At 39.2% G+C, this 1,068,841-nt stretch overlaps 15 protein-coding genes and 1 long non-coding RNA gene across 49 annotated transcripts; 6 read left to right on the top strand and 10 right to left on the bottom strand.

Moving 5' to 3' along the window:
- The first annotated feature begins 117,618 nt into the window (after nucleotides 1–117,618).
- On the top strand, nucleotides 117,619–603,066 carry LOC130250434 (poly(rC)-binding protein 3-like). Of its 27 annotated transcripts, XM_056486131.1 has the most exons (16): nucleotides 117,619–117,949; nucleotides 220,669–220,807; nucleotides 312,453–312,509; nucleotides 436,914–436,999; nucleotides 544,710–544,865; nucleotides 557,843–557,866; nucleotides 557,964–557,996; nucleotides 560,731–560,847; nucleotides 566,676–566,807; nucleotides 569,496–569,624; nucleotides 570,438–570,581; nucleotides 575,240–575,296; nucleotides 575,777–575,852; nucleotides 577,629–577,681; nucleotides 582,886–583,055; nucleotides 584,308–584,839. In XM_056486131.1, the coding sequence occupies exons 5-16, from the start codon at nucleotides 544,788–544,790 to the stop codon at nucleotides 584,402–584,404; spliced, it is 1,110 nt and encodes a 369-aa protein (XP_056342106.1). In that variant the 5' UTR covers nucleotides 117,619–117,949; nucleotides 220,669–220,807; nucleotides 312,453–312,509; nucleotides 436,914–436,999; nucleotides 544,710–544,787; the 3' UTR covers nucleotides 584,405–584,839. The 27 variants fall into 27 exon arrangements, with proteins under 27 accessions (XP_056342106.1, XP_056342107.1, XP_056342105.1 ...); XM_056486132.1 differs by lacking the exon at nucleotides 312,453–312,509; XM_056486146.1 differs by lacking the exons at nucleotides 117,619–117,949; nucleotides 220,669–220,807; nucleotides 312,453–312,509; nucleotides 436,914–436,999 and adding exons at nucleotides 485,504–485,544; nucleotides 508,512–508,604 and having other exon boundaries at nucleotides 570,438–570,512; nucleotides 575,240–575,281; nucleotides 584,308–584,848.
- Nucleotides 597,984–609,225, bottom strand: ZNF830 (zinc finger protein 830). The gene is made up of 10 exons (XM_056486158.1): nucleotides 609,065–609,225; nucleotides 608,862–608,961; nucleotides 607,776–607,896; nucleotides 607,188–607,221; nucleotides 605,801–606,012; nucleotides 605,367–605,457; nucleotides 604,622–604,685; nucleotides 601,798–601,878; nucleotides 600,407–600,483; nucleotides 597,984–598,639 (listed from the first exon to the last, which is right to left on the bottom strand). Exons 1-10 carry the CDS (start codon nucleotides 609,184–609,186, stop codon nucleotides 598,456–598,458), a joined length of 1,086 nt encoding a protein of 361 aa, XP_056342133.1. The 5' UTR covers nucleotides 609,187–609,225; the 3' UTR covers nucleotides 597,984–598,455.
- Nucleotides 609,226–609,910: 685 nt separating this feature from the next.
- BAG1 (BAG cochaperone 1) lies at nucleotides 609,911–627,056 on the bottom strand. 2 transcript variants are annotated; one of them, XM_056486126.1, is made up of 7 exons: nucleotides 626,916–627,056; nucleotides 622,972–623,100; nucleotides 622,739–622,821; nucleotides 621,934–622,047; nucleotides 621,314–621,421; nucleotides 615,668–615,730; nucleotides 609,911–613,239 (listed from the first exon to the last, which is right to left on the bottom strand). In XM_056486126.1, the coding sequence occupies exons 1-7, from the start codon at nucleotides 626,956–626,958 to the stop codon at nucleotides 613,150–613,152; spliced, it is 630 nt and encodes a 209-aa protein (XP_056342101.1). In that variant the 5' UTR covers nucleotides 626,959–627,056; the 3' UTR covers nucleotides 609,911–613,149. The 2 variants fall into 2 exon arrangements, with proteins under 2 accessions (XP_056342101.1, XP_056342102.1); XM_056486127.1 differs by lacking the exon at nucleotides 621,934–622,047.
- Nucleotides 627,057–627,325: 269 nt separating this feature from the next.
- On the bottom strand, nucleotides 627,326–637,264 carry CHMP5 (charged multivesicular body protein 5). Its single transcript, XM_056482856.1, has 8 exons — nucleotides 636,737–637,264; nucleotides 632,484–632,588; nucleotides 631,714–631,760; nucleotides 630,071–630,164; nucleotides 629,918–629,989; nucleotides 628,919–629,027; nucleotides 628,428–628,540; nucleotides 627,326–627,919 (listed from the first exon to the last, which is right to left on the bottom strand). Exons 1-8 carry the CDS (start codon nucleotides 636,803–636,805, stop codon nucleotides 627,869–627,871), a joined length of 660 nt encoding a protein of 219 aa, XP_056338831.1. The 5' UTR covers nucleotides 636,806–637,264; the 3' UTR covers nucleotides 627,326–627,868.
- Nucleotides 637,265–637,656: 392 nt separating this feature from the next.
- Nucleotides 637,657–651,357, bottom strand: FH (fumarate hydratase). The gene is made up of 10 exons (XM_056482854.1): nucleotides 651,093–651,357; nucleotides 646,847–646,981; nucleotides 645,997–646,107; nucleotides 644,459–644,635; nucleotides 643,504–643,686; nucleotides 642,306–642,471; nucleotides 640,282–640,485; nucleotides 638,940–639,067; nucleotides 638,372–638,525; nucleotides 637,657–637,864 (listed from the first exon to the last, which is right to left on the bottom strand). The coding sequence occupies exons 1-10, from the start codon at nucleotides 651,210–651,212 to the stop codon at nucleotides 637,722–637,724; spliced, it is 1,521 nt and encodes a 506-aa protein (XP_056338829.1). The 5' UTR covers nucleotides 651,213–651,357; the 3' UTR covers nucleotides 637,657–637,721.
- Nucleotides 651,358–652,608: 1,251 nt separating this feature from the next.
- Nucleotides 652,609–667,761, bottom strand: SDHA (succinate dehydrogenase complex flavoprotein subunit A). The gene is made up of 15 exons (XM_056482851.1): nucleotides 667,544–667,761; nucleotides 664,797–664,883; nucleotides 664,348–664,509; nucleotides 663,439–663,582; nucleotides 663,143–663,307; nucleotides 661,903–662,051; nucleotides 660,521–660,645; nucleotides 658,258–658,426; nucleotides 657,488–657,683; nucleotides 656,514–656,685; nucleotides 655,106–655,224; nucleotides 654,628–654,739; nucleotides 653,929–654,059; nucleotides 653,289–653,402; nucleotides 652,609–652,953 (listed from the first exon to the last, which is right to left on the bottom strand). Exons 1-15 carry the CDS (start codon nucleotides 667,607–667,609, stop codon nucleotides 652,867–652,869), a joined length of 1,998 nt encoding a protein of 665 aa, XP_056338826.1. The 5' UTR covers nucleotides 667,610–667,761; the 3' UTR covers nucleotides 652,609–652,866.
- A 379-nt stretch (nucleotides 667,762–668,140) lies between these two features.
- On the top strand, nucleotides 668,141–672,838 carry CCDC127 (coiled-coil domain containing 127). Of its 2 annotated transcripts, none has more exons than XM_056482853.1 (3): nucleotides 668,141–668,226; nucleotides 668,543–668,671; nucleotides 669,286–672,838. In XM_056482853.1, exons 2-3 carry the CDS (start codon nucleotides 668,551–668,553, stop codon nucleotides 669,957–669,959), a joined length of 795 nt encoding a protein of 264 aa, XP_056338828.1. In that variant the 5' UTR covers nucleotides 668,141–668,226; nucleotides 668,543–668,550; the 3' UTR covers nucleotides 669,960–672,838. The 2 variants fall into 2 exon arrangements, with proteins under 2 accessions (XP_056338828.1, XP_056338827.1); XM_056482852.1 differs by having other exon boundaries at nucleotides 668,213–668,264.
- Nucleotides 672,839–681,327: 8,489 nt separating this feature from the next.
- LOC130248828 (sodium-dependent neutral amino acid transporter B(0)AT1-like) lies at nucleotides 681,328–702,445 on the top strand. The gene is made up of 12 exons (XM_056482850.1): nucleotides 681,328–681,651; nucleotides 689,917–690,057; nucleotides 691,517–691,654; nucleotides 692,562–692,743; nucleotides 693,489–693,599; nucleotides 694,347–694,459; nucleotides 696,664–696,792; nucleotides 697,541–697,697; nucleotides 697,835–698,039; nucleotides 698,604–698,763; nucleotides 700,997–701,159; nucleotides 701,721–702,445. The coding sequence occupies exons 1-12, from the start codon at nucleotides 681,450–681,452 to the stop codon at nucleotides 701,925–701,927; spliced, it is 1,908 nt and encodes a 635-aa protein (XP_056338825.1). The 5' UTR covers nucleotides 681,328–681,449; the 3' UTR covers nucleotides 701,928–702,445.
- Nucleotides 702,446–704,201: 1,756 nt separating this feature from the next.
- Nucleotides 704,202–728,271, top strand: LOC130248827 (sodium-dependent neutral amino acid transporter B(0)AT3-like). Its single transcript, XM_056482849.1, has 12 exons — nucleotides 704,202–704,757; nucleotides 713,400–713,540; nucleotides 715,081–715,218; nucleotides 716,216–716,397; nucleotides 716,802–716,912; nucleotides 721,815–721,927; nucleotides 722,215–722,343; nucleotides 722,959–723,115; nucleotides 724,184–724,388; nucleotides 725,966–726,125; nucleotides 726,593–726,755; nucleotides 727,837–728,271. The coding sequence occupies exons 1-12, from the start codon at nucleotides 704,601–704,603 to the stop codon at nucleotides 728,047–728,049; spliced, it is 1,869 nt and encodes a 622-aa protein (XP_056338824.1). The 5' UTR covers nucleotides 704,202–704,600; the 3' UTR covers nucleotides 728,050–728,271.
- A 2,966-nt stretch (nucleotides 728,272–731,237) lies between these two features.
- Nucleotides 731,238–761,956, bottom strand: TERT (telomerase reverse transcriptase). 2 transcript variants are annotated; one of them, XM_056482846.1, is made up of 16 exons: nucleotides 761,531–761,956; nucleotides 758,645–760,550; nucleotides 755,524–755,719; nucleotides 751,215–751,404; nucleotides 749,722–749,904; nucleotides 748,239–748,400; nucleotides 747,751–747,846; nucleotides 745,730–745,815; nucleotides 743,828–743,941; nucleotides 742,056–742,127; nucleotides 740,073–740,258; nucleotides 738,765–738,891; nucleotides 738,412–738,473; nucleotides 736,549–736,673; nucleotides 736,014–736,151; nucleotides 731,238–732,351 (listed from the first exon to the last, which is right to left on the bottom strand). In XM_056482846.1, exons 1-16 carry the CDS (start codon nucleotides 761,756–761,758, stop codon nucleotides 732,248–732,250), a joined length of 3,975 nt encoding a protein of 1,324 aa, XP_056338821.1. In that variant the 5' UTR covers nucleotides 761,759–761,956; the 3' UTR covers nucleotides 731,238–732,247. The 2 variants fall into 2 exon arrangements, with proteins under 2 accessions (XP_056338821.1, XP_056338823.1); XM_056482848.1 differs by lacking the exon at nucleotides 740,073–740,258 and having other exon boundaries at nucleotides 732,056–732,351.
- Nucleotides 761,957–771,064: 9,108 nt separating this feature from the next.
- Nucleotides 771,065–795,609, bottom strand: CLPTM1L (CLPTM1 like). The gene is made up of 17 exons (XM_056484419.1): nucleotides 795,339–795,609; nucleotides 794,350–794,450; nucleotides 792,797–792,986; nucleotides 791,899–792,041; nucleotides 789,979–790,057; nucleotides 786,123–786,240; nucleotides 784,640–784,734; nucleotides 783,004–783,088; nucleotides 781,561–781,664; nucleotides 780,135–780,200; nucleotides 779,081–779,131; nucleotides 778,358–778,440; nucleotides 776,515–776,549; nucleotides 776,182–776,237; nucleotides 776,054–776,098; nucleotides 772,840–772,955; nucleotides 771,065–771,592 (listed from the first exon to the last, which is right to left on the bottom strand). Exons 1-17 carry the CDS (start codon nucleotides 795,510–795,512, stop codon nucleotides 771,508–771,510), a joined length of 1,626 nt encoding a protein of 541 aa, XP_056340394.1. The 5' UTR covers nucleotides 795,513–795,609; the 3' UTR covers nucleotides 771,065–771,507.
- A 211-nt stretch (nucleotides 795,610–795,820) lies between these two features.
- On the top strand, nucleotides 795,821–814,022 carry LOC130249391 (uncharacterized). Of its 2 annotated transcripts, XR_008839786.1 has the most exons (5): nucleotides 795,821–795,962; nucleotides 798,993–799,187; nucleotides 799,705–799,876; nucleotides 801,035–801,107; nucleotides 813,812–814,022. It is a non-coding gene; the product is annotated as an uncharacterized LOC130249391 (long non-coding RNA). The 2 variants fall into 2 exon arrangements; XR_008839787.1 differs by lacking the exons at nucleotides 799,705–799,876; nucleotides 813,812–814,022 and having other exon boundaries at nucleotides 795,847–795,962; nucleotides 801,035–801,385.
- LPCAT1 (lysophosphatidylcholine acyltransferase 1) lies at nucleotides 802,001–866,492 on the bottom strand. 3 transcript variants are annotated; one of them, XM_056484137.1, is made up of 15 exons: nucleotides 866,204–866,491; nucleotides 860,558–860,700; nucleotides 858,914–859,128; nucleotides 849,756–849,868; nucleotides 848,305–848,365; nucleotides 845,908–845,966; nucleotides 841,130–841,164; nucleotides 838,628–838,682; nucleotides 835,026–835,108; nucleotides 824,405–824,530; nucleotides 818,741–818,894; nucleotides 817,755–817,853; nucleotides 813,776–813,914; nucleotides 809,383–809,594; nucleotides 802,001–802,265 (listed from the first exon to the last, which is right to left on the bottom strand). In XM_056484137.1, exons 1-14 carry the CDS (start codon nucleotides 866,318–866,320, stop codon nucleotides 809,410–809,412), a joined length of 1,584 nt encoding a protein of 527 aa, XP_056340112.1. In that variant the 5' UTR covers nucleotides 866,321–866,491; the 3' UTR covers nucleotides 802,001–802,265; nucleotides 809,383–809,409. The 3 variants fall into 3 exon arrangements, with proteins under 3 accessions (XP_056340112.1, XP_056340110.1, XP_056340113.1); XM_056484135.1 differs by having other exon boundaries at nucleotides 802,001–809,594; XM_056484138.1 differs by lacking the exon at nucleotides 817,755–817,853 and having other exon boundaries at nucleotides 802,001–809,594; nucleotides 866,204–866,492.
- A 105,018-nt stretch (nucleotides 866,493–971,510) lies between these two features.
- Nucleotides 971,511–972,038, bottom strand: MRPL36 (mitochondrial ribosomal protein L36). Its single transcript, XM_056485253.1, has 2 exons — nucleotides 971,970–972,038; nucleotides 971,511–971,870 (listed from the first exon to the last, which is right to left on the bottom strand). Exon 2 carries the CDS (start codon nucleotides 971,858–971,860, stop codon nucleotides 971,558–971,560), a length of 303 nt encoding a protein of 100 aa, XP_056341228.1. The 5' UTR covers nucleotides 971,861–971,870; nucleotides 971,970–972,038; the 3' UTR covers nucleotides 971,511–971,557.
- A 25-nt stretch (nucleotides 972,039–972,063) lies between these two features.
- NDUFS6 (NADH:ubiquinone oxidoreductase subunit S6) lies at nucleotides 972,064–979,128 on the top strand. Its single transcript, XM_056485252.1, has 4 exons — nucleotides 972,064–972,262; nucleotides 973,169–973,222; nucleotides 977,078–977,200; nucleotides 978,980–979,128. The coding sequence occupies exons 1-4, from the start codon at nucleotides 972,098–972,100 to the stop codon at nucleotides 979,043–979,045; spliced, it is 408 nt and encodes a 135-aa protein (XP_056341227.1). The 5' UTR covers nucleotides 972,064–972,097; the 3' UTR covers nucleotides 979,046–979,128.
- A 55,901-nt stretch (nucleotides 979,129–1,035,029) lies between these two features.
- IRX4 (iroquois homeobox 4) lies at nucleotides 1,035,030–1,039,521 on the bottom strand. Of its 2 annotated transcripts, XM_056484624.1 has the most exons (6): nucleotides 1,039,477–1,039,521; nucleotides 1,038,324–1,038,575; nucleotides 1,037,652–1,037,758; nucleotides 1,037,259–1,037,268; nucleotides 1,036,434–1,036,812; nucleotides 1,035,030–1,036,243 (listed from the first exon to the last, which is right to left on the bottom strand). In XM_056484624.1, exons 1-6 carry the CDS (start codon nucleotides 1,039,519–1,039,521, stop codon nucleotides 1,035,495–1,035,497), a joined length of 1,542 nt encoding a protein of 513 aa, XP_056340599.1. In that variant the 3' UTR covers nucleotides 1,035,030–1,035,494. The 2 variants fall into 2 exon arrangements, with proteins under 2 accessions (XP_056340599.1, XP_056340600.1); XM_056484625.1 differs by lacking the exon at nucleotides 1,037,259–1,037,268 and having other exon boundaries at nucleotides 1,036,434–1,036,756.
- Between the last annotated feature and the right edge of the window lie 29,320 nt (nucleotides 1,039,522–1,068,841).

Here is a 1,068,841-nt window from a genome sequence, read left to right as displayed (position 1 = left end):
GTAAAAGGCAGGCTGACTTGATGAACTGGATCTCCATCTGTGACAGGGTAACCTGACCAGAACATTAGGGAAAGGCTATGGGTGTTTTCTACCTAGATTTTACTAAAGACTGTGACACAATTTCTGACAGCATTCTCAGGGAGAAACTGGTTACTTGTGGCTTAGACAGGTGCACTCCTCACTTAGTAAAAAAACTGGATGGCTGGGTCTAGAGAGTGGTGGTGACTGGCGTTGCAGTCACCTGGTGCCAGTCACCAGTGGTGCTCCCCAGTGCTTGGGACAGTTCTCTTAATGTCTTTATCTGTGATCTGTGCAAGGTTATCATCAGTTTGCAGATGACACCAGGCTGGGAAAGAGTATATATCTGCTGGAGTGTGGGAATGCTCTACAGAGGAATCTGGATGGGCTGGATAATGGGCCAAAGACAACAATATGAGGTTCAACAAGAAGTGCCAGATCCTGTACTTGGGTCAGAATAACCCCATTCAGGGCTACAGGCTGGAGACAGAATGGCTGGAAAACAGCCCAGTGCAGAAGGACCTGGGATAGCAGTTGAACATGATCCAACAGTGTGCCAAGGTGGCCAAGAACACCAAAGGCATCCTGGCCTATATCAGAAATAGTGTGGACAATAGCAAGACCACAGGACCAGGTAAGTGACCATCCTGCTGTGCTTGGCCGTGGTCAACCCACATCTGAAATCCTGTGTTCAATTTCGGGCCCCTCACTACAAGAATGACATTAAGGTGCTGGAGCATGTCCATAGAAAGGTAATAAAGCTGGCTGAGGGGCTGAAGCCCAATTTTTATGTGGAGCAGCTGACGGGTCTGGGGTTGTTTAGCCTGGGAAAAAGAAGACTCAAGAAGGATGTTACTGCTCTACACAACTGCCTGAAAGGAGAGAGTGTGGACAGGTGGGGGTTGGTTTCTTGTCCCAGGTAACAGGCAACAGGACCAGAAATGGCCTCAAGTTGCACCAGGAAAGGTTTACACTGGCTATTAGGAAAAATTTCTTCAATAAAAGGTTATTCAATACTGGAACGGGCCAACCAGGCAAGTGGATTGAATCACTATCCCTGGGGGTGTTACAGAAAAAAAGTGTAGATGTGGCACTGAGGGTCAGTGGTGGATGAGGCAGTGCTGGGTTTATAGTCTGGTTAATGTCTTGAGAGTCTTTTCCAAACTAAGTGAAACTATGACACAATGTAAACACTGCTCAGCAGTAACAAAAGCATCTCTATTATCAACACTATTTCCAGGACAAATCCAAAATATAACTCCCTACTAGCTACTATGAAGAAAATTATTTTAATCCCAGCCAAAACCAATTTGGAGACTTTTGGTGGCACACTGAGGCATTGTGAATGGTGGCTTTGATGACAAATTTTTGCTATACAGAATATTCCTCAAAAATACTCATTTTTAAACAGAAGAGCTTTCATTTCAAAGATACCTTTGCTCTTAATTTCTGAAGTGCAAATGAGTGGTAGGAAAAATGAACATTACTTTTGTTAATTTAAAATAATCCTATTCTTAATGATTTTTGACAGTCTTTTTTTATGCTTGCAGGTGGTTTTCAAGCTGTAGAAGACAGCTCACTGAGCAAAATACCCTTTGTACAGATCCAGTGGTTTGGTTTTTTTTCTTGAAAATATTGGAAGCACATTGTAAGAAGATATTGCCTCCAGTTTGGGACTAGGAGCTTTAATTAAGTAATTATTGTTGTCTTTTGTCATTTGGGTCTTTTCCAAAATGATTTTTACTAGCCAGCAATTAAAAAATAATAATAAAAGAAATCAATCTTGTATTTGATGGAGTCTCAACTACCTAAAATCCTTCTATACTAAATTATGAGAAGCACTGTATAAATCAGTCACAACTTTAGAAATATTGCTTAGGAGTCATATTGTATGTAAGAGTAATGTATGCCATCAGCAATGATCAGGAAGTTAGGTGTGATACAATGACCATTAGGTTTTCACACAGATTCCTATAAGCAATCTATTAACTAAAACTGAACTGGAAGAAGGAAACCATCATATTAGCATGCATCTGTGGTTCTGCAGCAGAGTGAAATAAATCCCACTAGAGAAGGGAGTGGCCCCTGGACTTGACAAAATAATTATAAGACCAGAAGAAGGAAGGTCTTGGGTTGCTGTTATGGCTTAACCCAGCAGGCAGCTGAGCACCATGCAGATGTTTGCTCAGTCCCCACCATGTGGGATGTGGGACAGAATCAGGGAAAAAAAAATAAAGTTTGTGGGTTGAGATACAGACATTTTCATGGGACAGAAAAGGAAAATAATTATTATAAAAGAATGTACAAAACAAGTAATGCAGAATCCAGTTGCTTACCACTCCCTGACCAATGCACAGACAGTCCCTGAGCAGGGGGCTGCAACCCCCAGGCCAATCTCCCTCAGTTTTATTGCTGACCATGACACTCTAGCATGGAAGAGCAGCTCATTTACTGCTGGCACAAAAGCTTGAGTCCCAGGGGCATTTTAACACAAAGCAGTGCAGCATCTCAGGCTTCTGCCACTTTGAAGCAGTCATCTCCAGCTATCTCCACAGGCTCTTTACTCTAACCTGTGAGCATACATAAGGAATGAGCCACAGAAATCAGCTTATCAGGAAGCAATATAAACTAATAGAAACAAAACACAGACAAATAAGCTTATAAGGAGGTACATTCTGTTCAGATAATCTGTTTCTCTCAAGTCTGGCTGAAAATAAACTGCTTCCTGCAGCTGGTGTTATGAATAAGTGCACTGACAAGTGATAAGTCCTGCAAGTTGGTGCTTACAGGGTTGCATAACAGTGTCCAAATCCCTAATTCAAAAGACAAGCTTGAAATCCTACTGCACAGGGATGTTATTAACACTGAATTCACAGGGTCTGCTGCAGTATAGGTTCCCTTAGTGCTTACAGTCTGTTTCCAGAGTACATGCAAAAAAAAAAGTCTCAGTGGACTGTATCCAACCTGATCAATCTGATTCCAGAGTACTGTGTGTCCTGAACCTTCCCATTCTGTGTTTACTATGAAACACATTTTAATTTAGCCCATTGTATTTCTGGATAAAAAAAAAAAAAAAAAAGGACTGTACCATTTCACTAAATCACAGAACTGTTTTGGTTGGAAGGGACCTTTAAAGCTAACTCATCTTGAATCAGTCATCTAGATCAGACTGCTCTGAGCTCCAAACAACCTGGCCTTGGATAGTTCCAGGACTGGGGCATCTGCCATCCCTCTGAGCAACCTGCTCCAATGTTCTACCACTCTCATTTACAACAGAGCTGCCTCCCAACACCACTGGTATCAGCGAGGGCACTCAAAGCACTTTCTTGGACTCTAAAGTGGTTTGTAATATTCAAGAACTGCATTGCCTAGCCAAAGAAAGGAATAATCACTTTGAGTCTAAGAAGCTGATAATGGAATTGGAATTAAATTACTGCACAATGAAACTTGTGCCAATTTACAGGTTAGAGTTTGGATTCAGTTGTGCTGCAGCAACACTTCAAATCTTAAATTTCAAGCTATACCCTTTAAAAGTTTTCACTTAAATTTTTTATGCTTAGCTTTATAAAAAATTAAGAGAGAGAGTTTTCCTGCAATTAATAAATACTCCATGTACTTTTAGGAGGGACTGCATGTTTTAAAATGTTGGAAGGCAGCAGTCTGTAATTAGAGCTGACATTTGGCAAAGTGAACATGCACACTTGACCCTGCCAGCATGTCCCTCATCTTGCACGTGGAGACATCCTTCTACAGCATCTGACTGGCAGGCAGCAGCCTTAAGTCAGCTCTCCAGCTTGCTGAAATATGTGGGTAGAGGAGCAGAAATAGTCAGAATTTATAGTGCACAACAAAGAATCAGGGGATTTGTGAAAAGGAAGTGAAAAGGGAATGATTTTGGGCTTTATCATAGAAATTTATAGAAGATATTAGCAGCATAAGAAAACAAGAGAACTTTGCATAAAAGCAAAAGGGCAGGTGAAGTACAAAACAAGCACCTTTCAAACAACAGACAGACAGCTACTGTCAACTGTCATACAACAAAAAAGAGTTAATGTCAGACCTTGACAGGCAGATCTGAGAAATTTGTTATGCTGAAAGTGCTCAGATATGGGCTTGATATATTTTTGGTCTGTACAAGGCCTCTTAGGTGGTAGCCGTTGAAGAAATAGAGGGAAAGGGAAGATTTGTAAGACAAAAGGGGAAATCAATTAATAAAGGCTATGGTATGGATATAATGAATATAAATGTAAATCTATCACCCACAGCAACTAGAATTGACTTCTGGGATTTCCCTTTGAATGGCTGAGAGTATCTCAGCTTTTCCATATCTAGTCAAAACTGTGGTTAGGTGAAGCTCTGTGTGCTGGCAATCTCGGTGCATTTGTTGCCTGGGTCTGGCAGCAGTGCTCACACAGCCTTGTGCTGACATCTTAAGTTCACCATTTCTAAGAATCAGAGATTCTTGAATTTATAATGAGAAGTTATTGACACTTTGGAAATATGTTGCCATACAGCTGCACATTTTTCAGCAGCCAAATCATCTGAAGTAACCCTGTGTACATCATGTGAGTTCTTCAGTCAAAAGTCTGTGGCCAGGTAGTGACTGGAAAAATAATCTACTTTGCTCAATGAAATGCAACCAAGGCTTTTAGGGCTAATTTTTATTCTAAAAATTTCTTGATAGCAGCAAAGGAACAGTAGTCAGTATTAACAAAAGCATTGATATGCAACTGCCTGCACCTAGTCAGAGCTAACACCATGCAAATCCTATAACAAGCTACATTTTTGTTCATTAAAACTCTATGTAAATAAAGAAAGAGTCACTTGTCCACAACCCAGTTTGACTGTGGTTAATAAAAAGAAATACTAGCTTGCAGCAAGACAGACAGCACCATGACAATGTTTGTAAAACTGTTATTGGCAAAGTAAATAATTTATTTGCAATAACACATGTTCAACATTTTCTTCTCAGGATACATATCCAAAAATTGAAAAAAATAATGTGCAGAGTGTCACATTGTTCTTATGAACTTTTTAAAATATTACACAAAAATAGTAAATTTAAAAATAGTAAAACTATTAAATGGAGACCAAGACCTGTCTGAGATTTTGAAATTCCAATATCAGTTTACTCTTCAGTAACTTCATTATCAAAGAGTACTTTGGTAATAACAAAATACAAATCTTTACAGCAAGAAAATCTTAACACATGTCAAGAGTCAGAGACAACTTCATGGTAGTAATAGATGAAGTTAGCCTCTCTCTTCATTTCACTGACTTTCTCCTCCCTTTCTACTGAGGAGATAGTTGCTCTTGTCTCAGGGATAGAGAAGAAAATCTCTTTCTTGCGGTTGCAATTTGAAAAGTGAAATTCTTGAAATATGTATTTCTTCTAACAACATTTTGAAAAATTATTCAGAACTCCAAACCTGTCATTCCAGGTTGCATAAAGCCTTCTAGGCCTATGGCTGACAAATAATATACCTCCAATATTTATATTTCCTGATATGTAAGATCACCATATAATAAAAATAATAATAATAGTACTTTGGCTTGCATAGTGCTTCTCAACTGAAGATTTTAAAACTGTCCACAAAGCTTAACATGCACAAGGGATTTAAAGCCTCAGTACTCCACAGTATAAACCAGCCCTACTATGAGGCAAAAAGAACAGCAGAGGTAAAATTCTAAATTATTTCAAAATATCTCTGATTTATTTTCCTTGTGTCTTTCTGTGGAACATATGTGTGTATGTGTATATATATATATATAACTTTATATATATTACTACTGATACATATATATCATTCTCAAGGGCCAAACAGTGTTGTGGTCAATAAGATAATGATTTTTGTTCCTACTCTGCTTTCAGACAGAAAAGCCATGAGGTATGGCTGAGATACTATTGTAAATTACCAAGCTGCCTTTAAGTTGATCAGATAGAATGATTTAGACACCACCACAAACACAGACCTGCAGTATAAATTTTCCTTTTTCAGTCCTATGCTTTGACCAGTAGATCACACTTGTGCTCCCTGAAGCCTAATGCCTTCAGCATTTTCACAGCTGTTGTGTAAAATATGGTAACCAGGACCATAGCACAGAAAGTAATGAAGTATTGCTACATGTATACCTCAAAGATGTGTATATTATTCTCTTTTACAATAATCTTTCACAGCACAGCTAGTGGTTCTTCTTTGTATTGTGCATTGAAAGAGGTTACATCTTTAAAGTAGAAAACCAATGCAAAGAAAAAGTTTGGAATATATTTCATATGACAGTTTCTAAAATAAGAAAAACACTCATTTCCTAAATTACTGGTGTTCATTGCTTCATTGCCAAAAAGTGAAAGATTAAGGACATTTGTCAGCTTCTATTGAGAATTAAATCTGTTCAAATAACAAGAGACTTGGTTGTCACAGTATTTGTCATAACTATTACACTACATCCTAACAGAATAATGAAAAGCAATCATCTTCAGCTTGCACACATGCAATAGTCATCCCTGAAAGCTTTCCAAATCCCAGTGCAGGTGGTGCCAACAGAAAGGATCAGAAAATGACGAGTGATGCGAGAGGATACAGAGGAGTTATACTGGCAGACACAGTCAGAGGATTTTGAACAGAACTTTATCCCTGTAATGTACAGCTTTGTCCTAAGTTTCTAGACTCCATACTGCAGCCATGATAAAGCCACTAATTTAGGAAACTATGCAGAAAATTTCAACATTGTGAACAAACTCAAGCCCACTGGCGCTAGAGCCATAACCAGGACTTCAAATCTTGTGTGAGTCTTGGCATTCATGAACCAACTACATTATTACATTTGTGCTATCACATATGACTTAATAAATTAACATTGTGATATTTATTACAGTAAAGTGATCCACTCCTCGTTCTGCTCAACAGCAAAGCTATGTCTGGAAAGCATATGTGGCAAAACTGTACACACAAACATTAGAATACCTATTGCTGAACAAGTGCAAGGTCCAAATCTTAAAAGCATCAATAACATGTGTTTCTTTATAGACTAAATATTTATAGATTGACAAAATCAACATTCTACAGCACACTGCTGTGTACTGGGAAAATCAGTTAATAATGCTGGAGGACAGAGAGAAATCTGGCAAGGGATAAAGGCCATACATGCAGTACATCCTCCATGTGAAGCTGCTAGCATAGCTGCCAATGCTGCTGTGCTGGAAAACATGTCCTGTTGCATGCTCTAACCCACATCCCTTCCCAGCAGAAGAGATGGGTGACCTGGTGACAGAAAGTTCCTGTTGCTTGGCCTCATGTGATGTGCATATATAACCTAAAAGAAAGCCTTTATTTATTTTTTTTTTTTTGGTAGCCTGAGTTCCTCATGTACAGCTTGAAGATGTGATTAGCACTACCTCTGAAGTCATCTGTACTGAATTGTAAAGAATGGTTCAACATTTTTGCATTTCTGACGTTAACTGGGGTTAATTGATGATAATGGTAATTGTAATTAGTTTTAACAGGCACTAAGTCCCATAACCCAAGCCTCTTATGACAGAAATACAACAGCAGTCAGAATGTGGCATGAGTAATAACATGGCACCATCCAGTCATCTGCAGGTGTTGGGGGGTGGAGATCACATAAGAATTTGTATGCACTTCCATATGATTGCATGCAAACTGCTTAAAATAAGGTGAAATCTTCTGCACTGTGCAGTTATTGCATTTTTGTTATTGACATTGACCAAAATATAGCAACCTAAGGTTTGCCAACAAATGCTCCAGCATTAGGTTGGGAAGTAGGACCACTTTGTCCAGGAAGAAACAACTCCTTGAACTATTGTTTAAAACTAGATGGAGTCAGTGCCAAGTTAAATCTTTTACTTTTTGGTAGGCTCCCCCCTCCCACTCCAAGTTTTATTAAGCATCCAATCTGAGAATAGAAGAGAAAGCAAAGTCAAAAGCAGAAGTTACCATTCTTCAGACTAGTACCACAGGCAGCTTGAAATCTCAGGCAGGAGCTGTTGCACTAAAAACTGAGATGGCAATGTACAAAAACTAAGACTCTGTCTCACTTGGTCTTTCCACATAGCCCTGCCATTGCCTTCCCCATCAAAATTTTCACTCTAAGCCTGGCATCATACTTTTTAGGCCTTGCCTCCCTAACAGTGAGTTCAGGTGACCCACAATAGTTGTACCCACCAGCCATCACCCATGTTCCTGCTGATCAGCTGAGACTGGCCTACACATTGTGTGCTGGGACCTGCTTCCATACATTATTAAAGTACTACTTGATTGCAATATTGGGGGGGAAGAAGAAGAGGAATCAACAAAAATCAGTATTAGTCCAGTTTTTAATGCAAGTACAGTAAAGCATAAAAATGGGTGAAAATATTACTCTGAAATTCATCAGGGTGTAGAGAAAATCACATTCTGTTTGGACCTTAAGAGCAGCTTTAATTGTAGAGTCCGCACAGAGCAATCATTTCATATTTAGGTTAATAAAATTCACATGTATAAAATCAACTTGTTCCAGAAAGCCTGACATATTTGAGATTGAAACACAAATATTTGAGAAGAAACAGAATTGTGTTTTAAGGTTGAAGGGAAGATGACTGTTCCTAGGACTACAACATAGCAGTAACTTAGATTCTCAGCTAGGCTGATGGAAGGTGACTGGGGGTGTAATCACAGTGACAAGGAAAGTTTACGGTTCGATGGCATAAAAGCCTGATCTTCAATTTTCCTAAAGTCTTTAAAACAGATATTAAAATAATAATGCAGGCAGCAAGCACTTGTAATCCCACTGAGCTCAATTACTTCTGAATGTGCTCAGCACTTTTGAACACTAAGCTATTTATTTACTTGTCTATGTGTATGTACAGAGACATTTCTGTATCTTGTTTTAGACAAGCAAACACAGGGTTTAATCTTTCCACTGTTTTACCCTAATATGCTATTATATATCCTTTAAAAGAAATAGGCCTCCTCCATTTCTGTTTTCAGGGGAATAATCTGCATTTCAAACACCAACAGCCAGACAAACCAGAGACAGCATTTTACAATTTCAGTGTCACCTATTTGAGCCTGGAGCACGAAAGCTGGAGAGCCACTTTACTTCACATAGTTAGTGAGTGAAAGGTGATTCTAAGTCCAGTTTAGCCTTGAGACTGAGAAATGAGGTGACTATTAGCAAGGTGTCCTGTCTCTCACCCATTATCCCCAAACGGCTTTTCAATCTACTGATTACTGCACTGTTCAACTAAGTTGAATTGTTATGCAGCTTTGTTACACCCCTGTCCTACTTACAGGAACATTGAATTCAATCCAAGGATTTTGAAGTGTTTTGTGAATGCTGGCACTATGAACATCACAGTTGCCCTGTCAAAGGAATTGGACATTGCTACCATATAACATATTTCAAAGTCACCAGGGAACTTTTTGGGAGGCCTGGGTATGCTGTCAATTGTATAGGTTCATCTAATATACTATAAGTTAATAGGACATAAGACCAAAGTAAATGGCTATAATCCTGTACCCACACTGTGCAATGCATATTAGAGGAATCCCCTGAATTAATTTATGTCTAAATAAGGTTTTGGTGGGAAAAAAAGACCCACAATCTTTATATGCCAATTTCCAGTTATGTGCAATCTAAAAATTCTTGGGCACACTGCTCCAATTTCCAATGACCTCATGGCTAGAAATTAAAGAACATATCAGCTTTATCATAATAGATTATAAGCAAGTATTATCGTTGTTTTCCAAAATACACACAGGGATGTTAATATCTTAGTTTAATAGATATATTTAAAACAATTTTCCAATAAAAAAATCAAATACAAAGCTCTGTTAAAAACTGTCAGATGATATTTGGTAAATTCTCTGCATAGTTTAGTGTCATTTATGCTGTAGGCAAGACCTTTACCATTACTGCTTGTGAAACACCAGACACGAGCAAGTAGAATCCTTAGAAAATGTCATCTTGATGCTGCCTCTTACCATTCCATCTAGCACAGTATTCAATCTTTCAACTCACTTTAGAGGCTACTTCATAAAAATATTTTCCAGAAATTTTGTGGGTAGAGGATAATATACAATAGAGACTCTATTAATATTTATGGTTCCAGGAAACTCGTGGCAGAAGAGGTTTCCAAATTAAGCCAAATGTCTCCTTGAACCAGGCATCAAGAACATCAGCAAAAAATGCTAATATGAACCCTTCCCAGTGGCACAGTCATGAATCTCCAGGCTTAAATTGAAGAGAATGAGCCTTTTTAATGTATTTACAAACAAAGTGTTGTGGCAAGTTTAAAACCAAAAGCCCTTTCTCCTTGCCATATGAATAAAGTCTTTCCTTTCGCTATTTATTTCTGGTTTTCAATCTGGGGAAGAACATCTCTGCAGCCTCAGATTTCAGTGTTTTTTTGAGCCTTCAGGAGGCTGGAGGATTTCATTTTTATCACCAGCTCTAAACAGTGCCTAGCAGGATGCATCTGCAGTGACAAGCTCTCTATCAGAAAAACCTGGAGCACCCAAATTGTTCTTTGTATCTTCATTTTTGAGGGCCCAGCTTTAAAATAGAATGCCACTTAAAAACTAAGTTGAAGATACTAACTTCCTCTGAGAATTGTTCAGGTCTGAGGGAATCCTTAAAAGGAGTCCTTGATGCATTTTTACTAAATGCCTCCCCTTAGGTGGTTTTGATCCAGGAGCCTAGTATTTCTTCATCTTCTTTGACTCTGCAGGTAAGACAGGCTACTAAGGTGGGCTGGGTGGGAAAAGGCAAAGAGATGAGTTCAAGTTCCCTGATTTTGATGAGACGAGCACTCACTATGCAGAGAAGGATGTAAAGAAACTGAAAACATTTTTTTGTGCACTATTTCCTCTGCAAGCTGATTAAATTTCCAGGGAAGTAGTTTTCAGCTGAAAGACGCCAAGTCAATGAAATTTATATGTGTCATGCAGCATTATTATAAAATGCTGACAAAAAGTTATCATGCCATCTTGATACAGTTGCAACAATTTGTTTTTAAACACACGAAAGCCAAATGTGCATTTACTAGATTACATTTTCACTTTTATTTGTATTTAAATTTTTCATCCTAATCTAGGAAAAAAAATTGATAAATCCTGCCATTTTCAAGAAAAAAGAAAAAGCCATTCTATTCTTTGACTAGCACAGTTTAGTATATCTCCATAAATGCATCACAGATTTGTTTGGTTTGCAAATAATCTCTCCTTGTGCCTTTCCTTATCCAATTCTTCATAATCCCAATGGGTTCTTTTTCAAGAATACTTATTAGTCAAATGTTTTTTGCTAAATTTCATCCTGAGTTATCCTGCCTAGCCTAAAGGTTTCTGATTGTGCTTTCTGTGACAGTTATCTTCTCCTTTGCCTTTGAAATGTTCCATGAACGGTTCTTAACAAACAATTCTGTTGATAAAGTACAAGAAAAAGAAATCAAAACGTCTCTCAGCAGTGGTACCTCTGCAGGGCAAACAGGATTAAAGCACAGTGAAAATGTATTTGTGTCACTCAAATTAGAAGATGAGAATCTGAAAGTGCTCTTCACAAGACATTGTGAGAAAAGCCACCAGTTTAACATAGGTTCATTTCAGTAAAGCACTATACTCCAGGAGAAATAGCTATCCCTCTAGAAGCAGGTTTTGAGATCTAGATGACTATCTTCTGGTATGTGAAAGTTACTCTTACAAGTTACAATCTTTTAAGAACAGGTAGAAGTACAGAAAAAATAGTAGAAACATAGATAAGCAATTTCTCTGAATAGAGTTTGCATTGATATTAAATATCATAAAGCCAGCTATTTCTGGACTTCATAGCTGCCTTTTTGAAAAGCTTAATCAATATGAGGAAAAATTTAGGGCCACTATCTTTGAGATCTACTGAACACATTATCTGAGTGCTACTGGCAAAAAATTATATTGAATATGGCACCAACATATTTCTTGGCATAAAAATTTGAATTCTGTCCTAAAAAGAATAGATTAAAGAGGAAGAATCAGTCCAATTGATCATCCTAGAAGGGTAATCTGAGTCTTTTAGCAAGCAGCTCACTCCTCCAAGTTGTTTAAAATCAGTAAGGAAAGACTAATTTCATTACCAGCCTCACCACATCAGTCTTGGGACATCTGCACAGGTATCTGGTAACAAGCACAATGAAAAGCTGAACTAGAGCAATTCTAACCAATATTATTTCAGATATAATCCATCTTTATACAGCATTAATCGAGGAAAATAGCAAAACTGAATTATATTTACCCACACTCTGACCTACTCTGATTTGTCTTCAGGTTTTAATTTTGTGTAATTTAACACACCTGATACCATCAACATCACTGCTACAGAAAGAGACAATATACAGGCAGTATTTTAACTGACTAGGTTGCAAATTGGCTGCACCACAAGTTCCACAGAGAAAAATAAGTCACTAGCTTGATGCTGAGGCAATGGTTAAGAAGCAGAACATACCATTGGTATGCAGTAAGGTCTGTTTTGTTCAGTATCTTAATCAGCAGATTTGATAGCAAGAGCACACCCTCAGCAGATCTCTAAGGACATTTAGTCTAAAAAGACCTGATGAACTTGGGGACTGAGCTGTGAGAGACCAAAATGTTAAAGGTTAATGGCTCAAACAATTGGTCATTTGTAAAAGCAGTGGGTTCTTTGCTGATGATGTGCAAGGAAACAGCCCAGGTGCAGAGGGCAGGCACAGCAGAGGATGACCCTGACAAGTAAATATTTGTTTAGCAACCAGCTGGTTTTGAACTGATGAGCAAAGAGGCCAATAAGATGCTGTGATAATAAAATAGTGCTTTTTATCTTGCCAATGTCTTCCTCTACACAGATGGTTCAGATGTGGAAACTGCCCCTCCTGTTTACACACAAGCAGGGTGTTCATCCTTTCTGATGGGGCATAATTGGCTTAACTACAGTGACCTGAGAGGTAGGTGTCCTGTCTTGGAGGGTATCACAAACCATCAAAGACCCCTAAACTCATTTCTGGGGCCCTCCACTGGAGGACTGTGATCCACAGTGCTGCATCAGACAATGTTAAACTCACCCCTAGGGGTGATACCTGAGTTTTCCCACATAGCCTGCATATATATTAACACATTAAACTTTTCTTATCATTTCTTTCTCTTTCATCTCCTAATCTTGAAATATAATGTAAGCCAGACTAAAAACTTCCATTCAATGCCTTAATAAGTATATTAAAGTGTCTGGATAAATTGAAGTTCACTAAGTTAAAGCTTATGAAGTACCTTACTTGGGATGCTGTTTTAAAATTTTCCAAGTACCTTATTCCATCTTAATTTTCTAAAGTTTTCAAGTAAAAGTTATTGAAGCTCCTGAGAATTCTGGATTTTCTCCTGTGCACCACCCCAGAGTGAATCAAACTCTGCCCCTAAACCCACTGCAACACATGCCTCAGGAAACTCAACAAAAAACTTAGAGAATGACATTGAGGATCAGGTGATTCAATCTGTCAGTGCAGCTCGAAGAGAGCTGGCTGAGGAGCAGACTCTTGCTAATATGGATTGGGGTATTCAGTTAACACTAGGTCAAACATGAGCCAACTCTGTGCTGTCCCTAGACATGCAGGAAACTGGTGCTGGACTGCATCAGGTGGAGCTTTCCTCTTTACCATGGAGACTGGAGTTGGAATTTTGTGTCCAGGTTTCAGCCTCCCTGTTAAAAAACTATACTGAAGAATTTAAAAAGGGTGCAGTAGGTTGCTATTAGGATGTCTGGGAACTCGAGCTGCTCCTCAGAAGCTGTGTGTTACAACACACAGCTTAGTCTGATGAAGGTTAATTTGCTAATAGCCTGCAACTGCATGAAAGAGTTAAAAGACAATGGAACCAACCTCTTCCCAGCAATGGCAGAAATGTGTAAAATAAGGGAAATGGCCAAGACCTTCAGCTTGAGAGGTCCAAATGGCACAACAGGAAAAATTTCTTTATGAGGAGAATAGCACAGCACTGGAATGAGTTCATTTTGGAGATGATGATGACTTTTGAAGGGTTTTCTTCCTTGGCTAGAGAAAATCGTTGCTAAAATATGTGGAAAACACAATGTCTGAAGTGATTGAAGTAGATGATGCTTTGGGCAGTAGCTGAAGTGAACAGCCTGCAGAGGTCCATAACAACCAACACTTCTATGGCTGTGCCATCAGTTGCTGGTGGTCTGTCTGCAGCTCTTGTCAAGGACACAGGGCTGGCTTAACCCAGCTCTCCTCCCTCTTTTCCAGCTGAAAGAGCTGTCATAACAGACAACCCTTCTTTCATCTCTCAAGACTGATCTAATTTTTCCAACACTAACACCAACCTACTTTGGGAGCATGTGAGGCAACACTTACAGAGTGCCTCAAAGCAATCCTTGAAAAGCTCCCAGTCAGCAAAACAACTGCACATCTATTTCTGCCACCTTCATTAATATGCTCTAGATTTAGTGAATTCTTGCTGATTTTAACAGGAGTGTTCATCGTAGATCTAGGGTAGTAAGAAGGCCTTAATATAGATGGCCTCTATTTCCACCTCCAGCAAGAGTGAATGAAGGTTTTCACATATATAGCATTTAAATGTCTTATTAAAGGCTGCTTCTGAAACACTTATTTTAGTATAAAACTTGGAAACATCTTCAGTTCTGTTCAGTTTTAATTTTTCCATTTCCCTGGGGTTATCTTAATGGTCATAAAATTTTTCAAGAAAAATTCTCTTTTAAAGTTTCAGACTTCTCAAGTCTGCTTTTTGGACATTTTTCTAGGTAACAAGTTTCCTTAACAGGTAAGCAAAGGGGGATTAATACACACTAAGAAGAAAAATCTCTCTTCAAAATATCAAATAATTCCTATTTTTGAAGTTTTCATTTCTTTCTCCAAGGAATGACATCAAAATACAGGACTGAATTTAACACAGATGTTTCAGTTGATACATTCTGAAGTATTCTTTGTGGATGGAAATTTTACACTGTGTCTCTTGTTACCAACACAAGACAAGGATATCGCTCAATCTTGTCATTATTGTCATTAATCAGAAAGTTATCCTCACACCAGATAACCCTACTTCATTCCACTTCAAAATTTCAAGCTCATGCTTGAAATCACAAAAAAGGCAACCTTTATGCCTAGCAACATATAATTGCTAATTTTTAGAAAAAAAGAGATTTACCATAAAGTTCCCCCATCTTAATTTCTATTTTTTATTACATAGGTTCTTTTCATATATATCTGATCAGAAGTGAAAATACACAGTGTAAGCTATACCACTACTCCTTTTTCTTCCTGTTTTCAGAACTGACCTTCCTCCTTTGAGATTTGAGAAACTGATGGCCTCACATCCTATCAGCCAGGTGTCTGCAAGGTTTTACCATACAGTGCTCCAAAGCAAAATGGGGGAAAAAAAGTCCAGTTAGTCACTGTACTTAAGCTGTGAAACTTCTCTGCTGTGGTTTAGCCCCAGCCAGATGCCTTGCCCTGCACAGCTGCTTGCTCATTCTTCTACCAGCACGTCCAGGGAGAGAATAGGAAAAGGTAAAAAACACATGCATTAAGATAAAGACAGTTTAATAGGGAAAGCAAAAGGTATGTACACAAGCAAAGCAAAACAGGGAATTAATTCACAGCTTCCCATGGGCAGGCAGGTGTTCAGCCATCTCCAGGAGAGCAGAGCCCCATCACATGCAACAGTGCCTTGGGAAGACAAACTTCATCACTCCAAATGTGCCCCCTTTCCCCCTTCTTCACCCCAGCTTTACATAATGAGCATGATGTCATATAGCCTGAAATATCCCTTTGGTCAGTTTGGGTCATCTGTCCTGGCTGTGTCTCCTCCCAGTTCCCTTTTCACCCCAACTTCCTCACAAGTGTGGCAGCATGGAAAGCAGCCTTGGCTCTGTGTATTAAGCCCTGTTTAGCAATAACAAAAACTTCTCCATGTTATCAGCTCCATGTCCAGCACAAATCCAAAACATAACTTACATTTACATTTAAAAATCAGTTAACCTTAGTTTCATGAGAAATTTAGGGGTACAGTTCCTCAATTATTGAAAGTTTGAACCCTTATTGTGTTCTGTTCTTTTCCTACTCCTCTTGAAAAGATTACTTGATTGGAAAACACTATGCTTTTTCATTAAGTATATCCTGAAAAGGTAAAGCAGGACCTCGAAGTGTGCCAATAGAGTATGCCCTTTTTAAAATTCCACTTGCTTCCATGAAAGTAGAATCATACTTTCTTATTTAAAAAACTAAGTAATTACTTGCCCTGTTTTCAAAAGATTTAGAGTCAAAGAATTACAGCCACAAAGCATTCCTTTGCCCTGTGTAACACCTCTCAGTCCACTACTGCAAGTATCAAAAGGACCCACAGTGTCTAACGTTCAGCATCTGTTCTGGGCAGGAGAATTCAGAGTGAGAGGAAGCTTATGCTGTTACCATTCAGAAGGAAGAACATTTGATCCAACATTATTTCAGTTCTACAACTACATTTTGCTAAGCTTGGTGTGTGGATGATAAAAGTATTTTAATCTGGTTCTAATTCCTTTGTTTCTTGTTTAATTTTAAGCTATTTAAGTGAAAACTATTTAAACTAGTAAAGGCCAGCTGCTATTAGTACTACTTACTTGTTAGGCCAGTATTTCAAATGCCTGTTATATTCCTTTAATCTGTGATCACAATACTTTGTGGAGTCTCAGTTGCTGAAGCACCAGTTTATAATTATGATGTTCAGTCAATATTATGGATTTTAAAAAGAAGTAGCTTTTCTTCTGTTCCTTATCTTGTAATCAGAGTAACATTCAATTTGTATATACAGAGGTGCTCTTGGCCTTTGTGAAGCTTTTTTTCTTCCTTTCAGTACCAACATGCCAGATTGTCACAGGATCATTCCAGTTTCGTTCAAGGTGCAAAAATGCTGACCTCATAAGGAAGAAATATCCCAACACCACCAACAAAAAAACCCCCAAACAAACAAACAAAACACCTAATGAATAGAGTCAACAGAAGAAGCAGCATATGTCAAAGCTCAGCTGGGAACAGCACAAACTGGCTTTTAGCCCTGTTATACATGGGGTCAGATGTCTTGAGGAGTGCAGACTTCAGGGAGCAGGTGGTAAGATATATACTGCTCTTTGCTGTATTTATCTCACTACTCTGAGAATGTGCATCTTGTTCCAGAGCAGATTTGTATCTCCCCATGGAGAAAACACAGTCCCATTACACCTCAGCAAGCCATGACTCCTTTTCTGTCACCCACATGTCCCCTGCTCCTGTTGTAAGTCTTGTACCAGTGAAGGTGTCCTGATCCAGAGACTGTTTCCCCAGTTTCTTTAAATAGAAGTTGAATTTGCTGCATATATCCAGCTGAACAGGAGAGCAGATTCTACCTAATCAGAGGGGCAATCACTGTAATCCAGAAGCAAAGGCACAAGCTTCTACCTTCACCTGGGTAGGAAAGAAGTGGGCAAGGGACTGAGCCTCTCTCCCATCTGCCTAGCTAGGTGAAAGATTGCTTTTATCTCCTCAGTAAATTCACACCTTAAACTATCCACTGTAAAATGATACTTGAGAATCTAATACCTATTATTCTGTTATTGATTCATAGGTAGCACATCATAGGAAAAATCAGGAAAGAGAGGTAATTCATGAAGGAAGCAGCACAGGACAAGGATCAGGAGTTGTGCACCAGACTGGATTCAGCTAAGAGCTTAGCTGACTAAAAATGAAGTAAAATACAGCTTTATGAAAAATATTGAAGAAACTTTTGTCATCAATTACATAAATACTCCTCTGTCATGCAGATACTTTTTTGGCTAAACGTTAATAGGATGGCATTTATTTCTTCATCTTCATCATCTGTGTGCTCATAAATCCAGAATAGTGTCATAAAAGAAGGATTTTAACACTGATGCAAACACAATTGGATGTGAAGATTATGAAGCAAAGTTCTCACATACATGGATTACACTTTGCAATGGAACAGAAGGTAACTGCTTTTGAAACCCTGAAATAACTAGGCACACTCTACTGGAGCTTGGGGTTTTGAAGTACTGAGGCAAATCTGTAATATTGTCCCTAAATAGAGGGTAATACAGGACTCCTCACATAAATGGGACTTTTGTGTAGGCAACTGAGTGGATAAAATATTTAGGGGTTGGAATAAAAAGAAACATAAATAAGAAAGTCAGATTTATTTTGGAACCGGGTAAGTATAAAAATGGATATGGGCAGATGGAAGTCAGTGAAAATCTCTCTGGGAAATGGTAATACTGTTAAAATAAATATTCTAAACTACTCTATATTTTTAGCACCTTTGCAGTATATGCATCATATGGTTTTCAGTAATGGGATGTTACTTTACTCTCAAAGTTAAGTTCTTTGTAAAGAGATTTCAAGATAGAATATATGTTTGGTAATACTGTATCCCAGCAAATTAATGGAGACTTCTTTGTACCAAAATGATTCCTTGTAGTGTTTGCAATCAAGGGAGGACAGCACCATGACAGAATAATAATGAGAGGTAAAATAACTAAAGAGCTAAGTAAAAGAAAAATAAGTGGATTTTTTTTTTTCTATTCTCTTCACTGTATGAGGCATCTAACTATTAAAAATAGTGACCAAGTAGAAAAGGTAATCAATAGCAATGGTACAAGGCATTATTAAAATTTGTTGATATTGTTATTTTGAGATCATTTTAGTAATTCTGGTAATAACTCTTCCATTTTGTATTCATTTACTATAGGCATTGTCTTTAAGAATGTAAAAGCCTTTCAAAAAAAGAGAGGAAGATTCCTAACTGTTTGGGAGGTGATGAGAGAAATGCCTAAAAAGTAACTATTGACAAAAGTCCAGTCCTTGTTTCTCAGAGGCACCAAATTCTTCCCACATCTCATCTCACTTGGATGCTTCTCCACTGAATCTTTAGCAAGTTCTCTGAATGTTGCATCTGGCCCTGCTGGGAACAACTAATGCAGGCAGAGCCTCTGGCATGCTCTTCTGAGCATTATTCGTCTGTAATCTGTGGAAGCAGGTTTTCCTTCTTTTCCTGATTCTTTATGGCCAAATAAGAAAGGGATTTATTCCTTTAACTCAGCCTAAAAAGTATTTGGTGGAACCCTGACCACAGATATCCCTGACATTCCCAATATGGCCTTACTCAAACCAGAAGTTTTAGATTCTGCTCTGGAATTCCACAGGTCTTTGTCTTTTCCTAATGTGCTTCCAGTGAACAGAGCTTCTGTTCAGTCATTCCATATGTAGAGATGTGCCTAGAGGTAAATTTGGCCTTAAATGCTTTCCTGCCTGAGGAGGGCAAATAGAAGCAGCTTGGCAATGCAAAGGCTTCTCTGATAGAGTCAAAGCACACAGGAGGCAGTGATTCTGACCTCTAATACCAGAATCCATGTATTCATACAGTCCTGTTTGTGAGGAATTACTCCTGGTTTACACCTATGACTTGTCTTAAAGCACATTCCAAACCAGGTGTACAAACTGTGGACTCCCTTCACCACTAATTGTATTACACTCTTTTGACATCTGTATCTACCTACACCAAGAGACTAAGATTAGCACTGTGAGCAAATACACTAATTAAGCCCTGGGATGCTGACTTTGCTTCTCCCCCACTCATCTGTGGTTTTGTTAGAGAGAAGACTGGTGAAGCTTGAGATTATCCAACTCAAAGTCTGAAGGGGTTTAGAAAAGAAGATCCTGGTTTGGCTTGCCTATATTTTGAGTTTCAGTTTTGTTTTGCTCATAATATATGAAAATAAGTTTCTGAACAGGCAAATACAGATTTTTAATTTTTTTTTTTTTTTTTTTTTTTTACTATTTGATGTTGTCCATATCCTTTCTACCCTATTAATCTTTCCCAGTCAAAGAAATAACCTGCTATCACTGATCTGCTAGGATTTTAAAACTGGGTTGTAGTTTATAGTCTGGTATTATATAGCACTGCTTTTTATATCTTTAGTAATGCAGGTCTTTCCTCCTTCTCAGTAACTCCAGAGTTGAGTGAACCATGCAGTAAATAGAACTGTGATCACCCAAATATGTTACTGCCTCTTTGGAGAAATCGTTACCATAAGCATCCACTGAAAAAAAAAAAAAGAAAAAAATCACACTTCATTAAGTACATGTATAATGCACTAAAGAAGATTATATAAACATGCACATTTAGTAAGGGATTTAAAAATGATCAGATGAAATGCCTGCAGAGACAGCCAAAATCATCATCATCACAAGGAAATTGGGCCTAAAACTGGCAGCCATGTGTTAATCAAAAATCACCTGCTGCACAGAGCAAAAAGCACAATCAAGTCTGTGTTCCTCAAAACATAACAGGATAAAATGCAGTTAATTGCCTGTTCTGTCCTTAGCTAAACATATTTCCATCACCCTCCAGGGTGGAACTTGTCCTTGTCCTGTCAGTCAGAGCTCTACAAAAGCATCTTGCTTGCACCTTACATTTCAGTGAGACAAGCACAGAATGACCCTGCTGACCAAACATTTATGCCCAAGGTAAAGAAAAAACAGACAGACTTCCTATTCACAAAGTCACTGTCCAAAGGTGTTCAGATCTTTCTGTCACTTTTAATTTCCTGCTGAAGAAAAGCAGTCATTTCATTGAAGCCTAAGGAAAACAGAAGGTGTTTTTTGTCTGAGATATCACTAGGATAAATATGATTAAATTATTTACCTGGCCACCCGAATTTAAGACAAATCATAAGATAGCTTGGTTGACTTGTGATTAGCAAAGTATTATATTTATTTGTACATATTTGTATCACTAAGAAATGTGCATGCCTTTGAAAGAGAAATCATTCTTGTGTTTAGTTACTCTTATTTATACTAATATATGCATATTTAAAGAGTTTATGTGGAATTTAAAGATAAATTGCATCAGGTACTCTAGGTGCTGGAAATAACTTACTTTGCCTGTCCTGCAGCATTACTATTTGTTTATCATTTCAAAGTTCACAAGGTAATGGCTTCATTATCCCTTCATCTAATTTCACAGAGAAATGACAATTCCTAGCTGCTGAGGTCATGGCCCATCAAAAATTATGCTGTCTCTAATTTTATATCCGATCTCTGGTAGATCTTAATTTGCTTATCCCAGTTCTCATATATCGACTAAATTGCTGAATTCTATTAAAATCTCTACCAGCTGTCCAAGATTTAAGACTGAACTACTGAATTGAGACTTATTGAATTAAGACATCATTGCCAATGTGAGCCAGTAAAACAATTATTAAAATATACAAGATGAATGTTCTTTTTAGCTTCCTGTATGCCATTTGAATTCATCCTGAATATGGCTTTGTACACCATACATATGGTATCTGATCACCCCAGTTAGCATGGCAAAATATCTCTAGATTTTTTTTTTCCTTTATACAGTTACTGACCTCAGCTGCAAGAGCTCTAAGAAAGGGGTAATATTAAAACTGTTGTGTAAATTTTCATGGATGGGTAGTGCAGTATATTTCAAGTTGCATTTTCCTGTATAATGCTTCAAACTGGACCCTCTGAAATGTTATTCTACATAGGGAAGACCATTCCCTCTGTAGAGTTTTATGTAGTACAGTATTTAGCTTCCTACTCTAATCTCCAAGTGTGCTCATCTTCCCTATACAAAGAGAAGAGAATGGTAGATACTCTGGTGACTGGTCAATATCAGATCCATGTTTTCCATTTTGGCCACTGCTGCCATATTTCTGTTACAGGAGAGAAGAAGCTTGCACAAGCAGCACATGCAGTATATTATAGAACCCAGCTTAATATTAATTGCTTGAGTCTGGCAGGTCACGGGGAAATGTGACATCTTCACACTTCACTTCATCCTGCATCCTTGCTGAGTGAGACTGTGGACCCTTAGGAGATCCCATTTGAAAAGGTAACTTCCCAGAAGTATTGTCTTACTCTGCTACCTTAGCACTGCTAAGAGCTACACTTATCTGCTTCTCTTCCACAAAATTCTGGTTTCTGACAGCAGTTGCATTTCCACTACCACTGTAAGAGGACTATCAGCATAAGTTAAGATGCAGTAATAGTTACTGCATCTTCTTTACTACCAACAAATCTCTAAATTTGCAAACAAATGTGTTGCTCCTAGATTTGTGGTCTCAGTGCCTGTTGACCAGCACCTGTGCTTCACCACTTCATCACAGGAAACCTAAGCTAAAGCATGTGTCTGAAAGATCATTTCCATTCTGAAGAGTAGGTTCCCAAGGTGACATGCAGCCTTATTTTCTATTAGGGCAGGAAGGTAGCTTCTAAATGAAAGATGTAATAGAGAAAACAGATTTTCAAAATATGCCGAGAAAGACTGATTCTTCACTGGAAGAAAGATTTAACTTCTCATTACCATTTTTCTTACATGGCAGAAATACACTCAAAGTCAAAGAATTTCATAGCATTCATCATCAAACAGGAAAAAAAAAAAAAAAAAAAAGACAAAATATGCTTACCAGCACCTCCCACAGTGCTGCTACGTGTGTATGCCTGAGACTCCAGAGATGATTAATCACAAGGCTTAAAGACCAGGTTATCATAAGCTGTTTTAGATATCCTTGGTATTTCATCATCAGTGTGGTATGGTTCAGCAGAGAGGGAAGACAGCATCAGAAAACAAACCCTGAGGTCACTTGCCTCTCATTGCCAGAGGTAGAGCTTAGATTGCTTTTGTTCTTGTAAGTCATTTGGTAGTTTGTTCAAAGTCTAATAGTGCACCACTTTCTGTCTGACTTCACTTGTGTGTGTCTAGTGATAGCCTCAGAAGTACCCTGTTATGATGCTTCCCATGGGACTGTTTTAAGAAAGTGAGGAGATCTTGCTACATGCTGATTTGGGTGACCAGGAGGGAAAGGGAGGGAAAAAAATCATAGATCAGTAAAATATACTGCATATATATTCTTATATATATAAGCATACTGTATTGCTTATGCCCTCCTGTGTTGTCCCTCCAGCTCCTATCAGGATGTTTGAAGTCCCCCATAAGGACTTGGGTTTGTGAATATGAAGCTGCTCCTACTTGTCTATGAAGGGCTCAATCTGCTCTGTCATCCTGGTCAGGTGGCCTGTAGCAGACCTCACTATGTCATAACTAAGGTACAAGACAGTATTTGTACTTTTTGATAAAATATATATATGTATTTATATTTTTAAATAAATTTAAACAAAAGATGACAAAACAATTAATAGCAAACACTGAATTAATGAATAAGGAACACCACATTTCTGGTAAAAACTGTTTGATGAAAATCACCTACACTAAGGAATCATGAATCATCCAGAACTCATGAACACTCTCAAAAGTATCTGGCAATTCTTATGAACAAACCAGCTGTAGAATGAAGGAAGCCTATTTATTCAGATTGTCTTGATGAACACACAGTAATCCAGTATTTATGGTCTCATAAAGATCTTCTGCCCCACTGCTACAAAAAGTTTTGGAGTATCTTAACTCTCATTCAGGCCCCAGACAATTACAAACAAACATGATGTTATGCTTAGCACAACACTATTATTCAGAAACTGCTTTTAGACATGAATAATGTATCCACAGGGCTCCCCAGAAACATCCAATATCTTTATTGAGGTGTTGAGTCTGTTCAGCAGCTACCTCAGCAAGCTGCTAGTTACAATTTAAGTCATTTGCTATTTACACCACGGGCCATGGTTGGCAGGTTGATGAAAACATTTCTGATTGTGTTGGGAACTTAAAAGCACAGGCATGCAACTTCAGCATGTGTTGTCTCCTCCCTACTCCACCTTTGCCTTCCATTTCACATCTTCTGGTTGTCCTTTTGCCCTTACAGTTCACAGATTTTGAGAAGGGAATATGCGTTCTTATAGAGATTTTTTCTTTCTCCAAAATATTCCTTCTTTTGATAACGTAGATTTTTTTTCTGCCCTGAAATTTAGCTTTTGAAATCAGTGGCCATAAGACTACAAAAAAGCCTAAAAAACCCATACTGAGTTAGATAAAAGTTGTAGGTAGCTTAGCACCAGCCTCCAGTCATAAGCTAATAATTCATGCCCAAGGAAGAATTGAGGGAGGCACACAGCAACAATGACCCAGCATCCTCCCCTAACCTCAGGTGCTAACTGCTTTAAGGGCTTCCTGAAGCGGAGATGGTGCCTTAAATATTTAATAACCTTAATTAGTGTCTCATCCAGCAACATGCTACATTCCTTTTCCAACCTCAAACTTTACTGTCTGCTGCACTCTGTGGCAAGCTCAGCCACAGGCTTTGCCATGGGGCAAATCTTTGACATTAGCCTGGTCCATGCTGGCTTTATTTGATGCCCTGTAGTCCTTGTGTACACAAACCTTTTATTCCTGTAAAAATACATGTATAAATTTTAATATATATATGTATATTCTAGTTTGGGGGTTTTTTTATGTATCAGCTCGAAATTTACTTTGTCAATGAGATCACTGTCATCTCCGTATCCAAAGGCAGATAGGCTGGGCAGAGGTGATAGCAGGGCTCCAGCAGAGATCCTGCCTGCTGCTCTAACACAAGAGCTGTAATCACCACTTTCTAGCATCATTCATGCCTATGAGCAAAGACAGTGTCCATAACATTGCCTGTCTTCTCAAAGCTACAGAATTCCAAACCTTGTTTAAAAAACTTCATTCATTCGTCTGCTCAGGAGAGGGCCAGGCTGTCTCAGGTTCTTTCAGGGTGACTCTGGATGCCTGGCAGACTGAAAAGCTCTGCAGAAGCACAGTGTGCTCCTTGCAGAGGAGGCAGGGCAGAGCCACCCAAGCCCACTTACATCCCCTCAGATCCATCTGTCAAACCCTCTCTGCAGCAAATCTGAACAAGACCAGATCCTGCACTGCCACTGCAGGTTAAAGCATCAGATATGAAGTAGTCCAGATACTAAAAAGATAGTTCTAGGACTGTGCAACTGAGGAAGTGAAAGCTGTGCACAGGGCTCTCATCTGTCAGGGCCTGAATATATGCAAAATCTTCAGGTCTGAGTCAGCATACCTCTCTCCCATGTTTGAAGACTCCCAGACACATCCTCTGACAATATAAAGTATCAATTAGGGTTATTCAACTTCAGATCTGAAATTGAAAATTTCCAATGGGAAGTTCTTCAAAATCTGTAAAGTAACATTTTTGAAATTAAAATCTCACAAAAAAAACCTAGAGCTATCTGCAGCACATCTAAGATGCTGTCAAGGGCCAAAGCCAAATATTCTACCACAGGAGAGCCAGTAACCACATGATTAGGCTACAGCAATTCGCCCCAGTTCTGAACTGGGGAGGAGACTTTAACCAGCACTTTATAGCAGCCAGCATACTGCCTGCTCTGAACAGAAGCTCTGTTGCTGACCATTGCTTTTCATGAGATGCTGAGAAAATTTTGCTCAAAAGACAGCAAGTGGGCTAAGAATGAATAAGAAAACAAGGTAAAAACCTGCACTTGCATAAAGTTGCTCAGGCTTAAATACTTGCCTCATTCTTGGGGGGGGAGGGGGGAAACCCAACCATTTTTCTGTGTGTGTTTTAACCAGTAAGACATCAAAAGAAGATACTCCTAAATAAACACATGCCAGATTTTCTGTTATATATTAAATATAGCAGTTCCCACTATGTGTACATTGTGCAATATTGCAGAAAAGGTGCCAAGGGATGGAGAGCCTACCAAGCATCATTATGTCCCTGTGATGAGGGCTCTCCCATTTAATTCCTCTAGGATCCTGCTGCTGGAAATACTGCTCTGATTAGGCCTGTTTGCATGTTATCCATTTTCTGCAGATCCAAAGAGGAATATGTTTTGGAAGTCTATGATTAAAGCTATTCACTTTAGCTTAGATGTTGATTCTGCTTGTGATGTATGGCCTGCCATCGTTCTAAGGTACTTCCTGCTGAGAGAAATTTGGAGGAAATGAGTATTTTATCCAGTTTGCCATGGAGAGTTACAAATGCATAAAAAGCAATCTCTGCAGCTTAAACTGTATGAACAGTGTGGCCCTCTAATTCTATACAGTCATGTAAAATTTGTTTTTACGTGGATTACACTATCTTGTTAACTACCATCATGTACATAGCATAATTAGAATTCTGAAAGATTTCCCTGATAAGCTATATCATATTGTGTTGCTTTTTCATGAGAAGTCACTCTAATTTTAATATCAGATGGAAGTGCAACAGTTGCTGCCATGTTACTATACTTGAACCAAATTCTGCTGCTACCTTGCTAGTGGAAACAGTTCCACTAGCCTGGCTGGAAATGGCAAAGAAAGGATTTTGCACTTGGACAAATATCACTTTGGTCAGAAGGAAAGAATAACTAAATCTTTTACTGCCATCTCTGAAGCTAAAAAGCACTTTAGTGCCCAGGCATATGATTCTACCCTTTGGGGAAGATGGAATCAGATAAATCAAAGGCATAAATTCAGGAGTTCTTCTCAGGCAATTTGCATTTGCAAGGCCTGTCCCTCTACAGGAAGCAAAAAACTGCACAGAACTAATTGATTTGCAGCAGGTTTAGGGCCTTTCTCATTCTGAACAAATCTCTGACGTCTCATAAATCTAAGTTTACCATGTTTATAAAGCTGCAGACCTCCCAATTTGTACTCTAATTATATTTTGTTATTGTTATTATCAGCTTATTCTTGCTATGAATGTTTTTGTATTACTTGAAATTGATGCTAATACTCCCTGACATACAGCCTGACATGTATTAAGAATGCAGAAAATGAAATGACAGAACTAATTAAAAAACCATCTGTTCAGTTAATTTAGAGGTGTGCCAAACAGTTCAAATGAGACTTGGTCAGCAGTAAATCACATCCACCTGTACCATTTGCTTAGCAGTTACTGTCCCTAGTCATGTTATTCCCTTAGAAACACTCCTACTATTCAGTCCAGAGACTGCACACTGAGCAGTGGGAGCATGAAATCACAGCTATTACTCTTGAACAGAAATAGTGCACGTTAAAACGTAGTATAAGCCTGCTAAATGAAAAAAAAGACATACAACAAAATGCTGTATATCATGTAGACTCACTCCATTAATTGTAATGGCTGTGCCTCTAAGACATGGAACAATCACATCAGTATTACCTATAGAGATATTGCAGCTCTCTATCCAGGAAAAATTTCCCCCTTAACGTCAATGGGCTGTACTTTTCTCTCCTGTAAGCCCATCAAAGTTAATAGAGTTGTGCCAAGAATACATTTGGTCCCATCTTATTATGGCACACTGAACATGTTATCTTATTGCCTGGCTGCTGTGTTACTGCTTTACATACAGAAAACATAATAATTCAAAAAACATTCAACTGGCAAGTTAGATCTTTTTTCTTTTAAAAAGAAAGGAAAATAAGCATGTCTCAGTCTGATGAGCAGCAGTCTATCATGTGACAGAACTATATTATTACAGATTAGGTATCTTTCTTCTGCACCAAAGAAATTTTGCTAGAATAAGAAAAGTACCTATATGTACAATAAGCTACTTGGCATTTTCTTCCTGCTCATTCTGCAGTCAGCTTCCCTCCAGCATGTACCACTTAGATTTGCATTCCAGACTCCCACACACAGAGGGACTCCCTTAGCCAGTTACTTTTACTCTTGAAAGCTTCATCCAGTGGGCAACTTGAGAGAATTTAAAGTTTGGCTCCAATGGGAGACAAAGCAGACAGCAGCCACCTGCTTTTAGCACGAATCTAATAAAACAGCCAACAATAAAAAACAAAACATCAGATAAAATTATATGAACTAATTATTTCTCACCAGAAAAACTTCTGCCATTTCCTGTGCTCAGCATGGTTTCAGGCCAGTATTCTTTTTACCAATTTCTAATTTTGGTTTACACAGTGTCATTTTGGCATACTTGGGAATTTTAACCATTTGTGAGCAAATGAATGGTCAAGGGCAAAAACACAAGGTGCATAGAGCCAGAAAGGGGAGGTCCACCAGAACTGGGATATCAGTGTGCCAAGTTCCATGGACAGGGAACTTGCATATTACCTCCCTAAACATGGGCATTAGGAGGGACTTTCATGGATGCACACCCATGCTTTTCTATGTTGATACAATCAGGAGAATGAGCTGTGGGGAAGGGCAGAGCTGGCTGAGGGCCACAGTGTCTGTGTAGGCAGACAAAATCCAGAAGGTGTGAAGGGAGGGATGGGAGAACCCTTTTACTGAGAGATCTAGGGGGCTTTAATGACTTCAGGAATATATAAAGAGAAAAATAAACAAGAGAGATGAGCAAAAAAGGTTGGACAAACTAAAGAAGACAGAAGGATGGTAAGCAGGACACTAGCAAGGATCCTGAGTGAGTGAAAACTCACCTGCTGGCAGTCCTTCACCTGCAGTGAGAGTATTGCTCTCCTGGTTATTCCAAAGTCACTAAGGGGATCATCTCTTTCAAGCTACATTAAGCCTGTAAAAGTGGGATGGACAGTTCCATAAAGGTTTGTATGAGGGAGAAGAGTGTTCATTTCAGAAACATTCCCTGAGCAAGGTAGCAACATACCAGAAACCATATTTCATGAATTTACTGGGGTACTGGTATGGTCAAGCGATATCTGGGAGAGTAGGGAGCTGACTATGCACAGGGATGTAAAAGATAGTCTAGTAAGAATCTCAGTATTGATCCCAGAATGTGGGATCTGATTAATACTTTAGTTATTTTCTATTGTCAACAGAAATAATAATTTATCATCCTTTTAAGTGACAGCAATTCACTGAGACAAAAAAAAAAAAAAAATCTCACAACTGAGTTATATCTCACTAGAACAAATCTGAAGTCAAGCAAGCAGCTGTGGGGTGGAGGCAATCACTATTATTGACTAACAAAGGACAAGTTAATAAACTCTAGGTGTCAAAAACTGATCTGTCAGTCATCTGAAAAGTAGCATAGCTCATCTTGCTTTCTGTGTGTAATGTGATGTTTTTTGATTGAAAGGGAGAGATTTACTAGATATTGCTTTCTTTGGGACCACTGTGGGAATGATCTAAAGTTACAATTTTACCTGTGGTGTTTCTGGTCCAAGCCATCACTTGTACTACACAGTCAGGTATCCTTAGGATTTCCACAGTAAAGGACATAAGATTGGCCACTGACTGATCTTTTCTGGGCTTTCTCTGCACACTTTTGGGGTATAGCTGACCCCAACCTGTTCTTAAACAGCCAAACCAAGACCCAGATGCAAAAGCATATGGATGGTCTGTGGCATACTTCATTTGGAGCAGTCTTCACTCTAAGCACTGAAATTCAGAGAGTTCTTTAACCATGAAGAAACAGGCAAAGCACAGAGTTTTCACTCTCAGTCCCCAGTGTGGAAGTCTTCCATATTCATACACCATGCTGATGAGCTTGGCTAGAAAAGAGATTAATTCTGTTTTGGGTGGTGGGGTAGATCCAGTCTCCTGGCATCTGACCAGTGAATTTCAGCTTCTCAAAATGAGAGAGACCAAGTCAGTAGGAGAAACCAAGTCACCAGGGTCTTGTTGGAGCACTGTAGCCAGATGATTGGGGTGTAAAAAGATGTTTGTCTTAGATTCACACCTCAAATAGAGGTTATAAAGCAGGGCAGCACAGGAGATTGCTCTTCTGTCTGGATGAACATAGGAGCCCTTGCTGGGCTTTGTGCAAGGCTCATGTCAGCAGCTGGGCTCCCAATCAAACCTCAGAGGTCCTCAACAGTCTGGGTTGGGGATCTTCATATGGATTTAACTGCTGAGTTGTTTGGTGTTTATGTCCAGTAGCAAATATGGAGAAATATGGGTACTTCAGGAATTAGGTTGATTCCAGGACTTGGAGATGTAACTAGTGGTAGCTACCAGCCTGGCTCTAAAGCCTTGTTCAGACAAGTAGGACGGGTAAAATAATTTTTCATGCTTTAGAAGGTAAACTAATTAATAATTTTTATTTTTAATAAATTAATAATTGTGGAGGTATAATGACAAAGTGAAAACTCCATCTACAAAAGAGAGGATGGGATAGCTCAGCCAGGATTTAAGTGAAGATCACTGAGGTTTATTATTAATTCAGTTATATTTCTGTGTTATCACCTTCAAAAAAAATTCTCCATCCCTAAAAATATATAATCATTAAAAAATATATATGCTTTCCCACAATGCTAACAATTTTATCATTTCCTTATCAACTCTATGAAAAGACTTGCACTATGACAGATGTATAGTGTCTATGTCCCCTGGAGGAAATCAGCATACCATTACAATTTATGTCAAATTTGTTTAAATAACCAAATATTTGCTGTTTCTTTTTTCTTTGGAAATCTGGGATAAATTAACTCTAATCAAATCAATAGCATGGGTGCTGAATTATTTTGTAACTTCCAGATCACTTCCATGATAACGCTTCTAATCTAGAAATCATCTGAAATACCACTGACAAAGTTGTGAAGCTGAAGGGCTGCTCTCTAACAGCTCCAGTTTCTGTACTTCTTGGGCTCACAGCATTGTGCAGGGAATCAGTGTCTGATCAAACTTGAACATTTCCCTCATACAAAACAGCATCCATACTCACTGCTAGGAACAGACTCCCTTCAGTGACCCTGTACTCCTGGACAAAGTTACCAAAAATTTAGGTCTGTCCTCTGCTCTCACAGTCAGGTCAAGTCTGTCCACACCCACTGCCCCATCTGATCATAAATGCCATTTGCAAGGCTTTCCAGGTTTGCATGCCAAGACCATTGAATTCTGACACTGTTTGAAACTCACTTAGAGAAGCTCCAAGACTGAAGAACTGGAACCACCACTGTAGCCTAAATAATATTGGTATATTTACAGTGGTTGTAAACACATGAAACATTTTGAAAAGACAAATTCAAGCCAGCTGAGTGAAGAATTCAGCTAGGGGTTCATTTAGCTTACTACCCCCTGAAAAATATTTCAAAATATTTTAATTATCCAGGAAAAGTTATGTCCCCATAATTGCTGTTTTTGAAGCAGGGGTATATCATATGCATATCTCTAGCCTTTGTACATTGTTGACATTGCTTTACATTTCTACACCCCATGATGGACTAAAAGCCAAGTTGCTCATTTTGTCTATCAATATATTTATACTGTAAATTTTAAATAAAAAGATGTTACTGTTATAAAATGTTAGATCTAATTTTACATTTACTGTCCATAACATATTCATAGCAGGAAATAGGTTGTTTTATTCATTTATGCAACATTTTGCCTAATGAGCTAAAACTTATGACTCATTTTATTTCACTGAAGGAGGACATTCATATGCAACAAGACTCATTTTGTTAAAAGGGTAAGCCTGGTAACCAAGATTCACTGAGCCAAGAACTAAAGGCTGTGTAGCAGCAGTGTAATGTAGCATTTGGTCAATGGATATATGATCAAAAGCAAGTTAACTATTGTGAAGATAGCAAAGAGTGAGGCAGGAAAAACCTATTTTAATGTATTCCTTCTTACATTTATTTTCTGGCAGCTAAATTCCTGACTGTAGCACATAATGTATATTGAATTATAACCAGAAAAAAAAGCATAATGAAAAATTTAGAAGGACAAAGAAGGAAAAAAATACTGAAAGACCAGAAAGCATGTCATTCAGTGAAAGACCTCTATCAGTTTATACTATCAGGAAGTAGCATAAGACATGGCTTCATAACAATCTTATCTCCTTTGCAGGGAAAAACAAAGGTTTAGGTGGTGGTTCTGCCAATACCTGGAAGATGGTACTCAACAAATTTATATTTAAACTAAGATGTTTGAAAATTGGTCAACTATTGGAACAAGTTTCAAGGAAATGTGCAGGCTCACCTACAATTTCAAAACATGGGTAGAACAAGCTCCAGTCTGCTGCTCAAAGCATGTACATATCTTCCATCAAACACAAGTTACTCAGCTCAGTACAGCTGAAGGAAAGCAGACAAAATACAACATTGATATTCAGAGGTCAGGCAGATCTGCCAGCCTCAGTGCACAGGCAATAGCTGCCATATCCTAGCTCCTTCACAGCAGTGTGCCCTCTGGTACAAAATGTCACCCACCACTTCCACACAGGCTGCAAAACACTTCAGTATCTCTAAGTCACAAAGCCTAAACACAGTATTTGCAAAAATGTATTCTAATCCCAGTGCAGAGAAGCCAACCCTAAAAGCACAATGTCATGATTATGATACAGAAACACTAAACATGCAGAGAAGATGAGCAAGCCAATTCCTTGGGACTCATCTGCTGAGATTTTTCCTCTGGGTAAGTTTCTGCCCAATTCTTTCTGCTCCATAGACTATTTAAGTGGAAACTGGCTTATTTCCAGAACCTGACTGCAAATGTAAATTTTATTTTTTATTTAAAGATGATGGAAGATTAAAAGTTTGAGAACAGTCTGCCAGACCCATGAGGGATGGAAGTTTGTTATAATTGATGACTTGGAGAGCTAAAATATAGAGAAATTGAAGTCTAAATTGGAAGCTTTTCCAATTCACTATGATGCAAAAAAGGCAGTTCATTTACTGTGCTGAAGATAGATGCAGCTGTCTCTGTTGCAGTTTGAGATTTGCAAAAGCCCAGAATAAACCTCAGTAACCACAGACAGGTACTATTCTGCATTACCCCATAACCTTTGTGTTCCAGGATTTGATACGATGGAAAGGAAAGAGGAAAACCCAAAATCTTGCTTTCATCTGAGACTACTTTAAGTTTGGGCAAGACACTTGAAACAAAAACATTGGCCCTAAGATAGGCTCCTAGGCCTATTTTTTTAAGTAGCACATTTTAATGTTTAAAAAGTTTGTGAGCTTCAGACAAAGTTTGCTTAAAATATTCTGGGATGCTCAGTAAACTGCCTCCAGGGAAACATACCCTATCATTCTTTACTCCCATTTTGGTAATTTTTAATCTTGCATTCATTTTACACTATTTAAAAATATATATCCCCAGTGGTCTTACTGTTAAGTATTTAGCCCAGCTGAATATTTCTTAGATCATTGGTCATTTTACAGTACTGAAAGAAATTAACAACATCAAATTATCACCCACAATGATTTATCTATTTGAATAACTGACCATAATCAAGCATAGTACAGAGGTAGATTTGTTCATCCCCCAGTTTTACTGCTGCAAACATATGTATTTCATTTTTGTCTTACTGGCTGTTTTCACAAAGAAGCAAGGAACTTTAACAAGGCATTCCCAAATATTAGAGCACTAGATTTCTGCATACTCTCAGAATAGCCCACGGATCACTGTGCAGCCTCATCATCCAAATTATCATTTAGAAAAATAATTTTTCTGTTCTGCAGGGTTCCATAAGGAATAATCTGCTAACTCACTCTGCTGGCTCTGTTAGGGAGACATTTCTATGAGTAAGACAAATAACATTACTATTTTTGAACAACTTTCAGGGTTTTGTTTCAAAAAGGGAAGGAGAGAAGGTTTTCCCAATACAGTGTATCTTCTTGGTTTGATGCTTCCTCATATTAGTCCTTGTGCTCCTTTCTTTGTGCATCTCTCCCTTATTTTTTCTAGCCAGTAATAACACAGAAATAAAAGCTATACAGCAATTATTCCCTACTAAAAAGATAGGACATGCAAAATCCTTGAGGTACTCTTCAGATACCTCCCCCACTCTTTTTTTCTCTTGCCAATTATGATGTACTTAAGATTAAAGTGTGATTTTTTTCTTTGAAGAAGAGATGAATGTGTTTTCCCACTTTACTAATTACAACATGATATATGAGGCAGAAAGCTTTGCAAGAGGTAGCACAGCATGCAAGCACAGATGAATAATAATTAGGCTTGCATGTTTTAGAAATTAAGATTTTATTAGAAGGCAGTTATTTGAAAGTTTTAGTGCTGTGTGTAAATGCAGTTACTATAAGTGTTTTTTTTTTTTAAATCCAATCAACCAAGTGCTGCTTATAATGTAGAAGCCTCTACTAACTCTCAGTAAATTCAAAGACTTCCACTGACTTCAAAGGGAGTTGACTCAAGCCCTAGAAAAAGGATTTGTAAAAGTGATTAGTGTCAGGGCTTTGTTTTAGAGCTAAATTGTAACTAACCAGAAAAATGATTTAATATACATCTGGGAATAAGAATTTCTCTCCCAGTTACTGTAAGACACCCAACACTGAGGAAGAAAGGATGGTCCTATTGCTTTATTACAACCCACGATTTCTTCATTGTTGAAAATCTGGTGCTGGCATTCAGAGACACAACATAAAAGAACAGTATTTGTGTTACCAAAGTGTACATCTCCAGGGACGTGCTGGGAGAGCAGCTCTGGAAAGATGACTAACAAATTATGCAAACCCATCTCTTCCAGCAGGGTATAAGACAACATATCCTTAGCTTCACTCAACTAACATTAAAAGAGAAATAACCCAGAAAACATTGCTGGCCCCAAGTGATATCACCTTTATTCTCACACATAGTATTTCCTTGAATTATGAAGCTACTCAGCATGGCAAATTACACCAAGTAGGAGCACTGCACCCTTGGTTTGGCTGTGCCAATCTGAATTGCCCTTTTGGCTTTAAGTGGCCAATTCTCTGAATGCATTATTTCATCCAACTGGAGTCAGAGGATCCTCAGTGATGAACAGGATCATCACTGTACCTATTCCAGGCATCTCTGCATCTCTTGCCTTCCCATTCTCTTTCAGTGTTGTATAGATACAGCCAAAGCCTCAGTGTTGTTTTAATCCCTTTACCCTGCACACAGATCAGTATCCACAGGGAAACGTGCAGGTCTCCATAAAGATCAGAGGGTCCACCAACACTGAGTAAATTTTAGAACTAGAGATTCCAATGTTTATTGCTTTAGGCCAAGCCTACCTCTTAGAATTACAGCAGCAGCTGCTTGGCAGTTTCTTAACCAATAGACATCGAGAAACAGAGAAAATGCTAAAAATGCTGTTAAAAAAATATGAGCAAACAAGAGATGATTTATGATCATGGAATCATAATAATAATCAAAATATATGATTTATGGGTGCAATCAATCAAACCTAAATTGCTAGTATGGACAGTCATATTGCAGCCTATGGAAGAAACTCCTGCAAGCCTTTTTATACCTATCCAACCAAAAACTAAGGTCAGGAACCAACATTGGTGTAATAGTGGAAGCACAGAATTCAGAATGCTCTTTGCAGATCACAGTGAATCTTGGGGTGAGACATGCAGTGCTACAGGCATACACCCTAATTTAAATCTACTACCCAGGTACAGCAGCTGACAATATACAAAAAAGTGCAATTCTAACAGTGCTTTATTTATTCTGCGAACATTTCCAAGAGTTTAGGACTTTAAGTATCCAAAAAAAATAAAAAAAAAATAAGTCTGGGAATAAATAATAGTAATAACAAGTTAATTAAAAAAAAAAAACAAACAGCCCAGCACAAACCATAGATATGTGCTTAAGTTGCTAATTTCAAATCCAAATTCAAGCCCTCTCAAATTCTGGTGGTGTTTCACTCTGGGACATGGTACAGCTTAAAGACCCAGAAGTGAGGCCTGGTGGAGCTGAGCAGAGACCTGCAGCCACAGTGTGAGAGGTGCTGTACATCTGTGAACACTAAGTAGTGAGCAGGGTATTTGGGATTGAACCCAAAAATGAAAATAATACACAGCTTTGTATATGGTTTTGTTGCAAAACAAGGTCAGCACAGTAGTTCCCAAATGTGTTTCTTCCTAAGAAGAGCTCCTGGAACAGCAGTGACACTGACAATTCTGCTGACCTATGAGAGTTTTCTATTCCACCACCATCCCCCACCTCTTTACCAGGAGATGTTTAACTCTGTTGGCAATCAAGGCCTTCTCTGTATCTGTTTGCAGTAGGTTATCTATTGATTTTAACTGCTTAAAGTTTAACAGAGCTTTAGTAAATTTCATATTGATCTATTAAACTTAATCATGATTGGTTTTATGTGTTCTGTTAAAACATACAGTGGCCAGGTGTCCCAGTCAATACCTATGTACTGTTTTCAATTAACTTACTTCAAGGGAGAAAAAAAAAAGTCTAAGGAACATATCACTGGTTATTTATTTTGTTAGTCCATGTCTCTACTGCTTATGCAACTGACCAAATCAATTTTTAAAACAATGTAACACAGATGTGAACTACCATTAAAATTCAGGAGGAGCATTCTAGTATTAACTGCTTAAGGTTGCATACAAAGCAATACAAACACCAATAATCTGTTTTAGCTCATTCTCAGTTTCATTTTCTCACAAGATTATGGTATACACTTTTGTTTGCACTGCATTGTGGACCCTTCATAAAAAGTGTTCTAAGCTTACCAAGAGGATCAAAAGGAATTAAAAGATGGTGTTACACTGTGCAGCAGCTCTGCCAATAACAGGAAAGAGAAGATTTTCTCAATGTATAAAATGTCTGTATGGCATGAGGGAAAGGAATCTTAATTTTTCAAGACTGAATGCCTAAGTATTTTTTTTTAGATACCACATTTCTTCACTAGTTTTCATTGAAAACATTCTTGTTTTTTAAAAAGATGGGGGAAAAGCATCCTTTTCTCTCATTCAGGACCATACAAGTATTGTCAAAGATCTTTTTTGGGTTTATTTCAACCAGTGAAAGTGTGGTCTGCCAGTTTCACATCAAGCTTATCACAGCTGGTACAAATCATTCCTGTCCATCACAGCTGCAGTATACTTCTATCATCCTCTGAAATTTAGAGAGGATGCTTTAATCATTTTACTGGCTTGTGCTGGTGTTCTGACAGTGCAGAACTATTAAAAAAAAAGGAAAAGTTCTAAAACTAGGTCAGACGTATCATTGGCATAATAAATCAGTTTGTTTAAAACCTGTTTTCATTCTACTTTGCAGTTTTGGAAAGTGCTAATGATACATACTTCAAAACTCAGTATTTAAGAAGAAACTCCTTTGTATTTTTCTCATTTCCTTCTTCCAGATTATGTATGTTTTGTGTTCCATGATGCAAATTGCCACAGGCTGCTTCATAATTGGATACCACTTCTATTCAGAAGCATTACTTGGACAATTGCAGTGAAGAAAATCTAACATAATCCTAACCTAGATTTTAAAAATAGCTAGTTTCCAGAAGACTATTGTATTCACAGGTAAAGTGGGCAGTAAATTTAATTTACTTTATGTTTTCTATATTTGAAATTTATTTAAAACACAGTTTGTCTCTTCAGGTTTTGAGAAGGACGTTTTTAACTACATGAGTAAAACAAATCCAGTTTTAAAACTACAACTCATTTTGCAAGGGAGAGAGATGTCAATTTGGTTTATAAGCCTTGAGGCAAACCTTACCCCTATTAAAACATAGAAAGAGTACTTGTTTAAGTTACATGAAAAAGTCTGTGTTGCCAGCACAAGGAATAAGCTGTCATGGAACATCCATTACTTCAGTAAGTCAAGGAAAGGAAGTACAGAAGAGCCACAGACCTGACAGGTAACCCTCTAAAACAGTGGTTTAGCAGAGATTTCTCCCTACCTCCCCCTATTTTATTTTTTAAAGAGATGTGTTCCTAGGTTTTGATTGGAAATACATCAGACACATGTTCCAGTAGAAGCCCATTATTTTTTAGTCCTCTATTTTTAGTAAGAAAAAGGACAAAACAAGAGCTAGAGATGCTCTTATTTCTATAAAAGTACTATTAGGCATTAAATTCCTGGGGTTTATTATATTTTGTGCACATTTTATAAAATCTGTTTTTCAGCTGGCTTTCTCAGGTGTTGTGTGGTACTTTAATGTCCATTAAATTGGGAGTTAAGCTATAGAAGTTGCATCCCTCCATGTTTCCTGTAGAGAGAGTTGACCATACTGGACAGATCAGAAAGCCATGAAGTCAAACTGGTAGGACAGCCATCATCAAACAAAGCTCTTGTCTATCCAGTGTTTTGACTTTCTTCTAGAATTGAAAACTCAGTTCTCTTATCACCTACTAAGGAGTTCAGAAAAGTGTAGGTTTTTCTGTAACTGCAATACCACCCTCAAAATGACCTAAAAATTTAAAAATTGCTTGCCTGAGAAGGGCTAAAGTTTTCCATTGAAGCAATACAATATCACTGCATTAATTCCTGTTAATGTAGCACACCCATTATTAATGCAACCTGCTGATTTCATGGTAATCGTTCTTTCAGTTTGATTTTCACAATTTTAGAAGTAAATAATTATTTTTTTTCTAAGCGTATGAAAAGTTTTAAATTAGCATTCCTAAATAAACGTGCAGCAGGGAAATAAGAGGGACAAGGAAATTTTTCTAGAGGATGACAAAGCAAAATAGAGTTTATTATGGGAAAAAGGACACTTCTTTATTTTGTAGGTTTCAACTCCCAAAGAAGAAAAACATCTAATTTAGAAAACCCCTATGCAAGCCAAATGTCAAGGATGTGAACTGGCAATTGTAGAAAGAGCCTCGAATATTACAACCATGACAGACTATGTCTTTTTAAAACACAAAACTCCCAAAGCTCATGAAACTTGTGTGTTGTTGTGGTTTGTTTTTTTTTTTTTTTTAAAAAAAAAAAAAAGCCTCTCATGATAAACCTATCAATATCACAGAAGTTCCTGCAGAAAATACAGGACACACTAAAGATATTTCTAAGGAAAGGGTCCAGAGAAATGTTAATTGTTGTGGTTAGCTCCAAAATGAGTGAAAAATCACCCCCAGAATCCTCCAGTTCCAGTATGTTGATCATTTCCAGAAAGTTCTGTTTCCCCTACTGCCATTGGTTCCTTTTTGCTGCAATAATTTTAATATTCCTAAATCACCCTTCCCTATTGGATCCCCTCCCTAAACTCCACCCTAATTTCTCTAATTTCTCCCCTCCTCCAAGTTTAGAAATACCTCTGCCATGCCCAAACACTTGCTTTTTGCCATTGTCCTTGTGTGTGGGTTTAGCCACCCTGTACCATCTTTCCCAGTTCATTCAGTACAAACAGTTCAGCTTGCAGTTTCTTGTTTTCTATTATTAAAGCTTTTTAGTTCCCAAACAATCAGGTCAGATTTTCTTTCTGCATAGAATTGCAGAGTTCAGTGGAGCCACTGGCCCTAATAGCTGGGCTAGAATCGGCCAGAGGCTTCAGTTAATGCCTGATTCCTTTAATAAAAATCTAGTTCTAAAACCTTTCTAGACAAAGGTAGTCACAGGGCTACAGTAAGTATGAGATTGAGGATGTGTAACTGATGACTCAAAAAATTTTAAGCCAGGCTGAGACTCTAACTCACAAGGGAAACCATACTGCAGGCACAAGAAAAATTACTGTCAGTAGCAAAAAAGAGCATTTGAAGACTCGTTGATAAGCTGTTGAAACGAAACTATTCAATTACCAGCCTCTCTCTTTTCATGGCTAGAAAACTTGTGATTACAAATAAACAGATGTGTGTTTCTTGATTTAAAAAAAAAAAAAAGTGACCATAAGTTTTTGCTGTATTTTCCACCTCCTTTCACCTGTTCTGATCTCATCATAAAAAAATATCCCGTGCTCTTTTTAATGGCACAATGAGTTCCAGGAATCAAAATTCTTTACTCAGAACTGAGACAAGATCAGGCATATTTTCTCTTACAGTTTAAATTTTAAAGGGTTTTGAAGACATCCAGATGGAAGATCAGGCATATAAATTAGATGATCTCTGGCCTATTTCAGAACACAGTGACTCAGTCTATCATAGAGCAACTCTCCAGATTATTTATTGGGATGCTTGTCTCCTAACAAAAATGTCAGCAAGCTTCTACAATTGCATTAAGTTCAGCTGAAAATAAGTTGTAGGTTGTCCTGAACAAGAAGGCAGCTGAATTGTGCTCTACATTTAGCCATTAAAAAAAAAAAAAAAAAATTCTCATGCCTGTCTCCTAAAAGGGAATAAAATACTTTAACCACTCTTATTGCAGACTAAAGCCTTTTTTAAGGAGACATTACTTACAGGAAATGCAATTGACATGCTAATAATCTAAGGTGGCTCCTGCTGAAGGGCAGTGCCACCTGTCCCAAAGAGAGAATGCCAGCCTTTATGTGCACCAGTCCTTCCAAGCTGTCTGGCAGGCAGGCAGCCTCCAGCAGCAGAGCAGGTCCCACCAGCCTGGCCAGTCTGGAGCATGAGCTGGGGTGTGGGACAGGCACTCTGTGGCTGTGCACCCTCCAGGGCTGCATCCCTGCCTGGAAAGGCTGAGCCCCAGGGAGCCTCCCTGCAAGGTACAATCCACCCCTGCAGCCTGGCACCACCTCTGGTACCATTCCAAGGTCTCCATCACACACTCACACCACTCAATAGATGCTATGAGACGTTGAAATATTGGGTTATGTGTCAAATATGCACATTAAATATTCAACAATAAATAAAAGAAATCCTTTATCTCCAGAACACAGAAACCTCTCCATTATAAGCAACTACTTAAACCTCACAACCTATTCCCTAATAAACCAGGTGAAGATTATTTAGATCTTTTTTACAGTATGTGAATGTACAAGAGGAAACAGGCAAGCAGAAATATCACCTGCAAATCCCTGACATGCTGAGAGAAACTCTTTGGATTATGAGTAGCTCATATTGTGCCACCCAAATAAACTGAGTCATCCTCTCTCTAGACACTTTTATCTAATTCAGCCTGTGTGATTTGACCTTGGAGTTCATAAAAGTACATTGGAAAAGAAAATATCTCAGCCTTAAACCCAACAGAAAATTTCAGAAAGCTTTGAAAAGAAAATGCCTTTTTCTCTCTGGAGAAGAAATAGAAGAGTTAGTCTGAGTCTTGTGTTTGCATACGATTGCTACCACACTAAGTTTTTACCTTACTTATAGATGCACATCTACAGTTGTGCGTGTTTTACCAGCAAACAACTAGATGTCCTGAATGCTGCAGCACTGAACTCTGACATAGCATTGGGTACAAGATGGTTGAACACCAAAAGGGTGGGAAGAGTGATGGAGGAGCAACAAGGCTGAGCACATGATTTACAACACCACAACTACCAATCCAAACCATTGATTTGCAATCTAAAAATGCTTCCTTCAGCACAAAATATCTACCCCTCAGTTAAACTTGCAACATAGTTAAGTCTTTGCATAACCCTTTAACAGCTTAATCTCTGCAGCTGAAATACACAGCCACCTGCTTAGGCAAAACTACATTCATTCTCCTTCACCACAAATCTCAGTATCACCTGTCTTGCTTCTGCTCTTCCTATCTTCATTCAAAAGGTCAAGAGTATTCAGTGGAAGGGGGCCTATACATCTTTGGGGCATTGACATTTTGTGATTCTCTTCTGTCTTTACAGGATTTATTTTCTATTCTGCTGTAGCTGGCTGCTACTACAGAGACCTGAAGCACCACGTGTCTTATGACTCAGGGTTTGAAGCCTATATAAAACAAAAAGCTAGACAGAAACTTCTTTTCCATAATGGCAAGAAAGGACACTAGGACAGCATTATACAGCATTCAGGAGATGTATGGCCTTTTGCTTCAACTTGACACAGGCCAGACTTCTGCTTTTTCAGAATGACATATAGAGATAAACCTCAGGGCTGGGAAGACTGTACTAATGAGCTAAAAGTCCACATCAGTTTAAATGAAAGCATAGCCCGGCTGGTTTACATTAGGTTTTTCTTTTTGTAAACAAGCTTTCAATGCACAGAGGTAACATTTTAAAAGATACCTGAAATTCTTTAAATAATTTATGCGAAAGCTATTAAACAGTTCCTCTGTTGGTGTGCTTCTAAGTTGTTACATGTATTTAAATGGTAGCATCACATTTTTATTCATGCATTTTGCTTCAATGAGAATACACTTCTCTCTGTTCCTCTTTTAGCAAGTTCATCTGAAACTCAAAAGTGTGACAGCAATATGGAGTGTGGGTCACATAGCTCAAGCAGAATCAGAAAACTTAAAGTCACATATAAAGACACTATTCTTCTTTACCTATAAGTTCATTGAAGTCAGACAACAATTAACATGGAAAAAGTATCTGGGAGTAGAATTATTACCTTCTGAAGGAGGGCAGAATCCCAGCAGTAGACCACATATTATCCAGGTAGGCAGCTGGTGTGCCAAGGAAAGACGGGGCAGTGATTTCATCCAAATAACACAACTATCAAAAAATGCCAGATGCACAGAGCTGGAAAGGTAAAGGAGAGCACCACCAGCATTTATAATGCTCTTTCAGGCATCTGCATTTTATAAAAGCTCAGAGGATGATCAGGTGTGATCTATCAACAAGGCTGTCTGTAGTTAAACCCCATTAAGCAACTTCAGAAATTGCTATTGGCTCTGACCATTGACTGCTGCATGCTCTCTTTAAGTGTTTAGGAGTTTTCTGTTTATCAGAATATCACAGGTTCTTGCACACCTATAGAGAGAATTTTCTAATTTCTTAAGCCTTACAGATCTTAAATATTTAATTCTATGCTAAACAGAGCTCGTGGTTTATATTAAGATAAATGCTTAAGATAAGTTACTTGTGAGGATTACTGATGAGAACCTTTTGGTAGAAAATGGGTTTGGGTCATTCTACTAAAGTGCAGGTATGATTCAGTTCTCCTTAACTGATATTAAATAGGTGGGGATCTCTCATCTGACCTTCAGCTTCTGAAATGACAGCTATTATGCAATCTTTCTGGGAATTTTATTCTTTGTCAATTATTCTTTGTACTGGAATGTTTTCCCCTACATTGAACTTACATTTTCCCCTCTCTACTTAAAGCTTTGGTTTCTTATCTTCTTTTCTAAATTAATCAACCATGACTGTAACATGCTTAATGTAAAAATTATATTTTGATCAACTAATTTCCTGACCAGACATGCCCAAGTCTGATTTTTCCCTTGTACAATCTTATTTTACTATTTACTGATACTTTGCTATCTCTAAATTGTTTTCAATTTGTCTCTCTTTCAAAAAATGTGGCACCCATAATCAAGCAAGGAAGTCTGTGGGAGCAATGAGTTCTTAGTCATAAAAGAGACAGTGTAGGCTAATATCACTCTTGCCTTCATGTTATGCTAACAAAGAATTCATGTATTGTTTTGATCCATTACCATCCTCACTCTCAAACATCTTGTCACTATATCTTATGGCTGATTGAAACTCAAAAGGTATCAAATATGCTCTTCAGGTAGAGCTGTCAAAGCAACTGGTTGTCAGGATTTGATTTTAGAGAGAGCACACTGTTTCTATCTTGGAAGTGAATTGAAAAGGTGGTAGAAAAAAAAGACAGTTCTTCAAGAACCATGAAGGTGTGGGAGCCCTGCTAGCTATGAGCTTGCTTAGGAAGGAAGTAGGAAAGAAAGCTGAAGAAGGAAGGGTAAAACCCAATGGAAAGAATAAAGTTTAAATAAATCTAAGCCAGGTAAAAAAATACAAATTTTATTTGGGACATAAGATGCAAATTATATGGGTTCTTCCTGAGAACTTCCCTCCAAATGTGCCTATATCCCTTCTCACTCGTGTTGTATTTACATACATAAATAAGATTGTTTCTCTGGAGTTCAGAGTTCATATATGTGTAAAATAAACCCCAAACATGGCATGGGAGACATCTGTGTTTATTTCCTCTCAATGTCTATGTTTTGGGCTCTCCTGTTATTGATATTAAATCCCAGTCCTGTAAACTCAACCAGCTTCTGTGATTTCCTACCAAGGAAATTAAGCTTGTGTGGAATAAATTGGGATGTTTGTTATATCCACAGAGTTTCCATTATCTTCAATTTATGTTCTCAGTGACACTGAGCAAAATTTATAGCTGCAACTAAGTCAATGAGTCTTGTTGACGTGCAATGTAGACCAGCCCAAGCTGACTATTATGGAAGTAAAGCAATTTTTGTTTTTGCTTGTGAAGGTAGCTGATAGAGACTGCAATGCAAAAATCTGTACTCAGATCAATGGAAGAGAGAGTACTTTAGGCTCCTATTTTTCCAAATAAAAATACACTTAAAGATTTCATTTCACTTTCATTTTACTTTATCTTGCAGCTTGTATTTAAGTCATTCCAAAAACATGTTAAACTCCAGCTTGAGGTGTATTCTTTCAGTATTCAGCCCCCTCATTCTGCTCTCCACCTTGGCATTTCAGTAAGATGCTGCTGAAATTGAGGAGCTGTGGGGTGTTCTCTTAGTGTTTTCTCTTCCACTTTGGTGTTGTTTAAATGAAGAGGAATGTATGCCTACTGCTAGTTCGACATCCAGTATATTATTTTTGATGATGCCAAACAAGAAGAGAGTTAATTTTCAGTCATCTTTGCACTCTGTGCTGCACAGTGAGTGTCAGAGCATCTGGGCACTCTGCTCACTGCTCAGGTGTGCCAACATGAAGAGTCACGCCTCAGATATTTTGGCTATCCACCATGTGTGCTTAGATAACAGTTTCCTGATAGTGTTTCCTGCAGGTGAAGTCACAAGAACAGACTGTCAGTGCCTGAAGATCCAGCACCTCTTACAGTGTGAGCTCTCTTGGTCAGCAAGAAGATGATTAGTAAGAGAAGCTATTTTTAAAGTTTAATTTAAAGTTTTATTGGAAGTAATCTTTCCATAAAACTACTGAAAGCCTCAACACATGAGGGAGAGATTGAGACCTACACTTTTATTTCTGCTTCTTGTTAAGGATCATTTGTCATTGACCTATTACCATGTCATAGATAACGCACTACAGGGAAATATTGTTTTCTATGGTGGTTTACTGAGGCTAAAGGCTTCACTTTAACCATCATATGCCTGTTGAGCTTCTCTGACAGCTTTTGTATGTAATGCCAGTGTTTTACTGATATTACTAACATGCTCAGATTGGAGACAGATTTTTAGTGACTGTTCCTAGCATCCCATACCACCTGATCAGTAATCATCAAACATCACAGCTTGTGCCATTGTAATTGAGACAACTGTTTTTGTTTGCTTTCATTTTTTTTTTTCAGGACTCCCTTTCATCAGGACTGCTCTCTCTGAGCAGTACTTTTCCAGGGCAATTAATGCCCAATTTAGGCTGCACTCTTGCTCTTAGGTGAGCATAGTGGGGGGGCAATGAAGGCAGTTTTCACAAATGAGACCATGATAGAGCTGGGAGTCACAGGGTTTTGTGAGAAAGTTTCTGCCTGAGAACATCCAAGCTGTAATTGTTGACAGTGCAGGTTGGATCAGTTGAAAAATTTTCAGTGGCTTTTGAAAGAGACATAGATTTCCATGACTTTTTTAGAAATTTTGGAAACAGGGTTATAGCATGTTCCTATGGTTTTCATGGTGTTGAGGAGAGAATTTAGGAGTTATAAAAGAGGGAAGTTATTCCAACAACCCCACCTAGAAATTCTTTTAGGAAACAACTCAGGGTCTAATTTGGAAGGTTAGGAGTTGAGCATGCCTATGCTGTTCTCAGAGAAAATCTTTTCACTGCTCCAGTGGACTAAAGATTGTGCCAGAAATAAAAAATTGTGTTGAAACATGAGTGATGTGGGCACTATTGATAAAGGGGTCATTGGAGCTCTGATGAAAACTTACTGCAGGTCTTTAATTTTATAACTGTCCTTTACATTCTCCTATTTAAGTCGTATTCTCATGTAATAATATAACAATATATATAAATAATATATTCTTTATAGACTATTGCAGCAATCACAGTAATTTAGAAGAAAGCACGGTGTGAGAACTGCAAGGTAGTGAGGGTGAGTCATTTACTACACATTCCCCTCCCCACATGGATATAGAAATAAATGTTCTGCACTGGAGTACTTGGCACGTACAATTATGCTGTTTGCTCAAGTACACTCTGTCTTGCAGTTGCAACCGTTAAGTCATTTTTCTCTTGGTGGTTCATTCAGTACTTTTACCTTTCTCTAAAAACTGTGTGTGCTGTCAGGCTTGCAGCCACAGACACTCTTTCCCTCCTTGAAATATTCCGGCCAGAATTTTTAAGATATCTTTAAGATTGCACCCCCAATATGAGAAACAAGGAGAGCTGCACAACTCACTTTCTTAAGCACATTTGAAAATCCCATTCTTCCTTCAATGAAGGTCAGGACTAAAAGGGTAACAAACATATACTTTCAGGCCATCATCTTGCAAGAATTTCTTAATACAAGGTGAATTAAATATATGCAGAAGCATTTGTAGTACGTGGATTTAAATGCAAATAGATTTGATTGGAAAAAGACCTTTACATATGCAGGGAAATGTCATTTTAAAGGAATATTTTAATACACTGGTGTGCCTGGGTTTCCCAGATATTCAGCAATGGAAAAAGCCAAACTTTTTAGCTTCGGTATAGCTTTGGATTAGTAAGCAGGTCCTGGGCACATTGTATTTTATATACCGTGAACAGTTTCCTCTTTATTAATCCAGCATGCAAGGCTTTCATTTCTTACTGAGGCCCATTTTTTTATTTCTTGCAGATTTTAAAATCTGTTGTGTTGGCACTTCACTTCTTGGAGACCACTGGTGTCATTTTCTCCAAATTGTTAGCGTAAACAGTCTGTAACTTGAGTAAGCCAAATGTGGGTGTATTAATCTTCCTAGTGCCAGCTAAGCAAGCCTGGCAAGGCACAGTTTAATTCTGATATCAGAAGAGCAATAAATAATAATCACTTTTTTCCCCTTTTCAGTGCTGAAATACCCAGATCCTTGTAAGTATATTTGACTCTTGTAAGTTAAAAGATGAACAGAAGATGAAGGAAATTCTTTTTATAATCGCATACAGGAGCAAGGATAAGGAAGCTAGGATGGGAAAAGAACAGCGTGGAATATTTTAAATAGTGGTCAAAAAGTAGACTGGCATATACAGACACTTGGCATCATCAGTGTTAGTTAAAACCTAACTCCACCACATCAAATAAAGCAAAATATGACTTCATGAGTTTTCTGCAGGGTTAATAAGTTAAAATCTGGCTACTGTTAGACATCATTTGAGATATCTGCCACTCTCCTTGGTGAGAAGCCTGTCACACAAGCCACTGCATCAGCTCCAGCATATGGTTGCCTTGTGAGACATCCTCCTCCTGTCCAGTGACCATGGGGTAGCCCAGGTCAGCTTGCTGCTCAAGCCTGGCTTTCAGGACCGAGGGTGTAATTCAAGCCCCAGAGCTTTCCCCGTGCTAGCAGAAGGTGTGGTGACGGATTTCCTACTCCTTGAGCTGAATGTCAAGAGTTGTTACTTCCACAGCAGTGTTCCCCTTCCCCCGCAGCCCACAGATAGAGCTCACTGGGTTTCTGGATCAGAATAGATGGCACAGAAACACAGGAGAGCAGGAGGCAGGGTGATGCCAAGGGAAGGATCCAAACTGTCCTGGCAGCAGCGTGCTTCAAACAAGGGAAATATGGAGAGCCTCAGACAGTCATCATGCTGTATTTGCAAGGACATTGCTGGTGCTTCAGGAGTACATGGGCAGCGTGCTACCCCCAAAACATTTGAAACCTCCAGGGGGATTATCAGCACCCCAGAGCCAATTTCATGCATTCTCCTAGGAGGGCAAATATCTCTCCTTGCATTTGTTACCAGGAAGCAGCAAGATCCCATCACATGCCCATTCCAGCAAAGCTCACATGTAACATGAATCCCCATGGAATTAAGTCAAGCAGTGTCTTTATGGATTTTATGCTCATATTCCACAGTGTGTTTAAATGCTTTGCTGGAGGGGGCCAGTGCTCCCTGCCATCTGAGCAAGGGTTACCAGGAAAAGCACAGCCTAACCTAACACCAGCTTCAGCCACATAAAAACGTCATGGATCAATTCACCTACAGGCTTCAGTATGACCTCAAATAAATCACCTAAAGCTTTTGAGATCTAAGCACTCTTAATTACTGTTGATGTGAACAGTGAAATGGGTTTCTTGGTATCCTATACCATCCCCAAAGTTTCAGTATTTACATCTAAGAGGTTTGCAGATGCACCGAGCCCTTGATTTCTGCAGTATGTTTTCCTTGACAGGAAATAATAGAATTCCTTGGGAAAATAGGGTTGAGTAATCTGTCCCAGAAGCTTTACACATAATAATTTACTACTGTGCTTTCAGGTTTCTCTGGCACAGGCAGTATTCCACACCATGGAAGAGCACTCTATCAGAGCCCTGGTGTTGGCATATGAGGTCAGCAATACGTCTTAGAAAGGCTCTGAAATCATTGTTCTGCTTTGTTTGCCTTTTGGTGAGAGGGTGCATCCTCCCTGATCTGCAGTGACCATTCTCTTCCTAGCAAAACAAAACCCAGCTCCTTTCTTCTGGGCATGGACAGCCAGCTCAAACCTACTACTCTCTCAATGCCATAGCTGCTGCTTTTCTATGGCAAATTAAAAAAAAAAAAAAAAAAAAAAAATGGGAAGGCCACTGAACCCTAGGGAAAGCATTTCTGGCTTTGTGTAGGTAGGTAAACACGCACACACTTTCAAATTTTACTTTAAAATTTCACCATAGCTAGAGAGATGTTTGTGGTTAAAAGAAAGCATTGCCTTTTCCTGCTTGAAATGAATATTTAGCATTGCATTTTCTCTGACATTCCTGAAATGAATGCAAATAATCATATACACACAAGCAAGAACGATCTGTCAGTCACAGCTCATCACTCCTTTTTCTGGAAGTGAACAAGGCCAGAATATGGGACAAGAGCCAGTAAGAAAAATAATACTCCAGGAAGCTTTAATGCTTACTGTAACCTCACCCTGGAGCATCAGCATTTCAGACATCAATAATTTACAGGAATAGATAATGACAATAGCTTGATTCAACTTCTCATATGCCCCACAGGAAACAAATCAACAAAGGTAACTGGAGATACACTGCAGTGAGTTCTGAAATGCCAGATTTTGTAAATTTGGGTCTAGTACTGTTTCTGAAGCTACTAACAGATGTGAGGGGTGGGCTCAAATCTGTTGATGTGAGGCAGAGTCTTGCCATTTATTTCAACAGGCTTTTCAATGAGGCCCTTTGTGACATTTCTCAAGAGGCTTAAAGTACCCAAACCAAATCATCAGCCTGGTCTCCAGTTTTTCCTTTCAAAAACTCAGACACCTGTGGGATGTCAGGCAGCAAACATTAAACCCAGACAAGACATACTTGTGCCACTGAAATGAATGGGCATTTCATCATTGGTTCTGAGACTAATTTCCTATAGTGGTGACATACAAACACAGGAACAAGAGGAGGAGGATCCACAGGTGACTTAAGGAAAGTCTATACCCATTCTTCTTAAGTGGAGAGTAAAACCTACTTTAAAACTGACAAATTCTGTCATTGAGACAGAAGTACATCAGCAGAAGGCTAATGTAATTTCATTTTTCTACAATGGCAATGTATTTTTAAATATCTTCAATTCATTCTCTCTTAAATAAAATACAGTGAAATAATAGAACAAGAACAAAATTCTATCAAATTATAACGAAACCAGCTACTTTAATCTGCAGGTGACAGAACCAATACCACCTTCATGCTTTATTGAAATGTGTTATAGATGGCCTCAATTTCTTTATTCCCTCTGCTTCAGGACAGTTCACTTTTAAGACTAAGAAGTAACAGTGTGGTTCATGTTGGATTGATACTGGGCAAAGTCATTAGAACAAGACAGAAGATGAACAATAAACAGTCTATTTTATGTTGTTGTTTTCCAGGTCAGACATAAACATTGCTTTGTACTAATTTAATGTGTATGTTCTCATCATTCTGAAATAAATTATTTCTAACTCCCAGGTATCTTCTAGTGATTTGTGTGACACCTTGCTTAGATCCCAAGTAAATGCCAACCCTATGCATTCAAATGCCAAGGGATTCAAACTAGTCATGAGATGGTTTTTGAAATCATAAGAATGTAAATCAACTAAGACTGGGGGTGGGGTAAAATACATTTAAGTGGGCAATTGTATGCACATGTGTGACTGGTGCTTTATGTAACTCCAGCAATATCATGAACCCAGGCAACATCACAAAGCACATAACACATCTTAAGTTATTAAGACAAGGCCTGTTGTGAGAGAATCCCCATCTAAATAAACACTCTGCCTTTTTGGGGGCTTTGAGCTAGATCTTAAGATTTTTCTGTCCAAAACTAATAGGTTTTCTGGTTCATATTTAAGATATGTTCACATGTTTATTAAAAAACCCACTATTTACCAGAAAAAATCAGAGAAAACCACAGGAAGACAGAACAGACTACATGACATTTCAGAATTTCTCTTTTATTTCTGGACTGAAACCATTACCACTGTGGCACTGCCATGGAGACATAGCCAATGGAAGTGGAGGAGGGGACAGGGCATCCCTGACAAACATGAGTCAGGTCATTCCCAGCCAGTGTCCCAGTGGTATGAAGGGAACAGGTATCATTCTGTCTCCACAAGTTGCTGTGCACCTAAGCTGGGGTGGACAAGGAAACAGGAGCAGTGGGACGGATTACAAGCAATTCTTTCTGCTTATGCAGCCCAGCCTTCCCAAAAGTGGCTGATATCCCACCGGGTGCTTGGCACATGGTCACACTGGGAAGGAGTGAGCCTCCCAGACCCATGTTGGGTCTTCTTGCTTCCCACTTCTCTGCCCTGTGGCTAAAGGAGATGCCCAAAGGTGTCTAGGTGGTCTTTGTTAGGTTTGACTGTCCATCAAACTGAAAGTAGCTCATGAAGAGCACATGGACCAGAAACACACCTGACCCATTTGGTCTGACTTGAAACACAGGCTGTGCATGCTCCCACTACACACAGGGGACTGAGTATTTGAAAATCTAGGAAAAAGCAGTGGACTACAGAGCTCTGACAGCAAAGATGTACATCCTTGGGACTGGGCAACACCCTCCTAACTTCATGCTTGTTCCCATCTCCACAGGTTGTCTGTCACCACAATTGCATGCACTAAGATAGAAGCACCTGTAAAAGAGCCACTCTCTCTTAGGTGCTCTGAAATACTTTGAAAATCTGCCTCTAACAAAAAGTACAAGTCCCTTGAAAAATATAATGTAAAAGAAAGAAGGATCACTGTCCCACAGTGTCTCTACAAGAAAAGCAAAAAAAACTGTGATGGGGAACAGAGCACCCAGCCATTTTTTATCAATCACAAAGGTATCTCATAATAAATCAAGTTAATTCAAACACATTGAATTTACATTTCACTTAATTTCCTTTCAAAGTTGTTGCAAGTAATATAACAACATGGTCACTGTTTTAACTCCACAGGGATGTTGTCATGGCAGTATATCACAATACACAAAGTTAAAAACCCCATGTTGCCAAATTTATATCATCATGCAATTTAGTTCCCAGTGCCATAAATTTCAGGTGGCAAGTTTAGCATTTTGAACAATTCATCTGGAAAAGTGACAGTATATTTACTTCTACCTTATTTCTCCTCTGAGTTCACATAATAGAAGTAACTGGGAAGCTATATCAGACTTGTAATGTAATAAATATAGCACTGCATAAGGTATTTGGAAGCCTTTGACAAGGCAAACCCATAAATGTAGTCCTCAATAAATCTCAGGTTTGGTATAGCACCTGTTGACCAATGTCATTTCCTCTGCTTAAGTATCGTGCAAATGAGTTCTGGGGCAGATTTACAGGCAAAGGGAGAGAACTGAGAAAGGGATTTTAGTCCCAGCCATTAATCTCAGTGCTGCAATGCCCTCTCTCTTTTCCAGATGACTCAGAATAAGTCCAAAACTATTCAACCAGTTATACTGGTTAAGGCTCTACCTTCCTCTGGCATGTGATGTGCATATACACATATATATTGTAGGTACCTTGTTCAGTGGCAGCTCTTGTTTGTGAGAAATGCAAGTGGTACACATATATATTCAGTTCTTTTTGCTGGATGGCATAAACTGACCCTCAGTAATTTGTTATTAAGAAGCTCCAGCTACACAGAACTGACATTATGACACACATAATATTTTCATAAACTGTGAAGGCTAATAAGTGTTATTATGGAGTAAGCACTTCTGTGTTTTCATGAAGTGCTTGATAGGATTGGACCTTCTCTAGAGGTAGGATATGATTAATATAACCTCACCCTCAGATCTAAGAATACTTTGATTATTTGCCCAGATAATTAAAGCTGTTTACTTGTGCAATGAAAGGCCAATTTAAACAGATTGTGAACCTTAGCCTAGGGAGCATTCAAGAGTTCTGCAACTTGTTACTGGCAAAGGATGAATTTTAATACTGACATAATTATTTCATCAGTATGAACATACTGAGATTGGTAAAGATGCTTCCTAAAATTTGGATTATGATCTAAGTGTGCTGCAGATATTCAGAAAGCTGTCAGCTATTTCTCGAGCCTGTCTTGTGGCTAGAAATAAATCATTCTGTAAAGAAATGTGGAGCACTAACTATAATCTTTAAACAGCAAAGGGAATTATGTTAACAAATACAAACATGCATGTGTGTGCAGAATAACAGAGTGACCAAGTTACTATCATTTGAGGCATCCAAACACACATTAAACTGAATTGTTTCCCTGCTTTTTTTCCACAGGTTTTTTTCTTAGAACTGAGTTCATCCATATTCTCTTAGACCTCATGGGAGAATGAATTATTAGAGGCAGGCATGATAGCCAAAAGGCACAGGTGTAAAATCTTTGCACAGGGCTGGCAGGAAAAGAAGAGGATGTGTTACACGGCCATGTCTATGTCAGGAGGTCATGCCTTTATCAGGTACAATGGAAATTTAACTTGCATTATTTCTGTTCCTTTAACTCTCTCTGCAGGCATTCATATTCAGAAATAAGAGAGAATTTTTGGCTTGGGATTAACCAGAATTGCTGCTGGGGGTTGAAGAGGAGTGATATCAGCAGCCACTGCTTCTGAGGAGGATGCTGTGAGCTGCAAGGAGGGCTTGCATTAACAGACTGAATGGATGCTCTTAATCCTCTTCAGTGCAATTGCCAAGGTTAGAGGAAGTGACCAGTAAGCAATATCTCCTGCCTACCCGTGGGTCACAAATTCAAGGTTTTCTCTGTGTGTGCAGAATTAGTGATTGCCTTATAATAAGTAAATAAGTAAGTAAGTAAGTAAATAAATATTACTGCAAGACTGTGGAGAGGTCTGAGCTGTCTGTCTGCACGTTCAAGCCTCTGCTTATTTCTTGTGCCCTGGTAGTATTTTTCACTGGTAGTGAAGGTCAAAAGATATTGCATGGAAGGTTTTTTTTCCAGTTTCTATTTTGTTATAAATGCACACAAACACTGAACCCACTTTGTTGTAAAGGCAAGAAAAGAGTGGAGGGAATCCTGAATGTAATCTGTGTTCCAAGAGGACCTCTCATTTTTCCCCTCTAATTGTAGGCACAACCTGCAAAATGGGATCTCTACCCAGTGGCAGGGAAAGGAGTTCTGTGAAACAATATACTGCCATAGAGGGAAATTACACAGAAAAAGGAAGATGGAAACAATACTCAATCAATAACATATAAAATAGTGGAAAAGCAGCAAAAATACACTTGGAAGGGCATATGTGAATTCTTGTGGGGGACTATCTGATGTAGTTTACACATCCACTGATATTTTAACAGGATGTACTTCTGATTGATTACTGTAATACAAAATTCCACCCAAGCACCATGTAGATTTATTATTTTTCACATTAAAATACATGGCAGGAAATAGTTTTAAAATGTTCCTAAATTCAAGACACTGAATTTGCTCATTGGAAATGAACTTGCTAATGTAATAGTTTGACCTTTTTACCATTCCTTTCTCTATATTCTCCATTTGGCTATAGGCTAGATGAATCATAGTCAACTAGATTTTTTCCTAATCTTGACAGAGAGAAAAAACACAAAAACAAACAAACAACAAAACAAAATCAAAACCTGAACTGTTCAGAAAATCAAGAAATATTTGCTAAATGAGTCAGCAAGATCTAGATCCTTGCTCTTCACACAATCATGTGCAGAAATGACTCTGTGACAAGAAATCCTGTTAAAGAATTACATTTTTAGGTAGAAGCGTGAAAATCAAATATAGGGTTTTAAAGCCATTTGATCTCTCCTCCAAAATACTCTAATACTTTGCTAGAGAGCACTGACATGCTGGGATGCCATCCCCTTTGATTTTAAAATAAATGGGTGATGAGAAAAACAGAAAGCATCCCTAACCTCTAATTGCAAAATTCACTTTTTCTTTTGTTCAGTTATTTAATGAAAAACTAAAAATCAGAGTGAACTTCTTATACATGAAATGTTTTAATTAGAGTAGGCTAAGGAGGTATCTGTCCTCAGAAGACCATATGGCTTAGAAGTAAGTAATTCCACATCACTGGTTTGCTGGCAATAATGGAGTGAGGCGGAAGAATGAATTCATTTTAAATCACATCCATAAGGGAATGAATTGTTCAGAATGTTCTTTGTGCCACACAATGGCTGTAATTTTAAACTGCTAATACCTTACAATAAGACCCATAAATGGGTTATTTCTTGCTTTTCATGGGGCCAAATTCTGCTTTTTTGATCTTCTTGTGTAGCTGTTATTAAGATCAGTGAAAGTCGAGCCAACTTTTACAAAGTGTGGGATTTGTTTAAATCTATTTGGACATAGTTGGATAAAATTGGGCTGCCCAGTTCAGCTGTTCCTCCCTGTGTGCCACAGAGCACCTGCAGCACTGGGATGTGCAAAAAGGAAGTTCCTGGCTAGCTGCTCTCTCTTCACACCCATAATGAGCCTTTTGGGATTTGTCTTCAATATCTTTTTTGCAGTTCCGGTTAGCTCAATAGGTGTCTCTCCATCATAGGTTGCCTGTGCTGGGCCCAGCTTACCTGATGAGCAACTTTCCTGGAAAATATAAAATGTGAGGATGTGTCTTTGGAGGATAGGATGCATCTGACAAAGCTGAAAATACAATTATTGATTTAAATAGTTTAAAGTGTTGAAAATTCATTACCAGGAGACGAAAGACGTTGTTGTTGTTCCGTGTTACTCATTGTACAGTCAAGCTGGAGGCCATGATCTGCAGGATCAATAGGAGATTAAAATTCCCACTGTGTCTGGAGTTATGCCATCTACTAGCAGCATCTACCATGTTGGCTGAGATATACTGAACTACAATGTCCATAGCTTTGAAGGGCTGAAACTGAAGGGATAGCACCTCATGTTTCAGAATTTGCTTCCAAGTTTCAAGCCTGCCTGGATGGAGAGGCACCATGATGCAGCACTAAGGGCATCTGGGCAGAGGGTATGAGCTGCAACTAACACAGGGATAAATTGCCCTGATGTGATGACTGCCCACCCCCTCAGCAGGACACAGCCTGAAGGTGAGAACATGTCCTAAATCCCACTGGTGCCACCAAAGGGCGAGCCCCTCAAGGGCTAGGTGCTGTTTCATCTACAGAAGCAAAGTAAATCTGCCAAGCACCTACAGCTGTAACTGAAGCTCCACACATCCAACTCACCCTGAAGACACCTGAAGCCCAGAGGTGCTCAGCTTCTCATTGGCAGAGGTTCCACAAACCCCCAACCATGCCCTGAGCAGCTCTGGTCTGCAAACCTGGAGCTGCCCTACTGCTGCTGCCTCATGGGCTGGGCTCTGTGAAAAATGAGGGGGGATGTGAGGCAGCTCTATGGTTGTGGAAAACAGCTCTACAGCTAAAATATTTGAATGTAGGAGACTTCAGTTAAATTCAATCCTCTTTCTGAAGGGTTCTGAGATCACCTCTAGGAGTCTGTGAGCCATTATACCATAAAGTAGATAACCACAGAGACATTAGCCATCTTCCCTGGCAGGACTGCTCCCTGGCATGTAACGTAAGAAAAATATCTAGGCCAATGAAGGCTGTTTCAACTCTAAAATCAACACTGTTTCACTCATATTAAACTAAATAAAGCCTTTACTGGGTTGGGTAATGGTACTCAACTTTCCATGATTTACATTGCTAAAAAACAGGACTAGGTCTGAACCCTTTAGTAAGATGAATATTTAATTTTTCTGTGCCAGACATAGAGGCTCAAATTAGAAGAACTCTGAGGAAATCAACTACTGTCATGTGACAGAGCCATTCCTTTTGTACCACTGCAGGAAACTTTTTCAGAGGAAAGTACTCTGGCTAAACCCTGCTAATGAATCAGCTGTGCCTCTGTGAAGGCATGGCCTTGAGATCTCCCTTCTACAAAAGATAAATGAGAGATCAGGATTATTAACTGTATTAATGTAGAGAAGCAGACAGAGAAAGATGGCATGACCTAAAGAGGGGAGGTCCATAAGAATCTGAAAGGTATTATACTGATGCTTTCCTCCATCATTAAAATTTGTGTTCAGGTGTATTCTTCTCTGAAAGCATTCATCAGCAATCATATACCATGCACATGTAATTACTTTTTCTCATATGGAAGCAGAAAACATATACCTGCATTTCTTTTTCTTGTATTGTTTTCACTAAAGTACATTTGTAAAAGAGTAGAATTGACTAGAAGAGCTCTGCAATGCTGTTAGTTCAGAGATAAGCATCCTACTCAATTCCTTTCTGTAGCTAGACATGTCAAAATGATGGAAAGAGGCAGAAGAATGGTGGCAGAAATAGAAGTTTGATGGGCTAAAGCAACAGAACAGAAAAATTGGAAGAGGCTAAAAAACCTTCAGTGATCTTTGCATATATATAGGCAGTTTAGAAACACTGTCCTAGCTGGAATATATCCACTTAAGCCTAATCAGCCCCTTAAATTCTGTTAAGAACAGCCCAGAACAACAGCTATGTTGTAAGAAAGGAGATAAGCTCCATTTTTTTTTGTCCTTACAGAGACCGAACTTCAGCTCATGTTCCACAGACCAAAGAACCTAAACTACAATGGGAGGCTGCTCAAAAATGAGCAACACTTTTCTTCCTACAGGTAATAAGCTTCATCAAGAATTGTAAACAAGCAGCTCTTCAGAAAGGAATCCCAAAGATAGCCTAGCTATGAGAGAAAGTGAGAGAAAGAAAGGGTGCCTGGGTGAGTAAATGAGAGCCTGGCATGCTGGGACCACGTATGTGAGCCAGAGCAAGCTCAGCTCACAGAACAGTACTTACCCCATGCTTAGAAGTGATTAATCTTGATTCCAGTGCTGTTGTGGGGTACCCTCCTTTTTCTGCTCTCTGCCTCCACAGCTCTTCCCATGTGAGAGTCAAAGCACTGGGGTCTGGAGCAGCTCCTGTTTGTGTCAGTTGGAAATTGCCAAAGGAGGGGGCAAGTTTTGGATCCTCTGTTTCTCCCTCACTGACCTCTGCTTCACTCACATTTAGTTTTCCCTATAACTGTAATAAAGATTCACCTTAGTGATTACTCCTGCCCAGTTCCAGCAACAGAGATCACTAAATTGCCAAGCACCTTTGCAAAAAAATTACTTCAGCCATACCAAAATATGTGGTCTTAACCAGTTCTCCTTGTTCACAGTGAGATATCTATAGATCCTTTTCTTGGCAGGGCATTCACCTTTTTTTTTTTTCTTCCAGAATCACTGAGGTACATGAAGACTTCCCACAAAGAAGTAAGAGTCACAAAGGGACTGTGAGAGACAGAGGGAATGGCCCTCATTCTCTTTGCCCTGAGGTTGATTTATATTCTGCTTCATGTGTGATGGACATCAGAGTGCACCTGAAAAAAAAAATAAATGTGTTCATACCTCCCTAGTACTGCCCTTGTGGGCCCTTGTTTGAATTGAAACAGTCCATCAGCCTCTCAGCTGGGACTTGCACTGTGTTTTGCTTTTACTGGGCACAGGCAGTGGCCTAATGGAAGAAAATTTCAATACAACTGCACTGAGCAGCTCATGGAGGAGCACAGACCCTCGCTGAAACTGGAACAAAATGTCTTAAGTCTGGGTCTCAGAGGTGCACCCTGTATCCTCTGCCAGTGCTTACTTGACAGAAAAACTGCGAACCATAGCAGTCAAATGTGCAGTACTTTGTCTTGCAGAAGCTGTTGCTGCCACACTCTGCAAACACACTCTCCCCAGGCAGCAATTGCAGTAGGTATTGTACCAATGTTGCAGCCAGCCCTAACAGTCTGTGCCCAGATATACTTATTCAGCTGTCTTTGTTCTGCTCTGCCATCGTTTTACATAGGAAACCACTGAGAAGTTCAAATCTTCTGAAACTAAACAGTGGTAGAATGATGAGAGGATAAATAAAAGTGGTGGCTCTTGTACAGCCTTCATTCTGTCCCTGACCTTTACTTATTTTGGGATTGCAGGCAAGTCATTTTATTACCTTGCGCATTTTCTGCCTGCAAACACTGCCTTTTCTTTGAGGTTCTTTGGATGTTCTTCTTTCCAAATGAGTCTGCATCTCTGGGTTCTTGCTAAAACTACACGATAGATAAACAAACAACAGTAATAAATGATATATCTTGGGAAGTGTCTTAGCAATTCAGGGGTAGATTGGATAAATCCAGGCTCTCCTGTGCACTTTTTCCAGGGGAGCAGTACATACAAAGTAAGACAGATCTTGACCTCCTCGCCAGTGAATCAGAATGGCTCCATCACCTGAGAAAGGATGAGCAGCCTCTGCAACTCTGTGACAGCCCTGGAGATGATGAGGAGGTTATTTAATAGTGCTGAGCATCAAATTCCAGGGAGAGGTAAACACTTCTTAAGGTAGACTGCAGCCACCACATGGTTCCCTCCTGGCTGATGGGATCTGAAGAGCTGGCCCTTACTGTTGCTCCAGAAACACAGCTGCTCTGAGTTGTTACTAGTTTTACATGCTACCAGGAGTGCTGACACAAATCCAAAAGAGATTTTTAAAAGGCAACCAGAAAGATACAGCAGACAAAAAGGTAAGGGCTGGCAGCTAAGTCAGAAGCAATGAGCCCTCTGGCTTCATTGCTTCCTGTAGAAAATATGGGCTGTCATTGGAAAAGCTTAAGCTGTACCTCAGCAATTTGTGCAACTGAGAAGCCTGATAAACACAAATTAGCCTTGCTCTTTACAATCTTAGACTCATAATTGATAGTTTTAATGCATTACACAGGTAGACTAAGAAGAAAAATTATGGCAATGGCGTTTGGTATCATTTATTTTTATCAACCCACAGAAGCTTTTATTTGGGTGGAAATTACAATGCTGAAATGTTTTTTCATGTTTCAGGTTTACATTTTCTCAAAGAGTAGATTTTAACCTTTCATTGTTAGGCATCTGGAAGATTTTAATTTCATCTTTAAATTAAATATTTTATTTGCAATGTCTCTTGCAATTTTGTCTTTCTGCATCTATAAACCTAATTGGAGAATAAAGGTCATAAGTGTTAGTCACTCACGGAGAATGATTAACCATTATGCAATAGATTCACACATCTGTTCTTAATATTCCTGTAAATTTATTCATTTTATGGTAAATTTAAGAAGCACCTACATCATGTTAGCTTTTTTATTTTTTTTTTTTTTAATATAAATGCTCTATAAACAGCCAAGGCTATAAAGCTAGCTGAAGTCTACACTGTTTGGTCTCAAAAATTCAATACACTGCAGTAAGCAGGAAAGATTAAATGACTTGAGTTCAGTAGTTTAAAAACATTTTCCAATTCTCCTCTGTGAGAAGTTCGAGATTGTTCACATGACTTTCTCCTGCTGAATTACGGTCACAGAGAGAAAGCAATTACTCTTTCATACTCAGTCCAGAAGAGAAAACTTGCATTGAAAGAAAAGTGCTGAAGATGTGCAGTTCAGCACTCCAGCAATAAGAGGTAGACACCGCATTTGCCACACATTAGCATCGCTGTATCGGTATCACCGTTTCACAGATGGGAAATCCTAACACAGAGAGATTAAGGTAAAAAATACCCACTAATTCTGGTTGCTCCGTCTGAAATTCCTTGAGCCTACTTTTTCAAAGGATTTACTGTATACAGCAACTGTATCAAAAGACAGTTTCCATGGATTTCGAAAGCATTTGAAAGTTATCACTCTTTCTGCAAATGAGACCCTGAGGTATCAAACCAGATATCTAGAAAATGAAGAAAACACAGTAAAAGACCACCAGTGAAATACCTGGTTTATATGATTTTCAATGCCTTTTTCTGCATTTTCTTTCTGTGATGCCTTTTTTCATTAGCTGCACCTTTTCCAAGTTTTGCATGTCTTCCAAATTTTGTGAATGCTATCCCACAGAAAAGGAAGCCTCACTCCTAAAAAAGTGCACACTACACTATTTGTGCTGACTAACCAGCAAACTGAAATTTGAATATAAAATTAGTTTGATGCTTTCCTATATATAACATTTTTTCTTGTAAATAGGTGATGTAATAAAAGAAAATAATTTTGATGAATGTGCAGGCATGAATGCTTTGAATTTATTTTTTCTTAACTACAAAATGTTAGCTCATCATAGCTTCAGAATAACACAGTTATATCTGTAATTCAAAACTCCTATTTTAGATGTATTTTATTTTATGGGGTAACTGCTTAAGGGGATAAATGTCAAAAGTTATATTCAACATTTTGAACTCTGAATGAGAAACATGTCACCTGACTTTTTTCTTTTTTTCACAATTTAGTCTGAAAATTTTTTGTATTTTTTGGGGTTTTTTAAATTTTTTTTGTTTCCTTTGCCTTTTTGGAACATACCCTCCAGTCCTAATCATGAAATTCTACAATTTCATACAAACTGGAAAAACTAGATCTTGCAAATGTCACGAGGCATTTAACCATACATATGTGGTCTGTTTTTAAAGTTGGGCATTCTGGGCTTTTCCCTCTTCTTTGCTTATAAATTTCCATTTTCCTCACTGTATATTATTTTCCAGCCCCTTTCATCATCTTTATCCACCTTTGTTGGTCCTTATTCCCAATTTTTTTTGCCTTCCCACTCTGCATCTTTTTCTCCTGTTGCTTACCAACCTCCACTCCTATTTCTCTTTCCTAAGGAGCTCCTTGACAAACTCTCATTTTTTCTACAGGCTTGTTTTCTTCTCTTTCTCTGAAAAGCAGATTTTTTTTTTTATTTTTTTTTTCTGAGCTCCATCATAACAGCATGGAGAGCTTTGAAACAATCTTGTTACTCATAGTCCAGTTGGCCAAATGAAGATGAGAATTCTACTGCTTGCATCTTGCATTTGCCAGGTGTTGTACAGCATCACACTGGATTGTGCTCAACAGAGATAGGAAGTTTGGGGAATTTTATCCATGAGCAATGACTATATTTTAAGAGTCTTTTTGAAACAGCTTAGTCCTTGTGCAAGTACAAGCTTTACCTCCCTGTCCGAACAGTTTCTCCTCACCAAGCTTCTTGACCTTACTTCAGGTAATGAGGAATAGAAAATAAAAATTAGTGGTGCTTAAAGGAAAAGACTATCAGGTACCATTTTCTTTTTCAACCTGTGTGAAACAATCAAAGCTTCTCAGGTATTATTCTCTAAAACAGCTGGAATGTATTGAAAATATATACCTAAATAAACCAAACAGAAGCAGACAGAGGCAGACAGACCTTATCAGCATGAAATTTCAAATATCAGTAGTTTAAAGCCTAGACAAAGTTATAAGAAACTGAGGGGAGTTTCAAGGGCAACATTCACTAATTTTAATAGCAGGCAGAGCTGTCTGTCCCACTGCTAATAAAATACCAAGTGAAATAACCCACGAGTAAAGCAATATGTTAGCAACAGTGTTAGCAGATATTAGTCTCCTTCTACTCAAATCCTTCTGGTGCAACATTAAACCTGCAAGGTAGTAGAAAAAAGTTAACAACATGCTTTAGGATTGAATTAGAGTATTCTAGCTTCTAAAGTTACCTTGCCCTTTTTTCACTCAAATCACACAAGTGTATGATCGAGTTTCCAGTGGTAATACAAGCCCTGGTTGAACCTGAACTGACCTGTACAGAGCCAGCTAAAATGCCTAGGTATTGATGTTACAATTTATAAAGAAAATCCAGATAAAGCATCACCCATGGAGATGAAGTAACTGGCTATACACTGCCGGTGAGCGGACACAATATAAAACTCTTTATGTCACATGGCATTTTGACAGAGTTCATGAAAGATGCTTTAAAAGGTGCCAACACTGTATATCTCCTCAGCAATTATTAAAAAAAAAAAAAAAAAAAAAAAAAAGAGAGAGAGAAAGGTTGTGGCTTAGGTATAGTTTGCATGAGGTTTACTGAGAATATTCCCGTTCCAGCATAATAAAAGTGACTGATAATGACATAAGTCTTATTTCTTTTGGGGTAGCATTTGGCTTCATTTGCATCATTCATGAGAGTTCATTCAGTATTTTTTATTAGCTTGGGCTGTAGCAAATACAGAATGGCTGGCAGGAAACTTGGGGTACTCTGGAGGAACAAACTGTGTGGGCTTAGTCTCATCAAAGCCATTGTGCTGATCATGGTTATGCAGACAATGGTTAACAGCTGTTCAGAGTACAAAACAAAACAAAGCATTTTTATTCATGTTTGGTCTTTTTATTTTTAAAGAAGAAAGAATAAAAGAAGTTATTTTTTAAAATTTGGCCGAAACAGGGTTATATTGGGGTTTCTTGCATAGGATGAGGCTCCAATGTCTTTTCTCCACACTGAGCTAATTACAGATCTAGGATACCTCTTAATGCAGTATTTGACTATGGACTAATGCAGTCATCAGTGCCTGTGCCCTTGAGATCATTGTGGTGTTTTTTGGGATGTCAGTAAATTTTGACAAAGTGCTTCATCCTCTCTGATTTCTGAGCTCCACATAAATCCACATAAATCCATGCACAAAGCAGCTGCAGCCCAGCCTCCAGCCCAAGCTTCAGTTAGTGTTAGTTGTATAGTCTGATATTGGCTGTTTATAAATTGTCACCAATATTTATCAGCTAGTATGCTCAATGGAGGAGGAAAAGCATCATGAAACAAAATAAAAGCTGTCAAATGGCAAAATGCAACAGCATAATATTGTACTAATGCATCTAGAATTTTCCACGGATAGAACAGACTCTTGGAAAGCAAGACTCATTTAGGCAAGGATTTGTTTTCTTCTAAAAAGAGATGACACTATGGAAAAGCATAGGGAAATAAAGGTCTATATCTTTCCTAATATATGGGAGTCAGACAAATTATATTTGCAGGACACTGGGCATGCATCTCAATCACCAGCCTAAAAGTTAGTGAAAGAGAACAAACCATGATACAGATATAGAAAAATACTCCATTCCCAGAAAGAATGACTTGTTTGCAAGATAATTGGCTTCATATGTGAAAAACAAAATCAAGTATTTATAGCAGACTTCAGTTTGGCAAGTCTGACATGCTGTTTTTTGGGTTTGTACAATCTGTAATGTAAGATCAGATTGTAGTATGCCTCAGAGACATGGAACAGAGGTAAAAAATACTTCTGAAAATAGGCTTAAACATAACAGAATAAGAAACTGAAATTTGCCAGCCTGCAGAATGTACTCAGATCAGATTACAAGTTTTGATTTCTCTTTTTTTGGCTCTTCGGTGCCATATCAGACTAGGTTTAAAAGCAAAACGAAACAAAACCCAGGAATATTCAGAAGAAAAATAAAAGTGAATCTGCAAGAGGTTGGAAGAAAGACTTTAAGAGGACAGTGATAACCACAGAACTGAGCATTCACCAGCATTTGGCAGAGTGCTGTCTCTGGAAAGAAATAAAGCCATTACCATACAGATTCACTGTCAGCACCAAAGGGGAAAAAAGACACATGTCTAAGGAAATCCATTAGTTAGTTGTAGAAACTGCTTGAAACAGAGTCACATCCATTGTCTGGAATACTGTCTAGAAGCTTTGACACTCCAGAGACCTCACAAGTGAGTGTGGTGAAGTCAGAGTGAAAGATCTAGAGAGAAAATGTAGGCATAAGGGAAGATATGACAATGATGCATTGCAGAGATTATTCTGAGAGTGGGTGGATGTGGATGGGGCATACAGGAAAGACATATTCTTCAAAACAAAGAGGTTGGAATTGTTTCAAAAATTCTCAGGCTGAACACATATATTACACTGACTACCAATTACACTTTATTTCATAGAAGAGAAGGCAGCCAATAAGGTGGCAAATACGGATATTCAAATTAAAAAAAGGGAAAGAATAGCCATGGTTTCAACAACTAGCCATATAAAGGAAAACAGCTTTCTCAACTTTCAGAAAGCTTGGTAACAAAGAAAAAATTATGGAAATGTATGAAAAGAAAAAAGGTATAAAAAAGTATAACTTTGATACAACTAATCTAAATAAAACAAAAAAATATTGGTTGGTATCAGATTGGTTTGGATCTCTCAGTGCTAGATCATTTGTGAGCCACTTCTTAATTCATATTCCCATTACACAGAAATTGCACTGCGATCCTTTGTATTTCCCCATCTATACAACCAAGCATCATATTGTGCACCATATACACCATATCATCATAGGGTATTTTTGTTATGGACATTTTCAGGATTTTTTATTGAATTTTTCATCTTTTGTGAAGTTTCCACTTTTAAATTCTCATATGTTTTGTCTGGCCTTTCACCTTCCTCTAGATTAAATGTGGGAACTGCATTTCTGAGACAAGCAACAAATCTGGAAACAGCCTAGTACTGAACAGTAAAAATTTCTGTTGGGGTGGCACCACCTAATTGTTACTTTTCACTTAAAATATTTGTGCCACCTTAAACTATTAACAGTGACATTTATAAAAATTGGTAGGTGCAGGTGAGAAAGATAATTTTGCTGCTAAACACAAAAGGCCTGTTAGCCCCTACAAATCATGAAAACATTGAATTATTTTATGAAAGAAAAGGGGAAGACAAAAAAGCCAGGGTGGAAAAAAAGCCCAAACCACTTCTAAATCTTTAATCAGCCACTCAGATTCACTGATGGAGAAACGCAAGTGCAGGGAATTTATGCTCAGCATCGAGAGGGAACCTACTCTGCACAAAAAATCCCTTTTGAAAATCCTAGTAGTCACAGAGAAAGGAACACTCATCCTTTTTAAATACTTCCAACCTGTTTATTATGAGAAGATTTTCACAGAGACCACATAAGAAAAAGCTATAAGCAACAGATGTTAGGGATTTCTTCATAGGGAACACAAGGTAATTTTTGATAAAACAGGGTACAACTAATAAGCATAACTGAGGAAATAAATATTGACCATAGCTTTGAGGTAGATCTGTCCAAGCTTTCATCTCCAATGAACTCCTTCTCCAAGACAAAAGCCTTTAAAGTCAAACAAGTCAGGTTTTACTGTGGTATTAGCTAAGATCCCTAACTTGTCTGAAGAGAGAAAATCTGAAGTGACTATGCCAGATGGAGTCTAAATATCAACAATTAAATTAAAAGGTTCATAAATAACTTGTCCTTCCCACTGTGTCCTTGCAGGTGAGTCATTTCCTCAAACCTACTTTCAGTGACAACTCAGAGACTCTCTGAATTGCAGCAAAATCCACCTAGCAACTCCTGGTCCCTGGGATATTTTTCAGGAGAACTTGGCTCCCAGCTCTATACTTGCATCTTCTTTTCTGCCACACACAGTGGGCCCAAATATTTCAGTCCCAGAGACAGCTTCAGTTCTCCACAACACCATATCAAACTCTTCCTTGTGGGAATTTCACTCAGTTCAGGCTTTTAATAGAAATATAAAGCTATTGCAAACAAACAAATAAATAATATGTGTGTGTGTGTGTGTGTATATATATATATATATACGCACACATTCATAATAGTATTATGTCTGGTATATTTGATATCATGAAATAAGGCTGATATGAGCTTGATGCAAACAAACCAAAGGAGATAAGCTATTCCCACTCTTTCTAAAAGACCAATCCATTTTGGATGCCAAAAAATTTACATGGATACAAGCAGAAGCTAAATGAGTATTTAGAATAAAACTCCACTGAAGGCTACCAAGCTTATGAAATCTTCAGAGCTGCAATATATGAGCTGGGTATGTATGAGGGTAAATATCATGTGCTTGCCCTGTTCTTTGCCCTAGGAATGAACCTGTGTCCACTGCTGGGACAGAATACTGGGCCAGCACTGGTCTGAATCAGCACAGCTCTTCGTAAACTTTTGCATAACAAGGAAAAGCTTACAAAGTATTGTTTTTCCAAACCAAAGACACAGATACTTTCAAGCTGAGGGCATGGGGAGTCTCAAGCTTCTCAGCACACATAAATATCTGAGAATAACCTTCTTGACACAGTACATACAGATCACTGACACATCATTGCAGCAGAGTCTCATTAAGAAATCTAGCCAGTTGTAACTGCATGTACACATGTGTTTGCATGTGTTTGTGTATGCATGTATATCTGCATATAAGTAAATCTCTATGCATGCCTGTATGTGCCTATCTCTCCCTCTCTATCTACCCATTTTTAGCCCTTGTTTTCTGATATATGTATGCTTTCCTCTGTTTATCACAATCAGCATCAATCTCAGAGTGCAGAATGCATTAAACACCAATTATGGCTCTTTATTCTGCAGGTGAGCTTACTTGTTTAGTTTTGTTTTCTATCCAGTCATGGCCCATTTGCTGCTTTTATTCCTCAGAATACCTAGCTTGGATTATTTTTCCTTCAGTTAAGGTTTGCTTCATATAAAAGCAGATTGCAAACATCATTTTTAGATGAGCCACCTGGATATTTTCACTGCTGTTATCATTTCCCATTTTTGTATCATTGCATTTCTTTCTTTACCAAATCTTTACAAAGTCTCTGTGGATCACCTTTCATATAATTTTCTGAAATATTGAGCACCAAACTGATTTAATTGCACTGGTCACTTCTTTTTTTTTCTCTAGCACTTCAGAAGATAGTCAACCCATAAGGGATAGCTTGTCAACTGGAAAGTTTCTCAATATGAGATCTTTCTCCCAGTGAATCAGCAACTCCACATTAGATTGGGGCCCCAAAGAGGCAAGGAAACCTTGTACATAATGAAATGAGTGTTATCTTTCAAAAAAATATTCTTTATATGTTTCCTAAATATCATGATGAGGATGGTCCAATATAATCTGCAACAAAGCATAGGCTTCTATTATGTGATATTTATTTTTATTCTTTCTTTCTTTTTATTTAAATCACCCACTACCTTTGGAAAGTGTAAAGCTCAGAGTGACATGCCAAGATGCTGACACCCTTGCAGAAACACAAGTCTCTATGACAATAAGAAGGAGCTGATGATGGCTGGACTGTCAGCTTGGAGCACTAATATTAGGAACTACGGGAAACAAAAAACAAAGCCAAGGAGTGGCCAACACTCAAATACCAGAAGATTAAATCAACACTGCAGGATTCAGGATGAGGAGCAACACCAAGGCAGGCACAAATGTTCAGTCTGAAGGCACAACAAGCAACATATAGGCAATGCCTACCTGGATTAGGTTTACACTTAGTTATTGGGAGAAGACAGCCAAGGCTTGCTACCACCAGCCCCAAAGAGCCAATGATCTAGATAGGAACATATATTGACTAGGATTCCTCTTGAGGTATCAACTGCAGAAACTTCCCAACCCCAGAGACCAAACAGTCCAAAAGTAGTACTGCTGTACTTAGTGCTTGTTCACAGAATCACAGAACAGGTGGGACTGAAAAAGAAGACTGGAGGTCATCTAGTCCAACCACCCTGCTCAGGCAGGATCCCCTAGAGCATGGTACTCACAGGTTTCTGAATACAGCTCAGTTCACATGGGCCTTGCAAGGTGGCATCATTAAGTTGTGCACATGGTACAAATACTGAATTTCACAGACATCTGTCTTTTGTTGCACTGAATTTACTCATTATGATCAGCAGTTTGAAGCTTATGAGCAAGGGAGATATTTAGTGTCTCTTAACTACCTAACTGTGACAGAAACCAGAGGCAGCCAAGGTTTTTGTGAGGGAACTGCCTAGACCTTTTCTTTATAATGAGATCCCCAAAGAAGATTGAAAGACTTTGAACTTCAGAAAGCAATTTTTTATTAAGCCTTGAACCAAAACCAAAAGATTGAAAAGAAAAAGCACAAAATTACCAATTCGAGCAAATTAAAAATAAGGAAGGTTTCCTAAACATATCTTCCTTAATTACAAGTTTGCTTTCGGTCAACTCAGTGACTTTCTTAGTTTGTCACAAACTTGACTAATCCCCTCTCATCCTTGGTAGTCTTCCACCAGCCTCTGAAGTCTGTCTGTCTGCTCCTCCTGAGCTTCAGGATGCCAGTTCTTTGCTGTAACTCTTCTAAACTCAGCTGTCTTGCAAAGTTTTTCCACCCACATATGCCCAGCTGCTGGATAGACAGGAACCATCTGCTTTACCCTCCAAGGGGCTGCACCTGACCTAGCCTTCATAAAGAGACATACTACAGCCGTGAATGAAGAAGAATAAAAAGAAATTAATGTCCACTTTGCAAATCTCCAGCAATTTGATGATAACCTGTTCATGGTTTTTAGTAGAAGAGGAAATGCTAACACTAATAGATGCAGCACCAGTCTAAAATTAGTTTTTCTGAAGTACAACACAGACAAAACAATGCTGTTACTAACCATATCCAGATATTTGACAGTAAGGAGGAATATGTTAGTCATAGCCTTTTTAAAGATCTGATATAGGAAGAGGGGCCATAGAACAGAAGCGATTAGATTTTACATTTTCTGAAGTTGACATAAGACAAAATAAGATCTGTTCTTTAAATGCTAAAACACGGTAAACACATAAATGTCTCAGATATCATCACTGTGGTACTGGAACAGAAAGGGATACCTGAATGAAATGTCTTAGAATAGCAGAAGACACCAAAACATTGGGAGAGGAAAGCATTGCAAAGTTTTGAATATGGGTATAAGATGGTTATGTGAAAGTGAGGTTGACAGCTGTACAAAGGCTAACCATGGTGGTTCCTCTGGTTCAGCATGAAGTATGAAGGATGAGAGTTCTACAAAGGCATAGAAAATTTTGGTGTCATGGTTTTACTCAAGCCTGCCACCAAGCACCAAACAGCCACTAGTTCACTCCCCCACCAGTGGGACTGAGGAGACAATAGGAAGGGTAAAAACTGAAGAATTTGTGGGTTGAGATAAAGACAGTTTAATAGAGAAAGTAAAAGACACACACACAAAGCAAAACAGGGAATTCACAGGTTTCCATGGGCAGGCAGATGTCCAGCCATTCCCAGGAAAGCAGGGTTCCATTAGATGGTACAGTTACTTGGGAAGACCAGCTCCATTACTCCAAACATATCCCTGCACTTCCTTTTTCTTTTCCCCATGTTTATATGCTAGGCATGATGTCATACAGTCTGGAATACCCCTTTTGTCAGTTTGAGTCACCTGTCCTGTTTGTGTCTCCTCCCAACATCCCATGCAGCCACAACTTCTTTTTCAGCAATACAAGAATCAAAAAGGCTCTGTGTAAGTCTGTTTAGCAATAACAAAAACATCTCTATTTTATCAACCCTGTGTCCAGCATGAATCCAAAACATAGCCCCATACCATCCACTCTGCAGAAAACTAACCAAAACCCCATCCAAAACCAGCACACATGGCCATGAGAGATAAAGGACAAAAGGACCTGGGTCTCATATGGAATCTGCCCCAGGCATCTTGCACATGCCTTATGCAAAGGAGTTATCAGGCTTAAGTTTAAGGCACAAACCAGCCTGTCAGACTCTGCACAGGATTTTACAGATATGATGCTAACAGGAAGGCTGTGTGCCTTCCCACTACATGATGACTTTTGTGATCAGGGTGGCTCTGGCCTGACAAAAGCAGGGAGATGAGCTATGACTTGGTCAGGTTTTGCCTCTTGCATGTCCTTTAGCTTCAGCTTGGGGGAGACTAAAAGAAAAATGCAACATTATGCAACAGCCAACATTGTATGACCTACCAGCATGACTGTCAAGACTGGGAAACCAGTGGGCTCAAATGCCAAGGATCCAAAGGAACACCTAAAGGCCATTAATTTTCCTGTCTTCTATGAATTACACCATTAAAATTATGTTCCAACTTAAATAGTATCAGGCTAATTTACTTCAATTTCACTAAGTAAATTAAAGAATCAAACATTTAAAATCATCCCACAGTGTAAAAGAAATAGGCATATCCATAGATCAGTATAACGTATTCAGATTTATGATGACTCCTTTATGAAACCTGACAATGGCAGCACCCTTTAAAAGTACATACATTTGCAAGATAATGCAAGTGACAGAATCCCTACATGAGCCAGGAGTAGGCTAGATTTGAATATCTGAAGATAGGGCTCTCCACAGCTAGTCAACATTTGGCAATAATATGGAATTAAACATGCCTTGCACTTGGCTCACTGAGAAATTTCATTTCAGCAGAATTGGTATGTTCACTGATGACTGAAACCTTATTAATTTTGTTAAAATTGTCTAGTATTTGACTTCATTTGCTTTAGTCGTGGGAGCTCATTCAGTCTATTTTTTGATTAGTTTGGGATATAAGGGCTAGCAAGAGCTCTGTCAACTCTGGAGGAACAAACTGTGTGGGCTGGATCTTGTCAGATACACTGATATTATGCTGATCATGTTTAATATCTGTTCAGGGATGTAAAAACTTTTTTCCAGGAGTGAAAATGTACTGGCTCTGCCCAGCACCTATGAAAGAAAGCTAATCTAAGGGCAATTGAGGGAATACTACTCACTTGTTAAAAATTCCTATTTTAAAGGGATTCTAAAGTTGGCTCTAAGCAAAGACACTTTTTCCAGATTAATAAACCTCTCCTTTCTCAGAATTCTGAGCAGATTTACATCGAGCCCTAAAGTTAGTTCATAAAATGTGTTCAAAGTGGCGTGACAGAATTTTACGATACAAGAAATTTCACTGTTCCTTAGCCTACACAGAAATGTACTCAATATTTCTATTATGTAAGGGAGCACAAACCTATGGATATGTTTTTTTATTTACTGCCTCCTTCCTGTTAAAATTTATATATATGTTTAAGTGCAGCCCTCCTTTATTCTCAAACTGTTCAAAAGAGATGCCTCTTTTTAAAGCTGTCCTTTAAACAAAATAAATCAAGACGCTAGAAGAGTGTCATATAACAATTCATTCACAGCTCTGAATTTCCAAAAGTTGTAAAATTGAAATGAGCCTGTGACTTGCTGTCTTGATTTCAGTTAGAAACCAGGCAGAAACACTAATTAATGTAGTAGTTTAGATTTACCAATTTCAATATACTCATTTTTTGCTGTGAGATGGAATACTTTATTAACAATATAAAGAAACAATAAATTCAGAATAAAACTTTTAAACCATCCCTCCTTCCCTCTCCCACAGCTTCTTCTCCTTCTTAACAACAACATACAGAAACACTTCAGTCACTTACCAACATGAATAATCTTTTTCAGTTCACTTTAGGGAGAGAAGTCTCCTTTTTGCTTGGCTATAGGGATTTTTTCCACCAGAAGGAAAAACAAAAACCAAAACAGTTTTCTCGTGGCTTCACTTTCCTCTTTCCTCACATCTTCACAGCTCTCCCAAAACCGTGCTTTTGGGCCATGTTAAACTCATGAGGCATTTACATTTAAGAATGAACTATTCAAAAAGCAAAAAGTTCTCTTCATCTCTCTTTCTCTCTGTTCATACTCCATTCCCAGGAACACAGATCCCCTTTTACCCTTGGGGCAAAGGATCCTCAACACATGTACTTTTACTCAATGATCTATTAAGCTGAATGCTCCAAACCCCCATGTCTTTTTCCACGGTTTACGGGAATTTTTAGTGCAGTACAGTCCATCCCTGTAGCTTACAAAAGAATTTTCAGCCCAAATTCACCGCGCCTCCTCATTCTCCTTCCATCTGGAACTTGACTCCTGCTTCACTGACTTTGGTGTATCCTTTCTGTTCTCCTTCTTCTCACTCAAGGGAGGATTGAAGGTCTGAAAGTGTCACCTGAGCATTGGAAGGGTTAAAATGTCACACAGAAGCTGTAGGGGGCTGCGGCTGGCCATGCTGGAGCAGTGCCAGCATCTCAGGACACTCGGGCAGCACTGGGGAGCTGGGTGAGGGCTGCCTGCGGGTGCCCGTCCTCCCTCCACCCTGCCCAGCAAGCAAGGGCGTTGTTATAGATAAAAACGTTATCAAGCCGAATTAAATATGATTAAAATACGTGATATTTATTTTGCGACCGAGACACAGTCATCGATAGCCACAATCAAAAAAAAGGGACAGCGCCAAGGCCGGGGTCGGCACTGAGTGAACACACTCTGATCTGATCTCTATTGCATCAGATCCCCCAAAATGTTCACAAAACAGCTTTGGTTAGTCCAGTGTTTATACACTTTTTCTTAGCCCAGAGAGGAGGTCTTTGTCTTCTTTTGTCGTTCCGCATATTCATATGGTTTTCTTTCACTGCGTTGGGCTGGACAAAACTATATTCCAGGAGAGGATGAATTTTGATGAAGGCAGGTTCAGGTTTTACAGGAAGGTGGAATTGAGATGTAACTTGAAGATTTTAGTTTACTGGAAAACGGGAATTCAGATGTATTTTTCTTGATGGCTCTGGTTACCTTAATTGTGGGTGCTTATCAGGTTCTTATCTTTTGGGTGTTCTCTGGACAGAGCCATCTCCACCGTGGCTACGTCTATTGTCTTGCCAACCCGAGCTCTTCAGCTTTTGTCGGCAGTTACAGAGTTCTGATTAAGCAATCCCTTTGCAGCTCCCAGGTTTCAAGCTTTTATTATTTTATTCACACAGACATTGCTCATTCCACATTAATTTTACAACTTTACACGAATTACATCATATCATATATCACAGGCGTGGAGGGGCTTTGCCAGAATCGGGCCCAGCTGCCTCCCCCCAGGCCGTGTGGGCGGCTGGGCAGGCTTGGCCACCCCAGGGCTGCTCCGAGCCGCTGGCAGGGCAGGGCCCCACGGAGCCATGGCCACACCAGGGGTGGGGGGGCTAGGATATTAGCAAAGGGCCTCTCTCCCCCTGGGCATCGGGGCCTCTGGTTGGAAACGGGGCCCGTGGTTGAAAAATGGGGCCCAGTGGCCTCCCAGGCCCACCCCTGCCTGGCCCAGGCTGCATGGGAGGAGGCCCGGACTGGTCAGTGGTACCTTGTGAGAGGCTGGAAACAAAAGAGCTTTTCCGGGCTTTACTTGCTTCAAAATGTGAATTCGCAGAGGTGGACTAAATTCTCCAATTGGTTTCTCAGGCTGTCAACAACCAAAGCAGCCTCCAACTGGTCACATCAGAGGAAGTTCTGAAGGAGGAAAAACTTCCGTGTATGCTCTCCCCGCAAGTGCCAATCAATGCACAACCAGCACACTTGCATATACAGTCTTTGAAAAAGTGAATCTTTAAACACACTTTCTCCTTTTCAGGTGTTTGCAGAGCAGTTCTGCTGTTCCTCTGCCTGATCTTCTCGCTCTCAGATCTTCAGCTACCAACTTCTCTCCTTTAATCTTTTTGCCACTGTGGCACAAGTGTATCTCCCCTGCTCTCCTGCCACCACACTTCCCTTACATCTGCCAAGGATCTTTCTTGGTTTTAGCCATCCCCTCAGCCCTCCTGCTTAGTTGCCCACCCCAGCAGGTGGCTGGGAGTGAGGCATTCAGGGCTGCTGATGGGCAGTCAGCCGCACTATCCTGCTATGAGACCTCCCAAGTCCTGCTGGACCTATCCTTTTCCCCAAGTCTTAATGAGAAAAGGATTCCTGGATGGGGCGGGAGGAAAACTGAACCATGGGTAAGGCATGAGGACACAAAAGATTTGATTTCCAACACTCCAAATGCTTCTTATGAGGCACAGGGTGCCCTTGTTGAGCTGCCCTCTATGGAATGTTGACTGTGTTCAGTAACATTTTGGGTCAGAGATATTCTGCAGCTGAAACTTCAGAGCCTGCTCGGATAACTCATTTAACAGAACTAGAATCCCAAGTGATTAGTTTTCTGAGGAAAATCTTCTACTGAAATATTCTGTGTCACATTCCTCCTATCCTTTAATCTATAGGCAGTGCCTTGAAAACTTATTTGGAGGAAATTTGAATTTAAAAGAGGAAATAAATCCACCCAAATCATCCCAACAGCAGCTGACTTCACTAATCAAGAAAGATTTTTACATAGCCAGGGATCTTTCATCAGACATGAGGAAACCTTCAGTGGAGTCACTCAGGACTTTGCAGGATATTATAAAGCATCTTCCATTCAAGCTCTGTCTAAAATTCATTATTAAACTAAGATGTCAGAAAACAAGGACAATGTTGGGGAAGACTTGTGTGAGCATATGAGGTTGTGGTCTTTCACAGAGCCTCAAACAATCCCAGCACTCTTTCTCCACTGAGACATCCCCTGTGGGCAGCCCTGGAGGACGGAGCCTGCTGCCCTCAGCCGTGCTCAGTTGTGCTTACTTGCTCATGGCACAAACTGTACTGTGAGGTGGCAGTGTGGCTTCTCACTCCTAATTTTTCATACCCATTATACTGAATTAATGAAATAAAGAGTTGCCTTTTCTGTTTGCTTTTGATTCTGGACATTTTCTCTGTGACAGACAGAACTGCCTTGGTTTCTAGAGTAAAACTTCAGAAATATCTCACTGAGTGGGAGGACGTTAGCTTGATCTCCCATTGAAATGAGGCTTGTTTCATCACTCATTCTGCACATGTAGGTACAAGCTGGTCTTCTGATTTCTAATCCATTGCTGAATTTCAATTAGATTTGACAAAGATTCTCTGAGTTTGTTGAAAAAAAAGTGAGAAGATAAAGGGCTGTTAGTTCCCACTGGGAAAGAAGACAAATAAAATGACAATCTTATTTTTCTTGGGCAATCAAAAACTCAAAGAGTTAAGAGAGTGAAAGAGTGGAAGAAAGATATGTTGAAAGCCAGGCTTTTTGTTTCCTCTGCCCAAGGAACAGCTTGTTCCATTGTTTCCTTCTATTCCTGAAGGCACAAGCTCCATCATTTTTTGACACACCAACTATTACAATTCCAAGTTTTATAAGGAACACAGTATTTTCTGGTTTCCAAAAAATTCTTCTTATTTCTTTTTATTTATTTTAATTTTTTTTTAAGTATAGTTGGAAAAAAATCTGTGGAGGAATCAAGAGCTGAAAGAAAAAGAATCTGTTACTGTTTATGAACTGAAATGATGGGACTTGGTGAAGTTTTCCTGCTGATACCTTATATGTCAGCAGTCACCAAGTGTGAATTATTGACAGTTTCTGCTCTGCACTATTTTGTTCCCATTCATTGGCTCTGTAAATAGTGTGGCAGGTGACAAACTGCATGGTTCAATGCTCAGCTCCTACTAACCAAAGGACTTCCAGGAAACACCAAGTTGCTCAGACACCTTGCTGTGAGGTAAGTATGAATCATATTTGACAAAAAAACACCACAAAAATCTTGATTAATAGAATAAATGTGATTTTTTTTCTGCTTATAGTTTAGGGTAATCCTTTGTGTCCTTGAATTAGGAAGGCCAATGTCATGCCAGCTGTATTGGCATGCTTTAAAATTCAGCCTTTAGCACAGAATAATGATGAAACTTGGCTTTATAGGAGAAGATCTGACTGAATTCCAAAGATGAAAATATACCCCCCCAAAATAGAAATAATGTTAGTAATTAGCTAAAAAATAGTGAGATTCAATGACTTAATAGTACCATTCAGAGTTTTAAGCTCTTTATAATTAAGAAAAAGTTTAGAAGAAGAGATTATGAACTCTCCTGTTATGAATGGAGGTAGTTTGCTAGGGGTGTTCTGGCAGCAGAGTAATTCCCAAAATAGAGCACTGGATTCACTCCCAGCTAAAAGGAGCAAAACTTGCAGATGTTGCTAATGCAGACAAAACCCAGCACATATACACGTGACCAGATGCAGCAGTTCTAAGAATTGCATCTGGCACAGAACATGTGGCTGTTTTAGCATCACACCAAGAAGTGTTACTCAGTCTTTATGTACTATATCCTTCAGAAGGCAAGCATTTTAAATACAAGTTTAAATTAAATATGTAAGTAGTCCCAGTGAAATTACTTAGGTGCAGAAGGACATGTTTAAGCAACCTCCTGAATCAAAACCCTCAACCTGATCTGACTTTGAGTCAACTGACTAACAATATTTATCACTTTTTTCTGGAGACAAAAGCTCTTTTATTTTTTCTGTGCTTTATTTGCCTCACTCTTTTTCCTTCAGATTTATTTCTTCTCTTGGGTTTTGGATTTCCTGCTTCGTATTGTTATTTTTCATCAAATATTTCATGTACAAGTGCTTTCCAAAACAAGGCAATCAATCCAGAGCAACATATTTCCAGTAATATATAATTAACTGGGTACTTTTTCTGTCATGCAGTTGCTCTAGGATTTACAAAATTATTTTCTGCATGCATTTATGCTGATAAGCTAGAAAAGTAAATAAAATTTCATGCAAAACCCTAAAGAGAGCAATAGATGATAGCTATGTGGTTTCACATTATGCATAAACACATTTTGGATTTTCAATTATATCCACAACACGATGAGGTGTTGTTGGGAAATTATCCACTTCACTACTTTCTTCTTCAGCTTCTTTCTTCAGCTCTGGACTGTCCCATCTGTCTTGCATTCATGAATTTTCTGTCTGAGGAGTACCAGAGTTGGTGCAATGCAAAGCCTTGAGGGCACTGTCTGGTCATGGAAAACAGCAGATGACAAAGATTCCTTAAATAAATGAAAAAGTACAACACACAATTTCCTGCTTCTAACAAAGAAGTTGAGAGATCTGTTGGTCAATTATTATAAAAATAATTTTTTTTCCTTTTATATTCTTACTATATTTCTCTATTTATCCATGATTCTTTTCAACACTAAGACTGCACACCCCGCTCAGTGAAAAGGAAGCAACAGAAAAGTGTAATTTTTTCCCATCACTGTAAAAGAAGAACTGACTGGGAGATACATTCAGAAGGGGCATTGTCATTTTGTCCACTACTGGCCCTTCTTTCCTTAGTCCCTGGCCTCTCTCCTGACTGCCCAGATCAACCATTCTCCCTTGTGCCAGCTCTGGCTCTCTTCACTCTTTTCCATGGGTCAGTTTAGCTTTTTGGCACAGCACTTAGCTTGCCAGAGCTGTTCACTGCTTTTGCTTTCTGCTCTCAGGAAGGTCCATGGCAGCTCACAGACAGGCCTGGCAATCACCAGAGCCAGCCCAAGAGAAGAGGTAGGAATGTGTGGCCGTGGGAAGGGTGGTTTTTGGGAGGGGGAAGTGGGAAGCCCCTCACTGAACATTGTGCAGTTCGTCAACTTATCCACAAAGCTGCACGTCTAAGATGACACAGTTTTCCCAAAGAACTTGAACAAGAACCACTGGCAGTATCCATTTTTGATGTATGCAATTTCCATATGTGGCCAAGGGATCATTTAGTGCCACATCTCCTAAGGAAGAGCACCAGAAATCCCAATTCCACTTGTTATGCAAACAGTGCAGTGGAGAGATGGGGAGTGGAAGTTAAAAAACAAATATTGAAGTGAATTAGCAATAGTTTACAGGCAAAATGGGCATTAATTCCTTAAACTGTTGGTAGTGAGTTATTTACCTAGCTCTAATGCTTTATCTACAAGAACATTATGAGGAATAGCTGTTATGTGTGAGGTGTTTTATGGATGAAAGTGCTAAATGCCCAGAATGGAGGCTGCTCCCACCAGTTGCTTTATGGGATTCTGCAGCATATATGCAAGGGAAAGCAATGAATTAAAACAGGTTTTCAGGAAGCCATTTGATTGGAAAAAGAAAACACTCCTGAAAATGCTCAAAGGCAAAGCTTCTTACACAAAAAAAAATTTAAAAAAAAAATGGACAGACAGTCCATTTCATCATTCTGGTGCAGAGGGACACAGTAGCCCCTGCCATCTAAATAACATGCTTAAAATCTTCTAGGTGTGTGAGAGAACTCACTCACCAGACATAGCAAGGCAATAAAATCCTCCTCCTGAGAACTAAAATGCAGCAGCTTGCAATTAGGGATTTCCTGATGCCTCCTGGAAGACAGCCCTCTCAAAGCTGAGCAGGGGGGTCACTAGGAGCCTGGAGTCAGGTCACCCAATTAATCTCTATTGAGGAGAGCAGAGTGATTGGCCTCTGAAGTAAAAGGTGATCATTCAGGTAAAATCTAGATGCTGTAAACTTTGTGATTTATCTATTCATAGTTATTAACCTTCATCAGACCTAATTAAGCCCTGTGGGTAAAGCAGAAGCAGTGAGAGATTTTATACCCATGTCATATTTTCTCAAGGGAGTCCAAGTACAATGTCCTCCACCCCTTTAGCTTTGTGAAGTGGGAATTCTGTCATCCATTGATTTTCTGCAAATAGTGGATAACATCAGTGAGTACTCTGTCTGGAGTAACCTACATTTCTGCAGTTCATATGGAACATTAAGCACCAACACTTACTTTGGGAACCCTAACTATTGCTGCCATAGAAGTCTGTTTACTCTAAATGTTCTGTGTAAATCCTCCACCAGCACTAAATATAGGACTCAGTGTGAGAAGCTCCCTGCTTTAGAGAGAGGAGCCATAGGCTCAGTGTCTTGTTCAGTGTCTGAGCAAGCAGAGCATATCTCTATATGAATTTATTTAGATAATCACTGTCAATGCACTGATGGGTACTGAAGCTACTGACATGGTAGAGCCATGCATGACCTAAACCTCAATTCTGCAGTGTTTTTCATACACTTCAATTGTTTTATTAGAAAGATGTCTAAAAAGAGACCAGCTCCTTTGAGAGTGACAACTGTCACGCTTAGCTGAGGTGAAGCTGATGAAAGAGATTCATATTCCAAAATTCTCATTGGGAAGTACAAGAAAAAAATCTGTGAGAACTGTGGCTTGTCTGTCTTTACAAAAATAGGAAAACCTTTTTTAAAGTATTATGCCAAGTCACAAAAATTGTACAGACTGTAAAATGACAAACTATCTGTTTTTATGTTTTTTTTTTTTGTTTGGTTGTTTTTTTTTTTTTTTTTTTGTTTTTTGTTTTTGTTTTTGGTTTGTTTTTTTTTGTTTCTTTTTGTTCTTTTTTTGTTTTGTTTTGTTTTGTTTTTTTTGCTGCAGTTCCTGCCTAGATTTCTCCAGTCCCTGGAGGTTTCACCATGTTCCAGTGATTCACCTAGAAATCCCATGTTTGCAAGTGGCATGAGTTCAGTATTAAAACCTACGGTGGTAATTTTCAAACTGCAGTCTTTTTTGTCTGTAGGGAGTGAAGTAGATCCATGATACTGCTGGCAAGAATGCCTTAAAGCATAGAACTGGAATTACTGCTGCTGGGTCTGCTGCATTAGAGAGCCATCCTCAAGGCCAGCAGGTAGAAGCATCACCAGAAATTCAAGACAGGAGAATGGGAAGTACTGGTGCTGTAGAAAAAGCCACTGCACAGTATTTGCTGTGTTCACCAAAAGGGTGGAAGGATGATCAACAGCTACTTTGGTTTCAGGATCCTTCTAGTGAGACCTTCTATCCATTTCATTAGAAGGGATGAGTTTGAGAGGACTGTAGGAGGGTAAGAAGGTTTCTCTCTGCAGTTCATGTCTCCCTCTCCCAAAGATGCCTATCTGCCCCATTTCATGCAGATATCCCATGTTCATCTCCTGCTGTCCCCTGAACAGCTGCTATTTGCTACAACACCCCTTCCCAAACTGTAAATAGGGGTGGTGGAGTGCTGGTGGGTACAGGCTAAGAATAAAAATTAGTTGTTGGACTTTATGCCTGATAAATCCACTTCACAGACCCCAACAGAAGCATAGAATCAGTGCAGACAGCAGCAGGTCTTTCAGCAGTAGCACTAACTTCTCATTGAACAAGCAAGAGAGTCATTCTGTCACTTAAGGCCAGAAGGCAGAGTTGCTTTGAAACTCCTCTGAGATGACAAGAAAAACTCACATCTTTGCTGAAGATGTCAGTCTTTCAGAGCCTTCTTCCCCTGAGGTTCAGGGTAACCTCACTCAGTGCATGCCAAACAAAACAGGGAGCTTTGTTCCTGAGTGGGAAGTTAGAAATGTTTCCAGGAGCACTGTCATCCCTATCATCTTCACCCACAGGTTCAGAGATGACTCAGTGTGTCTGAAGATACCAGTTTAGGAAACCAAGCTGAGTGTGCTGCTCGTGCCAGAGACAAGGCTGATGTCAAGCTTACTAAACAGGCATAGCATTAGCCCTAGCAGTCATACCCTAGTTTTAGGAGTTGGGGTTATTTCCTCTTTAATTGAAGAGTAAGTGGGCTGGATATTACGGTTCTGTGAGTAGAGTCACTACAAATTAGCTGAACCAGATCTGGCTGTGATTCAGTAGTTAGAAACTGTGTAAGTATTTAAGTCAAATTATGTGAATGCAGCATGGGACTGTATTTGAATGATCATGCACTTAATTTTCAAAGACTGATATGTAAAGTCTCTGCAGCATCTTCAGGCTTCAGTGAGGGACATTAAAAAGTTACAGCTTTTTCTTTGAATGCAATACTGCTTCCATTGCTAACATAGTACTATCTTAAATAGTGGAAAATTGGTTTCATTTCAGCTTAGTTGACCTTATTTCTTTTATTTATGTAAAGATATCTGTGATTTCTAATAATCATTCATGATCACTTAAAAAATATTTAGAAACCAAGCACATTTAAAAAAAAAAAAAAAATTCCCTGATTGTATCTCAGATGCTAGTGCTGAGCTAAAGACAGGAAAAAACAGCATGAACTGCTCCACTGGAGCAGCAGAAGAGAAATCTTCTAGGCAAGATTTGCTAATACCAGATTGGGTGGCATGGTGTGTTCCAAGTGTTTAAAAATAACAGTATGACATTACTGTATCAATGGTGGAAAATCAAAGGACCGCTGTCCTGGTTTGTAGGTCAGAAGTCTGGCATACACTGCTATTTTAAGTGGTAGTAAAGTCTGCATGGTGACAGTATAATCAGGAAAATCTTTCAAAAGAATGTTGGGCTATTACACCAGTGGCTGAAGAAAAATTTCAGTTTCAAGCTTGCCTGTGCATTGCAGGTTGAATCTGTCCTACTTGCCATGTATTTATTCTGGCAAAAAAAAAAAAAAAGGCCATGTAAATGTTCACAAGCAAGGTGGACATGACAAGAGATGCACAGGCACTTGAGGAAGACTCATCCGATGGAGCAAGATAGCACTACTTGAGTCCAGTAATTATCACTTGACTCTGAGGCCAAAGCAAGATGATGGATTTGGCTGCCAGAGTAATTATTCTATATTTATTACTGAATTTGGACTGCCATGTTAATACCAGTGAAATTAAAAAGCTTATAAAAGTAGGAGCCTGCTCTGTCAGGCATATCTGAATGAGCAGTCCATGCAGGTTAATATTTTATTGTCCTACATATCAAATCTCTTGGATTTTTCAAAGGTAGGGAAATTCATCACCCATCTTCAAACATCTTAACCTAAACTTCAGCAGTCTTCTTTCCTTGGTTGCCAGTAAAATGAACAAATTTCTCTCATTAAGAGATATCATGATCAGAAATTTGTGAACAAAATTAATTTCCTGTCAAAGTTTTGCTATTAGTTAGGTACAGAAATGGCAGAGTAACTCTTCTGAGTGGATCATTTAAAGTCTTCTAAGAGGATTAAAATATCTGATTCAGAGACACAGCCATTAGAGGAATAAGTTCTCAGAGTGAAGCAAAGCTCAGCCCTGCTCTGATGTTTATCCTGAAACTTCTATACTTATTAGAGTTTACTTTGAAGGTATGTTACCAGTGTGTTGACTCTGTATTTCACTAATACTGAATGCAACTGCTTATGCTTAAAGTGACTTTTGCTTTATTCATAAGACATATGAAGCTATAAATATAAATAAGGAATGAGATTTTTTTTTAGCTGTGCTCCCTATTGGCTTAAGTTTACTGGGACTTTTGAAAGCCTTGCTTGATGCTCTGCTTTAGGATCAGACTTGGAAAATAACTGAACTTTTTCACATTCTAGACCTGAAATTCTAATGCCAAAAGGAAGTGTATTACTGCTGCTATTCATATTGCATTGCTATGTGGAGCTCAGGGCTGCCCCTCATGCCCAGCACAGTGCAAAGCCTCAGCACAGCATGTCTTTCATCAAACAACTCGTCTTGTCCAGATAAAAGATGATGTATATAGGTAACATCTGTCATTTATGTGTTTTCTCCAGTAGAGGTGCCCATCATTTTGCCCAAACACCCTGTTGATGCTACATCAATTACTAAAATAAGGAGGTCAAGAACTCTGTATTACTCCCAGCTAGTAGCAAGCTAAATTAGCTGTTGAACTTCCAGTGTTATTTCCACTTCAGCAATAAATTGCAGCACATTGTCCTCCTGAACTGTCTGCTATGTCCTTTAGAAGAGACATAGATAGTCAGAAAAATAGCTTAATGTGGTTAAAAGCATCATTCCAGATTTTGTGGTGAGACACAATCCAAGACACCAGCATGCCTGGGCTGTCTGTCTGCTGCTTTTTTCAATTTTTGCATAAATTAAAGCAAGTGGGTAAAATCTAAATATGTGAGGCAGAATTGGACATCCTTAGTCACCTGTGACTCAGCAACAAATTAGACTCTGATCCAAAATCAAGCATTGCTCCAGCAGTCTTTTAAAAAGCTCTATGCTAAACTCCCATTAAACCAAGGTAGAACTTTGTAAGCTCTGGCCTGGAGCACAACTTAAATTAAAATTGTGGCAAAATTTATGATTAAAATATAAATGATTAGTCACTCCTTTTGAATTAATTGGTATATTAATTGGTATATTAATTGGGTATGAGTCATTATCTTCTTGGAAGTGACAGCTGGAAGAAAGTCTCCAGACTCTGCTCAGACTGTGACATGCTCCCTTATGGCTTTCCACGGAGATGTGACAACACAGTTTATCAGAGAATGAGTTGGACGTGGAACTGTACTGTATGAACACAGGAGACTTCTGTTGAGTGTGGACAGCTGAAACTTGGAAGTATTTCATGATGCTGCAACTACACCAGTAGTGTCTGACTCACTCTGGATCAGTATTTCTGTTTCCTTATAGAAAATTATTTTCTTTCTCCTTTTGCCTTAGAGAATCATGGCCTTCCCAAGGTGCAGGGTTCTTCAGCTGAAGATGCCTAATCCAACACTGGCTTGTCACACAGTTTTCTCAAAGACATTTATTCTAACAGGAAATAAATAGAGTTGAAGTGTTGAGGTGAATTTACCAAGCTCTGCTACTACTGTATGTATGTTAATTTTTTCATACATGCACTCAATCAGCTCTTTAAGTTACTAAGTGACTAGCATGAACCTAATTTAGTTTATAAACATAGCATCCAATAAAGTTTACCAGCTACATTGAAAAAAAGGTGCAGTCTCATAGGTAGCCTCATGTTTTAAAATATCTTCTGTCTGTTTTATGGATAGTTTTAGGACTGAAAAGATATTTTCAAGTTTGAAATAGCAGAAATAAGTTTTGTGAATTTCTTTCTTAGAGGGCATAGATGAAAATGAGATTAAATTTTTTTTCCTCAAGTATGTCTTTTAGCCTGCCAAGGGTCAAGCTAAATGCTATTAAGGTTTTCAAATGCTTGAGGCATGTCTTGAGGCAGGTGCTTAGGATCCAGCCCTTGCAGATCAAGTTGGATTCTATAAAATATGTGTCTATGAGCATGCCCATCGCTCCTTGCTCTGTTTCTGCTCAGAGATTTTCAAGAGGACTACTGAAGGAAGATGGAGAGTCCTTCCATCTCTGTCACTAACTTCCTGAATTACTACTGCTTCCTCCAGTCAGACCTGGCCATGTGTGTTGGATGAACAATGAAACAGATCCTTGACTGCTAAAAAACGGCCCCTGATGGCATTTTACTGATAGCCATGCTGAGATTCTGTCCTACTCCAGCGGGTGTCTGGTGATGTGTACTGCAGAATGAATGCATGTGAGTCTGCAATTTATATATAAAACATTTACTTTCTCTGGGTATATTAATCTTACTGTCTCCAGGTTTTTATGGTTCATGGCATGCACTAAAGAGTTTGCTCATATGAATAAGAAGCACTGAAAGCAACTGAGTTATTGAAAGTTTTTTGTCTTTTTACAACATCACCATGCTAAACAGCCAGATGCATGTGATGCTCTATTTATTTAACACATCCCTTTTTATTCCCATTTAAAAAAAAGTCAAGTCATCTCTTATAAATTCTAAATCTGTAGTCTAATCTCCAACATAATACAGGTCTCAACATTTCTATAGTTATTAAATTTTTCTTCTGATATACTATTAGGAAATTAGGTTCAAGCTAAATAACGTAAAAATGTAGATCAATATTAAAAGCAAGAAAATGAGGCCATTAAAAAGAAATGGAAGTAAAAATACTCATTCAATACCTCAAACGTCCTCCACTGCACTGAAAGTTACATTTTAAATCCAAGAATGGGGTTCAAGTGTATCATTTTCTTGGAAAACAAGAATAATTTTGACCAAAAAAAGAGCAGAACTTCACAATGGCTTTTTTTGCATTTCCATACCACATGTGATTACAAAGAGAGTAGTAGTGATAAGGGTATTCCCTTGACATGACTACCTATTCCATCCCATTCTTTTCAATAATCATTCTTTAAACAGTTGGACATTCACAGGGTTTAATTTTCCCAAACTCATTCTATCTATGTGCAGAATAGAAGTAGTGATTAATTTTTAAAAAGGCCTTTGTTAAAGCCGTCACTGTTGAAAAATTAGGCAGCAGGAATGATAACACAAAACATGATTGTTGCTGTTGTCTCTATAATGCTTTCTCTTCTGAAGTACTGGATTTCACCAATTGATGTGTCTAAATTCTACATAGAAATTGGCACCTGTTGTGCTGAACATCAGAATTTATTTTAACTTAGTAATAAGTATTTCTAGAATTGATTTTTTTGCCAATAATGACCTTGTTAAGATATAAATTTTTAACCTAATCAGTCATCATATACACAGCAATTTTTAAATGCTTTTTCTGCTATTGTTTTTGTAACATTGCATAACTAGAATTTTGTGCAACAAGCAATGGAATGTACCATTTTCAGAGGTGATCAGATGTCCTAGGCCTTCCCTGGGAACAGTAGTGGCATGGCAGCTTTTTGCCCTGACTTATAATGCACAGTAAGAAACAGGGAAAATAGGAATCGTGGTTGTAGCAAATCATTAAGCACAAACAATGAGCAGAAGACAATTCCCCAGATGCCCTTCCCATACAATTTTCTGTGTCTTTGGCACTGTGTGTAAGTACTTATGCTGAATATCATAACTGAAATGCAGAAGGGGTGTCTTTTCTTTTTAATCATCTGGCTGTAGAAGGAAGATGTGGTTTAAAACAGCACAATCCAGTGCCAGGAATAAGAAATTTTAGGATTTAGTCTTGCCTCTTGGTCATGTCAATGACACAATTAATGTCCTGATATTAAACCACTGAATATTCTAGCCATAAGGAAACAAAATAAGGAGAGAGAGGAACCCAAGCAACTCTGTATTATACAGTGTTTCCAAGCAATATGGATTTAATATGCAGGCATAAATACTCAGAGCAAGACAGGACAGAGCAGGGAAAGCTACTTCAAAAAAAGCTTCTTCAATTTCTCATTCAGTTTTCAGGCTGAAGGCAACTAAACAGATCCTATCTGTCTGGCACAGGCCACTGTAAAGAAGATACAGGCTAACAAGCAAAGTGCAAGTCTAAGTTTTGAGAGAAGTTTATATTTAGCTTGCAGAGCCACAGAGCAACCCCTTACAGTATATTGTTACTATTACCTGCATGTCCTGAACCAGAGCTCACCTGTGCATGTTTACTTGCTGTGCTATGGCATCTCTATTTCCTACACTTATTTTCAACATGAAGCATGAAAATGTACTTCCAAAAGGAAAACAGATCAGATGGTTATTTGTTTTCCTAACCCTGTCTCTTCCCTCCTCTCTCTCTCTTTTTAAGACCTTATTTAATAAGTTCATTGATATTTCTGCAGGATTTTGCCTCAAGTTATGTTTGTGCCACTTACAGGATATCACTGTGATCCCACCTTTGGTAACAATCTTCAGGAATAACATTACCCTGGGCACCCTATGGGGTTCTGTCCCCCTTTAGTACCACACTTACCAGCACACATTATTCCTTTCTGTGCTAACCCCAATGACAGGTGTCTGTTGTCTCTCCATTTAGTGTGCATAAAAGCAGCAGCAGTTTTGATTCTTTGATCCTTTGAGTTTTACTTTGCTTTAATCAAAGGCTGAAAAAAACTGATCAAGCAAGACTGCACCAGAGTAGGTGTGCAAGAGAAACACAAGTGTGGGGTGTGGTCTCTGTGTTCAGCAGTATCAAAATAGTGCCTCTCTCCATAAAGATAAGTTTGAAGAAGAAAAGGATAACAGATAGGCCCTTTTTATGTAAAATGAGGCCATCCATAATGTTTCTCTAATCACAGAAAGGTAATGTGGATACCTACGGCAACTAGATATTCTCATTCTGCTCCAGGTAATCATTTAGAAAAATTAAGTCTGTCTCACATAAGTATGTGAAGATTATTAAAATGGAAGGAAACAGTGCAAAGATAGAAATAGAAGTAAAATAAAATTATTTTAAAATACACCCTCTATGCAAGATGTCAAGTCCTAGTCAGATTATAAAAGGGATTAAATAACTTCAAAGGAAAATTAATACATAAAGTTGATTCTTAATATCAGAACCTGGTCTGCCTAAGCACAAATGTTAGAATTCCTTTAGATCTCAAAAATGTTAATTTCTTTCTGTCCTCTAACAGCAAAATTGCCTTGCTGGGTGAAGTGCCCATGGACAAAGGGCCGTCAAGCAATTTGTCAGTTTTACCTGGCTTAAACCTCTGTGTTTCTTTACAAGACAGAAAATACAAGGAGAGTAGATGATGACATATGATAAACTGTCATCTTTTACTGGAGATATTCAGTAATTCTCCTGTGGCTATTTATAGTCATGCTGAAATTTAGGAAGATTTACCAATCTGCTGCTGTTGCCTTCCCTGTGGGGAAAAAACCCAACTTCCTTACACATCTCAAATTTTTTCTAAAGCAATGAATAAAAAATGCAGTAACAAATGAATGTTCAGATTTTTTACAGCATATTTTTGTCTCTCCAATTATTTGTTTTTTATATTTAATCTTGGACACTTTGTGTTGCAGCAGGTTTGTACACAATCCTGAACTAAGTTGCAGGTGACCTTATTCTTTGCCAGACTTCAATCATTTTGGGTCACCTAACTTAACTGCCCCATGAAAATAGTGCCAGTTTTAATTAAAATTTGTTTTGGAGCCTCAAACTAAGGACACAATGTAGGACTCAAGAAATCTAAACATTAAATTATGCAAGTAAAACCTAGATTATTTTAGTGGAGTTTTTACTTTGAAAACAAAATAAGAACAGAATGTCCAGCTCTCTCAGTCTTGTAGGAAATATCCTAAACTAATATAACTACAAGCAAGTTAAGAATGAACTGATATTTTCCACAGTTCATTATTTAAACCAAAATTAACTGAGAGTTATTTTTCTTATCTCTGATTTTCCCCAACCTCTAGGATTTTTTTCAGAGGTTCCTGAATTCAGAGCAACTGAAATAACTATTCACCATGTTACTAGAGGTTTTCTAGTGTCAATTTCTGAAGTGAGTCTCCTGTTAGCTTTTGTTGGGATTTTGTATCACCCAGATAAATCTTTTTAATCATAAGCATTGTAGGGATAGCTGTGGTCACCACTTGGGACAGGATAATGAGGACTGCTGCCCAGATCTCTGGGTTTAAGGGGGTATTAGATATAGACCTGCAGTCCAGCATAGAGCTGGAGATTTCATGGGTATTTTGGGTCAACAGAAGAGTGGCAGGATTCAGGAATCACTGGGTTTTTTCTGGGCTCTGAAGAGAACTGATCTACATTGGCCACAGTTTATCCCTCTTGGTCCCTGTTTCTTTCCCCCCTCTTGTTCTTGTTTCTTTTCTTTCTGCAGGTTGCTCATTGGCATACTCATTCCACACAACCAGGCTCCTCAACCATGTTCTCAGTTTTTCTCCAGACTTCCAGGATCTGACCTTCCGTGTGTTCTTACATCTATACAGTATTTCATTATTTAGCTTTGCCAGCAGCTCACAGAAATATCCCTCCTAAGCCCTTGTGAGAAGTCCTTGCCTTCTTGATGTTCTGCATTTCCAAACTAGGTGTCTTGCAGAATTTTATATCTGCTGTGTTTCCACAGGAACAAAGGAATGGGGTATTTAAGTCCAGAAGACATTCTTTTTTCAGTGCAGGAAACTGCTTCCTAAACCAGAAGAAACATCAGACAAAAAAAATCAAATATTTTCTTCTCTAGATCTCCTTTAACTTCCTGACCAAATTTAAGCAGATAGAATTTGTAAGTTTATACCCTTTTCCTTTGTGCCAGTATTCCATATCCCATGTTAGCTGATTTGCTTACAAATTGTAATCACCCGGAATAGAGCAAAATATTGCAGACTTGGCCTTAGACATTAGTACTAGTACTTTCCTTTCTGTACTAGAGATGCTACATCTTAAGCTTTCACATACAAGGCTATGCATGTCAGACTGATGTCTCATATATTCCAATAATAGACTTAGACTTCCTGTTGCTTTAGCCTCATCAATTTTTAAGAGTTGACAAGTTCCAAATTCATCAATGAAATTTGTTTTATTCATTGCTAAACCCACTTCCAGCTACAGTACTGAACTCTACTTGTGCCACTCCAGTTGTCAGTGTTATTCTAAAGTGTACCCTGAATTATATTCTAACTCTTTTTTAATATTGCCAGTGCCTTACAACTGCTTATTATCACATTTAGCACAGTGCCATTTTTGGTGTCAAGGTCATTAATAAAAATATTTAATGAGTTCTGTCTCAAGACTGATCTTTGAGGAGTAATCACACTACAGGCAGATAGATGCTCTTTCAGCACATTCCAGAGCTCCCTCTCTATTTTTTCCTTGCTAATCTTATCATTCTTCTATAAAAATTGCATCTTCTGCACTTAAACTAAAGCTTCCTACATGACATCAGAGTGAAGAAAAGACAAAGAAAATACAGTATCTCTTATCTGTAAAATCAATTCCCTAACAAAGAAGGGTGTGAAGCCAGTATAGTGTGAGACATTTTCAGCAGAATCGAGTCATATTTTATCACATTTTCACTTATTTTATGCTTTTTATTTTCCCCACAAACATTTCTGCAAAGACTTACCATGCCCAGGAAGCCAAACACATGGACCCCATTATAATGTCCATCCCCCCACCACACACCTCTCAAATTTTTTTTTGTGCTAGTTGCTATTTTATCATATGGTCCAAACCCACAATAGTTCTGTTCAAACTCCTTGTTATGAACCTTTCAAGCACATGTGTCAGATCTTTCTGAATTCTGCAACCCCTGCTGTATCCAACCGCAGTGGCTCAAGTACCCCATGTTCTTTGTATGCTGTTTCCAAGTCAAATGAGCTTATTTGGAGTTCTAAACTCTCTCTTTTATACTTCCTGACTTCAACCCTGTACTAAACATCCCATCCTTCTCACAGAGGCTGATGCCTATTAACTAGCTCTGCAGATATTCAAAATCAGCTACCACCAATTCACCTTCTGTACCAAATATTCAGCACGTCTGCAAGCAAGGCTACAATAGGATCTGAGGAAGAGAGTGACCCCCCAGCTGGGAGAATCCCACTCCCACGGGCAGATAATTTAATTATTTATTTTTCTCTTTGACCCCAGAGTCTCAGTCCAAGGTTCTGGGTGTTCCCAAATGGCCCTGATAGTCTTGCCTGGTTTTATTCCCTCATGCACACTGGCTCCAAGGCTCCACACAAGTTAGGTACACCCAGTCCACCACTAATTCACTGTGCAAAGGAATGGCTTGCAGGGATGTTTCAATGCAAGTGGCAGACAGGCTAGCAGCACTGCAGCTGGGGAGGATGCGGCTGTCAGCTCTGGCTCTCAGGATGGCTCTCCATCTGGCACTTAAGAGAAACCAGATGAAACTGGGGACAAGAACATGATTTTGAAAAGTGAGTTCAAGGCAGCAGGATGCATCTTGCAGCTAATGCTGGGATTTAAGGATACATCAGTGCTTCCATCTTAGTTTGGGCCAGGACACACACTGGAGCCACAACCTGCTGAGCACCCACACTAACTGATTTGTAATCTAGCCTGTGTCAGCTGGCTCTCCAAGAAGGGTGCAGGGCTGGGATATGCTGCAAGTCTGACAGCTGCACTGGCAAGCAGTTGGCACTACCTGTGCTCAAAAAGAGGTTTTGTCTGAAAGAAGCTCAAGTCCACCTTCCTGCACAGCCAACAGAGGGACATCTCAAACCTCTGGACTCCTTTAAAACCACAAATAGTGTCAAAACAGTGCTGATATCTTGGTCATTGTGAAGCAGTACAGCAGGCTCTGACTATAAACAATTTGTTCAAAGTCAAATAGGAAACCTGTTGGTACAAAAAAGGAAAAAAAGCTTGGTTTTTCCAAATTTCAGAGATAATTTCAGCCATATTTGTTCACATTTTAAAAGAAAAATTAAAGCTTTACAGTTGAAGATGGATGAACTATTCATAGCAAATAATGTAGCCATCAAACAGAGACTTTTAGTCACTTGATGTATTATCAATGAATAGACTGATTTTTATGAATATGCTCATTAGCTGTAATTGTTTAACAAATGATTTATCTGAAAAAGTTTCATACCCTGAGTTGTCTCTGATCTACTTGCTTTTTGATTTTTCACTAGCTGTGGTACATTATTACTTTGTTCCCTCATAGAATAAGTGAAATATTAGCACTATCTGTGAACACTTGCAGCATGAATATTCATTTGTGAATGCACATGTTATATGACTTGTCATTAAAGGCATCCATTATTGCCCTATGAAGAGTAGTTTGACTTCTTAAAAATAAATGTAATTTATTGTGGCATCTATTCATTATCAAGGTTACTCTAAAATACAACTAAGTAATTACCTTTAAATGTTAATTCATCCCTTGCTGCAAATATTTTTCTTTTAAATACAAATTTTAAATGCTGCTGTAAATAGAGAAATGGACTTAACTCTTGCACTGCCAAGCATGGGTTATTTTCAGAGAATGAGCATGTCTACACTCAAAGTCATCATATGATAACAATTTGCATTCACATATACTGTGTGTTCCTGAAAGAATTTACACTGTAAGTGGTATCCAAAAGTTAAAGAGAAAAAAATGAGAGAAGGGAAGAAATATGAGACATTCACAGGAAAAAACTAAATTCCCCAGAAAGCAACAAAAATTCCATAAAGTAAACAAGTTGAAATTCTGTATAACAGTTAAAAAACTTGACAGCAAGTAACAATAAATGACTCAAGAAAGAAGGACACTGAAGATGGAAATCATGCTTGTAATTCAAGCATATTAAAAGAAACTAGATCTGTGTAAAGGGTTGGCATTAATTATTTGCTTACACTGGAAAATATTACACACTGTTTTGAAATTTATTTTTTTTTAATCCAGAAATAGCACTCTGAGTGCTACTGCTGTGCTGTTGCAATAGCTTCTCACTAATCAATATCTGCTAAATGTGGCATACCAAGTGAGGTAGTGACAAATAATGGACCACAATATGATTTGTTATGAGTTCTTCTGATGTTCTGCTAAAGAATATGGTTTTAAACACTCCAGTGTCTGGTGTACCCACAGTGAATTGCCCTTATAAAAGCTCTGCTGAATATTTTTAAAAACAGAATTTCAAAAGCCTTAGAAAGAAATTCAGATCCCTGCTTGACAACATAGAGTTTCAAGAAGTGGTTGTAATAATTGCATAGAAATGTTTTCATACAGTTCAGTAGAAAGTTGACAATCTCTCAGGTTGTCACTACTGCTAATGAGAGTAATGAGATATTTCTTATTAGCTATGAGAAAATGAAGCAGATTATGCTATGAAAGGTAAAGGAAGGAAGTTAAAATTCTTCCATCCATAAAACACTAAATATAAAAAGACCAGCAAAACCTGGGTGCAGATAGCAAGTGTCTTTCTGGAAGATGTTACCTGTTCACTGCAGAAATTGCTAAGTAGAGGTAGATCAGCAGGAGAAGCAGGAGATCTTCTCAGACATCTCCAAAGGAAGGGGAAAAAAAAGCTCTACTCCAAGTCTACAAATAATAAGTCAGAAAAGGCCAAAAAGGACACAGTGGATCAGATGCCATAATGGAGTGAACTGTGTAAATATGTCCAGAAATTAAAATCTGGGACCTACTGTGAAGGAATACAAGACTGAAGAAACCGACTCCAAGCCTTGTGGTGTAAGTACTGTGTATCTTCAGCTAGGAGGATGGACATACTTGACAAAACCCCATTTAGAGATGGAGCTTGGCATCTCTGAAGAATCTTACTAGAAATCTGACTCTTGCTCTTTTCATGTGCTTCCAAAGAAAATGTTCACTTTCTACCACCTGGAAACAGGAAAACAGAAGCAAAGACAGTAAAACAGTGGAGCAACTAAAGAATACAGTGTGTTTACAGCACTTACAACTGCAGGAGTAAAAAGGGAAAGGTCCAAACAAGAATTTGGGATCTCTATGGAGGTGGGTAGAGCCAGAGCAAAGAATGATAACTTGTTTTATTATGCAAAATGAAAATAGACTGGACTCAGAGTGTGGAAGAAAGCACAGACCAAAATAGGAATCTGCTTTCAAACAGAGTTGCTGCATTAGTGAGAAACAAAATCATTTTCCAAAAGAGACTAAACAATAAAATGGGCTGATAAGAACATCTGTGTATGGATTTTCAAGAAAGAAAAGTATTCAGGAGCAATCAAGATCTATATAATAGCATCAGTAAGGATTTCCAGTGGAAGAATTCAGTCCAACTTGAATAGTACCTTGAATATAAATGAAGCATGTGTTAATTTCAAATTGGATGGCAGACATCAAGTCCAGTTGCACTTCAAAATTACAATTAAAAACTGAAAAGAAAACCTAGTCATGTGGAACACAGGTGGTAAATCTAACATTTTACATTGGAAAGCCTACATATAGTGTGAATACTTGAGAACTGGTAATTAAGTGAAATAAAATCCTGACAGACTATGTAAATTGTCTCTGTTCTTCCTTTCCACGCTCTAATCTATGTAACTTAATTTGATTTTAGTACTAATATCTTCAAAATTTTGCTGCTTATGATGGTTAGGGTACCAAAGGTAAGCCAAGCTATTCAAGTGCTTCACTGTAAAGTATTCTTTTCTGGTTCTTCTGTCCTAATACAGATGTAACAAATTTCCAAAATATAGCTAAAGCTATGCTGGCTATACCCATCTTTTTATGGATATATTATTCATACAACACAGATTGAAGACAAATTGCCTCAATAAATTGTGTTATTTGATGCAACAGTGGTTATAATGTTGTTCTTGTTGTGTTGGCATCATTGGAAAGATATTTCATTGTTGCAATGTCATAGAGATTTTTATTTTTTATTCAGTTTAGCACCATGCAGTTTATTGCTTTTAGCTGATGGTTTGATCTTTATTCCATTTAAAAATCATAATCCTATGACTTCCTTTATGGTGAATGGATTCTACCTGTAAAAATCCCTAATAGAATTTAATTGAATTCATTGGAGTTTTCAGCAGTATATTCCATCCTGAATAACACAAACTTCTCCCTCTTTAAACTAGTGGTGAAAACATTCTTTTATAACATGAGACTTAGGAATAGAACATTTTCTTAGATTCCCACTTGAAATACTGCACCATTGTTTTCTGGAATCTTCCTGGCATAAAAATTTTTAAGGAATGAAGTAGTTGCTAAAGGTAAAGGAGCCTGTAGAAAACCCCAAATCCCACTATTTTCCTCTAAGGTTTAAGAAAAATGTCATCTGAAATTGGGTTGCTTTGTTAATTGCTTAATTTTGTCTAAAATGGTGATGCAGTAGAAAAACTACATTAGTAAAATTGGGAATTCTCTGCATTTTGGCTACATATCTTTATAAATATTTATCTCTAGCCAGTGTGTTGGGTATCTTCACTGATACTGTTATTCTGTGTGGACATAGTTGGATGAACAGGATTCAAATATTAATAATATTTCAAGATTTGAAAGCACTGAGGCAACTTGTGCTACTTTCTCCAAGTATCAGCATACAACCCAAAATGCATGGTGACACCCTCTCTCTAAAATAATTTCTTGTCTTTCTTATGAGTTTCCAAATATATGACAAAAGAGAGGGAGAAAAAAAGAGACAAATATAGATGCTGATAATTATAGGAAAAGCCTTCTGGCACATCCAGAAATAGAATGCAAACTTCTGACTCATAGGTCTGCATCCTGGCCACTGCACCACACTGCTTTTCCTAGAGACTTATTTTTATGGAGCAAATGCATATTTCCTAAATATTAAGATTGATATATATTATGTCACCAAAACCTCATTTTAAGTACTGTTAAGAGTTTACTGTGCACGTACACAGTTATTATTTTAAAATAATGCCCCACAAGAAAGCTCCCAAACTGCAAGATATTACATAATTTCACTACAAATGCTTAATATTTTATAAATCAACGATGTTAATCTATCTGAGCTGAGCTGTGAAAATCTTTCAAGCGTAAGTAATTGGAATTTTGCAAGGATCTTTATTTTATGAAGAAATATGAAAATGCCAAATGATTAAGGTGTTTTCATGAACAGAGCCAGTATGCTATTGTGAATTAAAATAGTTTTAGCTTAACATTTTGTCAACATAGAGGAACACTGTGTGTGCCTCTGATCTTCATTATCCATTCTCACTGACTTCATTGCTTCTAGGAAGACATCTTGTATACCAGTTGAAGGATATTTTAATTAGAAAATCCTAACTATAAAACATTCTGGTTTCTAAGAAATACATGAGCTTAGTATCTTAAATGTGTTCTCCATGTAGTGTTTACTGTCTCAAATATGCACCCCTTTTGCTCAGTTCACTGAGTTCCAGAAACTCAATTTGCACTTCTTGCATACAAGTATCCCCCTGTTTCTTGGATACATAAATTATAAGGAGACACTCCAGTTCCTGAAGGGAGCCCACGAGAGCAATGAAGAGGGACTTTTTACAAGGGCATGTAGTAACAGGACATAGGGGAAGGGCTTCAAACTGAAAGAGAGCAGCTTTACATTAGATATTAGGAAAAAATTCTTTACTGTTCCAGTGCTGAGGCACAGGAACACGTTGCCCAGAGAAGCTGTGGATGCTTCATCCCTGGAAGTGTTCAAGGCCAGGTTGGATGGGGCTTGGAGCAATCTGGTCTATAAAAAGTGTCCCTGCCCATGGCAAGGTTTTGGAACTGTATGACCTTTAGGTTTCTTTTCAACCCAGACCATTCTATAGTTCTATGATTCTATAATACTTACTTGGGAAGCACAAGAAGTAGAGATCTAAAGTCACACATTTATGCAGTTTAGTAGAAATAACATACATATTGCAAACATCCTTTATATTTATGGCTTTTGAGCAAGCCAGCACTGTCATATACTTTAACATATTTTAGTGTATGGGAAAGGAGAAGGTTTGGGGGTTGTGGAACATTGTTTTCCCTTCTGTGTGCACATGCAACCAAGCAGTCTGGATGATCTGCTTGGCACAGGAAACTATCCTCGGGAGAATAGTCTAGCTACAGCCACTGGTGGTATGGGGGCAGCAAAAGGAGACAGAAATAAAATCAGCTTTTATTTAGTTCAAAATCTAAATGCTGAGGAAAAATTAAATCAAAAGGCCAGAATACATGAAGACTCTTTATATGCTGATGTATGGGCAACAGGTGAGAGATATTCAGATTGTTTCTGAATATGAGCACATATTTAATTTATTTACTGAAGCAGGAAGGGGGCATATTAATCAAATTTTTAAAAACTTGGCATATTCTAATACATTCCTTCTAATGAATGAAACAGCAAAAGCAACAGAGGAAGAGTGTTCTTGTTCATCCAGCACTCCTGAGTCATTGAATGCCTGAAACCAAAAGATTTTCAATCATTATGTGCCACCATTCCAACGGAAAAATCACAATATGGGTTCTTCCTTCCATCAAATCTCAGTATAGAGTGAGGTCCAAAAGTATTCTTTAATAATATGCTGGGAGGAAAGTTAATTGTTGTGGGTTCTTTCTCTCCATCTGACAGATATTTCAGCAAAAACTACACTTCTGGCCCTGGAACTTGTGAAACTATAGGTGAATATTTCCTGATCTGTAACTATGTTTGACCCTGGGGACATTGTATACTACAGAAATTCCTTGATTATCAGGCTAGGGATGCCTAATTCAGTGGGAGTGATGAAGTCTGATTTAAATTTCTTATGTGGAAACAGAATATATAATGTGTAACCACTGTGTTATAGACTTGGTGCTTTAATGGGGCCAACTTAGAAATGCTGAAAATAACTATGAGTCAAATCAGTCAAGAAAAAAATATAAATGGAAGCATCTGAGAGATGACTGGAACTATTTCACATTATATTCAAAATCCACAGTCTAAAAAAGTGGAAAAATATCCACACTGCTTGAAAAATAATAAGAGAAAAAAGCAGGAACAAAATTATATTTAATTTATATATGTATGTATATGTATTTTTAAAATGGAATGGGGAGTTTATCCATAAATGTTCAAAGTGTTCTGACTGTGGTTCATTATTTTAAAATGTGTATAAACATGGGGTAAACTCTCAACATAGTGCTCATAATAAGCTTTTGATGAGAATACTCTTCATTCCTTGTTTAATATTTATGAAAAAAGCATTTACTTAGTGAAAGTAAGCCTTTAAGTGAGGCACATTTCTCTGTGACCAGAATGAAATTAATATAAATAAGTTAGAAACTAGGAGTTATAGGAAATATATAAAATGAAGAAACAGAAACATGATGAAAACCTCGAGTTAGCAGAGTTAAAAACAATGCAAATTAGACTTTTAAGTAAACTAAGAACAAAAGAAACCCTGAAAACAGTGTCACTGCATTGTTTAGAGATAGAAATTCTGGTCTCTGTCTTGGCTCAACTCAGAATTCCACTTCAGCAATGATGCAGTCTCCTTGCAGAAGGAGGTGGTAGATTTATTCCACTTAACTGAGGAAAGGCAGAGTGCTCTGTCAGAAATGTGCTTTTCCAGCAGTGGGATGATGCAGCTGAGCCCAGTGCTGATGAGGGCACTGGGATAGTTCCCATGCTACCAACACTGGTTACATCTGCTTCCCTGCTTCCTTAAGCAAGGTGCTCTAGAGAAGTACATCCATGTAACTGTACTTTAGACAGGAGCTGGTTTTTGTTGTTGCATTGGGTTTGCATAGCCAAGCTTTGGTAGGGGGGCACTTAGAGGGGTGGCTTCTGTGAGAAGCTGCCAGAAGCTTCCTCCATGTCCAATAGAGACAATCCCTGGTAGTGCCAAAGCTGGACATGCTGCTGAAGAGGCTGGGACACTCAGAACTGGTGGTAACTCCTCTATGACAGCATATTTAAGAAGAAGCAAAAAGAAAGATATTGCACAATTGTAATTTTGGCAAAAGAACAGCGGGGTGAGAACATGTGAGAACAACTCTGCAGACACCAAGGTCAGTGGAGAAGGAGGAAGAGGAGGTGCTCCAGGCACCAGAGCTGAGATTCCTCTGCAGTCCATGGTGCAGCCCATGGTGAGCCAGCTGTGCCCTTGCAGCCCATAGAGATCCACAGGGGTGCAGGGATCCCCCCACAGTCCATGAGAGAGTGATCCAGGTTGCAACAATTCACAGAGAGCTGTTGCCTGTGGGATGGACTCACTCTGGAGAAGTTCATGGAGAACTGTCTCTCGTGGGAGAGACCATGTTGGAGCAGGAGAAGGACTCTACCTAAGCAGAGGGAGAAACAATGTGCAATGATCTGACTAATCTTCACTCCCTGTTCCCCTGCATCCCTGGGGGAGGAGTTTTAGCTTGGAAGGAGGGAGAGAGTAGTGGGAGAAGGTGTTTTTAAGATTTTATTTTACTTCTCATTATCCTGTTCTGATTTTGTTAGCAATAAATTCAATTAATATCTCTAATTTAAGCCTGTTTTGCCTGTGATGACCATATTTGGTGAGTGATTTTTCAGACTCCTTAACTCATGAAACCTTTGTTATAGTTTATCTTTCCTGTTCAGCTGTGGAGGGGAGTGAGAGAGTCTTTGGTGCCTGGAATCCAGCCAAGGTCAACCCTGTACAATTGTCATGATCTTCCTACTGGGAGCTAAGTGTTCACCTTTTGTTAATTTGTTTGTTAGCTCTGAAGACTCCCTGGAAGGCTGTGTGAGGAGGACCTCTGTAAGATCTTGCATTCCCACCTCACCTATAGCATGCTGGTCAGGCAGCTGTCAAAGAGCCTTGATCACCTTCCAACTTCAGTTATGGGTCAGAGAGTTACATGAACTAGCCCAGAGTCATTATTCTTGGCCTTTCTTTTCCCAAAAGGACTTCTTCATCCCTTAGGGCTTTGACTGCACACTGTAAAAGTGAATGTACTGCAAATTCTGTGCAAAAAAACTGTCTACACAGGTCCTGGTATCACCTACAGGATGAGGAAGCCTTGGAGACTTTTATGTTAATGGAGATAACTTAAGCTCTAGCTTCTCTATTGGGGAAGAGAAGGGTAAAAAACATCCCAGCACAGTACACAAAGGAGTGTTAGCTAGTGTGAGGTGGAAGAAAACAACATATCAGAAGTGTCTTATTGCAGATGGGAGAATGCAGTGGGAGTGGTATTCCTAGTCCCACAGACACATGCACCTATCAATGTTAATGCACTCATCCAATGTCACCATGCCCCAAACAATTATTCAGTCAGGCTGGAGCTCAGGGGTCACCCATTGGATCATCAGTATGGCACATTGTTTGTGTGGGAATAGCAAGGTTTACAGAATAGCAGGAGAAAGGGCAGGTCAGGGGGGTTTCTGCATGATCTCTAGCCAGAGGTAGGCACTATCTGGAATTTCTGGATAGGGACTTGGGAGCAGGTCTCAAAAGCCATCACAGTCATCACACTGTACCTTCCAACATGCTCTTCAGACATATTCTCTATCCCACAATAAGAAGGTCTCAAGATCTTTCCATTTTGAGGGATATCACACATAAATAAATGGTAGAAAGACTTCTCCATCCAAAGGAGTTTGGCAGACATAAAGAAAATCACCAAACAGAAGCCATCTATTTTTTATGTTTTTTCTGGTCCACAGCTTTTTAAAATGACTTTTATGGACGCTGTCTTTTCTCCTGAACGATGTTGTTCCTATGGTTTTGCTTATTCCCATCTCAAAGTTTTAGTCCCTCAGTCAGTGCACCTACACTCATCTGTAGGCAATGCTTCATGTGATTTGGGAATGCCCAGCACTTTTTTAAGTCAAGTCCTTCCTTTTCTCAGGACTTCTTCCAACCACACAAAGTTAATTGTCACACCACTGTGAGCCTCATGCCAGAGGAAAGTTTTCAGCTCAGTTCCTCACACCATGCCTGGACTAAAACTCACAGTACAGTCTTCCAAAAAAGGCACCATCCCAGCTTTGCTGTGGCATACTTAATTCTGTTAAAGCCCAGGGCATTTCAGCAATGCTGGACTGGAAAATCAGTGCAGCTCTACATTGCATTGAAGGTCACATCTGAAGATTTTTTATGTTAAGCAATCATAGACCTGTGTTTCCAAAAGCAATGTTATTTTGGAAATTTCAGTTTTACATGTAGTTAATCAAAAAGGTTGTAAAGAATTAATTTTCTTTGAAATTACTGAGGATTTGTCTTAGAAATCAACTCTTACAAAAAGAAGAAACTATTAAAAAAAAAAAAAGAAAAAAGAGTCATTATCAGATTGCTTTCCCTACAGTAACATTTTCTCCCTTTTCTAAAACAAATTGATTTTTAGAGAATGCATCAAATCTCCCTTTTGCTTCCTATCTCTCTCTTGAAATATGGCTTGAACCAATTCTTCAGACACATGTATTTTAAACCATTTACTTTAAATTGTGATTTGCATATTGCCAAGTATTTAAATGTAGTTGTAATTACAGTGGTTGGGAGTGACAAACACCAGGAGAGCATCTATCAAGCTAATTTATCTCCCTATCTGTATCAGTATCAATCCATTCACTGTTCTTCTTTTACAGTATCTGAGATAATATGGAATTTACAGTGTTATGTGTTTGCCAGATGCATTTTAATTAAGCAAGAGGAGATTTAAATGTGTCTTTGGTTGGTTTCTTCATTCAACTGCCCTGAGAAATACTCAAAAGTAATTTCCATTAACTGCTGTGCTATTTACTGGTGAGGACAGAAATGGTCATTAGTGACTCTGCTGCTGAATGCATCCCTCCACTTCATCATAATTCTTGGGGAAGGTTTGCTTCAATGCTAAAAGAAACTCTGTGCATCATTGTTCCAAAACTGCTGCCTTGTAGCAAATGCCAGCCTAGACTGATATTTAAAGATTAGAATGTGAGTTTTAACAGCTGAAACAAAATCTATGCATTAGCAAAGGGAACACATTTTCTAACAAACTTCAGGAAAAGGGGAAAAAAGAAGTCATGAGCCCAATTAATCTGGTATTCTCATAAAAACCTAGACCTGAGCCTTCAACTTCTTAAACCAGGAAAAGTTTTTGGAAGATTTCTTTTACACCTTTTCTGTTTCCTTCTTTGTGCCAGTATGATGTGCAAAACTTCCTGGAACAAGATAGGGGTGTTGTCACTGCCAGTTGAACACAGGGAAATGACACTCCTTACTCATGCCCTGTGCCATTCTGTGCTGTACCCTCCCTAGGGAATTTCTTTAAGGAATCATTTTGGCATGTACAGACCTTGCTTTTCAGGCCTTCCTGTGCCATATTTTCACATAGATGAACAATTCTGGAAGAGCTTCTCCATTCTATAGGACAAAAATAGACTTTTCTTTAATAGCAGATAACTATTGTACATATCCTTGTCCCACCCAGCTATTGCAAAACCTGTGAATTTAGTGCAAAACCAGTACATTTATTGTGGAATTTGGGAGAAAATGTCCCTTGCCATTATATTTCATAGTTCCCATATTTTTCTCTCACTGTATCTTGAGGTTGTAGCAGAAGAGAATGTTGCTCCTCACCAACACTGTGATACAAAAAAAGCAATAAATGGTTGATGGTTTTGTGGGGATTTTTCATGGTTTTTGTTTGTTTATTTGTTTTGGTTTGGTTTGGTTTGGTTTGGTTGGTTGTTTTTGTTTGGTTTTGGGAAGGGTTTTGAGGTTTTGGGGTTTTGGGGTTTTTTTCATTTTCTCTAGTATTTTTTGCTTTCCCCACAGCATCCTGTTTAGGAATATAAATCTTATGTTGCTGGGAAGTAACTAGAAGATGATTTTTTGTAGGAGTTCAGTCCTACTTAAGATATACTATTTAAATACACAGAAGGCATCAGTTTTCAAATATCTTAATTAACAGGTTTAAAGCCATCAATAAATCAATCCATGGAAATTCATGGTAGGGTAAAAAGGTAATAAAAGCTATTTCCATGAATCACTGCATTTTTGGAAATTCCGTGTTTTTAATCACTGTTTTTAATGCAGAACTGTCTATTTTAGGTATAAAAAGGTACCTTGTCTTGCAAAGGTACCAAATGATCTTTCACTCCATACAAGATTCCTTGTTAGTCTTTTAAATAGACTCTCCCCTCCAAAAGAGCATATGAAATATCCCTTTAATTAAACAGGTACCTAAGCCTAACCATATATTGATGCTAATATGCATATCAAAGATGTTCTACAGAACCATACAATGCCAGAAGCACTTTTCTGTCTCATAAAAATCTTAATGAAGCTTAAGACAGCAACTTCTAACATCTTTACTTAGAGATATAGAACCTTGTAGGTTTCTTTAATAAATATGCTCACTGATTTCTTTAATTACATGCAATAAAGTGTACAGGTTTACAGACACCTTAAATGAATAAAATGATGTTATCTAGACAAATGATGTTCTCATGCATGCAGAGTATCTATTAAAATGGGAGTGAGGACTCTTGCTGAGTCCATGAACTCTGCTTTGAGAGGAACAGTATGATTTATGACTTACAAGTGAGCTGTCCTCTCCACCAAGAAACTGCCTCTCATTCCCTTCCAATTTGGGGAAATTTTCATCATTTTTCAGCACTTTGGGTTAGGGAGTACTGGCCAAGTATGGGTCACAGACAACTGAAAAATAGAGGAAAATTCTATTTCACACCCACACAGTTGTGACCAGTGGGGAGGTTTGTGGTTTGCAATGATTAAAGGAAATGCATAGTCTTTGCAAGTATATGGTCTTACTTATTTCCTTTCTTTGAGGAATGATAATGCAGTAAATCATACACCTATGAAGCTTTATTAAATATTTATCATAAAGATTTACCAGCCTTATTAGGTTCACCTCTGCCAGCAGAAGAGCTTTCACAAAATGGAATGGGATTTCTACTTTCCACTTCTCAGCCTTTGACTACAATGCTGTTAAGAAAATACAGTGATTTATTTTTCCAGATGTGTTTTTCTTTCTTTGAGCATAATTTTCTCCCTGGTTTTGTTTAATTTTACACTTGACTGAGGTGCATAAACTGAAGGAGCTGAAGTAATTTCAGGAAAATACATATGTGGGTTAAAAAATGTTTGAATCATCATTTTGAAAAAAAATCCAAATCTAATTGTAGCAATAACATATTTATCTGGAGTCTGAACAGAATTTGCTTAAGAAAAGCCATGATCCATAGCAGAGGCAGTGCAGTGGTATAAGAAATACTACTCCCAGCTTGGATCAAGTGATGGACTGGACATAGGTGCTTAATTTCTAACTTGACCTCAAGCTTTCTGATTTGTGTCATGACTTAAGCAAGGCCATCTAGAGCTGGTTGTCCAGGACTGTGTCCAGATGGCTTTGCAGCATCTCAAAGGATGGAGACTCACAGCTTCTCCCTTGGACAGTGTTCCAGTGTACAACCAACTTCATCAAAATTAAAAAAAAAAAAAATTCTGATGTCCAGGAGGATTTTCATATGTTTCAGTTTGTGCCCATTGGCTCACATCCTAAAGGCAAGGGGACCTTAAGAATAGTGTGATCTCACATCCAAAGTGAAAAACCAAATTAGAAAAAGAGCTCTTGAAAATGCCTCACATTATGCATATTTAGCAATTTTCCTAAATATGAAGTAAGATCAATGAGTCAGAACTGGAGCTTGGATTGCCTTTATGATGCAGGTAGTCAGTTTATTTTAGGTCAAAACCATAGTTATGTACTACTCTGTGCAATGGCAGACCTGCTTCCTGCCTGGATCTGTCCATCCTCCTCCAGCAACCTAACAAGATTTTAGGTTTTTTTCCAAGTTTGCGGGGCACTTCTGATATTTTCTAAATTAAATCAGCTCTGGATTCTTAACTAAAGCCATTCTTCTGTTAATAACCTGATATGTGGCCCTAGCCTTGCAAGCTGTGCTCCCCACAACATTGTGTCTGATTGCTTTTGCTTCCTTCCAATAACTGCTCAGAAGTGACCTGTCCCATATGTGCCACCTCTGGGCTCCTCAACTCCATGGCTGTGTCTTCCACTGATTTGCCAAAAGATTGACCACAGGACTGGCTCACATCTGGGCACAGACAGGTTAGAAGCAGTAGAAGCCTGCTGAGTTTCCACCAGGCCATTTGTAACTCCCATGTTTGCTAAGGTATAAACCCCATCCTGTAGCAGCAATACAGGATAGAAGATTTAGATCAGCACCAGGTACCTGATATCCATATGCACGTTCACTCCCATCCTGGTGTTGTCCTGGCACTGACTCCTTCTGTGGTGGCCATAGGTTTGAAGATTGATTTCAGATTACATGAAGAAATATTTTGTCCTGTTTTGAATTTATTCATAGATTTTTCTGTCCCATTATTTATAAAACTCTGTTCCTGATTAAAATATTTGTTTGCAAAACACCTGGAAAGCAGCATTAGAGGCATATACCACTAATTTTGCAAAAGAAAATTACTCTGCCGAAAAAGGATTGTCCTGACAAAGACCTTATGCCATTTCCTATGCACTGAAGTAGCTATGTATGTTCCCTTTTTCTAGATGCCCCATCCTTAGAAAGAAACATGCCATGATGTGCAGGAGGAGATAAGCAGCCCTGGTTGTGTCCATGGAGAGCTTCCCTTGCAATGACCTTGCTCATTTACTGGCCTTGATTTTCATTTCCTAGTGCCCAGCCCCATGCCACCTCCTTGGGCTTTGTACTTGGCAAAGCAGGAACACGCCCATCCCAACTTCAGCAATTATCCAGGAACTTCCAAGCTTATGGCAAAGAACACCAGTCTGTGTCAAACCAACTTAGGGTCAAAGGCCTTGAGCTAAATTATTGCTAAAAAAACCCCAAACAAAAAAACCCAGAAACAGCCCAACCCAAAACCAAAACAAAAACAAAAAACCCCACAAAAATAAACAAAATAAATAAAAATACTGCTGCACAAAAACATTAGAGGTCTTGTGTGATATCTTGCTCATTACAAGCTCAGGCTATTCTTTTTTATTACAGAAAGGCATATTAAGTCTCCCTTATACTATTAAAATCTGTATCTTTGAGAATTCCTTTACCCATACACCCAGGAAAAAAAAATCACTTAGCGGGGTAATCCTCCTTCCCTTAGTCTTTAATTTCACTTCCTTAGCTTCTGCTACCTGTGGCTTTTCCTTCAGTTGGGAAGTAACTGTTTCTGACAGCTCATTAATTGTTCTCCTGTATTGCAGTTAGGAATAAGAAATGTCCCATTTGCTTTCAGCTCGTGCTGCTCCTGTGGTATTTATTTGTGAAGTCTCTCTTTGAGGTTTTCATGCCTTTCCAGCTAAACCCTCTGTTCCTTTAATGTTTTGGATTTTCTGTCATGTCCAGATTGCAAACCATCCACAAATTAAAGGCTTGTATTACATTGCTTGTTTTGATTGGTAAATTCTATTTGCTTTAATCATAGCTTAATTCTGTGTCTCTTCTTTTCAAGATCTGTTCTCTTATTCAAGATAGAGGTACTGAAAATTGCAAGCCCAGCTCTCCAATCTTATATCAGCCAGAAGCTCTTCTGTGTTTTTCTCTCGTTCACAAAATCTCTACTAAAATGCATCTTTCTCTGTGTGTATTCATATATTTTCAGATGGAACACAACACTCCTCAGATTTCTGCAATATAGTTTCATAGCAGTCTCTTCTTTCTAGGATAGCTAAAAACTGAAAAAAATTTACTTCTTCAGAATCTTTATTATGAGAAATAGAGAAACTTCCACCTGTCTACCTGCCTTCTACTGCTGGTGAGCAGTTTTTAAAACCCTCTTTTATCTCTGACACCATGTGCTGTCTATCCTGAGGCAAGGATTTTAACAAAGAAGTGTTTCCTATCACATCCAAACACCAACAAATCAGCACATTTTATTACGAGTTTTGGCATAAAACAACAATACTTTGACCAATTAACACCAGAAACTTCTAAGGGTCCCTACAAACTCTGTAGCAGTAGAGCTCCTGCATTTTTACTCACTTCTTTTCCCCCTGAAAATATTCTGAATTGATCTGTAAGCTGTTTGGTGGTGGTTCTTAAAGCAGTTAAACACAGCTTCACCTCAAGTACTACTCTCTCTATTAATACCACTAATACATTTCCTATGGGGAAGGAAAGGCATGGAAACTTCACAGAAAAATGTGTCTTAAGAAAACCTTCAAATCCATTTGTCTCTATTGCTTCCTCATGGGTTCCCCCCTACTCCCCCACTTCCTGTAATAGCTTTCATGTATATATTCAGAAAATTCAAAAAGGGATTTTCCACATAAGAAATTGTCACACTGCAATTCAAGTCTGAGGTGTTGCAAGTTCTCAGAAGCTTTTGATGTTTTGCCACCATTGATTTTCCCAAAGAAAGGAGATAGCCAACATCTCTTTTTTATTACCCCACAGAGAACAAAGGATAAGAATACCCCTACTAATTATTGAGAAAGGACTAAAGGCAAGCTAGAATGGCGATTCCATTTTCAAAGTTTTGTGAAATTTGGTAGATTAAATGCTGATTATAGTTTATCCACTGTAATTTTGAGACTCTGTTGAGCTTCCTGCTTCTTATGACCTCTGAATCTGGATGTCAAAATCCCACAGGGCAGATTCAGTAACCCTAGTTACAATTTAAGGTGAGTAGAAGCCATTCCATGCTATCCAGAAGTTGGCACAAATGCACTGCACCAACACGAATTCACTTCTCACTACCAAACTTAAACTTTAGACAGTTTTTGGCAGAAAAGGAGGGATCTGCCCCTCACTAACCCTCATTGTGAGGCAATGCCTCTTTGTCAGAGGTTGCTACAGCCACTAATCTGCAGGTGGAAAAGTTCACAGGCTCTACCTCACCAAAGAGAAAATGTATTTAAATTGTTTACACAACTCCAGCTGATGCTGGCTGAAGCAAAATGGGAGCATTCACCACTGCTGCTGGTGGCTCCTGGAGATGCCCCAGGCTCAGGGCCAGGGTGAAATAAGTCTGGGACATATTTTCAAGACTATTAGTGCAAATGAGACTCTTGAAAACACTCCTAAATGATCCAGGACAGTCCCTGTCTCAAGGGACTTTGGACTTTTGATTCATCTGCTTGAGGCACGTTGTGCTCAGGAGTCACCAGCTGGTATTGAGTGCCAGGAAAAAACCTTCAGAAGAAGGTCAGATTGATGAATACAGGTAAAGTGGGGCTCAGGATGAAAAGATTCCTGAAATATTGATAGAATTTGATATGTCAAATGGGAAACGTAAACTGTTTCCGTTGTTAGTTGAAGCAAAAAAATACAGAAGAATCAAATTATTCACTGGAGTCTGCTTCTTCCTAGCTGACATAATCAAATAATACAAATGAATACATGCACTAATTCAATTAATTTGGCAAATTCCCTGTTCAACACTCAATATTTAACAATTTCAAATAATAAATATAATTTCCTCTTATTAAAATTAAAGTAACTTGAGTATGGGCCTCCTGTTTCCATACTAAAGGACTTCATCTTGTCTGATCTTGTTATCACATACCAGAAATAGTAACACACCTTCTACATGCCAGTTTAAAAATAAAAAGGCATATTTTCTCCTGACAACTTTTACATTAGACTTGATTTAAACTGTTTAGGTCAGTTTCATAAGTCTGATGCTTCATGCATTATTTTCTGAAAGGAGAAATTAATTGTGGTAACTGAGATTATCAACTCTGTCAGATCATGCATGAATTTAAATATAAAAGTGAGAGTAAATTGTATTATGGGTCAAATTTATAAGCATAAGAGTAAATTACACTTAATACAGTTGACTTGACTCTAATTAATTCACAGATAACTATCTCTTTCCAAATACAGTCAGAAGTTATTGTCCACGATACAACCATTAAATAATATGTATGTTCCATTGAAATATTTTTTATTCTCTTTTGTGTTTTCACTTCACTTGTCCTGGTAAGTAACATTTTCATTCATGCTGTGGTTCAGTTATTTTGAAAGCGGGATGTGAAATTCAGTGCAAAAATAATCTGAGCTAGGACTGTTGTAAAAGACTTGATATGTTTTCTATTTTTTTCCCTATATTCTGTATATTAATTGAATTTAGACCATGAAACATGAAAAAGGTAAAAACGTGAAACATTAAAAGACAGTTGAATATTTTAGCACAACAAAGTAAAAGGAATTTACATTCATCTTAAAATATACTTCTGAATGTGAAAGTATAAAATGATATTGCATTTGATTCTCATTTTGTGAAATTGCTCATCAGTCCAAGGCTGACAAGGACAATGAGAAATGTGCCTAAATCTGTGATTAGGAAACAAGAGGAAAATGACAGCAAGAAAATCTGAGTTGACAGAGAAATATCAGAACAACTGGTAATGGAAGGACTGAAGATACATGAAACTGGAAGAGGTATCAATAACGTGAAAGAGGCATTTTGGACATGGGTTGAAAAAATGTAGACACAACTAATGATGATCTAAGTTCTCCTGGTGTAAAACTGCACTCACATTGCTGCAAATTCAAATTCTGATTTGCTCTAAGTCAGTAGTTCCTTCCTAATAAAGTAAAGAGTGAACTAAATGCATACCCAAGGAAAGAGAGCAAAATGTGGTCAGTTATGGACCTGATGCTATTTTGGTGATAGGAAATTCATGGCACAGGTCAGGGCACAGACAGAAGCTGGGAAACAAAGTAGAAACAAGGGGAAAAATAGACATCTTCATATGAAATCCTACAGACACTCATGGCAAGTAGAGATACTTTCATCACAGCAGAGTAAGATGTAACAGTAAAAATGAAGGCAACTTGAAGGCAAGAACAAAGAGATGAAATATAATGGCTTAGTAAGATGTTTTCCCTTCTTGGCTCCAGCTGCCACTAAAATAGGTAGAATAAACACACACTAGCTTTTTCCCTTACTTCCATAGAAGTGTCATTACTCTGATGGCATTAAGCTTATGGCAACCACAATTTTCCTCCTTACTCCATCCTTTCTTTCGTCTTTCCAGTTCTCACGCAGGTTGGTTTTGTTTCCTTTTTCTCTAGTTTGTAATCACACATCCCCTCCATCCTCCTCTTATTCTTAATTCTAAACTGGCTTATTGCTGCACACCTAGTTAGCATCTCCTCTCTTTTTCTGTGGCCCCTCCTGCCAACAAAAAAAAAAAAAAAAAAAGAAAAAAAAAAAAAAAGAAAAAAAAAAAAAAAAAAAAACACAAAGAAGTGAGCAGAGATAATTCCCTTGTTCCTTTTACCATCACTTCACCAGCAGCTCTTGGCTCTGAATGCATTAATGAGCCTCATTGGCACTAAGCAGCCTTACCAGAGGCCTTGATACCACTGCCCATGGACACATGGGCTTTTTAAAGCTCTTAATCTCTTTCTTGGCTCTGCTTCAGGAGTGCTTGTCTTGGGCTCAGACACATTTATTCCTGGCCAGGTATGTTTCTGATTTCTGATTTGCAGTCTGAATTTCCTGCTTAATCTCAGATCTCCTCTGTCATGATGGACATACCCAGAAATCTCTGGACTTGATCTTGTCCCTGACTTGTGGATAGATTTCACACAAACTTGTCTGATGATCTGGATTTCCACTTGAACCTGACAATGAATTCTAGTCTTGCTCTGTTCAACTTATTTGGCTGTTGTGAGATGAGATCCTGAGTAGAGCTATGGAGAAGATTACAGGACTGAAGAATCTCTTTGATGAGGAGGAAAGGCTGAGGAGCTGGGCCTGTTTAATCTGGAGATGACTGAAAAGTGATCTTGTCAGTACATGCAAATATTTTAAGGACAGGTGTCAAGAGGATGGGGCCAGACTTTCTTTAATTGATGTCCAATGACAGGACAATGGGGCAATGGCCACAAACTTAAATACAGGAAGTTCTATCTGTGTGTGAAGAAAAACTACTCTGATGGTGACAGAGCAGGAACAGGCTGCCCAGAGAAGATGTAAAATCTCATTTTCTGGACATACTCAAAACTGGGATGCAATCCTGTGTAACCAGTTCTAGGTGAACCTACAGGGGTTGGACCAGGTGATCTCCAGAGGCCTCTTCAAACACCAACCTTGTTATGATTGGTTCTGTGATTCTGAGTGATTAATATCCTTGGGATGCAAAAATTTGAAAAGCTCACTGGAATTTAAAAGAATTTAGCCTCTTCCTTATGAGAATCCTGCTGACACTTTTTTCGTGCACAATGACAGAAGAGGGAAACTTTGTGTCTTTCCGTCATAAGTGTCAGAGTCAAAGAAAACAAGTCCAAACAGACAAAGCTTGTGTAGCTGTAAGCAGAGCAGAACTTTTATGTATGTTGCTGTTTTATTGGCTTGATCTTCTCAATGGTGTCCTGTAGCACATGCTGTGAGCTATGTACATGCACTGTGAAGTCAAGCAATCTCATTCTTACTGTTCACAATATATTTGCTATAAGTACTTGAGATGAGTTGTAATCTCTGACTCACTATACATGATGGAAAGACAGATTTGACAAATGAAGAGAAAGCTTTGACTTTTTTCCTGACAAATGAAGAACATGGACTGACAGCCAAATGAGAAATCCATTCTAGTCTCCTTTTAAAATGAATGAACCTGTCAGTAATCTTCTTGGTCAGATAAGAAATACCAATAAGTCTGAACAGATAGTCTACCAAAGTTTAATAAATAAGCTAATAGCATGGGGGAAGAGCTAGTGCCATTCTTATCCATTGGAAGGAGCTTGTAGAGGTCAGCCTATGGTGCCAGGTGCCAAAATTAGCAGCGTGCTCCCATGCTCATGGGCAAACGGGGTGTGGTGTATTATCCAGGGCATGGCACAGCACTTTCTGCAGGCAGGGCAAGCAGGACCCCTCCTGCACTGGGCAATGCAGCTCAAGCAGCCAGTTTAGGTGGTGGCCATTGCCCTCACCAAGAGAGCCCAGGTATGTTGTCCACTTGAAGGGGAGACAAGTCATTTACACTCACCAAAAAGAATGTAGTACCCCAGGCAGAGCTCCCAAAAAACCATGAGCTGTTCAGGTTTCAGGCTGCAGGGAGTACCTGAGCCTTTCACTGGACTGTAGCAGATAGGTGCTGTGTCAAATGTTGTGACCAGCTGGACAGCTTGCTCAGCCTGGTATCAGTTACAGTATGAGGTAGGAAGGTTAAGCATTAGAGAATCAAAAAGGGAGATTGGTGTAAGTAAGCTCTGGCCTCCCTGAGACAGAAGCAGACATCAGAAATAATTCAAGATCAAGGGGATCCTTTCTTCATCTCCTAGCAAGGAGAAGGTAGAAGTTGTAAAGAAAGAAGTGCATGGAGGGTAGTCCCTGTCCACTCTGTGTGGCAAGTGAAATGCTCCTTCATCCACATCACTCCCCAGGTGCCTCAGCACACGATGCATCAGGCTTTGTGCATGGGAGGCAGCAAAGGGTGCAGAGGATGAAGGTCCAGTTACACCAGAGGGGTCACCACAATCAGAAAGGTTAACCCATCTCATCACAACCACTTCCAAGAGTAAGAAAAGGTGGGTAATAGCTGTAGACAATTCTGTCCTAAGGGGAATGGAGGGAATATGCTGAGCAGGCCAAACCAGAGGGAGGTCTCTGCTCCCTGGGACTGGGGTTAAGGACATCACCAGGAAGGTTCCTAGCCTGGTGCAGCTCCCAGACTACAACACGTTACTGCTCTGCCACGTAGAGGCTGATGAAGTGACCACATAGCTCAAGAATGATCAAAAAGGACTTGAGGATCTTGGGAGACTGTTGCTTAAGGGAATCTGGGACACATTTTCTCCTCTATACTTCCAGTTGAAGGCAGTGACATTGGAAGCAGCAGATGGACTGAGTATTAACACATGGCTCCACAGCTGTTGCCACCACCAAAATAATATTTGTGGGTTTTGACAATGGAATGGCCCACTCAGCACTGGGCATGCTGAGCAGAGTCTTTGCTCCACAACTAGTGGGGCTGCTTGGCAGAGCTTTAAACTAGATGTGATGGGAGAGGGGAGCTGTACCAGGCTTGTCCCTGGCAAGCTCTGGGATGGCACACAAATGTTAGAAGGGTGCTAGCAAGGCCAGGTTGGATGGGGCTCTGAGCTACCTGGTCTAGTGAAAGTTGTCCCTGCCCATGGCAGGAGGGTTGGAACTGGATGACTTTTAAGGTCCCTCCCAAACCAAGGCATTCTTGATTCTATTACTCACTTTCTAAAATGCAATTGTAATTTCAGAAATCATTGAAATGGAATGCAATTTTGAGAACTTGTCCATTGTTTTTCTGAAAGGTGTATGCTTGGTGGTGGGAGACAAATCCCTTTGCATTGCTCTGGTGAGTTTGTGACATACCTGTGGAAACATAAAAAGTGAATGGGAGTAATACAACTTTCACAGAAGTCCAGTAGTCCTGTCTGTTCAACATCCTTGGAATGATGCAGGAAATAGACTGTTGCTCAATAACAAAAAGCAATTAATTGAGGGGAGTAAAGGGGCTGGAAGTGCTCATCACCATCATCTAGAGACACATATTTACCAGTTTGTCCTAGAAAGGACAAAGGCAGGACAGCAGTATAAAAGAATATTGAAAGTTTAGGTATGACAACCCTCCACAAAACCTCGTGCAAGCCAAAGTACCACAAGTAATCCTTAACAGTTTAAGCAGTTTTGACAGGAAGCAGACAAATACAGCTGTGACTCTGGACTAGTGATTGCAATAGGCATTTTCTCTGATAGGGAGTAGAAGCTTTCATATTAATAGGGAACTTAAGATAACAGCTCCTTCTCTGCTGAAGAAGAAGGGATTTCTCTCCATAACCCCATCATTTGTCTGCTCAAGTTCTGCTCAACTGCTCTGCCTCAGACTGGAACAAAAAACTTGCTCAAAAGTGCACATTATTAGCCTGGTTTATGTTAATTCAAATTATGTAAATTTGTATCCAGATCTAGCACAATGCTAATAATTTCAGAGCAAAAATATGACAATGCATGTCATATTTCTATTAATATGTAGTTAGATATTTAAAATTGCTGTCACTTCAATCAAACTGCAATCAAATAGCAAAAAACTCACTCAACACTGCACAGTATTAGGAATGTTTACAATTTTAAAGACATGTAGGCTAGAATAATAGCATTTTTAAAGAAGCATTTGATGATAATTAGCAAAGTGCATAAAAATTTTAACAAAACTAAGCTATAAAATTGTAAGACTATTCAGGTTGATAATCTAGTCTGAAGACTAGACTTGACTAGTTTCACTTCAGACTAGACTAGACTAGACTAGTTTTATTTCAGTGTTGTTCCCTATTTTATTTTTTTTTCAATTCAAAAGCCTGTTTTATGTTTTATTTCCTGGTCCTATTTTTAGAATTCTAACATTGCTTGCTCGTGAAATACCTTCTTTCACAAATGCAGTAAATCTTATTATTAAAACCCAAGGAGCCCATGTTTCTATCATGTTGTACAAGAGAAAATAAAGTTGCAAGGCTATACTCCTTACAGGATAATAGGCAACAGGAAGGTGATTTCTGAAAGGGCACAGTCTAAAGTAATTGGCATCTCTGTGATCTCTGGGGACTTCCCAATCATTTCAAGTACTATTGCTTGCACATCCACACTAAATTTGAGAGTGTACATTAAATGAAGGTTTTGACATGCTCTGTGAAAAGTTCCCAAGAATGGCCATTCACATAATCTGTGGTTATCACACCTGGGCATGATTGACAAGCCTTACCACACTCAGGTGAAGCAGACAAAAGCCTACACATCATTGACAGTCAGAGAATTCCAAACCGACAGAAATAATAAATATGTATATAATAAAATTTACATGTGATAATATTATTTTAAAAGTCTACTTATTGGCCTGAAATTCACTTTCTAACTTACACTGATAAGGCAAGCATCTGCACATACCAATAGCAAGGAGAAAGATTGGCATCATGCCTCTTTCAGACATACCACTAACATGCACCATTCAATGATGCTTGGTGATTTAGAAAGAATTTTTTTATGAGGAGAGGAGAGGAGAGGAGAGGAGAGGAGAGGAGAGGAGAGGAGAGGAGAGGAGAGGAGAGGAGAGGAGAGGAGAGGAGAGGAGAGGAGAGGAGAGGAGAGGAGAGGAGAGGAGAGGAGAGGAGAGGAGAGGAGAGGAGAGGAGAGGAGAGGAGAGGATTTCATTTGGAAGGGACCTACAATGACCACATAGTCCAACCAGCTGAGGGATGACCAAAAGTTAAAGCATGTTATTAAGGGCATTGTCAATATACCTCTTAACACTGACACACCTGAAGCATTGCCCACCCCTAATCGAAGCCTGTTCCAGTGTTTGACCACCCTCTCAAGTAAATAAATCATTCCTATTTTCCAGTCTAAACTGTCTCCCTTGACACAGTTTTGAACAATTCCCATCTGTCTTGTCACTGGGTACCCAGGAGAAAAGCTGAGCACCTCCCTCCCTATGTCCCTTCCTGAGGGAGCTGTGGAGACCAATGAGGTTTCCCCTCAGCCTTCTTTTCTCCAAACTAAACAAATGGGAAATCCTCAGCTGCTCCTCACAGGATGTGTTCCAGGTCCTTCACCAGCTTTGTTGCCCTCCTCTGGATTCATTTCAGGACCTTTGCATCCTTCTTAAAAGGTGGAGCCCAGAATCACACACAGTAGTCAAGGTGAGACTGCACCTCATGTTGGCTGCAGCATGGCTTTGAGGGAGCAGTACTAACAGCAGAGGAGATCTGCAGACATCTACAACAGGTTGGATGGAACCAAGGTGCCTTGGGGCTGGATCTACCCTTCAGAAGAGAAAATTCTGGCTGATGGGTACTACTGACTGACAAGGGGTCATGGTAGCCTAGTTCACACCTCTCAGCAGTATAAGGATGTCAAATACAATACCCAAACTGAAGTTTTTATCTCTCCACTTTGCTGCTCTGTCAGCATACAAGATTTGTGTGTTTCATAATGAACAAAACAGAAAGTCTGTCTTCCTCTGGACAGCATGAATGAAAACCAGAGGAAAGCTCCCTGGCATTAACTGTTTGCAGCAACAGTGAAACCCTGAAGCAATATAATGACTTATGAGGAAGGATTTTGTTTGTGTCAGTTTAGACGTTCTGTCTTGTTCTCTCAATAACCTTTCTGACTACCTTTGGGTTATTTGAGCAATTTATACAATTATCTCTAATACAGATATATTCTCTTCTGGAAAAAAGAACTTCTGCAGGGGCTCTATAGATAATAAAAAACCCCCTGATTTTAACCCTTGTAATAATTTCCATCCACTTAAATGTATGTTTAAGCTGTAAAATTGTTTCCCAGCATGCAAAAGACTTGAGTGCCAAGTTATGCTTGCAAATCAGACATTAAATATGCAGATCCTGTGACATGGAAACCGAAACGTACATTTTACAAAGATATGCTGGCATTTGAACATTTTGTATTTGGATGTTCCTGAACACCACCAGTGTGAGTGCTTTTCATCATTCAACTATAAAGCCATTCATCAAAAGGGGTTTTTGGTTCTGTTATGTTTTTGGTTTTGTTTTTAATTGGAATAAAAAATAATAGCTCTGTGCAAATTTGGGAAAGTCAATAGGGACACAGAGCTATAATTGACAATAAGTACTGCCCTGATATTGCTGGGCACAGAGCAGCTAAGGGAACTGGTAATGGTCAGAGCCTTGCATTGCATACTGAATGGACCTGTGGTTTACAGTAAACTGATGCTTTTGTAACAGTGCAAGATGATTCATAAATATTAAAAACCAATGACAGTTCATGCAAATACATGCTGAGATGCAGTTTCTTGAAAATGAACTGAAATTAAAGAAAATGTTTACCAGCACAATGTATAAAACATTATCCTCACTTTAATGTATAAAATGCTTCCCCAACTTAGTTATTGCAGAAATCAAGGCCCAAAGTAGCACAAAGTTTATTTCCAATGTCTTTACTCCCCTTAGTGTGGCTGTGAATAATTTTGTACATTTTTGGTATTTTAAAAAAGGAGGACATGATCCAAACCCTGAAAACTCTTGGGTTCATCCTTTATAACACTGAATTATTTGGTTCAAGAAGAAACTGGAGAAGAAATGGGAAGAAATTGAGCCTGCAACAAGACAAGTGGATCTTCTTCCTCCGATTCCTGCAAGAAGCTCACTTAAGAAACTACAAGCTCTTATTTTATTTCTACTTCATATAAGAGATTTGGAAGGTTCATTATTCTTCCAGTTCTTCCTTCCTGTAAACCCAGAGCAAGTACCTTTTATCTGGAGGGAAAAAAAAGAGATAAAATATAGAATAATGAAATTTTTGTTTCATTCTGAGGATGTATTTTTTCTATTTAATTTAGCAAGGATGTTCTGGTTCTAACCAAGACTTGGGTTCAAAGTATTTTACCTCCTCCTCTATTTCAGCTGATAGTGAATGGTAAGCCAGAGCACAGATGTAACTAGTGTATCCCTGAAAGTCTCTGTGGGAGTGCTCTAGAGCCACACTGAATGAAACCAGGCACTCCACATCCCTTGCCCTCTACACTGATGGTTTGGTACCCGACCATTTGGCCACCATGACCTGCTCATCAAGGCTGCCTGCAACCCTCACTGGCAGCTGGTTCACATAACATCCTCTCTGTGGGTACCAAGGAGAGTGTTTAGGAACAACCATTTCATCACCCTGATACCTCCAAACACTCATTCCAGACACCTTTATCTACTGCCAGCCATCAACAGCCAACACTAGTGTGAGTAAGAGTCTGTCTTAGCATCAGTTTACAGCCCTAGAACATACCCTTTTACTATTTACTACATCTATTTACTATATGTACTTATGCAGTAAGTATGTACACTTACTGAGTTTGCATACTGGAGCATATCCTTCTACTATTTACTATATATGCTTATCTCAGTGTAGCAGTGGTGCTGGAGCACAGCTTGCATATCAGTTGCAGGTTGTGGATCCAACAGCTTGGTCTGCATTTGCTCTCATCATTTATGGGACAATGCCAATTCAAAATCACAAGTCATAAACAGACATATTTACTTGCAGTTGCTAATAGCGTTGTAGATAGAAATAAAGTACCTTTTAAAGCTCATTCATTTCTGTGCACTTAAACTCTCAATTTTTTCTTTTTTGTTCTCTTTTACTTATTTCATTCTCAGCAACGGAAATGTAAAAAGGTGTCCAAAGTTTTTTTTGTATTTATTTGCTTAAAAACAACTTTAACAGGATTTATTTTTAGTTGCAAAGTATTCCTGAGGGTGTCAAAAAGCTTCCTTCAGTAGCATGTAAATGTTTGCTGGATTTTGTCAGCTGTTTGAGACAAATGTGACCCGATGGTCCTCATCAGCAAAATGCTGCCAGTGGCTTCCATTTGGACCAGGAAGGAACATCATCTGCTGGCGCCGCTTTCTGTGAGCCACGCTTCTGTGTTAAAGCTGAACGAGGTTTTACTACTTTTGATACGAATAAGTGCAGTTCTCATCCTCCCGGCCTGTCACGGATGCTTTCCCCAACGACACCGAGCGACGCTGATGTGCGCTGATAAGCAGCGCCCAGCTGTCAAAACGCCTTTCAGCATGCCCAACTTTCGCTTCCCAGCCCCGAGCTCCCTCTTCCCCGGCGGGTGCCGAGCGTCGTGCGGCCGCAGCCCGGAGGGCGAGCCCGGGTCCCGCACGGACAGGGCGGGCAGGCACCGCGCTTCCGCAGCCCGGGGCGCGGAGCCCGGAGCCTGGGGCGCGGAGAACGGAGCGCTGAGCCCAGAGTCCGGAGTGCGGAGCCCGGTGCCGGGAGTGCAGAGCGCTGAGCCCGCAGCCCGGAGCGCGCAGCCCGGAGCCGGGAGTGCGTAGCGCTGAGCCCGGAGCGCGGAGCCCCGAGCGCTGAGCCCGCAGCCCGGAGCGCGCAGCCCGGAGCCGGGAGTGCGGAGCGCTGAGCCCGCAGCCCGGAGCGCGAAGCCCCGAGCGCTGAGCCCGCAGCCCCGAGCCCGCAGCCCGGAGCGCGGAGCCCCGAGCGCTGAGCCCGCAGCCCGGAGCGCGGAGCCCCGAGCGCTGAGCCCGCAGCCCCGAGCCCGCAGCCCGGAGCGGCCCGGCCCGCAGCGCTGGCGGCGGGGGGCGCCCGCGGGCGGCGGGAGCGCGGGCGCGGGGGTGGCCGAGCAGCAGCGGCGGCGTGAACGCGGCTGCAGAGCCCAGCGAGCCGCGGGAGCGGGAGCGCCGCGCCCGCCGCAGCCGCCGGAGCCGGGCGAGGAGCGAGCGCGGCCGGCGGAGCCGCCCGGAGCAGCTCGGGCCGCGGCAGCCCCGCGGGAGGCAGCGAGCGAGGGGCCCCTCGCCGAACGCGCCAACACCCCCCACACCCCCGCCCCGCCGCCTCCGCCCGCCCCCAGCGAAGAGAAACAAAACACAACCCCGGCACCGCCACGCTCTCCCTCCTTCTCCTCTCGGCGTTCCGTGGTTTTGGTTTTGGTTTTTTTTTTGGTTTTTTTTTTTTTGTTTTTTTTTAATTTATTTTTTCTTTTAATTTTTTTTTTCTTGGGGATTCTCCTCTCTCCTGCCAGACTGACTTACACGTTCTTGATAATTTCTCTTCCCCTCGTTTTTTATACTCTTCTCCCTGCTTCCAAACCCTGTGTCTGTGTGTTTCAGTACTATCACAACCTCGCTAAAAATAGATCTTTTTATACCCTTCCTCCTCTCTGACCCCATCCAACACCCCTTGTTAAGGTGAGTTGTGTCTTTTCATCACTTTTTTCCTTGTGTGTTGTTTTTTTGTTTTTGTTTTTGTTGGTTTTTTTGGCATTTTGGTTTTGTTTTTTGGGTTTTTTTCCCTCCCCATTTAGGGCAGGTTTTAGGGAGGAGGGGATGTGGAGGAGAGAATTTCATGGGGAGTCAGGCAAAGCTTTATTTTGCCTTTTGCAGCCTCAGCATCATTCCGGACTGCTCCCTTTTATCCCAAGGATGTAGCTAGCTGATGAAAGTGGGGAACTACTCTTCCTTAGCGCTGTATGCTTGGGAGCCACAGCAACAGCAAGAAAAAAAACAAGCCTCTCTTTTTTCCTTCGTCCTACCCCCCACTCCCTTCCTCATTCCCTCCTCCTTTCTGTGTCGGTTTCGTTTTTTGTGTTGGTTTTTTTTTTTTTTTTTTTCCTTTTTTTAATATTTTGGTGGGATGTTTGGTTGGGATTTGGTGGTGGGTGGGTTTTGGGGTTTTTTGGAGTTTTTTTGGTTTGTTGTTTTGGTTTGGTTTTTTGTTGTTTTTTCGTTTGTTGGGTTTGGTTTTTTTTGTTTTTTGGTTTTTTTTTTGGTTTTTTTTTTTTTTTTCTGTGTGTATGCTTGGTTTCTGTTTTTAAGCTATACTCAGGGGACTTGGAATGAATTGCATGTAGTGCCAGGGGAGCTCTGTGTGTGTGCACGTGTGTCTTGAGAGTGAGTGTGTGTATGTGCATGTGCAAAGTGCATTTGTATTTCGTGTTCCTGGGAAGATGAGTGTTAAAGCTGCTGCCAAACAGTCCCTGTGCATAGAGCAAGGAGCACAGCAGAGGCTGCTCAGGGAGAAACCGGTCAGGGATGCAGGAAAGCTACAGAGCTCTCCACAGAGTTCAGTCCCTTGTGCTCCAGAGTATCTTTCCATAGATCATTACTGGCACCTTCAAGGTGATGGCTCCCATTCCTCTCCTGGCTTCTCAGTGGAGGAGTGCACAAAAGCAAAACTTTACAGCTGATGTGAAGGGATAGCATTTCTGTTCCTCCAGCAGCCCAAGACAGTGTTATTCCAGGGATGAGTGGGGAAAATAGAGCTGTGATCCAGAGTAAATGGATCATTTGTTACCTATTAGTGTCCAGTGAGAAAAAGAGACATGAGACATTCTCAGTTTGGCCAGCCAGCAGAAGCATTGGAGTCCGGCTTACTTCCCAATTCCAAAGTTGTTTTAGACGGTTTTTCATTCTTCAGAATACTCTGCCTATTGATGGCAGAAATGTGTTTTTACGGTAAAACGGTCTATTAGAAATCTGCTGGGGAACGATTTATTATTCAGAGGCAATCAAGTCATTTATATGTTTCATGGATTTCCCCCAAGTGCTTTAGTGTGCCTTCAATTATGTATTTTACCTATGTGTGTGAAGCGGGGTAATATAGATTTTAGTTGCATTTTAACAAGGTGTTAAGGCATAACTTGCAGGGTGCCATTTGCAAAGTGTCACTTAATATGAAGCAAAATAACAGCCTCTAGCTCTTTTTTTTTCATGGATTTTTCACATCTCCCTTGTTTGTTTCAAAACAAGTGGTGGTTTCGCTTAAGAACTTGTAGGAAAACTGGGTTCACAATGGTACAGAGTTTCAGATATTAGCTCAAAAGTATTACACTTGTCTGGCTGTGAGACTTGGATTTACTTACAAAATTTAGTTAATACAAAGTACATGAAAGAGCATTTTTGTATCCATGGTTTTCTAACAGGCTGAGTAATTTTTGTACTTAAAAGTTTACAAACGAGCTAAAATGGTTGTTGTAATCTGGAGGCCTTCATGGGTACAGGAACATTAATGTTTCCTGTCTAGTTAATGCAATTCCAAAATATCCTGTCTTTCCATATGCTGCATAGATAACACTCAGCAAAAATGAGCAATCATGGAAGTAGTCCTGTGCTATCAAGGGTCATTTCATCATTTCTTGCTAGGCTAAATTAAAATATTTTACACAAGTTTGCCTTGGAATTTTTTTTTCTGATGTGGCTGGCTGATTGTGCAAGTGGGAAGCATGCTTTGAGTGAGATGTGACATTCCTAATGCTTGATAACTGTGAGGGGAGAGGCACCTGATGTGCTGTGTACATCATCCTTGAAGGGAGGCAGGGTAAGAAAAAGGGATGGAAAACGAGCACAGTGCACTGGCAGTTTAGATAAATAAATATGGGTGATGCATGTTAGCTTGTCAGCTGCTGTTCTGCTGAACCCTGACTGTTGGCTAAACATATTTTCTTGGTAAGCACTGCGATGTGATACAGTTTTTCTGATTTGATAGAGTTTGCTGTTAAAATCACATGTAGCACAGAACAGCTCTTGTTCTGTAGATAAAAATCATGCCACCTCGTTTTAATCCACAGAAGGCTGAAATATCCACTACTCCTACTGAAGTCACCAGGAGTTACTTGTGATCATCACTCTTCATGATTTTTTATCTCAACATGTCAGGATTAAGGATATTTCCAAAGGATGCTATTGACAGCAGATCTCATTTTGTTTAGATTTTACTTTGGGTACATATTGTATGTTTTCAGGTAGATATTGTCTTTTACCACAGCAACACTAAAATATGTCAGGTAATGGAAAACTCTTAACATTGTTTCTCTCATGAGCTTTTAAAGAGAATTTCCCCAGTGTCCTTTAACTGTTTCTGGAAAAGCAGTGCTTCACAAATCTACACACTAAGAACCTTAAGTTGGTTGCTTAGCTGCTGGTGAAGAAAAAAAAAAAAAAGATGGAATGTTTGTACACAAAAAGAGCAAGTCATGTGTTTGGGGGTTTTTTTTATGACAACTGAAAGACAGGAGTGCTTTCAGCTGGATATGAAAGTGTTGAAGTGAGGTTAATGTTGAGCTTGATCTGGGGGTTGTTCCCATTGCCATGAGTGACAAGCACACCAACACTTAGCTTATTCTGTAATGTGCTAACCTAGATTAAACATCTTTTTAATTTATATTTTGAGACTTGGATGTCACATCAAACCTTGGATTTATTAATTTCTAAAGCCTTTTTAGTTTGTTTGTTTTGTTTTTGAAAGCCCTTTTAAAGCTGTGAACTGCTATAAACAAAGTAATGGAGTGTTCAGAAGTCACTCTGACTTTGTGGACCTTATTGCTATGAAAGTAAGGTGGGATTTCTCTCTACTGCTAACCAAGTGAAATTATTTTCACATTGTTATTCTGCAATGTCAGTCTAAAATGCTTAGTCAAAGGAGGTTTTATTCTGTGGAGGCAGTGGTTCCACAAAAGAAGAACATGTATATTTTGTCTTGTCCTAAATTACAACTACCCATCAGGTCCAGTGACATTTTGTTGCAGGGCAAAGTTGCTGTTTCATTTGGATATACTTATCGAGGAAACTGTATTGACGATGGATTTGCTTAGATTTTTAACAAAGTAACTGAAAACTATCGCAGGGCTGCCATGTAGTTTTGGGATGGGGTGCAGTGGTTTTATCTGTATCTATGCAGAAGGCAATCACGATATACATTAAAAATCAGTAGCATCTGAAAACATTAATCCATTTTTTCTCTTTAGATTCCTCCTTCTTTATTAGTTTAAAATGGTACTATATGTGTATGTGTTTCCATCCGAGTGTATATTTGTAATTTTAAGATGTTTAGATGAATGGGGTTACCTTATGCAAAAATGACTATTTATTTGCATTTTGTCTGCTGGAAATACAGTTTTTATAATAAAATAGGCATTTTTCTTCTGCTGCACTTGCTTATGCATAGAAGAAAATTAGTATTTTCCTCCTGGGGAACATGTTACTCTGAAGAGCCAGATGCTGAATAGATCTACAAGCAGTTTCCTTCCCAGTCTTGGTGCATGTGGATGAGTGCCAGAGGTAACAAGTGCTCAGGCATGGCAGGGAAAGGAAGAGGGTGGCTCTCTGGAAAGGATCTGGTGCTGCAGTGGCTGATTTTCAGGGCTAAGAGAGCAAAGTGCTCCCTCACCCTTAACAGCATTAAACTCCTCTGTCTTGTGGCTTGCATTCATCAGTCTGGTTGGTTTTCCCTTTATTAGATAGGCTTAATTACAGTCTGGTAGTGCTAGCACAACTCTCTGATGGCAACTGTTTGTAGGAGGTCAAGTGAAAAGTAATTCTGGAGAGAGGTCTCCAGCTACAGCATTTCTTCTTTGTGGTATGTTTTTATTTACTCTAGTTTTCTCTGGGTTTGCATCCAGCTGTTATACCCTACATGCCAGTGAAGGCTGGATTTTGTTTTGTGTGCAGAAAGTGTTTGTAGGAAAGGGAAAAGAATATTACTGTTAACTTTGGACAATACAGTGTAACTGCTCTGCCAATTCCAACCAAATGCAAGAAGAGCTGTGGCATTGGAGCTAAAATGTTCAGAATTTGCTTGAAATAGATATGAGATTTCATGTCCTGTGAGAAGAGACTCATTTTTAAACAATTCAAAGGGAATGTGTTTTTCAGAATGAGTTTTACTATATGTCCCAGTGATCTCTCATGTCCCAAAGAATCTGCTAGGAGCAGCCCAAGTAATTACAGGTTAAAGTGGGGTGAGGAAGTCTCTCCTACTCAGTAGACAGCTGCAACTCAATGCTGGTAGATGGGTAGTGTTCCAGCACTGCCATTGTATTAGTAACAAAACTTAAATTTTGTTTATAGGGTGATACACATAACGTACTATTGATTTCTGCTAGTGGGCAAGGCTTTTAACAAGGAGTATGAATCAGATAATTTTGATTATGGATCTTACAACATCTACTTTGCTTTAGATATATTTAGATGCTGTGGACACTTAATCCAAGGAAGCAAAATGCTTTTCTTCTGTAAATGACAGATAAAATACTTTGTTTGTTCATTTGGCCTTTTGAGGTGTGGATGGCTCAGGACTATACCTTTCCTGTTTACATTTTGGCTCTTGGTTTACTTAAAAAATAGTTGCAGAAGGATTTGTTATTAATAATTTTTGACAGGCTCTTTTGTATCTATTTTTAAAAATATTTGGTTTTGAAGCAAGTTTTAGGGCCAACCCCAGAAGTCTGATGAGAACTTAGTCTTCTTAACAACTAGAAGTTAACAAGAAATTTCATTAGTATAAGTTAAATGTTGTGGTTTAACCCCAGCTGGCAACTAAGCCCCACACAGTGACTTGCTCACTGCCCCAGCAGCAGGATGGGGCAGAGAATCCAAAGAGTAAAAGAAAAAACTAATGGGTTGAGACAAAGACAGTTTAACAGGTAAAGCAAAAGCCACACACACAAGAAAACTAAAATTAGGAATTCTTTCATCGCTTCCTGTGGGCAGGCAGGTGTTCAGTCATCCAAGGAAAGCCTGGCCCTGTCTCCTCTAACAGTAATTTGGGAAGACAAACACCATCATTCTGAATATCCTTCTTCCCCCAGCTCTGTGTGCTGCACATGATGCCATATGCTAAGGAATATCTCTTGAGTCAGCTGGGGTCAAGAAGCTGTCCCAGCTTCTTGTGAACCCCCAGCCTCCTCACTGGTGGGGTGAGATGCAGGAAAGGCCTGGACACTGTGCAAGCACTGGTCAGCAGTAACAAAAATATCCCTGTGTTCTCAACACTGTTTCCAGGAAAAATCTAAACCCCAGCCCCATACTGGCTCTTGTGAAGAAAATTAGTTCTGTCCCAGTTAAAACCAGCATACGTATATAGTGGCAAGGTCTGTTTCAAACATATTGGCACTTTGCATACAAGAGTATCTTTTATAATGAGGCATCTGGAGCTCCCATAAAGATTTTTTAATCTGCAATCAAAATTTGGAAATTTTATGCATATCAAAGTGGTAGAGTTCTTTGAGCTCTAGTAGAATAAAGCACCATGGCTGCATGAGTCTATTACCAGTCATACCATTGCCATTCTTCCACCTGTTGAATTCAAAGCATCTACAAGCCACCCTTAGCAGTTTCAGGCAATATCTTTAGATCATGATGGCTGCCTCAGAAACCTTGAGAACACCAGTATTCAAAGACAACATGGTGAAAGACAGGGAACATGAATTGGGAAGGAAATAGGGTCCTGATGTGGGCTTGGAAAACCCCTCAGGATAAACAAAAAAGCCCATCTTTCTGAAAGAGAAGACAAATACCTGGCCATGATGTACTTGATGTACTTCCAAGCTTCTTTGGACTTCCTTGCCAGACAAAATCCTAGTGCTTATCAGCAGTGCAGAAACTTAATGAAATTTGGTGGAATCATGGAACCATAGAATGACTTGGGATTGAAAAGACTTAAAGATCTGGTTCCAAACCCTGTGATGGCTACCTTCCAGGGACACCTCAGAGTAGATCAGGTTTCAGACTTGTGTAACCCAGCTGAGGCTGTAACAGGAGCAGAAAGGTAGAACTTAGCAAATGTAAATACTTCTATTTAAATAAGAATATGAATGGTTCCTTCTCCTGTTGTGGTATCAATGGTGAAGGGTGTTCTGTTTCATTTGCGTGGCTTTTGAAAAGCTTTATACATTTTGTCTTATAGTATTAAATGGGGAACAACTTGGGCTACAAAAGTATGGAAATTCCAAGTTAAGTCTTAGCTTTCATTTAACCATTACAAAGTGTAGTCTGTATCTCAGAAGTTCTCATTGCAGGTCTTAGAAACATCTCCTAAAGTGGCAGGAATGTGGGGTTGTGTGATGCTGTTCCCACCCGTAAAATGGGATAGCAGAGCTATGGCTAAATTCAGCAATTCCTATTCATGTTAAATAATTTCTTGACTTCAGTAGGATTTCTTGCCTAAGTGAGAGACTCCAAACAGGCTCGTAGAACACTGACAACAGGGAAGGTGTGAAGTATCTATTATTATTACTTCAGAGAATCTTATCTTGTATGAGATGGCTCGTGTTTCAGGCAGTCTGCATAACTAAACCAAAATTCCCTGGCACTTTCATTTGATTTCTGCAACACGACACTGCTTGATTCCATCACAGGATGAAATAAATTGAGAGTTCTTTCTAAAATCTGAAGTCTAAATAAAGCATATGTTAACTATAGGAATATTTTAAATGTATTCATTCTATATGGTACAAAATTATAATCATTTAGCTGTGTGTTTCTGGTTGTCCATCCACGTGCAAGAAATTATTTTGTCTGTATTTGGATTTTCACCTAATATAAAAATACTTTATGAATTCTGAAAAGGTGGATACTTCATTGGTTCCATGTCAGAGATGGAACAGGTTATGCATAGAAGTTGTGGGTGCCCCATCCTTGGAAGTCTTTGAAGCCAGGTTGGATGGGGCTTTGAGCAACCTGATCTACCAAAAGGCATTGCTGCCCATGACAGGGGGATTAGAACTAGATGATCTCAAAGGTCCCTTCTAACCCAAACCATTCTATGTTTCTGTTTAACAGACATCAACTAAGTCATCTCAGCACCCCCCATCCGTGGGTTTTGTATTGCAGAGACAAAATTTTAAACAGCAGTAATAGTAAAGTAAAAGGAGAAGGTCTGTTTTTATGGTTAGCTTTCAGTGGTAAGGTGGGGTACGGACTAGAAAAGAATTGTAAATGAGGCTGTCACCAGCTTAGTTTTAAAACTGCTTTTTGTGTGGGGATAGGTGCCTGTGTTACCATTTGGGATTGGCAGGATTCTCCTGCCTGGCAATAGAGAAGAATCTGGGAAGAGGAGGATTTTGATTCTTTCAAGTCTGAAGGTGAAATCTGCAGTGCCATATGGATAATATCAGATTCCTCACTCCTGTGAGATCTTTCCAGTATGTATTGCAGAGGCAAACTCATGCTTGATCTTCAAGTCTGAAATCTTAAAAGCAGCTTCTAAATTAGCACTTTTATGCAGATTTTGCTTGTGTGTGACACCTACAAGTGCAGCCTGAGGTGTAAGCAATGTGAGGCAGAATCAGGGATAGTAGAATATATGGAATCAAACAAAAGGGTAACAAAGTACTTGCTTTTAAAAAAGCAAGTGTGAAGGAGTCCTTAAGTCCTTAAGAGGATGGAAGAGGGAAAAGCATTGCCCTGGGATGGATGGGATTAATCAGATTTAACAGAATGTGAGATAAAAGGCACATAACAAATATCAGAGATTGGAGGCTGGATTGGAAGAAAGCACAACTAATGTTAGAAGGAAAAATGGCAGGCTGCAAGGGAGCTGTACACTGTCAGTTTAAAGTACAGTTTCAAGATCAGCCTAAGTTGGTCTAAATTCCAGATTCTTCTGTAGAGGGAGTCCTGCACAATCCTCCTTATTTCCTCTGAATAATGTGTTGCAACTGGTAATATAAAAAATAAAAATTTATTCCAATCAGATGCTTGATCCATCTGACAAACTGCTCATACTAACACTACAGTTGCCTCAAGGCAAACTGGAAAAGGCAGCATAAAATTGACTTAGGCTGACAATGGGTCTGTGCTCGTGGTCTGAAAGTCCTGGTGAGGTTCTGAGTTATAAATTATTTAGAAGAGAGACTGGGCTAGGAAGACATGGAGTGGTAACACAATGGAAGGAAGAAGCCACCTGGGACAGTACTTAGAGTGAGCAGTTCAAATGGCTGCATGCGAAGGAAAAAAGATGGTAAAAACATCTAAGAGGCAAAATCAAGCATTTAAAAGTGACAAAAATAATGTATTCATGTTGTCTTTGTATTCAATTCAGTATCCATGAACACACCTGCTGATGCAGTCTTTAATTACATGATCAAGTAGGGCATTTTTCATACTCCTCACAAGTGGCTACCCTGTCCCTCGTGACCCCAGCTGAGCAGAGCAGTGCCTGTGACCTGGGGCTTACTTCACCTCCTTGTGTCATGAATGACAAAGTTCAGTGCTCAGCAGTCCTTCTGGAAGCTTCAGGCTTCCATCTCCCATCCTTCATGTGCATCTCTGTAATGGGCTCCCAGCATATTCCATACTGACTTTTTATTAACCCAGTGTTTATAGCTTCCAAACAGAACATTTTTTCTGCCCCTTTAATCTCAGAGCTTCACCTGCAGTGTGCCATACATGTGCAGAATATGTTAAGCTTTTAAATGGCAACACATGATTCAAGTTTCTCTTGGAATAATGAGAAATTATGTAGAAGGATAAAAGTAAATTCAGAATAAAATGCCTTCAGAGAAAAAAGGGGGCAAAGAATATATGTTTTGTAATGAATGAAAAAAAAAAAAGCTCCCAGATCTCATTTGTTATCTTTTTAATTATTTGCTTTAAAATATTGAATGGGGAAATTAGATTATACAGAAATACACAGACACATGCTGAACCCCATTATGAATTCCATTCTTTAAAAGAGAGGGTTGAAATAAAGCAGCTTGCCCAGCCCTGTGAGAAATAAGATTCAGGCAGTTGATGTCATGCTGTCTAGACTGGAATAAAAGATGTATTTTTAAAAATCTTAGCTAACTTATTTTAATAATATATTTTGAAAGTCTAAGAAATCATAAGTGCTAGCTGATGATCTTAGATTTTGCTTTGATCATGTTCTATGGGTTCTGGTGTCTTTTCATAACATTTTTTAAAAACTTTATTTTCTCCCTTTAAACATACCTATAGAGAATTGCATGCTCATAAGAAGATATGACTGATTCTTCTGGGTTATCCAGTTCAGTCCTTTGCTTTTGCAGCCAAGATGTCATACAATTCCTTTCATGTACTGATCAAACTCCTTCTTACAACTATTTAGGGATTTCTTTACTTCTCATACTCCATTTGGAGGCTGTTCCAGTTTTCTGGTTTCTTTTTCCCTTAAATATGTTCATGGCCTGCTTTTATTACTTTGTTTTTGGACTACTTGAGCTTCAATGTAAGATGTTTACTGACTCGGAGTGTGGAGCAGTCCTGGTCACTGCTAGACTTTAAAAAGCAAAGTTCTTGCTGGACAGAGGCCAGCTCTAGTGATGACTCCTAAGTTCTTGTGGAGGATAGATGATGGTGTAGAGTTAGGCACAACAGGTTTCTGGTGATGCTCCCCATTTATGGATGACTAACCTTAAACCAGACTTCACTACTGACCTTCAAAGTGTAAATGATATGTCAAGAGCATTACCCATTTCTCTTCAGGGAGGTTTGATCTTCCAGTGCACAGTGTGCTCCACAGGGTTTTTGCAGACTCATTTTCATTTGGCTTGGTTCTGATTTCTCACTATAAATAGTTCAAGTAAGACAGAAAGAATCTTTGCTTATTGTTCGGCTGAAAGTCCTCTTTCCCCTTTGGATTGCAGTTCAGTTGGTGAGAGTTGAGTTCTTAACATTTACTCAGATGCAACATTCCAAGCATTAGTCTTTCAAATATGAAGTAGTCATTATGCTCTAAGCAAAGTTATTTTTATATCTGACTATCTAATACTCTTAATCAAGAATGCATTGGATTTCATGTAGCTTTGGCACTCTGTTAACGATAAATACTTGATTTGGGAAGCCACAAATTACTAACTTTTCATTCTGAGCACGTTTTCTGGTTTTGAAATTACTGGTAAAGGGCAGATGTATTTTTTTTTTTTTATTCATGATCCTTGAAGTATCATGTAAATAGAGGGTAGACAATTCAAATGGCTGGCATCTTTATTTTTCAAGAATTTATTTCAAACAGCTTTCAAAAAGCTACATGCACCAATGTTAGCATATTCTCACTCTGAGTACCATGTGCAGTTCTGGGCCCTGCAATTTAAGAAAAATGTGAAGGTTCTTGAATGTGTCCAGAGGGGGGCAACAAAGCTTGAACATATATGAGGAGCAGCTGAGGACTTTGGGCTTGACTAGTTTAGAGAAGAACAGGTTGAAGGGTGACCTTTTTACAATTTCCTAAGGAGAGGACACAAGGAGGGAGATGCTCAGCTCTTCTCCTGGGTACCCAGTGGCAGAACACATGGGAATGGTTTATGGTTTAAAACTGGACCAGACTAGACATGAAGAAACTTTTTTTTTTTTTTTTTTAATTGAGAGGATGGTCAAACATTGAAATAGGCTCCTTGTAGAGGTGATGGATGTCCCAAGCCTGTCAGAGTTTAAGGGGTATTATTTGACAATAATGTGCTTGAACTTTTGGTCAGCCTTGAATGGGTCAGGCAGTTGGACTAGATGATCACTTTTGGCTCCTTCCAAGTGAAATATTCTATCCATTCACAATATTTTCAGTTTTCTATTTCTGTTCTTGTTTCAAACACCAAGGAGTAAAGTCATGATATCAAAGATTTACATCCCTTGCAACTTTAAAGTCATAGCCTATTTCTCACATAGCCACATGTGAAATATTTTAAGCAATTTTATACATTACTATGTTCTACAGGTAATTAGTGTTTACTTAAATGATAATATATGGTAAAATGGATGGGTAAGATACAGTTCTATTTATCAAATATTTTTAAAATACCACAATAAGTAGTACCTACTCTGACAATGCTACAATGTTGCAGCAGAGCTCCTGTTAGGGGTAGCAATGAGCCAAGACACAGACTCTCATTCAACAACATGAAAGGGGTCCTGGTTTATTCTTCTTCAGCTCTGCCATCCTGACTCTAACTACAGCAAGCTCCTGCTGTAGGGTCCCACTGCAGTCTCTACCTAATGGACTCTGCAGGCTCTGATTCCATCAGACCAACCTCACAGCAGATCTTTTACAGATTTTTCTCTGCCTTGTTTCATTCTTCTTCATGTCTCTCTGAATCCTTCCATCTTCCTCAGGGCTCCTCTACCTCCTCAAGATCCTCTTTCTCAGAGTCCTCTACCTCCAAGACCCTCCCTAACCAGCCAACCCATCCCTTTTATCACACTTATCTCTATTAGTCACAGCTGTGACCCATTAAGGGCAAGGCTGTACTTCTTCTTTGGTAATTATTATAACTGTGACTTACCAGGGGTGAGGTTGGCTGTAATTTCTTCTTACTGTAATGCTACTACAAGAAGCAGTATCTGAAACAGTAAAATTCCACAGTGAATGAAGCAGCTGGAACTGTAGCTCATATCAGCTGCCCAAGAGCAAACACTCCTTTCAGCTTTCTCCTGGGGCCATTGACATTTGCCTTGCCTGCAGAATGACTATGCATGCTATCTGCAAGGCATTAATCCATTAGTAATGAGCCACCTTTAATCCTGGTGTAGGTGTCCTCATCCTGAAAAAGGGTGTGTGTCACAGCATTAAGATTTCTGTATACCTGTGTGGGCAAACCACTTCCCTCGTTGGATTTGTCCCGTTTAACCTAGCAGGACTGCGGTTTCGCATCTGAGTGTTTGTAGGAGTCAGCTCTGAGTCACATTTGTCCTGCAGACCTGGGCATGGAAGGGATTCAAAAATCCATGTAGGGGAATAGATTTGCCAGTGTGTACGTGCACAAAGGTTGGGGCTGGGAAGGAGCATAGAGTCCTAAGCACTAACTCTGTTCATCAATCCAGAATGTTTATGCTGGCTGAAAAAAATGCAGCAATACACACAGAAGTGTTGTTTATGTTGCTGTTATTAAAGAAAAAAACAGAAAAAAACCCACCAGATTTTTTTTTTTTTTAAATGAATTCTAGATCTGGAAAAAATATAATAATTATATGTCATGGCAGTGTCTGATCTGTTTTTTTCCTGGGATGCTTCGGATGCTTTTTGATTTCAAATTTCTTTTTTCACATGCTGTTGCTATGGAAGAATCAGTACATCAGGGAGAGGTATCATAGCAAATAATGTGATAAAAAATAACCTATAAGAGCTTTGTATTTCATAGGGCAGCATAGGGCCCATAGTTTGGAGATATTACTGAAGCCCTGTTGAAAGAGTTTTCAAATGGCATCTCATTATTCAGGGATTGTTTTTACAAAGCAAATCAAGAAAGGGAACCTTTTTAACAATAAGATTATAACTACAAATTAATTCTTACCTCCTTTAGAAAATATTAGGTCTTCCATAAATCAAGAGGGAAAAATAAAAAAAGGCAAAAAGTCAAAAGGCCATATGATAGGGCAATAGAGATGAAACTAAGAAAAGCAAAATCAGAGATTTTCAGCTTTTGTGGGGAGTACAGGATGGGAAGGAGGAGCAGAGAGAGATGATGTAAACCAAGGTTTTCTCAACTTAACTTTTAATAATCAAGTCATGATAAACTTGGATGAGTACAAGAACTTGGAAATACCAGCTGTGGCCTGTAATGGCATGCCAAACTCCTGCATAGTAAAGGTTGATCAAAGTAGTTGAGTATTGAAAAACAGGTGGCATCTTCAGATGGTTCCAGACCTAATTGCTGCAACTCCATTACCAAGAGTGTTTGTGTACCACAGCCTGCTAAACAGAGAGCCTGTTGAAGAGAGGTTTGAATTTACTGAACAGAAGTTACCTATTTTTCAAAATGTGATATAATAAGCTTATCATGAGATGAGGCTTTACTTATGAAATAGCAACTGTAATTATATTTTAGTTATATGCATGAGAAGAGGTGGAGAGGGGGTTAGACTCAAGTTCTCTGAGTAGCCAAAGACATGGGGTGACAGGCAGTGGCTCTATTGGAAGGTCAAGAGATCAAAGAGAGTTCTTATATTCAGTGTTAGAAGAGTGGGTTTGCCACACAAGTCTAACTTCAATTCCTGCAACAAGACACTGGAGAAAAATCTATGAGAGGGCTTCTGGTTCCCTCCAAAGTTATGGCTTTTGGATATAGGAGACTCCAACCTAACCTGCCCATTTGATAGCCAGAAACAGGGAGACTTACCAACAGAGTTTAATTCATATTTAATTTTTGTCACCACAAAACTAGAGGGATTTTTTTATATAAATGGTTCAATCAATGCAGATGTTGCTCTAAACTGCCACCTAAATGGTACGTAGAAGGGTAACTCTGTAATATGAAACAATTTGAAATGAAAAGTATAAAAATATGTTCAGTTAGAGGTTTAGTTAATTCTTCAGACTACAATGACTTCAGTTATTTTTTAAGCAGACACTTCCTCAATTACAGCCAGTGGCCTCATGCCAAGCCCAGGATCCATTCAGAATCATGCAGAGTTTGCACTTCAGTGGTGTTATAGCAATGTGACAGGCTTGCCTTCAAATGTCCTGGCTTCAATTTGCTCACAGTAACCTCACCCAGACCCACCCTTGTGTTTCAAGGGTTAGCTTTCTGCTGGTTAGCTGGTGTTTTGACCCAACACATCAGATCTTTGTGGAGAGCTAGGGTAGTGCAGGAGGGAATCTTCCCTGATAACTTGCAGCTCTACTGATTACCAGGGAAGAAACATCTGTGCCTGGCTAATCAGTTTACAGGTTATAAAGAAGTAGAGCAGTTTTCCATCGATTAGAGGTGTTTGAAGATGCAGAGAGGTCAGAAGGCTGCTAGTGGGGCTGTGGAGAGCCAAGGAACTTGTGGCTGTGTAAGGGCTGGATAAGGTAAGGATGTGTCGTATGAGGGACAGTCCAGGGTCAGGCAGCTGGGAAAGGGATGGCTTGGGGTCAGCCAGCCATGCAGACTGAAAGAAGGAACCAAAGATGTGTGAAACTGCTCACAGGTAAAGGAATCAGTACAAGCTGCTAATAAGAGAATGGAGTCAGAACTAACAGAGAGGCCTATAAGATAAGGAGACAGCATTGTGCAGAACTAGTAGAGGATTATGAGAAAAAAGACAGTGGTGTATAAGAGAAAGGTCTCTAGAAGAAAATGAGTTGAGTTCAGAATTGTATGAGAATAAGGACTGAAGATGAAAATGTGTAGAATTAAGACTGGTAAGAAATGCAAGTGAAAGGGCTGATGGTGCTCCAGCCCTGTTGCTCTCACCTTAGCTGTGACAGGTCTCACTTGCAGGATGGTTTACAAACTTGCAAAGCAGCAAAGTTCTGGTGAGGTGCCTCAGGTGTTTTTCCCCTGAGGGATGCTGCTGCTTGTTTGGTCCTCCCACTTATAAGGTCTCTCATGTAGTGGGATGACAGTGGAGTTCAATAACAGCTGGAGTTGAGGAAGCAGGAAGATAAGTTCTCCAAAAACTTAGACTTCTTAGCAAATCTCACTCTAGCATCACTCACTAACTTCTATGAATATTAAAGAGGATTTTACACCAAAGACCTCTCTGAAAATCCTGCTGAGCTTCTGTCTTTGTCAGTCCTAGATGTGGATATTTCAAATCAGAGAGGAGAATTACTATTATTTTTAGGCGTTTTTTCTGAAACACTGTTGGCAATGTGCTTCTTGCCTTCTTCCTCTCATCTCCTGTAACTCTTGTGTTCATTTGCTGATATCAGCCACATCTGCCAGGAGAATGTGAAACTCAAAATACAATCCAGTCCCTAGAAATTCTTTCAGATGTGTGCCTACACAATGAGAGCTGCAGACTGTGGTGGGCTTCAAGCTTTGACAGCTCCAGACCCTTGGCAGACTCCAACTTGGAGTCAGGCAATGGCTGGACCTTCTTAGATGAGAGACTTGGAATCAACAAAAGCTTGTAGACCCTCTCTGTGATGCTGTTGTTCATAACCCTGACATGATAACCACCCACATCTTTCGTGGCTAACCATGGCATTCAGGGATGCTTGGCACTCTGCAGACCTTCGTTTTCTGCTGCAACTTTTGTTAGAATTGTGCTAATTTGTATTGTTATTACAGCTTCTGGTGAGTTCTGAATAGTCATCTATTTCACTAAATAGTTTATTTAAAGTGCTTCTTTGAGAAGGGTGTTATTTTGAGGTTTAAAATGTGGACAGTCTGAATGAAAAGGAATGTTCTTTCTAGTCCTGTTTTGAGGATGTCTTCTGACACATGAAACTTTCATTATCCTTTAATTATTGATAGGAAGCATTTTCTTACCAGCATAGCACTTACAGTGAAATCACTTTTCAGGAGAAATTACTGCAAGCAGTTTTTGGATGAGTTTCAGTTTTGCAAATTGCTTAGGTTTTTTCCCTTTGTTTTTTCTTAGTGTCCCATAAATTAAGGCACAAATTATAAGCAAGATCGTTATGCTGTCATGAATCACTCAAGTACTAATGGCCTAATGCACTAAGCCTTAATTAGTAATATTGTATTTTTAAAAAGACAATATTGTGAATGAAACCTGAACATGCACTGTTTTATAACTGTGCTTCCCAGAAGATTTTAAATGGATTCCTCTTCTTAGTATGTTTTTAAATAATTGATACGACCACTTCAAGCCCTTACTAGACAAACGAATTATTGGCTGCTGGTGACAAAATTTGGTTTGGGCATAATAACTTCACAGAGACATGGCACTGCATACATCTGCTGCTCTAATTAGAAAGTTTGCCTAGGGTGCTTGTATCAGAAAGAGTGGGAAAAAATAGTGCTCCACAATCTGTTGTAACAGAGCGATTCCTGCAAAATGTGATTTATACAAGATTTCTGTTTAACTCTTTCACTTCTGCTGGAATGCTCTGATACTATTTTTGCAAATTTTATTCAGGCAGGACAGTACTGGCATTACCTGAATGGGCTGCCTGCTTGGAAATACCACTTTTGTGGGCCAGATTTAGAGCCTGCAAGTACATTGTTCCATGGTGCAAAAGATAATTTCATTGTCTTCTATAGAACAGACAACTTAGACCATTGCTGGTCTCCCCTGCAGAAGTCTACTAAGAGATCTTGAGTTGCTCCAACCACAGAGAATAGGCAGCAACCATAGTGCTGTCCCTTTATTCCAGGCAAGCTCTTAATTTATGAGGTTTTTAACACAGAGAGTGAAAATCAGGGCTAACAGCTTAAAATGAGTTTTGGTAACCCAGTGATAGAAGCATATTTTTGGAGGGGAAACTTAAGATGGGAGTAAAAGCAGTTGCTGTGAGACAATGATCAATGCATCTTGTTTAACTGGGGAATATACAGCACTGGAAACCAAGCCCCTTCTTACTAGAGTGATTGGAATTCATCCAGTTAAACTGCATTCTGTTCAAAAGAAATAGCTGTTGTTATGGGAAGAATTAATTTGAAGTGTACAAGTAAGATTGGCAATTCTTGTTGCTGACTTTAATTTATCTATTCACTGAATATTTCCTGGGAAATGATTAGTTTCAACAAATATAATGTTGTGTGTTCTATGACAACACACAGCAGGAGTTTGGTGTCATGGAACTATAATTTATTGCAGCTTTCTGAAGAAAGTTGGAGAGTGTAAAGAGCTAGATCTTGTTCTCCTTAGATCTCATTTAAGTTAATAAGTAATTCCAGTAAAAGGAACTTTAAGGGTGCTGATAATAAAGCAAAGTGGAATTTAATTTATAGAAAATGAAGGAAATCATGCTAAAAATGTTTATGCTTTGAAGTGAAGGAAGTGTGGTCAGGCACATGAAATTCCCTGTTATCCACCAATCCAAATGCTTCAGAGAATAGATAAATAGATAAAGGCAGGTAAAAGTGTTGTGGGAGATGAAACTCTATCTTACATGTCAAATGACCTGTTCATACTATGTTATTGTTGAACAGCAAAGAGGCAGAGCAGCTCTTCAGATATGAATGAAATTGGGGAAATGTAGCAACCTGAGATGAAGGTAAATTTTGAAATATCTGTTGATATTTTGAATTTTCCTTATCCAAATTTTTACAGAGAAGTGATGCAGTATGATGCTGACATACATTTATAAACACACATGCATACATATGTCTGACATACATCTGGATTTGAATTTATTTTACAGTTTTATGCTCTACCTAATCCAAGTATTTAAGTAGGTTGTTAGCTCAAAGGTCAACATAACTACAAAAGTATTTCTCTTGTTTTCAAAACTACAAATGATGATGGTAGCATGGTATGTAGAATATTTATACATATCCACAAATTTGTGGATAAAGAGCATAAAGCCTTTATATTTCCAAGAAATACAATAAGTTTTCTAAATAATGAAAAGATAGTGGTTTTGTTCCGGGATGTAGGGAGGAATTAGAAAGGAAAGAAAGAGAGGAAGCTACAAGTTGTTGCAATTTATTTGTTCCCCCAGCAGCAAACCCCAAAAAGTCTAAGAAATCTGATTGGAATGATGAAAGACTTTATATCACCTGGAGCTGAAGTTCAGTTTATTTTCCCTGTCACGTATGCTTATAGTGTTCCATTTATGGGTTTTTGAGGGGTTTTTAAAGTTTAATTTCCACTGAACTGAAATATATGGTTCTAGGGAGGATCTTGTAAGGGAGAACTACATAAAATTCTTTTCTTATCCTTCTAGGTGATTCTGCTTTTTCAGTGGGTTGTTGGCTTTTATGCAGTGTGCAGTGTTCATTTGTGGACTACATTTTGACATATGTATTATTCATGTTGGGACTGGTACAAGTTTTACCAATGATTTCAGTGTCCAAAAGAATGAGAAACATTTTGAATGCTCTGATACTCTACAGACTTGTTCATGTTGGGTATACACCAAGACTTTTGTATATCCTTTCCAAATCACCCTTGGTATGCAAACAAAATTGAATTAAGTACAGAATGGTATTTCAGCAGCAAAGATGCATTCCATTCTCATTTGTCCTGCTTGCCTCATCAGCACAAAAGACCATATATGAAGGCAACTTATTTTCTGCCCTTCTCAAGTCCCCAGGTGATGGTACGAGACCAAAAGTATAACAGAAGACACTTTTAATGCTCAAATCCCTTCCTTGTTTCAGAAACAATCACTCTTAAAAAAAACCAAAATCAAAAGAAAAATCAGAAGCTGATGGTCAAAAAGTGCAAAGATGACGAAAACCTAAACTGTGACAGCTTAGAGACATTTCCAGGGCATCTCATTTCCATGGCCAGAAGTTAATGGTGTTTATATCTTCCTATGAATTTGGCTTCCTGACCAACCTGGTATTTAGGGGACGATGGGAATCTGATGGCAAACAGCATCGTGGAAGATCTAGTCAAGCCAGAGAAATGAATGAGAGTAAATACATTTTAAATCACATGTGGGAAAAAAATCTGTTACTTCCAAGTATAAGTTTGTGAGTTTTGACTCACACTGGAAAAGTGTGGTCAGATTTTTTCACGAGAAACAAGTTTTTCTGCCAGCACGGGGTAAAAAAAAGAGCAGGTGAAGATGGGCATGGAGTGTTGATCTCCGAGGTATTTTTCCTGTTTAAATGAGTTTCTGAAGCAAAGTATTCAATCTTGTGCCACAGCACTGCATGAGCAGGATGTGGCAGAATGTTGTCATAGCACCGCATGATCAGTATAAGAAGGATGAGCAGCCAAAACCCCAGTTAAACATATTTTTGGGCACCTGTTAGTAGACACCAAAAGTTCCTTGGATCTTATCTGTAGCTGTAACAGGAAAAACAAGACTTGAAAACAATAAGGGGGAAAAAAAAGGCACTAAATATTTTGAGTGTAATAGAACTATATGCCAGCAGGCAGCGGGGATTCACAGACTGAGAGTCTCCTTAAGTTGTTATATATGTATTCATACAGAGAGATATATGGAAAAATGCAAGAACTTAGATTTTATGTGATGTTCTAAGCAGAAAACAGCACCTGCTAAAAAAACAAGGTAATTATGTCAGATGACCTAAGGATTGGATGAAGAAAACTCTGAAGGGATCCTAAAATACTTATTTTTAGGCACACTGTCTTAACTAGTACCAATTTTGAACTTAATGATTTTTGATAATCCTTTGAAAGTGCCAAGTGAACAGTCCTCTGTTAAGGCTCTGTCACTTTTTTGCAGTGCAATTTATTGCAGACTACAGATTAGAATAATCTCCAAGAAAAAGGCTAAGATCTCAATAAAGTAGCTGTCAAACAGAAATGGTAGAAGGAGTTGCAGAGGGATCACTCAGAAAACCTTGTTGCCCTATTCTAGTTCATTATTATTATTTACACATGCTACTGCAAATTATACTTGGACTGAGTCGGTATAATTTGAGACCTGCCCTGGACTCAACTAGTGTGTAATAAACATCATTATCTGGAATGTACCTCCTTTTCTTTGGTATAAGAATACAGTTGCATATGGAAAAGTGTAGGAGATGCTTTGATATATTTTCATTATCATTTCTTTTAAGGAGAGCTGCTTTCCTGCCTTGGCTCCTACAGAATCCACCCAATACTTGAAGTATATTTTCTGCTGGTTGGAGAGTAGCCACGTTCACATGAATTGGGGACGTAATGAATAAGAGTGCCTCATACAGATGCTTAAAGAAATTTTTCTTCCTGAGCTTGCTGCTGTGAGATATATTTGGGGAAGACTAAAGGCTATTCCAGCCAGTATTTGCTAAGTGCTTAGTTACAACTGACATTTTTTTCAGTCTGCTATGTGCCTAGATATTCAGTTTTCACAAAACTCAACCTTGAGAAATGCATGTATGTGTGTAGTTACTGTGTGTTTTATTTCTCTGCAATGATACTACATGGAATGCACTCGTCTATTCTGTGTAGAGAGTCAGGTTTGGATTTCCTTCTTCAAGGTCCTGTGTAGTTACAGTCTTCTGTGGGTTTGATTTTTCACTGCAGAGCTTTTCACAGACGGCTTTACTGGTGTTTTATTATGAGTTGTGGTAGTCTGCTAGTCTCATCTGTTTCTGCCTAATCTCATCTGAAGATTTTAAAGTAATATTGAGTTTCCTTTTTACTGAAGGTTTAACCTGCAGGATAAAATATAAAGCATTACTAAGATATTGCCATTCAACATGATTCAGTCTAGTGGTTATATTTCCTTCGAAATCCACCCCAAGAGCTAACATTCAGAAGCACTGAGGTTTCTGACTCTGTGGGTAAGCTCAGTGTTGAAATCTCTTATTTATTTCACCATTTTGAACACTTTAACATATTCCACCACAAGGTCTCGCACTACACAGAAATATTTTAAATAGCTCTGTTAGAGCAAGTTCAAAGGATGGTTTCTCTGACATGCATTCTTCAAAGCAAGATTACATTTCTCTGCAACAAAATAAATGTGTCTTACCTCTCCCCTTTCCTACTGTGAGTTGTGCCAGAGCTGTCATTTTTTCAGTAGGGATTGTTTATAAGAAGGACCTGTATTCTGCTGTTCAGCACAGTAGAAACCCTTGAGTTTTCAGTTTCAGTGTATAAATATTGATTTTGATACCTCACTGGTTTTGTTAGTTAACTTGGAGGTTATAGCATTTTTTGGTGAATAAATGTCTTTAAGAAAATAAAATATGGCACCTTCCTGAAGACTAAGTGCTTGTTTCAGAAAGTGACCATTTAATCCAGCAGCTAACTATCTGTTTGGGGTATTCTAATGAGTTTTGTTGCTTAAGAAAGCCCTTGTAAAAATGGCCACAGATGCCTATTTATGTGGAAGCTATGCAAAATTTACACATAGATTCAAGTTAATGTCATCAAAGCTCTTGATTCTTGTTTGATGTGTATAGCTATTCTTGATGCATTTCCTGTAGCGGTTTGCCTTATTATTTCAACATATTTTTGGATTAAAACATAAATATTACTCCTCATTAGAAAACACTTAATTTTGCATGACTGTCTTGATTTCACACTTGTGTTTTCAAGAGCAGAGAAGTTAGAACTGGGAATGGTCCCATGCTTTGATCCAGTGAAAGTGCTGTTCATAAAAAGCTAGTTATCCATGGAAAAACCGCACTTTTAACCTCAGGCTCATGCTGTGGGGTTTGATTCCTAGAAGTCATATTTGTGGCCCAGTGACCAACCTTTGTTCCCCTTCCTGTGAACCTGACTTCAGAACTCCAGCCAGTTGGAAAGCACTTCTGTAACCAGAACGAGCACAGCCTCAGGCTTGCAAAGATTACAGATAGAGGATATTTGGCAATGTGAAAAATCATCCTCACTGATGTATATTTCAACACTTCTCTGAAAGCTCAGTTTTGCAGATTGTTGTGCATTGCTCAGACACCATCAATTCCTTCTGAAACCAGTGGACTAAACCCTCAGCTTCATAGATCAGAGAAACTGCTGCTGTCTCAAAGATATGCTTGATTACCACACAAAGTCACATCAAGCCTGAAGATAGGTCTGAATTTTCAGGTCTGTATATTTTAAGTCTTCAGTTCTACCCAATGCTTTTTGGCACTAGGAAAACTTTCTGGTCAAGTAGATTTTGGAGGGGTTTTGATGCATAGATTAGGAGGATTTTTTTTTTTTTTTTCTTTTCAGAGTATTTTTTTTTCCCCCATAAGCATTATGTGTCTCATTCCTCCTCCACTGATTAGTCAGATGTGAAAAACCACCTCTGACTTACCAGCAATTCTTTCAAGTACCTTCAGATGACATTTGATGAGTAGCACCAGTTGTGCAATATAAACAGGTGGCAACAGTTCAGTTACTCTCTGCAGGTAGTCTCTGCCTCAGACTTGATGAATTGAAGACTTGGTGGTATTCCCTGGCAAATACAAGCAACATCTTAATTTCATTGATGAGATTGTGGAAAAAATTGAGGGAGAGTGAACACAGCAATGCACATAACACCTACTTTTGTCAAAAATTCCACAAATTTGAAGTACACAAACAAGAGCAAGAAGGGAATGGGACATCAAAAAGTAACAAGTACTCTTGTGTTTGCACTTGTCCTCATCCTACAGTCTTCCAGAGAGCCTCACAAAGTGCTCCACACCAAGTGAGGCTTTTCACCTGCTGAGCCCTGGCAGCTCACCCTTAGAGTTCTCAGAAATTCCCAGTCTTGCCTACACAGAGAGTGACAGCTCAAGGCTTTTTGTCAGAAGTTTTTTGTGTGCATTAGTGAATCAGAATTTCAGTTTTGCAAGAAGGCATTTCATGCTCAGAATCACTACTTTGTAAATGTTGTTCCTTTCATATTTAATTTTGAAGCTATTCAGCAGAGCAGCCACTCCTAGCTCTCTCCTTCCTCTGCCAGGCTTTCTTTCCTCCCTCTTCCATCATCAGCATGAAGGTGGGATTTCACACTTACCTGCAGTGCCTGAGTGGCACAACTGCAGATTTTGTTTGGGGTGTCAATCTGGCTCTAGTTGTGCAAGCCTGCCTTCACAGGTGCAGTGGTGGCAATTTTATCTGCCTCTTAGTGCATAGGTAGGAGCAAATGTTCTTGCTATGCTATTTATTTAGTTAGAATCTGAGTATTACATCTTTCTCTTTGAATTGTACCTGGACATAAAGAAGGCTCAACTTTTCACAGCTCTTTTACAGTTCAATGTGCTGCAGTTTCTTTGGTCACTGAAAGTGTCAACTTTACTATAAAAGAAAATATAAGTATTACTATACTAAGAAAAAAACCACCTTGCAAGCTGCCTCAATGAAGAGATTGCCTCTCCATAACTGTCTTCCTAATCCTTTAAGCCTTTCCCAGCCCAAATTCCTGTCAAATTCATAGGAATGCAAGAAATCTAGGACAACAACTTAAAACAATTACCAAGATCAGTCTCTGTTTGAATAATGCAATAGTTGTATAAATATTGAAGTTAGGACTCTACATTTCGGTTTGCATTATTTCTGGCAACTAATCCTTCAAGAAGCCAGGGGGTTCATATAAGTGAGAACTGCTGATAGCTTACATAACCTTGTTTTGATGCTTGTTTTCATTGTGAATCCTTGCCTGGATGTAGATAGAAAAAAAATATTGCAGCTAAAATTTTGTTCACTATACACTAATTTTTAAAAATTTTTGGTTGTCTTCTATAGGTGGCACAATGGCTAGCAAAGAAGCTGCATCTGCACATATTATTTGAGATAAATTTCTATTTTTAAAGTAGGGGCTGCAAAAAAATTACTTGCATAATGACTGTTGGGGTATGGCAGCACTACACAAATCTTGTCAATCGAACTAGGAAGAAAAATAATGGTGAGCACATTAGCACTCCAAAGTATATACTGTTAGTTCCACAAGAAAATACTTACTGAGCTGAGAAACACTGGGAAAGGTTTTACTTGCTGCAGATAGAAAGCAGCTTCTCATTCCCATTTTAAAACAATGTTTGCAATTAAATGTCTAATCAATAAATATATACATAAAGCAGATTTATTGGTAATTATTTGCTTAAGCATGAGTGCACACCAGTCCCCTTCTTTCCAAAGTCTTTGCTTCCTACTGCTCAGCATCCATTTCCTGCTATGCATTGGTGCTCAGCATCTCAGTGAATTAGAGGGGGGAGACTTTGAGAGTCTTTTTTAACAAAAGAAGCAAATCTTAAACTCAACACAAACTTAAGGCTTAAAAACTAGTATTTTGGAACATGGGGCACTGACAAATGCTGTGGCCTTCTATACCCTTGCTCTTGCCATGTGCTCTTCCCAGGTTCCTAGCAGTGTTTTCACAAAGGATGTGCCATGAGCAGTCAAGCTGCTATTCTTAAACTGCTGTCCAAGCAGCAATATTCTTGACTAGTTTTGGATTTTCTCATACAAAATAAACTGCTTGCTTTTATTAACCTAATGTCTACAGGAATCTGTGTGAATCTGTGTTGAACATAACCCATGTGAGAAATTCTTATATTTACCCTTTTAGAGTGACCTAAAAAAGATGCATAGAGGACCCAGTCTCTTAAAGGCACCAAACTTCCACAGTGTTTTCTGTGAATCTTCACATGAGTACCTTTGAGGATCTCAGTCTTGCCCTTTTAATAACCCTACCTGAAATGATGTACCTTGAAGCAACTACTGCACTGAAATACTGTTATGTGAATCAACATCTGTCACAATAAGGTTTCTTTCAGTCTTAATCAGATTTGCATCTTAGGATGCAAAGAGAAGCCTCTTCTGAGAACCATTGACTATAACTACCATGCATTTCCCTTTGTGCTCTTAAGCAGCTCCCTTAAGCACACCTGTTAGTCAATGTAGAGAGCTGGGAATTTCCAGAGGGCCATTCAGTTACTAGGTGGATCAAGGAACCCTCAGTTTTAAGAGGATGATAGCCCCCTGGTAAATGAAGTGTTTTGGTTTGTCCTGAAAAGACTAAGGAAATATTTCTTTAGGAACATAACTAATAATTGTTGCAAGGATCATAATGGTTTTCACCTATGATCTTACATCCCTCCTTGGGAATCAGTGAAAGGTAATTAACAATAACTCACTGTTAATTTTTTTTTATTTTTTTTTTTTTAATCTAAACATCCATGCATTCATCATAAAATTACTGGGGAATATAAAAAAACCTGCAAAACACAGAGGGCTGCTTTGTCACAGCCAAATTATTTTAGCATGCCAGATTATGATACAGTCAAAGATACTCCTTAAATATGCCAAAATCATATGGGGTTTTGTTGATACATCTAGAGACAATAGTTATCTTACACAACTTCCTCCTGGGAGCTCAGTTTTCCATGTTACTGTATTTTCAAAAGACTCACTGAAGTTTCCTTTCTTGTAAAACAAATCATCCTGAAATAGGTCTGTTTGAGTCAGTTCTTCCAGTCTCATATTCATAAGTGGGAAGGGGGATGTTTGAAATGCAGTGCTGCTGTGGTCCATGTGCCTGTCTCTAATGACTGCTTGCCCAGTAGATGATGAGTCAGACTTTGCAAGAGTCCAATTCTTTGAGCTTTTTCTGATCACACTGATGGCAAAGAACACAAGTGGAAAGCCATGTACAAAGGCAGAGGCAATTCACCTCCAAAGATCACAGCCAGTGAAAGAAACAGGAACATTTACACAGATGTTGGAGGAGGTTTTGTGTTGGGGGCATGCTGTTGGAGAGGGGATCACTGACTCACCTTTATTAGTGCCCAGCAGCATTTGGAGAGTACTTCCCTTTCTCCTAATTGTATTCATTCAGATCTGTGCAAATTACTCTGCCTGAGGTTCTCATGACTAACCAAGAGGGACAATTTACATTATCAACTTTATAGAGAACTGTGTGGGAGAATGATGCAGGCAGTTAAATAAGAAATCACACCAAAGGATTTTGTTCAGAAAATTAAAATCTACAAAGGAAAATAAATCACCACCCCAATAGGTAGTTTAACCTGAAGTGAAAATTGTGATTGTGCAACATTTGGGTGTTTAAACATTTCATTAGAAACATTGCTAGTTTTATTCAGATGCAAACATTCTAATACTCAATTTACAGCTGCCTACTTTTCTTTTTTTTTCCTTTCCTTCTTTTCCTTTCTGACCAAAGAGCCCCAAGCCTTTTTATTGAATGTATTCATTCATGGTGAGCTTTACCTGGGTAGACCCGCAGGATCTTTTTCTAGGTGCCCTGGAGGGTGGCATGACCAGACCTAATACCTGCAGTGTTTGAGTATGGTAACTGCTAATTTGAAAAGGACTGTGATTTTTCTTTTCCTCTTTTTTTTCTTCAGGAACACTTCCGATCTGATTGTACTTGTCTTAAGAGGTCAAATGTCTAATAACTAGAAAAAGGGAAATTTTGATATAGTAGTTGGAATCAGTCTTTGTGAATGGCTGTTTAGTTGTACAGAAATAGATACTTCAAATTTGTATCTTGTCTTATTAGCACATGAAAATTCCATTCAAATTATGCAAAAAGACCATACTGCCTTATCCATAAAATGCTCTTAGGGCATGGTAATCTGATAATAACCAAACACCATGGAGTAGTCTAAGATTTTTTTTTTTTATAAAATCTTATTAGTTATGTGATTAAAAGTATGTGGAAAAAGATGAAAGATGGGATTGCTCATTTGGAACAGCTTCTCTTCAAGTTATTAATCTCTTCCCTTAAATGTTGATCAGCTACTCTGAGTTCCTCAGTGAAATCAATTCTGGGAGTAAACCTGCATTATCTGTGAACAGTATGACTTGATGGAGGTAAGAAGAATGATGCAAATCATTGAATTTTCTTAACATAGAGAGTGACAGAGATTTGTCATTTTGGTGATGACTTTTTTTCACCTCTCCTTTTGCCGTGCAGATTTTGCCATCAGGTAGGCTTGAATTTTGGGCAAGTTGTTAATCAGTCAAGGGGTGTGTGTGTGTGTGTCAGAGATTTTAAGTGCATGTGGTCAGTTTTTCAAAGGAGCTTAAGACCTAAAACCCCTTCATGTGTTATAAGCTAAGATCAGGGCTCACTCTGGTGAGTTTTTATAAAAAGCTGGACATAAAAGTAAGGAGTCAAACTCAGGTCTCACATGGTATGAAATCATGTTCCATAGATTGGGTCTGGTTCTGCAGAATCAGGAAAACCTTCAGGAGGCAGATACTTCCCTCTAGGGTAGCCCTTTAACAACCCATTAGATTTTCATGAAAGTGATTTCTGTTAGCTATTAAATCAAAGAACTCTTCTTGGCCAATATCCCTTCTCAGGTCTCAGAAGCCTCTCTAGAGCATCAATATATAATGCTGGAATAAAAAGGGAAGAGTGAAATCAGAGTTCATGTGGCTCACTTCTTCTCTATCCCTATGTTTACTGATTATAAGATGGGGCCTCTTTGAAGAATTTATTTACCCTGAAATTTTCTGAAATCTCCATATTTGTGAGATGATTCTCTAAATCTCTGTCCTACAAAAATATTTGGATGGCTGTGTTGCTACACCAAAGTGCTGACAAGTAAAAAATGTAGTGATCTCTGCCACATGTTGATCCTTACATAGGCAAGGAGTTCCACATTCAAGTTCAAGACTGAATCTGGGCTGCTGGTCTTCAGCATTTATGGCAGCAATTGCAAGCCTTCAGGTGGCATCAGGACTATGCTAACATTTTGAATAATGTTTATCCATCATTCAAACCTCCCTGTTCTTGAGCAAATCCCACTCTGGTTTGGGATCTAGAGTCTCCTCTGAAACCTATGTGTGTTTTGAATATAACTATGAACAAAGTCGATGAGCATTTTAAGGGATGAGATTTTTCTTTCCTTTTTGGAACTGGCTTCACCTAAAGGGAAGGCTCACTGTATCCAAACAACTACCATGAGTATTTCAATCAAGTCTGGCCCTTCAGTCAGCAGTTCCAAGATTCACTGAATTAAGGTAATTTACAATGCTAATTAACATTAACCATTAGAGCATTAAATCTTTCCACCTGTAGAGAAGTTCTTCATGAATTTGTTTTAACATTAGAAATCTTTGGAAGTGAATTATGATAGTGGCAGGGCTTCTGCTTCTTTAGGGGAGGGAGGGTGCATCAGGGATATGTCATAAATAACCAGAGATGGTTTCATGGTTCAGACCTTGAAATTTGGCAGCTGTGATTGCTGGTCTGAGCTCTACCCCTGTCACAGGTTGTTTTTTGTATGAGCACCATAACTTAGTTTTCTAGCAATAGAACAGTCATTGACATTTTCTTGACTGGAAGGGTTATCAAGCACTTGGTCTTGGGTCACCATCCCTGGAGGTATTTAAAAGTCATGTTAATGTGACACTGAGGGACATTGCTTAGGGATGGACTTGGCAGTATTAGGTTAATGGTTGGATTCTATAATCTTAAGGGACTTTTCCAACCTAAATATTTATATGATTCTGTGATGTATGTTTAGGGGGAGTGGCTTAAATTATATGATCTAAAGCAGTTATCAAAATCTATGTAGGTATTTATAGAAATTATAGAATTTAAGAAACTGATTGGGAAAATTAAAGAAGAAAGGCAGTATTTCAGTCCTTAGTTCTACATTACCATTGTAGAGTTTATCTTCCAACACATTCAGCACAATCTTTTAAAATAGCGAATTGTATTCAGAAAACCATTGCTCAGTTATTATTATTCAGCATTATTCAAATAAATTCATGTTGGTTCTCATTTGGTGCTTTCACACTTTATTTTCATTTTAGGTCACAGGAACCGTGAACTTATTCTACTTGGTAAAACAAGCATGTAAAAGAATATAACACCTACATCACATACTTAACATTACCTATAAAGGCTTTGTTTGTTCTTTCATAGTATTTTGTAAAAAGAAAATTTATTGTAAATTCAAGGCTGATGAATACTTTTGCATCTTGAGATAGAGTACACACATAAAGTTAGAAATTTTGAAACTTTTTTTCAAGAGAAGTGTTAAATATTTTGTCTTGAAGTCTTTGAAGGATAATATGTATCAAAAAGGAGAACACAGCTGAGCAGACATCTGGTTAAATGTGTTTTGAAGTGACCTGTAGAAGAAATACATGGGTTTTGATGCTCTGTTTGTTTGGGTAGGGTTTTTGGTTGGGTTGTTTTTGTTTTTTTTTTTTTTTTTTTTTTTTTGTTTTTTTTTTTTTTTGTTATTGTTGTTGTTTTTTGGGTGGGTTTTTTTTTGTTTTTTTTGTTTGTTTTTTTGCTTTACATCAGAACATTAAACTTTCACATGTTAAATCCTGTATAATTGAGACAGCTCAGATTAGTGGGGTGCCAAAGCTGCATATCCAGTCCTGAACTGTCAGTCACGTTGATAAGTATGTGTCCTGTTGACTGCTTCTGTCAAAAGAAAGGTGGTGGTGAAAATCATGACATCTTTTTCATTAAGTAACATAAAAAAATATTTCATTGGCTTGAATAACATTTTTCCTGCTCATAAACTTTAGCATCCAAGAAGAGTCTAGTTTGACTGAATGTAAATACAAGTTGGATTTTCTCTTCCCAAACTAACCCTTCCACAATTCTGCATCAAGAGCCTTCTCTTCCATCTTTCTCTAGGACATCACTTTGACCATGAATAATTCACACCTGCATGCTTTCTTTCAGTTTTCATTTGACTCAGTAGAATAATTCAGAAATAGGGATGCTAAGACTAGATTTTACTGAGAGTTCAAGAAGAGCTATTGGATATGTATGTTAGGGTACTTAAGAACATTCAGGTTTTTTTAAATTCTGGTTAGGTACCACACCTCACTTTTCACAGCCTGTCTCCCTACTGCATTAGTCTTGTGCTACCAAATACCATTCAAATTACTCCAAAGAATTTTTGCACCATACAGCAGGTTAATATAATGGGACATCAGGTCCAACTAAGTATGATATTTGAGAAGAAGTGTAGAGACCTAGAGTGTCAAACTTAAAATAATTTATGCTACAAGTACTATGAAGCATGTTTTAGGTTGAATGATTCATCCTGGAAACAGTATTTTTTATAAATCAGAGGATGGAACAGAATGATGATAAATGAGTAAATGAGATGATGCACTAAGTTTTTTTCTTGTGGCTAGCTAATAATATTTCTGTGTTGGTCTGCATTGGCTCCCTTAACAAATGCAGCCAGATAGTGTTACATTTTTTAATGTGGTTTTGCTTTGATTTTCTTTTTTTTTTTTTTTTTTTTTTTTTCACCTTCTTGTGAGAAATACTGGAAATTTTATACTGGAGCTAAGACTTGTATGAGGAAGTTGGTGTCCTGTATGTCAAGAGTACAAAAGTTAGCTGTTAAAGAGGTGTTTCAAGTTCTAACATAAGCTTGATCAAACTAATTTTTCCTGCCTGTTGTGCTCAAGTTATTACAGATGTCCTCTGCTTTAAATTATATAGAAAGCATGGTATTTTCTTGAAGGAAACCTCTGTGAGATTTATTATTGGATAAAGTTGTTGATTTAGTAGTTTCAATACCTTTTACTGATACCTTAACATTCTGCTGAAATGAATGACTGAGTAACCATAGATCCCCTTTAATCCTTCATCTCCTATATCTTTGCTTGCTGATGTTTTTTTACTCTAATTTGGAGCACTTCTTCTTCTGCCATTGTGAGCATGTAGTAGTCCTTGATCTCACACATGGGAGTGTGTCTTTAGAGAGCTGAAGAGTACCTTGGGAGAGAGAGGAGAACAACAATTCTCTTCAGTCCTTCCTCACCTCTAAATCTATTTATTCAGTGTACCTGTCTAAAGTATGTTTCAATTTTTTATGTATTCCCTATTTGTAGAACATGGAATCATAGGCTGGGTACAATCTATGGCATGGCTGGAATATTGCAGGAGATGTGTTCTTTGGCTGGTGGGACTAAGTCTGGCCCATCAATCAGTTCATTTGGGTAATGAGGGCAAGGAGTGAGTTTTGGTTTTGCAGCAGTCACCATTTCCCAAGGAGCAGAGAGAAAGTTCCTCCTCTGTAGCACAGCCCAGCCATCCTTGCCTTGGTGAAGGCAGCACAACCCAGCACATTTCACCAATAGCTCCTTTCTTCCATGGTTTTTCCTGGAGCTGAAGCCTTACCCTTGGCTCCTCTTGTTTTGGTGTGCTTTCTCTCTCCTCCCCTGCTGCCTCCTGTGGGCAGAGCAGAGCACTAACTCCATACCAGTATTTAAGGTGTTAAACCATGCAGCTTATGACCTCCTGTTCTATTCCATGTGCCAATTGCTGGCAGTGCAATGTCCAGAGACATGTCTGGAGGATGGATGATTCACAGGTATCACACAAAGCAAGATCTTTTCCATTTCCCTAATAGCCTTTTGCTTTTCTTTTTGGAAACAATGCTGCTGGTACTTTCTGTGAAAGACTTCTGAATAAACACTTTTCCTTGATTGATGTTCTTTTGCTCTTGTTAGTTTTCCACCTGGTTTTCTTATATGTATGGTAAAACTTCCTTCTCTCACAAACAAATGCCAGAGCCAAAAGTCAGGCAAATATTTTCCATTTACTTTTGACACCATAATTTGCATGATTATGTGTAACTGAAGTTTATACTATGGAAACTTGTCATTGGCTAGCTAATTTTGAACAGGAGAATGTTCTGTAGGAGAATTGGTATAAAAGCTGACATGTGCAGTGACTGTTAAAATACTTTGGAATTTAGTAGTAGTAATGGAGCAGGAAGTGGATAAATATTTTCAATTTATTTAATATTTCAATTTATATGTTTGAATTCAACTTCATTATGACTAGCAGAAAATGGGTCATATCCACAGCACTGCTATGAAAATTTCCCTTCTCGCTGTGACAAAGAGAAAATGAAAAAATGTAGGGAGGTAAGATAAACAGGAAATTTCTCTGCAGCATTAGGCACCAAGAATAGTGAGGTACTATTTTGAAGAAAAACATTGCAAGTGCTTTGGCAACTGGCATTATCCTTGAATCAGTATTCATGAAGTTTATAATTAATTAGAATGTGTTGTTACTCTTGCAGCTGAATTTTAACTCTACAGCATTTTAGTGCGCTCTTTTTTCTTTGACCTAAATCCGTCTGATTTTTTGTCTTTGTTAAAAGTACAGAACAAAAACACTATTGTGTCTTGTGCTGTGCTCTAGCAGAGCAAGTAAGTTTGCATTGCTAAGCAAAGTCCTATACATTTTAGTCATCCCAGAAATGTCTGACCCCAACACAATTAAATGAGATGAGTGTCCATGTGATGGAAATGTTAGCTAGTTTTGCTTAAACCTGTTTGTAAAACAGACAGTCCAACTGGGGAACAAAAGAGAGGGATGAATCTGAAAATGTGATCAGACATAATAACACTTAAGTTTAGAGAGGAGAAAAGCATTTCATTTGTAGATGTAAATGAAATATCATTACAATTCAGTGTCTTCAGGAGAGTTCTTCATATACATTGGTTATCGTTAGCATTTCATAAGGATGATTTAATAAATATACTCAAAAGCTTTTTTTTTTTGACGGGGAGATGATTCAGAAGAGCATGGCTTCATTCTTGCAGATGTAATACAATCCACACTTCCCAGTCCTGTGATTTACATTTCTATTCTAACCAGGAGAAAATGGAATACATTTAAAAATGCTGTGAAAAATAACAAAACACCTTATGTGCTAACACATTCAAGACAATTACTCATGATATTATTAGATTCTGTTTTTGTTATTTGAAAGTTAGTTCTATTTACTCTCTTAAAAAAACCTTGATTTTTATTAAAAAACATGCTGGGTTTGTTAGGGATTTTTTTGCCATGAAAGCAATGATCTTTGCTATATTGGTAGGGTAGGATCACTGGCTGCCTTACAAACTTTCATGCAGGCATGTCTAGCTGGTGCCTCATGGCCATGAGTGAAATAAATAGTCCTTGCAGCCCTGTGGCCATGTGTCACCATGTGCTCACAAGGCTGGTCCTTTAAATAAGCCATAAGCCTGAAGTCCATGAAATACCAAATCAGACCAAGATGCTGCTGCCTGCTAAGAAATGGGGTGGCCACCAATTCTTTTTAATATGGCTGAAGAGCTGGAACCCTTGGACAAAGGCTGAGGTAAAGGTTTGAGTATTTCTCATCAGGAGCATGAACCAAACTGGAGAAACCAAAGTAAATAAAAGGAATTTTGAAGGCTATGGAATGGAGCAGATCCTGCAACCTACAGTGCCTATTGCAATGTTCATTGAAGAACCTTCAGTCTACAGCATAGACCTCTAGTTCACATATTTTGCAAGATGCTGTACTTAGATCCATCTCTAAATCAGTATGTTTTAAATTTTTTAATAAGATCTTTTTTTTTTTTTTTTTTTTTTTTTCTATCTTTGCAACTTCTAAGCATACCTGCAGTTTTTCAGGAAAGGTTTTGCTTCACTGGATCTACAGTTCACTGTCAAATACACATACAACAATTACCTATAGAAAATTTCTAGGAGTTAGCCACTGGTCAGATATGTACTGAGTTTTGTTCACTTACTGCCCTCCTACCTATAAACCTGCGGACAAACAGAAAATCCTTGAAATGCAATGAGCATCAGAAGGCAGAATTGTGCATAAGAACAATTGCATATTCAGGATCTCACAGCAAAGGGAAGACGCATGACAAGGTATAAATCCTGCTCTTGGTGCCTTTCCTTCTCCCATCTGGCTTACTCTCTGTGGATTGAGATGCAGAGGTAGAGACTTCCTTTTATTTCCAGAAGAAGTAATTTCCAGGCACATTTAAGGAAAATGTAATTCCAGACTGAACTTTTTGGTATCTTGGCTGCATGCACAAAGCACTGGTGTAGCTATATTGGAGCGAATTCCATGAGGTGGATTATTTCTCAAGATATACAAAGAGGAGGGAAGGTCTACTCGCCCTGTTTCAGGATTGTTTTATCACATCTTTGTTCCACAGTGAGGAATGTGTTTATACTCATATGGCTTTAAACTGTGACCCAGATAAAAAGAGGTATGTGTCATCTTACCATACCTCAGCCACACAGTCTCCTTCTCATAGCTTTTGTTATTTTCTTGGACACATTCCACCTTCTTCCATGACATTTTCTGGGTTTAGACATTTTAGAAGCGTGTTGTTTTTTGCCAGCTGGGTTTCAGGTGTGCTGATGATCAAGTAGCCTAATTTTAAATGTTGGTAGTGTTATTTCAAATGTGATTGTATATTTGTCATGAATATATCTTATTAGGCTCTATATTTTATCCTTTTTTAAACGTTGAATTGTCTCATGGTTTTCTCATCTGGCAATTCCTTTTTTTAAATTTTTTTTTCAGCCAGTCCCTGGAGTTTTTTTCTAGAGTTAGCTAAGCACAGTCATAGTGACATTATCTTGTGTTAGTGATAGTCCTAGTTATGAGTGGGAGGTTAAACTAGATGACCTCCAGGGTTTTTTTTCCAGCCATTATTTCTGTGATTCATCATGGATTAGTCATTTTTGTACTGTGTATCACAGGTGTCCTTAACTTTATGTACTTCCTGTGACTCCTTAAGGAGTTTGAGATGGAGCGGGAAGTCATTTCCTGCAGTTCCACAGCAGATGGAGATCTCAGGAGAGTCACAAACTCTTGTGAGTGGCAGGCAGTGCCACATTCAGATGGCATGTGCTGTTAGTAGAAATCTGAGTTCTTCTCTAGCTAGTGCTCTGATCTTGCTGTCGTGGAAGAATCATTGCACACTTGCAGTGATGTGGGAGACCTCAGACTGAGTGTTCAGATTTATTTCAGTGGCTGTCTGAAAAGCTTTGCATGCCCAGATCTGTGAGGATGGAGTTTGATCAGATGGATAAATAGCAAAGAAGAAAGAAAGAAATTACCTGGCTGCAGAGTGGGATGTAGCAGTAGACAGTACACATGGAACTTAATTCACTGGGGTTTGTGCTGTACTATGCCAGCTGCAGTGTTGACAAAGCTGTGTAGTTATTTGACCTAGACCCTTGATATTTGCTTGAAAAGACATGTGCAGAACTGTAAATGTGCTCCATGTATTGCTGTATTTATTAGGCCAAGGTGTGGTATCTCACTGATAACTCCAGCAGACCCTGAACCCATGCACTTTCACACAGCAAGAAATAAATAGATTGTTGATGAGGAATGGAAAAGTAAGAATCAGTTGAAGAATGACAGAGGTTGTGTAATGAGCTGAAGATAAAAAATGAATAAAATTTAAATGTGTATCTTGGCTAAGTGAGAGACAGATGGAGGAAATCTACAAATTTTGGGGGTGTGAAAGCTCTCCTGGAAAATGTAGCTCTGTTGAAATCAAAATACTTTACAAAGCAGGTCAACTGCAGGAGACTTTTTCTTCAAAAAATAAAAATAGACTGTCAGACAGAACACATTTTAATATTTTTTTATAAGTCTTTTTGAATTCTTAGTTTTGAAGTGATCCTTTGGATCAATTTTTTTTATCTATTTTGATTTATACAGAAATAAGTGTGAACAATAAACAAATAATCAAAGGAAACATGGAATTTTCCTTCCAAGATTATTTGAAGTGTTGCAGTTTTGATGTAATTTGGAGCAAAGCCAGAGTATAAAATCCCTGGAAATTGCTGTCATCCATTCAGTTCCCAGGGGGCCTGAGCAGGACTCAGTTCTGTATCACACTTCAGCTGGTATCTCTTGAGATGCAGAAGCACCAGTAATTGCCAGTAGCTGTGCTACAGCTCATTTGCTCTGCACTCTGCGTTGCAAGGGATTGAATGTGCAAGTGGCTTCAGCACCCTGCTACACCTCATGTCCAGCTCTAGTGGTACCACTTCTGTCACACAGCTCTGAAAAGTAGAAGCCTTGCTTTTTTTTCTACACCAAATCTCTTTCAGGATCAAAGCTATTTTGTAAGGGAAGATTTTCCTATTAACACTTTCTGGGGACTGTATAAGAGATTTAATAGAGCTTTTCTTTCTCTGCCTTCCTTTTTCCATAAAATCTGGTACACTGTGACAAGTGCTAACTAGTATGTCTTGCAAGAAACAGCTCAGTTCTGCTATTGGCTATTAACTAATTGTTGTGTGCCACTGAGAGATCCTTCTTGTGTTTGTACATGGAGGGTTCTGCAGTAGTCTGGTGTTTGAGTGTTTAAGGTATCATTTAGTGCAGAAGAAGTTATTGTTGTGGGAATTCACAGAAAAAGTCTCTTGGAATAGTATTTGCTACCACTGGCTATTTAACAGTCTATTATAAATCTATTGCATTACAGTAAGCTGGTTTGTTTTGGTGTGGTTTTTATTTTTTATTTTTTTTTTTTTTTTTGGGGGGGGACAAATTTCCTTGTCTTTTGTCATGTCTTTTAGGTAGGATATTTAAAGAAACATGTAGATAAGATCTCATTTAGAAGTCAAGCAATTGAAAGAGCTTCTCAATTGAGCATGAAAACTGGAAAAAAACCCCTGTAATTTTCATCCTGTTCCTGGTTCTACAAAGCAACCTTTGGATTCATCTGGTGTGAGAAATTTACCACAATCCATTCAGCACTTTTCTGCCCACTTTGATGCAGTGCTGTCATTACTGTGAAATCCATGTTCGGGGGCTTTTTTCCTTTCAGACATGCACATCCCTCCCACTGTGGATAATTGGTTATGTATGGATAGCATGGGAAGAAGACTTTTCTAAAGTGCCTGCAAAGACAGTGCTCTGCAGAACTGCACTAAATAGCTACTTTAGCTGTGGTTTTAAAAACTAATTTATTAGTTTGTCCTTTTTAGGCATGCCAACCTTTATAATAGCAAATACAAATTGCTTTATGGTTTAAAGACATCATCTGGCATTTTCAAGTGCTACTCAAGACCTCTGTGTACTTTCAAGATCAGTGGCCAATTTGCTCTAGGGAATGGAGGAGCTAGGTGCTCCACCAGCTATCTTTTCAGCAGATTCCATACTAGGAAGGAAAGTAAATTTGTCCCTGTTAAAACTTTGCATTTCGTTCTCCATGGAACCAGCTTTGCTCTGCACAGTACATAATGCCACTCCTGCCTGCATTACAACTGGGGGAGGATAGTCAGAAAATCTGTGGATTCCATGTGTGAAATGGAGACTGATGAGTTTTTCAACAGAAATGCCTTTTCATGATAGGAAAAACTTGTATGTTTGTGCTTTGTACCACCTTAACTGGCATTTACTGTGTTTCAAGTAAAAGGTTTTTGTCATAGAGAGAATATTGTATGGTATTAGTAGGGTTAAATATTTTTGAATTATAAAATGCTTTTAAAATTTGAATAAATTACTTTAGGGTCAAAAAGGGAAAGAAAGATTTAGCATTTCTATATCTATTCAGGGAAGGTACTTAAGGGCTATTGTGTTTTTAAAAGATAATTAGCATAAATAACATGGAAATTTGTGAGAGTTACAGGCTATATTGCAAAGTCACAATTAGAGCTACCACTGTAAATAGCACAAAAACTAGAGCTTCTTCAAAATAAGACATTAAGAAGTTCAGACTTTTAGGTTTGTTCTTTTGATTTGGTTTGGTGTTTGGTTTGTAAATGGAAAAGACTAAGCTGGATATGAAATAAAAAAATATGTACCAAAAGCATCTAATAGCTTTACATAATATCTCTTGAGTGAATGGCATAGGTGTATTTTGGTGTCAAGCTTCATCTCTTTATGTATGACAAAAAGATTTTCTAATAGCAGATACAAAGGAGTAGCCAGGAATCTAGGCCAATCTAATGACAAAGCAGGTTATGAACTCACTTCATTTAGGACTGAGATCAGTGTAATACCATGCAGAGGGCCATCAAGGTTTATTAAATTTATCTAACATTATCAGCCATACTTGGTTTTAAAAGTACACATATTATTAATGGAAGATGTAAAATCTGGAGCTAGTTTGCTTTCAAATCACTCCTGTGAAAATTAGTCCTTTATGATGATTTCATAAAGCCATTTAATGGCTAGACCAAATGTATTATTAAAGTGCTTAAGGATATATTTCATACAGCAGCAGGAAGCAATGTGTGTTCCTGTTGAGATGCTTTTCCATTCATAAAAGGAAATGTTCTTTTTTAGTATGTAAACACTGAATTTGTAAAATATATGTGGAAAAGCTTTAAGACCGTAGGAGCTGAGGTTCAATGCTTAGCTCATAGAAATATCTAAAGGGCATGCAGATGAGCCCTTTGGAAACAGATAACAATTGTGCTTCATCACACTCACAGAGGAGGCTCTTCCAAGTGGAGGAGACACCTGGCTCAGCTTCCTTCTGACCAGTGGGGTGTTTATCAGAAGGTAGATGTCCTGAGGGTGTCATCTGGGGTGGGAAGGACAGTTTCTTGTCAATGCTGGGGAGGGGGAGGCCCTCTGCTATCTGAGTGCAGAGCTGGCAGCTGGCTATGCTGATCTCTGGGTGGCAAGGCTCAGGGCTGCTGGGTGGGATACACACACAAGTCCTGGCCCTTGCTCTCCTACTACTACTTGGTTCTGATCTAAAACCCCTTCACAGAGCAGACTGTGGTTACTCAGAGTAACACGGTGCTTGAATGGTCCTAGCCTTTTCTCAAGGTCTATTTTGGTAACTCCATCAAACATGAGCCTCAGGTAGGCAGAGGTAATTTATTTTTTTTTTCTGTAAATGTTCTGCAGATGTGTCACTCCTGGCTGCTCATCATGGCTGGTTGTCAGTGCTATGCCTGTTCAGGTGTAGTCTCTTAACCACAGTCACAAACACACCTACATTTCAAAGTACAATGTGAGGATAAAGATAAGTACTTAGTTTAAATCTTCTCAAAATTTTCAAAAAGCAATTAGCTCATGGCATTTTGACCTTCTAGGTGACATTTAAAAAAAAAGTGTTCTCTCAGTGATTGAGTGTTCTTTATAAACCTACATCTTCTGTATCTTGTGCTGATCTTTTCCATGAATCACTTAATTGCTGTATCACAGGAACCTTTGTGGAGTGGGTCGAAGCTGTGCAGCAGTCCTGAAGTCCATGGGTAAGCAGAGGGAGCATGCTGAGAGGTTATAATAATAGAAATACCAGCTGGTCTGCTAAAAACCTTGGCTTGCCCCTGACTCAAAGATTTCTGGGGTATCTTGCCTCTTTTCAGTACCCCTAGACAAGCCAGAACAATTGCACTGAGTAAGCAGAATTCCTTTTCTGTGCCTTGATAGACTTTCACTGCTATTTTTGTACTAAAGAAGTCCTAAAAGGAGTGCTCAGAATTCATTGATTCTATTTTTTCCTGCAAAACATGTGGAGAGATTTTACTGAATTTCAATACGTTTATTTAGTTAATCGTACAGATAGAAACCCGTATTTCTGTCAGGGGCATTTCCAGCTCAGTGGTCCATCTTGGAAAGAATAAAAATAGATTTACTGGAATCTGTGTGAGTGACACAAGTATCTACTCCCAGGGAATATATCTCATGATGTCAACTTTATTGCAGTTTGTGAGCATCAGACATACTTCAGGCCTCATACGTTGTAAAGACAGAACCATGGTGAGGGAACAGGGAGGGGGTTTAAATAGATTCTGCTCCTTTTAAAAATTTGAACATCACAATAATAGTAATACAGCTTGCTGATTTTTTAATATGTTCAAAATATAGTAATTTTTGCTTATGTTCATGGGTGTCTATGCATCAATGCTAATTTGTTAATGGATTGAAAGGGCTAGAGTTTTCAGAAATAAAAAAAAATTGATTTTTAGTAGACTGAAGAGTCAGTATTCGTTATGGAAACAGTAACCAGGGTTTTTTTAAAATTCAATTAATGATGACAATACTAACTTAATTGCAGGAGGAACTTGCCATTCCTTGCATATGATGGAATTAAATTCTTATTTCACTTGCTTCTTGGTGATTATGGAGAAATGAAAACCCTAGACATGTTGGGTTCTAAGTATTCCAGAAGTGCTTAAAGCAGTAGTGGGTCACATAAATTTTGTTGCCAAGACCCGTGTGTGTTGTAATTTACAGACCCTTTAGCTATTAAACTACTAGCTCAGAACAATTTTCTTCTTAGGGGATTAATTCTTTTGCAAATGAGTTTGTTACTAATAGAACTTATTGATACTAAAATAAGTGAACACATGAAATAAGTAAGGAGTTCAAATAATTGCTTTTAGAAATAAAATCTTTCCAAATAAAGAAAACATAAACAAATTAAAATTGTATTAACAAAAAGTCATAAAATTTAATTAATTTATTTTGTGATGAAAACCACTCTCTGATGTAACAAAACCACTTGCAAAAATTAATAAAAATATGTGAGAGCCATAATTTTGCTTTAGTTTTATGAAGAGGCAATTTTTATTCACAGGATGATAAGAATTCTTGTCTTTTTACATAAAGAGGTGTCAGTTTTGGAAGCCATACAAAAGAAAAAAAAAGTGGATGAGTGGGTCACCAGGTGCACACTGTTAAAATACAGTGGTTTCCACTTGACTACAGCTATTCCTTGTTTTATTGTTTTTTTTTTCCTTTTTTTCATCTTGCATCATTCACATAAGCTACAAAACAGTTGTCTGTAAGGAGATTTTTTGTATAGGCTTGATGAAGAGAAATACAAGATAATGAGAACACAATCTTTTTATATCCTTTTATGCAGGTATGGCCAAGTGGTGTTATTTTTATTTAGGGTCAGCCAGGGGTTTTATATCCTAAACCCTTCTGTTACAGATCATGCAGAATTTGTAAGGGTTTTGACAAGAACTATTCAGTTGTTCTGTATTAATGTAGATCATCCCTTCTAGATTTGCAGAACTGTTTTAGGCTTTAAATCCCCTTGTCAGAAGTGCTGTAGGGGCCATGGTACGATGTTCTCCTGACATAACTTCCATTTTTCATACCTTACTGTCTTAAAAACAGCAGGAGGAAAAAAAAATCACTCTCAAGCAAAACAAATTACCATGCAGCAAGATGTATCCTAACCTATCACTTAAAAAAAAATTATCATGTGACTTTTCCTACAAACCAAGGGGCAGCATCACTCCTACTTTAATTTTTATCACTCTTTCTGCACGTTTCTATTGCTGTGGCAGTAAATCTTTGCCCATGTGATCTGTCATGCTAAATGTTATCTTTTCTGGCTTCTGGTATTTTGACACTTATTGCTGTCTTCAGCCACGATTCAGAGGGCAGTGGGACCTGTGCAGTGAGCAGAGCTCTTTCACAGCCATCATCAGCTGTGGTGGGCACAGAACACACAATCCACCACCACCATGGGCAGGTGAATAGCAGTGATGGTGAATAGGGATTAAACAATCATTTTTTTCCCCAGTCCTGTATGGATTTTTTTCTGTTACTGAAGAATCCTCAGAGAAAGGCATTTCTCTGGCTGATATACCCTGTCTTTCATTTCCTGGCAGCTTCACAGCTGTTTCCAAGCTGGAGAGCTCCCATAGAGTGCAGTCCCTTTGCTCAGTTGTTTCTTTGAAAGCAGTGACCCTAGATCTGTAGTGCCTAAACATGCATATGCTTGATTACAATAAACATTTCTAAGTGAGATGGTTCCCCCATTGGCTGGCTATTACAGCAGTAGTATTTATGCTTTTCATTTCCTGACTCCAACAGCTAAATAACATAAATAGCATTTGCCTTTTTTTTTTTTTTTTTTTTTTTTTTTTTTCTTTTGCTTTAAGAGCTTTCTGGAAATCGGAAATTTTGTTCTTCCTTTTTAGACCTTCCTTTTTAGAATCCTACCTTTTTAAAATAAGTATAAATCTTGTTGAATTTTTTGAGGGACAAAACCTCTCAGTATGTTCTCCTGTCAACAAACATTTTTTCTTCCTGGTTGTCTGGTCTTTAGGTTCCTATGGATCAGTTGCACTTTTTTTTATAACTTCTGACAGGGGAAAAAAAAAAAACCGACACAAAAAAATTATGTAATATTTTAAAAGTTTTTCTTTCTCTTTAGCTGTCTGTGTGGATGTAATTTGTCAACATTTTCTAGTCAGTGTAGTTGGGATATACCAATTATTGACCTGGAGTGGCGTGTAAGATCCATGCAAAGCTACCCAGGATCATGGTCATTTGTAAATTACTGTGATTGCTCTGAGGTTGTAAGAACCACTTATTCACACCATAGTAGTGGCATGATGCTCATTCCCCTGAGTAAGATGTTCTGATGACCCTGGTTCTAGCCAGTAGCAGAGTGCATGGTAAATGCACCTCCAGAGGGAGATCTGCAGCTCTGGGGTTCCCTGCAGGACTTCATCTTCAGGCTGGATCATTATGGCAGTTCAATCCCTACAGTGAAAATCTTGATCTTGTCTAAAAGCTTTGGAACTGCTAATCAGACTGGGATGAGGCAGTAGGAGCTGCTCTTGGTTAAACACTGCTGTCCTGCCACTGAAGCTGGCAATACGCGTTTTTCTCCCCAGGAGTATAATTGGATTGTAGGCTTTTGTAGCAAACTACAAAGTGGTCCAAATTTCCTCTCAATGAATTTCTACTAAGATTTTCATTTCAAACAACAAAAAAATATAGAACAGCAACTAATAAGGCTATGTGGTATGACCTTGCCCATGGAGAGCAGCTGACTGCTGCTGTCCAGGAAGTTTTATTTTAACAGCAAGCCTTTGAACATCAGAGTTGCTAAACTGCAGCATAACACAACCTCTCCAAAATCTGTGAAATCTTTTGTGCACTGAATACTGAAATAGACTGCAGTAGTAGTGTTGTTTTATATAAATGTTAAAGCTACATATGTTGCTAAATAAAAACTACTCATAGGTTTATAAACATGGCTCTGTAGGAATGTGACAATACTTCTTTTAACACAGCATTTTTTATTTGATGTTTCTTTTCTGTTGACAGATATGTCAACTTAAAAGTAGCCATACGGTTCCCAGTTGAATATGAATTTGAGAGGGCTGATGCACATTGCTTAGTCTAAAAGTCTAAAATAAGTTACTCTAAAGCTATTTGCTCAGAAGTTGCCAGACTTTACAGGATATCCATAAATAACTTCGTGCCAAACTTGAATCTGCTGTCAAAGTTAAGCCACTTGCCAATTTCAAGATCTCCAGCACAGGAGCATCAGACATAATGCACCACTCCCTAATATTTTGGTGGAGCACATGGTTGATAGGAGACTGCAGCTCATGCCTCCTGGGGGTTGAGTCAATGGAATGACTTCTGTTCACCACCATAGGCTTGCTCAGGCACCATCTGTTGGATTTTTCCCTGTGTTGGTAGTAGATATCTGATTATTTGAAAATAGGATCATGTCTTACATAATATTATTGTGTATTCAAGGGGCCATTGAAATGGACAGAGTAAAAGTGAATGTTTTGATAACAGCATGAATAAAACAAAGAATGCAACATGTTGCATTAATAATGCAACATTAATAATTAATCATGAAGGAGGAAACTGATTTCTCAGAGAAAAGCACCTCCTAAACAGATGAATCATTCAGAAGAATGTAGGACTTAGAAGAAAAAAGTTTTGGAAAGCTCAAGGAATCTAAGAAAGGAGGTGAAAGGACAGAAAGACCTCTTTCCTTCTTTTCCCCATTTATTTTGTTCAGAGGGCCACGATGAATCATACATCTCTTGTGACTTGCAGGAATGATCTTACTGTCCAAATGGCTTAAAGAGAGCTTTACTAGGAGAGAAAATAATCAATAGGATGAGTTATTAAAAGGGAATTTTTCCCCTTCTTACTCCAGGCAGCACTGTCAACTCTCTATTGAATTTATGATCTACAGGAAATTAAACATTGACAGCATCACCCACAAAGATAAGCATATATTGCTTAGGGTTAATGACTTGCTGAATTTTCTAAATCAAGCTATGTATACATTAGTACCTCAGATTTTTATCAAGTGACTGTTGGCAAGTAACCATGGATAATGATAGCAAACGAAAATTCCTTTTATAAATGACAGAGTCGTGCTGTTGCATTTTAAGCTCTAGCTTTCCAAATATCTGCCTACTGTCTTGGCAAAACTCATTTACATGTGTGCAGTATTTTGTTTGAATAACATAATTGTTATGTTATCCACTCTTGCACACACTTATGAAGCCCTAAAAAAGGAATTAGAGATGCTGAAGCAGTTTGCACTCTGGCTGATTTGGAAACATGTAGACTCCAAATTCATAATTAAGCATCTAAATTAATGGCTGTATTTTAAAAAATGCTGGGGTCCCAGGAGTCCCTTTATTTGCTTGAGATATACTGATCTTAAAATTAGGTCCCAGCTCATGATACCCGCAGCTGTAATCAGACTTTTTCTTAAGTTTCCAGCTTCCCCAGAGCTGCAGAGTCCTTTGAGCTAGAGGAGTAAACAGATTGATTGAGCCCAGGACTTTTTAGTTTGCTTCTGTTTAAATCACTTAGTAGGGGCAGGTCTGTATCCCTTTCCTTTCAGTGGTATCAAAGACCAGTTTCCTTTCCAGGCTTGCCTTGCTGACCTGCTGGAGGGAGGCTCCTTGATCACCAGGGCACGATGTCCTTTAGCAAAGCCACACCACGAGGCTGGTGATGATCACTGGGAACTGGATGATAAGGAAAGGGCTGTGTGATACCTACACAAACAGAGTGTTGCTACTGTTGACATTTAGGTTATCTCTGGGAAGAAAAAGAGGGAGAGAAGCTCCACACAAAATATTTGGAATCTTTTGGAGAAGCCTGAGTATTTCCACTGGCCCTAGGGAGAACCTCATTTGTCAATCTAAACTAGATATCTGAAATTCATGCAGCAATTCTCTACTGTGGAAGAGTCAGAGTTGCTGTAGATACTGTTTTCTTACTGTTTTTGTGCACTACCTATGTGAACTATTCATTTTTCACTAAAATTTAAGGAGGCAATGGTGAACCAAGTTTATTTTTTCTTTTAATGAGGGCATAGAGAGGCAGAGAAAAATCAGTTTTCCCAAAACTGCAGGAAGAAACTTTAGAGCAAAGAACATTTCCTTTGGGATGCATAATGATGGTACATGCATCTCCTTTAACTTTTCTTCCTTTGAAGGCCACTATTTAGGCACTGGTCAGACACAACTGTCCTTTGCTTTGTGAGCTGAAAAGATTAAAGCCTAGATTGGTTTGGTATGCTTTATTGGTACTGGGGGTTTTTTAGCTTGGTTTTTTTTTAATCTCTATTACTTGAAGCCTCAGGGGTTGACACAATAGTAAGAGGAATAAAATCCAGGTCAAGTATATAGAACTTCTGATAATCCAGAGCACTGGCAGTGGATTACCAGAAAAAAACAAAACAAAACCCAAAACATAAACATGGTATTTGAGTAAAATTTTCATGGAAATTGCACAAAAAAGGGGAATTTTTTGCAATAAACCTATCCCCCTCTTACTGCTCTGTATCCAAGGCATTTTGTGGCTTTATCTGTCATTTAAAAAAAAAAAAAAAAAAAAAAAAAAGTGAAAATGAGGTAGCAGACCAAATATAGTTAATACAGACAAGAAATAGACCTTTCCCTTTTATGCTTCTCCCTCACCATCACTATCATCTTCTCAAAGTCCTATCAGTCAAAACCACAGCCAACAAAATAACTCAGATATAGGATTAAATAGAAGAATCATTGTCCATTCCCACTTTGAAGAGTGCTGAGGGCTTGTTATGAAAGACAAATGCCCTGACCCTGACACAGGCACAAGCACCATGGTAGTAACATCTTTTCTCAGCCAAGAGTTCACCGTGTTGAAACCTTTTGGTTTATCAGCCAGATGAAAAACCAAAGAAATTCAGTTTTTTCTAAAGGAAGACTATCAGTCTGACCTCCTCATGTGCACCTACCTGTTAGTGAGCTTTTAAAGAAATCTCTTGGTAAACTCAAATTTGGCATAATTTCAAGACTGCAGTTTGTCAGCCTTACTGATATGGCACTTTGGCTTTAAGTGAAAGCACAGATGATGAACAAAAATACATTAATCATTTGTCATATGGCAAATTCAAAGTAGGTGAAAAGCCAATATTTTATCACAGTTGCATTTTTTTGTGTCAGTTTAGACTTTACCAGTATTCAAGAAGAATTGAACATTTATGAAAACATGACCATCAGAGTAAGAATAGTACTAACAAGAAAAGTAGTGATACCAGTGCAAATTCTCCTGTTGCAATCTTTGATCCTTTTCCCTTTGGGTTTTGAACAGGCTAACTAAGTACATTTAGAAGCCATTAAGGCAGCTTCTTTCTTAGGAAAACAGAAGTACATGTTTGCTGGATAAAAAGGTATTAGTCATATTTCATATTAAATCTAGAATCCATTTAGCAAGACTGAGATTGATGTACCACTGTGATGCTTAAAAGTGAGGGGGCTCAATTTCTAGTCTCATAGAAAAATCCTGAGAATGTAGAGGGGAGAAGAGGGTCTTTCATTGAGTTGTGGAAAAACTGCTCTCTTTACTGTTCTATCAGGGCTCCCCTTGCTTCTGAGCAGTGTCTGTGGTGGGCTTCCCTTATGCATGCTGCATTCTTCAGGGAAAGGCTTTCCTTTGGAACAGATATATGGTTTGGGGAGAGAAGTAATTTCTGTATTTTTGGTAGCTGCATGCAACAGCCTAATCACTTGGAAACAGTACATGTTGAATCTTGGATGACCAAGTTATGAAACACACTAGTTTCATAACTAGTGTGTTTCATAACTTGGTCACAGTAGACAGGGAAAATTGCTATATTGTTCTTGAATGTATAATTAATAAAAGGAAAGAAAAGGTGTTTCAGAAAGTATTCAAAGAAGATTTTCCAGATGTTCAACATCAGCTTTTCAGGTAGCCTTCACAGTCTAGATTTGTGGAAGATCAACGTCTAAAAATTTGTTTGTAGAGAAATTTCAGGTTGCAACCAGTCAGACTGTAAGGGTGTGTTAAGTACCAAGAGACACTGAAATGCCCGTAATGAGAATCCAAAAGTACAACAGTCACAGAATTTAGTCCAAGTTAGGTATCTAACTACTGCTAAAAATTCTAGCAATTATCTGCTTCTTTTGGCAGGAATAAATGCCTCTTAAAATCATTCCAGAAACTACAAAGGAATGTCCTAAACATCTATGAGAGAGAGAAAGAGAAAATGGCTTGATACTCTAAATTTGCAGTGATTAAGAACAAAGGGAAAGATCACAATACAGGAGGAAAATGGGATCACCTTAAGGGGAGAAGTAATATCAGTAGAATGGAATTTTACAGTGAGAATTGGAAGGTTATGCATTTAGGGCTTCATAAAAAGCTCTGATATTTTCCTAAAGCAATATAAGGGTAAGTGGCAGGAAAGAGCTATTTTCTATGGAGCAACTTAAAGATCGTGGCTTCTTATTCCAGCAAAACAAACACTAAAAGCATTTTTATTTTAGTATAGAGTATTATTCTCTGTTATAACAACAAGTAGGCAAACATTTGAGATTAATGAAATAAGGGGCTGCATTGGCACAAAGAAAAAGTGAGCACAAACATGAAAGTAATGAAAAGGTTTTTAGCTATTAGAGGAAAGGGTTTCTGCAAAAGCTTTTCAATCTGAGCAGAAAACCCCAGCAAATTCTAACATAAGATTATTGCATTTGTAAAAGGCTTGATCTGGAGTTACTGGCCAGAACTGATGTCCTAGTAGGGGAGAAGTAAATGGTCTTTAGAGTCTGTAATTCTTGAGGACTTTTAAATACTTTACGTACTATACTGTAGGCTTTAAAATGTGTTAATAATCTCAGTTCTTAGCAAAATTCTCCTTAAACACTACCCATCTTAATTTTTTTTTTTGAAAATTGATAGATTTTTCCTGTTCCTGGTGGGGATTGTTGTTGTTGTTATTACCATTATCAGCATCATCATTATCTTGAAGGCAACCTGGATAATCAAAATGTGTGAAAAATTTCAGCCAGTGTGTTTTTTAATGAAAATTCTAAGGGGCTAAAACTAATTTTTCATATATTAGTTTTTTTCACAATTGCAGCTATTAAAGTGGAGTGAGTACTTCTGAATTTGATGAATGTCTGAATATGTACTCATCACTAGAATCTCTATAGATTGATAGAACTGGCCTAGGACTACTGACCTCAAGGTTTATCCTTGCCTGTTGCATGATGATTACTTGCCATGTTGCCAAGAAAATTATGAACATAATTCAGGCCTCCATAGTGTGTTCTTCTCAGTATGTCCCATCTGTGGCCTGTAAGTATTTTAGTCACTGATCTATCCAGTCATTGCTTGGTTGTCTCTCCTGAATAATCAATTTTGTGATGGGCATGCTCAATGTACCAGTGTTAGGTGCCCACTGGTTGTGCTAGGTCAACACAGCAAAATTGGTCAGTTCATCAGCTAAAAGATGCTGTGAGATCCAGCAAATAATTTTATCTGGTTATTGCTGTCTTATGGCTTGGATGTGCCTTGATTTTTTGCCTTGCAGTTGTTTGCTGTTTACAGTTTCTAAATTATTCTTTTGCCCAATAAAATCTTGTGGGGTTTTCTGGGTTTTTACCCATGTTTTTTCTTTTTTCCTCCATCTTCCTGGATACATTGCTATTTATTCTCTTTCCTTCATACATTGGAAATAAATAAACACTTGCTCAGGAACCATCTTAACACAATGGTATTCCATGTCATATACCCAGTTTTTGACTACTTTCTCAGAAGTAAAAATAATTTTTATATAAGCCAGCTTTCAAGTATTGTTGGTAGATTAAAAAATGCTTTCTATAGTCCAAGATTAATGCACTTTCACTTAAAACTCAGAAGGGGAATGAAATATCTTCTAACTGTGTTACTGGTAAGACACTGTGGTCCTCAATCAAATACAGATTTCAGAAAGAGGACTGAAATTCTGAAGTGGTTTATATTAAAAACCTACTTTTTTGATAGTTCCAACCCCTGCAGCTGTGAACAAATTGTGGCAGAGAGAAGATAATTATTTTATTAAAAAGTAAAAGAAAATATGTTAATACAAAATGGAATGCACATATTGGATACCTAGTGAAAAATGGTGTCATGATGGTAGAGCCACAATCCAAAATCCTCTATATGAGTAACAAGGAAAATGTGAAGAAGTAATAATATTTTGCAATACTAAAAATCACAATATTGCTAGTTTGTAAAAAAAATGCTTGCAAAGAAAACACCAGTGAGTGCTCTTCATATGTGTACTTGTCACTGTCATTTTTCTTCATCCCTTGTTGTATAAGTCCTGAATGAAAAAAAAGGAGTGGGATTATTTTGCATCACAGTTAGTATCTATGAAGAGAATTTAAGACATTCAGATTTCAAAGCAAATATTCCAAAATTCCTAAAAATTCAAGAAGTTGTCACTACAATAACCTCAGGGATTATGATTAAAATTTTCATTAATATTATGGGAGGAGGGGAGTTCTTTGGGGGTTTTTGTTGTTTTTTTTTCCAAAACCATAGAGTCAAGAGATCTACCTATCCACACTCCAAACAGCCCTCCAACCATGTGCCTCCATAATAGTCTGGAGTATGTTTGCTTTCTGGAATAATCTTTAAAAACCTCTGATTAATGCAGGTTTAGGAAACATTCTTACTTCGTTATGTTTAGAAGAGATCTGCAGAATTCCTGAGGGGCAGCAGCCTGTTGTTGAATTAGGTATAGCCAGCAAGATGATGTCCTAGCATATCACAAAAAATAATAGTTAATATTACTCTTTGTGGCATATAGTGGGACAGATTCTTTCACTTGCCAAATCATTAGATTATCTTGTGAAAAAACTCACTGAGAAAAATGACGTCAATTAAATTCTGTCTGCTGAAGTAAAAAAGCATCTTTTCTAACAGGGTAAGGGCTGAATACTAAACACTCTCTGTTGTATGCAATGAAGAGGGTAAGATGAGAAGTGAGAAAATACAGCAGGGTCAAGAGAAGCTACTTTTAGAGGTCTCATTTATGGCCATCAACTAGAAAGCCATGACAAGAAAGGGGTTTTTTTGAGTTCTGTTTCCAATGAAAATTTTAAATGCAAAACATCACCTCAGCCTAACCAGAGATTGCTGTTTCTCTTCTTTCAACCCACCATTGGCATAATGTAAAGAAAAAAAATTTCATTTTAATTTAAAAAATATTTGTTTGATTAAACTAGATCTATCTGGATATTTAAATACTTCTGGTTCATGCCAAAGAGCTTATTTTGCCTGTTATATTCTGATTATTTTTTCCCTCATTCTCACTGTGCTACCATTTTCCTGTCTGCAGCTTGTGTAAAGGCACTGATTCTGTTTGTTCTCCCAACTTCCAGCTGACAACACTGGTGTTTAAGTACTCTAAACTAACATAGTATTGCCATATTTCATGATTTTTCCTTTGACATCCAATTTAACTTCAAGTTTCTTTATAAAAAGGACAAAAGAACCACATTTCTAACCATCTCTGTTACAGAAAAAAGTTTTGCCAAACTGATTCCACATATATTTTTTTAAATTACCACTAAGTACATATATATCTATGTGATATTACATTCAATATGTATTAGACTTTTGGATGTTTTTAGCAAGTTAAAATGTCTTTACAGCTCAAAATATTATATTCTTTTCTTTGGCTTTTTGCTACTTTGGGAACATTATGTAGTGTCAAGGTGAATAATGTGTGAATCACAGTAATAACATCTCTGTTTCTAGAGAGATGAAGGTCCATAGCATTTGTGTCTTATTTTTTGGTTTACTTGTGCTATGTAGTTATAGCAGTGGTCTGGGGTGACATATAGTCCAGGAAACTAATGAGAGGTCTTATCAGAAGTAGAGGATTCATAGTAGTAAACTGCCTTTTTTATAGTTTTTGTTTTCCATAGCAACTCTGTTGAAATAGAACAGAGCTTCTGATGGAAGTGTGGAAGGCTGTGTCTCATTCCCTTCCCCTCTCCAGCAGCAAGAGAAAATTAGGACAGGGTATTTTACACTGCTTATATTACACAGCTCTGTGTTTCTGGGTTATCATGTAGGGTGAAAATCTAATCAGATGGCCAGCACAGTGCTTCAAAGAAAAGTGTTTGTGTCCATTAACTGTGGATGAATGTGGACAGCAGAGAGAGAACAGGCACCTTAAGCTTGAGTGTGTTGTAAATCAGGATCCTTCCTTCCTTCCTTCCTTCCTTCCTTCCTTCCTTCCTTCCTTCCTTCCTTCCTTCCTTCCTTCCTTCCTTCCTTCCTTCCTTCCTTCCTTCCTTCCTTCCTGATGTATGTAAGTGTTCTATTTTTTACCAAATCTCTACTTTTCTTTATGTATTAGCAGTTTATCTTCCCCAGCACTAATTTGAGTGTTCAGGACTTTGGAGTCACTTCAGATCACTGATTTTGTTTCCACAATAGCAAGCAGTCCAGCTCTAGGTGTTGTTTCTATTTAACCCACAGCTGCTGTATCTATGTTCAGCAGCTAGCAGAAAGCACCACTTGCAAATAATCCTCTGGAAGTGAGGCAGGTTGGGCTAGCAGCACACCCTGCACAGCTGGAAGGCCACAGCACAGCTGCTCACAAACAGCTCACTCCCTGAGCCAGTCAGCATCTTCCCATTCTCCTTCAGCACTCTGTCTGTTGATTTCAAACCATAGGAATCTTTCCAGGAACACCTCACTAGGGGACTCCCCTACTAGGGGATTTACATTTGGATGGGAAACTCATTGTAATAAATACCTTTGCCATGCAGTACTATTGTTTTTTAAGCAGTCTTCTTTGTTGATCTCACCACAGGGTCTGCTGTAAACCAAGGGCAGGTCTGGCTCTTTAGCAATAAGATTTGTTCAAGTAAAGGATATCTCAGTTGCAGTCACAGGAATGTTTCCATGCTGAAGGAATAAACATGCCTTGTGTTTTGAGCTTGTTTGAATTGCCATCTTGCCCCTCTTGAAATAAAAGTTTAAACAACTCCGTATTTTTTATTGCCTAACACGTTCAAGTGTAACTGGGACAAGATAACATTGCTTGCAAAAGTTTGGGAAAAGGAGATGGTGTTTTCTTTTTCAGAGCAACTGCAGTGTTTGTGCTGAGAAATAGCTCTGTGCCCCACCCTTAATCTCAGGAGATAGCACTGCAGCTCTGTGTCATGAAGTCCTGCATGCATCAGATAATTTGTGACTTAGCTGAGTCTTTCTAGCCCACTATAAATACACATGTGAACACAACAGTGCATTCAGGAGATGGTATTCATTGTTCTCTTTCACCACCCTGGCCCTCTGCACATACACCAGGTACCCTGGAGGCATAGAAAATCAACATTTGTTCCCTGGCCAAGCGAGAGGAATTAAGTGCTTTACTAGAGATGCATGCTTTCAAAAGCAATAATCATAAAGGGATCATGTAGTTTTATATAGATGATGGTATGAAGTACTTCCAGCAGGATGTGTAAGATCCAGTGCAGTTCCTGAGAGAAGGCAGCATATTGATGGAGAGGTAAGCAATCTCTTTGCAGCCTTATCTCAGCCTCAGCTCCTTATCAGGCAACCTTTTATAGACATGCTGATCCTGCAGAGAAAGGCATCATTAGTAGCTGTAATTGCTTCCTGTGCTGGAGTGGACCATTTAAGGAAATACTGTATAGCAAATACAAATATCAGAGCTGCATCTCAAGAAGAATGGTGACAACCAGAGGCATCCTTTTCCATGGGCAGGCTGTGATTTTATGTTTAGGTTATGGAAAAATCAGTAGTGTTCTAAAACATATCATTGTGTGTATAGAGCAGTGCATACTAAGGTAACCATTAGACAAGACAGGGTCAAAACTGACTATTCATGGTTTGGATTTGTAATTTTGCTGGGGCATCCTGCTCCACCTATGTTTCACTCTGGGGATTTTTACTTTTTAATTTTTATTTTATTTTGTTGTTGTTGTTGTTGTTTGTCTTCCCTTTGACTGGCTTTGACTGGGTTAGCAAAACCCTTTAACTTTTTTTTGCTTAGTTGAGATGTGGTTTAAAAATTAACAATATCTGAATTGTCTGTTAGATAAACTGTCATTCTGTTTTACAGAGTTTTTCGGATTGTAATGTTTACTCACAGGTATAATTTTAGATAACCACCCAAACAGAGTGATAATTATAATAAGCAAGTACTTCCTTAAGAGTTTCAGAGATAATTTTCCTTGTTTCTGTCAGTTATCAAAATACTATATATGTATTACCTAATAAAATAGTCTAACATCTAATAAGCCTTTAATGAAGATCTTCAAAAAGCATTTAAATCAGTCCTGGTCAGCCTGCTCTAGGTGGCCCTGCTTGAGCAGGGAGTTAGATGAGATGACTTCCAGGGGTCCCTTCCCACCTCAACCATTCTGTGAGTCTGTGATTCTGCAATGCTGTAATATAATTCCCTTTATTCACTGCTGAGCATGTCACCACTTTACATCTAAAATGCTCTGGCCTGCCAAAGTATTTATTGCATACTGTTGAAATATAAGGATGGTTTGATTGGAGTTTCTTAAATATTAAAACAACTCCATTATCTTATTTTAAATAGAGGATGTACATGGCTTCACTTCCTAAGCATCTCATGCTGATCTCAATCACACCAGCACAGCTCAGGAGTAACCAACTAATTTCTAGGATTACAGTAGCCTGTAAAATGAAGGGTGATATAATATCTTGCCTGCTGTGCATATTTTTTCCTGTGTCATAATTAAAAAAAAAATTTAAAAAAATGCAAGCTGTTTATTATTCAGTAAATCATATAAGTCCCCCCTATGGGGTTTTTTCTGGGCTGCCTTCAAAGCGAGAAAGACTGGGATCCTTTTTTTACCTCATTTGGGAGTCTCTTCTGTACAAAACATCCAGATTATGCCTGTAATCTTGGGTGGCTTTTTTAGAATTTGCAACTAGTTACAGGTGGAAAAAGTTAGTTTGTGTTGAGCAGCTTTGCTTGTAATGAAGGGCTTGATTGGTGTGAAGACCTGAGTTTATCTGTACTTTAGATTTTAGTAATATGCAGAGATACTAAAGTGAAATATTTAAATATCTAGCTTGATTAATCAATGCAGTCTTGTCACAAAAGCATAGAGCTTAGGGTCATAACCCCATTTTCAGAATATGTTGAGTTTCTGCTGTTTTGTACAAATTCTTATGATGCCCAAAAAGCACATTTAAAGCAAAAGTGTAGTTGCACCAGATCTTGTTGTAGAAGTCAGTGTCACAACTGCTGACACCATTCCCCAAAAGGAGAGCAGTTGACAGCCATTCAAGGAACCTCTCCAAATACGTTGATTTGAGATGAGTTCTTTCCTGCAGCTCTCTGTGTCCATAGAATGGGAGAGTGGTCTATTCATAAATCTAGTCCTAGTGGTGATGTTTTTAGTACTATAAATCAAACTTTTGCTTCTTCAATAGGCCATGGAACTGCATCTAGGGAAAAAAAAAAAGGCATTTTAGAGTGTGTTCTGAAAATCAAGGAACAGAAATATTTGTGTTCTGGACTTGTGAGTCAGAGTTGTATTTTGGCAGGAGTCTCAGAATATGGTGGGTATGATGGCAGTATAGTAAGTGTGACTTTCAGCTGAGGAAAATTTAAGACTGGGCTGGTGGCTGAGAATCGGATGGAAGTGTTGGTTTTCACTTGCATTTTTATCAGAAAAGCAATGCAAGGACACATTTCCCAGAGTGTGCCAAGCTGAACCCTCATTAGAGGGCAAAAAGAGAAAGATTCAGCTGTAAAATGTACTGGTCAGGACAGGGCAGGAGAAGAGAGAAGTGAGAGTATTTATAGAAGCCTTAGATTATCATCCCTGGTTTGTCTCAGAGTCTAGCTGTGTCAGTGGAGGTGGCCATGCACTTCTGAACCCAGGCTGACAGTACAGTTTCAGGTTAGAAGGACAACACTGTGCTTAACCTGCTGCCCTTTATGCACAAACTTTCCTAAAAAAAGAGCTTCCCTAAATTGCCAAGGTATTTCAAGATAGCAGCTTTGTATCTGTAAGCCATCAATCAATGCCAATATTCAATGGGGTGACAAGTTGCTGATATTGCTGATATTTAGGTGTCCTATCACACTTATTTTGTGATTTTCTGCAGTCTTTACTTCAGGTTTTGAATTCTTTATGCTTAATTTACAAATAATGTTTAAAGAATTATGTCAGTTGTTGCAAACCTCTAAGGGGAAGGCAAATTTCAGTCCAGCCAACTTGACATCCCAAGATACAAAAGTGTCATGTTTCTTCTTCAAAATGAGCATATGTGACTCAAAGTCCTGGCCTCAAATTTGTAAGTTCCAAAATATCTGATACCCAGAAATTTCATCTGGGGCTTGTTTTTCCACTTTCACTTTGTGGTTCTTTACATGAGCAACAAGGGATTTTTCAGGCATCTGTGGGGCTTAGTGGTACAAGCTGGATCCTAGTCCTAGGGGAACAGAAGAGACATGGGGTTATGTGCCAGTATTCTTGTTTGCTAAACTGCTCCCTTGACCAGGACTGAGACTCCTCTTTGTACATTCCCATCTCAAGCCTTTAAGGGAAATGAACTATTATATCTTTGGCAGCTGCATTAAAATAAGAACTTGCTGTCTATCTGTTAGGTGAAGGGATTAGTTAAATGGGAGCAATAGAGAGCTCAGCCAACTCCTTGGATAAAAGGAGAGAGCTTTTCATAACCTGAGTCAGCAGTGTTCCTCCTCACCCCAGCATCTTCTGTTTCTATTCCTCTGTTTCAATATAACATTTAATGCAGTGTATTTAAACAGGGAAATGCCCTTGCTCCTTTTTTTTAAGTCAATACCTTTAGAAATAGCACTAGATTATCTGTGAGACTTCAGGGTGATATGGAACTGTAGTCATAAATGTTATGCCTCCTGATTTCCTGTGGTAAAAGAGTAGGATCTCAGCTGATTCAAGGTCCTAGTTGTTTGTGGGTGACAGCCAAATATTTTACTGGGATGTGGAGGTGAAATATCAGGCACATCCAGTCTGAGTGCAGTTATAAGCAGTAGCTCTTCTGCTCACTGGCAATACACTGCAAGTGTACTTCTCCTTCCTTACATTTTGAAGTCACTGCAAAAGTTATCCTGCAAATTCCATGCACTGCAACTGCACTCTGACAGGTCAGAATTCATGAGGACATGGGAAAAGTAATTTCCTGAGCAAGGAAAAGAGGAGGAGCCTGGGGCTATCTCAGTCTCCTACCAATAATTCCACATTTGCTAAAATCATAAGCTTAGGAATAGATGGATTTAGATATATTAGGATATTAGGACTTAGATACATTGGAAAGTATTGAAGCATCAAGCATGAACAAACACTTAAGAGACCATGGAATTGCCTTGAAGAGGGTTCTCTTAATTCTTCTTTTCACTTGGCAGCAGCCCCTCTAGATGTGAGGGTATCCCAAGCATTTGTTGTTGAGAGGAGGAATGGAAAGTAGTGATCAGCTGTTGGACCAGGGCCCCTGACCATTGCCATTAGAACTGAGCTGGATTTAGTATGCTAAGCACTAATAGAAGCCATTCCCTTAGTGGCTGATTTTAGGGGCTTTTTGGTGTATTCACCTTTTCTGGGAGTGCCTTATTCACAGTTGTGCCATATTCTAAATGTGCACAATGGCAAATTGGACTACTTCTGCAGAAGATGGGCTGAGGCATAAAACTGTTTAAGAGGAGATGACTGTTCTTTTTTATTTTTTTCTTTTTTTTTATTACTCCATCTTTTACCTTTTAAGTGCCATTTCCATATGGATCTAATCCTGTTCCACGTCCATTAGCCACTAGTGCTGCATTAATGTGGATTGGCCATATAAGATTCTCCCTGGAGCGTGGTCCTAACTCCCATGGCATGTATAACTAAAGAAACTTGGTTTCTCATGGCTTCTCTCCTTTACTCCTAATGTATTTATCCACCCTGCCTGCTTTTCTGAATTAGTTTCATCTTTGGTTGTATTAATGCTATCCCTGAATAGTGACTCGATTTAGAGATAAGAAGTATTGAAAATTAACCCTGAAAAGACCAGAAGCTGGAAAAACCTTGCTGAGAGTGGTATGTTCCTCTTAAGAACTGTAATGAAGCAGTATTTAATGATTTTAAATTATCTGAATATCAAAAAGAAAAATGGTACTAATAACTATCTTCAGAATCCCTTTTTTGGTCCCTCAAGTAATTCATTCATACTACTAAATTGTTTTGGTAACTTTGCAACCCACACTTTATTTGACACTCTTACTTTGTGAATATAATAGTAATACTTCAGCTTGAATACTTTTTTTTATATTTTTTGAAAACAAAGTATTTGTTTTGCCTATTATATTGGCCTACAGAATGCTATGTAATATTTCCTCAGTATTCATATTGAAATTGTCAGATGCACATGTGCACTGTCAAATTCACTGTAGAATGTTAAATAAATTGTGCAGCCCAGAATGACAAAAAAGGATGACTCTGTGGAGAATAAATATAATGGCATGATGGATAGCCAAGGAAACATGATAAATAATTTTCAAACATGCCTGTTTTTCCTCCTGTTCCATGCCATACACTCGTAGCTGTCAAAATGAGCTTATGTATTTTAGGAACTGCATATTTGTGAATGTGTAAAATACAGAGAAAACAGGTTCCATTCAGGAAGGAGTTCTTCCTTTCAAAACTTTTATACTTTTAGAGAAGGAAAAATATTTAAGGTGGCATTGTTTATGTCAATATGCACACTTATCTCAGGATCACCATGGCCTGGGGTGGATGTGTGTAGCCAGTTTGCATGTTCTCTTTAGAGGAGACTCTGCCAAAGATGACAAGGTCAGGGAGTGACCATGGGGGACAGGGACTGAATGTGACCAGTGTCTGGCTGGTCCTTTGCAGGGTCTCAGCCTTGCAGCTGCCTGGTGGGTGTGCATTGCTGCCCAGGGCTGACTGCCTCAACAGGAGACTGTGAGGTCCCCTGCAGGCCCTGAGACAAAAAAAGCAGCTGGACCCATCTTCCAGCAGTTCTCTAACTGAGGGGTTAACTGCTATCCTTTAACAGGTGTTAATTCTGATGGACAAGTCTCACATGCATATGTAGTGTAATGTCCATCAAGAAAACAAGCAAGGAATTCTGCAAGTTGCATTCAACAGGAAGCTTTAATTCAGGACATGTTGTGGTCCAAATCCAATGAGATAACTGTATTTTGTACAGTTCCTGTTTCTAATAGAGTTTTCCTTACAGAGGAACTCAGGGGAAAGCTAAAATGAAAGCAATTCTAGCAGGTGTTTTTTATAAGGGTGTTTGCTACTAAACTAAACAAATCTTATGTGTATTTTAGCAGCTACTGTATTAAAGTTGCTTAATCTATGAACCACATTCTTGTTTATGTTATTACTGGCCAGGATTCATCTGTTGCCAAAACTGGTAACCTATTACATTTCCATATTGTAAAATTCATCACCTGCCTGCAGTAGGGGACAATACTTGTTATTCGTATTTACATTCATTTAACCTTCCCTAAGTTGTATGTAGTGCATCTGTTACTGCATCAGAGACATGGTTCTCTGTTGTTCATTGTCCTAAAATAAATATTGAAATACTGTCACAAGGAATGAGATGGGTAAATTCCATTCTATTCATGCAAGAGCAATGATCATTTAATCTTGTAAAACCTCCAACTCATATTCTTCCATGGAAACAAAATCTTACCGAGGGCCAGAGAGTTCTACTAGGAATTTTAATACCAAAGAAAGTTAATTTCTCTTTTTAATATTTTTTTTTTTTTTCTTTTTTCTAGGGGCGTGGGGGGTTGGTGTGGAGTGGAGGAGTGGAAGAGGGTGGTGTGATTACATCTAACTGTAGTATGTTCTCATTGCAAACAAAAGACAGGCAAATGGCTGTAATGTTGAAGAGATAAAAGTAAAATAAATTACATTTAGTCTGAAGCCATGATCTCATAATGCAGAGGTAAGAACATTTTTCTCTTTTTAAATATGCAGAGTGAATATAACTGGAGGCTAATAGTAATAATTATTAAAATAAAATTCCATTGTGTTCTAACCACTGCACTCATTACACTCTTACAGATGAAATTCCAGACACTGAAGTCAATCACTAAATGCTTTGAATAGAAAAAAATTATTCCCAGGGAGTAGTTTGATCTCTAGCACCACTTTCTTCTCTGATACAGTATTTGGATAAAATTATTACTTATAATGTCTAGATAATGCTATGAAAACCTATGCTAATGCTATGAAAGGTTTCAAACAGCACTATGTGCACTTAGTACCCAGGAAAGTGGCCTTGAGCATTTTTTCACAGATGGTAGAAGGCTGATATTTTCAGACAGGTATTGATCAGACAGAATGTGGGTCATACTAGTGGGAGGCTGTGGAAGAATTGTCTCCACCAGTCAAAGCCTCGTGCAGCAGACTGTTTGTTAAGGTTGCACTAAGTTGATTTTTTATTTTCTTTCATGAAAAATGACTCCTGCTGTCACAAGGTCTGGTCCTTTGCAGTGCCATCTGCAATATATTCAGCATTTCTTGTAGTCACTGAAAGGTGTTTCTCTACCCATTGCACCTAAGGAAAAAAAAAAGCCTTTTGGGTTGAAGTTTAAGTATGGCTTGGGAACCTCTGTTTGAAATATTTACATTTGATTCACTCAGCTCAAAAATTGCAATTCTTGTATTTATCTTTTATCTATAAGATGCATACTGGAGCTCCAACATTATGGAACTGAAGATAGATGACATATAGGAAAAAAAATAATTTTGTATATACTAGAAGGCAAAAGAAGATTTTACTTGGAGATGTTCTCAATCAGATCTGAAGAGCAAAGTAAATGTGGAGGATCAGCAGTACAAAGAAGTAATGAATAGCAAATTAAACAAAGCTGTCATAAAGCAATGTTTAAGCTCTTCTTCTGGCTGAAATAGGATAGTGTGGCTTAGTAAATGAAAATACAAAATAATATAATTAATTTATATGCCATTTTTCAAATGTCTATAGCACTCATTACTTTACATTGCTCAGTCTGTGCTTACAGGTTTGCTCAAATTCAGCCACCTTTCAGACAGGCAGTAGGCAAGAGTTTCATAGCATACTGCAAAACAGTAGGAAGGAGGAGGAATTTTGCCAAAGATATTGACATAAACCTCTCAAGAAAAATGATGCAGAGCAAGCAAGCAATGGAGTTTTTAATACATATGGATGCATTCACACATGGGCAGGCTCTGTGCAATCTATTTCATCTGTAGTAAGCTGGTAGGATGAAAAGCTATGATTTTACTGATTCTAGGCATCTCAGTCCTGATGCATACAACCCTTACATCTTCCTTCTGGTGAAGCAGAGGCTTTAGAGAAAACTACTTTTAGGGCAAAGAGATTTTTAAAGGTTGGGAATATGTAGCCTGGAAGGCTTAAATTTATAGATGAAACTGTTATAGCTAGATACGGAAGAATAACCTGCAGACAAAAACAGTGTTCACAGCCTGGCATTTCAAATGCACCACAGTGCTTGTCATTTTTTCAAAATGTGGGGCTATAGCCAATTGTCAAGTTTAACTGCAGTCATGATATATTATCAGTATGGAAGTAGATGATGAATTTTTTACTCAAGGTCTTGAGCAGTTAATAAACTGTTGGATTTGCAGTGCATTGTCATGTATTTGTTTTAAACTTGCAGATCCCTAAATTTCTTTGCTATTTCAGTTGAAAATGATGATGACTTCTGTTCACTTTTTTTTTTTGCTTTTACTGCCTCTCTTATCAGAGAAGAGCAAGGCAATAAAAGAAAGAATAAATGAAGAAGCATCCACTGACATTTCATGTTTTCAGTCATTCAACTGAAATCTAATAATCTAAGAATATTGCTTAGGCCCTTCAAAACAAGTTCCTTTCATTGAATAAGGAATTTAAAATTATATTTTTCCCAAGTCCTGTCCACTGTTCTTCCATGGTTCACTGTGAGGTTGGCCTTAGTACCACAAAAACTCCAGAAATGCCTTCATTCCTTTCCTATAGTAATCATCAAAGACTGAAACCTTGAGATGAGAATTGCTAACTGTGTTTTTCCTCCACCTGAATTGGGTGTGATGATAGCACATACATTATGGAAATAACAGGCTGCCTTAATACACAGCTTGGCACTTTGCCATGGGAACAGACAGAGACCAAATTTCCTGAATGTTTGTATTGGCTGGTGGTGGAAGCAGGGGTGTTGGTATCATTTTGAGCAAGCAAAGGAAGAATATCTAATTTATTTTGTCTGGTTTACTTTAATCTCGGTTGAATCAACAATGACTCAGTAGGTTCAGCATAACAGTGATGGTTGGAAGTTATTTCATTCTGCACTTTGGCATATGAATCTTTATTCAGAGTTGAATAATCACATTTCATATGGATATTCTGCAAAACTGAGCTTGGATATAGTCCTGACCTTGATGTCCATGCAAAAGCCTTCACCACCTTCCTGGGGATTGAGAACTGCCAATGTGTTGTAAATTAGGGTAATTTCAAGGAATTGCCACTAACTAGGCTATTCCAGAAGGTATTTTTTAAGATCATTTTTCCCTTTAAGTGTGATATAGCTACTTTAAAGACTTCACTGGAAAACATAATGTGTGTGGAAAACGAAAATTTTCCTACATTATCAGAACAAATAAAACCATAGGCACTTGTTTTCCTTTGCCTGACTAAAAGGCTCATAGGGGAACTATTGCATTCATATTTGAGAGTGGTAGGTGCAAGATCTTAATTGGGTCACCATTCTTTGGTAACCATTCTTCTTTGGCAAGAACATCTGTACTTTTGGGGGGTATCAAAGAAATACTTGTTATTGCTTATTGATGGAAGCTTAATCTCTTCATTTTTTTTCCCCCCTGTTTTCAAGTGTTCATTTATGTATCATTAGAGATGAGTTATGAACAGGATAAATTTGATCATTTAGTTATATTTCCACTTTATATGTTGCCTGTAATAATTATATTTCACAGAATATTCAGATATTGACAATGACAATTTAGAGTCTAATTCTGCTATAGCTATGTTACTCTAAAGATCAAAAGTCAGATGAAATTCAGGGTGTTCTGTGCATTTTGCTGGAAATCCATTTCCATGTTAACATAAAAAAATACATCTTCTCTCTCTGTAAATGCTCATGCAATACAAGGTAACCATCAGGTGATTTTTAACCATTTGAAATTTTCCCTATCTTTGTTGTCTTGCAGTGAAAAAGACAGATTGGAAAAGTTCTTAGAAATGCTGAATTTTTCCCCACTATTTAAAATAAGAAATCTTGGAAACACCTGTTCTGATCATTATTTTTAGAATGCTCCCTGGAAATGTTAAAGATGTACATCACGAGTTCTCACACTTAAGCCAAGACCAAGTGTTATAAAAAAATCTCTTGTCCAAACTGTCAGTCACTGTAGTTGCAGAAGGTTTTAAAGAAGCAAAGATTTTTTGTGTCTAGCAGGAACAGCAAATTCTTTCATTTGCCCAGCTTTTCTTTCCTGCTTTTTGTGTTGTCCTTTTTTGATGAGTTACCTTGTCATTGTAGTTTACTGAGGTAAACAATCTTTGAATTTTAAGTGTAAAAAAGTATGAAAGCAAAGCTCATTCTTCCTCAAAAGAGAAAAAAAAAAATCAAAAAGAGATTTTTCATCTCCTTTATTTGTTGCACAAGGCAAAGAAACAGGAAAAAATGCCAGTCTGGTCCCATGTTCTGTGCTCACCCCCTTTACAGGTAGGTATCCAGAATGACTTTGAATCCTATTTAAAAGGTTTTGCAGAAAGCTCCCCTATCCTCCTTGCACATCCAGCCTTGTCATAGTTTAGTATCTCAAAATGTGATGGATTTGGATTTATCATTTGCTTTTTGCCTCCCAGGTAGTAGGCACTGAATTATTGGTTATGGACTCTGCTTTTCTGCACTGGTATACACAAATAAGAACACAAGAAAAAGTAATGATTTGTTCAAAATTATTTACCACTATTAATAATTCATACAGGATGAAATTTATACTGGATAAATGAGTAGATGTTAATGCTGTAGATATCAACACAGGGTACTATTATCCTATCTATTTTAAGGCTTTAAAGTTGATAAGGGAACAGTTAGCAAACAATTTTGTCTTAAAAGCAAGACAGTGTATTTCTAATAAATGATAATTTGGGTATTTTACTTACTGATATGAGGCAGGTAGTACATAGTCTGACCTGTTTTTGCTAAAATGAGGAAAATATAAAGCTGAAAAGAATAGCTTTGTAGTGTTCATTGCCTGAGGATTGATTTAGATTTATGCAACATGGCATGTATTTCATAAGATTAACTTATTTTTCTTAGTATCAAAATTAGCTTTTTACCTAGCCACAGTTACAGATTCACACATCTCTGTAAATAAAACCAACTCTATAACATACTCTTTTACTTTTCCCCTTATTATCCTGCAGCTTCAGTTGGATACCAACCAGCTTTTCTGACATACTTTGATCTTGCAGCAGTTATTCAGGTTTTGTGTTCTTTGCTCATGGTTTTCCTTTCAATGATGAACACTCTCCTTCTTTATGTTTGCTTTTTAAATAGTGTGACTCATCTGTACTTGTCACACCAGTTTACTGCAAATGACATTTTATCTTTAGGGAAAATAAGGCTTAGAGATGTTGTGTGATGCAGAGGTCAAAGGCAGGAAGAGATTTCAGGTCTTAATTTCCACACACTGCCTATCCACTAATTCTGCTTAGACACTATAGGGTAACCCTACAATAACAGTGAAAATCTAGGGGTTGAGAGGAAGATTCAGGAAGTAAAATCCTCTAACCCAGAGCTGCATGCCACTGTGTGTGATAAAATGATTTGCCTTGGAGTGGAGTAATTAGGAAGAGGTGCACCCTCCCTTAACCTTTAATAGTTTGCAAAAGATTCAGTGGAGAATAAGGATGGAAGGATGGGGTAAGATTAGTTTGGGATGGATGTGGTGTCAGCATGCATAGAACTTTGTATTTAAAACTGTGAACTGATGACATTAGTTGTGGCTGGTTGTAGCATAGCCAGTGTGTATTGGGTTTTTTCTCACAACAGAGTGGTAAAGCACCTCAGGTAGAAGTGACTATGACCTCTGTGGTATCATACTGTGTGGAGATTTAAGGTACAAGCAAGAGTCCTGCAGGACATGCCATCAGATCACCAGTCACTATGTTCATTTGGCTGATACTGGAACCAGGGGCATTTTCCCACCCCTTAAAAAGCAGCCAACTTCTGTCTGAGTGTTGTAGCAGAAAAAAAGACTTTGTGTGTCAGAATATGCTTATGGATGCTCTCTGTGTCTTTCAAGGAAATTTGTTCTTCATTAATTAGCTTATATCTTGTCATTACACTTTAGTTCAGCATCTACATGCTACTCCAAAATAAGTCCTTGTAGAAGAAGTAATCTTTAGCTGGACTGTATAGAAGAATTTTGGAACTATATTGGATTTTATATTTTCATGCTTTTAGTACTTGAATGATTCCTTGTGCGTGCTAAATTTATTTACAACTTGAATCTAAAGCACAGTGTTACCCATTTGGGTATTTTGAGGCAACTGCTTACTAAAAATTATGAGGTAGCTAGAGCTGAGATTTATGGTTCCCATTCACTCTGTTGGCCAATGTATTTTTTTAGAGCTGTTCATGTTATGCAAAATCCATGTAACGTGCCATTTTATTCCCTTGAAGACAGACAAAGAGAAATACTATAATTTTAAGAGAGTGTTTGAAGTATCCTGCATTTTTATGAAAAAGATTTTTTTAAATATTACATTTATTTCATGTCCCATGGTGGACCTTTTAGAGTCATCAAGAGTTGCAAGTGTGAGTCCCATGGATCTTAACAAATAATATACTGCAACCAGAACTTCACAAAATCATTATTCAACACTTTGCAGAATGCAGAAAAATGTCTGTGCTTCACTCAAAGTCTAATTATTGTATTGCAGAATTTTGAGACACTAATAAGGATGTATTGAGCTTTTGCAAGCCTATTGCCAGTAGGCAGTTTATTACTCAATAAATCCCCCACTGATTATCAGATAGCTAATGGAAAGTGCTCCAGACTTGAAGTAACAACATGTGCTTTCACTAGTAGCCTAATGTTTGCATTTAAAAAATCAATCAAAATATTTATTAACTATTATTATTTATATCTACAAAAGAACATTCAGATTGATCCTGGATCATTGAAAAATAATGTATTTGACATCAGGTTTCAAAATAGTCCCTGTGACTTTGGTCACAGGCTAGTTTTCCCCCTAGTTTTATTTTCAAGCCAACAATATCCTTGTTTGGGTTTTTTTCTCTATCTAGGTTTTTTTTCCTACATCTATTGCTAATGAATATTGAACTTCTTTCTCAGCAATAAGAATCTGAAATTTGTCCTTTATGTATTCCTTCTGGACACAGGCTGCTTAGCACAGTAGCTCTCTGCAGCTTATTTTTTGTGCCAGCTGCCCTAGCTGTGGGGTCAACTCTCCCTTGGTGTTCCAGAACTGCACTGTCAAGACAGAGCTGGAGCCTGGGGATGCTCTGTACAGATGTGTGAGACTCCTCTGTGGAGACAAGTGCACAAGATTGCAATGTTATTGAAATCATGGCATTGTACTCAGAGTTAGCATTCAGCTTCTATATATTGATAAGAAGATAGATTGCTTTGATTTTTTTTCCCTCTACTAACCTTGAGCTCACCATTTAATGGACAGAAATACCACATGGCTACGAATAATTAAATATTAAATCTTGAATTTCATTAGCTCTTGTTTGCATTGGCAACCTTAACCCACATAAAATTGAGAGCACAAATGAAAAGATCTATTTGTTGTCCAGTTCTTTCATTAGGACATGGCTACATTTGGCATTAATCTGTTTTCTGCCTGGTGTCTCATCTTGCAGCAGGTAGCCCAGGAACAGAAAAGCTGCAGCTGAAAATTACATTCAGCTATTAATAGGTACTTTATATCTTAGCCTACTGCTAAGATTGCTTCTGTGTGAGAAGTGTTGGAACTGCACTTTCCATTAAATTACTATGGGTGTTTCTCATGCATTGTAAAGAAGAATATGTAAGTCTGTGCTATCTTTTGAAAGTTGTCCTGAGTCAGCATACTGTACTGCCAAATTATTTGCTGCTCCAGACAAGGTCCTAGATATTTCCTGAGGAATATTTCCCTCCAGAGAGAGCAGGATCCAGAATATGCACTGACTTGAAGAGTACACCATCTACAGCATTTCTTTCATTATGCTACCGTTTGCCTGTGGATGGACTTTGGACAACTACTGACCTCCTTGCTACTTCTGAGACATGAATTCAGACTGTAGCTGAAGTATGGTGTCTTCTTCCCAATGACTTCCCAATGTCTGGGGATGGAGACCAACACAGAGGTCCTCTCACAACAATATGTGAAAACTTTGCAGACACAGGAGAGGTGTTGCCAGATTGTCAAACACAAAGCACAGTGCATGCTATTTGCTTACACACTACTGATAATTTTAGATGCTTCATATAACAGGTTTCTAACATTTTGAGTTCTCCTCTACTTGTAAATATTCCTTAGACAACTGAGAGGGGACCTCATCAACACCTATGAGTATCTGAAAGGTGAGTGTCAAGAAGATGGATCCAGGCTCTTCTAGGTGAGCAGTAGAACAAGAGGCACTGAGCAGAAACTGATGCACAGGAAATTCCACCTGAACATGAGGAAGAACTTCTTTTCTGTGCAGCTGACCAAGCACTGGAACAGGGTGCCCAGAGAGGGTGTGGGGTCTCCCTCAGTGGAGGCACTCAAGAACCATCTGAACACAGTCCTGTGCCATGTGCTCTAGGATTAACCTGCTTGAGCAAAGGAGCTGATGACCCACTGTAGACCCTTCCTATCTTACCCATTCTGTGATTCCATGTTTTTTAAGACACCTCTTCATTCTAAATGAGTTCTCAGGAATAAGAGCTTAGAAAAAAAGTCAAATATTAAAAATTTAGACCATGGCTTCATCATGAACAAACAAAAAACACTTAAATGTTTGGAACATGCTGTATTGCCAGGCCTGGAAGAAAGGTGGGAGTGGGTTTTACAAGACTTCCCAAGATCCCTGAGCACACAGCTTGAAAGTTTAGAGATAGTAGACCTTGTGTAGAATTGACCTGGAATAAGATATCATTTGGTTTCCTCATATTCTACAGGCACTTGTTTTAGGATGCCATTTATTTACTAGTCACTACTGAGGGACATAAGTGTTCAAATTCTTTCCTTGGAAAGAAGAGCTACTCATGTCTGGATAATCACAGTCTTTTATTTCATTAGGGTGCACGGAGTGTCCTGCTGTCTGTCATTTCATTTGCTGGAGTTTTCAACATGCCATTAAAGGTAGTGCCAGTAACAATGGGAACAAAGAGAAAAACAGGGATGAGAACAATAGAAACCCATTGATAAAAAATGCAAGAGGAAGTAAATCTTTATTCTCATTGTGTTACAACTCACTGAGTAACTGACTTGAAATGAGATCCTTGGATTTGCACTTCACTCTTGTGGCTTGTTCAGTTGAGATGTAAAAGCTTCCCCATCCTCAGTTAATTAAAGAACTGCCATTAATGCAAATTTGTTCGAAATTAGCTTTCATGCTGCATGCACAGGGAAGAAAACGTTGGCAGATTTGAGTGGCAGAAATCTGTGCATGCATCTGTGTGCCTCTTCAGGGCCCTAAGTCATCTTTGGAATCCATTTATTTTGTATATGGGGATCTCAACATCATTGCTGAGATACAGGTCTCCCATGGAGTACTTGTTTAGTGAGGTCCTGGACTGCAAATCCATAAATGCTGTTTCTTTTCACACAGGACATCTAATGACAACTGCAGAAGGTGTAACAATTTGCATTAGTTTGCCACTAGTTTCATTTGTCCCCTGTGCAAGGACTTCCAAAACTACCTTGGTACTTTCCTGGACTGTATAGCTAGTTTCCCTGCCAGCCATTTCTCACTCCTGATTTAATTCTTTCATGCTCTGTATTAGGCCACCAAGACAGGATTTTCCTGCTGCCCCACCATCTGTATTTCTACGTGGGTATTTATTGACTCCAGCTCCATGAGAAAGTGTGATCACCTTACCAGCTCCAGTGTCTTCAGTTAGGGTTTCATTTCACAAGATATGTCCAGCCATTTACCAAGATGAGTTTACCTTACATTATCAGAAAATAATGTGAGATCCAAATTACAGGCAAAAAGGGTCTCAGACCTCTGTTTGGAAACCAGACCTCTTTTCATTCTCAGGTTTAAATAGAGGTAAAGACATTAAGTGTTGTTACCCAGATGAGGACACAACTGCTACACATCTTTAACAAATGGACTTCTTTTTTCATCTATTCTCCTTTGTATTGCTTTCTAGGGTTCCTCTCCTGGATATATTGTGGGCATTATTTATATTCTCTGTGGGATGTAAATTGCAAGTATACAGCAAACTGTGATGACCCAGATTGTTTTTCTATACAAGTATGCTTCCCATTCAGGATTATCTGAATGTAAATATGATGTGTCATCTGATCAGAATAATGAAGACTTAGAAAATTCATTTATCTATCAAGTGTTGATAGAAAACCTACACCAGATAGAGATTTTTTCATTATTTACATCTTAAAGTACTCTCTCAGAAAAATTACATTGCATCAAAAGACTTGCACTTAAGGCATCATTTGAGTAAAGTAATGCTGTACAAAATCTTTCATTTAAAATAAAATTAGACAAGAAAGCCATGTTTTTTCTCTAAACAAAAGTGCAAGGTAACAATTTCTAGATAGCCTTCCAGACATCAGACTTCTGGTCATGTTGACAAAATGCTGGGGAGAGCATGCTTTTCTTATTGGACCTAGATTACGGGCTTGCTAAAATGTTGTAGGGAAGGTTAATGGTTTGATAACTGAAAATGTTAACCTCTGCACTGCTGTTTCTGGGCTGGATGTGCACCATCCATGCTTCCAGTTACCACTGACAGCTCTGGTACACACCTCCTCATCACCAGCAGAGCATTACATTTTCATTTCTTCAGGAGAGCCTCTGATCAATGTCATGGCTGCCCTCAGCCCTTGAAAATGCATTCTGTAACTAGGAAAAATAATAATTCTGAGATGAAATATGAACAAGAAAGCACTTTTCTTCTCTCAGAACAGGGAAGTAGGTTTCAATGGGTGTACAGTGGGTGTAATGACAGCAGAATAAAGCCCTTGTTTTACAACTTGAATGAAAATATCCTTCACACAGTCACACCCTAAGAAGCATAAACTTGCTTTGGACTCCAGGAGCATGAAATGCAAGGAGCTGAATGAACTCTTCTGTAAAGGGCACCTGTGAGATCTGACACAGTTCTTTCTGTCCCTAGCATAGAGACACCCAGACCATGGAAAGGGGATTATGACTAACCCTAACTGGTTCCCTTGCTAACCTTCTTGCTAGGACCTGTGAGCATCCAGTGTTCTAGAGGGTCTGAATTCTCCATTGTGCTCGGAGATGGGAGCTGGATTCCCCTTGGTTTGGTGTTATCTGATTCTCTGGTATCTGGCCCAAACATCTGTGCTAGCAAAAGGTATAATTAGAAAGAATTTACCATTAGTTTGCATAGATAAATAGTATATTGTTTATTAACTGACAGCAAAAGGCATAAATGAAACAGATCCAGTTCTTGCTGGATTTGGATTGGTGATAGAGATGGAGCAATCTGTTCTTGTCATTACTCTTGATGTGCCCTGTAAGGGTTAAAAAGAGGATGTTGCACAGAATACTGATATAAAATGAAAGCCAGGTTTTCTTCACTGGCTTAGTTCTTCATCATTACACTCATAGGCAATAAAAATAAGGAAAGTAAATCAACAGATTAGAGCAAGTGGTGGAATATAATGCTTCAGTATTGAATTTTTTCAAAGAAAGTAGATGAACTATGATTTTCCTTTTTGAATCAAAAATCAAAATATTCTCTGAGCCACTAAATTAGACAAGCAGATTTGTTTTGCTTGTTGGGTTTTTATGAGTGGCATTAACTACATGGGCATTGAACTACTTTGGAAATTGAGAGAAAAACATACTGAGTGACAAATATCTTTATTCCTGCTATAATGAGCCAGAAAGAAAATAGTTCTTAGATTGTAATACAGACATCTTGCAGTCCTATCTAACCAACAGGACGTAGTATCCTAAAGAGAGTAAATATTTTAACAAAACAGAAAAGCTTTTTGTTTTTATCCTTTGACTAATTTTTTTCTTTTCAATAATCTCAGTTGTTTCAGTAATTCTCAGCAGAGCAATATCCAGCAGTACCTTTCTGTTAAAACAGATGGCTATATTACTGTAGGTTTCTCTGCAATGTAGCTTAAAGATGCTGACTAATTTTGCAGCACAGTATTCGTTTCACGTTGCAAGAAAAAAAGTCAAATATCTTTTTAATGTGATGTCCTCACGTGGGCAATTGAGACTAATCAAATCATATTATAAAAACACATTTTCTCCCTTCTGCTTTTTTCTGTACAGCAGTTGGCTATCTACGATGCTCATACATTGCATTGAAAATTTTATATTGGAAAAATCACTATGTTGTTTCGTAGGAATATCTTTATTTTCCTCAGGAGACTGGTCTTTCATTCTATCAAACAAAAAATAGCATATGTATATGCACATGGCCTGGCTTGTGTTTATAATATTTTGTATTGAATTCTTTCTTCACAGAATGTGAGTAAATAGTATTTAGTGTCACACAGATATGAGAAAAAATCAGTCCACTTATACTGTTAAAATTAAGGCAAATGTTGGATGACCAAAGAAAAGATGGTAAGAGCTTAAGACAATTGATGTTGTGAGTGGCTGAGTGTGTTTGGAGGAGTTTGGGAGAAATTTCAGTCAGTATGAATTTGGTATGTCCTGTCAGCTTGGCTTGCTCATCTTGTGTTTCTTTTTTTGCTTTCTGAGGAGTCATAATTTCATGGTGATCTGTGCCAGCAGCAAACTATACTATGTTCAAGCAAGTACATTTCCTTAAAATGTTAGAAAGCAAAGGGCAACCCATTTGTCAATCCTTACTGAAGTCCTTGCCAGCAGGTCATGTCTTCCTCAAGCCAAGGGGCTTTTCCTCTTTTTGGAGGGTATCATCACAAACTGTTAGATACAATTGGTCCAGCTGTATGTTTTAGTGCTTAAAATGAAAAATCAAATAAGGTCACAAGTGGATCAAGCTCTTCTGGATCTCTCTCCATCAGTGTAAAAGTTTATGGCATCCTGTGGGCTGTGCCATCCATTCTCCAGTGGACAGGGGCCCTGGAGCAGAAATAACAGAAGAGAGCATGGATCAGCTTCTTGACCACAAATCACAGCCCAGCACATCTACTGCAACTGCCTCTGCATTCATATTCCAGCCTGTCAGCTGGGGCCTCTGAGGAACAGCCAGCTTGCTACAGGAAGATTAATGTCCAGGGAAAGTGGGAAAAGAGAGGGTTCAACCATTTGGTGGTTGCATCTTAAATCTCTGTTTTCATCTTTTCTTGAGACTTTGGTAAAAGACCAAAGACTAAAATAAGCATGGTGCTGAAATTTAGTTGTATGATTGATGTCCTGTTTCCTTTTTTTTTCCTTCCCTATTTGTAGCATTTTTTTGCTTCTGCACAGGAAAGGCTAACAGTTTTTGGGTTATTATGGCTTCTGCTTGTTTGGAAAGAAAATTCAATGCCACAAGAATCTTTTGTCTTTTCTTCTTAAATAGCTAGAGGAGTACCATCTTCTTTAAGGCTGCAAAATACACTCATGAGGGATAACTAAGTTGTAATATCTATCCAGAACAATAATTCCCACAAGCTTGAAAAGTGCATAATAAAGCAACTTTAAAAGATCTTTTACAATAGATAATTTCTGTGTCCATCATGCCTTAAGAGGGGAGAATTTATATAATAATGATGGATACAGCGACAATAAACATTTTTCTCCTGCTATCTGCCAGTCCAAGTATTATGTCCAGCTCATACATAGTACTGAGTAGTAGATTTTTAACAAAGCATCAGATGTTGATGATAAAATATAGCTTTTCTTAAATATTTCCTTAAATCTTTATTTTATCTGCATGGTATTACTCAATAAATGTATGAGAATTTGAAGATCCATTCTAGAAGTCTTATGTTAGTATTCAGATTCACTGAATTAGCCTGCTTGAGCTAATGCAATGATGCTTTCACCAACAAATTCACCACACAGGAAGTTTTTTTCATTTTGCTAATACCTGCATGCTGAGATTAGCTCTGTTCCTGGATATTGACATCATGACAAGATTTGTGAAAATGCTGTTTCTAAAATACAGCCAAGCTTTGTGATTAAAAAGTTTGTGGGCCATGTATTCTGCCTTGAGTGAACTCAGAATCTTCAGTGGAAAAATTAGTAGCTCTCTCACTTGTAATTGTAGAAAGGTTCCTCTAAAGGATATGTTCAGATGAGATTTTTCAGGGAGTCTAAAGGAATGAAGTGCCTTGTTGATTTATCTGCTTAAAATTGTATTGTCAATCAGTATTTTCATCCCCACAGATGTTAGAGAAGAGCTCACTTTTGATGCACAAATGCCCTGTAACTTAAATCACAGTTTGTTGGAACACATATCAGGCAAGCATGGCAAATCAAATTACTGAGCACACTGACTTTGCATGCATTTTGCCTTCTAAAACTTCCTATTAAGCAAACAGGAACTGTGGCCTTTCCTTTTTATTGCATTTGCAGGGTGAGAGTGAAAGGTGAAGGCTGTAAGAGAAAACTTCACTTGGAGTTCAGCAGCCCTTGTATTTGGCATGGGATTCTTTTCACCCTGCCAATATTTTTTTTAATAGAATACAAGTCACTATTACCTTGTGTGTGCTGGATTAGTAAGGCAGCCCTGCATAGCCCTGTCAAAACAATCTCTTCTATGTGATTCTCTAGTTTCAGTCCCCTCTCTGTTTGCTTTGATGTTGCCCAGACAGAAATGATGACAATTATGGGGGAGTAGGAAAGGGTAGGTGGAAAAGTAGATAGAAAATTGCAAAAAAAAGCCCAACAAACAGTGATCCTGAGATGTTTATATAGTAGAAAAATATATTTAGTCCTGAAATTATCTAAACTGCCTTGTAAAGCTCAGTTTAAAATGCCCCAATCACATTTGTGTTAATGGGGAATGATGTTTGGCTGGTGTTCCATCTCTTAGCTGTCCTGTTCCTCTTTTCTTCTCCCCCTCCCACTCATTTCATTACTGACTGATTGTCTGAAGGTTTTGCAAGTTGGTAGGTGTGGGTGAGACTAGCATTGACAAGTGCATGTAACTGGCCTTTTCATTTTTGCTTCTGAGTGCATGTGGATTAGCTGTCACTCTTTCTGGTATTTATACCACTGGCACTGATGAAGATACTGGGCTCACTGTTTGAAAGCTTTTCCATTTAGGGAAGACCTCTTTTTAAACACTGTAACAACAATGCTGCTTTCTGCTAGTAAAATAAGCAAAAAAGAGCCTGAGTAATTACAGTAAAAAAAAAAATTCAAGTACAAACAAAAATCGAAAGATAATTTATGTTGCTGTCCTTCCACTTCTGTGCTGCTAGATGGGCAAATTATTTGGTTCCTGTGTTAATCCACATGAGCCAGAAGGCATTTTCTTTTGAGCTATACAGAGCACATTTTTTCACCTTTGGACAGCTCTGCAAAGAAGGCAGGGTGCTGGGGTCCAGACAAAGAAGCCTAATTTATACAGTCAGATTCTTTATGTAACTGGTCTTGTTGCACAACCACAGCTCAATTATGAGTACAGAATACAGCCTGTTCTCTAAATATTTAGAAGGACTACTTGACTGCAGTATGTTAATTTTGTTTTATTTCACAGTAGTCAGGCAAAGCTGCTGAAGTTCTCTCCAATTGAATGGATTTTTGCTTTCTACTGGTTGTAGCCATACATTGCACTATGACAAAATATATATATGTTTGCAAGTAGGCCTTTATCCGAGCCTATATTTATGTGTAGCCATTCAGAGATTATTGGTAAATTTAAGAAAAAAAATTTTGTATTTAATAATTGGTTATGTTTAATGGCAGCTAATGAGTTTTATTTTTGAGGGCGATATTATAACTTGGGATTTTTCCATGCATTAACAAAGTGAAGGAGATTGAATTACCCCACTGAAATAAGTGGATATACCAAATTGTTTAATCTCTTGTCTAAAGTGCAAAAAGGAGAATTGTGTCTTGCTGATGTTATTAAAAAAATTAAAAGAGAAAGAATACTGAAGGACTTATCCGGCTTATGGCAGTATATAATTATATTTAATATTATATATTATAGAAGTAAATAATTATATATATATATATATATATATATATATACACTTATATATATATATATATATATATATATATATATATAAGTATATAATACATTTAATTTCACAGAATCACAGCATCACTGAATTGAGGTTGGAGAGAGCATTTGGGGATTGTACTGTACACCCCTCCTGCTCAAGCAGGCTCAACCAGAGCAAGCTGACAAGGACCCTGTGTATTTGGGTTTTGAATACCTCCACAGAATGAGACTCTACAACTTCTCTAGGCAGCCAATTCCAGTGTTTTCAGCAATTCCCATTGCTAGCAATTGTTAAATAATGTAGTACACCATATGGCAAGAGTGAACATAAGCGTTAAGGCTTTTCTTCAAACTTAAGAAATAGTGTCTTCAAATGAAGACAAGATCACTGGGTGGAAATGAGACATAAAAACCTGCAGATCTGAACATCACCTTGATCTCAGAAAGCATATTATAAAGTCTAATAGAAGTACAGATCATTGTTTTATTTCACATTTTCTACATTTCCTGTGGTTTTGAAGCTGGGGTTTTGCTCCTGGCTGGTACATATAGTAGCTCTAAATATTTCTTTGAAAGTAAAATGTGGGATGTAGAATTAGAGAGGGGTTTCTCATCTCTGTGAAGATTTGGGATTTTCCCCCTAGTATTTACCTTGGGTTTTCACATATTAGATTTCTTTCACTATGCGAATAAACAATTTGCATGATGTGTGCATTATAAGGAGTTCTTTGATGGCAAGCAGTTTTCCATATCCTACAATTCCTACAGATATTTGAGTTTGAGAATTTTACATGGGTTTGTAACATTTTCTGGAGTTTGTAAGTTAATTAACAGTATCCACAGATATTTGGCTATGATAGATATATAGACTATATTCTTCTTGCAGCAATTAAGAAAATGTAATTTAATTTAAAATAATTTTTAAAAAAATTATGTTATTCTTTGTGTCCATATATGAACATGTCAAAGTGGAAATTGGTAACAAAAATATACATGGAATTTTGCAGGGCACCAGGTGTCTTGTGTGTGACATGAAAAATCAAGCGTTTAGATGAAGAAGATGTAGACAGATAGAGATTAAATTCAGAGGGAATTCATTGCCAGTCATTATACAGGCATTCTGAAGTTCCAGTGCCATAGTGTACCTATGCACTAGTCTGTGATTGTACAAAGCAATATTTCTCAGTGGAAGCAAGAATGAAGAGACCCTGAATGCAGCTAAACAATGCTAGTGCAAGGCTTGATCTGACCCTTTGGGCAGAATGAATGTTAGAGAGAAACTACCCAGACTGTGGCCCATGCCTAGTAGCAGAAATGCCTGTTGCAGGTTATGGAAATAAATGGTCTGGAAATCTGTGGCTGACTCTCAGAAACAGGAAGAGGGGAGACTTCTTGGACAGTGCTTGTAACAAAAAATATGATCAAACCAAAGACAATTATTTGTTTTTCTTCACTTCTTTCTGCTGCATTCAGAGAAACACGACTTGTTGATCTTTTAATTTTCCTCCTTTGTGTGTATATGTAAGCAGCATTACACTCACACCAAAATGCTTACTTTAGGAGATAAAATATTATTAATACCCCAGTTTTGAGTAATGTACTATTTTTATGTCCACTGCACATCTGTGAACATCTGTTTTATGGTCAGATCTGAATAGCCTATATTGAATTACATTAGAATTTTACTGAAGAAAATGAAACCAGTTCTTTCTTCTAGGACTAAGCCTCTGAAGTGAGGAATGTCCACACAGTAGCTAAAATCCAAGGGCTGCATTTGAAAAACTTTGGCTGAAAAACATCACTGTATAAATAATGTCACTGACTTTAGATACTGCTCAGATTGTAAGTCAGCTATCCTTTGGGCCAAGATGGAAGCTGTGAGGACCCAATATTTATAACTCCTAAGTGCCTTAAATATGTTCTTTACTCTTTCTGAATAAATAGAGTATAGATCTGTGCTGATATTAACCGAAGGCATCTGAAAGAAAGATCAAGAGCTCTGTGGTTGTTCACTAGCAGCTCATAGCCCTCCAGATTGGTCAGGAAGGCTTTTTCTACCCTTTGGACCTTGTGAAATGATATGATATGGTAAGAGGGCAAAACACCTCTCTCAAATCTTGCCAGGGTAACCACTGATAACTGTTCTGAGTCTACTTGGGAAAACACAAGCAGATTACTTTTTTGTTCAGAAACAGGTGCCAAAACAGAGAAATGTCCACCCACAGATGCACTAATCCAGTGGGGCTGGGCTGAGGACAGTCTGAAAAGACAGTGTGCATTTGTATTGCACAGAACTGGATGCCTGGAAAGGCAAACACAGAAAATGAATAGTTCAAGGACAGTGCTTATTTGCCAGGATGACTTTTGTTGTGTTCCTCTGAAGTAGCTGACAACTCAAATTCAGTAGTTTCTTTCCTGTCAGACCATTGCAACTGGGATTTTAAGAGCAGTTGCAGGAATGCTTGGTCAATATTCACTTCCTCTTTTTGCCTCTTTGTATGGCTAAGTGATTTGTACCTTTGTTCTGTTCCATTGCATCTGTTACAGACTTCACTGGAGAATGTTTTTCACTGGAGAAGTTCATTACTTAAAAGAGCACTTTATTTGATCCACATGGGATTGTCAACAAAGGGATGTATTTTTATTCAGAATGAGATCTAAAGTTTCATTTTATAAAATAAGCATGTCAGATTGCACAGAGGAGAGATGGCAAAATTACAATTAACAAGTTAATTACAATTGAATTTTTTTGCCCTGGAATGCAAATGAGAAGGAAAGGACCATCCCTTCTCTTATAGTACAGTACACCAAATCTGCCACCTATATCTAGTCCATTCTTGGACAGTCTTTAGCCCTCAGCAATGATATGTCACTGTCTATAGTCACTTTGGGTAGAAAGCAAGAGGAACATCTAAGTAATGGTTTAAAATCTTGGAGAGTTGTGAGAACTTTTCTCTAGCTAACCAAGTGTCAAGTGGCACAAAATGGATTCACATGCTCCATTCAAAAGTAGGGAGCAATTTAAGCTTTACAAAGCCCCCAGGGTTTTGCAAGGAAAAGCTCTTGTGACTCAAGTGTGTGCCAGCTAACAAATTCCTACACAATTCACACAGAACTAGGAACTTTTCTTGTTGTCTTATCTTTGAAGTGAAAACACCTCTCCCCTTTCTCCCAGAATTATGTGATATGTTAATGAGACTTTTTGCACTTGACCTCTTTGAACTTCATGAGGTTTGCAAGGCATCACCTGCCTCTCAAGCCTGTCAGGGCACCTCTGGATGCCACCCCTTCCCATCAGTGAATCAACTGCTTGGTGGCACTGGCAAACTTGCTGAGGGTGCACTCAATATCTCTGTCCCTACTGCCAGCAAAGATGTTGAACAGTGATGGTCCCAATGCCTATCCCTGGGGACACCACTCATCACTGGATTTCACTTGGACATCAAGTCTTTTAGTGTGGCCACACAACCAATTCCTTATCCACTTAATGGCCTGTCTGTCAAATCCCTGTCTTTCCAGTTTAGAAACAGGATGTCATGTGGAACAGTGATATGCTTTGCTCAATTCCAGGTAGATGATGTCAGTTGCTCTTTCGTCTTCCAACAATACTTTACTCCCATCAAAGAAGGTCACCACTTTGTCAGACTTGACTTGCCCTTAGAGAAGCCATTCAGGCTGGCACAAATCACCTTATTTTTTATGTTCCTTAGCATAGTTTTCAGGAGAATCTTTTAGAGGTATTACATTCTGGAGTATCAAAATTTTCGGTTCCCTTTAGTAAAGGGCGTTATATTTTCTATCACATGTCAAAGAAAAGATAACATTGAGTTCCTGCACCTTGTTGAATCTCTCTGAAAAAAAAAAAAAAAAAAAAAAAGAAAAAGATTCTTGAAGGGCTTCTCTATGTATTTCCATCTGTAACATATTCTTACAATGTTTATAGAAGTATTTACTTGACTGAAAGGTTACTGTGGATAAATATATCTGCCGAATGTCTTCCATTCTGCATTATTCATTCTTCCAGCATCTAATGCACCATCTAAATTTTAAGATTAACTCCAGAGAGCAAAGGATTACCTCATAGGCATAATTTGCCCATCTTCTTTTTTTTTCCTCCAATCTTTGGCTTCTGTAAAATTCACTAATGAACTTTGTAGCTGATCTACTGCTAGAAATTCCAAACCCATAAAGTCTAAGCAAAAGTCTTGATCCAGTTCATCTTCTTTCAAAGCCAACTTTTCTGAAGTGGGATGCTTTTGTTCAGAGAATCTTACTTGTCTACAACTGTGCTTCTCAAATAAATTACTCTCTTGAGATGGAAGGGGGAGATAATCTAATGAAAACTGCCTTTGAAATTTCACAATTCCCAGGATTTTGAGGGGTAGAGTTACTCATGCAGAACATTCATTTTATCGTTGCTCTTCATGGAGGCTTTCAAACCAAAGACTTCACTGTTTTAGCTACTGCATCAGACTAAGAAATTTATGCAGCAGTAGCAATTCTGTGTTGAAATTCTTTACAGCAGACTTTTTTACCTATGTGACTCAGCTATTGATGCTGTCAATATGGGAGCTTGATACATGGCATTTCTTATAAATCGTTATTTTCTAAGATTGTATTTCTGTCTAAAGTCAGTATATCACTTCTTGAAGGGAGCAGTTTAGTTATGCACCAGAAGAGAAGTGCTAAAAATCTTTGAAAGGCAGGTTCTTTGCTAAACCAGAATAATGCAGTGCTTTTCCATAAATCTTTAGATGTCACTTAATACTTGCCTTTTGAAGTAGCCCAGCTGAAGTCTGTTCTCTAGCTAGTGTGACTACAGGCATTTACCCTCACAGTTTTCAGGTCTTGGTCATAGGCAACTTTAATTTCCACAAGATCAGAAGGCTAGACTTTATTCTCATTTTTGTGAATCTAAGATATTTCCCATAGAAAATTATGTGCTGATGAAGTCCAGAAAATTATTTCCTTTTAATTCAAGTAAATAGTATGTCTTATGGACTTTCAGGTTGGGGTTTTTTTGCCTTACCATGAGAGGTTTTCAAATACAGAAGGATGAATTAGACCTCTCTGATTTTCACTGAGGTGATGTATCCAGTGGATAGGCTTCAGAGTTTCCGCTAGGTCTTTGAAAACCTTCCACAGGATTCTTTTCATTTTTTGTAAATCCATTTCCCTGTCTTTGCTGCTTTTCAAGCCTCTATAGAAACACTCATGGGAACCTGGAGGAGGTATGTTCTCTACAGTCAACTCCTAATTGCCCTGCTGGGTCCATCTCATTAAGTGCTATGTCTTATTATCCATCTGTATCTTGGCCCTCAAGCATAAAACATGACCTTGGGCTGAGATCCATCTACTAACTAGACAAAATCAGATTTCACTACAGTTTACACAAGAGATCTTCGAGTAGAAACTGTGGTATCTAAAACAGGTTTTTAATGATTGGGTAGGTGACCTCAGTGAGCCACAGGATCAAACAACCTGAAATGTGCTATCTCACCATTTCATGAAAGAAATAGCTGTATTTCAAACCAGTTCTGACCATTAAATGCTTGATGCCATTTTCTCCAAGAATTGTGTAACAAAGAACATAAGCTTTACCTCTGCCCATCAAAGCACTCAAACCCATGTGCAATGAACCCAATTGTCTTTCTGTCCCTTCAGGAGAAGTAAAGCCAGGGACTAGGTGGTCCCATAATTGCTATGGTTTTGGTAATCATAAATTAGTGAAAATTATCTAGCTGTTTCTGGTGGAAGAAAGCTCCTCCACAGGAAAAACAGTAACCCCAAAAACTTTGTTGACAGCAGAATAAACCATTTCTCCTTGGGTCTGGCCATACAAAATGCTCACTATGTCTAATTCTTCACATAGAATACCTTCACGGTGTTCTAATGTATATTTGGCTTCAGGAGACTTAAAATATGTAAAATTATGATTTAAGAAAAATTCTGACTGTTTTAATCAAATACCTACTAATGAATAGTAACTCCCTCCTCCAAGTGATGTACTAAACATGATACTGTCCCTTTACACAAGTGACAAGACTGATGGAGCTAGAAAAATGCCTCCATTGTGACTTCTACTTTAGTAATTTTCATCATGTTAAACTTATGAAATATTGTCTTAATTAAAAAAAAATGCTGATAATCTAGGCTATCAACATAAGTGTTAAGAACAGTATTTATTGTTATATATAAATACGTACACATATGCACACACATATAGACAAATACATACTTGTAAAAACAAAGTATCTATCCAAATGAAAACAAAATGGAGCAATCAATTTTAATAATGATAATCAATTATCAGTGGAGGAACAGACCTTGGGAATTAGGGGGAAAAAATCACAAATGTGGTGTGCCATGGTTGAAGAATAATGAAGCATGATACAATGATTTTCTTTTCCTCTTGAACCATCTAGCCAAAACATGCTGTCAAGCCACAAACATGCCATTCATTATAAATAATGCTCCAGAAAGAAAATATTTCCTGTGCTTGTCAGCATAGCAGGTAATAACACCAGAGAACAGAGGAATAGTGCACTAAGTCTTACAGTAGATGTTTCATTAATTATTCCTGTAGTACTGCAGAACTACAGAATCAGATTCATACAGAAGAAGCTGGACTAGATTACCTGGATTTGTCCATACCTTTCCCATGGTAGTTAGGTCAGACACTTGCAGAAATCCTCAACATTTTATTACACACTGTAATCCTTGTGGATGACATAGTAAAACTGCTTTTTTTTCTTTGCCTCTTAGACCTTTCTTCACTTAGTTACCATTAAACTGATTCTGTCAGAAATCATGTATTGTGCAAAATGTGTTAGTGAAGGGGTGGTGGGAAAAGTCTGCTTGAAAGGTGAATGAAGCATTCTCTACAGTGGATACTTTACAGTTGGCTTCTTGAACTCAGCAAAGTAGGGGATGTTCCCAAAATAGCATTTAGAGCTTAACAGATACAACTGGTCCAATTCAGACTTGACATAAATAGGAGCAGACAGAGGGAGTAAGCAACACTCCTGGTGTTCGTGCTAGAGTTTACAGTGGCATCACTTGAGTAGCAAAGTGATTGGAGAACAGAGCTGAAACAGGCAGGCTGACTTGTGAGAAGAGAAATACAGAGTGCAGGACTGTTTCTGGAGCACAGGCAGATGGGAAAGAATATAAGCTCTATGTAGGCCAGAGACTGATCCTTGATATGTTGGTGTGTTCAAGGCTGGACTTTGAGTAACCTGGTCTAGTGGGAGGTGTCCCTTCCCATGACAGTGGGGTTGGAACAAGATGATCTTTGAGGTTCCTTCCAACCCAAACTACTCTATGATTCTGTCATGAGTATCTCCATAGGTTCTTCCAAGTTCATCTTTGTATAAGCAGTGATCTTAATCAGTGGTATTTTCCCATGGATCAATTTGGGCTCATGGGCCAAAGAAGAAACCAGCACAAGGATATGAAAATCTGTCTGTGTGTTACCTAGATGGAGGTGCTTATGGTGCCATTCACTGCTCCTTACTGGAAATATTGAAATAGTCTTCCTCTTTTATTGAGGAGGAAGGCCAGATTTTTTTTCTACTGCTTTCTGGAGCTGAGATCTACAACTGTTTCCAAATTAATGTATGAACATCACCAGTCACAATCTGCACCCATGATAAGTTTGGAGCTTAGAAATTATCTACATGCAAAAAGAAAAACCCAGTGCAGAGCATTTTTTATCATGCTTAAAAATCGTATTGAGAGTGCTTTCATTTGGTGCAGTGTTGCTTCTGACAGCCAAAATGATATCTGCCTGTAGTGGATGTTTCCTGCTACTGGATAAAAACATTTGTTAATATGTGCTGCTTCAACAGACAATGAAAAAGATAAACAATTGATTGCAATCAGAAGCCAAAACAAAAACATTGCAATAATGTTGCGTATTTGCATAGTTATCATGAGTCTGTGGGCAATATAAAAAAATCTCTTTTAATGCATATACAGATGAGAATGAATTTATGAGAAGGAGACAGACACCAAATGCTATCAGACTGTGCAGTGACTTTTGACTGCTTTTGTACTGAATATGAAAGTCATCCAAAGCCTGGAAAAGCCAAAAGAGGAATCATTATTTTATACTTGATGTTGAATGGTCAACTAGTTTTGGGTAGAAATGTCTGTTTGTTCTCAGATGAAGGTTTTGATGGAGCTTCCATATGAAATGCCTCTCTAAGAAAGATTAGAGTTTCTTTCTCCAGCATAACTGACTGGAAATAACAGCTCTAGGCAAAGCCTTCATGGCACTTACTCCTGTCCAGAATGCTTTGGAAATTGCAATTTCCATTTCACCAGCAATTCCAATATATTTGAATATATTAATTTCCAAAACAAGTACAACACCAAGCAACACTTTGTCATTCTGTCTCTGAAACAAATCTGGTGGAAGAAAGAGTGCACAGAAATATTTATATAAATAAATACTTAATATTTTTCTGTTCATGACCATTTCTGACTTTATTATGTATATATCACTGTATGTTGCTGTGTAATGAAAGTGCTCTGATGAGCTGACCAATTTTTACCTGTATTCATCAGGAGTAAAGGATATAATTCTGGAAATCTAAACCTGCCCCATCTCAATCATGTATAGTTTTTTTGTCCTACTAGTATTTGTATTGAAACTCCCAATGACTTCAGTGGAAGCAGCGCTGAGACCTAAATTCCCTAAAATGCTAAATTTAAATTAAACTCCAAAAACAATACTTCACCTCCTCCTGTTCCCAGAATGGATTAATGCATTGATTTTGAAGCCATAGTTTGGAGAATGCATCACAGATTAGGTGTGAGGGTTTTTGGAGATAGGAATTAGAAGTGTATCAGTGGGAAAAGAGTTTAGACAAAGTGTTTAAATATTGTCTGCCAATAACTGCTTGTTTGTTTTGTTTTGTTTTTTAATTCATCTTTTCTGATGTTGCTAACTTAGAATTAGATATTGTAAAATTACATGATGTCTGTTCTGTGGGGGAAGAGGTGTGAGAGCACCCTTTAATGAGGTGCAGTTGATAGATATGTGGGCAATTTTATAGTTTTGTCAAACAACATAAAAGTGTTATTCTGGATTTACTAGCAGGAAATAAAATCCAAATTGAAATTAGATTTTTAAATGGCACAAAATTCCAATGCTTTTTATGTCACCACTAAAAAACCCACTCATCCTTTTAAATGGGAAGCCTTAAAACTGAAGTAGTATCTTGAAGGCAAAATCAGGGATATTATTTACTCAAGTAAAACTTCTTTCTGTGTTGCTGCCATTGAAATTAATAAGCGTTATTCTCTATATTGTCTTTGATATAAATTAGTTGCAGTTATTGGTAGAAACACAGACTTCACCATATTCTATTAAATATGTCTGTAAGGGATTCAATTCTGACTCCTTTTCTTGCCACGCTTCCATCTTGAAATCTCATTGAGGTTTTATCCCTGTAACAATTCTCTTGCAATTTGAGGCAGTTTCAGGAAATTTACATCAAATCTTAGAAGCATAATCCAGAACATTCTCATAGGTCAAATTATGGTTATTGGCTTTTGAAATAGAGGTAGTAAATGCTGTTGGTTTTTTTCTGGTCCATTTTGGAATGAAATATTTATGACCTAACTCAACTTCTCCTTCTTATTTGATCCATATAATCAACTTTAATGGGAAGCAACAGACAGGGTTTAACCAGACACATAATGTTGAAAAGTGGACAATTCCACCTTTATGGTTTTTCACGTTTTTGCTTCCATGTCTGCTGGGCAGTCACTTGTTTGCACTCAACTTTCATGGTTCACCATTGCTTGTATCGTCATATCGTCAGTCCATTTTTTTGTTTCTTTTAAAGATAAATTTATCTCTCAGGGCTCACACTTGCTCTTGTTTTAACTAGTTTTATGACAAAGGAAGGTGATGCAGACAGTAATCTTTTATATAAGCAGATCTGCTTATAAAACAACACATCTGTTTGATGTGTTGCTTGTTTCTCTGTGGAAAAGTAAATCTACTTATATCTACCTTCAAAGGAAGAAAATAAACAACTATTTTCCCCTTTCTCATTAATATAGAAGAGAATCTCTTAGTGGAGTGTGAGGGGCTTGGAACAAGATAAATGATACTTTTATTAAAATTAACTAAGCAAACCATTCTCTATAGGTTGGGTTGCATTAAAATATATTTTTCTTCCTAAAATGCAAGTGCAGTGACTCCCTAATCTAGAATTAAAATAATTTTAGGTTTTGCTGGCATATTATCAATAGACATAGAAAAAAGTTTGTTTGGTTTCTTGGGGGAAGAATCTGAAGGTGAAAAACAATGACCTGTCTGTATCTTTTCTGACAAGCAGGAGTTCACTGACTTTAGCATGTAAATCACAAACACTGCTGAGGATCACCTCTTGTCTGGGAAGAAGAGCTCAGAATGACTACAAAATTGGGTTACAGTGCAGTATTTAGAAAAATCTATCTAAATCACATTATAGGTATTCTTCTTCCCTTGTGCAGCAAAATATATTTAGAAATAATGAAAGAGAAGCTGCATTTAACCTAACATTGCCCTGCTGTGTTATCCCACATCCTGGGACCAAAGGCTAGCCTGTGTACTGCTCCCCTTTCTGTCCCTTAGTACAAAAAGGAAGGAAAGGAACAATTTCCTGGTGTTTCTCTCTGTTGTAGGAGGAGGAAGTAAGCTCAGCCCATGGAAGAAGGGTAGAACTGAATTTGAAGCAAAATTCTTGGCTAAGAGAGCATGGCATGATGTGAAGTGAGAAAAACCAAGGGTTTACACTCCAGAGCATTGAGTTATCTGCTGTAAGTACTAGCAACCAAAAAGGTATTTGTAACCGGAATATAGCAAAACACTGTGGTATGAAAACAAAGTAAGGTCAGGCAGGGAGGAAAATCTGATAATACACATAACAATTTACTTATATCTCAGACAGTGGTCTGAGCCCAGCCATGATTTCTGATAGCCATGGCCAGGTTAGCCTGCTGTCTTGCTCCAGCCTCAGGTTGCCAGAGAGGGGAAGTGCTGAAGAAAAAGCACAGCCAAACAACAAATAGCTGGGAGATCTGGGGAGCTGGGCTGTTTTCTCTTCCAAGTTTGGACAAACGTTGCACTCCCTGCCAGCGTGCTGCAGTGTTATTTCATATGGTCATTTCTTGCTGTGCACCAAGACTGGATTAAATTGTGCTAGAAACTGCAAAGAGCCAGCTCAGGAGTCAGGGAAGCAAGAGTGCTCCCACTCAGACTCTTTACTTCATATGTATCTCTGATTTATGGATCTAGTGGGGTATTGACCTTATCATGTTTGAAAACATGAAATCTCATAAGAAATGCCAGGGTACTGAATTGCAAACAGGCCAGGATGAAGTTGAATTTTAGATGCTGTAGATTTCTGTATGTATCTGGATCTTTCCTGAAAAGAGATTAGCTCCTGCAGTTACACTGGATAAAGGAACCAACCTAATGCATGTACTAAGGCATTTAACTTACACTGATCAGAATTTTATCACTTTGATATAGCAATTTTGAATATAGAAGTCTTTCAATATTCACAATATAGTGTCCTAGGTGAAATATGAAAGTAAAATAGCTAGTAATATTGCACATTACCATGCCTACATTTTCATGTGCTTCCATTTCAGGTCTGATAAACCGATTGTGTATGATCTGAATGCACCCATTGTTTTAGAGTAATCAAGCCTGATTATAATTTTCCCTTTTTGGTCTCCTTAAAAACAACCCTAAACCCAAACAAAAATTACAATTTTCTCATCTTCTGGGGTAAGATGCAAATGAACTGCTGACTCATAAGTCCTTCTGTTAGGCAGAGATTGCCAGCTTGAGAGAAAATGATGAGAGTGTAGATTTTTGCAGTTTTTGAATTTTGTGGATGCCAGTTGCTAATATGTACATAGGGTTGATATTAGTGAAAAAGTCAGTACTTTATCCTCTAGGCCTTCCATTTAAAAAATTAGCTTGTGATTAATTGCTGCATACTTCCATTACTGCAACGTAGATAGATTTTAAAAGCCATTTGACAAAAAAAATTCACCTTGGGGTATTTTAAATGCAGCAGCTGTAGAACACTCAGTAATTTTATTTTGTGTTTTATATATTCATAGTGACTGAAAAGGCAACTTGAGTTAGGATCACAGGATAATAACATCAGTTCTGTTCTTCTCCAAAGTTTGATTTTTCTGTTTGTGTTTAGGAAGCTGACAACCATATCTGAAACTCATTGATATCTGCTTATAATAGCTCATCATCTCAATGGAACAGATGAACAAACCTTTTCCACTTTGTCAAATGTATTCTAAATAACAACAAAATGGGACAAAAGATATTTGAAACTGAATTAGAATAATGCTAATCTGGTTTATTTGTTCTGAAAAAAAAGCAGTATTTAAAGAATAATTGTGATCTATTTAAATGGATCCTAATTTCAGATTAAATGATTTGTATTCTTCATTTTTCTAAAGAGTATATTTATCTATTCAAGACTTATGTAGAGTAGAAGATATAGAATATTTATTTATTCTATCACTGTCTTAATAATTTTATTTTTTTATAAGTGAGAAGAACATCTTAAAACAGTGCATGCATTCAATTTAATCTATCGATTCTAAGGTTTTCTGTCCTAGATAAAAAAAAAATCTTGTAAAATCCATTGCCCCATGCACCAATCTTTCATGGTCATTCCCATAATTTGACATTTTCTATGTTAAATCTCACCAGGTTAACATTGTTATTCAAGTGTGTGGAGTTGGATGGCTTTCTTTTTTTTTTTTCTCTTTGCATTTAAAATCCAGATAATCTGCTGGATATTCTTGTTCCAGTTCCTTGGCCTATTCAAAGAAAATACCAGAAAACACAAATATATCCCTTCTATGATGAAACCAAGGCAACTCAGAGAATATCTCTGCTGAAGTTCACAACTGACTGTCAGAAATGAAACTAAATTGATAAATTACAGTTTACAAATCCCTACAATAGAAAATTAATTTAGTGGTTTGAAATAAAGCAAATTTCAGCACCTTTAGACAATTGCTTACAATTGTCTAAAGCTGCAAAGAAAATTCTGTTTCTTTTTCGTTGAATCTACAGAGATTTTTATATAAACAAAATTGAATCCTTTCAAGAATCAGCATTTGATCACAAGAGAATGAAATGATACTTCACGATGGATCTGATAAATGAGACCTGTATATATGAACAGGCACATTGATTCACCTCTGATTTTTTTTAAGAACTCTCAAAAAACAACGTAGAAAGAAATGTAACTCTGCAATTTATTTTGGGAAGCAAGTGATTGAGCCATGTGCTGTAAGTGACTCAAATCTGGATGTTTTAATTTCTTATCAATATTTTGACAGAATGGTTGTAATGCACAGCCTTAAAATCAGTTAAAGTGCTGGGCCAGGATGCCTGTGAACACAGAAAGTCGTGTATCATCCTGAAATACTGCCCTTTGATTTTGGTACTTCACAGCAACAGTGAAATCTGGACCCATCAGAAACAGATTTTATTTTAAGTAACAATTTCAGTGGCCAGTCTTCAATGTTAGCAATATGTGAAAACCTAAGGAAATTTTGATATCAACACTTCTACCCTGCATCAGTTCAGAGAAACACTTAGAACAGGAAATTATGGCTGAAATTAAACCAGTTGATATTTTGATCCCAATGGACTGTCCTGTCCTGCACCCTTCTTTGCTATGACTGAGCAACTCAGCTACCCTTAGCTACCTGTGAGTTTGTGTGACAGGGAAAATGAACCAACCAGAGCTCTGGTGTGATGGGGCAGCATTGCAGCATCATGTTCTGACCTGTTTGCTCCCAACAAAATGCATCCAAGCTCATCTTTCACTTTTAAATGAGTCAGGTTTCCTTTGGAGGCTTTCAGTTAGAAGAAAGAAATAAACACTTAGCAAAGGCTCCTGATAAAATCTACACTTTTACTACTTTATTATTATTATTATTATTTTTAATAGGAAACTGTGCAACCTCCCTTCCAGCAGAAAGATGTAAATTGTGGATTTTAAGAAACAAATTCTGCTGCACAGCAGGTTTAGACAGGCTGCTGCAGTTGGGGCCTCAAGGCATTCTGTGGCTTCCCTGTGGTAAGCCATGGTTCTCATTTGTAAAGCCAGGAGAATTCCCACTGTTGCTGTAATCATATGCATGATCCTCCTTCCATCTCAGTGCTTGTGGCATCAGTTAAAAAAAGAAAAATAGGGCAAATGTTGGTTGTCATGTAGTCAGCTATCCAAGAGCTTAGAAACTTCATATACTGTGTGGGATTCAATTTTGTCCTCAGGAAAACCATTAAGCTTTTTTAGTGGGAATCTTAAAAACAAAATTACAACTAAGAGAAAGAAAAGAGAAAAAAATAATTAAAAAAACACCAAACCAAACAAACAATTAAAAAAAAAAAACCAACAAAAAAAACAAAACAAAACAAAAAAAACCTAAAACCAACCAACCAAACAAACAAACAAAAAAAACCAAAAAAAACCCAACCCAAACCAAAAACAAATCAAACAAAAAAACCCCCAAAACACAGGGAAAAACCAAACAACAACACAAACAACACTACCAAAACATGTCCTGATTTAGATATGGCAGTAAAGACATCAGTTTTTTGGGGTTTTTTTAGGTAAAATATTCTCATTTCTAGGTAAAATATTCTAATTTTCCCCATGAACTTCTGTTTCCCAAATATGTAAAATCCTTTCAGAAAAGGCCTGTGTTCCTCCCATGAGCCTTGCTGTTGTATAATCTCTGTGTTCTGTCACTTCTGCACTTGGTGACTTCCTGTCCAGTGTTTGATTCTGCTACTTTCCTATTAACAGCCCTTGATGGACTCGTTTTAGCATGTCTTTTTGATTCCCTTTATTCTTTTGATACTCAGAAAATATAAGTCAGTGTGTTTCACAGGTCAGTTATGTTTTGTAGGTAAAAGTACTTTGGTGTCTTTCAAGCCTTCCCTTTGAAAATTTCCTTGTATGTCCCCTTTTTCCTGCGCTGTGAGAAAGGCTGAGTATCTGCTCCCTACTTATCTTCTCTGGGTGTTTCATGATCCTGTAAACCTCAGTCTCCCCTCTTTCTGTCCTCTGTCTTTTCATTGTTGAAAAGTGCTGCTCTGCTGCTTCTTGCCTGCTGTGGAAGCTGCTTCAGAAATTCCATTGTGCCTGCTGCTCCCCCATCTAGAAGCAGGGAAAATCCTAAATGGGAAGGAGCCTCTGGAGGTCACCTGAGCCCACCTACAGCTGACAGCAGGGGTGTGGATTAAATTATCTATTGGCCAATTAGACAAGTCTTGAATTACTTCCAATAAGGGAGATTCCACAACTCCTCTAGATAACTTGTTCCAATGTTTGGTTGTCCTCACAGTGAAGAACTTTTTCCTGTCTGATGAAGTTGCCTTTTGAAGCAAGTGATGCTCATTGCTTCTTTTCCTTTTGCTGTGTCCTTGTGAAAGAGGATACATCTCTCTGACCCCTCTCCAGACATTGAGAGAATGTGATTAGACTCTCCCCTCCCTTTCAGCTGAGTAAGCTGAATTCCTTCCACCTTTCAACAGGCATCAGCTTGGTGGCCCCTCTGAACCATCTGCAGTACTTCAATGTCTCTTTTGAAGTGGAAGTCCACAACTGGACTCCAATTTTCTAATATTCGAAGTGTGACCTAGCAAATACCAAACAAAACAGTGATAAACTTTCATCTGCTGGGTTTACTTTGGCTGCTGCAGACAAGGCCCCGGGTTGGTTTCATTGCTACAGGGATGCACAGCTCAGCCAGTCAGTCCATGGCCTGGACTGCTGCTTGGGATTATTCCATCCCAGACAAAGGATCCTATAAACATCTTTATCAAATATTATGTAATTCCTGTTGGCCCAGTCTTCCAAGCTGTTGAGATCTTTGTTTGCTCTAGTGTATAAAATATACCTCCTTGTGTCTTACTCTATTTTTTCTCACAGAGTTGGGAGCATAACTCTGTGAATCAGTGCTATCATGGGGCCATGCTATTTGTTTACATTAGCATAATAATACCAAATAATAACAACAGAAATATTAATATCAATATGAATAATAATACAAAAATATTTTGATATTATGTTTGATGTTATCATTATTATTTTTAATATTTATTATTAGTCTATCAGTTTTGATTTCTATTCCTTTACACATTATCAATACTGATATAGTTGCTTTCCTGACCAACACTGAAACTGATTAGATGATTTCACTAAAATGTCCACGCTGATTTTGAGATCTGTTTCATCAACAGTAGTTAGTTCAAACCTAGTAGGGTAATTGAAGAGTAAAAAGGGCATTTTCTTCTCTATTCATGTTAATTTGAATTTATCGATCGTGAATATAATCTATTATTTTATTGTCGAGTTTTTCACCTTTGAAAAAAGAAAACTGAGATATTATATGGTTGAATATGAAATGGTGCTCTTAAAGAAAACTAAGTGTTCAGTGTTTCTGATAATGCAAGAAACAGAAGTCATTGAAAGAAATTGCAGAATTTTTAAAACATATAGAAATACTCTTATTTCTTCACTGTTTTAGCTGCTGAAAGTATGTAGGGTTTTAATGTTTATTTTAAAAATTTGTTTTAAAGTGATGTCTCAAGACTGAAAAAGGATAAAGCAGTCCAGGCTCAGAAAGTCCCAAACACAATTACAAAATTTCTTTATTTGACTGATTCTTATTGTTTTATCACCACAAATACCTGTTGTTCGCTATTTTCAAAGGCAGAGTACTGAACTTTATGTTGTGATCAAGTACAGCCACTTCCCATTATAATTCTGAAGAAAACCTTCATCAGCTGCTCAGTCCATCTGAGATTGAAGTTTCCTGAATAAATCTTTAATGTATATTTCCTTCTATTTTCAGAGGTGGTCAAGGGAAAAAAAATTGTTCTTAACGGTAAAACCCTAGAACCCTGATGAATAGCAAATGATCTGTTTTAGAGGAATTCATAATGAGAGAGTTCATTGAAAATAGCCAAAGGAATGTGCAAAGAAATGTGTTGGAAAGATCCATAAACAGCTGCTCCTGTAAAAGTGCTTGTAAGTATAGTAGTGACCAGGCTGTGTATAAGGAGCAAGCTTTTCCAAATCCACTGAAGGTTGAGATGAATACTAGATATTGACATAATTTTAAAAATAAACCCTTGGGGGAGTACACAGACTGTATTTCTGAGAAGTATATGGCTAAAATAACTAGTGATGCTTACATGACTTTGAGTTTCATTTTTGGGATGTTACACTTAGGAGATTTGCACATTGTATCTCCATTTTCTGTTTCTGCACAGCACAGCTCCATTTTTAAAATTCCCTTGTCTTTTTACAGACGTAATTCTCCTTATTTGATAGATATTTGTTGGTCATTGTTTGGTATGCTTTCCTATAAGAAGGGCTTCTGTTCTAAACTGTTTGTTGCTGTAATTTCTGACAAAGTGTCATATTTTCTTCTTCCACTAGCAAATAATTGGAAGTACATTATTGGTTGTGTGTTGGCAGATAATTCTGGAATGTAGGATGAAGAGTTCCTCTGGTTTCAGGTTTGCTTCCTTTTCTGCTTCTAGGAGTGGGGGTGGATGTGAGATGGAGAACTTTAAGCTTCTACTGCCACTGAAGGAAGAGATCCTGCCTTCCTTCCACTCAACTGCTTTATTTCTTAGCCTGTATTTTCTCTGGTGTTACCACAAGCGTTTCTGGAAGAGCCAGCGTGGGTTACACCCACAAAGGCAGCAATGCTAGCTGAGAGATCCAGGGCTACATTTGGTAGCAGCATCTGTTCATGCCAGCTTAAAGTGTTGACACTTAAGCTTAAACAGACTTTATTTGCTAATATTTGCAACATCAATGAACAGCTTTTACACTTCCAAATGGCTGTATAAATGGGTAATCACCCATATCTACATCACAGCTAATCCCTTGAAGTGGTACTGACTGACTACATAAGTTATTTTTTTTCTTTTGCCTTTGATAGAGAAATTTTTTAAAAGTGGTTTTAACAGTAGACCCTGTAAGAGCTCAAAAAGCAGTATGTTAATTTATTATTTTTCCCCATTAAGTTGCTTGAATGTTCCCCATTGAGGTGCTTGGTACTGTAGAAGTTAGCTTGTCACTAAATAAAATGGTATCAGTAAGTCCTTGTTACTGAAGAGATGGCCTGTAACTGCACATTTAAGTTAATTTTAGCAACTATTCAGACAAATTCTCACCTCCTCCCCTTCACAGATATGTTCTAATTCCCTAGGAAAAAGGCATAAAAAAGCCTGGAAATGGTGTTTGCAATTAGTGTGGCTTTCTCATATTTAAATTCTGTGTGTCTCTGCCAGATAATTGAATAAATGTGATACATTCTTTTGATCTTAGTTGAGATGATGTAGGCTGTAAATATTGTTTCGTTATCCCGTTCATGTTGACATGGGTTGCATTGTGCCACTTACAGCTTCTTTGGCACAGCTCTGGAATCAAGTGTTCAGAAGTGATTAATGACCAAGAATACACAGACCTACTGTTGAGTCTAAGAGCCCTCTAATCTCTGCTCCTGTTCCTTCCCTCAATTCCAGCATTAGTTAGTGTGGCTTTTGTGAACACAGCAGCTCTTGTCATACAGCTTGTACTGCCAGTAGTTAATGTAGTGGTAGCATAGAGCTAATGATCATTAAATTCTCAGTTTTATTAATTCTTGCTTATTATTGTATCTTTGATGCCCTTTCTCACTCTTGCAATTTTTTATTTAGTGTTTAATAGAGAAAAGGCTTTTAAACCTGTTCTACAGCCTTTTTTTTTCAGTCTTTGCACACTGTACAATAATTTAATATCCTTTGATATGTTATGCCAATTAAGTGATATGTGTGTTAACATAAATATTTAATTGTTAAAAGAGAGATCACTTTGGCCTAAAGCTTTAATTGAATTAGATGCTTTTCAGATGATTGTCAAGATTAAAGAGTCCATTATGAACATTTGCCACTGCAGGAGATTTCTGCTTATTGAAAGACAAAAGGGTAATTTCATCTAGTATTGCTGTAAACTGTACGAGTCCTTCATACTGATAAGGGAATTCTCCCTCTTTTAACCTTGATATGTACTGTAGTAATGAATTTATGAATCTTTAAATTCAGTCACATCATTAAAGTGGGGATATGATATTAACACTGCCAAGTAAATTAAAACGATGAAAATTTATCTACATAACAGCTAAAGAGATCAGAGTCAATACCAATTTGTCAATAATTATCATTGCTTTAAAAAGCAAAACTAACACAATAAAAGTAGGCAGCTACGGATCTTTACTGCATACTAACTGGAGTTTGATTAATTCCAATGACAAACTTCACATGGCAAACTGGAGTTTCAGGGAAACTAATTTTCCTTGACACTGGGCTGCTGAGGCAACTAAACTATAACTCCCACAAAATATGCTTGTGTTAATATGGAATCCAACTGTTTCACTATCAACCCAAAATATTTCTGGTTTCAGGCAAATGTTCCTGTATTGCAGTTTTTCCTAATTATGTGAACATCTTCCACAGATCAGAATCCTGGTTTTTTGATATGCTGTGGACTGTAGTCATGCATACATCTCACATTGAAAACACGTCACAGCAGTTTCCTTCAAAATATAGTACAGCTATGCATAATGCATGATAAGACTAAAGAGATGTGCAGTGTGAATCAAAGTTTTAATGTCCTAGTTTTCCAGATATTATTATCTATTCACTGTGTTTTTAAAGGAGCTCTGATTAAGAATCAGATGTCAGCTGTGACAAGCCATAAAGCCGAGTACAACTTACAGTGAGAACCTGAAAAAAACTCTCACTGAACAAGTTTTAATAGTAAACTTATTATTGGGGAACCTTGTTCTTATTTTGCCAGGAGTGGAGGACTGCATCAATAGAATCCCACTTGCTGACAACATGTTGTCACCAAAGGTCATAGAGCAAAGACACTTAAAGCACAGTAGATTTCCTCCTTGTGTCTGACACAGCTGTCCTTACTCAAATGGTTGGTCTGAATTTGCTCCTTCACATTGGTTGACCAGGTCTTCAAAAGAGCAGGTGCAAAATTCCAACCATCCTTACCACCTTGGGACATGCTCTAAAGTGACTGAGTGCTTGGCTTGACTTGAATTTTTATCTGCCCCCTTGGTCTGCAAAGCATCCAAATGTCAATCAGGCTGTTTGAATGTAAAATGCACTCAGCTTCACATGAGAAGCTTCACATCTGAGTGCAATCCTGTTGTGGGACTGGACATTCTCAGGCTAGCTGTTTTTTTCACTTACACAATATCAAGACTACTGGAGTCTACCTGAAATATTTATGCTAAATGCAGTTCTTACATAGACTTCAGGTTTGTGGACAGAGCAGGCACTCCCTGAGTTTCTTATGGTCTGGAGTAAACAGCATGAAATAGTCAACAGTGTGTCTGATGCTAAAATTATGTCTATACAAGTGAGGGAAGTCATATCTAGATTAAAATGGAAGTGAAAATCAAACACCTTGTTACTTCTGCAGGAATATTGGGAAGGTTCCCTCACTAATGGGAGAAGCTCTTCTGTTTAGCTGTAGGGCAAATGCTTGCTTAAGCAGGCAGTAGGGTATTCTCCTGTTCCTTGGTTTGTGTCCAAGATAGTGAAGGAATAGATTTGTGGAGGTGCTTTTAGGGTCCTAGTCATGTAACAAGTCTAAAATTAATTATTTTAAGTACTTAGATAATTCTATTGTCATGATGCTTCCTTTAATAAAAACTATTGACTGAGAAATGCATTATTGCATGTATTTATTGAGTCATAAGTAAAATTAATTTGATAATTTCTGTGTAATTTTAGTTGATGGTAACTGGAAAAAAAGCCAGTGCAAAACTGCTTTCTATACTTGGAATGATTGAGAACTGCTTCTGTTTTATTTAAGAATTATAAGCATCATTAAAGCAGTAGGCTAGAGGGTGCTGTTTGCCTGAGTGCTTTACTAGCCACTGGTAAGGGAGGTGATAAATTTGTACTGAAATATCATTTGAAAACCTAATACACGGGATGAGTTCTTACTGGGTTATGGATGTTCATTGATCTCTTTTCTAGCTGTATTTCTTTACTCTACTGGAGACAGTAAAAGGAGAAAAGGACTGGAAGGAGTGCAGAACATGAGGGTCAGTATGAGAAGCAGGTTGAGAAAGTGGGAAGAAATCAGACCAGAGAGGGGAAATGCAAATATTTACTTACAAATGTGTTGGTACAGATAGGAGAACAAGTGCTGTAGGACACTGCAGTAAGAGGTGCCTACAAAATAAAGGAGCAGACTCATGTAGTGAGGATGGATTAGGAAAAACAGGCACTTCTTTATTTTGTGTTTCTCACTGGTGAAGGTGGTTTTGCAGCCGTGTCTCTGTCCTTGCCAAGCAGTGCATCTGGACCTGAGGCAGAATTGACAAGAGCAAGAGGGCCAAGGAAAACCTTCCAGCTTCCCTTCCTCCTGCTGCCCTTGTCCATGCCTGCCCTGACACATGGGAGTAAAGCTGAAGGGCAAGGCATGTCCATTCACTGGAGGATATGAACCTCACACATAACAGCAACATTGTAAAGCTGGTTTTGTCAGAGAAACTGTGCAGTGGGAGCTGAGCTGGGCAAGACCACCCTACAGAGGTAGTGCAGACAAGACTCCATGTGACAGCCTGCAGAGAAGATTCCCCCAAGCCACTAAAAATGGCATTGACTTGGACATCTCCTTTACAGATGACCTAAAGCAGTCATACATAACCACAGAGTGAATTGGAGTAACCCAAGTAATGCAAAAAACACAACTCTGAAGGGAAATGGTATTTGGTATTTACAAACATTCCTACACACGTAGTTTGGTTCAACTTACCACAAACAAAGGGTTTTGTCAATAGAGTTTTTGCAAATAACTAAAAAAACCTTCTTTGTTTGCAAATTTGGAAGTCAGATAAAAATTCAGCCTTAAGCAAATTTCTTCATAGCTGTGTAGTAAAAAATGTCTGATAGCCTATAAATATGCAGTAAAGAAGCTCAGGCAGAGAGAGCACTGACCTGCACTGACAACATTTGTGTTTTTTCAAGTTACCTCTCTGTTGGCTCTGTGATTCAGTATTATGTGGATGAGATATTTGTACTAGTACACAGGAAAACCTTGAACATGGAAAATAGTACTTACTAAAATAGATAGAATTCCCAAGGGGGAAGCAGCAAAAACTACATGAGATTCATAGAATAAGGAATAACTAAAATTGCCCAATTATTTAAACTGAGGTATTTTTCTATCAATATAATATCTTGCTGAGCTTGTGGAGCATAATTTAGAGTAGGCATTTTGCCTGCAGATCATGATATAAATATTTTATATGATCTCCCACACTATTAGAATAATAGAGGTAGTGTTATTTAATCCACTCCTGGCAAAGCAGATGCTTGCCAGAATGCATAAAGCACTCAAGGACCAAAACTCAAGGTTTTGTTATTGTTAAAACTGGTTGGTAGAATGATTTATCTAAAGTTGGATTCCTCATTGTGGAACTGGATTTGATGGTGCTTGTGAGACACAATTTAAGGTTGTGTTGAAGCTTTGTTAAAAAAAAAAAAAAAGTGTTGTTGATGGAAATATTAACAATATGAGAATGAAAAAAAGCTCTTAAATGTAGGCAGGTAAAGCAAGAGCCATGTCCCAGATGGGAGGAGGGCTGGGAGAGGCTGCATGTCTACAAATTGTTTGATTTAGACTTAATAATTGTGACCACAAAAAGTGAATTTGAATACACCTCTTAAGAAGCAGTTGCAAGCAAAGAAACTACAAGCCACAGAAGAGAGCATGCAAGTGCTGCTGTATCTTTGTAGTGGTCTCAGAAGGATTTGCAAGTAAGCAGGGGCAGAGAAGTTCAAAGTTTAATAAGGCTTTTTCTAAAAACACAGCCTTTGGAGTGTCATTTCATGCCTCTCTTGACAGTCATAATTTCTGTTATTTTTTACCTGCAACACACGTTTCAGGTTTGGTATCTGATACTCCCTGACTACAGTCCTTGGGCCTGAGGTGGGTATTTGGGTGTTGCAGGATTTAGGGTAGGTGGTCCAAATACTTCTCTATCTTTGTTTTCTGCAAAGTGAATAGGAGATGAGTATTGAATGCTAATCACCAGAATTTTGCACACTTGAGCCAGCCTTTAGTAATCCGAATGTTAAAATTCTGTGGAAAACATTTAAAGCCATGTCCTTTCCCAGAGGTGACTGTGCCTAAAGCATTTCCATCATGCATAGGAAATGATGAAAAAATAACCATTGTTTGTGCATTTGTAAGTGATACACTATATCATTTTGCACTTCTGTCTATTTATGCTTTGTTTTTCATGCTTACTGTAGCTTTTATTGATGTGTTTGATAACATGGCATCAGCTGCAAGGCAGAAATGTTTATTCTGTTGGGTTTTTTTAAAAAGCTTTTCAATGTAGATTAAAAAAACTTCAGCAGCCCCTGGATGGATAGGCTTAAGCTGAAAATTTACATGTGAGTAACAAATATTATAATGCAGATGAGCCAGAAAAGGAAATTCATAATAAAGGGCAGCTCTGGCAGTGTTAATCTGACTCATGTAGATTGTGTGATGAATCATCCCATGTCACCACAAGGACTGGTGCTGCTGCTGCTGAGCACTGCCAGCAAGGGGGACAATAAAAAGTGCATGGAAGAGGGGAGGAGAGGACACACACAAGGGAAGAGGAAAGGGACAAAAGAAGAACAGCTATTTAAAACTGGACATGTCAAGCCTGGCCAGTAGTTCAAGTTATATATAATTCAGCCAATTCATTGGGTAAATCATTTCATACGCTCCATGAAATGCAATTTGCTTCCATGGCCAAGCATGACAAAGGTTTCACAGAACTGCAGTTGGCAAAGAGCTCTTCCAGATAGTTAATTCAGGGCCTGTGAGATTGCTGAAGCATCTTGTCAGAACATTAAATAATCACACTATGTCATGAGGGAATATCTAATTAAGAGTCCAATTTCTCAAGGGTCTGAGTACCTGTTTCAATGTGCCGAGAACCCTTAATTCCCACTGACAAGAGCAGCAGCTTAGGGTGCTCCCAGCAGGCATTTAATAGGATTGTGCCCTTCCTTCATTTGGCTGGGGTAAGTCCAGGCCAGTCAGGTGAAGCAACAGTAATGAAACAAGACAAGATAATGACACATAGGGTTACATTCCAGCAGGAATATTATTACTTGGAGATGCCAAAATATACCCAGGTGTGAAGTCTCTGTGAAATATGGGAAAAGATTTAAGGAAGTATTCTTAGGGGTTAAATTTGTGCCTTTGAGAAAGATCTGTCTGTATCATGCAAAAGGAGCTGCAAAAGGCAACATGAACCCTTTATTGCCCCAGACCATTATCCTTTGTGAACAAGTGACAGAGTCCCCATCCATGGTTTGGTTTCCAAGAACTTTAGTGATCTAAAGAACCCAATGAAGGTTTTCTGCCTTACAAAGGCAGGCAGGTTTTCATCTGGAGTTTGGGAAGCAGAAAGCTTGAGTAGGGGAAATGTGGGTGCTGAATTTCCCTGAGCAGCATTCTTGCTGTGACCCAAGGGATAGAACAGAATTTGAGGTGGACAGATGAGGACTTGCCAGTAAGACTTTTCCCTCCTTCTTTTATACCTGCAATTAAATAAAGGAGAAGAATGTTAGTTGCAGCCAGAAGAGAATAAACATTGAATTTTGGCTTATGATGCTCTTCTCAGAGAGGAAGGTAGAAATAGTATTCTTTTTGTTTCATCTAGAAGAACAGTTACAAAAAGGGCTAAATGAGTAGGGAGCATGGCATTATGTTAAACACTTTTGGGAGAGTGAATAGTTAAAATTAATCTTTGTGTTGTCAGGCTCTTAAGTGAGGAATGATGCATTAGACAACCTGATTTTATTTGATTTGTTGGGAAACCAGGGTTGCAATGCTGTTTCTTGAACAGAATTACAGGCTTCATTTAAAGAGAGAGGCAAAGTGCACACATCATTCTGGAGTAGATCAGCATAAGCATTTTCTATATCATGAGTAATGTTTACTGGAAGAAATCAAATTACTGTTACACAGACCATCTGTTTTCTTTACTTGCAATTGTGTAAGTGTTTTAGGACAAGCTATCCTTTTTAATCAGTTGTAAATCTCTTATGGCAAGGCACTGTTTTCTGTAATAAAATCTATTTTATGATAAATGTAAGATTTTTAAATACTGTTTTTTCCTGCATAAATATAGAGTACATATTGTTCATAACATAAAGAGTAGGAGTGTACAGCATTAGTTATTATCTGTCAAGAACTTAATTTTAGGGCTTTTTGCATAGCCATTTTTGGATATTTTTTGGATCTGCAACTCACTGGTGTTCAAGTATTATAGCAAATAACATAATGAGTAATACTGTCCATTTATAGCCCAAGAAGTTGATTCCTATCTACATTTAGTAAATGGAGTGTAATAGGGTCTCTATTTTGTAGCATGATTGCTGTGATAAAAGTGATTACTGTGGAAGATGATTGTCCATTGTCTAAATTCTTACCCTTGGAAATACTGAAGAAAACAAGGCATGGCTTATTGAAAAATGAACCTGTAGAATGACATAGTGACATTAAGGAAACTTGAATTTATGGTCCAAGAAGGAGTCAACAATGGAGTGTGATATTTACTTCATGTTTAAGGGTAGCTCATTCACAGACATAATGGTCCCATTCATTTTAGTGGGTGCTGAATTGAGCCTACTATTTTATTTTTTTATCACTGTCAGCTGTCAGCTTCCTTGATTCATGTATTGTCTTTGGGTGCACATAGGTTGCTCTTGAATTCAGGGGAAGCTGAAGGTCTGCCTCTTTAGCAAAGTCTTCTCTGATTTCAAAAGCAGCTGTGTGATTGCTTTGCCAGAATTTGCTCTGTATTGCATCAAATGACCCTGAAATAAAAGAAAGAAACAAGAACTGTAAGTAACACAACTAGAAATTCTCTGAGCAGGTTGGCTGTCCTTCTCAATGAGGTTGGCAAGCCTGAATTTCATTTGTTCAGACACTTTCAAATCAATGCTATTTTGTCTGAATAATTAAGCTGCTTACTCAGGCTTGAAAAGTGTGTGGTGCTAAATTCTTGTGCTTTTTTGGGTAAACATGAAGAGGCAAAGAGGGAGAAACAGATGGACCATGCACCTGGAAAAAATACAGTGTCTACAGTCTGGTTCCATCCCATGGTACAGTGGAAGTTTTCTGCTCAGGGTGAAATGAAGGACTACTATCAGTCCTCTTGTTTAGAGCTGGACTCAAAATCTCTATGTCCTGTGTGTTGCCACTTACTTTAAGTGAAAGGAAAAAAGCAGGACAAGGTGAATGACTTACAAAATCATACAGGTGATAGAGAGTGAAAGAAAAAACAACTGTAATTTTACCTGTCTGCATTTTTTTGTTGTTGTTGTTCAAATTCAGTATTCTTTCTTAGAGAATATCATTAAAGATGAGATACATTTTTACTTTTTATTCCCTCTGGTTTTTCTTATGTTCACCCTTATTTTATTCAGAGGGAAGAAAACTGCAGGCAAATTAAATTATGTCATTGAATCACAGCAATTTGTTTGTTAGAATAGACTTCTGGAGGGCTCTGGAGGGTATCAACAATGTCCTAGTCTAAGCAAGAAAAATTTAGATAACATCACTGACAACCTTGTTCTGCTTTATTTGGAGTATCTACAAGGATGGAGATTTGCCAGCCTCCCCCAACAACCTATTTCTCACACTCTTGTTCCCCTAGAAGCTCATCAAGTTGTTTCTCATGTTCCTCACCAGTTTCAAATCCAGCTGCTGAGGCCTGGCTTCCCCAGTTTCATCCAAGCATCCAGAATAAGAAAGTTCTGCATTGCTCCCAACCTCTTCATCCTCCATTGTCCATCTGCTGTGCCCGCACGACTTCCCACACAGTCCCACTGCACTGGGGGAGCTGTTTCCAGCAAGCAGCTTCCTCTTCTGGGCCCCTTTTGCTGTCTTGGCTTTCAGCAGACACATTTCAGCTGGAGCTGTCAAAAAAGTTGATGCAAATATTTGGTTTCTATTTTTTGGGTAATTTTCCTATTTCTGCCTTCACACTCCCAAATCATTTTCAGCAAGATACATAGAGTAAGGTGAAAGATATCAAAACAATCATACCTTCAGTATAATAGACTGAAGTCTATTCTATGAAATATAGACACTACATTTTCCAGCTGTATGGTCTGCTTTAATCCAAGAAAGGTATTTTGATATACTTACAATTATCATAGAAGACATTGGCCTAGTTGTAAGAACAGTAAATGCTAACACTACTGCAAATTATCACATTTTGATTATGAAGAAACAATTCAGCAAAATTACTTAATTTGCTTAGTGGTAAAAACAGTGGTAAACTATGAATTACTGTTGTCATAGCTACACTGTATTTTGATAGATTTGTTCATTGAACATTGCTCTATAGCAAGTATGATGCATATCTTAAATTACAATGAATTACTTATTGTAATGAATACCTTAAAATATAAATACACAACTCCGGACTCTTTAAGTGCAGTAAGTAGAGAATACTGCTGTTTATTTTAGGAATTTCCTGTGTCTGCAGTGCTGATTACATTGAAGTGGGAATCAATGACAATGTGCCATATAGGAGACTTTATTTATAGTAGCTTTATAACTGATCTAAAGTGAGACGATAGATTTTGATACCCATGACCTTTAATAGAAAACTCTCTGAAGAGTAGTTTCCAATTTTACCTCCAAAGTAACCCCAAAGTGAAAGTCCTTTGTATGTTAGGCTTTGTGAGGCAATTAAATAATGACCTAGTCTTGGTTCCTTTCTCCCTCAGTTACTCCTGTATCTTGGCTACTCAGTTGACAAAACAGAAAAAATATTCAGGGGAGCTCTACAAAGCTAGACATTCACTCATTTCTGCTTTTTATAATGTTCTAAGTTCAGAATGTGTTGAGGTCTGCATGCTTGCTTTTCTCTCCTTGACCTATTGCAGTCCAGTGGTTGTAGAGGATATGACCTGTGCTTGTGTTCCAAGGTCTCCTCTTCCAACTCTTTACCACATGTATTTTTGAAGGAAATGGAGCAGAAAAGTGACATAGATGATTATCATGCTTGGTTTTGAACTGAGCTCACTTCATGGTACAGGGAAGAAAAGAGGGAAACAGAAACGCTTGGCCACAATTTTGGAATATATTGCAGTCTGTGCAGTTCATCCTTAAAGATGAGAAGTCTATGGGTATTAAAAAAAAAAGCCATAATGTCAGTGAATAGCCTTTGTTCTGGAATTCTGTTAAAAACAGTAGAAAAAATAGCTTAGAGGATGTACAGGGAAGAGAATATATGTAGAATGGTGAGACTGAATTAGTATTTCAGAACAAATCATTGTAGCATCTGAACAATGGGAGAGAAACTGAAAGTAAATGCATCTAACTAAATGTACCTATTTGAAATGTAATCTGTTAACTAGTAGAATTAATTAAACCACTGAAAACTCTCATCACACATATTATTTCTCTACAACTAAATAGGGCAGCATAAAAAATTCTGGCCCTTACTAAACAGTAAGTCCCCCAGGCAGCTGATTTTTTAATCAGCTCTTGGGGGTATTATTCCTCAATATTGGCTGCTATTGAAGGTAGGAGGTAAGACCTACCTGAATTATGGTATGATTGGAGATTGCTGTTCCAGTGCCTTCATGGTCTCTTTATCTTCTCTGTCACAGGTCACATCTTACACCCAGAGCAAGAAAAGTAAATTTTCACTTGGATGTCCCATATCTCTAAGGAACCTGATGCATGAGTGGATTAGAGAAGATAAAGAGAGGAAAACTCCAAAGCCCTACAGATCATCTGGCTGGCAGGGTGAGTAAATGTCCTGTCATCTCAGTCATGTATTGTCAGCTACACAATGAGTGAGCTTGCCTTAAGCATTGCCTCAGGAATTATTTATCCAGTAATTGTTGAGAAAAAGAAGATCAAAATGTGTCATGTTTCCAGGACTCTGACACTGGTGCCTCACATGCATTCAGAAGTACTAAGCCAAACACCTGCTATATTTTCAGTTTAAGCATTGAACATGGATTTAATAGACAGGCAGGTCTGTATAGGGAGGAAGGGGTTAATGTGTGCTGTGCTGTTAAAGCCATTTTCAAATGTGGTAGGTAGGTGAAACAGAAATATCTATTACTGAATCAGTCCAAACCCTTCATGATTCAAAAAGAGATCCAAAGAGGACAGAAAAGAAGAAAACTCATTTTCCCAGTGCTGACTGTAATTAGATCTCTATGGATGTGGGCCTGTATTCCTTGCTTTTCCTAAGCAACTTTTTCTTGCTTACAAAACACAATAAAAAAAAAAAGAAAAATTACCTAGCTGAGAGGTAAACATGCAGTAGCCTTATGTAATAGTCAGAACCTACTTAAATGATGTCCTTTTCTTCCTGGCTTTGCCTACTTCAAAAGGTTCTAGAAGCAGAGAGTGTAGCAGGTTCTGGAGCATTTCCTCCAGTTCACAGCAGTGGATCAGGGGTTCTCTCAAATACCAACAAGCCAATTGAAGGGAATCAAGAGCCACATGTACAGAGGATGACTTATTTTTCAAAAGGATGATGCAAATAGAAACAGACGAACATTGAAGAAAATATGACCCAAAGATAACCTCAGAGTTCTCTGTCTGATGGTTTGGGAGTCTACAAAAGACAATAAAAACGTTGCCCTCCTCCATTGGAGTGGCTGATGCTTCCCCACTGTATTTGCACATTTCTGCATCCTAAACACTGGCCAGGCCCCATATGCTTCTCCACTCTGCTGGGGTGAAAATCATGAGTACAGCAAACTCATCCACCCTGCAACCCAGGCCCAGTCTAAATTTGTTTGTAGAAAGGAAGAAAAGCAGCTGAATTAGTTTTGTCTGTGTGAAGTTCCACCCTGGCTAGGAACCATAAGACAGCTTACCAAAACCTACAACGTGATAAAACAAAATATAAGGCACTCCAGGGTTTTTCCTTCAACTCCAGCTGCTCTCTTTTAGGGGAAGCAAAGCCTAGCAGTACAACAGTGCCTTTACAGTTCATATTAGGTGATGTGTTCAGTATATTAGGCTGTTTTTCTTAAGCAATATTCTGACTTTGGCAAAAGTCTGCACTTTCTGACTCCACATTCTTTGAGGGCATCTGTCTAAATGCAAAGGTTGTCTGGACTTTGCCTTATGTTCCAGTTAGAAGGGGAAATTTACTATTTTTGCTACTTTTGTTGTGCTTTGGGTTACTTTGTTTTCAGTAAGTACTCTGAGTGTGCTGGAAGATGACTTTGGTGCACAGAATTTTTACAGAAATCAGGAAATTCCCTTGGCCACTCTGAACACAACAGCAACAACCAGCCCTGCTGTCTGTATCAGGATTCTAAAATCCATAGGAAAAGGTGTTTAGGTGCTGATGAGACCCTTTTCTACTCCAGCAGCTGCTTCTTGCCTCATTGTGGAAAAGGCAGTGGAGCAGATACAGCCTGGGGGCACAGGTTTGTCCATACTTCACAAATAAAAGTGTCTTCCTCAACAATGTTATTACACTCTCTTGTTTTAACACAGTACTTACTTCCTAAGCCACCCCTTATTTGCCCCTTACTTTTCTACTTTATTTTATATAGTAGCTATGCAATGGCAATGGGCTTGATGTGTTTTGTGTCACTAAATGAGGGCCAGTGTGACTGAGAGCAATAAAGGTGTTCAGTAAGACATCAACATAGTTGAAGATTAGAATTAAAACTTCTTTTATTCTTTAAATCATTTCTATGTGTATTGCTTTTGCAGCTCACACATAATAGAAAATTAGCCTCGAATTCAAATCTTGTTGAAGCTTCATGAACATTACTTCAAGAAAATAAGACGTTGGCAAATGATTAAACGTGTAATTAGAGGTTTCACATTTAATCTTGTCACTGTAGTAATTTATGGTTTATTGTTTTGTGTAAGTAATGCACTTCTTTTCTAGTGTTTTTTCTTGCCTTCATTGCTAGTGTCTGTATTATTACAGTAAGGAAATTTGTCACAAGGACAATACTTTTGTTCTCAGCTGCAAGATACAGAGGAGAGTTGAATCAAAGCATAGAAGATGCAATACACTTCCCACCGCAGTTGGTGGGAGAATTGTGATGTGTTTACATTGTTGGGCCAGTAATGCTTTAGTTGTGACAACAAAGGGCAGGATGTAGCCTCTGTGCTTCTCTGCTGCCATATTTAGGGCTGAAACAGGTGTCTTCAGTAGCCAGTCCCAGGAAGGCTCAATAAAGACATGGAGCTGGGATACACAATCTCCCTCTGTAGTGCATACCAGAATTGGGTGGAAACCTGCAAACACAGCAGAAGCAGCCTTGAAATAGCCCATAGCAAAGGCTGACCAGAGTCCAAACTCATCCAGTGCCTTCAGGCTGTGGAGTCCGGGCCCTTCTCCAGAGGTAGGTCCCCATGGCAGGATTTTTTAAAAGGACTCATCAGGATTTGTGGTCACCACAGCTGCCCAACAGATATGTGGGATCTTGTTTCTTGTGTGAAACCAATGGCTCTTCCCTCCCTTTCCAAGTTACCCAGCTGTGCTGTGCTATCCTCTCTTTGCTTCCTTCCAGCTGAATGAAATTTGCAGCTTCCCTCTTGCAGGGCTGTAATATGACTAGTCAAAGTCCCAGATCCTGTTTTCCAAACCAGCTTGTAATTCTGCTGGAAAGGCAGTGTTCACACTGCCTCAAGGTGGGAAGAGCCTGGAAATGGGATCCCTCACACTCAAGTGAATGTTCCAATTTATGCTTGTGTAGTACAGGATACTACTTCTTCCAGCTGCACCATAGAAAATAAACCAGATCTGAGATTTTGGGACTTAGATGCTGTTTCAGGCTCACAAGGGCTCTTGAACTTGAGATGAACATCTTATTGCTAAGGTGGAGTTGTTTGTGGGACTTCAAAGATAGAGTGAGAATTGAATTTTTTGGTGACAGTTTTCATATGTAGACGTGTAAATTTTTATGTGCTCTTAACTTCCTTTTGATCAAGAACCCATTTAAAGAAAGATTTATTCTCTTACCAACATATGGTAGTGTGAGTCTTGTGTTACAGTAACTTCACACAAGTGCTGTTTCCAGACTATTGCAGGATAAAATAGCTTAGATTTTATTTCTGGTTGGGAGTTTGAGTTCACATTCATGTTAACTTCACCTAGTGCTGTTAATGTGAGCAGAAAAAATATATTTTCATCTTCACTGTTTTGACCTAACTATGACTTATAGATGCACTTCACAGCAATGTTTAACACAGTTTAATTATGCTCTGTTGAAGGTATTGTATTTTGCATTTTCCTTACCATTGTACAATATTATTGTGTTTCTTCAGATTCTTTGTCTCCTTGAAAACACTGGGGCCAATTCTTTTATTCCTCTGCAACAATTACAATAGAAACTTCCAAGAGATCTTTAAAAATTTGTAGCTGAATGAAAAGCATAAAAATTACTTTTTTTTGAGATATGGTTATGTAAAAAAGTACGTCTGTTTTGTCTTTTGTCTTTAGTGTGTTTGTCTTTTGAGCAAGTTTTTCATTGCTGTAATATTTTTCAGCTATTATTGCTTCTTTTTAATTGCTGTTTGTTTGGGATTTTTTTGGTTTTGGTTATGGTTTGGGTTGGGTTTTGGGGTGTTTGTTTGTTTGTTTGTTTGTTTTGGTTTTGTTTTTCATTTTTAAGGTAGGTAAAAATGTGAGAAAATGCTGTTCCAGGAAATTATAAGAAGCCATAATTCCAGTACTACCCTTCTTAATACTTTTGGTGGCTGATATTTATGTCTTTTGAGCAGATGTGTGTTTGTTTTAGGAAAGGAGTTGTTCACATTAAACTTGTGATTTTTCCTTGAGTTATAATAGCTAGTTTAAGATCTGGCAATCCACAGGAGACATTTCTGTTGCTCCACTCAGTCAGCAGAGTAGAGCAGTAGAACCAGTAGTAACTGGCCATCTGGCATTTTTCTGGCTATTGCAGTCCCCATTTGAATCAGAGGTCACTCAGAATTTCATAACAGCTTTCTTTATATCTGATTAACTTAATTAGTGATTGGTTATATCTCCTCTTCAGAATAATCATTAAATATGTGCAATAAATCTAGGCCTACAGAAGTACTGTGTTGTATCATCTTATGCTAATGATTCTAAACTGGGGGGAGTGGGAGATACATGTGAAGGCTGTGCTGCCCTTCAGTGAGACCTCCATAGGCTGGAGAGTTGTGTGAAGAGAAACCCAATGAGGTTCAGCAAGGGCCAGTGCAGGGTCCTACACCTGGGAAGGAAAAACCCCCAGTCCCAGCACAGGCTGGGGTCAGACAGTCTGGAGAGCAGCTCTGTGAAGAAGGACCTGGAGTCTTGGTGGATGACAAGTTGACAATGAGCCAGCAGTGCCCTGGTGGCCAGGAGGGCCAGTGGGATCCTGGGGTGCTTTGGGCAGAGTGTGGCCAGCAGGTGGAGGGAGGTGATCCTGCCCCTCTGCTCAGCCCTAGTGAGGCCACATCTGGAGTGCTGTGCCCAGTTCTGGACTCCTCAGTGCAAGGAAGACAAGGAGGAGCTGGAGAGGGTCCAGTGGAGGCCACAAAGATTATTTGGGGTCTGGAGCATCTCTCTTACAAGAAGAGACTGAGAGAGCTGATGTTTAGTCTAGAAAAGAAAGGACTGAGGGAGGATCTCATCAGTGCATATGAATATCTTAAAGGTGGGTGTCAAGAGGATGATGCCAGACTCTTTTCAGTGGTTCCCAGTGACAGGATGAGGAGCAAAGGCTGTAAATAAAACCACAAGAAGATCCACCTCAACATGAGGGAGAACTTCTTTACATTGAGGGTGTCACCCTCTGCCCAGGGAACAGACTGCCCATGGAGGTTGTGAAGTCTCCCTCTCTGGAGACATTCCAAACCCACCTGAATGCATTCTTGTGTAACCTGATTTAGGTGACCCTGCCTTGGCAGGGTGGTTGGACTGGATGATCTCCAAAGGCCCCTTCCAACTATAACAATTCTGTGATTCTGTGATTCACATCTTGCTGTTATTTAAAGTCTCTTGTCCTAACTCATTTCTTGGCTGCAAAAACTAAGTGTGGTATCAGCTGCCTCATGATACTTGAGATTTCATCTTGCACAGTGAAGCAGAGGTATAGGTCACCCCACAGCAAGGTGAACGGTCATGATGGCTTCAGTGGGTTTTTGGCTTTGCATGAGTCACAGTTTCAAGATTTCAGCACTTGCCTTCCTTATGAGAAGCTTCCAGACAAGCACTGCTATGGGCTCCCATCCATAATATTTAGCCCTGTGCTTAAGAGTGAATAATTTCTATTTTGGAACCCTCATATACATGCATATTTTGACAAAATGTTTGGTTTTTTCATTTTTTAGACAAAATTCCTGATTTTCACAGTAGATTGAACAGCTTTTGCTTCTTCTGAGTCATAGAAATCTAGTGTGTAAATTCATTTGAGCTTGAGGATTACTACCCTTTTAGTGTTCATGATCAAAAGTGTTAGCAAGACCCTTGGGGCAAACTCCTCACTGGAATTAAATACCATGGCCTATTTGAAGCCAACTGGTTGAACCGTTCCAATATACAGTAGAAAGGAAATTGGCTTCTGGTCCCTATGCCTGTGGAATGTACTGGAGTTTTTACATACAGTACTAGCATATAAAAGAGTTCAAAATTTGGAGATAGAGTATATTTTCTACTGTCTCCATTAGAATCACAGAACCATTAATGTTGGAAAAGACATTTGAGATCATGAAATCCAACCATTAACCCAATACTGCCAAGTCCACCACTAAACCATGTCCCTCAGTGCCACATCTATATGTCTTTTAAATACCTCCAGGGATGGTGACTCAAAAACTTTCCTGGGCAGCTTACAGTTTTCAGTGAAAAAATGTTTCCTAATATCCAATGTAAAATTCCCCTGCTCTATTCTAAATGTGCTTGGGTAGTCTATAAGAGAATTCCACCAGGATATCTGCCCTGTTGGCCTTCCCTCTAAACATTTATAAACATTCAATCCATCATAAAGCTCTAGACATTGAAACACTTCCTATCATACAGGAATACCCCAACTACCTCTCCTTCCTTGCCTATTCCTTCTTAAGAGTTTATAGTCATAATGTTTGGACTCCCTACATGCCACAGTGTTACATATGCCATATTTAAACTTAAGAGCTAGAACAGATATTTTCATCTACTAGGAAATAATGGGTGAAGTTTCAGGCCTTTAATGTAGATACAAATATTACAGCTGAAAATGCAAGTTCAAAACAAACTTTGCAGCTCAGATTAAAGTCCTGGTTAGGTGAAATGGTCCTTTTTTTATTTTCATAGTACATATTTTTGCCTTTTCAGCATGGAAGTGTTATGTTATATTACAGTCCTTCCTGCAGAAAATGTGGGGAAATACTGCTTTCTCTAGGTCACAAGGAAGAATAGCCACAGGGGAAATGGTGCTGTTTTCTAAAATGCATATATTCTGTTGTGCATTGCTGAGTAGCAGGGGGCAAGCAGTTAAGAAGAGCTGATTCACTGAGATGTTTATATAGAGGAGAATTAACACTGTGAAGTGAATTAATGTGAAAATTTTTATTGCTTACTCATTTCCAGGCTGGATTTTTCCATCACAAGGACCACAAGAACCTTTTGGCCTCAGGGCCCAAAGCAGACAGTTTTTCTGAGAGGGGATCATCACTCTTTTGACCACTGAGTTCTTTAGCAACTTTGATAGGTATCACATAAAGCTTCTGGGTGAAGCAGAGCATGTGCAGTGTGTCTTGATAGGCAGAGTTGCAGGAAGCTGGGCTGCTGCCCTATGCTCTGACATGGCATCAGGCAGACCTGGTCCCAGGGTGAAATAGTCACAGCTGGTTTCTGCCATTTCAAACACAAGACAACAATGCATAAAACCTGAAGCTGTTCCTCCAGTTTTCTCCTGTTCTACTGTTCTGTACCCAGATGATATAATTTGTATATGTTATACATATATACATATATACATATATGTTATACATATATATACATATATAGCTACATAGCACATATTTGCTACAAAGGAATAAAATGCCATTCCCAAGAGCTGCTGTAGTTGGACTGTCCTGGAATTCATAGCAAGGACCAACTTTCTGGTAGTGCTATAGCACACCAAGGCTGAGGACTTTTAGCAGAATGAGATGCACTCAGAGAGCAGAATAACTGATGTCAACTTTTACAATTGTGTGAAGTACCTTGAATCTCACACCCAAAATTTCAATCAAAACCCTCTAAAAGTATTGTAAACACTTCACAAATATTGAGTTAATTTGGACTTGGGGAGGAAGCACAAGTGTACTGGAACTTACCAAAAGGTCACAGACCTTTTGATGTAACAGAAAGGAAACATTTCTCTTTTTAACCACCTAATTCATACAAGAGAAGACTAAATTTATTTCCCACAAACCAGCAACAGCTACTTCTTCTTGCTTACCTCCCACTGCATCTACTTTGATTAAATAATTGCACTCATTCTTGCTAAAATATTAGCATAAAATAATTAATATTTGCATTTAAAGCAGTGTGTGCGTGAGCTCTGTAGTTAATACTGTGTTAAGGTGGAAAATGTTATTTTATTCACTGTTTTTGGCAGCTTAATGTTGTGCATAGAATTGAAGTTTACTAAGTTGCTCTTCCAATTGTAACCAACAAAAATGCTTCTGCTTTGCAAGACATATAGTAAACTTGGGGTACCATTATTTTGAAGATTGACAGCAAAGTAGCAATCTCTCTATGGTATTTATAAGTTTTAATGTATATAATAATGCTTTTTGATGGGTATGAACTGAGTCTAAAAAGGATGGCAGCTTTTTTAGTGAGGCTCATTCATATTTTTGTTGTTAGACAATTTTTGGAGGGGAAGGTGGGAAGTAGGTAGAGTAAAAGGAAGTCCCTGTGGAATTTTTGAGGCTGGATGAAAGAAAAACAATTCTGGTGGACTTCATAGGAGAATGAATGGTTTCCTCATTTGTGTGACTGCCTTTATATGTTGTATTTGAGAGGAAGTAAAACTTATTGACAAGCAAAAATAGTCATTTGGAGCAATAAAGATTGGAGGTTAATGAAAATGAGAAGCAACTAAAGTAAATGAGGAAAGCCAGTGGGAAAGGCCAGAGTGACTGAAGCAATATTCAACTGAAAAAAATAAATCTGGGAGATGGGAAGAAAGAAAATTGGTATGATGGGACTGATAATATTTTTGTTCCCACAATCTTTAGCATTTATTCATTGCTTTGTGTTTATGCATATAAACAAGCCTCCCACCAGCCTGTGTCTCAGTGTATCTGACTCTACTTTATACATTAAATTTTTCTCCATGCTTACCATTTTTTAAGAAAAGTGCTCTAAATTGAAACTCAAAGTAACTTAGTTTTTTTTTTTTTTGTTAAAATGGAGAGCTCCTTAAGTAAGCAAATTAAATATTAAATCCTCATCTTCAGTGTTCCCTAGCCTTTTGGCTTTCTTTTTCCTCAAGCAACCCAGGACTAACCTGAGATGTTTTACTGTCTTTAAATGCATTAAATATATTGATCTGCAGAAAGCTTTGGCGCCAGGCTGTCTGTAGCCTGTGTCATACAGTCAGAAAGGAAACGCTCTTGATTTTGTCTATTAAAAAAAAGCCAAAGTGAAAACATTATCCTAGGTTCAGATTACTGTGATAGCTGGGGAGGCCAGAGGAATTGGCTAATAGCAGCTGTATTGCAATTAAGGGGGAAGAACTTGACTAAGAGCAACAATGATTCTTTTTAGCATCTCAGAAAACATTAGATGTGTAATTTTTGAAAAACCATTTGTTCAGAAATAACCTACTTATTCACTCTATACCTACTCACCAGGCTCAGCAGCATTTTGGAGGGGATACTTTACATATCCTTTCCTATTTATAACATCATATTCTTTCTTCATAATGAGGTTTGCTTGATGCCAGTTCAGTCTTCTTTGAGTTCTGGACTAGTTTCAACCTGTGAGTGGATCATACAAAGCCACTCCTATTTATCTTTTCTGTTTTGGTAAGTCACTTAGGTTCAATGATTTGCCCTTAGTGATTAGTGAGGGGAGAGGTTAGTTATACAGAGACAGTCCCTCTACAATACAACTCACACAAACTGTCCACACCATCTTCTCACAGGAGCACTGAGTCAAGGCTTCAGCTACATCACAGATTGAATCATTGCTGCTTTCTGTCATAGGGTTGAGCTAAAAGTAATGTGACTTTGGTCAGTGAAATCAGTCTGGGTTCACCCAAAATAGTAAAATATATGACTCCTGTCCTGAGCCACTTCCTACTCCATTGAATAATGACTTTTTCCACCAGTAATTGCCTGAAGAAACTTGTCCTTTAGTCAAACTTAAATTGGAGTTCCAAACACCTGCATTGCACAAACACATCCCCTTGGTGGTGGTATCCACCACCTTAATTCCCCTATTCCCACCAGCAGCCCCTCACAATTCCCTGGTGCATCACACTCCTGTCTTCCCTGCCAGACTGTAGCTGAGCTATTTTCTGCATTTTGCCATACAGAAGAACATCTTCTACCCCTGCTACCAGCAACCCTTTTAGGTGCATGTCCCTGTGCAGGTTTCATGCAGCCACAGGCACCTCAAGTCCCAGCCTCTTCCCTCCTGAACACAGTGAAAAGCAGTGCAGGGAGTGGCAAGAGGAGTGGCACTTCTCTCCTGAGTTAACCACATTGGATCTGGAGATTAGGCATACTTCTGGATGCAGTCTGCTCTTCAGATGTAGAAGAGGGGTTTTTGTGGGGTTTAAAAAAAAGTGCTGTGTGAACATTCTTTTTTTTTTTTTTTTTTTTACAACATTTTGGTGTTACTACTCTTACAGTAGTCCAGACCTCAGTGCACAAATTACAGAAATAATAATAAAAAAACTATTTTTATTTTACTTAAGCAGCATATACTCTTATACAGTATACAGTCTTGCCTAGAAAATTTCCTTAGGGATCCATTTTTCTGAATGTCAGTGCCACCTTCACAGGTGCTGCTGCATTGCTTTCATTAATTCTGATATTTGATTATCCTCCCAAAGAGGAGAAGTGCCTTCCTGTATGGCCCAGGTGAAATGTCTCTTCTCATTACAGCCAGTTCTTAGCTGCTGCCTACCAGGCAGTACTGGGGATTTCTTTTATTTTGTGTGGCTCTGCTCAAGAGAGACAAACAAACCCTTCTGGTAAGGTAAACCTGCATTGCAAATCAAAGTAGTGTGTGTTTCCTAGATTATCTCTGATTGTTAATTATGGTAAATACCAATAATAATGTATAGTTTCCTAAAGGAAGTGTTTTACCAGAGTTAAGTATCTGTGTTGTCCTTGAAATGAGGTGTCATATAGTGCATTGGCAAGGGTGGTGCTGCTGTGTGCTGGAGTTATTTTCTGTTGTATGGCTGCTAGCATTCTTTCTGCGTTAAATTAAGGAAGAGGGGTTGGAAGCTGTCTTTTTCATCTTTAGCTATCAGGGCAGAGGTGATTTAATTGCAGAAAAAACCAGGCCTGCTTAGTCTCCCTAAAACTAGTGTTTTAGGGTAAGGTGAAGGCAGAGAGGGTAGAGATAGGGAAAGAAGAGATTTGAAGTTTTTGAAGAATTACTTAAACACTGGTACTGTTTCCTCTTTGATCAGCTTGACCTCTGCTCTTTAGTAGAAGCTCAAATTAGGAGCATAGGATTGGAAGGAACCTCCTAAGTAATCCTGTCTTTCCTTTTTCCATTACAGCTCCTGTAGTATATAAATCTCTGGGAAGGTTGTTATAGTATATATTTAATTTAACAGGGTTCCTTGCCCTTTTCTAGGCTGGCTGTTATGTAGTTGAGTTTCTGTGAAAATTGGAAGCCTTCTAATTTTTTTTACTAAGGCAAGCTCAAAGACAGTTTATTCATATTTATTTTACTGCTGGTGTTGCCTTTTATCTTAAATGGTTTTGCCTCTTTGATGCATGTGAAACTTCCTCAGGTTTTATTTTTGTAAGACTTGAAAAACTAAGGTCTTTGAAATGTGCCTTTTCAGGTAAATGAGGTGGAGAGGTAGGTTTTGTTGTTTGGCAATTTCAATTAGGTGTTTTGTCTACTTTCTTCATTTTTTTTAAATTGTTCTTGTTTTAGGATGTGTAAAACTATTACCACTCAGCATTTCAAATTACTTTTCCAAGAGTTTCTACAGAATCAATGCTTCCTAATATAAAAACATTTATTGTTACATCTTTGTGTCTGCTATGGAGGCAGAGCTTATTGGTAGCTTGTAGACTTGTTGAATAAGGGGAGATTTGCCTTTCTTCCTGGGCGTGTGTGTTAGAAGGGGCACCTTGGGCTGTCTGTATGGTCACTAGAGAGAAACAGGATGATTTTAATCTCACCTATTTTAGTCATCCAATTTCAGATTAAAGGAATTGCAACCTAAATCTCAGAACCATTGGAGCCTTGCAATGGTGGCTTGCATTGATGGGAATTTCTGTATTTGATCAGAATAATCTTACTTCTGACTGGTAGATTAACTCCTGGATTATAGTGGTAATTCCTGTTGCTGTCTATGGCTGCATGGGAACACACTAGAATACAATATTACTATTTCTCAATTCTTAATGTATGATGCCAAATGACAAAGAAAAAAGCTTAGACCTGCTTGCAGTAAATGGACTTATTTTTTACATGTTTCTGGAATAGTAGCTTTGGAGAGCTCGTTATGCTCTTAATCATGCAAAAGGTAAAGAACTTTGAACTTCCCCTGAGACTTGAAGGTGGGAGTTCAATGTTGGCAAAACAGCAGTCTTGAAATTTTTTTTTTTTTTTTTTTTTATGACATCTACTAGAGGCAGACAGAGGACCCCAGGCAGCATACAACCTTATTTTTAATGATTTTAGTAGAAAAATACCTTCTGTTAACTCACCTACTAGATAATATTCAGGTAATATTTTTGAGGACCTAGAGCAGCTCAAGATTTTCAAGCTTGGCCAGTGCTCTGCAGACCTTGAAGAAAGTACAAAGGTGTTCAAAATGCTTGAAGCCTGGTTTTCAATCTCAAACTGAAGCCAAGGATAAGCTTGGACTTCTATCGATTTAATGTTCTCCATCAATCTTTTTTCTAAGGAGGCAACAATGTCTGTAAAGTCTTACTGAATGACAGTTACTCAGAAATATTTGTACCAGCCTGCTTGGGAATGCTTCACAGCTGTCTGCAAGCCTTGTGAGCACTGTTTCAGAGAACATGCTCAAAGCTAGTGCATAGCTATGAAAAGTGGCTTCTCCAACACATGTCCTGCTAGTCAGTGGTGATCATAAGACCTAATGAGTCTACTTGTACTTTAAAATTTGTCTAGCCTGCCACTCTTTCCCTGCCCAAAGTGGAATTCCTCAATGACTGGTCATTAATTCAAGAAGTATTAATCCCTCAGGGCTGGAGGGCAGTTCAGGCTCAGAAACACTTTCTACTTTGCTGGGGAAAGGGAAAGCGTGTTCCTTCATTTGCAGACAATGTCTGTTCAGAGCTGCTCTGATACAGAGAGGGGAGATGGGTAAGAGGAGCAAATGCAGCTGAGACAGCCCAAAGCTCACGGGCCAAGGTGGGACATACAATTCTGTTCTGTGGTAGGTGCATTCAAAATGCATGGAAATGTTTTTTTTTGTTTTTTTTTTATGCTATGTAAAGGGAATGAAATTCTATGGATGGTGTTGAAAAGCTTTAGGATTAGGTATTTTGCTTGCTCACACCATCCTGTATAAGTGGAGGTCCCACTGATAGGTTTGTCTGCCAAGGTACAAAATGAGGTGTAGGTCTTTTGTCTTGTAGATGCTTTGTAGGTTTTGAAATATTGATTTGTTTATTTTTGAGGCAGAATTGTGCTTTCTGAAATAATGATAACTTTCACCTAATTTACATCTGCTGATATGATGGCTGAACATCATCTTGATGGCTTATGAATGGGCAAAACCAATTTTATTATTGAGTTATCTTAACTCCCAAGTCACTCTGCTGTTTGACTCGGCATGCGTGGGCTTTGCTATACAACGTTTTTGTGGGGTCAGAGCTGATGGATTCCATTCAGAGCTTGTGTTCCCAGTTAGAGGCAGCTGCCAGAGTTTTCTCATGTCACTGTAGAATTTCTCTACTTTGTTATCCTTGTTGTTCCCATAATTGTAGAACTGAGGAATTATTTTAGGGTAGTATGGTTCATATAATACTATGTTTCTGCTCAATTCATAGACCCTGTGTAGGATCTTGTTAATTGCCATCACCACCCATGTAGTCTAATGATGTTGTACCAAATTCATATGAGTCTCTTCACTATCATTCATATCACATTTCACTATCACTTCATACCACACTTATCACAGTCATTTTATTGGCAGCTTACTTGAAGAAATATAAGCCAACTAAAAATGATGAGAGCTCATTTTCTCTTGTTTGGCTGTACCTGCATGAAAGCTTTATGGCTTGCTGAAGAATAACTGTTCAGCAGCAGCCAGAGAGAGCTGCTAAGTTCATTTATAACTTAGACTTGTGGAATTTCAGTGCTACTGTATCTTTTACCTTGGGAATAATATCTGTTGGAATTGTGAGTGTTGTAAGGATTGGAGTCTCCCAGGATCATAATGCTAGTGTTATCCATCTCTTCTCCAGTGTTATCTGTATTGCAGTCCAAGCATCACTATCTACCCTTCAGAAGATCACCTTGAGATTTGTCTTTTATCAAAGACAAGTCTTGACCTTGAAGCCCTTTTCCAGATCTAGAACACTGTGTTAGGAATGTACTGGCTTTTTTTTGCTGGATCTTAAACAACTTAGGGAAGTTGGGCTTACTAATGAAATTGTTTGGTGTGTTTTAAAACTATCTCTAGTCTGAGAGTCATCTTACTCATTGGGAGTCCAGCTTATAACCGCTGGTTTGTGTGATGCTGTCTTGAACAGCAAAGGTGAAATACTTTCCTTGCTTTATGTAGATCAAGCCCTAGCAGGTTTTTTTTCCATACCTCCTCTCCTATGGTATGAGAAAAGGAAGTTCCTTCACACCCCATGGAAAAATGTAACAATTTGGGCTCCTTTCTGTATTGGAATTGCCACAAATCTTACTCATCTGTGTAAAATCACCTGAAGGAGAAAAAAAAAATTCCACACAGAAGATGTCTGAAAAAGGGAATTGGATATTATCAAAGCTGAAATGCACACATCAGGATGTACTTACATAGGTTCTATAGTACTGCTTAATTTCAAATTTTTGGGATTTAAAAAATTTAAAATATTCTCTGCAGGTTATGTGTGTGCGAGTTCAGAATCACGTGTCTGTATAAACATACAAAAATACAGAGTAAATATGTGAACTGACACATTTGTTACTTGAAGATCTCTGCAAACATCCCAAGGCTGACCATGAGCTTCTTTCTTTGGTCCTCTTGCAGCTTCCCCACAAAAAATGAGCTGCTTCTCCCTTTTGGACTCATTGTCTTACCTTTGAATTGCTGGAAAGGTGCTGGTACTCCTCAGGCAATACTCAGGCAAGAGCGTTGTGAAAACTAATGCAGCTGTGAAAGAGGAAGGAAGCCTGTCCACAGGGTCATTCTTGTATAAAATACAAGTAATAATTTCTTACTGGAAGAAATTACATAAGGAACTAAGATAGCTACTTTAGATACAAAATATTTTGATTCCTGAAGCTTTTAAGTGATGAGTTTAAGGAGATGTAATAGAGAACATATTTGCAATAAGGTCTCCAGACATTCTATGGAGGATCAGCGTGGATAATTCTACTTGAGTTTTATGAAACCATTAGAGAATTTGAAATATGTAATTTTGTACTCAAAGAAAAACAAACCTATGGACTGTTCAAAATTAGTTCATGTCAAAAGGGCTATTTTCTGTCTTGAGTCCCATTGATTAAATATAAAAGATGTTGATCAAAGCAGTAAAACATTACTGAAGTACTTCAGCTTTTATAAAACAGTATTTGGCAGAATACCAGGTCTTGGTGACCCCAGTGACTGTGAGAGTTTTGATTCATAAAAGTTGCTGTATGAAAAATCCCTCTATGTTGTATGGCCTGGTCCCATATCAGTTTTTAATTTCAAAACCTTACTTTTAGAAATGCTTCTTAAACAACAGTCTCTGCTGAACAGAAATAGATTCACATTGCTTTGCTAAGAGGAAGACAAACATCTATACTTCTGCTTTGTTGTAGAACCTAGAGCCACCTTTTGTTCTTAGAACTGGAAATGTACATCTCTTTCAGCTACTAAGGATGCCTTTGTTTCATGGATCAAATATTGTGGGGTCTGGGCTGTGATTAGGATATCTAAATACTGTGGTGAATAAACAAAAATTGTTACGAGTGAAATTTCCAAACTGGCTGTAACTCAGCCTCATTCCTAGTGGCTTGGTGTATTGAAAGTGTTCATCCTGTCATTCTGAAGTCTAAACACATGATTTATATATTGGTTAGGTTATAACTGGGGTGACTGGCTCAGTGCCAACCAGCAGACCTAAAGAAAGGGAGGCCTTGTATGGGAGAAGGGTTCCAGCTCATTTAAACCAAACAGGCAGTCTAGGGCCTTTCTTAAACTAGACACTGCCAAAAGTAACTTTTTTTTTTTCTTTTTTTTTTTTTTTTTTCTTTTTTTCTTTTTTTTTTTAATATATAAATTGCATCCATTCTGCCACATCTTTGCCTTTTCAAGGACCAACTTGGGACATGAGAGAGTGTTAAAATATATGACATTTTTTCCTGTAAGACCCCAAAAGAAGACAAAAAGAGAAACAAGAAGATATATTTCAATCTTAGTTAAGACAGCAACTCTTACCAAGTATGTGGACAGGTTGCATTTGGAAATAAAGGGATGGGTATTTTTGGTTTCTTTTGCTTTTGGTTTTTTAACAGGTGCTATATAGTATACTTCAGGGCCTCAATAAAGTGTTCACATTTCTATTTTTGTTCCAATTTGGAAATACCAAGAAAACAATTGCAATCTTTTTCTCACTTCCCTTCTGGCATTATAATAATAAATTTCCTGGGCAACTTCTGAGATAAATGTAACAAGTGTTAGCACATAGCTATTAAATCTTCTAAGACTGTGAAATAGCTGCTCCTGTCTGGCCATTTGGAGCCTTGTAATAAAGCATGTTTTAACTACAAAATCTGCCAAAGGAATAGAAAAGTTTTCACGTTCTGTTTTTCCATATTACTCCCTGTTAAGCCCCAATGTACAAAATAACATCAATGTCAGCTGAAACTCTAGATTCTATGGATAGATATATCTATCTAGATATATGGACAATTAAGAGTGTAATAGATTTTTTTTTCTGGTTTCAGCATGGGACTTGATACAATCTTTGCTGTTCCATACTAATTTTGATACTTGTATAGGATGAGATCTAGGGCACAGGTGTTTTCAATCATGTTTTGTACCTGGTATTGCAAATTATTATTGGCTTTGGTTTAAGCTTAGAATTTGTTCTGTGTTGTACTGATTGAAGTCTGTTCCCTCTGTAAGATCTGTTCTGCACTTGCACACAGCACATCTTTACCACAAGCACGCAGCAACTTGTTATTTCTAGCCCATTACTCTGCATAATGCAATGTGTGTGATTATGACATTTTAGAGACAGGAAACAATCTAATGCTAGTTTGAAGCTCTTCTATTGGTGAGGTTTTTCCCTTCCATTAATTCTACTACAAAGATGTGATTTTCAAAGCAGTAACATGAGGATGTAGGTGAGGAACTTAGTCCTGCTTTATGTTCAAACACTGCATACCTGATATTCACTTAAACATCTTCCTAAAAAACATGGTCCACTAAAGATAAGAAAGTCTGCTAATTTTTTTGAATTGAAGTCCCTAAGACTTTGGGTTTTTTCATTCTGCATCTTCAGATCCACAGATGTTTTATTACAATGCTTTAGTTCCTTAGGGCAAGCTGAAGAGTTGTGTTCAATGTTATCTCCAGGATTTTCTTGCTTTCCTGATCCTTCTGCCTTTATAATTGAGAAACAAGATACTTGCTGAATTTCTCCAAGGGGAAGTTTTATTTTACCAATAATCTCCATTTCAGGAAGATTTAAAGCTATGTTCCCTTACTGTTTTGTAAAGAAGTAATGCAAGTATTACTGAAACAGAATATTTTCCTGAATTGAATTCCTCAAGTCAGTGTTCCATTAGTAAATGGAATAATTCCACATTACATTTTGCCTTTTCCTAATGCATTTTTAGGCCAGATTTTGTGTGGAGTGTTGTCTAAGAAAGTAATTTTATTCTTGATTAGCTTTATTGGATGACTTTATGGAGTCCTACCATTACACACTCTTCCTTCTTCTCCCCAGCAGTAGCTGTATCTGCTCTAGCCAGATGTGCAGCACTGCTGCCCCTGAAGAGATCTGAGCCATCTGCTCCGTGTCAATTTGACATACCATCATTTCTTAAATAATTAGATGGTCTTAACAGCAATTTTAAGATACAGTGTTTGACATATGCTGCATGGAAAAAAAGTTTCAGGCTGTGATTTTCACATAGAGTTTTGACTCCTTTATAAACATAGCAATTACTTCTCCAGTGAACTTGATATTTAACAGTCCAGTGAAAGAACAAGTGTGTGCTTCTCACACAACCACAAAAGTAAGAAAAAGTCTGCCTTTTACCCACTCACTTTCTTTCCTCATTCTTCTTAAAGGGCTTAGCCCTAGAGGAACAGCCTGATACCTGCCTTCAGCACAAGGCATGTGGTGTCAGACCTACAACTACAGTCTCACTGATGAGCAGAGTATTTTTTTTTCCATCTCAAACAGAGAGAAAAATATTGATTTCTTAGCACTACCATGTAGCAATTTCCAGAAAAGTAATTTTGAACAATTTCAGGGAGTATAACAATGCATTAGTACAAACTTCTTGATAAATTGTAGCTTGGGTGCTTGCACAATAGAAGAAAACACTAAATTATAAAGAACAAAATAGTGCTGATGCTGAAGTATCTTTCTGTTGTTAGAAATAAATTATTTGGAAACAGTTCTGGAATGGAATATATCAATCTTGATTTTGCTGCTGTGGTGTTGTGGTTCCACAGAAATGAAACATTGAATATTCCCTCTTGTTTACTCCAGAACTGAACAATGACATAACCTCAATGTCGTCTGAATTGTGGCACAAATTGGAGGCAACCCCTATGACTCACTTCTAACTTTAATGCCTTTAATGTAGCTAGTAAGGTGTTCTTAGTCATTTTATTTGCCCTAATATCTAGTAGGGCCCTAATATCTAAATAAAAACCTCTAGTCTGACTCATGATATTGTTTAAAGTAATTTAGCAAACTAACACCAGTGCTAGTTAGTTAGATTTCTGCTCACACAGAGCCTCAAAGAAGACTTGAGGCCAGAAGAAACCTCTCGAGATCTTTTGCTCCAATCCCCCTGCCCAAGCAAAGTGCATAACACCAGGCTGCCAGACCTGCTCACACTTTAAAGAAGGACAGGATTCTGTTGGAGTTCTTTGCCATGAGGGTACACTGCTGGTTGTGGTCAGCTTGTGGTTCATCACACACCCAAGATTGTCCTCTGCAAAGCTACTTTCCAGATGCTTTGTCTCCAGCATGTACTGGTGCTTGGGCTTATTCCTCTGCAGATGCATGCCTCTATACCCTGCCTTGTTGAGGTTAATGAGATTCCCCTCTGTCCAGCTCCTGCTGAATGGCAGCACATTCCTGCTGAATAGCACAGACTAATACCATCTGGTGTATCAGACACTCCTCCCAGTCTTGTACTGTGTGCAGGCTTCCTGAGAGTACACTGAGTTTTGTTACCCAGGTTGTTACTGAAGGTGTTGACTGTATTGGCTCCAAGTAAACCTGTGGGGTACATTACTAGTGACACTCCTCCTGCTGAACTTTGCACCACTCATCCTAACTCTCTGGGACTGGCAGCTCCAGCACTTTCCCATCTACCCCACTGCCTCCTCACCTAACCCATACCTTGTCAACTTGTCCATGGATGTTACAGGAGACTGTGTCAAAAGCCTTGCTAAGGTCAAGGTAAACAACATCCACTGCTCAAACAAAATCCACTGAACTGGTCACCTTGCAGAAGGTGATGAGATGCTCACCATAATTTCCTCTGCATAATTACAGGCTATCTTTGTGCCCTTTGTCTGTTTGGAAATGGTTTCCAAGCTAAGTTGCTCTGTCACCTTCCCAGGGACTAAGGTGAAGCTGACTAGCCTGAGCCCAGGTCCATTCCTAAGTGTGTTAAATATTTCCTCCTCTAAGCAAAGCAAAGATCACACCAAGTGTTTTGACATAAGAATAGTAATAACCATCAAGTATTTAGGTGCAGTGACTCATGTTTTTGTAGCCAGGTGACTCTGCTCTGCACAGCACTGTGGACCAATGTGGTTTGGCAGCAGGTAGGCACTCCACCAAAGGGAATTATGGACGTTCCTAGCATTGGCCAGCATGCATGAGAAGCAGGCAGATTTCAGTGATAAAAGGTGCCATTCCTGTCTTAATTATGACATGTTCATCTTCCAAGAGAAAAAAACAGTTACAGGTTGTTCTGAGGCTCTGGCCCTACGTGTGTCTGACCTCTAAGTGTGCAGGTGATCCCTGCTGCAGAGATGGCAATGGGACAGTGAGGTTTCTTTGTTTCCTCTTTGCTCCTGGCTCTCACATCTGAGTCTTGAATGTCTTCTGCAACTGTAATTGGTAGAGGAGTGGAGATTGTGCCTCATTATAATTCATTTCCAGCCCATTGCAGCTGTTCCTCGTCTTAAAAATATGGAATTTAATAGTCTTCTGGTGAATTGTGCTCCTTATACAATGAGGGGCAGGTGGGGGTGGGGAGAAGCTTTTAAAGGCAGCTATTTTATCTGTGCTCAGAGTTTTACCACAGCAGCATGCTGTAACATAAAATTTAAGAGGTCAGTAAACAACTTGGCAGTAACTAAGCAATTTAAACAAAAGCTTCTCCTCAGTATTTGATTGGAGGGAGAGAAGGAGAATCAGGATTCTGTTGTGTATGTTACCACATTTGCTCCATTTCTAAAGAGTTGTGTTTAATAAGGATAGTAACTCTTGCATTAAAATGGCAAGTTTTTTCCCAGATCATCATTAAATTTCTTTTTTTTTTTTTTTAATTGATTGTTGACGAATTACCACTAATGAGTTCCGTATCCTCCAACAAATGTAAAAATTGTGTGTCTGCACTGGGGAATTTACAATTGAATTGGTTGTGCCTCACTTTTTAACAATTAGAATCAGAAAGATCTATGATCTGCATGCAACTAATGAAGGTACTGATTAACATTATTTTTCTCTTTAAGACCTTTATGTGCTCTTTTCCTGACCTAAAAATATTTTACAGTCCATGATAAAACTTGCTTTCATTAGGGGAACAATGCAAATAAAATTATGTGGCTTATTTTTTGCAAAAAAATCCCTCCTGCATGTTAATTATGATAGATTACTGTCTTGTTTGTTTGTACTACGTGGTCAAGACTTTATTGGATAATGCCATAATCGTCTAACAGATGGATGGTAGATTAACAAAGTACATGGCTCTGAATTCATCTATTTGCATCTCCTCTTGCAGAGATTAATTTCTAGTTGCTCTTTAACCATATTCGAGTAAAATTTAAAGATCAGTTTCATATTCTAATTCCATCAGTTGAATAATTTTTCTATAATAAGTAGATTCATACCACTAATAGATTTGAATTTTGCACAGTAGACCATATTTGCTTTTGTAATTTGGATAGAAAGACTAGCAAACATCATGGACTAAAGTAAATATCACTGGTTTTGGAAACAACCGTACTAACTGTTCCCAGTGAAACTGAAAATTCAGTGATGTTTGACTCTGAGGATTCTGCTCTGACCCTTACCTGCTGTTTCACAGTCTTGCAGTCACACACTGGTGTGCATGAGTAGGGATTTGGGGCAGCATCTTCTAGAGCAGGGCTGAACATGGAGACAGCACCAGGACAGAAGTGATGAGGGGCTCAGTCAGCAGCACCACATCCACACAGTGACCATGCACAGCCCTTCAGTATTCTGCAATCCTTCATCTTCTCCACCCTGGGAGTACCATGGGGCCCTGTGCAAAAGGACCAGCCAATGTTATGGGGCAGCTTCAGAGCCATTGATTTCAATTGGCTTTTTCAGCTTTAGATTTTGAGAGAGAAAGTTTGCTGCCAAGTTGCTCAGGAAAGTAGTTAGTGCTTTATTTCATATTTGTATGTGCATGCACACACACATAAATGTGTGTGTGTGTATATAAATCCCCTTTAAGCTTCATACCTGCTGTTGTCTCTAATAAATTTTGTTTTATGTTTGAAAAAAGAAAAGTGATTATCTTTTCAGGACGAGAGTTCTTTTTTTCAAAATACCTTTAATGTTGGAACTTCTTGGCCCTTCACATGTACTATTTACAGTCTTTGTGCTTCTACTTTGCACAAAATGATACAAGTGTCAGGGGTTGATGTGGGTCAACAGCCACCAAGGCACTTGCTCCTTCTCTGCTCCTGCAGAATGGGGAGAACATAGCAGGAAGGCAAGATGACTCCTGGATAGGGATAATAGCAGTTTAATAGGAAAAGTGAGAGCTGTACGTACAACCATAACAAGAGGTGGAGTTAATCCACTACTTCCTATTGCTGGGCAAGTGTCCATCCACTTCATGAGAGGCAGAGCCTTCAGTATGTATAATATCTGCTTGGGAGAAAAATTACCACAACTATGTATGCATGTCCTCTTCCTCCTCCTGTCTGTGGGCTTCTATTGCTGAGCTCTTTAAGGTACACACTGAATTCCTTCATCCTTCTTTCTACCAAGTGCACCTGGGTTCTTGACAGAAGACAAGGAATGGGCTGGGCTTTTCCCAGGAGAGGAGAAACCCATGCTGCTTTTTTGAGCTATTTCCTTGCATGTGCTATGAGATCTTTGTGTTCCCACAGTATATAAGCACTTTGTTTGGGTACAGTTTGGATATCTCCTTCAGTAACCTGAAGTGTTACACTTAAACAGCACTGAAACCTATGATTTGAGGCTGAAGAGAGAAAATATAATAGTGTCCTTTTCAGGCATCTGTTTCTGAAAGAAATGAAGCAGTGGTCCAGGAAGGCAGCTGTCATTTGACAAGGCTCAGGGATTCCCAACCCAGAGCAAAAGTTAGGGGGAATTGGGGTCCCACCAAAAGATGTTTGAATATCCCTGTCTTGTCCTCACTTATAATTGTTTGCAAAGCAGTTTTCATGTATGCAACCTAGATTATTTGAAGGAAGGCTGTACAAAAACTACTTCTTTCCAAGTGTGGTTCAGCCTCTAATGGGGATGGAAGACACTGGTGGTCCCTTTCAGCAGCTTGGTACTGCTTCTGCACTAGGAACACCTGTCCAGGGAACCAGACAAAATGTAGTTTCAAGTAAAATACACCAGCTGCAGATAGATGTTGTGTCTTAGATGACAATTGCTTTAATGTATTAATCTGCTCTTCTTGCACAAATTTTCTAGTTACTTTGAATAGACCTAGGGAGCATTACAGAGATTGCCAGGAGGTTTAGCTTTTGGCAGTCTGCAAGCTGGGGCTTTTCTCTGAGACCTGTGGAAGCAGCTTCCTTCAAGTAGATGAGCAGGATTCAGCTTTTCCCTGTGAAGCACTCCAAGCTGAGTCCTCAGAGGAGTGAAGGGTGCTGTACTGACAAATCTTCATTTCTGTGTGATGATAATGCACTTGCTGCTGTGTGCCTTGGATGCTAATTGTACAACTGTTGGACTCACTTGAACTAGCTAATCACAGTAAATCCAGAACTAATGGTGATTGTGCTTTGGATGGGTCTGATACCTATTTACATACTGTTTCTTCATTTAGGGAGGGTACATCATGTTAAAATAGACCTAGAGGATTGCTCTCAAATAGTCCTGAAGGCAGGAGGCCTAGGAGAAGAGAGGATGTGTAAGCATTGCAAGAAAGGGTTTTTCCAGGCATGAGACTGAAGGGAAAGGGTGCAGCTGTAAAGGCTGAAGTTGAATCCTTTGAAAGGCAGAAGTGTTTGTAGACTGATGGGCTGTCTGAGCATTGCAGGAGTTGTGGATATGGCAGCTGTGACCTGCCAAGGCACACAGAGCTGCTTGCAGGGAAGGTGATTGCTTTCCTGGAGGAGAGGTTACTTAGTGTTCCTTTGTTAATTCAAAGGCAAGGATGAGGGTATTTTAGGAAAATACAATTTTGCAACCACTGGTGAACAAATCTGTACAGTAGCTTGAAAGGCTTTTTTTGGCCTGAGTGTGGAGCACCATGCAGGGTGCTGTAATGTGATCACTGCTCTGTCCCCAAGGCCAACACTCTGGTGGCATGCCACACCTACTGTGCATGGCAGGAAAGCCCTATAAGGAAACTCAATACCAAGGGAATTACAATAGCTTGTCTTTGTGGTGCAGGGGCATGTGTTGTGCTGTTGTGAGGCTGTACAGGGATAAATAAGGTGACAACCTGTTCAAGCTATGCAGCTGCATGAACTCTTCATGCTGCATCTCTTTGGTGGAATGGCCAAGCCAGAAGCATTGTAAGGGCTCCTGAAGTGCCATGTGGCTTTCACATATCCTGAGTGGCAGGCATGGTGTTTCATGTCACATTTCCAGGGGCTGAGGTCTCTCCACTTGTTATGCAGATGTCTTTTGGCCAAACAACTCAGTGGAAGTGGAACCAACTTAAGCAAGTAGTTCAGAATAAGGAATATCTCATTTTTACACTGATTATATGGAAGATAATCTGTAAACAAACTTATGTACAGGCTTTCCACAACTGTGAAAAATACTGGTTCTAATGGGAGATGGATATGTTTCTCTAGTGCCATAAGTTCTCATTTTGTGGAAGGAAGTTACATAGGCATCTCACAAAACAATAATCTGGTGGTTCCAAATAAGATCCATAGTAATGATAGTAGCCAGATTTATGTATTTATTTTTAATCTGAAATTCAGGAAAAAAGTAGTTTCTATGTGAAAAGAATCAGTATTCAACTTGCAATTTCTACTGAAATGGAAGAAACACTGAGAGTTTCCATTGGTGTTCTTCTTCTCTGCCCGGCTCTCTGAATTTTCCCTGCCCAAGCAGAGTGTACACAGCACATCCTAAGCAGATGATTATTGCCAAAGTTGCAGATTGTTCAGTTTGGCCCAAAGGGATGAATATTGCTGTAGAATTGGTCTCCTTCACTGTAAGGCAGTGTTATCATTAGCTTTGATTAACTTTGCTTTTTTGCTAAAGCTCTTCTTTTCCACCTGTCTGACTGCTGTTGAGAAGGGTTGAACATATTTTTCCTGATCACTGCTCTGCTGAATCTGACTACTGACAGTATAAGGCCTTTTGCAGGTCATTAAGATACTTCATTTCTTTCCCTGCCCTCAATTTTTCAAATTTCATAAGATATTTGTATATCTGTTTTGGCCTTTGTTAGTACAGTCTCTATTCCAGCATTTCTCATGTATGATAAGAAAGACAAGGAGAAATTAAGCAAAGTCTAGAACAGTATGAGTGGTTTTCTTCATTGGTACAAATCTTATTTTTTTTAGTTTCATGGTATTCTGTGAGAGGTAGGAGGCCCTTAGAGCCTCACCTCAAACATGTGTAAACTTCTCACTTTTCAGAGAGTTTGCTATTAAAGTATGTCCATTTCATTCCCACAGTGGGTGGGATTTGAGGAGGGAGGACTTCACCACCAGTGCTTCAGGGAACAAGCAGACTGAATTTGAATATTAGTATCTGAGGAAAAGAGAAATCATTTAATGCAGACACAGTTTGTTATTTTTCTCCCATGTACACCATAATATATGTTCTAGCATGGACAAAGAGTACTAACCTGTTAATAATATAGACCTGACAATATGATTTTTTACACTTATGCACCTTGTACTGTCATTGCTATTTGAAGCTTGTATGTGCCTGTGATGTACAGAAGAGTTAAAGCCTTTGTATGAAGATGAATTTTATAGCTTGCTTTCCTCTTGATATTGGTCATACTAATTATCCTTCAGTTCCCCAGGGCAGTTTGGAAGAACTAAAGGGCATAAGAGGGTTCAGTTTTAATTATGCAAAAAGTGTTTCTCATTGAATGATGATCTGATGCTTGAATAATTGTAGATTAGGGATTGAATAGGAGAATATGCTTTACTTTGTTTTATTGGAACTGTAACTGGTAATCTGGGACTGAGGTTTTGTCCAAGTTAAGCAGGATAAGTAGATATGTGGAAGTTTCAGCACTCCAACAGTCACTTGCCAAGGACAGAATAGGAAGTGAACGTAGGAAAATTACTGTATCTCTGGAAAGCCATAAACACTAACCATTACTCCTTTCTGAGCCTTAAAACTTGGTTTAACCACCAAGAGATGGAAATTGGTTTGCTCAGTTTTGCCTCTAACTTGGCTTAGGAATGACACTGTCTGATATAGTTCCCCCACTGACTCCAAACCACTCTTTCCCCTTCCCTCCCCTGAAGCAGAACAGAGAGGATAATCGGAGGCACAAAAGGTTAAGACCACCATTGTTGAGATAAGAAAAATTTTCTGGAAAGAGCAATGAGAAAAGACAAACTAATGACAGAGGGTGCAAGAAAGAAGTGAAGAATTCACACAGAACTTCCCCCACTAAAAAACAGACAATAACTGACCACTCCCTCTGCCACACAACACTCATCCAGACAACGATGTGAGACAATACAAATAAGATCTGTCTTAGCCATGCCCCCTCCTGGCTGCTGTAGATATTAACCCTGTCCTAGCTGGAACCAGGACACTTGCTTCTTAAGTTCCTCTGCCAAAACCTCAGTATCACCCTTATTGTTGTCCATAAAATCCATTTTCATGGCTGCTTGCTACTGCCTCTGCCCTTGCAAACCTTCAGGTTTCATTCACTTCTATGAACAAACATTAAATATGCAATTATGGCATTGTGGACTTTGTAGATCTGTGATTTCCATCTTCACCTCTGAACTTCAAGACTTTAATTTTCTGTGGTACTGTAATTTTAAAGAAGTGGAATACCTTGCTGCCTGCTCTCTCAATGCTTGGAGAAAAGGGAAAGAGAAGAATATATTGCTTATATTTGACTTGATAGATACAAAGTCAGTTCAGGAGTCTGAATATTTGCTTGTATGTTACCTCTAAAGTCAGGCTGAATGTATCTCAGTTTTGGCTCAGAAAAACTCCAGGACACTCCTATTTGTGGAAGTGTGGAGGGAGGGCTTCTTGATTTTTGTTTATTTGTTTTCACAAACAATATCACGATTATGAGAACATTTCCTTCTTCTGAGCTGCATAAGACATTAGCTGAAATGTTTTTTCCTCAAAAGATTTGAATCCATGTCTGTCTTCTGTTTATTGACTGCAAGGTTGGGATAGCTTTCTAGTTCTGCAGCTCTGTCACATAAAGAGATATTTATCAAGCAAGTAAACAAGCGTTTATGTTGTCTGAAAGACTGAAGATTTTGATTCACACATCTGTTCCAGTGCATGTATAATAGCAAAATTAGGATCTCTGTCTTAAGTTTTATGCCACTCTAGAAAAACTGATGTGGTAGCAGTGAGCTTTCTCCTGGGATGTAATGGGTTTAACTTCTCTATGACTAATGGGGATGCTGTATGCAGTAGGGTATTGGTTAAAGCAGAACATTTGGTGGTTTCTACTTCTTTATTGATGTGGATCCTTGATATTTTTCTAAGTACTTAAACTTTTATATTTAATTTTGAATTTTGTTAGAAACTTGCATTTGTCATGAAATACAAGGGAAATGTGAGAGCACTCTTGCTGCAGTCCTTCACCACCAGCCAGTTACAGGGCATCTTAAGCTGCTGTAACACATCCCTTGTGTTTGTTTTAGTGTGGATACAGATAAGGGCAGGATAGTTTGTGGGACAAAAGGTGGCTTATATCCATGTTACATTAAGCACAAGGGCATGGACTTTACAATATCCATAATTTCATTACATCTTAAAAAAAGATGTTATTTGGCATCTTGTCTAAGGCATATTTTACCTACAAGGACAGGAAAATGACTGCATGATAAACCTGTAAACACAATCTTCAATTTACATTTTAGAATGTACTGTTAGAAAGAAAATGCCCAGAGTAACTCTTTGTGAATGAGAACTTGTCTTAGTCCTGAATTCCAAAGTAGAACTGTCAAATTGCTGGGAAATGTTTTGCTGTCAAGGCTTGTTGCATAGAATCTGTCAGTTTGCCAAAGAGCCTTTAATAACTTGCCTGTTTTTAGAGCATTCTGCTTCCAAATTGTGCATGCTCAGAGAGAATGAGATATCAGGGTGGGTAAATCCAAGTCATTTCTCAGTCAGAGTCATCCAAAACAAAAGGACCCTTTTGGTTTTTTTGTTTTCGGTTTTTTTTTGGGGGGGAAGATGTTGAATTGTAACTGAAGCAGTTTGAACTACTCTTTGTAAGCCTGAAGTATCTTTGAACTGGCTTCCATGTATTGGGAGTATGAAAATAGACTTACAAAAGAGGATACAACAAAGCTGATGTGAGTATCGGAGCAAAGATCTGCTTAAAGTTCATATTTATGCTCACTGAATGGTGGTCTCAATTTCAGTTAACTATTTTTGTTTCATGGAGATGTTACAGAGCTTTCTTCAACCACATCCCAACTGTTTTGGAATTTGTCACTTGATGCAAGAGTCTCCTACTTATCTGTGGTGGAAGGAGACAGAGCAGGGAAGGACAGTGACACTGGTGGCTGTGGAAAGCAAATACAGGTAATACAAAAAACATGAAAATCATGCTATAAAAATGCACAGTAAAAGTGTAACTGAGATGAGATGTCAGAGAGAGAATAGGCAATTGAGCCAGTTGGACACTGGCCCTGTGACCTTGGGTCTGTGGGTTCTGAGTCCAAGCTGGCTATGCCTGGAGCCAGCACAGATCCTCTGTACCTGTAGCCTGTGTAGTCCAGCACCTGAATACTCTGCCTGTGCCTCAAGGCTGAGTTTGAGGTAAATGTATTTTCTCAAAATTTACCAGGTCTTTTTGCACTATATTTTTGCCCTAAGCTGAGTGTTTTTAACCCACTCTTAAGCCTGTAAAACCCTTCCTCTTTGGTAGAGGATTTCCTGTCATAGAATTGAAATCTGTGGCTTTTCTAAGAATGCCATGACATTGCTTTCTACAGGATGGTGATATCCTAAGATTTCAGTTTTGAATATATATGACTGTATATAAGAACAGTTTGGAGGAAACTTAGGAAACAAACTCATGAACAATGTTTTCAGATTGCGTAGGAAAGTTAGGAGAGTAAATGAGAGCAATAAGAACTGATTGCTTTTTAAAAAAATTCTGGATTCCCAATTTTAGTTGAATGTGAACATACTTGCTCATCAAATTGTCATTAATAATATGTAGATCCTCACAGATGATTTTAGTAGAATAGGATAAGTCTTCTAGACTCAACAAAACAAAAGCAATCTTTTAAAATAACCTAGGGCCAAGCAAGAATTGACTGTGAGCGTGAGTATTTGTCTTTGTCATGTTAAATATTCCATATAGATTCCTGACTGAAGTGAACTGAAATGTAGGATGGAGGGGGATGCATCCCTGCTCCCCAGCATCTGCTGCAAACTGCTGGATTGTTGCCAAGCATAGGCATCCTCTGACCACTACAGCCACTTTTTACGATTTTATTTTTTCCTCATAGTAAGCTGACTTTCACCACAGTTTTGGAGCAGATGGATGGTAGCTTGCATGATGCTCTCAGTGGTCTCTCCCTCAGTTGTAGAAGTAATGGCTTTTCCATAATTATATAAGCTGGGGTAAATTTTAGCATAAGTAAGGCACAAGCTATGTCTCGTGCCTTTGAACTGCAGCAAAGGTCCATCTGTTGTTTGAATGCCATTTGGAATGCTTAACCCCTGCCAAATCCTGTTGTCTTTGAAGTTCTTGGGAGTCTTGCCACTGACTCCAGTTGGAATAGAATTTAAATGACAAAATTTCTGTTTGCCTTTGTATCACATAATTTTTATGTGGACTCGAACAGTCTTATTTACTTATGATCAAGGCTGGATGAGGGAAGAGGGAATTTGTAAGTAATATGTCTCTCTGGCCTAGTGGTGGAGAATATTCTAGTTCACTGATTTAAAGAGGTTAAGTTTTGATGTTGTGTTTTCTAATATCCTTTTAGGAATCATTTACTGGTGGCATGTCTTGACAAAGGGAGATTTAATTACATGAACTTGGACATCACACCAATTATTTAAAAATCAATTATTCATAGAGTGCTGCTTTCTTGAACAGTGAAGAAATATTTACCCTTGTTAGGAAAGACAGATGAATTACTCCAGACATTCATTGTAGTGAGTGCTTGTATGAAATATTTAATCTTTTGGCAATATGCAGTTCCACACTTGTGGAATTTATGTTTTATTTCTTGATTGCTTGCATACTTGAGATGTGTAGTATGCTTTTAAGCATCTGCTTAAGTATTGCCTGCTCTTAATATTTTCAGGATCTGTGATTATACCATATGCTGCCATGGAGCGGATTATACTGTCAGTGCTGTGTCAGAGTAGCATGGGATTGCAGTCTGATGTATAATTAGAAGGATATATTCAGGAATGTTTCTTAGGTGACTGAATTTATATTGATTATTCAGAAGAAGTGCACATCAAATTACAGACTTTGCATCTATGTAAGTAGCATACATACACTTCAAATGCTACAGGCTGGTAGGGCACTGAAAAAAATATGAAAGGATGAGCAGAAATTGATGTGGACCAGATCAAGTGCTCAGAACAGATTAGGAAGAGGTGTTTTGTGCAAAGTGATTTTGTGCTTAGTGGCTCCTCATCTTTCTTAGTGCCAGACTGTTTCTGTCACACAGATTAGAGATGGCTGGAGGGAGAATTCTGAGAGCTCTGAAAGGCCTTTGCAGCAGCAGGCACCTATGAGACACAGCAGTGTGTCCCCTCGGTGCTGGGATAAGCAAGGAGAGGCGGGTTTTGTGCAGAGTGTTTTGCAGATGGGAAGAAACTGCACTGTTCTGGTACATGACAGATTTATCCATGGTGGGATACATCAAAGCAGCCCTAGAGCTCAGGAAAACTGGCCTCATTAGCTGTTGCAGCTCTGGTGCTGGACAAACAGGATGAAAGGGTCTCAATTGCCCAAAATCAAGGCTGCTTCTCTTTCTGCTGAGTGAATAAAAAAACATGGCTGAAGAAAGCCTCCCTTTTGCCTTTGCTTCTTCTCAACCCACAAACTTAAATGATAATCAATAATGTGGGTCTGCTCCAGAATCTCCAGCTGTTGTTTTAAGGATACTTTGTGTTTATAGGCTTATATTGGAAATGTAATAGATAATAGATCTAAAATAGATGGTTCCATATTGTGTGAAACTCTAGCTAATTGTTTAGGGTCCTGCAGAATTTAACATGAGATCTAAATGCACTTCCAAGTGCTGTTCTTATATTTCTAGTTCTTATATTTCTTCTACCAGATGCAAGATGGGAGTTTCAGGTGTTTATCAATGTACAATTTAGCAAAAAGAAAACATGTCTTGAGGAGAAATTGTAAATGTAGAAACAATAACTATTACTAATTTACAACAGCTTGTTTATATCAGATGTGTTGTCAGAATGTTATTTGACTTTTGTATCACTATGAAGCTGTAGAACTCGCTGGAGTTTCTGATTTGCAAACCTGAAAAGAGAACAATAATCATAGCTTCTGTCTGTAAAGTTGTGTGCAAGAATGAACACAGGATTTGTTAGGGTTGCCCTGTACAGCTACTAAATATTGTATATGAAGTGCTATTTTGAGTATTCTATTAATTATTTAAAGCTAAACATGGTTTCTCTTTGACATGTGAGATTTGTGAGTAGCAAAGGCTAAAGTTGTAGAGAATATTTTTGCCAAACTATTTGTTTTTTGCAGTAATCTGCTAAAGTCAGATGTATTTGAGCAGTGACTTAGGTAAGATTTCTGTTAGATAAAATCTAGTCATTTTAACAGGGATTTATGATGAATGACCATTTAGACTGGCTTTGTGGCCTGTAACATTCAGTGTCCTGTCATTGCTCCTGCCTGCTCACAGATTTTTTTCCAAGGAAAGCGTAATAAATCCATCTAAAGAATTGAGATTTTTTAAAATATTGTAGTTAAAATTAATTCGTCGAAGTAATCTCACTGGTCTCCTTTATCTCCATATATTGCTGTTGAATTTCAGCTGTGTTTTATGCTGCTGGAGCTAAAAGTAAATAGCACCCCTTTCTGTTTATTGGAAATGTACCCTTGAAAAACTAGAAAAAACTATTACAAATATATAAACTATTGAAGCATCAACTATGAGACACCTACGTGGAAAAAAACCTGATATTTTAAGGCTGAGAAATCTGGGTTTGCTCAGCCTGGACAGGAGAAGGCTTCAGGGAGACCTTCCAGTACCTAAAGGGAGCTACAAAAGAGCTGGAGGGGTGTGTAGTGTAAGGATGAGGAGGAATGGCTTCACACTGAAAGATGGTTGGTTTAGATTAGATACACTAAAGAAATTTTTTTTTGCATTGAGTGAGACACTGGAACAGGTGACCCAGAGAGCCACAAACCAGAAAACATTCAAGGTCAGGTTGGATGAAGCTCTGAGGAACCTGACCTATTTAAATACACCCTACTCTTTGCAGAAGGGTTGGACTGCATGACCTTCAAAGGCTCACTCCAGCCCAAACTATTCTATGATTTGATTCAGTCCTAGAAGTTCAGCCTTAGTCTTTTTTTAGCTGCCTTTTACTGGCAATCTCATTTGTTGACCACATCATAGGTTGCATTACATTGTTGCCTTTTACTTCTGGTAACAATATTTTCAAATGGGAACCCCAGTTAATTTAAAACTGGGGCACTTGCAACACTTGCGTTTTATACATTTTACATCGTACAAGAAAATATATGATTTTTTCATTCACTTGAACATTTTGCTTTGTGCTACATACTTTTTCTGGTTTAAAAAATGAGGGGAGTAGGGTTCCTTAAAAAGCAAGGCAGTTGTAGTATACCTAATGATGTTTAGAATTCTGTTCAAGGATATTTTCAATCTGATCTAGAGTTCATGTGAATAATTTAGGCTTGGGATGCTGCAGTTAAATTCATGCTTGAGACTTATGGGAGAGCATGGCTGGTTTTAATACGTTATACTAAAGCTTATAAAACTCGTTCTTTACTGTCACAGTCAGTGATACTTGCATGTAAAATTAAACTGAGAAGCATTATTGCATCCACACATTTCTATTTCTTTAGAAGGACTTACATTTATGTCCCAACTGCATCATAGATAATGGTTATGGCTAGATCTGGTCCCACAGTGCTGTGTATAGGATCTGTAACCTTGCTGCAATAGAGCAAGAAGAAACAGGGATGCTGCACCAAACAGAGGAAATTCTGTGGGGCTGTCACTCTGCTCCACTTACAGCTTGTGGAAGCGGGTGACCAGACCCCTGGGATCTTGCCTTTCCCTGCCTGCCTTGGTGACAGGGGACACAATGTGTCCTTTTGTTATTCCATAAAAACAGCACCCTACGTTTCTTTTCGATTGGCCTATGTTTACTTTGATTAGTTTTTAAAGTGATTGTATCTATGGGTTAGAATCCTTAAATTTAATATCACAATCCCTCAACTTTTGTAGTTGTAACATTGCTTTTGTAGGTTAGGAACAGCAGCTGAAAGACTGCAAAGTTTAAATAAAGCATGAGATGCTTTTGACCTTTTCTTCATGAATGTTTCCTAAGCTTGAAAGAGCATGTGTGGACTCCACAGGATTCCTGTATGCATATTTTGTACCATTACAAAAAAACAACTAGTCCTGTAGATTTATTAGTTTGTAAAAATATACAGTGCCTGTCTGTTGATTTTTTTTTTTTTTTTTTTTTTTTCTCTCTCTGAAAATATTTGGGAACAGTTGTGATTTAAAGGATGTATTTGTTATAATATTTTTAAGAGAATCTTAGAAGAAAAAAGATTACTTGGATGAGAATTGTATTTCTTGTAGCTAATGGAACCATATACCTTTTTTTTCTAGGCACTAGTGGTACATGCTGCTTCTCAGGGTTGCTGAGTGATGGGGTGTTTCCCCTCTAATAGTTTGAGGATTTTAATAACATTTTATAGAGAAGCTGTTGAAATATGTGAATATGAACTCTTTAAAAGTCTCAACATCTTTCCTGTCCTACTTTTGAAGACTTTGGCAAACACTTTTGCTTGCATACTGTTCTTGGGATTCAGTGATACTGTCTTGCACTTGGCTTGCTTCATTTGAAGTGTGGAAGTCCTCCTATCAGCAAGGAATTCTTCATTTTGCTGTGATTCATCCAAGCATGCTCAGTGATAGTGAAGTGGTTTTGATGGTAAGATGTGGTGGCTGGGGGCATTGTTTGAAAACACAGGGTTGCTGCTGGTTCTGTCAGTGTTTTATTGGAAAATTTTTTGTGCAGGGAGGATGCAAGGCATCTAAAGCTTTCACACACTGTAGTAACAACAGTTTTCAATATTAAAGTGAGATTTTTGCAAAATGTTTGGGTTTATGTGTCAAAGTGTATGTATCTGATGGCCTTTAATATTTAATCTTTCCTTCATGTAGAAACTATCCCCTTGGTGCTTGCAATACCTGCATAGTCTGGGAAGAGGAAAAAAGTCTATTACCTGCATCTTTGTCCTCTGCCTTTTCTACTCTTTTTTTTTTTTTTTTCTTTTTCACTTTCTAGTCTACCCTTTTTCTGCCTTTTTGCCTGTGATATTTCTTCCCTTCCTTTAATGTGTATCACTTCTTCCACTGGTTGCTTGCCAGATGCTATTTACTTTTGAGGAAGCTGCATCTGTGAATCTGTTTTGTGTTCCCATTCTAATATGAATGTCATAGGAGTAAGAAGCAAAGCTTGCTTGTATTGGCCTTATAAGTGGTCCCTTCAGTGTCAGGAACATGAAAATATTTTGGCTTCTTTTGTTTTAGGCTGCAGAATAGGGCACACTGTAAAAACTGGTTCAGATTTGGGTTGTATATGATTTCTTGCCTACAAAACTCCTTTCCACAATCCCTTTGCTGAGGATTTACAGATCTTCTCACCTTGCCTGCTCCTCTTCCCTTCTCCTTTCCTGGGAGGACTTGGATACAGCAAAAGGTACCCACATAGGAAGTGATGTTGGCAGAAACCCAGGAGGGTCTTCCTTCCTAAAAAACAGACAAGCTGTGGATTAAGAGAGTTGAACAGTGGGGATAAATTCTAAAACAACTATCCAGCTTTGTGTTACCCTTCATGTTAGGAATCCATTAAGCCTTTCCCCAGAAGCACCAGCTGCAGTGCTGTGTTGCTCACTTTTGGAACACAGCATGCATCAAGTCTTCCTTTGCTTGGTTGCACTTGATGTTTCCTTTGTTCTTTACAGATGGCTGGAAATGGATAATTCCAAATGTGAATGTATTAAGCATATCTTACATCTAACACTAGCTGTGTTTTGTGCTGTCAGTGTGGGTGGTGGGCTGCTTTTTGGGTTTTGGTGGCATCCTATTCTGTTGCTCCAGATAATTGTGTTGGCTAAATGCCACATTTGTGGAGAATTGTGCCAGGATTTACTAATAGCAGTAAGGGCATTCCCTGTTGGGTGCTGGGGATACATCAGCTTGCACAAACTCATCTAAAGCATCAGTGAGGCTAACAGGAGGTTCATCACTGACTTGCCAAGTGCAGGATTTTCTGTGTGGCTCTAAAGAGAGAAGTGACTTCACCATTGTTCTCAGTCTTTGTACTTGTGCATGACACCAGAGTGCTCTTGATATGAAAATGTCTATAGAATCTCTCTGGCCTCCTATGTCTCTTTTTGTCTGACTAATAAGGAGGAGGATTTTTAAACAATTCCTCAGTAGGCATAAGAAAAGAGTGTGCTTAACATAACAGCAAGTGTGAAATAAGCAACCTTCTGCTGAAAGTTCACATGCCAAACACAGCTAATCCACCATATGTGTGACCTAAAAAGTACAGACATATGGATATTCTTTCCTCCCCCAGGTTCTCAGCCTTTTCATGGCTGCTGCAATTGTAAGTAGCCCAGTAACACTATATGCTTGATCAATGTATGGGATCTGTGCTGGTATTTTGCAGTTGGGATTACTGCATTGCATAGCATTCCTCAAAGTGAAATGAAAGGAATACCATAAGCTTTTCAGCTGTGACATGTCACCTCAGCAGACACGTGCCTTTTGAAAATACACAGGAGTGACAGTTTTTCAATAGCTCAGGGAGGATGATTTGTAACAGCAAGAACTTAGTTTTGATTCTTCTTTGAGTGGTTGGTACATTCCTGGTGAGTTTCCCTAATAAGACACATGTCTTTTTCCTTGCCCTCTGACAGCATCTGCTGCAGCCCCTGGAGTTACCTGGCTCTGGCATGGAGAGAACAAGACTCATGGTGGAGAGAAAATAATAAGATTACATACTTTTAGAAAAGGATCTATTTCTTGGGCATAGCATAGGGAATATGTAGCAGTCATACCCTTGGGATTTGTTTCCTTGCCTTCAAAGACCACTTACAAAAGATTAAGCAGTTGCCAGGGCTGCAACCCCCAAAGTCATTTCAGGCTTGATCCTGAACAGACATCACATAAGTGGCAGACTTTTTACTCCATCTCAGGTAGGCTGGTACTCATCAGAGGTCCAGTTTAGTGACACATAACTCGTGTCACTTATTGTGTTTCTGTATGCTGTGGTGTGTCACCCATTTAGGTCAAGATTAGGGAAACAAGTGCAGTACGTCCCACTTGGTAGCCCAAGTGTAAGCATGTGCTTCACAACTCTGTTGTAGACAGAACACTGTTTGGCCAAACTGAATATAATCAGTTCATTTGCATGCAGAGCTAAAATTACTGAAGAGTAGCTTCCAGATAAGGCTTCATTTAGGGAATGGTGGCAACTGCATAATTAGCTATAGGTATGGCTTTAATTGCAGTCTGTAGCCAATAAAAATATATTTGGTCTATAGAAAGAAGCAAAGGAATAGAATATGTGCATGAGGCAGTTTAATGTTTAAAGTACTGTTTGCAAATACAAGCTATTAAAAAAGTGAATCATGCTGGAAAATGGTCCCAAGCCACAAAACATTAATTGATAGTTAAGTCCTTGTAAGAGGCACTGATATATACTTTGTGTCTAAATGTGTCTGTCCCCTTTTAACTTCCATCTGCTTTGTGTATACCAGTGAGGGATAAATAGCCACATTTCTTAGGGATCAGAATGTAACAATGTTTGCATTTTAGAAAGGATAGGATATCTATAGACTGAGCAATATTTCACCAATGAGAGATTTTGTTCTAACGGAATGATTATGTTCATATTACTGTTTTTCAAATCAAGAAATGAGAGAGAACCATGTCTCTTGTGGGAAAGCATCATGTGTGGAAAATGGTACTGCTAATTCTATATCAAAGATCTAGCTAATCTTCTAGTATAAGACACTATACAATATAGATAAGTAATTTAAGAGAGGACTTGAATCTTTGTCCACCTTGGCGCTAAGTCTGGAGAAATTTTTATCTGGCAGACAGAGAGCTGGAGTGATGGTGATTGCAAGGTCTGGGCAGAATAAAGGATAATGCCTGTATAGGGCAAGAGCATCAACTGATGGAGAGTATCTGAAGGATGTAGCAGATAGAGGAATTAATTATTATTTGGCAATGTAATGACCATTCTTCACAGAATCCTAGAATGATTCAGGTTAAAAAGGACATTAAAGATCACCTAGCTCCATCTTCCTGACATGGACAGGGACACTTTTCACTCAACCAAGTTGTTCAGAACCCCATTCATCCTGGTCTCAAACACTTCCAGAGATGGGGCACCCACAGCTTCTCTGAGCAACCTGTTCTTGTGCTTTGCCACCCTTACAGTGTAGGATTTCATCCTAAAATCTAATCTAAAGCTGCACTTTTAGGTTGAAGCCATTACCCCTTATCCTATCATTATATGCCCTTGTCAAAGGTTGCTCCTCTGCTTTCCTTCACTTTAGGTGTTGGAAGGCTGCTATAAAGTCTTCCTGCAGCCTTTTCTTTTCAGACTGAACAATCCCAATTCTCTCAGCACAACTTCAAAGGAGAGGTGCTCCAGCCCTCTGATAATCTTCTTGGCCTTCTTCTGGATTTGCTCCATCAGGACCAAGTCCTTATGTTGTGAGCCTCAGAGCTGGATGCACTCTTCCAGGTCTCACTGGAGCAGAGCAGAGTAGAATCACCTCCCTTTACTTGCTGGCCATGCTTTTGCTGCAGCCCAGGATACACTTGGCTTTCTGGGCTGTGAGAACATATTTCCAGGTCATGCTGAGTTTCTCATCAACACCAAGCCCTTCTCCCCAAGGCTGCTCTTAATCTATTCCCTACCCAGGCTGTATTTGTGTTTGGGATTGCCCAGGCCCATGTGTGGCCTTGTTGAACTTCATGGTGTTCATGGAGGTTTGCCTCCCGAAGTCTCTCTGGATGGCATCCCTTCCCTCCAGTGTGTTAACTGCACCACACAACTTGGTGCATGAGCAGACTTGCTGAGGGAGCACTCAGTCCCACTGTCCATGCAGAGAGGTTGAACACTGATGGTCCCAATATCAACCCCTGAGAAACACTTCCTCTTGCTGGTCTCTACTTAGACCACTTCACATGAAAAAGAAAAAATCTTCTAGCTGAAAATGCCACTATATTCTGTTGTTTAAGCACCCAGAGAGGACAAGCTAGGTAGGTGAAAAGGAAGGAGTCAATTAGCCAATGCACATGGCTGTGGGTCTGTACTATGCAATACGTGCATATGTGAGGAAAAGCAGCAGAGTACACACTGAAGTCTGCTAGATTTTCCTTTTGCTTATTGTTTTGTGTCTATACTTGACAACTGTCTTCTGGGAAAACTTGAGTTTGATAACAAACAGTCTGCTGTGAAAACATGCACAAAAGAGGATGATATCTGCATTACTTAAATATTTAACGTGCTAAAGCAGCACTAAAATACTACTCAACAGTATGATATATACTGTGTTCCTGTTCATTTTCCAAAACTGAAATCTGATGGCCATATGTTAAAATAAAGGAACATGGCATTCCCTGGAAGGTAATATCTTTTTGCTTCTAACAACAGATGCATGCAGTGCTCTCTGCCAGAGAGAGGAAAACGTCACAATTAGGAAAGGGGTTGGAACTGGGGCTTATTTGCCTGCTCAGAGAACTAGATTCCTCTCTAAACTTTGATTTCAAGCATTTCTGAATACAGACTAATATTTTCTGATGCATTTTACTTCTAGTGGGACTTTTTGGTGGTGTTGATCCTTCCATTGAAAAGAGAACCTTGACAAACTGTTCTAATGTAAATAATTGACCTAGAGATTTTGAAAATCCATAATCCAAAACTAATACCTTTATTTTCTAAAACACAGTATACCCACTATTTCAAAATTGTCTCTTGGGCTTGGAGGAAGAAGAGGAGAAATATATACTTTTATCTTCTAAATTTAAAAAGTTTTAAATATTTGTTTTTGCCAGGTTCAGGTTTGTTCAGTTTCTCTATCCCAGAATGTCTTGATCACTGCTTGTACCATAATAGAAAAGGGAATATCTGTAAGGACTGTTTTCTCCTTCTTTAAGCAGGGCATGCCTATGTATTATTTTTAACATGCTGCATGGTATGCACCTGCCAGTGTCAAAAATGGTGCAGGGAATGGTGACACCAACACTTTTTCTTTCTTTCTTTTTTTTCCTTGGAACTAAGTTTTCCCATGGTATTCCTCTGTAGGTCTCACTAGTCTTCCTTGGATAAATCAGCTACTGTCTATGTTCTCAACTAGTTCCACCCATGCATTGCAAATTAAAACTTGTAAAACACATGGATTCCTTTATTTCTTTGACTTGTTTATACTGATAGTTGTAGGCAGTCTCTTTCTTCACTACTTTCATATCAGTCCCCATCCAGTCTTCTGCAATCATAGGAAAATCTACACTGCTGTGAAGCCCACGTTATCTATTCCATGTGGGCAATACACAAGCAGCCATAAAGCATCCATTTTGTCACAAATTTAATCTACAGTAAAGAGGAAACCAAACAGTTTCTACTCTTTCTGTCCCCACAAGTCATTGCCCAGAGATTGTGTGAGGAATTGAGTGCATTATTCACACCCAGTCCTTGTGCTATACAAGACTTGGTTATAGTAAAGCTGCTTGCTTTGGACCCCATACACACTTTGTGTTTGTACACTGTGTTATGTGGAACATGTTTAGAGCTCCTGTTCAGCCCTGAAAAAAACAGGGAAGGGTCCTGAGGAAGTTTACTGCATGCAAAAATTGAAGGTGAGATGCTTGAGGACTTGGTTATTGTCCAGTACTTTGAGCTGGAAGGACTGGTAGGACTTTCTTCCTCTGGAATTTGAAAACAGCCTGTACTTCCTTCCATGGTCAAGTAGGGATGGCTGTCAAATGTTTCTAACTGGTCCAGTAGCTGGAAGGACTGATGTCAGGGGGTCAGAATTTTGGTGGAAGGCAACTGGGAAACTGGAAGGCTGGACATAGAGAATTGGATCCTTTCTCTACGGACTTTCTGCTGTGTGAGAATTACTGGTGCTCTGGTATTCTTACTGAGAGCAGATTTTTAGAACACAATGGCTGAAACTGTCATCTGTTTAGTGGCACAAAGAGAAAGATGATTTCTGTCATGAAGTGGTGACAATTACAGGCAGAAGAACTCAACACAGATCAGCTTTGCAAATTTTAATGCACCAACCCATAATTTAACTATTACTTAACTAAATTCTTCATATGGTAAAAGTGATACATCTTCAGGGATAAAAAGTTGAAATAACACTTTGAAATTTCCTCCTGGTTTGGACGCAGTTAAATAAAGCATCATGGCTTGATTTTTACCTTTTATATCTCTTCTAAGCTGAAGTTTGGGGTTTAGGTGTTTTGTTTGTTTGTTTTTGAGTTGCACTTGGAGACAGGTACCCTAAACTTGTACAATTTTTCATACTTTTTTTTTGCTTAAAAACACACATGAAAAGAAATCCAGAAAAATTATTTATGTGAAGAAATTAACTATAAGGAACTATTTTCCAATCTAGCTAATTGCATTCTATCTCTGTAACTTTGCTTTGAGACCCCAGCTAGATACAATGCACACTTTTTGCTAATCAGAGAAAGAGATTCTAGTGAAGGACTAAGGAAATTACCCAGGTAGTTTGTGTATTGACATCACAGCTGCCGTCTAAAATAGTGCCTCAACATGTTTAATTGATGCATCTGTTACCTCTCAGACAAGTAACATTAGCTGTAGGTCAGGTAAGTTTATCTACCTTGATGAAATTCTTATTCTCTGCTGAAGGGGAACACTTTTCTGCTCTCTGTGTTTAGGCTCTTGTTCTGAAACGTGAAGGTGCACGGGAGTCCCTGGTGCAAATTAATCTTCTGTGGTCTTCTTTCAAGTGAAACTAACTCCCATGCTTGTCTCTTCAGTGCAGCTGTCAAGGAATTTGGAGACTTATTGATCCTTGCCACAATAAAACACTGACACTTGAGCAACAACAAACTGCTTTTAAATGTTTTCTGATGTATTGCTGGCATTAATGCTATTCAGGTTAGCACTTGGGCCAGATATGTTGCTCTGTTCCACTTGCTGTTGCTCTGTTCTTTGTTTGTCTTCAAATATGGATATGCTTACAATCTAATTTACACAGCGACCTAGAAACTGAGATCCATTTTTTAAAGTAGGCTGTTGTTTACTACCATTGTTTTTACAAACAGAGTAGCAAATCAGCTGCAGCACTGCAGTTTGTTCCAGTGTTGAAAAACGAGGAAGAATTGCTGGAATCTCTGTTATATATGAAGCCAAGACTGCTAAAATGTATGGGTTTCTGAAATCCTCTAACATGACTGGGCACGTGGAGGCAGGGCAACTATGGGTGTATGTGCTTTGATTTTTGGAGGATATAGGTAATGGAAGCCATATGGCTGCACTGATCTTCAGACAGAAATACATTGAAAGAAAGATTTGTAACAACTGAGACCTATGACCAACTTGTGGCAATGTAGAAAAGCAGAGCATTGCAGAACTTGTTTCACACTCCTTCTTCAGAGATGATTGTGTTGAATTTCACTGAAAGAAGCATGAAAGGTTCTGGAAGGTTTTGTGGTAAAGGGTAGGGCTTGTATGGCAATAGCAGAATGCATATGACAGCAGGAACAGTGGGACAGTTGTCATACTTGATTGTTGGTGTCAATCCTTTCCAGAAAAAGCTGCGTAATGTGTCAAACTACAGAGGAAAAAGAGAATAAAAATGCGATGCATAGAAATAGGACACAACTTGAAAACACTCCAGTTGGAGACAGATGGACTTTATTCTGATATGTCAAATATACTGAAGATTTTATGGAGAACCCTGTAGGTCCTCTGGAATTTCAATCCAAAATTTCATGGGGTTTGGGTGTAATTGTTTATTCAAGGGCTTTTGGGGGGAGGATCTTGAGGTCACGGACAACGAGCTAGGTGTAGATAGTGCTTTACTCTCAGAGACTTGTGAGAGACTTGAAACTTCATTTAGAAAAGAGCACATTGATAAAATCCTATTTGAAAAGCCATTTGCAAGAAGTGTATCTCAGGGTAGCAATCACAAATGTCAGGTGTTTGGTGCAGCTATTTTTGCATGGCATGTGGTAAATGACTGAGTAATCCTTCTAATAACTAATCTACTGTCCCTCCAGATGTGTCAAGAAATGTGTCTTTTGTTTTATGACCAGAGCTGGGAACAGTCTGAGATGCCATTTGGCAAAGAGGAGATAGGTGAGAGTCTCAGCATCTCCTCCAAAGACTACTCAGAAATGCTGTCTGCCTCTCCACAGCTGGTAGCCCCTATAAATAGCATTGGTTTGACAACAGCTTTTTTCGTGGGAAATGGTTGTGGAGGAAAGAGGTAAGGAAGGGAAAGAGGGTGCAAGCTCTGCTGTGTGACAGCTGAGCACAGATTAGAGGGTTTATTGAATATTTTTCTTGAGGCCAAGGTGAGGCATATGTAACAGAGGGAAGAAGACCAGGCATTTTAAAAGGGAACAGAAGGTGATGGAGACAAAGAGTTTTTGAAGGGTTCTGAAGATGGGTGTTCTGAAATAAAAAAAAATTAGTATGTTTTATCCCTCTTATTTTTTTTGTTTTACATTTGTGTGCCTTTATCAACACATGGCAAAAAGAGAAACAACATGGATATATTGTTCCTGGGCAGTGACAAAGCAGATTGCTTAATCTTCTAACGAAGTGTAATGTAGATTTGTTATTTTCCTTTCCATTATGCTGAGAAACTTGGAAAAGTGAAAATCCTAGGGAATTTCTTTTGTCAAAGGAAAATTTCAGGTGTATTTTTCAGTCTATGGCAGTTGAGAGTGTATCCTGTACTGGTGTGACAGACTGTCAGAGAATGAGTACTTTAAGTACTAGTTAATTTATTGTGACATTCATCTCTTTGCAGTGATTAGGTTTTGACAGATGTTTTTCCCCTTTTCAATTAAAACCTGAGCAAGGAAAACCTCCTCTAGGCAGGTTATTTATTTGAGCCATCTTAGACCTAGTTTTCACCCATGGATGCAAGAATACAGGAGTAGACTGAAACTGAGCCCTGCTTCTGAGTCAAGGAGGCAGATATCCTTCTTTCTAAAGCTAAGGCAACCCTCCTCTGCTGCCTGCCTGGATCTCTGCTGCTGCTTCCTTTACCAAAGACTCTGACCCTGACACCACTTTCCTGAGCAGCATTGCCCAAAAAATGGTGCAGTGTTCCTATGATGTTGTCTGATGGACTTTTCTATTCCTGCTTCAAAACTAAAGCTTCTTTGATATTACCTTAATCAACTTCAAAAATGAAGGGTTGTTCGAAAGTGTTTTCTGCAAATATATTTCCAGAAAATTCTATGATTTAAAGATCGAAATAAATTTTTTTTAAATAGCCTTTTTGTGGAATATTCAAATCTAAAATCTCTATCAATGTCTGATCATTTGATTGATTATTTATTTGAGCAAATTAAGTAATCTATTTCAGTCTTGGACCAAATAGCCAGGAGCACTGGGGTTTATGGAAGCCCATAAATCTTTCTTCTCTTGGGAAACAAAGTTGTTCAAGCTGGGTTGAAATATATATGTCCAGAAAAAATGGCAGAGATCAGAAAGATTTGAATGTGCTGAAAGACAGCTTGGTAGAGAAGAAGACTGGCCTGGCTGAGTGGGGAACTTTCACAGGAATTAAAGGAAAAAAGCAGGATTTACCATCTTTGGAAAAAGGGGCAGGCAACTCAGGAAGTGCACAAAGATTTTGTTAGATCATGTAGAAAGAAAATTAGATGATTGCTGTTAGAACTTAATCTGGCCACAACTATAAAAGGCAATTTTTTAAAAAAAGGGTTTATTGATATATTAACAAGAAAAGGAGGGCCAAAGAAAAACCCCACTCTTTATTGGATATGGAGCAGGGGAATATAGTCACCAATGATAAGGAGGGGGCTGAGGTACTTAACATCTTCTTTTCAGATGCTCAGGAGTCCCTGGGAGCAGATGGGATGCACCCCAGGGTGCTGAGGGAGCTGGTGGAAGGATTCCCCAGGCTGCTCTCTGTCATTTGCCATCAGTCCTAGCTCACTGGAGATGTCCCAGATGACTGGGGGTGGCCAGTGGGACACCCATCCATAAGAAGGGCCACAGGAGGATCCAGGGCACCACGGGGCTGTCAGCCTGGCCTTGGTGCCCAGCAGAGCTGTGGAACAGATCCCCTTGGTGTGATCACACAGCATGTGCAGGACAGCCCAGGGATGAGATCCAGCCAGCACAGGCTTAGGAAAGGCAGCTCCTGCCTGACCAGCCTGGTCTCCTTTCAGGTGACCCACCTGGTGGGTGAGGGACAGGCTGTGCATGTGTCTGCCTGGACTCCAGCAAAGCCTTGGGCACCACCTCCCACAGCACTCCTGGAAAAGCTGGGGACCCATGGCTTGGGCAGGGGGACCTTTGCTGGGTTAGGAACTGGCTGGATGGCCAGTGGTGGGGGATAATTCTTCCCTGGAGCCAGTCACTGGTGGTGTTCCCCAAGGACCAGTGTTGGATGCAGTCCTGCTGTATTGATGATGCTGATGCTATTGAGAGTGCTGGAGTGAGTACAGGAAAGGGCAACAAAGCTGATGAAGCATCCAGAGGGTAAGTCCTATGAGGAGAAGCTGACAGAGCTGGGAATGTTTAGCCTGGAGAAAAGAAGACTTAGGGAAAACCTTATCACTCTCTACAACCACCTGAAAGGAGATTGTAGTGAGGTCAGGGTCAGCCTCTTCTCCTACATAACAAGAAGAGAGGAAATGGCCTCAAGCTGTGCCAGGGAAGGTTCAGCATGGACTTTAGGAGGAGTTTCTTCATGGAAAGAGTGATTGAACTCTGGAATGGTCTGCCCAGGGAGGAGTTGGAGTCACCATCCCTGGAGGTGTTTAAGGAAAGACTGAGTCATGGTTTAGTTGATGTGGTAGCGTCTTGTCAAAGGTTGGACTTGATTATCTCAGAGGTCTTTTCCGACCTAATTAAGTGAATCTGTGAATGAAAATATTTTTTTTTAATTGAGTTTGCAGTTACAAGTCTTACATCACCCATGTTGGTAATGAAGAGGAAAAGAGAAAATCTGAATACATAGGATAGATTATGAATATGTAGAATCCAAGTATGTAGGATATGCATGTAATGCATGTGTGGTGAACATCACTTTGGGGATAACTATCTGCTAAACTCCAAATTCACCTGTCCTGTGAGGCTGCACCCACCAGGACATACTTGCAAGGACAGGGCATTGCAGCTGTAGCCTGGCTGGATATGAAACAGAAAGAGCTGTGCTGAAGGAGCAGCGAGATGAGAGGCTCTGTCTCCCACAGCCTGAATAAAGAATCCCCTTTACACTCCTTAAAATTCAAATACTCTTTTCACTCTGCAAGGAAGGATCCTGCAGGCACCAAGCACAGGGAAGGTGCTTAACAAGTAATAAAGAACAGCAATAACAACTGATTAGGTCTGGGCAGGTAAGAAGAAGGGGAATACTTTGTGAGTATTTAAAATCTTAAAATGTATTGCAAGCAGGTCCCTCCATGCATTGTTGTTAATTACCTAGACAACAGAAGCTGTGCAATCACCTTCAATCACAGGCTTCTATTTAATAAGCTTATTATAATGTATTGCAATTAACACTCTCCTAACAGTTTGTGCAAATTTTCAGCTTTTTCTCCCAGAGCAGCCTTGTAAATCAAGCTATAAAATCCATTGGTAAATCTACTTTCCCCTTGCTAAAGTAAGTGGATAAAAACACCTGGTGGCAGAGCTGAAAGTGGCACCCTCTGGGTAATGGGATGGGATTGCCAGGCAGTGCTGGATAGATGCAGCTGTGCCCCCAGTGTGGGTGGGTCTCACAATTAATTGTGAAAACTCACAAATCTACTAGAAACGTTCACACATTCACACTATTTAAAATTCTTTCAGCGTCAAAAGCAGAATCCTATTTGTCCCTCATCCACAGCTAGATCAGGTAAAATTCCTTCTCTGTTGCACTGTCTCTCTTCAGAACAACAGTCAATTGGGAGTTGATCCAATTGACATCAGAAAAATGAGAGCAAACTTTACCAAAAAAAAAAACCAAAACAGCTCCCTCTAAGTTTAGTTTGCCTAAGTATAGATTTGGCTGAATTTGTTTCTTAGATGTATCTGCAACATCTGGATGTATGTGTATGCCCTTGTGAGATTCTGCTGGCACACAGCTCTGGTGTGTGTGCTGTTACCAGTCACAAAAATAATGAGAGGGAACACTTGAGAATGATTCTGCAAGGATGATACTGCCCAGGAAGCAATTCTTTACAGGCAGGATAAAACTGTTTAGGATATTATTTCTTGGCTATTTATGATCATACTGATACTTTCTGATTCTTTTCTATTCCACATTAGATTTAGACAGTGCACTAGAATGCTGAAATAAAAGAAACAGAGCAGTATTTTGACAGGCACGCCCCCACAATAAGCATTAAATTCTGAGAGCTGTTTCTCTTTTCCTCACAAGTTGTTTAGGCTATTCACAGGTTTTGTAATATATCTATGGAGGTGAAATATCTGCAACAGAGTTATCAATGATCAGATGAGATGTTTAACCATTTAAAAGATGTTTATTGAAGATACCATGCTGTGTAGAATTGGATAATATAAATGCCCTGTGTGATGTTTGTATCTATAAGACTCTTTAAGGTTGAGCAGAGGAAGACAGGAAATTCTAAAAAGATAAAGCACAGGCAAATAGAGGCAATTATCTCACTTATTGTAGTGTTTTTCCTAAGCACAGACTTGAATCTAGCCAGCTTTTGCAACAGGTGGACACTTGCCAGCCCCTTCAGGATACCTACTGAGGAAAAAAATCCTCTTCCAGGAAGAATTTTAGAGCTTCAAAATGAAAATATTTGGTTTGTTTGTTTTTAATACCTGTATTCATCTCCAAGTAACCATGCTTTCAAAATGAACTCTGGTGGTGGGGGTGTTTTTTGGTTGCTTTTAAGTTGTTAGCTTCTCCACTGTGTAAGTCCTCAAATAGGTTTGTTTAAACAGCTCCTTTACTGCTACAGAGATTGACAGGAGGCAGTGCTGGGTTTATTTAATAATAATATTCTTTCCTTCTGCATTTGTTCATTGGTGAGAAACAGACAGGAGATAGCTTTTTCAGCCTCTAGAAAGTGGTGAAACCGCAGCCTGCATGTGGGATGGTCAGAGAGACTTACTCTGAGCAGGTCCTGCTCCCTGCTTGGCAATATTACAGCAAGCAGCATTTTGGTGCAAGCAGCCATTGCACGTGCAATTGTTCAACCTGAACTACAAGAGCTTCTTTCTGCAAAGCTGAGTTTTTACACATCTATGAAGTGTTTTGATTTTTCTGGGTTATGGGGCACCCAGTGCCTCATTATTGAGCTCTCAGCCAGTAGCAATGATGTTGTGTTGCTGTTATGAGTGTGCTGTCCCTTTGATTAGTGGACTTAAGAGGCTCAGCTGCATTCCACTTCCTCTAATGTATATTCCTATCACAAATGTTATCTCAAGTTTGTAGTATAAATCAGTAATATTTTTAACTGCACAGACAGTTAAAGCAACAAAAGTACAAGGGAGATGAGAACAAGGCAAAATGCTGGTAGAGCTACAAGACTTACTGAAGAGTTATCTTGAAGTTCAGAAAATGCTACTACCTGCCTATTGAAACCAAGCCCCCAAGTGAGAGAGAAAAATTATTATTGTGCAGATTAATTTTCAATTTCCATCCAAACTGGATCTGTTTACCCATAATGCCATCTATTTTTGGAAATTAAGGGCAGAAAATAAGTTAATTGTGGTAACTACAAGAAATGTCTACTATGTGTAACTGTGAATGAGCCCTGTATTCAGATTTCCAGTGAGGGGAAAAAAAATGTTTCAAAATATTAGAGGGTTGCTTTTTTTTGGTTCTGTGTTTTAATGAAACTTTTGGGAGAAAATAAAAACATAAGACATAACACTTTGGGGAACAATATTCAGAGAAAAGATTGCCAGAAATAGTAATATTCAAAACAACAAACTCCAACCAGTGAAATATCTTCTGTAAGTCACAACTGTGTGGCTGATGTATTTTTGACTTTTTTTCTGGGCTCATATCATGTTGTTTGATCACTGAGCTCTTTCCCTGTGCCCTTCATCATGCATGTAGTTTGAAGAATATCTAGGCAATAATTTCCTTTTCTTGTTTTGCTATAAAGAAAAAAAAAGCAACAAACAAGTTTTTCATAACATGAACAGGAAATATAAGGTAAGTTATACATAAATTAGGAAGCCTTATTTCTGCTTTGTGAGACTGCTTCAATATTTTGATTATAATATGTCTGCTCCCCAACAGAATCCCCAGAGGAGTTCTCACAACTTCATTCAGTGATATTTGTTTAGAGGCTTCAAGGGAAACTTTAATTAAAAGAGGTTATCAAAGCTTAGAAGGCATCACTTCCCAAGCATCTATGCAGATGTGACAACTACATCAGCCTTCATATCTGCACAGTGAAACTCTTCCTCAATCCCTTTTTTCTTTCTTTTTTTAATTTTTTTTTTTTTTTTTTTTTTTTTTTTTTTTTTTTTTGTAGGAATAAAACAAGGCATGATTCAAACACCCTATAGATTTGGGAAGGAAAGGGATGGCTATTATTACTGCTTTATCCTAGGCCATTGATTAAACATATTTCCATTGCAAGTTTTGGGGGTTTTTTTGCAGTAGAGTTACAGTACATTTTGCCTTTTCTCTCTCATATCTAATTATTTATACAGAGAAGTCATACCAGATGATACAACTTCTGGAAGAGACAATAAAAAAGAAAACATCTATCGGGGAGTGATGAGAATTCTGAGATTTCAATGACAAATCTTTCAAATTCTTTCACCTTCCAGTTTCTGACTTTTCTGAGAAACAGTAGTCTTGAAGTACAGACTGTATGGCTGTATCCAAGAACAGTAACAACTGATATGTGCTGAAATTGGTGTCCTAAGATGAAGAGGAAAATTTTCACAACTCCTGTATGCTAGGGTTGGAAACACAGGATTTGATTACTGTCAATATTTAACAGATGACTGTTCAATTTATGTATAAGCAAACTCCCTGGGATCCTGATGTTGATGCATATAAATATAGAATGTTTTGCTGCTTAACAGAAAAATAAAATCTGGCATTATGTAGGTTTCTAGGACATCTCTCTTGATACATAACAGATATTTGGATTTCTGAAAAATGCTGAAATAATTTTAATTGTGCATTCTTGCTGAAATCAAATAAACCGACAAAGATGTTTTGCAGAGCCCTGTCTGGGAAGTGTATGGAAATGTGTGTAGTGCCACCATGGTTATTTTTGTGGTGCAGAAATGTCCTTGAAGCCATGTGAAGGAATTATGCCTACACTAACTCCTTCCATATTGTTCTTCACGAGCTCATTTGCAGCTGAAAAGATAAAACAATATTGAGAATGCCTGGAGCAGTAATGCTTGCATGGCCTGTGGGATGTCATGGTTTTTTTATAGGTAACACTGTTTAAAAAATCTTGCACAGATAACTCTAAGTGAAATGGTGCTTTTATACTGGAATCACTTGGAAATTACTTCTAAGTTAAACCTCTGAGTAGCTGCACAAAGAGAACTTGAGAAAAAGCTCAGTATCATCAGGAAAAGCAAGGTCTGGCATCTGGAAGCTGAGGAAACTTCAGGCTGGGAATGCAGCATAATTTCTCAATAGGGAGTGTAGACTGCAAGTAGAATGCAGAAGTGTGTGGGCCACTTGGCACTTCTAGATTCTTGCCACTTCTTTAGGTCAATGTCATGTGGTTTTGGGAAAGTTCATTTTATTCAAAAGGACCTCTTGTTAAGAGTGTTAAGGTTGAACAGAAGAATTAAGAAATAACATTCTCAGACATTATATTAAGAAAGGGTGACTAGATAACTTCAGTGATACAATTAGTTTTTAGTTTCATCCAAAAGTATTGTAAGGGGCTTTTTTGGTTTGTTCTACAGTTTAATGGTAGTTTTCCATACTGTATTGTAGTGTGTACATTAATTTCATGCTTGAGAGTTGGAGGCACTTTTAATTGTACAATGCTATTGGTCCTGTTAACACCCTCACCTATTGGATCCCAGGCTGCTATCTTAGGAAGGCTTTGACATGGATTTCAGGTTTTTACTCAGCCCTAAAGATGCCATTTCTTCTGCCACCAGCACCAGAAGCCAAATGCACTTGACATAGAACTGAGGCAAATGTCAATGAGATTTTGTACTTCTGCACTGCTCAAAATAGAACACCATTCATGAAAAAGAGTTTTTCTTTATTATTCCTTCTAAGGCAAAGGTATTCAGTGCAGATACTGAAACTTCTTTATGTATTTTGAATGCAATTAGCAATAGTAGATGTTTTAATTTCAAGGAGTTTATTCAAGGTCCAGCTCTTGAGCAAAGAGCACAAACTGTAGATAGTGCAGTAGGCAGAAAGGCTAAAAGTCCTTTTCTCTCCATTATGACAAATATCCTCTTACTCTTCTGTCCTTTTGGCAAAGGAGATGGGCTAAATCTGCTCTCCTGGCTTAAAGGTAGGGTCTTCTGTTTCTGAGAGTCATGGGTTTTCTTCCCTTATTCAATTTCCATGAGCTCCCTGCTTTGGAACTCAGATGACAAGAACTGGTTCAGGGTAAGGTAATTTCTGTAAACTTGTTTAATGTCTCTAAATGCTTGCATGTGTTCTTAAAATATTTATTTGACTACAGTCTGAAAGGGACAAAAATTATTGTGATGCTTTGTGGGTACTCATGCAGTCTAACAGATTATTTCTGTGTAGTACCAAATACTTGGCTATATTAAAAAAAATTAAATAAATTGTCAAAAGAAAACAAAGCCCACTTTTATATACATTAAATAATGCTATAATTTATGTCAAAATTTATACTGAAAATATGAATTATAGCACCAAGTAAACCTCATTTCAGATTTACTATGGCCAGAAATTTGTTCTACAATCTGTTTTCAGTCAAACATAACAAAGGAGCACTGGAAACAGGAGGTGCAAAGCTTAACTTACATTTTCAGGAATTAGCTAAATATGCTGGGGGACTGTGAAAAAAATTTTGAAGAGAAATAGAAATTTCATATATAAACCAAGCATTGAGTCTGTCTTTCTTGAAGGTATGCATCTTGAATGCTACTGAAAATCCTTACTATCATTATATAATGAGGTCTCAACAGGTTTGAGGGTTTTATTGCACTTGAGATATCATCCTGTGTGGAATTAATTACAGGTAACAATGAAAGACAAGGGTTTGAGTTTTTAGGTGTGCCAGAATGGACTGGCTCATATTTGCGCTTGCTACAGTAAATTCAGCTTAGATTTTGGGGAGGGAAGATGTTTCTCACAGGGAAGCAGTTGCAGATATAAACAGAGATCAGTGTGCAGCAGCATCAGAGAGCACAGTAACTAAAGAATCCTCACTCTGGTGATGAGGGATTTCTGTCAGAGCTTTCACTGAGCATCCACGTTGACCTGGATGCATCCGTAGGCTTTCACAAGATCATGTAGCTGAAAGGACACTTTTCCCTGGCTCTGAACTGGGAAGAATGGGAAGTTTCAGATACTGAAGTTTTAGAGAAGAGAGAAGGAAATGTAAAAAGGATGAGTGTTTTTGTGGGTGAATTGAAATATCTGAGATCTATTAAAAGAAAATGGGGAGATTTTTGGGTTTATTGCCTGATAATTGGGTCATGTTTCATTGAAGATGTGAACCTCTTTAAAATTCACATTTTCATTTAAGCTAGTGGAATTTGGAGTGGGGGAAAGGGTTATTTTTGGAGTAGTATCTTTGTGTCCACGGGGGTTTTATTTTGGTTTTGGGGGTCTTTTTATCTCTTCAAAATAACATATATCAAATATTGTAAAACTTTATGCCTTACAGCCAATTTCAGGAACTTGTTTAGTTTTATATCTAACAGGCTATCTGTAGGCATCACAAAGACAAGGTTCCTGTGAAAAATTGAAAATGAAGACATTTATCTTCACCTGTCAAGTTTCCTTTTTCTTTTTTCAGAGAGAAGTGCTTTTTAAAAATTGCATATATGTCTAGAAGACAGCCTAAAATTCACTTAAGCAGTATGGAATTAATCTCTATTCATTTGTTTTCATAAAGATATTTATTTCTCTATATTGAACACAGCTATAAATATCCAAAAAAGGGAATTAAATATTTTGGTAGTGGAAAACTAATTTGCATTTTTTGGTAATTTATTTCAGATACTTGCACTGAAAGAAGATTAACTACTATGCTTTTACACCATCCCTACACTTAATCCATTTGTTTAAAATGTATCATAGCAATTTTATTTTTTTTAATTGCCATATTTTTTAAAAAAAATATATAAATCCCTTCAGTAATTAACAGCAGAAATAATAACTATGGCATCTAAAATTCCTCTCCCACTCCCAAAGCATCCTCAGCCTTGGACTACAACCTATCTTTCTAGAGAACATGCAGGTTGGAACCAAGAAATGCTCACTGGCCATGCAGCTCTGGAATGGGCCAGAGATTCCCAGGTGTCAGAGGATTTTTTGGGTAGTGCATCTTCATGTAAGTCTGGGGTCAGAAGAAGCTCAAGGAGGAAGAGAAATAAAAATCATATTGAGCAGAAGTTCCATTAAGGATTTTTGCTTTCCTAGGGATACTGAATGCCACCTGTGGCCTGCTATGGTCAATTTAAAGTATTTGAGCAGTGATCTCTTAAGCTTTTGTGCAACTTAAGTAAGGGCTGGCTTACAGTAGTGAAAAGATCAGACTAAGCCTCTTCAGGTGGTACAGCAAGACATTTGTGTAATGAAGTTTTACCAAGCTAGGAAAATTAGAAGCTTATCCTTCCCAGAGTGGGACCGCTACACTTCTTACAGGCTTTGGATGTGACAGAGAAAAACAGGATTTTGTTTGTGTCTGGTCAATTCTACATTTATGCTAGAATGGGCATGACTGAAAAATGGGACAACAGACTTAAAAAAAATACCTGCAGGCTCTGATGCCCTCAATTTCTGCAGAAGGTTTACAAAGTGAGAGGTTTAAAAAGGAAGCTTATTTAAATCATTTATTCATCAGATGAATTCAAATTTATTTTTGTCTTTCACTCTTCCCTGCCCCCCCTCTTTCCACAATTGTCATGGAAGGATAATTAGCAAGATACTTGACCTAAAAATGTATTCACAAAATATTTCAATTAAACTATTTTGCTTTACATTAGTATTTTATTTATATTATGGGTTTTGGGGGTTGTGTAGTGGATTTTGCTTTCTTTGTGTTTTGATTGGTATTTTGTTGTTGTTTGGGGGACTAGTGTTTGGGTAGGGTAGAGCTCTTTTCATTACAAAGTCAGATTGAAATGCATAGATGTAAAAGCAATAGTTGCCAACATCTCTGACAAGGTCAGTTGAAAATACATAAATATGAGGAGGCAGCTCTACTGAAATGAATGAACAACTTGTTCCAACCAAAGGTTTGCTCTAGTATTTTGTTTTTAAAATTCTGTAACCCTGCATGAAAATATGCTTATTTTTACAACCCAAAATAAACCTTTTTGCTGATGCCCTGCAGGTCCATAAACAGCTTAAAAGCAATTCTGAGAGCTGATGTTATTTGCAACTGGAACTCTTGTTTTGATTGACTGGGAGTATTAAAGCAAGAGCTCTCCACTGAACCCTGTAGCATTACATCAGTAACTCTGAGTAAAAATGAGATCATGCCATCATCCTTCTGCAATCTGAGCTTTGCATTGTACCCACTGCACACACACTTTCTAGTTTGGTTAGAATTGTCATCCTGCTGCTTTCATGGGAAGTGATTTCACTAATAGGTTTAATATACAGTAATGGTGCAGACTGTTCTCCATTGCCTTGTGGGTTTGGGTTTTCTATTTGCTATTGAACTGTGCAATATGAAGTTAAGACTATAATATAGTGAACAGGGAGTGAAGAATGAGCTTCTGATTTTATTTATTTTAGAAAGATCTAACAGTCCTCTGATCCCTTCTCAGCATTCAGATTTGTTAGGGGGAGAGTAGGATGATTCAGTAATCATGACACAACAGGCTGACTTAAAGTCAAGGTTCATTTCTTGCTTCTGCCATCAGTGTTATTTTGAGATTCTTAATCCTTATGCTCTCTGTCCCCTTGTGTATATGGTGTAGAAGTGATTTTAGGGTAAATTAATTTATTTCTGTAATGTTTTGTTTGCAGCATTTTGGTTCACAGATGAAACTGTTCCAGGAATTTTAAGGAGAAAAGTAGGTAACAGTCTAGGAAGGGTAAAAAGGTGTCATCATGTACTTGTCACCTGTAAAAATAGTACCCTTTACATTGTTTTTCTCTTTTACATATGCTTAGCATCTGCCTTTCCTGTGCCCTGTGCCTTCCTTGCCTGGAGTTTTTCTGTTGTAATGCCTGCCAAGAAAGAGTGAAGTATTTGCCATAGCACATTTAGCTGACACCCTGCCTTCATTCCTCTGGCATGGTGATGTGCCTAAGTCTCCCACAAATGCAGCTACTCTCAGATTTGGAGTATTTCACACCACAGCAGCTCTGAGAAGACAGTAAAGAAGTGTAAATAGAGCATTAAAAATCCTGGCAGGATTACTTTTTGGCTTTATTTCTACCTGTTCAGAGGAGAGAGATGTCATAACTAGTGTGTCATATATACAATGGCAGTAGTTTTTAGAATGGAAGTGGTTGAGATTTATGTTAAGAAGACTTGTGGAGGAGAGATGGAGATAACATATAGAGATTTTTATCTGACGGTAATTTTTACTGTCTCAGTAATAAGGAACCTCTAATGAAGTCAGTTTTAACACAATCAGTAAATCTGATGAGTGGTGAAAATGTTGAAAAGCCATTTATTTTGCCCACAAATGAGCAAGAATCAGTGAAAACTCTGTTTGCAATTTAGGCAAAGTTTGCCTAACCTCCTTATCTTTAAAATTATTTGTAGCATGTGGTAATTTTTCCTGTGACTTTCAAGGAGGGCTTGGATCTTGAGGCTTTGTGTAATGGCTTAGGGATAATTTTGACAAAATGTAGGCCTTTTGATTTGCACAGGAAGATTTGTTTTTGTACTGCTTGCAATTTTAAAACTGAAGAGTTGCTGAGCATAAGACACCTGCTTGGCCATCATAGACCTTGGGGAGGATTAGGTAGAAATTCAAAGGCTCTGCATGAGCCAAAGGATGTGTCTAGAAAAAGCTGATTTGGGAAGTAGCCTTCCCTAACACTTTAGGAATGGTGTAAGCAGAAGAACCTCACGACCAACAGATGCTTGTACCTAAAGACTGGTTTGATTTTTGGTCACTGGACTAAGGGATCACGAGAGTTGGGGCAGACAGTAGCAAAACAGCCTGTTTGAATCCTGTCCCATTTGCACTTCCCATGGGACTTCAGTGGCAACATCTGAGAGAGACCTGTAGGAATGTGTCACCTGTTGCATGACTCCATTGCTTCTTCCTTTTTAAACTACAAAGAAGTATTAAAAGATTTTTTTTCCACAAAGTATTGATTTTTTTTTTTTTACATTGGTTCTCAGTATGCCCAGCCCCCAAGTTAAATGAAGGGGAAACCACTATTTCAGCTTACCAAAAAAAAAAAAAAAAAAAAAAATCTTATTTGATGCTGAAATAATGCTCAAGGCTTTTAAGTGTTCTAGTAGTTCTTCATTCCAAGCATATGCTTTAGAATGTTGGTAAATGTGAGTTTGGCAATATCAAAACCTGTATGCTTTAGTTTATAATTCTCTTCTGTACAAGTCTTCCGTGTTGTCCTGGGTTTCTTAATTTTCATTCCCTCTTCTGTAATCTTACTGCTTTCCCCCCCTCACCAGATTAGAGAATATCATGCTGTTCTTGTTTAAGTTCTCAAGGATAAGACTCAGACTTACAAAACCCATGAGTGTTCTTTTATTTTATTCCAAAAGCTACCTGCAATAACTTTTCTTGGATGCCTTCATTGGTAACAGTCTTGGTACCAAGTTGATGCTAAGGGAATAGCAACCAGGCAAGTTGTTATGCTTTCTAAAGTAAGTTTGTCACACTGCATCAAATGATTTTTCACCAGATTTAAGTCCTAGTGCTTGATTCCGACTAGATCTTCCTGTACCTCAACAATTTCAATAAATTCAGTATTGGATTGCATCTGCTGTACAACAATAAAACATAATGTACAAATTGATTTTTTTGTCCCCAAAGAGCTGTATTTCTCTCAAACAATATATCTGTGAGTCCTCCATAATAGTCTTTTTTAGTTCAGTTTCTTCTGTTGCTGGTACACTATTGGGGTTTTTTTCTGCTTTTGCAAATTTTTAATACAGTGGAAGGAGCCACACTCTCTACATTAATGTTCATCAGGTATCATTTCTTAAGCTGAGATTCTTGGAGGGGCTTTGCTCCTGAATAGCTTTTGAGGCTCAGGTAATTCCTCTGGAGAAGAACAAATGGCTTGTACTTAAAAAATTATACAGCTGGAAAAGCTGTAATAGTTACAGTCTTAACTGCCCACAGTGTCTTTTTTTTGGAGGCAGCTTTCTATCAGAGGGAGTTCAGTGGTCCTTACATCCAGTTCCTAGGCCTGCAATGTATCACCCGTGGTCAAGAGAAAAGTTCTGCTGCTTTCAGTGTGCATGAGCACAACCTGTGCTGGTGGCTGTCCCCTGAGATACCTCTGCTCTGAGGAAGGTACTCTCTTACAGGTTAGTGACATCTTTTCCTAGGTTGGTTAGGAGGGCTACAAGACATTGGTCAGCACTGTTCAGGGCTTAATGTGCTCCTATGCTGCCTGTGGTCTATTCCCTGTGCTCCAGGGTGGAGGTTTTTTGATTGCAGAAGAGGTCCAAATAACCTTTAGTAAAACTTTAGGGGTCTGCTGTGGCCATGCTTCTCTCTTGCAGAGTTTGGAGAAAAAGAAACACTTTGGACTATTCCTGCAGGGAATGGGAGTAGAAAGCAGCCCTAAGGAGATGCAAGGCTTCACAGTTCTAGGAGGAGCAGAAATGCATGCATAAAACCAGAGAGAACTTTTAGGTGCCTTTAGCACTAAGGAGAATTCATGAACATTATGCATTTGGTGATCCTCTCTGCTATAATCAGAGAAAGTGGACAAGGACATACAAGGAGGGGTAAAGTTGTTTGGGTTCTTTTTATTTCCATGGGAGCAGCAACATTTGGGCACCACTTTTTTTTTTTTTAAAGCCATTTTCAAGATATTCCCCAATCAAACTTTTGTTCTATTGTTTTCTGTTTGAACAAAGAATAAATCTGTCCTGTAACATTACCATTTTTATTCTTAGGAGCTATGATTAATTTGTTTTCATTTTTCAAACAGTAATATAAAGGTCTTTGGCCAAGAGAGGAATTGTTTTACTTACTTGCATGCAGTACAGCCACTCACTCAATAAAGCAGATATTTCCAACTGGCACCTGTACTTGCTATCCCAATGGAAATAGGAATATCATCTAAAGCTTTTATTTTGAGGTTTCTTACTCAAAAGTTTGTTTTACCTAAATCATAGTCTCCAATTAAAGGTGACTCACTGACATGCTGGTTTTGATCAGCATATTATATCCATCATCCTGGGTAAGTCACCTGCTTGCCTAATGCCAATTGGAGAATCCAGTATTTATTTTTTTTTTTTATTAATAAATATATACTCCAGTAACAGAGCTCATCACAGTTATTTGTGTTCCTGGGTGTACAGCTTCAGCTATTTGTCAAGTTGATCCCTTTGTCGTCAAGTGGGGTAGGAATTTCAGATGTGGAGTCGGTCTGCATCTACTCCCTTACCCAAAAAAAGCAGCAGAGGCACTTGCTTATGCAGGGTTCCTGGCAAATGCCTGCTATCTACTCACACAAAATAAACATATCATTTCCATAAACACTCTAGGTATGCAGTTTCTACCCTGTTTGAGATGCATGGCATTTTAATATGAAGAGAACATGCATAAATCAATCTTCACTTTTAGGAGCATGCCTCTCTTCCTGGTAGATACTTTTTGGATGTGCTCAGTTTGACATGCAACAGGTTATATATACTGCACTCTAAATAGGAATGTTTCACACCAGAACATGGCACTAGACCAAAACTAATATATTTGAAAGGCAACCAGGAGATTTGTTAGCGTTAGAGTGAGGGGATGGTCTGCTCTAAAAGGAAAGGAAGGAGAATGCCAGGATTGCATTTGCAAACAGCAGAAGTCAATTATTTGTGTCAACGTTTCAAACCTTGTTCTTTTTTCAAAGAGTAAGCTAGAGAAAAATGATGGCTCTTGGAAACTGATATGAGAATATCATCTGCTGATATAATCAGCAGAACACTAGCTATTGTAATGGGAACAACTATAATTAACTTCAAAGGCAATGAATTCTATGCATCAGTTGGCAGCAGGACAGCAGCTCTGCCTTTTAGAATAAAATAGCACTGAGGTGGGCTTTCTGGTCACATTTCTAACAGGGTTAGAGCCCCTTCCATTTCTCTATGTTCCATAACCCTTCCTTATCTTTATATACTACTTTGTCATTAAGCACATCTTGGGAAGCATTATTTTTTCATAAAATTGCTGCATATAGTTTGTTTCCCCTTGCCCTTTGTATTTTCTAGGCTCAGCACCAGGACTTTTTGCCACTTGCCTTTCACCAGTGGCTTGTGATTTATTATGTAAGTTGTAATCAGGTATGATAAAACTGACATTTACCAGTAACCCCTTTCTTCCATTCTGAGGTCTTTCTGTCTCAAGTACTCACTACTGTGTCTTGTAGGTTTTCCAGAAGTATGTGTGCATACATATGTACACCTTTTGTTATAGTTTTAAAATAAAACATGGCCACCCATATTTTAAATTGATATCTAGCAAGTTGTATTTGAAAAGGATCTATGAAAAATCTTATGAAAAATAAACTTGTTTTGCTTGTTGTTGCTTTAGTCAGTCTGGTTATTTCTTCCATCTAGTGAGATCTATAGATAACTTTTTTTTATGCTCAAAAACTTGGGATTAGTTGAACATTGCAGTTAAAACTTCAGAATTTCTCTCATACTTTTTCTTATGATACAAATTTCCTCTTGGGTGTGTCTTTTACATTAGAAGTACTGTGATGTGGTTTTTTTCTTCATGCTGTGTTTCATGTCTTTGGTAACTAAAATTTTAATATGTTACTCGTGTTCAACTTTATTAATATCAAAATTGCTTCTTCATTAATTTCCCTGTGTTTCCAGCATATCTGTGTTAGAGACAATAATGAAAATTCTACATAAGAACTTCATTGACACATGTATAGAGTAATGAAATATCTCATGTTGAAAGAGACCTGTAAGGATCATAAAATCCACCTCCCTGCTCCTCACAGGACTGCCTAAAAGTAAACTGTCTTAGATCATAATTCAGACATCTCTTGAACTCTGGGGCTGTGACCACTTACCTGGGGAGTCTGTTCCAGTGATCAACCATACTCTCAGTGAAAAACTTTTCCAAATGTCCCATCTGAACTTCCCCTGGCACTGCTTCCTTCCATTAGAATGTGTTTAGGCAACTGAAGGTCTATACTGACGACTTTAAACCTTTCTTCACTTCCCAGCTGCCTTTGTACGTTTTCCTTATATGTGGCCAAACTTTGCAGGTCTTTCTCCTGCAAATAAAAATCTGAGTTTTAAACTTACCATTTAAATGCACTCTTTCATCTGTTTAGATGATTTAAAATTCTGAAATATCTGATATTGTTTGTGTTTCATACTTTTGAAAAGTAATTGGATAGAGAAGCTCTCAGCTTCAGGGATGTTTGGTTTTATATATTTAGATGTCTTGTGAGAGTATTTGAGCAGGCTTGATATCTCTCTTTCATTTATGTACAGATGTACTCTATACAGATATAAGAATAAGCCTGGTTTTTACAGGCTAGTCAAAAGGAGTGCTTTTTTTTTTCTCATTTCTGTGTTGAATTGAAGCGTGCCTAATCTGAAATTAATTTTGTCTCAAGCTTGTTCTGTGTCCAGTTTTAAAAAGAAAAATTTTCAAATTAAATGGACATGATTTAAAATAATTATTTTTTCTATGCAATTTTCAAATGAAAGACAAATCAGTTCTTTAAAAGTGCACAGAGAGGTCAAGAGATGATCATGTCTTTGCTCATCCTGCAGAGGTTAAGCCAGCTTCCTAACCTTTTCTGGGTGACATTTCAACAGTGACACTCAAGAAGCAGACACTACTGTTTGAAGTAGCTCCTCATGTTGCAAAAACTTACTGATCTAATCCAACAGCTGGCTGTCATGTAAGCTGGTAATCCTGCTTACTCCTCTATCCCAAACTGGCTATCTGGTCTTGACTTCTCTCTTGCTCTGACTCTGCTACTTACTGTTCAGCCAGTATGCTTTGCCAGCAAAACAGACAATGATGGCTTTTATTCTTTCCTCAAATACCAAATAAAAAATTGTTTCTTGCCAATTTATTGAGGTAAAAATGTCCAGGCACTGCCTCAGACAAATGCCTATGTCAGTGGTGAGGAGGCAGGGTAACAGCTGGCAGGAGGGTTGGTCTATCCCCCTTGAAACTGCAGCATTTCCTAACACTTGAACTCAGAAGATTCTGTCTTGCTCACCTCTCCCAAAAGAAACTTTTAACATTTGTTAAGTAAGTAGGTAAAAGTCCTCTGTACCTACTGCTTGTCCTGTTAGCCTGATCTACCAAATCTCACATTCTGATTTGCAGCACATCCTTGAGATGGATACTGGTAATATTTCTGAAGCAGCTACCATAATTCAAGAGACCCCATCTCTAGCCAGATTCCTTCAGATGCAACTTGAGAGCCACCCTCTTTGCCCCTTAATTATGCAGATTCCCTTGGGACTTCAGCAGGAGTTTTGACTGTGTGAGTGATGCTGAATAAGGTTTCTAGTTTACAGGACTAATTACCCTGTACTTTGATTTGGCTCAAAGAGTGCAATTACTGCTGGAGAAAGTAGTACTGGAAGAAAGCATCTCAAGGCAAAATTGGTTTAATTAATATCTTTATAATTAAAGCTAGAGAATCTTTGCTCTGTATCTTACTGTGCTTTTTACACTATCCTGAGACAGAATTTGTATTTAAACTGGTGGGAAAAAGATGAAAAGAATCTGTGCTTTATGCTGCAACATTTGGCTCTGTGTTTTTTTGTTCACAAATGTTATCTGTAGCTGCCAATGACTGTTGTCATGAGGTGCTTTTTTTTTCTGTTATGTGTTGGCTTTCCCAGTAGACTTTTGGTTTTCCCAGAGGGTTTCAGCGTCTTTTTTAGCATCACTAGCAATAAAAAGATCTCCCAGAAGGACAGATTTTACTTCCAGCTGCGTCCTACAAGTGACTTGAAAAGTCTTAATAACTCATGCAGAAAGTGGCTTATATTCCTAGGGAATTACTTAAATTACTCCTTTTCTTACTTCAACTCTGAGTTCAAAGGGGATTCATATGACACCCACACCACAGATTCTGTCTGTGATTCAGAGGCCGGAATGACATCAAACAGGAATGAAAAGCCCCTCTGCTGTCCTCACCAGCTGTGCATTGAGCTTTTAGCTCGGGGGAGCTGTGATACCCAAAAACCTTCTAAGAGGCCACTTGTTCAGCAGCTCTTCCAGCTGCCTGCAGGAGCAGCCTGCACAGCAGTGCTGCTGGATGCTGAGAAGTCCCATTATGATAAATTATGCATGATAGTGGTACCTGCTGCTCCCATATCTGATGCACTTTGAATTCAGCTCGAGTTTGTTTGAGGGCCTTGGTACCTCTTGCAAACTGCACTTTCATAAATTATTACTAATTAAAAATAGCCTAATGTTCAGTGGTGCTTAGAACCACAATTCCCATTGAAGTTGGTGAGTGTGCTTGCAGTATTAAATAGGTCTTGCAGCAAGCTTTGTGGGCCAGGTACCAGATTCAGATTTAATTCTTGTATTTTTTTTTGCCTTTGTGAGTAGGCATGCTGGTTTAAGAAACATATTTTGTTTTCACTTATTTTTTGACTTTTTTTTAAGGTGTTAAATGTGCTGTCTTTTTATGTGGTTAATAAATGTTCTTTTCCTCCTCATTTCAAGTGACAGTTGGTGCAAGTAGCTCCTATAAAGGACTTGTGTTGAAGTAATTGAGTATTTATCAGATAAATGTTGTAAACTGAAGAAGCTAACAAAGATGGTGATCTTTATCTTTAGAATTTTCAAGAATAGGATCTTTGCCAAGTATTTATTTTTCCTCTTTTTCTTTCTCAAAAAAATGCAAGCTGTGAATTCCAATCCATTTCCTTACCCTTTCAATTCTCCCCTTAGATATCAATGATAGATCTTAGTATCTTTCAAAAATGCAAAATTGTCTTTTTGAGCTTTTTCCGCTCAAAACTAAGGGGAGGAGGAGATCCTTTGTGGATCATATCTTCCTCTTTTTAGTCTTGGCAAACTGGTTTTTTACACCATGTTTTGATATAGATTTCTTACAGTAGAAAAATTGTGATTTTGACATGTGGAGTATCTAGATGCCCAGTAAGTTATACTAATTTTACTGATTAGATTCAATTTAGATAAAAAAACTATGCTCATTGGAGAAAATAAAATGTGTTTTCTAGTGCCACTGATTTTTGCAAATTTGGGAACACAAATACATACAATTTGAATTTTCCCTTGCTTATTTTTCTTTTACTCTGTCTGTCCAACATGTTGCTTTTGAACAGTAGATGAAATAGAAGTGATGGCTGTGATACACCAGTGGCTGATAAGTTAAATGCTATTTCAAAGGCTATTCAACTCCACATTGTTTTTCTGGTCAGTTGTTCCTGTCATTTAAATTATGATTACAGTAGATGTTAAAACAATCCCCCCCAATACTGCACTCCCTTGATGTATATTTAACTTGATTTATTGTGGTTCATTGTCAGGATGCTTTGAGGGACAATTACAACTCCCCTTAGCATTTTAAACAATGTGAAAATGTATTCATTCTCTTCAATGAATTCAGCTAGAATTTCCAGCTCTATTGCAGTTAGTTATTGAGGAACACTCTGAAAATTCATTTAAAATGCTCTTTTCTCTTGAGCTTGATGAAAAGCTAATAGATCTTCACCAGCAGGACCAAGCCCAAGGATTTATCTTTTCAGTTTTGGTTTTGTTTGTTTTTTCCCATCTCATATCTGTGTGTTTTGGCATAACATGGGACAGGCAAAGCAGAATGAGTCAGTCTCTGTGCATCTGCATAGCTGGCAGTGCAAGGGCAGGTGCTGGCTGGCTGGGGGATGCTGCTGCTATTTTTCCTCATTCCCCAAGGCTTCTAATTTCCATTTCTCCCAGGTGCCATAAAGAAAATTAAACACTTTTAAGATTTTTTTTTTTTTTTTTTTGTCTGAATGTCAACACATTTCCCTTTTCAAATAGAAAGCATTCCACTCAGTTTAGGGAAAAAAGCTTGGTCTGTGCAGCAAGGGGTGTTTTGGTAGGATATGGTTTGTGGTTTACCTCACCTCAGGTTTTCCTTCTGCTCAATTTGAAATCGTTTTTGTCACTGAGACAGAGCTCAGGCACTTGAACCTGGGCTTCCCATTTCCTAGCCTGTGATATTTGTCTTAGTTTGCTCTTCTTGTTCCTGAAAGATAATTTCACTGAAAGCATTCTCAATATGGAAGTGTTTGCATGAAACATGTTGAGTTTGATGAGTTAGCACATATTTGACATACTGTACAGATCAATCTTAGTGCCTAAATTTGGCAGGAGAGAGAAAATGCATAAAAAGAGTTGCAAACAGACTACAATGAAGTGAATCCTGAACAGGGATTTTTGTAGACAGTGAGGGAGGTGCTGTTTATTTTGAGCCAACTCATGCTTTGTTAATTCCCTTACTGGCAACTTGTCTGAGATTTGAGTTTCTCCATTTTGACTCATGAAAACTTAATCTTGCATGACAAAAATGCAGAATGATGAGTATGTGTTTCCAATTTTGAGAAGGCTGTTAAGGAGGATCCAGTCCTGTGCTAATGGAAATCCTGCTGCTACTGTTGTGTAGTGGGAAAAGCAAGACTTGAAGGGTTGTACAGATAAGTGCTCCACTTAGCATTACATAGGGGACAGCATTTCACCTAATGTGCCAGGCTCATTTCCTGCCTATTCCCATGCCTGTTCTTGGTTTGTTCTCCCATTTCCCCTCTTGGTATACAAGGGAGGACTTCAGAGACTTTTATTGCTGGTGGCTACAGTCTAAGCCCGCTCCTTGGCCTTCCTTGCCCTTGGTTACCTTGTGCTACTACTGGCATGCAGAAACTAGAAAATAAGCTTATTCTATTAGCCCATAAAGATTACTGGAGTCCCTGGAATCCCTGTCACTAAGGAATGGGGTGATATTGCAGCATACCCAAAATTTAGTATTTTTTATATATGAGTCTTGCATCCATTGCTGAACTGGAGGGGTTTATCTTCTTTAACATACTCAAACCATGTTAAGAGTTGGTGTACTTTTGAGGACTTTTTCTACACTTAGTTCTGCATTTCTAGCTATTGGGCCAACTTCTGTAAAATTCAGAGTTTCAAAATCAGGTAATTACTATGCAAAACAGAGCTCTGTCATGAAATCTGTCTCTGTTGTAAATGGTGTACGGGTAGACAAAAGGGGATGCTTTTGTATTCTGGCCCTTACATGTTTTAGAAAAGCAGTGAATGTGTTTATTTGAGCCACTAATGTTTAAATACACTTTAACTGCATGCAGAAAAAGCCTGTAAGAAATAACATCAACAACAGGACTGGATGGTAAATTGTGGGAGAAGAGCTTGAGGGATGATGCTCTCTGAGGGCTGGTTTGCAATTCCAATTCTGAATGTCAGTTTTGTTTTTAAATTTGGGACTCAATATGGAACCTCCGGGACTTTCACTTTTTCACTTCCCAGCTACCATGATTGTTTTCCCATGTTCTTTTACCTTTTTGATGGCATTGGCTTGCCCACTCACTGCTACAGAGCTAATCAAGGAGTCTGCTCAGTGAACAGCCTGCAGTGTGCATTCCTTCAGTGTGGCTTTCCCCCTTTGCACTGGCCAGTGAGCACTTCCTAGTAATCCATTCTCTTCTGCTGCTGCTTCTGTGCTTATGCCCACCCTGGAAATTATCCGGTTTTTTTTGTCACAAATGATGCTGCAACTTCTGTGAAATGGTTAGCAACTTTTCAGAAGTATGGAAGAAATGAGAAATCATTAACTTGATTCCATTCTCTGCTGGCTTCTGTTGCACTTGCTGTTCTGATTTCCTTGGCCATCACTGTTTCTATTTTACTTACATAAGTTCCAAGTTTTTACTTTTTGTGTAGTTTGTAATTTTCCCAAGCACTTCTTGGAATAATACTCCTGAGCATCTGCACCATCAAAACAGCATCATGCATGTGTCCACTAATCCCTAGTGGCTACCAGCTTTGTGAACCATTTCAGGCACTCAGTTAAAATAAAAATACATAATGCAGTCATCTACACTTCAAAATCCTCACCAAGAGACATACCCTGATCCTATTTGTCTTGGTGTAAATTCAGAATCCCTTTATATCCATTAGTGGCTTTAATATAGACTAACCCTGGTTTTAAATTGAATCAGGACTGGGCCAGTTGCATGTTGGCTTTACATTTTAAATGGTGCTACTAGAATAATAGGAATTTCACAAGTGCTTGGTTTTCTCAGGTGGGAACACTCTGGCCATATTTGTGTTATTAACTTCAAAACTGACAATGTACAACATTCCTTTAGGTTGCAGCAGGATGATCCTGCCTTTGGAACTCTGATCCCAGCTTACATACCTAGTGAAATTGCATTTTTAGCCCAGTCACTAAACTTTGCTCCCAGCTGTGCTCAGATAGCAATGTAGAGGAGTAACTTGTAACAGTATTTGGATCCATTCTTGAGACACAACAACGGGTATAATTTGAAACAGAACCTGAGATGTACTGTCCTATTACTAAGCTTAAGAAACTTATTTTAATAAATGTCATTTGAAATATTTAACAAATTATCTGTAAGCTTCATAACATATCATGTTTTTTATTTTGCATGTGTAAACAATAAAATATTAATTATTTAAAAACCTGTTCAGATTTGAAAAGTCAAATATTAGCAATTAACAGTAAAGAGGATTACTAAAAATCTCACTTCTTAATGAGAGAGCACATTATTTGATTAAGCTAATGTTTCTAATGGCTTTACTCCTATCTGGTATCAGTGAATGAAGCAAATGCAAGGGCTGCTCATGGTATATGACCCCCTAAAGAACACAGTATTGCTGCTGTAAAGCTAGGATAAATGGAATTGGAGGTTTGGCTAGTAGTGCTTGTGTTGTTGGGTCTTGAGGGGTGTGGAAGGAAGATCCTGGTGATCTATTTCCCCATGGTTTGCCAGAAGCAGCCTAAATCTAGGTGAGGACAATGGAAAAAAGAAGTTCCTGGGAGATATGGTTGCTTCTGTGAGCAGAAAATCAGGATAGGTAGTTACAAGTATTCTTACATAATTTGGAGTGAGGATAGTCCATCTTGTTAGTCAGATAGGCATTATTCTGAATATACTCCTCAGAGACTTTCACCCTGTGTAGCCATTTCAATTTAAAACTGCTGTGCTGGGTTTTGATATAAGGCTAGTGAAGGCTTTAGAGAGGGAATGAGAGTGTGTGCAGCCAGCATCCATCCCACAAATGCAGGATTGGATAGGTATTCTTGAGCTCCACCTACAGTCAAATCAATGCCGTGCCTAAGCACATGTAGGTTTGTGTGAGCACCATTCCCACAGCTAAAGCTGCTTGCAGATTTTCCCAGCATGGTTATGTTAGAGTGGTGCTCTGGGGGCTGCTGTTCCCTGTTTCTCAGCATAGTCCTGAGCACTGTGCTGATAACTTTATAATGCTGGCAGTGTTGCTGCTGGCTCTTCAAGTCTACCTTGGCCATCTGTACCTGACTTTGTTACACGTGGATGTGCCCAGCTTTGACTGGCTTGTACTGTGAGCGGGTGCAGTTTGAGAAGCTGTGTTGGACTGATCACTTAATTTTTTTTGCCCCGCCTTTCTTGTGTGTGAGTTAAAAATAAAGCTTTTGTAATGGCTTTGAAACTTTAGGCACAAAGGGTGCTACATAATATGGTATGGACATATTTTAATAGAATAGTTTACATGGTGAGGAGGGTGGAGATAGAAGTCTAATGTGCAGCAGAACTGTATCCAGCTAGAATGATGAGCCTCTGAATTTAGAGGAGCTATCATTTGGGAGGGGCATGTATAGTGTTTTTTGACATAGTCTTAAAGGCTCATAATGCAATCAGGCTTTAAATTTGTCAGTTATGTTCTTCCCCCTACATGCTTCTGAATAAGTTTCCTTTCTCTTATCCACTCCCAGCATACACATGTATATCTAGAAATAGTTAGACGAGCCCCAAAGGAAGTAAAATATAAGATTTTGTCACTGTCTTCTTCTCAGGCTGGTATAAAGTGCACACAGGATATATTTTATGCCCTCTGCTACTGCTTACTGTACTGAGATTAGTAAGAGTTATCTTCCTGCTATAGGTCCCCCCAGACCACTGGAAAAAGGATGGGTTAGTGATTCCTTGTTCTCAATGTCATTAAAAGACATGCTCCTCAAAGTGATAGAGGAAGGGTGGGGGACAAGAGGGGTTATCCAAGGGGTTGTTTGCTCACTAACTGCATCAGCTGTTGTCCTATCATCTGCTTCATCTGAGCAGATGTTGGATTACTATTTTAAGACTTCATAGGATTGTCACCTTCTTTTCCCACCTTCTCTCTCACCCTCCCACAATATGGTGCTTTACACCTCACCCTTGTCTTTTGCCTGCCCTGGTGTTTAAGGATTAAGCTGAGCAACACCTCCAGAACAGAGAATTTAAAAATTCATCTTGCATTTTTGGGATCTTCTGCTATAGATGCTGGAAATTCCACAGTTTTGACTTTTGCTTTTTTTTCTTCCCCGACTTATTTAGTTGCTCTAAAACATATGCTTAAAATAGAATGTTATCTCCAGACTTGTTCTCTGTTGATCAGCAGCAAACTAAGTAAGCCAATGTGGACCATGTGTGTAGAGAAAAATCAAATGGATGAAGACATAATCAGAGCTATTCTTCTACCCAGAGTAAATATTAACAACAGTGTTTTATGATAAACTGTAATTGAGGACATTAACGTACTGGGGAAAAATAATCTTCCTTGATAAACAGGTACATGCTGCTATTGCATCAGGTGCGACAGAAGCAATATTATCTAGATTTCAGTAAGTCTGCCTACATGAGTGTCTGTCTATAAAAGGGTATTTTTATGCAAAAGAATAATTTTGTGAAAGCGTTCCTGATTCCAGTTTGATTTTCCCACTTGCTTTCTCTTCTTACAGAGTTAAATAGGTTTCATTTCTATTCGCATTTTTGCAGCTACAAGAATAGCCTATATACATATTTATCTGTACCCATGCATATTTAGCTAGATGTGCTTTGCCAGTTGCAATACTATCAGAAGCTTTTATGCAAAGGTAAGCCTCATTTTTGGTCCAAATTTATATTTGGATTATTCTGTCTCTTATTATTGTATGTCTGAATCTGTGTAATTCTGTCTGCGTCAGTGGAAATGCATATCAGATTCACAGCTGAAATAGAGAGACAAAGGCTATGCACCTTAATCTGTTTTACTGTTGTGTTGTGTTTGTAACAGAGAGAAGAACTTTAGGCCAGGTTATAGCAGAAAAATAGAAATGTTAATTTCATTTAAAAAAACAAAAGCAAACCCCTCACCCCCCAAAAAACCACACACAGTTCATTAGTAGCAAAGGAAGAAGGCAGGATTAGAAAGTATTGGTTCTATTTAGGGTTATACAGAAGAAAAATTGTCTGTGTGATTTTGGAGATTTTTTTTTTTTTTGTCTGTTTGCTTTTTTGTTTTCTAGTGGAACTTGGTGTATGCATGGAAATTAAATTGTTTGATACAGTAGCAACAACAACAGGAACTGATCACGGTGAATTCATGCACAATCAGAAAGAAAACAGACAGGAAAACATATGTAGTAGATTAATGCAAAGATGGAAATGGGCAAGAGCCTTGATCCATAAAAGAAATCCCAGATATCTTCAATTTTATTTTGGCTGTGGTGATTCAGGTCTCTTCAGATGTTTCTCAACAGCAACAACTGTTGTATGCTGCCTTTGAAACCCACATGCTCCCACTGAAGCAGGGTTTGAATCAGCATGGAATTTGGCTTATCAGACTGTGTCTGGGAAGCCAGCAGTTTTTTTCATGCCAGATTGCATCTGGATGAAAAACTGAAGAAAAATGTAGTGACACATTGTGAAAAGAAAAAGACAAGCTTTATTGGCTTCAGTGAAATCTCATAATCAGATAAATGTTTCATACTTTGGATATAATAGTTATTTAAGCAGTAATTATATCATTAAATACGTGCTTTAAAATTAATGTTGCTGGAGATATTTCAATATAAGAGATGTTCACGTAAGTCACTTTTCATATTTAGAAGTCTTCTGATCCTCATAAGAATTTCATGCTTTTTGATGTGTTTATATGAAAATCAGGATGGAAGAATAGACTATTTTGTCTGGAAGCCAGAAGCACAAAATAGTTTTGTTTGGGATCATGTCTTAAGAAGACACTGATGCAACATCCTAGATCAATATGATTCTAATTGAGCAGTGGCTTTTTTGTCTCACTCTGAAGAAAAACTGAGTGTTCTTTAAGGGCACATTAGTAGTCTTTACAGAAAATCAGAAAATAAAAGTTCAAATCTTTATTTAGAAGGCTAAGTTGGTTGAAGCTGATTCTCTCACCTAAAAGGATTCTGGTTAGCAGTCCTGTTTCTCACCAAGGATAGAGAGCCCTTTGGTGGCTGCAAATTATATGATAACCTAGGAGAAACTGTATGATTGCCAGCACCCTCTCCTGAACATTTGTCAAAAGCATAGCTGTGGAAATTAGCTATTTCTAGCTAATCATAGCTAGATTATAAGGAACGTCAGTTTGATGGAGGTGAGGAAAGAAAGGGGCAGGAATGGGACTGTCAGAGTTAATTCTGCAAAATGACACCTGGCAAAAAAAGCAATTAGGGTTATTTGGACAGCTTGCCCAGAACAGCATATTTCTCACCTTTGTCATTCATAGAAGTAGTAGCTGCCTGCACTAGATGCATTTTGTGTAAAGCAGCAAAAAATATAGGTTGTGTTTAAGCAAGCTGTGATAAAGTTTAAAACTAAATTAGGATAATCCTAATATAACAAGTAGTTGGGTTGCTCACTACAGTACTAAGGTTCTTATTTAAAATAAAAAAATAATGACATATCAATCTGTGTTTTGTGTTAAAATACAGCACAAGGCCTATGACATTGTCACTGCTTGTGCTAAGTGCACTAGAAGAATGAAAGCTGAGGTATTCTGACACTGAGAAGTGTGTCAGCTTTGCAAGAGTCTGCTGATATGAGAAAAGATGGAGAAGGAAAAATATAAACTCACAGTAATCTGAAATCTCAGCAGTTTGCCCCAGTTTTATAATAAAACAAAATAGAATGAGATGACCAACTCTCACAGCATGCCACCACCAGAGTTAATACTTTACTGGCTGATGACAGTGATTATGATGTTAAAATATGCCTATATAAGGCACCCCTAGGATTAATTAGCAGATAAAATTATGGAAATTCATTTCTGTAAATATTGCTGGGAAATTCAGATGAAAATCTTGGCTTCTGCATGGGCTTTTGGAAAGGACTGGCTGATAGAGGTGGAATAGCAGCTCACACAGCATAGAATGGTCTGTGACAATGGTCCATTGGTTTCCTCACCACCAACCAATTCCTGGACATAGCTGGCCTAGCCATGTGCATGTAGGTTTCTTCACAAGTTAAAGGATTTGCTCTGCTATTTTCCTGTAGCTCTGAAGTCCTTCTGAGGCTTTCTATAAATGACAGTAAGGTCCATTAGGCTCTTACTCAATTTTTCTGGAGTATGGTGACTATTGGGACACACAGGGTTCTGGATTTGTCTCCCACTAACAACAGCTGTAATGAGATAAAAGGCAAAGAGAGGTCATCATCTAACACCAGTACAGTTACAGGGTTTCTGTAACTGTGGGATTTCTTTTCTTGGCTTTTTTCAGATGTGTTTAGTATGTCCTATCCTTTTTTCCTTCCAGTAGGAGTAGATTTTCCTTCCACTTTCCCATAACCAGATGGTATTGCAGTCACAGAGCATGTGGGCTCATGTGGGGTTAAATGGTTTCCTCCATTTCAGATTTTGTGCTGTCCAGATTTAAATTCAACAGTGTTTGTTTAAGATTCTGCACTCAGCACTTTGTATTAGATGAGAAGAAGCCCTGCATTTAAATTATTCAGTCTTTAGGACTGATGAAAATTGTCAATCACCTTCTAGCATATATAACTTATCCTAAAGGATGCTTACAGGTGCAAAAATTCACATCCAGTTGCATTTATATATCCTTGGTTTATTTTGTCACTGAGTGACTCTGTTCTCCTTGCCTTCTGATGTATTCTTGTGTTGCCCTACAGACAGTGGGCAGAAATCAGGTTTTGGGTATAAAAATAATAAATTCCATTTTTACTCGAATTGATAAGACTGGCAGAGAAACTCATAATGTCAAAACATTAAACATTCCATGACATTAAATAACAATGGCTGGCATGTCCTGCTTAAAGTAGGAGAAATGTCACTGTGGCAGGTTATTTTCTTGGCACTAACTGCAGAGTCAGTAAGTATTAATATTTATAATTATTTCTGATATTTACATTCTGTCTGGGCATCAGGAGAAGAGATGGTGTAAACTGAATGAAAACAGAGTGAAGTCAATGGGGGATGGAACATCTGGGAGGGTGTGTGGGAAAGACATGAACGAGACAAACCACCTTTCCCATCCCATGGTGTCAAAATGCTTTCACCCCACATCAGGATCATAATGTTTCATTTAAAAAAAAATAAGTAAATAGTTGGCAGGATCCTTCCAGGACCAGGCTTTTCAGAAGCCACACTGGGGTGCAAGGCCCAGGAGTGCTTGGAGAGGGAGGGAGAGAGGCGTAAGGTTGGTGACAGCATGTCCCAAGTGTCCAGTCACCACGGGGGAACAGGAGCACGTGGGCATGGCAGGGACAAGGTCACACAAGGCCCCAGGTCAGCACCTCCTGGGTGCCCAGGCTGCAAGGAGAGGCATGGACAGAGTAGGCTGCCAGGTGAAACATCTCATGGAGGAGCTGGAGGCAGCGCTGCCCCTCAGACAGTGGCTGTGGGGGGCTGACACCCACTGCATTTGCTGGCTTGGGGCTTGGTGTTATGTCCTGGTTTGAGAGACAGGTGTTTGTTAAGAAAGGCAGAAGCCTCTCTTGAAATGGAGAATGCAAACCCCCCTCCCTCCAAATTATTAGAATTTTGAAATTAAAGAGCTCCCAGGCAAAGATATGGGAATAGGAATAATGGTCCTTTACTAGGAAAAAAATTACAGTAATACAAAAAAAAACCCCAAACCCAAAACACTGACAGTCAGAATACAACCTGACACCCTGTCAGGGGGTTGGTAGTAATCCCATTAAATGGTGGCTGCATCCCCCTGCAGTGCAGATGTGGTTCAGCTGAAGCAGTGCTCCTGTAGAAGGTGCAGTTTTCCTCTGAAGGTCCAGGGATGATGTGGAAAGGTCCAGTTTTCCTCTGAAATCCAGTGGAAAAAGGCTGCTCTGATGTTCCAAATCTGTTTTTATCTAGGTAGGAAAGGCTTGGCTCTTCCTCCTGGCTGGAGCATCTCCCATGGGATGATGTAATTTCATCAGTCATACAGTGGGACTGAATGGCCCATTAACAGAAGATATCTTCTTGGAGGGAAGATGGGTTGTGGAAAAGATAAGGAACAGTGCCCCAACTGGTTTTAACAGATGGTGATGGAATACATACTTTTGGTTACAGACATGTTAGTAGGGAGTTCTTCCTGACATGGGTGTGGTTTCATCAGGAAAATCCCAGCCTGCACTGCCATTTGAGAAAAAGTTGGGCAGGGCAGCTGTGTTCTCCCTCCTGGAAGAAGCCTCATGGGCGTGGTGAGCCAATCCCACCCCACAGTGGGAGAGGTTTGTGCTCTTGAGCTTGTTCTGGGTTTCTGGCAACTTCAAACAAACAAGACAGTCCCAGAGAATTGGCTGGTGGGCTGAAATTCATGTTCATTCATTGCACATTTGCCCCTCTGCAGATAAAGATCTTCAGTCAAAAGTAAACAGGTGTCTTTATGCCACATCCCAGTCTTGAAACAAGATGAAAGCCAGTTGCTGATCTCCATACAGTAACAGCCTTTAGTAAAAAGGTGTCTCAAAGAAAGGTGGTGGTTAAAGCACCACCATTGAGAAGTGGTTACTGAGCCAACACTTGGCAACTCCTTAAAGCCATCTGAGGGAAACTGCCACATCAAATGCCCCTCAGAGTGGACAGTGACTTCATACAGCTTCATGCTGTATGAGTGTTTATACTGAGCTTGTGGTTATTCTGTCCTTACATGGTAATATGAATTTTTGTGAGAACCTTTGAAAATACCCAAACATAATAATGAAGAGGTAGAAATACCATCCTCTGACCAGACCTGCCTGCATATGCTTCCAGAAGGACAGTATAGATAACATGTTTTATTTCCTCCTATTTAGAAACTTTCCCTAGTGCAATTGAGCAAGGCACTTAAATTCAAAGCTATGCAGTTTTTTACTACATCCTGCAGGTCTCTGTACTCTTTTTCTTTCTTCCTTTTAGTGAATCTGGATTTTTTTTTTGAAATATCATTTTCTGCCTGACTCAGCAGTTGTCTCTGTGATAAATCTGAGGGACAGGAGAAGGGACAGGCTCTTTATCTGGCAAAAATTTAATGAGGTATGTGTTTCTTTCAGCTCTTAGTGGGAATAAAACTCTCTTTGTAAAAACCTCTGAGAAATTTATCCAACGGAGGGTTGTCAGATTCACATGGGCTTTTTTATTCATTTGCTAGCTTAAAAAAGAAAAATCAGGCCTAGCAGTCAGGTGTACCATGTAGGTGTGTGATACACCCTAGAGGACTATGAAGCTGATGAATAGTTAGCTTCCTATAATGCCAGGTATCTCATCCATTATATATAATAACACTAATTTTTTAATGCTTTCAGAAATTCCCATGTAAAGGAGCTCTGCAAAATCAAAGAATCTACATTAAAAAGGTATTGAAACACTTAGTTTAGACCTCTATTTTTTTTGCTTTATGATAAATAGTTGGAATTAATCACTTTTACTTTATATAACTATTTATGATGTTTCCAAATGAAGAAGGTTTGTAAGTACATAATTTGAATGTAAAATTGTGGTTTCCTCATCAGTGCTTAGACCTAAGGTGTTTTTTGGATGATTTTCAAGTGTATCAGGTAAAAATTAAGAAATATGGGATTGAATCTTTAAATTAGCATGATGTATTGGGAGGAATATGTGGCTAATAAAAATGAACAGCAGCATTTCAAACAGTCACTTATTGGAGCTACAGGTGGCCAGCTTGTCAGATGGGTTTCCACTGAAATTCTAGCCCATTTCTGAAGATCTTTTCTTCTGCTGTTGTTTTACTCATTTGAGGTGAGGGGATCATGCTGTCATTTTCATCACTGAAGCTTGTACTTACTTGTAAGTTTGGAGTGTGCCCAGGAATCATAAAAGGAATAAATCCTTGCAATTTGCCAAGAACCTGAAACCCTCACTTCTGGTAATCTGCCTGTCATTTGCAACCCAGGAGATGTTAATATGAAAGGCAGGTTTTTTAAAGGTCTTGGGAAAGGGAATGAATTCCCATCACTTGTCCAGCTGCTGTGTGCGGTCACCAAACAACTCTGAAGATACCTACACTATTTAAAATCAGTTTATGGCTTTTTTGTGTTTTTGGAGGAATGCCAAAACCAAGTAAATGGGTGAGCTTCTACACAAGCCATCTAATCAACTGTGTATTTCATAGCTAAATCTCCTAACATCCTCATTCCCTAGTGTGATATGTTCCTATCTAGGCCTTCATACTTATATAAATTCCCTTAATCTCATGGTCTCTCTTCCCACTTTCTACCTTTTTTGAGGTGTAACAAGGTAAACACTGGCTCTTAACACTCAAAGGATGACACCTATCTGTTATATTTAAAATTCAAATGACCAAATTTCAGGAATTGGATTTATCATTTTATTACATTGTTCTATACTTGCTTACTACTCTGTGTTATCCACACTGGCCTCAGCATAAACATGTATTCTGGGGCTAGGAAAGAACCAGATCTGTGAGGAAGTAGTGCACTGTTGTGAGTTCAAGCCTAAGATGGAAGGTGGAAAATGCTGCAAGGCTTCCCAAAAGGCCTGAAGAAACAATGATGTATTGGGGAAGGTATTTGTATGTTTGCAGGCTGCTTCAGTGTTAGAGCTGGAATGTCAGGATGATGGGCTTTGTAACTACAAGGGTCCCAGTGCTGAACTGGGGTCCTTGCAGTGGTTCACTAGGTCACTCCCATGGGTGGTAGAGCTTTACCTACTTGTTAGCTCTGATTACCTGCTAAATATAGAGATACAAGTTTCTCCTCATCCCTGTACTTATCAGCTTCATCATCACCACAAGGCAGAAAATGGTCTTTTCATTTTTAAGAAGGTCCTAAATAAATCTGTCACTGGCACACTGTCAGCTTTCAGAACTGGATCAGAGTCAACAAAAAACTTTTCCATGTCCCTGATTGTCTTGTCAGTTTTGTTGGGAAATAGGAACAGGATGCTTGGTCTGTGTGAAAACTGAGAAACCACACATACAAGCTGTGGGCATTTCCCTGCTCAGCACATACTTACTTGCCTTACTGCTCAGCTGTAGGCAAAAAACATCAGTGAAAAGAAGCACATGCCAAGATATTCCAGCTGTCTCTGCACAATCCAGCTCCATGGAGGAATATCAGCTAGGGCAGGCTGGGGCTGTCTGCTAGCAACAGCAGTGTTGTCTCCTGTAAAGTGGCTGGGGTTTTCTGGCAGAGCTCTGCTGCTCACTCTAAGCTTTGCTGCAGTGTTGGCTATTGGTACCTGTCTTAGGCCAAGTGTGTCCACAGGTGACTTTGGTTGCTCTTTTGGGATAGAGGAAAACCACACTTATACACTTGTTTGTGTCTTTGCATGTGTGTGAGAGAAATTTGCTGCAGCAAATTACAGGTGGACTAATAATAAGGGCTGCCAGCATCTCAGGATGCAGTCAAACTTTTCTGAATTTGTCTCAGAGGTATTCTCAACATCTCTATTCAGGCATTTATTAGGGAGGGTAAGAGATATTTATGGAGCTTTGATTCTGCCTTGTCACACAGGAGTGAATGATATTTTCAGGAGTGAAGAATTAAGTTGAACTGAACATTGCCACTTGTAAAAGTGTTAATCTCCTGCAACTCACTCATGCTATGATGATTCAACTCTAGTTGTTGCTGCTTAGCTGACAACAAGATGATACTGTAATACCATTAATTACTACTACAATGACTTGGGAAGGGCATGGCTAAAATATTTAATTCCTACTGTTTCATGTTTTTTTTATCTCAGAAGAATAGTGTTTCATGAGGCATATAGGAACAATTTAGGCCTACTGTTCTTCAGATTTGGTTTTTTTTTGTTTTTTCAAACACCTCAGTTTGTACTTGCATTTTTTGACTAGGGTAAATTACAAATGTATCTCCTATTTTAATTTACTCTTTTTAGGTAATGGAAAACCTGTGACAAAAGGTGTGACTTCCATGGGAAATGTACTTAGGGCCTTTCATGCATCCAAAAAGACTTGAAACATTTTGGCTTCTGCAATAGAGATGTAGTCATGAAACTTGAAATAACAAAATAATAATCTCCTTTTTTTTTTTTTTGCCTGGAGTATTTTTACTTCTACACCAAGAGCAAAAATATACTAGAGTTGCATAGTATAAAAGCATATCAATGTTTCTATTTCTTTTAGAATAATGTAGAGCTAGTTATATTCCTGATGAGCAGTGCTTGCAGCATGAAGGCCCTTTTTGCTTATCACCCCACCCTAGCAGAGGTACAAAAGGAGCTGGGAGGGGACACAGCTGAGGCAGCTGACCCCAGCTGACCAAAGGGACATTCCATGCATACATCATGCTCCAGCCTATGGAGCTGTGGGGAGAATATGGAAGGAGGGGGTGCTCAGAGTGATAGCATTTCTCTTCCCGAGTCACCACTGGGTGCTATGGAGTCCAGCTCTCCTGTGGATGGAACACCTGCCTTCCCATGGGAAGTGGGGAATGAATTCCTTGTCTTGCTTTCCTTATTAAACTGTCTTTATTTCAACCCAACCCATCAGCTGTCTCACTTTTACTTTTCCAATTCTCTCCCCCATCCCACCCAGGGGAAGAGGATGAGTGACTGCAAGGGGCTTGGATGCTGTCTGGATTTAAGCCATAACAGCTCCCTTCCTGCTTTTATGCAATTGGGGCTACAGAGCAAGGCTGACAGGCAGGTACAAGTGCAGAATGGATTGTGGCAGGGTGATTTCTTTGGAAATATTCTCCTTTGCTTGGACTACAGGAAAAGAACATTGCCCAGTCAAACCTAGTGCTGGTGATGACTGTGACTGCAATGCAGTGGCAAACTCTTCCACCAGAATACATAAATTTTCACTTTGGTGCTGTATTTTAATTTCAAGTTTCAATTCTATCACACAGAATAATCAGTGGGACAATTTGACTCCATATTGAAGAGTTAAAATGGTTTAAAAGGTTTAGGGCTGAAGCAAATGTGAATAGTATCCAGTACTTTGCTCGCCATGTCTTGAGGAATTTTTAAAGTAGATATGGTGGATTTTTTCTCATTTAATAGCAATCACAGGAAAATACAAACTAGTCATAACTTAAACTTCTCTGAATAGTAATTTGAATTTTCTTGGGATCAGGGAAGCTTTGGTGTGGTTTTTTTTAAGTACAAAATATTTAAATCAAGGGCTTAGAAAAAAGGATCAAATTTCAGATTAATTGGAAAACATGGAAAAACAATAACATTTTTTCAACAAGAAGAGTAAAGTTACATAATCAAAGGACAATAAACACTTATTGGATTGAGGTAGAATTACATATATGCCCAGTGGTGATTTTTAAGCACCTAAACCAGAATGCTCACAACACATTTACCTATTTCAGATTTTACTGTGTATATTCATTTGGATTACTCTTGTTCTAATTAACATATTTTTTGTTTGTTAGTTCATTTGAGTTTATGTCTTTTGTTGGTTTTTTTTTTTTGTTTGTTTGTTTAATGGATAATTTATTACTCAGGAGTTCTCCTTAGCAACATAGTTCATGAGCTGTGATTTGTTGAATGATCCTTGCAAACTCGGACCCTTTCCAGTAGCATCACACACATTATGTGATTTACCTTCAGCTATGCATGTCTTTGAAGTTTTAATGGAGACCTGCCAGAAATTGTGACAAGGTAAAGAGCTGCATATTTTTAACATCTCCCATCTCCATGCCTAATTTATAGATAGATCTTCATGTTTGGGCTGAAAGAGCCTGCCTTAAACTCTATGGAATGTGATTTGACAACAAAAACCTACAACGCTGTATCCCAAAGAGGTGAGCACAGTGAGGCTAAACAAAATGTTGAAGTTGCCCCAGGATACTGCCAGAAAGCAGGGAAATGGCCTGGTGTTCCAAATTCAGGTTTTATCATCATGCTCTTATTGCTCTGCAGCAATGGTGGGTTATGTCTTTACTGGTAACTCATATGGGATTCACAAGTAAAAACTTGCAATTGTGTTTTGGGGGGAAAAAAAGCAATGGAAAACACTAATTTAAATAAAGAACTTTTAACTATGGGAAGTCTTTCTAATGTCCATCTTGTAGCTGTCTAAAATTGCACCAAAAATCTTATTATTTTTGTCACTGAGGCTATTATAACTGAGGTTTCACCAACAATTTTCAAAATGCATAAGATCAAAATCCACATAATTTTCTCAAACATGTTTGTGATGCCTGAAAATTATTGTGAAACTTTCTGTTACAGCAGATATTTTATTAGCGCTGTAACTTACTAGTGCACCTATATACTATATACTATGTACTATTTATTCTGAGAGAGAATTTATAGCATTGTAGAACTTAGGCGTGGAAAGATTTCTGATTTTTCTTTTCTTTTTCTATACTAACCAATGTAAATGTAGACTAGAGGATAGATAGGACAGAGGAAGAGACTGAACTAACTTTAAATAAAATTAATGATAATTTTATGGCACCATTATAACTAGTAGTAATTATCATTATTACTCACCTCATAAATCAGACTAGGAAAATAGTGGAAAAGAGCTCTGTGAATTTGAAGAATTTGATTTTGTAAACTGAACAGAAGCATCCTTGGATTCTATCTAAAGATCTCTTTCACTTGAGAAGGATATCCCATCTATAACGTATTATAAAATTTTTTAAAATCTTTGCATTGCATTTGCTGCCCGTGGTTTCTCATCTTTTGTTTCCTTTGGGAAAGAAACAGAGATCAAATCTGTCATTTTTGATGATGGGATGTAGAGTGACTAAATTGCTATGTGGATAGGGAAAACGGATACCTCTTATTCTAACAGTTTCAGTATTGATCTCATGAATTGGTTTATAATGCACTGTCACTTGTGTTTAAAAAACAAACAAAAAACTCTGTTCTGATGCTTTTTGAATAACACTCGAGGCAGGTCAGCATACAGGTTAAAGCACCTTTAGCTTTAGTGCAAGGGACAAAGTTTTACGTTAATGATGCCAGATATTATTTATCTTTGTTTTGTACTTCCTAGAATGATTTTCTTTTAGAAAGGATAGTAAGAAATTCCTGACTTTATGTAGATCTTGTTTCCAAATTTTGTCTTGTTAAAGATGATCTTAATAATCATCTTCTTGAAGGAGGAGGTGTGGGACCAGTAAAAATATTCGATCAAGAAATATCCTGATATTTGAGTATAATATATCAAGTGTGTGTATATATATAGATATGCAAAATACTTCAAGTATGTACATATATGAGTATATATATCAAGTATTTGAGACACATGAAACCTTGTTTGCCTTAGAACGTGTATGTTAAATGTGATCTATTTATGCGTTTCAAAATAGAACTAATTAGGTTGATACATGAAGTACAGAAAAGAAGCATTTTTTTAGGGGATTCAGAGTCCTCTTAAGCCAAGACATTAAAAAAACCCTAAACATACTTGTATTTAGAATTTCTAAGTATACCATAACCTACATTTTCTTGCATCATCATTTTTCATGCAGTAGTTTGCCTCAATACACAGAATACTGGCCCTATTTTGTAATAAATTAATGGGTACTGTGCATCTGAACATCAGTGTGGGTGTAGTTTCAATTCCAATTATTTTGATGATGTTCTCCCAACACTAAGGCTGAGAATAAGTTCACATCCTCGTTCTTGCTGATCTGTTAATGGCATGGGATTGTGTTTCCCCAGGGTGGCAATGCTTTGGTGCAGAGCAGGAGGCAGTGCTGCCACTGGCACCACTACCCATAGCAGGCAGCAGGGAGCCAGCTCCCATTGACAGATCCCCTTCAAATGTGTGTGGAGGTGGATGGATTGCTTCCAGGGCCAGCTCTGGTGTGGAAGAACTCTAGGGTGGGTCCTGCTGTCTCTGAGGTCTGGGCAAATAAATCCCCCTGGGAGCCAGGCTGGTTCCATGCACATCCATGGCAGGTGTGTCTGTGCTGTGCTTGTTTTTAGGGGTCAATGCAAGCTGAAGTGGCTTTCCATGGAGACAGCAATGGTCCTGCACAGCCCTTGCTCATCCCAGCTGCCTGGTGGGACCCAGTCTTGTCCCTAAAGAGCTATTTCAGTACACAGGCATCTTGTTTCCTAGCTTTGCTGGTCCTTGATAACTTTTTTTTTTTTTTTTTTTTTTTTTTTGATTCATGGAATGAGTAAAACTCAGTCTCAGTATAGAGTTAGACATCTCAGTTTCTATGCAAAACCAGGCTGCATCCCTTAGTTATTAGCTCAGGAGATGCAGTACAGTTTAAAAAAAGAAGAAAAATGAAGCATCCTATTTCATGCAAGGGAGTCGTGCTAAGAAGTCCTGCTAAGAATTCATAAGACTTCAGGCAGGGAAACATTTGTATGAGGCGGCAGAGCTAAAAATTGAATCTGTACTATTAAAATGAGAAAAAGAAGGGGGAAAAAAGCATCAGATGAATGGTTTTAGTAGGCTGGTGAAAAATAAGTATGAGAATTTAACAACTTCTGGAAAGTAAGAGGCAGTTAAGGCAAATGCCTCTTTTTTCTATTTTATCTTATGCCTTTAGAGCTGGTTGACAGCCTAGAGAATTACTGCTAGGCCCAGAAGGGAAACTCTGCCTGTCTTAACTGTGACAAAATCTTTGAAAGAAGACACAGCCATAATGTCAGCATTTTCATAAAGGAGAGCAACACTCCAGAGTCCAGAAAATGCTTCAGAGCAGCTTCCCAGTGGGGCTTTGTGAGGAGTTCAAAGAGGCCATGTGAATTCACAGAAGGGAACTGGGTTGTCCTTTCTCCTTTCTGCAAGGCAGAGAGTTAGCTGTTCTCCCACTGAGCCAATAAATTGCTTTTAGAGGTGAATAAATAATGTGAGGGGAAAGAGAAGCAGTCAGTGGTGCATCTCAGTTCCTGCAAGAAAAAGCACTTCCTCCAAAAAGCTGAAGATGTGTTTGGGCACAGGCTCCAGGCTTATGGCCATTGGCATTTTGGGTTCCTGAAAAGCTGCCAGATGATGCAAGATCTAATTGCATAGGTGAAGCTGGAAATTAGTCTTAAAACCTCCTAAGAGCAGCCATTGCCCTTTGAAGTAATCCTCCTTGCTCATGGCACCATCAGAGGGCTCAGAAAGCCTGGCTAAAGAACAGCCCTTCTTAGAGCTTCAGAGGCAGGAGAGGGTATTTTCTTTTCTATTAGGCACCAGTAGTAAAATATGCCACTGTGGAAAATGGAGATCCTTGAATGCCAATGCTGACCAGCTTGGAGATGAATCCCATGTGGAAAGCCAGCTGATCCTGGTATCAGTGTAACTCCCAGGAATTCAGGCTTTGGAATCAGCCATGTATTTTACATGTGATATGGAAAAGCTGTTCACTTTCAAGTTCTACAATATTTGAACCTATTTCTGCCTCACTTGCACAGTCAAAATGTGTGACCAATGGATGAACTACTTATTATTGTATCTGTGATATCATGAATGACTGCCTGATATCCTATAGCCTTAAAAATTACGCTAATAAAAATTTTACTGGGTAATGAAACTATTTTTTCAAGGGAAGAAAGGATTGTGGGGGAAAAGCATGGAGAGAAGGGTATTTTCAGCAGGTGTAAAATTATTTTTAATTTAATTTAAATTCCTGATGTGGACTTGTAGTGTTTGATCAAGGGATGTATATTGGTTACTTGCAGTAATGTATTTACCTGTCAGCAAGGACATGAACCTCAGTGCAGAGCAAAATCTAATATTGTTGGAAAAACTTCTAACTTTAAATTTTCTTTATTAATTTCAATTTCTTTTAGGACATGCTTTAGCATATTCTGTAAAAAAATCGACAAGGTCCATTTCTTTTTTTTCTACCTATGCCATTATGCATTCTCAAATACATTATAGCATCTACAGCCTCTTCTCTAAATCAGATTTAGGCATACCCTGTTTGATGATCCTATAAAGACTCCTACTTTCCCTTTTGTTTCAATCAGAAATAGGGGAAGAAAACAGCACACATTTTCCCTTCCATTGGATTACCTGAAAGTTAGAGATGGAAAAAACATGTTTGAAATCTTTTTGTGTAAAACTGAATAAATTAAAACAACTTATTGTGCAAATTTTTGGTGCAAGACTGTTCAAGGACAGGGGAAGTAAGAAATTTAAAGTCACATGCACTAACTTTTTTTTTTTTCTTAAATGGAGATAGATTTTGTGATGAAGCTGTTGAAGTAATAATATTTTACCCTCTTGTAATACTTCAACTTTTTGCAGGAAGATAATGTATATAAAGTTTGGTAATAGTTGTGCACTTTTTCAAAGTTTGAGATGGAAGTTTGGATTGAGATGGAAGTTAAAGTAACAGCACTTTGGCAGCAATACAGTGGCTGGGTACATAACTGTGTGAAGTCTTTCAATTGTGCATTTTATCCCCCATATTCTAGGCAAAATTAAAAATTACAGAAGGCTTTTATTGCTCAGACTTATTTTAAGTTTTTGCAAATTTAGGGCTTAAAGTACATACAGTTTGGCATGCTAAACATACATTTTCCTGGACTTTTGCAGATAGGAAAGGAAGATTTTTTTTTTTTTTTTTTTTTTTTTTTTTTTTTTTTTCCTGAGATAACTGGAAAAGCCAACCAGAAAATTGCTGCATCTGGTAGCAGTGCCTGTGGAAGCAACAAGGTCACAAATGTATGGGTAGTGAGATGAGATCTGTTTGAAGTGTTTGCTATGTCTATCATCTACACAGTAGCAGGATTTCTATTTCTCAGCAAAAATTCTAATATCTAATGCATATTCTTTTCAGCTGCTTTCTTACCTACTGTCAATTTATATCTCTGAGTGATGGAAAATGGCCTTTACCAATGGTTAGGACAAGAAGACACATTCTTTTCTCTTAACTTTGACATAGTTGTCTGCTTTTGGTTTTGCCTTCTCTATTTTTTTTCACATTGAACTGTTACTTAAACACTCCTGCTAACAAATACTTTTTATTTCTTTTTGAGCCGTGACTACATCAATAAATGATGCCACCTCTCCAGAGAGGGGTTGTAAAAAAAAAATTAACATAAAAAAAAATAATTTTATGAAGCAATTCTTCTACAGCAGACAATTTCCTGTATTACATGGATATTCTGAAAACGTAAAACAACATCAATTCAGTAATTTCTGGAGTCCAAAGAATCCATGTCAAGCAGTCAAGAAAACAACCTTTAAAGAACATGGAAAAAAACCAAATCACTCTGACAGTTCTGAATTTGCAGAAGTGCAGGTCGATCTACTGAAAAAGCCTTTTAAAGATAAGGTTTATGATTGTGAAAGAAAACAAATCAAAAATTTAAGATATAACCTGCTTTGGTTTGGGGTTTTTTTTCTCATATCTATTTATTCCTCAGCTGGTAACAAATTTTTTACTTGTTTTGTTCTGCCTTTCCTCCCAGTTTTAATTTTGCCCCTGCCCTACCTTTCCATCTCCTACCAAGTGCTTCCTCTCCTTTATGCTGGGACCTAATTTTCTGCTTGAAAACAAGCCAGGTGAAAAGAGTTGAGATGCCTTTTATTTAAAATACTGAGACCAAAATGGGGGATCATCATTTCATGCACCAGGCACTTCTTGTTAGCACTTGGGGTCTCATGGAGCTGCCCCAAGGTAATGTCCTCAAGGTTCCACACTCAGAATGGCCATTTGTCCTTCCTGCAGATAATACAAGACTCACCTTCCTCCCCCTGAAGCAAAATCAAAAAAGGATGAGGATAATCCTTGAAACCTTGCTACTTGTTCAAAGAAACCAAAACATGCAGCCATTATTTTTGCAGAAGGAACCTTGTAAATGTAAAAGAGTAAATATCAGAGACTTGGAAGAAGGATGGAGAATGAAAGTGCTCTGAATTTTAGAAATATCCTATTTTATTTAGCAGCTTTAGCAATATAAGCAATGAAGTTATTATTTTAATATAACTACATAATTATAATTCCATGTTGATTTTTAATTTAGTCTACAGCTTCTAAACAGCATCTAAACTGAAGAGAAGTTCAGATTCCTTGCTTTTCTATAGTCATTGACTCTAGTTAAGGGACTGTTTAGGAACTGATGAGCAATATTGAAGGTAATGGACTTGAAAAAGGGACTGCAGTAGTTTTATTGGTAATGTGGAAAAAATTAATCCTAGTTTTAAACCAGCTTCCCCCAATTTAGTAAATTGTCCGAGCTGTTAGAATAACAATAGCAGTGGATTTCAGAAGACAGTGATTTGAATCATCAAGCACAGAGGCATCTTGCTGTACAGGTGCCTGCAAGTGCAGTAATTCTAAAGGTGTGAAAATGCTGATGAGGAAGGAGGACAGACAACAGTAGTTTAGAAGATGTGAAGCCCTACACCTGAAGTTCCCTTTTAAGGGCTCATCTATGAGCCACAGGATGGCTCAAATGTTAAAAAGATCAAAGTTTCAGATTGTCAAAATTCAGTGTATTGATTTGGAGTAAAACTAAGCTGAAAGCTTTAAAAGTCAGAACAGGCCAACTCAAAGTTGGCCCTTTACAGGCAGCCAAAAGAAATGAAGAGAGGGTGAGTGTAGCAGGTAGCTGTGTGGTGATGGGAGCCCTTCTGACAGGGGGTTGCAGTGTTGGAGCTTCCCTGATTAAAAGGCCAGGTGGTGTGGGTGTAAGAACTTATGGAGCAAAAAGAAAAGAAGACATTCCTGTATGGAGAGTGTGCTTGGAGAGAGGAAGGAGGCAGAGGGCTTTGAGCTGCATTTAAAAACAAGAATTTTACTACTTTGGAAGGTGTGTGTAACAAAGATTCTCAAAACTAAGAAATGGCATCATTATTCTGTCAAAATTGAGTTTTGTGCATTACTGGGGCTTACATTTCTGTGGCAGGAGTTACAATTAAGTGCTGAATACTCGTGTATTAATTGCTGATTGGAAGTTGGGTTAGTTTTCAAATGACAGAAGAAAGAGCAGAAATTTTGTTCTTCGAAGGTAGAGAAAGATGAGAGGTTTGTGTAGGTGTTTAACAGCATAATGGTGTGTTTGCTAATAAGATTTTTGCTAATTTTAGTGGCATTACAGCAAATGCTGCAGTATCCATACAGGAGTAAGAATAATACAAAGAACATTTCCTGCTGATTTAACTGCCTTGCAGATCTCATGAGTATTTTGGATAGGCACAATATCTGGAAGCATCTACCAACAAGAAACGCTCTAAGAAGCAAAATTCATGAACAGGATATAGAGTTTTGATCTAATTATTTTTTTCTTTTGGTTTCCCCCTTGCTTCCTTGTATAGACAGTACCTTTCTTTCCCCTTTCATTTTTGTGAGCTGACCACTTCTATTACTTTCTTATTTCTGCTGAGGCTGGTAAGCTGGTTTGATGCATTCAGCAGTCAAAAGTGCAGTTCTCTGTGCATTTGTGTTGGCTGACTAAGCAAAGTGAAAGAGGCTGACTGTGAAAGTGAAAAGGTGATTTACGCTGGTGTCATAGTGTTGTGCAGTAATAAAACTCAGGGGTTGTTGGACACACATTATATTGTACAATTATATAATTATAAACAATATAATTGGAGGCAGTTGAGCTTGAATGCAGCAGGCTGTTATTTAGCAATCATCGCTTTCAAGGCTCATTAAACGCAGATTTATATAGAAAACCAAAGCTTTGCTCTATAAAGCCTAACTATGTGGTGGCATTTATTCCCCAAAATGTAATGCATAGATCTAAAGCTGTCAACGTCTATAATGGATTTACTCAGTGATTGTGAATGAGGTTTTTCAGCAGATATGACAATCTCAGCCCTTTGCCTTTATTTGAGGCATTGTTTTTGAGAGTTTATTTGAAAGTCTGGCTTGAAAAGCTAAAGAGCCTACACACACACATAGCTGTGATCTTAGATTTTGAAATCTGACTGGCAGGGACACTACAGGTGGTAAAGTGTTTAGAAAGGCAACAAAGATCTCTTAAAGTCATCCTTATTTTAGCCCTTTAATATTTTTTAGTTCTGAAATGATTAACGAGTTTATGGGGAAGAAAATTAAGGAACAAAAATATTTTGTTGCTCCTATCCCAAGGAATTTAGTTTTATTATCTGTTATAAGTTTTTATTTTTTAAAAAAAAGCATAAGAATTTTATAAATGAAGAAGAACAGCCACAGAATTAAGAACATCCTACCATGGGGAGATCCAGTACATATATGTTGTTCCTGTCTGACTCAACCTTTTAATAGTTGGAAGAAGTTTGGAACATAAACTTGTATTTAAATATTTATATATATAAACTGAAATGTAGGTGTTTAAATATTTTTCTCAAGTTTTTTTAGTATCTAGAACTCAATCTGATTTTTAAACAGAGTTGTTAAAGAAGTTGTTCTTGAAAGGAGAGCCTGCAGACTCCTCTCCGAGAGTGCCTGTGCTAGCACAGCTTGGCACCACCAAGTATCTGGCCCACATATGCTCAAGACACTTTTGCATTTGTTATCATTTCACACATGAATTTTTAAATTATTCATTCTGATGCTGCCCCGACATGCAGTGTGTTCCATTTCCATTCCTTCATTAAGTGATCCGTGGGAGCCAGACAGATGCAAGGCTCCTGTGAGTTTTGTCATGCCTCTGATTGCTCAAATGCTCTGCCATGACACAGGTGCTGCATCACTGTTTCCAGAATGCAGCACCTGACCTCAGCAGCTTCTGGCTGCCAGCTATTAGTAGGTTACTGTATTTTGCATCATTAGATTTCACTTTGCTTGGTCAGAAAAGTGTCTGCACAGTAATTGTAATTTACTTCAATTCACTTGTGATACTGGGAAATGTTAATTAGTCAAGTATCAGTTATTGTGGACAGATATTTTAAATGCATATAAAGCATCATGATGTGGATTTCTTTAGGAACTGTATCTTAATTTTAGCCTTTGGGAACTGTAATGTAGAGCTGTGTTTCAGAGCTGTTTTCCTTCCCCCACTTCTATTTGCTCATTTATATAAATGTGTTAACTTGCAATGTTTCTCAGGGTCATATTAGTGAATTAACAAGGTCCAACTTCTTGTAGCAGCATTTTTAAAGTTTAGAGATAAAGGATTCCAAAATACTAACCATGAAATTCAGTGTTCCTAAGTAAGACCAATTTTGTTTGCTTTTCTATTAAAAAAAAAAAGTGTCTTTTTATCAGTCTTCACTGGCTCCACTGTAAAATGGTCTCACAATGTGGTGAGACAATAGTTTGATAAAAAGGTTTTTGCTTTTTCTCCCCTCTCCTTTATGCAAATCTGTTCAATCTATCTAGGTAATCTCTTAGGTTTGGGAAGTTGACTTGGTTTGTGGGTTGCATCTTGGCTTTGGTTTTCCATGGTTTTCTCAGAAGTCCATAGATAATGAACTGTAGCTGGAAACAGTCTTGGAAAAGCTTGACCTGCTCATGTTAATTCTGTATCTTCTGAGTGCACAAGCACTGCACAACTCAGATCCCCAAATTTTCGTTTTCTCAGTTACATTAAACTCTTTTGAAAAGAAAATACTGAGTTATGTTAATCAACACTGCCTTTTTTGTTTCTAGCTAAAACCCTCTCAGATAAATTGCCAGTGGTCTCCTGGTGCTCTGTATGAAAGAAGCAATCCTTATCTAGTGCTTTACAGAATTTCATGGCTAGAAAACAGTGCAATGTGAAAATTTATCTTGGTTAATTACTGTAGTATAGTGTGGAGGCTTCTATGATTTACAAAATATTGAATTTAGACCCCAAATCAAGACCTCATCTTTCCACACGTGTTTTGGCTTTGAGGTACTCTTTCCTGATGTACCACAGCTATGAAACAGGAATTGCTGTATTACAGGGCTTTATCACTATGGATGGCAGAAAAGAGAAGCAGCATCATGGGATTTCTCTTAAAATTCATCTTAGCAACATCTCCCCAAGGTGCCTGGTTCCTTGGGAGGCACAGACACAGCAGTCTCCCCCTCAGGGATCCCACACTGTTTTTGTCTTGCAAGACTTTTGCTGTCTGTGTGTCCTTCCCCTGCAGGTGAGCAGATTATTCTTCAGGACACGTAGTTTTTGCTCTGCTTGTCCCATCATGGCTGGCTCATTGGGCAGCTCTGTGCAGGGAAAGGGCAGTAGCTAAACAAGCCTCTGTCTTGAGAGGCACTCTGATACCTGAGCTGCTGTTGTTTCCCACACTTGAAACAATAAGTTAATATCGTGCCTCATTCATTAGGGAGCAATAACTTAGAGCTGAGGGTCTTTAAATTGTTGCTTGAGGAAGATTAAACAGTACATACAAGAGTATAACATATATACGGTAAATGTAAAACAACCTTAAGAGGAAAACAGAATTACACTCCATGCCAAATAGTTTGCTCACTGAGAAAATTACACTTTTTTGAAGCTTTAACTCTTTTAAGAAATTGGATATTGGTTTGTGTGACTTGCACATTTTTCCAATTGTATTTGCATCAGCTTTCATATAGTACATTTCCTACTCTGGTGGGTTAGTCCAAAGATAAAATATTCCCTACTGTAAACAGCTATATTGCAGACAAACAGCACAGAACACAACTAATAGGATTCACTCACAGATCTTTTCCATCATTAGTATTACATAACTCTGTGCTGTGCACTGAAATGGTTTTTTGAAAGGAGGCAAAGAGAAGGTTGAGTCATGAACTCCATCTTGATGTGAAAAGCAAATGCTTTCAGTTCTGTATATAAGGACATACATTTGAAATTGAAAGAAGAAAAATGTTGTGTATTAAACCTGGTGAATTTTCAAGGTAATTTTTTAAATCAAGATAAACATATGTATTGATGATTGAATATATTGCTAATATATTTCCATTACACTGATTTTGATTCATAAACCTTCCTCTAAATAAAAATGCAAATAAAGAGAAAGACACTATAGATTTAAAACATAAGTAGTATTCTTAAAGAAATTATGGATCTGAAAGCATAAAAAAAATTTCTCTTTTCCTTCAAACTTTAGCAAATACTTTAGATTGGATAGATATGTCAGTGCTTATCCTGCCACACATCTTCAAAATGTTTTCAGATCCTCATAGAGGCTGTGCAAGCCCTTCTCAGTCGTGGCTCTTCCTATGGCAGAGCCTGCTCAAATGCCTGGACCACCCACTAAAGCCCCCAGGAGTCATGCACCTTCAGGGGAGTGTAGAGAGACCCTTCTGAGATCAGCAGGGGACTAAAGGAGCTGGTTGCATTTCCTATTCCTAATGGTTTCAAAGACAGAGCTTTGACTGCTTCTGAGGATCTAATGCAAATATTACTTCAAAGGCACAGGAAATGTAAAACAAAGTGAAGTGTGATTCACAGGGGTGAGGTGGAGAACCAGCTTTGAGTTGTTCATTTGAGATCAGTGGATACATTTAGCCTGAACTGCAGAGTGTTGTCCAGCTGGCTTAAAACTCTTCTAATTATTGAAATGTTCCCTAGGAAACCTGTTCTAATAGCAAACAAGTGCTGCAAATCAGCACAAAGGAGTGTGTGACTTCTCTGGCATGAAGGTGTGTGTGACAAAGCAATTCACTTGCAGGCAATAGCAGCAAGTTGATGGTCTGCATCTCTTTCCTCTTCACACCATGCAAGTATGTTGTGACTGAATTATTCCTGAAATATCCTGATGGATTATGAAGACAGACTTTGGTCTATAATGCAAACCAGACTGCTGGTTTGAACCTTTTAGCCCATAACAGCATTAGATTTTGCTTTCTTATTTGCACTTAGCAAATGTGCAAACATGGCTCACCCACAAACAAATAAACTGTGGAAATAATCTCCTGTCTCAACTCCCCCAAACAACTACATTTTAAAATGTTTTTTTCTCCCTCTTATATCCTAAAATATTGATGGATATCGTTCTAGCCCAAGGCAAGAAAAGGGGGCCTGGGGGATATCTTTTGCCATTCAGGTGCTGCTATAACTCCCTATCAGGTTAATGGAAGTTCTGCCACTCAGTTGAGTGGAAATAGGATTGAGCCTTTGTTTACTAATCCCATTCTGATACAGTCAAGTTTCCTGCATCCTTATGACCAACAGAAAAACAGGAAGGCCAACGTTAATAGATATTTCATAAAAAACCCAGTATCAGGTGTTATAGGTTAAAGGATCCTGACTCGTGTATCTTTTTGTAGCTTACTCTGAAACAAGATTTCTTGTGCTGCTTAAGTGGAGTCAGTGAAACAATATAAATCAGCAATGGTGGGTTCATGTTACCTGCTTTGCTTGAGAGGCAGTTAATATAGCACAGGTCTGTGCACCAAAAAATGGAGATTGTGTGTTGTATCATCTCAGGATCATATTCATGTTATATTACTATCATGCTCATAAAGAGTTGAAATTGTTTTCTTTTCAAGAATATTAACATTATAAATGTGTCCTACATACATTTATGAGTGTTAGACACCTCTAGTTTCTGCTTGCCTTCTAGTGAATCCAGGCTGATAGGCAGTCTTGTTTGTCTTGCTTTATAGCTCAAGAAATTTCAGCAAAATTGTTAAAGATCTCAGGTTCAGTGAATATACGAGGACTAAGTACTTGACAATTATGATTTATAGAGAGCTGATTTTATAAAAATGCAAGTTATATAAACTGTTGGCACAAAAGAGCCCCCTCATCTCCCTGAAAGTCCCAATTGTCTCTTGCCATTTCTCTTTTCCATTCCCTTCTTTTGACTTTGAGGGATAAAATATATAGAATGGAGCAAAGATGAAATGTGGAAGTATAGGAAGAAAAACATATCTTTTTTTCTGGTCTTTGCAGTTTTATTCAAAGGACATCATAAGAATTTGTGCATACCCATTTTTAACAATCAGTAACCTCTTTTGTACATCTTTCTGAGATACTTCTTAGAGCCAAATGCTGGACCCCGTTGAGCACTGTATAAATATTAAAATGAGATAACTTTGGTTTCTCAATCAGAGATCTATCTGTTCATATTTGAATTGTAACAGAAAGTGAAAAGAAATTTTTGGGATCTTAAGCTGTCCATGGTGCTAAACTGCTTTTCAGCCATCCCCACAGAAATCCATGTTTTGTTAGTCTGTTCTAAAGAGAGTAAGACTTTATCATGTGTGAAAATGCGTTGCTTCATATTCAACAGGTCAAGTTTTCTTCAGATTGAGGTGGAACTGTGGCTCATGGACATCTGATGTGCTGGGTAAGTTAAATTTGATGTATCTTATTACATTATTACCAGATGACAAATACTGATCTTGATTATGCAAGAGTAAGTGCAATTTATTTTCTTTCTTATTTTTCATTTTCACCAGTAGCAGTGAAATAAAAATTTGCCTCTTTCCATTTCTCCCAAATGACACTTCAAAAGCAAGGTTTAAATTATTATAAATGACCATTTTATTTAGAAACAATATACATCAGGAGCTATTTAACAACAACAAAAAAAAAGAAGCTTGAATAAAATTTATTTCTAGAAATAAGATGCTAAGGTATTCTATTGTGAAAAAGGATATTTGGGCTTATGAGAAGATGGTTCAGAAAATCTGGTGTAATTGATGTATAGCCCATGTGCTCATACATTAATAGATAATTGTTTGGGAGTAGTAATGGTCAACAGCACTAAATTAATTAATGGCACTACTTTCTCTTTGGCTATTTAATCAATGTTCAGTGTTTAAAAAAGGAGTCCAAGCATCTCACTAGTAGGTAAAAGTGAGACTAAAGTAAGGGCAGAGTTTTGTATTGTGCTGTTTGCTGAATTTTATTATTCATGGTAATTTTTCTATACATCTACATGCATCTACAGATCTTTTTGGTCTTATGAAACAGCAGTGTGACCAGGCAGAAGTTTTGTTTATCCTGAAGTACGTGAGGCTGCGCCAGTGCTAAAGAAATAGTGAAGAAATTGTGAAAGGATTTGAGTTAAGGTTGTGTAAGGCTCTATAAACTCTTTGTCACAGGAACATCCACAATGGAAGCGATTTCTGGAAAGGTTTTGGCAATCAGAATGGTGTCCTGCTCCATTTGTGTCAATCAAATAGGTGCATTGTAGAAAAGTGTATTTAATTGTAGAGAGTTGAGCTGAAAAGGTTGGAACTGCAACTTAAAGTTGCAATAGAAATTTCTAGGTAAAAAAAAAAAAAAAAAGGAAATTATAAATAGCTATTAGTTTGCCATCTCTGAAAACCGGTTTAGGAGACTGCTTAATGATGTCATTTTTCAAGTTGCAAGGTAACTTCTTCTGAAGTAATCTAGACAAGATATATATATTTTCCGAGTAGAATTTTGAGTCCTATTTACAATGCATGTTGTTGTTTACATTAACTTTTTGTGGCTAGGATTTAAAAATGAAGGTAGAAAAAAAATGTCTGTGCGTTCTCTACTAGTCTGAACATAATGATACATTTCTGAAACTTTCATTTTCATACTTCATAGTTCTCTTTTAATGAAGTTGTGTTGAAGAGAGTTTCACTCCTTTCAGCCTGTTTGACTTTGATCATTCAAAGTATCAAATATGTTTGGGGGTTTTAACTTGCATTTTTCATTCATATTGATACAGAGCATCAAAGCCAAACTGGTAGTAGCATCAGACTAAGACTGGGATGAAGTAAATTAAATGCTAGGGAAGGTAAAATATACGATAATATTTTAGCACCAGAACAATTTGCCACCCAGACCTATATATCATGCATGGACTGAGCAGCTTCTAAAATGTCTGTACATTGTGATTTACAGCTCAGAAATTTGTCCTTTCCTAGATAAAAAGAAGTTTTGTTTGTATGCATGTAACACCTTGCAATTTATTATACACACAGGCACTTAATAGGGTCTGAGCATGAATCCTTAAGTAAGAAGTGAACTTATACTGCAGGAATGCTTGAGAGAAATCAGTGTTACACACATGTGTACATAAATGTGATTGAGAACTCTGGATCAAATGGATCTATTTTTCCATTGCTATGTTGCCTTTTGTCATAAATTGATACATCCATTCTTGTTTGTGGGAAGCAGAAAAAGGAAAAACAATGCTGCAAAAATATGTGAATCTCTCCCTCCTGCAGAAAGGGAAGGATTCATATCAGAGAACTCCATGAGCTCACCTTTTCTGTAGAGGTTTTCTTCCTGGTGTTTCTCTGTGTATATTTCTTATGTAGCATAAAAGATCAAGCTATTTCATAGATAGATCTTTCCTTAAAAGAGGAAAAATCTGAGATCTAAGAAGACAATTTTTTTCCCTCACAGTGACAGGAGCAAATGTCCAATGTTCTAGAAGTTCTGATCCTGAGGAGATGGAATATAGGTTGTACCACAGGTTTAAACCAGAAACAGAGTGACAGAATAACACAAGTCTGTAATACACACACAATGTTGTCAAGCTATAAACACACTGAAAACTTTTCATAGTAACATAATTAATATCCTAAAATCCACCAGGAAAACAGATGTCAGCCAGTGGATTTGATGTGTATATAACTCATTATGTGGGGAGAAAGTTAGTGAGACTTTTATTCTTGCAACAAGAACAGCACTTTGCTGGAAAAGGGAGGCAGGCACACAGGCAGCTGTTTGAGGAAATAACATTCCAGCAAGTTGGAAATATGGAGGTGAGAGGAAAATGAAGAGCCCAAAAATGAGAGTTCAGTGGCAGAGGTTATAGTGGAGGAGCTGCAGTGAGAAGCTGGTGGGGATGGGAAAGTACACAAATACAGTTGAAAACACCCTTCATTATCCCTGGTACAGTGTCTTGGGTTTCTTCCATTGCTACTGCTTAATTACTTGTTGTGATGGCAATTCCCCATTTTGATTAATTCTGCTTTTATTATCAGTTGCATGGCTTGAACACAGCCAAAGGACAAAGGAGATGAAATTGGAGCCATAATGGCCAGGTTCTGACAGGTCCTCTAAGGATAGCAGAAGAAAATAGAATCTGCTGAAGGTATTTGGGAAAAATTGTTTCTCTGTTAGGGAATAAAGCCAGTAATGTGTGTGTGGAGAAAATGAAGGAGCACCATCTACATGTGGTTCAAAAATACAGGACAGGAAAATTGTGCAGTGAACATGCACTATATGTGTAAGAACTCAAGCAAACTCACCTTTAAAAATTAGTCATCATATTGCTTTGCTTTTAAATTAATTATTAGAATTATTTTTTGCAGTGATACCATTATGTATGGCTCAGCAGTCATACATTCGATATTGTTCCCCCCCAGGGATGAATTTGGAGTTGAAAAAAGTAAAAAATAAACTTTCAGTGGAGACAGAGCTGAAAATGAAGCTATTTCTGTTCTGACAGTGTTGTTTCTAATAGAGGGTACTGCAATGTGCAGAGGCTCAGAAAGATGTCAGTAAAAATAACAACCTGACATTATATGTGCAGTAAATACTGAGAACTGGAGGCTGGTTTATTACCTTTTTTTTTTTTTTTAATATGTGGGTTGTTTGTTTCAGATTTAGTTCATGCTAATCTGTTTGATATCCCATTATCTTTCTCCTTTGGTTTCATGGAAGTCTACCAGTTTATGTTAATGGCTGTTTTTTTTATCCAGTCTCATAAGGTCATCATTTGAAAATGATAACTTTGGTCAGATTCTTTTCATTGAATATGGGCACACTGAAAAACTGAAGATCACTTACTTTCAACAAATTGTACTAATAATATTATGCAGTCATTTAAGACTAAAATGCAAAATTCAAAGTCTATTAGATTGGACATCTAATTCTAGTTCATTACATTAATATAATTGTTTTTGTTAAAAAAAAAAAAACAATGAAAAGCAGACCAAAAAAAAAAAAATCATGACCAGTGAGGATTTGGTCAGTTGAAGCAAAGCAAAAGTGCTTCTTCATCTCAAAATCCTCCAGAGCTAGAATTGTCATCAGTATAGCCACTGTTGAAATATCAAGGTGCATAGGTCTTAAAAAGCTGTATTGCAGCAAACACTGGACTTCATGCTTTAAAAAATGTGTGTGTGGATGGGATGTGGAAATGGTTGCTGAAGTGCTCAGATGGCTTTAAGCAACTATGTGAGCAAGTATATGATTGGTATGAGGACTGTTGGCAGGATCTTGGATGTGAGGAATTCTCACCCATGAATGAGCCACACAGTGTTGGTTGGGTTGCAGTGGCAGGAAACTCACCATTGGACCTCAGCTAAGGTCGGGAGCCATGGTCAGTCCATTTACTGAGCAGAGCTGAAAAACAAGAACCCACCAGTAGGTGGATTGCTCTTGTGCTGTAGCATTGGAAGAGTAGAAAGAAATAAAAACAGATGTAAAGTGATTCTTGCATGGTTTGGTTTGTGCATGAAACTTTTGTGTGTTTTCTCAGCAGTGTCTTGAACTGTGGAGCAACACACTAAGCTAGTTGATCATCAGCCAGGAAGAGAGTCCTTGCTCTTCTTCCTTTGTGGCATCAAACATGGATTTTAGAGCAAGGCCAGAGTTAAACTTTAATAAACAAGTAGAGTTGTCTGTATTTTCTACAATAAGGGCATCCACAGTACTTTTGTCTCTCATCATGTTGGCTAGGAGGACACATTTGACTGTGGCTCTTCTCTGATGTACTGTGCCACATGTCTCTGCACTCAGATCTACACATGTAGCAATATTTGTATTATACTGAATTAGCAAGAGATCCTCTATGAAACCTAGGTGTCTTCTCTAACTGTAATTTTAAAGGGAAAAAATAATATCAAATCTTGTAAGTTGTTTAATTTCCTACTAAAATCACCACAGTGTGAGAGAAATCTTCCTGAATAGTGGAGATAGTGTACTTCACCTTTTCTGTCCCCACTCTGCTGCCTTGTTACTGTGATTATTGGAAGATCCTTTGAGTTTGGCTGATTGCTCATGCCATGGCTCTGCAAACCAGAAGGCTCTCATTCTTGAGACCTTAATAAGACTTAAACAAATGCTGAAATGCCTTTTGCTCAACAGCCACATAAGCATGAGCAAAGATTGTAATGTGGCCTTAAGTGTCATCAAAAAACTTTTTGTTATATATTCTGGTTTTGAAGATTGAGTAAGTTTCAAAAGCTCTAGCATTAATTTACACATATATGTTCCATGTATACATCATGAGGAAATGACATTTTACAAGTTGCTACCACCACTTGATCATTATCCATCTTGCACTCTTTCATTAGTTCATGGTAGGAAAAAAATGTCACGTGCTACATTTTGGTGTAATTTGAGAAATCAGAACATGCAAATAGATATACTACTTGTTTTCTATAACTGCACTGAAATTTGCTTTCTGCAGCTGGAGAAGAAGAGAGCAACTGTGAGAGCATATGTGTTTGAAAATGTGTAATTTCACAGTGTGGCAGATTTGGCATGTAACAGGAGGGTCTTTCCCCAAGTGGTTGCTCTTGTGACTAAGGCTTTCCTTGACCTGCTGCTTCTCTTGAATGCCAATTCGCTTTTGCAAAGCTCAGAGTAAGGGATGGGGGAACTGGAAGCTCAGGTCCTTCTGAGCTTGTGGCATTTGTATTGTGAGACAGTTGAGATGGAGTTCATTTTGCTAAGCTGCTCACCCATAATGGATCTGTCACAGCGACTTGACAACATATTTGTATCCATTTTGGACAGCATTTGCTGCTCAGTGCTCTCCCTGTGGAAGTTTCCAGCAGACCACAGATTTACTGCTAGTAACCCCTCCTCTCCCCCTCAGAACACAGCTGTCTTTTCCATGGACTGGGATTGCCTGGCAGTCTTTCCCACAGGGTTAATAGGCAGCCAATTTGTTCCAGCCCTGCTTTACCTTTGAATTGGTATCAAGTAACTTAGAGCACTTCTTAATTTCATGTAGAGTACCTCTTGTTCATCTTGTTTCATCACAAAAATGTCCAAATAATGGAAAAAATGGTATTTTATGTCAGAACTGTCATTGTTTTTTTCCTCTGGAATTAAAAATTTGTTTGAGTTTCTGGTTTGTTGGTAATTTTCAAAGAGTTGCTTGTTTATTTTTGATGTAAATATGTGGCAGGGCTGGTGGAAAGGAAAATAATGGTAATTCATAAACTGACTGAAAATCTGACTTTCCTGCCAACTACATCTGGGAAATCAAGTTATCTTTCAGAAACTGTAGCTGCAAACAAATGGAGAAATAAATGACTGATTTTTTGTATCCAATCGCTAATGCTGAAATGATGTAAGTGTATTTAACACCAAGTTCTGATTCAAAATTGGGTGTCTTATTCTACTGAAGACTTAGCTGAATCTAAAATGTCAGGTTTTGTGGCACAAGAGGATATTTTACCCTCTCCCTTTCTCTTTCCCCAACAAGAGAATTTTTCCCAGTTCAAATCACTGAATAAACCTACAGGAAGACATCCATTTCTAAATATAGTAAGCTGAGCTATAGGCATTACCAAGGCCTGGGGAGACAAGTGAAAATGAAACCACTGACTCTTCTCTACTAATTCATCCCCCAGGTCTCTGCTTTCCAGATTTCTTTTTCTTCCTTCCTCTCCTTCTTCTCTGCTTTTCCCCTTCAGTGCTGCTTTTTCCTTAGTAATAGTTATATAATGCTCTCTCTCAGTCTGGATGCATCCTATACAGTATAGCTTATATATGTATTAGTAGAGCTGTTCAAATCCATATCCTTTCAGTTCACTTTAGAGACATTTCCCAAGCTTGAGTTCAAACAAGTGTGGTTTTCCCAGAGAGGGCCAGCTCTCACAGCAATGCCCTGGTTCCAGGTCAGTGCATGGAGTTTAAGTTTAACAGCATGTCCCAGTATTTTCCTTCTTCAACTCACACAGCCCTATCTCTAATAAGACAATATCTAAACTGCTCTTTCTGTGTTTCCTGAGGCAGATGGAAATAATAATACTGGTCAAAGGGTAATGCTTGAAAGCACATTTCTTTTAAAAACAGACACAAGTTCAATGAATTCTGCCACCAAAGTGTGGTGGTTGAAAGTTAACTATCAAGAGAGAGTGAAGCTCACTTCATTCTCAACAAGGTCCATTTAGCAAAGCTGATCTTTTTCACTGGTGTGACTTACTGCAATAAATAAGTAAATAAATTGTGTATCTGGTGCTTCTTTGTGGCATGTTGGGGTTTTTTGCAGCACTCTCTCCGTGAATTGTCTGTAGCTTTCTGTTGGTCTTCCATTACCTCCCCTTGAAAATCCATGTGGGAGACAGCCAGAGCATTTGACAAATCCACTGCTCTTCAGAGATCTTTCCAGCATTTCCAGTGAGCATGTTAATTGCAAAGCTGAAATGAAATACCTTGGGCTGCACTGACCTCATCATCTGTTTTTTAAATACCGTCTCCATCCTATAAATCCTCTTAGAGATAAATTAAAAATGCCTGCAGAGGAGATATAGCCTGAGTGTAATGATTAAGCAGGTGCTAAGAAGCAGCCTATTATTCATATATCTGGGTTTTGTATGATGAAAAATTTCTAAAAAGTTATTACTTCTTGAAGAGAGATTTGATGGACCACCATCACCAGCTGCCAGAGCACAGAATTGAGTAACTGGAGAAAAATCTTCTGAAAGGGACCAACCATCATCAGAGCAGAAGTTTCCTTCTAATCAAAGCAGTTTCAGGAGTAACTTCTTCCTTGCTAGGCAGTACCACTTACATTTTTTGTCTGAATGCTGAATGAATTCTGACAGAGCAAAAAACTTCTTAGAGTAAAAGGTGTAGGTGAAAGAGCATTTCTTCTATACCAGTGCCATTTAAAATCCACTTTGAGTTATGCCTAGAAGATAAGAGGTATTTAGCCACAAGCCTGTGGTTAAGCAGGGGTGTATCAGAGACTCTTGTTCATAGATCATTCAAACTGAAGATTATCAGTCGAGCCAAGCCTTGCAAGTAAACAAGCATGCAAAAATTCTGATACCATTTTTAAAATGGAAAGTGGAGGCAAAGCTAGGATGTTTATGTAGCATGGCAGTAAATTCAGATATTTAGCAAGCAACTTCTGTAGGAAGTTTACTATTTTCTACATAGGGAAAGCAGCCAACTGGGATTTTTGTTTTGTTTGGGTTTTTATTTTTTTTCACTTTCTAAACTGCTTCTCATGAAATTATGATCGCTTGCAATTTTGGAGCAGAAATACCGCACAGGGAAAAAAAAGCCTCAGCTGCTTTTTCAAAATGAAATAGCTGTGTCTGAAAGGACTCTGCCTAGACAGTTTCCAGAGGGCTGCAGAGCATGCTGGCTCTGTTTGTGCTGTGCTGGAGAGAGAAGAGCCTGGGGCCTGGGTAACATGGGGTTTCCTGAAAAGTCGGTGGCTGGAGAGATTTCAAATGCTTAATTGTCCTCAGAATGAAACCTTTATAAGTGGGATTGATAAATATTACTTTAAAGCCATGTGTGAAATCATGCCAGCATCACTGGAGAAGGGTCTGACAGCTGTGATTGCGCTATCACCCGTCAGCCACGTGTCCCAGCTGCTGGAATTAGAAGCAATTTGGGGCAGATAAAACCTGTGCCATTGTGCTTTGTGCTGTGGCTGGCACAATGAGGCCCCACTGCTACCTGGCTCTCCTGGGCACTGTCAGTCTGGGAGCATTATAGCAGCTTGGAAATTTGTAAAATGCACAGACAAGATGTTCAGATAAAAAGGGTACTGGAGCAGTGTGAAATTGAAAAAGCTTTTGAGAGATCTCCCGGTTAAACATTTGCTATTCTTCTGTGTTGTTCCGCTATTCTTCCGCGATGTTTCATCCTCCCAAAAATACTTTCTCATAAAAATGAAAAAGTGTGCATTTCTTTCTTTCTGTAGAGAATAAACATGAATGCAAAGTCACAGTCAGGCCCCATTCAAGGTGGATATTTTTCCCCCTTTCAGCTTTCACATTGTTGAAGATATCGTTTTAGTTCAGTATTATGCAATGTGTTGAAATCAATAAAAAAGGAACACTCTTGAGCATTTTTTGATTTACAAAATATATCCTTTCATATTTATTTTTTTCTGAATCTAGTTATGGCATTTTCCATTTTATAAGTGGAGTCTCAAACACTCTAGAAGCCTTTTTTTATGTTTCCTTTTGTATGAAAATAAGAGGTGGAAATTCCAAGGTGGGATATTGTTTAAATTACTTCAATATTTCTTTTGAATCTTGAAATATTTAAGATTGTCATAAGTATGTTAATATGTTTCTTCCTTGTGAAAATATTTCCTTTTACTTATAAAACAAGAACTTACATTTTTTTAATTGTTGGGATTAGCTTTTGTAAAAAATATATAAAAAAATTAAAGCACAAGAAAAATATAAATGTTTCCTTCTTATCAGGAGTTTACTGTTTATCAGTCTCTTGAACTTGAAATGTAGTAGTTTTCTCCACTGATACAATAGTGCAAACCTGTGAGACAGCAATTAGAAATATTTTCATTGTTTTTCTCATAAAATGTCTGTGTGTTGATGACTGTCTTTGCCATTTGTTCCTCTCCAGTTGCCTGAGCATTTGAATAAGAGCTAAATCCTTTAACTCCCCCCTAGTGTCACCCATTGACTTGGGTGGGACCACAGCAGCAGTCTTGCAGAACCTTCTTTTTTCAGTGACTGGCAATGCAGCAGTGTAGAGATTTGGAGGAGGCTGAGTGCACCGATAAAGTTGATTTGCTGGAGTAAAAAATTGGAAGAAAACCCACCTTCCATCCATCCATCCATCCATCCATCCATCCATCCATCCATCCATCCATCACTATGAACAGTCATGTCTTTTGTTCTGACTTGGGTACCTGCAGGGGATCACTTACAGAAACCCCTTAACTGGGAATGATCAGTGTAGGAGAAACTACAGTTGCCTATCTGAAGAAGATAGGATGATGTATTTTAACTGTACTTAAATGTACACTGTATTTACCAGGAGCATTTCTCTTAGCTGAAGTTGTCTCCCACATTTACTTCAAAGACTGGAGATACTTCAGTGTGTGGCATGTTTTTTTTTCTTTAGAAGGTTTTGAAATATCTGTAGAGCTGTTCTAAGTAAGAAAAATTAAAAACAATGTTTAAGTATATAAATTATTTCAATGTACTTAAAACATTTTTAAAGCCTGCATTTCACAGTCAGCATTGTTTTGTATACTCCAAAATTGTTAGCAGACCTGAACGTGGGCATTTTTGTTTGAAGTGATGGAGAGGTTGAATACCCTCCTTTCTTTTCCTTCCAAAAGACTACATTGCTTTTAATTAGCTGTAGTCTTTTTGCTAAGTAGAATGAAATTTCCCAGCTGTGTAGGAGATGTGAGCCAGCAGAAGGTGTTGGAAGCTGGAAGCACTGAGACTGTTTCCAACAAAAGCATTCATGAGCCAATTTCATGTTGTGAGTAAAATAGCAGTGAAGTGTTTAGCTCTGTTTGCAGATCTGGACTGCAACCACATCTTTCTCTGGCCAAAATGTGCTGTTTCTGGCTTTTAAACTTAACTGTAATAAAACATTATTATTAAGAATTTTCATATTTCCCAGTGCAGTTGCACACTGTGATCTGAGCAGCAGTGCCATTCCTATATTCACCAGGAATACCAGCTAGTGTTTTAGCTTGATCATTCCCTGATGCTTGCTTGGCAGGTTAATTTGGGTCTTTCTCTAGAATTATTCATGGAAGATCAAATGGCAAAATCAGTGAGGCCCCTTCTGCAAGCTGATGGTCTTTTACTGTGTGCATCAATTACATTTTCTGCTCTGTTGCACAGTGGTGCTAGAGCTGCTTTCAGACTAAGACCACACACTTTCCTCATGCTTACAGCTGATTTTACTGTGTGCTGTAACTCATGCATAAGTGGACTGCACGTTTAACTTATTAGCTGCTTTTGCCATCTAGGACTTTAGAAATCTGAGCTGGAAAAATGTGTGGATACAGCTTCTAAATTTAACTTCTGAATTGTGATTAGATTTTGTCTCCTTTTTTTGTTGAGGATGGTTGGTTCACCTCCTCAAACAAGTCACACACAGTTATTTAGCACTCCTGCACAGAAAGAGGTGTCTCTTTAGTACTAAAATCAACAACCACATTCTCTCAGGTGTGCAATCCCATCATGGCAGGAACAAGATAAATGCTACATTTCAGAGTATCTTGTAGGAAAAGAGCAGCATAGAGCCAATTCTTTAATATCCTTCTTAACACATAAAGCACATAGAGTGAATGCTCAGTGGTTTTTTTGATATGTATGTACATATGATCCTACACTAAAAGAAAGGTACATTATTATGCTAATTTAATAGTTCCATGAGCATTACAAATGTTATTTTAATATACCTTCTGCATATCTACTTATGTAGGATGAAGTACTCTTTGACTTTAAGCAAAAAGAAAATGTTTTTCTCAGTTTTTCCTGTTTGTCTTAGTTATGAAATCCCTGTAACCCTAAAAAAAGTGGTTTTCTTACTCTACAGTTTGAGTGACAGAAATCAGGTACTGGCATGTCAAAGACAAATCATTTTCATATATATGTGTTATCAAAATGTTTAGTTCTCTAGCTCTTTTCTGTCCTCAAGCCTTAATTCTTTTTTTTTGCTACATTACTTAAAGTATTAAGATGAGAACTTTAAATGTGGATTGCACAGAGCTGGCTGGCTTGGCTAATTGGACCAAATGATTAAGGGCAGTGAGAGCTAACTCTTGTGGCAAAAAAGGTCTGGGAAAACTTCATGTTATGGAGTGATCTTTCAGAAAAATAGAAGATCAAATTTCCAATTCAAATAATTTTTAAAAAGTTAATATTTGGAACCAACCTAGTGTATACTTATTGCATTAAGGGTGCTGTAATTAGCTACTAGCATTTAGACAGTAGGTCTTGGAACTATGCTGTATATTGGTCCTTGAAAATTTCTCTTTAAACTTAGTCAAAATTGGGCACCAGTAAGAAAGAATAATGAACAGAAAATGTCTTACAGTGCTGCATATCCACTTTTAAAATCCATTATGTACTCTCCTATTGAAGTTTGCATGCTTGTCTGGATTTCTTTCTCAAAAGAGAAGGACAAAAATTGCAAAAGGAAAAAAGGCCAGTAATTAAGAGTACAACACAACTTCCATTTATGAGGAGATGAAGTTCAGTGACAGATTTCACATTATGAGAAACATATCTGAACAATATCCCAGAGTTTGTATAACCTTGAACAGTGTGGATAAGAACACAGACTGTTTATTCTGTTTCTTATGGTGCAAGGAATCAGGGTATCAAGCCTGATTTTTTCAACCTGAAAAATTTCAAAAAATGTTGAGACTGTTGGACATCTTTTTACAGCAGCAGCCTGTGAAATCATTTAATGAATTCTTGGCAAAAGCCCCCTGAAGCGTTATCAGAGCAAATGTATAGACACAGACTTTGACTTGGGGAGTCCCTTGCTGTTGAGGAAATATTGCTGTCATTCCCTTGTTTATTTACTCTTTCCTTAGGCATCAGTTGCTTATAGTTGTAGTCAGAGGCAGAGTAATGAAAAATAGACATTGCATCTGACTGAATTTTCTCCTACCAATATCATGCACCATGCACATATAAGTCTTTTAAAATAAAAATATAATTTAAGGGCTCTTTGCAGTGCTTATGTGCTTGGTTTAGTAGGTGAAGGCAACTGGTTTTGTTTAAAATATAGTATCTGTATATGTTTCCTGAAAAATTATTGAAATTAGAAGTACAGTGAAAGTGTATGTCCAGACAGAAGTTATAAGTTATTGTCTAGGGGATGGGAATCTATGATTAGTCTGCCAGTCAGTTCCTTTATCATCAGCTTCAGTATCCTAGTTTTACCTTTTGAGCACACAGGGACCAGCAGTTCTGATGAGCAGGGTCAAATTGCATGGGATACAGTAGGAGCTCATTCACATTCAGGTTGCACAAGACTGAGATTGCTATCCTTTCTGAGAGAAACAATAACCTTTTACAAGACTGATTTTTAATTTCATCCCTTACTTGGGTGCTGAGCAATCTCTGGAGGATGCCTTTTCTCTTCTTAAAATAAAGAAGAAAAAAAAAAGCAGAGCAAAATGATCATGTTCAAGGTAGAAGCAGTGTATATTTGGAACTTGCTTGCTGGCTTATCTTCCTTGTTTATTTTTAACTGAAGAAATACTGTGTCTGACACAACCTTGTAAGAAAACAATGGGTTTTAAAGAGATCTTTCAGTATAAGGGAACAGGATTTTCTTTATTCTAGTTCTACAAAGCAAATAATCATAATTATGGTTTTGTAGCTTCAAAATGAGGTAACTGGCATTTTATTCTCTTTTCTAAGCTCTTGGATAAAGAAATTGCATGTATCATATAATTATATTTTATTTCATTAATGGTATAACTACAATATACTTAGTATAAAACAGAATGCATGCAACAGGGCTTGAAAGCAAAAGTGCTTCTAATTCACTGGAATTGTGTTTCATTATATACCTTGCACAGAGTTCCATGAGATACTAGTAAAGCCTAAGTAAAAAAAAGCATGTTTATTGCCAATGAGTTTGAACTTGCAATGCTTCTGCTGTGGAATATTTAAAGGCTCCTAATCTCAAAATGGTTGGGAAAATTGTGTTTGGGCACCTTCTGTTTTTTGCCAATAAGTGAGGATGTTATATCAGACAAGAAGTAGCAAAGGGGCTCTCAGTTCTTGTGTACATCCACACCCAGCTTGGACCTGGTGGGGTACAGTGCCAGGAAGTCACACATGGCATCCCTGATTCTTTGTTTTGAAATAATTCACTAATAATCAGGGATGTTTCCAGTGCATGACCTGACTTGAAATGGGAGCAATAAATACATTCAGATTTTTTGTGGTGTGGGTCCCCTACACCAGAATGCAGGTGTGGATTTACAGCTCTTGGTGAAAGATGGTGCTGCAGCTGAGAGGCAGTAGATCATGGAGCTCTGCTGTGGGTGCTGATGTCCAGTGAATTTGCTGAAGACCACCCCCAACCACTCTTGGTGACTGGGATTTGCTTCCTTGCATTCCTGTCAGGTACATATGCTATTCAGAAATGAACTTTCTTCTTTTTACTGATCATTTTCAGGGTTAAAGTGGTGGGTTGGTTATATCTTTAATTTCATCCAATCAGATTTGGTCTGCTTGGAGTTATGTTCTGCATAGTGCAGCAGAAGGAAAATTTTTTTCTCTAGCTACCCACACATGACTTGCTGTCCTGTGGGTGTTTACTTACTAGGAAGTTGTTGCATGGTATTTGAGTCGAAAGTTGGAGGTGGCTCCAGCAGTTTTGTTCCATTGCACTGACAAAAACCCTAAATATATTTTGGCTTTGAGAGGAGAAGGAAAGAAACACAGAAGTTATGGTAGTGATTATTCTTCTCTGAGAATTCAGCTTATGGCTGGAAGATTATTTAGTGGCTTATGCCAAGTGGAATAGCTGCAGTGGAAGACAGAAAAGCAACTAGAATATTTATCAAACCAAAGCAGCCTGGAAGGTACTGTTTCATATAAATTTCTTGTCTGAGAAAAGATGTTTGGATATTCCCCCCTGGAAGGTGTCAAGGGACAGAGAGAAAAGTTGGTTTTTAGTGGTTTTTTTTTTCCTTTAGAAAATATTTTTGATAGGAAGCTGAAAAATATTTCGAAGGAAAAACCTCACAACCGAGTTTGATAACTGATGTCTGAGGACAGTAGTTCAAAATTGTGCCTCTCTCTGTCCAGACAGTTGAGGCTTTCAATTTAGAATCATATAATAGTTTGGGTTGAAAGACCTTTAAAGGTCATGTAGTCCCATCCCAGTGCAATGACCAAGATCATCTTCAACTAAATCAGAAGGTTCTTAGAGCCCCTTCCAGTCTGGTCTTGACAGTTTCCAGGGAAACCACCCCTCTCTGGGCCAGCTGTTGCAGTGTCTCACCACCCTCCTTGTGAAAAACTTCTTCCTTATAACTAATTAAATGGATCTCATTTGGCGCATTTTAGTCTGAACTCTAAAGGCAGAAGTTCTGAAGGATACCCTAAGAATTGTCTTTATAAAACTTTAGTACCAAAAATGTACACATTGCTTGCAACATTTTGAAAAAGACTAACTTCTAACTCTTATAGGAAACAAATGCCTCCTAAGCAGTTTTGCCAATGCTCAGTACTTTTTTGGCTGTAATTTTTCAGATACCGTCATATTCGTATGCCTGATAATGCCGCAGATTATGTGGTGATATGAATTACTTATTCTACAAATTTATGCAACATAGGAAAAATATGGACACCTGATCCTGGCTATATTATTCAGTCCAAGGTGGTTCCCCTTAGTTGTTTTTATAAGGACTCCTATAAGGTTACAAATCTCCTTGCAGCTTACAAACTCCCTGTTTCTGTCTGTGGTGTGGTATGGAGGGATGAAAGCACAGCTCTGTCTGGCTGCTGGGTTATACTGCAATGCACATTATTGATATTAAATAAGAGATGAATGCACAGCTAATATTTTCCCAGTTCTGCCCTTTCTGTGTTAAATGGATGAGGTCAGCTCTCCCTGCTGAGGCAGGCTCCTTGGAAAGTCAGAATGGTGTTGCCTGAGTAAGGAAGAAAGAAGAGCATCAGAACTCTGTCCCTGTTCTGCAGAATACAAAGAGAGAAAACATAATATGCCATTACAGAAAGACTTTGTGGCTGATGCTCAGAAAATCAAAGTAGTTTGAAAATTAGATGAACCTGACAGTCTCATTTTTTAAAAGCAGAGCTGTCCAAGAGTCTCCTGAGTGTACCAGACTTAGAAAGGAAACAACAAAAACAAAAAAATAGGCAGTTGTTATGATTCTAATAAAGACTGCATTTGAGATTTCACCTGCTGTTTTAAGGAGAGAATAAATAAGTATATGGAAATTTAATTTATTTCATGGTACTGGTTCTCAACCTATCAGGTTTTGTTTCTGAATTTTATAATCCATTAGTAATGTAAGTGCTATAAGAGACCATTAAAAATCTTAAAAGTTTTTTATAGTTGCTAGACAGTATGATCTGTATTTAATGCAAATATTTAATTGGAATTAAAACCAAACACATTTTTCAGAAACATGAGGTGTTAGCAAAAATAAAAGTTCTGAATGCTATTAAATTTTTTTTCTCTGTTAGTGTCTTATAGATAAGGATATACAATATGATTTAATGAAATTCCTCTGATACTTGAAACTGGAGATGGAATGTTTTTGAGATCTAATTCCAGTTTTTCACTGTGGTATGCAGCATCCAGAAAATAATTTCTGCAAGCTTAGAAATTGTAGCAGTAATCTTCTATAATTTGATTTCCTTCTGATTGCTCTTGTTGGAATATCTGTGCATTTTCAGGAAGGATTTAGTATGATGGAAGCAATTCTTCCACCAAACTTAATTAATCAGTCCTTTAGGTGACTAATTAGACATGCTGAATTTTCAGTGAGGTGTATTGTTTCAGTCTACGTCTTCACGCCTGTCTTACCCAGCTGATATCTGTAAACTGAAAGAGGATGTTGCTACAGTGCATGGTTCCTAATAAAATTCAAATTAAATAATCACCTCAATTATAGATTAAAAACTCAGGTTCAACAATTATCCAAAGAGCTTCATTGTAAACCCACAGTCATGTAACTACTCCTTTTTCTTTCTGTCTGAATTTATAGCTCTCTCACACAGACATAATTTAGATTTAGTTTAAATGGTGCCCTAAGTTGTTTCCATTATCTCAGCCTGGAGCAACCTGTGTGTCTATTCCTGGAATATGATTTCATTATTCTTGAACTCTGTTACCTATAGAGTACACTATCTTTTCTACACTGAACATTTTCCAGGAAAAGCTTTTTCAGTTCCTGTTAGTGCTTAGACATTTGAGTCAGCTAAACGTGGAAGGAGGAGGACTGTGTCTGATGTATTCATTCCAGTTATAGTAATTATCTTTGAAGAACATTCTTATTTATTCATAGATTATACCAAGTTTTTGAGATGCTCAATTTTATATTTATAATACAGAATTATACTGTATTGTGTAGATTAAGATATTGGTACTGGGTGGAAGAAGGAACAGCTGAAAGCTTTTCATACTCCTGAGTCACTGTCACTACAAGAATACCTATTTACTGGGATGACATTTCTGATGAAAAGGTGCAAGCTTTCAGAATCTTGATCAAACACACATGGAAATTCCTTTCTCCCAAAGGCATTTCATTTTTCTTGTCAGATACCCTCACGTCTTATATAATTTCCCCTTTTGTGATTCAAGCTCATTTTGATTTGCTGCTGTTATCTGGAGTCTGATTTCTATAAAATAATGGCAATTCTTTCTCCATGCTTATCCAAAAATACATCTGTTTGAAGGCTGCAGCTATTCAGGAGCTCTGGAGAGAAGCCTTTGGAGTAAGGGGCTAATTTGTGTGGCAGAAGAAATAAGAGTAAGCAACATATTAGGATCACAGATTATTCACATAATAACCACCTGAAATCAGGGAGTTCTTTACTTCTAGAAAAACTTCTGAATTTCTGTTTTCCTTTGTGTTTTGTGTCACAGTGTTTTGAGAATTTGTAGGTGCAGTTGAAGTGCTAGATATGTGCTACTGACAATGTGCCTAATGGAAAAGGTGTGTACTGGCTTCTGGGTGCTTTTAGAAGAAAACTTTTCCTTGGATTTCAGTGGAGGTACAATGCTAGCAGTGCCTTTAGACTGAAAAAGTCAATTTATTGATCTACAGTGCAAGCATAGAATCCTGTAGTTTGGGTTGGAAGGGACCTTTAAAGGTCATGTAGTCCAACCCTGCTGCTATGGTCATGGATATATTTAACTAGATCAGGCTGCTCAGAGCCCCCATCCAACCTGTCCTTGAAGATTTCCAGGGGTAGGGCATCCACAACCTCTCTAGGCAACCTATTCTGGTGTCTCATTACACTTATAATAAAGAATTTCTTCATCATATCTAGTCTAAACCTACCCTCCTTTGGGATCATTCCCCCTTGTCCTATCACTTCATGCCTTTGTGAGAAATCCATCTCCAGCTCACTTGTAGGTCTCCATTAGGTATTTCTCCAGGGTGAACAGGGTGAGCAAACTCTCAGCCTTTCCTCACAGAAAGCACTCCATCCCCTCAGCCCTGTTCATGGTCCTGCTCTGGACTGACACTGACAGGTCCCTGTATGTAGATCAGCGCAGATGGGGGGAGCCTGGTGCTGATAACACCAAGCTCAGGGGGTAGATCCCCATATGGGCCATTCACATAAGAGCCAGACTCGATGATCCTTGAGGATCCCTTACAACTCCAAGTATTCTGTGATTCTATGTCCCTCCTATGCTGAGAACCCCAGAGCTGGAGGAAATTCTCCAGGTGGGATCTCATGAGTATGGAGTGTAGGGGTCTCCAAGGGATTGCTGAAGTTTTGCTGAGGCTGGTGCAGCTTCTGAGGCTGACTGAGCTCAGGAGAATGCAAATTAAGAAAAGGCTGAAGGGTTAATTTGGTGTTCTGTCTGCAGCTGGTGCCTCGAGTCCCTGTTGGCACAGGCAGTAGGAGCAGGAGTAAGAAAGGAGGGGGTTAGTGCTGTCTATCAAGAGGATGGTACAGTTAATTGGAAATTAATTTACAGGCAGTGCTAGCAGTCCATCAGTGCTGCCATCTGCAGAAGTGACAGGCCAGATCATTCAAGGCAGAGAGAATTACTTATCCTGGTGCCAGGAGGCAGAGTGAAAATGTGAGACTAGTCCTCTCTCTTTCCTAAGAGGGCAGTCCTGCCAAAGCTATAGTGTTTTTCCAAGTGTCCCTAGAATTTCACATCTGATCACATCCCTACCTGGTCGTTCTTGCTTCTTCTTCCACTTCAGAGAAGGCTGGACAATGTAGTACATGGCATCAGGAGGGGTCAGAGGCAGGGACATGGCCTGGCCCTGTAGAGCTGCTGCTGCTGCTGCTGGGTTTTTCCAAACACAAATTGCCCAGGGGAAGGGGGCAAGATTTAAGGGCTGGTGGGAGTTCACAGTGCTAATACAGGAACTGGTGTTTTATTGTCTGGCTGTGTGCTTTTCAAAACCCTTTAAGCTTAAGACATGAAACCTCTTAAGCTACCCAGCATGATGTGCTGTTTGTAAAGATTTATTAGCTTTTCAAAGTTTCCATGCTTTCCCCTCCTTAAGGATTTTGAAAGAGCAAAATGAGTGCAACTCAAGAGTGGACAGGCAAACCTATTTGCCTTACCACCAAAGAAACAGAAGTGATGGTTGTGCCTGAAATAACTCGATCTGGAATTCTGTCATCTTTGAAACTTATGTTTGTTGCTGCCCTTTATGTTCATGTTATCTCTCATGAGAATGTGGATAGTCTTTTATTGGGTGTCTATTCTCAAGCTCCTTGCGATATATCTGGCTCTGTGGGGTTAACCAGAAAAAATTGCCCTTTTATAGGAAGGCAAGTAGAGCCCTGGTACCTTCTCACATGTTGTATTTTCTTCACTGGTTGATTTGGACCACTAAAGACCCAGTTTCAGTAGGCTGCTCAGGTATGTCCTTGTGACCTACTGACCATGAAGGCAGAATCAAATTAATACTAACCAAAATTATTACTCTTTTTTTTTACCAAGGCTCCTGTTTATTAAACAGATTTTTATATTTTTTTATTATTATTATTATTTACTTTGCTTACTAGGAACTAGAAAGTGTTATTTGGGATTTTGGCAGAGAAGAAAAATAATTATATTAAATGTGGGAAACTTTTCTCTTTCCCTGATACATTTGAAATGTAATTTTGTCTGGCAATTAGAGCCTATGAGAGACTTACTGGCTGGGTACATCAGGTTATAGGCATGATCAGAGTCCACTTTAATTAATCTGATTATTGTACATTTTGTGGTACTCTAAAATTGTTTAGATTCCCTGACATTTATGAAGAATAAACTTCTCTTTTACCTAGGGATGATTGCATCATGCAGAATTATTAATGGTTAGTCATAAGAAATTAATCAAGTTAGAGGCAACATGAAGAGAGGGAATGAGCACTGAAGCAACATCTAAGTTCTTATGTTAATTTGATACATGGACTTGGAAAAAAATCACTTACTGCTCATCATGGTCTCTTGATTTTCCTTCAGCTAAAGAAGGAATATTAATATTCATCTCCCTACTTTACTAGTTTGAGGAGAATTAGCTAATGCACATGTTTATAGATAAAATGTTATTGCTTCAAAAATGTAAATTTTGTTTTCTCAAATGTTTATATATGTATAAATATGTGTGAGTGTGTGTGTGCATCCAAATAATTAATAAGGAAACTAGAGACCTGATTATGCTGTTTCTATTTGTAGTTGCCAATCCATCAAATAGGAAGGAGCATTATCTATTATCTATTTAAATGGCTTCTATCACCAGCAGGAGAAGTAAGGAGAACTTCAGGGAGAATGAATGTTTTTTTCAAGGCCTTAGGTATACATGTAATTCAAAATTTTTCTTGCTCTTAACTACTCACTGATTTATTTAGAGTGAAAAAATATCACATCTATTAAAATATTGATGTTTAGATTTTATTTTTTTAAGTAGTTTTCTTAAGATGACACAGTCCAGAAAGAGTCTAAGAACAGAATTTGTTTCTTCTAGAGTCCTCACTTATTCCATGTAATTGCAAGGCTCTGTGAGTGTTAAATAACTTCAGTTCACCTGTGGTGTAAGCTTATTTGAATTAAAGGCTCAGGCTCTGAGATAAACCTTTTTTATTTGTGTAAAAACCCATGTGTTTTCAAACCAGTGAAGTACTGTAATCTTTTGACCACAGGAATTCTTTCCTCCAGGATGTGAAATTCTCTTTGAAGAAAATATAGCACTGAAATAAGACAAGGTCTCAGTTATCTTGTGTGTTCCTTATTAAGTAATTCTACTTGTTTGTGGTAGCAAATATTAAAACCCATGGAGTCATAGGATTATTTAAGATATGAGGGACTTCTGAATGCCACTGGTCCAAGCCACTGTTTCCCTCAGTACCTGCACTAAACAAGGATAACTTCAAAGTTGGAGCTAATTTCAGACTTATATAGTATTGCCTGGGCCATCTACAAAATGCCTATTTTTCTTATCTTCCTTGTGGTATATTTCTTAACATCATCTGGATGATGACCAAGTCATCATCTGCTAATCCCAGTAATGGTGTAATCCAGCTGAGACAGTCCTTGATTATCTTGTCTAGATTTCCCTGGACACCAAGTTCTCTCAATAAGTTTTAGAGGTAAATTTTGGGCAAGCGACAAAATAATAAGGAAATATTTGCCTTGAACAATGTCTAGATCATTTGACTGAATTCCAAAGAGCAACATTGTTGCTGCAATATTGTTTTACTATACTGCAATCAAAAACAGTTTAGTATCCTATTTTGAAATAATGTTAATGCTCAGAGAAATAATGTTAATGTTCTGTCTTTCAGAAAAAAAGAGTTGTACATGGGAAAAAAAAAACAAAACAGCAACAACAAAAAAATCAAAATAAAAATGAATGAAGCAAGCAAAAATGACCCAAACCAAATGTATTCCAGGACATTTTAGGCCCCTTTTTCTTATAGTTTTTAACTTTCTGAGCTTTGCCAGCTTACTGTGTATGCATTGGAAATACAGGTTTATCAATTACATAAAATTTTGTAGATTATAAACTTATCCTGGTTGACCTTCCTTCTCCTTCTGCATTATCTAATTTAAATTTGTTATCTAATTTAAATTTGCATAGTATACACTCAAAATATAGATTTGGTGAAAATTACTGCATTGGGCATCCATTTCAAAATTTACCACTCTATTAAGTTTGAGCTTGAAGCTTCTTCCACAGTCTTTAATGCATTGTGAAAAAGCATAAAGTTGTGCCATTTTAGAAGACTCAACAGGAGGGTGACAGGTCAGGATGATCAGAACATGCTGAATTATCAGTCACAGCAGATGTCTGTAGGTTTATTTACTAAGGTGATCCAGTGGTATCCCTTGGACTGAGCCTTCCTTAGCAGGTGGATGCACTAGACACTCAAGGAGCATATATTTTGGTTTATAGGATCATTGAGGTTGGAAAAGACCCTTAACCCTCAACCATTAACCTAACACTGCATCTCCACCACCATGGACCATGTCCAGAAGTGTCACATCTCCATGTCCTTTGAACACCTCCAAGTGTGGGGGCTCAGCTGCTTCCCTGGGCAGCCTGAGCCCGTGCTTGACTATCTCTTTGGTGAAGAAATATTTCTTAATATACAATCTAAACCTCCCTTGTGCAAATTAGGCTGTTTCCTCTCTCATCCTGTCACTTCTTCCTTGGGAAAAGAGGCTGACCTCCACCTCACTACACCCTCCTTCAGGTAGTTGTAGAGATCCATGAGGTTCCCTGTCAGCCTCCATTTCTCCAGGGTAGACCCTGCTATCTCAACCCTTCACCAGCTTCATTGCTCTTCTTTGGATGCAAAGACCATGAATCCAGCTCATGAGTTCTGAGGTCCTTTTGTGATAGGAACCAAAGTACAAAGTGAAAGATTTGCTTCAAAAGTGCACTAGTGTTTCAGATCAAGACACTATTGTAGGTCCATCTTAGACATTTAACAGATTTGCTCACAAGGTCCCTAAGTGCTTGCCTGTCAGCTAGTCTTAGGATTGATCATGAGGTGATGTGTGGAAGGCATCATCCCCTAGATTTTTGTTAGCAGAAGTAACATCAGGACTAGGCCCTTTGGGTTTGCTATTATGACAGATCAGAACTATGGGAAACCTGAGCTTCTGTGCAGAGAAAAGCAGGCAAAGTAAATAATTCTTCCTAGAAATTGGGACGAGCTTTTAGTTACAATTAAACCAGAAGTTGTGCCAGAAATGCTCAATGAAACTGGTACAGAATATCTCTTTCAGTCTCCTGCCAGATCAAGCCCACTGCAACCACATGACATGTTTTCTAAACTCAGATCAGCTCACAAAACATTGACAGGAGCTTTGTTCCAGCAGGCTTCATGCCTCATTGTGTATCATCTGTTCTCCTGCAGCCAGCATAAACACATCCACGGTGCACAGTGTGCCTTGGTGAACCTCAGGGCAGTCAGTGCTGCCTGGTTTGGAACATGCTCCTACTGCTGAGTAAACCAACAGTGCTCAGATCCAGCTCTGAGGACCCTGGCATTGTGACTGTGGGATGCTCACATAAATCTGCTTTCATTCTTTGGTAATGCTGCTTATTAAATGTAGAGTCCTAATTTCTCATAATAATGTTTGTTAAAGTAAATTTTAATGATACTGGGGTGGGCTTTTCTTTCCAGTTTTTCCTTCTGTTGCATTTGCAAAATGGCTTTTTAATGACTTCTAAGACAGGAAACTATTATCAGTATTAGTAGTTTATACTTCAGAAAACTCTTTCCCTAGGTGTGAAAATGCAAGCAAAATACTCTGCTTTTAAAGCATGAGATTATTTCTGCTCTGAAAAAAAAAAAAAAAAAAAAAAAAAAAAAAAAAAAAAGCAGAAGGCAGAGATAATTAGCAATTTGAATGTTGAATAGTTTATAAAGAGAATAAAATTAAAGTTTAAATGCATACACTATTTCTGAGCTGAGTTTTTTCTGAAGGTATGTTTTTAGTCTGAGCTGTTAAAATATTGAGTATATGTATTAATCAGTTTGGACAGATTGCTTTCCTTTCTACACATATACACTACTGGCTTTACTTTGTTGCATAGATATACAAAAACATATTTTAGAATCACCTATTCCAGAGACTGGAAATAAAAGGTTTGATATTTTCTGGGGGTTCTTATGACACAATATTTATGGTGTAGCTAATACAATGACATATTTTGGTGGTGATATTTTGATAAGTATCTTCCCCAAACCAATGCAATAAGTTTCTTCTAAAAAAATACGTTAATATATCTCCTGACTCCTTAGACATTGACCTGTGAGACCTCAATAATCCTATGCAATGGTATTTTTCAAAGAATTCCATGAGCTGTTTATCCTTATACTGTATCACAGTTGCATGTGGTTTAATAAAAAATGATGCTACTGAAAACATTTTGTGAATGTTAGAAAATATATATATTACTGACCACTTAAAAATCAAGGATTTGTTTTCTCACTTCATAAGCAGCAGGAAATAAAAAATAAATCTGAGATTAAAATATGTTTCATTTCAAATGATACACATTGAAAGAAATGAAACATGAGTGAATATGACTTTTTTCCTCCTTGCCACATAGGTTTTATTTAGTCTACTATTCCCTTAGGAGCAATTGTAATCCTTGCAGTGAGACAGTGAAATGACAGCTGAAAATAGAGGCAGTGAGCAATACTATGCAGAATTAGTAAATTGAAGTGAAAGCTCAAACTTTGGGCAAATCCCTTACAAAATGAAAGACTTGAGGCATCTGAAGCACAATTAGTGTGGATATGTATTTCACTTGCTTCTGCTTTACAGAAATGTAGCCACTTTCCAACAGTTTGGTCACTGTGTACAGTATTTTATCTGTAGTGCCTGACCATCTATGAATATACAGTCAGAGTCAGAAACTCAGAAATTCTCTGTAGTGAATATATCTATATCTCTCCTTTTTTTCCCCCCTTTTCTTTTTCTTCTTTTTTTTTTTTTTAATTTTTTTTCCCCCTACTTAAACCTAATTTCCTAAGGAAACAAGACTTCATATCCATTCCCTGGATGTCTCTGAGAGCTGTCTCCTTTTTAAAACAACTTTATGCAAATTTAACAGAGAGGTGGATTTCTAAAGCTCTTGAGTAACAGTGACTGTCACAAGAAGAGGAAGCCAGGCTACATTTGTGCCCTCACTTAGCAAAAAACCACTAACATGATTAACCTGTATTGAACACTAGGTAATGCATATTCACCTTGGGAAATCCATGCTTATTGATAGTGATTCCCCTGATTGTTTTGTTTTATTATGAGCTGCATTGGACATTTTCTTCTTGTTGCAGACAAATTGCCAGTTTTACATCAGTCTTGGGTGTGTTAAACACATATAGTATTTTACATATGCACACATAGATGTATATGTATGTCTCCTAATCAAAGTATGTCCCAAAACCAGGAAAACTCCTCCTGTTTCCCCTGTGACTTCAGACACTCTTAATTAATTTTCTGGTTTCCAGGCCAAAAGGAAGCTAATGAGTATTCCATGAGCTCACTGGTAATCCTACTAGACCCAACAGCTTTGTGTAGAAATTGTCTGTTTTCACCACATATATTTAAGTCTGGTTCCATGTGAAGAGCAGTGTTTTGATGGATATTGTTACAATGACTGAACTAATGTGCTATTGGCAAGAAAATAATGGGGCTAATGGCATAGAAATATTTACACCAAAAAGCGTTGGTGGTGGGACAAATAGGAAAAAACAACTCCAAAACCTAAATTTGGACAGACTGCTCTAACCTCTCCATTCAGATGCTGAAGCAAAGTACTGCCTGAACAGTTACATGGATGGCAGTATTTATTACACCTTCTTTCATATAAACCATTGAAAAGTTGTTCTTGCTTAGTAAAGACTTTATTGAACTGCAGAGAACTTTTGTAAGCCTTGCAGGGTTCTTTAGCTGAAATTATTGTTGTGTTTCAACCTATATTGCAGTTTTGGTAGAAATAACTCCATACTGTGTTGATGCTGAGGTTGAAATGTAATTAGTAATCTCTAAGAATAAGTGTGAGCTCCATTAAAACAGTCAGCTGAACATTCCTCTGTTGCAGTCTGTCAGGAATAACACATGTTTTGGAAAAGACTGTTGCTAAATTTTTGTGGGTTTTTTTTGTATTCATAGCAATGCACTGGGCTCATTGCTCTGAAAAAGGGCTCTCTGGAACTGAAGAAATGTCCCCAAGATCTTTTGTGGAGGAGCCTCCCTTGATGTCTAAGGGAAGTTTGCATGTGGTAGCACTCCAAGCTGTATTCCTGCCCGTTAGATTTCCTGGATTGAATCTCACCAACAGTCTGTTTCTGTTTTCTCTTGGCTTATTGCTGAGCACAGTTAATGCTTTCCTTGCCATGTACCTGTCTAAACTGCTCATGCTGCTCATGCATGGGTGGATAATCTCCAATGCTGGCATGCTGGCACCACTCTTGAGAGCTGCAGCTGCATGTCCAGCCATGGACTGAGAGGTGAGAACTGTGCAAGCAGCTCAGTGACCTGAGCACAGCTCAGGTCCAACAGCTGTCTGTTAGCTGTTGTGGTGTTTATCAGGATAAAGAGAATTAGATGTGGCTGGGCTCTGCTCTTAACACTCCTGGCTGGTGCAAGGGAACCTGTGCCAGGCTGCATTCGCAGTATAAAAGAGGGATGCTTGAAATGGGACAGAGGCGGACAGTCAGGCCACCTGGAAAACGCTCTGCAAGATGCACAGACACGTGGAAATATGTTTAGAAATCAAGGACAGGGGAAGAATTGCATGCACATCCTCTGGATCTAGAGTTGGAGATGGATGCATCAGTTGTGTGGTACCCACTGGGACTGTGTGGTCTGCAAGCACAGCTCAGGGCACTGGCTGGAGACACACCCTAGTCTTGTTTTTTGGCAGCAGTCCTGTGACAGTACTTGGGTAATGTTCTCCAGTGGTTTTTCCTAAAAGAGCAACTTCAGTTTTAAATTCCAGCTGATTATAAGCTGACATAATTTCTCTACCTCAGAACTAGTTTAATAAAAGTGGTGATACAGCCCAAGGGTAGTATTTTCAGGACCAAAATTTCTGAAAAAAAGTAAGAACTTGTTTGTATGAATTTTCAGGCTGGTATGCCAAGTATAGGAAGATAAGAGTTCTGAAAGAAGAAGAGTTCAAATATACTTCTTAATTTTTTTTTTAAGCTTGTTAATCAATGATGTCTTTTGAGTCAGGAAGTTATGTTTCTGTGGAAAGAAATATGAAACTTGATAGACATTTAAACTGATTGATGGGTGGAACAGTTTGAGTTACTTTTGTATAATTTTAACAAACCTTTTTGTGTGTGCATGCACAAAGACTATATTTTTGTTTTTTACGGTAAATAAAGTAAAAAAGTAAGTAAAGCAAAATATTAATGTTCTTATTTGCAGAAAAAAATTAGAAGATTGTAACACTGAGTATAGCTTCAAAAACCTTTCTATTTTCAGCAATGTTGCATCCCTGGTTTGCAACTGATTCATGGCAGATGTTCTCTAAGGAAAGCAAGCAGATTCATGCATGCATGGGTATAAGTTGGGCTTTACAAGAAAATGTAAAACCCCCGTGATTTGTGTGTTCCTGAAACGTTTTATGACTTTGTCACCTTCTAGTAACTTGAACCAAAGTGTAGTACAGAGGTTGCATGAGAGATGTAAACTTGGGCAGAATTTGATGTGTTTTAGACATGGAATTTAGTTCTCTCACTTTCCCTCATAATTCTCCCATTTAATGATCACAGCAAGTGGTGAGTTGCTTTGAGTGGGGTATAAATCACTATCTAAAAGTATCCAAAAACAAAAGGTTATAAGTGAGGTGAAATCTTACAAGAGAGAAGAAAAGCACCAAGTTTACTGAGGAAGGTCTGATACCTGTCAAAGTATGGAGCATTTGGAATTGTTACTTTTTTTTTTTTCATGGAAAAAGCATATGTGAAAGATATCAAAGGGCATGGCAACACCTGCTGCAGTAAACAAAGTAGTTCTAGCATGCACCTCTCTTATTTGTAATTATTTAATAATAGAAGATTATGCTGAGATTTTTTTTAAGAGTTTCTGAAGTTTCTGGCTGAACAAGATGACACTTATAATGAAGTCACTGTTCTTGCATTAATGAGTGGTAGACTTGCTTGACAAGATTTCTGACTGTGGCTTCCATTAGTGTTCAGAAACATTCGTTTTCTGGGTTTGTGTCCTCACTCAGGGCAGCCACTAGGTGTGGAAGTGGGAGGGTGTTATTTTGCATAGCTTTGGTTCAATCCATCTTGCAGAACCAGAAATTTCAAGATCTTCAAAAGAGGATTGGTGGCTTTTAAAGAAACTCATGCCCTAGTCTGGTGAAGGAAGTCTGCATCACCAAACACAATAAGGAGTCAGAAACTAGAACCTGATCTCTGTGACACTGATCTCAAACTCATAGTGTAAAGTAACATTAAACAATAACTTTATCATGTACAGAAGAGTTTCCTCAATTTTTCCTGCCTGAAGCAATCTCATGCTCTCTCTCAGGACCATTTTTGCCTTTTCTGCATGCAGGAGCAAGCACTGTCACACTCAGCACTTGCACTTAGAACCCCAAGAGCAGGTGATCAGAGCCCTGCAAAGCTGATGCAAATACCAGTGGAAAAATCAGGCTGTCGAGGGAATGTTGAGCAAGATGAAGGCAATGGGTTTATCCTCTCAACAGATCTGCTGCCTTCCTTGGCACAGGATAACAGCTTGATATTTGCTCTCCAGTTCAAGCTTCCATCTTGTCAGGTGGTGTGCAGCCCCTGAGCCTTTGGGGCAGCTGTCTGACAGACTGCATGCAGCAGGCTTGCACATGTGTTTCTTGCAGGTGTTTCTTTACAGGAAGTAATTCTTTACCTAAATATGCCACCTCATAAGTTCTATAATTGTGGCATTCCCTGTTAACTGTTTTTTAAATAATTGCTCAGCAGGAATTATTTAAAAAGCAGCAAAGTTTCCAGCTATGAATGGAGAAATTCCTTTTTAATTTAAGAACAGCACCAATATATGTTTAACTAAGTTGAAACCTAATTATATTAGATGATTTTATACTCTGTTTTAAACTATTCCTTTTTGGGATATGGAGTAGTAACAGTAGTAACCTGAAAACCGGTTTTTATTTCAAGATTCAAATTAGGATCTACCAAAAATACTTGGTAATTTAAATTTTTGTTTAACTTTTGACATTCTGTCATTTTCTCATGGTCCTTTCCTGTCACTTCTAGTATCTTCCTGTGTAGAGAGCAGTTGAGGTGTCACACCTCAGGGTAGCCAGGGAGCTGCCATGGTGATGTGAAGGCAGCTGGGGAAATCTCTTGTCTCTGAAAGGAACCAACAGTGGCTGAGGATGCTCAACCAGATGAGCTGAGTATGTGGAAAGGTTCCTGGGGAGCAGGAATTCCTCAGACTCTGGGGGAGTGGGTATGGGAATCTGGAATAACAGTGGGCCTGGCTTCCCCAGCAGGATGCAGGGTCAAATCTTTGGGTTATAGAGAGGGGAAGGCTGATGAAGCAGGGATGCAAGTTGTGCCTGCTGTATTCTCAGTTTATGGAGTCGTGACCATGATGCTAGGATGCTGCACTGGGCTTTTTGATATAGAGCTCCCTTTCCCACAAGCTACCTTAGGATGAATTTCCAAAAGACATTTTGGAAGTATGAGTTTGCAGACATAAAATGTCTCTCCATTCCACAACCCGAACTCTCATCTAACTGGGTTGCTATTGTTACTCACAGTTCTAGAGAATTTCTCAGCAAAACCATTTCCTAGGTTAGCTGCACATAATTTCTCTTTGCTCTTGTGAGGCTTCTCACAATGAATCTCTCTTTTCAGGGATGTATTTGTTCATATTTTTATTCTGCTGAGACTGCCCTCTCTTTTTCCTAGCTCACTGTTACATGAAACCACACTTCTGCTGAAGCATATAATACCAGCCAGGGACACTGCTCTGAACTGGATGCCTTGCTCTGTCTTACCCAGTATTTCATTTCATGTGACAAAGTAAATGTTCAGGTGATTTTTCGGGAAAAACAAATGCAATATTTTCCTCAGGGCCTTTGTTCAATAGATGAGTTACTGTCTTTTCTCTAGTTTTTAGCCTGTTATATGCAAAATATAAAGAAGTGCTAAAGATCCTATGGTCACTGTTTAGTTTTTATGGTAGCACACTGGTCTCACTTTCAGACTGCTAAAGCAGTGCTTCTGAATAAGCCCTGTACTCAATTTATTGTAGGTTCCTGATTTCAATTAATCAAGCCTCACTAAGATTATGAGCTTCTTTTACAACCATCTCTGAAAAATTACAGGAGTAGGTACTGTAGATTTTGGTTTAGTTTGGAAAACATTGGCACTGTTTTGATAGATTATTTTTTTACTTTACTATCTACTTCGCTTGCTCTCCTGCTATGATTTTCTCTGAAAAGCAATATTGTGTTTACCCAGTAAGTGAAGGATAAGTTGTTCTCAGCTGTCAAATAGGAAACTACAATTTGTATGTGACCTAGAAAGATTTAATGGTAACGTCTTTTTCAGTGTCAGATTGGAAGGTTGGGGAAGCTGGGAGCAATTTGTGAGATTTTAAAAGGAAGCTGCTTCTCAATGCATGGAAAAATAAAATTGTGTGAGAGGGAAAATAGATCTTTCATTACTTGATAGAAAGCAATAGGGAAAAATAGAAATTTTTTTCCTTCAACTGGTAAAAAGATTTCTAAAAGCAAAGTAACATAAGATAGATTCTTATCTTAGAGCACCAGATATTGCTTTTTCTCCTAAGTGGACTACCCAGGAACTACTGTACAAAAATTTTCTCTCTGCAGAACAAGTTACAGGAGACAGTAAATTCTATGCTTGCAATTCCAACTGGATGGCTGAGTTTACTACACCCTCTGCCTTAGATTTGTGGGTGCAGAGATGTCCAAGTCATTCATTAATCACTTTACCATATTGAACAAGTCCCTCAGGCCTTTGGTCAGGCAGACCTTGCTGGACATTAACAGCCCAGATAATTATCTATTGCTATCCATTCTTGTTTTGAGTAAATACAGGGAGAAGGTTACAGTTGAGGAAGTTTGTACCTTATTATATGGTGACACATTTGATTTCAGCATAGTAATGCATCTTCAACATTTTATTAATTTTTCTCTCCACACCATGAAGTGCTATGACATGTATTTATTGAAGCTATACGTGAGCATGAAAAACAATGGCCTGATCTCTTGCTTTCATCATGAGTGCTGTGGTGTCATGCTGCAGAGCAGAATTGCTAGGAATCTTGACTGGGATAAAGTGTGAGTCTTGTGGACATGATGTTGCTTAGACATAGAGGTTGACTGCATATAAACTTCTGCATATAAACTTTTATAGTTTGCTGAGTGCTTATTTTTCTTTAACATTAACCTTAAGTATCTGTTAGATTCACTTTGTCATAGTTAATAACCTGGTTTTATACTGATATCTAATTAAATAGCATGAGATGTTTGGATTTTTTTTTTTTTATTTTTTTAATTTCCTGGTCATATGAATATCAATGCCTCTGGTTGTGTGGGTCCTCTCCATTTGATTGTGAGAATTCTAGGACTTATTACACTCTGATACTTTAGGGCGTCCATATAATTCTCTTCTGTCTCAAGACTATGAATTTTATACTCTTTTCATTATATCAAATTGATGGTTTGTGCCTGTAGACATAGACTTATATTACATAGATACAGATATCATTACAGGAGGTTTGTATTTTGTTCATTGAAAGGCTTTTGTCTTAAAATGCAGTAGCTGTTCAACTGATATTCTCAAAAGAACAGTCAGTCTCTCAGACAAGGTATCTGATTTTTTTACACTGCCATTGACTGCACATGAATAATGTATTATTATGTCAGTCCACCTCTAGTATTACTTGAAGGCTGAAGTACTTAGAAAATCTATTTAATGACATTTTTAGCCAAGCTGCATTGAATGCTGTTGTGGATGATGTAATGGCTCTTGATAGCATTTGGACATTTGCTGTTGTTAATTTATTTTATATAAATAGCCAGCCAGTATGTTTAAGCCAGCTTGGTTATCTTACAGTTGGGACTTTTGGCAAACTGTTACAATCAGGATTTCCAGATGTAGTGCAAGCAGACTCTGATTCCACTGACACATATTTGAGTAGAATAACTCTAGATTTCCTTAGAGATTCTCTCCACATATCATACAACTGAAATCTGACTCCACTAACCCTGGCACTTTAGTCAAATATACAGCAATAATTGTAATGCAATTCAAGCTAGAATTTCATATCTGTATGGCAGAAAGTCTGAAGAAAAGTAGTGATTAGATGCAGTGTTTCCTTTAGGGATTACTTACAGATTTGACTAGAACTCTGTGAGCAATAAATGATGCATCCATATCTTCAAAGCAGAACGACATTATGAAGGCAAAACAATTTTTTTATCAGTTTTGAATTGAGCACATATAAACAGGACAGCTTTAAAATTTAACAATTTGAAAAGAATAGTGGCATTCAAAATAGCAGGTACTTACAAAGCTGGTACTGACAGTAAAATGAATACCAGAAGAGTTTTGCATCTACTAAAGAAGTGATATGAACAATTATGTGAGCTTTTGAAAATAATTGAGGGATAAGTGATTATTAATGAAGATATACTGAGTTTTCACTGCTGCTGAAGATTTAGAGGCATTTATCAGGAACAGGGCAATTAATTTAAAAAATGCCATACTTACTGTTGACAAAGTTCTATTCTGGAGCTTTGCACAACATGCATGGGCATAAAGAGTTCTTAGGATGGTAACAACAGAGAGGACAGTTTGTTTCATAAGAGTGATGAAGAAGCAGGGGATTTGACAGCCTCCAATGTCCTGAATAAAGAATGTTCATTGTGTTTGTCATAACTGAGTTGTATTCCTCCTGCTGCAACCTGCATACATCTAATCACACAAGGAGACAGGAGGTTTTACCCTGCTCATTTCCTTCTTCACTCAAGAGCAATTTGGTCTGAGATGATGATGATGATTCACAATGCACTTTATTAGAAACGTTAAATAGAAAAAAGACAAATCTGTGTCCCTGTGTACAGAAGCCATTAGCAACTGATTCTCCAGGAGCCCATGAAAAGATAAACAGGAACAGAATAGAAAATTCAGAAAGATCTCTGAAGGGAGAGAAGTCTGACACAATATGGTAAGTTGCAGATGCATTCACTTAACATATGCCATGTGCACTGAAGGTGAAAATATCTGGAATTAATTTTCCCTCACTAAAAGGATGAGATCTGAATAATGGTGACCTTCTTGCAGAAGTTAATGCAGTTCCTAGACTGGAGGTAACCAATGAATGGACATGCTTTTAAAGGTGCATGCAGAGACCTGGTGAGAATGTGGAAGTCTCTGAAGAAAGGCATGCAATCAAATAGGTATTTTGAGTTCAGTATGAGTAAGAAAAAGCACATAAGAAACTGCCTGGTTGCTATGACCTTAAACAAGGACCTTTCAGATGAAAGTCCACTTGATACAATCAACCCACTTTGGGTTTAGCTTAGCTTTAACCTAGCAGAAATTGAATATTCAGTACTGTCTTTGTGCAGATCACAAGGTTTTAGAAGTCATAAAAGATCTAAGTAAGAATCTGTGCCTTACAATAAGATAAAATCAATGTTGAACCCTCAAGTCCTACAAAGTGTTCTTTACTACTAGCAGACAGATACATAGTGGTTGTCTAAGCAATAAAACTTTCTTAGGCAAGGAAAAAGTCATGTAGCATTGCTTGTGATCAACCTGAAGATTCTTGAAATTTCATTCATTAAAGATGACCACAGCCAGGGATTCTGAGATGCCTGGACCTCTGAATCAGTGATGTGAAGTTAAACAGTTTTATTACCTTCTCTCCTCAATGCCCTTTGTGTATATTTAGCATACTAAAAAAAAAAAAAAAAAAAAAAAAAAAAAAAAAGAAAAAAAAAAAAAAAAAAAAAAAAAAAAGAACCAAAACAGTAGATTCTAGTTTCAGCATAATAACTCTGTGGCATACTAAGTAAATGAGGGGTTTTTTTACCCCTGTCCTGTTAAAACAGTTGGAATATTCAACTACTGTTTGCTATAAGGTCTTAAGAGTAACTGGCAGTAGAAAAAGAACATCAATACTAAAGATTAAAAATTGTCTGAGATATAAGGAACTCTTTATCTTGTTTCCCTCCTTAGTGTAGTTAATTTTTCTTACGGTTGGATGTAGATGTTGTTTTACTACTTGCACTTCTTACACATCTCTTCCATTGCAAATATGGATCAAATTATTCTATCATTTATGTCTTTTCTTAACCTGTCTGGGACTGAGATATGCCTTCATTGTTTAAGTAGAAGATTTGAATGGCTGTAGTGGAGATATGCAGCGTAGTGTATTTAAGCTATTTGTGATCCTCTTTAGGAAATCACTTGGTTTGCTACCATTATGCCATTCTTGGCACTGCTTTCAGGAGCACCAAACTTTCAGCCTGTGTTCTTGGAAGAAACTGTTAGCATTGAAAGGAATAAAGGAGGACTAAGCAGTATGTGAGTGACCAAAATTTTGGTGGGGAGGAAACTGCTTGTGAGTCAGCAGCGTGCCCTGGCAGCAATGAGGTCGGGTGGTATGTGGGTGCACATTAACAGGAATGTGGTTAGATCAAAGGAGGAGATTATTGCTTTGTTTGTTGGGATGCTAACAAAAGGGAAATTACAAACTGGAGCACAGTGATGAATCAGCAAGATGTTTGGGAAACTGGTGAATTTGCCCTCTGGGGAGGTGCTGAGGAAATGGGGCTAATTCACCCTGGGGAAGAGTGGAAAGTTAACAGTGACCAGTCAACACCTTCTGAGGAGGTTAGCAAGGACACACAGCCAGGCTCATCACTGAGATATATGGCAGGAAAATGAAAGGCAAGAGCTGTGAACTAAAAAAGGAATATTTAGACTGCTAGATATAGCAAAAAGCTATTTCACCTTGAAAACAGCCAAGTATGGGAACACCATTGCTGGGAAGTCTTCATTGTAGGAGGATTTCAAGGCCTGCCTAGAAGAAGCCCTGAGAAACTCAGTCTGACCTTATGGCTGACCCTGTTTTGAGCACAGGATTGGTCCAAAGACAACCTGAGGTCTCTCACAACTTGACTAGTCCTATGAGCCTGTAAAATAGGAGACTTCTGCAGACAGTCTTAAAACCTCCTCGTGGCAAACCGGATTCCCCTTTCCATATTCTATTATTGTCACATTTAAGATAACCTTTAAAAATGTACTCTTGAACAAAAGCAAGAGGTCCTGTTAGACCTTGGAGCTATGTATGCTGGACAACCTAGGCCCTATATTTTCTGGCTGCTTCCTAAAGGCAATTTAGGTAGAAGCAGGCAAAGTTTGGGTCAGATTAATCTTCTTTGCTTGCTGTATGGGACAAAACATAGTAACATATATCAGTGATGCACTGGAACAGTACACTAACACACCAGTCCTCACAGGGATCTGGTTACTTGAGATGTCACTGGACTGAGGATTTTCAGCTGTGACCAGGTTTGAAATGCAATGAGTGTGATTAAAGGAACCAGGTGTCAGTTTTGGGAACAAGACTTTTCTAGCTGGCTATTAATGTGTTGAAGGCAAAATGTGAAACTATGAGTTACACAAAATTATAAGTTTGCAAAAAAGTAATTAACTGACTCCTATCCTACCTCAACAGAAGGAATGCTACTTTGGAAGGCTGCTTGTTTCAGAGAAGCTTTCGAAGATACTGATTTTAAAAGACTCCAAACTCTTGCCCCTTTTGATATTTCTCTGTAGTCTTGGCATACTACTGTGTCCACACTTACAGCTTTGTCCTTCTCTAACATTTGCTGTCTGGCTGACTGCACCTTCATATTACCTTTCAAAATTCCTTACTTTTTTAGCAGTGAATTATTTTATCAGAAAAAGAAACTCACAGCATTTGCATCCTATTAAGAAACACTGAACTCATTCTTTATGATTGGTACAATGGTGACAATCATTTTCATTTGCATGGAAATTAATTTCAAAGCCCCTAACAAATTGGTATATAGTGACAGGTGAAGAACTGTAATTTCATTACTAAATTGCAGTCATTTCAAAGGGTCAAAATAAGCATCTGCTTAATGACCTTGCTCTTGCAGAAAGCAGTGTGAAAAGTTTGAAAGAGAGCAATTTAAAGTGTTTCCTTTTAAATGCATCTTAATATAAAGAAAATAATCTTCAACTAAATAATAGTTTTCAGAATCCTTATGTAGTTATGATTAAGTCCTAGCAGGATATAATAATGACATGCTGCACAGGTATTTGCTGGAGATATTAATGTATCTGTCTTGCAGTACACTTGGGAAAGAAGTCACCCAGCCACCTCAGATATCATACCTTCTGTGTGTAGTGACTTCAGCCACATGTGGGCAGACTCAGGGAATCTAAATAGACAACTGATGAGACATAAAGATGGCTTGTTGCTCATAATCTTCATTCTGAAAGGAATTAAAAGCAGATGGTAAATCAGAGGTTTTCTCTGTCTAGTCACTGGGAAACTATGCTCAGGAGTGATGTTTTGAAGATGCACTTGTAATCAGAATGATGTTTCATTTCATCTGCTGAAAGTTTGATAACAAAGTAAGTACAAGATGGAAAGAATAGATAATTATCTTAAAGCTCTCTGAGCTTTAACTCAGAGAGCCAGCTCAAGTCTTTGTGAAAGTGTAGACAGAGTTTGCTACTCCTGATGCTGTCAAGGGCAAGATGTCAGCTGCAGTTGCCTAGTGGGACCTTTCCTCTGTCACAATAACCATGTTCTCCACGTCATCCTCCCTCTCTGTGGCAGCAGCAGGACTGAAGGGCTGTTCAGGGGAGAGAGGCTGCATGTGGGGCTGATATTGCTGGATCCCTTCTCCAGCAGCCAATGCCTCAGCATTCTGCTGTCAGAGACATCTTTGACTTACACCTACTGTCTCCAGGCTGGCTCTTGTAAAACCAGTGTGGACTCTGTATCATGGAAAAATTAGAATTGATAGTTCTTCCCTTCGATATCTGGTTTCAAAGGCACTTCCTGTGAAGTTTTTCTCCCTGTTAGATTTCCATGGTTTTGTGTGAACTGAAATGCCTCCATGGAATTCCAAGGCATGAAGGGGAACAAGTGACTTAATTTATAAAGTAAATCTTGTTGTATCAGCTTGCAGACACAGAGAAGCAGACACTGTTAGTGAAGCTGGTGCTACAGGAACCTAAATATCTCAGTGTGATTTTCTTTTTAAGTCTCCAATATAAAAGCTTCAGGAACCTAAATACAGTGGACAAAGTCTAAGAAAGAGCTTATCAAGCAGAAGACATCCAATAAATTCTTATTATATGACTTGTCTCCTAGTGAATGTCATTTCTTATAGCTTTAGTAAAGCAGTTTGTATGTTAAAATGATAGATAAGTTAGCCATTTTTCTTTCCTCCATGCTGTATTGATCCCTGAACATTTTTCTCTTTCTCACATCTATAGACATTATTCCAGCAGAATCATAGACTGTTTAGTTTGATGGAATTTCAATTTCCTATAAAACTAGATAAGTCCCTGGTTCTGGAAATTAACTGCCTTTAGATATTGTTTTGGCACAATGCTAATTGTATGCTAGCCAGCTGATTTGAAAGCAACTTTTGTCTCATCAGTAAAAGAAGCTACTTCATATAATTTCAGGATAAGTAACAGATGCTGTTCATAGATGTCTGCCTGTCTGTAAATGTATACTTATTTAAATATCCATATACAAATTTGCTTTATGTGGTTGAAGAAATCCTCAGGATGATAGAGTTACTTCTCTGTAGCTTCTCTTGCTCTCCCTACTTCCTCTAAAACTACTGCTCTTTCTTTAGCCCAGCTGATATAAAGGCTTTAGGCTCTCATGAGGCTCTGAGGCCTGGGTGGGTTTAAATGCTTATAATGTCTACATTTTCAGGAGCAGTGTTTTAGATCTTTGAACTAGAGCAAATTATAAGCTATACATTAGGATTAAGCAATTGGGTAAATATATCTGGTGCTTCTTACACTTTTTGAAAGCTGAACACTTCACAGCTGCTGATGAATGCACCATGTTTCTATTTCAGGGTACACCTCCTGGGTACCAAAATAGCTGCAGAGCATGCCCAACACAGTGTTCAAAGGCTTTGAACTTTGCTGGGTCAGAAGTCTTTCAAAAGACCAGGAGAGCTAAGCAAGGACCATGTGCCTGGGGAAGGAGCATTTCTCACATCCCACATAGTTTTGAAGTAGCCTTGTTGAAAAAGAGTAGAGTGTACAGTCTGGTGTTCTACCTCTCTCATATAGAAACAGATGGTGGGTTTTTATTTTTTTAAGTGTCCCCTAAAGGTATGGATTTTATATCTTAAGCTGCATTATGCAGCCTCTCAGTTAACAAATTTAAGTTTTGTCTTTGATTTTTAGGTATATTTTGTACCTGACAGTGCATTGAGGGTGGAGGCAGAAACTGGGGAAGAGACACTAAACTATGTCACTCCACTGAACTTCTGTGGAGTTGTGATTCCTGTTGAGGAGGATTTGACATCGCATTTTAGAAAGAATTCTGTTTTGCTCTTCCCAAATTTCAACTCTATAGAATAGTCATAAGCATCAAAACCACATTTCATTTCTACAGGGATGCAGCTCAGTCTCATTCTATATTTAGCCAATTCAGAAGCAAAAAACACAACTCTACTTGTCTTTCATATATAACTGACATCCACAGATGCTCCAGCACAAGATGTAGTTACTGCTCGTGATAAAAATCTGACAGAGAACTCAGTGCAGGCCAAGGATGAAAACTTCTGCATTTACAATTTTGCTAATGGCTTCTTTACATGGATTCAGATTGGAGAAATTAATGGAAGAAGAACATCAAGGTTTTCCAAATGGAAACATCTTTGGCTTGGGGAGTCTCGAGTTATAGGAGTCTAGGAGAAGTATATTTGGCCTTTACTCACAATATTCTAGATAGCTACTCCTGATAGTGGTAGCAAGTCAGAGACTTCCCCCAGGTAGTCCTTGGGATGTCCAGAGGCAAATCACAAACTGAGATGCTAACATTTTTACTAGGTACAAGAACAGAAGTTTGGGGTACTGCTTCTAAGGAAGGATAGAAAACATTCACATCTTTAAGTGAATGTTTGGTTATCTTCTTTACCAAATGCATAGGAAATTAAAAACAAGTGGAGTTATTTTAAAGAGATTGCCAAGAAAGGAACAGGGCAGTGGTATATGTACTTTTAAAGAAATTGTGTCAGTCTAAGAATTCATATGGATTAGGAATTCATAACTAAATGAAGACATGAATGTAATAGTGGACATCCACATCTTACTGGAAAGAAGACAATCAAATAGACACTAATTCCAAATATTTGTATAAGATTTAATACTAATACTAATATAAGTCAAAGGAGATAAGATTCAAATTACAACAGTCAATTCACTACTGCAATTTATGACATTAGGATTAATGTGGACTGAAATTCCAGGTGTGGACAGGAAGAATGTATTAAATGAGCTGCATTAATGACTTCTTGACCAGAATGATAGAACATGCAAGTCCTCAATGGAGGATGTTACAAATGCAAAATGTAGACTCAACAGGAAATTGGAAAATCACTTAGACAAGGTACCTGTCAGAGACTGCTTTTGTTGACATTTTGGTCATTACACAGGCTCTGCTCTGTCTCAGTGTGGGTTATCAGTATTTCACAGAGTGCATCCTTCATTATTTATACACTTCATCACAAGTTAGCAAATTTCCTTCCTGCTTTATAAAACTGGAAGAAGAATTCGATGTAACATGATGTTGAACTAGTAACAATCAGACTGATGGCTGATTTAAAAAGAAACTGCTAGAAGCAAGAATTTTTCCTGTGGGAGATGGAATGAAAGCTCTCCAATTTACATCTCTTAATAAATTTCTGTATAATGAAGTAAAGTGCTGTTTCATTTACAATGTGCTTGTTATGGTTCTGATTCCTAGTGCCCTTTGAAAAAAATTATCTAAATTTGATTGTAGTAGAAATGGATCAAAAACTAATATTCAAATTTTCATCTTCTATATTCAAATTCTACATCTTCTATATGTATCTTCTAAACATTGTAATGTGCTGAAAAGTGTATAATTTCGGATCTGGAAAACAACTGACACTTTGGGGTTTTAAAGGGCATTTTTAAGTAGAATACAGGTGTACGTGGTGCAACTAGAAAAACAAATTAATTATTTTTAAAATTACTTTTAGCTATTATTATGGTGAGGATACCTTGCTCTTGCCAAAAGAGGAGGACCAAATATATACATTTAAAATTGAGTAAACAGGAAAAGCAATAACAGCTTCTGAGGAAAATTCTGCAGAAATATAAAAAGCAAATATAAAATATTAGGATTTGGATCTGGAAAGCAGGGGGTTGTCAAATGTCTTAGAAAAAATGATGTGTTGACACTGAGTTGAGAAATTATAGCAATTTTTTATGGGTGGCTGAGAAAATTCTAATACCAGTAACTCACTGAAAAAATCCTTACACTAAAACAGCCACACAAACATCTGTGACTGCTGTGTTATAAAGAAATGGAGTCCCTTATGAACCATCATGCAGAGGATTTGAGGTGAGGGAGGGGATTTGGGTGTTTCTTTTGTGCAAATCAAAGCTGTGTCTTCACAGCACCTGGAACCTGTAGCATACAAGCAAGTCCACTTAGGAAGAATATAACTTTTATCACTTCAAGTTCATCACATAAAGTTTTTCTTGGAGTTACAGCACTGCTTGTTGTCTTGTACTTTTGCCTTGATTCTCCTGAGTTATTAATGTGCTTTTTAACAAGATCCTTTTCTTTTTCACAGATTCAAATTTCCATTTACTCATATCCCTATCTTAGGAGGTCTGTAGTTCCCAGAAGGAGTCCTTTTTATAGTGTTTTGCTCTCTGCTGTTTCATTGGTATTTTTATGTCTAAGCAAGTTTAATAATGGAAATTAGGGGAATAGAACACTGCAGTGTGGGAGGAGGAAAGACAGTGCTCTATTCTGAAAGGGAAAAATTTCTTTGTTGTCATTAAAAGAATGTGGGGGAAGGATTTTTTTATTCATATGCCTCCTTCAATGCCTGGTTCTCTAAAGAAGGTGGTTGCCTACAACCCTACCATTTGCTTAACACTGGCTTGGACTGTCATATACATAGATAAGCTTCTTCTATTCTTTAGCCAAAATTTCTGTAGAGGAAAGAAAAAAGACCAAAAAAAAAAAAAAAAAGAGAAAAAAGGAAAGATAAGAAAAAAAAGGGGAAAAGAAAAGGAAGGAAAGGAGAAGGAAAGGGGATGGAAGAAGAAAGGAGAATAAATTTTGTCAGGATCCTTCTGTCAGGGAAGAGATGATGCCTTATAAGTAAAAATCAGCTTCCCGTTGGTATATTCTGGCTAAGATTTTCTTTGCTGCCTTTTTTTTTTTTTTTTTTTTTTTTTTTTAACCAGCCTACAGCTCTTTTTCCCACATTCTCTTGGGCATGCACTAACTTACACGATCTTGGTCTATAGCCCCTGTGGCTGCAAAAAGCAATTTTTAAAGCAATTACAGAAACCCAAAACCCAGATGCAGCTACAAAGAATTCTCTATGCATTATTTAAAAGGCAGGAGAAGCTTTAATTTTTAATTAGTTATTAGACTTGAAAACACCTATTTAGAGGAAGCCTCAGGTTTTGACTTCCCAATGGTGTCAATGTTGTAATCTGGTGAAACTAGTCTAGAATCCCTCCCTCATACTAAAGAGCAGCTGAAGAAAAGAAATGAATGAAACAATCCTCCCATGTGAAAAAAGTTACTTCACCTGTTAAGTCTGTGTATGCAAACATTGATCTAGTGAAAGGAGTTTGAATAATTGATTTGCAGCCTTATCTTTACAAGGGAGTTCAGAAAGGTTTTAGTTGATGCAGAATTCATTCCATCATGTCATAGTGTTTTCTGCTTCAAAAATGTCAGGCATTGTCTGATTCCCAAAAAGCTCAATGTGATTATGAAATTTTAAGCAAAACTTCTCAGATGCAGGAAAATGAATGGAAAAATACCAAAACAAATTATAAAAAACAGCCGCTTATATTCTTTCTTTTACATTGGTAAGGTACTAAATTTCTTTGTAAATATTACCCAAATGACTTAAAAATTTTGGCTAACAGAAGATACCAAGAAATCCATTGGATAGATGGGGAAAATACATAGTTTATCTGAATTCCCCAGCAAGGTCTTGGTAGAGATGAGAAAAGAAGGGCATTGAATTTTTGAAAACTTGCAGAAACAGCAAGTCCTGAAACAAGGACTGCTGCTCTAAGTCAAATGTTTTCATGTGCACATATTTAATTTTTTTAATGATTACTGCTTAGATAGGAGATATTCTGAAATACATGGATTACATATCAGAAGCAATTTGAATGGAGAAAAGAAAATTTTGCATAATTTTCAAATTTTCCTGAGCTAATATGTTCTCTAATAAGTATTCATCCACTTTCTGCTTGAACATGCAGGGGCAGTATCACTTTCTGTTTGTCAACATTTACACAAAGACCATTTATCAAGCTGAAAGGCTGATTTGGAATATTCAGTCAGGTTCTGTTTTGAACAAACCTTGTGAGAAAACTTCTCTTGTCATCTGTAGTGGAAAGATTAGGATTCATAATCTAGTTCTCTGATAATGTAATGAGGCAAGAGTTACGATTACAGTTCTTTCATAAGAGTAGAGAGTTAATTCAGCCTTTTCTGAGATACTCAAATGACAAATATATCACTTAATTCAAGTATGACTACAAAGAATCACAACTGGCAAGGCTCATAAATACACAGCATTTCTTTGACTTTCACAGGGTTATCAGGGTTTGTTATGCAGCACTTCTTTTCTTGCCACATTGTGGGTTACTATGATTTTTTTTTGTTTAGTTTTTACTAACAGGTAATCAGTGGGTATTGGTTGCATTAAGGGTCTTATTTACTGGATATGAATATGGTCTTCCAGTCTTTTCAGACCTCTGACCTCTGCAAATTAGTGTGTTTCTACAGCACTGAAAAAAGTAAATCAGAAATCAGATATTCTAATGCTATAATATGCTGTACTGTCATCTCATCAGTTTTTAATTTTGCCACTTGCTGTAAGCCCAAGCTGAATTTCCAGTACCAGAATGGATGACCTCAAAAATGATCTCAGCACTCCAAATCTGAAAATATTTTATTTGCAGATTGAGGTCAAGGAATAGCAATATGAAGCACATCAACAAAATGCTAATAGCAGAAGGAAAACATTATGTTAATCTCAGTCCAATGATACAAAATTATTTTTGAAGAATTCTATGTTTTATTATTTTAAAAATAATAATAACAATATTCCTGTTGTCTGTTCTTTCACAGAGATGAATCTCACCATGTCTTTCATCATCTTTTCCCAGAAACACCTCTTGTTTTCTGTTGCTTTGTGTTTTTAGGGCAAACTTTTAGATTCCATTCACTACATCTTTGCTTTCATTTCACTTTGCAGCTATTCCCTCTTTGCATCAGCCTTGAATATAAAAAGAACTTTAATACTGTAGAGTTGCATTTAAATCAAAGAAAGAAATAGAGGAAAAAAAAGAAAACAAGGCATTTGGAAAACCAAGACAAATGAGTATTTATTGAACATTACTGCAACCATATTTCTTGAATGCTATGCTCTGCCTTCTCTGCAAATGGAAAAAAATATTCACTCTTCTGTTTTTTCAAGTGTTCACCTTTGGGTGAGAGTGAAGTGGTTTAAGCAGTGAATAATTAGTAAGGTGACTTCATTTCTGACACAAAGGCATTCCTTGCTGATCACCTGTGTTCCTAGCCTGGCAGGGACCTCAAGGGATGGGGAAGGAAATGTCCCATAAACCAGCTCTCTAAAGTACAGATACGGTGCATTAGCTGCAAGAATGCAGCAAGAGCAGCTTGGGGAGTGGCTGGGGAAATGTTCTGATCCATTTCTCCCTGTTTCAGCTCTTGCATGCCTCCCCTCCAGTCCTGTCCCGAGGGCTTCTAAGAGAAGTCTCTGGTAGGCAATGCTCTGCAGCCGGTTTTGGTTTCAGAGCAGCTCTTAGTAGGTCTGCAGTGTACACACAGCCTTGCAGAAACAGCAAAGGAATAAGTAGACAACATTTAAGGGGTTCAGATAAACATGGTTTCATCTCCTTTTCACTATTGCTCAGACACACATTTTATTGTAAGCCAAGGCTTGAGTATCAACCTATAGGCTGGTGTGCCTTCCTGCCTGTGTATATAAAAATAATTTGATAGGCTGAATTAATCTGCTCTACAAAAATCAGTGTGCATCTTTTGCCATATGGTAGGACATTAACTAATACCCTGTCTCTCACATAGGATAGAGGGTACCAATCTGTCAGAAAATGGAAATTTGTTAACTGTGTAAAGTCTGTATAAGCTCAGGGATGATAAGCAGAAGATTGGGAAGCACCTTGATTTTTAAATATTGACTTGTTTGAAGTTCTGTTGCTCTGTTTAAGAATTTCACTTTGGAGAGTTGGCCTTAACAGTGCTCTCTTGTTTCTGAATTATTTTCTGAATGAGAAAAAAGTATTGTGAATTTTATATAAATTAGAAAAAAAAAAAAGGATCTGTGCATAACTTGTATTAGAACAAAGCTGCTTTTTGCCCTTTTCCAGAAGATGAAGCAGGCTTCATCCCCATTTCTAGATGAAGCCAATTCACAAACAAAGGTCAAAACAAAGCACCTAATTTTTTGGCATTTTCCTACTGCTGAGATGATGTACTCTTTTAGCCTTTCCATGAGTCAGACTTAATGAACAAATCTGGTAGGTTCACTGGCATATGCTCACCAGCTGAAATCCTTAGTGGTAATGGCTGCTTGTTCCATTTGTCAAACAATTCAATAAATACTCTGTGGGGGAAAAGGTTCTTCTCTCCAGGGCTGCTAAGGAAGCTAAATGTTTCTCTCTTCATCTTTGTTTAATTTTCCATTCAGTTAATGAAATAATTGAGAATCAGGCCTTAAAAATATGATTGCTTTATTAATAATGGATGGGTACCCTTAGAAAGGGCTAATCAACCTTTTAGACTATTTTTTTAATAACATGTGCAACATAATGGTAGCATTGTAAAGCGCTCATTTGAAGGGATATTTTCCCCAAATGGTTGCATTTTCATTATTACTGATTCATCAAGTGCAAGTGTTGATTTTCAATCAGTTTCCTTATCATTGCTATCAACTGAAATATATTGGACTGGATCTCCAACAGATATGAGGTAATATAGCTTTATTTAAGTGAGATAAATGCACAGATTTATATTACCCAGAACCTTAGGCTGTGGTCCAGGCCAGGTCTCAGCTGGACTTGGGATCACTCAACCACCCCTGGCTGCCTCTAGGGTACTCCTTCCATCCTGTGTGCCCCCTTCCTGTCCTCCACTGCTCCACACTGCCTTTGTATTGCACAAGCCACAGGTATAGCTCTTCTAGTTTCTCTCTAGCCTTCATTTCAATTTGTGTAATTAGCTAAGCATGGCACCAGCTCAAATTTAGTTATAGCTGCAGCCCTAGAAAGGCTTTTCAAATTCATTTTTCCTGTGTGTTCTTGTGTGTCAGCCTCTAGCGCACAGCAGCAGTTTTGAAATGCTGTATATAATCAACAGTTTGGAGAAGGAGCATTAGTAAAATTGAACAGGACATTATGATGTGTTTATTAACTGTAGTGTGAGCTGGCTGGCATTCCAGAGATCCCCACACGCTTCCCCTAAATGTAATTTTTTAAATATACAATGTGTGTTAGTTATACCCCATGTTGGAACAGCATAAACTGGGTCATGCCTTTAAGTAGAAATATGTGAAATGGAAGAACAGGATGAAAGAAAGAATGGGCTGAAAGGTGCTTGGTAATGGATTTGTGTTTTGTCAATCTCATTTTTTATTTGCAACAGTTGGAAGAGACATAGTCAAGTTGTATGCTACAAATGTGCTGGTAATTTCATGATTTCCTGTCATTTCTGCTCTAAATTGCACCCTAAAGTTCTGGCAATATAGCTCAGCAGTAATAAAGCCTCATTTTATTTTATATAAATATGTATATAACTGGTGTAATTAGATACACACAGGCAGTACTGTGTGCAATACATATGCACACATGTATACATTCACTGTATATGATTTTATAAATATCCTTCTAATAAATACAGCAATTGCAAGAAACTCTGCAAATCCAATATGTCAAGTTTTGGCAAGAGTTTCAGAACAATTTTCTTAGTGTCATTATTTTTCTTTGTGATATCCTTTGGCTACTGGGAAGAAGCTATTCCTTGAGATGTCTGCTAATGTACCAGTCTTTTTTCAGCTCCTCTGAGCGCTCTGATGAAGAACTGCAAGATCTCATAGAGCACTGTCCAGGAAAGGGAAAGCAAGACACTTTCAGTCAATCAGTGTTCCAGCTGCCAAAGCTAAGTCAGCAGTGATATTAATGTGTACTCCCACATGTGATGTTGGACCTTGCAGGAGCCTGAGAGAATCCCAAGTGCAGGGCCCTGTCCATGTGTGCAGAGTGAACAGCAGTGCAAAAAAGTCAAGTGACTCCTGTCAGTGTGTCAGTGTCTGCAAAAAGCTTTGTGAGCTTTTCAGATTACACTCTGAAATCTTGCTTCCTTTAATCTTGGCCACATCACCTCTCTGTTCTGCCCATGAGGTCAGCCTGAAGGTTTCCTAACCCTTCAGATCAGAGATGAAGTGAAGACTGAATAGTGGAAACCTCAGGTTTCCAATACAAGGTGTATTATGGCAAAAAAAAAAAAAAAAAAAAAAAAAAAAAAAGTTATGTAGCTATCAACATTTATAAAGCCTGTGGACTGAGGCTAGGTGACGTTCTAATCTATCTACACACTCACTTTGATGTTAAATGTTGGGAAAAACACTTAACAGGCTGCAGAAGACATCCTGAATTCACATGAAAATGTGCTTTTCACAAAGATCAGTTAGAATAAAACAACGAAGGAAAGCTTTTCACACCTTTCATAAAGGAATATATTTTGCCTGCATTAACATTCCACTTTTGTCCTTGCCTTCTGACTTAACCTTTTCTTAGGCTGTATAAGACAGTCTTTTGTTGAAGCACATAGTGGAACCTTTACATCAAAAGAAACTACTATAATAAGATACACTGCTCTGTCTAGCCCTAATTTCTTTCTACTTACCTTTTCTTTCCTTCATGTATCTTCAGTTCTTTCTTACCTCTATTGCTGCTGCTGCTGCTTCTCCCATTTTTTTATCATGACACTGGCTGAATATATGAATTGTACAGGCTAATCAAATAACTTTTTCACAATCTTTTTCTCATCTCACTGATGCCTTGGGTTTCAGATTTTATATTTTTCAGATTCTCTGCTGCTTGGTATGTAACTCTGAAACTTCATGTTAGGTGTTAGTAAGTTCTCTTCACAGGGTAGTTACACCAAACAATTCCTTCCCAGCTAGGAAATCAAGGACAACCAGTACCCAAAAAAACAGAAACAATGGCTAAGGAAAGGGGGCAAGCCAGAGGGCTGAGATTTCATAATCTGGGGCTGTGGTTGGATAATTGACTCCAATAGTGGATGAACCAAAACTTATAAAAGTGTAAAGACTCATGACCAGGATCCATCTTGGGTGTAGCCCTGGCCAGGCTCCTGCACTGCCCAAGGTGTATCCTTTCAATAAATACCTATTTTATTCCTTTTGCTCTGCCTAGTCTCTGTCCCAGGACAGCCTTTCCAGGCATCATCACTTTTATTCTTTAAATCTCAAACCATGTGAATGCTTATTCTACTTGCAAACCCCATTCTCCCCTTCTTTCCTTTTCTTCACAGAATCTGCACTTGCACCTGCAACAGCAGCAGGAAAAAAAAAAAAGTGTTCTTTTCTCCCATTAATTGTTTTTAAGATATCACTGGTAGAAGTGTCCCTTGTGACATAGTGCAGAACACAATTAATACTGCTAATAAGTAAGGTTATTCTAGAAAATCTGCATTTCTCTCCTCTCATGTGAAATCACAGAACAGTGCAAATCCTGCCTGGCCCTCCTGCAACACTGTAGATGTGTGTGCAGTAGGTTTTTGTTTCTCTGGAGGTCTCTGCATATTGCTCAACTGGGAGCAGCCAGTTGTATCATGAAATGCCCTATAGACTGCTTCACCTCTCTGTTGGTTCCTGCACTTTCTGGGCACAACATATCTCTGAGGCTTCAGCTTAAGACAGGGAGATATGGATGGGTAGGAAGTACAGGAAGGTTTTCCAGGGCCTGTGGCTGGAACCAGAGCCAGAAACACCTCTGCAACACCACCCAGAGGAAGTGGCCTGACTCCTCCTGACTACCCAATTAGGGCCCTTGACAAGCAAAATTTGCTGAAGAATCCCTGGTAAGATGTAGAAGAGATTAAATACTACCTGTATTTTTAGTGAAGATTACAGAGCATAACATTCATAAAGATATATTTTAATATTATCATGAGTTTCTGTCTTTGTACAGTTTGAAAAGAAAGGGTTATTTATGCTTCTTATGGCCTTTTGTCTGCTGCCCTCTCCAAGAATATGCATTTAAAATCTGAAAACTCAGGGTATGATTCTGTGTCCATTCATTTACCCTGACATGGTATCTCTGGCTGCAGTGCCTCTACATGAGTCAAATGCAGCAGAGAAAGGCAACAGCAAAACATCCCCTTCCTAGCTGTACCTGAGTGGTAAAAGATTCTCACCTTATTTCTTTTTCTTGCATGCCCACCCTGCACACCTGATGTGCACCAGCAGCTCCCAGGATCTGTCCCTGCAGTTTTCCCTGCAAAGATTTCCCCCTAGTTTTAAAAACCAGCTGCTCTTTCTATTCCAGATCTTGCTTGTTATTGATGACCTGCTCCTTCTCAACTCACCTGGTCATCACAAGCTTTTATATTGCATGTGATTCTTCTCCCATCTTACACTAAGGAGTCTATTAGCTGTAATTGGGAAATTGAACCTATTTCAACTGTGGGTAGCTTATTTAGCCAAGATGGGTTTTGCATGTAAATGGAGCATATTACATGTCAATTGAATTGAAAAGTGACTCTTAAAACTCTGTTTACCTTTTATTAAGTTTCAAAATTATTATGCCCTCTGCCTAAATTAAGTTTAGAAGCATTTCATTTTCATTTTTATCTTGCTACGTAGTCTTATTTAGCCAATTAATGTCTTTTTTGCTTATTTGGCATTCCCAGCCATACTTTCCCATGCAGAATATAATTGAAAAATGAAAAAATAAAATTTCAATTAAAGATCATTAACCTTCTTTACCTGTTATTCTCTAAATTTACATATTTGGGGGATTTTTTTACCAATTGAAGCAAAATAGCTTGCAACTATAGTCATAAACATATGAGAGTTTTGTTGGTTTTTATTGACTTAATTAAAAAAATGAAGCTATGTAAATTCTTGATGTCATCTTTCTGGCTTTTATGCTCGACTATCTACATACAGAACTTTTAGAGCTTTGCAGATTATCACTTAAGAGTGTGGAAATCTCTGATTATTAGTGCTTTATCACATCTTCCATGGGGCTTCAAACAGAAATTAAAGCAGTTTCTGTACTGGCCCCTGTGTCTATGTTGTTGGTGGTGGCATCATTAGTTGATTAGAGTAATAAGATTCTCTACAAGTGTCTTGAGCTCAGTTTTGGTTGTAAGATCAAGCTGAACCTGAGAAATTGTGAGTATTTTCTTGGTATCTGAATTTATTGTAAAAAAGGAAATTATAAAATATGAAAGTATTGTCTCAATACAGTCGAGGGGTTACAGTTCAACGGGATCAAATTTGCTCATTCTGATAGCCTGATTTTAAAATCAAAAGTTCATTTTGAGATGTTTCTGAATTATTCTTGCTGTGACTTGATTCTTCTCCCTTGAAAATTTCAATGTGCTTATCTGATTTAAAAAAATTGAGACTGGTTCCATTTAGATATCATGTGATTTGGTTTAGGATTGTAGATGAGCTTGAAGTACTGAATAGCTGATGATGAATAGCCTCACCTCCAGTGCTGGGAGCAGGTCTGGGTGCCACAAGAAAAACACTGAACTACTGGAGAGTGTGCAAAGGAGGACAACAAAGATGGAGAAGGGCCTGGAGGGGAAGCTGAATGAGAAGCAGCTGAGGTCACTTGGTCTGTTCAGCCTGGAGGAGACTGAGGGGAGATCTCAGCACAGTTACAACTTCTTTGTGAGGGAAAAAGGAGAGGCAGGCACCAAGAGATCTCTCTGGTGATCAGTGACAGGATCTGAGGGAATAACCTGAAATTGTGTCATGGGGGGTTCAGGCTGGACATTAGAAAAAGCTTCTCAGCCAAAAGAGTGATTGGGCACTGGAACAGGCTCCCCAGGGATGTGGTCACAGCACCACACCTGACTGAGTTCAAGAAGTGTTTGTTCACTGCTCTCAGGCACAGGAGCTGGACTTTGATGATCCTTGTGGATCCCTTCCAGTTCAACATGTTCTGTCAGTCTGTGATTTGGGAGATTTTAGTTGCAAATATTTCCTTAAGTCATCCTTCTTGGAAGTGGCAGGAGCGCACATGTACACTAGTCAGAGTTCTGCACACTTTGGTTTTGTCCCAACTTGGGGTAATATCTGAACATGGAAATGGTTCACCTGGCCATGTTGAAATAGTATAGCTGATGCAGTTGTTACTCTTAACCCTAACCATTTGTTTACTTAAGGTGCTACTGTAGTATAGGGATATTTTCATTTGACATCTTCAGGAAAATCCTTTTCATCTTCCTAATGATTTTTAACATTGTCTATACTATTTGGGAGTCATACTTTGCAACCCTCATCATCTCCTTAAATGTTAATATTTTCATTTTTCCCTTGATAGCTGATCTTCAAATCTACTAAAATTTTACGTTGTGTACTCTCTTCTTTTTCTTTTAAAACTATTTTTAAACCATACTTTTCCATTACTTTTTTATTCCCTATTTGCTTTTTTAAGGTTTTGTTTAATTCCCTAAAATGTCAGCTCTGTTCACCTGCTTCCTACAACATCTCTTGTTTTAATTTACATCTTGGCTTTCAAGCAGGTGCTGTCTTGAAGCTTTTTCCTCTTTTTTTTGTGTCCTGAGTTGCTTCTTTAGTGGAGCTGTGCAGTTAGTTGTATTTTCAGCTTTCTACCACTTGACCTCTGCAGGATCATTATTTTCACTTGGTTCCCCGTGTTTTTCAGCTTCCTAATGTTTATAAAACTGTTGATAAAACTGAAGTTACTTCAAGGGAAACATCTTCCACTCTGTAATACAGAGGTTGAACTTCTTGTTGCTCTATTATTTTATATCTTGGGCTTTATATCAGCAAAAGTAGTCAGAGTAGCATGCACATACAAGAGCAGATAAAAGCTAGTGGGAAAAACGTTCTCAGAAATGGAAGTTCTCTAGAACCTGATAGTCAGAAGGAATCCACATATATCTATGCCAGGTCTTGCATTTGACAAGTTTGTGAACTCTAGGAATCTTTTATTTTGCGTTTGACAGAAGATACAAAGTGCACTAGTAATTTAAGCACTTCAGAATGTCTAGAAATACCTAAATCAGGTATCACAGATTTTAAAGGATCCATGAGGAAAGCAGCTAAGTTAGTATTTTACATATGTCTGTCTTGCATCCATTACCACTGGGTCTTATAACTTCTTTTGAAATATATCTATAATTCCTAAGGTCATTGTTTTTAGAGAAATTGGTGAATCAAGGTTCTATTACAAAAACAGCTTTCCTGGTACTTCCAGTGTTTGCCACTCTAAATATAATTTGAGGGTTCTGGATAGTCAGATGATGTCCAATGCAACAGTCAGAGACTGAAATTATCCCAGGCTAAGTCATTAAGTCCAAACTGGAGTCTTTCAAAGCTGTTTCAAATTTGGGGATTTTTTAACTTTTCTTTTCCCCCTAAATCAGTGACACTGGTAGCTGATGTTCATACAATGGTCATACAATTGAGGCATACTGTAAGACCTGTGGAAGATCTAAAGTTCATATGAGATAGCCAAACACTTTGATGCGACTATCTGCTGTTCATTATGAATATTTATGGATATTATGAATATTTAGGGATGTTTCTGTGTGATGCTTATTGGGGGAACATTTGAGTGATATATGTACATTAATATTTTTATTGTTTTAGTCTACAGTAGAATAGGTAAGTGCTATGTATTTATTTTTGAGTGAACAGTGGAGATGAGATGAGATGCTCCAGGGCTCACAAGAAACCCTTTGATAGTGCTGGGAATGAAACATTGCTCTTTCCAACTTCTCCTTCTCATGGGACACTGTTAAAACTATATGAGCAGCACATAGGCATGTGCCCAAAGGCAGTCAGCTGTAGAAACTAAGCCTGAGGAGGTAAGAGGAGGTTGTGACCACAGGCATGTTTTCTCTTTTAATACAGGAGAGAATTTCCTCTCTGAATTCTTCTGGACAAGTGTCAGCAACAGGAATCAACTACCTTGTTTCAGATATTGCTTCTGAGAGAATGTAAATGCTTTGTCCAAACTCACTCACAAGTTTCTACTCATTCCCATATTTCAGGAGCTTTAAAAATCTATCACCTTGAAAGAATTTTTTCTTCCTGCTTGATAAAACTTATTTCCTATTCTTTCACTCAAACTGAAAAACAAGTCAAGTGGTGCATTGCAGGTGGCACAGCCATTCCTACAGCCCTGCCTTTAGCTGTGAAGATCTCCAAATGACAGTTCTCCCTCCAGAGTTTCCACAAATCTGGTCCAGATATGCTCAGAAATGGGCAAATCACTCCTCCTTCTCTGGACCCTGACCTCATTTAGCAGTGCTCACATGGAAGTCCTCCTCCTCCACCACCTGCCTCAGTTTCATGAAACAACCTTTATCAATGAAGCTGATGCCTCATGTGGTCTACTCAGGATCTGTTGCTGCCCTGCTGATCATATTTAGAGAAACCTTGAACAAACCCATCTCTCCAAAAAAGAACTAGAGACTGAAAGCCAAACACAATGGTTTACCAACTTTCTGCTTTTTCTGAGAGACACTCTGGCTTTGCCCTGCCCAATGTAATTGACCCCCAGTAGGGGATATTTGTTCATATTTTACAGGTGAATCAATGATATGGCTATATCAGGAAATTATTTTTGTGCATAGAATTATGTTGTATGATTCAAATAATGCATGAGGGCACATACTTCAGTAACAAAAAATATAATTAAAGTGTCTGGGGAGGAACTTCTTTGTTCTTTAGAGGAAATCAGGCAGTTTTTTGGGGGCTTATGTTTCTCCTCTTGCATTCAGAGGAAATCTGTTTGCATTTATCATATCTGTCTTCTTCCTGTGCATCCTTCAGGAAACATTTTTTTGAGGACTAGGAAAAAATAAAACTAAATATGGCACAATAATATCCTCTTTTAAGCTCAACACAGTAATTTATATCTATTATCTAGCATATATTATTTTAAATACCAGAAAAATTATACCCTAGAATGAGCTGTGCTGCACATTGAGTTTTAATCTTCTCCCTAGCAACAATCAAAAGAAACAATAAGGACAATAAATAGCCAAATAGGGCATAAGAAATGAATAAAAATAGTGTCTCTGTTTGGGGAAATGGATCTTTAATCACTTCTCCTCTGATGTTCCTAAAATTGAAGGTTAGAACAATTAACAGTTTCAAAGAGCAGTTTCAAAATAGCCTCAGAAATGGTCTTAGACTCCAGAACAATAGGTCTTTTCTGAAATAAACATGAAAATACCCAGGGGATCTTGCTGACATCAGGAAGTTCAAAAGACATCCATGCTCCTACACAGAGAGAAGGGAGAAGCAGCAGCCTCAGGCCATGTCTCCACTGAAATAAAAGGATGTCTTTACTCTGCATTAAATTTACATGGTGGAGGTGTTGCTTTACTATGACAGTGGGAGCAAGACAAAGGTAATTTTAGCTTATTCATAGGCAATTTGAGGTCATCCTTGAGCTGAGGTACAAAGACAATCTTTAGGAGGCTCAGTAATTATTTAAAACTAGAGGTTGTCTAGTTTCAAGGGTTATCCTGGGTTATTTATTTAAATGCAAAATGGAAATGGTTCCCCATATCCATGTGAAGCCAGGCCTGAGTATGTTGTAAACCAGCAAGATGGCAGCAATCCTACTGCAGTAACTAAAACTGCAGCTGCTCCAACTTTCTGTGTTTAACAGTGGTTATATTAAAATAAGTGTCTCTTAAGGCTCAAAGGTTGGTTTTGTATGTCCAAGGTTCTGTATGTCAGTCTCCAACTGAAATGGCTGAGTGGTTGAACATATCTGTATTTGGGTGAATAAGTGGTAATCTAGGTAGCTCTCTGCTGCATTGCTCTTTGCTCTCTACACCCTGCCAGGCAGCTGAAGTATGCTTCAGAGGCTTGCTGCAACACTGAAGCTCTGTTGGGAGAGCAAAATGCCATCCCCAGCAGCTCTGTTATGTAAAAGGACTGTGGCTGAAATTTTTAAATTTTAATCTTAATTTTGCTAAATGTGAGAGCAGTAGGAGCCAACTGCTGTTAATCACTATTACTTGATTATAGAATGAGTCGAGGAAAACTGTCTACATCAGTTGGCTGGCATCACATGGCCCAAACATGAGCTACCCTCCAAGTGAACTGGAGTTATAGATGTCATTTTACCACTCTAAGTAAGTGAGACAGTCTTGTACCTCCCAAAAGTTTAATCTTTAGTCTTTCATGCTGGCATTTTTTATTTTTTTTTCACAAAGGCTCGTAGCAGTTCACAAGCCAGTGGAAGTTTTGCCACTGACGTACAGCAGGAGCTTTTCAAAGCCCCTCTCAGGCTTACACACCTGAAAGCCATGACTTGCAAAGTTAAATTCAAAGATATGAGGATGCAGCTCATTCTTCATGAATAGCACCTCCAGGGCTGTTTTCTGCCTAAATGAAATATTCATTGGGTGGGTTGTGTCCTGGTCTATGGGTGGGAATTGATGCTGTAATTATGTGGAGCACCAGTCCAACCCTAATGTGCTGTGTCATTGGGCTTCCAGTAGGCACCAGGGAGGATGAAGTTTTCAAAAGTGTACAGTGGCAGCTGGGTATCTAATTGCACCTTGAATAATTTTTTTGCTTGCTTCAATAATTTTTGTCTCTGACTTCTGCTTTTTTATTATTTTTTTTTTATTATTTAAAAATAAATGGGTCAGTAAAGTCATGATAATACAGTAAAAAAAAATTTCATGCTTATTAAGAAATAATATTGACAGAGTATTGACAATCACTATGACTGCTTTCAGAACAAAAAATACTGGTTTCAAAGATTCTGCAATTTTTAGGAGATTCCTTACACTTAAAATAATGTTGAACTAAAAAAATTTTTCAAGGAGAAATGTTTCTCCAAAGGCTATTTTTGTATTATTGGTGTAATGTGTTGTGGGTTTAAGAGGCTCAGAGCTTTCCAGCAGGAGCAAAAGTGTAAATAAAACCAAGAACTGTAATTTTTAGCTCATCTTTTTAGAGAATATGCTCTCATTTGTTGTTCTGAACTCAGTACAATTTGGTTTTTTCTTAGTTTTTAATTTAGTCTTGAAAGTTTGCAGGAGAAAGATGACACAGAGAGCACTCTCCTAGACTGCTATTTTGCCCATGTGGGTAACTTGATGAGTTAGCATGTGCATTTTTATTAAGAGGTGTAAGCCTCAATATTTTCTGAAAAAGAGTTGTGTGGTACAGTCAAGTGCCCTATTGAGAGATGTCTCCTCAGCTGTTATTACCCCAGATTTGCTTATTCTTATGATCATTCAATTATCACTAATTTTTGTGCGTTAAGTGAAAATATTTTCTCTCCCATTTCATTGCTCATGGCATTCAAATACTTGAAACTGATTTTCATACTTCCTATCTCCATTGCTTTAATTTAACCATGCATTAATCTTTTAATCTTTATCCATAAATCACAATATCCTGTTCTTTAATAATGTATTTCTCTTTTCAGAAAAGTCCCCATACTTTTTTGTGATACAGACTTTTCAGGAATAGGAACACAATATTTTAGATGTTGTCTCAGTGGTGTACTCATTGAAGTTTTGTTGTGTTAGAGGTAAATAATACCATGTCCCTAGTTCTACTATAAAATATTTTCTATACTGTGCAGCTAAAATAAGTATTTTGTTACTTCTTTTCTTGCTAGCATTGGGTGCTCATGATATAAAATAGATCCTGCTGACAGAATCCAGCATGGTCTTCGACTGTGAACCATTGTGATAGGAAAAATTTTCTTACCTCCACCAGCCACTGGTGAAGCAGACACACTGCATTTGTTCTTGGAGAGCTTGCTGTCCCTGAGCATCATTTTGCCTCGTTTCTCTCTGCACAAAAGACTGCAAAAGAAGAAGACCTGAGCCTGTATGTTAGCTGTGTGTAGATAACTGTAAAGATACACCTCTGTATCTTCAGGTGCCTGCCCATGGAAATCTCCAATATCATCTGCTTGTCAATTGAACATCATTGATGATCCAGAGGTATAATTTTGTGAAGTTTTCCTTCAAAGATATTAATTAGAAACATGTGGCATGTAAACGCACAGTTGATTTTACTGCTTGAATATTGTCTCCTTAGGTAGATTTTTGAAACAACAAATACACTATGCACAACAATTTGATTTGCAATCAAATATTTATAGCTACCCTTACAGAGTAACTTTGCTGCCAGAGGTGGAAAAGAAAAGAGCACAATTTTTTACTTAAATTCAGCCTTTCTTCTCTATTGTGAATAATTTTCAGGCATAACTGCATTTCTGTAAACTTGTTTGTTACTAAAAATTGTGTCAGAAGCCCCTTTTGGGTATGTACTATAGCTCTGTGGCAGCAATTTGTGCTCTGAAAAAGCGAAATTTTAAACATTTTAGTGTGAGTATATCACCATGGGAATATATAATTGCTTCTACAGGCTGGGGAAAGAGTGGCTTGAGAGCTGTCTGCTATTTGACAGAAAGGGACCTGGGCATGCTTGTTGACATTCAGCTCAGTATGAGCCGGCAGCGTGCCCAGGTGGCCAAAAGGCCAGTGGTGTCCTGGCCTGTGTCAGGAGTAGTGTGGCCAGCAGGAGCAGGGAAGTGACCATCCCCCTGGTCAAGGCACTGGTGGGGCTGCACATCGAGTACTGCATTCAGCTCTGGGCCCCTCACTTCAAAAGGACATGGAGGAGCTGGAGCCTGTCCAGCAAAGGACAAGGCTCATGAAGGGATGCTTTATGGGAACAGCTGAGGGACCTGGGTTTGTTTAGTCTCAGAAGACAAGGCTCAGGGGAGACCTCATTGCTCTCTACAGTCCTTGAAAGGAGGTTGTGCTGTGGTGGGTCCTGTCTCTTCTGCCGTGATTGCAGAGAGAGGACAAGAATAAATTACCTTAAACTGAGACAGGAGAGATTCAGATTAGATATTAGGGGGGGAAAAATCACCATTAGGGTGGTCAGGCATTGGAATGGGCTTTCCAGAGATGTGAGGGAGTCTCCAGTCCTGAACATGTTTAAGAGGCATCTGGATCTGGCACTGGGTGATGTGGTTTAGTGGTTACAGTGATAATGCTGGGTGAAAGTTGGACTTGATGATCTTAAAGGTTTCTCCAACCTTGACAAGTCTATGATTTCATGTAGCTAAGTACATCACTGGTCTTTGATGCACACAGAGAACTTGTCATAAATGCATTCTCCCTTGGTAGCCTTCTAGAAAACTGACATCTATTCTTCTCACTAAGCACACACTTGCAGAAGCTATGCTGTCTCTTGGAAATTATGCTTCAGCAATTAAATCTTCTAGTCTTCAACTCATTCTCATATTTTTTCAAAGTCATCTTTCTCTCTTAATAAATGATGTTCACCTGGCTAGCTAGCCCCACCCAAAGTGTTCACACTTTATTCTCTTTTTGTCCTTCATAAGTATCACTAATCTATAGCACACAAACTCTTTGCATATGGATTTGGAGGTGTTTACAAAGGTAAGAGGGAAGAGGGTAATTACAGACAGGTAGTTTTGAGGAAAAATTCTTTGTCTGTTGCCAGAGAGCAACTCTGATACCATGCAGCAAAGTCAGAACTTTTGAGGAGCTGGAGGTCTTTCCATTCCACTAATGGATTCCTATAGTCCTGTTGAAATGGTCAGTGTGATGGTGCAATCAGGCTTGAGAGATGCCCAGTGCCTCCCAGAGCAGTGATTTTGTTTCATCTAAAGAGATAAAAAGCAATACTGCCTGACACAGCAAGGTCTTTGGAGCCTTTCTTAGCAGGATGCATCTTTCTACACTTTGCTCCTAAGCGCTCAGTATCCCATGGCAACCTCTTTTCCTCAGGGAACTTTAGATTTTGACATGTCATTAATACATGAGTTGAGGAAGCAAAGCTGCAAAGCTGGAGACTGGTTCATGGATTTAGCTGAGGTAAATAGCAAGGAAATTTAAAGGCAGCCTGAAACCAATTTTATGGTACTTCCTGTGGGATTAATGCCTAAATTTGTTTGTCTGGTAATGAAGAAAAGTTATCACCTGCAGGTGCAGGTAGAAATTGTCAAGTAGAAGTGTATTTAAGAAGGAAAACTGCAAGATAACAACACCAAACACTTTTTTTAAAACTAGTGTATTTTAAAGCACTAGCTGCTAATTGAAGAAAAGGGCTAGTGAAATTCATTCAGTATGGAAGTACTGTGGCCTGCTTGACTACAGAATAGATATTGGGAGGACAGTGAGACCACTGGGGAAAAAAGGCAGAGTGAAGTATAAGCTACATATATTCATGTATACTTTGGTATATAACAGACTGAAACACTTGAAATTACAACTGACACAGTTCATCCCTTTGGTATGTTGAGTCTGCATCTCCTGGAGAGTAGTTGCTTACTTTTTGGCTGCCAGTTGCTCTAGCAAAGGGCAAAATATGAGATAAAAATAAAAAAAGATAATATGGGATGATAAAAAGCAACCACTATATATGCTGAGTGTACTATTCAGAAATATTCATTGACCAACCTCAAACTTTAATTTTTGTCAAGCTCAGAAAATGATGATGGACCACCAGCATCCAAAACCCCTTTCCTCTGGAATACACAGGGCAAGTGTGTTAGCACCTCCACAAGCCTATTGCCTGCCTATGATGGATTAAATCAATATTTGGATTATATAGAGAGGAAAGATGCATGGATACAAGCATGGAACCAGGTTCTTCTTTTATTTATGAGATGCAGATCTTAGTTTCCTACAAGTTGCTTGCTGATTCACCTGAAGGCAATTTCTGAAGTAAGAAACAGATCAACAAAGGAATACAGGGAGATAAAATACATTCATGAATTTCATCTGCTGCTGTCTCTTGGTGCAAATTTTGAAGAATATGACTTCAGATTTAAAATATAGCTGTTTGGGGTTGTGAGTGGAAGGAACCCAGGAAGAAACTCAAGAACTTCAAAAAACAATACCTTGTGGAATAATTTTACATGGAAGTGATAGATGTTCATTTATTCCAGAGTAGACATGAATAGGAACATGTATACTTCACCTGGAAAGAGCAGATGACAGGTTGCATAAATACTTTACTCTTATTTTACCAACTCTGATACAAAGCAAGGTGTCTGAATGCATTTTGCAATGACAAGCTTCTTCTGTTCATACTTTATTGCAAGGACATATCTGAATTTGCTGGTCTAGTAAGGTCCTGCTTTGTTATTTGTGATTAATAGTTTAAATGTAAAATTATGATTTGGATTGACATGGTAACTTCAGTTAGGAGATAGCATTAGCAAAGACCATTCTCTCTGTAGCACTTGAGCTACAGAACATCTGAGAAACAGTAAAAATAACATTTTAGATATTGAACTTTCTAAATTAGATCTGACATTTTGCATTAGTTCTTCAGCCTTAAATTTTATAAATGTATCTAGAAGATTCTGGGAGATAAATGTCATCATATGTTCTGATCTCTTGCCCAGTGTAATTTTCCTTAGGACAAAATGATGTTTTAGACAGTAGCACAGTTAATTTGTCCATCTTCACCCTGAAATCTTAACTTTCAGATGTTAGGGAAAGACAGGGTGCTACTTGCTGGAGTATTCAAGAAGCCTGTCAGAAAAAAAGAAAACCAACAATAACAAAAGGCAATATCTGTATGAAAAGCCTTACTTAAGCTAGCATTTGGCTTTATTGAGCCTGAAAAAGGATGGGTGTAGTCAGAGAAATGCCTCCAGCAGACATGAGATACCCTCTAGAAGCTGTGGAAATGCAGTGGTTCTTCAGAAAATGGCCACAGCCTTGGAAGTGCTGGGAACTTATATAGATGAAGAGCTACTGCTAGGTTGTTTTTTTTTCAATTCACTGTATCTGTATATCTGATGCACCATTTAAAACACTGAACACATTTTTTGCACAGTGTTGTCTATTTGTATGGCCACAGTGACACAGTGTGACTGGGTCATCCCTCATACTCAAACCTTTAGTGATTAAATCTGCTGATTCTGGGAGGTTTTACTGCAAGACATGCAGTCGTAGTTTTTCCTTAAATCTGTAGTTCTTGTGAGAAGCCAATAGATAGTCTTCATGATTGCAGGGGAAAGTGTGAAAATATAGCCTTGCTGCATTTTGGAGTTTCAAAGTCACTCTTAAATCTTCCTATTTTATGATTAGACAGCTTGTGTTTGGCTATTAATCAGTCCTGTTTAGAACTGATGATGGAAATGAGATCCTCAGCTGCAGATGGGGATTGTAAACACAACTTTGAGATAGCAATGACAGTACCCTGACATGTTCTGTCCTCAGAAGTGACTTACCTGTGGTGGCAATCAATATTTACCCTTCTTTCCATGTTCTCCAAGGAGTGACTTCTCACAAAGCAGATGGGAAAAGATAGTCACAAATCCTTCCACCTTTGGGGAATGGCAGCTTTTCTGTCCACAAATGGAACATTCAGGCCTGACCTAATGAGGTGTGGGGACAGAGAGACTTCACAGAGACTATTAATTGCTTGGGTGTATGTGAAAGATGTGAGACTAAATAGAAGAAGATTGGCTCAGATCTTGATTTATAAAAATGTGCTCTGGTATACTTTAATATGTCTCTAAAATACATTCCTCTGGTATTTTATTCAGCAGAACTTCCTGCTGTTGAAAGATATTTAAATGAAAAAAGGCCCAGAAAAATTTCAACAACTGAAAAAAATTAGCATAAGTATGCTAGTTTTGTTGTCAACCCATCAATATGAATTGTCTGTACATGAGATGATTTTTGCTTTTTATATGGGTGGTAACAAGCAACATCCTACAGGCCTTGATCACATTAACATCAAACAATCATACAGCTTCTGGGGAAAGAGAAGGTGCAGCTGTGGGTGAGTAGTGCATTTCATAACTTGTTTCTTTAATAGGCAGGCTCCATGTCAGAAACAGCACAAACAACAACAAAAATGGGGGTCTCAGCTGTGACCAGGCTTAGGTGAACTGACTGGGTGCAGATGGCCTCATAAATAAGAAAGCAAATAAATCATAAAAGCATCTTCATATATCCTTTCTGTATTGAGACATATACTTGAATGGGTCATGCTGCCTTTATTAATTTTAGTTTCCCAGACACAGTATGTGGCTGAAACTCCCTTGTGATGAGACTGGTAATTTTAAATTTTAAATTAATGTTAAAGGTACTGAAATGCAAGCACTGCATTTCATAAGAAGGGGTGAGAATGATGATGTGTCACATACTTTTCTTCATCCCTCACCACTTCCTACCATTGGAGAGTTCCAAATAAATTTTGTTACATTAACACCTGTAATTGGTGCTATTTTTCATTTGATTGAAAGCTGCTTACAGATTGTGCAAGCAGAATAAAGATGCTGATGCTTGTTGCTCACACAGAAGGGGCAGCTGGAAGATGCCATGTGATTCCACACATACCCAAAAAGAGGGAAAGGCTGCTGATTCAAGCAGCTGTCCTGCCATGGTCCTACTTCACCTCCACTTCCCTGGGCCTCAGAACCTGATCCATTTGGAGCAGTTAATCAAGCACTTAACTGTTAATATCTTCTGTACACCTTCTCCACCCTCATTACCTCAAATTTCCCTTCTGATCATTCTATGAGGCAAAAGGGAGCATGTGCTGTGTGTGGTGCAGCACTTCATCAGCTGGGGCTGTCCCTCCCCTGGATTCCCATTTGGGAGGCGCTAAGGCTCCTGTCTCTCAGGTATTTTTGCAGCAAAGCACAACCAGATCAAAGCTAGATAGCAAAATAGAGTGATAGGTGTAAAAGTTATCTTCAGTAGTTCTACACATCCTTCTGATCTCTCTGAACTGCTCAAATGTTACAGGACTTCATAATACTCCTTGTCACCAGGTGCTCTTCTCCTCATGCTGCCTGGGCAGAGACAAGACAAGAGAGGTATTTTCTGCTCTAAACACAGGATGGCTTTTCTCTCTGGATGAATATACTCATGATCCATATCTAGTATTATTTTAGTCCCCAAGTCTGAAGTTACCTCAGAAACTAGGCAAAAAAATAAATAAATTTGAAACTATTCAAAATACATAAATATTTAAATTAATTTTGGGTGGCTGCTACATTGGCTCTTAAGCATTCTGTGTTTTTTTTTCAAGCAAGTAAGCAGTATACTTGTGGCAGAGATCAAAGTAATGCAACATGTCCAGGCAGGGTTAGCATCTTCTTTTAGATCACCAATAAAATCAGAAGAATGGACAGGATTTTGGCAGCATGGTCCTTTATCTATGTCAAATATACACGAGTATGCAATAAGGTGTGCATTTAGAAAGATATGTTATGCTTTAGTTTTATATTTTTCTATCATTCTAGTAGGCTAACATTTAAGCAAAGGTAGAAGACAGTGCTATTTCTGTCTGACAGAACCATATCCTCTAATAGCTTTATTTTTTCAATACCCACTTCAACATATATGGCCCCTACAGGTTTATGATTTTACCTATAACTTGATTGTGTTACTTGTGCATATAACAGCACCCCAGTGCAATTTTACAGAATTCTGATAGTTATGAAAACATGCCTACAATTTATAGCCTGTTTGCAGGAAAGGTATAATTTTATCTGTATCTTAGATGCACAGAACCAGAAACTTAAACAGAATGAAAAAAAAAAGGCGGCTGTAACTATTTTCTTAAACATATATAATTGAAAAAAACAGACTTAAGTTTAAGTGTTTATTTGATTGGGATATGAAGCATCATTAGAAAGGCCCTGGCAGTTAAGATATTTTATGGTCTGATATTCTTCAGTGGTCAGAGTCAATCTAGGATCCAAACCAAGGCAAAGAGGAAGTAAGAGGTATACAGAATGGAAATTACAATTATCTTCATGTGTCTAGTCATTCGATTCTCTTAAATGTGTCATTGAGCAGGATCATCTTCATTATTCTTCATTTCTTTGAATATTTGAACAATTGTGGCAGAAAGATTTTTAAATTATACTCTATCTGATCCTGCATCTTTTTTTCTTAAATGATGTTCACTGTCTCAAGCTGTCAGTTAGTTTTGCAGCAGATATTTTTCATGTCTGATCTTTTCAATGACTTTATCATTTAACTTCGTCCTCGCACAAAGGTCTTTGGAAAAGTTACAGTTAAACAGGTTTAGGATTTCCTAGAGCTCAGGAGAAAGAAGACACAATTAAAACAGCAATGAGAAATCAATATCGCAGTGCTGGATGGACTCCTGAAGATCTATGGACCAGGGAATCAGGAATTCTCTGAGGTGCTGTGCAAGCACTGCATTCCCTCTACATACATGTTCTGCCCTGTAGCTTCCTCAAAGAGCTGGATGGGAAACAAAGCCAGAAGGTCATTCTGATGTCCTGCAGGCATGATGGCATCCCTCACAGGGCCAGGGCTTTGTCTGTGTTGTGTCAGCACTCCATCACATTTCATTTCTTTCCCTGTCTCTCCTATCTGTGTGTTAGCCAGAAATATTTCGGAAAAAAAAAATCTTCCACTTTCTGACTCTTGTCCTTAAGCATGGCAGATGGCAGCTCAGTTTCAGAGTGTGCTCTAGCAGACTTTGATTAACAGTTAGCAAGCTTTGCTTCCAGTTCCCCATTATTAACTGCTGCTGTTTTCACTAAAGTCCTTTTGCTGAATCAGACAAAGCAAATTCCACGGTGACAGCCTTAAAAGTGGAGAATATAGCTTTAAATAAAATATAGTAGGATCTTGGTATGTATCACAGATAATTTAACATCTGTTCATATATTTTATCTATGGTAATTACCTTTTGTTAACCTAAGTCCTAGTTTTTGAGACAAATAATTGCATCATCATTGGAAAATAATGTCTTCAGCATACTTTATTCCTAGTCCAGTTCCAGTTTATTTAAGAGCACCCTGTGACACCCCATATAATTGATTTTCTGGATGGTTATAAGATGGTGTTGACAGCCTTCTAAGAGTCCTCCTTCAAGCTCTGCATGGTGGTAGCTGATAACTTTATGAAAGTAAAAGGGACAGTGTAAGACTGGAAGAAAGTCAGAGAGCTCTAAAGTTTTCTCTTGAGATTCACTGTACCTCTAGAATGAGCACAAGTAATGCCAGAAATATTACCCAGGAGGTCATTTAACATCCTCCTGCCTTAAAGATTCAACTATTGCTCATACTTCATAAAGCTATTTATCTCTCTGTGGAGTTTACTAGCTCCAGGGTTTATGGTTATTTTTAGAGAAAACATAAAGCAAATGTCACCTGCTTTCTCCCCTTACTCCTCACCAGTATTTCTCTTCAATGCACTGTGCCACTGATTGCAAAGATAATGTTGACAGATACTTGTAGAATCCAACATGTGGTTTCCCACCCATTTTTAATAAAGCCATTCCTATTCAGAGGAATGGTCTGACAGAAGTGTCCTTAGAGTTCCTCTAGGTTTTATGACAGCAGTTGTGGTGATATTCTCATCACATAAGTGGTATTTGTAGACTGCTGTGGGGTTCCTCATACCAGGAGCATGGCAGGCTCCAGCAGTGGCATCTTTGCTGCTGAGGATTTTGCAAACCTCTCCCAGCTTTCCCATCAGGATTCATTGCACAGAGGTTGTGAAATGCAGTGTAAACCTCGAAAATTTCTGGTTTTCTTACACGCAGGAGCAAACATTTTGTGGTTCCTAGATGAGTGGAAAGTATGAATGAGTGGGTTGGTGAAGACTCTCCTCCAAGGATTTGGGCTAAAATCTGGTTGTATCTAGTGAAGAGCAGGAAAAATGGAAGGAGAAAAACACAGGGGATATGTTTGAAGAGTTGGTTTAAACCAGAGCCCTAGCACATCCAGTGATATATGGTAAATGAGACAAGAACACTGTCCCAGGAGGGATTGCCATAAATTAATTGGAGGCAGAGCTGGAGGATTGAGCTCTGGGATGAGCCTTCCTCTGGCTGGAGTTCTTGGCAGGGCTCAAGTAGAGGTTGTACCATGGCTGTCATCTGGAAGCCAGGCTGGTTCTCCAAGGCTTGGGGGCTCTGCACAGGTGCAGTGTGAGAATACCAAACACAGATCCATATAAAAGATTATAAAACTCTGAAGGCATTGAAGCTCCGCTGCTTTCAGATGTTTCTGTCATCAATACTGTAATCCCTTAGAGAATTATGATTCTGAGGCAGTGAATCTGATCAGCATTATTGAGGGAGCAGCGCTGCTCACCTGGCTCAAATGGTTTGGCCTGTATGGCTACAGCACTTCTTAAGTATTTACTGATGTTTACATTTTTGAAGCAATTGAATAAATGTTAATGTATCTAATTTAAAGTGCTGTATACTTGAGATATCATTATTATCTCCTACTCGTAAAAAAATTATGTATAAAGGATTCTGTTTTAATGAGCATTCTCATGCATCTACTTCTGGGAATAGTCTTTAAAGGAATAGAGTATCAAATTCCACTTGTAGGAGGATGCATGTAAATACTTCCATCAAAGTCTAGAGTTAAGGCTTGTTTAGTCTCATGTAACTAAAAGAAATAAACATAGAATATTTTGCCTTTCTCTAAAACTGTATCGTTTTTCTTCTCATAAGCTGTGCATCCAGGTTTGCAAGATAAAAGCCTGTAAATATACTACTGGGAAAGACATAAGGTCAAACATTTCTTACTCAGTTTTGAAACTCACATTTTAACTTCCTTTTCAAAAAGTAGTAATTCCCAGGTCTCAGTTTTCTATTAGGTATAAATCAGCTAAAATGGTTTAGTTTAGATGACCATGTCTTGCCTATATTCATGAAACTTCATATGCATTCCAGATTAGGCAGTTTTGAAACCTGTAATGATGTTATTTTCCTTGATCATTGCCATTTTCACATTTGCCTTCATGTTTGGGCAATACCTTGGTGTTTCTGAAGCAAGCTGTTGCAGCTCTTCTTTCAGTTAAAATGGTGTGGGATTGCCTTCTATTTCAAAACCTTTTTACTGAACAGAAATTCTGCTTATTTGTTAGTCCAAATCAAAATACAGCTGTTTAGATATAGCTTCAGAGTATGTTTCTTCTTACTTTTAAATACATGAAGAGTCACTTGAATTAATAGACCATAAGACATAATTAAACTATACCACAAGTAACATCCTGTAACAGCAATACTTCTCATGCTCTCCTTTTGTTATATTTCTCATATAATAATAAAACAGGCTCACTCTGAGAAAATGTCAATGGTTTGGATGAAATGGGATATTTCTGGACCGTCCCATAAAGATATAAGCAATTAAGCATAGCTAAATGAAAGATGTATTCACTGTGTAATGACTGTGATTCCATCTTGCTGAGAGCATTGTCACTCCTGACTTTCTTGCTGAATGTAAGTGTTCAAAATGCATTATTTTCTCATATTTGAATCTACACTTGTAGATGTTACAAAGAAATAAGATTTTGAGGAATACAGGTTGTTATAGGCTGAAAACTGAATTAAGATTACAGAGTAGGGCTCTCATATTTCGTTGGTATGTGTGTGTTTATGTATCAAAATTGTAGAAATCATGCATTCAGCTTGTTTCTTATTAATAAATTTCTGTGCTGGTAATAAGTCCAGTCACTTTATCTCATGGGATTCCCCCCTTTCACCTCAGCCAAATTCTTAGTGTTTTCATTTTTTGTCCATGATGGAAAATTTAAGGTTTCAGTGCAATAAAAAGGTCAATGAGAGTACTTCAGAGAACAAGAGTTGTGAAATTGGGTCAGTTTTACTCAAGGCAGTGATTTATATGCCCTGATTGGCACGGTGTTCATGGACCTGCTTAGGAAAGGACAATGAAAGCTCTTTTCCAGTGCAGCACCAGCAGCCTGGTGGGCACGACTGAATGGACATGCAATGTGTCATTCAGCTGACAGGCAGCTCCACCACTGGAAGAACCCAGTGGGGGACTCCTCTGCTGTCCTGATCAAGCACACCTATCCTTTTCTTTCCTTTCAAGTCAAGCCCTGACAAGAAATTCTCAATTTCTGAACAATACTACTACCACACCATTAATGACAGGAAGCAATATTCCTTAAAATTTGCTTCTCTTATGGTTGCTTTCCATTTTGCTGGGTTCAGGGAAGCATCTCTATTAAGAATCACAGCAGGAGACCATAGAAGAATGACTGAGCAATGAGGAGTTTTCTGGGCCCTTTTAATCAATAAAAGGTTGAGGATACTGAATCAGGCAAGTTGTGAATCGAGGGGGCTTAAATAGGTGCTGGGCAACCATAAGCTTAAAAAATTAAATTTTAATTTTTGCTTCCCATTTTTGCGTCATTTCATCTAAAAAAAATAATCTGCAGAACAAATCTAGTTAAGAAAATTCTCTTTAGGAGTTAGTTTCTCTTTTGTCTAGTATCACCAAAAAAAACCCCGACCAACATGTTCTTTTCCTTGTTCTTTTCATTAAACTTATATAGCTAGCAAGTGATCTGATTAGGTGATTCCTCTTTTGACTAGCTCGTGGCAATTCAATATCTAATTCAGCATTGCAATTCAGACTGGAACAAAACTGAACTCTTGAAAATCAATAAATAGAACATAGGGCTTCAATGTGATCCTTCAATGGTACAAGCTATGCCAAGTGCAAATTAAAACTGTATGTGCTTTCTACTGACTTTGCTGAGAATTTGAAATCAAATTCAAATTTACAGTCATTTTCCCTTCCAGTGATCCCCTGAAGGCATCTGGGATGCTACATCCTAGGGCAAGAACCTGTCTCAAACTGTCTCTCTGTTTCTTTGTGATGCAATTTGTCACTCCTTTGAAATCATTGTAGATAACTGGCCCTATCATGAACAAATCCAAGAGCCACACAAATGTTTTTGAAAAGAACAGGTTAATAGTGTATTGGTTGCCATATTTATTTAAATTATAAACCAAACAAAAAAATTATTCAAGTTGTTTTATATTATTTTTGTTTCCCTGTTTCTATTTGTTTACTTGTAATAAATGAGAATGTGCATTCCACGTTTTTAAATCTTTGATTAAAACCAAAAGGTTTTTTGGATTACTTATTGGACCAGTTTCCAATATCTCCTTAGTCACTGGTTGAGTAACATTGTTTGGCAATATAGGTGAAGTGTAGCTGGATAAAACAGAATTTTGACGAAAACTGCTCTTGACTGATCTTTCTTAAGAAGTGTGAATGATCACAGTCTTATCATTCTCAACTCCAGATAGACACATGTCTTTGGCACCACTTTTTCTAATGAGCAAATATTGACTTCTATGCCTATTGTATTATTATTATCTAAAGCAAGAAAAACTGTTTCTGAACTGGGCACCCCTTTGCACTGGGAAGATGATAAATTAATGAAAAGCATGTGTTAGATGTTAATTATGTTATTTAATACACTGTTGGAAAGTGTTGCCAGCACATTTTGTAATTTTTTATTTTATTCCTGAGTCAAGTTATTAGAAACTAAAACTTTAATTGATTTTAAAAAATAAAAAAATAAAGCAGCTTATCACTGGTAATCAGTACTGGATCTTACCTGTGTCAGATCTTATTGTACACAGCAAGAATCATAACTTTAAAGAAAGACTGTAAGTTTGCTCTCATTTCTCTTTGTACCCGAGTTCCCTCTTAGCCTGCAGTGCCAAACTTGGAAACCGAACTTCCAATTTTCTCTTTCTGTCCTGCATACAGGTGTGAGGAATAAAGTAGCAATTTAAATAAAATATGTGCCTGTGAACCCTTATTCTTTCTATATGAAAATCTGGTTGTTATAATCCACAGATGAAATCAGAAATGAACGATCTCAACTCCATTTAAAATTTATGGTCACAGGCAAGGAAGTCTTTAACAGAGCTGTGGATGAGAACAACAAAATAGTTAATTTTAAATTGTGTTTTAAACTTTAGATTTCAGAATAACAGCAGGAGAACTGTCCATATTTACTGTGCTGCCATGGTTAAATCTTTTGCCAAATTCTGCTGTGGAATGGGGATAGTTTCTATAGGAAGCAATGAGTATGTGAACCTGAGAATTATATTTGTTTGCCTTGTGATATTAAAGTCTGGGTTGTGTGCACTTGCATGGCACACATTCTACATAAGACACTTATCTATATTCACCTGGGATAAGGAGGGAATTTTTAGAAGAAATCATGGAGCCAGGATGTTCATCCTTCTCCAGAAAAATGGAAGTGATGGTGCTGTATTATTACATAAGCCCTGCAGACCAGATGCTGACTGCTCTGGCTGTTACCAAATCTGTGTGATAGCATGGAAATTCTGGCACTGGAATGGCCATTGGCAGTTACCTGGAAATTTGCAATAACACAGCACTGCCTCTGGCAGGGGCTGTCAGAGCACAAATCAGTACTTCTGGTGGTGGAGGATGCCTGTTTACAAGGGTAGTGGGTTAATACAGGGATCATATCTCACCTTCAGCTGAAGAAAGAATGACAAGAACAACATCTCTTTGACAGCCCTTGGGATACAGAGCACTGAAGAGTGCTGCCTTACACAGCAGGGACCAGTGATGATGTGCAGAAAGGCTAAGGACAAGCAGAGGCAAACAGATCTTTTGTCTAAAACCAGGTGCAAGGTAGTGATGCTTTTAGGATTCCTTGTTCATTAATCAACAAAACTGAATTTAGGATGTTTCTTTGTGATGTGGCACTAGTGATGGAAGTCAAACACTTTTTCTAAATAACCTGTATTTAATTCCCACTCTGCACTGAGCTAGGCACCAGGAGGCTGCTCTGTGATAGCTAGAGCAGCATGGAACAAGCTGTCAGCTGTCTCTCAAATATAACAGATCATCAAGAGCAAGAAACTTCTGAGAGTTTTTGAATTAATTTTTGGTAAAATGCTCAAGGAAAGAGCTGGAAAAGATTGAGGGTAGTGCATGTGAAAGCAAATGTTTGGACTGTGAGCCTCAGATACTGAAGAGGTGAGCACAGCAAGTGAAACACCCAGCTGGTAGTAAAGCACCTGTAAAAAGGAATGCCTTTGAGCCACAGGGTCAGCTCATTCCAGTGTTTTCATGAACTTGCAGCTGCCACTGAAGAAAAACAGGGTTGATGAATGTGTAAAATATGGATGGGGATAGCAGACGAAAGGTGACACCAGTATAAATAATTAATGCCTTCAGCATTTCTTGATTTCAGGGCTTAAGCAAGTCCTGCCATGGTTTGTCTTGTGATGGTAACTGTTGAAACTGCTCAAGTCAAAGGGCTTTACTTTTATTTTGCTGAGTTTTTAATGCTAGATAACAGCAAAATGTGAATAAGTTTTGTTAGTGAACGGACTGCTGTTTAAGGAGGTGACAAAAACCCAGTTTTCTTCTGGTTTCTTCACAAAGGCTTTGCAGTTCTGCTCGACATAAATGTTGTAATGATAGCAGGAGATGGTGCACTATGAGGTCCAAAAAGCATGTTTTTATTCCCTCTGAAATTTGAGACACTTTTTCTAAGACTGTCTTGCTTGAGAAGGACGCCTGCATATGTGATAGAATTGAAATGTGTGCTGGTGTAGTCCCCCAGCGTTCTGTTTTGATGTCACTGTAGGTAAGGTCTTGTGTTCACTTCAGGTCTTGTGAATACAAAATTGTCTATCCAAAACTGGGACAGGATGAACAATTTAACATGGCCTGAAAAAAGAGTGGCTGTGAGGTAAGGACATTTGACAAAGACTGATGTAAAAACAGCTTATTGTATATAAGTTCTGCCATTAGCAATAGGACTAACATAATAGTTTTTAAAGCACTCAGAGAAAATTAAGACCTGTTTATGAGGCATATATCAATGTATTTTTCAGTTATCTATTATTTATGTTACACAGCAAACTTAAGACATAAGCTTGGTTCCTTGCTTGTTCCGGGTCAAGACAGGAATGCCTCAGCAGAAAATGGATGTTGTGTATTGCTTGTGATAATGAAACTGCATTTTACTGGTATTTTTACAAGCAGAGGGAAAAAACAAACCTGTTTTGCCACTGTCTTTTGAATTCTTCATATATGGGCAAGTGTAACTCTGTGGGGAGTGGAAAGAATTATTTAATGGGAGACTGAGGGAAACCACCAGCTTGACACCAAAGTTTTGATTTTTGTTATAATTAAATTTTTGATATATGTTATCCCACTCTGTTTTTAGGTACACATGTGCACATACACTTGCTTTTTGCAGAGTCAGTAAAAAAGCAAAATGAAAGCAAAATATTTCTTTTTAGCATATAAATAAACACTACTCCACTGAAGTTATATTCACCATAGAATTAACAGGTTTTACTTCTTTATATAGTTATCATCTGGTGACTTCAAATTCTTCAATGGATTTATCTTCACAATAGACCCTAAAAATAATGAAGAACATACAGGTTCACTTTACAGGTGGGAATTAACTAGCCTATCAGAGACATTAGTCCTAGTTTGTTTCTAAGCCGCAGTCACTGTGCTCCTCCTACCACAACCTCACATCAGGCTAGCAGAAAAGTAGGAAAAATCAGAGACTTGGATTCACTTTTGGCTGTGCAACAAAACTGGCATTTGGGAAGGGCAGCTTTGAATCTCTAATGTTCAGGAGTTTATTTGCAATGTATGAGCAGTAACACCCTCCAGGCACCATCAAAAAGGGCACCTGAGAGATTGTCATGAAAAGCACAAATAAGTTTTATAATAAACCCCCAAAAATGTTAAATTTTTTTCTTTATCTATATTTAAGTCCAGCAGCTTCTGTGTACTGAGTGGTGGTGAAGAAGACGTAGAGTTGTGTCCTCAATTACACTGTCCTGCACTCCTGCAGCCCAAGGGGATGAAGGAAGTTTATCCCTCCCTCTCTCCCTGGTGGAGCAGTCTGAGTTCTGCAAGGTGATAGTCTGGCGTTAAGTTCAGTCATAGAGATGGGCAGGGAAAGAATGGAGCTTTCTTAGCAAGAACAAGAGCTCCAGGCATTTTATCCAGCTCTGAGAAACCTCCTGTAAGTGCATAAGCGTTTTTGTAACAGTAGTTCCCATTTTCATAGTTTGGCCAACTTTGGGAGGATTTGCATAAGAATAAGGAGCATATTTCAGACACAAAATCTTACCCACCAATCTTCCAAATTACAACTTACTCTTTCAGTAGGTGAGATGCTGCAATTTCTCAGGGAACAATCACCTGAATTGTCTGAAATTGCAGAACATTGGGCTCTTTAACTTCTTTCATGGAAATGTTTGAACAGTTGTGTCTGAAATTGGGTGGTGTGATCATGTGTGGGAAATCCAGACAGTCAGGAAATAACAACCCAGTTATTTATTTTCCCTTCTCTTCAGGGCTTTGTAAGGAGAATTGTCAGGTAGCCCTAGTGACTGGCAAAGCCATGAGTTCTGCCAGTGATAATGTTACTGATACAGCTACTGATGTTGTTGGCTTTCTAACAAGGCACATTGGCTAAAAATGACTGGTGCTCTTCTTTCTGTGCTGTGTAGGTTATTTTAACTCCTAACCAAAGACCTGTCTTCATGATGTCCAACACATAACATCTGCTATACAAGTTTGTCATTCACATTAGTAATAATGCTGGAAGTTGTAGGTTTTGATGTGTCTCTAAACTGTTTACTTTGTATGTATGTGAACATTTAATATATCCACTCTCATGATACAGTTTGCTCCTTTGTGCAGGGATGAACATGAGAGTTATTCTAGAAAAATGCAGAAAAGCAGAGTTTGGCAACTACTGCAAGTGGAAAATTTAAACGTGATTCAGCTTTTAATGAAGAGAGTCATTCTCTTTCATCTCTCTGCTAGACATGTAATTCTAGCTGGTCCTTCATTAGTACAGCTTTCATCAGTATGAAGATAAAGCTGTGTTTAAGAAATTACTTAAGATTAGAGTTCAGTATGAATTTTGTTTGCTATCAAAAATGTGTTGCATTTTTCAAACTGGAGTTTGACTGAATAAGTCACAGAAAATGTGCTTCTTCTGATTTTGTTTAGGTTGTTTAGGGTTTTTTTTCTTTGAGTAGTACTCTGGATGCCAGAGCCACTGTGAAACTCTTCAAATTGACATGATGTCTGTCACACACAGTTATGAATTAGTGAAGGAAAGGTTCAGAGTAAATTGTATTAGCAGAGGTGCATGTACTATTACATAATTCATTGCAAGCAGTGTTTTGTAAAATTAATATAAAATCTGACATAGTCTTTAAAGGTTTAAAGTGAAAAGACTAATTGCATCAGATCCATTTTGTCCTGTTTCCTGCCTACTGAATTCCAGCTGACAGCCTAGGAAACCCACACCTCATTACCATATTTCGAAACATCTGTTAAGGAAAACAGATCTGGTTGCCAGAATCTATCTTCCTTTCAGAACTGCCAAGTATGTGAACAGAACCATTATTCCTTAGGCAAAAAATATCATATTCAGCTTTGCTGCCATCAGCCACGTTAAGGCTTTATTTGGTTCAGAATGTATGTAATTAATTGAGGAAAGCTATTCATACAATGTCACTGTAATTACTGAAACATGAATATTTCTCCCTTGTATTTCATTTGAGAAATAATCCTTAGGTATCAGCCACATTTATTTTAATTCCACATTTTAACAGCTTGCTACCTGTTAATGTTGTAATTATGACATCAGAGCTACTGCTCTGTAAATGGGCTGCCACCAGGAGCCACATGCTGAAGTTGTGTTTTACATGAAGGGAGATGGTGTCCTTCAGTCCATGGTTCTGGACCAGAGGTTTAGACACCTCCTGTATACTGTAACTACCTGTATCTCAAAATACCCCTTGCAAGAACAGTACCTCTCTTAATTGTAGTCATTAAAGACTCCAGTAAGTCTTGTAAAAGGTATTTATTCAAGATATGTTTCACAAAAACAGTGAAATGTTAGCTTTGTATATTTACATAGTTTTTTTCTTTTTTTCCCCTGTAGCTTTGTTATTCTAAGTCTCTTTGGCTTTAAAAGGATTCAGTTATTGACATGTACGTAAGTAGAAGATGATAAGGTTCTGGAGGACATCAGTCTTCTTATTTCCTAGAGTAGATAGCTGTGAAAGCACACTGTGCCTATGTACTGCTTTCCATTTCATCCTTTGGCTTCAGTTTCCTAATTAGAACAGTTTGCTCTGAATGAAAATGAAAAGCAAAATAATGAAATGCACCTTTCTCCTTATCTCTTAATGAGGCAGAGGCAAGTGTTAACAAGGCAGAGAGCCACTACTCCATAAGTGGCCAGCTCTCCTGCACTCAAACACCTGCCTCATGGCGTGCCAGGCTGGATGGCACTGTTGGTGCTGTGAATGTGTTGCAGGGTTGTGTTGGGTAGGGGGGTGATTGGTGCTCTGAACTCATCGAAGTACAAGCTGCCACTGCACTAATACCATTGCTGATCACACAGCCATGGGGTCAGTTAGAATTAGGGAGGGACCCAGCTGAAAGGGAAGGGAATGGCCTCACTTTTCAGCTGGATCAGTCATTGTTCAGGCTCATCACACTGCTGGTGCTGGTGTGAGGAAGAGGGCAGGGCACTAGCCCCTGAAAATTTACTTTGGTGGGGAAAGCTTCATGGTACACAAAGGTTAGTTTTCAGATGTTCTTTCTGCTTTCCCCTTTGTATATATTTATGTATGCTGTTGTAATACTTTCCTCTTTGCTATTTCCCTTTACACTTTCATCTCTTTCCTGCACTTCTTGGTCAGTCAGATGAACATCTGTAGTCTGAATTTATCCCATTAGCTCTGCATGTATCTCTAGTCCTTACTAGAATTAGAGTACCTTTCTTTATACTGCTAATTCATGTTAAATTCATGCCCAGTCACATGGATTACTAGCCCTCTCTTGACCTTTTTCCACCTGCTTAATAACAGGCATCACCTGCTCTGGAGCCCTCAAACAGGGTCAGCTCAGTGAGACAAGTCAAACCTTTGCATTGTAATGGGAGCATATTTGAAGGTGTGAAAGGAAATAAGCCTTGAACTGATCTAACAACTTCACAGAGCCACTGAGAAGGGATGTTACTGCACTTCTTCCCATCATGTTCCCTGGCTGTCCTGGTAAAACAGTTCTGCTCAGTACCTTGGCCAGTTCTAGTGCCTGGTCAGCCCCTCCTGGAAATGCTTTGTGTCTCTGGCCCATTAGGAAATTCACCCAGCAAAGGGAATGTAAACAGAGTCCAAGGGAAGGAGTTGAGTCTTGGGACTTGCTGTGGGATAGCAGATGAAAGTAGTAGGGGAGGAGAGATAGGAAGCAAAACTTTAACCTTTTGACACCAGTGAGGCTTGACCATCCTTGTTGCCAGACTGACCTCACTTCTGGGGTCCCATTTGACAAATAATTAGCTGAGTGATGAAGTAATCAAGTGCACCACTTTGGTACTGACTGTTAGACCACAGCCAAGCCTAACCCACTTTGTGCAAATATTGGTGAGATCTTTTCCTATTGCTCTTAGGAAAACTAAGGACACTCAGAGTTGTCACTAATCCTTGAAAAGGCCAGCACAGTGTAATCCAGAAAACCCCTGCCCAAGCTCTTCATTTCCTCAATAAATTAGTTACATTGCTCTTTCCTTCCCACTTTTCCCACTGCTGGCTGAGGAATTGCTAATTCTCTTAACTCAGCCAGTGGTCTCTCAGATGAAGCACCTAAAGCAGGAGTATAGTAGTCACAAAACAGCTTTCTAACTACATGAGTGCTGCTCATCTGTCACCTGTAAATAATTGCCCAAACACACACTGCATGTGTGTCTGTACTCTGCCTCTTGTTTGGATCCAAAGGACCTGATACCATCACCAGAGTTTAAGAGGAGGTGTCCATACCCACAGATCATGGGGGTCAAGGTCAAAGCTCCTGGCCTGAATTTGAAGTGCCATATCATCACATCCACCAACCCATTTTTCAAAGTTGTCTGTTTGGACTTTTGAGACTCTGATCTCTGTAACAAATCCAGGGGTAGGCTGCTAATCTCAGATTTGCTGTTTGTGTGTAAACCAAGCATTCTGAAAGGTTTAGCAAAATATTGTGATGTCATGTCTTTATGTTCTGGTTTACAGTTGTAAAAAAATTCATTGTGATCCTCTTCTGTAGGCTTTCCTCCTATGATACAAAAAAGGTGCTGGTAATGAACTGCTGCTCCTGCCACATCCAGAACCGCAGGGGAAAGAGTCTAGTTCACTGTATCAGATGTTGGTTTGCCTCACTTTTCTGGGTTTGGAACTTGCCTTGAAATATTATTACTATATCTGTTTCACTAGCTTATGTGAACTGGATCATCTCTGGCAGCATCTTCAGCATTTGAATATCAAAGTAGCCAAGACAGGGCAGCATTCATATATCTTTCTTTCTTCTGTATTGGTGGTGACCAATGTCACTTGTAACTCTGTGCTTATAGTAAAGATAGGTCACTGTACTACTTTTTTACAAAAGGTATAAAGCATATTGTTTGACAATCCTCAGAGAAATGTATCTTGATGATCTAAGATAAATGAAGAAAAGGGAGATAAGGAGAGAATGTGCCACAGGCAAGGGGCTTGGAATTAGATCCTTTCCAATCCAAAACATTCTATGATTCTATGATATTTTCATACTTACCACTGCTCAGATATGGGATGTAGGGAAATGGAATGAGAGGACAACTTCTAGGTGAGTATTTACCTAAAAGGGTGGTTAAAAGGAGCTGGTTTACTTACTTGTCTGATTAAAAGAAAAATAAGACATGCTGTTTGGGCTATGGAACTGGAATGAGAAAAGCATGACTCACCAAGACCCATATTTTTCCAAAACTTTTTTTCCAGTGGCAGTCAATTATTCAACTCTCTGTGCCCGTGGAACAATTATTCTTCATTTGTCTGCCTTTTTTTTTTTAGTTGAAAATTCTTCCCTTAGTGACAGCTGTTTTTCAATTTACTCCAAAGTGGGACACCTACTTCAAGAGGGACTCACTAGTGAGACTACTTTTTAAATGCAGGATAGGATTAATGAAATCAGTCTGATGGAGGATGTATGTGAAGGCTGGTGGAATTTCAATAGCTTGATCTCAGCTGTATGAAAAACATAGAGAATCTAAATGTTCAGGCCCATAACTGAAAAAAAATTAAGAGATCACTTCCTTATATCAATGTAATCGTGGGGTCTGAGAGTGTCAGAATTTGTTATTGCTGCAACTTGGGCATTTTTCTGTTTTCTGGGGGAAAAATATCCTGTTTGTTATCTCTTCTTCTGCATTGCAGGCTCACTTTTGAGAACTTTCTCTGCCTTCCCCTGTGCAACTCTCAGGAACATATTGCATGGAGGGCATGCATGGCTGACAAGTTTAGCATGTACCATTCACCAGGAGTAACATAAACTCAGGCTTAGATGCAACAGCCCAACCTATCTTGGACCTATTCCTTGCACCTCTAGGTATCAATTTTGCCCAAGAAGATGATTTTCATTGCTATCATGGCTCCCATTTGATTTCTTGGAAGCTGAACTTCCTGAGAAATTCTCTTTATTCTTTCCCTCTTACTTGGATGCCTGAAAAAAGGTTGGCAGTAAAATGTTGTTAGTCCTTTTGCTTTATCCCCCTTTTCACATTCATGTTGCCTCTTTTCCCTTTTTTTCACTTCTCTCTCTAAAGGTTGAGAGTATCTAAAGTAATTTATGCTCCTGCATTTTGAATTTTTCTGAACTTTTTATAATGAGATTGCCAAATGCTTTTGTGACTGAAAGGAACTACAGAGAACCCAAGGGTGTAATATAAAAACTGAGTGACTTGATACCAGAAAAGAGTTGGGTTCAATTTACTGTCAAGATTTGACCTTTCTGTAATTTTACAGGACAGTGAAGGTCTGCTGGGACAGAAACGTTTTTTTAAAAAATAAATTCTCTTAGTAATCCAGTCAGCACACTAGGGTGCAAGTCTATTCCTGAGTGTACTGCAGCTCAAACAATAATAACCTGTATTTGTATGTGTCTAACCTGCAGGTTATCTGCTTGAAAAGCAGAATGTCACCCAGCAGAAGAGTGGGTTGTATATGTGTGTGAGTAAAAAAAGGAAGAAAAATGTTCCTTGGAGACCCTCCATTGTCTGTTCTCTCTCCCTCAGTAACCCCACCTTCACCTTCCTTACCTTGTATTTTGTTTGAGTTAGCCCAGGGTGCAATGTGTACTTTAAGAAGTAGTGGTTTTAAAGGTGTGTGGTTATCTCAGCAAAGAGCTTTACATATGAAAATACAGTCCTACTGATAGTATTGTCTGATTTTGTTTTAATCTAGTGCAATGAACTATTAAATTCACTTTAAGAAAAAAAATCTATCATCCGTCTCTCGACTGGACTGAAAGCAGGAGAGGGTTGAATTCTTAGCCGGCAAAGGAGAATTGCTCTGAGCAAATTGTCATTACCTGCTTAATTGGTAATGCTTCTGAAATCATATTTTAACAGCAAGCATTTTTCTGCCCTGTGCAATAAAAGTCTCAGGGTTGTGCAATACTACAGGCCACCCTGTGGTAAACTGCATCAATGAACATACCACAGCTATGTCCACACTTTTCTTCGTGTAGAAGTAAAGGGGACTCTTTTACTGTCTCACTCTTGGTGGAACCACAAGGAGTGGGCTTCTCTGCAGTGGAGCAAAGCAGTGAGTCAGATTACTTTATTTGGGTATAACATTTGGCTTCAAATCAAAATGTGTACAGTTTCTGCTAACATGTTGAGTGGGGGGTTGGTGCAAGATCCCAGTGCCCTATGGTAAAAGAAAATTTTGCCACTAGTTTCTTGAGATTTATTCCTTGGTAAGGAGAGCAGAGCAGTATTAAGATTCCTTATCTAATCTCTGCAAAATGTTATTGCCCAAGTGATGCTTCAGAGTGTATCACACCTTGTCTAAGATCCATGAACCCTCTAAATTTGGATACTCAAACTTTTTTTTGTGTTAGAGACCGCTAAAATTCAGGTGTGTGTATTGTGAGAGCAAACAATACAAGTGTATTGTAAAGCCCTCTGTTTTTTCTCTGGGGAAGTTTCCAGAGGCTCAAGGCTTCAGAGGGATGGTCTGTGCTGGATTAAGCTGCTTGCAGGTGTTCACAGCCAAGCCGTGAGAGACCGGCAGGTACGGGGTGGAGCGGCAGAAGGGAATTCTGCTCTCCTCAGCATCCTGCTGAGGGCTGGGTAAATGCTGCAGCTAAATCCCAAGGACTCAGTGTAGTTTAGGCTGAATTACTGAACTTGTGAACTCCAGTAGCCAGAGAGCCATTGCCTTTTTTTTCATGCTGTTTCTGCTGTCCTTGCTGCGAAGACAGTAATTGCTAATAGGGTGGAGGTCCAAGAATGTAACATCTTAAACCTCAACCCTTTAATCCCATCGAATAAATCTGCAGGAACACTGCAGGAGATTAGATTCTCTGTTTAGAAACATTGGTCAATTTGTTTCTTTTGCTTATAAGACCATGACTGAACATCTATATCCTTTGGGATATGTTTTTTTTCTTTTAATTTTCACACTGGATATATAACTTAGTGTTCAACTCTATGATTGCTTTATTTTAAAACACAATCAGTGTGTTTACTATGAATACAAATGTACAATGCAGAAAATAATTGTCATAACAGATAACCAAACCTATCTATCATAATTTATTCACTCAGCAAAGGTATAAAAAAGTTTAATACATAATATACTAAAGCTATTCCTTTGGTTCCACCATTTGTTCTGAGTTATATCATGAGTAAATGCAAACCAATAAATCTGTGTAATAGATTCTCACCTGCTACAATGTAACACAATTCAAAAATTATTCAGATGTGTTTCAGATGATGATCCTGGGTTTTGCTGTCTCTGACTGTGATTCTTTCATAGCTGTCCAATCACGCTTTATTTAGTTTCACGAGCCAAATGACAACAAGTTTTATGTTACTGGTTCCATGGTTATGTATCTTTTTATGGCTACTGGCTTACATATTAATGTAAGATAAAATAAGCCGTGAAACTACAGGGACATGTATACCAAAGATTACATGAGAGGAGCTAAACCTTGAACTAATGCATCCTTCTCCACTTGAATGCATTTACAGCTGTGATCAGACTCAGAGAGGGAGCTGTGTAGCACACTGTTATCCAAAGAAACCTGATTTCAGCACTGTGTGTACTCCTGGAATATCCCCTGTATATACCACTGAGATGGGGTTAGTACGGATGGCAAGTGTTTAGAGAGAAGGATTGAGGGGTATTCAAGCATTAAGGTAACAGGCACTGCGGAAGAGCTTGTGATGCCACTTTGTATTGTTTCTGTTTTGTGGAACAATCAGAAGGGGGATTTATGACAATGTGTTTGCAAATCCTGGCTGCAGTACATCCTATTCTTTTAGAGCCAGCTAGACACCAGCTATGTGCATGCAAGATGTTGTGATTGTTTTTCCTCTACTGCTTGCTTGGAAGCAGAGATCCCTAATTTTATCTCCACCACATGCAGGAATTCATGATTATCTTCTGTTTTCCCCATGATGAAAATGGGGACATTCTGAAATGAACATTTTGCCAGTATTCATGATCCTTTCAGACATCAATCTTGGCATGCTCCTTTGGTCTGAATTCTGGCCTAGAATAACTGACACTCGATGAAGCTGGAGAGACTTGTGGCAATGAAATAAAAGAAGTTAAGAATCAAACCACAACACTACTCAACAAGAAATGAAGACAAACTTTTCATGCAGGAAATTCTTCCCTTCAGAGATTTTTGTGTTTGTTGGGAAGACATGAATGGCTGATAGACTGTCAGGTACCAGTTGAAATATCTAGTTTTATTTTCGTAGGCACCCACCAGTCTGTATACTAAGGCTTATCTTATTATAGTTTTGTTACTCTGTGTATAGCATTTAGCTTAATAAGGTAGGAGGGTGCATTTTTTTACAGAGTATTTTATTCAGAGACAAACCCTCTGCGTGCGGTGAGTCTCCCCACTCAACTTTTGTGAAGGTTGTATGTGAATAAACTTAAGCTGAACTGCCTGATCTAATAGAGAGCACAGTGCCAACACTGTTGTGTGAACTCGAAGCTGATACAAAGATCCCTGTGACTCGATAATTCCTGATGTTACTTTACCCCTTGGACCTCAGGACCTGTAAGGCAATCCTTTTGAGTACATGAAACTATAATGGGTTATCAAATCAAAGCCCAGATAGTCTGAAAAGGAGAAGTCAGACTAAAGCTGACATACCAAAGCCTTCAAATTATACTGTAAGCTACAACCTTGCTGTAGATAATAAAACCATACTATTATAGGAATAAATGAGATCCATTACTTCTTTTTTTCTCTATTGTCAATATGAAATTCTGATGATAGTCACTTTATTGCTCTGCATGAAGCTGCATATATTATTTAACTAGTATGAAAGATTTCCATCTATTCAGCTACGTGGGCAGCTTTCATGCGATAAAGTTTTATTCTGGCAGGGGAGTGCTGCCAAGCTTTACTTTGGTTAAGTACATTAAAAGGAATTCTATCATCCATGTGAGTCTGCATTGTAAAATTCTGGTTTGCTCCCTCCGTATTATTTTCACTAAGGTTATCAATGCGAGAAACCTTTTCAGTAATCTTTAGCACGTTTGCTATGAAAATCAGATTGTAAGTAGCAGATAAAACCTTGCTAAGGCTTCTGAAACTGTGGGTGTAAAATGGATTTGAATTCAACACTAAGTCTAAGTTAGAGAGTGAAGAGCTTTGCTGTCTTACAAAATTCTGACTATACAGTTGTTAAATCTGCAGCTCCTGTCACATTCTGTTTTGGTACTTGTCACACTTGTGTCAGGTGTGTTCTGCTCTCTGTAAGAATCAGTAGCATATGATTTTCCCATCTTTATTAGAGTAGGGAAACACTCCGAGGCACTATTACAGTGGAAATTATAAGCAGGAAAAGCATTCCAGGAAACAAAGAGTTTAGATTACTTTCTTATGAGTTTCTAGGAAGCAGAAGTGTTCATCCTTTTAAAATCCTATTCTACACGTGGAAGGAGGAGGCTGGCAGTGGGGCAGTATGACTGCTACAAACAGCCACACAACAGAACTGTCCAGCCAGGGAGTTTGTGGCATAATATACAGAGAGACAGGAACGATGGAGTTGCCTTGAAATGAAGAACTTTTAATGTAAAAACAACAAACACAGAAACCACATGGTACAAGGGGCAACTTCCAAAGATTTGAAACCCAGAAACCACAGAGGTAATAGATGGGGTGGAGGGTCAATAACAAGGCTAAGGGACAGAACCATATTTGTAGCTGGCAACCAACCAACCATGTATGGAAACCCAGAAGAACACCTTATCTGTAACAAACTGGTTAACCTTTTAGTTCCCATGAGACAACTCTTCTTTCTATTGTCTCACCATGATCTAAAGGACGTCTTTCCTCCTAGCTAGGTGTCTCCCAGGGTTTGAAGCTGAAACTGTTTCTGCAGGGTAAGCCAAATCCCTGTCCATCCCAATTCCCACAGGATGGCTTATTTTGAGTTTGGGATTGAGATTTCACTTGATTGCAGTGGTGTAGTTCTTGGTACTTTTGATCAGGTAGTTTTCTGAAAGCTTCAGGGGTTCAAAGGGGTTTGTTCCATTTTTTCTGGCCATGATAGCTGCTTTGGAGGTTGTGGTGGCACAGCTCAATACTTTTCAGGTCTGCTAGATCTACAGCTAGAATAGATTTAATACATTACAAGTCCTTTTGCATTCTTTCCCTCACTCTTTCCCAGAATTACTTTAGGTTCAGAAATCTGATACATCTTTCAGTATAGCTCAGTTATCACCAAGATCCTTGTATCCCTTTAGAGGGGCTGTGCTTACCTCCATCAGAATTTGTTTCCTTCCAGCCTCAACCATGTTGCTTCTTCTCTTCCATCACTTTTCCTCAGATCAGTCACACAGCTTCATGGTTGCTTCTGCTCTGCATTGCCTTCTGCTCTTTTCTTAACTGCTCTTTTCTTCTCTTTTCTTTTCTTAGTTTGTCTTGCCATCTTTGGTTTCTTCTCTTGCCATAACTGTTGTCTTCTGTTCGTGCCCATCAGCCCTAGAATGTGCCTCTGGGTACATCTTTGTTTTATATCTTTTCTTATCTCTTTAGAGCAGCAGCTCTCATGGTGCCTGCTGCTTCTCAGTGCTGAGCCCCCATGGACTGTGTCTCCAAACTTCTGGTGACACTATTTTCAGACACTCACTCTGCAGGTCCTTGTTTTCCCACATGTGATTAAGGGTCAAACTTTACTCTTTAAATAGTTGCCAAGAAGTAAGAAGAGCAGTGATGAGTCAGAAGCTCTACAAAGCCAACTGCATAATAAAGTATAAGTGTTCAATGAAATAGAACAATGGGAACAGTCATAAAGCCTTCAGTGCCAAAATGGTCTTTTTGTTTATAAACACCTGCACAGTGGGATTTCTCATTTCATGACAGTAGTGCTTTGGCTCTTTTTCATTAAATAAGATAATAATTTCTGAAAATAACAAAAGCACTCAGGTTGGAGACTGAGAGAATCCATGGGGAAATTTCATTTAGATAAAGAATCCTAGCTAGGTAACACGCTTTCATACTGTTTTTCTTTTTCCTGTTTGGCATTCTCATTCATGGGGATGAAATAAGAGAATTGCATACATTTTAGGGAGCTATTGTTGTATTTCTGAAATAGATGCTTATGTCTTGCCCTAGACTCTGTTTAGAGACCTGGATTATCAGTGTCAATCCATTCTCTAATTTTTCTATAAATGTTGGCTGCACTGCACAACATTAATTTCTGTGCATATCTTTCTGCTTTATTAAATAGAATGAGCAATGGCAAAAAATGCTTCAAGAATGAGCTAACTTCATATTGATGGATTAAGCACTTTGAACAGTAGTGAGGTTGCACTCACTCCATTTTTGGTTACTTCCCTGTACTTTTCTAAAATAGGAATTAAAGCTGTTTTAAAGAGCATAAAAGGCATGCCTAAAGGAGGATTTAGCATTTCCAAAGAGCTCCTAATTTTGCTGAGAAAGTAAAAAGAGCAAAAGTAGAAAGAAAACTCTTCAAAATAAAAAATAATAATAAAAAAAAAATTAAAAGTTGAATTTCATCATGAAATATCACAGGCAGCTATAATCAAAAAGAGCTTGACTAACACAGTAGTAATCAATGTGAAAGAAAACACATTCAAAGAAAGAAAACATCCAACAAGAGAAATAAACTTAAGATTAAATATAACTTCTTCAAATATATCTTCTTCAAATTAGTCTTCTCAGTTCTTGAAATAGTCTCACAAGCAATACTTTCTTCCAGAATTACTGAGAAAATGTGATGGAATATGGTCTTATTAACCTTAATTTAGACTTTTTCCTTTTGATATCAAAATCTGATAGGGCTGTGTCACAAGCATGTATTACAAGCTTATTTCCTTCAATTCACGATTCCTCGGCATCAAATTTTATGCAAATCTATTTATTATCAGTATCAGGAAGAGCTAAAATATTCAAAGGCAACATATGCTTGTGACTCTGCTTTCCCAAATTTCAGGCATGCACTTAGTAAATCTCCTTGAGAACCATGCATAGGATTTTTCTAGGCTCTGAAGGAAGAATTTTTTAAGGGGCTATTGCAGACAGTGAAGAAGCAAGATACTTATATACACAAAATAAATATAAAAATATAAGTATGTTGAAATTCCTTAGATCACCCTCTGAATTTTGCCTAATTAACTTCTGCTGCAGGTGTTCTGTTCAGTGTCTTATGGTTCTCTTCTAGTGGTATGTTTTTATGTGTAATACTGGCAAGCAGCTATAGATAGAAATCAATAACCATGTGAATGCTCAGGAAGTAGCTAAAGGCTGAAGCAGCTACAGAGATGGGGAAATGTCCTTTACAAGTACAAGGGAGGTAAGATGGGACAGGAAAATAAGTATCTTTCCTCTGATCAACAAAATACAAAAAAACCTGAAGAGAAACTCTTCTTTCTAGGCTGTTCCTAATCTGCACCAAGTTTAAATTAATTGTACTGTTTATTAAGATAATTTAAAAGACAAAAATCACTGTCACCTGTGAAGCAAAATGATGATACGACAGTGATTGTTCTTTCTGGAAGGGACAGAAAGACAAGTGTTTGTCATTTACAGAACAAGATCTAGATAGGGAGAAAGTTTTACAGGCCTGGAAATCAAAGCATCCTCCACATGGAGGCACACTTATTCCCAGTTATTTTGCTCTTAGACCTATTTCCTGTATCTTCCTAGAGGTTCAGAACTAAGCCAGAACTGGAGCTCTGTGGCAGTGGTGTGGTATGATGTTGCTGTCCTCTCTCAATGTGAATTCATTCTGATGTGTAGAGATGGTTTATTTTTACACACGTTTTCTTTGAAGAAAGCTTAGTGAACAACAAGCATATTGTATTTGGGAGCCCTGATATAAGGTTTGAACACTGAGAACACTGAGTCCTTCCCATCTCCATATTCTATGAAGTATTTACAATGATCAGTTTATGTAACTTAAAACACCTTAAATTCAAGTAGAATCTCATTCCAAAGCTCTACTCAGTGCAGCTTACAAACTGCTTTGCCTCTTTCAGTGCTAATTCCATGAAGAGACTTCAAATTTTGCATTGATTTTTTTTTTCATAGTTTTTCTTATTCTCCCATTGAGAAGGTCTCAATATTTTATTTTTGAACAGTTGTGTGAATATATAATTTTAAAAATAATTCCTAGATTTAGAAAACTATTAAGTAAAATTAAAATATGCACAATCACAGAGAACACAGAATCTTTTTCACACTGGCTGCAAGCAAACTGCACCTGTGAAGCATGTCTGCTTCACAGACAGTAAATATCTGCTGAAGCTTCTAGCAGCCCCTCCAGTTTTTGCCCTGGTGTAAGTTGGCTTGCAATTAAAGTGAGGAGGCGAAAAGCAGATGTAGAGATCTGTTCTGAATTTGTTTGACCTTGACCCACAAACTAGTCATGACTAATAGAAAAAAAAAATCATCTTTACCACTGAGTATATACATTTTTAGAAATTTTGTCTCACATCATCTTGGATTAGCACAGGGTTTTGCCTATGTGGAAGGCCACTCAGCAAAAGCCTGTAACTTTCTGACCAAGGTTTTGTGGGAGAGGCAGCTACACATTGAAGTGATATATTACAATTTATTACCATTTTCTTCTTTCAGAAGTTTGGTGATTGCATTTAAATTTCCCTGGCACTGTAACTCCTCAGCTCTCCTGAAAGGTGAGATGGAGGACAGAGAATTTCACCCTGCAGCACAAGGATGGTTTGGTGAGATGGAGTATGTGTACATTAACTTTAGTTCAAATTAGGAGGATACTTTTCAATTCAACTGTCCCAACTATCCCTACACGCTGTGCTTTGGTTTGCAGTGCAGAGCTGTCTCAGAACAGGTGAGATGGGGTGTTTCCAGTTGTAATATTTTTTCCAGAGGTGTTCATAGGATGTCCCAGCTGAAAACAAGTGTTCTGCTGGTGGAATCAGACCAGGGCCACTCTGAAGAGAAAAGCTGCAAATTGAGAAAATTGCAGATGTGGGATCTCCAGTAACAAGTGTTTTGCTCCAGAGAGCTGCTTTTGCTGGTTAAGGTAGGGTCAGCCCTTGTGATCTCAGGTGTGCAGCATGTACTTGTGGGCAGAGATTCCTCCAATTTCCACTGAGCACTAGAAAATAATTTACTCCCACATATGCTGGGATAAGGGACATATAGGCATATATTGACATTAAAAGCTGTCCATAGGGTAAGGAAGAGCAAGGAAGACTTACAGTATGGATTGTTTGAAGTACACTTCTTAAAAACAAATACATGCTGTAGGGAGCTACCTGTCCTAGTTTGACATAAATTAATCATTCCAAGCACTGGAGGCATCTGCAGACACCTAATCCTAGACAGTGAGTTCAGCAAAATTAAGACCTAGTTATTAAGTATAATCACCAATGTTTATAGAACAGATTACTGCTTTTGGGTGCTGCTGATGTAGATATCTGATGTACCACCAGTGACGTACCAAGTGAGAACTTGATTTTTCAAGGTTCATTATGTAATTAGTTCATATTTTTTGCTAGGTGTTTCTTACTGTAATGTCTTCATATCATCTGCAAAATCTTTAACATAATTTTCACAGATAAATTATTGGTGCAGAAATTCTGCCATGCTAATTAAATGTGAGAAATGGAGTCATTGCCTTTGTGAATATGCATATCATTTCATATGAGTTTGCTAGCAAATGTATTAAAGGAATTTCTGTAAGTATGTAATTTTTGTAAGTAATCATGTTTTGGAAGTTGTTTTCACAGTTTACATGTTTATAGTTGTTTTTACTATGTTTTTGTGTTTCTGTAAAAGTGGGGATGCATTACACATGGGCAGAATAAATTATTTATTCATATGAGGGTGAACTTCTCTACTTCCTCAAGCCTCCAGATAGCAGCTCACCAAAATCAAGATCAATTGCTCATGGACTTCATGTTCTGGTTCTTCTTTGGTCTGTGCCTGTTTCTTCATGTGCTTTATTTGGAGAGAGTAAAAGGTGTGGCAGGGCAGATGGATAGTCTGTTATGGAGTGGACTCTGACAAATCCCCTTGGACTTGACCTCCAAGTTGAATGTAATCATGTAGCTTATTTACACTGAGTTAATAGAGTATGTGTTTGCATTTATTGCATTTGATTAATGAAGGTTTTGCTGTTCCTTTGCTGAAGGAAGGGACAGATGTGTTTGTGATCCACTGCTTCCACTTAAACAAACACAAAATCAGGTTTCAAAGCTTATTCAAAGGTGTACTTCATTGAGGGGACAATTTATAGCCTTCAGTCTGAAATCAGCTGTCAGAAGCAAAAAGTACTGTGTGGTTTTTTTTAATCACAGGTGAGAGAGTAGCTGTCTTTGAGCATCTAGCTTTCCATAACACTGAACCCTGCCCACTGTTCAGAGCCAGTTGAAGAAACAACAGCTCTGGAAACCCGAGGCTGGTTTGGCCTTTGTATTCTTCATGTCCCTCAGCATAATATCCCACTGCTTCAGGTTCCCTTCCAGATGCTCAGTGCCCACTGTCTAATCTGAATTATAACTATCATGCCATGTTCAGTTTGATGCACACTACTCTCAGAAATCACATGTCATTTAGAGCAAATCAAGCCATGTATAAAAGTACGCAAAAGTTTTTGTCCACTCCTCCCTTAATCTATTTTATTTACTCTGTTGATTTGGAGACAGTCGAGATCTCAGTCATTGTCTGTACATGTATCCATTTACCATAAGGACAGCAGTGGTTTTTTGGCACTCAGTCTTGCTTGCCTATTCAGAGCAAAATCAGAGGGAGAATTGCATGGTTGCTTACTGTAAGATTGACTTCAAAGTAAGCAACTTGTTTTGAAGCAATAAAATGTGGGTTTGTTTATGAAAGAACAACAGGATGAGGGAGTGTTTTAGTAAACATGAGGTATATCTCAAAAGCAAAATATCTTTGTTATCAGATATGTCCCATGTGTAGAAGCTGAGTATTGTAATGTAGAAGCTTTTTATAGCAATAAAATAAATAAAAATGTGTTGTTTATGTTGCTTGTAGGCAGATGTCCCCATTGGCCACAGCTGAAAATCTTACACGAGTGCTCTCTCATATTTGCAGCTCATCTAGCAAGTACAGACACTGTCACTAAAGTAGCATCCTCAACATATTTGTTTAATTTGCTACCTCTAATGCAAGCTGCTTAAGCTGAAGAAGTTCTGACTTGATTTACAAGAACATAGGCAGTATCCATGACAGTGATACTGCTATGACTCTTCAGCTGATGGTGCACATAGCAGAGTATTTTGTATTTTGATGTACATGTTTTTCAGGACAGAGACTCTCAGTAAGACGTGCTGTGCTATAAAATGTTTGTGTTGCTGCTGATGAAAAGATTTAACTGGAAATGACAATTGCCTGGCATTTTTTCAGGTATTGTTACTAATGAAAAATAGCAGAAGAGTGAGTTCATGCAGGTTTGTGCTGGGTGATGTGACAATGTCTCTGCAGATATAGCCTTGTTCAAGGCCCATGCACTGGTGTTCATTCCTTATGGATGCCTGGAGAAGGGGCAGCTTTTCCAGGTCCAGCATTTCCAGGCCAACAGATTGACCTGGAAGTCCCAGAGCAATGAAGTTACACAAACAGTTCTTATCAGTAGCAGCTTTTCTCACAGATTTTGCCTGATAAAAGCTCCTCCTTGTTCTTATCTCAGCAGAGTGTTATGCATGCTGTCCTGTGAGGCTTGTGGGGCCTGCAGCTTCCTCCACTGAGACAAATCTATTACTGGGCTTCCTGTTGTTGAAAGGAAAAAACAAGTTTACAATGCTTTATCCATGATAAAAAGGCATTTTTCCTCCTGAAAAGAAAAACGTGTAAAAGATTTTCCTAGAAAAAATGTATGACCTACATTCTAGATGTGACCAAGGACTTTCACATCACTTTAAGGAAAATGTGCTCAAACAATCCTAAATCTATTTCAGTACAGTTGAGAACATGTTATTGACACACAACCTTAGTGTCTCTACAGATCATTCTGGATATAAGTGCCAGTTCAGATTTGCACTAAAATTTTCAAAACATTTCAACAACTGCTAAAGCATGGTAATAAACTTATTTAGGAAAAGGGTCATATTTTCACTTTATTTGTGCCTACAAGAATCCTTTTCATAGGGAAATCAGGTAGAGAACTTTCTGATGACACCTTTATTCTAGAAAAGCAGCTGATTGTAACTAACATACCTAAGAAATAGCCTTGGTGTATTATTGTACATATCAAAAGTCGTTCACCAGCAGAAGAGTCAGCAAAAAATGCAAAACATTATATGCAGCTTGAAAGAATTAATCATGAATTTGCCAAGTCAAAATCTTCACAGGAAATCCATAAAAAGCATAAGACACCATGTGTAAGAAACCTAATACATGGCATTTCTGCTTTAGGCTACTTCTCTAGTGGTAGCTTCATGGTACTTATTGAATTGTAATGGCTTCTTTATTCTGTTCTGCTTTTTCTAATTTCTAATGATGAATCCCAACAGAAACTGAGGTGCAGAGAGACAGATAGTGTATGATGTAATATGCTAATCAATCTGGTAAACTGCTTTCTGTGCTAAATATGGTTAGACCTGGACAGAAATGATTAGCAAATGTTCTGTTTTAGGGATTCCTGCCAATTTTCGATATGCATGACAGCTGAGAACTGCCTGTTCTTGAACATGAATGCTACTGCAGTCATTGTCTCCTGTTTCTGGCAGGAATATCATGTCTGCTCTGAATCTGCAGGCCATAATCTTATTTTACCACAGTGCCAAATTCCAAAGGTTCATAACAGGACTCCCAACTGCTTTTAGTGCTTAGAGTACTGTTGTACATACAAAGCAGGCCTCCACCCAGCAGCTTTTATCACAGCCTGTGGAATACCAGAATGGCCTGCACAGAAAGATGGGTTTGTGTGAATCTGTAAGCACCTGCTGCATTGCCACAGCAGTACAAGCTGCAGGTATCATGTGCTTCTTGCTGGAATAACTGTGGTGTGACTCCAGTGTACCTGTGAAGGTGTGCTTGTCTTTAAACAGTAAGCCCAGACATAGTGCTGACACAGAGTGACTTACATTTTTCCAGTTCTATATAGCCTGTCTTAGGAAAAGAGAACCAGAACCAAGTTAATTTCCCTTTTGTGGTAGACAAGACAGTTTTTTGTCTCTTCCTTGAGCATTGTCCCTAATGTGCCCAATACATCGTGCTTCTGCTTGCACTCAGGGGGATGCCCTACTGTAGTAGAAGTCTTTAAAGTTTTCTTGAGAATCTTTTTGATACATCCATGCTCTGTATATGTTTGGCGTCCATTTCATCCTCACCAGAAAGGGAGGGGAACATAACTTTGCCAGCCTCACAGAACATGTTGAATCTGGAACTGTGATAGAGTGCAGGAATTTCTACAGATAACCTGAACACAGGGAAATCCAGTGCTGGATGACCTTGACATTTGCATTTTCAGTAAGTGTATTGGAGCTGTCTGGTGTTCCAGAGACTGGTGTGCAAATCAGGTCCTGTGATGCAAAAATCCTAAAAGAAGCTGCAAAAGTAAATTTTTGTTATGGTTAGCATTTCTCCTGAGAGGAGTTTGTCTTTGGACCTAAAGGCATCCCACGTTGAAGCAGATTAATTATCAGCCTTCCACTTCAGCATGTGCCACAGAACCCACTGTACAGACCAATGAAATGGTCACTGCATGGCTCCAGACCCAGAGAATGTTTACAAAGCACCTGGCAGAAGTGTGGGCAGGGTGAAAAGAGGTTAGGTGTCATGAAAGTGCTTTGGTAGCTCTGTGGACTGCAGAACCTCATCAATCCATCTGTTTTTTTGTCCTAGTCATACTTCTTTAATCAAATTATGAAAATATTCTTTTTGACATGCTTTTCAGCCTGCTTTTCATAGGGGACAAAATATCCTAACAGCTGTGACCAGCATGACCTTAGTGCCTGGGCAATTAAAATAAGTAAAGTATAAAATATTCATAGCACATGATACTGTTGTGATTTTCTGGCAGATTGATTGCTTCAGTCAGGCTGAGGGGACTGGCTGCCAAGGATTTACACTGGCTAGCAAAAAGCACTCATGATAATAGGTCCTGCTGGTAAAAATGACAAAACTTGGAGGTCAAAGCACACAGTAACTACAAGTGAAATAAAAATTACTCTGTTGTGACTCTATTCTAATGTAGGTGGGAGCAGCAAGTTCAGCCTGCTAAAATATCTGGCAAACTTTGATTTTTTTCCCCAGTGCAGTGCTCCATTAGGAATAGGGACAAAGCACTTCTCTTAAAATCAATTGCTGATAAGGAACTACTGGAAGAAAGGTTATAAGGTTATGCTAAGAGCTACTTGATAGAACTTGATCTTACTAAAGAATTAGTTTAAAATGCACACACTCAAGCTAATGCCCCTTAAGTTAATGTGGCTTGAATGAGGAAAGCCACACTGTAAGTTAACACTATAGCAATGCAGAGTAGCTGAGCTGATTAGCTCAGGAAGTCAGTTTCCTGAGCTGATTTCCACTGTTGGGTAAGATAACTCCTGTTGAAAGCACAGCTATTCTTGAATGAAAGTTACTGGTTTGTTGGTGGGTATTTTTTCATTAATGGGACCAGTTGTTTAAAATGTGTACAGTTTTCCCTGACAGTTTTCCCTGATGGTTAAAAAACAAGTTTACAAGCAGATTAAGGGCACTGCTTTATAAATTAGATTTAAAATAAACTGTAAGAAGGACAGAAGGGAATCTCCCTTGTTGAATTTCCATCTTCAACTTAGTTCAAGGCAGACCAAGTTTCCACATCAGTTCAGATCAGAGATGATCATAAGCTTCTTTCTGTAATGACCAGATAGCCAAACTATCTTGTGTACAAGGTCAGAAGTAATTTCCTTCTTTCTGAAATACAGGCAATCTGTGTCTGTGCTTGGGAAAACATGGAGACACAGCTTGCTTTAATCCAGCTAGTGGTTTATCCTTTCACTTCCTTTTTCTCTCTTTTCTTTTGCATTGCCTTCAGAAATTAAGTAACCACAGTTGTATTTTATATCTTTCAAAAGACTTAGGACAGGCCTGTGTGAGTGTAGAAAATCTAGAAGAAAATAGAGACAAAGCTAGGCACTAAGATCTGGTGGTTTTTCCTCTTGTCGCTACTTAAGTTGAGCACACAGACTTTTTGGGCGAGGGGGAATTTATTTTCTTTTTGGATCAAAATATTTTTACTTAGAAAACTCCCTAATGCCTAGACAATGTGTTCCCCACTCCATTAAGGTCCAGTGCTGGTCATTTCAGCAATATCATACTGATGTATTCTGCTCCACTGATCAAACTGCTTAATAGGTACAACCATGAATTATGTGTATAAATACCTTTATTGTGCTGATCATATAAATATTCAGAGCTGAGCCTTGGTCAGCTATGCATGTGGAAACCAGATATAGCAGCAGTAAGCATAAGAGATTTATTTCCCCTCCCCTTGCACCTTACTTTGCTGGAAGTGGTATTTGAGCCTATGAAGTGTTGCTGGATCTTTGGGTGATGTCATATTTATGTATCCAGTGTGTGAGGTTACCTTCCTACTCTGAATTATTTTTGATGTCATAACTCACAAGAATGAAAACTGGAAAAATTACAATTTCCCTTCAATTCTGTCTTGCTATTTGTAGCTATGGAGCTAGCATATCTGCAAAAACTTTATTGTCGGCCATTTGGTGATTTAATTCTTCTAGTTGATGCTTAGTTAGATATTGGAGTAGTTCTATCCATAGGTTTAGAAGATAAAATAATTATTTTGGTTGATGAGTTCTATGAAAATCTCTGCTCTTTTAGCAGCGATATAGTGTATTGAGTTTGTGTGGCCAGGTTTTGGTAGTGCATGGGCTACAGGGGTGGCACCTGTGAGAAGCTGCCAGAAGCTTGTTCACATCCAGCAGAGCCAATCCCTGGTAGCCACAAAGGTGGACATGCTGCTGGTTAAGGCAGGGCCAATTAGAGATGATAGTAATGCCTCTATGATTACAGATTTAAAAGAAGGAAAAAAGAAATTACTGTGCAGAAGTAATTGCAGTCAGAGAAGAGCAGGATGAGAACATGTGAGAGGAACAACTCTGCAGACACCAAGGTCAGTGGAGAAGGAAGGGGAGGAGGTGCTCCAGGCATCAGAGCTGAGATTCCTCTGCAGCCCATGGTGAGCCAGCTGTGCCCCTGCAGCCCATGGAGATCCACAGGAATGCAGAGATCCACCTGCAGCCCGTGGGGGATCCCACACCAGAGCAGGTGGATGCCTGAGAGGAGACTGTGACCCTGGGGCAGGCTCCTGGCAAAGACCTGCAGACCCATGGAGAGAGGAGTCCACCCTGGAGCAGGTTTCCTGGTAGGACTTGTGAACCTGTGGGGGTCCCACCCTGGAGCAGGCTGTACCTGAAGAACTGCACCCCATGAAAAAGTGACCAGCATTGGAGCAGTTTGTGAGCTGTTGCCTATGGGATGGACTCACATTGGAGAAGTTCATGGAGAACTGTCTCCCTTGGGAGGGACCCCACACTGGAGCAGGAGAAGGAAACTCCTCTTCCTGAGTAGCGGGAGAAACAATGTGTAATGAGATGATCATAACCCTCATTCCCTGTTTTCCTGCACTACTACAGGGGAGGAGGTACGACAAGGAGGGGGGAGTGGCAGAAGGTGCCTATAAGATTTTACTTCTTGCTAACCTGCTCTGATTTTATTAATAAAAAATTCAGTTACTATCCCAAATTCAAGCCTCTTTTGCCCATGACAGTATTTGGTGAGTGGTCTTTCCCTGTCCCTATTCAACTCATGAGCCCTTGGTTATATTTTCTCTCCACTGTCCACTGTGGAGTGATAGAGAAGCTTTTGGTGAGTGCCTGGCATCCAGCTAGGGTTAATCCATTACATTAAGTAACCAATTTCACAGATTTCCATCCCCAGTGCAGAGAAAATACTGTTCCAATTGCAGCTGAACACTCAGTTTGTATCATATGACAACCTCAATCCATCTTGAAGTTCTTCATGCACAGCTGGCAAACCATCATTGAAAACTGTGCAGTAAAACACACAGCATGGACACACTGTATATCAATAAACTGGTACTACAACCACTGCCCACAAAGGCATTTTTATCTCTCTCACCTTGAATATCTTGATGCTGAGGGACCATGAACATAGGTGGAACAATTCTGGAAGTGTAAGAAAGATCCCATCTCCCTCAGTAACCTTTGGTAGCAGTTCTTGCTCAAGTCCTTTATCTTGAAGGCTCAAATTTCTCCCCATATTTTAAGGAATCAAGTTTGGTGCTTTGTTGGTTCAGGGGAATTTTCTTATTTCTGTACTTCACATAAAACTGTGACCTTAATCTGGCAATCATAGTCAAAAGACTTTCTTAAACTGTTGCTTATTGTCCCCTTAAGATCTTCCCCTTCTCGTGAGTTGTTGTCCAGGAAGAATGAAAACTCCTGTAATTTGGAATAGGGGAAATTGAGAGCATGAAACTCTAGGATAAATAATTTCCCAGTATAATTTTCTGGTCTGAAAGAAGAAAGGTCTCCAGTGCTTTTCTACAAGCTCTGACCTTTCAAATGTATTTGCAGTTGAAACACAAACGAATTTCTGTGCTGGGTCTTTCAGCCAGATGCTTTTCTTCTCTTTGTGAGACAAATACTTCTGTATCTCATTTTACCTGTCCTCTAGCAGTTCCCACTTGTTGGTGGGAGAATCTCATTATCATTTCAGAGTGCTTTAACTTATTGAACTTCTGTGGGTGACTCTTGTAAGTTGGTAGCATGGCAAAGTGGTGAAAGATTCAGTCGCTTGATATCCTTGCTACAGATTGTGTTTCTTTTTGGGAGCAGAAATTCTCAATGTTCTTTTTAGTATTTTATGGAAATTTAGCAAGCCAGTAAGATAAAAATAAATTAACCTGTAAACTTTTTTCTTTTACAAAACTGATTACAAGAGACTAGTACAATCAACAAATTAAATTTGTAGTTGGAGTTGCATTGATTTGGCTTAGTTGATTAAATTGATTGTTAATGAATTAGTATCTGTGTGAAATTAAATCAACAGCATCCAGTTGTAGATGGAAGGAAGGTTCAAATTACGGAGTTGTGCAGCACAGCTAGAGATTTGCAAGGAATTTAACAACTTTCCAGCTCTTCAAGACACAGTTCTGACAATCAGATCTGCTTCACAAGTTGCTTTTTGCTTTTCTTTTTTCCTTTTTTTTTTTGTGTTCTACTTTAGAAAAGGTGGGATTCACAATGCCAAAATAAATATTTACAGGGTGAATGTTGACACAGCCAAGTTTTCAGTTAGCACCTTTTTATTTTATAGAAAGTAACAAGCACTTGTAGAATGTACATGAGTCCATTCTAAATTATGTGTTTAAAAACAGTCTCATAAATCATATAGTCCAAATTTTTATTCCTCTTCATTGACTCTAAAGAAAGTACAGGGTATTAGCTTGACTGAAGACATCTTCATTGCAGATCTAAAATATTAGGTGGAAATTATCTTATCAAAACAGCTCAATTTCTTTTTTCCAGAAGACTAGCTCCACACAAACACCCTTGCTGTCTCCAATGGAGCATGCTCATTGAAGGTAATGTTTGCTAAAATGTAGATTCTGCAGTGCTAGCACTTCTTATGCCCACAGATGTGTATTCACACTTTGCAAAGTGTTACATCAAAATCAGTAATCAGGGGGCAGAAAATGCCAATGCTATAAAATACAGAAGAAATTAAAGAAGAAAGGAGAAGCTCCTCTGCTTACAAGGAATTGAGTTCTTCAGAAGTGGTAGCACAGATGAGGAAGGCTCCAAGTAAGCCTCTGGTTTGCAAAGCAAGCTTGCAGTTTTCTCATTGCATAGACCCTGCTGCATAAAACTGCCAAGCTACTGACCAATTTTTGCCAGAGAGGTCTAGAAGAAATGCACTATCTGTGGAGCAGTTGGACACATATTTCCTTCTCAAAGAGGAGCTAAGAATAAATCATATTATCTGGTAAAGTGGGCCAGTTTGGAATAAGAGCTAAGAATATAACTTTCAGTTAAGGAATGTCTTCAACTTTGTTCTCTCTGTAAATTAGATATTATATAATAGGTTTGGGGATTTTTTATGATATATATACATTTCAAAAATCATCATAATCAAAGTGGTAAGAAAGGATAGTCTTAGCAGTAGGAATTTACAAGTAATACTACATATCTCCTTGGGGAGGACAGTGAATTCAGATTCTTTGCTCTCTGGTTTATGTACAGCCAGTTACTTTTCCTTTTGGTCATCTACAATTACCTTTTTCATTTGTCCTTGTTTTATAACTAAAGTACTTGATAGATTCCTGACAACTTACCAAGCAGCAGAGATACCCCTCAATGAGTGCAGCCCCTCTGGTCCCTGCACCCTGGGAGAAGATTCCATAGGAACTCATGCTTCCTTAGTGAGTCAGTCCAGTGCCTCAGGTCCAGAGACCACCTTGTCCTGGTGTCTTTGCTCATGGAGCTGTTAAGGACATTTTCTGTTGTGCTGAGACCTCATATCTGTGTCAAGGTTTTACCAGGGCCACCCAGCAAGAACACAAGGGGCAGGGGAGGAAGCCTCTGGCTGATCATTTCCCCAGGAGCAGGAGTTCTGGTATGCAGCAGTGATTCTAGCAGGAAAAGAGATGATTCCATGTTTTCTTTTATATGACTTGATTGTCAGCTTTACTGGTAGAAGGCTGCTTTGCCAGTTCAGCTGTGCCTCCACAAGGGAAGGCTTACAAGCTGTATCAGTATTTTGTCAAATGTTAAATTATTGGAATAAATATATGTAAATCTTCAGATACATTCAAGAGCTCTGGAGAAATACTCATCACTCCTAAGATTAAGGAATCTAACCATGTTTTATGAGAGATACACTCCTGAACTCTAGCTGTTTCTTATCTGGTACAACAACTTTGTAAATGACTCTGAATAGGAGGTTCTCATTCATTTTGTTAATGCACTCTCTCTGGTACAAGGATCCTTTGTGAAGAATGCTTACATTTTATTGACTGTCATACATCTGGTCAGCAGATAACCTTCTTATCCTAGTATTCTCTAAAATTTTCCAAATAGAATTTACTCATATCTAAATTGGATGTTCCAAGTGCTGCTCTGACATCTATTTTTTCATGCAGCTGAGAGCTAGTGGCAACACCTTCCTGTTGAAGCCTTTTTTTTCCTCAGGAAAAATAATCCAGAGAGAAAAAAAGGATAAAATAATCGAGCATCTGAATCCTTCAGAACTCAAGTACAATTTAATTCACATAGACAAGCTTCATCAAAAGAATATTAATATTGCAAGCTAAGAAAGTGAAAGGGCTAGGGTTAGAGCTAGGAAGAGAAACATAGGAAAAGTTTAAATAGCAATGAGTATGCATGACAGATAATACAGATTTTCAATCATTCCTAGACATTGGAGATGTACCCATTGGCAGTTTTATGTCTAATAATAAATCATAAGATTTATAGTTTAGATGGGAATGCTTCAGTTTTAATTTTATTTTTACAAGTTTAACCTTAAACATAAAACAATTTGGACCAGAACTGACTTCCAACAAAGAAACTTGATCTGCCTGCTCCACTAAGATAATAATGCTGCTCTGGACAGAGTAGAGTGTTCCTCTGTCGTGTTCCCTCTCCTCTTGTGAAGCAGGGATCCCATTATTCCTCTGTTGAATCACATAATGAGGAGCTACAAACACTCCTACTCTATGTTAAAGACCCAAATAGAGTAAGATTTCTGAGAAGGGCATAAGACCTTTTAAAATACAGAAAAACATCCTGCCAAGTTTCTGGTTTTTAAAACTAATTTCTCTGCCAAAAAAAGTAGGGAAAACAAACAGTAATATATTGAAAGCTCACATATACATACTCTTATACATACACTTATACATAGTCTGCTCTGTTTAATTAAAAAAAAAAAAAAAAAAAAAAAAAAAAAAAGGACTCCAGCAGTCTAGCCTGTATATACTTTATATATATTAGTTCTTTACAATCTTTTCTACTTTTTATTCCTGCATTGGGATGAATGGAAAGCTTACAGAGAAAATTTCCCAATGAAATAATTTTTGCTCCCTACCAATGTATTTTCCCTCTACCACTATATAATTGTATTCCCTTCAGTTACAGCTCTATGGCACGGTATCCCCAAGTGTTCATTTTCCAGATTATTGAAATTTCAGAAAAATTGAAACAGGTCTTTGTACTATGCAAGAATTCCTTCAAAGAAAAAAACAACAAATTGATGTGCTGTTTTTCTGCCTTTCTAATAGCAAAACAAGGTATTTGAGGTTATTTCAAGTTGCTTAGGAAGATTGCAAATTGCATCCCCAGAAAAATAGCTTTAACAGAGGATGGCTGTAATGTTCTCCTCTGTGTTTATAAGCCAGCCAGCAGAGCAGGTTGTCACTTGGGAAATTTCTACCTGTTGTTCCATTAACAAGCAAAGAAATAACAGATCATTGCAAGAAGAGGAAATATTCAGAAAAGGTTATAGGTAAGACTTCCAATTAGCTCAGCTAAAACAGGTATTACTGAAATTTGCAATCTTTTGCAGTTTTCTGCATTGTACTTAAATGCAGTACATCAATATTCAGCTTCTTCACAGTGTATTTTCGATTTTTTTTTCACATTTTTTTGCTAGGTGGTAGCTAGTTTATTCTCTGTAATGAGGCTTCCTGTGAGCATACTATTCATGAGACCTTGGCTTTAACAAGTAATATGGTGTGTTGGCATACACACACCGAGCCTTCCCCTCTTGGCACAGAAATCTGTACGTGGGTTTTTTATTGACCATTATCTTATCATAGTTTTCAAAGCATTAGTTTGAGGGTAGTAGTTATGATATCTCCACTACAAATGATTAAAAATCAACAACTTGATGTTAAAATTGAATATTTGTGTAACTTGGTGGGGAAAGAATTTAAGACCTATGTTGTTGTTGCTTCTCATGCAACTTGGATGAGCATGTCTCTTTGCTGGGTAGCAATGTATGCAGTGTCATCCAATCACACATTTTCATCCCTAGGCCTCAATTCATACTGACCTCACATTTTTCCTTCTATAGAAGGATGTCTCTGTGTATATTACTGATGCTATGGCTTAACAGGATTTTCTGGTTGCTATTGCTAGGTAGGGCTAAACAGAAACTCTAAAAAAATCTTGCAATGAAATGCTTATTTCTCTCTGTCTATCTGCTAGAACTTATGCTGTGGCTCTGCCACATAAAACCTCTGAGCTGACTGTATTCCCTTGCTTTGGCTCTGGTGTTCCTTGAGCTGTTCAGGAGGACTCTTGTGACTCAGTTCCCTTAAACAGCAGAAAAAAGAACTGCTCTGGACTGAGTTTCATGGTATGACTTCATCTGGTGTGTTAGTGCTCAGATGCAGAGCTCCAATGCTTGCCCCTCAAAGTCTTGCTCACACCACCCACCTTCTGCCAACTTGAGTGCCATCCACAGCAAACCAGTTCAGGTCACTGAAATGACACAAAAATAACTTGGTAAAATCTGCTTAGACAGACCTTGCAACTTCACCCTTTGTACAGTGTGTATCCCTCTGTGAACAAAACATCAGAAAAAGGCTCCTGACTCTTGGCAAGTTGCCTTGTTCACCTTGCCATGATGCTGGGGAGATGTGTTTTCCCTGCAATAATTGATGGGAAAAAAATTGCACAATATGGCAAGACTGGAAAATGTAAGCATTTATTCCAAGCCTATCGGGGCAAAAAAAGTCTGCAAGAGTCTATCTGAGGTAAAAATATTCTGAATTCACCTTACACTTTCAAAAATATAGCTCAGAATAATACAGAGAATCTGTGTCAGCACTTGTTATTGTCCCCTGAACTTTCAAAAATAAGCTTGATCTTCAAGGCTTATAGTATTGCATCCCACTGATTTAAGCAGTTTAGAAATATACAAACATACACCTCCATAGCTGTAGAACATTAAACCTGTAAAGCTCTTAGTGCTACTGCCTAGGATCAATGTTTCATTTCCTAAGCTCTGTAGTAACCTGTATTTTTTTTACTAACCTGGATTGATGCAGAAATAGTGACTGCTTTAATGTCTCTCTTGATAAGACTATCCTATTAGTATGGGGAAAACAAAGAGGCTTAGTACTAAACTTTTCTAAAAAGATAAAATCAATAGTCAGTAACAGCATAAAATGAAACACAATATGTTGAAAAAAATAAAATAAGGACTCTCCTTCTGAACATGGACATGTTTTAGCTGTGCAGCTGGTTTAGATCTGTCTGAATGCTTTGGACAACAAGCATTGCATGGGGTAGTGCTGAGTTTGTTTAAACTGCATGCAGTCATGCCCTGCATGGACCCCTCTTCTGAGCCCTAGAGCATCATGTCCTTTCCCTTTCCTTTTGGACAGACCTGGAGACTCAAATGGGACATCAGTCCTGGGCAGTGCTGGGTTGCATGGCACCTTTCTGCTATCTAATCCTGTGATCCCAGCTGACAGCAGAATCTTGCTCTCACCTTTAACTGTAAGAGAGTGCTGAAAATACTGTAAGCATTCATCAACATATGCATGCTAAAAGGAGAGATAATGTATTTTTAGATTATTTTCCCAGGGCAACAAATTGTGAAGCCAAATTCCTCAGAAAATGAAGAAAGTGCTAGGCTGTCTCTAGTAAAATCCACTTTGAGTATGTCAAGGCAACAGTATGAATCTGACTCCTGACTGACAACCATTTTTTCCAAGCTTGACACACAAAAGGAATGGACAGTTCTGCAGTCAATACTTTCAGGTTTTGATAAGCAGATAATAAAAGCCAATCTGAATAAGAAATAGGCAGATTTTGGCATACCTCCAGGTTAATATTAAGGCCTGTCAGGTCACTGTAATGTTTTCTTCGGTCCACCAAAAAGTTGTTTACTAGCTAATATGATGTAAAGAACACACTTTTTTTTATTTATTTAATTTAGAGCTGCAGGTAATTGGTGAAGGCAAAGGCATATACAAAGGAGTTTTATTTTAGGATTAGAGCAATAGCTGTTCAGTTTTACACTGTATTTTCCCAGTAATGTCAGACATGTTCAGAAGCTTATCTGTCAGACAGCTATGGACAATCATTCAACTTTAAAGCATTCATTCTTATCACCATCCTTATCAGAGTCACATTCATCCACTTGGACATTGCAAATCAATAACTGGGAATTTGGAGAGCTTTGTGGCAAAACAGTCTCTCAGAATATAGCCCTTAATGAAGTGGATATTGTGTATGTTTTTTGCAGTTGCCTAAATTCATATTCCACTTGCAAGTTGCTGCTAGTTATGTCCTTTTAGTGATTCCATTTTCTGTAGACATTTTTTAATTCATGTTTAGGTAGAAGTAGTTTTGAATTAAAGGACCTACACTCAGAAATCATGGCAATTCTCTTTAGTACAATATGTTGATGACATTGCTTCTATAAGTTCGTTCTGTGTTACTTAAATATTTCAGTAAAAAACACAACCTGAATCCAATAGCTGTACTTGAACTGCAATATAGTTTTTTAGAAAAGCATCAATCTTGATTTGACATTGCTGGGAAAATATAGCACAATTTTTACTTTTTTTCCCCAGTAGTCAATTACCATTCCTGGTTAAAATTAAATACACTAGTAAATAAACCTACCTTCTGTCTTTTGTGAATCTGAATGTATTTATACTCAGCTTTCAACCACTGGACCTCTGATAATTAGAAGGAAGATGAACTCTTTTACTGTCAAACTTCTGCTTCTCGCATTAGATGTGAGACTATGATTAAGACCCAACCCTTCACCTTCTCTTTGATGAGCTAAGTAGATTAACCTTCTGGAGTGTTTCACTAGAAGGCATGTCTTCTAATTTTGTAATCATTCCCAAGACTCTGATATGAACCTTGTCCTTCTTGAAATTTGGATGCTTGAAATAGGCACAGTTACACTGGTGCCAAATACAGAAGTATAGTCCTCCTATATACAAATATAGTCCTTCTGCCCTCCTCAGTCAAGCCCTATGAGTAAACTGGGAGTTGGGCTGCCTCATTTTATACAGGTGAAACACAGTGACACCATCCTACCCTTGAGACTCCCTGCCATCCTTTTTGTCATGCTGTGTCCATGGTGGCATCCAGATTCTTATCCACAGTGCTGCTCTTCTGCAGCCTTCCTGGAAAGAGGCTTGGTGTTTGGCAGGCTTAAAGTTAGCTTTCACATGGAGCTCTCCACTCTGAAAAACACATGGATTTTCCTTTTCTTTGATGATGCTCCATCATAGAGAAGATGTGTAATCAGCTGTGGCAGCAAGTTGACATTTTAAATAGCCACTCTGAGCTTCCCTCGAGTGATCTAAGAGAAGAGAGCCTCCTGAAATGTTTACAGCTTTTTCCTGCACCCCATGTGTTCCTGGATGGGGACAGCAGGAAAACACAATTGCTGCATGTTGGACCTCTGTCAGTCTCACAGTCCAAAAAAGAGGAGTGGCTAAATCAACACCTAGAATGGCACACAGAAACAGACCAGAGTTAATGATTTATACTTTATTTTATTTCCAAGGTCTTAAAGATAGGCAGGTGCTTGGTGGTGCTCTTTTCCAATATTGCCTCATATTTTCTAGTAATTTCTGTTCCCGTAGTATTCTTACCACCCACAGATCTGCCAGCATGGAGAATTGTTTAAGAGGTACATTTTAATTCCTGTTGTTGCCACTTGGCTCCTTTATACTTTGGGCCAAATTCCCAAGTTGCTTTGTAGGTCTGAGGGTGAAATCAAAGCTTTGAGAAAATCAGGAGGACCTCTGCTGTCAGTGTGGCCAGGGCTAGGCATCCTCTCTCAGGCTTCTTCTGCAAGTTCTTAAAGGCATTTTAGTAACTAGCTGCCTTTGACTTTTTTGGTTTTCTCCTGTGCATTTTAAAATTGAAGGCAGTATTTCCAGTGCAATCAAGTTGTTTTGACCCTTACACTGCCCCCTTCTTTCAGAGGAGTGATGTCACTCAGTCCAGAGCAAAGACCAAGGGTACAATAGAGCCTTTTACTATTTATTTACAAATAAGAATGTGAAGTTTCAGAGTGAGAGCGCAAGGAAGGTCAGTCCTTGGCTTTATTCACCAACAAAAGATTGCTCCCACTGAAAGACAAGAATAGAGTAACTTGCATCAGGCTTACATAAAGCTGGCATCATAGAAGGGTCTTTCTTCAAAGCTCAAATAGATGCAGTTAGGATCCAACTAAAAATACCAGCACAACCAAATAAATTATCAGTAGATGAGGAATATTACAAATAATTTTGTTAGAAGTTGCATTGTGATAGGTTTTACTTTAATGCAGGAAAATGTTCACTCAATTTCTAACATGTAATCCAGTTTTTGTACATACAAAAGTATGTTGTACAAATGACCTTTCAAAGTTTTGTGAAAACGTTCTTGTTAGGAGGTTAGCTATTATCCATGATGGAAAACTTAAAAGAAATCAAACAATGATAAGAACCATAAAGCTGGAAAATGTAGTTGCAGACACAGATGTTTTTATTTTGTCAAGCTTGGAATTGTGAGAATGAATGAGTAGATCTATGTAACACACACAAAGGGAACAGACACCAAATTTTTTTTTTTTTTTTTTTTTTTGAAGAATAACAGGATATGCTAAGGTAAGAGATATTGCTTTTCCTTTTCTTATTCTCATTTCTATATACAGATCATGTTCACATTTACTGTACATCTTAGACATGTTATGTTTTCTGGGAAAGCATTTGCCTAACTTTGCATCTTACCTCACCAATTTTCCTTAACAGTAAAGCAGAAATATTTCTGTCTGGTTTATTTTACTATTTTCTTCCTTCAATAGTAATTGTTTATGAGAAAAAAAAACGGTTAACAATGTTCATCAGCTCTGTATGGGTCAAAATTAGTTTATTCAAGTGAGAATGGTCGATAGTTTTACAGGAAAAAAGTCCACATGTATGAAAATTAACTGTGCAAAGTTATAAACTGTACAATCACTGCATCTTAAAATTCTTCCATAGTTGAGATTCTAATAAAACATTTTAATTAGTATTGCTATGAGAGTTTACACTGTCACATTTGTAAGGTACTCCAGCAAGGGGCAGTGCAGGACACAGAAAGCAGCTCTTGACAGTAAATCATCTCCCTATTGAGGTTTACAACATGTTTATTTCAGTCATTTTCTTGTGTTTATTTACTGTAGAAGTTGAAGCAAATAAAAAATAATTTTAAGTTGACCAAATACTCTTGTTATTGGCCTACATATAATTTCTGAGATGATGTTTGAAAGGCAAAAAATTCTTTCTTGAAGACAATTAATAACTATATATAATTCCTTGGAATTTTTATTTCTATTAAGTATAAGTTGATGGAACTCAAGATCAGAGCTGCAGAATCAGACCTGTCTTTTATTTCTAACCTTTTAAAAAACAGCTATTCTTCCAGATAGATGAAATTCATAAAATATCCAGTTAAATATATCCTGCATATATATCCTGTTACAAGCAGAAGATAGGCAATGATTTGCTGCTTTATGCAAATCAACAGAAAACATCAATCAGACCAAAATGTCATTCAAAAGCGATTATAGAGTTAAAGAAGACCTGTGAAGAGGTTTTTATTGAACAAAGTTACTTTCTATAATGGAAAGAATATCAGCCTTTTTATTTTTCTTCTGTTGATTACGTCAGTGAGGCAAAAAAGGGCATTAAAGAGTGCAAAAGATTTTTCCATGTTATTTTGCACCTTGGTTTACATTTACCTCCTGAGCAATAATTAACCTGATGACTGTAGTGAATTGACAAGCAGGTATCAGAATCAGAACTGTATTTCTCTGTTAATTTCTGAGCTTGACAAAGCCATTTTTTCAAAGCAGCAACCTATTTGCTAATGGTACAGCAGTCTGTGAAATGTCATCAGATTGAAAAGATGGAACAGAAAAATCTAAGTGTGTTCTGAGGTAAATTTGACATCCTGGAAGCTTGGATAAATTCACTTTGTCAGAACCAGTAATGTTGTTGCCCTGGGAATTTAATTCTAGTTCTCTCCTATATATTTAGCTATATTTCTTTTACTTTATTTTACTTTATGAATTAAATTTTGCAAAGACTCTACATTCCTCAATTCCCATTTAAGCATGCCTTATCTTTTTTAACCCATGAGCTTGCATTTTCCTTTTGATAAATGCCAGTGGTGTGAGTTTAGTGTAGTTCTAGGAGTGACAAACCCTGGTGCCTTATTTATTGAGGATGTGCAAGCTATTTTAGAGCATTTGGGTGTTTTATATCAATTGTTTGAAAATTTGAGAAAAAAATAATTAGTCCATCAATTAGCTTGTTTCTCATTAAACTTCACCTGCTTGAATTAAATACTTTGCAATGTTTAGGTTTCAATGTGAAGTGTGAAAGTCCTCAACAGGCTGGGGTTTAGTCCTGTGTGTTGGTTTGGTAGGTTTGTACTCTCTTATGCAGTCACTAATGGGTACAGGAGCCTTTCTAGCAGCAAAGCATTAACACCACTCAGTTCTTCTGACCCCAAACAGGAAAAAATAACGATGGTCAATTAAATTTATTCCGAGCATTGTGTCAGATCACTAACACTTGATATTGAAATAGATATATAAATCCTTAATGGATTGAGTTAGGCAAGCTCCAGACCTCTGCCACGCTTGTACAAAGAAGTTGTCTCACTCCCACAGTTTTATTAAAATAAAACACAACCTGCAGTGGAGCTGACAGCTGAGCAGTCAGGTTACAAATCAGCCTGTGATGGTAGGGCAGACCAAATGAATATTGCCATGCAGCTTGTCAAAGGCAGGATGAAAAACAAGCCTTGATGAATGGTGGAGCTTGGTCTGTGTAGTGCAAGGATGTACAAGTGTAACATGTAGCCATCAGTACCTTCAAAAAGATGTGAGCTAAGAGAAGAGAGCCCCCTGAAATGTTTACAGCTTTGTTCCTGCACCCCATGTGCTCCTGGACGGGAACAGCAAGAAAACACAATTGCTGCATGTTGGACCTCTGTCAGCCTCACAGTCCAAAAGAGAAGAGTGGCTACATCACTACCTGGAATGGCACACAGAAGCAGACCAGAGTTAATATTTTATACTTTATTTTCTTTCTAAGTTCCTAAAGAGAAAGCACATTTATTTTCGCGTCACGTGGGCCTAAGGCTTCCATTAACACAAATATTCTGGAAGTCAGATTCTGGATGTTCAGAAAGAGAGGTATTTAAATAATACCTTTAACAGTGACAAGCAGTGACTGAAAAGTGAGTTGAACCAAGACCATGAGCTTTTCTTCTAGCATGTGAGTTAATGGGCTAATGAGAGTCTGTGTGAATTACACTGGTGTGTGGAGTTGTAACCAGAAGGATCATTTTAACCAACAGTCTTTTGCTGTGATCAGTTAATGCTGATAAAATGAGTTCTCAGCAGCTATTTGGATCAAGTGATAGGTGATCCCTTTGAGTGATTTTGGCATGTAATTCTGTCTCTCCAGGGAATGCACTTCTTGCAGCCTTGCCTGGTAAATGTAATTGTCAGGGTAGTAATGGTGCCTCCTGATTTTGCTTTCTCATCCTGATACATGCCCACAGAAGGTGCTGTGGAATAATATTTTGGGTTTTCAGAGTCTGGGAAGTAATACATAGTTTTGAGAAGTTGGAAACATTAAAATTTATTATCAGGGATATACAGAACTATTTTACAGATAAAGATGCTTCAGATACAGAAGTGCAGCTCTTCACAACAGTAGTAAATGTTGTCACTGAAAATAAGAGCAGATACAGGTTAGAATAAAGGTATCAGCACCATGAAGGATGATTTGGGGCTTTTGTTTTTTAATTAAGGTTATTGGAAAGCTACATAATTATTACTTGCACACAGAAGAAAGAAGATCAATGTGTGCTATAGAGGAGTTCAAGAAAATAATCTGTCTTTAGAAGCTATAAACGTACAGCAATTTAAAGAAAAAATGAACAGCAGTGTAGAACAGTAGTGAAGCAATTATGAGAGTTGCTGCAGAAGAGCGTAAGGGATGTGCACTATTGGCCTTGGTTTCTCTAAGTTTTAGCATTTGCAGTGTCTCTGAGATAATTAAAATGCAAATGTGTAGTTCTGCCTAGCAGGAGCATGGCAAGCACCAGTCTCTGCTGTGGTTGTGGCTGCAGGCTGGTAATCCAGGGTGGGCACCCAGCAGACCTACAGAGCCCCCTCCACCACAGCCCATTCTGTGCTTCTGTGGACAGGAATGCCTTCAGATCTCTGAGGCTGCACATCAGACAAGCCAGCTTTGCCTTGTTTGCAGCCCAGGCACGTGCTCTCTGTCACCACTGTTTTCATGTTTTCCAGTGCACTTGGAAACTGGCAAACACAATGGAAACATCTAAAACCCTCTGTTCCTCAGAACAATTGTTGTAATATCATACCAGTCTCCAAAGTGGTTTTCTCTCCCTCTGCTTGACTGCCATCCTTGTAGAGGAAGGAGATGCTTTAACATTATCTTAACAGCAGAATATTTTAAAGGAAGATCAATAAATAGAAATATTGATTGACTAATGCCCTTTAGCTAGTACATTGTTGCCTTTCTATCAAGTTATTAATAAAAATCATTGTACTAAGAAGAATCCACTTGAATGGATTAGAGCTATTACTGTGTTGTTGATGTACTACTGCACATGTACATACATGTACATATCTATCTATCTGTGTATCTATCAATCATCTGAACTAAGTAAGTGTTCTGTAATAATTACTTATTTGGCCTGAAAATGCTGTCATATAAGAGGAATGGAATTTCATTCTGGTTGAGACCTCACTGAATATTTCTGAATACACTTCAACAGTTCAAAGGTGGTACAATAATGTTTTATTTAAACACTGATCAGAAAAAATGTATTTCAATTCTGTATGATCTATTTAATTCCCTCAGAGTTGAAAAATACTAAACCTTAGTACCTTCAACCTTTTCAACATGATCCACTCAGAAGAAACTTTCACATTTGTATTAGTCTTTTTAGGATGTGGTGAAAGAGTGAAAAATGGGATTTGGTGCAGTTATTAGATGACATATGAGTCAAACATACAGCATACTTTATAAATAAACACAGAAAGTCATGCCTCTGTTTTATGGCACTGACTGTTAAATGAAATCTTCTTCATTTGTAAGGAGACCTTCAGAAAAATTTGGTTCGAATGCTGGAATGAATTGAAAGTAGGAAATCATGTGTTTAAAGCCTGTGGAGGTTGGTACTTAGTGAAATGTAGGTCAGCCAGATTACACCATACAGTCTCAGCTGCTGTGTTTTGTCATCTGCCTGTAATAAGAAGAACCAACGTAGGTAGCAGTTATACTCAAGAAATATATTTTTCTCCTAAGGAGAAAAGAGTGATTGATAGGAATATAGCCATGCTGAATTGGAGTCTAATGTTGATGCTGAGCTCTGAAAAACAAGGAATAGTGAGTGACATAGGTCAGTGAAGGAATAGACAAAATAACACAGAATTTCTTTTTTTTTTTTTTTTTCTCCTCAAAATATCCTTCATCAGAAAACTTATTTTCTTTGACGTAGAGAAAAACACAAAAGGATCAGGAGATAAAAAACTGAACTCACAAAATCAAGGAAACAACCCTTCCTTCCTCAACACAATTTCTGCTTCTGGGTGTTCAGTCTCTCACGTGCCACAAGAGCATTGGGCTCTGACACGTCAGGCTCTGCACCAATACCCACGTGCAGCATCTTCCTTCTCTCTGAGTTCATTGGTAATTTTCCTCTGTACAGTGGGTGGACACCACCACAGGAGACACAGCAGCTGATAAGTGCTATTTTATATTCTGCTATCTTAGGTGTAATGTTTCCCATCAGCAAAAGCATTTAACTCATAAATTAGAATGGCTGTTTCTGAAGTTATATCAGAGCTAATTAATTCGTAATTATAGTTGCTAAAGATGTAGTTGTCTTTTTCTGTATTGAATGCTGTCATTTTTCCTTAAACCTGACAGTTACATGTGTTGAACCTTAATACATAGTTTATTTATGACTCTTTAGGGATTTATATTTTTTTTATTTTAATGAGTGGGAGGTTGTATGTGCACTTGCTAATAAAAGTAACTTCTTGAGAGCCACTCACAATTTTTGGACTCTCACAAGATTCACTTGATTTTTCTCACATGGCTTTCTGCAAGTCAAATATATAATTTGGGTTATAATTATTCAAGAGAATTCAGCAGCTGAATCTGTGTTGAAAAGGTAAGCTGCTTGCTATATTCCTCCAAACAGTGTGGGAAAGGCTGATGCTTATCTCTGGGAAGGAATTTAAATGGTGTTCACGTGGGTTCACATGAGCCTAGAGAAGTCTGAAGGAGGGAGATGCTGGACATAGTGAAATGTGTGGTGCAGGTGGAAGGGAATGTGTTGTCAGAGATGGTGCTGAATTTTTTACAGTAAACTGATGGGTAAGGAAGAGCTCAGGAGGGACTGATTTTCAAGAGGAAAGAGCTCACAGTGGTGTGAGATGTTTTCCAAGGCTCAGGTTGTGCAGTCAGTGCTTTCAGTAAGTCCGTGGTTTTTCAGGCACTGGTGTATCCTTCACAGAGCTGCTCTGGATTTTCACCTTCACAGGGCATCCTGTGCTCTGTCTCCATGAATGACAGCAAATCCTATGTCATGGGCTGCCTTGGTTCAGGGCTATGCTTACAGGTATGATTTCACCTCCACTTTTCCTGTAGCCTTCCTGGGAACAGGGAGCAGTGCACCTGTCTCATCTCTGCTGACAGATTATTGTCCCCTTGGCTGCTTTGCTTTCCCTGCTCCTGCCCCTTTGGGAGAGGAGCTGGAGGAGTCATCCTCAGCCCACAGCTCTCTGCAGGTGCTCTGCACCTCCTCCTGTTGGCTGACAGGTTCCTGGTGTCAGACTCAATGAAAGGCATTTCTTACATCCCCCTCAGCTGGTCAGGCTGCAGGGGACACCACTGCTGCTGACAAGAGTTTGGGTGCTGCACAAAGGGCAAGACATTTGGCAGCTGTCTCAGTTTAAACAAAAAGGGGCTTCCTGCTGCAAACAGATGCATGTAAAGATAAGCACTTCATGATGGTACCAATTCATATCACAGGAAATTCCCAGGCTTGTTCCTGAAATGGACACTTCTAAAGGAGAAAATTATGGTATCAAGTCTGTGTGTTACCTCCAGGGACTGGAACAAGTTATTCATTCATTACACATTTATGAGATTGATTATTCATCTGCTAATGTGTCTAGGAGTGCAAATGCCTATTTACTTGGTGTCTCAAGGTATTAAAACACTGCAACAACATAGTTGAAGAGAACCTAATGGTCTTACAATCTCCACTAGTAACAGAAATATGTTTCAACTCTTTCTTTCCTTTTGCATATCATGGAATTCATTGGGGATACACTGAGCAGAGGTTCTGACAGGTTGTAGAGGTAAAGGGACTCAAACTATCAGAAAGCCACTGTTAGTTGTGGATTATTTGGTAACATTTCTGATGGACTACTCCCTCGTCCAGGATCTTTTTTTGAAAGTAATTTTTTCCTTGTTTCTAACCTGAATCTTCCTTGTTGTGGCCTATGTTCATTGTTTCCTGTCCTGCTTGTTGTGGGAATGAAGAATCGATTTTGTTTTATGCCCTCACCTGAGTCTTCCTGTACTGGGAGAAGCAGAAGGATCCTTTCATTTCTCTTGCTGTCTGCTCTTGTGTGTCTCCAGACAGAATCTGCCTTTCTTAGGGCAGAGTGAAGCTCAATGGCAATCCTTTATGAGTCTTATATCCTTTTCCCATTGTTTTCTTGCATAGGCACTATTTCTCCATACTGCTGTTGCATAAACTCAGGGACAGTGATTAATAGATTTAAAAAAAAAAAAAAATTCAAGGATCTTATCATAGAGGGGGATCAAATCTCCTCAGCAAAGTAGTTGATGTTTGTCTGGTGGTGACTGGAGTCTCTGCTGTAAGGGCCTTTGCAGCAGCATTTTCAGCTGTATGGGGTGAGCCCTCGAAGCCCTGTTCTGCTCACTCCTTGTAATCCAGGTACCATCCACCACCATTTAATTCATTGCTACTTATATATCTTAACTACATAAAAAACTCCTCTTATATAAAAACCTGCACATAAAATACTGTCCTGCCTGACCATTTATGAAGGAACAATTTGTATTGATTATTTTAAAATGTCTTTTTTACTCAAAATTCTGAAGCAGCAACCAGCAAGAGCTGTCTTTGGGACACAGGGTGTTAACACAACCAGCTGTACAAACTGGACTAGGCACTATAACCTGGGAGGGAGGAGTCATTTCCAGAAGTATAAATTCTCACCAGGAAGCCCCCTGTAGCTCTTGTGAGTAATAGAATGGGAAGTCTTTAAAATATATATATTTTTTAATTAATGTTTAGTATTTTGTGTATTTTGTGGTTAAGGTAATGCCATCTGTAAAAAAAATATTTTTAAAGTGATCCATATTATTTAATTCCTAACTTTTCAAGAGTGTTACATAAATTCATTTCTTTCTATTTGAACAGAGGTATGATGACAGTTCATTTTCCATTGATATTCCTTTGCAGAAGCTATAATTCCCTCCTGTGCTCCCCCACTGAATCCCTTATTCTTTCTCTGGGCAGAGGAGGATAATAGGAGGTTTTATGGTGCACTGGATCTTCTCTTAATATCTGAACCAAAAAGGGTCATCTGGGTGCAAGCCTTGGTGCTCCTCAATTTGAGTCTTTTCTCCAGCAAGTAAACTTTCTAACCAAAGTGAGAGTTTTGCACCCAGAAGGGTTCCTAGTTACTAAAAACTTTCTTTTTATATTTATGTTAGGATCCTGATAAACCAGGAACTGAGATGGTCTTTAAAATTTTACAGAATCAACAGAGAATGACCTGACATGTGATTGCTTTTCAGGCTCTGGGTGTCTCTCACTGGCACTGGCATCAAACTTAGTGAGCAGGGCATGTACCTTGAATACATGAAGGTAGACTCTCTGCTGTGCAGAAATAGTTCACTGGTTCACTGAAGCTTGATTATTTGTTATTTGTTAATTTATCTTTTTTTAAGGAATGTGAGCATGGAAACTTTGATATGATTATGTGATGAAAATGGAACATGGATTAGATATGGATGTAATACCTTAGAAATAAGGTAAAGGAGAAAAAGGTTAAGTGTTTCAAATGCTCTGTGGAAAGAAGAGTGAATTCTGATTTTCTGGTCTGTCCTGAAAGATTTGCTCTGATAGCTAGGGATTAATTGATTGAATCTGCATCATTCAAAGAAGCAAATTAGTGCTTTGCTGTCAGATTCTGAGAGTTCCATGCTGTGATTTTTATCTGTTTAAGCAAGAAAACATTTTTTTTTTTTTTACGGTCTTTTCTTATTTGCTTTACTCCTGATGCACAGGAGTAGTCTTCCCACCTTGTTTACAGCAGTGCTTCAACACATTCATTGCTCAAATTACAGAAAGAGATCAATGACAAGGGACGTGCTCACTTCTTTTGTGCTGTAGACAAATTACAAGTTTATAGAAAAGATTGTGTCTTGATTTCTGTTAGCCAGATTTGAGCACCAGTTGAGATCCCTGGGAATGTTAGTGACTAGGAGCTGTGTGGGTAAGGGGTGGACCATGGCTCTGGTGGTCAAAACACATGTGGGTCCTGATTCTGCCCTCAGCTGGACTGGGCTGGCACCATGCTGTGACTTCAGCAGGGAATCCTCAGTAGAAAATGTTGGTATCAAACCACTCTGCTGGACAACCAAAGCAATCTCTGTGAATTATACTGAAAGGCATTGAGGTTTTATTTGCCAGCAGTGGTGTTTAGTTCCAAATGTACCTTGATATAGATGCATTTCTGATCATTCTTTCTTGATCTTGTACATCTAGCAAAACTAGACAGATTAAGCTCTTGCTATAATCAATATATATCTTGATACATTCATAACTGCCAATAATTTCTCTTTACATTAAGCATCCCTAAACTGTGACCTCTGTCAAAATCTTACACCTACAAATGAGGGAAGCAAGGAGCATTGTGGCTCCTTGAAATGTTATGAGAGAGAAAGTGTATTGGAGTGAGTGGAGGAAGTCCTATTACAGTAAAATAGAGCCTATTTTTACAGATGGTGTCAAATTCACTTGGCTTCATTTCTCATTAGTGCAATCAAGACTATGGCCTATGCTGGATATAAGTAAACTTAGGCAGTGAAAAATAGCCCTATCACTGAATTTTAAATGAACATTTTACATTTACAAGGGTTAAAAGAAGGACCATAGACTTGAATAAGTATTTGATAATTTTTTGATCAGTATTTGAGTCTATACCTCAATATACCTGCCAGGAAAATCCATGCTGAAAATTGTTGAAAAAGTATTCTTTTTCTCCCCATTTGTTTTTAATGCTTAGAAGATTTTATACTATCTTCAGGGAAGCAGCTCCTTGGTGCTCAAAAGCTGCCCTGGTAAATAAATACTGGGCAGGCTGAAGGCATCCATTGATCCAGTGTGTGTAGAACAGGGGAGGGCTGTGGAAGCTCTCCCAGATTTTCCTGCCAGGGTGCACAGTCCATGCTGTGGGGAGGCAGAGCAGCTCCAGGGCTACACACCAGCTGAGTGCTCAGCTTCCCTAAGAGTGCAGCTTGTAAAATGCCAGCAGCCCCTCATAATTGTTTCCACAATTTGTTTTATAAAATAGGCAATCCACCAAAGCTTAGCAATGTGGGAGCCCAGCACTGGATAATTCTTGACTTGTGCTACACCTTCTAGCAGGGCAACAACCAGTGTAGCTCTGAGATTAGTGGTCTTAAGGTTATTTCTACCAATTGAAGATGTGACCCAGTGTGTTCAGATATGTCTTGACTGTGCAGTTCAAAGTCTCTTTTATTTAACTGCCCACTTCTTCTGGTTTTGAGTCCCTCACTTTAGTGCATCACTTCATATTCTCTGCTCCACTTTATTCTAAACTTAGAATAAAGTATTGGGGGGCAGATGGCCAGTACCCAAAACATCATAGCAATATCCTACTGCAGGTGGTCTGGGCTCAGTTTGGAAGGTTACATCTAGGAAATTCAAACAGCCTAGAAAAAACATGAAACCTGCTTTCTGATTAACATCCTACCAGGAGAGCAGCTGGGGGAAACACTAAGAGGTTTTTTTTCTGGTCCTTTGTTTTTATATCTCTTATATTCTTGGCTCTGAATGTGCAAAGGGAAGCAACAGTATAGGGAATAGACTTTTTCTGTGCATGCTACACTTGTATGTAGGGAGACTGAATTATTTCAGTCTGGTATGTTTTTTGTATCAAGAGTTGGTTTCAGTTCAGGTCAGATTCTTCTTGAAGTTTGGTTGGTTTTCCAGTTCAGTTCATCCCATTATAAAACTGCATTTCAGAATTACCTTTATGCAAGTGCTGTTGCAAGAATCAACTTTCACTTGGTGTATGGTGAACACACTGAGCTACTTCTTCAGCTTAGTGCCCAACATTCAGAACTGAGCATTGTGAACATGGATGGACAGCAGTATCCTCACTTATGTGCAAAGCTCAACTTGTGCAGTTGCACAAATAAACAAAATAAGCTCTCACAACAGGGGAAGTGTGAGTTAACAAAACAAACCAAGGCACTGTGCTAAATCAGAACCAAAGTGTGCCTTGACAATACATTCCAAAGCCAGTTTTTCCAGTTTCTCTGAGTACTGGAAAATAATGGAACTCACAGTGCCTTTCTGGTTTCTATTTATTTTAAAAGACCAGAGAGTATTTAATTGCCTTTATTTTCAGTTAGGTTGACAATACTTTAAAAGAAGCCATGACATTGCACATGGAATATCTGCATGTATTTTCAGGTGGCTAACCATGCTGTTTAATACCTGATTACTAAAACCAGAAGCTCTTTGCTTATGTCTATGCTCCATAGATGTGGCTTCTTCCATGCAGTTAAAGCAGATGTTTTCACTGCTTTTATTTGGCATCTTTCTCTTTGTTCTGTACTTTCCTAATCAGTGGTATGTCAGCCACATTAAAATCTTTAGTAGGTATTTTCAGTTTGTATTCTTTTAAGGAATGCTCTTCTTATGAGCATAAAGTCATACAAATAAAAAAGATAGCAAATACTTTTTTAAAAACTTATATTTTTAATAAAATTAACATATTTTTACTGAATATGTTTTTGCAATATTTGCTCAAGTATACTACAGTGTTCTACATGCAGATACAGGTACATGATCCTTATCCTTGACCTTCAGATTTCTCTTTTTATATCACCATTAAACACCAATTTGTTACTAATATATACTTTGCAATTAAAAATTTATTGCTTTAAAAGCAAAGGCAGTTTTTTGCCTAGTCCTTAATTAATCTTTATTTAAGACACTTAAATATTTATAGTGACTTACTTCTTATTTCATTATAAACACTGTAGTATAGCTTCAAAGAACTTTTATGTTTCTGAAGAATTTTCACTTTCACCACAATGGCTGCTCATAAAAAAAATTCAGCACCTGTCTCAATCCATAGAATGTGATGTTATTGCAGCTGTAGGCACAAAGATGTGAGGTTTAATGCTGGCAGATTGGTACAGAAAGGGTCAGGTGGAAACCTGACCTAGGCCTCATTCTTCCTCAGTGAAAAGTTGAACAAAGCTCAGATAAACTCTTACTGTGCCTGCTAGACATAAGCAGGGTCCAACTAACTTCAGTGCATGCCAACTACACAGCTCAGGGAACAAAAAACTATTGGATCTGCTGCTTACCCTTCTGCCTGCATCAGCATTCCCTGTGCCAGAGCAGCACACTGCTCTCCCAAAGGACAGCAGCAGGAGTGGCAGGGGGTGTTTGCCACACCAAGGCACGGTGGTTTCCTGCCTCCTGTGCCTAATGAAAGCCACACTCCAGTACCTGCACAGAGGACTGGGCTGTGCTTCCACCCTCAGCCCACCAATTGTCTGTACTGCAAACCACTTGGCCCAATCCCCAGGACAATATTTTAGACTATCTCAAACCTGCTGAACCCCTGCTTATCCTGCAGGTTTTCCCAGGGGTGCCTGGACCTGAAATAATCAACTGAGCCCTATTCAGTATGGAACCTTTCAATTCCCCCAACTACTTTGTGCTTTTGGTAATGATGTAGCTGTAGATAGAATAGATTCTGCTTCCTTATTTTACAGACAAACCTACCCTGGAGCTGGATGGGAGGAACTGGCCAGCAGTAATTCCACAGCACACTTTCTCTGACCTTCTTTAAGTCTTTAAAGCCCTTTTTCTCTATCAGCTTTTCTTTTTCTTTTCTGTTTTCTCTTTAGAGAAGAAGAGAAAGCATAATTTAGGAGAGGAATCTGATTTTCATACACTAAAAAATACAACAGCTTTGCTGTTGAAAAGCAGGATACAGGTGGGAAGGGAGTAGTTTAGGCTGGTAGTCAGGCATTTGCAAACTAAGTGGGATTCTGCATTACATATTCTGCAGGAGGTCACACTTAGTGATCAAAGAAGACCCATAAGAAAGTTTTAATCTGTAACAATGGAAACAACCATGCCTTTCTTTTTGGCACAAGGAAGGGTAAGATGGACTTCTATGTGCAAGTTAAATTAGAGAAACATTACTGTGCTTCTGCATGGTCAAATTGCCTTAAACAATGGGATCACAGTGTTCTGGGAAGCACAGCAGGTAAAATTGCTAAGCACATATGAGAAAACTGAAATCTAAATTGCAGTACAAGCAAATGACCTGCTGCTATAAACTGTACCCTTACAGATTTGCTTACTGATTGCAACATGCTATTTATTATGTGTATAAGCTGTAGATTGAGCAAGATTATTTGTTTCCATTTATATCTTGTTGGAAAGCAATGGGAGATCACTGTTTGAGTGAGGTAGATTACTGCCAATCATTTTGATATGTGAAATGAGGAAATTGAATAAGCATTATTCTTGTCACTTTCAGCTGAGTTATTTAACTGAAACCATAGCTTGAAAGGTGGGATTTTTCACACTGTTTAACTGGAAGTACTTAATGTAGCCAGAGATTGACATTGATGCTTGAATGGATGAAATATCAGTTTAAGAATTGCAGTGTTGAGTAAGGATAACATAACAGTATAATTGGTGAGGTGTGATATGCATCAGGAATGTCAGCTGACCATAGTAAGTGAAATCTTGCTCATCTTAATGATCACCATGTGAATGATTTCAAGGATGTCACTGAATGAGATTCTTTTATTGAGCTAGACCATTATTTCAATATATAAATGAAATGGGACTGTGCCCACAGATTCTTTTAACAAGATATGCATTCATCTGTTCTAGTCCTGCAATAAAAATAGCTGATTGAATTGATACTATGTTAACAGTTTTTTCTTCCTAGAATATCTATATCTCCTGTACAGTGAGTTTTCTGTGCAAATTATAAGTCTTTGTTATGGTTGTCCCATGTCATTGCTTTGTTGGAGAATGGTACTTTAATGAGTGTCAGTTTTGTGATGCTAGCAATAACTTTCAGCAATTTGTGGTGAGACTTTTATTTTCAGTTGCCTTCTGATAGCATCACCATTTCATTAGCCTTAGCTTATTCCAGAGACAGAGCAGTTTATCAGATAACGAAGGCTGGGTAAGCCTCACCTGTGTGACACGTGGCAAGTTCTGTCATTTCTCTGCCCTTACCTGTTAGCTGTGTCCTCTCTGTAAGTCAGTCTGCAGTGATGGTACCTGGGACAGCTGACATGAATTTTCCTTCTAGTTCTACCCCTTTCATTGCAGGACCTGAGGCGGTGGCTCAGCCTCTTTGTGATTGCAGGTGCTGCATCTCAAATAGAAAAGGATTTCAATGCCTACTGTGGAGAAGAATGACAGCTCTGGAAGTCTTTAATATTCCTGCTGAGCAGGAAGACACAATAAGCATGCCAAATTGAGATGGTGCATGAACTAGACAGTCTCTCAGAGATTCCCTGTTCTTAACCATTACTGATCAGTGTCTACTGCATAGAGAAGAGGCTATCTCCTAAAGAGTGTGTCAGGAAAACTACCCTTGTTCTTTGCTATCTGCACAGTTTTCCCTAAGTGTCAGCCCAAGCCTGTCAAATAAGGATATAGTACTATCCACCACACACTTTTTTGTCCATCCCTTCCAAGGCAATGCTTACTCAGCTGTGGAATGTTCCTCACACACATCTCTGTGTTGCACGTGTCCTTATGAAACTAAGCTGAGGCAATTAGAAAAGTTTAAGTATTGCTTCCATGGAAATCCTCAATAGAAAACCAGCTTGCTCCTGGATAAGGTAGCATAGTGTCTGCTGCCTCTAGAAGAAGAGCACATCAGAAGGAGGTGGGAGATTTCTCTAGCACAGCAGCCACAAGAAATCTCAGTGCATTATGGACAGTTGGGACCAACTGAACAACCAGTATCAAATTAAGGAGGAGACAGCAGGGAGGATTTGGAATCTTTTGCTCTCTTATCATAGATACTGTGATATTGCCTATCTCTCTAAATGAAATAACAATAGGGAAGCCTCAGGGCAGATTGTCTGCTTCCCCTCTCTTGGGGAGCATGCCTTGTTTTGCTCAGCATATTAGAGGTGGCAGATCCATTGTAATGCAATGTCAAAGGCCTTTGGGACTTAAAAAATGTTGTGTGTGTGGTATTGGAAGGGCAAAGAAAAAGCATTGACCCTACCAGATGTGATCTTTTCAGGTGGTGTGTATGCACTTGAGTTGACCAAGCTTAAAGGAAATGAAATCATTCAGATGATTGTCTGAACTTAGAGCAAATACAATTATTTTCATTGATTGCCTCCGTAGATTCAATCAAAACTTCTTGAGGAACCTTTGCATTACAGATTACATGGTGGACCCAATAAACTTGTTTTCTTAAAATCTGATTCACTTCTGCTTTAACATTTGACTGAAATGTTTATTAGATCCAAACAGCTATTTGAGAAATACTTACCTGTGTGATGAAACACATTGCCATGCTGGTTGTTTTGTACTCACACACAAACAACAAATCCAGGTGCAAACTAGCATGGCCATTTTTTCTGTTAGTTATTCAGTTATTTCTTAGTCCCTTGTGTCTTGCTGAAAGTTGTTTTCATCTGTTCAGCAAGTAGAAACATTCTGCTTACTATGCAGTGGCCATTCATGAGCAGTGTCATTCTTCCTCCACCACAAGGCACATAAGGCAGAAGTAGAAAATATTGTTAACAATGCATAGCCAATAGAAAACAGCTGACAAACCACCCACATGTTAAAAGTGCCTTGTCCAAACAATTCAATGCATAATTAACAAAAGTGTCTGCAGAAATCAGCCCATTAACAATTTCCCAGTGGAAAATAGGGCTCGATAATGCATTTTCAGACTATCTACACTGGATGTAGTAGGACAGTAGGGTTGCATTCTCATGCTCCCAGAGAACAGAAACAATATTTGTCTAGTTTAAATTAACTGAAGGTATGGAATTGGTGAGTATAATGGAGGTACAACAAACCCAGTCAGGACATTTTCACTGAAAAACAAGTTGCATAAGTTGCCTGCTCCAAGGATCCAGTGGGTTGATCTTGGCCAGTGCCTAGGCACCCACCTGGATGCTCTCTCAGTCCCTCTCCTCAAAAATCTCATGACTCAGAATGAATTAGATAATTTACTAATTACTGTCACAGAGAAAATAAACTCAGCTTGGGGACTTGAATACCTTGCACTTGAATACCTTGCAGACCAACACAACCCTGCTAGCTGAAACTCCAATCAACCTGAGGGGTGACCTTTTAGAGTGGACAAGTGTTGGAGTAAGCACATGCCTGCATAGGAAAATCCTTTTGATTGGACAGAATAATGATTTCATGTTAATTGAAGTAAGCTTTGAAGGAACTTATGTACTGATTTGTATGTAAACCTCATTTGTTTCCCATCAGTTTTGAACAGCTACCATTTCTCTGTATAGAGTATGAATTTCAAGAGCAGTCACTGTTCCAATGCAGGTAGTTAGAAGCAGCTTTTTCTGCAATATCTCTTGAGTCTGGTTTCCCTTTTCTGGGCAAGGCTCTTAGGAATTGTTCCAGCTAGTGTGCAAGAAAATTTTTGAGGGCAGAAAATTGTGTGTTTCACTGGTACCTTTGTACAACTTCACATCCTAGGGTAATTAAAATAAATGAAGGATTTTATTTTCAGAGTTCTTTACAAGACCATCCATAGTTTAGGAAAAAAAAAATTTAATACAATGATAATTGTAATAAACCTCTGTACAGACCCGTGATAATCTTTTAGTGTTTTGGAATTTTGAATAAATGAATAACTAAAAATGTCTACATGAGGTCAGACAGGTCTGTCTACCTAAGCCAGTATCCCACATACAACAGCAGCCAAAATACCAAGTTAGCTTAGCCTAGCATGACATATTCAGCTTTCAGGATATTTAACACTTCAGGAAGCCATGCAAGCATGTTTTGTCCTGAACAGACATTGAATAGCCACTATGAAAGTACTGGAAGAAAATTCTCCTCAGATTTCTGTTCACTTCCCAGTGCCTGGGGTCACACCAGTGGCTATGCCCCATCCCTCCTCCCACCTCCTGGTTTTCAATGTAAAACAACATGGGTAGGTAGCAGAGGGGAATAGTGGTAGCAGCCAAGGTTAGTGATCTGGGCAATTAAGAATTGTGGGGCCAGACATGCCTCACAACTTAGTTGCCACCTACACAACCAGAGATTTAGTCAGCCAAAGTCAGTCACAACATTTCCATCATAGTCTTCTAAAAGTCTTTCCTAACCACGGTCCTTTCATCTCATCAGAAGCATTGGCCATCCCATGGTGGAAGTCACAAGCCCTCCACTTGTAGCATAAGAATCTCAGGGCAAAGTCTTTATCTGATCTGCATCAGATAAACAGAAGATTGACAAAGAGTTCAAACAACCTCGCTTATTTACTAAAATAATGGTTTTTTATCACCATAATAAACAGAAAGTGACTATTCCATATGCCCTATGTCTATGTGTTTGTCTGGGAAAGTCTCAATGCCTCCCATCATGAGAAATAGTTAAGATGAAGACCACTAACTACACAAGAAAGACCATTTCCTTCTTTTTTGAGGGGAGAAAATTCAATAGCATTTGATAAAATGAGAGTTTTATTTACCAATCCCTTTAGTCTTCAGTAGCAGTTGGATGCTTGGATGCCAGACCTGAGGATCCTCAGAAAATTCTAGCCTAAAGCCTGCCTGCCTGAGTAGGCTGCACTATTTGAACTTAAAATGGTACATAAGTCCCTCTGTAGATATGTTTCTAGAAGTCTAAATCACATATTTGCACTAATGCTCTCTAACATCTCTGCATGTTGCAAGGGATGACTAAGAATTCAGAAAAAGTGCAAAATTAATGAGAAAAATTGCACCAGCTGTATTTAGACCAGACCAAAGGACAACCTCCCTTGATATCACCCTACAGCACTGTTATGTTTCTTAACCTGAAGGTTTATTCCATGCAGCTCTGGGCAAAACACAGACTAGTACTAGTCAATGTTTCTTTCACCACTGCAGTAACTTGCTTTTTGAAGCCCACACATGTTTGCGGCTTCCCACCACATCCTGTGGCAATGAGTTCCACCCTTTAATTATGATCCTTGTGGAAAGCATCCTTTCTTGGGTTTCATGTTTTAAATTTGCTAACTGCTCATTTTATTGTGACTACTTCCTTTGCTATGAATTAAAGTGAAAACCATTCTTTATTCACTTTCTCAGTACTATTCAAGACTGTCCTGGGGCTCTGTCACAGCCCTTTTCCTTATTTGTCCCTCTTCCATCTGAAAATCCTAAAGCCTTTATTTTTTTTCTTTCCTAGTACAGAAACCATTAAATACCCTTGATCATCCTGTCACCCTTTTCTTTATCCTTCTATAGCCATCCTGCCATTTTTGAGGTGAGATGACTGGAACTGTATTCAATATTCAAAATGCTAGGTGGGCAATGGATTTCTTTGGCAGCATTATCGTGTTTCCTCTGCTGTTTTCTGTTATATTCCTAGTATTTCCTAATATACTGCTTTATTATTTTTTTGACAGTTGATGAGGATTTAGGTGACATTTTCATAAGGCTGTCTCCAGGCTCTCTTTCCCAACTAGTAGTTAATTTCACTGTGTGTTTATAGATTTCCCAGGGTGCAGGTGGATAGCTCAGTCATTTAGCCTTGAAAACACAGCTAAATTGCAAGAGGGGTTGGGCTGTGAATAGGAGACTGTTGATAGAATTTTATACTTGCTCAGTTCTACTGGAAACTTTTATTATTCTAGGTTTTGTTATACCAGAGGTTTCTTTCGTGCATGTGATGCAGTGTGAATGTTTGCCACGGATCTCATCTTTTTAGTGGGTTATTGGTTATTTTAACATGAAAACATTAATTCTAACAGGAAACTAATTCCAGAAAGAGTTCATTTTGATGAGTTTTAGAGAGGGTTTTGCTAATTTTGCCACTATAAGGCATATCCTGACCAAAACTAAGGGAATCCAAACAAATGCATAATCCTCTGCAGTACTGACTCAATGAAAATTTTACCCCATAGCCTTCAATATCAGGTAGAGATGCATAACACTTCAATCTTTTTCATAGCTGAAATGTACTATTAGTATCATAATAATTGCTAAAATGGAGTTCTGGAGCTTAATGAAATTGGAATTGAATAAATCACTTCAGGACTGTAAAAACCTCACTGTGAAAGTTTAAATAGTTGTTTCTAAAATAGTGCTGACAGAATAAATATACTGCTGCAAGCTGATCAGTTTCATCTCTGACTTTTAAAAAATTGCTATGTTATATATTTCAATGATGGCTGTCAAAAATTCCTTAATGGGCCAAAGACACCTCAGTATCATATCACAAGTAGATATCTTTTTTAAATTAGGTTTTCAGCTGTCTCCTTTCATGGAATGAGAGTCACTTGACTTTGTCCTTGTTACAATAAGTTTCTGTTTTCAAATTTGTGGCTGCACTACAGTACAGAAGGTAGAGATCTATGAAGTTTTCCTGTTAATGCAGTTTTCTCTGAGCAACATTTCTGCTCCCTACTAATTCTGTTTATTCCTGTGTGTTATAGGCAGAGTTTTATTAGTATGGATTTATATCTTCATTCCAGTCTAAATCCTGGGGATCTTGGAAAGATTGACAATGGAAACATTAATTCACAGCCTTGGAGGGCTGACTTTGGCCAGCAGCCAGGCACCCATCCATCTAATCTTTCACTTCTTCTTCTCAGCAGAACACGGGAGAGAATATGATAGAAAATCTTACAGATTGGAATAAAGACAAGAAGATAATTCACTGATTGCCATCATAGGCAAAAAAAAACCAAACCCAGACACCACTTGGGGAAAATTAATTTAATTTTTTGCCAATTAAAAATAGCATAGGAAAGTGAGAAAGACAACACTAAACACACTTTCCCTCCAACACTTTTTTTTTAATAGGGTCAATTCCACTCCTTAATTCCCAACTCCCCTAACCCCTTCCACCACAGCCTGCATAGATGGAAGCACTTGTCCCAGTCTTTCAGTTTCATTTTGATTTGGAGAGTTAAGAAGTCTTCTCAATACAGTCAACTCCCCTGTTGTCTGTTAAGGACAATTGGAAATTACAAAGCTAGACTTTAATCTAGAATAATGTTTGAGAACAAAGAGATAGTCTCAGCTATTGGACCACAAATTAAGAGGCCAAATACATTAACTAGTCCAAAAAATAGCAAATAGTCATTTGTTTGCAAGACATTTAGGGACATGAGTTTCTGTGCTTGTTTTGCAAAGTCATTTATTCCAGTATATTGTTTTTTTTTAAACAAGAAAGGAGTCAGATTTCTTTCATTTCCACTGTTCTCTATCCACTGTAAGAGCTTGGAAATGCAAGTAAGCAGGATAATAAGTTATATAATTACTCTTCTCATTATTCTGACACCTTTGCACTCCAGGAAGTTTGATCTGAGCAGTTCAACTTCTGGAAGTCCATAAAATCCCTACAAATCCAGTGGGGAAATAAAACCATATTTTATGAATTAATAACCTCATAAAATGGAAAAGCAAGCTATCTTGGACAAGTTTTGATTAAGTATTTGATAGGTGACAAAATTACTAAACGCTTGATTCTTTTCCTTTTCAGAGCATACTCAACATTTTTAGATATCTCAAGACTCCAAAAGGTGACCACCAACAGCAGGTTTTTAAATATTACTGCTCTTCTGATAAGTAAGTTTTTCATTCTCAGATTTATTTTTTTCTCTCTGGTATTCCTGACTTGTATTTAATTCTTGTATTTATTATATGGACTATCCCATTTATTTTCTGGGCCAAGTAAACATGAGAGCAAATTGAATAGTATGGAATTGCTCTTAAATTTCCCAGCTAGAATGAAACCTATCAATATTACAGACAGACCTGAGATAAAGCACTGACTCATCCAATTATCCCAACTTGTAGAGCCAATGGAACCGCCCTTATATCTCTGGATGTTTTGGGAAACCTTTTTCCTGGTAAAATATTTTTTGGATGGAAAAATTAAGTTATTTAAACATTTGTATGTTCTTGCTGGACTTAGGGAAAGGAAGCTAGAAGAATTTGGAAACTGCTGGAAGTAATATTGTCTGAGGATAGCCTCTACAGTTAGAGGAAAGAGTGTTAGAAGAACTGGTAAGGACTGGGAAAAGTGGAGAGCAAAAAAAAATTGCACTGGAATGAGGAGGAGGAGGATCCTTACCAAGAGGAATAGAAAAAAAAGTTCCTTTCTGTCCAGGACTTCTTGAGGGAGAGCTTCAGAACTTATTAAAATTTTAGTTTTCCTGTGCATAAAGTTTAACTTTCATAAGATACTGCATTTTAAAATACAAAGTCATTCTAAACAATGAAGTTCACTTATCATAACTTCTTAAGTGAGAGATCTTGTATATCCAGAGACTGCTGCTCCAAAAATATCAATGGACATTCTTATAACACTACTAAATTTCATCTTTCTTGCTTTCTATTTCCGTAAAATTACAGTAAAAACTATGTTATTTGCTACTTCTTGGAATATATTTCACATATTTCACTTCATTGTATCCAGTAGATTTTATGAAATGCAGTGCCTGGTTACAGGTTGGTTCAATTTTGACAATCATGTTTTGTTACTCTGTGGATGATTGGTATTGAAATTTTAGGACTTTCTTCTTTTTTTGCCACTGCATATTTCTGAGATAAAGAAGAGACTACCTTGAATTTAGTTCATACAGTATCAAGTATTTTATGACCTTGTATATCATAATTAAGCATGTTTAGCTACCAGCAGTGTCCAAAGCAGAAGTCTTCTGATGTATCACTTATAAATGAAGAAAAAGTGACACAAAGAACATGCTCTATCTAACAACTGCCCATGGGAATAAAAATATTTGGATTTATGTTTATAAAAACAGCTTCCTTCTTTCTTATTGCTTGTTTGGTGCTTTTCAGGCATTTTAGCTATAAGCACCCAGCCAAACTTTTGAGTCTTATTTGGGGTCTGAAAGGATGTCAGGGTCATGGCTTCTATTTCTCTCCTCCCAGGAAGCAGAAGTACTGAATATATCACATATTACTAAGAGATCCACCTGTATTTGTGCATGCTTCACTTTCCTACTTGGGCCATAACATGTCAGAGACATGGATAACAATAAAAGCTTCCTTATCTACTCAAGTGACCATTTGGTTGTATTTTGCTATGAGGACAGACAGGCTAGAGCCAGCAGCTTCCCATTCTTCTTGGATTTGTCTGTGAGATGCAGTTTTGAAGTTCTGTCATGTCTACCATGAAAAGCAGACCCTAAGGAAGAGGAGGCTGTTTGACACAATGAATCCAAGCTTAAATAACTGAATTACTGAATCTCTGTGGCATTAAGCATGTCAGGAGTGTGCACGAAACTGATTTATCGGTTCATCAACCCAGGAAATAAATAATAAATTGTGAATCAATCTGAATTGAGAAAACAGAGGGTTTAATTTTGAGATGAAGCAGGGCTGGCAAGTTTCAAGGAAGAGGCTTCATTTCTGCTTAGACAAATTAATTTATTTTCATTAACAACATTGTGTTTTGAGGAAATGCTACAAAAGCAAAGGAGAAGGATAGGCATATACCCACAGGTGAAGTCATGGTGGTTGTATCTCCTTTAATTTTGTAGTACAACATTATAATAGTCACAGTGTAAATCCCCCTCTTCTACTAAATAATATTGGAACACAAATCCCTCACCTCTGATCACAGTACCTATCAGCTTCCTTAGTGCTACGGTATCCCCAGCAAAGTATTTATTGGTATTTATTATTTATTTATTCAAATTATTCAGTGTTCTCATGGAACATCATCCCTACACAATGTCAGTGAAGCACATGCTAAGTGAAAATATCATAGACAATACTAGAAAAGAAGAGTCATAACTGAGTGAGGGTTTTTGCCAAAGATGCCAGCAATGTTCACAATTAGATGTTTTCAGTGTTTTGCAGACAACCTGGAAGCTGACAGAATATTCTTGTCAATGACATTTGCCAATGATACCAACAGTCCAGACCACTTGCTCTATCAAGCAACCTGGGTTGCTTGGTAACCTCAGCCCATCTGTGTATAGCAACATACTGAATTTAGGGATAAAGAGTACTAGCTTCATCGACAGAAAGAGGAATTGTGTCCTAAGGGGCCTTAACCTTTGAGGGAAGTATTTCAGGAATCACAGCAGATAAGCAACTTCACTGAAAAAAATGATAACAAAACAGGGCTTGCTGCTTTGGTTGTGAGTCTGACTTTGGTGAGACTGATCCAGAAGGCTGTGTACTAGGAGGTGCCTCTGCTTTAAGAAAGAGTGCTGAAAAAAACATAGAGGATCAGCAGAAATTATCACTCTGTCTTTCTTCTGTGCATTTACTTCGTAATTAATTTTCTGGAAAGGGGTTTGTTCCCCTCAGTTGGTATTATTAAAGTATTCTGGCTTTCTGCCAAAGTACATATGGTGGTTGACCTCACTAGCTTGATAATCTAGACTGGGAGGTACAGTATTACCCAAAACCAAAAGTGGGTAACCTCCTTTTATATCATCTTCTCCCTGCTTACTGTACTCTTGACTGGCAGCATAATTCCTGTAGTCAAAATAATGATGGGAGAAAAGTCTTTGATCACTATAATCAGTCCTGTTCCACTGCTGTGAGAATATCATACACCAGATTATTTTGACTGCCACTTTGTTTACATTAGTACTTATATTAGTAAAAGTGGACCTATATTGAGTAGCATTAGAGAATTGCATATAAGTTCCTAATATATTTATTTAGATTCTTGATATTTGCTTTTTGTTTTCTTAGAAACCAATGAATGACATTTCACATGTTTATGTTTACTTATTTATTACATATATTAAGGTGATTTGTTAGTCAAATTAGCCATTCTTTGTACTGAGTAAACAGATCAGTGTGTTTCTTTCTGTGCCCTGCAAGATTTTAAAGTTAGCAGATTTCAGTCTCTGCCATGGAGCTTTTCTTTACAGTAGAAAGTAAGGTTTTCTGCCTTTTATCAGCTCTCAAGAGATAGCACTGCATGAACTAGATATTGCATAAAGCAACCTGAATAAAGTGAAGAAACTACCTCCTCTGAACATGCAGACAAAGCTACAGATATCAAACCTGGACTAAGCACTTCTGTCAGAGGTTGTTTTCTCCAGTCACTTAAACTCTCCCGGCTCAGTGGTTTGATGGTCAGCAAATATTTAGCAACATACAAAAAATACTTGAACTCTGCATGTTATTTAACATAAATCCAGATATTCAATTTAAGAAGTTTGGCAGTACATCATTAAAAATTCATTTTTTACTTTAAATTATCTTGTTTAAAATGAAAGGCTAATTTAAAATAAAAATATATATTTAAATTGAAAAAATGCACCTATTAAAAAAAGTAAAAACAACAGTTTCAGCAAAATCCATTTTTTATTAAAAATTTTGCATGACTTCCTATGCAGGCTGCCTGCAGGACAATAGAAAATGAAGCAAGCAGCTCTGCTTTGCATGGCTATTTGGAAACCCTTGAGGTATTAAGGAAGTGAAAGAGTGGCTTGCCTAAGGCAACAACTGTGTAAAATTTAGATGTTGATTTGTTTATATAATAAGCATAACAAAAAGGCAAAATACTAAATTAATTCTTTTAGTGAAAATAAATAGAATTATTACCATAAAGAAAAACAATATTATTTCTTATTTGGGGAATTTCAGAACCAGTTTAAATGGACAGTGAGATATAAAGGTAACATATTTTTTGTTTCAGCTTCTAAAGACAAGATAGCATCTCCACAATTATATTTGAGTTCTGTTTGGTAGTTATACAATGTGAAGAAAAAAGAAGCTAAATGTGTATTTCATCCTTCTTTTTCCTAGAAATGCACCTTGAGTCTTAGGCACTACTCCAGTTCCCTAATGTAAAATTCTGTTCAAATGACTGTTATGGATTTGCTTTCAGATATTTTTTCTCAGATTTCTAGCAGAATTTCTGCAGTAGAAGCCAAATGGTACCGAATTCTTTGTTGTAGAAAAAGGCACAGGAAAATTCAGATGAGTGCAGAAAGACTATAAATAAAAAACATTAGCCTCTGACCCAACAATTGTCCAGAAACAAGTGCAATTATGTAGACAAATGGTGCTGATCACAATCTCCTTTCCCCACAGTGTGGCAATTGCTCAGCACAGAGCCATGCTGAATAGATAGATGTGCTTTTGACACCAGCAGGATGGAATATGCCTGCCCATAGTGAGATAGAGCAGTCATTGACTGGGCTGACAGCTATAACAAATAAAGATCTTGGCTCAACGGGAGATGTAGAGCACCTGTGACACTTGTCTTTGCTAATTCAGATTTTTGCAATTGAATGCAAGAATGAATATGAAGGGTCACCTGGTTGGAGGGGGTGAGTGGGCAGCAGAAGGCACATTCGAATGAAGAAATGAGTTTTAGGGAGCCTCTAATCAGTCAAGAAATGCCAATGGCACCAGACACTAAAAAAAGCAAGAATTCAGATTTCAAATTGCATTCAGGGATTACCTGTTCCCTCAAGATTTTGTGCTGGAGCCAGCTGATGCTGATCCCCCAGGCAGCACCTGCACTCCCTGCAGCAGAGGAAGCTCTTTGCAGCCCTCCCTTCCTCCCCAGAAATGTGTCTGTGGCCCAAGCCTGATTCTGATCCCTCAAGGGGACCCTTTGAGGATACCCTTGTGAAATCCCCACTTTGAGGGGACATTCTGCAGGGGTGCTGGTGGCAACAGGAGGAGTTAATGGGCAGGTCCTGCTGGGGTATTGGGTGCCATAGTCACTCATGGATTCTCATTCCTCAGAAATCTCATGGACACAGGTCTGTATAACATTTGGCATCTGATGGAAGGTGCTAAGTTTAGTCATGCCATTGTCTCACACTCTTCCAGCTAACACAGAGGAGGGAGGAGAACTTTTAGGTCAAGACCTTGAGGGATTCTGGTCCTCTTAAGGGCTGAGTGAGCCTTTCAACATGTCTAGTTTCTTTATGTTGCTGACCAAAAGCAGCTGCTCTCCAGAAAGAGGAGCTGTGGCTCAGTGCCTGAACACAGGCAGGATCACTGTGAGCTTCAGCCCTCATTCCTGTAAGGGAAGAGTGGTCTCAGCTCCTCACAGTGAACCTTCCAGGTTTGCTGCCATGGGCACAAGCCACGGGTGCCCCAGCAGCAGCCCTTCCAGAGCACAGCATTCCGGGCTGAAAGGGTCTGCAGGGGCAGTGTGCCTGCTCCAGCCCTCTGGCTGGAGAGCAGCGCTGCAGCACTCAACGGTAAAAATAGAAAAAATCCATGAGCTGGGATCCCTGGGGCCATGGAGTATGTCTGTGACACCCTGCCCACTGCAGCTCCTCCTGGGGCTCTGGCAAAGGGCTGCAAACTCCTGACCAAAGAATTTGGGGCAGAGAGTGAGTGTTTAGCGTCTTTCTAAGCAGGACTGCCACTTTCAAAGTATGATTCCCTTATTCTGATAGGACAGAGCAGGTTCAGTTCAGCTTAAGAACAGTTTGGCTGAATGCAGTCCTGTGTAGTATTTTTGTATTGTAGTAGCAATAACCAGTTAAAAGATAACACTTATTAGGCAGATACAGACACATCATTTGCCTGTCTTGTCACGGTAGAAATGAGCAAAAGGCCAGAAATACAGCTCATTAGGAAGGAACTAAGCCATATAATTATCCTAAGAAAATTGTCTTTGTAATTTTTTTTCTTTCTTTCTCTTTTTTTTTTTTTTTTTTCCTTACTTTTCCCTAATGTTCTTACTATTCACCAAGATTTATGTATTGAATGGAAGACCAGAGCATCTGTCTTCTGCCCTATCAACTTCATCAGGCTTGGGGAGTAGAGGGGGGGAAAAGGAAAAAAAATATGTGAGTGTAATAGTATGAGTTATTTTATGCTGCCATATGGAGTTCAATTGGTTTAAAAAAACCAAAACAAAACAGGAGATCTCCATTTCAATGCTATTTGTTTTATAATAGAAACTTTCCTTTTCTTCATCCTTCTACTTCCAGAAGGGTCTTATTCAGTATATTCAATCCTAGCTGAAAAGCCACTGCTGTCCTACAACAACTTCCCTCCCATTCATGTCACTCCTGGGTGCTGTGAATAGGGCTCTGTTTCTCTGAGGCTGAGATCCATCAGTGGGAAGGTGCACTGGGAGCAGCTGAGTATTGCTCTCCACTCCTGGAGGTCAAGTGTGTCACCCCTGGGTGCTGCAGGAATTGTGGGAGGAGAGGGATGGGCAACCCCACCAGTCCTACTGGCTCTGACCCTACAGCACTCAGCATCCTGACCACCCTTCCACTGCACTGTGCCATTAATTTAAATTAATTCAGTCTCTTTGATTAATTGCTCCCTAGATAGGTAATTTTTAGCTTTATATTAAATATCTTAGTCTAGGCATTTAACATTTGTATATGTATACACATTTTTCTTTGTGTAATCCTGACTTTGACAAGGCATTGATGAAGTAACACATCTTGCAACATGAAGCAGTCAAAGGGCTGCCCATTGCAATCGAATTCTGACATTTCTAATCACAGTAGTTACATTTCATTTCAGTTTTGTCTTATGGTATTCAGTAGGAGTTCTTATGGAGTGAAACTCAAGCCAATGTCAATAATGCTCTGGGCTTTTTTCTGTGATACTGGGAGAGGACATGCAGGAAGACTGTTGGGGTTCCAGCTTGTGCTGTGAAGAAATAAGACACTAATTAACCAGTATGAAATGGAGACAGGACTCTACTTGGTGATTTCATTGGTTTGGATCAAAAACTTTTGGCTGCACTAGGTGGTTTGAGTCAGAGTAGAACAAAGAGCAGCAAGCCCAACCAGAGGAGGATTTGAGCACAGTCTCAGACCCCCTGGCAGACACATTTATGGAGAGATGGTCTGTACTGCAAGAAATGGCTGTGAGGACATAAAGGGACTTTTTCCTGCTTGCATTTTCATACTTCCTAAATTAAATTGTGCCTATGTGCCTTTACAAGCATCTCCCTCTCTCTTTACTTGCTTATAAAAACTCAGTCTAGCTCCAAGTTCTTGCTATTAATAGGAAACAGTAACAATAGTTGAAGAAAAGAAACAAGAAAGGCTTATTACCTGCAGGTAAAAGCTCAGAGGGAATAGGATATAAACAGCACAGAAGAAATCTTTAGAGAGTCTACCTGCAAGTGCTCAGTATGCTTTTACTCAGTGTCTGCAAAAGGAGATTTGGGGCAAAGCTGAAAACACTCAAGAGACGGAGCAGAGGGTGCACGTGTAACATCAGGGAACTCCTGTCAAAATTAGGAGAGTTTCTGTGGAAAAAAGGTATAAGAATAAATACTGTTTTGCAAAACAGCTACATCAGTTTAATTGTAACCTTTCAAAACATCTAACCTCAAACAGACAAAGAGCCTCAGGTTTCAGACTGACGATTTGAAAGTATGATAAGGTTGCAAACAATCTGTTAATTTTGGCTTAACTGTAGTCTTTTTTATCCTTAATTATTGATAATATTTTTCATGTATTGCCACAGAAAAGGACAGAGTAGAGACTCCTAAAACGTGACTATTGTAAGGCAGTGAGAGTATACATACCAAAATGACCAGAGAGGGACTAGATCAGTCCCAGCAAATTAAGAATGTGCATTCACTGTGCTTTTAATAAGGATAGAATGTTTTATAACATTACATTAATAACATTACATTTACACAATTGTTATTTCAGTCTTATGAAGCAAAGAGTGCAATCACCGAGATTTAACTTTTAAATAGTGGATTTAATTGACACTGCTTAAAGGATATTCACAGCCCTTCAATAGTTGGTATTGTATCTCCCTTTATCCTACATGATTGTTTCAATTTAAACTAGCTCCCTGCTTTGTGCATAGAAATATTGACGAAAATATGTCTTTCCTCAGCAAATGATTAGCTAAATCACCCCTTTATTTACAAGCAGCACTGTGTCCCTGTGCCCTAAATCTTGCTAATTGGAAGAGTGGGAGGGGAAGCAATTTAATTAAGTTAACTTTATTGACACACCAGAGCTGTTGTTTAATAGCACGGCTCCTTGGAGTGTAGTGCAGGTAAATTGAATGAATGCCACAGAATATCACTTCCCTACACTGCATATTTCAAACCTCTGCCAGGCAGCTTGGGATGAGCAGCCAATGAGGAAAAAGGTTTTTCCAGCCTTGCTGGTGTGGCTGGCATTTCCCGTTTTGCTCCAAACCAGGAGCCAAGTGCTCCCCATGCGTTCCTCTGAGAGGGGTAACTCTGGGACTCTGTGTTGTGCTCAGCTGCTGCATTTGGAAGGCAACTTGCTGGATAGGCTCCTCAGCCATGTATCCAAAAATGCCTTTTTATGAAGGAGGAAAGCTAGCATGTGAGTCTGAATGAAAGTGCTGTGAGTAAACTATTTAATATTAAAACCTCGGTACACTCATTCTGCATGAGAAATCAAGTCTAAAGGGATAGGAGATATTTTCTGGAGCTGTGCTTTTAATTAAATTCTTGGGGGGTGGGGAAGAAAAATTGCAAAACTTCTGTGCTTAACAGTTTTTTGATAAAAGCTGCAAAGGCTTCCACTATGTGTACTCATATACAATTGTGCCTGGTACTACTTCAGTTACTGTTTTTGTTGCTAAAATCTTTGTCCTAATGTCTTCTTGGTATATAAAATGAGTATAACTGCTCCTCTGCAGCTGACTGGAACAAACACCCTTTTCTGCACTGTTCTTCAACACTTCCCACTGAATGATAAAAGACAGTATCTCAGTCTGTTGCACCTGTACTTTCAATCACTTCTTTTAAAAGTCAAGCCAGATATGTAGCTCTGCAGTGTGACAGCAACTCCCTACAGCTTTTAACCCTTAAAGAATTTACTTTCACTAAATGTGTGTTTTGGCAGCCATTGTTTGAAGTCCATATTCCATATTTGTGCAGGAACTGAAGTTTCTATACTAATGATTGTGTCTGAAATAAAAATATTCTGAAAGCCTTATTGTGTATCTAGCAGAATAAGAAGAAAACATATTTCCATAATGCCACTCCACAGTTCCTTCCAAGTGCAACAGGCAAATTACAGTAAATCATGAGTGACTATTTTCCTGCACAAGAATGCATATTATATTTTTAGGGGAAGTTCTTTAAAGGCGTTAAAATACAAATGAACGATAAATGCCTTCATTTTAGCTTTACTTGCTAACAGTTTTAAAGGACTATTACATCAAGGTTTCTAATATTATTTATTATGTTTAATTTTTAATTTAAAATTATTTAATGTATTTGTATATTAGTATTAATATAAATTAATATCTGCTAATTGATGGTTCTGTGTGGGGCACAGAACTCATGCTTGATGCTGTTTTAGACTTCTATGTGTATATTTTTTGGCGGTAAAATCCAACTTAAGCATCTCCCACCCCTCTCCACAGCCTTTCATCTATCTCTACCCCTTTCCTTCCCATTGTGCTGGCATGGTTGGGCTGAACTCTGAACTGGGCTAGTAACCCTGGAAGATTACCCATCTCCTTTCTTTTTCTCAAAGTCCTTCATAAGGCAGAGCAATGTGCTCACCTGGTTTGTAGTGTAGCCTCCGAATCACTGCTCCAGTGCAACTGAACAAGCATCATGGGGAGTGAGCTGACTCAGGTCAGGCAGGCCAGGGAAAAAAGCCCATCAAACCATCACTGGATTTTAAGACATGCCATTTGCTTGATGCTTTAGCCTGTAAACTCTACACAGACACACTTAAGTAATAGTAATGGTGTTTTTTTCTGAACTAAATCTTTGCTGAAAACTTTTGCCAGCACAGAAACAACATTTAGGATTAGATTTAGTTTTTGAAATTTGAAGGTTTTTATGAGTTTGGAGATTTTTTAATGCCAAAAAAAAAGGCAAAAAAAGGGAAAAGCTTATGTCAGTGCACTTATACCACAGATAAGGGTTATTTGATTATCTTAGAATTGGGTACAAGAAATTTTCTATACTTAAAAGAGTTTGCCGATGTACTAGCTGGGGTTTTTTTTGTTTGTTTGTTTGTTTTTTGGTTGTTTTTTTTAAGTGCAGTGTATATCAAGTGCATAGAAGTAACATACTGTAACATTTTTCCCCCACATACTAAAAGAAGTTGTTCCTGTGGCTGGTCTTTTCCACACCTAAGGGACACTGAGGCAGAATTTTGCAGCTGCAGAGGGATGGCATCTGTGCTCCAGCTGTTCTGCCTGAAGATGCTCCTGCTTTCCTCTGTGATGCCATCCAGCAGCTGGCAGTGCTCCCCTCTGCTTTTGCTGGTGGAGTGGCTTGCATGACTGCTCCTTAGCCTCAAACCTGCTAACTCAGCCAAGCCAGTTCAGATCCACAGTTCACACTGCTTAAAATAAACTGGCTCGTTTTGCCTTGAGCATTTTAGAGAGGGTTCATGCAAACCCCTCTGCTGGCACAGCTGTGGGGCAGGGTGTGTAAAACAGGGAGAAGTAATGCTGTCAAAACAGTGATAACTTTGCTGTTCCCTAAGTCTGAATCACTTTAAACACAAGAGAAGGTGACAGAAGTGGCTGTAGCTTGGTTGTGTCCAGCAGACTTGCATTCAGACCTGATGCTGAGCATGCAGCAATAAGCAAACCCATATGCAAATATTTTTGTTCACACTGATATCTAAAGATTCATTCACAGTTTCCTCCCTTCTTAAGACCAGAGCTGTCTTATGCCTTCATTTTGAGGTTGGTTTTCTTTACTTCACATTAATTGATTGTTCATTTATTTAAGTCAGTAAAGATCAATGATGGTGTGTCGAATTGTTGCTACACAGGAGACAAAACTTTAATTCAGACTAAAAAGTCAACCAGTTAGAAACATACGAGTTAATCAGGAGGTGCTCTCAGCAGCTCATGAAGCTTAACCTGGCAGTAGATAGCTAATGCTCCATAATCCCAGCTATGAAAGGCCTAAGGTACTTGAAGAGTTCAGTTTGGTAACTTACTAGGAAATCCTGGTCATTCCTCTAGAAGAAAAATTAAGTATATGAAGAAGACAACATGGCCTGGACACCTCAGGAGGAACCCAGATGCTGAACAGGATAGATTAGTTTATTTGACCTCAGTCAGAAGCCTGTTGTTGCAATATCTAAGTGGATTGTCTGCCTTATTGTGTATTACCATGAAAGGATGACCAGTGTCAAAAGAAAATCCTTTCTCTGCTGCAAGGTGTATCATCAACAAAATTGCTGTTTAAATTCTCTACCAGTAGATGACAATAACCTTTATGAGTAGAATTAACAGAGGAAATGGGAGAAGAAATGTAGTTCCTCAGCTTGGAAGTCACATATGAGAATTAATTAAACCACTGGGTTTTGATCTTAAGTAAGGGAGGTTAAATAAAATAATTGAGAGGAACCTTGTTCTCTTGCATAAATGAAGTGCAGCATTTCAAAAACCCTGTCAACAGGAGAGAAGAAAACATCACAGATAAGAAACCTTGTTATTAAAAAATCCAGGAAGTCTGAAGGGAACTCTGTACACTGGCAGTGGAGGTATTCTGATTCAAGAAACTATTTCAAAAGCACATCCATCAAGTCAGACATGGTATTTTAAAGACTTTTATTTAAGCACAAAAGGCCAGCAATAACCAACATCATAATTTCTGCCAGAGAAGAGGAATTAAATAGTCATTTCAGCATTTAATTTTATGATCATCATTAACTGTCTTCTGCACCCAGGATATTAGATATCCCTTAGCTGTCTTCTGCACCCACAGACTCAATTAGGCTGGAAAAGACCTCTGAGATCATGGAGTTCAATCTTTGACTGAATACCACCACGTCAACTAGGCCAATGCAATGAGATCTGCATCCAGTCTTTCCTTAAATACTTCCAGGGACACTGACTCCACCACCTCCCTAGGCAGTACATTCCATGCTTTAATCACCCTCCTTGTGAAGAAAGGTTAATTGGACATGAAGAGGGCTGCTGGGCTGTTCTTAAAACCTATCCTATTCCTTGGCCTTGAGGAGAGGCTGAGGGAATGAGTTGGGGGAAGAAAGTCATATTCAGATGGCCTAATTTCCATGTAAATTCCTATGCCTGATGTTAGCTTGAGTTTTAAAGTCAATTAAGAGGAAAGAATTAGATGCAGAAACTAGTATTCTTATATAGGCCCTGTGACAATGGCGGATAGCTGGTACATAAAGAATAATATCTAAGTGCAAGTAATCCTCACTCAGTCACCTTCCTCTTGGACTAGTTTATTTATGGAAGACAGGGGAAATGTAGGAATATCAGTGGTGCTACTTTAGCATAGCAAATTCACAGCTTTATTTGTGTTCTAGATTACCAGTCACAGACTGGCCTGGTGCTCTGACTGAAAACACAAAGTATTTTGTTAATCTCTGTGTGCTAATAGATTTTCTGTGTTGCAGAATAAGAATACAATCTTGAATAATTCTGCTCTTGTGATGTGTATAATTTCTGCTCTGAGTAGCTACTCAGTCCTTCAGGAATAATTCTGGATATTTTAAAAGATACATGTTATAACTGATACTTGGGAGTTATAATTAGTTATTGAAAAAAGAGTGCCCTGAAATACCCAGCCATAAGTACTCAATACATTTCCATGTGGAGTGGATGCAATCGCCATAATTCCAGTTAAGTGAAAGGTTGCCTACATACTGATCTATTTAATGGCTTTTACATTTAAGAATAATCAAAAAGAAAAATCTAATGTTCTGTCTATAGATTTTCTGCTTTTTATTTCAGATTCCACTCTGTGGCTCCATTGTGGGAGAAAAGAGATGCTTTTATGCTTGTGATATAATTGTATTCTGAAGCCCCAGGCCTTGCCCAGTAGAACTAGTTCTGATGGGAAGCTTCAATAATTTAAAAGCAAATCTAGCACTGGCAGAGGAGGGGAAAAATACATTTTGTGAAGTTTGACCCCACATACACATCCAGCAGTCTGGAGGAGTTTCAGGGATGAACAATACCTACCGTTTACCATGGAGCTGCAGTCATGCTTGTCACTTACAGGATGTGTTCTTGGCTAGAACAGTTCTGTAGGTTACAGGACAACCAAAAGAACGGTGGCCCTTTGCTTCTGGGGCACCTGCTGAACAGACATTATTGCAGATTGTGTTTAGATCCTATTTAATCATAAAATAATAAAATATACGAGGTTGAATGGAGCCCATCAAGATCATCAAGTCCCTCTCCTGACCCTACATGCGAGACCCTAAGAATCCCACGTGTGATTCTTGCATGCCAAAGATTTTCCCTACATAAAGTACTGGAAAATAAAAAAGCTGCTCTTTCTCATCCTTGTGTATATGCTCCATCAAAAGGAACAGCATAAATAGGATTCTGGATGGGATTAAAAAGAGAAGCAGGGAATGACTGGTAGTGTAATGTAGAAGTAGCATAGCAGAGACTATGGGAAGAGAGAAGATGAACAGGAGGGAGGGCAACTATATGAGTAGCAAAGAGGAGAAAAGAGATCAACAGACTGGGAGAAGGAAAACATGCAATGATAGAAAGGCCAGAAAACTGGTAATGGAAAAATGAGAACAGAGAAGAAAGAGAAATGGCACATTTTGTGATTTAATGTAAGACCTAATGTGCCAGGTAATCAGAAGAATTTTTCATCTAAATAAGGCAACTGAGTCATCTTCTTAACCTGAATTCTCTAAGCGTTCCCTTATGACCAGATGAATGTACGTGTCATCTCATAATGTGATTATGGCAGAAGATGCAAGCAAAGCAGGTTTGAACCCAGTATCTGTAGCATATAGGAACAGCTCTTAGGAAAGTTGGAAACAGATGGAAAGTCAGTGAATCTGCCCAGCTTTTAAAGCAGAATGCTTGGGAGAGCTGGTTTTTTGTTTGAAATACTACTTAAAGACCAGCATGCACAGTCTCACACACACATACACACACACACACACACACACACACACACACACACACACACACACACACAGAGAGCCCCTTTCACTTTCTCACTCAAAGAGAGAGAGTTGGTGGCTTAGTCCTTTGGGTTTAGTCACATTTCAGCTCAAGGAGCTACAGAGATCTCGATCCTGTAATAATTTTTTTAGCCATAAAACATACTTTGCCTACTCACCTTATAAGCAGCCGGGTGCAGCACAGATATTATTCAGTCATTTTTTTCTGCAGAGAAAAAAATCATAAATTCCTTACAATAAGCAAAAAGAACTTAAGGCAACATCTGTTTACTTGTGTTCATTTAACATGGCTTTATAAGACACTGTACAATATTGCAGCTTGTAGCTCCTCAGTAATGTTTCATATTGTGTTTATGTTATAGGGGTGAATTTGATTTCTCTATCTGCTAGCCTCCCCTTGCACCCATGTGTGACATTCAACTGCATTGCTTTGGCCAAAATTACCAAAGTAATTTCTGTAATACAGTCCTTAATGGTACTCTCAGATTTAAGGTGAGATTGTTTCTAAAAATACTTTTATATAACTTGAAGAAGAAAATGTTGTAGAAACTGAAATTTTGACTATGTTTCCTACAGCTTTCCTTACTTTAAGGCACACATGTTGCGCTGTCTGCTTTTCATGCAAGAAATACTGTGAGAGTATAGGCACAGATTAGTTCAAATAATTTTATTCATCAGCTATGTGTGGAAACACAGAACACTGAGAGAGCCATCAGTAGGCTAAGAGATTATTTAAAGTGATCCTGCCAAATTCTCAAGTGGCACTTGAGTATTTTAGTGGATTAGTGTTTAATCATTCCTTTAAAATGTGCTGCAGATTCCAAAGCGGTCTGCTTTATGAGGGGAGCATTTTGAAAAACTAAAAATGTGAGGGCTAGATAAGAACACTGCCTAGATGCTGTACAGGTTGTAGGACAATTCAGAATCTAAAATGGGAGCTGGTTCCCTCCCTTCTGTGACCAGTAAGGTTTGTGTGCCTGTGTGATATAACAACATGTAGTGAACTATAATGTCTGGGAAACTAAAATAACAAATTAATGACTATTGTGATCTTAAAGTCCATTGATCTTTCTCCCTGACCAAGATGGGGATGGCAATGTGAGTTAACATTTACTGGAAAAAAGCAGTGCTTGTGTTTAAAAAGCAGGAAGTTAAAATTAGAGTTGTCTTCAGTTTCTGCAATATTAAAATATAGGTGATGAATCGCAGCCAATGTAGATAAAGCCCTTACCTTCATAATGCTGATGTAGGATGGGAGCAAACGCTCTCCATTCAAATATCCTGTTGGATGCCTGTATCCTATCCAACAGGCAGTAATCAGGGCAAAGCACTGCTGAAATTAATTCCTATAATACTGAGGGCTTTAATGAAAATCCTGATGACAAATTGTCTTTGTTGTTCCGTTCATCGTTTTCTCTCTCATATCCTAGGTTAATTAAGGCATTTTCAGAGAAGCTTTTTGAGCATACTATACTTGTTGAAGGAAAAGTAAAATGCTGTCAGTTTCTGGGACTTGCCCAGACTCTCACAAACACATATGAATTTAATTCCTATAGGATTTTAATCTGAGGGTTCGTTATTTATATTTTTACCTGTCAAACGCTTATTTAGCTTCTCTTACTATAACAGGTGGGAGCAAAAAACCAATATTCTCCCTCTTTCTTGCCTTTTGCAAATAAAATGAAAGAAGCAATAATTGCACATTTCACAACCCCCATTTAGGATTAAAAACCACTATTACAGAATGTTTAAATTAGGCACTACTGTGAGTTGCAAAGCAGACAAGACAAGGTTGCTGAAAAGTGAAACAGATGTTGATAGGCAGCAAGCAAAATTCATGGGATGCTGCGCTGGGTTCTTTGTAGTCTCTCTTGATTTTATTTTCCAGCCATATTGTCAAACTTAGTCATGGATCATTATTTACCAATTAGTATTTAAAATTATAAATAATCTAAATTATTTATAGTCAATAAGCATTAAGCATCTCTACTCCATTACTTTTCATTTCACCTTAGTGAATGAACACAGTTAAGTGACTATGCCTCCTTCTAAGAAGTTCAGTTGCATTTAAATTGACTTTGATAGAGAAAAAAGTTACATTTAAATTTTTTTACCCTTTTTTTTTTTTTTTTTGAGAATATTTTGTCTGAAATGAACAAGTACTTTGAGCAAAAGCTTAGAGTTCTAACAGCAAATGAAAATACAGGATTCAACAGCTCATTCTGGGAGTTGTTCAGTAGGTTCCCATGGGAGACTGTCTGGAAGGGGAATGGGAATGGGAAGGGAAAGGGAATGGGAAGGGAAAGGGAAAAGGGAAAGGGAAGGGAAAGGAAACCCTGAGAGGATGCTGCTCTCTGAGGACAACCTCCCCAGACCTGGGCTCAGCCCAGCCCACAGCCATCAGACAGGCAGGGAGCTCCAGCTTCTCTCCAGCACAAATGGCAGAGGAGGCCAAAGAGGAGTACTCAGGAGCAGAGTGCTGGCAGTCATGTAGGCAGGGAATTTGGGAAGTCAGAACTCAGCTGGATTCAAAATTGGTGAGGAATGGAAATGGCCACAAGAATTTCTAAAACTAGAATCAAAAGGAGGTCTAAGGAACATGAGGGGCTATGAAGCAAGGCAATAGACTTGAAGCACTCAGAAAAGGCTGAGAGACTCAGCATCTTCTCCTTGGTCTTTCGTGGCCAGTTCTGTCCCCATATCTCCCAGGGAGAGTTTGGGATTAACCCATTAGTAACCAAGTAAGCAAACTGGACACACACAAGTCCATGGGCCAACAGAAAATGTATCCAAAGATGTGGAGAGAAGTAGCTAAGGTCATTGCAAGGACTGCTTTGTATCTTTGTCAAAAATTCCCTGGGAATCAGGAGAGGATCATGAAGGCTGGCAAGTGTTACATGTACATGGGCAATGAAGCCAGATTTGGGGAACTATTTGCTGATAGAACTCCCTTCAATTTCCACAATGATTTTGGAGAAAACCCTTGTGAAAATAAGTGCAGTCACATGGAGGACAAGAAGGCGATTGGGAACAGTATGGATTCACAAACTGCAAATTGTGACTGAACAGTCAGAGTACTTGCTCTGAGGAGCTGGCTGGCATGATGGATGAAAGAAGAGGTTATTTACCCTGGCTTCTGCAAGGCCTGTTACATGGTATTCCTACAGCCACATTGGTGAGACATGGACTTGAGCAGTGGATTACAAGGTGAACACACTATTGGCAATATCATGAGTCTCCAGAAGTTGTGATTAGCTGTGAAAAGTCTAATTGATGAGTGATTTCCAGTAACATCTCTCAGGAATCAACACTAGTGCAGATTCCATTCATGCCTCCACTGCAAATGTAGCCATTGGGATGAAATAAAGCCCTCAGCAAGTTCAAGTTCACAGGTGATACCTAATTAGGGGATCAATTAATGTGCCAATAATGTGCAGGACTATCATTCAGAGCATTCTCAACAAGCTGGAGGATAAATCTGGCAGAAACTTTTTAAGTTCAGCATGGGCCAATGCAAATTCCTGATCACGCAGCAGGACAGACTGGGCACCAATTTGCCCCAGAGCAGTACTGCATAAAAAGTTCTGGGTGTCCCCAAAAAAACTCCAATGTGAGTCAGCAGTGCATCCTGAAGGTCAACACCATCCTGGGCTGTACTAGCAAGAGTGCAGCCAGCAAGTTGAGAAAGGTGATGCTTTGCCCTCTGCTTGGCACTAGTGAGACCCTAGCTGGAGGACTGTGCTCTGTTTTGGATTCCCCTGTACAAGATGGATATGGACATACTGGAATGAGTCTCCTGGAGCACACAGCATACATGGAGAAGCTGACAGAAAAGGGGTTCTTCTGGCTGAAGGTGAGGATGAGGGGGGAATCTAAGTGTTTTCACCTACCTACTGGCAATGTACATTTAAGATGAAATCAGACACTTTTAGGCAGTGCACCACAATAGGACTAGAGGCAGCAGCCCCAAGTCACAATGTAGGAAATTTTGTCTAAATATCAAAAAATCTTTCCTTTCTTGTGTGTGTATATGTATATATGTGTAGTACATACTGGCACAGGTATCAAGAGACTCTGTGGCATTTCCATTCTTGGAGATTGGACAAAACTTTCTGTGTAAGCTCCTAAGCAACCTTTGAACTTGGATGTAACTTCAAAGCTAATCTTGTTTGGGTAGGCCCAGATGAGCCCTAAAGACTTCTTCCAACTTGCTACTTCCAACAGAATTTGGTTTTTCTTATTTAAATGTCTGCTTTAATGGTTTAAACAATATTCCTGGGATACTTTTTATTTTGAAGAAAAAGAACAGTAAAAATGCAGATCATCGTTATTACCAAAATGTGTCATTGCTGCTAGAAAATATTGTGGGAGTGATCATGTACACTAGGATGCCCGAATAGATTGTGGGTTTTTATTAAACAGAACAAAAAAATGTCAATTATCCCAACCTACTTATTGTTCCTCACACAGATACCATCCCTTACCATTAATTATCTTCCTTATATGTAGATCCTTGTTTATATGTTTTCTACTTCAGGTAAGCCCCTTGGGGCTCAGAAGATAAAGTGTATTTTCTTTGTGACCTTATAATCTCTCTTCCATTTCATTTTTACTAATAATTCATAATATTCCTTTTACATTAGGCTGTTGTTTTTATAGAATGGTACATGGTTTCACCAATTGCAGTAGCCACATTTCAGATTTGTAGCAGCTCACTTACAGTTCATCACTGGGTGTGCATAGTTAGGATTCTGGTTTTTTTTCTTCCATATTGAACATTTATCAGCTTTATTCTTGGTCCACATTTTTATCACCAATCACAAATAATTGAGATGATTCTGCAATTTTTCAGACATCTTTGGCTTTTACTGCATTAAATGATCTAGTATGATTTAATCTCTCCTCACTATTCAGCCTTAACCAAATTACTGAGGACTATGCTGAACAGTGCATTTCCCTACACTGCCCTACTAGAAATCTCTCTGAATTGAGAACAGTGACCATGTAACTTTCTGCTCTGTGTTTCCTACTGTCTAACCAGTAAGGGGGTTGTGCCCTGTAAAGAACATTTCAGCCTAGGAACCTCCAAAGTCTGTTCCATAGTGCTCTTTACATCTCTGTAAAGAATTTTTTTCCCTTTGCTGGGGTAGAATCTGATCTTATTTGGGTTCTGCTTTCATATCCAAGTTACTTATCAGCCCTACAGACATTCTGGCAGACTTCCTGTTTTGGATGTGCTTAAAAAATATTTTATTATTAGTTTTATGCCTTTGGAAACTTGCTCTTCAAAGTAATTTTTTTGGCTGGACTTACTAATATTCAGGGTTGATATTCTTTTATATTTTTCTGGTTGGGAAACTTCCACTTTCAGAAGAACTTCTAATAATCACCATTACTGTGCTGTATATTGAAATGGTGTAGAAAAGAATGAGAACTCTGGGGAGTTTCTCTTTCCACATTTCCTGCCTTTCCCTTCAAAATGACCTGACATTAACCTGACATTAAGAGGGTAGATTTAGATTAGATATAAGGAAAAAATTCTCTACTGTCAGCGTGGTGAGGCACTGGAACAGGTTGCCCAGAGAAATTGTGGATGCCCCATCCATGGAAATGTTTAACATGTTTAAGAATTTCAGTTCAGCTTGCTTTACAGTTTAGTGAGATGAGTCCTAGAAATATTCTGAAACTATGAAATTGTGTGTTTTCTGAAAATTATACCCACATTTAGATAGAAGTGTGTATATGGATATATCCATGTGAGTATGAATGTTCTGTCTCAGAAACAAGGAAGACTGAGACAACAAGGTTCCCACATGCTTTGATAGGATTTGAATAGCAAGCAGAACCCCCAAACTAGAGGGAAATTTCATCCTTGAGCACCTCTGTCTCTTGCAAACAGGTGTGTACAGATGTGATTCCTGGGTAGATTCTGGCAGTGGCCCAGCACTGCACACTTGCAGAGGAAGCCAAGGATGGTACCAGACTGTGTCACTGCCTTTGTAGAACTGAGTCCTGCAAGCTTTTTCTCATGAGCCCCTCCAGCAGAGTTGGTGATTTCTCCCTGAGGCAGCTGCTCTGCACAAAAATGGTGAGCTGTAAATCTGTTTAGAGCTGTAAGTCTAAGGTGAGGCCTTCCAGCAATGTATTGACAACTTTAACATTTCTCCAGATTTTCAGGGAGAAGATATCTTGCCTTTTGGAACTGAGCAATTATCAAACTTTAGAAATGCACCTACCACCCCTTAAAGGGAAGAAATAAAAAACTACTATCATTCTACATATAAATAACATATCCATTCTTACTCTAGTAGTTCTGCTGGATCCTGATTTCTTATTTGAAAGGCCAAGTTGCAGCTGCAGTTGCAAGCATTATTTTTTTATTAGGCTTAACAATGAGACTTTTAATTTGTATCTCTGAGGACAGATCTAGGTCCTCCAAATGATTTAAATCAAGGTAAATGACAGCACTGGTTGGTTCTGTCTTGCACTTCTTGAGAACCCACAGCACAGGACAAGGGAATAAGCAGCTGGGAGCCACCAGCACCTGGGCTGCCATCACCCCATAAACCACATGTATTGTCACATGCAACAGCTTTGAGTTTGTTTCCCAGTTGGGTTCAAGATGTAAAATTTAACCTGTAGAGCCTCCTGAGGTTTGAGCTGTAGCAACTTGAAGGCCTCTGCAAGGTTAGCAGCTTTTTTCTCTGTGCAATGGAGAAGCCTTTATTTCAGGCAGGTATGATCCCTACCCTGAAGCACTCATTATCTCCCAGGTGTTTTACACATGGCTAAAGGCCTTCATGTATCCTGAATAAAAGCTCTCTGATCATGCACTCTTCCTGATTTCCCTGTCTGCCCACCAATGAATGCTTGCAGGTGCAGTGCTCTCCTTTACCCCTATAAAGGGAGACAATTCCTCAGGAGGCAAAGCAGGGTGGCTCACAGGCAGGAAAGGAAAGGCTCAGAGCAAGAGTAAGAGAGATATAAAAACTCGAGTAAATTTGAGAATAGTTACCTATTCTCAGTCTAGAGAGACTGGCAATATACAAGAAATAAGAAGACTGCAAAAATGGAGAAAAGAAATAGTGAAAGAAAACTCATCACAGTTAGAAGAGACAGAAAAGTGACTGAAAAAAGAGGAAGACTATACCAGGAGACACAACACAGCACATAGCAAAACAAGATGATGGAAGTTAGAAAAGAAAATGAAAAAATAAATGTTCAAAAGACAAATTAGGTTTTGTGTTTTTTTAAAAAAGTTCAGTGGAAAATGTACACGTAGAATGGTACATTTATAAATCATTTTTCTCCCATAATGCTGTAATGCTACCAAATATAAATGGATTGTGCTAATAGTAGCTCTATTAGTAGTGAGGTAGGACAAGGTTATTATTTTATGTTCTTGGAGCTAAGCACTGAAAGACAAAATGATTCTCAAGAGGGCACAGTGGAAATCTGCAGGTGGAGAAGAGGTCTGAATTTGCTGAATTATATTTCCCTTAGAAAAGTTTCATATATTAAAAAAAGTATAATGGAATTAAAATATGGGGTTTGATATAAAAAATCATTTTGATATAGCAAGGTATGATTTTATGTTGAACAAAATTATTGTTCTACCTTTTTCTTCCTGTTTTTGCTACTTCACTGGGTAACAATAGTATATAATCTGTCAGAAAAGCTGCAGCAAATATACTCCATAAGGCTTTAATAACTTCAACTTGAAACCTTAATATTTACTGAAATTTGACTGTTACCACCAATATTGATGCAACCAATGTTTCAATGGTCCCGTATAGGAAACAACTGCCAATATATATTTCAAAGCTGTTTCTGATTTTACATCTATCATTCACTCTATAGCTCTCCACAGTAGTTTCCTGATTAAACTAGTCATGCTCTACCCTGACACACTGATAACTCTTAAATTGCACCAGCATATTGAAACATCTCACAGTAGCTTTTCACATCAAGAATTTCACTGCAATTTCACTTTCCTATGGAACTCAAAGAGCACAATACGGACAGCATGTTAAAAATATTCTATATGATTAGAGATTAATTCTTTGCTTTTCTGAACATGATTTTATCCTGATGACTCTGGAGATGGAATTAAAACTGACACAAGGTGGATTTCATATGTTTAGGGTCAAGGCCCCTGACTCTCAGAAGCATTATGATACCAGTGAACATAAGTTTTGCTGAATCTTCTGAGAATGCAGAAGAAGCCAAGATAAATTGAGTCTTCAGCTTTCAGCAGCAAACTGGACTGGCTGTGAGCACAAGCAAAGCAGAAATTGTCTAAGGTGGCAGGCTCCTGGAAAGATAAAGCACACATCCCTTAATATCTGTCCACCCTAATTTTGTCCATATTAGGACAGGGAAAAACAGGTTGTCTGAAAGTGCTGCTGCCCCTAAAGTAGGAGTGGAAACTACTGGTAGAATGCCCAGTGCCAGCAGCTGTGATAGCTGACTGCTATCAGTCCCTGGAGGCAGCCAGATTAACAGCATGGATCCTCTAGATCTCTCCATTGCAATCCCCCACTTTTCTCTGGCAGGCAGGGGTGGCCCTGTCCCATCTGTTATTTTAGGAGGATTGACTGTCAGTTTTGCCTGAGCCATTGAAAAGTCTTGTGCTGGCTCTGGAATAATAGGCATGCAAAATGGTTTATAGTGAGGAATTTTTAAATGAGGAATAATCATGGCATTATATTTAGAAATTCAGGGAGTGTCCTTGGTCTCAATGTAGTATGTGGCATGTTACTCGTTCCAAAATGCAGATGACCTTATCAGTGTTTGATTCTCCATCTCTGGCTATCTCAGTTTCTTCTTTTTCTACTCAAAGTTCTTTGTGAATTCAACAGTGTAATATTAAAACCAATTTTCATGATGGATGGATGGATGGATGGATGGATGGATGGATGGATGGATGGATGGTCTGCCATCACTCCCTGCTTTTGAGATTTGAATCACAAAGATTCAGTTTTGACTTTCAGAGTTCCCTGTGTTTGGAAGATTTTGGTAATTTCCATACCTTCTACCAATGGAACTTCCAGACATACCAACTCACTAGCCAAGCCAGAAATTGTACATGGAACTTCCCAAGTCTCTTCCACAACTGTCTGATTGATTTTTGTGCCCTGGAGTTTTGTTCGTTCAAACTGACCCTCAGACATCAAGAGATGGAAGTGAACCATTCCTTTAGATTTCTGAATTGTTCTCTTGGTCTATTCTGGGCTTGGGCTATTCCCTCGTGCTGCAGCCAGTGTTTTCCATAATGGCAGAATTTTTGAATGTAACTGCTTCTCTAGTTTCACAAATCAAGATAGCTTTTTAAAAAATTAATTACTTTTTACAATTGTTCGTGTCACAGTGAACATGTTATCACATATTATAAGCCACCTTTTTGTTATCTGTATTAAGTCAAGGATTATATTATGAGGCTCATGAGGATGAGATTTCTCACTCCTTATTTCATACTCCTTATGGCTGCTTCATCTTTGGTATACTACTACTCTTGGAGAGAGGAGGAACTTTCTTTCAGTTTTGCTCAGGCTCAGTCTAGGGCTGCACTCTAGCCAGTTCACAGGCTTACCTGCTCTTCCTGGTATAATTCTGGTAGTTTGGGTTTTTATTTCCCAGATGCAACTCATTCCAAGAGTAAGCAAGCTCTGATGGGGATGCACACATCCCTGCCCTTCTTTGTGAAAACCCTTTGAGCACTGTGGCTGGAGGCTTACTTCAGCTTTTTAGTTGGACAGTGGCTCCAGTTATTTCAGTTGTCATTATTGTCAAAGAGCTTGACTGTTTTTTATATTAGCCCCCAGTGAAGACTGGATACTTTCTTCCAGCTTTCGATGAACTATTAGGAAGCCATTCCAAAAAAAAAAAAGTACTTCTTTGAGATTTTAAAGAAGAAAATGGTAGGTGATTTAAAATTATTTTTATGTCTGAGATTAGTAGTGTATAAATGCCATTTAGACTTTATACAAAAAACACAATAATTTCTTCTTTGCACAAGACAACTAGCAACTCCTCTTACACCTGCTGGTATACTTAGTCACTTTTTTGCAAATCAGCACAAGCAAACTTCCCAAGGGCAGCTTTGATGAAATGCCACACTCCCCACGCCAGTGAAAAATGACCTGCTATCTTCCCTGTAATAACCAAACACAGAGTCAGAGGCTGTTTGAAAACCCAGAGCTCACCCAGGACCGTGGAGTGTTGCTTTGCCAGCAGGCAGGAGAAGAATTAGTTCATGGCTGTTAGAGATAATCCTTCCCCTGCTAGTAAAGTCATCCTAAGCCAGTGACCCTTTAAAAATAGGAAGGAATATTTGCCAGCTCTGGTCTTCTATGACCCTGCTGGAAGACATTCATGTCTCAAAGACACCCTGTGCACCCTTCTTTGTTTTTGACTGATAATCTACTGGTTTCACAGTGTTTCATCTTGTCTCTCCACTGCACCAGGCTGGCTGGGTGGTGAGACACTGCAAAATTATGTTAAGCAAGACCTAAGGGCAGACATCCAAGCGGAGATTGAGAGCAAAAGGGTATAAATAAAGCAATGACAAATTCACTTCCAAAGTATACCTAACCATGACTCCACTTGCAAGTACCCCATGAGGGATTTCTTCTGCACTGCTCTGCAGTGAGAGCAGAAGATGGTGGATTCATAGTCAGATTTCTTCCCAGTGGTGAGCTCACTTCCACGTGGCTTCCACTCTATATGCCCTGCATTCCTTTAGGACTCTGCTTCTGGAACCACAGGTAAATACTGATCATGTCCTGTCTTGAGAGGGACATCTCAGGCACTTAAAAGGATATTTCCATGGGAGCCTGGCAGGGAACTGTTAGTGAAATACTGCTGATTTTGCCTCCTGTGGTTAGAAGTGTTGTGCACCAAAGAGTGCAAATTCTCCTTTTATCCTTCAGCAGCCTGCTGCCCCTGCCCCTGAAATCCTTTAATTCTCATCAGGCTCCACTGAGATTTTTGTACAATCATACCTCTATTATGAGATACCAGTTGTGTGTATGTGTGTATGTTCTGCAGGTTTCATGATACTGGCACCTTAGTGACATTCTACACACCTCACACTTTAATAACCTGGACATCTGATGCTGGAAAATTCATATACTATGAGTGTTAATGCAACTTGTACCCAGTGTTTCAGACAGGGTCTTTTTGGAAGATCAGCTCCTCTCTGCTTTGCTGTATGTCTAGGTACAAAGTGTGTTTTCTTCTGATCTAACTGCACTAGAATTCCAGGCAAAGAATATCACTTGTATAGAGCTATACCATAATTCCTTTAAAAGAAAATCCTAGTTTTATCTTATCTTGGATGTACAGTGCTCCTGGTTCCCTGCAGATACAGTCTCCCTTGATACAGAAACCCAGACACTGATTTTGAAGACAGAGTTCATTTTGGACTTTATTGAGGCAATAGACCTTGGTTTTGGCTGCCTTCAGAAGACAGAATTTCAGTCAAGCAGAGCTGATGTTGTAATCTTGGATGATGATGGCATTTGTGATTGTTCAGTGAGCCTTCCAAGGGATCAGCCCACTTCTCTGGGTTTGGACACATTTTCATTCTGACAAAATTACTCATGGTGTGGAAGGAGATCACAACTATAGCTGGGGTAGATTTAGATCTTTCCTAGCCATAAGATATTTTATTGTTTGAATTATGTCCTGCATTTTTTAAATTTTCAAAGTCAGTGGAGTAAAAGACCTGATTTTCCTTTCAGAAGAGTGTATGAGGTCAGCTGTCCAGAGATATTTTTCTCCTTGTAGCTCTTGTAGGAAAAAAGGCAAATGTGTAGATTTTTAAAATTGTACCAAAACAGGTATCATAATGAGATTATAATTTTAGAAAACAACTGGCTATGAATGAAAGACTTCTCCTCTTTTCTCTCCCCTAATTCATTTTTAAAAACCCAGATTGGCACTTATTTTTTTTCCTGAAATGATACCTGTCTCTCTTTATCCAAAATTATTCAATTAATTGAATGATGTGATTCAAATGCTGTATATGTGGGCTTTTATCCCCCTTCTCCCCCCACTAATAAGGAAAAGAATTCTATGTTTAAGGGATTATACCACTAGGATCATGAGTTTAATGTGAAGCTCAAATAATTGGCATTTACATTTTTATCAAACAAGAATAAAATTAGAATGGTAAAGTAAATGCAACCTAGGGAAATGAGACAGAAGGCAGAAACTGAGGAGCAGGTTTTTCCCACGAGTGTTTTTGTAGTTGGTGGCCACAAAAGCATCTTTCTGAGACATTTTGCTTGGTGTGGTGAGCTGACCAAAGCAGAAGTGAGGCAGAAGAATCAAAAGCTTTCGCAGGCTTCCCAGTGACAGATACTTTCTGATGAACAGGGCTCCCAATCACTCAATAGAGCTATATGCTTTATGCCTCACTTACCACAGCTTTCTATTACAATCTTTGGCTTATTCACATCTAGTGAACTTGATTGCACTTTCATTTTTTGGAGAACTAAATTTTTAGTGTTTATCTATTTGAAAACAAGCGCTTGTAATGCTGTGTATGGAGTCAATTGAACATGGGCTTTTAGAACAGAGTATTGACTATTCTTTCTTCAAAGATTAGATTTTATTTCAACATTTTGGATAGCTTTTTCTCTCTCTCAATTTTTTTTTTAATTTTTTTTTTTTTCCCCCCAAATGTAATGCATGGTGCTACCACATTTGCAGAGTGTGATCCAGAAGAATTGAAGAACATCCTTAAGGAAAAGAATGGCATGTGGTTCATGAACCCCATAATTAGTTCCCCTTCCTAGCTCTAAGCAGTAATTAAATCTGTCACTTCTGCTCTGCTGATTCATTTATTTAGCTATTTAATTGCTCAGCTCAATAAGTCTTTATCTCCGGAACTGCAACATTTTATTCAGGCTAAAGAATAGCATAAGCCATTATTATTTTTTGTCCAAGGGCAGGGACATGTAAAAGAAAAGAACACTAATACTAGATGATTTGGTGGTGTTGTCAGTTTTCACTTATCAAACAAAACAGTATTTAAGGGAAAACTTCAACCAGTGCTTGAGGATAGCTTTCCATACACAGGTTTCCTTCTCCAGGAAATTATGTCAAATGCAAGGACCCAATATACCTGATCCAGATTTCTATTTCCATAATGAGTTAAATTAAAGCCCTTCCAGGTAATGCAAAATTCTCTATAAAATCAGTGATCTATTGGTAGAATATTTTATGAACAGTTTAAAATTGCAATTATACATTCAATTGTTTATAAACTAAACAGTATATTTTCTTTGTACATTTTAGTTTTTGGGACTTTGCTCAGTCAGGGAAATTTCTGTCATCTGTCTCTTAGATTTAGCATCAAATGGAGCCTTTTGATCTGAAAAGCAAATGGCATTTGGAATACTTTCACACTTGCAGAGACAACCCTTCTGAATATCCCTTTGTGACGTATATATCCACATAGTTTTTCTCATTTTCTCCATGAAGTTTTTCTCATTTTACATTTTCATCAGTCTATGGGAGGTTGCAAGATACCTTCACCATTTCTATGCAGAGGCTGGAAAAGCTGGTGCAGGAAAGCAGCATGCAAAATGATGAGGAGCAGATCAAGACAGATCAATAAAAACAGAGCCTTTTGGTGAAAGGAGAAATTTTTTTATTTTTATATCTCTTTTTATTTCCCCTCTTTGAAAGCGGGAATGACAGATAGAAAAATTAAAGATACAATGCCCACCCAGAATTCAGAGACAAGGATATTTTTCTATACTATGATATTTTCTATTGCTTCTAGCATCAGTAACTCAGTTCCATCAATTTATTCATCTGCCTGGCTGGCTAAATTTTTATACCATGCACACAGCCTTGCATTTCACTCCATTAGTGATTTATTTTTGCTGTCTTGTTATTCAGTCACAACTATGCAGTTATTTAAGTCATTGCTCATGTTTTTGCCAAGTAAGCTTATTATGCTAAAAACCTTTTTCCTGCTTACCTGGAGGGGTTTTTGTTGTTGAGGATTATGTTGGGTTTTTTTATTCATTCAGTGAGACTTCTGTCCACTCTTTTGCAATGCAAAACATGTTTGTACTGCTGCTGTGGCCAACCTACCCAGTTGGCCTTGAGTAAAGCAGAGGCAGGAGCCTGTGTAAAGACCAGCCAGTGGAACTGGCAGGGTTAATTAGCCATATTGCATGGAACACCTTGGAAATTCAGCTGGATGCACTTCCATCACTCTGGCTGCTGTGCTGGGCTGCACGGACTTGCCTGTGCCAGAGTGAGGAGCTCTGCTTCCCTCTCCCCATCATCAGGGAGGGCTGTGTCAGCCCATGGGCTGGCAGCTTTGGCTCAACAATGCTCAGTCTGTGCTGTTTGTGTTGGTGTTCTTGTTTAGCATCCGTGCGCTCGGGGTTACTCACAACTCTTGGTTGACACAAAGAACATTTCTGTCCCTGCTGAAGTCTGGAAGCCTTGTGGGCAGTTTTGTTCTTGCAAGCCTGCATATGAGATTTTTGGACTAGAGTTTTGTACGAGCTTCACTTAAATATTCTCTCTTTTAAATGAAGTGATCTTCTAAAAGTACACTCTTCGTTACACTGCGCATTACATTATGCTCAAATTCAGGGAATTGATAAAGCAGCAAAACCTGTCTGTGACAATCCTTTGTGGATAAGGATGCTTTGAGAACAAGTCTGTATGTGGATTGGTTTAGTTTGAGAAAGCAGCCTTCACTGCAGGAGGATAAATGAATGTGATCAGAAGAGAGCATGGGAATTAAATGGAAAAAATAACATTTATTTGTAGTAGAAGAGATTTTTGAGTTGATGGAAACCCGACAGATGAAATACGGGGTTAATTTCAGACGGCCTTTATCTCAGTTCTAGAAGAGCATGTGGTTGGTCAATAGGATTAACTACTTTTACACAGATTTGTACATAAACATTGAGACACGAGACTTGGACACGAGCAGAGTGCCCTCCCTTTGAAATGATTGCATTCTTCAACGTCTGGGGAGGCAATTAGGTGACAGTGGCTATTGGCTTCCCCTCAGATGAACCTAGCTGCTGTCATCCAGCCATCAACAGACTGGAAATTGCTATCTGGAAGGCACTGCAGAGTTTACGAGGAGTGTCATGGGACCAAAACCACTCCCTTCTCCCACCCTGCCCTCCCCATGCTGGAACCAGCGGCATCCAGCTACTTGCACAGTGTGAACTGGACGTTTGTGAAGTGGTGCACAAGCCCAAGGCCAGGCACTGCTGGTGGAGGCATTGTGCTTGATCAAGGGTCTGTGGGCTTTTTGTGAGTTTTGTTGTTTGCTTTTTTGGGTTTTTTGTTAGTTTTCAACTCTAGCTCACTGTATAGTTAGAAACCTCAAGCTGTAGTTTCTCCTCACAGCACTGGAATATGTTAGTGTAAAATGTGTCTAAATCAAATTACATTAAATCCTCCAGCCTTCATATAAATGCACCCCCGTCTGTACAGTATTAATGTATTGCTTTACTTATTGGTGTATTGGGAACTTCTTGTTAATGGTTTAATCAACACGAGAAGTCACCGCCTGTACTATTTGTGTGATGCACCATATCTGTGGGGTTGGAGTCTACCTCTGCCCAGCCCTGGTCAGTCGACTTGGTTATATAAGGTGCACAGACATGGGTACCTATAAATATTAGCGAGCAGCTGTCACAAAGGGATTGTGAACGAGCTGCTCGGGACCTCAAAAACATAATAGCTTGGCACCCAGAAATACATGACTTTGATAACATACTACAAGGTCACGTATTGGGGGGAGAGGGTAAGGAGGTGGCGACTGCTTTTAATCTTTGTCTCTTTTATTAAAAAAACCCTAATTTTCTAGCTTTGTGTTTCTGGTATACATCGGATATTTACAATTTTTATCACATTAGGATATGACATTCCTGGCCTTGCCAGTGCTTTTGTTTGGATATTTATAGCAGCTTCTGGTCATTGTTGAGCAAAGGCGATTGCCCTGCCCTCTGGCCCTTTCTTAAGCAGATTTTGGGCAGAAGCTCCTCTCGTGTGGCACTAATTGAAGTGACTGGTGGAGGGGGTGTTGTGAGCACACTTGTGCTGATCTGCCAGGGTCTAAGCCAAGGGAGGAAGAGAAGATAAAACGGGGAGAAGGGAGAAAAGAGGAAGAAAAAAAAAAAAAAAAAAAAAAAAAAGGAGGGGAAGGAAAAAAAAAAAAAAAAAAACAACAAGCCCAAGGCGGGCTGTGCAGAGCGGAGGGCTGCAGGGCTGCCGGCCATCTGTCCGCGCAGGGCGGCACGGCGGGAGCGCCGGGCGGCGGGAGCGGCGCCGCTCCGCAGGTGGGTGCCGGCCCCGCGGGGCTCGGGGGCGGGCGCTGCCGGGGGCGCGGGGCTCTTTGTGTGGGCGGCGGGAGCCGAGCGGGCCGCTCCGCGGGGAGCCTGCCGGGCCGCGGCGGGCCGGGTCGGGAAAACTCCGGTCGTGAGAGCCCGAACCCAACAAGTTGCGGTGGGAGTGCTCCGCGCGGAGATGGGGCTGGTTTACCCGCCGCACGAGTGAGGCGCGCTGAGGGAGATCCGTGAGGGACTGTCAGTCGGGAAGTGCGGCTTCCCGCGGGTGAGTAAGCCCGCCCGAGCCGGGGCTCCGGCGCTGGAAGGCGGTAACACCATCCGGAGCCTGCTCGGTGTGTGGCCGTGTGCCCCCGGTTCATGGCTCCTGCAAGTTTGTCGTGGAGCGGGGAGAGGCCGAGCAGGAGCGCAGGGGTCGCGGAGGGATTAGCAAGGCAGAGGTTAGTAAAGTTCTGCCGTGCTGTAAACCAGCATCACCGTCAGAGGCAACCAACCTGGAATATTGTCCCGTATTTTGGAATTTGTATTGGCGTTGGAATTTACCCCTTTCGCTCAAGTGTTAATGTTTCTGGAGGCTTTTCTTGCTGTTGTTCTTAAGTTGCCGTGTAAATAGCCCGAGTAAACAACCGGGTCCTTGCTCAGCGAGTTGTGCAGTGGGGGAAAAGTGAACTTCGAAGTGTGTGCTTCCTAAAGGAAAGTTCGAAAATATATGGTAGTTTTAAATTAACAGTAATAATAGAGGAGTCATACCTCATTAGTATGATTATTAATATTATTATTTTGGAAGATGGAAGAAAAATTGTTCCTATGCGCCTAAAATTATGTTTTAATGTCCTTTATGCATCTGTTAGAATGTCCTGTTAGTAGATACGGTTATGTTTAGTGTACAGCTTGTATTTGTGTTTCTGATAACCTTCCTAGTGCTACTGGAAAAATAAACACTCAACGCACATTACCTAAACATATTTTAACAGTTTAGGTATAAATTATAGGCAGCAAAATGCAGTCATAACTGGCAATTCCTTTGCATGTCTATCTTCAAGTTTTAGAAAGAAAGAAAGAAATAAGTATCTGTTAAACGTGTGTGTGTACCATCCAGTCTAGCTGTAGGTCTTGTTTGTTTCTTTTGTATATGGTTCTAGAAGTGGAACAATAGTGAAGAATTGAGTTGAACAGCTGGTAATCCATTTGTCCATTGCTTATCCCTAAAAGGATTCCTGGTGCAAAGTTCATTAACTATAACTGGGAATGGTTCAAAGCAGAGTCCAGGAATTGGCCGTGCTGAAATCTGTCAAAAGTTTATAAAAACAAACAGAAAAGCTGAGGTTTGCATCCTCATAAACCTCTTACAAAATATGTCCCCTATCTAGTATGCTACTCACTGTACTCAAGGCAAGGAAAAACCTCGATGAATCATGTGGATATTGCTCCATATCATCCTTATCTATAATCAGGCGAACAAAAATATTTTTACTTTCTTCAGTCTGGAATAGTTGGTGTTTTGCAGAAGACCTTGCCTTCTTTCTTTCTCTCATCAGGGTCCTTGCCGCAAAAACAAGTCCTCAAGAATATAAACGTTTGTTTTACTGGCTATATTCCTTATCTCTCCCACCTTTCAATTTATGCTGGTTTGAATATTTCTGTAATATTGAAGTCAGTTGCCATTACTTCCTTCAAGGACCCTATTTAAACGCATTTGCGGAGTGTGTGCAGCATGATAATGTGTAGCACCATGGATATATTTAATTTTATTCTTACATGGCTCAATCTATTCTCTTATTACTTCAGAGAAGCAAGAAACATGATGAAGGCTCCATTAGTGGTATTGGTAAGAAATACATTAACGCGAGTGCACGGTCAGTAAGAAAGTGTTTTTATTTGAAAGCCTTCTCGTAGCAGACAACGCACTAATAATCACAACCTGTGCCATATATCTTCAGTGCTAGATTGCATTTGCTTTTAGGTTTTTTATGAATGCAACTTTTATTCAGGATAGCTGCATTTTCACCAAATGCCCAGGCTCCTTGTTGCTTTCCAGCCTTTGCAGCCTCTGAATGCTGTGGGGATTTGCTGGGCAAAGAGCTGGGTGTCCGTGGGCTGGGCAGTTGAGGATGCAGCCCTTCTCAGAAGCCAGCCTTGGTATTGTAGGGCATTGAGGTCTGATAATAAAGTCAAGTGAAATGTGGTATTAAAAATATAAGTCAAATCCAAAGACTGCTGTGTTGGTTGGATACCCAAGAGCAAGCTGGAATAGCCACTCTGAGAGATAACTGAAAATGCGGTGAGCGACTTTTGCAAGCCGTGAGGGAAAGTGCTCAGTTTTCTGTGTGAAGCTGCTTTCCATGGATCCACTGCAGGGCAAGAGGCTGTCCTGGTGGAATGACAGGGGTTCACATCCCTCGTGCTCAGTACCCAGGGAGAAGGACGGGACATGGGGGAGCAGAGGGTGAGGTGACCCTCCTTAGGAGTGCTGGGAGCCTGAGTCCAAGCATGCTGGGCAGGGACAACTCCAGAGGGACCCTGCAGCAGGGCAAGGGTCTACCACTGCAGTGGAAAGTGGTGGAGCAGCTTGCAAAGCTGATGGGGGACGTGACTGCAGCCACAGGTGTGTGTGGCAGAAGTGGAAAAGAGGTATTTGTGGGAGGGAAGGGTTTTGAGGTGTCAGATGTTGTGGCAAAACACATGGTGGTCATGGTGTAATGTTTTTAAGGTGAAAGAGAGATCAGATGTCTGGTGGAGCAAGCAGTAAATGCAGGTGGATGACACCAAGGGCCAAAGGTCCTAATGCTACCATAGGGAGGCTTTGCAGCTGGATGGATGACCCAGTTTGGGTGCTTTGGAAAGAGTGAGTCAGGAGCTGGGAAGAGCCATTCAAGTTCCTGTTTGTCATCACAGACCAGGGATGAAGCATTGGGCAGCTGGGCTGAGGGGAGATGACATACAGCAATTATAATTGGGGTGTGCAGCATGAGGGCTGACACCCAGAACAAAGGGGCACAGTGAATAATTTTTAGACTTTTCTGTGGCATATATGAAATTGGGAATACAAACTTAGAGTTCAAAGCAAAACTTAAGGAGAGCAACCAGAATTATTCTGTAGCACTGAAGCTTTTTACTCTCTTTGTTACTCTCTCCTCAAGATTTTCAGTTAGTGGGATCTCCGTCTTCTGATGTTTATAACAACATCATGATCGGGGATTGTAGAATGCACAGAAATTAATTTTCATAGACTTTGCCAGATCATTTTCCTTTAAAAGAGACCTAGTTGCACTTTTAATAACAGATACACTCTGTTGTAATCATTTGCTAAGCAACAGGCTCGCTGTGCTGCCTATGAAGCACAAAAGCAAGGGACGCTTTGACATGTCACGTAAAGCTTACGTAAAGTTTGTGAGCAGCAGCAGAAAGAGTGAGTGATGAATGCTCTGGGTTTTGTTCCTTACGTGAAAGTAGTTTATAGTTGGGTATTTTTCTCTGCTGGCTGCCATCAGCAATAGAAGTATCAACAGGAGAAAAATGGGTCGCTTGGGTTTTAGCATTAAGCAGCAAATCCAGGGCCAATAGGATTTAGCTGGGATGCTAAGGTTTATTCAGTGCATTTAGTTAATGAAGTTGGGGAGGGGAGGAAGAAGGAAAGAGTCAGTGTCTAGGCTTGGGGGAAGGGATGAAATAGCCTGCTGCCACTAACTGCATCCTATGGTGACTCCTCCTCATTGATAGATGCTCCACAAGACAAAAAAACAACTGAGCAAAGGAGGTTTTAATTAAAAAACAGCAGCTCAATGCCAGCTCTTTTGGATTAAAATCAAGCAGGAAGTGTTTGTAACAGACATCTACTTGGTCTTAAGGGTGTATGTTTTTACCCCTAAGGGTGTAATGCCCGTCAGCTGGTGAGAGGGAAGAGGTTGATAATAATATGTGCAAGCAACCATGAAGTGGTCATAGAGCTATGGAAATATTTAGCAAGAGCAATTGTATGTTAATATTCATCAGTCAGGCACAGAAGTCAAGTTCAGGCCAACAAACTCCCTTTTGAGCACTCTGCCAGATTTCTAGCAGACAACCCATCATCCCCTACACACACGGGTGGCCCTTCACTGTGCTCACCCATATTCTGAAGCCTTTGTGTCCCCTGCCAGAGGCTGTCATCTTGTGTACACAAATGCTGTTCAGCATCTTGACTTGCCTTCTGAGCCCTGAAAGCCTTCAGCACAGAGACACAAAAAACAATTAGTACAGCAAGTCATTGTTATTTAAAATATAAAGGGCTGTTATCTATATGTCAAAAAAAAAAAAAAAAATTGCAAACCAATATGAATTGATCTCTTCCCCCAAGGGAGTTAGTTTGTTGGGTTTTTAATTCTGGATCTCTAATTCTGGCTCCCATTTGGAGCAGACCTTGTTTTCCCCAAAGCTGTAATGGTCATTTAGAGTGGGATGAAGTTCCTTTCTCCCATGCTCCTCTTCAGAGGTCTGTGCTTGACCATAGCATCTCAGTGCTGCTGGGAGTCCTTGAGCAGCAATTAACACTGTCAAGACTCAGCAGACTTTCCTTCTGTGGGGAATGTGGCCATTGATGTCAGGATCTGACTAACATGGAATAGTGTGGAATAGATAAGCAGAAGGTTTACAAAATTAATAAGAAGGGTCCATGTACCTATGGTTCTTGGCATGATCTAGTTGCTCAGACAGACTATAGCATGATACAATTCTCTGAGGAGGATGCTGCAGTATTTCTTAGTAGGATTTATTACAGTTACACCTGAAAAGCTTCACAAAATGGTCCAGAGAAAAACTTGAATGTGTGATTTTTTTATTTTTTTTTAACTTACAAACATCTTAAGATAAATATTTTCAAATAGTAATTGAAACAAAAGTAGTGAAAATGCTTAGGAAAACACTACTTTTATGCTTTTCCCTGTACTGGTTTATTTCTGTTAGATTCACAGTACATTTACTGAAAAGCAGTTACTTACAGAATAGTTTAGGCACATGTCTGTAATAAGAAAGAAAGAATTTGATTTCATTAAAATTAAACGAACCAACACCAATGACTGTGATGCTTGCAGCAAGGCTTTATGAATGTTCAGCCAACTTTTAGAAAATGGGGGTAGCTGTGTCAGAACAGCAGTCCCAGGCTCAGCAGCAGGAGTCTAGGCAGCTGTATATGTTTGTTGGTAAATAAATACAGATATTATTGCTGATCTTAGGGCTTTATGAAATGAAATCTGAACAGTGTGATTGTCTTAGTGGCAACAAGTGAAGTATAATATTATCCCAGATGCAGAGCATGCTGCAGAAAAGTGAAGAGGGATACATCTCCAAAGAAAAAGAATACTTTTGGATGTATCTACATGGTAATGAAGTGTTTGGTGCAATGTCCACACCATCTAGTCCTGTATTTATGATGCTCTTTACCTTTATCACTGTTTGCATATATTTTCTTATCAGTAGGCAGTAAAGCACCTGTTCATCATTTGAGCCTAAACAACTAGAAGGACAGAATCGGAGACTTGAAGACCATAAAATGACTTTTCTGTGATTTCACTCAGTTAATGAAACTGTGGCATGTCTTGAGGATCTCATTAGTGTAGTTCTAGCTACGTGCCAGCATCTACCTAGAAGAGCAAACAGAAAATTGCTGGCTGTGTTGTAATATTAAACATTCTATAGAATAATAGCAGAGATTTTAAATGAAAAGGCTGTGAAACATTGGAGGCTAATGCAACCTTTGTAAATGCTGTAAATCTGCTCAATAATTACTATATAGGCTGGATTATTATATAGTACTGGGTTAAATACTGAAGGTCCTTTATCTGTGTGAATCTGGTGGAGATTTCCTTACATATGTGATTAAAAAGTGATTAAAAAAACTGATTTATTTCTTTATAAGTGTATGCTATACCTGTGAGAGTAAATTAAAATAAAATGTTTTGCTCCTGCAGATAGGAAGACATGAGAGTTCTACCTTTGTTCCACTAGACAAGTTTATAGTATTTATTCACAGTGATGAGAATCAGCTTTGGAGTTCCAAGTCCTTTTAATTCAGTGACGTTTGGATAGGTGGATTTTGATTGAGTAGTAGGGAACATCAAAAGTTACACCATTAAATTTTTCTGTGAAGAACAAGGGCTCTGTGCAGACACAGAGAGAGATGCACTTTGTTTTGCCCTTCCTCCTTCCCCCATCAGCATTCACAGTGCACAAGCAGAGATGCCTGGTAGGTACTGAAGAGGCTGTCACTGTTAATTTATTGTGAGCATCCCATGGTGACTGGGGTGGGGTAGAGGGAGCTGAATAAAAATTATAAGAGCTATTGAAACTGGCTTGTAACAAAGTCCAATGTCCCTTCAGTGTTTCTAGTATCAGATAAGCAAGATTCTCAGAATCTGGTCCTATGTGTTAAAATGCTGCTTAAATTTTGGAAGCTTCTCTTGTTTGTGTAAGAATGATATTTTTCTGGCAAAAGACTCCAGCATGAGCCATGATGGTGGAGCCTCCTAAAGCTGTTATTTTTCCATTGACTAACTGGAGCAGATCCCCAAGCAGCCCTCAATCCTGACAGAAAAGTGGCTGCACTTGAAGGTGTCTGCTTGGAGGTGACCATCATGTGCTGGGTGTGGCTTTCCCACACTTCTAACCAGTGTTGCTGTTCACTTACAGGAACCTTAATTGCCAGTATATCTCTAGGAGCTTCAGTGCTAATTAATCTGTTGCTGTTATAATTGAGTATGTGATATTGTGTAGCTACTCTTTTTGGTAGCTAATTAGCATTTCTGAGTGATTTCCCCCACTTCTTGAAAAGCATGCTTTTAGAAGGCACTGATCTTGAGCTGTGGCACAGTAACTTCAGGTATATCTGTTCTTGTTGCTGGATGTGGAGCAGAATGCATCAGTTTAAACCCTGGAAATGCAAGTTGCTTCCCTCTGCAGCTATTAAGACTGTCATGGCTGAGTGTAAGGGTACTCACCTGTTTTCTTCCATATTGCTGCAGAGTAGGATCACATCCATGGCCAGTTGCTGAGTTCCAGTTGATGAGTGATACCCCTCAGTGGTACTTCCTAGCCAGTGGGTAAAACAAGCTCCTTGCAGTTGTATGAACATACTTTGTTGTGCTTGGATGACACTTTGTGATTTCTCAGAAAAATCCCTTCTCTCTTCCTGATTTCTAGTTTCAATGAAAAGGTGATAAAAGGCAGAAGTATGACCATTTAAGTGACCTATCTTGATACTTCTTGTTATTACCCTTTTTCTGTCAAAGGTAGCCTTAGCTTTTGGATTTGGTAAACTTTGACAGGGGTCTCTTTGTTTACTTATTTTTTTGACTGGGCAATTGTATGAACACCACTTGTGGTGGATTACATATCTAGATATTACATATCTATGTGTATACATATATACATGTATATATATTCAGTTTTGTTGGTACTTCTTGACCCCAGATTTGCTGGGAGGAGATTGCTGACACACAATTTGGACTTTGGGCTGTGCCTTGTCATTTCTGGGTTTCCTTTTAGGGTGATCTGCTAACCAGGACCTATTCACTTTTAATCCTGTTTATCATCTGAAATCTCCCAGCACCGTGACCTTTCCTTGCCTGTTTTACTGGTGGTTAAGAAACAACCCCAGTCATGGTTTGAGTGGGTGTGTGGAGTTACTGGGGTGCTGGCAGTAAAATGCAAGAGAGGCTTTAAAAAAAGGTGTACAGGAATCCATTTTACTGTGCTTTTATTAAACACAGATTATTCTGCACAGATGGATGGGCTTTTGCTTGTCTCAGGTGTAAAGGATCCACCAATATATGTCTAAACCTTTCTAAAGCAACTTGAATTCATGTAGGAGAAATTCATTAAAGTTCCTATGAAAATGGAATTTTCTTTTACCCTGTGACCTTTCTGATTTCCCATCCTTAGACAGGAATGACCCAGTCTCCAGTGAATATTATTATTATTATTATTTTTATTATTAGTCAATAGAGTTAAAAGTAGTATATTGTGGGATAGATAAAAATGTAAGCAGCCATAACTAGGGTTGCCTATGCCTACTAATAAAATGTCACCTTCATTTTAGCTCCATATGCCTCTGAGATCATACTTAAAAATACATCAAAATGTGATTCTCTCAATGAGAATATAACTGAGCTGCCAGGAAAATAATTTTATTTCTAAATAATATATTTAGAATATACAGGACAAGCTTGAAAGATTGCAGATACATCATAAATCAGTTTTAATTTCTAGTTCCTGTGCTACTAATGCAATTCACATTTTTCAGATAGATAGATTTTATTACATGAGGGGATTATTTTATGAGGAGTTTGAGATTTTTGCACAATCCTTTCTTGATTGTGTTGATTTCAAGGTTATTAATTCTTATTCAGTTGAAAAAAATTAACTGGAATCTTTAAATACAACTTTCTCAGGTTTCTACTAGATTAAATTTCTTGCATGCTTTTGTTTCTAGAATGTAGGCAAATTGGGCAAAATGTGTGCTTATGTTTGCCCTCGTTTAAAAGGAAACTAATTTACATTTTGAAAAAAGTTTTAGAAACTTTGTAGTTTGGATTAACCACAGAAATGTTTCAGTTTAAGTTGTTTTGGATCAGTACTTTTATTTTATAAATAGCAATTGCAGTTTCTTGGGGGTTGGGAATAGCCACAGAGTAAAACCACTTTGGCCCTGCAGATGTGCTAAAGCTAAGGGCAGACTTTTTTAAAAATCACATCAGCACAGATTCAGCCCAGTGATGAGTTTGGCTCAGCATGTCTTCTGCTGCAAACATTGTTTCTAGAGATTATTAGTCAAAATTTGAAAACTGTGTAGACGTCTTGCAGAAAACTGATAATCTGCCTAATGAGCCTTAGCTCTCTGGGTAAAGCCAACGAACAAGGTGTGTACTTGAATGCTTTTCATTAAGAGCATTTATTACAGTAGATGTCAAATGGATAGGCTATTGTAATAAACAAAAATAGGGTAATAGCTCATGTTTAACGAGCTTTCATGTCTGCAGACCTGAATAGCGGCTGCCTGTAAAAGTCTCTCTACACTTCTCATACCAAAGAAGGACTTACAGAAAAGTGTTTGCTCAAATAAATACCTTTTTAAATTTATGATGTGTAATCAACAAGGTATGACATAATCTATATAAATTTTAACCTTATATTGTTCAGTTAATACTTGGTCAAATTCAATAGTTTTGTGCAAGCACTAAGCACCTAATTTACATACCTACCTATGGTTTGGATATATGCATAGTGACTTTGTGAAAAAAATTGTATTAAAGGAGATTCTGAGACATAAATATCTTCCTTTTATTGTCAATCTGAAGTGCCATTGATCTGTATTCCTAGCCAGTAATGATCTTTTGCAACCATTTGAAACAGCTGTTTAAATGTATTCCATTCATTTGCTGCCTTACTTCTTTGGAACAGACTGTGAAGGTTTTCCTGATTTTTAACATGTGTACAGAAGACTAAATGTGGTAAAAGTCCAAGCTGTAGGTAGACTTGCCCAGTTGTAAATCCAAGGAAGATGCTGAGGATGAGATGCCCACAAAATCCCTGACATTTCTCCTTGATTAATCTGTAGGAGCAGTAGAATGAGAACAGGTTGCTGTCTAATCCCTGAGGATTTCTGGGATCCTCTGTCCTCCTACATCCAACTTTTGTGATGACACAATGATGTTCCCAGACTCTTCTATCGACTTTGCCTACAAAAAGGCAGCTCACTGTGAAAGTGATGTGTAATTCTGCTCCAGCTTGTATCTGGACAAGAACTTTTTCTTCAAGTAAAATGTCATTGGACAAGAGAAAACAGCTTCAGTTGTTCCAGGAGAAGTTTAGATTGGATATTAGGAAAAAAAAATATTCACTGAAAGGGTTATCAGGCACTGGAACATGCTTCCCAGGGAAGCCATCTTTGGAGGTATTTAAAAGATGCATAGGTGTGGCACTGGGTTAGTGGTTGAACACAATGATCGTAAGGGTCTTTTCCACTCTTACTGATTCTGTGTTTCTGTTGTCCATGGAAATTGTGTTTTCATAGGCTTTTTCTTCTTTCTGCATCCATTGCTCCTAACTTTCACTGCTTTCTTCAGAAGATCTTTTAAGTTTTAAACCTGGATGGCTCCTTCTTTTGGGGTTAAAGGAGAAAGGATTGAATTTACAAAGATATGTTGTCTCAGTGATGGGACCAGTGGAAAGTGAATGTGTTATGTCCATGAGATTGGAAATGTAGTGTTAAAAATCTTTGCAGTATGTGTGGATAGGAAAAGCTTACCTTGGTATGTGGATTTTTTTCACATCCCTGAGATAATATTTTTATTGATGTAGGGAAGTTTAGTGGTTAGTACCAGAACACTACTGTGTCCATCACCATTTTGCTGCAGTAGGAATAAATTTTACAAAACGTGTGTGTTTTCATTTCAAGCACATGTAACATTCAGCAGTGGAATAACTAAAAAATCATATTCTAGGCAGACTTCCCCCTCACTGCCCCATTCAAAGCAGCCTTCTGGATCTCATATTGATCATAAGGCCAGCTTCTTGTCTTTTTGGATCTCTGCTGCTCTGTTGAATATATTGGAAAAGTTGTATTGAAGATTGAACATTATTTTTGAAGTTTGATCTGTTTTCAGGAGAAGCTAATCTTTGGTGTGCATGTATCCATTTTTTTTCGGTTTTGAGGTAAATCTCTGCTTACTCATTCCAAATTATATGTGAATGTATGTCTTACATGTCTGTGTTATTGGAAAATTTGCAAGTTGGATTAATTGGGAGCAAGTCTTCTCTTGCTGTTTCAGGCACATCCTGGGCACCCAATGTATGTCCATCTATAAATGTTATGATGGATCATTTGCCATGTTAATGCCATTTTTTCCTGTCTGTGGTTAGTTTTAAAAACCTGCCTCCCATAAGTTGGAAGGGGAAATAAAATCACATCTTTTAGACAGCCTGTTTTCTAAGTTCATACTCAATTTCAATGTCTCCTTTGAATTCATCTCTGCTATTGGGCACCCAGACCCCAAAACAAACTCCAGTCTGTTTGGCAGATGACCACAGGATTGGTTTGTATCCTGTGAGGCACAAGACTCGTCTGTTTTACTTGGAACACGTATGAAGTGACTCCACCTTGATTAAAATGCAATCATTTTGCATACTGCAGTGGGGTATTAAGTTTTGCAAATGTCTGGCCTGCATTCTTCTGTTCAGTTTTTCCTTTAGCTCAAGGAAGTTGCTTGTCGTCTTACCCTCCACCAGGACTCTCAATAATTCTCTTCTTTCATCTATATTGTTACCTGTAGGTTATTTATAGACTATGATCATATTCTGCTCAATCCTCTTTTCTGGATTATAGAACTTTAGCTTCCTTAGTCTGTCTTCGTATTCAGTGTCTTATCCTCCAATTCTTATATCATTTAAGTTAGCCTTCTTTGTATATGACTAGTTATTTTATATCTTTTTTTTGCAATATGTGAAGATAAGACCTGCATGCAATATTCCATTTGTGGTCACATCATGACTTTGTACTCTGAAATTATTACCTCCTTGGATTTATGTGAGATACATGCACATCAAAGACCAGCAGTTGCTTCTCCTGCAAACAGATCAAACTTGCAAAATAATCTTCGATCTCCAATCAAATATTGAACCTATTTTCAGATGGCATCATGCTCTATGCTTCTAGGCAGCATTTGGTACCACTTATATTCCAGCCTAAAGCAAGAGCAGCTTTACTTATTGTGAGTTAATATTCCCTTGTTTTCTGCATCAGCACATTTCAAATGTCTGTGGATTACTATTCTCTTGTAGACAAAGACAAAACAAATGGGAAGGTGGAAAATATTTCCCCCAAAGTACATGAAATTAATGCTTGTGAACTTAAAAAAAAATACAGAAAACTAAAGTAATAAATAATTCATCTTTACTGGAAATATGTTTGGATTTTTGTTCACTTTCATGTGTGTTTGTCATTTTTTATTTCAAGAGAGCAACAAAATAATAGTTCTAAAATAGCAGGAAATGAACTGCACATAAGACCAGCTGCTGGCTGGACTCTCACAAAATCAACTTCAGTTTCTGTGCGTAGGAGGCCTCTAAATTTTTAGAAGCTTGACTGGTTTGGTTCTTCACTCCACACTCATGCCCTCAGTGCATCAAACCTCTGAACTGTCTAATTTATCTGTCTTGAATTCAAAATGTTTTCAGTTTGTATGACTCAACAATGAATTCCATTCATAAATCAAATTACATAAAATTCATGTGGTTCTATTAATGGCACCTGTAGTAACTTTTATAATTAAAAATCGTTATTTTAGCTTGTGTAATTTACTTGTAGTGTGCAGTTCCAACTCCATAGTCCTTTTCAGCTAAATTTATCCTACTTGTCTAATTCTTTCTCTACGGCTGCTCCTCTTCCCTTGAGGAACATTTAGTACCTTTTGCTTGCTTCCAGAGTTGCTTATCTGTGGAAAAGCTCATGCTACTAGCATCTTGTACACTTGCCTGAGTGAATCCTAGAATTTCAGAAATAGTAAGAAATCAGTTTGTTGCTTGATTATCAAATTCAATGTTACACCATTCAGGTGTAAACACTTAAAAGATTATGTGCCAATTATATCACCATTGGTGGTTTCTTATTCTTCCCATCCAGATTTAGCATTGTCATAAGGGGTCTCATTTCTTATTTGCTTCCATACTAGTCTGTGCCAGAGATTAATTTGTTTCATCAACTTCAGTTGGAAAAAAATTAAGCATTGCTGTAATATTTAAGAAACGTTTTTCTGCAAGGATGACTCTTGTAATTCAGGTGAAGACTGAGTAAGGCAGGCTGTCTTTAAAATGTGCCTGCTTCCTCCTGTGGTGGAGGACCTTGCCAATTCTGGCAAATCCATTTTGACTGCTAAGTTATACTGGTTATTTTAAATAGTAATAAAAAAAGTTTTAAATGCATTAAGTGCTTTAAGATTAGTGCCAGAATGAATGTCATTAAGTAGTCTAATGAATCCAATGTGTTCCCTTTTGAAGTTAGCAGTCACTGAGATCTGGGAGAGCAGTGTTAGTACTGAAAAGTTGAAAAGCAGTCCAAGGGAAGCCCAAGGAAAGGGGAAATACTGTAAAACTTAAACTGGAATTAGAAAATAAGAGGATTTAGGGAAAAAATTTAAGCCATTTGGAGGAAGTTTTCAAACCCTGGCACTGCAGTCTTGTCTCATACCTTGTTGCCACTGAATCTGCAGAGACATGGCTTTGATTGCCGTCTGCTTGGTAAATGAGTGGCTCCTTCCTAAAGTCTGTCTTGGGCTATTAGATGGGGAGTTTGTCTTGCCAGACTGTGCTGAGAGCCGAGGGGTTCAGGGTGGTTATTCCTGGTTTGCTTCCCTGATCTGTAAAATAATATTTCTGTTAACAGAAAGGTGGGCAGGGACATTCTGGAGGATGAGTGTGTTCCATGAATGGCTGAATTTGGGATCTTGAAGGGCCTAGTTATTTATTTAATTTATTTACTTGGCATAATTTCAGACTAATAGCCTACCCAGGAAGTTTGTGCTGTAGTACACAAATTGCAAAACAAAAATGTGTGGTGAAAGACAGACATGTAGAGAACAGGTTCTCCAGATCAAAAGAAGCCATTTGGTTTCTACTTGTACAGCTGAAGCTCTCTGTATTGTTTGGTTTCCGAAACAAAAGATGCTGCCACATTACTGTGGTTGGCTGCAAAAGCCTGGGAGTGCCCTTCCAGCCTTGCAGATCTGTCTGGCATCTGGAGATGAGGCCAGGGAACAGAAAGTGTGAGTGGGCTCTGCACCACAAATGTGTGTCCCTATGGTATTTATAGGCTCTTACAGCATTGTTAGTAGGCAAGGCATGGGCAGGGAGTGTGTGACCATGCTGCTTGGGGCTGAATCACCAGAGAGAATAGGGGTGTCTTTTGGGGCTTTTGTTTTGTGGATGGCTGCTTGGTTGGGTGTTTTCATTTTTCACTTTTTTTTTTTTTTTTTTTTAAACAAAACCACCCAGCTTGATTAGTCTGCTGCATGCAGGCAAGTTGTGCTGCCTGGACTGATGTCCTGTGTTCTGGACCTTCTGGGATGAGCAGTAGTGGCTGTTCCACAGCTTCACCTCACAGGCACTGGGAATGCAACTACATCAGCTCTTGAGCCAGCAGTTGTTTTTTGGAGGGGATTATTCAAACCAGATTTTCGAGGTCTGAGCAGTAATTTGTAGTAAGTTTGCTTGCACTGTAATGGCTACCCTGGCAAGGTCAAATAGGAAAACAAGCTCCTAGTAACAGAGTTTCCTTGGGGCAGCAGGAAGTCTGTACCTGGAGGATCGAGAGATGGGGTGGGCATAGGCATGAGTGACTGCTGCATGTCACACTCCCCTTTCTGTTCCCTCAGCTGAGGCCGTGCCTCCTGCATTCACAGGCTGAGGAATGCATTCCAGGCTGAGCTGGGACCCAGCTGCATTTGGGACCGGAGCTCTCTAAACGTTGCTGGCGCTGGGCTGGGAGTAAGGCAGCTGGGACCCACTGGCGGTGCACTAATCCATTTTGACAGGGAATCAGAGCTGGAAAATGATGGTTTTCTGAAGAGTTAGAGCATCAGAAGTTGACGCTGCAGCACCACTGTGGGCTTAAAGTTGTTGTATCCTGACTGTTTTTTGTGCCTGGGTAATCCTTGCACCTTAATTGCTTCATTCTTGCAATGAACGTGACCACCAGGTTGCTTGTCAGAAAGTCTGTCTTTAAATTGGAATGCTTACAGAGGCAGGAACTGTTCTATCCCTTCCTTGTGCTCTTTTTCTCCTCCCCACCCCTCATCTTTTACCACCCCCTTACATACTTCTTTTAATTTTATTTTTTTTGCCTTGTCTGCCAAAGAAAATATAACACAAAAATCAGAGTAAATAATTTTGTGCTCTTTTGTCATCAAAAAGGTGATCAGTTCAGTAAAGTTACAAAGTGCTGTGAAACAGTCACAGTTGCAGACCAGTGGTAAGTGTACTAGTTCATAATTCTGGGAGGCTGAAGTCTCTTGGGTTAACTCTCCATTTCTGCTCTGTACCCACTGATCAGGCAGTTATCAATGGTATGGAGGCCCTTTCTGGTGTGATCTGAGTTATTTTGCTTTATGTGTGGCAGAGTATTCTTTGCAAAGACAAGCCTGTATATTTCAAATTGACTTTACTATTATGAACCAAGGGTGATAAATTTTAGTACAAGTTGTAACAGCTTGTTTCTTTCGTTTATTTTTTTTTAGTAGTTTTATTAACATGACTTTATTAACATGACTTTCGATTTTCTCTAGCTAAGCAGCCCAATTGCTGTTGTGTCAAATAACAAAGATGCTCAATAAGTTTTCATGGCTGCATAAAGGAAAATCATATATTTTATTTCATCCAAAAATAAGAAGGATTTTTTTCTGAGGAAGTCAATTATTTGAAGCCACTCCAGACCAGATTTCTAGAGTCAAGTTTTGATTTGAGTTCTTTGCAGATTTATGGTAAAACAAATATGAACATTAGATATCTTAGGATGTTATAACTTGTTGGGGGTAAAAACTGTACCAGTCTCTGTTCTGCATCTTTTGTTCTCAATGAAGATTTCTGGTGTTATTTCATGTGATCTGGATGTCTCTGATGTCATGGTTGCTCCCAGTTGCAAATGAGAGGTGTTGATTCAGCCACAATGTTAGTCAGACAGACAAAGACTAAAAGAAAACAATTTTATTTTTCTTGGTCAAGTGCAAGTGTAGATGCATACAACTTTTCTGGTTGATGTGCTCATGAATTCCTCTCCCCACATATTTGATCCTCACAAAGAATCTTGAATGTGAGCCAGGTTTCTCTGGGAAATTGTCCCCTTGATGATGATATTTGCCAAGAAAGGGATTTCCACAGTGTGCTAGCAAGGGAGAGAACTGTTAACCCTCTGTAGATGGGAGAATGTAAAACCACCACTGGAAAATATGAGATTAAGCTTGCCTGCATCATATAAATATATAAGAATTCTTTCTGGTGATTCTGTCAACCTGTCAAGGTTTTCTCATGTTTTCTATCAAATTGCACTATCTCTACATAAAAATTGATCTGATATTTTTAAAAATTATTATTTCTTGCATAAAATATTGAGAGGAGGGGTTTCTGTTATTGTAAAGTGCCTGCATAATCATCTAGTTTAGGCCTTCACCAGTGCATGGTGGCTGTATTGTCCTTTTCTCTCTGTAGTACAGGGTATCACCAGAAGCCATGATGAGCATATGACAAACACCAGAGGTAGAGCTGTAGCTCAAACCTTTAGTCAGAACTTGGAAAGGAATTAGGAAAGAGAAAGCACATAGCCAGGAAGAATCCTGTTCAAATGAATGTTTCTTTTAAATGCCTGCACCAAGAACACTCTATAAAGAGTAGTAGGGGTGCATATCTTCAAAACCAGAGTGTGTAAAAATCATGGATTGAACTAAATGCTTCAGGAACTTCAATGCTTAGTGTGCAGAAAGATGCTTTTGTTTCCAAGTGCCTGAGGGGGTATCTGTCATGTAGATGAGTCCCCTCATAGACCACATAAGCCTGGCAGGGCTCTTTTGTGACTCATATCTGTTGCTAAATAGGTGCATGAGATTCTCCCAAAGGAAATACGGAGAGGACTATACATCTGTCAGAGCAGCGGGCCCTCCTTTGGCTCCAGTGGAACCGAGGGAAGGAAACAATTCTGCAGGCAACGAAAATAAATAAAAAATAAGTTTTCTATAGGTTGGTTCCATGTCTGGTAATTCTTGGGCAAATGAAGGTGACACTCAGGACACTCGAACACGCAGGACTTCTCCAGGGTAGCAGATATGGACCTCCCTGACCCCTGTGTACTGGGATTTCACTTGGTGCTATAAATTAAGTTCAGACATTCAGGCTCTGAACCAAGACCAGGTGCAGATCCCACTTGCTGAAGGTCAGTCTCGGGAAGACAGACATGGATGCTTTCCTGTGTAATGGAAGGCTGCTAAACTACACAACAAAGGTTTGCAATGCAGTTTGAATCTAAACCCGTCCATGGCAAAGAGACCTGAAAACGTAAGCATCTGTGACTGCAGTTCAAAGAAATCTTGTCTACAGAGCACAAGTAGGATGTCTTTTCTTCCCCCTTGCTTTTGAGGAAGACTGTGATAGCAGTATTCTAAGCAAAACAGCTAAATTCTGATAAAAAGACGTCTTTTAAAAAAATGTTTTTCAGCCGATGGTATATGAACCATATCTCAGAAACCCATGGCAGGTAAAGATGAAAAGCAAGCATTTTGCCTTGGGCTTAATTTTGCTATTCAAAGGTCTACATATTTGCTGGAAAATATTTAGGGATCTGTGATGTGAAAACAGTTGAAAATCACTGACCTGAAAATATATTTCCTTGTTTTCAGAAAACCAGTGAGACTGAGTTAAGCAGAACATTTCTCTGTGGTGATGTCTTTCCCTCCTACCCCCATCCTACTAATGGATCACGTGATTTGTAACTAGAATATAGCCTTTCATTTCTTATGGTCCTTCTCTAATGAGATCTTTCTGTGTTGTAACATCAGCACGGAGCTTTCCTAGACTGCTTGTACAATTATCCAATGTACTGCAAATTTAAATGCAAATGGAAAGTTCGATCAGTTTTGTAAAAAATCACGTTTTCCACTTATTTTGAAATAAACAGTCTTGCCAAAGAGATCTTCCATCATAATTCAGATGTCCTATAGTTCTGGGATCAGGGTTTATTTCTATTTATGCTCAAAAAAAACTCAAAATTGACTACTGTAAACGGAACAGATGTGTCTACACTAGATGTCATAATTATCTATGACAGTGTAGCCTGCCTTTGGAACACATGTGCTACAGGCACAGCATTCAAATATTACAGACTTCTGACCTTAAGCAGATGTCATTATTTTAGTCATATGGACAAGCCAGAAGGAAGGTCAGAGCTCATTCATATATATTTATATCATAGTCTTTTATTTTATGTATACATGTGGTATTTTAGCTTGAAGGTTTATAGGAAGAGGTTAGCCCTAAGAAGTGCTCAGGGTGAAATTTGGCTTCTTCCTGACAGAACACAGTGTTTTTAGTGATGTGGCATTGTTTTATTTTTTTTATTTGGGATTTCCTGCTGCCTTTTTTTCGGCATGGAAACTATAGGAGGTTGTTGTTACCTGAATTATGCACTGAAATCACTGGGATTGCCTGGAGTGGACATCAGCCTAGACTTTGTTTCCCTCAAAGTAGCTGTCATCTCAAGTAACTGTCATCTTCATGGAACATGCTCATGTCTGATCATAGCCTTTGGCAGCAGTCTTGAGCAGGAAAACATTCTTTCAGTTCAGGTGTCTGGGGCTTGTGGGTGTTGAAGACCACTCTGAATGCAGGTGAGGAAGCTGCAGCTCATGGAGTTTAATTGTAATGCATTTTACTGGAGCACTGCTGTGATATTGGTGACCTTCCTCCTTTCATTTTACTGAAACCATATCATTTCATTTTGTGATGTTCCCTGAAGCCACCAGGTTATCTAAATAGTTTGCCAGCCTCAAAGCAAAACTCACCCCTTTTCCTAGAGATCCTTTCACTACCACTACTGGCAATCTATCTTTTTTTTTCTGTGAGGGGAGAAAAAAGCCATGCTAACCTCAAATCATTTTGCAATTGCTAACACAGCAAGAGTCTAATAAAAACAAAAGGACAGCTGAGCAACAAATTAAAGGAAAGGAAAGGCCTTGAAAGGAAATGAATAGATGAGTTCCTTTGTGAAAATCACCTTTTTCATATATTATATGTATAGGGTGACAGCAGCATTTTAGCTGAGTAATTAAACTCTGGGGTACATGCTTATGATGCCAGGAGAGCAGAATGACTGAGGCTGAGAATTTCTCACAGTTAAATCACAGACCTATTAGAGCTGAACTAGCATCAGCCAGGTAACACTGTGGTGCTGTATTAGTGGTAAGAATAGTCATAGGGATTCCTGACAACTTATTCCCATGAATGTATTGAAACAAATGCTACTTTCAGCTCTTTAATTAAAGCACCTGCCTTTAGCAATGGTCAGAAGATGCTTACAGGTTATGAGAGCTGCTTCTTCAACTGTGTACTTTCTTATCCCTAGAGAAGCATATTACAGCATGACTATGACCCCCAGAACACAGGCAAAAAGTCGTTTTCTGTATGTATGACCTTAGTTTTGAAGAGCACTCGTGGAACAGCATGGTTGCAGCAGTCAGTGTGTTGGAACTGATTCCACCCATCACCCCGTAAAAAGTCTGGGACTGCTTGATCCTCTGCCACATGCTCCTCTTGGGCTCAGTGCTCGGGCAGAAACCCAGAATGGCTGAGCTGACACCAGGCTGCAGCTGCCCTCTGGCTTTCTTACAGTCTGTACTTTTTGGTGCTCTTTGCAAAGGCAGGGTGGACAAGCCTGGCTTATTTGTAAAAGGTTTGTTGCTTTGTTATTTCTATTTTAGGGAAAAAAAAATCCTTAAAACCTTGGAAACTGTAGAAGTTGACAGCTTTATTCCTCCTTTTACCAAAACTCTCCTCTTTCTTGCATTATCCACCCTCCTGTTGTGCATTGGGGCTGAAAAGTCCTAGAGAAAGTTAAGGGCAAACATTTATACTGTGTAGATCTGTCTCTGTCCTTAAAGGGGCCAAATGAACTGTGCTGGGTTAAAATCTGTTCTGTTGTATTTTTTGGCATGGTCCTGTAGAGCTGCATTCTGTAAGGCTTAAAGCTGTTGAAGTTTTATGGGGAAGAGATATGAGACTTCACTTACGGTTACCTGGCACCTGTTTCCAACCACAGCTGAAAGGCAGCATAATTTGGCAAAAAGATGTACAGAAATAACCCCAGACATTGTTCCTGTGTGGCACTAGACCACACCAAAATTACGTAGGGCATGACAATATTTAGATCAAAGCATTAAAGCTGAAAGGTCATCCAGACCTTATTGCAACTAAAAAAAAATCAAGTAGTCCTTATAAAAGCTTTGGCAAAGTATTGTTGGTGGGAGGGGGAAATAACTCTTGAAAAAGCTTGAGGTTGGCATTGATTGAAATAAAATTGAGATTTGCAGGTTGGCAACAGCCACTTTTAAGGCATGAAATTGCATTGTCTATTCTTTTTTTTTTTTTTTTTTTTTTTTTAAATAGAGAGATGATTAGTAACCTGATAGGAATTTGTCATTTAGCTTCTCTGTACAATAGGTGAGTCAATGAGTGTGCACTATGATGTAGCCTTGCAATATTCAGCATTGCTCGTACTGCTGGGTATAAGTCATTTAGATTTCAGAACTTTGCAGGGGCCAAAGTAAGATGTGTTTGAAAATCACTTACATTTTAAAAGCCCATTTTATTCCCAGTTCATGCAGTTTAAGTTCTTAATACCAAAGCAGTGGAAGTTTAGGGCATGGTTTGTGTTCTTTCATAAGTGCATTATGCATCACAGTTGCATCTAAAAAATAAGAGATCCTTGGGTGGGGAGAAAGCTTTTGACTTTCCAAGGCCCTTGGTGCTAAGAAACTGTCCCTCGATATTCAACGTCCTTGTTAAGAGAAGAAGCTTTTAACTGGGATTTGCTTGAGCATGGTGGTTTGAGAATTCTGATAGCTTTTCTGTAACTTGGCTTTTCAACAGTATCTTACTAATTCGACCTAATAGAGTAGCAAGTGATGTTTGATCTAGAGGAAAAATAAAGAAATGATCGGAGACAAGCCAGTAAGCTGAAATGGGATAAATCCTTTGAACAGTTTGCAGCTGTAATTTCTGTGTTAGCCTGTGGACAGACATACCCGTGTCTCCACTGTAAACCTTGCAATATTGAAGCAAAAAATCTGTCTTCTGGGCCACATTGGATGAACCCTAAATTTTGCTTTAAAGTCAAAGCCAGCCACAGTCTGCAGAGACCATGATACACTTCCTGTGAAACAAATGCTAAAGTGGGAAGGATCAAAACAATATGACTTCAGTTCTGATTCTTGTTGATGTCCAGACTATAGCAGATTTTGTACTGACTCCGCAAGATTGTTATAAAATAATGCTGGTAGGAATTGGCCATATTTTGTTCTCTTTTTGCAATGTTATGCTTCAAGAGAAAAAAGCCAAGCAAGTTCTGTTATCTGTGCTGCCAGTAGGGAGATTTTCAGTGGCTGAAGACAATTGCTGTAAGAGCTTTAGCTGGTGGTAAACCCATCATGGGACTGAAGGAAAACAGTTTTTATCCTCACTTTGGCAGAGATGCCATTATTTTCATGGAGAAGAGCACAGGGAATCTCTTGGCAAGTAAATTTTTTTGGATGTTGCACCTCTTAAGATTTCTCTCAATTCTATAAATCTCAAAGAACAAGGTTTTGGGGTATTTTTTCTGAAAGGGGTTTTATCACTGCTATCTGTTAACTGACTGTAAACAGTGTGTACTTTAAATATTTTATAGCTAAATGAAGAGATTAGGGCTCAGAGCCCTAATGGTTTTATGCAATTTACCTATCAACTTGCTGTTCTACCTTTAGTTTCATATGTTTTTCCTAGAAATGTGATTATCAGAACACATTTTAATAGATAACTCCTTTACACCACGAGCAAAAAGTGAATATATAAATTAATTCCTTGTTAATCTTTTCATGTTGGTCCCTTGTTTGTTTTTGGGTCATGGAAACCTTTAGCAATGCGTGAGAATAATCTGATTTAATGACAGGAACAAAGAACTAGCTCTCTGTTTTCCAAAGTTGCAGCAGATATAGAGACAAATGCTAAACAATTTTCCAAACCTAGCGTATAAATCCTTAGCAGTGACGTCTTGATCTTGGATGAAAAACACAGCATATACATACTAAAGAGAACAGTTCACTCTAACCAGATGCAGGGTCATCCATTAGGAATACTGTATCTGATTAGTATTGTTAATGGAAGGGCTTATCCGGCCATTCCGTAAAAGCGGATCTGCTGTAGATCATGATTTCTTGTCAATACAATCATCAGGGCTGTCATGGTTGTGACAGCACAGTATTAACCTACTAGAGAGAACTGGGCAGGATAATATACCAAGCAGTCAGGGAAACAGAGACCCTTCCATTGATTTCTCTTCCATGCATAGCATTGCCCCCTGCACTGCTCCTTTTCTGTCATTCCACTTGGTAAGACAGATTACTTCAGCATCTTTCTTTACTCAACTTCTGATATATCCTATGGCTTTATTGTGATAATTTATGATAGTTTTGATTTTTGTATTCATCATGGCCTTGATAAATGGAAAGGTAGTACAGAAAGGGCATATTCCTGGAATTGATGGAAATGCCATAGTTATATTGTAGATTGTTCTAAAACATGTAAATTAGGAACGAAAACAAAAACTCAGTCTTCTACCTGAGAAATGAATGAATTTGAGATTGGGATATCCTACATTAACTTTGAAGATGACCTATCTAATATTTTAATTTTGTATAACTTACTGCTGTTGTTTGTTGAAGTATTTCTGACAACAATCACAGCATTTAATGATCTGTCTTCATTAGAAATAGTATGTTTAGATATTAACACTTGTCTTCCTTATAAATTTTGTGTTTATATACTAACAATTGAGCATAATTTTAATTAAATAGAATTTATGTAGATATCAATTCAATAGGTTTTATTTTGTTTGAAGTTATCTATAGTACTTTTGAGTAGGTCTTTGAAGCCACTCTTCAGTTAAAATATAGTGGATTTCTTGCTTTTTTTAATAACCTGGGAAAAATAAATCTTCTGTTTGGAAGTAAGATACATGTTTTTAAACAAAACATCCTTAGCTATTTGTCTAGCTCTGAGAAGAAAAAAAAAAATTAATGTATGATACTGATAGATATTAAAGTCTGTTACGAGTGTAAATTCCTTGGAAAATAATACTAAATTGAGTGAGGCCTGTATGGTAACAAACACAAGAAGCGGCTGTGCTGTAACAGAGCTCTAAAACTACAGCACTTCTCTTGGTGCCAGTCATGATCCCAGGGCTGCACTGCCTTTGTAGCTCCCATGTGAGATCCTGGCAGCTGGAAGTCTGTTCTTTGTTGCCATGGTTGTAGAGCTGCACCACTGACTTGGAATAGCTGATCAAACCAAACCCATTCCTTCCCTGTTTTCAAGAAGAAGATGAAGATTAGTAAAAACTTAAGAAATATTTTGAATTTTATATACCTCCTGCTAAGACAAGGTGATTTTCATTGACATTTCATTGTATTAGGGGGTTGTATTTCTTTTCCTAAAATTGTAACTGAGCTTACCTACCTAATTTTAAGGGTTTTTAAATATCCTTTTAAGTTTCAAATACTTCCTCTGCTATTTTTTTCTTTTTGTTTCAGCCTTTACTGTATACACTTTTCATTCCTTTATTCTTGTCTTCTAACTGTGCTTGAATTTCTTAGATTCTTTGTCCTTTTTGTTATTTCCATATCTTTCTCATCTTTGTCTTTCTGTTTTTTCCCTTCCATGTTTTCCTCTCCTAGACAGAGTACAGGACTTCATGTCCCATGTGCTTGGTGTGGCTGAATCTGTCCCTTCCTGCTCACCTGCCTGCCTCTTTCACTCCTCAGGTAGGGAGTGAAACATGAAAGATCTAAGGAAGGATCTGTCATAACCACAAGAAGATAACAATTCTTGAAATCCTGAGTGTACTGACAGCTGTAAAAAACTAGCAAAAAGACCACACCAGAAAAAGCCTTGCCAAAAAATATCATAAAACCTTCAGTGAAGACAGAAATTTGTACAATAAATAGAAGCCAGACTACTGCAAGAGGTTAAAAAATGGAAATGGAGGGTTTGAAACAGTATTTGTAAAAATTCTTGTGGGAAGTGGGATATCTGGACAGTTCCCATACTTTGGAATGCGGCAGAAGAATGAGTGAGTTCAGTGTGAAAAAAAGTGGAAAAGAGGGTTGATCTTCAACCACATGCACAGGGGCAAAGGAATGCAAGAGTAAATTTCTAATAGGCAAAAAGACATCAATGTTCATGACCTGAAAATCAGTGAGACTTCTAATGACAGGGAGGAGGCGTTGATGCTTTGTTTTGGCCAAGATCAGAAGATGGAGAAGGCTGGGGAGGAGAATATTCTGGGGAGATTTAGCCTTCCAGTACTTAAAGGGACTACAAATGAGCTGGAGAGGGACTTCACACAAGGGTCTGTAGTGATAGGACTGGAGGTAATGGCCTTAAACTGAAGGAGGGTAAGTTTAGGTTAAAAGTAAGGAAAAAAAAATCTTTGCAGAGAGGGTGGTAATGCACTGGAACAGGTTTCCTAGAGATGTTGTGGATCCCTCATCCCAGGCTGAATAGTGCTTTGAGAAACCTGTTCTAGTTTTGTTCTAGTTCATGGAATGTGTCCCTGCCCATGGAAGAGGGATTGAAACTACATGGTCTTTAAGGTGTCTTTCAACCAAACTGTGTGCTAATTCTATGAAAGAAAAAAGATGATCAGACATAGCAGATAGAAAATAACAAAGTAGTAACAGAAGAAAGCAAAGGGGAAAGAGCAATTTAATCTACTGTAAGGAAGGAATAAAGGAAGCAGATGCTCTGAGGCAGTAAGGGTTGAGGTGAGAGCCCTAAGAGACTAGCAGATGGGCTGGGGTTTTTTAAAAAGCAACAAACAAAAAACCCCAAAAGTCAAACTCCAACAAAATAAAACAACAGCAACAACAACCATTAATGATAATCAGGGAAGTTGTGGGCTTAATCTGCCTTCAGGAAGAAAAACACATAAACAACTAGGCTATCGTAGTCAAATGGATAAAATGTGGATGGTTGTAAAGTGCATGTGTGGACCCTTAGATGCAGTAAACTAAAAAGTAGGTGGTATTGAATTTTTAGCTTGGCACAGTTCTTCATGTTACCAGTGTGACTGGCTTGCTAGAGCCTTAAAACTGAAGAGCAGCAAACCTGAGTTTCTGTGCTGCAGAAGATGTGAAGAATGAGCCTAAACTCATGCAAAATGCCTTTTGTATCTAATACCTCTTGTCTCCTGTATCCTTTGTGACTCTTCTGCATTTAGTTTCCTATCTGAACACTTGAAACCATAGTTCCCAAGTGGGTTCGCTGAAAAACTATCCATGAAGTGAGAATTTTGCACACTTATCACAGTATCTCCTTGCATTTGGAGTTACTCAAGAAGTAATCAATGGAACACACTGAACTTCTATGTCATCTGTTTATAATCAAATCAGGAGATACCAGCTCAGTCAGAACTGGTGTGCTTTTGATGACTGTGCTATGAATTTGCACTGATGCCTTCAGAACAGAATCCATCCACTTGTTCTGCATGAATGTAGGAAGCTTAAGAGTTTTTCTTAGTGAATGAATTACTTATTCCTTGCTAGACACACAAAGATACCAATTTCTTTCAGGTCTTTGTGTTGTAAGCTTAAGGGACGAAAAGTGACACAGCAGTCATCCATGCCAAATTATTTACAGAGTACAGCACAATAGCAGTGACACCAATGCATCATCTAATGTGTGCTTAAACATCCTGGTGCCACGTTTGACTTAAAAGCAATTGTTGTTCTGTTACAGGGAATAACTGCACTTCCCCTCCCTACCCAGCATCTTGACTGAACAAACTACTGAATGGAATATGCTCTAAGTGGCTGTATTTTATATTAAAATTTGATTAAATCCATTCTGTAAGCCACTCCAATGTGAATCATAATTATATTATTCTGACAGTAACAGAGGTAATATGATAAGAAGAATGTCACATTCTCTTGGCTGCTTTTAATGGAGTATATATTATAGCTCTGTGCTTCACGTATTCAGCAATCCTCACTTAAGAAGGAAATTTGATACTAAATGGCAGCTTAAAGCTGTAATACTTGGTGGGTCACACTCTTCCAGCTCATGCATTAGGATCATTGGGTGTAATGGAAATTGTGCAAGATGAAAGTCCAGTGCAGGATTTGAGAAGTGAAAGTGGTGATAAAGCTTGCTCATATTATTAAACATTTTTCATGTGCACTCTTCGTTATTGCAAGGCAAGTGGGGGCACTTTACTATCTTAGGTTGACTTCCTCCGTGACTTATTTTCAGCTGGCCTCCCTCAATAGATGAGAGTGGACGTGGCTCTTTGTGGCAGTTTGGCTTACTGAAGCAGAGCTGGCAATAGCATTTCATAGCCTTTCCTTGGAGAGTTCAGCTCCTCAGTACCTACATTCTTGTATGGCTCAGTGTTTTCAACTATCTAACAACACTTTTGGTTTTAATGAGTGTCCTTAAAAGAATAAAAGGGGAAAACTCCTGGTGAGAAACTAGAGATCTGAGAACAAGGTAAGCAGTTAGCACCTGTTTGTCAGGTTAAAGAATATAGCTTCCAAGTAGGAATTCTGTGTTGTGGCTTCATTGAGCTGCGGGTTACAGCAGTCTATTTCAAAATAATGATTTGCAGTTGGTTATCTGATGCCAAATGGCCTGAAAATCAAAGATACAGTTGTGGGTTCCTACATGTACAGCATACAGTTGTAGGAAAACAGAGCTTTAAAAAAAGATAAGTCCTTGGGAAAATATATTGAATTTAGTGAGTCAGCTGCTTAGATGAGCAGTAGGGTTATTGCAGCTGCTAGATTTAGAGTTTCCTTTATTATGCTGCTTTTTCTAAGAGGTCATTTTGTCTTAGTCCTCTCCACAATGTTGTTCTTTTTTCCTTGAGCACTTCCAGCAACGTACACATTGTACAAGCATTCTCAGACAAACTTTTGGGAACAAAGGGTTTGTGCTTTTTATCCAAAGAAGAGCCGCTCAAGCCCATTTCAATTAGGCTGTGATGGGCAAGGCACTGGAAGTAACAAAGGAGGTTAATGGGGCTCTCCCAACTGAAGAAATTAATTTTCTGTGTATTACCAGTCAATGTACCTGGCTTCTCCTAGGTTTGGGAGCTCTGTATGCAAGAATTAACAGCTATGCTCTGAGCTCTGATGAAAAATGTCGTATGTTATTGTTGGTTTGTGTTTTCTTGTCTGTGCCAAACAAGCTAAAATTATCAGAAAAAAAAAAAATTATTTAGTGACCTTGCCTGCTAAGCCTTGAAATGTCATTGAAGCAGCAGCTGACTTTGACCAAGTTCTCTTGTAAAAACAACCTCAGCAACATTGCAACACGTGAATAAACAGTAAGTGTTGTTCTAATAACAATACAAAGGTTGAATATAAAAATAAATAAAAACAAGGATAAAAACTGCTGACCTGAGGCCCAGTTCTCAATCACAGAAGTCAGAGGACTTTCAACATATTCCAAAACAAGCAGCATGTCAGGCTGACCGTGATCTGTATTTTTCCTGGTCCCACTTTTTTGCTCTCAATGCAGTCTTACAGTGATCAGTGTTTACAATGTGATTGGACATTAGTAGCTCTACTACTTATATGTCTTCTTTCACTGATACTGGAAGTGCAAATTTTTAGTTGTAGGGAGTTTTATATTCACCTCAGCAGTAGCATCACCTTTAGCAATAATGAAATTATCTCATTGTGCTAGCTGGTGCTTCTGGCTGTGTCTCTTCTTGTTGGGCCGGGTTCTGAATGTAGGATGTCACTGAATTCATTAATACATGGAAATGATTCATTTAAGGGAGGTTTCTTTCCCCTCTGTACATGCTTGCTAATTAGCAGATGAATTTTGATGTTCTAATTGATCTGCTGCGGAGAGCCAGCTGTGCGCCCCAGCTGTCCCCGCTCGGGTGGGGCTCCTGTGCAGCAGGGAGGCAGCAGCCCCGCTCCTGACAAATTGATTTAACTGGAGTGCCGTGCCTTGGGGGAGCCGTGCTCCACGCTGTCGCTGCAGATGATTGCAGCCTTTGCGGATGGCAAACGCTGGGGCGCTGTAATTGCCCAACAATGCCCTTTCCATTGCCTTGCTGAAATTCAATTTTTCATGCTTCACCAAGCTTTCCGGTCCCTCTCCTGCCCCTAGTGTGGAAATACTGTATTCTGCCCAACTGTCTTTTTAGGCAAAAATTCAGATGCTTGAGAACAGGGCTTAAATTGTGTTTAATATGCTAATACTATGTAATGTAATGTGCTCAGTCACATATCAAAGTATTTGCACTTAATTCATAGGGAAGTGTTCTCTAATTACATTGTATTTAGCAGGTAGTCATTGCTAGGAACCTTTCACACTAGTCTTAGTGCATCAGTGTTCTTCCCAGTGCTGTACTGCTTGTGTAGAAATGATGGGCATGGTGCCCTTTAAACATTTACTCTTTCAGTTTTAAGTATAGATTTTTAAGACTTCATGTCCACTTACACCCCATTTGTCTAATGTGGTAAATACTTTTCACGTAACAGGTTCCTCTCCACAAAAATGGCAACTGTGGCCCCATAAAGTACAGCTATCTAATACATCTTTCATGTCACTCTGCCTCATGAATGGATTTCCAAGTTGTCCACAGCATCATCTCTTCTTTCTGGAGGCCATTGATCTGGTCTGAATACACCTCTGGGGAAAAAAAAGAAACAGCACCACAAAAAGTGCAGTAATGAATTCTAGTATGTGCCACACCACTATCTTTATGTATATCTGATAGATAACCAAGCATATCTAGCACATTTATGGGTGTGCAGCTTTTACTAGTAAGTAGCTGCTGGACGTTCACAGGTTTTGTGTGGTGGAGGACATAGAGGTTTCCTCAGAAATGGCTGTCCATTGTGTTTGAAGAAATGTCACTACTTATTATTTTTTTTCAGTATGTACCTCCTTGTGTAAATGTGTGCAAGTGACAGGGAATCATCAGAAAGGAAAAAAGATAGGAGTTTATACTATTACCTGTTAAGGTAAAACCAACATGTATATGTATGCAGGTATTAAGCCAAAAGGCTGATAAAGATTTTGTCAAGCTGACCATATGTTCAGACATAAGTGACAGCCACTAAAAGTTTTGAGAAAAATGCCTTTCTGAATTGCACTGAGCTGTAGTCCCAAAGAGCAGCAGAAAGTACATTGGGGGAGAAGTCAGGATTTCATCCATCTTCTATGCCACTGTTCTCAAGCCCTGTACACACAAACAGAACTGTATGGGTTAAACTTAAGCAAATATTGTTCCGATAAATGTGTCTTCCTTGATGTGAGACAGACAGTTTTCTTAATTGGCAGTGCTTTTCTCAAAACTCCGGTTATATTTTGCATATCTTCAGGATAAATACCTCTTTCTCCTAAGGTCAGCCCCTCTACCACATGTTGCCATTATTTTCATCCTTCAATAGTCTTTCTTGTTTATTTGTTGTATTTCCAGTGAGATATAATGGAAGTAATTAGGCATTTTTCCCTCAGAGAATGACAGAAGCATATCTTGCATAATGAGTAAGATGTTTTGTGGTTAAGAATAGTGCTTATTGGTCATTTTATTTCGTTTTATAGCAGCAGTTGAAGATTTACTGAGTACTGCTTGGTAATACTACATGAAATTCATGGGCTGAGGAAGCAACCTGAACTCCTGATCTTTGGCAACATTTTAAAAAGTGATGTCCAGTGGACCATTACCAGTATAACTGGATTATGCTGAGCCCATTTATAAGACTTAATGGGGAGGAGGATATTCTTAGGAATGAGGCTGGCATCCCACTACTGTGTGTTGTAGCCCCAAGGGGTGTAGAAAAAGGCGTGTGTTCTCCTGACTTGCCTGGGATGTCTAAAATGTGAATTTCTCCTTGGGGACTTTTGTGCTGATGGCTGTGCCTGCAGATGTCTGCAAGTCAGTATTGCTGCTTCACTGGAGTGGGAATGGTATGGATGCTGTACTGGCTCACTTTTGTCCAGCCATCATGTGTAGGACACTACCCTGCCAGCCTGCTCATGGCTTCATACCAGCACTGCAATTATGGATAGCAACAGAAAGAAGGAAGCCACGATAGGTCCTGCATCCTCTCTGCACACAGAATTGCATTGTGAGGCAGTTTTATTTCAGAAAGGCCTGAATGAGTAAGGCAGAGAGGCCCCCTTTGGCACATTGCTCAGGATAAAAGTTCTCATGCTCTGACCCTGTCTGGCTGTATGAGTACCATGTGCACATCAGTCGCATACACTGACTCGAGGCCTTTGCAGTACAGGGTTTTATTTGTTGCAAAAAATACTGCAGGTCTTGGCATCTCCATGGATGGTCAGATGTTTGCTTTATGTACCACTCTTTTTCACTGTCTTATGTCAGAGGAGAAGACATCCTGGCAATCCTGTTTTATTGTTAATACTGTGAGCATATGCCCCTCCGCAGCCCATATTCTAGATTCTGTCATTGGGAAAAGCTTCCCTCTCTCCCCTCCAGTTTGGATGAAAAGCCAGCAGCTACATCTGGCCGATGCTAAACCTCTTTTTGCTTTAATACACACTAACAAGGCAGGCTGTTTCAGAGGAACACTGGAAGTTGGAAAAATGTGGGGGGTTTTACCACTTTAAGGATTAATTTTCTGGGATGGGTTTTTTTTTCCCCATAGCCAAGATGGTTTATATTGAACAATTTAGGCTGTCACATCACTACAAGGTGGTACTTAGCTACCAGTAGGGTGCTGAAGATTGCCCATCCTCTCATACATCTCCATTGTAATGTTTAGCTGTTGTGTGAGAAGTGAGAAGTGTTTAGAGAAGTGTTTGTTCCAGCATATGTTGCAAAGTACCATTTTGTGCTGCCATTATTTAGTTTTGTTTCATGAGAAGTGAGCAGAATGGTAAAGGTACACCAGCAATAAAGCTCCCACAGTGTATTATCACAGCTAAGGCATTAAGGAGCTGCCACTTCAAGCAGGCAAATGAGTACAGACACAAAAGAAAATGCAGTGCTTAGCTCTTTTATTTTGACCAGTGTAATGTAATTACTTATACTAATCTTCCATTATTTTTCCTTGACTAGCAGAGACAGGGACCTAATTGTGTCTCTAGCTGTTGCTACTGCAAAGTACCTTTTAAATCATATTAACATCCATACTTGATCTTCCTACTGGTTTTGACATGTAGATCACAATATCCTGTTAAATTACTCAGCAAGAGTGGCTGGCTTGCGATGTATCCAAGCCACAGCACAGCAATGCATCTAGTGTGAGTGATTTGATGGAAGCAGAAGAGGCACTGACCCCTTTTCTCTGGGAAAACACTTGACCTTCCTTTTTCAAAGCATTATGAGTTCTGTGCAGCATTCTATTCTAGCCGGTACTTCAATACCAAGATGCCAGAAATAGTCAGAAATTAATTATTCTGCTTCTGGCTGTTTAAGAAACTATGCCTCCTTTTCTTTGGCGTGAATCTAACTGTAGTGATGAACATGTTCTGCACAACCAGGCTGGATTATTGTAACTCACTGAAGCTGAAGATAAAAGCTCCACAGAAACTTCAGCTACCGCAGAGCCCAGCAGCCTAGCTCATTAGTAGGTGCAGCACTGTAAGCACGCAGCACTGGTGCTGTGCATCATCAGCTGGCATCCCGTTTACTTCAGCAGCCAGCTGTGGGCTCATTCAGCACATAAGGTCACCAAAAGTCTGGTATGGATGCTGTTTGTCTACACGTTGCTTCTGGTACAGGGCTGCCCATCATGTGCAGAATTAAAACTCCCTGGAACTGGACATGGCCAGTTTTGGCCAAAGGCCTTTTCCAGAATCTGAGAGGCAGTTACAAAAAAAAAAAAATCTCTTCTCAATTTATAGCTTTTTTGTTCTTTTGAAGGGATCCTTCCTTCTACAGTAGCAGAAGAGACATTTAAAGATGTGTATATCTTAAAGGAAGGATAGTAAAACTTGGGAACAGAGTTCACCCTGGAGAAGTTTGTGAACTTCCAGTTACAACACTGCCATTCTAGTAATGTAGCAAAAGATGTCACAGAAGTGCCTTAGCTTGCGTGTTACTGATAAATACACCATAGTGTACCGTGGGTCTTGCTGTCAGGATAGGCATCAAGAGGTCTTTTAGCTCCTCTCTGTAACCTGGTTCCTGCAAGAGCTGGAGACTGCTCCCACAGTCCAAAGGGAGCTGTTGTCCCTGCAAAGATTTGAGAAGATTTGGGTGGCCATGGCAGAGGGTCACAGCAAAGGCAGCAGGGAGGATCAGGAGGGCTACAGAAAGACAGCTCTAGGAAAAGGCAAATGGCTTTTGGATGATGTACTGACAGAGGGACTTCTGAAGAAATTACATTGTTTGACTTCTGCTATGCAAGAAAAGGGAAATTCTGTCATTCAGCTCTGTTATGCAGCCCTATCTTGTCAGTCTCAGAAATACAAGACTGGAGGGTAGAGAAATTGTGAGAGTGACTCCTCTAGGCCCTTGGATAAGGAGCACCAAGTCTTACCAGCCCTTCTTCAGCTGGGATGGAAAGCCATGCTACAGCAGAAGAGGGGCTCATCTCTTCCCATCTGCATTGTGGACCACCATGGCTCTTACACTGCTTCTACTAGAAGGGATCTCTAAAGGTCATCTGATTCCTCTAGGATGAATTTTTTATGGCTACCTTATCTCTTAAAGAATTTCTTCCTTAAAAATCTGCAGTGAAGTGGATTTCATGCAGTAGTCTAAGGTCTGTTCTCTTATTAATTAGAATTACAACATTATTATTTTTCTTTTGCTTTTTCTTGCTTTTGTCATGTTTTTTGTTTTTTTAATTGCAAGTTTAGTCAGTGATGTTTTGGTCCATATATGGAGAAAACCAGCACTATCCTCATTTATTAAAGCCTTTTTCTCTCGGAAAGATCTCATCTTTTACTAAGACAAGGAAACCCCACCTTTCACTCTCTCCTTCCTGATCAGACCTTCAGGAACTCTCTTAAATATGTTGCTTCCTTATAAGTTCTCTCCAGTTTCTCCACACTTCCTGCAAGTGCAATGCACCAGAACATCTAATGTGGCCTCCTCAGTGCAGAGCAGAGCACAGTAATTGCTTCCTCTTTTCTTCTGCTAAAATGTCACAGAATGAGAATTAGCCCTCCCTCACCCCAAACAGCCTTACAGTGTAGGTTCTTACGCAAGAATAATTTATTGTCAGTTGCACATCCAAGGTTCTTTGTGGGTTTGGGGGTTTTGGGGTTTTCTTTTGTTTTCTAGTTATACCCCATTGTGCATCTCTTCTATTTTGTACCAAACATGAAGGTCTGTATCTAAGGATGTCTGACTTAATTGTGAACTTTTTGTTCTAAGGAAAGTAGTCCTCTGAATTCTAGTGTATTGTTAAGGTCAGAGAGGGATATCAGTGATTTTTCATGAGGTATCGTGGTCTTAATGTGATGAATAACACAGTCATTACAGCATCTGGCTTTAAAATTGGTGAGAAGAAGGATTGATTCTAGTGTTTTGGGCCATGGTACATGTTAGGGTAGAAACAAATGAGGATCAGCTGTTGTTTTCCATATGAAGCCAAACTGTGGCAATGAGTCAGAAAGCCTGACAGAGTCCAAGCAAATTGTGTGGGTTTCCTGCTGAAATAAGTGGCATGCCCTGCAACATATGACATGTCTTTCTCTGACCTAGGACACCTTGCTTTTAGCAGCATTCATCTCTGCAATTTATACAGCCATTCATATTTCACTTTCTCCATTTAATCCTAATAACCAGCTTTTAGAAGAACATGACAGCATAACATATGGGTGGTAAAACTGCTCATAAACCATAATAACATGGCCAGAAAAGATTAGATAGATAGATGCACTATGCTTATTGTGACATTCTCTGATTAAGAGGTATAGCTACTTATTACAGCCATTAGTTTGGGGACTTGGAAGCAGACTGAAGCCATTATTTGAAAAACAGGTTGTAAGTCCAAATTTTAAACAACTGTGTACTTACTACGTGTAAGAGATATAATTATGTTTGCAATTCTGTTCTTCAGTGTGCAGATGGTAATTTTGTTCATTTGTGGTTTGCACACTGATAATGTTTGCTGTAGAACTGGCCTTGGCAGGATTAAGCGTGTGTTAACAGTAAGTAGGCAGTCTGTAATACATGGTTATAATTTTGTTTATAGGGTGCTGGTGGGATGAAAACCAACCAGAAACATAAGTCTAAATAATTTTTTACTATAGACAGGCTTCCTCTGTCTGTGTGTGTGTGTATATATGTTTTTGCACCTTATTATTTATTTTGTGAAGAATTGTTTTATTTTTTCCTTCTCATTTGGAAACTTTTATGTTAGCTTCATTTTCAGTGTAGGCAGTATCTGCAAGTTTGTTCCTTTAGGGATAAAATTCAGTTTCCACTAAAATAATTTGATATTTCCTATTTGTTTTTGGGGGTTGACATATGTAATATACTGTATATATGAGGGACAAATAAAAAAAACATTGATTTCATATTTTCTCTAGAGTTATTCAGCAGATGTTTGAGAACAATTAACAGTGCATTTTCAACAGCTACTCCACTTTTCCAGATTGAAAGGGGAACAGATAAATATGCAGACCAAATCTGTAAGATGCTTTTATGATATTGAGGTTACGTGTTAGATTGTCATGGTACAGTGCACCTATTTATACAGTTCAGATTTTCCACTTTTAGGATTGAGTGACTCTCTCACTTTAATTAAATAGATGTAAAAGGGGAAAAAGGTAGCTACACAGCAAGCCCAAGATGCATAATAAATAAATAACATCTTCTATTTTTTCTTGTTGTTTAGCCAGTAAAAAGAGTTTTGCAATTGCTAAGGAAAAAGGGCATAGTATAGCATGCTGTATAAATGTATGTAATGTATAAATACATTACATATTATATCAATTATATGCAACTATACTTATAAAAAATAGACTGCATATTACAATTATCTATGTATGTTTATATGTTAAAAGTTCTGTATAATAATCACAAATTTTATGGCTAAAAAATAAGAAGTGCCATAGAATATATTGTCTTAGAATGGCCCAAATGGTATACATTGTCAGCATAACTGAAAAATCTCAGTCTGGGCTTTGATATTATGCTTTAGCTATTCAAACAAGATTTTGCCAAAAGCATCATAGCTACCAGAGCCACATAAAGCAAATATGATTAAAAGATCTCATTTAGTATCACCAAAAGCCCTGACTGCTCTATGTTCTTTTATTATCCTCTGCATCCCTAAGTTTGTGAGAGCAGTGTTATGGGTAAATGAGAGTGCTTCATCTCAGTTTTCCATGCTCATGGGAGGAGATAATCACTGATGGAGCCCTTTGTATCCTGTTAGGACCAACCCTAAAGTTGGTTACCTAAAGTTGCCTGTAACTTGTGGGCTGCAGTCTGGTGTCTGTCTTCCTTCAGGAAGGTGTGTAGTGTTCATGCTGTCTTTCCACTCTCACTCTTCTCTCTGAAGACCCTCAGCCTGCCAAGGCAAGGATTTCATCTGTTCTGGAAAGAACTTATTTCAGTTGTTGGCAATGTAAATGTAAAGGGAATATTAAAGATCACTTGTACTAACATGAGCAAATATATTCGGATCATAATCAAAACGAATTCTTTCTGAGACTAAAATGGTTACTGTTATTTTAAAGGAATGTATTATTGTCCATGGAACATTAGGCCCTTTGGATCTCCATTCCAGATGTGTTAATAATTCCTTTATTAGGTACAATTAACATTATTATGATTTATTATATTCTTCATAGATGTAACCATTCCACTTAGAATGTTAGGGTATTTGTAAAAATTTTTTTAAGCCAATATAGATTCAACTATCCCTGAATTAAAAAAAAAAAAAACAAAAAAAAAAAACCTCAACAACCCATGAATTAACTTAAAATATTCTGAAAAATCCACTTTTTTTTTTTTTTTAGGAAAAGGAGCATTTGTTAATTTTGTAACTGAGAAAAAATTACTCTTTAAATACAGTCTAATTAAACATTTGAATATGATCAGAAGTATACAACATGCATTTGTTTTCTTGTCTGTAAATAAACTTGCCTTTCCCTGCCCCTTGTTGATTAATTATTGATGTAAGGCTGTTGATACTTCCTTAAATTGTTACAGCTTTGGGCAAATACTCCTAATAGAGTCTATGTTCTTCCACCTGTATTTGTCCCCAAAGAGTTACAGCATTAAAAATATGCCTCTAAACATATATTGCAAGTAATATTTTCTTCTCCTTCCATCCTGGAGTCTCCTGAAATTCAAAAAACCTACCTGCTTGTCATGCAGGCCACACTGCAAAGTAGCACCTTTGGAAGGCATAAGCCACAATCCTTCAAGTTCATTCCTATGCATTTTTGCTCCTCTGAGTTGCCTGCCTTCCCATTTTTAAATACTAGATAATGCTTTCTTTCTGCCCTTTTACTCCTCCCTCACTGTTGCTTCTTTTTGCAAGAGTAAAGTCTTTTTTTCAGACTAGGTGTTCAAACATCTGACTCACTGGGACTTTGAGTGCACAGAAGGATGTGGCCTCAAAAAATGTTATGTTAGAATGTTATAATCTGTTTTGAGACTGTCAGAAGAGATGTGCTGATTTTGAATCAGTCAGCAAAACTGGCTTTGACCATCTCTGAGGCCTTAAAGTGTTCCTTGAGAAATACTGGTTATTAAAAGAAAAGAGAAATTCATGAGGCAGCAGATGTTTATGCAGGAAAAAAAACCATGTAAGTCTGGAGATTTCCATGGCATGTTTTTATATAATCATTAGCAACTATCTCCTGTATAGTAGGTTGCTTTTTATGGCAATGTAAGTGAAATGTTGGAAAGCATATCTCAGACACTTCCTCATTTATTAGTCACCAGCTAATAAGTGTCGCTTTTTGGCCCTGTTTACCTGTGAATAAAATTTGAAATAGTCTTGGAAAATAATCTGAATTGTGTGTTAGTGACCAGATGGGATCGATAACTTTATGTAAGTAACAAATTAACAGCCAATAATACTGAGTGTAATATCTAGGAATGCAAGCTCTGGCTTTGCCACAAATGCTGTCCAATAAATGGGGCTTTGCAAGCAGAGTCACAGGAAAGAGTGCTGCAAGGCACCTCAAAAGGGCATTCAGTGCAGCCCCACTGTCAGAAGGATCAGCATTCCTAAATCATACCCTGAAGGTCATCATGTTCCAGTTCGTTTGAAAAATTTGCTCCCTGTTGTGGTCTACAGTTTGTTGCCCTCATGAAAAGTATGGGAGTTGCAGTCTTGGTTTTTTTGTACAGCAGTGAGAATCTATTCTGTAGCTATGGCAAAAAGGTACAGGAAGAGGGACAGTCACCTGAATGAATCAGACCAGCCTCGAAGCTACTGGAGAAGGGGAATGAGATTTGGATTTACTGCATCTTGTGACAGAATACCTTTCCCCCTATTTTCCAAAGCTGGGCTGAGCAGTTGTCTGATGCCTGTTTATAACTTTATATACAATAACCAACATCTCAAGCTCTGCCTGCAGCCTAATGCAGACTTCCAGTCTTTGGTGTGCTCAGTTGGCATGTTACTTTTCTCCACATTGATAGAAAGGCATATGATTTCTGCCAGAGCCCCACAGTCACTGGAGGTGGTGAAACCATGGAGCACGAGTAGCTAGGCTGGTGTCTCTAGAAGGAAAAGCTTTGTTTGCTCAGGTGTATGGGGTAGGAGGTTGTCTGGAATAGTTATTAATGTGGTCATGGACTGGCAGGTGGATGGGGAAGGAGAAAGTAAATAAATCTAAAAGTACATAATCTGCCAATCACCTGTTTTCCCTCGGTAAGGTGGGTGGGGAGCTTTTCTGTAGTGGAGAGGAGGGCAGGGCACTGACCACTGTGTTGCACATGTGCTGTTCTTCAGGCTTTGTCCTTGAAGAGGTAGCAACCCTCCTGCCTCCTGATGCACATTATCCATAAGTGCTCGTAGCTAAACTCAAGGAGTTGTCCTCTGTGCACTGTGGTGGTGCCTACAGGTGCTCTGTGGATCAGGACTCTGTAGTGCTTTGTCACTTAGGGAAACCCCTTTGGCAGCTGCAGTCTCATGCAGATGGTGCAAGAGACAGTGGTGCCTTCAGGGAATGCTGCTATCCAGCTTGCAGTAGCTTGGGAGAGCACCTGGTCTTCCCTGTGACCTTCTCGGTGCCAATTGTTCCTTGTTACAAGGCTCAAGTGGATTTGTGTCACACCGAAAGTTAATTCATGGCAAATGCGCTCCCGGGTGAAGATGGATGCAGTGTGCGTGACAAGTGGGGATTCTGAGGATTGCAAGCCTGGAAAGGACTGGTATTGAGAGCCAGTCATCCTACTGCTCTTTGAGTCACACTCCTCGAGGCAAATGCACTGAATTGCTTCAGTCAGCTGTGCCCTGTACCACAGGCTGATTCCTGTTTGAATGCATGATGTGTGAGTAACTAGCCACCATCTTCTGTGACTTGTGCATTCCCGTGGAAAAGGCTGGATCTGCAGTGTCCAGCTGAAGGGACAGTTAGCTGCCTTGCTTTGATGGGAGTTGCATCACCTCAGCATTGAGAAGGAACATTGTTGTCGCTCTCCAGCTCCAAGGCTTTGTACACTACCAGGTGCTCCAAGTAGCCTCGTAGTAGGTTCCTAGTCTCCATCTCTCAGGTGGGCACTGCACACCTAATGGAAGAAGTTATACTGGAAAGAGACAGTATGGAAATAAAAGTATAGTAATTTAATCAGAGTAGAAGTGCATAGTTATTCACTTTCCCCTTTTATTTGGATTCTGAACACTTTATTTTTCCTGAAAGTAGGATTCTGCACAATTAATTTCTAGCTTTTTTTTTTTTTCCTACTAAGGTTGTGGTTGGTTTTTTGCTCTTAGTTCTGCCTTCTCAGATGTTTTCTGATGTCCTTTTGTCTTGGCGGTTGCCATACACTTGCTTGTGAATTAGAATGTGCTAAAATTTATATGGACATGCTGTCTTTAGTATGTAAGAGGTCTTTATCTCCTGCAGAAGCTAAGTGACCTGTGATAGTTAATGCATTCCTTTCAAAGACTCCACAGAGGAACAATCCATCAACTTGTAAAATAGATAAATGAATTCACTTGACAAAGATCAAGCAAAAAGTGTTTGGGAGAGGAGACATGAGACAAGGTTTCTTATAAGCCTGGTTTGGCAATGTGCATCCTAGACCAGCCACTGTGTCTGATGAAGGTAGGCAGAAGCATTCAAAGGGATGTTTAATTTTGGTAACTGCAAAGGTCATTTCTTGGAAGCTGGTATTGTCTATGTCAATTATTTCTTCTGATATTTCTATCCATCGTTTGCTTTTGATCGCAGTTCTTTCTTTTTGGGGTTATATTGCTTTGAGGGGGGATTAATTTCATTATACAAAGTGGTAGTGCTTCACCCAAAGAAAGGCTGAATTCTGGTTCTAAGGTCTGCAGTGTTTTTCATAACAAAGTATCATCAGGCCCCCAGTCGATGTAGATCACAGGGAAGCTTCAGAATTGCATTTGAACTAGGTTGCATCCTCATGCCAGACCTTTGTTGCATTTTACGTTTGCAACAAGCTGTCATTGTAAAGTAATTTTTTTCAATACAAATGTGGTGGGCTTGTAGCTGTTCAGACCTGTCAAACAGTGGTAGTTGTCTCAGAGGCATCACCCAAGGACCTGCCAGCCCAGCAAGTACACCCTTGGTGGGTTTTGCACTGCTTCTGCTTGGTAAGGTGAATCAGGAGAGCCCTGAGTTCCAGTGCATTGGTACACACCCCTGCAGGACCTCATGGGGGAGGTACAGTAAAAATAAAAAGGCCCTAGCAAGGGTTAATATACTGGAATGACTGAAATGATCACTGTTGATAAATACTTTATGTAATTAGTATAATACTTTCTTCTGTTAATGAGCTGAAGCTGGGGTGGAGTGCAGCTGCTTGGGGGCAGGGAGCACTGAGGGAGGATTTGAGGCTGTTTGACAGCACACTCAGCCTCTTATAATCTACTAGGCCATTTTTAATTCACAATAGTTTTTCAGAATATTTCATGTAGTCCTTTTTTGTGCTTATTGAAAGTGCCCCTAATGTTTTAATTCCCACCCCAGTGGAACAGAAAGTGAATAAACAAGGAAATGAATGGAGATGTATGAAATGATGATCTTAAACTTAACAAGCTTGTTTGTTTTTTCAAGCTGCTGAATAAATCCTCTGTGATTTGTGCTGCAGAGGTCAATGTTCTGCAGTAGGAAATGACTGGTTACGTGTCAGTATTCTCCAAGAGTTCATCTCAATTACTGGATTTGTCAAACATGACAAGCCTGAATGACTCTGTGGTGAAAATAGCACACAGTTTGACTATTAAAGTAATTGGAGCATTGACATTTAACCGAACGGCAAGAGAATTGCAGTAATAAGTCTGAGGAGCACTACCACAAGCCAAGCAGAGACCAGTATTTTTATAAAATAAAATATTTTATATTTTACTAGTTAAACTCATGCTTTTCTGTCTTTTGATTAATGTATATTTCAGTATATTTTTAATTTAAATCATAAGATTAAAAAGAAAAGGTAATTCCTTTTTTCTACATTTTTTTTTTTAAGTACTAAGATTCGTATAATTGGAAACTCAGTTAATTTGATGCACACCCTGGTTCAATTTTAATATTGTTATGAATAATTCATGTATGTGTTTTTAATATCTTCATAAAGTATACACACTATAAAGTCAAAAATCTATGTATGTATATAGATGTATGTGGAGATCATCATGTGATGATCATCCCAGAACTAGGTTATAAATATGACTATTACTTGATCTCCACTTGCTGCTCTACCTTGCTAAAGAGCTATGTCTGGGCTTTCAAGCCTGAGATGTGGGTATTAAACTCATTGCCTTAGTAAATGTAAAGAGCTTTTTTAAAATAATTTAAAAGTCATTTACTTGTATCCATCTGCAATGAGATTTTAATTTTTTTAAAGATATTATTTCTGATGATAAATTCTACATACATCAACTTTTCTGAGACATATAAAGGCTTTGGAGAACAATACAGCTATCAGTCACTGTGGATAATTTGGATTTATACTTGGGGATCAGATGAGATTTTACAGTCACCAAAATTGTGTTTCAGACAATGGCTTAAACGACATCCTCTTCTAGTGTCTGGAGTAGGGACTGAAGTAATGGTGATTTATGACAGTTGTCTGACGGGGCTCATCATCAGGTGAGTTACCTGCATTTTGGCACATTAATTTTACCTTATCTGAACTTGAAAATCTGTTCTCTCCCAATTACGGGAACAAGTCTTCATGTGGAAATTAGGACTCACTTGTTCCTGGTGAAGTAAATCAGACAAAATAATCCTGAAAGACAGGGTCAGGAGCATGGTACAACCAACAATATGTGTGAAGTGCACCTCTATTATGTTAAATTATATTTTTTGTGGGGTACAGAGTATGATTTGTCACTTCTGTAGACACATCTTAACTACTGTGCTATCACAGAAGCAGAGAGCAATACTTACTAATTGAATATGTTACTTGCCTTGACTTGCTTAAGTCCCATCTCCAAAGAGCTGTTGAACATAATGCTTAAGTCTGTCTCTCTTGTGTAGAAGTAAGTGTGTGTTTAAATATTTCTGATTTCAGTGAAATCTATATGTATAGGTGAGTCTTTAGCTCAGAAGTAAAAACCAAAATATAAATTTAACTGCTTTACTGAATTTTGGGACTTGCATGATCCAGAGCAGTATTTAGTCATAGCCTAAGGAGAGATTTTGGGCAGTCTTTCCTGTATATCCCTATGGAGAAAACAAAGGAGAACTCAAGGAAATTGGGTATCTGTTTGCTGACCTTAGTGTGAAAATAAACTATGTGTTAGGACCAGACAAAATTTTTGGAAAAACGAGAAGGTGCAGGTGAGAGTCGTAGTTTTGGTTTGTTTTCTCCCTGAACTACATCCTGGGGATCTGTATGGGCTCAAGGCTGGAGAGAGGAGACCTAGAGGCACCTGCAGTTTTTAAGTATGTTCTGTGAAACCAGTCATCTCTGTCACTGATGTAAATTTCCTGTTGCTCCTGATTTGCCCCTAGTGTATTAGAGATAAGATACACTTTCCCAAAGAACAAGCTCCTGATATAAATGTCATGTTCAGCTCCTCAAGAGCTGAAGTGGCACTATCCTTACCTAATATAATTCCATTTACTTGGAATATCATGGCATATTGCAGTTGTCCATCTTTCAGTGTTCTTGTCAGCTTCATCTGTAAATTAGCTTTGAAGATCCAAGCTCATACTGAAGTATTTCTCACAAAAGTGTTTCAAGTGGAATGAAGTAAATAATTATAAAGGAACAGCAAGGAACTGTGCTCTTTTCTGCAGCTCAAGAGTCTGAAAGTGGAAACCTGAGATTCATGCATGAAAGAATGTATAATAATGCATCCTTATTAAGCATTAAATAGTTTAGGCAGTTTTAGCTGCAAATATTATGTAGTTAATGTAGAGCCCAAATTAGTTATTTGGAACATTGGGTAGGGAGAAATTATTTTTTCTCTACCATACAATGGAAACGGGAGAAAAATCCATCCAGTTACATCCAGAAGAAACGTCCATCCAGGAAAAAGCATCATGATTCTGAATGAACAGTAAAACAGGAAAGTATTTTGGAACAGGATTTTTTTCAAAGCTTCTGGAGTAGAAAGAAATCAGGTAAAAACTGGGAGCAGCATTATCTTTCCACTCTTGGGCAGAGGGATGAAGGCAGCATGCACTCTGACATTAGGAGAGCAGCATAGCCTGTGTTAGCCATACAGGCTGTTAACCATGTTTTGAACTTCCAGATGATGGAAACTATGCAGAAATGCCAGATACCAAACACAGTAAATCAGCATCCAGTAAAGGGCTGTTTGCCTAAGATTTTTGAAGCAGCAGGAGGACCTTGTAGCAATTTTACCTAATATGTGGGCTGAATACAGTGAAATAATGTGTTGTTCTGAATGATAAGAAAGGAAATACTAGGGAGATTTTGCAGATGACTGCCAGGAAGTAGCTGTCACTAGAGACACTTGAACAGGTGCAGGTTGCGTTAGGGTTTTTGAGACAATCTGCATAAATCCCAGGTGGAAGAGCACTCATTCCAAAATACGTCGATTTTCTCTAGATTACTGTCCCTGCAAGAAGATGACAGTCTGTGATGCCTAAAAACAGTAGCTGTAAAATGCAAGAGTACAGTTAGAAAATACAAAGTTCAGTCAGTCAGATTTCATTCTGATAGTTCTGCAAGTTTGCCCAAGATCCAAAGCCATCCATGTAGGTGCTTTACTGAGCAGAACTGTCTGCCCAAGAAGTTTCATCTGCTTGATGAAATTGAGTTATAAAAAGTTTAATTCCAGAGCTTTGTCAGTGATTTGGCCAACCAAAGAAAACAAATCCCAGTATACTTTAGCAAATCCTATTGTGGGTGACTTATATGGAGCAGATGGGGAACTAGGCTGGAGTTTGCTCTGTGGACTGTGATTGAAGAGCTCCATTGATCCAGGCTGAGGCAGCTTAAGAAGTTACTGCCATCTACTTTGCCCTGCCTCTGTTGGAATTTCTTATCTTTTCAGTAAAAATAGCAAAATGTAGCATGCCTGCTCCCCAGCCACTGCAGCTCCCAGCTTGAGGGCACTGTGATTCACCTTCAGGTTTTATTTGGTATTAAAGCAGCCATGAGCTGAGGCAGCAGGGAGCTTGGAGTCACTAACTCATCAGATTTAACTGTGGCAGTGGAGTGGTATGGGAATAGGATGGGAGGACCAGCAACCTCTTCAGTCACTGCTATTAAATCCAGTAGGAATTGCTTTGCAGAATGCTTGCTTACAGTCCCAGATGGAGAAGTTGCAGTGAACCATTCCTTTCCTGCAGCATGGTTGACCAGGGCTTTGCTATCTTCAGGGAATGAAGGAACCCTCAATTGCTGGTAACTGTAGTCATCTTCTCACTGAGCTCCTTGAATGAGTTTTAGAAAACCCTGATGGTTAATTAGAAAGTTAATACTAAATACAAGTAGTAAGTAAATAGCAACAAATATGGAGCATGCTCATCTACCTACATTGTTTTAGTGTCTTCTAAGAAATAATATCTTAGTTTCACTCCTGTAACTGATTCAGGGCAAGAGTAAATACTCTCGTGTGACAAATGACTAGCCATGCAGTCAATAGCTGTAAAGGAGTTGTACAATTCAAAGGTGCTTCTGGAGTAATTTTTAAGAAACTGTCAAACTTGTCAAGTGGGGTAAGCATGAAGGCACATTTTTGTTCTGTAATTTTCCCCCTTTCTTAGCAAATTTTAAATTGGAGATTTGATTATTGTTTTTGTTGGTTTGGGAGAGTATTGTTCAGATTTCCAGAGAACCTTCTGCAGGGATCTAAAGTTTTGAATTTACACTAGAAGATATTTTGTGATGCATCATGTTATTTTTACAGAAAAAAGCAACAACAGAAAAAGATCCCTAAGTCCGTGAATCTCATCCCTTTATTCATGCTTATACAAAAGTAAAGCTTTTGAAGTAAATCATCTCTACTTGCAAGGTTAATATGGGCTTGATGTGGAAAGGCACTTTGGCATTAGTATAGTGCTTAAGCAGATGCTTAACTTTGAGTCCAGAAGCATTGAAGTACCCTCCTGAAATGGAGCAGTAACCTGGGTCTTTATTCAGTACAACTTAGAAGCTTTCTCAAGGACTAAAGGGTTTGTTTTGCCTTTCTTTTCTTTGAGGGAACACACCCAAGCCTCCTTTTCTAAGCAGGAAAGTAGGAAAGGACATTTCCTAGCGCATCCTAATACACTGCTGCCATGAGACAGCATAATTTAATCATCATATTTTTCCAATAAATGATGTGAAAATGCTTTAGGTTTATAGTATGAAAACTTTGAGACTTATACTGAGTTCTGCTTTTGTATTTGGTATCCCACAGCACTTAGGTCTGTGAGCTCATCAGCTTCACTCATAGCCGAAGACAGTGTTCACTTATATAAAACCCTGCAAAGTCAGAGCTCTTTTTCATATTCTGACTTATTATTAACTTCTTCTTAATAGCAGAACTCACAGCTTTCTTTGTTGTTATTTTTCTGTGAAGGGAAAAAATACAAGTTGCTTTCATTTTTACATCAGTTTGGTTATTTAATCTGAGTGTGACACTCAGGCTTCAAAGAATCCTGTGCAGTACATTTTTAATCTGTTGTTTTTAATGAATTCTAGTCACTAAGAAATACTGTTATCTAGGTCAGATTGTTTTACTGTGGCTACACATCCCACTGTGTTTTCACTAAAATGAGCTTCCCAATGAGGTCTTGTTGTTGTACTTTCTCACAACTTTGTGGAGTAACTTTTCTAACTATAAATGTAAGTTGTGCTTTGTTTTTCAATATAAATGTATTCTTGACTGAACCAACATCCACCCATCTAAGATTCAAACCTTTTGGGGGACAAGGGAACCGGACATAAAATATCTCCAATTTTTATCATTGATATTCTTGATCCTTCCTACCTGGAAGGGATGGAAAAAAGATGATCAATCCAAAATTTATTACTTAATTTCAAAGGTGTTGCTATAACTGCTCTCAGCTAGTCACAGCAAAATGGTCTTGACCATGAGGCAGAGCAAGACATCATTTGATATCATGGAGAGGCTCTGAGGTTTCTGAGCATTTCTCTTTCTGGGCCTTTATTGTGACATCTCTATCTTTACCCTAACTTACCTCTCAGTAGATCTCCCCAAGAGACTTCTCAGTTCCTTGAACAGGAAAGTGTTGGGTCTGTTAGCCATGCCTACACAAGGGGACATTGAACAGTGGTTGCCTTAGATCACCTAGATCAGTGACAGAGTAAAATTGCACCAGATTTCCTTCAGCGGGCTATCCTACCCTTTTCTGACATCATGTTTTCTTCAACTTGTATCTGTGTTCCTTGATAGAATATCACTACTCAGCTGCATAGTTTCTTTATTTAATTGACATCCTTCTTCACTCCTAATGGAATGATTACTTGCATAAAGATATTTCTAGGTAGATGTCCTAACAAAGTAGTTCATCTCTCAGGATTGTATTCTTCATCAAAGAAATATTAAAGCTTATAATCGTGATGATTTTCTGTGTGGAGTGTGAATTTCTGAAAGTGATGTCAGATCAGCTTACAGGTAGCTGAAAGGAAAAGCTAGTTTTGTAATCTAAATGGGTAAGAAGAGAAAAGCAGAGGAATAATGTGGAGTTTATGTCAGAATGAGGATGCTGAAACTGAAAAGATTAGAAGAAAGCTGGATGACAGCCAGGTGAAAGCACTTCTGACGCAGCTCACTCAGTGCTCCCTGTTCTGGCCGTCAGATGTTAGGATTCTAGACTTCCCATCCCAGGTTTATGGCAGGCCTCAGCAGTCTGAAAACAGGGGCTGTAACAGGGCACTCGAGGAGCAGTTGCCCTTAAAAGTTTGAGCTTAGAGAAATTCTGGGTAGAGTCATCCTGCCAAAGCTAAATAAAACTGACTGGTCCCAAGGAGTTCTGAGCTCTGTGACTGCTAGCTTGGATTAAAGAGCTCATTTTTAATCAATAAGTAGTTAATTAAATAAAATACTGCAGCTTTACTAGAAGTTTGCAGCTAGCATTGACATAGAGCGGGGAAAAAAAAAAAAAAGGAGATGTGGACTTCAGCCAACAAGAAACCCAACCATTTCAACTGCCTGACCTGGTGTAATTTCATTTTCAAGTAACACAAGAAGGACTTCAAAAGGCCCTTGAATAGATGGTGGATAATTGACTCCTGGCATTGAATGCTGAATATGGAGGTGCCTGTGCTGGTTATTATTAGATGTATTGTCAGCCTTTGACACCGCTGATCACAAGGCTTGTTGACTCGTGTGCTGTATGATCTGCTTCATACCTAAGTTAAGCATTCAGGCAGGTGGTCAACATAACAACTATACCTCTCCCAAGTCTCATTTAAACCCTAGTTTGAAAGTTCAAGAGGGATTTAAAGCTGGCTTGCTCTCTGCAGAAACGGAAATTACTGAGGTGAATTTTGCTCTCTGAAGGAGACACTGGATGTGGATTTGTATTTCAGCCTACTGAAATACACCTGTCTCTGTTTAGATCTAGCACTCATTACTGAAAAGGTAGTGCATTGGGACACATCTATGGAAATGGAGGCTTTTTTTAGTAGCAGTTTGAAGGTAAAGCAGTCTTTTTCAATCCTTTGCCAGGTCCATGAACACTGCACAACATCCAATTCTGCTTTTGTAATGTAAATTAAGTGTCATTAAAGAGCAGCTGTGCTGCTGGATTTGTTTTTATTTATATACATTGTATTTGTGCTGAAGACGTATCGTTAGAAAGTACTTGTACCTTTTTAGTAAAGGTTACAATTCTTCTGAAGCATATTTATTTGGACATCTCTGACCAGTGACATTTTGAGATCAAGACCTTTGAGGTTCATTGTGTAGAACAAAATGTTACAATTCTTTTGTTTCTGCTATCACATTCATTCATTGAGATGGCTGAAACTGTGCTTGTTGAATTCACAAAGAGCTGTATCTTGCCCTCTTCAAAGCTGGTGGGCAGGGATGGGAGGGTACAGCAGGGTGGCATTTAGAGAAATATGTCTTCTTCTCCATTGTACTGGTTGTCTTCCCTATGTATGCTTGGTGATGCCTCTAATAGCAGTGCTATTAGATAACTGGCCTGGTTTCCTATAGGAAAATGTGGGTTCTTGTTCTTTACCTTCTGCTCCTGTATCTGTGTAATCATGCAGTGGGAACAGTCTTGTCACTGTTGGTTCAGCAGTAGGACTGGGATTCTTGAGGACTGTAACTGCACAAAGTGATCCAGAGAAGTTTTAGGGAATTTCAGAAGTGTATCAAACCCCACAGCAGGTCAGGGTCCCTCTTCACACTGGGCTGTCAGAACACTCCATCCGAGTTGGCAGGAAGGGCACCTCCTTCCAGTGCAGCAGCCTGGGCTCACACATCCCCTCCTCGAGGTGTGGGAGTGGGAGCTGACAGGCATCCAGGCTTTCAAAAGGAGCAAACAATAAAACCTCTGCAAATCAAGATTATTCATTGCTCAGAGCTGCTCGCTGGGGAAGGGACCAGAAAAGAAAGCTGGACAAAAAACATTAGCACACAATGTTTAAGCAAAAATGCTCGGTCCTGCTGCTGAGTTCTTTAATACATCCTAAAGCAGCACTAGGAACATAGCTTTTTGCTTAGCAGTTCATCTTTAAATGAGGAAAACAACTGGTTAAAATGTATTATTTGAGCATTGTGATGGCAGGCTGACGTTCACACACAGAGGCTGCCTAAGAGTAGCCTAAAGGTGTCTTTACATGTGTACATTTAATACAATCAGTGATGGATTTACTCCAGCTTTTTATTTCACTCTGTAACACCTACATTGTAACAAATTGATATTATCTTGACTTCTTTTTTTACAATAAAGGCATGTTTGTAGGACAGTAGACAATTAATGTACTTACGATTTTCATTACCATTGATGTGGCTACCATTTAGTCTTATGGCAGAGTTCCTGGTGTTTTCCACTAGAGGAGTCTTGGGGGTTTTATCCATGTTTTTGAAAACTAGTGTGGATTTGAAGAACTTCTAAAAAATACTTCTTTTCTTTTAAAATAAGATTCTATTCTGAAAATGCCTACAGCAAGTATATTTGACTATTTTTAGTACTGTAAATTGGAGCCTAATCTGCCTTTCCCATCCCTATGCAGTAATACCAATAAGATAAATTAATTTACTCTAGACTTTTATTAGTCCCAGTGCAAACAATATCTAGTGAGATTGAGGTAGTAAAGACTTTGTATATGTAATTTGGATATGTATTTTCAGGAAAAAAATTGTATAAACAATTCAGCTTACTTTGACCCAATTTGTGTACAAATACAGGTAGTAGATTAACAATGCATAGTGTGCTCTGTGTATGAACTTCTGAAGAGCCCTCGACTCTCAAAGAGGGCAACACCTTCAACAGGCAGCATCATATCATCGTGTGTGTTCGTGTGTTGAAATTGTTTTTAAAGGTATTAATCACATATTTAATTGAAAAATCCAAATGCTCAGTTTCAGAAGACAATTTATTCTTTTCAAGATCTGTTTCAGAAAGTGCCATATTGTTTGGATGACAACTGGATATATTTTTAGTTTGCTGTGTTATTTTGGAGAACTGTGACTCATTGTAAATTGGTTTGGGGCTCTCTGCTTCCTTTGTGTTCTTTTCCCCATGCCTTGTTAACTTACTTCTCATGCACTCCAGAGATTCTCTTCATGCAGTGGCCTGGTTTTTGTCTTTTTCTTAATATTGTACAATCTCCCACCACTTACACATGGTCAAAAATTGCATCATCAATTTTATTCCTGTTATAATATTATTCTAGAATCTTCCAAGCAGATTATCATATGTTATCATTGTAGCAGCAATGTCCCTGGGGCTTCTCTTCCCAGGCAGTATCCTAATAATGTGTTCTCCATGGCATCTTTTCTTTCTCTATCTAGCAGTGGACAGTTGTTCTGAAGAGCGTTTTTTCCCAGACCTACAGGTCCAGTCCCCTGCTAATTTGTTTAGCAACACAATCAGTGCTGCTTTTCCTAGCAAGATGAATTTCACTGCCATGTAGATACAAAAATACAAGCCACAGATGCCTAAATCTATTAGAAAATGAAGCCTTAATTCTTTCTTTTGGCTGAACATTTAAAATGCCTTCATAAAAAAATAAATCATCTCATTGAAGCAGTTTCACACTGGTTTTATGCTAAAGCTTGCCAATTTCCAAGCTGCCTGCTATTCAGTACAAAGACAGGTAGCATCCTCTGTTGTGCTTTTTTGACCCAGATTCTTTATTCACTTATGTCAGTGTTTGCAGTAAACAGGAATTTGCAATAACCAAGTGCTGAATCCTGTTGTCTTGTGACTGAACTTTTCAATCTTTGAATAACTACCCAGCAGCAGAATGAAAATGAAGCAGAGGAATAAAGCCTGAAATACTCAATAGAAATGTAAGTGGGGATCATTTAAAAAAATGGTTTATGGAAGCTATACGGGAGAATTTGCATATGTTGCAATTCGTAATCGCACCTCCTTTGCGCAGTCCATGATCACTTCTCTATCCCATTCCCATCATAGTCAGTGCACACAAGCCTATGCAGAAAAAAACCAGAGATGTCTGAAGAAATTTTCTTCCCAGCCCCCTCCTCTCTGCATTTTTGTGGCAGTGTTGTCAGCCTAACTGGGTTATGTGTAACTTGGTATAGCATATCAGTGTCATCACTGTTCTTGAGCTGGATTTGTGCAAGTTGGCAAAAGTAAAAAAATTCTACTTTTTCAAAGTTATAATAACAGTAATAAAAGGAAATCAACTCAAAAGCCTTTAACTGTTGCAGAGTAAGCTCATACATCTCCCTGGGAGGCAAAGCTGCGATTAGCATGTTTGAATGCCTTACTACAAGTGATACTTTGTGGAAATGCAGCACTTCTTGTGGGAATGAAAAGTGCAGTTGCGAAGCAGGCTGTTAATTAACAGAAGAGTTAGTGTAGTGTTTGCTGTGATTTCATCCTAGCTTAACAGAGCAGAACCAAACTGAACAGCCAAAAAATCAGGCAAGTAAGAGCCTTGTTGTTGTTTTTTACATCCTGAGAATTTGACTTTATACATTATTCTAGTTCCCTGTTGTCCTGGGGACAGGGAGCTTGGAGGGCAGAAAATACTGGTGCTGATTTTAATTCAAGCTTCCAAATGTTATGGAATACGTACCTCTATTTTACTGATATTATTTCTAGTTGTTGCAAAGCTTGGAAGTGAACAAAGCAGTTTTATGTTGTGGAAATTGTATCCATGTTTTAGTCTGAGCAGAAGAAATAAGAAGGAAAGAGAGTCTCTGTAGGGTAGGGTAAAGGCATTGTGTTAAGGTCTCCCTTGTACTGCACTAATCCCACTGCCTAAGCAAACTCATGTGCAAATGTTCACCTGACATCATCTCTGTGTCAATTCCAAGCACAATGCTTGGAATTGTGCTTTAGATTAAAGTGAGTGGACACTGCTTTGCCACTGACCCAATGAAGGTTGTTGTGGTCTGCATGTTCTCAAGATTTTACTGAATTACTGTGAACAAATTAGACGCGTTCTGACATCTGATAGACAACATCACTAAATATATACACTCAGTGAAAATTTGTATTGACAATGCCAGAAAAACACATCTAGTTTTATTAGAAAAGTTCTTCAAATAGGCAGGCCATTCCAGTATTTTAATTGATATCCTATATTCTTACATATAAAAAGCAATATTACCACAACCTGTTGTCAGATGAGAGTAACTGATGGATGAAGTTTGCATTCAATGTTAAAACTGTATAATAATGCAGGGTGTCAAAAATGAAGTGAATTATATATCAGTAACAGATGAAAAGTGCTCCATCCATAGAGTCATTGATATTGTGGCATGGCAAAAAGTCTCTGTATGTGCTGTTTTATGAAATTTGCATTTCTTGCTGTTTCTTGAGCTACTGAGCCACTTTAGTGCCTCACATCATACATGCCCATGTTCCAATAGAGAACAAGACAATACCTTCACATCCTGGGAATCTTAAAGCAGACTCTTAGCACAGTTTCTTTGGGAAGAGGATTGAGAAATTCTTCCTGCCTCTGCAGCCTCAAGTTCCCGTGTTTGCCCAGCAGTAACTGGATAAAGGCAGCGATAGCTGTTTTTCTTTGACGCTAGCATTAATGAAGATGGTGATTCGTTGTGGTCAAAGAACAGATAATACTGTTCCCAGGTGTTGAGTGTCTTACTAAAAACCCCCTCAAAAGCAAGAAATGTTTAGGGGGTTTTCGCATTACCTTCTAGAGTGACTTCACATATTCATGTCTCTGTTCCATTTATGCATAAGCAAAATACATTTTGTAAACTGATTTTCCTCAGCTTAAGGCCTGTATATGAGTACTTAAACCTACATGACTGCAGATGAAGACACCCTGTGCTGTTGAAATGCACAGGGTTGTCCCAGGTCTGGTCTGAGGCCAGAGAGCTCTTTTGGTGCATGCTCACAACTGCACAGCATGGCAGCAGCACACGGTGATGTCTTCCACGGTTTGAGTAGGTCTTCTCTGCCCCCAGTTGTATCACTCATGACACAAATCTTCCCTGAGAGCATGGTTTCTCTGAGGCAGCCTTGCCTTATGCTATGGAGGACATCATGCTGTGTCCAAAATGCAAAGTAAAGGCTGGTGGGAACAGCATGGGCAGGTCTGGGCTGGCTGTGAAGGAGCGCAGCTGCACTAAGTGTGAACCATCACCCACTGCCCTTGGCTGGTACCACTTGGCATCTGGAACACCAAGAAATGCTATACAAAAAACAGGCTTCTAGACCCACAAAGACATGTCACTTGTATTGCAGCTGTTTATTAATTGTGCAGCACTAAACATTAGCAAGAAAAGATTGCTTCATTACTAATATTGGTGAAAAGTCAAGTGATGTCTTTGTGACCACTCTGAACAGGACTGCGGTTGTAAGCCCAAAAAATGCAAACTACAGAGCTTTCTTGTTTCCTGTGATCAAGTTATATTCTCACATGAATGTGCATAGCAACAACTTCAGAAAACAAAAAGAGTCTTTGTTCAATATAAGTGATTATTCACTCCTTTTTAATCTAGCATAGAGTGACCCTTTATATTGAGAGGCTCAAATATGTCTGTGAATTTTTTGAGTGCCTAAAGTTCTCAGCATATTAAAATTGCACTAATTAGAAATGGAAACAGTGGGCATAGCAGTTGCAAGGCTTGCAAGGAAGAAGAGGGCAGAATCAAAGGTAGTGCTACTTTTATTTGGCATTGGTCTTTTGCATGCAGCTCTGACTCTCATTTTAAAAAGTCTTGGTGTGTGATGTTATGTGATGTTAATTGTAAAGCAGAACAAAAGTGGATGTGCTATTGGTTAGAACAATGAAGCTTAATGAAGTAAATGCTAGGGCACTGCCTCCATACTGAGGAGGCTTGCAGTGCAAATTTTTGCTCAGAGAGAAAACCAACCCAATCCAGATTGTGTTTATGAATGAAGGCTTGTCGAACACTGGGGATTTAATGTCTGTGCTGTAAGAGCTGCCACACTTGATTGGTGACAATATAGACCTAAGTTGTGTTTAGCGTTTTTTCCAGATGAAGGAATTCTTGTGTGTTCCCTAGTAGTTGTGATGCCTGTAGATTTTACTTGGCTGGTGGTGGGAGGTGATCATGGAGTTCTGTGAGGCCACAGGGGCTCAGTCTCTTTTCTTTATGCATCTTTTTTGCTTGAAAGGATATATATCAAGACAGAGGCTCTCTTTATATCTGTTTCCACTGTGGCACTAACCCCACTGTCAGTGCTTAACAACGAGTATGTAGCATTGCACTGAAAACCAACTTGAAAAGAACTTTTAAGTGGCAGAAACAAGCTCTTAGAAGTTAGGAAAAGCCAGATGTGTGGTTTCTTCTGTGTCTCTGATTTGGCCTTATTATTCACACATACTGTGTTACAGTCCCAAATTACATCATTGCAGCCGTTTTTCCAGAGGACCAGCATTCCCTTTGAGCATGACATGTTCAGTGTTCAGGACATGAATCAGTTTGGGGTAATGAATGAGGATGTTGTTGGAGAAGTTAATCTAGGAATGGAAAATGGTGTGATGAAGAGCAAGGATGGCTTCAGGAAAGGAAATGACAGTCTTGTGTGTAAATCAGATGAACTGGAGACAGGAGACTTTGCTGCTGGCACTGCCTCGGAGTGACAGGGAGAACGACAAGCAGTGGGGCTAGGAGCTGATTCTGAGCAGTGTGGGAAGGAAGAAGTGCAGCCAGGCTTATCTGTCCCTCTTGGCTACTGGCCATGAGCAAGCCAGACTGCTCTGGTCCCCAAGGTTCCCAATGCAGTGTGCACAGCTGTGATGGCAGCAAGTGGGGACAGGGGTGTAGCTGTGGGGCAAGCTGAGCTTTGGGTGTTTTGTTGTCCCAAGTCTGGAGGGTGCACGCCAGTGGTAGATAATGATCATTCTCTGGTTTGTTATGCAGGGAGAGGGGGTGTCTGTCCGGGTTTGAAGATGTGGAAAAATTAACGTTGGCGCAAAGGTAGTGTTGGCAGGAGGCCACCAGGCTACCACGCCTGCAGAAGGCAGCATGGAAAAGTTTCTGGAGCCGAGAGCCAGGAACAAGTGTCAATGCAGGTTTTGTTTGAGTGCGCAGGATATGGGTCATGAGGTTGGATCAGAGGACTGCTGAAGACAGCAGGACCACTAGGAGATGTTAGAATCCTTGGTTGCTCAGATCTTTGTGGGTTTGTGGTCACTGGCATATACTCTCCAGCTGGCCAGAGCAACAGCTCTTTTCTGATCTAGAGAGCTTAGTGAGGAGCTGCAGATATTTTGCAGAGCCTTATTTGAATTGGGAAAGGCACTGCAAATTATTAAAATATAGGCAAATATCTTGTTTGATGGAGGATAAAAATAGAAATAAAGTTAAGCTTTCGAAGCTTAAATCTTTCTGTTGGCCTTTGGTCAAAATACTTCGAATTATCAGCAGAGTTAGGAAGAAGCAACACTTCAGAGTTTGGCATTCCAAGCTCAGGTCTTGATTTCAACCCATCTCCAAATATCACATTAGCAAAGTTGTTGGAATAAGATGGTTGTGGAAAGACATGCTGGGATACTAGCATAGAAACAGGACAGTAAAGTTTGCTTTTGGGTCTTTGGGAAAAGCAGGAAACCTGCTGCTGATAGTAGTTGTTCCTTGCCACACACTTTAATATAAGCATCATCTTTATTCATTCCAGGAGCTTCTAAATTAATCAGATTACTCTTGTGTGGTTCTTCCTGCAAGACAAAAATGGGTTTAAATCCATTCCAGGTGAGCCAGGAGAACTCAGTTAATAACACTGAACCATTTACACTGGAGTGCCAGCAGATTACTAAAATAAATTCAAGTTGCTTGGCATGCTTTTGACAGGACATCTGCTTCTGAATTTCACCTGATAACATCTAGGCCCAAGTGCTTTTCTAAAACAGGGGAGAAAAGTTGTCTTGAAGAAATAGCGTCGGCATTTTTACTGCGTTAAAATTCACTATAAGCATTTTGTGTACCACTTCTCAATGAGCAGGTGGTAATTTTGACAGTAAGGCTTACACTTTGTCTTCTTTCTGGGATCTTGAAACATTTTTGAAATGTGAAAGAGCATTTTCATTCAGTAATCAAAATGTGTTTTCAATAAAGCTTTCATTTTCTTAGAAAGTTATAATTAATATATAAGAAGGCACAGAAAATATGTTTTTCTTCTCTTGACTTTTCAGTCTGTATTGAGCATTTAGCTGTCACAGCTTACTGGAAAACAATGTATGCTGCTCTTTTCAAAAGAAAAGAGATCACACCTATATTTTGATGTGTGAATTGTTGAAGAAAATTTGCAGGTTAATTTAGCCTCGTGATTTGACAGATCTTTCCAATTTGGTTACTGGTGAACACTACAGCTCTAAGACTGATGAAGGTGGAGGTAGTAAGAAATGACCACTCCTCTTGTTTTGCCAGCAGAAAGGCAGTTCATGGCACATTGCTGAGACATTCAGTTACACAAATATCCTCCTCCATTCATGGAGGGGGTCAGCATGATTGAGAAACAGGGAGGAATTACAAACAGATAGCAAGCTTTCATGTGGTCACATGAAAACAGCAGAAAATTTTTGCCCTGGCCAACTAGAAATGGGGAAGATGCCTATGGAAAAATTGTAGCATCTGATTCTTCAGTACCATCCATTCCGTATAGACAAGTGTGGTTACACAAGAGTTTTCTCAGCCAGCAAAGCTATTTTAATAGGGCACCATTCCTGCACTGTTATTCACCCACTTCCACGTTGTGCCAGATGATTATATGTAGGGCTGTGCTACAAACCAGATGCAGACTTTGGGTTTATTTTTTGGTTTGGTTTGGTTTTCAAATCAAATCACTTCCAGTTTTGTTCAGTGTATAGTTGCATCAGCATGACTGAGAGGATGGAGGACTGCACAAAAGAAGCAAATACAGAGAAAAAAGTGTGAAGACTTCTTAAAACTGCATTTGTCATCACGTTACATGTCTCTGTATCTCTGCTTTCATTTTTGCAGGGTGAAAGTGTGCAGTGGCACTGTTCTGATGTGACAGCACCTTCTTTGGAGTTTTCTAATGAAAGAGAAAGGGGAATTGTCAGAAAAAAGAACATTATCTTGCATTTCCCAAATAGTTTATGGAAACAAAGCAGTTTCAGCATCTTCTAATTAAATATTCCTCATTTGTCATGCTGTGGAAGGGGAGGCTGCTGAGGATGTGAAAGTAATAGCATGTCTATGGGAGATAAGGATGTGCAATGTGCACGTGGGCTTGCCTGCTGAGGCACCGGGAGGTTGGGAGTCTGAGCTGTAAGTGGCTCAGGGTCAATTACAGTTTATACACACGCACACACATATATATATATACATAGAGGGGAGTGTTCGATTAATTTGAAATTATTTTTTATTCTGCAGCCATGGAAATTTAATTCAGCTTCATGGCCACATTTAAAGACTTATCGCTGTTTAGAGGGGTAGTTACATTATACATGAAACCATAGTTTGAAACCAGCAACTTTTAAACAAACTGTTAAATGAGAAACTTTTTGTTTGGATCTCTCAGCGCCTCAGGTACTTATAAACCAGGTCGTGTTAAATTGATTAATACTATTTTGTAATGTTAATTCAAGCCAGATTGCCCTATGATGGGATAAACCAAGTTGGATGCACACACAGCCATCTTTGAATGACAGATGCTGTATGTTGTCCAGTCAGTTTGTTATTCACTGTGAACAGTTCAGGATAAACCTGGAGCTACATAAATCAAACCCAGTACGCCAGAGAGTGGCAAACACACTTGGAACTTTATTTTCTTTACAGACAATTTACCAACATGATAAAAACATGGTATTTGTCAAACTGCTGACAAGCAGTGGTTGATCTAGATCCATTGTTCACTGTGATCACTTAACTTCTTCAGTATTGCAAGATTTTGGATTTAATCTTCTTTGGTGCCAGCATATGATAAATTGTAACTCTGTCACAAAAAGAATGTGTTGTCATAAAGCACCTTAAAGCAGGGATGTGTACAAAAATAAGTGGATTAGCTTTTTACATACTAGGAACTAAAAGGACACAGAATCCTCAAAATTAAATTTATTTGAAAAGCAAACTCAAATAAAGCCAGCACTTTTAATCTACTAAAGATGTAAATGGCTGCTCACCTAGCAGAGTTCAAGGTAATATTGCAAGGATAAGGCTCAGTTCTGTATACTTTCAGTCACAGTGAAATTAAGGGCATCTCCTGTGTTTACAGCTTTGAATATCAAGTGAACACACTATAGCTTGTACACAGTAAGCACAATAAATGTTGTTCTGCCACATATTGGCCTGGAAGGTTGCATTGGCATGGCTTTAGCACCCAAGAGCTGCATATTCCTGTCCCTCAATAGCCCATGTTGGCAGAAACTGCAGTATTGATCTGGTTAACCCTGACTAGAAAGCAGACTAATGCTCTCACAGCTAAGCTGTAGTTTCCATTTGCTTTGGTCCTTTGTAACTGTGGAGGCCTTGGTGTCCTTGCTCTGAGCTCAGTTTATCCCCAGATAGTCTGAGAGATGTTATTTACTGTCTTCATTGGCTGCAGAATTTGCAGCACAGGGCTGTAAGTTTGTGATTCTTGAGGCTGAAATGATAGGATGCATAGGACTAAACAGCAGGCCTGGGCTTGGCCAGAATTCGTGCAGGATCTGGGGGACAGCTGCAGTGTAGGAAATGGCATGATGGTTGATGACTTCAGCTGCACCTGAGACCTTGGACTGGTTTCTGTATATTCTGGATGCACCCAGCAGAGGAAACACTGGGCATGGGCTTTTGTCCATCTGAACCTGGGCTTCAGGGTAACTCTGCCATTTTCTGTGGTGTGTGTGCTGTCAGTGCAGGTCTTCAGTCATTGGGGTGAAGGAACAGGGGACAGTGTCTCTCTTCCACATGGAGGCACAACTCCTTCCTCTCACAGAGAAGTGCATTTATGTTCAAGCAAGAAGAGAAAGGGGCTTTTCCCTCAGAGCTCAGATTGAAACTGCTCTGGGCAAGATCTGAAAAGAGGAAAGGGAGAGACTGTGGCCATGGGTTCCTGCTTTGTTATTCTACCAGCTACATGATATTTGCTAGCTGCCACTTCATCCAGCATAGACCTCTCCCTGGGAAGAGCCATTGTCTAATACATGCTGCAAAACTGTTTTGTGATTAAAACTGGAAAGTGGGATTTGGAATGTCCTTCATGAAAAAAATAAGACTCTGTTTAAAATTACAAAGGAAACAGCAATAGAATAACTCAGTTTTCTATGAAAGAGCTGTTTTCATGAAAATCTTGTAAGCAGCCTGTCTTAGTTATTTATGCATTTAAGGGAGAGACCAACAAGATGCCTTTTGTAATAGGCTGTGCACAAATTCACTTTCAGCCAAACCTACATGTCTCAGTTACAAGCCTATATTTTCCTAGAATATGTGAGTCATATTATCCTCCATTACATGGATTCTTGATTTTTTTTTAAGTATGTCATCTGAAAGAAATTTCATAGCCACAAGTAAGAAACTGGTCTTATGATCTGGTGACAAAATTAATAACTGCATATCTCATTTTCTAAAAGAATTCAGCTGTTAGTATATTCAGTCTGCACTTAAAGCTAGCTAGGTTGTGTTAATAGTCTATTGGTAAGGAGGATGTAAGATCCATTGAGTTCTGTATTTACTTCCAAAAGCTGGATGGCAAAACCATAGTTTTCAGAAGTTCCAGGATGTCAGCAACAGGGAAGTGGTGTGAGGGGGTGTGTGGGGGAAGGAAGAGAGCATGGAAACTGTAACTATTCCTCTACATCAGCTTCTGTGATTCAGGGAATAAAAAGACTTGGATTATGTATTTGCATTACCTGAAAAGTACTGCTTCTTAAGTATTTAGTCAGCTTTGCATTTCTCTGTTGTTTTGCTATTATTTTTGCTATTACTATTAAGAGTACGGTAACATTTCAGTGTTGCAGTTATCTTGGTTGTCTGTATTCCTTGGAGAACTGACTTCCACTGTTTTTCAGCTGCAACTGATATTTGACATATTTTTAGGTAACAGAAATAGGAATTTTGGACTAGTTTTTTCCTTTAGGAATTCTTAACAAAGCATCTTGCAGAAATTTGGAATATTTGGATTTAAGTCTCTTGAACTAGCTGGCAGAGACCTATAGCAGGGAAGAAGGCAGGCAGCATGGCTCAGAGTGAGAAGAGTTTGCCTAGAGCTTGGGGGTATCATCACAGATATCCCTCTATTAACACATACACACCTCATCTAAAACATGGTGCCTTAGGCTTTAAAACTACATCTTTGAACAAATACTCTGGGAGTCAGTGATGTGATTTTGGAGGTTTGGGGGGTTTTTGTTTAGCTAGCCATAATAACAAGCTACCTATGTAATTCTCTTCCAAGGTCCTAATGTTTCAACAGAATTTATGCATCTCAGACTTCAGAAAAAAAAGAAAGAAGAAACACACAAAATTATTAAAATTATTATGTTCAACATTTCCAGACTGTCTACATATTTTTTCTTCAATTTTTCCATTAACCAAATCTGTCACAATGAGAAATTGTGAAGTAGAGTCTTCTGGAGGCTATCAGAAAAGCCCAGTTAATCCTTCAGACTGGTTCATCACCTTTCCTATTTAGAACATAGGGAAATCAAGGGAAACAGAAGGAAAGAAATAACTCATCAGGCATGTCTGATATATCCTTTTTCTATATTGCCTTGGTTTTCACCCTCTTATTCCACCATTGGCCTTTCATAATCAACAGGTTGCTGTAGAAACTGTAAAGGAGTGTTTCTCTGTAGAAGTCGCACCCACCAAGTGTTGTGCTGTTCTCCTTTACATGGTTTTTACATGCCTGATATGCTCCTTAAAGGTCCGGTTTGTGCCCAGAAAAACCCTCCCTGTGACCTCTCAGTCTGCACTCATTGTGCTCACAGATCAGGGAAGCTGGGTCATTAATTTTATATATCCACAGAAACTGTGCTTCTGCAGCAGTGCTGCCTGCTTTTGTTTGGTGCTGCAGTTTACAGGTCAGAAGTGCATGGACGTAATATTTTATTTCTGCCTCTTCCATGCCAGAAAGGCAAGATAAGTGTACCCTTGCCTGTCACTGTGGCAAAGGCTTTTCATCCTGCAAGGTGCTGAGAATTTGTGCCTCAGCTCCATAGGGGACTCAGAATAATCTGGGGCACGTCTGTAGCCTATGGCCGATCCAAACTGACATTTGCATTGGCAAGAACAATACATAATCTGACATTTGTGTATAGAACGACTGTGTGAGGAAACAGTGGTTGCTGCTGCATTTTATGTGATCAGAATAATAGCTCTGAGCACTGGGCTGATATAACCAGGTTTATGCATGTAAGACTCTGTCAGAATGAGCAGATATATATGTTTATGTGTATTGCATGGCTGATCTCTCAATTATCTTGATTTTGCATCACAGTACAGTCTGGGAAGACTAGATAGCGTGACTGAATGCTGTTGCAAAGACAGCATGGAAGCAATTGAAAACTTAGATGATCTGCTTGGGGCTGTTGCAGTCTGGGAAAATCGTGATTTGTTTTATGAAGTAATGCAGACTGTTTCCTCTTGGCAATGTTTTGGTGTCATATTCTGATTTACAGAAGATACATCAACCCCGTTACCAGTGCACATTGGTTCTAAAAGCACGTGTGTGGACATGAAGGTGCGCACTGCTGTGTTTGACATATTGAACAGCAGCTAATTAAGCAGAGCACAGTGAAGCCTCCCACACAGATCATTTTACTTTTGTATCTTGTAACTTCTCCTACTGAGCTGAAGGATAGCCACAGGCAGAAACTAGGTCTGCCCATGACAAACAAGGTCCATTTTCATTTCAGCCACCTTTAGTTGATTTCACTTCAAGGATGTATAAGTAAGTTACATCCTTGTAGATGAAAATCAATTGCATCAGAAAGCAGGTTTGAGTAGATTTTCTTAAATGCTGAAAGAAAAGTGGTTAATTTTGATAGAGCATGTCAAGGGGAAAGAGATGAGGAATAGTTAGTATGCTATAGTGAGACCCTCCTTTGGTGCTGATCTAAGAGCAATATTTTGGAGCAGGTCATCTCTTCTGATGCATTGTTGGATGTACCGACTTGATTTCCTAGTTGAAAGTCTTGGATAGTGTCTGTGGGCAGCTGCTGGGAGACAACTGTCCTATACATAAGATCTTTAAGATAGAATGATCGCAGACAACATTTTGTTTCATGATAACAAGATTTGGCCACACTGGGCAGGCTCCAGGATCCTTTATGTGCTTGGAATTAGGAGCCTAATCACTTGATTTTGTAGTCAGCTAAGTAGCTAAAGGCCTGTCCGTATCAAGACACACTCAGGAGGCATCTCTGCTGTTTCTGCTGACACACAAAGATTTCACTTTTGGACAAGCTCTTCCATGGTACAGTGTAGCCTTTATAGTGTCTTCAAAAATTGATTTTGTTCCCTGCCTAAGACAGGATTGGTGGGTAAAAGGTAGGCTGTGCTTCTGCATAAACTGAATTTCTCTTGTTGCTGGAGTTCAGTGGAAATGTCTTGGACAGAGCATGAGTTGTTCTTCCTGCCACTCCCTGAGATGGGTCTCAAGTGCTCTGGCTAGGAACCTGTGGTTACAGGAGGAGGAGAACTCTTCCCCGGTGAGAATTATTGATTGTGTGACATGACCCAAACCAATTTCCACTGAATTCCCACTTTTTCCATGCTGGATATTCAAATTTGCTCAAAACTAAAGTTTTACTTCTTAAAAAATTGGTTTTAAAGAAGGCAGACTGGCATCACAACAGGCAACATCTATTGTTCTCTTAAGTAACCTGAATAAATAGCCACTTGCACTGTGCTGCCCCATCCTGACTTGACCCTGACCTTACAAACTGCTTTTATTATCAGTGCTTAAGGGAATGCCTTGGCTTCTTTCTCTTCAGTTCCTACCAGTGGTTTGAAAGCTTCATTCCAAGTTCATATGGCTAAGCTAAGGTAAAGATCTCTGTGTTCAAACATCTTGTCCTTAAGAGCACCTTTTTATGGAAGAGTTGCTGCCGAGCCACATCTGACCAACAGCACAGCACAGGCATCTCCTCATTGTCCGACAATGGTCACTAGCTGGTGCTTCAGAGGAAAACCAGTTTTTACCTTGGCTGCTAAACAGTACATCCTTACAAATTCTTTAGGGGGAATTGCTAATTAAGCATGATGGCTTTTGTTCTTTGGTAATACTGGCAAGACGAAAAATCCTTGTCAGACTCTCTGTTTCTTATGCTGTGCACATTTTATGTTGAAGCTCTAGAAAAGCAGTGGGTAATTTTTTTGCATGGCCACTGGCGCTGCAAAACTCCTGTGTTACAGCCAGAGGTTGTGAAATGGAAATGAGGGGAGGAAGTAAATTTGTCTAAATTAAAAAGATAAAATAAGAAACAAAATAATTGTTAATAGTCTCTTAATAGGATTATCACAGTATGCTCTGTCACTGGAACGTATGTCTCTTCGGGACAGCTTCCTTACCTAGGTATCCACCAACAAACCTTCTGTGAATAGCTGATATCCTCTATCAAATCTTCACCTCATCTTCAGACATCACAGAGGTATCGGGTGCCTTGGTTCGGAAGGAGGGGAGAGTACCTTGTTCTACTGGATTTCAAGTAATTCTTCTGCAAAATACACTTATGATTCTTTTCCTTTCTGCTAACTGTGAATTTTTGGTTTGGTCTGTTTCCTTCCAAAAGTTTCAGTTGTTTACTTTGGGGATTATGCCTTTTATGAAAATATCCAGGCTTCCAAATGCAGACTGTCAAGCTTGCCAAGTTACTAGCACACAGGTTGCCAGAGGAGTTTTGCTTCCTGTATTGCCTGTAAGTAGATCAACAATGTGGAAGCTTTGATCTTTTTAATGTCCTCAGCTCACCTGCTGTATTTTGCTGAGGAAAGGTGAGGCAGTGCAATACAGAAGAGGAGGAATCTTTTGTCTTTCCCTTTTTGTGACCTTCTCATGAGGATAACATGTCCAGCTATTGTGTGTTTGCATGATACCAGTTATTTCTGGAGATGATTTTTCTTCATTGTTTTCCTGAGAACTGCAGGGCCTCCATTTATATTGTCTTTAAGTAATTCCTAGGAAATATATGTGTCCAATCCAGTTAATTTCTGATGTGCTTGCTACAGCAATGTAGCCCAGAAGACCAGCAAATAACAGAAAAAAAATCTGTAAAAAGAAAGAAGCACCAAATAGGCAAGATTTGAAACTCTCAAAAGTATGACAATGTTAGGAATTGTTCTGCTTGTTATCCTTATGGTCTAGCACTCTAACACCTAGAATTTTAGTGGCATTTGTCCCTAAAGCTTTGCTGTCTGCTTCTGTTGCCAGAGCTGCCTTCCTGCAGCACTTTCTTAGGGAGGCAGTAGGTGTGTCTTGACAAATATATGTTCACCCTCCACAAAAAAATGGACAAAGAGAACTAAAGAATGAAATAAGACCTTGCCAAGACCTGTGATCTTTTAGAGGGCACCTCTTGAACTGCTTAAAATGGTTTGTGGGTTAACAAATCCATCTATAACACAAAAGTAAACAGGAGTCAACGTTGGTGGTTTCCATTGTGTTGAATCAAAGCTCAGGCAGGCACAGGCATGCTACAGATGCCTTGCACTTGATCATCTGATACACAGGTGACCCAGTTCACAAGGGCTGATATGTGGGAAGTTATGCTGAACTGTGTGCTCAATCCATAGCTGTGCAGTGGCACTCAGCAACAGTTGTTGGCTGTAGCTGCCTTTGGAAAGATGTCAGGTCAGGCTGGAGCCTGGATTTAGCTCATTTATTATAAGGACTTTTGTCAACTGCTATGGATCATTTCAGACTGCATTGTGATTCTCAGTGGATGAGGTTGCAAATGTAATTCATGAAAATTTTATTAAACTGATCAAGCACAGCACAGAGCTTTAGCTAGAATGTATAGCATATGTGAGCTCCCTGTTAGCATTAAAAGGAGCTGACTTAGTGACGCATCTTTTCATGTATCATATCATCCATCAGATAACAACATTTGCAGACGCACAGGAGCAGGAGAGATTATTTTGATGTCTTCTGCAGCGTGCTGCATGGATCTGCTTTCTCTTTTTCCCTGATCTCTTCCGTGTCTCCAACTCTGTCTCTGTGTCTCTCTCTTTTCCAATTTATCTGGATTAAACAAGTCTCTGATTATTCTTTATGCCACTGCAAATAAAGTCATTTTCAGAAACAGATGTCGAAAGAGCCCAGTGAAATAATCCTGGAGGCAGATGCAGTCTTCCATAAACTGCCAAGTGCATGGTGCAATCAAAGTGATGAAACAAAATGGAACAGGCTGCAGAAAAAGTAATTAAATTATAGTTCCATTGTAGAAGCACATTTTAAAATTACTGAGATTCAGAGCCCATAATGCTGGTATTATAGTTGAAAGAATACTTGCCATGGGTCATGAGCATTTTTTTTTAACAGTTATTAATCATGCTTGACTGGAAAGACATGTATAACCTACAACAAGCAGTGGCTGTAGTTGTGCCAAAGGAAGCTTTTGTTCCCTGAAAAGAATTGTATCAAAGGCCAGTGTGTCCTGTTATTACGTGTGCAATAGCAACGTGCAGAATCTGAAACGGGCTTTTCAGATTTCAGCACTGGAGGGGAAAAAAGAAAACAAGTATTGTAACTCTTTGAATACTATATGACCTCCTTTTCCTCTTACCAAGTTAACTTACTTATTGATTAAATTATAGTAAAAATATTTCTAAATATCAGTCCCCAGCTTCAATAAAAATAATTCCAGTGCTTTAGTATGAATGAGAAAGAGACAGAAAATGTAGAAAGTCTTGGAGACTGGAGATTAATAAGACTTCATAAATTCATTTGCCTCTGTTTTCTTGACATTAGACTGGACAGTGGCTAAGATCCACCTACATCTTTCTGTCAGATTTAGTAAGTAGGTTTTTTTCTGTTCTCCTCTCAATAAACTCCTTTTTTTGTTTGTTTGTTTGTTTGTTTGTTTGAGATCTTTTGGGTTTTTTGGATTGGATTGAATTGGATTTTTTTGTATTGCTATGGTTATGGATTGGCCAGGTGCAAATATAAAATAGGAGTTGGTTGGGAGAACATAGTTGCTTCCTATTCCCCTGCTTCAAAGTACAGTTTTTAAACCTTTAATTTTTACCCTGTGTCATCCCCAGGTCTTTTGTATCATCAGGGCCTTTCAGATGTGACTCATTTTTAAGAACTGGGTTTCTCAGTTGTTGTATTTTTATTGTAAATGTACTGCTTGCATTACAGATTTATTGTCACTCTTTTTTTCACTGTGTTACTTTTGGGGTTATTATCTTTCTGCTCCTTTTTGAGCTCTTCTCTGTTTCGGGTCTGCAGTCCATCCAAGTAACAGTCATTAATTCATTAACAGTCATTAACTTCTTCTAGTTATTCATGTCGACAGTACCAAAACTTTAGTAATGCTTTTCTTTATTATTTTAGAGGGGGGTATTTATTTATTTATTTATTTAGTAGTAACCCTTTCCTGGGTGTGTATCCATAGTATATCTCTGGCATTTCTGCAGTAAGTCAGCAATTACCTTCTCTTGATCTTTACTTTTTTCTTTTGAATGAACTAACAGATCACTTTGTGGTCCCAGGCAAAAGGTGGGAAGGTAAAGGCTGCATCAAATCATTCACATTAGCAAAGTCCTGTCTTGTTTCCATAAAGAACATGTAGCACCAAATTACACGCCTGTTATGTCCAGCAGGATTGTGTAGGAGCCACAGTGCTACTGGAGCAGCTGTGTGAAAAAAAAAAAGTGTCCTGTGTCTGCTTAAAGCACCTCTTGTTGGGACCTTCTCTGAGTCTAGGAGCTTTTAAAGTGATTGTATTAGCTCACTTTCAGAGTCCCCTCCTTCCCCTTTGCTCACTCAAGGTTATCACTGGGAGAAGAGGCTCCCAGTGACCTGCAGTGGAACCATGACCGTGCACCTGCTTAGTCTGTGTCTTCATGAAACTTTGACATCCCTGTAAAGTGTTTGGGAAGCTTGTATACATTCATGGACATATATACAGGTACATGTGCATACTTGTGTTTTTATGGAAGGAGACTGAAGGTTAGACAAAAAGACACTTCATTAAGCACTGTTTCAGCTGAGCAACTTGGTGAAACAAATTAGTTGTTTATTCAAAAATAGGCTCTTCCCTTTCTAAAGGTTCCACAGAAATAAGAAATGGATGGGTAGAGCCAAATGCAGTGCTAGAGCAAGATATAGTGGCTCACTTTACAACTGGCACTTTGAAGTCACTAATAAACTATTTGATGTTTTTCCTTGGTTTTTAATACTTCATTAATTAGACTGGCTTTTGAGTTCTAAAGATTCTCCTGGTTTAAATCAGTGACAAAAATATTGATTTAAGTGGCTTAAATCTTGGGATGTGTTTGGCTCTTTACTCTGAGTATTGACTGCCCATAAAAGAGTTGCTTATTGTGGGCTGAGGTTTGGTTTTTTAGATTGGGTGAGTTTTTTTCTATTAAATCTTTTTTCAAATGAGTCTCTGGAACTTACTGGATTTTTCTACCTACTCCATAGTCATTAATTCCACAGTGAAATTTGTATAATGCTCTTTAGGTTTTCACTAACTATCAATGGCTGAGGACTTAAATATTCAGGTAGCAGCTTTTGAAGGCAACAATTCCAACACCATGGCAAGACATTGCAGCATTGCTTTTTGTTTTCCCCTTTTACCTCTATGAGTGATGGAAGTCTTTGCAGTGCTCAGCCATATTTGCAGCTGTTACAGCTGTGCTGCTGTTGGACAGGTTTTTGAGACAATTCCATCTTTGCCTCAAGTGAGCACAAGTGTGACATCCCAAGAGGGAGCTGTGACTCACACTCCAGAGGATGGTACCCATCCCCTTGCAACTGGAGGACTGGAGCTCATCCTCTTCCCTCTCTGAGAGGCTGTGTGAATTTCCCTTTCTTTAAATAAGTATTTATTTTATTCATCTGGGAAGCTTAAATGGGCTTTCAAAACAGGGCCTTGTAAATAGCATAATTAAGGTGATGACAAAAGATATTTTTGCTTGTTCGTGTCAGAGGTTCAGTTATATCAATATATATTATTTCAATGTTTAATGAAGTGAAATGCATTATCATTATTATTAGCCTCATTTCACTGACCAACAACCATGTTTGTTGTTTGAGTGAAACAACTGACTCGTGTTTATCAAACCAGATATGTCTAGAAAACATTTAATTTACAGTAGGTTGGACAAAGATATATTCTAGGACAGATATAATTTTAACACCAATGGAAATATAAAACCCCAAATATATTTATATATCTGTTTCTTTTGTGCCCAGTAGGAGCATACTTGATGGGTTAGTGTTTCCTGTTCAAGAAGCTTCTGTATTTCCTTGACTATTCTTCTGGTTTGGGGAATTTTTTGCTTTGATCAATAAGAAGCTGTCTATACTCCTAGATGTACTGGCAAAGAAAATTATAGATCTTTATGTCTGTGAGATTGTTTTTACTGAAGATAAAAATCTCATTTTAAAAATAATTCTATTCCTAATATTTTCTTATTGGATTACACCCTAGCAATGTGTGGTGCATAATGTTTTAAAATTTGTCCACATCTGTCATGTAAAAAAACATACCTTACTTGCTTCTCATCATTTAACCATATTCTGTGTATATATGCATACTATGTTTAAATGTATCTTTTTTTTAATGTATGCACATAAATCTTACTTAAATATGTTGGAAATAGACTGTGTGAACAATTTCTCTGTTCTCTTACACATTTTAAAAAATGGGAAAGAGACTTAGGCTTGACTCACTTTTATTGCAAGTACGTGTATTTTTAAATCAAGCAAAGCTGTTGCTTTATTTGTTTTAAATTATATTAAGGTAAATTTACAATTGAAACACTATTCCAGAATGAAATTATTTATTGACGCATTTGACTTTAGGGGACAGAGATTATATAACAAATACACTGCACATTCACTGTGTTGAGGTGATCAGAAAATAGGGTTTTTCCAGGAATAGGTATAGACCAAAAATCTCTTCCTATATGGTAGGCTGTTCTTGTAAGCAGCTCTGTGCTGGACAGACCACTGTGCTACTTGTGATGGCAATCTGTTCCATTTTTTGTCTTCTTCCCTCTGATGTATATGTACATTTCTTTATTAGATTTATTATCTCACACTATATGGAATGATTAATCCAAGTTGGAGTGTCTATTTCTTAGTCAAGGATAAGGAAGTAAGGCAAAATTTCCATTTGAAACAAGCAACAGAAAAAGTCTCACAGGTCTGAGAAACGTGGTGCTTTACATGAGAGTTTGCAGCCACAGGATAAAGTGGAAGTTAAAGCTGATTTTATGCTTAAAGCTATGATTAGAACTTTAGAGTCTTCAGTAAATAACTGGTCTACCATATGCATAAATTGTCTTGCCTGATGTTGCAAACTGGCAGGTTTGTGATGAGGCTTACACTTTGTTTCATTGCTGCCATTAGGAAAGGAAGGAAAGCACCTTGTGCTCTGTCCTCCTGCTTGTCCTTGAATCCTCTTGTAGAATATTTGTACAGAGTAATTTATAGAGAGCTGCCACAACTTTCTTGTGGAAGCATTTATGTTGCATTAGGCCAACACGTCAGCTTCTATCTGCAAGAGCTTTTATCTGCCTGGCTTTTGCACATATGCAGAAGTGCAAGTTGGCTACTGGGTTTGTACAAAGTATTGGCATGCTCACTCCATTGCTTCTCTAGTAGTTCATGGGGAATTGTAAAGGTGCTGCCTGCATTTCTGCCAGGGTAATTCTTTCTGGAATAATTGCAGGAAGAAGGGAAAAAAATAGAAATACGGAAGATACCTTTGGCAAAAGAATCACTGTGTTTTCCATAGCCTGGAAATTATTTACATCCATCAGACCCCAGATCTGTTTGGCATTTGCTGAATACGATTATGTAGCTTTTCTAGATTTCCTGATACTTTTTTTAGCATTTATTACCTGTTTGGCATGTCATTCTTTCTGAAGGGATAACTTTTGATATTTTGGCAGTGTGTAGCTGTCTATTCACACACAGAATAATATTTTGACATTAATTTATGTTAAATAAGTAATTTGTCATTAAATGTTGATAGTAGAAAATTTGTGAACAAGACAATAGTCTTTATTGTGCTTCTGTGTTTTTTCCTCCTGTAATAAATTCTCTGCATCATATTTTTAATTCAAAAGGCTTTACAAAAAACATTATTAGTAGAAGAGTCAATAAATATGTTGCTGTTTACTTCCTTTAATAAATCAAAAAGGGAACAACCAGTGTAATTGCCTAAAGCTTATGCTTATTGACTAGTGTGAGGAAAAGTGGTCCATTTTAAGAGTAGGACTCTTATGCATCAAGTTCAATAGCTAAACATTCATCAGTTGAGAACAGAAAAAATAGGTCTCTAATCTTTGCTGTTCTCTTCAAAGATTATTTGACATCCAGTGATCTTCAGCAAATGAGATGTCAGTTGCACAGGGTGAGGGCATTTCTCGTTTTAGGAAGAACACAAAGGCAGCTGCAGGGAGAACACAAGGCAGCTTCTTCTATAGAGAGGATAAGTTGTTCCTCAGGCAAAACACCATTAAACATATCAAAGAAAAACCAGTGTCACTTCACATGCTTCATAAAATTATATTCAAAAGGCAGCATTCCTGGACTCTTGCCAGATTTTATACTTGCAATTGCCTATAAAAGTTGTTCTGTTATTTTTTCATCCTGTTCTTTATCAGTTTCACGTCTTTGGCAAAACTACTACTTCCAGCCATCTGTAGTAACTACAGAGCTTAGCATATCACAGATAAAGAGATTTTTTACAATAATTAGTAAAAGCAGCACAGGGCTTGCTAAGCTGTGCTACTCCTTTTTGTTAGTGGCTGTTAACTGGTAGAAGAATGTCGCTCTTTAATCCCTTTTGACTTTTGAGCTAATATTTTAGCACTTAAAAACCCCCCTACAAGCATGTATTTTCTGTATCTGTTTATGTACTCAATTACTGCTCTCTCAGTGGCCCATATTCAGCTTACTTTTATTAGTTGTTATTTGTATCTCCTTGAGCATCTAATAAATGAATTTCCTGAATCCTTCTTCTCTCTAGTGTTTAAATTTCATTCTTGAGCTGTTCTTTTATCTTATTTTACCTTTTTAGCAAAAACCCATTGTGCCAACTGACACATGAAAGCTTTGTTCTGATAACACAAAGAATTAATTTTCTCATTTCTGTATTTTTGGATTCACACCACCTATCCCCCTACTTAAAATGGGCCATGATACAACGATTTAAGGGAGCCAGGATCTGCAGATCTTGTTCTGTTCATGAAAGAGTTAGAGATTAGCATTAAATCTATTTTGGGGATATAAATTATAAGGATGTGAATAAAATGTATAATCTTACTCCTTTGTGTAGAGTCCTCTCTAGTAATTTAGGAGATGGAAGTGATAAAGTAGAAAGGTTGATTCTGCACCTGCTTCTTTAGCTATTGTTCATTAATCAGGTTCTCCTGGTGAGGCTTCTGTGTAAAACTGGAGTGCTCCAAAGCCTTATTTCTCCTTTTGCAAATAATTATTATTAGGAGAGAAATCCTTTGAAGAGTTGTCATTATTGTTACTGTTATGTTATTGTGGGCTTCCTTTGAGCTTTTTGTTTTTAGTAACCTCACGACAATATGGTTTAGTAACAGTGGATGTCTTTATCCTTCAGTTGACACAGAAACTGAAGAAGTGTATGTTTAGCAAATATCCAGTTGTCTTCTTTTGTTTCAACTGAGACTGTAAATATTGTCTGATCATTATCTCTTTTAATAATTTCTGAAAAAATGTTCATTGAAACAAATTAATTCAACTGCAGCTGAGCTGGTTTTGCACTGGATTTCACCTAGAGTTGTGGTTGTTGGTTTTTGGTGGGGGGGTAACTTTTGCCAGTGGTTTTCTTGGGTAGTTCTTTGACATCCACAGATGTTACTTTCAAGTGGAAAGCCATAGATAATGGCTGACTAGATAAGCTGCCTAGCTTATCCAAGAGCTTGTAAGCAAAGTAGTCATCTTCTCGTTTGACAGCACGAACCTTTCTGTGGCAAACAACTTATTTCTAATTTTAAGCCTTACTGTATGGCCAAATATGTTGACTCTACTGATAATGTCATCAGTTTGTGTCCTGTGGTAATTTTCTTATGTTCTTTATCCCTTCCTGTATTCCCTCGAGTTTAAATGAAAGACTAAAATCGTGTCAGTAGCATAAATCTGCCTCCAAAGAACTGTGCTCTGCTGAAAGCACAGGTTGGTCCTTCTCATCATGATCCCTGGCAGTGTGTTTCTTCCAATTCCTGGGAGGTCTCCCACCACCTGGAGTCTTCTGATCAAGAAGGCTTAGCTACAGCCTTTTCATGACTTCCTGTGTTTCATTTTTCTCTGCTAATTTTTATTCACGCTTGCTATCTTTTTTATCTTCTTTTTTTCCTTTGGTAATACTGTTTTTTTTGGAGTTCTTGCTAAATAGATGAAACTCTGAACTATTTGTTCGTAACAGTAGTGTGTTACTGTGCAGTTTCCAGTTTTTCATAACTCATGATATATCTCTGTTCATCTTCACATTATTCTGCTGATGTCTTAGTCCTCCTTTTCATGCCCCTATGTTTATGGCTTGATATCTGCCTAGCTACCGCTCCTTTGGGATATTTTCATATATTATGAAAATGACACATTTACTGTGAGAGACTGGACATTCTCATGTTTCCCTTACAGAAGTTATCTTTTTCTAAACCTACAGATATATGGAAACTATATAACTGAGTTTAACTATCCATATGCAAATTAGAAATAGCTTTTCCTGAATGGCAGTCACTATAATTTCCCCATTCTTTTATCTTTTTTTTTCTTCCAGTGGAACAGCTGGAATTTGTTTGTTTCAATTTCATCAGTAGATTCTTCCTTGCTTTCTTCATAATTACATTTTTCAGTTGGTGGTGGTGAAGTATCATAATTAGGTTCAAGAGGTTTTGAACAACCAAGCACAGAGAATACTATGCTGGGTGCTCTGGCCAGATTCTTCTTTCCCAACAGCTCAGATTTAACAACTGTATAATCAAGATTTCACATAGGCAGAGCAGGCTTCCTTCTTTAACGTTTCCAGGTAGTTCGTGCTTCCACATTGATTTTTTTTTTTCACACTGTTCCATGTATCAGCTATCTGAAGCTTCATTTCACTCTTTTTCCCTGCCTTTCTCCTTCTCTTCTCTCTGCATCTCTGCTTTCCAGCACACCTCACCCTGTGCACACTCTGCTTCTCTCCCTTCTCCTTTGTATCCCTCTGGATCTTCAAGATGAGAGCTTTCTTCGCAGATTCACAGATGTCAAATAATTTATTTTGACTTTAAACTCGGAGATCAGTTGCCTGACGTCTACCTACTATGTTGATTTTATTCATTTTTGGCATCCTTGCCTGCTGCTTTCTTATCCTGCATGTCTGAAGTGGTTGCCTTAACTTGCATATCTTTATTTAAGCACTGTGCAGCCATATTCTCTGCAATGGCCTGCTCATTTTCTTGTGGGGAACTAGCAGGCTTTAGGGGTAGGAAGAAAAGGGGTCATGAGGTTCACTTTCCATGTCTCAGGCTTCAGGCAGCCATCTCACAATATTCCCTCAGCCACAAGGATTCCTAACCTCCATGTGTGTGCATATGTGGGGGTTGTGACACTGCCCTTCAGCTATATAGTTCATCTTGTAGCTTTTATTAATTCACTGAAATCCCTAAGGGACTTTATTGGGGTTTTGTAGTAGTCCAATGAACATGTGGCTTAGCTGCTTATTGTTTTATTTGCCTAATCTGCCCACAATTACAGAAAAGCCATGTTAAAAAATTGTATGCAATAAATATTGAACATATAGGACATGTGGGTTTATGTCAGCTTGGGATAGCTAGTATTAAAAATGTATAGAAACATAATTAGAGATAAAAAACATTTGCATATGACCCCGCATCCATTTTGCTGAAGTTTTAAAAAGGTTGTAGTTTTTTAAATGCATTTGCATGTCTCTTTCTACCTGAAGAAAATGTTCACTTTTTACATGATAAGCAGCATTGGAAATGTCCACAGGAAATGGAAAATCCCCAAAGGAAGCAAAAAATCTGCAGTTTGCTGGGAACTATCTGATGTGAGCTACTCTCCTTTGTTCTGTGGGCATCATATTTTTTGCTTGTTACCTGTAAATGCAGAACCCCAGGTCTTGGATTTTGTGCATTCTGGTCCAGAGTCCCAAGGTCAGGAAGAGAATGTTGTCCAGCTGTCCTCCTGTTGCTGCCAGCTCTCTGCTGAAGGCAGGCTAAAATGCAAATAACCTCACTCTTAACATTTAGCCATGCCACTGACTCTGCTTCCCTTCACAGTACTCTCAGCTCACCTGTGGATCCCCTGACATCCTCTGGCACAGGAGAAGTGTGCAACACTGATTTTTTTTTCAGTCTGAGACTCAGCTCTCCCAGCCCCCAGGGTAGCCATGGGACCTCACTGCACAGAGCTTGAGAAAGGAAAGCCTTCTGTGTTCAGCCTCCTGTTCGCTCACAGAGGCACACACAAGGCAGGAACATAGTAAATTGTTCAAAATGCTGACTTTGCAAAGGAGAGGGAAATTATTTTACCGATTAAATATTCACAATGCACTTGTATATGACAGCAGTAGGTTTATAAATACATGGATGTCTTGCTGTCTGGTAGGAGGCTCTGTAGAGGGAACCATTCTCTTCCTTGTGCCACGATCTGACATCTGCATGCACACAGAGATAGAGATTCAGGATGTTAGCAATGTTGTCTGCAGAAAAATTTGCTTTAATTAGTTAAAAGTAATGAAGTACAACAGTGCATTTTATTTTAACCTGTCTTTAAAACCAAAACACTCAGGTCATTAGCAGTGCTGTAGGTTTACTTTGTAAGGCTGTAAATGTTTTATCCAGAATACTTACTTGCACTCTCAGGACAACTGAGGCAGATGTGAATGACCTGGCATAGTAAAAAGTCTTCTCTCTTCATGGTGTATGTGTAGGTTTTAACTATTCTTCCTTAGCATGTGAGACTGCCTTTTTGAATTAATTCCTTTTGTATCTCACACAGCTGCCTAACTCCTTGCAGGCACACACACTCCCAGCCCTCCCCCAGACATCTGTTCTGATTCTCAGTGCCAGGTGCCAGAGTTTAAGCTTGTTGGGAGGAGGGACAGTCACAAAATCCTTCATAAAATCAGATAGCAGTGGGGGTTTTTTAACAGTATTTATGGTGGAATTTCATTTCTAACCTCTGGGTTTTTAAAAAGAACACAGAAGGTGTTAGCCTTTACTACTGATTTTTTCACATCTGGAAAAGGTCAGGCTTGGGTGGAGATTGGTCTGTTGTTGGGGTAAAGATTTTCCTCCACATTTTTTTCCAAAGTGATGCTGTATCCCAGTAGTAAAAGGCCATGGCAACTGTAAAACTGTTTCTAGTCTGGGATTATTTTTCCCACATGGCAATACATCTCATTAGAAACTGTACTTCATCACTGAATTTTGATCCAGAGAGATCTTACATACCCTTGCTTCTACATGAAACACAGCTATTCTTGAAATCTTCTAAGCATGCCCTAAAACTGCCATCAATTTCTAGAGATCTCAAATGGCCAGTGTTACTCCCATACAGTCCAGAATGCTGGGTGTAGGTTACTGTTTATGTTCCAAAGTGCTCGTGTTTGGCATTTTGGATTTGGTTGGGTTATCTTTGACAGATCAAGAAATGCTGGGCTGTCAGAGCCAGGACATTTCCCTCAGCAAGGAGAAGGTGAGCAGCATGAGACTCTTCCCTTTCTCAGTCTGGGAACAACCAGTCATCTCCTCTGCTCCACGCTCTGAACTTGTCAGAAGGGGCTGTCATGGTCATACAGCTGCAGGTTTTCCCCTGAGTCTTAATCTTAAACTAGTAGAGTACAGCTGATATCCTTCTCTGCCATTCCCTGAGCTCTGCCTTGGAGTGTTTTCCTGTCACCTTCTTGCACTCATGGTGCATCAGAGACATGGCCAGGCTGCTTCTGTTTTCTGCCCTCTCATCCAGGCACCTGGCTTCTTGTCTCCCTTTCTCCAGTGAGGTAGGGAATATGTAGTGTAAATGATAAGCCTAGAAATGTGAATGGATTTAAATCAGCAGCTGTGGTCTGGCTGGTGGAGCACATCTTATTAAATACCCTGAGTCCATGCTGGGTTAGGGGAAATCAGGGAGATGGAATGAGGAGTTTAAGATGCTCTTTCTCACTCTTCCTTTTCATCTCTCCTGAGGCATCTGCCACTTATTCTTATAGTCACTGAAGGCACAGGAACTCTCTGAGGCCTTAGTATTCCTGCAGAGGCTTGAGAGAATACTCTTCCAGTGTATTTCCCAGGGGCAAAAATATCAGGGCTTGGCCACTCACAGGCCATGGCTGAAATAAGAAGTTTCAGCTTCAGAGGAGTGACTTGGTGTGATGGTCTTCAGATAACACACACAGGGCACAATGTGTAACAAGGGGAAATTTCAGTGGGCAAATTTAAGCCATATAGAGTGGAGAACATTTTTCCACACTAATAATGAGACCATCACTTTTGGAGTCCAGATGTGTGGATTCAAGAAGGCACTAGACAAATACATGGAGCTGTCCACCAATGGCTGTGGAAAATGCAGGTCTGGAGGCAGTCTCCCGGGGTGCTGTGAACCACTGATTGCTGGCAGCTCAGCAAGTCCATCAGGAATCACTCCACACGTTTATTGTGCACTTTCTTTAAGAATTGCTGTTCACTTCTCTCACACATAACATGCTGAGTCAATGTGGGCTTCACTTTGATCTAGTAAAGTGCTTAGTGACTCTTAGGATAGAGCTTAATCAAGTGGTGAAATAGCCTCATGATACTTCCTCCAGAGTTTTTAAGAGAATGATTCCATAGACCTTTCCAATTATTTAGTCCCATGCCTGAGCAATCTTGGCAAGGGGAGAGCAGCCTGCCACAACAGTGAAGCAGGTTGTACACTCCAAAACACAAAATGGGTGTCCCTAGGACTGCTCATGAGCCAGTGCCCTATTTATATATAATGCAAGGCAAATTTTTGGGAAGCCCAAAGATGCAAAGCTAATAGTGTTGTTACAGAGGATGGCTAACAAAGAGGGATGGTTACTGAGAGGCATAATGTCTAAAGGTTTTATGCTCTATAAGATAAGCCTGGAAAGGACAAAACTAAATAAGGAGTCTCTAAGCCTTTTCTACTCCAGAATTTGCCTGCCCTTGGTAATATTCCTTCCTGCCCGCATTTTTGTTTGTGCTGATAAATATCCTTGCATTAATAAACTCATAATGAATCTTGTTTATCCCTTCAAAGCCAGCCCTTGCAGCTTTCATTAGCATTTTGGGATATTTATGGCTTTGTAAATGAAAATCTGCAATTTGTCATTAGGAATTGAGAAAAATCTTCCTTCCACTTACGGCTGAAGCTCAGCTTTGGCCTTTGAGAGATTGAGCCACCTCTGGGCCTCGTAGACAAAAACAAAGTCAGACAGTGCCCAGATTTACAACAGCAAGTGGCTCTTAGTTATTCAGATGTCTTTGATAATGTGTCATCCGCTGTTGCTGGCAGGGATCAGTGTTTAGGCTCAGAATTAATTTCTCTCTAGCTAAAGAGAAAACAAAAATATCTCTTCTGCAAGAGCAAAAAGAGAAAGAGGTAATAATGAGGAGAGAAATGAAAACAGCAGCAGGGACATGTAAAAAAATGCATGTATAAATATATGTATATAGCATATACACACTGCAGAGGTTAACAAAGTGCTCTTCAGATGAAAATGTTGTATTTCACTCTGCTATGCACTGTACTTTCATCTTGGAAATACAAAAAGTTAAGAAAATTTAAAGGGTTTCAAAAGAGAATTTATCTTGTAATTGGTAAAGGGCTAAAGAGTTGGATGGGGTGGGATAATAATCAAAGGAGCCTTTTCAGCACTAAACTGTAGTCCAGAAAATCAAAGGAAGGAATGTTAATTGGTTTGTACAGCATGATATTCTCAGTTCAGAGTAGCTTCAGCCACTCAATGGTACTTTTTCACTTTTTTTTTTTTTTCTTTCACTGTAGGTTGATTAAGTGAATAGAAGAAAAAAAAAATAAAAGAAAAACGAAGCTACTTTCAAGTATTGAAGATACAAGGCCAGGATGAACACGAGGGACGGAAAAGTGTCCGAAGGAGGTCTCAATGTCACTCTTACCATACGCCTTCTCATGCATGGCAAGGTGAAGCATTTCCTGTTGCCTGTGTGTTGAGTGTGTGTGCAGTTTCCAGCAGAGCCTGGCAGTAACATTGACAGAGGGTCTGCTCCTCCTCCACCTTGAGTCCAAAGCGCCATTGCCACGGCCAAAAAATCACCCCCTGCCTTTCAGGGAATCCTGCTGAAGTTCACAATGCAGCCCGAGCTCATTGAAACAAACCCTGCCTGTAACAAACCCTTTTTGAGCGGATCCGGTGGAAAAAAAAAAGTTCTTTCATTGATAGTGAGCCAAATTGGGCAGACTCTTGCAGGAGGCTGACCTGCATACAGCTCGCCTTTCTCAGCATTTGCTGAGTTTTGCAGGGTTTTTTTAGGATACCAGAACATTGACCCCTGTGAAATAATTGCCACAGAGTTACTGTCTGTTTCTATTGAATGCAAGTGGGGTGGAGTTCTTCATTGTTCTGGTGTAACATCTCATCAGAGTGAGCCCCCTGATATGCCGGGGATTTATCCAGGTCCCCGTGAGTTTAGGTTGCAAGGTTGACTCTCATTTCCTTTCTGTCCAGTGCAGCAATTAAAGCATGCAGATAGGTGGGAAATCTGGCCATAAACAAAGTGCCAGTTCAGTATTGTCAGATTAAACAGTCTGGTCACCGCTTATTTCATATCGACAGATCGTAAAGTGGGCTTATAATTAAAAAACACATTTCATAGGTTGGTTTGTATTATTTACATCAGGTAACTCCAGGCATTTTTGGGCTTAATGAATGAATGTTATAGAAAGGAGGTGGTTTAGTCTCTGCCTTAACAGGGAACAGTGAATATATAAGGCATATAATTCTGGAGATTGAATTTATATATATAAATCTAAAAACTATTTTTACTTTTAGAGTTTAATTTTATGACTAGAATACTTTCACATTTTAAAATACTGGATGTTTTCAACCTATGAAAACACATACGATATACCCATAGCACAAATAGGACTAAGCTATCTCCCATTCTGTTTTACTTATATAGAACTGTGAGGGGGTACAGCTTAAGTTTGCAAATTAAAAACCTCAGAAATTAGGTTATGTCAGATCAAATTATGTTTTTTCTCAGAAATGATCTAACCATTTTGTTTGATTTTTTTTTTTTCCCCTGAAATATTCAGCTTCAGGCAGGCATCTGGTGTGTAAATCTGCATCTTAAATAGAGATCTGTCAAACAAATTTAATAACACTCTCTCTTACAAAACCCACCTAAAATCTGTACATGTCTGTGCTCAAAATTAGGTTTTCAGGGTTGATTCTGCTGGGTTCTGGTCCCAGTCTGTGAAAGCATTTGAACACATACTTATCTCAGTGGGTATAAACAGCCCTACTGGTTGCAGTCAAGTTCCCATGTGCTTAGGTGATGGTGTTCTGGGATTTTTAATCATTGTCAGACATTGTCTGCTTGTTTCAGAATCATGCCTTAAAAGTAAAAATCAAGTATTTGTCATTTTCAGGACATTTTATTTAACTGTGGGCTACGCTTATTGAGATTTTTTTTTAAATCAGAAATTAAATAAGATAAAGTTCATTTTCTCTGTTAAACATCATTGATTGTGTGTGCAACCACTTTTAACAATAATGGATTTTATGTGTCCAGCCTTCAATGCATATGTAGCCCCAAGGGTCTAAATTAAACCCACGAAAGCTACAGAGTTCAAAATTTACCTGGATCTATACCATGCATCGTCAGTTAACAAGGCACGATGGGTATTCTGTTAGCTCCACTATGCTCTAATCATGTGTCCTATTGTGCTTAAGTATTGGAAAGAGCACATTAAATCAGAATTTATTCTGGTGATAAAAGTCAGATGCTTTCTGTTTCTTTGATGTCATTTCTGTGATTTAGAAATAATACAGAGGAATGAATGATGTTTGAATCAATATGAACTCGGTGTGAGAAGGCATTCTGAAAGCTGTATGTGCCTCTGGAAAAGAAGAAACACATTTCTAGAATCTTCCTTGAGATTTGCTGTGGTAATGACATCAGTGGAAATTGTTAATCTCTAATTAATATTTCTAGACAAAAAAGTTTGTCTAGAAGCAGAAGTTGGTCTGTAAATGACTGGTCATAACTTGGGAGAGAAGAGAGGAAATAAAAAGATTTTTTAAATAGCAGAAGCAAACTGGATTCAGCTATTTTTAAATTGTGATAATTTTAATGTTATTTATTAATGCATTGCATGGAAAAACTAGGACCTCTTCCCACTAACCTTATCTCTCTGTGTCTAAACCATTATTAAAGTGTACCTTTGCATAGGGAAAGCCTATGTGCTTTGTGTTCTTTGCATGCATTTTGATTGGAAATCCATAACTTATGCTGCTGTGTTTCCTTATCTTAACTGTAAGTCCTGCAGACATAGGAAATTTTCAGCATGTACATTTCATGTGATTTGTATAGAAGCTTTAAGTTGAGAATGGACATCTTAATGAGGGAATTAATTAAGTCGAGAATGGACATCTTAATGAGGCAATTAAGGTAAATTCTATACCTGCAGAAAAATTAGGATTTGTAGGAGTGGACAGACCTCTGCAAGATGGTAATGAATAAAAAAAAAAAAAACCACTACAAACAAATTACCTGGCAAATCCAAAAGACATTATCATGCAGTGAAAGGAAAAGAAGTAGGAAGAGTCGTGGGCTCTGGGAGAACCAGGACTAGTGTCTTTCCAGTGCAGGTAGGACACCACTGATCAGCACCTTTGCTTTATCTTGCTTTGGAGAAAGGAGCATCTGCGTGTCCAGCTGAGCTCCTGCAGGGCTTTGTGCAGCCTCTGGCTGAAGAGGCTGGGATGGCCCCTGGGAGCACAGCCTCTCAGCCACAGCATAGCAAGGTTTGGGAACAGCCAGCTGGCAACAAGGCAAGGCATAGCTGTGATATTCTCATGGCAGAAAATGTGGTGTTAAGGGAGTAGTTTTTTTATCAGTGGAAGTGGAAAAAGAATTTGTGCAGACTCTGCAAAAAGCCAACCACCATGAGTTATAAAATGTTAACCTCAGGGTAATCTCAGTGTTTCCAATGCCTGGTATGAAAGGTGTCCTCCTGAGCTGGGACTTCAGAGATTTTGTGATGATGTAAGATGAAAGGCTTATTTTTCATCTTGTGCCATGTTACATCAGTGAAAAAGTTATGATGGTGTTACAGCCCTGAAGAGAAATCATGAACAACACAAAACATTTGTCACATTTCCTTGTGATAAATTAGAGGGCAGGTATTGGTGAGGATGCTGCAAGGGCAGTGCTTAGGCATTCCTTGCATCCACTGAGAAGCAACTGTCAGTATTTGTGGGAAGTCTCAAAAGCAAGATTAGGAAAAACTTGTTACAAGGATATGTGAGGGGGGAGGAGGCTGCCTGGGCATGCTGCACCATCCATCACTGAAGGTTTCTAAGGACAAGTCAGACACAACTGAATTCATCCTGTAAAGCTGCATTTCACAGGCATTGCAGCCTCTGCTGCTCAGCACCTTTCTGACTCAGTTACCTGAATGCTGCTCCAGAGAGGTCAGAAACAGAAGAGCCCCTGGAAGGACATGCAGTTGGATACACAGAATATGTTAAATAATGCAGATATGCATTTTCATCCTTTATTAATGAGAAAGATGCACCACATTAAGAAATAAAGCTGTTTCATACATTTCAGTAGAGAAAAACAGAATATGAGTTGAGGCTGTTTACAGTGCCCTACTTCTGTATTTTCCATCTGGTTCTTGCTATTTCTTGAAGTAAAATAAGTAAAATCACTGTGTAGGAAAGAGATGTGATTGAATATGGGTATTTTATTATCTTTGTCTACTTCAAAAGTATAATTTCTGTGCAGTATTGGAGTATTGCAGGGATTGCAAGATTTCTGCTTCCAGCAAAGGCAAGAATAGCAATATTTGTCCAGATCACTGTTTTTGAAGGGCATAAGGAAGACAAATGGAATGTTTATGCATGCATGGGCAAACAGCCCCCAGCCCTCAGATCCCTCTGTATGGACAGGCAGAGCTCAGGCCCCAGAAGGACTGTATCTTTTTCTTCCTTTCTAAATTTTTGTCAAGATAAAAATTCTTTTGGCTCTTTGCATGCCATGGGGTATAGGTGTAGAGTTCCATGTTTCTTACCATTCCTTGCTCATCTTTTGCTGAATTTTCTGTTCCCATCACTTGTGGCTGATTTTTTTTTTCCTTGCTTACTGCCACAGTTAATGAGGTTGAAAGACTGGAAAATTATAGCCTTGCCCACAGGTATCTGCCAACATACCTTAGCACTTGACATCTGCAGTGGTCTTGAACTAGGTTTAGTCAGTTCATGCCCAGAAAGAAATAACTTGAAAAGGTACCTATTTTGGTTATATTAGATGATGATTACATGATTTTGGTCTAGTTTGGTTTTGTACACAGCCACTGCTAACAGGCGACTGATTAAGACTCTGGAGACTCAACATTAAAGTTTAATTTTAGATGTGGATGGTAAAGAGACGGTGCCAGTAGAAAGGTCATAAATCTCAGGAAAGCAGCTTAATGGAGATTTAAAAGCCAGGTCCACGGGGTGGAACAGGAGAAAATGTTCAAATGGGCCAGCACAGAAAGGGCAGCAGGTCACAAATTCACTGTGAGATCCACCTCCATATCATAGTGCTGCTGCAAGAATCTCAGCTTCCTCCCTCCAGTACAAACCTGCAGGAGAAGTAATGGATTGTTTCCAAAGGCACTGTGTGACCCTGTGCATTGATGAAGTCATATTGGGTGCAGTGAAGTCTGCAAGAAACCAAAGTAGAATGTAGTAATATATTGAGTCTGAAGAATCTTTTAGAGAAAGAGAATGGAGTTCAACAATAAAAACCAAAATGGATTAGTGAAGTTGGATGGTTAGGAAGAACAAGGAAATCATTTACAGGTAGGATGAAGGAGTGAAGGGAAAACTGGCAGGGAAGTAGGACTCTTGCCAAATGCTGAGAGGTGTAAATTGGAGAGTTGAGGCAATTAACTGGCAAAGGTAATTTAGAAGATACATGTTCAGTGACAGAGGGAAATCTGGAAAGCATAAAAGGCTAAAAAGCATCAGATGTGGCAGTGTCTAGAGAGTGGCACATTTGGGATATGCTATGTTGGAGAGGAAAGCTATTTCAGCAAAAGTGTGTGCAATTTTGGATGTATGGCATTGGTGCATCATGGGGTAAAGATAAGGTAATTACCTTACTGTTCTTCTGGCAGAATCACACCTGCAGTTCTATGCTCAGCAGCAGGTGCCACGTGTGTGAGTGATGGTGAAGACTGACAGAGGGGGAATTCACAGAAAAATAACAGAAGTTTTAGGAGACCAAGAGGACTGTGCCTAGCTTTCTTCATACATTCTCATAAATACATGGAGAGAATAAATACAAATGTTATGGAGTGTAGTCGTTTTGAATGCTTCAATTGCTTGTGGCTGGAAATAATGGCATAAAATACTATTTGAAAATAAATTTAATAAGGGAATCCCAGCAAAAAAAAAAATCTGGTATTGAGACTTTCTGTAAGTCTCCTATGCAAATTTTAAACACGCCCAGTAAAGAGTATCACATGTACTATTAGACTTTATAATCTGCATTGGTGGAGGAAGGATATTATGACCAAGTGGAGCTTTTCTTTCCATGATACCATTTGTTCAATGATACATTTCTCATTCACCAGAAGTAAGTTAGATGTACCTGCAGTCAAAAGTCTGGGTCTGGACAAAACCCTATAAGTGCCTTAGTTTTTAGGTGCTAAACTTCCTATATGTACAGCTTAATTTTGCATTCCCTGAGGAACTCAGGGTATCTGAGTTCAAAATTATTTCAGCAAGATCAGTGACTTGTGGCACTGGAAGTACTGGTTACAGTGACTTACATCCAGCTTCAGTGGTGACTTTCAGACATGTTGGTGATTACTTAGTGGTGCTACATACAGAGTTTTTACAAGGAAAAGAAAGAAAATTTAGACTCAGAAAGCTTACACTTAACAGCTCAAATACAGAATAAAATCATTAAGAAAAACTGCCTTTTTCACTAGTACAGATAATACCATTTTAATATCAGGGATTTCTTTTAGTGGCCACTTTTTTGGTGCCTGCTTAATAGCCTCCCTGAAAAACCATAAAGCAAGTACAGAACCTAATTTTCCCCATATTATAAGTAATGACTTCTTTTCCTTTTCCTTTTTTTTTTTTTAATTTATTGAAACACACAATGCAACAAAGTAACTTTAATAATCACTTTGTCAGTAATGCAATCCAAGCCATAAAATGTCAATCAAGCCAATGTTTGTTCTGTTCTTTCCAGTTTCCACAAACACTGTCAGGGTATTATGAGGATTGACTGTCCTGCCTATTGCTATTATAGTTCCTGTTTTGTTTGCTTGCATTACTGTGATACCTGAGAGCCCTGCTCATGGAACAAAACTCTGCATGCAAATGCACAGCACAAGAAGAATCTCTTCTCAGTATTTTTGTAGGAGCAGCTGAGATACTCTCACTAGGCTCAAAAATCAGCAGGAAGGAAGAGAGAGAGTTCCCCCAGCCCCTGGGCACTCTCTGCTCCTGAAAACAATCTCCTTAGCTGAGCATTCCAACTTTTACCAAACAAAATCTCCAAATTGGTCCATGATGTAATGAGCTGAGATTGCAGAAGGCACATGCTCTACTCAGGGCTGCTCCTTCAGCATTGCAGGAGCAGGGACAAGCACAGGGACCGAATTGGTTTTTGGGTTGGTTTTGGCAGGGAAGGCTGGGAGCCTAGGTGTGAAATTGAATGTAAGGTGGTTACCCATCTGCTATGAAAAAACAAAGGAAAAATGCCCACTGGCACAGCTGCCCAAAAAAAGTTAGATGTACTTGCAGAAGATGCACAATATTAGAATTTTCATCAGAAAAAACATAATTTGCAGATTTCCTCATACACTACCATATTTGTTAGCATAAGATCTGCCTCAGTAAGGAAGGTGTTGGACTGCAATGCCTTTCTAAATTAGGGCTGTGGGCATCAGACAGTGACTACTGAAGCATCACCTAGGAGCATGAGATCTCCCGTGTTGGTGAGGCTAATCCCACATAATCCCAGAACATAAATCAGATGCTCAGTTTATCCAATGTAGCCATTCTTTCTCTGTGGCTGACGTTTCCAAAACGTCACGTTTCCAAAAACTGACCTTCTTCCAGTCTTTGAAAAATGTTGGTGCCCCACATGCTCCACGCAAACTTGTTGTTCAGAACATCTTTGTGGAACGTATCTTGGGATCTTCCACGCAAGCATGTTCATGAGTTTAGTTGACTGTTGGCAACTCTGTCCTCAGGTGAAGTGAGGAGAGAGGGAGTTATGTTATGCCTCCTTATGGATGGGAGAGAGACAGCTGGTCTGGGTCTAGAAAACTTTATCAGCACAGCTGTCATGTGCTGTTGCCAGAACCCCTCCTTGTCCCATGGACTTGTGTGTCTCCCTACCATGGAAGGCTGCATTTCTTTCCTTTAAAAGCTGTTTTTTTTGTAGACTCCAGCCTTACTGGTTCTACCTTGTCCTTGCTTTATAGAAAGCAAGTTAGCATGTGCAATCAGAGCATTGCCTGAAGGAATTTCAGGCTTTCGGATGGAGCCTGTGCTTCATCGGATATTTTGAGGTGAAATCGTATATTCCTATATTATTTCTTAAATGTGTTTTCCTTCTAGATGTGGCTTTATCTCAGGGATCCTATGAAGCTTTTGTTCCATTTGCCCCACAGCACTGGTAATAAAAGCTGCATGATAATAGAGCAAGCCCTGTGTGTTTCTATGGTCCCACAATAGCTACCTGTTTTTGTTTTGTTTTTCCAGGATTCAGTAATTATTAAACCAACCTCACACTTAGAAAAAGTCATGGAATTTCACACTTTATGTTTACAGATCAAAGGTTAATCTTTAAACCAAGGTTTGTTATCATTTTTTAAGCCTCTTGTTTTCTTAATATGACTGATTTCTTTCTCTTGTTATTCAAAGGACACACCAGATAATTGACTAGGAAATAGGTTTCTTCTATAGCCAGTTTTATACCTTTGTTTAGTCATTCTTACCATCAAGAGCCCTGCAAAAGCCTTGACTCACATGCATTTTTGCTGCCACCTCTTGTTCTGCTGGTGCTGCCTTGCCTTCACCACAGATGATGCAAAATCTACAGAAATAGCTTTCTGCTCTTTGATGGGTCCAGCACTTCCCAAGTGTTCATTAAGAATAAAATTAATGACATTCTTGTGAATAAGGTGTGCAAATAATATTATATGCTACATTTCAACATGAAAGAAACCCTGTTTTTACCATTGATTTCCCTCAAGTTTTCTGCAATTAATTGGCTGTTTGGTTAGCAGTATACTTTAGTGAGTCTGGGCAGTCTCTCCTTTGCTGGGCAAACTCTCCAGAGTTTTTTGGTAACGTTCAGCTCTTGTTTTATCTACTTGATTAGAAATTTCCTACTAAAGAAGATCATAATGACAACTCACTTCCCCAGGCTTAAGAATTATCTTCAGGCTATCTTGAAATCATCATGTGGATTTCAAATTTTCCTGAGATTTTCCAAAACGACTCTTTGAGCACCAGTGTGAGACTCTCCTGCTTGAGATGTTGTCACCAGGTGGTAATGCCCTTTGGAAGGCATCACCTGAGCTGGGTACACAGCACCGTCTGAAACTCAGGCACCTTTGATGAATCTCAGGATAGGCACCCCAAATTTCTGTCATTCCTTGAAGGAAAGTTGATATCCATCTGTTCTGTGCTTGCATATGTAAACTTTAAACACAAATAAACTTTAAACACTTTAAACACAAGTAAACAGATATAACTCTGTGTGTGTATGAGTATGGATCTATGTATGTATGAGTGGGTGTAGGCAGACACATGCAGCATTTTGGAGTCATCCAGCATGGGTGCTATGGCACAGCTGCTTCTGGAGGTTGGGTGTTTACATGTTGAAGCCAAGGAGCCTGGGTGGTACTTTTAGCTCCAGCATCAGTCTGCCAGATGAGTTGGCTTGGACCTGTCTTTCTCCCACTGAGTTTTAGTTCCTCCCTTTATAACTTTATTTTGTGCACTTCTTTTTGATCTGGTGTTGAAATGGGATTATATGAAACTCATTAATTGTTATAATGTAACTTTTCCCACTATATTTATGTGTGAATGGTTAGTCAATTAATCAGTCTGAAATTGATGATAAATAGCTACTGCTAGCTTATATTCCTGAGCACTGGAAAACAGCAAATAGTTCAGTTGTTAGTATATTGTAAGAGGCAATTATTTGCTAATGCAACTAAATCAAACACTTGTCTGACCTGCACTGAGGCTGAACTTGACATCAGCTGTAGGACTTCTCTCACCAAATTTTCCATATGTAGTGTCAGTTTAGGCTTCTTCTACTGCAGATGTGAAAAGCCAAAAACCCTTAGGAGTACACTTATTCCCTCCTTTTTTTAGGAACAAAATATCCTTCATTATCTCTCCCTGGACTGCAGTGAGGGTTGGTTGCCTGACTCACACTGTGCTCCTAACTTGTAATGAACCAGTGTAGGTGACAGACATCTTATGCACTTAACTGCAGCACATTTGGTGTCTGGCAGATTTAGAAACATTTTCTGAAGAAAATAAAGCCATTAAAGTAATCTTGGTTAGAAATAATGCTAAAACTTGAGTGTCATAAAATTAATGTTAGGTACCTCATTTAGCAGTTAACTTATTGCATGTTGATATAAGAAACTTTATGAAACAAATATTGGGCTGTATAAAGAAACATTAAAGGTTTGGTGAAGTAGCTTTGGTAGTTTGAAGAACGAGGTGAAAAGTCTTTTGATTTAATCTGCTGCTGAAAGAGGTTTCTCATCATAATTAAAGACATGATCTGTTGTCACCAGTACTTGGTAGAAGCTTTAGTAGAAAAAGTGCCAAAAAAGTCTGAAGTGGCCCATTTAAAACCACTCTATTTTTTTTTTTCAGTAATTTGTATGAAGCAAAATTCTGAAAAAAACCTGAACCTTACTTCACATTTCCAAGCAGAATCCCGTCTCCCAGTGTAGAGGAAGAGGTGGCATTGGCTTGGATGTTTTGAAAGTGGCTTATAGAATAAGCTCTAAAGTCACCCTTTGATGAGGGGGAGATTTGAAGTACTCCATATGATTGCAGTGACATTTGCTAGCATATTCCAAGGAACTGGTCACAAGTCTTACCGAAATATTTTTTTCTCAGTGGTATTCACAAATGAGTTCTTTCACTCATTTCTTTGATAGCTTATACTCTTTGTTAATAAATAACAAGGTGATAATCGCTCATGTAGAATTCCTGTCCCCACTGAAATCCAAAGCACTATTTTTATTTTATGCTTTCCTTTTTTTGTTTAAATTCTCCTAATTTCCTTGTTGGAAATGGACCATCTTTTTTACCAGTGCTACAAACAGTGCATTGTTTTTCTGTTCCTAAAGCAGAGTGTGTTCTCCTATTTCCAAGGAAGATATTTTTGCATTTATTACCCATGACCAACCATTCGTTTTTGAAAGAACAGTATCTCTCATTAAGACCCAAGATGATCAAATGGATTTGAACAGATTTAGTATTAAGTTTATGCTGACAGAGTCTTGGAGGTTCAAGACCAGGCCTGCATGTTCTGATGAAACTTCAGGTATACAAAACCTGAACCATGGACTGAAATATAGTTGCTTGCCCATAGCAACTGAAGCAGAATGCTCTCACACCTAGCAAAAGGTTGCTTCTATCTCCTAAGAATTTGTTTTATGAAAGTATTTCTGAAAGCTGGAACTGAGAGGAATGGAAGAAGTTTTTAAGATAAAACTGCTAGGTTTGTTAAGTAGTCAGGTAGGAACTACTGCAGGGGATTCCCAAGGCTTGTCATCGCTGAGAGCTTTGCTCCCTGTATTGCCATTCAGCAATCACTGGCAGAGTTATGATGATGATATAAAAAACAGTAAGATCCTAAAAATCTGGGGGAATGGATGTGTCAGATTTGTGTCACTGCTAACAAAATAGCTGCATCTCATTTCAGAACCTTGACTGAGGAATCACATACTGAAGTTTGGAAGGGCTCCCCAAAGGCCTCCAGTCTGACCTCCTGAATCAACCAGATTGCATTGGAGCAGATTTCATAGGGCTTTGCCCAGGCTGGGTTCTGACACCTTTAAGGATGGTGATTCTCTGGGTGCCTCTTTCAATGTCCAGCCATACCAATAGTAAATTTTTTTCCTCACATTGAGTAGGAATTTGATATTGTAGCTCGCTTTCCTTATTGTACACTGCAATAAGACTCCCCTTTCAAGTTTTCTTCTTAAGAGCAATGTAGTTCTCTCAGCCTCTGTGCTCTGGTCCCCTGACCAGTTTGGTGGCCCTGCACTGAATTCACCTCAGTGTGTCCTTGTCTGTCTTGTGCTGGGAGCCCCAAACAGGCCACAATCCCCCAGGCATGGTCTCACAAACAGAAGACAAGAGCAATTTGCACTAGCCTGGTGGCTACACTCCTGCTAATACAGTCCAGCCTTTGATTGATCAGGGGTGCAGTGCTGATGTACTCATTTATTTGTGTTGAAGTTCTCAGTTAGGACCCTTGGGACTTTTTCTGCAGTCAGTTTTAAGGTAGCAAGATTTTTTCCAGCTTGTCCTGTTTCAGGGGCTTCATCCATTGCAGACATGGGGCTTTTCATCTGACTTCATTCCACTCCCATAGGTTTCTCTCAGTCCAGTTTTCCAGCCTGTCCAGCAGTGTATTGGCTGTTCTCCTCAGTCTGGTGTTGTGCAGACTTGCAGAGAGCATAAAGGAACACATGCCAGAGTTCATTGAAATAAGTAACTTCTTCTCAATGAAAAGTCTTCATGTCTTGTGAGCAGGATGAGGAGTTGCAAGCACAAACAACTTTGTGTTATGAGCTTATAAACAACTGGAAGAAATAATTCAAAGGTCACTGCAGGTAGTTCTTTCCTGCAGAATGAAATCAGTACCACTTTATCATGAGTCCATCGCTGGATAGAGTGTTGGAGGACAAAAATTTCAAAAATTCTGCACTTTGAACTGTGTTCCAGGATGGATCACGCTGAGGTGTATGGACTGGGTGGGGGGAAATGGTGTATCATGCATCTCATGGGCTGGTCAACCATCTGAGGCAGTCTTCAACTGTAGAAGTAGATTTCACAATCTTAGTACAGGAGAGGAGTGTATTTTCCTTTAGCTGGTCTCTCCATCACATGATTTCCAGTCTGATGTCACAGCTGCATGATTTGTGTAGCATGTCCAGACTGTGTGTTAATTTTAGTGTTAATAGTTTCATTCTTGGTACCTGTTGGTTTTATTCACCAAGCATTTAACCCTTGGGATGTTGCCAGAACTGCCACATTGTTCCCCTGCTCTATGTTCACAGTCATGCTTCTCAGTATTTTGTTTCCTTTGGTGGAAGATTGTGGGAGCCCAGTAGCAATTCCCAAATCCCAAAAGAGAGATTAGCAATTATTGTTGTCTAAGTGCTTAATAGGGAGATTAAGACAGGCCACCAGGTGTTTACACAATAACACTCGGTAGCGTGGAAATTCAGCTCTCACTATTACAAGGCATAAGGAGGGTAAATGCCTGCCCTTGGAGAAACCAGCAATTATTTTGGTGTTTGTATTACACCTCATTTTCTCCAGCAGATTGTGCGGTTCTGTTATTTCTTAACTTTTCATTCCCTGATAGGGATTTGTCTGTGTTTATAGTAGCGGGATTGATCTGTAACCACAAGATCAGTTTCTGTTAAAGGTGTTTTTCTTGCACGATCAGTTGGCTGCAAAGCTGCATTTTTAGTCCATCTCTTTGTATCTAACATGGCATATTTGTATACAGCAACAATGGAAGGGAGCTATGCTTCACACTGAAGCTTTGAAATAAATGATAGTGAAATAGCTTAGGAACAGCACAAATGCTCTTCTGTAACAAATTGTATCATTCACGGTGTCTCTTTTTTTTCTGTTTCAGGAGGTTGGAAGCATTATCGGAAAGGTCAGAAAATAACTTTATTTATATTCATGTCAAACTATTGTGTATCAGTTCTCTTTTCTTAGCCCAGGCTAACGGGTTTTTTATGTTTCTTTAACAGAAAGGTGAGACAGTGAAGAAGATGAGGGAGGAGGTAAGACAAGCTTTGATGTCTTCACTTGCCTTCCTTTCCAGCTCAGAGAACAGTGAGTTCAGCGTGTGCAGACCGATGCTGCCATCAAGTGGGCAGATCATTTAATATCCCCATTCTTTGCAAGCAGTAGGGTATAAATATGCTGGCCTAAATTAAACATTGTTAATGTAACCTCCTTATCACCGCAGCAGTCTGGAGTCTTTCATTCCCATAGCAATGTGCCTGCTGCTGCTGTATCTTAGGAACAGCTCACAGCATGGTTCTGTGCATCAGATCCTCTGTATTTTTCATTAACATTGCAGCATCAGTCCTGCACGTAGCTTGGCCTCCTGATACAGTTACCAGAAATCTGAAACCAGGCGTTAGACTGATTCACATCAAGTTTGAGGGCAGACACAAGCTTCAGCAGAGCTGGAGCCAGAGGTATATAAGCCAGAAAATCTCTACCATGTCTTGGCAAAGCCTTAACTTTTCCTCATTTTGCAGCTGTGAGTAGGATGTGGGCAGGGTAGACAGGCACACCTACCATTCACATCCTTTGAAAAGGCTGAAGACACAAAAGGATTAAAACAGGGCACTGCATAAACCTCAGCCTCCCCAGTGTCTGCAGGCTTCTTTCCCTCCCACAGAGCAAGCTGTGCTATCTTCAGAGGAGTGTGCTCAGGTGGAGGCTACAGACCCACACTGGTCCTGCAAGGCAGCACATCCTGCCTGTAGGTCCATTTAATTTTTCTGCTTTGAAGCAACTGCTAAAAGTGTAAGTCAAAAGACAAGTCCTACTGTTTAAAACTTTAGGAGTGCAGTATATAGAGGATGCCTCAAGAAAAGTCAATTTGGCTCTAGTAAAACTGCAGTACATTACTATGTCAGCTGCTTTGTTGTTTTCTACTCTGATAGAAGGTCTGTGGCAGGGAAATGTCAAAGTATTTTACTAAAGAAAATTGCAGACATCCATCTTTAAATATACACAATAGGGATTTCATTGTCGGGCTGACTGAGTTCTGAGCTCCTTTTTTGATGATATGTTTTCACCCTTGTTATCACACATTTGCTAAGACTTACAGAAAAAAAAGTAAAAAAAAATTTCCAGTGGACTAGGTAAGCTTAACAGTTGATTAAACACAGTTTAATTATTAATTATGATCATAAGCAGATATCTTTGTGTATAAGTTGTATGCACACAAGGGTAGCCATCATTGGAGAGTGCTCTTGAGTTTTGAGTAAAACATCTTAGAGAATATCTATGATCCTTGTTCTGTCTTTCAAGATAAATATCAAATGTTCTTCCAATCCTGGACCCCTGCTGTCATGTATATGTGGTCAGAAGACACTATTTTTTGGGTGTTTTTTTTTTTAATAATGGAATTTTATGCATATTTATATCAGCACAGGACTAAGAGGTTGTATCTCCACATAATGATAAATGACTGCCTTCTTCAGTATTTTTTTAAAAGCAAAATGCAACTTTTATTTTGACTTCCCTGGCAGATGTGACAGGGTGCGTGCCATCTTTATGGTGTGAAATGTAGCTCTGTCTTTGTGGAAATGTCAGAGACAATTCTGTCATTTAGGAAATGTCAGAGACAACTTCAGGCCTAAAGAAAAGTACAGAACCCTCAGTTCTGTGCCAAGGTGTGGCAGGAAAGGTTTTCTATCAGTTGTGTTGAGCCTTGTATTTTTTCATGTTGTGTGGTGGTGCTGTCATATGGGGAAACACAGTCTCCTACAGCAGAGCAGCAGCATGGTGTGGATAAGGGCTGGGACACAGCACATCAGCAGCTGTGTGGTTACCCTGCAGGCAAAGGGCCAGACTTACCCAGCTTGTCTCACATTTGCTTCAGGCCCTGATCCCCAAGAAGGTCAGTGCCTGTGGGTGAGTTGAGGCTCCAGAGACTTTTAGGCTGTTTTAACACATTTCCAACACTGAAACCTCAGAGAATGCATAAGGTGGCTCTTACCTGAAACAGATTTGATCATTACCTACACTAAACATTCTCTTAAATATATATTTAAAAATGTATTAATTTCTAGATATACAAAACTCTCTGGTTGAGACATTTTCTCTGCACTGCCACAGTGGCATAAAGAGGACCAAGTATATTTGAGAGCCAGCCTGGCTTCTCTGGTTTTCTAACTCCATCTAACAGGCTCCTTGCCCTAGGGGCACAGTACTGTTGGTGTTTCCTATCATACCACTGCTCCTTTAAAGAGATGCTCAGTGCATATTGACTGGCTGCCTTCACATGAGGCACATCTGCAAGGAGCCTTCTCCACAGTGCAAACAAGGCCCCAGTAGAGAGGCACAGAGGCCAAACCCCACCTTTGGGGCTCCAAACCAGAGAGGTGCATCATTCCTGGGAAATGCTGGTGCTCCCTGGAGACAACCACCTTCTCTTAAATTCTGCAGCTCCAGTCCTACTTAAGGTTAATCCTGCAAGAAGGAAGGGAAAAGACTTGATTATGCAATTATTTGCAACTTTGAGTTACAGAGGTGCTATTTGCATACTGCAAAAAGGCTGCGTAAGTATTTACCCAGACAGAATCCGGCTTCCCGCAGTTACATGAATTTTTGGAATGTGATCAGTTTATGCTGAAATTATATGATGTTGGGGCTGCAGTTGTAGGGGAGGGAATTAGATGCCTTGAGGTATTCCTTCCCAAACTGTATCCCTAATCCTACTTAGTTGACTCCCTGGGAAGTATAACTTTGAAAAATATTTGTTCCTTTTGACAGAGTGGTGCTCGAATCAATATTTCAGAAGGCACTTGTCCAGAGAGAATTGTGACAATAACAGGCCCAACAGATGCAATTTTTAAAGCTTTTTCTATGATTGCACTAAAATTTGAAGAGGTAAGCAAATAATTTTTTTCTCTCTATTCAAGTCGAAATACAAACACTGAATTTTCTCTTGCTTTAATGTTAAATAGGATTTGTTTAATGTTCTATTTAATAGCAATGAAAGTGATTATATTTTTGTAAATGCTTTTGGCAGCAATGATGATGAAAAATAATGGGTCAATTTACAAGATGTTTGATCATTTCTTTTGCTTTTCGGAGGCTTCAGGGAAAAGCAATTGCTTCTAGTAATGTGTGCTAATGGTAGGAAAAATGTCTTGGAAAAATTCTATTCCCATTGTGGGTTTGATTTGAAAAGAAAAATTGCCTAACTTTTAACTCTGTTTTTGTATGAACCCAGTTGGTATTGATGTAAATTTTATATATGTTGAAATGAATATATAACTCATTTATCTAGATTTTTTTTATTTTAAAAACAAACTATATGATTACCAATTACCACATTTAAGGCTTGTCTTTTAAAACAAATTAAAGGCACTCAGAGTAAGTAAGGCAGGAGCTCAGTTCACTGTAGACTGAGTGTTCTGTGCAGATATGTATCTAAAATGCTGAGATTTCCTTTAGTTTTTAGTTTTGAACCAGCTACAATTAGATACAGTCAACATTTAAATGGAGAACCTCACAGAAAAGGCAACAGAGTACAGAACATGAATCCTGGTCACTCTGGAGAGGATTTAACTCCCTCTACTTTTGGAAATCGTATGTCTCATCCAGGCAACTCTCCTGTCCTCTCTGGAGAGGCAGATGCCCCTGCAGGGAGCAGTTCACCTTCTCCTAATGGAGGAGCTTGCAGACAGGTAGACTGAGTCACCTGCAGCAGAGGCAGAGGGCAGGGTCTCTCCAGAATGGATTCAACTAGAGGGATGTTAATCCCTTTCTTAAGAGTTCTTATTTCTCCAAGTCAGGAAGGTTAATCTCCACATCTACCCATAGCACAGGGAGATTGTGGAATTGATGAGAATTGTCAACACATGCCTTTATTTACACATGACAATTGTTCAAGTTTAGAGGAACACAACTAGAAGAGAGCTCATAAGTCACCAGATGCAGTTGTCTTTTAGAATCAACTGTCTTGAACTTGCAACTTAAAAGCATGATCAAACTAGTTAGATTTTTTTTCCATTTCCTGATGCTGGGTCCACAGCTTCAGGTCTCTGATAATTAGACACTTTCTTTTCACTCCTCACCTGAACTTATTCATGAACAATTCATGTAGCTTTGTTTCTATGCCTGCACTGGCTGTTAGTTAGATAATTATTGCCTTTCCATCCCTGATAGATATATATTTAGAAACTGATTTTATCCCTGGACACCCTTACTTTTGCTAGAGAGAGTGATCCAATCAGACTCTTTCAGAGGATGCATTCCCCACCCCTCTTATGACTCTAGTAATCCCTATCCACCTTTTTCTGGTTGCATTTTATGTAAAATGTCTGGATTAATTGTGGACAAGTTGCAAATGAAGTTCCACAAAGGCTTATTTAACAGCATTAACAGTCCTCTGTCCTACTTATCACGCTGTCATATCCCTGCCACTGCTGGAAATGCCTCACCTCCTACTAGTGTAATGCATTGCACACACCCGTGCTTTGCCTGGTGGGTGTCCCCAGCTCCTGCTCAGGTGTTTTCACCTCTTCAGTCTTGGCAAGCATTCCTGTCAGGCTCCAAACAAATGACCTTTTTTTTAATATTGCAAGTGTTAATCCCATTTATATTCCTTCATGGGTTTTCAGATGTTCCTGTGTGATATTCCAGATTTTCAGTATGTTGACAAAATGTCTTAGTTTTCTGGCATGGCACATTTTATAAGAATGTTTGGAGGGTTTTTTGCCAGTTATTAATGAAATAATTATGATTTTGAGGTTTAAGCCTGCAGAACCGTCCAAGTAATTCTGTCTAACCCAATTTCAAAACCTCCTATTGTCACCTGTTTCTCTTCTTCATCTCCTACCAATCGTGGACCAGTCCCAGTTTCTTCTAATTTAAGAGGTAGCTTGGTGTACAGTGCCATACCCTCCAGTCCAGAGAATCCTGGAGAGAGCAGTGTCTCTGCTCTCTACAGGAAAAACATGTTCCTCATCCTGTAAAATGCTGAGGGAATCATTAGTGCAGATAATCCCTGCCAGTTCCCACCAAAATGAGTACCCAGTGGAAATAATGCTGCATTTTTCATATAAACATCAAGCACTGCATGACATCAGATCCTCAGCCCACCACCCAGCATGACACAGTCTTTGAAAGTGCTGTAGGTAGCAGTGGGCTAAGAAAGCTGAAAATCAGGCATCTGGCTGGATTTTGTGCTTATTTGCACTTGCAGGTTTTAGAGGGTAGCCTGGGCTCTTCATATATAAGCATTAGCAAAGGAGTATTGGCACACCCTGCAGATCAGGTACTGCTCTGAAATATCTGTATTTAGTTTTAATGTAATTGGTTTGTAGTATATTTTAAAGAACAGCAGTAAAGAAATATGTATATATAATACATATTGTATATATAATACATGATATATATAATCAGTTAGGTTTCCTATAAATCTTCCTGCTAATAAAATGAGGTAACTGTAATGCTCTGGAGGCAAAATTAAGTGCTCTTTCAAAAATTACAAATTAGCTAGCTACCAAGTGCTATTTTTCATGCATATCTTTTTGCTTGTGATTTCTTCAGCCATTTTAAAAATTCAGTCCAGCTCTGGTTATTGCAGCTGTGTTGAAACAGAAGAAAAAAGATGCATGTGTGAGACTGCTGCTTTAAGGGATCTTTTTGGTATTTGTTATGCAGGCCCACATGAAGACCTTGGACCCCTAATTTCCACCCTACAGCTGTATACCTGGAGATAAGCTGGTCTAGGAATTCCTAGAATGCTTTTCTAATGTTAGTAAAAATCTCAAAATGTGTCAGATAGATAGAAAAATGAGAAAGGTTGTGTTTGTCTTGTGGTTGCTCTGTAGCCTTATATAAGTCTGCTTTGACAATCTTCCCAATGGAAGTTGCTTTTCTAGCAGTCTTATGATGAATTTACAAGCTATTTAGGTATTTGCATAAATACCTAAAGCTTTCACTGCAGGGGAGAAAGAGAGTTGCTAGAAAATGACAGTAACCCAGGCAGATCACTGGAATTGCAAGAGGGGACATTTTAGCTCAGTCATTTCTGGACTGGAGGCTGAGACCCAAGAAATGCAGCTGTAAGTTCACTGGTGATTGGGGCAGCTCTAGCTTTGCTTGTAAGTCTGCATAATCCTCTGAAAGCACGTGGTACTCAAGCACTGGAGTAACCAGCAGGCACAGCTCGGTAGTCAGACCTTCTCAGATAAATAAGAGAAGGGGTTTTGGAATCCTTGTTCCTCTGTAAACATCTATGGAGAATTTGCTCAGCTCTAGGAAGAAGGAGAAGATAAAAGGAATCAGTGTGATGCCTTTCTGGCAAACATCACTTATTGCTGGTACAACTGTGGTCAGTCCTCTGGTGGTCATTTCCAAGTGAGGAGCCAGAATCCTTTTTGCTGTGAAAATTGGAGTTTAACAATTCCTTTGAAACAAGAAAAGAAGAATTTTGGTATGTTTTTTTCCTGGAGGCGTGGTACATATCTGAGCTGCCAGGTTAGCTTGTCTTGGGAAGCCTTATGAGCTATGACCCTGGGATGCTAAGAGCTAAGGATGCTGCTGGCTCTTCAGCACTTCCAGGCTCCCAGTTAGCCTGTCTTGGCTGAGGAGCCAAGCTGGGAGAAAGCCATGCAAGGTCCAGCTATAGTGTCTGCCAGAGCCCTGAAGAAAGCCATGCAATGCACAAAAAGTTAGAAGTTAAATAAATAGGAATCTCCCACTCTGAAAGATGGCTGTTCTGTGGGAAAGTCTCCAGCCCATCCCTATTTAGAAGCCGCAGTTCTGAAGGGAATTTTTTTCTGCTTATTTCTCCGTTGACATATATTTAAGCTGGAATAATTCCTGTATGCACTCCATGCTGCTGAGCCCCCATGTTTAGATTTTGTTCTTTTTAAATGATGATGACAGTGGCTTCTAGTTCCTGCAAAGTGCTTTTGAAGGCAGAAAGTTCAGTGGAGGCTTTGAGGCCAGGCTGCATATGATATGGAAGTAGGAGATGTTATTAAGTTTCATGCTGTGTGGCTGAAGAGGATTATTCATCTACATGTGCCTCCACCTGACAGAAACATGATACAGTGAGATGGCATCTTCCAGCTGAAAAATCGGTGTAACTTTATCTCAGATACATGGGTGCTGCAAAATTCTGTTATCCCTCTGGCTTTATTTTGGATTGCAGTCTCTCACTGACACAGCCACTAGACAGAATATGAGTTACTACTGGCTGGCAGAGGAATGATTTGGTAGCTGTCTTGTCACATGCAGCAATGCCTTGTTCCATTCTAGATTTTATTTTCTTCTCTTTTAAGCTAATAAAGGTCATACCAAGCCTTCTCTTGGATGGAAGAATGCTGCCATCACAGTTGGGGAGGTACTGCAGGAATCAGTGCTGGTGTCACCACACTCCCACACTGGTTCAGTGAGATGTGCAGAGTAGTTCTTGAAGTGCTGAGTTGTTTTGTTGTTGGTTGGTTTTTTAATAACTTGGGATCCTCATTGCACAATATAGTCACTTGGTTTGTTTTTTTTTTGTTTTTTTTTTTTTTTTTTTGTGTTTTTTAAGTGTTAGTCTTTATAAGCATAGGAAATCACATCAGTTCTGTCTGCTGGAGCTCTTGTTGCATCATAAATGGCTTAATAGGAAATGCATGTTTTCTCATTCCTGTCCTAATCTTTTGGTAACATTCCTGTGGAGAATATAATAGTTGTGCCATGCCACCTCATGGAGGAGTCTTCTCAGCTTATGTTACTCAGCTAGTGTTACCAATACACTCTGAGATTCTCATGAGCTGTTGAGCATCTGCAGTGCAGCTCGTGGCTTTTTAGTTTTTCATCCTGAGTTCTCTCAGTGCATCCCACTGATCAGTGGGAAGATAAGCTTTATCTTTTCCTCTATGATAAAGTCTTTAGAGGGATTGTTTCGTCTTGCCTACAAGATTTTGAAAAACAAAAAATATTTAAAACAATTTAAACCTTGCAACAAGTAGTGTATTGAAGTGCTTATGGAAGTGTGTAATATAGCCTCATTGGATAGTGGGATACACAGATGTATGTTACATTACCTGGACATGGGCAATTACTGTTCTGCTGAGCTTTTTGTACTCTGGTTACATAACCAAGATGGAAAAGATTTTAGAAATTGTGTAGTGCTACAAATATTTATGGACGTGTTACAAAAGAGAAATTAAATCTAGAGGGTGGCAGAAGACTTACCAAATCATCTGAGTTTCGCTTCAGATTATTCACATGTTCTTTATCATTCCTTTTTTAAACTGTTTTTCTTCGAATCAAATCTGGGAAGAGATGTGAAATGTAGAGACATATTACACAGTGTAAATTCTCTAACTGAGGTGGTGAAAAAGACCAAAATAGACCAAAACACATTTTGGAAGCCTGTGAATCCCAAAGCTTCTTTGCCTTTTTCACCTGTTTTGGCTGATCCAATGGCAGACACCTCCTCCTCCTCCCTAGCCCTGCCCTCTGGTCCCACAGCATGGATCTTGCAATGCCAGACATCCCAAGGATTCCTCTGGCACAAGCAGCTTCATGCCTACAGTGTACCACCAGCAGAGCTATGGTGGGCTTTCCTTACCACAAAAACCAGCCACAGCTGCTTGCACTCTTCCCCAGGTCTCCACAGACAGCCTGGCCATTTGCTCTGAGCCCTTCAGTCTCGCCAGGAGTGGCAAATCCCCCACTAATGCTCACTGGCACTGTGATTACAGGACATAAACGCCTCGATGACAAACAGCTCGGTGACAAGCAAACCGCCCGTGACACTGCGGCTCGTCGTCCCAGCAAGCCAGTGTGGATCCCTCATAGGAAAAGGAGGTTCCAAAATCAAAGAAATCAGGGAGGTAAGTCTTGGGATGTGTGCTGGGGGCACTAACTAGCTCAGCATCCTATTGCAGTGTGCCCTGCCAGCATCACCCACTGCACTTTGCTGATCACACCAACGTGAGCATGTGTTGACTGAAAAACCTGGAAAAGCTTTGCTCTGGGAGAAGCAGGGGTCCAGCACAGCTGGACTTGTACTCTCCTTGACACTAAAGACCATGTGTGAAATAGAGAAACAGCTTTACAATGTATGAAGTCTTTCATGCACAGTTAAGCAAAGCAACAGTGACAAATGGCTCTTCAGTTTTCTCTTTCAGCACAGACCCTGCCCAGGGGACCCCAAGTCAAAGAGTTGCTGCCATTTCCAAATTAATTACCACCCTTACAGTCAGAGAAAAGCCCAAGCAGCACTGAGGATTCCATATAGTAGATCTACTTTCTAGAAAAATGTGGTTTTCATGCTCCTTTCCTGTTTCTCCTTAATGTCACCAGGCCACAGGTGACTTGATTTGATGCATTCCAGACACATGCAGAATTTAGTTTTAGTCCAGACTTTAGCTGGAGGCATTCATTCAGTGTGCTAGGAGCCATATTTTTGTTAAACCAAAAAATGCAAAAGGTACCATACAAGGTCTGTTTTAACTCTTCCATGCATGACTGTAACAATATAGCACATGCCAAGCCAAGGATCTGATGTTATTAATCACTCATACAAGAAAATCAGGTACATGCTCAGTTATATGGAGAAAATCTGAATAGGACATTTCAGAAAAATGGATTGTTATTCTGGAGGAGGTGACAATATTCCATCTAAATTGGAATTCATTCCAACATGGGATGAAGTATTGAATACTAAGATAACATGTTGATCCATTTTTTAAAATTTGCCTTTTAGAAAAACAAAAGGGTTTTGACAGGCTCTACAAAGTCGAAACTCCATTTTTTTAAATCTAAAATGTGGATTCAAGACAGTAGGTTTTATGGAGCTTTTAAGTTGATTTCTTAGTTGTGTTAAAATAGGAGCAGGCATGAGTGTGAACTGTGTGCTAGTGATTGCTTAGCTCTAGGTTTTACAGCTGTCCATACTTTGGATTTTATGTTCAGTATTGATGACTTTGCTCAGAGCACTGTGGGAATATGCTCAGGACATAGGTTTTATAAAGGTGAGATTAGTCTGTTGGTTAAATGAAGTGACTGAAGTGATTATTCTTGTGAACATAATTTCAGAAGCAGTTGCCTATAGTCTGGGTAAAGGGTAGTGTTTGGCCAAGTAAGTGTTTTGGTAAGGCTAATGTAGCAAGTCACACTGCACATCTTCCTAAGCGTAAGGGTAATGGAGAAAATATTACTTGCTACTGATATATGACCAAAGTCAGAGAATAAATAAGATTAGCCCTGGGAATAAATGCATAAATGACTCTGGTATTTGGCAGTCTTTTGTCCTGGATTTACAGATACCTGGGAATGTACATTAGAAAGCAAATACCAGGAAAGAGGAAGAAATCAAGGAGCATCCAGCCCAAGATGTGGTCTAATTTCATCATCACACAACTCACTGAGCAGTTGCAAAAGGAGCAACTGCTGCTTGTTCAGTCATGCATCCTGGAACAGCATGTAGAGTTGCAGTACTATTTTTGAGATGCAAATTATGAAAAAAAGAAAATAAAAGCATGAGAGATTGGTCAAATTATGGTAAAATTCCAAAGCCTGTTGTAGGGCCAGGAATTGATGTTTTGGTCTTAAACAGCACTAGTGAACAGAAGATGAAATCAGTACATTAATCAGTCTTTGGAAAGAAGAATAACACATGTGTTGTTTATAACTAGCAGGAAAACAAATTAACTCCTTGCTGACTGATGCAAAGTCAATGGTTACTGAAAAAACTTGTATTTTAAAGCCCAGATACTGCATTACAATGACAGTCAGGAATAGATCTTTTGTGCAATATGTTGAAGAGCTTAGTCAACATCAGATGCCTGGGTCTTTCTCTGTTGACTGAAAAGGTCTTCTGTCTGTAATAATATCAAGGGTTGTTTGGGCATTCTGTATTTTCTTCTTCCTTTGCTTTGTTCCTTTTTGTTTTTAACTAAGATGCACAAGACCAAATTTTTTAAAAAGAGAAAAAGAAAACCCAAAAGTGGCTCATTACTTTCTCGGGTTCATTAATGAGCTAAAAGTTGATGATATGCTTATATTTAATCAACACTAATTATGATTTAGAAGTGCTTCTATAACATATAGCATAAGGAAGTCGTGAATTTCAACAAGAGACACAAGTCAGCCATCTGTAGATTAAAGAGCCATTTATCAGTAAATTAAAGAGTGACTCGTTTGATTAGCTGAGCTTCTTCAATTATTGGGGTTTCTTTCTTTTTTTTTTAATTATTGAAGAGTACTTCATTTCACAGTTTTCACTTTTTAGTCAGAATTGCAGCTGTCTGTCCTTGAGGGGGTTAAAATGCTTCTCCTGGAGTTCAGGTCACAGTTTGATTCACTAACAGCTACTGAGGGTTAACCTCCCCAGAATGGTAGTGTTGGCAAACTGGCTTGAACAGCCAAATCCACATCTAGGGATGTGCTTTACCACATCCAGCAAAGAAAAGACAAGGAGTTGAGGGGTGCACCCTGTCTGTTGTATCAGTGAATGACGGGAGAGGTGCCATGGCCTGCATGGCAGTGACAGTGTCTTTGCTCTGTCTGTGCTGAAGTCCACAGGAGCCCAGGTGCAGGTGGCAGGGGACATGCTGCCCAACTCGACGGAGCGCGCCGTGACCATCTCCGGCACCCCCGACGCCATCATCCAGTGTGTGAAGCAGATCTGCGTGGTGATGCTGGAGGTAAGCGGGCACCCAGCCTGTCCCTGCTCACTCAGGAGGTGCTCAAACACATTATTAATAATTATCAACTGCTATGGGTTCCCCTGGGGCACTGCCTGCCCTTCCTGTGGCAGGGATTTCCAGAGGCTGTCAAACTCCACTTTTCCTGGTGTTTGAGAGCCTCTCGCAGCAAGGTTTAGCAGTCAAAGGCTGTCATGATGTTATCAAACAACAACCAGGTCCAGCACAGAATTGCAGTCATTCTGAAAGAAACACATTTTATTCTGATGTAGAATAGAGCAGAAAACATCCAGATCTTGTTTAAAATAGAAGTAATTCTGACCAGCCAGGACTTTTTGCTTCCTTAGGGTCAGGTCATTGCATAAGGGCCAGTAAGTTTCATTTTGATGTCAGTTTTTTAGCCCTTAGATTAAATGATACATAAAATAAATTTATATAGAAATCTGGACATTTTAACCCTTGCCAAAAGTGCCCATAGTTTCCAAACCATTGGCCATTTTCAAAATTGTGCCCATGTTTCCCGAAATGCCTTAACATGCTTAATGAAGCTTCATAACTTTGTCTGACAGTGGCACTGATGAAACCACAGATGTCACCATTGCCTGTTTGGCCTTGCACTTGGGTGTTCAGCTCTTCCCTTGTAGCCCAGACAGGAAACCTCTAGTGTGCTTTTGGTCTGATGGGGTGGAGGGCAGGGTGGGCTGGGCTGGGTTTTCTGCATGCCTTGTTGTCTGAGGTGACCAATATTTATAAAAAGAGACATCTTCTTCTGCTTCATTCTGCATTTTGACTGCTTTGTGTTTTTGTCTGCAGTCCCCACCCAAAGGTGCCACCATCCCCTACCGTCCCAAACCTGCCTCTGCACCTATCATTTTTGCAGGTGGCCAGGTAAGAGCAGACACCATTTTGGCTTCAGCTGGAAACCACACCGTCCTGGCCCAGCCTCAGCCAGCGCCTGTTAGTTTTCAACTTTTACTCTTTCTTGCCTGGTATAGTATTGGTGTGCTTTGTCTACTGTGTGTGCAGGACAGGAGAACACTGCATTGCAAACTTTACACAAAATTGTAACAATCTCGTATGCTACCAAGATTTAAGATTAACTTCTGTAATTAAGAAAAGTTTTCCCTTCTGCAGATTGAGGAGTCCAAATCAGGAGCTCATTGAGTGGGGCAGCCCTGCTTATTGTAGTGAATGGCTTTTTTTTCTTAACTTGCAGCTTCACTTGCAGTAAAAGCAGCTTTGTCAATTTTCAGAGATGATGAAACAGCAGGACATTTCTGCTAATGAAAAATGTGATTTTTCTCTCTTAGTTTTCATACGTTTTGGGACCAAAAAGTGCGTTTTGCAGTAAGGATTTGCACACACATAATTTACACTGCTTGTAGTCCCTTGGGACCAAGTAGCAATGGAATTCCAGGGTGGCTGGAACTACTTTTATGCATGTGTAGACCTTCCCAAACATGGTGTGGAACAGCCTGATTGATAACAGAACAGCATTCCTGTTCCTTTTTCATGTAAGGAAGTTTTGATGATTCCGCCTTTACCTTAAGGTGTATCAGTCAGGGCTCTCATCTGCCTTTAAAAACCCACATGCAACTGGTTCTTCTTTGTCTTTTAGTAATGTCTGAAATGAGTCTGCAGCTTGTGACAGAGGCGAGCAGGAATGCTCTGCCATCGTCCATTTCAGGGGACATGCAGCTTTCACTGAAGAGCCAGTGATGAACAGAGCTGATAAGTACCCTAAAAACACCATGGGAGGGTCACAAGGGGACCTGTGCAGCCACCAAGCTTTTAAGCAGTGGTGGTGGAGTGAGATGCTGCAGGCCTGTCTAACTCAAGAGGAAATCAACCCCATAAACCCAGTCTAGAGGAAGGCAGACACCTCTGTACTCAGGATTAACATATGTAAAGCCTCTTTGGCAGTAAGGGACACAGACTCAACCAGATCTTTTCCCCAGGGTGGTGCCAAGGTCTCTTTTTAAGCAATTACCCAATTACCTGCACAGTGGAACATCTGCAGGCATGTTTCCCCTCCCACCCCATCAGCCCATCTGAGGTGATCACCCTGTCACAGGGTGTGGGCTGATGGTACAGACTGTGTCCCACCTCGGGCAGTTTGGAGATCATATGAGAAGCTGGACATGGAGTTCCTGGTGGGGCTGGATGCCCAAGGTGCTGCTGGCATTGTTGGTGGGACAACCCATGCCACCACAGTCTGCTGGTGTATAAGGAAGTTTCTGCACCTCCCAAGCATATGCCAAAATACTTCTGACAGCCCTTGTCAGGAACTGTCTCTGATTTTTTTTTGTCTCAGAGTTTTACCTTCTACGCTGTAATGATTTGTTCTGATGTTTATCCAGATTATCAAAATGTAGTAGCTTTCATCATGCTCAAGCCTCCTACTGTTACTTGTTGTCATCAGAATAAGAAATCTGCTTCCTTAGTGACCAAAGCTGAATTGAAATGTAAAATAATGTGCCAGAAGCTGGTCTATGACTGAAAGTTCAGAATAATTTACTCCATATGTGTAAGTTTACACTGCAGTGCTTTCCTTTAAGAAATGTGTGTGTATATGTATGCAGTAGCCCATTCTACCAGTGTTGTAATTGCCACTGCCTTCAAAGACTGTATATGATTACTCAAAAGCATTGAAACTGTTTGCTAGAGGCTGTTGAGCAGTTTGTATCAATAATTTAAACTATCCTATTTTCAGGTCTAATAGCTCATTTTCAGTTTTATCAGTTAAAAAGGTGTTTTTGCTTTTCTAATGCAACCTTGTTGATGTGAGAAAGAATGTAAGAGGCAGACACCTTCTGTGTGCTCTGACTAAACAGAATTTTTAAGAAGTTGTTTAAGGTGTGTTTGGACACCAGTGTGGAAAGACACTTTAACCAGGTTTCATAAGTGGAAATTAATAAAAAAAAATGTATTAGCACTGTTAGTTCTATTCAACCTTTTAGCTAAGCTATCAAAAGTTATTTTTCTATGCTAAATTACATCGTATCTATCTTGAAAGGATTTTGCTTGTGTAACACTTTGTACAATAAGAAACATTAACAAAATATAGTCTCTAGTTTTCCTTAAGAAGTTGGGGTTCTTCCACTCTTAAGTATTGCTTTTAATTCTCTTGTGCTTCTTTGATACTGCACTGCATAACAAAACTAAAAGGAAATTGAACACTGCCCTGCTCTGCCCCTACTGTTATTCAGCATGTGCAGTGGTTAAACTGGAAATTTCTACCCCATGTGCTACACTGGTGTTTAAATGGGTACTCAGAGGGTGCAGCTTTGCTTTGAGTCTCTTACCAGTACAATGGTCTAAATTGAGGAAGATGTGCAGACCAGGTCATCCCTGCTGTTACTTACGTCAGTAGGGAAGTTGCCCTTGACTTTGATGGAAGCAGATCCATAGCCCATGTGCTCAGTGGAACATTACAGGACAGCTGTCTCAGCAGCCTCTAATCAGACTTGAGCTTAGCAAGCCCCAGCCCTCAGTCCCAAAAACACATGGCTCCCCTGACAATGGGTAAGAGACAGAGACTATTTTCTCAAGCTAAATTAATCAAATGACCTTTTGGCAGCCTGACAAATTAAAATCTTCTTTTCTCTTTTATTTTCTTTTTTTTTTTTTTTCTTATTTTTTAATTTTTATTTTTATTTTACTGGGGAAGAAAATTCAAGGCCCATCTTGTCCATTCTGGTTTGATGGTTTTTGTGGACTACCAAGCAACCAAGTAAACCTGGTCTGAGCATTGAATGATTATTGTATTTGTTACTTCTCTGGTTTGTTTGCTTCCTCCTATGTACACATGGAGGTATGAGGGAGCAGAATGATGAGGGAAGGAGTGACTCCTATCAGGTTTGCTGGTGACATTTTTGTGATGGGTTCTTGCTGGTTTGCAGACCACTGCTTGGAAACCAGCCATGTGAAAGACATTTTCTCAGCTGGGTTTGAAGTACAGCTGAGACCAGAAAAGACACTTGTGGTCCAGCACAGACACTCAGACACCAAAGCGTGGTTTTCAAACCCAGTGTTTGCTCATAGACCCAGCTGTAACCTCCCTGAAGCTGCTGCTGTGCTTGGCTGAGAATAGAGCCTCTCCCCACTCAGGTTCTCCTCATTTGGTGAAACGGTTAAACAAGTTTCACTTGCTTGAATACATTTCCTTTAGACCCACTGATCTCTTGTTTTTGTTGCCTGGAACCTTTTCTTGTGATTTATAACCCATCAGTGATGCCCATCCCCTGTAGATGTTCATGCATGTTAGCCCATGAACCTCTTATTGAGCCTGGTACACACACTTCTCCCTGAAAACTGCTCATGTGCATAATGTTTGCCAGATTATGGCCTGGCTTTATAATATAAAAATTAAATGAAACATTTCTGGACCAGAAGGGAAATTCTGCTGCAGAAACGTGCTTCATGCAGTTGAGACATTAAAGGTTTTAATACCTGAACTCCATTAAATGAATTGTTTTATCATTTGCAGAGGATTCATTACTTTCTAAGAGGCCTTTTGTCAAATAAGCATTTTGCAAACTAAGCTAATCAGCTCTGTTCCTGTTTATAATTCTCCCACTACAAATATTTATGTTATAATTTGTCCTTCTGCTTTCCTGCCTGTCTAAGCACAAGCACATTAATTTTTTTCTGACATGCTATTCCTTTCATACATAATAGAAAACCATAAACTGTAGTTCGTTTTTTGTAAGCCACTGCAGAGAACAGGGCCAGCAGGAGAGACAAAGGGCGGTGCTAGCTGGTGCCAGGCATGCCACCCTATCCCTCCTCACTCATGTGCTTTTTTGCCCCCCACACCGCACCCCAGTGCTGCCAGAAATTATGCCAGAAACTACATCCCTTGCACTGCTCTTGTGGTGCAGAGTGGTTGGATTTGGAGGGAGGATACTTGGCTTGTTGTGGAAGATAAGGCCACCCACCATGCTGGGGGTCTCCATGATGCTCCTGTCTCCAGCCTGGCCCGCTGGCCCTGTGCCCAGGCACTGCAGGACAGGCTGCCATCAGCACACGTGCTCAGGTACCCTCTGACATGTCAGCCTGGGCATGAACTCTGTGAGGTGCCCCAGGGCACACTGTTGCTGGCACTTGGCATCTATGGCTGTCAGACAGGGTGGCTCAGAGCTGGCACATGGCCCTGCACACACGTGCCAGTCAGGGGCTGGAGAATAGGGCCAGGCGTGCCCTCAGCAGGTCTGTCCCCTCCTCACTCTGCCTCTTGCTGCTCTAGCATCAGCCTCTCCCTAGGTGCATTGGTGTCACTGGCCACCCCCTGTGCCCCTCGACCCCCTCAGTGTCCTCAGCTCTGCTCCTGGCAGACAGAGCTGGACTAAAGAGAGGTGCTGAGGCCAAGATCATCAGAGCTTGGGCAGCAGCACTTGGCGTTCTCTGCTTGCAAGGGGTACCTGGGCAGCCTGACAGAGACCTCTCTGTACCTTGCCAAGGGTTATCAAGCAGCACAAGACAATTAAACCTCACTCAGTGTGGAAAGCAGTGCATTTGCGGGGAGGGGACATGAGAAGCTTTTCTGATGAGAACAGAAATGTTGCTTGTCCCACCTGACTAACCAGTGTCTTAACTGTGCTTGTTGTTTCCAGGCGTTCACGATTCAGGGGCAGTATGCCATCCCTCATCCAGACGTGAGTCCAGCACATGTAAATTACTCCCTTTTTGTTCTTCTCCCTCTTATTTGTTCTGGGCAGCATTTGCTTTCTACAGTTAGCAATAAATTAACGGCCTAAGGACACCTTTCCTGGCCAACACACCATATAGCCAAGTGTAAGCTCAGCTGTATCTCTCACCTTGTGTAATAATTGCTAGAAAGTACAATGGCCCGGAACAAATGCCAGTTATCTTGGTCTTTTTGCATGTGATATATTTGAGTTCTTTTAATATGTAATTCTACAGTAATTAGTTAATATTAACTATAGCCATTACATGTAATAACAGTAGAGATGTCATTTATAACCAGTTCGGGTTTTTTTTTCTCTACGGTAGATTAGAATGAATGATTAAACCTTTTATTTTTCAATATAATTTTAATTAATCCAGTTTTAGAACACGTAAGATGGTTTCTCTGCTCTGAAATAATTCCATTTGATTGGTTAGTTCTAATTTCCCATCCTGCCCTGCAGTTGACCAAGCTTCACCAGTTGGCTATGCAGCATCCCCCCTTTACTCCCCTTGGGCAGACCACCCCTGGTTTCCCTGGTACGTACCCATGACCCCCTGGGGATGTCCTTCTTCTTAACAGCTTTGTTTCCCGTGGTCATTACATCATTTTAATAATAAATGTGGTCAATGACCAGCAATCCTTCTGTTTTGACACATTAATCTCACTTCTTCCCTCCCTCTGTTACATTTCCTTTCATCATTACTAAAACACGCTTTGTTTGTTACTTTTATTAATCACAACTGCTTCGTTTGTGCCCTTGGCTAAAAGCCCTGAGTTTCTTCTGTTCAGTCCTTGCAAAGTTATTATGGACCATACAGTATGTACCAGTTGATTCTGAGGGAAGTGCTTGGGTGTGCTTCGTGTCCATGCTTCGGTGACATGGATCAGAGAGAAGCAAACATGGGAAAACAGTTTGTGCTCATGGCACAGAAACACCAGTTAAAGAAACTATGGCATGCTGAGTTGAATTATTGTAAAGCCAAATGTCTTAAGAGCATCTGTAATCATCACTGCTGGGACAAGTGCCTCACTTCCTACTAGATAGCACAGATACAGCTACAAAATGCAATGGAAATTCAGTTAAGGACTTAAAATTTGATCCATACTTAATAAAGCTGAGGCTGAATTCTTGATTGAGGAGTGAGAAGTCACTTAAGCCTGCAAATGAACATTTTTATTGTGCTTCACAACATACATGCTTGGCATCTAAAAACTTCACAGAACAGAAGTGCATCTGTACTGGTACATGCTTTGTATGGCAAATAACATTTTATCACATACATCACAAGTTCTGTGAGCAGCTTGACTATTTGATACTCAGTGTGAAATAAGCTTATGCAATTCAAAATTGAATGTAAACAAATAAAATTAGTCACTTTTTTTGTATAAATTTTTTTATATTCTAGTTAGAAATTACTATTTTTGGCATGTCTTTACCAATAATACAATAAGAAAAGATAAAATAAGAGAAAAATCCATAACATCAAAACATATTTTTGTTTCTTTGTGATGTATCTGATAAAATACCTCCAAGTAATACGAAATGGCCTTTCCTAGCTTTGTATTTTCCTTATTCTTGTCATTAACATCCTGCTCCTTAATCTTTTCCTGGTAATATTTGTGAGATATACATTTTTGTAATGTTAGTATGTGTTAGAGCAGTAATTCCATTTTTCCTGAGCATTTTCCTTTTGTCCACCCAATTTACAAACAAATGTATGCAGCTTAGAGTACTTGTCCATTTCCCTTCCAAAATTACCCTTCCCAACATTTCTTCAGCAACTAATTCCACATATCATTTCCAGATTTTCTTAGGTTTATTTCTTTGTCCTTATTTTTTTTTTTTTTGTTATTTTTCATTAATATGTATTTTGTTCAGCTAATTGTTATTCGACATCCACTTTAATTTTCCATATTTTAGAATTCCTAGTAGACAGGTCCAATTTCAGCCTTCCATTAATTTCTTAATTGATGTGTTTAGAACAAGCTTCAGAGACTATTTTTAGAGGAAACCCTTCATTTTCTAGAAGCTTTTTATGATGACCCTGTGGAATCTCATGTGACATTTGTTACTTTGGTGGGTTAAAGGTTAATTAAAATAAGACTCATTTAAAACTAGTCCAGCCCTCTGAGTTTTGCATCCTTTGCTTTCTTTTCTGTTTCACTAGCAGTTCTCTATTTTTCTTTGCTCCTTTCTTTTCTCTTTTTTTTTTCCTCCTTTCTGTATGTTTCCTTCTTTAAAATTTCATTTGTTGTGTCTTGCCCTTCTTGTAAACAGCTGGCGTAACATTTTCCCTCTGTCCCCTGAATAGGACTGGATGCCACTACTCCAACCAGTTCCCATGAACTTACTATTCCCAATGATGTAAGTGGACCAATAGTCCGTATCTCTTTCTCTTCTCTCGCTCCTCTGCCACCAGAGGGGACACCTCTAACCTTTGGTTGATCTGTAAACACCAGAATAAACTGTGCAGCACTCAGTCTGTGGGAAGGGGAGCGAGGGGTTGGTGAGGTGCTGATGGCAGCAGCAGGAGTGACTGTCCTCTCTCGTGGCCCTTGGTGACAGTGCCACGGGGCTTAGTTGGCTTCATGAAAACCTGGGTTCCCAAAACTCATCTCTCGCGTGGCACTGGCACAGGTGGTCTCAGCAGAGGGGCCAAAGGGGGTGGAAGAACATGCAGCTCCATGTGCTGTGTTTTGGGCTGGAGTCCTCCATGCCCATCTCCACTGAACCCCACACTAAACCAAGCTGGCATTTTTCCTGAGCCAAAAACCTACTTTGGAAATGTAAAAGTGCAGTGTAAGGGTTTATTTAAAAAACAAGGGCTAGAAACACTCCTGCTCCAGCAGCTCTGGGTCAGCTGTGATCGACAGCTCAGTGTCCGTGAGCAGCATGGTGCTGAATCTTAAAACAGTTCAAAATGCCCAACTCATATGCTGGGCATCACATAAAAGTGCCTTCCCCTTTAATTCAATTTCATTGCAGACAGGGTTGTGGTCTTTTTTCAGTTTTCATTACAAATGAGTCACTTGGAAAATGGAACTTTTCCCCTCCAGTAAAAAAAGCTTTGAAGCATGAGTGGGATCACAAATAGCAATTATATTACTTAAGAGATACTTACATTATTGTGCAAGCCCTATTAAACTCAGTGGCAATGATTTACAGTAAGAAAAATATACAGAATCACAAAGAAGTGGAGTGCTGTAATTTCTTAAGTTTTCTGTTTTGTAAAAAATTCACTGCTGATTTATCAGTTTCTGCTTTGCAACCGGATTAATTTTATTTTGAGAATTTTTTAGGAGCACCTTCTTTATCTGTACAGCACAAGTTTCTTAATTTCACTTTAAGGCAAATGTTGTTCTTGCCATCAGAGATGTAAATGCAAGGTCACTCTTTTGACTTACCTTCTATCAGGGTTCATAGCAGACAAGAGGAAGTGAGTTGGCCCTGTGTCCTGTAGTGCAATAGAAAATTTTTAAAATCAGTTTCTCACCCATGAGGTGTGAAATGCCTCATCTCAGCACTGTGAGTGCAAAGCAAGCACAAATCCACACGATGCTTCTCATAGAAAGTTTTTCTGGCTATGCAGTGTGTGTCTTGCTGTTTTGCTGAAGGAGCAAAGCCAAGGCCAAAATGGGGTTAGGCTTAGGAAGAGCCTGCAGGAGCTTTACAGCTGGTGAGAGGGAGTTCTGATGTTTGCATGGTGTCAAGATGTGCATTAAAGGACCAAAAGGTTGGTGCTGCCCACCTGAACTCTGTGTGCACCTGTCTGTGTGTGCACACCCAGCATTGCAGAGCAGAGGGAAGAACAGGCTCTTGGAGCTGCTTGGGAATTTTGCAGGTGCCTTCCCTGGGGTCTCCCAGTGTGACCATGTATACTGGTGTCCTGTGTCCCCAGCACAGCTGCACTAGGGCTGCTCTGCAGGCAGCCCAGTGCCAAAAATGTATTTCTTTGTGTCAGCAGTGGTGTGACCAGCAGGACCAGGGCAGTGAATGTCCCGCTGTGCTTGGCTCTGTGAAGCCACAGCTCAAATGCTGTGTCCAGTTTTGGGCCCCACAGTTCAGGAAAGACATTGAGGTGCTGGAGCAAGTTCAGAGAAGGGCAGTGAAGCTGGTGTAGGGTCTGGAGCACAAGTCCCGTGAGTTGCTGCTGATGGAGCTGGGGTTGTTTAGTCTGAAGAGAGGAGACTCAGGAGACCCCTTTGGTCTCTGTAACTACTTGAAAAGAGACTGTAGGCAGGTGGAAGTTGTTCTCTTCCCCAAGTGAATGATAGGAAAAGAGGAAATGGTCGCAGGATGTTGCACCAGAGGAGGTTTAGTTTGGATATTAGGAGAAATGTCTTCACTGGAGGGATGGTCAGACACTGGAACAGGCTGCTCAGGGAAGTGGTGGAATCATTATCCCTGGAAGTGTTCAAAAGGACATTGTGGATGTGGCACTTGAGGACTTGCTTTAGGGGTGAAATGATGGTGCCAGGTTAATCATTGGGCTCCATGGCTCTAGAGGTCTTTTACAACCTTACTGATTCAAAGAGAAATGAGGATATGAGAGAAATGAGGCGGTGAGGGAGCAGGGTGGGAAGGCACTAGCACCATCAATCAGATGCTGTGTGTGGAGGGAGGTTAGGGTGGGAGAGGCAGCAGCAGCTGTGCAGCAAAGCCTACGTGGGCAATTTGACTTTGCTTTCCCAGTAAGCATCTCCTAGTCCCAGTTTTGATGGACAGGCCATCAGTGTGGCACAGTGATTGTTCATCTGGCTGAAGGTGAAGGAAGCTGCAGGCCCTGGCATGGAACTGCAGTGCAGCCCTGAAGCTGCCCATGGTTTGTCCCCTGCCCATGGTTTGTCCCCTGCTCCAGCTCCAGGGTTCCCCTGTGCTGCACGAGTTCCAGAGCTTTCTTATCATTTGTGCTTATCTGTGCAAAAGTCCAGCACACATGAGAACACTATGAGACTTGCAAATACCTATGTGCTTGGCAGCTACCAGAGAAATCAGTGCATAGCTACATGTGCTACCTACTTTTACATACTTCTTAAGACCAAGATAATGATAAGCATGCCTCAGTGAGAACATGATAGAGCAAAATCAGATATAAAGACAATGAAGAGATGGGAGTTTAGCCTAGTCTACAGCAGATAGATTTTAATAGCCTTTTACAAATTACATAGCTTCATATTAAAATAAATTTTCCTCACTCCCTCTGGCATTTAGGCAGTGACAGAAATTTATTTTTCTGTTATTAATAATTTCTGTATCAACATCATGCTGCTTTCTTTATATGGTATGCTGACAATTGCAGTTAACCTGTTGCTCAATAATAAAGCAGTACTGGAGAATAAAAAAAAATACATATATATATGTTTTACAGAAAGTTACTTTCCACATGATAAAAGCTAAGGCTTCCTCTCCAAATAATGAATTCAGAAGATTTGCCTTTTTTCATAACTTCTTTGTAACTCCAAAAAGAGAACAAAGAGGATACTTCTCCCAGTCCATCTCAGAAGTCACCTTGGTCCTTATCTAGTATCTCATTTTGCTCATCAAAGCCTCTTACAGGGGCATTTGGTTGCCTTTCTTTCCTTGCTGGGATCTTGTCTGTCCTTCCACTGCTGCCAAAGTTACACAATGTGTGTTTCACCTAAATCCCAGGATAAAGTGGCATAAACAGGTCCTTAAAAGAGCCTTAAAAAAAAGAAGAGATGGTAGCCTTATGTGTAGATAACAGATGTCTTAAGATTTCTTAAGTCAATACCCCAAAACATCCATTGAGAGTAAATGAACAAACCAATAATTTAAAAATCTATCTCTTAAAAATCGGGCATATTTTGCATATGTGTGGGAGAGGCAGTCAGGGACAAAACAAGAAAGCAACTTACCCCGCAGAAAGCACCAAGAAAATTTCAAGGCAGCTGTAAATTTGATCACTACTCCATAGAAACAGAAGTGTCCATCCATCCAAGATGGATATGGCAGACTTGAAGAATTGCCTTTATTTTCCTATGGTACCTTAAATATTCCCTGTCAATGAGTGGGACCCACATGAGCAAAATATTCTTGGAGCAGCCCACGTCTTCTCAGTTTTCTATATGGCTTATTTCAAAGTCTGTGCAAGTATTTGGTCCACTTTTTGCATTGTTGTGGCAAGGAAATTTCTTAACATTATTATTTTGTTCTTAAGAGATACAGAGTATTTAAGCATCTTTGTCCAGGCCCTGCTGCAAGTTTCTAAAGAACTATAATCTGCCTCAGGAGATAGAAGCAGAGGCTTGAGGATCCCTGTGCTGCCCACAGGTAGCCAGTGCAGGCACATTGGTGCACACACAGACAGGCCAGAGGCTTCCTGGTGAAGCTCACACCAGCCCTCTGCACTGACGTGTGTAGTCACACACTGAGGGATCCTTGGGATAAGGACAGGGAGCTCAGCAGTGCCCTCCTGTTGTAACAGGATGGGAAATCCTCTGTGTGTTTCCTGCCAACCCATTTTTCCCCCCTTGTGGTTGCTCCTCTTGTGCTCGTCACAACTCGGTCTTTGTTTCAGCTACCTGGGTATCCACTTTGGCTTTCTGTTTGTCCCTGAGTGTGAAGCAAGGATTGCGTTTGGAGGTTTTTTCTTTTGATAAAATGTCTGGACAACACTAATCTGTTTCTGGCCAGTTACTCCAAGTACTACACTACCTCAAAGGTAACACAAAGGTCAGGGCCTGAAGCAGCAGGAAGAGTGAGAGAGGAAGGGCAGTCTCTTCATCTTGGCATATCCTAGTGCTAAACTGGCAACATTATCCCAGCATCAACAGACTTATCTATTTTGTACTCATTCTGGCCATGGCTGAGCTTTTCAGCACCATCCTTCCTTATCACCCTTACAGAAACCAAAACCTCTCAGTCTCAGCTGCTGGCTCTGTGCCCGCTTGGTCCTGGGGACTCTCCATGCTGGATGAGCAACACCCTGGGACACACTTGCACACCCATACACGTCAGGCTCAGTTCTATTCACAAAATAAGAGTTTTGGTAAGTTTCTGTAAAGGAAGGCAGAAAAAATTTCAGTCTCTTCCTATGCCTGCTTCTGCCTCAGAAGCAAAGAGCTGTAAATCCCACTGACTTTAATGCACAGTACCTGGCCAAGCAAGAACCACGTGTACCCAGGGAGGTGTAGGGCTGCAAGTGCTCTGGAAAGGCACAGAGCCACAGGCAACAGTTGTGGATGGTCAGCCTGACTTCCAGCTGCTGCTCTTGGCTTGCTGCTGCCACCAGCAATTCAGGCAGGGCTGTGGTTTGGTTTTCTCAACATCACAGCACACTGGCATTTTCTGCCATGGGAGACAGTGAAATAGTCTTGAAATACCAGAAATAAGATACTGTAACCATGTTGCAGCAAAACTGGATCTAGAAGCATATGACCATAGAGCCAATAGACTGCACTAGTGATTCCTTCCAAACAACAGAGCAAAAATCTTTTTGTTTTGCTACTGAGCTGCTCATAACCATGTTTTTAGCAATACTACAGATTGCAGTTAAGTGGTTTTTGCTTGTGTCTGTGGCACTAATCTCAGTCTTTGTCCCGCTCCAGTTAATAGGCTGCATTATTGGCAGACAAGGCAGTAAGATAAATGAAATCAGGCAGATGTCAGGAGCACAGATCAAGATTGCTAATGCCACAGAAGGCTCGGCAGAACGACAAGTTACAATCACAGGATCCCCTGCAAACATCAGCTTAGCACAGTACCTCATTAATGCAAGGTAAGTTGGCTTTGTAAGTGATCATGCTTCTGCGAGATTGCTCTGTCCGCTCTCCAGCAAATGTCTGTCCTGGGTAGATCCAGAAAGTTGCTTTGCAGTGTCCATTTTGCATAGTATTACTCAATTCCTAATGGTTTGTAAAGCCTTTATCATTAGAACCTGTGTTTGCTGTTGATTTGTATGGAAAGGAGCTTAATCCAGTGCGATTCCGGGTACATGTTGAATGACAAAAGCTGCAAAATCTGAATACTCATTTAGCATCCACCTAAAATATCAGTGGATAAATTAAATGAAATGACAATCATAAATTGTTTAGAGGAAAATACTTCTCACAGACCTATTTTACTGTCCTGAATGGCAAATATAGTGAAACAGATTGCAAAATAGATTTAATTTACCAAGTGGAAATTGTCACTCAGAGTTGATAAACTGACATTAGGTTGCTGAAGAGGCACAGTATTTACTTCTTCTGAGACAGCACCACAAATCTGTAAGAAGCATTCCCTAATGAGATGGGATGAGACTACCTGCTTCTCCACTTCCTGAATTAATGAAAGCACTGGCTGCTTAGCTAAGCCATGGTGATGGCTTAGGTCTCTTAACATTTTTTTATATGATTATTTAGAAAAATATTAAAATTGATCCCACTTTTATTTGCAATTATGTGGAGAAGAAAGTGCAATGGATATAGTGCTGTCTCATAAATCTACTTGTAAATGCTGGATTGAGGCAAATATATGGTGGGGGAGGGGGAGTAGCTATGTATTTTGTGGTGCTTTTTTTCTTTTATTTTCTTTTCCCCCCCTCCACAGAAGTACTGTTATATGAATCAAGCTTTGTGTTTAACTATGTTTGCTGTTAAGGTAGTACAAAGTATGTGATTTATGTGGGAGCTGCAGTCACAGCAGGTCTGCGCTTCCTGTGGTCCAGCCTCCTCTCCATTCCCAGTTTTGTAGAGCAACACTGCAGTGGTTGGAGTGGAGGAACAGGATATTTGTGCAGCTCTGTGTTACAGCAGACAAAAATACTGCTTTTTATAATTTAGTCTGAAAGCAGCTTCCTAGGGAAAAATATATAGGGATGGCACTGTGAAAACTAAGATAAACCATTTCCAGAATCTTAAAGCAACCTACAGCTCTTTTGATTTATATTCTTTGTAGCAAATATAAGTCACTTCCGTAAGCCCTGTAATCAAATAAAAATGTGTTCCCTCCTTTAACCCTTAAGGATATGTTCTTCTCTTGGTGTTCAGGGATTCCCCACACATCGAGACGAGAATAGACCCCTTCATTTTTAGTTGCACAAACACCATATGGCATGCATCTGGATCTCGGAAGATAACAATTTAGGATCTTGAAGACAGCTAAAGCATGCAAATAAAATAATGCACTTATTAATGGAGTTGCAGTGAGCTGCTCACCAGAGACAGAAACTCTAGTGAACAAAACTGTTTGACTCACTTTAGAAAAATCTGTGAACTCTCACACTTCTGTTGATTACTGTTTAATGTTTCTTGTGGTGGAATGGGATCTATATGAGGTCTTCTTTTAACATACTTTCGCAAAGAAGAGAACTCCTCAGCAGTCATATACCACGGATCTCTATCTATACCCTGTAAAACCAGAAACAAAGTATTTTGTTCCTGTTAAATTTCTAGATAGAAGTCATTTGTTACCATCATCTACAATAAACCATCATATATTATTATGTACCATGTGTTGGAACTGTATTCAGATGAAGTGACTTCATTTGTAAATGAAGACTCTAAAAGTAATGTGTAATAAATTAAGTTGTAAGGTAACATAGGCAATTAAGGTGGCTTTTTCATTTTAAAAAGTGACACTGTTCCAGATGTCTCCTTTCACATGAGACATTGCTGTCCAGCCAGGTGCCACCACAGCAGCAGTGCGAGCTCAGTTGCACTGGAGGAAGACTGAAAAGCTGTGAGGCAGGTGGGAGGTTTGCTCTAGTGAGGGTTAGGTACAGGGGCAGGACAGAGGTACAGAGCCAGGCTGCTGCTACTGCTGCCTCTGTGTGCTGGGAGCCACCTCCTAAACCTGCCACAAGTGATGCCATCTCTTTTAAAGACGGTGGCATAAAACAGCTTTGGGGAAGAGACAAGTACAGCACCTAGACTGCCCAAAGTGTGGTCTGGTATGTGAAAATAGTAATTACAAGAAGTGACAGCCATACGAGCATTCAGCATAAAGTAGATCTTTTTCTCCCCTACAAGATCTATTGTGCCCAGGAATTGGTTTCCAGGGCCAGTATTTCTGCATAAACTAATGTCTTTCAGCAACATAAGATGTAAAAATCCAAAATTATCTAACCTGAAACATACTGCGTGTATCTTTAAGCTATCCTCCAACCAAAGTTGTTATCTATAGAATAATTTATCAGCTTGCTTTAAGAATTTTATTGCAATCTGGTGTTGGATATGTACATAGTATATTCTAAATTATAGATATATAAATATATTGATATAATATCAAAACAGATATTTAAATCTTTCTAATTCTGTATTGCTTACCCGAGCGCTGGCCTCTGTATGAATAGAGCGTGTCTTAGCTTGTTTGCAGTAGAAATGTCTTTTTTCCTGTAAAGCCTTCTGCCTCTTTAACTGGTCTCCACTGTAGTAACTAGATTTTCATTACCCAATTTCATCTTCTTGCTTTTATTAAGATTGAATTGCAGTTTAGTTTTCCTGTGTAATATCTGACTTTGGATATAAATGAACTTAGCCAGCAGCACTTGCTCCTTGTTGAAGGGCAGTTTTCTGAAGGTATTTTTTTATGAGAGGTTCATTCACAGACCCAACAGGACTACCAAAGCCCCACCTGCTCTCTTCCCTTTACCAGTTTCAGGTAATGCAGGATGTGGCCTTCAGTGTGTGTATTCAGAAGGTGCAGGCCTGCAAAGGGACAGTGTAAAATTGTTACTGTGAAATTTTGTATGAAGGCTGCCTTACCCACAATGTTGTTGCATCCACAGTTGGTTTGGGACACTGCCACTGCCATGGGACAGCTGATATTTAATCTGATGAACTCTCACCTTATGTGTTGCCACCAGTAATAAATGGGAAACAGGGCAAATTACTGCTACAGTAGTACCTGTGAGAGTAAATCAGAGAGAGGGAGTTGGAATGGCTGCTACCAACACCAGCATTTTGGCCTGTGGGATCTGTTCTTTGTGCTGGTGCAGGAAAAAGCTTAAGCTCAAACATCAGCCCCCCCACCCCTCCCATATCAGTAAGGATTTTTTTGTTTTTGTTAAATGCACAGTAGACAAATTTGGAATCACTGAAACACTGAGTCCTGCACTACCTTTTATGGGCCTCCCTCCTAGAATAATACTGAGTAGTACTAAAAAATCCAATTGTATAAACTGAGTTTTTCAAAACATACTAAGGTATCACATGTAGCTCCTACACCCCCAAGTCGAGGATGTACAGTGGAGTTGGAGTCTCTGATTCAGTGTGACATAAACCCCTCTGTGTCAGTAGATGGCGAGTAGCATGGCCAAAAGCACAAGGGTGCACTTCTGTCTGCTTAGAAAAGCTAGGAGTTGCTCATCCATGGGGAGCAGATAAAGATTTTGGGGTAGGAAAATTAAAAAAAAAAAAAAAAAAAATCAAAACTTCACCTCCCTCAAAGGAGTCTGAATTTCATGCACTCACCCTCCTTCCCTCCCAGCTCCTCCCAGAAGATGCACTCCTTCCAGCTTCCCAGCAAAAGCTGCTGAGGTGTTTATGCTCCAAGAGCCCTCTTCTCTGTGGAGAAGAGAGGAGCTCAGTGCTCAAGCATTTCCCTCTCTCCCCCAGACTCCTCTCCCCAGCTCAGACCCACTTCAGGTGTCCTTCAGACTCACCATCAGCAGCAGTGCTTTGGGAAGCTCTGGTCCAGTGCCCCATCCCATGCATAGCACTGGTTGATCCTTGCATTCTTGCACGAGGCAGGCAGTGCACTGGTCATTGCCTTTCTCTGGGGCTGTAATTCTCAAAACTGTGTCTAAGGTGAGGAGGAGAGAGCTTTTCCAAGCCCTGTGTGGGTGACCATGTTTCCTTCCCAGCCTGCAGCCTGGCTACAGCTGCTCTCCAAGCCTGCTCACCCAGTCCGCAACAGGGACCAGCACAAACCCTGTGCTGGGGAGCCTTCCTGGGCCTGATGGGTGTGGAGGGAAAGCACCAAGTCCTCTGCATGGCCAGCCAGTAACTTGCTGGCACTTTAGTCTGGATGCAAGGAGCTGTTACAGCTCCTCTGCTCACCTCAAGAGAAAGCCCAAGAGCCTGACAAGTTAGTAATTGCCAAAAAGACAACCCCAAACTTACTAGGAATACACATAAAACTGTAGCTAGCTAAGGTTTTCCAACCCATAGTCCTATTTCTATGCTAGGCTGCCATAGCTCCCAGCTAGTCACCTGCAAAGAGCATCCTGAAATTAGTATTTGTGTTATTTGCCAACCCAAAAGCCAGTGCACAAGATACAACAAGCTAATGGGCAAAGGGAGCATTTTATATGCCCAAAAATCATACATGGCCAACAAAGAAAACAGTGTGTCCTTGGAATTACTGTATTTTAATGTCTGAAAACGTACAGAAAAGCAGAGTCAAACTCATCTTGCCCACTGATGGGTGGAGTTAGATTAAAGTGAAGGTGGTTTATTCCTACACCCTCCCAAAAGCCCATCACTGCCCTGGGCTTGGAGGTTGGGTCAGTCCCGAAGTTCCTGGTGCTGGTGGGGTCTGTCTGAGGATGTCTGTTGTATCCATGTAGTACCTTGTCTGTCAGCTGGAAAGCTTTGTCATGTTCACTGTAACCACTGTGCAAGCTCAGGAAGGATACCACTGCTGTGCAAGCCGGGGTGTTCTTCAGTGTTCCTTTTTACTAATTTACTTATAATTAGATTGCATAAGTATTTTGTTGTGATATTAAAAAAAAAGTCTGGGGAAAGTACAAACCAAAGTGAATACACTGGCTAATCTGGTTTGTTTTATATGAAAAATGCACATTGACCTCACAGTGAATGAAATGAAAAACTAACTCACTTAAAAAACAAAGAAACCAAAACAACCAAAACTTTATGCCTTAAATGGAAGCAGCAAGTTGTTGCTCAGTTTCCTCTCATCCTAGCAAAATTACAAAGGATATTATTTATGTCACAAAACTGACAAATTGAAAAAAATTACCAAAACCCCCCGCGTCCCCCTTTCAGAAATACCCTAATTTTGAAAAGCAAAATTCACCATATCAGTGCTGGGGAGTAAACTTCATAGTTACTTTAAGTTTTCTTTTAAGTTTTGTTTTTTCCATCTTTTTGCCATTACCTGCATTCCTTAGATTTCTTTTTTTTTCATATGTAAAATGAACTAGCAACACCCCCATACCCTCTTCCTTTTTCTTTTTTTTTCTGTTCTGAAAGAACCTTAGAGTCTCAGTAATGTTTTCCCCATCAAATCATGGAAAACCCTTTTGTTATTTCTCTTCTTTAACACATAACATGTTCCTCCTTTGACCCTCATTTTCCCTTTTTTTCTCTCTCTCCCCCTCCTCCCTCCCACTCGTCTGTCCCCCTCGTCCACCGATCTAATCCTGGATCCTGCCCTTTCGTGGTTGCTGTCCTTCCCTCCCTCCTTCCCTCCCTCCTCCTCCCTCTCCCGGCCCCACCGCCCTGGCTGAACCCTCCCAACCTGTTTGTTCCTCTTCCTCTCTTCGTTTGCAGCTTAGAGATGGCTAAAGTCAGCACCCAGACCGCTTCCGTCACGACCCCTGTTGACCTCAACATGAACCTCTCTCAGTCTGCCACCCCTACCTCCACCCCCACCTCCATGGCCGTGCTGGCGGCCGCCTCCGCCGCTACCGTCAGTACCCCCCCTCCCCTACCAACTCTGCCAACCACCCACTATGCCGTTCCTGTCTCCAGTCTGCTTGGCATGAAAACTGTCCCACTCCTGGCACTAAATGCCGCGGCCGCCGCGGGGGCCACGGGGAGTTTGTCCGCTTACACTGCCAAAATTCCTTCGACGAGCGGGGTTAAGAAATCTGACCGCCAGAAGTTTGCTCCATATTGAAGGGATGAGACACAATGCAAGCTTTGCCAGCTCTGCCAAGAGTCTGTGGTAGATCCTAGTTATCAAGGAAACAATACGGCATCTTTTATTTTCTGTTCAATTGCTAGTGTTAACTGTTGCCGACTCAAGTCGTCTTCCGCTCTCCATAACACCTAACGCCAGGCACCACCTACCAACTAGTTCCAACAGCCAGCAGTGCCAGCCTGGGCTCTTTCTCCCCAGACACAGGCTCGGCCAGGGCAGACCCTCAGCAGCCCCATAGCAAGGCAGGATGCCCCCAGCCCAGCAAGGGAGACACAGTGAAGAGAAGGAAAAAAACATCAGTGAGGCAAAATGGTGATAGCCTGCTCCAGCAAAGCTGCTCGGCATCAAAATACACTTAGATACATTTGCAGGGATCCCTCCAACTGCAGAACAACTCCTTACGGCAAACTGGCATCTTTGGTGTATTTTTTCTGTCGCTAGAATGTGCAAATCTGGCACTTCTGATGATCACCAGTGCCCCTGTAATGCCCTGTGAAGTGCTGCTGGCCCCCTCAGTCATTCTGCTGCTCCCAAAAGGCCTGGACACCCCATCTCCCTGTCCCAAAATCTGCCTATGAGCAGGAGATGGAGGTTAGGAGGTACCGACTTCAGGTACTTCTGCACACAGTGAATCCTTCTGGTCTGAGAAAAACTGCTAAACTAAAATGACTGTGAAAGAGTAAGATGAAAATATCAGGTGCCTGTGCCTTTCCATGTGATGCTTTTAAAGGGCGCAGCCATTTTTCTCTGCTTTGGAAAAACATAATTTTAAGAATTCTGCTTGAGGGAGGGAGAGACAGAGAGTGCAGGTTCCTTCTTCTGCACTCAGATGTTTTACATATACTGACACAGTGCTTATTTCTGTAAGTGCTTCAGAGCAAGTACAAACCAGATCACTGTCTGATATTTCCTGTCGTGTAGGTTTTATTCAGCCAAAATGACCATTTTTTCATTAGGTTTCTGTACAAAATACATCCCTGTTTAACTCTCCACTAATCATGCAGTCAAGTTGTATGGTAATCATGAGTAACATGCAGCATTTTAGAGGTCATTCAAAGGCTGCTGCCTGGACAGATCCCATCCCTTTACCAAGCACTTCAGGATGTTCAGATTAACTAAAACGAGACAGGTAATGTCAGCCAAAGCCAAGAGAGCTGGGGAATGGAGTGGCTGGTTGCCAGCTGTTGGAACTAGTTCTTAACTGCATTTTATGTTTGTCCATCCACCTTCTTTTTAATTTCTGTTGCATAACTCAGTAATGCAATATTGTTTTCCTCACCACTTCCAAATCCAGAGTCCCATTAGCCTGCCATGTTCATCCACTCTGCACTCCTTGGACACAAAGCTTTAACAATTGAACTGTATTCAGTGCATTTTAATATAAACTAAAAACACAATGCAAATGCAATACTTTTTAAAACATGGTATTTCAAAGTGTGTTATTGTATAGGGCTAAGTACTATCTCAGTATTTTGTGTCATTTCTGTATTCTGTGGGCTTTTCTTCACCTTAGCACCTTTGCACTAAGTTTTGTCACTGTAACCATTTGTAGAACTGCCATTGTTACAATTTGCACTTATCCAAATGGGGCTTTTGGTTGGTTTTGTTGGGGTTTTTTTTGTTTTGTGGTGTTTTTTTTTTGTTTCTTTGTGGCTTCCTTTTTTTCTCTTTTTTTTTTTGGTTTTTTTTTGTTTGTTTGTTTGTTTTGTTTTGTTTTGTTTTTTTGTTTGGTTTGGTTTGGTTTTTTGTTTTTGTTTTTTTTTTTTTGTTTGTTTGGTTTTTTTTTTGTTGCATATAATGAAGGAAAAACTGGGAATAATGTCAAGGTACCACAGCCATTTAAAAGCTCTAGAAGTCTGTAAAATTGTTCTAGACTATTGTAACTGTTTCAATAATTGACATTTAAGAAAAAAAAACCACCAACCTCTGTGTGAGAAAACTTGCCTGCACTGAAATGCTGTTCTATGCTGGTTGTACTCAAGTGGTATTTTTTTAATAGTGAGAAGATTTTTTTTCTTTTTTTTTTGCCTTTTTTTTTTTTTTTCTTTTTTTTCTTTTCCTCGTTTTTGTTCCTACATTTTAGGCTGTCTTCAGAAGTTACTGGCCTGGGGGCTCTGTAATGTATCTCATCATGCCCTAGTGCATTAGCCACCAGACAGGACTTTTCCAAAGCCCCATGAGACAATGCTTTCTATGGACTAATCTACAGAGGAGTTTCTGCCATTTCTAACTTTCTTATTATTCTGAGACATCAAAAGAAAACACTTACTTTACTCTTTAAGCAACTGTGCTTCCTAACTCTTGTGTTGCTTTCATTACTGTTCCAGTTTTAACACTGTTGTGGCTCATAACATAAAGCAAAGACAAGTTATTTTTGGGGGTTAATTTTCATTGATGTTCATGCTTTGGCTAATCTGTATAAAAGCATGGGCCGTTAGTGTTCTAAACCACTGTATTCAGCTAGAGACTCGACAGCAAGTTACATGAGACGTTTTTATAAATAAATTTTTTTCCTGATTAAAAAACAAAAAAAGACGTGGTAGCTTTGTGCATACAACTGTTGTGTTGTTTAAACTTTGTTCTTTGTAACCGAGTTGCTAACTTGTCATTGAAGAAGCACTATTTTATGGATTGTCAAACTAAGATCACAGACAAATTGCTTGTTTTCAATTAATGATTAAAGGTTTCATATCATCACGCTTAAGGTCCCAGTGCTCATTGGGAAAGTGTAACACCTGTGCAAGACTGGCAACCTTAGTAAGGGATTGTCAGGGATGATGAGTCTGTTCAGGATTAGTGGGAGCCAGATTGTGCAGTTAGTAGATAAACAGTATTTCTACAAAACTTGGTTTGGTTTTTAACAAAGCTGTTTGTTGAGAACTTCTCACACTGCATAGAAAAGACAAATTTGGCTTCATGTTGCAAGCAGCCACTGACTTGTATCTCTGGTCTTTTCCCAGACTGATCTATAGATCAGATACTGGGGAGAGAAAAACAGGAGCAACAGAATGAATTTGGATGCTGAGTACTGTATTGCTAAGGCCCTTCATACTTCCCCATTCCCAGCAGCACTGCCCAGTGGCAAGGCTTCTAGTCAGCACCCTCCACCCTGCCAGGTGCCAGCCCAGCAGCAGGGAGGAGCACAGAATGTGCAGCAGGAAGGGGAAGGGAGAGCTCAGCAGGCCCAGGAGCTGCCTCTTCCTGCCCTGGCACTCTGCTCCAGCTGTTCAAACCCTCCTTTGCATCTGCTGAAGCACTGCAGTCAGCCTCGAGTTCTCTCTTCAAAAGAGCAAGCAAAAGAAAGGGGCTGGCCCCTGGCCGTGCTCTGGCCACCTCTTCTCTTGGGGCAGTGGCAGTACTGTCACAGCTACTGCTCTGGCCTCATGAGAAAGCAGCTTTTTGGCAATGCAGGAGTAGCATCCTTAATGACACAAGACTGATTGTACAACCTCCATCTCCCCACTCTGTTAAAGCCCCCTACCTGCCTTCAGGGATTTAGCTTGGGGTTCTGCTTCCCCTCCCTGCCCCTGCTGAGCTTTTGGGGCATACCACAGTTATCCTCTGTGGTCTCCAGGATACACAAAGCTCTCCAGTTTGAGTCTGCAACTAGGACACAACCAGGATGTGCATGCAAACTTGAAGACCTGTAGAAATCAACAGCTTTCCCAATACAGATGCAGCCACAAAACAACCCCTGATGATGAAGGGTGCCGAGGGGCATTACAGAACAGCTCACTGCACCCCAGTACCCAGGAGGACTTAGCCAATATTGGCAATTAGCTACTCCAACCCTTAGAAAAACTATAGGCTGTAAGACTAATTTGATAAAATTCTGTGTTACTATTACTTAAAATATATTTTTATTACTTAAAATGTATTTAACCTCTCATTCTTTAAAGGAGAGATGAAGCTGCTTTCACAGCAGAGACCTTAAATAAGTCTTCATTTCTTCAACAGCAAAAGCTATTTCTGTGGCTAGCCTAGCTACTGTAAATGAAAAAAAAAAAAGAACATTATTGCAGCTCAACACTAAGTAGGTCAAAGCTTTGCTCTCCCAGTAAGGCTGCCAGGCAAAGGGCAGCAGTAGCTCTGGGATGTATAGTATCTTTCACATTAATAATTCACGTATGCCTTGCAGAATTGAAAGATTTAAACAAACTACTGCAGGGGCATGTTTGTGTGAAGAATGAGGAGATGTAAAAAAAAACCACATGGACAAAGAAGGAAGTCTTCTGAGAGGATTTTTGCAAAAATACAGGCAAAAATGTGATAAAATCTAAGCTTATTTTAATTTCATCATTTTAGTTGGAAAATATTTCTGAATGGAAGGAAAAAACTCTTAATAGCTGTACTATACAAAACAGACAAACAAAAGACAAGGTGGTAAAGAAAAAAAAAGGGTAAAGAATAATAGTAACCAAGACAGAAAAGTAAACCACTCATGGCCAAAGGTAGATAAGAGGAAGCATGTACTCCCTGTGAAAAGGTCACTGCCCACAAAAATGTGAGTTTCCAGATGAAAGACAGCACCAGTTCCGCAGCTTTTGCGTCATCAAATTGGAATTAGGTTTCTGGAAACATCTCAAATGAATTCAAGCAGCTCTGTTGTGTTTCTCAAGTGAAAAAACATTGACAACATGAATGCTGGCTGGAACCAGAAGGAAAATAAACAAAGTTAGTCCTCTGCTAATACACAGAGTGCTTTCTGTTCTCAGGCATAGCCAGAGGGCATCTGTGGGCTCCAAGGTTCACTCTGGTGCCAGTCAAGCTCCTAGGAAGCAGCACAGTCTAACTGGTGCCATGCACAGAGGCACCTGGGAAGTGCCTCAGCCTCAGAAGGCTGCACAGGCAAGGTGCTGTTTGTCGAGTTTCACAAGACAGTCTGAAAATCCAACTTCTTCCACAGCCTAAATATCAGCTGAATGTATTTCAGCACTGTTTGTATTCTTGGCACAGGACCTTCCCCATCTGGAGGGAGTGTCATGATTATCTAAAAGTCACAATGCTCCCTGATCCAGTGGTTCAACAGTGGCACAGCTTCTGCAGGGAAGACTGTCATTGTCAGACTCCTCAACTGAGTGACACAAAGTGTGTGTTCAAAGAACAGCATCGAAAGGAGGCATTTGAACAGAGATCTCTTCTGTCCTCTGTAACTTCTGCAGCCACCAATGGTGCAAGGCATTAGTGCCTCCACTGTAGTTTTGGAAGAAATACCTGGTTTAGATGTCTACACACAGGAACTGCTCCCATTTGTTTTTCCAGCTGTTGGCCCAGGATAATTCTAACTGAACTGATGAACAGAAGATCAAATGAAGGCAGATAGTGAAAAACTGCTTCACACCTGAAATTTCCATCTCTTGGCCCAAGCAACACTTTCTAGGGATGTAAGTACACACTGCCCTTCTTGGCACTGAAGTGTACTTCATTACTTGGTTCCAGGAAGGAATGCAGTAATATTGATTAAATCAGTTTCTGCATCAATACATGTGTCCTACAGACTGGCATTTGTGTTATAAGAGTGACTGAAATTAAAGAGTCACAGTCATTTGATGGTATCTAACAAAATGGAATTTCTGTAACATTACATACTCACACTGTGGTTTCTAATGACAGCTATATTATGATCCATGCATGCTGAATGTCCAATTTTCTAGGGCAATCTTTATGAATTATAAGAAAAAGATATTTTTAAGTGCTGAAAATATTCTAGTAACATTTATAATTATAAGACTTTTATAATTTCTAGCTTACTGTTTTTTAAGATGATAAAATGCAGAGAATCTAATTATACTGGAATGCAATAAGCAAAATCTGTTTCTCCTCAAAATGAATTTATTGGCAGGGGGCCTGGCCAAAGCTAATGTTCTTTCCAATCAGTATTTGCAATTTGAAGCAAATTTTAAAATTAAATGCTGTAGTAGAGGAAAAACAATCATGTTAGCAAATGAGAACACTGGTTTGTTGTTATTCAGATTTGTTGCTTTGCACGGTCACTTTTGGGCTCCTCTGTACCAAATGCAGACCTTGTTCCACATCTAAGGCATGACAGCAGCAGCTTATTTCTTCAAGGGCAGGAGAGAAGTTAGCACAGCAATTATAATTTGTGACTCTCCTTGCCAGCAGCTGTAGCTGTGGTGAGCTGCTCCCTGCGGAGCTGCTCTCTGGAACTCCATTTCAAACATGCAGGCACACAGGCTGTGCTCCTGGAAGTCACTCACCAGCTCCAAAACCATCAAGCTCAGGAATCTCAACTACTTTCTGGTGGCATGGTGGCAGTTTTTAAGTTTTGACAACACTTTCCATTATTGTATGAGTAAATAAGGATTACAAATGTCTTCCTCCCTAACTCAGATACTTCAGTTTTCTGCAAGTTCTGGAGATAAGAGAATTAAAATAGTCATCCTAATTCAAATTAAAATTTTGTTTTTAATAGTGGCTATTGACAGAGCTAGTTATTAGGATTAATCTGATCTTTATTGTTAAAAAATAGAATTCAAGGAAGTTAAGTAAGTGAGAAAAAAAATTAAGGACATGCATATTTTTAAAAACAATAATTTCCTCTGGTTAATAACCTAGCTGAATAATACATCAGAAGTACATAAAATTGTTTTCTAAAACTGAAGACATACTTAAGATTACAAACTAATTATCCCTATGTTTTCTAAGATACAGGAGATTATTTCGATTAATAAATTAGCTTGACTACTAAATGAGGTTAGGATACTTCCCTCTTCTCCCTTATAGCCATGCCACTTTCATTGATAAAAAGCAGGATGATTTTTTGCCCCTTTGACACAACAGCACATGCAAGGCAGTGGTCACAAGGGACAGTCACTCCCATCAACTTCACAAAGCTCTCTAAAAGCTTTGTTTCAAATGTTGAAGAAAGGTAACAGTTGTATGCAGTAAGCTGTAAAAAACTTGGATACAACACTACTTAGAGATCTTTGAGATTCCTCCAAGGAAAAGAGCACCAACTCCTAAACAAGACAGAAGCAAGAGGGATGGATGCTGTCACTTCCCCAGCAGTGCACACAACCCCCTGGCTCTGGCTGGTCCATCTTTACCCTTCCATCTAGTTATGCAAGGACAACGAGTGGAATGATGAGGGATCTGGTGTTTTTTCCTGCCATCTATTCCTAATAACAGTAGGCTGCACTGGTTTGGATTTGAATGTTCAAGATCTCTGCACTGTAACTAAACTCACTGCCTTTAGCTTCTTATCACAAGATACCTCTAAAGATGAGGGCAACTGGACTAAAACAGCTGAACTGTTAATTCCTACTCATCCACAGTTGAAACCATGACTTGCAGATTTATGTGCAAGATGAAAGTAAAATTACAGAAGAATGTACCCAAAAAGTGTCATTAATAGACTCAGAGATTAGCATTTTTATACTGTCTAAACATGTATGACCATGATGCTCTGTGTAACCTGACATTCACTCCCTCTGTTTCTCTGATATTAAGCCAAATGCAGAGTGGTTCTGAAGTTCAGTGTTAATAAGCTTGTGTACTTTTGTGAGTGGGGTCAGTGAAAAGCAAAGATAAACAGAATGGTTAGAAATTTAGCTTAGTGTTTCTTAGAGGGAAATTGGGGAAGTGCTTTTTTTGGTTTGTTTTGAAAAAGACTGTCCCGTAATACTGCACCACCCTCTCAGCTGGAAGTTCTCTTTTCAGGGATAAATGGATGTAGAGATCTTTCACTGCAGCATGACAGGCACCTTAGACATTGATGTTTGAATGCTTCATGCTGTACAAAGACATTTTATTTCAGTTTTGGTCCAACTAAGTTTTCTCCAAATTGTCCAAACATTCATTATTTATTTCAATATTCTCTGAACACTTATTTTGTATTTTAATACCCTCTGAATGTTGCTATCTCAGTGACAGTCCTAATTCATGTAAGACTTCAGTGTCAGATCAAACATTTTAGCAGCAACAGCTGCTTACACTTACTAACAGCTGTACACCAACACATGTGAGCAGGAATGTGTGGATACAATAAATATAAACCACTAAGAGCCACTGCCTGAATTTTGACAGCTTTATAAATAGGAAGAGCTGAACCCAAGGATCATGGAATTTGGGAATGATAAAAAAGCATCTCACTATAAAGAAAGGGCTTCTGCCATATCAAATATTTCCCCCAAAACAGGCAAACATCTAAGTTTAGTTCTAATCTTTACTGCTTGGTTGATAACCATCTCTGAGGCAAGTAAGTGGAGTGCTTTATAAGACCAAAGCTTGTTTTCTCCCTTTAAAATCTCACTAATTTTAAATCTAGAATATTTTTTAAAAAAAAGTTAACCTGTTCTTAACTTTTTTGGTATCAGTCAAGCCACACATCCCTCTTATTTTTAAAAAATCCTCAGCAAATCTGAAATATGTGAAGATCTGCAAAAGTAAAAAAAAAATTAAATAGACACTTACCAAAGGTAGTTCTGCTTTCCATGTCCCAGTCTTGTCAAGTTTGTTTGTTCTTGGTTTTACTTAATCTGTGTTTATCAGAACAAAATCAGTTTTAGATGCTTTCTGTGCCTAAGAGAGTGTTTTAAGAAAGTTTCCAGTATTTGCAGCTATTACTTTACCTCCTTCCAGTGCAGTACCTTCCTCTCAGGCATTTTGTCACCTGTTCATTAAGTGATGCAGATATGTAACCACTGTGTTCTCATCCCTGTGGTTCAAGAAATGCCTGCACTAAGCAAAACAGGAGACTATGAAGAAAAATATGCAGCAGTGCTATGGCACATCACAGGATATACACTGTGGAGAAGCTGTAGGTTAGCATTTCTGAGCTTAGTCCTTATATACACAGAGAAACTGTAACAGACCCTGAAAAAAAATGTACATATTTTATTGGGAGCTGGGACAATGGACAGAAGGGCATCTACAAATTTTAAGAAAACATAAATGCTTAATATTTTCCTTTCCCTAAACTCCCAGTCTGGGAAAACTTTGTAGACTATGCACTTCTATAGACAATAAGCCAAGTCTCAAAATTACCAAACTGAGCTAATGCTTCCAAAAGCCTAGAGATTTCTTTACAGATTTAGTAATCCTATTAAAATACTTCTGGTGGGAAACCAGTCATTTTAATAGGAAAGGTGCATTCAGTATTGTAAAACATTTGCAATATACAGATTTTACAGTAAGTAATACACACTGTAGATCTACAAAAGTTTTTTAATAAGCTTGGCTCTTTATCTCACGATCCTCTTTAAATAAATATTTAACAAAAGAATCTCCCTTCTAACAATGGAAGTAAGACCACAGATAAAAAGAGTATCAAGCGTGTTGCAGAAATGCTACAACAAAGCCCCTTTCACCCGCCAGTCTTGTGACAGCAAATCCTGCAGCTCTTCTTCATCTTCACTGCCAACATCCTCCTCCTCTTTCTCTTGTGCTGCCCTTAATCTCATGGCTTCCTTTAACTTCTCCTTCATCTCGTCCTGGCGGTTCCGCAAAAGCTCGACACGGCGGTAGCATTCACTGTTGGAAAGGGAAACACCTGTAACATCTGGGGCCTTTCTGTATTGATTTGATATCTCCAGTGCTGGATTTTGCTTCTACAACTTTGGATTAAGAAGCTTTACAGATTCCCATCAATGGCAAAGAAATAAGCTTTGAAGATGCTAGTGCACCTTCTCAGTGTTCACCAAGTGAAAATGGACTGAGAAGAGAGGTGTGATCAGTTCTCTAGCAATGAGATCTAATCCAAATACTTAACAACTGCATTACAGTCACAAACCATTTTTCAAAAAGCACAGAACCAATATCCACTTCCACACAAGAGGAACACATTTCTTTGCTCTGTTTATGGTTTTCATGAGAGAAAGGTGTGACATCAATTATTAATTTTGATAACTTAGTGGTGGCATCTCTGAAAATAAAAAAAGCAGGACAAAGTGTTCAGATTCTTCATCTGCTTTCTCTGTGCTGTAACAGAGCATTTTAAGTAAACACAATCCAAAGGCTTCAAGTTTCCATTTACTTAAAAAGTTATGTCTTTGAATTGTGTCTTATAACTATTCTAGCCATTTTAAACAGGATATTTTTTTGAAAATGCCAAGTAGTACCAGCCTGATGTAAATTCACCTTTGCCCCTTTCATTCTTACTTGCTCAGAAGGGTCAAGATGGAGGGGTTACTATCTCAATCCTGTTTCCCCTGGCATATGAACAATATGATTTTTACAGGCAGTCATAGCTGAAGATTTGAAAGCCAAGGAATTTATTTAATTTTCAACTTAATTTTAAATAGTCTCCATTTAAATAACTCAAAAGTTACAAAAAGTATTTAAAAATCTATTTGGAACTTTTATTTTGGGGAAAAATCATTACAGTAATATACTTGAAATACTCTACAAATTTCTTAATTTGGCTCTGTTACCTACAGCAGCCTTATCTAGTGAGAAAAATAAATCCTCTAAGAGAGGAAGGTTTAGCTCAAGCCCTCTCCAGAATTACACTAACATAGTTAAAAGACATGCCTGTAATAACAAAGTTCAGTTTGAACCCAGTGCTTTTGTTGCCATACACTTATTATGTGCAGCATGTAAATCTGCCCAGATGGTTGAAGTGCTGCTTTAATTTCTAGTGTCTTCTTTTTGTTGCATCTCCTTTTCAGTAGCTGCAATTATCATTATCATTGTTAATATCAGTGTGCTGAGCTACATGAAAATGGTAACAAACTGTTCCACTGAGCTGAATCTGAGGTTACTGGAGTTTAAACCAATGCACATCCAACCACCACAGCCACCCTTTCAGCAAAACAAAACTAAACAAACCACTTCATGTAATGAAGTGCATCACTTCACAGAAACCTTTAAGTAAACTTTTACTAGAATCAAAGAGGGTTTTCCACAAGACAGGACATTTTCAGTACAGGAGATGTTTCTTTAAAATGTTCACATAAATTCTACATCAATAAAAATCCCCAGGGAAATACAAATTAAGACACTGAGACATTTAACAGGAGAAGAGGTACAGTTTGTTCCAAGAATTTGCCTTGTGTACTTTCAGTGATTCCAGTGCATTCTCTCTTTGGAAAAAGTTACATAACTTTGTACCAAAATCCATGTCTTTATTAGGTATCATTCTGCAATTTGAGAGTCTGTCCTTACTCCTTACCCTGGCCAATACTCAGATGATTAATGAAAGGCAGTATCACAGATTAAAAGTGTTTTTATCACTCTAGTCAAAGAGCAATTCATTACTGCTGGAGAACAGAGAATTTGAGGAAAAATTGATCTACTTACATCTGCTCATCAATTTCTCCAATCTGGCGATCTAGTCGTCCCTCCTCATCATCTTCTGCCACTATTGCTTCTGAAATCTAAACCAGAAAAGCAAATTTAGAAAATCCACCTTCATCCTGAATTCCACTTCCAACCCTTTACAATGTCTGTGTCCTCCCCTGCTCCCCTCTACCTCAAGTCAATCTCCTCTATGTATATTCCCATCTTCACAAGGGCAAATACAGAAAAAAAAAATTGTCTGGTTTAATTTGAAATGCAAATGCTTTTTCTTAAAATCAAAAGTAGTTTGGCTTCTTTGGGGTTAATCTTCAGAAATTTTCAATACACTATGATTTGAAACTGAACATAAACTACACACACACAGTCTTAGGTTAAAATGGGAACTCTTTCCCAGGGCTTGGGACTTAAATACACACCACTTACTGAACATACTGTTTAAATTTCCCACTAGATCCCGAAGTGTTTCTAACCTGTTATTTTTTTCAGCATATACTTTCTCAAATCTGAATGTCTGGGAGATGCTATGCAATCAATGGTCCACGCATAACTGAGAAGATTCCTCCTAAACTGAAGAATTATCTGAATGGCTTATGCTAGCAAAATGTATCCACCACTGCTTTTGTATGAACATTTGCTCTGTTTATAGTGCTGACTGCTTTAAAATGAGCAATGATACATTTTTCTGCACCACTTTTCTCAGCAGTTGACATATGATTAACTATTTACAATTAAAATAATTAAAAGGATAGTAAATACTCTAGGGGAAGACTGAAAACACCAGGTAATCTGTAGTACAGTTATATATTATACACAAGGGCAGATGAACACCTGCTGCAGGAAGACTTTCCATGCAATGGTAAAGAGTGAAAAATGGAAGTACAGAAAAACTGTGGCAAATTTACGTGTCTCAAACTCTTTTGTCACTTTCCCAGATTTTGGAGTTCCTTTCCAGTACATTAAATTAAACGTGAAATCCGGGTTACCTACATTTTATACTTTTTTTTAAAAGAGAGACAAATGGGTAGTGTTTTTAAAAGTTAAAACGTGAATACAGATTTAAAGAAGAGCCCACCATTGTGTGTCCTGTTTGGATACAGGACACTGATCTGAGGTATATGCTAGTTAAATAGTATTTAAATAAAATACAGTGTAACAAATGTAACTAGATACATATGATTGGATCTTGATTAAAAGTTTTCAACTTAATTTCCTTTAAGTGGAAAATACAAGGAATCCTTTGCTCATTTATAAAGTGCATTTAACCACACAATGCATTGAAACAAACAGCTGACAAATGCAGATGTCAGCCATTCTGCAGAGCTGCATGAAACTGTTGTTTTCCTTATTGTGTATAGTATTTAGAATCAATAAATATAGATTCCATTACTTACTGTGTTGACCTGTCGCATTGCCTTTTGAAATTCATCCCATTCTTTGTCCATCTGATCCTTTGGAGCATCAACTTTTCTCACCTAAGGAACATGAAAATTTATAGATTAACAATTTAAGTCTAATGACTCTTTGGGGCACTGTAAAAAAAAAAGCCAGGAGAAACAGGAAAAATTATGCTGTGTTAGCAGAAAAGTCTGGTTGATGTACTTCATTTTAAGTAATGGATATGAGTGAGAGTGCAGCTGCACAATGGTTTCGGAAGAAAAATCTGAGTCTACTCCTGGATTAAAGCAACATCTGTGACTGCAGCATTAAAGAATAATTATTGACTAAAGGTGGCTGGTGTGGAATGTCTGGACTAACAAAAGTGAATTTGATGGTCTGTCATTTCACTGCGTCAGGTGGTAACTATTAAATTCTTCTGTAAGCTGCCTGTACAATTGCATACAGTAGCCATTTCACAAGCCAAAAAGCCGTGAGTTGTTTGCCTTTGGCATAACGTAAAGTATCAAATTTTTCAGTCACTAGTCTGCTGGTGTTAGGTAGCCTGACTGCATTTCAAATCTAGTCTAATTTTGTTGGCTAACAGAAAAAACTGTACAGCTACAAACCAATTTTAATGACATGCAAAGCTTTTTATTCTGTGATAGATGGCGTTTAGTACTACAACATGAAGTTTGAAAAAGTAGTAGTGGTAAGAACATGTTTAAGATCTACAGCCAAGGTAATCAAAGCCAGATTGTGCTTTTAATGCAAATAAATAAACAAGATAGTCTACCTGTGTAATTGAAACTTCCACAATTCAAGACTGGAAGATGTGGCATATAATGTATTTTAGAGGACAGATTATGCCTGACTCAGGATTGGGTAGAAATTATATAGCTAGGAGAACTAAGCAATTTGAACATAGTAAGTCATGACACCATCTTTTTGCATTAGTTTTATTTTCTCTTTATTCATTCTGCTCTTTTGGTGACATGTCAGTCATCACCTTAGTAAAGACAACAGTTTGGTGCATTTTGTTCCTGAGTGATTAAATTTTGTTCCTGAGTGATTATACAAAATTAAGTAGTATGAATTAAGTTTATAGAACAAATTAGAAGCTTCCAAGCAAACTCATACTGGGAAGTAATAGTCATCATTTCATTTTTCTGTTCTGTTATTATTTCTATCATATGTGTATGTACTGTGTTATTATGCATTGTGGTTGTCTTTTGTAATTCATAATTATTTGTATTTCTTACAATAAATTTAAAGCGCTAAAGTTACTACTTTTTCTTGAAATATTTATCTAATCCAGAATTTATATGCTTTACAAATACCTGATGCAAATAACAAGCATTTTTCACGCCCCCATTCTCCCTTTCAAATGCCCAGTTAATTATTAAAATAATTATTTTGTGTATGATTCCAACACGGAACCACCACAGCCATCTCAATATAAGTGATGGCACAAACATTTTCCTTCCTCTGAGTATTAGTTACACTCAGAAAGGGCTGAGTCTGTGCAAGCAATTCAGGGAAGAGCTGACTGGACCACTTGTAAATGTATCAGTGGAGGCAATAACAAGAACAAAGGAACAAAGGTCACTAAACACTGTCCTGAAACTAAGTATTTGAAAAATTTAATACTTCAATTAGACACAAAAAACCAAAAACAAAAGAAAACACCAAACAGACAAAGCATGGCTTTTTCATCTACCTATTTTAATATTTGAACTATCATTATTTAAAACTATTCACTATGGCAACACATGGGCATGAGTAGTGCCAAAAGAGTCTTGCCAGAGCAAATAAGACTCCTAAGCTTGTTAGCTGGGGCCAGTGGGACTAACTGAACATGAAGAAGCATTATTTGGAAGGTCTCCAAACTAGATCTTATGGCTTGGCCTCACAATGCCATACACCAGCAGCCTTACACTGTGTGAAGAATGAAATACACTCAAAGAAAATAAAAAATATTTAAGCCTACAGCACTATATTTCAATAAAGAAAGTAAGAAAGCCATCAAATCTGTGGCAAATTTAAAAAAACAAAACAAAAAAAGGTTTGTTTTTCAAATACCAGTGTTTATTTTGATCCTCGTTTGGCACTGTGCAAGTTGAAGGAAGTATGAATGTATTTGATCACAATTTCAAGTTTTTTAGTTGTGGGATTTTTTTGAGAAACAAGATGAATACCCACATCTCTCTTCTATTCTGAACATCATAAAACCCCAAACTGGTAAAAAAAAAAAAAAGAGGGCTGAAGACCAAGTTCACTCTTGTGATGTAACCAGTACTACAGCATGTGCCACAACAGAGCTATTTTCATTCCAACAGGATGCACCCTATCAGTCACATAGTAACAACACTTTTCAGCAGGATCTCACAAAGGACTTATAGAGCTGTTATATTCCCAATTCCAAAGCAAATTTGAACATACAAATTAAGTGAATTGCTTTTCCTGGGATGACTCACAGAAATAAAGGTAGATTGTCAATATCTCAGTTCAGTATTCCAACCAACAAATGACACTTCTTTAAGAGCCACAGAGGAACCATAATCAAAAATACTTTCCAAGAGATGATTTTAACAAGATCTTCCTGCCAACCTCCATCCCTTTTCAAGTTTTCTGATTCACACAGAATGAATGCTTAAGGCTGCACCAGAGGAGGGTCAGACTGGGCAGTAAGAAGCATTTAGCCTATTCTAGTCTAAATAGTTCAGTCATCTTCTTATATGCAAGTATGACTGATTACCTGGAAAAGCATCCTTACTACTCACAAAATCTTTACAACTGGCAGAAATAAATCTAGTAGCATAAAATGAGTAGATCACTTACTTTTGCGTCCACTTCAGGATCATCAAAGAAACCTTCTGGCAAAGCTTCAGCAGTATTTTCTTTCCTGAAATATTTAATTATTATTAGCCCAAGTTAACAATATCTGCTTTATTGCAGAGTTAAAAAGATTCAAGAATTAAATTCATAATCCTTTGTGTAAGTTTACAGAAACACAGCAAGATTTTTAAGCCCTTAGTTTTATCTACAACCATCAAAATCTTCAGCTTTGTCTTTACTCATTTTGAAGGAACTGCACAGAAAGGTTTAAATCTCACTGACAAAAAAAAAGCTGAAGGTTACTCTTCTTAAACTATTCCTTTCAGTGTGCTGAACACCCAAAGATTGTAACAGCACAGTTGCTACTTCTGAGAGACTAAAGCACTGTCTAAAGGAGTGCTCAAGTGAGCTGAACCATTACTACAGAAAAGCAGTTTCCTTTAAACAGTGGAAAGCAGTTAAGCTTTTTTTTTTTTTTTTTAAGCATTAAGTTCCCGCAGTACCCTGTGTTAAAATTTGCAAAGAGATGACAAACAGACTCTGTATGACATTGTTCCATCTCTTCTCCTGTCCCTAGGCTGCAAGATACCTGTCTGAAATAATGCTTAAGGCTGACACGTATACAAACTATTCTGAATGCAACCTAGCAATAAGTTTACATTTCTAAGTGATCACAGTCTCTATTTCCTGTAAGATAAATGTTTATTTACAGTTCCTAAGATTATCAGTATTTCATTTGACTGCTTACCTTTCAACTACCTTCTCTTGTATCTCTGCTTTCTGTATGGATCCTGAATGGGAAACTATAGGAGCAGTCGGAGTTTTGGTGTCAAAAAAGTCTGTAGGAAAGGACAGAAATCTGTGACAAAAAGAACAGCTGTTCAGACATTTCCAAAAATTCCTACTAGACAGGAATTTCAGTTAGTACCTTACTGAAACAAGGGAAGAACAGCCAGATGTTACTTCCCTTGGCACAACAATATAAAATCAATAAACAACCACCAAACAATAATGAGATTCTTTGACAGTTTATCTCTACTTGCAGTATTACACACTCTCACCATCACCTAATTACCCATCACCTAATGGCAATAATTAAAAGAAATAAAATAAAAACCTTTCATCATCAGCTAAATCACAGGTTCTCCTTACAGGATCACTTACTGTTTCAGTCAGCATTACCTGCAGGCAGAGAATTAGCTATTACTTCTTGAGTTGGAGGTGGAATTTCAGTTTTATGCACAACAAAAGATTTGCTTGACTGTTCTTGTTCCTCCTCTTCCTCATCGTCGTCATCATCGTAATTCCCTGACAATAAACTGGGACCTGGGCCCTTGGAAAGCTGTACACGGGTGCTGTCTTGCTCTGCTTCATCAAAAAAATCTGCTGGCAGCCTGGTAAAGAGCCCACAACACAACTGTTTGAAACTGCACACCAATGACTCCAGTCCAGTCCCTCTGTGAGCAGTACAGGCTGTGAGATACTGAGCAAGTGAACTGCACAGCAAAAACACAGACACTGTCTGAGGGCAGCACACACTTGGGTTTTAAGTTCCCCAGAAATGCCCAGGTTAATTCTAAAAACACATTTTAGATCCATTCTGCATATCTGCATATTCACTATCAGAAACATTAATAAAAATAACCAGTAACAAATTGGAATGGTGGTTATTCTTTTTCCACCTACTAAGCAATTTGCTACTTATTACGGGTACCTACTGCTGTCCAGGACTGCAATTTAAAACAGACACACAGGTTCATCAATGAGAAAACACAGATTTGCTAGAATAGCTGCAGCTTGCAAGCCAAACATTTTTCCACTTTATATTTTAAACTAAACATACCAACAAGTTAAAAAATGGACAAATCTCTCAAGTGTTGATTTTGCACACTAACTCAAATTCCTACAAGGAAACAGCATGTACCTATGCAAGCTAGTAATTTATCCTGTGAAGTGTAGAAGAGACCCACAGGTGTCACCTGACATCTGCCAACCCCACAAAGATGTCCAAATACCATCAGAAATTTTTAGGGGCAGTTGAGATGCTTTACCCAACCCCTTGAAGTCAAATACAGCCCTATATTTGTACAAGTTCAACTGCAGCATATGCACCCACATGAATTTTAGGTGACAAAAACCATCCTAATGAAGATCTGTCATTTCTTAGAAGTTTTTGTTAATAAATATAATTTAATTATACATTCAGAGTTGTCTTAATTTCAGACTGCCACCTCTTCTGTAGGATGTCTGCATTATTAGAGTACATGCTACTATTTAGTTATGTTCAAGCTGTTTAATAGCACACGTCAATCCTTTAAAGTCTGTCAGTGACAGGAAAAGAATTCCTGTTTTCTCACACAGTCTTAAGAGTTGATACAATTATCTCCACCCAGGAAGATGCTGCCATGTTCAGGAATATACAACTCTGTCAGAAAACAGGCAGAAGCAGGGATGTGCTAACTCTGAACCTTTGCCCTTGTCTAGGATGCAGAGATAAGGAAGAGCTGGGTGGGAATGCAGCCATTGGTAGTTAGAAAAAAATTTGTATGTAATAACAAGATCTACTTACCCTGAAGAAGATGTGTGTGGCTTTTCATCTGTACCTGTACAACAGCCAAGAGTTACTTCTTAAAATCCACACTTTTAAAAGAAACATCCCTAAGACTTCTATGACAGCACCAAGCCCCCAAATGCATGTGTATTTAACATATCTCATATATTTACGTGTCTGGCAGCACCAAGGGAAAAAATTCACTGTTTTTCCTTTGGCAAGAACTTTGCTGCATGGTTTGAGGAACATCAGTGACTTGATCTCACTAAAAAGGAAGAACACCACTCCTAGGCAAGTGTTCCTACTGCTTAATTTACACTGCTTCTCGATCTATTTGGGCCAAGCCCACAGTTCCATGAGTTAATTTAACCCAATAATCCAGAAGAAAACAAGGTAAACTTGTTTAAAGCACCTTTAAAGCACAGTTTTCTCCTGACACAGAATTCAGAGAAAGAGCAAGCAAACTTCTTCCCTTTTCAGCAGCAACAGGCTGACAGTAACTCAACAGTCTGATGTATTCATAGTCAGTTCCACAGAAGCAAAACAAAACAAAACCATTCAAGATGTAAAATGGATGGATTCTGGCAAGCATTTCTCTCTCATTACCTTTTACTCTCTTTAAGTCTGTATTTTCTGTCTCAACTGTTTTTCTCTTGACAGGATGAGACGATGTGGCAGAAGCTGAGCCAGTGGCTGTCTGCTTTGTGCCTTTTAATTCTGCAACTTTCTGTAAAGAAATAAAAATTCAGGACATATTACTAGCAGTAACTTCTGGATTGCAGCTTAAAATACAGAGCTTTTACAACAGCTCATCAAAGTGAGCTAATACCTTTCTAGAACAAGATCTCTGAAACAGACACCACAGGTACCAAAACAAAGACCAGTGTTTCTGTCAGCCTCTGGAATGATGTGACATGGAGGAAGAGGAACTGACACACACAAGGGAGGCTGAACCAGTAAGAAAGAAAAGACTCAGAGCAGTGACACTGACAGCAGTAATGCAGTGGATAAAAAAGAGCAGGAAGGCTGGATTTATTCTAAGGTCCTGGAATAGTAAATGTTTTAAAATTAAAACACATCACTTCAACAGCATGAGAGACATTACCCTGCCTTGCCACAGTCATCTAGTCTGAATGCAGGCAGTTAACTGGAAGTACCTGTAAAATTAAACAGTCTTCCAGTTTTTGCTAAGAAGTAACACCAGAACTTAAAAGGATTTAAAAAAAAAAAAAAAAAAAAGACGCATCCAAGTTAAAAACTCCCTGACTTGCTTTACAAGTTCTTCATCTTTACTGCTGAATTACAAAGAAAAAAAAAGCGTATTTTCTTAACCCCGCATAAGCTGTCACTTGTCAGCTCACAGGTCCCCGAGCAAGCCCGGCGATGGGGTGGGGGCCAGTCCGAGCTGCAGACAAGTGCCAGCCAAAAGCTGTCGCTAAGGTGGGAACAGCTTCCCCTGAGGAGCGGACCCTGATGGACACGGGAGCCGTTCTCAAGGGCTGCCTTTTCAACCCCGCACAGAGAACAGAGCCCAGACGAACAGCCATGCCGGCTCCCCCCCTCATCCCGGCGGGCGCTCCCGGCCAGGCCCCGTTCCGGCGGCGCGGCCTCTCCCCAGTCCCTCCCTTCCCAAGGGCTGTCCCGGGGCTCCCGAACAACAAAGCCCGGCCGAGACCCGCACCCTCCGCTCACCTCCCGGTGCTGCTTGCCCAGGACGTGCGTCTGCCACAGCAGCTCGCCCTTCACGGGCGCGTTGCACAGCGAGCAGCTCAGGTGTCCCAGGCTGTTGTACGTGCCGGCCGCGTTAAGGGAAGCACCGTGCGGGGCGCGGACCCCCTCCCTCCATCCATCCCTCCCTCCCCGCCGAGCTCTAGAGAGCCCGGTGCCGAGGATATTTGGCGAAGGGCGAGTCGATGCGCTTCTTGCCCGCGTTCTGGCGCTGCTTCTCCCTCATGAGGCGCCGCAGCTCCTCCTGCCGCACCTGCTTCCGCCCCGCGCCCGCCCCGGCCGCCGCCATCTTTGCCCGCGCGCGGGGCGCTGGGGCGGGGCCGGCGCGCGCCGTGACGCACCGGGAGCGCGCCGGGAAGGGGCGGGGGCGGCGGAGGAGGAGAAAGGATGGATTAAAGGATGGATTAATGGATGGTTCTGTCTCCTTCGTCACCTTCCTCGGAAAGTTCCTTAGTTAAGCCTTTGGAGCACCAACACAGCTCGATAGACATAGCGGTTCAACTGCGGGACACGTCTCTGAATAAACTGCCTGAAACGTACCCCACTCCTCACGCCAAACCACCCAAATGAGTAAAAAATAATAAACTTTGCATCCCGTATATCCAGATCCAGAAAACAGAATCACAGGGTGGAAGGCATCACAGTGGATCATCTCTTCCAACGTGCCTGGCACAGGATTGTGTCCAGATGGTTCTTTAATATCTTCAATGAGGAAGACTCCACACCCTCTCTGGACAACCTGTTCAGTGCACAGTGTGCAACACAACTGTGTAAAGTACTTTTTGGGGTTGGGTTTTGGTTGTTTTTTAAATGCTAATTCAGGTTTTTTAAAGCTGTCTTGTTGCCAATCCTAGGACACTGGAAGCCCCAAATCACGGCACCCTCAGTGAGGCCCCACTCGCTGCCCTGCACAGCGCACACGGCAGCACCAGCCAGAGCAGTGTGTGCCTTCCCTGCTAAAACACAGCCCAAATACAGCAGTTAGTGACTACATCATCACCAAGGACAGCAGAGAACTTTCCATGTTTTATTTTTATCTTTTATCACAGTACAATAATGTAAGTTAACAAAAAAAAAAAATCTAGTGCCAATTTCCACGGTGTCAAGTGCTCCACTCCAAACCACAAACGTCCATTAGAAGTCAAAAAGTGTTGCTCCAGGCTTACAGCGACATTACCTTCCAGAGGACTTGGTCATGGAGGATGCCACTATAATTTTGTGCTGTTTCCAGAGAGCAACCCATCCCATGGCTCCAGACTCCACATTTCCCTGAGTTGGGTTTGGTTCATCTCACACCAGCCCACGGGATCTGGGAGAGAAAACGGGCCAAGGGCATGTGCAATTCAATTCCCATTTTGATAAAAGACAAATCCTGTGGTACATTTTGCCAGGATGGCAAGTCCAAGGTGTGTAAACACAGCCAGAGCAACACAGCAACTGGAGGAAGACAACGGGCTAAGTGCAACTACGGCAAAAGGGAGGAACTTCTGTTTTGACGTGATCATGGCAGACTGCTGGAGGAAACGATTCGGTAGCGAAACAGGTATCACAGTACACCTGGACTACAGAATCAGTGAGACTACAGCTTAAGTTTGATTATTTATATTTACTAGTTCTGAAGAATATTTAAAATTGCATCTTCCTTCTGATTCCTTCCACAATTGCAGTCTGCTGCACTTTTGAAAAGCACAGACATTTGCGTTTACTGAATTTAAGGCTATTATGACAAAAAAATGTTTACAACCCCCCTCTCCAAAACCAAATATAAAAGTCAATTCACTCTAGAATGTCTTGGATAAATACAACCATCTGTTTTCCAAAACAAATCAACTCATTTTTATATTTGGAAGACAAAACAATTTATACTGTACAAGTTGGTCCTCATACAAATACTTTTGTTCTATAAACCAAACCACTTAGCACTGCAAGGTAAGTTTGGGTCAGAACACCCACCCTCTGCTGAATACAGATGTACTGGTGGGAGAGGTTCACCATCACTCTCTTTGCCTCAAAGCACCAGACCATCAAAAGATCTGCTATGGAACATCCTGAAGTTAATCCACCTTGCTCTAAGACAGGCTGAGGATGTACTCACACAAGCACATCTAAGGAAGCAGCAATTTCTGGGAGAGACTGCTGGGAAGACGATGTCTGCCTGTAAATGTTCTCACCCAAGAGAGAAAACTACACAGGAGCAGCAGAAATGGTCACAGTCCTAGCCATGACCACAGCTCCCAGTTCTCTCCATGGACACAGGAGGATACTTTTATTGTACATGCACCTGTGAAAGCTCGGTGCATAGAGAACCCACATCTGGGAGGGTGAGGATCCTTTCCATCACAGGAAAGTGGTTGATTTTGCATTCCCTGAATTAGGCAAGTGTTGCTGGTGGTTTAAGAGTCAGCTGAATCTGGTTCAGAAATAGCCACAGGCTAGGCAGGGCTTCACAAAAATGCCTACAATCAACGCTTCTTCCTCTTAACCTTAAAGTGCTGGGAAAATGCAGCATGACAGACTAGTTAGCCTAGGAAAAAAATTCCACAGTCCTACCATACCAAATCCTAACATGATAGATAAGGTTCCTAGAAGTTTAGACTATGACATTCTCCACAGATGATAAGAGAATTTCATAAGGAAAAAATATAAGCTTGGAGTAGCTGGTTAACAGCAAAAAATATGGCAACTCAAATCTTGGTATGGTCAACCAGCATTTTTAGAATATAAGTGACCCTTTCTAATGCACAGCTATCACTTCAATGCCATTTTTCACTAAAAAAAAAGTTCCTCCAATTATAAACATCAAAGACAATACTGTAATAATAACACTTTAGGCATTATTTAAGCTTTATAACTTACAAGAAGTTAAAATCTTTTTACATACATCTCCTATTCTTATCTTGAAAGGACAGCTAACCTTAAAACATGGATAATGGCTCACTACCTAAGGGCCAATTCTAAACATTCTCAGTCTGACTCATTTGGGATAAAGGGTTTATTTCTTGCACAGAAAGAGGCTCCTCACCAGTCCCTGCTTCACCAGCCACTGTGTATCTGGCTGACTTCTCAATGAGGAGCATCAGTGAAAAAGCAGCTCCTGGACATTTATGTCACCTACAGACTGACACGCTCCACAGTCTGCTCAGAACCTCTGAGCAACCACGGCAAAGTTGGCTGCACCCACTCAAAGTTTCTGTCTCCTGCAAAAGCTGATTTCTCACCTAACAGAGAGGGTAAAGCATGGCACGTATCTGACTGTGACTCAGTCATAACCCTCACACAGATGGCATTGCTAAAATAAACCTGTGTCTCTTTGCAACATGCCATAAAAATTCACTGATTGCCTTAAAATACTGGAATAATCACTGCATCTTCCCGTTAAATATAGCATCATGAATTCAGTAAATTCAGAAAAAAGTATTAAAAAACCCTTTCAAAATAGCTCCTTAGTTATACCTTGCTTGAACTGAACCCTTGGTATTTGAGCAGCATGAGTCATCTCATTTCATTTCTCAACATAAGACAGAACACAAATAATAAAAATACAAATAATCTATAAAAACAACAGTACATCAGAAATCTGTGTAAAAAACATACGTCTGCATCAAGGAGCTCAGTAACAACTTAAAGCACCACTCAAAATTAAGTACCATACATGTTACAGTACATTCCATTTATTATGACAATTTAAGGCTAAAATAGGTACGACTCCCTTATAGTCAAGCTTTCTTATATTTATAAATGCATACAAACATTAAGTAGATACAAATGCGTAGGGGGTTTTTATTGCTCTGAACTGTCTACTAGAATGTTAAACTTTCCCAGATGTTGTCTCAGTTTGCCTTTTTCAATCAAGCTGAAGTCCTACAACTGCAACTTATGGCACTTGTACAATTATAGACCTTCTTTGATTTGAGCTGTAAATAAATTCAAAGATATATCAGACAAAACTGCCCACCACTGAAAACTTCATAACTTAGTTAACTAAACTATCTTATCTTCCATGAGATACACAATTCATCACAAAGATTAGTTCAGCCATTCTTCAGGAAGGATTTTCTTTTCAAAATAATAGTTCTAACCAAGCGGCAAACAAGACAACCAGCAAGAAATGATTGACTGGTACCAGTCTAACAGACTGGGCTCTGGGGGCGGAAAAAAAACCAGGAAGCTGGATATGTGCTCCAAAACAAAGAGCAAACTTTTCTTCTTGCTCACAGAGCAATTATGTTTCCTAATTATGTAAGGCAATGCCTCATTCTGCCAGTGCCAAATTCTTTGACTGTAGCTTGTCCATTTCTTGACCAATATTCCCTTCAATGGTATCACACTGGGCAAGAAAAACCTGAGAATAAAAAACAAACAAATGTTATTGGATACACAGTTTGGCGCTGGGAGGCGTTTCTGAAGAACTGGAAGTGCAGTTCCTATCATGAATTTGAGATGTCAATTCAACAGCCACTTTCCATTGGTTTGATAATACCTTATGCACACCTGCCTTCACCCAGAATCCAAGAGAAACATGACATTGGATAAGGCTAATAAGGGTATGCATGGCTGCCCACCATCACCAGTCCTGATGCTGACTTAATTTCAGTTGATCCAAAGTCCATAAACAACAGGAAACATAAAGGTTCAGACAAGTTAGTGCTTCATTCAGTTTGGAACATGACTCCTAAACTCCTTTCTAAAAACACGTACTTCAGAGGCCAAGGCTGAAGGGAGGGACAAACCTGCTCAGTCAAATTTAAAACAAGCTTTCATTAAACCAAGACCTTTTCTAATTCTTAAGACTACAAAGCACCATTGAACCTTCATCTTCATCAGTAGCTGGTATTCCTCAAAAGTCAGAAGGCTCCATTCCAACACAAGCAGTCCACAGCACCTTATGCTTTCTTAGAACCTGCTCACAAATTCTTACAAGTAGAGCAACACACAGAGAGCAAATGTGAGCCAGCAGCCCCTGGTTACTTTGCTAGGCCTGTACACAGCACAGCACGCAGCACTATAACCCAATAAACTGTTTTAGGCCAACCCCAGGGTGTGCAAGTACACTGCACTTTCTGAGAAAGATTCTTCCATTAGCTGTTCATATCTTGACTTTGTTTTTGCTATGTCTGCACCAGATTCTGACAGTCAAACCAGACATTTCATGTTATTTACATTAAAATAACACTAAGAAAGCACTTTCCTTCTAGAGCAGCAAACTGTTGTGCAATGTGAATGTTCCTCAATCATCACACTGCTTTGAATCATCTGTTTCCAACCAATTTCTTCAGGTGTCATCAACTCAGGTCCGTAAGAACTTGAGTGATGAAAAAGTGAAGGTGGTTACAACTGCAGCTGCTGGCTGCTACTGCTTCATATTTATCTCCCCACCCTGGAAGACATGTGACTGCCAGCAGTAGAAGGCAGTTGATAGCTCCTCCTTGCTGTCACGGTTACTTAGGAATAATAAGGATTACTTGCCACTGTTTTCCTGTTCTTGCTCTAGAAAAACAAACTGTTGTTGACAGCTCTAGTCTGAAACCCCTTAGGATTCTTCTGCAGTCCTCAAAGGGTTCATAACCCATAGCTGCATAATGCTGTGCCTATAAGAGCACATAAATAATTCTGATCTCTGCTCAAAAGAATCTATTTTTATGCTTTAACAGCAGTTCTTACACAAAGCCCCACTTACTTCTGCTCTAACTTTACCCAAGAGTGGAGATCCAATAGCTTCCACAAAGTTGACAGCCACCATCCTATTACAAGTTTTGCTGCCTTGGTTAGCCACATGGAATCAGGAGTGTGTTCAGAATCCCCACATAACAAAGCCACACCAGCAACCACCTTCATTTCCATTTGCATTATCTGAACTTATCTCAATAACTGAGTACAAAGTGCTTTGTCCCTAAAGCTGTAACTAAAACCATTTCTCCTATGAAGTACTTCTTGGTGGGCCTTCCTCTCAAATGGATGGCCATTCTAAAAAACTTGTGAAACATCAATGGGAAGTATTTAATAAGGTTACAGTAAAAGACTAAAGCATTCAACTCTATATATGAATGCAAGCTACTTCCACAAACAATTTTCAGGAGTCCTGGCACTAAGGCTAGCACAATACAAATAAAAACAGTAATACAAGTAGCATTACCATTCATTTATCTAAGTTTGAGTGGAGGGAGCTGAATTCCAGTATTTAGTAACGAACCTTCCGTTCAAGGTCTCTAAGAAAACAATTACTAGGAATTTACAAGCATCATACCATAGCAAAGCAATTAAACCCTCCATTCCCAGCACATCTACTCTGCTGTACAGATCATAAAGACCTACTGCCCAAAGAAAGTTGGTGCATTGCAATAGAAGCTCCATTTTCCAAAGAAGACCTCTGGCAAGGTCAGGAGTAGGTCAGCAGGAGCTACAGCTGACTGCATGCTTGTGCCCAGACCTCAGTCTCCAGCCCACCAAGCTTCCAAAAAGAAAGAATGATCAATCCTCTTGTCTTTACAAGTTAACAGGATTTCTTCACATCGTCAGGCAGCCATAAAACAAACCATTAATGTAAATGACAAACATTATCTGAAAACAGCATGAACTATGAAAATTTTTTTGTGTGCTGTTTTATAAAGCTATTAAATATCTCTCAAAGAGAGGTTATACAAAATACCAATGTAAGAACAAACACGGAAAAAATCTAAACAGCTCATTTTCACAAACTCTCAGTATACAAGTGCCCAGCATTTAAGAGGGAAAAAAATAGAAAAAAAAAAAAAACCACCAAGAAAACTTACCTGGACCCTCTTGACCAACCCCTTCTTTTTCAGTTTGCAGTCACTGAAATTCTCTGGCAGATTCTGCAGTAAAATAAGCAAACAAGTTGATGCAGGTTAATGCTGAAATGAATGTATTAGACTTACAGCAAAAACTGGAATTATCAAAGAAGGCTCTAAATAGGCATCCTGAAAATGCCATGCCCGATCAGTAATGATGATTACACAGGAAAGAATATATAAGAAAAAGTTATTAAAAAGTCAGGGATGCAGCACGCTGACTGCAAAGAACCAAGCTAGCAAATCTACCATGTGTCTTTAGGAAATACACAGCAACAGAGTACACACAGTGCTTTTTCTGCTGTGGTGTATGTTAACTGTTCAGCTGAGCTTCATCTTCAGGGTTTTTTTCAGAGATTGTAACATGAACAAATTTGTTACAAATACATTAACTAAATCACTTGCCATCATTAGAATGCATCATTAGCAATGCACCCACTGCCAGTCTAAGCTGTACATCTGATCATCTCTGCAAAGTGCTCATGGAAGGCAACAGATGTGAAGTGTTATAGGATGTCAGCTTTTAATTTAATTCAAAATGCATAATTTTCTGTACTCCTACCACCCATTACTTTCATGTATACCATCCTGGCAAATGTTACATGCTCTGTCCTTTCTGAGCTTTGTGAAATGGGGCTGTTGCTGAGGAATGGTGCTCAGGTTTATGAATTTTTTTAGAATGTAAAACACCTGTATAGATGATTATCATTATATAAAGTTTATGTGAACATTCTTAAAAACACTGTGCTCTCACTGGTGAAGATACATAAAAACCTTGGGAGTTTCTCACTAGTTTATTTTATTTTCCCCCTAACTCCAGACCAAGAATAGAGGTTTCCCTAACCTAATCTGTTTCATTTCAGCCAAAATGTGAGCACAGCTGGGAGGTTTAAATACATAAACTTTTGTAAAAATCAAAAAAACAAATTAAAAAAAAGGTGCTCTTTTCTTTTATTGCTCAGACAAATAGATTCTACTCCTCCTGTTTGCTGCCCATGCTGTGTGAGCTGGTGTGAGGCACTTCAGCTGAGCAGTGGGCAGTGTCACCTCCCTATGGGAACACTCCTTATCTCCCCAGAGGTATTTCACTGGTGTTTCCCTCTTGAGCCCCAACAGCAGGATGGTTGGAGTAGAAGGCTACAACCTAGTTTCCATTACTGAAACATGGTAGGAAAGTTTCAAAAAACTGTAGTCAGCATACAGACTAAGGGGGGATGAAATGGAGGATGGAAAGTTACCAGCTTAGATGTAACCATATGGAAAATTACAGGGAGAAAATGCAGTTGCTGCTCCCTAAATGGAATGTGGTCAACATGCCGGACTTCCCACACACAATACACACTAAGGGGCCCTAAAGAGAGAGTGGACTGGAGACACCAAGGCCAGGGTCTGTCCAAATCCTGCAACATCCTGGTACATGGTGGTACCTTGTAGCTGATAAGCCACGTAACAGCTGTAAGTCAAGGAAGGAAAAAGATTTCCTGCTGTTGAACCAGCAACTGTGGCAAGATCACAGATGCCCACCTCCATTCCAAAGTTTACCTTGGATGCAATACTAATGTATAAGTCCAGCCCCAAAGGTCACCTCAGATGTAATAATGACATCACCCACCTCCAAAGTACAACCACCCCCCACCGAACATGATGCATGACTAGAATCACTCTAGCTCCACCTAAATGTAAAAATAGTATAAGACTAAGTTAAAAATGGCATAAAAATAGGGAAGACTCCATTATTGGGGATCAGAGCTGGTTAGTTTATTGCTTTATGGAAATTTCTGCAGCCAGATACTACTACCAGCAAACCTGTCAGAGTTTTCTATTGTATTAATAAAGGAGGGCTATTCCATAAACTGGTAAAGTGAGTCCTTCAAGGGCACTTACAGTCACTGGCAGCAGGTAACTATTTGTGGATACCCAGGAGAGGGTCCCTCTTATGCTGTTGTGTCCTGAATTTGTCCCTGAATCTTGCCTGGTACATCAACAGACCAATTAAAGATGTGGAGATCCATACCTTTAGAGAGGGTCCTCTCTGTTTGCATGTGACCCCAAGCAAGTCATCTGAACCACCCCTGCATCAGGGAAGGGTCCCCATCACAGGATGCTGACAGACTGGTGGGGCACATGGGTCTCAGTTAACCTGGGGCACTGACACACAAATCAAACAGAAAGGGTTGGAGAAAACTTCCTCTTTCACGTGACAGTGCTCCTTGAGTTTTAGAAATAGATTCAATTTCATGTTTACAACTCATGCTAAGAGATTAAAGAACTATAGTAAGAAATGCTTATCACATTTTTATTGATCCAGACAAATTCAAAAAGTGTAGTAATAAGATCTCATCTTAATGTAAGTGGAAAAATTTCCCAGATGTCTGGGAAATGTTTGTTACAGGAACAGTGATGGGGTTTTTTCCGAATAATTCTTTCTTTTAATCTTTGAAATGTTAATTTCGTATGGATTTATCCAATGACAAGTATAGCAGAGACAGGGAGACAGTTAAATTTCATCAGAACAGCATGGTAATTTAAGTAAATTCTACAGAGGAATTATAATTTTAGAAAATCTCAGGAAAGGAAGATGGACCATCAGAGCATAACTATGAGTCAGTAGCGCTATCAATGTCCTCAGTACTGATAGATGCAATTTGACAGATTTGTTGTGAACTCATGTTAACAAAATCAGTGACTGATATTTCAGAAGAGAAAGCTTTTTTCAATTCTTAGAACAATCTGTTCTCTGCAATATTGTCTTTCTAGATTAAAAAATCTGCCATTTAACAGGACCATCTTGAGGACAAAGTGAGTGCTCACACTGCAATACTGGTGAAAACATTCATTAAATCAGAGCTGGTTCACAAATACATGACTGTGCACTCAAATCTTCCTACAGATCTCATAAAAACTTGTCTTTTTCTTGAAAAAGCCTTTCAGATATTTAAAAATCTGAGCCAGATGCCCAAGTAAAGCATTTCCTGTTTTCTTCTCACTGAGAATTATAATAAATAGTGCATTTTGACTTCTATTCCTGGACTAAATATTTTAACTGATGAAATAGCACATCTGTGAATGCACACACACAAATCTTCAAGTATTGAACAAGACTCAACTGCATTCTTCCCAAAGAAAACTTGTAAGATCTGTGGCTAATGGCAATGTCTGACTGTGTCAGACAAATTAAAATTTTGTAAGATGCAGTGAAAGCAGTAGCTGTTTAAACACATTTATGTACAATGCTTAAGTTAACGATGTTTTACCCAAAAACATCCTTTCATGCTTTTGGGTAGAGCATCTTTTCTTTCACACCTCTGGCAGTGACAGCACTGTATTTTTTCTCTCACTCCCCACTACTGTATGACTATAAACTTACTCCTCCATCTTCCAAATCTCATCTTTTAAATTCACAATTATTGAATGCATGGTGTCTAGTGAAAGCAGTTAGTTTCAAACCCAACTCCTCTAATTAATGAGCTTGTCTGCTACCAGTAAGAGAGTGATATGCCTAGAATAGAAAGAAAACAATATGCAGGTTTCCTCAGCCTTATGTCTCTGTAACAAACCAAATCTCATTTTACATCAAGCTGTATGGTTTTGAGTGATCCAAATAACACACAGCAGCTGAGACACCTTAATGAGCTGTGACAATTCTGCCAAAGAAAAAATCTGGAACATTTATAGTTTGAGCTTGCTGGTATGTTTGAATTCTACAATACATCATCCATTCTTCTCAGTCAGTCACATTTTTCCCCCTCTGAATTTTTTAACATGCTGTTGACTTAATCAACAGCACCTCTACATGTTCAATAGCATTTACCAGATGTGTCAGAACTAGCTTTTGACTTGGCTGCTAAAAAGAATGCTAATTACTTGTATGAACCAGTTCTACGATAAGATAAAATACTTTACTGCTTTGCATTTCTATTTGCCATTTTTACTTCAGTGGAACTCATTTATTGCTCATACACATCTCTCACTACCAGTCTGTACTGCTGCCTCCATACACTGCACAACCACAGTACAGCTCAGTGCTGCCTCAGTAACCTGGTGGCCTGTTCATCTGACCTGGTGTAATACCAGCACTCTGAACTCCCAAATTTTATGCAAAGATTCCACCCACCTACATGTATTTCATCTGCAAGACTGCACATTAGTCCAGTTTTCATGACAATCTCACAGTCAGCTTTGTATATTAAAAGAAACAAATACATGCAATGCAACTGCAATCATTGGCAATCCAAACACTCATTTACTTAAAAAAAAAAAAAAAAAAAAAAAGACTTTTCAATGTCACTGGCTCTGATACAATAAAGTACTAAGAGTTATTACAGATTTTGAAAGAAATTAATTATAATCAGTCTTAGCTCTGGCTGCTCCACTTTCTCAAGAAAAAGGACTTCAAGAAATGAAGTATAGGGAACTCCATTATTTCCCAAATCTAAACACTAGGTCACTGATTATAAGTCTTCTAAAACATTGTACTAGACTTAAAATCCCTTGTCCAGTACTATTTAGAGTATTTTGGGTAAGAAAATGCTTTCTTGTTAAATCACACAAAAAGTAACAGAATTAAAAGTAAACTTGGGAAATTGAGTTTGGATTAACCGAAATAGTGAAACAGTTTTATAAGGCTCCTGCTGGGTTCCAGAACTGCACTCAACAATACAAGTTTTTTATCTAAATAGGATTTGGTATCAAAAATGGAAGGGGTCAGAAATAAGCTCTAATCCCATTCAGTTGAGACAGTTGTCACCTGATTGATATTTTCATGACAGCATGTATAAATCTGCCACTTCAAACAGGAAATCAGTGATATGAGGTCTTTATGTCTAACAGCATTCAATAACAGTCAGCACAATATTCTCCTTTATATGAGGCAAAAAAAGGAAAGAGAAATTTGAAGACTTCAAAATACTTAGAATACAGCAATTAAAAAAAAATATTTAGAACCGTTGGCTATAACAAGCAGAAAAGACTTTATTATCATCATAGGCTCACAATACAAAAGCAGGAAATTAGTTAGTAAGCTTCCCACCATTCCTAGGAACACATCCATATTACAAAGCATTTGATGATGGCCAGTTCAAGTTACTACTCTTAGTTCACTGCTGAACTTTTTCAAAGAGCCCATCAAATCAAATTACAATTGTTTCACCAACTATAAGCATTTGTATGGCATATTTCTGAAACAAAATCCAATAAAAGGTCACTTTAATTAAATTAATTAAATGTACCAAGGAGGAGACACAAACACGACACTACCACAGAAAAGCAGCATTTTTCCTTTAGAGCAGGCTATTATGATCTTGATACATTACATAATTATATAATGAGGCTCACAGAGAACAACCAGCAGAGAGAGAAACAGAGTAAGGAAATACCCTGGTTGGGGCAATTGTCTATTTATCTCTGCACAAGACCCTTATTCTCATCTAGCTCTCAGCTACTACATGATACAGAAAGATTTGTATTATACTCTGGAAATGTAATGTAAGGTTATGATCCACTAATTACTGTGAAGCACTTGGATAGCAAAAAAGAATTTCTTAGTACATTAAAATATCAAGTAAGTTTCTGTTGGGATTTGACCCTCTTCTGTGGTTAGTTACTTACAATGGCATCAATCTGTTCAAGGGTCTTCATGAACTGCTCTGCAGTTCCTTTTATCCTCTTGTCCAGCTGTTTTAGTGCTTCTGCTTGGAGATCCTTTGCTAAAAATCCCTGAAGAAGAAGAAAAAAACTAATTATTCCATACCCTACACAATACTCACCTTAGAAAATCTGTCAATCCACAACAGCAGAAAACATCTTTTACTATTTCCATATTTTCAAGCATGATAGGGACTCCAATCTTAACTGTATTCTTCTGTATTTTATCAATTCTTGACATGGTAAATGTAAGATCAGTTAGGTTTACTAAAATGATAAACATGTAATAGACCTTCTTCTTTGGACTTTGAGCAAACACTAAGTTTTTCCAGATATAAAGAACGTAACTTGTCCCATATGAAACAATATTTACCTTTTTCCAAACAGTGCCATGTCTCTATTTTGCAAATTCATAAATAGCATTTGGAATTCACTAAGAATTATTACTGACTCTTGGACATTTAGGAGGGATACCTTATTACTGACTACTCAAAACCTTCAACTGTTTTGTTTGGGTTCTATTAAAATAGATACACCTACAAAACTGCTTTGCAAAGACATAAAGTGATACAAAACTGGCATACCTTCTGGATACTTGTGAACTCTTTATTAACTTCCTCTAACTTATTAGCTATTTGCTCCACTGACTTCTCCAAATCTTTTAACTTCTTTAATTCAGCTTCTTCTTCTGGACTATTCTGTGTATTCAAAAGTACAACATTCACAACTAAGAAACAAATAAAGATATAATGCAGCTAAAAAGCAGCAGTGCTGATAGAGACATAAAGGCTTCTGAGGGTTTAGAATATACACCACATTGTGGCTATTCCTTCCATATTTTAGTACCTACCAAATAAGCTTCTTTCAAAGCTTAATTACAAATATATCAGCACATTTAATGCGATTAATTTGAAGGGAAAATACTTTTTTTTTTTTTGTCTTTTTGTCAACTTTTTTTTTTTTTAAGTACAGGCAATATTTACATCATAAGATTATTACCTCATTCTCAAGTTGCATAGCTAGCCCCAAATCATTTCACCAGAAATAACCCAGATGATCAAGACTCAGTAGCTACAGTTGGGGAAGTCTTTTTTAAACCAGAAAAATAAGACGAGCAGATAAGGTCATCAGTGCACAGAAAGTTCATGAGCACTAACCACAGATTAGGCAGTCTTGTCAATAATGTAAAGCAGAAGCCAGTCAATAATGTAATTTCAGAAATATACAAACTGCAGTTATTTGCAGTGTAACATGAGACTGAACTCAACTTTGTGGATAGGTATACAAAATTAGGTTAATGCTGCAGCTTGTTCCTGTGTTCAGCAGCTGACTTACTGACAAAAATGATGATAGTTTAAGGGGAGAAAAAGGTCCAAAAGCAATGCTTACCCTTTTCCCAATCAACATGACTTTGCAACCATTTTTAACACCAAGTGCTGATAATGGTTGTTCCAATTCTTTCAGAGACTTTCCTAAATGAAGAATGAGAGAGGAAAAAAACAGTTAAAGTACAGTTAGTGGCATAAGAATGTCTTTTTGAAGACATTCAAAACATGGACACCTGAAAGTTACAAAGATGAAAGCTTATCATCTATAAGAAACATGGCAGATTTACAAGTTACCTTTGTATATCAGTTTCTGAAAAGGAACTGGGACTCCAGTGACTTGTTCAATAAGTACAGCCATATCTTGTAGTGTAGGTTCACCATTTTCTTGCTGAGAAGCAACTTGAATACTATGCTTTTCATTACCTATTAGAAAAACACAGTAACAGTAATACTTACTGTAACTGATAAAATATTACAGAAAATTAATCTCTAATATTTATTAACATCAATGCATAAAGTTCTCAAACCACAGATTCTTATTCAGAATCATAATTTTCAATCAAATTATTCTATTGCATTTTTTTTTCCTCTTGAAGAAGGGACCCCAACTGAAAATTTTGGTTTACATTGGAATAACCTGAAGAGTTAGATTGGGTGTCTTTTACTGGCATAATTTAGCTCCTGCTAAATATTATTCTCTATCTCTTTTTAAGAGTACAGATGGTGTCCAGGCATCCCACACGTTAAAGCATGAAAGCCCACACCTTCCCAATGTTTCCCATTTCCTACTTCTAGTGACTTCTAATGACATGAGTCTTTGATATGTGAGACAATTTATCACTTCCTTTTCTCACTTCTCTTCAAACATGAGAAACAAGCAATCATTGTCTTCCCTGTTTCACCTCCACCACCAACCAGAGAGAATTCTCAGAGTACAAAATCTATTTCTCCCCATATTCTACTGATAAGCAGACATAATCACTTGGAGAAGTCCCAGCTTATCTGTCACCTTCCACTTATGGAGCATCCTATTCAGACTCCCTAAGATTACTTGCATGCAAAAAGGAGGTAGTTCTTAGGGGGAAAAAAAAAAAGGAGTATGCCTATTAATCTCTGCTTTGCAACAGACCCTTTTTACAACCCTCTGCTCCCACACACTTAAAGTCTGTCAATCTGAAAGTACCCACAGGAATCAACCACCTCTGGCTGCAAGGGAAATCAAAACAGGCATTTTTTCACTCTGCAGGAAGAGAGAACTTAACACATACCAGAAGGAAAACTATTCTCATGCCACTAATTTAAAGTGCACATATCTTTCACACAGGAGAGTGCTAGAAAAATTGATTTTAAAATGCTCCAGCCTCCCATAGTCGTATGGCAAGTGACACTGCAGCCTCAAAAATTTTAAAGCACTAACTAAATATATTATTCCAAGACAATTTCAAGCTTAAAATCGCATTATGCCCCTCTCACTCAAGCATTTCCCATAAACAGCCCTTCTTACCAGCTTGTTTTGGGGAAAATGTAACAAGCCACAAAACACAACCTCAATGTATTTCAAAAGGTCATTTTCATATATACAACTGCTCTGTATAAGGGCTCTGCCCTTGAGGAGTTGAGAGAAAACAAACGTTAACTGAGGAAAAAAACAGATTAAGTTTGTCTAACAACAGAACCAGTTTAATTACAAATTATGAGTACCACTTTGGACAGACTGTAAACAAATTCTACTGTAAATTCACAGCAGAGTGAAATCACCATAAAAAACAACTCATGGGTTGCTCCAGGTACCAGAGCTGAGATTCCCCTGCTGGCCACAGTGAAGACCATGGTGAAGCAGCTGTGCCCCTACATCCCAGGGAGGATCCCACACCAGAGCAGGTGGATGCCTGGGAGGAGGCTATGACCCTGTGGGAAGCCCATGTTGGAGCAGGCTGCTGACAGAGACTTGCAGACCCATACGGAAAGGAGCCCACTCTGGAGCAGGTTTGCTGGCAGGATTTGTGGACACTGAAGCAGTCTGTTCCTGAAGGACTATAATCCTCAAGAAGAACCCACGCTGCAGCAGGGGAAGAGTTTGAGGAGTCCTCCCCCTGAGGGGGAAGGAGCAGCAGAGACAAAATGTGATGAACTGACCGGAGCCCCCATTCCCCTGCACTGCTCAGGCAAGAGGAATTAGAGAATTCAGGAGGAAAGTTAAGCCTGGGGGAAAAGTCATGTTTTCTCTTTTAGTTCTCCTTGTTCTACTCTGATTTGAATGTTAATAAACTACATGTCCCCAAATTAAGTCAGTTTTGCCAGTGACCTGGTGAGTGTTCTCTCCCTGCCCTTCTCTCAACCCATGAGTCTTTTTCTGTATTTTCTGTCCCCTGCCCAGCAGAGGAGGGGAGTGACAGAGTGGCTTTGGTGGGCATCTGGTGTCCAGCCAGGGTCCACCCACACCACCTCCAGATTCTCAAGCCACACATGTAGGTGTACTGTCATTCTGTTTCTCAGCCCCAATTTCCATCTTTCCACACTTTCACTTATGCACACAAAACTTTACTAAAATGTTTTGTGCAAAGTGGTCAAGCCACATCTGACAGCTGAAGGTGTAAATCAGACAGATGAAGCCCAGGCTGAACAAAGGCTTCTATCTATTAATGACAAAGTCATTGTCAGGTAAGAAAACAATTGGGAAGACAGAAACACTCTCAGACAAGCAAGCCGCTGGCAAACAGCAAGACATTGGGATTATAAATATGTCAAATCATTACATTACTAACATCTTTGCAAAATGAAAAGCCCTCAGATCAAATGGAGCTCTCTGAAGGAACCAGTGAGCATACGAATCATGATGATTCAAACAAATTCATCACCAAAGACTTTTAAACAAAACTACCAGGCGATAAAAGGAAACGTCTTAACAAAACAATTTGTAACACAATTTGAAAACACGAATGAGCAAGCAAAAACAAATAAACAATAAGCTTTAGAGATGTAAAGAACATTACCAACACAGTTAAAAAGAAACAAAGGCAGAAATTATTATCCAGTAATTTTTAAAGAAATAGTTTTGCTGACAAACATCAGCCAAATACCTTGCTGATTTAATACCTTACTATCCTCTTCATTCCTCCTCCTGTCTCACTTAGATCCACTTCAAAATTTAACCATTGTGTTTCCCATCTTATTTTTAAGAACTGCAGAATCCAAGCTATTCTCACCCCTCTACAGTAATGTTTTATATTTATTTATTGATACAAGCTTATCTTCCTCTCCATCTTCTTCTCCCTCCTCCGGTTTTTCTTCCAGAGGTGGAAAAAAGCCCAACTGTGTCAGCTGGCCTTTGAGTGACCCATTCCATCAGGTCAGCACCCACCTGTCCTACTAAAGAAACCACTCTCTGTTGCAGCCATGCAGCTCACTAGCTGCAAACATCCCAGTCTCTTCAACAAACCAGAAGAAAGCCTACAGGGTAGCACTTGCTTTTAACATGCAGTGCTGACTTCAGCAATATATTTCATCTAAATGAAGATTACCCAAACAACAGAATCACAGAATGGGCCAGCCTGAAGGAACCACAGTGGGTCCTCTGGTCCAATTTCAGTCATCCTAGAGCAACTGGCACAGGATTGTGTCCAAACAGTTCCTGAGTATCTCCAGTGAGGGAGACTCCACAACCTCTCTGGGCAACTTGTACCAAGGCACACTCACTCCCACAATAAGGACGTTTTTCCTTATATTCAGGTGGAACTTCCTGTGCATCAGTTTCTGCCCATTGCCTCTTGTTCTATTGCTCGGCAGCATTGAGAAGAGCCTGACTCCATCTTCTTGGCATCCCCTCCTCAGATATTCACTCACATCAATGATGCCTCTGTCATGTCTCCTCGAGGCTGAACAGGCCCAGCCCTCACCTCTTCCTTTTAAGAGACGCTCCAGCCCCCCATGACCCTCGTCGCCCTCAGACGACCTCTGCTCTGCTCCCGGCAAAGGCCGCCGCGTCACTGCTCCCACCAGCACCCCTCAGCACACCTACGCCTGCAGACACGGGCAAGCCGTGGCCAGAAGGGAGCGAAGCCTCCCTCCGCAGCCGGGATGGAGCCCAGGCCGGGGCCGCCCCGCTCTCCCCCCCGCCGGTGCCGCCGCGGCTCCCGGTGCCGCTCGGGGATGGCGGGCAGCGGGGCGGGGAAGGGCCGGGAGAGGCCCCGCGGCCGCAGATGCGCCCCCCGCCCGCCGCCCCTGCCCCGGGCGCTTACTGTAAGTGACGGTGACGGTGACCGGGGCTCCGGGCGCCGCCATCTCGCCCCGCCACAGAACCGTCGGCGGCGCGGCCGGAGCGCGTCACTTCCGCAGAAGAGCCGGGAACGCCGCTTTCCCGGCCACGCCGCTTTCCCGGCCACGCCGCTTTCCCGGCCACGCCGCTTTCCCGGCCACGCCGCTTTCCCGGCCACGCCGCTTTCCCGGCCACGCCGCTTTCCCGGCCACGCCGCTTTCCCGGCCGTCCCGCCCGCGGCTCCCGGCGGAGCGCCCGCCGAGAACGGCTCCTCTTCCTCCCCATTCCGAACCTGGCTCTGCCTCGGCGAGCCCTGTGCCCGTGACGCTGATAACCTGCCCCCCGCCCCGATCTTCGCACCGAATTAATCGCCAAAAACGCCACACAAAGGGATCTGCTAATCTACTTGATTTTATGTCTCCATGGAATACATAAAGTCAATGATAACCCGAGCGGTTTTCAAGAAGGTTACAAGTACAATCGCATGAAAGTCTCAGGACTGCAGTAGTTTAAAAATTGCTTTCAGTTCTTTTATCAAACAGACGTAGTAATAAGAGAGCTATTTTACAGAGTTAAGCAGCAACGTATAGTCTTAGTCTCAAGAAAGAGAAACATAGTACAAAGTCAAACCTCAGCTATCGACAGCCACCACTAATCTTCACGTTTTACTTTGTCCATAAGATACGGAAATCAAAACCTATCAGACTGACTGCTTCCACTGAAGGGAACTGGGATGAATTTTTCCTTAACAGAAGTCAGTAGTAGAACACCTTTCTCCAAAGAAAGAACACCACCAGCCACTCATATTGCATTCTAGGATGTAGTGATATTAAGGTTACACTGGAAGGACAAGTTCTCCAGAATTTTAAATTAAAAAAGATTCTCAATACAATTTGAAAAGTATAGTTCATTGTATCCATTGTGCTTCTAAAACATTTATGTTGCAGGGATCTTTGGCAACCCAAATTCATCCACCAATACGCCATCCTGTAGGAAAGAAAAAGAAACATCGGGTTAACAACTTTCCAGCAATCAGAACATTTTATAGAAGCTTCCTTACTACTTCTATGTGTAGTGTCTGTATCTGCAATTGCCACTGTGTGACAGCTGGAATCAAAACAAAAGCACTGGTGTTCTTCCTCACTGTGAGGCTCGATTAAAGCCCCAAAAGCAAACATACAGAAGCTTTTCTTCTGGTTTTAAGACTAGAGCCATAATGGTATACTTAAATTCTACTGGCAGTCTAACAGTGTTTGATAGGATTGACAAAATGTCATTCTAATGATTTTAAACATAGTTAAGTGCATTCAGTACACTGTATCCTCAAATTCTGTCTTTATCATCCATACATATACTATATAAATAGCATACATAACATTAAGCACGCTTTTTTGTTCAAAATATTAAGGATCCCAAATATCAAGCAACCAACCCAAATGTGATTATCCCAAACCAAATAAAAATGGATTTAGCTGTTAAGGAGAAAAGGACTCACTTTGTTTTTTGTGTCTGTAGGAGTGACCTCTGGGATTGCTGGAGCGGATGCGGCTTCATCTAAGTAGGAGTTGTCTTCATCAGCTAAAAGCTCATCACCTAATGCATCCAGTTCTGAAATGGAATTATGTTGGTTGAAACATTATGCAAGAAGTTCCTTTTGCAAGAGAAAAGCTGCTCTTACAGAAACTCAGGATTCCTACTGGATGCTTATATTCAGACTCACTTAGCATCAGCCATCAGTCAGAAATAAACACACACACTGGAGAGCACCTTCTTCCCTGCCTTGTAGCATTCCATTGGTATCTCATGTTTGTCTATGCTCTTGTTACTCTTCTTAAAGGAAATGCAGCTTTAGTGTTTAAAAAAAGCTATCAAAGCTCTTTAAAACACATTTAAAGCATATGACCAAGGAAATGAACAATCACTGCACGACAGTATGATGATTTTTACATTCAGTAATATAAAAAAATCATCTTCCCCCTTCCTAACCTGCTTCCAAATCATCTTCATCAATCTCTGGTGTTCCATAGCTACGACTCAGTGCCTCCTGGACTTCATTGGCTTCTTCCATCATATCTTCTAATTGATCTTGTATGTCCTGAAGCAAGAATCATTTTCAATTGGTCCCTATTTACTCAAATTAAGTTTAGTAAATCCAACATACAAACACACTCAACTCTTTTAATGCATAAACAATTTTTTTTGAAGCAGTATTAATACAAGTCAAAACATACACATTCAGGACAGGAGTACTTGAAAAGCAGAAAAAGTAGGAAATTTAGACAAATCTACCATCTGGAAAATAAGCACTAACCTGAGTTGTGCCACAGCAGAATTTAGAAAATACATTAGCACTTTTACTGGCACTCTACTTGAGTACAGGTTAAGGAAACAATACTTGCCTAAAGGTTTACAGTGCAGGCCATTTATAAAAGACAGAATAGGAAAGATAACTTAAAGGAATTCAGCACTGGCATTGGGTAAAAGCTTAAATGCAGCATATTGAAATTATATTTAGAGACCTTATGGGAGATTTTTTATGCATTTTCTGAAGTCAGGGCCAGCCCTTGCTGATGTTTGGTTAGTGGTTTGGGGGTTTGTTGTTGTTGTTTTTTTTGTTATTTGTTTTTGGTTTAGGTTTCGTTCTTTTTCATCATGCACTACCTTGAATCTGCACGTTACTACTAAAAGGAAACAAAAAAAGCCATAGCAGGAAGTATCCACTAACATTTATGCTGAAGTGCAAGGAAAGGAGTGGTGAGATTAAAGATTAGTTCAGCAAGGAAACAATGATCACTACAATAAGGCAAACCACTGATTGTGCAGTAGCAGAAAAATCAGGAAGGAATTATGATGGTGGTTCCATACAAAAGGCAGACAAATTCATGTGAACAAAAATAATCATCTCGACTTCAAGTTCATTGTCTACTCACCATTATTTCAGTACATTATTTTTGTTCTTTAATTATTTCAACTATAAAAGCTTACCTCAATTTGATCAATCTTGACTTGCTTGTAAGCTTTCTTCATTTCTTTCACCCCCAGTTTCATTGCATCCACCTAGAAGAGTCAAACATCATGCTTGGATCTGATGTAGCACAGAGTAAACAAATTAAACAAGTGTGATAAACAAACTGGTACCGTTGTCTTTGTATCCTTCAGTGCCTGAATAGTGTAATTAGCTTGTTCCATATTAAAAGACTGCTGTGACAGGTTATCCCTCTGTTGTTCATACCTGTTTAAAAAAAAGGCAAATAATGGCTTTAAAACACTACACTATTTATTACCACAAATACTCCTAATTTTTTAAGAGTTAAAAAAAACAGCAGCAGTAGTCTAAAGATAGGAACAGATTTGTTAGTTGTTTTTTTTTTTTCCACTTATTATACACAACTGCAGAATAAACAGCTTCTTAAAAATCTGGCCATTATGCATTTCTGTACTTGAAGCCAACAAAGCTATTCCTGAACTAAGCTTTAACTGACAGCAACACCATATTTGCCTACACTGACAAAGTAGGTAAGGATACAGCAAAAGTTTAATCACCACAAGGTAGACATGCATGTCATGCTCACTAATGCTGCAAAGAGAATGGAAGAGCTGGCAGATTATTCAAACCACAGTGGCTGCACACTGGAGTTTTTCAGGGCAGGGAGGAAGAGGAGGATAGGGTGCCAAAAGGAAACCTTTAAGACTAACCACATAGAAAAGAGAGATTTTAAAAATTAGGAAATCATCTTTCTCAAAGCCAAACTTGTATCAAATCAAGAATGTAAACTATGTCAAGTTAAGCAAAAGAACAAAAGCATAAAAATGAACCATGAGTCCCAACAAGCAAAGCAAGAGGTCTGAAAGACAAGGAGGATCCACATGCAAAACCTTATGAACAACTACTGACTGCATCTATTACTGTTCTACAAAATCAGAAAGAAATGACTGAGGGATATGACAATAGCCTATCTATTATGAGGGGCCCAGTAATCCCACCAAGGAAGATGAGCAGGCAGCATGATCAAAAACCAGGAAAAAAAAACCCCTAAAGCCAGAATCAAGCAGTCCTCACAAGATCTACCCAAAGTACCACATTCCTTGCCATATGATATTTTGGACTGTAAGAGTTTAATAATACTTAACAAGTAACTGAGTAAGTCCATAAAGGTATAGTTCATCTGAGGGATGTGAATTACAAGATGATGGGAGCTTTGGCTCTGACAGCTTCTAAGATTTGCAGTTCATGGACTATGAGATATTCCAATGAAACATTCCTGAACAATTGCCATGTTGTGATATTCCTTCCTTTGGATCTGTTGCTGGACACTTTCAAGACAGTATACTAGACAAGACCAGACCACAGGATCATCTATACTGTCCATTTGGGGGTTTCTGCTTAGATATAATTAGCCTGCACTGCATCTGCTCAAGTTCTCAAAGGTGTCCAGAGAGAACAGGGAAATTTCCAGTAAACCACAGCAAGGATACACAATTTACAGTAATCAATTAAAAATATAAAATGAGGCAATCTCTCATAAAGTTTAGGAGCCAAATATATTTGTAATAATGAGCAGATTTAGGTCGTCTTTTACCTATCCAAATTTATATACTGACATACAAAACATAAATATGCTGGTGCAAAATATGTAAGGAGATACTTCTGAAAGGCTTCTTCAGCATTTTTCTTTAAACAATGCTCAGGAGAGTACTAGAAAGAGAAATGAAAGTGTTCCACTGCCCCATAAAGAAAACAACCCTTTATTAAACACAAATTGAGAAAGGTTTCAACTTACATTCGCTTCTGCTTTAACACTCTCAATGCTTTCTGCTTTACTGTATTCTGAAAGACACGATAGCGTTACATTAGATAAAACATCTGACTTTACACTTGATTATGCTGTTTAAACCTAATGCATTGGATTTAAATTTTCCAAAAGATTTCTCAGTTACTAGTGCCAGGAGTTTAACTATAGTTACATTCAGCATTGGCATGATTAACAAAACAGGAGATAGACAAAGCACCTCACAGAAAATACTTTCAGTTTCTAGTTTCTGATTTATGTTTTCAGTAAGGAGAATAAAATTAAACTTAGTCCATCAGAACTATCTTTCATTAATACATTTTAACAGTCAGCATACTGCAACAGGTACTTGAACAATACTGTTTATATCATATATGTTTATTATCAGATACATTTTATATTTTAAGTTCATCCTCTTAAAAATGGGGATGAACTTAGGCATAGTGTGGAGATTTTTATTTTGGATGACAAACAAAACAAAAAGCCTCTCTGCCAGGTTTAATTCAGGTAATGAGGAAGAAGGGAAACAAGTTCCTTCTCATGGGGGAATTACATTACACTCTGGAACAAATAAAAACCAATGAAAACACTGTTCAAAGATGTATGTCTAATAAAAGTAATCCTTCAGGATCTTATCTCTCATCTGTAGGGCAAGATGCAGTTTTAAGAACCTGATGAACTGGCTAAATCACATGACAAGAAGTGTGAGTCACATCCTCTCGTGCCTAACTTCCACAGAAGAACTCCACAGGAGATCTTACCTTTGCAGGTCCCTCTCTCATTTTCTTCATTTGATCCTTATACTTCACCAGTTCTGCATCAAGCCTAGCAATTTTCTTGTCAATTGACTCAGCTCTGCTATCCACCTTTAATACATGAGGGGGAAAACAAAGAAAACAACATTCATTAAGGTTTTATTCAGGAATGGGATAAGAAAAAGTACAGCCTCTGTTTTGCTGTGCTTTTAACTGAATTGTTTCTTCACTTAGTGGTTTTATAAACTATTTAGATATTGAGAGAATCCAGAACCAGAATCAAGTGAAACAACTTCTACAAGGAGCACAAGAAAAAACACACTGAGGCTGCAGGAAGCTCTGCCATTGTAACATGTTCTCATCATTTTGAGCTGCTCCCTTGCAAACCCACTCAAGGCAGTTCTCTATTCCAGAACTTCTGCGAACACACAGTGCCAGGGACTAAAGTGGAATGGAAAACCTCTAGGTGTGCCCTGCTGGCATTCCACATTTGGGATAGATTTTAACCCTTCACCAAAAGGGGTTTAAAAATTACACAGGATGGGTACAGGTAGCTCTAACAGCATACACAAATTCATAAAGGCATTTTTAAAATGAGCTGACTACCCTAGCATTTCTCTGGAAACAACAAAATAAAGCTTATTAACTTCTAATTCCAAGGAGCCTCTCTAGGGATTAGATTATAATGACATTCCAATTATAGCCTAAGACAGATCAGTGCAAATTTGTAATTCTGTCTTGCTAATGGTGTGGCTAAGCATGTACAATTCTGTGGGTTTTGATTTCAGTGTTTCAATGACCCTTTTAAAACCCTGCTCTATGACAGCAACATGCATTTGCCAGAGGTATCCTGAGCAGAACATCTGATACAAACATTCCACACAAGACATTAAAGTGCCTGGGCATAGCCAGCATTGAAAAATTTGAATTAAGCTTTCTAGTATCCAAATATTTTACTAATAGCAAGAAAGAGAAAAATTTAGGATTTTGAAACTCCTGTACGTTTAAAGCATGGCACCTCCTCAAGATCTTTATCAGCTAACTGCATCTTTGAGGTCAGCCTCTGCAGGGGAAAAAATTACTTGGTTTATTTATATAATGACTCTTTCAAGCAGTACTAGCAGGAAAGAGAGACAGAACCTCCCACATCCACTAACTAGGCAAAAATTTTTCACACACGTGACACGGGACCTCAGCTTTTAAAAATGAGACTGGACAGAAGAGGGGAGAATGGATCTAATTTATCCAAAACACTAGACTGTGTATGAGATCTTGTGGAGCTTCTGTCTATTACTCACAAATAAGGCACACTGAGGAGCATTTCATTGCTACAGAAGAGCCCCAATTTACACAGAAGAAAGGGAATCTGAGTTTTAACACTGTTGTCACAACTATTAGCCTTTTGCCTCTATGTTTCCTATTTACCACTCTGAAAACTGTAAGTTTAGAGTGTTTTTTCAAAGAAGAAAAAGTAAAAAGATTATTAATGCTTCGCTTCCTGGTGCATCTTTCCTCCTACTGACCTCGTGACAGCTTTGAGTCATCTGACTGTGCTCTGCCAGCAGGCATAAAAAACCCTGCCTTTAAATGCAATGAATTTTAGACCACTGAACTTGTCTACACAGGAAAGAACATCCAAAACATAGGCATGATTACTGCCTAAGAGTTGTCTATGTTTTTAACAAATGTTGCATTAATCACTGCTCACCAAATACATTTCCAAAGTGCCATTCAATGGCTAATTACCACTGAACTAACATGGTGAGAGACCTTACAAATGTTCAGAAGGTAGAGCAAAATGTATCTAAGACAGAAAACACCCCAGAAGCAATAGTAGTTGAGCCTCCAAACTACTGGATTTAACATTTTAGTCTCATACAACTCTGTTCAATAATCCACTTTTGTGTAATTTAAGTTAAACAATCTAATCATGTCTTTAGTTTTACCAGGATTTATCCTAGAGACACCACTACTGTGAAAAGTCTTTCACAAATCAGACAGATTACTGCATATAACTTGGCACAAAAAGTTAATTAATAAACTTCAAACTAGTAGAGGAAAGCATTTCTTCCCATGCTTAACTAGTAACCACCCTGTAACTCATCACTGATTGCCAAAGTCATCTCATGTATAAAATAAACCTGAAACTCTTCAGTTAATCTGCTGTCTTGCATAGTCAAACTTTCAGACACTGCAATTACAAACAGCTATAAGAGGACCAAAACTGTGTTCAGCAGGATATTTTAAGAAAAAGAAAATTCCTGGTGTTGCCAATCAAAACATCTGTTTAAATTACACTTTTATGTACCCTAGAACTCCTCTAGGATTGAACAAGCTCTTAGCAGAAGACAGACTACTGACCTATCTAAATTTTCTTTTGATTTACTCAGCATTAGAAAATGTGACATTAACTGGCAAAAGCAGCATGAAAAATCTAACAGACTAATAAGGAGTTAGTTGTTGTGAGGGAAACAAAGCTTTCTGCTCTTCCACTTATATTGCCAAAATAGCAAATTTAAACACTTAGAATCTCAGATGGATTTTGGAGTTCAAGTCATCCATCAAAATATTTAATGGCAACAATGGGAAAATTAATCCTGACTTTCAATCCTGATTTTCACTGTTCTAACAAAATATATTTAAAATTATGTTTGGGCTTAATACTGCTAAAAAGCAATACAGATTTTTGTCAGTAAGATAAAATACTGGAACAAACATTATGAGCACTTTTCTCTCCCCATATCAGCCAGTGGCATACACAAGAGACTGATGTGTAGGTAGCACTGACAAATATTAGATATTTCATTTAGAGAGTCTCTTCACTGGGTAGCAAAATAAATCTTCTGAATCTTCTGAGAAGAAAACTGTGATTTTTCCATAGAAACTGTTGTTAGGTTCCAATGACAAAGCTTAGTTAACCAACATTTATACCATAACCACTACTGACCTTTGTTTACTGACAGAAATACTCAAGAAACTTCATTTTCTTTCTTCACGCTTTAAAATTAGATTACAACAAAAGGAGCTGCAAAACCATGCTACAGTTTTCTTGATAAATTTTAAGGTCAAAAAAAGACTATAAAATTACAAGGTAAATCTTAATACTTTTTCTTAAGCCTCTTTGCAGGCAGGCCAACACAACAACAGCTGTAAAGTGTTTTGCCACGTGTTTCCTGAGCGTTTCTTACTTGGTGTGAGCTTGCTCATCTGTCCAGTTGCATACACCTTTGGCATCGACCTACAGCAACCCTAACAACCCCTAAGAGTCAGAAACATTCTTCTGTATTGGACAGGGAGACTGATCTTGCTCCTGCCTTGCCACAAGCTGCCACGGCAGGAGTTAGCTAGTGCAATCAAAGAAGTCCTCAGCTGGAAATGCTGAGGACATCCGTGAGGATGTAAGGACAGCCATGCCTGCGTGCCCCCTTTATGGGATGCGCTCCTAGGCACAGGACATCCCTGTGTGCGTGTGCAGGCACACAAACACTCACCAAAACACACCGCGCGTGTCCCCGCACTCACAGCGCTCAGGGACGGGCCGGGTGCGGCTCTGAGTAACCTGCTCTAGTGCCAGCTGTCCCTGCCCATGGCAGGGCGGCTGGAGCTGGGCCATCTTTAAGATCCCCTCCAACCCAGGCCATTCCGCGGTTCTGTGATGCACATACACGGACACGTACACACACACACTGTGCCCACTCACCGCAGTGTCCCCACACACACACACTCACACTGTGCCCACACATCGCAGTGTCCCTACACTCACACACTCACACACACTGTGCCCACTCACCAGTGTCCCCACACACACACTGGGCCCACTCACCGCAGTGTCCCCACACACACACACACTGCGCCCACTCACCAGTGTCCCCACACACACACTCACGCACACACTGTGCCCACTCACCACAGTGTCCCCACACACACACACACACACACACACACACACACACTGGGCCCACTCACCGCAGTGTCCCCACACACATACTGGGCCCACTCACCGCAGTGTCCCCACACACACACTCACACACACACACACACACACACTGTGCCCACTCACCGCAGTGTCCCCACACACACACTGGGCCCACACACCGCAGTGACCCCCCTCACGCACTCACACACACTGTGCCCACACACCGCAGTTCCCCACACACACACACATATTGTGGTGCGATCCCTAAGGCCGCCGCGGCGCTCCCGAGGCGTTGGCCGGGCCGGGCCGGGCCGCGCAGCTCCCAGCGGGCCCGGGCACTCACCGTCCCGATGCAGTCGGTGAGGCTGGGCGGCGGCGCCTTCGGCTTGGCCTTGCCGAAGAAGCGGTTCATGGCGGCGGTGCCCCGAGTCGCTCCCGGCCCCGGCAGCGGCGGCAGACGCTCCCGGCCGACCCGGAACCGCACGGCCGGCCCCGCCCCGCGGAGGGAGGGCCCGGCAAGCAGGAAGCGCTGTGCCGGCCCCGGTGCCGGTCCTCGGGCCCTTCGGAGCTCAGCAGCCGCGCACACGGGGACGCTTTTCTCCCTCAGCACACCGCGTAGCCAATTGGGCCTGCACCGCCTGCTCACAGTGTGGGATCGCCCCCACAGTGTCAGCTGAGCTGATGTGCCAACAATGCCAGGAAAACATGTAAAGTGTACCAAAACCGAGTAGTGTGGAGTAGTGCGGGCAGCAGGCTAAGGGCAGTGACTGTCCCTGTGCTTGGCACTGTTGAGGCCAGACCTCGAGTTCTGTGTCCCGCTCTAGGACACAGTTCAGGAAGGATGGAGGTGCTGGAGCAAGCCCACAGAAATGCAATGAAGCTGGTGAAGGGTCTGGAGCACAAGTCCCGTGAGCTGCTGAGGGAGCTGGGGTGCTCAGTCTAGAAAAAAGCAATTTCAGGAGAGACCTTTATTGTTCTCTACAGCCGCCTGAAAGAAGGGTCCAGCCAGGGGGGACTGGCCTCTTATCCCAGGAAAGAAGTGACAGGGCAAGAGGACACAGTCTTAAAGGCACATCAGGGGAGGTTTAGGCTGGACATTAAAGTAGTTTCTTCACAGAAAAGGTGCTTAGATGTGGGCTGCCCAGGGAGGTGGGAGAGTCACTGTCCATGGAGGTGCTTAAGGAAAGACAGGATGTAGCACTCAGTGCCACGGTGACGTTTAGTCATAGGTTGGGCTCAGTGATCTCAGAGGCCTTTTCTCACTTAGAGATTATATGATATCATATTTATTTTTTTATATTAAGAACACTTTTTTTTTTTTACAGAAGTTACTGAGGACCTAACATATCTCTAGGCTTCACCCACTGATCAAACTGGTCTGATGTAAGGAACCCCAGCTTTATAGCAGCTTCTTTTAACGTTGTCCCCTCTTTGTGCGCTGTCTTGGCAATCTTGGCTGCTTTATCATATCCTGTTACAAAACAAAACCAACAAGTTATCCATTTGCAATTTCAGATGATTCATTAGAGGTGACAGAGAAGTGGGACACAGTCTTGGGAAAATTATTTGCTAGGTATTACTATCACTGCTTAAGTCAATTTGCAGGAAATGCACACCAAATGCTTAGTCCTTACTTGAAATAAATTTTGTTATTCTAGTCTTAATTAATTTAGATCAAAAATTTATGGGACCTTCTCTAAAAAAAAATCTCATATTGTAATCTTTCACTCAACCTCTAGTAATGAAAATTTAGGAAAATAGGTACGTAAATTCTCCCAATCTCCTTTTGACTCTAATCAGTTATTTTTCTAACATCCTGGCATGGCCACTGGAAGGAGAACACAGCTTTTACAGCAGCCATTGGTGTTTGACCTGACTTGGCCTCACAAGCATTGTGACATAACAAATGAAATGTACAAAATAATGTTACCACAAAGTATTTTGGCACATTCTGAGAAGTTTTGGGCCTTAAACCTACCTATATGTGGGTTCAGTGCTGTTACCAACATCAGAGATTCATTCATCAGTTTGTTGATTCTATCCGTATTGGCTTGGATTCCAACCACACAGTTGTCGGTGAAAGAAACACACACATCTCCTAGAAGTCTTGCAGAGTTTAAAACATTTTTAATCTAACAAGACAAAGAAAGAAATACCAATTATTTAATTCAGGTATTACTAGTTGCACATTCTAGCACCTTTGTTCATAACTGGTGCCCTCCCTGCAATTTCAACCTATTTAACAGGCTATTTTCCCTCCAGTATCTGAAATGGGCCTACAGGGAAGGCAGAGAGGGACTCTCTGTCAGCACCTGTAGTGTTAAGAGCAATGGGTACAAACAGAAAGAGGGGGAACTTAGTATCAGGAAAAAATCTGTTACTGTGAGGGTGACGAGATACTGGAACAGTACCTGAGGGATGCTATGGATGCCCCAGCCTTGGCAGTGTTCAAGTGTTCACTAAGGGTTTTTTTCTGTCCATAAGTTATCTGAGTGTACAAACAATTCCTTAGAAAGTCCTAGATATGTAGACCATTGTGAACTTACCATCATGGGTTTAAAGACATTCAGTTCAAAGTGTCCATTGCTTCCTCCTACAGTTACAGCAACATGATTTCCCATTACTTGGGCTGCCACCATAGTCACAGCTTCACACTGGGTAGGGTTCACTTTTCCTGGTTGTGAATGGAGAGAAAAAGGTTATCAAAGGAGAAGGGGAAAAACAAACCAACCAACCATCCAACCACCAGCAGCCTTTTACCAAATCACATTCAATAGAAAACGTTTTGTAGGAAGTAACTTGTCTTACTCATCTGTATCTGCACACCACAGAAAATAAAGTATTTCCACAAATGATATTAAATTGATTGTACTATTTCAGTATTTTCAGTGACGATTTGTAAAACAGCTGTGGCTGCTTCAGCAGTGTCTGAAGACTCAGAGTTTGAGCTCTGAATGGCTCAACATGTGCATGAGCTAAACAGCTGTTCAGTACCACAGTTCGTAACAGTCAATAGATTAAAACTTGCCTTTCTTTATATGTGCAAGTTGGCATTTCTGGGAGACTACTAACAAATTTCACTCAGCTCAAGGAAAGTATCACTGATTTGTTAGAAATACTTTGTGATAAAGTTAGTACACTGTCAGAAAAAAAAGCAAAACAGAAAAACTCCCAAAAAAACCAACCCTCCAAGAAACACACACAGTTAAGAGTGGCCTCCAAGCAAGTTTGTTTTATGGTTTTATCATTTAATTTTTAGACATAATCCTAGAAAGAACATTCACTGTTTGCTCTTTTAAAGCCAGGTATGTTCATGACCTGTTTCTTTTATAGTTTATCATACAGGAGGAACAATCTCAGAATAGTTCTGGATGTACAATATTCATATGTACATACTTTTTTAGGAGAGGATGGGAATGATCATAAGTATTATTCCTTTCTTTCTTATCCTCCCATACAATAAGATCCTTGCAGAAGGGAAAATTTGAGTGCATACCACTAATCACACTAGGAAGTAGAGACCAAAGTCAAGTTACATGACAGTATTGCTACAACTCAGACATTAAAGGTTATTTCAGAAAAGCCTTTACCTAAAAATTGTAGAGATCTTGCAATTCTAAAAGAAAACTTTGAGAAGTATGCTTGTGTTAATAAAGCCATATTCTTACAGATACTACTCTCCCCCATACATACATACACAGCCAACACACAGCTGTGCAAATATTTTTATGAACACAGGTTTTGGTAAAATAGGGCAGTAGATAAAACCTGAGAGAATCATGGACTTACTGACATTTGTGATGGTGTTTGGTAAACATTTGTTAAGAAACAGTGGTGAAAAAAATTAAAAATAAACAGGTCATTTCTCTCCATATGGGTTCTCTGTACCTGGCATGATGCTGCTCCCAGGTTCATTTTCAGGCAGGATGAGCTCTCCCAGCCCAGAGCGTGGTCCAGAGCCCAGGAAGCGAATGTCATTAGCTATTTTCATCAGACTGCATGCCACTGTGTTCATGGCTCCACTAAGCTCCACTAAAGCATCATGAGCTGCAAGAGCTTCAAACTTATTTGGAGCAGTGACAAAAGGCAAACCTACAGGGAGAGGGTGTAAACATTAAACCAGTGAAGCACTTCCTTGCAGACATAAACCAGACAATCAAACACACAGCTAGCTTAATAAAAAATTAAAAATTAACAACCTGTAAGATCATCTCTTCCCTCTAGAACTTTCTTCACAAACATATTTCTTTAAGTAAATTAAATACAAAAAGACACAATGAAGGTTACTAAAATATAGAAAGAGTGTAAAATTTGAGCACCCACCTACAACAAACATACAAATTTCAAGCCTTCACAGTGTGTTACATTCTAAGCACTGCTTCTGCACCACAGTGTTTTGTAAATGTCAATAATATTTCAAAAGTTAGCCCAACTTAGGCATTTCTTACATTAAATCAAGTTAGATACTTTAGATTGTTAACTGCTGTAGTGCTTTCAGTTATAAAAATAGAAGATTTTGCAGCTGCCTCGCTAGACAAAACAAACTCTCCAGGCATGAGCAACACACGATTTGGGGATACAGAGCACTGCGACGTCACCCCAGGACATAAGGGTGAGTAAGAAGTAATCAAAAGGGAAGTGAATAATAAACCAGCCAGAACATGGGAAAGCTGGATCAGACTTAGAAGGATGCCTCCCAACAGCAAGAGCACAGGAGCAATGAAAGACACAGCTCTGTTTATGTTAATTAAATGCCTGAGATGTAAGCCCAGGTTCCATGATGAAAAACATTCCTTCAGGACTTTGTCCTGGAAGGACAGTCCCAGCAGAATGGGACTGTAAAAAATTACAGACATCACTAAGGACTGACTGGGCTGGACTTCTGCCTCCCAGAATGACTGATCTGAGCTTTCAGCACCAGTTCAAAGGAGAGCAGCATAATTCCCAGAACTTCCAGTGTTCTGCACTTCCTACAAACACCAAATCCCACACAATTTGCATGGGCTTGTGAACTGCACAGCTGCCTTCTCAGTTACAGAGATCCACCCAAACTTCTCCTTTTGTTCTTGCCAATAACCACCCTTTGTAAGAGTATGAGGAACTTCAGGAGTCTGCCCTACTCATACAACCTGCCCATACAGGACACAAAACATCCATTGACAGAGGAGAGCTTCCTAGCACCACCAAAACATGCCCTGTACTGCTCCTGGCAGCTGTTGTTTACAGCAAGTTACTTCTCTTTCAGGGTACAAGACAGTCTTGACTCTCTGAAAGACTGTGAATAATAGATCCATTAAAACGAAAATACTGTCACTAAGCAATTTCGTATTTTACAGCAAATGTAAGTGAGCGACGTACGCATTTGTTTGGGGGCATTTCGAAAACTGACACTGTGACACAAAAGATCTGGTTTACAGATCAAAAAACTCAACTGCACTGTAAATTAAATTTTAAAATCTATAAAGACAGAATCAAAAAAAATCAGACAGTTAACTTTTACTCTTTCATAGGAAAAAACCAAAGTGGCTTTGGAAGCTTTTTTTCCTTCTTTTATGCCAAGTCAATGTAAATTAAAAGAGGCAGAGGAGCAAAGATCAAGACAGAAGCATTCTAGTCGGGCTAATAATAGAAATCTGAAACTGTATCCATATCCAAAGAGCCTTGCTTGGATAAATTGCTTGGACCATCATTTCAGTCACTTTCAATGCACTGAGTATAATCATAAAAATACATTGCACAAAAAATCCAAAGTAGAAGGCATATAACACACAGCATTAACTAAAGTTTCACGTTAAAACATAAATACAGCTAAATTACAAGAAGTATGGAAACTGGACAGATTTAGTTTGAATGTGACTGCATGTTACATACACTGCTTTACAGATAACTCACTCCCAAACATCATTCCTTACCCGTCAGTTCAGCCACTTTAGCAGCAACTTTCTCAGCAAAGCCAATTCTTGTGTTCAATCCCGTTCCAACTGCAGTCCCGCCAGCTGCCAGCTGATACACCCTTGGCATGGTGGATTCAATCCTAGCCACACCATATTTAATTTGTTGCACATAGCCACTAAATTCCTTTGAAAGAAAGGAGGACAGATTTAAGGGAAAAAAACAACAACCAAGAATAAGAATCCAGCTTACTTAAGATTTTTAACATGATTTGACTAATTCTTCTAAAAACCTGAAAGCACTGAACTTCACCCAAATGCTAAATCTAAGTATGTTTTCATTAAGAGGGAAAGTATACATTAAGAGGGAAAGGACTGCTCCCATGCTACAAAAATTATACAATAAACTAATCTTTATATAATATATAAAATATATAAAATATATAAAATATATATAATATATATAATATATATAATATATATAATATATATAATATATATAATATAATATATATCCATCCTTCTCTCACCTTTTGTATTAGTTGTATACTTAGCAAGATCTCATTCCACAGTAAATCAGCTCCAAGATTACACTAATATTCTCAAAGTACAAATAGAGAAATGGATCTTGGGCTTTGTTCATCTTATTTTAGTTAGCAAAATCCCCACTCATGCATTCTTTGGAAAAAATCCATAAATTCTACCTGCTTTGCTATCAATTCAGTTTAATTCATTATTAAATTACTGTAACATAAGCCATTCTTGACTATATGATAACATTTGCCATCTTTTACATAAATATATATATTTATACACAAAATTATGCATTGAAATTTTTCATTCACAATACTTAATAATTTTGTGTGTTGGCAAAACATAACTTACATAAATTTACAGATTACAGACAACAACTACCCTGTAATGTCAGTGTAACAGAAAAACTGTGTTGTGCTATCTGGTAATGAAATATAATTTTAAAATAATTTATATTTTACTACTGTTGAAAATAAAACACGTGGAAAAAATTAATAAAAATTAGGATGGATGTATAAGAGTACAGCATATCCAGCGAACTCCAGTACAGACTGAAAAATACTCAGGCTGAGATTCAGGCATCTTCCTATATTTTATCCTAAACTATCAATTTAATTTAGGCTTTCTTAAATTTGACTTAAGTTTGAATTTCCAAAGAAATGCATAATTTTTTATTTTGTTTTACCTGCCCAAGTGTAAGTGGAACAGCATCCTGTGTATGAGTGCGCCCTATTTTTATGATTTGGGAAAACTCCTTGGATTTCCCTTCGAGTGCATTCTGTAGCTTCTTTAGTCCAGGTAACAAGACCTCATTAACCTCCTGGGCAGCAGCAATATGCATTGCTGTTGGGAAAGTGTCATTTGAACTCTGTGGAGAAAATTAAAGAAATTAATTATAAACTTTTTCTCATCATTGCTGCTGTAAGATGTACATGTGTGGCTTTATTCTCTTTATCTCAAACTATTAGAAACTAAACTGAAAGTAAACAACTTAAGGGTGTTCCACAAGGTCAGTTCCTCATTTTACGACTACACCCACAGAAAGTTACATTTAATAGATTGTTCACAACAACCTTGAGACAAAAAAAAGCCCAATTATTATAGTAGTTATGAGAGATGAGAACAAATGGACAGATGATTTCAAAGGAATTGTGACTCTGAAACACACATATTGCTTTGATAATGGTAAATTCATAGTTCACAGGATACTGAGTAAGCACAAACGATCAGGAAGGGAAACAACCAAATCAGTGGCTTAATCTTTCCTTCAAGGCAGGTGAAGTTTAAGAGAGAAGTATAATAAAAATGTCTACCATGATCTAACTTTTAAAAATTGCACCTATATTTAACATCTTTAAGACTGCAGCAGTGGTTGTCACAAGGCCACCACTGTCTAATACATTATGTGTGAATTTATCTATCATGAATGAATTCCAAGTTTTTAATCTGAAAAGCTCAAACTGTCACTGGAAAACATCTTAAAGTTCATTTAAATTGAAAAAAACCAGAAAATTGTTCCTGAAGTTGTCCACAAAACTTTTTTTTTTAACCTGAACAGTGGATACAAGAAAACTCTAAATTCACAATTCAAAGACACAAGACTTTTGAAATTAAAAGCAGTATAAAACAAGTGTAACAACCTGGCTTTTGTTAACATGATCATTTGGATGCACTGGCTTTTTGCTTCCCAGTGTGCCTCCCATTATCTCAATAGCTCTGTTGCTGATTACTTCATTGACATTCATATTGGTTTGAGTTCCAGACCCAGTCTGCCACACCACCAAAGGGAAGTGATCATTTAGTTTTCCTTCAGCTACCTATAATGGAAAAAAGAGAACAATTGTTCCATTAGGAAAAAAAGGCATAAACCTGAAAATTTTATTGCCATAATTAAAATCATGCTCTCCATTATATTTTTAAATCTACATATAGCAATTAGTGAATTTATACCAGAATAATTAGGATGTTTTTATGTAATACCAGATATTAAAAGAGAAAAAAAAACATTTGCTATGCTTTTTGAAGACACTGGATTGTGAGATACAGAGATACACAGAAATTTTATGTTCTACAAACATAGACAAAAAATATTTTTAAAAGGTACTTTAGGTTACATCTTCTCTCTGTGTAACCAGACTCTGACTTCTCTCAATAAAGAAATCTCATACAGATAAGTTCCAGAGCTCCTACACCTGTAGAGACCTGTTGCATCAACTAAGCCAGCAGATGGCTGCCAGCATCAAACATCTCCTTCCTGTAAGGCACTCTCCTGAGCAACATTTTTTGGAGCCTGTTGAATCCTTGACACATTCAGAGTTTTCTAAACATGTGTTTGTGATAGTATCAAAATCTGTGCTCAGAAGTATCACCCCCATGCATATTAGCCTCAGAAAAAAAAGGATCTATTGTCACAACTCTGAGGCTAGACAATCAGATTATCAGAATACATCAGTCCTCCTGGAATCATGCTTTTCAAGAAAGGATCTTCTGTATTTCCCATCTTATATAGGGGCAACATTCCCACCTCCAAGAGTAACTTGATTCCTCTTCTTATTTAAGTTGTATTAGAAAATTATTTTGGAGGTTAGGGAAAGAGTATCGTAGCAGGGGTGTTTTTAAAACACAATAAAGAATGCCACAAACAACTTACAGAATTTATGAATCTAAACTAAGGAGCTTTAATCCACCAAAAGTTCTAGTCGACCTTTAACTAGGGGAACCCTAGAAACCAAGAAAAGCCTGGACATATTCTGGAGTTCTGCAAAGCTATTGGGTCTTAAGACTTAAGGTGCTACCACTGATAGGAAGAGGATACAGCTTCTGCCACCACTGAAATATTTTTAAGGTAATCAGGACAAGAAAACTCTGTAAAAAATGCTTCTAGATAAACAAATCTGTTGATTTATTCAAAGCAAAACACCTGGTATTATTACACCTGAAATAATGGTCACTCACAACTTTCTGCAATTGGGTGGCATTTATTAATGTGAATTTGAACATTCTATCATTTCTTTACATGCAAGAAAGAAAACAGTCAAATATTCTATTAAGGAAATAATCTCTGCAGAACAAGATTTACTAACAGGAACAATCTGAGAAATACAATCCCCCAACCTCCTATGAAAAGCTTAACAAAAATACAGTGACAGTTGCAGTATTTTGAACAGCTCATTCCTACCTCATTTGCTGCCTGTACAATGGCTTTAGCAATCTTTGGGTCGAGACCATAATCTTGATTTACTTCAGCAGCTGCTCTCTTCAAGATGCCAAAAGCCCTTATGACTTGGACCTGAGGCACAAGGGTAAGTTTAAACACACAATTTCCCCCAAAGGACATGTTATCAATTTATAGTGCATGTCTAGCTCTAAACCAAACTCCTTCTGATCTTAAATCAGCAGGAGTCCATCAGCAAAGCCAGAGAGCAATCGGGTCACCTAAGCTCCCACTAACAGTAACATTCATCCAAACAGTTCAGTGAGCAGCACATCACTGTTTTTACAAGCCCAGGCTTGCTGCTCTATGTATCAAAATTCACATGCATTAGAATTGAACTGGTTCCATTACTAAAACAGCTTTTTGAGGGAAAACTGACAAATTTCAGTACGTGGAGAGTCAGTATATGATAAAGCATGTGCACATTAATTGCCTATGCACAGCTACACGTTACAAATTAAGTTTATATCAACTGATGCTATACTGCACTACTTCAATAACTAACTGTATAAATGCTACATAAAATTACTCCATTTGCTTTTTCATTTTTGTAAAAATGGAAGACAGATTTCTATTCATTCTGGTTATTAAAAAATAAGCAACACCATAAAATTACTCATAAGCAATATTCAATGTATTTAAATACAACAAGAAATATTTCTACCACAATAATATACTGCCATTAAATTTCTATCTTTCATTAAAATTCAAAGTTGCTCATGCTTCCAGCAAAAGCCTAAGAAGGTATTCAGAAAGTATTCACTTTCATGTACAAAACATACTCCAGAAGAGAACACAGATTTTAATTACTTACCGGCATCCTTTCTGAAACACCTCCAATCTTGAAGTTCATTGTAGATCTCACAGTTTGGGCACCATAGTATTTGTCACTTGGGACCTTCAGTTCACCAAAGGTATCATATTCTATCCTGAAAGCCTCTTGAGAAGACTATAATAACAGGAAAAAAATTTCAAACACTGGCAATCAGTCTATTTGAAAGCAGGTAGTCAAGAAAAAGAAGATGCGAAAAATACAAAGCCAAGGCATGCAGCTAGTCACAAGTATGTTTCTAACTATATCTTCAAAGTTGAGACATTCTTCTAGTTTGAGCAGCTTTCTCACCAAAAGCCACAGCTAAAAAACTGTGTACCATTGCTGACCCATGGTGACAGGTAGCACTACAAGGCTTAAGACCTCGGTGCCCACTGCATGAAACCTCATCCTGATGAGAGACTGTTTCTCCTTTTCAAACAATCAGTAACTTAGTTCACAATTTACAGAACGGGAGCTGAAGAAGTAGCATGGTAAGAATCTGGGCAGCATCCACGCAATCAACACACATGTAACATAATTCCTATTTGAAATCCACACTGCACAGGACACTTAATACTGGAAGGGAGCACTGACTAATCCAGTACTGAGTTACTGACCATTAATTATCCTTTCCAGCCTAATAAACCATCAACACAGATGTTCTCCAGCTGTGCAATACAAAGGAACTATATCTAGGTATATTTTGTGCAATATTTATGTATGGTAATATTTCTATGTCACGTATTCACCTAGCATCTGTTAGTGCATAACAGATAATAACAGGCACAGCTAAATTAATTTAGCTGACAGACCCTCAAAAAAGTAGTTCTTTACTTTTTGTAAAGAATGAATGAATTAATTTTTGATCATGTGATCCATTCATATGCAACTCTACAAAGATTATGGAATTGCCAGGAATCAAGAACAGTTTACTCTTCCTCTTCCCACACACTGGTCAGCAAAGTCACAATTTTCTGTGACAAAGGTATTCATCCTTTCCCAGGAGAGGAGATTACCTTTCAGAGTCCTCAGGAAGGGGGAGAAAACTTTTCATTTTTTTATTATAGAGTAAAACAACGTCAGCCCCATAGGCAGGTTATATACAAATACAATGTTTGGTTCTTGACCTAACCACAATCTCATCCCTTTGCAGTTTTATGTTAACATACCCCAGCAGTTCTGTTTTCCCCATTGGCCCAGACCACCCCTCTTTCCCCTATATGGCCTTTCTCCAGAATGTTCTCCCGTTCCCTGATCCCCATCGGCCCCAGTTCACTGCACTGTTCCGCCCCTGTTACCCAATGGTTTCCTTGCCCCCCATGCACCACCTTCCCTGTTCCCATTGGTCCCTGGTCCCATTGTCCACCCTCGTGGAGACCCTTCCACGTTCCCGTCTTTGGCCCTGGACCCCTTAGGTGCACGGCTAGAATGAACTCCTTCATCACATCGCTATAAGCACACAGTGCAAAGCTGTCAGAGCTGGATAGGCAGAGCTCATTCAGCTCCAAGCCCAGGTATTGAGATCATCAGTGGTTTAGCAACCAAAAGTATCTACCCTCAAACAATATAAAAAGATAAACTACCTGTAACCTTCTAGACAAAAAAGCTAGCAGTTGCACAACTGATTCTTCGAACTTACATAATTCCAGTGTCAACAATGGTGTAACAAAGATAAATAGGATCAGTACATTCTCATTAAAGTACCTTTTAACAATGAAATCATTATTTTAAAAAACCCTATTTTCCTACCCAATTCCATGCTCAAAAATTCCAATAAAGTTAACATGCCTCAAGAAGAATGTCATTTGCTGATTCCTACTGTGACAGGTACCATTAGGTAAAAAAGCAAAGTGATGTTTATCATGCAGTCTGAAGAACTGAGCTGCAGCATTTACTCTCAGACTGGTGTAGCAGTTTGCAGCAGCCACTGAGTGTGAATGTAACAAACGTGATTCCCTCACTCCTCGGCCAGAATTCAACCTCTTGAGCTGCTTTATGAGCTGAAGGTCGCAGTTCCTGTATGTAAATAGATTTCTGGAGTCACCCTCTGACCCACAGGACCAGCTGTAAAATGGAACATCAGCAGCACACTCCATCAAATATTTACTCCCCCATCCCTGGGTCTTGGGAGAAGCCAAAAGGACACCTGGAAACTCTGTCAGCAGCCAAGGCGAGCTCCTGTGCTCACCTAATTTCTATCCGAGCTACATGCAAGGCTCTGCTCACAACTACTGTTCCTCACATTTATGAAACTTTTTTCCCCTGAGGAGATGTGTTCAGCCCTCCAAAATCCCTAGAACCCAAACAGTCCAAAGCTTACAGTTAGGCAAATAGAACTGTACTTTTGCCTTATTGCAGGGAACTGATCAGAACTGATTGCACCATAACACACCAGAGATTCTCAAACAGCAGAAATGCTGCAGTAATGCTTCCTGTGGAAAATTACATTCTCATTTATAGATGCACCAACTTTTGGATATATGTATTTCAGTTCAAAGAACCACCATTTTTAGCATGTCAAAAGCAGTCTTTTGAGACCATCAGAATGTGCAATTTATGTTTTACTGTTGTCCCTTAGCGGATGAAGAACAGTTCCATTTTTAAGCATAGTCTCTCTTTTATAACACAATTTGAGTCAAAGATTCTGAAATTTACCCTTTAGAACCCAAACCATAATATTTTATAACGTTAACTACAGAAGAAAACCATTACAACAATTCCATTTAAAACATCTTGAGCAATTTAGCTTTACTTAAAGGCAACACAATAAACATACCAGGTCAGCATGAATATTTGGTGATATCTACATACACAATGTGTTTTAAAACAGCTCTTGCTACTGAGAAAACCTCTACAAACATCAAAAAGTGATGGCTTGGGTTTGTTGGGTAGCTGCTTTTTTAAATTTAAATACTGGTCACTACATATTTTGGTGGTTCCTCTTTTACATAAAAACATACTGAACTTTTATTGTAAGAATTCAACAGGTCCTTGACTTCCAAGTTCATTCAATCCACTACTTTAATTAGTGCAGGTATTTAAACTCAAGGAACTCACAACACACACAGTTCTGGTCACGTTTCTGACCTGCAACAAGCGAAACACATCTCTTGTAAGATTACAGACCAGACTTATAAATACCAGGTTTTCAGCAATTAATGATGGCCATGATTTATCACGTTTTTCTCAGATGATGCCAAATGGCAAAAGAGAAAAGGGAACCATTCTGCACGCTACTGGTTTGAGTTACATGTTCTGTTTTGACACCGCTTTTCTTATGCAGTTAAGTTTCACCCACCATGAAGTTTTTCACTTGCTGGAAATCTTGTTTTATTAAATGCTATTTTTTACACCTTCATCAACATTACAGACTGGAAACTGATGTGCTAGGTAAGTTTATTAACTAATTTAGTAAACTAAGGAACCGATAAAATCCCGAACACACCACCATCTGCTGAAATTCTTGTCACAGTCTACATTACCTCGTTTTAAGAAGTAATTTTAAGGAGTTTTAAGGAGTAACTCACAAAGATACACCTGAGACTAAGGCTTCCATGCAACATCCAACGTGTTAGTAGTACTGAGATTTGAAGTTGCATTTCCAAAGCGTGCTTCTATTTCTATGCTGAAGCGCATGCATCAAGTCCCACCCGCGCCTGAGCCCGACCATCAACTGATTAAACACGAATAACTACTGATGATGCCTGCTAGAAGTACCGGGCAGTTCTCAGCTGAAAGCTCCCTAGTTTTCAGGCAGCCCCAAAGCTATTCCAGCGACGAGTATTCCCATTAGGATACACCTTTTTATTATTTGCACGTCAAGAACGCGCCCTGAGTTCCTGCGGAAGCAGCCGCCGCAGAGCGCAGCTCTGTGCAGCAGGTCCTGCCTGCACCGACACCGACACCGACACCTCTCCTGCCCGGGCACACCGGGATCAGGAGCCGGTGAATCTCAGCCGGACAGCGCCCCGGGAGAGCTCCCGCTGCGCATCCCGGCCTTCCCGGGAGCGGCTGCCGAGCGGGGCCCGCCCGCAGGGAGGATGCGGGAAATGGCCGCAAGAGCCCGGCAGAGGATGGCGGACTTCCCGGTGCCGGCGGAGCAACACGCGGATTAAAGCCCCGACCCAGCGGCTCCCCCGTCACCGCCCGCTCCCCGTTCCCTGCAGGGCGGGGGCGGAGCGAGGGAGGCGGCGGCCGGCGGTGGCACTTAGAGGTCACGGCTCCCCGCTCCCCGCCCGGAGCTCACCATGGCGGCGCGGGGCGGCGCCGGGATCCAGCGGCCGGGGGCGGCGGGAGGCGGCGGGCGGGACAGCAGCAGACCGGCGGAGCTGCCGAGGCGGCGGCAGGCGCGGAGTGAGCGGTGCATGGTGGCGGGGGCTGGGAGCACCGCGGGGGCGGGAGCAGCGGCGGCACCGCCCCGGACGAGCGTCACGGTGCCGCGGCGCCCGGCCCGGAGCCCCCGCCGCGCCAATCGGCGGCCGCTGCAGCGGCGCTGAGTGCGGCCCCGGGGCGGCTCTGCCCCGCCCGGGAAAACCTGGGAAAATCCGCCTGCCCCGGGCGAAGGGCAGCGCGAAAGCGCTGCAGCAGCGATTTCTGCACGAAGGGGAAAAAAGTATGGGCTTGTTCTGCCCTGTAGTCTTTTCAAAGATGTACAAAACCTTATTCCCGCCTTCCTAATGACAGTAAAAGGCTCCTTTTGTAAAAAATGCCAAGTCAAGGTGCAGCCCCTCCCTGCCCACCTTCCCTGCTCCAATGTGCTACGTCTCGCCCTGGTGTAAAGTCCAGAAACCCTTCGAGAGTGAAAGAAGGTAAATTTCATTTTTCCACCTACCAGCCGCAACATTCCAACATTTCAGGTTTTCCGACATTTTGGGTTTTTTTTCTAAAAGCAGCCAACATTCATCCGGTAAGAAATTTTTTTTTGTCTAACATCTTCCATTGCAATCTACATAGGTACCCCCTTCAGTCCTACAAGAACTGTGTTATTCACAGAAATGCTGCTCTATTTATGCCTTACAAGTTTCATCGTGGCACTAAAAGCACACTGAATTCGAGTCTTGTAAGCTTTAGTATTTAGGCAAGTCTTCTGCCCCTTAGCTCCTTTGAGAAGTCTTGGAAATACACAGGGCATGCCACTAAAATGGCTTCAGAAGTTCCAGAGGCAATAAAGATGGGGTGTAATACTACTATCTATATTATTCTATATATTATATATTATTATATTATTATTCTAATATTATTCAGAGGAAGTAAGTGAAAGTCTCTTTTCATTCCATAAAACGGTATGACAATACAAAGTTATAACTACTACTAAAACATCATCTCCCTCAAGTATAACTTACAGTCAACAACTAAGATGCCTAAGTCCCACATCACAAAATTCAGCACCTCTGTCTTATCTAAAACTATTATAATGAATAATAGCTGGGGTTGGAAGGGATCTCTGGAGGTCATTTAATCCAACCTCCTTGTACAAGCAGGCTCACCAAGAGCAGGTTGCACAGGATCACATCTAGGCAGGCTTTTAGTTTTTCCAGAGAAGGAGATTCCATAACCTTTTTGGGCTGTCTATTCCACTGCTCCACTACTCTCTCAAAGTAAAGATCATCCTCACATTTAGATGGAAGTTCCTGTGCTTCAGTTTGTGCCCAATGCCCCTTGTCCTGTCACTGACCATATTTCTTGCTCTTAAAACATGGAAGTAACTACACATTCACAATAAGAGCATTGTAAGTATAGAGAGATCAGCATATTCAAACAAATACAAGACTTGAAATGACTTTATTTAGACACATTTTGTGTTTTTGCTGTCCCTTTTGAGAGATGGGTGAAAGAACATAAACTGTTCTGCATTGCACATTTAATAAATGTACAGTAAGCCACAAGGTAATACAAGCTGGAGAAAATTTTTGTCAGCATTTTCCATTCACTGCTAGATGCCAACACTATTTTGGTTTGCTTGTGCTATGCTTATGTACACTGGCCCCTCTGGAAGAGGGCTTCAAGTGAGATAGAAGCTGCTAATATGAGCGGATTGCTGGTGGGACGGTCTGGCAATCTTCCTCATTCAAAGTTCTGTCAATCACTGGTCTGTACTTCAAGGTAACCTAAAGTAAAAGGGAACAAAGAACTTCAGGACAACAGGATTCAGAGAATGACATCCTAACAACCCCAACAGTTAAGATTTTTATAGGGTCAGTTTTCAGTTCTATCTTTGGATTACCATGTAACTGTTCTACGAAACACCCAACAACAGGTTTTGTCACCATTAAAAGAAAAAAGCCTTTGAACTAGCCTGACACAAGGGAAAACACAATTCCAGCTCAAATAGCAAAGTCACTTCCCAAAGATCAACAGTGCTGAATTATCACAATTTCCAAGGCTCTTTATGAGAACAGCTGTTAACAGCAAACAAGATCCTCAAGCACCAAGCTCAAAGTACCTTCCCAGTTGGGATATCCACGTATGACAGGGTGTGCTTTCTCCAGTGCTCCTCAAATGGCTTCCGCTGCTGGCCCTCGAGTGGCTTAGAGTAGTCAAACTCATCTACCCGTAACTGGGGAGAAAATGAGATTAGTACACACTAAAAGTTGTATCTGTAAATCACTTCACAACCATGAGATTAGCTGCATTTCAATTACCCCTGTAAGCCAGCATGTCTTTTAACAGAGAGCAAGCTTTCTCTTAACACTGCCCGTGTCCAATTTGAAATGCTCAGCCTTAACAAGGGCTCTAAGGTAACTTTCTATGCATAGGACAATTATTCTATTTATGCATCTTTACATCCTGTTTATGCATCCATAATATTATTACTATGGTCCTGATTTATAGGTCTCTAATCACTCAGATGCGCACATGGAACAACTCAAGATCATCCTCAGTGTTCCATGTATTGGTTCTTTTATAAATGACAAATAAGAAGAGGTAGAGCAGAACAAATAGGACCCCAAACAAATACTATACTAATATTAATACTGAAGACTGTACTTTGAAGACTTTAAAAATAACTTTAAAATAATCCATCTGAGGACACATAACAAGGAGATTCAATCCTACATTCAGGTCACAGAAAATACTTATACCTTATAATCCTCTCTGGCATGGGCACCCCGGGACTCTTTGCGAGCCTCAGCACCATAAATGGTTTGTAGAGCACAAAGCATCAGGTTCTGCAGTTCGAGGGTCTCCACCAAGTCAGTGTTCCACACAATACCTGGCAGAATATTAAAATACTATGGAAGATTGTCTACAAACAAGAGTAATACATGTGAGCGAACCAAAGGTGCATCATCAGTTGCACTTAAATAACCAAGTTCTCTTTTAAGATATACCACAAGACATGGCAGTATCCGTCTGCATTGTGATCTGCTCAGCTGGAAAATGAAAACCCAGCGTTCAGCCTATGAATAATCTTGCTACCTTTCTGCAACTCCCTGGCCTTTTCAGAAGATTCTTACAAAGTTCATCATTCATCTTAGTATTTAGACAACTTCACATCATGTTCTGAGGGCAGTTTGTACATTACACATTTAAATCCAGTTTCAGTCTCTGCTTCTTTGAAACATTTTTCAACCAGAAAATGACTGCTAAGGTCAAGTATTTTACCGTGTTCAGTAAGTAAGGCTCTACAAAATATTTTGCAAGATTCAAAATGGTCAAAATCTTCAGCCAAAGATTCAAGAAACATTAGGTTTACAGAAAAAAAAAAAGAACAAAAGCAAAGCTACCAACACTTTTCCCAGAGTACTCTGGGCAACATGTGTTCTTTGCTACCAAATTACCTCTGTCAAAAGTCTTTAGATGAGCCAGATCACCATAAATTTTGCTGAGTATCTCACAGCCTTCTTGGAGTACAGAACCAGTACGAAATACAGCAGCATGGTTTTGCATTGCCTGCAACACAGTAAAACAAAATCAGTTCAATATGCTGCATACGAAAGCATGTAACTTCCTCAGCTCCAGAAGAGCTTGATACAGAGCTGTTCTGAGTTGAAACTTGTCTGCAGCCTGAAAAACCCCACATTCTTCCAGTCACCCCAAACAACACTCTATCATACAGCCAGTAAACTACACAAGGGAATGACCACGAAGGGAAGAAGGAATTAACAAAAGTGATACAACTTTTGCTGCACACACAATTTTCTGACACACTTTTTACTTCTGCAGGGCAAATCCTGAAGCACACTTTGCCAAGTTGCCAAACCCCAGAGTTGCTTGCATCTTGTCCCACCCTATCCCTGAGAGCTTCCCCAGGCTTACCTTCTGCATGCTGAGTCGCAATTCTGAAGTCCTTATGCTTCCATCAGCAAACCTTAACTTGTCAAGATTAGCAACTGACTCTTCACCAGCATTTGGTTTAATGGGGGGAACTGGCTCTCCTAATAAGAAAATTTCAGTAAGTTTGGTAGTCAGGCTTGGGTTTGGTTTCTGGCAGTTTCAAAGACTATCAATTACTAAAAATCAGATTTGAGTAAAACATAGATTATGTTTTCTTCCTCTGAGGTGCACACTAAGTGTCACTTTCCTGAAGTTCCACCAATTGTATCCACATATTTGAAGTTCTCAGTGGAATATGAATCCCATTCTTTCCTGTAACAATTAATAAAGATTTTATAGGTTCAGCAAAATTCTGCTGTTCATTCCTTCCAAGAAACACTTGATGAAAATTCATCTAAACTATAGAATAAGCCCATGGTTCTTACCACCTTCTGCTACGCTTTCCTTGTCTCTTTACACCCAAACCTCCCACCTTTTCTTGGATGTGTAAGGGACCAGGGCCAGTCAATAAGTCTGGCAGTTAGGTATGAGCTCTAATACTGGAATGCCTCTAATACTGGAAGCCACATCTTACTGGGCAACAAAGCAAACACAGCATTTTACACAGTTCATCTCACATGTAGATTTGCATTCAGATTAATAAACCCCTTTCTACAATCTCTAACTCTGAAGAGCCACAGAATGATTACAAAAAATGTTAGCACAAAGCCAGACCAAATAGGCACCACAAGATCTAGGCGGATTCCATGAGGAATCATCAGTCTCTGCAGCTGGTGCAGTTTGGACATTAAGCAGTAAGAAAACAGATGACTACTTGTGGACTCCAGCTGCTCTGACAATGTAACTGGCACTTCCAGTATTTTGTTGGGGTTGGGGGTTGCTTCTTTGTTTTCTCAGGTCAACAACTGTTGCTGAACCAGATTATTTAAAAATATTTAAGATTCAGCAGTGAGAATCCAGTGAAGGAGATACTGCAATTTTTAGTATCCATCTCTCACCACTTGCATGTCAGTCCTTCTTATAAATCAGCAAGGTGGCAGCAAATTCCACTATATAAAAGTGCCAAGTGTAAGACAGATTGTATTTTGATGCAGAAGCTGGTGCAGTATGTAGAGAATAGAGTCTTCAGATTCAATATTCTGTTAATTTGTGAAAAATCCTAACTGCTCCTGCCAATAGCATTGGCCCAATTCTAGTTTTAAAAGGATAAATTACAAAGCAAACATTTGCCTGGCAATGAACACGCCTACAAAAAGCATAAAAATCGATTTTTTCTTTTTCTAACAAGAGCTTATGAGTATCATTCTAAATTTGAATCAGGCAGCAACAACTCTTCGTTGGGCAGAAATTACACCATAAAGGCAAATGTCTCTAGAAGAGTGAGACTTACCAGGCTTGCATGTATTTGCAATAGTCAGGGCACAAGCACGACCGAAGACCACAAGATCCAGCAGGGAGTTTGCCCCAAGTCGATTTGCGCCGTGGACGGATGCAGAGGCCGCCTCCCCGCAGGCGTATAACCCAGGCACCACCTTGTCCTCACCATTCACGTGTGTGATCACCTGGCATTGCACACACTCCATTAACACTCAGCCTTTTAAAACACTCTGACACAGTGCAAACCTCCTTATTTGCAAAGGCCAGGTGCCTTTGTAAGGATAGAACACAGCAACCCAAAGTTTCTTCCAACTCTAAACACAGAATTATCTTAGATCTAAAGGGCAAGCAGAAATGTATGCACATACACATTTGCATCTGTATGTAGATACAGACAGGACTAAACCCCAAGATTTCCTTATATATGCTTATGAAGAGTGCATAGTTGTGTTTCACCAGAATTCTGCAGCAAGTCAGAAATGCAAAGGAATAAAATCTGATCTACACATGCTTCTAGGATAAAATTTTACACTGAAATTTAACAAGTGCACAAAGAGAAGAATTCAGTTGACACCAACACATTGACTTCCAACTAGTGTCAGTTGGAAGATCTGCTTTAGCGTTTAAATTACATGAACTACAAAGGACTAATACACATTAACTCATGTTACAGAATGCAACACAGCCCTATCTATGTTCAATTATATTATCCTCAGCTCAATTGTTGTCAGACCTGAGAGTAACTTCATTTTAGATGTTTCTTGGAACTCCCATCTCCAGATTGACTGGAACATGGTTATCAAGTTATTTTAAAATAAGATAAAACTATTTAAAATGTGTGTTTTAAGTTCTCTGACATTAGAATTATATTATTATTAGAAATTGTATTGATAATCCTTAAATTTATGAAAAACATTCTTAATGCTTTTCTATTTGGAAAGTAATTTCCTAACATGATAATGAAGAGACAGCCCATGTATTGCTCACCTGCCCTTTGTAGTTAGTAGGAATACCTCCCATATTATAATGCACAGTAGGCAGGACAGGGATAGGCTCTTTAGTGACATCAACTCCAGCGAATATCATGGCTGTTTCAGAAATCCCTGGGAGACGGGTCGCCAGCTGCTGAGGTGGCAAGTGGTGCAACTGCAAGTACACATGGTCTTTTTCAGGACCACAACCCCTAGCAAAAAAAAAAAAGCAACAGTGGAATACATAATGGGAATTTACAAACACTAGTAACATTTCTAATCCAGTTTGTTTCATTTGTGAAAATAAACAGGTTCTTTTTCAAATGTTATCTGACAAAAATTATCTAGCATATTTAATAAGACTGTGGCATTTGGATGAATTAAAGCCATTTTTCAATTCCCAGCTTTCTTTTCACAGTAATTCATATTATTTAGGACTTTCAACCATTACATCTCTGTAGAAATATGTAAAACTTCGTAATTAGTCAAGAGAACAGAGAACCGAATTATTTTGTTTGTAGTAAGAGCATATACATTAAACTTGTTTGAGCAACTGTCTCTAGACACTCTGAATTCAAACAGGAGACTCTTAACATCATCTGTTCTCTGTCAGTATCATTAGGAAGTAGCAAGAAAGATTTCTGCCTTATACAGAGAGATCAGCTTAACAGTCATTAAAGCTCACTCTCATGAATTACCATGTGCTTATCAAATGAACTACTGCACTTCATAGTCTAGTACGATTAAGAGTTTATTCTGCAGCTTTGTTAAGAGCATTTAACTAACCTTCCTTCACGGATTTCTATGGTCATAGAACGAGACACCACATCCCTGGAAGCCAGATCCTTGGCAACAGGTGCGTATCTCTCCATGAATCTTTCACCTTGACTGTTGATTAGAATACCTCCCTCTCCACGACATCCTTCTGTGATAAGGCAGCCAGCCCCATAGATACCTGTTCAAGAATAAAAATGCCATCAAAGGAGGTATCTCCACACAGCTTCACAATCAGGATGAACACTGAATAAACAAGGTCTTCTCAAAATAGTAAGAATGCAGATTTTATTCCACCCTAATCATACTTCTAGGAACTGTCCCTCAAGTCTTGTTACTCCTTTTGAACACTCTTTCTGAAAGGTAAGTATGTTGATTTGGGAACACCCATAGTATTTCAAATATTAAAACTCGAAGTGATCTGCACCTATCAATAAGTCAGGAGAATTATATGAAGGCCTTGTTGACCCTCAGCAATTATTTTAAGATTTTTAATAAACTGGAAGTTGATTATCTCAAGGTCCATTTCCTCATTTTTGTTCCCTCTTCTGTGCTGAAGCAGTACAGGATAGCTTCAAATCCTGTGGAACATAAAAGCTTACTTGGTATCCTTTTCTTTTAGAGAAAGGCAATTGCTGTTATTCTGCAGCATTGGTCATCAAAGAAAACAAAATTGCAAACTAACTCGTGCACTTAATAATTATCTTAAAAACTACAGAATTATCGTACAAGCAGTGAAGCTCCTTTAAATAGAAAAACCTTAACTAAGTCAAAGGAATATTTGATCTCTATGATACAACAACAATATTGTAAAATAATGCAAACCATTTACGAAAAATCACATTGAGTTAAAATGAAGCATTAAATTAGCTACAAATCTAATTTGTAATCACTGTTATTCATGGTTTAGATACTGATCATGTGTTAGAAAACCATAGTTCTAAATATACACCTTAACTTCAACTTCTCCACTTAAGATGCTAGTATATAATTTCCTAACATTTGCACCTATCTCATTGCTCTAGTATCTAGTATCTGATATCAAATCCCATAAAATATGAAAGGCAATGGAAATACAACTTTTAAGAGGTAGTTTCAGCTTGTAATTCATAAAACTTCTTAGTATTGTAAGGCCAGCACCTCAAAATTAATTAAACACTGCTTTTTAAATTAGAACAGCTGACACCTTTCTCACATTATATGTCTTACTCTCAAATATATATTCAGCAACAGCTGCAGACAAGTCTAAGAACACATCACAAACAACTACTCAGATGCTGCAGAAAAGTGCAAACTGACTTGAGCACATCATGCTTGAGGTGATATCATGCTGGTGACCTGTCACTAGTGGAGCTCCACAGGGCTTTGTCTTAGGTCCTGGGCTCCTCAACATCTTTATAAATGACTTGGACACAGGATTAGAAGGGGTACTGAGCAAGTTGGCAGACAGTACAGAACTGGGAGGAGCTGCTGATTCTCTCAGAGGCAGGGAGGCCCTGCAGAGAGATCTCAGCAAATTAGAGGGCTGGGCCATCATCAACTGTATGAAGTTAAAGAAGGCAAAGTGCCGGATTCTGCACCTGGGATGGAGCAACCCAGGACAGACTGGGGAAGGAGATGCTGGGAAGCAGTGCCATGGAAAGGGACCTGGGGGTTCTGGTCAATGGCAAGCTGACCATGAGCCAGCAGTGCCCTGGCAGCCAGGAGGGCCAGCCCTGTCCTGGGGGCATCAGGGACAGCATCACAGCCAGGCAAGGGACGGGATTGTCCTGCTCTGCTCTGAGCTGGGGCAGCCTCACCTCCAGTGCTGGGGGCTGGTTTGGGTGACACAATATAAGAAATACATTAAGCTATTAGAGAGCATCCAAAGGAGGGCAACCAAGATGGTGAAGGGCCTTGAGGGGAAGTTGAATGAGGTTACTTGGACTGGTCAGACTGAAGGAGACTGAAGGGAGACCTCATTGCAGTCTGCAGCTTCCTTGTTGCAGGGGAAGAGGAGGGCCAGACACTGATCTCTGTGGTGATCAGTGACAGGACCCAAGGGAACAGCCTGAAGTTGTGTCAGGGGAGGTTTAGGCTGGGTATTAGAAAAAGGTTCAAAAGTGTTTGGACACTGATCTCAGGCAAATGTGTGACTCTTGGGAGTTGGACTAATGAACCTGATGGGTCCCTTCAAACTCAGCATAATGTGTGACTCTGTGACATTTTAAAATAACATAAAAATCTGTTTGACTAATTAAAAATAATGCTGTAAGCACTATTTAATGTTCTGTACCTGTAGGGTGAAACTGCACAAATTCTAGGTCCTGGCAAGGGAGCCCAGCTCGTGTGACCATGGCAGTGCCGTCACCAGTACTGGTATGAGCAGATGTGCAGCTGAAGTAAGTGCGGCCGTACCCACTGCGGAACACAGAGTTAGCAGGATTAACAGGAAGAAAAATTAAAACATCTCTACAACATACCACTAAATTATGCTCTTTGCACAACAGTGGAAAGGGTTAATAAGAAAAGTACTCAAGTTTACCACCTCCTGTACTAGTTCAACCAAAAGAAAACAAAACTGGTTTAGCTCAGTTTTGCTCAACCATATTTGAAAAATGGTTGGTGACAGAAGGCTGAAGAAAAAGAAAACCAATTCCAAAGCAGGATCATTAGGTTACCATCAGAAGCCTTTCTGTCAGAAAAAAAAAAGTTATTTCAGAAAGTTCTTTCAATCTATAACATTCCATTTCGTTTGAACTATCACAAGCAGTTTTATTAAAAATAGGATATAATGATGGTTTAGATTGCCCATATGGTCCTGGTTTAACATTCTTAGATTTAAAAACTTAGTTGTCCAGGTATTAAACATTAATTATTATGCTACAAACATCTATGTTAGCCTCCAATATTATTAAGAACAGCCCATTAGCCCAATTTCAGGACAAACTCTCAGAAGAAATAGCAATGTACATATTCCATGTACTTCAAAGTACACAAGCATGCAGAACACCTCAGAAGAACAAATTGTGTAGGCAACCTTTTGTAAATTTATTTAACTGTATCTTTACAGATACATTTATAAATATTACTTATATTGAAATAGATATGAGAGAGCCATAAGCAGCAAAATACTAATTCAAATAGCATTCTAATAAACATATACAAACTTTGCAACCAAGTAATGTTAAGTTCACACATAGTATGATAATTTTATCCTAGAACAATGAGAATTACAGTGGCAGTATCTTAATGAAATAGAGTCTTTGGAATTTTGACAAAAACTGTTTCCTACAGAAAATTCAGGACTCTACAGACAGACACGTTGGCAGCACTGCAACAATGCCTGTTTAAAACAGCATGTTCTAAAAATCAAAGACCATCTGAATCATATATATTACTCTTACACATCCTTACTTTATGTCATTGTACTAGAATTCAGAGTAAGATCTCATACCAAATTTATACTTGGTCACAAAATTAGCATGTGCCTTCTTTCAGAGGGAATGACTGAATTCAGTTATATTGCTTTTAGTGTGGGGGGAATGAACCCATAAATTATGTTCCATCAGTCAATGTATCTTCTCCTCACTGTGGATCCAAACATATGTACAAGCACACAAACTCTAACTGGTAACACTCCCACGTTTTGGTCTTTCATCACAAATGTTACATTACCCAGTGGCAATGACCGTGTTCTTCGCTCTGAAACGATGTATGGTTCCATCTTCAATGCAGAGGGCAATAACACCACGGCATTCTCCATTCTCCATAAGAAGATCCAAGGCAAAGTATTCAACGAAGTAGCTTGTATCATATCGTAGAGACTGGAGGAAAATTAGAAAAGGAATTTTTACTGAAGTAACCTCTCTTCAAAAGTGTCAATGCACATGGGCTGTATCAGGATAAAAAAACATCCTCACCAGCTCTCAGGGAAGACAATTTCCTCATAACTATTTATTAAAGAATTTGTTAATTAATCTATTCTAGCTTTAAAAGACACAAGTAGCGGCAAAAGCACTTAATTCTGAGCAGTCACGAGCCAGGCAGCAGGACTTGTCATTTCACTCTGCATCTGGCAACAAGTTAGTCAGCTGCAGTTCTCCATACATGTACAAGCACGCTGCACTTAAGCTCTCCCAGAGAAATGAGAAACACCTCCAGGAGCCCAATAAACCAGCAGGAGCAGCAGGCACTCAGTCAAACATTCTTTCATGCCCTCAGGGATTACAGCAGTGTTTAGCAGCACTGAGAATTTGTATTGCAGCAGCACACACAGTGCAAACCTGGAGGAGAGCAATTAGCTGGCTACCAAGTAAATAAAAAACAGTAGCTACCAGGTATTTGGATTTCTGGTTTCAAGTGGCTCACTACCATTTTAAAATAGGCAGCACTTCCTTCAATTATGGCTCGTAGAATTAACAGGCAGACATGCTGGAACACTAGTCACCTACTTGCCACAGAACAAGCTCAGGAATGCATAGTAAGCCTTAATTCATTTACATCTTGTTTCTCCCTCCTCCCAGTTTGAAGAGGAGTGAAAAAAAATGCTGGCTTGTACTTCTTTTCACAGTTCCCCAATGCTGCTGTGTCATATTTTCGGAAAAAAAGGGCTTTTGAGGAAATGTTTACATAAATTCTCTTCGGGTCTTGTTAACAGACACAGAAGTACTAACAGTACAGAGCTAGTCCAGACCACAAAGCTGACAGTGTACACTAATTAGCACCTGTCTTCATCCCTCCACATTGCCTCAGAAAGGAAGATAACCCAAAACTACTATAAGCTATACCCCTGGATTCCTCATTCATATGTGAACAGTTACATGTATGTTTGGTTTTGATTTTTTTTTCAAAATCTGGGGAGAAAAGTAAATGCAAATGCAAAAATCCAAACCAAGTTAACTTCACAACTGCTTACCCTGCCATACAGAGTATGTAAGAGTGAATGTCCAGTCCTGTCTGCAACACAACAGCATCTGTGGGCCTGTCCTCCTTTTCCAAACTGAAGACTCTGCCCACCAAATGCACGCTGATAGATTTTTCCTTCTTCAGTTCGGCTGAATGGCATCCCGTAATTTTCCAGCTGTGAAACCCAAATACAAGCATCAGAAACTCTTGTGCATCACAATATAATGAGTTATTTTAAGAGATCTCCTTGGAAGCTAGCCTGTGTTATTTATAACTACAGCTGACATCAAATCCCGTGAGTCTCACCTCTATCACTGCAGCTGGGGCTTGCTCAGTCATGTAGTGTATGGCATCCTGGTCACCCAGCCAGTCCGACCCTTTCACTGTGTCATAGAAATGCCATCTCCAGTTATCATCCTCCATGTTCCCCAGGGCGGCATTGATCCCTCCCTGAAAATGAAAATCCATTTTCCTGGAATTACATTACTTAAATACAGCTTTAGTAGGTTTACCTCCTTTCTATTAAAAACCACATACCAGATACACACCTGTGTACAAGAAATAAAGACAAGCCAGATTTAATGTGACTGTGAAAAACCTGTGAAACTCCACAGTTTCACAATGGCTTGTCCTGCTTTTCTGTGTAACACAGTGAATCACAGTTACACTATAGTTAGAGAAGCAGCATTGCATTTTGATAATGTTCAGGCATGGGAAAGAAAAGAGAGGCAGTATAACAAAATAAAAGCATAAGGGGAAATTAAAGATTTTTTAGATTAGGATTTTAAGAACAACCACAAGTGAGATTAAAAAAATGTAACTTGCTATGTCATTAGCTTCGAAGCAAAATTAAATGCAACTGTTACTTAATATAAAGTCTGGCAGTGGTAAGTTCATGGTTAAACTCTTATGACCTTAGAGCTTAATGATCCTCTGATTTTATTATATACCACTCTCTAAAAAGTTTCAACTAAAAATGCTATTTTATAGAAAGAAGAATGGCCTTGAAACAAGAACCTAGAAGTGCTTAAAGCCAGGCTGGATGGGGTTCTGAGCAATCTAATGTAATGTGTGAATCCCTGCCCATGGCACGGGTAATGGAACTGGGCAACCTCTAAGATCCCTTCCAACCAAACCATTTTGTGATTATTCTACAGCCAAATCAGTTTTCTGACAGAGGCACTCTTTTAACACTTGTTCTGCCTCATTTCTCACCTGTGCAGCAACAGTATGAGAGCGGGTGGGGAACAGCTTGGTAACACAGGCTGTGTTAAACCCAGCTTCTGACAAACCAAAGGCCGCCCGCAGACCTGCTCCTCCTGCACCCACAACAACTGCATCGAACTCATGGTCCACTACTGGGTACTGTGTAGAAATCTGGAAAAATAAACCACTTTGTTATGATCAAAGATAGTTCAAGATAAGTCAAACAAGTTTCATAAAAACATAAGCAGGATCAGTGTAATGTTCTCAACAGACTTTTGCAGCAATTGCTACATCTGTTATACTCTCTTGATTGGAAACTGCCATTAAAAAGAGCCACACATTTCAGCAACTCAGTCTCACAAGCACCTGAACACAGCACTCCACTAAAAGCCTGAAAGTTTTGTGTCTGTTAAGCATTAGTGCATTATTGAATCACAATGTAAAAAGTACAGACATACCGAGTCAGACACCTTCGTGGAGGCATTTTTCTTCCCGTAGACTGTGAAGTGTAAGTTCCGTGCAGGAGCCTGGCATGCCGCTGGCCACTACAGAAAGAAGTCAAAACAACCATCATGGAACAAATGTCTCCACAGGATAGACTTATGGCACTCTCAGCTGCCCTACATTTATAACAAATCTTCACTTACCACTGGTAGCACACGTGCAAGAGTATTAATGTATATCAGAGCTACCTGCACTGGAGTTCTGGCTATCCTATAATCATGCCATATAAACAAAAAACGTTTGACTGATGAGAGAATAGTCTGCAGTTAACAGGGTGTCCCACATGATCCATCATTAACTTCCCCAACAGTGACAAGCCTCTCAGACCTGTCTGAGGTTGCACAGACAGAAAGACATGTCTGCTAATAACGCTGAAGTATTCTTGCAAAGATGAAGATTTGTGAGAACCATGGGAAGTAATGGAAAATTATTCTCCTGACAAGTAATCCTAAGAATTTGGAATATTTCAGATGGTCACAGTACTGAAAATTAAAAAACAGTCGTAGAGGATGCTCTTCCAGCTGAGCATTGCTTCAAAAGTCAGAGATATTTCTCTTTTTCTTTATGAAATTAGCGACCAATTTAGAAACATTTATTAATACACAAACTTAATAAAAGGATGCAAGTTTTACCCTTCTGCAATGTCACTCTCCACCCCCTGACTTGCTCAAAACCAAACCAAACCAACAAACACCACACCCAAAGCTACTCAGTATGCAGTCTTTGCTTTGATAGATTAAAACAATCAGAATGTTAGTCTCCACCTCTCCAATGTATCGGAACCTGGTATGCCTTCTTTACACAGGTCAAAAAATAAGCCCAACTCAGCATGTATAATTGCTGAGAACAGCAACACAAAGCCACATTACTGACCTCTCCAGTGACATCAGCACCTCCCTATTTGAAATATAACCTAAAATGCATTGGCATAATATCTGCAGCTGTTACATTCATGGTCCCACAACCTTACAATATGTTAACAAGCAGCTCTTCCCTCCCCAAATGTCCACCTGTTTCCCCATCTCTGAAGTGAACTCCAGTACACTTTCTCCAACCTAGTTTTATCATCTCTCACACCAGTTTCCTCAAATCATCTTCTTGCATAACAGCAGATCTACTCTGTCGTTATACTTGCTAGCACATTTCTGGTTTCTGCAGCTGTCTTGGAATGAGATCAGTTCCTAATATCTGTTCATAAGGAGTTCCACCAGTACTCTCCTCCAGGAAGCTCTTCTCTCCCTGTTCCACACTGCTATTAACACGCTTTGAGTTAACAAAAGTCCACAAAGCAGAAAAAGATGTCATATTAAGTCTAAAGGAAACACTGATTGCAGTAATCCTGAATTGTTATGGCACCAGGAAGATCGTGGCCCTTTCGAAACTAAAAGTCCAATCAGGCCAGCTCACTGCCACGAAAATACGGAGATACTTTTTAAGCCTTTCCCTCTCTCTGTAGTTGTCTTTTCTGTACTTGCTTTGTAACACAAACACAACTACAGCTGACTTTTGTAATCCCAAGCTCGTTATGGGCATGCAGGATGAGAACAGTGGGAAGAAACTGGAAACTCCCACGTCACCAAGGAGAAGAACCATCCTTCAGGCACAACTTACAGCCCCCTAGCAAAAACATGCCAGACTCTTCAACAGCCCTTTCTGAGCACAATCACCAGCCAGGTTGAAACAACTCAAGTATACACAGGTCTCAAATCACAGACTGCATCAGGCTGGAAAAGGCGTCCAAGGCCATAGAGTCTAAACCAATGACCAAACACCACCATGTCAACTAGACCATGGTGCTAAGTGTCACATCCAGCCTTTCCTTAAACACTTCCAGGAATGGTAACTCCACCACTCCCTGGGCAGCCCATTCCAATGTCCAATCACCCTTGCTGGGAAAAAAAATTCTTCCTGATGTCCAACCTGAACGTCCCCTGGTGCAGCTTGAGGCCATTTCCTCTCTTCCTGTCACCAGCTGCATGGGAGAAGAGACTGACTCACATCTTACTAGAGCCTCTCCTCTTCTAGAGAGGGATAAACTCTTCTCTAGATCTTTTTTCCTCCAGGCTACACAATCCCAGCTCCCTCAGCCGCTCCTCACAGGGCTCATGCTCAGACTCTTCACTCTTCGCTGCCCTTCTCCAGAGTGGCTCCAGCACCTCAGTGTCCTCCCAGAATCCAGAAGCCCAGAACTAATCACAGCGCTGGAGATGTGCCCTCAGCAGGGCCGAGTACAGCAGCACCATCACTTCCCTGGTCTTCCTGTGCACACTATTGCTGATACAGAATGAGCCTAGGGCGAGCTTTCTCTCCCGGTGCTCGGCCAGGCTCCCCCAGGGCCTTTCCCTCGCACATCCCAATGCCGCTGCCTCCCTCAAAACCCCGCTCAGGGCCTCAGGCTACGGCGCTCGCTTCCCGAGCCGGGAGGCGCGGCCCAGCCATGCCCACAGCCACCCACTCCCAGGAACCTGCCCCCGGGACACGAGTTGCGAGGTCTGTGCCGCTCCAAAATAGAACCGGAGAAACCGAACCTGCCGGGGCTGGGGAGATAACCGGGCGGGTCAAGGTCACGGAGGAGACAGCGGAGCCGGGCCGCCGCCGGCGGGAAAGCAGGGCAAAAACAAGGGCAAGGACGGGGACAAGAACCTGGATAAAGGCAAAGGCAGGAGCAAGGACAGGGATAAAGGCAGGGGCACAGACTCACCCGGGAAGCCGCGGCCGGGCGCAGCCAGCGCTTCGCCAGCCCCCGCGCAGCCGCCGCCGCCGCCATCACGGACCGCAGACCTCGGGCGGGGGGGCAGCGGGCGTGAAGGGCGCACGCGCGGCGATGGCGGGACAGACCAACAGTGCCGCGAGGGGGGCACCCACGGCGATCTCACTCCACCCAAGAGAAATGCGCAATGGAAGATCCCTAAACAGCTCCTGTTTTGAGAGTAAAGAACATTTAAAAAAGAAAAAAAAACTAGAATTGTGTTATTGCCGCTATTTTTCCTTGGTGAAATATTGAAACGTGTAGTTCTCCAATACTGTAAGATTCAGCCTCTTTGTCTCTCTGACAGCGCTTGAAATTTTGCGTAATAAACAGGCCAGGATCATTTTCTGAAGTTGTGGGAAAGACCATTCCACAGACATTAGACTTGGACAGAAGCGTGAAGGGAAGACCGTACTGTCCCTCTAGGACAAAAAGCAGACTCAGCGGCTCCAGACGGTGAATTCCGATGCCGCTCACGGCTGAGTGCGACCGTCGGCGTTAATGGAATAAAAGACGCCCGCCGGGAGCGGGCACACGGCAGCGCCCCAGCCCCGGGCCAGTCCTTGTGTTGTCTCGTCCCCCTCCCCCTTTCTCTGCCGGCTGATGGGCCGGCCCGGGAGGGGCGGGGCCGGCAGGTGAGTGGCAGCGCCAGGGTCCGCGCGCTCCCGGGCTTGTGCGTGGGGTCCCGCCGTGGGGGGACGGGAACGGGATTGGGAACGGGATCGGGCATGGGAACGGGAATGGGAATGGGAATGGGAATGGGAACGGGAACGGGACTGGGCATGGGAATGGGAATGGGAATGGGAATGGGCCCGGCACGCCGTGTCGCGGCCGGAGCTGCCGCTCAGAGAGTCGTCCGAGGGGCTCGGGCAGGATTCCCAGCCCCCAGCGGGAGCGGCCCCGGCCCCTGTGCGCGCTGCTGAGGCCGCGTCTCCCCTCTGTCCATCGCAGGTGCCTTCATGAACAACTTGAACGACCCTCCCCACTGGAACATCCTGCCCAATCGGCGCGGTCCCGGCGATGACGGCAGCCGCTGGAATTACGCCCTGCTGGTCCCCATGCTGGGCCTGGCCGCCTTCCGTGAGTAGGGGCGAGAGGCTCCCAGGAGGGCGGTGTAGGGCCGTGACTGGGGACTTCACCGGGCCTTCTTGTTTGTAAACAGCCAGCACCGCTGGTACCGCTAAGGCAAAGCCCACTTTGCATGCTCGGAGTTGAATCCATATTTAATAAGCTCCAATATACAAAGCTCTCCCAAGAAAAATGGATACAAGATGTGCTGGAGAGCCCAGAATTAACAATGCCAGATGTTGCTGGTGTATTGATTTACTGGGCCTAGAAAGTTCTCCCTGCAGTATCTGCATCAGAAACCTCCAGTTTGTTTCTCCATGATTTTATTTTCCTTCTCTAATACAGTAGTATTTCCTTCAATAATACAGTAGTGCTAGTATAGACAATAAAAGAATAGGGGTATTTTATTTCAGAGAAAGTATGATCATTTAGAGTGACTCACTGTGAAACAGGGACCACAGAAATACATTTTGTGGGAACATGTACATAGAAGTGAGTGTCATTTCGAAGGGCAAGAAAGTAAGTTTTTTACCACTCAGTAGCTTCATTTCAGGCACAGCTAATTAATCATACCCCTCATTGTTACATGTTATATTTGATTCTGAAGTCTCATTTATATGTGATAGGTTGGATCTGGACCAGAGAATGTCAGAAAGAAATAGAAAAAGAAAAACAGGAGTTCTACAGAAAAGAGTCAACTTTACAGAAAGACCTGGAAGGCAAATACCGGGATATAATCACGGAGAATCGCCGGGCTGTTGCTCACCTGGAGGTGGAGCTGGAAAAGGAGCGCAACAGGACCCTGAGTTACCGTGAAGCCCTCGTGTCCCAGAGCCGCAAGCTGGTAGAAGAGAGGAAGCTCCTAGAACAGGAGCAGGAGAAGTTGGAGCAAGAAAAACAAGTCCTTTTGCACTCCGGAACAGAAGGTACCTTGTACCAGAGTTGCCTGGCAAAGGAAGAAGAGTGGCAACAGAGAGCCAATATTTTGCTAAAAGAATTTGAAGAGGGACTGAAGGAAAGACAAGACATCTATTGCAGTCTTATTGTACCCAGAAGTCAGAGACTAGAAATAGAGAAAAATCTGCTAGTTAAAGCAGCAACTAATCCTGTTGCTATGGCTTTAGATGTGGAGAGTGGCTTAAAAGATATTTTCAAACATGATAACTACTGTGGCAATGTGCTGAACAGAACCAGAAGTCAAAATGGAAAGCTTATGTGGTTGTATCTGCGATACTGGGAACTGGCTGTTGAACTGCAGAAATTCAAGAGGGTAGAAAAGGCCATGTTGGAAAAACACTAGGTAGGGGAAGCAGTGGGGTTCCATGTGATCCACTGTGCGTGGTAGGGACAATCACAGTTGTAGTCCGAAGCTGTTAAATCTTCTGCTGTGTTGCTGTCTCTCCTCCTCCTTGCACTTGTATTTGCATGGGACATGTGCAGTGCTGGTGCCTTTCCTCTCACTAACAACACATGCTCTGGTGAGCTGTGCATGCTCCTAAACTCCGTGAGTGTGTTTGTGTTGCAGTATAGAGATACACCAACTCCCCAGGTATCAGAAGCAGCAGAACAGAACTCAGTGTAGAGGGATTTGCCTCGTTGATGGTCACACTCCAGCAACAGAGAATGGTCATTTGTCTCCCCCAGGTGTGGCAGCACAGTGTTCTCCTTATCCCTGACATTCATTATACATGGTGTCTCAACATTGTCTCTTTTTCTTACTGCTGTTATTTTTTAAACATTTGTTGAAGCAAGACTGATTTTGAGGCAGATGTTTGGGAGAGATGGTGTTGGAGCCAGCTGCTTGACACATAAATCCTATGTGTCTGTATGTACTATTATATAAATATATATATGTGTGAGTGTATGTGTGTGTGTGTTAGTGTTCTGAGAGGGGGAGTAGTTTGATCCTGTTTCAGATTAGTCAGTTTTGCACTGTCTTTCAGCTTAATATACAAATAATGCTTTATAAATGGAACATCCAGAAGATGCTAATTCAAATAACACATAAAAAACAGACTGATGTGTCATTGGCACTTGGGATTCATTCTCAGATTCTAGGGAGTGTATAAATTGGAAGTTATATTTTCATATATTGGAGGTACCTTAAGAATACTTGCCTTTCCCTCAGGCAAGGTTTTAGCTGTAACCCAGAAGTGTGCCACCATTATTGATGTCCCCATGCTGCTGCTCTGCCTCTCAGGGTACTGGCTGCCTCCTGGCTTGCTTGTAGGAACCTCCTTGCCATTGCACCTGGCTCTGCACTTTGGACAGGTCCTGTTGGTTATTTGCAGATGGGAACCTAAATGCAGCCTGCACTGGTAGCCACTACTCCCTCTGCACCTGTGTCTCTTTTCCCAGAACTGAAGCACATACTCTTTTCTGCAGCTCTGAAATTTTGTGCTTGTGATTCACCACTTTACATACACGACCATGAAAGCCTACAGATACACAAGCTTTGCAAACTTCTAAGAAAGGGAGCTTTTAAATTTAGCTAGTAAAATAAAATAGGTTTGGCAAAAATAATAAGTACAGTGAAATAATACAGGAAAATAAACAGATCCAGATTAAAAAATCCAACAATAAACACATTTTAAAAACCCAGTGCATTTCAATTTCTTAGAACTTTGAGTATACTTTGGGTCCTGTTAGCAGTAGGAACTACCATTTTTTCAAATGTGCCATGTATTTAAAATAGTAACAACTTTTTTCTTCCCCCTTTCTAATCCAGTCTTAGATCTCAAAGGGGCAATGTTTACCCTTTCATTTATGACATCTAGTCTTCTCTATTACCTGACTTTGATCGGTGCTGGTAGCTTGTCAGTTCATTAATTAGCAGTTTATTATTTACTGAGGGCTAGACTTGACAAATGCATTTGCTCTAGGCAATCATGTAGAACCATGTCTTGGAAGCAATCCAAGCTAAGTGAATCCCCGTCTTCCTGCAGATGTGGGGTTTTTCTCTTACTATTTTCTCCTGGTCTCATTTGAGTCTGAGCACAGAAGACAGCAGATTAATCTTTTGAAACAATGTCCACAACTTAATCCAGTTACTGAGCAGAAATATCTAACAGGATACAAAATTCCTGAGCAGAATAGATGTTTCCCAACTACTCAATTTTCTTTTGAGATTTTGCTCACCTTGATAGTACTAATTATACTGTTGTGTTGACTTAGTAATCATTTTATCATACAGATTTTTTAAATGAAGTTTTAGTAGATAAACTTAGAGAAAAAAAGACAGATCACAGAAGGCCCACAGTTTGTCTGGGTGCCAAGTGTATGCAGGTTGGGAGATGAGAACACAATTTAGTTGCTACTCGTGTGGGACACTTTGAGCCAAGCTGCTGCAGCTGGACATAGGCACACAGTCTAATTGCCCAGGAGAAAAAATGAGTTTGAATAACCTGTGTGTAATTATTCAAACCTGTAGTTTGAATAAGCCCATGTGTAATTCCTTCAGGATGTGGAAAGTGGCTTTCCAGCTGTGGCACACTTCACACATTCCTGCAGGCAGATAAGCCACTCTGCTGACAGAGCAGACAGTGAATCAGTGCCAGTGTATTTGAGATTCATGCCTTGAATTTGTACCAGTTAGCATTAAAAGGTCAACGATTTTATGCTTTTTCATTTTTTCCTAGTTTGTCACTCATATCACTCAAAATGCTTAAAGAAAATGTAACCAAGGGTAAAATACTATTTTTTTCTGTATGAATATGTACAGTGAAGCCTTACACACTTGAATGTTCAGGGTTGAATGCAATGTAGTAAAGGTTTGATATTCACTTTCTCTTTTTTAGAAGTGTCATTTATTTTTATTTGTACAACTGATTGAGCTATTGTTCATGGACTCTTTGAAGATCGTTGTATCAAGACAGAAGGGTTATTTCAGAAGGCTTTTTATAAGTGTATAACTGATTTAGAAGCACTGGTCCCATTAGTTTCTAACAAAACTCATGTTTGTGGGTATGCAATGTACTTTTGAAATGTTGACCCTTTGTAGGTTGTTATACTGAAAATTATAATGTAAGTTTTATCTTGCCCAACACTTGTTCTGAATTGGTTAATTGTTTGGAACTGCCCATATCCATATGTAGACTGCAAGAATCATTTGTTTTCAAAGTATTTAATGAACTGTCACTCAGCTGTTAAACAATAACAATTAATAAAAACCTTTACATATTTCTGTATTGTTTTGTAACTTAGGCAAGATGGCTGGGAGAAATGGAATTTGCTACTCTATTCAGATCTTCCAAACTAATTACACCATTTTAGGTTTTTACGAATTGTACATTTTTTAAATTGGCATGTAAAAAGTTTTGGTCTTGGTGCAGGGAAAAGAATATATTACAAAGATTTTTTTTGTAGGAAGAACATAAGTGCAGAGCATTAACTAAAGACCTGGGGTTAAAGGTGACTGTCCCTCTGAAAGACTGGGGACATTCCTTTGACAAAATGTTGTGTAGGATATTCTGCCGTCCTCCAGAATCCCTCAGATGCCTCATCCAGCATGTCAGCTACTTTTCATTTCCCTCATCTTCCTGCTCTCTGTGAAGAACTGCTGTGCAGCTGCTCTAGGACAGTGTACAGAAACTCTGGAAATGCTTGTTCCTGTAATAAAAGATGCTCAGTCTATTTGTATTTGGCACAATCTGTCACCATCCTCTGTCTTTAAAGCATGGGTTTGGGCACTCCTGTGTGAGGATGAGAAAACTGACTGTTCCTCTGTGGAGGATGCAAGGCAGAAACAGTAGTCAACAGTTCAGTTACTGTAGTGAAATGAAAGGAATTTGAGTTATTGCTGTGAAAAAAAGGATGAAAGGCATGTTTATAGTTGTAGTTGTGGTGCAGCTGGATATGAAGGCTTTGCTGGTGTGTGTTCCAAGGCCCACATTTATTGGTCATTAATTTATTGCCTGGTCCAGGAGCTTTTCCTGGTCATGCATGTCTGAGACATCAGATGGACCTGCTAAGAAGTAGCTCACTGAAATTTAGCATAACTCAGCAATGAAGCAATGGCCACTTCACAGCAAAAGAGCTGAGTGATTGCTGCAACAAAACCTGAAAGTAAACGGAGGTAAACTGAAAGTAAATATGCTTCTGGAAACAAGGAGTCTGTGGATGGATGAGTTTGCAGAGCGCTGGTGGATTGTGGGAGCAGTGGTGGCAGCTGTTCACAGTCATGCACCCCAATAGCCCTGTGATGAGATCACCCGGGCTGTCCAGCTGCTGAAAAAGTGCCTCTTCACTCTTGTGTTCATAACAGGTTTATATTTCCAAGATAGCTCACCTCTAAACTGACCGCAATCAGAACAAAATCCTCAGCTGCTGTGGTTGGTCCTGTGCCACTGGATGCTGCTTCCCCCTTGTGGCTGATGGCTCTTCCAGCTGGCAGCCTCTGTTCCATGAGCTCTGCTGGAGCACACCTCCTGATGCTACACAGTCAGAGCTCTCTGGCCCAAATACCTCTGGGGGCAGTAACAAGAAAGGTGAGCAAAACCTGGTGTTATGTGACCAAAGCAGAATGAACAAACTCAGTCTCCACTGAGGTGGGTGCTGCAGCAGACTGCTGTGCTAAGGCAGCAGGCATGGGTTGGATGTAGTTCAGCAATATATAGGCACCTCATCCTGTTTAGCAGCACTGGAAAATAAAACCTTGACAAACTCGATTAAAGAATACTGTTCGAATATTGTTTAATGAGAATGGTGAGAAGCAATCTACAGCTGTCGACATGTTCTGCTGCTCGCTGGAGGAGAGATGCTTGTGGGAGACAGATCCCAAGCAATAGCACTTCACTGGCTAAGAAATTTAGGGGGATGCTGACCATTATAGAATGGTTTGGGTTGGAAGCAACTTTAAAACTCATCTAGTCCAACACATCTGCAATGAGTAAGGACATGTCTAAACAGACCAGGTTGCTCAGAGCCCCATCCAACCTGACCTTAAATGTTTCCAGGGATGAAACACCTACCATCTCTCTGGGCAGTGTTTAAAACCCTTGTTCTAAAAAAATTCTACCTTATGTCTAGTCCACACCAACCCTCTTTTAGTTTAAAACCATTATCTCTTGTCCTATCACAACAGGTCCTGTTAAAAATTTATCCCTATTTCATAATAAGCCTCCTTGAAGTACTGAAAGACTACAGCAAGGTCTCCCTGAATCTCTTCTTCTCCAGGCTGAACAACCCCAATTCTCTCAGCCAGTCTTCATAGAAGAAGCACTCCAGCTCTCTGATCATGAAATCAGAAAATTTGGTGCTGTCCACAAAAGCATTTCTACCCCTATGTTCCTTACCTGTATTTACCCCCAAAGTTATTCCAAAGGTGAGGTATGTTCAAAGATGAAAGCAATATTTTGGTGATCTTTTGACAGTGTATAGTGAAGTATTAAAGACAACGCATCTCCCTCCCTGGTGTCAAAAAGAAGAACAAGGTAACAAAGCATGCTGCTGCTGGAGCTGATATTACTTCAGTTAAATATTTATATATAAACTGAAACAAATATTAGGCAAACTACCAGTATAGACAAACATAAAGATTGTGGTTCTTTCTGGGAGATGAAAAGGAGAAAGAGGCCATGTGGGCATCAGTGTCAGCTCAGTTCTGGATAAACTACACCAGACATGCTGTTCACAGCTTGGTCTATTTGATTTTTCTGTAACTAGGGACACTGCTACTTCCACAATAAACTGAAAGTTTCTAGGCATGTCAGATTGCTGAAGGAAACTCCTTGACACCATAAAACCAGTCCAGAATGGGATTCATGTGGAGGTCAGTGTGTGTGACATCCTACCTCTGTTGTGTTCCCAGTAGTCTGGGATAGTTCCAACAACAGCTCAGTGCTGTCTTACTTCTCCCGTGCAGTGACACTTGTTGGCACAAGTTGGAACTTCTCCCCAATCTGGAGAAGTTTACAATCTCATGGGAAGAAATCTAGGCTCCAAAGTTTATTGGGCATCTCCAAAGTCTTTAGATATCCCTGCTTGAACTGCTGTGGGCTGGTGGCAGCAGCTTTCAAGCACTCAGATAGGAAATCCAATCATGCCTGGGAGGAACTGTGAGAGCTGTGCCTTTTGGTTACTTATCAGGTAGAGTTTGAGAACAACGGAGCATAAAACTTAGATCAAGTTAAAGATCTACAGATCATTTATTGGCAAGGAAAACTGCATGACCACCTGTGACTGTTTATTACCCTTAAAACAAAGCAACTCTGAAATATTTTGCCTGTGTATCTCCCTTTCTAAGACAATCATTTTTGTCCCCTAGGCTGGAGATTTTGAGTCTGTTGTTGAGCCTGCAGCTCCCTTTTTGCACATCTGGTCAAGGATGTTACCCATTGGCAGCTTGTAAAAGGATTTTGTGTTTTCTCCACATATTTTAAAGGATGGGCTGTCACAAAGACTATTTAATTAACCGTCATCTTCTTCTTCTTCTTCTTCTTCTTCTTCTTCTTCTTCTTCTTCTTCTCCTTCTCCTTCTCCTTCTTCATTATCTTTACATTTCCATCCTTTCCTGGTTCAGGCTCTTTACACAAACAAGAGTAATTTTACTGCTGTATATGGTGCTGTGACTACCAAGTAGAAGCTGACTGGAAAGAAAATGGGATTAAGGCTGGTAAAATACTGCTGTAGAATTACTAGAGTAAGAGATTTCACTCCAGTATCTGCTGCAGTACTAAAAAGGGTCAGAAAATAATGTACTTAATCCGAATAGCCTGGTATATTGCAAGGAACAGTGAAAATATCTGGACAGTTACAGATTTGTCCGAAATCACAATGAAAGGATCATATTGCATTTCATGCCTGAAACTATTAGTTGCAACCTAACACCTAGTTGCAAACAATGTCTCTTGCCAGTGGTCTCTGCTTTTCTCAATGGCTTTATATGAAAGGAATTGTTTTCTTAAAAGAGTAGTCCTGTCCTTCTTCTTCCTATTTGTCCTCTCCTTCACAGGATCCAGATAAAAAATCTTCCTCCGAGGCAGTCTCCTCCAGCCTGTGATAGAGGGCAGAAGAATCATACAATCATAGAATATCTTGAATTGGAAGGAACCCAGAAGCATCATCAGTTCCAACTCCCTGCTCCTCACAGGAGCATAGCTGCACATAACTTTATATAGCTGTAAAAGATTTCAGTTTGCTTTTAAATTTTCTCAAATGTTTTATTGTGACAATAAATAGGAACAATTAATACACTGTTATGAAACTGTGCAGAGCAAGCTGATCTGAAAGCTGTTGCACAAGGAATCTGCTGAATCTTTTAGGACCCAAGGCTTCAAACTTCAGTTTTTAGCACTGGACTCCCAATCTTTTGCTTAATTTATTTTTGCTGCTAAGTCTGGTGATCCACCTTTATCAGGATGTTTCAAAATCCTGCTAATTCCGTCAGCTGTTCTGATTTTGTCCTTGTCAGCAGATGGACTCACACCTAAAAGAAGACAAGCTGCTTGAGCACTAGTTTTCTGTTCAAATCCTCCTTTACAATGAAATTCTACAAGTTCCAAGGTGGAAGCTGTGCACAGAACAGATGCCACACCAGGTCCAGCTGCTGCCATAGCTCTGGCCAGCCCTAGTCTGGCTTGGCTCAGCTGTGCCAGTGCCTGCAGGGTCCCTGGCACCCTTGGCACAGTGCATGTCCTGGAAATGGCTGTGGCTCCTTCCATGGTGGAGGAGGCAAGGGTCAGACACTCCAGACAAGGACTTCAGCCAGGTCCTTCAGTCTGCCACCCCTACTCTCTCATGGAAGAGAAGAACCTGTCCTTAGAGCCACAGAAACATGGAATCACTGAGGTTGGAAAAGACTCCTATGATCATCGAGTCCAATCATTTTCCCAAGCAGGTCCACTACTAAACCATGTTCCCACATGCCACATACACACGCCTTGTGAACATTTCCAAGGCTGGTGATTCCACCACCTCCCAGGGCAACCTGTTTCAAAGCCTGGCCACCCTTTCCAGGAGGAAATTTTCCCAAGTATCTAATCCAAAACTCCTCTGGCACAAGTTGAGTCTGTTTCCTCTGGGTCCTGTCACTTGTTACCTGGGAGAAGAGACCAACTCCCACCCCATTACAGCCAGCTTTCAGTCCTTCTCCATATGGGCTAGCTTCCTGAAGGGCTGGAAGCAAGCTGTGCTGGCCCAGGGGTGCCTGTGCTGGCCCAGGGAGTCACAGCAGGAGCAGCTGCCCGGTGGCAGGTTTGGTAGAGAGTGTCAGGCTGCACCTGAGCTGCAGGGGAGGATGGCTTGTCTCCCATCTAGGAACATCCCTGTGGAGCCAGGCTGCCACAACTTTCTGAGGGCTGCCCGTAGCCAGGAGTCCCTTGGCTCTAGTGGGACCACACCATGACCAGACCTGGTCCCACAAAAGGAAATGAGTGGCTCTGTCCTTCCTGTGGCCTTGATTTATATCCCAAATAACTTTCTCTTCTTTATTGCCACCCTCTCTCATACTCTTTCATAACATCATCATCATCCTGCAAGGTGAAAGGCATGTTCATCTAAGAAAAGGAGTATGCCCACATTCTTCCACAAATGCCTATGTGTGTATTTTCCAGCAAAATATAAGATTTTTATAAGGAGAATATTTCCCTTTTGATTGGATTTTTTGTAAAATTGTGTGTTATTTACAGACAAGTTGGCTTTCTTTTTTTTCATTTTTTAAACTTTTTGAAAAAATAGTACAATAACAATATGGGGATTGGAGACAAAAAACCAAATGTGTCATTAGTAATGTTTCAACACAAGTAATCCAATCTAAATGTAAGATCCATTTTCTCCTGAATTTATAATTAGCAGTATACAATACATTTCTTGTGTAGTAACCTATATCATGAAAGGATTAATTTCATAGAGATTTATTAGCCCTGATAAACCTGTGAGACCTGCCTAGCATCTCCTAAAGGAGGATGCCTTATAGCACAGGAAAGGGCTCTGTTGAATAAATCAGGGACTGTGAGAAGAGCAGAACTTGCCTGTTCCAGTCCACAGGGTGGCAATATAGACAGCACCTCTGAGCACCTGTGGATCATATTGGAGCTGTAAGTCCTTCAGAAAAAGGCTCAGTGCCTTCCAAGTTCATTAGCTATGCTATTTCACTGATAAAGACATTCAAGCTAGATGCTTCTGCAAATATTTAACAACTGATAGATAACTAACAACCACTGGAACCTTGATTACAAGAGCAAGATAAAAGTCTTCAAAAAGAGGATTTACTCAGTGTAAGGCAATCATGACTGTATTTTTGGATCCTGATAGAAGCTGCTTGCTCATGAGACTTAGCAGAGAGAAAATTTCAGTAGACCAGTTGCCACCTGACCACAACTAGATGTATTAATTGAACTAAATGGGAGATATGAACACAGTGTTGCAGTTGACACAACAGAAGCAAGGGATGCCATCCATGGTGACCTGGACAAGCTTGAGAAGTGGGCACATGAGAACAGAATGGAGTTCAACAAGTCCAAGTGGAAGGTGCTGCACCTGGATCAGGGCAATCCCAAGCACAAATTTGCTGAGTGGCAAATGGACTGAGGTCACCCCTGCAGAGAAGGACTGGAGGGATGTTGGTGGACAAAAACCTGGATGTGAGCCAACAGTGTGCATTTGCAGCCCAGGAGATGAATCAACCAAGTTCTGCATCAAGAAAAGCGTGACCAGCAGGCCAAGGGAGGTGACCCTCCCCTGTCCTCTGCACTCCTGAGCCACCACCTGGAGTGCTGCATCCAGCTCTGGGGCAGTGTGACCCTGCACAAGGAAGATGTGGACCTGTTGGAGCAAGTCCAGAGGTGTCCACAAAGATGATCAGAGAGCTGGAGCACCTCTCCTATGAAGACAGGCTGAGAGAGCTGGGGCTGTTCAGCTTGGAGAAGAGCAGGCTCCAGCGAGACCTTAGAGGACCTTTCAGTACCTAAATGGACTACAAAGAAGTCAGAAAGGGACTTTTGGCATGGCATGACAAGTGGTAATGGCTTCAAAATTAAAGAGAGTAGGTTTAGATTAGATAATAGGAAGAAATCCTTCTCTACAAGGGTGGTGAGGCACTGGGACAGGGTCCACAGAGAAGCTGTGGATGACCCATCCACAAAAAAAGCTGGGTGGGGGCTTTGAAGAGCTCAGTCTAGTGGAAGGTCCCCCTGCCAATGGCTGGCAGGTTGGAACTAAATGATCTTTAAGGTCCCTTCCAAAGCATTCTATGATTCTGTTATGACTCTGGGAACAAAGAACTATGTAAAAATCTAATTATGATAGTAAGCTGTGCTTGAAAGCACAAATGGTGGTCCAAGGGGAGGTAGCCAAGGCAGTTCCTGAAGGATCAGTTTAGGAATTATGTTTTGTCATTCTTCTACTAATGACTAAGGACAAAAAATAGCAGCATGGTAATTAAATGTTCCTGACATATTCTCAGAAGGATTGGGAATGCTGTAGTAGTATCATTCAGGGAGAGCTGTGTGCAGCTCAATGCACTGGAGTAGCAGAAATGGAGTGAAATTGAACATATGCTTTCAGCAACTTATGAAAGGAAGTTCTGCCACAAGCTAGGAAATCCTTAGTTGGAATTAGTAAAGGAGGAGAAAGTTGCTGCTCCCATGGTTAATCAGGAGAGAGCACATCCACAGACCTGACAGGGTGGTGAAAAAGGCAGGTGCTATCACTGGGCAGACTGAGAGGTATTTCAAGTCACGTTAGGGAAATATTAGTTCCTATTACAAGGATATTGAGCAGCCTTTGGAATCAACTTTGAATAAACATGATAAGATTGCAAAAGGATGCTATAATGTGCTCACCTTTTTTCCAGGGGTTAGACTTACAAGATCCCTCCTAGTTCTTTACTTTGACCACCCTGTATCACTGCATGCAATGAGCCTGTAGCTGGCAACATTTCTTATGACATTTACAGTGTTGGATTTTAGATATAAAATTGTCTTCAATGACAAGTGACTTATCTTTTGGAAATGATGAGGTTCAAAGGGAGCAGTTTTGTTATGATTGTGCTGAAATAATAAGGATAGGAATAGTATCTGTGATATTTGTTAACCAGTACCTTGTTTTTTATTTTTGACCACTATAGCTAGGGTCACTGAAAAGGTGAAGGGACCTTTGATTTCAAGCCCATTTATAAGAAAGACATGATGTTCTTCAGACCTTGTTCTGTACTGATTAAAGGTGTTGGGGTAAGCAGATTATGCTTATGATTTTAAAGGTCAGATTTTATAATCCCTTTCATTCTCCATCCTTTTGGTCAGAACGTTTTAGCAGAGAACATTTATCATGAAACATACAATCTTGCAAGCCTACACAACTGGAGACTGAACGTGATGGTGAGTCACAGACAGTTTATCTTCCTGATAAAAAAGGATATGAAATCTCTATATTTAGTCTGAGGCCAGCGGAATCCTACTACTCCTCATTTGCTAGGGCTCTATTTGTATTTAAGTGAGTTTAAACAGGGGAGTGGCAAGGGGTGTTCCATATCCTTATAGGCGATTAGGGTTTATAGCCAAATTATCTCCTGAATTACATTAGCTGAAATCAATGTCTTCTACTGGATGAACAGGCTGTTCAGTAAAAACCTTGGCAGATAAAGCATTAATAAGTGTCAGAGCTGACTTGGTCAATCGAATGATTTGCTGACGCTTCTTTTTGCCACAAGCCTGCACTTACAAGTCCAGTGCCAAAGGTTCAGTATATATAGCTGAAGACAGCAAATAGATGGTCTCTTTTTGAGCAGGGTTCTGACAAGCTGCCCTTCTCATTATTCCTCACTGGTAGCACTTTCAGGCAGGAAATTTAGAACATGGTAAAGCTGCAGCTGCCCAATCCTGGCCTGGAGGACAGGATACCTTCCCATGCCGAACTTGAGGTCCTTGAGAAAGAAGAGGCAGACTCCAGACCAAAATGGGACAACAAGGCACAGTATATGCTGACATGTGTAGGGTTTTGTGTGGGCTTAGGAAATGTCTGGAGGTTCCCATATCTCTGTCAGAGCCATGGAGGAGGTATGTCTTTAATACATCTTAACTAACTTTGGGTTAAACCAGGTTTAATCTCTCTTTTGGTAACCAAATAATGGAATATGTTTAGAGCTGTTCAGGTCCTGTGAGAACAGTGATGTTCTCTCTAGAAGACTGTATAACAGGGAAGGCAATTTCACAGGTCATGATCTCCCACTGAAGTCACATTAGTGATGGAAGAAAAGAAAGGGTCTGTTTTTATTTCAGGACACAGGATTGAAGAAGTGAGTCTTCCACTGTCATGTACATGGTTTATTTTCTCAATCTAAACCCAATGTTGCTTTACATACATACATACATATATAGTGTGTGTATTTAAAATATTAATAAACTACTGATCATGATACCAAATGATCTTTTTCTAATAGGTTTTTCATTGGGCTTGGACTGGTTCTGATGTATCACCTGTGGAGTCAGTGTTTGTGTAATTTGTGCTAGAATTAACACCATGAATGAAGTTAACATTAAGAATATTTATTTGGCAGTGTGTGTTATCAGGTAATTTAAAATCCAAGCATATATTATTTACTGTATAATTTACTGGGACTCCTTAAGGTTTAGGTAAGGACTGAATGACCTTGTTAAAAATTTTGTTTTCTTTTGCTGTTTGTTTTCCAAGGTAATTTTAAGCTGTACCATTGCTTAAATATTTTACAACAACATCAATTTTTCATTTTCTTACATACTTCTTTTGCCTACTATCTGGTTATTGTTCATGTTTCACTCTGGGATAGGTGTAAAATGTATTTGTGCCTTTGTAATGTTTGATTTTGGAAGAAAAATTTTGGCTTAAGGAACAGTATTTCAAAGTAATATTCTTTTACATGTGTATGATGAGATGTTTAAAAATCACTCTCCTAGTTAGAGTAGGGACAAGTGAGGGTTCTGTGGGGAGTTGTTCACACAGACTTAGGGGCATGGAATAACAGGTGGCTCAATTGCAAGAAGAGATGCTTTTATTATTAAGATTTCTCTAACATGGGCTGGTATTTAGAGTTTGCAGTGCAAAATTGAAGTAATTTGCACCAGAGTCAGCTTGTGCAGCAAAAAAGTACAACACACACACACACACACACACACACACACACACACACACACACACAACCGACACACACACATACACACACACACACACACAGAGTCAGAAGCCCTTTTCTATATTTGATTATTTTAATTTGAAAAAAGTGGACATATATATCTCCAGAACTGATGGCACTCATTGGCTTCTCAGGTTTTTAAACTTAGTTTTAGAAAGTGGACATGCCCTGTTTTCCAGGGTGGATTTACAGGCACTTCCCTGCTTTTCAGTCTTTCTTTTCCTTGTGGTTTAGTCATGTGAAATGCAGCTGAAAAGCAAGCACCCAACAAATGCAAAGAACTTGGTATGGATCATGGTTTTATCACTGATGTCAGTGCAGATTTATGAATTGCTTGTGTGTGTGTGTGAGTCCTCTGGCAGCAATTATTTTTCTTTCTCATCATCCTGTAGCTTGTCCTTTCTCCTGTCAGGAACACTGACATCAGTTAACCCTGGATTCTTTATTCCTGGGACTCTCTCACTCAAATTTTAGGCAGAATTTGAAAGGGAGCACATAGCAAAGGAATTATAAGCTGATAAACAGGTATGTGTCCTTCTAGTTAGATTTGCTACCTTCTCTAATATTCTGCACGAAATGCTGTGACTCATATCAATAAACACAAGAAAAATGTCTTCCTGTGACTTCTTAGAAAGGACTCCCTAATTTCATCACACATAAGGATGGAGAGCTATTGTGCAATCCCTCCTCACCCTTCTCCCCTTCCTCCTCCTCCTCCTCTGCTGTACAGTGCACCTCAGCCTCTCATGGTAGGTCTAAATCCAGCTCCTGCCACCACTGTCCTCATTCCCATTACAGCTTCTGTTCTCAAGCTTCTCCCCTAAATCAGGGTGAAAAAAAAAAAAAAGACTGCCTGATTTTTGGATGGATGCCTTTCAGTTTGAACATATGATTATTTGTACTGTAAAAATAGTAAGTTCTCAAAGTTGTTATTTCTGAAGATGTTTTGGTCTTGAGGCAATTTCTGCCTCATGAGATTTTCTGGCCCCTGCATCTCTAATTCCCATTCAGCCATGTTTGCAGCATAGCAAGCACCCAGTGGAGGCAGCACTGCAACATCTTGGGTTGCAGCTGTCAGATTGCTGAAGGGAACTCCCTGGCACCACTGCAGAGCAGGATGCTTGTGGGAGTCATTGTGTATGACATCCTGCCTCAGCTGTGCTCCCTCTATCCAGTTTCACCTACATCCAGCTGGAAATGTGTGTTTACTAGACATTTTGGGCAGGTTTTGCCTTAGTCTTTGCCCCTCAAAATGGTGATTCATTCATCTTTGAATGTGTGTGGTCCACCCAGGGCACAGATGTGCCTCTATAACAGAGTAGGGTACAGCTGTAACATGCACCTTTTTCCAAATTTTCCACTAGAAAGCAAACATGAGTTCACTGAGGAAATTCCATTCTGCCCCAGTAGTTCAATTGCCTTTACCCTGGATGGTGTTTGTCCTCATACTTTGTGTCTTCAAGATGTGTCTTCACTGAATCCTGGGTGCAGAGCAGCAGGAACCCCTGTTCTTGCTCTCCCACTGGAAATGGGGATTATGTTCCTCCTCAGATCGTTCATGGAGTGATTATTTTAGAGTCCTAAAGCTCACATTGGATATAATGGTGGATTGTGGTTGTGAATTAAGATATTTAGAAAAAAACAAACAAACAAACAAAAACCAGCTATTTGCTGTGCAGGAATTTTCTGTAGTGGATGGGAAAAAGCTCTGTGTGACCACATATCAGATATCAGGTGTGTGCAGAATCAAGGTTACACAGACTGTCTCCTGAAAATTGTTTCTAATTTCTAAGGATTTGCTTTGCTATCTTAACTTCTTTCTTTTTGAATATGAGTTATATGGATGAGCATTTGGATCATTTTGGATGGCTGAGGTCTGGTAGCAATGGTGTGGAGAGTGTTTCAACCAGGGACACTCCTGAATGTGGCTGGATGTCCACTGCTTTGTGAACCAGCATTTGTACATGTTACATCCCTTCTGAAACATACATGGACTACAGTAAAGTAAAAAAATTGTCCTTGTGTGGTACTTGGACTTTTAAAAGGTGAATCTTTTCTCTGCAAATTGTCTGCAGTGAAAGTAGTTAGGGGCCCTAAGTAATAAGTAATGCTTATTTTCAGATGTTGAACTTAAATCTGGAATTATTTAAGAGCTGCTTCTTCCTAAGCAGAATACTATGATAGTGTTTCCACACTGAGATACCCAAACACACAAAAATAAATTGGTGGTTACTTACTTTTGTTGTCATAGATAATGAGTTTATATTTTTTAAAATGGAATATTTACTCCAGTGAAAATTAGTCGAGCAAAGCACATTTTATCCTTTAATGTCTTAAAAGTTGACAAATCCATCATTACCAAAGGTGAAATAGAGTCCAATATGCACACAATTTAAAAGGTGTGGTGTTTGCCTCAATGATTTCACCAGCTTAATGAGAATGAAATTTCCCTTCATTTGATAGCTCTCTGACATTGCTCATAGCTTTTGTTTAATCTTTATTGAGCAACATGTCATTTAATCAACTGTTAAACATTTTCCGTTTATCCCTGATGACCATTATAAAAAAAAAGGATGCATATTTAGCGTTTAAACCATTGATTTTAAAAGAAGTCTCTAACTCTACAGCCCACATATGGAAACCTTGCCACTTTTTTATCTCTGTGCATGCCACACTGAAAGGAGGGACAGTAATGACATCAGCAATTCCTCACTTAGCAGTTGATGAGATAACATGTTGCTACAGCTGAGATCTAAGAATATATTAGTATAGTAAAACATCTCCATCAGAATCTGCCTGCCTTCCCTTTGTGAGGAACTATGTGCAAGCAATAAGGATTTTTTTCAATTTGACCTAAGAAGCTCCTAGATTAGAGAGTGAATAACAGCTATACAGATGTTCAAACCAAACATTATTTGTTTTGAAATACAGTATTGAACCAGGATGAGAATCTAATATCTCAGTTGTAAGGTTTTCAGACTGGAATATCAGTCATTGTTTGTGTACATCTATGCAGTGTCTATTTTCAGATTATTGGTTCATTTGCTAGGATCATAAAATTGTGGCAGCTCAAAAAGTCTTAGTTTGTTTTTTTATGTCCCATGTAAACCTGGAAGTGTTCTAAAGGTGTGTGGGTGTGGCACCTGGGGACAGGGTGTAGTGGTGAACACTGTGGTTAGTAGTTGGACTCCATGAGGTCTTTTCCTCTGACTTTTCCTTTGACTCTATGATTCTATATAGCAGCTTTCCCAAGTCAAATTGTTATTTTCCTATTGTAGCTTCTTTCAGAAAGGTTGGTTAGAAATTGAGAGAAAGGGAAAATGCAGTAGAGATGGATTTCTGAGCTAGCTGCTAGAATTGAACTCTAGAAACCAAAGAAACCAAGAAAGAGAAAAGAAGTGGCATATATAACTGGGAGCTATCATTTTATTTCTCTTGAAAATATAACAATATTCCTACAGCTACATATTGGTAGTTTCAAATATATAAAATGCTATTCAAATTCTGAGTCCTTTGTGGCACGTGCCACATACCAGGATGAATGAATAATCACTGAAGAGTGATTAGTACACCAGAAAAGGTTTGGATTTTTTTCAAGCTGGTTGCCAAAGGTAGCTGTACAGACATGGTGTTCTCAGACTTCTATAAAGGATGTCATTTATCCACACACAAAAAAACTTTTTACTAAAAACTTACCAATTTTTAAAGTCAGCATGGCTCATCTTGCTTGTATTAAAACCTAGCTACTACTGTAAAAATTTAGGCTGACAAACTGAAAATGTTTCAGAGGAAAGCCAGAAGAAAAACTGAGATGTACTTTTTATTAATGAATGACTGAAATACTCATTATGATTTGTTATTTGTAGAGATGTTTGCTAAACTTCCACCTTTGCTGACTATTCCTCTCTTTCTTCTGTGTCAGTCTATCCCTTCAGGGAAAGGATTATGTGGACATCATCTCCAAGAAGGAGACTCATTTATTTTCTTCCTCACTTCTCACATCTCAGGTGCATCCCTTCTCAGGAGACCATTTGGTCCTTGCAAGAGCAGCCTTGCTTTAGTGTGGAGCAGCCCTGTGACAGATCTAGGAACCTCAGGCTGGTGCTGTCTCACTTTGCAGAAAAGTGACTATTTTCTAATGCCAGGAAAGAGTGCACTGTGATGCACTTTTTTAGTTTTGAGGAAAGTGGACTCCCTTAGTTGCAAGTTCAAATTTAGATTTTTGGTCTTGGTTGAGATATTGTTAAAAATTATGTCAGTGCTAAAGAACGCAATTCCTGACTCATCTCTTTCTGACTGTGTATTTTCATGTCACAAACCTGTGAAACATAGAGGGCTTATTCCAATTTGTGAGGATCTAAGATCTCTTCCAAAACAAGATGCTTTCCTTCTTTCCTCTGTTTCCCATCACTGCAGGGACTTCGACAAATTTACTGACTGCAGGAGCCACTTCTGTGAGATGTGACAGGGCAGCCCTCTCTCCAGGCTTTGCTGACTGGCAGCTGAAAAGCTTCTAAGCCAGAAATGGCAATGAACTCCTCATCCACTGTGCCTGGCATCACTGTTGACAGTGCAAAGGTTTTGCCAGTGTTGACAGAGGTTCTGGGACTCACTGAAACTGTGTCAGACTCTGTCACTGTAAGGAACTGACTGTCTTGTCCTTTCAGTTTCTAAAGGCTTGTCCCATTTTGTCTTTATGGACTTCCTGAGCTGTGCTGGAACATGCAGTAATGTGCACCTAATCTGATTAGACATGCAGTGCATGCAATTTTGGCTTCAGTTTGTTCTCTGCTGATTCTCCACCCTCTTTCTGTGAATAACACTTCTCATAACTGTTTTACTTCTACTTTCAGAGTAAGCAAGATTTTTGCAGTATATGCAATAAGAACACCCTCACTGTTGTTTTCCATCCCTTTACATCCTGATGGCTTCTTTTCCTGATGGGAGGGAACCCATCCTCCCCTTCCTGATGGGAGTATCAGTGGGACAACTTCCCACACAGAGTCTCTGGCCTTTCACAAAGAAAGAGTTACTTACAAGGAAGTACAAGCAGCCAAAAATAAGCCCAACCCCTTGTCAGCCTGACACAGTTTCCCTCGTGTCACACTCTGACCAGGAGCTCTCAATAAGGTAAGATCAGAAAAAGACACAATCATTGTGTTTATACCAGCAGTTTTAAATTCCAGAGTGTACTCTCTGTTCCAAACCCAACCTCATAAGAATCTGAAAGGGACCCTACATCCATACATGCCTCATCTGGATCTTTTCTTGTTGCCTGCTTTTTTAGATGGCATGTAGGTCTCTGCTCTACCACACCCCCAGCTCTCTCTGGTAAATTCTCAATTCTCTCTTGAGCAATGATAACAGTTGTGTCCAAATGGATCTGCACAGCTACCTGATCCAAACACTTCCCATTTGCACTGAGTCCTTCTCACCCTTTGAAACTCAGGTTGCAGTGATTTTAGATCATGCCTTGAAACTTAAGCATGAACTGGCAGCTAGTTCAGCTAAGGTGCTCCTAGTGCAGACACATCACCTTTTTTTGTCAGGTCACAGTAAGGCCACTTGAGGACTTAATTAGAAATTATCTCCCTGGTCAAAGATCTTATTGAATAACAAAATGTACAACTTTTATAGTCCTTTCAAGCTATGACCAATCGTTCCTTATCATACCTATCTAAGAAAAATCTTTTTTGATGGCTACTATCTCTGTTGGCAGAAGGGGTGAAGATCAGGCTGCTCCCTGTGCAGCTTTAGAAAGCATAGATAGTCTGAACCTTTTGCTTTCAGTGGACAGCAGGCAGACTGATATTCTGATTTAAGCTCCATTTTTTCTCACAGTGCACAGTTCACCTCCACTCACCCAGCTGTAGCAGTTTGGGCAGATGTGGCTTTCCCTCCAAGACAGGAAGATTCAGCAGCAGCACAGCCCAAACACCACAGCTCTCCTGTGGAGTGTATAGTGTGTAAAATTGCTGTAGGGCTCTCAGTGTTGAACCATCTTCTGTGGTGGGCATGGCAAGAGTGTTCTCTCAGCCTCAGGGGATTTCCTCCAGATGCTTACCATTATGTACCTTTAGAGGTGCCTTTTTTAAGATGCTGTAGAAGTCTTTAAGCATAATGTACCAATGACAGAGCAGTCAGACAAAGGGGCCCCATGACCATCCTTGTACAGACACAGAAAGAAGAAAGGGAAAACATTAGATAGCTGTGCTGTGTGCTCACAGCTCACCTGCTTTCTTGAAAGCTTGGAATCTCCAGGAAGTAAATTTTAGTTTCTGGAATGGTTTTCATTCTTCAGATTTCCTCTTTCACTTGCTATCTGATTTTCATTGCACACACGAGAAAAAGTCATTAAATACCCAGACCTGAACCCTTAACATTCTGGTCTGCATTCTTTGCATTGCATTCAGATTACTTGCTCCTATTTAGATCACAAAGTTAAAGCTGTTTTATAATGACAGATAGCCATAATTCCAATGTGTAGCAGTATTCAAGCATTTGACTCTGCACTTTCATATTCCAGTGTGGTGTTCTGTTACCTCCCATACCCAAGGGACACCTTGTTCAGGAAAAAAATTAATTAAGAATACTTGTCCTATCCTAACCAGTTTTATTGTAATTAACAGGGTTTGAACCCTGTACTTAAAATATCTTCTAATCAAGCACAAAAGTTGTAGAACACAGATGCCAAGAACTTACTGCTGTTTCAGGCAGACAGCTCAAGGCTCCTGCCTAACATTTAGAGGTACTTTGCTTAGCTCATTCAACTATTTCATGTACTTTGCATGAGTCACACCTATAAAACCATAATATTTTGCAAGAAAAAATGGGATAGTAATTAAGTAATTCCGGGACAATAGCTACCTTTCCTTCACTTGCAATTCAAAGGTGGCTTTTGCAAATGTTAACCTTGAGAGTGTGTAATTTCTGTTTATGTATGTCACTTGGGAAGAATAAGAATTCCTACTCAAAATTACATATGTAATGGAGTGCCCTGCCTGGGCAATCAGGAAAAGCCTAGAAAACAGGGAAGGGATTCCACAAAGATGCTTACAGGTTGCTTATCATGTCAATGTCTCACAAGCCTAAAGTTTTGGGTTTGTTTTGGTAATTCACTGATCAGAGTCGTTGTTTTTCTTATCCATTCCAGGAGCCTTCATGATCCCTTTCCTGATTTTGCTAGTCCTGGAGGGTATCCCCCTGCTTCATCTTGAGTTTGCCATTGGTCAAAGGCTGAGGAAGGGCAGTGTGGGTGTATGGAGCTCTGTCCACCCTACCCTGAAAGGGGTTGGTAAGTGAAAAAGCCACCTGAGAAAGCACAAGTCTCTGAACTGATGATCTAAAAAAGTTCTGAAAAGATCTAAAAGATCTAAAAAAATCTTCGGGGTTTTATTTTGGCATGCCATAAGAGATTTCAGGATCTATTAATTTTCTCCTCTTCCTAACTCTCCATTGAAAGGTGAAACTAATCATGATAAAGCACAGTGAAAATTTTGTGTTCACATTCTCAAGTACTGTGGGCTCTGCTAAAACCCTTCTCTAATCTGAGACCAATTTCAGGTCTCAGAGATATTTTCTGTGTTATCAATACTGGCTGTTTTTACCATTAGAATGAATCTTGAGGTGTGCCAAAAATTGTTCTGTAACTGTCCTGTGGGTAAACATGAGTTGAATCTTTATCTGCTAGACCTCAGATCCACCTAATTTTACTTTTTGGCATCTGAGAGTTACCATTCCAAAAGCCATAGGAACAATATTTTGCAGAAAATACTTCTTCACCTCTGTACCAAACTTCTGAGTATTCTAAGAGTCCATTTGAAAATGTGGTAAAAGCAGCAATATGCACACAATATAAAAATCTCCACAGCTGCCTCATTACACTGGAAACACAGAGGTGCCTCTGGACTTCAGGGAAGATGGTGAGGGTGAGCAGCTGCAGGCACAGGCTGCCCAGGGAGGCTGTGGAGTCCCCAGCCTCAGAGACACTCAAAGTCTGCCTGGACACGGTCCTGGGCAACCAGCTTTGGGTGGAGGGAGGGGGTTGGACCAGGTGACCTCCAGAGATCCCTTCCAACCTCAGCCACACGCTTGAAAGGGAAGGAACAGGGCTGTTTTGGCACCCACTGCATTTGTAAATCAGTTACAAAAGATAACTGTTCATTGCATCTGGAATTTTTCAAGATTCTTTAGAACCTGAGAGCTCTCAGGAGCTAATGATTAGCATTTACTGTCTGCCAGAGAAGTCATCAGAGGCTGATTACTTGGGAACAGGCAGAGGAGGGCAGATACCAGGGTGAATTCTGTACCTGGTCACAGACTGTGCCTCCTGGCAGCCATCCATACTATACAACAGCACCTCTGCTGACCTTTGCAGGGACATTGTGGAAGAAGGGGATATTTCAGTCTCATTTAATCAAAATCCCAAGTCAGCTGAGCTTTACATGTGCCCAGCATCCCAAACTCCCTGGATATCAGCTGGCAAGGCTGAAGAGGATTGTGTGGTGCCTGTAGGGACTTAGTCCTCTCATAAAGTTGGTCCCTAAGTGGGCATCACCTTCTCAGAGAGGTTGTAGGATGTAACTCTGCATAGGACTCACCTATCCAACCTTTAGGCAACAAATTCACAGTGATAAAACTACTACTGCTACAAAATGTAGCAGGGGAGGAAGTAAAGGTGGAGTTTGATACCATGAACTTTGATATATCTTAAAGACAAGAGTGTTGCTCAGTGTTCTGATTTTTTTTTTCAGGCATAGCATCGATGTTTGTATCTTTCCTGGTGGGCTTGTATTATAATACTATTATTGCCTGGGTGATGTGGTATTTCTTCAACTCCTTCCAAGAGCCCCTGCCTTGGAGTTCCTGTCCTCTCAATGCAAACAGAACAGGTATATTTTATAAAATATTGTATTTTGTTGCACAGCACAGATTTCTGTTTCTAACAGTCACCCTAAATGAGTCTTTCTGTGAAACAGCAATAAGGCATTTCAGTCCTGTCAGGCACATTGCACTATTTGATACTTGTGTTTTGTGCAAACTCACATTAAATAAAATGCAGCCAGCACTTAATCTTTGAGACAAATTTTGTTTTCTTTAATGAAACCTCATGGTAGATTTTGACAGATGTGTTCCTATACAGAATATTCACTAAGTGCAGATGTAGTATAAGCATTAACATTTTCCAGATTTAGGCAATGTGTTTCATCCATCTCTTCACCAGCAGCCCTCTGTTAGCACATTGATAAGGAAAAAAAATGCATAATCCATTTGAAACACCTGTATCTGTCAATATGACAACTCTAAGCTCCTTGGAGACTGCTTGGTGACAGCAGCTTTGTTTTCCATAGTCAGCCCTGCATGACACTGTGTGAAGCAGGTTTCTCTGCTGGCTCTGGGAACAGCTGTTCAGAGTGCTCTGCTCCCAGGATAAGCATGGAAAGCCTCATTTAAGGGCAGGCCAGGGCAGGGTATTGCACAGGCCAGCACCGTGCAGGGAGCTGAGGATGCAACTTGAGCTGACAAGACCTTGAAAAATGCCCCACAAAACAGAAGACAAAATACTGCTGAAGGAGGTGTGGGGGAGGAAGAGCCACTGTATTAAAATACCTGTTGGACAGTTTTCTTTTAAATCTCTCATTTCCCCATGAAACTAGCCTCCAAAAACCTGAAAACTTGCCAACAATAAATCCATTGGCATTAAGTGGAACAATTTAAAACACTGATGTTTATTACTGAGCTTCCTTTTTTCCAGGTAAATAAAAGACATACAGAATGACAACCATTTTGTGGTTACAGGTTATGTAGAAGAGTGTGCCAAGAGCTCTCCTGTAGATTACTTCTGGTACAGAGAAACCCTGAACATCTCCACTTCCATTGAGGATTCTGGCAGTATCCAGTGGTGGCTTTTGCTGTGTTTAACATGTGCATGGGGTGTGCTGTATGTGTGCACAATCAGAGGCATTGAAACAACAGGAAAGGTACTCTACCTTGGAGGGACTTTTGATGAGATTATATTAATCATGCTGTTGTGATACCTTATTTATACAGAATTAATAATGCTCTAGAAGCTGTCTGGTTTTTGAGTGAAAGCATGTCCAAAATGTTGTGTCATCACCAGGACTGCTTTTTGAAGAATGAAATGGAATCTGACTTGATTTGATTTATATGGATATTTTTGTGACCAATTTGTTGTGAGTCTTCCTTGTCCTTACAGGTCTTAGTAACACATTTTTAGGTATTACACTTTAATATGAATTTTTAATGCAGGATGAAGGGACTGTCTTTTTATTATGGCTATTCTCTTCAAAACATACCTATATAAATTTATTTGGGTTTGTGCAAGTTGTAATATTATCTCTATGAAAGGGTGACCAATGTTCTTTTGCCCAGCAAAGCCCTGAGAGTCCATCCTTGCATCAGTTTAGTCTCAGGGTGTAGATTATTTTTGATGCTGTTTTTGAAGGATCTGAATTGAATTTCAACAATTTCTCTTAAATAGACTACTATTGCTAAGAAAATGTTTATTATCAAAATGTACCACAAATACTATTTCATTACTGAAAGTATGCTAAATTACTGTAGTATGCTAATTGGGACTCACTTGAAACTTGCTGTTATGTTTAGTCACCACACCTTGATTATTTCCCAATTTTTTTTTTTTTTTTTTTTAATTCAAGTGCTTTGTTTTATTTGAGTGGTTTATTTACATCTTTTTTGGTGCAGGCTGTGTATGTGACATCAACTCTCCCATATGTGGTGCTTACCATTTTCCTGATCCGTGGCTTGACGCTGAAGGGATCAACCAATGGAATTGTGTATCTCTTCACCCCTAATGTAAGTCACTGCTTGGTCACTGCTCAGTGAAACCTGCTGGAGCTCTCTCTGTAATTAACACCTGATTGGAAATTAGTCCTCCCATTAGTGCTTTTCTAACTATCCCCCAAACACAGTAAAAATCTTGACTCTGGGAGATGAATCCTCTGTGTTGAATATAACAAGTGTACATATACACAAATATTTTTCCTTTCTCTCCATCCTCCATCAAAATCTGTTCTAACAAATTGAATGGTCATCACAGAGCTGTGGGGTTGTCATTTATTTGGCTTGATTTCTTTTCCTGTATTCTACCCAAGAACCAGCCTAAATTTAAAGCATAAATCATGTATTTGTGAATAGAACCCACCTAATTGCCATATGAACAAAAACCTGAGAGAATGGTTTCATTGTATAACAGTATTTAAACAAAATTAAAAGAGGCTCATTTTCCATAAGCAGATCTCTGAATGATTATTATTAATACTAAATAATAAGCACATTTTCTGAAAACAGGCATGGCAGCTGTCAGCTCTGCAAAGCATTTTTAAAATCAATTTTCAAAATACTTATATAAAAACTTCAGATATGTTTCCTTTTATTAAAAAATGTAAGTTTGACAAAAATATTGACCTATTTGTTTAAATTCTTCAAGAGCAGTGAGCTTTGCATGGTTAATGTTCTTGTTTTAACTGTTGTTTTAAATCTCTCATACTCAGTTTAAATAGCAGTGTTGGATGTGCTAAAGCTGTGTGTCTGCTGCCTCAGGTTACCGAGCTGGCAAACCCAGTGACGTGGCTGGACGCAGGAGCTCAGGTGTTTTATTCCTTCTCCCTGGCCTTTGGAGGCCTCATTTCATTCTCCAGTTACAACTCTGTTCAGTAAGTAGCCAGGCAAACACCAAATTTTGTATGAATATTTCATTCTTTCAAATGAAACAGCTCTACTTTGCCCTACTGTTGTGCTACTTGGGACATGTAAGGTGCATCTCCTCTGGCTGCTCCTGGCTCTCCCAAAACAAGATTTCAGGTCCCTGTTCTGGCTGACATGCTAGAGAAAGAAGTGGTGATGCAGGATGGGAAGAAGGGGACTGGCTGCTCACCCCCAGCTGATGAGCAGGAGTTTCCTCTGGAGGAGTGCTTGGTGCATGGTGATGCCCTGGGTCTCAGAGCAGGTGCTAAAGCAGATATCTCAAATCTATTCACAGAACTAAGTTTAAAACTTTAGCTTTGAGATGAAGAGATATATCTAATCTTGAAATTTAAATTCAATTCCTTTATATGTGTGCTATAGGGCAGGGAGTGAGAAATCCCATCACCCAGAGACTGCAAATTATGATGCAGTGCTACATTCTGCACTCTCCCTCATAAATATTGGAGCAACCACCAATGCCTCTTGATGCCTCACATCCTTCAGCACTCTTGAGAGGAAAACTGTGTGGCATTTGCTAAACCTATTCTTTTTGATAAACATCTCTGAATTAAGTTTTGGATATAGGGTTTGGTCATGAATTCAGAAATCTGTGTTTCAGTTTTGGCTTGGGTTCAATTACACCACAGCAGCACTTCAGTCACTGAGGGAGTTTCTTGCCACCATGCTTGACTTTGGGTGTTTTTGAAAAGACCACCTGGAATTTTTGGTGCCTGTAAGTCTCAGTGTGAGGTGCCAAGCCCTGCTTAAGGTCCAGGTCAGTGTCCCACAGCCATGGGGTCAGAACTGAGAGCATCCACCTTTCCAAAAAGCACAAAGAAAAGGAGCAGTGTCCTCTGGGTTTTCCAACACACAGGGCAGTTGCACTCAGGCCATGTTTCTTCAATGCTCAATGATTCATGACTTAAGGGGGAAACTGAACAAAATCATTAAACTCCCAAGAAATATAAGTAAAAAACCCCCATGCAAATTGCACAGTGTTACACTGTGGTGTTGGGCCACCTCAGTCCAGCACTAGCTGGACCAAGTGTCAATGGCTCTGCTCCTGGATGGTTTGGGAATACAAAACCACCAGAAAATACCAGCCACCAAGGATTTGCTAATTCATAATGAGAAGGAGCTTGAGCATCTAACTTTCTCTAAAACAAAGGTTTTTCAAGCCTGTCATTGAGAATCTGGTGTTACATTGCAAAAACTGACACAAGACTACAGCAAGGAATTTCCATTCATTCCCTACATCCAGCAGAAGCCTGTTTACAAGGCTATAAAGGAGGAAAGGATACAGTGTGATAGGTCTTGGTTAGACAGGCTTGTCTCTCCTCTTTGACATGTTCAGAAAATTAAATATGACAACATCAAATTTATCTCAACAGCCCTCTCTTGCCCAGGAGAAATAAGATAGTTACCATTTTACAGCCTTCTATTAAGACCATTAACTAATTTATTACTGAGATTTTATCTTGTCCCTCAGATGAAACTCTGTTTCAGGCTCCACAAATTCTTTGTATTCACACAGGCACACTGCCAAAAAGTGCTTGCAGCAGAGGCATTTCTGCAAAGAGTTTTTCTGTCCCATCTTATCAACATAACATTTAACTGTTGTTCCAAAACTTGAGATCATTTTGAACCATCTTTTGGTCAACAGTCAAACAAAACTGTTCCCAAGTGCTCTTGACTGCTGCAATTTCACCATACCTAAGTGCTATGGAAAGTGAACTTCTGCTCACTTTTCCTGTCTGAGTATTGGAATTCAAGCCCCATTCTTTCACCTTGCAGCACAATACACCAGCAGGGAAGGCTCAGCCCATGGCAACGTGTTTCTGCACACATCCATGACAAGCTTGAAAAGGAGGGGACTCTTTTGCCCCTCACACTTCCCATGAGCCAAACATGAAAACAGCTCAATTATTCCTTATGAACAAGATTATTTGAAGGGGAAAAAACTACCAAAAGAAACCAAGACCATAGCTGTTAAATTGCTTAAGGCACCAAGTTTCAATTTACTAAATCTACCAGCACTACTTGTGTGCTTTTAGAGGGCACTCTGATGTAACAAAGCATCCTAAACTACCTTTTGCTTAGTCTTGGTAGCCAGTTTTACTATTTATGTTGGGAATGTGATTGATATCCATTGTTTCTTCTCTTTGAAATGCAGCAACAACTGTGAGCAGGATGCTGTGATTGTTTCAGTGATCAATGGTTTCACATCCATCTATGCTGCAACTGTCATATACTCCATCATTGGATTCAGAGCCACAGAAAGATATGATGACTGTTTTGACAGGTGAGTTATTGGGAAAAAAACCCCCACAGAATATGCAGGTGTTTGTTTGACTGAGGCAGCTCTCTTAGTCTGTTGATAATGGATTTATCATTTCTGAACAATTTCAGCTCTTGCCACATGGTATCAGAACCAGTCATTAATTATAAAAATATGGAATCTTGTGTAACAAATCACACAGAAAGTGCTTATTGTTTAGATCACCTTATTTCCCACATAAATGTTGCATAAGCAACTATATTTTATATTATTCTCCATGCTGACATACAGTATGAATGCAATATTCCCTGGTTCCTGTGTTAGCTCTGTGTTTAGGTTTCCTCCTGGAGAGCTCAAAAGCTTAGGTTCTCATCAGAGATGCCTCATTTTACCAAGGCAGTCAGACTCTGTGGTTTCCAGTCTAGTTCCTCCACATTCAACTGTGAAAGTGCATGATTCACAGCTGCAGACAGCTTAGACATTCCCATGAGCTGCCCTGTCTGGAGACTGTTTAGTCTGCAGTGCTAAGACAGGCTCTCAACTCCTGCACAGGTTCCTAGAGTGCCCATCCATTTAGAATCATCTATGCCACAAAAGACAGTGTTATATTCACCTTGGAAGAAAGAGAATTGCACATGCACATCTGCTGGACTTTCCAATGTCAAATCTGGTCTTGAGATTGTACTCTAAATAACTTGTTTTATGATGTAAAAGAATCCTGATGATGCTTACAAATTAATAATTTCAAATTACTTCCATTTCCCTTTTTCAGAAATATTCTTACTCTGATAAATGCATTTGATTTGCCAGAAGGTAATGTAACCCAAGATAACTTTGAACAAATGCAGCAGCTGTGCAACATGACTGATCCTGCAACTTTTGCAACCCTCAAGTTTGAAACCTGTGATCTGGAAACTTTCCTGAATGATGTAAGTTTAACACCCTAACACATACTGATACCTTAAATATGGTATGAATGTATAGCAACTATTTAATTGCCAAGTCTAGGGACTACTAATTTAAATTTAAGTGCTGTGTGATGTTAATGATCCTAAATCTTCCCCAGGGAGCTGAAGGAACTGGCCTAGCCTTTATTGTCTTCACTGAAGCCATCACCAAAATGCCTGTCTCACCTTTGTGGTCCGTTCTCTTCTTCATCATGCTCTTCTGCTTGGGTTTGTCATCTATGTTTGGAAATATGGAAGGTGTGCTTGTACCTTTACAAGATCTCAAGATAATACCCTCCAGAGTGCCTAAGGAACTTGTTACTGGTAAGTGCTTTTTTAGAGACAAGTGACCACCCTGCCCCCCTCAGAGAGAAGCTTGTGTGCTCAAAAAGCAGCCCACCCTGCTTCTACCTTGTGATCTGGAATGGTCTTAAGACTCCCAGATAACCTACTGGAGCTGTTCTCGTGTTCCCAAATGAGTGAGGTTCCTTCTGAGCCTGCAGGCAGCTGTTAACCCTTAGGCTTGCCCATTAGCCTGCTCATGATGACCACTGTCTCCTCCTTTGGGAATTGGAGGACCTGAATCCTTCACCCAGCAGGATTTCTCTCAGAGCAACATAATCCCAGCAGCTGTGAGGAAGAGGACCTGTTTTATCTCCTTAGCTTTCTCCCTTTTTGTGTGCAACATCTGCCACCTGTGTAATGTTAGGAGAGTTTTACCCAAACTGAAGCCAGCCTCCCAAGAGTACCATTGAAAAATGAAGTGGTGGCCTTCAGGCTGCAAGAGTTACTTTTTAAGCTTTGCAGCTGCTGGGGAAATGCTTTTTTTTCTCATTTTGGTTTTGCTTTCTTTGCCTAAGTGTGCTGCTGTTTATTTTTTTCCCACAGGCATCGTTTGTTTGGTGTGTTATTTTATAGCTTTCATTTTTGTGCTGAATTCTGGTAATTACTGGCTGACTCTATTTGATGGTTTTTCTGGCTCTATTCCCCTGCTGATAATTGCATTTTGTGAGATGTTTTCAGTCGTCTACATTTATGGAATAGACAGGTATGAAATACAGCTTAACCATTACTTGATATCAATGCATAAAGTGATTATTGTTGTATAGCTACAAACTCGCTGCATCTCTGTGTACAGAATTTCTGTTTGAGAAATCAATGAAATGATGCAGCTGTAATTTAGGGTTGCTTATATGCTTCAGGTTTCTTAAAGAGTTCTCAGCAAAAAGAAATAATGCTTGTTAAGAATTTGTATATGAAAGCTTTCCACTTCATTAATACATTATATTAAATAATGCTCTTTAACAACCAGTTCAAATAAAGACACCCCTAAGATATTGCAAGAGAATATTAAGCATCAACAAGAGCCCTGGAGCCCTTTATTTTTAAAGTAGACATCAGAATATAGATATTTGCAACACTTACTTAAGAGCCACTGTAGCTCATGTGACTTTTAAATATGGTGACATTTATAACAGCTCTTCTTCAGGATAATTGCATTATAAACATTTAATTAGCAGAAGCAAGGTACAAGCATGTTGGCACTGAGCTGAAGGTTTAACACAGAGGGTATATCCCAGGAGTGTTTACAGGGTGTGCTAAATGACTCTGACCAGCACAGGGATCTCCAGGCAGGCTGCAGATAGTGGTTTACAGCAGCTCACAAATCCAAGGCTACTGAGATACATTCTTAGCTGATAAACCCAGGACTTTATCAGTTGTAGCAGTGAGTAATTATCCTCTCAACTTTCTACAGATGTAATAAATCAAGTTTCAGCATCTTAATGTTTATAATTAATACATAAGAAATGTGAAATTAAGTACAGGGAATTCAATCACCCACAAGTTCTACTTGAACTTGTGCCAGATTCAGCAGCAGCTCCTGGCAGTGGGGTGAATGCCCTTGTGGCCCATTTTCCCATACTTCTATACTGCTCAAGGAAGCATGAATCAGGTTAAATAAATTAAATGGTGTACCCTTGGGAAAGAAGGCTTATTTTAATTTGTTAAGGGTGGAAAAGTCTGTGCTGATCACTTTTCCTTCCCTTTAAGATCTCAGAACTCCTTACAAAGTAAATTAAAATTATTCCCAGGACACAAGCATGGGTTGAGTCCATAAAGTGGGGGCAAAGTGTGTGTGTTTGTGTTTGATTCAGAAGAGAGCCTCACACCAAACTTTAATGTTCCTGGCCAGCACACACCACTGTAGCCCTCTTTGAGAACAGGGCTGCCCAGAAGTGGTGTTATCTGCTCCAGATGAGTACCTGTGACCTTTTTCTGGGAAAGGGACATTGGTAGAAAGATAGCTCTGCTGCCTGAAGGAGAGCATGTGTGTTATCCATGGCACACATAAACTATACCTGAACCTGTGCTGCAGTCAGGACATGGGGCCCCACATCATTTTAAGACACCTAGATCTCAGAAGCTAGGGATGAAAAGATAAAATAAATTGACATAGTAAATGAGAGTCAAGTGCATTCAGTGTGTTGTTCATAGTTGAAGGACCAAGTTAATAATCCCCTCAGGTTTATCCCCATAGGATATGCAGGAAATCCAGACAAAAGGACTAAATCAGAAATCCCAAACTTCAAAACTAACTATTTTTTAGGAAGTGTGTGTACAAGCTGTTGTATTATATGGAGAGGCCATACATTGGTTCAGGACTGATGCAGACAGTAACTCTCAATGGGGTTTCTTTCTTCTTGTGGAAATATTTTTGCCCCACTGACCACTGTATGTTCCATGAATAATCTAAATAACACAATTGTTATTATTGTGTTTTAATAACATGTAAAGTTAAATATTGTTTCATTATTCAACCTGAGAATACTGGTAGATATCCAAATTAGGCAAACATTATATTATAATCTAATTATTAAATTACTTCTATTTGCTTTTTCCCTTTTTAAAATATTGTGTCACTCCCTTTAGTTTATGCAATACTGAGATATTTATCAAAAAATTGTGAAGTGATACTGCAATATGCTTTGGGGAAAGTCCATCTGCATTGATTCTTTCCTGTTGAAACTATTTCACATATGCCTCACAGACATCTTCAAGACAGTACATTTCCAAAAATAATCTTCCAGACTTGCAATGATATGTGCCTTAATTTGAACTACTGAGAGCTAACTCCTGATGCTGTCAATTCTGATCTCAAACTGACAATAGCTAATTCCTGAGAATCACAGTTATGGGTAGTTTGGACTTCCTTGTTTATGAGCAGCTATTCTTTGATCTTGGCTAGCTTTAAAGTCTGAACTTCCTATTTTTGTTTCTAGGTTTAACAAGGATATTGAGTTCATGATTGGACACAAGCCCAACATTTTCTGGCAGGTTACCTGGAGACTCATCAGTCCACTCATTATGTTAGTTATCTTTTTCTTTTATTTTGTGGTGAAAGTCAATGAAGAACTGCTCTACAGTGTTTGGAACCCTAGCTATGTAAGTGTGTAAACCAAAATATTTATTTATAATTATTTTAAGTATTGTTCTTTAATGTAAGAGTCATTGTCAGTTATGCTCATCTTCCATCTGAAACAGTTTTCTGTCAAACTTGCCACAAGACATGGAAATGGGACTGCTTTCTTTTCTCTCTTTTGCAGCCTCACTTCCCTCTTAATAATGTTTCAGCCCTCCCTCAGTCTTTGATTTCAGCCTTCCCACAGAAGGGCTGTTTGGCCATAAGGACCTTTGGCTTGTCAGGACCCCCATTCCCACATTCCTTTGTGCCAAGGAAGTGTTCCAGTGCCCCAGTCTCCCTTCCTGGCTCTTTCTGCTTTCATGCCATTTTATTTTCATCATTTTTAAGTAAAAATAAGAGCAAAACAGCTGAGGCTGGGAACCCTTGTGCTGAAAACTGCTGTGGAATTGGCAAACTATTGTGCCATTATGGCTGTCCAGCATTCCAATTACATTTTTCATCTCTTGAATTATCCAACGTGTGCATGTTCCCAGGCTTTTGTTCCTAATGCCTTTCTATAACTTGGTTGTTTGCTCTTTCAGGAGGAGTTCCCCAAAACAGAGAAGGTTGAATATCCCCCCTGGGTGTATGTCATCATTGTGATCCTCGCCGGAGTGCCCAGCTTGGCCATCCCTACCTTTGCTATCTACAAAGCCATCAGGAACCGCTGTCAGAAAAAAAATGATCATGCTGGTCTTATTGCTACATCTGAGACTTCCATTAATGGAAACTTAAAGTATTCATCATAAAACCTTTTTGGGGTTTGTTTTTTTTTTTTTCAAATGTGGATGGATGCTGTGTCACTGGGGAAAGTAAAAAAAAATTTTTTTTTTAAGAATCCAAAGTTAATTTTATTTTCATGAAAGGATAACCATGTGTTGTTTCCAGGTAAACACCTGCTTAACAATGCAATGCAGAGTGAATAGTTGATGCCCTGGCTCCTGGAAGCAAAACAGTGACATTTGCAAGTGATTGGGGCACCAGGCCAAATCATTTGTCCTCTTTCTAGTTCTGAAGCCAGCTTGTTTGAAACTGGCTTCCATCCCCTCCACTTGGGGATACACTGTGCATGAAATGCCATAAGTGACTCTTACACGTGTAATCATTCTGGTTGGGTGGCCAATATGAAGGGTAACTTAATGCTGTCCTCTCTTGCACATTAAATTGTTTTTACTTTACATGCCACTGTGTTGGACAAAGCCACTAATATTATTTGTCTCATAGAGAAGTTTAAAATATTTAATAAAAATGTTTCTATGTATGAGAATGACAGCTTGGTTAATTTAGAATTCTATATATTTTATAAGTTGCTTATAACTTCCAAGTTCCTAGCAGATAGTGCTGCTTTTGCTGGTGACAGCAGAGGCAATCTTCCAAGGGGGCAGCAGCAGTTCTGGAAACAGCAAAATCTGCCTTCTGTACACTCATGAGCCAGGGGTGCACCACTTGCCAGGGGATCCCTGTTGTTGGGCGATCCAAGGCACACAAAGATGCAAATCTATTCCTCATGTGGCCACTGGAGAGGGGAAGGGGCACTGTTAGAGCACCCAGGCAGAGTGCCTGGAGGACACAGTGTCCACATCTCCTCTGGATGGGTGATCCTCTTCATCCAACTGTCTGTGAATATGGACAGTGATGCACTTGTACCACCTTGCAGCAATTCCCACCTTTTGAAAGAAGAATGGACCCAATCTAGACTGCCATACCAGCTGTAACCAAAACACTCTCTTAAAAGAAATAAGTATACTTAGAGTATATTTACTCCAGAATTTATCTTTAGAGTAGTCTAGCTCCTCTAAATTGAGAGTAAAGTGCCAGACATTGTATGTGTACTTCATGGAATCATAGAATCAATGGTTTGGGTTGGAAAAGACCTTGAAGATCATCCAGTTCCCACCCCCCTACCTTGGGCAGGGATGTTTTCCACTTGGCCAGGTTTCTCCAAGCCCCATCCAACCTGGACAAGAAGACTTGCAGGGATGGGGCATCCACAGCTCCTCTGGGCAACCCATTCCAGAGAATCTGAATGATTAAACTAATTTACATTCCCTTTTCAACTTTAAAAAAATTCATTAATGAAGTAACTATTTAAACTATTTGAAGATGTTGCTCTTTAATTGGAATAACATTTTTTGTCTGATTTTTCTGCTGATAGAAAGCTCAGCAACCAGGAATGAGTAACACCATGTGTGAAGTGGCTGTCTGCAGGTGCCAGGTGTGGGATTCAGGGTGTTGCTGGAAGGGCCCAAGCCCAGCCCAGGCATCTCCTGATCAGGAGAGCAGCAGGGGAAGCAGCAAAGGTGGTGTGTGCCCTGGTTCCACTGGTGTTGTGCTGCCAAACCACCCTGTGTGTCCAGTTCATGTGTGCCCTCTGAGACAACCCCAGTAAGATACTGGGAAGTTGAGCTGAACCATCTGTGAATCTGGATATTTGCAGGGGTGTAAGCCCAGGGAGAGTCATGTAGCCTTGATCTGAAACTGGCTTCTGGCTGGATGATCTGCAACCTGATCACATTTGTGTGCTTATGTGCAGAGCAGGGCTTTTATTTTGGGGAGAACAATTCACCTTCACTTGGAAACTCTTCCCTTTTAGAGAGGGGAATCTAGGCATAAGGTATTGATTTACTGAAGCAAGCAAGCTGACTGGCTGCTCTGTTCAGTGTGGAGTGAACTGATATGGCATGCACACCAGCAAAACCCTGGTATGACTGAAAGAAAACAGAAAAATATTCTCACATACTTTCAATTGAAGGAAAGCATTTAGCTTTTGCATTCATCAGTAACTATTTAATGAATAAAAAAATAGTCACTAGGGATTCATTTACAGATGAGAAGTCATTAACTTCTAGCAACTATTGTGAAAATGGACTAAATTCTAATGTCTGAACATACAAGGTGTAATTTTTCTTGGCTTCTTTTTCTAATTGACTTTTTGCACTTGGAAAAGTTGCCTTCATTTATTAGCTTCTATTAATAAACTAAGAAAGGAAATGCAAACATTTTATTCACAGATTTTTACAGGTATTTTGCAATTTTAATTAGTCCCCTGCAGAGGTTTCTTTTTAATTATATTCAGTGTCACACTTCTCTGACAGAGTCTGAGAACATAAGGAGAACAGAATATAAAAACCTGCTTGATCCTGAGTTATCCATTAACAACATATTCCCAAGCTGTCTAACTATAGAAGGAGCTGCAAAAAAAGGCAAGAGTGGTAACTCTCTATATAACAATAATTCCTGGTTTTGTCTTTAAACTGCAGCCTTGGCAATGACACAGCCCTTTGCATCAGATGAAAAGAAAGCTCCACCTCTCTTCCAAGATCCTTCTGTCACCCTGCATAAAACCTGTAGGAGAGACAGGTTTTGAAGCATCTTCCCATTTTTAGGGAAAGGGGCTAAGGAGCCACGGATATTTCATTAAAATGTCCAAAGATTTATCAGCAGGACCCGAAATCCCTAAAGAAGATGGCAGACCCAAGTGGGACAATAAGTTCCAGTATATTCTAAGCTGTATTGGATTTGCTGTTGGCCTGGGGAACGTGTGGAGATTTCCATACTTGTGCCAGATACATGGAGGCGGTAAGACTGCAACGGGGCTTTGCCAAAACACAGAGCTGCAACTCTCATACGATTGTACTGACTTCTGGTGGGCATGGAAATTACATAATTTGTATCAGTTGTATCCCTTTTTAAAATACACTAATTGTCATTAATGTTTTGCACCAGTTAATTAGAGCTTTCTATAGAAGTATATTTAATTATAAAATGATATGTTCATTTAGGAAGACCAGACTGATGATAGAACAAATCTATGTTAAAGTTTTTATACTGCTACTGCAGCCCCAAAGGAAGCAGGAAACTGAACATGCAGCTGGCTACCTTAAGGAGAAATGAGAAGTCCTGGGAAGGCCTGAGGGAACCGGCCCCTAAACAAATGGCCACTGAACCTCCCTTTGGGATGCTCAGTGAGTCATTCCCCACCCTCCTCTGGTGCTCTTATGAGCCACCTCATCATCTGGAATTGCCCCTGCACAAAACTGAATTGTGCTTTTGATTGTCTGTGAGGCTGTTTAAAATGCTCAGCTGATGGAGCAGCACAGGAGCCTGCCAGGTGTCATGGACAGCTGCCTAAGCCTGTGCCTGGGCACCAGTTCCACAAAGAATTGCTTTAGAAGCAGGCAATTTGGTAAATATAAATGGATCTGAAAAGAGTACTTGGTAACTCAGCATTCACAGAAGCTTTTGAAATCTGCCACAGTAAGTTGCACAAAGAAGAGTGAGCGAATTGTTTCAGCCCATTATTATTTGTTATCTTTCAATTAATCGGAGAAACCAAAAATTCACACCTGACAAACTGTCAAATGACAGAAGATACTGTCACATTCAAATTTGATTTATTGAGGTGTCTGTATTACTCGATGAACTTCAAATATTTCAATCAACCAAGGAACCAAGGATGGATGTAGCCTGGGAAGGTGTTTCAGAGAGAAGTAGCCACTTGGGGACTATGATAAGTGGCTCAGTGAATGAGCTATAGCAGACTGTATCAGAAGAAAGAACTTTGGCAGATGTCAGCAGAACACTAGGAAGTAGGTAGAGATATTGCTACCTATAGTAAGACAACTTCTGAATTCTCTGACTGTTTTTGAAAGTCCACTTTTCAAAGCTGACTTTAAAAATTAGGCAAAATGCAGAAAAGCCCCAGCAATTATTCAAGGGTTAGAAAACTTCTGGGACAAGAAACAATTTAATTCAATCTATGTAGATCATGAAGTTGAAAATTAAAGAGTATGTTTATCATAGCCTAAAAATAAGAAAATGGAAATTATTTTGGTGGCAAGGAGCTTTTTAAGGCTGAATATGCAACAGCTGAGAGTTACATAAATAAAAATAAGAAAAGACAAGAAGAGTGGTTTAGATTCTTCCCAGGTACTTGATGGTTTCCACCATTTGTTTTAAAAATGTGACACCCAGCCAAACTCCTGCAGAAAAATACCATCACTGGGTGGCTAGAAAGCCAGGAGTGCACTGTTTCTCTGTGTTTGTCCATGGGAATTATTGGAAGAAAACCTGTCAATTCAGTTAATGATACTGGCTTTAATGAGACATGATGAACATCTTTAGAGAGACACCCCTCAGCAGATATGGTATGAGACCTGCAAGGAAAATACTCTTATGGAGCAGGAGCTGTAGGTCAAATCCTCTACAACATCTCAGGTGGCCTTTCTGTCTTGAAAAGCAAGGAAAAAAGAATTCAGGATTAACAAAGAACATAATGAAGCAAACATAATGTGATGTTTTTGTGATGTAGTGAATGATTAACACAAAGTGTTCAGTGGAAAGTTTGAAAATCCCAGGCAAGGCCATAGCAAGATGCAACTCCTCCACACATTTCATTGCACAGAGCAGCTTCTGGAGCCACCAGCTGCAAGAGGCTGCACAAAATTTGTGCAAAATCGGGATTAAGATGAAATATTGTTCTACTGGCCATAAAAAATCTCTCACACTTCCCTATGAAGCACCAATTGATGCTTCTCCATGACCAGCTGTGGTCAGGGGTGTTTCAACATCTTCAGATCCCAGCCTCACTTCAGAAGATAGCAAAGCTCATCTGCTTTTGAGATGTTAACTCTGCCCTGCATCCTCCCTTCTGGGGTCTCCTGCATCCCTGCCCTACAGACCTCACTGCCCCAAGAGAAGTGACTGCAAGGAGGTCACTTGTCCTATGGACTTAACTGTGCTCAGAAAGTCTGCTTGGTTATATATCCAGCTCCAGAACTATTTCCCACAGGAACTCCTAGGGACAAAAAAAAACAGGGGATACAGCAAGTTTAAAGAGAGTGAAAACAGGAAAATGCTGCAGGGGCAAGGGCTGAGTTTGTCCTTTGCTCCCTGAGCAGCAATGCTGCCAGAGAAAAACCAGCTTAAAATAGCCACCAGACTCAGTAATGGCAAACAGCTGCTTTGCATCACCACCAACAGTGGCAAAAGACAGTGGTGAATTAAGGTCAATGTATGGATGGGCAGCCAGTGTTTGGTCACTGGGCTTCAGTAAAGGGCTCCAAGAGCTCAACAGCAGGATGGACTCTGTAATAGTGCAGTGAGGTTTGTGAATAATTCATCTTAGAAATCTTGCATTGGAAAAGTTGAGTGAGTTATGAAGATCACTGAGAAGACAGAGCTCTTGCATTTACATCTGTGTGTGAGGTAGCTGCATTATTCTTCTGTTAATTTAAAGCAGTGAGATGGTTTGGGATTGCAGTTTCAAAAGCAAACAACTGAGGTGCAAAAGCCCAATAGATTTTCAGAGGTACTGGAGCATAAATCCTGTGTGTGTGCATGTGAAGATGTGCACATGGGAGAGACCAGCAGCACTGTGTTTAACTGGGAACCCTGAGAGGCTTTCTGGCCACAGCCACCACCACAAGCATGGAGAAACCAGGTATGGATATGGCATGGACATGCTTGAAGGCTGAATGGCTTCTGGGGTAGTTTTACAGCTGGTTCAGGTGATATCCTCATCTCTGCATCTTTTCCAAAACAAGAGATGAAAACAAGTGCTTGTACATTTGTCTCATGTCAGCTGTTCCCATCAGACCTCTGGCCCTGATTCATTGCACATTAGTGTTACTCAGTAACTTGTATCTAATATAATATCATTTCTGCTGACATTTATCACCTGCTGCCGTTACTGATTATTTGGATTTATTGCCTGAGTTAAGTTAGTTATTTACTTTTCATGACTAATGGGTATGAAGGTTGTTTGCCACAGTCAGTGGAGACAAACACAAATGTTCCCAGGCAACTAGGATTGAAAAGAAGTCTCTAAATAGCCCAGTATAGAGTTTGTCACTTAAAACAGAGACACTAACAAGTCACACATCTATATGTGTACACACGGAGTCATCTGAGTATACTTAAAGAAACCAACCCAATTCTAGCTAGAACTGACTGCAGTGATTTACTTCTGATTATAGATAGTGTGTATATATATATATATATATATATATATATATATATATATATATATGTACATGCTAGCTTAACCCATGGGTATTAAAAATGTGTATAGTGCCTGAGCCTACAAAGTAGCTGAAAAATATCTTTAATATAAAATATAGTTTCTTTCTAGGAAAATTAATACACATAAACACTACAGTCATGCTGCAAAGGGAGAACTGTTTACTTCTGGGACAACCATTTACAGACTTTTATAACCCATGGCCTACTAAACGTTTTGCTCAAATTTGAGCTACAATGTGCTGTGAAATTCCTGGTTCACTGTGTCCTCAAAAGGAAAACAAAACCTAAGGGGAACAATTGTATAACTGAAAGATACGGTAAAAAACAAAAAAAAACGAAAAACCCAACCCAAACAAACATAGTGTGTTGGAAAGAGCAGAACTGTTCACTCTCTGACAGAAAAATTTGATTACAGCAAGTAACAAACTTCATTTTCTGGTTTGCTGCCATGTCCTGCTTAAACCCTTGGTGAGAAGCTGTGACATGTGGAATCAATCCTTTCATAATTTGTTATATTTGATTGCCCTTTACATCTCAGGTTGGTGCATGCTTGTATTTGAAAGCTGCCTGCTTGCATCCTTCACATTTCACAGGGAGTTCACCAAGCTTATTTTATGAGTTATCTATGGGTCATTTGAAATGGCCATTGTCCCTTTGGTTTTCTGGACATAGCCTTAGCTCCCTCACTGTTGCTCGAGAAGATAAAGTCATTTACCTGGAAAATTCAACCCTATCAAGTTTCAGTCAGTAAGATGTGTAATGTGGTCTGCAAGGCAATATCAATGCTACTATAAGTATGCTGCATAAATACAATGCTTAGAGTAGCTCATACTTTTCCTCTGGATTGAGGCATGTGCAGAAAGCATAAAAGAGGTCATGAAGTGCTATTTTCTAGAGAGAGGGCTGAGTGTGATTAAGTTGCTTTTTTCCTATCTGATATCTTGATGTAATTCCTTGCTGTGTTAACTATACCACACTGCTTAGCTGAACTGCCATGGAGAGAGTGGGACAATAGCTCAATAGCTATTACCTTTTTCTCTGAATCTGAACAAGTAGTTCCCACCTATTGCATAAAATTGCATAAATTGCCACAGGTATCTTGCCATTAAGTTCTTAGTCTTTTGGAAAAGTGCACCCGTTGCCATTCCTCCTATGCACCAACAGATCTGATGAAGTGAATCTCTGAATTCTTGCTACATTTTATCACATTGAGATATGCTTTCTGAATTTTTCAGACTCTACAGATGCATTTCCTTCAAAATTGTTTTGCCACTTTCCAGGTTATTTCAGTCTTTATTATAATTACTTTTCCTACTCCTAAATCTTTATCTGAAGGAAAAGTCTTATTCGTGTTCCACCTTTCCAGTTGCTGTTGTGTCTTCAAATCATCATTTCAATTCACTTGCTTTTTTTCTGCTAGCTGATCCACAGGCACTGGTAAGATGCACGACTGAACACATGGATCAGTCCTTCCAAATTTTTCTCCACCATTTAGGAAGTCTTAGTATTCCAATATAAGAAAACCTATTGAGTCTTCTTCTCTATTTCTTACTGAGGCGCATTGATTTCTGCTGGTGTTGGTACAAGTAGATTAGGAGGTCACCTGGCTGATATTTCAAACTGCTTTACATTCCCACCAGTCTGGTCTGTTGGTCCCTCTTTCCAAGTGACAAACCCAATGTGGTTGCTTCACTCTGCTTTGCTGGTTGCTGAGAGCCAGCTTTAGCCTGGGCTCCTTCCGTAGCCCCTGGTCTTTGTCCCGTGGAGCTCTGGCAGCTCTGCCCAGTGGTTCACGCACTTCCCACCCACCTGCCACGTGCAGGTGACAGAGCAGAGGTTGTGCCCTCCAAGTGTCATTTTGCTGATATGGTCGGGCAGCTGCTATTCTGACCTGACTTGCCCGTGCATTGCTATCGAGGGGTGAGGTTTTAAAGCACCCTCCGTGTGTCCTGAGTGCACCAGCTCCTTTCTCTCCTACTGCTATGGCCGTGGAGCTGTCTCCACTCCAGTGGTTCTTCATAAATCCTGTTACACACTGGGGCTCCTCGCCCCCTGGGACTCTGTTAATGACACCAGCTTAGCAGTACTGCAGTAGCTGCAGCTGCTGATAGCCTGATTTGAAAGAGCTTTTGTGCCTTCTCATGTGCACAGGGACTGTTCCACAGCTTTGTGATATCCTTGCAGCATGCAGGACGCTTTCCAAAACAACTTTTAACTCATGGAAGTTTTGGAGAGTTTTGCGGTTTCTTTCTCTTGACCTTCTTTTAGTACCACGTGTATCTACTTGCAGGATGGATACTTCATGAGTCTTCAGCGTCTTTCTGACAGAAGGAATGTTGTAGACTAAAATTTTCCTAAGTCACACCCCAGGGATGCAACTAAATCATGCTTTGGCAATACTTTTGATTTTTATGGGCATTTCTCCTGGCTTTTAAAGTACTTAAAGAATGCTTCATCACTACAATTTTCCTTTTTCACTTTTCAAGAGGAAAAAACACCCCTAAACTCTTTTAAGGTAGAATGTACAGATACAAAATAATTTGTTACTTGTCTTTATGTTTTTTTCTGCTAAAATTTCCTTTTCCCATGTCCCATGGAAGCCAAATCTACAGAGTTCTGCTGTGCCTGCGCTTAACATCTGGATTAACATGGATTTTGCTGAAGTTTTGCTGTGCTTGTGTTTGAATGCTCTGGTTTTTGATTCCTGCTGTCTCTTAGGTTCTCTGCTTCTTGGATTTTCTGCTAACTTTCTTCATGGTTAGATTTCTCACAGCACTTTTTTAAAAAGGTACTTTAAAAAAGGTACTTTAAAAAGGCACATCCTTCCCTATCTATGAATCAGAGCCCTTGACTATACAGTACTAGAGAGCTCCTACTCACTATTCTCTATCTGATAGCTTACTGTTAATGTTTCTCCATGTTTTTCTATAGGTGAAGAATTTTATTGTGGAAAAGAATAAGCTTTAAGTGCTTCAGCAGACTGTATGCTCTTCTCTTCTTTTTGCCTAAAAATATTATATTGCAAAGGAATCAATAACTAAAGACTTATTTTACACTACAAGTCATTTACTTGAATTAGGTTTGAGAAAGATTTGCTTCATAAACTATTCTTGTTAACCCATTTTTTTGCCATATTTTCATATTTGCAGAAAGCAGATTACTTTATATCATTCTCATGGAAAACCAGTATTCTTTTTCCAAGTGTGACATTATGTTTTGCCATGCTGTAAATGTGCCTGGGGAAACACGCAAGCCAGCACAAAGTAAACATGCTTTTATCAGCAGAATGTCTAAACACGTTCTGCTGCCAGTGGTTCAACTAGCAAAGAGAAAAGGGGAGAGAGATAACAGCTTGCACTAATTATTACACAGTTATTTCCCAGGAGATATGATATGGGAGATAGGCTGGTCTCTTATGGAGTGCTCTGCTAGCGAGGGCTCAGTGTGGGTCACAGCGAGACAGCTGCTGCCCAGAGCCTGTGGAGGGCCTGGCAGATGGATGAAGAAGTGGAGTGCTCCATCCTGCAGTGCTCTGGTCACTTGCCTCAATATTTTGCTCTTCCCAGGAGACAGTCCAAGGCATCAGGCTGTCAGAAGGGCTGGGCTGGCACCCTCATATGTGCTGTGGAGAGGGATACTGCAGCAGGTTTGAAACAGACCACAGAACTGAGCATGGCAAGAGGTTACTGGGTTCTTCTGGAAGGGACCTAAAACTGGGGATTTAACGTGCTGGGAATTAACTATGAGGTTCCTTTTTCAAATCTGCTCCTCAGTTAAAAACATTTTAAGAATTGAGGTCTTAGGGTGAGACACTTATTTCCAAGTTTGGCAGTTCACAAACAGTTCTTTGCTGAGAAGAGCTTTGTGATTGTTCCTATGCATAACTTGATAAGAGGCTAAACCATCCAATACACCTTCTCTGGGTGTTGTATGTACTTATTGCAGCACCTAACAAGAGGTAGCAAAGTTATTGCAATACAGTAATAGCTCAAGAGATTAGATTTTATCTGCCCAGCCTTTCTAAATAACCAGCGATTGCAGAACCCAGGCGCCATTCCAGGTGGAGACCAGAAATCCTTGTGCATTCCCTCATCCCTCTCTCAGGGCCAAAGACAAAGCATAAAGAAAGATTCCAGAGCTGGAAGAGCAGAGCTGAGCAGACCCAGATATGAGGTCTGGAGGCAAAGCAGAAATGGTAGAATGAGGCACAGGTTTATTGACCAAGCTATGAAGGGCACAGAATCTGTTCACATTTGTAGGAGGATTGGGAGGTGGCTGAGGCAGGATTCCTGTCTTTGTTTCCCTGGAGAAAAGAGGCTTTGTGGTCACAGTGGTTGTTAGTCATGGCAATAAACATCAACCTATTTCAATTTAATGGGACATTTGGGCAGGTGGTACAAACATACTGATGAAACTTCTGATCTCTCAAAAATCAGCATCGGTGCAAAAGGCAGACCCAAATGTGCGTCCCTTTTGAGGGAAGGTGGGGGAAATGCAGACAGTTTAGCAGCAATCAGCCAGGCTGATCCCTTGGTAGGACTTTTCCACAGGCAGCTAACAGGACACACTGCTTCTGGCCCAAGGGAGATGTTGTGAGGAAAACGGAAAGGATGTAAAGGATACAAACTGGGAAGAAATTAAGTTTCACAGCTCACATGTCTCAGAGAACGACTTCAGCCTTGCTTTCAGTTTTTCATTAGAGGCTTTGTGGTCTGAGCAGAGCATCATGCAAACACAAAACCTGGTTTCTTGGGGGTATACAGCACATAATTTTGCTTTTCCAATGCAGGGTGGAGGAGCACAGGCCTGAGAGCTTTAAGAAAAGAAATGAGGCAATGCACTGAAGGGAAAACAGATGGTATAGGGGGACAGGCAAACCCTTGTTCTTTATGAGAAGGGGGACAAAAGATGATGCTTAAAAGAAAGGGAAATGGTTGAAACAGTGAGACTACTTATAATGGGCTGTAGCAATGCCTGTGGGAAGGGTCCTGCAGCACTAACCATCCCAGTCTCTCCATCTTCACTATCAAAATTGCCAGCAACAGATGTTACTTGGTAGGTGTCCCTAGCAATGATCCCTCTCTTAACACATCCTACAAGGACTTTGTTAGGCTCATAAAGCAGATTAATTACAAACCAGTAATTTCAGTGAGATGCAGATAATCACATGGCTTAATCACACTTAAATATCTTTTCAGGGGCTTTCCTGATCCCATACTTCATCGCTCTTCTCTTTGAAGGAATCCCCCTGCTACATCTGGAGCTGGCCCTAGGGCAGTACCTGAGGAAAGGCAGCATTGGAGCCTGGAACACCATCTCTCCTTACCTTGGAGGCATTGGTATGTCTCTTCAGTGCCAGCTCAAGGAACTGCAGACAGCTCTCACTTCCTACAGACCCGTGCCTGATGCTTTTTAGGATATAAAAAGAAATGAGCATTAAGATTAAAAAGAAATATTTTGCAGTGAGGGTGGTGAGATATCAAGGGGTGGTTTCCCTGGAAACATTCAAGGCCATGTTGGATGGGGTTCTGAGCAACCTGGTCTAGTTGAAATGTCCCTGTCCATGGCAGGAGGGTGGCACTAGATGATCTTGTAATGTCCTTTCCAACCCAAACCATTCTGTGATTCTGTAATTCTGTATTGCTCTCATCAGGCATTACTCCAGGCACATTTTAGGCTCATTTTAGGAGTCTAAAATGCAAACCTAATAACCCTTGCTGTGGGGAGTATAATGAATGTGGGCTCTGCTATTCAATGCTGCTCTATTCCAACCATACCCTGGTGCTCAACAAGAACTGCCTGCCCACAGCCCTCCCTCACAGCCCCTCCAGGACCCAATCTTCTCTGTCCATGAATAGTCAGACTCGAAGAAGGACAGAAAGACAGGAAATGAAGGATCCTGGTACCTCCCAATGAGTCCCAAGCACGTGGGAAGGCTCCCCTCCACAAGAGGGTGGGGCTACTGAAGGGACTTTATCAACATCACTGGGCACGAGGGACAGTGTACATGGTAACGTGCATCAGACTGGTGTGCCAATCCTTTTCTGCTTATTGAATATATGAAAAAAGACATCTGGTGCCCTGTGTCCATTGTTAGGCTGCAGAAAGTGATCCAGAATAGCCACCATGAGGAGCTTCAGGCCCTGACTCCACTGGGTATTTGAGATAACACCCTTGTGCCTGCAGGGCAAGGGACAGCACTTGGGTGCTTCAGCCAGCCCTGCTGTATCATGACCTGCTTTAAGCAGGTGCCTGAAATGGCCTTGGCACTGACAGCCCTGCCTGTGAGCCTGGGTGGGAGGAGAAGGGTGGGTAAGAGGTGTCATCTGAGGGCCAGAGGGCAACAAGGAAGAAATACCAAGCAGCAGGTGGTGCTTCCAGCTAAACCTATCTCCCACAATCAGGCATGTTCACACAAAAATGCAAGCAAGCAGAAACTGTGGTGTTGATATTCTTCCCTCCTCATCACAGGAGTAAAACAGTTACCAACTTAGGGCATATGTGCATTATTTGGGACAAGAGTAGCCTAATGCAGCTACAGCACACTATAAAACTCTGGTCTCTCTTGCTCTCTACTATTATAATTTTAGAAAACAATGGATTACATACTAGAGCAAATATTTCAACCCTAACCTTCTGTGTAAGTAGAGAGCTTCAGCATTCCTACAGCAGGGCTGGTGTTCTGGGGGACTGTGCACAAGTGTTTGGCTACTGAGGATACAAATGCCCATCTTTCATGGGGAAAATCTCAGGATGGGGTCAGGAGGATGGAGAAAATCTTGAAAAAATAGGAAATGTAAGCTTCTAAGAGCTAGTGTTATGACTGACTAACAATTTTTCCCAAAGCTTTTCTAAAGGGAGGTTTTGGGTTTTCTGCAGGAGTTGCTTCGTGGATGGTGTCAGTTCTGATAAGCCTGTTCTACAACACTGTTTTAACTTGGGTGATGTGGTATTTCATAAACTCCTTCCAAGAACCTCTTCCTTGGAGTGTTTGTCCTCTAAACAAAAACAGAACAGGTAAGTACACCTCCATGAGCACTGCTAGCAAAAGAAGGATCACAAACATCAGACTCTGGGCTTATCAAGAAACCACACTTTATTTGGCCCTGAGTTGTGCACAAGTCCTGGTTTGATTTCCTGTAAAAAAGGTACAAGAGTCATGCTAGCCTACTCAAAGTCATCATCCTCACAGGAACAACAATAGCCAGAAAGTCCATGAGTCCTTTTGCTCAACTTTAAAATGGGAAACAAAATAAAGAACAAGTCCTGTTATCCATTACAAGACATTTACTAAGACGAAAGAGAGACAGTGTACATTAGCAAAATAAGGAAGAATGCTCTCAGGTTTTTTAAACTATTTTTCAGCTTCCTTTTTTTCACAGAGCATGAGAGAGAACAAGTTCCAGGCACGGCAAGAAATATCATCTGAGTAAAAAGCTAAGAAAAAAGACAAAACATAGAGGAATTATGCAACTTTCTTTGGAGGCCTTGGGACTGCTCTAGAGTAGGAAGGCAAATAGACATCACAAGGTGTGGTCTACACTATGTACCCAGTTCCCTTTTTTCAGGCACAGAGCCTGGCTGGGGAATGCCCACTCCCCCACATGTGGATGCCTGAGGCTCCTGTTCACACAAGTCCTGGAAACTCAAACCACAGAGGCCAAAGCCTGGGTATTTCCTCACCACAGGGCCATGACATAGCTTGGGGAGTCTGGACTTAGATGCATTCTCAGGTGCCAGAAGTTTGCTATGGCTCCACCAACTTGTAGCTATACAGCTAAAAAAAATTCATTTAGTTTAGATTTTACCTTGCACTGAGTACAACACTGTTTCTAATTAGGAAGTTATCCCCCACATAAAATGCTGGTGATGTTCTGGTGAAGGTCTCACCTAAGTCTCATAGTCTCAGACTGCTGTGAGAGTTTGTCTTACTGAACGTTACAGAAAGTCCATCTCTGTATTTGACTTTCCAGCCCACAATTTATTCTAACACTTGCTACTTTTTTTTTTTCAGGGTTCAATGAAGAATGTTATGAAAGCACAGCAGTAAATTATTTTTGGTACAGGAAAACTTTGAACATAACACCTGATATTGCCGAGAGTGGCAAGTTACAGTGGTGGCTCATTTTGTGCTTGGCAGCTTGTTGGGCAATTGTCTATCTCTGCACAATCCGAGGAATTGAAACCACAGGGAAGGTATGGAAAGGGCAGAGAAGTGATTATCCCACAGTTTGAAATCTTGCCCTCCAGACACTCAGTTTTTACCACAAGGAAAGCCTTTCCCATTTACCACACTGGCACCATTCAGTGTGCTCCTTATCCAACAAACTGAGAGCAGCAGTACAAATGGCTTAAAATGATGCTTCTCTCCTTTTCCATTGCAAACACTTCTGTCCTACCAGCCTCCCCTCACACAGTTTTAAGACCTGTTTTGTCACAAATCTATTCTGCAAAAGTGCACCCTGCTTATTTGAAAGATGGCCATATTCACCTCTTGCTGCCTGATCTAATATTATTATGATTGTATGTTGCAATAATTTAAATAGGATTTATTGAACTTACTGCCAGTAACTGTCTGTCTTCTGACTTCCTTACTTTAGGCAATTTATGTGACAGCAATATTTCCATATCTGGTCCTGACTATATTCCTTATTCAAGGACTCACTCTACCAGGTGCCACAGAAGGTCTGATTTACCTCTTCACCCCTAATGTAAGTATTAGTAGTATTTTTCCTTTTACTCCCCTCAGATTTAATACTGTTTACCCATTTTCCAACAAATCCTGGTTTAGATGTCTATCAAGGAGCTCAACTAAGCTCTTTTTCTGAGATGGAGTGACTTAAGTATTTTAATGTATTTTAATATATTTTCACAAGAAAAGAAGCAGCAAAGAATTTAACAGTTCAGTAGTAAGCATATTATAAAATACTGGAAAATTAAGTTTAAGAGTGTTATGTGTGCCTCAGTCTTGAATGTGTAAGTGAAACTGATGTACTTCTCAAGTATGTGAGAAAGATGGGATTTCTCTGCCACTGCTACAGAATTTACACAGCTTTAATATTTTAAGAAGTCACAAAGAAAAATGCTGAGGAATTACACTGTACAGTGATTTTTTGGAAGGTTGAAAGTAATTTTCTCCTTCCCCTGTTTCTTCATAGCATTTCTCCCCTCCCCCATGTCTCTTCCTAAAAGATAGAACTGCTGGAGAACAGCCCCTCTCCCATTTTTCTAAACTTTTCATATGGACAGAAGTTCCAGATCCCTCCACATGCTGGCCATTTCAGAAGCACCTCTTCTACACTGTCCTTGGCAGCATTCCCAAATGCAAAGTCAAACTCCTCCACTAAGTGGTTGCTATCCACTGTAGGCTCCTCACAAGTCTGCCTTCATGGCTAAAAAGCTCCATGAAGTGAAGGGTATAGAGGAGGAAAAGCAGCACTCACTGACACATTCTCAAGCACCCGCTGCCTCCGCAGCCACAGAAGGGCTTCAAACACAGGAGCACTGGGATTTTCCTTTCCTTTCCTACAACAAGAACACAGACATTAAAGAAAACATAAGCCAAGAAGCTCAGACATACTTTATATGCCAGGATGGAAAGGGACAAGAGCAAGAGAAAGCTCAGATAAGACACGGTTTTATCCCTCCTTCTACAAGCCCAGTGGCACAGGCACCCATCTAAATGCTGTCAGAGCTCCAGGACAAGCTTGGTTTTTACAGAAGATCAGGACATACACTTACATTTTTGATGGGCCCAGACAGGACTATAAAAGCTTGGTGAAAGGTCTTAAGGAAGAAAGCATCTTAGACAACACAAACAAAACACACCTTGGCCTGTCATCATTTGGTCTCTGCTGAGCTGTCAGGTTTCTCTGGAAGAACTCAGGCATTTTTGGGATTTAGTTTGCAATGATCCTGAACTGAATGCAGAGCACTAGATTTGTGTGTACTCACAAAGCCTGGAGGTATTGCAGTGCTGAGGAGGAGCAGATCATCGTAAAACAGCCAGATGGATTCGTACATGGGCAACAGAAGTCAGAATAAAATCCACCTGCAGTCAACTTACAGCTGATGGTTAGCTGGTTTGAGGAAGCAGATGCTGGGGACATCCTTGAAAAGTCATCTGAAGATGGTTTTAGTGATGTTCTTTTCTACAGATGTGGAAAAGCTGATGCAACAGCCTGGTAAGTGATACCTGCTATTGGTGTTGCCATTGCACAGAAAGTAGGTGTAAGACAGATGGCTTTGTTAAACTAACCCACCAATGGCTACACAGGGTTGTGGCACCTCAAGGACTTCAAAAGGACAGTAATCACACAGCTCCAACATTGCCCTTCTCTCTTTGTCCCCTTATCCCACAACTGCAGTACCAGTACTGCCTTTGCTGTTAGGCTATTCCCACCCCCTGTGAGCAAACACCAGGGTTTTTTTTACACTTCTCCATAGAGGATGTCCCAAAGTGAGCTGTACAGGAGGCCTGTTAGGTTTTTTGTCAGAGATTTACTTGGCCCACCCAGGCACATCAGTTTGCAAAACTGTAAAGCATATTTCTTAAATGTGTGCTGTTTTCTTCTTCTTTTCCCGTCTTTTTGCAGAAAAAAAAGTTTTATCAAAATAAATTAAGAATTAAATCACCTACTGTCTGTTTCATCTTGCTTTTAAAATAAATAAAATCAACCTTCTTGACATTCATTCCTGACTGGAGGCAATATTTTCCAACTTCTTTCCAACTTTACAGTGCAGCAGAAATTGTAGTTTCTCTGTAACAGGCGCTACATCAGTGTTGTTTCTGAAGTCTGTGAAAGAAAGTAACACCTAGTACAAAAAGTCCCATCTTATGACCATCCAACCAAATTTAATTGTTTTTCTAAACCACAATTCTAATTTTCTAAACCATTTTAAAAGTTTATTCACTTTCCAAGTTTGTATTTTAGTTCTTGTTAGTAAGTACCACAAATAATAAAAGCATGCATATGGATTTTAATTATGCGAGGCTATGTTTTTATTTTCAGCTTTTGTCATCTGACACACTTTCCACCCTAAATTTCAGAATAAATAACGACTACTTCTTCTCATTCACTTTCAGACATAGAGAAGTCTGATGATTCACTCACCTTCTTGAAATTCTTGGTTACTTGGAAAATGCAGCTGCCAAGAAAACAAAAAAGTATCCTGAACTGACACCTGAGGGGAAAGCAGAAGTTGTACAACAATGAAGCTACACAGGAGCTGGAACAGAGTTTTGGAAAGGTTTTTGGAAAAATAAATAACCAGAGGCAACATAAATGAGGTTCTATCATGTATCAGCAACAGACTGCATGGTTCATCTTCAGGGCACACCTGTGTCACCTAAGGAATACAAATGTCTCCTTCTTCAGTCTCTTTCACATTTGAAAGAGCTTCAGAGATTGTAAATATTTGGAGGTTCTCTGGCAATGAACAATTCTTGGCAATGAAGATCTTGGTTGGGAACTGCTGCTTGTGCCCAGAACTCAGCAGCTATTTAAGAAGCAGTGAAAATGGCCAAAAAAACCCCAAACAAAAAAACAAAAAAAGCCCCCAAAAAAACAAGCAAACCTGCCCCCCAAAAAACAACAAAAAAAAACCCAAACAAAAACCCAAACAAAACAAAACAAACAAAAAAAACCAACCAACCAAAAAATAACAGAAAAACCCCAAAAAACAACAACCAACCAAAAAAAAAAAAAAAAAAAAAAAAAAGCAGCACAGGCCCAGGCCCCAAATTATCTATTCAGAAAACCATTAGCTCTTTTTACACAAAAATGACACATCACAGTGACCCCAGTAATTTAAAATTCTGTTTCTGTCCATGTTTCACATACTCAAAAATCCAATTATATTACCTTTCCTCCTTACTCCCCTGTTCATTCATTAACACTGATTGTATATATTCATCCACAGGTTTCTGGCATCAGCACATTTTTTTCTTCTGAAGATATGCTTATAAAATCTGTATGCCATCTAAATATAAAACAACACTTTCAATAATTTGCTGAAGACCAGATAACGGCATTGCCATGGCATGCTTGCCTGCCCATTATCTTTTCAAGTTTGGAGGTTGATTAGTATCTTTTGGAGTCAATAAATGCACTGCACCTAGCACCAGTCTAAACTATCTCCAGACTCATTTGCCAAAGTTCCCAGTCAAAAAGCCAGACTTTTAGGAGTCACATTTGTCAGCACCAGCTGACTTGGCAGCACTTAATCAAAGTGTGAAGGCCACACAGCCATGTGAGTGCCAAGTTTCTGCACTGCAACAGCACCTTCACAAGTCCTGCCAGTGAGCACTCTGGCCTTTGAGGGCTTGACTATGATCCTTCAAAATAAACCTCTAGAAGGGTTTGCCTTCATTTCAGCCAGCAGTGGTTCCACAAATCTGCTTGCTATGTTGTGCTGTACAAAAGGTGACACCAGTTCTGCTGTGGTCAAAGCACAGTGGAGAGCACTGAGGATTGCTCAAATCCATCACACTGAGGTGGACCTATTATTCTTGCTCTTCAAGCTCAGGCCAGCTTCAGAGAAAACCCAAAATGCTGTGAAGGGTCATTTGGCATACTTACCTCTCACTCCTACATGTGTTCCCAGTCATGGATCACCAGCACAGGCACACACAAAACACACAATCCTCTGCATGACTGGGATGCAGACTTGACTCAGACTCTACAGCCCCAGCATCACTTTTGAGCTATCTAACTTTTAAAATGTTCTTAGCGAAAAATTCTTCAATTCCCCCTCCTTGATAATGGATCAGAGACCAATTCACATGGTGGGGTATAACACACCACTTTGTAGTTTCTGCAGGAAAGTAATATTCATTGATCACGTTTGCATTTTGCATGACTCATATTTTATCTTTCTTTTATATTGATTTCAATGTCAAGATTCCTTATGCAGCTATTTAAAACTGCTTAATGTTCTGTGTAATCCACTAATCATTGCTTTTTAATTTACCTTCCTGTATCACACTGACCTTACAACAAAATTCAAATTTCATTGTCAGTTTATCCTCTTTTCATGTATTTCCTATGTAACCTTCTATCTTTTATTGCTGTTTTATCAGCACTTTGAATTGCAAATGCTGTTTTTAATAACGGTTCTCTTCTTGTGTGCTCATGCTTTTAGTTGCTTCTATTAAATTATTTTTAAAGCAAATTTGGAAAGCTATCGAATCACTTTCTGTCTTAAAACAATTAAGATTTGTTGATATAGTTTTAGGAAGACAATGTTGTTTATTATTTTTATATGCAGGATAAGTATGTGAATTTTTAAAAAAAGAAAGTGAGGAAAAGTGCATTTTCCCTATTGTGTTCTTAGTGTCTATCATTTAGAACCACACTTTTATCATCAGACAGACAAAGTGTACAATAAAGAAGATTGTATGACTGTTGCACACATTTAAATAGCTTCAATTATACTCTTGAAAACACCTGTTTTACTGACCTGTTTAGTACCTATTCCCATTTTCATAGTATTTAGATGGCAACACAGCTCAAAATTTCAGAACTGAAATAGCGGATGAGCTATGAGAACTGCAAGAGAAAAAGAAATTTTAATTTAAGCCTAATTACATGCATTTCTTCCAATTATTTCAGCTGAGCACTTTGAAAAATCCCCGTGTATGGCTTGATGCAGCTACACAGATTTTCTTCTCTCTCTCTTTGGGTTTTGGAGGGCTTATTGCATTCGCGAGCTACAATCCAACAAAGTGAGTAGGACTGCAACCTTTATTAGGTGGCTGAATTCTTGCTGCATTTTGTGCAATTTCTTTAAATTTCCAAACCACTTTCCTTAATTTTTCTAGAGGATCTTTAGAAAAGTATCTGTTTTTCCAAAAGGCCCAGGAGGTTTTCTAACAGAAGAGGGAAAGAGAGGGAGGGAGAAAATATTTTTTTAAATTGTTTGTAGAACTATCATTTCTTGAATTGAATTTTTTATCACAGATAAAAAACCTGCCTTATCAAATAATTTCACTTGTTTGAATGCTGTTTCTAGGAATGACTGTGAAAAGGATGCTGTGACAGTAGCAATTGTTAACAGCATGACATCCCTCTATGCTTCCATCCCAGTCTTTTCAGTTTTGGGGTTTAAAGCTACCACTGCCTACTGGGACTGCTTGGACAGGTGAGAAGGCTGTGTTCCTAAAGTTATACTGTGGTTTCAGTGCCTCGATAGATAATGTGATAAAGTCTTATTTGAAAGACACATATTTAGAGAATTTATTTTCATTAGAAAGGAAAAGCAACTGTATGGAGAAGTATAATGTAAAAATATAAAGTACTACAGGACTGAGTCAAGGATGATCATCTGTAAGAAGCAAGACAAATTATAAAACAACCCACTTCAAGCAGTACATCAAGGTTTGCACCCTATTCTCAGGCTAGCCTTAGAAGCAGGAAAAATCCTCACCTTTTTCTATTTCACCGGAAATTTATTTTACTAACTTATTAAACACAAGTAGTGAAAATGGTCTGGAGAACTGATAAAACAAAAATGTTTTAGAGACTGCATCTGCATAAACCACTAAGAGTTTTTGTCTGAGTCAACATTAAATTCTCTGAATATTTTCTACTATTTTATATATAAGCTGTCAATTAATATTTTCCTTTTTAATGTAAACAGCACCATAGAAAGCAAACACAACTTTGGAGTAGCATCTGAGTACACAGCATAGCATTTCCAGCCACATCATCTGCAAACTTCTAAACTAAAGTTTAAATATGTTGGCTTCTCTGGCAGGAACATTATCAATATCATCAATGAATTTGATCTTCCAGAAGAAAGCATCATGCGACAGAACTACACATCCTGGATTAGTTTTTTGAATTCGTCGTATCCAGAAAAAATTGCTGGACTCAAACTGAAAAGCTGTGATCTTCAAGAATTCCTTGATCAGGTACCATAACTTTCAACAGGTAATCCATAAACAGTTATGTAGAAGGATTGGTATCTTCCTTTTTCTTTTAAGTACGTGTACTCTGTTCTGCTATGTGGACAGAAACTGCTGGTTATAGATTAAGTTTACAACATCAAAATTTCACCATGAAAGATTACAGGAAAAGGATGCTGAATGGGAATTTCCTAAATCTGTATTTAGGGAAGTATCAAAAAATCCATGACAATGTACACTGTTCACCACCAAAATGCATCACGATCCTCTTCCTCTCCTTATTTGCCAACCCTCCTAAAACATTTTCCCTATCACTAAACACAATTGTTTTTTCCTCTGTTTTCTTGTCCTATCTTATTCCACTTGATCCTGTTTGGCACAGTCAGTGTGTGCCAACGCACAACAGGCCTAACATACAATAATGGTTAAGCAGGCTATTTAACTCACATGATGGAGAAGTCCAAGGACAATATTCCAGTCCTGGTAGAAGTCAGTTTCTTTTGTCTTACTTCTTCTGATAGCATTTCTGATTGAAATACTTTACTTCCAAATCACAGTAACATTAGCATTTTTATATGCTTAGATTTAAATATCCTTGTCTTTGGGAGACTAAATCAAAAGAAATTTGGTTGAAATGGGCTTTTTCCCTATTAGTCTTTTCTGCCTTGGCCATTATAGGGATCAATGATTCACCAATTCTCTTGGTGTTAAGAGTGGTTGGTAATCATCCTTATTTACACCTCTTTCCTTCCAGAAGCTACTACACCATAGATTTTTAAAACACACATTTAAGATGGTATTAGCAAAACAATTGCTATTACAACTACAACTCTCCAATGTGCTTTACTCTGAACCCATCTCTCTGCAGGCTAAAATTCTGCTCCATGACTGTCCAGATATCTCTAGTAGAACATGTAAAATTAAACTCCACACTGGCCATTTTCTCAACTGCTGGAGGCCACAGGCTGACCAGCAACCTTGACTTCAGAGGACAGCAGTGTGTTATAATTACTTTATGCATGAGAAATAACACTGTAGTGTGTATTTTTATCTACCTGTTTGTGAATTCTGCAGAGTGTCTCAGGAACTGGCTTGGCTTTCATCGTTTTCACTCAAGCTATCATCCTCATGCCAGGCTCCCAAGCCTGGGCCATCCTGTTTTTCATAATGTTGTTCAGCTTGGGCCTTTCTTCGATGTTTGGAAACATTGAGGGTGTCTTCACTCCTCTTCTAGAGCTTCAAATTGTACCTAAATCAGCACCTAAAGAGCTATTATCTGGTAAGGTATTTGCTTTGTTCAAAGAAGGTGGCTTCCTTACAGATGCACAAATTATCAACTGCATAATTAATATCACAGAAGAATTAATAATTTGTAGTATTAATTTAGCTGAATCTCACAGTGTAAGTAAGGGCAGTGAGTTGTGTTTGCAGAAGACAAGCAGAGAGATGAGGTAGCAGTTATGGCAGAAGATGTCAGATGACAATATCATATTGCCTTTGCCATTTTTTTTCTCAGCTTGCAAGTCAAGCTGTTCCAGTTAGAGAAAGCTTGTCAAATTGCTGTTCCTGGAGTCAAGCTCACTCTGAGCTGCTGCAGTCATCAGGAGGAGTCTTGTCTTCCCTTAAGCCCTTAAGCACTGATACAAATCACTTTAAAACACCCAGTGACATCAGCTGGTCTATCATAATCACCTGCACTACTTACCACTGTAAGAGAGATCATTCACCCCTATTTCACCCAGCTTTATGCTGCTACAGATTGTTTCACATTTACTGTGAGCATGGAAGAGTAGAAAATTACCACTTGAAAAATGAGGAATGAAGATGTGCGATCCTGTTTTGGCAACAAAACTGGAATCTTTTTAACCAGAGATGGTTACTGAACAAAATCTGCTCCTTAAGAACCAGACTCATTGAGAATCTGAGAGATCCTATGATAAAACTGGTCAGAAAAATCCATGGCAGTTGCAAGTAATATTTCTGCAATGTGCCCTTTTAAATTCTTATGGGAAATATTGCTGTCATGTCTTTTGTAGAGCATTCCTGTGGCATCTAAATTGTATCCCAAATTTCACAATTTTTCATGTAGAAACAAATTTATTCCCAACTTGATAAGTTTACAATATTATTTTAAAATTGATTTTTCAATTGTGAACTTTAAAAAAAAAAAGTCTGGAACCAACATTTTACTAAGTTGAACCAAAGGCCATCTCAGAGTTAGAAGCAATTAGCAACACATTAGATAGATGCACAAACTGATTTGCAGCCCATGCCTGTGTCCAGCAATACCTTTATTCCCTCCTTTCCTTCCCACTTTTTCTTTCAATTACCCAAATCTAAATCTTGGCTAAAAGGGAACCGGCTGTACAGAAATGTGCTGAAACCCAAATGATACATGCTGGAACACAAAGGACACACACATTTGTAGCTCTGGGCTCTCTGAGGAAATGGGGGCAGAAATCCAGGGAGTCCTTATACATCCAAGGTGCCACCTGCCTGTGGTTTAAGTTTATAGCTGCATGGAAATGAGGCACTTGGAACTCACTACAGCAGTCAAAAATTAACACTGAGTCACAGCACAGCCCAGGCTGTGATAGAAGGAAGTACCAACAACTGAAGGATGCTCCAAGTCACATGAATACATTCCTCCTCCAAAAGTGGTGCTCTTGGCCAATACACAGGGAAAAACTGAGTTTGGAAAATGGTATTAGCTCCCCTAAGGAAAAAATAGCTTGTTGTAACTCCATAGAGGGAAAGAGAATAAAAATTTTTAGAACAAGAACAAAGCAATTTAGAACAAAAAATAAAGCTACCATATTCAATACTCCAGTAACAAAGACATCTTTTTTTCTTCAGGTATAATCTGTCTAATTAGCTTCCTCATTGCTCTGTGTTTTACACTGGGTTCAGGGAGTTACTGGATTGACATTTTTGACAGATATGCAAGCTCAGTGCCTCTTCTAGTCATCGCTTTCTTTGAAGTGATTGGAGTTGTGTATATCTATAAAATTAAAAGGTATGTTGGAAAGAGATGGAATATTTTTATTGTAAAATATAAATGCAGCTCAGATTGCAGTAACTTTGGCCCTGACCTGATTTGATTTGGTGCTGGTTAACTGAGACTTCTTCCTAGTATGCTATGTTTGTTCCCTTGGCAATTTTGTCTTTTCATTTTAAATAACTGAATAGTTTACAGAACTGCTGCAATATTATCATAATTTATTTATGCTTAAAAACCTTACACTAGGTGCTCAGGTAATTAAATTGAAACTGTAAATTGGTCAGTCATCTCTGGTATGGATCAATAAAGACCTATTTGAATTATATTATTTACTCAAGCAAGTAGTGCATTATTAAAGAAGGGTGTGGAATAGAAAAGATTTACAGTGCTGTACCCTGTATTTCCAACTTATAGGAAACTATAAAAAAGGGAAACTGTTGCCACTCTAGATCTGACATCATAAACATGCCTTCTTTTACAAGGTTCAGTAAAGATGTGGAATGGATGACTGGACGAAAACTCAATCTCTACTGGCAGATCACATGGAGGTTTATTAGCCCTCTGCTCCTGCTAATTGTCTTCATGGCCTTTGTTACTCTCCAGCTGCAGAAGCCACCAAGCTACACAGCCTGGAACCCTAAATATGTATGTTCTCCAATATTTTCAGAACTTCTAATAAAAGGAAGAATTATCTTTCTCCCTTACCAGATCCTTTAAGATCATTGTTATCTACTGCTTACCCACTGAATATAGCCTGAAGTGATGTAGTGCTCAGAATGAAAAGGCTCCAGTGTGCAAAGAGGTTACACATACTAACAAGTGTGTCTCTTCTTGAGGGGTCCTGCTTAGCCCATGCTCCCTATTTCTTATGGATATATGTAATGCTCAGAAGTGTTGAAGTGAAACATGTCACAGACATTCCATACCCACAGGGGGTTCAGAGGTAGACCAAAAGCCTGAGCAGAGCTTTAGAGCTGCATAACACACATCAGGGATGAAGGCATTTCTCAGCAAGGACTACCAATATCACTGGGGCCCTAGTGAATGTAGGAATGCGTACTTTTGACAGGCAGACAGGGAGGCAGTGGTCTGAGAATAGTGTTGGTTAATTCAGCAACAAAGACATGTCCATGCTAAAACATTTGATCTGGATGTCACTGTCTCACATCAACTGCAACTTCTTTGACTCCTGTCAAATACACCCTATGTAGGAGCTTGAAGATCAATTCTGGTCTTAAACTATATGAGAATTACACACACCAGCAGTGTCTCTCCCAAATGCCATCAAGTATCTATCATCCCAAATAAAACTTACAGCTACAGACTTGCAGAAATTGCTTGATCATGATTCTCTTAAAACTTCTGACATACATCTTCCCTATTTGACAAAGAATATGCTCAGTAATTGCTGCAGGTAAGCTTTGAGTACAAGAATGATCCTAGTTTAACCAAGGGAGGGTGAAGGTCTAGTAACACTTTGGGTAATCCTCATATCCCTAGGAATGTGTCACAATTCCAGCTATACATCCTTGAAACTGTAAAGCATTTACAGCTGTCTCTAGACCCACAAGAAGGGTTTGCAGAGGACACAGTCACTGAATGTTACTGCAGAGTAAAACTTTTGCTATCCTTACTAAAACAGCATAAGAAAATAAAAATAGAAATCATAGCAAAATCTAAGTGTACCTACAAATTATTTCTTTTGCTTGCTTTTCTATCTCCACAGGAAGGCTTCCCCATGAAAGAGGAGAAAGTTTATCCACCTTGGGTACAGGCCATTTGTGTGCTGCTGGTTGCCCTTCCTTGCGTGTGCCTGCCTCTGGTAGCACTCTTCCACCTGGTCAAGCAAAAGCGCAGGAGCAAGGACCCAAGCCTTGTACCACCAGAAGTCTTCTCCTGTCAGGGGGCTAACATCAACTTCTCTCATCCAAAAGAATAAATATGAATTGTACCTGTCTGTCAGCACAAATAAGACAGCCTTTGTTCAATATTATTAGCTGTCATTTGGTATCATCCATCCAACCTGCTATACACAGTTCATATGCTTACAGCAATCACTACACTCTGTAAACAATGCTGTTGTGTTTCCTTTAATTTCAACCAATTTCACATCTTCATGTATCTCTCCAGCCAGAATTTAAACTTGGAAAGCCTGTTAAGTATTGCTGCTGGCTTATGTCTTCCTTCACTTTTAAAAAAAACAGTCTGTTCCTAAGGATCAGCAACAAACTGATTAATACAAGCACCTCCAGTTTCATTCACTGCCCTGCCCCCCTGCTCCAGGAGATGCAGAATGGGAGCTCTTTAAGTGGTCTTTTCCACTACACTCTAATTTTTGTAAATCCCTATACACACTTACACAGCATTTTGTGATTATTTCATATTCTTAAGCATTGCAAGAAGCAAAGATAAAGCATCAACAGAAAATAATGTATGCTAAGTAAATATGAGCAATTCATTGTGCACAAATCTCTTATCTTAGCATATTCCAGAATTTATTGTAGTGGAAAATACTGTAAAAAAATAATACCCCATTTTTTCCCCTTTATTTTTAATTCTGAACACAATAGCTGAATAGCATAACAAAAATGCAGATACATAGCAGCCTTTCAGTGAGCTGCAACCTTACAGGACATGAAATTCATCTTCATTGAAAAACAGGATTTCCTGTACTTGGCTGCAGATCCTGACCACTGTGTAGTGCTGAGAGATGAGGCTTCCCTTTGTCATGATATTTGACGAACCAGCAACCTCTAAAAAAATGTGGGGAAAGTATGTAAAGATTAAGTATGACAACACCTGCAGGCTGAGTCAAGGAAGAGAAAGGGCTAGGGTTATAAATCTGTAAATACATAAATAAGAATTTTTAACTAACTAAAGCATACATTTTATATTCACATTTCTGACTACAGTAAGCTAAATGTTCATTACAATCCTGTAGACAATTATATGCAGCAGGTTTAAGTAGTCAAAGTTCTGTTCTTAAACAGAAACACTGACAGAAGCTGAGAAAATAATTAAACTAGATCTAAAAGACTTTCAAGTCTATAAATCCATCTTGAGTCACTGTCATGGTATCCACACTTGACTTTTGAGCTGTCCCTTCCATTCACCAGAAGGGAGACTTTATGGATCACCAGACATTGAAGTTCAGCCCAGGACAGGACTCTGAGGGAAGACAATTTTCAGCTCCAGTAACTACAAATGATGGCTGGAAAACACAAGCTAAAGTTACTGTTTAGCTCAAGTAGGCATGTAGAAAAATGTGTTTAGCAACACTTGCATGAACACTATTTTTCTGTTATCAATGCATTTCTTATGTTACTTCTACCAAAATTCCTGTGCCAAAATTCTAGCCTTATTCCAATTAAGTTCCCCTTCTTATTCATCAAGACCAAGATTATATCCTATAGGTACATTTTTCTCCTGAATAGCTCAACTGTGTTACTTGAGGGAGCACATGTATGTAAACACCTTCCCCTCACTCTTTTCCCAATCTTTTATCTCCATATTCCATCAAACCTTCTTTGCTCCAATATGCTGCTGTGAACTCAACATTCTGACAGATAAGACTTTCCTAGAATTGTCTAGGCTGCAAGAACCACCTGGGTTCTTTGGGAATAAATCAGTAAAAGACAGAAATGCAGTCATGGTGATGTTCAGCCTTAACCAGAATCCACAGCCCTAGAACAAGGAGATCAATTGCCTATTAAAGGAAAAAGCCTCAGGAGCATTGGAACAGCACTACAAATAAGGACAAATCCAAATCATCATAATACAATAAACAGAAATCAGATGCAGAAAGAAAAGCACAATCCTTCTGGAACACAGGCAGTTTCCTACATTGTGAAATTTGATACCTACCTCAATCTGAGATTCCCAGTCCATATTTCCTTTCCAAAAGGAAAGAGTAGGGAAAGAAGGATGTATTTGATGGAGGCATCCAAGATATTGTGATCTCCCCTTCTGGGGCTTCTGTCAAACTCCTTTACAGCTCTGTAGACACACTAAAAACAGTGTTCAGCCCTATTTCTCCCTCTCCCCATTTAAACCCTCCAGCAAACTCCACTTCCTGAGTGGTTTGCAGCACTTGCAGCACAGGCTGAGCAGGGAGGTACGTTCAGTGGTTTAGATCTCAATCTCTCTACTTACCTTCTCTTAAATACTGAGACCTTAACCTTCACCACAACCTCTCAAATATTTTGAAATTTTCCCAGCTGTACAATGATTGTTGAAAACCCACATTACAGATTCAGAATGCTCCTAATTCATTTAATATTTCTAGATTCAAGTTATTCACTCCACCCAAACATTTCCTGTCAGCAGTTGCTGTTTAACACACTGCCTTGCTACCAATTAAGTAGAATATATTTTACCACCATAATGGATCACACTATTTCTTTTAGAACAGTTCTGTGCCAGAATAGCTTTATGGAATATTTCTACCTTCCCAACATTATAAGCATCTATTTTTAGAGCAAAAACTGTATGCCCCTGCTATGGTTAATGTATTCCTTACACATATAGTATTTTCTTTCCAATTACCATAAGCCACAGTAGCAATTTCAAGTTTTCAGTACAGAGTGCCAGCTCTTCTTCAAATCTCCAAATTCTCCACTTGGTAAAACAACACCAGTTTCAGCTTTTCTTTCATTTGCCTTTTTGAGGGAAGGATATCTTAAATGAAATAATCCTCACAGCTACTCTTTAAAACTGATGACTCAGCCAGGAATTCTTGGGAAAGACAAATAACAGAGAATTGCAAGCATTACACAGTATTCATTTTTATAAAACTACACCTTCAGCGGAGACCACATCTTAAGTTTATATTCACACAGAGAAAAATGGGCTAATCCAAGCCATTGGTGAAGCTCACATGCCCTCTGTTCTCCATGTTACACCACCTTGCTGTCTCTTCCTGCCACATGATCCATAAAATAAAGCTTTCTGACCTGCCAGACCTCTCTCATGCAATATTGTCCCTGATAGTGCTCCCTCATCCAGTATCTCTGAAGACCACTGAGAGGCATGGGGCTGTTTAAATGTTTGAGCTGATGGCTGGAGAGAGAGCAAGAGTGTTGTTCTTCATCTCTAGTAAGAATTTGATCTGCGACTTATTTTAAATCTGTATGACTGACTGTACATTCTGAATTGAGTTACAATGTTAATGGGCAGACTGAATACTGCAAATCAGTCACTGGTCTCTTTGTTGGGGGGGATTTGCCAGGGATGAGGCAACCATGACTCCTCTAGGCAACCTCTTCTAGCATCTCAACACCCTCACAGTAAATAATTTCTTCCTTATATTGAATGTAAGCCAACTCCCAGTTTAAAGCCATTCTCCTTTTTTCTATCACTATATATCCTTGTAAAAAATTTGTTTTTACAGAGCCAGAGATATGCAAACAGAAAAGCAATATACCTGGTATATTATCTAATTGAGAACTTTTGTTTTGTAGGTATAAGTGGATCAGCATCATTCTATACAGCACAGTAGTAAAAATATCACTAAATATTCAAAATAAATAAAACATATATCAAATAATCAGCTTGGACAGTGAAATTTTGGCATATATTGGCTGTGATCTGCAAAGCATAAAATTTCTAGCCTCTGCATCTTGTCATGAAATGCATTTGCCCTGTGTAGGTAACTGCTTTCATGACATAAACCAGCATATTAAAGATTACTATAAAATAAAAGCCTTGGAAACAAATACATGCTATTACAATTAACCAACCAATTTATTATAAAATAGTCTGCAACACAGAAGTTATAAAAAAAAACAACCTTCAAGATAACTCATTGAGCCAAGAAAGTAAATAATTTTGTACACAGTTTAATGACTCCTTCATCAAGAAGATGCAAGTCATGGAACATAACCAAATAAATTACTTCAAACAGCCTGTGGGTTTACAAAAAAAAAAAAAAACACCACAAACAAAAAACCCAAACGAGAGGTACTAACAAAACTGTCTGCTCTTTTTATATGCTTGTATGGTATCTGAGAAACAAACACATAAAACTTCTGAGTGAACTTGCTTTTGGCCCACTTTATCAAAATAAATTGCAGAGAAGTCACCTAAGACATAGCATTTATTTTCAAACCTGAGAAAATTATGAAATAGACCTCAATCAGTTAGTCCAGGATAGCTTTGAAATCTTGACAAAGAGATGGTTCTGTCACTGCCCGCAGTAGTGCCACAGTATCCTCTGGGATATTCCTGATGAGCTGCCTCTTACCTACCAAAATATTAGAAACAATTCATTACAACTGCAAATAACTATTAATTCTGGTTTAGGGATAATGCTAATGAAGAAATTAAATCAATACTAGCTAAAACAAACTAAAAAGTTGAAACACCTAGAAAACAGGGACAAAAAAAAGCTATAATAAATTATGCTACTGTTCTTCCACACTTAAATCGGGCTAACAAATAAAAAGGTTCAAAACTGTATGTGTAAATATTAACAAAGAAAATCAAGGAGCAAACTCCTTCTACTTTCTGTTTTTGTGACTTTTTTTGTTCAGATTTGAGAACTCCATTAAATTTTGAAAAGTATAAGCCCATTTGTTCAACAACTGCCCACCAAATAAGGCCTTCCATTAAACCACAGTTACTTTGAAAGACTGAATGTCCCATCAATAGAAATATAGACAGTAAAAAGGACTTTTTACAGGTTAGGAAGAACGTGTAAAATCCTAGCAACAGTTTAAGTCCATCACTAAACAGAGTCGGCAAAATTGTCAATGGTGCAGAAAGCTAGAAGTACTCAATAAACATTTTCCCTGTATCTGGAAAGGAGACAGATGATGTATTTATATCTTATCATGATAAGGAGAGTCTCTTGCTCCTTTACCCACTGGTAATAACAGGAGAGATGTTAAACAATAACTGTGTTTTAAATACTTAACTCTGAAGAATGATGACAACTCATGACAAGCCTGATGTTGATATTTAATAGGTTTGGGAATAGTGGGAAGAACTCCTCTCCAAAACCTATGAGCTTGATACCAATTCCCACTGAGTGTAATGGAAAGGCATGTGCAGGGACACAAGAGAAAACCAAATTTATATCAATTCCTGTCAATAATATGATCTTGCAGAGGTAATAGGCTTTATACAGCCAACACAAGCTCCAAAATGACAACAAAATTTGCAGCTGTTAAGTCAACACAGATGCTTTTACCAGCCTTATCTCTGTGCTACAGATTACTGCAGCATACAGAGATACTGAGCTAACTTCACAGGATCCCACCTGAAAGTCAGTGATTTCCCTGTCATGACTACTGGTATCCACACACGCTACCTGATTTCCACAAGACAAAACTTAAAATATCATATGGAGAATTAGCTCTGATATCTCTACATAATTTTTAGTTCTCTAGTAACCTTCTCTACAAGATGATGTTCTGATTACAGTAACATTATCTAGGACTAGGCCTGGTGCAGGGCAAACAAAACTAACTTGTAACTGCATAGAAAACTACCAATATCTCTGTAAATGTATTTTAATATTGTACTAAATTCAGAAAAAAATATAAATATAAATACCACATGTAATAAGGGACCAAAAAACAGCCTTCACCTCTGCCAGAGACTTTGGGGATACAGAGATAATGATGCCCCTTCACACCAAGGGAATGCATGTGACTCATCACCACGAGATGTCTTGGTACAACTCCACCAATTATAGTATCAACCCTTGCTGCACTGGTGAAACTGGACTAGTGGAAGTACAGGTAAGATTGCAGGGGGCTATAAGCAAATGGAGAGATAGTATTTGAATTACTTGGATGCCAGTGATCTGTCAACCAATCATAGTGAAAATTTCCATCTTAAAAGTTTCATAGTAAAGTCACAAGTCACAGCCTGCTAATTGTTCAGGCAGCTGTTAAGCAAAGATTTCTGAAGCCTTGATCTCTCAGTAATGTGCTTGAAGTCTCCGATATTTCCAAAAGAAACAGACTCTGCAGATAAAAATAGTGGGTTATCTTCATACTATGGATGTGAAGAACAGATTCTGCCTCAGAGAAGGTAAGATTTGTGAAAGAATAACTGAAAATTACTCTTTTCAAGAGAACATCTCTTTTTATGACCTCTGGACTTTTCCTGCTCCACCTCCAAAATACTCAGGAAGTACAATATTAATAGGCTTCCCTAGGAATTTAGGAAGAAAGATTATTCCCTTTCTTAAGGACAATTCTCACTGCCAGTGAAGCCAACTGACAGGTGGCCAGCTTTCCCTTCCTTGGTTGGAAACTGCACAGAGTTAGGCCTGGACCACATGCAAGTTTCAGTTCAGTATTCAGTTAGGCAAGCAGCTCTATGGGTACAGCAGAAGGAACCTACTGACAACTGCTAGTCAAACTGGGAAAACTTTGCTTTTACTTCCCAGCCAATCTTCCCTGGCATCTGTGGTGGTGTGCCTTTGTGGACAGCAGAGATCACTTTTACGGCTGATGCACACAGCCATGGAAGGTGAGACTCTGCTGAGCAATAAAACTGCCTGGAGCTGTGCCTCCACCCTGAAAGTATTGTCAGATTAAACAGCAAAGCACAGAGAAGGATGGAGGAGCTTTGGCTTGGATTGTGGTCTGCCAGTCAGATACCAAGAACAAAACCTTTAGCATTAGAGATGAAAACTCAAATGTGCCCTGTATGGATCTTACAGAAGTGAGGCAGCTCTCAGGGAATCCATTGTCCTACTGGTTGCGTCTACTGCATTCTCTGCTGAGTTCTTCAGCCACTGTCCCCTCCAAGTGAAGCAAGCAGCCCTGCCCTGGTTTCTTAGCAGCAGTGGGAGACTTGGGGCCTCTGATTTTGGTGTCAGTGAGAAACTCAGGAGGAGCTCCTCTGGGAAAGGCTGTTGGAACTCTGCTCCATACAGAAAGTCCATAGCTCTCAAGAATGTGGCTGGCAAAATCCAAACCATCAGTTTCTTTCCTGTGAGTGTTGCTGTGATACATTCACACTGCACCACCAAAAATCAGGCTCTGCACTCAGGCAGTGCTACAAGCCTTTGGAATAGGAAGGAAATGCTCCCTTCCAAAAGGAGAGCTGCTTTCTTTTTGGGGCACCCTACCTCAGTGCAGCTATCAAAGGAAGCTTAGGATACATTTCAAATCAAATAGGTATTACTCTGGAATGAGAATTTCTTGGTCTTGCATAACAAAACTGCCCAAGCAACAACTCAGAGTGCAAATTATAGAGTCGGCGTCAAGAGTCTGGCCATCACCACAGCAAAATTCATTAATAGTACAGGCTGCTTCAAAAAAACCTCTTGTTGTCCACTTTTAATATCTTAAAGCTGAAAGTTCCATTATTTATGGGGCTGGCCTGCAGGCAGACTGCATAACTGTTTAAGGAAAGAGCTACCCAGGGGCCAGGGACATAGACAGCTTCTTTTACCAAACAGAAGTGTCAGAGATATACCAACACCACAACTCTACAAGAATACACATGCAGTGGAACCAGTGCTTTTGTTTCCAAGTGACCCTGGTGACACTTTTCTGGGTAAGAGTTTAAATTGTAGGAGGAGTTTATTTGGTAGCCAGTTAATCCACATTTTTTTAAAACAGAAGCTTGAGCATTTATTTTTCATTTTGTTAAACCTGCTGGGAATACTTACATGATTAACACAGTCTTATTAAGCCTTCTGAACTGTACAAGTTTACTAAGAGCCAAGCATCAGCTGTCCTGTGAGAACAAGGCTCTAGAAAAACATTTTAATCTGCCTACTTAGTAAACTTGAATAAAATCAGAAAGATTGTTAATGTATATCTGAGAACAACATTTTTGGATATGAAAACTTTTTAAATCCATTATTTTATAAGTTTTATTACAATTAATCAATAGACAAAATTACAATAGACAAAACTGTAAAAATAGCTGAATACTTACAGACTTTTAAGGATGTAAGCAGACATTTGTAAACAGCTTCATGATTTGACAGTTTGACAGTGAAGGCATGGTAGCAGAGCCATTCTGCTACCTGAATAGGGAATATGCCAGATACACCTTTGTTACCTTCAGCAATCCCTAGATACAGAAAAGGAAAATAATGTAACTGAAAATGATGAGCACTAAGAAGTATGTCCAGTCTCTCTCTCCTCTCCTTCTATAAAATCAACACAGGTTTTTTTACTAGAAACCTGTGTAGTCAGTGAAGTCTTGTACATCAGCAGAAAACAAAAAACTAGCACCTGAAACTGAATCTTCAGAAAACTGAGTAAGAAGAAAAATGCACTGTGATTCTTATAATGCACTTCACAATATTAAATCCTGATTTTAAAATTACACCATCAGACTGCACATTCAAGATGTTCCATACATTTACAAAAACCCCCAAACAAATCCAAACCCACTAACAAACAAATCCAAACCCACTAACAAACAAATCCAAACCCACTACTTCATTGCCATTAACATCCTATACCTGCATTTATTGTTTTCAGGACAGCATAGCAGCATGACGCAGTCTGAGAGATAATCCTTAGGAAGAAATAAGGATTTTTTCTAACTTGCTGGTTGAATGGAAGTTGGAGAACACAGGCATGGAACCTGTTCACAAAAACAGCCTATTTAATCAAAAGTCATTTACATTTTTAAGTGAAACTATGCCTACATAGATTATGCACTACACAAACATCAGTCTTTCGCTGTATCAACACTGTTACTGCATGACACCTCTCCCATATATACACATTCCTGGAATGTCAGACATATAGGACATTTGTTTCTAAATTATGCTGAAAGAGGATATTGAAGCCATCTGCCTTGGTAACAGACTTCTCCTCTGAGGACAGCATAACTGTGCTATGTGCAGGGAAAATGAAACTACCCATTGTCACCAATTCCATACCACAGACCATGCCACCAGAGAACACTCACATGAGAGAGTGTGAGAGGAAGAAAAAAACAAAGCAAAACCCCACAGCAAATTTTGTTCACGTATGCAGGAAAATAGACTTCCAAATGATTCAATAGATCAGGATGCTTGCTCCTTTGCCTATTTAGAAGCCAACCCTATAGGAATTATATGTATTGTATGCTTCCTTACACCTGTTTGAAAATATTTTAAAACTGCTGACTTTTTTTTTACCTTCAGACTCTGGCATTAGAATCTTGCTTATGCTGAATATGGCCAATTAAAATGTTGTTTTTTAATTAATCAACAATGTATATACTTGTTTAGTAAATTAACCCAGCATATTGCAATCACTTAAAGAAACTGTGACATTTTCAATATTTAAAGGATAGACCCAAGTACCATGCTGCATAATAGGTTTTTGACTGATTTAACCTGACATGCAGTTATCATGGTGGACAGTCTTTTAAACAACATATGAAGGCCACTGTTAGAATGTTACCATAAAACCAAACAGAAGTAACTAAGTGATCATATCTATCAGAGAAAAATCTTAAATCACCCACAACACAAAAGTTTAAGAGCTGCACACAGTGCTGTACTAGACAAACCCAATTACACTTCTTGGACAAAAAATACAGCTTGAATGTGGACCAAGATGAATTTAAGAACAAAACCAAAATGTCCCTTCATAACAAATGCGAGCATAGCAAAAGAGCAACATCTGATTTCTGTGAAGAGTGAAGAACTTGCACATTTTCTGTGTTAAAGCAATAAAAACACAATTACTTGCTGCTGCCAATCATTCAAAATTTTCTATGTTCATAGTTTAGTACGTTCTTCAAACTTACTTATGAGTTTCGATTTCTTTCCCTTATCTTTGTTTAAAACATTCGCTTCCTCTGCTGATCAAGCCCAGCTCACAAATGCCAAGATACTACTAGCTAAGGAGCAATTAAAACATTGTCAGCAATAAGAAACTGCAATTAACTTGGTAGAATGAAACCTTACTTTACCTGAAGTCATACTGGTCAAAGTTCTATATGACTTTAACAGATACAAAGTTCTAACTGACCTAAATATAAAATGATTATTAAGGCTGCTTGTAATACTCCTGAAGCAAAACAGGCTGGTTATCTTGAGGTCAGCTGTCAAAACCTAGACCCTGAACATCCCTTTGGTGAAGTATCACTTAAACACACACACCAAATATATTCCTGTATCTGAAACGTAACAGTATTACTTAAGAACAGTGTTGAAATGAGAATAACTTGACCTACTACTGACATTTATGACTGCACACATCACACATATATATATATACACACACTGCACACTCACATGGCATACTTTTTTCTAATTCATAGCTCCTCCATGTGTCAAGAAAGAGTAATGAAATGCTAACACTTTCTTCAGAAGACAGTGACCTACCTGTAAGCCTGTAGCAAAAATATCTTGTAGATGTTAATGAGAACTGTTCTAAGGCTGTTGATCTAGAACAGAACAGAAACAGAGCTATAAGAATATTTTAGCATCATAATGGGATTTGTTGAAGATCTAGACAAAAAACATTTTATGCTAAACTTTAAAGATTTCTTTTATGCAACTAACTTAACAATGTTGTGAAAGGATCACTTCTGGAATCCTACATTTTATTTTATGTCAACATTTCATATTATGTGGATTTCCTCTCAAGATAAACTTTCATGTTAGAACTCAAAGCAGTTTTAATGCTCTTCATCACTAATCACAATATTGCGAAACATCCATTTTCATATTCCCACCTGTAAATCAAGAAATAAACTATGACATTTCAGTTTGAGGACTGCACTCAGTTTGTATTTCATGTTTTTCCCAGCTGTTATATTTGAATTGAAGGAAAGACTTGATCTGATGGAAGTACAGGTGTAACTAGAAAAAAAAGTAGAAAAGCAGTTAAACTCCATGGGCTAATAGACTAAATTAAATTCTGTAAAGCAAGCCTCATTTAATTTCCCACGTTACAGAGATTTCCTGCTAATCAATGAGCCAATAGCTAAACAACGACCATAATTAAATTCAATGTTGAAAGAGACTAGGCCCTGTGTCATAAAGGGTATTAGCTAAGGGCTGACTTCAGTTCCTCAGGGCTGAAAAATTCACCCTGCTAAAAAAAGCCAAATCAATAACCTTAAAAACAAATGTATTTAAACAAACTAAATGTATTTCTTAAACACATTGTCTAGCCAGAACATTATTAATTACTCCAGTGACAATCATCTTATCTACATCTATGATCCATGCAATGCAGGAGCTTAGGCTTGAAGGCACCTCAGTAAAGCCTTGAAACAAACACTGTGGTGGGCTTAGCAGTGCTGGGTTAATGGCTGGACTCAGTCTTAAAGGTCTTTTCCAACATAAAGAATTCTATGATTTTATGATTCTGATTAGTGTCTTCCAGACCAGTAGCATCAGTACCCTTTTCAACATAAACTGTTTCTTTCAAAAACTCAGCAAGCAAATAAATCTCTTTGGCTGTTGACTTTGGTCCTTTGCTATGGGAAACCATGTCATATAAATTCCTTTCCTAAAATGACCAAACTTTACTGTTTAGGAAAACTACTGAAGAACTTTACCACCCTAACAGTGGAAAACCTCCTCCTAATTTTCCACTTAAATACTTAAGGGCTGTTTATACCAAAAAATGGTCAATACCGCAGCAATATTATCCTTGAGTTTAAACAGTTCTTTCTTTTCAATCTTTAGCAAATATCTAATGCTATCTCTAGTAGTCCATATAAAGGATGTACACAACTTCTCAGTAGGATATATTATCCTGTCCTGAGTTGTGTGTCACTTCAGACTCTTATCTAAATGGCCAAGGTTGCTAGTTTAAAGAGAAATTCTCTTCCCCACACATTCTTTCCCATCTGAAGTATACCAGAGGGAATACCTCTGATGTCAAAAAGATTGCTAGTCCCTCTACTCTATACCAAATGAATCCCAATCTATTTTGCAATTAATTCAACTACACAATTCCCAACACACCCTTGTGCTTCTCCCACTGTGCACAAAATACTGGAAAGTTGACACTGGAGTGTGCAACTATTTACCTGGAGTAATCGCAGTAAACCTCAAGTGTTTTTATATCTAATAACAAACCACACCACGGGATCAAACGACAATCTGGCAGCTGTTTAAATTTGGAACATCCTGGGATATCATCAACAGGAAAATTCACCACTGTCTTATTTGGGTTTATTAAAAGGCCGTACTCAGGAATACCTGATGTTAGAGTCCTAAAACAGATATAAACAGTTAGGCTAAGCCCCCCCAAGCAAAGCAGACAAAAACTGGCACCATGCTGCAAGACACAAGATCTTGAACAAAAGGGCAGAAACCAAAGAGTAAAGGGAACCACAGCCAACTCCTCAGGTTAAGGAACACAGCTAGAAATAAAGAAAGTGAAGACATTAGAGGCAAATACATAAAATAAACAAACTTGAGTATTATGGAGAAAAAAATTTACAGATTAATGCAAATTAAGCACATCAGCCATGCAATGCTCGAGACAAGCATATGAATCGCACTCTTGGAAACCTCTGAAACAAAAATTACTGGAAAAAGACAGATGACAAGTTATTGCTTTTGGAGACTAAAAAAAAACCAAGGAGAATCCCTATAACAGGAACCTCACTTATCTGATGAAAAGTTTTGAACTTTGAGGGGAATATTTTCACTGCCAGAATGCCTGCTGATTACCTGCTATGTACTGGATCAACAGTGTCATAGACAAGGAGCATTTTGTCTTACTTGGCAATGTAATTATGTGCAGGCTTCATCCTTTCAAAGAGAGGAAGAGGTAGACTCTTCTTGGAAAGTCATAGTAGTAATGCTGTCTCCTCAAAACTAATTTATTGAGTCCCCTAGTTCTAACACTACATTAGGAAACACTGGTACTACTGCATTTGTGATAGAGAGCTGATAGGATCTGATCTATAAATAGTTCTGAAAATCTCACAGAAAAGGCTACTTCTCTACAGAAAATCAACACATCTGGTACAGAAGTTGACACAGAACAAAGATGCAGACAACTTCAAAGGGCAAAAAGGACAATATCTGCGCTGCTGCTGAAAGGATGTTACAGAGATTAACAGCTTATGGCCCTTAATGTTAGTTTGATTTATCGTTTCCAGAACTGTAAACCCACAGATCCCAGAAATTTCTGTTCTGATAAGGAAATGAGGACAAATGAAGTCTTCAAAATACACTATCCATTATTTCTTACAATTTATACTTCAAACTGTACTTAATTGATTGCTCCATCACCTTTCAGGCTCACAACTTTCTGACTGCGTCTTTCTGACTACTGGAAAGCACGATGCAACAGACTACACTGCACATGCTAAGCTTTTCTTCAAGACCTGTCCTTTGGATCCTTTCAGTTGATTTTGGCATCAGAACTCCCTTAGGACTGACTGTACACTCCTATTCTCAGTAACAGGAGCCTCTTCTGAGACTTAATTTTTAAAGCAAAGTAGTTCTGAAGCACAATAAAGAATTACTGTTTAAAAACTTGTGTGAACAGCATACTACCATGCTATTGGTATCTTCAGATACTCATCATGGAATGTTAATGACCAGAAATTTCTTAGCTATATTGGATCAGACCAGAGCTGCATTCCTTTCCTGGGAACAGAAAGCAGTACCATAAGTGCCCAATAAAAACATTTTGAGAATGCAAATAAGACATCTCAAAAAATTTTAGAGAAAATGGTTTCGAAAGACAGCTGTCAGGTGCTTTGGTTAGGCTGCAATACTAATTTTTGCTTGAAGCTCCACCAAGGTTAGTAGGTAGGCCCCTAATTCAAACTTAAGCAGGAGTAGCCCACCATAAGAACTGCAGCAGACTTAACTGGCTATCAAGAAGACAGTTTTAGGATTCTTCCCAAGCACAGGCTACTACCAAGGACTCCAAAACAGCCCTTGATTGCTAACTCATAAAATCAATACATCTATGTGCATAAATATGAAAAAGAACTGTGTAAAAGGTAATGATGCTTATTACTTTGAAGACTATGTCTCTAATAGCATACCTTAGAAAAGTTCTTGCCTTCATTAAATGTGGTGTAAGCAGCAAAAAATCATCAATAAGACGTATTAGGACTCTGTAATCAAGAAGAAACCAATGTTAGATTTTTCAATATGTAATCCTTTCAAAGTTTTTTATACATTTCAGAGCAACATGTTATGTGCCTGCCTATTTTAATTCACAAGATGGTAGAGGCTGATATGAACTCCAGATTGAGACTCATGAAGAAATTTTCAGTTTTGCTTCTTTCTTAAACATAAATGAAAAATTAAATAAAAAAGCAATGAGACTGGCTAGATGAAACATGAAGGAATTTACAACACACAAACTATTCCCCAGTGGCTTCCCTGGATACAGGGGCCTATACTTTTCCAAGGGAAAATTTGTAGTATCTTTCTCTACAAGACAAGGAAAATAGGTGCCAGACCAGGGATACAAGTAGATTGTTGATGGGCTCTAACTCTATCTTCTTCTATCTAATAACTTGTTCATGAAGCTATAGTTTGAATGTAAAACAGAAGACACTGTGAAGGCTGAAATTTTCCAACAGAATTCAGACTCCAAGCATGCCCATATTTTTCTGGTAAATCCTGCCTAGCAGATCACAGAGAAGTAGTTCTGGAGATGATGCACAGTCTCATCTTCAAAGCAAAAGTACTGCCATCACTGATCAGATCAGCTGCATCTTTGCCCAGCCAAGTCAATAACCATCTTATTCTTCTGACTTAAACGACATTAAATTATCAAGATAATTCAACAGACACCTAAGCAACATCCTAAAATCTGCTCTACATAAAGACAGCTGCTGTATTAAAGAGTGCCTTCTTCTGAACCAGTTTACAAATTTCCATTTTTTAAACACCCTTTGAAAGCAACAGACAGACTCACAGAGCATCCTCAAAAGCCTCTAAGAACTACTAGTTTTATAGGGAAATGTTTAAAATTCTGACACCCAGCAATCCTCCCAAGAGACACCAGACAGATGCACTTATCTAGAATATTCCCACAGTTCTTTTGAATTCCTTTGGGGAAGAATTCACAGCAATGAAGGGAGATGTTTGAACATAAGTTTCAGGATCCAGCTCATGACTAAATATGCTAAAATCCAGTATTCAGTTGGGGATCTGTTCATACAAAGGTGAAAGGAACCTTCAAAATTTTAACAGCTAATAAAGAGGTAAAGCTTTTATCAGGCTAGCTTTCTGTCAAGCTCCTAAGGAGCAAGAACATGCAGGGCACAAAGACAGAAGATTTACCAAAAATCACACAGGGCTTCAAACAAGAACCAATATATCCTATAAAAAAATCCGCTATAAAGCTCTGACCTTGATAAATGTTAAGATTTACCAATAGTTGATTGGTAAGCCTTCAGTCAGAAGCCTGGAGTATCAGAAAGTCTGTAACAAACATCTCATCTTGTCTGGGGTGAAAAGACCACAGATAATGTGGTAATAAATAGCCATAAACTTCTCAGAAGTACAAGATCAGCTTGTAAGACTGCTTACAGCATACCTAAATGTGGTGCTCTAAGAATAAATCTCCTACCAAAGATATAAGAAAGCTTCTCTGCATTTTCTTCTTAATCTTGTAATAGCGAAATTCTCCCAAAAAAAACAACCACTATTTCACTGAAGCTGCAGAGGTATTTGTGTGCACCACACTCCTAATTAAGTTGGAAATCCTTGAAATCCAAAATTAAACATCAGAGAAAACGACTAGCACATATACGACATATTATGAATTACTGTAACAGAGCAAAGAACAAAGCATCCCTACCCATCCTGCTTTATTCCAGAGAGAAATTTGTTTTCCATATCTCCATAGAATAAGCTGCAAAGTAAGGTTGACAAAATGGAGCCCTGTGGAATTCCACAGCACTGTAAGTAGTACCTACCAAAGAACAAAAGAAAACAAAAAAATCAAAACATGCAATAAGATCACAATAGCTGTTAAATATTTTTTTCCAAGTAGAACATAAGAAAAAGACTATATTTTGCCAATTAGCCTTAAATTTTTCTTTCTTCTAAGAATCTACATAGAGATCTAGTTTTAACAGGGCAAAAAAACCCACTACTACACATACTCCTTTTGCATTAATGGAGTCCAGGAGACAACTGCCATTAAATGAAAGAAATTGTAAAACTCATCTCAAACCACAAGGCCTCCTTCTGCTGCAGACACATCTTTCATTGAAGTTTTTTAATTCTGTATGTTATATTTGACTGTGATGACTTCAAGAGAAGCGTTCTAATACATAAAACAAAGTGCACTGGGAGAACTTTCTATGCTGGCATAAACCAAATGGGTATGGATCACAAAACCCAATGGAATTATTTTCACAACACTTCTTTGAAGCAGTGAGATGTCCATTTCACCATTATATGAATGATTTGGTGAAACTTAAGAGAATAAATTCAGACCACATACTACTTTTGAGCACTGATCCTACCTGTATTTTCAGTCATCTGAAAATACTCCTTGCAGCAATTTAATTTTTTTACAGACCTTTGTTTAAATGTATCAAATGGTATTAAAAGATTTCCTAGAGGTCCCCAGCTCAATAATCAGCATTTTTCTCAAAACATCATGTTAATGTTGACTGTGATTTTTTTTAACGAGAAAAAGTCTATTTACTGAACATACGGGGGGTTTTTTGGACAAAGAAGAACAAGCTACTTAAAAGGCCTAAGTTCATTTGAGGACACACATTATTTTTTCAGTCAAGTTGTGACTGAACTTGAAAGTGTGAAGCTGGTTTTGTCAGGGTGTACTTTCTCTGAAACCATTAAAATTCCATGAAACATACTCACATTGGTTAGTCATTATTAAAGTATGCCACAAGAGCATTCTTATGATCCTGCCAAAGGGAGTGTAAGCATCAATGCTAGAAAAAAATATAAACACACTTCTATGTGACTCCTTGAAAGCATTTCTCAGTCTCCCTCAGTCCTGTGAGATTCTAAAACAGATATTCTAAAACAAAGGTATTTTGTCCAGAGAAAGAATCTATTCATTCTAATATAAATCACTCTGAATTTACAAATAATGATCACGTACATACTTCTTTCTTTAGACATGGTACACATTTGCCACCTAGAGGCAAAATATAAATACTAAGTCAGTATCTCTACCAAGAAAAGACAAAAGATGGATTACTACTGTAACATCTCAATCTTAATTTTGGAGTCACCAACACTTTAAGATCCTATTGCTACTGCCTTTTATGTTTATTGCAACTTGACAAATAGCAAAATCATTTCACTACAGGGAAATGGCTGACAAGGCTTTTGCATGACTGCTTACTCTTGCTTTTGCTCACCACTATGGACCCCATAATTTTAAAGTATATTCGTTTGGAATTACACTTGCAGTTTTAAATTAAGGTTATTCCACATTCTATGGAATAATACATTATGCAGGTTATTCCATATTCTATGGATAATGCATTGTAAATAGTTAACATCATCCAGGTAGGGAAGAGAAATTTTATTCAATATAAAGTTGACTCTTTATGCTTTTTTGAATCTGAAGCCAACATACAAATTTCACATTAATATGAAACAAAAAAATTTTAAAAGACAGCTATCAAAAGTGCCCAGAGTCAATTAAAGGTATCATCTGAACAGGAAACAAACAAACCAAGCAAGTTATATAAGGAATAACTAATTTGTTTTTTACCTGTTCCTAATCTTCAGGATGCTGTTATGAATCATTTGAAGGAAAAAATTAAACAGGCTGGAACTTGTCTCATGGAAAGTTAAGCTCTAGAAATGTGACAAAACAAAACAAGAATTGAAATGCAAAATACACTATAACTTTGAAGATACACAAAAATCTTTCAAAAAGTAGACTGTAGCAGCTCAAAGCCTTAAGTAAGTGAAAAGAAAAACCCTAAACCCAAGATCTGAACATATATACTAAAAAACTACTCACACCCAACAAGTTAATTTATGTTGGATGTTGGTGGTTTTTTGTTTTGTGTTAGGAGAAATCAATATAACATCTAAACCCGCTTTAAGTGCTGGCATAATATATTTGATTATTACAACGTAAAAGACCTTTCTCTTTTGGCCACTTTCTATCCTGTGGGACAATTTCTGTATGTCACAATCTTTAGGATTTCTGAAGTCTTGATAGACTCACTTGCCCATTCTGCTGCAAAACACACACTTCTCCAGGTATTACCAACACCTCCATGCACTGCTGTCCACCCAATATTTATGGAACATTTTGTTAAAAACTATAAGATAAAAATATCCATTTGCAACAATTTAAATACCCTTAATAATGGCTTAATTCAAATTAAAATCAATTACTTACTACTTGCATAGATTAGACAGCAGACAAATGCACATAGCTTTTGATAGAGCCATGCAAGATCACAATTACTCGCATTGAAAAAATAATGTCATGTACCAATGGTACCACACCCAGCCCAACATGACACTTTTCTCAACACACTTTGTTCTTTTAAAAAAATGACACACAAATCGTTTTCAAACATAAAATATTTTTAAATAGGATGCTGCTGCTCCTGCAATATCAAACATAGCTCTCTAAATCAGCTTGAAAAAGATAACAAAATGTACTTATACATCAGAGATCCAGCTGGTTTCCATTTTCATCTAGGTACTCATGAGATTTTATATTTGTAGGATCCTGGAACTGTACACCAGCCACACCATATATTCTATTATGTCCACAGATACACAAGATTATTTCACTTGTATGTTAGAAATGACCTTCTGCCAACCTCGTCATTTCCCACTGCCACGTTTATAGAAGAAAAATTTAAAGATGAATTACTAACCTGAAAGAACATAACAGTCTGCTCACTTGATGCTCAGGAAATCTTATAGGTTGTTATTATGGAACACCATGATTCCAAGCAAGGAATTGCATGAAGAAACTGTCTGAGCCTATCTCCTACTTCTATGCCCTTGTCATGCTCCTTGCACAACAGGAAGTCTTGAGAATAAACTCTTGTATGACAAGAGTTAAAACAGAAGGATGCTTGCTTCTTGCAAAAAAGCATCAGTTGGAGTAAATTTAAAATTACATGTAATTTTTAACCATACTTTAATTCACTGAAAACAAGAAATCTCTTTAAACAAAAAGAGTTGATTTTGTTTGTGTCGCACTTAACTCCCCTAGAGAAGAGTTCATTCACATCAACCTTGGCAGATAATCCTTAAAAGGAGTTTTTTATTTTTAATTAGGCTTAAAATAAGACCTTAAAGCAAAACAAAACAAAAAGCTGTGCAGTTTGCTAGTCAAGATCCTACATCCTTAGCTACTTGGCTTATAATACATTTTCTTGTTTTAGAGATAGAAGTGTTGATGCCCATTTATATTAGATAATTTCTCACTTGAGGACTGTTGCAAGAAACAATGAAATTAGGAAAGGAAAAAGAAAACACTGGCTAAAATAGAAGTCTGATAAAATAACGAGAAAATCTGGAAACAGTCTAGAAGGATTTTTGCCAGATTTCTTGCCTGGTGCACTCCTTCCATTGAACAGTCAGGCTGTTACAAACATCAAAGAAGAGAAGACAGAAGTCTTTCTACAGAAGGTACTGGTTAACTAGATGAGAAGTAGTGTCACCATATAATATGTACATAAAAGTAAAAATCCCAATCTTCCTCTAATTCTTCTGTAGTTTTCTTTCTCAGTTGAAAAGAAGCCTCACAATACTTACCTGTTCGACTACTATTGCATTTTGCAATGAGGCATTCTCCTGAAGCTGGGACACAAACTGCTTCATGTCTGGCATGAAGTCCTTGAAAGTAGAAACCTGTATAATTGTTTAAATTGTAAAGAAACAAATGAGAAAAGCAATAGAAAATTCAGTAACTGACTTTTCTACTCAGTGGAGGTCAAAGGACCAGCCTTATTGTGTTATTTTAATCTAACAGTTCTTCTGCCATTAAAATGAAATATCTCACCCACAAATCTCTATTTCCACAACACATTTACCTTTATTTTTACTTAAGAGCGAGTAAAAACTTTAAAAGGAAGGGACTAAAAACAAGCTTTTCTACCTGTGGAAAATATCTAACAGTATTAAAAAAGGCTTTATTAAGTATTGGGTCAATTCAAATTGTGAAAGAAAAGCTACAAAGGAAAAATTTTCCTTGGATCAAAATATGTTTACAACAGCAAACAGAAGCAATCAGGAAGTCATACATGTCTCCTATAGAGCCTCCTGGCTTTTCCACTTGGGGTGATCATAATCACAGCATAGCGCCGTATGCAGTACACGGTTCTCTTCTCAGGCTTCAGGACCCGCGAAATCACTTCCACAAGCTTATTGTGAGGAATGGCATCATAAGCCCTGGACAAATCAGCCTGAAATAGAAGAAACAGCTTCCACTATATATTCAGCAATATTGGTGCAAACATTGTGGTAGTATAGAAGAAGTACTGCTGTAGTATGTAAGCAAGGCTGAAGGACAGAGCACATGGGCGTAAAATTATTGCATTATTCAGGCCAAATCTGTAACAAAATAAAAACTCTCTGCTTATCTTAAAAATATAAAATCTCTGCTCATCGAGTATTTCCTTAGAAAGGAATATCCAAATCATCCATTTTAAGACAATTTTTGGTATTAACAGAAGATTATACCATATGCAACCTTAAATCTAACACTGAACCCCCAATCATTTAACTTAATAGCTGGTATTCTTATGTTTAAATATGTTAAGGAACTTGCCTCACCATACGGCCAGGGAGATGACATCTTAGACTTTTGGAAAGCTGCAAACCTACATATCTTACCTTTCCCCTTCCTTTCCTTTTCATATTGAAAACCTACCTCTGCTTTTACTTGTCATAGTAAAAACAAACTTTCTGTAGAAGCAACAACCTTAGGATTATTATAACACAAATTATGTCAATGACATGACCCTTTGGCTAGATAACAAGACAAAAAGATAACAAGACAGAATTATGAAAAAGTTATTTCAGGGCAGAATGACAAGCAACATGAGAACTGAGAACAGAGCCCCCACTATAATACACACAAACCTGTATAATTTATGTATTTCTGTATATATTGCCCCAATTCAAAGCTATGAATTGAAATCAAACACAAAACATTGCCTGTTAGAAAGAACTGACAAAAATGTGAAGATGGAGAACAAACTCCTTTAAATAGTGGGCGACCACAAGCACTGATTTTTTCAAAGTGGGAGAAGAAACTTCTTGGAAAGACACCAACCAGAAGTCATGTGCTCATTTTCAACAGAAACTAAGGATACTGAGATAGAAGAGACAAAATCAGGAGACACTGAATTTATTCAAATGCACATAGAACATTTTTTCTGGTTTTCATATGGCTCAAAAGGCTGAGCTTCTATCTTTTTCCCACTTTTATACCCAGCTAAATGTAACTGCAAAAAAGTCAGTGCATGCATAGAAGCAGGAGCTCCTGCACGACAGAAAGATGGACAGGAAAACACAGAAGTAAAGGAAGCTCTACGTCATGCACTAAAAGGCAATTAACAAAAAGCAATCCACCACCCCCATCAAAAAACTAACCAGTCTAAGGTAAGCACAAAACTTTTTTTAGGAAAATTATGTAGTCAGATTACAGGTAAACAGGTATAAAAGTATCTGCACAAACTGACTTTGAAAAGCTGGTTTGAATAAGCAATTAAATATACATACCTTTACACAGTAGAAATGAGGAATTTCACCACCAGATTCAAGAATCTTTGTAACAAACTGCTTCCATGTCTTGTAGATATCATCTTTCCCAAACACTGAAGAGCCTATAAAACTGGTGTTTATAGTCCGTTCATAATTTAATGCACTAAACAGATTTTTTAGTTGAGTGTTGTAATGATTCATCTAAAGAGACCAAAGAGAATCACCCTAAATTATGCTGAAACACATTAAATTCTTTGCAATACAAAGATTACAAATTTGCATGAAGTTTGGGATTAAATTTATGCATTTACTATATTATTTTGTTCAACTGAAGCTTTCAGAAAGCCTGAATATTACTGCAGTAAGTACTTCAAAGTGACAAAACAATCTCAAATTTTTATTTTTGGTACAGTTAAATCCTACTGAATTTTTAGTTTTAGTTCCCATCATTAACTCTCAGAAATCAAGATGTAATAGTTACAGTGATAAATAGATGAATGCCAGCAAATAAAACACCATTGATCTGAAAATAACTTCATACATATCATTCACTCTCTCTGCTGGAGATACTGACAGCAACAAGAACAGCAAAGAGAAGGTGTGTTCTGAGATTTTATGCTAACTCCAGCTGCACCATCACCTGGGTCTCTGGAGATACTTCATCCAAGTAATTGAGCAAAGATTTAACTCAGCTGTGGGGATAGTCAAGTACATCAGAGCAGCACTGAAGTAGTGCAGGTCAATTAGCTCTGTAAATACCATAATGTGGAATATTATGTGAAGTAATGCTTCACAGTTCAGAAGTGCTTTTAGGTGATGCTCTTTCCATCTGGTCTGGGATCACATGGTATGAACAGCTAGTACTAAGAAGCTGTTGACTCCTCACCCATTTGGGGAACATTCAATCTTGTGAATGAGACTCAGCCTTAAGGAAAAGCAATTAATGCAGCCATGCAAGATAGTGAAACTGGGCTGCCACTATGTCTTCTGGTTAACTGCCCTGTTAAATAAATTACTCCATGCACTGAATGTTCTGTCTCTGTTTCCACACTGCAATTACTCTCAGCTTCCTTCAAATCTCTCTACTGTGCTTGCTCCAGCTTCCTTACCCTTCTTTAGACCCTCTTCTGTAACACATCCAGCTCACCACTTGTTCACTGGCTCCACAGGCAATTTCACATATCAACATGCACCATCAGTATTCAGGCAAATCCCAACAGGCCAGACTCACCCATACCAAAATAACGGGATTACCTTACAAGCCATCCCATTCTATTGGGCTCATTTCCTTAAGATAGGTTTGCAAACAGAAGTTTGTGATTCTGGAACTGGAGGCTTGTGGCAATTAAGCATTGGAAAGGGAGAAGCTAAACTGCAACAGACCCAATTCAGCCATTCTTTTCAGAATGTTGGTCCACCATGTTAAAACTAGCTTTATGTAACAAAAGTCCTTACTCCATTTATTAACTACCTACATCAAATGCACATAAAACAATGAAGTAAATAAAAACCTTCTTTTCTCTGCTTTCCTTGCTGAGTGCTAGTGGCTCGACAACACCGCTGACTTTTACTATGGGTCTCAACCCATTTGGCTTGGGAATAAACCGCAGCTTTGATGCCACAGGAACAAACTTCTTTTGACGGATAGTTTCCATCTCCTCTGAAGACAGAGGCCGTAGCTGTACTTTGACAAAATGGTTTCTAAAATACAAATGTACACTTAGTGTAAGCAATAGGAAAGGCAGAAAACTAAAACATTTAATGTCTTCATGATAACTAAAATATTTTTCTAATACAATACAAATACTACCCTCTACAGAAAGTGACATGAAATTCTGAATTTCAGAACAATATCATAGTATCTTAATGGCAATGTAATACAATAAGACCACATTTCTGCTTGATGTAAATAAATACTCCTTTTAACACAAATTAAAATTTAAGCACAGATTAGTGGAATACATATGAACATTATGAAATATGTTTTATGTAAGAAACAGGAAGTTGGATACTGCTCATGGTTTCAGAAGTTTAAAAGACATTAACAAAGTTGTAAAGAACCTTCTGAAAACTATTCTAAGAGAGCTCCTGGGAAGGACTTACAAACTGCAAGGGCTGTTTTACTCCCAACAGTTTTGAGGATCTACCACTTATTAGGAGTTTTATTTAATTCAGGTGCTGGGATACACAGACAACATAAAGGTTTGATGAGCAGTTGTCAGTTGAAGTGAACAGCAGAAAATAATGAAAAACCAAAGGCACCTAAGTCACAGGTTCTGAGCTTCCCAAGTTCACCTTAATGGGAAATGTGTTTTCCTCTCAGATCCCCCCCTTCAGAATTTATAGTTCCATGAAGCTTCATCAAAGTCAGTACTTTTCCATACAATGAATCAGGAAATGGTGGTGGAGTAAAAGCCTGTTTTTACTTAAGATGCAGAGTTTAATACATGCAACATAAGACCTGGATCAATCTCCTGCACTGCTTGTATTGTTCAGATGGACAAAATGTGCCCTACAGACTAATGGTTATGATATTACCCTGGGAAGTAAGTGAAGCAATTCAAGTACTCACAAAAGATGGGACATCACTCTAAATCTGCATGAAGACTATTTACATCCCACACAATCCAACAGGCTGGTTTAGCAAAAGGAGACCACACTAATTACAAAAGGCAGTGAGTGAATAGCAGAAACCTGGAAAAGGCACTCCAGGAGACACCTGAGAAGCCAAGAATGCAGATAAGAGAGGCACACAAATGCTTCTTTTGTATATCTGAACAACTCAAATACAAGCTCATGATTCAGCTACCTGGGACACTTGGGGTCTGAGGGATACAGTGCATGACACCTAGAAGGTATAGTGGCATGCAGGACCCATGAGTTGAGCTGCTGAAAAAAGTTTTGAGGATTTATATTCAAAACTTCAAATTAAACTCCTGGTACAGATGCTGCCTAAAGGAAAGTAGAAATGGTTGTTTTTCTACAGCGACAGATTCTTCAGTTCTTTATAGAACTACATTCTTTGCTGAACACAACATCTACTATACTATTAGACAGATAACCAGGACAAAACAAGTCACTCCAGTTCAACAGAAAAAACTTAATGATCAGATTTCCATCCCTTTACAGCTCACATTCAAGACCAGAAGGAAAAATAAAACAACAACGAACCTCTATCACTATATTAAAAAATTTGGCTTCCATTGGAAGTGAAGACAAAGGCCAGTTATTGGCAGATCTTTGCTACTACCTCTGGCTAGCTGGAGAACTAGATGTCATTTTGCCTGCAGCAACATTCATTGCTTACTTCATGGCATTTTTACCAGCACTGGTGATTTTGAAAGTGCGCTAATCTAGCGGCCACTGAACCATGCTGCCCCCACTGGCACTCACAATGCTGTTAAGCACTGAAACTTGAAGGAACTTGACTGGATGATCCTGTTGTCTTTTGACATCTCACTTCAATCTGATGGGGAAGATTCAGAATTTCTGCAGTGCTTTCAATCCGCAGCAGCCACTGTGTGTGGCAAGGGCAGGGAGGGCGTGAGCTTTAGAAAAACAGGTGCTTTCACCACAACATCAGATCCATTATTTCTAAAACTTTACATTCTGCAGGCTATTTAATTTGAAGCAACTGTGTCACAAAATACTGCATTTTTCTTAGTAAATTCTGCTTTTAATTTGGGGAATGAAGTTTGGTATGGTATAACCCCAAAAATGTCCAATACAGCAAGGCTAATATAGAGAACCCTGCTTCATATGCTTGAGTGAGATTCTGCCCAGGATGATCTACTCAAAAGGACAGTCCTTCAAGATGAGGATTTACTCCCTATGACAACACAGTCTCTGCAAAGGTAAGATCACAGGTAAAGTCAGGTCCACTCAAGTCCAGCCTGTTCCATCCATTCTCTTCCTCCAAAGGAGGATGCACAAGAACTCAACAGGAATCAGTGGCTACCAATGCCTTCCTGCGAACCAGCTTGAGGAGCTCCAGCTGAGGAGAACCAGAAGCACCACAGAACATCCATCACAACAACTGAGGTCACCAGACATTCTTCCTCCAGAGAAGACAGAAGCAGCTCAACAGCCTTTGGCATTGCTTCACCAGCAGTGCCAGCTGGTTAAGAGGAGAGAGTGTCTGAACAGCCTCAAAATGGCTTAAGGCTGCCAGAAGCACCTATATCCCAGTATCCATCCCAATTTCTTTCCTCCTAAGTGAAGTTGGCAGCTGGCCACCCGTATGAATGCAGGGAGCTGGACTCGTGGCAGACATCACATAACACATCAAACTTCAAAGAGCAGCACTGAAAGCCCTGTCAGTGAAGCTTAACTGCAGCTGTATAAAGTCCTTATAAACTATGATTGCTGTAGCCAAGAGCAAACATCCTGTTCTTAGAACACGCCTTTGGCAAGCATGCAGCAGCACTTCCTTGGAATGTTTCTCCAGTTTCCAACTACCTGCGGTTTTAGGGACCTTTCATGCCATAGGTGAGAAGGGGCTTCCTGCACAGTAAGGAAATATGTGGGGAAGAGAATGAGAAAAAACAAAACCCTAGATTAAGGTCTTTCGAGTTCAAAGCACCTTGTCCTTTTCTGGGAAACTGGGAATGTGAACAAAAGAGCTAAATCCCAAGTTATTTGTTTTCTTTTAATCACAAACCCCACCAAAAAAAAAAAAAAAAATCTATTATTCACTACTTCTACTATTTTTTGTTGTATCTCTACTATGTGAAAGTCAGTACTTGATCATATTTTGTGCCAAAAAATAGTCTTTAAGTACATTAAAACACTAATTGCAACACTACAGCTGTTAGTTTGAAGACAAGACAAGCAGAATGTGTTGGACTGAAAATTACATTCTACTGCTACTCAAAGTGCATTTTCTGTGCTGTAACTGCAAACAAGATTGAAAGCCCATTAAGTGCAAACATAAATGCAAAGAGTGGCACTGAAGATACAAATGCTGAAATCAGGGAGTGATGGGGCAGAGAGGAAAATATCAGACATGTAACATTGTGGACCAAGAATTCAGAGCAAAAGGAAAAGCAAAAAAAAAAAAAAAAACAGCCACTAAAACACAAGACAAAGAATGCTAATTTTTCACAGCTCCAAAGCTCTCTGACACCAGCAATTTATAATGAAAACCTGAAAGATGGGAACCAAGGAGACAGGTGGACAAAATTGTTCATTAAAATTGCCTTTCCTATTTTCTCACATAATTGTTTAAAATTTCACCTTAAATAATGCCCTAACTTAAATGCATGCATTTTTAAGACAAAAAAAAGCAGCAAGAAATTCCAGCCATACAAAAAAAGGAGCTGCAGATTCTAAATCCCTTAGTCTTCCAAAAAAACCCCATAAAACCACTAGGCTACTGTCTGATTTTTATGAATAGAGTAGTACTGCATTTCAGCAGAGCCTTGGTTTTGGTCTTGTTGTTTCTAAATTAAAGTATTTATAGCAACTTGAATATTTTTAAAAAGAACTTTCACAAGGTTACTTTGGGATTCTATCACTGTGCTTTACTCATTATTAAAAAGTATATAAAATGGACTTATCATAACTAAATCCTCTTCATACTGGATTTTATTATTCCAAAGATTTCTCTTCTAATAAAGAAATCTAAATTTGAATTAGTTTTGTCACACAAAATATTTCTGAAATGCTGCATGCTACAATCACAGGTTGAACTTTCCTCTGGAAATGAAGCAAATAAAATGAAGATAAATGGGCAATAAATTAAAGCAGAGATATACCTTTACACTACAAAACACATCATTTCTACATATCCTTTAAAGTTTAATTAGTTTCTAGCGTTACCTAATGCCAATGTTCTGTAACTTGCCCCAAATAAACTTTCGGTAGTAGAAGAGCATGTTTTTCTGGAACATCGTCTCGGTGACATAGAAAAATGATCTGAGCAGCTCAACAACATAGGTACCCATCAGCCAGTACAGGAATTTGGCCAAAAGTTCTTCACGGAAACAATGTTCATCAGCAGGAACAAAGTAATCACCTTCAATAAACAATTCAAAGGTAGTTATAGTAACTATCAATTCTTAGCGTGATTAAAGAAACAGAACACACAAACAAGAAACTTGCACAACATTCTTGACTTAGCTTGAGGTCATGAGAAAGAAAAAAGGTAAGTACAAACCATTACACAGGTGCCACTCCAAATTTTCAGGACATATAATGCAACTGACCCAAGCTCAAAGAATAAACACAGCAACTAATCTGCAGTGACAAACTGACAGAGGAGATACAAATACATGCCATGGTAGCACAAAAACTTACTTTCTTCCCCCCAAAATTGATTGTGCAAGATCTTTTAATGCACAAAGGCAAGATTATTGTGGAAGGAGAGGTAAAATAAAACCAAAAAAGTTTACTACAATATAAAACTTTTTTAAAAAAGTAAGCAAAAGGCTGAAAATAATTTAGGTATACTGCAAAAATTAACAAAATTAAACTGGGATGATTTGGGGATAAGAATGATATTCAGATTTCCCAGTTACATGGGTTACAGGGTTAGACTTCATTTCAGACATCCTATATAAAATTTATTGCTGCAGTCAAATAAAAACAAAGAAAAAATTCAAATCACCCGAAGTCCATCAGTACTTCCAACATTTAGATGGGACAACAATTATGAACCCAGAGCATTCCTAACTACTATCAAATTTAAGGTCACATAGATCTGTAACTATGTCTATATAGAGGTGAACAGAAAATAAGACCCTGGGCTACAATACCGATGTTTTGGCCAACTTCCAATAGCAATTTTTCTAATTACATTTAAAGAGTAGAATTTAGACCAAATGCAACAGGATTCTTAAACAAATTACACAGAAATATTAGTTCAGCTGCTTAGCACAACTCAATCATGCCATAACCATGATTTAAAAACAGCTTAATTTTGATGCAAGAGACCTGACAGTAAAATTTATCAAATGGAAATAAATTTTCAGTTTTCTAATCTGTTTGGTTTCTGTATGCTCCAGGGCAGAGATATTTTCCTGTATATACAGCACTTAAAAAAGACTAGTACTACTTCAACGGAAGCCAGTTAACATCAGGGAAAAAATTCAGAGTTGGAAAACTCTCTAATCAAAGAGTTGCAATAATGCAGTTGTAATATGCAAATTGAATCAGGATGCTGATAAAATAGCTGCTCTGGAAACAGATTATTTCTTTTCTAAGTTCTTGACAACAGATGTAAACAATTACTATAATTCAGGAAATTGTCAAAAAAATACTACTACTTTTGGAGGAAAAACCATCACTGCCTACAGTGCGGCAAAGCAATTCCATTTAAACGTGAAACAAATGGGAGCACTTCCATAAAAATTAAAATAAGCCTATATTTTGCTTTACTGGAATATGGCCAGAGAAGAAGAGGGCATTGCATTTTCCATAGATAACATGCTCCAAATTACTATGAATCAAACGCATATTTTACAGTAAAGTCCTTTAAAATATTTAACTCCTCAGCATTTTGCAGTGTGGTTTTGAACAACAGTTTCTGAATAAAGAAATTCTGTTTCCTAGAGTTAAGAGTTTCTTATGAAAACCTCCCTCCCTTATTTTTGACATCAGTTCTCAAACAGACTTTTGATTTTCCTCCTATACTTGAAAGAACCTCTAACAGTTTCAGAATTTATTGCACCTTTAACAAAATAATATCATTTTCAGCTCACATTACTGCAGGATCCAAATACAATACCAGGTAAGAATAAACACTGTAAGCATACCAGCTAATGAAGTGCAATCCATATTGAATAGATGAAGAACAGAAGCATAGAAAAATGAAAACATGTATTAGATCCTACAGCAACCAAGCCCAGAACTATGGCTTCAGCCTAGATTTAAATCCTAGGATAGTGTCTGAAGAAGACACTCAAGGAAAGGAAGATTCACCTGTCATTTGAAAAGAGGACTAAACAGAAATATATTCATACACAATCTGGAGCAATCAGCTGTTGACCTCATGAAAGCTTTTTAGTCAGGGACTGCTTGACCTGTGGACTTCTGCACCACCAACAAGCCAGACTCAGATTGAGAGCACTGCTCAGTAAGGCTCTCTTGATTCTAGAGAAGGACTCTAGAACAGGTGATAGATGACAGATCTTTTTACAAGGGCATGTAATGATAGGACAAGGGGGAAAAGTTTTAAACTGAAAGAAAGTAGGTTTAGATTAGATGTAAGAAGAAATTCTTTACTGTGAAGGTGGTAAGGCACTGGAACAAATTGCCCAGAGTGATTGTGCATGTCCCATACCTGGAAGCATTCAAGGACTGAATGGGTTCTGAGCAACTTAGTGGAAAGGTGCTCCTGCCTGTGGGAGGGAGGTTGGAACTAGATCTTTAAGGTCACTTCCAATCCAAAACATTCTGTGATTCTCCAGTAGGCAATCCCTATATTGAATGGGTCTCATACATCTTTCTCACATGGTTGATGAGAGGGAGTAAAAAAACCTGGGTCTTTTCACTCCCATAGCAGAGAAACACATGCCACTGCAAGTGTCTTGATTTGCTTTTAGCTCTTTCTGAATTCTTACAGTAACAAACAGGAAGACAGTGTTTATTCCTAACATGCTTAACTCAGACTTCAATGGATTTTCAGAGTTACTGCAATTTGGATAGTAGGATTGGATGGGAAAGAGTTTTGTTTTTTGTTTAGCCCGTGTTCTGACTTCATGTTTATGGAAACGTCGTTCTATTAAACACAAACTGCATGAACAAGTTTTGGAAGGAAGACAAGCTTAAGCATTCTTCCACCATCAGTCACAAACACTACCAGGTTTGTTCTCTCAGCTATGGTTATTACCAATGAATTCAGCAATTCTGAGTCCAGATAAATAACCTCCCCTTCCCACCTTAAACATGAACACAAATCATGTGACAGCCCCACCACCTAGTTCTTTAATATAAGAAGTACCTTTGCCTAGACGAAGCCACATGCAGTCATTCACTCTCATCCTCCACATCAACTCCTGCAACGAAACCTTAGCAAACCTCCCCCTGGAAATGAACACTTTGACATTTTTTAGGAAGCGGCACTTGTTGTGGTTTGAACCCCAAAGCTCAGCAGGGATGACTTTCTCCAGGCAATCCCTCACAAACATGTACACCTGCCAGTAGCTGCTGTGCTGCTTGAGGAGCTCCCTGAGGGCTGAATCACGTGCCTCTCCCGGGTTTTGCTCCTTACTCGGCAACGACTCCCCGTGCACAGAGTCTGCAAGGGGTGCTCCTAAGTTGTCTGGCACATCAGTGTGACCAGATTCACATCTGCTGCTTGTCACACACTTAGCAGGCTCTTTCTCAAACTGTTCTGCTGGCTTCTGAACCTTTGCTTCCCCAGGCAAGACTGCCTGACAAGACAGATTGATTTTTCTCATACTGATATCAGATATCCGAATGGGGCAATTTTTTCTCAAGAGAGCTAAGTAAGCACACTTTCCATGGTTCTTTAGCAGTTGCTGAAATGTATGCCTCATTTGCTGGTAGCGTTTGGGCAACGCCTTCTTTCTCTGCTTGCGTTTTGGCAGACTTTGGTTATGCCTTTGCTGCACGTGATTTTGGCTAAAAAATATAGCTTCTACAAGGTATCTTCCACCTGCCTGAGAGTCCTGCAAGTGATTCAGTATAAATGATTTAGGAAAACATTCATGGAAACTCCTGCAAGAATACAGAAGAGACTTCTTCTCAATGTATACTGCAGAACTCAGGAGTCTATTTGGTAACTTCTTAGATAAATGAGGTTGGGGACTTTCCCCCCCTCTGCATTTTGAGGTACCCTCCATGGGTTTGGTTTGTCCTGAAGGCAACTGAGATTCATAGGTATGCATCTCTACTCTTTTCCTGTGGGATTCTGCTTGCATTTCAGTGTTGGAGCCTAAAGGTTTGTTACGTTGAAGTCCCTGCAGAAGATAGCTTTTACCTGCCACAAACTTCATCCTGCCACGAGATGTGTGAACTAAAGAAGGGCCAGACACAGCATTGTTACTTCTTTCAGAAATATGGGGGGTTTTAATGACACTTTCATTATGTGGTGCTACATACTCAGTTTCAGATCTCTCGGAACTACTTTGGTTTAAATCAGGAACAAGACTACAAGCCTTTTCCTCTCTCACTTTCTCCCCTGTTTTTGCCCTCTTGGCTGGAATTTCAGGTTGTTCTCTAGGAATCTTTCTTTTTCGAGATGGAGCTGTAGCTGAAACACATGAACCAGAGCTACTCTTTTTTTCCTGATATTCAGTAACCATTTTGATCTGTTTGCTTGCTTCAGAAACAGCTTTTGCAGAACACTGGTCAGCGGGCGCTAAGCTTTGTCTCTTGTTTTTTCCTTCATTTCTCATTCTGGAGACATTATCTTCAGGTCTTAGTCTGTATTTCCACTCATATGACTTTAAAAGATATTTTCTATGAAACATAAGCCTTTTTCGCACATATTTAAGCAAGCTAGTACATTTATACTTTGAGAACCTTTGTCTAAAAAATACCAGGGGTGAATCTACATTATATGAAATAAGTTCATAAACTGGTTGCCCACAAACTTGATAACAATTACTAGGGGGAACCAGCATAAAGACTGCACAGTGTTCCAATAAATACATCATCACATCATCCCCTATCCGGCTCAACAATGTCTCCCAGAAGCCGCTGATACAAAGAGTTTCCGTGGCAGTATTGGGTAGGTAGCTGTGTATCTTTGAAAATGGCACAACTGGGAATTGAGAACTGTTTTCATCTGGTAAGGAGTATCCATATGCGAGGACATTCTTCTTCTTTTTTTCACACAGTCTCTGAACGACTCTTGAGGTAACTTCACTCTGACTAGATAGCTGAAGAGACAAAGAAAAAAGAAAATTAGCTTTCTTCACTTACTCCTCCATAAACCACAATACACCCTTTAAATAAAAACACATGCAAAGATACACAGCCCTAGACATCAGCTTCCAAAACACTTTTAATGATTCACCAGCACCATACTCAAAAATTCAGATTTTCCAAGCGTAATGCAAGATTTTTACGATGTTAACGTGTAACAACGTAAGCCGACGACTTGAAGGAAGTCTTTTCAACATCTGCCCTTTTGATCCTGGCTTTTATGCCCAGGAAACGCCCTACACCGTTCCCCTGGAGTCCCTGGGACTCCAGTGCCTCCGTGTTCGCAATCCCCGTTCGCAGCACATCCGTACATACGTGCTCGCGCAGGCTCTCACCTCCAGGGAACTAACGCTAATTTTCTTGAGGCCTCCATTTCCTTTCATGTGAAGGAAAATTCAACCAAACTACTCGGCACACAATTCCAAAACCCATTTAACAAGTCGTCCTGGGTTTACAACATCTGCTTCCTACCACAGCACAGTTTTGCTCATACGGCGCTAAGATAAAAGTGGTCTTCCCTCTCCGAAAAGCTTTTCCTCCGCTTAACCCCCGAGCAGCAGCCCGTTCCACCCGCCTCTTCTCCGATCTCTCAAGAGCGGGGCACTCTCCATCCCCGTCGCTCCCCGGCCACATTCGGCCGGTTCATCCCGCGCCACATGGAGCGTGGGAGCCCCAGGCAGACAGGCCCGCAGCGCTATCGCCCGTCCCGGCCGGCACCGGGCCCTGGCTCTGCCAGCCCCAGGCACAGGCCGGGGCTGTTCCCAGGGCTCCCGCTGGCCCTGGGGCCGGGATGGAGGGCGGATGGCTGTGGGAGCGGGCCGGGCCCGGCCGGCAGCGGCCGTGAGGGGCCAAGGGCCGCCGCGCCGCCCCCGCAGCGCGGGAAGCGCTGTCCCGGGAAGCCCCGGCAGGGCTCTCGCCCCGGGCCCCTTCCTACCTGCTGGAAGGTGAAGGGCCGCGGGATGGGGCGGGCGCCGCGGGGGACGCACACGAGGCACTGCCCCACGAAGGTGCGGTACCCGGGGCCGTCGTCGGCCCGCAGCACCTCGGCGTCCCCGGCGCCGCCGCCCCCCAGGCGCCGGACGAAGGTCTCCAGCGGGACGGCCTCGGCGTAGCAGCGGCGCAGCGCGGACAGCACGGCCGTGAAGGGCTCCCGGCCCGCCATGCCGCGGCCGCAGAGGGCACGGGGCCACCGGGGGCCGCCGCGGCGCCCCTCCGCCGGCCCGCCGGGCACCGCGGAGCAGCTGCTTAGCGCTGAATGAACGGACAGATAGGAGCGTTAGCTGGAGGGGCGGGAGCAAAAGAAGCCGGGCAAGCCATCCTTTTAAAGCCGCGGCCGCCGTGCCCCCCGCGTGGCCGCGGAGAGGCGGGCGGGGCGGGGCCGGGCCGGGCCGGGCGGGGCCGGGGCCGCTGTCCAGCTCCCCGGCGCGGACACACGGCGGGATCCTTCCCCGGGGAGCGCTTCTTTCCCTCGAGATCTGAGCCCCATTGAGGATCCATCTGAAGTAAGAGCAACTCTAGGAGAGATTAGGGTGGAGATGAACACGCTAAACCCTAAAAATACCGAAGTAGCTCACCCTGTTGTTTTTATCTTTTTCATCAAGCTCATGAACGAAGAAGCCAAGTCGCTTGGGGTAGTGTGTAACATCCTACTCCAAATTTTCTTTGGTATCTGTAGACTTCGTGATAGAAAACTTGATGCCAGACTATGAAAGGGATTGCAGCAGAGTCCTGGGGAAGTGCAGGTCTCTAGGACCTATGTATGTTCCAAGTGAATCGGTAGAAATCCTAGAATTATAGCATGGTTTGGGTTGGAAGGGATTTCAAAGGTCATCTAGTTCCAACCCCCTTGCCATGGGCAAAGACAATATATGTGAAATACCTGTGCAATAACAGAATTAGGGGATGCTGGGAGAAATACGAATTGCTCAATTGCTCAGCCAAGATTACCCCCATAAGGAGTCCTGCCCTTGAGTTCTGTCAAAAGTTAGAGAGACAGGAAAATTATAGTCATCTGGTTGATATATGCTACTTGAATGTTCTAAAATCTTTGCAAGATGTGGTATGACATAAATTCAAAAAACCCAGGACTTTTGAGTAAATGTTTGGGCAATATGGAATTAGCACTCTACCACGGAGGATGAGGTGACTGTCTTCTACCCAGGCTTCATAGTTAGGTTGCTGCAAGTATCCTGCAGAAATATAACAGAGTTCTCTCCTTCCCAAAGATTAGAGAGTACCTCATCTTTGAGAGGAATCATCCAACAGATCCTGTCATGGAGAAGGTTATTTTTTCAGGTGTGTCACTGGGTGGAAGGAGATGTTAGTGTCCCTGTGGTCATGGACAGTCTTGTCCCTGGCAGTGGTGATGCCATGCAGTGAGTATTCTCACCAGTGGCAGCGACACATGTAGAAGTTGTGGGTCTGCTGAAGCAGAGCAATGTGTACCTTCCCTTTCTCAAGTGAACTAGGGAGGGAGGTCAGCATCCCACTGCTCATGGATGACTGGACTCCTTTCCTACTACAATTAATTTCTTCCTGGGAGCAAAGCAGCTCCTCTTCTATTATCAGCACGGCTGAGGAGTCAACTCCCTGGCACCTTGGGACCTACAAGTTGAGGCATTCCTACATCACTTTCAGTTCAGCACTGCCTGCTCACCAGGCTCTTTTAGCCCTTAACAGAGATTGGCACCAGCTGGCACTCCCAAGAGAGGGAAAGCAATAACACCAGGCTTCATGGGACCTCAGCAAGGCTGTAAGTGAAATATTGCACTGCCACTGCATACTGAGGGGCAGGGGATTTGTAAACAATCTAGATCCATCAGCATCTGCACCTCCAGTAAGGAGAAAGCTGATGCCCTTGGTCTGGCCTCTGAAGGAATATATTTCACATGTATTTCCCCCCATCTCTCCATTGCTCCAAAGGTGACAGCACTCTTAAGGTAGAATGTTGCCTGTGGCAAACACAAGGTTCACCATTTCCCGTGAGAAACATGTTCAGGAAGAAAGTAAGAGGAAAAGGAAGAAAAAGGGGTTAATTAATCTCTACGGGCTGCTGGCAGGTTCCTGCCTGTGCCTCTTCCTGATGCCTGCTTGGTGGCAATGACCACAGCAGTGGTGGAGGGGGAGAGGGCTGCTGCAGCCAAGCTAAGGGGGGCTCTTTCCTCTCTCTTTTCACAGGTGTTTTTCTGTGTCTACCATTGAGCTGGGGAGAGAATTCAGGAGGGAGAGGAGGAATGAAGTTACATGGAAAAAGAGTAAGGTTTTTTGGCTTTTGGAGGTTTTTGTACAGGCGTGGCAGGATGAATAAGGAAAATAATAGAATCACAGAGACATAGAATAGCTAAGGCTGAAAGAGCTCTATGGAAGTGTCTAGTCCACTCTGCTGCTCAAAGCAGGGTCACCTAAAGCAGATTGCCAAGTGCTATGTCAAATCAGGCTTTAATATCCTCAAGGATGGAGACTCCACAACCTCACCGGGCAACCTGCTCCAGTGCTTTATCACACTTCTTTCAAAAATGGTGTTTAAATGGATTTCTTCAATTTTAATTTGTGCCCACTGCCTCTTATGCTGATATTGGATACCACTGAGAATAGTTTGGACCCATCTTGTACTGTGATATGATCCCCACGGAACCTTTCCTCCTTGGGCTAAACAATCCCAGCTGTCTCACAATCTCCTGGTATGTCAGATTGTCCTGCTCCCTAATCACCTAAGTGACCCTTAGTGAAAAGTTCTCTCTGCTCACTACAATATATCCCTTCTTTTACTAGGAAGCCAGATCTGGACAAATAATGGGGTCACAGTTCTCCTCAACAAAATTTATGCTTCAAGGCATACTTAACCTTATCCACATGCTGCTTTACAACCAGTTTCTGTGAAAGCAAGTTATCCTGGGGATGGATGATGACAATGGAATGATAAAAATAAAGCGCTGCTTTTACGGTCAAGCAACAAAGTGAAAGGAAATGAGATGTTATGTTTGGGTCCAGCTTCAGGAATGGCCACTTAAAGAGGCAAGCTTTCTGCAAATGTGCCTCTATTTTCAAAGCTCCATTTGAAAAGGCTAAAGGAAACTCTAACAAGAATTGTCATAAGATGAAGAAGTAAAGTGTCTTTCAAAAACCTGAAGATGTCTTCAAATAGAAAAGTGAAAAAAACAAATCAAACAATATCAGATTAATTTGATGAATAACTTCTCAAAGTTGAAAGAAACATCAGAAGTGGAACAGCTTGTTTGGAAGTGTATAATGCAAAAATAAAGAAGGAACACTTAGGACAATCATGGCAATACTGAGGAACTTGAGGGAGGCTCCTGTGTCAAATCTTTGCACAGAGCATGAACAGTCTCAAGCTTGAGTGGAGTTGAACTATGTTATTCAAGAAAGAGAAAGAAAAATTCAATAATCATTGAGTCTCTAAAATTAGGTGGTAATTACCAGTGAGTTTAAAGGAACTCAGTGATCACCTATGTCAAGCTAGAATGTTTCTGTATCACAAGCTATGAAAATACGTAACCTGACACTAAGGATCCCAAACTGTATCATGGGGACTACCTAGCAGTAAATCTGAGGACTCAGCTGTGAAAATTGACAACTCTGTAGTAGAGAATGGATTTAGTGGACACGTGGATAACTATGGCACATTGGAGGAGTCAATATTACATTTGCTGAGGATGACATTATATGATACAAGGGGACATTCCTTTGGTCAGTTCAGATCAGTTGTCCCAGCTGTGTCCACTCCCAGGTTCTTGCCCACCCCAGTCTGCTCATGGTGGAGACAGAGTGGGGAAAAAACAAATCCTGGTGCTGTCCAAGTGCTCCTTAGCAACACCAAGACATAGGTGTGTTGTCTGTAAGTCACAGATCCAAAGCAGAACACAAACAGACTGCTTTGAAGGAAGGTAACTCTGTCTTTGCCAGACCCAGCATAATTTGTCAGAGTTACACCCCTATTTGGCCCATCATATCTATCAGTCTGAGTCATTACTAACTAGGGATCTTCAGCCAGTGTGGCTGATCTCGTTTCCAGTCTCACCTGAGGCTACTGCTTGAGACAGATCATACATGTCATGTGCCTTTAATCAAGGAGATAATTTCATTTTAACCAGTGCTAGGTGTAATCCCTTTTTAGAGCACCTGTCACATGTCATGACTTTTATCTGCTGTGGAATGAAGCCTGTTGTGATAGTAATTTGTTCTCTTTGTTGGCTTGCATCTGCAGTATTTGTTTTCTTTACAGTAGTCTTGGTAAATGGAGGTGTGATTTGGTTCCCTGGCTCACCCTGTGCAGAGGGCATTGGTCTGGGGAAACAAGCTCTTTCTAGCACTGTTATCACAGATACCAGACTTACATGGGTCTGGATCTTCCCACATCTGTCCACCACAATCCTCTGGACTGGGACTCTCCCTCAGAGCTGCAGTGGTCCCTTCACCTCTTAAATGCTTTTTCCAGGCCACTATGTCTCTCACACTGTGTGATGGTCCCTAAATGGCATCACTCTTCTAACATCAGCCCCAGACTTACTGTTTGATTCAGCTTCTCCCTACCTGCTTTACACACATCAGTCCCAGTATTTCCTTCCTAAGTTCTTTGATCCTTATCTCAGCCTCTTGGCTGGCAGCCAGCCATGCCCAAGTGTATCACATTTCGCTCTTCCTAAGAAACATTCTTCCTCAGGTTTCACAATGCCTTTCAGTTAGTGAGTTTGAGGGGAAATTAATTTTCCATGCTGGTTTTGGCAGAGGTAAGTATCTTCATACTAGTTATTACAGGGCTATATTTTGAACTTGTGCCAGAGTCTTGATAACAGAGATGTTTTTGTTACTGCTGAGCAATGTTTACAGAGCGACAAAGCCTTTTCTGCTCCCTTCACCACTCCACCAGTGAGGAGGCTGGGGGTACACAGGAATTTGGGAGATGACACAGATGGGAAAGCTCACCCGAACTGACCCAAAGGATATTCCAAACCATATGGTGTCATGCTCAGCATAAAAAGTGAGGGGAGATGGGGGGTGGGGGTAGAAAGTGCTCAGGAGGAGGCTGGGCATCTGTTGGTTGGTGGCATAATTGCTTAAATTTGCATAATTTTTCTTTTTTGGGTTTTATTTTATTTTATTTTATTTTATTTTATTTTATTTTATTTTATTTTATTTTATTTTATTTTATATTTTATTTTAATTTCTGACTTACAATCCATTCTAACCCCTTCTTCTCTAATATCTCATGAATGGGGAAACTGGCATTTTTCATTCCCATTTGCTCCCTGGTCACATTTGGCTTGTGATTAGCAGGGCCAAAGAACACAGATGAACCACACCAGTGAAACACCTACCTGGCTTTAGGCTGCTTGACAGACTAACCTGGGGCTAGAGACTGCTACAGTCAAATAATGTCTGGTAAAAATGTTCAGAGTCAACTTTTCAAGGTCCAAAATAAGAGTAAGATAGTCCACAATTCTTTGCAGGTGTGCAAGAAATAGGACAAATCATCACAAAGCCAACCATCAGCTCTTTCTTAATACAGACCGTGGAGCTGTAGATGAAAAGAGAGAACCTTAGAGGACAGAAACTGAGAGGCAAGTATACCCGAATACACACATAGACTCAAAACAGCTTGCAAGACATTAAATGGGTACCATATGTCAAGGACTAAAAGGACAGAGCACCACTAAGCAGAAAGCTGGAGGCACCAGGGGAGAAGCTATCCTACTCTTTTAACCAAACATAGGCAGGCATGAGCCACAGTGCCCCAGTGTCAAAAGCGCCTTTTGAATCTATTTTGTTCCTTCTGACAAAGGAGAGGGAGTTTTAAAAATAATAATTTTTAAAAACCCAATAAAACCAAGATTTTTTAGGGACCCACTATTAAAAGGAGCAGTAAGAAATAGAATAGCTTAAAGAAAAAGTTGAAGCAAACTGATTAGCTCCAAATATCCTTAAAAAGGAGACATCACAGTTCTCCCTTTTATACTAAGAGAAAATTCTTAAATAGAATAATAGAATATGTTGAGTTGGAAATGACTCATCAGGATGATCAAGTCCAATTCCTGGCCCTACCCAGCACCATTTCTAAGAGTGATACCATGTGTCTGAGAGCTTTTTCAAAATGCTTCTTGAACTCTATTAAGCTGGTACTGTGACCACTTCCCTGGGGAGCTTATTCCCTTGCCCAGCCACCCTCTGGGTGAAACACTTTTTCCTAACAGCCAACCTAATCATCCCCTTACTCAGTTTCATGCTGTTTACTCAAGTCCTTTCACTGGTCATGAGAATAAAGAAATCAGAACCTTCCTCTTTGCTTCCCCTCACAAGGAAGTTTTGGACCGTGATGCAGTCTCCCCTCAGTCTCCTTTTCTCCAGGCTGAACAGACCAAGTTACCTCAAGCTGCTCCTCATAAAGCTTCCCCTGCAGCCCCTTCACCATCCTCATTACCCTCCTTTGATGCTCTCTAACAGCTGAATGTCTTCTTTCTGTAACCACTGGAAAAGTGCATTGATCCTCACACAGGGCCAAACTTCTCTTAGTGGGAGAGGGGGAACAGTCAGAGACTGTCACTGGGCATCTGGGAAGGCTGGGCTCTCTCTGGCTCAATTTCTCAATACCTATAGTTAGTTTTATTCACTCAGAAGATCTTTCACAGGACTATCAGGAAATTAGTGTTGTAAGAGGGATAAGAGGCAGTGCTGGTAGTGGGCAGCCTCCTCAAGTCCCTTCCCACCTGCTTTAAATTGTACTATAAGGAAAAGCTGTAAGCTGTAAAAGGGTACAAGTTTTAACAAGAAATTGCCACATTCCACTTCTTCGAGATTTATCTTCTGATGGAAAAAAACTGGAAAGCATAATGCTTGCAGACAAACTACAGAATTATGTGTCTTAATGCTTGTGTTGCTGAACTGTAGGTGCTGTGGCTGAATTACTGGAGCATGATGTTAAAAGGGAACATGTACTGGTGCCAAGACTACAGCTTAGTAGCTGTAGTAGCTGTAGTAGCTGTAGTAGCATCCACAGCCCCTGCTCCAGAGGGACAGATGCACAGTAGAGCAAACTTCTTGAACTCAGCTGGTAAGAAAAACCTGCCTGTGCTGCTGCTGTTTTGTAAATCCATTTGTCCGGTGGTTCCTGGGAGAAAAGTCCAAAGGGTGGAAGGTCACCTCCTGGAGAACAGCAGTAGGAAATGAAGAGCAGGAAGTAGCAGGGTATGGAAGTGAAGAGCCGTGCAGGAATAGAGCACAGTCTTTGTCACAGCTCAGAGGCACTGTCCCATGGAGTGCACGCACTCCAGAGTCTGCCTTTTGTCACTTATGTCCTTAGAGAATCAGGACTGCTGTGCTAAGTCCTGGGTAAGAGCAGCTTCCAGAAGCATATGATGGTTTTCTCAATTAATTCTAAAACAGCCCCAACCCCAAATCACAGTAATCTTAATTTCCAAAGACATTACAAGCTTAATGAAGATGAGAATGTGAGATGGTCACCTAGTTGCTTGCAACAGTAAATCCCATTAGAAGTGAGGAAGTTTTTAAGTTACTCTTGGACATTTAAAGAGATTCTAGATATCGTTTATCCATTGATTCACATACAGAACCACATTTTTAGCTGATGTCATTACCACAACTAGAAAGTTAAAACATATAATGCAGTATCTCCAAAGTTACTACTTACTGTTTTTTTACTGCCTTTTTTTCTAGTAACAAAAGGTAACTCTTTATCCCATGTACCAAGTCTTTTATTCGGAAATGGAATGCATAAAACAATGACTTGAACAGGAAAGTCTTGATCATTTTAAAGACTTTAAATGTGCTAATTTTATATGCTTTATGACTATTGTATAGGTCATCATGAGGTCAGTGTCAAGAAATGCAAGACAGAAGACCAGTAAACTCACAGTATGTAAAGGTGCAAGAGCAGTTTTTCAACAGCTGTATACAAAAACAAGCAATGAAACATCAGAAGTACCCAAGTATGGTATTCTGGACTTTGAGAAGCTACTCTAGAATCAATGACTTGGTTGTTTTGAAATGGCACAAAAAGGGAACCTGCTATATGCATTCTTTATATCAGGAAAACTTTTCACACACATTTAACTTAATGTGAAATATTGGTTTGCTTAACTGCAAAGAGCTCATTCCAAACAAATTAAAAACAGATACAAGATACAGCAAATGCAACCCCAGTTTTGCATAGACTTACTTAGGTGTGTTTAATGCTAAAATCAATAATCTGTAGTTACAAGTAACAGCATAAAGAGCCTTTAACATTAACAGGAGGAGAATTAATATTCACTTCAAGACTCCTTTCCATTGCCAGCAGTGTGTAAGGAGGACTTCAGTGTAGGAAAGACTGTAGTCTGTAGCAAAACACAATAGGCAGGCACACTTCTCTTTTTGGGACCCAAATGTTTATACGTTCAGACTTCTGCAGTACCAGAAGTGGATGAAATCCACTTCACAAAATAGTTACAGAACACAGGAGCTGACCTATGTTCTTCAAGGTTATTCAAAGAATATTTTCAATTTACAGCAAATTGAGGTTAAACAGCCTTGTACAAACAGCATGCAATTAAGAATCATTATGGTTTATTTGTAAACTTACCAAAGCAACACTAGGATTGGAAACTATAGTTCTGCGTTTTAGATGTTTTAAATTGTATTTTATTTGCTGCTGAAAGGAATGCACTCTCTATATCCCTTACTGCTACTAAGAAACTTGCTTTTAAAAATCTTTGAAGATTTTAAATTTAAAATTTTTCTAACCATTTTTAAAAGTGGTTTCTAGACATAGCTGTGGAGTTTGGATTTTGGTATAATTCAACCTGATTATTTTTTTACAAATTTGAAAGAAACAGATCAAAACTCCTCCCTTAATGAATTCTATTCCCATGGAAATCCGATTTTAAATTGTATGAAAGGTATGAATTGTTCTTTACCAGGCTATTTTTTTTTCTCCACAGTATCTGTGTATTTTGTTGAACCTGTACTTGAGCACAATAATTCCATTTGAATGATGTGTGTTTCATATAAAAATAGGATAGGGCATGGAGGGAGAGGAGAAAAGACTGAGGAATTATTCCCTTTGAAACACGACAGAATTGGCCTAATAGGTCACTATGGTACCAAATGATGAAGAATTTAAGAAGTGTTAAGAGACTTTCCCATCACATAACAATGATTTGCATTACATGATTACCTGCTATGCCGAGAAATCAAGTTTGTCAACAATGCAGAAGGATCTCTATAAACTTGCATACATATTGAAAGAAATCATGTTACAGTTTTTTTCACACCTTCATTCATCTCAAGAAAACTGAAACCCTCTGCCATATTGTGGGCCAAGAACATGGCAGGATATGAAGTTTAACAACACCATCTACCTTATCCTATATTTCCAACAGTATTTTTTTTTTAGCTAGGAAATAATGATTTCTACAATTTCCATTATTTCCATTATGAAATGAGAATGATTTATAAGTAAAATATAATCCAAAATTATGCCTTTTATTTTTTACAGCCCCCAGTTTGGCAAAAATCCTTGATTCTATTGTAACACAGTGTCTTGTTTTTTCAGTTTTTATAGCCTAGTGGCACAGGCACCACAGTTTCAGTTCGTGAGTTGTCTTAAAAACACAGATTTGGATTTTAATTACAATGGTCAGGATGCTTAGGTTTTCACTGAAGAGAAGCTGAAATGTGGGAAGTTTATATGTCATCTGGCAGACTGTAAACCTTGTGAGGAGAGAAGAGGGTCTTGAAAGTGGAGGGTATCAAAACTAGATTTTGGCAATAAAGAAGATGTATTGTCCATGTAGTTCTGTCATAAGCTTTAAAAATACTCTTATTAAATAAGTTCTTCCATCCTTAAGACCAGATAATACACAAAGCAAGTAAGAGTTCAGGGGTCAGAATCTTCTTCAGTTATTCTCTATGAGTTTTTTTTTTTGACTTTTCTTCATAAGATTCTCCATACTCATTGACTCTGCTCTTATCCACAGGATAAAGCCTGGCAGAAAAAAACCAAATCTTTAGTTACATTACAGTCTCCTATCTGAAGGAATTAAGTAGTTCTGTGATGCTCAATTTTAAAACTAAATTTCTTTGTCATCATATTCTCTATTCCCATTTGTGGCAAAACCTAACATCTTTAAAAATTTGTACAGACATATCAGCTTCTTCACAATATGACTCAACCACTTGTGTCATAACAGAACCTCTTAAGAGACGCATTAGCTCCCTAAAGCTTGGCTGGAGTCTTTTCTCAAGCAATCAAGGATACCTCTCACACTTGAAACCCATGCCCAGCCCCTATCAGAAGCTGCTGACTGCTTAATTTCTACAAAAATAACAATAAACAAAAATGTTTATTCTTGGGAACAAGAAAACACTTTCTGTAACTTCACTATGAACAGTATTTCCTAAGTAGTGCATACAGCTTTCTTCCCCATCTGATTTTAGTTACTTAAAGAATCCAAAATTCAACAGGTACTCAATTTAAAAGAGAGCCTGATAAGTTGTTTTTGCAAACCAGATAAACAGAAACGCAGAGCAGGGCAGTCCCCCATCAGACAACACCCTTCACTACTGCCTTGCAGAGCACCTTGGAGAGCATACCTCAGACACTGAGCACGTGAAGATGTGGCCCTCAGCAAAGATTAGAAGCCCAGAACTCCTAAGTGAGTTTGTGAATACAAACTCAGGAATTTATCTCCTTCCCCTTACTTCAGATATTTATGTCTCACATTTGATTTGTTGGAGAGATTATTTTGTTTTGTTTTTGTGTGGTGGTTTGTTTGGTTTTTTTTAGTTTTTGTTTGGTTTTTATTTTGGTTTAGGGTTTTTTTGTTTGTTTTTTTGGGGGTGAGGTGGGTTTGCGACTTCCAAATCTGGTGAAAAGAACTATGTTGTGGGGAGTGAAAAGGGGTAACTGACAAAAATTCTGAGTACTGTGAGAAGAGGAATGTTTTGATGACTCTGTATCATGACCAGAGTTACTGTCAGTTATGGGAAAATGTTTTTGTTTCTCCTATTTGTATTGAGATCTGCTTTGCAGGGTGCTCTGCTCACCATTCCCTTCACTAGGCATATACACAACTAACATTATCCAGACCATACTATATTATACTATAGATTATTATAGTATAAAACTTCTGCTCCAAGTCTATCCCAATCTGTAGTTCTTTATAGCAACAATATATATGCAACCATCTACAGCATTGTAAAAACTGTAACGAATATTAAAGGAAGTTGTACCATCTTTGGTAGAGATAGACCAGGAACACAACATCATCTCTAAAGCATGCCAGTCTATGAGACGTTGGCATAGTGATGATAAAAGCAAATATATCATCAATGAAGGTGTTGAATGCCTACAAATAAAAGAAAAGTATACGTTAGCTGGCTGTGCAGAAAGGAAGTCGTCAGTCATCCAAAGTCAGAAGCTTCCTATGTTTTTCTGTGGGAACACAGACTTCCTCCATATTTTTAACAACACTTAAAGGTTATGCTGCAAAACTAATTAGTGCAAACTTTAAAATGCCTTCTTTTAATGAAGACCATACTGTCTACTACAGACCGCAAGTTACAAGTAAAAGGGAAGTAGGACTGTTTCGGGTAAGTGAGAGTATTGTCATGGGAGGGGAAAAACACAGACTCAATTTCAGAGAAAACTTCAAAAGAAACTGGAAAACCCCCAGACTTTTTGTTCATTCATTACTCAAATGACAAGATTTACAAAATGTCACTTCACTTTCGTTTTCTGTAGAAATTTGTGTAAAAATTTGTTAATTTGTTGCTCTTAAGAAGATTAACTTGGCAGCCTTGAAAAGACTTTAAAATATGCTTTCATGGAAGTAATCATGTCTTGAATAAGGGATGGATAATTTTCTACACCATTTCCAATCACCTAGGCATACTATAGGCTCTATTTCTGCAGCAATAATGAAAGGTAATTTAACCAAAAGCCAGCTTCTCTGGATCTGGCTCTTGCCTAATAGGGAGGCTGCACACATCAACTCTTACAGTGCACCAGCTCTAGTACTCATGTTGCAATAAACTGTCCTAAAAACATCAGGAAACAAATCCAGCAAAGAATATTCACTGTTGGGTTAACAGACTGAGTCAGTAATGTGGCTCTCTTCAGTTTAGCAAGCTGTATGCTAATCCATATCGTAAGAGGGAGGCAAGTGATGTAAGCACAAAACTCACTGTACAAAAAGAGCCAACATTTGTTTACATGATGGAAGAAAATACCAGCAGAAAATGGGGGTGTTGGACAGGAGAGAGTTCTGATTAGTTTCCAGCTCTTTCTGTCAGGTCAAAACAAATCCATCAATCTGAAGTGACTGAAGAATATGGCTGGCACTTCTCAAGCCTGTGCCAAGGTTTGTCATGGAGCAAAAATAAAAACCTTGGCAAGCTGGAAAAGACAGCCTTTCCAAGTCAACACCCAAGTGAGTGATCCTACAAGGACAATGAGAAGAAAAAGCTAAATGCACCATCCTTCAGGCATACAGTCTTTATAAGCCACTGCAAGTGAATGCACCAAGGTAGCCCATCCAATAGTGTTCAGACTAGTGCTCTCAATTTTCTTTTGAGATTACGTCACGCGAAGGTACTCTTTATTAACGATGAAGGGCAAAAACATAAAACCCACAGAAATGGAAAATCAGAGTTCAAATTAAGGTAAACACTCAACAAAGCTCTCTAAAACATGATCACAGATGAGCCCTCAGACTCTTCTTTTCACTTCAAGTGACGAAGAGAGCAAGCAACTTTAAATATCCATTTGAAAAAGTAAAATACTCCCTTCAAAGCTCTCTAAATTAAACATAATTGAAAACAAAAACAGACTTCTTTCTCCACACACACAAACCTCTGTTGTGGGTAGTCTATGGCATCTAAACAGGAACCATAAATGCTCTGTAAGAAAAGGCTGTTCAGCAAGGTTGTACTGATTTAAAGGTTATTTGCTTGAATAAGCTCCCTCTGTTGTTTATTTATCTGCTGATGTCTCTGCTCAGTTATCTTCTTTGGTGAAGCAAAATTGTGAAATTACTTCACTGATATACCTTTTGCTCCCTCCTCTTAAGAAACATGCTGATTTGCCTAGTATATGCCTGAAATACTGTGTTTATTGTTACTTTTGTCTCTATTTCCACATAAAATACTGCTTATTTGCTATTCTGCTGTCAGCTACATTTCAATCTGTTTTCCTAGATGCACCCTGTTTCCTTATAAACAGTAAGGCAGCAGGACGTTGGACAATTGCCATAGGCTCAGAGAAATGGAAAAGCCTTTGAAGCCTCTTTAGATGTATACATTTTAGTTCTCTTGTCCCAAATCTTCTGTTCAGAACTGGACACCATTTCTTGAGCAGCTTTTAACACAGTTCCTTTTAAAGTACAGATGTTCTGGAGAACTGTTGTATATCAGCACAAAGGAAAAATGAATGCATTTATGAGTGGAAGCACAAGTAAAAAGGGTACCTAGTGATGGCATCAGGGTCATGATCCTAGCACATCCAGCCAGGATTTCTCAGGACATGAAGATTAGGCAAACAAAGCACAGTACAAAAATCCTAATGGCTGGGATTGGTGGGAAATGATAGACAAAACACTACCAACTCTTTAGGGGTACAAGAACAAAATTAGCATATAGTTCCTAATTGAGGGAGAACATAGGAGATGTGGAAACCCAGCAGTGGGTGTCCCTTGTTATCCCATACTACCACATGGAATCCTGACTGGGTTACTTGATCTGTCATCTCGGTGTTTGAATACTATACAAACCTTGGACACACAAGTGGGTGCTTGTGGATATACAGATATGCAAGGGTCAGTGAGCTGATTTTGTTTTTAAATAATTCACTTTCCCCTCCAAGGTCTGCTATTGCACTTGGCTTCAGCACTGCATTATTTCCTACCAGGGCAGTCCAGGCAGTGGGGACACCACAGTGCAGCCTTTCTTCCCTCATGGAACAATCCCAGTCACATTTGCCCAGAAGCTCACAATAACCACCCTGGCACAGAACTGTGCACATTACTTCAGCCTCTGGTAGCTCCTGAAGGCTGCCAAAATAAGGTCTTTTAGCATTCCTAACTGTTTCTTGAGAACTATCCCTTGTCAGTGATTCACTGGAATCTTCTTAAAATAATGCATTTAACTGAGACTGATAAATTTATCTGCAGGACCAATATCTGCACTGATGCAAGACAGCTGACAATACAAAAAGCAGTATTATTATACAAACTAGGATGCAAGTATTCTGTTCTTATCATATGGAAGTCATTATGAAAAATGAAAATCAGTGTGTGGTTTGTTTTTTTTTTTAAGGACAGCTGCAAACAAGTTTAGTTCTTAAAACAAAAAAAAGTACCATCCTTTAGCTAATTATTCTTAGGCTGCTTCTTACAGAAAATAATTTTCAAAATGACTGCACCCAACTTTAAATTACAGCTTTACTTACTTTGTATGTGAAAGCCTTCCATGGTAAGTGTGCAACAGATTTCATCTAAAAATAAAAAAATATCAAATTGTAATAAAGTCTGGAAGAAGAGACTAGAAATGTAGACTTCAATCACTTTTCAATCTTACCTTGTAGTTTACAAATAGTTGGGGCAGCATAAACAGGAATCCAAAAGCATACACTCCTGAAGATGAAACATGGAAAACAAACAAATGCACAGATGTTCATCTCATGACTGTACTTTCATAATTAGTAATTTGCACTAAAGAGTGAAGATGCATCTAATTATTTTGTTCACTTTGGGTTGATTCTTCTCCCTTTTTCAATCACTGTGATAATTTAATAATAAGTTATTGCTCTGTATTACACTGATCCAAATGTCAGCAGTTAATATTGTACTTGTGAGTCCTGGCCTTCATTTGAAGAAATATGAATAGAAAAAAAGGACAGAAGGGACTCACCATTGACAAAACTGTTAATCAACCAGGAGTACCAGCTACAAACAAAGAAGAGAGCACAGTTACATTTTTCCTTAGTCAAATTTGTAACACATCCTATACACCACTGTATGCTGACTACTCCAAGAAATGGCTATGTTACAAATGACTCCATGCTAGAACTAAATACCTCACATCTTCCTTGGATTAGGAGGGGCTCCAGAGAAGGTAGTTCAAACAAACAATGCTTATTAGGCCATACAAGGAATTTTGAGAGGTTTATCACCTGTTTTAATACTTTTACAGACCATTTAAAGACTTCTGTGTTGATAATCAGGTAACTGACATCAGACACATGCACTGTGCATGTAATATTGTGCACTGAACCCTGACTGTATTAAGGCCTGCAAAGGCAACACCGTATTCTAAATATTAGTCACTTAATATGGCACAGTTAGGGCTTACCAAATTTCAAACAAGTACCATTCAGTGCAAACCACAACAGTAGGTACTTAAAGAAAAAGTAAATACAAGGAATCTACATTTTTCCCTCCTTCCATCTAATAACTTTCCCAGATGTTCAATGGAGCATAATCTTAACAAAACAACTGTAGTGCTACAGACAATGATCGAATTCCGTATTTCTGCTTGCCATCCTGAGAACAGCTGATAACTGTCATGCTATGGCTACATCATTTAAAATTAAACTTGCACTGCTGTGTTACTGACACATTTATAGCAACATTACAGTTGTAGCAGCATTTCAGTAATCCACAAGCATTTAAAGAATGAATAAAAAAATGCCTCCAAGATTAAAGGACATTCCACGGCTAAGATTACATGTTCTGTCACATTTCCTTAACCCATTTAACAATGGCAAGAATTCTATTATATGAATTGTTTTCACTTCCTTAAGCTGCAGCTCATAAAATAACTGAAATATAGTACTTTGGAATAGTAAACAATACTAATATAAAATTCAAGAATTTTGTCAGAAAAGCAGAATTTAAAAATGCTGCATATTTGTTAGTTGCTAACTAAGACAAAAACCTTTTGAAAAAACTGCTTTTCTAATAGCCCAGAAATTGCCCCAGTTTCTAGAATGAGAGCTACAGCTCATGTATGCAGCAACAGCTGAAAATAACATTAGAAAAAACTACTACTGCTTGTCTTCTCCCAAACCATCTGGGCCTCAGGACGATAAAAAATGCCTACATGGCAATCACCATGCTTGTGTTTGCAGGTTTTTCCTAGAACAGCGTCTCATGGCTGCACACTTGCTTGCATCTCTCAAACACAAAATGAACCAGCTACTTTGAGTGAAAGGTGACAAAAGTTTCATCTGTTCACAAAATATTGAGTGTCCATTCTTGCTGAAGTATTACTATGCTGCAGGAAGTCCATGGCTCCAAAGGAATAAAGAGCCCTTTCTCAAAAATGCTTTTGATTGCCATCGTATCTATTATATTTTGGAACAGAGAAGCCTCCTCTTCAAAGCAAATAATTTTGTGAAGGTTTTTGCTCCTCTCTGCTATTGGACAGGTTCAACCACTGAATTCCTTTCATCTCTCCTATCACCAACTGGTCCTCTGAACAACAATGGCAGCTTTCTTCCTCCTCTTCTGATTGACATGTATGCAAGCTATTGAATTCTATGCTAAAGTAGTATCAGGTTACTTGTGAAATACAACAGCTTGTTGCTTACAGGATGTTAAAAACCATCTAGATTCTTCAGCTTTAGATAGAGAGGACAAGGAATTTCCAGTTCCTGGCTTATGCATCAAACTAACAACCAGTTTCCATAACCATGTAGAAAAAAAGGGGAATGTTTCAATACCATATAAGATAATTTATAGAGTTACAGTACCTTTTGTATTTGACATTCAGCAAGGAGTAACATGCACCTCCAATACACAGTGGATAGAGCAAATATGACAAATATTTCATAGCCTAATAGACAAGAAAAATAGTTTGTTAGTTTACATTCTATATGAACAGATTTTTCATGGCATTAAATAGAAGGCAGACACATAGTTTTTTCCTGAAAACCTTCTTCTATTCCCAATGTCTGCTATAATTTCCATTATGCTTCCACTTCTAGTAGTGGTGGTGACAATTTCAAAGCCCAGTTCAGACAAGCAATCACCTTAGAGCATAGGCACCAAGAGACAGCACAAAGATCAGTGTCTAAAAGTAGCTCCCTACTCAACACCAATGTTGTCACCTATGCTCAACTCCTTTCGGAAATTAGGAACCGCATAAACTTTCCTTCAGTAAAAGTAACAAGTACAAATAACATGTATAAATATCAGCTTTTAAAATAGTGAGTGGTAACTGTTTCACATCTCTCTTGTAATTCTGCTTCTCAGAGCAATGCCACAAACAGATTCAACAACCAAAAGAACTAGTTCACCATTTTGTTTCATAAGTTATTAGAATGAATCTTCACTATCTGATCATCTACATAATGATGATCCACTTGACAACTGTGAGGAGATGGAAAATACACTTGTAGAAGAAAAGAGCAAAACAAGTCAATCAACAGGTGACATAGATTTTGTAGATCAGAAGTCATAGGATTTGCTCTTACCTGGGCATCATATTCCTCAGTTTTCTTTTCAGAGTCATTGTATGCACCAAACTGCAGGACACATGAAAACACATAATCACATCAGAACACAGGGGAAAGCATTTGCTGTCCAACTCCCTACATTAAGCAGGTAACAAAACTTTTAAAAGCTTCTATTTGGTAGAGTCATATATTTGTCTTGTGCAGTCTACTAAATACAGAGTAGGCAAAAAGATTAACCTTCTACCTCATATTTTATACCAAACTTTCAGGACTTCTTTGCTTAGAAAAATGCTGTTGAGACAGCAGAATTCGCAAAGCAAAAGCAAAGTCAAGTAGCCAAAAATTAGCCATATAGAGGAAGCATTTATGAAAAGCCATAACTATGTAGAGGTCAGTTATGAATTATCTCCACATGTCTGGAAATTCTGCCTGTGTAAACACAGTTCCTTAATTACTGACACAGGAACAAGCAGAGCCACCAGTCACTCCAGACACATAGACTTCAAGAAGCACAACACGCCAGCACTTCTTGTGGAGAAACACTGAAAATTAGACAACTGTTCCTTCTACCAACAAGATAAACTTTCAGTGTCAACTGCACTTTGCCACTGCATGCTCTGCAGTCTCAGCACTTCATTTTACCTAGAAGAATCATCTAAGAGTGTACTGTCCCTTGAACATGCTACATCTCCTGTTAGTTCCACAATGGAGAAGTTACACCTACAGGTTCATGAAAAAAGCCAGTTTCTTTATTTCAAAACATGATGTCACTTAAGAGTGCCTTTCCAACACAGTTGCAGCAGCACAGATTTAGCAGGACTGACAGAGAAGTTCTGAAGTTTCTTGCACCCCAAATACATACAAATAGCTGTTTCTTCCAAAGAATTCAAAGAAAGAAACAGATTTGAAAATGCTCATCCTCCTATTGGATTACGTCCTTTAAAAAGCTGTACACATGAAACCTTTATAATTAAAAAATTGTTCACTTCACTAGAAGTCAAGTTGCACAGTAACCTGTAAACAGATGGATGATGCAAGACTGTGATCATTAACGGGGCAATGTCTACTATACCTGAAATTTGGGTCTCAAACCATGCCACCTGATTGTCATTTTCAAAGCCTTCTTCACCTTCCAGAGCTGTGATTAGCAAAAACAGAACATGCACAAAAAAGGTTATCATCTTTTAAGGAACATCTTATGAAGGATTCAGATAATTAGAACCAAGATTCCAGAATACCTATCCTAATCACTCACTGCATAAAGCAGTAGCAGCCTAACTGCAGCACACACTGCCTGTGTCTGCACAAACCAAATGTCATGTTATCAAACAAGTACAATGTTGTGAGCCTGCACTATTAAGTCTCTTTATCAGATTATGTAGTTTAAGTAAAGTAATGTAGTAGTTTCGGGATATCTGAACTGCAGTGTCTACGTGGGGTTAGCACCAACATGCACCCCAGGCCAGGCATTTAGAAAATTCCAGTATTCACCAGCCAAGCAAGTTTTTATGTGCTTTTGATGAAGGTGCCTCAGAACTCCTAACAGCGACTAAGCTGGTGCTTACATGGCCATTACATTTCAGTACTGGACTACAAGCAAAAATCAGTGAATCTGCTGAATTATTTGGTTACTTACTGTACAGCTGTAACAGCCTGACTCTAATGTAAAACAGAAGTTTCAGTTCACCTGAAAATTTACTCATGTACCCACATTGCTATACAGATTTGACAGCTTAGGCAATGCAACTCCCCAGGACAGCAACACTCCCTGAAGCTTTTTGTGGACAAGGTTTATTTGTTTAACTTTAGATACACCAATATTCTCTTGTCACCTGCCATATATTCCAAACCCAAAAAAGGAGAATAGGGTAAAGATGATCCTTTACTGTTATCTTTGATACAAGTGAGAAAATTATTTCTTACAGAATCAATGTCACTATTAGCACTGCATGAGAAACAGGTGTTAAGTCCAAGTTGTGAAAAAGTTCTTCTTAGGAGACAAATTCCTCTGAGATGTACTGTCCATATGATTGCTGTCACTTTGAGATAGCTGTGCAACCTGCAACCCACTGACTAGATGCAGACTTTTGGAATCATACACACACACAGCAGTCTCCTCCTTTTCCTCCTTCCCCAGTCACCTCAGTCCTGGCACTGGCTGTGGGCACACAGCCTGCTCTTTGACAATGCTTCCGTGCAGGCTTCTTGACATGGTTATACTTGGCCAGGAGTGAGGCCTGTCGGGTGATGTGATAGGTGGAACCTCAGCATCATTCTGTGCTTGGTTTATACACTATCAGCTGGACCATCTCAGAAAAAAATTATACTTTCAGTTTAGTTATTTGACCAAGGGGGACAATCTGCTCTGTCACTGAAAGCCAAGGACATGCAAGCTACAGCGGATTTTTCCAGTAACTAGTTTAGCATTCTTTTTCTACGATAAACTATGGATGTTGCTGCAAATACTGGTATCTGGTGCTACAGCTTTAAGAACTCACCTCAATCACTGCACCAATGCCTGCTGGGATCAGCACCAATAAACTTGTTTGTTCATCCAAAAGGAAAAGAAATATTACCACAGTACTAAAGCACCGCCAAAGCACTAGACAGAAAAAATAAAAATGGAAGGCTTATTAATATTTAAATGAAAGCTGAGATGACAGGAGACTGATGGCCTATTTAGTGCAATTCTGTCTTACACAATTTAAGCATAAATTTCTTCTGTGTACATCTTGATATATCTAGCAGTCCTAGAAATAGCCAGTAATCTCTGGGCAAATAGGGAACAAGAACATTTTATGCAATATCTCGAGGTATCAGGAGACGAAAGAAAATTGGAACATTTAGTGAAAACCTCTGTACTGAAGCATTTCAGCAACATATGAGTACAATCAGGAACCACATTGATGATTCTTGACTGCAGGAAGCTGAAAGGCTGTGAGATAACTCAGTATTTGAAAATAATTTATTGTTTGTAAATGTTAAGTCTTTTGAATTTGACTTTACTGAGTTTTGAAACTGGCAAATGACTCTTATTTCTGAAATTCCATGGACTGTTTTGAATTTGTATGAACTTTTTGGCACACACATGCCAACAGCAATAAAACTGCTTTAAAAAAACAAATGCACTCTCATAAAATGATCCATGGATTCTCCACATGATAAATAATGTTGTTCAACATAAATTAAAATGCCTTTCTTTTCCCCCTGGTATTGATATTCCTTACATGTTTTAATCTGTCTGTAAACATGATAGAATTAAGGATAGTCTCAGAGGTGAAATGATTCCAGGTTTACAATTTTGCTTCATAATCAAAACTGGAAAAAAGCTATGGGTAAAACCTTTACCTGTTTCCAGGAAGGCTTGGCAGGATGTCAGATCACTACGTTTCTCTCATCTTTCCTACACACAAATCAAGTTAACCCTCCCGTGCCACGCTCCCCCCTCCTCCCACCCCTCTATTGCTCCTGTTTACATCAAAGCCCAAACCAAGCAAGAGCATTACAATACAGAACCTTCCACCCACAAATATTCCGGAATCTGTAGTTATCTACAAGGAACACAAGGGGCTTGCAGAACAGCAACACCCATGAAAGCAGATTCTCTCCACCCACAGAACTTTTTCTGGTCTTCATTCTTTTCTCAAAGTACTTCTGTGTTCCTTCAGCAAGGAAAACATGGTAACTGACTCCATATTAATCTAATTCTCAATTCCAGGACAGTCAAGCTTCAGTAGTGATGCGAGTGCTTAAACTCAAGTGCTACCTGAGCACAGAACTAACCAAGTTAGAACCACCTGTGTAGACTGTTAGCCATCTCTTCATACACAAACCATCTCACTTCACTATCTCTGTAAACCTACAAAGCATCAACTTAGAGCAAGACTGGAAACACACACCATAAAATAGACAGCATATAGACTTTGCATTCTAGTCCATACCTGCTTTTGTGGACATCCCAATCATGCTCCTCTTTTTCTTCCAAAAACTGATGTCATTTTTAAATGCAAGAAAATCAAAGAGAAGCTGCAAATAGGAAGAAACATCCTCATTTGCTTGAAACATGCACCAATTAGAGACTGAAAATGTTAACAATGCATTCAACATGGTATTTAAAAAAAACCCGCTTTAGAAGCTTCAGAAAGGAAAATTGAGACTCACAAATAAAAGCCAAAAAGAAAAATTGTTGTACAAGTCCAAACTCTAAAAGCAGTGCAAAATGACAGGATGAGTTTCAAATACTACTATTGCAATGCTGCACTAATCAGTGTCCTGTAAAGAAAGTCAGAGACCTATAGGTATATAGAAGATATAGGGTAACTCATCATAGAGGGTGAAGAATGAGGACCATGAGGAACCACACACCTCCTTGGGAGACTAGGAAAAAGCACAGTAAATTAAACTAAAAAAGCTCTGAATTGGATTGATAGTAAATTTACATTTGGATGATATCAAAAATACAATACAGGAAGCCAGGTTTTCTCTGTATTTTGTCACTAACTCGATCTAAACTTCCAGGACATTTTAAAATTCAATTTACTTGCAGGAAGCTTTTTTATTTTCTTCAATATTTTCATTCAGTATAGTTTTTGGTATTTCCTTTAAGCCTTCAGTATCTAAAAATATTGAACAGATTCCAGAAATTCTTGGGTCAATGGATTTTAGTGAGGAAATTTTCAGTTGTTTTTGGGGGTTTGTTTATGTGAGATGATTGGTTTTCTGTTTGTTTTTTAAAAATTACTATTTGGGAAAATGATACACAAAAGAAAAAAGTATCAGAAAAGCTTGTCCCAGTCTACAGATATTTTGTAACCTGATAAAGAGAGTGAAAAAAATTAAATTAATATGTTATGGAAGTCAAAGGCTTTCCAAACAAGTTAAGTGTATGTAATGTAAGTATAAAGAAACACAACATTGCAGGCAAGTTCTTATCTCTCCCAGAGCATGGGAACTGTGTGAGTATAATTGCAGATTACAAAAGTATTCCCAGTGTCTAAAAAAAAAAAAAAAGTTGTTCATTAAAACCAAGACTCAGATTTAACCCAATGCTAAGAAAGGGGCAAATAACAACAAACAAACAAACAAAAAAAACCCCATGAGTGCTCCACACTTCACAGGAACATTTCTGGAAGCAATTTACATCAGCTGATCTAGATTTCTCAAGGGATTATAAGTCAGAGACGCAAACCCTAGTACAGGTGGTCCAGCTATGCCACTGCAGTGGTAAACCTTGTGAGAAGTCAACAAAATTTAAACTACAGTTGACAGGCATATTAATTCTAGGGGCTTTGGTTCAACTACAATGTAAAAAATAGTGATAATGAAGGTAATGTTTCATATTTCAGTCAAGACTGGTAATTTCTGTATAATTATCTCAAATTTCTGCCTTATTTAAGGTTTTTATATTAATTCTGTATTGGAAATATAGCTGACTTGTACCAGATAATGCTTCCACTGCTCTAATGAAATTACTATTTTCAAGAATAATTCTTAATAAATTAAACACCTGAAAGTCAGACACACTCCCCCCACTTTTTTCTTTCATATTATGTACTTCCTAAAAACTAAACCACTTACATGGAATGCTGCTACGAAGAATGTCAAAGCCAGAAAATACAAGTTAGTATCAACAAAAATTCCTTTTACTTCATCTGCGTCCTTCTCTGAAAACCCTACAAAAAAGAACAAGTCACTGTGCAAGAAGTACCAGACAGTTCATTGCTGTTATGCTCAAGTCCAGTATGAAAGGAATCTTACATCACCTGCACAAGTTTTGTTAAGGAATCATATATCCAAAACATAATGGAAGCTTTATTGGTAAAATCCTAATTTACCTATATTTTGGCAAGTTGTTTAGCTTGCCCAAAACCAAAACCCATCAGTTAGAAGACTTTAAGTTATGTAATTAGAATGTGTTTTGTAATGTGCCTTTAACATGTTGTGAAGCTGACCATCTGACAGACAAATGACACAACAGAATAAATCATTTTGGCCTGAGCAGAAAGTAAAGAAAAAAGGTTTTACAAATTGGCCTCTGAACTTTAGTTTGATACATAGGAAGAGTGAGCTTCACATCAAAAGCTGATAAATGAGAAAAGGACTACACTGTAAAGGAGAACAAAAGTCAGTGAGAAACATGGTCATAGAAGCAACACTGTAATTGAAGTCCACAGTTCTCATATGTGTGTATTTACACAATGCTGCATTTATGGCAATAGTGCTTGAGTTCAGGACCAACTTACTTTGCCATCACAGCAAGACCATGGCCATTCTCAAGTGATTTTGGACTTTTGCTACTAATCTGACTGTTTCAGAAACTACTCCAAAAGCAAAATTTCAAACTTTATGTTTCACTATCTACATACTTAGGGGAACACATAGCATTTTCCACAAGCCTTTTTCCAGGCAGAGGAGGTACTCTTGGGATGAGAGGTCCTGATATCTGTGTCTATCATAAGACAACTCAGGCATAGAATACGAAAATTTCAATTCTGAGGAGGCTCACAAAACATTCTGGAGAGGTGATGGTGGACAAATGCCCTACACAAACTCTGAAGAAGAAATTACTCGACTCTTTCAAGACAGTTATGTTTAGCAGACATACTTCTAGCTTTAATATACATTAGCCTGAGCTAAGGAGAAGCAGTTGGTTTTTACTTAGTATGGCCTGTCTGTATTTCACTGCAGATATATGGCTACAGTGAGCAGCTGTGTATACCTTATATCAAAGGTATTCACTGATCCAACTTTTCTGTTCCATGGATGATGGGGGAAACCCATGGTGAAAATATTCTTCTTGATTATGTGCTCTAATGCTTTTACAGACTACTATCCAAATAAGATTCATCTTAAATATGGTTAATTCATCTCTGTATTCGTGTTCTCTATCACATGTTAACAATATATTTTTATCTTTAACTTAAGGTGAAACAACACAAGATTTGTAGCATCAAATCTCTTCACCAGCTATCCAGAAAAAAGTGCCATCTCTGTACATAAAAGAAACAAATTAAGGGTCAGTTGTGGTTTCTTGGCCTAAAGTCATTCAAGGTAAGCATACCAAACTGCTGGAGAGAGTACACAGCATCCTGCATGTGGATCCAAAATCGGAGTTTCCCAAGAGATATTTTCTCATACGACACTGTAAGAGGTAGCTCTGTTGTTGAACGATTTATAACCTGCATTTCAAAAACATGTTTCATTTTTAATAGCAGAAAAATGGCAACAATTATTTCCATTAATTTTTTTAAAATAAAGTGATTGTATCACACTATAATTTGATCACACAAATTTAAGCACTCTTCTTTTTTTTTAAAGGGAATAAGATCTTAGACTTCTACACTGTGTGCTTGAAGTCTTTGTGTTTTTTCCAGGAAATGTTAAATTAGCAGTTTGATCTGTTCAAGTTCCTATAGCAACCTCACGGTTCCTATACAAATGCCTCTGAGATGGCAGAATAAATTGGGAAAAGTGTGCTTAAGATAACTCTTGACAGTTCTTCTCTGAATGTGTATGTGAAGATTACCTAAACTAGAATATTATACAAAAACCCCAAAAAACTCAACCAACAAACAAATTGTATCCCTAAGGCCACAGTCACAAATGTACTTCATTGAGGCTGATTTTGAGAGAAATTGAAAGGGTAGGGAAGCAAGATGATGCCCCTAGCTCAGACTAATGAAAACACTACAGCTAAAGCTAAGTAACATAACTTTGGGATCTGGGGTGTCACAAAAACTTTCTTCCTGCACCCCAAAAATTAAATCTCTGTTAATCCTACTGTATCATTTACATGTTACTTAAGATGGAAAAAAAAAAAAAAAGTCTTAAATTGCCTCAGCTCCTTCTGCATGATAGCTGTCCATGTCCACCTCTCAAAAAGATTTTTAAAAAACCAACAAAAACTACCTTGTCCTCTCAGACATTAGAATACTCAGCAGCTATCTCAGAACAAGTTCAGGAGGTCTGTTTTATATTTCCAAGGATAGCTCAAGATGACAGATTGGCAGGCACTCCTTGCAAGAGTTCAAGACCTATTGCTCCAGGCTCCTAATTACTCCCAATCATAATTCCCATCTCAGACCTGCTACTCCACACTGCATCTGTTTCTACAGTAATTAGTTAACTGACACCTAACTGAGGTGAATGGACTTATTCTAGTTCTTGTGACACAGAACATAGTTTTAGGCTCCCCACTTATCACTTAGATGGGAACTGAGGGCTATTCTCCCATTCACTCTTCCGTCCAGTGAGTACAAACAAATCCTAATTTCACCACCCTCCCAAGATTGTGCAAACTTTTCAGATGGGCAGAACATGCAGGCACATGAGGGAGAGGAAGACAGCAGAGAGAAAAGCTTGGGAAACTGGAACAAAAAAATCAAGTGTGGTTACAGCTGACTGTAGAGAACATCGGCAAGATTCTACAGCTGTTTACCGAAAACTATATAAACATCTTCCAGACTGCTTCTCCTTTTCAAAGGATTCCCGTAATTCAATTAGTCTCATTTCAATTTCTCAGTGTCAAAGACAGCATTAAAATTTATGGGAGTAAGGGAAAAGAAATTTTATCTGCAGAGGATGGACAAGAAATAAAAATTTTGCAGCATGCGGCAAATGCACTCTCTACAGACAAAAAATTACTATGGAGGAACTAGGGGTAATGTAGGGAAGAAAACTGAATTATAATAGAAGACAGAAATTGGAATTCTAAAGCTAAAATAAAGGCAATACTAGAAGAATGAATTCTTTCTGAATAAACAACTTAAAGCCCACAAGTGGTGCCTCACAACCTCGATGTCAGTGTGATGGTTGCTAAGCCTTTGAAAGCTAGCAGTGACCAAATCCCTGAATACAACCTACTCTTGCAGTATGGCATCAGAGCATCACACATTACTTCTTGCACCCTACTTAATCAATACTACAAAACAGTGTGCAAATTCTGCAAGTTCAGTGGTATGAAATTTTAAATTATCTCTTTAATAAATTCCGTGCAATCCCCAAAACCTCAGCATTTAAGCACATTTAAGAACATGAGGAACACAATCTCTAGACTGCAGTACTCACCACAGAAGACCTACATCTTGATCAAAATCAGAGTCAATTGACAATCTATACAGCCCAGGAAAAATGCATCTTCAGCTCCATGATTTTAGGTCAGGCACAGAAAACAGACATTGTCTGTGCCCTTAATTACAGTAAAATATTAACTCGGCTTCACAAAAGCTGTACCACTTTCTCTCCTTATTCTTTCCTACTCTTCACTTACCCCTCATTCTCTCACAGAATATTTTTTACAAGACCACTCTTTCTGCACGGCTTGAAAGCAGTTTGGCCACTCACTACTAAGACAGCACATAAGCCAGTGCTGAAGGGGAAATTTGCAGGTTTTAGTGGAATAGTCTTTTCAGCACTTCCCAGGATTTTCAATGAGTTTCTAAGGTAGTGAGTTGCAACAGCATTAATTGTGGCATGCATGACAACTGCAGCAATGTCATTAGTAATATGAGAATGCTGAATTTATTTGCAAACAAGGTACGTGACTTGACCAGTTAAAAGCTCACATGAATGTACTGAACTGGATGAGCTGTGATAAAACTTAAAACAGAGGACAACAATAAAAACACTACTAATGTATATGTAAAGAAACACTGGACAAAACAATCTGCTGTTAAGGCTTGCAACTAATGCTCAGTAGTTTATTTTGCTGCACAAATTTGGGGTGGGACACAAATTTGAAAGATTCTCCTGAACACTAAGTAACAAAATCCTTTGCCTGAGCTAAAGTAATGAATTGGAGAGACAATTTAGAAGGTTTATGGGAAATTTACATCTACACAGGCTAGAAGATGCATAATCCAGATATGCTCATTTAACAGTTTTGAGACATTCACCAAGACTGTTGTTCTCAGTAACTCCAATTACCAAATTCCAGTCAGTGCAACTGAAAAGAACTGCAAGGCTTAATGAAGAGCTGCTAAGATCAACATGATTTAGATACATGGGACTGCCATGTGTAACCTGCAGCAAAGGAACTGCATGATTTCCTATAAGACAAGGGTTGGGCAAAAACTCAATACAGAAAATTATATATATAATTTTGTTTTGTTCTGTTTTGTTTGACTGCTGGAGTGACTAAATACTAAAGCTGCTTGCCCATAGAGGCTGTGGCCTCTCCATCCTTGGATATAACCAAAATTCAACTGGAAAAAGTCTTGAAAAACTCACTCCACGTGATCCTACTCTGAGGAGAATTGGACTAGCAATCTCCAGAAATCTCATCCAACTTCATCCTTCTATAATTTCATTACCGAAGTTTCAAAGTCCTGATTTTCTGATTTATTTGAGTGCACAAAATCACTGGACATATCGTAACACTAAACTTTTGGGTGCTCAAGTTAGTCTAACATGATAGAGAGCAGCACCAAGAAATTTAACCACAAGTGAATTTTGAGGAGAAAAGAAAATAGTTACTGACTTATCTCAAGTGTAGCTCCACTATCAGCTGTGAATATTGTAAATTTGCCTAGAAGATATGAGAAGCTACTCTGGGATGGTAACACAACTTCTTCACACTAGGAAGTCAAACTACTGAAGAGACTGCTCCTGCCACTGCTGGTGCTACAGTGATGTCCTCCATATCCACCCAAAAGGCAGAAGCAATGGAATTCAAACAACTTTGGTGGAATAGAAGACAGTGATTGACAGATACTTCTTCCAAAGAGAAGTCTCAAAATCCAGATCCAGCTTCTGCAGTTACCACAGTAGGTCACATTAAGTTAAATGGTCACTGAGTCTGTTTGTGCATTTATACTTTTCCATTACAGCAAATAACCCATGAAAAAATCTTAATTAAAACAACATTGGGGATTACTGTTAAAACTGTTAAATGTAATTAAAAGTATTCTATTACTCACCATCAAATCTTTCACTCTGTTGCTTAGTTGATCAATAAATAATATTGGAAGGTAATGCACTGTCTTCCCCAGCTGAACCCTAGGATGTTTAAACACGGATGTTATGACTATAGTGATCCAGAAAGAAAACTACTTTTATTCAAATTAGCACTCATTCATCACTTTCAGATCTACCCATGTAGAAATTTCCCACCATCTTCTCAGGCACATTTTCTTTTAACACACAGTAAGAAGTTAGCCACTAGTCTAGAAACAATCTTTCATTGAAAGATACCGGTATTGAAAAAGTTTGTTTGTTTTCTTCTGCAGAAAGACAGAATAACCAAATAAAAATACAAATGCAATTGGTTGTGATGATGCTGAAGCTTTTGCATGACCAAGGGAAATTAAAAGTCTGTGGAAGAGAAACCTGCTGAAGTTTACCACCATATATTTTATCATTTGTTTCAAATATCCCCCTCCTACTGTGACCATGACATCCTTCCATCATCTCCCCCACCTGTCGATGCCTGGCAGGACATCAATCATGCTCTGGCCAACATGGAACCAAGAATGTGATGGCTGATGCACAAATGGGAAGGCCAGATCCTACTCTAGGGACTGTATAAGGAGCAGAAATCTTCTCTGCCATCTACAGAAGCTCCCATTTGGATTGCTACATCACCTCACCAACCTGATGAATCCAGTAAAAACTTCCTAGTCTTCAAGCCTTCTATCAAATTGGTTACTGTAAAGTTATCCAGCAAATTATGACCTACATGCAGTTGCTTTGTCAGCATCTTAGAAAAGTTTTTAGCCCAATGCCCTAACAGAGACGAATTCTTAAAAGCCTTCACTAGAAAGGCAGTTATCTGCACTGTGATGTTCTTGGTAAAAACCTATGGAAGTAGCAGCATGGAGATTTTTAAAGCCTGAAATTTGAATTTTAGCTGTTGACAAAAGAAAGAAGTCTCTATGCATGCTAAGAAAGACTGCATATTAAACACACAATGTCCAACAGTAACAAAGAAAAGTACTAAATTGAGGCTCAAAAATAGTGCTTGGTTATTTAACTGAAGTGATTTAGATTTCTATGTAATAACTATGATTAAAGCTATTAGTGAAGTTAGTGAAATTGCAGGTTATTTCATATAAATTTTTTTTCTATTTTCCTGTATAATGCAATAACAAAAAAGCACTGATGCAAATCAACAAGAAAGAACTTCCTCATCCATGAATCCCAGAACCCTGGGGTATGCCGGTTAACCAACTACTTCTGGATTTAAGAAGGTACTTGTAGAGAAAGGCATCAACATACAGCAGCACAAGGATACACAGCTCTACTTATACCCTTGACACTGGAAGCAACTGAAGCAAGATGTGAGCAGAAGCTACTGCCTGTACCTAGAGGCCTAAAAACCCATCCCTGTTAGTTAGGATTTTCTTGAGGAAAATAACACAATGTCAAAATAAAAAAAAGCAGATTGTAAAGGGAGGAAAAAAGATATCCTAGGACATCAGCTGTGCCTCTTCAGCACTTCAGTTTGTACAGTCACTTTGCAGGTGAAGGATAATTGGAAAGGGTCAAGGGATGGCAATTGCTCTGAAGGCCAGGACAGGTGGAAAACAAATAGGTTTGAGGTCTGCTGTAGCATTTTACCTGTGTCTTTGTAGTCCTGCTTTGCCTTACTAAGGTAACTCCACGCAGAAAAAGTATTCTAAACTCTGAGCTGCCCAGGAACCAGGCTTCTCCAGTAAGGCTTTCTAGTACATATATCTTAGCAGCAATTTGTAACTAACAAAATGCAAGTAGTAAGAGCATCTGCTCTTGTCTCTAGGTGCCCATTTAAACATAAAATACTAAAGGTCAGGGAGGACTTTTGAAGAAATGTGCCGTAAGTTTATAACAACATGCCTGACAAAATTAAGTCATCAACTTACATTTTCATGTAACGGTGAACATCAGCAGGGAGGGATGACCCATCAAACACAAAATCTTCCACCATGACATTTAAGGTTAGTCTTGACCTCCAGTGAGAGACAGGTTCATCCAGGGCATTGGTCTGTTTTTCTGCTTCAATTTGCTTTAAAAAAAAAATAAAAATACATACTGCTAACCAACTCAAAATTTTGAAGAGGGTAATAATCTAGCTCACAGAATCCAGGGAGTCATTAACTATATCAAAAACCAGGAGCCCACTAAGAAACAATTTACCTCAATTTTGATCAGATCAAGTATTTTACTCAAATACAACAATGGATTTTAAAGGCTCATCACAATCTGACACTGGAAAACATCAGTGTCTATTCACAGCCTTGTTCATCAAGAAGGAATATTCATCTAATTAACCTTCATACCTTAGGAATGTGGATACTAATAAGAAAAAAATCACTTTGAAGTCAGGGTTTTACAGTAATCAGATGTTACTTCAAAACAGGCAAAAAGGGTGTGGATGATCAACCAAACATCATCTGTTTATCTTTATAACTTATTCTGCTATCTTGCAACAGCAAAGCATATTATTTCACATTAATTCAATTCACTATAGAAAGCAGCACCATGCTGTTACAAAGCAATACAGTTTTTCTACCAAAAGCAATGAATCCTTGAAGTGAAGCAATTATTGCTAACTAGGGAAGTGTTTAATAACTAGCTAGTTTTTTAAAGAGCTCTGCCAAGTGGTCTGCATGATAACCAAGAAGAGGACTTTGACTTTTTTTTCTGTTGTACCATCATTAGTTTAAAGGTGCAAGCACAGCAGATACTAACACTAGAAGTGTCTATTAAAGAAATTACTTATTTTGCAGATGTTCTTCTATAGGTGGAACACACACCTACCTGTGTGGCTGATTCACCAGTGAGCAAATTAATCTCTTCTGGTTTGGGGACCATGTACGTGGTCAGAGGGCTTACTACATGCACCTGCTTACCATCATGCCAAGGCAAAATGCCAGCATGATGAAGAAATACAAATGCATATAATGTGCCATTATTTCGGGTTTTCTTTGGTACAGAGACATTCACTGTCCTAAAATACAAAATAAATATGTTATGAGATGACATAGAACATGCTGAAATATTTAGCTATTACTAAACATTTGGGTTGCCTGGAACACAACAATTATTTCTGGCTAGCATGTTCCATGGCTGGATGGGATCATCTTTTATACTCCAGTACATATCACCATATATGCATTTCCGAAGTTTCACTATTATATTAAGATAGTTTAACCTTTGTCCACTTCCTACTTCACTGCCCTAGATAACATAAGACTGCATCATCAATTCTTTTGTTGCTTTCCTCTACTGATAGGTCACAGGGACAGAATTATGACAGCACTTGCAAAAAACAGCCTTTATGTGCTAAAGATGCATCACAGATCATATACACAATGAAGAAAAGAAAATCACAACATTTTACCATGCACTTTGCATTAATAAAATATCTTCTCAGCTATGACATGCCAAGCACAGAATTCTAAACTGGAGCCCCAAACCATGAAGTCACTCCCCTTGTACTAGCCAAGAAATCATCCTACTTGCACCCTTGCATAATACCTCCTCTATTCCTGCAGTCCTGCTTAGCTTATTCTGCTCTGAGTACTTTCAATGGCTTAGCAGACCCTGTCAGTAAAACAATTCTTATAAGGTCTGTCAAGAGATGAAGTTCAATATGACCTAAACTGCAACCAAAAAGTTCCTTAGTCATAAAAAATGAGGAGAGTAAAATAACCTTGGAGACTACGATGAGAGAGTCAAGAATGGGGCAATTATTTTAAACAAACAAACGAAACAAAAGTGAGACAGCAAATATGAAGAACAAAACAAGTAGTTCCAGCCATTTTACTTGCTCAGAGGCACATGTAGAGTGCAGTGTTCCACTAAAAATTTCTCTAAAGGCAAAGCCTTGGCACCAATATCCCTTCTGAAGATCCCCAAACCCTAGACTATCAGAAAGGAAGTGATTCTTTTCTCATGTGATTTTTAGCAGAAAAATAGTTATGGAAGAGTGTGTTGCTAGGACACAGGAAAGGAGAACATAGTTTGATGCCCAAGTCCTGTTTCTGGTCTGAAGCAACAGCAATAAAGAACAAAACAAAACATGAAGCCAGTGTCCTACCTACGTGATTAGAGGCAAATCTCAAGCATTTCCAGGCATATTTTTCTTCAGATTTTCTCAACAGAAAGTAATTTTTACTATTATAAGCAAGGCACACTTTTGCAAAATGTTTGCCTATATGGCTGTGAACAGCATGCTGATCCAAGCTAACCAATAGTGAAATCTGTCTTGTCTCCATGCACACTTCCATCCATGTAACTCTGAGTTAGGATGCACACTTCAGAATCCACAAAGAACTCTGATACCTTAAATACTCACTCCAGATCCTTACCTTTCAAATTTGGACTCAATATCAAAATCCTCCACATTCAAAACAAGATCTATGTTACTCTCAGCACCAATGCTTGACCGTGTGGTAGTGTACACGCTTAACTGAAATCAAAACACAGCACAGAGAAATCAGGAGTATGGAAATAAATTCATGCATAACTAACTACATTTAGAGCACAGGTCTCTTTCAGCTTCACTAATTCTCCCAGTTGCAGGAAGGTTGTACACACAGGGAAATAAAAAAGTGTACTCAAAAAAAAAAGTCTTTCAGCTCCTTTTGGGGGCAGAAGCAAAGCCATTAAATACATTTTAATGGGATGACCTGTTCTGGAAGTTGAAGGAAGTGGAGCCATTTCACAGAACCCGAGACCCTGTCGGTACAGGAAAGAGTCTCTGGAAAGGATCTCTGGAGATCACCTTGTCCAACCCCACTGCTAAGGCAGGGTAACTTAGAGTAGGTAACACAGGAACACATTTAGATGGGTTTGGAATGCCTCCAGACAGGGAGACTCCACCATCTGCCCGGGCAGCCTGTTCCAGTGCTCTGCAACCCTCAATATAATGAAGTTCTTGCTCACATTGAAGTGAGAGTTCTTGTGCTTTAGTTTATGGCCATTACTCCTCATCCGGTCGCCTGGCACCACTTAGAAGAGTCTGGCACCATCCCCTTGGCACCCATCCTTTGAGGTATTTATACGAATCAATGAGACACTTTCTCAGCCTTCTCTAGACTAAACGGGCCCAGCGTTTGTTCCGCAACGCTGCTCTTAGCAGTACGTGTGTGACAGCAGATATACGAAATCAGTAAAAAACACGAACCCAACCCGTGCACCAGCCAAGGGAGCTCTCCACAAGGCCCAGCACCACCGAGAGGGCGTGGGAGCGGCTCGCCCGGGCGGGAGCAGGGACAGGGGCCAGGAGCGGGGGCAGAGGGCACGGACAGGGGGCAGGGACAGGGGTGGCGCCGAGGGCCGTGCCCGCCCCGCTCACCTGAAGCTTGGGCCTGCGAGCCAAGTAGGGCCAGACGCAGCCCCCGGCCGCGCCGTCCGCCGCCGCCGGGCAGGGCCGCGTGTAGACGATGCCGTACATGACCCAGCAGGTGTGCGCCACGTAGACGGCGAACACGCCCACCACCAGGCTGGTGAAGGAGCTGCGGCTCAGCATGCTGACAGTGCCGATGGCGATGCCGGCGGCCGCCCCCGCCCCCCGCCGCAGCCCCGCTCGGGATCCGCCGCCGCCGCTCGCGCATCCCCCACGCACCGCCCACCCCGTCCCGCCCCGACGGACAGCGCGTCACTTCCGGCGCGGGCGGGAGGCCCCGCCCCCCGGCCCGGCCCGGCCCCGCCGGCCCGGCCCCGCCCCTCCCACCGGGCCGGCGCCGGGAGCCGCGCGCGCCCCGCGGGCACCGAACGGCCCCGCCCACGGCGCGCGCTGCGGAGCGGCGGGGCGGCCGCTAGGGGGCGCCGCGCGCGCGGCCCGGGACGCTGAGGGCCTGCGGCCGGTCCAGGGAATGGCGCTGGAGCAGCAGAGGGAACTGGGGGTGTTTGGCCCGGAGAAAAAGGGTCTTGGGGGCACCTTAACACCCTTCAACTCCTGAAAGGAGGCGGTAGCCAGGTGAGGGTCGGCCGCTTCTCCCTGGTAACGGGATGAGAGGACAAAGCCTTAAACTGCACGAGGGAATTTAGGTTGTACTTCAGGAAGAATTTCCTCACAGAAGGGGTGATTAGATGTTGGAATGGGCTGCCCAGGGAGATGGAGTTTGATGATGGATCCCTGCGAGGTGTTTAAGGAAAGGCTGGACCTGGCTCTTTGTGCCACGGTCTGGCTGATGGCATAGGTTGGACTCGATGATCTCAGAGGCCTGTTCCAAGTGAATGGATTCTGAGTGACTCTGTGATTACCATCACTATTAGCGTTATCACCATTATTGCCATCAGTCACACTCTGCTCTTTATGCCTGAGCCTCAAACATTGTCCCTCAAGTGAGCTGGGAAGGCTCTTCCTGTCCCTGTGCATGAATTGAAAAAAAAGGCATTTCTCTTGGCTCTTGCATGTCTGCTCATGTGTGGGTCAACCAGAAGAAGGTGATGATGTGACTACGCACCTCAAGTTCACCTCAACTGAGAGGCTTGGGCAGAAGAGGCACAAGCACGAGTTACAGCTCAGTGCCCCAGCAGCTCAGCAAAGTGGCACAACCAGGAGTTTCTTTGCAACACAAATGAGAGAAAACAGACACTTGGGAGACTGAAGGGCATTCAGGCCTGTCCTGGTTTCAGCTGGGATGGTTAATTGTTTTTCCTAGTAACTGGTACACATGAGTGTTTAGCATGAGACTGATGGCAGCACACTGATGGTTTGGTTGTGGCTCAGCAGAGTTTACCCCAAGCCAAAGACTTTCAGCATTCTATGGTCTGCCAGTGAGGAGGTGCTGGGAGGCAGCATAGCTGGGACAGCTGACCCAAACTGTCCAAAGGGATATTCCATACCACAGAATGTCATGCCAGTATGTAAACTGGGGGTTACTGGGATGGGCTGATCACTGCTCAGGAACAGGGTCTGGCATTAGTCAGCATGTGGTGAGCAACTCTATCATGCATCAGTTGTGCTTCTTGGGTTTTATTCCTCTTTCTCTTTTTCTTGTATCAGTTTTCTTAACAGTAATAGTAATAGTAATAATAGTAGTAGTAGTAATAATAATAATAATGATAATAATAATGACAATAATAATAATAATAATAATAATAATAATAATAATAATAATAATGAACTTTACTTATCCCAGTTCACAGGTTTTCCATTTTTCTCATTCTCCTCCCCATCCCACTGGGGGAGAAGAAAGAGCTGCGTGGTACTAAGTTACTGGCTAGGGTTTATCTACAGCACTTCTTTTTGGCATCTGATATGGGGCCCAGCAATAGTGACAAATCTGAATAGAATGCATTATAACAAATACAAATATTCATTATATTAGTTTCATAGTTGCTGGTCACGGTGTTGATTTATTTGGTCTCAGAGTTTGTGTGCTTTATCTTAAAGTTGCATTATGTGTTCCCTTACTTGCAGTATGTGTTCCCTGTTGTGCTGTTTATCACTGTGGGGACAAAGCCAAGGTTATAATTTGGTTGTACTTTGCAACTCTGGCTTATGATATGATGGAATGGCTGGCTGTGGAACTAACCTGGTGTTTGTACTCAGCACTGCTGTCAGCTCTGGACTTTGGGAGCCATCTGTGGAAAACTATTAATAATTATGCCTTTTCCTTTTCTCCTTGGAGAACCAATCCATGGAGGAGACACCTTTTGAAAATTTGGAATTGGTTGTTCAAACCAGCCTGTTCCTATTGCTATGTCTCCTGCATGTGTTCCAGGTCTGGTCTAAGGTCAAACAGCTATTTAAGAATCCTACCCAGAGACCTGCTCTGGGACTGGATGCTTCCCAAGTGGCGGGATGTGGGGGTGTATTGGATTTGCACTGCATTGGTAGCAGGAGGGGCGTTGCAGTGATGGCTCTTGTAAGAAGCTGCCAGAAGCTTCCTCCATGTCCAGCAGAGCCAATCCATGGTAGTCCCAAAGCTGGATATGCTGCTGGTCAAGGCAGGGCCAAATAGAAATGGTAATGCCTCTATGATAGCGTATTTAAGAAAAAGTTTTTGGGCAGATGTAATTTCAGCCAGAGAAGAGCAGGATGAGAACACGTGAGAGGAACAACTCTGCAGACACCAAGGTCAGTGGAGAGGGAAGGGGAGGAGGTGCTCCAGGCACCAGAGCTGAGATTCCTCTGCAGTCCAGGGTGCAGCCCATGGTGAGCCAGCTGTGCCTCTGCAGCCCATGGAGATCCACAGGAATGCAGAGATCCACCTGTGGAGAAGTCTGACACCTTAGCAGATGAAAGCTGTGACTCCAGGGGAAGCCCAGGGAGAGAGGAGCCCATGGTGGAGCAGCCTGCCCTGGAAGGACTGCACCCTGCAGCAAAACTGCTGCAGCAGTTTTGGGAGGATTGCTGCCCATGGGATGGAGTCATGCTGGAGAAGTTCACGGAGAACTGTGTCCCATGGGAGGGATCCTGTGGCAGAGCAAAGGAAGGGCTCCTCTCCCTGAGCAGTGGGAGAAATGACAGGTGAACTGACCATCACCCCCATTCCCTGTTTCCCTGCACCACTGGGGGAGGAGGTAGAGTTGAGAGGGAGAGAGAGGTGGGGGGAAGGTGTTTTAAGGTTTTATTTTATCTCTTCTTATACTGCTCTGACTTTGTTAGTGATAAAATTAATTAAATCTGTAATTCTATCGTGTTTTGTCCATGACAGTATTCCATGAGTGAGCTCTCCCAATTCATATCTCAACTCATGAACCCTTTGTTACTGTCCAGTTTTGGAGGGATGTGAGAGAAAAGCTTTGGTGGGAGCCTGGAATCCATCCAGGCCAACCCACTACAGGGGGACAGCATGGGCCAGTACCCAGGACAGTGGGCACCTCCAACATGTTGCAACTTCACCCTTGAACAAGTACGGACAGTGGAAAAACTAGTAAAATCTGGAAAAATATGCTGGTGACCTGGCTATTCCAGAGAGAGACAAATGATTGCAACATGCTGGGGTCTGGCCCAGGCCAGACTGGGTTCTCTTCATCCTTACTCATTACCCTCAAGGGAGAAGGTCTCTGGATCTTATGACAAGAAAAGAGGCACTGCAGCTACTCCGAGCCCCGTGACAGGCACAGCACCAACCCATGCTGATATCAGCTGCCCCTGGACACGAGAAGACATGGATGCAAAAGTCACCTTGTTTACTAAAGGAGAACAAGCTGAGGTCACCCCAAGAACATGAGGAAGAGGCAGAACAAGGTGGGATCTTCCAACATTGGGATACACATTTAGCAAAGGCCACGTGCTTAATCAAGCCCAGAGGACCTGCCAATTTGGCTAGCCCTACCCAATCAAAGCTTTTATGTACTTTCATGTGGAAGGTGATAAAGTTCCTGTAATGCATGCAAAAAATATGCTGGGTTATTCCTGCCTTGGGCAAAGGCAAACCCATTTGTGGGATGAATTCCATGTCTGCCAGAGGAGGTACACATTAAGCTGGAAGGGAGCATGTTCAGGGCAGCTGACCAGAACTGTCCAAAGGGATATTCTTTACCATAGAACATCATGCCCAGTATATAAACTGGGGCGAGTTGCTGGGAGGGGCAGATCACTGCTCAGTGAGTGGTCAGAGGGTGCTAAGTCATTATGTTACGCATAACTTGTTTCTTTTGGGTTTTAGTTCTTTGTTGTCACCTTTTTCATTATTATTTTATCTTATTTCAACTATTAAATTGTTCTTACCTCAATCCTCAGGTTTTTCCTTTTTTTTCCCCAGTTCTTCCCACCAAGGGTGGGGGGAGAGTGAGCAATCAGATGCATGATACTTAGTTGCCAGCTGAGGTTAACCACAACTCCGTCACTTGAAATTAGAGGATAACATTCGGTAAAACACTAGTAAGCCTCGCCATGAAATCTTTATATCATCCTGAATGTCTGTCATTTCTTTGGTGAGCTTCCCCAGTGTTTCACTTTTATTCTTTATACTGTTCATATTAATGCTTTGGCTTACACCCACTGGACCTCAGAGGATGGCTTTTTTCCACCCTCTATTATAATTTTTTCAGGTATATAGGTGTCTGGAGTGTTGCATCCCTCTTGTCTGTTTCCTGGATAAAAAAAGATAGCCAGAGCTAATTCTGAGGGTTTTGTTTTTTTTCCCACCCCTCCTTCCCTCCCTTTAAACCCCTGTATTTCATCCTCCCAGGTGTCAGGTAAACACACACTGTTTTTCTACACACATTGACACAGCAAACACACATCAACATATATGCCTAAACATCAGTTTTACAATTATGGTTTTATCCTTTCCCATATTGTAAACTCTGTTGTTAAAAAGTAATAAAAAAAAAAGTGAAAAAAATCCAGAGGAAACCAAGTATTTTTTGTTTATTTTTTTTTAATTTGGCTTCACGCTGAAAATTTAATTTACAAGCCATTCATGAGGAAAATGTCCAGTTGGGGAGAATGAGCCATGATTGTGTAACTGCACTCAACACTTGTAGTGTATCATTTAGGTCCCTTTCAGTAAATCACCATACAGCTACTATAGCACAGTTTAAGCACCTACATCATATGCTCACTTCATCACACCCTGTAGTCCATTTTAACCTATCAGACAAGTAACAAGAGAAGAATGCTCAAATTGAGGTATTTCCTTTAAAAATTTACTGATCACTGGCATTCAGAGGTAATGTTAAATTATAGTTTTAAACATTGAAAAAATGTACAAAAACCAAGTTCATTTTTAAAAAATATTATCCTTAGTCTTCCATGCATGTTAATAAAAAATATAAAAATCAAATTTATAACACTGAAGCTATACCTTTCATTCTGCAAAAGTATTTCCACAATTGGAGCCACAAGGTATGGTCATCTTTAGTACAATACTTGTTTTTGCTCTTCATTTTATGAAGTATAGTCAGTTCAGTGCAAAGGTAATAATCTATATACACATATCATTAGAGCCAAATGAGGGAAATTTACAGCAGAAAATATGCATTTAGATCATTATTATCCAGTAGCACTATATATTGTTACAGATTTACACTGCACATCCAAGGGCTCTTACAATAAAAACCTTTTTTTTTTTTCTTTAAACACACCAGGTCTGTTTGAACAGCCTTGAAGTCAGCAACAGAAGTTGTACCACTGATGGAACAACCACGTGATACCTCACAAGTGAGTCCTTACAAAGCAGCTTTCTGCTCTGTCAACACAGGTTTCCAGCTAAAAGCATCCTTTTCATGGCAGTGCCTAACTCGGATTCAGCAGCAGTACAAGAAAATTCAAAATATTGATCATTTCAGTGTTAACTCTTTCGGTTTTGCATTTAAAGTTTCAAGTGTGTTCAAAACCATTGTGATTTTTTTTCCCCCAAAATATAAAAATTATATCCTCAATGTAAGTTCAACAACAGAGATCAAAACTAATATCTTTTTCTGAGTTATTTCTCAGCTTGTTGATTACTCAATTTTATTTTTCAAAAAAAGATGAACTAGTACCTGTGATCAAATTAGAAATGTCTCACACCTGGAGAGATACTGGGAATTACAAATAGGTTTAAAAAGTGGTCCCATTTAACAGGTGTCAAATACTTTCAGCACAATGCTGCAACATTTAAGTAGTATAGTACATAATAGAAGGTTAGCTGATGCTGACTCTTGGTCCTCTTCCAGGAAACAAATTCTATCACTTCTAAAGAAATTTACTTCTGACTTCTATTTCTAACATTTCTGATTTACATGGACTCTTAATACCCTTACAGCAATCTGAAAAAGCAATATAAACAAATCACCAAACACAAACAACTATAGAGACAAGCAGCTGCAATGGGTTTGCTTTATGTCTAAGTATATACAGTTGCTAAGGAGACATGTTTAACTTAAAGGAATTCTAATTCTCATATTTAAAAATACAATTTCATTTTTAGATGTTTACTTTAAAACTGCTTTTTTGTCTGGAAAATACAGCACTGGCTAACCTAAATGTCCTTTTTGAAATATAAGAAATATTTTGCTTGAAGTTCATTATAAAAGCAAACATAGAACAAAAAAATATATACTTAGGCCATAAAAGATCTTTCAAAGTTTATTTCTTTAGCATTTAAAATACAAAATTGTCGTCATGCTGGATAGTGAATAAAAGATGTATTTGGGTTTTCCCCATATACATTCATAGACTTAGAAACAACCTATTGTCAGATGAATTTCATTTCCAGTACCATGGTAGGATGAAAAGTGTCTGAGCGTCAGCTTTTTTCAGTACCCATGAGGAGACTTTGTTTGCAATCACATTTATAGATCCTGCATTTTGAACATGGAAGTGAACAGGCTCACACTGAAAGAGATATATATATATAGCAAGTCAGGAGTCAATCCAATTTAAGGTTTTGCTGTAAACTTCTAATACTCCTAATTTAATATCTTGTTGCTCACAGGAACAAGGACAATCTCATAAGCTCTTTGAGACCTGCTGTCACCTAAATACACCTGCAATGGCTGAAGTGTATGAAAAGAAAAAGCAGTTCTGTACCTGATGGCAGGCATGAGCTAAAGTAGTACGTGGGCTTTTAGTTTTGGGTAGCGTTACTAGAACAGGACTCGAATATTCACCTGCTGCTCTCAGCTCAGGGAGGAAAGTCCATGTATGTCACTTCAGCTTAAGAGGCAGCAGGGTCTCCCTCTGGCTGCAACAAGCCTACAAAGAACAGACAGCACAAGCAAGAACTAGGGATCCAGTAAACTGAATTCACCAGCCCAAGAGGCAGAAAAGATCCTTCTTTACTATGGGAAGAGGCCAACTGCAGAGTGAAAGCTTTGCTGCCATGCTGGGCATGGATGGGATTTTCTGCTTGCTGGTTTGGGATCAGAAGTTCAGCCTGATTTTTCTTCAGCTGACTTTGGCTCAGAACTGGCACTCTTAAATAACACCCCATTGATAGTATAAAAATAGAGTATTACAGAAGTCATGACTTTTTTTTCTTGCTTCTGACATTTTTGGTCAAAGTGAAAAAACTGAAATGTAACACTCTACCAACAGATTATCATACAGCACCTTTTTTGAGATCCCCAAGCTGTCTCAAGTGAGCTCTGATGTTCATATGGCTCTGTGCAACTTAGCTCAGAATAAAGCATGATAAATGTATTCATAAAAAATACCCCAAAGAGCTAAGTTATGTAACAGGAATAACTTACTGAGGTGCAATCAGTGCTACGGTGATTCTACTGTTTCTGTTCCCAGACACTGATCATTTGAAAACTCTAAATACATCTATACCCCAAAGCTGGCTTGCAAAGGAGTACTCTGCTCTGCTACCCTGCTAAGGAAAGTAGAATAAACAGCCACTGCCACCACACAACTAGTAAACTGATTTTGGATAATAAACTTGCAAGACAATCTAGGCAGTGTCAACCAGTGTGTAGAAATGTCTCAGCATATCTCACAGAAACATAAACCCTCTATTTTATAAGCCTCTTATATCCTCTGGTCTCTTGGTATCACCCCCATCAGTTTAATCACATTATACATGATAAAGCACATCACACCATCTGGGGAAAAAGAAACTGCTTTTTACATAACAAATCACTCTTCCACTTGAAGAAGTCAAAGTCTTTATTATCTTTAAAGAAACCTGGAATGTTTCCTAGAGAAAGAAACTGTTTTGACTTGAGCACTATGAGATGCAGGAAATACTCACAGACCCAAGTCCAAACACATCTAAAGAATGTCCTGTTTGCTGCTATGTTCCCTTTGTAGTTTTACCTCAGTATTACCATTTATACAAGGTTTGACCACAAGGTATGGACCAGCATTGTATACCCAGTTCACCACCATAGCTATTCCACAGAATGATCACCTTTGTGCCTCTGAGGTGTGCTAGAGGGCTTTTACCTGTAAGATCTTAGGGTTCCTGTCATGTTTTGAATACTTTTCTCCATAATTCAAAGAAAAAAGGCAGGGTGAGAAGATGAAATCTCACTGTCTACACTGCCAGTGACCAAGACATTACTGGGATGTTGCAGTACCTTCAAGATGCTGCAGTACTTTCAAGAAATCGCCTTCTGAGCAAAGACCACCCAGCTTAAATTTTACCTAGCCAGGACAGCAAAATTACCTGAATGAACACGTCAGCCTTTCTGCTCATGTGTGAAACAGATCTTGCAGTTTTGCTGATCAATTAATAATTTAATTAATTAGTAATTAATTATCAACAACATTGATGATAACTCCTACTTTCCATTTTGTATTCTTCCTTTTTTTAGGTAATGATGTATTCAGAATAATTTGTTAATTTAAATTTTCCTAATCAGCTGAAGCTCAGATACCTAAAAAGTAGCAAACTCTTTGAAGTGTCTGGTTCACAGGGAACTTCCGTGCCTCAATATGGCTTTAGGAGCGAGATTTGAGTTTTGCTAATGTAGAACTCTTGGCCAGCATATTCGTCATTTCCTATTTCTAGAGCACTTATGAAAGCTCTGCTAGAGAAAAGAAACAGAGGCTTCACATTAAGTAAAATGCAACATTTCACAAAGTCTTATGACCCACACTCTGACCTAAAGAAAAACTGAACTTAGTTGGTCAGAACGTTTAATGAGAATTTTGTTTTTTTCTCCAGCCTAGTTTAGTCCTGTAGCGCACGCAAAGCTGTGCTTACAGGTTTTCTTTTTCTGAGATCACAGGATCTACAGCATATGCTACTAGAGTTCTGCAATTAGTATTTTTTTTAGCCAGGGCAGGTTTTGTTTTTATTTATTCTTTTTTATTTGTCCTTTAATGAGAATGCTATTTTTGAAGGAGCAGAGAGCAGGTGACTAAAACAGTTAATACCAGAAGCTGTAGTTACCACATGGTAATATAAAAGTAGGAAGAATAATTTAATGCCTAAAGACAAACTTATCAGGGAACTCATAAATAAATAAAATCACACCTGCTTTAAGAATTTATCAGATGTTAAAGTGCAATAATGACTTTTCCAGGAAAATGTTTACTGCATTTTATGAATACAAAAATACTCCAACCACCCCAATGCTTTAATTAGCTAACAAAGGTATTCAGCTTGCATGAAGATATTAATAAAGAGCTCTGTGTGACACTTAGCTGTTTACTTCTGGCAGCTGTGTCACTAAAGAGGTTGCATCACTTCCCTACTGCACACGTGTCCTTTTCAACCCCTGTGACCTAAGGATTTATACCTTGAAAATGGGATTAGCAAACACACACACACATCTGCTTGCTATTTATCACACCCAGATCATTCTAGCTACAATAAACACATCAAAATATATAGTGTAATTAATTAATATAAAACTGAGTGTACAGCCTAGTTTCTCTATAAGGCCTATAAATTTCCTATGAAGCATTTGAAATTTATCTGCTACAGCAAAAAACTCCCCCAAAAATCTGTAATAACACTTGCCATACTGTTTTGGAGACAGTGGTTTAAACACGCTTTGCACCTACTGAGTATTTGTTTGGTTTTAGTGGGGTTTCATTATGGTTGAAAAAGTGTAAATGAAACAACAAAAAACCAAATCAACCCCCCAAAACTTCAGATATTTTGGATTTTGTGGTTTTCTGGGTAACTTTAAATACTTGTTAGGCATATGAGAAGAGATACCCAGCAGAAGAGAAGCAGCCTTGGCTGGGTATCTCATACAATATGTAAAAATTCAGGTTGATGCAAGAATTCTACTGGCAAGGGATGGCAGTGTTATGTAAGAGTACAAAAATGCTCATCAGAAATGTCACACCCCTGCAGTTTTTGTGTAAGGATAATTTAAGTTAAAATAGTTGCAAAGAACCAAAGTAATTTCTGCATATGTCTCCGTGTAAATTTAGGGGGTGTTAATACTACCCTGTTAAAATATAACAATCTGCCTATAGAATCAGTAATATTTTACTTGGACGCATGCACATGTCATTGTTTGGTGAAGAGGGAAGTTTTCACTTCTACTCTAACTTTGCATCAAGTCACTGAAACTTGACTGTCACAATGCAGCTGATCCACAGTCAGATGCCTCTAGAAAAGCTTTTCATCGGGATCTACTGAAACACTCCTGCAGCTGGGGTTTGATGGATGAGTTTTAATGAGCACTGCTGCAGTCATGCAGTATGTTCCAGGCCTCGGCCCTCAGGAGCCTGAGGTCACCACCCTGTGGTAATGTGGCTTCTCTCTCACTACAAGGCAGTCTAGTATTATATACTACAAATGCTAAAATTAATGGAATTATATTAATTAATCTCAGCTTTTGTGACATGATGTGTGATCTAACAATGTTTCCATGCAGCCTGATCCTTCATCCTACCATTCTTCCTATTATGTCTTTATCTCATTTAGTAATTTCTCAAAAGAGGGAGAATCATATTTCCTTCCAGAATCTGTTGTTTTGTCTTATGCCTTTTTTTATTTTTTAATGATTTAATCCACCAGTTTTTAAATGAGTTTTGATCCACCAAGAGTACTTGCTTGTGACTTGTGTTGGTCACTGGCCTCTCCAGCAGCAGCTCTGGACTGAGCTCACTCGTGCACAGGACTTTCAGCACCTCTTCACCCCACAGTGTGACTGGTGCCTGTTTAAGGGACCAGCCTCTAAAGCCCTACTAGAGGCTGCAGCACCCTTCAATACACTCTGTACAGCTTAGATGTACACAAGTACAGTTATTACACTCATCACAGTTACAAAACACCTCACAAATAAAAATAGAAAAAAGAAGTCAATGAACTTATGGGCTTTTATAAGACAGAACCCCCCAAGTTACTCACAGCACACATGCAAATTAGACACAATCATTCTCAGGCAGCTTCAATCAGCTTTCTTTGCTCTTTCACAGATGTGGTCAATGTATCTCTTCCTTTGGAGCTTCTCTCACTTCAGAGTTGTCCATGGGATTCTAAGCTTACCTGTTTCTTCTTTTCAGGCAGGTGTTGGGGAACTCTCTGTCCTTCCTTGCATTCTGAAATTCTTGAATTCCCAAGCTCATAACCAAAGCAAGATATAACTATCTTATATAGCCAGCTTGAGCCACATGCCCTTGTCTTGTAGAGATAGAGTATGTCCAGACTACACCTGCCTTCCCTTACATACTGCATAATTACAGACCTCAGAGACATCTCCCTGTAACCTTGGGGCATGATCAACAAAACCAATTGTCTCTATTGGAGCTGTCTGTCTTCTCTGTTTTCAGAAACTCCAGTGAAGGAAGGCAGGCTGTTCACTGCACCTGAAATAACTCTTCTCCTTCGCTTAACAAGGTGTATTGTAAGAGACTTTTCCTAATGCTTAACTTGCCTTTTCAATTAATAGCCAGCATCTAGCATCCTTGTGGAGAAGTGTCCTTTTTTTCTCTATAGCAACTTTTTCCATATTTAAAGACTGTTCACATCTTCCTTCAGTCTCCTCTTCTTTAGATTAAAGGATACTATTGATCTCTTTTTGAGTACTTTCTGTCCTCCAGACTTTATTCAGTTACACCCCATCTTTCTCAGGTGCCCCAATAGGAACAGGTACCTCAGGTAAGACCTTATCACATCTTACTAACACAGAAATACCACTCTGCTTCTCACAGACCACATGCTCATGCATCCCTCCATCATGAGGAACTTTTCTGCAGCGAAGAGTTAACAGTGTTCAGTTTGACATATTCTGTGCTATCCCTGCCTCAAGATATAGCACAGTAATACTCACTCCCCCCTCTTTGTATCTGACTGTTCTTATTTAAGTGTAGTTTCTCATATGCCTTATTTTTTTAATCAATTTATCCTATTTTTCATGATCAGTTTTAATTCAGATCTTGCCAGCCAGTCTGCTGCTGCCCTGTAAGCTTGGCTTTTGTTACCTAGATAAACCAAAAATTTAATTACCTCCACATACCCCCATAAAGGATCTTTTCTTATAGTTTTTCCTCCTACCCTCTTTATTAAAGCCAGTTCCAGTTTGGAGACCTGCCACATATAGTTTGGGATTTCTAAGGACACATTCCAATAACCTAATGAGCTTTAAAACACCTCCTACTATTTAAAAAATAGTTATAAAAGCACTTGGTACAAACAGATGTCTTTTGCTAAAATTCTTCCCTTTCAAATCTAGTTTTAAATTCCTTTGTGGAAGACTCAAATCTCAATAGTTTTCCACGCACAAAACCCTACAAAACTAGTCAAAAATTACTCAAAAGATTTTTTTTTTTTTGTTTGGAAGCAGAGTTGCCATCACAGTTATTTTGTAAGAGTCATCTTTCTTACTCTTTGAGGCTTTTGTCACATTTCCTAATCAATGAATCTCTGGGCTTTATAATAGTATAGATTTTTCTCTGAGCCCTCCAGTAGCATCCAGTTAAGGCATCTGGCTTTACAAAAGGAACCATAAGTCTTACAAATATAAATGCGGTGGATTTTTTTAACAGTTTTAACTATTCTATATGTTCTATGAAGCACATATAATGTTGCTATAGATATTTAACTAGCACTTCTCCATGATGGCCTGCAACTTGTTGCTGGCTTGGCCTCTGAAATGACTGCAACTTTTCCAACTTGTGCTGATACTCCAAAGTTTCATGATGTATTCCATGCTATGTTACCCGTACAGCTTGCTACAAAAGAAACCTGTGATTCCTGATAAATCTAAATCAAATATAGCTCTGTAAACATCTCCCATAAAATGTTGTGTGGACATGATTTGAATTGGTCATAAGAGAAAAGCACAAACAGTTCAGTTTTGTATTTTCAAACAGTATGTGGCATGTCAGTTTGGAAAGAATTCATGTTTAATTGCATCCGGAAGATTACAGTAGAAAAGTGTTGGGGTGAGAGATAAGGAGCCTTTCCTTTTCATTCTACCATGGAAAGAGAAACAACTTTGTCATTCAGCAATAAAAATAAAAAGTAATCCTTAGCAAGTTTTTGTATTACTGTTTCCAAACTGTTCACTGAAACCAAAACAAAGGGCCAAAGTATGCTTGCTTTGCTCAAGAGAATAATCCCACCAAAATCAACAAGACTGACTATTAGATATGGACAGCAAAGTTTGGCCCCAAATTAACATCCCCAAACTAGGGAAAACACTAATCACCAAAGTGCACTTTACACCATAGTAGCTACAGTTTCTTTATACATGCACAGTTTGTGCGACACTTTGTACATGGAACTAGCCAATGGAATATAAATAAGTTGTGCCGCTTCGTTTTAAATATGAACATTAATAATGAAGCACATTCACATTTTTGCCTTTCAAAGACCTTTCCAAAAAAAATAAAAAACAAAAAACAAAAACAAACAAACAAAAAAACCACAAAAAAAAACCAAAACAAACCACCTTTCCCAAAGTAACCTGGAACATGTTGTTAAATATACCACATATGATTAAAGATGGTATTCAGGTAGAACTTTCACACACAAAACTGGTATTTGCTGTATAATTGGAGTGACTTATGAAAATCCCAAGAAAATACATCCTCTCACCAGGAGAGGAAGGTAACAGTTGTAGTGTTAATTCAGTTTCTTCTGCAAGGGCTTCCTTCGATCTCCACTGCTGTCAGGGCTGAAGTCAGTACAGATACCATTAGGAGCAGAAAGAGATGAAGTCTCCAAGCCGCTCTCAGCTCCCATCTGATCAGCATAGAGATATTCTTCTGCAAAGTGTGGGTGCAACACAGCAAATGTGTAGAAGTCATCTAAAAAAAAAATTGTTGCACAGAATCAGCTCTTTGAAACAGAAGGATGCTAAATTTGAATACTTACACATATATAATCACATGATTTCTTTGGAGAAAAATAGCAGCAGTTAACATAATGCTATCCCCAGTGCTTGTTTTAGCTTTTCAGCATAAGTTTTCCACATCCGCAGAGCTGAGATGCTGCAAAGAGTTATCTAAGCCCTCTGAAAACACTTCAGGCCAGAGCTAAGCTGTATGAAGGGGTAAACAGGCTCAGATTTGTATTAAAATGCATGATGAGCACCACACACCCTGACACAGCATTTCATTATTCATTAGGGAAGTACAGAAGCCCTCCAGCTGAAGATCTCTGAACATCAAGAATAGTCATTTCTTAAATTCTTAAAACTCTTTTGCAAACATGCCCTTTAACGCTTTGCACTCAGTTTGCTTCAACCTAGCACCGTCATGACTGCCTTCTGCTTTCAAGAAAGATTTCAGCATTTTAGAAGTCTCAATATTTTAAAGAATAATACTGAGGAGATAATTTATAACACAGGAAAAAATTCCTGATTTTAATGTTGGATAACAACAGGATAATAAGAAAAGCCAGATCAATTATTGTGGGAGTGAGGAAGCCTTAACATCAAGAAGTAACATTCTGTGTTGAAACTCAGACACAAACTTTGTCTCAATTTGCCCCATATAACTTTATTCAGGATTTGAACACAAGATACCATACAGGATCCAAGCAACAAGAAACTATTCTTATACTGTAAACTGACACTAGAAAAATCTGGATGTGAATGTTTTCACTAATTCAGGCACCTACAGTGTATCACACACCTCCCACTCAAATTCACTGTGCTATCCCAGAAGAGCTCATGATCAGATGATGATGTGAATTCCCGGATAGCATAGCAGATGACACCTGAAGAAGTCTTTCAAAGGAGTGCCTCCTACAAATGGGCAGGTATGGAAGAAGGGAAACACTGCAGCTTTCCCCTTTCTGCCACTCTTTGAGATGACAATTTTTCAATACTGCAAAAGGCAAGGGAATGCCATATGGCTTACAGGGGCACTGAAGTTGTAGGGCAACCCTACCTCTGAGCTGTTGCAAAGGGATAGGCAAGGAAAAGGCAATAAACATAACTTCATCCTTCCACTCAAAAATGGGGGTATCCTCTATCCACAGTTTATATAGATCTAGAGCATTCTGGACCTATAACTTCCAACAAAAGTTGATGAAGTTTAGGTCATGAAAACAAACATTACCATCTATGTTGAAAAACTATGTACAACAGGCTGATGGATCATATAAATGATATGATCTTCATGAGGAAAGGAGAATCCAAATTGAACAGAGTAGTCTTTCGGATAGATCTCAGTAGGCAGACATTTTGAGTCCTGCTGAAATAAGTCCTGATAGTATTAAGAATATTTATTGAAGCTGTACTCAGCAGAGTGCAATGAAAAGTGCTTGGAATCCCATTTGCCTTATCAGAAATGTGAAACAAGGTGATGTAGAAAGAACCAACTGTTCCAGCATAACTTCTAATCACATGTCTCATCTTGGAGTTCAAATTAAAGGCAACTGTGAAGCATTAGACTGAAGGAAAAGATCACCTCAGTCATCAACCTGGGGAAGAAGGTGACTTCTCACCTCCACCAAAAACAAAGAGACATAAAGAAAGAAAGAACCCAAAGTGGAGTTAAGACTCACATCTACATCTTCACACTATGTATGCATATGTACTACTTCAAGAAGTGTTTCCCATACCCTTGAAATACCCTCCTAACTACTTGATGCTCCTCCTGGAAGCTCTGTGTTCATTAATCTTCCCTAGTTTTCGTTTCCACTAAGCTAAATCATAGGATAATCCTGTGGTTAATATATAATTATTTTAACCAAATAATTCTTCCATTCCCGATTCTTCATCTATAGAGATACTGTGATTATGGCCAATTCTGCCATTTTTTTCTGGCTACAGCAAGCCAGGCAGTCTTCAGAACACTTTCACAGACAATTCAATCAAGAGCTGGTGCAGAGTTTCCTAGAATTTGACATGCCCTCCTAGAGAACCTATTTAAACTCTCTACAAGCATGTCTTAAGACTGATCAACCTTGCCTCTATCTATATTAGACTAAAAGAATACGCTTTGCAATCAAAGTACATCAGAATAACTAAGCCAACTGCACACTGCTTAAGAGCACTGATCTTTGGCAACCATGCAACAAAAATCCAGATTTCCAATAACTCAGATTCACAATTACCAATCTAGTTGCACAATCTTGATTTTGCTCTTGATTATTCTGTTTACCTGCAACCTGAGCTCTTCCTTTGGGATGAGATCTGTGGCTTTAAGGACTCTGCCGTGAGTGCAGCAATTCAGGTTTGATGCCTTAGGTATTTTGTCTTTTTTTCTTACAAGTAAGACTCAACTTAATATTCCTGCTTTAAATTCCAACACCCTAGAAAGGAGATTGTCAGTAGACCTCTGCTATGTGTATCTAAAGTAACATTAGTTCCACCAGACACAATGTTTTGATTTCTCAGAAGTCGTCTGGACTGTATCTTCAGACCCAGGTGGTCCGCAAGTTTTTTCATCTCTCCTTTCTAGGAACTAAGTGCAACAAGTTGAGCATGTGTGAAGTTCCATACATTCTCAGGAAAGGCAAGAGGTTGAATGTTTATGGCAGGAACTTACGATAGAAATGCCATACCAGAAATTTATTTGCAACTTCTAATTCTCTAATCTAATAAATTGGATATTTACTCCTACTATTAAATCTTCAGATATATTTAAATGACATGTTTCTGTTATAAAATGAGCACTTCTCTCAGAAAAAGCATAAGAAAAGTTTCAAAAAAATTGTGTGAACACCATCCTACAACCTACTTTGTGTTGCATCTCAAAAAACTGTTCTTGACTACAGGACATAAAATAGTGAAAATGAGAGCCAAGCACTGCAGTGGCCACTGCTGTGGCTCGATGGTCCAGATTTTCTTGTGATGGGAACATACAATGACCACTTAGGGAAAAAATGCAGATTAAATAAAACTATTAAAGATGAATATTAAAATATGAATTCTTTGGTAACTCACATGACCTGGTCTGAGTTCACTTGGACATGACTACAAATTTAGCTATTCTTAAACAATGAAGGTGCCAAAATTAAAATTCTGCTATGCTTACCAGCTTAAGATATGTGCTGGTATTTTTCAAGCTGCTAATTGGGAGGTGGGGGGAAGAGCTGAGTCACTTCACTACATATTATGAGTTGGAAAAGCAACAGTGATAGGCAGGAAAAAGCAATAGACTGGATGGATGTGGGAATGCTGGGATGTGACAGATGAGAGGCACAGAAAGGAAAGGGGTAGTATAGCAGGAAGCAAGGAGAGAAGATAGCAGTCAGGAAAAAACAACAGTGGCAATGATACTGATTTCAGTAACTCTAAAGTATTTGTGTATTTGAAGCTTTACATACATATTGTATGACTAAAACAGAGGAATTACTATTGTAGGAACTATGATTTACTAACACTGATGTATTAGTTGGTAAGATTTTTACAAATTAAATATATAGTGATTATCCTGAGGGAAAATTAGAACTCTCCTGGAGATACTAAGTATGTTGGCTATCAACAATTCATACTCAAATGATACAACCAAATTTGGAAACTTACTGCATAAAACAAAGAATCTGAAGTAACATGTAAATACTCTGACTCTCAGCAGAATCTATTCACCTCAGTCTCAATTTTGCAAATGCAATTTTCTCGCCTCCTTTCCACCTACATTACAGACTACAGAAAGGCAGTCTGCTTAACCCCTCATTTCCTGCTCCCAGACACAAGAGACAAAGAAAGCTGCTTTAGCTCGGTCTTGTTTTAAAAACACACATCCACGTACATGGATGTCACAGAACAGAATATGCTGAACGAGCTAATTCTCATATTATGTGACTTGATGTGGAAGGGCAAACTGAAAACATGCAAACATGCCATTTGATACCAAAGGTGAAACCCATTTTTTAAAATGTAAATTTACTTGGTTTACAATGTTGGTATCAGTATTGAAGTCACAAAGCCAACTAAAAAAGGTAAAGTTTAATAAAAATGGAACTGCTTTGTTTGTTAACATGAGTGCAGGCAACTGGCATTTTGTGACAATTCAGATGCAGTCAAAATACTTACCATATGTAATCTTTCCTTTTTCTTCTTCATCTACAGCTCTGAAAAGATGCGTAACATCAATTTGTGACACACCCATGGCAGTCTTCAGAATACAAGCTAAATCCTCTTCTGTTACAGTTCCTCCTTCTGACTGGTACAGCTATGGATCAAGACAACAAGATAAATCATTGCAAAGCTGAATGCCAACTCCTATAAACAGCACTACTTTGAAGTAAAGCAAAATAAAAACTTGATATTAGAAATTCTAGTCATTCTCAGACTGATGAGATATATTGAGGATTCCAGATTTGTCTGGATAAAAAAATATCATCATCAGTTCACCTGCGTATGCTTAGAAAGTAAAGCTGGCTATAATCACAAAAAAGTCCTACATTTACATGCCTAACCACTGCAATTACTGTGATATTCAGTGACAACACTGTCAAACATTAACATGTTTTGCAAATGTATAACTGAGAATAATATTCAGTCCCATTGAGCTACATGTCTAAACTTCAAGACAGTCTGTGATATTGGGAGATATATTTAGGTCAGCCTAAATCAGATACCACTTGGTCAGGTGTAGAACTCAAGATTCCTTTGACCAAAATCCAAAAGCCAGCTTGCATAAAACACCTGTATCTAAACAGTATTAATCAGGAGAATCCTAAACCATACACCAGTGATGGTCATATAATTTTCCACAAGAATTTATTCTAGAAAACAATCTTCTGCATAATCTTACATACTAAAGAGTGACCTTACAGAACGAGGTAGCTTTACTACTGACAGGTTGATAACTGCTCATAGTCTCATTCCATCTTTGCATATGTACAGTGTTTTACTCAGAAATGGACCTGAATACTTCAAAACATCTGTATCAAATGCAGCTTCATTAAGGTTCCTGAAAATAACTCAATTTGCCTGTACAATGTAAAGTGAGAGAAGAGAGTTTTTGAAACATTTCTGTCTCCTTTTCAAGCATGACAACACTGAAAATATCAAAAAAACAAAATGTGTAAAAAGTGCTGTTTTGGAAACATCCTTCTAATTTCTCTACATCACTGAGAAGGTGGGAACTGATGAGATTGAACAAAACAGGCATAAGTATGTATTTTTCACATAAGCAGAAGCTGTTGCCACAGACAGCACACCTCAGCAGAATAAAAATATTGAAGTTCCATGGAAGTAAATATATGCTCAAATCAGGAATCTTGCTTTTTGCCCCGGCACCTAACTTGCACGCTGTTTCACAGGAATAGGGCAAAGAATATTTCTTTAACAAAACCTGCTGTGTTTCCACAGAAAAAGTAGTGAGGTAATGGGTGGTCAATATAAACACCATAAATATTGACAAGATTTACAACAGCCTTTAGTTTCTTTAGCAGTTTGGAAAGGAATGTGTAGCACTTAAGCCAGATTGCTGCTCTTAGTCCAAATCCCCTGCCAAGAAGTAGAGAGAGTACACCTAGAGCCAACTACACAGGAGTGCATCCAGGTGTGTTTGGAATGTCTCCACAAAGGATGACTCCGCAACCTCCTTAGGAAGTCTGTTCCAGTGCTCTGCCACCCTCAGCATAATGAAGTTCTTCTTCATCTTGAGGTGGAACTTCTTGTAATTTAGTTTATGGCCACTGGTCCTCATTCTGTCATTGGGCACCCACCTTTGAGGTATGAGGCATTAATGAGATCCCTTCTCAGTCTTCTCTTGTTCAGACTAAACATTCCCAGCTGCCTCAGTCTCTCCTCACTGAAGAGATGCTCCAGACCCCAAATAATCTTTGTGGCCTCCACTGGACCCTCTCCAGCTCCTCCTTGTCTTCCTTGTGCTGAGGAGCCCAGAGCTGGGCACAGCACCCCAGATGTGGCCTCACTAGGGCTGAGCAGAGGGGCAGGATCACCTCCCTCCACCTGCTGGCCACACTCTGCCCAAAGCACCCCAGGATCCCACTGGCCCTCCTGGCCACCAGGGCACTGCTGGCTCATTGTCAACTTGTCATCCACCAAGACTCCAGGTCCTTCTTCACAGAGCTGCTCTCCAGACTGTCTGACCCCAGCCTGTGCTGGGATTTGGGGTTTTTCCTTCCCAGGTGTAGGACCCTGTACTGGCCCTTGCTGAACCTCATTGGGTTTCTCTTCACACAACTCTCCAGCCTATGGAGGTCTCACTGAAGGGCACAGCCTTCACATGTATCTCCCACTCCCCCAGTTTCCTATCAACTCCATATAATGATCCTATTTTTCAAGTTCTTCAGTCAGGTCTAAGCAAGTTTAAAAACTTGCAGTTATGTGAAATGTTGCAATGCGAAATGTGAAATGTTTTCCTGAAGGAAGTAGCACATGGCAGAGGACATACACTCATGCACTAGCTAGGTCCTTCACTGGCTCTAGGTAAGCTGTGTGAATATCTTACTGTATGTGAAGTCAGGACAAGAGGTAGGAAAGGATTAAAAAAAGGATTTTTTTAAATCCTACAATAAGCAAAATTTCCTCAGCTTGAGACTTTTCTTAATCCTTCCAATTAAGACTAGCAGGATAAAAGGAGCAAACCTGCTTCACCTCACTGAGTACTTCCCCTTCTTAATACATGCATAAAGCTTCTTTGAACTTTTTGAGCTAACTTTATATTTTGCAATTAATAAAGTGACTCAAAATTATGTATTATGAGTTGGAGAGTGAAGCAGATATTGAAGAGCATAAATTCTCCTAAGAAACAGTTTAATTAACTTCAAGTGCTTGCAGAAAGAAAATAAACATCTAGTCTGAGCCTTTTTCCTCTCAAATGACAAAATTCTATTGCACGTTATGAAACACGACAGCTAAATTTAAAAAAAAATTCCCAAAGCCCCTTTACATTTACTTCAAATTTGTTCATTTTAGTATGAAGACAGAGCTGACCAAACAGCACCTGACTATTTTCTTAGCTATTTTATAGCTGAAACGGACTGAGTCAGGAGACCTTTCTTTCTGCTTTTCCCTCAGAAGCAGCAATAAATAACAGCAGCTACTAATGGCAGGTTTCCCACAATACTTCTAGGAACTAAATATTTTCACTCCTTCCTCCTTTGCCAAATGTATTGGATTCTGGCCAAAGAGTAAGAATGATACATGTGAACACTAAGCATTCACAGGAGCCTCATTTCTTCAGCAAAACATTTTAACAAGTTAAAGTCGTCATGCTGAAGAACCTGAATACAACTACAAAGAAAATAAGGCTGCAATGTAGCACCATGCAACTGAATGCTCTGAGCTCCATGCATTCAATAGTGAAGACAGCATCAAGACTTAGCACTTCTCAGTTTCAGTAACATTGAAGACCATGTGAATTCAAGGCAAAGGGAAAAGATGATGCAGGATGCAGCAGAGTTCACATGTTGATACAGGAATATTAAAGAAATTAATTGAAAAGTCATAAATCAAGGTGTCAGAAATCCACTGGTTAAGCATTGCTGCTGTCACTTTCCCCAAAAAGCTTGCATTAACAATCTATAGTGATGCTACAACAAACCACTGAGGCTAGAGCAAGATCAGGAGCACTTCTGGGAAGCATCAAGTCTGGACAAAGACTGCAGGGCCACCACACATACATGGTAAAACTAAGAAGGAAGAAAATTTTAACAAGAAAAAAGGAGATAAAAAATAATCTCTATTAACATGCAGGAAATTAAAAAAAATACTTTATTCATTTGAAAAATTAGATTTGATTGAAACATTATAAAACTCAGACTGTTTAGAGGCATCAATACAAAGGACTTGATGTTTGAGACTTAATTTGCTAAAAAGGATTCTACCAGATTTCTACAAAGAACAATTTCAAACAGCAAATAATTTTACAAAACTTACACTTGCAATGCATTCCCTCTTAATCTAACCTTCTATTAATATTTTTTCAAAACATAATTAAGTATTAAAAGGAAATGTGGAAAATTCTATTGAGTCTAATGCCAGTATTAATTTCTAAAAATAAGTAAACTACACAGAGCAAGAAAATGCAGCTTACCTGAAATGCCAACTGAATTGTTTCCAGAGTTTTGGATGGCTTACAGACAACTGACAGAGCAATGACAAATTCCCGAATGTCAATTACACCATCTTCCTTCTGTGAAGGAAAACCTCCTCTCAAAATAGTGCAGTTTGTCTGAGAGTTTTCATAAATAACTAACAGTTGCTAAAAATGCAGAATATTCAGAAAGATTGTTCCATGTACTATGACCAAAAAAAACAATCTCATTGAAACGAAATCACATGAGGACAAGAACCTGGGTGAAACCTCTGCAGATTCTTTTCACAGTCTCAGTCAAAAGTCACAGTTTAAATACTCTTGGAAGACAGTGCTGCTACTGTCACCCTTCACTCGCCTATTTAAGATTTTTCCATTAAACCATCTGAATCACTGGGCTGAAATTAAAACCAGAGAACCAGAGGACAGTGCACCCTAATTTAAGCTCTGAATACATGACATCTGCTCCAAAAGAGAACACTGTGGATATATCCAGCCTCTGGTCCAGACAGCACCTCATTCAGACAAAGATAATTGTCATTTCCCCATTCTGACTGATTGCCAGTGGAATGAAAAACTGGCTCATTTGCCAAGATCCTTCAGGTTTCAGGCTCGTAGAAGAACAAGTAATTTATTTACAAGGTAAATGAAGTATCAGCTAACAGAGACTGTATTCAGCTGCAATAAGTAGCAGCAAAGGTCTAGCCTGACCCTGCCTTTCTTCCTCTTCATATTTTGCATCTAGAAAAAAATATAGTTTTTGTCCAGCTAATATTCCTTTTACGCACTAACTGAGGGAATGCTTTATTTAGCTGATGATAGGTGCCTTTACCTCTCTGAAAGGGCAGTGCAGTAAGCAAATTTTAAGGTGAAATGCTCAGAAATCAGACCTCAGGAAATTCAATTGAAACAGAAATAGGCTAAAGTGGAGTTTACCCAAACGCAGTTTTGGTAGTAAAGTTTTTAAACTTAATGTTGCTTCTTACCTCATCAAAAAGGGCAAACATACTTTCTAGTGTCTGAGAAACTGGAAATTCCAAGTAGGCTGAAAATTCTTTGAGATTAACCTTTTCTTTCTTCATTTTCATGACACTTGCAGCATATTTATCAAGATCATCTTCAAGTGTTTCTGGCTTTAGCCTATATATAAAGCATATTATTTTTGCACATTTTAAAAATCAATCCAGTTTTAACAATACATATTTCAAATTATCAAATGAAAAAATGGATGATTACGGTGTAAAGCATTACAAAGTCTGGATAAAGAATTATCACACAACTCTATTATAAAATAATGTATTTCTGTATTTTAAAGCTCCCATTAGTTCTCAAGCTGCATTAGGAATTACTGCAAGGGCTTAAGAATCCTGGGCAAATTCAAGTCCTTTAGTCTTCCTTGATTACGAGCCATACGTGTAAGCAGTTCAACAGGAAGAAACACAGTCTAGAACTAGCTAATAAATTCCAAGCATGGAGAACTAGGTGGAATTTAGGTCAACCAAATATGCTGTATTGTAGGACACTAACATAAACCAATTATGTTTCCATATTTACTAATGTCACTGAAGAGGAAGGACATGATACATCTTACCTAAAAAAAAATAAAATATAAAATCAGGGATTATGTAATAGTGATTATACTGTTAATCCTGTTTATCAGTCCTCATTTTTCACATTCAGTCTTGAGTTGGGCACCATTATGAGGTAATCCAAACAAAATTCTTACAGTTCCTACAGCTACAGAATTTCCTCAGTCCTTCCCCATCGCAAATCCAGACTTTGACTGATGAATGAACAGCTTTAATCTTATGTAGATATCTACTGCATGGCTGTTGGTTTGTTTTTTTGCCTAAGCTTCCTGTTTTGGCTTTGCAAAAACCAAAAAAATCACAACAAAAACAAAACAAAACAAAAACTCCACAAAAACCCAAAAATATCCCCAACAAACAAAAAACCCCAAAACAAGAAAGCCCTGCCAAATAATCTTACTATGAATAAAATAAATGGTGCTGCAGATACAATGCTAAAAAAAGCAGCTTTCCCCCCTAATACAACATCAAGCAGATCTGGATCAGGTCTCCTCTGAACTGATCTAGGGTAACTTAGGGAATCTTTCCACTCAGAAGACAAAAGATGCAAGTCTCCTACAATGTCTTCTGCAGTTGCCTGTTTTGCTGCTTACTGCTGCAGACAAGGGAAAGTAGTTATTCACACAACTCACAAGCTTACACCAGAACTGTTCCAGACTGCAGCTGGGACTCCTCAGCAGCTGCCTCTCAGTAACAAGAATGAATAAAATGCTTAATATCAGCATTATGAGGAGCTTCTGAAAAAAGAGCATTTCTGCTTGGAAGACGATCTGACATATCAGCTCCAGAACTTGATCGCTTGCTGTAAACATTGCAACTATTTAAATAAAAATACAGCTCCCACATTGTCTGTCACGACCTATACTGACTTACCAATATGCACTAACTAAACCATGCCAAGATCTGTATTTCTGAATTATAAGACCTAAATATGCAAGAATTCTTTTAGAAACCCATGGCTCCTATAGAACATTCATAAGTTCTCCACCCTAGCACTAAAGCACCTGTCTTAAGATTTAGTCCTAGACAGTATAAAAGAGTGATACGACCTTCTGCAAGCATTAATTTTCCATGATCAAGTAGAAAAGTAGAAGGAACAACAACAAAAATAAATCCATAGAGGATCTGAGATGCACACAGAACTCATCTTCTCACATGCAGGATTACACGCAAGAAGTGGCCACTGATAATGCATCCCAGGGTAGTAGCTGAAATGGATTTTAACTGTAGCACCGAGGACAGCTGGCATCTAAATCCTCCCTTGAGATAAGCCCCCACTGACGCAGAATATGTAGTGTAACATTTGTCTCCAAATCAGAGAGATTTTGTTGACATAGAATTGTCTCAAAATTCACCTTCTAGAACTGAGGGAGCACTCATTTGGTGAGTGGCACTCAAGACCTCCTCTTCACTAGAAATTAAGCCTGAAAAGCTATAGATGTTTGAAGGCAAAATCTTGTATGGGAAGTAACACAGCTCACCACAAATGTTACAGGCATCTTGTGGTTTTTATGTTTTGTAAATATAGAAAGATGTGGGGCAATCTCAAAAGCAGTACGTGGATCAGTCAGACAAATTGCTTCAATCAGAAGCATTGTACTTCTGGTAATTTAAGGTAGGGCTCACTTCCCTCTAGCCCTTCAAAATCAGAAAGTAATTAATAAGTCAATGACCATAAGCTGCTAAACTGAAGTCTTCAGAAGTCAAGTGCCAATCTCATAATAGGTTCTGAAGCAATGTGAAAAGGTTTGAATGTCCCAATTCTTTTACAATTGTTACTTTTATCCCAATGAAAGCCCAAAATTATAGAAAGCCAGCAGCAAATGTCTTCCCTCATGAAAACATGCTCATTGGCTTAACAGTTTCCACGCAGGATCTAGGCTTTATGATACATAAAATTCTTTGCTATTGTGGTGTTTTGCTTGATTTTTTAGGTCACTAAAGAGAACAATAAGTATTCCTAAGTCCATGAAGATGGAAAGGACATTTTTCAAGATTAACAGCTCTGAACATTAAATTCTTCACAGCACACTTCACAAGGAAAACCAGATCCCTGAAGGTATAATATTTTACAGTATAATTATCACTATTTTTAGCAAGTAAGCTGGTTTTAGCTATATTTGACTATTAGAAAACAAGCTCATTTCTTGCATGCTGGGAACCTGTGAAAAACCTTCTAGTGTCAGAGAGCTGGAAGAACGGCTGGATCTTGTAGCTAGCTACTGTAAACTGCAAGCACATAGAAACATACCCTAAGCCAGAAAAGCACAATGCATTGAGTTTTATGTCTGCTGATGTACCTCTCTGCAATTTCTTGTCATCATAGAGCAAATATAACGAAAAACTGCAAAACTGACATGATCGAATGCTCTTGGCACAGCCTGCCTTGATCCACAAAAACAGGGGTTATCATGGTTTGCATTTGCTGTCATCCCTGATCCATGATCACCTCCTGTAGTGGAGAGCATTGCTTTTACGACAAATGCAGATGGTAAACGTCCTCTAGAGGCTTTTCCCTTGTTATAGATGACCTCTGAGCACTCTGAAGTCACAGCACAGGTAGTTAGCTGTGAAGGTAATTACTCTGGGGACACAAAGTTCTGCCTACAGTCTGGACCACCATTTCAGGCACACATGGAGAGCAGAAGTCTGCACTGTAGTCTGGATGGCAGAGACTGCTGAGCAAGAATAGACAGGCACCAGGACTGAGGTCCTTGCAGATCTGGGTAGCCTACAGCTGAATTGACTGAAAGGATCCTCATGGTCAACTTGATGAGTTAATATTGGGAATCAGAACAAACAGAAGCTTGAAACAATAGGAGGAAATCAATTCAAATCAGAACTCAAGGATCTCCTTGCAGACAACTATCTTAAAGCAGCTCTTGAGAGGTATTTCAAAAAGACAGACTAGACTTAATTAACTGTATTACGCTTCCTGAAGAAGATACCCAAAGAGGTCTTTAGTAAGGCACAAAATCCAAACAAGATTCAATGTCCAGAACACGGCAACAGATCCAGCTCAAGTAAAAATAGAGATTCACTTTAAACAGTGGGGTAATTAACTACAGCATAAATCATCAAATGAATCAGAGGATTTAAAACGTATGAAAATACGAAAGTTATAACACAGACAGCACATAGTTTAGCAATTAGCCTGCTGGTCAGACAAATTATCAGACTGAAGAGAAACATGACTCCTTGAGGAGTAATGAATGCACAATTTGAGAATATAAGTCTATGATCAATTGATCTCATTGATAAAGCAGTCATTTTATCACAGAGTTTGGTACAAGCCAGCTGTACAGCTCTGTTAACAGAGCATGAGAACTCACTGCTGTGCCTGCATGGATTCTGGACTGGATCCCATCCAGCTGAGCACAGGCTAAGCAAATTTTACAGACAGTGATAATGAATCCTGTAGACACAATGTGCACAGAAGTAACTCTTCAGTATAGCAAACAGAGGTGTAAGTGGATTTCAAAATATCTACATCAAAAAGAACTCTGAATTTGCCTTAGTACAGGAATCTTAAAACTGTATGTTACCTTTAAAGTACATCATTGCTCAAAAACAAGTATTAACACTGGATGAAAAATCCATTGGACAAAATTTACTGTTCCAGTTATTTAGGGATGATAGTGGATGATCTTAATGCCTCCCTGGCCTCAAAACCTTTGTATAAACAGCAAAATGACTACATTATTATCGAATGTGCATTAGTGATGAAGCCATATTACAAACTCCATCCAATTGTGCCAGAAAAATACCATCATAATATCCTTCTTATTGGCACATGCCCAAATTCAGAGAGGATTATATTTCACCAATGATTAATTGCTCATACCAGAGAGAGAGCTTCCGGGCTGCAGTGAACCTCACTCACAAATGCATGTAACTGTTTCAGAGGCCAAAACAAAACCCTAGAAAAGCATAGTTTGAAAGAACAGCTTTAAATTGAGCAGACAGAAGCCAGACAACTTAACAAGAGGATTAAACTGAATCCCAGGATTATCAACTGCATAATAGGAGACGTGGGTGGTTGGTTTGTTTTGCTTGTTTTTCTTCCTTAGTACTGTAAATTCAGAGCCTTTTAAACAAAGTGAGAATCTTTCTTTTCCCTTTGAAGTCTCTCCTATCCTAATGGAAGCTTTTCAGATGGAAGTCCTGACAACAGATTAATATATGCTTGTCATCTGAATTCATGATGTGTGCTGTCCTACATTCCTTATTCTCCAACAGAGCTTTTTCTTCTTTATTTTCATTTATGCACACAAGCTGAAGATGAAGGAAAAATTAGTGAAAGGAAATAAAATACACAATGGAAACATTAAACTATGCTCTGTACTTTCAGGTGATGAGACAAGCAAATGAAAAAGAGGGTTTGCATATTGAGAGTTAATAGGATGAGGCCGTACATTTAGTTCATGGTTGCTCAATAAGATCACTGGAGAAGCAGGAGAAAAATTGGAAAACAGCAGAAAGTTCCAAAGCCAGCAGGAAACAGCACAACGGGAAGAAAAAAGAGAGGACTCACGCTGCATGCACTGACCTACAGCTGCATTAGAAAAGCCATCTGGTAGTGACCTGCTCAAAAGATCAACCACCACCTTGTCCCTCTTGGGAAAGGGTGACCCATCTGTCCTCACTATTACAAGGTTAATCCAGTCACAAGATTGCTATTGGTAGCACTTGTTTAACCTCCACAGATGTCACAGGAAAAGCCAATTGATTCCTAACTGTATCAAACATTAGGAATCCCACAGTATTCTGGATCCTCTTCAGAAAGTGCCTTCTAGCTCATGTATGAAGGCTTCAGATTCACTCTGCTCACTTGTCAGATGGAAAATAAAAACTTTACAACCTACTCTACTCACTAGAATTCAGGGGTGCTGCTTGCAAGTGAAGTACAGTACTGTTTTAATTTTATACTGGTGTTTCCCTGATTGTGTGACAGCAACATTCCATATATACTCAAAAATAGTTACATGATGATTGTTACAATATGAACATATATATATATAATAAAGATGCATCTTACACATAAATATTGTATATGCTCACCCAAGGCTTCTCACAAGCTTTGCAAATTCTAAAAGACATGTATCTGAAGGTAGACGAAGCTGTCCTTCAGCCAAAGCCAGCTGACAGTCTTCAAATGTGTAGTCTGTCACTGAAACTCCCAACGCCCTTGAATAAACCAAAGAAACACTGTAAACAAGACACTAAGAAAACTGACCAGAATAATCATTTTTTTTCACAGCAAGAAATCCTGTAACGATTATGCTCTCTATTGTGAAAAACTATAGGGAAGACCCCATAAAAGTAAGTTTTCATAAAGAATGAAATAAGGTACTTGATCCACGGCAGTGCATCTGCTTTGACTGAGTCCATGAAAATATGCAAGAACACAAGGCAAAAATTAGGCAGTGTGCAGACTCTCATAGATATAAACTCATACAGGCAAATAACTAGGGTTTTAAAATTTTAAATTTAGAACAAAACCACATTTATTAACAAGTGTCTAATATTTTTATTACTATTGATTTATTAATATGTTAGCATAATCACCTGAGCAGAACAGCTTTTACCTTCAGCTAGTATTAATATTATCAAAAAGGCAACATTTCTCTACAAAGAATAGCTAGAACACAATAAATAAAAACAAGTAGTGTTAAACTCTAAGCAAACAAGTTATTTTTAAATGTATGACATAAGAAAGGCAGAAGAAAAAATACTTCCAAGCCTTTACACACCAAACAATTCAGTATTGGTTTTTGCTTCACTTCTAACTTGAAGCTCTGTAGTAATTGTAGCACCAAAAGATAATTGATGGAAATCCTGATATTGTAGCTGCCCTGCATTTGCTGTGCAAAGTTGAGAGAATGACACTGAGGTGTGAAAGAGGTCTTTAAGAATTCAGCATACAAACAAGATGCAATTTAGAAAGCCAACACAACTCCATAAGCTACTCACCTGCCATATTTTTTATTATACTTGAATTTACTTATTGTAGTAAGGAACATTGTCACCTTTAGGCAGTCTTTTCTAGTTTGATGAAATCTTGAAATTTTTTTTTTTATTTACTTACCTTCATTCTTTTAATCTACAGTTTGTCTACCTTACTGCTAACCACCTTTTACATATGGGAAATTAATATACACTAATGGCAAGATTGATGCAAAACCCTGAGGCCTGACACACTAATTTTAGGTTTGATGTAAACTCTGCATTCAATTCTATGTATTAGAAACAGTTTGATCTGTAATAGTTACTATTTATGCAAACCATTTCTGTCAAACAGTCTCTTCCTCAGAATCTCATTCCAAGGCCTTTGAATACCAAGGAAAATAACGTAAGCCAGTTCTATTCTGTCCACCAATTAATTACGTAACTTCAGGAATTTGGATATATAAGACACGTACTAAACCTTTTTAAAATGTACTGATCAGGGTTTCTCTCTTCTCTTTAAGGCTGACAAAGTCAAACATTCAGGAAGACCATCTCACTAGTATATATTCAAGCTCAAAAGTACCAAATATGGTAAAAAAAAAGTATTAATAAGCTATTTATGCACAAAACAAGGAATTAGAAGGTAGTGATCTTGGCTGAATAGCCTCCCCCTTCCTAAGCAGGAACAACAAAGAGAAAGGAGCAAAAGGAGAACACCAACTAAACCAAATGACTTATGTACATAGAAAAGTCATCTTAAAAGCAGAGTGTTGAAGATTAAATTGCCTCATACTGGTGATCTAAGCAATTAAATCTATTTCCTCCAAAATTCTCTACGCTTCATCTGTTCTTGCTTCATCAATCCACTCCTCCTAAGAAGTGTTCCAGCAGTATTTGTAAATCAGTAAACCACCTTAATGGAACGGACAAGATTCTTCCTTACCTCCTCCACAGACTTACAGTTAATACAGCAACAAATGCACAAAATACCGATGAAGAACTCCCCCATGCTGTGGGGATTTAAATCCATTTCCAAGTTCAACCTGATTTAGAGATCAGGTATTGTAAGCACGTCAAGACTTTTGTTTTATAGAAGTCAATATAGTATTGTATGATATATAAGATGAAATCACTGGTATTTTACAATCCCAAATCCATTTTCCTCAGAAGAAAAAGGAGTAGATGAAAGAAGCAGAGTCTGTCCAGCCAGTCGAGATTACTTCCTATTCCCCTCTTTTGTACTGTCTGTGCACTCAATCATCCCTACAGACATCCATGCCAACTGTCTCCAACAAGGACATACTACAGGCAGTACCACTCATAAAAGAATGGGGCAATAAACAAAGACCTAGCCCAGCCAAGCACATTACACCAAAATTCCTTAGTTCTCCAGGCCAAACTAGGTATAGCATGTAACAGAAATACACAATGTACAGACAATCAGTTGAAGCACAGGGGAACTACATGTAAAAGGGGAAGCTTGTTAAAAATAAATTAGGAAACTGAAAAAGTTTTCCTCTGTGGGACATATTAGGTAATCATGAGAAGTGGTAAGACACTTAAATTCTGAAAGGAAAAAAAAATAAATTAGTGTCATTGAAACTGATTAAATGAGGCAATTAAAATAAAGAGACTTTAAAGAAACAAAAAGAAACTCAAGCATTCTCAAAAGGGAAACAGAGGAGATGGACAAGTTAAAACATAAACATAAGGTGGCAAGCCAAAGCAAGAAACAACAGCTTGTTAAAACCAAAACCAAGATGTTTCTCCAACACATCAAAAGAAAGATGACTAAGAAAGATCAGGGCACTCAATCTGGAGGAAGGGTTGAAGTCTAACTGACTGCCAGTCCAGCAGCAATGCCAAATTAAAATAACTGCTAAATAATGGTTCTAAATTATGTTGAAGGATCCTAGCCAAAGACGAATTTAAAAGATCAAAACCAAACTTAAGATGCAAAATACATTTCAAACAAAAGCCAGGGTCATTTGACCACAAGGGGGAAACACAACCTGCACCTTTTTATAGCTTAGTCTACCCCTTATAAAAGAGGTGGTAGTTGGGTCAGACTTATATTGCTATCAGTAAAGGAAAATCCCCACTATAATTAATACCTACATGTATGTTCCATGTCAACACATACAAAATGGGATTCAGAAAGACAAAAGTGGCTTTTGTTGTTCACCTGTTGCAACTGTCAAGCTGCTGGACTTAAAATACAAACAAATTAACTTAAACAGGGTACATATACATCCAGACTTTCACAATAACAAAGATCAGAAGCGAGGACGGAATGAAACACTTCTGCTCAAAGCAAAGTTCAATCACAGAATCAGCCAAAGCCAGATAGAGTTCAAGGGGCTCTTGAGCTCAGTAGAAAAATCACAAGCTGTGTAGAGCTAGCAACTTAAAGGACTTTGATTTCAGCTCAGAATGTTGAAGAAACTGAAGCTGGGGAACATATAAAATTCATGATTTATGTGAATTTTTTATTTTCTTAGAATTAAGCCTGGAATATTAGAGTTCACTGTAAGGCCTCAGTACAATTGCAACTCACAGGATTTTCTTCTACAGAACCAGCTATCAAACTATTCTAACTTATCCTCCAGGGCAATCTTCTTCTACTTCAATTGGGAAAAAAAAAAGAATTTCAATTTGAGATGCAAATCACATGTAAAATCCCCTATTTTAATAAACTAAAAATAAAACAACTTTTCCCATATCTTCATTTGAAAGCATTTCCCCTCCTTTTTTCTTCAAACTACCTCTGCTTTCACACTCAGTCAATGTGAGCTCAGCCTTTTAAAAAGTTCAGCAGATTTATATGGCCTGACATGAATGTCTGGCTTGACATTCCTTGAGACTTTTTCCTTCCCTGCCCTCTACAAGATGCCGGCTATTTACCCATCATGATATCATACTACATAAAGTTTCAAAGTCAGCAAGTTACTTGAAAATATAAACTCCAATGAAAAAAAACCCCAAAAGCTTTCCTGCAAACCCAGTCTGTTAAACATAACAATTGTACTTGTTATATCCTGGTGTCTTACACCAAACAGCTCCCTATGTCTAACATTTGTGCAGTCATAATATAAGATGAATTATTAACTTCCTCATTTTCTGCATACCAATCCACTATGCATGCAAAATGCCAAACATAAAACAGAATGTGACTGCTGGAATATTATGTAAAGTGAGAGAAACTAGTACAGGCAATATTGTGACATTTGAAATCTACATTTCAACAAAAATGTTCTACATTGTTCATAAGCAGAACTGTGAACTAATCAAGAGAATATTCCACAGGCTGCTCAAAAAAAAACCCTTTAAATTAACTACAATTTATATTGTGTACTGAAAACATTAGGATTCTATCTAATTTGGTATTTTTCTTCATTATCAGATGTTCAGCAAAAAGACATACAAAACACAGTGGACATTAGAAGTCATCTGTACACAAACTTCCTGAACCAGAGACCTTTGGTACCACTATGTTTTAGAATCACTAATTAACCAATTATTTTTTACAGTACAACTCAGCTCTGATGAAGTAATTTTAGCTATCTGGTAATGAATGCCACAATTTTGCACATTTTAAAGACTTACTCCATTTACTTTCAGCTGATCTACTGTTGAGTGCTTTCCATCTTTTCTGCTATGAAAAGTACGACTTTAGTATGCTTTTCCAGAACAATGATGATTTTCCTGACCTTCAAAACAACCCTCCACTCTTTTTTCCCCCATCTTTTCCCAAGTTAAAGAGCTGACAACTATTTAGTCTTGGAAGGCCAGAGTAGATAGTCCCTTTGTCCCTTTTCTCTTCTCAGTCTACTACTTTGTGACATTCTCCAAGCAAAAGAAGGTCCAGTCATGAGTCTGAAGTTCACATAAGGAATCTATTATCTCATTATGGTTTAATTTTTAGACAGAAAAAGAAGCTGCCAACAGCTGCATTTTTGCCTGGTGTTGTTTGAAAATGGGTCCTGTAATTGTTGGTCTTGTAGACTAACACAAATCTTCAAAGGGTAAAAAACAAAGGAGGTTGTCCTTGTGTTGTCAGCTTTCAAAAACCAGTTCAAACCAGACTTCTGCAAAGTATTACTTAACTTTAAAAAATTTATTTCTTCCTTGAGAAAATAAACGTAGCAAGAAGCTGCAGAGTTAGCCCTGTTCTGTGATTATGTTCTCCACCTGCCACACTCACAGTGTTCACAGAAATGAACACAGTGCACAATGTATTTCTCATCTCCATTTCTGTATATGGCCTGAAATCCAAACAATGCACATAATCTTTAAGGTGTGAAAATACCTATAAGATCATCAAGTCCAACCTTTGACTGATCACTGTCCTTTCAACTAGACCATGGTGCAACATCCAGTTGTTTCCTGAACATCTCTCTGGGCAGCCCATTCTGATATTTAACAACACTTTCCATGAAGAAATTCTTCCTGATGTTCAACCTAAACCTCCCCTGGAGCAGCTTGAGGCTATCTCCTCTCATCACTGGCTGTGTCAGACAAGAGGCCAACCCACAGCTTAGAACAACCTCCTTTCAGGCAGTTATAGAGAGCAGCAAGGTCCTCCTCAGCCTCCTTCTCTCCAGGCTAAGCAGCCCCAGCTCCCTCAGCCACTTCTCACATGATTTACTCTCTAGACCCTTCACCATCAATGCTTCAAGTGGATGCTTGTTAACTCCAGTACTACAGTAACCCCACTTATACTGATGCTTACGCTTTTGATGGGACAAAAATGCCAAAAAACCAGTTTGGATTTTGAAGTTGAATGCTGAGAATCTAAACAGTACCTGTGCAGAATTACACACAAAACTTCAGACAGCACAGGCACAGAGCACAGCAGTTTTTCCAAAGCTAGATTCAACAGGCCACTGAATACAACAGACAGCCATGAGTCAGACCAGTAAGCTACTGTAAACTCACATCCTCAAGGCTACTCTTCAGCAACTAGCATTACTCTATCACATATGCTGGTAAAGATCACATCACATTCTGATGCTGTCAGAGCCTGCAAGAAAAAAAACCAACCCTGATTTTGACTGTGTAGATGACAAAAGGGAAGATGGGCACAGAAGATTACCTGTAATATTTTTTGCCTTCACCAGCATGCTGGACAAAAGTACTCATTTCTCAAAAGCAAAATGTAAAGCTCGTATGTCAAGCTGGTAAGTCAGTGATGTAACTGTATGACATGCTCCAACATGGGGAAAGTGATCCTGGCAAGCACTTGACAGAAAATATCAGGAGGACAGATGTTTGCAGTTCAATGTCTAACATGCTGCACTTTAATAAATTTCAGCATCAACTGTAAATATAAAAACACATCTTGACACATATCTGTAAGTGAGGAAGAAAAACAACATATGCACAATGCAAACTGGACTACGATATTTTGTTGTTTCTATAGGAAGGCTGCCTTTCTGGACTCACCAAAAATGAAACTTCAGAACTCCTGGACAGTATCTCACATGTTATTACAATGCTGAGTTTAACACTCAAAAAATCTAGGAAAATAAAATGCTCAAATCAGGAGTACTGAAAGAACTACGGTTCTGAGGTGCTTACAGTTTTGAAAAACAAAGGGGCAAAGGTGTCTGGTTTTCATCAAGTTTCAGTCTCAACATCTGCTACATGCAAAAAAAAAATTAGCAAATTTGCAATATTTTATCTTCCATTTTTTTTCCAAATTGTACCACCTAACCATATTCTTCCCTATTTTGAAGATAGTCGTTAAGAGAAACTAAAACTAAAGGAAATCAAATTGTGTTTGCATGTTAATAGGTGACCTGTGGGTCTGTGTACCATCATCAAGGCAGCTTGTATTTGTAACTACAGGTGAGGTTACTTCAGAATTGCACCAAGAGCCTGCAGTGCAGATATTCACAATCACCTGCCTGCACTACCATTGGCTGGTATTCCAGCCAGTGAATGCAGTGAAATAAAATGAATTTTTGCAACTAACTAAAAGCTAAGCTACTGACATACTTCTTTCAAACATATTTGAGTCCTATGGAACAGCAGGGTAACATACTTTTTTTCCCACCCAAAGTGGGAGTAAAAGTTATCTACTTTTTCCTTCAAACAGGATTTCTATACCCTAAACAGTGCTTTGATTACAACTAAGAGATGAAAATTAGGCATTTAAGAACAGCAGCAAATGGGGTAGAACCCCACAATGAAAAGAGGCTACTAATATATTTCTTTTGGGGAAAATACTCCAAACAAACCACAAAACAAATAATTCTTTAAATAGCTATCAGTAAATTAGGAACTATGACATAGCAAAACTACAAAGAAAGGTAAAACTGGATAAAAAGTTGCAACTGATGCAGCTAAGAAGCATAACACTTTTTAAAGCATAACAAAAAATGCAAAAAATAACACAACTAACTACTAGCTAAGGATAGCAAAATTGCCATTAGGCAGTAAAAAACACTGTCATGTGCAATACTTTGCAATGAGAAACAATTAAGACAACATATTTTATGAATAAAAGTAAGTATTTCCCAATGCTCTAAGAGTGATAAAGATTTTTCCTCTACCACTGAGAAATATTTAGAAATAAATACATGTGATGGCAAGGTCAAGTGATTTGTTGCTAATAATTCTGGAAAAGCTGGGATTGAAGTCTCAAGTGGCTGACAATTTTACAATTTAACATAGTTGCAATAAGTTCTTACTTATTAATTTGAAGATTAAAAAAAAAAACCTCCAAAAAACAGCATGGGTCAGAAAGTTTGACACTCAAATAGAAAATATACAGAAGACACTGTGGAACTCAATAAATTAACAGACCAAAACAATCCATGTTGACTACCATCAACAAAAGATGATAATAGCTTATGTATATGAAGACCAAAACGATGATTTTGCCTAAGTAATACAAAAATAAGGCAATATAATATTTACCTCTGTGGCTTGATTTATTAGTAGGGTGGTTTCAGAATTTTGTTAGAGCAATAAGGAACACAATAAGTGAATTAAAGCTCAGAACAGCACCACACTTTATTGGTTTTAAAGAGAACTGGCCAGGACTGTTGCCATATTTAAAACTACTCAACATTTTCAGTGATTTGAAAGTGACTCTAAACACAATTCCTGATAGCATGTTGTGGGTGACACAGGCATTGATGAGTAGGAGTGAGAACAAGGCCAGAAAGACCAAACAAGGCAGACTTATTAAAAAATAGTTTGTATGAGAAAATTAAAAGTGAAGCATATTGTTAAGGTATAAGTAGGGACCATATTTTAAACAGCAGATTAATCTATTCTGCACAGACCTTTTCTGCAAATTAAGAAAATGACCCAAAGGATGGCAAGCATGTGCAGCAGCAGTGCCTATCCTGTAGGAGTACTTCCAGTTCTGATAACACAGGCACACTTTGGATTTCACTTTTTGGACAAGTAAATTCATCCAACATACAAGAAACTAATGTCCTAAAGAAGCAAATCTCTGTGAATGACAGGATCTCCTCAACAAAATAGTTCGTGTTCGCTTATATATCTATAAATTGAGTATCTAGAGACCACCATCACTCACATCTGTGGCCACCCACAGAAAAGCTAGTTAAATATGGATAAACCAAAAATTTTTCAGACAGTCAACAAAGCAGAAGCAACATAAGATACATACATCTTGTCAAATGCTGTGTTCAATGCTACATAGAAGCTGTTCACAAATCAAAATTATTATGTAGGCAAACCATTTTAAGAGTAGAAACTGTATCTATTGCTGCACTCAACTTCTACCAAACCCCTCTGAAATCAAGAGCAAGACACAAGATTTCCATAACACTGGTTCTAGACTCAAAAGTACATTGTTACCTGGGGGTGCCACCTTTGATGCAGTAAAATATCCAGCAGAATTAGACTCTTCTACCAGAGAAATATGATGGGGAGGAGGTGTAAGCAGTCATCTACAGAGATCCCAAAAGGACCTCTTGAAAACAAGATGCTACATTGCCACTGACTCAATCCTCAAGAAAAGCAGGACAAATCTAGATGAAACAGTAATATTGTCCTTTATCCAGCAATTCAGAGTGCAATGCTAGCACCAAACAGCACCTGAGGTACTTGAGTTGCAACTGCTACAGCTCCAGAACAGCCTTGACAGCATTTGAGCTGATAAAGCAATCTCCTATACCAAAAGCTAGCTGCATGAATAAATTGGGAAAGCCTGGAGAACTGACACAACAAGAAGGCACCTAGAAGTGATCAGAAGTAAGTAATTTTTAACTATGTTGATGTTAACTGTTCTACAATTAACTGTGGCATCTAGGCATTAACATTCTGTTTCATTCCCATCTGCATTTTAACTTCAAAACTTTGAAATCCAAAATCATTTGTTTTCCCATTCACATCAACACAGCATCTTCAGCCCCTCCTTCATCCCAAAGCAGGTATTTTTTTGACATCTCTCATTCTGACAATCTTCTCATTAGATCTGCATTCCTCTTCTCTGACCACAAATGCTTAATTCTTCAGGGGTGGGAGGGAGAAACAATCACAACTTTCCTCCTAAGTGCACTTAGGAAGGAAGGCTTGCGACATGCCACTTGTAAACTTTCGTACGCTTTCAAAATTTTTCCTTATAGCACACAATCCCTGTTATGTGATTGGAGCAGAGTTCAGAAAGAAGATTTAGTACTGGCCTTCTACACAAAGTCTGAGGATAACGCTTGCCAGGTGATGGTCTAACTAACAACAGAAGTCTTTGAGGCCAATGTCTCTAAGATTCTTGACTCCAAGACAGGATGATTCCAACAGGTCCTTTTGTTCTTTTCTCTTGTGAGGAATGCCCTTTTGTACAATGCACCTATTGTTATATTATTGTCCCAACATCCTTAAGGAAACTTGCAGACCTGGGTTCAACCAGACAAGAATTCTCAGTTACTACCTACAAAGTGGCCTTTGATTTAAACTGGAAACACAGAAGTTACACAAAGGAAATTATGATTTTACAAGTTCTTTCAAAAATCAGGATTAGGAAGATACATAAATCTCTCAAGAGTTAATAGTGACCACAGAGGTGAGGGTTCAGTATAAATATGGAAAAGAGTTATCTACTGACTAATGGAAGATTTACTGAAAGGACATAAAATAAATGAAAAAGACACTAATAAAAAGAGTGAAAGTATTAAATGTTGCCTTTATTATACCCTACAGACAGGTCTTTCAGCTTGTATCAGTCCTCTGTTTCCACCAACAGAAGTAAAGCCACTTCACTTTACCCTCTGAAATAGCTACAAGCTAACAGTAATTACATGAAACTATTCTTAACCTCATTAAAACAGTCACAGCTTAAAATGTAAACCCAATAGCACAAAATTCAAGTACATTAACTTTCCTAAAATTCAACCACATCCTTCACCCAAAATACTAAATACCCACTGGAGCAAGTAGAACTGGCTTGTCACATGAAGGCATGTTAAAAAAATAAAAAACAAACAACAAAAAACCCAAAACAACCAACCCCCCCCCCCCCCCCCCTCCAAAAATATTCCAAACCCATCAACTCCTACAGTTCTTGCTGTGTTTGTGGCTCCCTGGCCTCCTCAGAGGGGAAAGTAACTGCTATGTAAGAGGTCTTGCAGACACTCCTGCAGACTACAAGGTTTTTTGCAGGCAGACAACCACAGCAACTTGATTTTGTGATCTTTTCTTCAGTCTAAACTTAAAATCACACATCTATTTTTATGCAGAATTGAAACATACTTACTCTGCCATTACACGTCTGACGTTATTGGCGTATAACACTGGATTTTTTCTTTCTTCTTCTGAAGGAGTATACACGGGTAGAAACTGCATACAGAGAACTGAATTATACCAAAAATATTTAACATTTTAAACAATCTCTCACAGCACTATGGTGAAAATTGTATACAGTTTGTTGTTACTCACAAAATTATATTAAGACTACAGAAAATATTAAAAATTAAACTTTTAAATACTTAAGTATATGTCAGAGTCCTAGAAATTCATTTGAGTCTGCTCATTTCTTACCTCATGGAATCCAAGTAAAGTTTTATCTTAATTTCCTAAGTGAGACTCAGAATTTTTAAATAATTTAGAAGTATTAGCACTTTCTTGCACAAACCTCACTTACATCCTGTATTATTCAACTCTTTCCAGATAACCAAAAAAAGCATGTGCTAAAGGAATACTGTTCTATAGCTTAAATATTAAGAACCCAAATTTTAAGGACAACAGGTATTTACTATCCCCTCTGCACTTTTTGAAATCATGTATGACTGCCTAATGTATGGATAAGTGTTTTTATTTCCTGCTTTTGGTTGCGTTGAAAATTTTTTCCCTTCAAATTGGACATCAGCCATTAACACTCCACTGAAAGAAAAAATCTAAATGAATGCAGATGACCAGGGAACCACAGAACAGCTGATGTTGGAAAGTGGAAAATTAAACCAGAACTGCTGGAGACCCACAACAGAAAGGGTTGCTTTCAGAATGGCATGGCCTACATTAAAATATCTTCCAGTGTTTTAAGCTGTTTTTAAGTGTCCATTGAAAAATTACATAAGCCCCAAGATCATGGCCAGTCCCACTAATAAAAATCTTCAAAACATTTCGTTCTGCCAAGTAACTAACTTCTCAGATGGGAGGAACAAGAAGGAAGCACTCTGATCACCACTCCTACTCAGTACCAGACAGACAACTCTCTCAGTAGCACATCACAATGAGATAATTTATGCACTGAGCAAAATGCTCACACAATCCTGTGCAAAGCCTCTGAATTAGAAAAAAAAGCTGCAAGAAGCTTAGTTGTAGTACATATAATTATCTATGGATAGTGAAAATAGTAATTATGATCCAGAAATTTTACACTGGTCTTTAAAACAGAAACTAAAAACTGGGTAAAGTTGTTAGTCTCTATTTTAAAGTTTATAACTTCAGGAAATACTTTTCGATAACCATGAAGCTAGCTGTGTTTTTAAAATCACTAACAGTATGATCAACAGTACCCAAACACTGCCATTAGACATTCATCTGTTTCCTGTAACAGACAAATACTGAATTTATTTTGAATTTTGCTGGAGTTTTCCATATATGCACCACTGTAGCTGAAAATCCAGGTTTACATTACAAGCAGGTACACCAGCCACATGTGATATACAAAACCACCAAATCTGTGAAGTTAGCAGAGATGGAAAGACTGTTCCTTCAGCTTCCAAACCTCAGTCCACTTATTTGTGTCTTAAATGGCTATTAAGTAATTTGTTCAAGCACAGGAGAAGTTTGACTATGAGGTGATTTCAGAGGTGTTCTACATGCCTGTACCTAACTTGACATAAATAGCACAATTATTTCAACATCACTAACAAAACTAAGAGAAGAACTCTCAGCTGCTGCAGACTGTCATGGATGTATGAACACTGAAGTTGACAGGTCAGTAAAACAAACAGACACAAGCCAAAACAAACTACATGTGCAGATGATCATATATCCTTTCTTCTTCACAACACTGCCAGCATGCCAGTTCTAAGTACAAGATGAGTGGATGGGCCAATATTTACAGAAACCTATCATAAAACCTACGTAGATGCTCGCTTCTCAATACACATACTGGATTGACACACACAATATGCCAGAACATATATTATATGCAGAGAAGCCCAGACTAGCTAAGTTTGGATCCTCATTGCTGGCTGTTAAATCTTACTGGCTATCATTTAATAAAAGAACCACTGAAGTTGTGTTGTTTTGTGAGTTATTGGATCATCAGCACTAACTGTGGTACCCAGCCCGGTACGTATATGCCATGTGTTGATGGAACAGAGCAGGAATATCAACCAACAAGCTGCAGAGACCAGGGGAAAAATATGACTTTGAACACAAACCAACTAGTTTTCCCTTTATGTTACTAGTCCTCACTGCACTTCCTTACAAAAACAGATTCAACAAGTAGCTCTCAAATTCTCTGCCTCACACTTGAGAGCAACCTTGCAGACAGGTCTGCTCCTCTATCCTCTGCCAACTCCTGCTTTAGGATGGAGCATTTCAGGTGGTCACTAGTCAGTTTGCTTTTTTCACCCCAAGAACTACCAAAGATCATAGCTTGTTATGCAAGATCTGTAAGAGCTACAGAAACTCAACATCTGCTAGCAGCTGCTGCCTCAAAAATCAAGAAAGCTCAGCAGTGTTCACTCCTGTGTGAAAGAACCCATTTTACTTGCCTAGGGCAGAAAACCTCCTGAGGTTGCTCCTGAGAAAGGGTAAAAATCCTGCCAGCCAGCTGGATTGTCTTAGCCCTGTGTGAGGCAGTCACTCCCCAGCCCTTCTGCAAAACACAGGCCTCTATTCTGGAAATTACATTTGTTTTTCATCCAACTAAATTGATAACAGACCACAAATTTTTGCAACATATACAACTATTGAGTGACTGGTGCTTTGCACATCCATCAATTTTGAGAACAATTGATTGCAAAAACAAGCAAACACAGAGAAAAGGCAAGTACAGTTATTAGCATGCAATATATGTTACTATTGTAACACAGTGTATGTAAACATGCAATAGTTCTTCCTACTGATTTACCCTGCCATCAGTTCCATCTGTCAGAGCTAAATAGCTGCTTCATTATTCAAAAAATAAAAGAATTGCACATCATCTGTCAAATATCCTATGTAACACTTTTTAAACACTGTAATTGTCCACAAAAATGTGGACATGTCATTACTCTGTAAAATGCATAAGAACAACAAGTTGAAAGAAAAGGCTGTAATTGTTTCCATGTTTTCACTACAATAGTCTTCAGCCTTAAAATTACAGTATTTTCCTCAAAACAAAGTTAAGAATATAGATAAGTTTTCTTTGTGTTTTCCAATTTCACATTCTTAACAGGGCAGCCTAATAAAAATATTAGTCAGACATTAAATAACTTACGTGGCCTACAAGAAACCACCTACAATTTCTCTCTATGGGACAGTCCTTAGTTTGTACATCAGCATTCACACACTTGAATGTCTAACATACAAAGTTGGTACACTACTTGAAACAGCAATCAGGCCATTACAAGACAAAAAATTTGTTCACAAAAGACTCTTTAAACTGAGCCAGAAATGTATCTAGTCAATTCAAATCAGTAAAAAAATAAAGTCTTATGCCAACAGGAAAACTCTATTTTGTTATTTCTTTTTTAAACTGTATTTTCAGATGCAGAAGTCATTTGTCTAAAATATATGTGGTATCTTAATCTGTTTTTACAGAAACATACAAGATTTGAATGCAAACTTTTACTACAGAATTAAGTACAATATTATGTATTCTGCAACAGCTTCAATATGCTGAAGTTTTTTTTTACTGACCTCGATTTCCACGGAATTGTGAAACTGACATAAAGTGAGCCACAGAATTTCAAACCTAGAAGGGGAGCAAGATAGGGAAGGATGGAGATAAAAAAAAGGTAATGAAACTATAACACATTATGCTCCAAAGTCTTTGCATAGCATCCTACATGTACGCACGATCATATTCAGATAAAAAATTAACAGAAAAGGCCTTTGAAAATACTTCTACACACTACACTCTGTAAGGTGGAACAAAAGTCGTTTACACTGAATTAGCATCTTTAAAAATAGTCAAAATCAGGAAGACAAGCAGTGAAAGGTAATATATGCATAACATGTTAAAGGAAGAATAAGTCTGTTTCAGAAAAATGCTGATTTCAGCACAGAGTTGGCAAGATTAATTATGCAACCTCTGAGATTTTATCATTACCTCAGATCGGTACCAAAGTTCATTATACTTCCAAAGCCTGTTAATGGAATGCATTACCTGTGTTTTAATAGCCTAAGATACAAGATAACTGGAATCAACTTGACCTTAGAAAGCATTAAGATTCAAATCCAGGAAAGGATTTAGTAAGGCTAAATTAGGGAGCAGTGTCAAGTAGACACATTTTCACACAGTAGCTAGGTAGTTACAGCAGTCAATCATTGTGAGGGGACAACTGGTCAAAAATCCTCTGACACAGATAAAGTGCAGTTCCTAGAAGCAAAACCCTACTCATTTTTTTTATACAGCCATGTAGGGCTGCAAAACATTTTCACCCTCCTCCTTCTTATTGAGTTTCCAACACATTAGAGACAAAAAAAAAAAAAAAAAAAAAAAAAAAAATCAGGAACAACAATGCAGCCTGTGATTTGAAGTTTACATCCCTGACAGAAACACAAAAGTCTAGTTTCTAGGTCCTTGTTCAAGAGCATTAAAAACCCCCAGTAAGTTACAAGTAAACTTTTCTGCCATCACTTTCATCCTCAAAGACTAAACCCTGAATTTAAATAAAAATTTAAAACTGATAGAACCTGTATATAACTCAACTACAGCAATTTTTTGTTTTCAAGGAAGACTCAGTTGATCTGCTCTGAATACTGACACAGTAGTAAAAACATTACTTTCAATAAGTGTAAGAAAGTGTTTAAATTTGCATGTAACAAGTTGTCAAACCATCTGACAGGCTACAGCACCTTTAAATAAACAGAATACTCCTAGATAGAGAAGCATTTCCAGATTATGTTTTGGCTAACACTAAATACGTTTGCTGAGAAAAGGAAGCCTGTTATCAGTCTTAATAGTATTTTCTGCTAAGACATCACAAATACATTTTAGGTCACCCAGAAGAATTAATCCTAATTAAGCCAAGCTGTAATTTAAACTGACCCAGTCAATTTGTATAACATCACATGCTGCTGCAGATTGATTCAGCTTTAATTTAATTTAACTTTATTAGCAGAGGTCAACAATTCAGAATAAGGGTTTTGTAGACATTAGTGATCTGAGGCAACACACCTACAAGTTTCTTCCCTCCTTGAGTCCTCAGGATACTAAAGTGGAAGTAAACTACTCGCCTTTCTTCTCTATGACTGAGTTACTTTTTTATATGAATAACAGTGCAAATGCAAGGGAAGAGGTAGGAGCTCATGAGAACAGAAATCCCTTTATGCAGCAAATGCTGCAGTGTCTATTTATGTTATACACAACCATGGACTCTATTTCCAAAGCGACAAATTAATTGTAAGCTGAAACTTTGGAAGAGATCAGTGATTTCCTCAAGTCTCCAAATCATGTCGTTAATTAGACCTGGTTCCTAAGTGCAAAACTTAATTGACAAAATTCTAAACTACTTGAATCTTGACTAATGCCCATGGTTTCCTCATTACTACTACAATATAACATCTCACATGGGATGTTCAAAACAATACAAAGCATTAATCAACATTTTGGAATTCCTACTCCAATTCCAATGAGAAAATAATGCTTAAAACTTTTTTTTTAAAAAAGGAAGAAATGCTTTGTTTAATATTTTATATTACATGAATTTGCTAAAGAACCTCCAGAATAAGATTTTGTTTAAAAAAAGGGTCAAAATTAAATTCAGACAAGATAATGGAAACAGTATCTCAAATTCTTTGAGCGGGTCGACTGTTTTCGTGAGATTGCACGATTTCAAACAATAGCCCTAGATTTTATACAGTAAGATACCAAATCCACTTGCAGTATATAGAACATGTAGAGCAGAAGCAAGTTGTTTTACTTCAGGCACTTAGCTAAAAAAAATAATTCTGAAATAAAAACATAAAATTAATTCTGCAAACCAACAGAATCATAGCAGCAGAAGTATATTGTTTACACTTGGATTCCTCCTAATGACTATTAGTATAATTAGAGAATAATAGATAAAAGAGAAATGAATCCCAAAGAATAATCAAATAAATAGCAAATGATTGACAATACATACATATAAGTCATATAAATAAAAATTAATTGAAGAAAGCAATGATAAAAGCAATAAAACATTAACCACTTACGCTCCTGGCCCTTGCCATGTCCATGTGATTGTGTCCTAAGAAAAGAAGTGTGAAATTTGCAATTAATTATTGTGCTTTCAACTTTTTACATTGTACACAGCATAACTGACAATATATGACTAAGAAGTTTTCATGGAAACTTCTATGATATCTTTGCAAAAGTTCTTAACCCTGTTAGGAATCAGCCCACCTTCATACAGCTATATGGCCAAAATAAGAGAGGACAAATAGCAGCAAATAAGTTAACAAGATGCAAAAAGGGAACAGAGACCTGTAAAAGAATATATAACAGGCAGGAATATGGCAATAAAAGTCATCCCATTTTTAACTAATACTATGAAACAGCACAGGAAAAAAAATGCACTACTTGGAGATGTGATTTAAGTGTACAAAAAAGAATCTAAAAGTCTGGAAATTAGTTTTGTTCTAACTGGGAAAAAGAGTTCAAGTCATAAGTGTAAGACAACAAGACTCACTGAAATCAGGTTTCTGAAAGACTTGATCAGAAAGATACTTTTTTCAACCTACTGAACATGTTCCAGTTCAGTTCTATGTTACCATCCATACCCATTCTAGAGATTTCAGGTGATCACATGTGCCATGACCATGAAAAAAATCAAGTTAAACTCAAGTTTTAATTACCATTTGGAGCAAAAGGCCACCAAAAGTAAAAATACAAAAAAGCAAACCAATTCACAAAAGGTGAAAAATGCAATTAATGATAGAGCAACAGCTTGGAGATTAAGGTCAATATGTCAAAGATCCACTAAAATTCTAAAACTTGACATTTAACAATTATTTTCAATCAAACAAAAGATGATACAGGATTAGTCTACCTGTAGGAATCAATTTATCTGCATTAAAAAACCCCATCTCCATATAGTGATCTTCTAGAACTAGATAGTTTTACTGTTACAGTGTTTCTGGCTATTTTGATGTCTTTGATAACACCGCAAGTAAGCACATCATGGGGTTTGTCTTTCCCACAAGGAGCTTTCATTACAAACTGTGAGAAACCAGTGTAGATAGCTGATAACTTATCTAGAGACTAGATCTGCCTTCTAGAACACCAAGCACTACACATCTCCAACTCAGCTCTCTAAATTGCAACAGCGCAGAGGGAGATGAAGAAAAATGTGATCTCCACAAAGTGTCAGGATCATTGAACAATACAGAGGTATTTTCAGAATCCAGCCTCATGCTGGCTAGCTGGTAAGTCAAACTCAAGTAAGCCATGTTATCTACCAACAATCCTGCAAGAAATTCCCAATGTGAATGTCACAGGAGACAGGTACCATGCTTCTCATCAAAACTTCAGGATGCATCAGGGATAATGGCCAGAAATGCTGTCTAGGGAAAACAGGATTCTGATCTGCAACAGGCAGATTCATGTTCTAGGAGACTCCTACCAGCACAGCCAGTATCTTTATGATAAAAACAACAAGCAGACAAAGTGAAGTAGGATGTTCCTTAAGTAACTAAGTTGACCTTTTATATTTATCACAGCTACCAGCTTCAGCTTCTGAACAACATTATCTTGGACAGCATTCTGAGCACACTTTGAAACTACTGTATGTAAGTAATGAATGCTTTAAATTGTGTGGAAGTACATAAAATGATACAATAGCTTGGTTGGAAGGGACCTTTTAAGGCCATGTATTCCAACTCCCCTTCAATGAGCAGGGACATCTTAACTAGATCCGGTTGGCCAGATCTCCATCCAACTTGACCTTGAATGTTATCCCTTCTGTTATTTCCCCTTGGCACGGGAGGAAACAGGGAGATGAGCCATCTTCCATAGAGTTTGTATTTTACACAAGAAGACATTGAGAATCATATGCCAACCTTCAAACAGGAGATGGGCTGTGTTCTCACAGCTTCAGTTAAGCCTGATATACCAAAACTGTACAAGAGCTGCTGCCAAACCTCTTATCAAATAGCACAGTTACTTGTGGAAGACATTTGGACATAAAACACATTTTAAATGGCTTTGTGATATTTAAACAGGTATACAGTTTAAATATTTTCATAAGTTCATAACTAAAGCGCTCTGACGGAAAATTCAAATCAAGAAACAAAGAAAAATAGAAAATTGTAGAAAGGATTGCAGTAGAGAACTCTATGGGTGAAGACATCAGAGCATTTATTCTAATTAGAATATAGGTAATAGATGTCAGGCATCCAATACCTAAAATATTAACAATCTAGACAACCAATAGCAAATTTTGAATAACTGGTCTAAACATTTTAAGCCTTAAAATTTCTTTCTGCTCATGCATGAAGAAGAGCAACATACAAAAATATTACTACTAAAAAGCACTGATACAGGACCAGAGATGTCATCTAGTGCAAATAGCCACAAGCCCCAAGATGACTGCTATTCAGAGAGCAACTCTGTAAAAAAATACAAAACACAGCTCTTCATGGCAACCAGAACTAGATTTATTTACTAGAAAACACCCTGAATTTACTTCTTCACTTTTGCCATATTTCAGCCGACTGTAGAACAGTAGTGCTTTCCCTAGCTCTTGAATGGACTACAATGAAATAAACATGCCAGAGTGCACACACCTACTACATTCACCCCAGGCTCTAATCTCAAAAAGCCTCTCAAAACAGCCAGGTGCACTTAAATCCAAGACTGTTCTCATCTGTACTGTGCAATTCAAAGCTCTGAACACACAGATCAGAGCAGGCACTTCAAGCAAAACACAGTGGGGTGACTGCACACAATGTATATCTGGAGCTCACTGGCTAAGCAAAGGTCTTAAGAAGTTCCTTTCTAAACCTAAAATTATAATATGCATCAGTCAAACAAGACAGCAAATACAAAGCCAGAGACATTTAAAGTTTGCTAAAAATGTTATCTTCGTGTATGAGAACCAATATTCATTCCCTACTCTGTCCTTACATGTGTTGTGATTTAATCCCAGCTGGGAACTAAGTACCACATAGCTCACTCACTCCTCCCCTGGGGTGGGCAGGAGAATTGGGAAGAAAAGGTAAGCCTTGCCTTGTAGGTTGAGATAAGAATACCTCAATAATTGAAACAAAATAATCTAACTCTGTATCCTAATCAAAATAAATCTCACTTTTGTGTACCACATCATATTCCTTCTGCCTCTTCTCCTAACTCTGATGCAACTCTTTTGCAACCCCCAAGCTCATGTAAAAATAAAGCACTATTAGCAATTATTGCTCTTGTCATTAATGCTTAGACCTTTGCAAGGTCTCTAGGAATTAGATCATAGGAGGTGAAGTGACTCAGTAAGGCACTGAAAACTAAGTGTTTTACAGCAATTAAAAGTAGTAGGAAAAAGTAAAGTACACAAATACACAAACTCATGCCAGCTCACAATGGATATCTATATAACTAACTACAATTTTATTAGATTTTTGTAATAACATAAAAATTACCAAAATTTTCATTCACATGTATATTGTTTTACTTCAATGTTAAAAGCTCACCAATTTCTGTTAATAAAATATTAGGAACATTTACTATTGGTTTACAAATATTGCATATTATGTACTACAGGCAATGATGACATTTCAGTATGCACCTGGATTTTGAAGGTATTTACAAAATAGCATTTGATAGCTCTATATTGCTATGGGCTTAACATCAACAAAAAGTTACAAGGCATATTAAGTATGACATAAGCCATGAGTATGTTTGCCATTTTAAATGGCAGTGCCATCAAAACTTCAAACTATTTTTAGAAAAGAATCTTTCTTCCTGAAAAGATAACAATTATGTCCCAGGCAGCCTGCTACAATGCACTGCTATTCTCGTCACAGCATCTCCAAAGATAATTTTTGGGTTTAGTTACTGCAAACTATTTGATGCCATTACACCTTGTCTCAGCAAAGAGCAAATGGTGGCCTGTGTATATTAACTTTGCTAGGATCCTTTTCTTTTTTAATCAAGCATATGTTTTATGTAAATGACATAAACCTGTAAATGACAAAAAGAAAAGAAAAAGCGGATAGAAATATTTGTAAGCTACTCAGGTACCAAGAAGAAACAAAATCCTTCCTTAGAACAAGGGGTTATTAATGGGCTAGTCAGAGATCTTCTGATGTGACACGCATTAGTAAGAGAGACCAGGTGGTCCTTAATTTATTTCTGACATTCTTCACACCCTCCCTAAGGAACTTCTACTTCAGAAGGGGACAAACTGCACATGAAAATAGCCCCAGTGGGCTCAAAAAGAAAAACTTCACCTATTGTAAATAAACATTATAATCTGCATTTTACCTGAATATAACTTACATTGGAGGACTAGTCCAAATTAGCTAATTCCTTAGCCAAGGGCATAGTGAATGTAACACAGACAAGATGACACTTTATAAAGGTGCAGAGGTCCTCAACACATTATCCTATACCATTCAGCCAGTCACAGAAATTTGTGACTAACACCCCCAAAGGCAGGAGATGCAGGAACATCTTCCAGCAATAAATGACATTAAGAAAACTCTCCAGCACACACTGCAGGAACAGGGAGCACTTAGGAACACAGATCCTAGACAGAAATTGCTATTTGTCTCATCATTTGTAGAATATTTCTTGTAACAACCTGAAAACTTTCAGAGCAGAAACATTTTAACTGTCTCAGTTAAGACTCCTATATTGCTTGAGGCTTAAGGAACAAATACTTAACTAAAAATAACTTAGCAATGATTTTTGAATTTTTAAACATAAAAGGTTACACAAGGGCCAATGCACTTAAAGGAAAACGCCCTGAATTTCCAACAACACTGCAAGCTGAACTTACCAGTTTGTTTGGATAACGTAAAACCACTGGTTGTACAGGAACCCCAGGAATAAACGCTCCTAGAAGGCACATTTGATACATAATTAATTTATAGTGCAATTTGGTAGAGAATAAATTTACTGCAAGAAGAAAAAAATTATACAGCTAACAGGCTGATAGGAAGTAGTTGATGGTGAAAAAACAGGATCTGAAAGTAGCTTCAAAAATAATCAAAACAGCAAGCACTGGAGAATGACAATATATATATAGCCTCCTTTTCAGCAGATAGGTAATTAAAAATGTTTGCTTACATTGTCTAAATTATCATCTACCACTTACATATATTGTCATTAACTCAAGTCAAAGCTTAGTACCAAACTCAGCTCAATAAATGAATTAAAAAAATGAGCATTCACAAGATGGTTAATTTGTTCCCCATGGTCAACAATATTTTTGGTGAAGACCTTAGGCTTTCTTATGTAAAAGAAGCTATTTTTATCTGAACAACAATTATTTATGGGCAATTTATAATCTCTGAAATAACAGAATTAATGTCACTTCTATTCTGTAGTTATGGGGAAACTAATAGTTATTAATTGAACTAGATCTATATTGAACACTAAAGCTATTATTCAGAAGCATTACTTCGCTTCAACATTTTCTTGGTTCTAATACAAAGACTGGGTAAGCATGATAACTATCTTGTTCAAGACTTCTTTTAACATCTCTTTCATGAATAAATAATTTCACTCAAAGTATGTTATTCATGACAATTTACTAAGGTCTCCATAATACCCCAATTAAGAATCGAATAATTGAAGTACACTGTATTCCTAGCATAACATTTCTTTTACAAAATAACTGTTGAGACATAAAAGGAATAATTGTTTATGGAGTATAAACATCTCTAAATGAAGGTGGTCTGTATGGAATCCTTAAGAGATTTGGAGGCCAGTGGTACCTTCTGTTCAGTCTCAAAGACCATACTAAGCAACTACTGAAATAATCCAAAGCTGACAAAAGCTAAGTGGTAGATGACACCACTACCATTTAAACAGAAACACAAAACCAAGAAAATGTGTAGTATGAGCAAGGAGCATAGGCCATGTTAGTAGAATGGGGAAAGGCATCCTGATAGAACTAACTTGAATAGAGACCTAAAGTAATGTGATATAAGTCAGAAATTTTGAGGCAAAGGATTTCTGGAAGGCTGGATGGATACAGAAACAGGTTTCAGTAGGAAAAGTGAGACAGTCAAGAGGCAGAGAGCAGCATGTACTAGACCAGAGCAGAGGAAGATAGAGTGAGAATGTAAGGATGAAATACATGGTGCCTGGAATGTCTATGGCACAGACGGAGGGCAGGAAATCCGGGCTTCACATGGAGGATTCAGGCTAGCTTTCAAAGCACGGTCAGGATTCAGGTGGAGAGAGAAGGAGAGCAAAGAGCTACAGAAGTGGATGTTTCCCTAATCACTATGCACCCATCAGGTAAGAGCTGAGAGAAAAGTCTGAGATTCCTTCAGCCAAATGAACCAGTGCAAGGAACCACAATGCTGACTCACTGCATGATACTCTAAGAGTGATATTTAAATTGCAAGCCAAACAAAATACAAAACACGCAGTAAGACCAGAAACTAGGCAGAAAACTAGGCAGTCAAAAAACTCCTTCTCAACTGCCTTGCTCACTGAAGCTTCTTCATTGACCATCTCCCTACCTACAGGATAAAGGTAAGTTTACATTAAAGGTTAGTGGTTTACTACAGGCATTTCTCCCTACTGGAACTGCAGTTTACAGCTGCAGCAATGCTGAGTCTTGCACCCTCTACCAATCTGATAAACAAAAACGGTGATACTACTGAAAAGGGCTTAGAACATAGATGTTGTGTAAAAACTGTAAAAAATGGCAGCTTCTGTAATAGTGTTACACGGGAAATATTTTCATGTCATCTTCACCAGAAGGCAACTCCACAGAAGAGCTGGAGAGGGATCAGCCAGATACAATACAGCAACAAATACTGTGCAGCTATATATATACTATATAGTATATAGTGATATAATATAAAACTTAAGGTAGCAGTGAGTATCTAAATGCTGCATGACAGACCCAAATAGGAAATGGAGGGGGCAAGAAAACAAAAGAAGCAAAAAGACACAACCACAAACAAAAACCCCGGAAGAAACATTACTCCTCCAGCCCATATGCATCTCAGAAGCTAAGAAAAAACCTGAATTATCGAAAAGGTTTTATTCAATTACAATCTTCCTGCACCAGAAAATTTATATCCCAACTTCACCCTACTGCAGGTTTTTAACTCAACTTCTGCAACAGCAAGCAAATTAAAACACAAGTGGTATTTCAGAAAATGAAGATACAAGGACATTCTGTAGAGAACAGAGAAACGAGCATAATACCTACCAGGTTTGAATGTAATTAGACAGGATCGGTTTGTGCAAGTGCCCTCGGGGAATATCATTATCTTGAAGTAAAAAAAAAAAAAGGTTGACTTTTAAGAACTATTTCAATGTGAATTTATTTATAAACATCTCTTCAAAGCTGTTATTAACGGATTATAGCAAAAACGTTCTCAGGGAAAAACAGTTCAGTTAGAGTAAAAAAAAAAAAAATAGGTGGTAAAGATGTCAAGTAAAGTTCTGCCTTAATAGGAAAAATAGTTTTCTTTATCTTTGATTTTGCCTCTTTCTTGCCCTCCAATAATAATTCTGTTTATTGGAATAGTGATTGGAAACACTTGTTAAGTATGAGTATTCTCACTGAAGATTTTGGTGTTGGCAAAAGTATTGTAGTCTGTTTTGTACCAGAAAAAAATTCCTGCTCCCAGGCTACCTGCTTACAGGCAGACAGTTATTTTCTCTTTATTTGGCATGTACACAGATGCTAAAATGACAGAGACTGAAAATAGCTGAACAGGATTCTAAAAAAAAAAAAAAAAAAAGTAAAAAACACTTAAGTTGAACTAATTCAGCAGAAGAGGGTAGACTGTACAAAACCAAAAAAAACCCTCCCCAAATCCGTATCATAAGGGAACAAAGCAATGGACTAGAATTAACATTACTAGTTTTATAGCCCACTCTGTCCAAGCTTACTTTGAAATCTAGTGATGAAAGTCATGATGCAAAAGCTATATATCACCTACCACATTGTTTACAGCTGTTTATAATGTTTTTGTAGTCCAGTATGCAGAGGCATTCCCAGCAGCAATAATCCCATAAAAAATATACAGTACCCTAATCTCAAAAAAAATCACAGGAATGCTTCAAATTTGCAAAATAATCACATGCTTCTAGGAATCTGAAATCTTAAACAGTCATCCTTTCCTTCCCATTACTCTCTTTCAAGGCACATTATAAACAGCCACATTTTAAGTGCAGAAAAAAACCAAACCCAGAGCCACTCATTTTATCCATGCTTTCATCATGTGTTTTAAAGAGGTGGTTATTGGAACACCCAAATTCTTTAGGCTGCCTTGCCCAGTATCACATCTGTAACAACAGCAGTGCCAAAATCTTGTGAAGGGTGAGAACACACTGTACTTCCCCAGGTATTCTGGTAAGCACTGCATTTTTTTTTCTTCTTAGATGACTTCCTCATCTGCTGTGGTCTGTCCATTTCATACCACTTGAGAAATGTCTACCCATGTACTTACCAAGTTTCCCTTGAAACACAATGCAATGAGACATAGATGAGAATCTTACATTTTATCTTCTAAAAAGAGGGAGTGGGGGAAATTTCACACACACACACCACCCCAAACCACCTAAAGCCACCCACAATGAAAAAAGTAAACTACATATCCAAAGCCTGGAAATGCCAAATACCATCTCTTACAGAGTGGCAGAATACAGTACCTGTGGCCATTTACCATCAGACTGGGCACGCCTCTTTATCTCTTCAACAGTTTTCCTGCGAGAATCCTGGTCTGACCGAGATACAAATACTGGTCGGATATATTTGATCAGAGCTGAAGCAGAGGGAAAACAAAAACAAGGACCAGTCTTTATTTACCCTTTGTTTAAAAAAGATCCCTCACCCCCTCCATACGTCCCTGCACTAGCACTGCCCACTCTTCCCTGCCATTAGTCCTCTGGACAAAAAATTTTGTTGGAAGAACATAACTATTATATTACACTGCAAAACCAAATACTTAGCTGAATTATTGTAGCTTTATCGAAATATTTTCATAAGTTTTTGTGAAGAAAACAGTTTTTGCAATTTTGGCATTTTGCACTTTTTCAACTTTTAACAGACCAGTACATACAACACAGATAATATAAAACATGATGGTATATGTTATGCAGTTTTCTGCAACAATGCACCTGTGGCTGTCTCTAGGCCATTTCCTCCTTCCACAAAAATCACAAAATCTATAGCTACTCACAACCCAATAAAGCAGCAGGAATCTCCCTGCTACGTAAGTGCTTGCAAAAGACATCCTGCCAGTCAAACTGTCTGTCTTTAGAGCTTTTGTCTTCTATGACAGCTCAGCTCCACTAAAGGTACACCACCAAAGATATTATATACACTGATGTTATTTTTTGTGAAGAAACAGTGTCAACAAAAAAGGCATGCTCATTTTCTCAGCTGTCACTTGTTTGCCTGTTCCTCATACCAGATGAATTAGATCTCAGACATCCTCTTCCTGGCTCAGTGGGAAACCTCTTGTACATAGCCAGACACAAAATGAACATGAACAAAAATCAGAAATCAATCCACAAGATATTTTCCATGCATGTCTGTCACAAGGACACCAAAGATAACTTTCAAAATAATAAGAAGCCCATACAGCTCATTTGCAGTGTCCAAAAGCACTACAAGAGAAGCACCTTCAAATATAGCATGCTTCATGCCTTTATTTAAGCAGGCTGTCTTCAAAAACTTTTTAATAACTTTTGCATCATGTAATGTTACTTGAAGGTTCAAAAGTCACTAAAACATTAACACAGTTTTCATTTTTCCAGCCACTGTGAGAAGAGTTCACTGACACTGTTTAATCTGCTTTTGCCAAGGACAGACTTGCTATGTTAACGGATCAGCCAGTACTTAAATGTGAAGAAAAAGCAGTGTAAGGAATTACAGCCCTGTACTCTGCAAAAACTGCTGGTTATGGTGTTATTCCACTGGAAGGTGAGCCACCAACTCACCAAAATCCTCCAATTCTGGAGGTTCTGAGAAACTAATCTGTCAAAGCTAAGAGCAAGTTCCCAAACACTCAGACAGCCTCTGAACTATTACTTTTATTCCACAAGTTGCCACAGCTCAGGAGTCACAGTCTCCTCTCAGAACTCAGCAAAGTTACCTTACTCTTATACTTTTTCCTACATGCCTGCTCTTAGACAATATCTATTGAACAATGCTTGTCAGGGGAGCAACGATCATTTTTCGCCAGCTGGGGTTACTGTCAAGGCAAGGTAAAAACAAAAAAGCCCCAAAACAAACCACAAAAAGACTAACACAAAAAGAATAGGGGGAAAAAAAACTCCACAAACACAGAACAAGTAATAAAAATAACACGGGAAACCATATTTGGTATCATCATTGTTTTCTTCTTAGTGCTTCTACTCCTGAGTTTGCTCCCCTCTTGCAAATTACTATTCCATAGCAAAAACATTATAAAGTAAAGGAAGGCAAAAGATCCAATATCCCCAGCCCTCACTTGGAAGTTTCTTTTACATTAGTTACATTAGGCCCAAATGACAGAATTGAGGTTACTTCAGGCCAAGGAATGAATAAGATAATTCCAGAACTCCCAGGCTCTTTTCTGAGGACATGCTGCAAGCAGGGTCTTATTTATAACACATGAAATTAAGCAAGCAGACAGATTTTTCTTCAGGCAGTGTGACAGCAAACATCAGACTACACTCATGTCATTTGTATCTGAAAACTGTACAGTAAAGATGTGAGAACTGGGAGCTTTACTGTTACAACCTTCCCAAAAGCAAGCTATTGTAATGTTACTAAGCTCCAGAGGAACACAAGGTGAGCTATCTTACAAATGACCAGCACTACACCCCCGTGTAAAGAAAAATTACTGTGGTACACTGAAAGACAGAGGCAATTGAAATCCTAGCTTCCTATGGATTTGTCCTGCCTGTTGAATTAGCCTATTAGGGTGGCTATATTAAGCCTTACGTCCTTAAACATTGGAATAAAAAGCTGACAGAGTTCTTGTTTTAATATTAAACAGCAACTGAAGATCCTGTGAGATACCAGCTACCAGGCTGTTAGTGGTTAAGTCCAACAATTTAAGTGAACTTGAAACCCTCAGTCATCAGTAAAAAGCTGAAAATTCACACCAAAAGAAGGCTAACTCTGTAGCCTTTTCTCAACTACTTCTGAAAACAGAGCACAAGGCTACACAGACCTTTACTCTCATCATATATTTTCATGTTCAGTAAACACACAAATCTGAAAATTCAAAGGCTGTACCAACTCAATCTGTGCAAGAAAGTCAGGAGCAAGGCCAAAGGTCTCGAAAGAGAAGCTGAGAAACACACCAAACTGGCAGCCAAGATGAGACAATGGTCAGAAGTCAAGTTGAAACACAGGGAGACAGTACCTAAGGTAATGTGTGATGCAAGGAATAGGCAGGACTAGGGCAAGGTCAGGCCAGAAGTGAATGGATAAAATGCTCCAGACAGCTGGCATACTGAGAAACTAAAGGAAACAAGTAGAACTCTTCAACATGTTCAATAAACAGAATATAATCATACCCTTCTTTGCTCAGCAATTTAATGGCTGATTGGCTGTAACCAGGTAGTGATGACAACAGTTCAAGTGTTCAGATATTCTGAAAAATATGCTTGCCTAGCTCCTCTTGCTCCATTAAAACCACCCTTGAATTATCAAATCTAGCGGGCAATAACAGACAATCCATCAATTGAATCCACCAATTCACAAAATTATTCCAGCTTTTTCTCTAGCATTGTCAGTCGTATTTTATCTAGTGACTCTCATCCCCAATTTCAGATCATAAAAGAAGCTCTGAGGACAGCTGACATGCTACATTCTACCTTCTTAGGTAGATGCCTGCAATTTAAATAGTGCTGCCAGTAAATCATTAAAACCTCTGCCTCTCAGGGCAGCCAGAATGCCAGAAACTCTACCCAACTGAAAGTTGTTCAAAACAGCCTCTTTAAAGAGAGCCTGCAAAAACTCAGTATTGCTTTAATTAATAGCAGGGTGGCAGCTCCAACTGATTTCAGAATCATAATTCCCATGCAATCAATTTCAGCACCAGCTCAATGCATAAGCAAAACATTTTTTTTTTTTTTCCTGATAAGCTGAACACATACAGTTGGTGTCTTTAAGATTCTTAGGACAACAGCAGTGAAAACATTATTTCCCTTCTCTCCTTGCAGGCAAGTATGTATAAGGAAATCTTGTTTCAATTCAAGACACAAAGTGCTGTATAACACACAACAGCAGAAAGTATTGTAGCAAACCATTCAAACTGGCAACATCACCACTGGTTCTACAAGGCACCGGAGAACACAAAAAGCTATGGAACAGAGCGGTGGCACTACAGACAATTCTTCTAAAATGTATCCATACATTTTTGAGTGGGCAGTTACATTCTCACCACTGTAGAGTCAGCAACTAACAAAGCGACAGCTGCAAAAGTAGAGAATGCTGAATTCAAAGCTTTCACTTGGCCTCTGCCTTAAACAACACAAAACCCCATCACTACATTCGTCTGACACTAAGGGAATTCTACAGAGGCAGCACAACCAGCTCTGCTTGCCTTTAACAAGGAGGTAAGCTGTACAAGTAGCCTGCAGTGGGATATCCATTTACAGTATTTACTACACAGCTTTTTTTCTAGTATGAAAAAAATAACAGCAGTCCCCATGATGTGCATTCTGTATTCTGGGGGACAAAACTCATGAAGGATAAAAGTTGAAAAGTGCTATCTTTGGCTTAATTTTCAAGAGCTGCCTTACTCAAACATACATGCTTACAAGGTTCTGAACTCAAAACTTTTCTAATGAGGCAACATCTAATATGAAAACTGCTCTTTACTGTAGAGAAAAGAAAAGAAATCTGAAATATGCTCAAAAGTCTTCTGAAAGTTATAAGGGAAGTAAACCATTAAGGTTCTAGATGACAGTTACTTCCTGTGTATACGGAGACAGAGACCTTAAAAATGGAAAAATTCAAGAATTTACACAAACCAAATACACAAAGCTGTATCAATGCACAAAACTTAACCACAATTAGGATCTTTTGTACTTGGAATTACATTGTTCTTACAGAAGTGTTATTATAGTCATGATACTCTGTAAGAGCTGGTGGTAGCATCTTACTATATATACACTTCTATATAATAAATATACTTATTTGACTCAAGTCTGAATCAACTACTGAAGATAAATGTATGTCAAGAACAACTTCTCTAAGTTTGACTAAATGCTTACCAGATGGACCACCTGACTGAAAGAATGCCAAGTATTCATGGGATAGAGGCAGTATTAATGGGAAAGTTCTCCTCCCTACTTCCAAAGAGAAAGGAAGGAAACAATGCAGCCTATAGGACAAAGAAAGGTCAGTGGCGGGAAGCAAATAATTGGTGTCCTCCTCAGCTGTAACAGAAGTAAATGCTATGGTATTTCGGTGACCTCAGTGCCTAAGTCCCTGATTTACAGTGTATAAAATAAGAAATCTGTAATGCCTTCATCTGAGAACAGGTCTTTCATAAGGAGTTTACAGACTGTTTCAGTGAATCTCAGAAGGATTTAAATGTGAGATTCTCACAGAAGAACTACAAGTCTACCACATTTCTCTTCTTCTGGGCTTTGGAATAGGTGAGGGGGCACTTAGGATGCAGGACTAAAGGATTAGGTTGCACAACAGAGCTGGTGAGTAATTTGGCATCTTTTAAATTTTGAGATGAAAACATACCCAGCTACCCAAGCACAAATACTTTCCCCTGAATTACTTATCCTCATCTTTTAGTCATGATGCTTGAGAAAGGCCCACAATGCACTTTCAAAAAATGAGGTTGAACAAAAATTCATGCGTTCACTAGATGCAGAAAAAAACCATCTAAAACAGAATTGACAGTCTTATAGCACTTCATGATTTTCCCTCTGACTGTAGGTCTGCTGTGTAATGCCAAACACAAATTACCTCTTTCCCCTTTACAAACTTAAGGTAACATATCATTCTGTACATTTCACAGGAACCAATTCCCTCTCCTTCCTTTTCAGAGAGTGGTGTTCGAGATGTTGAGTAGTTGCCGAAAGTTTAAATTAACTTTTCACTTTTAGTTACTAAAAGTTGAGACCACTGAAAATGTTCAAATCATAAAAGTGGTCCCAAGTCCCCATCAATTCATATATACTGATAAATCCCTTTTCTTTCTTACTAAAGCATTTCTGCAGCAGGACCAATCATTTTAGCAATGAAAAACCACTTTTATCCAGGGTGCTTCAACAGCCAAAAATAAGTCAGGGAAGTGTAACTATCCAGAATTTATGCACGAACCTTGTCCTGACTTGAAATGGGATTCAGTAGACAAAACAGTAAAGTTTAAGGATCTGTACTGATAAATGGATCTGAATTTTTCAGACCATGTAAGGTGTAACAGACTCCTACAAGTCATTTTCTGTAAGACTTAAGTGGTCCAGCAAAGTTCACATCTCCAAAACCCTGGAAAGTCATTGTACGGAAACATACATCTTCCTTCAGCATCATGACAGATTCCATCTGTTTGGCATTCTCTGCTTTTCAGATACTGATTTTTTTTAATGATCATTGAAATAGTTTATATTTGGGCAAGCAGTTCCTCCCCAGAGTTTGTTAACCTTGTGTGTGTGCCAAATGGATTATTTTTCTCACTACTGAGCACTGACTGAAGAGTTCATAACTCTTCTCACAGAACCAAAGAACATTTTAAAATCTGGTTTTCTTTTATTGCTTTCCTACAAAGGATGAAGATAGCTTTAAGAGTCATAAGATGTAACTCTGCTTCTGAAATTGGACTTTGCAAACGAGGAGAGCTGCCTTCAAGTTAGAAAGCAATAAAACCCTCGCACACAAACACAGTTGTGGGGTACTTTCAATCCCATCAAGAACAGGCTTTTAATCATCTGGATTTTCAAGTGGATCAGAAGCTTAATATTCCACGACTGGCAAACTAAGGGTACAATAACATAGGCAGATGTTCCAGAAACCTATTAAAATACTTGAAGAACCAATCTTTGTAATCATTTAGCAATCAGATCATTTTGTGTGTGCTAAAGCACCTGATCCCTCTGGTATACAATGTACAATGTCTCAATAAACACTGTCATTAAAAAGCCAATTTATTTATATCATACTTTAATAATCTGGATGAGGACGTACTCTTCATTCAAAGTCCTCATCCTTGGAGATTATATTTCCTCTCCCGCTTCATTTTTTACATGTTTAAGTCTGCTCAGATAGTTAAATGAATGTATTTTATTCAAAGCATCCCAGAAGATTCAGAATACTGTTAACAAGACTCAAGAGATAACAAAGTTAGGATTATCAGTGACTGGCTCCAAAACCTTACTGAAGATGGTATACCAAGTTTGCAAGACTTACAAAACTGATGAAAACAAAACAATTCTGACCTCTGGGATAAATTCTGGATGAATGTCTAGAGTGTTGACAATTCACCAGGCAATCCAATAAAAACATGAGCACATTATCACATAAACATAAGAGAAATATCACTGGTCCAATAACATGAAATGGATTTTTTTTTGTGTGTGCATGTAGAGAGGTGTAAATAACATTGGGATTAAAATACTGGATCAAAGGTGAGGATAGTCAGCACTATCTACTTCAAAGAAAACTTCTCTCAAAGCAGTAGAAGAGATAAATAAATCACAGTTTTACTGGAAAGTTCTCACTAATTTTTAAGCCAAACAAATCAATATAGTTATTGGTACCTCTCTGTTAAGGTCCATTTACTTAAATAACAAACTGCTTTAATTAATGTTACTCATACAAAAGTCCACCCCTAAAAACAAAAATGGTTTTTGAACTCTCAGTCCCCAGTTACGACCTTTGGTATGCCTCACTTCTGTGGCATTTTTGTGAACCCTTCACAAGTGACTACATAACTTTTGTGGCTTCACAGCATAAAGCAAATGCAACTATACAAGACAAAACATTAATTTATTTGACTGCACTGTACATTCCAGTAATATTCCATCAAATCTCTACATGTTCTCTTTTTCTGTAACTGGTTTTACTTATGAACTAAATGAAGTGAATAATTTTTAAAACGCATTGTAGAAAGTCTAGACTTTCAATAAAACACTGTAAAAGTCACCTCAAATTAAATTAGATATATAGAAAATAGTTTGATCTACTTGATGCACATTATTTGTGTTACATTCAGGGGAACTACAATCTCCATATCCCTACAGATTGTCCCAGCTCCCACTGAATCTACTATGTGGGCTACTTAAGTAGCCATTATAACATTGTCAAATGCCATTCTGCCATTTCATCACATAGCAGCAGCACAACATGGGCTGCAGTTACCTCATGTAATTTGGGTCCTCCAGACAGACCACACTCAATCACAGGGAGTTCCATACAGACTACTTTTATTTTGCTGAGTCAGCAATGACTAAACAGTCAACTGAGGCACCTGAGAAAGAAGATAAATCAGCCCCTGCTTCTACATCTAGACTGCTCCTACAGCCCAAGTTGGCCTGGAAACATCATGCTATACAGGACTGCCAACATACAGTCTCACAAGGGTATCCTCTTTCAGTACTGAAAAAGGGAGTTCAATTTCTTTTTGTTTTCACACTATGCTTGTTTGCATACTCTTGTTTTCAAAAACACATGCCTGCCTGTGAGCTTATTCTTTTTGTTCAAAGTATCTATTAATTTTTACATGGATTTTTCACTGCCACGAATTTCTAAACACCATTAATAAGATATTCAATGGAATTAAGATACAACTACAGACCTGTCCTGACCTCATACAGGCAGGCCCTTATATGACAAGATTCCTCAAATGAAAATTCCATATCTAACCTCTCACTCTTTGGGGCCTTTTCTTAGCTTCTGGTTTTGAATTAAAACAATTAAAACACATTGTCTAATGAAATTTTAGAAGGATGTCAGAACCAACAGTCTGATTCCACTTAGTTGCAAAGGAACTCAAAGCTTTTGTTTAGACTTTTAAGAGTCCTACCCATGGTCAAAGTAAAATCTTTTGTCACTTTTATATTACTCATAAAAATCTACACAAGGAGACTCAGGAATATTCTCTGAATTCTGCTGGCTCTAGGCACAAGATGATGGGTTTCTTCAAAATGCTTCCAACAGACTCTGGTTAGAAGTCTACAAGCCCAAAAGCTTACACAATTTTTTGCCTGTCACAACTGCACCAAAAAATCACAGGTGTCTCCAACATTTGTGAGAACTTACAGGAATAATTCCAAAGATAGTATTCAACCATTACTGACTCAGGCATCTGCTTTTCTCATGACTAAATCTAAGTGCACAACAATCTGCTCTTGTGCTCATCTCTCATACTCTGCCTGAAACTAACTTACTGATGTGTGGAGGATTAGCAGCACTCCCTCAAGGCAGGGTAGCATTCAGAGCAGACCACATTCCTAAAACTCATTTCTGGCAGGGCACCCCAACTCACACCATCTTAGTAGACTTTCTTCCTAGCATCACCTTTGCTTCCATAGCCCCATCCTAATTTGCTTTTCCATCTGGCAGATCTTAAAATGTTACAAGTTGACTGCAAATTAAACCATGTAGGATTGCTTTGACTTCATATGAGGACTCAACTTTGGAGAAAGTGGAAAAAGAACATTCCCCTCCCCTTCCTGCCCCAATTTTTTCTATTGACATTAAGAGTAGACCAGTAAAAAAAAAAAAAAATTCACCATATATTAAAGCAAAATTTCCTTTCTGTTTCAGTCCCTCTCACATACACACTCAGTGAACTTCTTAAGCAATACTTTTTAATTGTTCTTGAAAAATGAAGTATCTACCAACTTACTTCCCCAAACAGGAATATCTTTGCTTTCTGCTTTCATCACAATGGAGGCGAAGGTCATAGTTACTGGAATGGCATCAAAGTAGGAGGAATGGGGAGCCACCGTTAATATTGCTGCTTCTGCCGGCAATGCCCGTCTGCCTTTGACATTTATCCAGTGGAATCCACCAGCAAGCCACATCATTCTCATTATTGCTTTCAGCAAAATATCCACTATCCTGTAAAGAGGTGGGAAAGCAGTTATGTTGCCACAGGAACACCTTAAAATAATGACATGAAAAATTACATGCACGACTAAAGTTCAGATAGGATATGACGCTTAAAACATAGCTAGAACACTGCACACACTTTGTTCTTCTCTTTCTCAGCTGATTTAAAACCACTTTCAAGATAATACGCTGTTCAACTTTATTTTATACCTGAACACTAGTCTCTAAGATTGGCATTAAGCTCATAATTTATTTTAATTCAGACAATGACTTTAAGTTTCTTCTACACAGTGCCTAACAAAGTTTTCAAGTAACACCCAAAAAGCTCTAAAAAATTGAGTCCTAAAATATGCTATTAGGATATTGCCAGAACTCATCCTGATTCTTGGTTTCAAGTTTACACAAACAAAATGGGGCAAAAGCAGGGCAGAGATTCTCAAATATAGGAAGGTCTATAGAATACATATAAGAGCTCTGGAAATATTTTATTTTCTTCACTTTCCCCATCTTCTCCTAAAGTGATTTGGATTTTGTTTCTTGTGGATTTTTTTTTTTTTTGGTGGGGTGAAAAGGTTATTGTGGGGTTTTTTTGTTTTTTTTGTTTTTTTTTTTTTTTTGTTTCTTTGTTTGTTTGTTTTGGTGGAGTGGTGGGAAAGGGAGAAGCTAAAAAGATTCAAAATAACTGTATGCAAGACTGAAGGCAGCCAATTATTCCATTAGTAATTGCACTGATATTGCTCCAAATGAAATGTAAAGTGATATGCCTCTGTGGTTCTCAACCTCCTTCCCTCCTGTAATGCAAAACACAATCAGCATCCTTCATGGTAGTGCCAACTCCTAAGTTTAAAGTTGTCTGTGTAAGAGGTGATACACCCCTCCATTCCTGCTCCTCAAATAGCAGTTTTCATGGATGGGAGGACACTATCTTATATTCTACCTTAATTAGCATTGCAATATCAAAGCAACCACAGACTTTTAATAAGCATCAAAGTATGGGGCAAGCCCTCAGGGAATCAACACAGGTTTTGTCAGTTCATCACAGGGTAGAAGACAATGGGGTGAAGCAGTGTACAACAAAAATTTAGAATATGAAATCCGGGCACATTCAACAAAGTCAGTCTTCACAATCAGAAGCTGACACTGCAGGAATCAATGCAATTGAAGATGCACAACAAAGCTTCACACTACATCCTCAATAAAGATAAGAAGCCAGAGTTTACCAGTGCAATTCTTGGGTCACCTGGCAAATCAAAGAGTTGAGGCATTTCTAGTTTCCCATCTGAGGAAAGTGTTTAATTATTTATATATATTTTTTTAATTTTTTTTTAAGAGAAAAGTAGATCTCTGAGACAGGTAAAAGGTATCTCCCATCTCCTCTAAATCAAACTGCTGGACTCTATAATGATTCTCTTAGTATTTCACCACATCAGTGACTCACTTTCGCCACCAGGAGAGGGGCTTTTCAAGCTCTTGCTCGTCAGATCCCATTGAAGCAATGAACGCGAAAGGCCAGGCCAGCAACATCATAAAAGCAGCAAAAAAGAGTCGGATAGGAAACAGAGTCAAGGTCATGAAGGCAATCTGCAAAATAAAAATAATTTTTGGAAAAGCGTTATTCCAACACAACTTCAGACTGAAAAGGTCAGTGATTGCTAGAAACTGATACCATTTCTAAACTTAAAAATATCTAATGGTAGAAACGGCAGGATATCATTAAATTCCAGATATGCCAGATAAGGTTAAAAAAAGCACAGTTTTCAATATCACAATAGCTGGGCAAGGATGAGTAACGAGCCATAAGGTGCTGTCTCATATTGTGCTTAATCTGATGCATCTCCAGGCTGCTGTGGAAAGATTAATTCATATTTTTCTCTTCCCTGATGCAGATCTAGTCATCATGCAGGTCACCTTCCACTTCCTCTCACTTCCCAAAACACCTCAACAACCAACTCACTCTGTAGGTGCACAAATCTGTAAAGCTAGGGTAGGTGCAGGGAACACACAGCAGGAGAAAAGCCCAAGATATCACTTTCAAGCCCTAAGCTTCCAGCCCACTGCAGCTGGATCTTACAGTGATGGTTCAGACTGGCACCATCATCTCACAACAACCACAACCTCACTCTCCAGAACAGGAGTCCAGCCCCTACAGAGACTCGGCTTTAGCTTGCAGAACTGACAGAAGAAGGAATTTTTTTTCTTCAGCTGGTTTCCCAGATGAACCTGTAAAACTTCACACACTTCACACACTACAATGGTCAGATGAGCATCAAAGTTACACCATCTCATACAACTCTGTGTGAGATGTGACAAGATCACCACGTCTAGCAGCAAACAGAGGAGCATTCCGGAGATGAGAGCAGCAGCCTTCTAAGTTTGTAAAATGAGAAGGACCAGCCACTAAGAAATAAGTGAGACAAAATGCAGGTGAGGACACAGATTTGGGATTCACATCTCCCTCCCTCTCACTCCTCCAAGTCTTCTCCTAGTCCAGGGCAAAGCTGAATGGCAGGTGACTAGTAGTGAGGGATTCCATCCCTCGACTCTCTGCACCAATCCTTTGAGCTAAAGATCATCATAGTGCCATGCCACCGAATGAAAGCAGAAGTTGCATCCATAATGCCATAAAAGTTGGCATAAATGCACAGAAAAGGCCTCCTGGTCTTCCAGAGACAGTGGGGATGGTAATGGCCGGCAAGAAGCAAACACACCAAATGTACAGGGTCTGGCTGTGACACCAGCTTCTTTTTAGCAGGTAGTAACTCAGTACCTGTTCACACAAGAAACGTGGCAGGAGAGAAAAGTAGGTCTACCTCTTGAAGAAAGACAGAAATCGAGAAAGGTGCTAACATTTGAAAATTAGTTCAGTCCATAACTACATTCAGACATCTCCCCAGGTAAGAAAGCTTCTATCCTGTAAAACCTATGTACAGCAACAGTGTCAGACAGAAAAAATGAGGCTATCCTGTCCCCGCTGGCCACTGTCAGAGATCAGAATGCAGGAGACATACACTCTGGCTCTGGCCTTATGTGGACACTATTTTGGTGATCACATTATGACATACGTTGAGAGACATGTCTTTCATGAAAATTAGGAATACTGTTTGGTAGTAAGTTGTAAGTCACATAACACCTGTGTTTTGAGATACATTTAAAAACCCCTAAAGATCCACCTGGAGTTGAACTTTAAGGGATTCAGCTCACGACCAAAGAAATCTCAAGAGGGGGTTGATTACAGCTTATTTAACATTTGCTGGTCTACAGCACAGAACAGTTTTTCAGAAGCTGCAGTGTATACTGAGAAAGACCTATGGACATATTGCAATGGAAGGCTGCCCTGGGAAACTGATCTCTCTTCTATCAGAAGATGTAAGGTAAGTCATTTAAACTAAACAGCTATTGTATGTTCTCCTTGTTTAGAGAGAACTGCATTCAGATTTAAGTATGATCTCACAATGAAGGTATAAAGCATGAACTCAAGTTTCCACTTCTCTAAAATATCCAGTCCTACATATCTAAGCACTGAGCAAGAGAATCACAGAGTACCCTTGTTTCCACTTCTCTAAGTCTGTTTCCTAACTTGAAAACCACTATCATAGCTCTCATGCATAGGGAAGCTGAAAAAATGCAACTTGGAAATTACCAATACTGTAAGAAACATCACTAAAAACAGTTTATTCCCAACAAAATTTCCATGGCTTTTTACAAAGTAGCAGTCACAGTACTGAGAAAGGAAATACTATTTGACATGGCAGAGGTTTCGATTTTTCTTTTATATGTATTAGATAGAAATTACATCTTATCCCACACTTGTCCCCACTATTATCATCCCTGTAGCTCAACTCACCAAAGATGGCAGTGAAGGAGCTAGGAATTCATCCCTCAACAATTCTCTCACTACCCACTTTCCCACTCTGCAAGTTCCCCAACAGACACATGCTGGAAATAAATACAGTAGGAGAAATTTTCCTGTGCAGCTAAGCCAATCTAACAGATCTCTGCTGTGAAAGAGTGGTCCTGTTCACTCTCTCTTCAATCCTCCCCTTGAGTCAGCTCTAGCACTTATGTGAGCTAGCAATGAGCCAATATAGCTCATTAGTGAGAAAAAACACAGCCATCCCAGCAAAAAAAAAATAATCAGAACACAAAAACACAATGATATGCTGGTTTAATGAGCCAAATCAGCTCACCAAGGCACCAAATGAACACCAGCACTGGTGAAATAAAAGGGCCAGAAACACTAGAAGAATGGAAAATGGCATTATACTGTATTTTGAAGTAGCAGGGGGAAAAGCTACAGATGCTTAGTGACAGCTCCAGTAATGTTGCTGCCTGTTCTGCAGTGGTAACAAGTTAATCAAGAGCTTGGACTTACATGACAGGTGCCCATAAGACGTTAGTATGAGCAAAATCCATGGTTAATAAAATCATGTCTTTCTCCCAGAAAGAATCTTTTTCTTATAGTACTGGAATAAAACAGGTAGCTTCAAGAATGACTCCTACTGTCACCCTCAGATCAGGGTAAAATAGCCATCATTTCCACTGATGAGACTCAGCTCAGAAACAGACTTACTGCTTTTATGCTCTTGTAATCTCCCAGTTTTTCTAAAGTCAATGAAAGGTGACGTGAACAGTTCCTGGACAGTCAAAAAGATTTCTTTTTACTGTTGTTCTTTCTTCTCGTGGTTGTTTTACCTTCTCACTTTCTACCTTTCTTTCACTTCCACAGTCTCAGGCTGGAACATACTAAAAAGCATCTACTTTTGAGCTGCATTAATGAACAAAAAAGCTAATCTAACCTCTTGCAGAGTGCAGGATGAGGTTGTAGCGAAGATAACGGGGCTATCTGGCAGACCATCAACAACAGACACCAGACCATGGGACAAAGCAGCCTTGTCTCCCAGTCCCCTACTCATACCTACCTACATTCCTGACCTTCCTCGATAGCCTGTGCAATCCCAGAGAGCCCTTTAGATTCACAGGACACACAGAAAAGCCTGTGACACAATACATGCCTGCAGCTGAACAGGAAGTGAGTTCAGCTGCAACAGTTCACACCGAGCCCTCCGAGGCTGTACAGAGGAGAATGCACACTTCTATGAACCACCTGGGGGGCATTTATTTCTTCTCAAGTGGAGCAGTTCCACAGCTCTGCTTTAACAGCTTCTATCTCAAGCACAACTTTTAATTGGTGAAGAGGCTGGAAAAGCATGACTAAGGCAAAGAGAAAAATCTACCACAGTTCTGCATGCCAGCTTTTTCCTGCATGAAACTGCAGCAGTGTTGGGTTAAAGATCTCTATGCTGCCGTATATCAGTGAAAGGCCACTCGCTTAAAAAGCAAGTCCAAGACACACTCTTTGGTGAGGAGGCTGTTCCTTCGGCCTGTGCACTGTGACAAACCACAGCCGTTTAAACACATCTCCTCATCTTCATTGAGAATAACAAATCCTTGAAATCCATTGGCAAAGCTCATCTCATACTTAGGAGCAGGGCAGCCCACACAGAAAGCAGGTGTGCTCTACAACCAGACACTTCCCTGACAGAGCTCCTCCAGGCATCAGGATTAACATCAGATCAGCAATGCTAGTAGATCCTATGAGACTTACTATTGCAAAACCATAAAACATAAAACAGAGCGTGCTGTCCTCTCCCAGCAGTGTTTTTAAAATTTCTTACAAATAACCAAGTAGAAAGCAACAATAGTCATAACTGGAGACAATCCTAGTCCATATGAACACGCACTTCTCTGTGCTGCCTGAAAGACTTCTACCTCATTAACTGCCTATTTACTATGACTTCAGGAACAAAGTACAGTACATGGAAAGGAAACCTTTACAACTATGCAATTAATTGAGGAAGCTCTAGATATAAACTAAATGAAGCAGATGACACAAGCTTTTTCTCCCTTTTCCAGCTTAAGCAACAATTTATGAGCAACCACTGAATACATAGTGGGCAACTTAATAAAAGGTGAAAATCTCTTCTGCTGGAGTGTACTATAAATTCCTGGGCTGCCTGATATGTAACATGAGGCACATTCTGATGTTTTTTAAGTCAGGCCATACATATCTTGTGTTAAGCATCTGGGCAGCAACAGGGCAGTGCAACAAAGAACCTCACTCAAATGCAAATCAAAGCTGGATCTAAACTGCCTTGACCCAAGAGGTTCAATATTAGAGAATCATAATTTCCAATGTTAACAGGTACTGAAGGCTGTCAGGCTCGCAGAACAACAGCTTTATAAACCTTTAGTATTACAGTGATGGAAGTAGCAGAAATGGCCAGCCCCTCATTAGGTGAGCCTCTGACGGTATTTCTTCCTCCAGCAAGTGACCCAGATCTTACCGAAAGCCTAAGACAAGAGCCATGCCCTCTGAATACCCAACCACTTACTGCCCACTGTGCGAGGCGAGGCACAGGGAGGGGAAAAAAAAACCCTAAAACCAAACAACGAAATAAAAAGGAACGCAACTGCAAATTTGCATTTTAATACCGCTTCCTGTAGTCTCACCGCTACCTGCACAATACCTAAATTACGCCGCAGGGACTATTTACCCAGGGGCAAAACTTCGGCTGCACTGGGATGGCTCGGCCCAGGTTAATAGCTACCTTGACTTGACGCTCAAAAAGAGCGGCTCCGCAGGGCTGCGCCCCCGGCCCCATTTAAAAAAAAAATCCAAAAAACAAACAAACAAAAAGAACAGAAAAAAAACCCTGAATGCCAGAGAAACGGAAAAAAACCTCCCAAACCTCAACACGCCAACAAAACCCATAAAAGACCCTCAAACAAGCAAGCAAACAAAAACCACCAACAGCTTTTTTCCCTGTGAAGAAGGCATCGGAGCACAAGTTGAGGCGCACGCCCCGCACTACAGCATCACGGCGGCCCCAGCCCCCGGCCCGGCCGCCCCCGCCGCCACCTCGCCCCGCACACGCCCAGCGCCGCTGCCCGGCTCCGCCGGCTCACAAAGCAGCGGGGCGCGGAGCCCCCGCCGCCGCAGGACGCGGCCCGGCAGCCGGTGCGCCGCGGGGGACGCGCGGAAGGAGGCGGCGGCGAAGGGCGGCCCGGCGGCCGCAGCCCCTACCTTGGCTTTCTCCAGGGGGCCGAGGCGCAGCTGGTGCACGAAGGGGCTCCGCGGCGGCGGCCCGCGCTCCCGGCTGCCGCCCGCGCAGCATCCCCGGCCGCGGCTGCTCAACTTCATGGCGGGGCAGGACACCGGGCGGGCGCGGAGCGGGCGGAGAGGGCGCGGGCTGTGCGCGGCGGCCGCCGGTCCCGGGTAGCGGCGGCGCCGGGCGGCAGCGCGGAGTGCGGGCGGCACCGGCGGCCGGAGCGCTCCCCGCTGAACGCCGGCCCCCGCCCTCCCGGCCGCCCGCGCATGCGCCCTGCGCGCCGGCTACAGCGGCTCGGCTGCGCGCCGGTTTCCGCGTCGGGTGGGAATGGGAAGCGTCTGGGAATGGGAAGCGGCGGCGGGGTGGACGCGCACCCTCCCGCCCTCCTTCCCTCCGCCCACCTACCCACCCTCGGAGCGGCCCCGTCGGGCATGCCGGGAGCGCGGCCCCGCCCGGCGGCGTGAGGGGCGCCGCCCGCCCGCTCCCGGGGGCCGCTCCGGCACCGCATCCCCCGCGGTGGGAGCGGGAATGCGGCGGGGCTGAGGGACCTGCAGGTGCTGGCAGCTCGCTGGAACCCCGAGCGGGGGTTGCGCTGGGCGTACGGCAGCGGAGGGGGATTTGGAGGAAAGGGAACGAGGAGGGGCGGGGGAGTCGCTCGGGCCGGAGGCGGCTCTGAGGGGAGCCGCGGCTGGAGCGGAGCGCGGGGCCGGTGAGCATCGCTCCGCGCCTGGGAGAGGAGAGGCCGGGAGTGGTGCCGGCAAGTGCTGGGGTCCGTGGGGAAAGCTCTGCTCCCAGCAAAGCTAGACAGTTCTTAATGAAGTCTGGCTAATTTGCACCGGGGGATCTTGGCGGGGTTGGCTCAGGAAGTAGCTAAGTTTGGGGTTTAATAAATCTTTAAATGGAAATTTATTAAGAAATAAAGAAAGTAACTCGTGTTCTGTCCATTTTCAAAACACTAAGCTGGATGACCTGTACCGTTCTTGACTGTTCTGACATAAACCACAGGCTAAACAGTAGAAAAATATATTAAAATAGTTTGATAAAGAAATGAGTAAGATATCCTTGATGTCAATCACCTCGACTTATAAAACAATTCTGATAGCCTTATTCAGTAACACAAAAATTGATAAAAGTAACTGCAGAAACATCATGGATTCTGTTTTTAATCTAATAGGCTTAGAACTGCAAAATGGTCTCTTGAGTCCTTTGGTAAATACCATATGTATTTCTAACGGCTAGTGCTGTTGAATGTGTTAAATAGAGAAATAGTTTTTGACTTCTGAAAGAGAGAATGGTTTTCAGAGGCTAGTCTTCATGGTTTTGGGGTGTGCAAGTTTCTGAAGGCTCAGCATTTTCAAGATTTTTACCAGAGATCCAAAATAAACTCACTGTTAATAAAATCTATGGATGTGCTAAATGGTAACTTAGTAAACTACTGTGAAAGCAACTGCAATGTCATCTGGACTGCTTAGTAAAATTAACACTTTCAAACAGCCAAATATGCAGACCAAATTTACTGCCAAATTTTCCAGGAATACAAGCCATGCCTCTGGAATGAGAGCTTATATCTTAGAAAAAGTCAAGCAAACTGTTACGGATAAGTGCAGTGTGTCCAGTCTGACTCTTGGATGTACTGCCAGCATTACAGTGTGTATTAATGGGAACTGATCGTACAACAGGGTGCGTGCCTCTTGACATTAAAGATCAAGTGGTGCAGGAAAGACCTGCCAGAACATTATAGTGCTGGAGGAAGTCCCTTATAATGATATGTTCTGAACACCATGTCGATTTGTCAAAAAGATCTGCAAGATTTGCTGTGCTAAATGGTGGAAAAGAACATAAAAGGAGAATCAGTAGTCAGGAGCTGAGATAGTGTAATGCAAATGTAATGGTTTTAGTCACAAACAAGCTCCTTAGTTCAGTTTGGGACTGGTAGTAAGACTTACTGGCTTCTGGTCAGAGTATGTGATCCAGTGATCCCTTTTAACCTTAAACTCTCTGAAGTATTTTAGCTGCATTCCAAACAGTTTGGCTGCCCCTCACCTTTTTTCCCCCTCCAGTGACTTCAAGCCAGATGCTAGTTCAGCCATACGGGTCTGATTTCAGTAATAAACGACATATTTTTTGCAGAATGAAGGAGAGACTCTCTCTAACAGGGTCCACATGCGTAGCCAGGCAGGAGTTCATTGCAGCTCCCCTCGGGGATCTTCCAGGCTCTTCAGCCAGTGGAAGCTGTCCTGCAGGTCAGCAAGGACGAGGTGGTGGCCGCTGGCTACCAGCACCTGGCCCATCAGAGCGCTCCAGTGCACACGCTCCTTCCCCATCTGGTAGGTGTAGGACATGAGGTACAATGAGAGCTGTGAGATGTAATCAGGCTTCTTTATTTCTGCTGGTTGTGTTTTATTTGTTTTCTAAGGCCAGCTTCCAAAAATGGTTTATTATTATTATTATTATTATTTGCACCAGGGCTTTTGGTATTTGTAGTGTCTTCCTCAGTTATTAAATCTAATGAAGCATTAGGCACCTGCCTGGTCCTTTGGCTCTTAAACCTTTGCTATTAGAGCACTTGTTCTGTATTACCGAGTGAATGAGCAATATTCTAACTTTTTATTACTGCTTTCATGGGTTTAGTTAATTATTTTCTAATTAGTTCATTAACACCTGACAGTTTCCAGGAGACTTTGTAGTTTTATAGAACTCATTTGTTCAGTAGAGATAATATTCTATGAATTGTAATTTGATAACCATCTCCTACCTTGTTTTAGAGGTTGTATGTACATACATAAAGGACTAAGATGTTATGGGGTGCTTTCCTGGTTTCTTGTTATCACTTCTTTTCTTCAAATGTGTTCTTTCTGCTGTGATCAGTGTAACTGAAGACAGGTAACTTTAAAAAATGTACAACCTACCAGTCTTAATCTTGCAGGAATGCATTTCCCTATCTCTGTAGTCCCTTTAATCTGAAATTGTGAAAAGATGAATGTAAGCCCTGTCTCTTGTGTAATAAAATTTTGTGCAGTGAAGGAGCTGAGCATGAGCCCTGGAACAGGGGCAATCCCATGGCAGGACTTGATTTGAATGGGAAAGGCAGGCTAGGAATCTGAAGGCAAACCAAGTTTGGCACATGATGAAGAGAGGGGTGAAGAGACCAGCCTGCATGGCAGGGCAGAGTCAGCCACACACAGCAGTACTGCTTACTTTGTAGTGAACTGAAAAATTTATTTGAATCCTTCCAGAGACACACGATAAAAATCTTGCTCCTGAAATTTTGTTGTACGACCCTAGGAGGATGGGGTTAAGACTCTGCAAGCATGCATAGAAAAGGGGCAGTGTTTTATAATACATGGAACAACAGAATTGTTTAAAAAACATGGATCATTTTAGTGAATTAATTTGGAGCTTGAATAAAGAGGCATAACGGTGATGTTGCTTTCAAGGTTGGCATGTGCTACATAACGCAGACTTGTAAGGACATAAGGAGAGGTGACAAATTTATTGCAGGATTTATGGAATCTATTTTGCAGCACGAGGAGAAAATGTGTGATACATTATGTTGGATGTAAGTGTGTTGTGATACAATAGGAAAAGGAAATGTTGAAGCTGACTATCAAGAGAATAAATTGCAGTAAGCTCTCAAATAATCTCCTCAGGGAAACTGTGGAACCTGAAACCATTAAAATGAGACTGTGCAACCATATAAGAGCCATTCTACCCAGAAAAAGCTTTAATTGGTCCTTTCTGCCATTCTTTTATATGATTTATAGGGTGCTGTATAAATAAGAGGACTCACACATAAAAAGCATACAAATATTATGAAATCTGCTTCTGTGAGCCTTGAAGTAGGAAAAGGAGTATTCAATATTTAACAGTGAAACTGAAGTGGTTTTCTCAAAAATAGATCAAATAAGTGTTCATAAAAAGCAAATATATTGACCGTAGCCCTGAACTTTATTTCAAAATTTAAAAAAAAATTCTTGCCTAGGAAAAGTCCTTGCTTTGATTTTTATGATGGTCATTGACCTTGATGGCTATTTGGTCCAGAATCAGCTGATGCCTATTCAAGCATGATTCTGGTACACTTCCACCTTTAAAACAATTTTTGTACAGTTGATTTCACCTGTTTTGTAGGGTGGTTTTTTTTTTGTTTTCTTTCTTATTTTTTTCCTTATGGCTTTCATCATAAATCTATTCTGTGTTTGAACTAGGAAAGGTTTTAAAAGTATTTGAAGAAAATGAAGTATTTTGTGAAGGGAAAAGGAATAAAATTCCATGTTGAATTACTAGAAGTAGTACAAATTTTTGCAATGAAAATGCACTAACATGTTTCTTCTGATTTGTGAAGAAACACAGAATCTCTCTGACTTTCTTGAGTCAGGAAAGGAATGGATGGAGTTAGTGGCAGGTCTATGGGAAAAAGAGCAGTTTCTTGCTTTAATAGTTAAAAAGCAGAAAGATACTTCCCTCATTCAGAAATTATTAGGAAACAGCATAATGTAATTCAGAATTTTCAATAATTGTTCTCTTAATACCTGTGTTGCACCTCAGGATTCAGAGTCTTATAGTTCACACATGATCTTGGCTTCAGCAAGGAACTCTTTAGTTCTCCCTGATGATGGTGTCTCAGTAGTGGGGCAGGAGCAGGCTGATGTTTTAGGTGTCACAGACTCTGCCAGGTGCTGAGACCTCCACACTTGGTGCACAAACCCTGCCCCTGCACACTACTGGAAATACCCAGCCTTATGAGACTGAGTGAATTTAAGGTGCAGTGTGTAGTGATTTCATCCTTTCCCCATTGAGGAAAAGAAATTTTGATCAGCAGGAGCCTTGCTCACCTCATTCAAAGGCTGATTTAAGACTGTGGAGCAAATTGCTGTGCAATTGAGATTTGCCTCATACTTGATCAATTGATCAATAGTATCCCAGTTTGTCCCATGTATTTTATTTATCTCTTGTTTTTCTTAAACTGAAGCACAGAAAGGAGTCCATACCAGCTCTGATTATATCTCAGAGACATTTAAAAATATGTGGTTCTTAGGGGTGGTTTAGATCTAGACTGAACTTTTCTCAGTTCCTACTTGGAAAGCCACATCCTTGTAAATAGCTACACACACAAGGTGTAGGAAGTTAAAAACACAGCACAGATAAAGGGAACTAGGTGCAAAATAAAGTAGCAGACATTTTCAGTGCTTCACCATGATTGTACCCCTCTATATATGTGTTCATTTCTTTCTCATGTTCATATATCTTCTCCCTCTTCTCTCTCTGAATGTCTTAGCTGAAAAAATTTTATATTTCTAGTTCTGTCAGAAAAGTGCAATCCTCAGGAAATGAAACAGTATGCCCCTGACATAAGATCATCTTGGGAAGTAGGGAATGAAATCCCTGACTTTTTATCTGTGCCTTCTCAGGTACACCCGTGGTTTGCAAGTAGACTATACATGCTCACCAAATTCTACAGATGTACTTATGCTCGAAAGATGGAGTATTTCTTTGCCCCCATGTAAACCCCATGCTCAGGTATATAGCAGCTAAAGCTCCATGACTGTCATGATAATATCTGCAAGTTAGGACACTGAATAAATACTTCCAGTCTTCCAGATCCCATTATATAAAGTAGATAAGAACATCTAAAGCTTTCTGAATACTCCACTTGTGTCTTTGTGCAAATATTGCAATATCTTATGAAAATACTTTTTGAATTCCAACACATTTGAACTGTAGCTTGCTCTTGTTCTCTTCCACCCACTTGCTATGATTTCTCATTTCTAAGTTATTGCACTTATTTACAGAGGTTTTGTATTAGGCAACCTTTATTTAAGGAGTGCTACATTAACGTTATTTAGAAGAGGAGGAAAACAGTATCCAAAGATTTATTTTAGGAAGCTTTGTTCATTATTCACAGAACAAATAGTCATAGAGATTGCTGATAAGATGAATCAAATTCATATGAATGATATCACCAGAAGCAGCCTTCATGAAATTAATAGCATGATCCTATTGCATCCAATACTGTTTTCCAATCACATGAATTCTTAATTCAATTTTTCTGAAATAGTATGATACTTAATATGTTTTAAATATTTATTTACTATAAGCTAATAACACTGGCTAAATATGCAAAGCATAGTATACAAACATTTTATGCTTTTGGAAGTGCAAATAGGATGAGCTGCCAAAAGATCCCTGGGCAAAAATGTCCAGATTCAATCTGTTGCCTTGGATTTTAGGGAGGCAAATCACAGCCTGAAGCCAAAAGAAGCCCATATGGGAGTCACAGTGGTGCCAGCAGCCTTATGCCCAGCTCATGCCCCTGTCCCTGCCCCTGCCAGCTCCCTGGCAGCAGCAGCCCTCAGATGGAGCAGGGCAAGGCAGAAACAGGCATCCATATCTTTCATACCTGGATACTCCCCACAGTCTGCTTGGGAAAGGAGTGTGTGTGAGGATGTTGCTGGGGAGAGCAGGGATACACTAACTGCTCTCCAAACCGATGGATGCACAGATCTTCCACTGGGTCAGTAAAATCCAGCGACTGTGTGAAAATATAAAATAGGGCTGTGCCACAGTGAGTGTTCTTGGCTTCCAGAAGTAAGAACCACAAAGGGCTGCACCTGAATGTCTGTAAGTCAGGATAGCCCAGAGGCAGGGCAGGACACAGGGACAGCAGACGGTGTAGCCCGGAGAGCCAAGTAAGATGATAAAGAGCTGCCAAATACAGACACATTGCTTCAGGATGCGTCATGGACTGCGTCATCCAGTGGAATAACCCATCTAAATCCAAGCATATTAAGTTCTCCAGTGAGTTTATTAATGTGGGCTAGCACCATCTGTTTGTGGATGCAGCGCGTTTTATCTCTCATTAACATGATACAGCAGTTAAATTTAGATAGGCTCTTCTATGAGCTCAGAATTACTTAGCTGTTCTTCATGCTGTGAACAACTTCTTGGTGCTGGAGAGTAGAGTGGTTAGTTAATATGACTGATTGTACCTAACTTTTCTACAGCTTTTCTTAAATTCAAGATCATCGTGCCAATAAAAAGATGATTCTTTGAACAGAACATTTTGTGGTAGTAACATTTCAAAAGAAGTATTTTACAACTGTAAGCCATGATGACAGACAATAAGATTGGCTATGCAGAGTGCATTAATTTGATGTGAGTTTTAAACCCTGTCAAGTGATAATAGTCACTTGAAATTATTCAGTAGTAAATTGCACAGACCTGTTCTATACTAATCTTGTATAGATTAGATTTTAACACTTTTCATTGGCTTTTGCCAAAAGATGATTGATTTTTTTATGCCTGTTGTGTAAAGTGGAAAAAGATGTATCCAGTATCCAGTTTTCAGTTTGCAGGAGCTCCCTGCTAGTGACTTTTGATTCATTCGTAGTGTGCTATTGCTGGCTGGATCAGATAGTTTTTCCAGAACTTTGATGAGGATGGATAGATCTTAGAAAATCTACTCAGTGGCAAAGAAGAATAGTCATAGTGATGGTCCACAGATCAGCCTCTGTTGAACAGAATGTCTTACACGAGCTTTAAGCTCTTCTGTGTGACTTCACACAACTCCACCCACAACCACCAGTAATCACAAACCAGCTAGCAGAGTATTTGCAAAGGAAGCAGGGGAGATTATTGCCCCTGTGGCTTGCTAATAATACAGAGCTCCTCACATGCTGTACCCTGGAGGCAGAGGTGGTTGTATTACCTGCATGTGGCTGTAGCCCCTCAGTGGAGCAACTCTATCTGTGTCCTTGGCTTCATGTGCTGTAGTTCTCTGGCTCACCTCACAGTGGGCAGAGAGAAGAGAAACAGAATTCAGAGATGATGAATTTATTGAGAGGGCAAGGACATCATCAGCCCAGAATCAACTGATCCTCCCTACACAATATTGAGGCTTCAACTCATGTCACAAGTGTGCATTAACATGGCTCTCCTGTTTGGATAGAGCATGGGACAATCCTTTGCAGCTTGAATGAGATTGTTACCAGAGGATCACAGCCTCAGTGTTTATATGAGGTTTCAGCCAGAAAACAAAAGAATATTCTGTGGTCTGGAAAAAAAACCAAAACAGCTGGTGAGAAAATTAGTCTAATGTATCTTGTAGGATTCATAATTACAGGCACTTAAGGAGATTGCCAATGGTAGATGACTCTAACCCTGCAGAAAACAATATCATAACAAGATCCAGTGACTGGAAGAGAAGCTAAAAGCACCCAGATTCACATTAATTTGGAGAAGAGCAGATTTGGGAAAAGGCTAGTGAAAAAAATAATTAAACATTCAAAGGTTTCTTTTAAGATGCTTACATTTCTCAGATTAGCTGTTGTAGTAAATATTTTCAGTCTTTCTTAATGGAATTAGAAATTCATGCAAAAGTTGCTATCTGGTATTTGGGGCCAGGAGTTATGGAGATCAGTTTAGGTGGTCATGTGGTGTTCTGCTTGAATGGCCATTGCTGCAGAAGTGGTGGACTTTACCTCTTTGACTAGTGAGTTAAACTAATGAACTGCACAGAAAATCTGCCAGCAGCCAGGGACTTGGGCAATGGTTGCAGTCAGCATCAGAGACAAAAAGCAAAGTGTGACAGGTAGCCAAGCTGAAATATATTTCAAGGCTTGTCTGTCCTAAAAATCTCACTTTCATTATCTGTAGCACGGATGAGATTGTTTTTGTTGCATGAAGTGTTTGTGAAAGTCAGGGAATCGCAATGACTTGAAAGAAGGTTTCTCAGAAAACATCTTTTTCTTCAGATACATTGCTGCCATAATGTAAACATTTTTTCTCCTCATTTTTAATTACTTCTTGGGATTTTTCAGAAAACTTGAGTAAAGTTTATGCCCCTACTTGTGTCTTTTTTGAACCATTAACTCACTGCCTTCTGATGTCTGACGTGATGAAGAGAATCTTTTATATTGCTTTTCAAAACTGAACCATGCCAGAGTCCACAGTCCATGATCACCCTCTTATCTTGGCTCTCTCCCTTGTGATGAATGCCAAATTTTTAGTTATTGGTTTATTCTATGCTTTACAAGAAATATAGCTCAATATCCTCCTACTCAGTTCATCACAAGCTTGAAGCTTTGCAACTGCATCATATTTATAAAAAGATACTAAATAGTAGTAGCAGTAATAATAATAACTATTATTATTATTATTATTAATTATTATTATTATTATTATTATTATTATTATTATTATTATTATTATTATTATTATTATTATTATTATTTATACATATTCATGCACACAGATGTGTACACCATGCTTTCAGTTCTTGGTCTCACATAATATACCATATAGGAGCTGGTGGTATGCAGGTAATTTGTTGCTACAGACAGCATGCAAAAACCATAGTTTCATATCTCCTTTCAAAAGTTATAGGTCAATTAACCCACAATGTCTTTTGTGAAACTCCCTAACCTCTGTTGCACTGGCATGCTACTTTTCTTCACTCAAGACTGCTGCTTAGGGCTCTTTCCTGATAGAAAAGAACCCAAAGAGGGTCAGCTTCACTGTATTTTGCAGTAAAGATGCATTGACAAATTGTACAGTAGGCATTTATTTTATTGGTTATTTTTTTAGCCAGTCTTTATATTCTGCCTGGTTTAATCTTAAGTCATGGAGTGTGCAGCTTTTGATAACTAAATCAAAACTATTTTTCATCCATTACCATTTAAGTTGGGGCAGCATTATTCTGTAGCAATGAATGAAGGAGCTGAATTCTACATCTGCATGTGGAAACTCCTGAAAGGAGGAGATTCCAGAAAGGGTAGCACAGTGCATATCTGTCCTTCTTTGATGGGTTTCAAGTAACTGCCAATTCCTGTTAGCTGGCAGCAGTCATCAAAGAGGCTGCAAACACATGTACATTGATGTGGTAGTCATGGGAGGAGGCTGCCTGGCCCTTGAGAGCACTTTCAGCTTCTGCAAAGTGTGGTATGCCTGCGTCATGTTTTCATCACAGGCTCTTCAAACCAGGGTGAACCAATCCAATGACTGTATGTCTGGTGGAAAGGATACATCAGAGAGCCTGGTGGCTTTGTAAGTAATGGAATGAGTCCAAGGACTTCTGCTTTGGAATAGAGGCCAATGTTGTCTCAAAATCCTTTTGAAAAGAGATGAACATAAGACACCCCTGCTTGCCTCTCTGAAATACATCATTGTAACAGTGGTTTCAATACCTTTTCTGTTCCTTTGGACAGGAGAATGCAGCCTAACTGTTTTTGTGAGGGACATCAGGAACACTCTGACCACTGCTGTCACTTCTTTCTCTACCAGGTGCTCTACAAGGTAGTGCTGGGGCGTGGGGCAGGGGAAAAGACAGGCAAAGGAGGAGATACTCAGTAGTGAGGGCCATAAACCTGAGAGAGGATGTGTAGATATTTTTATGTTGGGTAATGTTCTGAGCACTCCATGTCCATGATGATTGCCTTGAAGGAATCATTACTGGGTGCAGAGGTGTGCAGTCTGTAGCCTGGAGTCAAGGCTCAACATGGTAAGGCAAAGTGGCTTCCCCCATCAGTCACAGAGATTCATAGAAGGACATCTGCAGTTCAGCTTCCAGCAGCTCTGTCTCTCTCTTTCTTCTCTATGTCTTGCTCACCCAGAATAGGTTAAATGGATCTGTCAGACTCAGCCTCATATTTCTCATTTGCCTGTCAGTACAGATTTCACTGTTGGTCAGCCTAGGGCTGTGGTCAGCCATTTCTCTCTTCTAACAAAGTAATTATTAAAGGGATTTGAAGTCTAGAGAGGAAAACAAACTGTCCTTCTCTGTTAAGAGTGATAAATCAGTCTTACTGTAACTAGACTCCTCTATAACTCTATCATACAACAGAGAAGTATTCTTTCCATGAGGAAACTCAATGTATTGGATACATTAATCTCACCAGCAACCCACATGGCTATGTGGTCTTTCCAAATGCATTGCAGCACTGTGGACTGCTCCTTCACGATGGACCACTGTCACAACAACTGGTTTATCAGCAGTGTTCCAGTGACAGCAGTTGTAAATGGTGATCTTCAGATGTCACAGGAAAATCTTACATCTTGAAGAGAAATCTTGTATTAGTGGACTGTGGCCGTACACTTCTGACAGAAAAATTGTGATGGTGCTGCCAGCTACTGAGCTGTTCCACCCACAAGAGGAAGCTGTTTTGAGCCAAAGACAGGCAGTTCTTGGGAAAAAAACAACAAAAAAAACCCAACCAACCAACCAAACAAACAAACAAAAAAAACCAGAACAAAACAAAAAACCAAAGAAAAAGTCTCTTTGGGAAGTCTTCATAGTCTGCTCAGTTTTAGCTTTTTCCATCTTATAATGTACATGAACCCAACTCTGCTGCACACCAGTGCTATCTTGGACTGAGCTATGTCTGCATTTTTGGTTCTGTACTAATTCTTAACTTCCTTTTCCTATCTTGGGAAGTGATGGTACTTAAACACTCTCACAGTAGACAGATTTGAAATTTTTGAATCTCTCAGTGGGAGATACTTCCTGTCTTTGACCATTTCTGCAACTCATCTCTGAAATGTCTCCAGTATTCCAACATCCTTCTATGTATGTTGCTGTTCTGAGGGGGCTGATGAAAAAGCTGTTTTGCCACCAGATGGAAAATCGTACAGGAGAAAGTATCAGTAAGTGTTACCCAAGTGAAAATAATTAGTGCCTCTTGGTGGGCAAGGAGAGGTGATGTGGGTCTATACTGTCATATCTGACAATGGAATGGCAAAAGTGAGTGTCTGTGAAGAGCATTATTTTGGATTTTATTTTCTTTTTTTTTTACCTGTCAAAAATGAATAAGATGGTAACCCTTATGGAAATAGTGAAGGACATAAAAAGAATAGCAGTAAGAATGAAGATGATCAGATAAAGAACTTGCATAGTATATGCATATAGATATTTTTTCCTAAAGCAGCTTTCTGAGAGATGGGGTTTCTGCATGAACCTGCTTTGCAGAAAATGTTTTAGAGGCATCTTTACAGGCTTTGTGACTGAAGATTGGGGCAGTCTTGGTGATGAGAAAACTGGAGCGTGAGAATGAAATGGAAAATATACTTGTGAGTACTTTACAAGTGAAAGAGCAAAATTACTGCAGCCTAGGTATCTAGGAATGTGGATTGATATCCACAAGATGCCACTTTGTGTTTGTTGGTTCACGAGACTCAATGAAACAACTTGTTCCTTGCCTTGCAATGCAGCAGGTTAATCTGATTATGGCTTTCCCAAGGCTAGGAGCACCATCTAGTGGGAACCTCTGCTGGTCCAGCAAATAACAGGACAACAGATTCTGTCTTTATGTTAGAAGTATATGCACTTGCTTTTGTCTCTCTCTGCAAGCACAGGAGAGAAATTTAAGTCTAGTGTCACAAATCAAATGAATTACAAAAGTGTTTCTATTCTCTCCTCATTCCTGTTGAGCTACTGTTACTATCAGTTTTGTGGCCATCATAAAAATATAGTATCATTTTAGACAGTCCTTTCTTTTTAAGTGCTGTGGATTCCCCACTGCTATACTTAGTATTTGGTGTTTTCATGTTCATTTTACAGTACTCAGTGTCCTCACCAATTCCCTGAGAGTCAGTTTATATGCCAGTAAATATCTGAACTATGACAGAGGGGTGCAGAAGAGCCTGGTACAAGGGTAGAGTCTGTATTCCATGAAAAATCAGCACAACAGAAGACCATAATAGGAATTGCAAATTATATGTAAAAATAAACAATTCTCCTTTAAATTCCTTTGCTTCTTCTATAGTAAATTTTGACATTAAACTCTCAAAGCAACCTCCTGAAGTGTGTACTTTCTAACATTTTATGAGAATAATTTTGCACTGAGGGATAAAATGTAAGTAAGTAGATGAACTGCTTCAGGCTATAAAAGAGTTATATGAATGTATGGAAAAATATGATAAAGATACCCCACTTTTTTACTGTTTTCTCATACTGTGGTGAGTAGAGCACTTTCAGTGAAGGTGCTGAATGACCTTTTAAAAGTAACAAAGATGAAGTGCCTTTATGCACAGTTTCCAAATAGGGTTTAGAATTATTGTTGCAAGACAATATGAAGATGAGAAACAGGTTGAAAAAAATGGGATTGAGCATACTTTTGGAGGATAAGCCTGATGTGGCTGTCAAACTCAGCAGTTAGCTGCAGCCCTGGAAATCTCCCAGCTGCTGCTAACTGGAAGCTGGTAGGACATATCAGTCTTAAGAGCAGAGGAGTGGCTGGACTGATACAGATCATAGGCTAACTAATCCATTATCCTGTCTCCAACAATGTCCAAAAGCCTGTGACTTGGGAACAATAAAAGCAAATCAATAAAATACTACCCTTTTTAAACTTCCCCAGCTGAGAGTATTTCTTGAACCTGCTGTGGTCTCTTTTGCAACACTTAGGACCTTTTAAGTGCTTCTGCAGACTGTTTGAGTTCCATCACACTTCCTGAAGCTGCAGCCTCTTAGTCGAGGAGTTTCTCATCTCTCTATCTGCTGTGTGGTCACAGCCACTTCCTTTTGTTTGTTTTGAGCATGGCTGCTACTAAATGAATTTTATGGTTTTTGCTTCTCTAGTGAACGAGACAGGGAACAATCAGTGTCTTTTCCATTCAGGATATTGCAAAACCACTCACTGTGAGCCCTTGCTGTCCCCACGTTAGTGGAGAGCTGCTCCCAAGCTCTAACTCTCCTTGGTTCACAAGGAGATTAAATTCCATTACTAAATTCCAGATGATTCAGGGGGTGTTTTCTTATATGCAATGTGACTGCTAGGGGCTAATGTGGTCCTTTTCTCTCTTCTTCTTCTTCCCTGATCCTGCTCCTGGCTGTAGGCTTCTGCTTCCTTATATCAACATTAGTGGAATTCAGGAGCTGTGCTTGTGATAGTATTGGGATGCTTTGAGTTGCATTACTTGTATTTTCAGCTTTGGAGGTGTGGTGCAGGGATCCCTGGGCTGGGCTTTCTCAGAATGGGCTGAGACAAAACCAAATGGGCTTTGAACAAAAAAACACAGGTTACCCAGGGCCGTGTCTGAGCTCAGAAACTCTTTAAGATCTGAGAGAACTCTGCAGGTGCTTTGCCTTCGACTACAGAGCCGGCTGAGTGTGGGGTCCTGGGGAGAGGGCTGGGGGTGCACAGGCTGCCAGAAAAGCAGTGTGTCCCAATGGCTCAGATCATGTTCCTGGGGCCAAGTAAAATAAACCTGCCTTTGCACTGGACTCAGACATCCCACACTTAAACAAGCAGGATGATACATTTCTCTGTTTTGCCATCTCCTTATAAATTGGGTAACTGCTGCTATCAAATAAATTAGGTTTTCACTAACCACGAAAAGCTTCTAGACCAAGAAGTTTGCTTGAGACAGGCTGGAAACCTCATCACCAATATTTGTAAAATCCTTTTCTTCTTCCTTTTTTTTTTTTTTTTTTTTTTTTTTTTAATTTTATTTTGCTTTGCTTCTCTGTTGCTCTTCCAGACTCTTTCTTTTGATAAACTCACCTTATCTGTAATTTGTTTCCTTCCAGCCTTATGGGTTTGCTTTGCTGTTATGTATGCAGATAAAAGAGTGTGTTAAGTATGGGAAAGTCTATCTTTTGGTGAATTTGGTGTATCCACATCATTGATGTTGTTGCAGCTGAGTTGGCTGTCTTGGGAATGGAGTAGTGCTATTTGAAACAGCAGCTGCTTTTGTCTGAGCCTCCAACCTTATAAGTAGGAATTGTGCCTGTGGCAGCAAAATTAATGGCTAACATAAAAGGAGAAATAGAAAGCAGGTGGCCTCTTGAAAAAACAGCCAGAGCTGCAGGACCACATTTGTACTACAGAGCACATCATCAGCCATGCATTCTCTTTACCCAAAGTATTTTTGTAGCCCTTTTCTGTAACCTTACTCCCTACTTGACCTAGAATCCTCCCAGAGGCCTATCCATCAGCCTGGGGAACTTGATATTAAAATATAATTAAGATGAATGTGTTCAGACCCCAGTAAAAAACTGCAAAACCCTGTGATGTTGCACTTGTCTATTCATTTATATTTACTGTTCAGATGCTTTTATTTATAACAGCAATTGAGTCATAAACACCCCTATTCTTGAAAGAGTATGGTGCCATCATGCAAGGCAACATATAGTCGAAGTCTTCATCTTCCTTTCTAATTACAGTGAGTGGTGTCTTTTTGTTGATTCATCTCTATGTTTCTCTAAACTTGATCAAATACAATAAAAATCCGTTTTTCATAGAGGAATTGGAGGCACAGAGATGAGGGGGAGCTATGAATTTGCTTCCTAACTTCTCCATTTTTTTTAACAGATCTGCAGTCTGATCCACTCCACCAGAGGATCATTCCCTAACAGTGGCACAAAATATGAACCTTGTATTTTAAAGAACTTTAAAAAAACTCCTGCCTTTTAAGATAGGCAAAGGGAACTACCTAGGGATTCTTATGTGAGTAAAAGCTGATAGACTGGGCAATCCATCTGAATGGGTGATTAATTCCCCTACATTTTGTGATACACACTAATACTACAGAACAAATTATTTGTAACATTTTGTAAGTACTAAAATTAATGTTGTATGAATTTGTCATTTCAAAAGAAAAGTTATAGATTTTGTATATTATAATTTCATCTTGTTAATGTAAAATAAGGAATTTCGCTTTCACTGGCCTCTTGGGAAGCAAAAAAATAGTGTATCTAATTATCTGAACACTCAGGAACATAAAAGAATAGCAAGTGGTGAAATTACAAATCTGTTGGAACAACTCCATGTTTTCTGATTAAACTCTATTTCTGGTGGCTCTCAGCAATCATGTTCCTCCTATGTTCATAGTAATTGCATGTGTCAAAGCTGAGGCCTTGTGTAAACTGTACCAAATGAGTTACAATTTTAATTTAGAAGGAGATAACTGTATTTGCCCCTGCAGGCAGATTGCATCGGGTCAGAAGTTTAAAAACGAATAAGAAAGAGAGTAGGGAGGAGGCTGGAGGGTCTCCAGGTTAATAATAAGTAGAAAATCTAATAAGGCTTTCATTACAACACTTGAATTTTAGGGGAGGGAAGGGAAGAAAAAATGCAATTTGCAAACATGAAGCCAAACTCGGTTACTTGCATGTTATCCATGTGTATGAGTGCACATTTCTAACTGCATGTGGGTATGTTTGGCATGGTTAAGAACTATTTCTGTATTTTATAGGTAAAGGCTACTGTGCACTTGACCTCTATACTAAACTGATGAAAAATTTTGAAAAAAAAGTTTTCAAAAACTTGCAAGCTCTCAAAACCAAGTGTATTTTTACTATTTAAAAATATCTTTTCAATCTCTATAATTGCATTATCTTCCATATTGCTTTTGGCCTAAGAAATACAGAAGAGAGTTTTCTTAATGCTATGTTCCAGTTTTAAAAGGTTAGTGTCTTCATGAAGAACAAAATATTTTTTCAATCTAAAATATTTTTTTAATTTTAATTTTTAATCAAGGCTACTAGAAATATGTTTGACTATGGCTATGAAGTTACACTAATTCTGTGTATATTTGAAAGCAATCACTTTAGCAATTATTAGATATTGTTATTAATTTTGCATAGTACTGAGATCTGAAGGTTGTTTTTGCCTAACCTTCCATGTGGAAGACCAGGCAGACCCAAGGGTTGTTTGAAAAGAATGAGGTCTTACTACTGCTTATAATTAAGACTTAATTTGTCTACAGCCTTACAAAGCTTTTCCTTTAAGGAGCCTGCTTCAAGCTGATTCTGTGTTTGTCCATTTCCATCTGAAATAGTCTGGTCACTTCCCAGAGTGATGTTACAAGAAGCAGCCTGGTTCATACCTGTTAACATTTTCTTTGTAATTACTTCATTAAGAAGCTGTACTTCCTTTGTGATTCAGTGCAGGATAGAACTGTGGAAGGGTTTGGATTAGAAGGGACCTTAAAGGTCATTCAGTTCCAACCTCCCTGCCATGGAGGTAACATCCATCCACTGTAACAGATTACCCAAAGATCCACCCAGCCTGACTCTGAACACTTCCAGGGATGGGGCATCCTCAGCTTCTCTGGGCAACCTGTGCCAGTGCCTCACAGAGTAAAGAATTCTCTTCATTATCTAATCTTTAACCTTCCAGTTTAAAGCCATTCCCTCTTGTTCTGTCAGTCCTTGCTCTTGTAAAAAACCCATCTCCAGCTTTATTGCAGGCCACCTTTAGGTACTGAAAGATTCTATGAGATCTCCCAAAAGCCTTCCCTTCTCCAGGATGAATAGCCCCAGTTCTCTCAGGCTGACTTCATAACAGTGTATCTACTGTGGTTTTCCAGCCCTCTGGTGATCTTCATGACTTTCCTTTGGACTCACTCCAATAGGTCCGTGTCTTTGCTCTGCTAAGGACTCCAGAACTGGACTCAGTACTTCTGGTGGGATCCCAGGAGAGTAAAATAGAGGGGGAAATCACCTCTTTTCACCTGCTGGCCATGCTACTTTTGATGCAGCCCAAGATATGGTTAATTTGAATAGTTAATTTGAAGACCATGAGAGATGGATAATCAGCTACTTCCTCTATTACCATTTTTCAGAGGTGAACTACCCTCCCCTTTAAAATATTCTTCCTGTTTAATAATGGGGATGACAAGTTTTATCTTTCAACTTTGTTGGTGGTGCACTTTACATTGCTGGTTTCAAGAGCTTCTTAATATTGTATTAGTATTTTTCCCTCATAAAGATGATTAAACTGTGTAATCGCCTCTCAGTCTTCTGTTTGGTATGCTAAAGTGATTGAGGTCTTAAAGTCTTTCTCTCTCTATTCTTAGAGGCATTTTTTGCAGTTCATGAATATTTTTTTAACCTTTGAAGCATCTGCACATGCCCTACTATTGACAGCGCAATACTTTCACTAAATCTCTTTCTTTAGAAGGAAGTGTGGTCTTTGTGATTCTTCACTATCCATTTTAAGAATATCTTAGAAAATGTTTTCTGCTCTCATTACAGTTTGAGATATCTTGCTGACAAGTAACAGATCTCTCTGGTCTTTGTCAGCACCAGCATAAACAAAATCACCTTTTCTGCAAGGTCCAGTACCTCAATGCATGCTGCAGATGAATCTCATGGCTGTATTAGACCCACTGCTCTGTGATAGTATTTGGGCTGTCAGAGTACTGAAATGTAATGTTTTATTGAGAACCTTAGTACTGAACTCATGTGCTTGGTGTTTGGTAGGTTTATTTTTGTGGGTTTATTTAGTTTTTCTTACCCTCCCCCTCCATTCTATTAACTTGTATTAATTCTTCATTCCTTTATTAGAGTAACCCGAATCATCTTCTGTGTGTAGGAACACAGTACATAAGAAACAGAATCTGCGAGGAGTACAGGACCCAGCTACACCATTCTTCTCTCCACAAATAAACCTCATGTATCTTCTTTTTTGGATAAGGCTGGGAACTCAAGGGGATTGCACACAGTTACTAGGACATTTTCTTTTTTTTTTAAAAAAATAGTTCTTCATTATAGTGAGGTCAGGTTTTTCATGTGCTGAATGTGAAACTTTAAAAACATGTTGGATCAGTAGTCCAAAATGCTAAAAAAGTTGCAGAAACTAGTACACATAATTTAGATTATAGTCTTAATTAGAGTTTTCTATGACTTATGTGTCAGCCAGGATTACAAATTTAAAAAAGCCTATGGAAAATGGATAACTGAGCATATCTCCCACCATCATATTTGCATAAATATATCACAACATATTTACTTATCATGTCCATTTATTTTTTGGTTTTGTGTGTCACTTTTGGGCAGAATGGCCTAACAATCCATCAAGAATACTAAAGTCTATAACTTAATAGTTTGAAATTGATTGTGGTACTGATTTAATATTTGAAGAAGGAGGATAAGACAGTAAACAATGTGGGCAGACTTCAGCTCATTTTCAGAGAGAAGCTTTAATGTAGTTTTGTGCCAAAATGAGCCACAGATGTAAATGTGCTCATGCATTTTAGATAAAGGAAAGTATTATTCAAACTGAGGGCAGTAAAATCAATTATAGGTTATATGTTCCATAGCAAACAGTTCTATCATTTCCAATTCAGTCTCCTATAAAATAATTCTAGGATAACTTCTCACTGGCTGAAGGCAGGTGGAAATACTTCAGTCTTTTGACAAACAAAAATAGTTCCCAGTAGAGTCTCCTGCAGTGTTGTGTAAAGTGGTGGGTTTTGCTAAAGCAGTATTGGTTCCACAGAAAAATTTCCACCCTCCAATATCTAAGAGGAAATCTGTCCTTTTTTGCTCAAAAGAAAAAATACCTTTAACATGAGTGCCAATATGCATTTATATAATCAGACAGTTTAGTGTGAAGTATTCAAAACCAGAATAACGTGACAAATTACAGCTTTGCCGATTCTCTTGGTATTTCAAAATTACATAATTAAATGTTTATCCTGTTCCATGTGGTCTGTTAGCAAACATATTTTCATTGGATGTCTGGCCTCGTGTTTTCTCAGAAATTAATGCTTTTTTAGCACTGGGAGACATTCATTTACAAATGTAAATAAGTAGCTGCAAAAGATCCCCTTTCTGTAGATTTTAGCTATCATTTGTGCCTGGGAAAAACAATACATGAAACAGTCACAAGCACAAAACCTTCTTATATGCAGTCAGTTACTGCTTATTGTGATATTAGTAATTCTGAAAAATGAGTATTTGATTAATATACATGAGATGTGAATTCTGAGAAAAGACGTTGGCCTTTAGTGGCCATAGTGATTTCCAAAAGTGACAGAAGTAATTGCAGATTTACACCAGTCTTAAAAGAAAGTGGAATCTTTCTCAAATAACGCAGTGACTTCCTTCATCTCACTTAATCCTGTTTCACTGCAGCAGCTACTACAACTTGCATGCTGTTAATTGCTGTTAGTGAAGCATGCTTGATTTCAGTTGCTAGTCAGAGCCCCATTCCCTGATACCAAACGATTTTGTGCAAAGTGGAAACCTTTTCTGATTATCAACAATGAACAAAAAATTATACTGTATCTACTTTCATTGTTGCCTTAAAATATTAGTTGTTTCTTTGGACTTTGAACTTTTATTTGTTTACAGGTTTTTTTTTTCTGGAAAATTATTGTAGAATTTCATTATTTGCATGAGTAAAAATAATATGTCTTGCCTTTGTCTTTCAGTAAGTGGCATCATCAACATGTACTCTTTTTCAAAACACATTAGCACCAATTTTCTCATTTTACAAGGCTTTTAATGGTGTTTATTTCTGAGAACCGCTGAGCCCTACCATGGAGAGCCCTCCTGCTCATTGCTCCTAATTTTCATTAAAACAATTATGAAAGTTTTTACCAAAAAAAACCCCCAACAATTATGAAAGTAATGCAACAGATGACAAGGCAATTAGCACAGATTGAAACATACAAGAAAAAACTATTTGAAATTAACAGTCTCCTGATATAGCATACAAAAACATTTTCTCTAGAAGCTTTTAAAAAAAACCAAAATCTTTATGTATGCCATTTATGGCACATACCTTCTTTAGGCAGAGAATATTTCGTGTGCATCAATGTAATCTAATATTTCCACTAATTGTCAAATGTTCAGCATATTTCTTTCGGTTCAGTGATGGGATTTCCTTCACTGACACAAATATTGCTGAGGGTTCATCTGCAGAGGGAGTTGAATCAACTTACAGCAACCTTATAAAAAGGTCTTTTTCTGGTGAAGGCATTGCTCCCTTCTTAGTGGATTAGTGTAAACAGCCCTTGTGCATCCCTCTTGTGTGCCTGGGAATACTGCTGCTATTCCAGAATAAATCTCATGGAATTATGGGTTCTGTGTACTACTCAGCTACAGCTATAATTTTCTAAGTTTTTGCTATATGTTTTACTCTCCCTGGGAAGGTTTTGGCACTTTTTTAGCCTTCTAGAACTGACACCTGACATTGTCTTTTTGGGCTCATGGTCCCTCAGACAGCTGGAGTAGGTTAAAAAAACATTTATTTTGCTCACAAATTAGTCAGCCAGCTCTGTGGCTTTCTTCACTGATGTAGGTTAGACAACTAGTTTGCAAGATGATATCAAGGGGAGAGTTCTCAACCCTTTTAGATTCCTATGAGAGCAAAACCAAGAAAAATACTTTTTTCAGTCTCAGCCATGTTCATGTTTAGTAATATTTTATTCTTATCTTTATCATAATGTTGAATCAGTAAAAGTATTCTGAGAAGCTGATTGTAACAGTCACAGCATGGGAGGTCTTCACCCAGATAGCTAACTTCCATAGCACAGTATTTCCCTCAGAGAATGGGTCTTTTTTACAAGAGACATGAGGAGGCAGGAGTAGTCAAATCAATCAAAATTCTAAGTTCAGGTGCAAACTCTTGATTTCTAAATCCTGAGCTGGTGTAGAGTGCCTGATAGGTAGCAATACAATAAACATAGAAGGTAGGTTTTTTTAGTAAGGTTTGATATTTATGAACTCCTGATTATAATTGTTAATTTGAATGTTTGAGTAGAGCAGCACAATTAAGATGTATGAGTGTAGCCAAGCACTGATGTTTCAATATAAAGTCATCAAGGATTGTGCTTAGCAGTATCTCTGCTTCTATTGCCCTTTGTTTGCCTCAGGAAATGGAATCTTATAAACAATTTTAATGAACAAACAAACAAAAGAAGCCAATTTAGTTCAAATGACATTTGTTTTGGGCTCGGTATTTCTGAGGTTAAGTTTTTCAGTCAAGCAGTGGTGTTTATTACAACAAAGAATTGATTGGGTCATGTAGGGCATAGAGTACAAATAGCAGTGTCATTCACCAATAGGTACCACAATTTCCTCCAACATGTACTGAACTCCTACTGGTCCTTCCAGCACCAGTGGAAGAGAAACAGGAGCGAGTATCAGAAAAGCACACTTCGTTTTCATTTCTATATCTTAAATAAGCCTTGAGGCTAAGGCTCAAATGAGTGACAGGCTGGCTTATGTTGTTTTAGTCTACAAAAGTGTCTTATCAAACAGGCAGTGCAGTGTGTCAGTTATATGTGACCCCTGTATGGAAAATGTTTACACGACATTATTAACTGTTTTGCTCCAGGGTTTCCTTATGAATCTGCTATATTCTCTGCATTAAGAGCATGGCAACAAAGCTTCCCAGATCCCCAAACCATTGTTTGGAAATACACTCTTACACATACTCATAGTCTGATCAAGCACTCTTATTCAGATTTTTGGGAAAAAAAAAAGTTATTATTAAATTTTAACTTGGGATTAACTCTGTTGCTTGATCGAGTTTCAGACACTGAATACATTAATTAGTTGCCAGTTCATTCTCCCCTACTTAACTGTAATGAACAAAGACAGATGATTATCCAGTGCAGTGATAGAAACACATCCTTTTCCCAGATAAATTCTGTATGGTGTCTACTTTTTCTAGGGAAATAATTTTTCTTTTGAGTCACTTTCTAAGACCCCTTCAGATCTACACATTCCCCCTCTTCTTTTACAGCACCACCTTTCAAAGTTATGTTTCTCTCTCCTTCTTTACTTTCTATCTTGTTTTACTTGGGTGAGGTTATTTTTCCAGACCCAGAAATAACAGTTCATGAGTGATCTGTAATCTACACTTCCCCATCCAGAAAGGACTTGTATTTGAAAGATACACCTGATCCTTCATATCCATAAATATACATGTGATCCTCCATAGCCTGAAAGAGAAAACAAGGTGTTTCAGGTAGAGACTTACTGCCCAAGGTGTTCTGTATTTTGTTATGAAACAGGCTCTGCAGCTCTGTGGCTGGGTGATAGAACCAAATCTCTTCATCTAGGTTGTGGTGGTTTTGCCTGTGTCACTTGTTTTACTCATTAGAGTTTTTCCATGGTCCTGACCCACAGCTCAGTGAAGCTGTATTCCTGCTGTGTGTTGCTCCCCAAGCAACTCAGTGCTCCTTATTCTGGCTTGTTTTCCTGGTTGGCTTGCTCTAGGGCACTGGTTCTTTGGTGGCTCATGCAGAATACAAATGCTAGAGTAGTAGCATCCCCATCTCTACCCAGCCATGTAAGCCCATCTGCTGCCAAGGATGCAGTGAGGCAATGCCTCTTTGTTAACACTTGCATCACTCTTACAGAAGACCAATTCTCCCCATTCATCCCCACTCATCCCCACTCAGGAATGAAGAAGGCTTTGGTGTAGCTTCCTGTACCCTGAAAACACTGAATCATTGCAAGGACACTTCCACACAGCTATGTCATCCCCCAGGTTTTTGCTAATCAGAAAGTTTATTAAAAATCCCTCCCTTCCCAGACAGACCTAGATGGCCAGCCAGGTGGCTGCCACACATAAACACACCCCCCTGCTCACTCATCTCCCAACACAGAACAAATGCCTGAATTCTACTAAATTAGCACTGCCTAAATTCTTGCAGTTGTGAGACCACAAACTCATGCAGACAGAGCACAGATACAAGTTGAGAACTTCTGCACTGCTAAAGTGAAGAAGTTTGGTGCTTTCTTTTTGTCTTACCAAATTGAACTCAGACTTTGCAGAGATATAAAGTGGTACAAAAGGATTTTTTCTTAGCTTGCATTCCCCAGGTATATGTACATTGTAAATCAAGAAATTCACATGCCAAAAAGATCAGAAGTATATTTCTGGCTTGCTGTACACAAGTCAGGAAATGCCCAATTTGCAGTTACTGTTCAGATTTCTTTTTAGCTCTCTTGCCCTTCTGACCTGCACAGTACATGACATGGAAGTCATTCAGGAGAAGTTGCACATGGTCACATATAACAAATCCAGTTTATTTGTCTCTGGGATGACTCATTGCCTTATTCTTGGGTACAGAGTCTCTGTCACAGCCCTTCTGATTTGTACATGAAAAAAACCTTGGGTTATTTGTTACTTGTTAAAGCAGAACTTGTCATTACAGATATGCACACATACTAAATAACAGCAGAATTTCCTCCCAGTAAATTCTTGGTTGTTGGAAGACCAATATGTCATCTTAACCACCGGTTTACAAGCTGCAGACACATTGTGGATTTAAAGCCCCCATGTCAGTGACCACGTTAAGTCAGATGGCAAGCAGTCAGCAGGCTGATATGGGCTAAAGACTTAACCTTTTAACAGCAATAATGATGAGTGAAAAGGCTTATCTAAGTCTGGCACTGAGCAAGAAATTGGAAGCTGAACAGGAGATACCTGCAGAAAAGCCATCTGATATATGGAAGAATTTAGTGTGCTGAACATGTCCTTTAGCAGCCTACTGAGAAGTCAGAAAAGCATCCTGATGCTATGCTTGGTGCAAAACCAAGCAACATTTTGATCTGATTGGAAAAAATGTGTATGGCACTGAGCAGTCCCATGGAGATGTGCTTCTTCAGGAGTTTGGCACAGCCTGTGAGGTTGGCCAGGTCTGTCAGCAAGGTTTCTTGTCCAGCTGCTGCCACCTTGGACTTTCACTGAGGCAGATTAATTTTATTGAGGCAAGACCCTGGTGAACTCACAGGACTGCTGGAGGAGATTGGAAATGATTGGATTGAAAATCTTGGATTTCAAGACTGGAAATGTTGCTCTCAGTCCTCTATGAATCCAGCCTTGGGAATATTTATGTTCAGAGAAGACAGGTTTTATTTATAGTAATGTCAGCTAACAGTGAGGTATCACTGAGAGATGAGGAACACATTGCTTCTCAGAGCATTTGAATTTGGCTTGTGTGGCTGCAGTACGGGGCAGTTTGGGGCAGCCTGTGCTTTCCATGGGTGTTCTGTTAAACAGGGAGGAGAGATGGCTTCTGCTCCGAGGGCAGAGAGCCAGAGCAGGTGGACAGAAGGGCAGGGTCAGGCAGGAAGCAGTGCAGAGAGGGGGATCTTCCCTACAAGGCTTCAGGGAGCCTTTAAATATTTGTGAATTTATGTCATTCATTTAATCAGATTTCTCTACCTGACAAGTTACTCTGCACTAATATGCTGAGTTCTAATAAGTCCTGCTTTAAAAGCTGAAGGAAGATGGTATCTTATGGTTTGCTCACTTCAGAGTTATGTGGAGCAGTTCTACCCCAAGATTTTGGTTGATTCAGTGCCACCATCAGTGCTGAGCATCACAAACAACCACAGACTGCACTGGGTGAAACTGCAAAGCAGAGCTGCCCATCTGGGTAGGACAGATGAATGAAAACAGTTTGGGACCTGCAGAGAAAAGGATTTGCACATGGAAAAAGGAACTATGTGCTTACCCTTCCTTACATTGAAAATAGAAAGTCCCAGACTGGCAGTGCTGTCTTTTCTAAAGAACTTTCAGGTTCTGAGGAAGTACAAGTGTCATTGTGGCTAACAATGCAACTTCTATGGCAAGTATTAGTGCTTCAGTTTCTTTAATTAACACCTCACAGTAGACAGGAAGGGCTGCTGTTATCTTGTCAGCCAGCAGTGAACAAGAATATTTTAACTCAGGTGTTCCAGCTTTGGCAGGCAAGCCAACTCAAAAGCAAGCCTGGAAATTGGAGTAAGTATAACTGCCAACAGTTTGCATCCTGCTGGATTCACACAAGAAGGTGAAGTATCTCCAGATGAGGACACAAGCCTTGGTTTACCAAGGGAATGAATTGAGTGTTACAGGATGTGTGTCCATTTCTCTGCTCTAGCCACCAACACCTAAAATTCCATGCAGCAGCATTCAGTAATGCAAGCAGTCATTATCTCTGGATATTGAGAGTTAAATACCTTCAGCAGAACATCTGGAACAATTTTATTTCAGGGCCATGTCTACATAGCAGAAAAAAATTGTCTCAAAGCATAGAGATGATCCGTTTTCCCTCTGTGGTTGTCACAAATCTGAGACCTTCTGCCTGTAGGTGACAGCAGCTGCAAATAGCCCTGAATGGATGCAGAGAGTAATTTTCAGCTATTGGTTTTGAAAATATTAATGGCTGCAATTTATTGGTTTTTAAACATCTGTTTCCTGCTTTTCCTCTGATGAATTTTTAGAGACAGAGGAGATTACCTAAAAACTCTTTTTTTATCTCTCTGTGTCAGGGTGACATCTGAAAAAGTCCTTGCAGGTAGCTGCCCAAAGAAGAAGTTTGTTTTGCAACCTATTTGTAACTGGATTTATTAAACCACAAGACCCTTCTTGGCACTGTTGATGACTAAACACCATGTTGGATAATGTTTTCTTTAAAAAAATCTAAGATCCATGCAAGTGTGTGGCTCTCAGGGAACAACTCCTTAAGTTCTAGTTGGAACTTCTCAAACTGTGATTTCTATAACAGTGCTTGTATAAATGGAGAGTAGATAATAACATTTTTTAGGGTGATTAATAAAGAATACATTTATTCTGACAGAATAATTACTCTTAAAAGACCTCAAACATCTGCTTCAGTAAGTTCCAAGCCTCTCACAATCCTTATTCTGATGTCAGTACTGTTTCTCACCAACAAGTACTGCCATCTGCACCTAAATAAAAGAAATCTGAAATGGTAGCTGAGAAATGAAAGAAAGGAAGATTTCTTTAAAATCCTTTTCTCATTCAAACCATTCAGCCTTTTGTCAACACCTACCAGAAAAAATCCCCAAAACAACACCCGTCCCCAAACACAGTTGCAGAAACAGTTATAAAATATTGTGTTTGCTGCAATAGAGGGGATTGCCAAAGTCTGTGCTGCTTCTGCTTTATATCTTCATATCTTCTTCCTCTAGTCTGGAAATCCCCTCCTTGACAATTACAGAATCACAGAATCATCAGGGTGGGAAGAGATCTTCAAGATCATCTAGTCCAGCTGCCAACATAGCACCACTATAAATTATATCCCCAAATGCCATATCCAGATGCCTTTTGGATACTTCCCAAGACAGTGATTCCACTGCCTTCCTGGGCAACCTACTCCAATGTCTAACCACTCTGTTAATGAATAATATCTCATCTGAACCTCTGCTGGTGCAACTGGAGACCATTTTCTCTCATTCTTTCCTCTTGAGACATGGCAGAAGAGACTGGCCCCCACCTCACTACAACCTCCTTTCAGGGAGTTATAGAGGGCAATGAGGTCCTCCCTGATCCTTCTTTTGTCCAGCCTAAACAATCCTGGTTCCCTCAGCTCAGTTCCCTCATAAGACATGTTTTCCAGACCCTTCACCCTCTCAATTGCCTTCTCTGAACACAGCTCAGCACCTCAGGGTCCATTTTGAAGTGAGAGGCCAAAACCGGACACTGTAATTGAGGTGTGGCTTCATAGTGTTGAGTACAGGGACAAAATTTCTTCCCTAGTCCTGCTGACCCCACTATTGTTGATACAGGCCAGGAAGTCACTGGCCTGTTTGGCTACCCACCTGGCTGATATCCAGCTGGCTGTTAACCAGCACCCCCAAGTGCCTTTCTGCTGAGCAGCTCTCAAGCTGCTCCTCCTGCAGCCTGTAGCACTGCAATGGGTTTGGTCACTTTGTGACCCAAGTGAAGGACCTGGCATTTTGCCTTCTTGAACCTCATGCCATTTTCCTCAGCCCATCCATAGTTTGTTAAGATCTGTACGTGGAGACTTTCTACCTCCAATTGGATCAACGCTCCCACCCAACTTTGTGTCATTTGTGGACTTACTCAATTCCCTTGTCCAAATAATCCATAAAGATGTTAAATCCATGAAGATGTTTGCCTTAGGTGAGGACTCCCTCATGCAAACATGCCATACACTCAGGTTTTGTGTGTATTGAAGTCCCTTGCATTCTCTGTCCACCTTTGAGTGCATTGGTTGGCTTCTGCTGAAAAGCTTCAGTGTGGCCCTGGGGTAACTCCTGCAGCTTTTCCTTTGGTACTACAGTGCTCTTAAAACAACTTTCTTAATTTTTTATTGCATCATGGAGACATATAGAATGCTATTGTGTGTCACACTGTCTTATTTCTGAACTCGTGATATTCAACACGTGAATTAAGCATTCACAGAAACGCTCAGCAGGAGTGGAAATGTCAGACACCAAGTGGTGACAGCAATGTTCTGTCAGCAATCATTTTGCTTTTTGGAACAAAAGTCTTTGACACTTCTTATTTTTTGGTCAGTGCCCCTACATCTGGTTTAGTCACAGGATCCAAATAAAGAGATGAATGTATATTCTTCTTTAAAGACTTTTTTGTGACTTGGCTTAGTGTGCTGGGTCAATCCCCAGGGCTGGGTCACAGCAGCTGCTATAAGAGGATAGCTGAGGGCCATGAGATGTGCCAAGTATTGAGGAAGCAAAGGGAAAAGGGCGTGGGCACCTACCCTTAGGACTTTGGCTGTTCCCATCTGTATTTACATTTTTGTTTGGAGAAACACCCAGTTGTTACTGGAATCAGTGAGAAAGGTTTCCTGTTCTACGAATGTGAGTTGTAACTGAACTGGATTTTGTAATCTGCAGGTGTTAAAATCTGCCATATTTTCCTGAATTATAATTGACAAAGACACAAATTAGGGACATGGGCTATTTTTCCTGAAAGAAAATACCTGACCAGTATAGAGACTCATGGTACAGCAGCAGAAGAAATCTCTGCTAATACATGTAGCAATTATATGCAAGTAATCATACACAAATGCATGTCTGAGCTCCTAACCTAATTCCCAAAAGATCCTGTACTATCAAAAGTGAAGAGTGGTCGCCACCTCCAGTAACATGCTGAACATCTGTTTTAAATAGAAAATTTAGGAAAGATACCTGCACCTGAGTTGGCTGTAAACACTCTTTTATCTATTTTCTCTTTAACTTTACTACTTATTCCCTCTCTTTTAAGAGCATGAGATACTCATAAACAGAAGGACCAGCCAAAACATGCAGATGGTAATTCACACTTCTAATGTTTGAAGTGAGCTGTATAGGCAGTATTAGTTGTCTGACCCCCTTCTTGTGAAAAAATCCTGCATTTAGCACCTTGCCATCTTTTTTGGATTCTGTTAATACTCTTTCCCTGTGCCCAGCTGGGCTTGGTAGCCTTCCCCTGTGAGACCTGCTTTGCTGGACTCTCTCATTACTCAGCCTGAGCTGCCCTGCCAGCCCATGCTCTCCTGGTTTTACAGCCTTTTTGTTGTACAATCCCAAATCTGACAGAGGGTGTATTGAGCCCTTATGAATGGATGCTGGCTGTTTGAATTGTCAGACACAAGCAGAGACCTATGGAAACTGTGGTTCAGACCTCACCAACCTCAAAGGTGTTGGTTTGAGTTTGGCAATGACCTTTGCAAGGCTGCAGAATGGTCCGTGGGATTGTGTGTGGTGTGGTTATACAGGAACTAGAATAGTTTTCCCTGGCCTGATGAGCCTGGTGGTGCTAAAAGTACCTGAACATTGCAAAGCATTCCCCAGAGGTCTAGCTTGTTAAACAGGGCATCTTTTTGCTATTTGTACAGACAACTAGGTAAAGCAAAGATTATAATGGAAGTGAAAAGTACTGGATTACAAATAAATTACAGGAAATGCAGAATGCAGTTGTGATTTATCATTCAAAATCTCAAGCCATAAATCAGCTCAGTGACCCTTAAATGAATGCAGTAGCAAGGAGGCGTGACTTATAAATCAGGTTTGGACTTCATACATCAACTAGGCAGGACGTAAATCCATTGTTTGACAAGGTATGTCAACAATTCAAGACATAAATAGTATGGTAAGTATATTCTGACAAAGGTCATCTTGGTTGTAGCCAGTGCTCAGTAAGAAGAAAGGGAGGAAAGAGCAGATGGTATTTCTGCATCTGCTGTACAGAGGAGGCTGAGGGAAGAGCTGGTTTTGCCGTCAGGAGGAGAAGAGAAGGCAGCACAGCCACCTCTGTGGGGAATGCCAGCCTTGCACAGCAGAGACCAACACACAGATCTCTTTACTGGCCCTGATCCTGCTTGGCTGGGGGATACAAGCTGTGCATGTGCAGTGCTGAGCTGAGCTAATTCACTTCTGCTCTTGAATGTGGCTGGGGATTTCAGGTTTGGATTTTTGCAGAGAGCTCTGCTGTTGCACATAGGTGTGCTGGCTCCCTCCCAGCCAGATGGGTATCACTGACAATGCTCTGTGCTGTGCTGTGTACACATGCCCTCTGCCAGCTACATATCCATTACAAGTTCTTGTGGAAATGCCAGGACAACTTAACACTCTGGGTAAATAAATCATGACCAAATGACAGAGAGCCCAGCATGACTGAGTTGGGAAGCAGGGCTGGATCTGGGAGACTGGGCAGGATGTGGTGCCTCTGGAGTGCAGGGCTAATCTCCTGCTGTAACTGAGCACTGTGACTTTTTCTGTTATCTTAGATTTATTAGGCATAAGGCTGTTTACTGCAGTCACCAAAGAAACAATTATTCACTACCATACTTAGCTGCTCTGGAGTGGCTTACTGCATTATGAAATCACTTAAATTGTGCCTCATCCAAATGTTTTTAAAGCACTTCCAGTCATCATGACTTAACCACTTCCCTGGGCAGCCTGCTTCAGTGCTTGACAAGTCTTTCAGTGAAGAAACTTTCCTAATATGCAGTCTAAACCTCCCCTAATGTAATTTGAATTTGTTTTGTCTTGTCCTGTTGCTTACCTTGGAGATGAGACCGATGTGGCTAAATTATAAGATTTTCCCTGATCTCAAGAAAAGTGAGGAAACTGTCAGAGCTATGAGGGCACAGCCAGCCCTGACTGCCCCTGCTCAGCCCCTGCAGCTCTCCCAGCCTGCCAGCTCCCCACAGCCCCACCTGGCCCTTTTTTTCTGAATTACAGAAAAAAAACCAAACATTGGTACCAATAGCTGTGACCACCCCTATTAAATCAATAAAATGATATACAAACATCTCAGATCTGTCAGAAAGAATTTGTGGTAATTTGTTAAATTTCTTCAGCAAGATGACAAATCTCTTGCACAGATGAGCAGCAGTTGGTGGCGTTGGTTGCTGCCTCATGTCATACTCTGACAGCTGAGATAGGGAAGCACATTCTGGACAAACTGCAGTTTGGAAATTCTTTGGAAAAGTATGCTCAAAGATTTTTTACAATTAATAGCACTGTCAAAACAGACAGGGTCCACTTTGTGTCCGCAATTGCTTAGTATTTTTACAGGTGACTTAGAGGATGGGATAAAGAATAGGTCTGTGGGCATGGAAGAAGGCATGAGGAGGAGAGGACTGTGAAGGCAGGCACAGTGTGAAATCATAAGGGCAATGAAAAACTGAGGTAAGAAACTGGAAATGAGCATAGGTCCAGAAAAAGTCCTCAGTGAAGGAAATTTGAAAAGGAAGCATAGCCTTAAGTAAAGAATGCAGCTTTAAACTTGGCCAGCAGCTGTTAAAAAAGATATAAGTGGCTACAGAGAAGATAGATAGCAGACGCATGGAGCACTGCAGAAGAGTCAACATTCCAATTGTCCATCAGTAGACTCAGCTGAGACACCAGAAGAAGCTTCTGTGCTCTAAGGATGGTGAAACTGTGGAAGAGATTCTCCCAGTGTGCCAGTAAATCTCCCTCTTGGGAGGTATTTAAATTCAGACTATGCAAGCTTTTATGAGGGTGAAACAGGGACCTCTAATTTTGGTTAGGGAGTGGGGAACAGACTAGAAAGCAATTTGAAAAACTTGCCAGTTCTGAGTTTTTTGATCTTGCCAAGCAATCTGGGTTACTGTGGTCCTCAGTATCACCTATCACACTGCCAAGCTGTCACCACAGTTTTGTCATTGATTTTCTTTTCTAAGCATATGCCTATGTCAATTAGTATCAGACTTAGCAGTGATTCTTCTTACACTTTACTGGGAAAGCAGTATATGTTTATTATTTTCCCATTAATGACTACTGAAGTCTAATGATAATTGGTCATCGTAGAAAGTAGTCATTGCTGCTGTGCATTTCAGGTCTGTGAGACAGACATGTGGAGAAGGTGCTAGTGTGCCTGAAATCTGGATCAGTGTTAGCATAGGTAGCATAAAAGGAGTGTGTGTGTTCCATGATGAAGTGTTTTTTTTTTTTGTTGTAGATCAACCAAAAATCTGGACTACTGTCTCATGAAAAAAAGAGCTGTTGTATTACATATAAAGTACACTAGCCTAGAGCAATTATAACTTCCCTATGCATATTTTTAGATTTCTAAAAATATTAGGTAATGCAATGGATTAAGCCTCAAAATGCTCTTCTGAAGTGTGTGATCAAATACTCTTGTTCCTAGCTTTTCAAACATGAAAGCTTAAGGCAATATGAGACTAGAGCAGACCTTGAAATCACAGGTTCCTTATAGAGCTTTGCTCATATTATCTGTGTCCTGCTCCTTTCCTTACATTAAGTAGTTAGAAGAGTAAAATAAAACCAAGAATAAGGGAACACACACGTGCACACACAGAGTGACATTAGTCTGACTCTATGGGACAATGAATCTCACCAAAAAAACCCCAAAAAAAAATCATACCAGAAAATCCCCAAACTGGAATTTTGTTCTGTTGAAATAAAGTCTTTTATGTTTTAATGCTTGTGCAGTTTCTTTATGAATGATCAGTACTAAAAGGCCAGTTGCAATCTAAGGTGTGTCTAGGAGCCTCTTGTACACGGCGATATCATCAGAAGATGGTCGTAGAGCTCTAAATCACCAGGTACAACAAGGTGCAGATTGGTCACTGCAGCTGTTTTCTTCCCACAGGCAGGAAGCTTTCTTTGGTCCCTTGGGTGGGGAATGGCTCCCCCAGGGGAGGTGGCAGCTCTGGGATCATGGGCACAGAGATCTCCCAGCCGCTCTGTGCTGCCCTGTCTGTGTCCCAGTGTGTCCCACTGCCGGGCTGGGTGCTGCTCACAGGGGCTTACATCTGCTTCTGCTCTCCTGCTTTGTCTATATGCTTCAAACCAACACCTCACAGTTCTGTGCTCTGTAGAACTGTGTCTTTTGTTTTCTGTCTCCTGAGAGGAAGGTATGGGCAGTGACACCAATAAGAAAGGAGATGGACTGACCATTGCAGAGCTGTGTGTGTAACCCCAGAGATAAAATTGGTTATTATTCCATATTTATAATACCTACCCTGAATCTTGTTGTTTGGGAGGTTTTCTTTTTGTATTCAGGACATTTCATTCGAACTTAATTCACTTTCTGGGCATGACATGTCTTAGTTACAGGTCAGGACTTGGCTTTTCTAATGCTATCCTGTTAGTCAAGTGACAATTGTTATTTAATATCACCCAACACTTTGAGTTGTCAATGTCCCAAATATGATAACCTGCTTCCTTTTTCCTGCGGCATGTCACCCATTAGCATTCCAGCTGCATTACACACTGCCTTTAGGGATACAAAGTTAGGGCACCAGGCTCTCCTAACATTAAACAAGGGACCGTCTCATGTCCCTGAACACTCAGGCTTCAGCAAGAGGAGTTAATAGAGATGCATGCTCATTTGAAAAAAAACTTTCAGCTGGCTAAATTTATAAAAAAATACAATCTCTTTAATTATCTTACTTGTCTCTTTAATTAATTTGTGATTAAAAAACCCTACATACTTAATAGAAACTGTGATTACCGAAATATTATTTACTCACTGCTTATATCTTACCTCTGTATTTATTGGAAGTCTTCAGTCAGCTCCTGGTTACTTAATGCACTGGACTTGTAATTTTGATACTAAGCCTCTCCTCATATTACCAAAGCAATCAGGATTTGGGTCATATGAAGTAATCCACTGGAAATAGAACAATTAGTTATTCAGCGTGGATTTATATTTATAAAATTGTTACTTTGAAGCAACAATAAGAGAAACCAGAACAGGAACTATCTTTTAAAATAAAAAATTCCACCATTTGCTAAAGTGAGACTCATAGTTTTCTGTACCTTTTCCAGTCCAATTTTAAAAATCCCAAGGGATATTAAGTAACAAATTAGACATGAACTTCCAATATGTTGTGTCTGTGAAAGAAAGGTCAATGTGGTTTTGGGCTGCATTCACCAGGCACCCCATCCTGTATTGGAGCAGGGAGCTAATAATCTTTCTTTATGTGGTTTAAGGATGCAAGACATGCTCTTGCAATGCTGTGTTCAGTTATGGGCATCTTATTACCAGAAAGATATTGACAGATCATAAAAGCACAAGGGCTCAGGTCATTTTCATTTGTCACACAGTGTGACATTCCACCCTTCTCCTTCTCCCAAGGGGAAAAAAAAGAATAACAAAAAAAATTTGACTCCAGAAATATTCTGATTTATTTATTAGTAAGTTATGGTAATAAATGCATTGTTCTGATACTATATTATGCAAGTTTAAGTTACCTGCCAGTCTTGTGAGAACAATTCTGAGTCCTTGCTGTGTATTAAAAAATGCAGAATACTATGCTTGAAGGTCCAAATGAGAAGTCAAAGATGATATTGCTATATATTTCCTGCACCAGAATGGTAAAACAATTTAGGTGTCCACACATAGATTCAAAAGTTGTCGGCATCTAGAAGCCTTTCCAGGATTCCAGGAAGTCTTGGCATGCCTTTTAAAATATGAAGACTTTTTTTCCATTCTTATCACAGGAACCACTGTAATTTTAAACATTTAGAAACCTGTAAGCACTCTCAAGCTAATCACACTTGTCTCCTTTGTAGAGTATTATTAAATTTTCTGAATTAGTAATGTATTACAATCTTTTGTGATTTTATGGATATTTTAGTTTTGTTTCAGAACTCAATACCCAAAGAAAGCATTTATCATTTTTTTAAATTGTGGAGAAGATAGTTCTGTAGGAGTTTTCTCATTAATTTTCTTCGAGAAGCTTATGCAATTCTTTTGAGTTTCTTCAGCTTCTCACTGAAGGAGGAACAGATTTCCAAAAGCAGAGCAATTTTTTGGGCTTTATTCTGAATTTGAAAATACTCTTTTTGAATCTCTGATCATGTGGGCTTCAAATATGCTTCAATTATGTCATAAGAAGAATGAATACATTAAATATTTATTCATGTCTCAAGGGAGACTGTCACCTGGAAAAGGACACAGTCCTGGCCAGAGTGGGAGTCCTTTGGCACTATGATCACACCACAGGCACTGTAGCCTGGGGGCAGCAGCTCAGGCAGCCCTTCACCCCTGTGAATAAATCTAAGGCTTCATAAATAAACATGCCTCAAGTTGCTGGTGAACTTTATTTGAAGATTGGCTCTTATAACATCCTGTGTTGCATATAACAAGGCATGATATGTAAGTAGGTTATGATTCCATCCTCACACAGTACTATGCACAGAACCTGTCCATGCACACAGACACACCAGCACATACACATTAATGCACAAATACAGAGACAACAGACAGCACTTCAGGAAGGTACATGGGTCACTCCTGCAAAGGCAGAACAGACAGGATGGATCAGAGTGGGGATATAATCCCCCTGCCCCTCTGTGTCTCTTGCCCCACAGCCCATCCATGTTCATGCCACAACGTGAGAAGTTCAATCTACACAGGCACAGTGTATAAGATGGATAGGAATATGTTTTGTGTACAAAAGCTACTGAGGGAATGAAAACCCATGACTCCTGTTGTGTGGCTCAGGCCTGGTAAACATCATGGTTTTGTTAGCTGGTCAAATATCTGGATTTCTGAGTGACTGTGGCTGTGGTGCCTGGCACTGGAGCTGTTCAAGGAGATCACTGCAGCAATCCCTGTTCTTTGATGAAAATACAAGGTTATAAAAGTAGGGTCCTGAAATACAGGTGCACAAGACCTGGAAGTGTGAAAAGGCAGAAAGTGCACTTTGGGTCTTCTATTCTGGAATGAAATTCTTCCTTATGTCTCAAAACCAACCATTTCATTTACAAATTCTGTAATTTGGTAATTATAATATTGCCAGCACTTTAGAAAACTGCTCAAAGCCTAACCTGGTATTTATTTGCATGTTTTTTCAGTCACATTTACTACCCCAGGGAGATTCATTTTACATTATATGATTCTGTTTACTGTGAGGGTGGTAAGCCACTGGAACAGGCTGTCCAGAGGAAATGTGGATGCTCCAACCCTGTAAACATTCAAGGCTAGGGTGCATGAGACTTGGAGCAAACTAGTCTAGTGAAAGGTGTCCAAGCTCATGATGGGAGGGTTGGAAGTAGATGATATTTGAGGTTCCTCCCAGCTCAAGCCATTCTGTGATCTATCCTGAGATCACTCTTCCTTGGAAACACCATATTTGCACTAATTCTACTTAAAACCTCATAGATTGCAGTTTCTGCAATCTGGACTTTTTATTAAAGTCTGAATGGACTTTTAAAGAAAAAAAATAGAAACATCTGCTGGCCTTTAATTTTTGTTCTATATAGACACTTGTTCTGGTTTCAAGGATATGTTTGGTTTCAAGGATAGTCAAAGGATATTCAAAATCTTTGAACTTCTAGACTACAGAAATCAGCCTGGAGGACAAGGATATAAAAAATGAGAAAAGAAAAAAATAGGAAGTTATCTCTCCCATAGGTTGTTCCTCTGAGGAGAAAACACCAAAGGTGTGATTATTAATTGTTTTGAGTAGAAGACTCCTAAAGCACAAAGGTTCCTGCAACACTGAATGCATACCCCAGACTGGTGTCCCAAACAGTTGCACTGTCATATCATGGGCCTTATCCTACAAAACACACCACAGAGAGCACTTACTGCAAATAAGGTATAACTGGTATAATACAGACAAAATGCTGTGAGTATGAGAGCAAGTAAGTCCAAATTTTAAGCAGCTGTTAAACCAACAGAGTGAATATTTATAACAATTTTCTTTTAACACTCTCTGGTTGGATCTGTCCTTATCTCAACCCTTCAGGCCCCACATTGGATGCCAGAAAGAACTGTCATGGATTTAAACACAACTGGAGACAAAACCACACAGCCACTGGCTCAACCTGTCCTTTCTTCCCCCCCCACCCCCAACCCTCGTGGCATGGGGAGGAAAATTGAAGTAAAACCTGTATCTTTGGATAAGAACAGTTTAATAATTGAAAATAAAGTAAATTGGGTCAGTTCAGGTCATCTGTCCCAGCTATGTTCCCTCACAGTTAGGGTTTTTTGTTTTTTTATGTGCCACCTCACTGGCACGAGACAAGGAAAAAAAGTCCTTGACTTAGGATAAACACGACTTAACAAAAACCAAAACATCAGTGTGTTATCAACACCATTCTCGTTCCAAACCCTCAAAACAGCACTGTAACAGCTACTGAGCAGAAATCAAATCTACCCCAGCTGAAAACAGGAAATTCCAAATGCCATAAAACTGGGGAATTCCCACTGTAACTGGTATATGTGTGTCCGTGGTGCTGGTACCTCAGGCACGGCAGTGCCAGCAGCCCTCTGTGGTTCCAGTTCCTTGGTGCCTTCCTTGGTGCTGTTGAATCTTTCTGGAGCCATGTGCTGCTTAGCCATGCACAAATCTCTGTGCCCTTCTCCTCTTCAGACTTTCCTACTCCCACTCCTCAGCTCTGTGAAAAATGAGACTCTGTCCTGCAGTGAGAGTGTTTTGGGAGCAGAAATTCTACAGCTCTCTGTATATTGCAAAAGCAACTCTAGTAAATGAGTATATGCATGGCTTCTGAAATGTCACCCTGCTAGGCAAACTTTGGCTTCTGTTTCCTTGTCTCCCTCCCTTGGAAGCATGTGGAAGGATGCACTGCTGCTGGCCAACAAATGGTGGAGCTCTTGCTTTGAGAAATGGGAATGATAATGTCACTGCTCCCAAACTGAGGCAGAAAGAGGAGCTGGCAAGACCTAACTGTGTTAAACTGCAGGACTGCTGAAGGACCAGTTCTGTCTGTTAGACGGATGCCAGTGGAGAATAGAAATGCTTTATAGCTAAAAAGACTAATTTTTTTTTTTTTTTTTTTTTTTTTTTAAAGAGCAGCAGCCTTGGAGATGGTGGCTAAAGAATGCTCTGGTTTCAACAATCTTCATTTTCTGAAAGTGGCATAACTAAGAGTTAAACTTAGCTCTTTTTTTTTTTTTTTTTTTTTTTAATTTAAGAATTCTGTTTGTGTGTAGCAACTAAAATTTTAATTTTTTAAAGACAAACATGTCTGTTTTATATTTTAGTATTAATTCCTAGAAGGTAAAGAAAAAAATAGGCTGTAGATTTTCTAATGCACTTTTTGCAATATTTTCAACACAGCAATTCAGATCACTCATTAGAACTTTACAAAACTGTGTCTGAAAAAATATTTATACAAATAATTTTTATGGGAATCGTCCATCATTCAAACCAGACTTTTTAGATTTCTTAGAATTTTTTGGTACAAATCTTTATTTGGATACTTTTCATACATATGTTCCTAAGAAAGATAATATTTTTTTTTCATTTCAAATGACACAGAATCACTGGTCTAAAAGAGTTAAAAAATAATTTGTCCCACAGAGACAGTGCTTTGGAACGCAGACAATGAAGTCTTATGTGACTGCTATAGATATTTTTTTAATCTTTAAATGTAATGTTGCTAATACATATATTTGTGGGAAATACATGTGTGTGCTCAGCTCTCCATAGATATCCAGTTACATCTTCCTGGTGTAGGAATATACCCCAGATCAGTCTTTTTCTCCTGTCATTGCAATAAATTTGTAGAAGCACAAGCCTGTGTTACACTGTCAGTGTCACAGCCCAAGCACTGGCTTGTTCCACCCCAGCTACTGACAGTCCTGTAGATTTGGGGCCAAAATATCCTTCATCTGCCTGCAAGGGATGCTTGGGATATAAACCCACCATGTAATAGTTAGTAAGGCAGTAATTACGTGGCAGATTAACTAGAATTTCCCAGCCTTTGTGTTGCATAAAGTGCTTGATAAATTGACTGTAAATTGCTGCGCAGAGCAGACACCCAAAACAAAACAAAACCCTCAAATCCAGCCTTCCAACTTGCAAGAGCTCCAAACAATATAAAATATTTCAGAGCAATTTGGTTTGAATCAGCTATATGGAAGCTGGACAGCCAGGAAAGCCTTCCCCCTCCATCTCTTCCTTTGCCATTCTGTTTTTCTTCAGGACAGAGTGACTGCTTCTTGTCAAATAATGCCTTCCTCCGTAATTTCTCATCAAGAGCAATGGAAGGGGTGTTAGCACTGTGTCTTCTCAGACCCTAAAGGATCTACCAATACAGCCTGCAGAAAAGCCATTATATTTGAAGGAGCATTTAATTTGTGCTTTAGTCTTACTGCAGGCCATAAACACAGGTGTGGGGATTTTTTAAGGGCTCATTTTTAAAGGGGCTTCAGGGTTCACAGCACTGCAGTCTTTGCCAGCCAGATAACAGTGTATACCCCTGCAAGTGACTACCTTGGTGATTTAACCTGAGTGCTGTTCTGAAGCTGACTGGAATAGATTTACTTGTTTGGGCCTGTAATTGACTTGCCATAAAACAGTTTTTATCAATCAATGCACTTTAAGTGTTACTTTTGTGACTGTTTCCCCAAGCAAAGGGGGGAAAAGCTTTCTATAGGTGGTCTGACAGGATTTAAAAAAATGATCAGACATTGCCAGCAAGCCAGGTGGGCGAATGTAGAACTTGAAAATTACTGCTGAATCCGTTCTAAAAAACTGGGTAGATTCAGAAGGACGCTGCCACTCTTAAACTGAACTTGTGACAAAGATTTTAAATCACATCTTATACACATCACAGCTCATACAAAAGCAGCTTGGGAAGCATTTAAACTTCCCTTTTGCTAACCCCTCCCATATTTGCAGACCTAATGCTACAGCAGAATTCCCAAGTAGCAATTGCAGGCTGGTCTTAGGAGGAGCAGACACTGTGCTGGAGCAGGACTCGGTCTCAAGGGCTCTCCAGATTTGAGATGCTCCAAAATTTCTAATTTTTCAAAATCTTCTACTGGAGCAGAGTGCACTTGGATTTTAATAACTTCTTTTCATAAGATACCGTACTGTAGTGATAAAATGCCTCAATTAAATTTCTCATCTTTTATAAAAAATGACCAAAATGTAATTCAATATTATAACTGGAAGGTGCTTAGTTGGAAGTGGATTTGGGATGTTCATTAGAGTCAGTGGCTTGGAAGGAGGCATTTAGATCCATTCCATCAGTTTCCATCTCTGCTAATGTCAGAGAAAACCAGTCTAAATAGCTGTCTAGAAAGATTTTTCTCCTGTGTTGCTGTGCTTTAAATTAGGTGATTATGAAGTTTTCAATGCAGCTAAGTGCAATTTATATTAAACTGAAGTATATCTTATTATTTCTGAGGCTGTGCTTGAGCTTTTGGTTTCAGGTTGATGAATTATTTTAGCAGTATTCTGCATATTAACTCACTTCCTACAATGGATGCAAATGATTGAGAGATGGGACACAGCTGGTTAACTTGCCTACTGCAAGTTAACTGATACTGCAGTGTTACAGAGCAGAACAAGTAGATGTGAAAACTGTTCAACTTTTGCCAGCCCAGTATCTCTGCAAATATCTTCATGTATTTGTCACGTAGGAGTTCTCAGCCAGATCCATCTGCTGACAGCTGGTGGCCAGCACCAAAACATTTATAGGCTATTAGGGTCCACAGAAGCTTGAGACCAAGAGCTACCTTGAATTGTTCTCCTTAACAGCAGGCACTATTTCCATTTAAATTTCTATTAAGCTTTAATTTCTATGGCTATTTTAGATTTCAGGGTAATTTTCCCTTCCTGCAATGTTGATTTTGCAGACTCCATCCATGTCTGTTCTGCCACAATAGATGCCTGCTGCTACTAAGCTAACTAGTTTGAAGCTGGCTTAGGTTTCTTTCTACCACAGGGCACTCCCTGGCTGTCACATTCATACTGACTGCAATATATATGTACTGATAGCTATAGACAAGCTGGCACCATGCTATTCTTATGAGTACCAGCTATACCCACTGCTAGTTATACCAGACAAAATTTCTCTTCCATTTGCCTACAGAAAGATTCATTTGTGCACTCCTTTCACATCTCCCCTGGGAGCGTGCTGTTGGATCTCTTTATCTTCCCTTAAAATTTCTCTTTATTTGCTTTTACAGACACTTAACTTTTTTCCCCCTGTAACACTTAGGAGAGAAAGGTAAAGCTTATGCAAAAGCTCATTCAAGGATGTTGATTTTGAAATCATCTACTTCTTGAGGGGATACCCTAGGCAAATTCCAGGAAAGTTAACCTGTCAAAACTCATTAGCTCTGCTTTTTCAACCCCTGATACATCTTTCTCTAGTCTCTTCAACATTTATTAACATAATTCTCTTCAAAAATTTTTTCCTAAATAAAATATGTAAGGCTTGATCTCACACTGAAGCAAAGTGAGCAGCATGCCCCAGCTGAAAATGCAGCCCCATAGACTGCCAAAGAAGAGACTGGTTGGCAAAGATTTTTATATGCAATATAAACATTACAAAAATTTCTACATGCAATATAAATACTGAGGAGACATAAGCTAGCTTTTAAATATATCTAGTCTGTTTGCTCTTTATGCTGGAAAAGAAAGTTACTGTAAATTAAGACTCTAAAAACCAGAGAATATCAACGTGTTCAGCATGGGCTGTATAAACTTTGACACTGCATTGCTGAAGATATTGTTCAGACTATTTTTCAGAAACAGAACTGTGTAAATAATATTTCCTATTTTCACACTTTCAGTTACTCTGCATCTTTGTAACCAAATTTTTACTTGTTTCTCATAAGGTCTCTTGGAAATAAACATTCACAGATAGTGAAAATAAAAGACAAGGAATTTGTCTGTGCAAGTAGACATGTTTTCATTTCCAAAATGAACAAAAAATTTTTGATTGATGCTCGTGAGGTCTTCCTGAGAAGTGAACCTCAGAAATCTTTTACTCTTCACTAAGGTCTATTGAACAATGAGTGAACTTTACAGAATTTACCTTTATTTAGCTGATCTGTTGAAAAGGCTAAAACATACCTTTTATACATACTCAACTTCTGGTTAATTATTTTTTACATGCATTAGCACTAGTTAAATTAATCCACATTAAATGACAGTGATGTTAATGCTGTCCTGATTTAGTGGCAGTTATTATCATTCAGTATGTCAAGGTAGTGCTCCTAGGAGAAATCCTAGGACAACACATGCTTGCAACAGCAATGGACAGTTAAATACATTGTACTACAATTATATTTTATATATGTGTGGAGAACTTTCCATCAAAACATTGCATTATGATTGAATACTGAATCATGTTCCTGCCAACAAGTGATGCATCAAATCAGTATGATTACAGTCAGGATTGAATCAGGAAATGAACTGTCAGAATCAATTGATGGTTATCCTGCTTTTGTAGTTGCATCAGTCAGAAATGGACTTGAAAGTGTGGGCCAATAAATGTGAATCAGCTTCAGAAGATAAAAAACCCACATATCTGAAACTAAACACAATCTCAGAAATATTGTATCTTTTACTTTAATATAAGCTGGTTTAAAATGCATTTTTAGATTAATAAATCCATCATGTAAATCACCAGCATAGAAATGAGAAAAGAAACACAGCAGAAAATTAATAGATCTTGCTTCTCAAATCATCACAAATTATTGTAGATGGGTTCCATGATTCTTCCCTATGCAAGGTCTAATGGTCTCAAATCCTGTTAAGGTCTAAATACTCAGGTACTTGCTAGAAGTCTATGTAACAACCTAATTCTAATTATAATGAGAATTAGAATATTGCCAGGAAATGTTAGAAAGCCTCAATGATTCAAGGTATTATAGATTTTTTAAACAAGGAGGGAAATTAAATTTTAACACCAGCTGTAAGGGGACCTCCTCTCTACTCCTTTGTTGCAGAAGAACAGAAATACAAGGACGAGAAGGAACTTCCAGTGTGTCCTTGCAGCAGCAATCTCTGCTTCCAATCTTTGTTTCAGTCAATGTGGTGGCTTTCTGAAGTGCTGCAAATTTCAAGCAGGCCCTTCCAGACCCTAGAAAGGGCTGCCTCTGGATCATGCCTAGCTGGTATCCTGCTTCCTTCACCAGCCTCTCCTGCCCTTCTTCTCCTTGCCACATCCCACTGCATGAGAGCTTCTCCCCCTGAAAAATGCTCTAGTGCAAGGGCAGGTAGGACTCTGCTCTTATAAAGAAACAAAACTTAAAAACTGAGAATAAGAAAGTAAAGCAGATACTGTCCTTCAAGCTGGGTAACCCCTTTCTTTGGGAGTTTGGAGCTCTTTGACTGGTAGGGGAGATACTGCTGCATCCCTTTCCATCCAGAAGCTCAGGAGAGCCCTAACTTGCCCATCTCCCTCTTCCATGAATTTAGTTCTGATACTCATCCTATGTTAACTGGCTGCTGTTAAAGTGACTTGCCCTCAGCAGAGTGATTTGGTGGAGTCCCCACAGTTCAGTTTTCAAGGTGCTGTTGATCAGGGTGCTAGATAATCTCCTCTATGCTCCCTTTCCACTGAAAGGTTGGACTAGATGAGCTTTGAGGGTCCCTTCCAACCAGGGCTGTTCCATAATTCTATGACTTGTCCAGGCCTTAACTGAGCCAGGAGAGGTATGACTGCTAAAAAGAATGATATGGCATTCATGTATAAAAGTGAGTACTGGCTTCACAGTAAGTGATTCAGCTGTCTAATCTACATCTACCTCCTAGGGAGCAGAAGGAGCATATTTCATCACTAGCCATTGAGCTATCCTGCAAAAAAAGAGGCTGCTACTGCATGGCTTGGCAGAAACCCGTGTTTGTTCTTCACCTTGGCTGCTAGAAGATGTTCAAGAGAAAGCCAGAAGAAAAGAAGCCTCAAGCAAAGAGCTTGATGGGAAAACTGAATGTCTTAAGTAGGGAAGCCACATGGTGAAGGAAGAGCATGTTTTCAGAACCTGGCCCCAGCAGGGATAACACCTTTGGCAATCAAAGGTCTGCTGTGCAGTCACAAACTTGATGAGGAGGCAGCTCCAGGGACTAGGAGAAGGATGGAGCCTGCTGTGGTCCTGCAGACATGGAAGCTGCCCTGAATCACTGACCACCTGGATGGTATTTGGATGTAATGGAACTATGTTGATCTAAGTACCTTCAATAAACAATGATTTGTGAGTCACCAAAGCACCAAATTGCAAGTATGGTCCCAGGAGGAAAAAAAAAATCACTACTTTTTGCACCAGACTAGGGTTGAAATGATCTCCTGGTCTAACAATAATTCCTCTGCATGCCAGCAGTGTGCCCAGACCTTCATCCCACAGGTCTGTAGAGTGCAGTCATCCACTCCCACTGGTGCTGGGACACTGTGAGTCCCAGAAGGTAAAGTTGAATGGCAGGAAGGAATCCCATACCCTAGCAGTTAGGACATCTGTCTGGAAGCAGGAAGTCCTGGGATTTGTTAGCCTTTCCTTTGGTAGTGTGTGCATTTTATGTTTGACACCTGTGGGATAAAAAAGAAACTATTGCAGAGAGTGTTGGAAGAGAGAGATCTGTACCAAGCAACATGACATTGCTGAAACTTTGGGAGTGAAAGGGGAAGGTAGCAGAGGTAGAAAATGTTCAACAGTGATTTTGGACTTTTCAGTACTAGCATCATGAGTCTGTCACTTTTGGTTGTGTTAAGCAGTGTTACACAGTTTACCTCCTATAGACCTTAAAATATCAGGAAAAAATCAGCAAAACTAACATGTGAATCTCAAAGACTGTCTGTTGGGACCAATATAATGACTGCCAGGAAAGGGATTCAGGACTAATGTGCTTGAAGAGTATTGCCTCTCCCACTGCTTATAGAATCAGGTTACTTATAAAATATGGAAAAATACAGTGCAAAAATTAAATATTGGTGGAAATATTTACTGTTCGAGTTTCCCAGGTTTGAGTCATGACAGATATTTGTGTGGGGGGAAACATCTATAAATAGACATTTCAAATAACAAATTGAACATTGCAATAGGATTCACTGATCATCACAGGAGATAGATTCTAGTCTTAAGTATATTAGGAGGGCAAGACCTTTTTGCACATTTTCCTGTGTCCTCACAGTATAAAATGTTTGCATGAGCTGAGCCAGTTAGACTGATCTATTTTTTTCCCAAATTTTGCAAAGAGCTCTACTGACAGCAAGCAGTCTTGCTGACTCCAGTTGAACTCCTGACAGTGTTCCAAGGTAACCACGTGCCCAAAGCATTGCTGGATGTAAGTTTTGATCAATAAATCATCATTCAACACAGCTACCATAACATGACAAGCCTGAAGGAAAAGCAAAATATAAAAAGGAGAAACTTTAGGAGATAATTGAAATTGAAAGATGCAAGTGTTCTATTTATATTAAGTAGAAGTATCCACCTCAACAGAGGATGCAAATACAGCTGTCTCAGTTGTTCAAAATTTACATTGAACTCTCTAACAAAACCCCTCAAATATTTGATTAGTTGGTATTATAAAAGGTGTGTCTATACTTATATATATATAAATACATTTAAGAGTTGGGATATGATATATATATATATATATATATATATATATATATATTATATATATATATATATATATTATATATATATATATATTGGGATATTGATATGGCATTTGACCATTGAGGGGGGCAAGCCAACCACCCTCCTCTAATCCACAACATAAAGACAAGAATAAACACTGTTTTCATTAACAAGTGACTGGGGACTTATTGCTTTAAAGCATGACCAAATTACCACATTAGCCAAATATCCATAAACATACCCATAAACATTCATGTCTGCACTTCGGTTTAAGCAGATGAAAGAAAACAGGAATTAACTCAACTCAGACTGAAAATCAGGTAGGGGATTAAATCATGTTACCTGCTTGTGCTGAATAGCAGATTCTGTATCACCAGAAATGTGAGTGATGTGCACAAGTGACCAAGCCATGATACTCCCAAATTACTTGATATTGCTCAGGGTACCACCAAGATTTATAAGTAAGACATCCTCTGCTCATTTCACGTGCTAGCCTGACTCATATAAACTAAGAAATCAGGACTTGGACATATCCCTGTGAAGAGAGGCTTGAACCTGGCTTGCATGGATCATGGAAGATAATTTAACCATAAGTATACTTGAATAGAAAGAGAGAGGGAGGGGAAATGGAGCAGAGAAGAAGGAGATACTGCAATATTAGCTCTGCCACTTCTTTGCTGGGAAAGAAAGGACTACACCATCCTCAATGTTTGGAAGAAAACCTCAGTGCCTAATTCCAGGAGAAAGGTCTTGGTTATAACAACAACTGGAGATAAACATCAAGAATCCTGTGAGGAACAGGACTTAACCTACAGCCTTCCTACCAGCATTGCCTCCCTCAGCAGCTCCAGCTTCTTGTGTGGCATGCTGCTTTCTGCAAATCCCATTCCCAGACTCTTTAGTTTGGCTGTGTTTTCTGCAAAGAACCTGCTTCTGCCTACTTCACAGCTGAGAGCTTCACTAGGCAAAACTGCCTGGAAGCTAAATGCTGCAGCACTCAGCATCCAAGGGCCCTGGTGAGACAAGCCAAAATGTACTGTTTTCAAATAGAAAATCCAAAGATACACTCCTTTGTACACACTGAATATTGATCTGATTTCTGAAATTGAAAATGCACAGCCTGCTCCTTTCAGAAGAAATACCTGCTCGTGAAATACTACTTTTTCTGAATAAATGAACTGAAACCTCAGAAACACCAAGTTTGTGGGAGGAAAGAGATTTTTTTAATTTCTGTGACTCATTGATTTACTTGTTTACAAGTAGATACTAAATTTCAAATGAAAATTCTTAGTGTAAAAAAAAAAAAAAAAAAAAAAGTTCTTACTAATAATCCTAACCCTAAAAACCTCTCTCCTCTCCTCTCCTCTCCTCTCCTCTCCTCTCCTCTCCTCTCCTCTCCTCTCCTCTCCTCTCCTCTCCTCTCCTCTCCTCTCCTCTCCTCTCCTCTCCTCTCCTCTCCTCTCCTCTCCTCTCCTCTCCTCTCCTCTCCTCTCCTCTCCTCTCCTCTCCTCTCCTCTCCTCTCCTCTCCTCTCCTCTCCTCTCCTCTCCTCTCCTCATCCATTTAACATTTGCTGTGTCTGCTTCCGGTTGGTTTCTGGAAAGAAAATTTTTTGACTCCAACTTTTTTAACAGCAATTGTTTAACCAAACCCAGTTCCAAGTGATTAACAGCCCTCATAATGTAGCAACAAAGCCTGTATGTTTAGAAAAAGATTATATATTTACCCACTGAGAATAAACAATGAAATATTTATGGCAAGACATAAAATCATAAGTAGCTATTGCTTGTAAATCAAAATTTAACCCTCTAGCAAAAGTAATTGCTTTCCCACTATATTTCAATTGATAAAAATAATTAATAGAAGTACTAAATATTATGGCAACACAGTATGAATTAAATGTGGATTAGTTTTTAGCCAATTCTCAAAAAAAAAATTGAAAAGTTCCAAATGTGTTTTACATATAATAAAATATGTTTTTTTTCTCAATATAAAAATAAACTGAATGTTTTTTTCTTCATTAACATTTCAATCCAATAAGGCCAAATGTGCCATGAAATCCTATGATCTAAGTTTATTATTCCTGTCTTTGTCACAAATAGTATTTTCAATGAGAATTTCCCTGCCATTTTTAGCTATAAGACAGAAGTTCATCTTCTTCTTTCACTGAGGTCAACTTTAGAAACTTCCATCTTATTTCATAACAAATTGACATTAGAACTAGGCCTAGAAGAGGGATCCTTACTGCCTAACATCAAACTTATTATATCCTTACTTTCTGTACAAAAGACAGGCAATTATGTTTACCACAGGGAAAACAGGTTCTGTATTCAAGTTGTCCCCAGCCTTGGGTGCAAAGGTAAATGAGTACTATTAGCTCAACTTTATGGATTTGAAACATAAAGCTCTTGACAAAATAAAGACCAGATTCTTTGGCTACACTGAATAAACCTTGTTACATGAATAGATACATTCTTTTTAGTGGGATTTAATGGTGAATCATTACTCATTTTGAATAAAGGGGTAATGAGTACAGCAACCATCTGTCACAATTTCACTTCCCACAGCAGGGATTAGGCATAAAATTGTGCTAGCAATTTTGATATTTCATCTAATGTAATGTTCAACTCTGGGTATACCACACAATTTTCCAGAAAGTTGCCCAATAGTCAAAAGGTTGTTGTGCTTTTTCTCACAGAAATTTAAAATATCATGCATAAAAAAAGAAGATATCTGTAACTACTTTGCTATCTGATATAAGGCACACAATATTCTGTGGCTTCTCCCTTCCTATCAAATCTGTTTTCATACAGAATGAGCTGGAAAGCTGATCACTATGACCTTCAGTATCTGTGAAATGGAATTAAATCCATTGAATTTACATTGTGAAAACATGCAGGATTTTAGAAATGTTGTCATACTTCGATTATAATTCTTGTCTGTTTGTACATAGTTACAGTCTCTTGTCTTCACCTTTGAACTAGAAATAATTGCAGACTAAACTAAAGAATATTAAGAGAGAGAATATCTTACACTTCTGGTAATGATCCTCAGCCTATGAGAAGCTGCAGGGACTAGAATAATAAAGTTTTTCCAGTTTCATGACATCAAATGTGAATCGGAGCTTGAAATAAAATAAAATAAAATAAAATAAAATAAAATAAAATAAAATAAAATAAAATAAAATAAAATAAAATAAAATTAGTATAATTGTTTCCAAATCAGAAAGACTAAGAAAACCCAAACAATTATCTTAGACAATTTGTTGATATTACTTTTCCCTTTCTCTCTTCTCTGCATGAGATAGTCCTGCCTGCATTTGAGATTTACTTGTTCCTAACGGATCTGTTCTGGAAAATGAAGTTTTTTCCCTCAAACAAGCCTAGTATTTGTTAAAAGAACAGCATTTCTTCCATGGTAGATGCTGACTTCAGAAAGAGGCAAAGTCTCAAGAAAAGTCCCAAACTTGTTGAAGCAGAAGTGGGTAACATACCTTAGGTGCAGATGAGCAGAAGTTCCTGAAATTCTCAATTTTAGAGAATTTGGATTTAGATTGTTCCTTGTTAGAAACAGGATGTCTATGAGATCTGGATTCAGGTTCAAAGCTGAGTGTTGGAATGTCAAAAGCTACAGAGAGTCTTGAATTTGGGCTTTGATATTGTAGACCAGAAGGGCTCTCCTGGACAGCAGCCACGTGGAAGATGGTCTGTCCCATGTTATCAAATGAGAAACTTCCCATGCTAGTGAGTAATGGAATGTGCTTACAATGGGAGAGCTTTTGCAAAAGCAATGACCAGTATGAGAAAGAAAAATATGTAAAATTGCCACCTGATCCGACCAGAGATGAAAGAATTCCAGCAAACAGCGGATACTGTTGTGCTTTTGCACTTGTTAACTGATTGCACAAGAGGCAAGACAAAGGAGAAGAGCTTAGTCTAGGCATCTGCTTCTCTGTGAACTGTGACAAAGACATGAAGAGGCATTTACTTGTTATCATCAGCCCAGGGAGAGCCGTTCTGAGAATGGAAATGCTAATCATCAATCTCCCTGTGCATGCAATGTCTCTGTTTAATAGCTGATAGAGCGTCTCCAAAGGGGCTTTTTTTTGCTCTTTGTTTAAAATGACATATAATGGACCTGGACTTATCAGTGTCTCTAAATGCATTTTCTGTGCTTTATCCTTACTAAGGGATTTAGTCCGTTCTAATGAATATGTGCAGAATTGATTTTGAGCTTGGTATAATTTAATCCATCAATTTAACATTAAATTAATATGCGAAGGGGACCTCTTTGTGGATGAAAAACAGAAGGGGAACATTCTTATTAATTTAAAATGGACTTGAGAAATGGAAAGAGGCTGCTGCTATTAGTATCTGCCACTGGGCTTAACCACTGGTTGGTGAGTTACCTTGTGTGAATGCTGCAGCTGCTGAAGCCAGGGCAGCCAAGAGATCCCTGGCACATGCAGAGCCTGGAGCTCATCACCTCTCTGGGAACCAACCTGCTGAGAGATGTCTTGCCAGGAACTCTGGTGGTTGAAGGCTCCTCACCATCCTCCCACCCAAAATGGTTTACTGCAGGCCATCACTTCCCAGACAGTTTTTCACGTGGAATAGGAGTCCAAACCAAAGCTGTGTCCCGAGTGCTGTTAAATGTTTGTGCCTGTGATTTCACAGCTGACTCCAGGTTCTTGAATTTGACAAATTCTCAATGGGAAGAGATATCTGGAACAGGATGTTGTGCAGTATCATCAACCAGCACAGTTTTAAACAATGCTTTTAATTCACCTGTGGTGATCTACCAGAACTCACAAATATGGCGCATAACAACAACAACTAAAGCATAAAAATTAATGATGTATTTTTTAACAAGGAGATGCAAGAAGGGCACTGGGAGCTGGAGAAAATTTGTTCAGAGCAGCATACTTTTAAAAAATCTTTATCAAAGGAACATTTTAATCACTCCTTCATTTTCCTTTGGATAAGGTAAGACTTACACACCTGTTAACTGAACTATCTGGATTCCCATTTTTAAGCAGCAGTAAAATACTAGAAGTGCTGGGAAGGACTGGGAAGAAGTTGCCTTTCAGCTACTGCTGAGAATAACCCCGGAGGTTCCTTAGTTTTGCCTTCAGTAACACTTGGGAGCCATGTGGTCAAGACTTGCTGAGCCTGTGGGTATTTTTTGAAGTTGCTGTAAGAATCCTTTGGGATTCTGGATAGAGAATAAAATTTTTTACCATCATTATATGAGATGACTTTATCATCTGCCTCTTGCTTTTAAGAGCACAGGTTCCCAGGAGCAGGAAGGTGGCAACAAAAGCATACTGGAGCTGATCCAGGAGACCCAGAAATACTCCAGAGAAATGTAACAAGCCAAATCAGTGGTTTAGAACAGCTTTCACATGAAGGGACACAAAAATAAACCAGCTTAGACAACAGAAGATATAACTAAAAATAACAGGGAAAAACTGTTGATTTATCACATCCACATAACCCATTGACAACCAAACTAAATTATCATTAAGAATTCAAAATAAATGAAACGTTTTATTCATAACACATAATTACATTTTAGAATGCATTGCTGTAGGGGATTGTAGGAGATAAAACTCAAATTCAGAAACACACTAGAAAGTGTAGTGAGATGATTTGTGAATATGAATATTTTAACCAGAGGTTTGGCTGCTCAGGTACAAATGATACCACAGAAAAATTTAGGTTACTGTTACACTTTGTACAAGGCATCTTTTCTTTTATCAAATCATCAGGCTTTTTTTTCCCTATGTGGCATCTGCTGATTTGCAGCAGAAGTATGAACACTTGATAAGGAAGGAATGCAGATTCCAGGGTGGGAATGCACTGATAAATAATATGAATCCTGGATAGAAAGACTTGGATGGTCTTTACCTCTCTCCTAATAATAAATGGATGATTTGTCTTGTGGTATTATCATTCTATCACATTAAACTGTAGATAGGCTGATTTATATTACATGCAGATCGGGAGGATGCTTTCTCTTGTGATTTAATCTCAGTTAATAATTTTATCTATTCAGGTACACATCACTTCAGAGAACTATCTATGAGAAAGCACCAGTGAAAGCCAAACTTGGAAAGCCAACTAGAGTGGAACAGATACTGCCTCACCAAACAAAAAGCACATGTAGAAAAAATGTGAACAGCAGAACAAAGTTAATGGCCTTAGGGTCCCTTAGCTTTAGCTAAGTGCTGAAGAAGTGGTGAGTCTTTGTCAGATGAAACACATTCTGCTCACAGAATACTGCAATTCACATGCAAAATGAGGAGGAGAAAAGGAAAAGGGATCAGAAAGGAAGATTTTCCCTGCCTACAGCTCCTGTATACAGCCTTTAACATTTTAGTAAGGCACTTGTCATCAGGACTAGACCTCCTTGGAAGGGGCAGATCCTTCATCAGGGCCTCATAGCCATGGAGAAGGAGTCTTGTTCCAGCAGCTTTGAGCAGAGGGATGCAAACCACTCTCCCTTCACTCTCTCCCCATCACAGCTGCTACATACTCAACCCTGCAACTCCAGTGCTTATGGAGGTCAAACAAATGTGTAGTGGTGGCAGGACTTAATTTTTTGTGTTTTCTTCTGAAATTGCCCTCCACCACTATTCAATATGTGCACATAAATGTGGCAATAAGGGGAAACATTCATCTGCCTTGCAGCATTGGCCACAATAAATGCACTTTTAGCTGACCCTTTACACTTCTAAATATATTCACTAGCTCCTTGCAAACACCAGCTCGTTACCTCATCAACTGGTGTGTACTTTTGTCACTGCAAAATTGCTCTCATGTTGCAATTATTCAAGAGCTGCAAGCACCAGCACACCACCTTCACTCAGTTTGGACTATGCCTTGCCATCATCACAGCTGCTCAGGTTGGTTTAGGTTTTGGCTTTAACCCTCACAGACTGGTATTGTCTCGCCAGCAGACTTGCTAGGACAGTAAAAAATCCCAGTGTGTGCACCCTGCTCTTGTGCACTGCCCATTTGGGGACAAACCCAACATCACACCAGCACAGAGACATGCTACAGCTGGGGCACTGCAGGAAGAAACACTGCCAAAAAGAAACACTGCCAAATTTCTTCTGCCAGTGCCAGAGATGGGAGGAAATAAAGAGAGAACTTTTTTTACCTTTGTGACACGTATGTCTTCTTCTGTTTTCCAAAGGTCTGTTGGGCCCCTTTCAGAGGAAGAGGAAGATGTGGAGAAGGGAAGGGAAGAGTTTGAGTTCAGTTACAGGGTAAAACAGGGGCCTCTGTTTGGTACCTGGGGAAAAATGTCAACCAGAGCTGACCTGACAGGTGCTGGCTTCCAACATTCAAAGCTCTTTGTACTGCTTGCTCAGAGCTTTGAGCTACCTCTCATTATGGTCCAGCCCATTAAATCTAACCAGTTAGTTGCTCTGACAGCCTTTGGTGCAGGACTTTGACAAGAATATTTTGGAAATCTCAATCCCTGTGTCTTCAGGAAAGCCCTCAGGAGTTTTCCTCCTTCAAAGACCTCCACCAAATGCAGATTCATAGCTTGTCATTGCAAGGGCTGAGCCTTTCACTTTGCATTGCTTTTATCCAGGTATTTGCCAATTCTAGTCTTTTGTACAATACTTTGCAATTTTCCTTTTACAAATGTAAGGCTATTGTTTCTCAGATCAACCTGGAATCCTTTCCAAAACCTGATGCCATGTTTGTCAGCTTTCACCTCTCTGATACTGAGGTAAATTTAAGCACAGTTTTTTGCATCACAGATAAGACAATTTATTGTTTTTTTAGACCTCTGCAGTGAGTACTGTCTACTGCTGACAACCTTTTACTAGTTCTTTTATTGATTTGCCAGAAATCTTTTCTAAGTTCCTTCAGAGTGAAGGTACTCTCCTCTTGCATGTTTCCTGAAAAGAAAGGTTGTCACACTATCACTTTTTTTTTTTTTTTGCAAAGAACACTTTTTCTTCTTGTTCCAGCCTCATTTTCTGAATGCTTTTATTAAAAGGTGATTCTCTGGTAAGCTCCTTGCTGTAGGTATTTGAAAATCTTTTGAAGCATTTTAATTTTTGATATCTGTGCTATTAATTTATTATTAATTAAATCTAGTTTCTGTTAATGTTATATTTCAGTCTATTTCATCCTTCATTAGTTTGGTCACCAGAGTTGAGGCTCCATTTTCATTTGGTTGTTTGAATGTCAGTTCCAGTTTTTGGAGGATTTCACTTTAGAGTAGTCCTCTTACTCTACTGTCTTTTCATTCTAATTAGGAGTGGGAGAATTTCCTTAATCAGTGGTAAAACCATACCCTGATTTTCTAATGGGGCCTTTAATTATACAGTACTTTTTATTGTCATAATATAATATTAAAAACACTGTTATGTCTATTTTTACCTGTTCTTTTTCCATTTAAGTCAGTTTTTCACCATCTTCTCCCTGAATAAATGCTGTTTTTACAGACAGAACTGTGCAGGTAAGTTTTATGTAAGTGTCTTTAAAAGGGTGACAGCATGGCATGGGAATCACAGAGATGACAAAGCTTTGAAAACAAGTGGAAAGAATCCCTTTTGAACTGCAAAGGTACTGAACTGCAGTTCAAAATGTTCAAAGGGTAGCTGATTTTCTTTTTTCCCAGCCTTGCTACCTAAGTTCACTGGGAGAGTAAAGCAGTGGCACTTCCCTGTTTTTCTGGGATGAGATTGTGCTGGAAACCAGGCAACTGCAGAGGCAAAGCTGTAGAATGGAATTGCTAAAATCTGTTAAATACTTGATCTCTGGAAACATTATTGATGGAAAATTGGGCTTTTTTTCCCCAGAATGCCAAGAGTGAATCTGTTGAAGAATTTACCATGGAACTGCAAGGCATACAACATTTACTGAAAGTCAAAGCACATCTCCATCAGTGGCTGGGATGCTGGAACAATGGAGGCTCCATCATCTGTGCTGTGACAACACTGAGTGAAAAACACAGCTGTAACTAGGCAGGACACATGGTGGAGTTCTGCTATGGAGACAACCCCTCAGATATTACACCTCAGCATTGACCACTGTGCCAAAGTTATAGCCAACCTTTCAAATTAGCAACCTTTCAAAACAGCCATGGAAGATTTGATATGGTACAAGTCACTGTGTTTCTAACCTGCTGAGAATGTGTAGTGGATGCTAGGAAGAAAAGCAGTTGACTAACATGGCTTATCCCAAGTTCTGCCTCACTATTGGGAGGAAAAAAAAAATAACCTGAGAAGATCCATTTGGTTGAAGAACTTTGTGAAAAACACATAATACCAGATGCATTATCAAGTCTAAGGCAGGGGAACAAAAGTGCCTATGACTCCACTGGATTTGACCTCAACAACAGCAGAGCTCAGGAGAGTGGCTGGAAGCTGACTGACCCAGCAGCCCAATCACAAACATCACAGGCTGGTTCAGTGCAGCCAGAGGCTCTCAGTGACTCTCAGTGACTCTCAGTGGCACCCAACCCTTTGCAGGGTGGTGCCCAGAGATAAGAGACTGTGCCACCAGAGAGCTGCTGGTGAAGAGGGTTCCCCCCTACCCTGCAGTGAAATAAGAAGGAATGATTCAACTTTGTGCAGCCTGGATGGAAAGTGCAACGTGCTCCTGCCCATGGGGTTTGGAACTAGATGATCCCTAAAGTCCCTTCTGACCCAAACCATTCTGTAATTCTGAACTTCCTCACCGATTGTCCCTAAAAGCCTCTTTTCCTTTGGTTTAAACTGTCAATGAGCTGTCTTAAAGGATGCACATGGTGACACAGGTGACACATGCCTCAGCAAAATAAATCTTAGAGCTCAGTCCTTTCTGTGGGAGGGGATGAGAAAGACCTGCTAGGGGCAATAGTTTGAGAGGTGCACAGAGGGTTTTCTATGTTGGGTGAAAAATAAGTTCATAACATGCTATACATTTTTGAAGAGAGTAGCTGTTCTGGGAAGGAAGCTGGATTTGAAAGTAGATGAGATTTTATAGCCCCAAATGATAAGATTAGCTAAAAATATTAGGTGTTTTGTAGTCCCATGCTTTAAAAAACTTTTAGGGTTTTAAATTTTCTTCATCCAGAAAGGCTAGAAGCACCCATCTTTTTCTTGTGTCCTGGAAAGAAAGGAAGATCCCATAAATCCTTGCAGCCTCTGCAAAGGGAAGCTTTAAAACTAAAGCTATAATGGAAAAAAAGGAAAATCACAAGTTGGTGACACTGACCTTTGATCTAGGACAACCAAGGTCTACACAAATTTCCTCCTGACCTTACAGCAAATAATTTAGCCACATGGGATAAAGCCAGCAAAAAACTGACAGGTCACTGAGAGAGCCCTCCACACTGCAGACAGCTACACAAGATACCTCTATTAACATTTATTTCAAGCTCTTTTTAAACATTACATAGGTGGTTTGCCCTCCACAGCTTGTATTAGAGGGCTGTTCCAGAACCTTGCTTCTCTGATACTTAGAAATCTTTTTCTAATTTCCAGTCTAATTTTATTCATGACTGGTTTATACTAATTTGTTCTTTGCTAACATTATCTTTTTCTTAAATAGCTCATTTCCTTCTGTGGCATATATCCACCTGCTGAGTTTATACAGTACAGTCTTAACTCCTCTTGCCTTTCATTTTTTCCAGGCTAAACAAGACATCTTCTTTTATATTTAATTTGTACTCTAGCCTGCCTGCTCACTTTACCATCCTTCTTGACCTTTTATTTTTGCACTTTTATGTGTTTAAATTATTCCTTTTTTTACCTCTATTTTTTGCTTCTTTTTTTTCCCCCAATGAGTGGCTAGAAATATGTATAATAATTTGTGGAGGATCTCAGCAGGGCTTATATAAAACATTCATATTTAAATTTGTATTTCAAAATTATTTGGCTTGGCAAATTACCTTTTTTTTCATTCTTTCCCTGTTCATCTTGTAATGCTTTGAATCCTGGTTTTGAATACTACAGCTAAGTCCCCTAAAATCATGGAACCTTATTCTGACAATAATAGTGCTATCCTTGAAAGTAGCTCTGTTCTGAAAATCTGCTATAGAACCATCACTTTGTGCACTGTGTGGTACAGACTAGACATACAGCCTGGTGCAAAAATATGGAAATTTGAACTACTCATCTATTTGGAATGCCTTTGATAGAGCATCTTGAATGTATATCCTTTGATTCTGATTCTGAAAACTAAACATTAGTAGACAACAAGAATTAAAAGAATGAAGAGAAGTGATTTGGCTTGGTCTTTATATTAACAGATTGGAGAAAGGTGAACCAAAGAAAGATGGCCTAACTTTTAAAAGATTAGGAGAAAAATGTTTTAAAATCCCTTTAACATGAACACAGATGTCTTCTATGTTGCACAATGCACTGATGCCCCTAAATTGTTTTACAAACAAAATCTCTTTTCAGAATTATCTCTTGACCAGAATTTTTGAAATCATCACCCTTTAATGGAATCTCCAATATTTACTCTATACTCTATGTAAAAGACATAGCTAGTATTGCATGAAACTTTTTTTTATTTCAGTAAACAACTAGGTCTTTCCTTTTTTTTCATGATTTTTGTGTGAAGTGGCATAACAAAAGGCACTTGAGCCAGACAGGTTTATTAAAGCAGTGCCTTTGGGATAAAAAGGGAGAAAAGACGAGAGCATTGACAAATAGCAATCCATTCCATGAAGTATTCAAAATCTAAGGTGCTTTCTTATTTTATTGAAGAAATAGCCCAAAATGTAAGGGATGATGGTTCTAATGCTTCCTGTGCTTAGGAAGACTCATAAACTGTAAAAATGCAACTCCCATTAGCATATAAGGACTCTGAAGGGGAAGGAAGGAGGATAGCTGATGAATTTCCATAAAGACAACCACATCTCAGGTATCACTTTCTTTTCAAAGCTAGCTTTTATTTCTAGATTTTGATTTGATTTAGGGTTTTTTTTTCTTTATTGTTTTGTTTTTGTGGTTTTTTTTTTTTTGTTGTTTTTTTTTTTTTTTTGAGGGGTAGAGGGCAGGATGTTATTGATCTCTTTAAAGTTTTAAACTTTTCAAAGTTTCTTTTTCAACAGATGCACAGTCACCTTAAAGGGAATTAAAATAGCCTCTCCTTTATCTGTAACTGGATTTTGAAGTCTGCAGGTGAGCAGAAGCCTGAGTGATCAAACCTAGACACCCTTGTGAAAGTTTAATGTTTGGAATATGAATGAATGATTGGTTTTGCAAGCACCCCCTGGTACCAACATTACTGGTGTTGAGCTGTTCTTAGTGGTCTCCCTAAGGAAGGCTGAGTTCAGGCAGAGTGAACCCACACTGCCAGGGGTCTTGGCATAGGTTAACCTAATGATCCTGCCAGACTCTGCCATGCAGAAAATGTGGGGCTCTAGGAGGTTTTGGATAATGATGAATAAGACATGGGAGGTTATATAAGGGAGTATTTCCTGAGTCAGTGGAAAGAGAGAGTTTTTTCCACATGCAGTGTGTGACAGCTTAGATTTACCTAGGAAAATTGTGAGGCCACTGATCACCTGCCACAAATGAAACTCAGCAGCAGCTCTGGGAAAAACTGTTTATATGGAGTCAGTGAGAAGACTTGATATGAAGGATTTTCCCTGCTCTCCTGAGTTACTGCCCAGTCAAAAAACCATCTTCATGGAATGATAATCCAGAGACCAAGATTCATATAAGAGTCCTAGCAGGATCCTGAGCAATATATTTTAACAGAAGGACAAAGTCTGTCACTGAATCGCTTTAATTCTGTCTTCCTAAAGCTTATGACTGGCAGGACACTGGCTGTGATTACAGCATGGTAAATTGAATGGTCAGATAACCTTTCTTGAAACCCAGAATATTCCAGGGTAAACTGTTCTCATTGTAAAGCAGATCTACCTCATTAAGTGTCATGAAATTCCTCCAATAATAAAAGAGAATATCCCACTGTGGTGTTAAGGAGTGCTGTTCAGTGGCTGAGAGCCATCTGGATCCATATTCCTCTGCTGAAATGGGCAGGCAATCACCATGGAACTTCATAAGAAAAGCAGGATGGTTTTATTTGGCTTGGAGAGAGAATGTCATTGCTCTGTATTCTCTGTACCAGTATGTATCTTCCTAAAACCCTGTCCTAAAGGCAACTGAGTTGTCTCACAGCCAAGATAAGCAGCCACCATGGTAGCCTCGAGCCTGTGAGAATCAAGCCCACTTCTATGTAGGTTTCATCATCACAGAAGTGAGCTACTGTGGCAAACACTGACATACTGAAAGGTATCACTCACAGTAGTCCTGCAACTATTGAAGGTATAGTCTGGTCTGTATCTTTACAAAAGAAGGGCATTTGCCACCCCAGGAATCTTACTATTGGTTCTCTGCATCTCTAAAATTCTGAACCACAAGTATACCTGGACTGGGAATATCTACTCCTAAAAGCCACAATGTCACTTTGCATTGTCTCTGCAATTATATTTCAATACTCAACTTTCTAACTGCAAAGAAATATTGCTAAGGAGGCAGTAAAAGTTTACCCTCCCTTTAGTGTGTTATTTTTTACACTCCATGAAATAGAACAAACTGAGCTGTGTAGGGGGACATGAGCTACAAAACACTGGGAAGTCTTTTGCAGTCTGAATCTGGGGTTAACAAGGTCCTGACAGTCTGGAGGAGCTTCCATCAATGTGTGTGTGACTTCCAAGCAGGCTTTGTCCACATCAGCCCTATTTCCAACTGAGTCACAATGGAGACAAAGAGTCATCTAAATGCTGTTGCTCTATAATTTATGTCTGCAAACCTCATGGCATGCCTGACTTTTGATCAAGTCATGTCCACAGAGCCAAACTCCTCATGCTTTTGTTGCTGGGACGTGCTTTTGTATTGCAGCCCTCCTGCAGCAGTAGCTCAGGTAAAGGCATCTTACCTTTATCTGGGGATTTTCTACAGGAATTGTCAAAATAAGGGTCAGGTTTATAAGCAACCACAGGCACACAGAATGATTGGATCTTCTGCTCACTGACAGCTGGACACAAGACACTCCTTGCAGTGACAGAACAAGGGGAAGTGTTTTCTGCTAAAAGAGGGTTACATTGGACATAGAAGAAAGTTTTTTGTGATGAGGGTCTTGAGGCACTAGAACAAGTTTCCCAGAGAAGTTGTGGATGCCATATCCCTGGAAGTGTTCAGGGTCAGGTTGGATGGGACCTTGAGCAACCTGATCTGGTGAAAGGCTATCTCTACTCATGGTGAAGAATTTGGAAGTTTCTACTTTATGTTAACGGTTTTCAAGTTTGATATTTTCCTTTTTACAGTAGAATTCTAACATGATGTCCTCAGAAAAATACAGAATCATAGAATCATAGAATGGCTTGGGGTGGAAGCTGCCTTGAAGTTCATCTAGTTCCAAACCCCTTGCCATGGCCAGGAACACCTTTCACTTGATGAGGTTGCTTAGACCCCCCATCCAACTTGGCCTTGGATACTTCCAGGCATACCTGTCTCTTGCAAATTTTCTCTTTAGAAGCTTGTTTTAAGTTCTCTTTCAAAAGCCTTCTTATTTTCTGGAATTCTGAGGCTTGTTTGCTCTATGGGGTTTTGAATTTGAATATATTATGGTTACCATTACACTGTGGTCCTTTTTTGTCTTGTTCATTCTCTGACTAAGCAGCAAAAACAAGTCATCACTTTGTGTCCAAGTCAGAAGACATCATGCTCCTTACACAATTCATCCAGTTTACAGAGGAGCAAGTGAACTCATCAATTATTTCTAAGGTTTCTCTTTCTAAAACTTTCCTAATCTTCCATAACACACCAACTTTAATGACCATGCTGATAGGTTACTTGTGATATAGTCCCAATACTGTAAGATTTTAAAAATACATGGAATTAAAATCCTTAGGTATATGATAATTAATTATATATTTAATGATTTTGCCTTGTTAACTCTACACTTTAAGCCTTAAATGTTGCTTGTTCATCAGCTAACTTGATCTATATCCAACTAATTACAAGAGCATTTGTTCTACTGGGTTGTTTAAAGTTTGTCAATCCTGGTTCATCTTCCTCACTTGCCTTAGATTTGTATAGCAATATTTGGGCTTAGTCTAGTTGTCTGGTTTTATGTTTCCTAATAAAAAGGTACTTAACTGATGCTGTTTTTGAATTTTACTGATCTGGGTTTGTCTTTTTCCAATGTTTACAGCATGTATCTAGAATCAGAGAATCATTCAGGTTGGAAAAGACCCTTAAGACCCCCACTGAGTCCAGCTGCAAACCCAGTACTGCTATGTCCACCAATACCATGTCCCTAAGCACCACATTTCTTTTCAATACCTCCAGGGATGGTGACTCAACCACTTCCCTGGGCAGCCCTTTCCAGTAATTCTTGATAATTCTTTCATTGAAATAAAAAGTCCCAATGTGCAACCTAAACCTTGCCTGGCATAACCTGGGACCATTTCCTCTTGTTTTGTCACTCATTACCTGGGAAAAGAAGCTGGCCCACACTTTGCTCCAACATTTCCTGTAGTTTTAGGAAAGGAAAAGGCACTGAGTCTCCTTTTCTCTAGGTTTAACAACCTCAGCTCCCCCAGCCACTTCTTATAAGATGTTTGCTCCAGCCTCTTCCCCAGTTTTAGTGTTCTTTGGATATTTTTTTGCCATGTTCTTCTTGGATGACTTCATGTGCAGAGGATATGTAATCCTAAAAGTGTTTTCTTTGCCACTGCTGGTATTTCCTGCCCCCTTTCCTATATTCTTCCTAACTTCCCTCATAGCTATATCTGCAATCCAGCTGTTCTGGTCTTTTTTTTTACAAAGATGGAACTTATATGGGAAAAAACCCCATGTTTGTAAAAATGGTATTTTATCTGCAGATAGTTCCTCTCCAGATTTATTATAATTGCTAATATTATTATTTTGCTGCAAAAAGTTCCTTAAGTTCTGAGACTAAAGGCTGTTATTCACTGAAGACACTGAAATAAGCAGTCCATCAACTGCTCCAGGGCAATTTTTCACAAGAGGTAGTTGTCTGGAACATACTTTTTCCTCTCTCTCTTCAGATTTTTTTTTTATTTTATTTTGGCAATTACATGAAACATTACTTCACCTCTTATTATTCTCTTGCCACTCCTAATAAGCTGTGTTTTAATTTAAAACAGCAATTTACAATTCAATTAATATATAACAACACAATTCATTGTAATCACGATGCGATAAATTTGTGTTTTAAGTAATTTTTAATGCACATAGCAGCTGGATCTGTGAAGTGTGGAAATAGCTACCATTTTTCACCATGTGCAATACTGCCTGTGCAAAGCACCACTTTTTAATTATATCACCACCAAAGCTCGATGTAAGGAAAATGGAGCAACTGTAATTGCAAAAGAAGAGAATTTTTGCTTATATTATACAGTTAATACAGAAAATATAAAAATAATGCCAAAACCTAATTTTAAAAACTGATATAAAGGGGAATTTCCAGATACAGTCTATATTGAAAGATGTGTTTTGGCTTAATATCTTTTAAAAAGTAAAGGAATAGGATTAATTTACCTCCCCCAACAAAAATTTAAAAGATGTACATCTGACCAGAAACTTATTTTTTAGAAATTGCAGATAATGCATTATTAGTCTACTGATAGATGCTTTTTGCAATTTCTTTTGTGACAGACATGTACTTTTTTAAATTTCTGCATTTCTAAACTCCCAAAGGGCTAACTTGGTAATTTCTCTGACTTCAAAAAAACTATATTAGTTCCAATGTAATTATAATTTATTTGTCTATAGTTTAGATTTTATATACAAACATTAAATGTCACCTGGAAAAAGGATATAAATTCTCTTGCAAGTTTGCTCCAAAAGAGGAGGCTGACTTCTTCAAGTAGATCCTCTCTTCTGCCCCTACCAAAGCCATTTGGAGTTGCTGTGATCACAAGCTTTTGCCACTACAATGATTAATCAGGAAGAGAGATTTTCACTCCTCTGTCAATGTTTTTACTCTTTAAATCAGGAGTAATTCTATTGTATTCAAAGGAATTGCATTGGTGTAATTGTAAAATCATAAAACGGCATCACCACCTTTTTCTTCTCTTCTATCTAATGGAACACTAACATAGGGGTTTTCTGTAATCCTAATTTACTTCTAAAGGAACTTCAGTACAACAGATTTCCTTTCATTTCCCATCCCAGCAGTGGGCCCTATGTCAGTTTGCCCCTGGTCACATGGAGAGTACTCATCAGTATTAATAATTCTGTGCTTGAGGCTTACAGTTTTTGAAAATGGGAATTAAGCTGCTTTCACCAACCTCCTATTTGATTTAGATTCTTTTTTTAAACTTAAAAGCTTAAAAGCTTTTTTCAAGCTTAAAAGCTTAAATTGTAGAAAAATGTTACCAGAATTATGAAAGATGATATATACAAAAAAATAAAGACCCAACCAAAAAACCCCCTCAACCCAAACTGGAAAAAATTGGGATACATATCCCCTCTTAAATTACAGTCTTAATTAATAGAATGTTAGAATTATCACATTTCTGCAGGTCAATAGGAAAAGAAAACAGGAAATTTTAAAATAAAAAAATGCATTATATCCTGTAGACAGAAGAGAAGATATTGAAAATTGTCAGATTGGAAGATGGATCTATGAGATGGTTTTCCTCAAAAGAAACATTTTTGCATGGGCCATTTCAATATTAATCTTGTATAAATGCATATAAAATAAACATCCACATTCCTTTATGACAATCATTGTACCACTTGTGGGAAAATATATTGTAAATGAAGTGTGAGGCTTTTATTATTGGAAACCTCTATTGTATCATAGAAGTCCATTTGAGTTTAGAAATTGGATGTACATTGAACAGAATCAGGACCAGGACCCCAAAAATGTTAATTTCTTACTATTCCTTATTCAAATGCAGAGATAACGTCTCTGGCAATTGTGCCACAGACAAAAAAAAAAAAAAAAAATCTGTTATTTTATGCTATTACTGGCTTTTCAATTCTTACATTTGTCATTGATATATGTGGCATGAAAGTAAAAAATGCATACATAACATAAAGGCTGGGTAAATATACATTAAGGAGAACTAACCCATCAAGTGATTTTACCCTTATCTGCATGTGCAGGTTGGTTAGATCCATCAATGTATGTACCTCCAAACTCTGTAATTCCATTATAGAGGGAGGAGGAAGATGTGGGAGCCTTTGAGGTGACGCCATGCACCGCGTAGTAAAATCCAGCAAAGTTTCATTTTCAAATATCTGGTGGAGAAGTGGCAAAGTATCTCCAGTAATTTTAAGGACATTTTCCAAATGTTTATTTAGATAAAAGGTAGATAACAGTAAAACTATAAAACCTGCAGCCAGATAACTAGGTTTTATTAATGACCTGCCATATACCGTGGCCGGATAATTAAAGTTCTCCCTTCCTTCTAACCCCCTCCTCCCAGAGAAGGAGAGAGTGGACAAATTTATTTGATAGTTTGATAACCAGGGGACACTGGTTGAAAACTATTGATATAATCAGGGCCCATTCAATTTGCTCACGACCAACACTCCTATCTGCTAATTTCACCTGTGAATAGTTAATTATGCCCCGGATGCATATGGTCGAGCCATTAATAAAATTTGCCTGTCATAGCTTTCTGTATATTCCTTTTCTGTCATCCTCATGTGCATTTTATCTATGGGAATCTTTCCCCCTTTTTTTTTTTTTTCCCTTTTAACATTGCACAAGACAGATGTTAGTGTTATTGGTATTTCAGCAAGGCTACGTTATAGATGGCATGCAGCAAGGATCAGGATTGCACTTTTAGCCTGTAAAAGACTGGGCCTGTGTACATAATGAAGTTGCTGGAGCATGAATGATAATGGAGTTCTTAACCACTTCACATTTTCAAGCTATGCTTTGGGAATTTGCTTCCAACTAAACAAATGCAAAGGAAAATGTGTCAGGCTTTTTTCTTTTCTTTTTTTTTGCCAGGCTCATAAGGATTTTTACATGTATAGGATGGCTGTTTTTACTTTGTATCCTTGAAATCTGGCTGCTGTCCCTTTCTTAAGACGTTTCTTTGGGTGAATGTAGGTATCAAACCCCATATTTTCTCTCTCCAGTCATCTGAATATAATAAAGTGAATATTGTATGCCAAAGCTATTTGCTTTAATCTCTCAATGGCCTCTCAGGACTCAGGAAACTTCTAAGCTTCACATCAAATTTCCCTAATTCTGCAATTTCCTCCAGTTGGGAAAATTTTCTCCCATTCTTCCCTACCTTATAAAGAGACTGCTTATTTCATCAGAATTAATTTGTTTATTCAGAATACTGCAGGTGAGAAAAGGCTGTTTTGCCTAATGTCTCTGAATGTAAGTATCTAAGGAATAGCAACAAAATTATGAATAAGTAATTTTGCCTCAACTTTTGCTTACTATTTTTATCAGACTGTTCTGTTCACTATCCAAATGTAGTCCTTTAAAGTTGCAGTGGGATGCTCTCTCCATTGAGGTACCACTTTCTTAGATTTCTAAGAATTCTCCTTGAATATTGGAAGCTAAATGATAAGGAGAAGCTTTAGAATGTTTTGCTTCTCTCACATTTTGCTTTGTTTATTGCCTGGTCTCACTGTGTGATAGCTCTAGATAGTCTTGATAGTTTGCTTTGCTGTAGTCTCCAAAGGATGATCATCAGTGGAGGTGAGCAAAGGGTGAGCTGGAGAGCATATAAAGTGAAAATTTTGGCAAAAGTAACCCAATTCTAACAAGAAAATTTTGTCCATCAATTAAATGGAAGCAGTGACTTGAAAAAAAAAAAGCAACAAACCAAAGAAAATTTAGAAAGGTTTAAAAGCTGTTTATTTTCTTGAGTAGAAATCTGTGTTTCTTTGCTTTTATTAAAGAATGACTTATCTCAAGTTGGGTCACAAACATTTAATTGACATTTTAGTGTGGTGGCATTTTTGTTTCAGTTTCAGAGCCCTAACAGTATTTGTAACCAGTGACACTGTGAATTTTCACCCTGAATACTGTACTAGAGTCCCTTTGGGATATCTGAGAAGGTGGCCTGGTCTTCATGGGTCAAGTTGTATTGTGTGATCCCACTTCTAGGAATATAGTCTCAGACAGCAGGAGAAAAGGAGAATGCAACCATTATATATAGGGCACCACAATATAAAAACACATTGAGCTGTCAGAGAGCACCCAAAGGAGAGCAACACAGATGGTGAAGGGCCTTGAGGGGAAGGGGATTGAGGTCACTTGGTCTGGTCAGACTGAAGGAGACTGAAGGGAGACCTCACTGCAATCTGCAACTTCCTTGTTGCAGGGGAAGAGGAGGGCCAGACACTGATCTCTGTGGTGATCAGTGACAGGACCCAAGGGAACAGCCTGAAGTTGTGTCAGGGGAGGTTTAGGCTGGGTATTAGAAAAAGGTTCCTCACCCAGAGGGTGGCTGGGCACTGGAACAGGCTCCCCAGGGGAATGGTTATAGCACCAAGCCAGAAAAGGTTCAAGGAGTGTTTGGATATTGCTCTCAAGCACATGGTGTGACTCCTAGGGAAGTCCTGTGCAAAGCCAGGAACTGGACTTCAATGACCCTTGTTGGGTCCCTTCCAACTCAGGATATTCTGTGATTATTTCCTATGATTCCCAGTAATTGTCCCCTACCATCCCACTAATTTTTGTGGAACTACTTTGGTTCCTCCTGCTGTTGCTGCTGTTGTTTTGGGGAAGTTTTCTACTCAACTCCTAAAGGTTCCCTATCAAATCCTTTTGTGACATGGTATTAACAAGAAAAATACAAAATAATGAATTGGCTTGCTCAGAAATAATGACTTTGGCTTAAAAAATTAAGGGGTTGGATGAAAGAGAAGTCAGGAGTTCACTGATGCTTTAGTTTTGAAATTCTAGGATGAGTCAAGGACAGATTTAATCTATTCTCCTTGTTTAAATGTACTTGTTTAAACTGTACTTGTTTAAAGCTAAGTCTCACAGTGTCCCAGCCACTGGGACAATGATGGTTCTGCATTGGGTTGAGGTCTCAAGAAAAACAGGTCTCCTGTGTCAGCTTCTCTTCATACCTGCTCATACTTTTACAAGCAGGGAAGACATAATGGCAGTGAACTCAGTATACACAGAAGTATAAACTGCAGGTCAGAAAAAGAACACTGAAGTCTCCAGCTTTCTTTGGCTTTTGGCAGTTGCTGTTCTGTTAGTTTGCAAATTCAAATCCCTCTTAATTACACACACACACATCTTGATTATGTTGATTTGGGCCTAAACATTATGTAAATATTGGGACAACAATTTGGTGAAGTTACATGATGCTCGGGGGACTTCAGCATTTCCATATGGCCCAGAAATAATGTTACAGAATTTTGATATTCATCATTTCAGATGCCTGGCCCAAGCCTAGACTAAGGGTTTTTTTATTTTCTTCTTAAATGCTTTGCTGAAGTTACTACTGCTTTTGTATACTGGAGCTGGAGTTCTTAATAGGATACTCAGCATGAGAATTAACCTGTTCTGTAAAACATTCCTAGTTCAGAGCAGTCTTATTTGCCTAGGCAGAAATATGGGACCTTGAAGAGACACAAGCATAATTATGCAGCAAAACATAAGCAGCTAACTGGAGGTAGAATAAGCATATTTTTATTTTATTTTACTTTTTTTTTAATGGAAAACATACCAACAGCAAGTAAGAGCAGTTGGTATTTTAGAAGAATGAATTGATGGAGGAAGGAGTGAGATCTCTCTGCAGACAGAGTCACAGTCATATTTTAAGATCTCTTAAAATGAACATAAGTCACAGACTCATACAGCCACAGACTGTATGGTCATCATCTTCCCTGGCTAAGCTCTTTAAAAGCTTGTACTGGATAAATCTCCCACTGGATAAATTTCTGGTGCAGACCAGGAGTTATATTGTGCTGGAAATCTTTGGCCAAGGATTCATCTAAACTGTCCATGTTGACGGACAAATGTAAGCTGAATCCAAGAGACAAAGAGGATCATTGGTTTCTCACATCTGGTTGATGCAGAATTTCAGAATGTTGCAACCTTAAAAGTTGGTCCTCTGCCTGGTTCTTTGGCATGGGGAAGAAGATCACGATCACAGCAACCTCTCTGTGTCTGAAGTCTAAACTCATGGAGGTAGAACACATCATGAAGACACCTTGTACCCCTAACCATAATAAATTTACTAATTTACACCCAGTGTGGCACCTTACACATCTAGTTTGCAGAGATGAATAATTACCTCCCTTAATTCTCATTGATCAGAAAAACCTTTGATGAGTAACATATTATTGTCTTCAATTTCAAGAGTGCACTTCAATCCACTTCCCATGACATCTCCAAAATACAGAGGAGGGACAGGGATGCTCTGAGTTCACTTGGAGCCACAAGTTTGAATCTCTGCTACCTGCTCTCACAGTTATGCTCATCTGAGTAACAAGGTATTTTTATGCATGTATATGTGCATGACTGCATATATACATATCTATCTATCTATCTATCTATCTATCTATAGATATATAGATAAATAGATATATAGATATATAGATATGTAGACATGTAGATATATATCTATATAGATATATAGATATATATGTATTTACCTTGTTGATACTGTCAATCTATTCAATGTCAGTGACTGTATTTCACAGTCATTCAAAACTGGATTTAATTACATTAACCTATTTCAAAACCATCTTCCCTACCTCAATTGTGCCATTACAAAGAGGGTGTCTTGCAAACATTGGAGATGTTGGAGTTGTCAAAAAAAGGTTTTTGAATATTTCTTTAATGGAAAGTTGTAAGTATGGAGTTAGTACCAACACCCCTAATAATACATGTTGCAGGGAACCTAAGAGCCTTTCTTGCTTAATTGGACTGTTTCATTTCAGTAAATTGAGAGTGTGAGCAGGAAAAACATAGAGGACAATGCACTTGAAATATCTAGAATGACATCTTGAGTCCTCAAGACTTAGAGATCAGTAGATGGAGATAATGAATTCTTTCAACATTAGAATGGCCAGAAAAAAAAATTCCAGAAAGAATATTAACTTGTTTGTATCATCAGGAGTGTACTGTGCAAGGCTTTCCCTTTATACTTTGGCAAAGACGAAATTTACACTTTTATAATCAGACAAATACCTCTGTTTTGCCTGAGGTTTTTTTTTTTGAGAGGAGGGGGTTGTTGATTATGTTTCAAATATGTATTAGTGAGAGAAGGATTTTTTGTAAGATTTCTGGAAACACCTGCTCAGCACTTAGCTGTTATCAAGAGACAAGTAGAACAGTAGGAGCTGCTGAGACAGAAATAGAGAACAACATAGAAAGCATTATCATGTCATTATATGAAACACTGGTGTACCCAGGGACAATGTGTGCAGTTCTGGCCCTCTTAATAATAAAGAAAAAGAAATATTATAAAGGTTATTATAAAACTTAGAAAATGTGTGGAGAACAGTGGCAGGAAGGGGATCTGAAACAAGGAATGGTTTCTGTATAAGAAAAGATTAAATAGACTTATTCTGGAAATTGTTGGAAGTTGGGGGTGAGATACTGTAGGGAGATACTACTCCATGCTTTTCTATGATGCTTTCTCTCTAAGCATCCAGTTAGAGACCCACAGTTAGAGACACAATTCAGGATGAAATGTGCATTTGGTCTGAAACTCTGCAGGTGTTCTTCTTATGAGTGGAATGTCTCCTGGCACAGCCTTCCTCACATGTGGGGAGAAATGTTTGTGTGGGTTCTTATAATGTGAGAGGGCAGATCAAAATGTGGTTGCTGTGAAAGAGAAATATTCAGTGGTAGCAACATAAGAATCCTTCTGGAAATGCTGAGTATTTGGTAGCTGTGGAGGATATTGTGAGCAGTGACAATGGGCCTCCTTCCAGGACTGATTTCTGTTCTGCTGCCTGAGTGCAACTGTCTGTCTGTGCATCCTGCTCTGTACAGGAACGTGCTAGAGCAAACTGACAGCACTGGGGCTTGCAGAACTGTTCACAATATACAGTGACCAGCATCCTCAGTTACCAAACAGGGCTCCCTCTGGGAAGAGCAGAGAAACTGAAAGTAATGGCTAGCACTCCTCTGGAGAGAATTCTGCCATTAGTCAGCTGTGGGGAAGGCAGATGCTGTCTCTTAGAGGGCTCCAGCAATACAGAAGCTTCATCAGGCCACAAGAAAATGCAGTTTTTTGTAAGCCTGTGAACCCCTGTGCACTCCTGGAAGAGTGGTGTTTGTCACAGGAATGTGCTGAAGTACACTTGTGCCAGCAAATGCCAGAGGAACATGACTGGCTGCCAAATGCATGACTGAAAAGAATCAGGCTAGAGAGTTAGGAGTCATGGGTGGTCCTGAAATTGAGAGGAACAGAGTAGAAGTGATCAAATAAACAGCATTTAACACCAGCATTGGCTGAGTAGTTTTAATCTGGGAAAATCAGTGGTATCAGGCCAGAATGATGTTATACTGTAGGGGACAAAGAAGGGAAATTGAATTGACATAACAAGAAGTGTCTGGGCCATGTAGAGCTGACTCTCAGAGGCATGGTGCCTCAGCCTGCTCATCTCTGTCCTGCTCTGCTAGCTGGTTCATGAAGCCAGGCTACAGCCTATGGGGGCAGTCTGGAATTTGGAGATCCAGTACATCCCTACAATGCACCCCGAAAGTTCATCTCCCTTCAGGCAGGCAAACCTTCCTTGCCAGTTGCCCAGATAAGTCCTTCAGAGCCATTTTTGTGGGAGAGTAACCTCCAGGATAAGAAAAGACAAAGGGTGGAGTTTCAGTATCCTCCTGAGTCTCTCAGGCTGTGCAGGGCATGTGGGCAAAGCAGGCTGTGAGCACTGAGCACAGCAGCAAGAAGACATGAGCCTGCTCAAAGTCCCAAAATCCATGCTAGCATCCTCATCCCTGCACAGCTCATCCCCATTCTCACAGGCCTTCTCCCTTCAGGAAGGTGATATTTTCTGTCTGCCCTTCCTGAGACCTCTTTGCATGGCCATGGCAGGATGCCACTTTCTCATCCTTCCTCTCTACTGAGCAGGGCAGAGACAGAAAGATCTGGCATGGTGCTCAGTATGTTTTGTTCTTAGAAGGGTTGTGTTTCCCACAAAGAATTTTTTAGTAGATTTTAAGTGTTAAAATGATCTCTCTCACTGAAATGGATCATCTTCTGAATAAAATGTTGAGCTGAAAAAAATTAATGTGCATTTATATTAAAAGATTGAGTAATTCTTTACAAAATAAAACAATAAAGAAAAAATGAAAAAGAAACTAAACCCCATCTCTTTCACACAAAGCATATGAGGGCAGCTTATTAACAAGTCAAATCATAAAATAAATCTTTCTTGTACCCATAAACACACAGTACAGTTAACATTGATTTTTATGAGATACAATTAATAGAACAGTGATATTTCTGTTGAACAAGGAGCTGCTTGCAAACCATGTAGAGAGCCATGTTATATTTTGAACTAAAGCAGACCCCAACAATTAGATTCTAGATATAATTGTCCTAGGAAGAGCCAAAGAGGGACTTTTTCCTATGAGCTGCTGTTAGGAGATTGGGATCTGCCTTTTCCCTACAAGATGTATTAACCTCTGCTGCAACTCGTTGTGCAAGTACAATTCTTCTTTTGATCCATTAGCAGAATATGCAGCAGGTAAGTCTATCTCCCTGCCAGGCTTGGTCACATTAATCCTGGCACTTGTCATTAGGCATTTACATGCAGTGTTATCCATCCTCTGTGTGTTTTGCCAGACAACAGAGGGTCAGAATACATATTTATCACTAAGGATAAGCAAATTCTTACTCTGTTGAGCAGTCCTGCAGTTGAACTGAGCCCCATGAGCCACATGCCTAATTTGATTCAGTGTGGGCAGACATTGCAAATATCTTGTTGAGCAAATCACACTAATTTCTTGAGACAAACTCTGTTTCTGTTAATATTTGCAATGCTATTTTAAAGTTTCTGTTAGCAATAAGGAAAAGTGATGGCCAAAACTTTTGGATTTACATGCATAACTCAGCAGTCAGAGCTCAAAAAAGATTCTTGTCTAGAGCACCCTGGTACCAGTGGCAGCACTGGGATGAAATTCTTAGTTGTTTTCCTTCTTTATGTTATTTCTGTAATCTAAAAATTCTGTACATTTTTTTCAGTTTTCCACCACAAAATAAAGCATTTTTGCATTACTCCCAAATAACATTTGGAGTATAATAACATTATACTGTTACATATTATTTATATATATATTAGATATGTATTTATTATATTTTTACATAACTCCCAAATAACACTAAAATAACTGCATTTTAAGGCAGCCTAATATATCTTTTAGCTCAAATTAAAAAAAAAACGAAGAATGAGAAGCAGTATTGCAACAGAACAGTATTAATCTCTTTTTTTTTTTAAAGCATATTTTCTGTTTGAACATCACAGATGCAGAAATGACTAAAATTTGGGTACAATAAGACAGCACATCACTTTGCACTGCCTTTTACCTGTTCGAAAGAAAAACATTTTTGGAAGTATTTTCAAATCCTCAAATCCTTTCCTTTGTAACAACAGTTACCATGCAGTCCTTTAGTAGAATTCAGGGGGGAAAAGAGAAAATCCCTGTAGAAATCTTGGATATTACCAAATATCTGGAGGCTCAACTATGTTCTGTTCCTGTAATATTTAATCAGAAGTTCTCATTTCTAGTAATGTGTCTTGAGAACCCCCCAAAGAGGTTTATTAACTTGCAAATTGAATCTTTTTGCTTATTTTGGTATTTAATTTGCTTTATGTTTCCACTGCACCTCCATTAACCAGCCATTGACTACTAGCCTGCTCATTACACTTCCCTTTGAAAATAGTGATACAACAGTGGCTTTGTGCCCATGCCCAGCACTCTTGTTACAGTTCCAGTACCTATTGCAATTATTAAAATAGTATCAGTTATGGTTTTCCAGGAAGTGCCTCGAAATTCTATGTGAAAACTATGCAGATTTGCTGACTTAATGATTAAGTTCAGTAGATACTGTTTTTAATGTTGGCTCTAGATAAAGTTAAAACTAAGGAAATAACTCAAAAATTTGATCAGTATTTCTCTTCTGCTCTTAAAACAAAACCACTGTCTATTACACTTCTGACTTTTCATTAGCTTTCCCAAATTCTGTTACCTGATAGAAAGAGATTTGTAACAGTTACTGAGATTTCTTTTGTCACTGTTGGATAGTTAAAATTATAGACTTATGGCCTGAAACCAGATTACTATAAAGCATTAATTGATGCATTCTCAGCAAATAAATTTCCTAATTTAAATCCTATATTATTATTTAAATATATATATTTTGCTTATTATGGTTTTTTCAATATTGCATTTCTGATCTTGTAGTTCAAAACAGCAAAATTATTTTATTACTGTTTAGTTATAGCTTTTTGATGGTATTTTGGACTCTATGATATCAATTTGCTTTCATACTATCTAGCTGGAATTCTTCCTTCCAAGCCTTTCTGTTAAAATTAATCCTAGCATTAGAATGCCAGCCTTTTTCACTAGTTGCCTAATTAAAGTCCCAAATGATTTAAACATATGCTTAATGCTTAATCTGAGTTACATAATCTGACATGTAAGTGAAGATGAGTGTATATGTGCTTTAGAGACAAGGAGAGAGGCTGCTAAATTAGGCCAGGCTGAGAAATAGGGATTAATCTGGTGAAATCTCTGGTGGATAATTAATATCTTCTGTGGCAAGACGGCAATTCAAGATTTGTGAGACTTTTGCTGTATGGTGTATGATAAATAACAAACTTTAGTTTTATTATTTCCATTCACAGAGACACGATGAAAGAAGCAGAAATCCTTCTAGGGTCCCTTTCATGTGTTTGGAAAGCAGCTATGCTTCATTTTACTCTTGATAAAAGTAATATATTATTTTATATATTGCTTTCCTATATTGCACTTCATTGGCAGGAAAGTCTATCAAGTTTTAAAATAAGAGACAAAAGAGATCTTACAAAAACATTTCTAGAAGTGACCTAAGCTGCAAAATTTTAGATTATCCTTAGTTCAGTTGGCAGGGTAAGATTTGTAACATCATTTATCAGAACAGGGGGTCTAGATTAATTTTTCTGTTACTCCTACAAACCTTTTCCTGTCTGTGCTGTTAGGCTGTTAGGGTTAAAGAAAATGATCATTTGGGTTTGAATAGTATCTTTGGTTGTCAAAATATATTAAATACTTATAAAACTATCAATTTACTAGCATTTTTATTTTATTTCATTAACTATGAAAAAGAGAACATTTTTTGAGCTGACCATGGGAGTAAATAGGTCTTCATCATGATGTGAAAAGAGAACCTGCTCAGCTCTCAAATGAATACTGCAATCAGCTACTGGGCAGATGATGAGGTTTGCTGAACTGATTGCCACATGGTGTAAGTGGATTGCTGTAAATGACAAAATTTTGTACAGGTTCAAAATGGTTTCAGACAAAGCCATGGAGGAAAAATCTCACAGGGGCTATTAAGTAAAAAAAAATAATCACTTTTAGCTCCCAAAGCTACTGATAAGATACCAGGGAAATATTTGGGGAAAGCATCACTATAGAATACTATAATAATGTGATTCCATGGTAATTGTAATTTATATTAAAAGTTCAGAAAATTATTAATAAGCATTTCTATGAGTAAAATTCTTCCAAGAAATATAGTTATTGCAAGCTTTTAAATGAGCTTCATTAAAAAATTACCAGGATGCAATGTCCTAATTTCTTTTAAAAATATGCATAACTCCCACTTTTGCCTTCTGATTAAGAAATAACAGCATTCAACTAAGTTAAGTAATCAAAGACAATATTGCAAAGAGTATATACATGCAGCTTTTTAGTGAAAAGTGACTGCAATATAGATAGGAATAGTTCTAAGCTTCTCCAGAGAATATTACATTTTTACTAAAACTCAGAACTGAGTTGAGTTATTCATCTCCTCAATTAAGTATCACTCTTTAAATGATACACCCTCTTCCTGCCTATTTTGTTTCAATGTTCAAATGTTTCATATTCTTCAGTAGCTTGAAAGTACCTAAGAATTAGAAACTACTACAAAAAGCTATGTCAATGTACATAAAACAAGTCTTTATCAATTCCCAACTTCTCTAAAGGTCTAAACTGAATAAGGCAAAATCTTGCACAAGTTACAGCTTCTGTGCTTGAAGGCTTTTATTTTATTCACTTCCTTATCTCCCAGAATGAAAATAAAGACCCCAAACCAATTTGTCCCCAAACCTCATTCATAAAAAGTTAAAGATGAGAGTATAGTTGACATATTAAAAAGCTTATATACTTAAAAGCATTATATACTTAAAATTGCTGCTATCATATGTGAAATAAATGTGTGAAGATATGCAAAAACACATGAATGCCACAAAAATTTGCTGAATTACAGTATCATTACTGAACTGAGATTAATCTTTAATGTTATGATGGATACCACTAGAGGCTAGACAGGTTTCCCAAATCTTTTTTCAAACATCAAAAGCCTAGAAAGAAACTGTACACTATCAAGCATGTGATGCTGGGCTCTGCAAGAGGCCTTGTCAGGTATCAGGAACCCTTTTTGTTAGTTTAACTAAAATCAATGTACAGGGAGCAGCTGTTTCTTCTGAGCTTGCTTTGATGTTGGACTGATATTTCTGTGTAAAAAAAGTTGTTGGTAAAAGCTTTGCAAATAAGATTATTAAAAAAGAAAAATGTCTGATCCCTCATTGGTCTGTATTTTAGAAATACAGACCAAATCCAACTGAAAAAAAACCAAATAAAAAGTCTCTAAAGTGTAGCCTTAGCAGGCTTCATTCGCATTCATTTCAATTCTCCCTCCACCTCTCCATTTCTCCACAGTGCTGTCTCATCCTAAACTGAGATTAGGAAAAGTATCAAATGCAGAAAGGGCTATGATGGAACATAGCAAAATAATTATGAATTTAACGTGTAACAGTTGTTGTATATTAAGAATATTTTTAAAATGTTAAAAAGCTAATAAAACCCTATGTTGAAGTTGATTCAGTCTTATATAACTAGCTGGAGGCTAATTATAACTTTAAAAAGTATTATCAGTCATGTTTCTAAATACAAGATAATAGCAATTTTCTATTCTCCACATGGAACTATATTGTCTTAGTGTTCTTTCATAGATAAATATACTTCATTTTACAGATTAAATGGGCTTTTACATAATATAGAGACACTATAATAAAATAAGGTCAAAGAATTATGACATTCATGCAATGATGTAGGTTAGGAAGCACCTCTGGTGGCATTTGGCCCAAACCCCTGCTCACACCAGGCTGACTTTGAAGAGAGGTCCTGGTCTGAATTTTGGCCATGTTGTGTATGGCCTTTCCTCGTTGAGTTTGGAGCATCCCCCAAAGAAGGCAATCCCATGGCATCCCTGGGCAGTAGCTTTCCCAATATCTAATTGGAATTTTCCTTCTCTCAAGCCTGCTGCCATCATTCTTTTGCTGGCCAGCCCTGGCCCTCTCTGGGATGTCCCAGTGCTGAAGTCAGTGATAGTTCTCCTCTTACCCCTCTCTTCTGGAGAGGTCCCTCAATGCCTCACACAGACAGAATGATCATTTCTAACTTCTTTTGAGTGTGCATTTCTAACCCACAATTTGCAAGCCTCCCTCCCCTAAATACCAGGCAGCACAGAGCACTGCACTGAACTTGTGAGCCCCTAAAAGTGTGCAGAACTAAGTAAATTCCCCTTAGCCCCATATTGGTATTCTAATGATGGTGCACTCAGTAGCATGCTAAACTTTGATGGCTGTACCTCATTTTGTGTTCAATAAAAGATAACATGAGAGATCATTAGAGTAACTATGTCAGATTAAATGTATTTTCTTGTACAAAAGTCAAGTCCCTTCAGGAATCATTGCAATTTACTTTGTCTCATGGAGAACAATATTTTCCCGCTAGACCTCCACACAAAGGGCCATTACAAAATGTAATTCATATTTCATATGTTCAGAAACGTTCAGCACAAATTACAAATGGAGACTTTAGTGAAGTATTTATGTTCTGTTACCAACAAGATATGTATAAGTAATATGTGTCCCAGGGCTCCAGCCTACACCGCTTACATTTATTTGTTACAGGCTGCACTTACACTTTGCAGTTAAACATAAGGTAAGTCATGTTGCTTCTTTGAAAACATAGAAAAGTGCAGTGGACAAAAACATTATTGTTTCTGAGATTTTCCAACAGCTGCAAAATGATGAAGGTGCCATGCATCACTTATCTGCTGGAACAGCCATATTCCACCCAAACTTCCAAGGGCTCTTCAGTGAACTTCACTTCTTTCCCCCTGAAAAACCTGAGGCTGCATGAGTGCATTTAGAGACTAAAATGAAGCCCTTTAGAGAGCATTCTGTAGTGTCCAGAACATGGAAACACAATGTTTTAAGTACTAAAAAGAATACGGAGCTTGTGGTCTTTGAAACAAAAACCATAGGTCAATAAAAAATCCATGAGGCAAATGAAGTTTTCTTGCAGAAGGGTTTAAACACTATTGCATATATGGAGATAATTTTACCCTGTTAAACTGTCTTCTCAAAATGCTGTCTTGTCATAAGCCAGTAGCTGTTCTCTTTTTAAAAGTTTTTGTTTGATGGAAATTGGTATATCTGGAAGTGATATTCTGCTGGACAGACTCGTTAGATTAATGGTTTTCTGATAGGATTATTCTACTGTTCTTTATCTACTGTGTTCTTAACATCACAGTGTATATAGTGTAAGCAGCAGGACAGTTTAAAACTCCATTGACATTTGAGTTTTGCAGTTCTTGAATTTTGATTTCAAACAAATTGTGATCATTGAAAATTATAGCAAGACCAAATCAGGAAAAACAGAGTATCTTACAATTATAATCTTATACTTTCATTGCTATGCAATTATAAATTCAAGAAAGTAGACATCTCATCCTGCAATATTAATTTTGACTCATACTCACTAGCTGTTGCTGTCACAGCATTTTTCCTTCATTCAGGTGAGTCACCTATCAGGGACCACATTAATGTTTCTTTTCTAAGGATAGTCAGTAGTGCAGCCAAGCAGCAGGGTGCTTCAGTCTCTAATTCTTTAATCTAATGCTTGACTTTACTCTCAGACTGTACAACAGAGGGAGACAATCCCTCCCTATCCACCCTGCCACTCTGCTCTTTCCTCCCCCAAGGCAGCAGCAGTGTCTGTGCCTGTGTGTGCATGTAAAATTCTCCATGTTGGGGGTGGGTGTGCAAGCATCATTTTGAAAAAAAATTCTAGAGTCTGGATCAGTGTGGAGGCACAGCACATCAGCACTATTTAGACTGATATTTTGTGTTTTGTCTGAGGACAAGGCCAAATATCACTCATTATATCTGGGCAAGCTGACAGCTCTAGTGTTCCCCTGTGACATATATGCCAATAATGGTAATGACTTGCTAATCTCCTATAAATCTTCCAGGAAAAAACCCAAAGCAATTAATAAGGGTGTTCATTATAAATGAATAGGAGAAGCTCAAGTTGCATTAGAAATGGAAGTATCACAAGACTCTTCCAAGTTATTATCGTCACTAACTCTGTCCATATTTTTGAAACTATATGGAGAAATTGTGGAAGACAGTCAAATACAAGACCAGTAAAAAATGAAATTTGAAATGCTCAATTAGTTTATCAAAAAAGAAAACTGAATAATGGTATGAAGGCAGTGTGGTGGAAAAGAGAAAATATCCAATAGTAAAGGATTTTGTAAATACAGTGTATCATTGTGTATTAAAAAATTCAAGTTAAAAATAGGCAAATTCAAGTTACCATGAAAAGCAATGAATTCTCCATCTTCACATGCAAAATTTATAGATTCTGTAAAAAATATTCTCTTTTTAGATGGAAAACGTTCTGGGAGAGAGTCAGCACCTTATGTTATAGCAGTGAAGGAGGAGAAAGGTGATTGTCACATAGTCCCCTGCAGTCCTGTAATTTCTGACATTGATAGAGCTGACAAAGTTGAAGAAGATCTCAGTTGCTTTTATGCAACTGAAGTGAGAATCTTTTAAAAACATTCCTGGTTGCATTTGTAAATTAAACATGTGTTTGCATTTTAGTAAGATTTTCTTACTGAAACATAGAATCTGCTCACCTCTGCTGTAGTGTAAATCCTGATGCAACACAACAGTGGTGATTTCTGCTAAGAACAAGAACTTGATACAAATGTGAGATTAAATAGGTGTGAACTGTTTTGCAGAAGACACAAAAATGTAGAAATTGCTAAATAAACAGCCATAGGTAGGGTATGATTCAGATATTCCATATTATATAGAAACAAATGATTTCTTCCACCAAAATTTCAGTGCTAAAAGAGGGTATTACACCATTTTAGGCTTCATTTTGGTTAGTGATAAGGACATTTAAGTGAAATGGAAAAAAGAAAGAAAACTTAATTTGGTGATCACAAGTCAATTCAGCATTAACTAAATGTAAGGCTAAATATAAAAAGACCTATAGCTATGCAAGAAGGTAAAACTGAATAAATAAAGGGAACTGGACATTGAATCCATGTAGAATGAAATCCCAGAGCCCTCAATATTAAACCAAAGATGCTGATATTATTAAAATTTGTCCCAAATCAATAAAAAAACTATGGGGAAGGACTTCAGAGCTAAGTGGATGAACTCCAAGGAGGATGTTAACAACAAGAAGTGACTCAATGTGAGGTAGACAATGTGCAGAGAACAGCAGGACAAATGACAAAGACTAAAGAAGATGTAAATCTTCCACACCACAATTATTTGACATCTAGATGGAAAGCATTTTCAGTTTAGCATCAAAACTAAGTGAATACTTTGATTCAGTTTCAAATAATGTGATGCTTTAGTAGGGGCAATAGGGTAGAAAATTTTAATAAGACTATTGAAACAAAAATATCTTCAACTGAGACAGGAGTAATACTCAAGAAATGTTATCAAATTCTATCTGGGGGAAATGAAATAATCTCAAAGTTCTGGCAAAGGAATGTCCAGTTCAAACATCCAAGAAAGATTTTTCAACAGTCTTGCAATCAGATGAGATCAACATTGGGGTAGGAACTGGAGTTGGAAAAGTGAATATGACTAAAATTGTTGCAGGCCTTGGAATCTCAAGTGTATACTATATTTTTGAAAGGAAAGATGATCAAGTATTGAAAGAAAAAAGAAAATTAGGCAAAGTGCAGTAAGAGCAAATCAAAGCCAGTCTTGAGGGACTGACAGAGGGAGTAGATTTTGTCAATTTGATTTGCATCAAGGGTCCTGAAGAAATGCCACGTGGGAAATCTCAAGCAAAATTGAGAAAAGTGGGATTTACTGGAGAAAGTGTAAGGGAAGGACAGCAGGGGAAATAGGTGAGCAAAGACAGGAACAGTTAGTGCTGAAAGGCACAGGTGGAAATATAAAGTTGAGATTTTACTCGTAAGGCTCATGAACTCTTGAGTCAATCCTTTTAAATATTTTCTTCACTGAACATCAAAATTTTGGTGGAGTTACTTAGAGGACGCTGGTACAAAGTCAACAGCTCCATCAATACCAAAGACTTCTGGAATACTACAGGGATGGGCCATAGAGATGGAGAAGGGCTATCAACATTGGATTTTGATGTTGTAAGGCTTTAGAGTGGAGGTGCTTCTTCTTGCCCAGAAGCAATGGACTGAATCTGGATCAGGTGCACAGAGGCTGAGAAGACTAGAGAGCCAGAGAGCCCATCTTTGTGGAAAGGACACTGCAGAAGACTGACTTGTTTATACAAGCAGATTGCAATATGGAGGAGGCTATGATTGCAATCTATAAATATATCAAGTGTGTAAACACAGTGAGGGGAAATAACTTTTTTAATTAAAAGGCAATGTTGGCATAAGAAGAAATAGAGATAAAGAGATTGTAAATGCATTTAGGTCTGAAATTTTGAGATTCCTAAGTGCTACTCTAGTTTTTCCAAGAAAGTCATTGCAGTTAAAAAGACTTAACTTTGAAGTTAAACCAAATACATTTATTAAATCAGTTGTAGGATACAATTGTTTGCGATATCAAGAGCCAGGACTCAAGGAAGGTCCTGGTCCTATGTTTCACTGAACTGTATTTAAGATCTTTATCAGCACAATTATATCTACAGGACAGCATTTATTTGCACCTTCCCTGTGTTCCTAGGAGTATAAGCATCTGCAATTATTGAGGGGAAAAAGGAGATTTTTTTTCCCAGGCTGGGAATAAGGATAAAAAGAGTGCATTTATTACCAAAGACATGTAGTCCCTGCTGTGTTTTCTGCCATGACAGCTTATGAATATATTTCTTTACTTTTGCAGTTACCTGTAGTAGAACAAATTTCTTCCCTGTGAAGAAAGAGCTACAAAGTTAAGACTGAACTGTGGAACACAAATGTGATATCAGACAGAGATATTTCGTATATGTTGGGAAGGAAGGAGGAACTCTGGGGCCAGCTGTGGGTGACAATGCTGTTTCTGTACTTAGTAAAGCAGACCTGGGACACACTTAGTTCTAAAGCCTGTGGAAAAGCACCAGAAGAAAACAGTCTCAGGATTTTTTGCTTTTCACACAGTGAAGGTACTGTGGGAAGTTGTGGGGATTATGGAGCTGATATCAGCTGTGAAAGACTGCTGAGGAGGGTAAGCAGCACATCCTCTCATCCAGCAAATAATGGAACAAGTGCAAAGGGTATGGGAAGAATTCAGAATGGTCCTGAAAGAAAGCATGTTCTGAAGCAATTTCAAAATGTACAGGACACATTGTATAAATTCAGAATGAGACCATGATAGTTCAACAGAACATCTCAGAACCTGAAGAGTTTCTACAGGGCTATTTTAAGCTGCTTTTGAAAAATTAATTTCAAGTATATAAACATAAATCACTCCAAGATCTGCCTTAATTCCAGCACCACTGGTGCAGACTCACAGTGCATTGCAGCTCATGTCATTGTCTCCAGAGACAGGCTTCTATGTGCAGCTCCTGTTCTGGGGAGCCAGCAGGACTCATCTGCCACACAGGGACAAAATTTCAGGGTGTGCTTTGGTTCCATTTTTATCATAGCAGGCAGGATGGTGTGGTGCCCTTAACAGTTAAGTGTGATGAATTCATCAAATTTCAGAATTGACTTTAGATTAACTAAAGCACTCTTGCCTTGCATCACAGAAGAAACACTGCACCTTTAACCCTTACTGACTACCATGTTATGTAGCAAGAGCAAGAATCTGAAAGCAAAGGGGAAAAATTGCATGGACCTTTTTTCCCCCTTAGTTTAGCTATATGGATGTCTGTTGGAATGAATACACCTACACATGAAGACACACAAATTGAGAGTTCTTGTCCACCAGCTTAAATAAGATGATACCTTTACAATTATTTGTTTACACATTTTAAATTGTATGATCCTTCCTTTCTTGAAATGTGGGGATTTAGGATTGGAAATAAGTTTTTTTTTTTTTTAACTTAAAAAGCTGACTAGAGATAGAGTAGAATTTGTCAGTCAAAAAACACTGAGAAACAATTTCCTTCTAAAAGAGGAAACACAATTCTTACACATGCAATAGCTGTCAGAGGGAGAAGATGCATTTGGTAGGACCAACATGTAAAAAGAAACATGTTTGATTAAAGGAAAGGTATTGTGGAAAGAGAAAATAAGTAGAAGAATGGAAGTTTTGGCAGAAATGAACTAAGATTCTATTCCTTGTGTTCAAGTTATTTATTTTCCTATTCTTTTCCTCTATTTCCTGAAGAAATAGTTAAATCTAATTGATCTTGAAAAGAGTATGGACATGTAATTATAATATGGAGCAATGTGTGATTTTCCCTTATGAAAATTGTTTTGTTGCTGTTTCTTCACAGGTATCAAATCTGCAGTTTAATTTCTAGCTGAAATTTCTAGTTAAAATTTTATTGTAGTCTAAACATGTCTTTGAAGACATTGAAATGATCAGCATTTTTTTTTTTTTTGAGGCAAATTATTAATTTCAGTTTTGAAATACGGGATTATAAAACTGTCTGTGGGCAAAAATTTTGAAGAAGAACAGGAACTAGATCTTCTCTTATACCAACCACAGACTATTGATTCTGCTCAATATGCCAGGCACTATCCTACTAAAGCTGCCATCTCTTAGGGCTACTGTACCCTCCTCCACCTCAGCCATATGCCATGCATTCCTTTTCACCCTTTTGCACATGCAGAGGGGCTCCTGTTCTGCAAGTTGGACAGCCCAAAACTCAATCAGTGATTTTGTAAGGTTTAGGTTGGAACTGGCTATTCAGCTGCTTGCATTAATGCCAGAGCAAGGGACAGTGCAGGCATCTCCTCTCGGTTCTGCATCAGCACCAGATCACACCAGAAGGTCCATGGACCCCCACCTGCAGTGGTTCAGCTGTTCACTTTGGCAACAAGTGGTTCACACAAGTCCCTTCTCTTCCTGTGGGGGGTAAAGACAGTTCTAGGTCTTAAAAACTATTTTACTCACTGGAAGAAGGAATATTTGGAAAAAGGTGAAAGGACAAATTCTTGATTTCTTCTCTTTACAGAATTTTCTTTTCTAGCATAATCAGACATTTTTGTAGGGTGGTGAGAATGCCATAAACACTATATTTAGTTCCACTCTGCAGGTGAGCAACATCAATATCAAGCAGTGGAGTCATTGTCACAAGCTCACTCTTTATCACAGTGGTTTCAGACAAAGTGAAACATCTCCAGATGGGGACATGGGGAAAGTGGTGCCTTGAAGTAAATTGCATGTTACTGGTTATGATGCTCTTCAGTCAAGTGCAAACTCTAGTTCACATCCCTCATGTATTACAGCAGGTGATTATATAAAATACTTCATCTCTTCTAAACAGTGCAAATACTAAATAAAAGCAGTTCTTTTATTTAGCACCCAAATTCAATGAATTATCCATCATTTCTGAAATAATGGTTGCAACAGGGCTAGGTGGAGAAAAAATCCCTAATGTGACTTCCAGATAAATCAGTATTAAGATTTTTTTCCCTTAAAATTCCTCTTTCTTCTATGTTTCTGTTTTAGTGAGAAGTGGCCTAATAGTGAAAAATGTCAGCCTGAAGGCAACAAAATTAGAGGATTTAAAAAATCAATACTCCCTAAAAGATAGAAGCATATCTTGGTGTTAGGAATGGCTGCAAGTATTTTCAAGGTATAGTCAGAATAAGAGGAACCAAATTAAAAAGAAAGGAAAAAAAAAAAAAGAAAAAGGAAACCTATTTCAATGTAAAAGAGATAATGAGAAAAGTAGAATATTTTCCCACTATTGCAAAGGGAAATAATGAGGAAAGTGGCACTAAAAATGGTATCCTGCAATAACAGAAAAATGTCTGAGGCATTTGTATTCTTCATCTAGTATCCTGTGATCATTAGATTGTGTAGCTATGTTTAGGAGATGGTCTAAATTGATTCCTGCTATTTCAAATGTACAGAGGATAAGAAAGGATGAGTAAGAAGACACCTCATCTCAATGGACAGAGTTCCATTGAATGCAGTAGCTGTCAGATTAAACTCCACCATTTCTTTTAGAAGAAATTTACTTGGTAGGTGTTTTTGTCAGTTTAGGTCTATGATGTGCAACATGATGTTTGTAAGTTATTATTCCTTTATTACACTAAGGAAATATTTCCCAGATTGCCTGCAATCTACTCAAACAAAGACAAGACTTGTGTATTGTGTGTGCAGTGTTTCTCCTGTGTGCTCTGCCCATGCAATGTGAAACTGGCCTGAGATTTCCAAAATGACTGGCTGTAACTCTTCATATGGCAATCACAATTACCAGGAGTAACTGCACAGCTCCTCACAAGAGAATGGACTGGGATCTTCCTGGTAAGACAAATACAGAACTTGGGACCATGTAACACAGAACTGGGGTTTATTTTCAACAAAGCTATAGTAAAAAAAAATCAGTTTCTAGTTCTGTGCCGTTTACTGTGATCCTGATTGATTTTTTTTTTTTGTTGCCTCCTACAGAATGATAAGAGTAAAGAAAAATATTGTTGAATGAATGCAGATTCTAGTAAATATCAATGTGGGGCCAAGTCCTTTCGACTTGATCTAATGAAGCCAATTTCAGTCACCTTGATGGGGCTATTTATTCCAGACTTGCCCCAGAATATATAAAAAATACAAAAGGCAACCTGATTTAGACAAGCCATTCCTACTGGGAGCAGGGAAACAGCAAAATAAGTGAAAATCCCATTCTCTGAGGAAAGAAAAATAAAATCTTACATATTATGTTCTTTAATTTAAATTGCAGTTGTAATCAAAATTTATATTCCTTTAATCTGAAAATGATGCATCATTTAATGTAAAACCTTTTTGTGAGGGTCTGTTTACTTCCCATTTGTCCTCTTTCCCTTGCCTTTTTTGCATAATATATTGGTAAGTAATAAGAAGCAGCACTGCAGCTACAATTTAATGGGAAACACAACTGTTTATTGAACCAGATACCCATTATTAATTTAACAACTGAATACAAACGCTTCTGGCAATCAGTGCAATAATTCTGTTTCCTTGATTACTTAGAGTTTGCCATTGGCTCCAGTGGAAGCTTAATCCAATCCTCAGAGGGGAGAAGTGCTGCCTTTTAACACTTGTAAAGAAGGAACAAGTACCAGCCTCATTCATTTACTGTGCATGCATTCCCTCTGACATCTTTAAAAGACACACACATTTCACATGTGGTTTTAGGAAGACATTAAAATTAGTCTCTTTTACATAATTTTTCTAATATTTTATGACTAAATTAAAATGAGAAATTTGTGCAGCAAAGAGGTTACAAGTATTTATTTTTTTGCAATGAGTTATCAGAGCACACAGTAAGTGAAAAAAAAATCCCCATCTTTGTCTTGAAACTGTATTTCCTACTTTTTTCAAGCAGCCATTGTATCATTCAAACTGCAGCACTGCATAATGGGCCCTGTAAAAATATGTGTATTTCAAAGATATTCTGGAGAGGTTACACCACAGATTATTTTGGCCCAATGAGACTCTAGAGGGCAGTCTTGGTATAGTAAAAGAAATATATATTTTACTGTCATTAGAAACCTCAATCATGTAGAGTCAGTACAAAATGTTAGTGTTAAAAAGCACAAATATTTTTGAAGACTATTTTGACCAAGTTGTCTAATTTTAGCTGAAATATGAGCACCCCTTGATGTCAGATTATAACTCACGATAACATAAAGTAATTTAAAATTCCATGTAGTTTTTATATTGTTTAGTTGGATAGCTATGGGGTATTATGAATGTATCAGAACCAAAAGTACAAGAAGATATGGTTTGCCTCTCAGTTTTGGCCTGTTTGAAAACGACTCAATTCAGACAGTGCATTTCTATCAGCATTATAAAACTTTACTAAAAGTCCATCAGAAGTCCTTTGCTTAAAGAGAGTAGAATAAAATCCAACATAAAGTGCAGATGCAATTTTAATGTCAGTTTTTAAAAGATGTGTTTTACTTTATAAGTAATTAATCTTTATACACAAGTTTTGACTATTGTCGGCAGAAATCAAAATTGCGTGCCTTGTAAATTTTTAATTGAGCAGTTCTTAGATTAAAAAAATGCATTAGTCACTTTGACTGTGTTTAATATTTTAGAAGAAGTTGTTCTGCAAGAAAACAAATCATTGGTAATGAAAAACAATGTGCAGCTTGTAAGTACTTACTGTGCAAACTTTTGAAACATGTAACCTTTGTTTCTTTGCAGGCAAACAATATCGCAGGCTTGTTTTAAAATGGGAACTCACTTCCTGTGCAAGACTTCCATCTGTATAGCTCAAAACATCTAGAAGGGAAAAGAAACCATTATTCCCATTTGATGGAGAGGTATTGGGTTGATTCCAGTGACCAGAGGTTGGCAGGTTGGGTCACTCACACAAGGAGGATGGAAGATGGCAAGAGGTGTGAGACAGACCACAAGCCAAGCTGCAACCCCAAAAACCACTCAGGCAGCCTTCATTCTTGAAGCAATGAATCTTCCTTGATGCTTCAGTTTTTGACTCTGAAAATTTAGAGGAGCAGAGAGTCTTCTGCAGCTTCTCCATGCAGGAGGGACTTTTCTGTTCCAGCTCTGCCTGTTTATGCTCATGATGAAGCAAGACTGAAATTATCTGCTTCTCTGCCCATTTCACATGGTTGGTCTGCAGCAGTCTTGGGGCCTCTCTGTAGACTGGGTTTGGCAGCCAAAAATACAGCTACATCCATTTAAAACACAGTCAAACAAAAAGAAGACACATGTAAGAAAAATTACTGCCTGGTTACAGACCTTTTTTAATCAGGCAAGTGGAACATTCACTCAGAGTATGGAAGTTGGGTTCAGTACCTGCACTGGCTGAGGAGGCTTTAAATTAATATTTCATGCAAGATTGCTCTCCATACCTCCCTATTTAGTGGTCTGACAACCTCTGCTCAAAAAAAAAAAAATTAAAAAATTCATAGGGATAGTGGGAGAAATAGGGATGGGCTTAAATATGGACACACTGTAGACATCTCCACACTAACCATAGACAGGTTGGGATGGCCTACCTGTTAGACCAGGTAACAAATATATGCTGAACATTCTGCCTTTTCTACAGTGTGCTCTTCATTTTGAACACTTTATATCCATCCTTGGCTTTAGCTGACAAGATGCATTAAAATTGGAATAATAACGATTTGATCTATTGGAAACCCTGAGTTTTTTGAGGATGTGCCCTTTACCTCTCCATGAAAGTATGCAAAGAAGCTTTCTCAAGTGATGAGTATTTTTACTTTGGTATTTAAATTTCCATAGTTCCTAGTAATAGGTATTTATGTTATTTTGCAGTCTCTCTGAAACTAGGATTCTTTTTTTGAGAAATTGAAAAAAAAAAAAAAATCAACAAAGCAACAACTCTGTTATTCTTTGCATACCAGACAATGCCTTCAGATTTCTATTGATGAAAAGGGCTCTTACAGAGACTATTCTGAACTATAACTTCTTAATTCAAATTGTTGCTCATTTTGGGCAATGCTTGATTAATACAAAAAACCAGCCTCTAAAATAAAACCAAACTTGCAGTATTCTCTATTCTCAATTTTCTGCAAAGTTTGCTAAGGCATAAACTGTTAAGTCTAAGCAACTTCATATACATTTATGGTTTTGATATACATATATCACATGAAGTACCTAATGCTTTGGTCGATTTTGTTATTTTTGAAGAAGTGTTTATTAAAGACTGAGTTCTTTTATATTATAAGGATATGAAAATAATGTAGCTAAGCTATGTACAAGTCTCTTCCAGTGACTAAAGAAAAAAATCTATAGGAGTATTTATAATTTCCACTTAGACAATCAATAGAATTTTAAAAAAATCCAGGCGAGAAAAGTGTATTTCATGAAAATGTACTTTTCTGTTACAATTCATGGAATTATTAACAATGCTAGTAAGCCTAAGTCTCACAGAAACTTCAGTCAAGTACTTAACAAGATTTATTCTAGATAAATATAACAGATAGTATAGTGATATAGAAAGCAATTTCCTTTCAAGAAACAGTCATTCTTATTATGAAATTTTGCACTTTTAAAGAATATTAAAACATAACAACTTCCTTCAAAAAATAAAAATTATTACCTTACAAGGGTGATGTCCTTATCCAAACCAGATCTCCTTGCCTTATTCTCACTTTCCATGGCACTTTTGTGAGCCACACCATGAATTTTATATGACAGTCCCAGCAGTAGTGCTACCTGAATTTCACTGTTGTGAAAATTCAAGCGGAAAAAGTATAAAATCTCGGAAGTTATTTTATATTCTTTTGTGGGGACACTGTCAATACAATGACTGCAATTCTTGTTTTCAGTCTTGAAGTACAGACTTAGAAGTTTAGGCTGTTGTTGCCTCTTACAAAGCTTACTGCTGATCTTTTCCCATCAAAGGATCTTTACTGAGTTTTTTGGTTGATCTATAACAGCAAACTTACACACCAAAACTCCCCCTCCTAGATACACATGTAGTTTTCCTTAGAGATATTTATAATATTGAAGTTCATATAATTATTTCACACAGATGTATCCTTATTTCTTGTCCCTGTAAGCATTTAGGACACACTAATTTCCAAGGACAAACATCATGGAAGTGTATAGTCCTCTAGGTGCCATAAATTAGTATGGATGGAAACTGCAATGCCCAAATCCTTGTCCACAACTTATGCCTCTCCAGATGTTCTCTTACCACCTGGAAAAAGTATGGGAAGGGAAAGTATGTATGCTGATAGTCCCTCAATGAAAAAACAATGCATTTAGATACACTGGATTAAGGAGAAAAAAATGTGAAATAATTTAATCATATCTAAAGGAACATATCTAATTTTAAAAAAATATGTCAATAGTAGATCACACCATCTAACATCATGTCTGTAAAATCGGTGGTGCACTATCAGGCAGTCAGCTTGCTTCTTCTCCAATATGAAAAGCACTTCAGCAAAGTTTGCAGCAATTGCAGATGTTTCTGCAGCTTGCTGGTTTAGCAGCCTGTCCTTCCAGAGACACTGTCAGTATCCCCAGGTAAGAGGGAGCAGAACTTGGCAGAAATGAGGTGCTGACTGCTGTTTGTGTATGCTGTCAGAGTACACTAAATTATTTTAACCACAACTGTAACTCTGTCAGCTTTTGCAAGAATTTCATCAGGCATAGCCTTGAATTCCCAAAGTTTTTTCTAGCCATTATAGAAAAAGCACATGAATGTAGATAGAAATACTTTTGACTGTCTCATCTGATTGTACATATATAGTTCTCTATACTTCTCTACAATCCTTTTTCTTCTTCTTTCAGGGAGGAAGAGAAGGATTTTAGAGCTCTAGGTCTAAATGAGAAATGGAAACAATATACAATGAACCTGACTTCCATTACAGACACACCTGGGTACCAACACAGGCTGAAAAAATGGGTGCTCTTAGTCAAGGTCATTTCCTCAGCTGGATGTGTGACAGCTTGTGCTGAGGCAATGAGTCCAGGATTTTCTCTCCTGAGTGGAATAACTAACAAATAGCTACAGCTGAAGATATTCTAGTATGAATTAAGAGAGATGTAAATCACTGTCAAATTAACAAGGTTGACAAAGTAGTTCAGAAGTTCAGCAGTGCTCTCTGAAAGTGTGAAAGCATAACGTGGAGAATACAAATGAAATCTGCAGGACTCCTCTAAGGGTCATTAATCTTCATACAGTGCTAAAGCTCTACCCAAATTGTGTTTACAAAATCTGCAAACAGACATTGGTTATGATGAACAGAAAATCTCAATAATATTTAGATATGCTTTTATTTTAGATACTGGGCAAGCTCACCCAACAGCAATTTAAGGAGCATTTGAGCCTGGACAAGTGGGAAATGCTAGATCCTAAGTGCAAGGGTTATTATTGGACCAAAGTTGAGAACTCTGGCTGGCTCATTTCTCTACAAGGGAAGTCTTAGCTGGCAAAGGCCTGAGGAACAATCTTTTTGAGAAGAAGGGAACTGTCTCTGATAATGATTAAGTGAGAAGGAGAGGCAATTCCTCTCTCATGAACATGCTAGAGGATTAGGTGTCTCGCTCTTCCCTGTCAGGATGGAAGATTATTTGCGGTTGAAAAGACTTGAGTGCTAGCAAGGTCAGCATTATTACTTTTGTTAATCTTGATGTGGTGCATGTTTCTTATTTAATGCTTGTTATTTGTATATCTTTATGCTGTGTACAAAAGAACTGCTGCCTTATCTTCCAATTATGGTGTGTGACTGAGATAATGTGAGCGGGATGACGGGAGTGGGAGTATGGCAGCACTGATGAGTTCTTTCTTTCTGCCTTCTGCTGCTAAGCAGTTGTCATCTTGTTTATTCTCGAAAATTACTAATTGCCCCACTGCAATCACATAAAAGCCAAATGAAAACACCACCCAAGCACTTCCACAGTTTTCTTTTGCTGGTGCTTTCAGCAGATGCCTGAGTTAGGGCTTTAAGGTACTTTTGGATTCTGAAATCCTTGGGTCCCCTACAGAGATTACTGTGCCTCCAAAGAAGGGGTGTTTCTAGGGCCACTGACAGATGATGATTATCAGCAGGCATTTACCTGTGACAATCACTGCTGAAAAGCCTGTAACACCTCACAGTGTGCTGGTCCAAGCAGAAACCATAAAGTATTTCATTTATTTATTTCACTTTACAAACAGCAGAAATACCATAACAAAGCTCAAAGCCCTTTTATTAAGGGAAAGTAACTCATACTTTGGATCCAGAATGGGTGATATATTTCCTGTCTAAGTAAACTAAAATATCTGGACAGCAAACAATGGTGTAGCCGATACGAAATAGTAGATCTGTGAAAAAATTCCATTAATAAATTGTACTTTTCTGAGGGCAGTCATAAATATAAGAAACTATTTCCTTCAATTTCATAGTTGCTGTCCCAAAATAATGGAAACCCATTGTCAACCTTTGAATAAAATCTCATATTTTTATTTATAAGAATTTTCAAGCATGTATACAAGAAAGAAAGTGTGCTAAAAAGTTTAAGTTTAGGTTTAAATAATTAATATATTATGTGGAGAAGTCTTGACCTAGGAATATTTAAAGGTGTGTATAGATATATGTATGTGTGTGTGTACATATATAATTTTTGCACCTGCCCAGAAATTAGCTTTGTTCATTGATGAATTAATCAGATTTTTAAAGTACATTCAAATGCAACTGTTGAGAATAGGAAAGACACCTTGGTGTGTTCCTCATGAACAGTGGTTGGCTGTTCCTCATGACAGTGCTGCAGAAAAGCTGAAGGCTTTTCTTATGGCTGCAAAGGGAAGCACAACCTGATATTCCATTAAACCAAAGCAGGAATAACTGATATGTTATCAAGGCTAACTGCTACAGACATAACAATCTTTCCTTTTGTCTTTGGTTTTAATTACTACTATGGGATGGGGATCAGGGAGAACGTGTTTCTTTCTGTTCTATCTTGGTACTATATATGGTAATACCTTCTTTTAGTTTTGAAGCAATTAGTTCACATGGCAAAATAAAGATAAAATTTACATTTTCTACAGTCTTTTTCAAAGCATTTCAACAAACAACTAAGAAAAAATTCAAAGAACCCCAACTCACTAACTCCAACAATCCATATAGCTGGTTTGATTTCTTTATTCTGTTGTGTTAAAATAATTTTCTTTTAGCTTTTTAATGCTGCTGTTATTTTTATCTCACTTCTTTACTATCAACGTTTTTCTCTTTTTAAGTCATTACCTGTTGGGATTTTTGGTGTTCTTTGTCATTGTTTTCCAGCATGCTCCACAAAACTCAGATGACAGCATTTCAATAATACCGGAATAATGCTGGAATTTTACATTTAATTAAAATACAACTGTCAAATACACTCATAAATTTCTTGTAATTCCACTCCAGGAAGAAAATATGCAGGATCCTTTGGAACTGCCCTGACAAGTTTCCCTTCCAGAGGTCTTAGCTCAGCTGCAGGAAGCTTCTCCATGGCTGACAGGTCCATAACCTTTGAATGGTCATGATGATCAGAGGATGGGCCTGAGGACTGGAAGAAATCAAATGTCACCCCAGTTTTCAACAAGAGCAAGAAGCAGGACCCAGGGAACTATGAGCCTGTCAGCCTAACCTCAATCCCTAGAAAGATGAAAAATAATGGTGTGCCTCATTCTAAAGGCAATCTCAATCTGCATGGTTGACAAGAAGGTGATCAGGAATAGTCAGCGTGGATTTTCTAAAGGTAGAACATTCTTGATCAACCTGGTTGACTTCTGTGATGAAACAGCTTCCCAAATGGATGAGGAGAGAGCAGTGGTTACTGTCTACCTCGACTTCAGCAAAGCTGTCAGCACTGTCTCTCCCAAATCCTCATGGGCAGACTCGGGAAGTGTGGGCTGGATGGGTGGACAGGGAGGTGGAGTGAGCTGCCTGAATGGCACATTGCAAAGGGCTGTAATCAGTGGCACAGGGTCCAGCTGGAGGCTTGTCACTAGCAGTGTCCTCCAGGGTTCAATATGAGCCCAGTATTGTTTAACTTGTTCATCAGTGACTCAGATGAAGGGGCAGAGGCCTCCTCAGCAAGTTCTCTGGTGACACAAAGCTGGGAACAGTGGGTGATACCCCTGCCCTTCGACAGGGTGGAGAGATGGGCAGAGAGGAACCTTCTGAAATTCAATGAATGTGGGGGCTGAGCTGCTGGAAAGCAGCTCTGTGGAGAAGGACCTGGGGGTTGGTGGACAACAAGCTGACCATGTGCCAGCAGAGTACCCTTGGGGCCAAGAAGGACAATGGGGAGCATTAGGAATACATAACACTGCCCCCAGATCAAGTGAAGTTCATCCTGCCCCTCAACTCAGCTCTGGTGAGGCACATCTGGAGTGCTGTGTCCAGTTCTGGGCTACTCAGGACAAGAGAGACATGGAGCTCCTGAGTGAGTCCAGAGGGGGCAACAAAGGTGATTAAGGGACTGGAACATCTCTCTTTTTATGAGGAAATGCTGAGGGAAGGTGGCCTGCTCAGCCTCAAGAAAACACAACAGAGAGGGGACATCACTGATGTCTAGAAGTATCTGAAGGGAGGGTGTCAAGAGGATGGAGCCAGGCTCTTGGTGGTGTCAAACAATAAAATGGGCAGAAACCAACACACAGGACGTTTTACCTCAATATGAGGAATAACTTCTTCAATGTGAGGGTGACTGAGCACTGGAACAGGTTGACTTGAGAGGATGAGGAGTACCCCTTACTGAAGATATTCAAGAACCATCTGGACACAATCCTGTGCTGTGTGCTTTAGGATGACTCTGTTGGAGCAGGGAGGTTGGACCAGATGACCCACAGTGTCACTTCCAACCTGACCACGTCTGTGATCCTGTGATTCTAAAAGATCTTTCCAAGCTGCCTCACTTTTATTATCAGAAATTCCTCAGTCCTGGAAATCTTTTTCTATGATCACGTTCACTATGTCAACTGAGCCAGAAAATTAAGGATTTAAAAGAAAAAGTAGTCTTCAATCTAATAAAGTAACACATTTTTTTATCAAAACCATAGATCCATTAAATACCTAATAATGTGTAGACTTCAGCAAAAAATCATATAGCTAAAGTGCTCTACAAAATAATATATAGGTTCTTTATTTCAACAGGAAGGAAATAAGGAGAAAAGAAAAAAATTCTGCTATTTTAACTTCAGAACTGTGCTGCTGAGATGCTTTTTGCCTTGAATGAGTTTTATTTTTCTTGACTGTGGAGTCATAAGATTTGGGGTCAATCAAGTTTCTGAAGGAAGAGAATTCCACATTAAGACTCATCTATCTCTTTGCTCAAGAAAGGCTTTTAACGCTTCTGTACTGTTGAGTATAAAATATGGAGCAAAAGGGTGGGAACATTTAATATACTGGAGCTGAAACTAAAACCTGGACAATGAAGCATGAAATGAAGTATGCTTGATATCACAGAGAAACAGAATTAACAAATAGGTAAGACAGAGAAAGTACATAAAAGAACAATCTTTATGAATAAACTGGGGGGATTGTGACTTGAAGAGGGAAAAATTAAAGACAGAATGCATTTATGAAGAAATGGGTTACAGCACATGTAATCATCAGAACACTAAAGAATGTATCATAAAAATATATTTTCTCCTCTGACCTGTTTCAAAACAGATGCATGACTGGATTGCATGGATAAAACTGAGTGCTTCAGAGGGGTGGGAATTTAAAGTATTGTAAAGCAATTAAAAATTACATTAATTACATTGCTTGATAGTACTATATACTTGCCTCTTTTGAAGGAAGTATGCTCTTATGTTTCCAGTGACAAGCTTTCTTAAGGGGAAACCATAACAACTAAAGAAACATAAAGAGTTTCTATAACCTTGTAATCACACATGTCATACACAATGTACTATTTTCCCTCTTTATAGCAGAAACGCTCAGAAATAATACAAAGTAGATGCTTCAAATTATGTTTTCTGTGACAGAAGTTAATTCTAAAGTAAGTATTCCATGAAAGAAAAACAGAGAAAACATTTTTACATGTCTATCATTTGTCCTTAGAGGACACAAAACAAATATGTTTTTTAAAGCTTGACACTGGTATTATTCTGTGTGGCCTGCGGCTATATGCTTTTTCCAGTTTGTAGAATTGAAGGATAAGAAAACAGCTTTGCATTAAGAGGAACACATTGTACAGGTTAATCATAACCATGCAGAAATCAAAATGCTGCCAACAAAATAATGGCGTACTAGTGCCAAGGGAGTCACCAGGATGACTGTGAGGGAAGCTGTGGGAGAATAACAACTCCTTTGTATGTGGGGAAGTATTTCAGGCATGTGCTTCTAAATTAATTATTGATGTGGCTGGAACAGAAGTTTTTACTACTGTCGACAATAGCAAATACTCGTAAAAATTTAATTGGCTAAAAGTTAATTTCAGTGTTCCTCAATCATGAAATGCATTAATTGAGAAGAGCCTTTTTTAAGATGTTTAAAATTTAAAAGGAAATAAAGCAGAAAAGCAGAATCAGGCAGGGGAATTTAACAAATGTAAAAATGTTGACAGAAGTGAGAGTCATTACCTAGTCAATATTGTATCAATTAACCAAACTAACTGCAGTCCCCAATGAGAACTAAGTAAAATGGCATGATTTTCTAGTTAGTCTGACTCATTCCCATTATCCATTATGTGTGTACATTAGTATGTACAAATCAGACAAACTAAAAAGCAGTACCACATAAAATGTGGAAGAATTAGACAAAACAGTGTTTGTAGGAATTTTAAATGCTTTAAATCCATTACATAATAAATAAATCATAATTTGCACCGGTGACAGTTGCTACTTTTGAAGGAGAGTGGCTAGTCTGCTGCAAGCTACCAGCTCTCCTTAGGCTGCATGGGAACATCTGAGAATCACTTATTTGTACTGTAAACAAATAGCATAGCAAGACATGGGTAGAAGTACTTCCAGATTTTCAGGTTAGCAAGTTAAAGTATAACTATAAAAAAAAAAGTGAACACAATTTTTTTTGTGTTAAGATGTGTGGCAACAGTCTGGCCTAACTGCAACCATAGACTCTTTTGGTAACACTGACACTGAGGTTTTAATTCAGCACAGCTGAATAGCAAAATATAGCCATATTTAAATAACTGGAATGGAAAACTACATACACTATCAGAGGGCTAAGCTTGTAAAATATTTTCTCTTCACTTACAGAGTTTATATTTTTAGCCCTAAGTGTATAATATCCCGATACCTCTGAGAAGCTGTTGAAAAGAATCCGTTCAGAGGGGATGACATAAAAAGTATGAGCATGCAATTTTATCACTGGAGTATCAGGACAGCCTTTAGTTCTCTTTGAGGGACTAGTGGGTAACCCAGAAAAAGCTCATATATTTGCTGTGCCTGTCAAGTGTCTGAACACAGCAGTAAATTCACAGAAATACCTGGAAAGGCCACTTGTCCTACAAATTCCCCATACGCGAAACTGTGTGTTGAAATTTCCTTTGACACTGCTAGGAAATCATGGAGGAGCTTATGAGAAAGTGTTCAGAATGCTGTGAGGTTCACTGTAACCTCTGTATTTTCTTTCTGGACAGCAGTGACTGTAACATTTCAGTAAGCACCACTGCTGGCACACAGGCTCATCTGATGTTGTCTCATCACTGTTTATTACATAATGTAGCACCCAAGAGAGAATGTGTAAAACTTATTTGTTTTAGTTGTTTTACAGGATTACATAACTGGGTGTTTTTAAAAAGCTAACAATCCTTTCTTACAGAACTCACACTGTTAAAACACAAAATGTTGATTGGTAAGGGCTAGCTTTTAGTGCTGAGCCATAATTACACATTAAAAAATTATTTGGATTAAACTGTACAGGAGGTTGTCCTGAGATCATTTCAGCTATGATGTTTACATATATAAAAGACACCCCCATGCTGTATTGTTTTGTGACAACTATGGTCATCTAACAAGTTACACAAAGCCCTTTCCCATCACAGCTCATGCAAATGACTACCACAATGCACCACAGTAAATTTGCCCAAAATATATCTAGATCCCAGGTGGGTAAAAGTCTTATTTGCTTTCATCCTACAGTTTGAAGACCTGTATATATAATCACTTGTAAGAGAGTTAAAAAATTGAAAGTACTAGGTAATAAACTACAAAAAATAAAGAACCAATGGGTGATCTTTTGTTTGTATAGTTTTACTAATACTGGTAACACAATATCACTAAATCTAGACCTAACCAATAATATTATCCATTGAAAATACATTACATACTGTGTGAAGTTTGCATTTTTTTGGAGCAAATTTTTCTGTTGTGCTTATGAAAAAGCTGCAATACATATAGCCAGTGGCAAAAGCATTAAGCAGTATGTGTTCCTGTTTAACCAAGGCTGGGATACTTATTAAAAGTCTTCAGAAGCAGCTTATTTGTACAGAAGCTCAAGATTTTGTCTGAAAAGGCTGCTTCATGGGTTAATGTATTCACCTATAAATAAAAGCAGTGACAGCTCTCCTGTCAGTACACACTGATGGACGGTTCCTTTTTCCACCATTACAGCCTTGTGAATGTGGGAAAATTAATTTAAGTGGTAGTTAATTTCTAATGAATTCCATTCAAGCGGTTAATATGGTCCCTTGATGTTATGGTAACCTTCATGGATCATTGCATTATGTAAATAAATTCTACTTTATGCTGGTTTATTAAAAAAAGAGGAAGATAGGTGAGTCCAGTCAAACCTTCATATATAAAAACCTGCACAAAATTTCTTAAGAAATTGCTAAAAATAGACTGTTTGAGAAGAATACACTTGATATCCTACAAAGCACACCATTCATCTTCATAAGACATCTAATTTTTATATAATTTTGGCAGGATCATCTATTATTTGGAGATGAGAATAAGAATTTTGGGAAGGAAATCCTCTTCACTCAAAATGGTATTACAAATCCAGCTTCTGTGTCCTTGAGGGACTCTCCAAGCCTTTAGATCAGCTGTTTTGCACAATCATGAATCACTGGACAAGTTTCACACATCCCAGCTCCCACCTTATTCCCTCTTCTGGGGGGAGACCTCTGACAGGGTGAGCTCTGAGAAGAAAATATCCATGGCATATTATTCCTTGAAGTCACTCAGCTGTTCAAAGACAATCCTAAAATATGTAGGGTGATGAATGTTTCAAACAAACATGAGGTAGGCATTCATGTGCCATACTGGCAAACACAGAAATATTTGGGAGGACAGAATTATGTAAAATATATCAGGAAAGATTAACTCAAAATGTGTATGATGTAGCCAGTAATGGCCAAGAATGTACAAGAGGGAGTGCTTATAGGCAGAGGCAATATCTTTTAAAAGACAATTGAGACAGTTGGGAAAAAAGCTGGTAAGCTTTGGCATATGTGAGACTGACTTGTCTACTCAAAACCTTTCTTATTTTTTTTCTAACAATATCAGTGATCTCATAAAACATATTACCTTTCTTACAAGGCCTATCTCACAAATTCAAACATTACACGAAAATATTGTTAGGATGATGAGAGGATCAGAAAGTCTGCTCCATGAGAAAAGACTAAAAGAACTTGTTCAGCTTAGGAAAATAAAGATTTGAGAAAGGATGTGGGAGCTACCTAGAAATAAATATCAAGCAGGTAAATTCTCCAGGAACAGTAGTGCTGTTTAACAGTAAAGATAATGCTGGCATAAGTATAAACAAGTTGTGAATAAATGTTGAGCTGGAATTAGAAGATTAGGAAGAGGAGGAAAGTTCTAGACTGTTTGAAGAGTCGTTTCAGGAGAAGACACTTAAAATTCAATGCAGAATTTAATGTATTTATTTAAGTAATATTAAGTAGTTGCCAGCATAGCAGGGAGTTGGAGTTTATCCACTGCCTTCACTGACTTTTTCCATTGATCACAAAGTGTCCCAGAGCTGACTGTGACCATACTCCTCACAGGCAGCACCTGTCCAGGCCTGGAGAGAATACAGCTATGTCATGGTTAAGGAGACCCTAAATGCTGAATGTTTCAAAGGCCTTAACACCAATGGCCTCTACCTTGTGTCCCTGCCATCACAGCTCTCTGCTCTTTTGCTCATGGCACACAGAGACATTGTCTGATTCACACTTGGCACACAACTACACCACCTCTCCCTGTGAACCTTAATGTCAGATCCACTTAGTTTTGCTCCTCACTTTTTCAAGCAGTATCAAGGGATACACTTTAAACTCACCAGAAAGTACCTTCCATAAAAATCCTTTTTGCCTTTCCTTGGCTGTTTTTCCTTCTACCCATTCTTTTAACATTACACATTATAAATCTCAAGTTCTTCTGCTGTGTGCAGAAGGCCATGGTATGAAATACTGTGAGACATCAAGGCCAACTGGAGTAGGACTGGAGACCTGGGATGGGCTGAAGGAAACAGCCACACTGAATGGAAGACTATGACACTAGTCTTAGACAGAGCTAAGCTAGCTATGCTAGTCTAGGCACGGAACTGTTTCTGAGTCTGGGTTTTGCCTGAAGAAAGCATCCTGGAAACTCTGTCATGGATGGAGGGCAGATGATCAAGCAAACAAGATGCAGAAACAAAACCAAAGTGATTCAGACTGACTCATGATAAGTCTCGTGTCAAAACTAAAAAAAATAAATCCTAGCATACATATATGAATTCACAACTACCTGAGTAACATGTCAAAATACAACAGCAAATGGGAATCACCATGAAATCTGAATGTCTTTCACTGTGGTTTCAGAAATATTAAGGCAGTGATAGATACCCTGGTTTTTTTTAATGAGTGATTCAGGTGTAACATAGATCAAATACTCATAAGTTCAGGTTTAAAAAATTAGCAAAGTAGCAATAATAACAGAGCAATGGGTAAAATTTTGTGCTGTTTAACACATTGAAACAATTTTCATTTTGTTACCTTCAAATGCAAAGTCATACATCTAGAAATCAGACATTGTGCCTACACCTGAAGAAGAGAGGGCTGTGTTAAACACAGGGGAAGTGTTAAGCAATATAAATCCTTTACAAGTCATGAAAAACTGACAACAAACAAATTATTTACAGAAATCCATAGCAATCTTCAAATGAGGGAAGCAGAGGATTACTGAGAACAAAATCCAGGAGCATTTTAACCTCAGTGTGCAGCATCACTAAAGTAGATGCAAAAGTTCTTATCTAAAGCCTGAATATCCTATGAAAGTGACCTATTTGAGATATCCCAGTCACTGCTTTTATAAATATTAGCCTCCTAGTATGAGTCCCTTTTAAAACTGTATAGACTCTGGGATTGCTTGCTTGAGTCTCTTCCTCATTTAGCCACTGTTCATTACCAATCTTTAATCATGTACAACAGAGGCACTTGCATTATTCCCTGCCTGTTCTTTTGCTTACTTTCAATCACTAAACAGAATCAGTCTATTTTTAGATCAAATGACTTCACAAAGGTCACTTTTTATTTCCTTTTGCACAATGTGGCACATAAGCACAGGTGGCTTCTTGAAAAATACTGCTTGTTTTCAACACTTTATTCATATTTACAGACAACAGATTTCAAAGACTGATGCACAAACTTCTAGATGAAATGGCAAATTTTTCATTCCTGGAGGCAGGTGGATAACTCCAGCAAGTGACAGCTTCATCTTGGGTGCCAATATTCTCTCTGTACCAACTTTCATCATTTTTAGATCAGGTTCAGTGTCTCCACTGTGATGAAGCTCTTATAAAGATTGCTGCCTCCACTATGAGTGGGATACGGAGCAATAACGAAACTGCTGCAGTTTATCTCCCAGAGGTATAGAAGTAAAACACCACCACTTACCTAAATAAACTGGGCTGTAAAGTGTGACAGTTCAATAACAGCTTCATGGGCAGCTCACCTATTCCTACAGGGATAAATCCAGTCCTGGGAAGCAGAGGAGACAGGACAGGTGAGGGCATGCCCCTCATAGGTGTGGTAAGGTAAACTGTCCCAGCTAGCTGGAAAGAATCCAGCCCCTTCTCAGCCTCTGGGACTAACTAGCACAGATTCCAAGCTCCAAATTAATAATCTGGTGAGCTGTAATAGAAAGAATGTGCGTATTTAAATGTAGAATCAGTTTTATTAAAATGAATGGGATTAGTTTATCCCTAACTTCTGTTTTAAAAGTAATTCAATAGTTTTCAGCAGTGTCTATCAAGGTGTGTCCACCCTTGCAGATTCAAGACTTTGTAATATGGTGATGCTGCAGATAAACATAAATCAGCTTTAGTATCAGCTCTATGGAGCTCATCGAAACACAGAAGGACCTTGGTGTTACTCAGAAGATACTCTGAACAGTGCCTGCAGTAGGATGTTGTGTCTGTTTGCACTGTTAAACAAAGAAGAGAAAGCTGACTGGCTTCTCACTTTCTTCTCCATTAAGAATATTTGCATTTTTGTTTTAAAGTTTTATTTATATTTTTTAATTTTACCTACTTCATCTCTACAAATAAAGAAAAAATTCCAATTGTAATTGCTCTGAAATATCACTCTCTCTTGTACTTTTTTTTTTTTTTCTTTTGTGGATGGTATAATAGAATAATTGGAAGAACAATATGGTGTCTACATTACTCAACAGTGCAGGAAACTGATGGTGGTGCTGTCAGAATCTGGAGCGGTCACCTGTCAGTCAGCCAACCTCAGGGTGTACTGCCTCCATCCGAGCAGACACGGCTACTTGGTACTATATTTCCTAAAGACTTCTCCCTCACCTGCCATTTTTGAACAGCTATTGTCCTGAATTCAACAACCAATACTGTAATTCCCACACACACAACCACAGACAAAGTCTGACAGTCATTAATATACATGAGCTCTAAGATTTATCCTCCAGTTGACCTAAATACATCTCTACCTGTTGCGTACCAGGAATCCGACAATCTTATTCCCTAGAACAGTTCCGAGGAGTTAAGCAAGTTCAGTCACTCACAACTGCAAATGATTTTCATAATTGTACATGCAGACAGTCACAGGAGACATCAGGTGTCACATTCCCACTCCACTGTGGGGATTTAAAGAAGAATGAAGACTTTCTGGAGGGGGTAACCTAGAGACGTAAGCAGTAGGAAGCCAAAAGGTGAAAATCTAATTTGAGCCCGAGTCTTATTCCAGTCTTCAGTGTATGGATTCTTCTTCCTGTCTTACTGGGTACCACCTTCCTCCCTAAAACATTTTCTGTTCTAGCTGCACTCTCCTTATCATTCCACTCCCTTTCAGCCTCCAAGGAGAGAAATAAAAAAGAAAACATACACAATTAAGGAACTTACACAGATTGGTATTCATAGTATTCCAGCACTAAATTTTTAGCCTGGATAACTTAAGTAATTATTGTGTACCTGCTCCTTTGCCAACAGCTGTTTAAGTAGCACAACATTCAGAAGGTCTATAATGAAGGATGTGAACCCTTGGCTATCAACCACAAGGCTACTGGCTGACATTACTTCACCTGCTCATTTTGCAGTTGCTGTAAGCAAACCTAAAATAAACATGCATCACCCCCAGCTAAAGTCACCTTCCTCATGTCATTCAAATTAAAGAAAGCTATAGAATCTGATTTTTTTTTTAAACACCTCTGTAATGAGTTTGTAGACATCAACTAAAAATGGTACTCACAAGTGTGAGATTCAGTACTCCTGCCTAACAGATGGAAAAATTGAGACAAAGGCAAAATTATCTTCTCAAGATTATACAAGAAGACAGTGGCAGAGTACAATTACAATTCAGAGCCTCCTAGTTTCTAATTCCATAATCCTCTTTCCAAAATCTATTAAGGACAACCAAATATGCTGTTTCAGTGATGGCCATCAATGCTCCATTCTTTTGGATGCTCCATCACAGGTACCACAAACTGACTGTTCAGGCAATGACACATGAATTGTTTACAGCCATAATCAACATTTGAATTCAAATTACTTCACATCTCAAGTTTCTGACCAGCAGCCCTACACTCAAAGGGTTTAATTAGGAAAGAAGTTATCCTCGTTGTAAGTTGTTGAAACAAGATGCTGAGTCAGCACTGTATAAAAGCTTGTCTTAGGCTAAAGAGGAGATGAAAGCAGTAATTTGTGCCTCTCTCTGCTGCACAGTAATCCTAGCCCCAAATTTCACTCCATTTCTGAGTGCAGACTGTGTTTCACACCAACTTGGCAGTGAGCTTGTCTCAGGGCCCCACACACCACTGATTTCAGAGAGTCTGGCCAGGTAATGATTGCTGCTTCTCACCCTGGCAATTCACACTTGCAGATGTTTCTGAACCTGACACTGCTCCTGGCAAGAGAGCCCTTGTTTGAATACCTCCTCAGTAACCTACCAGCACAATTTGTTTTGTACCAGTGACCTTTTTCTGACTGAACCCAGAGGCTGGAGGAATGTTCATGAGGCAATAAGACCACCTGCCCACTATCTTTCCTAAAAGCCCAACCAACCAACAGACCCTCACTTCATCTTATGCCCAAGCCACAGGTCAGTCCTTACTTTCCCCTGGAAAAGTGGGTAGGCCTGGAAATCACTGGGTTTTTTTGGTCATACACACACTGTTTACCTTAAAGGTGTACTCATAGCTGAAATCACAAGGTATTACAGAGGTTCACAGCACACAGGCCTTTTCCTTCTGCTGGAACAAAGCACACAGCACACATGTGTACCATTAACACTGAGAATCAGAACTTTTAGAATCTTCAGTTCCTAAAATGGCTTAACTGTCAAAGCATGTTGAAGATGTAAAATATTTCCAAATTTCTCTGCTTACATTTTACTTTCATGCACAAGCTGTGGTATTTAGAAGGTAGTTCCTTTTCATGAGCACCTGAATTTCAATCCAACCTTTTGAAGTACAGCCAAGTTTTCCACTACTTCAAGGTTGTTTAATTTTGAGAAGCCTTACAAATTTTGAATAAATGTGTCTCTCTTTAGTTAGATGAAGCTAGCCTGTTCTCTCTCCCCTCATTGCCATGAACTCATTTGAATACCCCCTAAAATGGATGTGTATGTTAACTAACCTGCTCCTCTCTCTCCAAACGCTCATTTCCAGTGATGAGATAGATGAATGAAAACACAAACCACCCAACACATGGAAAACCAATAATTATTATCTCTGGAATGCTTTGCCACAGCTTTAGAGGCTCAGATTCTCATTGTCTACAAGCACTGAGTAAAAATACATTAAGTGTAAAAATTATTGCAATTGTAAAGTTGTGGAATTACAACAGGGCAGAAAAGGTCTTCAAGTCGTACTATCCAATGTTACAGCAACCTCAAATACAGTGCCTAAACAATTTGACCCCTTTCAAGTCAGGGACACTCTCACAAACTTGCAGCCGTAATAGGATAATTTTCTGAAAGTTTAGTTTGGTACTGTTTGCTAATAACTTGCAGTTCAGAGGATGATCAAACATTCCTGCCTCAAACAGTGATACTGAGAAATGTGAGGAATACCACTGGTGACTGAAGGAATTTTGCCTCTAATTAATCCACGGATACCAATCAACTAGCTTGTATTCAACACTAATCTTGGCTATATGACCTCTGAGGTATTACTGCTCTCAGTTCTCAGTTATTCTCTCCACACCTGTTAAGAGAGAAACGAATATTCTTAACCCTCACCAATCTATGAGAGCGAGCCTAAAGCTTTCCAGCATTTTAAGGCAAGTTAGATGGAATCTGAAATTGCCCAGATGAGTTTGAAACTATTGGTTCTCTTATCAACATCTTGGGGGCATAAAGGGTGTTTAAAAAAAAAAACCAACATGGTGTGTTGTAGTAATGAACATCAATGGAGTTTATTTTCATTTTGCTTTAATTAAACCCAAATGCACCTCAGTCCAGTGATTAGCTTCACCCTTACTAATTTAACAGCGCGGTGATTTTAAGGCTTCACGCTTAAGACATCAAGAGGTCCCGAAGGCTCTTGTTTCTTCAGTTCTCTACATCCAAGGCTTGAAATTCCGGCAAGGGCCGTCAACACCGCGCCTGGCTCCAGGTGTTCCAAAGATGAAACATTGTCACACACAGCATTTCGCGACTGGTGTCGCCGGTGACCGCGGGGCAGGGACACGGGAGGCGGGGGCTCCGGCGGCCGCACCCGGTCCGGCTGTGCCCGGCGGGGCTCCGGCGGCCGCACCCGGTGCCGGCTGTGCCCGGCGGGGGCTCCGGCGGCCGCACCCGGTCCGGCTGTGCCCGGCGGGGCTCCGGCGGCCGCACCCGGTGCCGGCTGTGCCCGGCGGGGCTCCGGCGGCCGCACCCGGTGCCGGCTGTGCCCGGCGGGGCTCCGGCGGCCGCACCCGGTGCCGGCTGTGCCCGGCGGGGCTCCGGCGGCCGCACCCGGTGCCGGCTGTGCCCGGCGGGGCTCCGGCGGCCGCACCCGGTGCCGGCTGTGCCCGGCGGGGCTCCGGCGGCCGCACCCGGTGCCGGCTGTGCCCGGCGGGGCTCCGGCGGCCGCACCCGGTGCCGGCTGTGCCCGGCGGGGCTCCGGCGGCCGCACCCGGTGCCGGCTGTGCCCGGCGGGGCTCCGGCGGCCGCACCCGGTGCCGGCTGTGCCCGGCGGGGCTCCGGCGGCCGCACCCGGTGCCGGCTGTGCCCGGCGGGGCTCCGGCGGCCGCACCCGGTGCCGGCTGTGCCCGGCGGGGCTCCGGCGGCCGCACCCGGTGCCGGCTGTGCCCGGCGGGGCTCCGGCGGCCGCACCCGGTGCCGGCTGTGCCCGGCGGGGCTCCGGCGGCCGCACCCGGTGCCGGCTGTGCCCGGCGGGGCTCCGGCGGCCGCACCCGGTGCCGGCTGTGCCCGGCGGGGCTCCGGCGGCCGCACCCGGTGCCGGCTGTGCCCGGCGGGGCTCCGGCGGCCGCACCCGGTGCCGGCTGTGCCCGGCGGGGCTCCGGCGGCCGCACCCGGTGCCGGCTGTGCCCGGCGGGGCTCCGGCGGCCGCACCCGGTGCCGGCTGTGCCCGGCGGGCCCCGGCGGCCGCACCCGGTGCCGGCTGTGCCCGGCGGGCCCCGGCCGGCGCTACCCCTTGCGCTGTTTGTGCCGGGGGTTGCTCTTGCAGACGACGTAGAGCCGCCCGCGCCGCCGCACGAAGTAGCAGTCCTTGCAGCGCCTCTTCAGCGCCGTCTTGGTCTTCAGCCCGGCCAGCGGCGGCGGCAGCGGCGGCAGCACGGCCAGCAGCCCGCGGGGCGCCGGCCACGGCGGCGGGGCCCAGCTCCCGCAGCCCGCAGCCCGTCCCCAGGGCGCCAGCGAGCACAGGGACGAGCGGCACAGCGAGCGCAGCGGGGCGGCCGTGGCGGCGGCCCGGACCAGGAGGGACAGCATGTTCGGCGGCCTGCGGGGACAGCGCGCCGGTCGGCCCGCACGCACCTCTCCGCTGCCTCCACGCCAGCCGCCCCGCTCCCTCCTCCGGCCGGTTCCCCGCCGAGCTCACCCCGACCCCGCGGAAGGCGCCGCTCCGTGCCCGCGGCCGCGTGTCCCGCCGCCGGAAGCGCGCGCAGGGGCCGGGGCGGGGCCAGGCCCGCGCCCGTCCCCGCCGGCAGTCACGTGGGCGGCGCGAAGATGGCGGCGCCCGCCGCGACCTTCCGCTGGCTGCTGCCGCGGAGCCGCCCGCTGCTGGCCCGCCCGGGGCTGGCCCGCCCGCGGCTGGCCGCCGCCGCCACCGCCGCCCGGCCCTACGGCGTGCGGGCCTCCAACACCGGAGAGCTGGTGACGCACACCGGGCAGGTGAGCGCGCGGGGCCCGGCGCTGCCGCCCCTCCGCTGCCCGGAGCAGCGCCCCGGCGGGGTGCGATGTGACGGGCGGGCTTGGGTCGGACAGCGGGAGGAATTGTCACGTAAACAGTGGTTAGGTCCTGGAACAGGCTGCCCGGGAAGGCGTGGGGTGTCCGTCCCTGGAGTGCTCAGGAAATGGCTGGACGTGGCCTTAGTGCCACGGCCTACTTGGCACGGTGGCGTTCGGCTGCTTGCGTCCGATGAACTCGGAGGTCCTTTCCAACATAATTTATTCTGTGATTCCCCGTTCAGCGCGCACAGTGGGAATTCATTCTCCTGAGTGATCCGTGCACAGGAGGTACGAGCTGTTTCAGAAAAAAAAACAATTAAAAAGCCCCCTGTGAATGAGGATCAGGGTCGTTGGCCGTTACCGAGGAGCTGACAGGTGGAGGGGCACCGTCGTGTCAGTGCCTTGTGATTCCACCGTCCCTCTTTTCCAAGGGAGAAATTGAGGCTTCTGAACGAGATGCGAGAGGATGGCGGGTGGAGCTAACTTGAGAAAGCTCGCGCTGTGAGCTGAACAGCAATAAATACAAAACCCGAATTTCCCAGTTTACTTCACCACCTAGGTGAGATCAGGGAACAGCATTATACATTATACATTTGTGTTCACCTCTGTGATCAGGCTCTTTTGTTTGCTGGCTTTCATGCCACCAGTTTCCTCATCTTTTGTACATTCCAATGTGCAATTTAGTTACTTGTGTGAGAGAATTGGAAGCTAGTTTTTCTATATACTGCTTGTAAAGTGATAATGTTTGAAACCAAGTAAATAGTTCATGCTGTTTGTTTTCTAAGTCTTTGTGTTCTATGCTTATGGTTGTTGCTCTGTAAATGAGATCAAGTTTGTTTTGCACTCTAGGTATATGATGAGAAGGATTATAGAAGAGTTCGATTTGTTGGAAGACAAAAGGAGGTAACTCATTCTACTTTTTGTCATGAGAGAGGGGGGTAGTTTATGGGCTTTTTTTCTTTACCTGATAGAAGTCTCCTCAACTTCATTGTTAAAAAAAAACCCCAAACTGGAAAAGCGCCAAGAAAACCCAAACAAGCAATAAAGCCACTAAACCCAAACCCCACAACCAAAAAAAAAAAAAAGCCCCAAAAAAACCACCCCCAAAAAACCAACAAAAAACACCACAAACCAAACCAAACAAAAACCCCCTACCAATAGCAAACTGGTTTGGATTTGGGGTTTCAGTGGGGTTTTTTTTCACTATGATGAAAAATTTTTTGAGGCTACTTACAGTTGCTTCTGTCTGACCTCCCTGCTCATGATAAACTTGAAGAACTCAAGACTTGCTCTACCTTTGTTTAAGTGCTTGCCTTTAGGGTATTAGATTTGTAGGCATTTGAACATCTTGAACTTGGAACAGTTTTTGTTTTAAGCATTTTGTTTTAAGGAGTGGTTAGTATGTTTTTAGCACATTTATATTCAGAAAAATCACATCATTAAATACTCTGCTGAATTGTTCATCTATCTGTTTACATCTCTTTTGAAGTTTAATTTGCTTCTGTGTAGTCAAAATCCTGGTCTTTACCCAGACTATGTTTTTAATGAGCCTGAGAAGCATTTGCTGAAAGAGTGTTGAAACAAAGGAAAGTAAAATGTATTCTGAAATATTGACGCCTCAAATGCAAAGTGTAGTGATACCAGCATCATCCAATCGCTGTTGCTGCTGCTTAAAATTTCACTTACCTGCTCTATAAGAGGTCCTCTAGCACTGAGTTTTCTCTAAAGATCAAGCAGCACAGCTCCACAAGGGATCTGCTGGTCTTTGGGATAGAAATAGAATTATTTAAGCTAAAATGTATTCCACAATGCCTCAGACTTTGAATAGTGCCTTGGTGTTGATGCTATAAATGTTTATGTATAGCAGAGACATTAAATATAAGGTGTGATAGATTTGTAATGTAGTTGCACATAATTATTCTTTTCCTAAATTGACCTGAACTAATTACACTGATTTCTGAGTTTTCATGTTGAGTTTACCTCACTGTGTGACGGATACAATTTGACTCATGCTGTGTGGCAAAAATGGGGATTCTACATAATTAGATTAAAATGTCACTTTAAATGCTGAATTAGCTTACTTCAGGGAGGATAGTTGGCAAAGTAAGTCTCTCCCAAGTGTATTGCCTGTGTCTCTGCTACTTCTGTAACTGTAGGAAATGCTCCTGAAGCCTAATTTTCCATGGGGCAATGCTCCCTCTAATGTGCATTTGCCATCAGGTAATTTCAGACTCTGTGTGGTGTGGAACATTCAAGGTTTTCAGTTCAGCCCAGTTCTTCCTTCTCCAGCAAAAGCCAAGCTCTGTGTCTGCTGAGCAAGCTTTCATGCTAAGTTTTAATGGTGAAATGGGGACAAAATTTTCATGTTAAATATTTTAAACAGTTTGTGTCTATTAGTAGGATCTCTCTCTCTAGGGGCTTTGCCATTATCCCACAGCCATGTCTGTGGTCTGAATGTCATGTTTCTGAAGCAGCAGCTCTCCTGGTGACTGTTCTTTCTTGGTCACTTCTTCCCTTTGCCTTCAGTATGGTGCAGGTGGTTGAGTCCTGCTTGGGATCAGCCCAGCCCAGCCATGGCAACTTTCCTGCCTGGGGGGAACACAGCCTCTGGACTCTCCCCCAGTCAGGGTGTCTGGGCCTGTGTGCTTCAGGGGGCCAGGCCCAGGGACATGTGCTCATTGTCCCCTCGGTTCTGCCAGCCTTGTTGGGGGTGGCATCCATGTGCTTTAGCTAAAAGCATTGGTTCTCTATGGAGAACTGGGGATTAGTGCTTTCTGGCAATGGCCTAAAGCAGGAAGCTGTGACAAAAAAAAACAACTGAGCATGGCAACAGCTAAACTGCATCTGCCACAGTCCAACTGCATCATCCTGCCCTTCTGTAAGCCCTAAAGTCATCCTGCCCTTCTGTAATCCAAGGCAGAGCAGGACCTATTTCAACACTGCCATTCCCATTTCAGCTCTACCCTTCCCATTGGGCTGGTGAAGGTGTGAGGAGGACTCACCTCACCTCACCTCAGTGCTGGTCTGTTTTATATATTCTCTCCTGCCTTTCCTCTACATCTTTGGACTGGGATCAAGTCCAAGTTTGGTTTTATTTCTTTGGTCTCCCAGACCATGGACTGGCACAGGTGGATAGATAGGAAGAAGCAGAAACTAAATTGTCAAACTGGCACTGTGGCAGGGAAAAGATAGCCCATTGATTTATGCTTGGAGCAAGGCACATCTGGATGTGCTGAGGAAATCAGCCCCTTCCTGCTGAGTACTGCTGTGCTTTAGTCAAATGTTGTAACTACAGCCACTTGGGGTTTTTCAGGGCTTGTTTTCCTGGTGAATTCCTAGACTGTATCTTGTTTAGTAGGCTGAACCACAGACAAGTCTTAGCTTACAGTGGATGGGAAGTCTTTGCTTCTCTCTCCCCTCACAAGTCCCTTTTATGATTAAGAAGTATTGGGATGAATGGAGTTCTTGCTTCTAATCTTGAAGCAAAGGTGTATAATGGTTTTATCTCCCTCCTCCTTTAGCATGAAATGAAGGATGCACAATTTTGAGTGTTATTAAAAGCAGCAGTAAAAGTTCTTGCTGTTGGGCAAAAATGACATAACCTGTGGATGCAACCCCAGACCGTGGGGTTCTTGATGTTGCCAATTTCTTTCGATACCAAAACTTTTTTGCTAACTTTTTTAAGCTATCATCTTCTTTTGGCAAGGACAAATTCTTAGTTAGCAAAACTGACTTTTCCATTACTGTACCAGAAAATGGAGATTTTTGGGAGACTTAGTGGAAGATGCTAATTTTTTATGTACTAGGATTATACAAAAACACCATTGTAGTACCTAGGGATTTATGGACTCATAGCTATCTTTTTCCCAAGAATCTCATCTTTATTCCAATACCAGCATGTTTATACACAGAGCAGTAGATAGTGCCTCCTTTGGGTGTGCATATTATGTGATATTCATGTGTGTACAACATGGCCTTTGTAAAAGGTGGCCCCTCCTGGATTTTCCCTGAATTGTAGCAGTAGTTGTCTGCTCAGTGCAGACTTGGAGAGTGTTGAATTACCATAGGTCCTGCTGAGGGACACACTGCTGTGTCACCAGCCTGTCCGGACATGGATATGTTTTCCGGTCCATGCAGGTGTGCTCTAGGAAGAAGCCCTACTTGTCAGTGATATGAATATTCAGGAAGTGTATATGATGGATTTACAGAGTGGAGTAGTGGCATTTAGAGGTTTTTCCTTTTTTCTGATGCTGAACAATTTGTCTTTCTGACTGTTGTTATGCAGCACATTCATGTTTTCATGAGATTCCTGTGCAGTGATAGAATAAGGTACATGGTTAGAGGCTCCAAATTACCAGCAGTTGTTTTATCTCATGCCTGACTTTACTTGTCTCACTATTTTTTTTAGTTTATCAGCAGAGATTCTTCTGCAGTTTTATCATATAGTCATTAAGCAGAATGCAGTGTTGGTTAAATATCTTCTGTTCTTGTCTACGTGTTCCTGCTCACCTCTCTGCTGAAACCTGAGCACTGATGTGGCCTGTATATAAGGGGAAAGGGATTACTTTTGCAGAGTTTAGTGTATAGTTCATTGATCTGGCTTATAGCAGAGCCTTAGAGTTGGCGGAGGAGTTGAGAGGAAGCATAAGTAGGAACTTCTCAAAATGCTGTAGAGAAACTGCCTGAGGAGGCAGCAAATAGCAATTGTTTCTGTTTGAGTGGGGATGGTGTCTGAAAGTTTTCCTCTTTTTCTTACAGGTGAACAAGAATTTTGCAATTGATTTGATAGCAGAGCAGCCTGTGAGTCAAGTTGAAAGCAGAGTGATATCCTGCGATGGTGGTGGTGGAGCTTTGGGACATCCCAAAGTATACATAAACTTGGTAATGTCATTATTCTGCACATAGCATGTTTTGCCTCTGCATTCTTTCTTTGTAAGATTATCTAGTTTTTGGAGTGCTAGTTTAGCAAAATAAAGGTGCTCATTTTATTTGATGCATGATATAAATCAGAAGAATTAGAGGGCTTCCATTTTAAGTTATAGAAATTCCTTTTTGAAATTTTGGTTTGTTTAGTAGGACAGTATTTTTTAAAAAACAAATCAGGTGAAGTAGTAAGAACAACCACTGAGAGCAAAAATTAACATGCTTGCTGCATTTTTGTACTCTAATTATTTAAATGCCACCATGTGGTTTGCAGTATTCTTAGGAATATGCAGTTTGTTTTCAATCTTGCAAGTTCAAGGGGAAAAAAATGGAGGAAAACCAAACAAGCAAACCCCTCTTTCAGTCTTTGGGAATCATGATAGACTGAATATTTCAGACATGGCCAGAGAATAAAGAATAAATGTTGTCTTATCCTCCTGTTGACAGTAGTGATAATTTCCAGTGTATTCTTGCTCTAGAGAGTAAAAATATTGAGGCTACTGTCCTGTGACCTTAGTTGATGCAGCTGTTGCTTAGGTACTGTTCTCAGGTAGAGCCTGATTGCAGATGTTTTAAAATCATTGCTTGCTCACCTAAGCTTTTACATTTCCTAATGCCTGAAAGAATGGTGGGGAGGACGTGGTGTCCTTAAGTGTCACTGGTGTTGTGACTCCTGACTAGGATCATAAGCATTTGTATTTTGAACAAAGAATTTTGTCATAATTAATTTTACATTATTCAAAGTCAAATGTTTGGAGGTTCTGATTTGTAACACTTAGGAAGGACTTTAGCCTTCACTTATGTAGCACACTCCTGATCTTTATGTTGGTTTGTTTGATGTGTGCCACACTCTTGAAGAGTACTTTATATGTTGTGGATTTTGAGATTTGTTTTGTTTGTTACAGTCAAGTTACAATTTGTCTGTGATTTAGTTTTTGAAAAATAAAGTCTGTAAACAGAATGGTGTTAGATTAGCTCCTTTTCCCTGGTCCTAACAGCTGAAATCCAGGCTTTTGGGAATGGAGGTAGTTTAGATTTTTCAATTCTAATCCTTTATTAAGGGGAACCATGAGTTTAACTTTTTTTTCCAGTTTTTCTGTTAATCTAGATAACAGAAGATTCCCTGAGTATTTAGCTGTATTGTATTTTATCATGTTAGCAAGGACTGCAATGACACCTTGCAGTCAATCACAATTCAAAATGCTAAAAGATACATGTATGTTCTGGAGAAAATAATGAAATTTTATACAGCAGTAATTGCTTCTTTTCTCCAAAACACTTCCAGCATTTCTCATGGATTTTCCTGCTTCCTACAACTAACTCTGTTACTGACCAAAAATTTTTGTCTAGGAAATGCCAAATCCTATTCTGTATTAAAATAATTGTGAAATGATCTTTTCAGAACATTGGAGCAGATACCACCAAACTGGCTTAAGAAGTCCAGTTTGGTAAGAGAATCTTGTGTTTTTGAAGAGATATCACTTTGCTTGACTTAAAAATTATGTAGCTCAATTTAGGCCTGGTAGTTGAAAGTCTGGCATAAGGGAAGCTACATGTGATACAGAAATTAAGCATGAACAATCATCTTTGCTTCCAGCGTTTAAAATAAGACTAAAATCTGTACTTTGGCAATATTGATTGGTTTTAAGATGGCAAATAAATAAGAGAAAAAATGGTTATTTCTTAAAGGTTTATAGAATGAAACTAGCAGTTTGTTGTACTTTTATATTTTTGCAGGACAAAGAAACGAAGACCGGAACATGTGGCTACTGTGGACTGCAGTTTAAACAGAAACATCACTGAAAGATTATCCCTATGTGCTTGCAAATTTCTGTTCACATGTTAATGTTCAACTATAAATAAACAATATATTCAGAAAGCCAAAATTTGTGTTTATCTTAACTATGGAAAGTCCAGTCTGTAAATTTTTAAAACCCAGCTTGTCAAGTATTTGAGAGCTGAATGATATTCCAATATCTATTTTACTTAATTTTTAGTTTTCAGTTTGGCAGACTTCTTGAAGGCTTGGAAGTGGTGTTTGGGTGTAAATGGGTTTGGTTTGTACTGGGTAGATATGTATTCTTTTCAATATTGAATGGGCTGTAATTACTGGATGATTAATTATCCTTGGTGTTTGTCTTTTGTCACTGTGTGACATTCCTAATTGGTTCATGGTCCAGTATCTGTAGCTAGATTCACAAATGGAAGTGCAAAGATATTACAATGGTCAGCATTACAATACTCCTGGAAGCAAGATTGTCAGCCCTGAATTGTGTAGCTGCTTTGCTACTTGTTTAAAAGAAGCCACCAGTGCCTGGAATGGTAGTCAGTGTGAGCTGGAGAGCTACCTAGGATGGCATGTGTGAAAGGTGAGGACATAACCATTTGCCCTTCATTTGAAGGGGTGAGTGTGTATCTGGTTCTGCTTGGGATTCACAGCTGAAGCCTCTGTAGAAACTGAGTCTTGTCAGACTCAAAGAAGGCATTGCTCCATTACATGTGGTACCTTCTGCTCCTTTAATACAGGTAATTTGGCACTGAGAACATCTGCCTAGGCTGTGTGAAGCTGGCTGTGGGACATATCTGCCCACTTGCTTAATTTCACTTAGGTAGCATTCTGTCGTGTGAGCATGGCTTTCAAACAGGGCCTCTGTCTGGAGCAGAAGGGTCTGAGTTTGGTTTGGTCTTTGCTCCACAAAGCATTTTAATCTCTTGTCAGTACATTACTTGTTTTAAATACTGGTGATGGGACATGTCCCAGGGAGTAATTGCTGCTTGTCTAAAGTTTAAGAGTAGGATTCTAAACCTGCAGTTTACGTAGTTAGATTGATGTGGTTGTATCAAGTTGAACCAAATCTTGTGGGCCTAAAGCTGCTCAACTTGCTTGTGTCAATTTATAGACAAAGATGGACCAATCAGGCTTAAGGCAAGGTCTGAATGGTTCTCTCTGTAGAAGTCATGTGTTTAGAGGCTGTACTGCATGTGAGTGACCGCATGGACATCCCTCCTCTTTTTTCATTCACTCCACCTATAAAAGCTTTACCTCTCTTTCTGTCTCCTCCCCTTATTCTTCCCCTCACTTTTTCTCCTTTCTGTTACTGCTGGTTTCAGTAATCTTCTAGCTGCCAATTTATTCTTTGTAATGGCCTAGATTTAGGAAATACTAATTAGAATTATGCATTGTTTTGCAGTGTAGGTTACTGAGCACTGACCTTTCTATAAGGCTGGGGTCTGCTGTGAAGGTTGTAATTTTGTAATGTTAGTGCAGTGGCCAAGTTAACATCTGCTGTGTTCAGAGTAGCACCTGAGCATGTACAAAGATGGCAACAGGTCCTTCCATGGAACCCAGTAATTTACAATCTGACCTTATGCAGATGATCTGTCAACTGAGCATAAATGGGATGTTATGAACAGTCTTCTGAGTCTTATGCTTGAACTATCAGTGTCTGTCTTGAAGCATAAATCTGGTTGCATTTTACTCTGGCTCTCTACCAGTTTTGTAGGGTATTTTGGCTGGCAGAGTTCTCTCGTGGTGCAATCATCTCTGCAAAGAGACCTGAAACAAATAATTGTGTGCAGTCCTCTAACTTGGACCTTTGATGTTCTAATGAATTATATATCTGCTTGGATCACTGCTGCTCATAATAAATTAACAATGTTTGAATTGGCACAGCATCTGCTGAGAACCTTGACAAATCCCATCCCACTGGTCTAACTATGGAATGCTGTTCTTGGATGTTCTCCCTGAAGTACTTGTGCTGTGTGAAGCTGTTGACACCCATGGAACAAAGGCCTCTGCTTTGCTCTGGTGATCTCCATAGGAAGACTTTAGACTTTGCTTCATATCAGTTCCTGTGTGCTAGGTTCATTTATCTACTTGGGAATGACTGTTTATAGGAAGTCTTGCACTTTGAATTATGCCATCCACATACCTGTGGAAAGGCTGTCCTTGATTTGCAGGAAAAAGAAGTGAGGAAAAGCAAGAACTTAACTGTACTGGTTGCCCTGAGCAGATGCATGTGGAAATATAGAAATGGATGTGTGAGGATAGACTGGGGCACATCAGTATCAAGGTAAGGGTAGACTAAACCAGGTAAGTATCAAAGCAGCTTTGCAGTTCCCAGGCCACAAATTCAGACTCAAAAGCAGTATGGAATAAAACTTTCTGACTTAAATTCTATCAGTCACTATTCCTTGTAGATAGTTCATCCCAGGCTGAAACTACAGTCTCTGATGTAGTGGAGTACAAGCCATAGTTTATACTCTGTCACTAGGGAAATGTGAAGTACCAACACATGATAATTGTCAGAACTTCATCTTGTTTCACCTAGTAAAACCAGGTAGGCTTTTTCTCCTTTATTGCTGTGTGTTTTCAGGTTGGTGAAAATCACTAGGTATTTAAACTTCCAAAATAATTAAGGACCATCCATCCTTTTCCCCACATATTAGTTCTCTGTCCTGTAATTAAAAATTAACTAAAATGTATTTACAAGACAAGTTCTGTTTACAGGAGCACAAATCATTACTATGACTATGGCACAATATGCAAAAGCACTTTTTCTGAAATTTTTCAGAAAAAATACTTATCTGCTTGTTTGGCATCTGCTTGTGCTCTGGAGGTTGCTCATGTAAAATCTTCTCCAAACCAGCAAATAGTATCCCTAAATTCTCACCTTCTGACCTGCTATTCATACATGCACTTTTTATTTAATGCTGTATCAGACAAAATACAGCATGCTGTAACAGCAATAGAAATGCTTGCTTTTGTAATATCCTCAGTTGGTATTGTTTAGAGTGTTCCCTGCTAGTGGTGCACGTGGTTTTGAGAGGCAGTACTTGGCTTAGAGTGCTAACAGAGGCCACGTGGGTTAAAAACTTGTCCCCATGTTCAGTGGGCAGCCAGGAGAGCTGTAAATTAAGTAAAACATGTGTTGTACATGGTTGAAGGAAAATGAGAATAGAGAACTGATAGTAAGCATAACTAAAGTTGATATGGAGAAGTGAATTATATTAGAATCACGCAGATGTATTGGTCTAACATGAGAGGGACGTGGTGGAATTGTAAAGTGGTGTAAAAAGATTGGCAAATTAAAAGATGTATGTGTTATATTATGTAATTGTATAATAGGAAGTCAATGCAATAATTTCCAGTAATAGGCACTCAAGGGGTTGCTCTTTAGTAAGCAGCTAAATTTAGCCATTTTTAAATTGGCATGCTCAGATAATGAGTTTCAACAGGGTTGTCCAATGAGCTTCCTGGAGCATTATTACTGATTTTTTTGTAAGCTTTGAAATACTGGAGAAAGAGCACAAAAATGGCTAATGTGCCAACATTCAAAGAGGGTAAAAGGCATGACCTGGATAATTACATGTCTGTCAGTTTGACATCACTTCTGGGCAAAATAATAAGGGACCTAATTAATAATGAATTAAAGAAGTGTTGTATAATTAGTGCCAATCAACATGAGTTATAGGAAAGCCAGGCCATGTCAAGTTAGCATGATGTATTTTTGATGAAATTAGAAAAAGTGATTGATAAAGCTAAAAGCGTTAATGTAATATCCTCTGATTTCTTTGAAGATTAGAGTTAGTAGTCCATATTTTGATTCAGAAAGGAAAGTCTTGTGTAATCAACCAGCTGCACCTCACGTATTTTACATGTGTTAAAGGGTAGATAATCCTTAGGTGTGTAACTGTCAGTGTAAAATGAGACTCCTTGCTGAAAGGATGCATTCTTCTTGGACCCCTCATGGCTTCCTTTCTCAGTCCTATGGCACTTGGCTTCTTAGGAGTGTCCTAAAAGCCATATAAAGAGGCTGATGGTTTGCTGAGGATTGAAAGGTTGAAACATTGTTAAGGGAGAGGATTCAGCAGTGGTTCTGTTCACTGCCACTTAGACAGCCAACACTGGCACAAAGCTGAATGTATTTCAATGCAATGAATGGTGCAGGAAAAATGAAACGCTGTCTGTATTGACTGTAAAAAATGTATTTCTTTGAAGTGATAATTGTATCAGCCTGATTTGCAATTTATCCTGTGTGAGCTGCAGCCCTAATAACTTGAGGTTACAGGAAATACTGACTACTGTGTTTAACTGGGGCAGTTTGTTGATCATCAAGTGCTGTGAATTTCCAGTCTGATTCCATGTCTTAAATAATTTTTATGAACTTTGAAGGAATAAATAGAGATGTGTTCGGCAGGCACATCTTTCTGAATTTTACATGAGTGTGTTTGTTGCTTGAATACAGAGTCCAGCTTGAAATCTGTGGTTCATTAATTAATATGGGTGAGAGAAAACTCAGAGAAAGCCATGATACTAATTAAAAGAATAGAAAATGTATTGTGTAGTGAAAGATCTAACAAGCTTTGTCTTTGCATTTCCTTTTAAATGAGGTTAAGGGGATGACTTGATCAGGGTCTACCAGTACAAATGCAGGGAACAAAACCTTGATAATGGGATCTTTAGTCTGGCTAAAAACAATGAGCTCTGATGGCTGGAAGCTGTAGACAAGCAGATTCAGACCAGGAGAAAAGGAGGCTTCACAGTGTGAGATTTACCAAGCAATTGCAGTAAATTCTGAAGCATTCCTGACTCTTTTTTAAAGCTTGTATTTTCTAAAATGTGTATTAATTGAAACAAGACTGGAATCTGAAGACCATTATGTACTGTGTTCCAAAGGTAATTATATCCTTGCAGTGGTCCATTCTCAGTCTCTGAAATGAAATATGCATCAGGCCAGAGATAGTGGTTCCATTGAACAGTGATGCTGTTAAAAATGCCTTCCAGACCTTGTTCTGAATAAGAATCAGGGAAGACTTGAACTTTGTTTTCCCACAAAAAGTATTCTAGTGGTCTGAGTGATGGGGACTTGAACTTTGCTATTGCAAAATAATATTTGGCTTTGTAGCAATGTGGAAAAAGACCAAACCTCAAATCCTGATATTAATCATGATGAAAAATTGTCATCATCTGCTCAGTGTCTAACAAAGTCAGACAAACCAAAATTAAAAAAAAGTCAGTGCTTCAGGACATGGACAATTAGAGGATTTCAGATCTGTTCTCACTTTTTCATTTAAGAGAACATATGTGAACTCTGCACTACCTTTTGGGATGAAAATGTAAAAGGATTGTTTCCATTCAAACTGAAGTTCTGGATTCCAAAGGTTTATTGTACTTTTTTTATTTTTGGCAGTATTGCTTTTGTGGTGCTCTTGATGCTTATACCAGATTCTGGATTGAAGAGACTTGTACTTTTCTAAGTTTTGCTTTTCCATTTGAATGCCACTCTGGATTCCAGTGGCTTCTCACATTCTCCATGGCTTTGATGAAGTAGTTAGTGTTCAGCATCTCCTGTGCTAGATAATAGCATCTTCCTCAAGAATATCCATGGAATAAAGTGTTTATTGCTTAATCATTAAATGTCTGGGTTTTATGCCAATTAACATAAATTGGACATCAGATTCAGACATTTTTGAGATGCCTGAGACAATATTAGGAAAATTTGTACTTACTGGTTAATCCTAAGAACAATTGAAAGGATTTTTAAAGCATATTAAAACAGAAAATAAATACCAACACTTTCTCTCCTCTCTCCCCCCCCCCTAAAAAAAGCCCCCAAACACCCCAAACAATGATTTTGATAGTGGTTATATTAAAAAGATAGAAATCTCAGGAATTTTCAAAAGTGAGAAAATATTTAACTAATTATGCCCAATGGGTTGGAAAAGAGCTGATACTTCTATTAAACAAAGGTGAAATATATTTTGTTCCAACAATAAATGGAAAGGATATTAGGCATATACTCCCAGTGAAGTCCTTCAGACCAGCAGGACTGGATAACTTTGAAAATAGTTGGCTGAAGAGCTTTCCCTGTTATCTCCATGGATAGATCTAACCTCTTGGAACACAGATGAGCATCCAGAAAACTGCAAGACATATATTTAGTACAGCAATATTTAAAGATGCTGTTGATGACAGCACCTTGCTGCTCATTCTGGCTCTTTCCTGCTCCATTCAAAGAGTGGTTGGCATCTGTTACTTTACCTCCATGAAGGTGTTTTTGTACACTGTGTCCTGTAACCTTTGTTTTCTTTTGCTAAGATGCACAGAACAAGTTTTTATTTCTTTGGTGGTTCAACCCTCAGCAATTTTTCAACACATTAAAATATTGCTAGCTACAGCAAACATAATAACTTAGCATTAAGAACATTGCTGCTGCATGCAGAAATAAAGTAGCAGGGAGGGAATCCCCTTTTCATTCAAGGGAATGCATTCACCTTCTTGGATAGCATAGTGTTGGAAGCTTAAGCAGACTTGTTTGTCTGCCATGCCCTCCAGACTCTTTGTGTCTCCTGTGCTGTAGATTTGTTCTGGATGCTCGTTCTGTTCCTTACTGTGACCTTGCACTTGAGTGTATGGGATTTTGTTGAGCTTGGGTGCTCAGCTGAGTGGTTCACATCATTTTGTAAGCATTCTATCTCTGTGTTTTACATTCCTCTGCAAATATTTGCATAACCAGACATGGGTTTGTATTTCTTTCTAACTCTGGGAAGCAATTTTGCTCGGTGTCAGGCTTTGCCTGAGAAACATCCCTGTTGGACAAAAATTTCCTCACTTGGAACAACTTTTTGTAATCTGCCACCTACCTAGTTTTAATTTCACCCAATAGTGGAAATATTGGGTGAATTAGTGTAAAATAGTGTAAAACATTTCCTAAAACACTCAAATATTTATGGGCCTTACATCTTACAGTATAGATTTTTCCTAATGTCCTATCTTCTATTAGTTGTGATAAATTTACATATTTTCTGCATTCCCTATTTTTTACTGGTTTTAATATTTTGTTTCAGTTATTCTGGTAGGATTGGATGCATCAATAGCTTATGTAATTATTTGTGACTTTGATCTGCTATTCCCTCTTAAAACAGGCTCTTACCTAAAGTTCTTAACTGACTGAAAAGTGCTGAAAACTTCAGAACAATAGTAACTTTCTTTCTGTGTCTTTTTTTTTTTTTTTCTTTGCAAATGCTGGCATGAGTATGCTGCTTTTGTGGTGGAAGAATAAACCAGGGTTATTTATTTAGTTCATGAAAATTGAAACCCTTCATTTTCTAGCTTGTGATTAAGATTTTCAGTTCTCAATTTCTGTCTGAATACTTGAAAAATATGTTGCAAAACCACGGAGCATTTGGGGGAAAACAAGCCCCATTCCATTAAGAATTTTTTTTTCAACCCCTCGTGTATTTTAAGAGTGTTTTATCAATTCTAGTAGCATTTCTCCTTGTTATTTAATGAACAAAAAATTGTGGGTTAGCACTGTTCACTTTATTTGGTGAAGTTTGATCACTTTCACATTTGAAGTTGCTGTTATGAGCTCTGTAACTCTGTATTGCTGTTGAAACAGAAAAAACAATTCTTTGAAAAAAAATGTGTGAATCAAGTCTGCTGTGCTGTACCAGTTCCATTCAGAGAAGAAAAAACATGTCAGACTTTCTGTATTGAAATTGCTTGTGCTTCATCTAAGGTCAGAATTATGAATAACCTGATCTCTGATGACCTGTGTGGTCATAATCTATGACCTATTTTCTTCTGCTTTCAAAAAGGATACAATGCTTCATACTCCATGAAGTATTAAGCTCAAATTCTTGTGCTGCTCAAGCAGATCATCTTACTAGCCAAAGACAGTTCCTTGTCAGGTGGCTTATGGGTGTTTTAGTGAACTTTCATTTTATTTGCCTATTTTTAAATTTTATATAAATCCTCTTTTTAAATATTCATATAACCTGAGAAAAGTGTATTTGGAAGATGAGAAGAAGTTGATATTATAAAATCGTTGTGATCTGAATACTGGTCTTTTTTTCCATTTCTGTATTTCATAGAGTGCCCCTGCTTAGTCACCTGTTTTTGGGGTATTCCATACAATTACATGTATGCAGGTTGTATGTCAGGTAATATGTACCTTTCACCTCTCAAATATGTAATAACCAGGGCTGTGCTGCTGCCTGGAAGCTCGTGATGAGTGCCCATAAGGATGAGTTCTCTTAAAAATTTGCAGAACCTCATAAGCCAATTAAGGCTAAATTTGGAACCTGTGTCCACAGTCAAGAGAAAATGGTGTGGGAATACATGCAGTGTTGAATAGTCTTTCATGGGAATATATAACCTTTCATGTAGAGTAAAGCTTTCATGGGTTTTGGTGTGGATAGACTAGTCAAGGTTCTGATATCCAGACTTCTGAAGAAGTGACCTTTCCTATGAATCATATTTTTGTTGATAGGAAAAAACCCTCATAATTTGTGGGAAATGCCCATTTTATTTCATTTTATACTGTATCATCCATGGAGTATTTGCTCTCCAGACCCTCTGGTTTGGTGGAGGGGATTTTTCTAATTCATGAATCATCTAAAACAATGTAAAGAAGCATCAACTGGGATCCTAATCCATTTTGCATCTAGCTGAGTCTATGAGACTCTTAAGGTAGCATGTGCTTTTTTCCTGTCTGCTTGTTTTCTTCTGAGGGCATGAATTTCTGCTGAGATGATTAGTTGATGGCAACATGTTAGCAGAAGGATGGACGTGGCTGCTGCCCTACAGTTACAGCACTCTGTTGTATAGGGTGTGCTCAGTAATACAAGGGGCTGGTGGTGCAAACTTTAAAATAATGGGCACAGGCATCAGAGCTTTGGTTAAAAGAAGTGTAGAATAAAATTAATTTCTTTCTTTCTTTTACAACTACTTGAAATAATTCAGAAGTTAGAGCTGGAGTGTCTGCAACAAAACCAAAGTAGTCAGTGTGAGAGACAAGCTTAGATTATTTCCCCTTTTTATCCCTAATTTTTTCTTTCTGTACAGTCCTCACTGAGTTGTATTCATTACATATGATTTTCATTAAACAGATCATTAAGATATTTTTGCAAATATATGGATACCATTTCATGTTGGTAAATCTTAAATTAGTTACAAAGCAAATATTTTGCAGTGTTTCCTTCACTATGAAAGGTAAGCAAACAGAACCTCATGTCATTTGAGTAAAACTATGCATGTGTCAATGAGGCAGTTTGAAAAATTTTGGGGACAAAAAGAAACCCACAATGATTTAATACTTCTTTTTGATGGCTTGCCAGTGAAGCCAAAGAAAGTCACACTGTCAGCTCATCACTCTGAACCCCATGGTATTATCTGAAGTGCTTCATGTATCATTCATTACAGCAGGTAGAGGGACAGTGAAATGTGGTTCACTTTAGCAGGAAACTCCTTTAGGACTGTTTGGTTAAGTGACTTAATGGCTTATTCCTAATGTTCTTTTCTTTTATCTTGAGACCTTATAACTCAAAATGACCGAAAATAATTCAAATTCTTCTTGGCAGCGGGTCACCTGTGAAATATTTTCTGTCCAACTTTATTACTTTTGAATACAAAATGCCAAGGAAAACATGTGTGCTCTCTGGGTATATGAAAAAGTTACAGATATACACATCTTATATGTACATCTATGGCTCCTTTGCATCTTTGTATATTTATGTGGGCATTTACAGTGGCAACAAAGAAAAAGTGTTTTAAATCAGATAATCTGTACCTCATTATAATCTGCTTCATCTTAACAGCACTTAAGTTTTGACATGATAAGTGACATAAAGCCAGAAACAAAGGAGAATTAGAAGCAATGGGACTTAATGGGACAGATGAAGTGAAGCAAAGATGGAGCTAGTGAGAGGGGAATTCAGAGGCAGAAAACTTTGGTCTAAATTTTTTTTTAATTCTCTTTTTGTAATATGGAAAATATCAATATATGTTACACAGAGGAATTTTTAGAAATCAATCAATCCATGTACAAATAGAAGAATATAAAAACTCTGTTTAAAAATAAAATGCCTCAGAACTTCCTAGAAGGATAACTGCATTCATTCTCCATACATCTTTTAAATTTCATTATCAGAAGAGAAAAAAATGGACAGTGAACATTGTATGTAGATAGAATTTGCCCAGAAAAAAATGAAATCATTTCTTAGGTATACTCTGGTTTTGTGCAGATGTAGAAAAAAATGACAATTTCAAAGGTAGTTGTGTCTTAGGCTGTGATCAAAGAAATCACAGTTAACAGTCCCTCTGTAAGATTCTGGTGTAAGCAGAACAAGACAGATTAAATACAAATATGACAAAAGAATGTGCACCCAGTGAATCCAATCAACACATACATAAAGTGTCAATAGCTGTATCTGTTAAGTAGCTCTCTTCCAGCTTATGTTTTATAATTGGCTGAGCAAAATGGAACTTATTTATTAGCATTTTGTGATCTATTAAGCAGTGAATGGGAGAGGTGCCAGGCAGCTGCTAGAGGCAGAGCAGGAGAAGACAGAGATCACTGCTGCTCTCCTCTTGTGCTCCTCTGCCTTGAGGCACAAACCACCCTCACAAGTACTAAAAAAGCCTTCTATTTACATTTAAAAACCTCACCAAACTAAAAAGAGCAATTTTGGTCTGAACCTGGTCTTCTTGGAACCTATGTGTTTATAACCTTCTACTTAAGAGATGGTGTATTAAATAATTTCTTTTAATAATAAAATCTTGGACAAAAAATCTTAACATTGAATCTACAGATGAGTCAAACCATCCTTTTACTTTCTCATTTTTTTCAGTATAGCTGTAGAAGTGGTTGTTGTTGCCTTTAATGTTCATTGTGAACCAAATCTTGCTTTGTGTCTTTCTGGTTTTCTGACACTCTCTAGATGTGTTTATGCTCTTGCTGTTAATTTTTCATCAAGTATCCTTAACATCACTTCCTGTGTAAATCCTTTCAGAGGATAGATTGTTTACTGAAGATTTCTGTAATTGGTGTACCACTACCAAAAGCTCCTACTGAGAACTTCATGCAATGTAGCTGTGTCTGCTCAGGTGTAAAATATTTCTTGAAAGCTGCTTCCAATGTTTTATCATCCTCAAAACATCTTAAAATCAATATTTCTTCTAATCTTGCATTATAACTGCCCCTATGTAAGTTTACTTGGTTTAAATGAAATAAAATAGATTGTATTATTATGGCCTCTTCCACACATGCGCATCCAAAGATGTACCTTCTGAACAGACCATGGGAACAAGTAGATGGAAGTGCCAGATGTGGTACTGTACTGATGAAAAATTTTAGGGTGGGGAAGAATTATTTTCTTATTTCCAGAGAAACTCTTTGACAGGTGCTTTCATTTTCTTGGCAGGCAGTACCTCAATTACTGTCGAGAAACTATTACCACCCCCACCTCTCCCCAGTAACAAATAATGGCACACAGAAAGGCTGATCTGTAGTTCTTACTCTTGGTTACATAATGCATAAGGCTTGTTAAAGAATTTATGTGTTGGGTGTGAAAAGTGGATGTCAACCCCTCTTCCTTTGCATTGTGAAAATACTGAAACAGGGCAGGCTGCCTGGAACCTGATCTTCCTGAGCCTTAAAAAAACCCCAAAACCCAAAAGTGAAACCCAAAGCAGAAGCCCCAGGGATTTCCCTTCCTGTGTCCTTTACACAGCAGTAACTCTGATCAGTAGTTAAAAGTGTGAAACTGTTCAGGTGCTGTGTAAGGATGATCAGTGCCCCTCATCCCACAAGACTTTCTTAATCATGACTTAAACCCATGTTAAAAAACCAAAGAATAAGATCATTGTTTTATACCTAGTATTTTTTTAGAACTATTATTTAACGTTCTAGGTCCTTTTGTTGTTTCTATATCCTTCCTTAAAATTTGCTAAGACTAAAAAGTCTTCAGAGTCTTGCAAGAGTGAGCTCCTCAATCTACACACATTTTATGGGAAAAAGTTGTATTTTTGGGAGATGATATTTGCCATTTTTATATCTTGGTTGCCTTGCTATAATAGGTCTTGATGGATCTTCTGCATATGTTTGACCAAGAAGAATTGATCAATATCCTATATTTTTGGATAGCTATTCCTTGATATTTTAAAGGTGGATTTTAAGTATTCATCTGAAAATTTTACGTTGCTACTGTGTGTGTGAAGTAAAGGTTTAGATGTTTTTCATGCTGAAATGCTTTTGGATGTAGAAGTGCTTTTCTTAATTTTCCTGGAAATTTTTCTTCCTATACACTGTAAGATTCCCCTTTCATTTGCCCTTCTTAGGGTTATCCAGTCTGTCAAAATCTGATGAACATCTGAAGAACCCAGGTTGTGCTACTGCCAAGGGAGTAACAGCTGCTGCTACAGCAGCCAAAATTTCAACTGCAGTGGTTACCTCTGTGCTGAAAATGCTGACATGTCACTGCAGTTGAGCTTGGAGTAGTGGCTTCTGCTGCTGCAGCTCTACAGAGTACTGTCAAGTTTTGGTGGTGGTTTTTTTTAAAGGTTCAAACAAACAAATCAATTTTAAGAATACATTTTTAAAAAATGAATTATATTAGAAAAATGTTTCTGTTGTAATCTTCTGAAGCACTTAGAATCTAGAACTGAGCCTTCAATCATCTGCATGTGCTTCCTGTCTTTTCTGGATCTGCATTCAGATTCTGAATTGCATGGTCATATACAATTTTTTTCCACACTAATCTTGCCTTGTTTAGACTCCAGAGTAAAACTATCCAGGTGTGGAAAGCTGGTTGTGTGAGCAGCAGTGGAATTGCTCTTTTGAGTATTTCACTGCTCAGTAACATGATGTTGTCACTTGCATGCAGGTTGATGTGGTTGATTATGTGTCCCTTCTTATTCATCTGTTTGCTATTTTAGTGATTCCAGTCATGGAATCACAGGATGGCTTGGACTGGAAAGGATCTTTAAAGATCATCTAGTTTCAATCCTCCATCAAAGGTCAGAAAGATTTTCTGATGATAATTTTACTCCATTTTTGAAACTTTTATCAACTTAGTGATGTTACAGTCAAAAAAAAAACACTGCCAAGGCACAAAGGTGGGCTTGGAAATGGAAAGTTTTCAGAAAGCCTCCTCCTCTAAGAGAGAGTCCAGGAGGAAACATCTATCCCATCCAAAAATAAATGCAGCATCTTTCAAAGGGACTCCAGATAGTTCCATCACTACAGACCTCTAGATTGATGATTTTGTTGTGTGGTCTTCTTATGCACTAATAACTATCTAGGGAATGAGGGAAAAGTTATGTTTTTAAGGGATCAATTTTTGTGACAGGATACATCAGGAATCTGTAGTTGCATTCAGTGTATGCATTCAACATCTGGAAAAAAAGATAAAACACTATTGTAAAGAACAATATGATACAAAATTATTGAGGGCAGCAACAAGAGTCACAGAAGAATTTCAAGATACGTTTTAACAGAATTGTAAAATGGTTTAGGAATTCAATATTGGGAAATAAAAAATAATGCAGACAAAAGAAGAATATATGCAAGGAAGAACTTGGCAGATAATTCTGTTAGAAAATTGATTATGTGCTTAGTGATGCCAAGTAGGTAAATCTGAAAAGGATTAATTAAGGACGAGGAAGGAAACCTGAAATATCATTATGACCCCATATACAATGGATGCACTTGTCTCTGGAATACTGACAATAATTACTCCCCATTTCCCTCTAAAAGAAAGATGTAATAAAACTGAGGAAAATAAAAAGTAAGACATAAAAATTTAGGAGCTGCCTGGATAGGACATACCAAAGACCTGTTTGTGTTTCTCATAGCTGGGAATGGTGGATTCCCAAGAGACATGCTAGGCTACAGGCAGTGATGCTTCACTCACATAGCTTAGCAAATTCCTGGTGTCATATCTTTCTAATTAGTAGCACTGAACAGATTTTTTTTTTCCCTTTCACTGTGTTCAGTTCAGTTTTGATCTTGTATAAGCTTAAACTGTCTGCAGAACTCTGTACTGAGGCATCTCACAGCAGCACAGATCAGAGGTACAGAAGTTCAGCCTGAAGCAAAACTAAGCAGATTGACTCTTTGGCCTGGATGAAGGAAGGGTGAGAGAGAACATGACAGGGCTGCAGAAGAAGACAATCAACAGGTTGTTATGGAAGATAACTGAAAACAAAGGGTTTGGAAAAAGGCTAAAGAGCCTGAAGCACATAAAGAGGACATGGATGCCAGCAAAGGCCTCCTGACAGTGCCTGGCATCCAAGCATCATCCAAGGTGGCAACAGGCACTGCTCACTGATGCTTTGCCAGGAAACATCAGCCAGGACATACACTGACCTGTTGGACTGCATCGTGAAAGAAAGGGCTGCAAGTTCTTTGAGCCTGGTTTACCCCTAGACCAAAACCAGTTTCTTCAAATGTGCTTTAGGATTTAGAAGAGAATGACTGAATTTTTCAGTGGAATAAAGTGGCAGGCAGAGGGAGTCCTGGTGTTGTTGGTGAAGACTCAGAAACTATGACACCAATTTCCAACCAGGATAACCAGGCAATGTAACTTGCAATGGCAAGAGAGCAGGTAGCAGAGTGTGAAAGGGGTACACTGAGATGAGTATCCTGGAGCAGATGGGTAGTGGGATTTACAGATTTTCCTTGTGCTCAAAGGGTCAAAGGTGACTGAACAACTGGATTAATGGTCTCTATTACATCTATCAGAGTTCCTTCAGTACCAGGGAAAAAATAATATATCTCTGCCTCTTTGCCATGACCAAAATTCTTATCTCTAATTCCCATGTGTACATTTTCAAATGGGATAATCTGGCAACCAGGAGACCACAGATTCAGGGTAAGGATAGTAGAGACCCTGGTGTTTCTAGATGGTGGAGAGATGTCACTGCAAATATGGGCTCTGCCAGGTAGCAACGTGTCACATGTGATGTACACCATAGGAACTGGTTCCCCTGTGTTCACAGGGAGACCAAGAAAATAAAAGGTGCATGGCCAGCATCAGGTCTGGGTGGAGCTGCATTGATGTGCTTGGCCTTGTATCCACAGCTTATGTCCCTGTTTTCCCACCACTCCATTCTGCTGGATGAAGGGACTGGAGGAAGTACAATGGTAAAGTCAACAGCAGATCTTCACTTGTCCAAATTTTTTTCTGAACTGTCTGTGGTGATGATGGTGGTGATACTGATAGCTCCAATGGGAGAATGCAGCCAAAGTGCATCTGTTTGCAAGGGAGGTGAAAACCACATTTTGGTAGGATGTGTTATGTGGTACAAGAGAGAAAGCAAAAGGAAACTGAAGTGAGGAGAAAAGGCAAATGGATTAAAAGGAGTGTAAGGCATTCATGATTCATAAAGAAGGAAGATAGATGCAGTAGAAATTGAGGAAGAGAGAGGGAAAACAAAGGAGTAATGTTGAAGATATCAATGTCTGTAAAATTCTAAGAGGCTTGGTCTCTCAGTGAGAGGTGGAGGGACAGCAGTGGGGACATTCTCATGTCCTTTTAAGAATTCCATGGGGCAAACATAGTATTGGTGTATGTAAAGGTTTGGAAAGGCTTTTTCTGTGTGGCCAAGTGGTAGAAAGCTGTAGATTTACACTAAGAAAAAATTAAATTTAATTCAAACTTCTTGTTTCCTAAAATGCTTAAAAAGAGAACAAAAATCTTATATTTTTGATACATTATGGAATACAGCCTTCAAGCAGGAATCTGAATTAATGAAGTTTTCATTAATATACTGTTTTGATTTGGCATATCTGGTGGGGATTAGTAATTTCTTGGATAGAAAATTATTTTAACTCTAAAAAATGGCATATACCCCTTAAAAAAAAAAAAAAACAAAGAGAAGTCTAACATGTAATTTTTGCATGCCAGTATGTAGTAAAGTGCAACTACATTAGACAGATGTTGGTGTGTAGTGTATGGGCATGTCTTTGATGTTCACAAACCACTTTGAGGAAGCATCAGAAAAAAAATTCAGAGAAGGGATTAAGAAAATGAATCAGAGGTGGAACACATGATGCACGGAAGGCCAGCTGCAGATGTTTGTTGTTAATCTTAGAAAAAATGAGCAAATTTGAGACGTTTAAATGTGGAAGAAAAATATTTTCATGCACAGTGCGTAATGAACTTGTGGAAGTGCTCAATATGTATTAAAGAATTAGAGGCAGAAGATCTTTTTTTGTAGAAACTACTCTTCTTTCAGAAACTGTTTTATTGGAAAAATGAAAATGCTTATATTTACTCAAAAATATATATTCCAGAGCCGTTTTCCTGATCTTGTTTTTTGTGTTACTTTTTCAGTTCTTCCCCAGAACTGGTAGTTCCCTGAGTCCCTGCTAGATGGCATGGCAAGCCACCACAATAATAATAATGTGCTAAAGCAGATGTACTGGTATGTTCTGTACACGAGCCAAGAGAACTGATCAGCCAACATTTTTCCAATCCCTTTTCCTTCTTATGTTTTCATCATGTTTTCTTACTTATATATGGGAGATCACAGCTAGGCTTTTAGTTTCTTAATTATTAAAGCAATTATAAGCAGAGGTAAAGTTCTCTTTCTCCTATATAGATGAAAGGAGATAAAATCAATACTGCTTGTAGCTGTATTTCATAAAGCACACTTGAGTCTTAATAGATGTTCTCTCTGCTTTTTTTATCTTTCCTGCTGTAGAAATTGTGTGATCCAAGCTCTACAATGTGCCATTCCTTCCCTCACACCCAGCTGCAGGTGAATCTTTCTCCTGGGTCTCCCACAGGACCTTGTGAGTCACTATACACTGTCCTGCTGCACATTTCACTTTGGCTTCACAAACACTGTGCTGGGATGAGGGCATAATGCTTGAATGCTGCCACTAACAAAGCAAATATTCAGTTTTGCCTTCAGTGTTTTTCTTCCTCTGTGTGTGTTAAGGCCCAATTCAGAAAGTCTGGTTCTCCTGCTACTCTGTCAAGGTGAAATTAAGAGTAATTCTAAACTTACTGAGCTGATGTTGTTGTAACTGCTGTTAACAAATGCAGAACCGGTGTGCAAAAGATTTACACAGGAACATTTTCAAAATTACCATTTTTAATGGATTTTAGAAAGTGATGTTTTAATAGCTGCTGCCTTACACAGTGATTGCTTTTAAAACAAACAGTAGATGCAATGAGGAAGGACCAAAAGTAGATGGTGTAAGCATCTATTAGCTATAGGTGTGTTATCTATAGTGGAATTCAGTGAATATTTGCAAGTGCAGATTTACAGAGGGGGATAAGAGCAGAGGAGTCCTCATCTCCTAGTCCTTGCAGCAGCACTGGGAGGCTGGTTGTACTCAGCACTACTCTGCCATTTCTCCTTGGCATCCTGGTCCCAGCAGGCAGATGTAGGTCACAGAAGGGATCTGTGACTCCATGCAGCAGCTGGTGAGGGGGAGCCTGGTGCTGGGTGCTGTATGGTGAGGGAAGGAGCATCATGCCCAGCAAGAGATCAGGGTGCAAGGGGTACAGCTCATCCTGTGCCCCACACCTCTCCCAGTCACCTGGGCACTGCACTGAGCCCTGCTGCAGCTTGACTTGGCAAACCACTCACACACTAAAGAGAGAGGCTACAATATTAAAGATGTTAATGTGTAAGGCCATCATGTAAAAAAAGTCCATGCTCTTTTTTTACCAGGGTTTAATAGAAAAAGCTTTTCTACACTGTAGAGTTAGTAATTCTGCACACACAGGGGATGAACAGAACTAGTGAGTCTATTATAAATAGTGCTAAGTTTATCAGTTCTAATCTCATTTGTTTTCCTAAAGAAAAGGTAAGCATTAGCAGACTCTTAACTTGTGATAAATGAATTCTCTTCCCCTGCATTTCAGGAAGGATCTAGCAATGGAAAACTCTGGGGAAACACCTGCTTAGTGTAGTATAACCAGCCTGTTTAAAGCCTGCACAAGTAATTTCAGCAGTGTTAGTGCTGAAAGTATTACAGAGAATGTGAGTAATGGATATGAAAATATGGTATTGCATTGTAGAAAATGCCCTGGAGAGGCAATATGTGATTATAGAGTCTGAAGGATCTTTTGTGTGAGTCTTAATGTGAAATCTTTATGTTGTTCGAGTCAGTGGCAAGGGCTGAGTAATGACACCTGAAGGGAGAGGAGCACAGAGCCACTATATTGATTATTGATACTGTCTTTCATTAGAAAGTTATTTGAAGCAATGTATCCCTCTGCAGGTAATCCTGTAGATAATAAGGGTTAGATGTGTGAAAAGACTTAAGCATCTATGTATTCTTTTTGGTGCATAGCTTTAGTCTTTAGGAAGCAGCAGGGATGTTAAAGCCCTAGTTCAGTGTATAATAGGCATGCACAAACACATACCCACAGCCAGCTCAGTCAGGATCCTTCTTCTTGATGGCCTCAGTTGAATTCCTACCAGAGTCAGTTTCCCTCAGCTTAACCCAAGGAAGAGTCTTTGAGGACTACCTTGCAGTCACTATGGCTATCCCCATGCACCTCTCCTCAGATTCATCACTCTGTGTAATTCAGAGAAGACCTGAGCCTTTCTCTTCATCTGTGCCAGAAAGAGTACTGTGACCTCTTGGCTGTCAGACATTCAGAGGGCAGGGGAAGAGGGAGGGAGGAGAGCTATCTCCTGTTAAACTCTTCCAGTATATACAAATAATGACAATTCATTACAGGAGAGACAGAGATTGATGACATAGGCATATAATTAGGGCTATCACCTGGGAAGTGGGAGAGTCAGGTTCTGGTCCATGCTCCAATGAATATTTAATTATTAACATGAGATGGAACAGCTCTGTCAAGGCTGGGTAGGCTGCACCTGCAGTTCTTCAATGGTTTCCTGCTGCAGGCAGTCTCCTGGCTAGTAGGAGAACTGGACTGAGCCCCTTGTTTCCATATCCATGGGTCTCTCAGGGCAGATCTTTCACCTTCTATGAGCACTCTCCACTGAACAATTCTAGAAGACAGCAAAGATTTTGGTGGTTTTTATTTACTTTTGTGATGGGTCACGTGCCTTAGGCATTTAATTTCAAAAGAAAATGAGAAGTTTTAGAAAGCTCTCACATCTCCAGGATAGGTTCCTTTGTCAGAAGTGAGGTGTGAGGATGCAGGTAATGCATTCAATAATTTATAAAAACTCCTAAAGAGGAAGAAAGAAAACAGAGATAAATTCCTCTTGGTCCTTTCCCAGATGAAAACCTGGGAAATCAAAATCTTAGTGTGTAAGATTCAGTTTCAGTGAAGTTTCTCTGGAGAAACTTGATTTTCTGGTAGGAATGGAGTGAAAGTCAAACTACAGCTCCAGGCCCTACAAGGAGGCCAAGCTAAGGAATACCCAGGGAGGAGAGGGACATTGAGCTGCTGAAACAGGGTGTGTTGGGTTGATGTGGCCAGAAATGTGTATTCTATCACCATCTGCTGAAGCTGGGTGGGGCAGTGATTCCTTATCTCCATGGCACATACCATCTGCTAATGGGCCATCTTTAAAACCAGGTGGGGCAATCATCTTTACCTTTTCCACAACCCATCCTCCCTCCAGGAAGATATCATCTGCTGCTGGCCCATTGAGTCCCACTGTATGACTGATAAAATTACATCATCCCGTGGGAGATGCTCCAGCCAGGGGGAGGAGCCAAGCCTTTCCTACCTGGATAAAAACTGAGATTTTGGACAGCAAGGTACCTTCTTTCCACTGGATTCCAGAGGAGAAGTCGGACCTTTCCACATCATCCCTGGACTTTTGGAGGAAAACTGCACTTCTATAGGAGCACTGCTTCAGCTGAACCACATCTGCCACTGCAGGAGGATGCAGCCACCATTTAATGGGATTACTACCAACCCCCTGACAGGGTGTCAGGTTGTATTCTGGCTCTGTCAGGGTTGGGATTGTTCTTTGTAATACTGTATTTCTATTTTAATTTTCCCAGTAAAGACCTGTTATTCCTAATTCCCATATCTTTGCCTGAGAGCCTCTTAATTTCAAAATTATAATAATTTGGAGGGAGGGGGTTTATATTCTCCATTTCAAAGAGAAGCTTCTGCCTTTATTGGCAGATAACTGTCCTTAAAATCAGGACACAGGGGGACCAAGTATCACTTTTGGTGTTGGCTCTGACATTTCAGACCTGCCTGGCCTCCTGCTGGTTTGCAAGGGAGCAGATCTCCCTAAAGTCCTTCCTCAGAAGATATTGTGGATACTGCAGATATCTGTCTGCCCATGGCATCTCAGATAGCTTGAGGTGATGAGGTTTAGGCAGTTGAGTCCCACCTATCCTGTCCATCTTGCCAATATAATCTCTAGCCTTTGAATTTGTCTTGTCATTCTGCCTCACCAGCAAGACCAGTGAATGTGAAATGTGAAAATCTGTCTCAATCTACACAGTGGCTAAAATTGTTCTGATCTTGAAAAAGGAAGGGCAAAAAAAAAATCAGTTTGAATCCCCTTGGCATGAAGTAGTTGGTCCAGTTTTTCACTGATACAAAATATCACTCTTTCCTTTTTATTGCTTGAAAGTAACGGCACGTTCTACAGTACAACTTTTAAGACACAATATGCAAAGACTGGCTGAATTTTAAGAGACGTCTATTGGAAATTTGTAGTAGTTTTATTTGTTATTAGTAACTTCCTTACTGCTTCTATCAATATTTTTGTAATTAATTTTAGAAGGTTGATGATGATGTAGTAAAAAAAATATGGCAAATTCAGTTCTAAGAGATCAAAAAAGACTGAAATGTATCAATAACTTCCCATTGAAAAATACTCTGTACAATAATGAGAAAAACTTCAAATTTATGGGAGGACTTAGGGCCCTCTACAGCATTTTAGTTTCACAGCCTATAGCTGACTTGTTTTCTGCAATCACTCTTAATTAAATAAGCAGAGGAGGGGCATTGCTTTTGCAAAAAACTTCTCATTATAAAAGTATTTTTCAGTAACAATAATTTGTGTCAATATTTTAATATTTTGGTCTCAAATTTTCCATATAGACTCAGATCATTTTATCCTACTTGGTAGAAAAGAGAATTTCTGCAAAGAAGACACAGCTTATTCTGAGTCAGCTGAGCAAAATGACTATGGTGCTTATGAAAGCCCCTTCATTCAGTGATGGTGCCAGAAGATGCACTCCTGTAGCTGACATTCTTCTCAGAAGGCAGGAAAAAGCTCTTGGTCTCATTCCCATCATGACTAGTCCATCCTTGATAAGGTAAATTTTAATGGTCCCAGAATCACAGAATGACTGGGTTGGAAGATCCAGTCCAACCCATGCCCTAACACCTCAACTAAATGATGGCACTGAGTGCCACATCCAATCTTTTTTTAAACACATCCAGGGATGGTGACTCCACCACCTCCCTGGGCAGACCATTCCAGTACTTTATTTCCAAAAAAATCTTTTTCCTGATATCCAATCTAAATTTCCCCTGGTGCAAATTAAGACTGTATCCTCTGTCAGTTGCTGCCTGGTGAGAGAGACCAACCCCCACCTGACTACAACCACCTTTCAGGGAGTTGTAGAGAGTGAGAATGTCACCTCTGAGTCTCCTCCAGGCTAAGCACCCCCAGCTCCCTCAGCTGCTCCTCACAGGGTTTGTGTTCCGAGTCCCTCACCAGCCTTGCTGCCTCCTCTGGATGTGCTCAAGGGTCTTAATGTCCTTCCCAAACTGAGGGGACAGAACTGGACACAGCACTCAAGGTGTGACCTCACCAGTGCTGAGTACGGGGGAGAATGACCTCCCTGCTCCTGCTGGCCACACCATTCCTGACCCAGGCCAGGGGCCATTGGTTTCTTGGCCACCAGTGCAGTCAGTGCACCAGAACCCCCAGGTCCCTTTCTCCCTGGGCACTGTCCAGCCTCACCATCCCCAGCCCCATTGCAGGGGGTTAATGTGGCCAAAATGCAGGACTTGGCACTTGGACTTATTAAACTTCATCCCTTTGGACTCTGCCCATCCATCCAACTGTTCCAGGTCTCTCTACAGAGTGCTCCTCCCTTCCAGTAGATCAACACACTCCCAGCTTAGTGTCATCTGCAAATTTACTAATGAAAGACCCAATGCCCTCATCCATGTCATCAATAAACTATAGAACAGAACAGGCCCAGTTCAGAGCCCTGAGGGACACCACTGGTGCTGATCCCAGCTGGATGCAGCTCCATTCCCACTCTCTGGGCCCAGCCAGTTCCTAACCCAGCACAGAGTGCTCCTGTCCCAGCCACGGGCTGCAGCTTTTCCAGGAGTGTGCTGTGGGAGACAGTGCCAGACCTTGCTGAAGTCCAGGTACAACATCCACAGCCTTTCCTGCATCCACCAGGCAAATCACCTGGTCATAAAAGGAGACCAGGTTGTCCATCACAACCTTCCCCTCCTAAACCCACACTGGCTGGGTCTGATGCCCTGGCCATCCTGTGAGTGCTGTGTGATGACACTCAGTATAAACTGTTCCATTACCTTACCGGGTACTGAGGTCAGACTAACTGGCCTTTAGCTACCAGAATCCTCCTTCCCACCCTTTTTGTGAATGGGTGTCACACTGGCCAGTTTCCAGTCAGCTGGAACCTGGCCAGTGAGCCAGGACTGCTGGTAAATGATGGAGAGTGGCTTCACAAACTCATCTGCCAGCTCCCTCATCACCCTGGGATGGATCCCATCCAGTCCCATAAATTTATGAACATCCAAGCTCATCAGTTCTCTGACTGCCTCCTCTTGGATAACAGGGGGACCATTCTGCTCCCTGACACCATCTGCCATCCCAGGAGGACAACTGTTCTGAGGACAAGCTGTCTTCCCACTAAAGACTGAGGCAAAGAAGGAATTAAGCACTTCTGCTTTCTCCTCATCTGCAGTTACTAAGTTCCCTCCCACATCCCAATCCAACAAAGATTGTTTTTGCCCTTCCTTTTGCCATTAATATATTTGTAAAAACATAATTTCAGTTTACTGGCTATTGTACTGTTGGCACACACCATCCACAGAGTCATCCAAAACTTGTGGTGCTGCTCTTTTTTTTTTTTTTTTTTTTTGGTTTTGCTTTTGCTTTTGGTTCTGTGTAGGTCACTGGGAGAAGGTTATCTTTGTCCCATTACCTGAGTAGCTCCATGGCTGGTAGGCAGCTGGCCCTTCTACTTTTCTAATGTCAAAAGTTGAAAACTTGCCATGATGCCATCATCAGCTCACGCGAACCTTTCATTCTTCTGAACCCTGGAAGTGGTTAGCACTAATCCATAATCTGCTGCTGTTCTCTTGCCAACGTGTCAGTGAGCTTCCTAAGCCTCCTGCCTAAATCCTGTGTCAGAAAATACTTTTTCAAGGCATTAATAATTCTGTCTTTCCTTTAGAGCACCAGACTTGAGCCCTCTGTATACCTGGTGCACCTGTGGCTGTTTTCCTGGAAAGGAAGGCAGTTTCCAAAGAAGGACTGTAATAGCAAGAGGGCAGCAGGGCTTGAGCTGTCAGAGCTGTACTGATCATAGGACAGCACTTGAGTGTAAGCTCATTGCCAGCTGGTGCCCAGACTTGGCCTTCTCCTGCAATGCAGCTTGCTGGCTCACTGCACAGCATTTTGGAACACAAACTGACAGCCAAGCGTTGAAAATGATGCTGAGAAGGACAGGCAAGGTTTGTGCTCAGCAGTATCCTCAAACCAGAACAAGCTCATCAGCCAACAGACACAGTCAAAAGAGGTCTGGCACACCATCCCAAAGGCTTGGGTGGCACCTCCAAGAGGAACTAGTGCTAACAAGTGGTTCCACAGAACTTCTTAAAAAATGAGTGTTGAATCCATGTTCACACTGAATAGAAACAGGGCACTTAGTAGAACATTGTTCACAAAAGGCTCAGTCAGTCTTGCCTTTTTGTGTCAGTCTGACCCGCAATTTTTCTCCCTCATTTTCAGTATTACTGAACCAAGCAGGAGGGAGGAAATGCTTATATTACAATGGGTATAGTTTTTAATAAAATGTAATTGATATCCAGATATATGTCAGTCAAGGTCATGAAGCCTAGACTGTGAAATCCAGTGAGACAGAAAATCTTACCAAATCTGATTATATTGAGGGCAAAGAGCACCTCAAATATAAGACAATCAAGATGAATTAAAAATCAGAACAATATAAGATGCAAAGCTGCACGTCTTTGAAAACAGAAACTGCTTGTTACTGGCTCACATTGTATTACACAACATCTTGCAGAATGTTCCTAATCTGTATCTTTCTCCCTCATAAAATTCCTTGTGTTGTTCTTCTCTTATTAGTAAATAAGGAATAAGGGAGTAAGGGAGTAAGAATCCAGATGAGTGGTAGATTCTGGAGTCAGCACAAGAGTGGGATTTGCTTCTGGGAGTAACAAGATAAAAATTGTTGGTTTGGGTTTTTTTCCTGAAAATAAATAAGAATCTTTAATCAGTGATTGGAAACATGGAAACATAAGAAAAGATAACTCTGTAGGCTAATAATTGATGATTTCATCAGTTTGAGAAACCGTCCAGTGGGGTCTGAGTAGGAAAGAATATATTCAGAGGATCTCTTCTGTTTGCTTCTCCATTTTAACACATAATCAGAGACCTTGTGTTCTGCAAGCTCTTCCACTGCTGATAACAAGTCAGTACTTAGGTTTCAGAATACACCCACAAACTGTGAATGAAAACTAGAAAAGGAAGAAAAAACCAGCCTGGTGCAAGTCTTTCCTGTTTGTCTCCTGATTTTACCCAATGGAACCTCTGTGTGCAATTGTTGTGGATTTTTAGGGGAAATAACAATATAGAAAAGAATGCAGCTTGAAGAGTCGAACTTTAGTACAATGTATTTTACATTAGCAGGCAGTATTTTTTATTCATTTACTTTTAATAATTTGTATATCATTACAATAAATAATTCAGTTTCCATATTTTTGCATTTAAAACCTTTCTAATTTCCCAGTATTACTTTGCATATTGTTAACTAATTTCTTTCATTCCTAAAGATTCATAGTATTCAAATATTTATAGAGAATTAATTTTTCACCTTGATCATTATTTATTCAGTGTAAGTAACAGGTTTTTTTTATCTTATCTTGCAAGGAAATCATCATCAAACAGGTTCCTCATTTTAGTTCTTGCTCTCTTCTCTTTAGAGATAGGATTCTAGCCTGGACATTGTCTTTGGAGTGAACAAAAAAGCCCCAAACATTAATCCAAACAAGAGTAATGCAGTGCCAGTATGGAAAAAATGGTCTATAAACATGGTGTTGTTTGGGTTTTTTTTATATCTCAGAGAATTACTATCAACAGGTAATAAAAACATATACCTACAATAGTTTCCCTGAAATATTTTCTCCCACATAGTTTTATTTATAAGAAAAATAGATTACATCTGGAGAGCATTTCTTTATGCATCCTTCTTTTCTATAATCTGTGTCATTTTTATGGAGTATTTTGTTATTCCACCTCTACAGAACGTAGGATTTTTTTTTAATCCCCTCCAAACTGAAAAATACTTTCCTTAGGTTGAAGGTCTTCTGGTTTGTCACTGGAAGGCCCCTTTACTTGCTGATTTCTACTCATTAAAGTGGTGGTTTATCCACCTTCAAATGTCTCTGCTCTGTGTCACAGACACTTATTTGTTCTCTAGCCATCAAAGTGTATTAAAATTAACAGCAGTCATCACATGAGTGGAGGGTAGCCATTCTCAGACACACAGATAGTTATACACTCACAGCAGGAAACTTGCAATCAAATTCTAACAAAAGGTCACATTTGCAATAAGTAAAGGAAAATGTAGGTAATTGGTTATGGAATCAGTTAATATCTTTGCAGGCTTTGAAAGGCACTCTGATGGACTTGAAAGCTTTTTGTTCAAGTAATTAAAAGTGAGGTATTGTGATAGTGTTAAAAAACTCAGGAAATTCTTGGTGTGCTGCAAAATGATGTCGCTACAATGGCAAACAAATTTAAGAGGGAAAAATATTTGTGGCTTGTTCAAAAAGACATACACACTTGGCTTCTGGCTGAAATGCACAAAAGGAATAAGGAAAGAAGTGCAGGAAAATCTGAAGATTAGCCCTACAAAATATATTTTTATGCCTAGCTTCAAGACAAGCCCACTCTTTCCCTCAGCTGATTTAGTTCTATAGCTGCTTTAGAAATACCAGGCTGTGGTGTTTTCCCAGGCTTCCCACAGACTTCAGGACATCTGCTGATTTGGAAAGCAGTGACTGACTTTCTGAGGCTGCAAAGCATTTCAGAGTTGGCTGGAATTCTGTTTCTTCCAGAGGTACAAGTCCTGAGCCACATCCCCAGTTTAACTGTGTCCTAGGTTGGGCAGGTCCCTGAGCCTCCTGCCACAGGAGGCAAAGCACCAAGCAGGGACCTGTCAGGAGACAGGTGTGGAAATGCACTGCTGCTTTCTTTGTCCATCAAACACTCCTTCTCCTCCAGCTCAAGCTGGGAGGTTCTGACAGTTTTTGGTGTGACTGGGGACAGAACCTTTAGGGCATCTGGCATGACACACTTCCCCTGACTGTAGAAAATCAAAACTGGCACCTGAGGGCACTCAGCAGGAGGCTGGGTACTCCCTTGGACAGAGGGTGGTCCCATCTTCCCATTTATGTTCTGGTGCTTTGAGCTGTGAATAAAAGATGTCTGCTGGATCAGATGGAAATGGTGTGGGACCTGAATCTATGGGTTGGGATGCTTGGCTAGAAGAGGGAAGGCATGATGTAAAGCTTCTGCTTGAATAAAAATTTTAAATGACCAAAAAGCCATTTAATACACTCAAAGAATCCTTTTCTGCCCACCAAGTGCTCTGACAGCAAAACTTGCCTGTCACACTCACACCAACTGTGTGTCTTAATCCAGATTTGATGGTACCACCATTCAAATGTTGACCCCTTCAACAAATATGAGCTCAGGCTGGTTTTGCTCCAGAACAGCCCAAGCCTGGCATTCAAATGCCTCCTGGTAGCTGAGGAAAAGCCATCACTGAGCCTTGGTCTCTCCAAATATCAATGAGTGCTCTCCTTGCTGAGAAAACAGAAGGTGGAAACAAGAATTTGGTGGAGTAACTCCATACAGCATAAGGCAACTTTGGGCCTCTCAGAAATCCCCAAAGAAGTCCTAGGAGCTTTCTTGGCTATGACTGGCAGTGGGGATGTAACCAGAGAGGTGCATGAAATACCTGTGGATTTCCAGGTTGCTTCCAAGCAATCCAGGTTTCCCTGTGCTGTCCCAGATGAGAAAGGGGTAGAGCATTGTAATTTTGACTCCCTTAAATGAAAATAAAAGCTCACCTAACAGGAAGCTTTTCTCTCCATTCAACAATGCTCTCTGCAAAAGTTCTGAAGGAATTGAGAACTTCCAATGGGAAAACTTCATCTCTTCTCCTGTCTGTTTTATTTTGTAATAGCTAAACTATCCTAACAAAGGCAACACAGGCCTGATCTTGGAATGGTGTATGGATTCTCCCAAGAAAAAATTTGGGAAGGGGAAGAGAACTTCCAAGGCAGAATCAAAACCTCATTAAAATAAATGAATTCAGAGGAAGATGACAGACCGTTCCACCTGCAGGAAAAACAGTGTCACTCCCTTTCTCCAGGCGCAGTTTTCCACTTCCCACATGTCTATGGCTCACATTACCTTACCTCTGCACTATTTTTAGTGATTCTCCAACAAAGGTCATCCTGGGAATGGTCAAGTATCAATTTTCTGTGTTGCCTGAGCACAAGCAGGCAAAGAAATCACTTTTAATTTTCCCCTTCCTTTTCTTTCTCACGCTGGTGTCTGGAGTGACCGTCACCACTTAGACCAGAGCTGGCATGAAAAGTGGTTTGCCTTGTATGAGAAAGAGTGACAAGTGCCATCTCAAATATGTGCTCCTTAAGCTCTGCTGCTGTGCTACTGCTGCAAGCAGGAGGAGGGAAAAGCTGCTTGAAGTTTTCTCACCGTCAGATTTTTGATTGTGCCAATCCTGACTGGATGTTGTGCTCAACCAATTCAGGATTATTATGAGGTTGTGAAAATTAGTGGGAACATTCAAAAGACTTTGAGTTTTGAACATTGAGTATTCCAGAGAACTGGGATGTAATCTGTAAACTGTATGAGTGAGGGAAGAAGGGGAAGAACAACTCTTACTAGCAACACATCATTTTTGTTTGAGGATCTTTCCCCAGAGTTAGCAAGAAGGAAGATAATAAAACATTTTCTGAATTGCTAGGTGGAGACTATTTGCTCAGTTCTAATTGAAATTATTGTAGGAAACTCTTTGCAAATTTGCAAGTCTTTCACTTAATAGCAGTGGGGAAAATACCCAAACATCTTCCTGTATTTAAATAATCAATCATAGGTGGAAATTAGAAGTCTGAGTAAGACAATATTTGAATCAATTATTGCAGTAGGTGTTACTTTATAGTTTGAAATAGCTTTGCCTAAGCTATGTTACAAAATTTCAAATAACAAACATTTAAAAAAAAAGACATCAAGTTGTTTCAATTAATTAATGAATTTATCCAACTGAAAGGCAAGAAAATGGAAATGCTGAATAAAGTAATAACTCCTCAACCTTTCACCTCTTTCTAGGCTAAACTGTGGTAAAAATATCTAGTCTAAAGCAATTTTCATGGAAGTCATGTTTTTTTATGTGTCTTTTGTGAAACAGAAAAGTGTGAAACTTTTTTTTAGGACATTTTCTTTCAAACTGTTTTGCCATGTGAGATCAAAATATACTAGCCCTGTGGTATGAGACCTTCAAAGCTCATATTGCTCAGCTAGTTTGAAAGAAGATCAAGATGTAACCTGATCACTGGTAACAGGAATTTCATAGTGGAAAAAGGCCTGACAGTAGGGGATCACAATCTTGTTGACACAAACAAGCAGAGTTCCTACAGAAGGTAGATGGCTTTTCTTGAAATACAACACTGTCTCCTTGCTGTGAGGGTAACAGGGCTTTTGTTGCATGTACATCTAATCAGGTCCCATCCTGGAAGTGTCTTGGTCTCAGCTTTGATTGACTGAAATGTCACAGCCCCAGGGCTTGAGAAAAGGTGTTTGATTGATTGGGGATGCATGAAATTTAACTTTCCTGAGAAGATGATATGATGGTCCTTTCAAAGCCTATGAAAGATACCAAAATATCTGGCTGAGCAGGTTTGGGCTTGCTTGGGGTTCTTTTCATAAGATTTTGAATTAATGGTTTGTTCTTGGGTTTTGGAGGGTTTTTTACCCTGTGTAATTACTTTTCTGCACTAAAATTCTATTTATTTTCTTTGTCTGCTTAACAAAATTCTCCAGGAGCATTCATACCACATTTCAAAACTGATCTCTGTCCTCTTATGAACCTGAAACATTTACTGGCTTATTTTCCACTTTCCTTCTGCAACCATTTTCCAGTGTTGCACTGGAAATGATGTTTCACCATCTCTAGATTGAGTCAGATGCAGATTAAATGAAGGTTTTTTTGTAAACTGGGATTGTTTTTGTAGGATTTGCCTTTGATATTCTCCTCATGCAAATTCCCCATCCATCTTTCAATGACCAAAATATCTGGTTGTCATCCCAATAAACTTTGAAAAATAAAAAAAAATGCATGGTAAGTTTTTTAGGCTGAGAGGCCACGTGTGACATTGCAATATTTCCAGGGGAAAAGATGTTTGGAGTTCTCCTGGTCCTCCTGATGCCACCCTGCAAGGAGGGGAGGGACTGTGCTGAGTGCTTGGCAATGGATCTTTTTCCTTTATGCATTTCCACAAAGAGAAGCATGGAGGCTCAAGGTAGATAGAGCAGCTCATTGCATGTATTTTGTAAATATTAGAGGGTTCAGAGAACAGAATAATAATGCTTAGTGATAAAATATTTATAATTTATCTATTTATAAAGCTGGTAAACAAGTAATATCATGAAACCAATTTAAAATGTCCTTTTATTTTTTAAAATCTCAAATTGGTTCAGCTCTCAGGATAATTTCCTCTGTAAATTTTATGTTGCATATTTAATACTATTTGGTTTCAAGTAATTATCTGTTTTAAATCTTACTGTTGCAGTTTCCTTGTATGCCCTAGGGCAACTGTGTATAAAGTTATCAAAAAGATACTATATTCAAAAAGAACAAAATATGTAAAGCTTTGTCATATTTTTACAATCCCATGTATATTTATCATAGTTTCTAATTATTTTTTTTGCTTTGCTGCATATTATTAGTTTAATTGAACCATAAACTTTAGACTAATAATACCAATTTGTCTTTCATTATACTTTGCTCTATTAACTTTTACAAATGGGTTCATCTCAGCTACTGATTGATGGGCTCACAGCAACTGTGCTAGATTTCTTGCCCAAACAGCCACGTTGCATTTTCTGTTCTTGGAAGATGCTTTTATTTATTTATTTATTTTTCCCTTCCTCCCTCCCCAGATAGAAGATTTTATTCTTTATGCTTAGGATTTAAAAACAAGATACACTTTATAACTTGCCTCTTCCAAAGAAACCACCAGCAGTAAAAAGAGCTGGAGTTCTCAATTACTTCAAGAGACTCTTTTCAAAACCAAATGTTTGGTTCAGAGTCCCAGTAAAGCCTTATTCTCTTCAGAATCTAAGGATTTTGAATCTCCTAGTGATCTGCATAGGCAGGCGTTTCTCTGTTGAGTGGTGGGAGTTTCACAAAGATATAAAATCACATACCTTTTGGAAAAAAACCCCTCACAACTATAAAATTACACTAAAATAACAAAAAAAGCTAAAATAATAAAAAGAGCAAATGTGAAAAGCTAATATAGGGCCACTTAGAAAATTCACAGTTTGGTTAGGGCCAAGACTTTTTTGACAGCTCAGTCCTCATATCCCCTTCTACTCTATTCACAAATCTAATTAATCTGCAGGGTGAAAAATGAGCATTGAAAGTAAGCTGGTCTCTCCCAGCTGGGTCAACTCTTATCTCTCTAAGCTTCACAGGCTTGATGATGCTCTGCCTTGCACTCACTGTCACTACAGGTCAATTCCTTCATCACTGCCCATGTCCTGTCAAGACTTCTGGTCCAACTGTCCCATCTTTGAAAAATACAGAAGCAGACAAACCCCTGTCTCTGCTATTGTTATTGAGGTTCTGTTTCTCAGATATCTTGTGACATAGCTTTCTCTCACTCATGTCTTTCTTCCACTTAGGAAGACATTTTCTCTTTTGTACTGTCTGTTCTGCTGCTTTCGTGCAGGTCTCAAATACAACTGTCTTTCCAAGATTCTTTCCAGGCAGAAAAAAAGGAGTTAAATCCATCTTTAGCCAGGTAGACAACATTTGCAGTGTCACCTAAAGATGCAGGGAAAATGCAGCCACTGCCAAAGAGACTTTCTGGAGTCCAAGTCCCATAGAAAATTATGGGAGATATCAAGCAATTTGAATAAAGGAATATGTGTGACAAGTTGGAGATACATCTAAAGTTAGCTATGCATCACCACATTCATGATAAAATTAAGGCAGGCTGAGGGAAAAAAAGATGGAGAATGGATGAAAACAATGACAGCTTGAGAAAGACAGTCAAGCAGAATGAGAAGAGCACAGGAACAAAGAGGAGAACTGCATGAGGAAATTGGGAAGGAAGAAGAAAGAGAATGAAAGTTGAAACCCCTCCAAAAGTTGTGAGAAGGTGCAGGGGAGAAGAAGCAGAGTGAGCTGCAAGCCATGCAGCTCATGGCATCCAAAGATCCTCTTCTGCAATAGAAATACTGCAGTTCCTTACTATGGAAATACCTTTTTGTGTGTCTTGGTCAGTAGAAAGTGAAGTGTGCTTATTCCAAAGCCATGGCATCCCAGGAGGAGTGTCCCTAAACAGCAGCCTTTCTGAGAGAGAAAGTTACCTTGGGAATTGGATAATCCAAACAGTAATACCCTACAGTAATATCCTGCTCAAAGCCAGTGTCTCACCAGATAGGGAACCGTGACATGCTTTCCAACTCAGCTTTTGCATGTTGTGGGCTACTAGCAATTGTGAAAGATATGGGAAAGTGGGGTTGAAGCTGTAAATGTACAGCAAGAAATAGCAGAAAAGGAGTATGGGTGGTTCTGCATTTTCCCATGGCTCCATCACATGTTTTAGTGTATTCAGATGCCTTCTTTGCTGCACTGCTCTTGCTGAAACCTGTTCCAGAGTGTGAGCATTTCCCATGGATTTCCAGTGTTTTGAGGAAATGTGTTAATGACTGGGCTAATAGTTAGAAAAGAACACATCTTCTCTCTTGTTGGATAGTTTTCTGTAACTTCAAGCAGCATTAGTCTCAGTTTAGTGCAGAGGGTAAGGATAATGAAAAGGAGGAGAACAAGGAGAGCTGTGTACTGTCTACAGTAATTGCTGTGGCACAGTAAAGCACAATAGTGGCATTTTATTAGGTTAATTTCTATGTCACTACACTCAGATATTCACAAACGACGACCCAGGCTTGTAAAACAATTACATCATTAAATGAATTATGAGACTTGGTAATAAATAATGCATCTGGAGACTCTGCATTTGCCATCTGCTTTTTGAAAATACTCATGGAATACTGTGAGGCTTCATTTTCAAGTACCTTTGGAAAAAAAAACAAGTTTGGCTGCAACCTGCTTGTCTAAAAAACAAGTCAGAGATTCTCCAATAATCACATATCTTTATAGGTCATGGCTTCAGAGTAAATTTCAACTATATCACAGTTCTAGAGAAAGCTGTGATAGCTGTCAAGGTCCCACAAAGCTTTTTTTAATGTGTACAGGATATATCTTCACTGTTTTGCAGCCTCTGTTCAGATTTTGAAATCTGACATGTAATGTCAGATTTTAATGGATTCTTAAATTACCTTATATGCTTTTATTCTTTGGTAGCTTCTAATTAGGGAAACAACCATAACTTGTATGAAGACAAAGAGGCTTCCTTTGTCTACAAAAGTCACCACACCCTGTATGTCACATAAAAGGACATCTAGTGAGCATATAACCCTCTGCAACACAACATATCCTTACTGTATCTTTGAGCACCAGACTGTGCAGTTTATCAAGCTGCATTTGTGTGCAGATAATCCTGTGATTATCTAATTTTTATGTAAAGAAATTATATCTTCACTACCTGCACATTGGAAATGACAATAAACTTCTTACTAGGCAGTTCTTAATTTCTGATTGCGTTTTCAGTATCGGTTTTTGGAAGGAGAATTGTGAATATTTTTTATTGTATCTGCAGGATCTGCAAATACTATTTACAGCAGAAAAATATCAGCATTTCCTCTTTCACTTGGAAGAAACTTTGTGTTTCTTTATGGTATGTCATAATATCCCTGTGATTTTTTCTGACACTCATAATGATGAATCAGTTCAGCTTTACCATGTGTAAACTTTTATTCTGTTCCTAATCTTAAATAAAAATATTAAATGGGATAAAACACTCACTGTATCATTCTGAATTAACTGAAACCACTGTAAATTATTTCTTTCCTTTTTTAAAAAAAAAAATTCTCTTATTCTTTGCCTCAGTTTCTGTGTCATTCTTCCTGGTGGTAGTGGCAGTGGAAGAAAATGGAAAGTGTCATTTTGCTGGAGCAGAACACACAATTTTCTGATTGAATTGCTCACTGTGGCCATTCATGTCCTTATTAGTAAGTAGTGTAAAGTTCTTACAAAAGCTCATTCTTAGTTTTTAAAGGGGCAATATGGGTAATCATTGTTAATAAAGAGAATTTTGATCCAGCTACATTAAAGTGAGAAGGAGGAATTAAGCATCAGGAAAAAAACCCACATTATAATAAGTGAAATATATATGTCCTTAGTTCTTATTGAAATGTATACTTAATTCCTATTCTTGTTGCTGAGAGCGTATTTGACCTCTCAAGTATTTAAAGTGCTGGCAAAGTTTATTGCTGAATTTCCCCCACCCCAAAAAAATGTGTATCTATTGACTTTTAAGCTGGCACAAAGTTTTTCACATGTGTAATTAGGAGAGAGGTAGATTACTTTTTACCATGGAAAGAGCATTTTTTACTATGCATCATTTCAACAATTGTTTTTTGGACATAGGCTTTTTGACTCAAAAAATTCTGCAGCTTATGAAGTTGTTTGTTATTTTGCTGTGATTTTATACACAATGGAAAGGTGAGAAAAAGGTCAGCAATAACTCTGCTGTTGCATTTTCACTGGGAAAAACATAATATTGATCGATAAGAAAATGGAAAAAGCACAACTATTAGCGTCTTACTTGATCTTCTCCGACCTTTACCCTGCCATGTTGATTTTATTCTTAAATGTTATGTCTGTTGTTCCAAAGGTTTGTCCTGTTTAGTCTTTTATTTAATTAATACATGATCTTATTTACTCCTTCTAATGTTAAAACATGAAATTCATTTTTATTCCTTGTTGAACCATTGTCCTCTTTACACTCAGGAATCCACACTGGATAATAACTCCATGTAGAAATTGGCCTGGTTAAAGCTACTCCTGAGTCATAATTGATGGGTACTTAAGTTCACAAAACTGTTTTTCAGGTTCATAGGATAATTAGATTTAAGGATGTGTAAGCTCTTTAGAAAGAAAATTTAAATCTCACTGAATCTTTTTGGATGTAGACTGACAAGTAGAATATATGGTATTGAGCCTCAGTACTTTGCTAAACATCAATGTATCTGCTGTTGTGACTCCAAAATGTACTCAAGGAAACAAGAGCTTTACTGTGGGGACAGTCTGCATGCATTGCTATATTTGGTACATGTTTAGTAAAGTACTCACTTTCAGGGATGGGCTATCCACCACTTCTCTGAACAGCCTGTGCCAGGGTCACAGAGAATTTCTTCCTAACATCAAATCTGGATGTACCCTCTTTGCACTAAAACATGCAGGTGTGGGGCTGTTTGGGGTGCACCCCTTGCTGAGGAGCCAGTCGTGGCAGCCTGGATCTCACACCTGCTGGGAGCTCTGCAGGAAGATGGGCATCCTTGCCCCAGCCCCTGGCCTGGCTGACACCCTCTTATCCTCACACTCCTTCAGCCCATGAAGAAACCATGTTTGGCAATACTTAAAGAAATAAACAAAGCAACCAAAACCTCACATGGTGAACTTCATGGTACTTTTTCCTTCCCTCTCTCTTTGCACTTATTCCATAAAGGGACAGAAACCCAGCCCCAAACAGACCTGAGTCTCAGGACATGCATTTGTAGGTTCAAACAACAATATGGGGAATTCCATATGTCAGCAGCTGGGCTTATATCTATCTTCTAAGCTGGGTTTATAACTTCTTACTTCAGGTGCTGTTTAATGGAAGAAAACCCTGGTCACAAAGTCATTTGCAGTGTTAGAAATTAATGGGCTTCAGAAACAAGTTAGGCATCTACCACAAGGGTTCTTTACAAAGAAATTTTTATCATTTAAATCCAAGAGTTTTCAAATAATTTTGAAGGTTGTTCCTGGCAACATTTTAAAATTTCAGAATGGCAGGGAAATTCTAAAGATTAGCAAGTAAATTTGTACTTTAAAATGACCATTATAAGGAACCTGTAAAGATGATATGGAGTTTATCAAAATAATAGGATAACTAATATGAAAAATAAAGGATGAAATTACAATTTCTTTCAGTTGACATCTTCTTCTATTTTTTTCTTTTTTTTTTAACATAAACCACCCTTTTCTGGCCTCATTTCCTTTCTTAAGAGATGATGGGCTGATTTAAGGTACCTTTATTATTCTGTTCAGGCTGAATATCTGTACAGTTTCCCCCATATTACCATGCAAATTTCTCACTATCATAAGACAATATGATATGTGATATGTGAATGATAAATATCCAACAGGATAATTACCAGAGTATCAATAATCAAGTATGCTTCCACTGAGATCTCACACAGACCAGTCATAAATCACTGAAAAAAGCATTTAAGAAATATAAAAGAATTGTTGATAAGGTTTGCAGGTGCCACAAAAACAGAACCTAAGGTAAAAAAAAATCATGATGCTGGGTTGCCTGTACATGATCCTCTTAATTGCTTAATGAACTGAGGGAAAATAATACATGTTTTAATATAACCAAATCTAAGGCATCCACACAGGGAAAAAAATGCAAGATTTAACATTAAGGAAAGAATACTTTGAGAAGCACTGAGCCTGGAAAAGTAAACACTTTTTCAGTGGAAATATTTTCTCATCTGGTGCTACAGCCAAGAGGATTAGTGTAAATCTGTGGATTTACAAACAAGAAATCATGGAACAGGGGAAGAGAGCTGTGTTCTGTCTGTCCACAAAGTTACAGACACCACTGCCAGAATGCAATCTGATATCTATTCTTCAAAAAAGATTTTAAAATCTTGCAGAGTGCTCAGACAAGAGATACAGAAATGATTTTATAGACAGAAAATTCGACTTTGCAACCAAACCTACAGGTAGCTTAAAGTTTTTAGCCTAGCTTCTTAAAGAATCATACATAAGAGATGTTAAGTGCCCTGTATATACCTTTCTAACTACCAAAAGTATTTCCTTTGAGTAAGGCACTCGAATTCAGTAGACAAAAGTTCTCATTCCAATAATCAGAATATAAAGTGATAAGGGTGCGTATAGAAAGATTATTTATTTTTTTAAAATTTAAACTTGTACATCAAAACTGATAGTTAAGGGTTTTTTCTATTTCGTAAATGATGTTTTGCAGTCAGTCACAAGCCTTTAAACACAACACAATGCTAGATTAAATTAAATGGATAAATCACAGAGAAAAACAGATGGTATTCTGTTTTTTAAAATCTATTAACCTCTATGAATCTTGCATACACCAACACTTCTCTGTAAAATTCTTTGGCATAATGCCAGGATAAAAGGCTGAGCTTATCATCCATATTTGTTCACATTATTCTTTTCTCAAAGGTGAACAGTTGTTAAACAAATACCACAGGGTTTTTTTTTGTAGAAGTGTACTCTTCTGTCATCATATCATTATTTTCCCAGCTCCCTCTTTTTAAGTGCTTGAAAGTTGCTTTCAATTGCAAATTAGCCAGGTCAAAAAAATGAGCTATGAGATCACTTTTCATGTATCTGATTTTAGTGACCTGTGATCTCAGATGTTTATTGTAAATAAGGATTGTATAACAAAGAAAAGGTTGGTAGAAATATTTGATCTAGTGCTGGTTATTCCTCATGATGCCTGATTTGTTTTCCTCTAAGGTTTTTGCATATTTCTTTCACTGTGTGAGGTTAGGAGGAAGAGCCACAGATAAGAAAGTATCTGGAAGACACAACAAGTTATCTGCCTTGACCTTTGGAGAGCCTTAAAGGGAAGTGTTGTCACTCTGAGGAGATGTAGAGGTCATACTAGGCACAGAGCCAGCCTACAACTTTTTTTAGAGTGTGTCAGAGCCAGGGCAAAGTGAAGACAGACTAGACTTAATCCTTTAACCTAACCTGTCAAAACTGCATCAAGTCAGCACTGCCAAATCTGCAGCCACCTCATAACTCAAAAAGGTATGCATGAGTGCATTTATGAATTTGCTTTTGAAAAGCTGGTTTATGGTTTGGTATTCACAGCATTATGAAACCTGGCCACATCACTGGGTATGCAAACATGATGCTAAATACTGCCAGCTGCATGAGCAGTTCATCCCACTGAGGAGTAAGAAGATATGAAATAAGGTCATTGCAAAAGATTATTGTTTTTAAGGGTGTTTACTTCCAAATGTAAAAAATGCAGACTTCGAAGAAACCATGTTCGTGTTGTTTTAACAAAAATGGTGAAAACAACCTATTTGTCAAATCCCCAGTAATAGATAAAGCACACAGCACATTAACCTGATATTTTATAATCACTTAGTGTGCAGAAAATACTGTTCCTGTGTAGATGATTTTTCTAAAAGAAGCAGGGGATTTTAATTATTTGGGGGTTTTGCCTTATGGATGTGTGTGTGTTGGCTCCTGTGTGTGTATTTTCATGTGCATTTTGTGTGAACCTGCAAATATTTATAAAAGGAAGCTTCCATGTGAAAAAGAAGATAAATGCATGCAAAACACAGGGCCATATCCTTACCACTGCAAACTGGCTTGGCTGACAGTGGCACCACAGCCACGCTCAGACATGACACTTGTCACAGCTCTCTATATGTCTGTGAACTTTAAATCATGAATATATCGTGATGCAAATGAAAAGTGCCATTAGCCCTTGAGGGTTTTCCCTTAGGTGGGTAAAACACAGCAACAATTTTAGCTCTCCTCAAGGAAAATGTTCTGAAAGCTATAGTGTGGGTACACAAAGGTACTGAGGACTATAACCTTCTGTTGAAAGGCAGGATTGTAACCTGCAGAAAAAAGCTAATTTTTTGGTCCTGTGTCAGACTCGTGCTGCAGACCTACAGCCAGATGTAAGACAGGGATCACCTTCCTCCTTTTATCCTTGAGGGTTTGCATGGTCACTGCCAACAGAAGCACCCTGCAAGCCACAGCACTGTCTGACACTGGGACAGGCCAGGGCTCCAGCCTGTGCTCCAGTGCTTGTTTAAGACTTTACTGCTGGTTCCTTGCAGCTCAGCATCCAACTTGACCCACTGGAGTAGATGGAGCACCCAAGTGGACCTTGCCAGGTCCATCTGTTCCCTCCCAAGTGTATCAGCTGCCACATGGAGAGCAAGGCAACTCCTTTCCCAGGGCTGGTGGTTCAGACAGTGTGGGGTCTGTAGGGATGGAGGATGGAGGAGCCTTGAAGAGACTCTGTGTGTCTGTGCCTTGTGGGGAGCTCCTGCTACAAAGAGATCCATGTCTGTGAGGGACAAGGACACAGCACGAGTGTGATCTCCACCTTAATGATCAATTAAATAGGAAATTGTCAAAAGGAAACACAAAAATGTCAAAATTTTGTTAATAGTTCTTGCTTTTGAGCTTGAAAGAACCGTTAATGGTGCTTTGAGATTTTTATGCTGGAAACATCAAAACCAGAATGTGGTCTTCCTTCCTCTCAGAAAATGAGTGTGCTCTCATCTTAATGAGTCACCTGAGTAATTCCAAGGCAGGACAAAGAAATCCTGATACATGCTTTCCACATGGAACATGACAAATCTGGAAACCTGTGAAAAGTAAACCAAATCATGAAAAGGAAAAGGTAAAGAAGATATAATGCAGTATTGAAAAGAATAGGGATGCCTAAATTATGAGTGAGGTCGAAGAAAAATTATCATAAACACATGTGCCAGGGATTTTAATTCATATGTATCACTGATCTCATGTGTAAACTCCATTGAGTAATACAGAATTCTACTTTCAGAAGGAGAAATGGGTTGGCAGTCTTCATGCTTTCCTGAGGAATGACTGTGACAGTCTATTTATATATGATAGTACAATGATCATATTAGGCAGTAATATTAACTTTTTTGAGTGGGTACAAATTGAATAGTCTGGCTGATTGCTAGCAGGAGGAAAACAAGAGCCTGTTGCCATCAAATCAGAATAGGATTGAAAAATACCCAGTATCACTGCATTTTCTAAGGAACAGAAAGTGTATAGTTTCATGCCTAAATTAGTGAGGATATTTAATAAAACATACATATAGAATTGATATATGGGGATATGAATCATAATGCTGCCATAAAAACTGAAATACTGCTTTTGAAAGGAAATGAGTAATTTCAGAAGAAATGTTTAGCAAAACAATTTTCCAACTTCAAATACATACAAAAGATATATTTTGACCTAGAGTCTCAGACTTTACTGCAAGAAGGTCAGTCCAAGTCTCTGGTATCACCAGCAACATAACCCAGGCCATAACTCCTGCCTCTAAAGACTTACAAATTGCCACAGACCTGAATTTATACTCAGAGCTAAGATTTTCCATCATTCAAAAGATATTTCACCTGTTTTTCTCATTCACCAAGGTCTTTTTTGTGCCTTTGCAACTCCTCTTTAGTGAGAATTAGTGTTATGAAATACTTATTTTGTTCAGCAGGTGTTAAACATGCCTGTTTTACAAGCAATTCAGTAAGAATATCTTGTAAAAAGACAGAAGTTTCTCTGGGACAGACATTGTAACTTTGGATAGTTTAGAACATATATAACCATGTGTAAAATTATTCTATAGCTGTACTACTAGGGTAAGACAATAAATTCAAAGTGGCTGTGGATTAGAAAGCCTGTAGTAGCCTGTAATTCAACTGCATCTCAGTATAAAAATTACTGGCTTTGTTACCTTGGAATGAAGAGTGGGAGAGATAGCCTTGCTATTCTCCTGTTAAGTGTTTGAGTATCATCCAGTAACTTGAGAATGGTAAAGAAGAAAATTAGTTTTTGTGTTACAAAACAATTTCATAATGAAAATGGAGCTCAAAGTACTTTGGCCATGCAAACCTGTCTTAGTAAATGGAAAATCAGAAGGGGCAAGTTTGCCATTTCTAACTTGTGGTCTTTTGAGAGTTTTGTTGTTTTGTCTTGCCCAGATACTCAAGTGACAATTGTCACTGGTGACTAAGCATGGTGTTCACACTATACAGGACAAAGAACTATTTACAAGTATGACTCAAAATGTTGAATATGGTGCATGTTGTTCTACTGAGAAAGTTACAAAGGAAAAATATGAAGAGAAAACAAGGGATGCTTATCAAACAGCTTCTTGGATGTAAATGTATATTTGCCTCAGGTATTTAAAGCTTTTTAGCAGGTACCCCGGCAACTGAAGCAGAGAAAAAGCACAAGGTCTGGTGGCAGGAGGAGCAGGTACCTATCATCCAGTGCCTTGGGGAGGTCTGTGCTGGCAGAGCACGGTGCTGTTCAGCTGGCAAAGGAGGAGGCATTGCCTGTACCAGTGAGAGCTGTAAGCAGGAAAGCTCTTATGTGGGCAAAAGTCCCTAGCTCTGTCCCCTGTGTCTCAGGAAATAAGAGATTATTCCAGGGGCCTCAGTGGTTCAATGCAAGCCTTTGTTTTGAGCCCATTCCCAAGGATGAGGTGGGTTCTTCATCCTCGGAAGTTGGGGGTTTACTTGACATTATTCCAAGAAGACAATCTTTTTATTCTGATCAGACTCAGAAACACCCTCTTTCACCCCTGACAGGAGCCTGATTGCTCTAGTGCTTCAGATCTGGGTTACTTAAAGATATGGAATGAAGCTGATCAGATGCTGAAGGGCTGCCAAGATTACAGACCTCTCGTCCCTATCACTTTGGTTATTAATTATGATAAAGCTGTACAAGCTGCAACCTGGTCCATTCAGCACAGACACTGGGACAGCTTTCCTCCCTTATAGTCCCCTCTTTTCACTTCTCCAGCTATTCTTAGCTTGGGGAACAGTCTCTCGTGGGATGATTGTCATCTGGTGTATATACATTGCAGCAGCTGACTCAGATAACCAGGGAACTATAACCAGCTCCCTCACTGTCCTGGGAACTCAGCAGCATCAGGGAGTCTGGCCCAGTCCCAGGAGCAAGAACACAGAAATGGACTGCATCTTATAGGAGAAGAACATGTGTTCCTAATGCTTCATTACTTTTCAGACTAACACCTTTACAAAGCAGTCAGATGTAGACAGATACCCAAATTGCAAAAATGAGACCTAGGCTTATAAAGAAACAAAGAGATGTCCCAAGGATCTTGATGATGTTTGTATGATTCCTGCCTTGTATCATCACTGGCAGATATCTGTCTGTATTTAAATCACAAAACCAGTGTACCTTCTTTTGAAAATCCTGCTAACTTCCCTACACATTTTTCTATTGGTCATCTTTTATGATTCTATGATCTTCTGTCTGTTCACAGCAAAGCAAGCAGGGCAAAATTATGAAGTTATTAATAATCCCAGTTGCACAAGGTTACCACATCCACAAAATCCTTTTCTGAAAATCTCTATTACTAAATTCACTCTGATCTGATTTCTGAAAATTAGTCTTCCACAAAAAACCTGAAGGAGAAGGGTTACAAACAACTATGTGACAGGATCTCACAAAGATGTTGGGGCCTTGAAGATGGGATGCTTCCCTCTTCTTGTGCCAGTGAACAATTCTATCAGCTTGAAATGGGTGTGTAACTTCATCCCAAGGCTTTAGTTTCACAGGCAGTTGAGCTCACCATGTCCTACTGCAGACAAATGGAAGAAATCTTGTATAACCTGTCCTGGCTTCCTATTCTCCTTCCTCTGCTCTTCTTCCCTGCCTCAGCTTCCAGCTGCAGATCTCTGCCTGCTCTTTTTGGTTCCTTTGCTGATTCACATCAGCTCACCAAAAAAGCAAAATCCTGGTTTTTTTCCATGGGTTACTTTCCCACTGTTCTGATGGACTAAGTTAGCTGATGCCAGAGCACCTTGGTCTCTGTTTTTTGACCCACAGATTCATCTGAGTTAGGGCAACACACTTCTATCCCCCTGCAAAAGTGGGAGAAGTGTGCTCCCTACTTCTTGTCCTTCCACTGCCTAACAAGGGTTTGATTGCTCCTTCTGCTGCACCTGAAGGGTGGGGGTAGGCTCAGCCCTGGTCTTATATAAAACTCTTGGCTACATTTGAGCTTAGGGTCTTCCTTCTGTCAGCCATTCTGAATGACAGAGCTGCTGTTTAAGCAGAGCAGTAGAAGCAATTAGAGGAAGTGGTCAGGACAGATTCATTGCAGCCCTCTTGTGCAGGGACCATTTTCCTGAAGACCTGATAGAGCTGTTTTCTTTAGTGGCCAATGAGCTCCAATTTCAGGCTTCTCTTGACAGCAAATATTTCTGCCAGCTTTACAAGTCTCAGCATTGTACCATAACCTGTCATAGGAGTCTTCCTGCCACTGTTTCTGCTCTGGGGTTCCTACAACTTTCTGTCTGCAAATAAAAATCCCTGGTACTAAACCTGACTTGGCCCTGGTACAGCCTTTTGCTCTCAGCTTTTGCTCATTACTATCCAACATTCAGCTAACTTCTGAACTGACCTCACAAAGAAACCCTACATTCCAAAAAAGAGTTACAAAGCAGTCAACACACCAGGACTATTTGCCTTAAGGGCTAAGCTCAGATCCCAGGGATCAAAGAAATTGTCTCCTGACATTCAGAGATTCCCCAACAAGCCCTAGCCAATCTCCCAAAGCCTGGGTGCACAGATCTGTGCAGAGCAAATGCAGCCTGTGGACAATAAGCAGCAGTGGGCAGCTGTCCACACTCTGGAGGAGTAGGAGGCATGAAGCTGTCACAAGTGAGCATGGCCAGTCAGGAGCTGGTAACAGGTTTTCCCACTTATCACTGCTTGTCTTCATCTGTCCTCATGTCAGGTCAAAATACCCCTTTTCCTCAGGTAGTGAACAGTAAAGACATAGATTTTTTCTTCCTTCTTTATTGTAGAGCCATATAAGGGAAATTACTTATCTGAGAAGCCATTCTGAGCTTTGGGGAGCTATTTACAGCTACCACTGTTATGAGTGAATGGAACTGGGGGGAAAATAAGAGAAGTTGGAAATGAGGTTGAGGCAGGGAAATTTCTCTGGATATGGGAGGAAGCAGAACAGTGACAATGAGAAACTGAGAGAAGAAAGAACAGCAAACCTAGTGGGAACAGTGCCAGTCCAGAACTAGGATGAGTGATAAGGGGCATGGGAAAGGAGGGAGAAGAAGAAAGAGAAGATTATGATTCATGAAAGGAGGCCAATTCACCCTTCCTAATTCTGTGGCATGTTCCACTTTAAAAGCTTTTGTGTGGTATCAAAGCAAAGTCTGTATCACACAGCCCGAGCAGCCCCACAGCTGCAAGCGAGCAGGAAAGGAAGAAGTAGCAGCAGCCAGTTTGGATTGCAGGATGCTGATAGCAGGCCTTGCAGCATGGAGAGCTATGCTAGCAATGTCTCCCTCATTCCTATGGGTGTTTAGCTCCCAGCTATACCTAGGAAGATTAATGCTGTTCCCTCTTAACTATTGCTTTGTGGAAAGTCCAGATCAAAAGACACCAACCAGCTCAACAGAGAGTGCTGTTCAGGGAGAGACAGAGAAGTGGCCACCGTGTGTCCAGATTATTTCATACTTAGGCATTTTGGCTGAACCAGAGCTGAGGGCTCTGTGTTTGGGTTAAGTGAAGTTTGGGAATGCTGCTGGAACAGCTGGGAGGAAGCTCCAGGCAGATTGAGTTTCCCATGGATGCTGTGCCCTGGCCCCCGTGTTAGGGCACTACACCTGAATGATAAAACAAATCCCTGTTTCTTCTCTCCACCCTATTCTGCCCTTGAAGGAGAACTAAACAAGAAGGGAGGGAGTCAAGACCTGCTGGCAATCCCCTGCTGTGGGTAATAAAGGGACTGTGACTGCGACAGTGAGGGCACAAGCCTTCAGTACAGACAAAGCTCCAGTGTCAGCAATTCTGCTGAGTTCTCCTGTACAGGTCAGCTCCTGGAACTTCCTTTGGAATGCTATTAAAAAGAGTCTAAATAAACAGATCTGTATTGAGACAGACCAACATGTTAGAATGAAGCAACAGCCAGTGAGTAGGAAAGCCCTGGAAACTACTTGCCTGAATTCACAGCAAGCCCCTGACTGGGATTCCTCTAACCTGCTGTGGATGCTGGAGATCAGAGGACCTGCCATAGGAAGCATCCCTTTCCACTGGCTGGAGAGTAAGATCAAGCTGACCAGGAAAAACACCTTATTTTTTACTTGTCTGCAGGTGCTTTCCTTGCTTTTCTCATTATGCAGGAACAAATTCTCTGTGGGGCACAATTAGAAAGCTGAAATTTCAAAAGTAAAAACCTAAGATGAGGCAGTAAGCCACATACTTTCTTTGGCTTAGGATAAGACTAGCTACTGCAAAGAAACCTAAGATTTTTGAAATGTTTAAAATCTTGTATTTCTGTTGACTTTGATGTGTTAAAAAAACCCATAAGCTATTTGTTAATCTTTTGTCTATGAGCATAATCAAAACTAATAATTTGAAAAAGGAAAGTTTTGGAAATAATAACAGGAAAAACACAAGCTGTCCAAATTTTCCTGTGTCTACTGCCTTTTTCTACTTAAAGCATTCTCTGCTTTCCCTTAAAATCTCAAAGCCTTTGAAATATTTTTTGATTTGCTCCTGTTTTTAAAGAGTATCCAGAGAAGAGACTAGGGTTATGGGTTTACACAATCATTCATATACAGCAGAAGATGCAGCTCTGCATTTGAAGACAAACCCCAGCCTGACATTTGTTCATATAAATTATATGATGAATAATTATGAAAAATGATCTAATTTGTGAAAATTACAATCAGGTCAAGTACATTATGGGGAAAAGAACCAAATTAATGATGTACAGTATGTAGTTGTCAAACACCAAAATATCTGTAATGAAAAGTCAACAATGTATGAGGCTCCAGCTGATTTCTAGAAATTTTCCTGGATGTTCATGTTCCTTGTGTTCCCTAACTCCTGTACCCCAGCTTATCAAACTCTACTTGCAAAATTTTGGGCCAGGATTTTGAAGAATGTTTTAATGAGGATTTTTGTTCTGTAGAATCAAGACCATAGTCTATCTACCCTCCTATGAATTTGGGTTGCAGGGCTCAGCACAACTCTTACCAATACTGAAGGCAATTACTGAGTTCCCAGTTTTGGAAATCAAACTAGTTGTGACAAATAGGCTAACTATAAATCACTTGTACACTTGAAAAGGTCTAAAGAGCAAATAATCTTGAATTATTTTGGTCAGTGTTGCATCATCAATACCTTAAATTATGATAGTGGAGTCACAGATATTACTGGTCCACTGTAAAATTGATTTTCTGTGAAAATTCTGTGAATTTTTTGTGTACTTGTTTATTTGCTTTATAATTAAACTATTTAAGCCTTTTTTTAGTTTTACTTTCTTTTCTAGAGGCTTTAAAACCATCACTATATCTGAATTGTGCTAATAATTAAAACATGAGCAGTAATGAATGAAAAATTGCTAAAAATGGCAGCATAAAAGCCCATCTGCTTTTTTTTTGTTATTGTTGTTTTACATACTCAAAGAAATCTAAAAATGGAAGCAAATGTGTCAACTGTGAAAAGTGAGAGGCTCATCTTTCAGTAGAATCAGCTGATATCACCCTTAGGTGGGACTGCTGTGGCTGAATTCAAATTGTATTCCAATTATAACTTTGGAAGTGGCTAAGAGAAAAATAATTATTATTTTTAAGTACCTGATTCTAAACTTAGAAGTAGGAATTTTTACTCCAACTCTGTTGTCAAAAACAGTAATCTTACAACTCAGTGGGTACATTTACTTGTGCAAAATACAGATTAGGAAGAATAAAACCCCATTTCAGTATAGGCTGGATGTTCTCAACAAACTCACAGGGGAGTTCAATCTTATAGTCAATGACCATGTATTTCCATCTGCTTAGTTTTTCTTATATGGTTACCTTAAAAGAATTCTTGCCATATGTCATTGGAACCCTTTGGGGCCTTTGAAAGAAAATGAGAATACTTAAGCAAAATTTGTAAATATATATGTCTGTCCATATGTATTAAAATATACAGATAGTTTTTATCTTATGTCATACTTAAATTTATTAAAAATAAATGCAATGTACTGAATTGTATTAAAGCTAAAGTATGCAGCTTATATAGTTTATTTAATTTAGCCTTGCTGGCATGTATCTGTTAGGAAAAAAGCTCTAATATTTATTTGAAAAGGATGAGAAAAAAAATAAGAAGTATGCCCACCATTTCCATTTCCACTTGTGGAGATATATTCATGCAAATATCTGAGAAAATCCAAGTAGGATTTTTTTCCTTTATGTAATCAATGTGAATAATTGTGATAATCAAGAAATTGATATTACTTAAACTAAACAAGGTTATACAAAGTACTGTGCATGAATTATCATGCAGTTTTCCTAGTGCACAATAATCCCACCCTGAATTATTTGCTCACTTCTTTCTTGACCTGTAGTCCTAATATTATCAAATTGCACAAAGCAGCATAGATCATGACTGGCATTCATGTATCTACCTGGTGGACAAGTTCAGTCCAGCTCAGTTAAAGCAAACTACATGTATGATGGGTCACAGTGAGAGGGAGCAGATTCTGTGATCCTTGTTTCTTTCTGTGCACTTCAAATGGGCAGGGGCAAGACCCAGTGGGCAAGTACAAAAGATAGGAGGAATCAGCATTCTAGAGGAACAAAATACTGAAGTTCCAGGCTTCTAAAGCAAATTTAATATCAATATGGTTTTTGTAATTGCCAATTTCTTCAACCAGAATCTTCAGGACCTTGCAGAGGAAGAAAAGAGGGATGGGAAGCCCTCGTCTGGTCTGAGCAAAGCTTTTTCACCAGTATTATTTATGCAAGTGTCAAGGCCCAGATCTAGAAGGATAAAGAACCTGCTTAACCACTTCACAGTTCAGCAGCAGCATAGAGTGAAACATGCTGCAGAAACAGCTGTGAAGTGGGGATAGCAAACTGGTCCAAAGTGATTAACTCCCATTTCTCAGAGAATTGCCCAGCCTTTAATCAAAACCCCCAACACATGTGGCAGCCTGTCATTGCTGAAGCTGTTAGATAACGTGTTACTGATTAAGAGCATATATTGTGTTTTTGCAGAGTGTAGTCACTGAAAATACTCAATCTTAAATTAATCTTGCTGTTGCCACAAAAATATTTGGTGACATGGGGTACACAGTAAAGTACCTTTGGTTTTTACAACACACTTGAATCTTCATGTGGAGTGGATTCAGTCTCTTTGCTCTGGCTTTGAAGAAGGAGGATCCTTTTTGGAAGCTGGATGCAATAATCATGGCCACACATCCCTCTTTGGTTCAGGAAGTCTCACTGGTTAGAAATGTGCCAAAGCCTGCCTTTAAGACTGCATTATCTGACTCAGTTTTGGTAACATATGCAAAGTCAGGAACTTCTTTTCCAGATCTCAAACAATTAATATATTACTTCCTTCTGGCACAGCATTAATCAGGACAAGTCCAGAGGAAGACTGAGAATCTTGTCTCCTCACATCTCAGTGCCTGAAGAACTTATGGTAGTTCAAGGCTATGGAATGAAAATAAAACACTTCCATATATCTTTTTCTTAGTGTTGCCCTATTTGTAGAGCTATCAGTCTGCCAGTCAGCTACCTCAGTGACAGCAGCCATCACAGCTCTGTTACCATACTTCCTATCCCATTCTCCTGGCCATCTACAGTGCCAGCTGCCTAAAAACAACCCCCAGGAGCATTGCAGCTGAAATGAGGTGTGCCCGATGGAGGATTCTCTGCAGTTATCTTTGCAAAAGCCCTTCTTCATCTCTACCTTTCCCAAACACATAGCCTCACAGAACAGCCACCCACTGGGAAAAACAGGCTGCTGCTATTCCTTGGTCTGCAGAATCCCTTCCTGTGCTCAGCTGACTTCATATCAAATTTGGGAACACGCTTCCAGTGAACAGAACATTGCATTTCACCACTGTCCTGTGAGTGATGCATCACAAAATGAAATGTCCCTGATCCACTCTGTCCCCATGTGCCCTACCACTGGGATTTGAGATGTCAGCAGCTTCTCACAGTCTGTCAAGGATTGGCTGCATCCTTTCTCCAGCAATCCTGGCAGCAGCACTGAGAAGACTCCAAGACTCATCACACTGTCCCCAGCCTCTGGGTCCCTCACACCCAAGTGCAACAAACCTTTTCATTCTTCAGCATTCAGGCCTGAAGTTAGGTTGTGAAGAGCTTGGGATGTTGACACAGCTATATTCAGCTTGGGAGATAACTCTGAAAGGCAGAGCACAGGGCTAAAATTCAGCCCAAACCACCCCTTTACCAGGCTGATCAGAACAGTAGGTAAACAGGCTGATTCTCCCATGCAGTGTGACTCTGGTTTGCAGACTGATATTATAGTACTGTTGGCCTGGATCAAAAACTGGGCATTTTCAGTGATATCATTGGCTCAGTTATACTCTTCAGGATTAAGAAATTATAGTTTTGAAATAGTGGCAGCTGTATATTAGTTCTACAGGTATCATGCTCTACATGCATCAAATTTTTTAAATTGTTATCAATTGGAGAAGGATAGCATGAAGGAATAATCTATGCACAGTTAATTAAAGCCTTTCCAAAAGCAGGAGTTTGGTGTTTGCAGGAAGCATTGATGGATATGTTTCAAGAGGCTGAAGTGTTATCTGCTTATTGTTTGCTTTGTTCTTACTCATGTGCAGACTCATTCTCCCAGATTTCTATCAGTCACTTCCAGCAACTAGGATGCTTTCTTGATGTACAATTCAGTTTCTGTCTTTGCTTTTCAGCTGTTTCTTTTTTGTAATGGAGATTCACAACAGAATAAGATGAGATATGGTGTGCATCTTGTTCATCTATTGATTTGTGATCAGGATTTTGTGCCCTTTTGTTTTGCTCTTACCATGGAACAAACCTCATTCCTCAGAATCAGTTAAGTATTTTAAGTTCCTTCCTCTTCAGACAACTTGCAAAATTGGCTCTCTCTCTTGCTATTTTTTTTTTTTTTTGTTAGTAAATTATTATTTGAGCTTTTTATTTTTTATTATAATTTGAGTTTTTTTCATTTCAATTTGAAAGTCTTATTTTAGGATCTTGGCAAAGTTTCTTTCATTAAATGTAGTGAATGTGTGGAACGGATGTGTTGTGGTTGTTTCCAGGATTACTTTTGTTTTCTTACATGGTTGCTCAAAATTGCAGAATTCAGCCCAGTACTAACAATGCCTCCCATCCACAGTGGTAGGCACAAGCTTGCATCTGTGAGTACAGGTTCAAGTGAAGGACATTTTTTCCTACCTGATTTTTCTTCCTTTTTTCATCACTTCTCCTAAAAAAGAAAAATTTGAGCAAAGGAAGAGCAGTAGCAAAGATTTGTGCATAGCAAGGGAATAGTTGTATTAGAAGATATTTTACAGACTAGGTCATGTGGCAGCAAAGAGGAGAAGAACTGTTCTGTCACCCAAGAGAAGATTTGTGTTCCTCCAGATGGGAAGATGAAAACTCTTGATGTTTCTCTCTATTGTGTTACTGTCAGAGAAAAGGGGCTTAGTGGAAATGTTTGACACTAAACCTGGAAATTAGTTTGAGAATCTGACTTCTGGCCTCCACTTTTGTTGACTCTATTTGCTTCAATTTAATACAGAAGTAACATAACATGAACTGGCCAGCTTCACAAAAGCATTCCATTTATGTATCTTAGTCTAAACCCATTACATACTGTGAGGTTCCACTCATGTACTCATGTACTTTGTGAGTGTTGTTAACCCCCAAATTTACATGCAGGAGCTGTGTCAGCAGGGGTTTCCCCTTCACACACAAGGATCCTTCCTGCATCTGACATGGTATCATAAATAAGGAGAAGGTCCAGTGAAGCTAGTCTGAGTTGAAGCCAGTTAAGTTTGGTGTAAACGAAGGCAGAAATCAGTACTGGGTTGACACATGGACTTTAGATCCCTTCAATTCCTACCACAATTATTTCCCATCCTCTGCTTCTTTTTCTCCAGCCTTCTGGCATGGTGGGACTTTCTCACCTTACTTCCCCAGTAAAATCAACCTGGATACACTATTTTTTTGGTTGTTATTTATTTCAGCTACTGCATGTCAAACCTACCTGTGGCAAACAGACTACAAAACTGTCCAGGCTGGTTCAGCCTTTACCTGTAAGATTATGAGATTGCTCCTTTAAGTGAGGAACAGGAAGGAAGGAAGGAAGGAAGGAAGGAAGGAAGGAAGGAAGGAAGGAAGGAAGGAAGGAAGGAAGGAAGGAAGGAAGGAAGGAAGGAAGGAAGGAAGGAAGGAAGGAAGGAAAAACTAGAATGAAATGGATTAAAAAGTTGAAACAATAGGCTTACTAACACTGGTGTCATTTAATCTCTATTACAGCAGAGAAAGTTTGATTTGACAAAACTGGAAGGCAGCCGTATTTTTATGAGTAGTATAAACTAAAGAAATACTGTTGAAAGTAGTTGTTTCCTTGGTTCCATTTCATTGCCACCATCATTCTTTGCAGTATTTCAGACAGATTTCTGAGGTAGTCTTTGAAAAATGACCTGGTTATGATTCAACATAAACTACTGAAAAAATACTCACCAACTACTACCAAAAATTCATTTCAAAATTTAAATAATGACATACTGATTTGGAGAAAGGAAATGGAGGTAAAACTGAGAAGAAAAAGATTTTTATGCCCTCACTTTTGTCTAGCCAAATGAATAAATAAAAGCATTTTTTAATGTCAGGAAAAAAAACCCCAGAAACATTAAGAGAACACTTTCCTTCAATATATTTCCTTCATTTTCTTGCTTTCCTTAAACTAGGATGGACAAGAAATAGCTCTTGAGCACTGTAAGTAGGTCAATCACTGTTCTCATGCCCAGACCACATTCCCCACTGTGGGAAGCAGGATACCAGCAGGGCTTGCACTCTCTAGGTCGCATGGAGGCTTCTTTCTCTCCTCCCTGAAAACAGTCCCATTTCTCATTGGAGTGGGGGCACACTGGGAAGCAATTACCATCATTTGCTTTTGAATTGTTCCCAAGCATTTCCTCTTCCCTTGGTTCTTCAGGTTATGTGAAATGTGCCTTCAAGTTCTAGGGCAAATTCAGGTTTTGCTATATAGTGATATGGTACAGGGGACCAATGATTTATGCATTAATCATACACATATAGCTGGTGTGTATATTAAGACTGCCTTTTGAGGGGGCCTACAAATTGAGGATTATCATCTGCAGTGATGTCATTACACAAGGAGTATGAAGAGAACGCTTCCCACAAGTCCTAAGCACCTCATAGACTTTTTGACAGTAAATGTGAGTTGAAACATGCCAGACGTCACATTTCAGGACTGGTGTTTTGACCATTAGGTATTAGATTAAAAATAGCTTCCTCTTTAAGAGCCACCACAATTATTACTTTTTTTTTTTTTTTTTTTTTTCCCATGCAAATAAAAAATGTATAATTTGTCTGTTAGCATTCCTTCATTTTTTAAATGAAAAAAGCATGGTCAGCCCTCAAGGGACACAGGACTCAGAGTCAAGCTCATTGCTTCATAGACAGAACTAACTTCATCAAAGTGGGGACCAAAACACTCTGACCTTTGGCCAAAACACAGTGGTGTTTGTCTTTTTTCACCTCATTCATCTAGAAATCACACTCTCTGCAACAATTTCTGATCTCTCACAAAATCAGCAAGTTATAATATTTTCTTGTATTTTACGGAATTTCTGCATGAAATGGTACAATGTGAGCATTAACTCTTTTCTTGGCATTTAACTGGATACACTTTCACACACGCAAGCCTTCATATTATGTGAAGGTCAGATTTAAATGGAAAAGGCAAACGTGTAGCAAAAAAACTTGTAGTAAGTCAGAGTATCTTTCTGAACCATTATATCTTAAAAATATATACTCAGTCTTGCCAAGACAAAATCTTCTTGGACACTTTACCATGTGGCTAGTGGGAAGGAGATGCTACACTGAGTTGTTTGACTATAAATTAATGACATTTTTTTAATAGTCAAATATTCACTCAGGATGAAAAGAAATGTGCTCCCGAACATTAGCGGATAATGTGTGAATCCTTTCATCTATCTGTCTTTTAATTAGACACCTATAAATAAGATGGCTGTTGCAAGGTGCTCGATAATCAGATTACCTAAATGCTAGCCCTTTCCTGGATCATCATTTGCAATTATGTGAGATAGTTACAGATTGTTAATTGCTACTGTTTCTTCTATTATTATTAGCATCATCATCATCATCATTTAAGGAACAGGCAATATGCCCCGTTGCAATTTTGCATGCATGTCTGGGAAAAAAAAAAGTAGATGACACAAATCGCATGCATAATCTCAGGAGACAATCATTTTAAATCTTAATTGGCTGCCTTTTAAATATCATTTAAGGTCTCGTTTTCTCTGCCTCTCTCTCTCTAGTTAAGAAGGTGTTGTGTCAAAGTCTATTACCTTGCTGGACGTCTCGCCTCTAAGTTTTTTTAAAAAATAGAACCATCAGCAGAGGTTTGAGAGGTCGATAAAGCTTTTAGATTTGGAGATGTTTTCAGGGAGCCCATTTCCTGCGGCTAAGAGTTGTTAATGGAGCTTAAGGAATTATCTTATGACTCGAGCTGGGAGAGCCGTATATTTCTTCGCTGCTGTTCCCTTGTCGAGGCTGAATATGCTCCTGTCAAACTCGCTTAATGAAAAGTAACGCGTCGCTGATTACAGTTTTATTTGGGCTCTATGTAAAAAGCACTGTTAATTTAGCATCCCCTCCTTTGTGTGTTTGAATTTGCCATGGCTGAATGATTTAGAGTCTCTCAGTTTCAAGACGTTTCTCTATGATTTTTTTCCCCTCCTCTTTCTCAGTCTGCCTTTATATTTCTGCTTTGTACAGACATACGAGCTGCACGGCTTTCCCTTTCAGCCCTGCAGCTTTCTCTAAAGCAGCAGAACCTGATCTTTGACTTGTGCTATTGAATCAAATGGCAAAATTAATTTCTCACATTCTTTTGTTCATAGTAAAAAAAAAAAAAAAAAAAAAAAATCAAAACAACCAATCTACAAGAACCTCAACCCTTTTGAAAGACCTCTGCATTTCATGGCTGATCTAAGTCATAAGGTTTGTGTACTAATGCAAGAAACTCTTCTCCCTCCCCCTTGACTGACACGGTCTCCTCTCAGGATGGGCAATGTTTTGGTGTGAGTACACACAGATTTACCACACCCGAGATACTGCCGGTTCCCTGGTCTGGAGAGCCCCGCTCTTGTTATACAGCAGTCATAAACTTACTCAAACTTGTTTTATAACAACAATAACACGAAAATGAAGGGATAAAGCGTTGATCCGCTTTTCTTTTGGTATTTCAGAAGCTATCCGCTTCTGGTATTTCAGTGTGCCTGTGCTTTGCCCACAGCGTTATCACCTTCATTTTAAGTCCGGAGGAGGGGAGGGGGGGGCAGAGGGGAGAGTGCTGCCTTCCAAACAGCGGGGTGTCCGAACTGGATCCTGGACCTTGCCAAAGCCGGCCAGCAATGACTTGTAAAATGACTTATATGGCTTGAGGGGCCACCCGCAGAGAGCCAGCCCAGGGAAGCCAGCGGGGGCCGGCGTTCCCCAAAGTCAGAGAGCTTTCCAGGCTGAGAGAGATTTGGCTGATCGGGGGACGAGACCTCTCCTTGCACGCAGACACACAGAATCCACACACACACACTCGGCTGTCGCTGTGTTAGGAAAAAGAATGGAGTCCCCTTGCACTCCACAGAGCCTCTGTCGCATGGAAACCGCAGCCCACCGGGAGCCCCCGTGTCCCCTCCGGTCCCTGCGCATCCAGCAAGGCTGGCACGACAAACCTCCCCGCTTTAACACCACCCTCGCAGCGCTCAGAGGGGTTTATGCCCCATCCCGCTTGACTCTACCAATGGTTGGAGGGCAGCCTTTCTCCCCTTCCCTCTCCCTCGCCTCCTTCACCCCCGACTCTTTAGTTTGGCTGAAAATAATTTGCTTTGTCTAAAGGGTTTCAGAGGCAAAGCTCGCCGGCCGCCCCGGCTGCATTAAAATTCCTGCCGGCCCAGCCTTTAGCTCAGATCGCGGCTCCCCCGAGACTCCACTTTCGCTATTACTGTCAAGTACCCTTGACTCTTTATTTTTGCCCTTTTATCTATTACAACTAATTCGAGTTCTTTTGCCCTTTTCAGTTTAAGACGTGGGCTTTCTGTAAAGCCTCCCCCTGCCACCGAGCTCTCCGGGTGCAGAGCCTTTAGAAATTGAGGGGTTTACTGTCAAAATGAAAATTTCACTTCAAATTATCTCGGCTGATGCACGTTTTCCAGGCCGGGGGCTCCTGTCTGAGCCTTTTGACAGCCAGATCAGCAGAGGGGTTCAGTGATCTCGATAATATCATCCAAGAGAGCGAAAGTCAATACAATGACAGGGAATATGACTGGATACAATCCAATTACGGCTGCTCGCAGAGAGGGGAAGGGCTTGATCTGATCTCCGCACCTGGATTCCTTTATTCAGTCTTTGCACTAACAGGTCTCGCTAGAAACTTCGCAGGCTGGAGTATGTTCTATTTTGGCTGAGTGTTTTCTCGGTTGCGTTTATAGTTGCCTTTATGTATTTCCCCCCTTCATTGTACTCTTATTTATTTATTTATTGTGAAGCGGGGTGGACCGACGGGGAGCCGCTGGGGTGGGATGGGCGAACATGCTGGGAGGCAAGGCAGGCTCTTCTGCTTGTCCCGATGTCACTTTGGTCCTTCGAGTGCTCTCGGTTCTTCCCCGCCGCGCCGGGTGCCGAAGTTCAGGGGTTTTAGGCCGGCTCGGGTAAGCCGGGATCTATTATTGCCCCGCAGTTTCTTTTCCAGCAGTTCTCCCTCTCTCCCGGTCCGGGGATCAGTAAAGCTTGCTCCCATTCCGGGGAAGGAAATGAAATCTTTTAAGCGCCTGTTATCTAAGTGGTAAATTGGCTGCGAGTGCTCCTGAATCACACGTCGAGAGCGCTCTTCCTCCCTTTCTCTTTTTGTTGGCTGCACTCTATTTAATGTCAAAACGGTAAAGCATCTGTACTGAAGTGCTGAAATATTCATGGCGGATCAGCGATTCTCCGCACTGGCAGAGGAGCTGGAAAGCTAAAACGGTTCTTTAAAAGATCAAATTTTCCATGTGAATCAATTGCTCCGCGCACGGCGGAGGCGACGCCGCGGCAGAGCCCGGCCCTTGGGGGCCGACCCCAGCCCGTCCGCGGCTCGGGAAGGAGGGGAGGGGGAAGGGGGGATGCTCCAGCCCCCCGGGCCTCTGCGGGCAGCCGGAGCCCCCGCTGTCGGCCCGGGAGGCGGCCGGGGCCCGGCGCTGCCCCGCGGAGCGCAGCCAGCATCCCTCTGCGCGCAGCGCGCCTCCCGGGCTCCGTCCTCAGTCCCGCGGCAGCGCTGCGCTCAGCTCTTCCCCTCTCCCGGCAGCCTGTTGACAGTCCTTGGAATTACCGGGATCGCCTCCGAGGGGGAATTTGAAACACGGAAGTTGTTTGTTGCCCGATGCAAAACGCCACCACTTGTGTTACCTCTGAAACAGACAATTTATTGGAGTGAGCATACCTTTTAACATATTCTTTTTTTTTTTTTTTTTTTTTTTTTTGTCAAGATAAATTTGTGCAGTAGGTGTAAACTTAGTAGAAGTGCTGTTTGTGAGTTATATGCTAACAATGAAATCAGGAGGAAAAACTCTCGAAAAGTCTTTATAACTAATATCGGCATGCCTTAAATTAAATCTGAATTAAAATTTCCCATTTGTAAACTTTCGGATGTAAACTTTTTAAGTAGGTCTACACTATAGTACGTGCTTTTTGGACATGGAATTAAATAACTTTCACGACATTGATCCCTTAAAGTCGCAGCCAGGAGAAAATGTTCGGAATAGCAATGAGCAAAGTCTTTCCGTTGAACTGAGCAAACTGAACTTTAAATCCTCGTTTATGTTGTTTGTTAAAAAAAAAAAAAAAAAAAAAAAAAAAGGAAGAAAAAGTTTTATATTTAAATTTAAACTCTCGCAAGTCTCTTTTCAGTGTAGCTGACTCTTCAAGCGTTAGAAAGTCTTTTGCCCCTCGGCGGGCCTGTTAGGAACAAAACATTTTGCTTCCTGATTTGGGAAACGCCAGAAACTCTTTGTTTGAGTCATGGTGGGCCAGGTTTGAGAGCTGCCCCTTGAGCACATTGGCGCCGTTCCCCACCGCGCGTCCCAAGGCGCCCGTTTCCAGAATGGCTCCTTTGGTGGTAGCCCAGGAAACTGTTGTGTTGCTCAGGGCTTGGTTTAAAGTACTGTGCCTGAACAGGGGGTCGTGAAACACCCCGTCCACCCAGTTCCTGAGGTTGGTGACCGGCGAATCCTGGTGCCTGTCGATGACGCTGACCGGGGCGGGAGCGGCGGCGGCGGCCGAGCCCCCCGGCCTTTTCAGCATGCAGGAGGGGTACTCGGCCTGGTTGAGGGAGGTGGCAGTGTGCGCCAGGGACCAAATCCTGGGCTTCGCCTCCAGCAGCTGCTGCCCCTGCTGGAAGCACATCTTGGACTCGCAGCCGCGCTGCCGAGCGCCCAGCGGGTCGGGGCCGCACTCGTCCGCCGCCGTCTTCAGGCAGCTCCGCGCCCGCTCTGCCGCCGCCGCCTCCTCCTCCTCCTCCTCCTCCCCGGAGGCGGCGGGCGGCGGCATCTTGGCGGGGAGCTCGGCCCGCGGCGGGTGGCTGGCTCCCGGCAGCGGCAGCGGGTGCGGGAAGGGCCGCCTCAGCTCGCACTCCGAGCTCTCCGACTCGGCGGCGTCCAAGTCCTCCAGGTCGCTGAGCTCCAGCTCCTTCTCCTCCTTGCCCGTGGGTTCTGCGGGGCGGGGGCGGGGGAAGGGACAGCAAAAACAAGACACACGGTCACTGTGGGCGCCGCGCTGCCCCGCGGCCGCCCCCACCAGCGAGGCCCGCGGCCGCCCCCACCAGCGAGGCCCGCCCCGGGGGCGAGCTGCCGGCCGAGCCCCCGCGGCCGCACCGCTAAGTGCCTGCTTTTAGCAGGGTACCCTCGGCTTTCCCGCTCTTCATCGCCTCTTCCTGCGAGCCCTCCTCCTCCTCCTCCTCCTCTTCCTCGTAGGGCCGCTTCTCGTCAGAGCACTTGTTCCGCGGGGGCCAGGTCATCTTGTTCTCCTTCTTGAGCCGCCGGCGGGCGTTGGCGAACCAGGTGGACACCTGGGTGAGGGTCATCTTGGTGATGATGGCCAGCATGATCTTCTCGCCCTTGGTGGGGTAGGGGTTCTTGCGGTGCTCCTGCAGCCAGGCCTTCAGCGTGCTGGTTGTCTCTCGGGTGGCGTTTTTTCTCCGCGTCCCGCCGTCCATCGTCCCGTACCTGCAGGCACAGGGGATCCCTCGGGATGTGACACCCTGCTCTCGCCTCCCGCGCACCTGCCCGGCGCGGGGTCCCAGAGCCCGGGCCCGCTTGTCTGCGGCACCTCCCGGAGGGTGAGGAGATGCATGAGGACAGATCGGTTTTAGGAGGGATGTGGACAGCTCAGCTTTATGCGGGGGACCAGCCTAGAGAATACAGGCCGAGGAGGGAAAGCAAGAAGGAAGGGTTCAGCCAGCAGCAGCAGCTGGCGATGCAAATTTCCGCTCTACCTTGGCGGTGGTGGCGGAAAGAGGGAAGGAATCGCCTGCTTTTATTTGCGGTAAAGTCAATGTCAACATCTGGGGCAGCAGGAAAATCCTAGCAGCTTGCAAACTCACAGAAATAGCACTTTCCTCTCGTTTTATTAGTCCTCCCTGGACAAAATTCATCTGAGTGACCCCAGGGTGTAAGTGTTAATAGAAATATATTTCCTCTTACTCCTTTTATTAGTAATCTCCTCTACCCTTTTGTTCCTGAAATTGTAGGAACCTAACGCAGATGACACTGGGCTGCGACTGAATATTTAATGCACATCCTCCAGGAAAGGTCACTGGCGCCCAATGGGCCTCTGAGCTGGGAACGGTGTGTAAGGGGGTTTGCGCTGGTTTAAAACTAATAAATATACACGGGATGCCCAAGCCTGACTCCGCGCAGGGAAAGATTATTACCGCCCCGGTTAAGAGGGATTTCCCCCCGCTCTACCGCCCGCCCGGGGGGCGGAGGACCCCGTGTCGGTGTGGGGAGGGGGAGAAGACACGGCTGGGGCCGGGAGATGCTGGGCGGCGAGGAGGCAGGTTGGCGGGGCGGGGCGGGGCGGGGAGGGCAGCGAGCGGGTCGGGGTGGGGATGGCGCTTACCTGTCGTACTGGTACTGGCTGAGGGTGTGATCGTAGGGGTAGTAGGCAGCCGCCGGGGCGATGCCCGCATGCGCAGAGCCGCCGCCGTCCTTCGCATCCAAACTGTTCTGCAAGAGACGCCGCCCGCCGCCCTCAGCCCCCGCCGCCGGCAGAGCCCGGCCCCGCCGCCCGCTCCCCGCTCCCCGCCCCGCAGCGGCGCGACGGACCTGCCGGGGCCCGGACACATCCATGGGGACATTAACTCGCGCTGTTACGGTGCAGGGGGAAAAAGGAAAAAAAAAAAAAAAAAAAAAAAAAGAAAAGGAAAAGGAAAGGGAAAAAAGGCTGTATGGGAAGAGCGCATCATTTTGTTTGCAAGCCTGAGTCTGGGTCGGCCGAAACTGCCCTCCCGGACGGGCCCTCCGCACTCTGCCGCCAGCTCGTCAGGCGCGACTTTTAATTGCGTTACCGGGAGGAGCGAGCGCCGGGCTGGAGCAGCTGCTGACCGCGGGGATGGACGCGGGGAGCCGAGCGGCACGGCGGGGCGGGGGGGATCCCCTGGGGCGGAGGGGAACCCCCGGGCGGAGGGGATCCACCGGGGCTGCCCCGCCCGGGGAGCGGGTCCCGCCGAGCGGCCTCGCCCCGGGGGCACGGGGAGAGCGGGAGGGAGCGAGCATCCCCGGGGCTGCTTACCAAGGAGTAGAAGGCGGGAGCCTCGGTACCGTAGGTCACGTAGTTCCCATAGCCCTGGGGCCCGGCGTAGGGCCCGCCGTAGACGCCCAGGGCGGCGGCGGAGTTGAGCTCGTGTCGGGCGGTGGCGAGCAGGCGGCTCTCGTACACCGGGCAGTACACGGGGGTCTGCGCCGAGGCGGCCGCCCCCGTCTCGGCCAGCGTCCGGCTGCTGGTCTCGCAGCAGGTCGTCAGGGAGTTGGTGCTCATCAGGAACTGCGGGGAAAGAGAGCGGCGCTGAGGGCGGGGTGGGGGGAATTTCCCAAAGTGTCACCAAGTTTGGGTTCGGTTGTTTTTAGAGTGTGTGGGTTTGGTGGGTTTTTGTTTAGGTTTGTTTTCTTTTGTTTTTTAAATCAGGTCGTGGCTTTGAGGTGTCGCCCGCCCTCCTCCCTCCCCTGCCGTATTTTACTTCAATCGTGATAGAAACGCTCTGGAGAAGAGCAGAGGTGCGAGTATTTTATCAGTTTTTTGAAACGACTCCACAACAACAGCCAAACGCCCCGTGACTGTGGGTGTTTAATCCTCTATAAGACATTCCTCAGGCCCTCTGCATTTAAAAGCTAACCTTTCCTGGGGTGTTTTCACAAGACTGGGGTTTACACCGTTTTCTCCTCTTGCAGCACAATGATTCCCATCTGCGTTTTAAACCTTTTTTTCGAAGTCATTCATGCATATTTATTTTGACTGCAGATTTGTAGCAGCCACGCACGCATCTGTTATTAACCTGCTGGTTTAGAATATCCCATTCTGTTTCTACGGGCCGGACCTCCGTACGTCCATGTTTAATTGATAAACTGTGAATTTAATCGTGAAAGAGAAAAAAAAAAGGGAGGGGTGGGGGTTGGGGATCTCTAGCTCCCCTTCTCACCTCTCTCACCTCTGTAATCATCTCCCACGCGTCTTTATCACCCTCAAATACCCTAAATCCCGCATGTTTCTTCCCATTTTAAAACTGGTGCCCGACACAGGACTTGGTCATCTTGGAAAGCTGCGGAGCGAGCATTTGCTCTGCCGCTACCGCACGCGGGAGAGGATCGCTGCCGCCCTCATCCCGGACAGAAGGCATCCATAAGGACTGAAATTCAATCAATTAACGTTGGTAGGCAAAAACTCTTACCTGGGGTGCTGAGGAGTAAGGGTAGCCAAACTGAGGATAGGACATGGTACAGAGGCTCCCAGTTATCTAGAAACAAGGCGAGGCGTCTGATCTGCACGCTATTGCAGCCTGGCTCTGCTCTGTTGTACCAATTGATTGGTAACCACAGGTCCCTAGATGCTTATAGGACGAAGCAGAAAACCACATTTAATTTATTTACATGAAAACTTAAACTTTTTTTTTTTCTCTTTTAAATATATACGGCGATTTTAGCACCTTTCCCGCTACAGCTACGACACAGAAATAATTGTTACATGTAGGCTCCAAGGCTGGCAGACGTGACGGCAAAAATAAATACTTTGCACCCACGGAAAAATAAAAGGTGGGAAGAAGAAAAGTGATACAAATGCATCAGCTCACAACCACGCTGTTTTAAAAGAGCCGAGCCTCTGACGTCACGCAGAACCTACTCAAATTAACCTGCCTGTAAGTTTAACACTCATTTTCGGGAATCTTTCCCCTCCTGTGGAAAATAGACTCTCCAGCATCGGCTTCAACCTGCCTAACAGGAGCGAAAAGTTTGGTAAGCTCTTGGGTAGCGGCAACGCCTGCTTGCAACACATATATTTCTGCGGGCAAGGGAAGGAAATGAATGTTTTTAATCTGAAGGATCAATGTTGTATCAGCTATTTTCCCCACCCTCCTTAGTCACTGAAAGGCTAGTAAGCACTTTTAATTAGAAATTAATTAATGAGCAGCTGCTTCTTCCCACCCCACAGTAATAATTAGTCTCAATTACAAACAAGACATATGAAGGGACACACGACTGAGTCTTCATTTAAGATTTAATCAACAGTTAAAATTAGCGCTAAGGCTGACAATAAAGCACAAGATAAGCAATCCTGCTTTTCTCTTCGGCTTTTATTCCAGGCGTGTGATTACAGGTAGAAAGCCCTACAAGCGTCTTCCGGGGAATGATGGAAAAATGTGACTTTTCACGTTAGAACGACTTTGATCGCATCTCAAACTTCCAACACCCCCTTCTACCCGACCCATCCCACCGCTGCCATCAGCCTGCCTGCCCTCTGGGGGTCCGGGACCCCTCTCACACAAGCAGGCAGCCCCCCTGTGCTGCACGCTCGGAGGGAACGGGCCGTGGGGGAAGATGCTGCAGCCCCAGCACCTCTCCCCGACGGCCGGTTCCGCCGAGCAGGGCGAGCAGGCAGCCCCCGGCAGCACCGAGGAAGCGGAGGAGCCAGCTCCGAGGCTGAAGCTGGGCTGCTGCTGCAGCCGAGCGCTGCTCCATGGTGTGCAGACTTGCTCAGAGAGATTCCTGGGTTCAGACATGTGAATAGCCCCAGGGTCACACTCTAATTAATGATGATATTCTCTTCTTCTCCCCAGCTGGAAGACTGCCTCCCAGAAACGAATCTGCCCACACTGACAGCTCGATTGAGGGTGATTGATGACTATCTGGAGACCACAGTACACATAATATAATATCTGCTGCGTAATTGCTTTAATTTACAGATGAAAATACTAGTTCTCAGATCGAGTTAGACTACAACAAGAGGCGTTTTATGGCGCTTTAGAGTGTTTGCAAATAAAATATATCAGATACAGTACATGCAAATTATCCTGACAGCTCAGTATCTGTAGCCGGGAGAAACGTATAAAGAAAGGGAATCAAATGACATAAATAATCGGTTTGGAATTCTGTATTGATTTTTGGATGGGAAGAAAGTGCTTTTTCTTTCCTCACCTGTAATGCTAATTCCTTTTGATTTCTGAGAATATTAATAACTTTGCCATTGGGTTTCTTTTATAGAAGGGCTTCTCTGTTCCTCCTCCTGCATTATACCCTGGTGCTGCCAAAGTATAAGGGTACTTTTAGCGACTCAGTACCAGCAGCTTCCTTCTGTGCGGAGTGTTGACGGACTCTTGCATTGTTTGGGAAGAAAAGACACCCAGTGTTTACACAATGGTCTGCACGCAGTGTTCCGTGCTGCTCCCTCTGCCTCCTGTGCCCATTGCGCTGGGGGATGTTTGTTTAAGCTCCGGAATAAAACTCACCGGTGCTAGGGAAGAAAATAGTTGTACTTATCTCAAGAGCGGCTCGGTGTAAAGCACTATAATTAGCTGGGAGAGCTGGAGAACTGCCTGAAGAAGTCCTCCCAGTTTTCAGGTTACAATTTGGGAAATGTACTGAAGTTGTGGTTTATTTGGTGGTTTTTGTTTTTTTTTTTTGTTTTTTTTTTTTTTTTCCCACTGCATATGTCAACTCTGCAGTGGCCAACAATACACTACAGGTTTTGATATTTAGATGAGTCTATTAAACTTTAAAATACAAGGAGAAATTCAATATTTATAGTCCTTGTCTATTTATATATCACAGTTGTCTTTCACTGCACCATGCAAATACTCTGGTGCCCATTTTCGCACTGAACTTTCCTGTATTAATCATGATAATTATTTGTCATTTTTCTTTGCAGCCTGCCTGTTCTATTACTTACCCCCGCTCAGCTTTGTGTCAGTTCCAATCTGTATTCCCTAGAAAGCAGTCATTAAAAAAACCCCACCAAAACAAACAAACAAAAAGAAAAAGCGACAAAAAAACTTAATAACCTTAAACACTTAAACGCTGAAAGCTGACATTACGTCCTCCCCCACTGCTGATGTCTTGTTTCACTTACAGTCTACAAATAATGGCCCTTTGTTGATAAGAAACTCAACACATTTATATTTCATCTTGAATTTTTGGTGCCAGAGCACAAACATGCATTAAGCCCCACGATGATTTAAAATAACCTTTGTGGTTCTTGCACATAAACAACGTAACACTGTTCAAATCCAAGCAAAGACTCTTAATGCTGTGGGCTATATCCTTAAGCATTTGGAAAATGCAAGTCTTTGCTGTGCAATAAAAATTGATCCTCGTCAAAGCCCCTTTCCTGTACCATGCAGCTTTCGAGAAAGAAACACACACAGCTTTCTCCAAAGTTTGAGCAAGGAAACCCATCGCAATCAATAGGAAACGCTGGAGAGTTCCCCTCTGGTCAGAACCAGCCTGCACACTCAGGAGAGCAGGTATTTCCCATCCAAAGCCCAGCCAGGTCTTTCTCCCTGGGTTATGAGCTTTTCCTCTGAGAACCTGGAGCCAATGCTCATACAAGTTTTATTGTAAAAACATGGAATGAGAATGAAAGAGAGTGATGCTGGAACAGGCCACAGCAGGTAAAGCAGAACCTCTTCAGGACTCAGGCTTTGATGGACGTCTTCAGGGACATGATCTAGAGGCAGTTAATGCAGCTACACTTACTATCTGCGTTTTCATCGCCTTCTCTTTTGGAGGGGTTATTGCCACTCCTGGAAATATTTCAGCAACGGAATTTGCTTATGGGCTAAACAGACTTTAGCGAGCTCTTTCAGTCGAGTTTGCTTTGTTTTCATGTTACAGGCTTAAAGCAACATTGACACCGCCTGACAAACGCTGTGAAGCTCTATGTGTTGCCCATTTGGAACCTGACATGGAACCGAGGGCAGCCTACACCACTTTCAAGTAGGTTGGCTCCCATAAACTTGCTATTTGACAGTAAATATGATTTTTTTCCCCCTGAGCTAATTTGAGGGGTAACTGCACCTCCTGCATTTTGAATCGAGGGACAGCTGCCGACCTGCACAAACCAATGCCATGGCTTGGGATTGGCAGAGCCATGATGACCAACAGAACAGTTGCATAAGAAGGCACTGCTAATTAATTTACTCAGTTTACAACTACACGTAAAATCAGTTGTTCAAAGCTATCAGTTTGAATGCTTTCATTTTGTAAGTCTCCAATCCTCTTGGCAAACAACCTAGATTAGAGCAGAAAGGCCTCACATGCTCATTCTGTTCTTTGTATTTATTAACTTTTCACACTTAGGAACTGGAACCAGCACTTTCTCTCGCTCTCTCTCTTGCATGCACACCTACACACACACACACACACACCCCCACACCCAGACACACACCCCAAACTTTTCACCAAGAGAAGTAAACGCTGCACCCTGGGCAGGTGCTCTATGGCTATAGATGGACCCCACAACATGCTCACATTTACCCACTCGGTGCAGAGCATCGCAACTACGCTTTCACTAGCAAAGCAAAGACTGTATAAGATTTCCTTTCTCAGCTCCTGTACCCCCAGTGCTGCAGACCTGCAGGCATTCAGGCACCACCACCTTTGAGCCCCCTGGCACCCGACAGCTTCAACTTACTTCCCTGCGAAGGCAAAACTTTCCTGCTTGCAAGGTCAAATTCTGTCTTTTAAAGTTCTACTTAAAATCCAGAAAGTTTGACTCGGTACCTTACCTTGGTGCTCGCTGAATACCATATCCACACCCCCTTCCCAAGAAATAACACACGTATGTTAAAATACATTTACCCTCCGTCCTAGGTAAAGATTGCACAAAGCCAAATGATTCATCACGGATAGTTTCTCTTCCCTCCAGCAGTTCGTTTTCAGCTGCCTTGCTGCTAAAGCAGGCTCCGAAGGAGAAGGGGGGCGGGGGGGGGGGTAAGCCCCACCGCTCCCCTCCACCCCCCGCTTACACACACACACACACACACACACACACACACACACACACACACACACACACAGACACAGACACACACACACTGACAAGCATCATCACCAAAAGAAGAAATTTTTTACCTGCGATCACGCCAGGCTTCGGCTAAGCCCTGGTAGCGATGGCTGTGCCATGGTGGGGTTTCTCTGCTCCGGTCTGCGCTGGCTGGCGAGGCAGGGAGCTGCGGGGAGCTAACGCAGACATGTCTCAGTGCGCGGTACCTGCGCGGCGCGGCACGGAGCCTCCGGTCCCCAGGCGCCGCAGCCACTTCACTAACCCCCCGTACCAGAGTGACGCTCAAGTGAATAGTTCCACTGATCACACTCTTTCCTACTGATTAACACTTTCCGACACGACCAGGCGTTCCACTTCCAACTTTTCCCGTTTTAAAACAGAAGCAGCCAGCGCCGCTTGCTTCCGCAGGTTATAAACGCCGTCTGGGGCGTGGGGGACACCATAATTAATAGCAGGTTAGTAAAATTAGTGCTGCCACTCCAATTGTTGTCCTTGTTGCCAACAATAATTGCATTGATTCTGGAAGGACACGAATGTCCTCCATTTAACCTAATGATCTGCGGGTTGCACACGCTGTACGGCAGCCGTGGCGGTGATTAACTGCGCGCACCTCCAAACTATCATTTATCTCCGCGAGTCACGACTGAAAGGCGCTAAACTTACAGGCAACTCTCCCTGCCTCTCTCGCCGTCTTTGTTTCCCTCCCGCTGGAGGAGGCGGGCTGGGACGTCGGCGTAGCCCTGCGCACAGCAGACGGGCACCTGTACCTGTCCCCACGGCCGCCCCGGCTTTATTCATAGCCCGGGGGCAGCGCGGCGGCTCCGGGCGCCGCGGAGCTGCCGGGGACTGCCCGGGCCAGCGCCCCCCGGCCGCGGGGAGGGGGCACGGGGGGGCGGCGCGGCAGCACCGGCACCGGGGACCCGCTGCCTGCAGCGCCCCCGGGGTGGCTGCGCCGCCGCTGCCCGGGCACCGGGGCTCCCTCCGGGCGGAGGTGGGCAGCCGAGCGGGGAGGGGGCAGGTGCCGGCGGCAGCCGCAAGCAGGTCGGGGCAGGAGCGCTTGCTCCCGCCTGTCCTCTCCGTCCGTCCCGCCGGCTGCCGTCGCCACCGCCGCTCTCCGCGGCGGAGAAGTTACACGGGCCCGGGGCCGGGCCCAGCGGCAGCGAGCTCCCAGTCCGAAATGCCTTTCCCCGAGCCCAGCCTCCCGCCGCCCTGTCTCAGTGCCGAGCCCAGCGCCGCTAAGGGCTCGGGCCGGTGTCCGGGGCCGCGCAGCTCCCGGGACCCCGCGGGAGCCCGCGCATCACAAGTTCCACCGGGCGCCCGGTACTTTCTGTTCTTAATTGTTTGTTCAGCAGGAAAAGGGACAAATCGGGATTGACAGAAGGGGGAGGAGGGATCAATATCGTTCCTGTTTAAAGGCGTGAGCCTGAGCAGACGTCTCAATAAGACAGAGGAGGAGAAAAAGAGAGTATTATATCCTACCTAATTAAGCGAAGACAAAGAGGTGTGGGGAGAAAGGTTCAGCAGAGGTGGGGTGGCAATGGGAATTTTTAATCCGGTGTCTTCCCACAGTAACCACCAAGGCTGAACAGTAACGTTAATAGGGAACATCTGTACATCGACAGATTTATTCTTGCCAGGGCTCTTTCATGCCTGTGTCATTTGCATGGCCCCGTGCTCGTAATGTTCGACACACGCTGCACCTTGTAGTGCAATGACAGGGTAAATCTGATGAATGCTGAAACTGGGAAATCCTTTTCTCTTTCCCCTTTCTCCCTCCTCGGATTGCCCTCGCAGCTTTCAAGGTGGGGAAACCACACGGAGAAAGAAAACGTGTGCCTTCTCCCCATCTGCACCTGTAAACAGAAAGCGAATCATGCCACGAGCCTTTGCATTTTAAAGCGGAGTAACAAACCCACAGCGACGTGGAAGCCCCGGTTGCCCGCCCAGGGCTGCCTCCCCACCGGCGGGACGAGGGCTCCGCGATGCCCCGGGAGCGCAGGAGCCGTGTGCGCCATCCCTGTCCCGGCGCTGCGGGTTTGGGCTTTTCCTCCCTTCCCCGGGAGCCTGTCCCTCCGCGCTAGCCCCGGGCTCCCGCCCCGGGCTGCCTCTGATCCCTCCCGAGCAGCCCGGGGCAGCGCCCAGCCTGTGCTCGGGAGCCCCGGGGACCGTCCTGCCCACCGAGCCCGTGTTTTACAGAGCGGGGCGGCACCATCCGCCCCTGGAGGTGACCTGCCCTTCGGCCCTGAGGTGCTCTGAGGGCACCGGCACCTCTCGATGTCTTCCTCCAAACCTCTCCCCGTCCCGGCGCCCGGTGCTCGGCCAGAGGTCGCCCCCGCTTTTCTCGACGGCAGAATTACAGCGGGGAGCCCCGGTGGTGAGCTGCTGGGTTCCTGCCTCCCTGCCCTGAAATGTGATGTTCGAGGGCAGGAGGCATCGTTCAAAGAGTAATCTTGTATATTAACAGCTACAACCAATAGCAGTACATTAATATGAGTCTTTTGTTACATGACAACCTCAGGTCCACGAGATCAACATTTTTAATTATTTCAGTGATGCTTAGAGGAAGTGAGCAGACTTGAGTCTGTCTTCTCCAATTTGCTCATGTCGACCTGCTCACCTTGGAAATTGCCATCCATTGCCACTCTGACCTACATAGCAAAAAGCAAGGTGGCTTTTTGTCAGAACCTGGTCTAGCCAGGCAGGAGGGAAACCAGTCTAAGTGGAGCTGGAGTCCCAGTAGACACGCATGCATGTCAACCATAGTGACACGATGGACACTGAGGGAACACTGGTCACTGATAAATCTGGGAAGATGCTTGCAAGAGCAAAAGCTTTTGGGCAGCACTCCCAAAAAACCATGGGCCAGAGTCCAAGGCTGGAAGGGCATTTGTGGATCTTGCTTTATTTCGTTAGTAATGTTGCTAGGTTGTCTTGCTCCTTTTTTATTTTTGTTTAAATGACCAATGACACGAAGGTTTCAACCATTTTTAATGTTTAGACTATTAAAAGGTGCTCTTTTCATTGTAGCAATGCTGTTGGTCTGTCTATCTTGGCATTCTTTGGCATTCTTTCCCATTTCTGTAGCTAGAGCAATGCCCTCTCTGCTGTGAAAAGGCCATCATTAAATGATACCAAGTGGTTAAACCCCTTAATTTTCCATGTCATTAGACAAACAGCGCTGGTGATAGCACCACATATTTCCATTCAGAAAGAGAATATAATTTAATTTTCAGTGTCAATTCCTTCAGCACCACGGCTATATTCTGAAGACTTACTTTCTAAGATATCAGATGGGAAAAAACAACAGCTTGATCTCTTACTTTTTCTGCCTTTATTTTCCTGTAGAGGTTACTAAATCACACCTAGTCAAGGAATAATATACTAATGCATGTATCATAACTCATGTTCACTATGAAGGTCCTAGAAACACATTAGCTTAATCATGAAACCTCTGAGATAATTTACTTAACTGGAATAATTTCAGGAAAGCCAATATAATTCAGAATGTAGTAAATACATGGATAGAAATCAGATTTTCTCTGAAACTATTTTTGTCCTCATCTGGTTATATGGTGCCAAGTTATATGGTAGCCTCAGAGCAGCAAGGTTTGGCTTAATTTGCAGGGATCCATACAGGTACATTTCTTTTCCTTTTCTCACATTAAATTCATTATGTGATGTTCAAAAGACTGATGCACACTGGAAAACCTTTAGGCATTTCTGTGTAACGGGGATGGTTTATTAAAAGGATAGGTTATTACTTTGAACAATGACTTCAGTGCGTACGCTAAAATGTGAAATGTTTATCTGGTACTGACCTGTATTGGCCAGAATCTGTACAACTAGACTTTTATTCATAAATGCATGCCTATACTAACAAACCACATTTATTTTCAGATCCTGTGTGGGCATCTTTCGTAGTCCACAAAAGTCCACAAAGATGTAGGCTCACGATTATTTTTAAAATAATTTTGTAAGCAAGTATTGCCATAATTCCATTTGTGAGCCCACGATTTTGAAAATACATTTATTTTGTGTAAGGAAAAAAGATGTGGTTAGAGAAATAGCTATGGCTGTCTTAGTATGCTCACTATGGGGATGGGTGGAGAGGATTATTTTTAGTAGGAAAAGAGCATAAGATTTTAGACTCAGAAGCAGAACCAAGCCTCTTGGAAGACACTGAAAAGGCAGAAGACACCAAGTGAGTCAGTAGCACCAAGTTCTCCTTCCTGCACTGCGTCTTTGCTGCAGACTTTGGCCAGGTGAGCAGTGCTGCTGAGGTGGAGCTCCAGGGAAGCAATACAGCAATAAGCTCTCTTGTAACCCCACAGATCTTCCTGTGAGAGAGGAGTTCTGCAAAAGGCTGCTCGTGAGCAATCACTTCTTGCACAAAAGGGACCACAGAGGAGAGCTGTGAGTGCCTCAGAAAACAAAGATGCAATTAAAGCAGCGTTTGTAGTTTTCAGTTAGGGTTATCTTTCAATGAAGGATGAACCATCATTTTTTTCCTGCTAATTGTTTTCATTAGCTGTTTTAACTCTTCCTCAGAGTTCTTAATAATTGCTTCAGAGCAGAATGTGTAAAACTGAAAATTATTTATGGCACTGATTAGAACTACAGAATACTAATATGGGTAGTCAGGAATAATTCACCATAGCAGGAAAAGCACTATTTAATTGTTTAATATAGAAGTTTAATTGTGCTTGCATACAATTATCATGTAAATATCACTGTGATCACTTTAAGAGGTTATTTCTAAGTGTGCCAAAATTCTGAAGCAATCTGAAAAGAATTAATTTTTTTTCTAACCTCCCTTCACAAGTCTCTCAAGTGTACTATATGTTTTAACTTAAACCAAAATATAGCCAAAGGCAGACAGGAGTTCCAACAGTGACCAGTGTAATACTCACTGCTTTTAATTACTGTAACAATAAATCACACAGGAATGTCCTCCAGGTACTAAATGATTTTCTAAAAACATTTGAGAATATTTTTGAAATTCAATTAATTGAAGGCACGAGATAAAAGGTACACATTCTTAATGGCTATAAAATAACCCTAAGGGATGTAACTGAGCTCCAAGCTTAACTTCAAAGTGTGACAGAAATACTTACTGTATTACTTTAAAAGTATTCAGATCAATGAATCAGTTAAAATTACTTATACATTTACCAACCTTTTCATTTTCTTTCTGAATATGATAGAAAGAATTGCTCTCATTTCCCAGGACACAAAAAGCAGTTGAGACCTGTAAAAGAAATTGTAATTAAAGCCAGCCTTCAGTCAAAACTGGTATTATGAATTTTTGGTTGACACAAGATAAAGGGGCCAGCGAAACATAAAAGTGGCTTGATAAAGCATACATTTAGACATTTTATACTGAAAATTAACTGGTTTGTGGAGATATTTCAGGGTCTAGGATTAAATCTGTCCTTGTTAGGCCAGTAAGCAGTTTTCTATTTAATTCAATGGAAGCAGTGACACCCTGCAATCTGTACTGTGCACAGCAGTGTGCAGCTGACTGGCTCTCCGATTATGGGCCAAACCAGTTCTCTCTTTTCCTTTGTGCTCCTGCTGCTAGGATTAATCACACCACCCTGGACACCCACATGGCTTTGCAAGGTGCTGAAGATCTCAAGCAGTCGCAGCACGCCTTCTGCAAGCAACACTCTGATGTAGGACGCCACGTAATGCTCAGTAGGATCTGACTCCATGAGTAAATGCCTTGACATTTGGCCCATAGTTCATGAGCATCTGGGGCTGTTGTAAAACAAAGGTGCTTAAACAATCTTCATTTTCTGATTTGCAAGGTGATTTTATAATGCAGTGTGACTCAACAACAGGAAATTGTTAAGAAATATGTAGAGGCTGGACTGTTGTTACCAGCCATTTTATTTTTTTTTTAGCAGAGGTGCTCTGTTCTGCAGGAAGACTCTTCCTTCTGCCATGCACCCAGCTTTGAAAACAGATCATAGACCCACAGTCACCACACCATGGAGATAAGGATTAACTTCTAACATCTGCAAAATAATAGAGTGTTATAAATATGTGTCACAGTTAAACAGAACATGTATTATTCATTAGTGCAGAAAGTTTAGAAATAAGTTTAGAAACCAGAACTATGCACATATGTATGTTCATGCACATCTATGTCTGAACACTCATATGTATACACACAGAGGGAAATCATGTAGAGAAGTGTCTGTACTGATTGGAAGAACTACATTCTCTGAGAAGACTGAAAACACTCTATTAAAGACTAATTGCAATAGGTATTTATTTTCAATACTCACTGATAACTTTGTTAGTAGCATGTTAACATTTTCTCTGTGTTTAAAACACATTAAACTGAGACAATAAAAAATGACAACAGAGATAAATGTATCTTTATCCCTCATGTTTCTTTTCTTTGAGCATTTTAAGTCATAAACATTATAAGAATTTTTGAGCATTTAATACTGATGTTAAGTCATGACCATGTAACTATTTTCTATAGCTCCATGCAGTAATTCTCCACCCTGCAGGCGTGAGGGGGGTGGGAGGATCACTGAGCCCTGAAAACATCCACAGCACATTGCAGTTCCAAAAATACAGTCGCTGACAATACACGTGTAGTCTAACAGTCATTTTTAAACTGTAATAAATATAGTACAACACTGAAACCACCAGTAAGACTCAGGTCTCCCCAAAGAACTCTACTTCATCAGAGTAATAAAATAGTAAAAATCATTTAAATCAGGGACTGCAGGCTGTAGAAGACAGTTTGATATGTTTATTTTGATGGCAAATACCCATAACACCCGTAACAGACACATCCACCAAATTATCATGTGTGATTTGCAGCCAGGTTAAAGTCAATTCTACATAAAAAAGCCTGAAATTTCTGTTAAATGTTTATTCCACCAATTACTCCAAACCACTGTTAAGAATATTTCGGAACTTTTTTTTTGTGGAGACTTTGCAGTCAAAAGATTTTTTTTTCCAGAACAGTTAGGCTGTTTATCTCAAAAGGGCTGTTTATCTAATAAAGAACACATGGATTTATGAGTGTAAATAACTCCACAAAATCTGAGAAACTGTAGAGAACTCCTACATTTCTCCCTCTTCTCCCGCCTGTTTCGAAACTCAATAAATGCTTGAACACTTTCATTATTTTTCGTTTCTAACTGGTGATGAAATGCTTGCAGTAATATAGAAGAGCTGAAGTAAAAACAAGTCAGAATGTTGGCTTCAGATTAAAGCTGGGTAAACCTGGGATAACTTGTCTAGAAAGTAGAATCATTTCATTGTAAATACATGTCAAACAAGGTTAAATGTGGTTCACAAAGGAAAAAGGTATGCTCGTATGTCTAATTTTTAGGTTTGCAAGAGCCTCTGCAGACAAGATATGAAATGTAGTCATGTTTGTTGCAAGGTGCAGTTCCCTCTGTGTTGTATTTTCCAGTTAACACTCCTCCTCCTCTCCCAAGCATCTGATTTCATAGCAGGTAGAGCTCACTCCTAAAGACACAGGCCGTGGGAGGAGAGGGATTTCTGCAAAATCCTTATTAATGTTGAAGGAAGAGCCTGCCCTGGGAGGGTGACTCAGATTCCTGCCTTTGCCCATATCCAGAGGCAACAGTGGGAGGTGAAAGACAAAGAGCAGACACCTGCAGCCACACGTGTCCCCGGAGAGCAGGTCCTGTTTGACATTTAGGCTTTGCACAAGGCTCCCCAATGTGCTCTGTTCCTATGCCAGCCTATCTTTCCAGCTGGAAGCAGAGAGGAGTAGCACAAGCACTAAGCAGGAACCAGGAACCAAGAAAATGTCAGTACCACACTCAAACCCAGCATGTTTGGGGATGCAGCAGAACCAGGAGTGACATTGGTGGAGCTGGTGCAGCTGCTGTGTGTCACCTGGAGGAAACTTCACCCGAGGCGACACGGTGGGGACAGGGGTCAATGACAGCCCATGGCACTGCAGGCATTTCCAGATGCTGCCAGCTGCAAGAGGGTGAAAGGATGGCTATTGCCAGCTGGGGCAGCTGCTCATGCCAGCTGCTGGCTGCTCGTGGTCAGCCAAAGGAAGAAGTCAGAGTGGACAAGCATGAGCAAATCTGTCCCTCCCATTTCCAAAGGGCAGGCACCCTGGGGCTTGCCCAAAGTGGGAGCTCAGCTGATCTCTTGCTTTTTCACCCACTGTTACTTCTAGCTTTAAACAACTATTAAAAACCTCGAGCAGCCAAATCTATTTTATGGTTCCCTGTGTGACTATTATTGGCTTGCAATTTTTCTTCAGGTTTTCTTACCCAAAGTCATATAGCCGCCTTACATTGATGTGTACAGCAAGATCTCCCGTGCTTTCTAGACTTGCCAAGCATTTGTGAGGAGGACTTGCTAGAAACATCAATCCCAGCTGACTGCTCTTTCATGAAACTTAAAAGATTTGGAACAGAAAGCGTGTCAGAGTAAAACCTGAGAAGATCTGAAAAAGAAAAAGCTATAAACAGATGCTGAAGACTCCCAAAATGTAAGTAGCAGTTACAACTCCAAATTTTTGCAATTTAAAATATTTTTTTGTGAATTATACTGCTGGGAAAAGGCAGATGGAGGAACCACAGTCGATCCTGAAAGCAGAAAGGGTCACAGAAAGACTGGGAGGGCAGTTTGTTCTTCTGGTCTGTGTTATGGCTGTCCTTATATGATATGTGTCCCTAAACAGCTTTTTTTTGAGCAAATTGAGAGTCATGTGACTGTAGTAGTTGACCTCTGCATAGAATAAGTAACAGAATCAATTTTTTTTGCTCCTACTTAATGAAATATATTTACTCTAAAGGAAGTAAATAGCTGCAGTAATCACTGATAAATGTATAAGGCTTTCTCTCTAACCCATCATTTTTTAACTTGGAATTACAAAGTGCTGTGGCTTGGTAGCTAAACAATCTCCAGAACTGCTCACCTGAAGTTTAGAGAACTTAAACTCACTCCGATCAGCTTTGTGAAGGCACTACAAAAAAGAGATGGGCAGAGTGGACATTTTTGGACTTATAAAAATACAGTAATTAAAACTTCAGTTTAGGAGTCCAGTCCCAATTCCCTCATCCTTTTATTTCTTTCTTTTATTAAGTTCTATGTGTTTCCTCTTGTCTTGCCTTGATTGCACTAAAAATCCACATGGAACTCACTGAGAAACAGGATAATGATAATTTTTTTTTGTTTTGAATGCCATTTTTCTTTTTGCTGTTTTGTTATTTTATAGAAATCTGCATGCCAAACTAAATTTGTTGAATAGTAAAATTTACAGTTGAATATTTTATAGATAGAACTAGGGAAAAGAAAGCCAGTTTTAACTACACAAATAAAGAATGTTTCTTGTGTTATATATGAATCATGCAATTAGTGAATTCCACTAAAGATAGTAATTGTTCATTACTTTAGATCTGGAAGCTATTTTGAAGTGCTTTGGAAAGCTGAATGAGAAGAATATTGTTTATTTTCAAAATCAAGTTCAAAGAACTTACCTTCAAGCAAATGATGGCATTCCCAACCAGGGATGACACTACAGAGTAAATGCTAGAGGGAACTAAAAGCAGCCTAATATAGAAACTTGGCTGAACTAAAACTTTGAAGACGTTTCCCAGAAGATGATAAGAAAAAGGTTTATGGTAAAAAATAGCAAGACAGATGAAGTCTTAGGACATTCACACCAAACACTTCTTTCTTTTTTACATGTGCACTGCAGAACCATATCCCAGCTGAATCCCATCAAAAGTACCGTGGAAGCCTAATATTTTTCTTTTCCTTGGAAGTAAAGGTTTGTGTTAGTACTATATAGATCTGTGTAAATGGTACAGGTCCTGTGCATGTAACAAATTTGGTTTTGTTTCCTCTACTGGATTTAACTTCATAGAGTTAGCAATGGATGAAATGAATAAAATTACATGGCGTGTCCCAAAACACTTTTAAACACATAAATAGCAGTCTGGCTTTTACACCATCATTGATCAGGGTTTCAGAGAAGGGCAGTTCTACAGGTAAATAATATGCCCAGAATCTTTTTTCTTACTTTATCAACCCACAAGGTTTGTAAAGACAAAACCCATCTTAGGGCATAAGCCAATTGATGAAATCAAGCTGGTTTACAAGTAGGTATTTTAGTCTTCCTCTGCAGCAGATGGTACTAGTCAGTGTTAGAAAAAGGACACTTGATGGATATACTGTAGTTCTGCTTCAGAATAGCTATTCCCATGTTTCTTCCAGATTCTGCTTTTCTTTCCCCTTTCTTGACTGCCAAGATTATCGAGGATATTTACCCCTACACAGCACTCATGGTCTCGTTTTTAAAACTTCCATTGAAGACATATTTATTTGGTCTGCTGTTAACCAGTCTAGAGGAAATTGCCCTTCTGGCAGCAATATCTCTTTGGGAATCTGTCAGTGTTAATTCTTTCTTTAGCTGTTGAATCAAACCAGGAGTCAAAATACACATTTAGGAACCCACCAAAGTTTTCCAGAGTTTCTGAACAACAGCAGCTTCCACTCCAGTCAGTCACAGCTGATGCTCAGCATCTCTTTGACTAGGTAACTGTTTTGGAGAAAACTCTTAAATCTCTTATCTGCCAAGGGAGGGAACTAATTTCCTTATGCCAGTATTTGCAGAAAGGGATGCTTAAGTGATGTTTAGGAAGGCAATTTCATTTAGAGATTTACCAAATACCAAAGTAAAGTAAGATTTGCCCTTCTCTTGTGAGAAGTCAGCAGATATAGACAATGGATAGAGAAGCAAAAAAACCCTCTTGCAATCTTCCCTGTTGCAGGTAAAACAGAACAATTTGTGGTAAAAGATCCAGCTCTTAAGGAGCAGGATAGGAACCTGAACTCAAGTCTTCTGTGAGTCTGATTGAACCTGTGCCAATAATGTCCCTCAGTCAAAACATTCAGATTTCAATTCCAAGTTAGAAATTCTAGGGGTTTTTTTTGGTTTTTTTTTTTTTTTTCCTTTTTTATTTTCTTTTTTTTTTTTTTTTTAATTTATTTTTTATATATTGGAAACCTTGAGAGTAGAGGTATAACTGAACTGGCCCTTTCAGGGAACTTTTCACTTAATTGCAGGCTAATTTTCAACAGTTAAATTGAGCCCTCTGTAAGTACCTGCAGGTCTGAACAGAGACAAAAGAAAGATAGACTGGAGAGTTGTGTGGCAGAAGAGTTCTCTATTCTGAAGTCCAGAAATAATTGAGAAATTAGATATAAGGGAAATATATATAAAGGAAAGATGATTTTTCATCTCAGTCTTTTAACACACTGATTGAAAAGTTTTAGAATGCAACTGACTTAAAAGCAACTTAAATGAATAAACATTTTATGGAAATTCTCAGAAAATTATAATATTTCCTTGAAAAGATAGTCTGCCCTAAACTGAAAGAAACTGGCCCTAAACTGAAAGCAAACCTGGTTGCAGTTACTAAAAACTGACACTGTTGTAAATGCTTCAAAAATTAGAAATACCAAGTATGCAGACAGAAAAAAACCCACTCTTTTACACCTCTGTTACTCTTTTGTAAGTGTCCAGTAGCAAACTAGATTAGGTTAGTGGTATGCACCTAACTAGAAGACTAAAAAATAGAAATTGGATTCTCGTCTAACATTTGGTCCCTCTATTATTACATTCTCTAAATCTTAATTATTTACCCAAAGCCAATGCTTTAGACAAAGACCTATTTGCCCATTTCAGAGATAACAGAGAACTCCTAGATGGGAGGTTAAGAAAACCTCTTGAATGCTTACTGCAATTTAAGTTTTATGTTTGTTTGTTTGTTTGTTTGTTTGCTTTATAAGTCCTAGTAGCTTGGACTGTATATATACCAGTCTGGCAAATAGACCAGATAAAAGAAACTTTGTCCTGCTTCCCCTTGAACTCATATTCTTTGATCCATAACTTGTATAAATAAGACAGAGGCTTCCTCTCAACTGCCTACCCAGGCATTTTTATCTGTCATTTGGTTATGTAGTCTGTGACCATTAGATTTTAAGTTCTGTAGACACAGATATGCCATTCTACAGATTCCAGTTTCTTTATGCAGAAAAATTATTATTTCCTGGGCTATCTGTTTTTTCAGTGTTCTTCTTGTATACTCTGTAATGGATTACATTGCAGTGTGTGTAATTTTCACAACACTATTTCAACTTTTTCCCAGTTTATTATTAGCTGCATTAAACTGCTTTTGCAAAAATCAAGAAAGTGCTTTACAATTGCAAGAGAAAAGAAACACCTTTGAATAACTTTAAATAAAATTAAATGTGAATAATTGCTCTTTGGAAATTCTCATTATCAATGCCTAATATCAGATAGCATCTGTATTTTAGAAAATTTTAGCATCAAGAATATTGTCTCCTAAAAATTTGTCTGAGGACTGTGACAGACATATGTTCCTTTTTAGGCAGAAGAACATTCAGTTCCAATACTGGATTATGGCTTATTATCTTGCCCAGAACTGCTGCCACCAAAAGCAGAAAGTTGTTCAATAAAATTTTGATAAGTTACCCACAGAGCTTTTGGCACTAGTTCTCTGTTCATTGAGTGACATTAACAGTCCCCAGATCTTCTCAGTCCTTTATGGTAGGAATAACTCCTTCCACCTGATGCAGTTGAGGAGTATTTTGTCAGTGTAGCTTGCCTTCTCTGGCAGTTGAAACAGACCCTGAAATCAAGACTTCCTTTTCATCAGGGTTTGTGGATTCCTTACAATCCTGAAGAACTGTCAGACTAACCTTCTCTTGTTCACCACACCCTTCCTGGTCAGCAGTATTTGTCCTTTCTTTGGAAGTCTTTATTCCAACACTCTTGCTGTCATTTGAACAGGACCACTGCTATTGCATGATTGCTTCAGAATATTTTAGTTGAACTTGTTTTCTCTCTCAATGGGACATCTTGTGAAGCCTTTTAAGAGGTGGCTGCTAAAAAATGTATAAACATACAAATTCTCTTTGAAGAATACGGTATATACTTATGCAACTGTTTGGAAAATTACAAAAAAGAAATTTTCTCATTACATAATGAGGATATTTGCTTTCTTTATGGCTGTCTTGCTGCTCATTGCTCTGTTAGCCTAATGTGAAAGATTTTATTTATTTATGTCTGTTTTAGACTATGGGAAAGACATGACTTGTGAGGGTTTTGAGATAAGAAAGGCAAGAGAAATTTTTGAAAAAGGAGGTGCCTGCTAACCATCTTGTTGTAATTACCTGCCATTTCCTAGTCTACATCCTTTTCTGCTTCCATAACTAGAGGTTCTTTGGGCCAGATATTTGGGTTTAGACCTTTAGGTTTGAAGAATGTGGTCACAAATTTGTTTTAGATAGGTAAGGCTATGTTGGAGTCATTTGTACTCCCTGTCTCCTGACCATGGAACTGTAATTTAGCTACCAAGAATAAGCTGTGATTGTTTACAGATGGACTTTGAAAATGAGGAAGACATTATGACAGACTAAATTATTTGTAAATAATTATTTCCATAGAAAAGTGGTTCTGTGGAAAGGACTTACAGTCATCTCAGTTAGATACTAATTTGTTTACCTTCAAGTCAAATCATCTCTCTAGAGCCAGCCAATTTTTATACTGAGGTGTAGAAGAGCTGTCCTATGTGGCAATGTGATGGATAACTTCATTATACAACTTAAGAAGCTCTTCTTCCCTTTCTTGTACCTTTTCACACCCTAGTTAATCACCTCACCCTGGCTAAACCAACTGACTACTTCAGCACTAAAAGTATGCAAAATTAACATTTTACTGCACCAGGGCCAGAATAAAGGCAGTCTTTTCCATGTGGAAAACAGACAGCCTCATTTAAGTGATTCTGGCTTCTCTGTCTGGTGTGTAGTCCAGCTGATGCCATTTCCAATCAAGGAATTGATTCACTTCCATCCCTTCTCCATCTTTTTCCAAGATGAGAATGTAGTGTAGGGATGGCTGGTCTGGGCTGTCCCTGTCTTCAGCAGTGGCAGATACTGGCTGCTGAGTGTTTATGAACAGGAGAGATTACAGAGATTGACAACTTCCAGCAGTTTGTGGTTCAGGGACCTTTCTGGGTCCAAGATAATGAAGTTCTGGGTGCTGTCACTGGGTCTGATCCTGATGTTGGGCTGACATCCTGCCCAGCCTCAGCCCATACCCAGGGAAGTGTCCTGAAAGTTCCCACTTCCTATTGTACCTGATGTGAAATGACTTTGATGTTTCTTTCTCCTTGCTATGTAAACTTTCCATCTTCCTTGAGATGGAGGGCAGAATCAGACCTGGACACAGCATACAGCATATTGATTCACTTTAGATTTCTACAAGGACATATCAAGATCTTTGAAATTTTTGTTATTTCTTGAAATTGTTTCATAATCATGATTCTAGTTTGTAGTTTCATAAAAGTGGGTGAAAATTGTTTTCATCCCTAGGGTCCAAATCATGTACAACCTTTTTACAGAAATTGCTTCAACTTTCAATAAAAAATATATCTGTTTGAGAGATTGTTCCCCACCACTGAGAACATCGGGATTTTCAATTTTTTTAGTCTTCATAAGAGCAAGGATTTGTATCTGTAAGACCTTATCTGCCCTTCCTTTAGAACTGAGATGGATTTTCCCATTGCAAGACAGGGTAAAATTCACTGCTGCACTTTCTCTGTGTACAGAATGCTTGCCATCTCTCCTTAAATTCTGAGATTCTGTTATCAAACATTAAAAACAGTGCTAAAGCAATATTTAATGATGGCTATTAAAGGACTCTTTTTCTTGTTCCTTTTTAATTGTAACATTTTTTCCTCAAAGCTTTTGTATGAATGCAGTTGGAAAAAAACCAATATGGCATCACGTTTTGTCATCATCAATCATTTGCTATGCAAATTGAGATGCCTACAGGACTTCAGAGTTCAAGGCCTGCCTGCACACGGGGCTTGTACAAACAATGAAAGATTTACTATGTGAGTAATAAGTACTTTCAGGAAAAGATCGATTACAAATGAAAGTAGAAGAGGCTATAGATAGAGAAAGAAAAAAAAAAAGCAAATGCTGATCACAAAAGGGAAAGAAAGGGAATACTGATCACATCTGGTAAAACAGTTCCATGAAATATATTTATTTGGAAAATATGCATTAAATTCTTTTGCCTGAAACTTGGGCTCACTTTTAAAATCCTGAGCAGCTTTGAAAATTCAGTGTTTTACAAATAAATATAAAGGCCATAAGTTGAGATCAAAGGTTTGCTTCAAAGAAGTTCACAAAGGATGCCTGTGCTAAAATACAGCACCAGGGAAGAAATATAGTGAGATTCTCTCAGGCTAAAATCATCCTTAGATCAGGATCTTTGATAAAGGTAACACCTCTGTGTTTAGAGGGCTCTGATTTTTTTCTCCTTTGCATTAATTCCTGATTCCTTTTCGACTTGCTCTGCATTTCAGCAATCCTGTGGCCAGGAGTTCCAACACTTGTGTGTTCACTGATTGAAGTATTATCTCTTGCTTGTTTTGAACTTGCCACATGCTGATTTCATGCTGTGATTCTTGCCTGCTGGCATTCACTGGAAAAGTACACTCAGGATCTAGTAACAAAAGAATGGAGATTACTGTATCAGGACAAATCAGGATGGTAATATATTTCCCATTAAGACAACACAGGCTAGATTGAGGTCATGTTAAATCAAAGTCTGAAAGCTGCCACACTTCCCAAAAGACAGAAAATGCCATTCCCCCTTCTGTTGCAGTAGTGCCCAGTGATCTTCCCTAAATCTGTTTCTGAAAGTATTTTCCATCTCCTTTGAAGCCACTGGCACAGTTGGGTTAAAGGTAGGCTTTATGTGCAAAAATAAAATACACTTTAGGTGCACAGCTATAAGCTGGATGTAGAAGATACTGCTTATTACCAATATGACTGACTGGCAAATTGAGGGGGAAAATTCTCAGGCATAAAATTAGCTCTTGTTTTCCTGGCTGCTGATACACCCATTGAGGAGGCTCAATTTACAGGCATGTTCCTTTGCTCTGCCCTGCTGTTATGAGGAACTTGATAATCACAATAAATTCTGATCAGGCTTCTGACCATGTAGAGTTTGTAAGGAAAAAAACTCTTACTCCTGATATTCAACTCACAAGAAGGCTGGGGACTAAGAATCTGAGATACCATATTTCAAGAAAGAGATGTCTCTGCGTAATGAAGGACACCAAACCATCTCCAAAATTAGGCCTGAAAAATGAAAATGGAAAATGTTCTGAGGCATTAGTAGGTTTTGAAAAAAGGTCTGCCCTCAGATCCTTGATGGCAACATTAAGTTCAGTTCCCTTTTGGAGAAATAACTTTCCACTTTTATAATAACAAATTGGGCAGAATTATATGATGAGGTGTGATAAGCAGTAAAATCCAGATGAATTTAGAGCAACCTATATCAGGGTCTTGGGGAAAACACTAGAAATCATATGTGAGAGTACTGTGATACTTACTGCATGAACAAATTGTTCATGGCACTGGGCACTATCTTGTTTATTCCACTTTTAGTCAGACACCTGTTGGTTAATACAGTGAATAATGTTGTTTTCTATCCTCAAGGAATTTTTACTCTGTGGAGATGTCCTTACTGTCCCTGCTGGTCTTCATCTGCTTTCAGCACAGTACACATCTCCTGTAGGAGTTCTGTCATATTTGCCACTCTTAGGATACTGTTAGATCATGTTAAATGTCTCTTTGTGGCATCTTCAGGCAATTGAATGCCCCTCTTCCATCCTGTTCATTTTTGATCTGTTGGGTTCAACTGTATCTATCACAGTAAGTTCTTCTGCTTCCTTTCACATAGGGAAAGGATGAAATTCCTTTTCTAGGTCATAAATGTTCCTTCAGTTTTATTGGTTGTTGTGTTTTTTTGCAATGAGGAGATGAATAAGGGTTCACAAGCTGCTCTTGCTTTGCATGTATTATTTTATTGGTCTCTTACATGTTTCCTCCCCAAAGGAAAGAATCCTGATGCTTAGTAACCCTCATTTCATGAAAATCTAACATTATATTAGCCTATATGTTCTCTGAACACCTTCCAGTTGCACTTTATTATTTGTTTTAACTGAGGTGTTTAGACTCAAGCACAACATTCAAAATGAAAGCAAATGACTGGTTCTCAGCAGTATGCATTAATTTGTGGTGTGCTGGTGTCCACAAGATTCCAGGCTGCATAAAGTTCCTTTGGGCTGTGTGCTGTGCAAACATGGAGGAGCTCTTGCTTGGAAGAACTCACAATGAAATTTTAAAACAGATGTTTAAAAGGTGAATAAATTACAGAGATGAGAAAGGGAATAAAAGGGTTTATGAGCAGCCCAACTAATCTAATTGATGGCACTGTATAATTTTTCAGGAATTATTTTAACCCAATTTTAAAATACATTTTAAACTTTGGTCCCCCAAACAGTTAATAATTATATTAAAGGAGATGCCAGCAATGACTCAATGTCTCCAGTGCCCCACTCCCAAATGACTGGGATTCACTTAGAGCTCATGAAGGTGTATCATCAGCTCAAATCATATTGAATGTTTTACCTCCCACTGTACATTAACATGCCTTTGTTAACACAGAGTTTGAACTGCAGTCAGGCAGCACAGTTGTCTGTCTTTTAAAGTGCCTCTGGAATTCCATACATTCCTGGTTTTCAGTAACCTAAATTATTTTGACATCTGTGAATATGCCACCTTGGACTTCACCTTTTCCCAAATAATTAATAGACACATTAATTAATAATTTCCCTGCATTTTTAAAAAGAGTTCCAATATTAGCTCTATTGTTTATGTGAGGAACACAGTACAAGGAAAATCACAAAGCCAAAGTGTTAACCTGTTTTCTGTAAAAATAACCATTAGCTGGTATTTTTGAAATTAGAAATGATTGCAAAATAAAATCTAGAGGTAATTCCTCATTCTAGGCTTGCCTTAAATAGAAGGAAGTCGCAGTCTCTGGTTATTCTGTGCCAAAGGGGAATACTAATGCCAAAATGAAGATGTCTTTAAAGAGAAAATGCTGATTGTACCTCTTCTGTTTGAAATGAAATGTATTTGCAGGTCTCAAATGCAGGAATGTGTCTTGGAAAAACAGTGTCTCAGATAGGAAAGACAATTCAGCACACAGGTGAAAAACAGTGTATTAAATTCCACCTAGAAGTAGATCTTGTAAACCATTGACAAGAGCAGGGAGAGCATTTAATAATAACGCTTTAATAAGTGCTTTTTCATTCAGAGAATAAATTTAAAGATGTTGCTTCAGATGGATTACACTGCAATATTCTGATTTAGAAATTAGGTTTAACTCTGGACTAATAGCAATAGCAGTAATAGTTATTTCAGAGGTAAGATGATTATATCTTAGGAAAACATAGCTTAAAAAAAGGAATCTGGTCAAAGTGTATTCTTTTACATATTCAAATAGCAGAGAATATTTATTTTTGAAGAAGCAGCCTTTTGATGCAGAAGGTGGTGCTCTAAATTACCTCATGGGACTATTCACACTTGCTGTGGTTTTCAAAAGCTTGAAGCTTATGAATTCCTGTGGAAAGCATCAGAGATTAGGCAATTTCTAAAAATCCACAAAGCATCTCTTTGCACTTCCCTGTGTTGAAATAGTGGTAGGGTCATATTAATTTCTGCATTTTGGGTTCAATTTCTAAATTATTTATAAGCTTTTAAAATTCTACCTTGGACACTTTTAGTAGATTGTGGGACAGGGATTGTAGACTCTTTTTTGTCATGAGAGAAAATTTCAGTTTATGAGAGTAAACAAAACTGAGTAAAATTTGGAAAACAATCTCTGAACAGATTAAAGATTAATTAATGGATTTTCTGCTGAAAGTAGAAAATTTCAGGTAATATATTCTTGTTATTTTTTAGGAATGAAAATTACTTTCTTGTACACCCCACCCATTTAGAAAGACAAGATTCAGATGGTTGTAATGCAGTTGGCACATCAGTTACTATCAGAAACTTTTGTCAGTTTTAATGCCTGCATTTTGTTTTCTGCCCTGGAAGAGTTCCCAGGTACAAACAATACTTCACACAGCTTTGTTGGTGGCAGCTGATATTCTTTCAGTTCTGAATTTCATATTGCTAAAAAGACCCTGGGAGAAAAACTTAGGGAACAGCAAAAATAATCCAGATAGAAACAATGGGAGACAAAATTGGTTTGTGGTGACAGAGTATAAAAGTGAGGCAAACACAGCTTTGTCAAGAGGTGACTGCAGAGGAAGGTGGTAGGAAACAGAGAGCACTATACTAATAGAATAGAGTGGCTGAAGGCTTTTCAACTTCAGGAAATCCATGCATTTTAAGAAGATACAATTATAAGTAATGCAAGGAAAGTGAGAAGAGGAAAAAACAGTCAGGTATATGAAGAGTTTAATTTGTGATTAGTAATTATAATAATGTGTTTAAGCATAGTAATTAAGAATTTAAGTTAGGAGAGGATTCCTTCTAAGAAAAGCTGTGGTAGGTGTGCTGGGTGAGACTGTGGGGGGGTTGAGCTCCAGATTCTGACAAGCAGCAGAAGCACTGATGGTGGAGATGCTCCCATGTGAGTGGGAGTCCAAGTCCTGTCACAATCACTGGGCTCTGGGACGTGTTCATTTGACTGTATGAAGGCATCCACTGCCATTTAAGCTGCCATCCAAAAGACCTGACAGCTCTAGCACAGGCTGTGGGAGACTTGTGCCCCTCTGGACTGGGCAGGTTTTGGTAGCTGGGACCTGCTCTGGGGCTGTGTTGGCAAAATCTCCTTCAATTCAGTGGAAGCTGAGCCTCCCCCACAGCTGGCCTGTGTGCAGACACCTGCTGTAAACACTAAGGTGATGCTTCAGAGTCCAGAGCTGAGCCCTGCCTCAGCTGTGGTTTTCATTTAATCTCCCTATGACAGGGTAATTTCTGCAGTTAAATCATAAAGTCACCTAGAGATTATAAAATAACCTCAGCTAATAAAGGATGTGGAAATTAATTCTGATGTGTAATTAAAATGTGTTGTCTTTTCTCTAACAATGATCTTAGAATAATATGGTAACATTCTAGTGTTTAACTGAATGAGATTTTTAGTTTTGAAAATTATTTGCATCCTTCCAACTTCTGTGAAATCTTTTGGGGTAGTAAAAACACTAAGGAAAAGTGTTTCAAATCCCTTCCTATTACTATCTCTGTTTATTTTGGTAATGTCACAAGTTCCATAATTCTAAATATCTTAATTATTTAGGATTATCTGAATAATATGTAATAAAAAGAGACAAATCATCATGTTTTTTTCAGTAGTAAGTGCATCATACCTGAGTAAATGACCTGACTTTTCCATTAGAGATGACATGGCATGCTCAGAGCACTCACACTCAAAAGAAATGAAGATTTATTTTTAACAGTTTGATGAACATTTAAATACAGAAATGCTTCAGCAAATCTTTCCAATGGCTTTTCTCTTTTTTGTATCTAGTTCATATTATAAATAGATAGCACATGATTTTTACTTTTAAAATATCCTGATGTTTTAAGAATCAAAATATAAGTGTGCATCTCAGAATTTAGTACAGGCAATGTTTAGGTCAAATGACTTTTCACTGCCACTAGCTTCCATGGGAAAATAAACTTTTGCTAAAATTTTGAGGACAGGAGGGAAGGAAAAGCAACAGTAGAACCTTTTGCTTATTTTCAAGTAAATTTTAGTGAAATAAGATTTGATATCTTTTACAATCTTCTTGACATGCAGTGACATCAATTAACTATTTTCTCTGAGGACTAAATCTATTTGCCTAACTTGTGAACAGTTGCTCCACAACAACACATTAGAAAAAGCTGAGCTTAACAGCTCAGCCTTAGTGGCTGGTCATAAAATCACACTTCAAAAAGATGACAGAACCAAGATAAACTATAATTCACAATGTAAAAACCAACCAAAAAGCCCAAGCCTTAAAACAAAATGTTTTATTGTCTGAAGCTGAAAGAATTGACACGTTAATATTCTGTGTTGTGTTTTGCTCCTGCTTTTATCTTCAATAAAGGATGACAGTGTTACAAAGTTCTGGAAGAGGTCAAGTACTGTCACTTTTATCAAATGTGGTATCAGCATTTTTCCTCAGTGGTTTTGGAGCAATGTTAGCTGCTCTGCCTTAGCTTAGGAAGTGCACTGACTGCTCACTTTGTACCAGCATCTGATCCTTGCATTGAAATTTGAGATAGCACTGAGGAAACCAATTAAACACTCAGGAGACAAGGGAAATCCCTATTTGGGGTGTACAAAGAAAATGGTAGTTGCCTTTGAATGTATTTTGTTATTGTTTGCCCTCTTTGTTGGTGTATTTCCAAGTACTGAGTCATTATGTAGGTTGAAATCCTTCAACATGCAGTTTCTCAGAACGGTTTGTTAAGACTGGAAAACCTAGCTGCTGAATAATATTCTGGCATTTTCTCATATTTGGCTCTCAGGTGGCTAACCCTCTGTCTGAAGATCTACTTTAAATTGCATTTAATATTACTACTTTATGTAACTTGTTTAACACTTAAAGGTATTAAGGAGAAAAACTCTTATGTTAAATTAGAAAATAGCAAATTCTGACTGTGTAACAGCTGTCAACAAAGCAACATTGTGAAGCAGGAATTACCTGAGTATCTTAGCTATATACAGTAGCTGGGGATATATGACCTGTATTTTTTTTGTAATTAGGTAGCTGTCCTACTTCAGCACATGCAGAGTACATGTCAGTGTTTGTTTTTGCACAGGGATCTTTGCTGCTAATTTCATATGACAACGAGATTATGCAGCTTAGTGCACAGGGAAACATATAGAAAAAGACTTTGTTTTTTCTTTTCTGATCTCTAAGTTAGTAGAACTTGTCAGATTAATCTGAATGAAAGACACTGTGATGTATATTTCAGGAATATAAATAAATGTTGAATATCAGTGGATACTTGTGGAAAATTCCTCAGAGAGCAATCTAAGAGTCCTAGTAATTATTGAATTATTGAATAATTTTATATAAGCAATTTAATGTCACATTCTCTTTAATCTGTGGAGCCAGGAAAAAAGCTCTGTTTTTGCATACTAGATTGCAAATAATAAATTTAAAGGCAATGAATTTTATACCATATATATGGTATACAATGTGTATGCATATACAATATATATGGTACTGAACTGATACATTTGTGATGCTAATTCTTCTTAGAAGAGGAGATAGGAGCAGAGGCAATCAGCCAAATAAATTTTTATTTTGTGCCAATGCACTAAAGAAATCTCTAATGATTCTGTAAAAAAACCAAAAAAAAAGCAAGAGAGCATGTTTTACAGTGATTGTACCTATTAGGGGAACACAGCAGATTCGATTGGAAATAGGATACCCACAGCACTTGTGTGTTTAAGTTTGAGGACAGGCTTGTGATATGATGGCTCCCCAAAGTCTTCATCACTGCAAGTAGGAGCTGAACAAATAACAGGAGGAGTGGAATGCCAGGGGTTAAGCAGCCTTTCAACTCCGAGATATTTGTCAAGTGAGAACAGGGGAAGCTCTGATGAAGTGGGGGTTGGGGGGAATAAAGTGCACTGGTAATTTAATGCTTCCTTTGATAGAACTGTGCTCTCTTATTGATCAAAAAGTTACAGATTTATTGGAGAGGCTCAGATGGATTTTTGGTGTACTGTATTGTAAGAATCTATTCAAATTTTTTTTCTTTTTAGACCATGTATGTTCAGTCTTAGATCTAGTACTCTACGAATTATTACTGAGGTCAGGATATTTCAGGTGAGTAAGAATAAAATTCACGTTTTATATTGTTCTAAAAAGATTCATTAAAAAATAGCAAAACATTTCTGTGCATTTTCAACAAAGAAATTAAGATTTGAAAGCATAAAACTAGATACAGCAATTGCAGTGGGAAACAGAGTAGAAAAGGAAGCTTAGTTCCTTCAATCAATAGTCTTCTCTGTACCTTCGTGCATGCTCCAGTAGCTCTTCCATCCTTCTGTATTAAGCCACCTTGTAGGATTAGGACAGATGAGTGATTATAGCTAAAATCTAAATCCCACTGGGATTAGGTCAAAACTTTCCTAATCTCTTCCTACTCCTTCAGTGATAACATTTATATGTTTTCCCTTGAAATGGCCCAATGTGGGGTCTCAGTCCTGTATGCCACAAGTGTACTTTGGGCTTTGCAGGACCCACCTCAGCATATTCTATCCAATTATGCCCCATTCTATGCTTATTCTCACTGGAATTTCAATAGGATTACAGTCACTCTAACAACTCGGAAATACCTGAATTTTCATTGAGCACTGGCCTTCAAGTCAAGAAAGCTGCTAACTCCTGTTAGAAGGACATAATTTAGTACTGGGCTAGAGTTTGTATTTTGGGTTTGTTTTTTTTTTTTGACCAGAGCCAGAGTAGTCAGAGTAATGTAAAAGGGTTTTCATGCAAATGAAAAACAATCTATACAGGAACACTTCCCTGAGGTGAGCACAAAGGGAACACACTGCAGCATCTATTTGGTAAGTCAGAGGAACATTGGCCACACTCCTCTTGTGTGTGTAGCAACACCTCCTCCTCCATGGGTAATTCCACTGATTTCAAATAAGTAATTATGTTTATTAATATAATTATGTTAGCACAAGAGCTCTCTCTAGTGGAGCCAATGATGCTTTACTGGTTCTGTTGCTCAGATACTGAAAAACAGTAGAAATGTTTAATCCTAATATCTTCCAAATACAGCTAATGTAAGATTGGCATTACAGCTACACAGCATATAAGGAATGCTGTGCTTATGCAATACTATAAAAACATAATTCACTAAAGGTGCTGGAATTAAGTTTTTGCCACTCACCGACATCACTGCCCTCAGCAGATCTTGGATTTTTTTGAAGGTCTTAATGAGCCTGTTCAAGAACAACATGAGTTTGTTTCTGAATGTCTAATTGTGTTTGTCAATTCTCATTTTCCACTTTTATTTGCTGAGATATGGTGACTCTTAGTGGGAAATTGCAGAATGTATTTATGCCATGTCTGTTTCATAAGGGGACTATGACACTGTGTTACAGCTTCTTTCATCCTTCTTAAAGAACAGACCAAGCCCCACTGCCAGGTGTGGCAATTTTCAAGAAAACATTGTGGTAGGTAGAAAAGTTCAGGAGAAAAGTGGTCCATCCAAACACCATGTTCTGTCAGCCATGTAGCTGGTTTTTATATCTAGAAGGAAGCAGACATGGAGAGAAAAATCTTAGAGATGTGTGCAACATAACAGCTCATTTTACATTAATCAAGCATTTTTTCTGTTGACTTATTGGGTTCCTTTGTACCTACTGGTAGTGGTACAAAGGAAAGGAAAAACAAAAATTTATGATACTGCTTTTGGAGAAAGCAAGAATCCATTTACATTGCACGTTTGTTTTTTGTTTCTTTATTTAATATATCTATATTTTCATTTTAAAAGGATTTTTCAGATTCTGATGTGTAGATTTCATAGGTCATAGGTCATAGGTAATTTCATAGGTAATTTTATTTTTTCCTTGGATTTTGAAAAGCCCCTTATGAACTGCCAAAGAAACATAGTTCTGCTTTGGAAACTATATTGCTTGGCTTGGAAATCATTTAAACTGACTGCAAAAACAGCAGGTTTCTCTGATGGAATACAATAAACAGGGAGGTGCCCCCAGGTTTAATGTAACGGTCAGCGTTGTTTTAACAAATTAATTTATGCTAGTGAGAAGTGAGATGATAACATCTGCAGCAGATGGTTATTTGGATTAGCTG

The sequence above is a fragment of the Oenanthe melanoleuca genome, chromosome 2, assembly GCF_029582105.1.
Source record: "Oenanthe melanoleuca isolate GR-GAL-2019-014 chromosome 2, OMel1.0, whole genome shotgun sequence".
NCBI lineage: Eukaryota > Metazoa > Chordata > Aves > Passeriformes > Muscicapidae > Oenanthe > Oenanthe melanoleuca.
This window is presented reverse-complemented; position numbering and strand designations above follow the sequence as displayed.

Bases quoted from the DNA above. Each gene is read 5' to 3' on its own strand.
- SDHA (XM_056482851.1), bottom strand. From the start codon at position 667,609: ATGGCGGCGGCGGCGGCTGCGCGGGGGCTGGCGAAGCGCTGGCTGCGC. The intron at 663,583-664,347 runs GTGAGAAATGAG...TTTCATTTTCAG, and splicing joins CTCATACTGTTGCTGCACAG to GGAGGGATCAATGCCGCCCT. The intron at 658,427-660,520 runs GTACAGAACATT...ATTCTTGAACAG, and splicing joins TGTGCAGTTTCACCCTACAG to GTATCTATGGGGCTGGCTGC.
- ZNF830 (XM_056486158.1), bottom strand. From the start codon at position 609,186: ATGGCGGCGGCCGGGGCGGGCGCGGGGCGGAAGCAGGTGCGGCAGGAG. The intron at 607,897-608,861 runs GTGAGCGGAGGG...ATTTCTTTACAG, and splicing joins TGGGCAAGCAGCACCGGGAG to AAAGTTGCAGAATTAAAAGG. The intron at 600,484-601,797 runs GTAAGTAATGGA...TTTCTGGTTTAG, and splicing joins CAATGCGACAGGTCAACACA to ATTTCAGAAGCAATAGTGGC.
- FH (XM_056482854.1), bottom strand. From the start codon at position 651,212: ATGCACCGCTCACTCCGCGCCTGCCGCCGCCTCGGCAGCTCCGCCGGT. The intron at 643,687-644,458 runs GTTGTTACACTT...TTTTCTCCACAG, and splicing joins ATCATGTTAACAAAAGCCAG to AGTTCAAATGACACTTTCCC. The intron at 642,472-643,503 runs GTAAAACAAAAT...TTTCTTTCAAAG, and splicing joins TTCCACTTACACTTGGGCAG to GAATTTAGTGGCTATGTGCA.
- LOC130250434 (XM_056486132.1), top strand. From the start codon at position 544,788: ATGAACACGAGGGACGGAAAAGTGTCCGAAGGAGGTCTCAATGTCACT. The intron at 557,997-560,730 runs GTAAGACAAGCT...TCCTTTTGACAG, and splicing joins TGAAGAAGATGAGGGAGGAG to AGTGGTGCTCGAATCAATAT. The intron at 569,625-570,437 runs GTAAGCGGGCAC...TTTTGTCTGCAG, and splicing joins TCTGCGTGGTGATGCTGGAG to TCCCCACCCAAAGGTGCCAC.
- NDUFS6 (XM_056485252.1), top strand. From the start codon at position 972,098: ATGGCGGCGCCCGCCGCGACCTTCCGCTGGCTGCTGCCGCGGAGCCGC. The intron at 972,263-973,168 runs GTGAGCGCGCGG...TTTGCACTCTAG, and splicing joins TGGTGACGCACACCGGGCAG to GTATATGATGAGAAGGATTA. The intron at 977,201-978,979 runs GTAATGTCATTA...ATATTTTTGCAG, and splicing joins CCAAAGTATACATAAACTTG to GACAAAGAAACGAAGACCGG.
- CCDC127 (XM_056482853.1), top strand. From the start codon at position 668,551: ATGAACAACTTGAACGACCCTCCCCACTGGAACATCCTGCCCAATCGG. The intron at 668,672-669,285 runs GTGAGTAGGGGC...TATATGTGATAG, and splicing joins GCTGGGCCTGGCCGCCTTCC to GTTGGATCTGGACCAGAGAA.
- BAG1 (XM_056486126.1), bottom strand. From the start codon at position 626,958: ATGGCGGCGCCCGGAGCCCCGGTCACCGTCACCGTCACTTACA. The intron at 623,101-626,915 runs GTAAGCGCCCGG...TTTTTCTAATAG, and splicing joins CACCGTCACCGTCACTTACA to GTAATGAAAAGCATAGTATT. The intron at 622,822-622,971 runs GTAACTTGTAAA...TTCTTCATTTAG, and splicing joins TCAGAAACTGATATACAAAG to GAAAGTCTCTGAAAGAATTG.
- LOC130248828 (XM_056482850.1), top strand. From the start codon at position 681,450: ATGGTAAAGCTGCAGCTGCCCAATCCTGGCCTGGAGGACAGGATACCT. The intron at 698,040-698,603 runs GTAAGTGCTTTT...TTTTTCCCACAG, and splicing joins GCCTAAGGAACTTGTTACTG to GCATCGTTTGTTTGGTGTGT. The intron at 701,160-701,720 runs GTAAGTGTGTAA...TTGCTCTTTCAG, and splicing joins GTGTTTGGAACCCTAGCTAT to GAGGAGTTCCCCAAAACAGA.
- CHMP5 (XM_056482856.1), bottom strand. From the start codon at position 636,805: ATGAACCGCTTCTTCGGCAAGGCCAAGCCGAAGGCGCCGCCGCCCAGC. The intron at 631,761-632,483 runs GTAAGATCTCCT...CGTGTCTTTCAG, and splicing joins TGAGAGAGGGACCTGCAAAG to AATACAGTAAAGCAGAAAGC. The intron at 630,165-631,713 runs GTAAGTTGAAAC...TTTTTTAAACAG, and splicing joins GTGTTAAAGCAGAAGCGAAT to GTATGAACAACAGAGGGATA.
- MRPL36 (XM_056485253.1), bottom strand. From the start codon at position 971,860: ATGCTGTCCCTCCTGGTCCGGGCCGCCGCCACGGCCGCCCCGCTGCGC.
- IRX4 (XM_056484624.1), bottom strand. From the start codon at position 1,039,521: ATGTCCTATCCTCAGTTTGGCTACCCTTACTCCTCAGCACCCCAG. The intron at 1,037,759-1,038,323 runs GTAAGCAGCCCC...CGTCTCTTGCAG, and splicing joins CTCCCGCCTTCTACTCCTTG to AACAGTTTGGATGCGAAGGA. The intron at 1,036,244-1,036,433 runs GTACCCTGCTAA...CCCGCCCCGCAG, and splicing joins GAAGAGCGGGAAAGCCGAGG to AACCCACGGGCAAGGAGGAG.
- TERT (XM_056482846.1), bottom strand. From the start codon at position 761,758: ATGGCGGGCCGGGAGCCCTTCACGGCCGTGCTGTCCGCGCTGCGCCGC. The intron at 760,551-761,530 runs GTAGGAAGGGGC...TTGTCTCTTCAG, and splicing joins GGCCCTTCACCTTCCAGCAG to CTATCTAGTCAGAGTGAAGT. The intron at 755,720-758,644 runs GTACTTCTTATA...TGTTTATTGAAG, and splicing joins GTGGCTTCGTCTAGGCAAAG to GTGATTACTTTGTTCCTGCT.
- LOC130248827 (XM_056482849.1), top strand. From the start codon at position 704,601: ATGTCCAAAGATTTATCAGCAGGACCCGAAATCCCTAAAGAAGATGGC. The intron at 721,928-722,214 runs GTGAGTAGGACT...TGCTGTTTCTAG, and splicing joins GCGAGCTACAATCCAACAAA to GAATGACTGTGAAAAGGATG. The intron at 722,344-722,958 runs GTGAGAAGGCTG...CTTCTCTGGCAG, and splicing joins TACTGGGACTGCTTGGACAG to GAACATTATCAATATCATCA.
- LPCAT1 (XM_056484135.1), bottom strand. From the start codon at position 866,320: ATGAAGTTGAGCAGCCGCGGCCGGGGATGCTGCGCGGGCGGCAGCCGG. The intron at 860,701-866,203 runs GTAGGGGCTGCG...TTTATTTTGCAG, and splicing joins GCCCCCTGGAGAAAGCCAAG to ATTGCCTTCATGACCTTGAC. The intron at 818,895-824,404 runs GTGAGCATATAC...CTTTATATATAG, and splicing joins AAGCTTGTGAGAAGCCTTGG to GCTAAAGCCAGAAACACTTG.
- CLPTM1L (XM_056484419.1), bottom strand. From the start codon at position 795,512: ATGCTGAGCCGCAGCTCCTTCACCAGCCTGGTGGTGGGCGTGTTCGCC. The intron at 786,241-789,978 runs GTGAGTAATAGA...TTTGAAATGCAG, and splicing joins ACAGAGTGAAAGATTTGATG to GTTATAAATCGTTCAACAAC. The intron at 783,089-784,639 runs GTAAGTGGTTTA...TCCTATTTGCAG, and splicing joins TCTTCGTAGCAGCATTCCAT to CTTCTCTTTGATTTTCTTGC.